This window comes from Acartia tonsa, chromosome 1, assembly GCF_053477335.1.
Source record: "Acartia tonsa isolate MP-2025a chromosome 1, ASM5347733v1, whole genome shotgun sequence".
Lineage (NCBI taxonomy): Eukaryota > Metazoa > Arthropoda > Copepoda > Calanoida > Acartiidae > Acartia > Acartia tonsa.
The window spans coordinates 8,163,388-9,316,820 of record NC_137260.1 but is presented as its reverse complement, the minus strand read 5'-3'; the positions used below and the strand labels follow the sequence as shown (position 1 = coordinate 9,316,820).

The window sequence follows — 1,153,433 nt, the reverse complement described above, 5'->3', positions numbered from 1 at the left end:
TTATTATATTATAGATATTTCTTATTAAGAATCCCTATTATAATGCAAGGTCTGAGGTTTTCTATGGGATGCTAAAGAGCGACTTCAAAGAAAAGATTAACATGGAACTGAGAATTGACACAATCCAACCTGATATTGTATATGTGAGTAAATACAAATAACCCCCATTTTTATAGGCCCATTTGGTGATTCTGTGAAGATTTTTCTCTAACCAATAAGCATCCTATACACAATTATTTTGTCAATCAGTAATGGTAAAAGGGGCATTGAATTTCATATTGAAAAAGTAAAATAAAAAAAGATTTTGTTTTTATATTCCTCTTACTAATGAGCAGAGTATCCAATCTAAAAGTTTTTGACTGTTGGTACCTTGTGAGATATAATAGATTTATATGTGGAAAATTTAGTTCACTCTGTTGCCATTAAAGTCAGCTTAGTATTTTTTTTTGTCTAAAGAAAGATTCTTTGACCTTTGATTGTTTTCTCTTTGACTTATGTCTCGTCTGGTTGCTTTACTTTTCTAGATATCTTTCAAATGGGTAGTTGCACAAAATAAATTTAAACTCTTGTTTAGCGAACTGCATATTTTTTTACTGTTCAATGCCTGGTTCAATGACTTAAAACTTTTTTTTATAGGGTACTATTTGAAAGGATTTAATTTTTTCTAATGCAGTTTTTTCGACTTGAAAATTGTATTCTTGTGATATATGCAATTTATATAGCTGGTTATTTTCACACAAAAACAGCATGGCGACTAATTTAGTGATGTCTATATATTTGTTATTGTATGTTTGATGGTGTACACTGTACTAGGGTTGGGCCGGATACTTTTTTGACCGGATACCGGATATCCGGCTAATTTCTAATGCCGGATATCCGGTTCTGGCCGGATATCTGGCCAACGTTCGATATCCGGCAAATTACCGGTTATCCGGCCGGATAACCGGATATCCGGCGTAAAAAAACAGCCGGATTTCCTGTAACCGGATAGTTTTAATATCCGGTGTCCGGCCGGATATTGAAAATGACCGGATATCCGGCCGGATAACCGGCCAAACCGGATATCCGGCCCAACCCTACACTGTACTTGTTGCTTATCTTGAAATCATTTTTATAAAATACACTATCTTTTTTTTTATCTTTGTTTTGTATTTATGTATTGTTTAGGAGATGCTACGCTTCATCTACACTGCACAAGTAGAAGATATGAGCTTGGAGAAAACTATGGACTTATTGAAAGCAGCTGATCAGTACCAACTACTGGGCCTCAAAGGTATAGTATTTAAGAACTGAGTGATGGCAACTTTCATAAAATTTTGTCTTATAACTGGCAAATTTGTTCGAAACTGATTCAGATTTTTATTTAAATACTTTCGGCTACTCCACTAATATATAGGAACTCTGTATTTGTAAGGGTAAGGAAGAAAATTAGTCTAAATCCGTCAAAAGAACCAATATGAAGCTTCCTTAAAATGGAGATCTCTATCAGTTCTGCTCGAAATTTTCGAAATCTTAAGCTAGTTCAAAAAAAAACCTTTCTACTTTATTTAATTAGTTATATAAGTTATTGAGTTTGTTCTGTATGCCTAGCCTATGCAAATCTATTATGTTTAAAATTATTTGTATTCAGAAAAACTTGGCTTTTGCATATTTTTAATCTATAACTATATTTCTATTTAGATATTTGTGGAACCAGATTGGTGAAAAAGCTGACAAATGATACTGTTTTTTCTCTCCTCATTTTGGGAGACACATATCAAGAAGAAAACTTGAAAGGCAAAGCAATCATGCACGCTGTAAAGAATGCCAAGACTCTCATAAAAACACCTGGATGGGAGTTGACTACTAGAGAGCATCCAAGATTGATGATTGAAGTGACATCTCATCTAATTCAAGACAAAGATTCAGAGTAAATAACCAGCTACCTGCCCAGTCTTTCAAGCATTTATTAACAACAATATAAATTATGTGATGATAGTATTAAGTTCCTGTTAATATTCTTAATCCTTGGGTTTTGTTTATTAAGAAAAAGTGTATGATAAGGTTAACATATGCATTACCTACCTAATATAGTTCCAATTTTGATATAGATTTTCCTTTAGTAAAATCACAGAAATAAATATAATATCTGGCCATTTTTAAGATTAATAGTTACCTAGGTAGTAAAAATAGATATTTTTTGGTTTTTCTCATGAAAATTAAAAGTTGACTAAGACTTTAATGGAATGTTTTTAAGTAAATCTTCCAACTTTATTACCTATTTTTTTATAGTTTTATATTTTTTCAGAATTTATATGATAAAATGATTTTTTGTCCAAACTTAATATCAAATGATGTAGTCATTTTGAGTGATTATGGTATTCCATGAGAAGATATTATTTTTCTCAGTTTTCAAAATTTTCTTTTTTGCATGTACCAATAGAAAGTGAAGTATACAACAGGGGTAAAGGAGTGTTTTATCTCCCCCCCCCCCCCCCAGAAAAAAAATAAATAAATTTGGTTATTTGTATCGAACTATGATTGTTTGGTTCCATACTAGTAGTGTACTTAATTTCCAACCATTATTTTTAATCTACAAAAGTGGTGATGAGTGATTTTGTTTATCATCATTGGAAATGTACAACAATATATCGTCTTTTACCTTGTCTCTTATGATCCCTACTTTTTCAATTTTTAACAATGCCAATTTCATAGATTGGCCGTTGAACATGTTAAAAAAAATCTCTTTAGGGGGGTCCCAACCCTGCAGGCCTAGGGCCTACACTTACGGTTCGCTAATCCTGCAGGGCTGACCAATAACCTGACCTAAAGTAAAATACAAGAAAACGAAAAAATACCCTCTCCCTTATTATTCAATTTATTTCAAAACAAGGGGGAGCCGGAGGGTTTCAGTGTTCTTTGTGTGAAGCACCTTTGATTTTCTACCATTTAGTAATATTAAGATTTTTATCAATATTTTGTTTTAATATGCCCATTATGTGTATATTTTTTTAACCAATCTGGCATAACAATCATCTTTTAAATTCAAGTTGTTTAAGAAAAAAATTATTTAAAGTTACAATTCTTTGACTTGTTAAAGGAAGCCTGCAAGAAATACACTGCTCTAACTGCTAAAAGACTGCCACAATTAGACCTAATAACCAAAATTCAAAGCCTAAAGCTTCAAAACAAAAAAATTATGGGTATTTTTAAATGACATTTTATGTATATGAAAATTTTGAAAGTTTTCGAAGCGTTATGATTAAAGATCAAATTATGTCGCCTAGAAACCAAATTAAAAGCTTATTTCCAGCTGAAAGTTAAGGTGCCTGTAACTGAATACACTTATACAATAAAATACCCATTTTCATTTTTTATAAAAATTTATTTTAATTTGCATTGTACTGAGAGTACTGTAGTGTGAAAATACAAATTAATATTACTTCCAGCCAATCAGAAGGCTGAATATGCTCAACAACCAATCACAGCTGAGCATCTGTGGATACTTCATTGCATTAGTTTCTTTTTTTGCTATGATTTTATGCTAACGTTCTGCTGAAAATAACCTTTTAGTTTGCTTCTAGGTGATGTAATTGATTTCTAAATTTCTACCATGATGAGTGGAATACTTACAAAATTTTATATACCTTAAATGTCATTTTAAAATATAACCTTTTTGTTATTGAAGATGGAGGTTTCAAATTTTGGGTAATGGTTCTTTTAGAAGTTAGAGCAATGTATTTCTTGCTGGCTTCCTTTAAATACACTTTATGGCACTATTCTATTAAATAACATCTTATTTCAGATGTCGGAATACTCCTCTAGAAGTAGATCCTCCTCTAGAAGTAGATCTTCTAGAAGTAGATCCTCCTCACCAGAGAACTGTCCTCAAAGCATTCGCAATGGCTACATCATAAAAAATCGAAGCGGATTTTCCTCTAAAATATCATATATATGGAGCATAAATAATTTTTTTGAGCATACGGACATGATATTTTCTCCTATGATCACCTTTGAAGATGGAGATCGCTGTGAACTGGAGCTTCACCCGAATGGGATCTCATCGGATGTCAAAGACTATGTTTCAGTGGTTTTTAGACGATATAAAAGGCATACATGCACTACTTTAACTTTACTGCCATTTTTAAGTTTTCTTAGGTGTCCCTTCATATTTCTTTAAGGCAGGACTTCCTGTTATAAATGTTTGTGGAAAAAAATGTATTAAATAAACACCAAAACTCCTTAGCTAGGTATAAAGGAATAAACTTTATGTTTGAAAAAATAAGTAAGAGACAATGAATTTCATTATTTAGATACGTTTTAATCTGTCAATTTAACTAATGATTAAACATTAAGTTTGTTCTAAAAGTCATAATTAAATATCAAACAATACTTAAAAGCATTAACATCACAAAGTAATCCTTTTATCACAATGTTTAAAAGAACACAAATTTAAGCTTTACAATTTAGCTAATAAGACAGCTAACATTGGATGCCAGATGTCAATTGACTAAATGTAAACAAAGATCAGCTGATTGCAACACATGATACTTGTACATGATCGCTGCGTATCATTATGATAATTATAATGTCGTCTTTGTGTTAAAAAATAATTTTGTTACATTATTTGATAAAAGGATTCTTTGAAGATGACATGATATATGTACGTTAAAATTTTGTTCCCACTTAAAAGGTGAAACAAAATTTACAATATCACTGTTTCTTCCTCAATTTTGAAGCTTTTGGATAATTAGGTTTTAAATATTTTTACCAAATTTCTTGAATCTTGTTTCAATGTAAACCTGAACGTATTTAATGCCTTTTTGCAAAAACGCATCTAGTAATCACTCCACCCATTAATTTAAAACCCCTGAAACATGCAATGCAAAATACAATATTAAAAGTTGTTATCTAATGCATGTATATTGTATGATAGGCGCATTTTATGTGAAAGCTATTGGAGATATTGTTGTTCTATAATGACATACACTTTTGAAGATGCTGATGATGATTCTGTTTATATCAGTTTTGACAAAGAAAAAGATACTAGCTGTATTCCAAAATTTATAAAGCGAAAAGATCTTGAAGCGAAGATACTTGGTTCTCTCGAAATAAAAATTGATATAAAGAAATATGCCGATTCTCCTAGACCAAGATCTGGATGTTTTGAACTCTCCAAAGATTTCAGCACTGCCCTGTCTGACATGATGTTCTCTGATTTTACAATTGTTTGTGGAGAGGAAAAGTTTGATTGTCATGCCTTTGTACTAGCTGCAAGATCACCGGTGTTCAAGGGAATGCTCAATAGCAATTTTAAAGAAAGGATTAATATGGAGCTAAAAATTGACACGGTTACTCCTGAAATTTTGAAGGTATAATCTTTATAATGTTTTTAGTAATGATATTATGAATTTCAGCTGAAAATTTTAAAACAAATCTTGAATCTATTTTTAATTTTTTTTTGTGGGGGGGGGGGGCTACTATATTCAGGAGAAGAAATTTCTATGACAACCCAATATCATTTTTATTTCAGGCCATGTTGAATTTTATTTATACTGGGAAGATTGGTTCAGAAATATTAAGATATCATGCAGTTGAACTTCTGAAAGCAGCAGATTTGTATCAACTTAATGGACTTAAAGGTGAGTATTAAGTTTTAAAGGTTTATCCATACAAATGATATCTCAGTTACATACATCAAAATTTTAACAAAAAAGTAATATTTTTCAACAAACAAATGGAACAAAATTTTCTTAGATGTAGATAATGGAGTTTTGTAGGATAAGCTTTATTTTTAAAGGTGAGTGCAGTAAATCTGTTTTTGACGCGTCCCTGTGTATTTATGATTGAGCTATTAAACATTAACATAAATGAAATAATATTTAGAACTTTGTGGCTACGAGTTGTGTAACATGCACATAAGTGATAGTGAAGCTTTGAAATATCTTATTATCGGTGAAATCTACAATGAGAAAAATCTGCTAGATGAATGCATGAGAATGGTGGTCAAGGATGTGAAATCATTCTCAAAATCTCAAGAATGGGAGGAACTTGCGGCTAAACATCCAAGTTTGATGGTGAAAATTACACAAAGCCTAGCTGAATATATTGAAGATATAAAATAAGGAGTGGCGAAGGTTGTAATTTTAGACTTAATTCAGGGGTGTATATTCTGCCCAAGATTAATTTTTTTCCCCTGCTGCAATTTTTTTTTCTTTCCTAGTTTTTACCAGCAAGGAAGGGGAAAAATGGAAAAATATTTTTAGAGCTCTTAATTTTATTCATATTATACCCCCTCCACATATTCTTTTAGTTTTTTGTCACCAAGAAGGGGGAAAAATGTTTTCAGTTCTCTTAACTTTTACATTTTTTCCCCCCCAACCATATATTTTTCATTTTTTACCCCCCCCCCCCAACCCCCACCCTTAGCCGGATCAAATCTGGAGAATATACACCCCTAAGTTTTAAAAATGTGGTGTTAATTAAAATTATAATTTTTTGCGTATTTTCTGTAAAGTTGTGTGTAACTGTTAAATGCGCTCATTGAGTCAAACTGTTCTTAATTACGGCCATTTCATGTATAGAGATATGGTCACAATTAAGACTTAATAAGCGCATTTGATTAAACGGTTACACACAACATTACGCAAAATATGCGAAAAAAATGACCTATTTTATACCTAAAGTATATTTTTGATAAAAAATTCTTTAAAGATGACATGATATATGTATATTAAAATTTTGTTCCCACTCAAAAGGTAAAAGAAAATTCCTGTTTGTTGCTCATTTTTAGAAGCTTTTGGATAATTAGGTTCAGTTTTAAATATTTTTAAAAAAATCAATGTAAACCTGAAAGTATTTTTATGCCTTTGAGCAACATATTTTATTACTTTCTTTTTGTTTAATATTCATATTTCTATTTTTATACTTTTATATTTTTTTCAGAAACTAAAATGATAATAAGGAATTTTTAAATTGTTTGATGAAAGTTTTAAGTTTGTGAAATGTTGGAGTACGAGAATGAGATGTTCTTGTCCAGCATGCAGGATAGAGCATTTTTTCAGCTTTTTTTGAAATTCAAGTAGTGCAGTTGCCTGAAAAAATCTTTAAGTACCTCTAAAAAACGCTATTTTGAGGATGTTTTGAAAATTGGCCAATTTTTAGAGGTTTTTAAAGATTTTCTCAGACTAGGAACGAGATATTTTGAAAATTTTTATTATTTCTGATTCTACTCCTCAAGGCCTATTGAGGGAGCACCATAAAGTCATAGTTCTGATGCAATGATTTTTTGACCCCCATTAGGGGGGCCTTAAAATTTCAAAGTGAAATTACTGGGCATAATACTTGTCCAAAATGGTTAAAATTTTTACACAAGTGTTTTTTCACCAAAAGGCATAATAATTGCAACTACGCTACTTGAATTTCAAAAAAGCTGGAAAAAAATGCTCTAATGCAGGAGGATGGCCTCACTATTGCCGCCAAAGGACTCTCCATGGAGAAGGTTATTCTTAACATGCTTAAGGTTAGTTCTTAATCATACCAACCTACCATTTTATTAAGGGAGCGCTAGCTCTCGCATAATTCTGTAAAGGACGTGTATTTTAAGACTTTAAGATAGGAGTAGAACTCATTAATTTTGTATAGCTGTTGCCATAAAATGGTACAATATAGAACTGTGAAGAAACGGCGGCAAAACGACCGCTGCTGCCGAAATTCGGTATTTACTATTTATCGGCATTTTGTTTTGCTTTTTATCGCTAAAATACACAAATTTAAATCTTTTAAGACCAACTTATTACTTTCTAATAAAGTATTTTTTTATTTTAATATTAAAAATATGTCCCAACTCTACAAAAAAAAAATCACAAATCCACGTTATACCCCACTAAAGCAACTGCAATGCCAAATTTTAGAGTTCTCCTATTTTAAAGTCGGTTATGCCCTTAGAAGCCTCTGTGGGCTGATTTCTCTTAGGAGGGGGGGGGGGGTGCAGATATCTTTCCCCAAAATAGAAAAAAAACCTTCACTTGAAATCTAGGCAGGTTCAATGTGAAGGAGAACCATATCTGTAAACCAGTTTTAATTTTTTGTGTACCGTCCAGATCAGTCATCACCATTGTATTTAGGTGTATTGTGATCCGGGGAACTTAGTTTTGATGCTCGGCTGCAGTGATACTGAGGAACAATATTTCAGGTTTGGTTTTGATTTATTGATCGATTGATTAGCCATAGTTTCTTAGGGTTTTGACTTCAGTTGTCATGGAGTTGGCTGAGACACTTTTGTATAGCCTCTATGGCTAACTTTTTAATTTAATTTTAGAAAGAAAGAAAAAATATTTTCAAAAATAATTTTGCTGATTTAGATACCGTAGGAGGTTCAGTGATACTTTTTTTTTAAAGAACCCACCTTAGTTGTCTTATTCCTATATTCTTGATTATCCTAGGGGTGAGCTAGAGAAAGATGGGTGTACCTACCCACCCAAAAAGATCACCACTGATGTTTCCACAGGGATGACAAGTTTTTACTTAAATGCAAACTATTTATTTTCTGGCAAAGGCAAAAGTAACTTAAGTGGTAAAAATGACAAAGGGGGAGGTAGGTTGTGCTAAAATTCCGTAAAGGTGTGAGTTTTAAGGCTTAAAAACAGTAGTAGAACGATAATATTCACTAAATATGTGTATTCCTTATTGAAAAGAACTATAGACAAAATATTTTTTTAAGTTAACAAAAATGTTAGCGTTCTACTACTGTTTTTAAGCCTAAAGACTCACACCTTTACGGAATTTTAGCACAACATACCTCCCCCTTAGTAATTTATCGCATCGTATTAAAAAATTTCACATCCTTTCTTCAACATTTGCATAAATGCCACCCGTCAGCCCTCCCCCCCGCCCCCCCCCCATCATACATTCATACATTTTAATCTAAAATGATACAACAACATTTAGAAGATGTTCAGAACTAATTAAGAGGATTTGTAAAATGATGACAAAGATTTTTTGCATGCAAGGCAAATAATCTTTTACAATTTTCCTATAAAAATCCAACTTTTCAGCCTTTCTTGATAATTTGAATAATTTTTTATTAAAAACTGAATACCTTGACAGGAGAGAGAGAACGAGTTTACAGAGAGGGTGGAGTTCTCTATATAACTACAAGGAATGATAATAATAATAATTAGTGGTTGAAACGTTTAAACACTCAACTTTATGAGCTAACTAATCAAAATTCAATGAAGTCCCCAACGAATAAGAAAGACTTATTATAAAATTTTGGGGACTAGTGCAATAAACAGCCCATTGTCCACTCTCTTTCCCCCTTTTAATATCAAAGTTGAAAGTTTCAGATCTTAACCCATCTCTCTTCAAAGTTGTACGTAAATTTGGATGGTATATTTACTAAGATAATTGTCGAGTTGATATGATAAATGTAAAACCCAGACAACTACCTGGCCCCTTTCTTGGGGTCCTTTTTTGTCTGCTAGCAAACTGCTTTCTGCTCTTTTATAGTGACTTAGCTGTGCTAATATTCACGACGTTATTGGCTGAAATTTAAAAACCTAATTGAAAGTCGGCACTGAGTTCACTGGGTGGGGACATACAGTTATTTAACCCCTTCCCCCTCTAATGTTGATATACCTGCTGTTTTATAGTTATTTAACCCCCTCCACCTCTATTTTTTAACTCTATTCTTGATATAATTACTGATGAATGTATATTTATTATATAATCAGAATTTTGGTGGTGGATATGTTAATGGAAAGAATACCTATCAGTCTTATCACTGGAATTATTGTCACCAAAGCACATAGGTAGGTACTTCCCGTAGCGAAGCTACTAAATAATCACTTTTCTGTCAGTATATATCCTTTACAGACCGATTTTGTTTTATTAAGGCTGACAGAACCAGAAAAAGAAATAAGCGTTAAACAGTTGTGTGTAATTTTCTTATTTGCCATAGGTTATAAAATACTTTCTTCATTTAAGGTTTTTTTCATGGTTTTTAGATTAGAAAATATTTTTAGGATCATGGATTCTGCACAGGACAGTTTCATCCTGCGGCTATACAGACAGAAGAACAAGGAAGGGTTTATCAAGGCCTTCTCAGCTTCACCTGTCTCATTTTCTGCTGGTTTCTGTCAGGTTTGGCGCATTTTGTTAAAAAAGCGAAGCAGTTTTGCAACAAATTTACTTACAATTTTTTTTTCGACTTATACAGTCATATTCTGCTTATTCAGTTTTGACACTCTGTTAATGTTCGTTTGTCTCACTGCTGTAAAGCGTTGCCAAATCCACCCTGTCGTTTATGAGATCTTAAGTGTCATATTTGCTGTCATATATTGAAACTAGCTGCTTCGCCCCTAGCCTCTAGGGGCCTCAAGAGGTAATTAAAAAAATGTAGTACATGTAGTTGATCTTCATCTTTATCATATGCATTATCAAAAAAAATGAGGGGGAAATTTTCATTTGGGGGGGGGGGTGTCCCACCCCCCAAGAAAATAGCTTAAAACCACCACTGGACCAATAGCTATATACCCTGAAGAGTAGAATCCGATCGGTTCAGTGGTTTACTGAGATCTTAAGCTTCAGGCGGACGGACAGACATCAAGCTACTTTGTATTATAGATATCCTTTTATAGGTGGAACGAGTGATGAAAAAGGGGGGGGGCGAAAGTGACACTTTTTGAAACCAAAACTAAAAGTTAACAAAGGAACTCAACTAAAAAAAGAGTTACAGGTCTGAGATTTTGCATGGCAGTTGCTTTATAGGGGTACAATATGGAACTGTGAAGAAACAGCGGCGCAACCGCCGAAAACCGCCGTTTCCCGCCGAAATATTTTTTGCCTTTTCTCGGCGGTTTTTGGCGGTTGCGCCGCCGCTTCTTCACAGTTCCATATTGTACCCCTATAAAGCAACTGCCATGCAAAATGTCAGACCTGTAACTCTTTTTTTAGTTGAGTTCCTTTGACTTTTAGTTTTGGTTTCAAAAAGTGTCACTTTCGCCCCCCCCCTTTGTTCATCCGTCACCTTCACTTATGGCCCAGGTTCATAGATAACTATAGATAAAGAGCGGGTAGCTATTTCTCAATTTTATACCAATCAATATTTGTCATTACTTGGATGTTGCATCAGATTTTCATTTACTAAAATAACGATACCCCCCATCTACACCCCATTGCATCCCCTCCCATTCTTCTAGATGAATGAAGTGACCAATAAATGAGGACCATTGTAGTAACGTAAATCTCTTGAAACATGATTTTATACCTATTAACGTAAGTAGTATAATAAAATATCTGGTAATTTTCAGAGAGAGAGGAGACAATGGGCTGTTTTTTACACTAGTTCCCAAAGCTTTAAAATAACGTTTTCGTATTTGTTGGCTTAATAACTTTGGGGACTTTGGTGAATTTTGAGTGGTTGATTCATTAAAATGAGTGTAAAACGTTTCAGCTACTTATTTTAATCTACAGAAAGGTTATTTTTTTGCATCATCATTAAGGATGCATATCAATTTATCGTCTATTGTCTTATCCTTTTATATCCCTGTTTTTTTTCTATAGTTACATATGCGGCTAGGTTTCAGAAAACTGTCGCCACAAGTTTGGAGGTTGCTCAACCTGAGGTAAGCACTTTGATTACTATTAAATACACCAATTTTAAATACCGAAGAATTAAGAGTAGGTAACCAAAAAATTAAGAAAATAGAGAGAAAATATCATTAGTACCTACCTAGGCATTAAGAACGCACTTTTGAAAAGCAATAATAATAATTTTGACAATAAAGAGCTTATTTTCCTCTATTTTTTTTATCACATGATTACTTTAATATGTTTTTTGTGACAATTTACAATTACAACCCAAAAAAATAATATATGCATTATCGTTTAAGTGTTCATGGAATTGGAGGGAACCAGTGAACAACTTTGGGGACTTTCATTTAATTTTTATTGGTGGGTTCATTATGTTGAGTAACAAAACGTTTTAACCACTAGTTTTAATCTACAGAAGGGTTAATTTTGTGGATCATCATAAGGGATGTACAATGTACATCAATTGAATGGCCATTGTCTTATCCCTTTATCCCTGTAGTGTATTTGTATTTCAATATCAAATTTAAGTTTTAAATACTTTGTTAAGGTTGAAAGCACATAAATAATACAGTTGTGAGAGACATATCTTTACTAAACATGTATAGAAATACTTAGTATTTTAAAACTCCTGCGTTTGTCCACTACGACGTTTGTCAATTCTGCTTTTGTCCTGGAACCAATGAAAATGCCAAACCTTAACATCAAAACTTATTGCCAGTGCAGCTAGTAAAATAGTTATTTATGATTTTGTTGGCATATATGATATAGTTTTCACTATTTTTAAGGTTGTTGAACTGCATCTACAATTAACCACAAAGATGAAGGAAATACAAACAGCTGTCTTGGAAATTATTAGCTTCACAGTTAAGGTTTGATATGCTTTTCTCGTATTTATTCGAATCCAGTGGATTAGAACCGATTCTCATCCATACAAAAAAACTATGTCTAGCATCGTATTATATCCAATTTTCCACGAATATAAAAACTGGTTTTAATCTTATAATTGTACATTCTATATCCGCGGAAATCTGTTTATAATACGTTGCGAGAAATGACTAATATTTAACAAAATTCTAAATGAATAATCAAATAAAGAGGATGTAAAGAAGAATAATTCTCTCAATCTTTATGCCATTAAGATAATTGTGTACTAGGCCAGAGTAAAGAGGGCCAGTATTTTGAACTACAAAGGGGGGGGGGGGGAAGGAACTTGAAACAGCTATCTGTGGGATGAAAATGGAAGACATCTTTTCTGCAAAATCATTACACGTTATTTGAACGGTAATATAATTTACCTAAAAAAACATTACAATTAGTAAAAGGTAAATTATATATAAAAAATGAAAAATTTAAGAATTAAATTTAAAAAACTAAAATCATTTAAATTTTACAATTAAAAATTAAATTGACTAGATTACTAAAACTCTTATAGAAGTTTCTTATAAAAAGTTTCTTACTTCAGACATCATGGGTTGAAAGGCACAAAGCATAGGATCTTAAGTATCGAATTCCTCATGAAGGTTATGGCATTAGACCAGAAAGAGGCCAGATTAGCCAAAGGAAAGACCATCAAAAAGGGTTGATACTCCGGGGACGTCACCATAGCTTTGTCCTTTAGGATCACAAGTAAAGCATAACTAGAACATAACTAACAAAGATCTGAAACACATAGTTGACTCTTAAATAAAAAGAAAATATTTGCTTTTACTTTAAAAGAAGAAACAAAATGAAAGTAAAGTAAACTTTGAATTATTTATAAATAAATTAATATTAACTTAAATAAAGAGAATTAAACTAAAATCACTGAATTATTTGAAGTTGATACATTAATTGTTAAGAGACAACTGAACAATTGAATGAAATAATATTGAAAAGTAATTTTACAATGTCATAGAGAGAGAGGGGGGGGGGTAGTCAAGTACAGATGAGTTGGAACAAAACAAGTTTGAAGAAACAAGAAAAGGGGGGGGGGGAAAATGTGGTGACTCGTGCCACGACATACCAGCAATTTTATTTTGGGTGCTACTCCCTTAGTTTTAGAGATAATTGGGTGAAATCTTTTGGGCTGGGTCACTAATTACCCCAACTAGAGGTATCTTTCAAAAAAAACGGCGACGGGTCCGCCGCTCCCGCCGTTCGCCGCCATTTTCCGCCGCCGCCAAAAAAAATTTTTTTAATGCATTTCTCGCCGAATTAGGCAATTTGGAATCATTTGAGACCATGTTATTTTTTTCAAAAATTTTTCTCCTTATAACCAACCCTGCGGGGGACTTAGTCATTTTTTTTTCAAATTCTCGTTTATCAAGGTATATCTTAAATTCAGTGCCTCTCCTGAGCTTTTAAAGATATTGAGACAAAACCTTTTGAGGTAGATCAGTAAAAAATATTTGAATAAAAAATGGCGGCGATACCGCCGCTCCCGCCGTCCACCGCCATTTTCCGCCGCCGCCGCCAAAATTTTTTTTATTGCATTTCTCGCCGAATTAGGCAATTTGGAATCATTTGAGACCATGTTATTTTTTTCAAAAATTTTTCCCCTTATAACCAACCCTGCAGGGGGACTTAGTCATTTTTTTCAAATTCTCGTTTATTAAGGTATATCTTAAATTCAGTGCCTCTCCTAAGCTTTTAAAGATATTGAGACAAAACCTTTTGAGGTAAATCAGTAAAAAATATTTGAATAAAAAATGGCGGCAGTACCGCCGCTCCCTCCGTCCACCGCCATTTTCCGCCGCCGCCGCCAAAATTTTTTTATTGCATTTCTCGCCGAATTAGGCAATTTGGAATCATTTGAGACCATATTATTTTTTTCAAAAATTTTTCCCCTTACAAGCCGTCCTGTGGGCGGCGGAAAATGGCGGTGGATGGCGGGGGTATCGCCGCCATTTTTTATTCAAATATTTTTTTGCTGATCTACCTCAAAAGATTTTGTTTCAATATCTTTAAAAGCTTAGGAGAGGCACTGAATTTAAGATATACCTTAAGAGTCCCCCTGCAGGGTTGGTTATAAGGGGAAAAATTTTTGAAAAAAATAACATGGTCTCAAATGATTCCAAATTGCCTAATTCGGCGAGAAATGCAATAAAAAAAATTTTGGCGGCGGAAAATGGCGGTGGACGGCGGGAGCGGCGGTACCGCCGCCATTTTTTATTCAAATATTTTTTACTGATTTACCTCAAAAGGTTTTGTCTCAATATCTTTAAAAGCTTAGGAGAGGCACTGAATTTAAGATATACCTTAATAAACGAGAATTTGAAAAAAATGACTAAGTCCCACTGCAGGGTTGGTTATAAGGGGAAAAATTTTTGAAAAAAATAACATGGTCTCAAATGATTCCAAATTGCCTAATTCGGCGAGAAATGCAATAAAAATATTTTTGGCGGCGGCGGCGGAAAATGGCGGTGGACGGCGGGAGCGGCGGTATCGCCGCCATTTTTTTATTCAAATATTTTTTACTGATCTACCTCAAAAGGTTTTGTCTCAATATCTTTAAAAGCTCAGGAGAGGCACTGAATTTAAGATATACCTTGATAAACGAGAATTTGAAAAAAAATGACTAAGTCCCCCCGCAGGGTTGGTTATAAGGGGAAAAATTTTTGAAAAAAATAACATGGTCTCAAATGATTCCAAATTGCCTAATTCGGCGAGAAATGCAATAAAAAATTTTTTTTTGGCGGCGGCGGAAAATGGCGGCGAACGGCGGGAGCGGCGGACCCGCCGCCGTTTTTTTTGAAAGATACCTCTAGTTGGGGTAATTAGTGACCCAGCCCAAAAGATTTCACCCAATTATCTCTAAAACTAAGGGAGTAGCACCCAAAATAAAATTGCTGGTATGTCGTGGCACGAGTCACCACATTTTCCCCCCCCCCTTTGTACTTTTTAAACTTTGAAAAAGAAAGGGTTGTAAAAACCAGAATCTAAACACAAAATCTAGTTTGAGCTTATTTGAAAAAGGGTAAATTAATATGACAGTGTTCATACAAAACATATAATATAATAACACATATATGCCAAATAAGAGCAAATAATGCAGTCAGATGTTTAACTACAAAAAAAGGGTAAAAAAGGGGATTGATACTTTCAGTGTCAATTCGACTACAACAAATTGAAAAACTCTTTAAAAAAGGAAATTACAAATAGAAATTTGCAGTGTTCTAAAATGTTAAGACACTAGAACTTCATGTGCAAAATTGATAAAATATCTGGCATATCAGGGAGGGCGGGGACATTGAGCTTTTTTTTACACTAGTCCCTAAAGTTTCATAATAAAGTTTTCATATTCGTTGGCTTAAAAACTTTGTGGACTTTTGGTTGGTTGGTTCATTAACTTGAGTGTCCAAACGTTTCAACCACTGATTTTAATCTACAGAAGGGTTAACTTTGTTTACCATTATTGGGAATCTACACTATTTTATCATTCATTGTCTTATCCCTTAGATCCCTGCTTGCATATACCGCCCCTTTTAAAACTTTTTTTTCAGGAGGTAAAAAGATTAAATCCACATCTATTGACAGAAGTGCTGACTGTTGAAAATACAATATCAAAATCTTTTCACAAAATATTACAACAGGAAAAAATACTTAAATTTTTTAATATTCGAAAAATAATAAAGAAAGAATTGCACGAAATGCATATGAACTTGAATTCAGTGAACCGCATATTTTTTTCTGATTTATGGTTTAAAAACTACATTTATAAGGCATAAAGGTTTTTGAAATAATTTCATTTTTGATTTAAAAATCATTTTCTTGTGATATATGCAATGTCAATTAAGATGTTTATTTCAAATAAAATATAAGTATAAAAAACAGGAGTTAAATCCAATATGGCATCAATTATCGGGAAAAACCCGCCAACTTATCCAAGATCTGAAGACTTTGCGCAACCTTCTTGTGTACCTGACCCAGTACGACTGCATCACATTCTATAATCTGATAGCGGCATTGCGCACAGCGGAGATGGCGATTAATAGCTCTAGTGGATGGGTGCTGCTCGACTCGGCCGAAACTTTGTTTTTAGCTTCTAAGGTAAATGATTTCTTTAACCCCTCTCTATGCTAAAACTATCATAGTCAGATAACAGTTAGAATTAAATGTCTTAAGTATTAGTTGCTAGCTGTTGCGCCCCAAGCATCTAGGGATTCTGTATTCAAATGGTCAGGGATGAACAAAAAATAGCCAAAAACCATCACGAGCCTATGTGAAACTTCCCTAAAATGGAGAACTTAATCTGTGATGGATGGGGGTATCGTTATTTTATTCAGCTACGAATTTCTCTTTATTATAGCACGTAATAATCTGATGCAAGATCCAAGTAATAATAAATCCATTTTTAAACCACATATTTTTATGATTAGGATACCTAATATTTTCATATGATTATAAACGTCATTATTCATTATGTACTTTCATTTAGGAAAGAGTTTTCGCAAGCATTGAACCTAGCAAGCCCAAACAGGCAAGGACAGAAAATAACAAAGAGAAAAGTGACATTGAAGAAAATCCAAAATGGACAATTGTCTCTGAAATACTGGACGAAATTAAGGTTAGAACATTTGATCAGGAAAACAATATTTTGCCTCCTTATTTAATTTCATCACTTTAGTTTCTTAAAATCTAATATGTATATGATTGATCTTGGATGAAGGAAATTTCGGAGGCCAAATAGTATGAATCTAAGTTGATATATCCCCTTCTGAAAGAACTAATGTTTTACGCTTGCAGATGGTCTATGATTTATAATAAGCATTTTTAAATTAGATTTATTATGGTGTTTACTTTTATATATACTTTTAACCTTTTACACTACCTAAAAATTTGTTAGGTATTGCTCTAAGGACCTCTAAAACAGGTGTCTCCATAAAATTTGTCTGTGTTTGTTACACTTTTTTTTTAAATTGGCATATTTTGATTTTTATCGGGTCATATTTTCCTAGGCGAATGGACAGTAATCTTTTTTTCCTTTTAAAAAGGCATAAGTTTTGATACAAACATGTTCAAATTCATTGTTAAATTAACATTGTTGCTTTATATATGGATACAAATATATTTATTATAGGCTGAAGTGAAAGAGTATGCAACAGATGGAAGCAAAGACACTGTTCTGATAATAACTAAAGATGATCGAACAGCCGGACAGGAATGGTACTTAAATTATAGATGCATGCTAAAGTGTCTAATCCTTAAAAGTTGACAATTGCAAAATGAAACAGTCATAAAATTAATTGTGATAACTTTTTGCAGACTTTTTGACAACTAAGTAGATAAATTGAGACGATTTTTCGTTAATAGAGGTATTTTTTTATGAACTACATTCGAATATAGTACCTATTATTTTCTGCTATGTACTTTTAAAGTATAAATTTTAGGAATATTGACGTTGTTGAGTTGGTACGTATATGAAAAATATATACTTCATCAATTTTCCTTTAAGTTTATAATTTATGCTATTCAATATTTTTACTTGATAAACGTAAAGAATAGATGGTTTTATGAGTATTAGGGTAAAGACTAGTAACAAGACTCTCTGTAAATTAAGAGAATATTTTTATTTAAGTATCAGTCTGTCAAATATAATCTTTAAAAAGAAAGAATAAATGTTTAAGTATCGAACATAGGTGCAAGACTATCTAGAAATTGGAGCGAAGGCCCTTCTCAATAGAATGTTTAACAAGGTAATCTAAGCACATTAAAATCGTCCTATCGACTTTACACCATTCATAAGGATTACTGCTAGTCTTTAATTAAAATTACCATTGCTCTAGGTGAAAACGATGGTTGAAAAGTTTGGACATAATTAATTTAGACTCGCAGACTTGCCAGGAAGGGAGGGGACATTGGGCTGTTTATTAAACTAGTCCTCAAAGTTTTATAATAACATTTTCTTATTCGCTGGCTAAATAGCTTTGGGGACTTTATTAAATTCTGATTGTTAGGATCATTAAGTTGAGTGTCCAAACGTTTCAATCACTAATTGTAATCTAATGAAGGGGTAATTTTGTGTATCATCATTGGGGATTTATATCAATTCATCAGGTATTGGGAGAGAAGTATGGTAGACGGGAAGAGGGAAAGCAAAAAGAAGTGAAGAACAAAGGACAGGGGAAGAACAGCTCGGCTGCGCCGCCTGTCAAGAATAACACCGTCAGAATTGTCGGCAAAGACTCCATTTCAGGTATTTTTGTAAGCCGCGTTTTTGCTACTTTATTATGGGACTGTCTTAATAATGCACGTAGAATATACGTTGATATTATGAGTCTATGACAAAGGAAAAATTACCGTCAATTTAGCTTGCTAACATAGAACTAGTTTATTGGCGAGTAGGAGGGGAGGGGATGGGGTAATGCGGGTGGAAGGGGGGAATCATTATTTTAGTCCGCTGCGTGATTTACTTTATTAGAGTACATGAAAATTTGGTGTAAGATCAAAGTAATAACATATACATAGTCTTGATATTCGAATGTTTATGTAGATAGCTGTATCCTAAATCGATTGAGAATATTATTTTATGAGTATTGAAACATAGACAAACAAACAATTTAACAGTTAGGGAGTTGAATCCATTTTTATAGAAGCAAAAATATAATCTATGATTATGGTTTGGACCCTCTAAAACTGTAATCTACCCTTCCACTTTCCCCTCTCTTGGTGAAGATATCTTCAACGCCGATACGATTTTTGAAATATAAGATTCCACTTTTGTCTCTCTTGTTGAAGATATCTTAACCAAGAGAGGCAAAAGTGGAATCTTAAATTTCAAAAATCGTATCGGCGTTGAAGATATCTTCACCAAGAGAGGGGAAAGTGGAATCTTACATTTCAAAAATCGTATCGGCGTTGAAGATATCTTCACCAAGAGAGGGGAAAGTGGAAAGGTAGATTACAGTTTTAGAGGGTCCAAACCATAATCATAGATTATATTTCTGCTTCTATAAAAATGGATTCAACTCCCTAACTGTTTAACCTTTTGTTCTGTGTAAATTTGAGATTTATTTAAGTTTTTGTCAAAAATTAGTAATGTACTTTTCAGGGGAGAATAAGGAAAGTGAAATAAATCTTGTGATTCGTGGTCTTGACTCCGGCTCATATCTGGAAAACAGAGCCTTGCTACACGATATTAAACCCAGGTAATTACGCAAAGCTTCCCTGATAAGTGTAATAATATATAATGATAATAGATGCTTCTACTCAGCCTCTAGGGGAGAATGGAAAATATCGGGAAGAATTATTTCTCTCGTCGTATTGTAAACAGCTTTCCGCGGATATAAAATGTACAATTATAAGATTAAAACCAGTTTTTAGCCAGTGATCATAAGAGATGTAAAACTCAAAAATAAAATCACCCAATCATTAGATTAAAAACTATTAGTTGAAAAGTTTAAACACTGTATTTCTTAAGGTATTTTAATTGGGGAAAAGAAATAGTTCAGCTTTGTCAGAAAATATACATTTCTATTAATTTTTTTAGGTTTATATTGCTGTATGACTCAGATGTAACTTTTGTTCGTCAAATAGAAGTTTACCAAGCCAATAATCCAAACCTTAAAACTAGAGTTTACTTCCTTATGTACAAGGAATGGTTGCAATGCTATTTTATAAAAATTATGAAATAAGGAACTGCTAGTCAGAATTTGGGTGAAATAATAATACAATGAAAACCAGGTAGCTGCTTAAATTTAGAAATTATGCCTATTAAAAATTAAAATAACTTACCTAAACACCAGGGTTTCGGATCCGCATTGATTTTATGCGGATCCGGATCCGGATCCGGATCCTCAAAATTTGGTCAGTGCGGATCCGGATCCGGATCCGGATGCGGATCCGGATCCTACTGGATCCGGATCCGGATCTTTGACAATAAAAATAAAATCACCAAATTTTTCAAAAAAATTTTATTCTTTAATTCGAAGTCAAAAATACTTTTAATTTTCAAGTCTGAACCTAAACCTTAAAGATTGGCTCTCATCAAGAGAATGTCTGAGATTTTATATAAAATTAGGTAGATTTTTCCTTTTTTTCCGCATTTTTTGGAGTCTAAGGATCCGGATCCGCATTTTTTTGCGGATCCGGATCCGGATCCTTGGACTCAAAAATATGCGGATCCTTGCGGATCCGGATCCGGATCCAGATCCGGATCCGAAACCCTGCTAAACACAAAACCTTTTAATCTAAAGTACTTTTACGTATTGATGAATTTCCTTACCCTAGTCATAACCGTAACTGCACTAATAGGAATGTTGCGTATTGTTGATAACAAAATTAAAATAGATATATAATATATGTGGATATAATGACAGGGGAAAAAAACGCTCGTCAATTCAGGTTGATAATATACATCATTTATTTTTCAGTTCATTCATCCAGTAGAAGGTTAAGAAATGGGATAAAGAGGGTGTATTTTGGCGAACGTTTGTCTATCCAGCTATAAGTATAACTTAAATAGAGACCAAGATAATCTGGTGTATATTATAATCAAAGTAATGACAAGTCCATTTAATCTAACATGCAGAAGACAAAAGCAGCTTTAAGTTTTTTGGTTGGCAACCAATCTTTTTTAAAGATACGGAAGAACAATAGTTGTTATACCTAAAGAAAAAGACATGGCCCCGTTCAAATAAAAAAATATATTATCTAACATTGAACTGATAACCAGGGGTCGGTAGAGGAGCAAGCTTATCTTACAGTTATCCGAAGAGAAAAAGAAGCTTTTGAAAAATTAATCAAGGAATATTGTTTAATTGATATGGACCTTTAGTAGAATTAATTAATTTGAATCTTAACATAAAAAGGGGTAAATTCTTCCTTTATTACGTCTTTTGCATAGTTTCTTAGGTTGATTCTCATTGGAATTGAAATAATCTAATATGTAAAGTTACTGTGTTATTATTGGTTTAGTGATGGAGATCTTTTTAAAAAGAATTTAGTTGTGCATGTTAGTTTCATTAATGATATAACTGCATTTAATTTAAACTATCCTATCAATATCATTTAAAGAATTAAGGTTTTATTTGTTTGTAGATTTCGATATCTACTTAAAAGATTCATATAGGACCTGGGATGGTTATAGGCTATTTTGTTTTTATTAGATTTAAGTCTTAGGATTGATTTAGGCTAGTTTTTCCCAGTTTAAGTAGAATAGAATAGAATTTATTAACTAATGCAATAGGTACATTTAATTATTAAATATACATAATCATATTAAAAATTGCATAGCAAGGATCGGAGTAATTAAGCCTTGAAGTAGGCCGTAAATTTACCCCTTTAGTTAGAGGGTCCCTAGATGCTAGTAATATACACATTGCTTACAAATGACCGAACAATTCTTCTTTGATTTAATCTTTTCTCTGAATAATTATAAAAAATGTTCATATTTATTTAAACTAATAACCCAAAGGACAAAGCAACAATGGTTATACCCGAGGACAGAGAGGGCAAAACTGTTGATAATGACCAGCTGTCACGTGACCCTCAGAAACCATCTCAGGTAAAACAGTTGATAATGACCAGCTGTCACGTGACCCTCAGAAACCATCTCAGGTAAAACAGTTGATAATGACCAGCTGTCACGTGACCATCAGAAACCATCTCAGGTAAAACGGTTGATAATGACCAGCTGTCACGTGACCCTCAGAAACCATCTCAGGTAAAACAGTTGATAATGACCAGCTGTCACGTGACCCTCAGAAACCATCTCAGGTAAAACAGTTGATAATGACCAGCTGTCACGTGACCATCAGAAACCATCTCAGGTAAAACGGTTGATAATGACCAGCTGTCACGTGACCCTCAGAAACCATCTCAGGTAAAACGGTTGATAATGACCAGCTGTCACGTGACACTCAAAAACCATCTCAGGTAAAATAGTTGATAATGACCATCTTTCACGTGACCCTCAGAAACCATCTCAGGTAAAATAGCTGATAACGACCATCTGTCACGTGACACTCAGAAACCATCTCAGGTAAAATAGTTGATAAAGACCAGCTGTCGCCTGACCCTCAAAAACCATCTCAGGTAAAAGAGTTGATAATGACCAGCTGTCACGTGACCCTCAGAAACCATCTCAGGTAAAACAGTTGATAATGACCAACTGTCACGTGACCCTCAGTAACCATCTCAGGTAAAATAGTTTATCATTCCAGCTGTCGCATGACTCTCAGTAAATGATCAGCTGTCACGTGACCCTCAGAAACCACCAGCTGTTGTCACGTGACCCTCAGAAACCATCATAGTTAGAATATCTTTATTACAATTAAAGACTTATTTTGATTTTTAAGTATGGTGATATGAAAGAAATATATTTTTTTTAGACCATGATTAGATTACCATATTATTTTTTAAGAGTAACTATTTGTGTCTTTTTATGTACTTAAAATAGATATCTTTATTCATCTTGTAATTTAGATTTGAAAATTAAGATTATATTTATGCTTTTTGGACTTATCTAAAGTGTTTGATAGGTACTTTTACAACATTTCATGCATTAGTCAATAATATTACCTACTAAGGATTTAATAGCGGAGAACTTTATCTTAATTGACTAATTTAAACTGTTGAATCCTAATCCTCAAAATTTTGTATGACAACTCAGATATTTGTTTAGATACTGCTCGAGTCTCAAAATATTACGAGCAGAAAAGGTGGACTGAACAAGCCTTTAGTACAGGGACTAATACTTAAAAACTATTTGACTTTTTTATAGAGACTGTTCTCTATAATACATAATATTTGTATTTTCATAGTAGAACAATTGTGAAAGTTTACTCGTGTACTTATATACATAGAACTTTAAGTTCCAAGATAAATTATCAAGAATTAAGGCTGTTTAGGTAAAACTGAAAAAAGGGATGTCAAATGCTATTACAAAGATTCCAAAAACACTTAGTTTAAGTATTGGTCTTCAGTCAAAAGTAATTGTTGATATGCGTGAGTTTCGGAGCGAGTTGCCGAGCCTCTTGCACAAGCGAGGCATTGACATAGATCCTATCACCCTCGAGGTAAGTTTTATATATGCCAGGAAAGGAGGGATGCCATACCTATTACTTATATTATATTTCCTCATATCGATATTGTTTTTTTTTTTCAAAACATCAAATGGGACTATGCACGAGTGAGACCAAGTGATTCTAAGCGCCTTCCAGCATTGATCCTTAGTATTTTTTTAGTGAATATACTAGGTTTATGTTTAATATTTTTCGTGGTTTTATATGAAAAAACGTTGAAATTATAAGCATTTTTTGATAAAATATCGACAAATGTTTTGTTGAGTTCAAACTGTTGTTTCAAAAGGTTTGATTCAAAAGTGTTATTTCGATAAAAAATGAATATATAGAAAAAGAGTTGGTAACTTGTAATATTGTAAACACAACAGTTTAATTAATGTACTTTTTCAATTTACAGCATTTGATGATTTTTTGCCGTGTTATTTTATTTTGTCCTTTGAACTCAACAAAGCACTTGATGATATGAACGAAAAAATGCTGAACATTTTTAAAAATTTCATATAGAAACCAAATATTAAACATAAACCTAGTATAGGTATATTCACTAAAAGTCACTGAAGATTAACGCTGTAAGATGCTAAGAATCACTTGGTCTCGTTCGTGCATACAATTAAATGTTATATTTATAAAACATTAAACAATTCTAAACAAATTTCTTTTATTTTATTTAAATGTTACAGGTCGGTGATTACATCTTGACACCTGAGATTTGTGTTGAGAGAAAGTCTGTCAGTGATTTAATTGGCAGTCTTAACAACGGAAGATTATATAATCAGGCCACCAGCATGTCCAGGTTATCAACTTTTCAATCTACAATACTTTCTCCCCCCTTGACGGATTTCATTTAAAATAAGTCCGAAAAAGGGTTTAACTTATATAAAAAAGTTATTTTAGAACGTTATCTAATACTAGCGGTTGAGCCACTATCATCTAGGAAAGAAAAATAGAAATATCCTAAAACCTTCCTGGGACCAATACGAAGTTTCCCAAAAATGTAGAACTCAATCGGTTCATTCAGTAACTACCTATCGAAATCTTAAACTACAGACATAAAACCTAACTACTTTATATAATAGGATGTAACCATAAAATGAACATACTCAAATTACTTTACCTTAATTTTGGAATGTTCACGTAATCCTTGTTTTACATAATCAACTTAATATGCTTGCATTTGGCTAAAATAACGTTACCTCTCATACACCCCCTTTACCCCCCTCCCCTCCTACTGGATTAATTACCTAACCAATAAATTATATCATATTAGCAAACAAAATTGACGACAAATTTTCCCCTGTCAATATATCCACGTATATCCTATATCCATCGCTACTTTGTTATTATTATATTTAGATTTTATGAGAGGCCAATGTTATTGATAGAGTTCGATGATAAGGGGTCCTTTTCTTTCCAAGGAAAATATTATCTGTCAAAGGTAATTAGCAACCTTATTGTAAAATGTAATACATTTTCAGTTGTTGGGTCCCTATCCTTGGCTGAAGTCTCTAGATATTTAAAAATGGGGGACCCGGATGTGCAACTTTTTGTTGGCTTAAAACACAAGAACTTAACAAAGGGGGGGGTTTTTAATGCAACCATCTCGTAATCAGTGAGCAAATGACACTTAGAATTCGAATTTCGATCTGAACTTTTGCATGAGTAATCCTTGGTAGGTCTATTTTCCCTAAATCGAACAAAAAGTTGTAAAAGTAACGGCTAGCGGCTCAGCCGTTTTTTGCCTATTTTCAGGGTAAATCCATCATCAATTACCTAGGAATCGACTTTATAAAACATATTTTTGGTTTAATTCATGTTAAATGATAGCAATAACCAATTTTAAAACTTCTAGTACCAACAGCTACCGTCTAGAACCGTTTGACATCGTTTTGGAGTAGAAAAGAGTATTATGTTGAGAGAGGTTTCGTGACTAATTTGCAGTATAAATATCAAAAAAATGGCAAAATAGCTGAGCCGCCAGCCGTTAGCCGTTACTTTTCCAACTTTTTGTTCGATTTAGGGAAAATAGACCTACCAAGGATTACTCATGCAAAATTATAGATGGAAATTCGAATTCTAAGTGCCATTTGCTCACTGATTACGAGATGGTTGCATTAAAAACCCCCCCCTTTGATAAACTTTTTTTTCTACACAGTCTAACATTTCTTAAAAGCAACTGTAATGCCGAATACAAATGCTGTAACTCTTTGAGTTCCTTTCTGTTTTAGATCTAGTTACAAAGGTAGTACAGCCGCCTCCCCCCTTTTAAACTATTAAAGCGTGTCTACTATTTGTAACAGTATTGTTAAAGATGTATTCTCGGAATATGTGTTTACTTTAACCAACTGAAAAGTGTTTGTTGACCTGGTGCATTTTTTGCAGTCTTTAAAAAAATGTTATAGTCATCGTTATTTTAGTCAAATACTGCCCAAGCTTTTTTTTTCAAGTAGTTCTAACCAAATTAATATTTTTCATCTTTAGGATATTCAATATTCTGACATAATGGCCAAGTTACAGTTGTTAACCATACACTTCCCTAAACTAAGAATTCTGTGGAGCCCAAGTCCACATGCTACTGCCGAACTTTTCTATGAACTCAAACAGGTAAGAAAACCACTTCGCATCATAAGAAGCTTGACTTCTGAAACAGGTAAACTTCACTAATTCTCAATGTTATATTTTCTTATGCTTTTTAATAGATTTGCAAATGACCTTTAACAACCTTGATAATAGTAGAATCTTCATTATCTTTGACTTATGTAATTACTGGTTCATATCGATAATTTGATTACTCTGTTATTTCCCGTTACTATTCTTATCTTGATTTCTCTATGGTTTGACTTTGTACATGACTTTACTTGATTGATTGATTGATTGGTTTATGATAGCTTTGTTGAATCTTCATTACACCTAAACAAATACATTATCACAGATCAGCGTTTTTTTTTATAGAGGTTTAATCTCATTTGAATTCACATTTCAAAAGATAATAGTAAAAGCATCCAAAAATACTGAAGCTGTAAACTTACAGACTTACCAAAATATTTGCTGAAAACCTTTTTTGGGTATAATAACCAATCCTATCAAATAAATTAGTGACGTTTTTAATTTTTTTGTCTGGAGCTTAAGATTTCAATAACTTCTAAGCTGCTCAGTGTTGTCCTTTTTAGGCTTTTTTTCTGTCCCCTTCGTACCCCTTTAAATGCAAAGCTCTTAGATGCTAGGGGAGCAGAAACTGTTTTAGAAAATGCTGACAAAATGAAAAATATTGTCATTTTATATTATTATTCACTATTTTCTTAGGGGCGGGACCAGCCTGACCCTAAGACTGCAGCCACTCTTGGTGTGGACATCATTGATGACTTCAACTCTGACAAATATAATCCTCAAGTCAGAGATTTCTTGGCAAAACTTCCAGGTAGGAAAATTGTGAATGTTATTTACAGGCAAAATAGTTTTCAGGTGAAAATTCTCACCATGAGGCCTTGAATTTCAGTCAAAAAGTGAGAATTATTTCAAAATGACAAAATTATATAATTTTTTGTCCAAGCATAAAGGCTTCAATAGGGTCTAAATTAAACAACTTAAATTTCTACATGAATCAACATAAGCTAATTGCATTAAGCAAACTCAATTGCCATTCTAAAAGAGCGAGGTCATATTTTAATCCTTAGGTCACTATGTCCAAACCAGCCTTGACTAATCAATTAACTTACTGTAGAACCTTATTTAGGTATCACCACAAAGAATATTTTCTGTATCCTAAATAATTGTGAAAACCTGCTTGATTTAGTTCAATATACAGAGGTATCCATATTTTCCTCACACACAAAGTGAACATTCAGTATTTCTGTCCTGTCATTATCTTTTTTTTCAATTTTACAGTTAATCATCAGCAAACAATTTTACATTGGATGTTAAAGGTTCGAATTTAGCAAAGTATAAATACCTAAACATTATATTATATATGTATTGTACAATACATTATTAAGACATAAAATTTGATGGCTTGATTACTATTTGCCTTTCTTTATGTTTTTAGAAACCTTTATTTCTTATATAATATAGTAGAATATAGTACATATCCACGTTTTACACCATTAAAGCAACTGCCATGCCAAATTTTGGTGTTGTACTTCTATTTTAAATTCTTAAAACTCACATATTTACGGAATTTTAGCACAGCCTACCTCCCCCTCATTAGTTGATTTTAGTCCAATTTATTATTTAAACATGATGATTTTTTTGATATTTTGACATTTTTTATCATCCTATTAACATGATTTTTATTTTAACTATTCACGGCACCATGAAACAAGCGAAGCATCTTAATAAACTGTCTAATAACTTCAATACGTCGATTTCAATGAAATATTGAATAAGAAACCTAACATCATTATTTTTTTCTCAGCTTTCGAAATTGTTTTCTGTTCGTTTGTTTCACTGATTTGTTAAGCTTTCCTTTTATTAATGTTGTAATCCTTGTTTTCAGGAGGACCTGGCTAAAATGCTGGGCAGTCACCAGGCCGCCCACCAACTCTACACTGCACTCCATGACAAAATTGAAGTACCTGAAACCAGTACCAACCAGAGTAAACAAAACAAAAAACCGGTTTTCAAATCAAGATTCAAGTCAAAAAAGAAGACTTAAAATATTCTCAATTAAATTTATGTATTTTGATTCTGTGATATTTAATTTTTTCTGTGAATCAACTTTAATTTATAAGTATTAAATGATTTCATAATATTTTAATCAATTTTGGTAATATTCGTAGAATCTACATTTTCCAGATCATCTGCGTTTAAATATGTAAAATAAATTAAAATGAATATTTCAGAGATAGAGAGAGGTGAAAATGGTTGAGGTCGATGCTGGGTTGCGCCAGGCTCTTCTGGAGACTGTTACAGGTATACAGCAGGAAGGGAGGGGAGAATTGGTCTGTTTATTACACTAGTCCTCAGAATAACATTTTTCATTCGTTTACATAACAACCTTGGAGACCTTTAACGGATTTTGATGGGTTTGTTCATTAAACTGAATGGTTAAACGTTTCTACCACTAATTATAATCTACAGTAGGGATAATTTTGTGTATCATCATTAGAAATGTACATAAATTTTTTGGCCTTTGTCTTATCCCTTTAGATCTCAGCATTTATTTTGCATAATATTTAGGTCTAATGAGCCCTGATCAGGGAAGTAGGGCACAGGCAGAGGAACAAATCAAAGCTTTAGAGGTATAAATTTATTTCCAGTAGGGCTTCGAAACCGATTAATATCCGCTGTGCTTGAAACAGTTCTAAGCCACACTGAAAATTCATGTATCGTATTATATTCGTAGACTTGAACGCAACATAGAAAATAATTACATATTTGAAAGAAGAAAAAAAACATTACAAGTGCCAATAGAGGCCTCTAGGGGCGTAGCCGCTAGTAACTATTTTAGTAACTAAGAAATATCTTTAGAAATCGAACTTTTATTAGTTATTTCATCCTAACTTACAAAAATTAAACTATTCTGAATATTCTAACACTTTTAAAAGTCTAAAGTAATCAAATTCTTTAATCTTTAGGTAACAGATGACTTTGGAGTACTGTTGTGTCAAATGACCCTGGACAATGAATGTTCTCTGTCAATCCGTCAACTAGCAGCTGTGCTCCTTAGACAATACATTGACTCTCACTGGTCCCAGGTAAAGTTTCATTGTCAATATGGCAGTAATGATTTAAAAAAAACATATAGCGTTTTAATTGCAAAAGAAATTTTAATATAGCAGACCCCGTCATATCATTAATTTTTTGCACATTGAAAAAAATATTGGATTTTCAATAATTCTTTTTTTAATGTATAGCTGAACTAAATCTTCTTATGAAGTGCACGAATATGCGATAAAACGTTATACAGACAACCACCTTTTGATTGCACATTCTTTGTCTGGAAGTCCTAACTTTGTATGGCAATGAGTTTTGGTGCCAAGAATACTCTTACTATTAAAGTCGTGTACCTGACATAGCAGCATCAAAAGAATTATTTTTAAAATCTTTAGTTATGGTTCGGTGTTGGGCCGAGATTCGAACCCACATTCCCCCCCCCCCCCCACTCATTTTTAATCAAAATTAATTTGTTGGCTAGGATGGAGAAAAGTTCCGTGCTCCCGAGACAACTCCTAATGCCAAGGCCATGATTAGACAGATGCTGCCTATGGGACTGAAGGAATCTATCAGCAAAGGTAGGATTGTTAAGACTTTAAACATAGCGTTTTAACTGAGAAATATTATGTTCCAAAGCTTTAGGATTTATACATGCCTGTCTATACGAAATTTGCGCATTATGGCTGTTTTGATTACATGATTTTCATTTTTTGCTTAAAGAATCCTAAAATAATTCCAGTCATTCTAAAAGAAAGTATTTTTTATTATAAAAAGACATAACTAATATTGTGAAACATTATTGTAGTTATGTTTTGATATACATAGAAAAAAATATGTTTTAAATTTCTCTATGTTAGATTGATATTTTAAACACTTACAATGTTTGTTGTTTTTAGTGCGGAATACTGTCGCCTTCTCCCTGGCGGCCATAGCCCATTGGGATTGGCCAGACCACTGGCCTCAGCTCTTTGATATTCTAATGCAGGTTCGAATTATATTATCAGCCTTTAATATCAGCTATAATAACTAACCATATCAATTGCTCTAACCAATAACTTAAAATTCGCGAAAAAAATTGTAATTTCAGCTGATTTTGAAAGAAAGTCTTAATAATAATACTAAGGTAGACCCCCAAAAAACAGCTAAAATTATAAAATTTTTTGTTGTGAATTAATTCTGTTGTTGGTTATACCAATACTATTTATGGCTCAATAAGTCATTAAACTTATATGTATGTGATAGACATTGTAAACGTATTTTTCATGTTCAAAAACAGTTTCTTAAGTTTCAAAACTAAAATTTATTAAAATTTCAAAATTGAACAAAAATATTTCTAAGAGGATTACCAAAAATTTTAATATGCAAAAGTACCTTAAAATTATTAACCTTCAAAAGATACAAGTAATTGTGACCTAAATCTTTAATACTATCAATTCTCAATAATTAAAGTACAAAATGCCACCAATTTATTATGAAAACTTATTCGTGTGTTTATAGGCAATAAAAGGAACAGACGAGTTCGCCGTGCAAGGAGCAGTTAGGGTGCTGAAGGAATTGTCACGTGACTTGACAGATTCTCAAATACCTACTGTTGCCCCAGTAATTCTACCTGACATCTACAGGTTAACTAAACATAAACTTTGCGCACGCATGTGTCCACGCTCGTATTTATATTATTTGATTTTCTCGTCTGATAATTGAGATAGATGGTTGGATTTTATTGTGAAGATTCCCTAGGCAAAAGCAATGAAAAATAACATTCAGTTATTTACTCTCTTGGTCCAAAAGCTTTTTAAGATCGTATGAGAAAATAATGTATATCCTAATATACAAAGTAGTAAGGTGTTTTTTTTCTGTATTTTAAGATTTCCATAACTACTGAACCCTTTCAGAGAAGCTTCACATAGGTTCTGTGATGATTTTAAACTATTGAACTTTTAGATTGAGTCTTGGGATGGTTTTTGGCTTTTTTTTCTGTCGTTCCCTCTATACATTAAAACTCAGAGTCCAAAGATGATGGGGGCGCAGCCGCTAGTATTTCTAAATAGACATTGTTGTTGAAAAATTCCTAATTTAATTTTCTCTAGAATATTCTGTGAGACGGAAAGATACACCGTGGGGACTCGATCCCGTGCTGTGGAAATATTCACCACCCTTACTAGTATGATTTGTACTATAGGTCAGTAATATATATTTCTAGTATGTCTTGAACAACCGCTAGGTCAGAATTATACTGTATAGCCGTATTATATACGATTTTCCACGATAATAAGATAAAATAATGATACATCAATCCATGTTTTGTTAGCCAGGGATTCGGTCTATCTGGGCCAACAAAATTGGATTTCATATTTTATTTAATCTTTATTTTACTATCTGCGAAAAAGGTGTCTAGGATATGATTCGATAAATAAATATTATTTGTATGTGAAAAATTGTATTTTGAAAAAATAGGCCTTTCCTTATAAAGGTGAGTTATATTGCCCTCAAAGTTATGAAAACTAATCGTTACTGAGATGAAAGAACTGATTAATAAATAAGGTCCATGTTGTTGACAACAAATTTTCACCTGTCAATATATCCACTCATATTCAACTTACATTTCTAGGTGAGGTAAACAAAAGCCTCCAGAAGACCTTATTGAACCCCTTTCTGTCGACCTTTTCCGAGGCCCTGGTCTCCTCCCTGGCTGTTCAGGACTCACATAACTCAGACACTGGCCTTAAGACCCAGGTAGACACGAATGATAGTCGTCAAGGAGGTGATTGGTTCAAGTCGAGTCTAAAAACTTCCAGAACCAAAAGTTGCAGAGTTTTCTTGGGAGGGTTGATGTGACGTTTCAAAAGCTACATTGTAAGGGATATCTCTATCGGTTCAGCGATTACTGAGATCCTTCGGTACACACAGACATAAATCTTTTTACTTTATTATAAGGATGTAATTTCTAGGTTGTGAAAGCCTTGACTGTGTTAATCAAGAATGTTCCCAAACAAATGTCGCAATGGATGCCCCAGATACTTCCTCCTGTCTGGGCCACACTCACATCTTCAGGTATTATTAATGGATGCTCCAGATACTTCCTCCTGTGTGGGCCACACTCTCATCTTCAGGTATTATTAATGGATGCTTCAGATACTTCTTCCTGTCTGGGCCACACTCACATCTTCTGGTATTATTAATGGATGCTCCAGATACTTCCTGTACTAGGCCAGAATAAAGAGGGCCAGTATTTTGAACTATAAAGGGGGGGGGGGGGGAACTTGAAACAGCTATCTGTGGGAAGAAAATGGAAGACATCTTTTTCTGCAAAATCATTACTCGTTATTTGAACGGTAATATAATTTACCTAAAAAACATTACAATTAGTAAAAGGTAAATTATATATAAAAAATGAAAAATTTAAGAACTAAATTTAAAAAACTAAAATCACTTAAGTTTTACAATTAAAATTAAATTGACTAGATTACTAATACTCTTTTAGAGGGTTTCTTATGAAAAAGTTTCTTACTTCAGACGTCATGGGTTGAAAGGCACAAAGCATAGGATCTTAAGTGTCGAATTCCTCATGAAGGTTATGGCATTAGACCAGAAAGAGGCCAGATTCGCCAAAAGAAAAACCATAAAAAAGGGTTGACACTCCGGGGACGTCACCATAGCTTTGTCCTTTAGGATCACAAGTAAAGCATAACTATTACATAATTAACAAAGGTCTGAAACACATTAACTATAGTTGACTCTTAAATAAAAAAGAAAATATTTGCTTTTACTTTAAAAGAAGAAACAAAATGAAAGTAAAGTAAACTTGAATTATTTATTATATTAATTTAAATAAAGAGAATTAAACTAAAATCACTGAATTATTGAAGTTGAAACATTAATTCTCAAGAGACAACTGAACAATTGACTGAAATAATATTGAATAGAAATATTACAATGTAACAGAGAGAGGGGGGGGGTAGTCAAGTACAAATGAGTTGGAACAAAACAAGTTTGAAGAAACAAGAAAATTTGTACATTTAAACTTTGAAAAAGAAAGGGTTGTAAAAACCAGAATCTAAACACAAAAATCTAGATCGAGCTTATTTGAAAAGGGTGAATTAATATGACAGTGTTCATACAAAACATATAATATAATAACACATATGTCAAATAAGAGCAAATAATGCAGTCAGATGTTTAGATTACTAAATATTGATAAAAAAGGGAATTGATACTTTCAGTGTCATTTCGACTACAACACTTCCTCCTGTCTGGGCCACACTCACATCTTCTGGTATTATTAATGGATGCTCCAGATACTTCCTCCTGTCTGGGCCACACTCACATCTTCAGGTGTTATTAATGGATGCCTCAAATACTTCCTCCTGTCTGGGCCACACTAACATCTTCAGGTATTATTAATGGATGCTCCAGATACTTTCTCCTGTCTGGGCCACACTCACATCTTCAAGTATTATTAATGGATGCCCAAGTTATTTTTTTTAGTGAGCTATCAAATAAGTTTTATATGTCGGTTGATATGAAGGCTTAAAAAGCCATTGAAAAGTAAAAATATTTTTAATCCTGAAAGCTGACGTAAACATCAGGGAGGGAGGGGACATTGGGCTTTTAATGCACTAGTTTTATTCGTTGGCCTTACAACTTTTGGTACTTCTATTGTATTTTAATTGGTTGGTTCATTAGTTGGGTGTTCAAACGTTTTAACCACTAATTGTAATTTACTTAAGTTGTAATTTAGTGAATCATTAATTGGGATGTACATCAAATTATCGGTCATTGTCTTATACCCTCAGAGCCCTGCGTAAACTTCCTTATTTTGTTTAGCTGAGAAGTATGTGAGAGAGGTGGTGAACGAGGGAGGTGGAGAGGATGAGTGTGTTGACAGTGACGGCGAGGTGCTCGGGTTCGAGGCCCTCATGTTCGCAATATTTGACTTTGTTGATGCCATGGTCGAGAGCAAAAAGTTTAGGTAAATCAATATTATCATTACTGTTAATAATAGGGTTAGCATGTATTGCCTTGTAGAAAAAGGATGAACTTATCTATCATTTATGTGCGCAATTTTTAAATTCTGCAGTTAACCAACTGTATTATTTTCGACTTTTGTCTTGAAATCTTAATCTGATTAATGTCATAGCAGCAGTAGATACACTTTTAACATCTTAGGTTAGTACTTGGTTTTGGTCGAGATTCGAAACAATCAACTCTCCAACGCACGTCGACCGGATGCGCAACGTTTTACGCTACAGTCCCGAATATGTAGAATATGTTTTTATATGATGAAAATAAATTTTGTTTATTTTTAGGCCAGCTGTAAAGTCTGGATTGACGGATCTAATATACTACATTGTCATATACATGCAAATAACAGGTGAGTTTTTTTTATGCTTTTTGAAGAAAAGAAAAACATATTTGGATGAAGTGATAGAATGTTTTTTTGTCCTAATAAAAATCGTGCGTAAGTTGGCAATTTTGCAGTCAAAGTTTCGTGGGTTTACCACTTTTGGTGATTTTGGATTAGTATTTTCAGCAGGAATCTTAAGGGATAAGACAATGGCCCCTAAATTGATGTACTTCCTAATGATGAAACACAAAATTACCCCTTCTGTGGCGTAAAATTAGTGGTTGAAACGTTTGAACACTCAACGCAATAAACCAACCAATCAAAGTTTTATAAAGTCCCCAAGTCTATTAAGCCAACGAATAAGAAAAAATAAAGGAAAATATTTATTAAATATTCCTAGTGTATTTCATCATGTTTTGTACCTTAAATCAGAAATCACAGAATCTTCCATAGAATAATAAGAACACTAATATTCAGAGGAGCAGTGTCAGAAGTGGAGTGAGAACCCGGACAGCTTTGTGGAGGATGAGGATGAGGATTCCTTCGCCTACTCGGTCAGGATCAGTGCTCAGGTAAAGACTAATGTTGTTTGTCGCATCGTATTATAAACAACTTTCCTCGGATATACAATATACAATTATAAGATTAAAACCAGCTTTTTAAGCCGTGAGAAACCAAAGGCACTAGCTAAAAAAACTGACTTAAATTTTATTTTTGTATAGGTATTTTTATATTCGTAGAAAAAATGGATACATTACGATGCTGTACATCATTTTAGTATGGCTGAGAACCGGTTCTAATCCACCAGATATTAATCGGTTTCGAAGCGATACTAGAAAATAGTTTATGTTACGTTTGGGGTGTGACATTTTATAGTAATTGCAGAATAACTGCTTCAAAATATATATAAAGGTAAGTATACCATTTAAACATTCTTAGAGCTTCCGTAATGTCATTTAATCAACCCTTTAATTACATATTCTTTATCTGATATATAAGTTCAATTCTATAAGCCAAGGTATTCCATCAAATGACACATGTTTAATTCTTTTTATGGCTGAAAGTAGATTGGACTCAAAGACACTGTTGATAAGCGGCAAAATTTAACTACATCAATGATGTGTAATTAGTTGAAAATTATCTAGTACACAAAAGCAGACAAATGGTTCGATTAATATTTAAAAATTTAGAAATTCAATACCTACTACCTACTGTTTTTAAGGATCTTTTGATGGCACTATTCCGTGAGTTTGAATCAGACTGCTGTATAAGTTTATGCCAAATCATAGAGAAGCATCTCACAGAAGCTGCTCAGGAATGGATGCTCTTGTTTTTGTATATTAAAACATATTAAAACTAATGTAAAAAAGAGACAACAAACTGGATTCAGTGTTGGGGACCTTTTTCGTCTGCGAGCAAATTGCTTTCTTCTCATTGTAGCGACTTGGCTATGTTAATATTTGCGACGCTATTGGCTGATATTCAAAACACAATTAAAAGTTGGCACAGGGTCCAAGGGGTGGGGACATACAGTTTTTTAACCCCTTCCCCCTCTTTTGTTTTACTCTAATATGTATTTATGAATAAAAGTAAAGTAAAATAAAAACAATATAAATGGGGGAGATATTGGCAAATAAATAAACCAACATTCAACATTTTAATTCACTCAAAAGGTTTCAACTTAAGAATTTGTGAGGTGCAGTGGGGATGTGTTGGGTCTTACACAATGTAAATCAACTGATTATTTTGACATATTAACATAGATGAATCATTATTTGAATTAAAATCCAAGTATACCCATGAACCAGGCTAGAAGTGTAGGAAATGAAGAATGGTGGAAAATCCACGAGGCCGTGATGTTAGCCTTGGGGTCAACAGTCGTGTCCATGGAGCGGCATATTGATGAGGGAAAGGTCAGGGTTACGCGGATAATGAATCATTAATATAAAAATTCTGTAAATTTTTAGTATTTTCCAAATGTAGTTTTAAAAATGTAAGCATGATATTTATACTTTCATAGAAATATGTTACAAGAATGCATATATTACATTTACTTATTGCACATTTTCGTAAACTTTAAGATGCACAATAAAAACTTTTAAAGAAATGTTAACATGATCTAAATAACAAGTTCTATTTCCTCAAACAGTCTTCTAATATTGAAAAATTATCTTGGTCTTATAATTTTATTTATCCCTTTATCCCTGTGGCAAGGTTAACTTTGACATCACCAACTTCCTGACCAACGTGGTGCTAGCCGACATGAACAGCCCTGTCCACCCCTTCCTGCTGGGCCGCTGCCTGTGGCTGGCCTCCAAGTTTCCCAAGTACCAGTCCACCGAGATGATGACCGCTTTCCTGGAGGGAACTGTGCGCGGCCTTGCGCAGGATCAACCTCACCCAGTGCGCATCTCTGCCGTGCGCGCAATTTGGGGCTTCTGTGATCATCTCAAAACTGCCGGGGAAACCGGAAATGTCTCGTTAGCAAGTTTACTCGTCCCCCTGCTGCCTGCGCTAGTTGACGGCCTTGTAAACATGGCTGCAAACTTCAGCCAGTCATCAGAAATCCTCGGATTAATTCTAGAAAACCTTGCAGTTGTCCTGGACTGCGATCAAAAGTTTACCGCCTCTCAAGAGGCCAAAGTGGCCCCACTGGCCATAGCCATATTTCTAAAATACAGTAGTGATCCTCTAATCATCGGTTTGTCCCAAGATCTGTTCAAGATCCTGTCCAAGAACCCCGAGTGTGTAATCTCCCTGCAGACCCGCCTCATCCCGACGATTGTGTCTATTCTGAACTCTACAAACCAGTTCCCTGGGCTAAAGAGCGTAGCCATGGATGTGTTGGAGACCTTGATCAGGTCCTCCCCGTTGCCTTTGTCTGATCATCTCATTCAGATTGCCTTCCCAGCTGTTATTCAGGAATAAACATAATATTTGAGAAAGTTTTAAACTTAAATGCATTTTCGTTACAACATGTATAACATTCTGCATGTATAGAACATTCTCTCCTATAAGCTGCATTCAGCTTAGATTCATGATTTTGGAGATGTCATGATGACTTTAAACCTGGAGAATTTGTTTCCTTCCAATCACTAACTTTAAACTTATTTAATCCTAGTTAGTAAACCAATTTTATAAAAATTTTAAAGTTGGAATATTAATTTCTAGAACAATTAGGCACTATCTATTGATTGCATCCTTATTAAATAATATGTAACTGGCTAGGTGACCCTATCAACTGATGACAACTCTATCCTCCAGAGTGGTGGGGAGTGTCTACGCGCCTATATCTCAGCCTCCCCTGAACAGATTTCAAACTTTGTGGACCCATCAGGCAAATAGCGTTTTTAGTGCCATAATTAAGAATAAATTAGGAAAAAGCAAGTAAAGAGATACAATGTTAAACAATGAAGAAAGGTCGTCTTTCGCCAAAAAATATTAACATGTTAAAATATTAAGTGAAAATATAAGGGAAATTTTATGAGATTCAAGGTTTTCTAATTTGGTCAGAAAAGTAAAAAAAATCGTCAGGAAACGACGTTTTTCAGCGAGAACGTCGCTCCCGAAGCAGTTTCTTCACAATTCCACATTGTAACTTTTGCAACTGTAATGCCAAATTTTAGTGATGTAACTCTCTTTTTATATGAGTTCCTTTTACTTTTAGTTTTGGATTTAAAAAGTGTTACAAATTCCCTCACCCTGCATTTATCCCTTCAATTATTTTGCGCTAAAAATTATATACCTCCCCAGGCAAAACCGGACTGCAGCATATTGTGAGTGTGGCCGGCCATCTGCTAAATCCGGCGGGCGTTGAGTCGTCCGCCACGTTTGTCGGCCGTTTGGTGACCTGTTTGATTAGAAAAACTGGGGATAGACTTGGAGATAATCTGGATCTACTGCTTAAGGAATAAATTAACTATAAAATGAAATCTTGAAATAAAGATGATAATTAATTTTGCATTTTATGAGTGAGGCTACCTTATTATTCACTTTGTCTGTCCGCCAGATCGTCTGTAACGCTATACCAAGAAAAAATGTCATTTTCTTAGCTTTTATTTAAGATAGATTATTAAAATTTTGTTGATTATACCCTCTACCAATGAACACCAATTTTATAAGGGGGGGGGGGGAGTTCTGACACATTTGCGTAAACCTGGTGTATAGGCTTTATCTTTGGACTGAGAGGATAGGTTATTAGGGATAAAATCATTCTTATATGATGAATTTCCCCCAGATTTATGATTTTTTGGACAGGCCTCCAGGTTCCAGGATTTGAAGAAAAAACATACACATTTTGTCTCATAAGCTGACATCTAACTCTTAAAAAAAAAAAAATTTCATGTGTAGTTGAGAGACCACCTGGAGGCCTGGAGCTCCGGAACCTGGAGGCCTATCCAAAAAAATCTTAAATCTGGGGGAAATTCATCATATAAGAATGATTTTATTCCTAATAACCTATCCTCTCAGTCCAAAGATAAAGCCTATACACCAGGTTTACGCAAATGTGTCAGAACTCCCCCCCCCCCTTAACTTGGTCTGTCAGTCTGTGTACCAAGCTTCAAAAGACACAAATATTATTTTTCATAAAGGTTTTTATTCAAAGTATTTCTTGCATATTCTCTTTCTTTTTTTCTTCTGACAGCTTATCATCCACTCTATAACTCTTTTTGTTCGTTTGTCTATCTAAGATTTTTTATGCTTAAAGAAATATTGAATTGAACAAATGACAAAAATTTCAAAATCTCTCATTGTGCGGCTATAGTCTTTTATTTAGGCATGTTTAAGAAATTTTAAGAGCTTATTTTTTGATATCACCAAAGTAGCATTTTGCTTTCTAGCCATTTTTGAGATCTTAATAACACATAACTTACAAGTTAATTTCCTACTGCAGGCTGTATTGTCGAAGCTCCAAAGATCAGAAACATTGAGTGTTGCTCAGAGTCTTATCCTTGTATACGCTCAGCTCATTCATTCTCAGCTGGATGCTGTTCTTAACTTTCTATCTAGTGTCCCAGGTTAGATACATAGATATTGTTGGATAGATAATCGGATATATATTCAGATAGATAGTTGGATAGATGATCAGAGTTAGTTGGATGCAGTTCTTAACTTTCTATCTAGTGTCCCAGGTTAGGTACATAGTGGGATAGATAATCAGATAGATAGTTGGATAGTAATCAGTTACATAGTGTTCAGTTACATAGTTGGATAGATAATCAGATGGAAAGTTGGATAGATAATCAGATAGATTGTTGGATAGATAATCAGATAGATAGTTGGATAGATAATCAGATAGATAGTTGGATAGATGATAAGATTGATGCTTTAATAGATAAGGAGATAAATAGTCAATATAAAATACTTTCCAGTATAGCTTTGAAACCAATAAATATCCGATGGATTAGAACCAGTTCTTAGTCATACAAAAAATATCATGCATTGCATTGTTATTATTATTATTACGTATTTTATTGGTTTTTAATCAGTTTATAAACATAAAATCACAAAAATATTACTAAAAATATAAAATTTAAATTATTTACAATTACTATATAAAAATAAATTTGGTTTCTTTCATGTGTTCCGTCTTCTTTGAAGATGTGTTGAGTGCTGGTAATTTCTCGTCTAGTCAAAGTGAGGGCAATGGCATCTTTTTCATTAACACAAGGATTTTTGGTTATCCTGATTATCTGTTTACCCTGAGCCGTCAGCTTAAGAAACTGAAGAAAAAAAAGAATGAAAGTTTAAGTTAGAAAAAATTCATAGTTGAAAGAAATATTGACCGATATTAAGAAAGAGATACAAAAACTAACAAACAGATTTTCTTAATGGCCCTGTAATAACACTAACCCTTTTATCCTCTTATCCACTTATTATACGCATTCTGATATTTAGGAAAACGCATAACTATTGCTCTAAAATTCTTTAAAAACTCTTTTAACATTGACAATACAGGTTTAATTTTCTTATTTCTACATTCAAAAAGAAACCAAGCTGAAATAATAATTTCTGTATTGATTATTATAGCTTTATAGAATGGTATATTAGACGGTGCTCCCAAGAGAACATAATTGGCAACCCATGTTATATTAGATTGGTAAAGAAAAGTGTTAAAATATTCTAAAAGTAATTCTGTATTTGATGAACAATAAAGATAAAAATGACAAGAAGTTTCTCTAGGGGTGGGAAGATTTAAAGCTATTGTACATTGTGTACATGCTGGACTAGTGTCACTAAATTTTGATAAATTTGCATTAAAATAAAGAAGATTGTTACATAATTTAAAAGCAAAGTCTCTTATGTTCATGGGAAGGTAGGATAATCGCCACATGCACATAAACCTTGATTCTCTATTTATATCTATTTCATTACTGAGCCACGTATTTCTAGTTTTAACGGGTTGACAATTAGTTAACATAGATTTGGATATATCTAAGAAGTATCTAAAATCTTTTGCTCTCAAATTGGGCTTTGAAATAAAGACCAATATTGAAACAGATTTTTGAGAAAATTTTGTTTTACACCTATTTGAAAATACCCTTAGATTATGTTTCATTCTTATAAATTCATTTGGGGTTACATAACAGGAAGATTTCCTGCAAAATTCATCATAATTTAAAACATTGCCAAAGTTTGAGATAAAATTACTTAAGGTAAGATTTTTTAGTTCATTACCATACCTTAACCATGAGTTTATTGTGAAGAAAGTGTTATTGATCATATTTCCTTGATTATCCGTGAATAAATGATTATTAACAACTTGGGCAGCGAGAATGTTTCCACTAAATTTCCAATAATAATCACAAAAACGTAAAAAAGCTTTAACCAGATTGTACAAAATTGGGTTAGATTCTGGAATAATTTTATCAATTTGTATAGATAAAGGGTTTTCGGGATCTGCAAGATATTGTCTCAATTCTTTAACCCATGAATCATTTGCCTTAAGACCTTTTAAAAAAATGCTAACTTTAAGACTAGTGAGAAATTCTTTTGGGTTAGGCAGGCCAAGCCCACCCTTGCTACAGTCAAGAAAAATTCTATCCTTTGCAATCCTTCCCCCTTGTTTTAGAAAGCCTACAACACACTTTTCAAAGTCTGCTAAAAATTGGTCTGTTGGTTCGAAAATTGAACCTAGATATGATAATTGTGAATAAAAATATGTTTTTATAATAGAAACCCTTCCAGGAATACTAAGATTGAATAAATTCCAAAAATTGCGCAATTTTACAACTTTTGCCAATGTTTTATCCCAAATTAAATTAGTGTCATTTAAAGATTTGTGCAAGCTTAGACCTAAAATTGTGAAATTATCTGAAATTTCAAAATTCAGTTCCTCAACTTTTCTTATAAAATCTAAAGAAGGTAACCCACCAGTTATAATAATTTGAGTCTTAGAGTTGTTAACTTTAAGGTTTGATAATTTTCCAAAGCTGGTCAAAATATCATAACATTTTTGGAGAGATTCTGACTTTACTTCCATGAAGTTTTGCATATCGTCTGCAAAACCACTTGCTACATTTACTTTATTTTCATCTCTGTTAAAATTGTAAGGAATTGAATTTGGAATTTTAAGAGTGTTTGTTAGACATAATTTTATAACGAGTGGGTTTATTGCAATTTTAAATAAATTTGGAGATGGAAGGTCTCCTTGAATAATACCTATTTTATTTTCAAAATTTTGTGTTAAACCGCAATCAGTCAAGATACAAGATTTTCGGTTTTTAAAAGTAGAAGATACCATTAAAATAAATTTTGGACCAAAATTAGAGAAATGCAATACAGATTGTAAGTAGGTATTTCCTATTGTATCAAATGCCCTCGAAAAATCAATTATTAGACTTGCTAAAGGAGAATTTGTGGAGTTCGATTTTGAAAGCAGTTCATATACATTTATTAAACATTCTTGTATAAAATACTGATCGGAATAAGCTTTCTGAGCATTGTGTATTATGGAATCTAAAACAGTTTTAATCTTAAATTTATAACTCCACTATATAGTTTATAAGGAGATGTAAGTATACCAATGCTACGCCAATTTTTAATATTAGAAAGATCTTTATCTCCACCCTTTGGAATCAAATTGCTTCTACTTATATTCATCATACCTCTTAACTCCCCTTTATTAGCCATATAGTTAAAACCATGTAACATTGTATCTTTAATTAAATCCCAAAAATGTTTAATTGACGCCATAGGTATGCCATCTAAACCAACAGCAGCATTTAAATTAGCATTTTTAAGCACGGTTTCCAGTTCAGACATTTGAATAGGTAACTCAAGATTTAATTTATCTTCTTGCGATAATTTAAAAGGGTCAAAAATTGGATCATTTTCATTTCTTTCAAAAAATTCTTCAAAAGAAATTTCTGGCTCAACAGACGTGCTAAAAAGTTGTTTAAAGTGATTAACAATAAAATTTTGTCTCTCATCATCATTTTGAATAATATTCCCTGAGTAGTCTTTAATCAAAGATACAGATTCATGAGAGTTCTTATTTTTCAAAAGTTCAGAAAAGCTTCTAGTGCTTTTCTCATGGTTTAATAAGTTAAAATAATTTGTGTTTTCCAAAAGTCTTAGATTTTCCCTGTGTTCAATTTCCAAAAGTTTTGCCTCAGTTTCTTTAAAATTAACAGAATTAAAATCACCAATACTTCTTAAATATGATAATTGATCTGACAAATTATTTTTTTCCTCCTTTGTTGTTTTAACATAAAATGACTTAGATGATATACATGTATTTTTTATTTCATTTAATAAACATTCTAACATTAAGTCCGGTTCCAACTTAGTGTTATAAGATAAAAAAGTTTCAATACTGGGAAAAAGTGAACAGTTTTCTTCAATTTCATTACTATAAACTTTAATTAAATGTTTACAAAATTTGTCATTGGGTAGCTTTAAGATCGTTTTTTCAAGCCCCTGAATATACAAAGATAAAATGTTAATCCTATTAATTAGTAGAGTTAATTCATTTTTATTTGGAGGTTCTGTATTATCAACCATAAAGCTGTACACAGAAAATTTTACTGTAGAATATAAATGTTCAATATTAAGTAGGGAGCTATCAATAACTTTTGGTCTAGTGATATTCTTACTTTTTCCAAAGAAAGTGACAGGTTTATGGTCAAAATATTTTGATAGCCTATTTGGATATTCAACTTTTTTGATTAATGGACTAAATTGTGGGCTTGCCAAACAATGGTCAATCCTTGACCTATTTATAGCTTGTTCACTAAAAGGAATATAACTATAAGTTTTTAAATTTGGATACAAAAGTCTAAATTTGTCTACAATAAATCCATCCCTTATCCATGAAACTAAAGTTTTTGTGTGAATTAAGTTAGGTATTGCGCTCATGTTAAGAATTTCATAATTATTCAAAACTACGTTAGAATTTATAGGCAAATCACAAGTTAAACAGTTCAGATCTCCCAAGATAACAAACTTAGAAATTCCAATACTTTCAATTTTTTGTTTTAAGAGTGAATAAAAATCTTTATTTTGAGATTGAGTTGGACCATAACAGTTAATGATAAGCATTCGTTCATTATTTATATGCAAATCAACGATAATGACATTTTCACACCTAGATTTAAATATTCTATAAACTTTATGACAAAAATTTCTCCTTATCATTGTGATTACACCACGATCCCCTTTTGTGCTATTAAGATAAATATCATAATTTCCGAATTTACTTATCATTAAATAGTTTTTAAGAAATGTTACATTATTACCCACACGCGTGTCTTGAAGTAAAATTATATGTGAATTTGTTTTTAAAACTGCATTAATTTTCATTTTAAACTTCCCACCATCTTTATCTAGAGAGGCCAAACTTAAATTTAGCGAGTTCATATTTTGGCTTATAACTTTTACATTGTCTAAGCAAAAAGAATTTCCAGATGTAGGCTGGTTTCCTGGGGGAGGGGGACTTAAAATTACTTCTTCAAATATTAATTCCTCGCCTTTTTAAATTTAGGATCCCCTAAAAGCTTACAAAAAGACATATAATTTTTCTTAAAGTTAAAAATGTTTAGCCCTTTTTTGAAAGATAAAACTGAACCAAGAGACATAGTGTAATGTTTCAAAATATTTTTTTGCAATTTATGAGAAATGTCAATGTAGAGATTTGGATGATAAAATTGGGGTAAATTACAACCAAGGGCAGAAGGGGGAGAATGTAAAAGGGGGAATAACATTTCACACTTATAGTAAATATACCATTTAAAAGTAACAACAAAAAGGAGCAGTTTATATAAATAATGCATTATTTTGACAAGAATATTTTAAATCAATGATTATTTTGTTTACTCACATTTGTATATATTTACTAGAGAAAGGTTGCAAGAATTTGGTGTTTTCAAGCATTGCTTGAGGCGCAGGAGTTTTAAAACTTTCTAAAAATGTCCAGTTAGTACCTATCCTTGTTCTGTAAGAAACCATTATGGATTTTCCGGTTGCGCTGGGCCTAATAAGAATTTGCTTAGAGGTTAAATCTATGTCCTCAGATTTAACATTTTGGTACTTTTCTCTTAAACTTTTAATAATAGGAAACAATTGTTTAGGCCAATGAAAGTTAACATCTAACCCCTTAGTCTTTAGAGCCTTATCTAAAGCAGCCTTTCCTTGTTTAGTTTTGGATTTTAGTAATACTGGAACGATAAACTTTTCATTTTTCTCAAATGTTTCTTTTGCTAATGGGGTGATTACTACGTCCGATAAAACTTTAGGGGTGAGAGTAGAAGAAAGCTTTGTCTTCACCGTTTCAATCATAGAAATGTCAGAATCCCTATCAATGTGAACGCCTAAATCCAAGTTGGGGACCTTACTACTTAGAGAAGCAAGCATGGTTTCATTACACAAATCTTTATACCCTGCTGACCTTTCGATATCAGACACAAGGTCGCCAGAAGCCACATTGATAGCTACGGTGGCCTCTAGTTTCTCAATTCTTTCAATTAGCGTCTTCTGGTTATTAGATAACCCGAAAACAAACTTAGACAAATCATTCATCTTAGATTCTAGTTCAATAAACCAATTGGTTATTGGAGCTATGATTTTAGCCTTTTCACTAGGCTTCCCACTATTACATTGACTTAGCTTATCAAGTTCTTCCCTAATTTTTCCCGTTGTCTCAGTTATTTTAGAGAAGTGGTCAAAAGTAAAATTATTCCAATCTGCAGGGGTAGTGGAATTTTCTCGCTGCCCTTCAAGGGAGGAATTAGAGTTAGGGGTAATGTTATTAGTCATAATCACTAAGAATAAAATTAATTACCTTCACTAATATATTAAACTAAGGATGAATATCACAAATATCAATACTTTTAAATAAACACAAAAAAAACTTATCTTAAATTTTTCACTAGTGGAGCAGATTCGATGTGTGTTGGGCGGTCAAACTTGATGAGTCAGCTGTAGAATTAATTACAATTGTATTTGTACTGGTTAGCGGGCGGTCAAATCTAGATAATCTAGTCGGTGAAGAGTTATAAGTTGGGGTAGGGGAGGAGAGTGGTTAGGACAACCTTTCACCTCAAGCTCAACTGAATGATTCAAAAAATTGTATTACAGACAATTTTTCACGAATATTAAAATAAAATCATAAAATTAATACCAATTTTGTATTTGGCCCCTTGGGTCTAACAAAACGAGGCTTTATCTTAAATTTTTTAAATATCAGCGGAAAGCTGTCTATAATACTTTTTTACCAATTTCTTCCCCCTCAACCCCTTCAAATACATAACCTCTAGATAGATGCTAGTATAAAGAAAAAGGAATGAATAAATATAATATGTTTTAACATACTTTTTAATGTTCATTTTTGTGAAGGTCCCACTGGAAATTCCGCTCTGCATTTTGTGATGACTGAATGGGTCTCGAAGCAGCACATGTTCTTTGGATCATATGAGACTAAAGTGAGTCTGATGGCCCTTGCCAAGCTGCTCCAGTATGGGGTCAACAACAATGATGACAGGTTTGTATGTCCTTGTGTTAATTTCAAAAATGTTGATTTTGTATAGATATTTGGCATCATTTCCTTACGTGATGTATGTTTTTAAATTCCTATAACTATTAGGCACTAAGCGCAAAGGGATAGTTGCATGAAGTGCATTTCAGAAAATGATTGCAAGAATAATTTAAAAATAAAAACTTATATAATTTTTTATTACAATAAATTTTTAAACAATTAAACACCACTAAAATTGCCGGCATGCTGTTTTTTTTAAAGATAGGCCAGCCATATAAATTGCATCTATCATAAGAATATGATTTTCAAACTACGTGGTAGAAGATTGAAATTCTTCCAAATATATGACCTATAGATGTAGTTTAAACCTGCAATGGACATGAAAAAATATGTAGTTCACTCATTTCAAGTTTAAATGCATTTCGTGCAACTACCATTTTGATCTATATATATTGAAATAATTTTCCATTACTTTATTATTAAAAGTGCTGTTATTCTATGTTTGTCACTGTGTGTTTGCCTTTAAGATTTGTTGAGCTAAAATTTTATTTGATGTTGTCATCCTTGTTATTTATTAGGCTGAATGAGATAACAGTGAAGGGTGACGAAGTGTTCAACGACGCAGCGGGGCCTCGAACCCGTTCCACCCGTGCCTCGCGTCCTGCCCAGTTCAGCATGGTTCCTCTCCTAGCCAAGCTCACCAAGCTTCTGCTTATGGAGGTAAATAGAAGATGTCAGGAGGCCACTATGAATTTGAAATCGAAAAAACACCAAACATTTTCACCATACATTGGCTTTTTTAGGTTGGCAATTAGTTATATTTCAACGAAAAAATATAAAAACAAAATATATGTAACTTTCATTGAATTTTAATTGGTTTGTTCATTAAGTGTCAAAGCGTTTCAACCACTAACTTAATCTACAGAAAGGGTAATTTTGTGTATCATCAATTGGGATATACATCAATCTATCAGCCATTGTTTTATCCTTTTAGATCCCTGCTGTAATAATCATGTCTGTCCCCCTTTGCCTTACTCTAAATAGTTCCCTGTTGTAGGTTGCCAACCTGATGGAGTTTGGAGAAGATGATTCTGATGAAGATTATGACAGTGAGGGAGAGATAGATAGCCAGGATGGTAGTCTCAATGGTAGCAATGGTAAGATATCTTATATGATTTGTGCTTAGTTCCCTTCAGGACGATTGATCGAAAAAAATAAGAAGCATAAGTAAGACAAAAACTCAACTCAACTGGTCATTATAAAAAGCATGTTCTGAAAGTAGTAACATATTCTAGATCTCCATGATACATCAGTTTTTACATCCAATAGACGAATAAGAGAAATAAGCGCCATCCTGATATGTAGGTTTTGTGTTTCTCCTAATTGCAGATAGGCTTTGTAAGTTTTTTTTAGACGTAATGATATATTATCAATTTATTATTCGACTTTCAATAGGCCTTTGATAGTCAGTTGATGGTTTTTATTGATTATCTAAAACAAGACATTTCTAATTAGCGAAGGAAAAAAGTAGAAATACTTTTTATTAAAGGTGGAAAGAATGGAGTGGAATTGTCAGACCTGCTAGACGAAGGAGCTGAACTGATTGATCTCGAGGATGAAGATGAGGATCCGGATGCCAAGCTTGATCCCATCAATGCTGTCGACCTCAAGAAATATCTCATCTCTTTTCTGAGGTTAGATTTATGATTGTTTCTACTTCTAGTTTGATACAGGGAGGGAGGGAACAAAGAGCTATTTATTACACTAATCCCTAAAGTTTTATAATTACGTTTTCTTATTGGTTGGCTTACAATTTTGGGGACTTTTATTAAATTTTGATTTGTTGGTTCATTCAGTTGAGTGTCCAAACGTTTCAACCATTAATTATAATCTACAGATTTTTTGTGCTTCATCATTGGGGATGTACAGTGTACATCAATTTATCGGCCATTGTCTTATCCTTGCCTCCTATCGTTATTTCAAAATTTTTTGACCAACTTTTTAATAATTTTAGAGAGTTTTCCTCCCAGCCAGTGTTTGAGCATTTCCTTCCCCATCTCAACCCAACTGAAGCTCTCACCCTCCAACACATTCAACAAATTCAAATATAAGCTACTTAGCTATAGAGTAGCTGTTCTATTCACATAATCAAGTCTTGATGAGGCACTTAATTTTCAAGGTGACAGGAATAGAGTAAACTAATGAAATGGATATAGAATACACGCGGATATTATGACAGGGGAAAGACTATAGTCAATTTAGGTTGCTAACATGGAACTCTCGTATTGTCCTGTTCGTTTATTTAGTAGGAGGGGAGTGAATGGAGTGATGGTGTTGTAAGGGGGAATCGTTATTTTAGCCAGCTGTTTTACTTTATTAGAGATCATGAAAATCTGGTGTAAGATCCAAGTAATAATACATCCATTGCTACGTACGTGCAAGATCTCGCAAATGGCCGAAAAGTTCAGTCCACAATTTTCAGAGAAAGCTTAAGATTAATCATCAATCAATAAAACAAACATTTATGTTGGTGTCACAGGCTACAATTTTCCATAAGAAGAGAAAATATTCATAAAAGAATAAAAAGGGAAGATTTTCTCTATGTTTTAAAAAATAAAACAAGGAAGTTATTTAAGAAAATTTGAATCTCCTTAAAGAAAGATCCAACCTAAAAAAAACATAGTCAATCGGTTTTTCTTGAACGGAAAAAAACAAATGTAGTAAATTTTTTTAAAAATTGTATGAACTTAACTATGATTCAAAATGTTTACTCTAAATCACTGTAGGCGGGAAACAAGATGTAATTTGCCTGTCAGTTGAACATTTTTATCAAACAAAACCAGTTAGTTAACAAACCTATGATATTTTATGCTAGGGTTAGAATTTAATATGTGCCCTTTTTAAGGAATTAATTTTAACAATTTTATGTAAAATTCGGGCATTATTTAAGTTACCTGATTTTTTCAAAGTTATGTGATAATATTCAAACATTAATTTTGGCTGTTTTTATCAATTTTGGATAATAGGATAAGTTTTATAGAAAAATAAAGTTTATTTTATTTAATAAAGATATAAGAATTTTGTATGATTATATTGTAAAATGAAACTATGATTTGTATGTAATGAGGCGCATCAGATTATGATTATATGCATGTTATTGTACAATTAAGAGGATCACTACTATATTTTAGAAACATGGTTGTAAGTAAGCTTTTTATATATTTCTTCTTTTTTAATCTCTTGTATATTTTTTCAGATAATATTGTATAATGACGGAAAGTGTTGGTCCTAGTACATCTAAATCAACTAAAAAACCAGCACCGAGTCCCAAGGTATTTATTTTTAAAAGCGAAGCTTTTCTATAATTAGGGCCAGTCCGTCCGTAACGGTTAGCTCTTTTCTTTAATGTAGACATATTAGAATTCTCCTATAGATTACAAACTTTGCATGATGATTCCTTTAACAGTTAGGTGCAAATTAGAACGCGTAGCAACTCTATTATCGTTACTAGAAAGTCCGTACGTCCATGTAAGATGTGTTGATTTTTTATTTTGTTTTTTTTTGTATTTATTAGTATATGTCTAACTTTAATCCTCTTGCAATGTCATCTGTGAATGCTTCATCCCCTAGATAACCTAACGTAAAACTTTCAGGATGAATATGATTTTGTGAAGCACGCCAAAGGGTTGAATTCTCCGGCATTTTGTCGCGTGCCCGGTCAACTAACTCCAATTGGCAAAATGCAACATGAAATTAATCAACTGAAAAATGAGGTAAAGAGGACTATCCACGAACAAGAGCAAGTGATTCTAAGCATCTTCCAGCATTGACCCATAGTATTTTTTTAGTGAATATACTAGGTTTATGTTTAATATTTGCTTTATCTACTAAAAAATTAGGTTTCACCATGGTTTTATAAGAAAAAATCTTTGAAATGTTAAGCATTGTTTGGTGCAATATCATCGAATGTTTTGATGAGTTCAAACTGTAGTTTTAAAGCTTTGACACAAAATAAATTATTGTGATTAAAAATGTATATTTAGAAAAAGGGCTCGTAACTTGTAAACAGTTTAATTAATGTACTATTGCAATTTACAACATTTGATGCTTTTCTGCAGTGCTATTTTATTTTGACCTTTGAACTCAACAAAGCATTTGATGATATTGCTTTATTTACATTTAAAAGTTTTTTCATATAAAACTATTGTGAAACCTAACTTTTCAGTCGATAAAGCAAATGTTAAACATGTTAAACAGTGAGGTGTCTTAACTTTAATTTTTATAGCTAGTCGGTGTTTTTAGTAAGTAGTAGATGTAAAATTTTCCATAGAATTTAGATATGCAATCGTTTTTTTTTGTAGACCTCTTATTTTTAAGTAATTTAATTTTTTTTTTAAATTGAGTCTGTTTTAAGATACTAAAACGCACCCAAAATAAGAAGAAAATTGCCATTATGAACAAAAATAGTAAGATCTTTAATTTGACACCTTACTTTTTTAATTCTGTTAAGTAATTATTGAAAAAATCTATTTTTTTTGAACCCACGAGTATAAAAACTTTGATCTTAAATATATAATTACACAGGCATAAGAAATAGGTGATAAAAATATTACAAATCGATTCTAATCAAAATTGAAATAAAAAGTTTACAAAATAGTAAATAAACTACAATAAAAGAATTATACGAAAATATTATACCTATTATATTATACAGGCAACCATCTTAAATTTTTATTTTTTATATTTTTTTACTTTTTTTTTCAATTTTGCTTACAATTGATTCATAATATTTTTCTGATTCTAAAAGTATATATGAACTCATATTTTTTATGCCTGTGTTAGAATATATTTATGTTTAAAGTTTTGATTAAACCGAGGTTTAAAAAAATCGTTTTTTTTAAATAATTACCTGACAGAATTAAAAAAGTAAGGTGTCAAACTAAAGATCTTACTATTTTTGTTCATAATGGCAATTTTCTTCTTTTTTTGTTGCGTTTAAGTACCTTAAAACCGACTTAATTTAAAAAAAAACATAAATTACCTAAAAAAATAAGAGGTCTACAAAAAAAACTGATTTTCTATGGAAAATTTTAAATCTACTACTTACTAAAAACACCGACTAGCTATAAAGATAAATGTTAAGACACCTTCTTTAGAGTTTTATGATTCCCTTTTCTGTACTCACTGCTTAATGCCTAAACAATTGCAAGTATAGTTTTGCTTTTACTTTTCATTATTTTACTAGGTATGTAATTTTTTTTTCTTTTAGTTAAAGAAGAAGAGTTTAGTCGAGTTAAAAGATTTGTTGATAAGTACAAAGAAAATTGCTTCAAATGAGCTTTTATTAAGAAAACTGCCAGACAGGTAAATATATCAAAGTAAAAGGTTTCTGTGGCATAGTGCAGCAAATGTACGGTTTTTTTTGGACATTTTAACTAAGTTTACTTAAAGCTTTATAAATTGATCAATTCTTGGGATAAATCAATGCATAATACCAATTTAGAATCACCAATGCATTGAGAAAACAATAGATCCATTCTTTGGCTTAGCTATTTATGAATTTTATTATTTTTTCAACGTCAAAATATAGCCTCAAATAAATAAACTTTTGTTTAAGGTTACGCTTATAATAAAGTAACAGGAACTGTGTACGTCAGTGTGTGTACTGAAGGATCTCTTTAACCGCTGAACTGATATGATTATCCTTTACAATGCAGATTCTCATAGGTTCTGGGAAGGTTTATAACTATTTTGGGGGAGGGAACCACCACCCTCACAAGAGAAATCGCCTCTAGAAAAAAATCCTCAACCCCACCAAATTTTTTGAGATTTAAAAAAAAATCTAAATTAAATAGAATAGGTCTAATTCATCCCTTGAAATTAAAATTGAAAATTGTAGAAAGCAATAAAAATACTAAAGACTTGGACAAACAGACGAACAAATGAGTTACAGTGTAGATGCGCCTTAAGTCAGATGTTTCATCATACAAAATTTCTACAATCTTTAAACACATGAACATTAAAAATAAAGAAACAATTTTTCTTCAGAGAATTTCCATGACTCTCTTAGCCTTCTTGACGGACTAAGTGAGTTATATAAAGGATGCTTACATAATTGTTTTGAGACATGTTAAAACAAATTTTCTATCAGTAAGAACAACAATTGATAAGTTTATATTAAGGAAATATCAAACTATTTTTTCGAATCTTGTAAGAGGGGACAATCACCATCCCCTTTCAATTAAGGGGCCTAAAATATTTCCTTTCATATTTCCATTATTATTGTTCAAAGAAATAGGGCTATTTCAAGTTGGTTTGGCTTTGCTACGCTAAATATAACTGCTAAAAGAAATTAACAAATGCTTTGAAAAAGTCAAATATTACACACTTTCTCACTAGATAGGGACTGCATAAAATTGTAAATATTTCAAAAAAAGCCTCTTTGGTAAATATTGGACCCACATTTTTATCATTATTTATAACCTTGGTAAATTATAAATGTATGTGGGGGAAGGTTACCCAAGCGGCTTTTTTGAGAAATGATCAAAAGAACATAAAATAAACGTAAAAATGAAACGTAAGAAAAAATAATTATTTCAGAAAAAAATCCTTTAATTCAACATATTGATATGAAAAATATATCTTTTTTAGGATTTTTATTTAGTATTGATATTGCCATTACTGATTTTAACAATAAAAGGCAACTAAAAAATTTTTTTATATGTTAAAACATTGCTCAATTGACTTGAGGTCGAAATCTTCAAATTCCTTTAATTTAGATAATTTCTTGTTTAGGTAGCCAACTTCAATGAGCTGGTACTCAGTCAATTTTAAATATTTTCTAAAAATTTCAACTGCTAGCTTCATCATTATACCTATATTATTTACCTATTAATTAAAAGATAAGGTTCAAATTCAATGGTTGAAAATTTTGAAATGTCCAACTTTGCTGCACTGTGTGTGAGTCTGTCTGTATGCACTGAAAGATCTCGCTAATCGCTTAGCAGACATAGTTTTCCTATACAATGTATCTTCTTAAGGGTACTTGGAAGGTTTAAATTATTTTTTGGGAAGGTACCACAATTCGATAGGTAGTATTGTATAGAAGTTTTGTTACCAACTTTTTTAAAAATATTATTTCTTTATTGATTCAGAGGAGCCAAAGTAAAGCAGAAGCAAGAAATACTGGAATCTTTGATTGAATCTAGGAATGGATACTTGAAAATCACAACTATACATTATACATACTTATATTTTGTAACACAGTCATAAAGTAGCTTAGCTTATTTCTTGTCTATAATGTACTAGAGACTGCGTCCTTTGCAAATAGGGACAATTCAATTATGAAATAAAGATAAAGAGAACAAACTGCCATGAACACAACAAATGCTTAAATAATAATAAAAAAACTAATTTAGTTTAATGGCTAGGAAGGATTTAAGGAAAAAATTACCAGGATGAACCTTTTTCCATCTCTTTTACTTATTTTTTTGTCAATTTAAGACACAATATTACCAAGTATTCTATACAGGGAGGGAGAGAAGGACCTGGCCAGAGCCCTGGCAAATCTTCACCTTCCAGGTTGGTAGTTTGATTGTGTAAAGGGGGGAGGCGGTTGTGACACTTTTTAAACCCAAAAACTAAAAGTCAAAGGAACTCAACTAAAAAAAAGAGTTACAGCACTGAAATTTGGTATGGCGTTTGCTTTTAAGAGGTACAATATGGAACTTTGAAGAAACGGAAGCGGAACCGCCGCTATCGCCGAATTTTTGGCGGTAAACGGCAGTAGCGGCGGTTTCACCAACTTTTCTTCAGAGTTCCACATTGTACCTCTTTGTACCTTGTAAGCGACTGTCATTCCAAATTTCAGTGCTGCAACTCTTTTTTAAGTTGAATTCCTGTAGTTTTGGTTTCAAAAAGTGTCACAACCGCCCCCTCCCCTTGTATAGAGAAGAGGGTTGATATTAAATATTTTGAAATTATTATTAGTTTGATAATACATATCCTTCAATTGTGATTTTGTTATCAGTCATATTGAGTTAAAAATATATTTTCTTGAACTTTCGTTCAATTGACCTTCTAAAGGCGTTTGATGACTGTTATTGGCATTTAAGTTGATAATACAGATTCTCTAATTATTGTTATGTTGACTTTCTAAAGAAAGGGAATGTCACAGTATGTGAAAATCTTGTTTTAACCAATGTAATTTTGAAATAATATTCTTTTAGGGTAAAGCGGGGCGATCTCGGTTTTGAGGTGAAGTCGGTATTTTTTTGACCACCTTCATTAAATGACATTTTTCTCCATGTTCTAATCGACTGACAGAAAAAAACATAAAATCAAATTTGTTCCTTATTAAATTGCCTACAAAAAAGTATAAAATGAAATTTTTGTGAGATGAATTTTTAGGGTACATATTGGGTCTTAAAGTCGGACGACAAAAATTTTTTTTTTCGATTTTTTTGCTTCGGTCGGAAAAACGGTAAGTTGGCGAAAAACTGGTAAGAGCTAGAGCTTAGACGTCTTCAGGGGACTTATTAAGAATCTAATAGGCTATCCATTTCCGTTTAAAACTTTAAAAAAGCTTGTATAGTTTTTTCTTAAATCGACTAAAAGTGAAGCGGGGCGAATTCGGTTTTTTCACTTTTTATACTAACTTTTTCAATTTTTTATAAAAAAGTGAAATTTTCGAGAAAAAAAGTCAAATTTCTCGTACTTAGAAAAAAATTATTTTTTTTTGTAGAAAAAATTGTCCGATCTTCATAATTTTTTTTGTGAATGCTCTTTATTACATTTAGCAACTTTAACCTTTAGGGCATGCTGTAATTAAATCAATATGTCATAGGTTTTTAGAAGCTGGAAAATCGACCACAGATTTTGCCAAACTTTTCTCTTTTTTCAACTTGATTTTTTTAGGAAATTTTGCTAATAGAACTAATTTTTTTTTGGCCAAATCTATTCAAAATTGCCTGAATTTTAAGGATCAGACCTTTAAAGTCATAAAAAGTTATTTTTTCTAGTAGTATTTTTATGTTTTTTATCAAAAAAAATTTCGAAAAAAAAAGTCAAATTTCGCGTACTTTGGAAAAATTATTTTTTATGGTAGAAAAAATTGACCTAACTTAATAAAAATTTTTGTGCATACTCTTTATTACATTTAGCAACTTTTACCTTTTGGGCATGCTGTAATAAAATCAATACGTCATCGATTTTTCGAAGCTTGAAAATGCCCTACCGACTTCGCCTCAAGGCGGGGCGAAGTCGGTGCCGTTTTAGAGATCAATTTTGACAAACTTCCCAATGTCCTAGGTTTACGTCCTTTAAGGACCTGATCGACTTTTCCGAGATCTTTCTACTGGTCTTGGTCCCATTTAAAAAAAATAATTTTTACGATTTGCAGGTTCAAAAAACCGAAAAAAAGACCGAGTTCGCCCCGCTTTACCCTATATATTTGTACATAAACAAATTTTATCCAACTTGAATATTTTGAATCAGTTTTAAATTAATATTGTTATACTTTAAATGTAATTTTTTGTAAGTAAATGATAAAGACAAATAAAGAATCAAATAATAATAATAACTTTCTAAAGGCCTTTAGTGGATGTTCTCACATTGCGTTCAAAAAACAGATTATTGTTAGATTGACTTTCTAAAGGCATTTGATAGTTGTTGTCTTTTTATACTTCAGTTGAAAATATATATTCTTCAATTGTTGTTAGTTTGACTTACTTAAGTCCTTTGATGATTTCAGTCAAATTTGTTGATAATACAAATTCTTTAACTTTTGTAAGGTTGATATATTAAAGGCTTTTGATAGTGGATCTCAGTCATATGTGATTTGAAAATCACATTCTTCAATTATTGTTGGTTTGATTTTCTTAAGGCTTTTGATGGTTGTTCGCTGTCATATAATTAAAAAAACTACAAAACTACTGATAAACGCCTTATTTAGATACAGATGCTATGGAGTGGAAAACAAAGGCTGCTGTTATGAAACCAACAGATACAACCACGGTTAGTTTATTTGAAACTAGCGGCTGTGCTCCTAGCATATAATGGCCATGTACCGGAGTAAAAATAAAAAAATTAGCCTAAAACCATCCCAAGCCTCAAATTGAAAAATACAATGGCAAAAAATTTCGGGACCTATGTGAAGCTTTTCTTAAATGGTGAACTTTATCGGTTATCGAAATTTTGAGCTGCAGACAAAATAAACCTTACTACTTTATAATAGGATAGTATACTTGAATATTTTATTTTCATTGTATGCCTTTCTTGAGATATTATTAGCAGATGGGTTTCGGATCCGCATTGGTTTTTTGCGGATCCGGATCCTCAAAATTTGGTCAGTGCGGATCCGGATCCTACCGGATCCGGTTCCGGATCCTTGACAATAAAATTAAAATCATCAAACTTTTCAAAAAATATTTATTCTTTAATTCGAAGTCAAAATACTTTTAATTTTCAAGTCTGACCCTAAACCTTAAAGATTGGCTCTCATCAAGAGAATGTCTGAGATTGTATATAAATTTAGGTAGATTTTTCCATTTTTTCCGCATTTTTTTTGAGTCCAAGGATCCGGATCCTTGGCCTCGAAAATATGCGGATCCTTGCGGATCCGGATCCGAAACCCTGGCAGATTGAACGATTTTTATTGACTCACAAAGATGAAACTACACAGTAATTTTTTTAAGAAAAAGTATAGGATTATTTAAGTCTATTATTTTATATTATTCGCTTTTATCAAATATGCTTTAGATGGGAGAAAAGTTTCATCTAGAGTGTTGTCAAAAAAGTTTTATATTTAAGGATATGGATAAAACCTTAAAAGTATTAGCAGAGGGGTCCCTACCAAGCAAAGATCTGGAGGAAGACGACATTAATCCCAACTCTTCCCACCCATACCTCACACATAAAGTCCAAGTTCTGGATACTGTTCAGAGAAAAGACAGGTGCGTTAATGGATATAGAATACACGTGGATATTTTGACCTTTTGTAGCTTCAGATCTCTTGTAACATTAGAGTTAGACCTTTTTGTAGCATTAGACCTTATCTAACTAGATCTTTTGTAGCAACGTCCCTTAATACTGAATTCTGTTTAGTTACAAGACAGGTTTTTTACTTTTGGAATAAGAAATAAGATAATTTAAACCTCTAATTTTATGAACAAAAAAACATTGAAAAGCTTGAAAGGTTGTCCTAGGATACTGCATACTACCTATTTAAAAGATTTTTAAAGTCAATTTCTGTTTATTAATATATTTTGTATTTTAGATTTGTACCGGTTGCTTCACTACATAGCTCTGATTTGAGTGCTGCCAAGATCACTTTTCCAGAACCTAAATCAAAAGCACTTTCAGGAACAAAACCTTAAAAATCTGTAAAATCTGTGTTTTTTTTCTCTCAAAAACTTGTATTAATGTTCTGGCAGCTTTAACCATGCAAGAAAATAGCCTTGAAGGGTGGGGCTAACGGGGGGTGTTTACCTCCAGAAACCTTTGAAACCCTTTAAATTACTCTCTTCAAAGTACAAAGCTTAGACGTCCCTGTCTGCTGGCTTTTATGAACTTTGCCTACTCTTTAAAAAGATTCACAAATCTTTTAGCCCATCTCTTCATTTAGAATTTATGAAAAATCATATTTGGAATTTATTAAAAAGTAATTTAAGGATTGACTTTAGAGCATAAGCGAACGCCTGCCGTAAAAACTGAAGCAATTCCGTTACCAAAATATACCAGTACAGCAACTAAACAGTTATCCCTACAGGTGGGATTTTACTTTGGAGATTCTAGCTCGAGCTAGAGACTCATAGTACCTAGTAAGTTTACGTAATATTAAAGAAAGACTAGGAATCTTAGGGGATAAGAAAATGGTTAATAAATTGATAAACATCCACATCACAATGTTTATTAACAAAATACCCTTTCTGGAGATTAAAATTATTGGTTGAAAAGTTTAGACAATAATAGTTCAGAACGAAACTAAATTCGATAAAGTTAAACAAAGTTTTAAAGCCATGAGTAAGATGAAGTGATTATAAAACTTTGTGTAATTAACAGTCCAATTTCCCGTTCCTGCCTGGAAAAGACCCATTGTTTTATTGATTCTAAAAGTGATTAAAAATTAACTAAACCTTCAAATTTCTAGGAGAGTCTAGAGATCCAACGACACCAAGCTGAGAAGCTGCGGGAAATAACTGTCCGCCAGGCAGCCGCTAGATTAGCTGCTAGCTCCAGCAAACCTGCTTTAAATTCAGGAAATAAATTTGTTCAGACGCTGTTTTCTTGCATATAGTTAAGATGATATAATTGCATATAATTAGGATAGAAACAAGGATGACAACATCCATAAGTAGCGAAGCTCAAAATTATGAATGGATATCGGAAAAAAATTACTAAAAAGCAGTTTCATACAATAAACATTAATTTTGATAAAATAGGGAAATAAGGAAACCTTAAAAATCACGCAACCTTAAAAATCACGAAAATCTAGGAATCGATCTAGCATCGCAATTTATCGACAAATCTTAATGAAACACGATAAAAATATGTAGAATATGAGCATATTCAATTCCTGATAATTTCAGCCGCAAATTATGAATAGAAATCGAGAAAACCATAGAAAACCTAAAAACCTAGGAATCGATCTAGCACCCCAACTAATAGATAAACCGTAATAAAACTTAAGGAAAGTATGTAGAATGTAATTTTAGGCAATCCCTGAAAATTTCAGCCCATTATCTTAAAAAGGAGTTGAGAAAATTACGAAAACATGAAAATCTAGGAATCGATCTAGCACCCCAAACAACAGACAGATGGACAAAATAATGTATAGATTAGATGGGCATATGTTATAAGAATCTTAACTAAAAATTTCAGCTGTCTATCTTTTCTATGAGCCGAGAAATTCACGTTTCCCCCTATTTGTCTCAGACGGACGGACATTTCGAATTATAGAGTAGCTTCGCTACAAAAAATGTTTACAAAAACAATAGAGAAAATAACTAAGTTAAAATATCAATAAATAGTATTAGGTAAACGCAATTAAAATTTTTTTTCAAATATAATCTGAATAAAATAATTCGTACAGAGTCAGCTGTCGCGGCGCCTAGTGTACAGCACATTGTGGACACAAGATGGCGGGACACAACTGAGAAGGGGGAGGGGGACAGTGACGATGAGCTGGATGGGGGAGAGGGAAGGGAAAGGGAAGAGGAGAGGAATCTTGCCGCTCAGCTCTTAGACTCAGATGATGATGAGGCGTGATGGGGAGAAGGAATAGGGAAGAGGAATAGCATTTGGACACAGGGAGTAAGGGAGGGGACAATGGGCAATTAATTCAATATAAGAGTTATCAAAGAAAGGGCATGAATTCCAGTTTAATCCAATAAATTTGTAGGAAGTTATAAAGGGATTGATAATTGAATAATAGATTTCCATAGCGTCATGTAAAGTGAAATCACAACTTGTTTTTGATGAAATACATTGAGGTTTTTTGGTGTGATTTTTATATTAAATGATTATTGGACCCGGCCAGCTGCTAGCAAGAATATGACTGCCCCTTTTTATTATGTTTATTTCCCTTGCCCCCACCTCCCTTCTCCCTTCTCCCCGTCTGCTACATTCCAAACTAACACAACGAGTGTTTATTTCCCTTGCCCCCACTTCCCTTATCCCTTTCCCCCGTCTGCAATATTCAAAACATACATAACGAGTAGCGGCATTTCATGCGCAAGTCCCCAAACTCAGTCAGAAACTGCTAAATTCTTGCACATTCCCTTTAAGCCAGTCCCCAAAGTCTGAGACTCCTAAAAATTGAATATTCGATCCATTGTCCCCTCCCTTACTCCCTGATTTGGACAGCAATTTCAAATCTACTAAAATAATTAGGAGAGAAATTCTATCATTTTTTTCTCAATTGATTTTCATGGAAGAAAAAGTTAATTTCATAATTTGAACAAATTGAATTTTTTATAAATCAAGAATCATATTTGAATCATTATTCATTATCATTGTATATGTATTTTTTAGCATCTTGTAAAATATTAAATAATAAAAGACTGTGATACAAAAATAATTGTTTTATATAAAAAAAAACAAATAAAAAGTTTCAGATAAAAATAAAAATGAAGGTGCTGTTAACCGGAGCTTCTGGTCTATTGGGCAGAGATGTCCATAAGTTGTTTAAATCTAAGGAAAGGACGTGCACTAGATTTTATATGTTGTTAAAGTTTGTAAGGAAAGGTAAGCAAAGATAATGTGGAATTGGGGAGTGTTAAACCTATGCCTTAACATCCTCTGGGTTTACTTAAGTACTAAATATGAAAATAGTACAGTTTCTAGCCCCTGCGAAGGGCTCTAACTCTGCGGGGCAATCATTAACATTTACTTAACCAAAAATAACCCAGGGGTGTATATTCTGCATGGGATCCCCTGCTCAGGGGGGGGGAAAAAAAATAAAAAATAAGTGGTTGGAGGGAAAAAAAATGTAAAAATTAAGAAAACTGAAAACATTTTTCCATTTCGCCCCCCTCCTTGGTTAAAAAAAACTAAAAAAATGTGTGGTAGGAGGGATAAAATAAATAAAATATAGAGTTCTTTAAATATTTTTCTATTTTCCCCCCTACTTTTTAAGAAAAATCTAGGGGGGAAAAAAAATAAAAAATTTTGTAGCAGGGGAAAAAAAATAAATCTTGTGCAGAATATACACCCCTGAAATAACCTATCAGAAGCTACTGTGAAAGTACTACGAAACCCCATACTTTGTTTTCTGTCCATGAATCAAATATTAATTCTTAAATAAAGCATAAAAAGAGCCTTGGAATTTTAAATGTATTAGTAAGCAATATGCCTTAGTATCAGATTCAGCAACCATAAGGGGGGGGGGGGGTTTAATGCAACCATCTCGTAATCAAAGTATAAATGGCACTTAGAATTCGAATTTCTATATGAAATATTGCATGAGTAATCCTTGGTAGGTCCATTTTCCCTAATTCGAACAAAAAGTTGGAAAAGTAACGGCTAGTGGCTGGCAGTTCAGCCGTTTTTTTGGCTATTTTTAGGGCAAATCTGTCATAAATTACGTAGAAATAAACTTTTAAAAACATATTTTTGCTTTAAATCATGTGAAATGATACAAAAAAAACTTTCTAGTACCAGCAACTAACGGCTAGAATCGTTTGAAAACGATTTGGAGCAGCAAAAAGTATTATGTGGAGATAGGTTTCGTGATGGATTTGCATTGAGAATACCAAAAAAATGACTAAACGGCTGAGCCGCCAGCCATTAGCCGTTACTTTTCCAACTTTTTGTTCGATTTAGGGAAAATAGACCTACCAAGGATTACTCATGCAAAATTTCAGATCGAAATTCGAATTCTAAGTGCCATTTATACATTGATTACGAGATGGTTGCATTAAACACCCCCCCCCCCCCCCTTTAGATGAAAATAAATTAAACCTTTCCCCCAATTAATCATTTTAACCTATCATTGAGAAAAATTTTTAGTGAATAAAAGAAGCAACATTAGATGATCTTCTTAAATACAACTTTTTAAAATCCATGAAATCTCTACATTGAAATTCTGCAATATATCGTTGACTAGATTAGATATGGCCACTCCAACTTGCAAGGCCTTGTAACAAATATTCCTGTCTTTGAAAGAATCCGATGGAGTAGAACCGGTTCTCAGCCATACATAGCATCGTATTACAGACAATTACCAACGAATATTGAAAGAACAATGTAAAACTAATATCGGTTTTGTTGACCCAGGCCTTCGGCCCCGCAGGGCTAACAAAACTGGTTTTAATTTCATATTTTTTCATTTTAATATCCACGGAAAACTGTTCATAGTACGATGCGATAAATAACTATTATTTTATCAATTCATAAGCACGTTTCTTCTAAAGGGTATTGAGATAACTGGCCTCTGTTTTTCTCGACCTGTCGAGGGTCTTGTTCAGCTGGATATCACGGACAATGATGCCATGGATAAACTTATTGCCTCCACTAAACCTAATCTGGTCATTCATAGGTGATTAATTCTATTTATATGCAGGGTTGACATTAAAAAAAACACTTGGTTTAAACCAAAAAAACAAGCTTAAAAAAACCAAGGTAGTGATGTTTAAAAAAAAATACCTATTTATGCAAAGGCCTATCTTTCCAGTTATATCTTTTTATAGTGTAAAGAATAGAGTAAATAAGTATCAAAAACCTAAATACCTGATATAAAAATCTTTTAATAGTTTAAATCTTGTACTTTGGTGATTATATCTAATAGCATACAACAGTAGACACAGTGAAATAGAGACATACAGATATATAAAATATACAGATAACTAACTTTATACCTACTAAATTAGAATACTATAAACTGGATATTATTAAAAAAAACCAAAAAACCTGTTTGTTTTTTTTTTATAAAAAAACCGGTTTAAATCAAAAAAACAAACTGGTTTGTTCTTTAAAAAAAAACCTGATTTTTTACCAACCATGTTTATATGTATGGCTTCACAACTAATATAAATTCGCTACCTGTTCTATAAGCAGCACTTAAACAAGTGTGACAACATCCATAAAAGCAAAGATCATAAAATCAGAAGTATGGACAAACGAACAATAAATAAGCAGAACATCAATTTGTAAGTTTAATCAAAATTGTATACATATACAGGATACTGTAAAAAAAACATACTTTCATTTTAAGTATGCTTCGCTTAAAATATTATGCTTTGTTGTCCTAGGACTGATGGTTAGACCGGCCCTAACTATAGAACAGCTTCGCTTTTTAAAAATGTCTCGTATCGTATTATAGAAAATTTTTCACAAATAATACCTAATCACATCATTTTTCTTTTTACTGTCTATAATACAATCAGATAAATAAGTGATACACTACAATACAGCCAAATATCACTACTCAGTTATGATTCTATGAAAACAAGGATGACAACATCCATAAAAGCGAAGCTCTGAAAAGGACAAACGAACATTAACACTTGTAGATTGTCAGAACTGAATTAGCAGAATATTAATGCATCAGTACAAACATTAGTAAATTTGTTGCAAAACTGCATAAATAGATGATACTGTTTAAGGACATCGACATGTTTCAAATGGACGTACGGACATTCTGGTATTGATTATAGAGTTGCTACGCTTTCTAAATTGTACCTAACTACTACAGGAATCATCATTCATCATGCAAAGTTTGGAATCGATAGGACAATTCTAACCTGTTTAAATTAGCGAAAAGAGCTAACTCTCTGTGACGGACGGACGGACCGACCCTAATTATAGAAAAGCTTCGCTTTTAAAAAAGAACTGGAATAGATTCTTATTTGTAACTTTGTTCAGCGCAGCACAAAGATTTCCTGACCAGATGGAGAAAGAGCCAGAAAAATCATGGAAACTTAATGTTGACACAACACAACATTTAGCACAGGCAAAATAATAACACCACATCTCAAGTGGGTGCCTAAAAATAGAAACTTAGAATCGGCTATAGGGTAGCTGTACCGCCAAATTTATATTGTATAAATCAATCTCTAAAAGGTTTTTAGAGGAAGATAATAATTAACTTTTGAAGATCTTTTATGCAATTTTTAGGATTTTTTTACAAAAATAATTTTGGTTATCAGGTTAGGTACATTATAATAGATTCGCCAAATTGCTTTTTAAGGACCCAACTCCAGTTTACCATTTCATTTTAAAACAAGTACATTTCTGTCCAATAGAGTGTATTAAGTCAAATTCAATTATGCGTGGGGAAAAATAGACTAAATATGAATATCTAGGTTGATTTTGTGAACTTATTTATCTCTGTTTTCTATATATATCTTTAGTCATGTGTATTTATTGTTAATACTTAACGCGCGGTTTATGTAAATACGAGCGGCTACGCCCCTAGAGGCCTCTAAGGGTACTTGAAGTGGTGGGGGATATTTTTTAGGGGGGTACGAGGAGTGTAGCCTCTCCGAAAATAGTTACAAACCTTCACAGGACCTTAGCAAAGATATACATAGGAGAACCCTTTCGGTTCAGCGGTTAGTAAGATCCTTCGGTGCAGACATACACAGAACCTTTTACTTTTATATACCCCAGGATTTTATGTTGTGTTTTTATTGATTTACAAGACGACCTCAGCCAATGGAGGAAGATTAATTTACATTAGCACAGATTATGTTTTCTCAGGAAAATAAAAATTTTATTTTGTTAATAATTTTCAGTGCTTTCACATAAAGTACCCCGTGGAGCATTGATACCCATCCCCCCCCTGTAATTTTGCAAAATATATGCAAGTTGCTTTAATGTGGCACAAAATGAAAAACGGCAGCGGATCTACAATTTCCTGAAGTTATTGTTTTGGCAATTATCATCAATTAAAATAACGACCCACAATCCTATCCTCTTTTACCGGATAAACCAACTGACCAATAAGTGATGTCCATTCAACCTAAAACGACGACAATATTTCCTCTGTTATAATATAATATCCATGTATATAATATCCTATTTCCATTCATAAATATGAATTGTAATAAAATAAGATCCTTGAAAGTAAAGGTGATAACCCTCCCTATTCTGCTGAAACGGAGGGCAACCCCACAAATGTGTATGGAAAGTCAAAGCTAGAAGGAGAAAAGGAACGTTCATACAAACTAGAATAAAATGTCGCTTTTTTACAGAAGCAAAAATAATGAGAAGAAAAAAAATGGTTAAGAGGAGTTATATTTTTTCGCATATTTTCTGAAAGTTTTGTGAAATGAAATGGTCATAATTAAGAACAACTTGACTTAATAAGCACATTTGACTAAACGGTAACACAACTTTACAGAAAATACGCGAAAAAATATAATATCATAATAAAATGTCTATGCTTAAAAAATGTATAAGTTGTTGTAGCATAATGGGATAGGTAGGTTGTGCTAGAATTCCGTAAAGGTGTGAGTTTTAAGGCTTAAAAACAGTAGAAAAAAGAACGATAAAATTTATGTTAACTTTAAAAAATATTTTTTTGTCAATATGTAGTTCTTTTCAAAAAGGAATATATATATATTTAGTGAATATTATCGTTCTACTACGGTTTTTAAGCCTTAAAACTCACAGGAATTGTAGCACAACCTACCTGCTTTTAATTACCTACTTTTTTCTAATTTGTATGAACACACTACTCGTACAGGTCGTACTTGCAGCTGATCCTAATCATTGTGTACTGCGTGTACCCGTTCTCTATGGCGATGTCAAAACTTTAAAGGCATGTCAGGGTTTATTATCCTTTTAGTAAAGTAACAGGATCTCTATGTGTCTGTTTGTACTGAAGGATCTCGTTAACCGCTGAACCGATATGGTTCTCCTTTACAGTGTAGCATAGGACATAGGTCCTGGGCAGGCTTATAACTTTTTTGGGGGAGGATACCACCACCCTCCCAAGATAAATCACCAAATCAAAAATTATTCAAAAATATATATAAAAACTTTTTTTATTAAAACTTTTTATTTCAATTAGATTAGGTAGTAAAGTAATATTTGTTGTACATAATAATTTAGCAAAGTTTTGAGATAAAAAAATGATGAATATAATAGAAAAAAATCTTTCCTAAATATCAAATACTGAATCCTTAGCAAATAACCCTAGCCTTGTATTAGGAGAGTGCCTTGACCTGCCTGTTGGATACCGTCAGAGAAACCAGTAAACCTGCAAAAATTTCAAGGAATGCTAGTGTTAAATTTCTATATTTGGAGGGATGTATTTTTGTATTAAATTTAAATATGAGTAAAAATCAGGGATCTAAAGGATAACAATATGGCTTTTAAAATGAGGTACATCTCAATAATGATAAACGAAATTATTCTTTCTGTAGATTATATTTAGTGGTTGAAACCTATGGATACTGAACTTAAGCCATCGAATAAGAAAACATTAATATAAATCTGTAGGGACTAGTGTGATAAACAGCCCAATGTCTCTCCCTCCCTGCTGTTTAGGAGACTAAGAAGGAGAGGTAAAATACCCAACTTTTAAAAGCCGCATTGAATTAAATATAAGAGCAAGGCGTTTTGGATAATTTAAAGTAGTACCGAAAAATGAAAAAAAATCGTAGATGAAAACAATCTATATATTTAGTATCCCAACTACTCCATAACTTTAGTCTGCGCGCCTGTCAATGTGTACGTCCGTCCGTCCACAGATCAGAAATTGAACATTTTCATGTCCTGCAGTTATGAGAAGCGTAATCCCGCGCATACTGAAGACATTGCCGGGATCTTGTTGGACATGGCTAATAAACTGGACACATTGCCTGGTGGTAAGTTGATTGGTTTTTGACTCTCATTGAGTATAACTTAACTTTGCCATGCAGAAAAAAGCCCTGGTAAAAAAACATTATCAAAAATTATAAATTCTTTACGAGGGCGGATTCAGCTTATACCAACAACGAAGTTAATTCAATAAAAATCACGAAACCTATACTTGATTTTCCGCTGTTGTGGGTGTCAGGGATGTATATTTCCTGATAATGTCTCACCTCTTTAGGAAGAGAAAATGACTGACAGTTCTTAAGCTCTTATAAGGCAGAATCACGACATATTACCATTGTTAGGTTCTTAATGATAATAAGAAAATGCTGATTAATTGAGTAATAGTGGGGTAATAGTAGAGTGGTAATAGAGGAGTGGTAATAGAGGAGTGGTAATAGAGGAGGTGAAAAAACTGTTCCAATCCTGAGCTTTAGGAATCTGACATTATTTATTATCTGAAAGTACAAGACTTTCAGTAATTGAGAAAAAATTAGGGGGGGGTATGCTCAGGAGTGAAAATAGTTTATGTAGGCTTGCTTTGCTCCTCATGGGTGTGCCTCTGGTCATCTAAAATATAGAACATTTGTATTGTACATATAGTACACTGGGGGGGTGGGAGAAATGACCAGTAGGTACTCCCATGATTGCAAGCTGAAATATAACAAATAATAATAAATGTATTTTTAAATTATTATTTGATAATATTTTATCACAATTAATAAACATATATGAATACAATGTTAAATATTGGGTTTTTTAGAATTTTGATATTTTTTTTTTTGCTTTGTTTTATAATTTAAAGGTTATGTACATGAATAATACAAACATAATTAATCTTCTTCCCATGGTGAGGGTAGAATGAGTGGGTAAGCTTCATTGTGCCTAAAATCATTAACTTTCTGATTGTTCTTCAGATAGTTGAAAAAGAGAGCATTAGCATGAAGGCTACTCTCATTTAGCTGATCAATGAAAGGGATCTCATCTTCAGCAAATAATTTGGCGATACTCCTAGTTCCTCTAGTGGTTTCACGGAACTTATTTTTCCAGTCTGTTCTATACTGGATACGGACAGTGCGAACAATGTTGTCTTTAGACACAATACATTCAGTTACACGTCCAATACGCCAAATATGATCAGAACTTAGTTCTTCCTGATCTTTCTTAAAGATGACAATGTCACCTTCTTCTGGTTGAACTGTTGTTCTGTTGAACCTAGAAGGTCTAGGAACATAATTCATTATATGTTCCGTTCGCCAGACTTTCCACCAGGATTCTGTCATTAACTGGATCTGTTTTAACAGTCTACCTGGTTGGGCTAGTGATGCTGGCCCAGTAGGGGCTCTACGGTTGTTGCGCCCCATTATGAGTCTGTTAGGACTTATTAGGTCAACATGTCCTAAATCATCTGTTTTAGATGAAAGGCATAGAGGTATGTTGTTGAGCTCATTTGCACAATAACTAAATGCTGTTTCATATGAGACAACATTCAATTTTAAACCACTATAGGTTTGGTGAAAGATATTTTTAATCTCTTTTATATTTCTTTCAACACAACCTTGGAAGTTAGGGGTAGCAGTAGGACTTACTGCATGGTCAAAAGTGACATCAAATTTACCATTAAGGGTACGAGTGATGTCAGCATAAGACAACATAGTGTCTTTGCCTGCTTTGACCAATTGGGATCCTGGGTCAGAAAAAACTTTAGCAGGTACCCCATAGCGATGTGTCAATCGCATGAAGGCTTGTAGAAAGGCTTCAGTACTATATTTAGTCATTACATGGGCAGCTATAGCGCCAGATGATGGATCTCTAGCTACCATGCCCCATACCTTGACTGATGATCTGTGATTGTGTTCACAGATTGCTGTAAATGGTCCCATAAGATCCACCTGTGCAAAGTAAAAAGGTGGTGCTATGGTCAGTTGATTTTCATGGACTGGGGCCATTTCAGCTTCAAGAAGGCGAGCTTTGTACCTGCGGCAATGCACACAAGCTGCTCTTACTTCCTTTGCCAAGTCTCTGCCTCCTAATATAAAGGCAATATTCCGAGACTCATTCAAGGTAGCATTTGTGTTTCTGTGGTGAACAAGTTCATTGTGAGCATATAACATGATACTGTATGCCACTGGTGAAAACCTATCAATGATTGGTCTGACAAAACTAAGTGGTCTTATGTCAGACATGATCTTTTCAATATCATTGATAGCTTGTCCTTCTAAAATTCTTCCTGAGTACAGCAATATCTCTTTCTTAACTAAGGAATTATTTATGTACTCTTTTGGATTGCTAAAGCGATATACTTCTTTTGTTGCTTTCTTAAAGAAGTAATTTTCTGCTTCTGCTAACTCATCATGTGTAAATGTGAGAGAGTGTGATGTGGCTTTTTCAGCAGCTTTGGTCTTGCTACTACGTGTGACTCGCTGGTCAGCTTTTAACCTTGACTTAAAATCATATTTGCAGAATCTGTTGCAGATTGCAATGACTCTGACAGCCTTACACCATGGTAAGGCTGTAGGCAAGTAAAGATACTTACTGTATACTTTCCTTTCCTCAATTTGAGACTTGCCTGGTAAGGGATCAGTATAGTTCACTGATATCTCTTTGCTGACAGCAATTTCAGCTTCCTTATCCAAGTTTATCTGAGATATTTTCTTGAGTGGCATGTCCTCGTACTTTAAGTACATCCATCTCTTACCATTCTGCCATTCTGAATGTTCATCAATGTCTTTTACAGAAGCATTCATCCTGGAGCCTAAATCAGCTATGTTTTCTGCCGATGGTATATGTCTCCATTGTTCTACTTCAGAAAAACGTCTGATTTCTATAACAGAGCTTCTGATGCCAAGTGACATTGGCCTAGTGTCCTGACTAATCCAGGACAGAACAACAGAGGAGTCTGTAACATAAGTGACTTTTTGCACTTTGCCTTTTAAATTTTTAATAACTGTTTCAGCCAGGGTAACACCAGCTACAGCAGCTTTTAGCTCAGCTCTAGGTATAGTGGAGCCACTGACTATCTTAGACTTGCCAGCAACTAACCTGACACATACCTGTCCATGCTTATTCTCAGTTCTGGCATGAACACAAACTATAGCAAGATGCTGACTAGCGTCCATGCTAACAAAGAGGTCTATGTGTGCTAAGGCATCTTTGGGCATTACTGCTCTTGGAAACTTAATATCAGTGACTTGGACCATCATATTAATGTTGTCAACCCAAACATCTAGATACTTCTCTGGCAACAAATCATCCCAACCTTTACCTTCATGGAGTATTTCATGAAAATCATATTTGAATTTTGCAGAACAGGGTGTAATTAACCCCATCGGGTCAAAGTTGCCACCCATTTTACTAAGAAGGGTTCTCTTAGTAAAAGTCAATGCAAGTGCATCTTTAAGATTGCCTTGGACTGGCAATGGGCGCTTGCCTCTTTTGATTTTGCCAAAATAGAGTTCTTTGGCATCTAACATAAGGCAATCCTTGACAGGATTCCATCGGTAGCCAAGGAAGGATACTGTTTCTCCATCCTTGGAAACACTTTCATCTGGAGGTACTCCAGTTCTAGTGTATGATTTGGCAGCCATTCCTCCCTCTTTAAGAGTGAAGACTTGGCCAGCAATGATCTTATCAAGTTCTTCATTTGATGAAGCAGTATCATTTGTATCATCCACATATGTTTTGTTCTTTAATGTGGTTGCACCCTTAGCATGTTGAGGGTGATTCTTGATCACATGATCTGCAAGTTTCTGGATACCTTCATAGGTCTGGTTTCCAGATGAAGTGACACCATATATGGCTGTCAAAATAACCCTCTCTTCAATAGGACCATTTGGATCAAGGTCCTTATACCATAGGTATCGCTGCCACCTGTAATGTTCTGGGTTCAGTGCAATCTGGTTGTAGGCCATCTGAATATCACTACAGAAAGCATATGGACCAGATCTAAAGTTTAAGTTGAGATCTAGAATCTTTTCCAACTTATTTGATCCCTTAGCAAGGACATCATTTAAAGATTTTCCAGTTGCTGTATGGGATGATGCATCAAAAACTACCCTTATGGGAGTTAAAAGAGAGCCTTCTTTGGCAACAAACCTCCAAGGGAGGTAATATTCACCTGGCAAATCTACCAATAGTTTCTGGTGCTCTGGAGGTAAGTCTTTAACATTGCAGCTGTATCCACGGCTGGCAAGTTTTTCATGGCTGGCAATGACTTGAGCTTTAGCTTCTGGGTCTTTAGCTAGCTTTTTCATTTGCCCTTTCAGGATTTTCAGAGCAATATGCCTGTTAGGCGCTAAATCCTTTGTAGGATCTGAGGTGAATGGAAGGGAAGCAGTTATTTTCTTCCTTTCAATGTCATAATGGGTCCTTGACTGTATAAGAGCGTCTTCAGACTCTTCTTTAAGGCTGGTGGCTTCAAGCTTGTCTCCATGCTTGCAATCCACACATCCTCTACAAGATATACACCTGTATGAGGCCTCTGTACCAAGCAGCTCAATTTCAAGGTAACGTTTGAGCTTTTTCTTAGCACTGAGATCTTGAAGATCATAATCCTTGTTGAGTTTTACAGGTTCTTCAATGCTGTAAACCAACTCATTTGAGTCTATATTTTCCCAAGACTCATCCTCATTAGCAGCAATCCAAGACTTTCCGGATTCAAGCAATGAGTTGTTAATATATCTGTAAGCCTTAAGTTCATTGGTAAAGAACGAGGCTGTACCTATAAAGGACACAGTTTCCTTGGCTTTAGCCCAAGAGTGATGGGGTCCTCCAAGAACACCTGCATGGCCATCAACTCCATCAAATGGACTATGATAGAGTGATAACCCACAGGGTAATGTGCATACCAAGTATGGATAATAGGTATTGTATTTAATACCTAATATGATATCAACCTCACAGCCCCCTATATTGCTGGGTATTGTAGGTAAGATTTCATTGCCCTTGTAGTGGCGGACAAGATCTTGAAAGGCCTCTTGCAATTCCCAGACAGGAAATGGTGCAGTAAGGCGATCCATCTTGGTAGCAATGATTGTGGCCTTGACATGGGATTCTGTCATAGGCAGGTAGAATTTATCACTACCATGTGGTAACATTATGGTATTACCCCCTGCTACATTCATAGTAGTAGGGCCAGGGCGAAACACTGTGCTGCCAACTTTGGAGGCAGCATGTGTAGAAATAGCTGCAGCACCACAGCCACTATCAAAGAAGACAAATATATGAGAGCCATCTAGCGCCTTTATTTTCTGGCACATAAATATGGCAGGTGTTCCTACATCTGGAATAGTACCATCTTCAGATGGAACTAATGCATTAACTGTTTCATTATCCGTTAGAGTAGGTCCATTAAGATAATTGATTTGAGAGGTGTTAGGCATTTGACCAACTGGAAGTGAATTTTTGAACTCATTCATCCTCTCAGCATTAGCATCACCATGAGTGGCGCACACAAGAATATGTTTTTGCATTCTATGGACAGAATACTGACATTTCCCAACTTTACAGGTAAAATTGGTTCTGCAATCATTCTTGTGTTTGCTCCACCATTCTTCAATTGAAGTAAACTCTACCTGTGCATCCAGTCGCAAGCACCTGTAGCAGCTCTTAGTTGTTACATTAAGCTTTTTCCTATCTTTAATAGGAGCTTGAATGTATTGCTCACAGTTGTACATGTGAGTATGTCTCCCATGACATAAGTTACATTTCATGGGAGTTGGTTTCTTGCCAGCACCTGTGTATACTAGAGCTGGGGTTGGGGTACCCATATTTGATATTTGAGTACTATTTGAGGGTGCAGATGTTTCTGAAGAAACATATGTAGCACCTTGGGCCTTAGGTTGGTTCCTGGCCCCCCTAATTCCATTATTAGATTGAATTTGGGGTTGGGCTGATTGCAACACAGATCTACTTTCGCTGTGTGCAAGCCAGTAAGATATTTGATGAATTTCTTCATCTAAATAGCGCAATAAAGCATTATAGCATAATTCGCCATCAGAGCATCCCATGCTAACCTGAGCTCTAAAAGTTCTTGTGATCTCTTTAAAATGCTCTTTAATCAAAAGTCCTGATACAGCATTAGCAAGATCCAGCTTATAATAGAGCAAGTTTTCAGCTTGGTATTTAACAGCAAAGGTTTGGATTGATCCAAGTTGGGATCGCACCTCAACCAGCCAATTCAATTGCTGCTCCCACCCAGAGGTTGGGCAGCGTCCAAGTTCTAGTATTTGCTTTTTCTTTCTGGCAAGAATTAGGTCCTTACTGCCATAGAAAGAAGCAAGCTTATCCATTACAGCTGTAGTGGTTTCCTCAGAGGACACCATTTTGGCTGCAATACCTTTAAGACATTTCTCTCTAAGGATGGACAAAATTTCACAATTTGCTAGGGAGGGGAGTGAATCAATGTATGTATCAAATTTCTCCCTGAAGGTGTAGAAGTTTAGTTCATCTTCTTTACCTCCTGAAAAGGTTGGCAATGGTAAAGTTGCCATCTTATCTTTGAAGGGCATATTACCATGTGAGAATCCATGTTTTTCTTTTTGATTATCAACATGGCCCTCACATTCATATATTAAGCTTTCAAGCTCAGTAATAGCTTCATTGAGGTTATGAGCATCCTCAGCAAGCTCGCATGACATTGCATCATCACACAAGTCACGAGCCTTCTTCAAGGCCCTTTGGCTCTTTTCAAGAAGTTCCTTGAATCTGCTGTGAGCTTTGTTGAATTTACCAAGTTGATTACAGTCCATAGCAATTAACTCAGAAAACGAATCACCAAGATCTGCTAGTTCAACTAAAACAGGATCTCGTTTTTGATGGACTCTTGCCTTTTTAATTGCTAGAGTCAAACTATTGTTTTGGCAGTCCGTAGTTCTGGTTGCCATAGGTAGCTGACTAAGACCAGTAGGAAGCAAGGTTGATGGAAGTCCTTGCTTATTACCATTCTGATCATTGTCATTGCTACTACCTGCAGATTGTTGGCCATTCACTGCAGGTCTAGGAATTTCCATTTGTTCAATTCCAGAAGCCAAATCCTCAGAAGTTTTCTCTGAGTTGGCAGATTTGCTCAAGTGAGCCTGGATTGCAAGGCTCTTTTCCATTAGCCGTTTTCGTAATGCCTTACCTGCCTCCATATCCTGAGGTGTAAACTCAGGAGTTGGGTATCTCCTGAAAAAATTAAGGTTGTCACCCAACCTTCTAACAGCATAGTCTATTTCTTTGCTCTGGCTATTCAAAAAGTCATGGGTCCGACTAAACAAATCTGCAATATATATTTTACAGTCTTCATCTAGAGTGTGAGCATTATCGCACTCTAGCATTAATTCCCTAGGATCTTTTTGAGCCATGGTGGATAAGTTACTCAAGGATCCTACAGAAATATTGTGTGTACTAGTGGAGGCTCTGGGTAAGCTTCCAGGGAGGTTATCGTCTTGGCCTCTCTTAGTTATGTCTAATGCATCCTCAAAAACAGAGTCAACAATAGACTGTATATTACTATAAGTAAGATTAGGGGAAAAAGGATCCCAATCAAGATCCTCTCTATCTTCAATCCCAGATAGATGATCAGGATTATCAGACTCAACTTGGAGCTGTGATCCAAATGGTGTACTAGCACTTAATGGTTGTTCTGGTACTAGTTCCTGGTTATCAGTATAAACCAGATTAGTGTCTTTGGGTCTGACACTGTCTAAAGATACACTTCTCTTAAGTTTTACTCTAGAGAAGTCCAAAGGTGGGTGTAAAGTACGCTTACGGGACCTAGTTACTGGTCCAGATTCAGTATCTTCACAGTCATGAAAAACAATATCAGTGAGCTGGCTTGGTTCACCTGCAAACACTTCAGATTCAGACAATGTCCGTCTGATAGGTCGGGAGTTCTTATTTACCGGAACTCCTCTTCTTAACTTACATCTGCTAAACTCTAGTTGTTTATTAACAGATCGCTTGCGAGCACGGGTGTCTGTGCTTGCTTGTTGAGATGGTTCTGACTGTTTAGTAGTCCAGACCTCCCTCATTTGATTATAGCTGTATACAGCAAATTTAGAATCTTGATCTGATTCTAAACTCCTGAGGTAATGCTTGTAAAACAACTATAAAATTTACTATAACCTAATGCTGTTCAAGTCAACATTCAGTTATAGGTGTCTTTCAAGGGTTCCTGAAAGACTTTATAACTAACTATAGGTAGTATGTTCTCTACCATAGGTCAGTTTTTTCACTGTCAGGGATGTATATTTCCTGATAATGTCTCACCTCATTAGGAAGAGAAAATGACTGACAGTTCTTAAGCTCTTATAAGGCAGAATCACGACATATTACCATTGTTAGGTTCTTAATGATAATAAGAAAATGCTGATTAATTGAGTAATAGTGGGGTAATAGTAGAGTGGTAATAGAGGAGTGGTAATAGAGGAGTGGTAATAGAGGAGGTGAAAAAACTGTTCCAATCCTGAGCTTTAGGAATCTGACATTATTTATTATCTGAAAGTACAAGACTTTCAGTAATTGAGAAAAAATTAGGGGGGGGTATGCTCAGGAGTGAAAATAGTTTATGTAGGCTTGCTTTGCTCCTCATGGGTGTGCCTCTGGTCATCTAAAATATAGAACATTTGTATTGTACATATAGTACAGTGGGGGGATGGGGGGTAAAACATAGTAGAATTGACGATCTAACTATCTGCCCCCCAAATATTATTTTAGATTACTTTTGCTTGTTGGCAATACTTTATTCCTGGGACATGTTACTTAGCGTATTTATATAGACTGTTTTTTAGCGCATTTCTTGGATTTTTAAACTTAAAAATGTAACGTTAATATTATATTTTTTATTTTTCATTTATAAGGTGTTTATCAGTGGTCTGGTAAAGAAAAGTGGAGCAAATGGGATATTGTCAAACTCATCTCACAGGAAAGTTCATAAATAAAGTAAATGTAGGAATTTATTTTAGTTTTGAAACAGATAAAGCGATTCGTTGAGCTTCTTATTCATAACTAATAGTGGCTTTCCCCCTGTTATTATGGCCTATGAAATTAAAGGGATAGGAAAGAGAAGAAGATTAGCCTCATAAAATCTTAAAATAAATGGCCCAAAATCATCCTTGGACCTAAGAGTGAGAAGCTTCACTAAAATAAATAACTTCATTTTGATAGTTATCAACATATTAATCTATAGAAAACTTACAACCTAATAGTGGATGCTCCCTCTGTATTCGACGATTGAAAATATAGGGCCTAAAACCACTCTTGGAGCTATGTCAATTTTCCTTAAATTGGAGAACTTAATCAGTTCAGTAGCTAAAAAATTCTTAAGCTTCAGACCAAAAATCCGTACTACTTTATATGATAGGATGTCATTCCTGATTTTGAATGAAATGAATACTTTTTACCAGGAACTGAGCATGCCTATGGACCATCTGGAAGAGGTTGCTGGTCCCTCACCTGGAGGCGTTCCCAGACCTAGGAACACTATTTCATATTTATATTTGCTTCTTAACAAGAACTATTGTGTCCACTGGTAGCGCAACAAAATAAAAAGATAATATTATAATGGTTATATCATTATTTGGATGTTGCACCAGATTTTCATGTTCTCTATAGGTGGAATTCACAGCAGGCCAATATTATGGTACTGCCCATCTACACCCTTTACCTCATCCCCTCCCCTCCTACTGAATTATCGAACTGACCAATAAATGAGTTCCATGTTAGCAACCTAATTTGGCAAAAAAATTCAAAACCACGTATATTGTATATATATTTTTATTTTTTTTGTCTTATATACAGTTAGATGGCACATTTAAGTTTGCATCAAATAAGGATTTAAAACCAGCGAATGATATAACGTGTTTACCAGTATTTCCTCCCTCTCTGATTATTACAGTTTGATGACACTATTATTTTACCCTAATAACGATTTGAACGTATCGACATAAATATATAGTAGCTGCGCTACGTAAACTATCAAAAATATAAATCTGTGTATACAGGGATGTAGAGATGGACAGAAGCAAACTCACGGACAAAGGGATTGATCATCATACAGATTTCAAAACAGGATTCCTCAAGTGCCTGCAACCTTTTCTGTAATTAAACTGAAAGAATAGACAGGAATCTAAAGGGATAAGACTATGGCTGATAAATTTATGTACATCCTCAATTATGAAACACAAAATTACCTCTTCTGTAAATTATAATTAATGGTTGAAACGTTTGGACACTCAATTTAATGAACCAACCAATCAAAATTCATTAAAAGTCCCCAAAGTTGTTAAGCCAACTAATAAGAAATCGTTATTATTAAATTTTGGGGACTAGTGTCCCAATGTCCCCTCCCTCCTTGGAAAGTAGGTGAATGTAAGAATTAATCAGCCCACGAATCCCACCCTCAAAATATATGGAACTAAAATCTTTATAAACCTTTAAATGTAAAATGTGCAGATTCAATCAGCCATTGTCTTATCCCTATAGATCCCTGAATCATACCAGTGAATTTATATAGTTATACTTTAATATGTATCCTTATATTTTTGTATTTTATTATAGCATTTAGATGTACAATAAAAAACTTAATTTTACTGATATATATGTTTAACAGCTTTATATTTTATAACATATCATATGGTATACATGAATAGATAAATGTGTTTTGGGAAAATTAATATACTATTATCTTTCTAACTTGGGAAATATCTCATAAAAGAAAGAAATACTTTAATTCTTTTTAAAAAAAATATATTTCCAGTATGGCTTCGAAACCGAAAAATTTTCGCTGGATTAGAACCGTTTCCAATCCATACTAAAAAAAACTCATGTATCGTATTGTATTATATCCAGTTCTCTACAAATATAAAAATGTACGATCGTAATATTAAAACCAGTTTTGTTAGCCCGTGCTTTCGGCATATCGGGGCTTGGTTTTATAATTGTTCGTATAATTGTACACTTTTTACATTCGCGTAAAGCTATTTAGTGTTTATAATACGATGCGGTAAAAAAAACTTTTAATAATCCAAGATCCATAACATAAACTCTCCCAATTCACAGTTCGCCATTCATGTTTCTAAATATATGAAAAAATAACCTATACTAATAATTTCAGATGTTTAAAATTGGATTGATAAGACAGTGTCTTCACAATGTTGTCAAGCAGACAATTAATATAAAATTAACCTCTGTCCACCTGTCTACCACTCGCCCAACATATTTTGACAAGTAAAGAACTTTATTATTGTTTACATGATTTGATTATAATGTCAGGGATCTAAAGGAATAAGACTATAGCCTATAAATATCCGCAATAATGATACACAAAATTATTCCTTTCTGTAGATTACAATTAGTGGTTTAAACGATTGGACACTCGATTTTTATGATTTTTCAGTATTTTTCAGTACTAACTTAATGTATTTTAATCGATTTTGAAGCCATACTGGAATAGTTATTTCTCGTATCGTATTATATACGGCTTTCCGCGGATATAGAATGTACAATTATAAGATCAAAACTAGTTTTTTTAGCCCCGTGGTGCCGAAGGCACCGGCTAAAAAAACTAGTTTTAATCTTATGATTGTACATTTCTATATTCGTAGAAAACTGGATATAATACGATGCTAGACATAGTTTTTTCGTATGGATGAGAACCGGTTCCTATCCACCGGATTCGAATGAATACGAGAAAAGATATTAAAAAAACTATAAAAAAAATTCTGTTCTAATGTCTAGTCTTAAACTAACTAATCTCCATCTATTAGGGAAATAATAATCCTATTATATAAGCTTGTAGAGTATTTTGTCTGTAGCGTAAGATCTCTCTAACCACTCAACTGATAGTGTTCTCCATTTTAGAGAACTTTCACACAGGTCCTAGGTTAGTTGTAGGCAATTGTATTTTTTTTTCTTGGGGTGGTTTTAGGCTCTTTTTCTGCTCTTTTCTACTCTTTCAAATACAAGGGGCACAGCCGCTAATGAAAATCTAATTGTTTAGAGTTATTGCATCATCAAATCTGAAAGTTGAATACAAAAGATTTTTTCTTGATGTTCAAGAAAATGGAGCTGGTGATAGATACATGAAAATTAATGAGACTTCAAAGGTATGAAATACTAACTGAAGTGATATTTATGAAAACAATTTGGAAAGAAAACGAAGTAGCGGGTTTTGACGCATTTCACAGCAGCTTTGTATAGGTTATTTAAGGTTGTAATGATAATAATGTCGTATGGGTGAGTTGCACCTGGACTGAACAGTCAACTTAAGGCAGACAACCAACTCTTTGATTGCACACAATCTTTGTCTGGAGATCAGAACTGTTTTGTCATTTTACAACTTCTACCTCATGTATTTAACTATCTCTCTTAAATATATTTCCTTTTAAGTTATGATAACTTTCAAAATGACAAACTAGGCTTTTACATGTAAATATCCCTTGTTTATTATTGAATTGTTTTTGTTAAGGGACAAAGGTATAACATAAGAATAAGCGTAGAGGATACTGAAACCTTAATGTCCAAACTTCAACAAATTGATTCAGGGAAAAGGATAAATTCTTAGAAAGATTGAATTTTATTGTGTAAATTCCTTGGACACTTTTTTATTCAAATATAATTTGTTGGTTCCAAACTTTTCAATAAATATTTTTAATCTAAAGAAGAAAGGTATAATTTTGTTTATCATCATTGGGGTGTATTTGTATACAAATGTATCGTCCATTGTCCTATCCCTTAATATTTCTGGTTTTCATTCCTTTATCCATTTCTGTGTGTGTTCAGAATCTAAAACCTCACAAAAGTTTACTGGAGTAAAGTCAGGAAAGACGTATTTGGTTGAAAAGTAAGTTTTTTAAACAAATGAAATATTCTAAAACATGGCTCTCATTTTATCAATCCTTAAAACAAAAGTAACAAAATCTCTATGTGTCTGTGTGTCTGCCTGTACTGTAGTATCTCGCTAACCGCTGAACCGATATGGTTCTACTTTACAGAATACCTTCTCATATGTCATGGGAAGGTTTATGACTTTTTTTGGGCGGAGGGTACCACCACCCTTCCAAGAGAAATCGCATCTATAAAAAAAAGATTCCCGCCAAAAAAATTTCATTTTTTTCTTTTTGAAACTACTATAGAAAGTTGGTGGTCGATCTCCCCCCCACCCCCCTTTAAGGTCCCCTAGGGGCGTAGCCGTTAGTTAATCATAATACAAAATATTATCATATTCGCAGCGTTTTTATAATACCAAAAAATAAGTCACGAAGCACATTTTATTGTGCAGTTTTTTTTTTATAAAATATCATATCAATGCAAATCTAAATAAATGAAACATATATAGAAGTAAATGTAGGACATATTTATTTTTAGGTTTGGTAACAACTTTGGAGATTACTTCATTATCACTGAAAAGGTAGAGTTTCTTTGTTTCTTACAAAGAAACAGTAGCCTAGCTGCTCTCATAGTAACACATGTCGGCCAGTCTGTCCGAAAGAATTTTCTTGATTCTTAATCTTCTCGATTTTTAGCTCACTGAAATATGGACTAGGTATCGATTATCTATTTTTTGAAGAAAAAAAAGGCATTTAGTGTTAACTTCTTCCACCAATTGAAAAAATTTACTTTCTCACCTTTTCTCTCTTGGCACTACGAAAACAGAAGTCTCAAAAAAGTTTTTCCTTTTGTGTGTGTGTGTGTGTGTGTGTTCTTCGTACATAGGGATGTTACATGGATATCTTAGTCTCTTAGGAATATCTTTACACGAAAGAACAGTCACCTTTTTTTTCATTTCAAAAAGGCATCAGCTTTCATAAAAACTAATCTTGTTCTATCTTACTATGACACCTTACCTCGCTCACAATAGTGCACGTTTTAAAAAGAATTAAAAATAATATTAAATCTTGATTTCTTTGGGCGGCGCGGTTGACTTATCTCACCGCTAAATAACCACTCCTTGGACCCACTTAGACCAATTAAAAATATATATTTTTGTATGCTGAATATACAAACATACACATCACAAACATTCATACATCCAGTTACTTTAGATTAAATAATGGTAATGTCAGAATTCATCCATCTATCTTTTAATCTAACCCATTCTTTTGTCTATCTTTCCTCTAGCCCCTCAAAATGAAACAAGGATGACAACATCCATAAAAGCGAAGCTCTGAAACGGTAGGACAAACGGACATTAACACTTGTATAATGTCAGAACTGAATATACAAAATATAAATATATATAAATGCGAATGTATAAGAGTCGAAGCAAAATTGTAAGTAAATTTGTTGAAAAACTGCTTGATACAGGATAATGATTATGGACATACTTACATTTTTAGGACTTGATTATAGAGTTGCTTCGCTTATAATATTGTACTTTGTTGTCCCAGGAATCAATATACCAAAAATCAGACCAATCGGATAATTAGGTCACATACTAATTTGTTGTTAAAAATGTTTAAAAAATCAACATTTTTAAAATGGACGTACGGACATTCTGTTAACGATTATAGAGTTGCTACGCTTTCTAACTCGTACGTAACTATTACAGGAATCACCATGCAAAATTTGAAATCGATAGGATAATTATAACATGCCTAAATTAACGAAAAAAGCTATTTAAAAAAGTAAATAAATCAACATGTTTAAAATGGACGTACGGACATTTTGGTAATGATTATAGAGTTGCTACGCTTTCTAAATCGTACCTAACTACTAAAGGAATCATCATGCAAAATTTGAAATCGATAGGACAATTATAACATATCTAATCTAACGAAAAAAGCTATCCGTTACGGACGTACGTACGGACGGACCGACCCTAATTATAGAAAAGCTTCGCTTTTAAAAATACCTAGCCAATCCTTATTTTTATTTATCTATGTATCTCCTTTTCTAGAAAGACCAAGAGAAGCTGGGTAGAATCTCTGTACCGGCGCAAGGGTTGTCATCTATACTATATGAGTATAAAAGGAAAAATAACGGCTTTAAGCTTCAAAAATAAAAAAAATTTAATCTAAGCAATTTTTAAGTTGATTGTTTTTGGACCCTTTGTAACTTTGCTACTTTGATTGTTTGAAATCTCTAACATACCAGCTGACGCCAATGACACCACTTTTTATAATTTTTTATTTCTTAGGTCTTTTAATATTTTGTTTGCTGAAATCATAAAAAAAAATTTTGTGTCATCCTATGGGGCCTGTTTGTATTCGTGTAAACATAAGGCACAGTGCGTATGAAGGTGCTTTGACTTTTGTGTCAGAACCTAACTTAGGTAACTTCATTTCACGCTTCAATAAAATCTAATATGCACCCGTTTTGAGAAAATTAGATTTGAAAATTTCAAGTTCAATTTTCATCCACTAGGAGTTACCGCAAAATCATGACAAGAAAATCAAAGATTAATTATTTAAAATTTTGAACAACTTTGCTTTTATAAAGTCTGTCATAAAACCTTTAACTTGAAATTTTCAAATATAATTTTCTCAAAAACGGCTGCATATTAGATTTTATTGAAAAGTGAAATAAAGTTACCTAACCTAGGGTAATGAAATTTCACTATGTCCCAATTTAGGTTCTAACACAAAAGTCAAAGCACCTTCAAACGCACTGTGAAGGACAGATATTTTTTTCAATTCAAGAAACCATAGGATATCATGAAAACTAATCTTGTTTAAATCTAAAAATAGACAAATTTTTTAAAAAATCTTTCAAAACTTAAAGCCTTTTTTTTAGTAAACTGAAACGAAGTCTGTTAAATTTGGAAGATACTAATATAGTAATAACGAAGAACGAAAATAATCTAGCTTGAAAAAAGGAATATGGAAGAATTAACAAAAATGTTGAAAACAAACTTAAAAATAAAGGATTCTGTGAAATTAGAGGAGCTCGCTCTTAATATTTGGCTCTTACAGGTATTCAATTAATTCCGCGTGATTTATTTGCATATTTTGTAAGTTTTTTTGTGTCTGAACCTTAAGATTTCTATAACTTCTGAACTGAGTTCTCCTTTTATGGGAAGCTTTACATGGGTACTTAGGAGGTTTTAGTATATTTTTTTATTATATTTAATCATTTAAAGCTATTATATTCTCTATTCTAACTTACCCCTTTGAAGAGCCCCAATGTGTTATTTTGCCCAAGATTTATTTTTTACCCTACTGGTTTTTTTCGTGCAAGGAAGGGGGGAAATGGGAAAATATTTTCAACACTTTTCATTTTATTCATATTATCTCCCCTCCACATATTCTTTTATTTTTTCACCAATGCAATGAGGGGAGAAATTAGAAAATGTTCTTAATTTTTACTTTTTTTACACAACACCACATTTTTTCCCCCACCCTTTAGCAGGGTCAACCATGCAGATTCTGCAGTATATACACCCCTAAAGGGCACTTAAAAGCTAGAGGTGAAGCCATTAGTAATTTAAATAGCATAAACGTAGTCGTCCAATTTAAAGAAAGTGAACTATGTTGGAAAGCTACAATCAATCCATAAAGACTAGGGTTAAAGTGATAATTTATGAAAAACCAAGAAACTGTACGGAATTGATTGATTTCAGAATAACCTGAAACCTTGTGTACTACTGGATTACTGCCAGGTCATACCAGAACAATTTAACATCATTGCTAATCAAAGTTTAGGTAAATTCAAGCATTTTAATTCCTTGTAGGGTAATGTTTGCCTGAACAAAGTAAATGTTTTAAGCAAAATTTTTTTTGTAGCTTGCTAAAATAGGCAAATTCTATTATATTAAGTAATTTTTTTTCGTCCGTTGAGATCTTGCACTTGAACCGATTCACAAAGGCATCGGGATGGCTTTAGGCTATTTTGTTTTTTAATTTATGTCCTGTGAGGGTTTTAGGCTATTTTCTCTCATTTTGGCCCTATATGACCACTAGATTCTAGGGACACAACCGGTAGTTAATAAAATATTAATTTTTCTAGGAGAAAATGGCATGCTGATACAACTGGGCAGTGACTATCTACTGTGCAATTATGATTGTCTGTTCACCCATCTAGACAATATTCTTCACAGTCCACCCGTCATTCTTGATATTACAACAAGGAAGACATACATACAATTATTTCATTGAGCGCAACTTCAAGATAATCAAATAATATTAGTCCAATTTGAAACTGTTACTTATGATTTGATTTAAAATTCTGTTTTTGTTTCGTCCTGAGCTGGATCTTTTTTACAAGTACATGGGTCAATACTTATAAAAGGGATTAAAATAGTTCTTTAAAAGTATTGTTGCTTTAAACCTTACAGTGCTAATAAGAAGCTTCATATAAAATATCCATGTCATAACATAAAATCGTTATATAACACCCAGACACTTAAAACAAATGAGTAAATAATGACGTATGTCCTTTTTATAGAAATCCAAATCCATATAAAATACTTGAAAATTATCCTGAATCTATCCTTAACTGTATTAAACATTTATATCAAGTAATTGGGCAGAAAACTTCAAATTTCATTGATTTTTCAGGTAAAAAACTTCTAGCTACTTCTTTATTTTACCAAGAAATACAGGGAGGAAGGGGACAATGGGCTATTTATTGGTGGAAGTGGTCCCTGAATTTTAAGAAAAACGTTTTCTTATTCGTTAGCGTTAATATTTTTATCGGTTGTTCCATCAGTCCAAACGTTTTAACCACTAATAATAATTCATAGAAGGGGTAATTTTGTTTATTTTGATTAAAAACCTGTCCATCATCCAAACTCATTATCTGTTTTGTTTTAGATATTGATAAAGACATAAACTTGTGTACAATATTTGGAATTCTTTTGGGTTATCCTGTTGTTTACTATTTTCAAACTGATAAGGTAATATTTTATGTTCTCAATTCCACGAAAAGCATTTAATGAGTCAGGGTTCTTAAAGTAGTGATTCTGAAATATTTTTTATGGAATATAATAGCAAGAAAAGTTAACTTTTCTAGGAGCTTTTATAATAGACTATAAAATATCTGTTATTGTAAAAAGTTTCTATTTTAAAAAATTATTAGAAGCATAAATCACAAGAATACCATTTACATTCGAATTTTATATTGAACTTGATAATAAACAATATGGCACTGCTAAAAATTTTGCCTTGCTGCTTTGATGTAAATAAGATATCTCTAAATGAACCACTAAATAATCATATTTGAAAACTATAGAGTAAAAATTAAATTTTGTTTGATTATATGCTTTATATATTAATTTAATATCATAGAATACAAAAAAATACTCCTAATTTAAGTTAAATGAATTTATTTCACAAAAGTAAAGATTAAAAAATTTCATTTCAGGAAATCTCAAGTTTGAACAATCAGGACCTTCTAGTTGTCAGCCTACAATATAACTCCAACAAAATCTCTTCTTATTCAATACCTAAATCTGTGTACCTTACCAGTACACCTGTACAGCAGAGTGTACACAACTGGGTATCAAAACTATGTCCTGGTGCTAAAATGAATCTAAGTGAGATAAACTTAAGAAAAAGTATCAACATTTGTGACAAAAAGTTCTTTTTGGTTAAAGAAATTGTTAATCTTCCATATGTAGCACTCTGAACCGTGCCATTATTTGAACAAAAAAAAATAATGAAACTTATATTAAAAAAATGTGATAAATAAACATCTTTAAATGTGGCCAAAAAAGTTACCAAAATAAGAGAAGCATTCTCTTTTTACCAATCCAAAATTAAACTTTATTTCTTGTCTATATAAAGCTATTTCTAGGATATTTAAAAATGTTTCATGGGATCCACACATTAATTTTTTAACATTGAAGTATTAAAAATTCATCAGAGTTAATCTATATAGGTACCTAGTGATAATATATTTATATTATTTACCATAAGTATGTGATTTTTTTATTTTCTAAAGTTTTTAACATGGTCTTATAGATCAAATTTTTTTCAGACAAACTCAACAAAATGAATGATCCGCAAACAGAGGGAAAAAAATATAAATGTGAAATTTGTAACAAGATATTTTCACATGGCTTTATAGCTATGCACAATAATAAATACAAATACTCTTGTAATACTTGTGTAAAGATTGTCTCACACAAAAATGATTTAGTTAAACCCAAAAGAATAAATTCAGATGAAGATTCTCTCCAGAGACCTTACTCTTGTGATATATGCAAGAAGGCATTTACTAAAGTGTATAATTTGACTAAACATAAAACAATTCATACTGGAGAGAAACCATACCAATGCGATGTATGCCAAAAGGCATTTCGTATAAATAGTGATTTGATTATACATGAAAGAATTCATACTGGGATAAAGCCTTACTCTTGTGATTTATGTGTAAAAGATTTCCGTACATCTCATGAGCTGACTCTCCATGAAAGGGTTCATTCTGGCGAGAAACCATTTACATGTGAATTTTGTAAAAAGACATTTTCACAGAAAATTACTTTAACAATACATCGAAGGATTCATACAGGGGAGAAACCTTTCTCTTGTGATGTTTGTAATACATCATTCATTGCCAGCAAAGACTTAGCAAGACACAAAAAATCAATCAAACATATGGAGATGTTAGAATCTACGAAGAAAGCTTCTAATGCTTCTACTTCTAAAAATGCTAAAAGTAATGTCAAACAAGAAGGAGCATATGATTATCTTACTGTTGAAATGGAGGCTGAGAACGTTGACAAACCAATTAAAAATGAAATGAAAGAAAAGAAAGAAACTTAGCCTCTTAGGATTATTTCTACTGTTTTATTTGGATAGATTTGATGTATTGTTAAACCTATGATTGAGAGAAGGATGGGGATTGCGAATGTGACGCTTTTTGTAACAAAACTTAAAATACAAAAATACCAAACCAACCAAAAAAATTGCAGTGCTGGAATTAGATATCTGGCAGTTCCTTTGGGGGAATTTTTAAAAATAAAACATTCCCATTATATTTTCATCAGATATATGTTATATTTTTAACACATCAATATTCTAAAAAAATATTTAAAATTAAAAAAAAAAATTGTAAAAAGTTTGTATTCCTAATTGTTTAGTTTGGCGAGATAGCCTTTAACCCTTACAGATCGGGCCCCTATTCCCACCTTAATAGATCGGGGGGGGGGGGGGGGTCATATTGACCCCCCCCCTCTATCTCGGCTTCTGTTACAGATAAAGACGTAAAATTTTTTTCTGGTGGTTCATGTGTATTTTTAGAGAAAATTACTTTTTCTAGTCATAGCGGTCAGGCCGCTCCTTAGCCGCTTTTTAGCGGCCAGCCGCTAAATTTTAAAACAGCTGTAGAGCGGCCAATTTTGCAGCTAGGATGACCAAATTTTAGGACGAACTTTTATTTTTCATAACAAAAAAAATACTTTTTCTGATCATCGCCAAAAAACGGCAAATAACGGAAACCGCCATTTTCGGCGGTTACGGCGGTAAAACGGCGGTTGGCGGTGCCAATTAATATTTTTATCTGTTTATTATTGCTCAAGGATTTTCCAAAAAAAATTATAGGTCTCTAGCTGTAATAGAAGCCACGATATTCATGATATATGTCTGTAGTAAAAGCCGGACAAAAATCGGTCATAAAGTCGGTCAGGGTGCGGTCAAACGGTCATAACACCACTTTTTTCATAAGGTCATTGATATCTCAGTATTCACCAAAAAAATTTTAGGTTTCTACCTTATATACAAAGTCATAATGTAGAAATTAAGATTTATTTAGAATTTTTTTAAAATTTTGGTGCTACCCAACCGACTTTGACCGGACACCACGACCGACACAGACCAGATATCTATATAAAATCAACTCTTGCCGACATATAATTACTAAACTTAAAAAGTCATGAAGTCACAACTCTCTATCTTACCTACAAAAAAAATGACATTGAAAAAATAGAGGGGGGGGGTCAATATGACCCCCCCCCCCGATCTGTAAGGTTTAACGAAGTTAGCGTATTTCCACCACATTTTCTGTGCAGTTCTACACTATCTATAATACAAAGTAGCTTGATGTCTGTCAGTCTGACCGTCTGTCTGTCCGTCTGAAGCTTAAGATCTCAGTAACCGCTGAACCGATTGGGCTCTACTCTTCAGGGATTATACCTACTGGTCCTGTGATGGTTTTAAGCTATTTTCCTGGGGGGTGGGACACCCCCAACACCCCAAAAAACTAAAAAAACACCCCCACTAAAATTTTTTTTCTCAATTTTTTGTAAAATCTCAGTAACTGTTGAACAAATTGGGCTCTACTCTTCTGGGAATATACCTACTGGTCCTCTGGTGGTTTCTAGGAGGGTGGGACACCACAACCCCCCAAAAATAAAAAAATCCCTATTTCCAAATTTTTTATTTTTTTTTTATTTTTGTAAACAAAAACCAGTAATTGGGTTGGGGGAACCCCACTGCACCATGGGGCGAAGCCCCCATGAACCCCCCCCCAAAAAAAAAAAAAAATTTCACCAAAAAATTTTTTTGAGCTTTTTGTAACTTTTGAAAATTTACATCTTTAAAAAGTTGTTGCAATTATAGGTATTAAATAAAATTTACAGAGGAGAGTTTTCAATTTTTGTGTATATGTGGTCCAATCAGTGGGACTATCAGAGCTTGCGCCGCATACAGGGTACTCGCTTATGCTCACCCCGTACGAGATATACGGTGAACAACCTGGGTTTAATTTTTACGAATTGAAATTTTTGTGCATACGGCGCACAACCTGGGTTTAATTTTACCAAAGAGTAATTCGGCAAAGAACTTTTTTGAAAATATAACTATAAAATTATTCTGGAGGGTTGACTTTCCATTACCTCATGGGGCGAAGCTCCTAGAGGCTAGGGGCGAAGCCACTAGTGCCTCTTTTAAAGTATTATCCTTTCAAATCCCAGTGATTAACTGCTTTTAGGTTGGTTGCAAGAAGTGTCGCATCATTATTCGTTGTGGTCATTGTGTTTTTAAGTCACAGTGTATCTATTTTTGTAGAAAAGTTCAATGGCAGTCTTCCTTTACAAATTTACGAGTAAAAATATGATTTTTTCGGAAAATAATTTTCCAATATGGCTTTAATACCGATTAATATCCGCTGGATTAGAACAGGTTCTGAGCCTTACTGTAAAATCATGTAGGTATAACATCGTATTGTAGACGATTTTGTTCGAATGAAATTAAAAATCACAATACTGGTTTTAATTTTAGGATTTTCATTTAAAATCCACGATAATATCTATAATACGATGCGATTAATAACTGTTATAATATTTACATAAATTAACGGATTGTGACTGAATGATAGAACATTTATTAATAAAAAAACTTTATTTCTTTGATATGTGTGCATTTGTTAAAATAAATTTAGATAATATTAATAAATAGAGAAATTATCAAAATAGCTTTGTCTTATCTTCACTTTTTTCTTTCTTGAAAGATCTTTACAGAATGTATGGATAACAATGCTTTTGTCCCTGAAAATAAGAATTATTATATCCAATAGGTATAAATAACAATGCTCTTGTCCTTTTAAAATAAGAATTATTATATCCAATAGTCTCGTAGCTCCTACAATGTTTTGTTTTTTAGTTCTTATAAAGGCAACATTTAAAAGACAACCAACCCTTTTTTAAATTCTCTAATACAATTACTGTTATAATTAATTCACTTTTCAACTTTTCATGCTGATAAAATTTAACTCTATAATAGCAACAGATACTCAAGTACTGACAAAAAGATGAAATGCATTATATACAAAACTTATAGGTTTGTAATTCAACAAAAATATCGGCAAAAACTAAAGACCTCAATTGTCAATGTAAAAGGAACTTGAAATAATACCTGGAACCAGAAATTAGATGGCCTGGACTGTATACAAAATCATACCTGGAACCAGAAATAAGATGTCTAGGACTGGACTGTATACAAGATAATACCTGGATCCAGAAATAAGATGTCCAGGACTGGACTCTAAACAAGATAATACCTGGATCCAGAAATAAGATGTCTAGGACTGGACTGTATACAATATCATACCTAGATCCATGACTGGACTCTAAACAAGATCATACCTGGATCCAGAAATAAGATGTCCAGGACTGGACTGTAAACAGGTGACATGGCTGTTATGCTCCAGGAAAGTTGTGTGCTGCATCACATCAGCTACGCCCGCTAAAGAATTATATTAAGATGAGTTATTTCATTTGTAGCAGAACTTAAACAAATGAAAAATCTATTAATTTTCTCTCAAAATGTTACTTTACGGTTCAATTGACTTAATCTAGGAGAGAGTGGACATAGGGCTGTTTAATACACTAAACCCCAAAGTTTTAAAATAACTTCTTTATATCGGGTAGCTCAACAACCTTGGTGACTTCAATGTTAGACTTTAAACATAAATGTATGTTTTCTTTTAGATACATTTATCTTTGTGCAGGGATCTAAACGGATAAGTCAGTGGCTTATCAATTGATGTAGGTCCTCAAAAGTGATACACAAAGTTATGCCTTATGTAGATTAGAATTAGTGGTTAAAACTATTGGACACGCAACTTAATGAACCAACCAATCAAAATTCAATGAAAGTCCCCAATGTTTCTATTTCTAAGCTACCAAACAAGAAAACGTTAATATAAAACCTTACAATGTCTCCTCTCTCCCTGATCCATGTACCTTGTCTTGGATGTACAAGCCTTCCATGTCTGACTTTGTAGATAGGTTCATGTTTTACATTTGCACTAGGTGTGCTCTTGTTTTCTTCCTATTTCATCAGCCAATTTTATTATGGAAGCTATCAAATTTTTCAAAATGTTGGCTAAAAAAACATTTGTTAAACATATTATTTTGTTCAAGCATTCAGTATCAAAACTTTTCTACTAATAATCAAACAATTCCAAACATGAAACCTCAAAATAGTTCATAGGTTTATTATATAAGAAGATTCTTTTTTATCTGAATCCCAAGTACAATTAATCATTTGTTTAATATTGATAAATTGAAGAGAAAGGGGAGGTAGGTTGTGCTGAAATTCCGTAAAGGTTTAAGTCTTAAAAACAGTAGTAGAACTATAAAATTTATGTTAACTTAAAAAAAAATTGTGTCTATAGTTTTTTCAATAAGGAATACACATATCTAGTGAATATTATCGTTCTACTACTGTTTTTAAGCCTTAAGACTCACACCTTTACGGAATTTTAGCACAACCTACCTCCCCCTTAATCCTAATAATTCAATCATAATTGTCAGTTTCCTTATGTTTATTAATTTCAGCTTGTATAGTTTGTTTGTCCCAAATCATTATAAATCCTCTGTAATCGCCACTTATGACACAGTCGTTAGTCACCTGAACAAAAGTATGTTATTTTTATCTAGGTAAGAAACGAATGAGGGGAGGGGTTGTAGTTGTAGTTTAATAGATTTTTTAACCATGGCTCAAAGGGCACTTTTAAAATAAATCCTCTTTAATCACCACATATCACTTAGTCATACTTATTGGTCACCTGAACAATATAAAATATTAGAGGGAGGAGTGATTAATTTTGTATATTTGTCATAATTCTTGTGCGATAGCAAAAAAAGACGGATACTTCAATTGACAGTTTATAAACATCAGAAAGGGAGAGGACATTAGACTGATAATTACACTAGTCTCCAAAGTTATATTATATCATTTTCTTATTCGTTGGCCTAACAACTTGGGGGAATTCTATTGAATTTTGATTGGTTGTCTCTTATGTCGAGTGTTGAAACATTTCAACCAATAATTGTAATCTACAAAAGGGTTTATCCCTGAAGATCCTCGATAAACATTCAATATTTATGGTTAGAAGATGAGGCCAAAGTAATCTCTCCCCAGCTAGAGTTAAAACTGTACTTGTTAAAATAATAAGTGTTATAGTAAAAACAAGGATTATTTTAATTTGTCAGTGTGTCTGATCTGAACCTCGGTACATCAAGTTTAAACAGGTTTTTCTTAAAGAAGCTTTATTTTAGTCCAGGGCGTAAATTCTGCACAAGATTTATTTTTTCCAGGGCTGCAGTGCAAAATATTTCCTTCCCCCCTATTTTGTCCTGAGGATGGGGGGAGGAGGAATGGAAAAATATTTTCAGTACTCTTTCTTTTTCTCATTTTTCTACCAATACACATATTTTTCTAATATTTCCTCTAAGGAGGGGAAAAAAGGACAAAAATGTTTTCAGTATTCTTTATTTTTCATTTCCTCCCTCTTTAGCATGGGATCCCATGCAGAATATACACCACTGATTTATACCAGAGTAAATTATACCTGTAAAGACCTAACAGGATGTGTATGTCCAGTTAGAACAGCCATACAAGTCCAATCTCCACATTTCCATAGTCTACAAGTAACAAGAACAATAAGCAGCAAAATTTATGAAAAATGAAGGAAATAAGCTCAAAAAAATTTCTTAAAATTTTGTACAAAAAAACTTAATAACTTTGTTCGACTAATAAATAAAGTCATTTGTATCAAATGATTACCTTACAGTTGTGTCAAAGCTTGATGACCAAAGATAGTTGCCATCCTTTAGAAACAAAAATAATATTTTTTTTATTGACTAGGGGCAGTTTAGATGCATTAAAAGAAATATTTTCTAAGCGAGACATTCTCAAAATTTGAAAGCAGGTACAGAATACTTGGATTATCATATTTGGAGTTATTTTAAAATTCACTAGTCATTTCTGTGCTAAAACAAATATTAAGAATAGACCCTGAGGTCATATGCATTTTTAAGTTTAGTTTAAATGTGAAGAAAAATAGAACAAACTGATAAATGCTTGATTTTTACCTTTACAAGAAAAGTAATTCCACAGCTAGTTTGATGACCCTCCATTTTGTTGATAACAACACCATTGTCAAGATTTCTTACCAACAAATCTCCACCATCATTGCCACTTACTATACAAAAAAGGAATTTAGATCATAAAAATTCGGTCATAAACAAAGAAATTGTAGAGTTGAGATAGTTGAAATCTATTCAATAATAAAACAAGAGGGTTTAAAAAAAAAGCTGCTTGGTTATCAAAAGTAATAAAATGATGAAAAAAAGTTGGAAAACATCTTGATTCTTGATAAATTAGAAAATAAATTTTGAAATTTTACAGACAAATACATATTTGTTTAAAATTAAAACAATACAAAGCCTAAAATTTTACCCAGAACCTTGTATTGATTAAAAATAGCCAGGGAATTAACCATATCACCATCCTGGTGTTTCCAGCAAGGCTGTGGCTCTCCAGGTCTAAAATAATCAAGGATTAATTGACTATATCTCCATCCTGATTCTTCAAGTAAGGTTGTGGCTCTTCAAAACTAAAATAATCGAGATAAAACATATCTGGAATGACTGCTTATATGCCAAAGTTTGTATTATATGTAGTTTGATATTTGTCCGCTGGGCATCTCAATTTGTAATAATAATATTTAAGATTTTACTACTGGTTAAAAGAATTAAGACGGCAATGCATTTATTTTACTTTAAAACATTAAATTTACATAAAATAAATAATTTGATAAAATTTATTAAGATTATTATTTAGACTATCTATATTTTGCAATATATCTTAAACAGTAAGTAAAATATACATTTCTACAGTACAACACACAGACAGACATCCTGTTACTTTATATAATTTAATTAAATTAAACTAGTGGCTATGCCCTATAAAGTAATAATTTTCTGGAGCCTCGCGAAAGCGAAGCATTTAAGCAATATTCAAAATAACAAGTTTGTTCAAATTGTTTACTAACGTCTCTATTATGGAACTATAAAGGCCAACTTAGAGTAGCTACGCTCATCTGACAAAATTTCATAGCCGTTCGTACGTTGTACATTAAGAGCCAGTGCAAAGAATTCCAAATCTTGAGACATTTATATTTTTGTAATGTTCTATTTTAATGAATTAGTGTAAAAAATGTAGCAAAGTGTAGTAAAGTATACCTGTCACTAAAAATATTTTCTTGTATATAAATATCTGCAGAATGTAGAACAGGATATTGTGAGATGTGGCCCATGTCACCACATATGTATAAAAATCCACTCACATTGTTGTCTAAACAAAGAAAACAATAGTCAAAAGTAATACCATAATTGACACTAGAAACCTATATGGGTACTTTAGGGGGGGGGGGGGGGGGGTTGAATTTAAAGACCCAATTTTTATTTTAGTTTTAAAAAGAAAAGGTTAAAATTCTTTTGAGGTTGGTCTTTTTTATTAGTTATAAAAAAAACTTATTTAGTAATAAGTACTTCATTACAGGGATAGAATATGTGAATATTATGAAAGATTCTTGCATACCCATTGATAAATGTTTTTCCTAGCTAGCTGAAATAACGATTCCCCATCCCCTTATGAATTTACCCCTTCACTTCCTCTGATCATGGAGAACCAATATCAGAGCACTCTAAAAGCAACGTAAATTAACGACAAAAATTATCCTTCAACAATATACACATATTTTTCTGTTTTTAGTAGTGAAACAACTCTACAAAGCAGTTAGTCTTTCTGTAACACTATTTGTTTGAATATAAACAAAAATAGATTAAATATTACCTTTAATTTGCTTTAAATAAGAAGTTTCATAGACAATTTCTGTTATTGAAACACCTACACTGAATCTTCTAAAAATGAATTATATGAAATGGTCAAAATTAAGAACAGTTAGACTTAATAAGCGCATTTGACTAAGCACTAACACAAAACTTTACAGATAATAATTTTTACAATTTCAAATTGCAGAATGCTGCAATCTAAACAATGGAGAAGCTTTGATACATAACCAAATATAAGGGCTTCATTTTAAAAAGAATAATAGGCAAATTAACAGTGTAAATCAAAGACGTTTTATGGTAAGGTTATTTTACCTGATGAGATGCCAGTCCTGCCTGGTCCATATAGATACACAGCTGTCATTAGATCCTAGCAAGTTCTTTACCTGATGAGATGCCAGTCCTGCCTGGTCCATATAGATACACAGCTGTCATTAGATCCTAGCAAGTTCTTTACCTGATGAGAAGCCAGTCCTGCCTGATCATATAGGTACACAGCTGTCATAAGAGCATAGCAAGTTCTTTACCTGATGAGATGCCAGTCCTGCCTGATTCATATAGATGCACAGCTGTCATAAGATCCTGGCAAGTTCTTTACCTGATGAGATGCCAGTCCTGCCTGGTCCAAATAGACACACAGCTGTCATAAGATCCTAGCAAGTTCTTTACCTGATAAGATGCCAGTCCTGCCTGGTCCATATAGACACACAGCTGTCATAAGATTCTAGCAAGTTCTTTACCTGATGAGATGTTAGTCCTGCCTGGTCCATATAGATACACAGCTGTCATAAGATCCTAGCAAGTTCTTTACCTGATGAGATGCCAGTCCTGCCTGATTCATATAGATGCACAGCTGTCATAAGATCCTAGCAAGTTCTTTACCTGATGTGATGCCAGTCCTGCCTGGTCCATATAGTCACACAGCTGTCATAAGATCCTAGCAAGTTCTTTACCTGATGAGATGCCAGTTCTGCCTGGTCCATATAGACACACAGCTGTCATAAGATCCTAGCAAGTTCTTTACATTCTTTTCTTTGAAACAAAAGTTTGAAAAAAGTATGATGATAAATGTTTATGTCTTTATTTGATTATTTTAGCATACTAAAAATTGTTATTAGGTCATTGAGAAATATGTATGTACAATGCATAATAAATAACATTAATAACACATAACAAGTTTCCTGAAATTTTAAAGAAAATAGTGTTGAATATTAATATATTTTATTTATAATTCTATACATGATTCAAAGTAAGGTAAAGTTCATGTTCCTGTAACTATAGTACTATTCTCTCCAACAGTGACTGTCTTTAAACCTTTCAAATGCAAATCTTGCTCCCTAAAACAAGAATAAAGATAATATTTTTTTCCAGTATGGCTTCGAAACCAATTAATATCCGCTGGATTAGAACCGGTTCTCAGTTGTAATGAAAAACTATATATAGCATCATATAACAAATTTTCCGGGCTAAAAAAACTGGTTTTAATATTTTATTTTTTTCATTAATAACTATAAATAAATAACGATAAATAACTATAACCCAACCAAAACAATGGAAAAAATGTCATTTTTTTCATACCTGACCAGACGGCCGTCCAAGGTCCATTCCTGGAGGTATCCATTGTTAAGACCAACCAGGCAAGTGTCCTCCAGCAAGCAAAGACATAATACAGTTGATCCAACGTCGTATTTTAAAACATCTGCCTAGATTTAAAAAAAACTAATCTAGTGCAGTTCACGGCAAAATGATCCTGGTATCGATCATCTCCAAAAATCTATGAACTTTAAAGAGCGGTCAATGAGCGGCCAAACGACTTAACGTTTATATTATGTTTCCTAAAAAAAATAATCAAAAAAAAGGTCTACAAATAGTCTGAAACAGCCATGCTCAGTTATAATGCAATACACATGCGCGAAAAATACTAATTTAATTATGTTTTCTTCCGCCAAGCTTTCAGTCAATTGCTAGCAGCCATTAAATATCATAGATTTTTCGAGATAATCGATCCCAGGAACATTTAATCGTGAACTGCAATAGAACCAATTAAGCTTGATTCATAAAAAGGGGGAAGTAGGTTGTGCTAAAATTCCGTAGAGGTGTGAGTTTTAAGACATAGCTACAGTAGTAGAACTATAATATTCACTAAATATGTGTATTCCTTATTGAAAAGAACTATAGACAAAAATTTTTTTTATTAAAGTTAACATATATTTTATTGTTCTACTACTGTTTTTAAGCCTTAAAAATCACAACTTTACGGAATTTTAGCAAAACCTACCTCCCCCTTATTTAAAACTGAGAAACATACCTAGTTTATTGTTAGCAAATTTAATGTGTTTGGCTTTCTTTATCTGGCTGTCTGTCCATTGTAATATTAATATTATTGAATATAGTAAACTTACCTTAGCTGCACAATAATTTTGTCTAAGTTTGTATATTAATAAACATTTCTCCTTATCTGATTTCTCTATAAATCCCTGGTCATTGAAAGAAAAACATCAATACAAATTTTATGGCGATTTTTACTAAATCATCATGATAAAATTTACTTTAATCATTAAAAATTATACAAACTTTATGTTTCAAACTAAATCAAAGACTTTATTTAGCTACTCTGTAAATAATTTCATGTAAAAGATTTTTACATTTATGAAAAAAAGTTTTTAGAAAAGCTTTTATTTTAGATTAGAATTACATTGCAGTATAATAAAAGAGGGGAAGGGGTTTAATAACTGTATCTCCCCACCCCGTTGGCCCTGTGTCTACTTTCAATCGAGTCTATGAATATCACCCAATAGCGTCGGAAATAAAATAAACACAGCCAAGTTGTTACAATTTGCTAGCAGACGAAAAAGCTCCCCAACACTGGATCCGGGTAGTTGTTTGGGCTATATTCAACACAGTTATTCTACCGACTTGAATATGATTCTTTTTCTCCTTCCTGAATGTGTTTATGCATCCAGTTAACATTCCTGGAGCCGGCTGCCTGCAGCTGTAGCCTCCAGATTGTGTCACAGTCCCAGTCATTCCAGCTACCACTAACTGAAAGTACAAGCTTTTTTCCAGTATGGTTTCGAAACCGATTAATGTCTGCTGGATTAGAATTGGTTCTCAGCCATAATGAAAAATAATGCATACTATCGTATTACATCGAATTTTCAATGGATATTAAAATAAATATCATAAAATTTTAATTTACAATTTTGGCATTCAAATAGTAAAAGTTTCAAAAAATATTTTTAAGAAATAAGATGATTTATTGGACTGTAATTTTACTGGTTCCCAAAGTTTTATTTTTTGAAAAAGAGTTAGTAATTCTTTGGGATTAAGATAGTTAATAATCTTAATAGCAATATGATCTAATATTACAACATATATACCTTGAAATAGAGTTAGTAATTCTTTAGGATTAAGATAGTTAATAATCTTAATAGCAATATGATCTAATATTACAACATATATACCTTAAAAAAGAGTTAGTAATTCTTTAGGATTAAGATAGTTAATAATCTTAATAGCAATATGATCTAATATTACAACATATATACCTTGAAATAGAGTGAGTAATTCTTTAGGATTAAGATAGTTAATAATCTTAATAGCAATATGATCTAATATTACAACATATGTACCTTGAAATAGAGTGAGTAATTCTGATCTAATATTACATCATATGTACCTTGAAATAGAGTGAGCAATTCCTTAGGATTAAGATAGTTAATAATCTTAATAGCAATATGATCTAATATTACAACATATATACCTTGAAATAGAGTTAATAATTCTTTAGGATTAAGATAGTTAATAATCTTAATAGCAATATCATCTAATATTACAACATATGTACCTTGAAATAGAGTGAGTAATTCCTTAGGATTAAGATAGTTAATAATCTTAATAGCAATATCATCTAACCCACTCTCTTCTAGGGCTGTAAGTATATCAAATCCGGACATTATAAAATTTTTGTTTACATTTTTTTCTGAAAAAAACCTCATACATGTTAATGAATGCATTAACCAGATCTTATCCAGATTTTCATGTTCTCTTATAAAGTGAAACATGAAGCGGTCTAGAATAATGATTTTTCCCTTTACTCCAACCCCTTCCCTTCTACAGGATTAACGACCTGACCAATACGGGAGTCCCATGTTAGTAACCTAAATTGTTTCTCCTGTCATAATATCCACGTATTCTTTATATCTATTAACATGTTTAAAACAAGGATGGCAACATTCATAAAATCGAAAAAATAAGTGAAATTGCTGTAAATTCTTGATGCTATTTAAGGTCCTATGCGCTTTAAAGGAGGCTTTACTATATGTAATATTGTGCCTAATCATCTTGAGAATCGCCAATAAAATGTGGGACAATGTAATAAGTAAAACTTTAGAATGTTAAAATAAAATTTAGGTAGGTAACATATTTATATTTGTAGATTATTCTTTATAGCAAAGTATGAATATAAACAGAATTTTTATCACTTATAATTACACTTTTAAACTCAAATAGGTTAACCTTTTTGTTAGATGAGTACATCTTTTCACGTTACTAAATATTATCGTTAAAAACTATATTTCATTACGTGTACTGTGAACAATTTTTCACATAAATAAAACATTTATGTGTTCCTAAGTGAAAATGACAACAAACTAAAAAAATATTGGGGTAGAAAGCTATCAATATGTGTACTGTGTAGCAATACAGTAGCAGACTAGCTTACCTAAGCTGGGACATATTCAATATTATAGCTTTTCAGTTTTGAAGCTACTATATAATAGCAGGTTATGTGCGTAAGTTTGTCCGTCTTTAGGATAAGAAAACATAGTACAAAATAAGTCTTCAAGTCATAGCACAATTTGGAAAAATACAAAAAATTATGTCTCCGGCTCCAGCAAAATATGGCGGCTACACGGCTCCGGCTACGCAACACTGGTTTACACAGACAATACATCAATTATCTTAAAAATATCATTTTTAGGAACAAACGAAAAAAGTATATTTTAGCTAACCTTTTAAATTACATATAGTAAAAAATGATGATAAACTCGAAGAGTAGCTATGCTTTAAAAACTGCATTGCAAATTTAAGATTGAGGCTAGGAAAGCTATTTTTGACATTTTATTTCATAGTGCAAGAAGATATGAAACAAGTATATGCAATCATAAGAGAGAGAGAGGGGACATGGGGCTGTTGATTACACTAGTCCCCAAAGTTTTATAATAACGTTTTTTATTCGTTGGATTAAAAACTTTAGTTAATTCATTAAGTTGAGTGTTCAAACGTTTCAACCACTAATTTTAATGTATTTAAGAGGTAATTTTTGTCTCATCACTAGGGATGTACATCAATTTATCGGCCATTGCCTTATCCCTTTACCTGTCAATATATCCACGTAATCTATATCCATTAGCTTTGGTGAGTATTATGTTAGAAGACATTCTTATTTTTTCATATAATGTAGTAATAAAGTTATCAAATAAAACACAATTTGATCGAAATTATTCTTATATCGTAAATTGACTAAAATTTTTACATGTTGAAAAAACGACATTACCCATAGAGTAGCTACATTATTCTAAAGTAGTTCAAATCCTATGAAAAAAGTCACCGTAAATATCAAACAGATATAGGACAAATTATACATGCATGTAAGGCCAGAGAAAGAGGAGACAACTGGCTGTTTTTTACACTAATCCCAAAGTTTTATTATTACGTTTTCTTTTCGTTAGCTAAACACTTTAGAGACTTTGATTGAATGATTTATTATGTTGAGTTTTCAAACGTTTCAACCACAAATTTTAATCTACGAACGGAGTAAATTTGTACATCATTAATGGTGAAACACTGAATTTATCGTTCATTGTCTTATCACTTTAGATCCCTGATATAAGGCTTACTACGTGGAATTTCCAAGGATGGGAGGGACATTGAACGGCAAATTATTCTAGTTCCCAAAGTTTTTATTAAAAACATGATCCCTCACTGGTTGACTTAAAAACTTTGAGAATTTTAATTGAATCTTGATTGGTTTGATCAAACTAGCCGTGTACAAACTTTTCAACCAATATTTTAAATCTCAATTTCTTGCCTAATATCTTATTCCTTAAGATCCCTTGAATAATGTTACACTCGTAAAAATAAAGTTATATCTGACTGCAGTTTCAGATGTACTTTTTAAAAGGACATGGCCTATTTCTTTATTCAGCTACTTAATGCTGCGACCCTAGCCTCAAGGGGTGGGCTAATTTAATCTAGAAAACCTAAAACCACCAAAACATATTTATGAATCTTTCCTGAAAGGTTTAACTAGCAGTTTTCGAGATCTTTCACTTCAGACAAAAATAAATTACAGGATAAACAAATACACAAAGCAGAAACGTATCGTTAAAAAAACGAATAAATTCTAAAATTTATGTTTTTAAATTTAAAAAAAGTATTCATTCATTTTTTTTTATATTTAGTAAGTAGTAAAATTCTTGTTTGTTTACAAATATACGCAATGAAAAACTTTTAGATATTTTTGTATATGACTAGATAGTTAAGTAGTTTTTTTTTAAATAAAATAAACAAATTTGGAAGTATTTGGTACGCAATCTGTAATGTACGTATAACAAGGATGGCAACATCCCAAAAAACGAAGCACTGAAACACAGACAAACGAAATTAACACTTGTATAGTGTCAAAATTAAATAATCAGAATATAAATGTATAATAGTCGAAGCAAAATTGTAAGTAAATTGGTTGAACAATTGCTTGATACAGGACAATGTTTAGGGACATTTTTATGATAATTAGATCACATAAAAATTAGTTGTTAAAAAGTAAAAAAAATCAAAATGAATGTATAATGATTATTGAGTTGCTACACTTTCTAAATCGTACCTAACTACTAAAGGAATCACCATGCAAAGTTTGAAATCGATAGGACAATTCTAACATGACTAAATTAACGAAAAAAGCTATCCATCACGGACGGACCGACCCTAATTACAGAAAAGCTTCGATTTTAAAAAGTGAACCTTTTCTACATTTAGGCGAGCAGGGGTGAAAGGAGTGGTTACAAAGGTTTGTAGGGGTAATTAAAATCATTTTAAAAAATTTTGATGGGGGTAAAATGATGGTATTAAAAGTATGAGGAGGATAAACACCCTTTACCCCACCCTTGGACGTATATTAGGAGAGTCCATTCGTCGAGCGTAAAAACGATCCTTTATACATAAACAAGCTAGAAAAGTTCTATTAATGCGAAACCTCAAACACGGAAATATAAAAATTAGCTTGAATTATTATATGTATTAAATAATCTTTAATAAATATATTAAATCAATTGCTTTGTTAAAGTCAAAGCTACACAAATATAAATCAATTTCATATTTGATTACAAAATTAACATAGGCTAAGATTTTAAACAAAGAGGTTTTTACTTTTAGTGCCTTCACATAAATTCCCATTTGACCACTATTACATTCCCTGTTTACCCCCACCAACCCCCAGCCCTCCATTTTTATAAGCGTAGAGAAGATGTGTAACTAATTTCAGAAGAAATCACCCTTCTATATTTTATTTTTTACTTTTTTTCTTTTAATCTAAAACTGAAAATGGAGGGTTGACAACCATCCTCCCTCCCCATAATCCATAATTTCCATAGAATCTATTCATTTAAGGGCGTAGCCGCTAGTATGATTGATAACGTAGTCCTGCTGCTAATTACAACATTAATATTGTTTATTAAAACCCCTTTGTGTTAAGTATTTTCACGTACGTATGTAAATTAACTCCAAATGGTTTCGTAGAAAGAGAGGTATAGATATAGAGAAACACTTCAAAATAAAGTTGTGAAGTTCTTAAAAATTAAAAAAAACACTTTCAAGATTAATAAACCTTCCCTTAACCTATTAGAAACTTTACTGCGAAGGAGAACCATATCGGTCCAACAGTTTGTAATTTAGTTTTTTACCCGCGACTGTGGCGTAACACGTAACGCATCCGCTCGCTGTCGGGAAGGTGATTTGCTTCAGAGATCCAACAAAATAACACCTTATGGTGTATCCCGTCCTCTAGAGGTTATCCAGGTAAGACAGACAGACATCCTATAACTTGTAAATAAAGATTAACATAAAACTAATTAATACGATATCGAAATTGATATTTAATTTTGAAATTGACGTTTATTGTTGAGGTCTGGCAAAAAAGTTGTTTGTCTTTTTTAATTGTAACTCTAATGTTTCTCTTGGTTTATAATGAACAAAGAAAGCTAAAATTTGGACGCTAATATTTATTTCATTTGTTTATACATTTTAAACTAGCTTAGTTTCTAGGCTATTTATAATCGGAGGAGAAGGGTGTGAACATAGAAATAACATAAAATCTTTCCCAATATCTTTTTAAAAATGGCCAAATATGAAAGCTTCCCTAAATTGGAGAACTTAATCAGTTCAGTGGTTAGCGAGATTTTAACATACTTACATACAAACCTTATTACTATATATAATAGGATTTATTATACAAAGAATTTGGTTTTAAGAATTGCCTAGATGTATATTATTACTTTTGGCATGTTGGAATAATCCTATCGTTTTCATAATTGAAATGGTCATTCTGTAAAAGTTAGTTACGATTTAGAAAGGTGTCTCAACCATGACACTTTGGTTGAGTGTGACTTCCGAATTAGCGGGAAGTTCTCGAGATCTGTTGGCGAACATACAAACCCCCAATACCAGGAACCATCAAGTTTCAACAGCAGGTTTGATTATAGATTTATTGATGAAATTATTTCAAAGTCCTGAAATTATAAAATCAATTAATACAAAATTCCAGTTTTTATAACCACGTAATCTTAATTGCTTTTTAAAATCATTTTTCTCTACGGTTAAGAATCTTTGGAAACTTTGGCTTTAAAGGAAAATTATTTGGTTTAATAAATCTTTGTTAAATGCAAAAATAAAAGCACATAAAAAATTACTAAAACATAATATTAATCATAATTAAGTTTCATGCTTAGCTGGCTAAAGCCTTTTTAAAACTACATATAATCGTCCTATACACCATTCCACTTAATAAAATTAACAAATTCTACCTGAAGTTCTTATGGTTTCAAATCCCTGGTATACTAGGGTTGTTCACGCACTATGAGACCAATGATAGGCCCAATTTTGTTCTCCGAAATCTTCACACACTCATATCTCATTCAAAAGTAACGAACGTGGCGCATCCAAATATAAACAATCCATACCGCGTCACTTTAGAAAGGAAAGTCAAACAAGACGACATTTGCGCTTAATTTGGGATAATGATAAGGAATTAATTTCGATCTTGATAAACACAAGGCTTCCTCGAAAAGAGGTTAAGACAAAAGGGTATCAACTCTATAATTGATACCAGAAAGTCCGTAGGTCCAGTTAAAACATATAGTTTTCACTTGTAAATTTAAATAGTGCTTATAAAAATCTAACACTCTTTAAATATTAATGATCGTTTGTCCTACCATCTGATTCTTGAGCTTCGCTTTTATGGATGTTTAACATTCATTGGACATAAATCTAGTAGGTAAAAATTGTTAATGTTAAGTTAATTGATTTTACATGCGATTCATTTAAGAATATGTAGAAATATATAAATTTTTGTTGTGGGGATTAACAGCCGCTTGTAATGTTGTTATATATTCATTAACGTAAGGGAATAGAGGTGGCAGGGGGGTTAAATAACTGTACTTTCTCAAGGTGAAGACTTTCAATTGGGTCTCTGAATATTAACACAGCCAAGTCGCTACAAAAGAGCAGAAAGCAATTTGATAGTAGACGAAAAAAGCCCATACCACTTGAACCAAGTTGTTGTGTTATTATAGATTCATAAATAATATAAAGTATTTTATGGTCCACAATATTATATTTTAACTAATTCATTTAAAGAGCTCAAACTTACTTTTCCAAATCTATTTTTGGTTAAAAATCCGCAAAAAAATTGCGGTTACAGGTGGTGATCCCTTTGGACCTTTTACGTATTGTATGTGTGTTAAAGTTATGCTAAACATGAAATTTTATTTACTTAATTTAAACCAAAAATAAATCCTTTATTTTAAAAGGTAAAAACTTTTTTAAATGCATATTTTTTGTTTATTAAGTTTTTAATTAAAATATTTTGTTTCATTAAAGAAAAAATATTTTTATGAATTAAAATTTTAGAAACCACCCTGAAAGATTTTATGGGGAAAATATTTTTAGTATTTTCACATTGTAGAGAATTTTGAAATTATAAGATTTTAGTAAAGACAGATAGACAGCTTAAAACCACTGAAGGGTTTGAGTATAGAAATAAAATAGCCTAAAACCAAGGACCGTTGTACAGCTTCCTTTTAATCATTATTATTGATTAGTGAGATGAGATCTAAACGAACAGACGAAAAAACTTTACTTCTTAATTCAATAGGATTTAATAGAACTTATTATTGTCAAAAATAGATTTTTTTAGCTTATAAAATATAACTTCCTTGGTTAGCTATAATGATAAAATCTGTTATTAGTAATATTGTTGGACATACTAACATGTAACATTTATTCATGTTTATGTGTTTATGTACACAAGGTTGAATGTTATTATAATAACAATTCTAAGTGAAAACTTAACAGTTACTCAATAAATATAGAAAAGTTAAGAGTTACATATTCAATAACAAAGTTTATAATTACATTGTAATATCAGTTTAGTGTATTATAAGCATTTTTAAAAGAAAAAAATGCGAAAAGATGCTTTCACATAAAGCGCACGTTGAGCAATGATAACCTCACTTCTCATTTTGAAATAATTAATATAGCCCCCCGCAGGATATATTTTCTCATGCCTACCCCTGCGGAGGCCCTATTACTGCGGGGCCACCAAGTTGAGGGGGGGGGGGCGGGGATGATCAGATCAGTTAACTCAAAACTAATCAAATTTTGCAACTTTTTTGGTTTACATACAAATAATAAAAAATATTAAGCCAGATATCTGTCAAAATTTTAAAAAAGTTCTTTGTTGACTTTAAGACGAAAAAAGCTACCAAAATTTTGTAAACATGATCTCACATTAGTTGAGTGTTGAAAATATTAAAACAGCCAAGTAGCAAAATACACTTTGCTAGCAGACGAAAAAGGTCCTTGGAAAAGGGAGGCAGGTAGTTATTTGTATATACATTTATAGATCTGTTGGTTAAACCATGGCATATAGGAATATACACGGTGTTTCAGAAAAAACTGCGTTTTCCGTTTTTCTGACACAACCAGAAGGAATACAGAAAAACGATTATATTTCCTTATTCTCTGTAAAAAAGTACATCAAATTTATAACAGGTGTTTTTCATTATCTCTAAAAATACGGCCTCTATGATAGGTACATAGTTTCCAAAAATGCATTATGTGAAAAATGTTGTGCAAGAAAAATTAAAATAACTCTTCTATTATGTATAAAAAAATCGTAGAATTTCAATATTAATTTAGAAAAAGGTATAAGAAAAGTACCTTAATGAGTTTAAAGGTGAAATGCTTTTTAGCTCCTCACAAAAGCATTTTTAAGAAACTGCAATTTGTCATTTTTTCACATTTCTTGATTGTGATGCATTTGCAGTAAAAGAATCTTCTTTAATAACGTAGGTTATAGTAAAAAGAAAATAACTCCTTTTTATTTGACAAAAAAATCTCTAAAGACAAAAAAGTTATTGAAGTTTGAATTTTTTTTATTAAAGCATTTAATTACAAATTATGGATAAATTATGAATTTATATCTTAACCTGTCAATAAAATTAAAGGATTATAGGAATAAATGAGGGGTGGGGATTTAAGAACATGAGCAATTTTTAAGGTCATGTTTCTTAAGTATACAAAAAGAAAAACTGAATATTTGTTTTCAGTGAGGGAATTTTAAATGAAATTTTTAGTGTAATTGGTAGAAAATTGTATTGGCCATATTAAGATGTTGTTTTCAAGTGAATAAATTTTTGAAAACCAACCTTAAGGCACAAAATTCTATCAGAAAAAAGCATCATACGCATCTTTTGAAATATTTATCCTTTAAAATGCGCCGTTATTTTCAGAGATATTAAAAAACACCTGTAACAATTTCGATGCATATTTTTATAGAGAATATTGACATATAATTCTTTTTTTGTACTCCTAATGGTTGTTTCCCAAATTTGGAAAACGCAGTTTTTTTTTAAACGCCCTGTATAATACTATAATATTGTGATAAACTTGAAGAGTAAGGGTGATCCATAAATGCAAAAATTAAAACGAACCTGTTTACTAATTATTAAAGTAGCTTTGCTGAAGAAATATTGCCAAATATTATAATTATCAAACAATGTATACTCTTATTGCTCAAAATTTTAGATTTTTTGTAGATTTTGTTAATGCTAAAAAATTGTATTTGATCATGATATTTGTTTTCAACAAACATATATAGAGCTAAAACTTCAGGAAAACAGGTTCTATTTAGATTTTAAATAAAGTTGGAGGTCAGAGCATTTTACATTTACATCAGAGTGTGTTAAAATACATTATATTTTTTAATGTGAGTAACCTGGAATTTGGATAATCATAAATAAAAATTTTTATTCTAGCTCTTCTTAATTAGGACGTTTAAATCTTTAAATTATAGCAAAGTTTCAATTTTACATACTTTCATGAGGGATAAGACAGGATAATTAATTGATTTAGAGTAAGAAAACTACAAGTTTTTTCACCTAATTATGATCCAATAAAAATACAAAAGTTTTTATGCCCTGATTAAAAATAAGATATTCCATCTTCTTAACTAAGTCTATGAAAACATTTTATTTCAGAAATTTTAAAAACCTAGAAAGTAGTCAGTTTTGTTTTTCAGATTATTTGTCTGTTACACTGATTAAGTAAGGCAATATTTGCTCAAAAAATCCCTCAAATAAAGGCAGAAAATGTCGGAGGAGGGGGGGAATATTCTGGGGGAGAATTTGTCCCTTGTGGAAGGGAGAAAAAGTCCAGGGGGAAATGGTCAACCACAGCTGGATAATTTGGGAAGTCTGGGTGTTCATATGTAATTACATAAGTCAGTAATGCCTTCAAATGTTAATATATTTACCTAGAAAACAGCCCAAAACCGAGCCAGATCAATAAGGAGCTTTACTTTTAATTTTAGATCTGATGCTCCAGTCGTTTTTAGACCTAAATCTCAATACTTTTTAGGAAACAGATTATAGTGCATAATAAAAAATGCCGTAATATAATACAAATGACCAATTATGGGCTAGTATACATTTTACCATTGGTCAATTCAAATGTAATCTGGCCTATCATTGGTCATTTCTATTGTATTTTTTTTATTTGGCACTATAAGCTACTTCAGTTTTCAGCAATTAAAATACTTTTGTCCCTCCAACTTACCATTTGCATATTGTATTCAATTATAGAAGAGAAAAAAAATACAATAGTTATCAGACTTTACGACTTTATCATATAATCATCCATTTTTCCATAAAGCTTTGCTAAAAAGTAATTCCACTGAAATATATGAACACCGAAGCCTATTAGTACAGCATACTGAGCAAGCCATTAGCAATGGATCAGAATTTGGCGGGAACACAACAACAACAATAATTAGCTCAGAGCATATCAGCCATACTCAGAACAGTTCTCCCACGCCCAACAGACAACCAACTAATTATGTAAATGATAACATTAATGAAAGTAATACTGATGAAATTATTGTTGATGTTCAAAAAGAAATTAAAGGAAAATTCTACTATTTAAATAAATGATTTCTTTGATTAAAATTGATTAAAATTTTGAAGTATGTTTGTCTAAAACTAAATATTAGAAGGACCATTGAAAAGCTCCTATTTGTCTTTTGTTAAATTGGTATTACAGACAATTTTCCACGAATATTAAAATAATAGTAAAAATCATAAAATTGATAACGGTTTTATTATCCCAAGACTTCTCACCTCGGATCTAACAAAACTGGTTTTAAACTTATAATTTTCATTTTGATATCCGTGGAAAGCTGTATATGATACGATGCCATAAATAACTATTAATGCTATGAAAAGCTTTTCTAAACGTCAATCGATTCAAATGTTACAGAGGTCTTAATTTGTTAATTGAAAAAAATAGCTTCTTTAATTATCGATAAACTCTAAAGTAAAGAATTTGATTAAAGATGGAACAGCCAAACTCTCTACCCTGGCTGAAGTGAATCACGCGCCTGACACAACAGTGGCTAAGGCTGCTAAAAATATTGACTCAAACATTCAGGAATATTAAAGCAAACTTATTCTAATCAAAAATCATTATTTCTTATTGTTTTTTTTTTATGCTTGAAACTGTTGATAATGCCTAAAAAATGACGTCATACAATACAAATGACTAATCATAGACAATATACATTTAAATTGACTAATGGTAGGACAGTATAACGTCATTTTTTATACACTATCATTAGATTCTTTATGCTTATCTTAATTTTTGGTTTTTATTATTTAGTCGTTTTAGAGGTCTTAAGAAACGGAAAGAACTCCTTTCTATTTATTTTTGTGGGTTAAAGGGCGATTATATAACTATAATATTAAATGATTTTTATTAAAAATACAAAAAAAATATTCCCTTCTTTACAATGAACCCTTATTATGAGTAAATGTGGGTTGAAAAAATGTATTCTATTTCAGGGTATTTAGGGATAGGTCAATTATGGACAAAACTAATGTGGCTAAATTAAAATTATATATAAACATATTTATAATGTACATACATGAATATTATGACAGGGGAAAATTGTCAATTTAGCTTGCTAACATGGAACTCGTTTATTGGTCATTTAGTTCATCCGGTAGGATTAGAAAGATATGGATGATCGTTATTCTAGCCCGCTGCAAGTTTGGTTTCATTAAAGAACATGAAAAACTGGTGTAAAATCCAAGTAATAACAATTATTTTCCCTCCAATCAGATATTATTTTTTGGAAGATAAAAATCAACCTTGAAGAATTAGAAAATTTTTCCAGTATGGCTTAGAAATCAATTAATATCCGCTGGATTAGAACCAGTTCTCAGCTATACTAAAAAATCATGTATAGCATCGTATTACAGAAATTTTCCATGAATTTTAAAATACAAATCATAAATTTAAACATGTAATTTTTATTTTAATATCTTCGGAAAGCTGTCTGTAATACGATGGGATAAATAGATATTATCCCCCCCCCCCGATCTACTTATCCCTGTAAACTTGTTTTACTTAGTTATTGTAAGTAAATGTGGGTTGAAAAATTACTTGACATATGAAGGGAATAAAATATTAAATATTTACAGGAAGGAAGGGGACAATGGGCTGTTTATTACACTAGCCCCCAACGTAATTTGATATCGTTTTCTTATTCGTTGGCTCAACAACGTTGGGGACTTTTATGAAATTTGATTAGTTGGTTCGTTAAGTTAAGTGTCCAAACGTTTCAACCAGTTAATTTTAATCTAAAGAATGAGTAATTTGTGTATCATCATTGAGGATGTACATTAATTTATTAGCCATTGTCTTATCCCTTTATATCCCTGAAATAAAATGGTAAATGTTTACCTATTTGTCATACTATGTCTAAACACATTATTATAAGTAAACAAAAATATTAACATTAATCTTTAGACTTTTAAAAGCTCCACCCCTTTTACAAAAGATAAAAACCAAAATGGGATAGCAATTTAAGAAAACTTAAGTAACATACAGAAGACCAACCAACAAACCACTTATCTGCAGAAGACGAACACAAAATTTCGTTAGTGGCTTGAGAATTATAATTAATACGAATGGATATAGAATTTACGTGACTATTATGACAGAGGAAAAATTGTCTTCAATTTATGTTGCTAACATGGAATTCGTTTATTGGTCAGTTCGTTCATCCAGTAGGAGTGAAGCGGATGGTGTAAATAGCAAGATTGGGGTCATTGTTATTTTAGCCAGCTTCGAATGTTACTTTATAAAAGTACATGATAATCTGGTGAAAGATCCAAGAATTATTAAATCCATTTTAATAATAAACGCATTTTAATTACACCTTAACTTTAGCAAAACATTTGATAATATACATAAACGTTGCTCTAATACAGAAGAGTGAGGAATATCTTTCTGATATTTACAATCTGACTGGAACCCCACAGTATGATGATACAAAAGAAGATAAATTGAAGAAAAAAGTATTTTTTACAAATCTTTTTCAACCACAAAACTAAAAAAGGGTGGGAGGTGTCGATCCTCTACTTTCATCTAATTTCATGGTCGATTTCTCTTGTAAAGAATTGTTGTATTCTCCTCTTTAATAGTCATAAAATTTCACTGTAAAAGAAAGCCAGATCCTTTGCAACCGACATATGCAAAGACTTTTGTATTAGGATGAGCTAAGCTATCATTCAAATTTAACGATTTCACGACCTTTGTCTTGGAGTCTTATCTGTCATGAGGGGGGGGGGGGTATTTACAAATACTAACGAAAGTAGCCTTAAACCTGCCTTGGATAAAAAAAATATACTGTTCATATTAAGACTAATTGATTAACCATTTTTAGGATAAAACTCCGGACAAATTGACAGAAAATAATATTTTGATCATCAACCATGATACCAAAGAAAATGTGGTAGAAAATCTTGACAAGAAACCTCAACTATTTGACGATATTCTTAATAATAAGAAAGGAGAGACGTTTTCCTCTATTTCGCCAGTGAATCAATCTTGGGGCTATTTTATTTCCAGAGGAGAGGGGGCAAAATATGGCATTTTTTCCATCTAAGGAGGGGAGGGGGGTGAATGAATTGGGGGGTTAAGGATGGCTTTTTTATGTTAGGGGGAAAGAGCATTGGTCTCGTGGGGGGGGGGGGGGGCTTCTTAGTGGTAAAGTGGCGAAATAAAGGAAAAATTTCCAAAGGAGAAGGAAAGCCGAAGAAAAAACTCAAAGAGAAAATAAAAAAGAAAATCGAGGGTTTTGTATCTGATAAATCCGCGAACTCAATTGTTGAAAAATCTACAGAAAAAGAAGACCTAGCTGCTACAAGTTCAAGTCTTGATACTGTCAAAGAAAAGTCTGAACGCACAAATTCAGGAATTTTTAATTCTAAAACTTCTAACTTTTAAAAAGATCCTTTAAAAGAAAAATAAGGATGACAACATCAGTAAATATCGAAGCACATATAAACAAAGTGAGATGTAAAGCAGATGTTATGTTGAAAGAGAAAGAAAAGAAAGAGAAATAATATGTAAAAACTTAAAGAAATTCACGAAACCTTTAAGAAATAAAATTTATTTGTTTTGAAGCATGACCGACAGAAAGACGTACAAAATAATGTATAGACTAGATGCAAATATTAATAGATAACAGCCGAGAAATTTTCCCTATGGAGTTGTGGACTGACTGACAGACAGACAAAGTTAATTATGAAGAAGCTTTGCTACCAAAAAAAAATGGTGTAATACTTATTGAACTTTTTATACCTAGCTTCCTTATGAAAATTATGGACTATTTGATACAGTCGTTTCCAAGATATTACAAGACACGCAAAACTACTTTTTTTCTGTAGTCATTCTTATCTCTAATACAAAGAAGCTTGATGTCTGTCTGTCCGTCCGTCCGTATAATTACATAGTATATGCATATTAAGTGCAGTCAATAATTTTTTTTGGGTGGAAAATTAGTGCAGCTACTTTAAAAAAGGTATTTAAATAATAATTAAATTATGAAAAACTAATTTTATGGTAAAAGATCCATATTAATCACAAAAGAAGTTCAAAAATTTGCCAGAGTAAAATTTTCGTTTCAAAGACGACATTATTATATTTATAATATACGCAGCATTTATAACAACTTTAAAATCATTATTACGCGACAACCAGTGGACCGATTTTAGATTGGTCAACGGATTTGAATTTATTACGACCAGGACTATTTTTTTGCCACCTTGGACGACTAAATCGGTCAAGGAATAGCCGGCTACGGTATTTTTAAACTTTACTTCTATTTTATGCAATTATTATCATGTCTACAACTTTAAAATCATCGTTACGCGACAACCAGTGGACTGATTTTAGATTGGTCAACGGATTTGAATTTATTACGTACAGGAATATTTTTTTGAAACCTTGGACGACTAAATCGGCCAAGGAATAACCGGCTACGGTATTTTTAAACTTTACTTCTATTTTATGCAATTATTATCATGTCTACAACTTTAAAATCATCGTTACGCGACAACCAGTGGACCAATTTTTGATTGGTCAATGGATTTGAATTTATTACGACCAGGACTAATTTTTTGCCACCTTGGACGACTAAATCGGTCAAGGAATAGCCGGCTACGGTATTTTTAAACTTTACTTCTATTTTATGCAATTATTATCATGTCTACAACTTTAAAATCGCCGTTCTGTGACAACCAGTGGACCGATTTTAGATTGGTCAACGGATTTGAATTTATTACAACCAGGATTATTTTTTTGTCACCTTAGACGACTAAATCGGCCGAGGAATAGCCGAATACGATATTTTTAAACCTAACATGAAGAAAATGTGGGCCGATTATTTTAATCGGCCGAATCCGTCCGAAATCGGCCGATTTCCGGCCGGCCGATAACGAAAACAGCTTGCTAATACTGTTCCAATTTGGTTACACTTTTAAGGGAAGGTTTATAAATGTCTTAGGGTTGGTTTTAGGCTTTGTTCCTGACCTCCATCAGACTCCCCAACAGGATAAGGATCAAACAACTAATATTCTAATATTATAGCTTCTAAAATCCTTATTTCTGAACCGATTTTAAAAAAATAAAGGTCTAGCAGCACAGTTATGGGACCTGGAAAAAGATTAAAGCAATCATTATATGCGTGGATTGAATCATAACAAAGATATTAAAAACCGCATGAAGATTTCGGGTTTGCAGAGTTATAAAATTTCAAAAAAATTTCATATCAAGGATATAAACTTTTCAGATAATTGGCAATTAAAATCCTTATTTGTATCATAAAAGGTAATAGCTGCACTATTTTTCCAAATGTTATAGTCATTTTAGAGAATATTGACTGCACTTAATGCATATGTATATTATTTATTGATCAAATGCTACATATAAGTCTAACTAACAATAATCAATACACCTTATTTTTATTTCAATTATTTTCATTTCCTTGAAATAACGATGAAAAATTAAAAAAAATATGTAAAAGGAAACTCCACATCTTCTAATACTTCAGTTGTTTTATCTGTAGCTCTTGTTGACGACAAGGAATGTACCTTTATTAAAAGATTATTTTTGTTTTTCTTCCTTCTTATATATCTTTTATTTCAAAATTGTTGACATTCTACCATCAATATGCATTTTAAGTTGTCATGTCGACTTCATAGCCTTTAAAACAAGTGACTAATATCTACATGCTACTTTTAAAATTGGTTTTGGACAATATTTACAACGTCTATATGTCGTTAATAAAAAGTTGGCATTGCAGACATAATATCGACATTAATAAATGTTAGGTTAATTTCTGCTTTTTAATTTAACTAGTACCCAGAGTTGTTTTTAACGGCCTTATCTTATTTGTTAACCTAAAAACTTTGGGTTCTTGTATATAATTGAATATTGATTGGTTGGTTCTAAGATAGTAGTTCCCAAACTTTTCAACCGATATTTTCATTTTTGTAATTTTGTATATCATCATTGGGGTTTAGCCTATATTTTTTCTTTCTAATGCCTATGGTACAGGAGGGTAAGAGGCCAGAAACAACGTCACGCAGCAAACTAAAATCACGTGACTCATCACGACCCAGGAGAAGTCCGACAACAAGTAAAACTAGAAAAGTAATACGACCTTTGACTCAGTCCTCAAGTGAAGGCGACCTTAAACAAGGTAAAATTATTTGTTATGAATTCTAAAAATATTAATTGACAAGGTTGAAACCTAAGGACCAATTCTGTATGAAATTTCAAACTTACAATACATGAGATAGATAACTATCCCTTTCATTGGAAAACCTTTGTTAGTCCATACTTAATGAAATGTTAGTGAGTTATATTTGATTATGAGCCAAGGCATATCTCCTTTCGAATCAACAATGTCTATCTATAATACAAAGTAGCTTGATGTCTGTCCGTCTGTCTGTCCGTCTGAAGCTTAAGATCTCAGTAACCGCTGAATCGATTGGGCTCTACTCTTCAGGGATTATACCTACTGGTCCTGTAATGGTTTTAAGCTATTTTCCTGGGGGGTGGGACACCCCCAACCCCCCAAAAAACTAAAAAACCATCCCCCCCAAATTTTTTTTTTTACATTTTTTTGTAAAATCTCAGTAACTGCTGAACAAATTGGGCTCTACTCTTCTGGGAATATACCTACTGGTCCTCTGGTGGTTTTAGGCTATTTTATAGGAGGGTGGGACACCCCAACCCCCCCAAAAACTAAAAAACCATTCCCCCCAAATTTTTTTTTTTTACATTTTTTTGTAAAATCTCAGTAACTGCTGAACAAATTGGGCTCTACTCTTCTGGGAATATACCTACTGGTCCTCTGGTGGTTTTAGGCTATTTTCTAGGAGGGTGGGACACCCAAACCCCCTAAAAATAAAAAAATCCCCATTTCCAAATTTTCAAAAACCTGTAATTGGGTTGGGGGAACCCCACTGCACCATGGGGCAAACCCCCCCCCAAAAAAAAATTTCACCCAAAAAAAATTTTTGGGCTTTTTGTAACTTTTAAAATTTACATCTTTAAAAAGTTGTTGCTATTATAGGTATTAAATAGAATTTACAGAGGAGAGTTTTCAATTTTTGTGTATATGTGGTCCAATCAGTGGGACTATCGGAGCTTGCACCGCATTCGGGGTACTCGCTTATGCTCACCCCGTACGAGATATACTGCGCACAACCTGGGTTTAATTTTACCAAAGAGTAATTCGGCAAAGAATAACTTTTTTGAAAATATAACTATAAAATTATTCTGGAGGGTTGACTTTCCATTACCTCATGGGGCGAAGCCCCTAGAGGCTAGGGGCGAAGCCACTAGTGTTTATTTAAAGAAAGTCTGTTAATGAAGAATACATATATGTGTATTTTAAAGCATAAAAGCGTACATGTACAGTCTTATATTACAGTCTTAAATACAGTCTTATATGTTGTCTGTCTGAAGCTTAGGATCTCAGTAACTGCTGAACAAATTGGGCTTCACGCTTCTAGGAATATAGCTACTGGTGGTTTTAAGCTATTTTCGTAAAATTTTATTTTTATCTTTTGTAAACAAAAACAAGTAAGGGGCTGGGAAAACCCCATCCACACATCCCTATGAAAAAATACCCCATCCCCCCCTTTAAAAACATTTTTGAAGCTTCAGGAACGATTTTATATAGGAGGTGAACTAGAGGCTAGAGTACTAAAATTCAATAATTTTTTAAAATTTAGAAACAAAATCTACAAAGAAAATTGTAAAAAATCCTCCAAACGACCAAGCTACAACTGATAAATATCCTAAAGTGTCTATTGAAATATTTGATGCTGAGAAGAGAACAAGACAGATTGATCTTACTAAAAATTTCCAGTCAGGCCAGGAAATTAATATAAAACCTGCTGATATTATCAATGAAAATTCAATCAAGTCTACAAAACAAAAAGGAAAGGTTTTATTTAATTTGTATAAATACAAACATTAAACGAATCAATGGAATGGAAGCTCTTTATAGTGCCTATAAAAAGGGGATAAATTAAAAAACTTTTGGCTGAGGTATCCGGAATGATGTCATATTTGATTAGTCCTTTATTCCAATATGACGTCATTCGGGATTTCCAGGCCAAAAGTTTTTTAATTTATACCCTATTTTATTGGCACTATAGGCTAATTGTACTATATACATTTTTTTTTATATAATCATAATAGGTAATAAAGAAGATGGAATTATTAATTCAACAAAGTTCCTAAACTGGGTTGCCTTCTAACTCATACTTTTTTTCCCCTAAATTTTAATACTTTTTTATTATATTATGTTTATTTTGACCTGCGGAATATTTAAGGGCAAACAGTTTTCTCGTAGGAGCCAATTTTATTAGCGATTCATAAAATTCAAAATATAACCTTAACCTCAGTTGTAAGTGTAGCCAACACTATTGGTGTGACCAAGTATCTGGAAGCTTCTATCAAAGATACCAATTCTCTGGTAGATGATCTAGAAAGTAATACAGAAGAAACTGATACTTTCTCAACCTTCTCAAGATCTATTTCAAAGGTGACATAAATTAATTTTTGGTGTGAGCCTTGAGCAGACAATCAATTGGATTTTTGAAAATCAGCCAATAGCGTCGCAAATAAAAACACAGCCAGTCGCTACAAAAAAGAAGAAAGTAATTTCCTAGCAGACGAAAAAATTCCCTTCCTCTTGGGCCAGGTAGTTGTCTAGGTGATACATCTACATTTATTGTTGGGATATTATTCTCCTTTTTTCTTAAAAAGAATATAGTAAGTCTTAGAATGTAGTTTCGGAGTAAACTGGCGGCTGTAACCCTTGCATCTAGGGGAGTCTGGGCAGTAATGTAGCCTAAACCAATCTCAGGGCTTTAATAAAAAAAGAAAAAGCCAAAAATCTTCCGGGAACTGTGTTCAGCGAGATCACAACGGAAAACCCAAACTAATTCTTTTTATCTAGGTAGAGGGGGGGCCGGGGGGGGGGGGGTATTTTAGTGTTAATTACTCTGGTATCCAAGGTTTATTAACCACATTATCTTATTCGTTGGCTCAAAACTTTGGGTTCTTATAGTGAATATTGATTGGATGTTTCCAAACAAGTAGTTTCCAAACTTTTAAAACAATAATTTTAATCTACAGAAGAATTAATCATTATTGTGGATATAAATTAATTTATCGTCAATTGTCTTATCCCTTAAGATCCCTATTTTTATTTGAACTTTCCATTAAATAAGGATAAAAGTGAGGAAGACTATTCTACGAAACCATTTGATGCCCTGATCAAACATACAGAAAAAGATGTCTTTATAGTGAGAAAAGACTCAGAGGCTAACAGAAAGGTTGAATCTAGAAAGAATTCAAGAAAGGTAAAAATATTTAAATCTGAAAATGCCGTTTTATGGTCTGAATTAAAACTCAAGAAAGTATACGGGATCCGTGTGTGTCTGTGTGTGTGTACCAAAGGATCTCGCTAACCACTGAACCGATATGGTTCTCATAGGTTCTGGGAAGGTTCATAAATATTTGGGGGAAGGTAAAAGTACCCTCTCAAGAGAAATCACTAATACATATAATAAATTGACCCCCTCTCCAATTTTTTTACTTTTTCTTTTAAAAACTTTAATTGGAAGTAAGGCGGTCGACCCCCCCCCCCCTAGAGTCATCTAGGGGCGTATCCGCTAGTTAAAGATATACATAGTTTTAATCTTTATCGAAGTCTTACAAAGAAAAAAATATCATTTATAACACAAAAAGGTTTTTTTGCTTACAATTATTCTCTGTTTTTATTTACAAGGAAATCATGTGACATTTTAAATGTTGATTTGAGAGATCTTGATTTACGTAATACATTAAAATCTAAACTTCTCCCTAATAATCCATTTATAATATGGTTTGTCAGTAAAAAAGTTTATATAAAAAGAATGTAACATTTTTAATGGCCTATATTTCTACACTACATGATAAAGCTTTTCTAAATTACAAATTCTATAGGTAAAACAGATTTTGTAGACTGCTCAAATTATCAAATGTGCATGATTTTAATTTTTAAATCTGCAGGGAAAAGAATAAAGCATTTAAAATTGATAAATGTATCATATATTACACATTAGATAATGACAAGTATCCTAATATATATATAGTAGTAAGCCTTTTTGTTTGTAGCGAAGGATATCACTAACCGCTGAACCGATATGTTGCCCCTACAGCAATATTAGTAATAATATAGTAACCTACTTAACACATTTGAAATAACTATGAAGAATTTTTCCAGTTTGGCTTCAAAACAGATCAATATCCGATGGATTAGAACCGGTATTTGAGTATGTAATACATAATACAGACAGTTTTCCACGAATAATAAAATTATACCAGTTTTGCTAGACCTTCAGGTCCAACTTAACTGGTTTCAATCTTATCATTTTTCATTTTAATATGCCAGAAAATTTGTCTGTAATTCGATGCTATAAATAACTATTACCTAATTATTTTTTGTTCCTCGCAAACAACTTTAATGTCTTTATTAAGACTTGAACTTAAAACAAATAATGATTCTAAACTAACTCTATTATATGTGAGTGTAAAAAGAACTATATGTATTCATTTTTCTCACTAAATATGAAATTCTAAATAACATTAATCTAGGGTTTAAACATGATTACAAAAGTAAACCCTATTATGAGATTTTACTGTAGGTATTATGCAAAATCAAATAAAAAATAGCTTACCTACCCATCTACTAAGAAAATTTAACTTAATATGCTTAGGTGATAGTTATTTCTAAATATTGTATTGAATTCTAGCTATTTATGTCTTGGTTGATTTAAATAAACACATTAGAAATATTTCAGCGTGTTTCAGTGGATAATTTGCTAAGTGGTGGATTACATTCTACCCAACAACAACAACAAATTCCACCACAACCGCAGAAAAATCAACAACAGCAAAACAATAAACTTAACTTATACAGGAATATACACCTTTTAGAACGATAATCAATGTATGTGTGTTTGATTAGATTTTGCTACTTTTCACGATTGAAATAAGCAGGTTTATTACTATTTTAGAGAAAGGATACAACAAACTTTTGAATTCTTATTACTAAAACTGAAAACAGTAAAAGTGTCTAACTATGACGTCAGAAAAAATTAACAATTAACCAATGAGAGGCCGCTATATATTTTACCATTATGAATACTGACGTCATAGTTAGACACTTTTACTGTTTTCCTAAAACTAAATTTAAAGTAAGGCAATGGTTGCTTGTTCGTTTGTCTGTCATGGAAACTAGCAATAATAGATTTTGTATTTATAACTTATGGATGCGTTCTGTTATTCGTTGCCTTAAACATTATTTTGTCTGATTTATAGTTGGTTCATACAAAGAAACCATGGACTTTTCCACTAAAACTTTTAATCATCCATTGTCTCAACCTTTTCCATCCCTGAGATCCAAGTTTTTATATCTATAATACAAAGTAGAATGATGTCTGTCTGTCTGTCCGTCCGTCTGTCCCTTAAAATCTCGGTAACCACTGAATCGACTGACAACCCCCCAAAAAAAAAATACCCCCACAAATTTTTTAAAAATTATTTAAAATAGTGCTGGAGTGGGGGCATCTCCAGGTAATAAAAGATGTAATTATATTTCTTGGGGCAAAGCCCCTAGAGGCTAGGGGCGAAGCCGCTAGTATTATATATAATAATTCCTAGTTAATATTCTTTAAAAATATGATTAGATATTAGACTGTTTTCAGACAAAAACAAGTATCTTGTAAAAATAGTGTACAATAATCGAAACTACTGGGTCAAAATTGTAAACAAAATTGTAGGTTATTATATCATTTATCATTCCCTTATTGTCCTTGATAAATGTAATAAATCATTTATTTTGTTGGGTTAATTAAGGCATTTAAATTCAAATAGTCATATTAGAGACAAATTGTTATTTTAACTAACTACATATATTAGAATTGCGACGAGTATTTATTATTTTCTGTAAGACTAAAGTCAAATTTTTCACGTGATTATTGATTACTCCTGGTCCTATAAAGTACAATAGTTTTTAAAGGTAAAAGTTCCGCAGGGGTTATGCCCTCCGCAGAAGTTGGGCTCATAAAAAAATATTCTATTTATTTTCGATATTTCTAAAAAATTTGTTTAAGGTTTAGATAATTATCAATTGTCGTAATTTTGACTTTATCAAAGAGTTGGACCCGAGTTAAATCCATTAACATTTATGTATGTAGTACACATCTATTTTATTGAAAAATTATACGTTTGTTCGCATTTCCTTGTAAACTCTGACATATTATTTGTAATTTTTTTATCCTGGTTAAAATTGGTATAAAGAGAAAGATATTTTTTTCAAAAAAAAGTGAGGTTGATTCTTCTTGGCCTCACTAAAAATTCTTTTTCTCACTAAAATTAGTGAGGCTCGCTAAAAATTTAGAGGGGATAATTTTGCCTCACTATTTTAGTGAGGATAAATGCAAAAAAAGTTTTTTAAGAATTCACCTCTGATTTGCTTTTAAAATTGTACCGAACACTATCTAGTTTATTTGATGATTGATGGCTTATATTTGGTTTTAAATTCTGGTTTTAGTCAGCTGTAAATTTAACAAATATATTTTGGTTTATATTTTGTCAAACTTAAGTTAACTCCACTGCATTTTGTCAGGGAGGGAGAGGACATTGGGCTGGTAATCATTCTAGTCCCCAAAGTTTTATAAAAACGTTTTCTTATTTGTTGCTTCAAAAACTTTAGGGACTTTTGTTAAGTTTTCATTGGTTTTTCCATTAAGTTGTGTGTCCAAGCTTTTCAACCAGCGTTGCAGAGCCGTTCGATTTTGGTGCGGCTCCGGCTCCGACCTAAAATCAAGAAAAACTCGACATATTTTTTTTCTACGTCTATTTTTGACTTTTAAAGGTTTTAAAAGTTAAATTTTTGATAAAATGGACTTGAAAAACTTAAAAATGGCATTTGCACATGACAAAACAGAGTTACCAAATCATAATTTATAAAAAATATCTTTGTTCATATAGTCCAGAGCCGGAGCCGTTTTTTAAAGAAAATTACGATTCTAGCTCCGGCTCCAGCAATATATGGCGGCTCACGGCTATCGGCTCCGGCTCCGCAACACTGGTTTCAACCACTAATTGTAATCTTTAAAAAGGGTAATTTTGTTTATCATCATTGAAGATTTACATCAATTTATCGGGCATTGTCTTGTCCATTTAGATCCCTGGAAATGTGTACTTATTTTAACTTATTAATAACCGACTATCTTTTTAGTTGTGCAGCTATATATTTATAACTAGGGTTTTTTCCTACTGTCCATTAGTCAACTACCATTAAGAGTTTTATCTAGCAATATTAATATTATGCCTTTTTCCAATCCATACGTCTAAGTAAGTTAGCAGAAAACTCTTATTTTAGCTTTACTATAGCTGGAAGAATAGTTCTTTCAGTTTTTTTTAAAGTAATCCTTTTCATTTCAAAAAAGATATCAGTTTTCATGAAATCTTGTGAATATTTCTGATAAGCTACCAATGCATATGGCCAAAATTGAAAGGATATAAAGGGATAAGACAATGGTCGATAAATTGATGTATATCAAATGATGATACACAAAATTATCCCTTCTTTAGATAAAATTAGTGGTTAAAACGTTTAAACACTCAACTTAATGAACTAATCAATCAAAGTTGTAAAGCCAAACAATAAGAAAACTTTGGGGATTGTGTAATAAACAACCTATTGTTCCCTCTCTCTCTGTCATAATTGTCACAGAACAAAATATTTTATTAAAAAAATGTTGTAAAGCTGTATAAAATGTGCCAGGATGAACGTGAGTGTACCCAAGTCAGGTTTAGACTTTCATGAGCTGGCCAGAGGAGGCGACAGGAACTGGCAATTCCATCAAATAAATTGGAATAATTTTTCCAGTATCGCTTAAAAACCGATTAATACCCGGTGGATTTGAACTGGTTCTCAGCAATACTGAAAATGAAAAAAATGTGTATAGCATCGTATTACATCCAATTTTCTACGAATATAAAAATTTAAAATATTATTAACCTTACTATCCTGTTATATAAAGAAGTAAGCTTTTCTTGGTCTGTAGCCAAGAATATCGCTAACCGCTAAACTGATATGGTTCTCCTTTACAGTGAAGCTTATCCCTTCGAATATAGTGCCTCTGGATGCTAGGGGCACAACCGCTAGTTTTATATAATAGGATAGTTTTTCTATACCTATTATTTTATATTTATGAATATGCCATATTTGTAGAAATTATTCTTTTTCTTTCCTTGTGAATATTGAGTGGGATCCTTTTTTTTTATATATATTCTGGTGTGCAAATGTATAGAGAACAAGGAAATATTCGGCTCTTAATGATTCACAAAGAAATATGCGCTGCTAACCCAAAAAATATCTTTTGTGGGTCCTACTGTAGTTTTTCTTAGTTCTATTTTATTTTTATGAATATGCCATGTTATGTAGAAATTATTCTTGTTCTTTCCTTGTGAATATTGAGTGGGATCCTCTCCATCTTACTAAACCATCTTCCAGGTATACTTTGTAGTTTGTACTCGTCGACGGAAAGGTGAAAGGTTCGAATATCGGGCCGACACTGTGTCATAACTAAAGATGATAGGAATGTTTCCTACTGCTACCAAATAAGATGCGTGACATTAATTGTTAGAGTAGGGGAAATGCATTTCCCCAAAACAAGCGTAGCTCATTGCAAAATAATGGCACAGTTAGGACTTTCAGACAAGGGTCGTGCAATCAAAGAGTTTGTTGCCTCTTGGGTGTTACTTAACCTGATACCTCGGGTATTTGGACAAAAAAGGAGGAATGGCTCCCCTTATTTATCTTTGTGTGTTGGACCTGACGTTACATTGTCAAGGACAGCACCCTTGCCCTTTTGTGGTCGTTGATAATATAGTTAATACTTTGTATTTTTTGTACTGTAGATGGTCTACAAGACATCAGTCATTTAATCTGTAACTTTCAAAACAAAGTTTATTTTATTAAACTAAAAACAATTAAAAGTTCTTTGTGATAATAATATTTTCACCGTTGTAAAAAATTACTTATTTGTTTAGTTACACTGATATTGTACGTGATGTTTTGGCAGCTCATACCTTTAGGATTCTGGATACTCTAACACAAAGGTAAAACAATTTCCAGTATGGCTTCCAAACCTATTAATATTCGCTGGATTATTAAGATAAAAATCATAAGATTAATACCAGTTTTCTTAGCCCCGAAAAACCAAGCAAAACTGGTTTAACATTATAATTTATCATTTTTATATCTACAGAATACGAGGCGTTAAATAACTATCATAGTTATATAATAGTGGTGATGCTGAATAATTTACTTTACATAGGTCTTGTGTTGGTTTTAAGCCATTCTATTTCTAAATTTTAGCGATTTTTAATGCCCTTCTCAACCTCTTTAAATAAAGAGCCCCTAGAGGCTAGGGACGTAGCTGCTAGTATGTTATTATACTACTAGCGACTTCGCCCCTAGCCTCTAGGGGCTGTGCTCCAAGAGGTTTGATCAACCTAATTTTTCGTATTTTAGATTTAAAAAGAAAAATTAAAAAAAAAAAATTTTTTGGGGGGGTATTTTTCATTTTTTGGGGGGGTTGGGGGTGTCCCACCCCCCAAGAAAATAGCTCAAAACCATCACAGGACCAGTAGGTATATTCCCTGAAGAGTAGAGCCCAATCGGTTCAGTGGTTACTGAGATCTTAAGCTTCAGACGGACAGACAGACGGACAGACGGACAGACAGACAGACAGACATCGTTCTACTTTGTATTATAGATGTATTATCTGTCACTAAATTTACAAAAGTTTTTTAAACATGAGTATTTTAGTTTTTTCTTTGTTTAAAATATATTTATAATAATGTATTTAGTGGTGGTGTGTACTTTGTACAGATATTTTCAGAAATATATTTATATTAATATGTGCAACCTAAAAGGAAAGGCATTTTTTCCCCTCCCCTAACCTAAGAAATTGTACTTCCCCTCTAAACACACTTATGTACGCCTATGTATGTATTGCATGACTTATATGCATTACAATTAATATGTTGCTCCAAGTTCACATACAAATTCCATTTATAATTCCTATGTATTAACATGGAATAATATTTACAGGGTGCCCTATAAACATTTATAATTCCTGTGTATTAACATGGAATAATATTTACAGGGTGACCTATAAACATTTATAATTCCTGTGTATTAACATGGAATAATATTTACAGGGTGACCTATAAACATTTATAATTCCTGTGTATAAACATGGAATAGTATTTACAAGGTGTCCTATAAATATTTATAATTCCTGTGTATAAACATGGAATAATATTTACAGGGTGCCCTATGAACATTTATAATTCCTGTGTATAAACATGGAATAATATTTACAGGGTGTCCTATAAATATTTATAATTCCTGTGTATAAACATGGAATAATATTTACAGGGTGATCTATAAATATTTATAATTCCTGTGTATAAACATGGAATGATATTTAGAGGGTGATCTATAAATATTTATAATTCCTGTGTATAAACATGGAATAATATTTACAGGGTGTCCTATAAATATTTATAATTCCTGTGTATAAACATGGAATAATATTTACAGGGTGATCTATAAATATTTATAATTCCTGTGTATAAACATGGAATAATATTTACAGGGTGATCTATAAATATTTATAATTCCTATGCCCTATAAACATTTATAATTCCTGTGTATTAACATGGAATAATATTTACAGGGTGACCTATAAACATTTATAATTCCTGTGTATTAACATGGAATAATATTTACAGGGTGACCTATAAACATTTATAATTCCTGTGTATAAACATGGAATAGTATTTACAAGGTGTCCTATAAATATTTATAATTCCTGTGTATAAACATGGAATAATATTTACAGGGTGCCCTATGAACATTTATAATTCCTGTGTATAAACATGGAATAATATTTACAGGGTGTCCTATAAATATTTATAATTCCTGTGTATAAACATGGAATAATATTTACAGGGTGATCTATAAATATTTATAATTCCCGTGTATAAACATGGAATGATATTTAGAGGGTGCCCTATGAACATTTATAATTCCTGTGTATAAACATGGAATAATATCTACAGGGTGTCCTATAAATATTTATAATTCCTGTGTATAAACATAGAATAATATTTACAGGGTGTCCTATAAATATTTATATTTCCTGTGTATAAACATGGAATAATATTTACAGGGTGTCCTACAAATATTTATAATTCCTGTGTATAAACATGGAATAATATTTACAGGGTGATCTATAAATATTTATAATTCCTGTGTATAAACATGGAATAATATTTACAGGGTGATCTATAAATATTTATAATTCCTATGCCCTATAAACATTTATAATTCCTGTGTATTAACATGGAATAATATTTACAGGGTGACCTATAAACATTTATAATTCCTGTGTATTAACATGGAATAATATTTACAGGGTGACCTATAAACATTTATAATTCCTGTGTATAAACATGGAATAGTATTTACAAGGTGTCCTATAAATATTTATAATTCCTGTGTATAAACATGGAATAATATTTACAGGGTGCCCTATGAACATTTATAATTCCTGTGTATAAACATGGAATAATATTTACAGGGTGTCCTATAAATATTTATAATTCCTGTGTATAAACATGGAATAATATTTACAGGGTGATCTTTAAATATTTATAATTCCTGTGTATAAACATGGAATGATATTTAGAGGGTGCCCTATGAACATTTATAATTCCTGTGTATAAACATGGAATAATATCTACAGGGTGTCCTATAAATATTTATAATTCCTGTGTATAAACATAGAATAATATTTACAGGGTGTCCTATAAATATTTATAATTCCTGTGTATAAACATGGAATAATATTTACAGGGTGTCCTATAAATATTTATAATTCCTGTGTATAAACATGGAATAATATTTACAGGGTGATCTATAAATATTTATAATTCCTGTGTATAAACATGGAATAATATTTACAGGGTGATCTATAAATATTTATAATTCCTGTGTATAAACATGGAATAATATCTACAGGGTGTCCTATAAATATTTATAATTCCTGTGTATAAACATGGAATAATATTTACAGGGTGTCCTATAAATATTTATAATTCCTGTGTATAAACATGAAATAATATTTACAGGGTGACCTATAAATATTTATAATTCCTGTGTATAAACATGGAATAATATTTACAGGGTGTCCTATGAATATTTATAATTCCTGTGTATTAACATGGAATAATATTTACAGGGTGACCTATAAATATTTATAATTCCTGTGTACTAACATGGAATAATATTTAGAGGGTGACCTATAAACATTTATAATTCCTGTGTATAAACATGGAATAATATTTACAGGGTGTCCTATAAATATTTATAATTCCTGTGTATAAACATGGAATAATATTTACAGGGTGACCTATAAACATTAAAAATTCCTGTGTACTAACATGGAATAATATTTAGAGGGTGACCTATAAACATTTATAATTCCTGTGTATTAACATGGAATAATATTTACAGGGTGGCCTATAAATATTTATAATTCCTGTGTATAAACATGGAATAATATCTACAGGGTGTCCTATAAATATTTATAATTCCTGTGTATAAACATGGAATAATATCTACAGGGTGTCCTATAAATATTTATAATTCCTGTGTATAAACATGGAATAATATTTACAGGGTGACCTATAAACATTTATAATTCCTGTGTATAAACATGGAACAATATTTAGAGGGTGACCTATAAACATTTATAATTCCTGTGTATAAACATGGAATAATATTTACAGGGTGTCCTATAAATATTTATAATTCCTGTGTATAAACATGGAATAATATTTACAGGGTGTCCTATAAACATTTATAATTCCTGTGTATTGACATGGAATAATATTTATAGGGTGTCCCATGAACATTTATAATTCCTGTGTATTAACATGGAATAATAACAAATTGTTTGAGGCTGTCAAAAGCATTACAGATTTAGAGTGAAAAGTTATACAAAATATTTTTATTTTGTTTGGACACCCTGTAGATTACATACTTGTATATTATAAGTGTAACACGTTGATTACACTATATAATTATAATATTACATTTATAAGTTAATCATATAATATTAGAATAAAGTATAATAAACAATGAAATACACATTTTCAAACTTTTAAAAAAAGGATGTCCTTATTTAAGAAACCTTTGTTATTAATATAATTTTGGCAACTTATATAAAACAAACTAAAGTAAAAATTTTTGTTCAATAATATAAATATTTTATATAAAAGTTTTCTTCTCATTAAATAATTATAAATTTTAGTTTGCAATTTTTCATAGAAATATTTCTTGCGGAATTTTTTCAGCTTAATTATTTGTTTAATTGGCTAACTAATTAGTTATTTATAAAACCACAGTTTATATATTTTCAAGCTTTTTAAAATAATTGGCAAAAAATGTTGATATTGAAATTAAGAAAAAAGCTTGCTTTTCCCTTTGTTTTACCCCCATTGACAAAATCCTGTGCACACCACAGTTCCTCGTCTTGTTTGCTGCGCAGGTGTTTTATAATAAGGGGACAGCGGAAAGTGTCATGTGTAACGTCATAAATTACGTCTATTATCCATCTCTTCATTAGTTTTTTCCTTTCCCGCTTCTCCTCTCATCCTTCACTTTCATACGTATTTTTATGACGTCACATATGACACTTTCCGCTGTTCCAATAATAAGTCCGACTATGACTATGACAAACTATGAATCGACTGAGTAAAATTACTAGAATTCGCTATTATTCTTACTTTATTACACTACACTGTTCTTTTTTCTTAATTTGAGTTAATGATGGGCAATAATTTTTCTTCAAAAGTTTCTCGTAGATTATCACAATAAGTCTATAATAAATGATATTCTATTTTGGAAATGAAAGCAAAAGGATCATGGAAAGAAAACGAAGTAGCGGCTTTTGACGTATTTTTACAGTAGCTTATGATAGGTTATTTAAAGTTTGGTTAGGTTAGGTAAATGTTGATGATTGCCCCGCATGGTTAGACTCCCCGCAGAGGCTAGAAATAGGAGAAAAGCTACTGTGGGTGTGGAAATACGACGAAACCCGCTACTTCGTTTTCTTTCCATGATCCGGATATTATTTATATTTAGGTCAGGGAGAGATGTAGAACAGTTTTGTTTTGGCTCCACATACCTTCAGCTTAATCAAAATTACAGGTTAAGTTAAATGCTATTATATAAAGTAGAAAGTTCTTTTGTCTGTAGTAAAGGATCTTGCTAACCACTGAACCGACATGGTTCTCATTTACAGTAAATATTTTTATAGGTCCTGAGATGGTTTAAATCTATTTCATGTTTTGAGTCTGGGTATGGTTTCGAATATAGAGCTCCTAGATGCAAGGGGCGAAGCCGCTAGTTTATAATATAAAGTACTAACGTGTCTGTTAATCCGTCTGTCTAAATGTCGGTTTTCCTCTTTATCTGTTTGTTTGTCTGTCTATGCTATCTGTCTGTCTGTTTTTCTGCCTATCAGTTAGTCTGTCTTTTTTTTGCCTATGTTTGTTTGTCTTTCTATCAGTTTGTCTGTCTTTTTGTCTATGTCTGTTTACCTATCTCTCTGTCTGTTTGTCTGTCACTCTGTCTTTTTTCTGTCTGTTTGTTTCATTTATAAAAGCAACATTCATTTGTCTGTGCACTTCAGAGAAGCTTCTTACTTCTACTTAGGTACTATTTACCAGGGATCTAAGAGATAAGACAATGGCCAATAAATTCATGTACATTGTACATCTTCAATATTGGTTGAAACGTTTGGACACTTAACTTAATGAACCAATCAATCAAAATTATTTAAAACTTTCGGGACTAGTGTAATAAGCAGTCATATGTCCCTTCCCTCCATGAGATATTAACAAAGTACATTGGCACCGACCTAGAAATCAAAATTTATTAGAAGGTTGATTGAGCAAATTTTACTGTTCTTTTGTTTGTATCATATTTGACATGAAGTAAATTTTAATTGTAAAGGGAAACATGATTGATTTTATAATGTATTTCCTGAAATGACGTTTATTGTACACATTTATAAATATTTGCTGATTATATTTATTGCAAAATTATACATTTTATACGAAGCAAATAGAAATATAATACGTTCAATTTTGATAAAATATGATTTTAACAAAGCAGGCGACTGAATTTAATAATTTGGAGGATGCTAGAAATTCAAACACATTTTTTTTTTTAGGGGGGGGGGGTATTTATTTTGAATTTTTATTAGCAAGTATCCACAGTGGCGTGTACATTGTTTCACCAGGGGGTATGAAACCATGAAGGAGTGATAAAGGAGGTGGTAGGCGTTCCCAATTTCATTTTTAAGGGGGGTTTTGACGCCCCTACCGAATCCAATTAAAAATACACACAAAAACGCTTTCAAGTACTTTAGTAAAAGGATCTAAATGGATAAGACAATGACCGATAAATTGATGTACAATGTACATCCCCAATGGTTATACACAAAATTACCCTTTCTTTACATTAAAATTAGTGGTTGCAACGTTTGGACACTCAACTTAATGAACCAATCAATAAAAATTCAATGAAAATCATTAACTAATTATTTAACTTTGGGGACTAGTGTAATAAACAGCCCAATATCCCCTCCATCACTGACTTTATTCATGAATACTACTTTGTACTGGCTGTATTTCCAAATTTATTTACTTCTCATAATGGTTTCTAAATATTCTTAATTCATTTTTAGTGTTAAAATACTTTGTCTAATTATGCTTTCATCATTACTTTAAGTAAATTTAAATTAAAGTAAAATAATTAATCAAATTGATGATAAAGAACTGTTGTCGTATTTTAAAGCAGGGAGGAAGGGGATATAGACTTTTGATTACACTGGTACCCAAAGTTTTATACCCTCGTTTTCTTATTTGTGGCCTTAAACCTTTGGATTAGTTGGTTCTAATTAGTAGTGTTTAAACTTTTCAAAAAATAATTTTATTCTACGAAGTTTTAACTTGGTTTTCTGTCATTGGTAATGTATATTATTGTTCATTGACTTATCCCTTGAAATCCCTGAATATAAAGGTAAATTACAGGTTGCAGAATATGGAAATAAGTATACTAATGAAAGGGTATACTACATCCTAAGAAAGTTATAGTCAGATGGATTTTTATCAAGTGTGTTCTATAAAGCTTTGTTTCACTTAATCTGTATGTATGATTTTTAAAAAAAATATGTAAATCTTGTAGTTGGTTAAACTTTTATTTATCATAAAATTTGTACCTTGACGATAAAGGTTCTACATTGTGCAATTTATGAAGCATCATTAATTGCATCGTTTTAATTTTAATTTTAAGGTTTTTACAAAAGATGTGTTAAATAAAAAAGTACACCAGTGTAACTCTTCAAACTCAAAACATTAAGTTGGACCAATTTAGTAATCTCAGCTGTTACAATAAAAAATCAAAAAGTATATATTTACAGGATTATCATTTAATATTAATATTGATTCTAGACGATTGGAACGAATGGAGCCCCTGACATGGAGAAAGGAGAGTATTACCAACCAATGGGCAGGACCCAGGGGCCTTAGAAAGTCTTGTTGCAAGGTAGGTAGTAAGGAGAGTATTACCAACCAATGGGCAGGACCCAGGGGCCTTAGAAAGTCTTGCTGTAAGGTAGGAAGTATTTGTGGTATTTTTATTTTGTTTTATAGTTTTTAATACCATCTGAAAAAAATATTTGTGTTTGACTCCATTACTTTACAATTCTATAGAGCAGCCTGTTTGAATTTTTTCATAAATAAATATGAAGCGTATCCAAATTTATTTTATATTTTTTTCTATTAAAGTTATTCTAAATTTAATGCAAAAGGACTTTTCTTTAAAAATTTTCTTATTACTTATCATGTATGTTGGAATTATGTGTTATGGTGGAATTAAGGACTATCTGAACATGATTAATCTTATAAGGACTGTATTAATGAATATTTTAGTTATGTTGTATGGATAAGGGTTGTGGTGGATGTAAGGACTGTCTGTGAATATATTAATCTTATAAGGACTGTACTAATGAATATTTTAGTGGTGTATGTAAGGACTGCCTTAACATGATTAATATTATAAAGACTATAAAATTAATATTTTAGTTATGCTGTATGGATAAGGGTTGTGGTGGATGTAAGGACTGTCTGTGCAAACAAGGGCCAATCAGGAACTTTATATATTTATTATAAAATAATTATTAATCAAATGTTGCATGTTTATTTTTAGTAGCGAAGCTACTCTATAATTTGAAATGTCCGTCTGTCTGTTCGTCTGAAACGTTTTGGAGGATGCTCCTATAAAAGATAGAAGGCTGAAACTTCTTGTCAACATTCCCATCAATATGGAGCATAATTGGTCCTAGGGCAAACGCAGGATTCCCAAACGTCGGAATGGACAATCTTCGGAATGGAAACTATTCCTAACCTAACCAATTTTAAACTATCTTGTAGGATTTTAAATGTCTATCCCCTGCGGGGGTTTATTTGTATATTCAAATCTTAACCTAACTTAACCTGTATAGAAATACTTAATTAAATTAATATTTTCACACTCCTGCGTTTATCCACTCCGACGTTTGGGACTCCTGCGTTTGTCCTGGAACCGCATGATTAAGTATAAAACACCTATAGCAGTCGGACTGCTTTTAAGATTTTCTCTGCTCCAGCAAAAGATACACGGCTGAAACTTCTTGCCAATATTCCTATCTGTATGCTCCATAATTGGGTATTAAAATTTTTATGGTAATCTGACTGCTTTTACGCACCTTTTTAGCTGCTATTCTTTTTAAAACTTTAGACATAAACCTAAATTTTTTAAGTGTTCGTGATTTTATTTTTTTTTATATTTATTTGCATATATCTCTCTTTCTTTTCTTTGTTATGATAACAGCTAACTTGCTCTATAACTCACTTTGTCTGTTTGTTAATTTTATAGTAGATTTTGTGCTTCGCAACATGAGGATGGATGTTGTCATCCTTGTTTGAAAATATTTAAACTTGACTAAAATCTCATCAACAAAGTATAGAATCATTAAATGCTAAATTACAAATTATATCAATATATAATCAAATTAAAGAGGAGGCTATGATGGAATGGTCGTGCTTACTGCCTTAACAAAGTAAGTAATTTATAAAGTAAAAGCAAGGGGGGGGGGGCTGGGGTTATATAACTGTATGTTCAAGGGGTGGGGTGGGGGTGGGGGGGGGGGGAGACTTTCAATTGGATCTTTGAATATCCAAAAGCATCGAAAATATTAACACAGCCAAGTCGCAACATATAAAAAATATTTGTTATTGGTTGTGGAGTAGGATTGCAATATAAAAAGGTGTTTAAGGTACTAAAATTAAGTAGGTTAATGTAAAAGTAGTTTTCTATTATTACTATAATGCAAAATATCATATTATCTACAAAATACAGTAAAGACAATGAAAAGTATTCTCACAAAATAAGAATAAATATGGATTCTACCACAATTCTATTGATATTCGCTGGTATTGGAGTATACAGCCTTTTAATTGCACAACCTTTATGCGGTTTGCTTGAGCCCTGAAAACCTCCCCAATTATTTTTCCTATAGGGGGGGGGGGGGGGATAGGTAATATAATTAGCACCCAACTAAAATTTTTATAAAACAACCACCAAAAAAATAATTCTACCTCGGGAGTAAAAATTAAAAACATTGTTCCCCATGATATTTTTCTGTGTCCTAGATATATATCGAGAGAGAAATGAGGAAGAAATTTGATCTATGAGAACAAACATATCATATTTATACTTTATCAGGGATACAGGATACAGATATAGATTATATATTTGATCTATGTGTACAAACATAACATATTTGTACTTTATCAGGGATACAGGATACAGATATAGATTATATATTTGATCTATGTGTACAAACATAACATATTTGTACTTTATCAGGGATACAGGATACAGATATAGATTATATATTTGATCTATGTGTAAATATATATCATATTTATACTTTATCAGGGACACAGGATACAGATATAGATTATATATTTGATCTATGTGTACAAACATAACATATTTGTACTTTATCAGGGATACAGGATACAGATATAGATTATATATTTGATCTATGTGTACAAACATATCATATTTGTACTTTATCAGGGATACAGGATACAGATATAGATTATATATTTGATCTATGTGTACAAACATATTATATTTATACTTTATCAGGGATACAGGATACAGATATAGATTATATATTTAATCTAGGTGTACAAACATATTATATTTATACTTTATCAGGGATACAGGATACAGATATAGATTATATATTTGATCTATGTGTACAAACATATCATATTTATACTTTATCAGGGATACATGATACAGATATAGATTATATATTTGATCTATGTGAACAAACATATTATATTTATACTTTATCAAGGATACAGGATACAGATATAGATTATATATTTGATCTATGTGAACAAACATATTATATTTATACTTTATCAAGGATACAGGATACAGATATAGATTATATATTTGATCTATGTGTACAAACATATCATATTTGTACTTTATCAGGGATACAGGATACAGATATAGATTATATATTTGATCTATGTGTACAAACATATTATATTTATACTTTATCAGGGATACAGGATACAGATATAGATTATATATTTAATCTAGGTGTACAAACATATCATATTTGTACTTTATCAGGGATACAGGATACAGATATAGATTATATATTTGATCTAGGATTACAAACATATAATAATTATACTTTATCAGGAATACAGGGATAGAATATGGAAGATAAAAAAATATGGGATCAAGGAAAGAAAACAAAGTCATTCCTTAATTAGGACAGAAGTCACCTTCCTAGGAAGGACATAAGAAGCTTCCCTTATGTGAGAATTTGTTAGATGAAGGGCATAACTTGTCACCCTTAACAAAGATTTTGCAAGATGGAGGACATAAGTAGCCTCCCTTCATCACACAAAACCTAGCTTTTTGGTCCTTCACATAGCAAATTCTTGCAAAACATAGCATTTCTGTCCTTCACATAGCAAATTCTTGCAAATCATAGCAAATTCTTGCAAAACATAGCAAATTCTTGCAAAACATAGCAAATTCTTGCAAAACATAGCAAATTCTTGCAAAACACAGCAAATTCTTGCAAAACATAGCAAATTCTTGTAAAACATAGCAAATTCTTGCAAAACATAGCATTTCTGTCCTTCACATAGCAAATTCTTGCAAAACATAGCATTTCTGTCCTTCACATAGCAAATTCTTGCAAAACATAGCAAATTCTTGCAAAACATAGCAAATTTCTTGCAAAACATAGCAAATTCTTGCAAAACATAGCAAATTCTTGCAAAACACAGCAAATTCTTGCAAAACATAGCAAATTCTTGAAAAACATAGCAAATTCTTGCAAAACATAGCATTTTTGTCCTTCACATAACAAATTCTTGCAAAACATAGCATTTCTGTCCTTCACATAGCAAATTCTTGCAAAACATAGCAAATTCTTGCTAAACATAGCATTTCTGTCCTTCACATAGCAAATTCTTGCAAAACATATATATAAGGGTCCCAAACTCAAAACAGAGTTTCAGTGCTCTCCGACCACCCGTTCTTTGAGATATGGGCACCTGGTGTCCTTGGTACCCACGGTTAGATTTGGGAAATGGTTCGAATCCTTAAAAAATTCCAAAAAAGTCCAAAAAATTTTTGGACTTATTCATTTTTTTGCATGTCCACCTGGGTATTTTCTTCAAAAATTATATAAGGATTTGAACCATTTCCCAAATCTAACTGTGGGTACCAAGGACACCAGGTGCCCGTATCTCGAGAATGGGTGGTCTGAGAGCGCTGAAACTCTGTTTTTGAGTTTGGGACCTCTATATATATGTTTTGCAAGAATTTGCTATGTTTTGCAAGAATTTGCTATGTGAAGGACAGAAATGCTATGTTTTGCAAGAATTTGCTATGTTTTGCAAGAATTTGCTATGTGAAGGACAGAAATGCTATGTTTTGCAAGAATTTGCTATGTTTTTCAAGAATTTGCTATGTGAAGGACAGAAATGCTATGTTTTGCAAGAATTTGCTATGTTTTGCAAGAACTTGCTATGTGAAGGATAGAAATGCTATGTTTTGCAAGAATTTGCTATGTTTTGCAAGAACTTGCTATGTGAAGGACAGAAATGCTATGTTTTGCAAGAATTTGCTATGTTTTGCAAGAATTTGCTATGTTTTGAAAGAATTTGCTATGTGAAGGACAGAAATGCTATGTTTTGTGAGGTTTTGCTATGTGAAGGACAGAAGAGCTAAGTTTTGCAAGATGAAGGACATAAGCAGCCTTCCTAATGTAAGAATTTGTCACACAAAGGACATAAGTCACCTCCCTTATGTTAGATTTTGTTAGATGAAGGACATAAATAGCCTTCCTTAGACAAATTTCCAGTGACTTCTGTCCTAATTAGGAATGACTTTGTTTTCTTTCCATGATCCACAATATGAAATGCGTTTTAAAAGTAAAAGATGTCTATGTGATTCTCTGTTTGTACCAAAGGATCTAACTAACAGCTGAACCGATATGGTTCTCCTTTAAAATGTAGCTTCTCATTTTTACTTTTTCTTTCAAAGCTAGTTTTTAAAATGGGGGTAGGGGGTCGATTTTCCCCCTACACTCCACCCAAAGTGCCCATAGAGGTCTCTAGGGGCGTATCCGCCAGTAATAAACACAATTGCTTTGATAGGTACGTTATAATATGATGCGAGTAGAAAAAAAGGTAAAATAAATGGTAAAGAATAAACATTTTATTGTTTATTGTCATATTGAAATTAGTTTGTATTGAATTATTCATTCAACTATCTATCCTCAAACCCTGAAAAGGATTATGGTAAACAAATATTGCGCAATTTATATAATGAATGAATATTATGCATTTATTATAATAGGTCTAAATTCTCTATAACCCTAACCCCTAACTCATTTTTAAAAGCTAAGCTTTTCTATAATTCTCTGTACGTAACGGTTTAGAATAGTCCTATAGATTTTAAACTTTAGATGATGATTCCTGTAAAGATTACGTATGGTTTATATAGCGTAACAATTCTACAATAATTACAAGAAAGTCCGTATGTCCATTTAAAACAAGCTGATATAGAATAGTGATGTCTATTATTATCATTTATTAAATAGAAATAATCACTCGGATCATGGAAAGAAAACGAAGTAACGGGTTTCGTCGTATTTTCACATTGGTTTTTGATAGGTTATTTTAGGTTAGGTAAATGTTAATGATTGCCCCCCAGGGTTAGGAAATTGAACCCACAGAAATACGACGAAACCCGACGAAATACGACGAAACTTCCATGATCCTATACTTTAATAGTTGTATTTGTATTTAGAGATTCAGTGTCACGGTCAGTCAGCAACGGACAGACCACAGGAAAGTTCATCAAACTAAAAATTTTAACAGTTATAAATCTATCTCAATCATAGCATTTAAATTAGTAACTATATACTGCTGCTTCAAAACGAAATATATTTCAAAGGAAATAATCTTCATTATCAATAGCATCTGTAAAACTAAAAACAAAGATGAGAACATCCATAAGTAGCGAGTAAAAGGGTATCTTTTAAAAAACAGCACTTAAATAGTGCAAATATTTTAAATATCAAGATAGCATTACAGACCGAAGCACGGACGGACGAACTGATAGACATATAAAGTGATTCATAGAGTAGTTTATAAAAATAACACCTCTTTTTATACTTTAATGTGTTAAAGCCCCTTCACATTCCCCCCTTTAATCAAAAAAAGAATGTAGTTTGGAAATATGAATTTTTCACAATCGATGATCTTTGAACCAAACAAATGTTTTTCTTGACTTGATGAACATTTCTAACAGGAGATCCTGAAGATTTGAGCCTGGCATTGGAGTTCAGTCTCACTCTTCTTTTCATGGAGGTAAAACTTTATCAGCGCTTACCCTTAAAGTGCCAAGTAGAGCACTGCACACACTCATCCCTTATTTTAAATAAATTAAAAATATGAGTGAGGAAGGGTTCGTTTGTTTGTTTAAGTTTACCTAGCAGGATTAGGACACGGCATGTATAGGTCCTGCAGGATATATTCATAAAAAAACTTAACCCTTCCCCTTAATAGATAAGGGTGGGTTCAGTGCTCGATAGATTTCTTGGAAGCTTTGTAATAGTCAATTGGCAACGTTTCAGATTATTTTCAAATCATAATAGCTATTCTAAATTAATAACTATTAAAAAAAGAAAATCGTTAATCTATATGATTTTTGTAATTCATGAAGAGGGTGCCTAATGTTTCACTACCTTTGTCTTAAAGTCTTAAATAATAATATTTTTTTCTACTAGAATGATCTCCGAGCAGTTCATAGTGGCAGAGAAAAATTTACAACTGAACATAATCCTAAGGTTGGTACACATTTTTATAACTTTTGAAAATAATTAATTATCTCCTGATGGAATTTGTAGTCTTATAATTTTAGCAAATAATGCATGAATAATAGTTATTTATCTAAGCTGGATCTTTAAATCATCTTAGTGGTGAGCCAGATCTGGGTGCGCCGAATTTCAGCCAATCACAGCGCGGTATTTCATGAAAAGCTGTGCTCTCACTAAAATGATTTAAAGATCCAGCTCGTATCACATTATAAACACTTTTTCGCATATTCAAAAATTAAACATTGCAAAATAAATTTTTTGTTTTATGGCACTGGCAAGGTTTAATTTTTTCATACGACTGAGTCCCCTCGATGCCAATAATCCTATAAAAGTAACAGGATATCTGTGAGGTTTCTATCTTTTTGTCCATTGAAGGATCTCAGTGAGCAGATATAGTTCTCCTTTACAATGTTGCTTCTCATAAGGTCATAGAAGGGTTTATAAATATTTTTTTGGAAGGGTACCACCACACTCCAAAGATACCAAAAAAAGTTGAAAGTTTTATCTTTGTATTGATTATTATTATTTATATTTAGTTAGGAAAACTAAAGAAATATCCTGGATATTGTGTCTATATGGCTTATAGATTGGATAGAAGTACAAGATCCTCTTCAGATATAGGTAAGACCTCTTAAACGATTTGGAATATAACAGGATGTCTGTGATCTATTCACTGTAATGGCATGCAATATTCTAACGCCTTCCATAGGATATTAGATAAGGTAATGTCCAATAGGCAAAACATAACCTTTATTCAGAAGTCTTACTGTGTATGGTTGCTGTTTATGGGCCGAGGCATTATCCCTACTCTAAAGATTTATGTTGCGCACCTGACAAATGAGCAGTAGGAACCATTTCTAACGTCTCTAGTATGACACGATGTAGACCAGAACCTGTCACCATATTTGAATCATTTTAAAATTGAAATGAAAAAAAAACATGCGTTCGTAACAAAATGTGTACACAATTTCAACCAATGAGATTAAATGTATGTACCGATGCGATTCTCCTATTGGCTCAATCAGACATTACCTCTCTTTCTTAGTACCTTTATTTGCGAAAGCTAGGATGTTGTATCCATTCTCCTAACACTTAAATACCCTTGGTAAAATCGTCTTCACGCCAAAGTTCAATATTAATTAAAAATATTAAAATTGATGTGTGATATTTGAGGAACAGTAGAGAATGGTGTGGACAGAGTAGTTCTGGAGACAAGAGATGGCAGAGATATAAAACAGGGACAGGGATAAAGTGTATCAAAACAATACAGCATAAATTTGTAATAATTAAACCACAAAAAAAAATGCTACATTGCATTGTAAATAAAAACATTTTAGCGCTTTCACACAATAGCCACTGATACTGATAAATAAATTGAAAATAGTTTTTGTTTGTTTGTTTGTTTATTACTTCAGGTCAGGTAAGGTTGGGTAGTGTTTGGTACTGGGTAGCAACGCGAGGTTATGACTTCGAGGGATTTATAGGATTTAGAGCCCCCTAAGGGGATAAGCACAGGTAAAATTGCTCAATTTACCCTTTGTATGAAAGCATCAATGTTTTGATTTTGTTTTATCTCTATCCTTGTCCTTGAAACTGCAGGATGCTCGGGAGGCCTCCATGGATGGAGTGGCAGACCTGGACCTGGAGGATCTGGACATACAGGATCCAGATTATCAGGAGAATGTGAGGAATGTTCTGGAGGTAAGATTTCTTAAACTTAGTCACTGTTATTGCACAGGGATTTAACGGGAAAAGACAATGGCCGATAAATTGATGTACATCCCCATTGATTATTCACAAAATTACTCCTTTTGTAGATTACAATTAGTTGTTGAAACGTTTGGATACTTTACTAAATGAAGCACCTGATTAAAATTCAAAAAAAAGTTCCAAGGTTTTAAAGCCAACGAGTAAGATAACGTTATTAAAGGCTTTGGGGACTAGTGTAATAAACAGCCCTTAATACATTTAAAAACCTGAGGGATGGCATGCTCACAATAGAATTTATTCAATAATTATGGATGTCAGACTCAGATAGTATTACATTTTCAATGTGTTTTCTAGGAACTAGAAGAAAGAAACCCAGAAAGAAGAATAGGTCATCTAGAGACGGTAAAATTCTTGTAGATTTCTTATTTGGGGGAAAATTTCCTTCCTAAATATAAAAGTAACAGGATGTATGTATGTGTGTTTAAGATTGCTATAGGGTTAATAATTTCTGGTAATTTAAATCTAAAGCCAATGTTAACAGATTTAAACTTAATTATCAAAAATTTTTTCAACTTTTTAAACTTAAATAAACCGAATTTTTATAACAATGTTCATATCTAGTGTAAATCTATTAGAAAGTAAACAAAAATAATTTTGCTTCATGATTTCTTTAATCATTAAATTCATATCCTAGGAAAACAGTGAGTTGAAAGAAAGAATTTCAAAACTGGAACACAGTAGAAATTGGATGGAGGTAAGTTTATACCTTAATATGCTTGTTCATTAAAATCTGTAAAATGCTCAACAAATAATTATCGTTTTTAGAGTAGGAAACCTTATAGTGTAATTTTTCTTTTTTGTACATTTCTTTAAAAAATCCTAAAAAAAAGGTTGCGTGATTTTTAAAATAAAATAAATGTACTAATCTACTACAAAATTATTTATTTAGGAAAGATTTCTAGCTTTGGAAGCAAGATTTTCCAAAGAAAAGAATAATAATACTGGATCCCCAACCAAACCAAGCCTAGAAAATCCGCCATTTGAAACTAAGAAGAAATAGATGTTTTAAAATGTCGTCTTAGACATAAGATTTTGGCTTTTAATTTTTGAATTATATTAGAATTAGGTTTATTAAGTAGCTGCGCTAATTAATTTAGACTTTTATGGCTCTTTATTGATGTTAGATGTATTATACTTTTTAAAAATCTTATAAGAATATTTATTTCTAAAAGATATACCTATTTAATGTTAGAAATAACAATTCAATTTAAGAAATAGTCGTATATTTATATTGTAACAAGGACGATAAGGTCTATTTGTAGCGAAGTTCATCTAAGTATTAAGCTTTGCATAAGTCCATACGTTCAAATAGATGGAGTTTGAAAGCTAAAGGGGAAGAATAATGAAAAAGATATCAAATGAAATATATAATACAGAAAGGTTTTTAGTTAAAAATTTGAATAATTATAAATAATTAATTGGGAAAAAGTGAACCGAGCAGAATTCCGAATATATTGCACATGGATTTGAACTCTTACAGAGTAGCTTTGCTAATAAAAATGTTAAAAAAGCCAATTTTTAAAATTAACGCAACTTGATAGTAAAATAGAAATTTTCCTTGCATATTGCATATTATGTAAATGTTATTTTTAAAAAGTTTTAAATCCCATAACTTGATATTGATTAAAAGTGGGAATGATAGCTGAACAAAAGTGTAAAGTAGATGCGATACAAATAAATCCTATTATATAAATTAGTAATGTTTTTGATATTGTCTAAAGCTTAAGATCTCAATAACAACTGAACTGATTGAGTACTTTCTTTGGGGAAAACTTCACATTGGTCATGCGATGGTTTTAGGCCATTCTATTTAAAGATTTACGTCTTGCGATGGTTTTAAGCTATTTTTCTAGCCCCTGTTTGCCTTTTTCGAATACAGACCCCTAGAGGCTAGAGGCGCAGCAGCTAGTATGTAATATTGTATAATGAAATCTTTCATATTACTGCGTAATAATTTTTATGTGTGTAAATTGAAACTTTTTTTTGTCTGTATTATACTATATTCTCTTTTTTTCAAAGAATTATTAAAGCTTATTAATCACAATAAAAGATATGAAATTTAGTTTTTATTATTTTTAAGAGTTTTACATTTACATTTATATTTTTTATTTTAAGTTTAGTTACAATGCCAGAATAACGTGAACATTATATCAGATGTTTTGCATAGAGCACTAGAAAGATTATCGTAAATATTGTTGTATGTTTTCATTGGAGGATTTTTTCTCAATGTTTTTTTCAGTTCGGAGATTTTGTTCTCTCATTGTTTTTGAACACATTGAAAAAAAACATTGAAAATATAGAAAAAGATTGAAAAACTTAAAAAACATTGAAAACATAATTTTAATGGGCATCGATAAAACTTTCTGGTGCTTGTAAAAATGTTAATATTTCCTCTAGTAACAAAAAGACAAAGGTAAAAAAAATCGCAGCTACTTGCGTAGCCGTGGCCGATGTTTTGATTAGTAGTTGGAACATGACCTCATATTTTTCATGCAGGCCAACCAATCTTAATTATTAACACAGCATGAAAGGTGCCTATAGTCAAGAAAGAAGGCGACATTGGGCTAACATTTTCCTATTCGTTGGCTTTACAACTTTGGGTACTTTTATAGTATTTTGTTTGTCTTTTAATTAAGTTGAGTGTCCAAACCTTTCAACCACTCATTGTAATCTACAGAAGGGGTAATTTTGTGTATCATCATTGTGGATATACATAAATGTATCGGCCATTGTCTTATCCCTTTAGAATCCTGGCCTCTAGTGGCATGGTGTGAATACAAGGTCAACTTTCATTAGAAATATTATCAATAATCTTTAAAAGGTGCCTTAACAAAACAACAATTTTTTTATCATAATATCAAATCTTATACTGTAGTAGGTCTGTGCGTCCGTGTATTACAGTTACTTAAATAATGATAATTGAATATAAGTGAATTTTAGAAGAAAAAAAATTACAGAAAAGTTTATTTTAATTATTAACTGAATATATTCTCTAATATATTAATCTTAATTGATTTTCATTCTTTTTAAGGGGATTTAATGGGGGAAATTGGGGACAGAAAAAAAGCCTATAAATCCATTCCAAGGATTAAAACTAAAAATAAAATAGCCTTTAACCATAACAAGAACCATGTAAAGCTTCCCTAAAGTGGAGATCTCAATCGGTTAATTAATTATCGAAATCTTAAGCTACAGATAAATATTCCGCACTAATTTATATTATAGAAAAACTTCACAAACAATATAAAATGTTAGTTCTTGAACCTTTATTTACTTAAATGTACGAACACTAATCTTAAGACAATAAGTCAATGTAGGGGGCTTCTAAATTGAAGTTTTCTAATCCTTTGTTCTTCTAGAGGTCATTCAATATTCCATACCTCTCTACGATAATCAATTCATTATTGATATCTTCACACTATTTATCATTGTCCATTCATTACATATACTAGCGGCTGCGCTCCTAGCATATAAGTGTTCTGTATTTGAATGGGAAAGGAAGGACAGTCCCCAAACTTTTTCTTATTCATTGACTCGGCAACTTTTGGTAACATGATTTTGAATTTTGATTTGTTGGTGAATTATGTTGAGGACCTAAACGTTTCTACAACTAATTGCATTCTACAGAAGGGGTGATTTTGTGTATCATATTTGGGGATTACATCAATTTATCGGCCATTGTCTTATCCCTGATATCTGTATGTAATTACACCTAACCTAACCTAACTCATTCATATCGTGTCATAATCAATTAAAATATTTAATATACCAAACTTATCAAGAAAAGGGACAAGTATTATGAAAACAATGATAAAAACATCCATAAGAAATGAAACAGAAATAACATGGATGGACAAACGGACAAAGTGAATTATAGAGCAGATGTTCAGTTGTCATAAGAAAAAGATAGAGAGAATTGGCAATAAATTCCTTTAGAAATCACTATATCTCAATCTCTTGTAAATTGTATACTTGATACTCATTAGTACATTGAACAATTGTCAAAAATTTTAGCTGTTATAACTTATATATCTTATGTAGCAGCTGAGAAAATTATATTTCCGTATAGCGTTCTGTACGGACACACAAAAGTAAAGTATAGATTTATTTTATTTTAATTCAAACTAATAATTTTATATTTCTTTTAATTTAAACATTAACTCTCTTGGTTTACTCTTTTTAGAATAAATGTCTTTTATATTTCAGAAATTATTAAATGGTTTAATAGCAACCATCAAAACCACAAGAAGGCCCCCGTAATATTATGTGAAAGTGTTATTTGTAAGGCATATAAATTGGATATTGCATAGAAAAATTGGATATACGTGTTTTTTCTCATTTGTAAATAAAAGTTCTTGGTTGAAAAGTTTAAACCAGCTAATCACGAAAGTACACAACGAATGAGAGAACTTGTTTATGAAACTTTGGGTACCAGTAAAATTAGCAGTCTTATGTCCCCTACGTCCATGCTTTCTGTCAAGCCATTTTCAAGATCTTAAACAACACAAATCTAACTTTTTGTTGTAATACAAAGTCATATTTAAATGAAATTTAAAGTTAAAACTTTCAACGGAATTAATAAATCGATATTTCAAAAATCTTTTATTTGTGTTGACTATGTAATTTTGAATTAACAAGGATGATCATGTTTATAAGAAGAATTGATATATAAACAAAATATGATTAAGAAAAGAGCCACATTTTTATAGCAACCATTATTTATCATTAAATCATTGTATATTAAGTTATATTAAGTTTCAATGCTAAAAATAATCCAATAATTAAATATAGACAAGTGCCTCGTTCGAACAGACAATGGATTTATTTTAATTGGATCTTACACCAGAATATTATGTACCTTGATAAAATAAAACTCGCAGTGGGCTAAAAATCAAACAAAAAAATTCACCCCTTTTACCCATCCCCTCCCCTCCTCCTGGATAAGCGAACTGATGTAAATGATGTCCAGCCATGTTAGCACATAAATTGACTACAATTTATTCCCTACTATAATTTCCACGTATATTCTTTATCCATAGGACAGACAATAGTTTTAGAGTAGCTTCGCTGGGAATATTGCAATAAAGCTATAAATATGCAATACATATAAACAGAGAGAATGATTCAGAAATGTATGGAAAAGTAAAAAAGTTAAAATTAAAAAGTATTTAGAATACATAGAAAGGACTGCTAAGCCAAACATTTAACCCGCGGCCGTGGCTCAACAAGAAGCGCATATGCTCGTCGTCGGGAAGATGATAAGTTCGAATCTCGGTCCGACTTTGGTTTCCTTCTGCTCCTATGTTAGGTGCGCGACATAAATAGTAAGAATAGGTAGAAAGTCTTGACCCATAAACAGGCACAACTCATTACTATGCACTGCACAGTTAGGACATCTTAGACAAATGTCGTGCTATCAAAGGGTTAGTTGTCTGTTGGATGTTACTTAACCTAATATAAATTAGTGGGTGTTAGAATCTTACATCCAATTAAAAGTGGATGATGCCCTTGGGTTCTCAAGCTGATCGCTTGAAATCGAAGGAGAATCTCGCTCCAATTAGGTAATAGTAAAATTCAGGCATGTCGATAATATGTCAACTATTGAAATTAAACTTTCCAAAAATGTTTCGAAAGTTCACCTAACATTCTCCATTTTCCTGTATCCCTGGCCGACTGGTCCCAATCAATTACATTTAATTCTGGTTAGATGATTCAATTTTTACACAATTATGGAATTTACATCCAACAATAGGCCTTCACTTGCGGTGCTCGGACGAACCAGTCAAAATCATATGATATTTAGCGAATAAAATTTTTTTGGCAAATATTTTGTGTTACTTAGCATCTCTAAAACAGCTAAAGCGATTTTACGTCTTAAAATTTCAACTTTTAAAGTGCTCATAACTAAAGTTTTATCGTTATTCCTGATTTGCCTGTTATTTACGACGTTGATAATATGACAAATGTAGTCGTTACATATAAAACCTTTTCAAGTATGGGTTCGAACCCGATTTAGAACCGGTTCTCAGCCATACTGAAAATCGTAAAATTATTACCAGTTTTGTCAACCCGGGCATACGGCCACTTATTATGTCTGTATTCTTTTTAAAAGCGAAGCTATTCTATAAGTAGGGTCAGTCCGTACGTCCGCTAGTCCGTACGTAGGGGATAGTTCTTTTCGTTAATTTAGGCATGTTAGAATTATCCTATCGATTTCAAACTTTGCATGATAATTCCTATAGCAGTTAGGTACGAGTTAGAAAGCAAAGCAACTCTATAATCGTTACCAGAAAGTCCGTACGTCCATTTTAAACAAGTTGATTTTTAACTTTTTTAAAATCAAATTATAAAAATAAAAATTATCCAATTGGTCTGATTTTTTGAATACTGATTCCTAGGACAACAAAGTACATTGTTATAAGCGAATCATCTCTATAATCGAGTCCTTAAACAATATCCTATATTTAAGCAGTTTTTCATCAGATTTACTTAAAATTTTGTTTCGTTCGACTTTTATACATTTATATTCTGATTATTCAGTTCTGACTGTCCTAACGTTTCAGAGCTTTGCTTTTATGGATGTTGTCATCCTAGTTTTCATAAAGATAAAGGCTAAACAAGAGTAAAAATACCTGCATAAGCTAGTATATATCTATAACGTATAAACACCTTTGAAATTTGGGGGAGGGGCAAATTTAAAAATCTTGTACTTATACCCAGTGGCGTGCGAACCGAAGGGGGCGTTTGGGGCAATCGCCCCCCCCTAGCGACCAAAACGCCCCCCCCTGCCCCCCCCTAGCGACCGCCCCCCCTGCCCCCCCCTAAATGTTGAAAAATGCCCCGTTTTGCCCCCCCCTGGTAAACAAAAATGCCCCTTTTTGCCCCCTACCCTACAAAAAGCAAAACTCTCCCAATTTCCAAAAAAAAAGATCAAGAAATACTCAACAAAAAAAAATTTTTGGCGCTTCGCGCCAAACAGACAGTTACTATTCATTTAACCTTAATAGGAAGTATCTTTTTTTGTATAATATAAACTTTTTACCAAAGAAATTTTGTACATCCCCAATGATGATACACAAAATTACCCTTTATATAGATTACAATTAGTGGATGAAACGTATGGAAACTCAACTTAATTAACCAACCAATCAATATTCCATTTAAGTCCCAAAAGATGTTGAGCTAACGAATAAGAAAATGTTTATATGAAATATTGGGGACTAGTGTAATAAAAAGCCCAAAACACCTTCCCTCCTCCCTGCATATTTGAAGAAAAAAATTTGCGCTTCGCCCCCTTCCAATTGGTTTCTGCTTTTTATCACATTGTATAAAAACATTTGTAAAAATCAAATATTTAATCAAAAAGTTATTTAAATAAAAATGAAACAGCGTTGATATTTATCTAAGCCTTTTTTTCAACATTGTATGTCTGTCTAAATTAATAACTATATATGATGTCATATGATGTTCAGGATAAGTTTATGATTTTTTTGTGTACATACCCTTACAAAAAGACATGTTTTTTTATGGCAATTTTCATTAAAGAGCCTTAAAACTAACTACACTCTATATTCCTAACTTGTTAAAATACGTCACTCTTGTTGTAGTTAATTGATTTTAGTTCAAAGAGGAAATAAATATTTTTCGGTGCGCTTTGCACACTGCCCTAATAAATCCTTGAAAACACCACTTCATGAAAAATTGACATATTGTTAAATTGCCATTTAAAGAGGGTAGGATATGTTGATATAACTTTTTATCTTCTCTATAATAACTATGGCTGTCAGTTTGTAATGCTAATGGGGAAATGTAATTTTCTTAACTGCAATTAAAGATAGAAGGCTAAAACTTAATGTTAACACTCCCAACATTATGGAGTATAATTAAATATTAGAAATTTCTGGAGGTCGGACTGCTTTTTAGGACGTTTTTGGCAATTTTGTATCTTTCACAATTCCCCCATTGTTTGGTCCAATTCACAAAATTTTTGTAGCTAAGGGTATCAAAATCAAATTTCGGGTATAGTCCCTTTGTGACATTGCCTCTTAATTTCTTCATATTTTCACAGTAGCTTTTCCCCTATTTATAGCCCCTGTGGGGCCAATTGCCTAACCTTGCGGGAAAATTACCTAACCTAACTTAACCTATAATAAACTATTAAAAGCTACTATGAAAATACAACGAAATGCCCCTGAAGAGGCGTTGCCACAAAAGAGACTATACCCCAAAGTTTTCCATATTTCTAAGAGATTTTCATATCTGTAGATGAAAGGACAAGTATTTTTTTTATATTTTTTACAAAGTTCTTTATATCTTTGGATTTTATAGCACAATAAATTTTTTTGTGGATTATAATATCAAAAAAATAAAATCTCTCGTTGTTCCGAGCATCTAGTATGTAATTTACTTTGACTGTCATCACACAACATACAAGAAAAAGGATTTGTGACTTTTTCTACCTAAAATATATATTTGTTTAAACTAATGCTCTTTAAATCTTCTTGTCTATATTCTTATTAATGATTTTTTGTGCTTTGCTACTTATAGATGTTGTCATCCTTGTTGTCATACAATAAAGAAATATTTAAAATCAGTTCTACATATTAGGTTTATTTTTGGTAAATTATTTCCAAAATGAGTGTTTTTATCTCCCCCCCCCCCAAAATTTTTTTAATGGGGTTATTCATCCTTCCTGCTGAGATTTTATAACATCCCCTTCCTCCCATAAAAAATGTTTTGTGGTGGGGGGGGGGGGGAAGGTTAAACTGTTTTTAACCTATTTTTTTTATCATATATCAAAAATATACTATGACACCAGTAGAATCAGACTGCAGAGCCCAAATTTGAATTAAGTCCCCAATAAACTTTTTTTGGGGGATTTAAAAATTAATTTTATATGTTGCTGTGATCATTTTGATGGAAGCAAAAGCATTTTTTAGTTTGGGGTTAAATTGTTTCTTACAGAACAATTTGATGTGATTCAGATTATATCAATACAATAATAAAAACTCTACTCTGTTCGTTGCAAATAATATTTTTCTAAAACAATAATTTATATAGAAGAAATTTAACATTAGAATAAAACATATTATTCTGAAGTCTGAACCAATTAAAAGTCTTGTTTCATTTCAGTTTTTTACAATTCAAAAAAGAGTGTTTTCACAAAGTGACTTATTTCCAATGTAGTTAAATAATGTTTATTTAATTAAAATGAAAAGAATGAAAACTATATACATAAAAGATACATGCTTTTTAAAAATATTTTAAAAAATAAGTTTGAATAATCTTATATTTTATCATATTTGTATATGTGACAAAAAAAAATTTGTTGTATTGCGTAAACGTTTGTTGTCATCTTTCACTATTTAACCCTTTACAGCCAATTTTTTTGTGTTTTAAATAAGTGATGGAAAACAAGCACGATAAAGTTAATTCATTGATATATTGTAAAGAATTAAGTTTTTAATGAATTAATTTAGATGAAATCAAAAGGCCTAATTTTACTCTATACCAGAATACTATATATATGAAGCAAAACACTCTAAAAGCTACGAATTTTACCCAAATAAAAAAAGACCTTTTGCTCTGATCAAAAAAGACCACAGCAACAGTAAAATTAATTTTTAAATCCCCTCAAAAAAGTTTATTGGGGACTTAATTCAAATTTAGGCTCTGCAGTTTAATTCTACTGGTGTCATAGTATATTTTTGATATATGTTTTAAAAATAGGTTAAAAACAGTTTAAATTATCTTCTGTACTTTTTTTTCGAAGATGCTTTCTAGCTCCCTTCCCTTCGGTCATTGCAGGGTGGGGAGAAGGGGTGGGGGAGAAGAGAGGGGGGGAAGATATGGGGGATATAAATGGGAAATAGGGATGGGGAAGAAGGGATAAGGACTAGAAGGCCCATAATCAAATAATCCCATCCCTTAAAACGCCCTTATTTAAAATTAGTATATATAATCAAAATGCCCCCCCCTAAAGCAAAGTGCCCCCCCGGGGCACTTTGATTTAGGGGGGGGCAAAATTTTACAAAATCTTCAAAATGCCCCCCCCTAGACAAAGTGCTTCGCACGCCACTGATACCTAGGAAATGGGGGGAGAGGGCGGGGCTTTAAATGGTGGAGGGGGTTGGGGAATTAAAGGCATACCATTGTGATTTGAATTCATTTTGATACAAGATGGATTTGGGCAATGTTTATCAATTGTGTCACAATAATGGGGGGGGGGGGGGGTTGCTAGAATGACAGCTGTAATGCGAGTGTTGTAACTAAGTTAAACTTTCCTGCTGTAATTATATCAACATATGATTTTTTAAATTTCATTTTCGAGTAACAAAAATAAGTTGTTTATTACACTAGTCCACAAAGTTTTATAATAACGTTTTCTTATTCCTTGGGTTAAAAACTTTGGGGACTTTTATTGAATTTTGATTGTTTGGTTCACTAAGTTGAGTGTCCTAACGTTTCAACTACTAATTGTAATATACAGAAGGGGTAATTTTGTGCATCATAATTGGATATTTACATCAATTTATCGGCCATTGTCTTATCCCTTTAGATCCCTGCTAAAATATATATCCTTTTAATTGTTGTCGTAAGTTCGACCAAAATCACTTATATTGTATGTCAAGTCTATACCTCCAGGTTCAACAGGGGAATGCCACGGCATTCCAAAGGCACATTGCGCGCACCATTAATTGTAACTTTTTCTATTTAAACGGATTTTTCCGGTGTCTTCAAGCAAATTTAATTTTTCAAATATCGCTATATTGAAAGCATAGCTTTAATTTTGTATTTGCTTTTGTTGATATTAGATTTGTTCTATTCCATGTGTATGTCCTGAACGGCTGGTCCGATCGTTTTACAATTTCCATTGAAGTTTTTCATTGGTTCAGCTTACAACAATCCATGCATAAAATATAGACAGAGTAATCTTTTGTGCTTTTTGTCTTTGATTTGTTATAATAAAAAATTCTAAAACCATCCCAAGACTTAAATCCGAAACTGAAACAACCTTAAACCACCACAGGACATTTGTGAAGCTTACCTAAAATAGAGAACCTAATAGGGTCAGTAGTCATTAAGATCCTGAGCTTCAGACAAAAAAAAACCTTACTACTTTAAATAACAGGATACAATCAAAAAAAAAAACAATTTAATAAAATTTTTTATTAATAAAAGTGGTTAAAATAGTTGTTGATAATACAAATGCATAAAAAATATAATACAATCATAAAAACATAACAAAAGTTAAATAACAAAATTCTTATAAAAAGAAGCGTATTAGTTACAACATATAAGGTATCTAAAATATAACCTAAATTATTTTAGGATTAAGAGTAATAATTCATTTTATTAATGCCTCCATGATGTCAGAGTTTGAACTCATTGAAAAAATTTTGGAATAGAATATTAAAAAAATTAGAATATAATTTACATTAGAGGTCTAAAACAAGATTCAAAGTCTAAAAGGGAAAGTGTGAAGCTATTTATTTTGCCTATAAAAATGACGTCATACAATACAAATTACCAATAATAGGCCAGTACACAGATAAATTACCAATGACTAACCAGTATACAATTGAATTGATCAATGGTAGGCCAGTATTACGTCATTTTTATATATATAGAAAGCTTCGAAAAATATATCATCGTATTGTAGTTCAAATACACCAAATTCAAAACGCAGGTTCTTAAGTAGAGTTCAAACTCATATTCCAAGGAGTTGTGATTTGAGATCAATACAAGTTTCAAAAGCAAAATTTTGTACTTTATTGTTAATGCCATAAACAATAAATGCCAAAAAAAAAGTTCTAATAAGATGCCTCAAAAATTAATCAAATTAAAAATGCGTATTAAATAGATAAATTTGATCCTAATAACTTAAGCTAAATTTATAAACAACAAGGATGACAACATCCATAAAAGCGAAGCTCTGAAACGGTATGACAAACGAATATTAACTCTTGTAAAGAGTCAGAACTGAATATACAAAATTTTAATATATAAGTGTTGACAAAATTATACGTAAATTTGTTGCAAAACTTCTTAAATACAGAATAATGTTTAAGGACATACTAACATTTTTAGGACTTGATTATAGAGATGCTTCGCTCAAAATATTGTACCCTATTATAATAGAAATAAAAAAATCCAAAAATCAGATCAATCGGATGATTTTATCACATAAATAATTGTTGTTAAAAAGTAAAAAATGTTTAAAATAGACGTACGGACATTCTGGTAACGATTATAGAGTTGCTACTCTTTCTAAATCGTACCTAACTACTACAGGAATCATCATGCAAAGTGAAATCGACAGGACAATTCTAACATGCCTAAATTAACGAACAAAACTATCCGTTACGGACTGATGGACGGACGGACAGACGGACTGACCGACCCTAATTATAGAAAAGCTTCGCTTTTAAAAATACAAATATTGCAAAGACAAAAAAATCAAAATGTAAGTTTAATGCAAATAACAAAATTGAGAAAAAGTTTTTTTAATAGTTATTTCTCGCATCGTATTATATACGGCTTTCCGCGGATATAGAATGTACAGTTATAAGATTAAAAAAACTGGCTTTAATCTTATGATCGTACATTTTATATTCGTAGAAAGCTGGATATAATGCGATGCTAGACATAGTTTTTTTCGTATGGATGAGAACCGGTTTTTATCCACTGGATTCGAATGAATACGAGAATATTCTTTTTTTATACTAATTTAAATAAACAAGGATAATAGTTTATATTAGTAGCAGAGCAAGACTGAAAATTTTAAAATTAATATTTTAGCCTAATTTATGGTTATAAAATCTACCAAAACATGTAACTCTTCAAATTATATGACAGAAATTAGTCGATTTTGGTTATAACGGCCAGATAACTGAAGTAATTTGATAATAATTATTATAATGATCATTCAAAAAAAAAATATTCTTATACTAAAGTAATATAGATAGCAATAAAAAAATTAGACAGAGAAACAAGACTACAAAAAAACACATTTCATACAAACTTTGACAAAACAAATAATAGCAAAAGTTTATAATGAATATACATAATAATTTACAATATATAACTGGTTCAAAATTAGTCAATGCAAATATCTTTAAAAATTTTCATTGTTTTTGACAATATGAGGGATAATTTAAAGTAAATTTTGTAAAGAAATAAAAAAATTCAATAAAGCCCTGTTTAAAGCACTCTAAAAGTAACTCTGTAATGAGAATTGTTTTTCTTGATTTTTTTGGTTTTCACAAAATTTTGTTTAACTTTTAATAAAATCACTGCATCATGTTGGAGAATAAATTTTTCTCTAACCAATCACCCCCCTGTAGCTCCAAATCCTCTGACTGGATATTCAACTCTTCAGACTGGAGGTTCAGGTTCTCCAGCTGGTTGTCTGACCAGCTCAGCATCAGATCAGGGTCAAGAGCAGTTGAGAAGATATCATTTAGGTCAGGAAGATCATCCCCACCTGTCTGGTGCATTCTACCAGCTGTTTCTTCAATACTGTCGCCTGATTGGTTCGTTGGATCAGATGATATTTCCATGCTCTCACCTGATTGGTTGGTTATATCAGCTGATTCTAGAATACTGTCATCTAATTGGTTGGAATTTCTTGTCGTACCATGTGGAAGAATAAAAATTGGTAAACTACTGCTGCTTTGTTGGTTTCCTGTCAAAATATAAGTTTGTGGCTGTTGGTTTCTAGTAGTAGAGCCGGAAGGCATTGAAATTGTTGTAGTTATACTTGATGCTGACGCTTCTAAAGTATTAGATGATGTTGTAATCATTGATTTATGCAATTTTCGCGGGGAAACAACGGTTATAGGCTTCAATTCAACCGGATAGCTTGAACTTGAAGAAACCGGATAGCTGGAATCCATCAGGATTGAGGTTAAATTTGACTGAGCCGGAATGCTGGATCTTATGATAATTCCAGGTAGAGTGGTGCAGGTTGACCTGCCTCCAGCTGATAAAACAGGATGGGAGGATAAAGTGGGATCTTTGGTGGACCAGGAGTAGGGTGACACGGGTATGCTTCCCCGCATGGCCAACATATTAACCGGCGTGGTAGGGCAAGAATTGCTAGGCGTCGAAATTGGACTTTGTTTAGGGATCAGCAACTCTGGCGAGGTGGGCACACTTTGGGACAACCGCCAACTAGCATCCTCGAAATTACCACTGCGTAAGGCGGAGCTTAGGGTTGCCCCGCCTAGGGCAACAAAACCTGGCGATTTTTTGATGGAATTGGAGCTTGATGTGCGGCGTAGCGCATCTTTAAAATTCTTGTCAATAATCACTCTCTGGTGAAGTCGATTGGGGTTCAGGGACTTTAATACGCCGCGCTGTCCCTGAGATATTGAGATTCCCGACACTTTGTTGGTCCAGGAGGAAGATATGGTTGGAGAGTTCATAGAACTTGAACCCGGAAGGTTAGCCTCACTACTAGCCTCACTCAATTTGCCGCGAGATTTTCGCTTGGCCGCCGGTTTATACTTGTAGTTGGGATATTCCTTAGTGTGCAACTCACGCAGTCGTTCAGATTCGCGGACAAAGGGCTGGCGCTGGTCGTCGGTCAGGTTGTTCCAGCGGCGGCCCAGCTCCTTGGACAGCTGAATGTTCTGGAGCTCGGGACACTCGGCCACCAGCCGCTTGCGCTCGTAGTAGGAGAAGACCATAAAGGCGTTCATGGGCCGCTTCACACGCACTGGGCTGCTCTTACAACTCTGAAATAAAAAATTGAAATTAGTTTTTTTTTCATTTGAAAAAAAAAATAATAATATGAAGAAATATTTTTTCTGAAGAAAAACTGTTTTGCATAACATGTTTCATCAGTCAGGGACAATGGCCGAAAAATTAACCCTTCTGTAAGTTAAAATTATTGATTGAAAAGTACGGACACTCAACTGAATCAACCAATCAAAAAAGTCCCCAAATATGTTAAGCCAACGAATAAGAAAACGTTTTTGTCTCAATTGTCTCCTCTCTCTGGTTAAAAGTACAGTTCCCAAACCTCATCAATTTCCTTTGATTGAAACAATTATTGCATGCCAAAAACAGAATTATTCTGACTTTTTTTAAGTTTCAAAACAGGTTTTCTAATAAGAGTCAAAGGCATTGTGATTAGAGTATAAATTTAGTATTTTAACAGATGTTAGCTTATAATAATTTAAGCTTTAATTATGTGTTAAAATTTCATTTAAAACAATTAGCTACTGATATTAAATGATAATTAATATATATTTTAAAAATATTAATTATCCATTAGGCCTATATTTAACAAGTTGTGAACTTTTTAATAACCCCTTTGTTGCAAAAGGGTTTAAAAAGACATCTGCTCCAAAAAAGTAATTACTCAAAATACAAGAATATTCAAGTGTATAAGAAACACAGCTAAAAATAGTAACAGTACCAAAAAGAACAGTAAAATGTCATACATAAAGAATTTCAGTTTGTAATGTCCTATTGTAAAAAAATAATAAGGTTTTTTTTTGTCTGTACCTTAAGATTTTAATAATAACTAATGTACCGATTAAGTTCTTCATTACAGAAAAGGTTTACATTGACCGCGGAGTGGTTTGAGGCTATTTGATGTTTAGATTAAATTATAGGGATGGTTTTCTGTCCTTCTCTTCAAATATAAAGCCTCTAGTTGCTGAAGGCGCAGCCGTAGGTACAATTTAACAACTTAAAATTTCATACCAACATACAAGCCAATCTTAAATATCAGCTTTGCTCATAATAAAATAGGTATTATATAATTAGACTGCTAGTTATCAACCTCCTAATTGATCATAATTAGAGGGGTCTTTGCACTCATATTAGACCTACGGCCTAACTTGTTGAAACCTAAAAAGAAGACCTATTATCTATGTATGTATATCTATTACCCTCACCAACCAGGGAGGGAGGGGACATTGGGCTGCTTTTTACACTTTAACCAAAAGTTTTATAATGACGTTTTCGTATCCATTTGCTTCCAAATTTGGTAACTTTTATCGAATTTTGATCGGTTGGTAAATTAAGTTGAGTGTCAAAAAGTTTAAACCCCTAAATTAATCTACAAAAGAGTTAATTTTGTGTGTCATCATTGGCGATGTACATTAATTTATCGGCCATCGTCTTATCCCTTCAGATCCCTGCCAACCACCTATTATTTTATAACTAGAGTGGGCAGGTGGTCTCAAAAATATTTTGGCAAAATACATATATATTGCTAATGGTCCTCTTTGAACACTTCAACCCCTAACATCTATGTTATGGCAAAAACAATGTTTTTTTTTTAGGTTAGGTAATAAAGGTTCAGATAGGGCCCTGGGTGGCCAGGGAGGGGACTTTAAACTAAAAATACACCTTACTGGGTCCTAAAGTTTATAAACGTGATTACTCAAACATCGCGTTGGTTTAAAATCTGTGAGTACTTTTATTGTTTTTTCTTGATTTGTTGACTCAAACTAGCAGTGTAAAATCTTTTCAACCAATAACTTTAAACTACAGATTGGGTTATTAAATTATCATGATTTATTTAGCATTGTATTATCCCTTAGATCCCAGTGATAAGGGTCACTTTTTGGTAGATCTTTCTGTAGGGGAAGGAGAAATATTTCGAATCATTTAGAATGTGGAGGGGAGGGTTATGTTTTTTTTCCACTGGCCTTATAGTTGACTCTACTCTTTCTAATATTTTTGCAAGGCAAAGACAAATAATTAAAGTCGTAAAGTTGAATAATAAAAATTTGTTTCGGTCATATTGTACAACAAATTAACAGTACAAAGTTTAATTTAAAGATAAAAAATATTCTTGATTTTGTTTTTAGTATCTATATTTATGCAAATAAAAAGAGTTCTTTTTCAAAGTTTTTAGACTCGGAGAGAGAGTTAATTTCTTTAAAAATCAAGAGTAAAGATATTTGTTTGTTATTTTGAGAGTCAAGAATAATGGAAGTTACTTTATACTTTTTAATAACTATCGGCTGGGCCTAGCATTAGGGGCTCTGTATTTAAAGGCAAAAGAAAGGCTTAAACTAATAAACTATCCCTAAAACCTATGTGAAAGGAGAAATAATTAATTTAGTAGATTTTGAAATGTTGAGACAAAGGAACTTTATTTCATAGTTTTAAGCAATTATTAAGTAAGATAATAAACAATAAATAACAAGTTTAATTTTTCAGGAAAAAAGTCCCATTCCTGAGTGTGATGGGAGGGTAAAGTTAGACACTTTTATGATAAAATAATCTGTGTGCAAATGTGTCGGTTCTTTTATCGCCAGGGAGGGAGGGGACATTGGGCTGTTTATTACACTAGTAACCAAAGTTTTGTTATAACGTTTTCTTTTTTATTTGTTCAATGTAAGTTGAGCGTCCAAAGGTTTTAACAACTAACTGTTATCTTCAGAAGTGATAATTTTGTGTATCATCTTTGGGGATGTATAAAAATTTATCATCCATTGGCTTATCCCTTTACATCCCTGCGTTTCTGCAGTGATTGCGCTATAAAACCCTAAAATTAATTAGGGCGCTGATTAATTTTATTTTGGGTATTTCAAACAATCAGATTAACATACTTTTTAATAAAAGAAAATACACAATAAAACTAGGTGGTTAAGGCTCAGGTTATTACAATCGCAATTTCCAGCACTTTAAAAATTATTCAACTTATTTTTGCAGCTTATTAGCATAGTAAACGGCCGAATTTGATGGACTGCTGCTAATCTCTGATTATTTTTTATACTGCTTTTTTAAAGAGTTGGATAAAAAAGACACTCTTATAAGATTTGCATTTGTTATATTATCATTGTTATATACAAAGTTGGTCTCATAGATTATCAGAGTAGATTTTAGTCTTAACATCATTTTTTGAGATTTGTAAACCAGACTTTTTTAAAGCGAAACTTTTCTATAATTAGGATAGGTCCGTCTGACCCTCCGAAACGATTAGCTCTTTTCGTTGATATAAATAGGTTAGAATTATCCTATTGATTTCAATTATTTAGTACTGACACTCTACAAGAGTTTAAATTCGTTTGTCCTACCGTTTCATTGATTCGCTTTTATGGATTTTATCGTCCTTTTTCATTTTAGAATAAGTTAGCGTCAAAAAGATATTTAATTAACAAAATTTTTATATGTACTTTCTAAATTCTAAAGTTCTGTACAAACGTTTAAAATAATTCTGACAGGCCTAAAAAAATGTACCACCATGTTGTAATAAAAGAGCAATTTAGGTCGTTCACCCTACTTTAGTTATAAGGGGCCCAAGTTCAATAACACGGAGACGGGCGGTTATTTAGGAATGGACCATTTATCTAAAATTGTTTCTCTTTTACCGGCTGTTCTTATTCACACGAGACAAATATTGTTTTTTTTGAGAAATAAAATATAATAATGTGTTAATTTTTAGGGGGAAATAAATCTTACGACTTTTTGATATAGGATACTTTTTCTCTCATATGTTGGCTTAAAAGATTTTTGGGACTTTTATTAAATTTTGGTTGGTTGGATCAAACTATCAGGGTCAAAACTTTTGGACCCATCGTTTAAATCTACAGAGGGAGCCCTTTTGATGTTCACCATTTAATATATGCAAGGTACATCAATTATTTAGATATTGGTGTAATTTTGAAAATGTTATAAAAATTCCGCCCATCCCAGCATACCATCATCTTTTGACTTTGAATTACCAACCATCTCTCTCTCTCTCTCTCTCTCTCTCTCTCTCTCTCTCTCTCTCTCTCTCTCTCTCTCTCTCTCTCTCTCTCTCTCTCGCTATCTCTTTGTAACTAGGCCTTTTTCCTTTCTTTGTCCGACCATGATATACCCCTTGCCTTATGCTTAGCTAATAATAGGCCTATTTACTTTTGGGGGAAAAGGGGGATAAATATTTCTGCCATGAAGCTAACTATTTTTTTAGCAAACTTTTTCAATTTTATAACGCGTATAATAACGCAAAGAAGGAATTCAAAAGTACGCAAAAAAAAGTATCAATTCAATCGGAAAAAATTGCTTTCTGGGATATTGTGAAAATTATAAATGGCCCTAACTAAATTTTATAGAGTCGTTCAAAATAAAAAATCTTTTTGACAAAACTTCAGCATTTTTATGGCATCAGAATCTAGAATTTATATTTAAAAAAATAAATGTGAAAATTTTGTGCTGTTTTATTCGCTAACTTTTCATATTGCTTGTTCTTTTATAACCCCGGGCTATATCATTTTTATAAAAAATGGGAGTGGCACCCTCCCATCCCCGCCCCATCCCTTTCCTGCTACATCTGTGGTTATTAATGGGGGGTAAAGTAATAATGCTATGGGGTAAAGGATTGCGCAATTTTTAAAAATTTCAAATTACAAGTGTCATCGCACCTAGTCTCTGTGGTTTTAACCAATACTCAATTTTTTTGTCTAAAAAAAAGAAATATTGTTGTTAAATGGGAAGTTTTTTTATAGTGCCTATAAAAAGACGCCATATTGGCCTACTATTGGTCAATTAAAATGTATACTGGCCTGCCATTAGTAATTTAGTCTGTGTACTGGCCTATGATTGGTGATTTGTATTGTATGTCGTTTTTTTTATAGGCACTATAAACAACTTCTTGAATGGAATTTGTAAATTTGTAAATTTTTGGCGTTAACTACTCTTCCCTTCTATTGAAAATTTATTAGTCCAGCTGTTTTCGAGATCTTAAAGAACTATCACACATATCCAGTTACATTTGCTACTATATAGGATTGCCTTTTGCTCCTAATGCCCAAGCTTATTAGCATTTTGTGGCAAATTTTCTGATTCCATATTTTCTGTGTTAAAATAAGCGGAAGAATCATTAGTTATGGGGGGCTGCGCTACATTTAGGTTTTTATTTTTTAGAAGTTTTTTTTACATGCAAAACATGTTCTAGTATGCTTTGATTATTAAACTTCGGAATGATATTTTTTTTGAGCTTATAGGAGCAAGATCTAGCCAAAAGTCTCTGGTAATCCAGGAATAAAAAGGAATAAGACAGTGGCCAATAAGTTGATGTATATTTCCAATGATGATGCACAAAATTACACCTTCTGTAGATTACAATTAGTGGTTGAAACGTTCGAACACTCAACTTAATTTACCAACCAATCAAAATGCAATAATAGTTCACAGTGAATAAGAAAACGTTAGTATAAAACTTTGTGGACTAGTGTAATAAATAGCCCATTGCCCACTCCTAAAGAATCAATCAATTTTGATGTATGGCAGACGTTAGGACATATCTTAGTTTAAGAGTGGCCACGTTACTAAAATATTAACCATATTTTTTGTACATCTGTCTATCTGATCTTTAGTGTATAAGTTTAAGCGTGGTTAATTTGTGTTTTGTTCATAATTATGCTTGGAGACAATAATAGATAATAACCATAATCAATTCATAACAGCTTCTGGCAAAACTCTATGTATAAAAAGTTATCCTTTCTCTAAATCATTATGAGTCAGGTCTACCCTCCCAAATTATATGGTCCCTAAAAAATTAAAAATATGTGTTGACCCATAAAATTTTGTATACTTTTTATGAAATGCTGGTTGGTTGTTACAAACTAGAATTGTTCATACTTGTTCAACCATTAGATAAACATCAATTTAGTTTTATCCCTTAAGATTTCTAGATTTTGGCTTTATTTATGACTTAGCTTGAATAGTGAGACTGTAATGAATTGATTTTGACATCGGGTCACATGGTTTATGAGGCTGGCAGAAATTTTTCGCCCGAGGCAGCTCTAATTATATTTGGCTTTTTTTCTACTCTTGTTTATTTTTACTAAATTGATACAGTTTGATGTCGTTATTATTTGTTTTTTTCAGACGTACTTTAATTTATTGTTTTTCTATGAAAGTTAAAACAAAATATTATAAACATTATAAACAATGTTAAAAAAATATGAATTTTACTTATTTACTCAGACATTACAAATTGATTCGAGCATGTTTTCTCTCTTTAGATGTTAATGTAATATTTTTTTATCAAATAATATATTTATTTTTCATGAAGTATAGAAGAAATGAGGAAAAAAGGAGAATAAACAAATCAGGATTTTGAGAAAATAAGGATTTGAACGCTCGGAGAGAAAGAGACAGAAATCTAAAAGGATAATGTGTGAGAAGAGAAAGACATAGAAAATCGATAACAATATTGAGAGAGAGAGAGAGAGAGAGAGAGAAAGAAGAAGATAGATATGTAGATAGATATATAGAGAAAGAGAAAGGTTTATTACAAAAGCCATAAAAATGCAAGAGAGGGTTTTAGTTACAAACCACTTTTATATCGGCAGATATATGTGTAACGGAAATGGATTTTGTACCTGAAGAATTTTTCTCTTTCTAGCAATCGGTCTTAAAATGACATTATGCTAATTAATTTTTATTGGCAAAAAATTTGAAAAGAATTTATTTTTCTTGATTTATCATATCTCTGTATCCCTGACATATTCATAAAGTAATCAAGAATAAAAAGGTGGGGGGTCATACCCAGAGTTCTAAATGGATACGACAATGGCCGATAAATTGATACAAATATACCCCTTCTGTAGATTACAATTAGTAGTTGAAACGTTCGAACACTCAACTAAATGAATCAACCAATCAAAATTTGTGTAATAGGCAACCCAATGTCCTCTCCCTCCCTTGGTCATAACAGTTCAATGGCCAGGGACAGGTACTTATATTTAGTATTTTAATCATGTAACAATTGTGCAAAATTAATATTTTTTCTGCAGATCACATACCCCAGAATATTTAAATCCTTATAATAAAGTAACAGGATTTGTTTGTCTGTACCGAAGGATCTCGCTAACCGCTGAACCGATCGGGTTCTCCTTGACAAGGTAGCTTCTCATAGGTCCCGGGAAGGTTTATAACTATTTTGGAGAAGGGTACCACCACCCTCCCCAGAAAAATCGACAAAATAAAAATAAATAAAAACGCCGCCCTTTGGAAATCTTTGCAATTAGCTGAAAACATAACTAACACCATCTATCGGTGAAAAAATATTTTTGGTAAATAGCTGATTTTAAAATAGGTTGAAAGAAAAAATTTTACGTGTCCCTAGAGGCCTTCTAGGAACGTAGCCGCTAGTGACAAATAAATTAACAAGCTAAAAAAGTTAATAACTTTAATAAGCATTTTAATTTTTGGATAGGCATTATCAAAAAAAAATGTCAAGGAGGTTGGTCAGGTTTTTACTTTTAAACATTTCTGCTAAATTTCGTTTAATTCAATAGAATACTGTATAGATTTGATGAATAAAACATACCTGAAATTATTAAAGAGTGGTTAGAATGTCATATTTTATTTATCTTACTATTTCTATGATCTTAAATAAAAGTATCATAAAATTATAATATCTAATCATTCCTCCATTACTGATATCTCAAGTTACAAAAGCCCGGGTATTAATTATTAGTACACGGTGTTTTAGAAAAAACTGCGTTTTCCGTTTTTCTGACACAACAAGAAGGAATACAGAAAAAACGATAATATGTCCTTATTCTCTGTAAAAAAGTACATCAAATTTATAACAGGTGTTTTTCATTATCTCTAAAAATACGGCCTCTATGACAGGTACATAGTTTCCAAAAATGCTTTATGTGAAAAATGTTGTGCAAGAAAAATTAAAATAACTCTTCTATTATGTATAAAAAAATCGTAGAATTTCAATATTAATTTAGAAAAAGGTATAAGAAAAGTACCTTAATGAGTTTTAAAGGTGAAATGCTTTTTAGCTCCTCACAAAAACATTTTTAAGAAACTGCAATTTATCATTTTTTCACATTTCCTGATTGTGATGCATTTGCAGTAAAAGAATCTTCTTTAATAACGTAGGTTATAGTAAAATGAAAAAAACTCCTTTTTATTTGACAAAAAATCTCTAAAGACAAAAAAGTTATTGAAGTTTGAATTTTTTTATTAAAGCATTTAATTACAAATTATGGATAAATTATGAGTTTAAATCTTAACCTGTCAATCAAATTAAAGGATTATAGGAATAAATGAGGGGTGGGGATTTACGAACATGAGCAATTTTTAAGGTCATGTTTCTTAAGTATACAAAAAGAAAAACTGAATATTTGTTTTCAGTGAGGGAATTTTTAATGAAATTTTTAGTGTAATTGGTAAAAAATTGTATTGGCCGTATTAAGATTTTGTTTTCAAGTGAATAAATTTTTGAAAACCAACCTTAAGGCACAAAATTCTACCAGAAAAAAGCACCATACGTATCTTTAGAAATATTTATGCTTTAAAATGCGCCGTTATTTTCAGAGATATTAAAAAACACCTGTAACAATTTCGATGCATATTTTTTATAGAGAATATTGACATATAATTATTTTTTTTGTACTCCTAATGGTTGTTTCCCAAATTTGGAAAACGCAGTTTTTTCTGAAACGCCCTGTATAAAACTATCTGTCTATCAATCCCTCCATTCCTGATAACTTAAGGTACAAAAGCCCGGGTAATATATAGTTGTATTATATATATACTAGTGGCTACGCCCCTAGAGGCCTCTAGGGAAACATGAATGGGGGGTGGGGGCGGTTAAAAAAATAGTTAAAAACCTTCCCTGGACCTATAAGAAGCTTCACTGTTAAGGAGAACCATATCAGTTCAGCGGTTAGAGAGATCCTTCGTTACAGACAAAAGAAGCTTAATACTTTATATAATAGGATATTATAGTTGTTTATATAACTATCTGTCTATCAATCCCTCCATTCCTGATATCTTAAGTTACAAAAACCCGGGTAATAATTCTTTATATATAACTACTATCTGTCTATCTATCCCTTCATTCCTGATATCTTAAGTTACAAAAGCCCGGGTAATAATTCTTTATATATAACTAAAGGGTGAGCAAAAAAAATGCGTACCTTTTTAAAATTCAAATTGCGCGGCTTGTGTTAATAGTAGAAAAATGTTACGCATGCCGTTAGAACCGCTAAGAAGTCTATTTCTTGGAAATATAAGAACGATTCCTGTGCTACGCATAGTTTAGGAGCTACATGTTAAAATGTCCCAACTGATGTAAAACTTGACTTGCGAGTAAATTTTAAAATATAACTAAAAATTAGAGAAGATATTTTGCAAAAAGAGATGCCTACCTTTTTTAATTTCAAATTGCGCGGCTTGTAGTAATAGTAGAAAAATGTTACGCACACCTTTAGAACCGTTATGAACTGTATTTTTTGGAAATATAAGAACGGTTCCTGTGCTACAAATAATCTAGGAGCCAGAAGGTAAAATGTCCCAAAATTTACTCGCAAGTCAAGTTTTAAGTCAGTTGGGACATTTTAACACGTAGCTCCTAAACTATGCGTAGCACAGGAATCGTTTTTATATTTCCTAAAAATAGACTTCTTAGCGGTTCTAACGGTATGCGTTGTATTTTTCTACTATTAACACAAGCCGCGCAATTTTAATTTTAAAAAGGTACGCATTTTTTTTTACTCACCCTTTATTATCCGTCTATCAATCCCTCTATTCCTGATATCTTAAGGTACAAAAGCTGGGATAATAATCCTTTTACTCGATTTTATCCATATAACTTCGTAAAATATAACTATCTGTCTATCAATCTCTCTATTCCTGATATCTTAAGTTTCAAAAACCCGGGTAATAATTCTTTATATATAACTATTATCTGTCTATCAATCCCTCTATTCCTGATATCTTAAGTTACAAAAACCCGGGTAATAATTCTTTATATATAACTATTATCTGTCTATCAATCCCTCTATTCCTGATATCTTAAGTTACAAAAACCCGGGTAATAATTCTTTATATATAACTATTATCTATCTATCAATCCCTCCATTCCTGATATCTTGAGGTACAAAAACCCGGGTAATAATTCTTTATAAATAACTATTATCTGTCTATCAATCCCTCTATTCCTGATATCTTAAGGTACAAAACCAGTAGTAATAATTATTATTATATAACTATCTGTCTACCAATCCCCCCATTCCTGATATCTTAACTTACAAAAGCCAGGGGTAATAATTCTTTGGATAAAGGGAGAAAGGGTTAAATAACTGTATCTCCCCATCGCAACCGTCTTGTGCAACCTTCCTATTGGGTCATTGAAAATCAACCAATGATGTCGATTTTATTAACACAGCCAAGTAGCAGAAAGGGTCTTTGAAAAAGGAAGGGAGGTAGTTGTCAGTACATACATATATACTATAGATCTGTTGATATAACTATCTGTCTATCAATCCCTCCATTCCTGATATCTTAAGGTACAAAAACCCGGGTAATAATTCTTTATATATACTATCTGTCTATCAATCCCTCTATTCCTGATATCTTAAGTTACAAAAACCCGGGTAATAATTCTTTATATATAACTATTATCTGTCTATCTATCCCTTCATTCCTGATATCTTAAGGTACAGAAGCCTGGGTAAAAATCAGGGATCTAAAGGGATAAGACAATTTCCAATGTATTGATGTATATTACATCCCCAATGATGATATAAAAACTACCCCTTCTATAAATTATTATTAGTGGTTGAAACGTATGGACAATCAACTTAAAGAACCAACCAATCAAAAGTCAATAAAGTCCCAAACCTTTGGGGACTAGTGTAATAAAGAGCTCAATTACCTCCCTCAATGGTAATAATCCTTTGGGTAATAACCCGCTAATCACTTCTTTTGTAATGTAATTTTACAAGCCTATACAATGCAGAGTGAGAAATTTGAATCAATCATAGTGAAGTAAGGCTACTTTAGAATTCGAGTTTTCCATCCTTGTAATTTTAAATTTCGTCCTTGTTTATAAAACAGACTTTGATTTGACTTGATATAGACTAAATTGAATGTGCTATCAAAGAAATTGTTATTTATAGGGGTTTTTCTTCAAAACCTGCCGGATTTTTCATTTTTTTAGATTCTAATGTGTTACTTTATGTTTTTACTAGCGGCTTCGCCACAAGAGATGGTAAAAAAAGTGTAAGGTGAAATTTGTAAAAAAAAAATAATAAGAAGGACCAAGGAAATCTTCTACAAAGGAAATATTCCACAAAGGAAATCTTCTACAAAGGAAATATTCCACAAAGGAAATCTTCTACAAAGGACCAAGGATATTTCTTACAAAAAAAAAAAAAAAAAAAAAAAAAAATGGGGGAGATTTTTTTGTTTTTGGGGGGGTTGGGGGTGTCCCACCCCCCAAGAAAATAGCTTAAAACCACCACAGGACCAATAGGTATATACCCTGAAGAGTAGAATTCAATCGGTTCAGTGGTTACCGAGATCTTAAGGGACAGACGGACAGACATCGTTCTACTTTGTATTATAGATTGTTCATTTTTTTCTGTGCTACTTGTGAAATGTTGTTCTCTTTTACTTTTTTCATCAAAACGTTTTATAGACACGTTCTCCCATCTGTTAAATTAAAAGTTTGAGACTTTTATTAAATTTCATAGAATTGGTAATTTTGTTTTTCATAATTTGAGGTGCACATCAATGTATTGTATTAGTTCACTTTATTCAATTCAAAGTTCTCACTGAAATAAAGAAAAGCAAGGCACACGTTGGCAAAATATTCAATAACTTTCATTTACCCACCAAGAAGATTTTCTATCAGGGTTCTAAAGGGATAAGACAATGGCTGAGAAATTATTGTACATCCCCAATGATTTTACACAAGATTACCTCTTCTGAAGATTACAGTTAGTGGTGGAACCTTTCAAAATTCAAAGTTGTTAAGGCAACGAATAAGAAAACGTTATTGTAAAACTTTGGGGACTATTGTAATAACCAGTCCAATGTCCCCTTACTCCCTGATTTTCTATACAATATAACTATTAAGAATATTTATTGAGTTTAACAATAATATGCAAATTAGGTCAAATAAGTCTTTGAATTTTATAAATTGATAGATTTTTCTTGAAGATTGTTTAAATGTTCAGGATAAGTAACTAAAAGAAAAACTATTCTACCAGCAACTTTTCTGCATATTGAAAAGAATATTTTTTGTTAATGAAAAATGAAGCATGCAAGAGGCAAAATAATCAAAAAGGGGGGTGGGGCGGGTAGGTTCTTTTTATACTTTTGAAATAAGCTGGAAAGCTAAAACTTCATAAATAGCCTCAGATATAAGAAAACGAAATTCAAATTTGCGATATATTAACAGTTAAAAATAAGATATTGATATCTATTTCAATTAGGGTACCTACTAATTGTTTTTGTAAGCTATATATGACTTTTTAGCTTTCTGGTATGTTTCTTAATGTACAAAATACATGCTATACTATAAAGTTTTGACTTTCAGATAAGTATGACAAAATATGTGAAAAAAACTTCCATACATAAAAAAAGTATTAGAGTAGTGATATTCTATGCTATAAAATATGTTATGTTATGAATCATGTATTGTAAATTATATGACTAATAAACTGAGGAATAATTGGGTGTAGCAATTTTGGTTGGGTATAATGCGTTTTTATACATTAGCAAAGATTCTCTTTAATAACCCCAGCTAAAATGATCTCTTATTTAAAAACATTTTAATATTTTCTATTTCTAGTTTCTGGCATTCAAACTAGATTTTACATATATATTAAAATATTTATTCAATTCGACCCCTTGGGGATATCAAAAATTGAATTAAATTTTCTACATTTTCTATCCGCTAAAAGCTGTCTATAAAAGATGTAATAAATAACTATAACTTTAGAGTTATATTATATTCAGAAAACTGATAAATCAAATCTTTTTACAAAATAATTGCCGCGCTTCTAACTAACTCAATGGTACTTGTTTTTTCTAAACTGAATGTCTGTGACAAAAATATTCTCACGCTTATGGCTTTGAAAAAAAGTTTATGAATGGGTGACACTGCCATTTGCAGGGATCTAAAGGGAAAAGACAATGGCCGATATATTGATGTACATCCCCAATGATGATACACAATGATCATGTAGATTACCATGATTGAGACGTTTGAACACTCAACGTGATAAACTACCAATCAAAATCAAGTCCCCAAAGTTGTCAAGCCAACAAATAGAGAAAACGTATTATAAATCTTTGGAGACTAGTATAATAAATAGCCAAATGTTCCCTCTCTCCCTGGTGACACTGGCATTTGTTGGATTCAAGCGTTTACATCGTTAAACTAGGTGTAAGATGGATAGCATTAATAAATAATTACCAAAAAGTTTTTTGGTTGGATTCATAAATGTGCTAAACAACCAAAAATAAATTATATTACTTGCCATTAGTTTAAAACTAAAAAGTATTAACAGCAATGTGTTTGTAATTGTATATCAGACAATGCAACCCTTGTCTACTCTTATGTTTACTACAGCTACTAAAGGTAGAATTTTATATAATTATAAGATTTTGGGGGATTAATACTGCTGTATCCATGAAAAACTTTCTGCAAATTGATTTTTTTTTACTTTTTCGCAAAAAAAAAACACCATGATGAATATGATGTCATATAAAAAGTATATGTAGATTGTGTCTTTTTAACAAAGCCTCATTTCCCATCAATGATAAAGAATCTGATAGAAAGGAAATCAAATAAAATCTGAGGTGGATTCTTAAGTAAAATTTGGGTCGCTGCTCGCTGGTGAGGCAAAATTGTTTATATGAAATATCCTCCATAATCACATAAAAAATCTACAAAAATCAATTAAAATCCTATGTTAATAACTCTTCTATGATTTTATTTAATTATTGTAGATTTTTTATGTGATTTTAGAGGATTTTTCACACAAACAATTTTGCCTCGCCAGCGAGCAGCGACCCAATTTTTAAAAAAGAATTTACCTCTGGATTAAGCAAATACTCATATTAACGCTAATTCATAACTAAAATTGTGCTTAATAAAAAAGTAAAAATATTTAATCTATGATTGAAATGTAAATGCGGGAAGGGGAAGGAAGAAAAATATTCAATTTCGCAAATATGCCACTAAGGAATGTTTTATATAATCCTTTTTAGTAGCGGAGCTACTCTATATCTTTATTATTCTTTATTACTATTAAAAACATATATATACCAGGTAACTATGTTCCAATAACTTATATCTTTTTAATTTTACACTTATGTTACTACAATTACAGTATAGAAGTAAACAATGCATCATTAGTTTTTGCGATTCTTATTTTTTGTTTTGAATTCAATTATTCTTGTTTAGTGGAAAAAGTTTGAAAAATAGATTGAAAAATATGTATTATGTATTAATGTGAATAAAAACTGACATATTTTGCCTGATTTAATTTAAATTGGGGTTCCATGTTTACATTGAAGCCATACAAAGTGCCTAAAAAAAATCAGCCATGTGACGTCATAAAAATGAGGGATAATCCTTCTCTTTTTTAGGGGCTTTCTTTTCCACTTTTCCTGTAATCCCTTATTTTTATGACGTCACATTGCTGTTTTTTTTTTGTAAAGCTTCCTTATTAAAGTACAGTATTATGCAGCAAAAAAAACAATTAATTGTGCCCCAAATGGATGAAGACGTATTAGGTTTGCATAAATAAAATATTCTTCACTGCTTTTGGATTAAATTTAGGCAAAATTGGACTTAAACTTGCCTATAATTACTGAAAACAGTAAATAGTAGCAGCTACATAAGTTATCTATGTTTCTAATATTCCTTATTTTAAGGTTGAATAAATTCTTTGTTCATTTTAATATAAATATATTATATAGACCTAATATACCCATTAAAAACTTTTGCATGGATAAGATATTAGGTAAATCATACCTAAAATATTTTTTTAATGCAAAGCAAATCGTTAAGTTTAATATTTTAATTTGTTCGTTTACAACAATGCGAACAGAATGAAAAGGCATTGGTAAGTTAATACAAAAAACCCGAAAAATTAATCATAAAGTTTTATAACAAAAATAATTTTACTGAAATAAATTAAATCAATGATTTAATATACTAAAAAATAACTATGAATTGTTTAATAAATCCCCTTTTTAATTATTCCCTTAATTCTTTTATTTTTGTTAACATTGTATCTCTGGGCAAATTTCTATAGAGCTGGGTTGATTAATTGAATTTGCCTTTAGGAACTAAATTTGCTGGATGTTAATTATGAACAGAAAACTTTATTTACAGGGATAAAGGGAAAAGTAATAAAGGGAAAAAATTCTTATACATTTTTGTTGAAAATTTTGCTACTAAATTTTAAATATCTTATATAATAAAGTGCTTTATAAAGGTTCTGGGCTTATTTTGTAAGTCAACTATTCTTCCCCCTAAATTTAAGAAAAAATATAGGATGGTATCAGGGGCGTCCAAGCTTTTTTTTTTTTTTTTGGGGGGGGGGGTAATTTTTTTTTAAGGACGGGGGGGGGGGGGTAATCACCCCTTCCCCCCTCACGTCCTTGGATGGTATTAAATATAAAATATTAGGTTGCTAAATAAAAAAATCCGCATTTTAAGGTTCATCAATTTAATTTCTTTTTACACAAAAATATTTGATTTCTAAGAAAGTCTTGCTGATAAAGTATTTCTATACAAAAGATCTATGTGCATGTAATATTCTGATTCTATTCCCCTTTTTATTAATTAAGATCTCAAAAATAGCACAACTTATAACAATAGCTACTTAAATTTAACCTAAATTTGATTAATTTCCAATTATTCTGCTAATTTAAGATTGAAATTACTATTTGTAAATTATGCCTACGAGGCATTATTTAGAGGATAATAAACTTGATGCCCTGTTAATCTTGAAGTATTCTATTGACACCTTATTTAGGATTTATATCGACATTGTGCTGCTTAAGATAAATTGATCACAAATGATATTTTATGTCGACTAACATTAGACATATTAGTCAGAGAGAGGGGAAATGGGCTGTTTGTTACACTAGTTCACCAAGTTCTATAATAACGTGCTCTTATTCGTTAGCTGGACAACTTTGGGGACTTTTAATGAATTTTAATTTGGTGGGCACATTAAGTTGATTGTCCAAAGGTTTCAAACACCAATTGTAATCTAGAGAAGAGTTAATTATATAATCCTTGGGGAGGTACATATCGGTTATTGTCTTATCCCTTTAGATCCCTAGATTTTACTACTAAGTAATCATGTCTTCTTCTTAAATCTATCAAATTAATAACACACATTTGGTCTTATATTGATATAATAACAGCCCTAGGGTTTTATAGGGTACATATACTTTCAAAATTTGATTAAATAATTAGGTAGATTAAATTTTAAAATTAGGTTTGATCTAATCTTTTGAAATGAAATATTTATAATTCATCCTTTTTATTCGACTTCTCCTTTTTAATTTTTTTAAATAGTTTTTTTTATAATTAAACAAGAATGACAACGTCCATAAGTATTGAAGCAACTATAATTATAAACTATGAAGGTTGATAAGGTAAATAGTCAAAGGTCATACGTCTGGAAAGTGTTTAAAGAAACTTGAAAATCATATCTCATCCCAAGAAAATGGCATTTTCAATGTAATCCACGCCCTTACCTCATCCCCTCCCTTCTTACGAAATGACCAATAAATGATGTCCATAATAGCAAGCTAAATTGACATCAATTTTTCCCCTGTCATAATATCAATGCATGTTTTATATACATTCCTAAACTGTACTTCGAGCGTTTTTTTCTTTAATTTATAGTAAAATCTATATCAATCCTGTTTTCTGAATAATTTAGACAGCCCCGGCAGGGAAGAAGAGGACATTAGACTATTTATTGCATTAATCCCCTAAAGTTTTATAATACCGTTTTCTTATCCGTATGCTCATCAACTGTGGAGACTTTTATAATTTTTGTTCAATAAGTTGAGCGTTGAAACGTTTCAACCACTAATTGTAATCTACAGAAGGGTTAACTTTGTATATTATCATTGGAGATGCATATCAGTTTATCGTCAATGTCTTATCCCTATAGATCCCTGCTGCCCCGGGCTCTCAGGCCTTTGAACTTGCTTGCCAATAATATCTGAGACATCATTTTTTATATTTTTTTGACATCCATTTACATGGGGCCTCTAATTTTCGGTGTCCTTTCATTGTAGCAAAATATTTAGTTAATTTTAGAATATAATACGCAAATATCTGTTAAGTTTTAGACGATTTCAAGTTCAAGCTTTCAACAATTTGAACCATTATTGTTCGGTATGTTATTCTTTTACCGAAATCTTAGAAACATCCTAATGTTAGTTACATTGTCGACTCATATTACAGGCATACTAACATCTTGAAAATATGTAAGCTTTCAACCCTTCTACAGTATAAGTATAATTTTAATATACAATAGTCGACAAAACTATGTCATTTTTTATCTACCCAATATTTAAGGGTAAAACATGGTTAAATTATTAGAATATATGTTTGGTAATTTTATTTTCGTTGTATTCGTTAAGCAAAACAGGCTGTTTTGCAGATCTGAAAGCACACCTTAATATTGTGCTGCCAATTTCTGTGGAATCAAATTCGACAGTGAAAATAAAGATATAGAAGAAATGGTTGATATAACAAGATCAATTATATCCATCAGAAGATAAACACTTTTAAAAGATCTTTCCCATGTGCACACAATTGCACTTTTCTTTTGAGATAGAAAAACGTCCAAGGGGGGGGGGGGATATCCCACCCCAAACAAATATTACTCAAAAAATATTTTTTTTTTTTGGGTGGGGGGGGAGGGGTACACTATTGATATTTTAAAGCTTAGACGTCTATGGGAGTTAGGTCAAATTTATGGTAGGTAAATATACCTATTAATGTATAAATTAGGCAAAAAAATTGACAAAGCTTATCCTACACACATATTCAAATAATGCGGGAAAAAGTTAAAATGTTGCGTAGAGTAGCTGCGCTACTAAAAATGTATCCCATAGCTACTAATAATTTTTTTGTACTGGCCTGATTAATCAAGGACAGGGGTACGCCAACGGAAAATAAAATAATTTCTGATAATCATAAAAATCATTGTATAGACTTGTTATGCACCCCCCATCGACCCAATTTATTATATGATAGAACGTTGTGATAAAAAAAAACATCAAGAAAGTCATAAGTAAACAGGATGTTTTTTTATTTGACTGGACGACTTTTTTTAATGTTTCTATATCCCTGTCCCCCCTATGATTGAGTTTTTGCTTCCTAATTTTTCTCAATATTCTACTATGATATTTGGTAAGCAGACGTTTATTCAATACATCCAAAGAAAATAATGCTTATAAACAGCTGAATACCCACCCATAAATAAATCTTTAGACATAGATGTATTACCAGGCCACTGCCTGGATCCCCCTTTTGGGGACCTTTTTCGTCTGCTAACAACTTGCTTAACAACTGTGTTAATATTACCGACGCTATTGGTTGATTTTCTAAGACCCAATTGAAATTCGGCCTAGGGTCCTCGGGGTGTGGACATACAGTTATTTAACCCCCTCCCCCAATATTGTTTTACTCTAATCACCCATAAATAAACATGGATATATAAATCAAACTTTAACAAAAGTGGCAATATAAATTTTTGATTTGCCTCTACGAATATTTTAGCTATTTAAATTTTCAGAAAACATTTTTTATCCAAAATATTTTTCTTGTATTTATAAATAAACACCAATTTTGTATGATATTTGGTGATGCTATGAATTAGTTTTGCATTAGAATAGCGTCACTAAAATATATAAACCAGAAGTATAAAAATTTTGTAATTTTTCTCATTTTGCTAAATAAATTTGACTTTAAGTAAAAGTATAACTTTATGCAGATACTATCGGTTGCGCCAAATAGAAGCCTCTAGATGCGAATTATCTTGGGAGGGTGGAGATAACATCACCCAAAATAGTTATAAACCTTCCCTGGACCTAAAAGAAGCTTACTACTTTAAAAAATAGGATAACAAAAGCAAAATAGTCAAAAATCTACTATTTTTTATTGGTAAAATTGTTAAAACGTTATCAATAGAATGGAAAAGATATACTAATGGGTAAAAAATGTAATTCTGTTTTTGTGCTTCTGTAATCTGGAAACGTGTGAAATATTTTATGCTAATTTTATATATTTTCTCACACTAAAAAACAGGGCTTAGCAGCCGCGTCTCAGCCGCGCATCAAATTTAAATTGGCTTGTGTGACAAAAATATAATTCTGAAAAGACAGATTGTCTGTTTAGGAAAAGGTTAAGACATTCAGCTGAATTTTACAGTTATAATATGATGAATTTACTTAGGTTTACACGTGGCTGCCGAGCCCTACAAAAAGAGATAGCTATTGATGCAAAATTTGGACTATATTTTGCTTTCAATGTATTCTAGGGAGTAATGTTAGTCAATAGTCATTATTGGGACAAAATGATTGTATTTTACATAATTTTGTTTTAATTTTAACTGAAGAAATTTTAATTTGATTTTTTTGCAAAAGAAGAAAAAAGTTTTATTTAACCATATAAAAATGGATATAGAATATGCGACATTATTATGAAAAATTGTCGTAAAATTAGGTTGCTAACATGGACATTATTTATTGGTCAGTACGTTTATCCAGTAGGAGGGGAGGAGGGTCGATGAAGGGAATCTTTCTTATAGCCAGCTACATCCATTCATAAATACACACAGCTTTTATAAACAACAATTTCTAAATAAACTACTAAGTGTATAGAAATGTTCCTTTTATACCGTTTTTTATATTGCTGGTCAGTTTATAAAGTTGACACACTCTTAAAATTCCTTAATAATTGTTAAATAATGCTGAAACATCAACAAAAACATTACAATCATTTCAACGTAGACAGAAAAAAACTTAGATTCCATAGTGTTTATGCAAAATTGGGAATGTTACTCATTTTTTAGGAAATGTCTTAAATGAGTAATACAAAGGTAGGTTTACAATCATGAAGGGAGGGGACATTAGGTTGTTTATTACACTAGTCCCCAATGTTTTATAATAACGTTTTCGTATTCGCTTGCTCCATAACTTTGGGACCATTATTGAATTTTGATTGGAGTCGTTGAGTGTCTAAACGTTTTAATCAATAATTGTAATCTACAGAAAGTGTAATCGTTTGTCAAATCATTGGGGATGTAGATATACATCAAGTTATCGACCATTGTCTAATCTCTTTAGATTTCTGATTTAAAAACCTTATTCTAAAATCTTTGCTGTATTATAAAAAATCTACCAAAAATAAAAATGTTGAAGTTGCACCTTAGAAGTGGACCACCATGGTGATGTTTATACCCAGAGTGGGCAATGGCCAAGTTCCTTGGTATTTATCATATTATAAAATATGTATAAATCTGAAATATTAAAGTACATTGTTCTTAAACGTTTAGATTAAAATTTAAGAATTTAAACTTACAATCCAATTAAAAAGAAATTCTAATAACTACTGAACTGATTAAGTTCTCTATTATAAGCTTTAAATAGGTCCCAGATTGGTTTTAGGCTATTTTTCTGCTTATAATAAAAAACTCTAGCTGCCTAGAGCGTATCTGCTCGTACTATTTATAAGGTAGATGCGCTAGTATGAATTCTTTTGACCACTAAATCCAACCCATGTCATCCTTTCATCAAAAAGATGCTTGAATTCACAAAAAAATGTTGTTTATTGAATGTAGCAAAACTGGAGAATTTAGTAGAAGATTAGAAGTATATTTTTACCTTTTTTCAAAGCTAAGCAAAGTTAGTGTATAAATGATCATGTCCATCAGTCTGTCGGTGTTTTTTTTATCTAAATACTAAAGCAACTGGCTGTGCACATGTCTGTAAGTTAAATTTTTAAGATTAAAAAAAATTGCAAGCTGTAAGCAAGGACGTCCATAGGGGGTTGGAGAAAAGAGCGTCCCCCCTCCCAAAATTTTTTTTTCTCACTTGGCTGTATGATTAACTTTTATTAGCTGTTGTATAAGAATATCATAGAAATTTATTTAGACTGTTGAAAATGTTTATATCAGAGAAAAGGATATGTTATCTAACTGTATTTTTATTATGCCAGTCTTTAATGAATAGTCATTACAGTTATAGATATTTCAGTTTCATAATCTGAATCAATTTGATTGGGGACATTAAGCTGTTTATTACACTAGTCCTCAAAGTTTTATAATAACTTTTTCTCATTCATTAATTTGACATCTTTGTGGCCTTTATGGAATTTTGATTGGTTGGTTCATGAGTGTTATTTACAGAATGGATAATTTTGTGTATCATCATTGGGGATGTACATCAATTTATTGACCATTGTCTTATCCTTGCATATCCCAGTCTCTTGTTTTATAAAAGTTGATGAATAAAACATGTTGCTTTAAGTGGACAATATGTATATTCAAGTCAAGTTCACAAACAAAACTGGTTTTCGTCTTAAAATCTTTCATTTTAATATTCGCGGAAAGCTGTCCATAATACGAAGCGATAAATAACTATTTATGTACAGTACAAAACTGTATGAAGTGTACCTCATGCAAAATTGAATTTTTTAGGATAAAGTAGCTTGGATTAAATACTTAAAAACTGTTTATGTTTTTTTTTCTCACTAAATTTGCGACTAAATTTGTATTCAACATATCTATTCATATATATACTAGCTGCTACGCCCCTTGCTCCCAGGGGATCTGTTTTCATAAGGCCTTGCAAAAATAGCCAAAAACCTTCTCAAGACTTAAATATGAAATGATAAATTCACTGAGTGAAAAAGTCTTTGATACTTCTCAGCTATTTATTAGTAGCGAAGCTACTCTATAATTCACAATGTCCGTCTGTCCGTAATTAATGAATTGGGGGAAACGTGATTTTCTCGGCTCCTATAAAAGATAGAGAGCTGAAATTTTTTGACAACATTCCCATCATTAAGGAGCACAATTAACTATAAAACATCAATGGCGGCCAGACTGCTTTATAGCAGGTTTTAGGCTATTTTTTATATTTTCCAAATTTTCCCCATATCTTTTGTGTTTATGGTCCGATTTTCAAAATTTTTTCAGTTAAAGATATCAAAATTAAATTTCCCGTCATTTGAAGAAAACAATAATGACGGTCAGACTGCCTTTTTGCAGGTTTTTGGCTATTTTTATATTTTACACATTTTTATCCATATCTTTGGTGTTTATCATAGAGAAAATAATAAAAGAGAGAAATCGAGGTATTTGAAGGACTAAAATAGGCAGTGGGCCTAGAGGCCTATATTGAGCAATTGCCGCGCTGAATTTTTAATGTTATTCCACCACTTTTCAAAATGGGAATATCTTAAAATTAAATATAATTTCAAGACAATTATAGTTGCTGTTTGAAGCATAAATCTAATTTTTAAGGGATGATATAGAAATATTTTGAATTATCATCCATTCTGATGAAACCCAATGAAAGAATATAAAATTATCATTATTAATTTTTCATGACTTTGCTACTGACTTTAATCATAACACTCATTATCAGCTTATAAGATTTATATTGCAGTCTATCTAACTTATATTTTTTAATAAATAAACGTTTTTACAAATTTAGTATGAACATTTGATTGTAAATTATAATAATCATTTTTAATAAATAAACGTTTTTACAAATTTAGTATGAACATTTGATTGTAAATTATAATAATCAGTTTTTCAGTGCCATCTAGCTTTGGATATAGAACTAGAATATCAAAGCGTTCATCAATTTTTATTTTGCCTGTATTTTTCTTGTTTTACATATATAGAATAGGTTATGATTAAGATGCAAAAAGCCGCGGACGGTTTAGATAAATAGCAGACAAATTATTTTAGTAGGGGGAAGTAATATTTTACAATGAAATTGGGGTGAGTATTCATCCTCTTATCCTCTTTCCTTATGGCTGGAATAAAAAATAATAAAGGGCAGCCTGCGGCAGCCTGTACCAGAGCAAAATTAAAAATAAGGGGAGATTTTTTTGTTTTTGGGGGGGTTAGGGGTGTCCCACCCCCCAAGAAAATAGCTTAAAACCACCACAGGACCAATAGGTATATACCCTGAAGAGTAGAATCCAATCGGTTCAGTGGACGGACAGACAGACAGACATCGTACTACTTTGTATTATTGATAAATTAGTTTGGAACTATCAAAATATTATAGAGGACATTTTTTTGTTGAAAATGTTTTGAATTCACCAAGGTATGGTGTGGTCTAAAAGATGTAACAAGGCAACTATTGAAAAAAAAAATTGCTAGAATCTAGAATTATTGTATTGAATAGAAAACTTATGAACTGGAACCAAAACCTATAAACCTATCAGTGTTTTTTCAATACAATTTTTTTTTTAATTTTTAAAACTTCATATTACATTAATTTTTTAGTCACTTTTAAAGCAGTTTTCTTGGGGAGGAGGGGGGGGGGGGGGCGGATTTTCTCAGGGGTAATTACTCTTGGATTGGATGTCTACTCCTTCACCATAACCTGTATAAGGCTTCCTTGAAGATTGGAAAAATAACCTTTCAACGGTTAGTTACAACCTTTAATACAAACAGACAGAAAACTTCTTTGGTAAAAAAAAACTTGTGCTGTGCCGTTAGTATGTAGAAGCTTTGCATTCGAAGGTGGAAGCAGTGTAAAGAAAAATAGCCTTAAACCCCTCCAAATGAAAATTTTAAAAACTAAATTGTCTAATAACATTCCATGACCTGTGTAAAGCTTCCTTAATATGGGAACTCAATCGATCAGCGGAAGCGGGATCAAAAAAAGCTTATCACTTTATAAAACAAACTAGCGGCTTCGCCCCTAGCCTCTAGGGGCTTTGCCCCAAGAGGTGATAAAAAAAATTAAGGTGAAATTCGTAAAAGGACCAAGGAAATCTCCTGCAAAAAAAAAAGGACAAAGGAAATCTTCTGTAATAATAAAAAAGAATAGGGGGGGGGGGATTTTTTTTTGTTTTTTTGGGGGTTGGGGGTGTCCCTCACTCCCACCCCCCAAGGAAATAGCTTAAAACCATCACAGGACCAGTAGGTATAATCCCTGAAAAGTAGAGCCCAATCGATTCAGCGGTTACTAAGATCTTAAGCTTCAGACGGACAGACATCGTTCTACTTTGTATTATAGATAAAATAAAGTTAGAAATTACTCCTTTTTTTTGGTAGATTCGTGGTAACTCTAAGTAGTAACCCGCACTATACCTTTTTTTTCTCTTTTCAATAGCATAATCTTTCAACCCTTATTTTCTATAGCCAATATTTTAAGCTTTTCATCTGTTATTTTGTAAAAAAAATATGATGGTACATTTTAAAAAGTACATCTTAACTTCAAAAAGAATTTATTGCATCATATTATATTTAGCTTTCCGCGGATATTTAAATGATAATTTATGAGATTTGTTAGACCACAAGGGCCGAAGGCCCAGGCTCATAATTTTTATTTTAACCCTTTACAGTCGGGCCCCTTGCCGCACCTTAATCAGTCGGGGGGGGGGGGGCGTTCAACGCCCCCCCTTATTATCTCAGTTCCTATTAGAGCTAGAGGGCTAAAATTTTTTGTGCAAGTCCCCTGTTTGATAATGAATTTCCGACCTTTTATAAGTCTAAGTCAATTTTCGCTTCCTTCACCCTTTTATTTAACAACCTTTGTTTTTAGGTCCTTTTTTACTTAAAAATTTCAAACGGCTGTAATTTTCTTATTTTTGAAGCTAGAAGAAAAATTTTTTTCCAGAAAATGTTTATCTTTATGTAAATTTTACATTAGAAATATCAAAATATAAATTTCAGCGGCCGCAGCTGTACTTGGCAGCTGCCAGCCGCTGCAGTCGGCGGTCGGCGGGAAAACGGCGGCGGATCTTCATGAAATTTTAATACGTTATGTAGACATGTAAGAAAAGCTTAAGTTTAAAATTTGAAGTCTCTAAGTCAAAAATTGCGGCCACAGGAGCCTTTTAAAGATTTCTGGAGACCTGGAGGATCAGGACCTGCAGGATCATACCTGGAACCTGAAAGTGACTTGAACACCTGTATTTCATATAAGGATGTACTACCAGAGGATTTTTTAGTATTTTGGTATGATAAAATGCTTTGTTTTAGTCAAAAAAATATTTTTGCTCTTTACCTGGATGACCCTGCCAGGTTTGCTGGCATCCTGTGCCCGCCAGGATGGAGATATTCAAAAAATTCCAACTCTCAGTTATGTGTCATACCCATACTTAAAAAGTCAAGCAGTTTGGGCTCTTCATCTTTCACACACAGAAAATGAGATAGAAAAAACCGGATGGGGGGGCGTTCAACGCCCCCCCCCCCGACCGTTAAGGGTTAATATACGTGAACAATTGTCTGGAAAACGATACCATACTGGAATAAATATTTTTTTTTATTGATTTTGGCTGTTTTTAGAACTTAGAAGTAATTTGTTAACCTGACAATTACTTAGATATTATGTCCAATTTAATAAATTTTAATAAAATATAGAAACTATAGTTTTATTCTGATCATTGTTTTTTGTTAATAAAATAACAGCACGAATGTTTAACAGGCAATCTGGTCTAAATTATTTTGTTTAATTATGTTAATTAATACAGTTAGGGAGTTGAATCCATTTTTATAGAAGCAGAAATATAATCTATGATTATGGTTTAGACCCTCTAAAACTGTAATCTACCCTTCCACTTTCCCCTCTCTAGGTGAAGATATCTTCAACGCCGATACGATTTTTGAAATTTAAGATTCCACTTTTGTCTCTCTTGTTGAAGATATCTTCACCAAGAGAGGCAAAAGTAGAATCTTAAATTTCAAAAATCGTATCGGCGTTGAAGATATCTTCACCAAGAGAGGCAAAAGTGGAATCTTAAATTTCAAAAATCGTATCGGCGTTGAAGATATCTTCACCAAGAGAAGGGAAAGTAGAATCTTACATTTAAAAAATCGTATCGGCGTTGAAGATATCTTCACCAAGAGAGGGGAAAGTGGAAAGGTAGATTACAGTTTTAGAGAGTCCAAACCATAATCATAGATTATATTTTTGCTTCTATAAAAATGGATTTAACTCCCTAACTGTAATATGTAGAAGAAACCTCAATATTTTCTAGAATGGTTAAGGATTGACATTTATTAATATTGGATGAAGCAATCAGTGAGAAACAAAGACAATTTTGTACATTTGAGTGCAGCAATAACAAACTAAATAAATCTCTAATACAAAGTAGCTTGATGTCTGTCTGTCCGTCTGTCCATTCGTCCGTCCGTCTGAAGCTTAAGATCTCAGTAACCACTGAACCGATCGGATTCTACTCTTCAGGGTATATACCTATCGGTTATGTGGTGCTTTTAAGCTATTTTCTTGGAGGGTGGGACACTCTCCAATTCCTCCAAAAATGAAAATCCCCCCCCAAAAAAAATTTCTAGGGAAACTACCTCACTTAAAATTAGTAGCACCAGAAATACTCACCAAAATTGTTGAGCCAACGAATAAGAAAACGTTTTTTAAAACTTAGAGGACTAGAGTATAAAAAGCCCAATGACTTCTCCCTGCCATATTATGAACGGATGGAAGTACTTAGAGATATGTACTAATCGTAGAGTAGCAGCGCTACAGAAGGGCTGTAAACATTTTTTACAAGTTTAAAAGAATGCTATTATTGCTCTAATAGTAACAGAGTACAGGGATTAACCAATGGAAAATAAATAGACTATGCTTTAAGAGTGCTTAATTTTTTCAACTGGTCACTCAAAATGACCATTTTTAAGACAAAATGTATAGTTCTATTATGGAATCTTACAATTAAAATTTACATTTGTCTTACTCTTTCTTTCAAATATTTGGGGTACTTTTTAATCTTCCATTTATCTATCCCTGCGTTCCTGGCTATTATTGGTCTTATAGTTCACACACAAGAAGACAAATCAACAGGGGTAATTGTATCCAAAGTTGAATAGATACAAAGAAAAAATAGAGAGGGGGAAAGGGATAAAATAGAGAGGGGGAAAGGGATAAAATAGAGAGCGAGAAATAGATAGATAGAGGGAATAAGAGATATATAGACAGTCAGACAGACAGATAGATAGATAGATAGATAGATATATAGAAAGATAGATAGAGCGAGAGTGAGAGTAAGAGAGATAAAAAAGAGAGAAAGAAAAAGAGAGAGAAAAAAGAGAGAAAATGAAATTGAGAAAGGGGGAGAGAGGAGTAAAGGTAAAAGAAGAGATTTTTTATAGTGGCACTGCCGAATTTTATGAGAAAAAAAACTTATAAATAAATTAGTACAACACAGAGTTAGGATATTCTATAGATGCTGCGCATCTAAACAATCTTTACTTGTCTTTTATCTCTTTAAGAACATCCAAATAAACAAGGAATTTGCGCACATATGAAGAGAATAAGAATACCTTTACTTTAGGAGATGCTTCGCATCCAAAAAATCTTTACTTGTCACTTATCTTTATTAGAGGGTCCGAATAGCAAACCCTTTCAAATGTGTCGCCAAGACCTATATGTATGGATATGCACAGCAGAAAGACAGCACAAGGGAAGGGAAAATGGCCAATTTATTACACTACTCCCCAAAGATCTATAATAATGTTTTCTTATTCGTTGGCTCAACAACTTTGAGCACTATTATTCAATTTTGATTGGTTATTAATATGAGTTGGTTGGTTATTTAAGTTGAGTGTCTAAATATGTCATCCACCAATTATAATCAACAGAAGGGGGGTTTTGTGTAACATCATTGAGGATGTACCTTAATTTATTGGCTATTGTCTTATCCCTATAGATACCTATAAAGATAGTCTGTCTATCTAGCTATAATATTCTGTTTTAGTCTGTTTGTCCTTATATTATGATCATGATTGAAACAAATTGATGTTTTGTGATATTGGAATTGTTGGAAGCAAAATACTAAAGAAACATCCTTATCTTTTTTAATTTTAAGCGTAGCAGTTCTATAATCAAAGTATTACTACTGTACAAACATCTGAATTGAATATGATAATCTTTGAAATGTATTTATTGTCATGGAAGGTTTCACTGTACAAATATCTGAATTGAATCTGACGTCCTTTGAAATGTATTTAGTGTAATGTAAGGTTTTACTGTACAACTATGTGAAGTGGTTCTGACAGTCTTTGAAATGTATTTATTGTAATGGAAGGTGATAGGAGGAAGGTTCTATTAGCTAATCTATCTTTACACCCAATGTATGTGCACACAAACACACGCAAAGAAATAACTATTAGATTTTTTCTGCCAATCAAAAGAGATGTTAGTTTTGTCCTATCGATTTCAAACTTTGTATGATGATTCCTATAACAGTTGATTTAGAAAACGTAGTCACTCTATAATCGTTACCAGAATGTCCGTACGTTTATTTTAATCATCTCTATAATCGAGTCCTGAAATGTAAGTATGTCCTTTACATATTTACTTTATAAGTTTCTCTTTATGTTTGTATATCTAAGCTATTTTAAATATTTTTCCTTAGTGTATGAATGTCAATTTTTTAGTCAAAGGCATAGTGCTAATCAATGACTTAACCCTTAAAAATACCAAGTATGGGAAATTTAAAGCGGTAAAAATTTCAACTTTTAACTTTTACAACCATATTTATTAAACTATTTAAGCTGTATCCTAAGAATTGTGTATATTTTGCTTATGGTAATCTGTATTAAGACAAAGTATATTGTTTTCCCCTAAATTTTTATATTGAAAGGTTTTATGCTTCTTTTACATACCTAGAAATAAATATATTAGATTAAAAATAATTTCGCAAAGTTTTATAACGACCATTTAGCTCTTTTATACATAAATATCCTATCAATCATTCGTTGGTAAACAATCTTTTGGAAGTATTATTAAGTCTTGATTGGTCTGTTCAAACTAGCAGTGTCAACACTGTCAAATCAATGATTTCAATATACAGGAGTGGTAACTTTGTTTGAAATATAGGGGTCCATTGTCTTATTAATTAAGATGCTACGATCATTGTCAGATTACTAGGGAGGAAGGGGACATTGGAATGTTTATTACACTAGTCCTCAAAGTTTTATAATAATATTTTCTTATTAATTGGCTAAAAAACTTTTGGAACTTTTATTGAATTTTAATTGGTTGGTTCATAAAGTTGAGTGTCTAAATGTTTCAACAAATATTTGTAATCTGAGGAAGAGTTATTTTTGTGTATCATTATTGGGGATGTACATCAATTCATCGGCCATTGTCTTATCCCTACAGACAATTGAAAATTCCAATCTTCCACAGCAAACCTAACTTTTTATTGATTCCTTTAATGTCTGTTTAAGGGTTAAGAATTTGCAATCTGTAAAATAACTATGCTTTAAATAGCAAGAGAGAAGAAAATATTAAGATTTATCTTAACATTTAGAGGGTGATATCCCTTCCACAAAAAGGACTTTTTAAAATATGAAATGACTACAACAATGTCAAAACTGCTAATTTGGAGTTTTTTACTCTACAGCTGCCCTTACAACCTGCTTAATCTTGTTTTCATTATAGCTTCGAATCCGTTAAATATTAGGATTAGGACTTTTTTTGAGCTATACTGAAAATCATGTATCACATTGTATTATAGACAATTTTCTGTAAATAATAAAATAATGTCCGTTTTGTTAATCCGGGCCTTCGAACAATCAATGCCAAAAAAATTTTTTTGGTGTTGACTAAAAAAATGTTCTTAATGTGATATTTAAGAAATCGATTATTTACAGGACGTGATAGACATCCCCTTTTGGAATGTAATTTGGATGCTTTAAAATTAAGATACACTTAACTTGAATTAGAAGATGCTTAACTTAATTAGATTAAAGACATTTCTCTAGATTTATGCGAAAATGAATAAAATAGCTCCAATGCTAAACCATTTTTGTATACTTTTCCTTGTAACCTTATTAAATTAAGATATTTAATATTTCTTGGCTTCTCTGAGACATTTTAGATATTTTTATCTCAGTTTAAAAACTTTAAATTCAATATAATATTTCCATTTTTTTTTTCTCATTTTCTCTTGAATGTGTAACATCTCTATAATAAATATAAGTTATAAATAAGGGATCTAAAAGGATAAGACGATGGCCGATAAATTGATGTAAATACCCAATGATGATACACAAATTTAACCCTTTTGTAGATTAAAATTAGTGGTTGAAACGTCTCAGCTCAATGAACCAACCAATCAATATTCTAAATTATTCCCCAAAGTTTTTAAACATACCAATAAGAAAACGTTATTATAAAACTTTATCAATTAGTTTAATCAACAGCCCAATGCCCCCCCCCCTGTCTGGTTATATATACTCGAAAAATTAAAGCAACCTATTAATTTTGAAATAACTCAATGGTATTTTTTTATTTCTTTTTATTGTAACCCTTCTCTTTACGATGTAAGGGAGGGTTTCTAAGTAAAGTATTTACATATTGTTACATCTTATATTCTCCTATAACTTGCTGTAATTTTACAGTGACAGATGGTCGTAAAAATCCACGAAAGCATCCATTGATGAATAAGAGTTATGTAGCCACGGTAAAATTTTCTAAATAGATTTTGTCCCCTTGCCTTAAGTTCAGCCTTTTCACTAAATTTCAACTGGGTTAATGATTTAGAAAACTCTCAGACTGTTCAAAACATACATTCCTTTTGTATGAGGCAGTAAGTTTTTTTTTGTGTGTCTTTTTAGATCTCGCTAACCACCAAAATAATTGAGTTCTTAATTGTACGGAAACTTCATATAGGTCCCAGTATGGATTTAGGTGATTTTATTCTAAAATTAAGTCTTGGAATTGTTTTAGGCTATTTCTGCATACCCATAGGCAAGGGGTGAAGCCTCAATAATGTCCTAAAGTAGCTGGATGCTTGTCTGCATGTCATTACAGGTCCGTTGACAGATTAATTCACAAATAATTAGTTGTTGGTATTGGTCGATGGCAGGTTTGATGCTATTTAACTTGTGAATGGGTCAAGCCATCTTCTAGGTATTCGAAATATCCCATAAAACATTGATAGCTGCATTGAAATATTTTGAAATTAGGGGAATCTAAAGGATATATGCTTCAATTCAATTTTAAATAAACTTCATGGAGGCTGCTCTCCTAGCATAAATAACCTATGTTTTCGATGAAGTAAGATAATAGCCTAAAACCAAAATTAGACATAAAAATAAAATAGCCTTAAACCATCCATGTAACTATAAGGAGCTTCCATAAAATGGAGAACTCAACCGGTTCAGTAGATATCGAAAGCTTAAGCAACAGACAGAAAACCTTACTACTTTATATAATAGGATTGTGTTTACGTTTTGTGTATTTTTATGAAGTCACACATGACACTTTCCGTATCTCCGTAACGGTGGGTTAAAATAGTTTTTTTTCAGATGAGCTATCCACATTACAAATGTTGTACGAAACGGTACTTAAATTTTTTTTAAAAGATCTTCTCCTTTGAATTTACTCATTCTTACTAGTATCACATTTTGTCAAGTTCTCAAATTAAATCTTAGCTACTAGGTACCAAAAGTCAAAATTTTCTGGGTCAAATGTTTAATGTCGCAAATTTTTATCATTTTCAGTCATCTGCGTTTCTTGTTTTGAAGATTATTCTACTAATGTTGTGTGCCATTTTTCATTTTTAAAAGCAAAGCTTTTCTATAATTAGGACCGCTTTAACTATTTTGTCTTTTTTTTATTCTTTAGTGTTTTTTTTGTTTGCCTGGTTATATCACACTAACCATTAAACTGATTGAGTTCTCAAAATAGAAAAGCTTTCACAGCTTTTTAAGGATGGGTTTAGGCTATTCTATTATACATTTCGGTATAACGATTTGTTTACCACTTTACTGCTCTACTTAAGTTGGGGGTGCAATTGATAGTTTTTAATGCAAGTATAGTGAGGGCATTTTTCATGCTTTTTTGAATGGTTGATAAGTTGAACGCAAAATAGTTTTCTGCCGTCTATGAATTTTCCATCTCAATTGATGCATAAATCTTAAAAGGTCAGTGATTAAAATTGCCCTTTATATTTGCCCCCCTTGGTCCCTCTCCTCAAAAGTATAGACCCCATCATTTTGTGAAATAAATGTTCTCATAACTCTGTAGTGAGAAAATACCTTTTATAGCCCAAAAATGCCTGAGAAACTCATTATTAGGATAATAGAGTTACGTAGATTTCTTGGCTTTACTCTAAAATCTAACCACTTCTACATTTAAAATAGCCGTAAATCTTATTCTTTTATCAAAATTGAAAAAAAAATATATTTAATGGGCATTTTAGATATCAATATCATGATCGAAAATAAATTTTACTTTGCTTTTTTTGTCTTTAAGTCCTAAAAATGCGTGGACTTTTTTTAACCTTATTGTGGCCTGTACTAGATTAAGGTTAAAATATGATTCATAATTGGAATCAAACCGGTTACCTTAGCAAAACCTAAAAGGTAAAAAGAACAATATATACACCTATACAATAAACCTCGAGGGGGGTGCTTTCTATTAAAATTCTATAAAATTGAAATTGACATTTGTATGTACAATGAGGAAACTCAACTCAATGAAAGCTAAAATTTTAAAAATCATCCCTTATGGCCCAAAAAAGGGGCTACAATTTTTATTTTATTTTGAACTATCACTTTAAATTAAAGGTTGTGATAAATATCATCTGAGAAAAAAACGTTGTGCCTCTAATTTTATACTTCTTTTTTTGTCTTAATTAAATCATTTTTAACTAACAAAAAGATTGGAGGCATAATTACTTTTCTTTGGATAAAAAAGTCCTTTCTGGTTTTGACCAAATTATAGTACAAAAACATAAAATGTATCATACAAGAAAAAAATACATAAAAATTTGAATGACTTTTTTTATATAAAGGCACAGCAACACACTCGTAGGAAAAGGATAAATTTTATAAAAAATAATTGTAGAAGAAATTTTGAGTTTTTAGAAGTGATCACTTTGTAGATTACTAGATATAGGTATCTAGTAGTCCTGCTTTTTTTTGTATATATTGTAGGTATATAAATATTAGAAAATTTTGTACCATTTGAAAAATGTAATTTCTATAATAAAAATATTTGTAACAAATAAACCATTAGGTTATTACATTCTATAAGACCATTGTATTTCTAAAAATTTAATTATATTGAATTAAAAATATTAAGTTGATCAGAGTACCTATCCCTCCTCAGTGGACAGGCCCCCTCCTATTTGAGTTCAATGGCCAGACACACGGGGTTCACAACCCTACAAGTCAAAACCAATTTTATAGGCTCACTTTAATATGCGGATATCTACTCAAAAAACGCACAACATTCCATTGTTATTTAATACAAGTTTTTTTTGTTTAATTTTAATAATATCTGTTTTATTTTGAAAGAAAATACAAAAATTAATGAATTAATTCTTTTAAAAATATTTTTAAAAACTTGATAGATACCTGCACTGAGAGGAAGAACTGTAAACCCCGCGAGATGGAGTAAAAAATGCGCCAGGAGGGCCAAAAAGAATTTGTTTCTACTAATTCATTTTTTATTTCGTTTTCATTTCTTTTTCATTCAAGTTTCTTACAGTTGTAAGTTTCTATAAATCATTTAGGAAGGTTTCGCCCCTAGCATATGGGCCCAAAAAGGGGGCTTTGGGGATAATCTTTATTTTTGTTTATCGGATACAAAAAGCGTTTACAAACACATACACATCCAGCTGTTTTGATAGGCATGTCTTGTCAGGGAGCTAAAGAGATAAGACAAAAACCGATAAATTGATGTACATCCTTAATGATGACTCACAATATTACCCCTTCTGTAGATTGCAATTGGTGGTAGAAATGTTAGGACACTAAACATAATCAACCAACCAATGAAATTTAACAAAAGTCCCCAATGTTTTCAAGTCAACGAATAAGAAAATGTTAGTATAAAGCTTTGGGGACTAGTGTAATAAACAGCCCAATGTCCCCTCCCTCCCTGATGTCTTGTAGCATAGTATTTAAAATTGTCTTAAAAAAGAAAATTTTAAAGTAGACTTTTAAAAGAAAACATTATGTAAAAAATGTCATTCCAGTTCCACAAATATTTGTTCATTAAATATTCGTTCATTTGATTAAAGGAATTTGTAGTTATTCTTTAAAATGGAGAACAAGAACATTACTTTAATAAGTTAGATAGCTTTTATTTACATAAATCACGCAACCTTCTAACTTATAAACGTTTTATTAGAAGAAAAACTAGTCGAAGCCTTTAGAGGGTTTGTTTTAGTAAAGCCACAGAAATGTGTTATTGAATAATTCATATAAGAAAACTCGACTAAAAATAAATCAAAATGATTTAATTTTGTATCAAAGATTTTCCCATCCCTTTTTGGTATCAATTAATTTTTCCCATCAGTTTTTTATTGAATGAAATACATATTATTTACTACCAGTACCACAGTGGGGACCTTGAGATGGTGTCGGGTGTACCAGAGCAAATAATAGTCACCTTATCAACTATGTCAGAAAATTAGGTTTCAGGAATGGCTGTTTTTTTTAAACAATATAAATATCTCTTAAAATATTAATGTTTTATACCAGGAAATGAGGTGACATTGGGCTGTTTATTACAATAATCCCCCAAAGTTTTATAAAACCGTTTTCTTATTTGTTGGCTCAACAACTTTTGAGTCTTTTCTTGAATTTTAATTGATTAGTTCATTAAGTTGAATATCCAAACGTTTCAACCACAAATTGTAATCTAGATAAGGGGTAATTTTGTGTATTAACATTGGAGATGTACATTCATTTATAGTCCCTTTAGATCCCCGGTTTTAACTAATATGGATTAGTAAATGTATGTATGATGTTTACTTAAATAAAAGAGACAAAATTATTATAAAATAAAAAGAATTTTTAAATGTACATGAATCTTGATTCTTAAAAAGTACCAAAGATCTATAAAACACTCATTAACCAACTCAAGTTCTCCACTGTATTACCATAGCAATCAATTATAATTTATTGGGGGCCATTTTGACACGAAAACAAAAAACTGGACAGTTAAAATAAAATAAAAACCTTTTTCTCAATCTGGAATGTTTTTATTGGTTTGGTATTTAATTAGAGTAGTTTTATTTCAAATTGGGGCTGAGAAAATTAAAAATTGTTTTGAGCAAGAAATTTAGAGGGCTTGAAATATATTCTGAAATAAAATAAGAACTATTAAATCCTTAATTATTAAGAAATTAGGTAAATAAGTATAAAGAATAATAGAGACGAATTAAAATAGGAAGATTTAGAATTTTTTTTCATCAAGTTAAAATTTTCGCATTGGTCATATTCGTTGCAATTTTGTAGATAGGATCTGAATTTTCATTGATAGTTGTCCTATGAGATCTTAAAAGTAATAAGTTTTGTATTTAAATTCAAGGCATTCACAATAATCGTAAAAATCTATAAACATCAATAGTGAGTAATGCAAAAACAATGTGAATCTTCATGCAAAATTTTCTTGGAAAATGATCATGTGCATTGCATACCTCCCCTGCTTGGCATACTGGCAGGCAGGCAGATGTGTCTGCCAGTTTACACTGTTAATCTTTTTGTTTACATACAAAATTATTGAGTTATGTCGACATTAAAGTAAGAGAATAGAGGGGGCACTAATCATATGAAACTCTAGCCACGGAATAAGGAACCTGTGCCGACTTTCATTTGGGTCTTTGATTATCAGCCACCGCGTAGGAAATATATATAGTGACCATATAGTCGACGTAAAGAACACAAACTATTAAAATTATAATCGATGGAACGCCAACTGTTTTAATCCACTTGGTTCAATGCTAAATAGAGAATTTCTACCCAGGGACGGAGGGGACATTGAGCTGCTTATTAGACTTGTCCTCAATGTTTTATGATTACGATATTTTTTATTTGTTGGCTTATCAACTTTTGGGATTTTTCACTGAATTTGATTGGTTGGTTCATTAAATTGAGTGTTTAAACGTTTCAACCTCTAATCAACAGAAGAGGTAATTTTGTGTATCATCGATGAAGATGTATATCAATTTATCGGCCATTGTCTTATCCCTTTAGATCCGTGTATGTTTTTTACTAGATTGTTGATATAATAACAAGACACAAGTTTAACTAGTAGGTTGCTGGGTGAATATCCAGAAGATTTGTTGATGACGGGGGGTAACAGTCATAACATTTTTGCATGGACAACATTCTTAAACATATTTTATTTTATTTTTTATACTCTGGTGGTGAGTAATCATCAGAATATTTGACGATAAATTGATATTAATTTTTCTCTAGATTAAAGTTATTGTTTGAAAAGCTAGGATACCTTTAGTTTATACTACCCAATCAAGATTTATTGAAAGTCCCAAAGTTTTAAAGCTAAAGAATAAGAAAAAGTGCTCAAAAACTTTGGGGCCTAATATAAAATACAGTGAAATGTTCCTTTACCTCGTGAGTCACAGATAAATATAGTAATGGAGTAAGTTTTCAAAACTTCATTTAAAGTTTTTATTAAATGATATTTAAATTTTGGCTTCTTTAATTTGTTTATTGACTAAAACCCTAGTTAATGTGTAGCTGCACTTCTAAGAAACATATTTTTTTCTGTTAAATATTTTTTAGAATATTCCTCCTTTAGTATTAAACCTTTGGAAACTCGCCAAATAGTTAAATAGTTTAGAAACCGAAGAAATAAGTAGATAAATGGATAGACTTCACCCCAATTATAATAGACAAATACCCCTTCTGTCGATTGCGATTATTGGAGGGATAGTTCTTATAAAACTTTGGGTGCTAGTAATATTTACAGTTTGGTGTCCCATCCCTTCCTGAATGATAGATAGTGAATGGAAATTAAAGGGTAAGATGAATAAACATTTACAGAGAATATTCTAATTATCTAAAATTAGTCTACAGTTCCAGATTTTTGTCCTAGCTTCTGGTAAAAATAAAAAAAATCCTTAGTTCAATTTGAAAAAAACTTAATTAATATTTCTCACCCTTACAGATCGGGGGGGGGGGGGGTCATATTGACCCCCCTCTCTCTATTTTTTCGATGTCATTTTTTTTGTAGGTAAGATAGAGAGTTGTGACTTCATGACTTTTTAAGTTTAGTAATTTTACGTCGGCAAGAGTTGATTTTATTACGATATCTGGTCTGTGTCGGTCGTGGTGTCCGGTCAAAGTCGGTTGGGTAGCACCAAAATTAAAAAAAAAATTCTAAATAAATCTTAATTTCTACATTATGACTTTGTATATAAGGTAGAAACCTAAAATTTTTTTGGTGAATGAGAAAAGTGGTGTTATGACCGTTTGACCGCACCCTGACCGACTTTATGACCGATTTTAGTCCGGCTTTTACTACAGACATATATCATGAATATCGTGGCTTCTATTACAGCTAGAGACCTATCAATTTTTTTGGTAAATCCTTGAGCAATAAATAATTATCAGATAAAAATATTAATTGGCGCCGCCAACCGCCGTTTTACCGCCGTAACTGCCGAAAATGGCGGTTTCCTTTATTTGCCGTTTCTTGGCGATGATCAGAAAAAGTAAATTTTTTGTTATGAAAAATAAAAGTTCGTCCTAAAATTTGGTCATCCTAGCTGCAAAATTGGCCGCTCTACAGCTGTTTTAAAATTTAGCAGCTGGCCGCTAAAAAGCGGCTAAGGAGCGGCCTGATCGCTATGACTAGAAAAAGTAATTTTCTCTAAAAATACACATGAACCAGCAGAAAAAAATTTTACGTCTTTATCTGTAACAGAAGCCGAGATAGAGGGGGGGGTCAATATGACCCCCCCCCCGATCTATTAAGGTGGGAATAGGGGCCCGATCTGTAAGAAAATAATTTTTGCATAGTAACAATTATAAATTATACGCATAGCAACATAAAATACTTTTTGATATATAAAAAGTATGACAAATAAAAATATAGAACGTATTGATGATCATCAATTTCTTGAACCAATAGGAACACAGTATATGAACAATCTTACCACGTTATTGGTTAGAAAGTGTACATGTACATTAATTTTTGTTTCTCTTAATATAGAATTGAATCACATGTGACTTGATATAAACAAAAGTCCCATTATGCTAGAAATTCATAATTAAATTATACATCTTATTTCATGATTGACCATCTAAGGTTATAAATCTATTGTAATATTAAATGCATTTATTTTGCATATTTAAGACATTCCATTTCTATAGTTTGTGAGAAAATTAAAGGTCCTTGATAATATTAAATATATGTCATTGTTGGGGGTAATATTAAGTCATGTTTAAACATGCTAAAACGTGTTGAAATGTTTGTAAAACTATTCAAATGCAATAGTTATTTATTGCATCACATTATAGGCATCTTTCCGCGAATAGTAAAATGAATAAATATAGCATTAATTCCGTTTTGTTTTCCCCGAGGGGCCTTAGGCCTGGGCCAACAAAACTGGTATTAATATTTTATGATTTTTTTATTATTTTCGTGGGAAAATGTTTCTAATATGATGTGATACATGATTTTTCAGTATGGCTCAGAATAGGTTCTAACCCAGCAGTTGTTAATCGGTTTGGAAGACACAATAGAATAAAGATTTCTACATTGAAACATCTTTAAATATTAAATTTTTATATTTACAACAAAATATGATTAATAAGATTCAAACTAGTTTAGTATAATTCTACTATTCTTATGTTAAACAGATCAAAGGCACTTATTATATTTAAAAAAATACAAACTTAATAATTTAAATAATTACCAAAAAGTTAGAAAAAGCCGACATTTTAATGTGTCTGGCTCTAGCATGAATTAACCTACAAAAAGAAAAAAGCATTTGAAAACAATGCCTAAAGAATTTTTATGTTCACCTTAGCGACAGGGAGGGAGGGGACATTGGGCTGTTTATTACACTAGTCCCCAAAAATTTTTACCAACGTTTTCTTATTCGTTGGCTTAACAACTTTGGGAACTATTATTGAATTTTGTTTGGTTGGTTCTTTATTATGAGTGTTCAAACGTTTCAACCACTAATTTTAATCTACAGAATGAATAGTGTGTATTATCATCGGAGATTTACATCATTTTATCGGCCATTGCATGATCTCTTAAGATCCCTGCCTTAGCGGTATAGTTGTGTAATTCAAGGGGATTAGAATTATAATTATGTAGACAACTTTTTATAAACCTCAAACATACAATGTGAAATAGAGAAAAAAAGTTCAAGAAAAAGAAAGAAAGATAGAGAGAGAGAGAGACAAAGAGAAAGAGAGGCGAGAGAAAGAAGGAGTAAAAAGAGAAAGGAGAGAGAGAAAAAAGATAACGTCCTGACTAATCATCAAAAATGTAAATTAAAAACTTCATCAAAAATCCAACATAAAATTCAATTATAGAATTAAATATAATTTTTTTTAATTTAGATTATATGACACTAAGTTATTGGAGATATTACTTAATTTTATGTTAAACAAGGATGCCAATATTGATAAAGCTAACAATAAAACTAAATCAAATGGTAGGACAAACGAACATCAACACTTGTGTCAGAACATTATGGGCAGATTGTCAATATATAAGTCTAAACAAAATAGTATATGAATTTGTTTTAATAAAGGGTACTGTATAATTATATACTGTTATACCTCGTTGTTATAGAAATCAATATATCAAAGGTAAGATGAATATTACAACTTTTATCCGTCTTTAGTTTCTCAAAGTTATTAAGGTGATGTGCCATTGAAATTGATTATTAAGTTAATTTGCCACCTAAACAAATTGTCGAAGGTTATCTACTAATCTAATCTAATCTTATTTGTAATGAAACTCTAATAATTCTTAATAATTTCAGATTAACTTTGGTTTATAGTATTTTCACAATGATACCAATACAATTTGTATTATTTAGTAATAATAAAATGCATAATTACTCTGCTTTGCAGGAAAGCTTTTTTGGTCGGTCTCAAACATACTTTTTCATGTTTTTTACTAATCTTATTCAGCTTTCATAATGGATGTATTATTACTTGGATCTTACACCAGATTTACATATTCTCTCATAAAGTGAAACTTGTAGCGAGCTAAAATAACGATACCTCTCATCCAAACTTTTACCCCATGGCTTCCCTTCTATTGGATGAACGAACTGAACAATAAGCAATTTCCATGTTGGCAATTAAAATTGACGACAATTTTTCCCCTGTCATAATATCAACGTGAATTCTTCATACATTGCTTTCATTTTAATTGAGAAAGAGTGGAAGGGTATTATGTGTTTTATGCTAATTTCGCTTTGTATTATTAATAAAAATCAGCCATTACCTGCAAAATATTTTTTCAGAACAGCTTTTCCTGTAGTTTTACAGAAATGGAAAGTTGAAATATTAAATTACAAGGGCATCTAATTCTAATATTCCAAATCTTCTAAATTCTCAGGAATAATGGAATTATAAAAGAATAAATGTCTCAAGTTGATTATAGTATAATTTTCTGTCCCCCCCCCCCTTACATCACCAGAGGCTAGGGGCGAATCAACAAGTAATTAGACATCAGAGGTGGATTCTTAAAAAAAATTTGCCCCACTAATCGCTTAGTGGGGCAAAATTGTTTTCGTGAAAAATCCTCCAAAGTCACATAAAAAATCTACAAAAATTAAATAAAATCTAATGTTAATAACCCTTCTATGATTTTGTTTAATTTTTGTAGATTTTTAATTTGATTTTGATAGATTTTTCACGAAAACAAGTTTGCCCCACCAAGCGATTAGTGGGGCAAATTTTTTTAAGAATCCACCGTTGCATAGAAATAGGTAGAATTTGTTTTCTAAAGAAAGACTATTTTGTCTATTTTATCTATTCTGTAAGTGAAAAATTACCATTATTTACTCGATATGAATTTTTGTGCATATCATCAAAATGCTGTAAATACAGAGAAACTTTAAAACCTTTAAATTAAACAGAAGAGTATTTTTTTGTTTGATTCTCTATCCCTTAAATCTGTTAGTATATAAATTATCCTATGTGGCAAATTACATAATAAGTCATATCAACCCAGTTTAATAGGCAACAGTAGCTCGCAAACTTTCACAAAGTTTCAGGTAAAAGTTTTAAAATTCATAATACAACGAGAAAACACATGCATCTATTGTATCTGAGATTAAAATAACTAGCATCAACTAATATATAATAAATCAAAATAATATAATAAAAAAAGATCTAAGAAAATTTTTATAAATTTATAAACTTTTTCATGAAAAAAGTATTTTAGGTGCTTTTTTTTAGAGGTTAGGTTATTAACGGTTAGGAGATCCCCGCAGTTTAGTGCCCCGAAATAATAGGGTCCTGCAAGGTTAGAGCTTTCCACGGGGTCAAGATGTAAGTTTGAGGGAAAGTACCTTAACAGGGTAGAGTAAAACCTAACTTAACTTCTTTTCTTGCCTAATAAACTCAGCTTTAAATCGTAAGTAAGCTCAATAAATACGCACTAACCCTAAAAAACTTGGAATACTAGCAGTGACTGACCTACAATTTACAATGTTTTATGTCGACTATTTAATTTTTTAAAAAGCTATCCTTATAATATAGCATAGTAACAGGATCTCTGTCTGTTTGTCTATCTGTGTGCATCGAAGGATCTCGCTAACCGCTGAACCGTTGTGGTTCTCCTTTACAGTGTAGATTCAGATAGGTGCTGGAAAGGTTTAGCTTTTTTGAAGCCTCTAGGGGCGTAGTCGATACCGAAATTTATATTGTTATTAAGTCCAATAATAAGTTATGATATTCGAACGCATATAAAGGAATTTTAGACGGGAATTCAAAGGGATAAGACAATGACCAAAAAATTTAAGTACATACCCAATGTTAATACACAAATTACATCTTCTGTAGATTTCAATTAGTGGTTAAAAAGTATGAACACTCAATTTAATAAAATAACAATCACAATTCATTAATTCCTCAAAATTTTTAAATGAATAAGAAAACGTTATTATTAAACTTTGGGGACTTGTGCAATAAACAGCCCCATTATCGCTTATCTTTCTGCATTCAAATAATTACTACGAGACGTATATATTATTATTTTGATGTAATGCCAACATCTAAGTTTAACATGGAGTTGTAAATCTATTGGAATGACAAGCATACAGTCAATTATTATCAAGGACACATTCATGCGTTCTGAAAAAGCAAAGAATATTAATATTTCTTTCATTTTTAAAAAGCGAAGCTTTTCTATAATTAGGAGAGGTCCGTCAGTTTATCCGTACGTACTTTTCGTTAATTTAACCTGATATCCTATTGACATTAAACTGAAATTAGGAAACGTAGCAACTCGATAATCGTTAACAGAAAATCCCTAGGTAAATATGCTGATATGTGACTTTTTTTAAAACAAACTTTTGTGCGATACATTTATAATCTGCTTATTTAGTTCTGACACTCTACACATGTTAATTTTTCTTTGTCCTTCCATTTCTGAGCTTCGCTTTTATGGATGTTGTCATCCTTATTACCTAAAAATTTAAAATCTTTTTTTTACAGGGGAAATTGAGTAAGAATCACTTTTGTCTTTCATGTTCTTAAAATTGACTTTTTAATTTAATTTTTATAATATTTTTCCCTGTCCCTTATTAAAATTATACCCTTTCTATTATATAAACTTTATTTGGGTGTCATATTAGCAGTGTGCGTATGTGTGTGTGTGTGTGTGTGTGTGTTGGAGTTAGGTTGCGTAATAACCCTAACCCCTTGAACCTCTTGAAGGCAAATTTTGTAGTGTTATGCCAGATCTATACACTGCTAATTTTACAATAGCATGCTATAATTGTTACCTATAAATGAATAAAATAAAATTGTTTCGGGTGTCCCGCCGTCCAAGAAAATAGCTTAAAACCACCGCAGGACCAGTATGTATATTATAATATATACCCTGAGTAGCACAACGTTATTGGTCCAGCGGTTACCGAGATCTAAATGTACAATCAGATGGACAGACATCGTATTACTTTGTATAATAGATACTATTTTGGATTAGTAGAAAAGTTGAACTCATAAAAGTGCAATAATTTTGACACAACCCTATTAAATGATAAACTCTCACTACTGAACTACGTATTTATTATTACCCTTCTATTTGTCAAGATATCTATCTATCTATCTATCTATGTATAAAATATCTATCTATCTAGGAACTATGTATTTATTATTACCCTTCTATATGTCAAGATATCTATCTATCTATCTATCTTTGTATAAAATATCTATCTATCTATCTATCTAGGAACTACGTATTTATTATTACCCTTCTATTTGTCAAGATATCTATCTATCGATGTATAAAATATCTTTCTATCTAGGAACTATGTATTTATTATTACCCTTCTATTTGTCAAGATATCTATCTATCTATCTATCTTTGTATAAAATATCTTTCTATCTAGGAACTATGTATTTATTATTACCCTTCTATTTGTCAAGATATCTATCTATCTATCTAACTTTGTATAAAATATCTTTCTATCTAGGAACTATGTATTTATTATTACCCTTCTATTTGTCAAGATATCTATCTATCTATCTTTGTATAAAATATCTATCTATCTATCTATCTTTGTATAAAATATCTATCTATCTAGGAACTATGTATTTATTATTACCCTTCTATTTGTCAAGTATCTATCTATCTATCTATCTTTGTATAAAATATCTATCTATCTAGGAACTATGTATTTATTATTACCCTTCTATTTGTCAAGTATCTATCTATCTATCTTTGTATAAAATATCTTTCTATCTAGGAACTATGTATTTATTATTACCCTTCTATTTGTCAAGTATCTATCTATCTATCTATCTTTGTATAAAATATCTTTCTATCTAGGAACTATGTATTTATTATTACCCTTCTATTTGTCAAGATATCTATCTATCTATCTAACTTTGTATAAAATATCTTTCTATCTAGGAACTATGTATTTATTATTACCCTTCTATTTGTCAAGATATCTATCTATCTATCTTTGTATAAAATATCTATCTATCTATCTATCTTTGTATAAAATATCTATCTATCTAGGAACTATGTATTTATTATTACCCTTCTATTTGTCAAGTATCTATCTATCTATCTATCTTTGTATAAAATATCTATCTATCTATCTAGGAACTATGTATTTATTATTACCCTTCTATTTGTCAAGATATCTATCTATCTAACTTTGTATAAAATATCTTTCTATCTAGGAACTATGTATTTATTATTACCCTTCTATTTGTCAAGATATCTATCTATCTATCTATCTTTGTATAAAATATCTTTCTATCTAGGAACTATGTATTTATTATTACCCTTCTATTTGTCAAGATATCTATCTATCTAACTTTGTATAAAATATCTTTCTATCTAGGAACTATGTATTTATTACTACCTTTCTATTTGTTAAGATATCTATCTAGCTATCTATGTCAAGATATATGTCTATCTATCTTTGTCAAGATATCTTCAAATATCCATCCATTTATCAATCTAAAATCTATTCATCTATATATCTTCCTATCTATCTATAATTTGTTTGTCAAGACATCTAAAAATCTATCAAATGACAATTGATTATGATTTAGTCAAAATGTACTGTTCTTTGTCTTATCAATAAAAAAGCACTTTGTTAGCTAAATCATGTTATTTTTCTAGCATAAAGAATGGAAGCAAAATAGTTTCCCCTAAAAGTGCTTTATGTCTTATACGAAATCTTTATATAATATTTGTTTTTAAGAATAGTACTTGATATTAAATCGCCTTTCTCACATATTATGATACCTACCTACTATCTATTACTTCATAAATTGTCCTTACATTACAAGAGAAAAAAGTTGCCAAAAGAAATATTTTTTGTTTTCATATTTGTTTAAAAAGATGATTAACCATGTAAATTATGGCAAGTCATTTTTGGTTGTAAATTAATTTAACCATCATAATACATCTTGACTATTGACTTTAGCTGTTTCCAATAAACCCTTTCAGAACTACGACCTAACCTTATGTATGTCATAAGAGTAGGAAAGGGCTATTAGGCCTAGGTTCATGGATGCAGGGATTTGTAAATGGCAAAAAAATTGATAAATCACGAATAAATCGTTTTACTAAAAAGCAGGCTTTATATTTTCTGATTTAGAGAACTTTTATTTTATCTTTCATTATCCTATTCCTATGTCCCTGGCCAATATACCAAAATCCTGCCTTGAGGCTACTTTTGGGTACTTATATACGCGAATATATGAGCATGTGTGTGTGTGTGTGTGTGAGTGTGTGTGTGTTAAGCTACGCTAACCATATGTAATATGGGATAATAGAATTATTACTTTAGAACCATCATTAGTAATCTTATTTTTAAACAACATTATATATGATTATCTGTGGAGTGCGGTTATTATATAAACATATATATGCTAATGAGCTCATTTAAAAAAAAAACCTGTCTAATATTTGCTTTATTTTAGTGTTTATGTAAAAAAAGAGTTATAAGGTAGTTTAATATAATGAAATCACATAAAAATACATGTAAAAATGTTAAAATTACAGGATAAAGCGACTCTATAAAACCACCTACTTCTAATGTAGGAAGGAAGAGGGTTAAAGTACATGTAGGTTAGATAATTAGGCATTTATACATTATACATTCATATATATTATGTAACCTTCTTTTACTTTTAAATTTTAAAGGGTTCTCAATATTTTTTTTATCATTTCTGACTTCTTAGAATTGATTCAATTATGAACAAGTACGTTTTAAAGAAAATATTCTTTTTTAAAGCTTACAACTTTACGTTTTTTGGGAATTAAGATAGTTGATATGGACAAACTTATACTTTAAATTTAGTTATAGAGTAACTTTGCTACTTATGTAGGTTGTTTTAAGTTTCTAAAGCTATCATAAAATGTTTAATTTCGATAGGACGTTTCAATCTTACTATAAGTTTTTAAAAACTTAAAAAGGCCCTAACTACTTAATAATTAATAAAAGGTCTCGCTTTAGAGAAAAATATATCATTTAAAAAAGGTTATATTCTAAAAGTACGATTGTGTGTGTGTGTTACTAAAAGTAAAAGTACGTTTAGAGTATACAAGGCCCATAGGCCGCTTTATTGTATGTATGTTGTTTAAGAAAAGAGCGTGCGAGTTTTTTTTTCTCAAGAAACACGCAACCTTCTTAATTAAAATGTTTAAAGCGAAGCTGCTCTATTATCAGCACAGCAATGGTATATTGTAAGTACGTCTGCAGGCAGTAATGATTCTAAAAAAAATAACTTGCTAAAATAAATTTGCTGTCAGAATTAGTGGGAATGCCATGTCCAAAAACAGGCGCACCTGATTTTTTAATGTTCTCTAATAAAGTGAAACTTGCAGCGGGCTAAAATAACAATTCACCCCTCCACTCCCTTACCCTATCCCCTTTCCTCTTAATGGATGAACGAACTGACCAATAAACGAGTTCCACGTTTGCAACCTAAATTTTTACCCCCTGTCAATATTTCCACATATATTATACATTTGCAAGAGACATTATAGAACGACGTAAGCTATCAAATAAAAATTTTATATGTGATGTTTTGTTTCCAATAATGTCTCAAATTTTTCTTTTAGTTTCCTAAGAGCCCTACTTTCGCAACCAATCAATCCTTGTTTTGTCAATTGATTTTTTAAAGCAATAAATTTTTATTATACTCCTTTTTTGATAACAGTATCATTAAAGAAGTATTGTTTTTTAATCTTTTAATTACTTAGCAAATAAAGGAAGAAAAAATATTAAATTATTAAAGTACGTTTTATAAGAATTAGAAAGAAAGAGAGTTAGTCCTTAAAGATCTCGCTAACTGCTGAACTGATTAAGTTCTTTACATAGGTTTTATGCTATCTTATTTCTGAATTTAAGTCTTTGGATCGTTTTCATAAATTTTACCGCATTTTCGAAGATTTAGAGTTCAACGACACATGTAAGACAAAGCCTTCAAATCATGACCTTCAAAAATAATTCGCGAAACTTTCGCGTACAATTACAGTTCGGTACTTAAATAATATTGTATTGCCAAAAAAACATATTATTGAACAATCTGATAATGTAAATTAATTAAATGTTTTATATATAACAAGAAATTAGGTCCCTAGCCTCTTAGGGCTCTGAATAAAATAGCTTATAACCATCCCAAGACTTTGATCTAAAAATATAATGGCCTAAAACTATCACAGGACCTAGTTGAGCTTCCTTCAAAGGGAGAACTGAATCGGTTGAGTAGTCATTGAGATCTTAAGCTTCAGACAAAAATCCTAACTATTTTGACTTTCAAAGAAGCTTCTTTTTCAATCTGCTTTCTGTTAAGTTTAAGCTATTTTCGGGGAATTATTTCAATATCAAATAATTTATTTGAAGTAATAAAATGTCTGCATGTCCATTAAAAATCTAAAAACAGTTGGATTAGGTTTTTAGTTTAGGCTTAAGCAAAATTAATCTTTTCTGGTAACGTGAACTTGTTAACCAATTTAAGAATCAGTCTTACAAAAAGTCACGTTTTTGCGTACGCGTAAATATTTACATTGTCTTATATACGTTACGCATGTTTTGCGTAATGTATCAAACAATGTACGCATTTCTTTGCAACTTTGGCACATACGCATAATATTTGTACTGTATTGTTATAATCCTAATATATAAAGTAGTAAGTTTTTTTTGTCTGAAGCTTAAGTTTCAATTATTAATGAAACTCTTTAGTTCTCCTTTTCAGGGAAGCTTCACAAAGATCCTGGAATTGTTTAGTGCTATAATATTGCCCCCTTCGAGCCCCTAGATGGTTTGGCGCAATCGCACATATGTAAAAATCAAAACCCCCAAAAATATAGATAAGCATTTTTTTGGTTAAAAATTCTATCCTCATCAAATAATTTATCTTCACTGAAATATCCCTCCCCCATTTCAACCCTTGTCTAAGAACTCATAATAAAAACAAAGGTTCCAAAATTATTATGTGCTTAAAAGTTCAATGTACGAAACCGCGCGTAATGCGTTCCAAGGGCGTTGTCTCAAAACAGTTTTATTCTACAAATAGCAAAATATCATGTAAAAATTGTAAAAAAGTTTGCTATCATTTGTATTTAAATAATAAAACATAAGAATACACAAAGCCTAAACAACTCTACCTAACCTAACCTAGCCTATTCCATGAAAAACCAATCAACCAACTTTGCTATTAATATTTATTTTCTGTATGGTAAGGTACAATAATAATCAGATCTATGTACGTATGAGATACATTCCTTCGCTCTAACATTAGGTTAAATATAAGTTGTTGTAAAATAAATGTTCTACAGCTAAACACATCTAGATCTATTTTCTTTAATAAGTTATGTTAAAGAAATAATTTTGAAAACTAATTTCTTACAACGTGTTTTTTGAATACTTAATATTAAAGTTAAATGTATCAAAAAGATATTTTACCGTCATAATTATTACCTAATCCTTCTAGAATCTTACCTAGAAAATAAAAATTATTAAATATTTGTAAAAAAAAGTCTATGGGTGTGTTTTATAAGGATTTAGCGACACCATTTTTTTAGGTATAGAAATAATACTTTTAATTTCTTTGTATGGAAATATTCTATCTAACTTTTATGTATCCCCAAACGCCAAAATTATATCAAAAAGGAAAAACAATTGTTATTAAAACCAAAGTATTCACACCCCTAACCCCACATAAAGCATTTGCCTACAATTATATTATACAGGGCATAAAAACTTCACCCTTTGGCTAGGAATAATGTTATTACAAGAATGACATAGTTTGAACCAAATCTCTTACAATCATAGAAAAAATGTCGGCGTAAATATCAGGTTGAATATTTTAGTTATTGCCGTTTACATTAAATATTCATATACCAAGGGATCTCTAGGGATAAGACAATCGATAATAAAATGATTAATTTTTTATACAGGTCCCCTGGTAGCCTTTGAGTATGGGATAAACCACGAGATCTTATTTTGTGTATCTCTGAATAAAACCTCCTTCAGACAACTAACCCTTTGAATACACGACCTTTATCTGGAAGTCCTAACATAAAGGTCACCTAAGTTTTGAGCCCACAAATGAGATAACTTGTTTTAAAACTTTGGACACTTTCAATCCTTTAGAATATAACCATAAAAGAATGCTGAGTTTAAGAGTAGCTTCAAACATTACGGGGTGCTTGTATGTAATAAAATCATTAAATTAAATTAAGTCTACATGTTGTAGGGTTATTTTTATAAATTAGACAATTATCAATTGATTAATAACTCTTATTAGAAATAAAACTACAATTGCTTTCAATATTTATGTATATTAGTTTCAGAACTTAACTAAAAAAAGCCATAACAAACTTTTTTAAAACTTAGCCTAACTTATTCATTGGTACAATTTAAAAGTTTATAAAGCTAATATTTTAGTAGGATTTTTAAAAAGTTATTTATCACATCGTATTATAGACAGTTTTCCGCAGTTATTAAAAAAAACTGGTATTAATTTTATTGTTTATATTTTAATATTCGTGGAACATTGTCTGTATAAATACGATGCTATACTTAATTTGCCAGTTTGGCTGAGAACCGGTTCTAATCCAGCGGATATTAATCAGTTTCGAAGTCATACTGGAAATAATTTTAACATACACAAGAAATGCCTGAATTGAAATAAATCAAAAAAGTTAAAAGTTGGAATATAACACAAGAATTATTGAGGCAATAAATCAAATTATTAGGTCAATTTTATCAAGATTTATTAACTCTACACTTTAGGAGTTAAAATAGAATAAACTTTTACATATTTTCTTACTTAATACAGTTTAATTTAAGTACATGATTAAGTATTAGCATAAAAGGTAAACACTGCTGTTATGTTTGGCGCATGGGTTCAACTGTAGAAAATGTAGGGAATGTCTTTGCCAATAAACAGGCGTATCATGCAAACTTTATTTAACCAAACCTAAATAAAATAAATTAAGAATAATTTGTTTTCCAGTTTGGCTTAGAAACCAAATAATATCCGCTGGATTAGAACCGGTTGTCAGCCATAATGAAAAATCATCTATAGCATCGCGTATTACAGACAATTTTCACCTCCTCGGAGCTAACAAAATGAATTAAAATCTTTTAGTTTTTCATTTTAATATCTGAGGAAAGCTGTCTATAAATATCTATAGAAAAAAAATTTTGGTTCGATTTTGATTAATTGTCCATTGTCTTAATTTGTACACTCGAAATTTTTCTGTCTAAACTATTATTTTAGTTATTAGTATGAATTATCACTTTTTTACATAGTTTTATGTGTTACCCAATAATAGGGCTCAAAATCAATTTGATTTTTTTTCTTTCTTAAAGTGCGTTGCTACTTTATAAAAATACTCAATATTCCTCTTTCTTTGAAAAAAGAACACAGTAATAGTGTCTGACTGATAATGACGTAACAAAAAAAATAGCCAATGAGAGGCCGTTATTGACCAATGGTAAAATTTATAGTAACCTCTCATTGGCTAATTTTTCTTGTTACGTCATAATCAGTCAGACACTATTACTGTGTTCTATTACAACACTTTGGGGACAAGTGTAATACACAGCCTAATGTTCCTCCCTCCCTGGGTTCGAAATCTTTTTTAAAAATTATAAACTACATCTTCCATTACTTTATCTTTTATGCTGTGCTCGGCAGCCGCAGACTTTTTAATACAGCTGCCATTTCCTCATTTTCCTAGATTTGTACTGCCGCCGCAGCAGATAAATGGTTTTCTGTTTTAAAACTCCCTTGAAGTGAAAATTTGAATTTTTTATCATAAAGTATCCTTTTTAAAAATTTTTACTCAGTTTGCTTTAAATGTGTAAGAATTTCACCAAAACAAATTATGTAATAGTTATTTCTTTCATCGTATTATAAACGGCTTTCCGCGGATATAGAATGTACAATTATAAGATTAAAACCAGTTTTTTAGCCCCGAGGTGCCGAAGGCACTGGCTAAAAATACTGGTTTTAATCTTATGATTGTACATTTTTATATTCGTAGAATGCTGGATATAATACGATGCTAGACATAGTTTTTTCATATGGATGAGAACCGGTTCCTATCCACCCGGATCGAATGAATACGAGAAAATATTAGTTACAATAACACATTTACAAATATAACCTACAATTATTGGAAAGCATAACAAATTAAACAAATGATTTGTTAAAAACATTTGTTCTTAAATTCAAATGTACTTTTGTATATTTTAACCTATATTTATATTTGGCAGGGAGGAAACATTGTGATGTTTATTACGCTATTCCCCAAAGTTTTAAGATAACGTTTTCTTATTCGTTGTCTTAACAACTATGGAGAATTGATTGAAGTTGGTCCATTAAGATAAATTTTTCAACAGCTGCTTGTAATTTTAGAAGGGGTAATTTTGCGTGTCATCATTGGGAATGTACAATAATTTATCTGCCATTGTCTTATGCCTTTAGATCCTTGATTTCTATAAACATATGTAGCTTTCAGAGACAAAAGACTTAAAGAATTAATTAGCTTAGGACAGACAGACGTATTGTATATTGAACTAATTATAGAGTGGCTTGGTTACTAAAAAGACAGAAAACTGTTTCAATTTTTTAAAACTTTTGTTTGATACTTTTAGTTTCAAATTATAGGCGTTTTTACGTTGAAGCAAAGTAAAGGACAGAATAATCACAATGCTTTTTTTGCTAAAACATAATAGACCTCAACTCTTAGAAAATATTAAAATTTCAAACTGTTTATATCTTAGCTATAAAGAGTCTTGAAACATTTCACCCGCCTGACAATGTAGGGATCTAAGGGGATAAGACAATGGCCGTTAAATTGATGTTCATCCCAAATGGTTATACACAAAATTACCCCTTCTGCAAAATAAAATTAGTGCTTGATACGCCTGAACACTCAACTTAATGTATCACAATTTTTTCAAGTCCCCAAAGTTATTAAGCCAACGAATAAGAAAACATTATTATAAAATTTTGGAGACTATTGTAATAAACAGCCCATTGTCCCCTATCTCTTTGCTGAGAAAAATTTAGCTGTTTTATTCAATGTACATTGAAATTATATCCCAAGTTTGACTGGGACTAATCACAAATTGGTAACCACCTTCTTGCTAGACAAACTCAAATTTTCAAACGGGTTTTAAGGTCAATATTTTCCTAGTTTCACACAGCAATTTAGACCTGTTCAATGTATTGAATCTACTGTGATATTATGGTTGTATAAATCAATAGAAACCACCTTTTGATATGGTTCCACGGATATTTTTGGAGGATTTTTTTCATACGGTTGAAAAATTATTAACTTTGAATATTACTCAGAAACTATTAGAAAGAAGAGGATATTTTCTGTAAGAAAGTGTTTTGTAATTTTGTTTATTCTTTGTATATTTATTTAGATTAATGGCTGAAAAAACTTACTACTTAATTAAAAATTCTACATTGGCGTATCCATAACCATAACCATAGTATTTTTGTTGATAAATATATTTAGCAACAAAGGCATTGTGGTGACTTTTTAAGTTTAAATTAAGATTTTATAAAAACATGCTCCAGACTAATTATTCCATTTTCTATATTGAGCAAACTTTATTCTATAACTTTTTGTTCAAAATCCTTGAAGACTGCTCTAGATAAGTACAGAAAAGGTAATGTGAACTACTTTTTAGATTTATCTTAAAAACATTTATCTTTGATAATATTTATTAACTTTTAAAAGATGAAATAAACCTAAAATGCAATACAGCTACCTGTTCTTATTATATTGACAGATCCAATTCTAAGAAAAGCTACGCTTTTTACAACCTTAGTATAAATTAAGACACATATGGCAATAAAAATTAGCATCTCGTCTGACATGGAAAGGGGTAAATTTCAATTATATGCTACTACCTAAAACCTACCCTTGAAAATTAGCAAATTATTTGGTGTCAAGTTTAAAATTTGCATGTTACTTTATTATCAACATTTGTTGGTGCGTTGCGTCTATATAAGTACAATTTTCCCTTTTTTAATTTCTCTGTTTCGTTCTCTCTTTCTATGTTTTATTTTTACTCGATGTCTTTCTGTCTGTTTGTATCTCTCTCTTCCTCTCTCCCCTTCTCTAATTATCTTCTTTCTCTACTTCTCTCTGTATTTTTATCTTTTTATATCTCTCTCTGTACCTCTCTATCTCCCTCTGTCTCTGTCTCTCTCTCTCCTTTACTCTCTCTGTCTCTTCCTTTTCTCTAACTATCTTCTCTCTCTACTACTCTCTGTCTGTCTGTCTTGCTCACCTCTTCTGTTTCTTTCTTTATCCCTCTTTCTGTCTTCCCTTCTCTATCACTGGCTCTCTCTCTCTATCTCTGTCTCTCTCATCTTTCAATTGTCTTTCTCTTTTCTTCTTTTCTCTCTCTCTCTTTCCTTTATTTCTGTTTTTCCTTACTCTCTCTTTCTGTACTAAAGCTGCAAATCTCTGAACAAACTCTTCCTTGTATTTCATGTAAGTAAAAGATAAAATATTTAGCTTCATAACATCTGGTAGGCTTGTAACCTTCACTCAAAGTACAGAGAAATAATTTTTAAAAGCGAAGCTTTTCTACAATTAGGGTCGGTCGTAATTTTTGTATGATATAATTATCATATTCATCTGCTTTTGGTTATAATAATTCCTAGGACAACAAGGTGAAATATTTTAAACGAGGCATCTCTGCAATCAAATTCTAAGAATGAAAGTATGTCCTTTTAGTTTATCTTGTATTTGTGCAATTTTGCAACAAAGTTATATACCATTTTGTTTAGACTTACAAATTAATGTTCTTGTTATTAAGTTCTGACACTCTGCAAAAGTTAATGTTCGTTTATTTTAACGTTTCAGAACTTCGATTATATGGATGTTGTCATCATTGTTTACTTTAAAAGTATGGGTAATATCTTTTTACCTAAATTTTTAATTGGTAATACCTGTCAAAATTTTTAAATGACCATGAATTTAGCTACACTAATAAATAGATAGATTAATAGATAAATAGAAAGATTAAAGTGACGATTTAAAGTAATGGTTTTTGAAATCAAGGGTCGTGGCTTGTGACTTAAAGAGAAGTTTTGCTGCTACAAATTCTGAAATTCTTGAATAATATCTAAATATTCACTCGTTTAAGCAAAATATGAATATTAATTTGACATAAATCCCCTCAAGTTATTTCCAGGTTTTTCAAAGAGTTTAAAATTAGACAGATTTATCAAAATGGAAATTTACATAACTTCAGGACTCAAGTCTAAATTAAAATATTTGTTTTTCTGAATGTTTTTTAATGCTATGGTATATTAACTGTCCCCCAACCTAACATTTTATTATTTAAAAAAAATTATAATAGTAATGTAATGCATCGTGTTATAGACAGCTTTCTTTGGATAGTAACATGAAAAATTATGAGACTAATTCCAGTTTAGTTGCCCCAAGGGGCTGAAGGCCCGGGCTAACTAAACTGGTATTGATTTAATCATTTTCATTTTATAATTCGTGGAAAATTGTCTTTAATACGATTCGATACAGGATTTTTCATTATGGTTTAGTACCGGTTCTTATCCAGCGGATATTATTCGATATTAAAACCATATTGGTAATTTATATCCAGTTTATAATACCTTCTAAGTTAGTTTGAAGGCCTGAAAAAAATAGAAAAAATTATCGTCAAAAAGACAAATGTATTATTTCTGCATTATTTTATTATAAAAATCTATTTTTAACTGGGGGCAAAATACTTTTCTTAACTGAAAAATTCCTCCCTGAAATAGTCTAATAAATATATAATATTGCCAATTTAAAACTAGAAAAGAAAGACACCTTGGAAAAATATAAAAAGTTAATTACTTCTCATTTGCAAAACAATCCAAAGCAATTGTGGAAAGTTGAATAAAACACAAGAACATGTGGCTCCATAACATAATGGTTGATACGCAAATTTAATAGAAATCCAGCCAATTTTAAACATCATACATATTTTTATCAACTACACGTTTTAGTCTTAAAATCATTTTTAAGATCAGGGGTCTAACGGGATAAGACAATGGCCGATAAATTGATATCCATTCCGGAAACAGTAAATTAACAATTAACCAATGAGAAGCCAGTATTCACAATGGTAAACTATATAGCGGCTTCTCATTGGTTAATTGTTAATTTTTTCTGACGTCATAGTCAGACACTTTTACTGTTTCCATCCATTCCTTATGATGACACATGATGATTAAAATTAGTGGTAAAAAAGGTTTTAACATTCAACTTAATAAACCAACCAATCAAAATTCAATAAAGGACCCAAAAGTTGTTAAGCCAACGAATAAGAAAACGTTATTGTAAAACGCTTGGGACTAGTGTAATAAACAGCCCATTATCACCTCTCTCTCTGACCAAGTTTAGTTTAAAGTTTTTGAAATAGGTCAATCAATACTATTTAAGTTGTTGTCATGAAATCGACATAAAAAATAGAAAATAATTACCAATACAATTTTTTCTAAAAATTAATGATAACAAATTGGGAGAAACTAAGCAATATAAAACACAAATTGCGCCTATCTAATTAGCCTCAATAAAAGCAGTAAAACTTGTGAGATGGACTTAAAAACAAGGATTATAACATCCTTTACAGCAAAGCTTATTTTTAAGAAATTAATCATGGATAAGATGGATAACAAAGTTCAAATGAGCGAAGCTCAGATTACTCAGATTATAGGGAAAAAATCAACTTACATATTGTGATAGCGCTGTATGTTCACGGTGTGGGGACTCTTTGTCAACTTTGATTATCCGCCAATAGCGTCAGAAATAATAACACAGCCAATATCAATATGAAATAAATAATAAACCTATATTGTTGCAGTTTTTAAAAAAAGCTTTGTTTTATGTGGTAAAAACAACCTATTAATAAAGTATCATAAAGATCGGACAATTCTTTCGTTTATAAAAATGGATTAGACTTTAAGGACAAATTTCCCGACGTATTTTTGTACAGTCTCACAGACCTTAATTTTTTAATAGCCTCGCTTTAAAAAGGTCCAACTAATGTATAAAAAGAGCGGATACAGATAAAAATCATTTTGCTAGGGTTTCCTGTCTTAATTGGGGAGTGCAAATATGAACACTTTTATGTCTATATAAGAGTTATTTGAGCTAAAAAGAGAATGCAATATTAAAAATGAACAGGCGGCTTTTTGGTAATTAATATAGAGTTGCTCATAGTGAGAGACAGAGAGGGGACAATGGGCTGTTGAAATCCCCAAAGTTTTAAGATAACTTTTTATTATTCGTTGGCTTAACAACTTTGGGGACTTTAGTGAATTTTGTTTGGTTGATTAATTAAGTTGCGTGTTCAAACATTTCAATTTTAATCTACAGAAGGGATAATTTTGTGTATCATCATTGGGTATGTACAATGTACATCAATTTATCGACCAATCTCTTCTACCTTTTGATACCCGTAGTTGCTACGCTTTCTAAATTGTACCTCACTGTTACAGGAATCATGATTCTAAATTTTTTCAATCGATTGAGCTATTCAATTGATGTGAATAAATGATATTTTCAAGAGAAGTTTAACTAAAACTAATAAGTCTAATGTTAGTTAAGCCTTGTTGGAAATGTTTCCTTTTTTAGATAAAAACAAGAACAACTATGCTCATGAATATTAAAATTTATTTATTTCATTGGTAGAAAAGTTCTAATCATTTTAACAATTATATAAAGATTTAAAGTTTTAAAAAAGCGAATAAGAGAACCAACATATTTACAAAACATTGTGTACAAGTATAATTTACAGTCTCCACGCCCGAACCCTCCCTCTTTGATAGACTAGCAATGCACGGAATTCCTTACGGAAAGACTTTAGATATAGAGTAGCTCGGATACTAAAAAAATTAAATATCATTTTTGTCATCTTTAGCTGGCAAATTTTAATAACAAGAGTTCAATGTTCGCTAACATATATTCAATGAGTTGAACATTTTGTATTTAGAAAAGGGAGAGGGCTGAAAGGGATAACAATGGATTTATTATAACTTGGATCTTACACCAGATTATTATGTACTCTAAAAAAGTAAAACTTTTAGCGGGCTAAAAAAACGACCCCATCTATCCACATTCTTTACTACATACCCTACTCTCCTACTGGATTAACGATCTGACCAATAAATGACAGATGAAATAGCAACCCTGTTATAATATCCACGTATATTCTACATCTATTGGGATAAAGCACAAGAAGAAAAAACTATGTTGACTCAATTAATAATCAAAGATGAAACAAAATGAATTGATGTTAAGCCTTTATAATAAACAATTGTATGCTTTAATTGTTATCAATGAATTAAACAAATTTAACAATCCTTTTTATGATTGGTGAAACAGTTTAAATCTGTTTCTAAAATACAGGTTTTCTGCCATTTTAATCATGTCATGTGAAGAATCTTACTGCAGCTACCCCTTTCCCAAAAATGCTAAGAAAAGTAAAATAAGTATTTGAGTAAAAAAATACACTAACCCTACATGATTAAAATTTGATATGGGGTGGGAGCGAAACAAAATAAACTAATTAAACGTTAGCGGACGTTCAGATGAGTGAACCTCAAAGTTTTATTAGTGCGAAACTTCTCTATAACTAAATTTAGATCAGGTGAAAATGATTTCCTATTCGAGCCCTAGTTTCCTAAAGTGTACAGCATATAACCCAATTATTGCAGACCCTATTTTCAGTGACTTCGGTCAAATGGAAAAGCGATTTAATGTATAAACGATTTATACATTATACATTAAAAAATTTAAATTTTTCAAATTTTGATTTTTTTAAAGTTTGAAGCTTTTTTAGCTAGCAACAAATATTGAGATAGGACGCGGAAGCTACGCACACTTTCGGAAACTAAATTCAGTTCATCTAAATTTAAGTATATTAAAATATTAGTTCAACGTTCTCTCCAGTGGCGTGCACAGTTATTCACTAAGGCCTTGTGGAGGTAAAAAAGGAGATGGCAGTTCTTCCTAATATCTTGTTTTACCTCAAAGCCCCTTCTAACCCCATCGTCTCTCTCATTCAACCTAGCATTGTCTAAACTTGTCAATCAATAATTTCAATAAAAAATGGTAATTTTGTTTATCATCATTGGGGATGTACGTCAATTTATCGTCCATTGTCTTATCCCTTAAGATCCCTGTATTAAAACTGCATAAAGTGTTGAACCGGGAACACATTAGTTGACACACATTAAACTGTTTTTGGCTGACAAATTATTGATTGCTAATCCGCCTGATATTTACGTTTGCATTCTTGTTTTCAAGTTTTAAAAATGGCAACAAGACAAAAAGAGTAGAAATACACTTTTATGATGTATATCAGAGTTGAGAAATAGGTTTTAATGAAGCATATTCCCTATTTTGCATGTGTTATTTTTTTAATAGAGAACTTTTATATTAGACAGACAATTACCTAAAAAAAAGGCAGTTACTAAGAACTTTATAAACCCTAAACATTCTATACATTTATAGACAGTATACAGATAGCTATATAGATAGATAGCTAGCAAGAGATGGATAGATAGATAGCAGGACTAACTGATAGATACGTAAATAGCCAGAGATGTATTGATAGGCAAACTTAATAATAGATGGATAGACAGTTACATACATAAATAGATAGAAAGTCAGATAGAGATAGTAAGATAGATTGAAAGTTAGATAGATAGACAGTTTATAGATAAATCAATAGCTAAAAATACATAATAAGTTATAGATTGATTGAAAGATAGATAGAAAGATAATAGGTAGATGGATAGATTAATATACAGGCTAAGTAATTAAATAGATTGATTGGAAGATAGATAGTCAGACTAACTAATATACAGATAGATAGACAAACTCTAGATAGATGATATATAAATATACAGACTAAATAAAGGCTAGATAGATATATAAACAAACCAACTAGAATGATGAATATATAATTATAGGTAGATGGATAGATAAATATACAGACTATCCTATAGATTTTTAGACAAACCAACTAGAGTAATGAATATATAGATGAAAGATAATACGATAGATGGATAGATACAGACTAACTAAGATTGTTAGATAGATAGACAGGCAAACAAGGGTGATGAAACATAGTAGGAGAGATGGATAATTAGATATAACTAATAGATTGATAGATAGAGATAGAAACGAACTAGATTGATGAATAGATAGATGAAAGATAGTAAGAGAGATGGATAGAAAGATAGACAGACTAACTAATAAATTGTTGGATAGATAGACAAACCAACTAGATTGATGAATAGATAGATGGAAGATAGTAAAAGAGATAGATAGATAAATAGACATACTAACTAGAGGATTGATAGATGGATAGACAAACAAGGCTGATGAAACATAGTAAGAGAGATGGATAATTAGATATAACTAATAGATTGATAGATGAATAGACAAACAAACTAGATTGATGAATTAGTAAGAGAGATGGATAGAAAGATAGACAGACTCTAGATAGATGGATAGATAATTTTACAGACTAACTAATAGATATACAGACAAACCAACTATATTGATGAATAGATAGATGAAAGATAGTACGAGAGATGGATAGAAAGATAGACAGACTCTAGATAGATGGATAGATAAATATACAGACTAACTAATAGATTGTTAGAGAGATAGACAAACCAACAAGATTGATAAATAGATTATGGATAAAAGATAGTACGAAAGATGGATAGATGAACAGACAGAATATAAATAGACAGACTCTAAAAGTAGATAGATGGATAATTGAATATAAAGACTAACTAATAGATTGATAGATAAAACACTCAACTTGATTGATGAATAGATAGATGGAAGTACGAGAGATAGATAGATAAATAGACAGACTAACTAGATAGATGGATAGATAAATATACAGACTATACAGACTAAGTAATAGATAGATAGAACGGTATGTCCTAAAGAAAAGGATGGGTGTGAGAATCATTTATTTTCTTCTCGGCTGTCCAAACCCCCCACAATCACTCTTTGGGGGGTGTTTATACACACTTCCATTTTTTGCTGTTAATTAGCTAAGCAATTTTAAATCAGTATTCAAAAATACAAATGATTTTCTTGGTTTTTCATTTTTTTCAGCAATATCTGAAAAAAGCTTTAATACTAATTTACTCATAAACGATTTTGGTTTTTAAGAATGTAACTTTGGCAATGTTAAAAACTTTAGACTTTTGAAAAACACCAAAATTGCAACTAAGCACTTGAAAATAACCTTTGACCACCGTCCCCCCCCCCCTTTTTAACTTTTTCTAAGACATTTTTGACCCCCTTCCCTTATTTCTAGGACATTTTTGTATGTACCTTGAAAAAATACTTTTCCGGAAAAATGCAAATTGACATTTTGGATTCAGTACAAATTGGGACTGAAAAAGTTTTCTAACACCGATTACAATATTTATACAGCTTTCCACGGATATTAAAAGGACATATTATAAGACTAGAACCAGTTTTGTTAGCCCTGAGAGGCCGAAGGTGCAATCTGACAAAACTTGTAATAATTGTATGATTTTTATTTTATTATTCGTGAAAAATACTAGAAAAAGCGTGTTTTTTAACAAAGAAGTAACTTAAAACCTTTTAATTAGTAATATTAATTATTAGCAAAATGATAGGGTAGACCAAAAAATAAATTAAATTGATTTCTGCTAAAACAAAAGTTTTTCAAACAATGAATCTATAGATGGAAAACCAGACACCACTTGGATCCCCCTGTTAAGGACCTTTTTCGTCTTTTCTGCTACTTGGCTGTGTTAATATTCTCAACACTATTAATTGATTTTCAAAGTACCCAATTGAGAGTCGGCGCAAGGTCCTTGGGATGGGGACATACAGTTATTTAACCCCTTCCCCCTCTAGTGTTATACTATAATTTTCAAACAATACAAATGTTGAAAATAAATCTAGCCAATAAATCGAACGGTAATAGATAACTGACTGTCAAAGGTGTATTCCTTGATTTTTCCTTCTTAGCCTCTAACCCTTTTTAAAGTGTAGGTCAATTGTGCAAGAAAGAGAAAAAGTAGGAAACATAAAAAAATAGAAAAAAATAATTAAGGTATAAAAGTAATTTATAACTTTCAAATATTGTTTCTTTTTTTTCTAATCAGTGACTTTAACGCTTTATAAGTAGGTAACCTCTTAAATATTAAAAAAAAAATTTCTCTATGTCTTCTTTCTTTCTCTCTCTCCATCCTCTCTCTTCCCTCTTTCTCTCTACAAACTATCTATCTATCTGTTTGTCTACAAACAAATATATCCTTCCATCTAGAAAATTATTGATATATCTATCCAACCATCTCAAAGGCTATTAATCTAACAATCCATCCATCTTTTTAGAAACTATTCATAGATCTATCTATCTGTCGATCTACAATTGATCTACATATCTTTTTTTTCCCGCAAAACCACCCTAAACGAAGGGGAGGACGGGAAATATATGATTAGGTCAAAAAACTTTGCTGTGCCCCAATTAGGGGTCATTGAAACACAATAGGGGCAAAGAACAGTTTTCAAAAAAGGAGGGATATTTAATCTCAAGAACTATTATGTCTCCAAATGTTGGTCGAAATAACAGTAAATTTATCTAATCATACCATGATTGTATTTTAATTCACATACCTAAAATTGAAAAAAATATTAGCAATGATATTAAACTTATAGAATCTTCAATTTCTTAAGCAGCGAACCTAGTAAAAGTGTCTGACTCTGATTATGACGTAAAAAAATTAACCAATGAGAGGTCACTATAAATTTTACCATTGGTCAATTACAGTGTATACTGGCCTCTCATTGGCAATTTTTTAACTTCATAATCTGAGTCAGACACTTTTACTAGGTTCTTAAGCAGCTTACAGTATACATTTTACCATTGGTCAATTCAAATGTTTTGTGGCCTATCATTGGTCATTTGTATTGTCATAAGGTGCTTCTCAATTTTTGAATGATGTTCATCTAATAATAATAATATAACTTAACAGTGTTTAAACTATCCTAACATTAACAAAATGATGGTTAGAAGTGATGCTAAAATTAAGTAAATATTTTCTCTTTTTCACCTGCTTTGAGTATTTCCTACCAGTTTTAATCCGTAAGCGATACTAATTTAATCATTAGCTAAAGTGTAAAATTAATTTTTGTAAGTGAAGCAACTCTATAACAAGGGGCAGTATGTCCACCCGTCATAGTATCTTCTTTTTCTTGCGTAAATATTATCATACTTTTTTGCTACGCTTATTTTGGATATGGTCTTTTTTGTATTTTTGAATATTTTTTTTTTTAAATTTACTGTTGTCGTTATTATACTATTTTTAAAGTTAGATTTTTTCACATATCTTTTTTAAAATACACTTTTAAAAGACATGAATATAAGTATATTTTGGTTTCAGCATCATTTTCATTTAATTTTATCTAATTTTTAGAATATTATAATATCGTTTTAGACAAGCTTATAACAACAACGAAATTAATTCGAAAAAAATCAAAAAATCTATACGTTGTTTTCAGTTGTCGTTGGGGGGCAACATATAGTAAAATTGACGAACTCTCCATCTGCCCCCTCCAAATATTATTTATGATTTATTTCACTTGTTGGCTATACCTTATACCTGGTTTAAGACCTCCATTAATATTTCATAAAACTTTAACCTATTAGAGTGTACAATGTACATATATCTAGGCATATTAAAAGAAGATTTCCTCAAAAAAAAGATAATTTTCCAACCCGCCCTAAAATTTTAGAGATAGACCAATTAATTTTTGCCCCAGGACCGGAAGGAGAGATAAATAGATAGGAAGATAGACAGATAAAATGACAGGCTGAAATGGATAAGTAGATAAACTTATGAAAGATAATGTAAAGTATTGTAAAAATTTGAATTTTAGCGATTTAAAGAGACATTTTAACTTTTAATACTAAGATAGTCAGATAATATATATATTATTACTTGGATCTTGTTTTTCATGTTCTCTAATAAACTGAAAGACACAGAGGGCTAAAATAACGATTCCCCCCTTCCATCCCTTTTACCCAATCCCTTCCACTCCTACTGGATAAAGAAAAAAAGCAATAAACGAGTTTAATGTTAGCAACTTAAATTGACGACAATTTTTATCCTTTCATAATATCCATGTATATTCTATATCCATTATTACTTGTCGATAATATGGCAGCCAGAATGCTTCCAAGAAAACTTGAATATTTTTTTTCTCAGTTACCCCTCCCTTGATCTCTAAAAATTGCCCTCTTTTCTGTTATCATAAAAAGTAATTCCAAAGTGTGAACTGAGAAAAAAAACACACAACAAAAAAAAAGGAATTTAGAGGCCGCCCCTGAGCAATTAAAACGCGAACTGACTTTCCTTCATCTTTTTTTTTATTGGCAGAGGGATATTTTACCAAAGAATAACTTTTTGCATTTTACTTTTCCCTCAAAAAATAACATTTTTCAATGTTGATTTTATGAAAAAATCACTTTCGGTTATTGTCATGTTTGTCAAGTCTAATACAATAATATAGATATAATAAACCTCCACAAAGAAACAAATCTCTCAACAGTTTAATCGGTGAAACATTAAAATACTTTTTACTCCTTCTATGAAAATAGAAATTTATTCCGTTGAATGACTTCTAAGAAAAACAAAGTATCATTGATTCTTTTTTGTGAACTTTTTCAAATAAAATAAAAATATAGCTTCAAGATATTTCTCATCTTTTTGATGGTCATTCATATTATTTAGTTTCATTTTTGAAGAGTGGACAGTTTTACATAAAAGCTGATGTCTAACTATATCAAATTAAACAAAGTAACTCAATAAGTTAAAATGTCCGTCCGTTCTATTTAATGGAAATTAAGAAACGTTATCTTCATTGTTAGATATAGATAGATGAAGATATCTCACACTAATGAGGTTCGAAAATATAACTTACATATTATTTATTGATTGCTATTAAAGATAAATGTGTTTTTCTCAGCTGCTGCAACCGACATTTGTCTGAAATTCGTGCGATTATTTTCACAACTAATAAATCTCTAAAGTCTGAAATATACTGTGTGTGTGGTTTATTTTAGTAAATTTTATTTTTCTGCTATATTAAATTTTATTATGTCCTTTCTTACAATAATCACTCCTGTACCTTATAGATGGGATGTTATATTGTCTTCTGAGAGTAAATTATATACCACGCCGGAAATAGGGTCAACACAAAAAGGAGAACAAAATGGGAGGGGCAAAAGTGGTCGTGCATAACAGTAAAAAATTGCTAAATTTCGTGTATTTTTATAGAAACTCATTGTATGTAAATCTTATATTGTAGATAGTAAGTTAGTTTTTTGTCTGAAACTAAAGATCTCAGAAATTGATGGTCTGAATTGTTTGTACTTTTTAGGTAAGCTTTATAAGTATCTTTAGAATATTTTCTTAACCTCCCCCGTCCTCCCCTAGAGACTAGGGGCGAAGTAAATAAACTATTAAAATATCGTTGCGTTGAAAACATGTAAGTTATAACCACTACAATTCAATGATTTGTAGGTAAATATCATGTCAGCGACGACAACTGTTTATTAATGCGACATAGTGTCTAGAAATACTATCAATATGAACTAAAAACTATTCAAATGACTAAATTTTTGTTAGTAAAATCCGCAAATATAAAATAAAAAATCTCCGATTTTTCATGAACACTTGAGTAAAGTAATTATATCTAAAATAATACATTAAATATTGTAATATTTGCTAAACTAAAAACCTCCTCAACCAATTTTACAGGCTAAATATTGATATTTTGTCATTTTAGCTGCCTTTTGGAAGTTTTAAAAGATTAAATAAATAAAATTTATAGGTATAGATAAAAAGATAGATAATTAGATGGATTAGATAGCTTGATGTATACATATCCTTATATTAAAGTAAAAGGATATGTCTTTTAACTTTTTTAAAAACTAAACGCTAGCATGTTATATATATGTAGATATAAAGAAAAAATAATAACATTACAATAACATAGATAGAGAGATAGCCATACAGACAGGTGAATAGATGATAGATAGATATTAAATTCTTAAAATTTATGTAACTAAACCTGATTATTAATGATTAAAGCCATATTAAATGGTTATAATGTTTTTCATTAGATAAAGACTTCAAAAGAAGTTGTATCAACTTTTTTTTTTATAGCTAGCCGGTTCTTTTAGTAAGTAGTAGATGTAAAATTTTTCATAGAATTCAAATATGCAATCGGTTTTTTTGTAGACCTCTTATTTTTTAAGTAATTTAAGTTTTTAAAAAAAATAATTAAGTCGGTTTTAAGGTACTAAAACGCAACAAAATAAAAGAAGAAAATGGTCAGTAAGAACAAAAATAGTAAGATCTTTAATTTGACACCTTACTTTTAAAATTCTGTTGAGTAATTATTGAAAAAATCTATTTTTTTAACCTCGGTATAATAAAAACTTTAGACCTAAATATTTTCTCAAACAGACATAAAAAACATGGGTTCATATATACCATTAGAATCAGAAAAATATTACGAATCCATTGTAAGCAAAATTGAAAAAAATTAAAAAATTAAAAAATTACAGAAATGGCCAATTATTTTTTTTGTTCAGACAACACTATTGTCTTCCCTTTTTTACCCCCTCTTTACCCCCTCTTTACCCCCTTCCCATTTTTATACTCAATTGAAGAATTAAGACGTTGCCTGTACAACATAATATGATATTTTCATATAATTCCTTTTATTGTAGTTTATATACTATATTGTAAACTTTTTTTTTCAATTTTGCTTACAATGGATTCGTAATATTTTTCTGATTCTAATGGTATATATGAACCCATATTTTTTTATTTGTGAAATAATAAAATTAAGTTCAAAGTTTTTATTCTCGTGGGTTTAAAAAAATCGATTTTTTCAATAATTACCTGACAGAATTGAAAAAGTAAGGTGTCAAATTAAAGATCTTACTATTTTTGTTCATAATGACCATTTTCTTTCTTTTTTTTGTTGCATTTTAGTACCTTAAAATCGACTTAATTTTTTTTTTTTAAAACTTAAATTACTTAAAAAATAAGAGGTCTACAAAAAAACCGATTGCATATCTGAATTCTATGAAAAATTTTACATCTACTACTTACTAAAAGAACCGGCTAGCTATAAAAAAAATAGTTGATACACCTTCTTTAATGACCGATAATTACAAGGTACTTAAAACCCTTTAGGAACATTAGAAAAGATTTATTTATTATGGAAATATGAAAGATTAAGTTGTTTTTTTTAGGTGCAAAGCTACTCCATGACTCATATAGCTTTGTAACTTAATCTGTTTATTTGTTTGTATATCTATTTAAAGGAGGAAATAGTTATTTATCGCATCGTATTATAGACAGCTTTTCTTGGACATAAAAATTGAAACTTTATATGATTTTGTTAGCTCTGTTGGGCCCAAAGCCTGTGCTAACAAATCAGGATTTAAGTTTATGATTTTTATTCAAATATTTTCAGTATAGCTCAGAACCGGTTGTAATACACCGGATATTAATCAGTTTCGAAGCCGTACTGGATATGTTATTTTCTTGTCCGAAAATAAAGATTGGAAAATTTGAGACTTAACTTACTCTGCCCGTCCATTAGTTATATTTTATTTCTAATAATGTAGTCGCTGCTTATGGACGTTGTCATCCTTATTTTGAAAAACTCTTTGTGAATTTATTCTTTACTAATTTTTTTTTATATTGCAATCATCATGTATAAATGAAACCATCAAAATAAGCTGGTTATATTATTTAATATCTAAGATAAGTTTCAAAGCTAAATGAACTCAGTCATTTTTTGGAATAATGTACTCACTGGTAGAAATCTTGTCTAGCAAAGAAAATTTGAAGGCATTGTCCATAAACCTTCAAATTTTAGTGTATAAAATTCTTGATTTAAGAGTCTATTAAAATTTTAGACTTTATTTTGAGTTCCTTATTTTCTCCTTTCATGTAGCATGTAGAAGAGAGGGAAAAGAATTCTAAAACAAAATTGTAAACCATTTTATTGAAGACACAATAAGAATATTCTATTTGCTAAATAAAAATTTAATACAACTTTTTTAAACAGTTCCAAAAATAGTTATAAATTCAATCAATAAACATTTTTTTTATTTTGATTTTATTTGAACTTTAACATTTTCTATATTCAAAAATGATTTTTACTTCATTACTGATCTTAACTTACAATATTTACTTTTTTATTTTTACATAATTTTCATTTTTGAACTTTTTTGAAGAAAATATGACTCTTTTCATGCTTCTAGGAAGGTTTAGGACCTGCGTAAAATCCGGAATTTGGCCTACTATATAGGTAAGCACAATGGTTTAACTTTGGCCAATTATAAGTGTTATCATTATAAAATTGTCATTAGATAAATAAAGATCATTAGGTTTGTATATATATAACTTAAATTTAATTCTATTTGTTAAAAGACTTTTCTGGATATTTTTATCATTTTGAGATTTTAAAGAACATTATCTTTTATGTGCATAATTGTCTATATCAAAGATCTAGAATAAAATATTTCATAACTATGATAAGTTTAAATGCCAGAACTTTATCAATATCTTAGTCTATTTTTATTTTTAATTTTAAATCAGGCTTTTCATTGTAAATTATGCCATTTGGTACATTTTTCCAATTAAGACCTAAAGTTATTTCTTTTAGACCAATGTGCGACTTTTTAGTGGTTCAAAATTTATAAGGGATGTTGTGTAGGGGTTGTTGCACTCTTAGTCGGAGGGGTTGGGGGTGAAAGCAATGGTCAAGGGGGAGGGTAATCAGCTGAATTAAGGGGGGCTATGGGTGAAAGCAAAGGTCAAGGGGAGAGTAATGAGGAAGAAAATGAAGGGTAAGAAAAGGCGCCAAATCCAAAAAATATTTTCTCAGAAAGTTGACTATCTATCTATTTACCTTAAGAAAGCTTACTATCTGTCTATCTATCTATCTTGCTTGCTAGAAAAGGCCTGTATGTATTTAAGATACAAGATAATTTCTAGACTAATAGCAGGGGAAGGGGATGGGTAAACTTAGAAATTAAGCCCCTAGTTATGTATGTTCTTCATTGGGCTGTTTATTACACTAGTCCCCAAAGTTTTATAAAAACGTTTTCTTATCCGTTGGCTCACTAACTTTGGGAACCTTTTATCAAATTTTGATTGGTTGGTTCTTTAAGTTGATTGTCCAATTGTTTCAACCACTTAATGTAATCTACAAAAGGGGTAATTTCAATTCAAAAGGGTCATTTGACATGCCTATTGCTAAAGCATTTTAGGGATCTTATTGGATATTTTCCTTAATTTTCATCTACATAACTTGTGACTACTAAATAAGTAACAGGTCAATTTTAGAAGAAAATTTTGGAAACTGGGGTATGTTAAACTTTATCTATCATAAAGGGGAAGGAAAGCTGGAAAATTTAGAAAATAAAATACCCGTTATTTTTTTATAGCCCACCTACCTACTAACAAATATATATAAACTACTCAAAAAAAACATGATCATTAAGCCTATATAAGGCACTAAAATCATCATAACGTCTTTCTAGAAAATTTTCGGGACAGTTATTTTCTCCTAAAAGGGTCTTTTTTTCACTACTACGTGTATTTTTAGCTAAAAAATGTTGACCTAATTTCGGTACCCTTGTATCTTACATTTTATCTATTTTTCACCATGTACAAAAATTCCAGAAAATGGGAGAAAAAATTAAAAGAAAAAGGGGGGGATGAGATTTGAGAATGATCTTTTAATTTACAAATTTCTTTAGATATTTTGAAGTCAATGTTAATCTTCGGGTTTTTTTTGGTCGGAAATGACTGTTAAGTACTTTTTGAAGAATTTAAAAAAAAAATTTTTATGCTGAGATTAAAAGTACATCATGGAGAACATTTTACAAGGGGCATGTATATAGTAATAATCGACTTATAATTATAATTACTTGGATATTGCACCAGAATTTCGTCTACTCTTATCAAATAGTACTTCAAGCTGGCTAATATAATGATACCCCCATATCCATCCCCTTTACACCACCTTTATCCATCCTACTAAAGAAACATACTGACAAATAAAAGAACACTATATTAGCTAACTAAATTGACAATAAAATTTCCCCTGTCATAATATCAACGTCGTATGATATATCCGTTGTTAGTACTTGATGAAATATATGTCGATACTCCACTTTCAAGTTTTTATTTTAAGGGGGGGGGGAGGTTCAAGTGTCGATTTTCATGGTTGGGGGGGGGGGGGTATCCTCTCTGAACACTATTGTAAAATGTCCCTGAACATATAAGAAGCTTCAATGAAAATAAGAACCATATCGTTCTAGCGGTTAGCGAGTTTTAAGCTATAGACAGACTGACAAACACACTGTTACTTTTAAAACAAGATAGATAAAATTTGCTGAGTTAAACTTCTTGTCTTGAAAATACTCTTACCCTGACCGATGACAATTCTTGATAGATTAGTCTGAATTGTCCGTCAATCGCTGAGTATTTACTAGGAATGAAGGGAACAATAAGATGTATATTACACTAGTCCCCAAAGTTTAACAACTTAAAGGACTTATTATGAATTTTGATTGGTTTATTCATTAAGTTGAATTTCCAAACGTTTTAACAAATAAATGTAATCTACAGAAGAGGAAAATTTGTGTAACATCACTGGGGATGTACATCAATTTATCGGCCATTGTCTTATCCCTTTAGATCCTTGTGCATTTATATATAGAATGAATGAATGAATGAACGAATGGGGGCAGTGCGGTTCACTTTATGTGTTCAGGGTTCGGGGATAGATAAATTGATGATAATATTATCAAGTAAAAGATTTCAATGGTTACTATTTATGGCTTATTTAATTTGTTGAATTTTTGATCCAATGAACTTAATTAGGCGTTTTGTTTGATCCGTTAAGATCTCGCTGACCACTGAACCAATTTCAAAGAACCTTTACGTAGGCCCTGAAACGGTTTTTGCTATTTTATTTTATTTTATGATTAAAGTCTTGGGATAGTTTTATTTTTCTATACCGTTCCTTCACATGTATATTTTAGGGGCGAAGCTATTATTATATCTAAATAGTAAAAGAAAGATTGTTTTATCTTTTATTTCCCTATCCCTGAATTAACTTAGAATCAATGACCCATTAGGAATGTTGTCTTTACGTGTTTACTTAAAACTTCTACATTTCCGGAAATTCCTACCAAAATTTATTCCTACTAATGGATTATTATTACTTGGATTTCAACAGATTAGAATGCACTTTAATATAATGAAACTCGTTGCTGGTTAAAATAACGATACTCCCTTAAACCCATCCCCAATCCTCTTATTGGATGAACGAACTGACCATCATCATAGTTGTTTTTACCAAAAAAATTGAAAAAAGACATAAATCACTTACCTAAATAAATTTACATTCTATTTACATTTGAAAAACCCAATTTTTTTGCATACCAGGCGTGCCAAAAAGCAGTAATATTTGCAAACCTTAAAAACCTTGCAAAAATATTACTGCCTATCTTTTCTAGAAGCGAAGCTTCTCTATACTGTTACTTTCATTATAATCTATAATCCAAAAGGAGGATGTTTAATGAAAAAATAACTTTCATTTAAGACATTGATGATACACAAAATTACCTCCTCTGTAGATTGCAATCAGTGGATAAAATGTAACATGTTTGAACACTAAAACATAATTAAACAACCAATCAAAACTCACTAAAGTCCCCAAAGTTGTTATGCATAAGAATAAAAAAAAAGATTTATCTGATTACACACTAAAAAGATTTCATTTACGCATGATTTGACATATTCTTCCTTGTTTTTAAAATGGTGGCTAGCCGTAAAAAGAGTTAATGTATCCACAAAGAGCTTTGCTAAAAATACATTACAACCGCAAAAATCAGATATTTATACAGTTTGTACAATCATTTCTTTTTAGAATTTGAAATATAATATTAAACAAACAATCTAAATTTTCTTGTATTAAGTCAACTGCATGTTAATAAGTTAATAATTTTTACTGTGTACCGCTATTCTCATAATAAAGGAAACGGATCTCTGTCTGTCTGTGTGTATCGAAGGATCTCGCTAACCACTGAACTGATATGATTCTTCTTTACAAGATAGCTTAACATATGTCCTGGAAAGGTTTATAGTTTTTTGGGGGGAGGTTACCACCAACCTCCCAAGAAAAATCGCTCCTAGAAAAAAATGTCCCCCCAGCCTTTTTAAAAAACTTTTTCTTTTTAAAACTACAAGTGAGAGTGCGGGGGAGGGGTTCACTCTTCCTCCTCGCCCTTAAGGGCCACCTGAGGCCTCTAAGCATAGCTAGTAAATAATAACTGAACACACTATACAAATGCCAGAACGTTATAATGGCAGTCACAGGTCTACATGACTATTCACTAAAAATGTGTAATATGTCTAGTAAAGATTATTATCACAAATTATAGGAATGTGGCAAATTTCAAAATTATTTAACTTAAATCTTTAATATTCGTATTATATCATAGAATAGTTTTTAATTAATTTCAACTGAAAAAAGTATTCTTTTCGTGTAACAAAAAGATAAGACAATTGATGATAACTTGATGTACATACCCAATTAAAATAACCAAATTACCCCTTTATAGGTTAAGATCATTAGTCGAAAAGTTTAAACACTGAACGTTTTAACAATCCAATAACAATTCATGGTTTTTTTTAAAAATTTTTGTAGAAATTCCTAATGGCCACAATAAATATAATGACCACTGGAAAACAGTTTGAGTATTTTCTCTAATCTGAACTTTTTATTTTAAATAAATTGTTTATCAGAATATATATCCCTGACTTTATAATTGTGCGTCCATATTTGTTTAACCATGCGACTAATAGGCAAAAATTTGTTTTTTGCTATTTTTACATTATGAGCCTAAACCTTAAATTTTTTTAAAAATATATTTTCTTTTAGTGAAAATTAAAAGCATTGCTAATTTTCATACTATGAACATAGAATACATTAGAACAAAACATTTTATGTCGATAATAAATTTTTTATAAGGTATTTTTAACTAATAAAAAATAATTTATTTTAAAAAAATACAAAGCAACATATAATTTGACATATTTTAGTTTTAAGTATTAGGCTATTAGAGTTAGGCCATGCTGAAAATTTTTGAAGTCAATGATAGCAATAAATTTTGACAGGTCTTAAAAAGTTTCAAATTTGTACTTTTGTTGGATCTGGTGCAGTGAAATGTTCCTGAATTTTTGGAGATAATTGTTAACAGGAACATTTTACTACTCAAAGTTTTTGCAAAAAAACCCATATATTTACCTGAAAAAGTAATTACAAATTAAATATATAAAAGCTTTTCACCACAATCATTCAAGTAAAATAACTGGATGTCCGTGAGGTGGGGACCCTATGTCGACTTTCAATTGGGGTTTTGAATGCCAGCCAATTGCGTCGGAAATATTAACACAGCCAAAAAAAAAGCAGAAAGCAATTTGCTAGAAGACGAAAAAGGTACCCACCACTGGAAACTGGTAACTGTCTGGGTTATACATTTATTCCACGAACAATTTCATTTAATTAAATGAAGGGTTTCAAAGTGGTAACACCGCTTATCCCCCACCCTTGAGCATTGTATTTTGGTATCTGATCTAGGCCTATACAGTCTATAGATCCTATTGACAACGTTGTCTCTTTTCTTAATCTTCGCTTCTATGGATACAAGTGTCCATGTTAATAAATAAAAAGGTTTGACCTAATTTTTTGATTATAGCTAAAACGTCGCGGTGATTTTATCAACGCCGTCTGTCTATATTAAGGTGTGGATGTAGTACCGCAAAATTATTATGAGCAGCAAAATTAAAAAATATATTGTGTTAAATTATTAAGTATGTCTACCATTGTGTGTTACCTACATAACATCTTTTAAATTGCTTATAAAAAATCTTTTGTCAGTTACTAGATATTTCGGGCATAGTCCCTTTCGGGGCAACGTTTCTTAACCCCGCAGGGTTAGAGCCCCCCAGAAGGGCTAGAAATAGGGGAAAAGCTACTGTGAAAATACTACAAAACACCCCTAAAGAGGCGTTGTCGATACCCCATATTTCACTTATCAAAGAAACTCTGCTATTTCATATTTTGTGGTTTGTTTGTATGGTCACCGTATGTACATATAAAAACATTGATAAATGATCTGAAAAGACCACACCGCCTAGGTGTCAATACAATGTAGCTCATTAGTTAAAAAAATAAACATGAAATACTTTAGGAAAATAGAAACAGAACTAATACTATGGTATTTTAGAATTTGGATCAAATACTTATTTGTCAGTAGCTTAAGATTTTGATAATTACTGAACCGATTGGGTTCTACAATTAATGGAAGCTTCTTATAGGTCCCTATATGGTTTTAGGCTGTTTAAATCTTATATCTAAGTTCGGTTTTAGGCTATTTTCCTACTTTCCTTACTCCTTCGAATACATAACTCCTAGATGCTAGGAGCGCAACCGCTAGTATTATACTAAGTATCATTGATTGTAATGACCTTCTTATTTTGTTGTTATAGCCCAGATGAAAAATGCGCAATTTCGTACAAACACCCGCCATTTTATGTGTCGTAACCTTTTAAAGTTTAATCAGTTAATCTAAAATATATAAATAGGTGCTCTTTAGACACAAAATTTCCCATATAAGAAATTGGTAATAGGACACAGAAAGGTTTCTAACAAGACTTTAAAAGTTCATAGATAAATTTAAAGCAGTGGCGTTAAATAATTATTCTTAAAATTAAATATACATATACTTTTATTTATCTTATTTTACATAGACAACCTTAAGCTCCCATAATGTTTAAACATATTTTATTTTAATCAACATTTATTATTTATTATTATGGATTATTAATTAAAAGCTTTCAAAGTTATAGAAAAGCTTGAAAAATACTCTACAAATTGAAAAATTGGTGTAATTTTGAAAGGGGACAGATTTGAAATAAAATATTAGGATTTGAATGAAATACCCGACTGTTCTGATTTGACAATGTGATAACAAATTTTGAATATAGAAAATTAGATTAGGTATAATCTTGTAAATCAATGTGAACCCCTTTTAAAATATATGTATCTTATAAACGTTTTTGTTTGTATTTTTCATTTAGGAGTAGGAAAAGGGCAAATATAATCTTCGTCCCAATAATAACAGGAGGAAAAAACTTAATCTTTATCTGTCATTTTTTAATGTTTGTTTTCAAGTATTTGATCGCCTTTTATTTCCTAATACTTTATTACTTAACTAGTGGCTGCATCCCTAGTATAGAAGTGGGCGAAAAAGGGGGGGAGTAAGATAGCCTATAACCATCCCAAGGCTTGCATCTCAAAATAAAATAACCTAAAACCATATCAGGATCTATGTTAAGGTTCCCTAAAAAGTAGACCTTAAGTAGTAATTGAAATCTTAATCTCCATGCAAATAAATTGTTCTTACTTTACATAATTTGATTTGGCTTCGCACAAATAATGTGATTGTTCTGTTATAAAAAAAATTTGAAAAAAAAAACATATTAAAAAAGTCAACAAAAACTGACCATTTTTTTCAGTCAAATTTTATGATTAATAAGGATTGACAGATTATTTTATTGTCTCAAATTTTTGCGTGAATGTACAGTCAATAATGTAAAAATTTTAAAAAAGCAAAACTCAAAATGGTACATACTGATTTTCTGTGAGGCGTTTGAAATAAAGCCAGGACTTTCAGACAAAGCTCAAATAATAAAAAGGTTGATGTATGTTATACTACATTATTAAATAATTTAGAAAAATAACGTCAGACAAATTATTTATTTAAAAATGGCGTAATCTATAATACAAAGTAGAACGATGTCTGTCTGTCTGTCCGTCTGTAAGGCTGTCTGTCCGTCTGAAGCTAATGATCTCAGTAACCGCTGAACTGATTTGCTCTACTTTTCAGGAATTATACCTACTGGTCCTGTGATAGTTTTAAGCTATTTTCTTGGGGGGATGGGACACCCCCAACCCCCCAAAAAACAAAAAAATCCCTCCTCATTTTTATTTTTTTTTATTGCAGAAGATTTCCTTGGTCCTTTTTTTTTTTTTTTGCAGGAGATTTCCTTGGTCCTTTTACTTTTTTTGATTAAGCCGCTAGTAAAAAAGGAAAATTGCAATTAGATGTCAGTTTACTAATATAGCTAAATTTCCCATTTAGATCATAAAAAAATATTAAAAGTTCTACTTTATAAAAATGCTCCGTTAATAAAACTCAGTATTTTTTGTCGTTACTACTCTCTTTATATTTTACTCTTTGTATTTAGTTAAATAGAAATAAATCATTAAATTTTTAGAAACTCATCTATATCTGTTCAACTATGTTTTCTACGCCCCCCTTCAAGGGGGTGCTTTGGCTCGGAGCAGGGAGTGTAAATACCCCTTAAAAAGTTTTCCATGATGACAAATTACTTTGCCTCAAACACTTCCGCCAGTCGAAAGACCAAAGATATCTATCATTTTGCTCCTTACATAAATGTTGCTATCGTGAAAATACTGTTTTTAAAAGTTTTGAATGAAAATAAAATTGTAGGCAAAATAGTTTGTCTTCCAGTGTCCTTTAACTAAGTATAGGCAAGCCAGTAAAGTAGTCTAAAACCATCCTGGGACCTTTGTGAAGCTTCTTAAAATTTAGAACTCAAACTGATCAGTGTATCGAAATCTTAAGCTTCAGACAAAAGAACTTTAACTTTATTATTATATAATTTAGGATTTTAATTCTTATATTGACAGATTATCTTTGCTGTGCTACTTATAAACGCAATTTTCCTTGTTAAAAGCGAAGCTTTTCTATAATAAGGGTCGGTCAGTCCGTCCGGAACGGATAGCCTTTTTCGTTAATTTAGGTATGTTAGAACTGTCCTATCTATCGATTTCAAACTTTGCATGGTGATTCCTGTAGTAGCTAGGTACGATTTAGAAAGCGTAGCAACTCTATAATCGTTTTAAACATGTTGTTTTTTAAAATCTTTTTTAACAACTAATTTTTTATGTGATAAAATCATCCGATTGATCTTATTTTTGGATTACTGATTCCAATTACAATAAGGTACAATTTAGAGCGATGCATCTCCATAATCAAGTTCTAGGAATGTCAGTATTTTCTTAAACAGAATTCTGTATTTAAGAAATTTTTCAACAAAATTACGTATATTCAGTTCTCACTCTCTACAAGAGTTAATGTTCTTCTGTCATACAGTATCAGAGCTTCGCTTTTATGGATGTTATCATCCTTGTTTTAGTATTATTATAAGAGGTTTGATAAATTAAGCGACTAATGGCTGCTTTAAGAATGGGTAGACATGAGAAATATTTTGTCGACTCATTTTAAGACTAATAGTCATTCTGCGGATACACTGTGTCTGTTTCTTTACTTTTTTGGCTGGGAAGGGTAATTTATTCTCAAAATGAAATTGTCCTATCTAAATCTATAGCCTGAATTAAATGGTTTCATCTTAAGTGATCCTAAACAACATGTTAAATTGTTGTTGTTCCTGAAGCAAAAGATCTCTGAAACTACAGCTAAGCTATTTGGAAACTTTATTATGGTCTTTAGGTGGTTTTATGCTATTATTCAAAAAGGATAGGGTTACAGTTATAACAAGTATACAAAGATTTGATATTATAATTAGTATTTAAATAAGATGGTATGTTAAAAAATATAAAAATTCTATTTTTATTTTTACTAATTACACCTTGGCCTTTTTTTAATAGTAACAATACCTTATTATGCTTTTGGCACCGATTTGGGTGGATTTGGTTTTTTTACATTAAATTTTAAAAGTTATTAAATATTTAACTTTTCTATTCTATTTTTTTCATAATTTTAAGAATACAAAACGTTGAGCAAGCAGTCTTTAAATGATCTACAAAAAGCTATTTATGATGAATTTCTAGTTTAATATATCATATGCAGTAATTATTATCAACATGTAAATTCTGATTTACTCAAAAACTTTTCATATGACTTACATAAATGATGGATACTGATTTTTGTTTCTTGTAATGCTGTAGATCAAATTAAATTTAAAGCATAAAAGAAATAACATCCTATCACATATTGTTACCTGACCTACTTTCTAAAAACAATATTTCTTTATTGATATTTTGCAGATGATACAACGAAATTAAAAATTTCAACCAAAGAATTCAATTTTTTGTAAGAAAATCCACCGTGAAAAACTGAGAGACGGGGATATGGAATCTAAAAAATATTATTGTTCTCAAAATTATTCTTCCTTCCCTCATAATTAATTTAAATTGATTAACAGTGTGGTTAAATCTATTTTGTCTTAGTGAAAAGTTTTGGGCAGTTGTTATATAATTACTTGGGTATATTGACAGGAGAAGATGGACCAGATTTATTGGTCAGTTCGTTCCTCCAGTAGGAGGGGATAATATGAATAAAGGAAGTGGATGTGTCGTATCGTAATTTAACCAGCTGGAGGTGTAACTTTATTAGAGTTGAAAATCTGATGGAACATCTAAGTAATTATATTTCCATTTTTTAGTCTCTTGAGGTCATATCCCTATTCTTTGAAAAGTTCGGCTTTTGAATACACATAGAAACAATACATTTACATTTTTGTGCAGAATCATTCTTTTTTATTTAAAATAAAAATAGAGGAATCATACTTTTTTTAAAGGCAAAGCTTTCCAATATCTAGTATAACGTTGTCCGTCCGTCCATTGAAATTTAGGTTAGGCAATTACGAATTGCAATTGTAATTAAAAATTTTTATTCTGTATTATGTCATGAACTTATGCAATAATGTTTGATTTAAATGGATGTTGAATATATGTGGATACATGACAACATGGCAGGGGGAAAATTGTCGTCAATTTAGCTTCCTAACATGGAACTTTTTTAATAGTCAGCTCGTTCATCCAGTCGGAGGGAAGGGGATAGGGTAAAAGTGAGGGAAGGGGGGGGGGATCTCATCTTAGCCCGCTGCAAATTTCACTTTATTAGAAACATGAAAATCTGGTGTAAGATCAAAGTAATAATAATATATCTATCTTTTAAACAACCCATAGCATATTTAGCTTTTAATCGTCAAAGAAAGCCTTTAATATATTTTTTGTAGGATTAATGTCATTCTTGTTACAAAAAAATTATTTTTTTTCAATTCATTGTAAAGTTAAGATGTTAGGCCGCCACTGTAATGAATGATAAATTGGATTTTGATTGCCCTAATTTGTTTTGCTAAAGAAAAACAATAATTTAAAAATATTTTTACAAAGTGTGTTTGTTGTATTTTTGTACAGGGATCTAAATGATGATGAACAAAATTACTCCCTATTCAGATTACAATTAATGATTGAAACGTTTGGACACTCAACTTCATGAACCAACCAATCAAAAGTCAATTAAAGTCTCCAAAGTTTTTAAGCTAACGAATAAGAAAACGTTAGTATAAGACTTGTGGGATAGTGTAATAAATAGCCTGTTGTCCTTTACCTTTATGACTTTTGTTAGCAAATCACCAATAAAAAACCTCCCTTTAAGATATTAATTAAAATATTGTATAGTGTAGCAGGTAAGACTTTATTTAATATAAGAAAGCCTTTTTTACCTGTTAAAAAGCTTTTTAGGTAAGTTTTAAGGCAAAATATTGAAAGAGTAAAGATGGTTAACAAGGGAAAAAACCTTTATACGTCATAAAACTTTCATATTATGTTTACCAAGTATTATCTTAATACTAGCGGATACGCCCCTAGAGGCCTCTAGTGGCACTTTGAATGTTTTTTTTATTTAAAATATCTAATTACAGAAATAATTGGTTTATGTTTCGTTCAAGTCTCTTTTTCGGGCGGGGTAATTTTTTTCTAGGGGCGATTTCTCTTGGGAGGGTGGTGGTACCCTCCCCCAAAATAGTTATAAACCTTCCCAGGACTTATGAGAAGCTACCCTGTTAAGGAGAACCCGATCGGTTCAGCAGTAAGCGAGATCCTTCGGTACAAACACACAAACACACAGACAAACACACAGACAAACACACAGACATCCTGTTACTTTAGTATAAGGATTAGAATTATCCAGGAAAAACTTTCAGAGAAATTCTTTATTATCGTCATAATTAATGGTTACTGATAAAAAGTTTTTATATGAGCTATAATGTTAGATAATACTAGGAATAAAGGAATAAAATAAGCCATACTAGAATATCATGTAAAGCATCGTATTACAGACAATTTTCCAAATATTAAAATAAAATTAATAAGATTAGTACCAATTTTAATTTTATAATTTTTCCTTTTAATATCCGAGGAAATCTGTCTACAATACGATGCGATAAATAACTATTCCAATTTGAAAGTCCATATCCATACTCCCCCTGAAAAGTGATATAAAAACATTTATTTATTTTCCATTGACTATTCCCTGTATCTCTGAATAAAACAGATGCCTATTATTATAAAGATTATATGTGTGTATGAGTGTTTTTTCCTTTCCAGTTTTTTGCACCTTAAGAGCAGCATCTTTTCATAAATTATAAATTGATGTACATCTCCAATGATGATAGATATTGATTACAAATAGTGGTTGAAACCAACCAACGAATAAGAAAGCGTTGTTAGAAATTTGGGGACTAGTGTAATAAACAGCCCAATGTCTCCTGCCTCCATGATACAGATTACAAAACCTTTTAAAAATTGCTTTATACTTTTTTTACTTTAAATTTAGTTAAATGCATATTCTCTTATAAGTTTTTGCTATTATTTCAATATAATTTTAGTAGTATAAATGAAAACTGATTAAAATTATAGATAAGATTATAAAAGGGTAAACAGTATAGGTCGTTATTTCACATATATTTTATTATGGACTTAAAATATAATTTTGAACATTTATACTGTAGTCTAAAAGTTAATAATTTTATTCGATATATAGTTATGGTTTGCTGCTAGTTTCATTGACTTAATAGGTTCGAAACAAGCCACATAATTAAACCAATGTCTCTAATAGAAGGACATAATAACATAGATTAAAATAGTACCAAGACTTTTAGAAAAAGGTCATACAATTAAAAGAACCATATTATCTTAGAGCATGCCATTTGCATCAGTCTCAAAGACTTCGAACTATTGGTCTACTTTTGATAGAATTAAAAGACTCATATAATAGTTTGCTTAAATTGACAGAACCATCCAGGGACGTCCAAGCTTTTTATTTTTATGGGGATGAAAAAGACTTGAGGGGTATAATCAAATATATATTTCATATTTGATGGGGGTAAAATGAGGGGTTTCAACGGTTTAGGGGCGTTAACACCCCCACCCTTTTTCATCTAAGAACCACCTATAAATATACTTTTCTTTTTCATTACTGCATTTTTAGATGTTGGTAATATACATCCATGTTGTCAACCTTTTTTTTTATATGTATTGTACTTTTAGTGTAAAGTTCTGAAATAATTCTCGTAGATATTTTTATGAACTGATTTGTATCTTTATTAGCTTCACACATATACCCATCTATATCAACCCTTTTCTCGTATTCATTCGAATCCGGTGGACAGGAACCGGTTCTCATCCATACGAAAAAACTATGTCTAGCATCGTATTATATCCAGTTTTCTACGAATATAGAAATGTACAAACATAAGATTAAAACCAGTTTTTTTAGCCAGTGCCTCCAGCACCTCGTGGCTAAAAAAACTAGTTTTAATCTTATAATTGTACATTCTATATCCGCGGAAAGCCGTTTATAATACGATACGAGAAATAACTATTATCAACATTTTTATTGAGATATAAAACATTATTTTTATGGGTTTATCATCATTTACAAAAAAAACACTATGTATATATTTTCTTTGTAACGAATTTGTCTAATTGTAGCTTAAAAACGATGTGCCTTAAAGGCGAAAAAATTTTACACTGAAAGAAAGACGAACATACACTCTTTGTATTTTTACGAGCTGCTTAAAGTATCTTAAAGGAGTATGGAAAGTAGATAAATAGCCTAAAACCTAAAATATAAAATTTTAACAACCTAAAACCATTCAGGGACCTATGCTTCAATAAAATGGAAAACTCAATCGGTTCATTAGTTATGGAAATCTGAAGCTATAGGCAAAACACTCTAAATACTTTATACAACAGGATACCAATAAAACATTTGAACCATTTGAACAGCGTGCACAGGATTTAAATAGGGATATGTGACATTTTTAACTTAACACCAACCTTGGCTTGACTTTGGTAATTTTAATCGGTTGGTTCACTTAGATGGGGTTTCAGCAACTTATTGTAGTCTACAGAAGGGGGAATTTTGTGTATAATCATTTGGAATGTACATTCATTTTGTGCTTAGGGTCCCCATAAAGTCCCAAGAATAATATTTTACTTTATGAATTTAATTTAATAATTAGAGATTTTAGGCAACACATAAAAAATGTTAAAATATGAATATTGAATATAAAAGGAAAATGCCGCGTTGAATTATATATTTTATGTATAATATGTATGTTTTCATTGTATCTGCCTGAATTATTAAGTTTTATATAATAAGGTTTGCTGGAAAATTCAGGGGTAAAGGATAGAAATAGAAACAAAATTTTGAAGCGCAAATACTTAATAGTTAGATTATGACAGTACTTCCAACGCGTACGTTTTAATTTAAGGATAATTAGATTTTAAAGAATAAAATGCTAAAAAATGTCCTATTTGATGAAAAAAATAATAAAATTAGGTTGTTTAGTTATTTACTTTTTTTGCTGAATTTTACAGAATTATACTTTTTATGCTATAATTTTTTCATAAAAAATATTGTTATTTCCTTTTAAATAAAATGATCAAAAAAGCTTTATAGCTATAATAGTTATTTATATCATAATAAACAGCTTTCTGCGGATAATAAAATTATATTTATAATTTTTATTTTATTAGTTGTAAATAGTGTTTAATACAATACTTTTGAAAAAAGTCAGGGCATTACACATACCTTTTTCCTGAATAACACAATAATCTATGAGCGCATTGAGCATGGAACCCCAAAATATGGTTTTATAAATCAACATTTACAGTTGAGTTTAAGCATTGAATAGCCAGATTTGGTGATGTTATTCTGTTCTCACTTAGGGGTGTTAAAACCCGCCAGTCAGACGGCTAGACGTTAAGCCCTGCAAATTTCTGATGAATAACCATATACAACCAGGGAGGGAGGGTACATTGGGCTGTTTTTTACACTATACCCCAAAGCATTATAATAATTTTTTTCTTATTTACAAACTTTACAACTTTGGGGACTTGGTTGGTTCTTAAGTTCAACATCCAAACTTTCGAACCACTTAATTGTAATCTACAGAAGAAGTAATTTTATGTATCGACATTGGGAATGAACATTAATTTATCGGCCATGTCTTTTCCCTTTAGATCTCTGATATATAACACACAGATATACTAAGTTACAGACATACACACAGACAAACAGACACAGACATGATTTTTACAAACTTTTATTACTTTTCATTTTTGGAATAATTCTAATCATCATTGGTTACAAACTGAAAAGCATTTAATCTATCATAAAATTTTAACTTTTGTATTCAAATGATTTAACCAAAAAAATCCAAAATAAAAGTAGACTTTTTAGATTTTTTAACATATTCTTTTTGAACTTTTGTATTCTTCTTTTTTAAAAACTAGTGGCTTCGCCCCTAGAGGTAATTAAAAAAAAAATTGGAGCTGCCCCAGTATTAATTTCAAAATTTTCGGGGAAAAAAAATTGGAACTGCCCTGGACTGGAACAGTATCAAATTAAAACAAGACAAAAAAAAATGGGGGGGGGGGATTTTTTTGTTTTTGTTTAAGAAAATAGCTTAAAACCACCACAGGACCAATAGGTATATACCCTAAAGAGTAGAATCCAATCGGTTTAGTGGTTACCGAGATCTTAAGCTTCAGACGGACGGACAGACAGACATCATTCTACTTTGTATTATAGATAGACATAGGATGTTTTCTGCATATATTTCAAAGCCCCTATGTCTGCGTTTTTTTCTTTTGGTGTAAAATTTTCTTTCAAATTACAAATAGAAAGCACTATCCTATTATATAAAGTACTAGCGGCTACGCCCCTAGAAGCCTCTAGGGGCACTTAAGGTAGGAGGAAAAAAGTCGACCTCATCCCATTTTAAATTTGAGTTAAAAAATAGTTATAAAAAAAATTTGGGGGGGGGGGGAGGGGATGAAGTCACCCTCCCCAAAAATAGTTTAAAACCTTCCCAGGACCTATAAGAAGCTTCACAGTAAAGGAGAACAATATTGGTTCAGCGGTTAGCGAGATCCTTCGGGACAGACAAAAAACGCTTACTACTTTATATTATAGGATAGTAAGCGTTTTTTGTCTGTCCCGAAAGATCTCGCTATCCGCTGAACCGATTTTGTTCTCCTTTACAGCGAAGCTTCTTATAGGTCCCGGAAAGGTTTTAAACTATTTTTGGAGAGGGTGTCTTCACCCCCCTCCCCACCCCCCCAAAAAAATATATTTTTAACTCTTTTGAAACTCAAATTTAAAATGGGATGAGGTCGACTTTTCCTCCTCCTTACAGTGCCCATAGAGGCTTCTAGGGGCGAAGCCGCTAGTATAGAATAATCCATTACACTAATATGACGTGATTCGGGATACTTTGGCCAAGAGTTTTTTAATTTATCCCCTTTTTTTTATAAGCACTATAAAGTGGTTCGACAAATAGATGCCAGTTCTCTGAAAGTCCTCCATGTTAAGTTGACTTTAGTTTTTAACAGAGCATGTTTGAAGCTATTTTCTGACAAGCCAATATAATAAAACTTTAAACACCCCAACAAATTCTCGTAACATGTGTACGATTGAAACTTTTTATAGTAAGAGGCAACGCCAATTCACCCTTTCTTAAGTTTATTTGATAGTAGCAAAATAAATCAGATAAGATATTCTGATTAATTAAGAGTTCAATTTCAACAACTAGGGTAGATTGACAAAATACAACCAGGTACAACAATGGATTGAATGAATTAGTATGACACAAAAACTAAGGATCTTAAGGGAAAAGACAATGTACGGTAAATTGATTTCTCGTATTCATTCGAATCCGGTGGATAGGAACCGGTTCTCATCCATACGAAAAAACTATGTCTAGCATCGTATTATATCCAGTTTTCTACGAATATAGAAATGTACAATCATAAGATTAAAACCAGTTTTTTTAGCCGGTGCCTCCGGCACCTCGGGGCTAAAAAAACTAGTTTTAATCTTATAATTGTACATTCTATATCCGCGGAAAGCCGTTTATAATACGATACGAGAAATAACTATTACATTCCCTGTGATAAGAAACAAGATAACCCCTTCTGAAGGTTAAAATTATTGGTTGAATTTTTTTACCAACCTATCAAAATTCAGTAAAACGCTTAATGTTAAGAGGTTGTAAAACTGTGGGTACTAATTAAATTAACAGCCCAATGTCCCCTCCCTCCCACCAAAATACTAGTACTGGTCTGTAAAGAGCCAAAATCGATTTACTTTTTCATACCAGCAAACAACATATCATAACCATTTCATATAAATGATAAAATTTTGCATTTTCACTCCTAAACCAATGTAATCTATTTGTATACCTAACCGTAATATCTAAAGTGCAATCTTGCCATTACACTTTTTTGTCCCGTTGATATTTGATATTATTCCTTTAATTAAAATAGCTTCTTATAAAAATATAAACTTTAGATAAAGAGTCATGTAACTTAGGGATCTAGAGGGCTAAGACAGTGGCTGATAAATTGATGAATCTTCGCAATGATGATACAAAAAATTACCCCTTCTGTAGAATACGATTTGTGGTTAAAACGTTTGGACACTCAATTTAATTAACCAAAATATAAATGTCCCCAAAGTTGTTAAGCGAGTAAGAAAATGTTATTATAAAACTTTGGGGACTACTGCATGGAGGACAAGTTGCAGGGATAGAATCATTGAAAATTGATTAAGCTGTCTATAAGATAATTGTTTCAATGCATTAGCTGTGCGTTAAATTATAATATATTTTGTTTTAAGTTTAAGTTTTTAAAAATTGGTTATAAAACAATATTGTTTATTTTAAAAAGAATGTTTAAAAGAAATAATTTTTTTTTAAAGATATCCTAAAAATGTTTGAAATGCCTGAAAAATATGTTTTGACACCGATGAAAGGCATAAATAATTACTTCTTTTTTACACCTTTAGAAAAAAAGTTTATATAACAATTCAAGAAATATTTTTAACAGCTAACTTTTGGGCAAGATTTGGGTGAAATTAATGTACTTGTCTTATTCTTATATCCCTGCTTATTTTGATTAGATTCAAAATGATGTTCTTTTTGAATGAGCCTTAATACACCCTTTCCCCTATTTCTCCCTCCAATATTTTCTCCTATCCTTAATTTTTCTATGAATTTAAACTATCTTAATTCTCTTAATTTAGAAGCTACTCTTTAGTTAAAAACTTTATCCAACTTTGTACAATATTTACTGGTTGATTTATAAACTGTTTATTTGCATTTAAAAAGAATAGATATATTATTATAGTTTAAATCTTTATAATGCTTTTTATTTTAACCTGACAAATATATTATAACTTAAATGATATACAAGTGTGTAGTTTTCTTAGTATTTTACATTAAATTTCTATGGATGTATAAATGCCAGTGTTGGCTGTATTTATGACATATAATTGAAAAAGTATGGATGTATAAATGCCAGTGTCAGATGTATTTTTGACAAATGAATAAAAATATTGGATGTATTTTTGCCAGTGTTGGATGTATTTATGGCATGAGAATCGATTTTACTGTCATTTATACAGTAAAAATTCAGTTTGTTATAAATACATCCATTGCACTGGCGGAAACACATCCACTGTAAATTTGCTGGATGTGTAAATGGCAGTCCCCCACCAATTGTAATCTAGAAAGGTATCATTGGGGATGTACATCAATTTATCAGCCATTGTCTGATCTCTTTAGTTCCGTGACTTATGGATGTTTTCATACTTGTTTTAATACCAATGCAAACCATGGCCAATTTTTGACAACATTTCTGACATAAGTGGTTTATAACGTCATAAAAATATTTTAATAATTTTTAGTGCATTTTAATATGGAATGTAAATATTCTAAATTAATTTCTATCAAGGCGTTACAAAGTTTTAAGTTCGCCAAATTTGAGATATGCCTGAGAGCCGGACCTACCATTTAAACTACAACCCATAAAATACCTTACATTTCCTTCATGTGATATTAATCTAAAAATGTATTTTTAATAGTATTGTATCATGTCTTATTTATCTTACTTTAAAAAATTGGGGGGGGGGGGGGTTAATACCCCTTCTACTTACTTATTAACAAAAAACTCCTTTTCCTGGCAACATAGCCTTAAACCTGCCCTTTGAAATACTAAGCTCTCCTGTAAATTGTAGAAGAATTGGTATCTATTATGGATATTTGACTAAGGGATAAGACAATGGCTGATAAATTGATGTACATCCTCAATGATGAGACAAAATAGTACGCTCTCTGTAGATTACATTTAGTGGTTAAAGCGGTTGGACACTAAACCTAATGAACCAATTAATCAAAATTCGTTAAAAGTCCACAAAGTTGTTAAGCCAACGAATAAAAAACGATAGAATTAAACTTTTGGGACTAATGTAATAAACAGCCAATTGATGCCTCCCTCCTACTTATGTGTTTAGGATTTTTAATAAAATTTTATCTTTAAAGATGATTAAGATTGTAAGGCAATATTTTTCAGATTTTAGAGATAAAAAGGTTAATAACAAAGAACATATATAAGTATTATTAAAAACAGTTTTCCGTTGGTCATAAATAACTTTTAAACTAAAAAACCTTATTATTTCTCTGTTGATAACAATTACATCAAATTATTAAATTAACAAAAACAATATTGGAAGAAAAAGTTAAAATCAGGTTAAAATAAATTAAGAATTAGGATAGAATTTTAAATCATTACTAGATTTTGAAGAAAAACAAATTCGGTGGGGGTTTCTAGATTTATCTTGGATATTAGGAGGTACTCTCCCCCAACATACTTATAAATCTTTATTGGACATTTAAGAAGCTTCACTGTAAAAACCATATCGGTTCAGCTGTTTGCTACAGACAGACAGTCACACGAAAAGAAAGATATCCTGTTACTTTTGTAAAAGGATAAAAACATTCAACTGGTATTTCTATTAAAATTTATATCTTCTCTGTTTTTAAGATTCTCTATTATTGTCCTTTATTAATATCTTATTACTAAAAAATTCCCAAAGAACTTCAGTTTTTTTGTCTGATACTGTCGACATTTTTTTAGTCTTGACGTCTCGTGCTGACTTTACACGTTCAACACCTTGACTATAGAATAGGGGTGATACAATCTGACCAAAAAAAGGAAACAACCATCCTAAATATTTAGACTTTCTGTAGATTGATAACAAAAATAAAAATTTGTTTTTCTTAAAAAGAACAGTCATATATTTGTAATTAATGTATATCCTAAATCCCTTCAATCAATTTGTTGTACCATTGATTTTTAGGGATTATATTAGCGATTCTTATTGAAAAGCAAAGTGTAAGAAAATCATCTCTATCAAAAATATAATATAAAAATATAATGTGTTTTCATTGTTGATTTTTTGTATTTCCCATTAAAACACAATAGTTAATTTTTAAAAATTAATATTTTAGTATCACCCAAATCTAACCCAATGAATTTAGTTTAATTTGACGTTTTATACAGAAATTTAGAGGTCCTTAACCAGCCAGAATTACGTCTAATTATAAACCTAGAATTTTTATGGGTCAAGACATATCTTACAATCGCCTGGTTCATTTTCAAGATTTGTTCAGTATGAACAGTCTTTATAAAGTAGCTACTTAAAGAGTACAAAAAATCTGACTAAAGGGGTAGTTGCACTAAATGCATTTAGAACTGCATATTTTTTCCTTTTCAATGCAATGTATTAAACTAAATTTGTTTGTTATTTATTATAATATATGTTTCATGGTATACTTGTAACTTAAGCTTGAAATCATTTTTCTGAAATGCACTTCATGCAACTAACCTTTTTGACAAAGCATTTAAATCTGTACAAATCATGAAACTGAATCTACACCATCAAATTATCTATTTTGGCCTTTATTAAGTAATTCACTATTCTGGGCCAATATTAAAAACTATAACTTTTTACAACATATGTGATTTCAATTTTAGTTTTCTAATTAGCATTTTATAACTTGAATAAAAATTAAACAAAGTTATCTGTTATGGAATCCTTTTTTAAGTGTCACTAATTTTAGGGTCAGGTGTACCATCTAGATATATTATGAATATTAAAAAAATTTTAGAGTTAAATTTTAGTTTCAGATCGAAACTGAATTGTGTTTTAAAGTATAATAATGGATATATTATTACTTGGAACTTTCATCAGATTTTCATGTTCTCTAATAAAATGAAACATGCAGCGTGCTAAAATAACGATCTCCTCCTTTAACCCCCTTTACCACTATGAATGAACAACATGAACGTATCCATTAGCGTAAATAATTGGTTGAAATATTTGTCATCAAGTCAATAAATTTTAAGCTATTTTCTGTTTGAACATACACATCCCTAGGTACTAAAAACATGAATGAAAAAAAAACTTTGAACAAGAACTTTATTTTGTATGTTTGGTAAACATGAAAATTTTCAAAGGTAAAACTTTAATATTACAAGCAAGCACGTGTCCCTAAAAAAGTGTTTATTCAATGTTGCCAATTTTACAGATGAAAACAAGGATAAGCAGGTTTTATAGCAACCCCTTTCAATTTTTTGTGCCGATATTACGGTAGATCCCTAACTATATACTAATAACTTAAAGTCCTAAGAAATTAAATGTACACTTTCAAGCAACTTTAGGAAGCTCACCTTGAAGTTTATGAACGATCCAGCCGTTTGTGGGATATTTCGCAAACACATACTCACAACTTAGGTCTTTAGTTCATATTATGAAGAATTATCAGGGATAGGATCTATGGATAGGACAATATATTTAATATTCAATAGTTTCATACTTTGGGTAGTCGCTTAAAGTGTTTGTGAAGGAATAAGCAGGTTTTGACAAATCTAAAGTATTATAAATTTATTTGGTGGTAATACAAAAACGCCGTGTTCTAAATTTGTCCAGTTTTAAAGTTTGATGATCCTAAACAAATAACAACTAGATATTTAGATATTGTTACGAATACAGAGATAAGCCAATAAAAAGTAAAAAGTAAAAGTCTGAAGCTGTCAAGAATGCGTACTGATGCAATGCAAGATGCGTTATATTAATAGGCGCAACTTATCACTGCAATAAAACGGATGATTATAAATTAAAGTATCACAAATGGTCCTACGGGATAAATATGGACGAAAAATCAGAGGAAAAATAATTTATCTTTTAATGGCTTATCTCTGTGGTCCTGGAATACTTGTAAATTGTTAAGCCGTGTCAAATAAGATAAGGATACAAGCAGGGTTCTAAAGGGATAAGACCATAGCCTGATAAATGAATGATACACAAAATTTTCCCTTCTGTAGATTACAAGTGGTAGGTGAAATGTTTGGACACTCAACTAAATGAATCAACCAATTAAAATTATATTAAAGTTCCCAAATGGCTAAGCCAGCGAATAATAAAACTTTTTATAAAACGTTGGGGTCTAGTGTAATAAACGGCCCAATTTTTCCTCCCTCGGACCAAAAGAAAAGTTACAAAATAAAACTTGATATTTCAAGTTAAAAATAAACCTGTGGAAGTTCTTGTTCTATAAAACCAAACTTTATTTCAATCACACCCTTACATGACTAAAACTGATTAAAAGAATCAACATAACTACTTAGAAGCTCTAAGATAGACCATAATGGGTAAATTATGTTCTAAATATCTTAATAACAGTTAATAATTTAAAAAGACTGGTCTTGCTTTAAAAAAAAGTACATTATAAAAGTGACTTTTTTTCTACATATGATATTGTTTATTTATGACGTGTGTATCTTGTCTTTATATTAAAATTGACATTTTAAGCCTTTTATCTAACACACAATTCTGATAATTTTTTCATTCTAATCAAATTTTATGTTCATTCATTCTAGTTAATATTTTTGATTCAAAAATAGCATTTTGTAACCCAGATATATAACATTTTAAATATCATCATTTTATCAATAAAATTAAAACCATTTTAGTATAAAGTCAAAGTTTAGAAATAATTACTATTTTTAAAGGGTATTTTTCTAGTTATTTTTTTAAAGAGGCTTTGAAAAAACATTAACAAAAATTTACAGATTCTGTGGCTTTGAATTTCTACAAGATAAAACTATTTTTTGCTGAACAATTATAAAATAAATAATAAGATAAGTTAAATTCATACTTTGTGTACATAAAATCATATGTTTAAAAGTACACTTATTTTTTGCTTTATACATTTCAGAATTTATTGATTTTAGCATGGTATTTAAATTTGAAAAGGGAACCTAGAAATAAAGACTTTTTTTGTTTACATTACCCCTGCCAAAAATCATATGATCTACGTCTAATTTTGTCCGTCTGTATGTCAATAATGTAAAAATCTAATTTATTTGATTTTTAGATGAAATTTGTTTTTATTTTTCATGTATGAGAAAGAACTGTTCTAGTGTATGTATGGAAATGTTGATTATTTTTCTGTGAACGCCACTGATTTCCTTGCTTCCTCTACTTATGTATGTTATCATTCTTGTTGAATTAGGATCTAAAGAGATGAGACAATGGCCGATAAATTGATATTTAGCCCTAATGATGACACACTAATGTATCCCTTCTGTAGATTACAATTATTTGTAGAAACGTTTGGACACTCAACTTAAAGAACCAACCAATCAAAATTCAATAAAAGGTCCCAAAGTTTTCGAGCCAACGATTGAGAAAGCTTTATTATAAAACTTTGGGTACTATTGTAATAAACAGCCCAATGTCCCCTCCCTACCTATGTTGAAAACCAAATAAATTGAAAGGGTTACAAATAGAAAAAAATGGTAATAATAACAGCAAAGGGTGACCCAATCCCCCGACTCCAAAAAAAAGACTAATTCCAATTTATGTGATTCTTGTATTGAAAATGTGAATCCATTTCAAATGTGAAATGTTACACTATAATGAAGGAAAAAACAGTGAAAAGGGTAAAAGTAAATTAACTATAATAAGTCTAAAAGCAAAATATATGATAAACAAAATAACCCCTTCTGTAGATCAAAATTAACCAACCAACCAAAACTCTCTTTCTGATATATACCTCATATTTTTGTGCGTATTACATATGCATTCAACCCTGAATTGGAAATAGGTGAAATAAGTTGAATCCTTTGACAATAATTTTAAGTGGTCGTAAATCAGACCTTTTTTTACTTTAATTCTTCTTATTTTCTGCCAGTTTTGACTTTCTTGTGTAGCGAAGCTACTTCAGAATACTGAAGTTTTGGTCTGTTTGTTTGTTATTTATGCATATGACTAAGGCAACATAAAAGTTAGTTGTAATTCCATGTTAAATTTAAATTACACACATTTATATAAAAATAAGAATATATTTTTTCTGTTTCTTACTTGATTTTTTTTATAAAGGTATAACCCTTTCGATAGGTAATTGTACTGTTTTCAATGCAATAAAGAGAGCTCTTCTAAGTTTAAGTTAAGTCAGTACTTTCAGTGACGGATAGCTCTGATCATTAATGTTATAATAGTCCAATCGATTTAAAACTCATTATGGTTCTTATTATTCTTTAAAAACTCTAATAAATTGCAGAAAGTCTATTTGAAACAAATTGTACTTTTATATTTTGGACACCATATTTTTCATCATTATTTCAACCTAAATTTTTTAATATTGATTTCTAGGACAATTGGAATAAAGTTATGAGCAGATTATCCCAAAGATCAAGTCTTGAAATATAAGTACGTTGATTTTGTGAAGCAATAAAATTCCATATCTTTGATATAAAAAGCGCTAACGCTACATATTTGTTAAACTGTCTAATTTGCTGAGTTTTGCTTGTATGCACGTTTTCAACCTTATTACATGGATATTAGTTCACATTTTGATAAAAAAAATCTTATGTAAAAAAATACATTTTGCATTTTGTTATGTAGTTATTTTAAACAATATGACCTTAATTATTTAGAATGTATATGTGGTGTGTCTAAAAGAATATTATATGGTATATATTTACAATATAAATACACTATACATGTATACATTTAACCAGCTGCCTGTTCTTAAAATTAACACAGGGATTTAGGGCTTTTAATGACAGACTATTATTTAATACATATTGTTTGATTTTCAAATTTACTTTTTTTCTAAGTTTTTTCATCTTTCATGTTTTTTCATTCTTCTATCTGCCGACTTACCTAAAAAATGCATTTTTCACAATTAAATTTAAAGTATTAAAATGAGTTTCTTCATTGTTACAGTACTCGAGGCCTCAAGGGGTATTTAAGTTACGAGTAAAAGTAAAAAATATGAGGGTATTTTTTTTGTAGTGACGATATTCGAGGGAAAGTGGAGGTACAATCTCCAAAATAGTTAAAAACCTTCTCTTTTCCCATAAGACACACAAACATACTATAACATTCATTTAAAAATGATTGCTTAAGTTTTTCATTTGATGGTTTTAAAAACTTTAAGTACGATAGACTTTTTCCATTTTTACTTCTTACTCCTGGGCTTATTGAGTAATATCCATGGTTTACTTGTAGCTTCAAAACTTTATTTTATAGACACAAGCACTAAAGTTAGGGACAAGATAGGTAACTTATTTTAATGTAATATGTAGAAAAAGTAAAAATCTAAAATTGAATGCTTTTATAATTCCCTAGACTTTTTTTCATCTCATTTTCTCATACCCCTTCCAATGTGCTTCTATTTATATCAAATTATGTCCATTCAATATAACGAATAAAAAGCTGTAGAACATTTTCTTAAAATTCTTTGTTCGTCTCTTATTTCAACATGATTTTTTTATTTAAACACATTCCAGTGTCTGCGCCCTAGTATCTAGAAACTGAATCTTCAGTTAGTTAGGGAAGGGCAGATTTGACCTAAAACCTATGTAAGCTTCCAAAAAAACAGAACTCACTTGATTCAGTGGTCAGCGAGATCGGACAAACAAAAAACCTTACTACTTTACATAAAAGGAAGTATTGTTTTAAAATTTTCCTTAAAAATTCCGCTAATTTCGTAACTAATATTGAAAGTTGTTTTGTAAGGACAGCGAAGTATTATACTAATTCAAATTTTCAGGCAAATTGGCAATTTTATTTGGGCTACTGGATCCAATTTGGAAAGTGATAAATAATCACAAGAAAGTTAGAATCTAGTACGGGAAAATAATCCTGGGAATCGATTAACTTTAAAGGCTAGATAGCGACCAAGCGGCTAAACCTATATTTTAACCAAAAAAAGAAGGCCTACAAATAATCTGGAATAACCAATACTCAATAACGCACAATTATCTTGCAGTAAAAATACATGTGCATAAAAGACTTATTTTACGCGTATTTTCTTCAGTCAAGCATTTAATTTTACAGATAATTTGTAAGCGCTCTCATGCAGCTCATAACAATGTGCGAGAATAACATATACATTCAGCCGTTTGACATCTAGTAGCCTTTAAAGTTAATAGATTTTTGGAGATAATCGTTAACAGTAACATTTTAACGTGAACTGCAGTAGATCCAAAAGTTGTATGAAATGGTTTTTACTTCAAGTGTCATATCCTTTTCAATGATAATTTTAAATCGATTACTACAATTTAGCAATTTGACTGTTCTGCTTTAAAATAGCAAATAATATTAATTCAGAGTACATTTCCCTAAACCTTCATATTTAATTTTTATTTGGTCCATTGCATACTAACAATATATGTGAATGCTTTTATAAGCTGCAGAGCACCAGTCAAATTTAGATAGGTAGATAGATAGACAAATAGACTTATGGAGACTAGAAGTAGATATGTGTTATAGGGGATTGGCAAATAAGCCAACCAATACGCTTCCCAGCTTGGATAGAAAATAACAAAAACCCTAGTCGCAATTAAAGACCCTAAGCCGCAGAATTTTAATCTATTGATTCTTACTATAAGCTATTTGCCTATACCAGCCTCGCGGCTAGAGACAACACTTTTATGCCCTTAAAGAGATGGATAGAAAGAAATAAAAATAAAAAAAAGAGTAGAAAAAAACTATTTGATAAAATATATAGAAGTATAAACAAATCTAAATATCAATATTTATGAAGTATGCTTGCTATTTAGAGCAAATCAATATCGTTTATTCAAAATAATTTTACCAAACAAATATTGCCTTTTGTCAAATAAAAGTAATCTAATATCATACAAATTTTCTGTTTATTTATAATAGCGCAGATATTATAAGACTAGGGTAAGTGTCATGTAGGCCGCCTATTACTCGACTTATAATAATTGCATTTATCTAACATGCTATAATATTTACTAGAAAATTATTACTATATTACAATTACCTTTTTTTGTATAAAACAGTTATAAAACCATGGATATAAAGGGATAAAACAATGGCCGATAAATTAATGTAAATCCTTAATGATGATACAAAAAATTGCACCTTCTGTAGATTAACATTATTGGTTGAAACGTTTAAACACTCAACTTAATGAACCAACTAATCAAATTTCACTAAAGCCTTCAAAGTTGTTAAGCCAACGAATAAATAAACGCTGTTATATATCTTTGGGGACTAGTTTAATAAACTGCCCATTGTCCCCTCTCCTTCTGTATAAAACAGTGTTAAATTGTTATTGTTGTGTTATTAATGAATAAAATTGTCCTTGTTTCATATTTGTTATGTATCAAAATTCATATTTTATTATAGAAATTTTATTTATAATCAATGCTTATTGTTAGTTTTTATATCAAACATCCAATATGAACTAGAAAATAATTTTATTAATAGTGAATAAAACTTGGGACAAATGTACAAATAGTAGGTTAGCAAATACTAAATTATACAAGTTCTAAATCAACCAAAAATACAAAAAATAAATCCAGTTTTGTTAGCCCCTAAGGCCAAAGGGCCGGGCTAATAAGACTGGTATTAATTTTTAATGTTTTTTTTTATATTCGTGGAAAATTATCTGTAATTCGAGGCTACACATGATTTATCCGGTTCCACTGGATGTTAATAGGTTTCAAAGCCATACTGGATAAAAAGTTAGATATATCAAAATTGGTCTAACTTTGAACCAAAGAGTTAAAAATGTTACTGACAATTTTGTATAAAAAAAATCCTTGAAATATAATATGCCAATAGTTTTGTTGAAAAAGATATAAATACAGGTTAGATGCTGCAGTTAATTGACATAAAAATGGCATGGCGTAAATGTCGGAATAGAAAACGTTATTATAAAACTTTGGAGACTAGTTTAATAAATGGCCCATTGTCCCCGCCATCCTTGGTTTTAATCCTCTTATCTTTAAACAGATTTAAGAATTAGTCTTTTTCTTTATATTTAAGTATTAGCCTTTTTTTCTTGGTTGAACCTAAATCTAAAATCTTACCTCTTTTATAACCCTTTCTTCACAGAAACCCACGGAGAGGGATAGTTATTTTGAAGAAAAAATTTAATCTATCAAAATAAGGTTGATAAAAGGTCCGTTTGTTATTTGTTTGTTCGATAATGTATTTGGCCATAACTTTAAGAAAGAGAGAAAAGTAAAAAAAAAGATTTCTCTATTGGTTCGATTTCATCCATGATTATAAAAGCTTACACCAAAATCTGAATTTTTTAGTATTTACATGAATTTTCCATGAAATAGAAAGATATTTCAAAACTGATAACTTGTGCTTGGAAAGAAATGGTTTAAGTATCGTATGTCGAAAAAAGTCTGTTTCGTAAGCATTTTTTCCTATAGCTATTCCAACAACCTTATTACTACATAACTACAAACTTACATTGCTATGATAACAATAATATATCTTAAAATAAATATAAAAACATCTTCATATGTAGTAATTTATTAACAAAACCTGTCAAAATGTGATTATCAGGACTATTTTGTCCATATTTAGATTTGTTCATCTTAATATTGATCCCTCATCCGGCCAAGACCTAAAGCGGATTAAAGGGTTGAAAGAAGGAAATTTGATATTAAAATCTTTGTCTTCTTGTATTCTATATTTTCAAAGGCTTTGTCACCTTTATTAAGATTTGTCGTAAATTTATTTTAAATCAAAGAGGATTTTAACAGCTTTTATTTTATTTAGGAATTTAAAATCAAACTTGTTTATTCCTTCAAATTTGTCATTAAATTGTGTTACAATATCTTTTTCATAATAGTGAAAATTTAAATAGTTTATCTAGATTTGTGCATGTAAATCTTAGCCTTTTGCAAACTAGCTTAAAACCTACCCAGGACTAAAACAAAGCTTTCCTTATTCTTTAATATAAATCTAATGTATATAAGAATTAAAGAAATCGACTGAATTTGAAAATAATAAATCAAATGTATGAAGAAAAATATCTGAAATTAAAAACATGTTGAGTTCATAAAAAAACATAGAGTAGGAAACAGAAGTAACTTTTTATCTTTTATTTTTAATTTAATCTACAAAAAAAACTTATGGAGGTGTTTGCGCGAAACAGTAAAAGAATAAAATAGAACACAGTAAAAAGAAAGGTAAATATATAGCAATTTGATGTCGTTATGTTCGTCCGTCCTTCCGTCTGACTTATTCAATTATATAAAGCAGTAGGTTTTTTTTATCTGAAGCTTAAGATTTTTATGAATACAGAAACGATTGAGTTCTTCTTTTAAGGGAAGGTCCACATATATCCCAGGATGGTTTCAGGCTATAAAATTTGTAGATTCAAGTATAAGAATGGTTTAAACTATTTTTAATGCAAAGACCTTTGATGGTAGGAGCGTCGTAAACAACCAGACGGTTTAAATATTTCTGTATTTGATTGTGGAAATATTAAATTCCTATTCCCAGTATTTTGCTGTTCTAAGAAAATACCCTAGGAATTAAGTTAACTTTTTACCCATTAAATTTAATTTAAACCGGATGATTTCATCAGTTTGATAAATCTTTCAAAGTGTTTTTCAGTGTAAAGAAAAAAAAGTAATGACGGTTTCTGAGGAATTTAATAAGGTAGAATAGCAGAAGCTTTTTTGTGTGGAGAAAACTACTTTGAGTTTTAGCTTAAAGGCAGAAGCGTGCACAGCGTTAACGAGGGAATAAAAAAAAAGAAGTTTTTAGGTTATACTTGATATCCCCCTTCTATTTAAAGTATTTTGTAAGTTTAAAAAATTCCATTACCATTTTCTACCGAGTAGTTATCATGATAAAATTGCTCTACCATTTTTTATACAAATATTCACATGTTCTTGACAGTAATTAAAAGTGGTAATGGCTAAAATAATATCGATATATTTTCATGATAATATTTATGAATATGTTGATTTAATAACAGCGCATTAGAAATTTTAGAAGGACTGGAATTTTCAAAACAATTATAAATTACATAAAAAGAATAGACAATAATCATTAAATAGACAGATAAAAAAACAATATCTTTATTTTTGTAACACTTAAAAACAATGAAAAGCGGATACTTTGATTTTTTGTTTTCATATTTTTTGGTTCTTTAAAAGAATTAAGATTAAAAGTAAGATAAAACTCAACATTTATTGATGTTTTTTCTCATGATATATCTGTTTATATAGAATTTATCTAGAGATATTCGATTTATTGATACAAAATTTTAGTAGAGAAGCAACTCTGTAATTCGAAATACTTGTCCGTCCGTCCAGCTATCTTTTCCTCCGTCTCTCTGTCCGTCGTTTGAGAACAGAATCCTGAGTCTGTATATCTGTTATGCACCCTTTTAGCTTTGCTGTTATTACAATTATCTACTTATGGATGTTGTCATCCATGTTTTGGGTTTAAATTATCATGTTACGTGTAATATTTTTCACTTAATAGAGTGTATTTTTAATGCCAATAAGTTATAGGCAAAATTTTTTTCTCCAGATGAAATAAAAACCCTAATTATGCAGAAAATTTTATATTTTGATACAAACCTAATTTCTAATACCAACATATCCGTAATGGTTTTGGATCTTAGTTATAGAATAGCCACGCTTCCCAAATGTAGGTTATTTTTGTAGCTGCATATACACAGTCAGTCAGGATAAAACTTACAGAATAGCTATACCTCTAAAATGTAGGTTATTTTTGTAGCTGCATATACACAGTCAGTCAGGATAAAACTTACAGAATAGCTATACCTCTAAAATGTAGGTTATTTTTGTAGCTGCATATACACAGTCAGTCAGGATAAAACTTACAGAATAGCTATACCTCTAAAATGTAGGTTATTTTTGTAGCTGCATATACACAGTCAGTCAGGATAAAACTTACAGAATAGCTATACCTCTAAAATGTAGGTTATTTTTGTAGCTGCATATACACAGTCAGTCAGGATAAAACTTATAGAATAGCTATGCCTCTAAAATGTAGGTTATTTTTGTAGCTGCATATACACAGTCAGTCAGGATAAAACTTATAGAATAGCTATGCCTCTAAAATGTAGGTTATTTTTGTAGCTGCATATACACAGTCAGTCAGGATAAAACTTATAGAATAGCTATGCCTCTAAAATGTAGGTTATTTTTGTAGCTGCATATACACAGTCAGTCAGGATAAAACTTATAGAATAGCTATGCCTCTAAAATGTAGGTTATTTTTGTAGCTGCATATACACAGTCAGTCAGGATAAAACTTATAGAATAGCTATGCCTCTAAAATGTAGGTTATTTTTGTAGCTGCATATACACAGTCAGTCAGGATAAAACTTATAGAATAGCTATGCCTCTAAAATGTAGGTTATTTTTGTAGCTGCATATACACAGTCAGTCAGGATAAAACTTATAGAATAGCTATGCCTCTAAAATGTAGGTTATTTTTGTAGCTGCATATACACAGTCAGTCAGGATAAAACTTATAGAATAGCTATGCCTCTAAAATGTAGGTTATTTTTGTAGCTGCATATACACAGTCAGTCAGGATAATACTTATAGAATAGCTATGCCTCTAAAATGTAGGTTATTTTTGTAGCTGCATATACACAGTCAGTCAGGATAAAACTTATAGAATAGCTATGCCTCTAAAATGTAGGTTATTTTTGTAGCTGCATATACACAGTCAGTCAGGATAAAACTTATAGAATAGCTATGCCTCTAAAATGTAGGTTATTTTTGTAGCTGCATATACACAGTCAGTCAGGATAATACTTATAGAATAGCTATGCCTCTAAAATGTAGGTTATTTTTGTAGCTGCATATACACAGTCAGTCAGGATAAAACTTATAGAATAGCTATGCCTCTAAAATGTAGGTTTTTTTGTAGCTGCATATACACCAGTCAGTCAGGATAAAACTTATAGAATAGCTATGCCTCTAAAATGTAGGTTATTTTTGTAGCTGCATATACAACAGTCAGTCAGGATGTAGTAAATCTTTACTAAGCCTCTGTGCAGTATTAAATAACACGGATGAAAGGATATGTCAATGTGTGATAAACTACTTTTTTCTCCAATACAAAGATCTATGTTTAATTTGTCTCTTATTGACTAAAAATGCATTATAATAGCTTTTTTAGTACTTTATTTTGGGTTTCAACAATGACGGGTAACGTTAATAACGATTCTCATTACCAATTATATGTATTTTATGTAGGAAAATTCTGAAACAACCTAAACCCCCACCCCATTCTTCTGTTAAGTTAAAAACTTTAATCTCAAATAAAGAAAGTAAAACAGTTTGATTAAATATTTATTTTGGGGAAGATAAATATATCTACAATAGACATATCCATTTATTGGAACCTCTCTTCCCTAAAATTTTCAGTCTATCAATCCTCCTTTTTCCCTTTTAGAAAATATATATTTCTTTCTGGTAGTGTTATTTTGATGTAACAAAAATATCAATATAATAGTAAATTATTATGATAACTAATTCAAGTCTAATTGTATATTGTTTGCAAGGGTGTATTAATAATTTTTGTTATCTTAACAGACGGACGGAGAACCCTAGTTATAGAGTAGCTGCACTGCTAAAAAAAACTAAAAGAAATGACAGAAAAAATATTATACCCAATGAATAGATGTTAATGAATTCCAACTTATTACAGACCCAAAAAATGTGACTTGACGAGAAGGTTCGCTACTTTCAATTTAATTGCTAAATTGTTGCAATACCAATGAACTTTTGAATGCACTGACCCTCATTCATCCCCTCCTTTCATCCCCCAACCCCACCCAAAAATCTCCTGCCTATTTTGCCCTCTATTAGGCACCCTTAGAAAAAATATTTTTGAAACTAGCCGAAAAAAACCCAGAAATAAATGGAATGGCAATACAACTTATTGCAAAAATGTCCGTCCGTCTGTCTGTCGTCTGGAGGCCCGGCCATCACTAAATGATTGTAAAGATGACAGTATCAATATGTTTTGTTTAAGACCGAATAAGTCAATTTAAGTTTTTAAACTCATTGTAAATTACTTGTCTTAAAATTTTAAAGGTTCATTTATTTAGGTATAATGTAAGAATATAAGTTTATCTTTACTTTATTCATCTAGGAGCTATGCAATCCAAGCAGAAAAATAGCCCAAAACCATCCAAAGACTTACATTAAAATATAAATAGCTTAGAATCATCAAGAAACCCATGAAAAGCTTCCATAAAATTAAGAATTAAATCAGTTAAGTGATTATTGAGATCTTAAGCTTCAGACAAAAAAAACATTTTAACGATTACTGCACTTCATAGTTGTTGTTGAACACAATTCTTGTTTTTGGACTATTTCTGTATCTGTATATCCGTGGAATAAAAACATGAGTTAAGGGTGTTGAATTACATTTCCGTCTGAACACAAAAAGTGAATGCACTCGATCTTATGTCCTACGGGGAGACATCTCTTTCTTTCTTTTCTTTTTTTTCTCTCTCTCTTTCTCTCTGTCTCTCTCCCTCTCCCTCTCTCTCTCTCTCTGTCTCTCTCCCTCTCTCTCTCTCTCTCTGTCTCTCTCTCTCTGTCTCTCTCTCTCTCTCACTCTCTCTCTCTCTCTCTCTCTCTCTCTCTCTCTCTCTCTCTCTCTCTCTCTCTCTCTCTCTCTCTCTCTCTCTCTCTCTCTCTCTCTCTCTCTCTCTCTCTATTTCTCTCTCTGTGTGTTTGTGACAACATTTTTTTCTCTTTCTATCTCCCCTTTTTCTATATCTCGGACATATATTGTTGGCTTATTTTATCTTGTGGACAATATCATCCTTGTTTCTTTCTCTTCTTTTCCTCCAGAGAACTATAATTCATTGAAAACTAATATTTCATACATTCAACAAGTAGATTTATTAGTTATGGGGTAGCGTTGTAGTTCCCGGATTTTATATTATTAATAGTTGCTCATCGCATCGTATTATAGACAGCTTTCTTATGATGTAAAAAACATATTTTTTGAAAATTGTCTTTAATTCGATGCTATACACGGCTTTTCAGTATGGCTAGGAAACGGTTCTAATCCAGGGGATAATGATCTGCTTTGAAGCTATACTAGAAAAGATTTTTAACATTGAGGTCAGTCATAGTTCGTTTACTATTTCGTGTTAGTATTAATTTTCTTTAAATATCAATATTCCTCTAACAATAAGGTATGATTTGGATAGCTTAGTAACTCTTTAAGGCATTGATTTTAAAAGTTTAACTAAAAGTAAGTACTGAGTACGTCTTTATACTTCTGTTTTGAAGGGATAAGAAAATAGACAATAAATTGATGTACGTTCCCATCTATGATAAAAATACTTGCCATTTCTGTATATAAAGCTTAAAACTGAATGTTTGTACAACATGGTTAAGTCCCCAAAGTTCTAAAGACAGCAAACAAAAATAATTCATAATCCAATGTCCCCTCCCTTTTATCTTTATTTTATATGACAATTATAGATACTGTCATCCTTTATCCTTCTGTGAACTACAACGCAACATTACTAATACATCAGTAATCTAAATAAAGGAAACAATATACATAAAGACATACAGTTTCCCAGTAGTGATCAATTTTATCAATGAATTAGTAAAAAACATACAACCAAAAGAAAGCTTTCATTGCATCATGGTGAACTCAAAATCCAACAAATAAAACTAAAATATAAAACAAGAATAGATTTAAACAACCCAGGAACCTTTATGAATCTTCCCTAGAAAGGTGAATTCAATAAGTAATTAATGAAATCTTAAGATTCTGACAAAAAAAACTAACTTACTACTTTATATCTAGGGGCTCTATAACCGAAGGAGTAGAAAGGGGCTGAAATATAGCCTAAAACCATACCAAGCTTATATCTAATAATAAATAGCCAAAAATCATCCAGACATTTGTAAAGCTTCCCTCAAAATCAGTTCATTAGTAATTGAAATGTTACGGTTCAGACAAAAAAAAACCTTACTACTTTATATGACAGGATTTAGTTAGAGGTTGATTAAGATAACAAATGAATCTAAAATAATAAATAAAATCTTAATTATCAAATTACAAGGTAGATATAAGTCTTTAGAAGTAATGTATAGTATTGAATAAAAAGTTATACAACAAGGATGACAATATCCATAAAAGCGAAGCACTGAAACGGTAGGACAAACGGACACTAGCACTTGTATAGTGTCAGAACTGATTAATCAGAATATAAATGTATAAATGTCGAAACAATTGTAAGTAAAATTGTTGAAAATTTGCTTGATACAGAATAATGTTTATGGACATACTTACATTTTTAGGACTTAATTATAGAGTTGCTTCGCTTATAATATTGTACTTTGTTGTCCCAGGAATCAGTATACCAACAATCAGATCAATCGATTTATTAGATTACATAAAAATTTGTTGTTAAAAAAGTAGAAAAATCAACATGTTTAAAATGAACGTACGGACATTCTGGTAATGATTATAGAGTTGCTACGCTTTCTAAATCGTAACTAACTACTACAGGAATCACCATGTAAAGTTTGAAATCAATAGGACAATTCTAAAATTCTAAACATGCCTAAATTAGCGAAAAAAGCTATCCGTTACGGACGGACGGCCCGACCCTAATTATAGAAAAAGCTTCGCTTTTAAAAATTGGATAAATTAAATATCAGCTATGACATGTTGACATAGTCGATCGTTTTTATGTCAACAATATGACTTAAAAATCAACAAGTTAAATTTGCTACTTTTTAGGATAACCTATTTGGTATGAACACTTTTTAAGCAATTGATCAAAACATCTTTGAGGGAAGTTTTTGTATAAATGCAATAAAGAACTGAATTGTCAACTATTCATTGAAATTTAAGATAAAGGCGGATATATATTCATTGTCCAGAATAAGTAATTGAGTTGTTTGTAAGATGTGCTTTTGTGTATTTTTTGTTCAAATTTCCTTTTATTTATTTAAATTTCTCATAATAACAAAGAACGGAAAAAGCAACAGTTTACTTTAAAAGCAACACAGCTTCTATTTGGTTGTGTCATTACGTCGGTCCGTCCGTCCGTACAAATACTAATTCTTCTTATAAGATTAGGTAAGCAGTCTTATTCTCTTTAGAATATTAATTTTTCGATAATATGTCATTAATGACCACTTTAATTAAAGCCATATGATAGACAGAAATAAATTTTAATGCTGTGATTGGAAAAATTTGCATGTCAATTTTAGTTCAGCCATTACCACTTTTTACAACTGCTGTTTAGTCGACATAAACTTTATAATAGAAATATCAAATGTACGTAATTTCAACAGCCCAGTATTTTTAAGATACAATACTTTATAATTTGCATTTTTTTATTGTATATTAATTAATAGAGTCATTACTTTTTTATTTGTAGGGCCTGCGTTCCTAGCACCTAGGGCGTCGTCTTCACAGTAGAAGGGTTTGGCAGAAAAATACTTAAAACCCACCATGAAAACTTCAATCCAAAGAAGGAACTAGCCTAAAACCACTCTGGGACCTTTATATTAAGTAAGTTTTCTTAAATGGAAAACTCAATCCGTTCAGTGGTTATTGAAATCTTAAGCTACAGACATAAAAAACCGTAGTCCTTGAGTACTTTAGTACTTAATAATATAGTTTATTGCTGCTGTGCAACTCGTGAACAAACTTGTCCTAGTTAGACTAGACATATTGGAATTGGGTGAAGTTTACACAGATTTCAACATTCAATACTAATATTAACGGTGTCCAAATGATTACACTACTTTTTAATACATTTTAGTATTAACTTTTAAAGATAAATTCATTTTCCAGTATGGTTTCGAAATCGATTAATATCAACTGGATTAGCACCGATTCTCAGCCATACTGAAAAATTATGTATTTTCCACGAATATTAAAATAAAAATTATAAAATTAATACCAGACTAACAAAACTGGTTCTAATCTTTTTTAAAAATTTATTTTAAATATCCGCGGAAAGCTGTCTATAAAACGATGGGATAAATAACTATTATTTAAATTTCATGTTAATCATATAATCAGGAAAAATTGGTTTTTCTTCAATAAAAATTTTTAAAAAATTGCTAAAAATTAAATACTATTTTTCAGTATTTAAGAAGGAACACTGGAGACATTCATTGTGTAATAGTAAGAACTGCAGTTTTCTTTGTGTCCCCTTGCCAGCATTACTCAACTTTCAGACAGTTTTGTCCACAAGTAGCGGAGCTATAACAAGCTAATAATATTATGACTAAGTTTTCTTTGTGTCCCCTTGCTAGCACTGCTCAACTATCAGACAGGTGGGTCCACAAGTAGCGGAGCTATAACAAGCTAATAATATCAGAACTAAGTTTTCTTTGTGTCCCCTTGCCAGCAATACTCAACTTTCAGAAAGTTTGGTCCACAAGTAGCGGAGTAATTACATAATAATTTGAAGGAAGAATTACAATTTTCTTTGTGCCATGTTATCTCTTATTATGACTATTTTTTTCTCTAAAAGATGTATTGTCTGTTTAGGAACAGGTTTAGACATTGAGCTGAATTTCAAAGTTATAGTATGACAATTTGTCTCAGGCTTACAAGCGGCTGACGCGCGGCTGCCGAGCCCTGCTTTTTGTAATGTTCACTCTTAGAATTTTTAGACAAGTTTGTCAATGCTCACAGCTCATTGCAGCAAATTTCACAGTGACAAGCTATTTAAAATTGAAATTTTAGAGTAGCTTAGCTCCTTGTAAATGTTTGAAATATTGACAGAACTTTTGTTGTCAGATTTGAAATGAAATCAGACTGAACTAGACTCAAGTGGAGTGAAAGGAAGGGTAGCATTCTATATAAGATATTAGTTAAATATGTTTCAACCCTCACCCACAAATTATTTCGCTGATTTTGCTTTTTTTTTGGGGGGGGGGGGGGGTGAGAGAATTTTTTTCTGTGAGCGATTTCTCTTGGAAGGGTAGTGGAACCCTCCCCCAAAATAGTTATAAACCTTCCCAGGACCTATGAGAAGCTACACTGTAAAGGAGAACCGTGTCGGTTCAACCGTTAGCGAGATCCTTCATTACAAACAAACAGACAGATAACTTGTTACTTTATTATAAGGATAGGATTCCAAGAGAGGGGTTTAATTTTTTTCTACTTGCACAAAAAGGATAATTCAAAAAAGATCTGAAAACACCTTTTTAGTGGATTTAATGAAGTAGAAAAACTTCAATGTTAAGGGCTAAGCCTTTGAAATATTTTTTGTTTGATTTTCTAAAGATTTTTTAAAGAAAAGTTGGAAAAAGTACATTTGTATTTTTGGTTGAATTACAAGGTTACAATGATGACAAAATTTATTGCGGCGAAGCTTTGAAATCAGACATACTTTTATTTAAAATGTATAGGGACACCGATGGATTTATTATCAATTGGATCTCACACCAGATTATCATGTACTCTAATCAAGTAAAACTTGTAGCAAAACTAACGATCCCCCATACTCCCTCTTTAATCTATCCATATCTTTCATACTGGATGAACGAACTGGCCAATAAGTGATGTTCATGATGTGATGTTGACTGTCATAATATCCACATTTATTCTGTATCCATTCACCTACCTTCATGATTTACAGAAGAGTTTGAAAATCAAATAGTTGTAAAAAAATGTTTAACAGCAATTTGGCAATAAAAATTTGTGTAAAATTAGGTCAATTCTCTTCCCTCTGACTTACCCCCCCCCCCCTCCCCCATTCAACAGTCTGGAAATATTAGAACAGACTGACTTAGACCAGGAATGGAGAGTTGCAAAAATGGCTGATGAATTATTTATTACACAATTAACTTAATAATTATCCTATACTAAAGTCATAATGTATGACCAAAAAAATTCATTGTTTAATTCCCTTATCCTTAATGTTAAAGCAAAATTTTAAACCTACTATTAATGAAATCTCTAGTTCGATTTTTATCATATTTGAATGAGTATAGCAACTCTATAAGTTCGACATCAAATATATGCAGGATTATTTGTCTCGTTTTAAAAAACAGCAGTACTAATTGGTTAAAAAGGTCTGTGTGTCCATGTCGAATAAATCATGGTAATGAATGTAGAATATACGTGGATATTATGACGGGGGAAAAATTATCGTCAATTTAGCTTGCTAACATGGTACTCGTTTATAGGTCAGTAGTTCGTTCATCCAGTAGGAGAGGGGATCGGGGTTAAGGGGGGAATCATTATTTTAACCCGATGCAAGTTTTACTTTATTAGAGAACATGAAAATAAGATATCCAAGTATTAATATAATCATTATCGTTGTATTAGAAGCTAAGTGGATAACTTCCTATGAGTTACTCTAAAATTGAAACCAAAAGCGATAAAATGTGTATTAAATACCAATTTCTTAGAAAAAATGCAATAGGGCGACGGAAAATTGATTTTTCACGGTCGTACAAGTTTTTAAAATTCACCTTTTATGGCTAGAGGGAGGCATTAAAATATGTTTAAACACTTTTAGAGTAATATAATGTATATCCTGTTCTGATTATCAAAATATTTTTAGGATTCTTTTGAATCAAAGATTTTTGCAATATATAAGACTTAGGTAAAAGTTTTAAGATTCTTTGTATTTTACAAGAAAGAGTTTCATTGAGGAAAAAAATATACTAACATTTTATTTAATGGTAAAGGTTACGCCCCTAGGGGTTGTTTTATCCTCCCCCAAAATAATTATAAACCTTCCCTAGACCTATGATGAGCTACAGTTAAGGAGAACCATGTCAGTGTACAGGTTAATGAGATCCTTCGGTACAAACACACGGACATTTATCAAACAAAATATCGCACAATATTCTAGGTCACCATTATGAAAAGCTTTCCACCTTTCCACCTTTCCACGTGACTTAAAATGATTTTGTATGTAATTCAAATGAAGAGTATCCTATATAAAATTTTTCTATATTAAAATTCTTTTTAGTCATAATGTTGTCATTGAAATTTGTATAACAGCTGTATGTATGTACAATACAGAGCTACAGATGTATATTCACTATATAGGACAATTTTATATTTATGTCATATCTGTAATAAGGGGTTCCACATTTTTTCGAGTGGAAATCCGCAAAGAATTTAAAAGAAATTAACATTTACAATAAACGTAAGATTGGTTTCCGAAACAGATTTCTTTTTTATGAAAATTATTAACAACGATCCAATGCCCAACAAAAAAATATTAGTAGTAATTTTTAAGAGCTAAATGTTTTAAGGAAAAGTTTATTTTATACCCCAAAAAAACAGCTCAATCTATGTTAAAACATTGCAAAGGAAAGTCATGCAACTACTTACACTATGGAATGTAAAGAAACAAAGAAAAACACGACCTATTACTTTAGATCTTGTAGAAATAAAAGAATTTACAGAAAATAATATAAAAACTCTTGACACCCTTGTTTGAGAAGTATTTATCTTTCCAGAAGGACCTTGCCATCAAAATTTATATTTCCGCTTAAAAATTTTTGAAATTGAGGAAAAAGGGGTTATGGAAATATGGCAAAGAGATAAACTACAACAGAACATATAAAGATTATAATATCAGAATATAATTGTTATATCTAATTATCACCTAAATAATATAATGAATTTACACTTACAATAAGCTTAAACTATCGTATCTGCGCTTTTGAGAACTAAGTTCTTACAACTGTAAATAGCCTAAAACAAAACTTGGACCAGTTAAATGCTTAAAGCTTCCCTTATAATCAAAAGTTTAGAAGTCTCGACGTTTAAGGTAATTTTAGAGAAAACCTTACTACTTTTAATAATAATTTTTTTTTGTGATATTTGCAATACCCCTTTCCCCCTGTTCCAATTGTAAAGAATGGATATTTTGGATTAGTAGAACGGATACTAGCTAAAAAAGAGTTAAGTATTCCTAAAAATGGTAGAACTATATATATTTGGAGCTCTATTTTGTACAGTCTATACTCTGTACTGTATATGTATTCATAAAATACATTCTGTAAATATGAGTGATTCTTGAGTTTTCCAAATATTTCTATAAGGCTTATGTTCTAAAATAACATTTTTCAAAAATGAATACAAATTTAACTTTTGGTAGCAGAATATTAGTGTTCATTTGCCCTTGCGTTCATTATCGGACCACTGGATAACTGTCAACATCGAGAGGTTAAGAATTGCTTAAAATAAAAGACATATATTTGATTTCCTTAGTACGGGCAGAAAATACGTCGATGGTACTTTTTTCTTCCAAGTATATATCCCTGTTTATGTATTGTGTATAGGTCTAAAAATTGGTATTTTTCATTTCAATTGTCAAAGGGTTGTCATTAAAATTTGGACACTAAAAATTGTTAAAATTGTAAAAAAAAATATTTCTAACTCAAAGGTGAAGGTTAGTTTTGTCTGTTTCTATTATTAGATACAATGTATTGTATTATATTTATAAAAAAAATGTTTTCTAAAGCTTACCAGCGATTGCGAGTCCCTAGTATCTAGAGGCTGTATAATCGAAGGGATATAAAAGAAAAAAAAATAGCCTAAAACCGTACTCAAAATTTTTTTTTATAGTAATGAAATTGCCTAAAACAATCCCGGGACCTATAAGAAGCTTTACAAAAAAGGAGGAACATAACGGTTCAATGGTTAGCGAGATATTTCATTATATAATGGATAAAAAGTGTCTTTTAAAAATTTAAGCTTGCTTATTTTGTTATCAAAACATTACTAAAACTACCGAGTCGATTTTTTTTGTTTTAATGGAAGGTTTAAGAGTAATAATAGTAATTTATCGCATCCTAATTATAAAGTTCTTTCCGCGGTTATAAAAAAAAATTATAAGATTAAAAACAGTTTTTTTGGGGGAAAAGGGCTTACAAAACTTGTATTGATTTTATTTTAATATTCGTGGGAAATCGTCTTTTATAGATGCTATACATTATTTTTTTGTATTGCTGAGAACCGGTTCTAATCCAGCGGATATAATCGGTTTGGAAACCATACTGGAATAATTTTTCCTTACATTAAATTTTACATCAAATTAAATAATCTAGATTATTTAACTGTACTAAACTATTCTCAAAAGAGAAATATTATTATGTAAAAAATTACAACTAAATCAATTTTTCTTTGTAATAGTGATGACACTTGGCGTTAAATTGTTATAAAAAGGCTATAATTTAAATATCATTTCATATTAAAATAATAAATCATAAAATTTGACAATTATATACTGTATTTTGTACTGTTTTATACTTATTTCATAAAGAATAATAAAAATCACTAAATTAATCTCAAAAAGAGATTGAAAAAATAACTTAAAATATGACTCACACTAAAAAAACTTAAATAAACAAGGACAATAATATCCATAAGCCGCGAAAAAGTGCTAAAATCTTATTTTAATTTATTTTTATTTGGTTGGCGGAGGTTTCAAAAAAACTTTTTTCCCATTTAATTTTTTTTGTGAGATTGAACCACATTCAAAAATCAGAGAGGGAGAGGACATTGGGCTGTTTATTACACCAGTTCCCAAAGTTTTATGATGACGTTTTCTTATTCGTTGGCTTAACAAGCTTGGGGACTTTTATTGAATTTTGATTGGTTTGTGCATAAAGTTGAGTATTCTAACGTTTCAAACTACTAATTGTAATCTACTTGAGGGTTCTTTTTGTCTATCATCATAGTGGATGTTCATCATTTTATTGGCCATTGTCTTATCCATTTTAAACCCCCTAATTGAATATTGAATTCAAGCTGTTTTGGAAGTTTTCTGTGACAAATTATTATACACAATTTCAAGCTTTAGCAATTTCGCCACAAAGTTGAGTAAATTTTTTTTTTAAAGGATAGGTTCACTAAGGGCTTTTAATAGCCATGTAGTGATGGGAGCTAGAAACACGATTTTAAGTTAAGATAAGGGGGTAAGTTTGGGTATTACATTCATCTGAACCTCTTTAGAGTAAATGATTCATTACGCTATAGGTATGCTTTTTAGTCATAGAGTTGCTACGCTACTAAAAATGCATTGGCCAATTTTAATGGTAGATATTAGCGCCCTGGTCGTGTCCAAAGTAATTTTCGTCATTTCTAACAGGTTCAAAATAATATTTTAAGTTTGCAAATCTTATAAAGAATTTTAATACATTATTTTTATCAGATTTTATGTATTATATTTAAGAGAAAATAGTATTAACTATAGCCAATAAATATCTTTAAAAATAGATGTTTTACGGTTTTAAAGATTATCTAACACTGCAAATGTGTTTAAATTTAATGGTTTGTGTAGACTATGTTACATCATAGTTGTCATAACTAACATATTAACGACAAGCATATATTTAGCTAATCTACGTTATATAGAAATTGCAAAAATCTATATGTAATTACTTGGATGTTACATCAGATTTTCATGTAATAAAATGATACTCACAGCTGGCTCCTCTCCTACTGGATGAACGAACTGACCAATAAATAAGGTATATCGACGTATACTATGTCCATTTTTAAAAAGTAACACTATTCTAATATTGACTTAATATACATAGTCTTAAATGATAATGAAATGATAAAAAAATTTAAATTAGAAACTTCTGAAATAATTGAACTATGAATTGATTTTAACTAGATAATTTCTTTGATATATGCAGGGATCTAAAGGGGTAGGACAATTACCGATAAATTGATATACATCCTAAATGATAATACACACAATTACAATTAAGTATGGAAATGTTTGAACACTCAACTCTCAACTTAGTGAAGAAAAATACAATCAAAATTGACTAGAAGTCCCCAAAGATTTTGATCCAACTAATAAGAAAACGTTAATATATAAGACTTTGGGGACTAGTGTAATAAACAGCCCATTGTCTCCTCTCTCTCTCTGGATATATGATACTTTCATATCAAGTAAGTTATCAAAAAGAATTTTGGATTTTCCAAAAGACATTTCTAATGAAAATTGAAATATTTAAAATTAATTGAAAACAAGAATAACAGAATCCATAAAATATAAGATATTAAATTAACAAATCAGTCATAGTCTTTTTAACTTTTCCATAGAGAATTTTTATATCATGTCAATCTAAAAATAATCTTTTAAAAACTGGATTGATGATTTATTATACTTTGAAATTATTACACTATAATTATAATGCTTAGCTAGTTACAAATGAATAAGAAACTCTTCTTTGATTAGAAAACAAATAAATCTGACGTTGTGATTGACTTTTAGAGAAGCTTTGCTCTCAAATCTGTATGATTATAATTTAGTAGAATGTTCATTGAATACCTAAATATCATGTGAAATACTTCTCTATATATATAAACTAAATAGGGCTTTATACATTGCAACAGAATGAAATTATAGGAAAACAAGGATAGATGTGATCAACAATAGGAAGCTTAGAACAACAAACATAAAATATTTTTGTTGAAAAAGAACAAGTAAGTGGAAGAAGAGAAACTTATGACAAGTTAGATAAATATTTTTTAAAGTCAAATATGCATGTGAGTCTTGCATTTTGTTGGATTTGTTGAATAAAGTTTGCCTGTGATGAGAAAAACGGCTTAGAAATACTTAACCCTCCTCTTTTGAAAAATTATCTTATTTAATTAATTTATAGGCTATTTTATCTATTAAAACTAAAATCACAGTAATGCATGAACATTAAAAATACTTGTTGATAGTCTAAAAAGATTCCCACGTATTCGCCCTCCCCCCTTCCGTTTCAACCCTTGTTTTACCCCCTTAGGGAACTTAAATTCGCATCACTTTAACCCCTCTAACCTTACCCCCCGCCCCCCCCCCCCATCCCCTATAAATACATACGCACATATTCATAAGTCCTAATTTCCCACAGCTCCCTAGGACGAAGGGAAAGCCCTACTTTTGTAAACTCCCCCGAGACAAAAATTCCCACACTATCCCATATGTATGTATGTGTATGATAATGATGAAGATTTTATTTTACATACCTCTCAGTGCTATGAGAATATTTTTCTGTATTAGCGCAGCTACTCTATAACTAGGAAATATCCGTAAGTCTGCATGTCCATCCAACACTACGTTATGGAACAAGCACAATAATGCAGTTACTAAACATCTAGCTAGCTAAACTGCAATAGACTTAAGAGGGTGCTATGTTTAAGTTTCATTGAAATATATTTTAAATCAAATTGTTCACCCCTGTGATGTATCAACTTGAAAAAGATAATATAGTCCGTGATTTATTGACAATAGCTACCAAACTTTCATACAAAAAGAACATATATTTCTCAATAGCGGCTACGCCCCCTAGAAGCCTCTAGGGGCACTTAAGGTAGGAGAGAAAAAAAGTTGGCCTCATCCCATTTTTAATTTGAGTTTCAAGAGTGAAAAAATATTTTTTGGGGAGAGGGGGGTAAGTACACCCTTTCCAAAAATAGTTTGAACCTTCCCATGACCTATAAGAAGCTTCACTGTAAAGTAGAACAATATCGGTTTAGCAGTTAGCGAGATCCTTCGGGACAGACAAAAAACGCATACTACTGTATATAATTGGATAGGATTATCTTAATTATAAGGCGTCATTTGCTCATAATTTTTTTTTCTGTTTTATCACTCTTTTCTTAAATTATAATCATTAAAACTACATCATAACAATTGTAATTTTTCCAAAAGTATTACTTTTTTGCGCCGTAACACAAAATACCCTTGTTAGGTAAGGTTATATTGGATACAGGGTAGCTCCGCAGGTTTGGGCACCGCAGGGTTAGGGTCCACTGCAGATGTTAAGCATAGGAGAAGAAAAATAATAACCCCCTTATTAATTTTTTTTTAAATGAGGGGTCAATGCTTAACTGGCCATTAGTAAGCTATTACCAATTATTTTAAGCTTTGCTCTACTGAACTTAAATGTCCTTGTTAATATTGATACTCCCTATTTCCTGGCAAATATTATAATTTTTTCATAATAGGTGCACCCTATTAAATATCATTGTTAAAGGAACAGTTAAATTTTTGTCAGATAAATATGTTACGTGAATTTAGGTATCATAGTAAAATAAAATTTGGCTGGTATTCTTAATAAATCATAAATTTTTTTTTCATATTCTGCTTATTGCCAAAAATTCTGTAAAGATTAATATTTAAAGGTCGGCTGTATAGACAAAAACTACTTAAAGAAAGGCTTTACTGCAAAATGAATTTGGTCTTTAACTTTAATTTATTTTATATCAATAGATTCTTTATGTGTAGCTTTTAAATGCTCAGAAAACTTATTTTAAACCCTAGATGAAAAATTATAATCAATAAGATAATATTATTAACAGTAGTTTTATTCAAATTCTATTGAGGCGAGCGTTGTATTTGTAACATAAAAAAACATTTTTTATTCATTACATATAACATATGATATCACTTTATTATAAAATTTCAAGCAAAAAAAACGAATGGACACACTTATTGAAAAGACCTTTAATTTTAAGAATATCATCATTGGACAATTGAGTGTATTTATTTAATCCCTTACCCCTGATAAAATATCTATAGATGGGGATACTTTCTTTTCAGCTTAATTTTCAATGAGAATTTATTTTTAGTTGATCAGGTTTCAATTTTTTGTGTCATTTTCCCACAAAAACAAATTGGTAAATAATGTATAGAAATTTATTCATTGTGAAAAAACTGAAGCTTTTCTTCACTGAAGGTAGTGTGTACGCAAGGCTTCAAACTAGGGTTGGGCCGGATATTTTTTTGGCCGGATACCGGATACCGGATATCCGGCTAATTTCAAATGCCGGATATCCGGTTATCCGGCCAAGTTACCGGATACCCGGCCGGATAACCGGCCAAATTACTACATATTAAAGTATCAAAAAAGGATATAGTCCCTTTCGTGGCAACGCACCTTAAGGGGCGATTCGTTTTATTTTTTAAATTGCTTTTAATAGGTTATTTTAGGTTAGGTTAGGTTATATTTGGTAAGGTGATTTTCCCGCAGGGTAAGGCAATTGGCCCCGCAAGGTTAGAGTCCCCCGCGAGGGGCTAGAAATAGGAGATACGCTACTGTGAAAATACGAATAATTGCTCCTTAAGGGGCGTTGCCACGAAAGGGACTATTCCCGCAAAAAAAATTTCTTCATAAACTGGTGTTTTATATTATACTAGCGTCTGCGTCCCTAGTATCTAGGGATATATATCAGAAGGGACATGAAAGTGCAGAAAAATAACTTAAAACCTTACAACGACTTTTTTATAAAATTAAACAGCCTAAAACCACCCTGAGACTTATAAGAAGCTTCACTCTAAAGGAGAACCATATCAGTTCAGAAGTTAGCAAGATCCTTTGCTACAGACAAAAAAAGCTTAGTAAATAAATCTAATTAACTATTACTATTCTCAATCTGTAATATCAATCTCTAACGGTTGGAGGATTGGCGGGGAGGTGGCGTTGAATGCCTCCCCCCCCCCTCTGATTTTTTTTCTATCCCATTTTCTGTGTATAAAAGGTAAGGGGTTTAACTGAGTGACTTTCGAAATATGGGTATGACACATAACTGAGAGTTAAAATTTTTTTAATACCTCCTTCCTGGCGGGCACAAGTACCAGCAAATCTGGTAAGGTCATTTAGGTAAAAAGTAAAAATATTTTTTTACTTAAACAAAGCATTTCATGTTATCTAATACTAAAATATCCTATAGTCGTACATCCTCATATGTAATATAGGTGTTCAAGTCGATTTCAGGTTCCAGGTATAATCCTGCAAGTCCTGAACCTCCAAGTCTCCAGATATCTTTAAACGGTTCCTGTGACCGCAAATTTTTACTTGAAGATTTCAAATTTTAAACTTAGGCTTTTTTATATATCTTCATGACATATTACAATTTCATAAAATCTGTTGCCGTTTACCTGCCAACCGTCAGTTTGCGGCTGGCAGCTGCCAAGTGCTGCTGCCACCGCCAAAATTTATGTTTTGAGATTTCTAATATAAAATTTACATAAACATAAACATATTGTTCTTCTAGCTTCAATAATAAGAAAATTAAAGCCATTGAAGATTTTAAAAAACAGAGATTTTTGTTGTAAAATATAAAAGATTATATTGCCGGATATCCGGCCGGATAGTTTCAATATCCGGTATCCGGCCGGATATTGAAAATGGCCGGATATCCGGCCACACCGGATATCCGGCCCAACCCTACTTCAAACCCGATTAATATCTGCAGGATTAGAACTGGTTCTCAGCCAAACGAAAAAATCATGTATAGCATTTACAATTTAACAATTTACATGAATAATAAGGTAGTTCAGTATTACTTTAATATGATTTTTAAATGGCGAATCCTAGGAGGATTTGGCACAAGGTTATTTTTTTTTTAAGATTTTGAACAGCGATGCTAATTTTATTTGGCTTAGGTCTTTTATTTGACCTTCGTTTTTTTAATTCTGACACACTTATTCAAATTAACCACCTAAGAAGCTAAAGAATAATTTAAATGTATGAAATTTTCCTTTACTTTTAAAACATACATTTGCTGATTCTAACGTAAAAACCTTCATCTTTAAGTTTTTAAAAAAATCAATATCCTACCTGTGTTGCATCTGTATAAGGCGTCGGCGAATTACTGTTAACCAGTTGGCTACTGAAAACTGTTGAACTATTGCCGCTTCCACCCGCCGTTATCGGCGATGGTGTGGCAGCATATTCTGGTGTGCTGCGCCGTAACGGCGTCCCGCCGGCGCTCTGTGGCGTCGGCGAGGATTTAATGTCCTGAAACGGCGATTGAACCGGGGAGGAAAATATACTGCCGCCGCTTGTATTGGTCACTGGCGATGATTGTGTAAATCCGCCACTAAAACTATTGTTTCCACTCACTACACAACCGCTGACGACTGACAACGGCGAGCCCGCGTCGGCGGCAATAACGGCGGGGTTTGGTGATGATCTTAATATAATCGGCGACGTAGGTGAATTAAGGCCGCGGTTGCCTGGCAGATTAAGTCCGCTGTCGTCCCGAATAATAATTTGATAATCATGGAACATTTGTATATGATGTTGACTGCTCAGCTGCTCGTAGCCTTGTGGCGGCAGCTGCTGACCGCTAGGCGGCTCGTAGTTTCGAGTCTGGTTGGGTGTAGAGCTCATGGTGCTACTAGAGGTAGTGGTAACAGATACTTCTTCAGTCCATTCTAACTCACTAAAATAAATTTTACGATCAAAATAGTTAGAACATGGTATATTTCTTCTATTTACTTCACTTTTAGAGAGTAAAATCTACACAGAAACTTATATCTACTATTTTAACTTGTTGCTTCGCCCCTGGCCTCTGGAGTAGGGCGAAAGAGGTCATGAAATTAGGCTAAAACTACCCAATGACATCTATAAAGCTTCCCTGACCAGTATATTTAGATATCTTTAGCTTCATACAATAAAATACTAATTTTAATTGTTGGATGATTTTAACAAATCGAATTGTGTATGAAGTAGGCAAATTTAAATTTAGGTTACTACTAGATTTTAGTGGCCTATGAATTTTACATTATTTCAATTTGGGGTATTTTTAGAGAAAGAGGATGATATTGAAATTGTCATTTTTGCACCATATTTTTACTGGTCAATTTCAATCAAAACAAGACAAAAACATATTTGTTTCTTTCATATACAATATTTTACTGTAATTATCATCAACAAAGAATTCATCCAAAATTTATAATAGGAAATATTATTCTAGAATGAGATGGAATAAATGGAGGTACAATAGTTTTTCCCCACTTATCTTCAGTTCTCCTAAAGTAAATTTATCTATTTGAAGACTGTTAGCAAGGAAATTGTAGCTCTAAATTATTTGATTTCTCTTATGCATAAACTTTGAAATAAAATCACCCATAAATTGATTTTAAAATAGTAGACAAAATATTCCCTATTGTACTTTGTTGCTATTATTATATCAACAGAAAAGAAATTACTTAGGTTTCTAGTAGTAATAATTTAGTTTGTCAATATCAATCAAATTAGATTTTGAACGATATATTGACCTGTCAAAATAAACCATTCAATTTGTATGTCAACATAATGGTTCCAGATAAACAGGATTTAAAGTAACCAGACAATTTCCAAAGTTAATAAGAAGTAATAATATGACAGTACAATACCAGTATCACTAAGGTTGTAATTTCACTGTAACACCCCAGAATTAGAGGGCACTAGGATCCAATTTTACTCCTGGAACTTGCAGGATTGTAAATGAATCCCATGTGAAAAAGGAGCAACTAAAAGAATACATTGACTTTTTATTTTAAAACTAGTTGCATAACCACAAACAAAGCTTCCTTAAAAAAAACATTCAAACTACAAATTTCTAAGGTCTTAAGGTCCAAAGAGGAATATATTCCCATTTTTTTTTATTTTCAAATCTTCTAAAGAAAAATATGATTTAAATATTCCTATTTAAGAATTGTCCTACTTTTTGTTAAATTATTTCGTATTGCCTTTTTGTAGTGGATCTTCTATGTGAAAGCAAGAACTATAAATTGTTATGATTTCCATAAAATAGCATTTACCCTAGCAAGGGTAATGTAAAAGTATTTGATTTGAATTTCATTTGCATATATACATACACAAAAATGGACAATTATTCCGAAAATTTTAAAGTACAGTCTTACAGCTAAATTCTCACGAAAATAAACCTTGATTAGGGTAACCTTACAGAAAAAAAATGATTCTAAAAATGAAATTATCTCTCTTTGCCTGTCGTAGGCTTAATACAGATATTTCTTTTAAAAAAACTATTTTATATAAAAAATTTGGACTGCATGCCTTGATGAACTTTTAGATCTAATAATATAATTCAAAGTTTTTCAAAAGTTTTTGCGATTTACTTAACAAGGCATAAATTCTCTTTTTAAAACATAATTTCCCATATTTAAAAGTTTTTTACTTTAATCTCAATATATCCTGTTTTTTAATGCTCAAACTAATAGGTTGAAAATCGGTCAATATTCAAAAACTTTGTTTTGCCCTTCAAAAAAAAAAGAAACTTATTTCTTTTTTTCCATTATGTTAATGTTTATTGAGATTTAGTTAGTTGAATTGAATGTAATGGTTTGAGTTGGCAGGTCGGACCAATGAAAACAATATATGGCACTCTTGTATGGGCTAGGGGGTCCCGCTTTTGGGTTAACAAAGAGGTCAAAATCTTTTACTGATACTAAAATTGCTAGAATGCCTAAATATCAATTTAGAGTAACTTATTGCCATACACCATTGGAACTTCCAGAAAAAGCCATACAATGAAAGGAATATAATTGTTAGGTGAGATGATATGCAGATTCAAATATATTCCTTTGAATCAAACCAAAGTATAATAAACAACATTAAACCTGCCAAGAAGTATCAAAGAAAATAAAAAAATTTTATCTAATGCGTTTTAGATCTTAGTTAACGAATATAAACTGACTTTAAAATATAACATTACTTTTAAATTAATAAACTAGCGACTGCGCACCTAGCTTCAAGTCGCTCTGTATTCAAAAGGGCAGAAAGGAACCTAAGACTAAAATATGAAAATTAGAAAGTAGCCTAAAACCATTTAGGGACCTAGTGAACCTTACCTAATATAAAGAACCCGATCAGTCCAGTAGTTATAAAGATCTTAAGCTTCAGACAAACAATCTTACTACTTTATATAATGGGATGGTAAATTTTGTATTGACCTAAAAGTGGGACACCCTAAGAGAAAGAATAAAAGAAAATACCAGAATATTTTAAACCTTTTGTAATGAGGGAAAAGAAAAGGGCTAAAATAGACTTGAATCCTATTAGGTCTGTTTGTCTGTATGTGTGTGTGTGTGTGTGTGTGTGTATGTGTGTGTCTGTGTGTGTGTAATATAGAGGGCAACACAGCCCTAGGCGAGGTTTTACTTTAATAACCACAAAAATGGACCTTTCTAAACCCTGGACATGAAATGAAAGCCTTTTTTAGGCTCCAGGTTCTTCTAGAATTCCATCTTTTCAATAATGAAATAATTAAAATGTTCTAAAAGATTTTCTTTGATATATGGCTAAGAAATGAAATTTATACAAGAATAAAACAAAGGACGTCTAAGCTTTTAGGGTTATTTTTAAATTTATAATTTTTTATTCCCCCCCGCCCCACTTGGAAATCCACGGTAAAAACATCCACAAAATGAAATATTATTAGTTTTTATCCATTAAATATTATAAAATATTTCGGGTATAGTCCCTTTCGTGGCAACGCCCCTTCAGAGGCGATTCTTCGTATTTTCACAGTAGTTTTTCTCCTATTTCTAGCCCCTGTGGGGGGCTCTATCCCTGCAGGGCCAATTACCTAACCCTGCGGGGTAATCACCTAACCCAATATAACCTAACCCATCCTAAAATAACCTAATAAGAGCCATTTTAAAAAGACGACAAATCGCCCCTTAAGGGGCGTTGCCACGAAAGGGACTATACCCAATATTTCATATTTTTTTCAGAAAATAAAATGATTCTTCAATTCTATATGATGAAAGCTGAATATATACTTTTAAAAATAGAAGAAATCTTTGAATCTTTGACTTGCTAAGAATTTCCATCTTTCAAGACAGAAAAAGATTAAAAAGCTGCAAAAGATTGTAATTGGTCTTAATTAGAACATTATTTGAAAGTTTTCTCAAAACTGCTAAAATTTCTTTTTAAACGATGCATTTGAGATAAATCTATGGTAATTGAGTAATCTTTAAGTATTTGCCTTCATATTTTGCACCAATCTGCCAGTTTTGCATTATATATTGCAAAATATTGATTTTAATTTTTTCTTCCATATTTTTAGAAGTTATTTTGATACTTCTAAAATTCTTTTAACATTGTATAAACATCTATCAATCCATTCATTTAAAGAGTTAAAAGTTCTAAGATTATGTGCTATTTTTAAATGGTTCATAATAATATGGTTTGAGTTAGTTTTAAAAAGATTTAGATATTATTCAGCACGCTACCAAACCAATTTTACAGGATTATCATTTCATATTAATTTAAAAGAGGCTAGATGTATATCTGTGTGTTTGTCTGAACTCAAAGATTTCTAACCACTGGACTGTTTTGGTCCTACCTAAGTTTAGGTTAGGAGGTTAAAAGTAACAGAGTGTCTGTGTATCTGTGGCTTAAGTTGACAGTTAAGCTTTACAAGGTCCAGGAAATGTTCATAACTATTTCAAGGGAAACTACCTCTACCCTCCCATTAGAAATCGCCCCCATAAAAAATACTATCATCCCAAAACAATTCTAGACTTCTTTAGATACCATAAAAATGACTTTTTTATATTATAAATTATGCCCAGTTAAATGTATTGAATTATATAGTTTATTGTACTCTAAAAAATGTTGTCGGCCATTCACAAAAATTTCCACTTGATCAAATTTGTAATCAATAAATCAACTCAGAAATACTTTCTTACAGTTTAAAGGAAAAGTAAATTACTTAAAATTTAAAAATCCAATTTTGAAAATATTATTTTATCTAACAAAACACTAATTTCATTATCAAATTAGCGTTATGTTGTATTAAAAACCAAGCTTAATGTACAAAAAAAACTATGTCAGATAAATTTATGTAGAATATACGTGAATAGAAAAATTGTACAATTGAGAGGGATGGGGTGAATGATCAATTTAGCCCGCTAAAAGGTTCACTATATAAGAGTACATGATAATCTGGTGTAAGATCAAAGTGATAATTAAAATTTTTATTCTATTTTACTTATCATTTTATTTCCCAACTTTTCAATAACCTTAAAATTTTCTTTCTTTATTAAAACTTCTTTTGAAAACTCCCTAACAAAGGGAGTATTAGAGAGTATTTATTTGGTATAATAGCTAATACTGATTTACTTATGTTAATAGGTTAACTTAGGAATATTGATATGAATCTTGAAATAAAATTACTTTGCCTTGTTAATTCCAATTCATTTAAAAACAAATGTAAAACAATCAAATATTTTCCAATTAAAATGTAAAAAAAAACAGGGATCTAAAGGGATAAGACAATGACCGATAAATTGATATATATCCCCAATCATGATACACAAAATTACTCCTTCTATAGATTACAATTAGTGGTTGGAACGTTTGGAAACTCAACTTAATGAACCAACCAATCAAAATTCAATAAAAGTCCTCAAAGTTGTTAAGCCAACGAATGAGAAAACTTACTATCAAACTAGTGGAATAAACAGTCTACTGTAAACAACTGAACACATTTGAACAACAGAAAAGTTCCATATTCCTTATCCCCATCCAGTCACATTATAATTGTGAAGTGTTATTAACTCTGGCTACTATTTAACCTAGCCTAACTATTTATCCCAACCCTCCATTCAAATGTTGTATTGAGAAGTGTCTTGGAAATATTTCTTACGGCTAAAGTTGAGTGACAAGTTATTTCAAACATTAACTTACATTCAGTGGACACTCGGGGTTTTAAAAGTTTAGGGTATTTCCATCTTTATGTATGTTAGTCTGATTATATTGATAACAATGATTTTTAATACATTAATGTATTATTTATTTTATATTGCTGTATATCGTTTTACTTATCTAGAGGGATTTTTAATTTAAAGAAAAGTACTTTGATTACAGCTTTTTTCATGAAATAATTGTTCTTGCTTTCTTGCTTTTGTTTTCCAACTGGCGATTATGCACTTAGAGGTCTTTAGGGAAAATAGATCTTCGCTTTTAATTTTAGTTTTTGAAAGATAAGATATAAAAAAATATTTGAGGGGATTGTTAATTTTTTTAGCAGCGATTGATGAGATAATCGAGGTACCCCCCTACCAAAATACAAGGAATTATAATTGGATAGGCTTCTCGTATAGGAGAACCATATCGGTTCAACGGTTACTTTTTTATTGGGTACATATTTCAACTTGCCAAAGTGTCTTTTTAAGTTGGTTTAAATGGGCCTTGCATTGTGATTAGGTAAAGTAAATGGAGGTATTCTTCTATTCAGCACGGCCACGGATATGTATTCTGCAAAATAATAAGCTCCAGGGGATAAAGAAAGACTGTACTGCTTTGTACTTTACATTCATACATGTATGAAAATTATTAATAAAAATAGCATTTGCAGTATGTAAGCTGTAATAATTCGTTAATAATTTTAAATCGTTAAGCTATAAAATGAAAAAATTTAATTTTTTTACTGATAAGAGGATTAATTTAACTATTATTATCTAGGATAAAAAAACATACATTTACGTTATCAGAACCAATTTAAAGCTTTTTTAAAACTGAGAATTAAATCGTTACATGGTTAGCTATATCTTAAAACAAAAAACCTTACTATTTTATGTAATAGTAAATTATTTTAAAAAAATATATCATTCTTAAGTTAATTTACATCTAGGTCTATCCTGCTAACTATATGTTTTTGAATGCAAGTCCATGTATGAATGAAAGTCTCTGTACTCTTATATTAGGCGAAGTAGAGGTATGTAGTTCCCTCCCACTTTCATTTACCCAGGACAATTATTATTATGTGGACATTTCCAAGGAAGTAGGGAACAATGTGCTGTTTATTACACTGGCATTATAATGACGTTTTCTTATTCGTTTGCTTAACATCTTTGGGGACTATTATTGAATTTTAATTGGTTGGTTCATTTAGTTCAGTGTCCAATTGTTTCAACTACTATTTGTAATACTAGCGGTTTCGCCCCTAGCCTCTAGGGGCTTTGCCCCAAGAGATGGTAAAAAAAGTGTGGAAACCTTCCACAAAGGTTACAAAAAAAAAAAAAAAAAAAAAGATGCAGCCTGCGGCAGCCTGTAGCAGAGCAAAAAAAAAAATATTGGGGGGATTTTTTTGTTTTTGGGGGGGTTAGGGGTGTCCCACCCCCCAAGAAAATAGCTTAAAACCACCACAGGACCAATAGGTATATACCCTGAAGAGTAGAATCCGATCGGTTCAGTGGTTACCGAGATCTTAAGCTTCAGACGGACGGACGGACAGACATCTTACTACTTTGTATTATTGATAGGCAATATTGTATCATTATTGGGGATGCATATCAATTTAAATAGGACTTGTTTTCTAATACCTTGAAGAATTGAGTTTTCCTAAACTTCCAATGGGTGACATATTATTCTTATAAAAGAGCCATTTGGTTATTTTTATTGTTATAGTAATTTGAATTGTGTTTTTAAATTTTTTTTTTGATTTTATGACTATGTTTAATTTTTATGCCCAAATAAATATGTTTATGTTTGTTTTACTTGAACATAAGTCCAATAAGTAATACTTATAGACATATGTATCTATCTTGTACAGCTGTGGCGTGCAAAAAAAAGTTGGTCAAAAAAGAAAGACATTTCTATTAAATTTAGTTATTAAAGGGGTTGTTTGCATCCCCCTACACCCTTCTTCCTCACGCCTATAATATAAAGTAATTATAAAAATCATATTACCACAAAAGACTAAAAATTTGGAATTTAAAAAAAAATTCACATTTATTTCTCTTTTGTATTTCATTCTTAGAGGTGTATGGGGTATTTCTTATAGCTAAACTAATCTATGTAATATAATTTTCAGAAGACCTTTACCTACTTAACTTTTCCTTTTAAAGTAGTAGTAGTAGGCATTACAACAGGAAGATACTCTTCAGTTTTAGACAATTAACAATAGACTAAACATTTAAAGGTTTTTAACTTTTAAGGAGAAACAAGGATATGTAGATTGTATTTTATTACAATAATTCGAGCTCAAAATCAAAGGTTATATTGTAACTTAAACGCTATTATATCTTTTTAAAAGTGGCATTTAGTTGCTGATAACAATTACATCATAATAATTTACAGAATTATATCAATTTTTTCATAAAATTTTGTGGAAATTTGATAGATGAACAGTCAATTATATCTCGATAAAACCCCTTTCACTATTAAACCATTGATCTGTGTATGTGTGTGTGTGTATGTGAGTGTGTGTGTGTGTGCAGTAATTATATTATTACACAAATATTGACGGTTGTGCATGCAATACGACTAAATTATATAGTAGCGACGCTATGAAAACTTATAATCCCTTATATTTTTGGTGCATTCCCTTGAATATCTAGACCCCCCACCTCTTGTTTTTGAAAAAAAAACTTGAAATAAGGAGGGTGGGGAAGTTTTTTTCACCCATGCTTAACCACTTCCATTTGCTATACTTTGCAGCAATATAACCTTAAAATTACCTAAAGTAATTAACAAACAAAGAAAATATGCCCTGCCCCCTTTTTTAATATTATTTCATAATAAGTGGTTAGGGGGGGGGGCGGGGGGCTATCGAGGGGATATTTTGTGTGATATCGCCATATTTTCATAGCTGACATTAAAAAAAATAATAGTTTTGTATTAACACCTACAATATTGGTATGGTAAATATTAAAGGTAATACGAAGGACGTAATGATTACAAGACATTAGAATGTACAAATTTCCCAGCGTATATAATAGCGTCACCTATATTCATGGTCGTATATTACAACTAATGCATTTGTATATAATAGCGTCGCCAATGGTTATGGTTTTGTATTAAAACATAAGATTTTGTATTAAAGCTTTTCCAGTATGACTTCGAAACCGATTAGTATCCGCTGGATTTGTAGAATTAAAGAGAAGCTTTACTTTCACAATTTTACTTTTCTGTAAAAACACTGTGTCTCTTTGAGGTAACCCATTAAGATTTGTCATAACTGTATGAAAGTACATTATTATTTGGCTAAATAATGTTTGATTGAACTTATATCTTTTATAAGGAAAACGGAGAATGAAATATAGTGTTACAAAATTAGAAAATATATTGATATTACACAAAAAAAAGTTGATTAAAATCATGGGGGGCGGAGACATTAGGCTGTTTATTACACGAGTCCCAAAAATTTTATAATATATGTAAATAACGTTTGCCTATTCGTTTACTTAAGACTTTTTGGGACTTCGATTGAATTATGATTAGACAGTTCATTAAGTTGGGTGTCTAAACGTCTCAACAACTAATTGTAATCTAGAGTAGGGGTAATTTTGTGTATAATCATTGGGGTAGTACATCAATTAATCGGTCCTTTAGATCCCTGGATTAGAATAGTCAAATCATAAGGTAATTGGTTTTTCTTAAATAGAAAGAGTTCATTCATAAAAGTTTAAAGTTTCAACTTAATAGGCAATTCTATCATTGCGAAATTTACCTTTTAAAACAGATTATTAAAAATATTTAGGTACTTCTAAAAATAATAAGCATACAAGTCCAAAAAAGTTCTCAACACAAAAAAAGATCCAAAATTACAACTGAAAAGTTATAATATTTTGATTTGAAATTTTGCGGTGGGCAGTTTTGGAGTTAAATAATTGTAATAAATGATCTGTAATAATCCCTAATATGGAATGTAGCGGGGGGGGGGGGCTGATTAGCTCCCCCTCCCCCACCCCCGCCATAATATGATTAGTACCCACCTAACTTTATTAGTAACAATAGTGGGGGGTCTAAAATGTCCATGTGAAACAGAAAACTAAAAATGTTAGAATCATCCTATTGATTTTATACCATTACAAAAGATTTCTAAAACAGTTATAACTTAGGAAACGAAGCAATCCAGTATTTATTATCAAACAAATCTTATTTTAATATTCGAGGAAAGCTGTCTATAATATGATGCGATAAATAACTATTCAATATCATTTACATACAACCAACTACTTTAAAGAATATGAATTTTTTTCCAGAATGGGTGCTTTTCACTTTCTAAACTTATAAAGTTTTCTCTAGATTAATGCAACACCCATGTTTAAGAAGTACAAGGACGGTTTTGGCATTAAATAATTTTTCTGATTATTGAGTTATTCTCTTCAATTATCTCTAAATGGCTTCGCCTCTAGGGAGGTGGAGGGGGAGAAAAAACTACATAGTACCATTATATGACATTACAAATAAGATAGCCTAAAGCCTACCATATGAAGCAATTCTCTCACTGATTCAGTGATAAGTGAGATCTTAAGGAACGAACATAAAAACAAATAATAAGATAAAATAAGATACTCTTATAATACTTTAAGACATACATGCAGGTAGAAAAGGGACAATTGGCTGTTTATTGCACTAGTCCCCAAAGTTTTTAATAACGCTTTATTATTCTGTGTCTTAACAACGTTTCAACCACTAATTGAAATCTACAGAAGGGGTAATTTTGTGTATCAACATTGGGGATGTATTGTTTATAGATTTATCTTAATTGTTTAAGATATCGCTTACATATATTTTGTCATCCCTATGTTATTTATAAACCATGCTTACAATTATATTCAAATTTTACAGGAATAATAATGCAAAAAGTCATTAAATGTAACCTAAAAATAAATTCTCACACACCCCTACTTTATACAATAGACGCAATTATTTTCTTTAGACTCTTCAAGAGCCCAAATTTACGAAGTACTTTGACATCATTATAAGAATGTACATATCTTTTACTTAAAACAAAGATATATGTACGGATGCATTCATTTATGGAGTAGCTACACTTTCTAAAGATTGTTGCAAAAGTACAAACACATTCGAAACAATTTAACTATGTATCATATGGCTCCAAATCAGCCTTTTATTTTGTTAAACTTTATCTATTTTAATTATACAATAAATGTAATGTGTTTAGATTTACAACCCAGCCAACTACCTGACCCGGTCTTGGGGACCTTTTTCGCCTGTTAGTAAATTGCTTTCTGCTCTTTTGTAGCTGTGTTGATATTTACGATGTTATTGGCTGATATCCAAAGCCCCAATTAAAGTCGGCACAAGTTCCACTGGGTGTGGACATACAGTTATTTAACCCCCCTTCACCTCTATTGTTTTACTCTAATATTTATTCATAAAACTTGTTCTACACACTCTAACCATAAATGCTGACCCTAAATGATACCTCTCCCCATTCCCAAACAGCAAATTTTCATTAAGTTAAATTTAATCTGCACACTCTAACCATAACTGTTAACTCTAATGATATCTCTCCCCATTCCCCAATAGCAAATATTAATTAAGTAAAACTTGTTATGCATACTCTAACTATAAATGTTAACTCTATATAATAGCTCTCCCCATTCCCCAACAGCAAATATTAATTAAGTAAAACTTGTTATGCATACTCTAACTATAAATGTTAACTCTATTTGATACCTCTCCACATTCCCCAACAACAAATATTTATTAAGTAAAACCACAACTCTACAACCTTCACCCATCTAATGGTATCAACACAAAATCACCAAAAAAACATTATTCGAATTAACCTTTTGTCTTTTTGTGAAATGTATGAAGTTTTTTCAGCTTTTTAAGAGTATATTGGGCCAATATAAAGCTTCCATGTGAGGTCTACCCATTTGAGATTTTGAAGTTAAACTGATTTTTTTTTTGTGGGGGGGGGAGAATATTTACACTATCTACTGAGGTAAATCAATTTTTAAAAAAAGTCTGAAACCTTCCTATTACAACCAACACTAAGCATAAATCAAAAGCTAAACCTAATTAGTTATGCACTTGCAAAGATCTTAGAGAACAGACAGACCTTATGTTACATTGTAAGTATACCTTCCTAAATATATTTGTGTAATATATAGCAACCGGAAGAAGGAGAAATAGGTTATGAAGCAGGGGGGGGGGGGGGGTTGGATGTGGTTTTGCACCCAAGAACAATTATATAAGTATTTATATAATACATCCTAAGCTTCGCCTCTTGCCTTTAGGGAAAGCTTGTAAGCATTTCATTACAATAGAAAAGAAGTAAAGTCAAGACCAATACGAAACTTTTCATGACAGTCCTATACTCTAACGGAGTTTGCTCATAGATTCCAATTAAAAAATTCCCTTATTATGGCAGTTGTCCTAATTCTATAATAACTCCTTTCAGTTAGGTGCAAAGGGAATATAAATCTTTACAAGGTAGACTATAAACATGCACCCTAAGAGGGAAAATAGCAGCTTAAAGCTACCAATCATTTTCTACGAATAATATTCATTCTTCTTTACAATGGATTTATTATTACTTGGATTCCTCCCCAGATTATTATATACTCTAATGAAGGTAACTTGTAGCTAGCAACAATAACGACACCTCCCCCCCCCCCCCCATACACACACTTTATCCCCATCCCCTCCCATCCTACTGGATGAATAAACTGACCAATAAATGATGTCAATGAGACCAACCTAAATTTGCAATAATTTTTCTCCTGTCATAATATCACAAATATTATATATCCATTTCTTTACATACTTATTGACCTTAATACAATTATCCTCCCTTCCATTTTAAAAAGTGCAAATTTAGTAGCAAAATGAATAAAACCAAAATTGGCAACATTGCTAATTTTATTGCTAAAGGGTTGCGGATTTTTTAAAGCATGTAAAAAGGTTTTATTTGATTAAAAGAATGCTTTGAAATAATCGCTCATTTCCTTCTGCTGAAAAATGGAAAAAGTTCTTAAAAATAAATATAAAGCAAATGCTTAAGTTAAGCAAAAAGATTGTTTAATAAGAATTATGAAATAACAATATAAATTTTCATCTAAATTTACTATCGACTAAGCCACTAAGGACCTATATATTAAGAAATAAGTATTTTCTAATTTAACTGAAATGCATTACTCTAAAGCAATTCAAAAGTTATAAATCAATGATTCTATGTCGTCTAAACGAATCTTAACTGTCCTTATTATGTCTTCTTCATATGAGCCCAAAATTTACGAAAAGCTTTCCCATAGCTTTCTCCAAGTTTTTCCCTCGTTTTCATAATATCACATACGCAATTTTCCCCCCCCATGATTTAATGCAGACGCATATCCCCCACCCCTCAAAAAAAGACGCATATCCTCTCCCCCACACCCGAATAACTTTGTGATAAATAAAAACAGACGCACTCAAAGCATTGCGTTAATTTATTATTTTTAACAGACAAGCATTTTATACCCGGGAAACATGGATAGAATATTTGGATATATTTCCAATCATCTGATTAAAAGAGGTACTATATACATATATATAGGGTTTTTAAAAGTTTCCCCTTGAGATGCGTCCCAAATGAAACACAATATAAGAAAGCTTCGATTTTGAAAATTGACATTTTCTTCTATTCCTGCATCTGATGGGGGAAAAGGACTTAGGCTTGTTTGTAATTAATGTATTGCTGTGCAAAAAAGGGTTGTTTGCTTAATTGCTTAGACAATGATAATTTATGAATAAACAAGGATGACAACATCCATACGTAGCGAAGCACAAAATTTTGTGGATGGGACTGACCGTCATGGTTGGTTCTTCAAACGACGTGAAATTTAATTTTGATATCTTTAACTGAAAAAATTTTGAAAATCGGACTAAAAACACCAAAGATATGTGGGAAAATGTAAAAAATATAAAAATAGCCAGAAACCTGCAAAAAGGCAGTCTGACAGTCATTATTGTTTTCTCCAAACGACGGAAAATTTAATTTTGATATTTTTAACTGAAAAAATTTTGAAAATCGTACTAAAAACACCAAAGATATGGGGGAAAATGTAAAAAATATAAAATAGCCAAAAACCTGCAAAAAGGCAGTCTGACTGTCATAGTTGTTTTCTTCAAACAATGTGAAATTTGATTTTGATATGTATAACTGAAAAAATTTTGAAAATCGGATCATAAACACCAAAGATATGGGAGAAAATGTAAAAAATATAAAAATAGCCAAAAACCTGCAAAAAGGCAGTCTGACCGTCATTATTGTTTTCTCCAAACGACGGAAAATTTAATTTTGATATTTTTAACTGAAAAAATTTTGAAAATCGGACTAAAAACACCAAAGATATGGGAGAAAATGTAAAAAATATAAAATAGCCAAAAACCTGCAAAAAGGCAGTCTGACTGTCATAGTTGATTTCTTCAAACAATGTGAAATTTGATTTTGATATGTATAACTGAAAAAATTTTGAAAATCGGATCATAAACACCAAAGATATGGGAGAAAATGTAAAAAATATAAAAATAGCCAAAAACCTGCAAAAAGGCAGTCTGACCGTCATTATTGTTTTCTCCAAACGACGGAAAATTTAATTTTGATATCTTTAACTGAAAAAATTTTGAAAATCGGACCATATACACCAAAGATATGGGGGAAAATGTGCAAAATTAAAAAAATAGCCTAAAACCTGCTAAAAAGCCGTCCGACCGCCATTGATGTTTTATAGTTAATTGTGCTCCTTAATGATGGGAATGTTGTCAAAAAATTTCAGAATCCTATCTTTTATAGGAGCTGAGTAAATCCCATTTCCCCCATAGCGTTACGGACTGACTGACGGACGGACTGACTGACGGACTGACGGACGGACATAGTGAATTATAGAGTAGCTTCGCTACTAAAAATTTAGCATAAACAGATAAAATGATTGTAATAAACCATTTAGTAAATGTTGCACTTTACTGAAGGTAAAGTCAGAAAAATCTCGAATATTAAACCTAAAGTATACTTCTCTTTTATTCACTTCCCTCAAGTACCCCTAGAGGCCGCTAGGGGCGTAACCGCTATTAGGGAATAATACGCATAAAGTAGGGTAAGCAGATGTCTAATACGATAATTTACGCCTTATAAATTCCACATATGTACCTTATGTATACTAGGTAGAGAAATGTTCACACAATCAAAAGAAAATAATCATTAAAAAATTGCAAATATCTAGCTTGAAACATTTGATAATATTTTGTGTAAAATTTTTGAATTATTGGAATGGTTTATGTCGACTATTTGTGTTTAATAAAAGAGGTCATGGGCCATGGCTGAAAAAACAAAACACTTGATATGGTATTAGAAAAAAGTTATTCATCGCATCGTATTATAGAGACCTTTTCGTGGATATTGAAACAAAACTGGTATTAATTTTAAGCTTTTCACTTTTATATTAGTGGAAAATTGTCTGTAATACGATGCTATACATGATTTTTCCGTATTGCTGAGAACAGGTTGCTTATTACGTTTTCTTATTTGTTGGCTTAACAACTTTGAGGACTTTTACCTAATTTTGATTAGTTGGTTTATTAAGTTGATTGTCCAAACGTTTCATACACTAATTGTAATCAACAGAAGGGGTATTTTTGCATGCCATCATTAGGGATGTACATCAATTTATCAGCTCTTTTCTTATCCATTTAGATACTTGAGTAGATGCACTAAAAATATACTCATGCTGTTTTGTCGTAACACTTTATATGGCTTTATAGGTAATTCGATATAAAGATGGACATATGATCAGGCAATTTATTTGCGTAGCTAGGGGAATTATAGAGGGAAGGTGTTATAACTAGGTAGGTCTAAATATTTGTTTTAGTAGCGAATCTACTCCATTATTTCATAAGTACGTCCTTTCTTCTATCCGTAAACTACATTATAGAGAAAACGTGAATTTCTCGACTGCTATTTTATAAGTACAGCTGATTTTTTGTGTGTAGATTACTCTGACAGTTAATTTAATCATTATCTCTATAGACCTTCGTATGTCCGTCTGTCTGTTATTACTGCTAAGGGGGAGATGAAGGGGTGAATCAACCTCCCGGGCAAAATTAATTGAGGTAGACACCCTCACACACCCCTTGACAGTGGTCTACAACCCCCTAACCATGTGCACGCCACTGAACACGACAGACATTGGATTGAACTTGATGACGGACAAACACACTGCGTATATAAACTATATGTAGTTTAGAGTAGTTGTGCTAATATGAAACATATGGATGTCAAATGTTAGATTTTGATTTTTCAATAAAATTTGAATAAAATTTAACCCCCCCACCCAACAAATTATCCTAGCGTGACGCAAACAATCCCTTTGACGCGCAGGGGGGGGGGGTAGCTTTTACGCGAGGGAAATACGCGAAAATCGATAAACATAAGATCAATAATAAAATCAATTAAATTGATTTAGACAATTATTCAAAAAAAAGACGATTTTAATAGAATGGCAATTTTGCCTGATATTAACGTTTACATTCGCTAAAATATGTCCAACATAGCAAATCCAAATAATGAAAATATAACCATCTATAATGTAAAATAGTCGGAGTATTCTGAAGCAGAAGATCTTGGAAATGGCTATCAACTTTGAATTATGCATGAAAGACAAGCCATATCTAGTTATCTACGTATTCGGGTGGTTTTAAGCCATCTTGGCGTTCTCCTCTTGTTTTAATACTTGTTTCAATGGTGTTTAAATTATAGCTAAGCAATATTTTTTTACTAGCGGCTACGCCCCTAGAGGCCTCTAGGGCTACTTGAAGTGATGGGGGCTTGAATTCTACCCCCTTCCCCTCCCTTTTGCAAAAAGAAAAAGAAAAAAATAGGGGGGGGGGGAGTAGTACCCTCCTCAAAAAAGCTATAAACCGTCTCAGCACCTATTAGAAGCTTCACCGTAAAGGAGGACCATATCGATTCAGCGGTAAGTGAGATCCATCGCTTATACAGACAAATAAAGCTTACTACTGTAAACAATAAATAGGATTACATAAAAATAAATATTTAGATGAATTTGTACAAAAATCCTATTTTGTCTTGTTTTACAAAATTTTTGAATAATATTATAATATTCAACCCTACCCTATACCAAAATATAAAACATATGTTTATACGCACAGAGGGGGGCACCTTGAAAAAAAAGGGAAGGGGGTGCTATAACGCATAGGGGAAATTTAGAAAGCTGTCTTCTAGTAAAAATCGATAAATTACGCCGGTTTTTCGCGCCATTATTGATTATCCAACCCGAAAATGTCCCCTATATTAACACAATTATATAATCAATACAAAATTATATACAAAAATGTTTAAAAATCACTGAAAAATACAAAAATTCACCTATTAAAAAAAGTTTCTGAAGGTAACATAACTATATTCTGTGTAAATACACTATCTGAGTGTCCAACTTCGACTGACTTTCTCCCCTCTCCCTTTTTTAAGCCGGCCCCGGCCCACCTGTCCCCTTGACTGCCTTTCATTCATTTCTCCAACCCCTCCACTCCATCTCCCCTCTAACTTCCACTGCCTTTTATATCCATCTATTTTATTTTTAATTTTATATTTAGCTTCATCAAGACGCATTTTACCTAATTTTGTAATTTATCAAAATGACTTTTACAATTTTTACACCTTACTCTTAAGAATATTAAACTTTAAATTATAGGAAAACATGTTTTAAAATGCTTTTTGTATTTTACAGGGAATCGAGTCATTCACGTCAATATACAAATTTGTTGATGTTCTTGTAGCTCCCTCAAAAATAAAAAATTTGCTATAAAAAAAATCAAGAATTGTATCCAGCGTTACAGAGTTATATACACTACATACAGGGAAACGAAGCTTGGTAGAACGCGCTTTGCGCCCAAACTTTCAAATCAGGGCACACAGAAAAAGTGCAATTCTACCCTATAATATGTTGAAGTATATATTTTGCTTTTGCTTTTTCCCGTATTTTTAGGCATGGGTTTGTTTTGGTGTGTCGGGGGTGGATAGGAGGGGGGAAGGGAGAGAAGATATAAAAGTGCAAAGAGAAGTGGGAGATGGTAGTTTTTGGATTTAGAGTAGTGCGGGGAAGGAACTGTCATGTTGGGGTGTTCCTTCAAAAATTGACCTACCCCTCTGTAAAACAGCCTAAAACCGGGACAGGATATTAATTACATACATAAAACCTACTATCCTTCTATTTTCATAGACAGACAAACACAAATGTGCTTAATGAAGTTTTAGGGTTTTTAAATATTGCTCTTCGCGGATTTTTGTTGTATAACAAGAACGTTTCCTGTCGTAGACACCCAACTGTGAGACTTAGAAACCCGAGAAAGGCTCTAAAAACGCTCCACAGAGAGAGAGAGAAATGGCGCGAGTTGTAGAGAGAGAAATATGGCGCAAAAAGGGAGAGAAAGAGGGAGTTTTTGAAATATATGGTCTACTCTAAGCGGGGTGAAAACCCTAAAAACTAGTCAACCCTCAAAAATTGTGCTTTCTTTCTACCTTCTAGTTATCTTCCTATCTGTCTCCCAACTATCTGTCTATCGCCCTTCCTACGTCCATAAAAATACCTCACAAGACGAGAGTATATGTATGCAGGGTGGGAGGGGATATTGGGCTGTTTATTACACTAGTCCCCAAAGAATTAGAATAACATTTTCTTAACAACTTTGGGGACTTCATTGAATATTGATAAGTTGGTTTATTGAGTTAAATGTCCAATCGTTTCAATCACAATTTGTAATATACAGAAGGGGTAATTTAATGTAAAATCATCGGGAATGTACATAAATTTATTAGCCATTGCCTTATCCCTTTAGATCCCTGAAATGTATGTATATGTGGTGGGTAGATGTACATGGATAGTTTTGGAGTACAATCACCCTGACTGACATACTCTTTTAGTCCATTTTTAAAATGGGAGGGTGCTCTAAAAATTAACTTAATCTTCTCCAGATCATTTTTAGAGAATATATCAATATTTATGCCTATAATTGAAAATTTATGGACTTTTTATGTATATTTTTGAGATCTTTAGTGACAAGGATGACAAAAGTGCATTACCAACAATTCCGCAGACAAGAATAAAAAAAGATACTCATTGGTCTAAAGAATCACAAAAAAATAGTATTAAATGCGCTATAAACAATTTGCCGGGCCTTACAAGTAAAGTTAAAACGTTATTCTATATATAAAAGTTTTATTATTTACTGTAAAGTATTATATAATTCTGATTGTTCTTTAGGAAATTTATTTATTTTTCAAAAATCCATAATTGTTCTACCTTTTAAATTCATTTATTAAAGTACAAGAATAAAAGGAGAACTGTGTCGACTTTCAATTGAGTCTTTCAATATCAGCCAACAGTTTTGGAAATATTAACACAGCCAAGTCGGTACAAAAGATCACCGCCACTTGGGCCTAGTAGTTATCTGGGTTATATATCTATACTTATAATTTATTATTCATTTTTTTTACGAGAAAAATTAAAATTTTTCAACCCACCCTTAAGTTATATTTATGGTAGTGTAATTGTTTCCATATAATGTTAAAAATGGTAAAAAAATCTTGTCTTAAAAAATACTTTAGAATGGTAAGGCACAGGTCAAACTATGTCAACGTATCCAGGGATATAAGGGGATAAGTCAATGACCGATAAATCAATGTACATTCTCAATGATGATACACAAAATTACCCCTTCTGTAGATTATAATTAGTGGTTGAAACGTTTGGACACTCAACTTCAAGAACAAACAAACCAAAGCGTTATTATAAAACTTTGGGGACTAGAGTAATAAACAGCCCAATGCCCCCCCCCCTCCCTCTATCTTATCCCTGTCAGACTTTTGTGATGTTATAACATCAACATAATACTGTTGTTATAATGGCATTATTATGTTACGTCGTCGATAATATGTCAACCTAGAGGCCTCTAGGTGCACTTGAGGAGGGGGGGTGGGAAGGATACGAGATTTTTTTTAAAGGGGTTTCATTTATCTGAGGGTTGTGGTATTCTCCCCCAAAATAGATAATAACCTTATCAGGACCTATGAGAAGCTACATTGCAATAGAGAATCATATTCGTTTGGTCCACACAGACAGACCCACAAACAGACAGACATCATGTTACTTTAATGTAATGATTATATAGCTAAAATGCACAAAACGAGGACAAGTATATCCACAAGAATTGCAGCAACAAAGGGAACTTTTGATCTATCCTTAAGTTAGATAGTCTAGCATAACCTTCCTTTCTTTTATTTTAAAATATTATAATGCTTTTTTGCTATGCTACTTTGGATTAAAAAGTGCTTGTTTTTCTACACAAAAAAGGAAAAAAAGATAACATTTTTTGTACACTTTATTGTTGAAAAGATATAATATTGTTGCGATGCAATTAAATGAATAAGGATGCCTATACCCAACAAAAGAATACCAGATTACCAAGGACAGAATTATGACTTCAAAGAAAAACTACTTTATATTCAAAAATTATTTTAAATAATACACTTTTTCAAGAAATTTATTGTTGATTAAATGGTGTTAAATCGAAGGAAGGAAGGGGACAACGTGCTGTTTATTACGCTAGTCCCCTAAGTTTTATAATAACATTTTCTTATTTGTTGGTTTAACAACTTTTGGGACTTTTATTGAAATGTGATTAGTTGGTTAATTAAGCTGAGTGTTCAAACATTTTTACCAATAATTGTGATCTACAAAATGGGAATTTTTTGAATCATTATTGGATATAAATGTAGGGCTGTAGAGTACCCAATTAAAACAGATTTAAATACATGGTTACTGTTAGAGAATCTAAACGTTTTAGAAAAAGACATGCGATTAAAATTTTGGCGCCAATTTCACTTTCATTAATACAATTGGAAAAATGAATTTGTTTGCACGGGGATTTATATTATTTTCGTCTTTTAAAGATAAGAATTATACAAAACAATGTAGAAGCTACTTTATATTAATAACTAGCGGCTTCGCCCCTAGCCTCTAGGGGCTTTGCCCCAAGAGGTAATAAAAAAAAATTAGAATTAAAATGAAATTCGTAAAAGGACCAAGGAAATCTCCTGCAAAAAAAAAAAAAAAAATGGGGGGGGATTTTTTTTGTTTTTGGGGGGTTGGCGGTGTCCCACCCCCCAAGAAAATATCTTAAAACCACCACAGGACCAGTAGGTATATTCCCTGAAGAGTAGAGCCCATTCGGTTCAGCGGTTACCGAGATCTTAAGCTTCAGACGGACAGACAGACGGACAGACGGACAGACAGACGGACAGACATCGTTCTACTTTGTATTATAGATAATACACATCAGGGTCATGAAAAAAAATTAAGTTACGGATTTCATCGTATTTTAACAGTAGCTTTTGAAAGATTATTTTAGGTTAGGTTAAGTAAATGTTAATGATTGCCCCGCAGGGTTAGAAAATATGCCCCGCGGGGCTAGAGCCCACCGCAGGGGCTAGAAATAGGAGAAAAGCTACTGTGAAAATACGACAAAACCCGTAACTTCCATCACATACAATTTGTTTTTAAAGATATAATATTTTTCTATTAATAGCATAATAATATACTAATTATATACAATAAAAAGCAGACAATTAGAAAGATTCATTTGTATTAGTTATAATCAATTTGGACTGCGGAATAATATTTTTTCTTTTTTTTTTGGTTGTTGAAACCAGGTCTGAGCATCCGCATTCAGCCGCTCGTCTTAAAAATCTACCCAATAAGCATTAGCCTCAGTAACATTCAGCCTAGGCTACACTCTAAGACTTTCAGCAGCAGTTCGAATCATCTACCATCAGTCACTCGGCGTTTTAGGAGCTGCAGCCTCGCCCATCTGCGCTGCTTGGACCAGCTTGCAGTTGAAAATAAACCGACTACTTTGGCTGAAACTATGTTTGTTTTCTATCTAATATTCTGCTTTAATTTTGCAATATTTTAAGATAGACCTATACATTCCTGAGAAAAAAAAACTAGCATCTTTGCTTGGCTAATAATCTGCATTCACTTTTCCTTGTTTTAATTTAACATTTTCTTAAATGCCGATTAATTATGTATTCTTTAAAGAAAATTATTTCTCTCAAAATAAATTGTTATTTATAAATTTTGCAAAATAACGGGATAAAAAGATATTCCAGTATGGCTGGCTTCGAAACAGATTAATGTCCGCTGGATTAGAACAGGTTCCCAGTCATTCTGAAAAATCTTGAATAGCACCAAATTTCAGACAATTTTGATATCCGCAAAAAGCTGTCTATAATATGATGCGATAAATAAGTACTATAGAAACGGAATTCAATAAAACAAGGACTAATTCATCCATTTTCATTGAATTTCCAGAGCAATGAGGTATTCAAATTCTAAACAACTTAATTAAACTGAATCTATTGATGCTTCTATTCTATAATTGACATTTTTGTCCTTGTTTCTTTTAATGAGCTAATTGTTAAATATAATAAAATTATTTGAAACAAAGCTATAAAATTAAAAGCGTAATAACACAATTAGAATTTATTGATTTTGTAAAATAATCTGACGATTATTTCAAATATTAGGGTTAAATAAACAAAGCAAAATCTGACATTTTCTATAAATGTTTTTGCAATATATACAGTAATTATGACATAATAGCTAATTTTATAAGCAAAGCTACTCTACTTTTTGGAAAAGTTAAAAATTTTAGGCTAAAAGGTACACTATAACGTTGTTTTCTCTTCTGCTAATTAAGATAGACGGGTAAATTTTGACATTAATTCGCCTCTATTCTTGGTCTTTAAATGAGAATTATAGTCCAAGCTGAATAGTGTAAAATAAAATTACAGTCAGGGTGCGGACATTAGGCTGTTATTACACTAGTCCCCAAAGTTTTATAATTATGTTTTCTGAATCGTTTCCTCAACTACTTTAGGGACTGTTATTGAATTTTTATTGGTTGGTTAATTAAGTTGAGAGTCCAAACGTATCAACCACTATTTTTTATCTACAGCAGGGGCAGTTTGTGTATCATCATTTGGGATTTACATTATTTAATCGGCCATTGTCTTATCCTTTTAGATCCCTGGTAAAATAATCTTTATAGAAACACCAAATTTTCAACAAATGTCCAAGATATAAATCTTAAAATATTAAGAAAATATTGACTTTGAGATTAAATCTAATTATTAGGTGCTAAAATCTTGTAAAAGTTATTGAATGTTTGTGTGTGTGTATGTGTGTGCGTGTGTGTATGTGTGTGTGTGTGTTCTTAGCAAACATAGTAAGTCAGTAAGATATCGTAAACGGCTAGACCGATTTATTTTCAGAAATGGTTTGCAGTGATATATGGGTCAGGTTCTGAGTTACTTTTAGAAAAGATGAGTCAACACTTCCATAAGAATAGTTCAAAAACAAGGATGACAACATCCATAAAAGCGAAGCTCTGAAACGGTAGGACAAACGGACATTAACACATGTATAATGTCAGAACTGAATAATCAGAATGCGAATGTATAAGAGTCAAAGCAAAATTGTAAGTAAAGTTGTTGAAAAACTGCTTGATACAGGATAATGATTATGGACATACTTACATTTTTAAGACTTGATTATAGAGTTGCTTCGCTTATAATATTGTACTTTGTTGTCCCAGGAATCAGTATACCAAAAATCAGACCAATCGGATAATTAGGACACATACAAATTTGTTGTTAAAAATGTAAAAAAATCAACATGTTTAAAATGGACGTACGGACATTCTGGTAATGGTTATAGAGTTGCTACGCTTTCTAACTCGTACTTAACTATTACAGGAATCACCATGCAAAATTTGAAATCAATAGGACAATTCTAACATGCCTAAATTAACGAAAAAAGCTATTTAAAAAAGTAAAAAAATCAACATGTTTAAAATGGACGTACGGACATTTTGGTAATGATTATAGAGTTGCTACGCTTTCTAAATCGTACCTAACTACTAAAGGAATCACCATGCAAAATTTGAAATCGATAGGACAATTCTAACATGTCTAAATTAACGAAAAAAGCTATCCGTGACGGACGGACGTACGGACGGACGGACGTACGGACGGACGGACGGACCGACCCTAATTATAGAAAAGCTTCGCTTTTAATAAACAATAAACATTTGTAAATTTTTCTGTTCTTTTTTAAATAAAAGACGACAAAAAAGAAGTTACGGGCGGGGAGCAGAAGCTAGGTCTTTTTTTTCAGCTTCGCTTTTTTAAAAGAAGCTTTCCCTGTTAAAATCAAAACGTTGTCATCCTTGTTTTTTTATAATGACCTGATAATGATAAACATTTTAGAAAAAATATCTGGTTTAGAAAGTTTATTTCAGAGAGAAAGAAATAGCTACTAGAGATAAATAATTTGTCTAAAACAAAACAAGGGTGACAACATCCACAAAAGCGAAGATCTAAAATCAGAAGGAAGAACAAACGGACAATAACTCACGTAGAGGGTCATAACTTAATGAGCAGAACATTAATTTGTAAGTCAAAACAAAATTGCGTAAATACAGGATGTAGTAAAAGGACATACTTTCATTTTTAGAATTTGATTATAGATTTGCATTGCTTATCGTATTGTACTTTGTTGTTTTAGGAATCATTAATAAGAAAATCACATGAATATGATAATTATACAATAAAAAAATTTATTGTCAAAAATAGTAAAAAATCACGTAATCGCTTTTAATAACAGTTATAACATGATGTTGCATTCGAAGAAAAACTGCACTTTTTCTGAAAAATTCAATCATTTAGCATATCCCCTAATTCCCTGAATAATTTTTCCTTTCTGTAAATAAAAGGTCAATGAAACCTAAATTAGCAAAAAATGTTGTTTAGAATTTCTAAAAATTTTGGACTACAAAATATATAAAACTCAGGGATAAGACAATGGCCGATACATTGATGTACATCCCCAATAATGATACAAAACATTAACCCCTTCTGTAGTTTAAATTAGTTTTTGAAACGTTTGAACACTCAACTTAATTAAACACTAATTAAATGACGTCCCCAACGTTGTTGTGTCAACGTTATTATAAAACTTTGAGGACTAGTGGAATAAACATCCCATTGTCCCCTCTCTCTCTGTACAAAACTAGAGATTGTAATAGATAGATGGACTGATGGATGGACATATAGATTGACAAATAGGTAGATAGATTACTTGGAGATAGAAAGTCAGATAGATAGAAAGATAGACAATAGATGGTCAAAAGATAGATAACCGATAGATAGATAGAAAGATTTTACCCCTTTGAAAATGAAAAGCTAGGACAGGACGTCCATGAAGATGAGATTACCATACATAAAGAGTAAAGATAGAAAGATAGTAAATAATGAAGCTCTTAATAAGTACATATAGTTGAAAATTTGAAATATGTCGAAACTACTTTTAATTAGAATAACTTTAATGACAGGCTTTCATAAATGCTCATCATTTAAACATAACGTTTTCAAAAATATTTCCTCTAATTTACACCCTCACACACACACATACACACACACACACACAAACACACACACCCACACACATAGTTTCCCAGTAAAAGACAGAGCTATAAATAACCTACACACACACACACACACCCACCAACACACACACACAACTACGCACACTACACTGTGCGTCGGACAGTTTCCTGATTGGTCCGATTTCTGGCGCGAACGCCTGTGATTGGCTGAAATTTTTCTAGGTGAAAGTCAGTCATGTTAAAAAACCACATTTCAGCAAAAATACCTCTAAAGTGGGGCATATATATAAAATAGTCCTGTTCATTATTACATTTCTTCATTTTGGATGTTTACAAGTGCCATAAATTTCATGAAGTACATTTATAATTGCATTTGTTTTAACTTAAAGAATTATGTGTTTCAGGCTACTTTCATTAAGAATGAATATACTATATACTAACTATTGCTAGAATGGAATAGATGATTTATTTTTTTCTATATTTTAGAAAAAATTTAAATGTTTTTCTTATATTGCTTCATAGTCAATTATCGCAACATATTATAGCCAGCTTTCCGCTGATATAAAAATAAGATATTATGAGATTTAAACAAGTTTTGTTAGCCCCTAAGGGCCAAAGGCTTGTGCTAACAAAACAACTTTTAATATCATAATATTTAATTTGAGTATTCGTGGAAATTGTCTGTAATACGATGCTAGCTATACATGATTTTTCAGTATGGCTGAGAACCGGTTCTAATCCAGCGAATATTAATCGTTTTCGAAGCCATAATAAAAAATATTTACATGTCATTTTTAAGGAAAAAACATGCTATATGGCTCATAAATAGATCAAGAACACAAATTTCGGTCAGGTCTACTAGACATGTATATATGGAATATATTTCTAGTGGATAGTAAGCTGATATTTTTTATTACCCCCTTGCTACATACAAAATAGATTGGGGTTGAAACACGCCCCAATGGTCAAGTAAAGTAAATTTGAACAACATATTTACAAATGCAAGAAAGCAGGGATCTAAAGGGATATGAAAATGACTGAAAACTTGATGTACATCCCCAATCAAGATACACAGAATTACCCCTGTTTTACTTAGTGGTTCAAAAGTTTAGACAATAAATCTAATGAACCAACCAATCAAAATTCAATAATAGTCTGCAAAGTTGTTAAACCAACGAATAAGAGAACGTTATTATATATTTTTGGGGGACTAATACTCCTATGTCTTTCCTAAAATATCACATCTTATAATGCAAATCTGTTTTGTTTTATTATTATTTCATTATGCTTCTCCCCTATCCTTTAGGGTAGGGCAGAGAAGAACATGAAAATAGCATTAAACCAACCCAAGACATTTAAACCGCTTCATTTAAACCAACAAGCAATTTTGACCAGCATTTTCCGAGATCTTAAGCTTCAGACAAAGAAAACCAGGGAGGGAGAGGACACCTGTCCCCAAAGTCTTATAATGACATATTCTTATTTGTTGGCTTAACCAACTTGGAGATTTTTATCGAATTTTGATTGTTTGATTCATTTAGTTGAATATCCAAACTTTTAAAACACTAATTGTAATATAAAGAAAGGGTAGTTTCGTGTATCATCATTGGGGATGTACATCAATTAATCGACAATTCTCTTAACCCTTGATTCTTCTTGTTTTTTTACCTTTCCATGATGAGTGTTTTTATCCACTATCCCATAAAGTATATAATACATATATGTATATAGGGCGGTTTTTCTTTAGATGTTACTTTTAAGGTTACAGGGATAAGCAAGATTTAACATTTTTTATGGCCTTTTTTGCTATTGAGAACAACTTTTGGGTAATATTATATACTAAGCTATAAAATTACAGCAAATTTTGCACTATGAGAAATTATGAAAATAAATTTCATCTTATTATAAACAGCTTTCCATGGATATGAAAAAGTACAATTATGAGATTTTTATATTAGTATAAAACTAGATATAATATGATAGGATACATGATTTTATAGAGTGGCTGAGAACCGGTTCTTAACCACCGGATATTAAACGGATTTAATGCCAAAAGGAATAAAACTTAAGAAGAACTGTCTGATAACGCAAAGATGCAATAACAAAAATAGCAACTTTATTTTAACAAGGATGACAACCTTTAGCTCATTATGTTAGGCGGTCATTAATTTTGCTTTCTAAATTGTGCTAAATGGTTCTTTTAATGTTATGCCAAATGAAATTGATTGGACAGTTATATTATACCTATACTTCTATAATAGAATTATGTACTCCTTAAATTGACAGGTATAGTTCTTAAATATTTATTTTCGAGACTGTAAGTAAATTTTCCCTAGTTCGGCGGTTTCGCTTGTAAAATTAAAATTTTTCTTGTTTTCCTTCAGCCAATTTTTTTTCAAGGATTTCTCCTATCCAACAATAGACGTATTAATTATAAACAGACAGAAAGAAAAAAAGAAAGAAAATTGTACAAATAGTAGGATCACTAGAATGCTTCAAAAATGATTAATATACGAAGGATTATAACCCATTCTAAGCCATTCAAAAAATCATGTATAGCATCGTATAACAGACAATTTTCAACGAATATTGAATAAAAAAATAATAAAATTAATACCAGTTTTTGTTAACCCTGGCCTTCAGACCCTCGGTTGTAACAAAACTGGTTTTAATCTTTTTTCATTTTAATTTCCGCGGAAAGCTGTCCATAAAACGATACCATAAAAATACTTTTTAGATAAATAAACAAAGACAGACAATTTAAGAATATTAAGATGGACAAACAGACTGACATACAGACGGATGAGTAAATTAACAGTCAAACAGGCTACTGATATACAAAAGGACAAATAGATAGACAAGCAAATACAATCATATGCACAGGTATGAAGTCAGATTACAGAGAATTTTAAACTGACCAACAGACAAACAAACAAACAAATAAACAGACAGACAAAATGCCAAACAGAATAGCAGATGGTATATATAAACAATAAACATACATTAGAACAGACAGACAGACAGAAAAATGACTTATTACTTTTTCAAAAACCTTGCAATGCTTATTCTACAGGTGTTAGGGTCAGTAACCACGAGTAACCTCATTTTTCAACCAAGTTCTGTCTCAAACTTAATTTCCCGTCTTTTTGTAGGATCGTTCAAAATCCCCATTTGTTTGAAAATGGACCCATTCACAAAATTTTGTATTAATTCATTATGAAGCATACTTTCTTTCTCCTGACGTTAAAATTATTTTACAAGTAACGCAGAAATATAATGAAGGTGAAAAAAACAATAAATGTTATGCATACATTTTTTTAAAATTGCTAATTGTAAATAAACATATACGAGAATTAAACAGATTTTTTTGCAATACTTTGCGTTTAAAAAAATTACTAACAATTTTAGTAAGCTTGTAAAATATAGTGGGAAGGTGGGGCTTTTTGAGACCAATTGATCAATGGGATATTGCTATTGGAGAAAATACTTTTAGGTAAAATTAGTAAAATTGGGTAGGAGGACTTTACTTTTTCAACTGCAAAGGGATTTTTTCAAAGGGTTGAAGGTCATTCATCAGTTCAAAATTCAGAGATAAAAAGAATTTCTAAATCTGTGGAAAAATATTTGTTAACCAATAGTTTCAAAAAGAAGCATTTTTTGTGGTTAATTTTTTAGCATAATCTTTGACAAATATTATCATAAGATTGTATAACAATTTAAAAAAAATACATAACCCCTGCTGTGCCTAACCCTTTGGAGCTACTAAATATAACCTAACCTAATCTAGCCTAAGGTAAAATACACTACCCCTTACCTCTTCGGAGGGGTTTTCTATGCTCAACTAGGCACTTTGAGATAACCCGCTTAATTTCGTTATCATTTATCCCTGGCCAATACACTTGTCTACCACTTTCAATTTTAATAGGAAAAGGACTTGTACCCATGGATCTAAAGGGATAAGACAATGACCGATAAATTGATGTACATCCCTAGTGATAATACACAAAATTAACCCTTCTAAGTATTACAATTTGTAGTTGAAAACTCAACTTTATGAACCAACCAATCAAAATTCATTAAAAGTCCCCAAAGTTATTGAGCCAACGAATAAGAAAACGTTATTATAAAACTTTGGGGACTAGTGTAATAAACAGCCCAATGTCCCCTCCTCCCTGACTTGTACCAAGTTACGTACAGTGCCTGAAATTGGATAATGAGTGTCCCATAGAGTAAAGAAGGTCAGTTTTTTTTCTTCTGCATTCATTAAAATTCTACCAAATGATTTCTCTTTTTGTTGGATTATTTTTTTAAAAATTGTTTTTGAATTCAGTTTTTTCGATTGATTATATGACCATATTTCGCTAAAGAAGATATGAGATTTTCTCAACTGTTTTTCAAGATAAATAGCAGATTTGAATGTTTTGCGAAGGTTTCGCTAGCCGATATGCATTTATACATGGACCAATATCAGACTTTTTTGCAATAAGAATTTATCAGGTCAATATTTTCTGGGATCTTAATGGACAGCGGACAGAAAAAAAATAAACTATTCAAATGAATGATTATAAAAATGCTTTGCTTATCAGTATTTCAAAAATCAGATATATAGGATAAGTATATAAAACATAACAAATGTTTGTCAAAAATATCTAAAAACAACTTGTTTCAAATGAACAGATGGACATTCTGGTAGAATTGCTACGCTTTTTAAAATCATACCTAACTATTGAATGTTTGACTTCTATAGGACACCATGTTTAAATTATAGAAAAGCTTCGCTTTTAAAAATAATAAACTTTTTCTTACATGTGTAAGAGAAATAAACAATAAGATAAAAACAATTTCCTGTAGATTTTGTGTGAAAAGAAATCTATTAATAAAAGCTTGGATGGGTGCATTGTTATTTAAAATGTATTCACAAATTTACAGTACAAATGTAGGGTAGACGAGAGTAATAACATTTTATTTACTTACGTATATCAACATTTGTAGGTTATCTAAGCAAAACGTTGATTTATAATTCTTAACTAAATTGTGAATAAAATTGTTGATAATTTGTTTAAATACAGGATAATGTTTAAGGACATACCTAATTTTTTATAACTTGATTATAGAGATGCTTTACTCAAAATATTGTACCTGGCTGTCCTCTGAATCCTTGTTTCAAAATTCAAATGTAGGAAAAAACTATTATCAAAAGTTTAGAATATACAGTCAGCTTATAAAGAAATGGGCCGACAATTGTATAAGAACCTATTGGATTCTGAAGAATTTTAAGAAGAAAAAACCATCATGAAGATCAGAACAACTTACCATCTCAGTGAAAGCCAACCAGAAATTTAAAATATAACAAAAAAAATCCGTTTACATGGACTTTTGTTTTGTTTGATAAACATGTGTATGTATTTACATCTCCCCTTTTCACCATCTTCGTCCTGTCTACCCCTCGCCTTCCCTTTCTCTTCTCCTACATGGTCAGGCAAGTTGAACCCAAAGCCAATCTTTTCAAACATGTGTTTTCACCTCACCTCATCCTTCCACCCCCAAGCCTTCCAACATCTACATCTAGAATTACAAACGGAACCACAATAGGCATATCAGAGACAAAACAAATAAAATTTGGGGATATTTATTTGTTTCAGTTATTACTCCTGAATTGTCAGTATAATCCCTTGGTTGCTCGTGCCAGGCGTTGTCCATTTTATTATGAGCAGAGGCATTTTTAATTAAATGTTCGCGTCGTGCTGTAGACGAACTGTTTTATACTAAGGCATTTTCAAGTTAATTTTCCGCCAAGTATTAATACAGAAGAAATCAGTATCCTGTACAAACTGTAAATATCCTCAATAGCAAAGCTGACGGTTTTATTCATCATTCTTTCCATGGAATCTTCATCACATCAATCTAAAGAATATATCTGAAAGAAGAATAGCATCAATATATTCAACTACAAATCTATATAATCTATTATCATGCTGATTATCATTATTATAATCTTTATTATATATGCATAAACTATGTTATTATGGGGAATAACATAGGCATATCATTATTTTCCAGTATTTAACCAAAGAAATACTGAGACTGCCCTATTTATGGCAACATTGCGGCCCATAGTGCCCTATCTCACCTTTGATCCAAGGAGGATCAAAATGTCTTATGACAATAACTCATTTATAACGAATCTTATCTCTATGTAGTTAGCTTATTATTAATGTTATTCTCTGAAATGATAATGTTTTTTTTAATTTATATGTATGATGTGTTCCTTTCAATTCAAATTGTTTGTATTTTTATCATGTATGTTTTATTCCAAAAGATGAATAAATCATTTAAACACAAAAGCATGTTTTAAATGAACATTCTGGTAGTGAATAAAGAGCTGCTATGCTTTCTAAAGCACACTTAACTGTTTGACAATTCTAACATGACTAAATTAAAGAAAAGAGCTAGCTGTTACGGACAGGCGCTCAGACGGACCGTAATTATAGAAAACCTTCGCATTTAACAAATAAAAATTTGGGGCATTCTACTTGGGAGAGTAAAAAATCCAAAGCTTTCCAGAAGTATAGATTAATCTAAAGTAATCCCTCCATTCTTTCATCTAAACTTAATTATCCAAATAAATTTCTAAATTTGCCCCTAGTTATCCTGTCAAACAGTATTGAGTATGTGCTTATTTCTGAATAAGTTTTAATAGGCCTTATTTACTAAATAAGTATCAAAGTATTCATCAAAGAGTAGTATTTACCATTTACTCTTAAAGTGTTAATCGTAATAAAGTCTTAAATAATGTTTTAAAATACGCTTCCAAAATATTATTAGATAAAAGTACCTTATTTTTATTCAAATGCTGAGATAGTAGCTACTTTTTTCTGATATTTACGCTGTCATTTTAACAACCACCCATGAGCAATATTATTAGAAATTTAAAGTGGAGCTTTTTTAAAAGTTACCCAAACAATACATCATGGACAACAAATAAGCTTTTTAAGTATTTGTATACTTGTCTAAAATAACATTGAATTGGTCAACAGTTTGGTTGAAAATTCCCTAATCATAGATTTGTGTAACCATATTGTTTTCTATAAAAGATACTAGTGAAAATTTGTTTGCTTGTTAGCAGCGCAGCTACTCTATAACGATATATCTGTACGTCCTTTTTATGTGACAGGTTCAATAATGATTAATATCTAATTATTCTCAAACTTTTATATTTTCTGAAAATTCCCTAAGATAATCTACATTGTTTTTAGACCTAACAATTTGTTGTTATTTTTTTATTTTCATTGTTTTACAAATACACTACTCATTAAAGTTTGTCAGCTTGTGCTACTTTCGGTTATAATTGTTCTTGACATCTTAAAAAGAGACAATTGAAAACTGTTTGCTTGTTATTTAGGTTGTTATCAGGAATAGATTGTTAAAAGCTTATGTTTGTTTGCTACTTATTATCTACAAGTAGGCTTTCATTTTATTGTTTTCTAATGATTCGTTGAGAAGGCACTTTATAATTTGCCATGTTTATAGCTGGGTATTGTTCCAAGAGTCAGAACATTTATTTTTAAGGAGTCATAAACACATAATAATTTTCAACTAACTTTTCCAGTTTTTTAATGGAAAAAAATCACGTGTTAATATTCGCATGGCAAAAAAGTTATTTTTGATTTCAGATAATATATCCTTGCTGGTCTAAAAAAGGAAAATTTAGGCCTGAATTGTATGTGACAGTTTACAATAAAAATATAAATAAACCACAATAAAAAAAACAATTTCATAGATGAAATATTTTAAAATTTACAGGAGAATGACAATGGTTCAGTGGATTTGAAGCAAAAGATCTCTGTAACTGCGAGACCAATAGTGATCTACTTTTCATCAGGGAGGGAGAAGACATTGGGCTGTTTATTACACAAGTCCCCAAAGTTTTATAATAACTTTTCTTGTTCGTTGGTTTACTGAATTTGGATAGTTAATTAGGCAGAGTGTTCAAACGTTTTAACCACTAATTGTAATCTACAAAATGGGTAATTTTGTATGTCATCATTGGGGATGTACATCAATTTATCGGCGATTGTCTTATCCCTTTTCATTTCATGTAGACTTCGGTAAGCAGTTTTTGCCTTTTGAGAATTTTTAAGAATTAATCTATAAAATAAATTTGTCTATGATAAATAATATATAAATACGATGATAAGTAGAACCTGGTGGGTAAAATTGACTACCATTGAAAATTAGAAACTCCGCAAGAAATTTTCTAACGGCCAAAAGAAATTTTTATAAAGCAAAATATATACACACACACACACACATACACACACACACACATACACACACACACATACTTACACAACACACACACACATTTAATTTATCTCACACACAATTTCATGGGTAAAGCCAGTGGTGGTAAGTAGACATTACTCCAATCAGATTTATTTCAGTTGAATACAAACCGGTTGTTAACTCCTATTATAAAAAGTAGTAAGTTTTTTTTTGTCTCTAGCTTAAGAATTTAATAAATATTGAGTTCAGCATTTTATGGTAGCTTCTTATAGGTCCCTGAATGGTTTTACTGTTAGGCTATTTAATTCTTATATTGTAAGTTTGGTTTTAGGATATTTTTCTACTTCTCCTACTCCTTCGAATAAATAGCTCCTAGATGTTAGGAGCCAAACCTAGTAGCATATTTGATTAAATATATATTATTATCTTTTCCTTTGATTGGATGAATAACGGATTTCATCAAAGAATATTAAAGAACATTTTCATTTTATTGAACTTTTCTCAGATAATATAATAGCGCCTGACGAGGACTATATCAAAGCTACACTGAAAAGAGATATATATTAAATGATAGGTTATAAAAAGAAACACATTCTGTTTTTTTTTCATGTTCATGTTTTTTTTAACGTTTTCTTTTGAGTTTCTAAAACTACCATCTTTTAGGCCTTACTACCAATCTTTTCATCTATTGAAAACAACACACACACTTACACACACACACACACACACATAGGCACACTACCATGCACTATGAATCAAGCAGGAAACCATTTTAAGTTCATTCACCCAAAAGTTTCTGATTGTTGGCGCGTTTTTTTCAAACATAGGCACTTTTGGGCACTCACACACACATGCTAGGCATTTTTTTACATCTTTTTTATTTTATCAAATAATTTTATAATACAAAATTAAACGAATTTGTCTATAAATAAACTTTTTAATGGTAAAATTCGTCTTAATGATTTTTATTTTCTTCTAATAATGATTTGACTAATAACTCATCTATTATGGACAGACATAGACTTGTTACTCAAAATACACTTTTTCGAATTTAATTCTTCTGCGGCCAATAAATTACTTTAGGGGCCTAGAAATATAAATACAAAATTTTATCTCTCTATCTCTAATTGATAACTAGGGCCTGGCCTCTAAAAAAATAAACAGATAACGGTAGCACGGCGGTTTCAACAATTTCTCAGCAATGTGCAGGTTTATAGCTCATCTTCATATTTTAACTTAAACATATAACGCTAAAGAAATGATATCCAAAAAATCTTTTGTAAAAGTCTACTCTACAACTAGCCACTAGAGATAGAGAGAGAAAATTTGATGTACATGTATTTCTAGAGCCCTAAAGTAACTTTTTAGGTCAGCAGAAGAATTAAAATCGAACAAGTTTATTTTGATCACCACGTCTAACATACATACATACCTTAAATGTAGAATGCTAAACTTTGAAAAATTAGCAAATGTTAATTTGTATCAATGAAACACAATAATAGTATAGCAGGTGCCCGTGGTAGTATTAAGTCAATATTTCTAATTCAAACAATTGTATCTGACACTTTATTAATGACTAGCGGCTGCACCCTTAGTATCAAGGGGTTCTTTATTTTAAGGTATATGGAAGGGCAGAAAAATAGCCTAAAACCTTTCCCCGACCAATGTGAAGATTTCTTGAAATTGATAACTCCATCGGTTCAGTAGTTATTAAGATCTTAAGCTACAGACAAAAAAAGTTTACTACTTTATATGATAGGATTATATGAAGCTTTTCTATAAATATTTTTAGTTCATTTAGAAATCACTTATTATACCATTTTTAAAAAGACAAAATTACTGTGAAACCTACGCCTTTCGTTTAAGTATTCCTCTAGCTTTTAGTGCTAACATAGGTCTTCGAATGGTTTTAGGCTATTTTTTTACCCTCCCTCACCCTATTATATGCTAGAGATACCTGCGCAAGTTTTTCATAAAGTATGACCTTTATAAGTCTGTTGAAAAACTTGTTTAAATGACCCCCAACAAAATCCTATTCCCCTAACAAAAAATGATGCAATGCAGGAAAATTCTTGAATTCTAAATATGGTCTAGATACTTTTACAAATATGGTGAAATAGGATATAATACACGTACACAAAAGTTTCACCATTTAGATTTACAGGGGTAGGACATTGGGTGATAAATTATTCTCCCGAGTTTATAATTTCCTTTAGTGGTATGTCAGCATGTCAATATTTTTTTGGGTGGGGTGAAGGTGAAATGTAGAATGATGTAGAATCCGTTTTTGATAGCGGATTCGGATTTTTAATTGGTTGCTAAAATTAACGTCTTGTGTTTTTTCTTTCAACTCCGCCTTTTTGAAGGCAAAGATTATCATCATTATATAAAATATCTTTTCAAATCTGGTTCGATCCTCGGAAGTGAATTATAGAGAACACCAAGAACACTAATTTTTAGGACATATGTAGAACTTAAATTTTTTAATTAAAAAAGCCTTTTAAAATATTGCTAGAATCCGGAATCCGCAAAAAAAAAGAATCCGGATTTCGCGGGAATCCTCCTTTTTTTGGACGGATTCTTGTAAGAATCCGAATCCGGTCCAAAAATTTGACGAATTGCCATCCCTATTTCTTTTATACAAATTCAGTGGCTACAATCGTTTCAAAAACTTTGAAAATATGTACATATTTTCTATTATACACGAAAAGAAGCAAGGTATTTTTTGTCAGAAGCTTGAGATCTCATTAACTACTGAACCGATCAGGTTCTCTATTTCAGGCAAGCTTCACATAGATCCTGTGCGTGTATGTGTATGTGTGTGTGTGTGTGTGTGTGTGTGTTGGTGTGTGTAAGTGTTTGTGGTATTATTATAATGGATAATGATTGTATAATTGGTATGTATCAAAGTAGAAAGAAAATAGACCCACCACTAGGCTTTAGGCAGAGTGTTTTTTCAATGCTGCTAATAATATATTTACTCAAAGCCATGACATCTTTTAACTGTCTTTCAATAGCAAGTACGCCCTTATTTTTTCTTGTGACGATTTCTCTTGGGAAGGCGAATGCAAACAAGTTTTAAAAAGTGTATAATATCTATTTTATCTGACACGTATGTATTGTCAGTAAACCTATAATTAATTATTTGTTGTGATTCGTAGGAACACTAGTTTTGGAATTTGCAGACAAACTCCGCCCTCCCTTCACTCCACCTTCCACTCTCAAGGATACAGGGATAGATTAATAGTAGTTTAGTTAAATTCCCTTATTTTGTCAATTGGTCAACTATTGTATCTATCCCCCCCCCCCTCGCCCTCATAGTTGCCATATATTTGAATTTCAAAGAAAAAATTTGGACCAAGTAAATTATGTTTGAACACATTACGAAAATTGCATAGTGTTTATAAAAAATGACATTATACTTCCCTAACATTGGTCAATTAAAATGTATACTGGTCTGTCATCGGTAATTTAGTCTGTATATTGGCATATCATTGGTCATTTGTATTGTATGACGTCATTTTTTAAAGGCACTATAAAGAGCTTCATAAATTACCTCAGGTTTTGAGCTTTCTAAATAAACTTAAAGAGTCCAATAAGTATATTCTATTCTATTTGAATTTACAAATTGAGACATTTAGGTTTCTTGAGTTATGGAAAGCTTGTGCTATAAAATGAAGTATACTATATATCTTAAATTTCTGGAAGTCTAATTGTCTTCCATTTACCTATTCCTTATTTCTTGCTAGCTTTCATATTCTCTCTCGTGGCCCTGTTTTAAATTTTAATTACTAAGCTAGCATATTCAAGCATATACAATTTTGCTAAAAAGCTTTATTTTAAGAAGTCGACAGCCGCATATTTAGCAACATTACGCCGCATTTATAACCAGCTATTGAAAACCGGAGCCGCTAATATAAATTTGGGAAATCTGCAATCAATAGTAACTTATTAATCCGCCTATTTTATATCTGACTACAGCCAATAAATGTATAAGTATAGAATATAATCCAGATAACTACCTAGATCCAGTGTTGGGGACCTGTTTCGTCTGCTAGAAAATTGCTTTCTGCTTTTTTGCTGTGTGAATATTTCCGACGCTATTGGCTGATATTCAAAGACCCAATTGAAAGTCAGCACAGGGTCCACGGGGTGATAACATATATTTATTTAACCCCTTCCTCCTCTATTATTTTACTTTAATTACACAGCAGCTTATGTTTAAAAATTCAAGCTGACCATTTTTCGTGGTCAAGCTGCATACAATGGCAACTGGAGAACCCTGTTAATTTCCATACCTAACAATTATAAATGGCCATTTTCTAAACTAATATTTGCTTTAATAAATTTTTTAAGAAAAAACATTTTGAAGACAAGTCAAATGATGTTGAACATTTTTTTCTGCTATTTAATCTTTATAATTTTTTTTTATTTGTATTTAACCATGCTAAAGTTGAATAAATGTTATGTTATGCTAAGCGGAGAAGTAATATTATGCTACATAACTTTTTGACATTTTGTTTTTGTGTTATAGATAATGAGTTATTAAGTAGATGAGACATCTGTATACTAGATGTGCATGGGTAGGGGAAATATTCACGTTAAATTTTAGCCTTCTATCATAAATGGTTACCGAGTAAATTACATTCTTCCAGCTGACAGACGTACTGACGATTTACGGACGAATTAAGTGATTTCAAGGGTAGCTTTGTTACTATAAAAATTAGATACAGGCTAGAAATTAATTTTGCGTTTTAGTTAGGTAATAAGTCAACCCTTTTATAAATACAGAATCTATAAGAGTACAAGAGTGGTTTAAGATCAAAGTCTATATTTACAATTTAAGCTATGAACGCCAACGGACTAACATATTTCATCTGTAGAAAAGCTTGGCTTTAAAAAATCAGTTAAAACATTACTTGTACATTACCATCTTATTAAAAACTAGCTACATAGCTACTTAAAATATCATTTAAATTTTACATTTGCAAAATTAGTCTGTTTTAAATCTTAATAATCTACGACAACAGGAATTGTATGTGAACGAAAAAATAGTTTTTTCTTATATATTTGAATAGGAAAATCATATTATTTTAAGAAAAGCATCATCAGAAAGATACAGGTTAATGTTGATTTAATTGTTTATATAAAATTTTAATTCAACACAATAGTCAACAGTGGTTCTTATTAAGAATAGAAATTGTATTCAACATAATCTGTTACTGAATTCATATTTTTAGACCCTAATATCAATTCATTTTCAAAAATCTAAAAGATATCAACTAACTCGTTAATCCCTGCTATTTTTGCAAACATATTCTTAAAATTGACATCTAGTTAGCTGTAAGGCGTTTTAAATCTCTTAATAGAGAGATGGAATTTGCAAATTAGTTATTAAAATTAAAAAGTAAGTCTTTTCTAGAAAAAGTTTGTATCCGGCAGTGCAAAATATTTTTTTTTAAATGGAGATTCATTACCTAAAAGATAAAGCAAAAAATTACGTTTTAAATTCTTTGACCAATTATTTTCACATATTTTTAAAAGAAATTGAAAAGTGGGAACACAGTAAAAGTGTCGGACTGATTATGACGTAACAAAAAAAATTAGCCAATAAGAGGCCATTATTGACTTATGGTAAAATTTATAGTGGCCTCTCATTGGCTAATTTATTTTTTTTACGTCATAATCAGTCCGACACTTTTACTGTGTTCGAAAAGTGGGGTTTAATTTAATTTCCTACTTCTAAACCCTGCAGTGTCTATATCTACGGTGTCATAAGCTTGTGGGACATTCTAGTACCTAACCTTACTCGACTGAATTTGATTTTTTTTCAAATTAATAGGGGTGGTTCTGTGCTCTACGAGGCATTTTAAGGTAAATGTCGAATTTTCATAATACTGTCAAATTTTAATTTGAGATTTGTGTCATGTTGTTGGCATACATAGCAAATTTGTAAATTTTAATTTAGCTTCGCCGTTTTATGAATTATTTCATACTTGTTAAAAGATAACTATAATTTGCAAATTAGTAGCTATTATTTTGCGAATATTTCTTTTTTTACTACCTATTTAATCTTAAAGTTCAGATTTAATTTGCAGTTTATTTTTTCATTTTCATATTAAAAAATCTTTTGAGCTTTACCTTAAAATGTTATATATTTTTTAAAATGTGCAGAAAAAAATTAAGGTGATATATTTCGCCAAATGACCATTCAAATTAGATCCTTATTGGCGCAAAGTGTAATGTTTTCTTCGTGTAAAATACACTAATCTGCTTTAATAAAATTTTATGCAGACAAGTTAATCATCGCAACGTATCATAAACAGCTTTCCGCGGATATAAAATGTACATTTATAAGATTAAAACCAGTTTTGTTAGTCCCGAAATGACGAGGGTACGGGCCGAGAACTGGCTCTAATCCAGCGGATATTAATCGGTTTCGAAGTCACACTGGAAAAAATATTATAAATAAACTGATGTTTTAAAATGGTTTGGGCCAGATGGACGAACATACCTACAAACAGATAAATAAATAGCTTCGCTACTAAAAATAAACAATTCTTTTGTTGGGCTTTTAAAGAAAGCAATTTAACAAGTAAAATTATTATCGCTTCCTGATCTTATTTTTAAAAGACCATAAATACTTTTTTTACCATTGTTTTCAAATAATAAGAAAGGCTTAATAAAAACTATTAAAGTAAGGTTTGAATAGAATATTTAAAGAATATTTACAATACTATCTGATTTGTTCTACAAGTTTCCTTAATCCTTGTTCAAACTTGAAACTTTGATGTTCAGCTATGAACAATCATAGATTAGATAGCTCAGATTCTTTATTCAGGACGTTTCTTCTTTGAGGAAAATTTCATAAATAGCAAACGTTTCCTCAGTTATCTACTCTATCCTATTTCATCGACCCTCCCCCTTATTTAAGCCACTGCAGTGTAAATAGCAACATTGTTCTTAATAAAACATTTAACCAGAAATTCATAGTTTGTTTCATGTTTACCTGGAAAAAAATTATCTTAAAACAATATTAATGACTGGTTTGCGATTAAACAAATTCAATGCATATTATAATGGCAAAAAGTACAATCTTAAAAACAACATTTCAAGGAATAATGACCTTCTTCTTTCTATTGTTGTTTTGCAAGCACAATTCTTTTTTTAAAAAGTAAAAGAAAAGAAAAAGGGTAAAGAAGAAAATAATAAAAAAAAAGTATATTTTTGGGGAGGGGTTATTCTTTTGAATCTATGTAAGGTATTCTTGTGAGTAATCTCCCCCCCCCCCCTGCTCCGCCTATTGTTGCTCCCCATAAAAAATCTTAATCCTTTCTTTCTTATACTTTTATTTTATAAAGTAGCCCCCCCCCCCCCCTAAATATAATTCAACCATATCATCGGCCTTGGTGGAGTAACTTCTCTATAACTTTTGTTTTCTGTTTCAGATTGAAAATGATGAGACACAAAATATTCAAGAATATTAGTGAAAATTAACCTGACATAATTCACCCTTCGATTCCTGAAACATTTTGAATAATTTTTCAACCAGGGAGGAGCAAACATTGGTTCCCAGAGCTTTTAAAACACATTCTCTAATTCGTTTGTTTAAAAAAATTGGGAACTCTTATCAAATCTAGATTGGTTTGTACAAACTAGCAGTTTTTAAACTGTTTTAGTTTTTAACCTGAGGTGAATTCTTAAAAAACTCTTTTGGCTCACTGCCTCACTAAAATCAGTGAGGCTCGCAGTAAGGCAAAATTATCCCCACCTAATTTTTAGTGAGCCTCACTGATTTTAATGAGCCAGTGAGCCAAAAAAGTTTTTAAGAATTCACCTCTGCATAAGGATAATTTTGTTTATTAGAATTAGGTATGTTCATCCGGGGGGGGGGGGGCAGTACTCCAAAATCAAATGAATAGGATAATTAATATATCAAACCTAAATTTTTGTCATGCTATATTAACGAAAAGAGCTAACCGTTACGGATGGACGGACAGACTAACGTTATTATACAAAAGCTTCGCTTAAAAAAAAACCAGCAGCCTACACATGAAATGTTTTACCCTAATAAAATTATAATTTGTACTTAACAAGATTCAAATCCTAAGAAACATGAAATATTTGTTGTTAATGTGTTAACCAAAACCAGGTTCATCATCTATATTGCACTAGATTTTACAGTGTTCAGGCAATGCAGCTATAAGAAAATAGGAAATCAAGAAAAATCCTTAAAATGGAAATTTTAAGGGATATTTCTTGTATAAAAAAAATAATTTTTGAATATATAGGTTTTTATTTTATATGCAGAAAAAAAACTTCTTAGTGTAAATCGATATATTAATTATTACTTGGATCTTACACCAGATTCACATGCTCTATAAAAAAGGTGAGCTCTGTAGCAGGCTAAAATGATGATCTACCCCATCCCCCTTCTTTACATCATCCCCTCCCCTCTTACTGGAAAAACGGTCCAACCAATAAAAGCAATTGGAAATTGCAACCTAAATTGCTAGAATACAATTTTTCTCCTGTCATAATATCCACGTATTTTCATTATAGTGTCTTAATTTTAATCATCATTTTTATATATGAGGTTCCCAAAATTGTCATTATTGCTAGAACACCATTTACACAGGACATACATGTATTTAAACCTTTACTTCGGATAATTAAAAACCCCTTCCCCAATAAGACAATGGGTAATAAATACCTTAGCAGTAATATCAAATGGATTAAAAATATATCTGTTCTTGCTGTTATTCTAAAGAAGGATTTTGAAGAAAAACGTAATTATAAAGCTCTTTTTAAGTTAGTTAAAAATACCTTTAATTTTTCTGTCACTGAAAGCACCAGTTCTAATAAAAAATACAATATTTTTTTTCATAGATGATATAATAATTCCAAACTAATGATTCTTGGTTGATCGATGGACCCTTCTATCTTCCTAGTTTCCCTTGTGTTAGCTTTGGTATGTATCAAGCCTCGCTTCTGTGCAATAGATTAAAAAAACACGTTATCTTTTTTCTCAATTGTTTCAATAGACTTAAAGGCAGAGACAAAACATTTTTTCAGCTATATTTAATTTATAAAAAAAAGGATTTGACATAACTGTGTAAAATTAAAATTAAGGGAATGATTTCTTTTTTTATGATTGAAAATTTAAGCCAGTTTAGACCATAATGTCATTTACACCCTTTTATAAGTGTGTATGTATTGTTCTTACTTACAAGTTAAATTGTTGACATAAAACAGTTAAAATAAGATGAAGATTATTACAAATTTCTTCCATCTTTACAAATTTATTCCATTTTTATCTAAAATTGATGATTGTTGAGAAAAATTGCTTTCAGTTTTTTTTATAACAGTTAGTTATCGCATCGTATTATAGACAGCTATGCACATTTATTAAAAGTAAAAATTTTGAATTAAAAACCAGCTTTCTAAGCCCCGAGGGGCCAAAGGCGCATGTTAACAAAACTGGTATTAATTTTATGATTTCTATTTTAAAATTCGTGGAAAATATTATCTTTTTCGTAGTCACATCTTTCAGGTAACAAGATTATATTTTACAATGTGCCATGTTTTTGGTAATTACAACATAGCAAACTATAAAAAAACAGGGAGGGAGGGGACAGTGGGCTGTTTATTATACTAGTCCCAAAATTCTTATAATAATGTTTTCGTGTTCGTTGGCTTAACAACCTTGAGGACTTATTTAATTTAAATGGTTGGTACAGTTAGTTGAATGTCCAAACGTACCAACCACAAATTGTAAACTACAGAAGGGTTAATTCTGTGTATCGTCATTGGGGATGTAGTACATCAATTCATCGGCCATTTTCTTATCCCTGATAAAAACAATATCGTTGGCTGAATAATAAATACCACTTGGAAGAGGAAATTTTAATGGATAATAGAATATACGTGGATAATATGACATGGGAAAAGTTGTCGTCAATGTAGCATGCTAGGATATCACTTGTTTGCCAGTTCGTTCATTAAGTATGAGGGGAGGCGATGACAAAGAAGGTGGATAGGGGGGATCGTTATTTTAGCCAGATACAAGTTTCACTTTATAAGTAAATAATAATTTAGTGTAAGATCCAAGTAATAAACAATCCGTTGTAATATTAAAAGAAATATCTTTTAAACTTCTTTTTATATATTATTGTGGAAATGTATAGAGTACATTTATGAACAGGCTAAAAACATGTATCTGTATTTTGAAGGAAAGGTCTTTTGTTTGATGGATTTTTAAACTTTGATACTAACCATCCTTGTTAATAATAACCTTTAAACTTTACTTTTTTATATAAAAAAGATTTTATAGGATTTGATTATAATCCACCCCTTTTGTATTAAAACAAGGACGATCTAGTCTTTTGGTAGCTTAGCGAAGCACAGCAATAACTTAAGACAAACAGAAGAGATATTTTTTCATATAAAAGCTCAACTTAACATTGTCCCTACTGCTATGTCAGATAAGTGAGAGTAAAAAAGTTGCGGTAAAGTTTAATTGGTGAACTTCATTATAGTACATATAAAGGAGTGACGTCATACAATACAAATGACCAATGATAGGCCAATACACAGACTATATTACCAATCGCAGGCCAGAGCTGAATCTTTAAATCATTTTGATGGTGCGCTAAATCGGGGCGCGCCGAATTTCAGCCAATCACAGCGCGGCATATCATATAATGCTCGGCTGTGATTGGCTGAAATTTGGCGCGCACCGATTTAGCGCACCATCAAAATGATTTAAAGATTCAGCTCAGTATACATTTTAGTTGACCAATGGTAGGTCAGCATGACGTCATTATTATAGGCACTATAAAAAGCTTCTTAATTGGTACACAAGAATCTAAGAATATTGATAAGCTTGACATACAGACACACCAATTGTAGAGTAGTATTGCTTATAAAAATCCACTCTTTTATATTATAAAGATTATAAAATTTATACATATTATTATAAACTACTTATATTGGTAAATATGTTTCTTCAATGTAGGAAACTTTTAACTTAGAAATAACAAAGCTGCCTATAAGTAGGGCAACAAGAAGCTCAAAATAGTAAAGCAATCTAGGAACAAATGTTTTACAAAATTAGGAATGTTTTCTTTAATAACAGCTGAGAAATAGTAAAAATTGTGGTCTTGATTTTATGTCGAAAATTAATTATTACTACATACTAATAAAAAAAACTCTTCTTTCCTTTTTAAGAAACACATATTATGATATTATATATCCTCTGATATAAAGTTTTTTTTTGTCTGAAGCTTCAGATTTCATTGATTACTAAACAGATTGGGTCATCTATTTCAGGGAAGCTTCACATAGGTCCTGTGAAAGTTTTGGGCTATTTTATTGTTTAAGTCTTGGTCTATATTTCTAGACACTTTTTGCCTCTAGTTGCTAGTAGCATAGCCGCTAGTAAAATTGGAATAGTATCAAAGTCTAACAGTGATTAAAATGAAATTATTTAAAATTTTGTAATTTCGTTTAAACACTTTTCCGGGTATCATATTGCAAGGAAGGTATAAAGGAGACAGCTGTCAAAAATACTTGAAAAGTATTTATTCAAGATAAAAAGAATAATCCTTTAATCATAAGTACTCAGGAAGACATGTGCTTGTAAGTTTTTTTTGGAGTAGCGTAGCTACTCTATAATTACGGATGTCACATGACATTTTCTTGTGAATATTACGCTAGAGGCCTCTAGGGGCGCTTCATATTTTAACTTTATAAGAAAAGAAACATTCTTGAGAGGGTGTATTTTTTTGCATGGGTGATGTATTTGGAGGGTTCTTTTTGTTTTGTTTAAGTTACTACAAATCTAAAACCTTCCTTCGCCAAAAAAGTGATTTTAAAATTGAAAATTGAAATTTGTCATTTTTGGTAGTTGTTTTATTTGGCATATTTTATAAATAATTTTGACGGTTTTTCTAAAAATGAAAGTATATTTTTCTAAGATTTAAAAGTAAATAGAAATGTAAAAGTGCCAAATTAACTAAAATAAACATTAGAACTGTAAAAATTTTGCTTAATTTAAAACAAGGATCACAACATGCAATAAAGCAAAGATTTTTGAAAAAATAAGGACGCGTAGTCCAATAGTTGCGAAAATGGATATGTTATATAGACGTGGATGTATTGACAAGGTAATATTTGTCGTCAATTCAGCTTGCTAATATGAACCATATTTATTAGCCAGTTCGTTAATCAAGTAGGAGGGGAAGTATGTGGCAAAGGGGATGGATAGGAGGCATCCTTATTTTAGCCAGCTGCTCAGAGAACTTTATCAGAGTACATGAAAATCTGGTGCAACATCCAAGTAGTAATATATTGATTGTAGCGAATCTTTTTGAAATTAGAGAGTTGGGGAAAAAAGTATAAAAAAACAGTAAGGTGAAAAGGGAAGGGGAGGAGAAATTAAGTTAATTTGAGGGTAAAGGTAAGTTAAGAAAAGCTTAACATTACAAAAAAAAACTTAGTGAGAAGCTTTGTTCCTAATTTGACAATTCTAAAAAAAAAATATTCAACACCGAGTTGTACAATGTACAGGGTCATTCAAGAGAAATGATTTTTTTTAAAACTTAATTATGCATAGAAAATAAAACAATTATGTAAAATCCTTTAGATATTTGGAAAACCTATTATGAGACATTTATGTTTCAATTATTTGAAAATGATTATTTCAAATAATTATGCCCTACAAACTGGTTTTTCCAAAAGCCTTTTTTTCGAAGATTTATTGATTTAAAGGTTGTAAAAAAAATGCGCACCTTTTTGAAATTTAAATTGCGCAGCTTGTATTAATAGTAGAAAAATGTTATGCATATCGTTAGAATCGTCATAAGCTCTGTTTTTTTAATATATAAAAACCATTCCTGTGCTACGTATAGTATAGGAGCTACGAGGTAAAATGTTCCAATTACTTGAAACTTTTCAACCTTTTTCTCACTTTTTTCAATATAGCTGCTAAACAACTACAAATAGCACAAAAACGGGTCTTATATTTTCAAAAACTAGAGCTTATGACGATTCCAACGGTATGCGCAACATTTTTCTACTATTAACATAAGTCACGCAATTTGAAATTTAAAAATGTGTGTATTTTTTGCACACCCTATAAATCCATAAATCTTCGAAAAAAAGGTCTTTGGAAAAACCGGTTTTTTGGGCATAATTTGTTGAAATAATAATTTTTAATATTTGTAACATAAATGTCTCATAATAGGTTTTCCAAATATAAAAAGCATTTTACATAATTGTTTTATTTTCTATGCATAATTAGGTTTTTAAAAAAATCATTTCTCTTGAATGACCCTGTACATTACAGACAGATAAACGTACTTGCATTACATATGAAAAGCTGAGCTGAAAAAACGAGGTCAGGTCTCTTTTAAGTCTGGCATAGCCCTCCCAGACTATTTACATCAATAGGACTATTCCATCAGTCTTAAAAATTGTATAGAATGTCTCTATAATGATTGTATGTACTGAATTGTAAGGCAGGGCATAAATTGACACTGAATAAATGATTTTTTCATGTTTAGTTCTAATGTTTTGGCTTTGCAATTTTTTCCTTAAAAGTTTTACTCTTATCAAAGTTTTAAATAGTTTTTAAATAAATATAAATTATAAAAGTTTTTCCCCTGTCTAGAAATATAGCGTAAAATCTGATTAGTACCGATATAAAACTGCAATAGACAAAGATAGTAACAACACACAACATATTACTTTATGGTGCCCCTAGCATCTAGGGGACCTGCATTCAAAATTGTGAGAAGGGGACAAAAAATAGCTCAAAATCCAGGAAACTATGTGAAAAAGGAAAACTTAATCAGAGTATTCGAAATCTCAGACAAAAAAGCTCACTACTTTATATAATAGAATTTATTAGCTACTGAAGAACTAGGACTTAGTTTACCGTGTTTGGTCAAATGTGTTTAATTTACGTTAATTTCCCATCTAAATAGAACCAAGGATAGTGGGATAAGCAAATACTTTTAAATTATGACAAAGATTAAAAACCATCCATAAAAGACTTGAAGGGACCCATGACAAACATCCTCAAAATGGATAACCCAATCGGCTCAGTCGTTAGCGAGTCTTTAAGATCAAACAGATAAAGCCTCTCTATAATACAAAGTAGAACGATGTCTGTCCGTTTTAAGCTTAAATTCTCGGTAACCGCTGAACCGATTGGGCTTTACTCTGTAGGAAATATAGTACAAGTGTAAAGTAAAAAGATATTGTTTTTAATTATTTTTCTAATCCATTTAACCCTGACTAAATCAGCTAATTTCCTGGGTAATGAAGTTGAGCGGCCAGAGAAATGGAGGAAAGGTTTTAATTACTGGGCTAGGGCGCCGATATACGTATTAAACATACATTTACAAACATTCAGGGACAAAAGGCCAGAGCAATGGAGGAAAGGTTTTAATTACTGGGCTAGGGCGGCGAGATACGTATTAAACATACATTTACAAACATTCAGGGAAACAGAGAGATGACATAGGAAGAGAATCTATAAATAACTGGGCCATGGCACCGAGATATGTATTAAACATACATTTACAAATATTCAGAGATACAGGGATGAGACAAAGGAGGATGATTGAATGATTGTGAAGGGTCGCAAATATCCTGTAATATAAAAAAGAAAGATTTAAGTAGTAAAGTTTTAGATAAATCTCGGAAAAAAACTGGTTTAAATGGGCAGTTCTTTTCTGGAAGGCCTTATATATATTTTGGGATGGTTTTAGGCTGTATTTTAAAAATCTTTGCAACCCTCCCTAGAGGCGAAGAAACTAGTATGTATTAAAGTTACATTTATAAACATTATATAGGTATAGCCACAATTGTGGGTCAGAAAAAGTGTAGAAACTGCACTGCTCCAAAAGGTAACTAGTCTAATCTCATAGTCGTAATATCTATAAACCTTTTTAGGACTTATGAGAAGCTATATTGTAAAGGAGAGCCATATCGGTTCTACGGTTAGCGAGATCCTTCGGTTCAGACATGAAGACACACAAACAGATACACAGATATGCTGTTAATTTATTATAAAGATGAACAGAAACACTTTTACTCTTTTTGTTGAAATATAAAAATGAGGCAATATTGCGGAACATGTAATTTTTGTAATCATACAAATATTTCAATTACATGGTCCCCATTTATTTAGAAAGTGATAGTTATTCCGAAAAAAAAATTGATGAATAATCTTTAGAAAAAATTCTTTTTCACAAATCGCAATGGTTCATGTAGTAATTTAGAATCAAACTTAATTTTAGTGATTTTTCTTCTTTATATAGCGTCAACGTTATGTCCAATATTAAAAGATTCTCCTAGGAATTCTAGATTTTTCCTCTAACTTTATTCTAATAATGACATTGAGACTGTAGTCTTATGATGTTATTATTACAGAGGGGATCCATTACGTAATTTTTTGGGTACTTTGGTTCATGTTTTGCCTATTTTGGAATAACAAAACTGTCATTAATTTCATGTATTTTATTTTAATATTTGTGGAAAATTGTCTGCAATACTATGCTATACATGTTTTTTCAGTATAGCTGGTAACCGTTTCTAATCCAGCGGATATTAATCGGTTTCGAAACCATACTGGAATAACTTTTTGTTTTTATCAATGCTTATTGCTTATCCTATTTTGTTTATTACTATCATTATAATGCTGAGAATTTCATATATATATTGATAGGAATTTTTATTATCTTCATATATGAAGTAAATTCTTTAATAAATTATTAATATTGATTAATTATTTGTTAATTAAATTAATGATATCAATATAAAATATTACAAAGTTTAGAGCTGTAGAATGTAGAATAGATGCATATTATTAAGAAGAAATAATGAAAAGGACGTTTTGCTGCATATATTCGAAATAGGATAATTTGGCAGCCCTTAAGAATGTTAAAAATAAGGCTTCTTAGCTGCAGATCGTTCACTTGATGCCGGCTGCTTTTTTTGAATTTTCAGCTTTTTATGGTGTCTGTATAAAAAAAGACATCTTACTGGCCTACCATTTGTCAATTAAAATGTCTACTGGCCTGCCATTGGTAATTTATTGTGTATTGGCCTATTATTGATCATTTGTATTGTATGACGTCATTTTTTATAGGCACTATAAAGAGCAACGTGGCCTGGCTGCGGTTGGGCTATTACGGGCGCCTGCAACTGCTGACCTTCGTTATAATTCAATGTTTATAAAAATGGATATCAAAATAAGACTGAGACAAAGAAAGAAAAGTGTTTATGTAGTAAAATCATTTATGCAACGTAGCAAAACAAAAATGCTAATAAGTAGCGCAGCTACTCTGTTATACAATTAAATTGTATGTATGTTAGTGCTGGAAGTATCTTCATTCCAAAACCAAAGATATCATTAAATAGACATATTATTTGAGGGAACGCAGAATTTCACCTAAACAAAAATCTTTCGATATGATTTCTTTTTGATAGGTAAGACGTATAGGTCATGAATTGTTTGCAGTAAAACGATGTAATGTATATATGCCAGTAAAAAAATGACGTCATACAATACAAATGACCAGTGAAAGCCAATTCACAAACTGAATTACTAATGGCAGGCCAGTATACATTTTAATTGACCAATAGTAGGCCAGTATGACGTCCTTTTTTATAGGAAGTATAAAAAGCTTCGATGTAATCCTGATGGCAGGGAATTACAATGGGTTTCCTATCAATATCTTTTATTTCATTAAAAAATATTTTACTTTCCTTAATTGGTCATGATCGTGCTTGTAAAAATGTTATAAAAACAATGATATCTACAATTACAATTTATTTTCAACGCATATCATCATAATTTTTGTTGTTTTCATACCCAATTGAGATATTAGAAATAGAGAAACATATATATATTGCATACAGTTATTTTTTACTCATACCCCATTTCATACTTTTTAATGAAAATAGCTTAAAACCACCACCGGATTAGTAGTTATATTTCCAGAAGAGTAGAACCCAATTAGTTGAGCGATACCGAGATCTTAAGCTTCAGACCGACGGACGGACGGACAGGCATCATTCAACTTTGTATTATAGATAACGGCTACGCTTCTAGAGGCCTCTAGGGAAATTTAATGGAAGGGAGGGGGGGGGGGGGGAAGAGACGAACATCCACTTTACATTCTATCATAACCCTTTAGAAGATTGGAGGTACCCTCCTCCAAAATAGCAATAAAACCACCCAGGGCCTATGAGAAGCTACACTGTAAAGAAGAACAGTCCTAACAAAACACACATCCTTTTCCGTACACCTTTCACAACACCATTCACAAAAGTCCTCAATATAGTTTTCAGGGACCTAAAGAGATAAGACAATGGTCGATAAATCAATGTACATCCTCAATGAGTAAAAACAAAATTACCCCTTAGATAAAATACAATCATTAGTTGGAACGTTTGGACACTCACATAAATGAAACAACAAATTAAACTTCTATAATAGTCCCCAAAGTTGTTAGACTAACGAATAAGAAAACGACATTAAAACTTTGGGACTAGAGTAATAAACAGCCGAATGTACCCTCCCTCCCTGAAAGTTTTCCCATCAACTATTGCAGAATAAGGACCAAGAAGTACGAAGTTATTGAATGGTCCTCCAAATTTAAAACCTATATTATAATAAAAACATGTATGATACCCATAAAATTGTATAAAATCAAATTTCAATGCCAGGGTCAGTGACCAAGTTTTTTTTGTGTGGTAAAAATGTTCAAATAATACAGCAATTTTAAAATAACTCATGGAGTTTTTTTATCCTTATATGACAGTATCAGGATCCGTGTGTGTGTGTGTTTATTAAAGTATCTTGCTAACAGCTTGACCAATAATGTTCTCTTATTCAATGATGCTTCTCATAGGTCCTGGGAAGGTTTATAACTATTTTTGGGTGGGTGCCTACACTCTTTGAAGATAAATTACCCAGGGATCTAAAAGGGTAAGAGAATAGCCGATAAATTGATGTGCATCCACAATTATGATATACAAAATTACCCCTTTGTAGATTATAATTAGTCATTGAAACGTTTGGACTATTAACTTAATGAACCAACTAATCAAAATTTATTGAAATTTCCCAAAGTTGTTGAGTTAACGAATAAGGGTTACTATAAAAGTTTGGGGACTAGTGCAATAAACAGCCCAATGTCCTCTCCCTCCCTGTATGCTACCTATCTTACTAAGCAACATTACTGTATATTTCCATAGAAAATTTGCTGAAACATGGACACACCTTTTTTTTGGTTGAATGAAAAGCTGCGGGTAGAGACTGCCATTTCTATCAAGCATACAAGAATGTGCAATGAGGTTCAAAAATGGGACAAATAACAAATAAAAGCAAGCTTTGGGGAATGTTATGGCCTATAAACAGATTTGCGGTGTTTATTACACTAGTCCACAAACTTTTAAAGTAAGTTTTTCTTATTCGTTAGTGCAAAAACCTTGAGGACTTTTTTTGAATTTTGATTGGTTGGTATATAAAGTTAAGTCAGAAGGGGTAATTTTATTTATCATTATTTTTAATGTACATCAATTTATCAGCCATTGACTTACCCTTTTGCTTCCTGAATATGAACTTTGAAGAATAAAACAATGACTTTATCTCTGATGTCAACTCATTATAATTGATATCGGGGTGAATACTCCACTATAAAGATGTTGGATTTATTTTATAACAGATTTTAACTACATAGAAAGCATTAAACATTATGATTTCTTTGTTGTATTACAAGAAGATTATTACAATGTTTTTCAATTAAAAGTCCAAAATAAATCAAATTCTAATCAGCTAAAAAGTTTTTGCAAAAATGTTTATTTAAACATAGTTGAATGTCTATTTTAATGTGTCCTCTAAAATCTCAAAAACCAGAATTGATAGGTTTTCAGATTTAAGTTTCAACAATGGCATATTTAAGTTTTTTTTTTTTGGGGGGGGGGCGTTAAGTGTAACAAGAATGTCCAGTAGTTTGAGAGACAATGCCAATAGAAACCAAAAGCTATCTTTAAGATTTATTTCCTTGACATTGATATATCAAACCTTTTATGCCATTTTTGCCATTTATGAATTACATAAATCTAAAATTTGTAAAAGATATATACATACATATTAATGTATATTCTAATTTTTAGCAGGGCACACCTTGTTTTTATGCTTTTTACATGTTTTACATTTTTAATCATTTCATTCCAGAATTACCAGGTATTAAAAGAATAGGTAAGTAAGCTGTGCAGCTGAAGATTTGAACTAACTTCCGTTTGAATATCCTTAGTGAAAATAAAATAAAGGGCTTTTTATGGTATTGTTTAGTTAAATTTGGTCAACTTCCCCAGAGACAGTTTTTATCCTTAAAAATTTCTTTCTATTTCTTTGTGTCATTGAATTGGTTTTCTTATTCATAAAAAATAATTTCTTGAAGGCAATGTCAATTAATCTCTGAATATCATAATTTTGATATAAAAATCACTTAAGGATTGGTAATTTTTATTTTGTTCGTTTATAAATAAAGAAATAAATTTAAGCATGATACGTACTGACGTACAAACAGTTATTAGTCACAGAATAGCCTTGGAACATAAAAGAATGAATTAAAGTATTTTTTAGTAATTATTACTTAACAAAGTTTGATAAATATTGTTTTTATAAATTTTGTTCTCATAAATTTTGTTCTACTTTGATAATGATAAGGAACGAATGTTTCTTAGTTGTAACAAAAGTTTATTCAAAAATAAAATTTTGTAAATCCCTTTTCTAATCGATGTTTAAATTGCTTTTCATGATGTTGACAATGTAACACGAAGAAACTTTTACAAAAACATGTTGATATTTTGTCAATTATGGCTAATTTTTAAAAATATTATATTATCGACAAAACCATAGTAAACAAATACACAACTTATGTATTATGTAGCAGTTGGTTGGACAAACATACGAACGATTAAACATATCTTTGTTATAGAGTATCTTCGCTACTAAATATAGCCTAAAATAAGATTGTTTCATATAAATTCTGACAAAGTACGAATAAAACATTATTTTTGCCACTCCCTCATTTTCTCCTATCATCAAAAATATTAAAAAGTATATTTACAAAACAACAAAATTATATATGACTTTTTTTAGAGCGGAAACTAAAGTGACCATAGATATTAAAGAAAGAGGATAATATTTCGATTTTTAAGCTGCTTCACTTATCCAATGAATCCTTTTAGTCATAGAAATCATCAAAATATCTATAAAAAAATAATATGTTTAAAATTGACTTTTTTAGTAAGTAGTTTATTATAGAGTTGAAGTTGATGGAACAATTCTAACAAGCCTAAATTAAAGATCAGAGCTATTCTACAGACAAACTTTCCATAATGTAGAAAACCTTTGATTTTTACAATTTCCCCGCCTTTTATTAGACACCCATAATGATTTTTGTAAGCCTACCCATTTAATTACCTTTACCCCCTGTCATCGCTGTGGAGAAAATTAAAGCGTTAATTACTCCATCAAATTTTGTTCAAACTAAAAGATCAAGTTAATATATTTTTAAAAGCCAAGCTTTTCTATAATTAGGGTCGGTCGGTCCGTCCGTCCGTCAATCCGTAACAGTTAGCTCTTTTCGTTAATTTAGGCAGGTTAGAATTGTTCTATCGATTTCAAACTTATGATTTCTGTAGTAGTTAGGTACTATTTATAAAGCGTAGGAACTCTATAATTTTTACCAGAATGTCCGTACGTCGATTTTAAACATGTTGAAATTTAACTTTTTTAACCACTAATTTTTATGTGATGAAATTATCCTGTTGATCTAATTTTTGAAATACTGATTCCTAGGACAACAGATTACATCGTTATAAGCGAAGCATCACTATAATTAATTAAGTCCTAAAAATGTAAGTATGTCCTTAAAAATTATCCTGTATTTAAGTAGTTTTCAAAAAATTTACTTAAAAATTTGTTTCGAAATTTTACATTTATATTCTGTTTATGAAGTTCTGACACACTACAAGTATAAATGTTCCTATTCCTATAACGTTTCAGAGCTTCGCTTTTATGGATGTTGTCATCCTTGTTTAAAGTGGTTAGATGTTTGTGTATGAATGTCTTTTTAGCCAATAAGATCTTGGAAATAGGGAAACCATATCTGTAGATGTTTTATAAAAGCTATTTTAGGTTTAGAACCTAAAATGTCAAGGTACAATTATCTTATAATTTACCTGGTAACCTAAAAGTTAATCATGTAATAAATTAAGTATATAAGAACACAATCAACAAAATGTACATATTACAAACAGAAAGAATGAGAGAAGCTAAGCTTTATAAAAAATGAAAGAAAAGTTTAATCAATAAATTTGTAGTTGAGGAGTAAAGGTACTTTTAGGATATGAAGAGCTTAAAAGTATCCAATAAATTTTTAATTAAAAATGAAGCAAAATAGATAATTTCATATCAATAGATGGAAAGATAAAAACTATTAATAGTAGTTGAATATAATAATGCTATTGACTAATGATTTCTATAGATGTGTGTGTGTGTGTGTATGCGTGTGCGTGTTTGTGTGTGTGTGTTGTGCCTGTAGGCCTATTTATTACATACAAAACCAGGCCTTCAGGCCCTATCAATCTATGTTTCATTAAAACAACCAAAATTTAAGTAATGCATCGATTTTTAATTTTCAAAAGAGATGTTTACCATATTAATGTATATATTAATCATTACTTTGATCTTACATTAGATTTTCATGTTCTCGAATAAAGTGAAACTCACAGTGAGCTAAAATAACGATACCCCCCATACAACCACTTTAACCCATCCCCTCCGCTCCTAATGGATGAACGAACTGACCAATAAATGAGTTCTATGTTAGCAAGCTAAATTTACAACAATTTTTCCCCTGTCATAATGCTTAATTTAAACATTATGACCGATGAAATAAAATTAGCTAAATGCATGGTTACAATTTTCGCTGTGATATTGGAATACTTTACCAGATAAATTATTTAGAGAATCATTAAATATTATATCATTGAAGAGAGAGAGAGTATAGAATGCACATTTTATTTATATATAGGATTTATTAAATAAACATGTAAAAATAATACATATAAAAATTTTATTAATAAAATTCCATATTTTTAAAGAAATATTGTAAACTTTGAATTAGGGACGTAATCTTTCTCTTATAATTCCTTGGAAGGTTTAGACTAAGGCTTTGGGAGGTTGAGGCTAATGTATGATTCTGATTAAGTTAGCTTCGGATAAATGAGGCTAAAAGTCGTTCGGGTAAAGGTAACACTTTTGTAAGCTAATTAGCTGAATTTGGCGACGGTGGTCAAGTCCTATTCTAAAGCTAGGCTCCTTTTTTTGGCTTTCCTTTTTTAGAAGTAGGCATTATTTAATTTTAAATTAATTGAAACTTAAAATTATCTTTTTTTATTGTAATAGAATTTAAAACAACTACCTATTCTAAAGATAACTATTTATAAAGCTACTGGTCTATTATTATCAATTAAATTATCCTTAACAAACTTACTTTTTATTCAAGAACAATAATTTAAACACTTTAAAGAATTCGATTGGTCTACCATGCTCCCGTGTTAAACTTGAGTTCTGATATTATATCGACAGAATATTATAATGTCGATGCTTATTGTTATCATATTGTCGATGTATTATAGGGCAAGTTATCCATTATACGTCTGTATTGACTAACTTTAGCAAATGACACAAAATCCATTACAATTTTATATGACAACATAAGGCCATCTAGTTCAACAGGGCTACGCGCGGCCAAGAATAATTGGACAAATAATAATAGACAAAATTTTGATTTCTTTATCAATGATTTGACTTTTTTATTTCAAATAACAAAACACGCCCGATTCTGGGTTAATCTAATAAAGTTTAAATGAACATTGATGTTTAATATTGACTTATTTTCATAGTATGATAGTCGATAATATTGTATTTTAATAAAAGTGTTCCTTTCTGACAACTAACTGATATTTTATAGCTATTACTATAAATAGCGTCTAGGGGTATTGTAATCGAATGATACAGAAAAAATAATATAAGACTTTTGCTAAGACTTAAATTAAAAGTTCAGTTTGCCTAAAACCATCCCGGGACCTGTATGAAGCTTTACTAGAAAAGAGAACTTAATCAGTTTAGTGGCTAGATGAAAGGACTATATTTCTAGATCTCATAGCAGACAGACATAAAAACTTATTACCTACAGCAAATAAAATATTGTCCTTTTACAACAACTATACAATTTAAGTGACTTTAACGATGAATAGAAAAGTAGCTGGAAAAATTGTCTCTAAAAGTCAGCCTTGTGACGTCATAAAAATGAAAGATTATCCATCTCTTTTTTAAGGGGTTTTCTTTCCCTCTCATCTCCCTCATTTTTATGACGTCATAGTTACATAGAAAAGCATATCCAAAAAAACTTCGTTAACATCTAGCTAAATATAATGTAAATATGTTTTTAAAATCATGAATTCAATAACATTAATTTGCAATATAGCATTTTTGCTGTTATAGAAAATAAACTACTTGATCCTTTACATATTTTAAATTAAACTTATTTATCTATCATTTTCAATAATACTCTAAAATAAAGAAAAACTCGGTGCCTGGCGTGATTGTTTTGATTGTATTCCCATGGGTACTACGGGTGGTCCCCAATAGTGTTTACAGTACACAATTATATGCAAGCATAGCTACTCTATAGCTAGCGTTCGTAGTCGTACGTCTATGCGCTATATAGTCACTGCGGGTGGCCAAATAATTGTTTGCAATACACAGTTTTATCTGGTGTTGATATAATGAATATGGATATAGAACATAAGTGGATATTATGACAAGGGAAACTTACTAGTCAATTTAGATTGCTAACATGGAACTCATCTATTGGTCAGTTCGTTCATCCAGTAGGAGGGGAGGGGATGGAGTAAAAGGAGTGGAGGGGAGGAGTATCATTATTTTAGCCCGCTGCGAGTTTCACTTTATCAGAGAACATAAACATCTGGTGTAAGATCCTAGTAATAATATATCCATTGCATTGGTCTATTAGATCTAAGTGGCTCAACAAGAACTGTTTAAACTTTTTTATATTTAGAAACTAAATTGTTATTAATTTCAAATTTACAGCTATTATTAAAAAATAGTTTAAAGTAGAAACCCTTTAAAAAAACATCTCTATTTATTCCTTAAATATGGGATGAATTTAAAATATCATTAATAAAATTTCTCCTAAACGGACACTTATTTGTCTGTTGTGGATTAGGAGAAATTAGTATCACCTAATTAGGGGCTTTACAATAATAACAAAACAAAAACATTAAGAGTATAGAATACAATAAATACTTTAAACGGGTCATGGAAAGAAAACGAAGATGCGGATTTCATCGTATTTTCACCGTAGCTTTTGAAAGGTTATTTTAGGTTAGGTTAGGTTCAGTAAATGTTAATGATTGTCCCGCAGGGTTAGAAAATATGCCCCCTAGAAATAGAAGAAAAGCTACTGTGAAAATACGACGAAACCCGCAACTTCGTTTTCTTTCCATGATCCCTTTAAACTTTTATCTTTTCTGGAATATATACCTTTAACAATATCAAAAAAATTGGTGTCAAAAACTTTTAAAGTAAAATACAAAGGCCTTTTTAATATTGAGTTGCTACGCAATCAACTTTTTATCATTTATAAAAGCTTGAAATAAATAGGACTCTTCTAACATGACCATATCTATGGTCAGTTAAGTGGTAGCTGGAATTATATACAAGTATTTTAATTTTTTTAATGTTCGAAAACATATTTCAAAGTGTAATAATTTAAAAAACAGCCCAATATAAGGTAGTATGATGTTTATTTGTCTGTAGCGAAGTATCTCGCTAACCACTGAACCGATATGGTTCTCCTTTACACTGTCGCTTCTTATAGTATATTTTAATAAAATATCAGCTTTCTAATTCAATACAATTCTTCGTAAAACAAATTAATAGCAGCCAATAGTGCATATAAAAAAATTACGTCATACAATCAAATAACCAATGATAGGCAGAATACATTTTAATTGACCAGTGGAAGGCCAGTTTGACGCCCTTTTTTATAGGTTCTATAAGCTGCTTCAAAGAATTACTTTTGGAACATTGTCGCTATCAACGGTCTATAAAGGCGGTTATTATAAAGCTTAAAACATTCTATCCCCCCAAAATATTGGGATAATCCCCCCAAAAAACAAAATACTTGATATAGATATAATAATAATGATATGCCTGTTGCGAATTTTTTTCAAGGTAGGTTGTTTTTAACAACTTAGCCAATTTCGTTCTATCAAATAGACAACTTACCGTTTTTTTACTTAACAATTGTTTAGAAGTTGTAGTTATACATAATTTAAAAGTGCTTTAGAGTTCTACGAAAAAATATTTCTTTGGGTGATTTCTCTTGGGAGGGGTACCCTCCCTGAAAATAGTTTTAAACCTTCCTGGGACCTATGAGAAGCTAAATTGTAAAGGAGAACCATATCGGCTCAACGGCTAGCAAGACAGACAGACATCCTGTAACTTTTTTTTATAAAGATTAAGAAAAAATAGCGAAATATTAAAAGCATCAAAATTTCCATGAAAAAGCCTTCATCTAATTATAATTTATAATTATATGTATTTTCCGAAAATACTTGCTTTACTTTTAAATAGCCTAAAGTTCAGTTTCATATTATGCATATTTTCAAGATTAAAATCGGCTTAGCGCACTGAAAAAAAGAAATTATATCCCAAATAAATGCTTTAAGTGTATGTTATCGTTAATACCTAACTATGTATATAAGATGCGTTTAGGTATATTGCATTGCAGGGATCTATGGGGATAAAACAATGACCGATAAATTAATGTACATCCCCAATGATTACATACAAAATCACCCTTTTTATAGGTTACAATTAAAACGTTTGGACGCTAACTCAAAATTCTATAATAGTCCCCAAAGATGTTATGCAAAAGAATAAAAAACGCTATCATTAAACCTTTGGGGACTAGTGTAATAAACAGCCCAATGCCCCCTCTCTCCCTGGGTATATTGTCATGTGTTTTTAAATCAAGGATGCGCATGTCCAAAAAGAGGGTTGATCAGAGAGAAAATATGATATAGAAAAGGAAAGTAATAGCAAGATGAAAAAGAAAGAAAGCCCATAAACTTTCAGCGGGCTAGAACAACGAATAGAATCCCCTTGCACCCATTCACCCATCCTCTCCCCTCCTGGTGGATTATCTAACTGACCAATAAACGAGATCCATGTTAAATGCTAAATTGACGACAATTTACCTCCTGTTATGATAACCACGTATATTCTACATCTATTTGGACAAAAAAAGAAAATAAAAGATACTTTTAGAGAGAAATGTAGATTGCAATTAGTAGTGGAAAAGTTCGAACACTTAAATAAATGTCCCAACCAATCAAAATTCAATAAAAAGTTCCCAAGGTTGTTAAATCAACGCATATTACAATGTTATTATGAGACTTTGGGTACTAGTAAAAAATAAACAGCCCAATGTCCCCTCCCTCCCTGTGCACTTACACATATGTATAAATGCTACGGATCTCTCTAAAACACATAATTTCACCCAATTGTTTGAAAAAACGGTTTTCTATATGCATATGCAAAATACTAATCCTAGCTATACTTGTAACGTGTCATTACAGGATTAGGTAACGAATATACTCTGACAATTACAGAGATCTTAAGGGATAAGACAATGGTCGATAAGTAGATGTAAACCGCTATTATGATAAATATGTTCATTCTTTATAGTGGCCAAAAAATGGGTGTAAACCAAAAAACTTTTGGCCGAAGTATCCCAATTGACGTCTTATTAGAATAGTCCATTATTAAAACATGACGTCAATAATGATTCTTTGACTAAGTTTTTATATTTATCCCCTTTTTATAGGCATTATAAAGAGCTCTATTAGGTTGAAGCCCCTAGAGGCTAGGGGCGAAGCTGCTAGTATGCAAGAAAGAGTAAAGAAAAATATATTTATTCGTTAGTTAAATGAAAAATTTTACAACATAAATTATCATATTCTTAAAAGAAATTTATCACTTTCAAATGTAAAATTTCAAGCAAAAAAACATTGTTGTTTATTATTCAGTGTAGCTTCTAGTTAGCTCATTTTTTCAAAGACTGAATATTAACAGGGATCTACAGGGATAAGACAATGACCGATCAATTGATGTACATCCCCAATGATGATACACAAAATTACCCCTTATGTAAATTACAAATAGTGGTCAATACGTTTAGACACTTAACTTAATGAACCACAAAATTCAATATATAAAACTTTATTATAAGACTATGGGGACTAGTGTTATAAAGAGCCCAAAGTCCCCTCCCTCTCTGGAATGATAAGCAAAAAAGTTGAAAGTTTCTAACCAATATGATATGAAAAAATGTATCGTGATGCTTATTTTAAGTTAGGTAAGTTAAAGATAAGTTGAGGTTAGAAAAGCCTCGTAGGGTTAGAACATCGACTCCACAGGGAAAGAATGTGTTTTCCATTATGGCTTCCAAATCGATTAATGTCCGCTGGATTAGAACCAGTTCTCAGCCATATTTAAAAAAAAACCTGTATAGCATCGTATTACGGACAGGTTTCCACGAATATTAAAATAAAAATTTTAAAAATAATACCAGTTTTAATATTATAGCTTTTTGTTTTTATATCTGCGGAAAGTAGTCTATAAAACGATGCAATAAATAACTATTTATAGAGTGTATTTCTCGCTAGTTTACTAATAAATGTCTTCGTTCTTGTTGGCTTATTAAGCAAGACCTAACGTAGCTCATTAAAATTATATGTTCGTTAATTTGAAAACACAATTTAATTTTCCAGAGTTATGGCCACAAAAACTGATGCTATGCGTTTTTGGTGAAAATTTTTTCGATCTTATGATTCCTTATATATCAAAATTTTCATTGTTACATTTGAATCATACAATGTACCTATGTGTTTATCTTATTTTGAACAAACGTACTTTTATTCTTATTTTTCCAGATATTTGACAAAAAAAGACCTATTTCTGCGAAGGAAGTGAGGGAACATTGGACTGTTAGTACACTAGACCCCAAAGTTTTAATATAATGTTTTCTTATTTGTTGGCTTAATAACTCTGGGGGATTTTTATTGAATTTTGAATGGTCCCCTTTGGATCCCTGAAGTTGTTAAGCCAACAAATAAGAAAGCGTTATTATAAAACATTGGGGACAAGTGAAATAAACAGCCTATTGTCCAATCCTCTCTGGTAGATCGAAGAAATGTATATGAATTATTATTAGTTGATGTATATTTATTACTTCATTACATGACTCTGCTGCACGAAAATAACAGAACAGGGCATGTCTTCGGATTAATAAGATATATTTTTGGCCTTTGAATTATATATCATTTTCTGGTACACAAATTTTTACTTTTAATGATTTTAATACTCTTCGATTTTAATAGATTTTCAAATGACAAATAATTTTCATTTTAGAGAAAAATTTAAGCAGCTTATAGTGCCTAATAAAAATGACGTCATACAATAAAGATGACCAATGATAGGACAATATGCATTGTAATTGACCAAAGGTAAAATGAATACAGGCCTATCATTGCATTGGTCATTTGTATTGTATGACGTCATTTTTATAACGGACAATAAGCTGCTTCGAAAATCTTCCAAAATTTAATTTTTTATTTGTGACATTGTATGATTAAACTCGAATAAATACGGGCGGAAAATCGAGTGTAGCAATGGTTAAAATTCGAAAAAGATAGAGAAAGAAAATATAAGAAATATGAATGAAAAAAAGGATAATTGACAGTAATCAAAAATAATTTTAAAAAATGGACAAAAAAAAATCCTCTAAAAACAAACATAAATCATGTGGTTTTTTTCTTATTACATATTACATATGTACGTGATGTAATAATCTTTATGCTTCAATTAGATAGAAAAATTATAGGATAATTTTGACCGTATGTAGACACATTGAATTATTTTTTGGAAGTGAAGCTTTTCTATAGTTTAGTTTTAACAACTCGTGTCGCATTTGCTCGTTGTTCGGGGGCTGGTAGGTTCGAATCTCAGCAAAAACCGCGTAACAACTAAAGACGTTAAATTTATGCTGACTGACTCAATTTTAGGTGCGCTATATTACTTAAAAGTTTGGGAAAAATGCCTTGAAATCCTAAAATAGACGGAACTCATTACTATGTACATTTAGGACTTCCAGACAAAGGTCGTGCAACTAAGGGTTGGTTGTCTGAAATAGTTGGTATGTTAGTGCCTTGGGACATACTCTACGATATTATTTACCTTTTACAGACTGTTCTGACTGTTTTTTTTATATCAACCTTTAAAATAATTTTTTGAATCATAAACAGTATAATCTCTAATGATTAAGAATGTAGTTTGTCTGATTAAAGTAAAATAATGAAGGGGGCTATTTGTAACTCTACCCACGCAGTAGGGACACTGTGCCAGCCTTTAATTGGGTCTTTGAATATCAGTTAATAGCGTCGGAAATCTAACACACAGCCAAGTCGCTACACAATAGCAGAATTCAATTTGCTATAAGACGAAAAAGGTCACCACCACTAGGGCCAGATAGTTGTCTGGGTTATACATTTATTCTTATCTGTATAAATTTATGAAATCTTCCTGGCTACTTCTAATGAGTAAGAATAAGGCTTGTCTTGTATAAATTACAAGTAAATTATTTTAAGATAAGATCTTGCAAGTTATGTTGTCTTCAGTAGAATCCAATATTTTGATAGTGGTCTATCTGTACCCCCCCCTCTATCTCCCCTTAATTTTCAAAACCCTTTTTTAGTTTCTAAAACGAGAAATATAAGCTTTTTTGGGAATGTGGGTAAAAACTTGCAATAGAAGGATGGAAAATACCCACCCCCAAAAAAAGTTTTATAACTGTTTTTTTTAAGAAGGGAGGGAGTAATAAATTTTGAAATACGTTGTGTATTTTTTAATTGAAATGTTTACTTTTCTTCCCTCAATCTTCGAAGTCCCTTAATGAAGACAATAGTTTGGAAAATATTTTAAATGGGGAGGTGACATATGTAGACCTCTCTCCAATTACGGGATTCTACCTGTCTGTCATGAACAATTAGCTGCATTATGTATTATGAAATCACTTTGTGGGGCTCGATTCTTAAGTAAGCAATTTAGAATAATTACTAAAGGAATCACCATGCAAAATTTTAAATCGATAGGACAATTCTAAGTTGCCTAAATTAACGAAAAAAGCTATCCGTTACGGACGTACAGACGGACCGACCCTAATTATAGAAAAGCTTCGCTTTAAAAAAGATTATTACCTAAAATGGGAAATTTACAATATTTTCTTATCCTATAAAATTGGCACTTATAAAGCATAAAGTCGGAAGAATTATTGTATTTTCTCTGAAAGTATCTTTTGACTAATTAACCACCCTATATTGAAAATGAGGAAGGGGCTATTTTTATCCCTTTGCTTTACCCCGGTAGAGGAACCTAACCCTGTGGGGCTAACAACTACAACCTTTCCTGTCCTTGAGTAGTAAACAAATTAAACACTACTAACTCAACCTTTATTTGCAATTTATTTCAAAAATAGGGAGGAGGGGTTTCAGTGGCCAACAGGCAATCAGGGGGACACATCCATAATAATTTACATTTGACAACCAACGCAATATCATAAATCGAAAGACGGATTAAGTGAGTTAATTACTAGCTTCTTTATAACAGAACATTGATTTTGAAATTATTTTTGAAAAATTTTAAATCTTATTTTTCTTTCAGTATTATTTGTTTGTTATATATAAAAATGTTTAAAGTCCAAAAATAAAATTGCGCAAAATGTTCTTATCTTACAGAATTTAACCTAGAAACCCAAATTTTCTTTTTTTTTGTTATTGTTTAGAGCGAAGCTTTTCAATGATAAATGTAGTCTGTAATAAAAACTTAAAGCACTCAAAGCAGGCGACTAAAGAAGTAGAAAGGTAAGAACTCGATTCAGAATTTTTGTTGGATAAGCTTCTTATGCTATTTACTCAGGAGCAAGACAAAGGACGAAAAATTAAAAAATATTAACAAAATTATAGCCTGTATAAGATTCGAAATATTGGTTGAAAAAATTGGACATTTCTGGTTGGCACAATACCATCAACATTTATCAAAATCCCTAAGGTTTTTATATGTCAACAAATGGAAAAACTTTGTTGTAAATCTTTAAGGACCAGTATAATTTACAATCGAACGTTTCTTGCATTTTCTTTATTCTACGCTTTTACGAATCATGTCATCCTTGTAGTAACTTCGCAACACAATTTTTCGACGACTTAGGTCCCCTAACTCTTACCATTGTTCTTTTTATTTATCCAACGTGAATGGTATTATTAGACGTCGCTATCAACCAAAATCTCTACGGAGCATCTATCACTCTATATTTGAAATAGAGGGGAGGATAGTTCATTCGGTCTTTCGACAAACGCAAGAGTCCCAAACGTTGGAGTGGACACTTAACCTAACCTATTTTAGACCATCGTATAAGTTTTTTAAAAGCCTAACCCCTGCGGGGGGCTTATTTGTTTACTAATATCTTAACCTAACCCAATCTGTATAGAAATACTTGATAAAATTAATATTTTAACCCTCCTGCGTTTTTCCACTCCGACGTTTGGGACTCCTGCGTTTGTCCTGGAACCAACAAACTAACCTTCATTTTATAAGGAGGGGGGTTTCTTCTGTGCTCAACAAGGCACTTTGGATGAAATCCCCATTAAACTTCTACCCATCCTCTTTAACGTTCGACAAATCCAATAAGATTATAGAGTAGCAATGAACAGCATATTAAAAAAAAAGAAAAAAATGCATGAAATACAATTTTCACTGTTTTATTTACTATAGATTAAATGTATTACAATAATTTATAATCGAAGCCTCTTTAAGAGACCCCACATAAAAAAAACATCAAAACTGACACAAACACGTGTCGACAAAATTTTCATTAACTACTAAATATTAAGACAATTTAAAATATCACAGAACTTATTTTCTATAAGAATATTTTAGAAAATATCCTAAGCGTTTTTTCATAAACGTAATTTGTCAAAAAATAATGTAAAAAAAAACTATAAATATATATGAGTATGCCCATAGAAATAAAATGAAAGTCTTTTGATAAAAAATGCCACATTTAAAGGGGAGAAAGACTTATGATATATTGTACAAAAAAGCTTTTTAAAATTCAATTGTCTGTATGTATGTCTGCGTGCTATTGTGTATGGGTAAATGGCCTAAAACTCAGACATATAAAAGGTTTGGTTTCATAATATATGTGTATGGAGGGTAGGGAAAGGGGTGTGTGGATTAAATAGGGGATATGAACGATATACACAGAGACAAAGAAACACACACACACACACACACACACACACACACACACACATATGAACATAATAATAGCAAATATACACACACACAGGGGAGGGGGTTGGGGGTTTAGAGCTTATGAATGGTTGTATGACTTAGAATTATAGGGGGGCTGGCTGTAACGTTGAAAGTATTAATGTACATATAAAGGGTGTGGGGGGGAAATAAGCTAATTTATCACCGTATCGATCTGTAATGGTTTTGTAACCCCCCCCCCCCCCCCCCAAGCACACACAAAGACATACAGATGGCAAATACTGCTTTAAAATCATTTTATTACTTTTAAATCTAAAGGGGTAAAAATGGGTTAAAGAAAAGCTTGGCTTCAAAAAAATCTATTTAAACTTGGGCTATTAAAGTTTTTAAGTACTTAAAAGTAATACAATTATCTCAATAGGAGTTTACATTATAATGGCTAAAATATACTTCAATCATTATAATAAGGGCTGAAAAAAGCAATTTTCTAATACAAAACAATAAAAATTAAGAATCGCTAGCAAAAAGGATATGTCAAAATTCAGTTTAAATGACAGAAAGACAAAAATGAAGAGTATATATAAATGTGATTATAATATACTGTAAATTTTCAAAAATACAGAATCATTTTTCTAAATAATTTTCTATGGAAGTATATGAAATTTTTTTCTTGTAAAAATTCAAATGCAAATTGAAACTAAAGCTATGAAAATTTTTGAGAATTCTAACTATTAAACCATACACGTCAAAAATTTCCTTAAAAACAGTTCTTTTCTGTAGTGTAAATAGTCCAAAAATTTATGATATAATAATGCAAAAAAAAAATACTAGATGAAGGATGAAGGAGGCGAAACGAAAAACAAACCATCGAAAGCCAGTATCACGTTTCACCCCCCTGATCCTTTCTTAAAAAGTCACTAAAATTAGACTGAGAATTCAAAATCGGTCTCGAATAATCTTTGGTCAAAAAAAGTCCATCGTACAATAGATAGATAAATTAAAAATGTTTGTGGTTCAGAAGTTAGATCACAACATCCTATAGACAACCGGAAGAAATTTTGGGGTTAAAGAACTTAATATTTGTGTCAATGATCATAAGTACGCAATTGATGGTAAACAAAATGTATCTATCTATCTACGAAGGATAGATAATGTATCTATCTATCTGTTGGGCAGGACAGTTTAGTAAGGTTGGTAAACATCCGGAAATCCTTTGCTTTGTAGTTAAGTTTCTGTGTATACTTTCAGATCATCACAAATCCTGCCTCCACCACCCCCACCAAACCAGGCTGACCTGCCCTCCTCCCTCAAGGGTCATCATCACAGCACCCCCTGCTGTGCCCCTTTCCCTGCCAAAATTATACCCCTTCAGGTGGTTAATGTCTAATCCAGGTGGTTTAATAAGAAGGTGGAATTTATGGTGTTTCCACCCTTTTTCTACGCCGCCCCCTATCTATCTATCTACTAATAGTGAGTATAGTAGATCACAATTGCAGACATGCTGACCGCTGAGACGTTCACACAATAGTGGGGTAGAGGGGGCGGAGAGGGGGTAAGGTGACAGTTTGGGGTTGGTTAAATCGTTTATTGTTTGTTTTTATTCATCACTGGATTTTTGGGTTTCTAATACTACTCACAATAGAACGGGATTTGGTAAAGGAAATAATGTTTAAACTTTGATTTGATTTGCTTAAAAATTTAGTTTTAAAATGTCTATTTATAGATAATTATAATAGCAAATCATTGAAATCAAGGCCGGTCCAAGACTCGGGCTCCGCCAAAGACGGTGAAAAGTGGGACGGAAAAGAGTTTGTGTTCTCAATTGCGTCGACATCCAAGGATTCAAAGTCCAGGTTGAATAAATCACTAGAAATAACACTGTTGGTGGCAAGTAGCGAGTCGAAAGTGTCCAAGGGATCAATGTTTTCGGACTCAAGTTTGACAGGGATAGACCCGATGTACTCATACTTGGACGGAGAAACGGGCTCGAGCTTGAACTGCTCGGTCTTGATGTCGTCAAACTGGAGGTTGTTCTTCACAGAGAAAACATTCCTCTGGAGGTCATCGTAAAAGGAGCTGGAGTCGGGAGAGGCGGGGAGCTCGGGTGTACTGGGAACGCCACTGGGCGACGGCGTGCTGGACCCAATGGAGCTAGGGGCCGGGCTTGAACATGTGGAGGATCCACAAGACGTATTCTCACTCAATAAACGTGAAACGGATATCAACTTGCTTTGATTCTTGGCGAGTTTAGCCTTAAAATTGCTGTCAATGGTCAATTTTAACTTGAGATTTGATGTGTTTATGGGGGCGGTGCGGGTGGACAGAGGGATGCGCTGGTTAACCCAAGAGTTGCTGCCGAAGGTGTTGTTCAGCCTGTAAACTGTCCCGGTGCGGATGCCCGATGCCGAGCTCAACGTGGTTGTGTTCAAGTTTGTTGTAATGGATGAATGGGTTGAACCATTAATTGAAACACTTCTTAAAGCTTTAGATTTAATGTCATAAGGCTTAGGAGACACTGCAGTTTTGGCCTTCTTCTTAGGCTGGTACTTATACCCGGGATATTCTTTCAAGTGTAACTCACGCAGCTTTTCAGATTCGCGGATGTAGGGAATCTTCTGCATGTCAGACATCTCTTTCCACTGACGGCCCAGCCGCTTAGAGATCTCGGCGTTGTGGATGTCGGGTTCGGTTTCCACAATCTTCTTCCTCTGGTAGTGGGAGAAGACCATGAAGGCGTTCATCGGCCGCTTGATGTTGTTGGAATCATGGCTTGTCTGAAAATTAAAGATTTTATTAGATAAAATAATAAACTTAAAAAGATTTCAAATGACGGCATAAAATATTTTGTATGCTATACTTGTTATTAGTAAAGAAACTGACTTATGCCTAACTTTAATTAATTGCTGATTAATTGAAAACATAAATTTTAGAATATTGAAATTAATTTTTTTTTCTCATTATGTTTTGTTTTAAACTAATTATATTAATTTAAACATAAAATGTGATAAAAACAGCTGTTTAACGTCAATTTCTATATTTATCTTGAATAAATATATTATCTACGTGTAGTTCAAAAGTAAACTGACATTTAAAGAAAAAAGACTTTTTCATTAATATTTAATTTCGATTGTCAAAATCGTTTATTATTACCTATTTCTTTGTTCATTACAATTACAGTCTTATAATAATATTGTAGTTTAGCAAGAAGTTTAGTTAGAGACCAGCTGAAAAGTTAAAGGCAAAATAGTTTTTGATCTAGTAAATGAGCACAGAACTAATATTGTGTTTTTGTATAATTGTCAAAATATCCAACAAGGCCTTTATTTAGTTGTATGTATATTATAAAATTTGAAGGCTCATAATAATTACAACCAAGATAGATAGATAAATATATAAATAATGGTTGAACAAGGTACCTAATTATCTATCTAGCTAGCCAGAGAGTGTGTGTGCTAGCTGTCATGAAGGCAACAGTAAGAATTATGTATCTATCTATCTATCCTATGTACCCACTATACAGCTTATACTAGGGCTATGTCAATGAACCCAAGACTAGGTACGTCTACGCTCATAATATACGCACACACACACTTCAAAATATGTATCAAACAAAAAAATCACTTTTTTCATGTATTTCTTTTACCTTTGTAGCATCTGAGTATGGGGTAGGTGATTTTTTGTCAACTCTTAAACTTCCAAAACTTTGTGTGTCACTACTTATTATTCTTATTCTCTGTGTAGAGAACATTTTGTTTATTTATTTATAACTCTATGTATTGCTTTAAAGTTCAAGTGTGTCGTTCACAGCAGACAGACATAGACTAAACTTCTACAGCAGAAGTTTTACTGAGAGAGAAAGAGGAAGGATGAAAAGGGAGTGGGGTAGGTAGTGTGTAGCGAGAAGGGGATGGGGTATAGAGCGATCATTTTGGAAGTAAGAACAGCACCTGGAGCTGTCAGCCAATCACAGGAGAGTATTGTAACTGTTGTGGCCAATCACAGCTCTCTGTTCCGGATATCATAGGGGAATAAAATAGAGACGACGCAAAGGGGACGTGGGAAGAAAAAATTATAGGCAACGAAATTTTTCCTACTTTCGATCAAAGAGCTAGCTATTACTCTACTTTTATAACATTGTTTAAATTTAAGAATTTATTCAAGGAATTAAAAAAAGTTTAATCAAAATAAAAAATGTAGAAAGCTAGCTTTTTCAAACTAGAAAAAACTCAGTTTTTTTGAAGGGCATGGGGTAATGGAGTAAGGGAAGATCACTGACATATGGAAGTTACCAACTCTTGCAATACAAAGATGTAAATATTCGTTTTTTGTATAACTTTTTTTTGTCCATGAAGAAAATCAATGATACCAGAAGGATACATTTTAATGTCTCTTGTTGTGACAAAGATGGGTTTAGATATTTAGGTTTTTCTTACTGATATTCAGTGGTAAAAATAAGACCATCAAATGCTTAAGTTTATCCTCTTGGTAATTTCTTTTAGGGACAAGGCTTAATATATTCCCTTTTGCAATAATTTGCACTAGTTGCTTCGCCCCTAATAAATATAAGTTGGAAAAGGACGTCAGGTTAATAGCCAAACACTACCCCAAGACATGTTTAGGGCTTTGCTTAAAAGAACAATCCATTCTGACCAGCATTATTTTGAGAATTTTATCTTCAGACTAAAAAAAACCTTACTACATAATATTATAAGATATACGCTTGCTAATTTGATTATGTGAGCTTTTGGTGGGTGAATTACAGACAGCAAGAGAGCTGTTATTTTATTGTAAATGGGTGGATTCATCCCCCAAAGTATATCTACATCAGGGACACACTCAAAAGTAATGCTCATTTTTTTCCCACACACTTCTTAAATTTAAGGGGATTCTGACTTTTTCACCTTGACACCCCCTGGCTGTTTAAGGGTGTATCAGGGGGAGGGGGAGTACACCCTTCATAATGAGGTTTGTACATGGGTTTAGGATAGTGGACCCCTAAAGGGATGTATCCAACACCTCAATTTTGCCAGGTGGGTTGAGACAACCCTTACTATATGTCTCTTAATAGAATCTTAAAAACTGAAGAGAAGCTAGGGTCCAGATATCTTCAAAAAAAATTAAAAGGTTTTGTCTTATTTGATGAGGCTACAAAAGTCCAAATTTTTCTGTATCAGTTCTAGCCCCCACCCCAACCGCAACTAAAAATTTTTAAAGTAGTTTTTGAAATTCAGTTTTTTATTCTACATTTTAGAGCAATTCAAACTAACATTTTATAGCTCTGAATTTCATTTTAATTGGTTATTTCTAGTCAGGGGGTCATACTAATTTCTGATCACAGTAGAGTAGTTGAAGCCCAGACCATGTTAAGCCATGCCTTCTACCCCACCCACATCTCAAAAAATGTGCTAAAGCATTTTGTAAGAGCTTTTTTTTTGTTGTAGATTAGAATTCTCTCTAATTTCCCTTTTAAAAAAGTAACAGGCTGTCTATGAGTCTTTCTGTCTTTTTGTTCCGATAGATCTGATGAAATATTGTTCTCCTGTACAATCTAGCTTCTTGTAGGTTCTGGAAAGATTTACAATTAGGTTTTGGGATGGTACCACCACCCTCCCAAGCGAAATCGCCCCAAGAATTTAAAATGAATTTTTTTAATGACTAAAATTGAATATCAGGGGAGGTTGACTCCACCCCCCCCCCCCCAACCTCATATGTCCCTTGAGGCCTCTAGAGGCAAAGCCGTTACTAACACATATGCATGTTTTGAATTCTATCAAAATGTACTCTTTCAACCTTCTGTTTGTGGTATTTCCGCTTCTCGAGATTATATTTGTACTGTCAAAAAAGAAATCAACCATGTGATGTTGGCAACATAGCCTGAAAAATGGTGATGAACTCAAAGAAATGAGACCGTGTGCTTGCAAAGTCTATACACGACCGAGAAAAAATTTCCCCATTATGCGTGTGTGGTGTGTGTGTGTGTTGCTTTTTCAATGTACATAGATAAATAAAAAAGATTATAAAAAATCTATGAAAAGAATATTATCGAAATATTGAAAGGGTAATTTTTTATAGCCTTTAAAAGCTTGAAGCATTTTTTCATTCAAATTTTGAAGTTTTTTGCTTTATTTTTAATGCAGAATAACAGAGATTCTAAAAAACTAATGAATAATTGTTAATTTTCATATTATTCTTTATTGAGTGAATTAAACCATATTAAACTTTGAAAATCCTATATGCTCTGACAGGGGCGTCCAAGCTTTTTTTTTTGGGGGGGGTAAAAAATTTTAGGGGGGGGGGTAATTCGTGTTTGGGGGGGGTAAAATGGCGCGCGAAGCGCGCCAAATTTTTTTTTTACCCCCCCCAAAATTTTTACCCCGGGGGTAAAATTTGATTGGGGGGGGTAATTACCCCCCCTAAAGTCTGTTGGGGGGGGTAAATACTCCCCCCAAATCTGTTGGGGGGGGTAATTACCCCCCCAAACTAATTTACCCCGGGGGTAAAATTTTTGGGGGGGGTAATTTAATTATGTAAAAAAAGCACCTACCTAATCTATTAAGTTAATAAGTACTATCCTATAACATAAAGTAGTAAGTAAGGTTTATTTGACTATAGCTTCAGATTTCATTACTTTTAATACTGAGTTCTCCTTTTTAGGAAAGCTTCACATAGATCCCATGATGGTTCCACACTATTATAGGTCAATCCTTTGAGTGGTTTTAGGCTATTTTTCTCCTCCCTTTTTACCCTTTAGAAAACACGAGTTCTTAGATGCTAAGGGCGCCACTACTATTCAAATATATAGTAGTATCTCATTCTTTAGAACATAAAAATACAATAATTAACTCACTAACCAATGAACTAATATGATTATACTTTAAAGTGAAGCGTCTTATAGGTCCTGGTAAGTTTTATAACTAGTTTGAGACACCCTGACATCCTCCCAAAAGAAATCGCCTATAGAAATTCTTTTTCATTATTTAATGAAATATTTAATTTAGTTAGGTATCTATTTTATGGAATCTTCAGTGCTTTACAGCTACATCATAGATCCCCCCCTTTTAAAGGCCCAAGCAAATAAAACATGATCAAACTATTAAATTTTTTGTTATCATGGTTAAGAACTGTTTTAACTGGTTGGACTATATTGGGGTATAGTCCCTTTTGTGGCAACGCTCTTTAAGGGGCGTTTCTTCGTTTTTTTTCACACAAGCTTCTCTCCTATTTCTAGCCCCTGCGGGGGGCCAATTGCTTAACCATGTGGGGCAATCACCTAAACCAATATAACCTATCCTAAAATAAACTATCAAAAGCCATTTAGGATATACTTTTCATTAACTATCAGGAGACCAAACGAGGAACATAAAATATATTACACCTCAAGGCTCGAGTCACACTATGACTTTTTTTAGGGGGGGGGGGGAAGGCGGGGATTACTCCCTCCCCACCCCAAAAAAAATTTTCAGTAACATTTTTTTTTAAGAACATTCAATTGGGGGGGGGGGGTAAATACCCCCCCCCAAAAATTTTTTTTTAAAGAACATTTATTTTGGGGGGGGTAATTACCCCCCCCAAAATGGTTTGGGGGGGTAAACACCCCCCCCAAAATCGTTGGGGGTGCCTACGGCACCCCCAAGGTAGGGGTAATTTTTTTTTGGGGGGGGTATTGTTCACAAAATTTTGGGGGTGCCTACGGCACCCCCAAAATCGTTTGGGGGTGCCAAATGGCCCATTACCCCCCCCCTTGGACGCCTATGTGCTCTGACTTAATTCTGTGCAATATATTTGCTTTTGTCCATTTTTAATTTATACGAGGTTTCGCGATTTTTTTAGTAACGTAAAAGAGGAAATTTAATCCTATCTTTATATAAAAGTGACAGGATCTGTGTTTTTGTAACCGCTGAACCATATGGTTCTCTTGTACAGTGTAGCTTCTCATAGGTCCTGGGGGAGGTTCCCATCAACCGTAAAAGAATAGCCTTGAAAAAAATGACCCCCAAAATAATGTTTTTAATATTTTTCTCTTAAAAATTAAAAATAAAAGAGGGGATCGACTTTCCCCCCGGCCTCAAGTGCCTTTATAGGCCTCTAGTGGCGTAGCCTCTTTTATTAATACAATAATCATAACCAACGAAGAATATAATTATTACAGAGACGCTCAGAAATATTTAATAGTTTATTAAAATATCTAGAAAAGTCAATCAAAAAATTACATGGAAAATTGACGGAGGTAATTTTACAAAATTATTAGAAGTCTATCTTATGTGGCAAACGAGAAATCTCAGACTCCAATAGCTTTACCGACGTACAACAAAACAGACTGCATGCTTAGTGTGCAGAGGAATCTTCACTCAAATATCAAACGTCCATCTTGGCTAACGTTTTCAAATTGATAGCTTTAAATTAATATAAAACATTTTTTTAAATATAATTCATTCTTTGGTTTTTAATCAGTGATCTAAAGTTAAAGACAATGGACGATATATTGATGTACATCCCCAATGGTTATATACAAAATTACCCCCCCTGTAGATTAAAATTTGTAATTGAAATCTTTGGACACAGAGCTTAATGAACCAACCAATCAAAATTCAGTAAAAGTACTCGAAGTTGTTGAGCCAACGAATAAGAAAACGTTATCACAAAACTTTGGGGACTATTGTAATAAACAGCCCAATGTCCCCTCCCTCCCTGGTTGGTTTTTAATCCTTCTCAATCACAATTGAAGATTGATGACAAATGTTAAATTTTCTCAAGATTTTCTTAAGATGTGGACTCATTAGATTTTTGGTTTCCGAGATTAATTAAAAACTCATTTATGAAACCAATAAGTTGCAGAGTTTGAGTTATTCTTTAATTGATTAAAATTCTTTCCAGTACGGCTTTGAAACCGATTAATATCCGATGTATTAGAACCAGTTCTTGGCACGCTGGAAAATCATTTTTAGCATCGAATTACAGACAATTTTCCATGTTAATGTTAAAAATTCAAAAAGATTAATATCAATTTTATTAGACAGAGCCTAAGGCCCCCCCCCCCTTGGGCTAACAAAACTGGTTTTAATCTTTGAATTATTCATTTTAATATCCACGGAAAGCTTCCAAAATCGTTGAACCTACAAACTTTAGTTTTAGACTAACTTCGCCACTAGAAACTAGGTAATTATCCAGAGACGTCCAAGCTTTTTTTGTTGAGATTTTGCCCTCATCCCTGGACGTCTCTGTAATAATCTGACGATAAAAATCTTATTCTTTAGGTAATAAGCCTGATATATATATATACCTATCTTCTAATTGGCACACTCCAACCTTTTATGTGTTTAGGGTGTGCATATGTAGAATGTGTGTGTTGGTGTTTGTGTGTCTTAGTATAAATAGGGATGAATATTCTCTTAAAACAAAAGACAGGAATAGGGCAAGATAAGTGTAAATAAAGTGTAATAACTGAGATAGAGAACTCTAGTCTTTTCTAGTGTCTTACTTATGTATCTAACAGTAACAGTAACTCTAGCAAGTTTAATAGGTCTATTTCACCTACAGATGGACTGAGGTCAGATCCAAGGTATAGTACGGGCGCACTTCGAATCTGCCTTGTTGAACATATACGTTCAAATTGATTATGTAGTTTTAGGTAGCTGGATGTTTTTCTTAATTTCAGAATAACACTACCTACCCATTGAATGTAAACGTGTGTGTTCTAAGTATAAAGTGAAAAGAGTGGGTCAAGAAATAAATTTAAGTACATATAAGATAGGTCCTATAGTGGGGAGAATGAGTAGATTTCTGTTTCATTAATTTAATTGGAACCCTAATATTATTGCCTTGAACTTATTTTTAATAATTTAAATTAGCTGTATGCGTTAATGAAAAATAATATGGTTCAATATAGAATATTCATAACCTAACCTTAACATCAATAATAAAATTACTAGAAACTCTTTACCCGTGGAGATGTTTTTTACATCTCCTTCTTGAAGAGGCTTTATGTAGGTCATGTATATTATCACATTTTTTAAAGAAATGAAAGGGGTTTCAAGATACAATTTTTAATATTTAAAGATACATATTTCATTTATTTGAAGACTTGGGTTTAAATGGCCCAATATTATTTAAGATTATTTTTTATCTGATTTCCTTTTTTAATGTTTTTTTATATCTATTTTGATAAAATTTTTATAAAAAATAAAAAAAATTGCCGATTCCTAGAGAACATTACAATTAAGACCACAAAAGTGTACCCATTCTCCCCACTGATACATACACCACATGTTACTACCAATCAACTAATAGTAGTAATGGCCATAATACAACCTCACCCCCCCCCCCCCCACCCCGACAACACACGTCTCTGATGGCCCAAGATCCACCCATTTTTAAAAAGTCAAGATTGTCTTAAATATGGGTCGGTTTGTCTGTCACTCACAGATAATACTAGGCTTTATCACATTGAAGAATTGTACTAGTTTTCTAAAACTTGTTTGCAAATTTTCTTAACAGAGCAAAGCATCTGTAAAACAAATGTCTGAAAATAAAAGAAATTGAAATAATATTAAATAGCACTTTTAACAGTTATAAACCTATCTAAACCATAACATTTACAAATTAGTATTTACTGCTGCTTCATAACGAAATAAATTTCAAAGAAAAAAATCTTCATTATCAATCTCATCTCTTGTAAGTCAATCAAGCAATATTAGCTTGATCGTTTCTAATATTAAATAGAGACTGTTACTTTTGATTGGAATAAAAGTTGAGACGCACGTAGTTTTCTAATGAATAATTGTTTTCTTCCTAAATTTCTAAGACTTAAAGCTTTTTTGAAATCTGACAAATTCATCATTAAAAATTGTTTTTTTCGCATTCGCTTTCACTTGTGTTTTCGTCCTTGTTTTTAGTAACCCATACCCTAAAGCAATATTCTAATATACTTCATTAACCCTTTGAATTGAATCTTTTCAAAGAGAAACCCCCTTTTTTCTTCCGCTTACTCCTTTCTCGCAGGGACTTAAGGGTCATCTGACTGTTTATTACACTAGTCCCCAAAGTTTTATAATATTGCTTTCTTATTTGTTGGGTCAACAATTTTGGGACTTTTATTGAATTTTGTTTGGTTGGTTAATTAAATTGAGTGTCCGCCCAAACGTTTCAACCACTAATTAAAATCTACAAAAGGGGTAATTTAGCTTATCATCATTGGGTATGTATATCAATTTATCGGCTATTGTCTTATCCCTTTAGATCTCTGCCTTTCGCCTGACCAAATAAGAAATAGTATTTGAGCAGGGTTCAAGAGAGAAGTATAATGCAAATTAAGGTATAACATAAAAGTAGAATGACCGAGACGAAGAAGACAAAAATATATCCAAATAATCACTAATACTGCTTCTAAAAGTTTAATTTTTGTTTAGATTTAAGAATTAGTTCTTTTTTACATTTTAGTACATTAACCATTGTTAAAGGTTTTTGTAAAATCGAGGATGACCTTGTACAAAAATGTACTGCACAAATAAACATTTTGTAGCCCAAGACCGACTTTTTAAATTGCTGATTTTTTTCATTGTGATTTCAATTAATTTAGTAGACATATTACTTAATTAGGTCTGTCAGTGAATTGGTCTGCAAGGAGCCTAAATATTTAGCATCATTCTGCGCTAGTACCCCAAGAAAACAGTATAAAGCAAATTTGCTAGTACCATTTAATCTATGGAATTAATTTTAGGTCCAGTGTCCCATCCCTATATCCCTGATAAGAATTACACCGAAGAATATATAACCTCTCCCATGTGTTTCACCCCCCCCCCCCCCGTTTATAGTGCCCCTATTTTTTGTCTATCAATGTCAATTTCTCTAAAACAAGGATGACACCTATCATTACACGAAGCCAATAATAGCTAAACGTTTAAAAATGAATTTTAATCAATTAAAAACAAAACCTATAGACATTTTTCTGGAAGGCCGAACTATTCTAGGTATTAGTTTTTGGCCTTTTGTGGGTTTTCATCATGTCTCAACTTGAAAAAAAAATTAGCTGTTTTTTATATACTAACAAACAGCACCTAATATAGAAATTTATTTGAAAAATTGGGACTACAATGCATCTAAAACCTTACTCTTTGTGAGGGCAATTCAAGCCCCCCCCCCCTTTTTTTTCTAAAATCGTCGTCTGATATAGGTGCCAGTGTTTTACAAAACAACAGATTTTTAATTTTAGAATTTGAAATGGATTTAGAATATGCTTGGATATTAAGAAAGGGAAAACAATTTTGTCAATATAGTTATCATGGAACTCGTTTATTAGCCAGTTCGTACATCCAATAGAAGGGGAGGGGATTTGGTAAAGCGGGCGAAAGGGTGGAATCGATATTTTAGCCCGCTGCGTGTTTAATTTTATTAGAGAACAGAAGAATCCATAGCTCTAGGACATTTTACAATTTTAAGTAGCGCAGGTATTTCATAACTACGATATGTCCTTCTGACTTCTACCTGAAAAATATAAAAATGCTAAATTCCTTAGCTATTGCTATTTGTACATGTATAAACTATTTTTTAAGTCAGCCCCTGTCAGCTCTGGAGGCCTTGGAGGCCTTTCAACTCCAACCCTCCATAACCACATCCAACATCACCCCCCCTCCTCCCCTCATCCTCTCTGGCGACATCCATCCAAATCCTGGTCCCAAATACCCTTGCTCTACCTGCTCCCGCAACATAACCCGCTCCTCTGGTGCCTTCCTCTGTAACTCCTGCCAACTTTGGGTTCATCCCAAATGTTCCCTCCTCTCATCCAAATCCGAATACAATTCTAACTGGTCCTGTCCACCCTGCATCTCTGCCTCCCCTACCCCCTTCTCACCCATTTCCCCCCAACAATCAACACCCCCACCTAAATCCCGTGGCCCCAAATTTCCATGCCCTATCTGTTCCTTAGGTGTTACAAAATCCACTGGCTCCTTCCAATGTAACTCCTGCCTCCAATGGGTCCACCCCAAATGTTCCCTCCTTCCATCCTCCACCCACTACTCCCCCTTCTGGATATGCCCCTCCTGTTCCCCCCAAAATTCCCCCCCTCCCTCACCCTCCACACCCAACTCCCCGTCTCCCCCACCTTCCCCAACAGCACCTCCATCACCACCACACCCTCAATCACCCCCGCCCCCTCCTCCCCCCACCCCTGCCCCCCACAAACCTCCTGGTAAACCTTTCATCCTCCAATTCAACTGTAACGGTCTCCTTACCACCCAAGATGAACTCCACAACCTTATTTCAACCCTTAACATCCCAATTACCTGCCTCCAAGAAACTAAACTCTCCTGCAAATCCAATCCTAAACCCCTCCCTGGCTATAACTTCATCAGGAAGGATCGACAAGACCGACCTGGTGGAGGAATAGCCTTCCTCATTGCCGAAGACATCCCCTTCACACACCTTAACCTCAACCACCTCTCCAATGGCCCCCTTGAGGTTGATGGCATCCAAATTTCCCGCAATGGCTCCCCTCTACAAATCATCAACCTTTACCTCCCCCCACACTCCTCCTGCCCCCCACAATACACCCCTGACTTTAACCTCCTTTTTGAAAATCCAAATGACCTTATCCTAGTCGGTGACTTCAATGCCCACAACCCTGCCTGGAACTCCATTACCCTTGACCAATCTGCCATGAATCGTGGGGAGGCTCTGCTGGAAGCTCTCAATGAGAGCAGCCTTTGCCTCCTCAACGAGGATTCCCCTACCCGCCTTCCCCCCAATGGCCAACCTACCTCCCCTGACCTTTCCTTATGCTCTGCCCACCTTGCCCTTGATTTCTCCTGGCACACCCTTACCACCCTCCGTTCTGATCACCTTCCCATTCTCCTCTCCATTCCCGAAATCACCAGAACCCCCCGCCCTGTCAAAACCTTCCACAACTTCCATAAAGCAGACTGGGACACCTTTACCCTAGAAACTGAAACCCTTTTTGAAGACCTTCCTGACCCTTCCTCCTGCTCCCAAGGTGAAGCCACTTTCCGCCAAATCCTCCAAACTGCCTCCAAACACACTGTTCCTGCTGGCTTCATCAAAAATTCCAACCCTACCCTCCCTCAGTCTGCTAAACCCCTTATCCAGCAAAGAGACTCCTTAAGAGAAACCAACCCCCATGATCCTCAAATTCAAATCCTTAATGACCAAATCTCCTCAATAGTAAACCAACATTCCAACAAAAAATGGCAAGAAACCCTTTCCAAATCCGACCATAGAACAAATCCTTCCAAATTCTGGTCCCTCCTTAAGTCCCTTTCCGGCAAAAACAACTCCCCTCCCTCCAACCAACCCATTTCCTTCAACAACAACAAAGTCCACACCTCCCACCTCCACATTGCCGAATCCTTCACCAGTCAATTCACCTCTGTCTCCCGTCATACTTCCAACCCTTTCTCCAGAAAAATTATCCGTAAAATCCGCCGCCGCAACCACCTCAACAGAAACTTCCAACCTTTTACCCCTGCCCTTGTCCTTGAAGCAATTAAAAATTCCTCCAATTCCTCTGCACTTGGCCCCGACAACCTTAACATCCTTCACCTTAAACACCTTGGTCCAAATGGCATCTCCTACCTCACTAAACTTTTCAACCTCTCCATCTCCGCTGCCAACATCCCTGCCATTTGGAAACTATCCAAAATCATTGCCCTCCTCAAACCTGGTAAACCCCCTGACCTTTCCACCTCCTACCGCCCAATCTCCCTCCTCTGTCCTGCAGCAAAAGTCCTTGAACGCCTACTCCTCCCCTACCTTAAACAATCCCTCTCCACCCACCCCTCACAACACGGCTTTAAACCCCTCCACTCCACCACCTCCTCCCTCCTCAACCTTTCCACCACCATTGCCAATGGCTTCAATCAAAACCTCCCCCCCAGCCGCACAACTGTTGCCTCCATCGACCTTTCCAAAGCATTTGACTGCATTCCCATCCACCTCCTTCTCCAAAAAATCTCCTCCTCCAACCTTCATCCCAACATCATTAGATGGCTATCCTGCTACTTGCGTGGCAGGATGGCTTTCTGTTCCTATCAAAACACCAATGCCTCTCCTAAAATTGTCCACACTGGCGTCCCCCAAGGCTCTGTTATCTCCCCAGTCCTCTTCAACTTCTACATAGCAGATGCCCCCCACATTCCCCCTGCCCACACCTCCTCCTATGCCGATGACCTTAACTCCTTCCACTCCTCCCCTAACATCCCCCAGTCAGTTGAATCCATCAACTCCCACCTCTCCTCAATCGCTGACTGGGCCTCCACCAACGGCCTCTCCATAGCTCCCAACAAATCCACTGTCACCCTCTTCACTTCTGACCGCAAGCACCAATTCAACCTCCATCCTCAAGTCCAAATCAACGGCTCCACCCTTCCCCTTGAGAAAACCCCTAAAATCCTTGGAGTTACCTTTGACACCTTTTTCAATTTCAGTTCCCATGTCTCCACCATTTCCTCAAAAATTTCCTCCCGCCTTAGAATCCTCAAATGTCTGGCTGGCACCAAATGGGGCCACCAGAAGGAGACTCTCCTCACCACCTACAACACCCTCCTCCGCCCCATCACCACCTATGCCTGTCCTGTTTGGTTCCCTAACACCTCCAAAAACAACATTGACAAACTCCAAGTCCTCCAAAACCAAGCCCTCCGCATCTGTACTGGTTCCACTAAAAAATCTCCCATCAGCCACCTCCACCAAGAAACCAAAATCCTACCAGTACGGAACCACCTTTCCCTTCTTTGTTCCCAATACCTGGCCTCCTCCCTCCGCCCCTCCCACCCATCCTTTCACAACGTCACAACCCCCCCTGGCCCTAGATCCAAAAAATCCACCCTTCAATCCATGTTCCTTCCTACTCTCCAACCTTTTCTTTCCCCCGACAACACCCTCCTTCCCACAAACTACAAATCCACAATCTCCAGACTCCACACCTCAGCTGTCACCCAAGCCATAAATTCTTACCCCCCTAATCCTGTCCTTAATCAAGCTCCCCCTGACATCAACCCCTCCGAAATCCAACTCCCCAGGCACTACAGAACCATCCTCTCCCAATTAAGATCCAACTATTGTCCTAAACTCCAAAGCTACCTCCATTCCATCAACGCTTCTCTTACCCCCAACTGCCCATCCTGTCCTGTTAATCCTACCCCAGAAACAGTCCAGCACCTCTTTTCATGCCCAAATAATCCTACAAATCTTACTCCTATGGACCTCTGGCAAAATCCCACCCATGTAGCTGCCTTCCTCTCCTCCCATCCAAGTTTCACCAGCCTTCCTCCCCTCCAACGCCCCCCTCCAGAGCCCCCACCATAAGCCCACGCCCCCCCCCCTCACCCCACTGATGACTACCCGGACCGGAAACTGACTATGAGCAGCCAAAACAACAACAACAACAACAACATAAACTATTGTGTAAACACTTACTGACCTCTTTCTCTGGGAAGAAAGAAAGGGTTGAAAAAGAAGAAACTTAAATTGGGTTGTGGTGCACAAAGGGAGGGGGAGGGGGAATATTTTTTCAAGAATTTGTTGTCTCTAGAGATTTCACCCACTGACCCACAATAATTAATAACCCCCTCCCACCCTCCCCCAAATCTCAGTTATCTGCCCCCCTAGGGTAAAGAAAACAACCCACCTTTGCCCCCCCCCCCCTCCCCACTAATTTAGTGTTAACAAAAATAAATATTATTATTGGAACTGTTTCTCACAGAATTTATATTTTAATTAGGACATTTCATTTTTCATTCATAAACAAAATAAAATGAATTATTTGGAGTTTCTTCAAGCTAGAAAATATATATCTTGAAGAAATGTACTGATTGCATAGTAAAAAAAATAGCGGGTGTGCCTCTTGCATCTAGGGGTTAAGTATTTGTAAAAGTAGGGGAGGCCAAAGAAATAGCCTAAAACTATCCTAAGCCTTTAATCTAAAAAATAGCTTTAAATCATCCCTGGACCTATGTGAAACTTCTCTAAAATTGAGAACCCAATCGGTTTAGAAGTTTTCGAAATCTTGAGCCACAGACAAAAAAAAACTTAACACAACATTATCGGATTAGATTTTACAAGATTTACTTAAAATTATTTAAAACATGGGTGACAACATCCATACAAGCGAAGCTCTTAAATAAAACAGAAGGACAAACGAATAAAAAACACTTGTAGAGTGTGAGAACTTAATAAACAGAATATTCATTTTAGTACTTGATAATAGAGACGAATCGCATATTTTCAGACTAAATGGATTTAAGATTGTTAAATTGTTAATTTTATTACCCCTTACTTATAATTTTATTTTACTATTAGAATTTTTGCTATTTTTAAAATCAAATATATTCTAAAAACATAAAATACTTAATCTAAAGCATCCTTTTGTTATGGGAAAATCCTGAGGTTAGAACATAATCTTTATTTAAGTCTTTGTTTCTATCATTTATAGATAATACCAAAATATTCATTTCTTTCAATGTTATTTAATCATTTCAAACTTTGTTAAACTATTTAGTTTTCAAGGGATAATCATTTTCATAGATTTTTTCAAAAAGATTTTTGCAAATTTTGATTTGACTTGTTAACTTATATTAAACACCATCCATTAAATGTCCTAAAACTTTAGAAATTAGACCTTTCTCTTTTATGGATTGACTTGCCCTCCTTGAAAATAGCCAAAAACCTAATTCAGGTTCATACAAAACTTAAATAAAATATGATTTAACAAAAACAGACACACATATACCTACTTTAATATCTATAATACAAAGTAGAACGATGTCTGTCTGTCTGTCTGTCCGTCTGTCCGTCTGTCTGTCCGTCTGAAGCTTAAGATATCAGTAACCACTGAACCGATTGGGCTCTACTCTTCAGGGAATATACCTAATGGTCCTGTGATGGTTTTAAGCTATTTTCTTGGGGGGTGGGACACCCCCAACCCCTCCAAAAAATGAAAAATACCCCCCCCCAAAAATTTTTTTTTTACTTTTTCTTTTCAAATCTAAAGTACGAAAATTAGGTTGATCAAACCTCTTGGGGCAAAGCCCCTAGAGGCTAGGGGCGAAGCCGCTAGTATTCAATAAAGTAATTCAATAAATCAATGGAAATTCATTACAGGAATGGATATATTATCATTAAAATGTTACAGCAGATTTTCATATTCTTTAATAAGTGAAACCCGTTGCTGGCTAAAATATCGAAACACCCCATACACCCCCTTTACCCAATTAATTTCCCTCCTATTAGATTAACGAACTGACCAATAAATGAGTTCCATGTTTGCAACCTATATTGTCGGTAACTTTTCCCCAGTCATAATATCCACTTGTATTTTATATCCATTATTTCAGTCTATAATTTGATCAAAATAGTGTCCTTTTTAGGAATCATCGCAATATCAAATACTTTATGTAACACAGCTAGCTTGAGTTTTCATTATGAATATTTAGGAAAGTTTTTGAATTGCGAAGCTTTTCTATAATTAGGGTCGGTCTGTCCGTTCATTTAAGACATGTTGCTTTTTTTACCATTTTAACTATATTTTTATGAGAATAATTATTTTTATTACAACAAGGTACAATGTTATAAGCAAGTCCCAAAAATGTAAGTATGTCCTGTATTTAACCACTTATGCAACAAATTTACTGATTATATATATATTCTGATTTTTCAGATCTGACACTCTACCTGTTGCTTTTATGGACGTTGTCATCCTTGTTTAGCATACTTTCATCAAACAAATTATTTTACAATTATTTTCATTTATTCCAGTCAAAAGTTAGGACACTTCAATTGTTTCAAATGTTTCAGTCAAAAAAATAGATTCCCATACTTTTTCAAAATTAATGTCTAGCTTGTTAAGAAAGTACACAATAATATTTAATAGGAATAATTGAAAATCTTTTGTAGATTTAGAACAAGATAAGTAGCAAAGCTGAAAAATATAAAACATTTTTAAAAGTAATAGACAGACGGACAAAGATGCTTAGAGAAACATGATTATTTATAATATGAATCGTCACAATAAAGTCATACATCTATCTTCAGCAGTTTCGAAAACAGCATTTGTAAAAACTATTACTGCATACGGTCGTACATACATTTGTAAATATAGAGTAGCTTTGCTGCTAACAAACATCTCGGTGGCATATGACCCAATCATATCTAAATTCTCAATTTAAAGAACAAATAAGTTTTTGAAGAGTGATATACAAGGTATTTTCTTTTACTGATCTAAAGTGATATTGAAAAGAAGGCATGTATCGGGATGAGACAATTTGCGATAAATTACTGGGATCGTAAGGGATAAGACAATGGGCGATAAATTGATATACACTCATTGTAGCAGACTATGATAAAATATAAAGTTAAAATACTTTTGTAACAGTTTGGACACTCAAGATGAACCCAAGATGAACCCGGACTGATTATGACGTAAAAAAAAATAGCCTATGAGAGGCCATTATTGACCAATGGTAAAATTTAGAGTGGCCTCTCATTGGCTAATTATTTTTTTACGTCATAATCAGTCCGACACTTTTAACTTCTAGGGAAGGTATGAGGCAAAATGGAAAGTTTTTTTCAGTAGTATCATCCCTATTTAAAATCTAAACAAATTAAGTTGTATGTTATTGAATAGTAGGTAGGTATATAATATGTTAAGGATTAGTTATGCATACTTTTTAATAAATTATTATTTAAAACTTTTAATTATAATTACAGCATATATACCAAAAAATTATTGATATTCTTTATTTATTTCAACTTCATATTCTCTTTTACAAAATTATGTTTATTATGGATAAAATTGTGAAATTAATGATCAAAGCTAATGAGAGGTGTCATGTTATACTAACTACAGACAGATAGATAGACAGATAAACAGACAAACATATGGTTTTAAATATCATTTATTAAGTGTGAAGTGACAGAAAGAAGGGCATAGTCATTAGGTCAAATTATGGGTGTCCATATATTTTAGCAAAATCTGAAGAAAATTTACTTTTTTTGCAGCAAAAAAAAGAACGATGTTGATATTGGATTTTTATGATGTCAAAGTAAATATCAGGTAAATTAGCTATTATAACCCTATACTTTGATATTATATACGTTTTCAAACAAAAAGAAAGCTGTGAAAACACATTTCAAATCTAAAACATATGTAGAAACAAATACTAGGACTTATACGAAGTTTCTCTGAAATTACTTCATGTGTTCCAGTCTTTTTATTCGAACAATTTAAATTAGCAATTAGAAATATTGTTTTTTTTTAACTTTTTAGCGATATTGTAAGATATATAAATACACAAAATTAGAAAAGGAATAAGAGAAAGGTTAATTAGTAAATGGGGTAGAAATGTTGGGAGGGGGGGGGGGGCGGATTGTCTAATTTCCAGGGAGGAGGGGACATTGGATGATTTATTACTCTAGTCCCCAAAGTTTTATATAAACATTTTCTTATTCGTTTACTTCACAACTTTGGGGACTTTTACTGAATTTTGATTGGTTTGCTTATTTATTGAGTGTCCAAACGCATCAACCACTGATTAAAATCTACAGATTAGATAATTTTGTGTATCATCAATGGGAATATACAAGAATTTATCCGCCATTCTCTTATCCTTTCAGATCCCTGCCAATTTTGCACTTTGGTCCAGGTGTGCTCTTGTTTGGAGTTTATATGGAATAGATCAGGGATACAGGGATAGGTAGAATTATATGCTTTACCTCAAAGTGCCTATCGAGCACTGAAACAAAATTAAAAATAAATTGAAATTAAAGTGGGGTTGGTTTTATTCCTGTGCTTACGATAATGGCAGGGCCTGTACCTGCGGTACCAAAACCTTACTGGGACTTAACCTGGCTTAAAGTAACAAACAAACAAAAATATAGAAGTGGTGGTTCATTGCTCGACAAGGCACTATGAGAGAAATGCAATTTTTATATGTAATGAGTTGCTCTTATCATTAAAGTCACTAGTTTGACATATCAGCGTTACATACCATTAATAGTGTCATTTTAAGTTATAGGCAGGCCAGAAAGATATATAAAACCCAACACTTCAGATCATACATTTGCATATCACTGGATCCCTGGCAAAAATTAGTTTCAAGTGTTAATTAAACTAATCAGAAGCATGCTCTAAATAATCAAATCCAAAGATAAAGACTAATTTTCTGGAAAACGTTTAATGCTACAGATTAAAAATGGACGGTAAATTGATGTACATCCCCAATGATGATGAATAAAACTACTTTTTCTCTAGATTAAAGTCCTTAATTGAAACGTTTGGACAGTAATATTTTTTTCTCGTTTTCATTCGAATCCGTTAGATAGGAACCGGTTCTCATCCATACGAAAAAAACTATGTCTAGCATCGTATTATATCCAGCTTTCTACGAATATAAAAATGTACAATCATAAGATTAAAACCAGTTTTTTTAGCCTGTGCCTTCGGCACTTCGGGGCACAAAAACTGGTTTTAATCTTATAATTGTACATTCTATATCCGCGGAAAGCTGTTTATAATACGATGAAATAACTATTAACCTACTAATATAATACTATTAGGTATCCAAAGTTTGAAAATCAACGAAAGTTAAAACGTATTTGTAATGATTTTAGTAAAACTTACAGTCCATCTCTCAAATAAGAAATTGGTCATACTAGTATTAATAAATTTGTAATCTTTATTGTGCTTTGATAAAGTTTCTTTTTTTCATCTATTCAATTCTTTGAGTATTAAAATTATAATCATGACATTTTTTTAACCCGGGATAACAAAACTGGTTTAATCTTATATTGTTTCATTTTGATATCTGCGTAAAGTTGTCTATACTATGATGCGATGAATTACTATAATTTGATCTATTTATCACTACTCAAATTACCTCTTCCTTTGATCTGATTATTTACTAAATATGTTTAGTTTATAGTTTAATGTGTTTAGCACCTATTTGATTAATTAAGTGTGTATCAAACCTAAACAATGTTTCATATGCTTTTAATTAATCTTTTATTTCATTAATATCATTTGATAAAGGCGAAGCTATTCTACATAGTAAGAATATTTTTGTTAGGTTTTTCAGTTTCTCAGGGTATTTATTGTGATGCCTTTGTGGCTTATAAGGAAAAAAATCCGCTTAAATATTGAACATCTACTTAAATCAGTAGAAATACAACTATGTATAATAGTTATTTTCTGGAAACAAAAAGAAGTAATTTTTGGCAGATAAACGAAGCACTTTTGGGACATTTTTTTTATAAATTACTATGTGCCCATTTGTCCAAGTAATCAGAATTTTAATATTAAGTTGATTTCTATTAAAAGAAACACTTAAAAAGCTAAGAATCATCATATTTTAACACGGAATTCTAGAACAACATATTTAAGATTATTCCTCTTTAAGATCGAATTTGTAGAATCTTACAATGTTGTCATATAAATCGGATGATTGGGATTTATAGACAAAGTTATCCAAACGTACAGACGGACGAACATGTTAACAAAGATTTTGACAAAGATTAAACAAAAGTAGGGGCTGATGTGTAGAAGGAAATTAGGTGTGGTTGTCCTGAAAATTTATTGTTTTTACTCAGGGATCTAAAGGGATAAGAGAAAGACCAATAAATTGAAGTAAATTCCCAATGATTAGACACAAAATTATCCCTTCTGTAGATTACAATTTGTGATTGAAACGTTTGTCCAATCAACTTAATGAAACAACCAACCAAAATTCAACAAGAAAACGTTATTATTAAACTTTGGGGACTAGTGTAATAAACAGATCAATGTCCCCTCCCTCCCTGGTTTTTACTGCAACAGGAGGACAAAAGGACAGGTGTTACAGGCATCCAACTGTGGAGGGCCACATACAACATATCTGATTCTACAGTACACATTTTTATATTAACTTTGAAGCAGCTTATAGTGCCTATAAAAAAATGGCGTCATACAATACCAATGATAGGTCAGTATACATTTTAATAGACCAATGGTAAAATGTTTACTGGCTTGTCATTGAACTTTTGTATTGTATGACGTCATGAAAAGAAAAAGTTTGATTACTAATTTAATGTATATGTAAACCTCTAAAGGACGGGATAAACCATTATGCCTTATTTTTGTGTGTCGCTGAATCAAATCTTGCTAGTAAAGAACATTATTACGCGGGCAAACGCTACGCTTGTTTCGGACAAAGGCATTTACCCTACTCTTACTTATTAACATAGTGCAAGTGACATAGCAGCAGTAGGAACCATTTTTAACGCCTCTATTGATGATGCAGCTGAGAATAAAACCAACCTACTATTACTTAATTATGCTTTTATCTATCCATTTAACCCTGGGGCTGCAAGCATGTGTCTCTCATATCAGTTTAATATTTGTAACAACATGGAGAACAATATGTAGTAGCTGCCACCTTTTCTTAACAGTATCCTTCAGTGGCGTGCGAAGCACTTTGTCTAGGGGGGGGCATTTTGAAGATTTTGTAAAATTTTGCCCCCCCCTAAATCAAAGTGCCCCGGGGGGGCACTTTGCTTTAGGGGGGGGCATTTTGATTATATATACTAATTTTAAATAAGGGCGTTTTAAGGGGTGGGATTATTTGATTATGGGCCTCCTAGTCCTTATCCCTTCTTCCCCATCCCTATTTCCCATTTATATCCCCCACCTCTTCCCCCCATCTCTTCTCCCCCATCCCTTCTCCCCACCCTGCAATGACCGAAGGGAAGGGAGCTAGAAAGCATCTTCGAAAAAATAGTACAGAAGATAAATTAACCTTTCCCCCCCCCCCCCCCATCCACCACAAAACATTTTTAATGGGTGGAAGGGGATGTTATAAAATCTCAGCAGGAAGGATGAATAACCCCATTAAAAAAAATTGGGGGGGGGGGGGATAAAAACACTCATTTTGGAAATAATTTACCAAAAATTAACCTAATATGAAAAAATGATATTAAATATTTCTTTATTGTTTGACAACAAGGATGACAACATCTTTAAGTAGCAAAGCACAAAAAATCATTAATAAGAATACAGAAAAGTAGAATTAAAGAGCATCTGTTGAAATAAATATATATTTTAGGTAGAAAAAGTCACAAATCCTTTTTCCTGTATGTTGTGTGATGACAGTCAAAGTAAATTACATACTGGATGCTCGCAACAGCAAGAAATTTTATTTTTTTAAACATTATAATCCACAAAAAAATTATCGTACCATAAATATAATATATAGATATAATGAACTGTGTAAAAAATTTAAAAAAATTACTTGTCCTTTTATTGTGATAAAAAGCAGAAACCATTTGGAAGGGTGCGAAGCGCAAATTTTTTTCTTCAAATATGCAGGGAGGGAGGGGTTTTTGGGTATTTATTACACTAGTCTCCAATATTTCATAGCAGAAACCATTTGGAAGGGCGCGAAGCACAAATTTTTTTCTTCAAATATGCAGGGAGGGAGGGGTTTTTGGGCTATTTATTACACTAGTCCCCAATATTTCATAGCAGAAACCATTTGGAAGGGCGCGAAGCACAAATTTTTTTCTTCAAATATGCAGGGAGGGAGGGTTTTTTTGGCTATTTATTACACTAGTCCCCAATATTTCATAGCAGAAACCATTTGGAAGGGCGCGAAGCGCAATTTTTTTCTTCAAATATGCAGGGAGGGAGGGGTTTTTGGGCTATTTTAATTACACTAGTCCCCAATATTTCATATAAAATTTTCTTATTCGTTGGCTCAACAACTTTGGGGACTTTAATGGAATTTTGATTGGTTGGTTAATTAAGTTGAGTTTCGAGTTTCCATACATTCCACTAATTGTAATCTATATAAGGGGTAATTTTGTGTATCATCATTGGGGATGTACAAAATTTCTTTGGTAAAAAGTTTATATTATACAAAATAAAATACTTCCTATAACCTGGTTTGTTATGTTCAGTGAAAAAAGATTATAACCTAATTTCTACACTAATTAAAAAATTGGTAAGGTTAAATGAATAGTAACTGTCTGTTTGGCGCGAAGCGCCAAAAATTTTTTTTGGAGTATTTCTTGATTTTTTTTTGGAAACTGGGATAGTTTTGCTTTTTGTAGGGTAGGGGGCAAAAAGGGGCATTTTTGTTGACCAGGGGGGGGGCAAAATGGGGCATTTTTTAACATTTAGGGGGGGGCAGGGGGGGCGGTTGCTAGGGGGGGGCAGGGGGGGGCGTTTTGGTCGCTAGGGGGGGGGCGATTGCCCCAAATGCCCCCTTCGGTTCGCACGCCACTGGTATCCTTGTTTGTTTTAAAGATTGAAAATATTGATACCAAAGGGTCATATGTTCCCAAGGATCTCTGGGGATGGGACAATGAACGATAAATTAATTAGATTAGCTACTCTGTAGCAATGAATTTATTATTACTTGGATCTTACAACAGATTATCTAATAAAGTGAAACTTATAGCTGGCTAAAATAACGGACCCCTCATATCAACCCCTATACCTAATCCCCTTCCCTTTACTGGATGAATGATCTGACAAATAAATGATGTTCATGTTAGCAACTTAAATTGACCACAATTATTCCCCTGTCATAATATCTACGTTTATTCCAGGGATCGGAAGCCGCGCGTAAGCCGCGTGTAAGCCTCAGTGAAATCTTCATGTTATCACTATAAAATTCAGCTGGATGTATAAAACTGCTCTTTAGCAGACAATCCTTCTTTCTGAAATTTATTTTTATGCTCACAAGCAGGTTTAAAACTGAGGCTTATGCGCGGCTGAGGCGCGGCTTCCGATCCCTGGTTTATTCTACATCCATTTCTGTAGCTCTGGCACTTTTAGTTTGATTAATCAACTAATGAATGCATTTGAACTTTCCGTCAGTCAAAACGAATAATAACCTTTTTGATTATTATGGTCAAACATTTTTATCCTTCACTATCTCAGGAATGGCATATACATAGATCAATCAATCGAGGGATGGTATTAAAGGGGAGAATATATAGTTTATAATACGCCAATAATATTTAAATTATTTCCCAACTAAAACTCGGATTATAAATAAAGTATGACAGGAACATTATAATCCAAACTATGGTAGTTGGGTATCTTAATAGAAAAGGAGAAGTAGGGAAATATTCTATGTTGAGGTTTATAGCACAGTGGGATCTTTTGCCAAAAAACGGGACATTAAGGGTAGACAAAAGTAAACATCAATAAAAAAGCTTGTATTTGACGAAATGATGTAATTTCTTTTGCTTTAACTCAAAAATAACATAAATTTTGCTCCTGTTAACTTCTAATGTGCATTTGGTAAGTACGTCTGGCGGTTTTGGAGGAGCGAAGCTACCCTATTTTTAAAAAATCTATAAACCTTCATAACTTTAGTTAGGATAGGAATATTTTATCAAAATAAACGTCTATGTGAATATTTCTTCAATGCAAACAATGTTTGTGAACAAGAATATAGCGTCAGGTGCACCCAGTTCGAGTCATGGCATTTTTAGGTAGGTCCAGTATAAGTAAAATAGGACACTTATAAAGCATGTTTTCAAATGTTTTTTTTTACAGATATAAACAACAATAACATAATTTTCAAAACACTTTTGGTTTTGTGTTAATACCTTTATTCTAAGTCTAGCTATCTTCATTTGAAGTTTGTATAAGAATATAAACAAAATTGCTTATAATATATCCTCTCTCAAACGTATATTTCTCTCTCTCTCTCAGACGCATATATAATGTTTTTGCAATATTATAATTAATCCCCAGATTTGAATTTCTGCTGGACCAAAACCAGTTAGAAATACAAATTTTTTTAGAACACATGAAATTTAGCAAATTTAATTGCTAAAATAAAAGTATTTAAAGTCATCTTTTTTTAAGGACTCCTTTATCCCTTAAATGTCCATTAAAACTGCAAGAACGGCAAAAATCATTAAAAATCACGCCAACGGCGGCAAATAACGGCGTAACGGTTGGCCGGAGGCAAATAATGCATATGTAAAGAAAGTTCCGCCTCAAAAAAATAGAAAACATTGCAGAGATGACTTTGGGCTCTAAAATGACTCCTTCCCCCTCTAACGAGGGAAAATTTCAAATTAACAAGAACGAAATTGTTCAAACCATGCAATGTAAAATGCTCAATTACTCAAAAACGGCCGGGAGGCCCCAGGTTATGAAAACTGTTTTAAACACAATACATGTTGCATATTAATATTATTATTGCAAAACCCGGGGCATCCTGGCCGTTTTTGGGTAAAATGGAGAAAACTGATTTTTTGGGGTTAAAAATCTTAATATTTTTGGTGAAATTTTCTCACAAAATGTCAATTTACACCACCAAAAAAATATTTTTTTAAAATTTTTCTTTAATTAGACATTGGTACAGGTATCTGAAAAGTACCTCAATCAAAAATTATTTTCATAAGATGAACATAAATGTATTTTTTGTTGCTTTGAAAAAATTGTGTAAAAAAATCTGGAAAATCATCAAAACTGAAAAGAAATTTTTCACTACCTTTTTAAAAATGGCTTAAATCCGCCAAAAATGAATATTTTTTAAAAATTTCTTTTCTAGCTGTCTACTTACAGCCATTATTAATTCCTAGGATAGATAAAAGTCAATTTTAAATTTTTTGGATGTCCCACTGGATCCCACTGTGTATAGTAAGGGTTGTAAGAATACATTAGTCCCAAATTAGGCAAAACTATGCTTACTTAAACAACGACCCCCCCCCCTTCCTTATTTTCAATTTTTGAAACAACGTTACAACGTTTTTCTAGTCTCTATTGGGACCTCTAACCCTGCGAGGCTCTATTCATAAGGGTCTCTATACCAGTGCGGCTGTCTTAACCTTATTTAACCTAGCCTAACCTGAAATAAGTATTAAATAAAAGTTTCTACAAGAAAATCACATATAGTTCAGATTTAATATAAAAGAAACTGCTATAGCAAAACTCAAAAACATTCGTCTCGTGAATTCGAAAGGTTGGTTGTCCAAATAATGTACAGAGACTCCATGTAAATTAGTACTTCATAATTGGCTTTTATTTTATGAAATTTGTTATAAGTTCTAAAAAATAGTATTCTATTTATAAAAATCTTTTAGAAAGCAGGGCCTGAATTTAGATTTTTAAATAAAATTAGGTATTTTGTATAAACGGAGTAAATCTTATACCACACCATAAAATCTATAAAGCTCCCCAACTTTGTATAAGCCCACATTCCACGTATTATAATAATCTATACACATTCAAAATAAAAACATTGCCATGTTTTTTTCCATTTTGTATTGTGATTATAATTTCATTCTCCCGCTTTGTATGCAAATTTACTTGTTTTTTTAGGGAAGTGAAGCATTTCTAAAGCATAATTTTTCTGTATTTTATCGTTGACTATTCGTCGATATAGAATTTTGCCATTATATTTAGATTTATTAAATTTTTATGCTGATATACCTTATACAAAACTAAGTACTTCTACTTATTGTTCAAAGTTATAGAATGCATCGTATTATTTCCGCAGATATTAAAATAAAAATTTATCTGATTAAAACCAGTTTTGTTAGTCCTGAAGGGCCGAAGTCCCTGGCTAACAAAACTGGTATTAATCTTATGATTTTTATTTTAATATTCAAGGATAATTGTCTGTAATACGATGCTATACTTAATTTTTTAGTATGGCTAGGAACCGGTTCTAATCCAGCGGATAATAATCGGTTTCGAACCCATACTGCAAATGCAATACTGTAATGTAATAAATAATACCCAAAAAAAAACTAAAGCAACCTTAGAATGAAATACAAAAAAGCCAAGATATAAAATTGACAAATATGTCAAAAAAAAATTTGGTGAAAAAAGCACATTTAAAAACTAAAAGTGATAATCCCAAATTTGGCGCAATTGTTAATTTTTAAATGCCCCCTGCCTTTAATATATTACAATCTATACATACATAATAGGCAGGGATCTAAATGGATAAGGCAATGGCCGATAATTTGATGTACTAACATTATTATGTTACCTAAACTTACCCTTTCTGTAGATTACAATTAGTGGTTGAACACTGAACTAAATGAACCAACCAATCAAAATGATTAAATTCCCCGAGGTTGTAAAGCCAACAAATGTAAAAAACAGTCCAATGTTCCCTTCCTCCCTGCATAAATATATATGAATTTACCACCCCCCTATAACTAACACTCATTTATAGACAATATTTTCAGAAATATAGGAGTAATGAAATTGGCTATACTTTTAAATCCAACTAAACTCAAGACTGAAGAGGGTGCAATGTCCACCAAAATATATTTCAATAAAAAATAACTAAGAAGTATCAAAGACTTTTTCACTCAGTGAATTTATCATTCCAATGTTTGATTTTTATACCTACTTACAAATAATAATTTTAGGGTAAAGTTTGAATAATAATTATTCCAGATTATTAGTGGGCCTTGTTTGTCGGTTAAATTTTTTTGGCGAGCATAACCTAAACATTCCACCGTTTGGCCGATAGAAGGCTTTGAAATTCATGGATTTTTTTGAGATAATCGTTACCAGGAAATGTTTAAGATGAACTGCACTAGATCCAAAGTAATTGTTTATTGCAGACTGATACAAATTAGTTTTTTCTTTTACCCTAAAACACAAATTCATATAAATCATACTAAAAATTGTGTTTTTTCCTACGCCTATAGTCCAAATACATATATACATATACTTACTACAGCCCTGTAAAAATTCGTTTAACCCCTCTGAAAGTTCACCGACCTACCCCCTACCTCATAATATAAGCAACCCCAATCTGATGGAAATCCAACCCTCCCCTATTATGCCACCCCCAGAAGAAAAAAAGGCGCAAGTTTCTCCGCATACCAATCTCCTACCCCATCTAAATTCTCCTCTCCCCTCTGCTGAAAAGTGCCCAAACCCTAAAAAAAGGGGGGAATAAACTCCTGAAATAACAGACACAACTTACCCTAGTTTAGGTGCTTTCCAGTGAAGCAATCTACATGTCTAAAAATTTTCTACAAATTTTGTGAAAAACATAATTTTCGGCTTATTATATGAAAAAAAATATGAAAATATTTTAAAAAAGAAATTACAATCAAATTAATATGTTGGGGCTAAAATTAGGAAGATGTCTGAACTGGATGGAGGGAAATATAGGAGAGCCATATAGGCATGAAGGAAGCTTCCTCCTATGCATTCAATGGAATTAGTTTCACAAAACAGCAAATTTAATAAAAATAGCAAAATCAAAAATATTATTTCGTTCTTTTGTTTAAGGCAAAAAAAAAACATCCAACAGACAACCAATACCTTAGTGCGTAACTTTGTCTGTATTTATGTACATATTTATTAGTTAATAGATATAATCTAACACAACTGAAATAGCAACAAAACAAATATTTTAACATCTTTACTATGCCACAGTCTAAATAATTACTTAAATTTATTAACTGTTGTTTGCTAATGTATCCTTTTTCAACCAGCTAAGATATCTGTAACGGCTGATTTGCTGATTTAAATTTGCTTAAAAGTGTGAGCTCCTAAAAATTAAATGAACGGAAGAGCCAGCTCAATAAACTATAAAGGCAGAAGCCAAGGGTTTGGAATATGGCACATAAAGATAAACTATTCTTCCTAAAACTTTTCCTACAGTCAATCTCAATACAAACAGTTACAAGTATTGAAAGGCAATAGAAACTTAATATCTTTTAAAATTCAAACAAACGTTGATTTTCTTATAATATCAACATAAATCGACCTCATTCAAATGCTTTAACCTACTGATTTATGAATAAACTAGCTGCTACACCCTTAGCATCTAGGGACTCAGTCTCCAAAAGGGTAAAATGAGGTCAGTAAAATATCCTAAACCATCCCAAGGCTTACATATAAAAATAAAAAAGGCATAAACCACTTCAGGACCTATGCATCTATGTCCCTGGGGCTAGTTAGTGTCCGCAGGGACCCCCCCCCATGGTCCTAACCTAAATATATATTAATCACTGTATCTATGTCCCTGGGGCTAGCTAGTGTCTGCAGGGACCCCCCCCCCCCCTGGTCCTAACCTAAATATATATTAATCACTGTATCTATGTCCCTGGGGCTAGCTAGTGTCTGCAGGGAACCCCCCCCCCCCTGGTCCTAACCTAAATATATATTAATATTTGTATCTATGTCCATGGGGCTAGCTAGTGTCTGCAGGGACCCCCCCCCCTGATCCTAACCTAAATATATATTAATATTTGTATCTATATCCATGGGGCTAGCTAGTGTCTGCAGGGACCCCCTAGTCCTAACCTAAATATATATCAATATTTGTATCTATATCCCTGGGGCTAGCTAGTGTTTGCAGGGAGCCCCCCTGGTCCTAACCTAAATATATATCAATATTTGTATCTATATCCATGGGGCTAGCTAGTGTCTGCAGGGACCCCCTAGTCCTAACCTAAATATATATTAATATCTGTATCTATGTCCCTGGGGCTAGCTAGTGTCTGCAGGGACCCCCCCCCCCTGGTCCTAAACTAAATATATATTAATATCTGTATCTATGTCCATGGGGCTAGCTAGTGTCTGCAGGGACCCCCCCCCCCCCCTGGTCCTAACCTAAATATATATTAATATTTGTATCTATGTCCATGGGGCTAGCTAGTGTCTGCAGGGATCCCCCTGGTCCTAACCTAAATATATATTAATATCTGTATCTATGTCCCTGGGGCTAGCTAGTGTCTGCAGGGATCCCCCTGGTCCTAACCTAAATATATATTAATATCTGTATCTATGTCCCTGGGGCTAGCTAGTGTCTGCAGGGATCACCCTGGTCCTAACCTAAATATATATTAATATTTGTATCTATGTCCCTGGGGCTAGCTAGTGTCTGCAGGGATCCCCCTAGTCCTAACCTAAATATATATTAATATCTGTATCTATGTCCCTGGGGCTAGATAGTGTCTGCAGGGACCCCCCCCCCCCTAGTCCTAACCTAAATATATATTAATATCTGTATCTATGTCCCTGGGTCTAGCTAGTGTCTGCAGGGACCCCCCCCCCCTAGTCCTAACCTAAATATATATTAATATCTGTATCTATGTCCCTGGGGCTAGCTAGTGTCTGCAGGGCCCCCCCCCCCTGGTCCTAACCTAAAAATATATTAATATCTGTATCTATGTCCCTGGGGCTAGCTAGTGTCGGCAGGGACCCCCCCCCCCCCCCCCCAACTGGTCCTAACCTAAATATATATTAATATCTGTATCTATATCCATGGGTCTAGCTAGTGTCTGCAGGGACCCCCCCCCCCCTAGTCCTAACCTAAATATATATTAATATCTGTATCTATGTCCCTGGGGCTAGCTAGTGTCTGCAGGAACCCCCCTGGTCCTAACCTAAATATATATTAATATCTGTATCTATGTCCCTGGGGCTAGCTAGTGTCTGCAGGAACCCCCCTAGTCCTAACCTAAATATATATTAATATCTGTATCTATGTCCCTGGGTCTAGCTAGTGTCTGCAGGGACCCCCCCCCCTGGTCCTAACCTAAATATATATTAATATCTGTATCTATGTCCCTGGGGCTAGCTAGTGTCTGCAGGGACCCCCTGGTCCTAACCTAAATATATATTAATATCTGTAACTATGTCCCTGGGTCTAGCTAGTGTCTGCAGGGACCCCCTCCCCTGGTCCTAACCTAAATATATATTAATATCTGTATCTATGTCCCTGGGGCTAGCTAGTGTCTGTAGGGACTCCCCCCCGTGGTCCTAACCTAAATATATATTAATATCTGTATCTATGTCCCTGGGGCTAGCTAGTACCTGCAGGGCCCTCCCCCTGGTCCTAACCTAAATATATATTAATATCTTTATCTATGTCCATGGGGCTAGCTAGTGTCTGCAGGGACCCCCCCCCCCCCTGGTCCTAACCTAAATATATATTAATATTTGTATCTACGTCCATGGGGCTAGCTAGTGTCTGCAGGGATCCCCCTGGTCCTAACCTAAATATATATTAATATCTGTATCTATGTCCCTGGGGCTAGCTAGTGTCTGCAGGGATCCCCCTGGTCCTAACCTAAATATATATTAATATCTGTAACTATGTCCCTGGGGCTAGCTAGTGTCTGCAGGGACCCCCCCCCCCTGGTCCTAACCTAAATATATATTAATATCTGTATCTATGTCCCTGGGGCTAGCTAGTGTCTGCAGGGACCCCCCCCCCTGGTCCTAACCTAAATATATATTAATATCTGTATCTATGTCCCTGGGGCTAGCTAGTGTCTGCAGGCACCCCCCCCCCCTGGTCCTAACCTAAATATATATAAATATCTGTATCTATGTCCCTGGGGCTAGCTAGTGTCTGCAGGCACCACCCCCCCCCTGGTCCTAACCTAAATATACAGTGTGTTTTTTTTTATGAGCACTTTTTTGAAAGCAATTTTACCCCACTTATAGTTATCAGAATTTAATGATTATTGCTTATTTTCTTCGTTTTTTAAGGGAAATTATGAAACAACAAAAAAAATTACAGTTTTTGTTGAAAAAGTACAGTAAAGTTGAAAATTAAAAACTTAGGTGTCATCATCTAAAAATGGTTTTAGTGCATTTTTCTTATGCTCAAATAATCAACCTTTTGCAAGAATGGCTGCTAAACACTTCAAAGTTGAGATATAGAGCTAAAAATGTATACAGATACTATTAGGGACATGTACTAGAATATATCAAAGTTTGAAGGTCATATCTCAACCAGGGAGGGAGTACTGGCCCCCCAAAGTCGACTACAGAAAATCCATTTTTTTAAGAAAAATGCGCTAAAACCATTTTTATATGTTGACACCTAAGTTTTTAATTTTCAACTTTACTGTACTTTTTCAACAAAAACTGTAATTTTCATGTTGTTTCATAATTTCCCTCAAAAAACGAAGAAAATAAGCCATTAATCATTAAATTCTGATAACTATAAGTGGGGTAAAATTGCTTTCAAAAAAGTGCTCATAAAAAAAAACACACTGTATATTAATATCTGTATCTATGTCCCTGGGGCTAGCTAGTGTCTGCAGGCACCCCCCCCCCCCTGGTCCTAACCTAAATATATATTAATGTCTGTACCTTAGTTCCTTGGGGCTAGCTAGTGTCTGCAGGCATCCCCCCCCCCCTGGTCCTAACCTAAATATATATTAATATCTGTATCTATATCCCTGGGGCTAGCTAGTGTCTGCAGGCACCCCCCCCCCCTGGTCCTAACCTAAATATATATTAATATCTGTATCTAGGTCCCTGGGGCTAGCTAGTGTCTGCAGGGACCCCCCCCCCCCCCTGGTCCTAACCTAAATATATATTAATATCTGTATCTATGTCCCTGGGGCCAGCTAGTGTCTGCAGGGACCCCCTGGTCCTAACCTCCTGATTGTAAAGTAAGAGCTATTAAAATAAGGTTTTGAAAAAAATATAATTTTGTTAGTTCTTAATAAATGATTGATTTTTAACTTAAATGAAAATAAAAGCATTTTTTGTTATGTATCTGCTCTTTTTATAAAATCTTTAATATATTATTGGTCAACGGGAAGATGCATTTTTCAATAGCTCCATTTTTGTAAAAAAAAACCTTTGAACTAGGCAGATGTGAGTCAGAATCCAAGTAGGGGAGACAAACTTATAGATAGATAAAGCAAAAGTCTCTTAGATAGAAAGTAGCCAGCGAAAAATCTTCCATGGCTCTAAAATTTATTTTAAAAATCAAAGAGAAAGGGGACAATGGGCTGTTTATTATATTAGTCCTTAAAGCTTTATAATAACGTTTTCTTATTCATTTGCTTAACAACTTTGGGGACTTCAGTGAATTTTATTTAAGTTGTGTGTTTAAACGTTTCAACAACTAATTCTAATCTACTAAGGGAGTAATTTGTGTTTCATTATTGGGGAAGTACATCAATTTATCGCCCATTGTCTTATCCCTTTAGATCCCTGTTGAAAAATACTATATGTAGATGAAAATCCTATTGCCACCATAGCATCATAATCCTTCTAGGTGACAAATTCAGCTATATGCTCTGTTGTCATAGTAATCTTCACTAAAAATAAAATAAGTAATTAGCGGTTGCAACACTAGTATCTAGGGGCTTTGTATCAAGTGGAAAAAGATAAAAATAGCATGAAACCATCCCATGACCAACAAATTGAATGTAAGCTTAAAACCATTCCCTGTCAATATAAAGTTCTTATGGAGAATTTAATCGGTTCAGTGCATGGTTACCAAGATCAAAATGAAAAATAAGTTGGTAATTTTATTTTTGATCTTGGGAGTGATATGGATCGATAAGATAAATCAAAGTATATATCTTTTAAAAATACTTAAAACTTTCAAAAAAAAACTTTTTGTTAATATCCAAAAATGTTTTTTTTTCAAATTTTAATAATATTTGTAATACAATCTTATAGAAATAACATTATTAATTTTCAGGCGAATCAAAATATTGAAAGGTAATATTAAACTCAGAAATTTGCGAGATCTCAAGAGGCAGACAGACAGTTATTCTTGACCAAAACATGGATGACGTCATCGATAAGAAGCGAAGCTCATAGATATGACAATACACTAAAATGTTTTAAAAGTCAAACAGAAAAATAGAAATCTTTTCCCCTTGAGTTATTTTGGAGTAGTTTTTCCAGTATGACTTTGAAACCTATTAATATCCACTGGAATGGAACCAGTTCTCAGCCATACCGAAAAATCATGTATAACATTACAGATAATTTTCCACGAATATTGAAATGAAAATCATAAAATTAAAACTTGTTTTAATCTCATAATTTTTCATTTTAATACCTGCGAAAAGCTGTCTATAATGCAATGCGTTAAATAACTAATATACGGTGAGAGAAAATTCCCAAAATTGAAACTAATTTGTATTAAAATGTTTATCCTCTTTTCTGACATTCATCTCAAAACAAAGTGACAAATACGGAGGTAAGAAAAATTACCCTAAAAAAACGATTATAGTTACTGCTACATAGCTACGTATGGATCTTATATTCTCCACCAGTAATTAACAATAAATTAAAAACGACAATTTATTTATAATAGCACATAATTATATAGGTAACAAATAAATAAGACATGTAGATAAAATGGTGGTTAAAAGTATAGGTATTAATTGTTTGTAGGACTCTGGATATGAATTAATTTACATGTAAGCAGTGTCTCTCTACGGTTGCATCAACTGCGTTGAATACTGAAACAATAAACTATTATAAGTCAGAGAAACCAATAGCCGGACAAATCTGGAAGGCTTATTGGTACAATTAAATAAGCTGGTTTGATCCTTTAAATACCTTTCATTGGCTTGACCCTTTAGGGTAAGGTTTACTCTTTTAAATGATTACTCTATTGTAACATAAGCTGTAGTTGTTATCAACAAATTATAGAGTTTAATGTATAGGTAAGTTAGGACGATTTTTTTAACACAAACCCATCTAGGAACCTCTTATTTAGGTTAGGGTTATCTATTCATTACATCCCTGTAGGGGTAATTAGGTACTGGCTGTCTTAGGTATAGGTATAGCTTCGGGTTTATTTAGATTACTAAACTGATGAAACCCTATTCATGGAAGCTCCCCTTTACTCTATCAGTATCTATAGCTACCTTTTCTTACCTAAGAATAAGTAGAGTAAAACAGTGCACACTGCAGGGACAGCTCTGTTGGGGTGGACCAATATGAGGCTTCTCGTCTTGTCCCAGAAGTCTGATGAACAGGTCCGCCTAAGCCACACAACAGTGCATCATCAACGAATTTCTAGATAATAAAAAAAACTATTAATTTCATTAGATACATTTCTTTATATGCCTGTATTTGAGAGCGCAGCTACTCAACAGATATTTAGATATTTAGTCCGCCTCTCATATAGATATATCTTAATAAAAAAAAGATTAATGCTTGGCCTCTTAAGTCTTTCCTTAGGGCGCAGCTACTCAATAAAACAAGGTCCGGCTCTCTACAGACAATTCTAGATTCTAAAAAAATAATATAGTTATTTTAAGCCTTCTTTGGGGGGGCGCAGCCACTCTATAAATAGTTTTAATGAGGCCCGGCCTTCTACAAACAAATCTAGATTAAAATAGATTAATATACAGTTATTTTAAGTCTTCTTTGGGGGGCGCAGCCACTCTGTAAATAGTTTAAATAAGGAACGGCCCTCTACAAATAAATTTAGATTAGAATAGATTAATATTCAGTTATTTTAGGCCTTCTTTGGGGCGCAGCCACTCTATAAATAGTTTAAATAAGGAACGGCCTTCTACAAACAAATCTAGATTAGAAAAAAATTAATATATGGTTATTTCAAGGCTTCCTTAGGGGCGCAGCCTATTGTTAGACGTTTAAGGAGCGTAGTAACTCTATAAGGGGTTTATAGCACAGCTACTCTACAGCTTGTTTAATACCGTAGCTACTCTATAAGTGAATTAAGACCGTAGGTACTGTATTAGTGAATTAAGGGGTAGCTACTGTATTAGTGAATTAAGGTGTAGCTACTCTATGAGTGAATTAAGGAGCGTAGCTACTTTATAAGTGTAAATAGATATAAATAAGATTTTTACCTCTTGTTTCAATATTCTTAGGTCTCTTACAGCGAGTCCAAACTAAATTAAATTCACTAATTAGACAGAATTGTCAATAAATCACAATACATGGATTTTTAAGCATACTGCACTTAATTTCAATGGTCCTGTTTCTTTATATTAACGAATGGGAGAAAAAAGTCTGTAGATTTGTGCCTATTTTAATCAAGCTTGACTTTAGAGAAAAAATGAATTAATTTAGAGTTTTACAACAAATTCTCTAAAACATATATGTAAATTGCCAAAATTCATGCATATAGTAATATTTAAACTGATTATAAAAATCACTATCTCACCTTCACTCGATCGTGGTTGGTTTAAGACTGGCAAAAATTTCTCTTGTTTGGATTCTTTTCTGGTGATTAGCTTGATAATTTGATTTTTAAACTGTTCATTATAGCTTGTAATTCTTCGTTATTTTTTAAATTTCAGTATTTTTTTATTTGTTTGTTATTATAAAATATTATTTCTTAAGGTTAATTTTTGGGATGCTGACAACTCTTGATGGGTCTTTTCACAGTTACCCAGTATCCCGATGTATGCAAGTTTTAAAAGAAAAGGACAGGCAACTTAACCACTAAAGTACTACTTCAATAAATATTTAATTATGAAAAATTATATGTACAATTTATGCACTGTACAAAAAACGGATCCTCAATTAGACCCACCTTTAGAACTCCTTTTTCCCACATATGGATAAAGGCATTTCATTTTTTAAAAAAATCTTGTATTTACGGAAAAATATTAGAATATAATTTTCCAATTTATCAAATGAAAATAAAAGCCTATATTTCAGCATTATGTCGTTTAAAATTTGTCTGAGTCACATCGTAATAATTACAAATTAATCTTTTAAACGTTGATGTCAAAGGTGGATGTTAAACGTATGAGCATTAAGCAAACGAAAAATGCGGGAGGAGTTTACTTGAATAATAGAATCAAAACTATAAATACGCAGGCACACTTTTACAATATAAACACAATACGCCTTTATAATAGATATTGACAATGAAACACCTGAAATTATAACAGAAAATTCTCCATAATTAAACATAAACACCGCCGATATTTGACAGTACAAGTAGGCAGTCCAATACGCCCCCTATCCCGTCATGATTAGAGTTAAGCCACCCCTCCTACTTCTCCCCCGTCCCCTTTTTTACTGAAGGTTGACCGCTCTACTACGCATTTTTTATGCAGCTGTGTATTAATTGAAATGGATTATTGCTCCTTGCTCATACTCACATATGTTCCTTTTCTTATATGTTAAATCTTTTATGATTTACCGAATTACTAGAATGTCCAGCTATTCTATAATCAAGGCCTGTCAATGCGTTAATTTGTTAGCTATTTATTGCTGCACTTTACTTCGGAGTTAAACTTTAATTTATCCAGGGATCAAAAGGGTTAAGACAATAGCCGATAAATTAATGTTAATCCCCAATGTTGATGCACAAAAGTATGCCTTCAGTAGATTACAAAGGGTGGTTGCAACGTTTGGACTCTCAACAAAATGAACCAACCAATCAAAGTTCAATTAAAGTTCCCAAGCCAGAAAACGTTATCATTAGACTTTGGGGACTGGCGTAATAAATAGCTCAATGTCCTCTTCCTTCCTGAGTTTTTCATTGAATAAGATGATAAGATTTAATTGATCTGTTTTTGGGATCTTAAGAAAATTTACATAGATTTACAGGGAGGGAGGGGACTAATTTTGTAAACTTAAATACTTTGGGACTTAAGTGACCAAACGTTTCCATCAATATTTTTTTTTGTATTGAAGGGTTATTATAGTGTATAAAAGATTGGATAAAAATGGTACGAACGGAAGGCTCTAATTGTAGATCAGCTTCTCTAAAGTAAGAAACTTGTAATATTGATAATCCTTTTCTTGTTTTATTGTTTCATAAATTCTTGTCTAAGAAATATTTTAGGGGGCGGAGTCGTAATAAATTTTATTATGCGAGTAAGATGACACAATGAAGGGGGTGGGGTTAAATTCTTATTAATTAATGTATCCTTTATCAATTTTTAAGATATCTTAAGTAGAAAAGTTATTTATCACATCGTATTATAGACAGGTTTCCGCGGGTATTAAAATGAAAAACTATAAGATTAAAAACAGTTTTTGTTTCAAAGCCATACTAGAATTAGTTTTACCCTTTAGATTAGTTCCAGTGTGTGTTTACGAAACTCTTTTAAGATCCAAAAAATGGCACAGTGTTCTGATTTCAGGGTTCTGCTATCATTGAGAATTTGGGTTCTGCTATCATTGAGAATCTTTGCTGATTTCAAAATAACAATTTAAATTAATAAATTCGCCAAGGGTGCTTAATTAAAAATACATATATTTGGATTATTTTCATCATGTTATGGGAAAATAAACAAGCTTGGAAACCCAGGGAGGGAGGGGACATTGGGCTGTCCCCAAACTTTTATAATAACGATTTCTTATTCGTTGGCTTAACTACTTTAGAGATTTAAATTTTTATTGGATCATGTTACTTGTCGATGCAGCGCTTATCACATGTTACTTGACGATGCAGCAAACTCATACATGTTACTTGTTAGTGCAGCAATATCCCCCCTCCATTCCCTATAGAGATACTAATATGATTATAAATAGAAACAATTAAGATTAATTCGTTAGCTCAACATTTATTAGTAATGGTTTTGAATATATGCAAAAACATTATTAAATAATTAAACATGATATTGAATAGCAATCTGGTTGCACAAATTGTAAAATGCATTATCATTATAGCGATCCCTCCACATGTATTCATCCAAATAACTTTGTAAGAAGGTTCTCTGACAACCTCTCATTGCTTCAAGATGAAGGAAGTTGTTTGGGGTTTTGAAGTTCTTTAGAAATGACTAAAAAGCTTATTTTCAATAAAAATATAACTAACATTGTCTGCCCATCTCCTTTTTTTTATCTCCCTTTATCATGTTACTTGTAGATGCAGCTCTTATAAACATGTTACTTGTAAGTGCAGCGCTGCATCGACAAGGAACATGATCCTTTTTATTAGTTGGTTCATTAACTTAAGTGTCCAAACGTTTAAACTACTAATTGTAATATATAGTAGGGGTAGTTTTGTTAATCATCATTGGAATCGCCCATTGTCTTATCCCTTAAGATCCCTGTTGTAAACCACACACACGTATGCGAACACACGCCCACAAACAAATTGGCGATTTTCCCTAGAGCATCTAGTGGATCACACCACCCCTCCCACTCCGGATTATTTATAAACAAGGATGACAACATCCATAAAAGCGAAGCTCTGAATCGGTATGACAACCGAACATTAAATCTTGTAAAGTGTCAGAACTGAATATACAAAATATGAATATGTAAGTTTTGACAAAATTATACGTAAATTTGTTGCAAAACTTCTTATATACAGAATTCTGCTTAAGGATATACTGACATTTTTAGGACTTGATTATAGAGATGCTTCGCTCAAAATATTGTACCTTATTGTAATAGGAATCAGTAATCCAAAAATCAGATCAACTATAACTTATCCCTTTAATTTTCCCTTAATATTTTAAAATTTATAGGGGCTTGGGGGTATTTTTTGTAGTCCAATTTCGCTATGAGGGGAAACCACCTCTAAATTAAACCATGATTTTAATTTGGATTAGCTAGAAAATACACGAAAACAAATAGATCATGCACTCTTCAGGGATGTAAGACATTATAAATTAAACTTAAACTTTTAAAAAATATAATCATCATTATAGAGACGCATGTACAGAATTTTTCTAAATGAAAGCGTGCCGAATATTTGGAAATCCTTAAATAAATGATTTTAGGTTGTGTTTTGCTATTGTATAATGTATGTGGGGGGTGTCGTCCCTCTATTTAACCCCCTCAAGGCTTACACCTACAAATAAATGTCTTTGCAAGCATAGACGTCCAAGGGGGGGGGGGGTAATAGGGTGATTACCCCCCCCCCATCCCAAATAAAAAAGCTTGGACGCCCCTGTTTGCAAGCCACTAAAAACCCTAAGATAATTTTGCATCAAGGAAGTAAAAAATCTCTCAGTTTCGCAAGGTACATCTTTTAGCACGATTCAGATGTTTATTTCATATTATCTAAAATATACGTTTATATCTTTATCTTGACAAACACCCCTTTAATACATGCATGGGAATATCAGTACCACCCGGCCACCAAACTAATTTCTAAATCTTTTATAAGTTCAAAACAATAAACTAGAGCAATAAGGTTTAATATTTTTGTTGGTGGTACCACACCCCCAAGAAAAATATATCCATAAAAGATATTTTATAAAAAAAAGAGTTAGAGAGGGGGATTGGGCGACTCCTCATTACCTCTTAGCGTAGTAACCATTGTATTTAATAAGTTGTTTTTAAAAGTTTGACAAATAAATTCGCGCAACCTCTATTCTGATGTTTTTTAGATGATAGGTTTTGTGATTATTTTATCAACAAATCTTAAGAAAAGGCTTAGTTTCTTTCAACTTATAGTTGGATATGTTTATAGGGGAATGTATCTTTTTTCTTTAATACATTAAAAAGTATAGTTATTTCTTATAAAAGAATTAATTTTCTTAAATTTAATAGAATTATGATTATAAAATTTCAAAATTCGTTAGAAAAAAGATAGTTCAATAATTTCAAAATATTTTGCTTTTAATTCTCTTACTTGAATGATTTTTATAGTGGTGCAAAGATACATAAACAAACCCAAAATTTGTAACATATGGGATTGAAGTAAAATAATAGAGGGGGCAGGGTTTTAATAATTGTATGTTCACGGGGTGGGGACCCTGTACCGACTTTCAATTGGGTTTTTAAATATCAGCCAATAGCGTCGGAAATATTAACACAGCCAAGTCGCTACAAAAGAGCAGAAAGCAATTTGATAGTATTATTTATTATTAAATACTATTTTTAGTATCATCATCAGGCGCATCTCTCTATTTGACTGTTAAGTCCAGAGAATACGGACACATTGTTCCTCCATGAATTCCTTTTTTTGGCAAGTGCTTCAGCTTCTCCCCATGTTAATTCCAAATTAAAGAGGTCCTTTTCAGTGCTCCGCCTCCAGGTCATTTTTGGTTGCCCCCGTTTACGTTTACCAGTGGTGGGGTTCCATTTTAAGCACTTTTTTGGAAACCTATTTTGTTCCATTCTGAGCACATGTCCTAGCCACCTTAGTCTTTTATATTTCACTTCTGCTTCAATACTATTGCACTTGGTCTTAGCATACAGCTCAATGTTTGATATTTTGTTTGGCCAGAATATTTTGCAAATTCTTCTTAGGCAGCTATTGTGAAATGCATTAAGTTGATTTGTTTCAGTTTTCACAGTTCTCCAGCATTCAGCTCCATAAAGAAGAACTGATTTCACATTACTGTTGTAAAGTCTGATTTTTGTTTTCAGAGCAAGTTTCTTTGAATTCCAAACGTTGTGTAGACTGTTGAAAGCAACCCTAGCCTTATCAATCCTGGTCTTAATATCAGCTTTTGAGCCATTTTCGCTGCTGATAACACTCCCCAGATAGGTGAATTTGTTGCTTTGTTTCAATTGTTCACCATTTATTGTTATATTTTGATCAGGGTTTGTAGGTATATTCATAATTTCGGTCTTCTTGACATTAACAAAGAGCCCGACTTGTCCTGCATATTTGAGTAGTCTATCTGTTTTAGCTTGTAGATGTTTGATTGTTTCTGAAATCAGTGCCAGGTCATCAGCAAAGTCCAGATCCTCTAGGTGTCCTAGTATGCCCAGCTGGAGACCACGTTTTTTGTCCTCTGTGGTTTTCTTCATCACCCAGTCAATGACCAATATAAATAGAATAGGTGATAAAATGCATCCCTGTCTAACTCCAGTGCTTATTCTAAAGAAATCAGATGTCTTATTGTTTCCAACTGAAACACAGGCTTGGAAGTTGTCATAGAATTTAGTTATCATAATTATCATCTTTTCAGGTATACCATAACTTCTTAGTATTTTCCAGAGTGTTTGTCTGTGTATGGAGTCAAAGGCCTTAGAGAAATCAACAAAATTTACATGGAGTGGCTTGTTAAATTCAACACATTGTTCAATAACCGTCCTAAGGGTGAAAATTTGGTCAACCCAGCCCCTTCCAGCACGGAATCCAGCTTGTTCTTCTCTTAGTTTATTGTCGATTTTCTCATCAATTCTGTTTAAAATAATTTTACATAGGACCTTGCTTGGGATAGAAAGCAGCATAATTCCTCTCCAATTATCACAATTGTTCAAATCTCCCTTCTTAGGAAGTTTTATGATTATACCTTTAGACCAGTCCGTTGGTATCTTTTCTTGCCTCCAAATTTTATCAAAGAGATCAGTTAGAGTCCTAGCAGAAAGATCTATGTCTGCCTTAAGCATTTCGGCAGTTATAAAGTCAGGTCCAGGTGCTTTGTCATTCTTTAGACTATGTATAGCAGCTTTAACTTCTTGAATAGTTGGTGGTCGTGTGTCTATGTCTATTTCATGTCCTGGTTCTGGTTCAGCAGTAATTTCTGGTTCAGGTCTGTTCAACACTTCTTCAAAATGTGATTTCCACCTTTCAGCAACTTCTTTTTCTGTAGTGAGTAATTTACCATCTTTAGCCTTGATAGTCTCACCAATCTTTTTGTTACATTTTCCACTTAGTTGCCTGGTTATGTTGTATACTGTTTTCATGTTACCGAAGTCAGCTGCTCTTTGGGCCTTTTCAGCCAGATTGTCAATGTAATCTCTCTTGTCTTTCCTTGTGCACTTTTTGACCTCTTTATCTTTAGCAGTATATTCAGCTCTTAAATTGCTCATGTCAGCCAAATGTTGAGCACTATGAATTTTATTTTTAAGCTTCTTTCTCTCTTCTATTTTGTTCCATGTTTCATCAGAGATCCAGTCCTTTTTCTCTGGTTTCTTGTGTCCTAGGATTTCCTTAGCAGTAGATTGAAAGTTTTCTTTAATTGAAGTCCATGTGATCTCAGTCTCGTCATTTAGGTCCTCTAAGACCTGAAATCTATTTCTGAGTTTTAAGACAAATTCATTCTTTATCACAGACCAGATATTATATACTCTAATAAAGTCAAACTTGTATCTGGCTTAAATAACGATCCCCCACCCATACCCTTTTGCACTATACCCTCACCTCCCTAATGGATGAACAAACTGACCAATAAGTTATGTCCTTGTTAGCAACCTAAATTGACGACAATTTTTCCCCTGTCTTAATATCCACATATATTCTATGTCCATTCCGTGTTATCTTTACTGTTCCTTTAATTCTGAATGTTATTGAATAACTATTCAAAGTATTTAAGTTCGTTATTTATATCATTATATTTATGCTGTATGTGATCCTTATAATAAAGTAAAAGGATCTCTGTCTGTGTGTCTGTCTGTCTGTGTGTGTGTGTATCAAAAGATCAACTACTGAACTGATATGGTTCTCAATTACAGGATAGCTTCTTATGTGTCCTGGGAAGGTTTATAAATATTTACAACTATTTTCGCACCTAGAAAATAAGTCCCCAAAATGTTAAAACCCCTTTTTCGACTTCTCCCTCCCGCTTTAATGGACCTCTAAAGGCCTCTAGTGGCGTTGCCGCTAGTATGTATTATAGTATAGCATGCGTAGTGAATGTGCTTTGCTTTAAATCACATAAACTATCCTAAAACCACCTAAAGATGTATTCAAAGCTCCTCTGAAAAGCACAATATAATCGTCTTTTTAACAAACATAAAATCTTAACTTTTTATTATACAGGACTATGACTAGATTGCACTCTTCCAATAGCATTCCCATTTTCAGACAATTGTATTATTTTAATTAGAATACATGTACCTGTCCGTTCCTGTAAAGCCAAGCGTCTTGGAAGCTTGCTTCAATGGGCATTATTGGGGCAAGCTATAGGGGATTTAAATAGTATATATATATAATACTTATTCAATCAATAGATTTATTTAAACATGGCAAATACAAGAATATAGGGAACAATAAATCAGCAGAAATTTCATTTTCAAAATTAAGAAATCAATTTTATATTCTAATCATCCTTATACTAAAGTAACAGGATGTCTGTGTGTTTGTTTGTGTGTCTGTACCTAAGGATCACGCTAACCGCTGAACCGATCGGGTTCTCCTTAACAAGGTATCTTCTCATAGGTCCCAAGAAGGTTTATAACTGTTTTGGGAGAGGGTACCATAACCCTCCAAAGAGAAATCACAATAAATCGAATTTTTTTTCTCTCGAATAGAGACTCCTACGTAACATTGCACGGTATCATAGAATCTTGATAGAGACTCCTACGTAACATTGCAAGGTATCGTGTTATTTGAAAAAAAAACAACATTTAAAGTGCCACTAGAGGCCTCTAGGGGCGTAGAAACGAACATGTAATTAAGCCAGTGGAATGTGAATGCAAACTAGTTTTTGTCTAAGTTTATTTCAAACAAACAATGTAATTCTTCAAGAAAACAAAAAAATGTAAAGGCGTTAATAATGCCTTTCTAACATTAAGTTTTGGACAAGTTAACGTGTTCGATTGACAACAAATTAAAATTTATTTACTTATCCATATATTTTGACAGATCTACTTTTCTATTATATATATACCTTTAAATAGTAAATAATACATCAGTAAAACTTTAAATACAAGCTCTATTTTCATGAAAGAAACTTTTCTACAGATGTAAATAATAGAGTGATAAAATAGAACGGAAAAACTGAATGCACCTATTGTGACTCCAATTTTTCCACCAGTAATAAATAGTTTCAGTAAAGTTAAAGTTTGACCGACAGATAATTCTATCTAATATCTTATCATCTTGAGGTGTTACATGCATTAATTTAAAATATTCAAATCGTTTAATTTACTTTCGAGACATTAAATTCCTCTATTTTGATTGTATATCTATTATACATCTAGTATGAATCTAATTGCAAGAGAAGTAATTGTTAATGTATTATTATGCAGGGATCTTAAGGGATAAGGCAATGGGCGATACTTTAATGTACATTTTAAGTCTGAACACTGCAAACATTTACCAACCAAGCAGGATTTAATAAAAGTACCCAAAATTTATAAATCAAAAAAAAGAGAGAGCCAGCTTTAAAACTTTGAGTACCAGTGTAATTTAAAAAGCAATGTCCCACCAGTCCCTGATTAGTGCATGATATGTAATAGTTTAAAGCTTTGTCAAAAACCATTTAAATGTCCTTTCATACTGATTTTCAATAGCTGGTAATTTTCAGTTAAACAAAGACAGTTCAATCAGGAATGGAGGGGACATTGGGATGTTTATCACTCTAATCGCTAATGTTTCATAACAACTTAACTTAACAACTTGAAGACAAAGAAAGTCCCTCAACAAATCAGCATGTTACGTCTTAAAACGAGGGATAATTCATCTGTTTTTTAGGGGTTTTCTTTCCCACTCCTCATCTCCTCATTCCTCAATTTTATGACGTCTTTGAGGGACTTTGTTGATTTTGTTGAATTTTGATTGGTGGGATTATCAAGTTGAGTGTCCAAAAGTTCAACCACTAATTGTAATCTACAGAAAAGATAATTTTGTGTATCATAATAGGGGACATACATCAAATTATCGGCCAATGTTTTATCCCTTTAGACCCCTGCAGATCATTCCATAAGCATTCGAGGGTTAAAAAAAGTCTGGAAACCCAACAGTAACATAAATTTTAGTTTAAAGGCTAAAAATTGCAATTATTACTAGAAAAATATATCTTGGCATTTTCTATCTTCTAATTTATTTGTTTGTTGTGGAGAAAACTGCACAAAACATCATCTATCTAATTTTGCTTCAACTCTTATACATTTATATTTTGATTATTCAGTTCTGACACAACAATACAAGTGTTAATGTCCGTTTGTCCTACCGTTTTAGAGCTTTGCTTTTATGGATGTTGTCATCCTTGTTAAAAAAATCGTCACTACTCTCTAAATCTATCTATCTATCTATCTAATAATTTATATGTTTGTCCTTGAAAACTGCAGAAAATACTGCAAATAGATTTGGACAAAACACAGGCCTAAAATTTTTAATAGAAAAAGGATTAATTAATCGTGATTTAACAAGTATGATTATCATTATTTTAGATAAGCTTCACATAGGTCCTGCTGTGTCCTGTTTTAGGCCATTTTATTTTATATTGGGATGGTTTAAAGGTATTGTTCTAGCCCCTATATTCTCATTTCGATTATAGGGGCCTAAGATGCTAGGGGTAGCCTTGGTACATTATAAAGCAGCACCCTCTTAGAATCAAAACACATTTTGTTTTTTCCTACCATTTTTGGTAACTTTCCATCCAAAGAAGAGCTTCTTTTTATACGAACAAAAATAATTCTTTTGTTGATAAACCTTTTAAAAATTTCGGCCTTCGTATTTTCAGTAATTGGATTGGTAGATTTGTGGATGGCTAGTTTATTTATTGACCTATTTATTTTCAAATATATCCATTTACAAAAACAAATAATAGGGGGGTATAACATTAAATAAGTTTAGTAAGGAATATTATATTTGAGGAGCAAAGCTTCTCTAATACTATAATTGTCTAAATGGTTTCTATATCTGTTTTAAGAAGCGAAGCTCTTCTATAATTAGGTTCTTTCCGTCCGTCTATTACTACGTAATGGCTAATTTAGACATTTTAGAATTTTCCTATCGAATTCAAACTTTGTATGGCGATTCCTGTAACATTTATGTACAATTTTGAAAGCTGATGGATGAACACTGTATGTATATTTTATACCTTATTATAGATAATTTAAGACTTTAAACAGCATGTTTACATTTTTATGCACACCGAGTCAAGGTTTCTGATTACACATTTGATTTAATGGCTTTAATTTTCAGTTACTCAGCTACGTTTGTCCGAAAAAGGCTTTTTATGACTAAAATTGCTTTAATTTCCATATTACATGATAATTTTTTACCTAAATACTTAGCTTCAAGTAAAAAAAGATTTATATTAGAACCAAAGGAATACTTTTTTAATGGGTAATCTTTTTTCATTCAAATAATTGTTAAAGCTGCGCCTCTAATTGATATAATGAATGTCTTTTTGTTGTTGTTTATATCATCTAACTTTTTCTCACAATTTATAAGTTTTTTACTTTGAAATAAATTATTCTAAAAAGATTTTATAAAGTTAGATGATGAATTCTTATAGAAAGGTTTCGTGATTTTCATTTTTTATTAACTGTCTAGGCTCATTAGGGAAAAACTACCACCATCCTTATTTTCAAAATAAAAAAGGGAGGAGGGGATTAACTGTGCTCGACAGATTCTTTGTGTGAAAGCACTAAAAATTTTGAATACAATTTGTTGCTGTATCTACAATTTAATTTAAGCGATAAGACAATGGCCGATAAATTAATGTACATCCCCAATAATGATACACAAAATGACCATTTCTGTAGATTAAAATTAGAGGTTGAAACGTTTAGACACTCAACTTAAAAAAACAACTAATGCAAATTCAGAAAAAGTCCCTATAGTTGGAAAGCCAACGAATAAGAAAACATTATCATAATACTTAAGGGACTAGTGTAATAAACAGCCCAATTTCCCCTCCTTCCCTGATAATTTTGCTTTGTTTTTTGAGAATCCAAACTGCTTCACGATTCAACTGTCAAGTTTACAAATTGAAAATTTCATGCAAAACCATCTTTAATAGTGTGCATTTAAAGAAATAAAAATTTATTTTAAGAATTTTAGGTAATAATTGAATTAAAAATTTACATAGTATTTAAATAGCTTATATGATATAAAAATTTAAATTAGACAATATAATTTAAATTGGATAGGAAAGGATGAGTTTAGTAAATTTCCTGGCTCAAAACGGGCAGAACTAAATACCAAGCACATGTAAAACTTACAGACAAAGGTCAAGCAATTAACGTCGTTATTTAGTAAGGGAAATGATAATATTCATTTGAATAATCAAAATAATAATATATTTTGAATTTAAAAATTTAAAATTTTATATCGTTATTTTAGCCAGCTATAAGTTTCCTTTTGTTAGAGTATATGACAATCTGTTGTAAAAACCAAGTAATAATAAATCCATTCATAGTTGGCGGAAAGATTGTCGTTATTATGAAAACACCCCACCCAACAATTCACCAACAAACCATGAAATTGATTCAAAATTTTATTGGCAAAAAAAACTTTGGATAAAGTCTGTTTTGACGTTAAATTTTTTTTTAGATGGAATGATATACAATACACCCAAATCAATCTTTTTATATAAAGTAGTTAGGTTTTATGATCAGAAACCTAAGATTTCCATAACTTATGAACCGAGTGAGTGATACATTTTTGGGAAGCTTCACATGGCTGGGTCTCGGGATGGTTTTATACTATATTACTTTTAGATTTCAATCTTGGGATGGTTTTACGCTATTTTTTCAATTTAGAATTCAATATGAGTAAGGATTCTTTTGTATTAAATGTAATTAAACAAAATATAATAACCAAAAAAGAAATTACAGATATTTAAAAACTATTTAGTTCTATACTTATTTTTTGTTTAACTTGTGTATAAAGTGCTTGACAGACCAACTTATCTTCATGTAACAAAAGTAAAATAACAACAAACTCAATAAAATTTTGAAAATACTTCTTATTTTTCTAACTTTAGAAAAACGTTTTGAGTTCAAGAGTTTTTTCTTCCGATTACCGACAAATGTTTAATTTAATATTTTGTTAAAAGCTTAAAAAAGCATAATATGCTTTAAACCTAAATAAAATATATGAATTTAATAACATCATAGGACCAGACCTTCATAGCGGAACTTGAACAAAGTAGCCTCGGACAAAGTAGCCTCCGGACAAAGTAGCCTCGGGACATTTACTAAAGAAAAGTAGCCTCCTAAGGAAAATACATAGGTGGTTTAGAATTTCGTAGATTTTACAAAAATTGGTTGGTAGATTTTTACAAGTTTTAATATTTTTTTTACAATTTTTAATATTGTTTTTACAATTTTCAGTATTGTTTCAAAATGTTTAGGTTAGGTTATAGGCTAGAGGGCCGAGCGCCCGCGGCTAGGCAGGCCAGGGAACCGACCATATGGCCATGACCTTTATTAACAGTGGAGGCAACATTCCTTAGAATGCTATTTTTCTTAGGAGGCTACTTTTCTTAATCAAATGTCCTGAGGTTACTTTGTCCTAGAGGCTACGTTGTCCGAGGCTAATTTGTCCAAGATCCCTTCATAGCATTACCGACGTACCAATCTAAGGAACGATACAACTAAAAAAACTTAGTGTTTGAAAAAGCTTTCTTATAATGAAAATCAGAATATAACTAAATGAGAAAAAAATGAAAGTTCATGCAATAAAATTCATTTTTTTTAACCAGAACTACCGAAATAAATTAGATTAAAGCTATTAAAGTTAAAATAAAAGAAATTGTACAAAATCTGAAACATTTTTTTCCATATTGGCTTCAGAAACTATTAATATCTGCTGGATTAGAACTTGTTCTCAGCATTGTATTATAATAGTTATTCCTCGCATCGTATTATAAACAGCTTTCTGCGGATATAGAATGTACAATTATAAGAACCAGTTTTTTTAGCCCCGAGGTGCTGAAGGCACCGGCTAAAAAATATTTTCCTCGTATATTACAATAAAATTAATAAATTTAATTCTTATTTTGATCTTGTATTTTTTTAATTTCAATGTCCGAGGAAGGCTGTCTATAATACGCTGCGATAAATAACTATTTCAAAAGCAAGGAGTTTTATAACAAGGTTTGTACTTTATGAGGATAACTACATATCGATCCATTCTTATCTATGGTATACACATGGTTTTTCCAGCAGAGTGTATTTTTTGAGGTTAGGTAGGGTTTCCCAATTTAATTTTTACGAATGAGTGGTGGGTAGCGTCGACTCGACACCCCCCCCCCCTCCCCTTAATACCTATTATGTAGGTTTTTATTTTAAAGTTGGTATGTTTTTCAACCTATTTTTTAAAAAATACACTATTCTAAGACATGAAGATATATTTCGATTTTAGCAATCATTTTCAATTCATTTTGTCTCTTGTAGAAGTGAATCAAGCAATATTAGCTTGGTCGTTTTATGGTCGTTTTATGGTCGTTTTATGTACGCTCATGTTGAAGATCATGAAAACATAAGCTTTTATTCAGACGATATAATTAATGAATCAAATACCAACCGACAAACAGACCAAATTGTAAAAATATTGCTATTGAATTTGACCCGTATTTAAATGCATTTACCCATTGTCATACATAAAAATCAACTCTGCACTTGCTCAAATAATAAAAAAAAGTAGAGAACGGAAAAAAATAAGCTAGAAGCACATTTGCAACTTATTAGTAGCGAAGCTACTCTACAATTTGGCTGTCTGCCTGTCCGTACGTCAGTAACACTTTCTCGGCTACTATTTTAGATAGATGTCTGAAATTTTTGGTGATGATTCCCTGTGCCAATGAGCATCCGAGATATGGTTTACTTGTTACGTTTTTCTGTCGGTCATGCGTCAAAAGACAAAGATACATATTTTTTCTGAAACACTGCTCTATGCCTCAGTTTGTTCGTTTGATTTTTTTTGCTTTGCTAATTATTGATGTTGTAATCCTAGTATTTCTATAACTAAATCTAACAATTGCTAATTTGGGTAAAATATTCTAATTTTAAAAACTGCAAAGCAAAATTTGGAAAATCACATTCCCATATAAACAACCCCTTAAATAGTGGATGTAAATATTCATTCCCATATAAACAACCCCTTAAATAGTGGATGTAAATATTCATTTATTTCCCTGGTATCTCATTTATATCCCTGGTATGATTTTAGAAGATTTTTAATTTTTTTTGGAAGATTTTATAATTTTTATTAATTACTAAAAGAAAGAAAATATATAGAAAATATATCATAGCCGGGAAATAAATGAAAATTAAAAACCAAAATTAAACCACATTTTAGCATAAAAAAATGAGTTTTTTGTTTAAATGAGAATGATATTCCTGTCCAGTTTTTTGTTTAGGAATGAATATTTCTTACCCTTGTGAATAAATGATGACCTATCGGTCCATCATTTATTCCCTCGGGTAAGAAATATTCATTCCTAAACAAAAAACTGGACAGGAATACCCCATTTATTTCCCTGGTATCTCATTTATATCCCTGGTATGATTTTAGAAGATTTTTTATTTTTTTTGGAAGATTTTAGAAATTTTATTAATTACTAAAAGAAAGAAAAATTATACCAGGGAAATAAATGAAATTTAAAAACCAAAATTAAACCACATTTTACTAGCATAAAAATGAGTTTTTGTTTAAATGAGAATGATATTCCTGTCCAGTTTTTTGTTTAGGAATGAATATTTCTTACCCTCGTGAATAAATGATGACCTATCGGTCCATCATTTATTCCCTCGGGTAAGAAATATTCATTCCTAAACAAAAAAACTGGACAGGAATACCCCATTCCATGTTCAGTAGATGAAATTTGAATTTATCCTTTATCACCCCAAAAAAATGACTTGTCTTATCAGATTGTGGTTCTCTGCGTTGAAATAGTTTTCGGCTATTTTTTCTGCCATATCCTCCTTATTCCCTAGATTCTAGAGGCGAAGAAGCTATTAGTAAATATGAGTCTAATATATATAAGTCAACTTTGAGAGAGGATTAAAAAGGTTTTTATTATGCACTGATAAACAATGGTGTACGATCATTCTCACAAAACTTTTTTTGTTTTATTAATTGGAAGCCAATAGCGTGCCAAATTGTTTTTAATGCAACAATAAGTTTGTTTTACTCTTAATATCTATTAAGGCAGTCGTATTTAACTGCCTTGATTTTAGAAAGTTACACCTAAAAGAAAGTATTCTAAATGTTTGTAGAAACCGCTAGAAAATACGCAGCTTGAACTAAACCGCATTTTTTATGCATACACTGAAGCCACATGCCTCCGCATCACTTTAAAAAAAACTGCATCATACAAGAAGCTTCTTAAAGTACCTAAAAAATTATGGCATTAAGACTTGCCATTTGTAATTTAGTCTGTGTATTTGCCTATCATTGATCATTTGTATTGTATGACGTCATTTTTTTAGAGGCACTATTAAGATCTTATCATACAAGCCAAGCCAAGTATCTAAATACTAAAACAAAACCTGATAGTTTAATTATTTTTTTCTATAAATAGGCGTCTTCCAAGCACTTGTGAATTTGCAATGCTTGGAAAATATAACAATTTTGCAGAATTTATGGAACACCCTGATAAACACCAAAATCAAATTCTAATCAAATAAATTTCTGATAACAGTTAGGGAGTTGAATCCATTTTTATAAAAGCAGAAATATAATCTATGATTATGGTTTGGACCCTCTAAAACTGTAATCTACCCTTCCACTTTCCCCTCTCTTGGTGAAGATATCTTCAACGCCGATACGATTTTTGAAATATAAGATTCCACTTTTGTCTCTCTTGTTAAAGATATCTTCACCAAGAGAGGCAAAAGTGAAATCTTAAATTTCAAAAATCGTATCGGCGTTGAAGATATCTTCACCAAGAGAGGCGAAAGTGGAATCTTACATTTCAAAAATCGTATCGGCGTTGAAGATATCTTCACCAAGAGAGGGGAAAGTAGAATCTTACATTTCAAAAATCGTATCGGCGTTGAAGATATCTTCACCAAGAGAGAGGAAAGTGGAAAGGTAGATTACAGTTTTAGAGGGTCCAAACCATAATCATAGATTATATTTCTGCTTCTATAAAAATGGATTCAACTCCCTAACTGGATAACACAAGAGATTTATTGGACAACTTATTCTCACAAGCGAAGCTTAAATGTAGTTCGGTTTAGTGCGTTGGTTAATTGAAAAAAAAATTGTAATTGTTGTTAACTAAAAAAGGATCAGGAGAGGCCCAAAATTACCTGACCAGATATTGGATTGCCAAGGGTAGAGGCTAAGAAAAAAAAAACAATTGACAGGACACATGGTCTGCATGGTCAAATGGAAAAACCTGGTTAAGTAATTAGTTAAGGTTAACTTTATTTAGCATAATGAAATCAGTGCATAAACAAAAATGATGAAAATATCAATTATTTTCTTTTTAGAGGTAATATATGAGGGTAGTTGAAGAAGTCAATGTTTAAGTAAATGAATCAATCTATTGTGTACTCAATAAGAAAATAATGAAATAATGGCACGCAGGCACATAGTATAGAGAACCTTGGATGAAAAAAATTGCTTTAGATCAAGTTAGAGCTTTCATGGGAAAGTAAGAAATAAACAAGTATAATTAAGTTCTAAAAAAATTAAAAGAGAAATATAATAAAAAAATCTTTTGTTTAAACATCAACCCAATATATATTTTTAAAACTTTCAAAATTACAAATGGGTCGTGGCTTTAAAAATATCTAAATTGCAAAAAGTATTGTTCCTAGAAATCTATATCTACGAAATCTAAAACATCATTTTATTCTAGAGAATGTATTGAGTCGTTTATTATTTTGATAATATTCATATAATTGAATAGGCATGTATCAACCTACATAAACTCTTATAGAATAACTTTCCTTTTTAAAGGCAATAAAGACAAATTTAGCCTGAGAAGTTCAACTAAATAATCATTTTTTGCTTTTTTCCATGGACATGGAAGTTGAATCTAAACTGATTGTCGAAAGTAAAAAAAAATTCTTTGTGAAAGTTAAATTTAATATATATTCTAATATTGCTTCAAGGCCAATTGATATCCACTGGATTGAAACCGGTAAAAAATGAAAATCATATATTATAAACACCAGTTTTGTTATCCTCGAAAGCCCGGACAAAACTGGTATTAATATTATGTTTTGTATATAAGTAATTGTGGAAATTTGTCTTTAATATGCTATACATGATTTTTTACTATGGATGAGAATTGGTTTTAATCCTGCGGATATTATTGATTTCAAAGCCATGCTGCAAAAAATTTTAAATATTTTTTGTAACCACTTTCTCTGTACTTGCAGTTTTGTTGAAAGTTGAAAAAATTAATGTCCACCATTAAAAATGCATTTATATTAAAATTCTCTGTGCCAAATCATCAAGGATACAAGGATACCCTGTTTATATTAAAGTTCTCTGTGTAAAATCATCAGGGATGCAAGAATAGACGTCCAAGGTTGAGGGTAAAGGGTTGTTCATCCCACTCAAACTTGTATTTATATTAAAATTCTCTGTGCCATAAGGGATGCAAGGATACCCTGTTTATATTAGAATTCTCTGTGCCAAATCATCATGGATACAAGGATACCCTGTTTATATTAAAATTCTTTGTGCCAAATCATCAGGGGTACAAGGATACCCTGTTTATATTATAATTCTGTGTGTCAAATCATCATGGATACAAGGATACCCTGTTTATATTAGAATTCTCTGTGCCAAATCATCATGGATACAAGGATACCCTGTTTATATTAAAATTCTTTGTGCCAAATCATCAGCGGTACAAGGATACCATGTTTATATTAAAATTCTCTGTGCCAAATCATCATGGATACAAGGATACCCTGTTTATATTAAAATTCTCTGTGCCAAATCATTATGGATACAAGGATACCCTGTTTTCATTAAAATTATGTGTGCCAAATCATTATGGATACAAGGATACCCTGTTTATATTTAAATTCTCTGTGCCAAATCATCATGGATACAAGGATACCCTGTTTATATTAAAATTATGTGTGCCAAATCATCATGGATACAAGGATACCCTGTTTATATTAAAATTCTCTGTGCCAAATCATCAGGGGTACAAGGATACCCTGTTTATATTAAAATTCTCTGTGCCAAATCATCAGGGGTAAAAGGATACCCTGTTTATATTGAAATTCTCTGTGCCAAATCATCAGGGGTAAAAGGATACTCTGTTTATATTAAAATTCTCTGTGCCAAATCATCAGGGATAAAAGGGATACAACTAGCGACTACGCTCCTAGAGGCCTCGAGGGGGCACTTGAGGGGTAGGAGTTATTTTTAGTTTTAAATAGATGTAAAAAAAACTTTTTTTTTGTTGAGAGGAGTCGACCACCTTACTATTTTTAATTTTAGTTTTAAAAAGAAAAAAGTTTTTTGGTGGAAATATTTTTTTTAATGGCGAATTTTCAGAATTATTTTCAACCTTCCCAGTGGTTCGGTACAGACACACACACAAAGATCCTGTTACTTTATCATAAGGATTTTAATGTGGGGATTGTCTTAAGCTGTCTTTCTGCCCATACGCCTGAGATAATGATTAGATTTTCTTTCCTACGTGTTTGAAGTATTTCTGTTAAGTTTTAAAATCGTCAAAATCAAATATCTGTCATATATTTATTGGATAAAAATCTATCTAATATTATTAGAAAACAAATCTAGCTACATGACCTTTTATATTCATGAATAACACAATCTACATGACTATCAGGGGCGTCCAAGGTTTTTATTTTGGGGGGGGTAAAATTTTTTTAGGGGGGGGGTAATTCGGTTTTGGGGGGGGTAAAATGGCGCGCGAAGCGCGCCGCAAATTTTTTTTACCCCCCCCCAAAATTTTTACCCAGGGGGTAAAATTTGCTTGGGGGGGGGGGGGGGGTAATTACCACCCCTGAAATCTGTTGGCAGGGGTAAATATAGTTTACCCCCCCCAAAATTTACCCCCGGGGTAAAAATTTTTTTTATTAGAGATTTTTTATTTTGGGGGGGGTATTTACCCCCCCAAAATTGTTTGGGGGGGGTAAATACCCCCTCCTAAATGGTTGGGTAGGGGTAAATTTTAAATGGGGGGGAGGGGGGTAAAATGAAAAAAATTTTGGGGGGTCTACGGCACCCCCAAAATCGTTTGGGGGGTGTAATCGCCCCATTACCCCCCCCCCCCTTGGACGCCTATGATGACTATAACAAGTAATTTAACAAGACAACATAGGTATTAAGAGATATAAGTTTTCCGGAATTGTAATGTAGGGAGTAGATTTGAAATCTGCATCAAATTTTAAGGGTTTTTTATAAAATTCGTTTTTTGTAAAATTCTTTATCTAAAAGCGGAAATACAAATTAAGTTAATTAATTTTGGCATCTGTGATTGGTGGATTTAAAAAATCTGCGCTCTGATTGGATGTCGTACATCATTCAACCAATTAGAGCGCAGGTAGTTTAAAATCCACCTATCCTATTGGTCAAAATTAATTAACTTAAAATGTATTTTCGCTTTTAGATAAAGAATTTTACAAAAAACGAATTTTATAAAAAATCCTTAAAATTTGATGCAGATTTCAAATCTACTCCCTACATTAAAATTCCGGAAAACTTATATCTCTTAATAGGTATAGCGTAAGAATTATTGTTTTTAGAGTTTACAGTTTGTACCATAGGCTTGTAGCCGCGGATTTTAATGCCTGCAATTTGCATATAAAAAAAGATTATTAATTTATAAGTTTTAACAAAATTGTATGTCAATTAAGTCAATGTTAAATTGATTAAGTCAGGATACTGTTTAAGTTACTGCAGCCACAGCTACCGAGACCTGTTTTCAACGTTTGCACGCACATAAACAAGTGTCTTAAATTAGGACCTGATTATAAAGATGTTTCACTATTGATATTGTATCTTGATATTGTTGTCTTAAGAATCATTATTACAAATAATAATTAATTATATTAACATGCATGAATTAATTATGAGAGCAATTTGCCACAGAAAAACAGACGTACGGACGGACCGACCATGATTACAGAAAAGCTTCGCTTTTAGAAATGCGGCTAAATACAGCTGCAGCAGCCGTGCCCTGTTTTCAACGTTTACATGCACATAAACAATTGTCTTAAACAGTTTATGTGATTGCAAACAAGAATATATAAACATACAGATGGACAAATAAAGCAGAAAATTTTATAAATAACATAAAAGCTACGTACATTCTAGACAATAATAACTAGTGATAAAAAGAAGTAATTGTAAGAAGCGTTGCCACCTAAAATAACGGAAAAATAAGGATGACAAAATCCATAAAAGCGAAGCACTGAAACGGTAGGACAAACGGACATTAAAACTTGTATAATGTCAGAACTGAATAATCATAATATAAATTTGTATAAGAGTCAAAGCAAAATTGTAAGTAAATTTGTTGAAAAACTGCTAGATTCAGGATAATGTTTATGGACATACTTACATTTTTAGGACTTGATTATAGAGTTGCTTCGCTTATTACATTATACTTTGTTGTCCCAGGAATCAATATACCAAAAATCAGATCAATCGGATGATTAGATCACATAAAAATCTGTTGTTAAAAAAGTAAAAAAACTCAACATGTTTAAAATGGACGTGCGGACATTTTGGTTATGCTTATAGAGTTGCTACGCTTTCTAAATCGTACCTAACTATTAAAGGAATCACCATGCAAAATTTGAAATCGATAGGACAATTCTAACATGCCTAAATTAACAAAAAAAGCTATCCGTTACGGACGGACGGACCGACACTAATTATAGAAAAGCTTCGCTTTTAAAAATCAGCTGTAATTACCTAATTATTTAAGTTGTTTGTTAATTAATAAATGAAGTCAAGGCTGTTTCTCAACTAAACATTCAACCTGTATTTATGACCTTAAAATTGCAAGAATTGGCTATCTAGATCAATAAAACACAGGGCGTCAACATAAAAAAGTATACACTCAAAACAGTAATTAATTTTCATACTTGCACTTCATACATTCAAGGAAAAGAAAATTTTATAAATTAAACAAAAAACTTTTTTTCTTTAACTTCATCACTACTAAATCTGATGGATGGAGAAAAGCTAGCTTTAGAGGAATCAGCTTTTAGTGCATATAAGAAATGACGTCATGCAATACAAATGACCAATAATAGACCAGTACACAATTCTTTTGACCAATGTTAAAATCTATATTGTCTATAATTGGTCATTTGTCATTTGACGTCATTATAAGCTGCTTCGCTTTAGAGTAGATGCTATGTGGTCTTCAAAATTTTCACAATAAATCTCACAAGTTTATCTATAATAGCAGAAGAGAAAATCAAAATAAATGCTCATTGATTAGAATCCCCATGATAAAAACCAGCCGGCCGTTGATATATTTTAGCTGTTCTTTTGAGACTCCCTTTGAAAAATATCCTTAAATTACGAATTAGATTTTAGGTAAAGTTACTCTAAGATTAACTTGAACTGTCTCTTGTTGTGCATTGTGATAACATTTATCTTTCCTTAGTTTATTATGTACTAGCGGCTTCGCCCCTAGCCTCTAGAGGCTTTGACCCAAGAGGTGATAAAAATTTTTTTGGCGAAATTCGTGAAAGGACCAAGGAAATCTTCAGCAAAAAAAAAAAAAAAAAAATGGGGGGGATTTTTTGTTTTTGGGGGGGTTGGGGGTGTCCCAACCCCCAAGAAAATAGCCTAAAACCACCACAGGACCAGTAGGTATATTCCCTGAAGAGTAGAATCCAATCGGTTCAGTAGTTACCGAGATCTTAAGGGACGGACAGACGGACAGACAGACGGACAGACAGACAGACAGACGGACAGACAGACGGACAGACATCATTCTACTTTGTATTATAGATAAAATAAAAGTATGTAACGCAGACTATGCGAAGTTCTATGTGGATGATTTGCCCCCGCAGTTTAACTGTTTTCAAAAGCTTACTACATCTAAGTCTTATAGGATAAGTCTTTAAAAAGTATAATTTTTATTAAAAATACTACATCTAAGGCTTATAGGATAAGTCTTTAAAAAGTATAATTTTTATCAAAAATTAGTTGAAAAACATTAAAATATTATAGAATATACGGATAAGACACATGTCATGACGTATTTAAACTCTTTTATAATAGATTTGGATAAATTCATTCTTTTTTTCTCTTCAAAATGTCAATTCTTGCCCATCTTTTATAGTTTTCTTTCCTTTACTTTAGATTGATGTTTGAGTAATGACTTTTTAATTGCTTGTAATTTAAATAGTAAATGTTACAGTGCAAAATGTTGGCCAAATTTGCCAAAATATGTAGAATCGAAGCTTCTCTATAAACTTGGTCAATATTTAACTTCAGATCATAACTAATGTATATCCTGATATAAATGTAATAAGATGCATGAAGTGTCTGTAGCGAATATCTTGCTAACCACTGAACAGGTATGGTTCTCCTACAAAGAAAACTTCATAAAGGCACCGGAAAGGTTTTTGAAGTACCTACATCCTTTATTTGACATTGACCCCCCCCCCCCCCGAAAAATCTTTTTATTTCTTCTTTCCTGAATGCTTCTAGGAGCCTTTATGAATTTGCTGTTCATTCAGCATTTCAGGCTAGCTAGTGCAAAAATTGGAGTTATTATTATGGCATAGAAAATATCAAGAACCCAAAAAAGCGCAATACCCCCGTGCATCCACCAACCACCACTGTACTATAGTGATGCTCTATGCATATGCAACCGATGCCGCGGTTTATTATGTGGATTTTGGCGCGCAACACACACAACAACAACAACAAAGAAGACGATTGATATGAGATGGAAGATTATTTTGCAACAATAGACTTTATGTTGCAGGAGAAAACATCCATAGAATGAGTCATGAAAGGCTTATATTGAGATTACAATAGAAACCAATTCAGGTACACATATCTTTAAGGACTGGACGAGGGGGGGGGGGAGGAGGAGGGTTATCTTATTAATAAAGTAGTAAGGGTTTTATGTCTGAAGCTTAAGATCTCATTAACTACTGTACCAAATGGGTTAGCAATTTTATGTAAGCTTCACTGAGGTCATATGATGGTTTTAGGCTATTCAATTTACAGAATTATGTCCTGGGATGTCCTAGATGCTAGGGACTTAGCTGCTAGTGTATATATATTACATCCCAACCCCCATAATAAATTTACCCCCAGTACTCCACTAATAAAAAGATGAATTGGATTTTTTTAACCGTCCACTTCATCTCACATAAGAGCAAGCTTGGACGTCCTTGACTATCTCTTAGTTATATTTTTTATTCATTTTTTCTATGGGCATAAAGATTCTATGATATTTGCTAAAACGAAAAAAAATTTTATACAAAGTTCTAAATAATCCATGCATCCAATATTATTAAATCCATTTTATCAACTTATTGAAATAATAATGATGATAAGTATAGAAAGAGTTATAGTTAAGATTCGCTAACAAAGGATATTGTTATTTTTAGGGTACTAAGCAACAATTTCTTTTACGTACTGTCAAAGGATAGTATTCAATTTTCTCTATATATTTATTATGAAAAAAATAACCTTTTCTTTTTCTATCCGTAAATTAAGTTCTCTAAAGATGTAAATAATGATCTTTTACATACCCCCCCCCCCCCCCCCATCCTCAAAATAAACAAGGGAAAACAATTGGTTCCTATCAAAACGTAATAAAAGATAGATTATTTTCTTTGAAATTGAACAGTGTAGTATTGGTCAACCCCCTCCTTAACCCCTCACAAAAAATACAAAGCTTTAGGCTATTTTTGTTATGAAAACAAAATTTCAATGTGGCATCTTTCTCTCATTTGTTTAAAAATTTAATTCTATTGAAAAATGAAATAAAATGGTGTACCTTTCCTTTTTCACTTTTATATCACTTTTTTTAAATTTTACCTAGTAACAATCATATTCATTTATTGTTTTGGGTTGTCAAAAAGGAGAAATAAAGTTTAATTTACAGTCGAAATTTAAGGCGCAAAAAAATAAAATCAGGATAGTTCTCTAAAGTGTATATTTTATATAAAATTAAAATTACTAGATGTATGTATGAAAATCCTTTTATTACAGTGCAGCATAGTATTGGTTATGTGATGATTCTAAGCTTTTGGGTGTCTATTCCTTCAACAAATATATCTCCACCCCACCAAAAAGAAGAAGAAAAAATCTATCACAAAACTAGGGACAATGTATTAGAAAACAAGTCTGACTTACAAAAGTCTAAGTAATTTTGTCTTAAACTTGAAATAAATGTATAAATATAGACGCTGCATAACCCAGATTACTACCTGGATCCGGTGTTGGGACTTTTTTCGTCTGCTAGCAAATAGCTTTCTGCTCTTTCTTGGCTTTGTTAATATTCCCGACGGCACTGGCTGATATTCAAAGTTCCAATTGAAAGTCGGCATAAGGTCCACGGGGTAGGGACATACAGTTATTTTACCCCTCTCTTCTTTTGTTATACTCTAATCTTCGAAAGTCTCTCTTAAAATCTCTAAAGATCTAAATATTCTTTAGTTCTATATTGCAACTGATTGAAATTGTAAATGCAAAATGACAATTTAATTTTCCTACTTGGTCATTCCTCATACAATACTATTGCACTTTTGATCCCAGGCCAATAGACAAAATAGAATAGAGTATTATTAATGTAATCTAGAATTATAATTTAATTTTCCTAATTTGTCATTCCTCATTTGATAATATTTCTTTTTTGTTCCTAGACAATATTAATTAATTTCGAAGCCTCTAGAGACTAGAGGTAAAACCACTCGTATGATAAAAGCAAAAACGACAAGGAAAAGTCTAAATATTAACTCTAATTTCTTGTCCTGCTAAATTTTAAATTGATTTTGATTGTTGTGATCAATGTTGAGAAGCTGTATTCGTGATTCTGATTTAGATTTTATCTTTGCACCTGGTTAGTAGCTATTCTATAATTCAATCCTATCATATAAAGTAGTAAGTGTTTTTTGTCTGTAGCTAAAGCTCTCGCTAACCGCTGAATCTATATGGTTCTCCTTTATAGTAAAGCTTCTTAGGGTCGCAGCCGCTAGTTAATGGATATAGTAAAACTTTGATGTTACACCAGATTTTTCATGTTCTCTGATACAGTGAAACTAGCAGCGGGCTAAAATAACGATACCCCGATTCACCCCATTTGCTCTATCATCTCCCCTCCTACTGGATGAACAAACTGGCCACTAAATTAGTTCCAATTTAGCAACCTAAATTGACATGAGAATCTTATTAAATAATGTAGTAAGGTTTTTTCTCTGTAGCCTAGATTCTGTAGCTGATTGAGCTATTTTCTGTGCTTCCAAAATCCTTTGAGTATATAAATAAGACCCTAAATTTTAGGGGAGCAGCCACTAGTAAATAATAAATTTGCTGTAAAAAAGAACAATTCTTGTATCTTCTTGTCAAAATAAAAGATATATTTATACTTATATTTGTATAAGGTGTTTTTATGAGATTCCAAATATTCATACTTTTTTTATTTAGGTTTAATACCATGGTCTTGAAAGTTCTATTATCTCAGCTACTTTTTTTAATTTAGGTTTGTATTTTCATGGATACATCCCCATTTTTGATGCTAGATTTGTAATTTAATTACTTTTTATAGCTTTATCCAAAACAATTAAAAGATGATATCTGAAAAAGGTGTAAAACCTTAAGGAGTTAACCTAGGCTAATTAGCAAGATTTTGTATGCAACAATTTATTTTACCTGCAAATAAATGACACTATTTTCGATTTTTTCCGCCACCGATAAATAAAGAAGAATTAACCATAAAATAAAGAAGATTACTATGAAATTATCAGGAAGGAAGGGAGGGGACATTGTGCTTTTTATTACACTAGTCCCAAAAGTTTTCTTAATCGTTAGCCTAACAACTTTGGGGACATTTATTGCATTTGATTGGTTAAATCATTAATTTGAGCTTCTTAACATTTCAACCAATAATTTTAATAAGAAAAGGAAGTGTTTTGTATCATCATCTGGGATGTACATCTATTTATAGGCCATTGTCTTATCCCTTTAGATCCCTTAAAATTATACAATTTTGACATTTGGCAGAGTGTCAAATATTCAAATTTAATATAATAGGATAAATACCATGTAGGGATAAACAATCTAAATAAAATTGTATTGCCTCCAATTTTCCCAACAGTTAAAAGAATCAGTGTCTCGGTTAATAATATCTGAATGTCATTACTATAAAAGTGTTACATAACACCGTCAAATGCTTATGATTGTAATATACAGAAGGTGTTATTTTGTAAATCAACATTAATTTTTCGGCCATTGTCTTATCCCTTTAGATCCCAAGATATTAATCATAGCATGAAATTTTATTCCATCAAACAAAATCTTTTTGAACAATATAAATTTTGCGCCAGATGACAAATCCCTGTCCTTTAATTCAGGGTTCGGAAGCCGCGCCTCAGCCGCGCATAAGCCTCAGTTTTAAACCTACTTGTGAGCAGAAAAAGAAATTTTTGAAAGAAGGATTGTCTACTAAAGAAACAGTTTTATACATCCAGCTAAATTTTATAGTGATAAAATGACGATTTCACTGAGGCTTACACGCGGCTTACGCGCGGCTTCCGATCCCTGCTTTAATTTAAAGACCTGGTAGTTAATGAATTATCATCTTGCATGAAATATTTGTATCATGACAGTAGAAAATTACACAATAATTTAGCACGTTGTCCACAGTGATCTTAAATGATAAGACAAACGCCAATAAATTGATGTACATCCCCAATGATGATACACAAAATAACCCAATCTGTTTATTATAATTCGTGGTTAAAAGTCCCAAAAGTTGTAAAGGTTAAACATAAGAAAACGTTTTAATAAAACATTGGGGACTACTGTAATAAACCGCCCAATATCCCCTCCCTCCCTGCGTTGTGTAAGTCAGGTTAAAGGCATACTGAAACAATAAATGTATAAGTATAGATATATATTCCGGATAACTTGACGGGTTAAGTGTTTTTTTCGTCTGCTAGCAATTTGCTTTCTGCTCTTTTGTAGCTACTATGCTGTGTTAATATTTCCTATCCTATTGGCTGACATTTAAAGACCCAATTAAAAGTTGACTCGGGGTGGGGACAATTATTTAACCCCTTCTCTCTCTATTGTTTTACTTTAATGTCGTAACTATCATAGCCCCTAGAAAAAACCCTTGGTTTGTAAAATCAGGCAAATTTTTTACATTTAACACCCAATATGGGAGTCTTGGGTTTGGTTAATCTCAATCTTAAAGGTTTTGAAATACAAATAACTTTATTTGAAGTAAATTTCTAAAAAAAGAAAAGCAACTTTAAAAAGCCATTACCTCACCCCATTAAGATAACGCCTCCCCCACCAACCCCTGAAGATTGGACGTCCTTGTTTCGTAATAAAACAAAAAAGGATTTTAAGATGCAAATAACTTTATTTGTACTATTTCAGAAAAAAAGAAATGGAATAATTTAAAAAGCCATACAAAAGGTTACAATCTTTTACCTAAAACATTATTTTTAAGTGTTCACACGAAGCAACATTATAAAATTTTTAGTAAAAATCTAATGAATATTAATGTAGTTATTATTACACGGATCTTACACTAGATTATCATGTACTCTAATAAAATTAAACTTGTAGCTGGCTAAGAAAATGATCTCCCACATCCACCCCCTTAACACCATCCCCTCCCCTACTAGAGGATAAAGAAACAGAACAATAAAAGATGTCCATGTTAGCAAGATATATTGACAACGATTTTCCCTTATAATTAAATTCACGTGTATTCTACATCCATTATTTGTACAGGGATTTGGACGGAACATGTACTTATTGATGGGTGAAAAAGGACAAGGTAGACTTCCCTAATTTCAATTTTAACTAATGTACTGACATCCCCTTTCCATATCATCCAAAAAATGTAGCATTCAAGATAACTGACTTATTGATTGTACGTTATTACCTGAAAGTCCCACTACTTATTCAGATTGTTATGCGTATATGTATTATGTATAGTCGCTTTAAATATTTTCTGCTTTGTTCGAATGCACAATCAGCGAATTAAAGTATAAATTTTGTGTAGATTTTGCAAACTTTCCTAGAATATAAAATATCTATCCTAGATTTGGAAACAGATGCAAAAATTAAGAATCCTACAAACATACAAAATTTTCAATAAATTTCAGTTTTTCCACCAGCCAAATATGACCGTCTGTTTTGAGTTGACTTGAATATTTTATAGCATACATAATAAAGTGTTTTACTAATTGCACTATTTTTAAATGGCTGAAAATAAATGCAGTGCTTTTCCTCAAAGTGTATATCGAGCACGGACCCCCAATCCCCAATCCCCACAATTCTAATTCCTAACCCCCTGCGGAGCATTCTAATCCTGCGTGGAATAGTCATGGGGCGCCATAACCCTCTAAGTACCCATTATAACCTAACCTAACCTGACTTAAAAAAAGACCCTCTTTGTATCTTTAATTTATGTTTATTTTGTTCTGTCTTCGATTAAGCCCTTTGAGGTAGACTGTTTTAAATGATGACATCTAATCAATTTGCAAATATTTACAATAATGAATAAATACCCCTAAAAAACCTAAACATAATCTGAGAAGAATAGTGGTTTTGAAATGTGATTAAGATATCATAATTTGGTTACAGTAAAAAGCTTTTGGCTACCCTAAGATTTGTTTTCAGATATTTAATATCATGTGAAGGTTAGGGTCCCCTTCAGGTGCAAAGCACAAGTATAAAACTGCCCCAAAATTAAAGTTGGAGAGATTATCAGTGTTCAACATGCACTTTTAGTGAGAGCACCTGAGATACCCTAGCTTTGGCTTTATATAACAGAGACTGTCTTACATCCTAAGATCTCTGTTGCTCATTTTATTCAAACAGTTGTAACACTATTTCGCTTCGATATTCAAAGACATAACGATCCTATACAGTACACCATTCAAAAAAAAGTTTTATTTATTGAATAAAAATAAAACTTTATCTAATTCTCTACAATAGTCCCATATATTTAATAGATATAAATCTGTAGTATAAAAATATCTTTGTTTTGTTCGGCCAGTTTAGTTTTTTTACAGAATCAAACTAATTGGTGACATTTCATTACTGTAAACCAGATTTGTAGCAAGAGTGTTCCTTCAATGAAGCTAGGTAACAAATTCAAATATAATAATATTCTTATAGATGTAACTCTCAATGAAATAGAAAAATTCTATATTTGCTTTTGGTTTGGGCTATTTTCTCTGAAAAATTGCTGTATTTCTACCTCAAGAGGCTAAGATTGCCTAATAGTCATAGCCTTATTAATATGGGTCTAAGGAAACCAATTCAAATGTTATATATTTTATAGATTACTAGTTGCTTCGCCCCTAGCCTAGAGGAAAGGTCAAGAAAAAAAGCCTAATACCACCCCAAGGCTTTTAAATAGCTTTCCTGAAAAAATCAATATATTTGAACCAGCAATTTCTAAAAACCTTAAGCTTCAGATAAAAACCCTAGATAAGACTAGATGTTTGATTCCACAACCATTGTTTTTATGGTTGTACACTACTCCTAAAACTAGAGCTTACATGACAATTATCTTATTATTTGTTACATGTATCTCAAAGACGGATTACTTAAAGGAAGCCTGCAGGAAATACACCCTTCTTACTGCTGAAAGACTGCCACAAGTAGACCTAAATTTGAAGCCTCAAGCTCTAATAAAAAATAAGTTATATGCATCTTAAAATGAAATCTTTTTAAAAATTTCAAGCCCTCATATCAGAATTTTTGTTATAGAAGCTTGAAGGCTTCAAATTTTGGGTATTGGGAATCTCGTGGCAGTCTTTCAGCAGTTAGAGCGCTGTATTTATTGCAGGCTTCCATGTAATCATATAAATAAAATAAAAACTTATCCAAAATCCAACTCCTTAAAATTTTTGTTATACGGTAAACCCCTTCTATTTTATTACTGCGATCAAGGTCAAAAATGGCACATTAAATGCAGATTCCGATGCTTATCGTTGCATTGAGAAAGACGCCTTAAATGACTCGAGCCCACCACACGGACAGGGAACAGGTAATGACAGATATATCCGTTGTTCTCTCTTTAAAGTAAGATAATAGAGGGTTACAGGGGTAAATTAGTTTGTATGTCCACGGGACCCTTTAGTCTGGATTATATTTCTTGTTCTTTCATCTCTGCACATATTTTACGTTTTCAAGACAACATATATATTATTTTGTAAGAATAAAGTAAAATTACTCCAATATTTTGTTTAATCAAGAAACTATCTTGGTTAAACATAATTTTACATAAAAAGCAATAAAGAAAACACTTTGTCTCAATAATGTCAAAAAATGAATGTTCAATATCCCTTATCCCAGCATTTAAAAGATTTGCCTTAGATAGTGGGAAACTGTTGTTAATTAAAGACATGCGTCAGAGAGGAGGTTGCAGGGATATAAAGGGATAAGACAATGGCCGATTAATTGATGTACATCCCCAATGGTGATACACAAAATTACTACTTCTGTAGACTACAATTAGTGGTTGAAACGTTTGGACACCTAACATAATGAACAAACTAATCAAACTTAAATAAAAGTCTCCAAATGTTCTAATGTTAAATTGGGTAATAAACATAAATAAATATATGCACCATAAACACTTCAAACACAATTTATGGTTCTAGTTACATCAATGAAAAAATAGAGATTCGTTGTAGAGAGAGTAAATCCAGGGATCTATAGGAATAAGACAATGTCTGATAACTTAATATACATACCCAATGATAATGCACAAAATTACCCCTTCTATAGATTACAATTAGTGGGCGAAAAGTTGGACAATCAACTCATTGAACTGATCAATCAAAATTCAGGAAAAGTCCCCAAAGTAATTGACCCAAAGAATAAGAAAACGATGTTATCAAACTTTGGGGACTAGTTGAATAAACGGCTCAATGTTTCCTCCCTCCCAGGAGTAATCATAGATAATTCTATCTGAATAAATGTATAAGTATGGAGGAATAATCCAGACAACTAGCTGCCCCAAGTTGTAGAGACCCTTTTCGTCTGCTAGCAAATCGCTTTCTGTTCTTTTGTAAGGACTCGGCTGTGTTAATATTTCTGACGCTTTGGCTGATTTCAAAAACCCAATAAAAATCAGGACAGGGTCCCCGCCATGTGGGCAGAGTTATATATAGCCCATGCCACCTCTATTCTTTTACTTTAAATAGTAGTGAAACGACGGCACGACAATAATAATGAAGTTTCCTTCATGTACAAAAAAAGATTATCCAATCATTGGGTCGTTTATATGATGGATAATGCTTTACTTAATGCCATAGACTTGTAGAAAAAAAGAAAACATTTACCTTAGTTTTCTTAACAACAGCCTCACTTAAAAATATGATTACATTTCGACTGTCTATTGTTATATCTTTCTGCTATGAGAAAAAACAGGGAGAAAGGGGAAATTGTCCTAAAAATTATACTGGTACACAAAGTTTATTAAGCATATTCTCTCATTCTTTTCCTAAACATTTTTTTTTGCTTTAATTAAACCATTATTTGATGGTTCAAACTAACAATGTCTATATTTTCAACCATTTGATTTTAATCTATACAAAGGGAGTATTTTTTCATTTATATTGGGAATGTAATTAAATTAATCGTCTATTGTCTTATCCTTTTAGATCCCTGGAAAAACTATTCTTTATTTGAAATCTAAATTAGGCCATTTAATTGATAAACATTCAATTGTGACGAGTTTTTCAGCTATTTAAAAGATAAAAAGTTTAAACAGCAAAACCTTTTTATAACTAGTTATTGTATGTTTTTTTTACAGGAAGGTAAGGGACAATGGGCTGCATATTACCCTGGTTTCCAAAGTTTTTGATAACGTTTTTTGATTCTTTGGCTTAACAACTTTGGGTAATTTTAAAGAATTTTGATTGGTTGATTCATTAAGTGAGTGTCCAAACGTTTCAATAAATAATTGTAATTTACAGGAGAGGAAACTTTGTGTATCATCATTGGGGATGTACATCAATTGTACTTTTTTAGGAAGCATCACAGAGGTTCCTGGATGTTTTTAGGCTATTTTGATTTTACATTTAAGCCTTAAGTTGGTTTTGTGGTATTTTTTGCCACTATTCAATTAAGAACCCATAAATGTTTGGGATGCATTCGCTAGTTTCTTACATAGGAATATCTGTAAACAAGATCAAGTTTATTCAAAAAAGAACAACAATAACAAAAAATCCATTTTACTGCAATAAAATCTTATTTCGATTTATTAAGTATGAATTATAATTTTTATTAAAATATTATGGAGCAAAAAATCACGCAACCTGTCAATACCTAGCGAAGGATCTTGCTAACCGCTGAACCTATTTATTTCTCCTTTACAGTGTAGCATCTCATAGGACCTAAGAACGTGTATAACTATTTTTGAGCAGGTTACCACCACCCTCCCAAGAGAAATCACTATTAGAGAAAAATTACAAATAAATAAAACATTTTAGATCATAAATTTATTTTTATAAAAGATGCTTTATAAATAAATTATAAGCAAAATACATATTACATATACATGAATATCAAAAAGCATAAAAACACATTGGACTTGTAGGACACATAAAAAGCACAAAAATATGTATAAAAAGTAATAATATATTACTACAACGACAGCATAGCAAATATGCCTATAAAATTTTTATTTTAACTGTTACGAGTGATTGTATATTTTATCGAATTTTATTTGGAGTTTTTAGATTTTTATCGTCGCTGTAAATTTAAGCAATAAACAAGCTGAAACTATAAGGACAAATTTTATTGAATTTAAAACGCCCAGCTACTCTATAGATATTGTGTCAGTGTAACAAACGCCCGTTAAGGTGAAAAAAAGTCCACGAAATTTAGGTTAAATTGCTGTTTTTGATGCATTTTTGTTATTTAGCAGTGTGAATAAAACAGTTTGCGATGCTTATGTAAATAATTGTCCTTAATTTTAATTGGAAAAACAAGAATCTAATTAGGTAAAGTTTCGTTAGCAAGTGAAAATCAAAGGTTTTAAAAGACTTTTACTTCCTGTATAAAAAATAGTAAATAACAATAAATTGTTATTTAGGTGAAAAGTTTTTAGATGTTAGCTATTTATCAAAAAGTAAAGATGCTACTTTTTACGAATGCTTTATTTGGCAGTAAAGTTATAGATGTGTTTCTACAAAACGAAAATTAATGGTCTTAGAAAGAGGGAAAAGTTTAGCAATCTAATTATAGATTTATAGTTTAGATGTATAACCAGACAACTACCTGGATCCCCCTGTTGAGGACCTTTTTAGTCTGCTAACAAATTACTTTTTGTAGCGACTTGGCTATTGGTGGATTTTCAATAACCGAATTGAGTGTCGGCACAAGGTCCTCGGGAGTGGGACATACAGTTATTTAACTCTTTTCATCTCTTGTTTTTTACTCTAATATATTAATGATTATAAATTATAAAGGAATTTTCTAAAGTAGAAGTTTTTTCATGAAAATCATGAAAAACTCATGTTAAATAAAATAAGATAAAATTTGATTGGGGACTTTTTGTATTATTGCATAAACAGTCAGCCTTTTAAGTAGCTGAAATCTAAAAGGATAGGGTCAAAAGGGTAAAAAGTATTAAAATAAAAATAAGAAAATGTATACAATTTTGTAAGCCAGGGCCTTCGGCCTCTCGGGTTTAACAAAACTTTTTAATCCTATAATTTTTCATTTTAATATCCGCAGAAAGCTGTCTATAATACGATGCGATAAATAACTTTTATTCTAATTTAATATGTTAATATAAAATCTGTTTTATGATTAATGTATTTCAATTACTGCATAAGTTGAATACATCAAATAAAATGAGATCAGCATGTTTTTCTGTTTTAGCTAAAAAAAATGTAGTTATTGATTACTAAACTAAAAAAAATAGAAACAATTTTAGAATACGCCTTCAAATAAATTTTGCTTGTATTGACACAATGATAAATTAAGTAAGGCTTAGGAGACTTCTGTAAGGGCACTAAAATTTTTTTATTTTTTTATATGGTTATAATTTTCTACCGAAAACAAGTACCCAAAATATTTAACTAAGTATCTTAAAAACTATATAGCAAAAAATACAATATCTGTTTAGAAGTATTGATGCTGCATAGTTTTTGTGATAAAATATATAATATACCTAACCCCTATTTAAAGCATTTTATCATAAATATATGCAAATGCTGATGAAGAATAAAATTTGCAGACTTAGACCATACATCTTTACATTTAACTTGGAAAATTTGTGATCTGCATGTCTAATCAGTTGTATTTAAAATGATTAAAGTTAACTGGTTTTATTCATAAAAAGGCAGATACTGTTAAGATGTTTACCAAAAAGAAATTTTATCATCCGCTAGATGGGGTTAGTTATATTTTTTAGATTTCTCTTAGGAGGGTGGTGGTTCCCTCCCCAAACATATTTAAAAACCTTACAAGGACCAACTAGAACCTACCTTGTAAAGGAGAACCTTTGGTACAGACAGACAGAATTCCTGTTACTTTATTATAAGAATGGAAGTTTTAAAAATAAAAATAAACAAAAATTTAGATACTTTAACTATTTAAAATAAAAAATGTGCAAATTTGTTTTATCTGATGTGTTTTTGATTAGTTGGTTTATAATTTACTAGTCTAATAATATATCAAGAACTCTTTTGCACGGATCTAAAGGGATAATACAATGGCAAATGAATTGATGTACATTCCAAATGATGAAACATAAAAATTCTGTATATTAAAGTTAGTGTCTGAAACGTTTGGACAGTCAACTCAATGAACCCACCCATTAAAATACAATCTCAAGGTCATTAGGCCAACAAATAAGAAAATGTTATTATAAAATTTTGGAGACTACTGTAATCAACAGTCTAATGTCCTCTTCCTCCCTGACTCTTTTGCATGATAGGGAGAACCAAGCTGATTTTTATCAATAGTCATCTCTAAAAACTACAAAATTATAAGATATTGAAATTTATTTTCGAGAATCGCTTCGAAACCGATTAATATCCAGTGGATTAGAACCGGTATCAGCCATAATGAAAAATTATGTATAGCATCATATTGTATTAAGTTTTTTACTAATATAAAAATCATAAGATTAAAACTAGTTTTGCTAGCCTATGCCTTCGGCATTCGGGTCTAAAAAAACTGGTTTAATCTTATATAATTGCATATTGTGATATCCGCGGAAAGCTGTTTATAATACGGCTTGATTTATAACTATTAAATCTTTTCCAGCCAATTAATCCAAAAAGTTAGATTTAAGTCCTATACTTATGCTTTTAATAACTACAAAAGGTAAAACCTATGTGCTAGGTAGATATACATTTGGTTCATATGTATTTTAGCAATTCAAATATATAACATCTATTTACGAGAATCTTACTTTTCAAAAGTGGCTGTATTGACTAAACACTGCATTATCAGCCCAGATTTCAACCACAACTTCGAACATTTTTTGCCCAGCGAATAATTTAAAGGGACATTGCTTCAGTTTTACTTGTATGTTTAAAAAATAAAAAAATCTTTAAATTTTCATTAAGTAATGACGTCATATTTAATCTTTATTTTCTATTTTATTGAATGTTTGATTAAACAACTTAAAAATGTGTTAATAAGGTTTCATTATTAGCGCAGCTACTATATAGTTCGTACAACCGTCTGTCTGTGCGTACATTAGATCAATTAATATATAATCTCTTTTAATCTACTTTCCTTCCCCTTTCAATGCTTTGTCTTATCTCCTAAATCACACACACATAAAGAAGACTTTTACAATCTAACTATTTTTTTAAAGTTTATTTTCTCATCGCCATTTATTATTTTTCTTGTAATAATATAATCTAAAAGAGAGAGTGTCCTTTAAGACAATTTGCCAAGTAAAATATATAATAAGATAGCAGAGAAGTTAAAGATAACTAGCTTGGAGTTACAATAAATACAAGTAGTCTTTTTCATGTATGGGCAAGGGATAACATTTTAAAAACAAACATGCAATCAACGTTTAATAGTTATTAATCGCATCGTTTTATAGACAACTTCCTGCGGACATTATAATAAAAAAATTACAAGATTAAAACCAGATTTGTTAGCCCTAAACAATTGAAGGCCCAGGCAAACAAAACCGGTACTGATTTTATGATTTTTTTTATATTCGTGAAAAGTTGTTTGTAATAGATGCTATACATGAATTTTTTTGTCCAAATTTTGAGGGCTGATAGTGTCGTTTATTAATTGTTAAGTGAATCTAAAAAGTCTCTTGTATTATTATGTGTGAGAGAGAGAAAGAATATATAATCAAAGGACATCCAAGCATTTTTTGAAGGAGATAAAATGAAAAGTTTTGAACTCCCCTTAACCCCCCCCCCTCCCCTTGGAAGTCTATAGTTTAAAATCATATAAAGCTTTCAAAAATATTAATTTTCTTCAACAAATGTGTACAAAAAGATTGGTCAAAAAAGCGCATTGGTCTATTATCAGAAATAAATTATAGATTAGCTCATTTGCAAATTTTTACTCAAACTGATTTACAATTCATGTTTCTGATTTTTTATCTTTGCAAAAAATATGGCCACTTAAAGATTACTTAAACATTAGATCATTATTTAATGCATGTGTTTAGTAAACGTATTTTCTTTTTCTTTCAATCAATTACATTCAATTTTCAGTAGCAAGTAAATCTACGGTTAGTTAGTCGGTTAAGCAAAGAGGGAGGGGACATTGGACTGTAAATTACCCTGGTACCCAAAGTTTTATAGCAATGATATCTTATTTTGTTCTCTTACTTTTTTTTAACTTATCTGGTTCAAAATTAGAAGTCGTCAAACTACAATATATAAATTTATTGTACACTGTCGTTTCCCTTAAGATTTATGGTTGTAAGATTAAATTTTTTACAGCAATTTCATTAGGGGTCTTGCGTTCTTAATAATTTAAGAAAACTCATGGTTTGTTTTGTTACAAAGGAATCAAAGGCGGTATGGACTAACCAACATACTTTAAGAGTATCTTCGCTACCAAACTTTGAGAGGGGATATTTTAGTATTACATAATTTTGCACGAGATGAAAAAATTAGTCAAATTTTTCTCAGAGATTTTTAGCAACTACTTACTTGGTACAATTTTTCCAGGGTGTTTTTGTAAACAAACTGTTGAAAAATGAAGCTCCTTTATAGTGCCTCTAAAAAATGACTTCATACAATACAAATGACCAATCATAGGCTAATACACAGACTAAATAACCAATGGTAGGCCAGTATACATTTTAACTGACCAATAGTAGGCCAGTATGATGTCACTTTTTATAGGCAATTCTGCTCTCATGTTTAAAAGTCAATTTGAAATCAGTTAATGGGGAGAAACGTCCATAACCTACTAAAATATTATTGAGCATCTGCGCTTAAAATAAATGAAAAACTTGCATATTTAGAAAAAAATAAATATCATAAAAACACTCTTTTCACTTAGCTAAATTGTATAGAAAATGCAATTTTTGTTGTGTGTATGACTATAATTTCATTTCAATCAAATTTTAAATACAAATATTTTAATAAAAAAAACATATTTTCAGAAAAAAAGAAAATATTCATAGTTTCACAAAAATATGCAATGTAATTTGTTTTTATTTAAATATTGAGTTTGAAACAGCGTATAGTGTACATAAAAAAGGTCGTCATACAATACAAATGACCAATGAGAGACCAGTATACAATTTACCATTGGTTAATTAGAATGTATACTGGCCTATCATTGGTCATTTGTATTGTTTGACGTTATTTTTTATTGGACACTTTAATCTGTTTCATTGAGTGGGGGAAGGATGCTACAGTTGTAGAAATTTTATACTTAAAAAAATGATACTACATTCTTAAAACTAGATGGCACTATACACAAAAACAATACATAAGAAAATTACAATACTACACATATAGATAAAATGCTTAAAATTAGATTTTCATGATATTTTGATTAACATGGTCTAATCAGTAAACTAAATTTAGCTAACTTTATAAAACCAAAGCAGACATATAGGATATGATTATATATCTACTTTGCTACTTTTAACGCCCATTTTGAGATCAAAAACAAAATTGCTTAGTTTTGGCTTTAGTAAATTTGAATAAGAAAAAAAATGTATTTAATTTTTCTAATTGAAAAATGTACCAAAGGTCCAAACTGTGCAAAAATGCTGACTTTTTGTGACTATAAATGTTGATTAGAATGTTTTTATCTTTTTAACCTATAATAATGATAATTCAAACACACATAAAGTAAAATAACAGTGATTAATATCAGATAAAGTCTTACTAAAATTGATTTTACTAAACATATAACTTTATTTTGATATAATTTTGCATTATTCAACGTAGACAAAAGCCACTTATTTTAAAATTTTACTATCATAAGAAGAAATTGTATATTATTCAAGATAAAGAGAATAGTTTAAAAAAAAAATTTAATTTTTTTCTGGGTTCATAATTTTTATTAGGGAAAAAGATTTTTTGATTAATTTTTCTAAGCAAAAACTAATAATTATCATAGTGAACCTATTTCAATAAATATCTATTTTACCCCTAACTAGAATAAAGATAAAAAAATATTATTTGTTACTGCTGAAACATTCTACATTTTTAAAAAGATATTTTTCCTTTACATTTAACTATCCCCAGATCTATGAAATTCAATAAATCAAAACATTTTTACAGCAAAACGAACAAATTCTTTTCTAACCGTAAAGAAAAATATTTTAAGTGAAAAAGTCTTGAAAACACAAAAGACTGTGAGATTGTAAAACTTTAGGCAAAATCTGTTAAATCGCTTGTGAACTTATACTCCCCTCCCCCTCCAACTTCTTGTAATTTATCCTTATAAAGATAGAGAATTGAACTGTTTCTTCTTTTTTAAGTTTAGGTAAAGTTAAAGACAGTCTTGCAAAATTCAAACTTACAAAACCCTTAAGTGGGGTAAGATACAATTTTAATTAATTGAAGGGGTGTGGGGTATTATATTAGGTCCACTTGCGAAATTCAGGATTCTACCAAACTTAGCTTTTCATCATCTATTGAAATTGAACTAAAAACTTCACACAATGTAGATAATATTTTGATTTTGCAAATAAAATGTTTGCAAAAACTATCAAATTTAAATTTTCTTTAATATTTTTGGAATTTTCTAAAATAATCTAGTTTAATATAAAATTATTAGCTGTTTGGTTTTTGCTAATTTAAAATATTAAATACATTGTACGTTAACATTTATCATTGAGTTAGTGAGAACATTTCTATTGGATTAATAAAATCATATGTATAGATAAGGTCGAAGGTTCTTTTTAGATACAAGCTGTCCCAAAAAGTTGTGCAAAAATTTCAAAATAAACATAATGTTTCAAAATGTTTAAACAATCATTTGAGAACTAACTTGTAATAGGGTAGAAAAAAAGAGATTCTTAAAATAGAGAAAAAGATTCAATGTTTTTAACGTTAGTAAAATTGTTAGAATTAAATATATTGTTAGAAAAAATGATTCTCACACCTCTTAATGTTAGAAAAGAAACAAATACAAAGCTATCATAAATTTAAATGCAAAAAGAATCTTAAAATAGTTGAAATAGAATCTTTTAAGCACTTTAGTATTGTTATATACAATTTGAAAACTCGTTAAGATGACTGATACAAGATAATGCAATAAAGCGCGGCAATTGAATAGCATAAGAAATAATGCTATTTTATTTCAATGCCACACTTACAGTATAATTATGCTTATTACATATAAATATTACAAAATAATATAGGATACTGATTATTTATAGATATATTAATTAGATATAGCTGCCATTTATATTTGGCTAGGGTGTATTTAACTCTAATTGGGGGGGGAACAAAGGGGCTTTAGCCCTTATTTATTTTACCCCGCAGAAAAAGAGTTAAATATAAATATTTGTACTATGAGACCACATACATTCGATGTATGGATTGTTTTTAAGTCACAAAATCTTTTTATGAACTTTATAAGATTTTGAAGAAAAAAAATTATCAAATGCTATGAAAAAGTCCAAAAAGCTCATATAAAAGATTGTACATTATAAAATACAATATGAATATAGTAAAATAATTTTAGCATATATTTACATAGAAAAAGTACAAAAATGAAAGCACATGTATATGAGAACACTTTATTTAAAGGTATAGTATAATGTTAAGTAAAATAAAGTAATTTAAAAAGCTTACAATTCAATGGATTGTCCTTATCTGTAAAAAAGGATTTGCTTCAAAAGATTTATTTACTATTTAATATGATGTTTTTAAATTTCAAAAAAATTACATGATTTGATTATCATACATTCTCCCATCAAGAGTGTATTTTTACAATTTCTTATAATATTTTTTACAGTGTGTAAAGTACTGAGAATATTTAAAGTGCATTTAAATTAGAGGAAATTGTGCTACTATAAATTTTGGCTAAGAAAATTGAGTGATTCCACAAAACAGAATCAATAAGCCTTTTTTTGTCAATTTTAACAAATAAACCTAAATAGATTCTTTAAGATTAAGATTTTAAAACTTAAATATGTACCTTTTCATTTGTCTACATTCCCTGTTTTCCAGTATGGATTCGATACCGATTAATATCCGCAAGTGTATAGCCTCGTATTAAAGAAAATAATTCATGAATATTAAAACAAGACTATAGGCTTTTGGCACCTTGGGTCTAACAAAACTGAAATTTTTTTCATCTTAATATCCACAAAAAGCTAACTACAATACGATGCGATAAATAACTATCCTTATTACATATAACTGAATTAATGTAAGAATATAATCTATAACTCCTATTATTATTTCAAAAGAATATCAAGTTTGTTTTCGAGTAATTTATTCACACCGTGTAAACACATTTTCATTAAATATAAATTTGCCTGCAGCCCCTCATCCAATGGTCAACAATATTTTAATTTTGCAAATTAAATTAGCAAATAATCATGGTATTCACACAAAATAGTGAGGTTAATGTGTCCTGAGTTCGTTCAATATACGTGTAAGACCCATATTAGAGTTTTTGAAATAGCACATACTTCTGTAAGTGCATTTAGAATGGGTAGATGCAATGCTTTGGACCAATTGACAACATATTATTTTGCTCAGAAAGGAAAAAGGTTGTGCAATCAAACGTTCGGTGTTATATTTTAATAAATCTACATTGAGAACGTGGGAGGTGACATGGGCCAACAAACCATAGAACTTTCCCATGAAGGGTAATAAGAAATTATGAAAAGTTTGTCTAAAAATCTGTTGAATAAATTAGGAAGTAGAATTGTATAGGATTTTTGTTAAAATTGCTAAAAAAAATGCACTAATTATTAGTAGCTTTGTAGAATGACATCTGTAAACCCCTGTGGGAAAGTAAAATCAAACCATGAACCACTTTATTTACAGCTTTAATTAAATCATCTAATTTTTATGCTCTACAATTATAATTCATTTTGTTATGTAACAGTTAGGCAGGAGAGAGTAAATAAATGGTTAATAAAGTATGGTGCGCAGAGTGAGGAAGTTGAATGGAACATTGTAAACTTATGTGGGAGATTTATATTTCTTTTATGACTACACTAGTTTAGCTGTTCAGTAGAGACGTTCAATAAGATGAATTTTGCTAAGTAATCAAAATGTATAAGAAAATAGTTTAATTGCAGTATTTTGAAAAATTTATTTCTGTTTAAATGACATAAAAATGATTCTTTTGTGAACAGTTTTTTTAAAACAAAAATATTTTTTTTTAAATATCATTCTTTAATAAAACAAATAGAACGTTTAAAACGTCAATCAACGCTTAGATAGTAAGTATTAGATCTTCAACACAAGCTAACAGTGGTATATACAAATGCCACACTTGTATAATTAAATTTGTCGCATCAAAAAAAATAAAATAATTGATTGTGTAAAAATGGCAGTTTTTTTTTATCAATTAAGGTAATTCAAATTTTTACATATAATAAACACAAAAATAAAAATAAAAACTATGTAATTTATAAAATTTTGACTTGTAAAATAAACTCTTAAGATTAACATATAATGCCTATATTATACTTGAAAGATAATTATTTACAAAAAAATGCCTTATACAATTTTAAAGACATTTTAAGTCTTAATATAAAATACATTTTAAATGACATTATATCTACTATAAAAATGTAAAACTTGCCTGCTTGCTGACTCATAGTTTCATAGTAATGCATTGTTGAAATTTATATCACTTTTAAAGATAATAAAAGTAATCTAAAATGTCATTCCCAAGTCAATTTAGGGCATATAATAACAGTAATTGTTGTTTGAGAGATAATTTACTACAACTCTAATCCTAAAATGACTGTCTTTGAACTAATAAACTTTCAATATCTAAACTATTTTCAGCTGGGGCTTGTTGGAAGCCGACATTATTGTTGACTGCTGACTGAAACTGGCGCGAAGGAGCAGCTGTTGTTTCTATGACTGTACAGTAGCCATTAACAGCTGATGACGACGTGGTGCTGACAGGTACAGCTGTTTCCAAGCTTAGCAGACCATTAGATTCTGTTGCAGAAACAACTGTTATGTTGGCAGAAGATGGCCGGCAAGTTAAATTGCAGTGGCAGCTTGGACAGCTGATGAAAGCTGTGGCTATAGTGGCAGCTGCTGGCATCAGCGCTGTTCCTAGGTGAATACTTATTTCATTCTACTAATTTGTTTTGTCAGAATTAAAAGTAATCAATTATTGATTTTTTTATTGATTTCCATGTTCCTTTCACAGACCCTTGATTGAAACTATAAGTCATTAAATGCCTTACACCTGTGCTAGAGATAAATTTAAAAATAAGTATTCATCCCTGGTGACAGCTGGCAAGGCTGCAGCTCCATCAAATTTGCATTGTTCTCTAGAAATTCAGCTGTTGTTTGAGTTGTATTCTATTCAGATTATCTATTACATTAGTATTTTAAAGTTTAGAAAGAAATTAAAATGTGTTAATTTGGATTGCCAATTTGTGAATATTAACTAAGGATACATTGAAAGACAACCAGCCCTTTGATTTAGTAAACCTTTGTCCGGGGGATCTAAGTGGTATTATAAGTTGCAACTTTTCTAAATGCATGGCTTTTTTTATTGTTACATTCCTTTTAGCATCTTTAGCATGACTTGGTTCAGGAAAGTTTAACCATTATTACTAACTGTAACAGGTTAAGGGGATATCAAAATGGAATGGATTATTCTGCCTGTTCTTCATTCTCTAAACTGGGCAGATTCCAACTGTAGATGTCTCCAGAAGCAGTCACCGGTGTAATTGAGTTCCGGAAGGGTCCCCCGGGTGCCAAGATAATTGGGACATTGGCCAGCTGGTCATCAGACTTGTCTGACCACCAGTCAGGCACAAGATTGCCACCATGGTGACCGTTAGGGTCAGTAGAAGAGAATAAAGAGAAGTCAGTGCAGTCTTCTAGACCACTGTATTCAAGATCCTTAGAATAAAAATGCCAAATACAATAATTTTCAAGTAAATACGCTATTCTAACAAATTTTTAACTTAACAAGATAAGTTTAAATGAAAACAAATGCACTTTTTGAATGAAAAAATATTACAGTCCTTTTTTTGTACAGAAATATAACCCCAAAGAACGCCTAGAAACTATTCTTAATGCTTTTGCATAAAAAAATACACAGAATTCACATATAAAAATAATTGGGATAGTCAGGCAAACTTTTGAAGACCATTGATTTAGAGGTCATTATGGAAATTGGTGGAAAACGGTATAATTAAATTTTTTCTTCAAAAACACATAATGAAAAGAAAGGCTACCTTTAAAAGTATCATTCAATTTGTTTATCAACATAATGATTCTAGAAACAACAATAATAACTTACCCTAGAAGTCGAAGGAGGATTGTATTGATCAGTGGCATACTGCTCCAGTCTATCAGAGCTATAATGATTGATCCTGCCAGAAGTGCTATACTGGTCTAATCTGTCTGGAGAGTAGGTACTGTGGTGGACAATACCATCTTCACCATACAAGGATCCTCCAGGACTCTAAAATAAAACTTGTTATATCAAGTAGCAAAGTTTTTTGGTTGTCTGTTAAGATCTCTTTAACCACTTGACTAATTAAGTTCATATTAAACTAGCAGCTTCACTAGTCAACCCCTCCTTTCAATTGTAGTTTTTAAAACATAATATATAGCACCCTGTAGGAGGGGAAAACACATTAAGCAAAATAGTGGCGTATTTTCTATCTCTTGGAAGGGTGGTCTTACCTTTCCTCAAAAAAGTTATAAACCTTTCCATGTCCCATTGATATACTGAAAGGAGGAACACATTTGTTCAGCAGTTCGGTACAAACAGACACAAAAAGATCCTGTTACTTTTATATAATAAACTACACTTTAAAGGAGAACCGTAACGATTCAGCGGTTAGCAAGATTCTTCCGTACAAACAGACACACAGCCACAGATCATATTACTTTTATATAGAATAAAGTTGAAGAGAAATGTTTCTACCTGAACCTCAATTGAATTTCTACGATCTTCTTTGATCTGAATATCATCACTTGTGCTTAATCTCATCCTATCATCATTTGCCATTCTACGGGACCTCCGCTCACCAGCGGACAACCCGCTCTCCTCATCGCTCTGCTCCTCAGAGCCATCGTAATCAGTCGCCTTCCGCTTGCGTCCCCTGGTGACTGTACTTTGTACTAAATTGGCAGTGGTGGTGATTGTATCATCGTCTTTGGTTGTATCCGTATCATCTGTGCACAAATCGTCCAACTCGTCAAGGTCGTCTTTGGTCACCTTCTTACCTGACTTCAAGCGGCGCCTAAAATATAATTTAGATGAAAATCATGGAAATTCTAATGCTTCCATTTTGGGCATTTCTTTACTGATAACAATAACAGCAACATAATTTAAAACAACATTAGTACATTTTTAGATGGCTGATAAGTTTTAGACGAATTTTGTACTTTTAAACATTCCTACATTTATGTTTTTATGTTCCTTAAGATCTGTAAAACGGCTTTATTGTTTATGGAAGTTCATAATTTATCCAGGGCATATTTGAGTCTACTTTTGGCTTTTCAAAACCCTCGCTTTGTATTACAGGTAAATTAAGCTATAAAAACATAATCATACAAAAGGGTTACTTTAAAATATCAATTTTCTTTTGAATTGTTAAATATATTAAAAAAATAAAAAGCGCGTATTCATGAAATAATTACCAGTACTAAAATATTTACAGCATATTTAAATGTATTTCTAACAACTGGATAGGTATATGTTTTATAAAAAAGAATGTAACAAATAAAAAGCAAAAGGCGACAAAAGAAGTATTATTTGCCTGAAATTTATCGAAGAGTAAATTTTTTAGATTTTTAAAAGCGAAGCTTTTCTATAATTAGGGTCGGTCCGTCCGTACGTCAAACCGTAACGGATAGCTTTTTTCGTTAATTTAAGCATTTTAGAATTGTCCTATCGATTTCAAACTTTGCACGGTGATTCCTGTAGTAGATAGGTACGAGTTAGAAAGCGTAGCAACTCTATAATCATTACCAAAATGTACGTACGTCCATTTTAAACATGTGCATTTTTTTCTTTTTTAACAACAAATTTTTATGTGATCTAATCATCCGATTGATCTGTTTTTTGGTATATTGATTCCTGGGACAACAAAATATAATGTTAAAAGCGAAGCAACCCTATAATCAAGTCCTAAAAATGTAAGTATGTCCATAAACATTATCCTGTATCAAGCAGTATTTCATCAAATTTGTTTACAATTTTGTTTCGACTCTTATATATTTTTATTTTGATTATTCAGTTCTGACACTATATAAGTGTTAATGTCCGTTTGTCCTACCGTTTCAGTGCTTCACTTTTATGGATGTTGTCATCCTTGTTTTAATATATACCCAAATATTAAGGTTTTAATTTTTGTTGTAGAGCTAGATTTTGATAACTACTAATCCAATAGAGTTCTCCATTTAAGGGAAGCTTCACAATGGTCCCGTGAGGGTTTTCTGATATATTATTTTTTTGGGATGGTTTTAGGGTATTTTTCTCCCCTTTCCTACCTATTTTAATTCAGAGCCTTTAAATGCTAAGAGAGCACCCTCTAGTGTAAAATATAGTATATCAATATTAATTAATCGCAGGAATATGGAACCAAAAGAAACAATCTTGGGCCTCCAACCAATAATTTTTCAGTATACTTTTCTGTGTTTGTTAAGATATACAAATGTAAAAATGTTTTCAAAAGCAAGAATAGTTCAACAGATAGTAGTGCAGCCTATCATGTTTAAATAAATGTAGTAGAATATAAGTGGATATTATGACAGGGGAAAAACTGTTGACAATGTAGCTTGCTAACATGGACATCATTTATTGGTCTGTTCGTTCATCCAATAGGAGAGGTGAGGATTGGGTTAAGGAAGTGGATGGGAATCGATTTTACTTTATTAAAGTATGTAAATTTTTATTGTGTTGGTTAAAGATAAGCTTTACTCTGATACAATTGCTTGCTTAATTGTTTCTTTTAAGGTTAAAATTACCTTGGCCTTTTAGGACTATTTAAACCTTAATTTAGCAATTTAAACCATTTTTAAAGAATATACAATATACATACGAATAAAAGAAGAGGAAAATTATCAAACATTATAATACTTATTTATTATACTATTCAAACTTTTGTGTAGGGTGAACAGGGTTTTGTTAGGGTGTATAAGACATGAAAAAAGGGGAAGAAAGAAGGCTGCAAAAATGCTTTAAAATGATAACCTACCCCTTTATTTTAGTAGGCTTTTAATAGTAAGGTTAATTATCGTATTGATTAAAGTGAAATTTTATTCTACAAAAAATATTGTATTAAATATGTCAACTAGCCCTTAGGGGGTGGTGGAAGATGAAAGGAAAATAGCTTGAAACCACCCAAAGATATTACCTGAAAATAACAACAAATTCGGACTTGCAATGACCGAGATCTTTAGCTTTAGACAAAAAACCTTACTATTTTATATAAAAGGATTAAAGGATACCTATTATTATTTATTCATCAATAAATGCTTTATTGACGAAATTTTCGGATGTGATTTAACAAGCATAGCGATGGATATTTTATTACTTAGATATTACACCAGATTTTCATGTTCTCTAATAAAGTTAAACTCGCAGTGGACTAATACACCGATTCACCCCATTTACCCCATCCTTACCCCTCCTACTAAATGAACAACTGAACAATAAATGGGTTCCTCGTTAGGAACCTAAATTGACGACAATTTTTCCCTGTCATAATATCCACGTATATTCTATTCTATATTCATTGTAACAAGTATTTACCTTCTATCCTATCCTTTTCTCCTGAATACTAAAAACAATTTTAAGTAAAGAATAATAATTGCTCGACCATAAATAAGATTTTGATGCTTTTAGGGCGTATAATTGTCATCTATATTTCAAAATTATTATTTCCTTTTTGCCCAATCAAAAAGTAATGAAATCATGGAAAGAAAACGAAGTAGTGGGTTTCGTCGCAGGGAAAAGGGAATATGATTCTGACAAACAATTTTAAACGAAATTTTCCGCTCAGCTCCCTTATCTTTTTTCTCCCCCCTTCTTACCCACTACCCTACAGTTACGTAGGAAAAAAGTTTTACTCCAACAAAATATTAAATTTTGCGGCAATTTCAATTGGAATTTTTGGCTGAATAGCAGCTTTTGGTTTCGTCGTAATTTCACATCTCCTATTTTAGCCCCTGCGAGGCGCTCTAACCCTGCAGGCCTATTTCCTAACCCTGCGGAGTATTCATTAACATATACCTAACCTAACCTAAAATAAACTACTGTGAAAATACGACGAAATCCGCTACTTCATTTTCTTTTTATGATTCCTTAAATTATACTATTACCCGATATACCACGAAAAATCTAGAAAACATAATTAATCTAATAATTAGTGTTTTCCAGAAAAAAATAGCACTGACAAATAAAGTAAATTATGAGGTAGATGCGCTATGTAAAAAATATTAAATTGAATCTAAAATCCAGTGAACACGAAGTAAATTTAAAATTCTTAAAAACAGAGTGTGAGACATAGAGTATTTATAAACACTAGTTTAAAGATTCTTAGACTAAAGTTGTAGTAATTATATTTAATGAAAAATAATACCTTTTTAGCGTGGCAATGTTTAATTAAAGCCTTTCCGTTCGTCTGTCTCTCTATTAGGTACTTGACATGACAGGGATTCCAATCGTTTTTGTTTATTAGGGCCGTAGGTTATTGTTACTTTACCCTTCCTTCCTTGGATCTCCATGCATAATGACATTGAGCTTGACAATGAGGCAAAACAACGCTGCCATGTATTTTTATGTAAAAAGTACTTTATTCTTTACGTCTATTGATTGAAATTGAAATCTCATTGTAAGTTGCAAAGTATATTATTCTATTGTTCCTTGTATATACCAAAAAAAGTTCAGGGGTAAAGATATTGTACATACTTGGGCTTATCTCATATTTTTATTTTTATATTATTTTAATTACATTACCCTACTACTTTTGAGGCTTAAAAATGACGTCATACTGGCCTACTATTTGTCAACTAAAATGTAAACTGTCCTGTCATTGGTAAATTAGTCTGTGTATTGACCTATCATTGGTAATTTATATTGGACGTCATTGTTTGGCTTATTGTTTCTGTGTTACACAATGTCAAAGGTTCTGTTTTATTTAGTTTTTAGTAAGAAATTCTGTCTGTCTTTCTGTAAAGCCAAATTTTTTTCAATTTTTCTAGTTCCCTCTCTCTTCCTCTTTTCTAATAGCTTGTTATCTTACTGTCTGAAGTTTTTAAAAGTATCTCCTATAAAAGGGGAAAAATTACATAAATTTTGCCGAAGTATTCCGATTGACGTCATATTTCCTTCTCATGTGACGTCAATCGAAACAGTTTAGCCAAACGTTGTAATATTTAAATATTTATCTCTGTAGTTATGTTTAGCGCCCTAGGAAAATGGGGATCGACGTCACCGCTTTTGGCCTACTTATTCAATTTACGCCATAATAGAGGGAAAGGGAAAGGGGAAAGAAATGGGGTATAGGGTATAACCTGAGTCGACGTCAATAGAAGAGGTAGGCCAAAAGCAGTGACATTTATCTCCATTTTGCTAAGGCACTATAGACAGCCAGTTTGTCTCCTTTTTAAGGAGAAACTTTAAACAACTTTTTTCTCGCTTTCTTATTATTTACTACTTCTCTACAAACTCTCTCTCTCTCTCTCTTTAATTACATCATATACTTTTCAATTTATTCATTAAAAGAAATATTAAAGTGCAAGTCATTTTCTATTATTCCTTTTAAACTCTTTTTAAAAATCAATACATTTTTAGTAGCGAAGCTACTCTATAATTTGAAATGTCCGTCTGTCCGTCCGTCCGTCCGTCCGTCCGTCCGTCCGTCTGTCCGTCTGTCCGTCTTAGTTTGGGGGAAACGTAAATTTCTCGGCTCCTATAAAAGATAAAAAGCTGAAATTTTTTGACAACATTCCTATTATTAAGGAGCACAATTAACTATAAAACATCAATGGCGGTCGGACCGCTTTTTAGCAGGTTTTAGGCTATTTTTGTATTTTTCACATATCCATATCTTTGGTGTTTATGGTCCAATTTCCAAAATTTTTTCAGTTAAAGATATGAAAATTTAATTTCCTGTCAATTTAAGAAAACAACTATGACGGCCAGATTGTCTTTAAGCAGGTTTTAGGCTATTTTTGTATTTTTTACATTTTCTTCCATACCTTTGGTGTTTATGTTCCGATTTCCAAAATTTTTTCAGTTAAAGATATCAAAATTGAATTTTCCTGTCGATTTAAGAGAACAACTATGACGGTCAGACTGTCTTTGGGCAGGTTTTAGGCTATTTTTGAATTTTTCACATTTTATTCCATAGCTTTGGTGTCGATTTCCAAAATTTTTTCAGTTAAAGATATCAAAATTAAATTTTCTATCGTTTAAAGAAAACAACTATGACGGTCAGAATTGCCTTTTTTCAGGTTTTTGGCTATTTTTATATTTTTTATATTTTTCCTCATATCTTTGGTGTTTATGGTCCGTTTTTTAAAATTTTTGTAGTTAAACATATCAAAATTAAATTTCCCGTTGTTTTGAGCATCCACTATGTAATTTACTTTAACCATCAGTCAGTTTATCATAGTACTGAAATATAAAAATTAAGAAATTAAAAACAAATGTTGAAAAGGTTTCGTGATTTTTTCCTAATATACATGCTTTTGACAACTAATATCTAAATTCTTATTTAATTGTTTGTGCTTCGCTACTTATGGATGTTGTCATCCTTGTTATTATTACATTGATTTATATCTTTACAATTCTTTTTAGTAGCGAAGCTACTCTATAATTTGAAATGTCCGTCCCGTCCGTCTGTCCGTCCGTATGTCCGTCTGTCCGTCTGTCCGTCTTAGTTTGGGGGAAACGTAAATTTCTCGGCTCCTATAAAAGATAAAAGGCTGAAATTTTTTGACAACATTCCTATTATTAAGGAGCACAATTAACTATAAAACATCAATGGCGGTCGGACCGCTTTTTAGCAGGTTTTAGGCTATTTTTGTATTTTTCACATTTTTCTCCATATCTTTGGTGTTTATGGTCCGATTTCCAAAATTTTTTCAGTTAAAGATATCAAAATTGAATTTCCTGTCGATTTAAGAAAACAACTATAACGGTCAGACTGTCTTTAAGCAGGTTTTAGGCTATTTTTGTATTTTTCACATTTTCTTCCATACCTTTGTTGTTTATGGTCCGATTTCCAAATTTTTTTCAGTTAAAGACATCAAAATTGAATTTCCTGTCGATTTAAGAAAACAACTATGACGGTCAGACTGTCTTTAAGAAGGTTTTAGGCTATTTTTGAATTTTTCACATTTTATTCCATACCTATGGTGTTTATGGTCCGATTTCTAAAATTTTTTCAGTTAAAGATATCAAAATTAAATTTTCTATCATTTAAAGAAAACAACTATGACGGTCAGAATTGCCTTTTTTCAGGTTTTTGGCTATTTTTATATTTTTTACATTTTTCCTCATATCTTTGGTGTTTATGGTCCGTTTTTTTTTTAATTTTTGTAGTTAAACATATCAAAATTAAATTTCCCGTTGTTTTGAGCATCCACTATGTAATTTACTTTAACCATCAGTCAGTTTATCATAGTACTGAAATATAAATATTAAGAAATTAAAAACAAATGTTGAAAAGGTTTCGTGATTTTTTCCTAATATACATGCTTTTGACAACTAATATCTAAATTCTTATTTAATTGTTTGTGCTTCGCTACTTATGGATGTTGTCATCCTTGTTTCAAATAGATTTTATTAAATCATGTTATTATATATTTTGCGATCTCAAGACTTAAAAAAAAGAAACAGCCTAAAACCAAGTAAAGCATTCTGCAATTAGATTTAATTCTAAAGAATAACTACATATGATGACAAATAAACATAAAAAATCAACTACTTTTTAACAACTAAAGTCATTTAAAAGCATTAATTTTTATTTTGTTACCCTCAAAGTTCCCATCAAGCGTAGAAACTCCCCATCTCTTGTTTCGGATTAGGAAATTAGTTTGGGGGGGGGGGGGCTAACCCTGCAGCATAGATTTCTACCCATCGAGCGAAGAAACTCCACATCTTATACTCCCTTATTTTTGCCTATAAGGAAATGAGTGGGAAGGTAGGGGAGCATAACCCTGCAGTATAGATTCCTACGGGCTTAACCTTCATCCAATATAACCTAACCTAACCTAGAAAACCGCACAAGAAACTCCTCTTATCCCATCTTATTTTCAATTTATTTTAAAATAAGGGAGGGATTTGTGCTTGACTAGGCATTTTTATATTCATTATTGTTACTACATTCGAACTCAAAATAATTTGGAGATCTTAAAGAACAAACTCCAGATCCAAATTCTTTATGGTAAAGAATATTTTCAAATATTGATTTACATTATAATAATGATCTCATAATTATGACTCTTTAATTATGAAGCGTGGAGAAATCGTGGAAAATACAAATTTGCTGATATCATCAAAAATTGCATTTAGTATCAGAGAGAGGGGGGGCAATAAGCTGTTTATTACATAAGTCCCCAAAGTTCTTATAATAACATTTTCTTATTCGCTAGCTTAACAACTTTGGGGACTTTAGTAAATTTTGATTGGTTCATTCATTCATGAGTGTTTAAACGTTTCAAGATGCCTGATTTAGTTTACCTGTTACACTTTGATACTCTAATTATATCGCCTTAAACTATGTTAAACAATGTAAGTAATAGCCAACTCAATTTTCAAAAGGTATTAAATCGACCAATGTTCTTTTAACACTTACTAGCGACTACGCCTATAGAGGCCTTTAGTAACACTTGTCGACCGCCTCCGCTTTTCAATTTGATTTTTTTTTTAATTTTGGGGTGGGGTGTCTTTTTTTCTAGGGGCGATTTCTCCCAAAATAGTTATTAACCTTCCTATTACCCATGAAAATCTACATTGTAAAGGAGAACCATATCGGTACATTGGAAAGTGAGATCTTTTGGTACAGATAGATAGAAAGACACACACACAGACATTTTGTTATTTTTAAATAAGGATTTATTGTTCCTTAAATCCCTGGCTTTTAGAAAAAGTATCTATATACAGAAATGGAAGGGCGTAGTCATGTAGTTTTAAATGCACAGCTACTCTATAACTAATACATGTCCTACCATCTTTTAAACGTGGGAGAAAACTATCACTTTACTTTGTAGATTACTTTTTGACAATTATATGACTTTTTAATAACAAAATGTGTAATTAATTTCCCTTATTTCTGAAATATTATTATGTAATTTATTGCTTTTTCATTTTGTCCTACATAAATTGATATCATTGTAGTTTTTAATGAAAATAAAAAAGTTTCGGGATTTTGTTTTCCATTCTCGTTGTCTACAAATTTGAGTATACAAAAGCAATTTAGTACATTAGATTTATAATTTGGATATTGTCATCCTTGTTACTTTTTATTAAAACTATATTAATGCAAAATTGATTTTATCTTTAACTCTTCTCAATGAAACCAATTTTTTATTGAGATCTTTTGATAAAATGATTAAAAATTTGTCATTGTAAAATCTGCTTCTTGCAAGATATACTAAATACTTATTTTAAGTCGAGCAAGTATAACAACATTCAAAACATTTTCCAAAAGAAAACTCGTTTAGTAGTTTATTGTCGACTACGCCCCCTAAAGGCCTCTAGGGGCTCTTGATGTAGGGAAGGGATGGTTTTTAGTTTTACAATTTAAAAAGAAAAGTAAGAGGAGTTAATTTTTTTCTATGGGTGATTTTTATTGAGAAGGAAAGGTAAATAGTTATAAACCTTTCCAGGACCCATGAGAAGCTACACTGTAAAGGAGAACCATATCGGTTCAGTGTACAGACAGACAGAGATCCAGGAGAAAAATGAGTTCAGCGAAAATTTAAAACAATTATCAAAGGTAAGCTTTTCTTTCAAAAAAGACCATATTGATGTATTTTTTGTACAGAGTTATAGAGTAGCTTCGCTAATAAAAGTAATATGCTTTAATCTTTTTACACTTTTGATCGCCTAGCAATATCTGTCAAAAATCCCACTGGGACAAAATTACAACCCATTAGATTACAGGGATAGTTCATCTCAAGTTAAACAATATTAATTCAAGTATGGTTTCGAAACTGATTAATTCCCGCTAGATTAAAACCGGTTCTCAGACATAATGAAAAATCTTTTATAGCATCGTATTACAGATAATTAATATATAAATCGTGATATTATTAACAGTTGGATTAGCCCGGGCCTTCGGCCCTTCAGGGCTGACAAAACTAGTTTTAATCATATATCTTTTCATTTTAATATCCACGTAAAGCTGTATATAATACAATGCGATAAATAACTATTCTGTTAAAAATCCCAATGAGTTTTTAATGACAACCAATGAGATTATCATATCAAGATAGAAAAAATTGTTTTAGAAAGAAATTCCTTTGTAATGTTAACCTCCACCTTTTTAATTGGATATTGAAGAAAAAAGGTTTGGTTTACAGTAGGTTGACTATATTCCAGTGCCCGCTGGGTTAAAGCTCCCCCAAGTGAAAAAAACGAAGAAGGGAAGGGTTACTATGAAAAAAGTTTTTATCGTGATTTTGTATTTAAAAACATGACACAAAGAATGAGTATCTAAGATTGTATAAAATTAAATGGTTTCACCATTCGAACTAATCATAGCTAAGACTTGCTTGGACTTAAGTCGTCATGAATTATGTGACCTAACCAAAAACCTAACCTAGGCTAAACTTCTAGGTTGATTAATATATGTATTTGATTTCTAAACTTTTAGTAATTGTTGCAATAGGTTAAAAGGCCCCCTAATGGACGCGAACAAAAGACATTTTAGTTAAGAAGCAAAAAGATACATATATCTATAAAAATATATTTTCAGCGTTGAGGGGCATTAATATATATTGCAATGGCTATTACAAAAAATGCAGCTTTTCTATAAATCATTAGTGAGCATCTATATAATAAAAATTAATATTTTCATAAAACTTTTTAGAATTTTTTTTTGAAAATGTTGTTAATGTTTTTGCCAGATTAATAAAGTATAACAGGCCCTTATAATGATGGCCTGCTGATTTAAACAAGTATAAACTTTTACAAAGAAACTATTGACTGCTTAATACAAGTAAAGATGCTTAATATAAGTAGAGTTGAATAAGAAATATTTTATTATTTTTATATTTGATATTATTTTTAGAGGAGGACAATGACATCCCTGTATTTTCATACAAATCGATATATTATTACTTGGATATTGCACCAGATATTCATGTACTCTAAAAAGTGATACTCACAGCTAGCTAAAATAACTGACCATCCCTTTTACCCAATAACAACCCCGCCTACTGTATGAACGAACTGACCAATAAATGAGGTCCGTATTAGCAACCTAAATTGACGACAAATTTTCCCCTGTCAATATATTCACGAATTCTATATCCATTTCCTAAAGTACTATTACTGATAAGAGTCACAGACAAGAGGACAGACGGACATTCCTTGATTATAGAGAATCTGAGCTACTATAAAAAGCATGATACTCCATTTCAATCCTTTTTAAAGAACTGTGCAAATGAAAATGTAATGCAACAGTCATGGTTTAATAATCAATTCTTACAAATTTAAAAGAACTGATTCAATAAGAAATTTATGTGCAAAAATACAACTGAGGTGAATTCTTAATAAAAAATTGCCTCACTAAAATCAGTTTGCCTCACTAAAATCAGTAAGGCTCACAAAAAATTTAGAGGGGAAAATTTTGCATCACTAAAATTTTAGTGAGGCAAACTGATTTTAGTGGGGCAAAAGTTTTTTTTAAGAATTCACCTCTGGTATTTTTTGTCAATACATTTTAAATAGAATTAGAGATTGTCTTACCTAGGTTTGTACTTATAATGAGGGAACTTAGCCATATGCTAAGTTGTACCTTGTTGTAGTAGGAATCATCATGCAAAATAAGACACATGTCAAAGAGAATCTCTTACCTAGGTTTGTAATTATAATGAGGAAACTCAGCCATAAGCTAAGTTGTACCTTGCTGTAATAGTAATCATCATGCAAAATAAGACACCTATCAAAAATAAAATCACGCCTATGTTTGTACTTATAATGAGGAAACTCAGCCATATGCTAAGTTGTACCTTGTTGTAACAGGAATCCTCACGAAAAATAGGACACCTATCAAAAGAGAAAATCTTACCTAGGTTTGTACTTATAATGAGGAAACTCAGCCATATGTTAAGTTATACCTTGCTGTAACAGGAATCATCATGCAAAATAAGACCCATGTCAAATATAAAATCTTACCTAGGTTTGTACTTATAATGAGGGAACTCAGCCATATGGAGTAGCCTAAGTCTTTCAGCCTCTTGGCGGAATGGCTTCCTATCCTTCTCACTAAGAGCTCGCCACCTAAAAATATATATTGTATATAGATTTTGCTTTACTCAATTTTTGGTGAGTTAATTTCAAAATGTTAACAAGACGAAAACATATTATACTTCAAATATGATTTAATGGATCATGGAAAGAACACGAAGTGGTGGGTTTCCTTTTTTCATAGTGGATTCTCTACTGTTTCTAGCACCTGCATGGAGCTCTAACTCTGCAGGGGCAATAATTAACATTATCTAACCTAAAATTTGGGTGAAGAAAGTTATTTGTCGCATAGTATTATAGACAGCCTTCCGCGGATATTACAATGAAAAAATGTAAGGTAAAAACCAGTTTTGTTAGACTCGAGAGGCTAAGGGCCCTGGCTAACAAAACTGGTATTAAATTTTATGATTTATATTTTCATAATTGTGGGAAAATGTCTATACATGAATTTTAGTATGACTATGAACCGGTTCTAATCCAGCGGATATAAATCAGTTTTAAGCCATTCTGGAAATATTTTTGACTGTATGCTAATTTCGGAGATGACAATTCTATTTTGAGTGTTGTTCTTGTAGAACATGACAACTTGGCAGATCACAGATATACAATACACACCAGAGTTTTGACAATAATTTTGACATGCATGTTTTAGGATAGGCTGGGATCTAAAATGATAAGACAATGGCCGTTAAACTGATGTACATCCCTAATGATGACACACAAAATTATCCATTCTTTAAATTACAATTAGTGGTTAAAATTATCTTCAATTTACACGTGTGATCAGGAAGCTTCAACTCCCTTAATAAATTTGAAATTGAAATGGCCTGACCTTTTTCATACCCATAATGGCTTGACACCCCCCCCCCCCCCCCCTCCTCCCCCACTCCCTGATAGATTGCTGCGCACGTCACTGGGCAGATTTATAAAGATATCAAGTAGTATTGATTGGCCATAGTGTCGACGTAAAAATAAAGTAATTAACTCTAATAAACAAATAATTAATACCTATTAATTATTGATATAGTGAATTAGTTTACAAATAAACTTTAAGTATGCATGTTACAAATTAAATATTAGGTTTAAAACTTTAGGCTATTGTCAAATGAAGAATCCTTTTGAAAAGAACATTTTTCATTAGGATTGTTTCATCTTTATCTGGATACACAATTGCAGAGAGAAGAGATACTTCAGTAGAAAAAAAGTATTGTTGCCTTCAAATTTTACTACAGTTGAAAGTAATCACCATTAAAATAAAAAATATATATTTGTTTGTCGCCTAATTTGTAAGAAGCTTTCTATAGTGCCTATAAAATATGGCGTTATACTGGCCTACCATTAGTCAATTAAAGTGCATACTGACCTGCCATTAATAATTTGGTCAGTATATTTCATTAGTCATTTGTATTCCATAACGTCATTTTTTATAGGAACTATAAGCAGCTTTAGTTTGTAAGGGCAATTTTTTTAGGAAAAGGTAGTTTTTCTTCTGATGAACTTTGACTCCCTGAATATTAACAATGGTTTCTGACAATAGTCGTTTTTCATCTGTAGTTACTATCTTCATACTATTACATCATTTTTAGAAGCAAAGCTACTCTTCTTTTATATTATCACGTAAAATATAAGCATATGAGTTATAAATTACTAGACGTAGAAAAGATTTGCTTACAAAAATATGTATTGGCTATAATACCAAAATTTTGCAAATTTATATCTGCGGCCTTATTTTACAATGTAGAAACTTTTATTAGAAAGGCTTTCCTATATGTCTTAAATTACCTTCTGTCCGTCTGTCTTGTTGTTAAGAAGGAAGCAATATGAAGGTTAAGCTAAGGGCTAGGCAGCCGCGTGTCAGCTGTAAAAGGGAAAATTAAAAAATATCTATATAATACAGTTTAATAAAAAACAATAATAGTCGGCCCTATCAAAATCAAATCAAAATCATTAATTAAACCATAAGATCATACAACTACCTCTCGATCTTGGACACTCCTCCATGCATAGAGTTAATATTTACTATGCATTTAATAAGAATTTACATAATAATGATAGTAATAATCATATTAATATTTTATCATTGGCAGTTATTTTTTATTACCACCACATCTATTAGCAAAACATTTAATAGATAAAATACATTTATTTACATTTAATTATTATGGCAGGTGTCTTACGCATGTGGCCAGGTACAAGCGTAGCCCTCTAGGCTTTAAAACTATTAAAACTTTTAAATTTTTCTTTTTTATCTAGTAGAACAAGTATTTTGCCGGTCAATATCTTTAAATTGAAATACATACATATATTTAATTTTATATTAAGTTTCTTTAAAATATGAAAGAATTGGTTGCACAGTGAAATTAGATTTGATTATTTGGTGTTATAGCCAGCCATTATTTCTAAATAAGAACTTCCAGCCTTTTTAGGAAACTTTAGGATTTACATTTAATTAACACAATAGAGATAAATTAGAATGAACAACACATCGTTTTAAAAATGATTAGGTATGGATCTAAGATAAATTAATGTAAATCTGCAATGATATTACACAAAATTACCCCTTCTGTAAATTACAATTAGTGGTTGAAAAGTTTGGACACTCAATTTAATGAATCAACCAAATAAAAATTAATAAGCACCAAAGTTGTCAAGCCAACGAATAAGAAGACGTTATTATAAACTTTGGGTACTAGTGTAATAAACAGCTCAATTTCCCCTCCCTCCCATGTTATTAGATATAATACTTGTTGGCAGATGTAAGAATCTTCACAAACAAAACTTAAGAAGCCTATCCATATTAGACATAAGAATCTTCTAAAAATCAGCCGTTTTATAGCAATGAGACGGTTATGTTTACCCCGTCCTTAATAGAAAAACGAACGACATTTTTAATTGTAGAGTGTTTTTACCACTTAAAAATTTATGATCAGTCGTATACCCTAGTAATCTCAAAACGTGTAAGTAAGCAATTAACATTTTTTTTGGCTTACTTAAATGTGCCATTGTGCCATTTTTGTGGTAAATTACTGATAAGCCATAAAGAATACTAATTGCTTACTTATATCAGCATTCTACAACAATTTGGTCTTACTTGTGAGATAAAAGAGGGTGGAGTAAATAAATACTCAGTCATTTACAGTAAAAGTGGCTTATATAAGTTGAAGAAAAAGAAAAAGAAGGAGGAGTAATAATTAATCCCTTCCTTCCTGTAAGCAGTTTATGAAAAAAAGAGAAGATTTGGCTGATATAAGCCAAATAAGCAACAAATGTGATTGATTGCTTATAAGTAATTTATCCAAAAATTGCATGATCTGGTATATAAGCCAAATAAGCATTTATTGTGATTGATTGCTTGTAAGTAATTTATCAACAAATTGGATGATTTGGTATATAAGCCAAATAAGCATTTATTGTGATTGATTGCTTATAAGTAATCTATCAAAAAATTGTATGATTTGGTATATAAGCCAAATAAGCAATAAATGTGATTGATTGCTGATAAGTAATCTATCAAAAAATTGCATGATTTGGTATATAAGCCAAATAAGCATTTATTGTGATTGATTGCTTATAAGTAATCTATCAAAAAATTGCATGATTTGGTATATAAGCCAAATAAGCAATCATTGTCATTGATTACTTATAAGTAATCTATCAAAAAATTGCATGATTTGGTATATAAGCCAAAAAAGCATTTATTGTGATTGATTGCTTATAAGTAATCTATCAAAAAATTGCATGATTTGGTATATAAGCCAAATAAGCATTTATTGTGATTGATTGCTTGTAAGTGATTTATGAAAAAAATAGAATGATTTGGTATATAAGCCAAATAAGCATTTATTGTAATTGATTGCTTGTAAGTAATTTTTCAAAAAATTGCATGATTAGGTATATAAGCCAAATAAGCACTAAATGTGATTGATTGCTTATAAGTAATCTATCAAAAAATTGCATGATTTGGTATACAAGCCAAATAAAGATTTATTGTGATTGATTGCTTATAAGTAATCTATCAATAAATTGCATGATTTGGTATACAAGCCAAATAAGCATTTATTGTGATTAATTACTTATAAGTAATTTATCAAAAAATTGGATGATTTTGTATATAAGCAAAATAAGCATTTATTGTGATTGACTGCTTGTAAGTGAATTATGAAAAAATAGCATGATTTGGTATATAAGCCAAATAAGCAATCATTTTCATTGATTGCTTGTAAGTAATCTATCAAAAAATTGCATGATTTGGTATATAAACCAAATAAGCAATCATTTTCATTGATTGCTTGTAAGTAATTTATCAAAAAATTGTATGATTTAGTATATAAGCCAAATAAGAATTTATTGTGATTGATTGCTTATAAGTAATCTATCAAAAAATTGCATGATTTGGTATATATAGGCCAAATAAGCATTTATTGTGATTGATTGCTTATAAGTAATATATCAAAAAATTACATGATTTGGTATATAAGCCAAATAAGCATTTATTGTGATTGATTGCTTATAAGTAATCTATCAATAAATTGCATGATTTGGTATATAAGCCTAATAAGCATTTATTGTGATTGATTACTTATAAGTAATTTATCAAAAAATTAGAGGATTTGGTATATAAGCAAAATAAGCATTTATTGTGATTGACTGCTTGTAAGTAATTTATGAAAAAATAGCATGATTTGGTATATAAGCCAAATAAGCAATCATTTTCATTGATTGCTTATAAGTAATTTATGAAAAAATAGCATGATTTGAAATATAAGCCAAATAAGCAATCATTTTCATTGATTGCTTGTAAGTAATTTATCAAAAAATTGCATGATTAGGTATATATGCCAAATAAGCAATAAATGTGATTGATTGATTATATGTAGTATATCAAAAAATTGCATGATTTGGTATATAAGCCAGAGGATAATAAAGATAAACATTTTCTGCAAAAAAAATTTTATTCTAGCTTCAAAAATAAAAAATTTACAGCCATTTGAAATTTATAAGTAAAAAAGGACCTAAAAACAAAGGTTGCTAAATAAAAGGGTGAAGGAAGCGAAAATTGACCTTGACTTACTTTAGGTCGGAAATTCATCATAACACAGGGGACTTGCACAAACATTTTTAGCCCTCTAGCTCTAATAGGAAATGAGATATTAGGGGGGGGGGGCGTTGAACGCCCCCCCCCCCCTCCAACTGATTAAGGTGTGGCAAGGGGCCCGACTGTAAGGGGTTAAAATTATTGCTTCTTTAGCTTATATACCAAATCATGCTATTTTATGATAAATTACTTATAAGCAATCAATGAAAACTTTTGTCTATTTGACTTATATACCAAATCTTGTTTTTTTTTAGTAGTGAAGCTACTCTATTGTTCTAAATATCCGTCAGTCCGTCTGTCGGTCCGCTCGTCTATCTGAGACAGAAAAAGGGAAACGATTTTTTCAGTTCCTATAAAAGATGGAGAGCTGAGATTTTCAGGGATCAATTATGTTCACAGTCTTCATATTTTCACCTAGTTTCATTAGTCAGTTGGTTAAGGTGCTAGATTGATTCCTACATTTTAAAGTTTTCATGATTTTCTCAACTCCTATTCAACATAGACATTTTCAGGGATTGAATCATTTTATATTCTGCATACTTTTATCAAGTTTTAATGAAATTTGCTTATTGGTTGGGTTGCTAGTTTGATTCCTAGATTGCTTATATACCAAATTATGCAATTTTTTGATATATTACTTAAAAGCCATCAATCACAATAAATGCTCTTATGGCTTATATACCATATCATGCAATTTTTTGATAAATTACTTATAAGTAATCAATGAAAATGATTGCTTATTTGGCTTATATACCAAATCATGCTATTTTTTCAAAAATTACTCATAAGCAATCAATCGCAATAATTGCTTATTTGGCTTATATACCAAATCATGCTATTTTTTCATAAATCACTTACAAGCAATCAATTACAATAAATGCTTATTTGGCTTATATACAAAATCATGCTATTTTTTGATGAATTACTTACAAGCAATCAATCACAATAAATGCTTATTTGGCTTATATACCAAATCATACAATTTTTTGATAAATTACTTATAAGTAATCAATCACAATAAATGCTTATTTGGCTTATATACCAAATCATACAATTTTTTGATAAATTAATTAAAAGCAATCAATGAAAATGATTGGCGTTATCCTCTTTTCTTCAACTTTTGACTGGGTTAGGTTAGGTTATTTGGCTAAGGGGGCTGAGCGCCCGCGGCTGGGCAGGCTAGGTGGCCGAGCGCCCGCAGCTAGGCAGGCCAGGGGGCCGTTTTTTGGGGGGGTATAAAAATTGTCAAATTTTGAGAAAAATTTCCTAAGAGGATAATACCAAATGATTGATTATTTGGCTTATTTACGAAATCATGCTATTTTTTCATAAATTACTCATATGCAATCAATCACAATAAATGCTTATTTGGCTTATATACCAAATCATGCAATTATTTGATAGATTACTTATAAGCAATCAATCACAATAAATGCTTATTTGGCTTATATACCAAATTATGCAATTTTTTGATAAATTACTCATAAGCAATCAATCACAATAAATGCTTATTTGGCTTATATACCAAATCATGCAATTTTTTGATAGGTTACTTACAAGCAATCAATCACAAAAAATGCTTATTTGGCTTATATACCAAATCATGCAATTTATTGATAGATTACTTATAAGCAATCAATCACAATAAATGCTTATTTGGTTATATACCAAATCATGTAATTTTTTATAAATTACTTAGAAGCAACCAATGAAAATATTTGCTTATTTGGCTTATAAACCAAATCATGCAATTTTTTGATAAATTACTAATAAGCAATCAATGAAAATTATTACTTATTTGGCTTATATACCAAATCATGCAATTTTTTTATAAATTGCTTATAAGTAATCAATGAAAATTATTGCTTATTTGGCTTATATACCAGATCATGCTATTTTTTCACAAATTACTTACAATCAATCAATCACATTTAATGCTTATTTGGCTTACCCTAGAGGCCACTAGATGAATTTGAAGTCAGAAAAAAAGGGTAAAATGACCTTCTCCGAATTAGTTTTAAGAGAAAAAAGTAAAAAAAATTAGGGAGGGGGGATATAATTTTTCTAGGAACTATTTATATTTTGAGGAGTGTGGTACCCTTATAAAATAGTAATTAACCTACCTAGGACCAATGAGAAGATACAATTAAAGATCCATACAGGAAAACAATATCTGTTCAGCATTTGGCAAAGTTTTTCACTGCAGACAGACATAGAGACATACAAGGACACAGGCAGACATCCTGTTACTTTTATATGGGGATTAGGACAAAAGATTAAAAAATGATTGTTTTCATTTAAATTAGAGAAATTATCTTATTATTCTTTAAAACGGAAAAAAATAGATTTCAACTTTAAATTTCATTTACCTAGCTTAATTAGTTAGATTCAAAGGTCTGTAGATTTGATTAACATTTGGATTTTGGAGAAGGACGATGGAATATTAATTATCCTTGCCAAACCATTTAATTTTTATGTAAAAATGTATAATAATCAATCAGCCATTGTCCTATCCCTCCAAGAATAATTTTAACATTAGACTATATTATAAGTTACAACACATAAGCAAGGATAACAAATAAAATTATGAAACAAATCAGGGATCTAAAGAGATAAGACAATGGTCGATAAATTGATGCACATCCCTAAATATGACACGCGAAATTACCCCTTCTGTAGATTAAAATTAAGGGTTGAAAAGTTTATAAACTCAACTTAACCCATTAGTGCCAAGCGCCACTTTTATGGGCCGATCAAGCTGAAAATCTCAGGGAAGCTCTATAATGGTCAAATGGAATTCTAATTTTTTTGTTTTACTCTAGTAGCGTGCACAGGAAAGTTGCAAAAAAAAAACGGTTCAGCATGGCCATAAATGCACAACAGGCATTTTGACCCGTTTTGGGCAGTTTCTGCCAGCATTAAAACCCGTTTTTTTCTAAATACCCGGTTATTTTGACAAAAAAATAGAAAATATAATTTTTTAACGCCCAAAGTGAGATGAACACTTTTTAGAACTTTGATACGATCCGTAATTGAAAACTACACAACCTCATGTAATCTATAGAGCTACAAGTGATATACGAAGTGATTTATATCCAATTTAGTGTTTCGGCTATAGGTGCTGCCGTTTTCGGTTTTAAAAAACCCGTTTCTTGAAGTTTAAAAAAACACACACACTACAAAAAAAGAACATATAAAAATTGGGTGATAAATATCAGAAAAAGAGCATAAAAATATTGGAAGACACATATAGAGATTACTAGGGTATACTTATTAGGGTGGCTCAAGAATAATAAATCATAAACAAACATTTAATGGTTTAAAAGTTAAAACCGGGTAATAAAACCAAATCTGAGCCGGGTTTTAAAACTGCCGGGTATTTATGGCCATGCCGAACCGGGTCATAATAGGGCTTAAAAAAACGAAAAAAAAATCATATAAGAAATAATAATTTGAATAAAACACAAATTTACAAATAGATGTACTTGTCAATAAACATTAGATTTCATGAAAAAAATCAGCTACTTTACTATAAAAACAAAAAAGTTAGAAGGGGTATTTTGAATTCACCAAAATTTTCATGGTTTTCAAATTTTGTTTAGCTATACCGGCAAATGGAAGTAAGCAAAACTGCCTGCTCCAGGGGGAAATGAAAACCAGGGTAGTAGAGGGGGGATTCATACTGAGAATGATGCAATTTGAAGACTGGAAACCGGTTTTTTAAAATATTTTCTGGAACCGGGTGGAACCGGGTTTTAATACCCGGTTTGTCACTAATGGGTTTACCCATTAGTGCCGAGCGCCACTTTTATGGACGATCGAGCTGAAAATCTCAGGGAAGCTTTATAATGGTTTAAACGGAATTCCAATTTTTTTGTTTTGCCCTAGTGGCGTGCACAGGAAAGTTGCAAAAAAAAACCGGTTCGGCCTGGCCATAAATACCAACCAGGCATTATAACCCGTTTTGGGCGGTTTCCCCGGGCATTAAAACCCGGTTTTGTATTAAAAACCCGGTTTTTTCGACCAAAAATCGAAAAAAGTAATTTTTGAATGCCCAAAGTGAGATGAACACTTTTTAGAACTTTGATACAATCCGTAATTGAAAACTACACAACATCATGTAATCTATAGAGCTACAAGTAATATACAAAGCGATTTATTTCAAATTTAGTGTTTCTGCTATAGGTGCCGCCGTTTTCGGGTAAAAAAAACCGTTGCTCGAAGTTTTAAAAGACACACACTACAAAAAAAGAACATATAAAATTTGGGTGTTACATATCAGAAAATGAGCATAAAACTATTGGGTGACACCTATAGAGATTACTAGGGTTATTAGGGTGGCTCAAACCCTTACTAATGACGTAAACTGTTATTTTTATTGGTTAAAAAGTTAAAACCGGGTAATAAAAACCGAAACCGAGCCGGGTTTTAAAACTGCCGGGTATTTATGGCCAAGCCGAACCGGGTCATAATAGGGTGTAAAAAAACGATAAAAAAATCATATAAAAAATAATAATTTGAATAAAACGAATTCACAAATAGATGTTCTTGTCAATAAACATTAGATTTCACAAAAAAAATCAGCGACTTTACTATAAAAACCGTTTTTTTTTCCATTTTTCGGAACCGGGTTTTAATGCCCGGTTCGGCACTAATGGGTTAATAAACCAATCAAAATACAGTAAAACTCCCCAAAGCCAACGAATAAGAAAACGTTAATGTAAAACTTTGGGGACTATTGAAATAAACAGCCAATTGTCTCCGCTCTCCCTCTGGAAAAAATACTAACCAAGAAAGAATAAAAAGCAAAGCTACTCTATGATTCTCTTTTCTGCCTCTCATCATTCAGTCCTTATTTTATTTGATTTTCTCGTATTCATTCCAATCTGGTGGACAGGAACCGGTTCTCATCAATACGAAAAAACTAAGTCTAGCATCATATTATAAACCGCTTTCTACGAATATAGAAATGTACAATCATAAGATTAAAACCATTTTTTAGCCTGTGCCTTCGGCACCTCGGGACTAAAAAAACTGGTTTTAATCTCATAATTGTAAATTCTATATCCGCGGAAAGCGGTTTATAATACGATAAAAGAAATAACTATTCCAGTATGGCTACAAAATCAATTAATATCTGCCGGATTAGAACCATTTTCCAACCATACTGCAAAATCATGTATCATATCAAAATATAGACATTTTCTATGAAGAGTAAAATTAAAATCCTAATATTCATACCAGTTTCATTGAACCAAGCCTTCAGCCCTTCAGGACTAACAAAACCGGAATTAATCTTATAATTTATCGTTTGACTATCCGCAAAAAGCTAATTATAGAATGCTGCGATATTAACTAATCTTGGCTGCTCGGTTGTAAAATAAAATATTTTTCAATAATTGGTCCTCAAAATATTTTTTTTATTTTGCTCGGGGATCTAAAGGGATAATATAGTGTACAATTTTAAATAAAAGTAAAAAAAATTTAGGCCAACAAATGATTATGAAACTTTGGTTACTGCTGAAATTCAAACCCACTCTTATTCTTCTTGTAGTGAAAATACTTAAATTTAAAGACAAAATTATAGAAACATCCAAACCATAAGAGTGATTCTGTTTACATACAGACATACCACGGTTGGACCCTCAGATGTCAAAAGTTTATTTTAGTGTTTGGCCAAAATGACTTAGCAATTATATCTGTAAGTACGTCTAATAACACCCTTTGCTATTTTTAAAATCCTAGAAAATTTTTTTTGCAAGAAAATTGCATAAATTCGCAACCTTTTTTAGAACCACTACATAACTCGAGTTTTAAAACTTTTTATATAAAATCCTTTTTACAAAAAATATCAATAATTACTTAAAATTAAACCTGAAAGAAAAAAAATCTCATTACACGTGTTAATTTGCATGTTTTAGGTCTTTTTTGAGGAAAGTATAACTTCCACATTTTTGACAATAATATATTTTTTTAACATTTCAAATTAAAATATAATAAAACTTAAACGATTTTTCTTGAATTATCAGTTGAAAATTTCATCAAACATGCAATTTAAGTGATGAAAATTTAATAAAATCATTTTTTGAATGTTTAGAATTACCAATTTTCTACATTTAAAACAAAATGTTAACAAAATTTAAAAACATTCTAATATATAACTTTAAAAATCAATAACATTTTATAAAATAATGTTTTAAAAAATAAATCATTAAAAGGTATTAAAATGCATTTTAAGTTGCTTAAAATTAAAACGAGAATATCTTTTTACACTTTATTCTTTGTAATAGAGATTAATCGTCATTTGCTGAAAATGAAACATTTAATAAACTTATTGAATCTTTTTGTGACCATGTTTAAACTTTTTAATTTTTACACTAAGGTGTTTTTTAATGAAAATCTTTGTTGAATTCTCTTTTGCGACAAAAAAAGAAAGGGAATTTTTTACTATTTCTAGGTTATCTTATGTAATTTAAACTATATAATATGAAATAATTTTTAATTGTCTTTCTTTTGAGCCACAAAACACTGTAAAATGTAACATATATGCAAAAATAACAATTTTTTTAATGAATATTATAATATCCTTATATGACATTGCGTCAGAGCTTATTCTTTAGATCATATGTTCATGAAAAGTAGTCATAAACTTGGAGGGTTGCGCTATTTATTAGAATATTAAATAAACTTGAATGGTAAATATATTAGCATAGCCTTTGTCAATTCAAATGCTTCAGGTATATTATTCGGAAAGTTAGTTAAAAAAGAGAGAATTTGCTGTGTATACTGTTGAAAGACTTTCAAAAATGTAAATTACAAAGCAATCCTAAAAGATCGGGTCGTAGGCGAGTCTTAGTCGGGGGTTTTCTGATAGCAAATATTGCGTTATTGGTATACAATGTAAAAAAAAAAACATTTTAAAGAAATTCTTTAAATAAAACCCAACGTGTATTGGCAGTACAAACATCTTAATGCTAGCAGACATATGTTTATCAACATTTGCAGAAAACTATTTCCACAAGAAAAATTATTCAGGTTTCTACGTCACAATTTTAAATATTTCTTTCTGATAAAATGTTTGACATATATCGTATAATCATTCACCAAAAAAAATATTTTGATAATTTAGATTTCAGAGAAGATTAATCCTTTCAAAAAACTAAGACGACATTTTGCATCTTCTGTCATGACATTTTAGAAAAAATATAAAAAACCAAAATTAAGTATGAAAACTATTTTCATCGATTTTTCTGAAGGTATTATCGTATTCTGTGGCTTTGTTATTATCATTTACTTATATCGAAAGTGCCAAACATTGTACCCTAACTTATTCATTTAATAAAAAACTAACCGTGATACTTTTCTACCTTTATTTTTTTTATAGAAGGTTTCGCTTTAAAACAATAAGGTTTTTTTATGTGTCTTATATTTATGAATCTTAAAGGATAAGAAATAGATCATAAATTTACATATGGTATACATTTTCAATGATAATTTAAACAAGGATGACAACATCCATAAGTAGCAAAGGACAAAAATCGTGGATGGGAATACGTACAAAAAGAAAGAGTATTCTTTAAAATCAAGAATAGATTTATTAGAGAAACTAAAAAAAAACCTTTTTTTATTTTGTATGATGACTTACATACCAACAGTCAAAGTAAATTACATACTAGATGCTCAGAAAGAAAAGAAAATCTCAAAAAATTTTGAAAATCGGACCAAAAAAACATTAATGATATTAGGAAATATGTAAAAATATAAAGATAGCCAAAAACCTGCTTAAAAGATGGGAAATTTAATTAGATATCCATAACTAATTTTTTTTTGAAAATATGACCTTTAGGATTTAGCCTTCAGAGGAGCCGAGAAAATCACGTTTCCCTCACTTTTCTGTAACAGAAGGACGGACGAACGGACGGACGGATGGACGGACAGACATTTCGAATTATAGAGTAGCTTTGCGACTAAAAATTGCTACTTTTGATAATAATAATTGGTTGAAACGTTTGGACACCCAATCCAGATATGCGGACCCAAGTTTATACTATTTTTTTAATGTAAAGAGCTTCATCACATGTTTTAAATGGACATAAAGACTATCTAATAACGACAATAGAAATACTATGCCTTCAAAGTTTTATTTTGTTACAGGAATCCTTACCCGAAGTTTGAGATCTATAACATTTATAAATTAACAAAAGTTATAGAGAAACTATACAATGGAAAATTTATTTTGGGTATAGTCCCAGAAAGAAAATATAGAAATAGGAGAAAAGCTACTATTAAAATACGACGAAACGCCCCTTAAGAGGCGTTTCCACGAAAGAGACTATACCCCAAAAAAATTCTCAGATATTCATACTGTCTTTTTCTTGTCTTTCCTAGATATTATAGACAGAATTTAGACCGACATTTTTCGTTCATTATTTCCTCCCTGTAGACAACTCTTACTATTCCCAGAGAGTGAGGGAACATTGTACAGTAAATCTTAAAAATACTCAGGGAGTGAAAAGACATTGGACAAAACTTCAACCAATAGTTTTTACAGTAAAACAATGTACAACAGGGGCAATTTTATTAGTCGTCATTGTAGATCTATTTGTTTATTGTCTCATTAAGATCCCTGAATAAATTTAATAAATATGTACATAGTTTCATAATCACTTTGCCTTATTCGTTGGCATAAAAGTACGTTAATTGAATTTTTAACCACCAGGGATCTAAAGGGATAAGACAATAGCTGATAAATTGACAAACAGCCCCGTTGATGATAAACAAAAATACCCCTTATTTAGTTTACCATTAGTGGTTGAAACGTTTGGACACTATACTTAATGATTCAAAATTCAATAAAAGTCCCCAAAGTTGATAGGCAACGAATAAGAATAAGTTAATAAAACTAGTGGGGACTAGTGTAATAAACAACCTAATGTCCATTATCTACCTGAAAACCACCCTCGCTCATTAATTAGCTAATAAGCTTGGGTTCTTATATTTTAAATAATCTACAAAAGACAGAATTTGCTTCCTAAATATTTTTTGTAAAATTTTTGTTGTTTAATTATCTTTTCCCTTACCATACAAAACTGTGTATAAATGGTTTGTGTGTGTGTGAGTGTGGGTATGTGCGTGTGTGTGCGTGTCGTGCCAGCTCATAAGTAGGGTCAACACAGTTCCCGTGTCGCGTCATCGTCAGTATACCAAAGTTAAGCTTGGGAGAAACATTTATGTGTTATAAGTATGTGCAAAGTATATTCTACAGTGATAGTTATTTCATTTGATAATTAATGAAAAATTCTTTGGTTAATATCTTTTAATAGTGCATTTGTAACAATTTATATTCTAAAAATTAAGTTTTACTTTTAAGAATATTTAAATTGTAGCAATTGTAATGTTAAATAATATCTACGCATTACATCAAATTGAGTGTAGCTGAAAGGAAACTATGCAGTTCTTTCTAATAATATAAAAGGTTAGACTATGTTTTTATTTTAAAGTTTATAAATCGTATCACATGTACTTGTACGTATAGTCAATCATTGCGTCCTTTATCTATGGATTTTTTTTAACTATTGGGACACAAACGTTTTTATGAGTTAAGCATTCTGTTATTTACTTATTTTAATTAACTTAACGCATATACAAAATGGGCGGGGTTTATATAGTAATGTTTGGATTACAAACTTGGATAATAGTAGTAAAAATTGGTTGATGCTTGGTATGCGTTTTTGTTTGATGTATAACTTTGAGCAGTAAAGAAGGGAGGTGTCATTGGACCATAAATTACACTGGTACCCAAAGTTTCATTACAACTTTATCTCATTCCTTTACTCAAAACTCTAGCAGGTTCCAAACTGTAAGTTATTTTGTTTTTTTTTGAGGGGGGGGGGAGTTTGGGGTGATTTTTCTTGGATGGATGGTGGTATACTCCCTTAAACAGACAGAGAGACACACATATATCCTGTTACTTTTTAAAAACAGTATATGATTCAAAAAATAATAATTATTTATCGCCTCGTATTATAGTCAGTTTTCCGCGGATATTAAATTGAAAAATTTAAAAGATTAAAACCAGTTTTGTTAGCTCTTAATGGTTGAAGGACCTGGTAAAGAAAACGGATTTTAATGTTATGATTTTTTGTTTTTATTCTCGTGGAAAATTGTCTGTAATAAGTTGAATACATGATTGTTTGTTAGTACGGATTAGAACCGGTTCTAATTCAGCGGATTTTAATTGGTTTTGAAGCCATACTGGAAAAAATATTTTCGGTTCTAGGGCATACTGAAAAAACATTATATCCTGTTTTCTATGAATACAAAAATGTACATAAGATTAAAACCAGTTTTGTTTACCCGTGCCTTTGGAATCTCGGGACTAACAAAACTGGTTTAAAATCATACAAAAAAAAAATAAAAAATCTTCATATTTTAATTGGACGTACAAACTTCCTGTTCATAGAGTTGCTACGCTTCTTAAATAATACACAGGAATCACCACCTACAGTTTGAAATTGATAGGGCAATTCTAAATCGACATATTGTATGAACAGACGGACGCACAGAACCTTATCATAAACAAACTTTGCTTTTAATAAGATTATTGAAATTACATCACCAGACCGGGATTTGACTAATTAATTATTGCATCATATTATAGACAACTTTCAGTGTAAAGTAAAATAAAAAATATAGGAATAAAAACAAAACTGGAAGGCATTAATTTTATGATTTTATTTTAATATTCATGAAAAAATGTCTGTAATTTGATGCTAAACATGATTCAGTATAGCCGATAAATTGATGTACATCCTTAATGATGAAACACAAAATTACCCTATTGTATATTAAAATTAGTGGTTTAAACGTTTGAACACTCTACTTAGTGAATCAACCAATCAAAATTCAAATCAAAAGTCCCCAAAGTTGTTTAGCCAATGAATAGGAAAAGTTATTATAAAACTTTGGGGACTATTGTAATAAACAGCCCATTGTCTAATCTCTCTGCTGAGAACCGGTCCTAATCCAGCGGTTAATCGGTTTCGAAGCCATACTGGAAAATGGATTGTAACTTTTTAAAAGAAAACCTTTCTATAATCAGGGTTGGTCTGTCCGTCAGTATTGGTTAGCTTTTTTTGTTAATTTAGACATGTTAGAATTGTCCTATCAATTTAAAACACACTACATTATAACAAGTAGGTACGATTTAGGAAGCGTAGCAACTCTATAATTGTTAAAAGATCTTAATTATCTTATTTTTGGAATACTGATTCCTATGACAACATGGGCCAATGTTTTAAGCAAAGCATCTCTTTAATGAAGGACCATAAATTTATGTCCTTATACAGTATCATGGCCGATATATTCTATAAATAATACACAAATTTTCGACTTCTGTAGATTACAATTAGTTGTTTAAAAGTTTGGACACTCATCTTAATAAACCAACCAATCAAAATTTAATAAAAGTTCCCCATGTTGTTAAGCCAACGAATAAGAAAACTTTGGGGTATGGTGACATAAACAGCCTGATCTCGCCTCCCTTCCTGGATATTTATATTGTCCTTTTCTTATCTGTCCCATTTTATTATAGGAATTTAGTTCATAACATTTTACATTCATTGTTCCATCCCTGTAGCCATATACCCAGGGAGGAAGGTAACATTGGACTCTAAATTACGATTATAAAAAATTGGATAGTTGGTTTCGAATCAATTCAATAAGTATTTTTAATCCAAAACAAGGGTAATTTTATTTATCATCATTGCCTAATCCCTGAAGATCCCTGAATTATGTCTTACCTCGTATACTCCTTCAATTTTTAAGTGATCATCTAGAGAATCTAAAACATCATCCGCTTGTAATGAGATGCGATACTCTTAAGTTAAGTAACAGAAAACCAATCCTTTGAGTGCACAATTTGGCGTTAAGTGGGGGGGGGGGGGGGGAGTGGGGGGGGGGGGGGTTTGCAATTTTTGTCTGAGAAGTCCCAACAGTGCATCGTAATAAGTTTTGCCTTTTTATGGGTCACGGTATTCCCCCTACTCTAACTATTTATGTCGCGCACTTATCATATCATCAGTAGGAACCACTTTTAACATCTTAAGTGATAACACGATGTCAGGTCGAGATTCAAACCCATCACCTCCCAGACAATGAGCGGATGCGCTACGTGTTGAGCCATGATTGCTAGTTTCCCTGAATTATACACAATATTTAATAACTATATTATCTTATTTGTTGGCCCAGAAGTTTTAAGTACTTATATTGAAGTTTTATTATCGCAGGAACCTAAAGGGATATGACAATGGCCGTTTAATTAATTTACATCCCCAATGATGGTAAACAAAATTAAAAGATTACAATTAGAAAAGAAACGTTTAGAAACTATAGTTTATAAACAAACCAATCAAAATTTAATTTAAGTGCTAAAATTTGTTTTCCAAAAAAATAAGAGAATTATTTTAATAAACTTTGTGGACTTGTTTTACAAGGAGCCCAATGTACCACCCCTCCCTAAAAACGCTCGCTCATTGATCAGTTTTTTGATCGTCCATTGTCTTATTCCTTACGATTCTTGTTTAAAACGAAAATTAAGTTTGAAGTAAATAAGAAAAAAATCATCCATAAAAGCAATGCTTTAAAATAAAAATATTGGCGCTTTCACTTGAAGTACATTGTTGAGCACTGAAACCTTGAATTTTGGGTAAGGTTGGGTTAGGTAGTATAAGAAGCGGGGAGGGGGGGGGGGTGGCATTTTACTTAAATGTTTTATTAGTAGCGAAGCTACTCTATAATTCGAAATGTCCGTCCGTCCGTCCGTCCGTCCGTCCGTCTGTCCGTCCGTCCGTGTAAGACAGAATAGGGGAAACGTGATTTTCTCGGCACCTATTAAAGATAGACAGCTGAAATTTTTGACAACATTCCCATTATTAAGGAGCACAATTAACTATAAAACATCAAGGGCGGTCGGACCCCTTTTTAGCAGGTTTTAGGCTATTTTTGTATGTTTCACATTTTTCTCCATATCTTCAGTGTTTATGGTCCGATTTTCAAAATTTTTTCAGTTATTGATATCAAAATTAAATTTCCTGTCGTTTACAGAAAACAACCATGACGGCCACACTGCCATTTTCCAGGTTTTAGGCTATTTTTGTATTTTTCACATTTCCACTATATCTTCAGTGTTTATGGTCCAATTTTCAAAAAATTTTCAGTTATAGATATGAGAATTAAATTTCCTGTCGTTTAAAGAAAACATCTATGACGGCCAGACTGCCTTTTTGCAGGTTTTAGGCTATTTTTGTATTTATCACATTATTCTCCATATCTTCAGTGTTTATGGTCCGATTTTCAAAATTTTTTCAGTTATAGATATCAAAATTAAATTTCCCGTCGTTTAAAGAAAACAACCATGGCGGTCAGACTGCCTTTTATCAGGTTTTTGGCTATTTTTATATGTTTTAAATATTTCCCCATGTTTTTGGTCCAATTTTCAAACTTTTTTGGGATAAATACACTTTAAATCTACTTTTACGTATTTCCATCCACGATTTTTTGTGCTTCGCTACTTATGGATGTTGTCATCCTTGTTTATATATATCCTGAAAAATATGTATTATTATGTAGACAATGTCCTAGTTAAAACGAAATTTCTAGTATGGCTTTGAAACCGATTAATATCCACTGGATTGGAACCAGTTCTTAGCCATACTGAAAAATTATGTATTTGATCGTATTACAGACAGTTTTCCACGTAAATTAAAATAAAAATCATAAACCTAAAACAAATTTTCCTGGACTGGGCCAGGCGGGGTTAAGATAACGGGTTTTAATCTTACAATTTTTCATTTTGATATCCATTAGAAATTAGATTGGATTAGTTTTTTTTATTGTATCGTATTAAAGACCGCTTTCTGTGGATATTAAAATAAAAAAATATGAGAATAGAAACAAAACTGGTATTAATTAATTATGGTTGAGAAACGGTTCTAATCCAGCGGATTTTAATCGGTTTCCCTACTGGAATATTAATTTATAGCATTGTATTATTGTCAGCTTTCCGCGGATATCATAATGAAAAATAATAAGATTAAAGCTGGTTCAAATTTTATGATTTATTAAATTTTCGTGGAAAATGGTCTGTAATATGATTCTATCCTTATTTTTCAGTATAGTTGAGAACCGGTTCTAATCCAGCGTATTTTAGTCCGTTTTGAAGCCATACTGGAAAATCAATTATACATTTCAAAAGCAAAGCTTCTCTATACTTCGTGTCGGTACATCCGTTCGTACCCTCATATCGATTAAAAAGTTTGCTTTATAATGAGGTAGCAGAATTTTCGTACATCTAATTTGAATTTTAAAAATTTTTTGACAAAAAAAAATATTTATCTCATTAATTTTATTATAGAATACTAATATTTATTAAAACGAGGTACAATGTTATAAGCATCTTTATAAATATGTCCTAACAATGTAAGATGTCCTGGAGCAGTATCATGCTTATTCATTTATGCCACTCTTATACAATTGTTAATGTTCATTTCAGAGCTTCGATTTTATGGATATTGACATCCTTGTTTCTCTGATATTTATCAGGGATCTAAATGGATAAGACAATTGCCAATAAATTTAAATACATCCACATTGATGGTAAACATAATTACCCATTCTGTAGATTACAATTAGGGTTGGAAACGTTTGAACACTAAAGATAATAATGATAGATTATTGAATTTTGATTAGTTAAGTTTTCAAACTTGTTTGTAAAAAGGGAATTTTCATCAAAATATCGTCCATTGTCTTAGTCTTTAAGATTTCTAGTTAAAACGAAAATTTAGTTTAAAGTAAAAACAAGAAATATAAATCCATAACTGCAATGCTCTAAAACAAAATATTGGCGCTTTCACTCGAAGTACCTTGATGAGCACTGAAACCTTCAATTTTGGGTCAGGTTAGGATAGGTTGTATCAATGTATAAGGAGAAGGGGGGTGGCATTTTTCTTGAGACGTTTTTAATTTGAGGCACATCTTTGAGCAAATAAAATGAAGTTTTCAACGCATTATTCTAAAAATATTTTTACTCTTACAATTATACATTTTAAAATCCACGGAAAGCTGTTTAGTGTATATAATATGATGCTATAAATAACTATTTTAGTGTGGCTACGAATCTAAGTTTTCCCTCTTGATTTTATAGGTTTTGAGTCAAAATGAAAAAAAAAATATTATATTGTAGAAAAACAGAAATTTACTTGCGCGATAACTGTTTACAATATGCACAATTACAATTATAAAACGGGACCACTTTTGTAGATTAAAATAATTGGTGTAAAAGTTTGAACACTGCCTTTTTGTAGACACACCATACCCAGGGATGTAGACATCATTGAGCAGTAAATTACATTTTTACCCAAGGGGGGAGGGTACATTGGACTATATTTTCAAAGGTACCCAAAGTTTTATTACCATCCTCGCCTATATTTAGCATAAAAACTTTGGGTACTTTTATTTAATTTTGATTGGTTGGTTCCAGACAAGTATTGCCCAATTAATGATTTTAATCTAAAATAGGGGTTATTTTATTTTCAGTATGGCTTTGAAACCTATTTATATCCGCGGGATTAGAACCGGTTCAAAGCCATACTAGACAATTTTATATGAATATTAAAATGAAAAAAACATAACATCAATACCAGATTTGTAAGCCAAGGACTTCGGCCCCTCAGGGTTAACAAAACCGTAATTAATCTTTTTAATTTACTATCCGCGGAATGCTGTCTATAATACGATGCAATAAATAACTATTATCATCATTGGGGATGTATTTCAATTAAACATTCATTGTCTTATTCCAATTAAAATTGTAACTTTCACTCAGGATACCTTGTTGAGCACTAAATCCTAAAACCTTTGAAATTTTAAGGAAAACTCTAACATGCCTAAATTAACGAAAAGGTATTGACAGACATACAGACGTAAACAGATGGACAGACAGACAGACGGAGAGACAGATAGACAAATGGGCAGATCGACGGAAAGACAGACAGACAAACTGACGGACAGACAGACGGACATATACTTTTAAGAATATTTTGAGTGATAATTAAAATTATGCATTAAATTAAATTAAAATAGGCACGTCAGAATTTTTCTATCAATTTCAAAATTTGTATGGTGATTCTTGTGGTAGATAGGTAGACTTCAGAAATCGTAGGAACTCTATAATTGTTACCTGAATGTCTGTACGTCCATTCTAAACAGTTAATTTTTGTGTTATATAATTTTTTGATTGATCTGATTTTTGAAATGCTGATTCCTAGGACAACAAAGTATAATTTTGTAAGCGTAGCATCTATAAAAATGTAAGTATTTCCTTAAACATTATTCTGTATCTAAGCAGTTTTTCAACAAATTTTACTCAAAATTTGTTTCATATTTTAAACATTTATATTCTGATTATTTAGTTCTGACACTCTAAAAGTGTTAATGTTCATTTATCACACCTTTTCAGAGCTTCGCTTTTATGGATGTTGTCATCCTTGTTTACCTATTTTGACCCCACCCTTTTAAATTTTTTTTATGAGCAAATCATTTTGTTATTTAAATTTCCTTGTTTTAAATTAGTAAATGGGTTAATGTTTGGCTTTATTTCTTGAAACATTTTTAAGATGCATTTGTTTGAGCAAACAAGGAGGGAGGTTTGTGACATTAATAGTTTGAGTATGGGGAATGTCTTGGTTTAAAACAGGTGCAACTCATTACCATGCAGTTAGGACCTCTAGACAAGATTCGTGCAATTAAAGATTTGGCTATCTATTTGGTGTTACCTTACTTAATACCCTTGGGCGATTGAGCGCGTTACATTGCAATTTAGACACAGAGTAGGTTCAAGGTGGGGTGGAGAGGACTTTTACCCAAAGCGTCACCGAGCCCCTAGAGGTAATACTGGTATAAGGAAAAGTATGTTCATAAGAAAAACAGCATTATTTTACTATACTGAATTTAACATGGACAAGTATAAATATAAGTAGAGCAGCAATATTATACAATAGTGATGTTTAAGTAATGTTGAAGTATATTCATAAATAGCGCGGCAAAATTATATTATACTGTCCCTAGTAATCTCTCCTCGTGGAGTAAGCATGAAAAAAAGTAAATTGCTTACTTAATTGTGCCATTTTTGTGGTAAATTACTGATTTTAACAAGTGCATTTATATCCACAAGTTTGTCAGCAACATTATGATAATCTAAATTTAACCCTTACAGATCGGGCCCCAATTCCCACCTTAATAGATCAGGGGGGGGGGTTCATATTGATTACTTTTTCTAGTCATAGCGATCAGACCGCTCCCTAGCCGCTTTTTAGCGGCCAGCTGCTAAATATTAAAACAGCTGTAGAGTGGCCAATTTTGCAGCTAGGATGACCAAATTTTAGGATGAACTTTTAATTTTTCATAACAAAAAAAATACTTTTTTTGATCATCGCCGAAAAATGGCAAATAACGGAAACGGCGGTTGGCGACGCCAATTAATATTTTTATCTGTTTATTGTTGCTTAATGATTTACCAAAAAAATTTATAGGTCTCTAACTGTAATATAAGCCACGATATTCATGATGTATGTCTGTAGTAAAAGCCGGACAAAAAACGGTCATAAAGTCGGTCAGGGACGGTCAAAGGGTCATAACACCACTTTTCTCAGAAGGTCATTGATATCTAAGTATTCACCAAAAAAATTTTAGGTTTTCCTTATACACAAAAGTCATAATGTAGAAATTAAGATTTATTTAAAATTTTTTCTAAATTTGGTGCCACCTAACCGACTTTGACCAGATGCCACGACCGACAGACCAGATATCCTTATAAGATCAACTCTTGCTGACGTATAATTACAAAACTTAAATAGTCATGAAGTCACAACTCTCTATCTTACCTACAAAAAAAATGACATTGAAATAACTAGAGGGGGGTCAATATGACTCCTCCCCCCCCCCCCCCCCAATCTGTAAGGGTTAACAAGGACATTAGTAACGCAACATTATTCCTTCTAATGTTAACAAGGACAGATATATACATATGTAAAACAACAACATTATACAATACTAGTTTAAAACAAGAATAAGTATATCCATAAGTAGGGCAGCAACATTAAACTATTTAACAAAGTATCCTCATTCCTCTCCCCCTCTGTTTTTTAAAAACTTTCTGAATATAATTGGTTCTTACACAAATAATTTTTTTTTATTACTCCCTTATCATTTCTATGGCATTGGGGTACCCAAAAATATAGGTACCCTAAAGTTTTTCTGTGTGTGTGTTTTTGTTATGCAGCAAATGCTACAATAATATTTCTAATTCAGTACCAAATTTTGCCCTGGATTGTTGGGCTTGTTTTTATAGCTTGTAAGCTCATTTATTTGATTGTAAAAATTGAATTTTGGGACTTTTCTTTTAGGGGCTAGTGGAACAAAAGATCCCCCAAAACACTAAAAATGTAAGTTCTGAGCTTATTTTTAAAGATATTAATCTGATTAAAAAAAACAAACTTTTTTAACATAACTTAACTAATTAACCATTACAGATTTCATTTGGGACTTCCTTTCTAGAGGCTAGTGGAGCCAAAGACCCCCTCTAAAACTATAAATATGAGTTCTGAGCTTATTTTTAGTAGCAAAGCTATTCTATAATTAGTAGTGAAGCTACTCTATTATTTGAAATATCTATCTGTCTGTCCGTCCATCTGTCAGAGACAGAAAGGGTGAAACATGATTTTTTCAACTCCTATAAAAGATACAGAGCTGAAATTTTTAGGGATAATTATGGTAATAATCTTCATATTTTCACCAAGTTTCATTAAGTTTTGCCAATTGTTTGGGGTGCTAGATCGTTTCTTACATTTTTAAGGACTTTCAAGGACTTCCAAGCTTTTTTTTGAAAGGAATGGTAATTTCCATTTCAGGTTGTTAATCTTTTTAATTCCCAAAACTTTTAACCTTGGAACTAAAATTTGTGGGTATAGATAATCCCATTAATAGAAAAATGCTTTTAACTTTAAAAACTTAATTTTTTCATCCAGTGTGTATAATAAAGGATGAATTCCAACATTTATTTGGCCCCCTTTTCAACATATCTCTTCAGATCTCTGGTAAATCATGCTTTTGAAAATCAAAACTCATTTTGATGAAATTTTATTTTGTTGATATCTTTTTTGTTAATAAAGTTAGGATCATGAAAATATCATTAACCTTACAAGACTCAAAGAAATGCTTTCAACTTAAAACTTATTTTAACTTTTTACCTAAAACTTATGTAAGTTATTTTTTCAAAATTTAGGCTCTTTCTAAAATTTTTTTCTTGTGTGGAAATTTTAAGAGATCAAGAACATATGCTACTTTTTTTGATACACTAAGTAATATGGTCTGTAAACCCTAAAAAATACTTTTTTTGTGTCATGCTGTATTACATAGAAGCTCCACAATGATTTCTTAGTTCCTAAATGCCAAATTTCATTGGGGGTGGGGGTTATCATACCTGTACACCCCTCCCCCCTTAGACATCAGTACACTTCATTGCTTGTTTTTATATATAATAGCTTACAATTTTTTTTTGAATAAAAGTCTAATCCCAAATGACAAATACTATATTAGATATTTTACTATTATTTATTTATTCTAAATGTTTATAATAATTCATGAATATTTATTGTAAATATTAAAGCAACATATGTTAGAAAGAGTAGTTTTGTGTATTTCATATCAATATTAAATATATTTTATTTTTAGTAATTTTTTCTCAGGAGTTTACTTCATTGGAGAACAGAGTTGATAAATCAATCAAAATATCATTAGAGTACATTAGAATCACTTCAAAGGCAGATTGTCTCAGTCTGTGGTTAGAGTGGTTTTGCTGGAACTTTATAACACAACTTTAAATCAGAAACAGAAGATTGATTTATGCAGAAAACTAGTGAATTTGATTTAAACATCTAATTTATATAAATTTAAAACAAACTTTCATCAGTCCTTTTTTAAACATGAAAAGAATATAAAATTTTTGAATGTATTGTAATACTGTATAATATCATGTAGTTTAATATAATTTGACTTATAGAGTTTTTTTTTTACATTAATTATAGGTTCAATTTTGCCAATTTTCATCATGAGAGTAGGAAATAAATCAAAAAAATGGCTTGTTTAAGTAAGGATTTTGTAGCAAAAATGGAAGATTTAAGTAAGGAATTAATCTCAAAAATGGCTTGTTTAAGTAAGAATTTTGTAACAAAAATGGAATATATAAGTGGGACATTAATTACAAAAATGGCTTGTTTGAGTAAGAATTTTGTAGCCAAAATGGATGATTTAAGTAAGCAATCAACCCCAAAAATGGCTTAATTAAGTAAGGATTTTGCAACAAAAATGGATGATTTAAGTAAGGAATTAATCTCAAAAATGGCTTGTTTAAGTAAGAATTTTGTAACAAAAATGGAATATATAAGTGGGAGATTAATTACAAAAATGGCTTATTTAGGTAAGGGTTTTGCAACAAAAATGGATGATTTAAGTAAGCAATCAACCCCAAAAATGGCTTAATTAAGTAAGGATTTTGCAACAAAAATGGATGATTTAAGTAAGTACTCAACCCCAAAAATGGCTTATTTAAGTAAGGATTTTGTAGCAAAAATGGATGATTTAAGTAAGCAATCAACCCCAAAAATGGCTTATTTAAGTAAGGATTTTGCAACAAAAATGGATGATTTAAGTAAGTAATCAACCCCAAAAATGGCTTATTTAAGTAAGGGTTTTGCAACAAAAATGGATGATTTAAGTAAGCAATCAACACCAAAAATGGCTTAATTAGGTAAGGATTTTGCAACAAAAATGGATGATTTAAGTAAGTACTCAACCCCAAAAATGGCTTATTTAAGTAAGGATTTTGTAGCAAAAATGGATGATTTAAGTAAGCAATCAACCCCAAAAATGGCTTATTTAAGTAAGGATTTTGCAACAAAAATGGATGATTTAAGTAAGTAATCAACCCCAAAAATGGCTTATTTAAGTAAGGGTTTTGCAACAAAAATGGATGATTTAAGTAAGTAATCAACCCCAAAAATGGCTTATTTAAGTAAGGGTTTTGCAACAAAAATGGATGATTTAAGTAAGCAATCAACCCCAAAAATGGCTTAATTAAGTAAGGATTTTGCAACAAAAATGGATGATTTAAGTAAGCAATCAACCCCAAAAATGGCTTATTTAAGTAAGGATTTTGCAACAAAAATGGATGATTTAAGTAAGTAATCAACCCCAAAAATGGCTTATTTAAGTAAGGGTTTTGCAGCAAAAATGGAGGATTTAAGTAAGCAATCAACCCCAAAAATGGCTTGTTTAAGTAAGGATTTTGTAGCAAAAATGGAAGATATAAGTAGGACATTAATCACAAAAATGGCTTGTTTAAGTAAGGATTTTGTAGCAAAAATGGAAGATATAAGTAGGACATTAATCACAAAAATGGCTTGTTTAAGTAAGGATTTTGTAGCAAAAATGGAAGATATAAGTAAGCAATCAACTACAAATATAGCCTAAATGGCTGAGAAGGGATTAAATTTTGAGGAAAAATAATCCGGATTAAAATCTTAATCTCTAAGACATTTACCTCAAAAGCGTCCGATTTTGCTGATTCTTATCAGCCACCCTTATTTTTGGGGTTTTTTAGGGGTTTATAGGGCAATAATAGTTCTTCAAGTAAGCAATTAACCTACGAAAATGGCTCGTTAGTCCGACATGTCCGATTTAAGTAAGCCACTTTTGTTGTAAAGTGCGGACTTTCCCGATGTGAGCACGTCCTACTTAAATCTGACAAAAATGCTTATATAAGCACAAAAAAAGGTAAATTGCTGAGACAGAGATTACTAGGGATAGCTTTATTTCTAATTTAACACCTTTCCTTAAATGGAAAAATGCTTAAAGCTAGCCATAGATCAAAATAAAATGTTTGATTTTACACTTTTTTTCACTTGGTTAATAAGTATTAAAACTTTAAAAGAAGATAGTTTGAAATTAGGAATTAAATTAGTTAACCGTTTTTGATTCTTTATTAAAAATATATATCTGGTTTAAATTGCAGATTTTTACAACTGCAGCCATAATTTTTGCTCAGTCGTCTATTCAACAAACTGTTTGCAATTTACAGACGCCGACGACTTATTTTTGGTGGTTAAAAATATTTTGCATGTCAGAAAAAAGAGATATTTTCAACAATTTTTGTACATTTAAGTGAAGTTTCAACTTGGTCATTCTTTTTCAATATAGATTAAAATCTTTCTTTCTTGTGAACTTTGACTTGAAGCAGAAGTAAAACAAGAAAAATATTTAATTGAAATTTCAACCAATTTGCATTAAACATAAAATCTAGAATAAAGGATTGTTCAAGACTATATTAATTTTAAATTTATAATCATGTATTTAATACAGTCATAAAAACTATGCTGCAAATCGAAAAATGCAGAAAACAACACGTTTTGTCCTAATAATAAATAGCATCAAAGTTTTAGCAAATTATTCTTGAAGTTTAAAGAGCACGTAAAAAAATATGTTAAACAAAATCTGATGGATATCTTTAAATTATAAAAAATCAATTCATTGTAAAAAATGTCAGCTGGAAGCAAAATGAATGAGAAACTTTCAACTTTGCCTACCCTTATATCCTTGAAGCCAGTAGGCCCAATGCTGATAAGTTGGGCATGGATTAGTTTAATGGGGAACAATTTATAAAACAGGACAACAAAGAAATAAAAGTTGATTTAACTTTTACAATTTTACAACTGATTTCTCTTTTTAGGGTAGCATTTCTTGTTTCTTGTTTAGGAATTTTTTTTAAAAGCTAGACAGAATTTCAAAGCTAGACAGACAAACAAATTAAGTTGTAGAGTAGCGCAAAAAATATTATCAAAACTATGCACAATTGAAAAGAAAATTTCTTACTAATCATATTTGTTTTTCAGATGACTCATCCCTCCCTTACTTTATTTTAAACCTTTCAGATTAAAACACTAAAATTTTATCATCTAAATCTTTTACCAAAAATAACATTTATTATTTAAATTTGAATTCAAACTAAGTTTATATTGATAAGGATTAAGATAATTTGTAAAATATAGCAGATAGGGAAAACTTTCATTAAAAGTAAAAATTTAATCTTAATTTGACTATTTAAAGATAAAATATGTAATTCCGTAAGCCTACATTTTTAAATTTCTTGGTTTCAGATGCTTTTTTAAATAAATTGAAAGTTGAAAAAAAAACTACATATTGGTACTAAAATTTATAAAGGTACGTAGAGATGGATAGACGTACGGACAATACCTAGTTACCGAGTATCTGCGCCACTATGACTAAAAAGAGTCATAAAGATCTGCTTATCTGGTGCTGCTAAGTGCCAAAAAAACCACCTAATTGCCCGATATAAAAATCACACAGAAAATAAAACTCATTCTTTTTCATAAGCAACTCACTGACATAGATATTAGGGATAAGTATATGGAAGAAATTAATGAAACTTAAACTTTAACTATTCAAGGTGACAATAAAGTATAAGAATAGAAAAATGTTTTCTAGTATAGCTTCGAACCGAACTGAAAAGCTATGAATCGTGACTTAAAACCTTAAAATCAATCCCTTGGTCCAAGTCTTCAGTCTATTGGGGTCAATACAAAAGAAATTAATCTTAAGGTTTAGGTACAATAAAATAACATAAACATATTTACTCGTGCAGTATACATAAAGTTCAAGATTATAAGTTTATAGAAAAATGTTATAAAAAATAAGCTTTGCATTTAAAACCCCAAAGACAACTTAAGATATATATAGACATTCTAATTAAAAGTATTTTCCCACCAATAGAGATCACTTTGATCAATTAATGAACCCATTTAAATTTACAGTAAAAAACTTATTCTATAACAAGTTATTACATGAGTAGCCTAGCAAAAAAACTCGGCCTAAATATGTTGAGCTTTCAAAATAATCAGCTATAATATAAAAGAAAGGACAAACAAACATACCTACATATTTCAAGAGAGTCACATGGACGTACAGACATGCTACAGCTATAAAGCAGTCAGGTTATTAGAAATATTTTTAAAAATTTTAATTTTCTACACTCTAAAAATCACTCAAGTATATTGCGTTAAGTAGTGTGATTAAACAAGTGATTAGGCCTTAAAAAGTGATTCTTTGAGTCGTGAAATAACTTAGAATCACAGTAAAAATTCTGCTAAGGCTAGCCTGATTCTTAAATGTGATAAAAATCTTTAAACCCAAGCTAATGTCTATACTGATAGTTTAATCTGTTTTACATTCAGTACAAGATAAGCTAAACATGATACTTAATATTTAAATGGAAAATTAAATGACTAAATCTAATTGACAAAAATGTTGAAAGATTTGAATAGGTAAGGCAGGAGGACTTGTACTATCGTTTTTAAGCCTTGACTAAAGTAAGCTTCCCTTCAAATATTGTACTTTTGTTTATTATTAACAACCAATGGATATAGGATATACGTGGATATATTGACAGAGGAAATATTGCCGTAAAATCTAGTTTGATAATATGGATATAATTTATTTGTTAGTTCGTTCATCCAGTAGAAGGGGAGGGTATGAGGGTTATTAGAGAATACGAAAATTTAATGTAACATACAAATAATAATATATCGATTTAACTCCCAAACTATATTATTGTAAAATGTACATTGCGCATAAAAACAATAAATTGTGTCTTAATAATCCTAAGTTTTAAAAAGAAATTTTTTATGAAATTTTTAGTTTCTAAAATATGTACATTTAGAACCTATGGCAATAAAATAAAACAAAATTATTGTTACCTTTCACTTCTATTCACTAAGATCATATTTTTGGTTATCATATAGGATTGCGAAAAAATACAGCAATTTTAAGCCAGCAAATGATAAATAGACAATTTAGTTACGACACCTGTCGGGAAAGTAACTAGTTTCTTAAACCCTAACGTTAATTTTGAAGCGCTGGAAAGTGTCATGAGTGACGTCATAAACTTACGACAAAAAAGGAGGGTTGCGTTGAGAAGTGGGAAAGGTAACCCATGAAAAGAGTTTAAAAAAAGGGATTTAGACGTATTTTTATGACGTCACATATGATACTTTCCAGCGCTTCGAATATACTACTTTCTTATCATTATTAGAAATCAATTGGGAATAATTGCAATGAAAGTAAGGACTGGCAGACAAAGGTTCATTTCTTTTTATAATACAACAGTTTTGTTTTAAAAATACAATAATGTTACCCAATCAGCTAATTTTTCTGTTTTGTTCTTGGTTACATAATTGGAACTTCTAGATATCTTCTTACTGTGAAATATTGGTGTACAAGACAATAGAAAATTTAAATTCAACATTCAGTAAGAAAAGAATTAATCAGTCTTGGAGAAAAAAGTGTAAGTAGCGCAGGTACTCTGTAACCTATATCCTTGTTTACAGACCCTTCCCTTTGACCGTTAGGAGTAAAAAGTGCAAACTAACAAGGATGACAACACCCATAAAGCGAAGCACTAAAACGGTAGGACAAACGGACATTAACACTTATATAGTGTCAGAACTGAATAATCAGAATGTAAATGTATAAGAGTCGAAGCAAAATTGTAAGTAAATTTGTTTTAAAACAAGATAATGTTTATGGGCATACTTACATTTTATCAACATGTTTAAACTGGACGTACGGACATTTTGGTAATGATTATAGAGTTGCTACGCTTTCTAAATCGTACCTAACTACTAAAGGAATCACCATGCAAAATTTGAAAACGATAGGACAATTCTAACATGCCTAAAGTAACGAAAAAAGCTATCCGTTACGGACGGACGGACGTACGGACGTACGGACCGACCCTAATTATAGAAAAGCTTCGCTATTAAAAAGAGTAAAATTTTGTTTATGTTACTATTTGATGTCATTTTATTTCTTATTTTTTTCTGAATATTATTATGCACAATCTTTCAAGAAGTAGGCAGACTATTAATACTGCGATACTAATTGTCAAATCAAAATTGTCTTCTTTAAACTAAAATGAAAATCATTTGAGAACAATTTTAAACAATATAAGTAAAACATTCAGACAATTTTTATAAACATTTAACAAATTGTTACTTTAACCCTAAAAAGTTTAAAAATAAGAATATCTAATACGAACAAAACTTAACCAATTTTACCTCTTTGCATTGCACTAATTTAGAGTGTACAACCAGATCACTTTTTAAACTTTAGTTAGAAGATTTGATGCGAAACTCTTTATATAGCATTTTAAAAATGACGTCCATTATTCTAATACGATTCTAAATGAAAAAACTGATTCATGACTAATACTTGATACTTTAAACATGGCCTCTAAATTCTTTTGACTTCAGTTGAGTGTGTTCTTGCGAATATATTTCAATTTGCAGGTGTCACACTTTCGCGAACATGATTAAACACTCTAATTTGCAGAAAAAGTTCAGCATTTCTCTATTTGATTAAAATGTACCTAAATTTGAACCCCTTCCCATTAATTACCAAGCTTAGTATTCAAATAACTGTAGTCATTATATTCTCATTAAGCAATAATACAGATAATGATTAGCAGTTTTTTTAATCAAGGGGGGTGGGGATTTTAACTGCCCGTATGGAAAATTGATGTTAAAAGATCAAGGTGTTTTGGAGTAAATGATTTAAATATGATGGTCGACTGGTTTCAATATTAAGAAATATAGTAAATGTAAATATAAAGCTTTAAAGATATCCATATTCAATTCATATCTAAATTATTAATCTAGAATATTTATATTAAATTTGTGTACATCTTTTATATTTTATATTTTATCATTTATATTTACAAAAGTCTACAATATTACGTTGTAAATGTTCCCAAAAAGATTTTTAAAATGGGAAAGGCCTGTGTTTTAATATGACTATGAACAGTTGTCAAAAAGAGACTGTATATTACCAAGTAAAATTTTGAAATCATTCTTGCCGACCATACAGAACAAACAACACAAATGTTAAAAAAAATTCTTGGCGGTCAAACTAAAAGGTCGTGATGTTAATAACCAGATTTAAGAATTAGTGCCCAAAATAATTAGATCAAATTATTCCTGTTGAACTTTGGTGTTGGTATTATACTAATATTGTCTATTCAATATCAATGGAAAACATAACATTAAACTTTAGAGATTTTCCCTTTTAGAAAATAGGGTTTACCTCCAGTTATTTTGTAATGCCTTTATAAAAGAAGAGCATCATAAAGTGCCTTCTTCCTCCTGTTTTAAAAGTCTGATCAAATTCAAATTTTTTAAAAGTAATTATATGTCTATCTATTAAAGTAGTAGGATGTATATGAGTCTGTTTATTTCATATGATTAACGTGGCTCGACTCTCAATTTGTTTTAGCTTTAAGTGTTCTAATAAATGTTCTAATGTTTTTGTATTTTCACAAATGTTTTTTCCTTTTCCAAAGGCATAAGTTTTGAAAAAACTAACATTACTTTTTATGCTATAAATGAATTTATGAAGGGTGTATTGATCTACCTACTCTACAAATAAAATACTCTACTAAAACTTGTCTGGACCAATACCAAGTTACTTTAAAAATCATTTAACCAGCTTACGAGATCTTATAAGCCAAACAAAACATTAATAATCATTTCCATTTTCTAAATTTAGCGTCGTCCGAAATAACAGAAAATTACACAGAACCCCAGTTATACAGGGATACACCAACAGAAGATTAATTAGTAATACTCAAAATATGTTAAAATTGTGAAATAATTTCTAAACAAAACATTATATTAAGATAATTTGTTTTCAAAGCTATAAAAACATCCTTTTACATAAAGTAGTAAGATTTTTTTTGTATGTAGCTTACCGATTGTGTTATCCATTTTAAAGTCGCTTTACATATGTCCAGGGGTGGTTTTATGCTATTTTTTTTTTAAGTTTTAGTCTTTTTCTGTTCTTTCCTACTATTTTAAATACAGATCCCCTAGATGCCAGGGGTAAAGCCGCTTGTTTGTGATAAAGGCTTTAGTAAAATCGTGATTAATTGTTCTTGACTTCAACGAAGCATAGAAAGCTATCGTAAAAGTATGTATAGCATTTTATTCTATACACAATTTTCAATAAACTCAATAAAACTAGCATATAAGCCCCTAGCCTCTAGTGGCTCTGTATTGAATGTTAAAGAATGGATAGAAAAATATCTTAAAACCTTTCGAAGACTTAAATCTAAAATAAAAAATAGAGTAAAACCATCACAGATCTTACGTAAAACGGAGAACTCAATCGGTTCAGCGGTAAATGCAAAAAAAAACTTGCATCTTTAAAACCATTTATGAATTACAAAAAATTTGCTTTGGCTAATACCCATAAATCCTGGAAATGTTGCAAATTAATGTTAATTGCCCGGCCATAGGCTTAAAAAATCTCACAAATTTCCGAAATACTTAATATGTACCCCTCAAAATATATATAAGTTGCATGTCATATTAATTTTATAATATAAATTTGGATTAAAGCAAAAAAAAACTATAAATCTTGCTTTAATAAATAAAATAATCTAGTTACAATAAATCTAGTCTTAAATAGGTATACCTTTCACCAATAACTTGCAAGATAGGAATACTCAAATTTAATATAATTTCAATAATCGTATCCAAAATTTTAAACCCATAAAAATTTTATTTTTAATTTACTTATCAGCTCTCTTATAAAACTGTCAATCTACAATCTACTTATTTTAAATAGTAGATAGATGGGAGGGGGGGGAGGGGGGAGTTGGTAAAAATTATTATAAGAGGATGTTGCTAAAGTTCTAAACAGAGTATAGTGATTAAAAAGATTTGTGGCTTGCAGTATTTCATGGAAAAAAGAGGTTCAAAAAGCTATATAACAAAAATATTTAGGTTGAAATCAATTGTGAATTCAATGCCACATAATCAGAATTTAGAAAAAAGTTCGTCTGTAAATTTGTAAAACGAGGCAAAGTCAAAGAAGAAACTCAATACTGAAATATGCTATCATTTTTTAGGAAATTTGGTGCAGTGATCTAAAGGGATAAGACAATGGCTGATAAATTGATGTACATTCCCAATGATGATGCATAAAAATAACCGTTCTGAATATTAAAATTGGTGGTTGAATCGTTTAAACACTTAACTTAAAAAACTAACCAATCAAAATTCAACAAAAGTCCCCAATGTTGTTAAGCAAACGAATAAGAAAACGTTATAACAAAAACTTTAGAGAATAGTGTAATAAACAGCCCATTAACACCTCCCTCCCAAAATAACAATTATAATAATTTAAGTTTTAATCATTTCCTATTCCTTTTTTCCCTGATGATATTTTGCAGCAAAAAATGGTAATCCTATTAATTTTCCAACCCCTCTTTTATATTCATAATTAATTCCAAATTAGTTTATTCTTCAACAAAGTTTAACATTTTAAGGATTTTTAAGGTTTTAATAAAATCTTAACTGTATTTTAATGTATAAGAATCTAAATAAAACTAAACAGATCTCAAAAAGAATCGACGTTGTATCATAATCAATTATTGTTTAATTTAAGTGCAGTTTCATAAAAAAAATTATTGGCATGCCAAAAAATCTAAATTTTTCAATACTTATTAATGCATAAAAAGTTACATCTATCTTTAAACTTCAAAGAAAGTATCTTTTAGCCATCAAACGTTTAAATTTTTTGCTTTAAAAACGTCTTTTCAAAAATGCAACTAATTAAAAATAGAGAAATAATTGATGGAAAGCTAAGCAATTAGTTGTATTTAAATAATGTCATTTTTGAACAATAAATGTATAACCAGGACAAATGCCTGGCTAAAGTGGTGAGGACCTTTTTAGTCTGCTAGCAAATTGCTTTCAGCTTTTTGTAGTGACTTGGCTGTGTTTAGCTATTAATACTATTTTGCTATATTGTAAGGAAACCATTTAATAAAAATGATGGCATCTCTATGCAAAACTATCATCTAACCATAATATTTCAATACATCAATACTGTTCCACATTTTTATAGTGTTCTTGCAAAAAAAAGAAACTATTTTTAAATGTTTTTTTTTTTGATCAAGTACTTTAATCCAGGGAGTAAAGGGACTTTGTTTATTTCACTAGATTACAAAGTTTTAAAATGAGATATTCTTATTCATTGGCTCAACAACTTGGAGACCTTTATTGAATTTTTATTGCTTGGTTTAGTAATTTGTGTCAAAACGTTTCAATCACTAATTGTAATCTACAGATGAGGCAATTTTTTGTATTTTCATTTGTGATGTACATCAATTTATCGGCCATTGTTTTATCCCTTTAGATCCCTGAGGCAAATATGTTAATTTAATACAACTCAATGTGGCTACGGCTGTTGATACTTCGGATAATCTGCTACAAAGTATAGTCACCAACATCTGTCCGTCCATCCATCAAGTATCAGAAACTTCAAAACACCCAGCAGGAAAATTTTTATGCACCCAAATCGGGTGACAGGAATGTTCGGATAGGTAAAATATTATGGGTGAATGAATTGTGTTCAATGAATATCCCGTATGTGCTAAATTTCTTGGGTTGAATCCCGTGTTGGCTGAATTCCAATGAAACTCAGAAGTATTTAAATCGGTTATTATCGCGTTAAGCTATTGTCTCTTTATCAAGAAAGTTCTTTATTTGAAGACTTTTCATTTCCTACATGTCTTTTTACAGAACTTGCTTAGGAAAAAAATGTGATCCTTTTATCCCTGGCTTACTTATCCAATATTTCAAATATAGTGACTTATGAAAAAATCTTCACTTCAATATCAAAATGAAAACTCATATAAATAGTAAGTAGCTGGCGATGTATGTCTGTATCAATGTAGGATCTGAACTACCTTTTTTGATATTTGGTAAACCTTTTTGAATTAAAACTATAATTTTATGTGTTTCTTTAGGATAGGCTATATAATAAAGATTTAATTAAATTAAATATTATAAGAAAATTAACTACAAAGCAGCTTTACTCCTGGTAGAATAATTGATGATTTGAATCTTAAAATGAGTTTCAATGTTGCGTTTTGGCAAAACAAAATAAGGAGAGAGAAAAGTAGTGATGTTATAAAAAGGGGCATTGTAAGGGGGGTTAAGTGTTTCTATAGAACAAAGTGTAACGCTAAAAAGTAAACTACTGCTGCTATGTTAGGCTTTTGACAATAAAATCAAGGTCTAACATCATAGTGAACAGATAGAACTGAATCAGCTTATAGTGTATAATAATAATGACGTCATACAATATAAATGACTTATGATAGGCCAGTATATATTTACCATTGGTCAATATAAATGCCTACTGGCCTATCATTGGTCATTTGTATTCTAGGATTTCATTTTTATTTGGCACCACAAGCTGCTTGGATATAACTTATAGTCAAAGATCTTGAATTAAAGTCTAATGTAGTTAGATTTATTTGACGAAATTTAGCTTGTTTTATATTTAAATCTCAATTTAGCTAATATGTAATGTTTATTTGTAGTAATGTGCGAATACTGCGAAATTTATGGTTGCGAATAGAAATTGCGTGCAAGAGTTGCGTAATGCACTGTGTTCCAGAAAAGCCAAAAAATGACAAAAAATCATAGAGAGTGTATATTTTAAAATTTTGATAAAATTTTATTTAAATAGCAATAAGTATCCATATATCTTTCAATATAATGGCGAAATTTTAATAATCTCCATCCTGGCTGGCACAGGATGCCAGCAAACCTGGCAGGGTCATACAGGTAAAGAGTAAAAATATTTTGTTTGCCTTAAACTAAGCATTTTAAGTTACCAAATACTAAAATATCCTATACTAGTACATACCAATATGAAATTTAAGTGTTTAAGTCAATTTCAGGGTCCAGGTATGATCCTGCAGGTCCTGGTCCATCAGAAATCTTTAAACAGCTCTTGAGACCGCAATTTTTGACCTATAGACTTCAAATTTTAAACATAAGCTTTTCTAACAAGCATGCATGACCTACTGAAATTATATGAAAATTTGCCACCGTTTTCCCGCCGATCGCCGCCGCCGAAATATATATTTTGAGATTTCTAATCTAAAGTTTACATACAGATGAGCCTATTTCTTATTTATTTTCTGTGTGTATATGTAGGGAGGGAGGGGACAATGGGCTGTTAATTATAATAGTCCCCAAATTCACAAAATAGCGTTTTCTTATTTGTTGGCATAACAATTTGTTGGACTTTTATTGAATTTTGATTGGTTGGTTTATTAGTTGAGTGTCCAAACGTTTCAATCACTAATTGTAATTTATAGAAGGGGCAATTTTGTGTATTAGCATTTGGAATGTACATTAATTTCTCGGCTATTGTCTAATCCCTATAAATCTCTGATATGAAAGACTTTCATTTTATTTTCAATTTACTTGAAAGGAAGCAATTTCTATCTTAAGCAATACAAATTCTACTTGTCTTTTTTAATAAGTATGAAAGCACCTTTGGAAAAAGGTTGCTTAATAAAAGGGTGAAGGGAGTAAATAATGCTAACGAATTAAATAAGAATATATATTTGAACTAGGAAACCACATAAAATTTTTTTAACTTCTAGCTTTGATGGGTTCAGATGTGGATGTAAGTTGGGCGTTGCCCCCCCCCCCCCCCCCCACTCTCCCCCCAATAAAAAGGTAAAATGGTTCATATAAGAGCCTAGACATTTAGGGATTATCTTTATTTAAAACTTTTCTCTACCTTTAGTTTAATTGAATATGTGTTGGAAATAAGTAGAAAAATAAATTACTTTTATACCTAAAAAAATTGTTATTTTATGATAGACCCAGTATCTTTAGGGCTTATAAAAACAAACTTCGCATAGCTTCGCATACACAGGGTAAAGTTCTCTGATATTATACATACATCTAATATCACCATGTAAGAGGATTTGCTTGGACTTTTTTGGTCTTAAAAGATCTGGAACCAAACGTAAAATTTTCATTAGAAGAAAATTGTCTATTTTACAGAAATCAAGTATGCTAAGAAAACCATCTACAATTACAACAAAAAATGGAGATTTGACTTCTTTTAAAGGCTAAACTTATGAATTATTACATACTGATTCCAAAAATATATAATACTTAAAAATAGCTTTAAAAATAAAGGGTCCACGATGATTTGAAATGTAGTTTAGTTGACCTTAAAAATAGTTGTTTACAATGATGAAAAGGAACTTAATTCCATACCTCTGGTATAACTACACATAAAATTCTTATTTTTCATAGTAAAAAGCTAATTCTTTCGGCTTTATTTCCAAAAACTTGTGTATATTACCAAACAATTGTTTAAAAGTTTATTTTCCAAAATGTAAAAAACGATTTTTTGTCACCCGTGGAACATAGTGTAATGTTCACTTTGCATGTACTACGGTGGGACTAGAGTAGTTGGGGGTGTGTCTGTGTGTTGCTTTAGATCCCTAGAAGGGCTGTAATAATAAAATAAGAGGTAAAACAAATCAAAATTCTCCAAAAATGTTAAGCCAACGAATAAAAAACTTTATTATAAAACTTTGGAGATTAGTGTAATAATCAGCCCATTGTCCTCTTTCTCTCTCTCTCTCTCTCTCTCTGAGTATTGATACAATTTGAAAAAAAAGAAAGAACACATGATTGAAGTTGATAGTAAAATAAAATTTTTTTAACTCCAATATAGCCACTTAATATATTATTATATAATAGTTTTATAGAACCATGTAAATAAATTTATTTTCAAAGCCAAACCCTTATATTGAAATGTTTATTAAAAACTGCAGAAAAAAATCAAAGGTATTTCCTTTTCAGCTATTAAAAAAGTATAACTTCTATGATAAAAAACATCATTTAATTGTTTATTTTGATAACAATATGCATTATATGTTAAAACAAATGCAAAATAATCTATGAAGATTCTCTTTGCCAATATGCATTTAATATGTAATTCACCTTGACCGACCATTTGTCTGTCCCGTTTCAATATGAAAAGTGCAAAAGGTTTTCATGTTAACATTACTAATATAAATGACCTACTATGTAACTAACTTTGTCCGTCTGTCTCCATATTGTTCTTATCTATTTATGGATGTTGCTATCCTTGTTTTACAATTTTTCATTTATCGACATCGTGATGAAACATCGCTATTAACTTAAAGAAAACTTTACATGATTGTAAAAACGCTCTAAAAGTTACTATCTGAATATGAAAGTAGTATAAAAACAATGGCAATTAAATTGGGATTTATGCTTTTATATTTAGACAAGGGGCTTTCTTTAATGGGCATTTCTTAATGGTTTTATATAGAAGCGCAGCTAGCTACTGTATTTACCCTTTATGTACAACTGTATACACTTAAGTTAAAAGTGTGTTTATGAAAAACCCTCCAAATATACTTCTATTCACAGATGTGATACTTAAGAATGTACTGTTAATTTACTAAATGCACATAAACTGGATGTAGCTAAATATTTTCTCTGTATTACTGTATTAAAGTGTAATGTTCTTTTTCATCTAATATCGTTTTGCGCTTCTTTTGGATATATTTATTCTTGTTAAATATTAAATAGGTCTTAATACATGTTTTTATTCAATTCAAAGTTTAATTATTACAAACCTAGAAATTGGTGAAATGATAAAAAAAATTTTTGTGTTTTAAATGATTATCTATGAAAATGATAAAATAGATGGAAATTATTCTTTTAATCAGTTGAATCAAAATTCCTATCTAATATACAACATTACAACTCCATTAAAATCATATAAAAATTATCATTATATCATTCTCCATTATTTATGTATTGCTTCTTAAAGATTTATCAAGTTTTTTCAAAAACAATAATAATCAAATTTTTAACTAGCGCTGTAGAATAGCTTAAAGACATATTTCCGCAGAAAATAAAATTAAAAATTATAAGATTAAATCTAGTTTTGTGAGCCCAAAGGGCCAAATTCCCTAGCTAACAAAATTGGTATTGAATTTTTATGTTTATTTTAATATTCGTGGAAAATTGTTTGTAATACAATGCTATACATGATTTTTCAGTATGGCTTAGAAAGAGAGAAAAAACAAGTAAATATTGGCTGCGTAGATGATGTAATTATAGAAAAGCAATGTTCTCAATGTTTAATAATTGATTGCTATTCAAATGCAAAAAGGACTCACCCTAATAATAATTAAGCCAACAATTCAGAAAATATTGTTTTCAGTCTTTAAAAAGTTCAAAAAATTCTTTTAAACATTTTTTCTAGAATTAATTGATTTGTAAATCTGAAAAGGGATGATTATTCTAAAGAAAAACAAATTTACCTCCATCATTTCCTCAAGTAAAATTATTTATAATTAGGGTATCTGTTTCAATGTATAAAGATTAAGGGGATTGAAAAATAGTCGAATGCTTTACCTGGACCTATGTAAAGCTTCATAAAAATATAGAACTTAATCGGTTTAGTAGTTTTTAAAATTTAAATCTAAAGCTTCAGACAAAAAAAATATCACTACTCTAAATAATAGGATTAAATCTATTTATTAGTTTTACTAGAGCTAAAGTCGGTGACAAAATAGTTTCCATTGTTATAAAAATCCCCCCCCCCCCCCTAGAACTAAATGCATTAATGATAAATTATTTTGAATCGTCATCAATATGTATCTGTCAAACTTCAAACAAGGAACATAATTTTCATAGAAGTAATAAGAAAAAATAAAGGAATTAAATAAACCATTAGGCAAAACTGCTTCTATTAAGAAATTGTATAACAGATATACATATATATTTATGAGGTTATTTATCCTAAAGTGTTTTGGCTAATGTTGAAAAAATTAAAGAAAGTATTTTTAGATAGTAAAATAAAAGCAGGATTGATAATTAACATCCTTATCTAAAAGTAACAGGATCTCTATCTGTCTGTCTGTTTGTCTTTACCAAAGGATCTCGCGAAACACTGAACCTATAAACCCAATAAAAATAGGGGGGGGGGGGGTGGTCGACTCTCCTCCCAAAAGGCCTTTTGGAGTGTAGCCGCTATTCCTTATAATAAAGTAACAGGATGTCTGTTTGTGTGTACCGAAGGATCTCGCGAACTGCTGAACCGATCGGGCTATCCTTAACAGGGTAGCTTCTAATAGGTCCCGGGAAGTAACTATTTTGGAGGAGGGTACCACCACCCTCCCAAGAGAAATCACATTAAATTCAAAATAATTTTACGTATAGAGACCAGGGATAAGGGATAGGAAACCTGGCCATTAATTAGGTCCCGGCCTAGATTCTAAAGGGATATTGCAACTATTACAAATTCCTATCAAACTGGCGGACGCACCCAAGTAGCTATCGCTGTAAACCAATAAGAATCGGCCTGTTTTTAACAACCAATCACCAATTGGCGGAAATTTTAGAAGCAGACAATTCTAGAAAAAATAATGATTTCGTCTGCTACTAAAAAATAAATATAAATGGTGTTAGATCACATTAGCTTAATTATTAAATCTGCTTAGAGTTAAACATTAAAAAAGAGCCATATAGAAAAAACAAAAATAACGGGATTATTTTTTGGAAAGAAGGTAGCTACGAATTTTCATTTGGTAGTATATAAATTAGATGTTGTATTTTGAATTTTAAAAATTTAATACGGAATTGATACAACACCTTAACCCTAATATATGTACAATACAACACAGTACAAATCTATCTCTACATAATAGTATCCAAAGAACTTGATAGAATGTTACCCAAGTGCATATTAATTTATTTATTTTGAATTTTAATTAGCAATTAAATTTTCAAATAAAATTTTTACTCATTAATAAAAATGCAAGTAATACAAACTAAAATCTGTTTGAGGGAAACCCAACGATAGCTTTCTGACAGTTCAAATTACCAAAGTAAAAGGTAAAAAAAATTTGGGAGAGAAAAAACTTCATTTTAACAAAAGCCATTAATATATAGGTTTATAAAAAGTTATGTTTTTTACTTTAAACTAGCTACCTGAATTTGATTCTATACTGTATCTACACACACACACAGCTTTTTCATTAGCGTTTTATACGAACCACTGCGCCATCCCAAAACTGGTTTATTAGGCTAGAAATAGGCCTAGGCTTGAAATAGGCCTGAAATAATATTTTCCTACGTTTCCCATCCCTTATCCCTGATAGAGACTTGAACGCAATATAGACAGGTAATGTACTATTTTTTTTAAAATCATTTAAAGTGCCACTAGGGGCGTAGCCGCTAGTATGTACATAAAGAAGTAAAGAAAGGAAAAGAAAAGTTTGAAAATATAAAGAATTTTAGAGATGTTACGCGCTACTATAAGTTGTCTACTGTTCTAAATGAAGAAATGGTTTAATTAAAACTCAAATCATTGTTACAAATTATTCAAAATTTTGATTGCTGTAAATGAATTCAACATAATAAAACAAGAATGACTTTATATAAAAGGTTCTTAATAATTGTTTATCGCATCGTATTATAGACAGTTCAGTGGTAACAGAAGTGGCGTTAATTTTATGATTCATGAGATTTCAGTATGGCTAGGACCTAGTTCTAGTCCAGCAGATATTAATCGGTTTCGAAATTAATATGTGAGATATAAAACAAATGCACGCAAGTAAGTAAAATTTTCATAGAATTCTCCATAAAAGTTTTTGACAAGTTTAAAGTCTTTTATTAAAGCCGAAAAATGTCCTTCAGTGTAATGAAGTATTATAACTAGCGTCTTCGCCCCTAGCCTCTAGGGGCTTTGCCCTAAGAGGTGATCAAAACAAAAAATTTTGGCGAAATTCGTAAAAGGACCAAAGAAATCTTCAGCAGTGGAATCCGATCGGTTCAGTGGTTACCGAGATCTTACGGGACGGACAGACGGACAGACAGACGGACGGACAGACATCATCCTACTTTATGTTATAGATTATTAATTAGAATCTTTAATAATCTCGTGCTATTGAATACAACTGACAGATGGAAAATAAGAAATGTTGAAAAGAGTCGTTTTAGAAGCTGTCCTGATTTTTAAATAAAAATCTGTAGATCAGTTGTATAACCTAGCCTGTTAATCTTTGGTGCTTTTATTTTATCGACAAAAAATATAACGTCGTGTTTAATGTTATGTGGACAAACATCGTGGACAGACATACTCTTATATCCAAGGAGGAAGTGGACCTTGGGCTGTTTATTACACTTGTCCCCAAAGTTTTATAATAACATTTTCTTATTTGTTGGACTTTGGGGACTGTTATTAAAATTTTATTGGTTGGATCATTAAGTTAAGTGTTCAAACGTTTCAACCACTAACTGAAATCTACAGAAGGGGTATTTTAGGTATCATAATTGATGGGATGTACTACATCATTGTCTTATTCCTTTAGATCCCTGTTTTTTACCATCCATATTCTTAAAAGTATGAAAGTAAATTGTATGTAAACATGATGTATCTCAGTCCAACAGGGGCTATTGTTTGTCGTGCTGGCCTGATTGTTAAATGAAATTGCAAAGCTGTACAACAAAATTGAGTTTAGCCCAATACACGGTGTGCCTACAAATCAATAATTAAATATTCAATGATAGTCAATCTTTTTTTATGAACAGCATAACTTTTTGCCTTTAAAACCTTAGAATCCTCTAACATGTTGTCTCTAACTACTAATAGAAACTTATAGGGAACATGAAACGCAATTCTAATGATGATAACATTTGTTTTTCAGTATGGCTTCGAAACCGATAATTATCCGGCAGATTAGAACCGATGCTAAGCCATACTGAAAAACCATGTAAAGCATCATATTACAAACAATTAAAATCATAAAATTGAAACCAGTTTTGATAGCCCGTGCCATCGGGGCTAACAAAACTAGCTTTAATCTTATAATTGTACTTAATATCCACAGAAAGCTGTTTTTAATACGATGTTTTAAATAACTACTACCATAATAGTATTTGTGATTATTTAGCTGTTTTGTAATATCTTTTATGCATAATATCTCTTATTGAATTTAGTTAAAATCATGCTCTTGATAAAAAAATTTTAATGTTAAACAATATCATAAATTAATAACAAGGATCTCTAAAGTTTGCCTGTTTAAAAAACTAATTGTATATCATTTTATTTTTAGAGAGATATATTGTAACAAGGATGACAGAATTCATTAAGCAAAGACAATCATACAAACAAACAATTATTGAATAACAACGCATATTAAATATAGAAAGAAACTATTTGAAAATTATTCAGAAATAGATTTGGTACTTTAATATTTACTAGAGACGAAAAAATAGCTTACCTAAAATAGAGGACCCTATCTGCTCAAAAATTATTAAGATCTTAGGCTTCTAACAAAAAAACCTTACTTTTGTCTATTTAAAGATTCCCTTTAAACACCTCCCCCTTTCTATATAAAGATGCTAATTCCCCCCCAACCCCAAGAGGATATAGGCAGTAAAAAACCCCGCAGGGGGCACAATTTTCTAACACTTCTTTCTCATTTAGTCTTTAAAAAGGATTCAAAATGCATGGACATATATCTTTTTTAACTCTTATTTTATACATCTTAATTGGAACTGATGATCTATTTTTATAGAGAAACATATGTATTCCACCAATAAATAGTTAAAAAATTAAATGTGTTTATACACATAATAATACTTTAAATAATAGGATATTTGTGAAATAGCTAAAATGCTAATTTTTGAAATTGGAGTACCTACCACTTAAAATCTAAATTAAGATATAATTAAACATTATACTTAACTGTCCTAGGAATCACTTTTTTCAAAAATTCAAAATTACAATTCATCTTTTCTATGTAAAATAATTATACCCTGACATAATCTTATTATCCTGCCATTCCACATAGGGGCAACAAGGGGCAACAATTCACCACCCCCAAATCAAGTTTTAAACATTCTATGAGTATTATCATACCCAATGTACATCAGATTTCAAAGGAATCGTAAAAATACGCTTTTTAAGTAAGCATTCTAATGCATGGAAGTCAAGAAATGCAAAAATTTTCTTACAGAAAAAGGCATACTTTTTGTGTTTCACCAACTATTTTAAAAGTATTATAAAATCTCTTAGAATTAACGTAATTAGACAAAATAACTTCTGATGAGTCATGCATTACATATATTTTGACAGTATAAAAGAAAAAAACACAAATTGAAGAAATTAGTCTTAAATAATTCTAGTTGAAGTCAAGATTTTAGTTTTTATTTGTTTGTTTTTTAATCAACATTTCAGAAGACAGTAAGAGGAAACATGTTTTCACTGGTTGCCACCGACTAAAAATACGATATTTGATTACCCAAAGACATATCATAATCGCCTGTACTGGTCTCATTTACCCCCCCGCGCCCCCGTAGGGGTTTTTAGCCCGTTTTCTGAACGTGGGTGAACGAAAAGCTTGTAAGAAAAGGCGTTTAAATGCGCTTTTAAAGTCAAAACTTAAGATATAATTCAAATAAATAAAAGACACAGAAACATAGACATATTGGGAAATATTTATTCTGACTTAGAATTAAAGTTAATAATAAATATTTTCAAGTTCTATTGCTCTAAATGATGGGGGGGAGAGGGGGGGGGGCTAAACCTAAATCTAAACCTCTTTATGTTTGATGTTTTAATGTAACTAAATAATCGTTTCTATAGATTATTACAAATATCAGGGATCTAAAGGGATAAGACAAAGGTCAATAAATTGTTGTACATCCCCAATGATAATACACAAAATTACCCCTTTTGTAGATTAAAGTTAGTAGTTAAAACGTTTGAACACACAACTGTAAAACTTTGGGGACTAGTGTTATAAACAACCCAATGTCCCCTACCTCACTGCGAAAAGGTAAAGTTAATATGCAAATAACGTGAGGTTCTTATAATCATTCTAAATTTGAATTAGCAAGTAGTCTATCTGTCTGTCTATTGGTAATGCTTTGTTTTTAAATTATGTAGTTACAGGGTATTCATGTTTAAAGTCAGCAGTTTTATTTAGAAAGGGAGGGGACTGTTAATTACACTAGTCCCCAAACTTCAAAGTTTTATAATAACGTTTTTATATTCGTTAGCATAAGAACTTCAGGAAATTTAATTGATTTTTTATTGGTTGGTTCATTAAGTGTTGTTGATGAGTGTCAACACTTTTCAACCACTAATTGTCATCTACAGACAAATAATTTTGTAATATAATTTATTAAATATGTATTTATGGCGTTGCTACAAAAGACCAACTCTACAAAAGACCAACGCCTACAAAAGACCAACTAGTCGGTTCTACAAAAGACCAACGCCTACAAAAGACCAACTCTACAAAAGACCAATGCCTACAAAAGACCAACGACTACAAAAAATCGTAGAGCTGGAAGGTCTATAGCTGCAACTGGTGTAGCATCATATTTGTATTTATCAAATTAATAAATATAATGAATATAATGTATGCTTTAAATAGATTTTAAGCGACACAATTACAAGAAAAAAATTGTAATTATTTTTTTGTATCAATGTAATCAAATAATGGCTTGAAAATCTTCTAAATTTTAAAGAAAAAATCTTCCAATTTTAATGATATCCAATATGGCGATTAAAACACAAGGACAAAATTCAAAACCGAAATTTCTTTCTTGAATAACTTTGTCCACAGGCTGAATTTTAAAATTCCGTCCGACAGTTTGTCCAAAGTCTGTGTTTGCTACGCAACGGAATAGTTTCGAACCCGATACAACCTTGCTTTTAAAAAATTGACCCTTTTGTAGTTGTTGGTCTTATGTTGGTGTTGGTCTTTTGTAGGCGTTGGTCTTTTGTAGGCGTTGGTCTTTTGTAGGCGTTGGTCTTTTGTAGAGTTGGTCTTTTGTAGGCGTTTGTCTTTTGTAGAGTTGGTCTTTTGTAGGCGTTGGTCTTTTGTAGAGTTGGTCTTTTGTAGCAACGCCGTATTTATTAAATAAGTATCAATATTGGGGATGTACTTATTAATCGGTTATTGTTTTGTTCCTTAGATCCCTAGGTGTTAATATATAATACAAAGTAGCTTGATGTCTGTTTGTCTGTCCGCCCATCCCTTAAGATCTCGCTAACCACTAAACTGATTGAATTCTACTCTTCAGGGAATATATCTACTGGTCCTGTGGTTGTTTAAAGATCTTTTTCAAAAATAAAAATCCCCCTCAATTTTTTCATATTTCTATAATTAGGGTCGGTCCGTCCGTACGTCTGGTACAGTTAGCTTTTTTACTTAACTTAAACAGGCTAGAATTGTCCTATCGATCTCAAACTTTTCATGCTGATTTCTACAACAGTTAGGTACGACTTAGAAAGCACAGCAACTCTATAATCGTTACCAGAAAGTCCGTACATCCATTTATAACAAGCTGATTTTTACTTTTTTGACAACAAATAATGGTTTTGAATGTTAAAAATATCATATTCATCTGATTTTTGAATACTGATTCCTATTTCAATAACGTCTATTGTTATAAGCGAAGCATCTCTATAATCAAGTCCTAAAAACGTCAGTATGTACTTAAACAGTAACATGTATTTAATCAGTTTTAATTACAATTTTGTATAGACATGCATTAATATTCAGTTCTGACACTTCACAAGTGTTAATGTTCGTTTGTCCTTCCATTTCAGAGCTTCGCTTCTTTCATGGATGTTGTCATCCTTGTTTAATTACATCTTGGGGCAAATCCCCTAGAGGCTAGGGGCGAAGCCGCTAGTATACATATAAACAGTAAACAAGAATCAAAATATCATTATAAATATAGATATTAGTTAAAAAAATTATGTTAATCATGCCCACATTTATAATGGATTTATTAAACATAAAAATAAAGTGAAACTTGTAGCTTGCTAAAATAAGGATCCCCATCCACCATCCCCTCTCCTCCTACTGAAATGAATTCCATGACCCCAAATTTGACACTTTGAACACTAAAATCGGACTACAATTAACCTAGTTACACTTTAAAGGGCCAAAAAAGCTAGTGATAGGGTAGCTGCGCTACTAAAAAATTCTCATATTGCTATGATAACCAAAACCCCTAATTAGACATTTTAAACACGAAATTCAAGATAGTTGATGGATAGATAGATGGATAGATAGATGGATAGGTAGATGAATAGATAGATGGATAGATAGATGGATAAGTAAATGGATAGACAGATGGATAGATGGATGGATAGATAGAGGGATAGATTGATGGATGGATAAATTGATAGTTGATGGATAAAGAGATGAATAGTTGATGGATAGATAGATGGATCGATATATAGATGGATAGAGAGATGGATAGAGAGATGGATAGATAGATGGATAGATAGATGGATAGATAGATGGATAGATAGATGGATAGATAGATGGATAGATAGATGGATAGATAGATGGATAGATAGATGGATAGATAGATGGATAGATAGATGGATAGATAGATGGATAGATAGATGGATAGACAGATGGATAGATATATGGATAGATAGATGGATAGATTGATGGATAGATAGATGGATAGATTGATGGATAGATAGATGGATAGGGTAAGGGGGGACTATTTTCGGGAGGGGTTAATCTGGTAATTTTCTATCTACCTTCATAATAATAGGTAGATGAATAGATATATGGATAGATAGATGGATAAGTAAATGGATAGACAGATAGATAGATGGATAAGTAAATGGATAGACAGATAGATAGATGGATGGGTAGATAGAGGGATAGATTGATGGATGGATAAATTGATAGTTGATGGATAAAGAGATAAATAGTTGTTGGATAGATAGATGGATCGATATATAGATGGATAGACAGATGGATAGATAGATGGATAGATAGATAGATAGATAGATAGATGGATAGATAGACGGATAGATAGATGGATAGATAGATGGATAGATAGATGGATAGATATATGGATAGATAGATAAATAGATTGATGGATAGATAGATGGATAGGGTAAGGGGGGGCTATTTTCGGGAGGGGTTAATCTGGTAATTCTCTATCTACCTTCATAAAATGACCTTTATCTCCATGTTCCTTTCAAATGACAGAAAAAAACATAAAAGCAAATTTGTTTGTTGTTAAATTACCTACAAAAAAGTATAAAATGAAATTTTTGTGAGATGAATTTTAAGGGTACTAAATAATTAAATCCCCTTTTTGGTTGATTTGCCCCAATGTGCATTCTAAAATAATCTACCCGTAAAAAAATGTGCTAGTTTATTTATGATTTTGTTTGCTATATATGGGCAGAAATATTTAGTTTAAGTGGGGGGATTAGCACATACTTTGCAAAAGTGTGTCGACGTAACAACAAATATTTTCTAAATCTAATAATATCCGCTGGATTAGAACCGGTTTTCAGCCATACTGAAAATCATGTATAGCATCGTATTACAGAAATTTTCCACGAATATTAAATTAATACCAGTTTTATTAGTCCGCAACTTCGGCCCCTCGGGAGTAACAAATCTGGTCTTGATTCAATATCCGTGGAAAGCTGTCTATAAAACGATGCGATAAATAACTATTCCTTCACTCCACATCACATTACTTCACATTCCTGGACTTCTTCCCCTTTCTTTTAAATTTCCTCCTCATTCCCTTCTCTTTTCCTTCCATTTCAATGCACTACCCATTCACTGCAACATATAAACATTTTTTCAAAAGTAGAACTCTGTATACTAAGACTAAGAGTTTGACGGGGTAATGTCTTAATCAAACTTCGCAGCTATTGACGTATTTATCCTTGATTTTATTTTCTATTTCTGATTCCTGGTATTATGAAGAAATATAAACAAACTTAAGTAATAACATAAACAATTTTGACTTTTTTCAGATGTCTAATCCGTTCCAATATAGAAATTTGGCTGGTCTTCAAAAATGTAACCACAATTTTCAGAATATAAACAAAGCAATTTTCAATTAAGCAACTAAAAAAATTAAATATTCTTAAAATTGCTTGAAATAGTGCAAGATTAACAACTTTTGGTTGCGTAGTTTCTCTATAATTATATTAAGCTTTAAAATAGATAAAACGATATATTACTCATTTCACATAAATCTATCCTAATATATATAGTAGTAAGCACTTTTTGTCTGCTGGGAATTTTAACACAGAGTCCGGGATGGTTTTTGGCTATTTGTATATTAGATCTAAGTCTTTTATTAGGCTATTTTTGAGGTACTTTCCTAACCCTACGAATGTAGACCCCCTAGACCCATCCATTAATTTTTTAAAAGTTAGAATGACTAGATGTTGTCTGTGTGTTAGATCTCGCAAACCACACTGAACTGAAAGAGTTTTTCATTTTAAAATATTCTAATGATTCTAGTCATTTTTTTATTCGTTTTGGGGTAGGGTGGGTTAACCCCTGGCATGGATTTCCTCCAATGAAATTTTCTTTTACTTTTTATTCTTATTTTAAGGTGATTAGTTCTAATGGAAGAATTTATCCTTGTTTACTCCTAGCTTTAAGCTAAGAAAAAATTTACCCCAAAACAAAAGTTTACAAATTTTGAAGCTGAAAGTTACAGCCAAAGTGAAAAGTTACAGTGATTTATACAATCTTAAAAACATGCAAAGTAGAAAAAAAACCTTAAAACTTTAAAACTTGATATTTAAGCTTAAAAAATAATCTTGCTTTTAGCAAGATCTATTATAATTTCTTTAAGAAACTAAAGTTACTTTAAAATTATTTGATTTTGAGATTTTGATAATATATTATTAGAAAATAATCAATTATAGTTTATCTATCCATCTAGCATTAAAAATTTAAAAGAAAATGGCAAAAACAGGATAGAATTCTGGCTAATTTTCCATTAATGTGACATACAATATAATTCTACTATCCAAACAATACATAGGCTTTTTTAGCTTAAGAAATAAAATTAATTCATAACAATTATGAAAAGATGCAACAACATTTACAACCTGCCATGAAACCGACTATCTATCAAATATTTCCTGAAATCTGACTGACATTTACAACTATCTGAAGATCTATGGAACTTGTTTATTGGTTAGTTAGTTCACACAGTAGGAGGGGATTCGATTGAGTAAAGAAAGTGGAATGGGGAGGCGTTATTTTGGCCTGCTGCAAATTTGGTTTTATTAGAGAACATGAAAATCTGGTGTAAGATCCAAGTAATAATAAATCCAATTTCTATCCATTGTCTATCCATTATCTATCCATTATCTATCCATTATCTATCCATTATCTATCCATTATCTATCCATTGTCTATCCATTATCTATCCATTATCTATCCATTATCTATCCATTATCTATCCATTGTCTATCCATTATCTATCCATTATCTATCCATTATCTATCCATTATCTATCCATTATCTATCCATTATCTATCCATTATCTATCCATTATCTATCCATTGTCTATCCATTATCTATCCATTATCTATCCATTATCTATCCACTATCTATCTATGTTTACCTGGCACCCAGTGTTTGAGAGATGATAGCATTATGAAGTCTAGGATTTTTGCTGATCATTTTAGCCCTCTGAATCTGGCTCCACACCATGAAGGCGTTCATGGGCCGTTTGATGTGTGGCGTGCTGGGTGGCTTCGTCGCCTGAAACAAAACAAAAATAATTTTTGGAGATGGAATTTGGCAAAATATGAATAAACTATAGTAGAAATATCATTATTAGAATTAAAAGAATTACTATTTTGTATGTAATATCAATTCACAAAAGAAAATATTTACACTATTAAATATAATTTACTTACAAAATAAAAGCCACGGTTTAGGTCTTTACTAAAAAATATAAATATAGGAAATTTCATTCACATTTATGAAAATCAATGTTCCCACAAAATTATATATAGAAATAATTTGTTAGTAATAATTTTATCAATTGTAAAATAAAACAACAAAAATTTAAAACTTTTTAAACCTATGTAAATTGAATTTTATAACTGACAAAAACTTAACTTAAAATCTACTTTTTATTTTAAACTCCGGTCTTAAACCATTTCATGCCTTTTAATTTTATTTTCAATTAAACCGTCGGCTCTAAATTTTAATAGTTACATAATTAGTCTAGTTCATTAAGATATTTTGCATAGTCAGTGAATTTAAATAAATCGTCTCAAAGATTTTAGAGGATTTTTGTATATCGTCGTTAACAAAATTGATAAACCTAAATCTGACTACATTAGAATCGCAGCTACTTTGATTTTGTATGTACAGTTTTATTCTCAATGTACGTACAAAGTTTTATTTATATTATCCAGTAAATAAACACGTTATCTCAATCGTTGCCTTGAAAACTTTTATGACTTTTATCATATGTATATTGTATGGGAAGTACAATCAAGCAGTGTATAAACTAAACTACCAAAAATTTCTATCAACAGAGGGACTAATAATGCTTAGCATAAGTACCCTAAGTGTAGATATTATGTAAAAGCTTTCATCAAAATTGTGAAGAACTTCACTGAAGTGAGTTTATAGATAATTATGTTATATTACTTGGACAATTATAATGGGAAATTATGCGAGAAAAACAGAATAAATAGGTATATACTTCACTTTAGAGTGTTCATATCTTTTCAGTGTCTATCCTCTTAGCAATGACTGTAGTAACAATATAAATCATCAGAATAGCGTTAAACGATAGAATATATATCAGAAAAATTTGATTTAATCTCCTCGTACTTAATTTATGACTACATTTATTTAAAGCCTTATGGCCTTGTAATAAATGGTTGAAAAATTATTAAGAATTAGCCTAGGTTTTATTCTATTTCTTTTGCTATTTTTCTTAATTATTACCATGTCACATTGTATGACTAAAACACACCTAATTTAAGGAAGATCAAAATTATCCATGAAACATTTTAATTCTAAATTATTTTTAACAACAATAATTGCGAAAAAATACATAAATTTTTAAAGAAAATAAATATTCAATATTTTGCCAAAATGTAAAAGTTAAAAAATCAGTTTTAATTGTCAATAAAATTATTTTAATTTAGTTAATAGCCACTCAAAATATTAAAATTTTGGCTAATCATTGGTTAGGAGATTGTAATTTTAAAAATTTGTAATTAATGGACAATAAGTTTTGAAAATTGTCACCGTCATCATGGAATAACAATAGTTAGATCAGGGTAAGGTTTATTGTATCTGAAGAAAAAACTATTTTGCCTCTAACTTGCCGCTAATGAAAACCCAGTTTTGTTAGACTTGAGGGCTAACAAAACTGGTATTAAATAATTTATTTTCATGTTCGTGGGAAACGGTTTTAATCCATTGGATATTATCGGTTTCGAAGCCATACTGGAAAAAGTATACCACTTGTTAAAGTCATAAGATAATTAAAATTGGATTCCATTGAATGTTTACAAAAATAATATTAATTATTTTTCTGTATACTATTCCATTTCTCCTTAGGCAATGGACATTTATGTTGATTTAACAACAGTAATATTTGAAATTTCATCATTTGACTGTGCAATAGATCTTTTATATGTGGACAGGGAATCCAGGATAACTATAGTGCTGTTATTAGATCAACAAATGTAAGAAATGATGTTTTTAGTAGTGAATAGTATTAGAGATCTAAAGGGATAAGACAGTGGCCGATAAATCTATGTAAATCCCCAATGTTGATATTTAAAATTATCCCTTTTGTAGATTTTAATTAGTGGTTGAAACGTATGGAAACTCAACTTAATAAACCAACAAATCAAAATTGAATAAAATCCCTATGTTTTTAGGCCAATGAATAAGAAAACGTTATAATAAAACTTTGGGGACTGTGTAATAAACAGTCCAACATCAAAGCATTATGTCAGTAATGTATCAGTCATGGCTATTTCTAATGTTTTTATGAACCTTTAACCCTTTACAGTCGGGCCCCTTGCCGCACCTTAATCAGTCGGGGGGGGGGCGTTCAACGCCCCCCCCTATTATCTCAGTTCCTATTAGAGCTAGAGGGCTAAATTTTTTTGTGCAAGTCCCCTGTGTTATGATGAATTTTCGACCTTAAGTAAGTCAAGGTCAATTTTCGCTTCCTTCACCCTTTTATTTAACAACCTTTGTTTTTAGGTCCTTTTTTACTTAAAAATTTCAAACGGCTGTAATTTTTTTATTTTTGAAGCTAGAAGAAAATTTTTTTTGCAGAAAATGTTTATTTTTATGTAAATTTTATGTTTGAAATATCAAAACATAAATTTCAGCGGCCGCAGCTGTACTTGGCAGCTGCCAGCCACCGCAGTCGGCGGTCGGCGGGAAAACGGCGGCGGATCTTTATGAAATTTTAATACATTATGTAGACATGTAAGAAAAGCTTAAGTTTAAAATTTGAAGTCTCTAAGTCAAAAATTGCGGCCACAGGAGCCTTTTAAAGATTTCTGGAGACCTGGAGGATCAGGACCTGCAGGATCATACCTGGAACCTGAAATTGACTTGAACACCTGTATTTAATATGAGGATGTACTACTAGAGGATATTTTAGTATTTTGGTAAGATAAAATGCTTTGTTTAAGTCAAAAAAATATTTTTGATCTTTACCTGGATGACCCTGCCAGGTTTGCTGGCATCCTGTGCCCGCCAGGATGGAGATATTCAAAAAATTCCAGCTCTCAGTTATGTGTCATACCCAAACTTAAAAAGTCAAGCAGTTTGGGCTCTTTATCTTTCACACACATAAAATGAGATAGAAAAAACCGGAGGGGGGGGCGTTCAACGCCCCCCCCCCGACCGTTAAGGGTTAAGGTCCAATTTTAATCTAGTGTCCATATAGGGTTCATATTTTTTTTTGAAGCAAAGTAACTCTATAATAAAAATTTCATCTGACCGTATGACTGAAACATTTCAGGGGGAGCATAGACGTACAAGACGTTTACCCCCCCCCCCCCCCCAAAAAAAAAAAAAAACAAAAAAAAATTACCCCGGAGGTAAATTTTGGGGGGGGGGTAAACAAAATTTACCCCTGCCAACAGATTTCAGGTGGGGTAATTCCCCCCCCCCCCAAGCAAATTTTACCCCCGGGGTAAAAATTTTTTTGGGGGGAGCATAAGTTTTTCGGCTTCTTTCTACGACAGACAGCAGAAAATTTGCCCATACCAATGAGCCGCCAGTATACAGTATGACCCACGAAGAAGTATCTTTTAGGGTTTACAGCCCTTATTTCTCAATGTATCATCAAAAATAGCATATATCCGTGTTCTCTGTACATTTCTACACAAGCATATAAAAAATTTAATTTTACCTCCATTAACACCGGAGATTTTTAGAGCTAAAGATTTGAAAAAGTGACTGAGCAAAAAGTATCTTTTAACATGAAATGACTTTTTTAGCAAAATACATTGAGAAATAAGGGCTGTAAACCCTAAAAGATACTTTTTCGTGGGTCATACTGTATAATTTAATTAGATTGGTCTATCAGTCATTGTTCAAAAGACCTAGATGAATTTAGTTGTTTTCTATTTATCATGTACGTGTTTTCTTTATCTCTCTCTCATTTAGACCACTCAACATCTGCAATACAACCAACTTTGTCTGTTTGTCACGATTTTTTTATGCTTTGCTTAGATACTTATTAAAATTGTCTCCGTTTTTTAAGATATAGACCTAACTCTCTATTTTTGATTAAATGTCATATCAAAAATAATTTTAATAATTTTCTTATTGACGCCATTTTCTATTAGACACTATAAGCTGCTACCAGACTAAGTTACCAATGGCGGGCCAGTATACATTTTAATAGACCAATGGTAGTTTAGTATGACGTCACTTTTTACAGACACTATAAAAAGCTTCTAATATAATCAACAAGACGTATAAATAAAATGTTGAATCATAGCATATTAATTGTAAACAGTATGCTTTAATTACTTCTATTATGTTTATAATTTAATTTTACCATTCAATAATTAATCTTCATTGCTTTAGTAATTCAAGAAGGCATTTGAGATTATGAAGGGAGGGCTCATTGGGCTGTTTATTACAATAGTCCCCAAAGTTTTATAATAACCTTTTCTTATTCGTTAGCTCAACTACATTAGGGACTTTTATTGAATTTTATGGGTCCTGATTTGATTTATAAATTTAAAAAAATATATTAAAAATTTCTACGAACATATTCCATTGTAGTAGACAACTAACCTAACCAATTTTAAACCATCTTATAGGTTTCCACTCTGACGTTTGTCACTCCTGCGTTTGTCCTCGAACCGTAAAATTCTAAAATATGTTGGGATAAAAAAAATGGTTGAATGAGACTTAAAATGCATAAGAAGCTGAGACTTGGGATTAAAAGATTAAGATATTGAGAATACTATGCAGATAGAGTAGTAATAACCTATGGAAGCAGTGTTTCTCATATTTTATTTTCTAAAGGGATAAGACAATGGATGATAAACAGTCCTTTATTATATTGATATCAATAGTTGAAACGTTTGGACACTACAAGGTTCTGTCCCTTCTACCAAATAGCTTATAGTGACTAACACTAAACTTTTCTGAAAATTGTAAAATCTCCACCCTCCCTAGAGAAATCTTCCAAAATAAAGAAATTAAAGTGATGGGTCGACCTTTTTACCCTCCCTTCCTTTAATTACACCACTCTCTAATGTAAAAGAATTTGAAATATCATATCCACATGGTTATTAATCCAATATTAACAATTCAAAGTTCTTGCATTTAATCCATTTGAATAAATAATATTTATTCTACACCTCGTTCAAACACAAAATATCTGCAAAATAAATCGCTAGTAGAACAAAATAGGACCTTGCCAAGGAATAATTTTTGAAATAAAAAAGTAGAGGGCCTATCGAAACGCTACCGTTGAAACGGTAATAATCAATGAGAAAGGGGACATTCGACTGTTTATTACACTAGTCCTAAAAATTTTATTATAACGTTTTGTTATTCGTTGGTTTAACAACTTTGGGAACTTTTATTTAATTTTGATTGGTTGGTTCCTTAAGTTGAGTGTCTAAACATATTAACCACTAATTGTAATCTACGGAAGGGGTAATTTTGTGTATCAAAATGGGGGACGTACATCAATTTATCAGTTGTTGTCTAATCCCTTAAAACCCCTGGGTAATAATACTTATATTAATGTCTTTGATTTTGAGTTTTTACTTGTAGTTTTTATATATGGTTACGTGGTATTATTACATAAACTTTTTTTGCTTTTTCGCACAATACAAAGACTTTTACTTATACACCAACCCTTACTGATTTTTGTAATAAATAAAGAGGGGTATTATATTTGCAGTGGACATTATAAAGGATTCTTCCAAATGTAATATTTATTCAATACAAAAAGAATAATTTTTGGTTGTAATATACAAAGAAATTCAAGATTGAATATGTTCAAAACCCTATGAAAAAAGATATCAAATATAATGTTCTAAGGAAAGAAACTAAAACTTTATAAAAGACAGTGAGGGGCAATAATAATTGTCAACACCGCCCTCAGGCGTTTTTCAGTCCTTGGATACTTGTATTATATTGTGTTAATCCTATAGTATTCATTGTTTATATAAAAAATAGTTTATTAATAAATTCTTAATGCAATGTAATTACCATTTATGAATGTTGAATATTAAATGTATATGTTGTTTTGTTCCAATAAATATTTGAATTTGAATAATATTAAAGATCTACAAATAATCTAGAGTTATAATATCAGTGTTTACTACTGAGAGTAAAAGAAAAGGAAACAACAATAGATGTAGATTATATGTAAATATTATCTCAGGGGAAAAATGCCGTCAATATAGCTTGCTAACATGGAACTCGTTTATTGGTCAGTTCGTTCATCCAGTAGGAGGGAAGAGAATGGGGTAAAGGGGGTGTAAGAGGAATTCGTTATATTAGCCTGCTGCAAGTTTCAATCTATTAGAAAACATGAAAATCTGGTGTAAGATCCAGGTAATAATATATCCATTAAACAACCATATTAATGATTTATGACTTTAATTCAATGTTGATTTTATGTCCATATTTAATCATGATTATTATTAGCCTCAGTTTTATTTGCTTTATAAAAGGCGTAGCATCTCTATAAGCCTCTTCTTTTAGCTCATACACCATAGATGAACTCTTATGCTGTTATAATATCAACAAAATAAACTTTATAAGAAACAAAGACGAAATCATCCATAAAAGCAAAGCTCTGAAACGGTAGGACAAACAAACATTAACAATTGTAGAGTGTCAGAACTGGATAAGCAGAATATAAATAAATAAGTCTAATAAAATTGTGAGTAAATGTGTTGATTCAATTATAACATTATACCTTGTTGTAGTAGGAATCAGTATTAAAAAGATCTGATGACAGGATAATTTATCTATTGCCAAAAAGCTTTTAGTTTTGAATTGAATAATTTGAACCACGATAAAAAGAGAATCAATTTTAATCAAATACTCCTCTAATTTTTATTTAAATTTTTAAATATTTTCAGAATTCCTTTCAGTCACAAGTTATGCATTTTTATTTTTGTTTGTGTGAGTATGAAAAGGGATCATATTAGAAATGATAAGTGGGCTCTGACATTAATCCGATTAGTTCAATAAGCATTTAAACTTTACAGGGATAGAGGTATAGGCAAATTGCAAGAAATGTGAATTTGATTAATTCTAACCCACAACCTGTTAAAATTATTTTAGTTTTTACTTTTAGTATTTTAGTGTTTTACTTTTGAACAAAATGCTTCGATAAAATTGTCTTGGAAGGTCTAAAGATATTGTAACAGATGAAAGAAAATTGTATTTAATTTAATTTAAAAAAAAACTTCCCAATTAATTTTTATTGATTTATTGATTTTTTTGATTATGTGATCTATAAATTAATCACCGCATGCTAATTAATAATCAAATAACTTTTAATTATCTGTGACATTAACTTATCCTATTATGGAAAGTAGTAAGGTTTCTGTCTGAAGCTTAAGATTTCAATAACTAATTAACTGATTGGGTTATCTAATTTAGGAAGCCTTGACATAGTTTCTTTGATGGTTTTAAGCTACTTTATTTTCAGATTTAAATTTTGGCATGGCAAATTTAAGCTTTTTTATAGCCCCTTTAAGTTGGAGTTCTGCGGCTAGTTTTTTTATATGGTATAATATAATATACTTATTATATCAGTCTCTCTCCTCTCTAATAATAATATTAGATATCCTGAAGCCCTGATTTTTTTTGCGTGTGTTTGTCTAGGCACACTTTAGATTTAATATCCTCAATAAATCATTGGTAAACTAGGCAAGAATATGAAAAGATTTCCTTTGAAAAGCATTCATATGATGTTTTTTTTTATTTTTTTATTTATAAACCGATTAATATCCGATGGATTAGCACAAGTTCTCAGCCATACTGAAATATCATGTATAACATCCTATTACAGACAATTTTCCACGAATATCAAATAAAGATCATAAGATTTATACCAGTATTACTCATATAATTTTTCATTTTAATATCCGCGGAAAGTATGTCTGTAATCCGATGCGATCAAACTTATCAGAGATTTTCATTATAGATGATACTTTTTTGTAAACTAGCGGCTGCGCCGCTAGCATCTAGGGACTCTATTTGAAGCATAAAAATTGCCTAAAATCATCTCAGGTCCTATAAGAAGCTTCACTCCAAAGGAGAACCTTATCGGTTCAGCGGTTCACGAGATCCTTCGCTACAGACAAAAAAAGCTTACTACTTTATATATTTACTATCGGCTTCGCCCCTAGCCTCTAGGGGGTTTGCCCCAAGAAGTATAATTACATCTTCTATTACTTACCCAGCAGAACGGATCGCAAATTTTCGCACCTACCCAGCAGGAAAACATTTTCTCGATTAAATAACGAATTTGCAAAAAAAAAAATGGGGGGAGGATTTTTTTGTTTTTTGGGGGGTTGGGGGTGTCCCACCCCCCCAAAAAATAGCTTAAAACCACCGCAGGACCAATAGGTATATACCCTGAAGAGTAGAATCCGATCGGTTCAGTGGTTACCGAGATCTTAAGCTTCAGACGGACGGACGGACAGACAGACAGACATCAAGCTACTTTGTATTATAGATAGTGGCTAAGCTTTAGTGAAAGAAAGGGGTTCAGAAAAGGTAAACAAATTGGAAGATTTTTTCCAGATATGATTTCTTGGGAGGAAGGAGGTACCTTTCCCAAAAATAGTTAAAAGCCTTTACTGGATTTATATTGAGAACCGTGTATCAGTGCAACTGTTAGCAAGATTCTAAGGTACAGACCCACAGAAAAACAAACAGAAATAAATCCTGTTACGTTATATATAGGTTAATAGGAAATAGGGTTAAAATCAAGGACGTCCAAGTTTTTTTTAAAGATGGGTAAATTTGGATGTTCAAAGGTTTGATGGGGATAGTCTAATGTATTTTTAGTATTGAGTGGTTAAATGATAGTTTAAAAGTTTGAGGTGGATAAACCCCGCCTAGGACGACTATGGTACCCAACTTGCAAGTATATGGATGCTGCCAAATCTTCTGACTAATTTCTTGGCATCTGGTAGCTAATAATTAATAAAATGCTAGACCCGCCCCTCATCTAAAGTTACTAAATATGCTTTATCTGATTATACACTGCAAAAATGAAAGCATTTTTATACAACTTATATTATTATAATATAACTAATTGGAGACAACTCTCTCCTTTTCTGTCCAAACACCCGGGGTATTAGGTTAAGTAACAACCTTCAGACAACGAACACTTTGATTTCACGACCTTTGTCTGCATTGTGAATTGTAATGAGTTGTGCCTGTATTGTGCAAAGACATTCTCCCTAAACTTTATGTCGCGCACCTGACATAGCAGCAGTAGGGAACAATTATAAAGTCTTTAGTTATCTCTGATAGGCAGAGATTCGAACTAATCACTAAATTATGGTTATTATCCTTATAATTAATTAACCCCATTCTTTTTCAATTAATCTTTGATATATCCCATTAACTTTTTTTCCAGACATTAGTTTTCATGATATGCACTGAAAGCCAAGCATTTACTATTTAATATATGCAAAAAAAAATGCTCTTTATCTTCAGTAATTTATTATTTTAAACTTTTTTTTGTGGTACAGCTGCTTACTAATTAAGGTATGTCCATATGTATATGTAAACATTCGTTATTACTACGTCAAATAATTGATTCGCTGTTTTAAACATTTTATTTGCTATTTTTTCGAAGGCCTGGGCTTACAAAACTTGTATAATTTTTTGCTGCGCTCTATATGGATAAGTATTTTATATTTTACTAGTGGATGCGACCCTAGCATATGTAGCTCTGTATTTGAACGGTAGGAACTTTCTTAAGACTTAAATTTGAAACAATAAAATTAACTAAAAGCATCTTGAGGCCTATGTGAAGCTTCCTTAATACGCATAATTCAATAGGTTCAGTAGTAGAAATCTAAGCTACAGACAAAAAAAAACTTAATTCTTTATTTCGAAAAACAAAATGATATTCTATGTTATTGTGAGTCTTTTAGTATTATAGGCTTCTTTTTTCATCTTTTTTGTTACTACCTTATGCTGTCTTGGCCCCTAGTTGCCTCTAGGGACACCTGACGGGGGAGAAGGGGGGTGATTTCTACAACCTAATTTTTTATTATAGATTTACAAAGTAAACGTAATTTTTTTCTAGGTGCGATTTCTCTTGGGAGGGTGATGGTACCCTCCCCCAAAACAGTTATAAAGCGACCTTCTAAAGGAGAACTATATCGGTTAAGCGGTTACCGAGATCCTTCGATACTGACAGGCTGGCAGAGATCCTGTTAATTTAATATAAAGATTAAAGAAAAATGGTAAAATTGATTACATTTTTGACTGTATCTTTATTCCTGACATAATTTCAACTTTTTTCTCATAAATATTCTTTTCATCCTAAATAGCAACAAACTCACAATAGTTGAATTGGTTTTATTTGCATAAAAACAAATAAGATTTTATCTTTATACATTTTGAATGTCTTAAAGAGCCCTTTTAATGCTTATTGCCTTCATTTTAGAGGTTTTTTTTATGACACAGCTATTATAAAGCCTTGGTATGTCCGTATGTCCGTCAAAGTAATATACAATATACATGACATATTGATAAATGTGTGGTCTATCTAAATTCGCACGACGCCCCCTTACTACATTTTTAAAACGTATCCTAAAGATTTTAAAAATTTAAATGAAACTTATGATTTCATATTTTTCTTACATCCTATTAAATAAAGTAGTAAGGTTTTTTTTGTCTGAAGCTTCAGATCTTAGTAACTATTAAACTGATTTGGTTCACAATTTTAGGAAAGCTTTACATCTGTCCTATGCTGTTTTTATGCTATTCTATTTTCAAATATAAGTTTGGAATGGTTTTAAGCTATTTTATAGACTCCATATGCCCCCTTGAATACAGAGCTCATTGATGCTAGTGGCGAAGTCGCTAGTATATGGTATATGTATAACTGGTTACAACTAAAATCTTATTATTATATTATTGCTCCGCTACTTATGAACTGGTATTGTTCTTGTTTTGTGAGGTATGAAGTAAAATCAGCATATTTTGATTATACATATAGTCAAGTTATTTCAATTTACTTCAAGTTCATTTTAGGTATAATATAAGGATATAAGTTATAGTAAGAAACAATTAAAGATTCACAACAATCTGTATATCTTAAATTTTACTCACTTATTTCAAAACTCAATTAGGAGTGGGAGAAGACAAATAATCCCCTTCCTTATTTTAATTTTAGTTATTATAATCAAAATCAAATGTGTTAGCAACCTAAACATACAAAGCCGTCAATCTATGTCGTGTATAGTGTTTTGTCAGAGGGGTTTATCCAATTTTATTAATTTAACCTCCCTACGCCCCCCCCCCCTTTGCACGTCCTGCAGTCCATTAAATTGATTAAAATCTCTGCTATTCTCTTGTCCCTGCATATGGGTTAATAAAACAGTTTATGAAAAATTAAAATTCAAAAGCAGAGCCCAAAATTTGGCCAAAATAAGCATAATGTAAGTTTTGAGAACTCTTAATGGCACAAAAACACTTCAATTTGCATTTGTTTTTGCATAAATGATGTGATATGTAAATTTTCAAATAATTCAAATCGCAGCTTGGACGTTGATTCTTAGTAAAAAATACCTATGCAATTATTTCATACAATAACCCAATAAGATGTTCAATATTTAAATAGATTATGTTTATCCAAATCAAATCAAGATAATTTGTCAAACATGTATCTGATCAAGGATATTTAAGAAAAATCTTTGTGCCTTTTTCCGCTTGTTAAAAAAGAATTACTATCTTCATAATTTCTAAACAACTTGATCCTTTAATTTTCAGCAAAACATTTTTTACTGTACCTTGTATTTTCCTTATCGTTTTTTCCAAGAGTTACTGGATTGCCAAAATTATATGTAAATACAGGTAGTTACCACAGGGAGGTACAGCTGTCAGTTTAATCAAAGCTTCGGATAACCTCTTTTATTGCAAGACCTTTGTCTGGAAGTCCTAACTATGCATTGCAATGCGTTGCGCCTGTTTTTGGCCAGGGCATTAACCTAACTCCATCCTTGTTAACCTACAACTCAGACCTCCATATTATAAAAATTTCTCTAGGATTACATGCACTTTAGTAAAATGGTCTGTGGAGTTTAACCTTTAATTGTGCACGCATTTTGTCAACATCTTCGTTAAGCATACTTTATTTGTCAATCCACATTCGAAGTAGCAATAGCAGACAATTAATAAAAATTGTGCCATTTAAAAAAAAAACAATTTTCGGCGGCAGACTCCAAAGTTAATGTCATGTCCTTTGAAAAATATTCCTTATCATAATTTATGGTTTTTTATAAAACAAATGGATATAGTTCAAAATTAATAAACTTAATTTCTATGTATTTTTTTACAAAAGAAAATCATATATAAACAAATAAATAAGGAACTTAAATTTTCAATAAAATTATCTGGAGTCTTCTAACCTCCTTGATAGGTTTAAATATTTGTTGATCTTTTATCCAGATATAATAGTTCTAATGTAAATGTAATTACCCAAGTTTTTTTCTAACCCCTTGATTAGGTGCTGAATATATTTTAATATTTTTCATGCTATATATTTTAATAGTACTACGTTTTCCAGTATGGCTTCGAAACTGATTAATATTCGCTGGATCAGAACCTACTGAAACCAGACTGAAATATCATGTATAGCACCATAGGCCCGGCTAACAAAACTGGTTTTAATCTTATAATTTTTCATATTGATATTCGCTAAAAAAACTGTCTATAATACGATGCGATAAATAACTTTTATGTAGATAAGTGACTTTATCGTAACATGTAACGCGCTCGTTTTTGTCAGGAAATGCCTTCTCCTATTATGGTGTATTTCCTTATACGTTTTTTTCAGATTAATTTAGCTGAATTAAATGTTTAGGTGTAGCTATGAAAACTTCAATCTAGTGATAGGAAAAAGTTAAAAGTATCAAGGATCTAAAGGGAAAAGACAATGGCTGATAAAATAATGTACATCTTCAATGATAATAAACAAAATTCCCTCTTCTGTAGATAAAAATTATTGGTTATGACGTTTGGACACTCAACTTAATATGCATCAAAAATTCCCAAAGTTCCCAAAGTTGTCAAGCCAACAAATAAGAAAACGTTATTAAAAAACTATGGGGACTAGTGTAATAAACAGTCCATTGTCTCCTTCCATCCTATACAAGTATTCCTTTTTGGGAAACTTTAAGTTTTACTTACATAATTTTCATTTTACTGATTTTTTTACATTAATTAGCTGATTTCTTTTTTTATAATACTAGCATCTTTGTATATTGAATTCTTTTGTTAAAACTTATTATCATTACTATGCATCCTATATAATTTACAGTAGCGCAACTATAATATCATCTAATCTGTTAACAGGTTTTTTTATATTTTATTTAGATAGAGGGCTAAATATAAGAAACTTTCAAATATGGGTAATGGTATGACACATAAATGAGATATTATTTTTATTTCGATCCTGGCGGGCACATGATGCCAGCTAACTTGGCAGGGTAATCCAGCAAATGAGCAAAAATATATTTAATATCCGGTGGATTAGAACCGGTTCTAAGCTGTACTGAAAATTATGCACAACATCGTATAACAGACAATTTTCAACGAATTTAAGAATTAAAATCATAAAATCATTATCAGTTTTACTAGCCCGGGCCTAAGTGGTATCAATTTTATATTTTTTATTCTAATATCCGCGAAAAGTTTTCTATAGTACGATGCGATGAATAACTATTCTATACACAAAAGATGAATTTATCATCTGAGATTTCATGAAAAATTATTTATGATTTAATGTTTAAAATTATGATTTTATCGTTAAGAGTTATGTTCAAAATATTAAATTCAAATCAGGGAAGGAGGGGACTTTAATGGTTCAATTTATCTACACCCATCCTATCCCTGAAAATTACAAGCTTCTAAAGCCAAAATTTAACAAGGAAATATTAGGGAGAGATTGAATAATCTTCCATTGTTCTAATCCTGAATGAATGTGTTAAAGTTATGGAGATGGATGGGACAATGGGCTGTTTATTACATTATTATGCCTTATTATTTAAGTCCCCAAAGTTCTATGATATCGTATTCGTTGGGTATTTTGGAGACTTTATTGAATTTTGACGTTTCAAACACTAATTTTAATCTTTAGAAGGGGTAATTTTGTGTATCATCAATTTATCGCCCTTTAGATCCCTGTATTTAAGTACTTTACCACAGGTAAATACATTTCTCTGATACATTATAAATAATTTTAATTTTGGGTGCAGTTTTAAATAAGCAATGTTCTAACAAAAAGGCTGTGCTTTAAAAATACCAAATTTCAAATAAACTGTATAGAACAATTTTGTTTTTTTTTTGAGGATAATTATGTTCTTAATTTGCCCTAAAATAACACCAACACAAAGTTCTTTTTGAACCTATAAAAAAAATGCTGTTCTCTAATTACCAATGGCAGGCCAGTATGACATCATTTTTTATAACCACCAACACCTCTAAGGGATACTATAATAAACCCTTTTACACCAATGAATTTTCATGATAATTTAGAAAATGTAAATATATTTTTTATTATTTTATTTATACTATGGATTAAAAATTCTCTGTTTTATGGGACCTATGCAAAAAAGCTCTCGTGATAACTAACTAAACTAACCTACAATACCCATCACTTTTTATATAGATAGATAGATGGATAGATAGATAGATAGATAGATAGATAGATAGATAGATAGATAGATAGATAGATAGATAGATAGATAGATAGATAGATAGATAGATAGATAGATAGATAGATAGATAGATAGATAGATAGATAGATAGATAGATAGATAGATAGATAGATAGATAGATAGATAGATAGATAGATAGATAGATAGATAGATAGATAGATAGATAGATAGATAGATAGATAGATAGATAGATAGATGCAAAAATCAATCTAAAATTGGCATTTCTAATCAGAAGTTGTCAACAGGGCGGGAACAATTAAATCAACAAATTTTGAGGCCACCTTCTGTACCCAAGCTTTGACTCAATTTTCTCTAAAATTGGGGAAAAGGTACCTAAAATAGAATCGCTGTTGCTTTGGTGACGAGTTTTCTGTTAATCCTTTACCCTTCTTTTATAATGTAAAATCTAAATAGTTTATGAACAGCAGCAATTTAGGGTCTTGTATGTGCTATATAGCTAAGCTGTCATTTAACAAATCTTTCAAAAAACGGTCTCCAGGAGAGAAATATAAACCATCTAAGTTCTCCGGGAGACAAATAAAATTTAATAATGGATTTTGAGAAAAATATAAAAAATTTTCACCACTAACTTTTGGTGTATTTTCAGTGAATGTTTTTTTAGTTTAAAAGAAGGTGGCCTTAAAAATTATTAGTCCAATCGAAAGTCAATCAATATACTTTTTTATTTAAAATCATTGATCATTGTTTGTTTAAACATTCTGCAGATTGGATAGCAGAGAAAAATCTATTAATCATAAAGGATAAATAACCAAAACTGATCAAGCTAAATTTGCTTGATTCACTTCACTAAGAGATGCGATTGGTAATGAAGATTTTGTTCTTTGAGACTGAGTATATTTCGTTATGAAGTAGCAGTAGTTACAAATTTAAATTGTTATTGTTGAGATAGATTAATGACTGGAAAAAAATAAATAATTAAGATAAAAGTTATAAGAATTTCTTGCATCGTATTATAGACAGCTTTTCGCGGATAGTAAAATGTAAAATTTAAAGATTAATTCTATTTATGTTTCCCCTGAATGATTATAGAGTTGTTACGATTTCTATAATATACCTTATTATTACAAGAATCAGAATCATCATGTAAAGTTTGCAATAATTTGGACAATTCTAACATGCCTAAATTAAGGGCTAACCGTTACAGACCTATGGACATACGGACCGATTCTTCATAATAGGAAAGTTTAGATTTATTCAAATGATGATTTAAAGTAAATTCCTACATATCTTACTTTAATATTTTTTATTTCTTAATGCACAGTGTTTGTCCTTGTTAAAGAAATTTATATTTCAGCAAAACATTTTTTGTGTTATCTAATAGATTTTAACGCCAAACCTAAATGATATGTTTTTGTTCCAATTTTCTTCTCTAATTGGTCTTAATTCTAGAAATAATGAAGTGTAATATCCGCTGCAAAAAAACATCATATTTTAAAAGTGAAGATTTGTTAATCAAAATTTTTTCAATATGAAATAGGTAGGGTGTCTGGGTGTCTGTCGACAAAGATCAATAAAACTGCACGACCAACTGGGTAAGGGTTCTCTCTTTATTTTAGGATAGGTTTTAAAGTCTTAGAACAAATAACTTTACGGGATCTTAGTAATTACTCCACCCTCTCTTTGTTCTAGACAGGATCTATCTATGGCCTATGATCTGAAAGAAATTTCAAGGAAAGGGGATTTTACTCATACACTTGCTTTGTTACTATGTTACATCATACATGTACTAAATATTGGGCCTAATGTAGTAAATATCAGGCATATTAGTTCTTTTAACATCTACAAACCTTAAAATACTTTATGACAGCGAAAGAATGTTCTTTTTAAGTATCCAACTTCTATAACTCAAACATAAAGGATGTGAACGTTTTAAAAATCGGACTTTAAAAGGTATTTATCCATAAATTACCAGATTTTTTTGCATAATTTCTTTAATGCAAAAAAGTAGTAAGGGCATAACTGGGCATTAAAACCAGGGAAGAGTCTTCAAGAAATGATTTTTGAAGTTATTTAATAAAAAGTAAATAGCGTTTTTAGTGACTTAGTTAGAAGCTCTTTTTATTGACTACAAAAAATAAAGTCATGCAATACAAATGACCAATGATAGGCTAATAAACAGACCAATGGTAGGCCCATATAAATATAAAAAGCTTCTATAGTCTACCATTACCACAAACTTCTGATATAATGAAAATATTTTAATCTCCTTAATAACCTTTAATGAAAAACAGCTTTTTATCGCCTGATTTACAATTTTACTAGAATTAAGTTAATAGTACCAAGTCCATTTTTATTTCTTAACATTTTTGTATCTTCTAAAAATAATAGTCTATGCCTATTGTAGTATATTAAAAAAAATCATGAATTTAAACTATAAATATTTTCTCCAGAATGAGAGCTCCTTGAATACGCCAATGTAGTTAGTTAAAATATTGGACAGTAGCCAAAACATTACAATATATATACACAGTAGAGTCTCTGCCGTGAAGGGTTAAGAATATGATTTAAAAATTGGGAAATAGTCCCTTTCGTGGCAACGCCTCTTAAGGGGCGTTTCTTCATATTTTCACAGTAGGTTTTAATAGTTTATTTTAGGTTATGTTAGGGTAGGTGATTACCCCGCAGGGTTAGAGCTTCCCTTTTGAGCCAATAGAGCTTCCAAAACTTCTCTGTTTCTGTAACTTTTGTAAAAAAGCAGTTTTAGTGAATTCCACCCTCATAAGATTACAATAACAAAGATGCTTTTTATAGTTCCTATAAATATGACGTAATACCTACTGCCCTACAATTGGTTAATTTCTATTGTATGGCGTCAATTTTTTAGGCACAATAATAAATTGAACTGAAGCAAAACCGAAATCACTATAGGGATGAGACGAGGGGAGGGTAGCCCCACAAAACATGTGAAATGGATGGAATCCCGTGAATGAAAAAATATTTTTTTTGCCTATTTACCGATCCTACAATTCTTGATTTTGAGGAGTAGAAGGCAATTTAATGCTTGGAAGTGATCATTCAAAGCCAGGCAAAAAAATGGCTTGGACCTGACTTGAATATCCAATTAGCCAGTGTGAAAATTCAAAATAAATTGCCAACAATTTCCAACAAATTTCGTCCTTTTATTAACACCTTACTTGGCCATTTTATTCTCCATGATGCCACACTCGCGGATACGCATCTAGAGGCCTCTAGGACGCTTGAGGGAATGGAGGGTGGGGGAAGTTGACTTCTTTATACTATAGGAGAGGATTATTTATTCAAAAGTAGCAGAATGTCTGTATGTGTGTTTATATCCAATTTATATGTAATCTTAACAAGTCCAGTAGTGCAGCTACTCAATAACTAGAATATGTCTGTAGGTCACACTGTTTGACCTTTTTTCCTAGATTGAATAAAACTTTTTCAGTATCATGAACTTAAAACTGATTTTTTGATATTGCCTGCTGATACACACAGGGAACAATGGGCGATAAAATGGTATACATCCACAATGATTGAAAGCAAAATAATCCCGTCTGGAGATTACTAATTTTTAATTGACAATATTTGGACCAACCAATCAAAACTATTGCCCAAAAAAAACTTTGAGCACAAGTGTAATTTACAGTCCAATCTACCCTCCCTTCCTGGATTTACTATAAAAGGACTTCAACATATAAGATTAAGTAATTATGACTTAAAAATTATTTAGCAAAGGGTCCAAAACAGAGTGATGTGGATACTAACTTCTTTTTAAAAGCCCGGGGAGTAGACAGGGCGATTAGGATTCTTTACACAAACTTTATTCCATAATGCACCGTAATAATGGATATACCATATATGTGGATATATTGTCAGGGCAAAATTTGTCTCAATTTATCTTTCTAATATGGTCAGTTCGTTCATCCAAAAGGAGGGGAGGGGATGGGGTAAAGGGAGTGGATTGGTATTTTCATTCTAGTCAGCTACGAGGACCACTTTATTAGAGTAATTAAAAATCTGGTACAACATCCAAGTAATAATATATCGATTACCACAGTAGACTACAGTAGCATATAGACCATCATTTATATTACTATTAATGTGGTGTCAATATGCATACACACATACGCGAAGAATGCATGAACATAAAAAGCTTTAAATATTCTTTCTTGATAGTATTACAATTTTAATTAATTCATTCAAATAATTTTCCCTATTTTAAAGAAATCATGTTTGTCTTTAACAACCCAATACCACAATCATCAACACTTATGGAAAAAGGTTCTGCAATCCAAAGAATATGACTCTAAACAATTTAACTCTATTGCAAATTTTTTATTCATATTCAAATTTTCATGGAAATTATTATTTTTTTTGATGTAATGATGAATGCTACTTAGTAATTTATATTTTGCATTTGTCAAAATAATGAATTGATGGATTTTAAAGAATAAAATTGCATTTGTAAAAAATGAAATTTTAAATCATTTTATATCTAGATTTAATATATTTAAATCTGTAATCAATAGGTAGAGTAAGAACACACAATTTTCATAACACATAGTTTTTTAAAGAAATATGGCTTGGAAACCGATTTATATCTGTTGGATTTCAACCGGTTCTCATCCATACTGAAAAAACATGTATGACATGTATTAGAGATAATTTTCCATGAATATTAAAATAAAAATCATGGGATTATTACTAGTTTAGTTGGCCTGGTCCTTCAGCCCCTGGAGGCTAACAAAACGGTTATGATCTTATCATTTTTTATTTAATATCCGCGGAAAGCTGTCTGAATTACAAGGTGATCCCATACGTTTTTTGATTACATGGTAGAAACCATTTACATTAAAATCAGGAATAGGTCAATAGAAAGTGAATCTTATCTTCTTTGGGCTTGTAAACTTTAAAAGTAGTAGATGTAGTACAGAGTAATTCACTTAACCACCACACTGTATAAATTGTTTATGATGTAAATAAAATGTGTGTGATCTCGTGTCAGTCATAATATCTACCACAAAAACAACATCTAAACACGCGCTCATACATTTAGTTACAAGTTTTGTGTAGGGCGTGAGTCATGGACGTCCAAGCTTTTTTAAATAGGGGTAAATGAGGGGTTCAAACACCCCTTTAACCCCCACCCCCTTGGACGTTTACGACTGTTAAGAGAATGCATGTGTCAATATTTTTTTGTAATGTATGGTGGACAATTTTGATATTTAACAAAAGTTTAACTAAAAGAAGCGTTAGAGGTGCATTTTACGTTTTTAGATGCCATACCTGGATCTTTACAATATCAGAACAAGTAAAACCAGTAAAGATTGTCCACCCATCAAAAGTAGTATCGGTGTTTTCACACAAATTGCTTGTTGAGAATTGATAAATAAAAATAAGGGAGAGTTGGTTTGGCCTATACCTAACCTAACCTTACCAAACAAACAAAAATACTTCTCGCCTTCCCTTATTTTTAGACTATTATTATTATTTCAAACATAAGAGGTGTTGGTGGGGTTATCAGTGTACTTTTAGTCAAATTCCCGTCTTTTTAAAAATATTCTGTACAAATACAGAAAAGTGTTGTTGCGGGCCACACATAAAATTTTGCGGAGTGGCAACAAATAATCTAAAAACAATTGTCCAATTAAATTCACATTACATGTAATATAATATTCAAATAATACCAATTTAAAAAAGAACCTTAAGCAGTAAACAGTTTGAAAAGTAAAATGCAGCAGAATTTTTTTTATTTATATTTGTATATTAGTCAATATGAAGATCCTTTAAAAATAAAGTTTTATTCTGGAAATAGCTTGGAAAAATGTTAATTACAGAAATTTATGGCTTTTTGCTTTAGCAATATAATTACAATTTAAATGATAACAAGGATATAATCATTCATAACAGAGAATTTAAGTTTAAGTCTAAACACTTTACCAAGGTAATATGTAGATTTTTTGTAATGGAATAATAAAAGAAAAATGTAGACATTTTTAATAGCAGATATGCAATCGGTTTTTTTGAAGACCTCTTACTTTTTAAGTAATTTATGTTTTTAAAAAAAAGATTAAGTCGATTTTAAGGTACTAAAACGCAACAAAAAAAAGGAAGAAAATGTCCATTATGTACAAAAATAGTAAGATCTTTATTTTGACACCTTACTTTTTGAATTTTGTCAGGTAATTATTGAAAAAATTTATTTTTTTAAACCCACGAGAATAAAAACTTTGAACTTAATTTTATCATTTCACAGGTAAAAAAATATGGGTTCATATATACCTTTAGAATCAGAAAAATATTACGAATCCATTGTAAGCAAAATTGAAAAAAAGTAAAAAAATAAAAAATAAACAAATGGCCAATTATATTTTTTGTTCAGGCAACACTTTCGTCTTCCCTCTTTTACCCCCTCTTTACCCCCTCTTTACCCCCTTCCCATTTTTATACTCAATTCAAGAATTAAGACGTTGCCTGTATAATATAATATGATATTTTCATTTAATTCCTTTTATTGTAGTTTATATACTATATTGTAAACTTTTTTTTTCAATTTTGCTTACAATGGATTTGTAATATTTTTCTGATTCTAAAGGTATATATGAACCCATATTTTTTTACCTGTGAAATGATAAAATTAAGTTCAAAGTTTTTATTCTCGTGGGTTTAAAAAAATTGATTTTTTCAATAATTACCTGACAGAATTGAAAAAGTAAGGTGTCAAATTAAAGATCTTACTATTTTTGTTCATAATGGCCATTTTCTTTCTTTTTTTTGTTGCATTTTAGTACCTTAAAATCGACTTAATTTTTTTTTTAAACTTAAATTACTTAAAAAATAAGAGGTCTACAAAAAAAACCGATTGCATATCTGAATTCTATGAAAAATTTTACATCTACTACTTACCAAAAGAACTGGCTAGCTATAAAAAAAAAGTTGATACACCTTCTTTATGTCCATCCATGTCTTAGTAACTAGGAAATCAGTTTTCACTTTTGCAAATAATTAAGATGGATGGCTGGACTTTCTCATGAAGATTCCTATGACCATTAGGCATAAAATTTAAAGTGGCGTTGCTTCTTAAAAGATAATGGCATAAATTTATAATTTGTCTTTTTCTAACATATGATATACACTTTTAATTTGACAGCTAAGATCATAAACCAAACAACTATTTTTGCTTTAGATTGTTACATTATTATATGCCCCAAAGCAATATATTATTAATGACATACTATTATTCTCTAAAATTATTATTTTACATGCAACTCAAATAGTTATAATTAATACTTTTGTTCTTTTCAATATGTATTTACAATTTTAATGTTCTCCTCTGAGCCTTATTGATTCTAAAATTAACCCTTTAATTGGTTTACAATAGTTAATTAGACTGGTGTGGTGATTAGGAAACAAAGGGATAATTAATTGATGAGAAAAGGAGTTTGTACTCCTGGGAATGCAATCATAAACTTAATTATGCCTGCAGCTAGTGGCGTGTACAAGGTATTACTAGTGGGGTACCATTATTAAGGGAGAGAAAGCAGGGTTATCAAATTTAAAACTATAAGGGGGATGTTGACCCCCCTTATCACACACCTATGCCTGCAGCTTTAATTCATAGTCTTTCATATCATTAAGGAGTCATTGAACATGCTATATCAGACAAGTGCAAGTATTAATAGTTTGTCTATTAAAATCTTTCTAACCACTGAATCGTTTTAGTTTTCAAATTTAAGGAAGTATCTAATAGACCCTAGTTTCATTCACCCCATAAATTCTTTTTTAGATTTTTAGTCTTTACAGGAATAACATTTTTCTTAGAGTTCCAAGCTTCAAAAACTATCTTATTTCCAGTAAAAGCCTTGTTTAAACATTTCCATTTTTAGAAATCTTAATAATAAATTTAATGGAAATAAATATTTAGTTATAAATTTGCCACACCGGCCAATTGTATGCAACTATAGGTAATCCAAATATATTTCTAGCTCTAATTATGCCACACCGACCAACCAATTGTATGCAACTACAGATAACAAACTAAATTTTAGCTATAACTTTACCACACCAGTGGAAATATATCAAACCAAAAGTATCGCAAATATATCTCTAGCTGTAATAATGCCACACCAACCAATTGTATCCAACTATAGTTAACAAACTAAATTTTAGCTTTAACTTTACCATACCCTTTTAAATATATAGAACCAAAGGTATCGCAAATATATCTTTAGCTGTAATAATGCCACACCGACCAATTGTATGCAACTATAGATAACCCACGGCAACAATTTAACAAATGGTATGTTTGTGCAAAATATTTTTTTTGCAAGTGTCTCTGCAAAAATACGACAAATACTTAAGTTTTAGAAGGGAAATGATACAAACATAAATTGTTGAAATTTCGGAATATCTGTCAGTGCTCTTTTGAGTTGCTAAGCTATAAATAAAATACATTGCCTGTCAATCTGTCAGTCCGTAACGCTATAGGGAAATGCAACCCCACTTTGTACGTTGGTCTATCTGTCATGCAACAAAAGACAAAAGACGTGATTTTCTCTTATTTTTAGTATACTACTGAAATTTTACTCTTTGTTTTTTGTTGTGCTTTGCTACCTACTCATGAATGTTATCATCCATGTAAGTTAGTCATACTAAAAAGGTGATCATTATAGTCTTTTTATTATTAAGATATTAAGCAAAGCCAATAGCAATTGTTGAATTGCATGACTGGATCTTGGTGTCATTTTGTTATTGAGTTTCACCGCTTGTTCATTTGCTAAGAAATTCCGGTGGTCATTTTGAACTTCCGAATATCTGGAATTGCCGCTAAAATAAACCAATCAATTGTCCCCTAGTATCCAGGTACTCTAACATTTTGACAGAAAGACACTGTATTGGCTAATATAAGCGGCATATGCGAAAAAAATTGCCAAGAACATAGCATGAGCTATACGTTAGTGGGGACCCCGACTTTCAATTGGGTTATTGAATATGTATCAGCCAATAACGTCAGAAATATTAATACAGTCGAAAAGGTCTCCTACCACTTGGGCTAGGCTTAAACATTTACTCCCCAAGGCATAGATTTACTTATACTATTAATATAATACGCCTAATATTTTAGCAGTATTGTTTGAAAACTATTTGATACTATCTTTAGGTTTATAAACAACCAATTCCAAACATTCCCAATCTAAATTGGGATTTTAAATACATGGATAAAAAGGCAGGCCCGTTTTTATCCATGTATTTCACTTTAATTTTAAAAATAAATAACTTTCTAAAACAATTTAGAAATTAATGGATTTTCCAAGATTCCGCTAAGATTAAGATACGAATGTTATGGTTCGTTTGTAAAACCATTATAGAGCTTCACTTTTATGGATGTTGTCATCCCTGTCAATAATAAAACTGGCTAAAAAACCTGGTTTTAATCTTTCATTTAAATATCCTCGGAAAACTGTCCATAATACGATGCTATAAATAACTATTCTTATATCCTTATCCAGTTGTCATAGATTTATTCTATATATTGTAAATAAACCACTGCACTTTTAAAAATCATTTGCAATTGAGGTCATTTTTCTTAATAAGCAGATAAATATTTGATTAGATAGATAAAAATCTGTATGAATTTCCATGCAAGCGTAAGAACCAAACTTATTTTCAGTTTCGCAGCTAACCTATAACTAACCTAGCCCTTATCCGTCTGTCTGTTAACTTCCATTCATAATTCCTTTTTAAGGTTTCTACTACAGGGAGGGACATTAGAATTTAAATTATATTGGTACCCATAAGTTATTAAACACATTCACACATTTTGGCTTAAAACCTTTTTTAATTAATTTTGATTGGTTAAAACAAGCTAGCAATGTCCAATTTTGATCTGCAAAAAGGGTTACTTTGTTTTTTTAATCATTTGGTGTGTAAATTAAATCATATTGCCTTATTCTATATGACTTCGCCCCTAGCGATAAAAAAAAATTTGGGCGCAAGACGTAAAAGGACCAACAAAATACCCAACAAAAAAAATGGGGGGGGGATTTCTTGTTTTTTGAGGGGTTGGGGGTGTTCCACCCCCCAAGAAAATAGCCTAAAACCACCACAGGACTAGTAGGTATATTCCCTGAAGAGTAGAATCCGATCTGTTCAGTGGTTACCGAGATCTTAAGGGACGGACGGACGGACGGACAGACGAACAGACATTGTTCTACTTTGTATTATAGATATATGATCCCTAATTTTCCAGTAAAGCTACTGTTCACGGGGAAGTGAGAAGAAGAAACTAGTGTTGTTGGACACTTTTGGTAATTCTACTTTCAGATAAAGAATTTTAAATATTACAATAATGCTTTCAGCAACAAAAGTTGTTTTCTATTTAGAAGGGTTAGTTAGACAATAATGAAAATTGTAAAGAAAGAGAAGAAAAGAAAGGGTGTAGAATGTAGGGGACAAGGGAAAAATTGTCGCCAATTTAGGTTGCTATTTTTCAAGATGACAGAAGAAAACATCAAATACATTTTTATGTGAAGATTTTAAAATTAAGTCTACAGCCATTTTTTATTTATTGGTCATAAATATTTATTGAGAAAATCGATAAATAAAGAGATGATTAAATAATTTTCATTTTCTATTCCAATGCATTTAATGGATACAATATAACTAAAGATATTAAAATGTTACTGACTGCTGCCATGTAAGACGCTTGACATCAAAATTATGTTCTGGCAAAACTCACAATGATAAACAAAACATGGTGAATATTCTATTCTTTAAACATCAGGCTTTAAATCTCAGCAATAACCTTTATCTTCGGGTAAATAAATGTAGTTTTTTAGTACATTTTATAAGTATTACTATGTTTGTCTGTCTGTCTGGAAATAGCTTAAGCTCTCTCTCTCTAAGAGCTAGATTGATTAGACTAGGCTTTTAAGAAAATATTTATACTACTCTGAGGCCCAATTCAAAGATAAATGGAGAACCATTGTGCGTGGCCTACGCTCTGGAAAGAAGAGATAAATGGCGATGATTTTTATAAAGTACAATTGACCGCGGATTCTTAATAATTTTCACAAACCAAAGTTCCAAGCTTTCAAAAGAAAGAATTATCTAAGAATTATACTTATATATTCGACAATTTCTACTATAAAATAAATGGTTCCGAACGGTTTCTGAGGTTTCTGATCGAAAATATTTGAAACAATTTATTTATCTTCTTTTCCTTGATATGCATTTTAACATGAAGTTGAATTTATAACCATAAATAAAATTTAAAAATTCTGATTGGAGAAAAGATAAATAAACGTATTGACAAATAAAATTAAAAAGAAATAGTAAAGCTATTCTATATCCCCTTTTTTTTCACTAAACCTTTTAATTTTTCCTTCTTTTAAGTACATTATTAAAATGAATGTAAAAGATTATGATCAATTTGATAATTGAAGATTAAGATTTCAATTACAATTAAAACATTAATATTCATGAATCAGTTAATTTATACGTCATATGTATAATTTTTAAAATCTTTGAATTTGTCATTGAAAAAATTAATTAAAATGTTAATCTTTTTAATAATTTCCTCTTTCGTTTTTCCTTATAAGAAGCAAAACATCTCTATAGAGAATTACGTGGATATTAATTAAGACAGGTTAAAAATTGTCGTCAATTTAGGTTGCTACCATGAATATCACTTATTGGTCAGTTCGTTCAACCAGTAGGAGGGGAAAGGATGACAATAATCTGGTGTAATAATTGGTGGACAAGTAATAATAAATCCATTCAAACATTTTACTTTTATTGTTAAGAAAAAAAACTCAACCTCTAGAGACTATGCCCAAAAGAGGTAGAATAATTCCTAAACATTCATATTGAATCTAAAATTTAATCATGGAAACAATGCACTTAATAACAACCTTAAAAATAGCAACGATCCAGACGGAAAGGGGATAGTACAAGGCAGTTTAGAATAAGAAAAAAATTCTATTGCAAAGATGTTATCAAACAAAGAAATAAAACAGCCAAATTGGTTGTCCTAAAAAATCGTTAAATTGGAAAACACAATGTATTATGTTATGTTTCAAACTAAGGTTTTAAACTTGCGGTTTGTTCTCTGAAAGAATTGAAAACATTTTACAGTATGGCTTCGAAACTGATTAATTTCCTCTGGATTAGAATCGTTTCTCAGCCATACTGAAAAAAAACTATGAATGGTAAAATAAAAAATCATAAGATTAATACCAGTTTTGAACACAGTAATAGTGTCTGACTAATTATGACGTAACAAAAAAAAATAAGCCAATGAGAGGCCGTTATTGACCAATGGTAAAATTTATAGTGGCCTCTCATTGGCTAATTCTTTTTGTTACGTCATAATCAGTCAGACACTATTACTGTGTTCCCAGTTTTGTTTGCCCGGGTCTTTTAGGGCTAACAAAACCGCGTCAATTCTATAGTTTATTGTTTTGCTATCCGCGGAAACCTGTCTATGATACGATGCGATAAATAAAGTAACTAACAGGCAATAAGTCGTTGGTCTATAAAATTTTAAATCATCAAACTTCAATATTTGCACTTTTGCGTACACACTACAAAATGTAAAAATACGCGAGTGAAAACATAAAAAAATTACAGCATGATATATTACATAATATGATACTTTATGTTTGGTTCTATCTTATTCTTTATCTTTTTAAAAACCTTTGTTTATATTCATCTTTTTTTATCTTTTTTTAAAGCAGCTCTCTATCTATCTAAGAATAAGTTGCATTTTTTAGTCTATATCTTTTTTAAAAACTATATAAAATTTACGCACCACCCTGGGATAACCCTCTGCACGCCACTGGACCAAACTTTCATTTTTTCAACATTTTATGAACATTTAAAGCAAATTTAGCAATTGTTATTAGTAAAGAACATTATTTGACATTTTAAAGGGCATCTTTGACGAGCAAACATAAACATTAATCTGCCTTCTACCATCTGTCTATATATCTAGCTGTATATAATTCTAGCTGTCCATCTATATAGCTATCTATCTTTCTAGCTATCTATCCATCTATCTATCTATCCTAAACTATTACATAACATGATACTTTCATCTTTCCCATAAACTTTTTATGTCTAAATTATCTTTTTACAAATCTACAACACGACTTTTCTTATTACAGAATAATTTGTTTTACTGAGATTTCTTAACGGTTTCCCTCAAAGTGCAAATAAACTTTTTCTCCTTTTTTTAGTACTTGGAACCATACTATCTGTGTGTGTGTGTGTGCTGAGTCACGTGACTTACCTTTGTAGCATCTGTGTAGGGTGTAGCAGAGTTGGAACATACTTTCATACTTGGAACCATACTATCTGTGTGTGTGTGTGTGTGTGTGTGTGTGTTGTGTATGTGTGTGTGTGTGTGTGTATGTGCTTAGTCACGTGACTTACCTTTGTAGCATCTGTGTAGGGTGTAGCAGAGTTGGAACATACTTTCATACTTGGAACCATACTATCTGTGTGTGTGTGTGTGTGTGTGTGTGTGCTTAGTCACGTGACTTATCTTTGTAGCATCTGTGTAGGGTGTTGCAGAGTTGGAACATACTTTCATACTTGGAACCATACTATCTGTGTGTGTGTGTGTGTGTATGTGTGTGTGTATGTGCTTAGTCACGTGACTTATCTTTGTAGCATCTGTGTAGGGTGTTGCAGAGTTGGAACATACTTTCATACTTGGAACCATACTATCTGTGTGTGTGTGTGTGTGTGTGTGTGTGTGTGTGTGCTTAGTCACGTGACTTATCTTTGTAGCATCTGTGTAGGGTGTTGCAGAGTTGGAACATACTTTCATACTTGGAACCATACTATCTGTGTGTGTGTGTGTGTGTATGTGTGTGTGTGTGTGTGTGTGTGTGTGTGTGTGTGCTTAGTCACGTGACTTATCTTTGTAGCATCTGTGTAGGGTGTTGCAGAGTTGGAACATACTTTCATACTTGGAACCATACTATCTGTGTGTGTGTGTGTGTGTGTGTGTGTGTGTGTGTATGTGCTTAGTCACGTGACTTATCTTTGTAGCATCTGTGTAGGGTGTTGCAGAGTTGGAACATACTCTCATACTTGGAACCATACTATCTGTGTGTGTGTGTGTGTGTGTGTGTGTGTGTGTGCTTAGTCACGTGACTTATCTTTGTAGCATCTGTGTAGGGTGTTGCAGAGTTGGAACATACTTTCATACTTGGAACCATACTATCTGTGTGTGTGTGTGTGTGTGTGTGTGTATGTGCTTAGTCACGTGACTTATCTTTGTAGCATCTGTGTAGGGTGTAGCAGAGTTGGAACATACTTTCATACTTGGAACCATACTATCTGTGTGTGTGTGTGTGTGTGTGTGTGTGTGTGTATGTGCTTAGTCACGTGACTTATCTTTGTAGCATCTGTGTAGGGTGTTGCAGAGTTGGAACATACTTTCATACTTGGAACCATACTATCTGTGTGTGTGTGTGTGTGCTTAGTCACGTGACTTATCTTTGTAGCATCTGTGTAGGGTGTTGCAGAGTTGGAACATACTTTCATACTTTGAACTATACTATCTGTGTGTGTGTGTGTGTGTGTGTGTATGTGCTGAGTCACGTGACTTACCTTTGTAGCATCTGTGTAGGGTGTAGCAGAGTTGGAACATACTTTCATACTTGGAACCATACTTTCTGTGTGTGTGTGTGTATGTGCTGAGTCACGTGACTTACCTTTGTAGCATCTGTGTAGGGTGTAGCAGAGTTGGAACATACTTTCATACTTGGAACCATACTTTCTGTGTGTGTGTGTGTATGTGCTTAGTCACGTGACTTACCTTTGTAGCATCTGTGTAGGGTGTAGCAGAGTTGGAACATACTTTCATACTTGGAACCATACTTTCTGTGTGTGTGTGTGTATGTGCTTAGTCACGTGACTTACCTTTGTAGCATCTGTGTAGGGTGTAGCAGAGTTGGAACATACTTTCATACTTGGAAACACACTGTCCTCGCCCATTCTAAATACATAAAAAAGAATTAATTGTTATCTTAAAATTGCGTCTTTAAGGGAAGGAAGGGACATTAATTTATTCTAATTAATATGGTAAAACTATACCCTCTCATTCGCTGGCATAAAACTTTGGTCATTCAATGTATCCTTTTCAATCTTTAAACTCAATAATTTAAATCTAAAGAAGAGGTAATTTTGTTTGAGATATGTTTATTCATCGTCCATTGTCTTATTCCTGTAGATCCCTTGCTTTTTAGGGACGTACTTTTCTTACGATGCTAATGAAATATGAAACAATTGCGTGCACAGTAAAGGGATAAGACAATGGCCAATAAGCCAATAAATTGATGACATTATACATCTCTAAAGATGATACACAAAATTATCCCTCCTCTAGATTATAATAAGTGGTTGAAACATTTGAATACTCAACTTAATTAACCAACCAATCAAAATTCATTAAATTCCGCAAAGTTGTCATGCCAACGAATAAGAAATCGTTATTACAAAACTTTGGGGACCAGTGCAATAAACAGCCCATTGTCCCCTTCCTTCCTGGTTAACAGTACATACACTGAGTTACGTTCAAAATATAGGTTTGTAGTTTTAAACTGCTTAAAGCGTATTGGACATACATAATTTTTATAATAGAGTCATTTAGCATAGAGCACAAAAAAAACACAGATATTTGGGGGCATATCAGAGTCGCAGATAGAAGGTCAATTATGTTATCAAACAGAGACAGAGGGGACAATGGGCTGTTTATTACACTAGTCCCTAAAGTTTTATAATAACGTTTTTTATTAGTTGGCTTAACAACTTTGGTAACTTTAGTGATTTTGATTGGTTGGTTAATTAAGTTGAGTGTTCACACGTTTCAACCACTATTTTTAACCTACATCAGGGGTAATTTTGTGGATCATTATTGGGGATGTGCATCAATTTATCGGTCATTGTCTTATCCCTTAAGATCCTTTTGTATCAAAAATGGAATGATTACATATCTACAGGGTGCGCCACATAAAACCGGACTTTTTCTAATTTGTGAACAAATGAACATAAAATCGTCAATTTTAAAGATTTTATTAAATTTAAAAAACTGGGAAGCTAACTATGTATATGACTATTAGATCATTCAATAAAATCGCCTTCAGGATCAATCACCGCCTCTACCCGCCTCCTCAACTGCCGGCACGCCCAGGTCAAAATGTACCTGTCCAAGCTGGCGAAGTTCTCCTTGATAGTGGCAATAAGGGAGGTCTCAGTGGTATGGGCACGTCTATTGGTGCATGCTTCAAAGTAGCTCCAGGCCCAAAAGTCCATTAAATTAAGATCGGGCAGCTGGGAGGCCCCATTCCCTTAGAAAAGTGAGTAACTGCAGGATTCAAATTACCCAACTTTCAAGCTGCCATTTAACACGGCCACTCTCATTTGGGCCACAGTTGAGCTAGAACGACGTTCTATACCTTTTTGGAAATGGCATGAAGATTCGGCCAGGGTTGTCAGCGCAATCCATAGTCTAAAATGAGTTTTTAAGTTCCATATGGGTCTCTAACGTCAAGTATCAAAAAAATTTCACAATTTTGACGTTTTTGACATTTTTAAATCTGCCACAGTTCACTTTGCCGGAGTACTACAGACAAGCCATTTGAGATAGAGAGCTCTAGTCTTTTTATTGTCTTACTTATGTATCTAACAGTATCCCCAGCAAGTTACATAACTCTACCTCATCTACAGATGGGCTAAGGTCCGATTTAGTGGGCCATAGTCGAGAATCTAGATTATACCACCAGCGCCTATCGAATCTGCCTTGTTGAACATAAGAGCGGCCAGCTCGAAGTACGAGCCCATCTTCGTCCAAAGATTTTTTTGTGCTATACAGTCATTACCTAAGCTTTTTATAGTGGGGTCAAACGTCCTGATTGGTCAAGTAGTTTTGACGCTATGACCATTTAAAATAAGTCCGGTTTTATGTGGCGCACCCTGTATTTTTATATTTTCAATAAGACCTAAATTATTGTACATTTTTACAATATAAAATTTATTACAATTAATAATCCTTTTAAAGTTTTATATTTTTGTTATTAGGTGATTATAACCATGCCCCTAGCCCTTATTTTACATAAGACTAAACCAAGCTTGCTTAGACAAAAAAATGATAAATTTTCGTGATTTTTATACTTAACAAACATAAATAATTAAAACCAAGAATATTTATAATTAAAGTTATAAAATACATAGAAAGAGATCTAGACTGCGTAAATATGATTTTTTGGCAATTTTATTAAGATTAGTCTACACAGTATAACTCAATTATGTTATGCTCTGAAAACGTCGTGAACTTGGCCTAAGCTCGTAAATCTTAAAATTATGTGTCTACAAAACGGCTAATTTTATTTATATAATTTTATAAATGTATTTTTTAATTGACATAAATAAGCAAAGCCTCGAATGAACCAGAGTTCGACGAACAGCCAGACCATTTAATGTAAGATATACCCAAAAATTGAGTCATTTGTTTTAACAGGAGATGGGGGACATTAGACTGTAAATTATACTGGTTCCTAAAAAAAATACGGTCTCTCATTTGTTGATTCAAAAACCTTGATTAACTTATGATTTGGTTGTAAAAACTAGCAATGTCTATAGTGTTCCACCAATAATATGAATCTAAGCAGGGGATTTTATTATAAGAATTAGTAATGAATATAAATTCATCTTAATGGACTTATAACCCTTAACAGTTTCATAACAATTTTGTTGTTTTACTCGAACATAATTATTTAAAACAGCTAAAATTTTTGCAAACTTTTCATGGCGAAAATTGTAAGTTAAGATTTTGTTGGGTAATGATTTTAGTATAACCTTACTAGGGTACACACCCTAGATACTAGGGAGGGATATAATATCTGAATATTATAAGTTTAGATTATGTTTGGTAATGATTTTAGTATAATCTTACTTGGGTACACACCCTAGATACTAAGGAGAGATATAATATCTGAATATTATAAGTTTAGATTATGTTGGGTAATGATTTTAGTATAACCTTACTAGGGTACACACCCTAGATACTAGGGAGGGATATAATATCTGAATATTGTAAGTTTAGATTATGTTGGGTAATGATTTTAGTATAATCTTACTTGGGTACACACCCTAGATACTAAGGAGAGATATAATATCTGAATATTATAAGTTTAGATTATGTTGGGTAATGATTTTAGTATAACCTTACTAGGGTACACACCCTAGATACTAGGGAGGGATATAATATCTGAATATTGTAAGTTTAGATTATGTTGGGTAATGATTTTAGTATAATCTTACTTGGGTACACACCCTAGATACTAAGGAGAGATATAATATCTGAATATTATAAGTTTAGATTATGTTGGGTAATGATTTTAGTATAACCTTACTAGGGTACACACCCTAGATACTAGGGAGGGATATAATATCTGAATATTGTAAGTTTAGATTATGTTGCATAATGATTTTAGTATAATCTTACTAGGGTACACACCCTAGATACTAGGGAGAGATATAATATCTGAATATTATAAGTTTAGATTATGTTGGGTAATGATTTTAGTATAACCTTACTAGGGTACACACCCTAGATACTAGGGAGGGATATAATACCTGAATATTGTAAGTTTAGATTATGTTGCATAATGATTTTAGTATAATCTTACTAGGGTACACACCCTAGATACTAGGGAGGGATATAATACCTGAATATTGTAAGTTTAGATTATAGCCTAGTTCACAAAAGACATAGGTCGACCTCTGGAAATTTTAGGTCGACCTAAAGAAGCTTTAGGTTGACCGATTTTATAAAGGCATTTGTTAGTTGTACTTGTTTAGGTTGACCTACAGAATAAATCGGTCAACCTCTAAAAGTTGTTTGTGAACTGGGCATATGTTGCATAATGATTTTAGTATAATCTTACTAGGGTACACACCCTAGATACTAGGGAGGGATATAATATCTGAATATTGTAAGTTTAGATTATGTTGTGTAATGATTTTAGTATAATTTTACTAGGGTACACACTACACACCCTAGATACTAGGGAGAGATATAATACCTGAATATTGCAAGTTTAGATTATGTTGTGTAATGATTTTAGTATAATTTTACTAGGGTACACACTACACACCCTAGATACTAGGGAGAGATATAATATCTGAATATTATAAGTTTAGATTATGTTGGGTAATGATTTTAGTATAATTAACTAGGGTACACACCCTAGATACTAGGGAGGGATATAATATCTGAATATTATAAGTTTACATTATGTTAGGTAATGATTTTAGTATAATCTTACTAGGGTACACACCCTAGATACTAGGGAGGGATATGATATCTGAATATTATTAGTTTAGATTATGTTGGGTAATGATTTTAGTATAATCTTACTTGGGTTCACACCCTAGATACTAAGGAGAGATATAATATCTGAATATTGTAAGTTTAGATTATGTTGGGTAATGATTTTAGTATAATCTTACTTGGGTTCACACCCTAGATACTAAGGAGAGATATAATATCTGAATATTATAAGTTTAGATTATGTTGGGTAATGATTTTAGTATAATCTTACTTGGGTTCACACCCTAGATACTAAGGAGAGATATAATATCTGAATATTGTAAGTTCAGATTATGTTGGGTAATGATTTTAGTATAATCTTACTTGGGTTCACACCCTAGATACTAAGGAGAGATATAATATCTGAATATTATAAGTTTAGATTATGTTGGGTAATGATTTTAGTATAATCTTACTAGGGTACACACCCTAGATACTAAGGAGGGATATAATATCTGAATATTATAAGTTTAGATTATGTTTGGTAATGATTTTAGTATAATCTTACTTGGGTACACACCCTAGATACTAAGGAGAGATATAATATCTGAATATTATAAGTTTAGATTATGTTGGGTAATGATTTTAGTATAATCTTACTTGGGTTCACACCCTAGATACTAAGGAGAGATATAATATCTGAATATTATAAGTTTAGATTATGTTGGGTAATGATTTTAGTATAATCTTACTTGGGTTCACACCCTAGATACTAAGGAGAGATATAATATCTGAATATTATAAGTTTGGACTATGTTAGGTAATGATTTTAGTATAATCTTACTAGGGTACACACCCTAGATACTAAGGAGGGATATAATATCTGAATATTATAAGTTTAGATTATGTTTGGTAATGATTTTAGTATAATCTTACTTGGGTACACACCCTAGATACTAAGGAGAGATATAATATCTGAATATTATAAGTTTAGATTATGTTAGGTAATGATTTTAGTATAATCTTACTGTTGGATATCATAATTTTATCATTTATATTTCAACAAGCCCTAGCTATTTGATAGATCAAAAAACGCTCTCTAATTCTAGTAGAACCTTCAAAACTGAAAGCTATTAGGCCATTATGTATTTGTATTATTGATTTAAAAATTGAATGGTAGAATTTATAGATAATTAAAAATGAAACAAACCAAATCCTGCTAGGAAAAACAGCCTAAAACCTGTCCGATAGTATGATGCCTTAAGAATTTGATAGCATAGGTTTCAACAATGTAATAATTACTCAGCAATGGATTTATCAATAAATGGATAAATAATGGATATAATATTACTTGGATCTTACACCAAATTATCATGTATTCTTATAAAATGAAACTTATAGAGGGCTAAAATAATGATCCACCCCATCCACACTCTCCCATTAACCCCATGTCCTCCACTCCTAATGGATTAACAAAATGACCAATAAATGATAGGGGAAATAGCAATCTATTATAGCAACAATTTTCCATTGTCATAATATCCACGTATATTCTACATCAATTCACTTAAAAAGTTTTCATGGTTGATATTTCTATTAAAGAATAATATAATTTGCACTATTCTTATGGCCTCGAGCATTATATATGGATATGTTTTATATATTTTATTTCATTTTATGTTTTAGGTTTTAGGTTTGAAAGATTTTCTTTAAGTTTCGATTTATACCAATTTTTTATTTTAATATTCATAGAAAATTGTCTGTAATACGCTGACTTATAGCTTTTCAGCATAGCAGAAAACCTGTTCTTATCCAGCTGATATTAATTGGTTTCGAAACCATACTGGAAAATAAATTCTAAACAATTATTTTCATGATTAAAATAGCTGAGTATAAGTTCCTGTCCTTTATTCAGCTTGAAGCAACTTTTTAGATAATTTGTTTTTCAAGTGAATTTCAATTTGTTACTCGGTATGACTTTATTTCATTTGTCTTGATATCTTTATACAAACTAGCGGCTACGCCCCTAAAGGCCTCTTAGGGAAATTCCTCAAATTTAAATTGTAAACAAAATGATCTTACATTTTGAATATAATTTTTAATTGGCGGTTTCCCTAAAAATGCGTAGTCGAGCGCAGAAAACTACGGCACCACCCCCCTTAAAAAAAGAGAAGGGGTTGTTTTTATTTGTTTGTATTATACCTGAAGCTAGGTTGGGTTAAATTGAATACAAGGGAAGCCCCACAGGGTTCGGGCACTACAGTTGAAAGCCTTCAGGGTTGGGCAGAATAAAGATGGGGGGGGGGGGGAGGATTCTGTGTTTCTATATACGTTTCAAAACTATTGAGATATTATATTTTATTATATTTTAGTATATTTATACAATAACAGCAACAAAGTTCAGAATATTTGTGATTATGATAATTAATTGTATAAAACTAAGAAAGGTATTATTATGAGTCATAAACAGGCTACATCAGATAGATGCAAAAAATAACATCAATAAATAAGTGTGAAAATAAAACAGCTAATTTTGCATTATGATCTTTATGTCAAAGACAGTGGAGAGGGGACAATGGGCTGTTTATTACACTAGTCCCCAAAGATTTATATTAACTTTTATTATTCCTTGCATTGGCTTAACAACATTAGGGACTTTCGTGAATTTTGATTGATTGCTTCATTAAGTTGAGTGTTCAAAGTTTTAATCTTGACTAAAGAGCAGTAGATTCTATTTTCTACGACAATTGAATGACGCTTTGCCCTATAGAAAACTATCAAATGATTTAAACCATTAAATTAAAGTATAAGAATAAAGGGGGCAGGAGTTGAATAGTACTGTTCATGAGGTAGGGACTCTGTGCCGACTTTTAATTGGATCTTTGAAAATCTGCCAATAGCGTCTGAAATACTAACACAGCCAAGTTGCTACAAAAGAGAAGAAAGCAATTTGCTAGCAGACGAATAAGGTCCCCACTACTGGAACCAGTTAATTGTCAGGGTTATATATCTACACTCATACATTTATTATTAAAACATATTATAACTTACCCTATAAAAATTGTATATTAATTACATTGACTGAACACTGTACTGAATCTTATCGAAAAAAAAGGCCTCTTTGTGATGCCTAAAAATCGTGCCTTAGATAGATGTTCTGACCTTTTTAAGGACATACCAAAGGTTTATTTACTTGTTTACAATCAATTTATTGCATGGGATGCATGGCTAGATCAATAAAAGATAATCTTTATCTTCATTGATTTAGATTTGGAATATGCTGGATCTAAAGGGATATGACAATGGTTGAAAAATTGATAACTATCCACAATGATGATACGTAAAATTGCCCCAACAGTATATTAAAATTAATGGTTAAAACGTTTGAACTCTTTATTTAATGATCTAATAAACCAATCGTAATTCACAAATTCGCATAAGTTGTTAAGCCAACGAATCAGAAAACAATAGAAAAGATCATTTTACAATAATTTATCTAATAATTGTCCTTTAATCCTTCCTTACAGAAAAATATGAGGAAAATTTGAAGATTATCGACAATATTGTCTGTAGAAAAGGCTCTCGCTTCTCAAAAATTATTTTGGGTCATTTCATAAAAATCTTTAAATGGCTCTTAAACATTAGATCTAATAAATGAAGTCTAACCCAATGCGTCTAATGTCCATAGCTCAATAAAGTATAAGAATATAATTTAGGTTCACTAAATCATTCTATAACTAAGAATTATAATTATATTTAATATCATACCTTTAAAAACTTCAAATTATATATACATACCAAAAAACTAGGACAGTTATGTGCACTAGAATCGCAGTTCAGCAACTATTTGTAAATTTGTTCGAAGAGGGAGGAGACATTGGGCTATTTATTGCACAAATCCCCAAATTTTTAAAATAACGTTTTCTTATTCGTTGGCTTAACAACTTTGGAGTATTAATTTAATTTTAATGGTTGGATCATTAAATTGAGTGTCCACACCTCTATTTGTATTCTGCAGATGGGGTAATTTTTTGTGTCATCATTGGGGATATGGATCAATTTTTCGGTCATTGCCTTATCCATTTAGATCCCTGATCATTGTATTATACTTATAGACATTGTTAATAAACAACCAAGTAGATAGATTTCTAGCATTAAACATTAGTTTCATTTACGGGTGTAAAGAGTAGCAACGCTAATAAAAAGTTGAATTACTGTACTTAAATTTCAGAAGCATTTTAATAGACAATTTATAAATTTATTTCTATCATTACATTCCAAAAGACCACACATCTGTTTTGAAGCATAGCTGTTCTATAATTGAGATATGTTCGACCATTTAACATCTACAAACCTAAACCCCACTTTATTAGTAGTGAAGCTAATCTATGACAAGACATATCTGTGTGTCTGTATGTCCCTCTTAGGAAGACACATAACCTTCGTCTTGTAATGTACAACATAGATACAAAAAATTTACTGTATTACAATTTATCGTTCTTTTTAATCCAATTTTTAAAACATTTAAGTTAAAAGAACCACCCCTCACCCCCTTCCTATATTTGATTGGGAGGGGGGGAGTGCATTAAAAAATGCATTCCTTGAATAGTTCCATAAAGATAAACATAATTGTCCTTGTCTGCTTTATAATAATTTTCTACTTTTTAACAGATATTCGAGTATTTTTTTTTTTTTTGCTTCGCTGTTACGAATATTTTAAATCTAGTATCATAACTGATTAATAAGTATAATCTTATACTCGAGAAAGGATAGCTCAAATATTTTTCCCGTGTCGCCTCGAAACCGTTTAATATTCGGTGGATTAGAACCGGTTCTCAGCCGTACGTAAAAATAATATGTTTAGCATCGTATAATATCAAGTTTTCTACGAATATAAAAAGATGGTTTTAATCTTATAATTGTACATTTTATATCCGCGGAAAGCTGTTTATAATACGATGCAAGAAATAAATATCAATGTATTTTATACATTAATAAAAAGTAACTTTAGGCACTATTTTGAATAATGTTTTTCTTTACAACTAAAAAAGCTAGCTGCTACCTAGCGGCCATTAAAAAAATAGTCAGAAGTTAAAGATCTCAAAAAATTATGGTCCGAATTGGTTGTACATTTTATGGAAGATTTATAAACATCTTGGGCTGGTTTAGGATATTCCCTTAATTCCTCTCCTTAATCCTATAACATAAATTAGTAAAGTAACTACTGAACCCATTAAATTTCCATTTTCAGGAAGGTCCCGTGATGTTTAGGCTATTTTATGTTTTTAAGTCTCTCACAGACTTTATTGAATTGATAAGATGAACAAACAGCAATACATTTTCCCTGGTTATAGATTAGCTGGACACAAATAAGAATGATATCCAGGATCTGAAGGGATAAGACAATGGCCGATAAATTGATGTACATCCCCAATGATATTACACACATACCCCTTCTGTAGATTAGAAACGTTTGGAGTTGGATACCCAACTAAATGAACCATCCAATCAAAATTAGATATAAGTTCCCAAGGTTGTTGAGCCAACGAATAAGAAAATGTTATTTTAAGACTTTGGGGACTAGACTAATTTTCCCTCACTTCCTGATGATTCCACACCTATTTTTAAAGATAAAGCAGAGAAATATAAAACATAAATCTGTAAAATGCAGCGTGACGTGGAAAAAATCACTGGAATAAAACAAGAATGATTATTTTATTTGTATCGTAGCTTTACCTTAGGGAATTAGCTTTTAGAGATTAGGCTAGATTGGTTCGTGAATGATTCCTTAAAATCTAAAAACCAAGATCAAGAGATATTTTATTTTTGTTGTTTTTGTTGTGTGTATGTGTGTTCGTGTGTGTGTGTGTGTGTGTGTGTGTTTGTCATGTAAAATCTCGTAAACGATAAATCAGATCATTACATTCGTTTTAGGGATGTTTAGTAATGATCAAATGTAAGTTTTAGACTATTTTAGAGATACAATTAAATAAGGTCTCATAGAAAAAGCTTTCTTTAGTTCAGGTTAGGTTAAGAAAAGATTAAAATGCCCTGTAGGGATAGTATTACTTCGCCTTCTATGTTACAATAAAGAAAAAATAAGTAACATTATCTCAGACATACTCACAGTATAAAACTATAGAGTAGCATGCTATTGAATAATAAAAAACAATAAGAAACACTAACTATTGATAAATACATATATAGACATACTTACAGTATAAAACTATAGAGTAGCATGCTATTGAATAATAAAGAACAATAAGAAACACTAACTATTGATAAATACATCCAATTGGTTGAATCAGAATGCAAAATGAGCAGCTATTATCATTATGGGACAGGGAAATGACAACCGAAAAATGTATCCAACAATCAATGAAAAACATTATTGAAGTGTTGAAGTGTATTCCACTTCAGCATCTTATTGGCGATAACTCTAATTTTGTTGAGAAAATAATAAAATGAGAGGAAACTGTAATTGACTGGCGAAAAAGTTAGTGGCCAAATAATGGAATTTGTATCCTAATTCGACGGGAATTAGTAATATAAAGAAACGTAATGACATGAAAAAGTATTGACTGAAAAAGTTATAGCTATTATAATGGAATCTGTTTCTTAAATCAAATATATGAAAGGATAAAATGAAAAAAAAAAATGTTCCACAACATATTGAATAGTATTGGATTGCAAGTTTATTTTCCATTCTGGGAAGAAATATATCATTCTTGAGGTATTATATCCCTGCCCCTGATTATAATATCTATCTACTACTTTTGTATTATCTATTATTATTCAATTCAACTCAATGTTTGGTTCGGGTATAAAGGAAAATGAAGAATTTTTTTATATTAAAGTAGCAGGATGCCTATTTGTAATTTAAATTGAATAAAAGAGGTTATTTCTTAAGTGCATTACTGAACTTCAGAAAAAAATTCAAGACTAATAATAACCTACCCGGTCGAGCGGTTAGTACGATCTTCTGAGTACAAAAAGTACAAACAGACGTAGAACCTCATTTTTAAAAAAGCATGAATACTAGGAACGAAGCAGCTTATAGTGCCTGATAAAAAATTACGTCATACAATACAAATGACCAATGATAGGCCATTACACATTTTACCATTGGTCAATCACAATGTAGAGTGGCCTATCATTGGTAATTTGTTTGTATTACGTCATTTCTTTTAGGCACAATAAGCTGCTTCTATTAGGAACCCATTATCTAATAACACTGTACCAATAATAACAGTATGACTATTAACATAATCAAAGATTTATTGGCATAATTTTTAGCTGATTTATTTATCTCTATTGAAATCATTCTTTTGTACTAAAGATAAAATTAAATCATCTACATAAAGTTTAGAGCCCTAAGCTATTGAATGGAGTTATAATAAATTGACTGATCTTCATTTTTTTCCGAGACATTTATAATTAATAAGTAAATTTAAAAAGAGTCTGTTCTTTAGTATTTTTTGTCAGTCGTCCGTTCGTCAGAGATAAGCTAAAATAATCTTTACAATTGTTCATTTATGTTCAATTTAAGTCTTAAAGGCTTTTCTTTATCAAATTTTTTGCATATAATCAAAATTTACATAAACAGAAACATTTTATTTTTCTGAACTTTAATGTATTCTGCTTTTTTTGAGAAAAACATTTATGCTTGGACCGACCATCCATTATTCTTGGTATGAAAAGAAGCAGACCACCCATGAGTGCTTATTAAAGAACCACAGGTTTTACCATGTAATGGTACAGAAACCAGACCTTATAATGTCAAACTTTATTACTATCCTAAAGTATATTGACATTTAGAACGAAAAATTCAAATAATTTCTTGAAGAATATCAAATTTCTGAGTTTTTAAGACACAATTTCTTTAAGAAATTAATGTTAATGCAATGAAGATAGTATTGATTATAGTCTAGTTTCTATACTTCAACTTACCAAAATCCGTGGGTTCACAAGTGCTTATCAAACGAGCACAAAGGAAAAACAAACACACGAAAACACTTTTTTGTCTCTTTTATCATTGAATGACTATCAGTGTTGCATTTGCCCTCAATAGGCTTTCAACATTAGAGATATTTTAGAGTCCTTCAAAAAGTAGTAGTTTAAATGATGAACGATAGGAGGAACATACAAATACAGTGAATTTTGGGTCATCTCAAAAAACGCCTATATCAGAAAACGCCCATCTCAGAAATTTCACCTAATTGAAGTGGTGTCAATTTTCAGAAGCTCTTTTAAGTGCCTATAAAAATAATGACGTCATACAATACAAATGACCAATGATAGGCCAATTCCCAGACTAAATTACCAATGGCGTGCCAGTATATATTTCAATTGACCAATTGTAGGTCAGTATGACGTTATTTTTTTATATACACTATATAAATCTTCGAATTTTCAAAATTTTTGACATTTTTTCTATCGAAGTAATATGCACCATTAAGAAAAACCTTAGCTCAAAAACAGCTGCGTCCCCAATAACTTGAAAAGTAAGAATTTTAAGACAAAGGTCGTATAGTCAAAGGGTTGGTAGTTTTATGGGTATTATTACATGGAATCCCTAATCTCTGAAAATCCTAAAAATTTGCAACTCATAAATTGAAGAAAGGGTGGAATTAGGAATATAGGGATAGTTAAATGGAAAATAAATCATTCACGTCTTGCTTATAATTTAAATTTTAAAACCTTTTGCTGTAATTAGTCTGAACTTATGAGAAACGAACAATTATAAGACGGTAAATTATCTTCTACTAGCGAACACGCCCCTAGAGGACCCTAGAAAAGGAAAGACATTTTTGGGGGTGGTAATTTTTCTAAGAGACGAGGGTTGAGATACCCTTCCCTGGATAAGAAGCTCCTCTGTAAAGGAGAACCATATCGGTTCATCAGTAAGCAATATTCTTCGCCATAGACAAAAAAAACTTACTACTTTATATAATAGGATTTTCCTATCCCTTTCTTCCTGGGTCAAATAAGCATCAATCTTAGCTGGCGCTAATTTCGTCTTGCTTTAAATTGTTATCTATTAGGCAACATTGTCATAATGGATATGTTTTTAATGGATAAAGCTTATTCTGATCACAATTTCAATAAAGAAAAAATAAGCTTAGCTAACTATCGATTTCCCATTCGCCTGTTAAATTTCGTTTGTTATTGAACAAGAAAAACATTTTTTGATGTGATTATTATTTATTAGCATGGCATCCAAATCACTTTAAAAACTTTTTACATTTCATAGAGTTTTCTTTAATTCATTATTTAGAAGGGCCTAACCTAACCAAAACTTACATGGTATTTAATACACAATGTTCTACAAATATCTTGCAGTGTTTTCTCCATAGTTATTACAACTTTGTTTTGGGATCAGTAATATTTGACATAATATCATTTGACATAAATTCATTTCACATAAAACATTTGGCATAAAATCACTTCACATAAAGGTACATTTGACATAAAAACATTTGCCATAAAGGTACATTTGCCATAAAGGTACACTTCACATAAAAACGTTTCACATAAAGATACATTTGACATAAAGGTACATATGATATAAAGGTACATTTGACATAAAGGTACGTTTGACATAAAGGTACACTTGGCATAGAGGTACATTTGACATAAAGGTACACTTGGCATAAAGGTACATTTGACTTAAAGGTACACTTGGCATAAAACGTTTCACATAAAGATACATTTCAAAGTGTACCTGAGGTAGTCATTTTTTTCCCCGAGCATGGCAACCGGTGAACAGAATCTCAGTTCTGCACCACAAGCCTTGCACGACTGAAGTTCCCATGTCTATACAGTCATATTTATATGAAAATATAATTAGAAGATTTTTGAATTTTTTTTTGAAGATTTTCCCCAAGGTAATTTTGCTTTCTTTTAATAATATATAAAAATTTCTAAAATCTTCAAAAAAAATTCAAAAATCTTCTAAAAATATTTTCATATAAATATGACTGTATAGACATGGGAACTTCAGTTGTGCAAGGCTTGTGGTGCAGAACTGAGATTCTGTTCACCGGTTGCCATGCTCGGGGAAAAAAAAAATATTAGGAAATAAATGAGATACCAGGGGAAAAAATGACTACCTCAGGGAGAAAAAAAGAATATTTACATCCACTATTTAAGGGGTTATTTATATGGGAATGTACCTTTATGTCAAATGTACCTTTATGTCAAGTGTACCTTTATGTGAGATGTACCTTTATGTCAAATGTACCTTTATGTCAAGTGTACCTTTATGTTAAATGTACCTTTATGTCAAGTGTACCTTTATGTGAAATGTACCTTTATGTCAAGTGTACCTTCATGTGAAATGTACCTTTATGCCAAATGTAATTTTATGTGAAATGATTTTATGTAAAACGTTTTTATGTCAAATGTACCTTTATGTCAAATGAGTTTATGTCAAATGATACTTTATGTGAAACGTTTTATGTGAAATGAATTTATGTGAAGTGATTTTATGTCAAATATTACTGATCCTTTGTTTTGATGCATCCAAGTTACGAGCAAAAATGTTCTAAATTTAGTTTCTCACTAGCAATGGATGTATTATTACTTAGATAATGCACCAGATTTTCAAGTTCTTTTATAATGTGAAACTCGCAGCGGGCTAAAATAACAATTTCCTCTTTCCACCCCCTTTACCGAATTCCCTCACCCTCCTAATGAATGAACGAACTGAAAAACAAGCGAGTTACATGTTAGCAAACTAAATCAACGACAATGTTTCCCCTGTCATAATATCCATGCATATTTTACATCCATTTCACTATCTAACCTTATTTATAGGATAAACACAGAGAAAAGCTACTCAATAATTGAAGACACTTTGAACTAAGTAATACATTTGATTGGTTATTTGAGACCTTATAATATGTTTTATATAATTTATAATTATAATTTATCCCAAATAAATTAAATTCAAACTAATATAGTTTTCACTTTGAAGTTTTAAATCTTTTAGCGTCTGCGCCCCTGAATTCAAACAGGTGGGAATGAGGCAGTATAATATCTTAAAGCCGTACCAAGGCTTAAATCTATAAATAAAATAGCTTAAAACCATCCCGGAACTTAAGGAACGTAAAGCATTCCTTAAACAGACTTGTTAGTAGGTAAACCTATCTTACAAAAGAACACCTTTGTTAGCAGAAAATATGCTTTTATGTGTAAGTTGTTAAACTTTCTATGAGATAAAAAATGTGATAAGTAATCTTTTTAGTATTGCATAACACAGTAAAATCTACCATAATAAAAATACACTCACTGCATATTATTTTCAAATTATGAGAGACATTTATTTTTTTAATACATTTAATTACAATACAAAAAAATCATATTTTCAAATTGATATAAATATCATTCTTATTATATCATGCAATGAACAATCAATTAATAATATTTTGATCGATTTAGACTTTAAAATCTCGAAGCGAAATATTTTTTCCTTGAGGGGCAATATTTTTTTCCTACTTCTATTTGCTTTTAATATTATTGTTCTTTATTAAAAGATTTTGTTTTAAAATATTTTTATATAAAACATAATCAAAGAGGGTTTCTTTAAAATCTGAGCGAATATAAAGTGTATAAAATGATACCATATACTTAACAAGCTTTTTACTTCTAAATCTTGTAGTTACAATATCAATTTTAAGTTTTTAAGACGATAATTTAAAACAGCTTTTTTTCTTTGTTTTGATTGTTACTTTTGATTTTAAAAATAGCACGAACAAAACTGAACAAAATCTCAACCAAAGCCCAAACCATAGTTGTTTTATAGTTTATTTTTTATTATCTCGGAGGTGGAGGGAACTATGAAGATTCAATTAAATTACAGCCATTTTTTTCCCCCAAGAATTCACCAGATACAAATGTCCAAATAATTTATGAGCGTAGAATAACATTTATCTCCATTGTCCTATAATTTATATTATAGAATTATTGTTGATTGTACCCCCCAAATAAGCATAAATATTTCAAAATTGAAAAGCTTGTAAAGCGATTAACATATTCCAGGATTATAGAATAAAACTCTGCTAGCATATAGTTGCGAGACTTTTTGTATATTCGTGAAAAACTACTCAATTTAGTTCTCTATTTTTTTGTGATCTTCACACAGGTCCTTGGCTGGTTTTATGCTATTTTATTTTTAAATTATAGTCATTGGATCTTTGGGTTCTCTCTGCCTCTACCCCCTCTCCCCTCTATCCGAAAACATAGCCCCTATATAATAGAGGAGCAGCCGCTAGTTTTATGTAAGAGGAATTTTAAACGGTACCAAACAAAGCACGACGGAAAATGTTGTTATATTTTTGGTTATATGATAGACTGTTGTTAAATTTAAATACAGGCCTTCTGACTTGAGAAAAAATTATCGTGAAATTTGAGCAAAAATTACTGCACGATTTTTTTATATTTTGGTCCGAGAAAATATTAGCAGCAAAGCAGCATTTTAAATATGAGAAAAATTTGGTTTGTCAGTAAGGTATTGAAATTACTTCAAATGACAAGCACTCGAAAGATATATAAGAAAAACAATGATGACAACACACATAGCAACAAAAAAAATACGAATTGCCAAATGGAGCAGAAGTTCATAGATAAAAAAGAATGAGAAATGAGAGAAAGACAGAGAGACCAAGTAAATTATATTCTTAATGCTCAACTGTACTGAGAAGCTTCATCATTTCAGTTCTCTATCTTGAAAAACTGCTATGAAATTCCCATGTTTCCCATTCAATTTCTTGACGGACATACCAAACTATAAACTTGCTTGGCTACTATAAAAACATAAAATTAAATATATTATCTAATTATAGTTTTAATCCCAGCCTTACAATACATTGTAAAAAAATTAATTTCAAATATTATTCTAACAGGGATAGCTATATTCATAATCATATTTTTGATGAATCAAACAGTTAAGTGTACTACAGTACAAGTTAAGAAAATCTTCTTACTTATTCAGTAAATAATCAAATGATTACTTTTGCCAGTAAGTCTTTGTATTATGTCAATTAAAAAATAAATAGTTCATAGCAAATAATCAATATAAAAAATATAACCTTAAAACCATTGTGATGCTTTTGTTTTAGCATTTTTCGGATCTAAACATAACTAAAGCATTTTAATTACCTTATCAAATGTTTAAAAAAAAACAAAGTTCATACAAACATACAAAATTGTATATAAGCTAGCTGCGATGCTTATAAGTATCAATATAAAGACTAAACAAATAGTAAAAATAAAGCTTCTTAAAATAATTAAGGTGCAAAGTTACTCTACAAGAGTTAAAATGAAAGTAAGAATATACAAACAAAATTGATATATTCAGGAATCTAAAGGGATAAGACAATGGCCGATAAATTGAAGTACATTCCCAATGATGTCACACAAAATTAATATCACCCATGTAGATCAAAATTCAATAATAGTAGCAAAAGTTATTGAGCCCCAACGAACAAGAAAACGTTATTATAAAACTTTGGGGACTAGTGTAATAAACAGCCCAATATCCCTTCATCCCTAGCTGTGATTACATTTTTTCATTCAAATTTGACATATTCTATTATAGTTTTTCTTTAATTTTTTCCATTTCGTGTACTTATGCATAATAAGAACAAAATTAATGAGCTTCGCTTAAATTAAATCTATTATCCTTGTTTTATGTTCATTGTAAACACTTACTACATGCAGGAAGGGAAGGGAATATTAGACAGTTTATTACAATAGTCCCCAAAGTATTATCACAACTTTTCTTATTCGTTGGCAACTTTAAGGACTGTTATTCAATTTTGATTGGCTGGTTTATTAAGTTGTCCAAACGTTTCAACTACTAATTGTAATCTACAGAAGGTAAAATTTTGTGTATTATCGGTGGGGATGTACATAAATTCATTCAGCGATTGTCTTATTTCTTTATCCCTGCACTACATGTCTTATCAAAATTATAGTTAACACTTTTAAAGTTTGGATAGTAAATTATTTAATTTTTTTTTATAAAACAAGGACGCTATGTGGTCATAACACACAAATTTGATAATAAAACAATCCAAAACAAGGATGACAACATCCATAAAAGCGAAGCACTGAAACTGTAGGACAAACGGACATTAACACTTGTATAGTGTCTGAACTGAATAATCAGAATATAAAAGTATAAGATTCGAAGCAAAATTGTAAGTAAATTTGTTGAAAAACTGCTTGATACAGGATAATGTTTATGGACATACTTACATCTTTAGGACTTGATTATAGAGTTGCTTCGCTTAAAATATTGTTCTTTGTTGTCCCAGGAATCAATATAACAAAAATCAGATCAAACGGATAATTAGATCACATAAAAATTTGTTGTTAAAAAAGTAGAAAAATCAACATGTTTAAAATGGACGCACGGACATTCTGGTAATGATTATAGAGTTGCTACGCTTTCTAAATCGTACCTAACTATTACAGTAATCACCATGCAAAGTTTGAAATCGATAGGACAATTCTAACACGCCTAAATTAACAAATAAAAGCTAACTATCTCGGACGGACGTACGGACGGACGGACGGACCGACCCTAATTATAGAAAAGCTTCGCTTTTAACAACAACAAAAAATACAAATACAAAGTAAAAAAATTGTTTTAGATCATAGTGAAAAATTATATTCAAATTTTGCTAGAAACCTTAACTTCAAGACACATATTTTTTTACCAAATACTCAAGCTTTAAGAATTGACCCTTTAGAAGGATATATTAATTTAATCAACCTTAAATTTACAAACAGAGTGAGGGAAGAGAAGCTTTTTACAATAACACATGGCAGGTTAAAACTATATAAATGCAATTTTAACCTTTCATAAACATATCGAAAAATGCAACTTGTAAAGATTAAAATTTCTTAGAAAATATTTAACTAATAATAGCGGCTACGCCCCTAGAGGCCTACACTTTCAATTTTAGTTCTTAAAGAATAGGTAAATACTTTTTTAGGAGTTGGGTTTGTTTATTTTCTATTGGGAGATTTCTCATTAGAGGATTAAGGTACCCTTTCCTGGACCTATAAGAAGCTTCACTGTAAAGGAGAACCGTTTGAGTGGTTAGCAAGTTCCTTGGCTAGCATGTTGCTTATGAAAAAAAACGAAAAATCAAATTTAAAAATGCTTGGCCTCTGAAAGATATTGAAAATCTGCTACAGCATTATAAATGCGCCCTCTACTGCAAAAGTGGCAGCAATTGAATCAATTTGCAACTCACAAGTAAAACCTTTATTCTCTCTCATTTTTAGAATATCCGAAACCGCAGATGCCATTTATTCAGCATTTCTTTTTCGCAGCTCAGATGCTTTTATTCAACAATCCGAAATTATAAAAATTTATTTTATTTTGGTTTATGTCAAGTTTTACCTAATGATATTATTTTTTAACTTGACCTAGATTTGCTCTTATTTTGATACAGAACTTCCCATAAATTGATGTACATCCCCAATAATGATACACAAAATTACTCCTTCTGTATATTACAAATAGTGGTTGAAACGTTTGGACACTCATCTTAATTAACCAAACAATCAAAATTCAATAAAAGTGCCCAAAGTTGTTAAGCAAACGAATAAGAAAACATTATTATTAAACTTTGGGGACTAGTGTAATAAACATTCCTCTTTGATATATTCTAGACCAAAGATTTTTTATTGAAAGCAAAAAAATTCGTACCTGATCTATTATTTAAACTGTTTAAAAACAGCCTCAATGATTCAATCACAAATAACTCACATATCACACTCACAATATCAAATCACATCTATGATAATAATGTTATTGTTTTAATACTTGTGCAAATGTTAATAACTTTTAGTAATCAGTAAAAAACTTCATTCTCACTTTCTTTATTTTTTTGAAATTTCAGGCTTTTTCTCTCCCGTTTTTTCGACAACTTTTTAGCGCCAAAAATGCAGTTGGCGGCCGTTTGTTGTTGATTTTTTGATAACAACAACTTTTTTCTTGCAATAGCCACGGTTGTGATATAGTGTTGTTGTTGTTTAAATAATCCAGTACTGTTACAAACAGCGGCGGTTGATGTTGTTGGCGGCAAGTTTTGCTGTTGTTGTTTCTGTTGTATCTATCTATGTTAGTACAAAGCTGTGGTGCAGTGGAGCTGTGGTGGCCGTGATGTTGTTAGCGGGGGGTGAGTTGTTGTTAGTGGGGGGTGGGGGGAGGTGGTTGGGCGGTTGGTTAGGTGATGGTGGTGGTTAGAACTGCAGCCTGTGGTGCTATTAGGTGCACTCGTGCAATCTGCAACAAGGTTGCAGCTTAACTGAAATTTGCAACGAATTCTGCAGTTGCAAATATCTCCAATTCACCCTTTCTCCCTCCCGAATATCTCTCCCTCTTATCTCTCTCTCTCTCTACACACTCACTCTCTCTCTCTACAACTCTCTCAATGCGTCATGTTACGACATACAAGAGAAAGAGAAAGGGAGAGAGAAAGATAGTATCGTTGTATGTTTGTCTGTCTGTTTGTGTATGTACGTGTTTTAATACGATAGTTATAGTAACAATTCCCCCTCCTCCCATTGCCTTACAGAGAGCTTTTTCTGTAGCCTACATTAGGAGATGTGCCGTTAAAAAGGGGTTGGTTATTTTCGCACAAGTCTTTTTCTGTCCTGATTGCCTCTGACAAACAGTGAGAATGGAAAAAACGAGGTGGTGGCCTTTTTTTACGCTGAAAGTACACTACTAAAAAGGCTTCTACTTCCCTTTTATTATCTCAACCCCCTTTAGCGTTTTAACCCCTTTTTGATAATCGTTGCTTTTTTTCTCTCCTCTTACTTTCCCTTTCCATTACGGTTATGTTGTCTGTAGTGCATATTCAGCTATAGAAAGGGAAAAAAGATATTGGGAAAAAAGGGAAAGTTTGTAAAACTGCAACAGGTATAGTAGTAAAGGGTTCAAGCGCTTTTAGACAGTGAAGATTATTTTGGACAAATTTTGAGCGAATTATTTTAACTTGAATGATTTAATTTTTTCTAGGGGCGATTTCTCTTGGGAGGGTGGTGGTGCCCTCCTCCAAAATAGATATAAACCTTCCCAGGATTTATGAGAAACTACTCGATGCAAAGAAGAACCATTCTGGTTCAGCAGTTAACGAGATCCTGTGGTACAGACAGAGAGAGAAGCGCACTTTACTTTTACTTTATTGTAAGGATAAATATTTTATATCATCCGAAACAACAAACAATCCGAAAGTATTTGCATGTTGAAAGTACCTACATCTATGTACATTTAATATAATATATTACCAATCCTATATAATGCAACCTATTTTGGTTTGCTAGCTTTTTTATTTGGTTTACAATTTTATTTATCATATTTCTTTATTATCTACTTTAAATTAAATTAAACTTTTTAATTAAAATTATTAGTGTATCTATAAAGTAAGTATAATTGTTGCTTAAGTAATATAAAACGGCAATTCATAGTTTTTTCGGCAATTTTCGGGTTTGCTTTAGAAAGAATCCAAAGAAGCATACCTACTATTTTAAGAGATAAGCACACATTTTAAGATCTAATTTTCAACCCAGCCGTTTTCTACTCCTCTTTTTGGAAATATTTAACCCTTCACTCATATATTGCAAATCTTGCTATTTACTCCAACGAATGAGTCTACGCAACCCGCGTAAAATGAGCGCAAATAACCGCGTAGAAACTACAAACAAAAGTAAAATTTTCGCACAGGCAAATTTCTCTCGAAGATTTCTAAAAACTTTCGCTTGTCAGTGATCTGTCAAACGAAAGATTTTTATGATGAGTTCCTACTCTAAAATCTGCTAATGTCTTCAGTTTTTCATATATTTTCTTTATTCTTAGTCTAATTAAATTAATTCATTTAATGCAAAGCTATCTAAAATGTTTGGATCATGGAAAGAAAACAAAGTCATTCCTAATTAGGACAGAAGTCACTGGAAATTGATCTAAGGAAGGCTACTTATGTCCTTCATCTAACAAAATCTAACTTAAGGGAGGTGACTTATGTCCTTTGTCTGACAAATTCTTACATTAGGAAGGCTGCTTATGTCCTTCATCTTGCAAAACATAGCAAATTCTTGCAAAACATAGCAAATTCTTGGAAAACTTAGCTTTTCTGTCCTTAACATAGCTAATTCTTGCAAAACATAGCAAATTCTTACAAAACATAGCAAATTCTTGCAAAACATTGCAAATTCTTACAAAACATAGCAAATTCTTGCAAAACATAGCAAATTCTTACAAAACATAGCAAATTCTTGCAAAACATAGCAAATTCTTGCAAAACATAGCAAATTCTTGCAAAACTTAGCTTTTCTGTCCTTCACATAGCTAATTCTTGCAAAACATAGCAAATTCTTACAAAACATAGCAAATTCTTGCAAAACATAGCAAATTCTTACAAAACATAGCAAATTCTTGGAAAACTTAGCTTTTCTGTCCTTCACATAGCTAATTCTTGCAAAACATAGCAAATTCTTACAAAACATAGCAAATTCTTGCAAAACATTGCAAATTCTTACAAAACATAGCAAATTCTTGCAAAACATAGCAAATTCATGCAAAACATAGCAAATTCTTGCAAAACATAGCAAATTCTTGCAAAACGTAGCAAATTCTTGCAAAACATAGCAAATTCTTGGAAAACTTAGCTTTTCTGTCCTTCACATAGCTAATTCTTGCAAAACATAGCAAATTCTTGCAAAACATAGCAAATTCTTGCAAAACATTGCAAATTCTTACAAAACATAGCAAATTCTTGCAAAACATAGCAAATTCTTGCAAAACATAGCAAATTCTTGCAAAACATAGCAAATTCTTGCAAAACATAGCAAATTCTTGCAAAAAATAGCAAATTCTTGGAAAACTTAGCTTTTCTGTCCTTCACATAGCTAATTCTTGCAAAATATAGCAAATTCTTGCAAAAAATAGCAAATTCTTACAAAACATAGCAAATTCTTGCAAAACATAGCAATTCTTGCAAAACATAGCAAATTCTTGCAAAACATTGCAAATTCTTACAAAACATAGCAAATTCTTGCAAAACATAGCAAATTCTTGCAAAACATAGCAAATTCTTGCAAAACATAGCAAATTCTTGCAAAACATAGCAAATTCTTGCAAAAAATAGCAAATTCTTGGAAAACTTAGCTTTTCTGTCCTTCACATAGCTAATCCTTGCAAAATATAGCAAATTCTTGCAAAAAATAGCAAATTCTTACAAAACATAGCTAATTCTTGCAAAACATAGCAATTCTTGCAAAACATAGCAAATTCTTGCAAAACATTGCAAATTCTTACAAAACATAGCAAATTCTTGCAAAACATAGCAAATTCTTGCAAAACATAGCAAATTCTTGCAAAACATAGCAAATTCTTGCAAAACATAGCAAATTCTTGCAAAAAATAGCAAATTCTTGGAAAACTTAGCTTTTCTGTCCTTCACATAGCTAATTCTTGCAAAATATAGCAAATTCTTGCAAAAAATAGCAAATTCTTACAAAACATAGCAAATTCTTGCAAAACATTGCAAATTCTTACAAAACATAGCAAATTCTTGGAAATTTTGGCTTTTCTGTCCTTTACATAGCTAATTCTTGCAAAACATAGCAAATTCTTGCAAAACATAGCAAATTCTTACAAAACATAGCAAATTCTTGCAAAACATTGCAAAGTCTTACAAAACATAGCAAATACTTGCAAAACATAGCAAATTCTTACAAAACATAGCAAATTCTTGCAAAACATAGCAAATTCTTACAAAACATAGCAAATTCTTGGAAAACTTAGCTTTTCTGTCCTTCACATAGCTAATTCTTGCAAAACATAGCAAATTCTTACAAAACATAGCAAATTCTTAGAAAACTTAGCTTTTTTGTCCTTAACATAGCAAATTTTTGCAAAACATAGCAAATTCTTGGAAAACTTAGCTTTTCTGTCCTTCACATAGCTAATTCTTGCAAAACATAAAAAATTCTTACAAAACATAGCAAATTCTTGCAAAACATTGCAAAGTCTTACAAAACATAGCAAATTCTTACAAAACATAGCAAATTCTTGCAAAACATAGCAAATTCTTACAAAACATAGCAAATTCTTGGAAAACTTAGCTTTTCTGTCCTTAACATAGCTAATTCTTGCAAAACTTAGCTTTTCTGTCCTTAACATAGCTAATTCTTGCAAAACATAGCAAATTCTTACAAAACATAGCAAATTCTTAGAAAACTTAGCTTTTTTGTCCTTCACATAGCAAATTCTTGCAAAACATAGCAAATTCTTGGAAATTTTAGCTTTTCTGTCCTTCACATAGCTAATTCTTGCAAAACATAGCAAATTCTTACAAAACATAGCAAATTCTTGCAAAACATTGTAAATTCTTACAAAACATAGCAAATTCTTGCAAAACATAGCAAATTCTTGCAAAACATAGCAAATTCTTGCAAAACATAGCAAATTCTTGCAAAACATAGCAAATTCTTGCAAAACATAGCAAATTCTTGGAAAACTTAGCTTTTCTGTCCTTCACATAGCTAATTCTTGCAAAATATAGCAAATTCTTGCAAAAAATAGCAAATTCTTACAAAACATAGCAAATTCTTGCAAAACATTGCAAATTCTTACAAAACATAGCAAATTCTTGGAAAACTTAGCTTTTCTGTCCTTTACATAGCTAATTCTTGCAAAACATAGCAAATTCTGTTTTGCAAGTTTTGTAAGAATTTGCAATGTTTTGCAAGAATTTGCTATGTTTTGTAAGAATTTGCTATGTTTTGCAAGAATTAGCTATGTAAAAGACAGAAAAGCTAAGTTTTCCAAGAATTTGCTATGTTTTGTAAGAATTTGCAATGTTTTGCAAGAATTTGCTATGTTTTGTAAGAATTTGCTATGTTTTGCAAGAATTTGCTATATTTTGCAAGAATTTGCTATGTTTTGCAAGAATTTGCTATGTTTTGCAAGAATTTGCTATTTTTTGTAAAAATTTGCTATGTTTTGCAAGAATTAGCTATGTGAAGGACAGAAAAGCTAAGTTTTCTAAGAATTTGCCATGTTTTGCAAGAATTTGCTATGTTTTGCAAGAATTTGCTATGTTTTGTAAGAATTTGCTATGTTTTGCAAGAATTTGCTATGTTTTGTAAGAATTTGCTATGTTTTACAAGAATTTGCTATGTTTTGTAAGAATTTGCTATGTTTTGCAAGAATTTGCTATGTTTTGTAAGATTTTGCAATGTTTTGCAAGAATTTGCTATGTTTTGTAAGAATTTGCTATGTTTTGTAAGAATTTGCTATGTTTTGCAAGAATTAGCTATGTGAAGGACAGAAAAGCTAAGTTTTCCAAGAATTTGCTATGTTTTGTAAGAATTTGCTATGTTTTGCAAGAATTTGCTATGTTTTGTAAGATTTTGCTATGATTTGCAAGAATTTGCTATGTTTTGTAAGAATTTGCAATGTTTTGCAAGAATTTGCTATGTTTTGTAAGAATTTGCTATGTTTTGCAAGAATTAGCTATGTAAAAGACAGAAAAGCTAAGTTTTCCAAGAATTTGCTATGTTTTGTAAGAATTTGCAATGTTTTGCAAGAATTTGCTATGTTTTGTAAGAATTTGCTATGTTTTGCAAGAATTTGCTATATTTTGCAAGAATTTGCTATGTTTTGCAAGAATTTGCTATGTTTTGCAAGAATTTGGTATGTTTTGCAAGAATTTGCTATGTGAAGGACAGAAAAGCTAAGTTTTCCAAGAATTTGCTATGTTTTGCAAGAATTTGCTATGTTTTGCAAGAATTTGCTATGTTTTGCAAGAATTTGCTATGTTTTGCAAGAATTTGCTATGTTTTGCAAGAATTTGCTATGTATTGTAAGAATTTGCAATGTTTTGCAAGAATTTGCTATGTTTTGTAAGAATTTGCTATGTTTTGCAAGAATAAGCTATGTGAAGGACAGAAAAGCTAAGTTTTCCAAGAATTTGCTATGTTTTGCAAGAATTTGCTATGTGAAGGACAAAAAAGCTAAGTTTTCTAAGAATTTGCTATGTTTTGTAAGAATTTGCTATGTTTTGCAAGAATTAGCTATGTGAAGGACAGAAAAGCTAAGTTTTCTAAGAATTTGCTATGTTTTGTAAGAATTTGCTATGTTTTGCAAGAATTTGCTATGTTTTGTAAGAATTTGCAATGTTTTGCAAGAATTTGCTATTTTTTGTAAAAATTTGCTATGTTTTGCAAGAATTAGCTATGTGAAGGACAGAAAAGCTAAGTTTTCTAAGAATTTGCCATGTTTTGCAAGAATTTGCCATGTTTTGCAAGAATTTGCTATGTTTTGCAAGAATTTGCTATGTTTTGTAAGAATTTGCTATGTTTTGTAAGAATTTGCTATGTTTTGCAAGAATTTGCTATGTTTTGTAAGATTTTGCAATGTTTTGCAAGAATTTGCTATGTTTTGTAAGAATTTGCTATGTTTTGTAAGAATTTGCTATGTTTTGCAAGAATTAGCTATGTGAAGGACAGAAAAGCTAAGTTTTCCAAGAATTTGCTATGTTTTGTAAGAATTTGCTATGTTTTGCAAGAATTAGCTATGTGAAGGACAGAAAAGCTAAGTTTTCCAAGAATTTGCTATGTTTTGTAAGAATTTGCTATGTTTTGCAAGAATTTGCTATGTTTTGTAAGAATTTGCTATGTTTTGCAAGAATTTGCTATGTTTTGTAAGAATTTGCTATGTTTTGCAAGAATTTGCTATGTTTTGTAAGATTTTGCAATGTTTTGCAAGAATTTGCTATGTTTTGTAAGAATTTGCTATGTTTTGTAAGAATTTGCTATGTTTTCCAAGAATTAGCTATGTGAAGGACAGAAAAGCTAAGTTTTCCAAGATTTTGCAATGTTTTGCAAGAATTTGCTATGTTTTGTAAGAATTTGCTATGTTTTGTAAGAATTTGCTATGTTTTGCAAGAATTAGCTATGTGAAGGACAGAAAAGCTAAGTTTTCCAAGAATTTGCTATGTTTTGTAAGAATTTGCTATGTTTTGCAAGAATTTGCTATGTTTTGTAAGATTTTGCTATGATTTGCAAGAATTTGCTATGTTTTGTAAGAATTTGCAATGTTTTGCAAGAATTTGCTATGTTTTGTAAGAATTTGCTATGTTTTGCAAGAATTAGCTATGTAAAAGACAGAAAAGCTAAGTTTTCCAAGAATTTGCTATGTTTTGTAAGAATTTGCAATGTTTTGCAAGAATTTGCTATGTTTTGTAAGAATTTGCTATGTTTTGCAAGAATTTGCTATATTTTGCAAGAATTTGCTATGTTTTGCAAGAAATTTGCTATGTTTTGCAAGAATTTGCTATGTTTTGCAAGAATTTGCTATGTGAAGGACAGAAAAGCTAAGTTTTCCAAGAATTTGCTATGTTTTGCAAGAATTTGCTATGTTTTGCAAGAATTTGCTATGTTTTGCAAGAATTTGATATGTTTTGCAAGAATTTGCTATGTTTTGCAAGAATTTGCTATTTATTGTAAGAATTTGCAATGTTTTGCAAGAATTTGCTATGTTTTGTAAGAATTTGCTATGTTTTGTAAGATTTTGCTATGTTTTGCAAGAATTTGCTATGTTTTGTAAGAATTTGCTATGTTTTGCAAGAATTAGCTATGTGAAGGACAGAAAAGCTAAGTTTTCCAAGAATTTGCTATGTTTTGTAAGAATTTGCTATGTTTTGCAAGAATTTGCTATGTTTTGTAAGATTTTGCTATGTTTTGCAAGAATTTGCTATGTTTTGTAAGAATTTGCAATGTTTTGCAAGAATTTGCTATTTTTTGTAAGAATTTGCTATGTTTTGCAAGAATTAGCTATGTAAAGGACAGAAAAGCTAAGTTTTCCAAGAACTTGCTAAGTTTTGTAAGAATTTGCAATGTTTTGCAAGAATTTGCTATGTTTTGTAAGAATTTGCTATGTTTTGCAAGAATTTGCTATATTTTGCAAGAATTAGCTATGTGAAGGACAGAAAAGCTAAGTTTTCCAAGAATTTGCTATGTTTTGCAAGAATTTGCTATGTTTTGCAAGAATTTGCTATGTTTTGCAAGAATTTGCTATATTTTGCAAGAATTTGCTATGTTTTGCAAGAATTTGCTATGTTTTGCAAGAATTTGCTATGTTTTGCAAGAATTTGCTATGTGAAGGACAGAAAAGCTAAGTTTTCTAAGAATTTGCTATGTTTTGTAAGAATTTGCTATGTTTTGCAAGAATTAGCTATGTGAAGGACAGAAAAGCTAAGTTTTCCAAGAATTTGCTATGTTTTGTAAGAATTTGCAATGTTTTGCAAGAATTTGCTATGTTTTGTAAGAATTTGCTATGTTTTGCAAGAATTTGCTATATTTTGCAAGAATTTGCTATGTTTTGCAAGAATTTGCTATGTTTTGCAAGAATTTGCTATGTTTTGCAAGAATTTGCTATGTGAAGGACAGAAAAGCTAAGTTTTCCAAGAATTTGCTATGTTTTGCAAGAATTTGCTATGTTTTGCAAGAATTTGCTATGTTTTGCAAGAATTTGCTATGTTTTGCAAGAATTTGCTATGTTTTGCAAGAATTTGCTATGTATTGTAAGAATTTGCAATGTTTTGCAAGAATTTGCTATGTTTTGTAAGAATTTGCTATGTTTTGCAAGAATAAGCTATGTGAAGGACAGAAAAGCTAAGTTTTCCAAGAATTTGCTATGTTTTGCAAGAATTTGCTATGTGAAGGACAAAAAAGCTAAGTTTTCTAAGAATTTGCTATGTTTTGTAAGAATTTGCTATGTTTTGCAAGAATTAGCTATGTGAAGGACAGAAAAGCTAAGTTTTCCAAGAATTTGCTATGTTTTGTAAGAATTTGCTATGTTTTGCAAGAATTTGCTATGCTTTGTAAGAATTTGCTATGTTTTGCAAGTATTTGCTATGTTTTGTAAGACTTTGCAATGTTTTGCAAGAATTTGCTATGTTTTGTAAGAATTTGCTATGTTTTGTAAGAATTTGCTATGTTTTGCAAGAATTTGCTATGCTTTGTAAGAATTTGCTATGTTTTGCAAGTATTTGCTATGTTTTGTAAGACTTTGCAATGTTTTGCAAGAATTTGCTATGTTTTGTAAGAATTTGCTATGTTTTGCAAGAATTAGCTATGTGAAGGACAGAAAAGCTAAGTTTTCCAAGAATTTGCTATGTTTTGCAAGAATTTGCTATGTGAAGGACAAAAAAGCTAAGTTTTCTAAGAATTTGCTATGTTTTGTAGGAATTTGCCATGTTTTGCAAGAATTAGCTATGTGAAGGACAGAAAAGCTAAGTTTTCCAAGAATTTGCTATGTTTTGTAAGAATTTGCTATGTTTTGCAAGAATTTGCTATGTTTTGTAAGATTTTGCTATGTTTTGCAAGAATTTGCTATGTTTTGTAAGAATTTGCTATGTTTTGCAAGAATTAGCTATGTGAAGGACAGAAAAGCTAAGTTTTCCAAGAATTTGCTATGTTTTGTAAGAATTTGCTATGTTTTGCAAGAATTTGCTATGTTTTGTAAGATTTTGCTATGTTTTGCAAGAATTTGCTATGTTTTGTAAGAATTTGCAATGTTTTGCAAGAATTTGCTATGTTTTGTAAGAATTTGCTATGTTTTGCAAGAATTAGCTATGTAAAGGACAGAAAAGCTAAGTTTTCCAAGAACTTGCTATGTTTTGTAAGAATTTGCAATGTTTTGCAAGAATTTGCTATGTTTTGTAAGAATTTGCTATGTTTTGCAAGAATTTGCTATATTTTGCAAGAATTAGCTATGTGAAGGACAGAAAAGCTAAGTTTTCCAAGAATTTGCTATGTTTTGCAAGAATTTGCTATGTTTTGCAAGAATTTGCTATGTTTTGCAAGAATTTGCTATATTTTGCAGGAATTTGCTATGTTTTGCAAGAATTTGCTATGTTTTGCAAGAATTTGCTATGTTTTGCAAGAATTTGCTATGTTTTGCAAGAATTTGCTATGTGAAGGACAGAAAAGCTAAGTTTTCTAAGAATTTGCTATGTTTTGTAAGAATTTGCTATGTTTTGCAAGAATTAGCTATGTGAAGGACAGAAAAGCACAGTTTTCCAAGAATTTGCTATGTTTTGCAAGAATTTGCTATGTGAAGGACAAAAAAGCTATGTTTTGCAAGAATTTGCTATGTTTTGCAAGAATTTGCTATGTTTTGCAAGAATTTGCTATGTTTTGCAAGAATTTGCTATGTTTTGCAAGAATTTGCTATGTGAAGGACAGAAAAGCTAAGTTTTCTAAGAATTTGCTATGTTTTGTAAGAATTTGCTATGTTTTGCAAGAATTTGCTATGTTTTGCAAGAATTTGCTATGTGAAGGACAGAAAAGCTAAGTTTTCTAAGAATTTGCTATGTTTTGTAAGAATTTGCTATGTTTTGCAAGAATTAGCTATGTGAAGGACAGAAAAGCAAAGTTTTCTAAGAATTTGCTATGTTTTGCAAGAATTTGCTATGTTTTGTAAGAATTTGCTATGTTTTGCAAGAATTTGCTATGTTTTGTAAGAATTTGCTATGTTTTGCAAGAATTTGCTATGTTTTGTAAGAATTTGCTATGTTTTGCAAGAATTTGCTATGTTTTGTAAGAATTTGCTATGTTTTGCAGGAATTTGCTATGTTTTGCAAGAATTAGCTATGTGATGGACCAAAAATTAATTTTATGCAAGATTTTGCTATGTGAAGGATCAAAAAGCTAGGTTTTGTGAGGTGAAGGGAGGCTACTTATGTCCCCAATCTTGCAAAATCTTTGTTAAGGGAGGCATGTTATGCCCTTCATCTTACAAATTCTCACTTAAGGAAATCTACTTATGTCCTTCCTAGGAAGGTGACTTCTGTCCTAATTTAGGAATGACTTTGTTTTCTTTCCATGATCCAAATGTTTTTTAGTTAATAAATGTTATGCATATCATTAGAATTGTCATAAACTTTAGTCTTTGGGTGTTTAAGAAATATTCCTGTGCTAAGTATAGTTTAGGAGCTATGTGGTAAAATGTCCCAACTTACTTAAAGCTTTTCCACCTTTCTCACATTTTCCAATGTAGCTTCTATACTACAAATAACATGAATATGATACATATATTTCCAAAAACTAGAGTTTATGACAATTCTAACGGTATGCATAACATTTTTCTACTATTAACACAAGCCGCGCAATTTGAATTTCAAAAATGCACGCATTTTTTCACACTCTTTAAATTGGTCATGATCCAAAAATCTTCCAAAAATAGGTACTTTGGAAAAACCGGTTTTAAGGCATATTTTTTTTCTTATACAATTGCCCCAACCCAATAAAGATATTAAGATATATGTAGATTATTGATTTCTGTTAATGGCAAGTGGGTTGTATTAATATTTTGTCCTATTAAAAAAAAAACACCCTGTACAAATAAGCCCCCCCCCCACAGGGGTTATGCATTTTTTAAAAAAAAACTATGGCGGGTTTAAAATAGGTTAGGTTAAGATGTCCACTCCGACATTTGACCTATTTGACATTTGTAAGAATAATTTAATAAAATAAATTTAATTCAAACTTTAACTAAGAGGAGCCACAAACTTTGGACATTGTCATCCCCTGTTTTTCTGCAATTCCACGGTTTGTTTTGATTATTTCTCTTCACAAAAATGTAAAATGCACCAAAAAATTGCGCGAAAATGCAGAAAAAATGGCGGGCAAAAATGGCTGACAAAGAATGACCATGATTTGGGGAAAATTTGACTTTTATCAGATCCGAGAGAGAAAGACATAATGTCTTATTTATTAAGATAGTAAAACAATATTCTCATGGATAAAGATATAAATATATTTACATGTATGTATGATATTTCAAGATTCTTCCCATTTACATTTTTTCATTAATCCTGTTTTCATTGACAAAGCTGCAACAAAACTTTTTTTACGTGGATTGTTCGGTTTTAAATATAAGGAGAAATATATCGTTTTAGCGACTACAGAGATCCTTCGGTATAGACAGCCAGACACACAGAAAGACAGACAGACACGGATGCTGTTACTTTTATATAAGGAATTACTAAAATAAGTAAATACAACAACATAACTCTTTAGGAAAAGGTCTTGGTAGAAAAGTGCATTATAATTTAGACACTAATTATAATTATTATAATACATGTATGTACTGTGCTACAGGGTGCCAGAAGAAATATTATAATTTTGACACTAATTATAATTATCATAATACATGTATGTACTGTGCTACAGGGTGTCAGAAGAAATATTATAATTTAAACACTAATTATAATTATTGTAATACATGTATGTACTGTGTTACAGGGTGTCAGAAGAAATATTATAATTTAGACACTAATTATAATTATTATAATTATAATACATGTATGTACTGTTCTACAGGGTGTCAGAAGAAATATTATAATTTAGACACTAATCATAATTATCATAATACATGTATGTATATACTGTGTTACAGGGTGTCAGAAGAAATATTATAATTTAGATATTAATTATAATTATTATAATACATGTATGTACTGTGCTACAGGGTGTCAGAAGAAATATTATAATTTAGATATTAATTATAATTATTATAATACATGTATGTACTGTGCTACAGGGTGTCAGAAGAAATATTACAATTTAGACACTAATTATAATTACCATAATACATGTATGTACTGTGCTACAGGGTGTTAAAAAAAATATTATTGTTTAGTCCTTCTGTGTGTCTGTTTGTAACATAGGATCTTGCTAACGGCTGAACTCAAATGGTTCTCCTTCTGGGGGGTCCTTGAAAGGTTTATAACTATTTTGGAGGAGGGGACCACCATCCACAAAAGTGAAATCGTACAAGGTCAAGAAATTTTTATTTTTAAAACTTAAATTTAAAGTTGTGGTTTGACTACCTCCCCCCTCCCTTTAAGGGCCTTAGAGGCATTGAGAATGGTAGCCGCTCGTAATATGTATAAAACATATGAGACAGAGAAATCATTGGTGCACCCTGTAATTGTATTTTGATAATAATAATAATACGTATATAAAACATATGAGACAGAGAAAAACATTTTCGGCCCTGAAAATGCATTTGTAACAAAACAAAGACTTTTCCTCTTTGTCATACATTTTTATCTGTATGGGGTCTCTATATTAGTCTGGGTCCCACATGTATCCTTATAATAAAGTAAAAGGATCTCTGTCTGTGTGTTTGTGTGTGTCTGTACCGAAAAATCTTGCTAACCGCTGAACCGATATGGTTTTCCTTTACAGTGTAGCATAATATACATAGGTCCTGGAAAGGTATTTAACCACCGAAGATAAATCGCCCCTAGAAAAATGACCCCTCACTTTTAAAAACTAATTGAATGTAGTGGGGGGGGGGGGTTGACTTCCCCTAGTGTGCCCCATGAGGCCTCTAGGAGCGTAGCCGCTAGTAATGTATACCTTTGGTACGGAATAGCAAGAGCTTTAATTTCAAAAGCATTTCTACATTTAAGGTCAGTGCGTCTGTAAATTGTAGCTCTGATTACTTAAAGTAGGTATATTAGAATCAACCTATTGCTGATTTGAAACTTTGCATGTTAGTTTTTTATCAATGAGGTACAATTTAGAAAGCGTAATAACTATACAAATACTAGGACGTTTGTAGATACATTTTATCGCTACATGAATTTGTTATTGATGATTGCTAGGAAGATTAGGCACAATGCTAAAAACGAAGCAACTCTACTCATTTGGCTTTCAAATTTGTTTTAATTTATAATCTTTATTATTTTACACATCGCTGAGAATATTTTATAATTGCTGTCCTTGTTTTGCGTCGAGTTATGTGTTTTGTTTGTATGCCCTCAGATTTAATTAATGCATTTGGATGCAGTTCTCAACAATATCAAAACATTTGATCACAAGTCAAAACAAAGTCCCCCCACTCTTCTCTCTTTCTTTCTTTCTCTTTAATATCATAAAAAGGAATCAATACTTAGATATGGGATCTAGAAAAAATAATCTCAGGAAAAAAGAGATGTGTAAATTGCCTTGCTGAAAGGATTTTTGGTTTCGATTCTGCTGCAATAAAAAAAACATAAAAAGATGTTATTGTTGTGATAATATAAAAAAAACAGTAATACCAATAAAGAAATAAGATAAGGTTTCATTCTGTGGTTTACCTTAAAATTCCTAGTAGAGCAATAAAGCCTCCTCTCCTTCTTAATTTGAAATAAATTAAAAATAAGGGCACCGCAGAGTTGGACATAGGGAAAAAATCCTCCCTTTGCTTTATTTTCAATGCTTTAAATTCTTGATGGGAAGTATGAGTAAAAGCACCTTTGATTCTTCTGAGAAAAGCCCCACAGGATTATTAACGATGAATAGGCTTGTTAAGACTTCTATCTGGAATCATTAGAATAAATAAGTTGTAACTCAATTACTAAGCTCAACATCTTGACTCTTATTCAACAAATTACATGTAGAGACTTTTACCCCTAAATCTTTTAATCTAAGAAATTTATTTTACATGCGTTGTCCCGGCCTAATAAAACCTATACTTTAATCCCTGTGATACGATATGGCATTGATTGATGTTGTAAATTGACACAAAGTAAAAAAAAGAATTATAGAAATGATTTAAGAAGCTGATTATCAGATTTAGTTTCGTACATGCAAAATATTTTCTACAAGCTTATAGTTCCTTCAATATCTTTTTACTTGACTGTTTACAAGTTTTTTTTCTGAATTCAGGTTTTATATGCAAAGACTTTCTACATTTTAGGTTTGTCCGTTTGAAGCGGATAGCGATAGCGGATATGTATATTAGAAATGTTCTATTGGGTTTAAACTATACACGATGATTATTGTTACAATTAACATTCTGTATCCTGTATTTAAGTTATTTTGGGTTAGATTAATATATATTTTTTCAAAAGCTTCTACATAATGTCGAATATTAAATGCGTATTATGTTTTTCATTGTTGAATTTTGTATGCAAAACTAGAGCAAAAAATCCCCCCTAGAAAATTTCCATCACGAAGGACGAGCTTTTTGAATGATACAATTTTATATTTTTCCTATACTGTTTCCAATTGGTGCAATCAAGTAATTAAGGATCTAGAAACTCTATATTTACATCTATTCCAACCTATACTCTATAATTATAGAGAAGCTTAACTTTAAAGTTTAAAGTCTGCAAGAATTGAAACCATAAAAATAGTAAAGTACCCATTTAAATTCGCGTAAATATGAAAGATGAAAGATAAAAACGTTCATTCAATGCAGAAAAATGCTTTTTATATATAGACAAGGAAAATTACGTTCAATAATAACAAAACAATAAAATGTTTCTTTTTTATAATCATGGGACTTTTCAGTCTTAAACAAACCTTATTTACTCTTTTGTGCTGTGAGGGAGTGGACAATGGTCTGTTTTTTTACAATAGTGCCCAAAGTTTGAACAACATTTTCTTATTTGTTAGCTTAATAACTTTTGGGGACTTTTATTGATTTTTGATTGGTTGATTGTTTAAGTAGAATGTCCAAACGTTTTAACCTCTATTTTGATATACAGAAGGGATAATTTTGTGTAACATCATTGTTGATGTACATCATTTTATCGGTCATTGTCTTATCCCTTTAGATCCCTGACTTGTGTGTGTGATAAGCAACGTGAATAATAGACATTGTTTTTTAGGCCACAGTAAAAGTGTCTGACTATGACGTCAGAAAAAATTAACAATTAACCAATGAGAAGCCAGTATTCAGAATGGTAAAATATATGGCGGCCTTTTTTCTGACGTCATAGTCAGACACTTTTACTGTGGCCTGTTTTTTACTTCGTAACGGCAGAAAACGTAGGTTTATGACATTCAATTGTCGTCAATTTATATTTCTAACATGGACATTATTTATTTGGTCAGTTCTTTGATACAGAGAGAGGGGAGGGGATGGTGTAAAGTAGGTATATGTAGTAGTGATATTAGCCCGCTACAAGTTTCACTTATTAGAGTACTTGATAATCTGGGTTAAAATCCAAGTAATAATATATTAAATTTAAGGGAGGTAAAAAGAGTTTGTCTGTGGATAAGTATTCCTGTATATAAGACATTTAGGTTTTTTTTGCTGAATCATAGAAATGTTTGTTATGTTTAAAATGGGTGAGCAATTACACTAATTATATTGCACAACCAATTATAATATCTATCTTTACTAGCAAACTCTCTTTCTATCTGTACAAAACTCAAGTATCTTTCTATCTAAATCGCCTATGTCTATAAATAAATTCATAATATGAATGGATTTATTATTACTTGGTTCTTACACCAGATTTTCATGTTCTCTAATAAAGTGAAACTTGTAGCGGGCTAAAATAAGGATCCGTCTTCCCTTTTTAGTACCAACGCTACTCTAAAAATCAATTTGTCTGTCCGTCCGTCCGTCAGCTAGTCAGTCTGTACGGTATGGCTACGTTACGTTACGGGTTGAAGTTCACATTCTACATATTTCTTACAAGTTTCATTAAGATTTGCTTATTAGTTGGGGTGCTAGATCAATTCCTAGATTTTCACGTTTTCCTCATTGAGATGGTTAATACGGCAATCGAAAGCTTTTCAGATCCTTCTCAGTGGGCTAAAACGGTCACTTTCTCTTTCAGTCTCGCTTTTCTTGCCTCAAAAGATCATCATAAATTTTCTTTCATAATGTTAACGTTTATTTTCTTTGTCTGCACTATAGTCAACTTTTTTCCGATGTCCCTCCAAAACTTATGGATGTTGTCATCATTGTTTAAATTCATAATGTTTGGAAAAATGTAAACTATACAGTAATGCTAACAACTGGGTGTATAAAATTTATCCTTGGGTAGCTGCTATATATATTTCACAGAGGTCTAATATGACAAATTTTTACAAAATTTTATTAAGCAATTTATACGGATGGAAAAACAGAAAAATTGCCTAAATCCAATCCAAAACATCCAAATTCTAAATCCAAAATTAAATAGCCTAAAACCATCCTAGAAAATTTGTGAAGCTTCTTTAAAAAAAACCAATCGGTTCAGTAATTATTGAGATTTTAAGCTTCAGTCAAAAAAAAACCTTACTACTTTTATATAATACGGTAGTATTAAATGTTAGTTTTTTAATTCTGCTAATAATTTTTCATCCTATTTAATTTATTTAACGCTCTTTGATACCAATTATTTGTTTTTGTTTTTAAAAATTTGTTGCTCTTATTAAATTTTTATAAATATTCTCAGGTCTGAGACCTAACTGCATAAAGATATATTATTATTTGATATTCATAATGTCTACTTACAGTATAATGATTTTTAAACTTTACAAAATTCCACAGCAAGGTATAGGAGTAATAAAGTATGCTTTTCTTGAAATATTTTTATTAACAATCAATGACCCGACATATTATTGTAAAGATGGTATACCCTTTTTGAAGGATTTTTTTATTAACAAGTTTTTGTCATTTATTTTAGATGGACACTAAAAAAAATCTTCAGAGTCTTTTATTAAATATTTATTATATATATTTTATTATAATAATGGATTTTTAAATATATAGCGTCATTCAGGATACTTTGGCAAAAGTTTTGAAATTTATCCCCTTTTTTATATGTACTATAAAGAGCTTCTTATTTGTCTAACTAACTAACAATATTCATTTTTTCACCATTATTCAAGCATAAACTGGATGAACCTTGATAAAACTTAATTGCAAATATAGTTTTTTAATGAAGAAACTAATTTTTAAGGCCTAGAGCAATGAGAAGTGTCCTATTATCTAAGAGTATATATAAAAATAAGATATATAGTTTAGATATGTATGTTTTATATAGAGTAACAAGTTTAATGAAATTGCACAGCTAGTGGACAAATTATTCTTAAAGTGTCCATACAACACAACATGTTTTTTGCCAAGGGATTTATTATAAAAATCTTCAAATGATTTAATTTAATTTTTATGATTTAATATTTGAGTATCTCTTCATTGCGTAATTTATTTTTCCAGTATGGCTTCGAAACTGATAAACATCTGCTGGATTAGGATAGCTTCTACGCCACACCAAAAAATCATGTACCGTATCGTATTATATCCAGTTTTCTACAAATATAAAAATGTACAATCATAATATTAAACAAGTTTTGGCAGCCTTCAGCATAACAAAACTGGTTTTAATCTTATAATTGTACATTTTCATATCCACGGAACTCTGTTTAAGCTATAAATAACTATTATTACCATTATAACCTGGTCTATTAGATGTTGAACTTGATATAAATTTGTTGAATTAAAGAAACACTGTTTTTAGATTGTTCTCTAGATCACGTCAGTAGAGGTTGTGGCCAATTTTTCTAATTTTATCTTCTTCTTAAATCAGAGCCCATGATTGGTGTTAATACATTAGAGTAAAACATTAGAGGGAGAAGGGGTTAAATATATGTATGTCCCCTTCCCAAAGTCTCTGTGCCGAATTTTAATTGGGTCCTTGAAAATCAACAATAGAGTCTGGAATATTAACCCATCCAAGTTGCTACAAAAGAGCAGATAAAAAAGGTCCTCAACGGGAGATCCAGGTAGATGTCTGGCTAAACATCTATAATTACAAATCTATTGCATCTTTTAATCAGAATGATATGTTACAATGTTATGTTACATTTAACTTATTGGGGGACATAATTTTTAGATTCGTAGCATATCTATAAGTATCAACTTCCCTCACTGACTGACTCGCTTCTCCCTCCCTCCTTCCAACAGAAAAATTGTATTTCGTTATTAGAGTATTTACTATTAGAGCGCTTAATAGTAAATGTTCCAGGAGAAATGGGACAACGAAAATCAAAACTAAAAATCAATATATCCCTCTCTCTCTCTCTCTCTATTATTCAATATTCACACTTTTTAATACTGTATTGAAAAATGCTTAAAATATTAGATTGCCTATGGGCCAGAGGTTAATTAGAAAACTACAGAGAGAAAAATATGATTAAATGTCAAGAAAGTATCTTTATCTAATTTCTATCACATTACAGTGGTAGAATGGATATTGAATATACGGGGATATTGTGACAGGGGAAAATTTGTCGTTTAATGTTGCTAATGTTGCTGAACTTATTTCTTGGTCAGTTCATTAATGCATTGGGAGGGGAGGAAATGGGGTAAAGGGGGTCGATGGTGGGTATCATAGTCTGCTGCAAGTTTCACTTTTTTAAAACATATTGGTGTAACATCCAAGTAATAATATATCCATTTGTGGTAGTTGATTTAATATTGCATATTATTTGACTTTTGATTTTTTGGCAAAGGATTTAGTAAATATTACTCAAGATCCCTAGAATGGATTGACTTTGAATCATACAATTTTCTCAAAGGGCCTTCATGGTTTAATGCTATTTCAATATTTGAAAGCTCATGGAAATACAGAGCCCTAATACCAATTTTCTTCAAAGCTAAGACTCTAGAGTAGTGAAAAAAGCATAAAATAAATATAAAAAAAAATTAATTATAAAATACTCTAAAAAGTCCTTGATGAAAGTACTAAAAGTTTTAACCTTATCATTGCTTTAAAAAATGAGCAATAAAAGGCATGATTTCTTTTTTCATTTAATTTTTCACGGTATGACCAGAGTAATTCTTATCAGAATTCTGTTTTATTATTGGCTTCTATTTTTGTTATTGAAAAGTAAAAATCACGTATTTGTCACCAAAATATGCTTTTTTGTGGGTAGAAAATCTACTCTATAATTTACACTGCATAGCTTTTAACAGGGCTCGGCAGCCGCGCGTCAGCCGCCTGTGAGCCTCAGGGAAACCAACCTAGCACAATTTTAAAATCAGCTGGAATTCTAAACAAATATGCCAATCCCTTTTTAAAAAATTAAGCATATAACTGGTTCGCGAGTTCTAGCTTTCAATAAGATATCAACCAAGACTCGGCAGTCACCATCCATCAGCCGTGCAGGTTTCAAAGCCAGCTAATAAGCTTCAGAAACAAAATTTAAATTCGATCACCGTTAACAACGCAACTTACTCAGCCACCCAATAAGCCACAAAATTTAAATTCAGTCACCTGTCAGCCGCGAGCGCTTCCCCAACTATCCAAAAGCTAAGGGTGATATGTTTTTATACACTTTTCTCAGTACAATGTTAAAGTTATTAGTGGCTTTACCCATAGCCTCTAGGGGCTTTGCCCCAAGAGGTTTGATCAACTTCATTTTTCATATTTCAGATTTAAATACGAAATTCTTAGGGGGGCGGTGTGGGTATTTTTTTTTAACCACAGGACCAGTAGGCGCATTCCATGAATAGTAGAGCCCAATCAGTTGAGTTGTTACTGAGATCTTAAGCTTCTGACAGCCAGACATTGTCATTCATACGAAAAAACTATGTCTAGCATCGTATTATATCCAGCTTTCCGCAGATATAAAAATGTACAATCATAAGATTAAAACCAGTTTATTAGCCCGTGCCGTCGGCACCTCGGGGCTAAAAAAACTAGTTTTAATCTATGGAAAAAAAGTAGTAACTTTCTTACACTTCTTTAACAAAAACTTTATCCTAAACTTTCTCAACTTGCATTCTAAACTGCACACAAACATCTAGAAACTTTTGTTTGATTGATATAGTTGAAATTCTTCTGGCACTTCACCCAACCTTTATTTAATTAACCTTGAAACATTTCTTTTGAAAAAACTTTTTATTTCTATGTTCAAAAAGTTTTCTTTCACGTTTGGATTGGATAAGGACTATAAAAAATCCTCCCAATTTCTATGTTATAAATTCTTACCTTGATAATTAAAAATATGCTTTATTGCAAAAAATAAGAAAATTTTCTTTTTCTGAAATTGAAACTGAAAGAGAAGCATTTATTCTGTAATTTTCTTTCCAGTAAGGCTTCGAAACCGATTAATATCCGCAGGATTAGAACAGGTTCTCAGCCATACTGAAAAATGATGTATAGCTTCCTATCTCAGACAGTTTTCCATTATTACTTCACCCTTCGGGGTTATGAGCATAAGAATCTATTTTGATTTGATATAATTATTAATTTTTTTTTATATATATGCTTCGCTATATATTAATATGTTAATGTTTTTATCCTTGTTTATTTAATTAATGATATGCACGAAAGTGCAATAGAAAAATAAAATATGAGAAATTAAATATTTTTTTAACATTTGAAATGAAAATAAGAGTAAGATGCAATCCTAACTTTTCAGGGTTGTAAGAAATGTTACTTTGTAAAACAGTTTTTGCTTCGCCTCTAGGTTAAAGTAAAAGTAAGAAATATTATTTTATGAAAGTTTTTCCCCTAGGTAACATTTTTTTATAACAAATTAAAATAAAAAAACACAAACCAAAAATACACTTTATTTCAAATAATGGGGGATTCTGTGCTTTTTAAAAATAAGGAACTTGATGTCAACTATCTTTTAAATATCACTGGAAATTTGTAATAAACTTTTTGCTTTATTTCTTAGACTTTGTAACTAAGATTTGATTTATCTTTCAACTTTGACATACATAAATTTCTCTAAATTAATACGATAACAGGGATAGAACATAGGTAGAGAAAAATAGTTTTTGCTTGTTAGAAATAGCTGTTCTATTTAGTTTTCTGGTATTTCTTTTCAGTTTTACTATCGGCTGGGTCTTTAAATATGGCAGAAAAATATATTAAAACAATCTCCAGACTTAATTTGAATAGAAACAGCATATACCTATCCATCTCATGTCCTTAGTTTCTGTGAAACTATTCTACAATGGAGACTTTAATCCGCTTTGCGGTTACCGAGATCTTAACAGACCTTAAAAGGCTGTCAACACCGCCCCCAGGCGTTTTTCAGTCCTTGGATACTTGTATTATATTGTGTTAAACCTATAGTATTCATTGTTTACAAAAAGAATAGTTTATTAATAAATTCTTAATGCAATGTAATTATTGTTTATAAATGTTGAATAAATGTATATGTTGTTTTGTCCCAATAAATATTTGAATTTGAAATTTGAGACATAAATTAATTTTACTACTGTGTATAATACTACAGCTGCGCCCCTAGCATATAGTGGCTCATATTCAAAGGGATAGGAAACATAAAAAAAATTAGTCTAAAACCTTCCCTGGACCTTTAAAAAGATTTCCTAAAATGGAGAACTCAATCGATTCAGTAGTTGTTGAGATAATAAGCTTAAGACATAATACCCTTACTACTTTATATTATTGTAAAATGAAATAAATTAAAGAGAATTGGAACTTTATTTGTGCTTACACTTAAGCTTATAGGAAGTGAATTCAGCATATTCTATTAGTATCACTACATACATTTTAGCATATTAGATGGATTAATTTAGAGTAAGATTATAATATATTTTATTGAAATAAAGTTAAGTTATGTATAATTCTTATTTAAATGAGCAAGCTAGAATTTTTTTTATAAATTATTGTAAAATATTTAACTAAACTTATTTGAAATATTATGTTTAATGTATTTTTTTCTTAATCTTTGAAGTTTGATTTCCTTTTAAAAAATATTTGATATACACCATTATAGAAATCTTGAATGACAAACGAACACCATATACTGATATACAATTACAGAGTAAACAAAAGAAACACAGAATCCTAAAACTGCTACTCTAATTATCTCTGTTACCAAAAGAACTACATACAACCTAACCTAACCATATTAAAATTCTCTGCAATTGCGTGAAATTTGCATTGAGTAAACACAGTCAGTTAGAATATCTTACAATAAGCTTTTCAACATAATAATCAAAAAGGGATTCCCTCATTTTTACTACAAATATATAATTTTTTCATTTGATCTAGTTGTGAAGCTTCTCCAAGTATTTTATTTGTTACTAGCGGCTACGCCCTAGAGGCCTCTGGGGGCCCGTGAGGTGAAGGGTGATGTCAAGTAAGTATACAGTGGCGCCACCTAGTGGCAATTTGAAATATTTTTTTGTGATTTATCTTAGGAGGGAGCTGGTAATGTCCCTTAAAATAGCTGTAAACTATAACAGAACCTATGAGCAGATACATTGTAAAGGAGAACCATATCATTACAGCGATTAGTGAAATCATTTGGTACAGACAGACAGACAACGATTCTGTTACTTTTATATAAAGATTTAAATTGCTTTCTTTTTTTTCAATTTTTTGTTATTTCTAAGATAATATAAATGATAGCCACATGCCATCTAATTTCTATAGACAATAGTCGATAAATTTATGTACATCCCCAATGATGACACACAAAATTATCCCATCAGTAGATTAAAATTGGATGATATTGGCTAAGAGGCCAATCCAAACTAAAATTTGAATTATTGAAAGCAGCGGATCGGCTGTAAATTTAAAATATAAAAGACGATATGCAGCCACAATAAGCCGTCATTTTGTAGCGGCCGCTATGTAAATTGTTGGGCGGAATTTATAAATATTCAAATATATTCCGTACTCTAAACGTATCCACAATTAGAGATAGGGAATAAGATTCATAAAACAAAGCTTTGATAAACAAGGAGAACTTTAAATATTTTAAATCTTTATTGTAGAGATATTTCGATTGTCCTAGGAATCAATACTAAATATTAAAGATAATGAAATAATAATATCATATTAAAAATGTAGTCAAAATATGCTAAAAGATCAAAATGTTTAAAATGGACTTTGGCATTTATTAAAAAGTCTAACTTTTACCAAACTGTTACAGAAATATTCTCATCAACTTTGGGATCAATAGGACAATTATAACACACTTAAATTAACAAAAGTAGGGTCAGGCTGACGTTTATTATTAAAATGCTTACCTTTTAAAAAGTTATCAAGTGAGCTTATAACAATAACGAAATTAATTCGGGGGGAAATCACGAAACCTATACGTGTTTTTCAGCTGTCGTTGGGGGGCAACACATCGTAAAATTGACGACCTCTCCATTTGCCCCCCAAATATTATTTTATATTTATTTCGCTTGTTGGTTACACCTTATTCATGTTATCAAGTGTACAATTGTTTATTTTTTGAATATAGTTCCCTATCTCTACCTACAATCAAATAAGTGTATTTATTCCGTACCCAACCAAAAACAAATACTCCAGTTCCTTTGTTTCCAACTATGCTCTTTCTCTCCACACTTTTAAACCAAACATTTAATCCTCTCATTATTAAAATAGTGTCCATATACTGTAACAAAAAACAAAACATCAATAGTAAAAAATTAATCTAAAATAGATCAACTGCTCTGTAATATAAGTCAGTAATCTTGAAAAATACTGTTCTCAATAGGTTTTACTTTTCAGAGAAGCTTTATACATGTAATGGGCTTTGGGTTTTATAAAGTATAAAGTTGACTAAAATTTTGAATGTTGAAAAAAATAGATTTAATAAATTTACCCATTTTAATGAATACATTTTATTAACCTCCATATGTGTTAGCCTCAAGTGGTATTTCTAACACGGACTCCCAAAAGCCCTACCTGGGGCGAAAAAGAACTCCCCCCCCCCCACATAGAAAAGGAGGATAATCAACTTTAAAATGCCCTTGGGGTGAATAATTAAAAAGTTTTCCTTTTGTGGTTGGTTAATTTATTATGTATTTTGAGACAAAGAAATTTTTATGGATATCGTTAATATGTAAGTGTGAAGAATAATATATTTTATTTGAGCCATTAGGAAATTAATTTTGATAAGAGGAAACAAAATAATATTAATTATTTTAAAATAAACGGTAACCTAAACAATCAAAAGCAAACTTTATAGACCTCTAGTGACACTGCAAAAAATACAAATAATCAAACACCATACAGAAGTCAAATTGATGAGAAATAAAATATTTCTTTATTTTTTTTTAATGAATAGAATGATTATAGATATATCCAATGTAAAACATATTTTTCATCGAATTTTTTTTCCTTAATTTTTTATAATAGCATAAGAACAACCTTTCATTCAGTAGATTTGATGTATTTAAGTTTTGTTTGTAGTGAAATAGTCATTAATTTATCAGATTCTAGCGGCTACGTCCCTAGAGGCCTCTAATATTACCCCCACCCCATTTTTATTTTATTTTGATTCAAAAAAATGTTAAAATATATGGGGAGGATGTAATTTTTGGGGGATGGTGGTACCTTTTCCAAAAATACGTGCCACACTATAAATTAGAACCGTATTAATGGTTAGCGAGATCCTTGGTACAGACAGACACAGATCCTGTTATTGTTATATAGGGATAAGAGGCTGGGCCCTGGCACTCGTTTCGAAGAGTAAAAAAATAAAAATTGCCTAATACCACCCAAAGACATAAATTTACAAGTATAATAAATAAATCATTCTTGGACCTATGCGAAGATTCCCTTAAATCTTTTTTAAATAAAAATTGGTTTAAGTTGAAATTATAAACTAACAATTCATGAAATTTATTTGTAAATGCTTTTTTGCTATGTAATTAATTTATGTTTTGAGTGCCCAAATTAATTAAAATCAAAAACAAAATCATATTTTTATAAATTAACTTTAAATGTTCCTTCCATCTATAAATTTCATATTATTTAGGAACATTCTTTTATTAGGAAATTTCAACATTCAACTCAAAAATCCTTAAAAATTAAAAGAATATAAGAGTTTAACTTTAGGAAAGGTTTAATTTCCAAATTAAAAGGTATGAAGGTTTCCATGAGTTTAAACAGTTTGGTTAAGTATTCAAATTCAACACAGTTGTATATTTTACAGTAAAAGGACACTCAACAATTTAAATATTTCTAAAGAGAGAATTTTTTTTTAAAAATAATATCTTCTTTGTTTATACTAGAGATGTTAAGAATGGTACCTACTGCTACTTTACATCATTAGTAAATTTGTTGAAATGACAGGATCTTTAAACAGTGTAACTTAATAACGTGAACATTTAGATCTACCTGACTTGGGTCGTTCAATAAAAGGTTTGATGTCTGATTGATGTTACTTTATCTAATGACCTCACTCACATAATATGAGACATTGCTACCCATATCTATCCCTGGTTGTTGGATTTGATATAAAGCTGTCATGGATAGCACCTCGCCCATGCTTCTTTTCTTTTGGTTTTCTAGACATACCACACAATTTCAATTATAATCAAATCCACTCGTTCAAACTCGCTATTTGAAGAGAATAACTGGCAGACAGACCAACTAACACTGGAATATACGACATACGTGGATATTATGACAGGGGGAAAAATGTCGTCAATATAGGTTGCTATTATGGAACGCTCGAATTTGCCAGTTCGTTCATCCAGCAGGATGGAAGGGGATGTGTTAAAGGGGGAGGAAGAGATAAATTGTTATTTTAGCCCTCTGCGTTTCACAAACGGAGAGTGTCTTTTTAATGATGTATGTAGAATATTGTTGTATATTTTGGTTAACAAAGTTGCTATTGTAAATTTTGTCGGACAATTTATGATATTTTAATTTAATTAGAAGTTTGCTTTTAGTATGTAAATTACTTTACATGGTGGTTGGAGGCATTTTTTCTTCAGTATGGCTTCGAAACCGATTAATATCCGCCGGATTAGAACTGATTGTAAGCAATACCGAAAAATCATGTATCGTATTGTAAATACGAATAATAGCCTTCGGCCTTTCGGGACTAACAAAACTGGAATGGAAATTTTAATATCTGCTGAAAGTTGTTTATAATACAATGCGATACATAGTCATTACATTTAAGTCTGTTTCTCAAGATCTGCTAAAAATCGTTGGCATCTATTACATAACATACTTTGTCAGTTTGTTTATTGGGCTTTCCTTGATATTCTACTAAATGGTATAATATGTCTATAATATATCGATAGATTGTCATCCTTGTTTTAAGTTTTAGTCTTAAAGAAGATGAATTCATTTCATTAGGTTGATTGTAATAAATCTCTTTAATTTGTATTAATTAACAATTGGTTTCTATTAAGAAACCCTCTTAATTAAACCTTAGACATGAAACACCCTTTTCATGGAGTATTTTTACGTTTTTACACCAAAACAAATCTAAAAATAGACAAGACCAAAAATAATCCTATTCTTTTCTTAAAATCCTTATAATAAAGTAGTAGGATGTATGTTTGGTTGTTTGCACCGAAGGATTTCGCTAACCGTTGAACTGACATGGTTCTCCTTTACAGGGTAGCTTCTCATCGGTTCTGGGAAGGTTTTCACTATAACTATTTTGGGGGAGTGTACACTTTAATAAAATATTGAAAATGAAAAATCCCAGCCCCCCCAAAAAAAAATTTACTTATTAAATTTAACCCCTTTCTCCTTAAGTGCCACCTAAAGGCCTCTAGGGGCGTATCCGCTTGTTAAAGATATAAAATCAAGACAGTGGTTTATTTGATCTTACTGGACACATGGACATTGGACGAGGACAGATTTAGCAAATAGAAAGATACAAGAAGTATTTTTACATTGCAGTTTAAAATAGATTCAGCTAAACTTTATATGGTTGATTATATTGAATATTTATCTAATTCTTTTATTTACTGAGCTTCTTTTTTTCAAATTTCTTTTTTTAGTAGTTTTTAAATATTTAAGTTAAATTAATATGATTTTTGTCACTTAGACTGAAGAGGGTGCCATGTTCACCGAAATATTTTACTAAATAAATTTGAGAGGAAATTTTTGTAAAAAGAATTAAAGATCAATATGTTTTAGATTGTAGTTATGATGATAGAGTTGTACGCTTCCTAAATTTTTACTTTATTAAAGTGACACTCATAAAGTTATAGGTATGCAATCGATAAGTTTTTATTACTTTCCACGTAATAACCATGTCAAATATCCTCTGATACCAGCTCACGCGCTTAGCAGGGGCATAACATGTATTTTAAAATATGGGGGTAAGTCAGGCGTTGCTACAAAAGACTTAAATTCCAAAAAAAAACTATCCCAACAAAAGATCTAAACCTACAAAAGATCTAAACCTACAAAAGATCTAATCCTACAAAAGATCTAATCATACAAAATGCCTAATGTTACAGAAGACCTAATTACAAAAAAAAACCTAATTCTTTAAAAGACGTAATCCTACAAAAGAACTAAATTACAAAATATCAAAATTACAAAAGACCTACTCCTACAAAAGATCTAAACCTACAAAAGATTTAATCCTACAAAAGATCTAATCATACAAATTGCTTAATGTTACAGAAGACCTAATTACAAAAACAACCTAATTCTATAAAAGACGTAATCCTACAAAAGAACTAAATTACAAAATATCAAAATTACAAAAGACCTACTCCTACAAAAGATCTAAACCTTCAAAAGATCTAATCCTACAAAAGATCTAATCATACAAAAGGCCTAATGTTACAGAAAACCTAATTACAAAAAAAACCTAATTCTATAGGTAAAAAAAGTAATCCTACAAAAGAACTAAATTACAAAATATCTAAATTACAAAATTACAAAAGACCTAAAACTACAAAAGACCTAACCCTACAAAAGGCCTAATGCTACAAGAGATCTAATGCTACAAAAGGCCTAATGTTACAAAAGACCTAAATTTTAAAAAAATATCCCTACAAAAGAACTAAATTACAAAAGACCTAAACCTATAAAAGATCTAATCCTACAAAAGTCCTATGTCAAGTATCTTATATTAACAGCTGAAGCTATTAGTGGGGGCATAACATGTATTTTATTAAAGGGGGGCATGTCAAATATATTCTGATTAGTTGATCAAGCTTAAAGGAAGGGCATAACATGTATTCTTCTAAATAGTAGCTGAAGCACTTAGTAGGGGCATGATAGGTATTTTAGTAAATATTGAGGGCATATCTTGTAAAGTTAAGCATTTAATCTAATAAATTATAATAATTGGAAAGTACAAATACATGTTTAACCTATATAATTTTTTTAGTCCGTCTGTCTTTCTGTGTGTGTGTCTGTCTGCCTGTTTTCTTTGTAACCGCTGTACCATAAGTCCTGGGAAGGTTTATATCTATTTTGATGGACTGTACTACCGCCCCAGGAATAAGGTATGACCAACAAGCTAAATAAATCTAAATTAATATTTGGGGGGCAAATGGAGAGGTCGTCAATTTTACGATGTGTTGCCCCCCAACGACAGCTGAAAAACACGCATAGGTTTCGTGATTTTTTCCCGAATTAATTTCGTCATTGGTATAAGCTGCTACCGCCCTCCTATGAGAATTCCCCCCTAGACCCCCAAAATTTCATTTTTCTCTTTTTTTACAATTGGTAAGAGGGGGGATAGATTTCTCCCACCATTTCAAAAGCTCTAGAAACTTCTAGGGGTGTAGCCGCATGGTTCATTACTGCAAAGGATTTCAAAACTCAGGTTTACAGACTTGGACATTCTATTACGCCAATTTGCATTGCTCCTAGGTTGTTTTATGGTAGTTCTACAAAAATAAAAACATATTATAGATCGTATTTTTTTTATAACAATTGGGTTATTAGATTTGGTAAGCATGTTTAGAATAATCCCCTACAATTTTGGTAAAGTAGATAGGTTAACCTATCTTGCAAAAAGGCAGGCAAAATGTTGAAATTATGTATATACCTAAATACTTATTTATGAGATCAATATTGTTATCTGAATTGTAATTGTAATTTTGTATCACCCCATGCCTTCATCTTTATCATGAACTATTTTTCTTCATAAAATCATAAAGTCAATAAAAGATAGGCAAAGTCATAAATTCTCCCATAAAAAATGCAACTACAGCCTTTTCAGCATTAAGAGCGATGGTCTTCACAAAAGAGAAATTGGTTTTATAGCTCATTTTTAACACTTATTAAAATCCGAAGCTTATCAGTAAACGTCCGAAACGTATAGCTCTGATATTTTATTTGGCATATTTTTAGTGATGTAGTTTAGAAATAGTGATTTCTAGAATTAAAAGCTTCTGTAATAAAAATCAAAGAATCTAGAAACATTATTAGTATGTCGAAATGAAATATCCTGTATTCAAGCTAATTAACAACATATTTATACCACATATTTATTATGCTCATATTTTGAATTACTTGAATATTGATATCTTGATATCTGTCTAATTTGTTAAACGTCGCTTTTTTGATTGTTTTGCCATTTATAGATCATGCAAAGCGAAATGGAACCCAGCTTAATGCCGCAATTAAAAAGAGAGTATGTCATTAATGCTAGATAATCAAGTATATTGAAAAATATTTTATTTACTCATTTATGAATTAAAATTAGAAGTGCCAACTTTTCTTTCTCATACCTTACTTGAACTTGCATAAATCCTTATGATTTCCTCGAAACTATTTTCTTTATAAAAACAAGCCTAATATGCCAGTAAATGGTTTTTCTATTATTAAAAAGGAAAATGTTTGAATGATACAAAAAACTCTCCCTAACTTTTCTGAACAGAGGTACCGAATCATGCCTTTGAAAATGATAATCATCATTATCAAATTTACATTTTTCCCAGGGAACAGGGAAAGCTTATCTAAAAATTAAATATGTTACACAACAAAATAAGTACATATTTTAGTAAACAAAAGTGCGGTTTTTTAATATCATAAGATAAACTTAATAAGAAAAGTTCTATTTCTGTTTTATTTAGATATATATTCAACAAAACCTAAAACAATTACAAATAGTTTGACAGAAATTATCTGTTTCTCTGCATTTTTGCATGTTTTACAGTAGCGTAAGAGTATGGTTATCTTTTAAAACAACACAAATTTCTCTCACTCTTACACTTCTAAATATAGTAGCAGCATGCCAAATCGCTTAGTAATTGTCATTTTTAATATAAAATAAATGTAAAAAATAGCAAAAATCCATAATTTCAAATGGATGACCTTCTGTTCATAAATTTAGGAATGCTACAGGAGCCGTAGGCCATGACTAACAGAACTAGTTTTAATTTTATGATTTTTATTTTAATATTCGTGTCAAATTATCTGTAATACGATGCAATACATGATATTTCAGTATGGCGGAAATAAATCGTTTTTGAAGCGATACTGGAAATGTTGTAACATTGCTGGGACACCTATAAGATTGATGCTAAAAGGGTCATGCTAAATTTAGGCTTCTCTCAACCTAATCTTTCACGAAAGGCCAAATGTTTTCAGATTCGTAGTTTCTCTAAAATGATAATATAGTCTCCCTGGCATTAATCTCTTAGGGCGGTTCTTTTTTGTATCACTTAACCAAACAGTCCTTCCTTACTTCCACCTGTTTGTTGTATGTAAGACTTTAAGGTAGTAATTTTCCACAGATTTTTGAGCAAAACAAGCAGAGCTTAGCCGCGACTAAGCCCCAAATTTAAAGTTTGGATGCTTTACAAAATATTAAAAAAGGGATTGCCATATTTGAGTCAGGTTTAGACTTTTTTAGGCTTACATGCGGATGTCGCACGGAATCATTATGCCAAATTTGATCAATAGGACTATTCTGATGTGTCAAAATTAACTGTAAGAACTCTTTGTAACGTACAAACGGACGGACACGCAGAAAATTATATAAAAGCTCATTGCTGTTTGACAATAGATAATGAAAATACATGAATATTATGACAGGGGGAAAATTGTATTCAATTTAGGTAGCTAAAATGCACATCATTTATTGGTCAGCTCGTTCATCCAGTAGAAGGGGATATGAGGTATCGTTATTTTAGCCACCTACGAGTTTCACTTTATTAGAGTACATGAAAATCTGGTGTAAGATCCAAGTATTAATAAATCCATTTGTTTGACGTAATAATTTCAAGCAACAGGGTGATAATTTACATTTGATGAAAATGTATAAAATTTTCCTGACTGTATATTCAAGTTATCTAACTTCTTAAAAACCAAGTCGGGAGCAACTTTTTGATTGAAGTAGATCTATCTGAGAATGTAACTAGATTAATGAGGCCTTTCAATGGCTAGAAGAATACTTTGTTTGTAAATATGTGAGATACCAAAAGGAAGATAGTGGAATGAAGAAAAAAACATGAAATTTATGAGCATTAGAACATGCAAAGAAAACAGACCACATGATAAGGGTTATCTGTAGAATAGATTTTAAGGGATCTAAATGGATATGACAATCGACGATAGATTAAAGTACTTCAACAAATTTCCTCTTCTGTATATTAAATGTATTGATGTAAAAGTTTGGACACTGCAATTTAGTATCAACCCATTAGGACTTAATTAAGTCCCCAAAGTGGTTAATCCAACGAATGAGACATTGTATTTATAAAACTTTGGGTTCCAGTACTTAAATTAATTGATTTCTAAAATTGAATCCTGGAATTATAAAACAAAAAGTTTTAACTGTATCTCTTAAAGTTGAAAGGTTATCCATGTAATGACTCCTCTAGTACAGGGATATAGGAATATATCAATATAAGTTAAATTGATGTACATACCCAATGTTAATACACAAAATTACCCTTTCTATAGATTACAAATAGAAGTTGAAACGTTTAGACACTCAAACCAAAATCAAAATTAATAGAAGTCACCAAAGTTGTTAAGCCAACAAAAAAGAAAACTTTATTTTGAAACTTTGAGAACTAGTGTAATAAACAGCCTATAGTCCCCTCTCTCTCTCTCTCTCTCTCTCTCTCTCTCTCTCTCTCTCTCTCTCTCTCTCTGAATTTTATACTTTTTTATGTTCCAAGTGAGGATAATTTTATAATCAATTGCCCTATCCCCATATTCCTGCCTATACTAACCAACATTTACATTTTTACACAAAACTTAAATATTATGTAAATTTTTAGATTTTTGACATTTTTATTTAAAACAAGAAATAAAAATTTAAAAGTCACATAAAAATAAATGTATGTTAGAGAAATACAAGAAAATCAAAGGATAAGTATCCATAAAAGCGAAGCTCTAAAGTCATACTGTAGGAATGGTTGTAGAATATACCAGAGGTGGATTCTTTAAAAAAAAATTTCCCCCACTAATCGCTTAGTGGGGCAAAATTGTTTTCGTGAAAAATCCTCCAAAATCAGATAAAAAATCTACAAAAATTAAATAAATCTTGTGTTAATTTTTAATGTGAATTTGGTGGATTTTTCACGAAAACAATTTTGCCCCACTAAGCGATTAGTGGGGCAAATTTTTTTTAAGAGTCCACCTCTGGATATTATGACAGGGAAAAACTTGTCTTCAATTCATGTTGCTATTTCCCCTGTAATTTATTGGTCAGTTCATTCATCTAGTAGAGGGGGGAGGGAATGATGTAAAGCGGGGGATGGGGGATCATTCTTGTAGTCCTTTTTAAAATTCACTTTATTAGAGTATATGATAATCTGGCGTAAGATCCAAGTAATAATAAATCCATTACGGCAGGACAAACGAATATTTTTAAAAGTGAAGCTTTCCTATAATTAGGAAACGAAGCAACTCTTTAATCGTCCATTTAAATCATTTTTTTCATGTGATTGTCCTACTGATTTTTTGAATACTGATTCCAATTACAACAGGATATGTTATAAGCAAAGCATCTCTATAATCGAGTTCTAAAAGTCTAAATATGTCTTTAAACAGTATCCTTTAATCAATTCTGCAACAAATTTACTTACAATTTTAGTTTAGACTTATACGACATTTAAATTCTGCTTTTTCAGTTCTGACACTCTACTAGTGTTTGTTTGTCTTGTCCTTTAAAAGCTTTTTTGGGTATTGTCATCCTTGTTCTTACTATTTTTTACTTCTTTTATGTTTCTTATTTCTTAAGGCTTCGCTTGAACCTAGTTAACCTGTCCTTGTGCATAAAATATTTTTATACAATGAAATAAGATAATAAGATAAAGAAAACAAGAACGGTCAAATTCAAAACAGCAAGACAATTTTATAAATCATCTCTTTTTCTCCAAAAATTGGTATTTTATCTGCAACTAGATGCTACGCGCCCAGGCCCTCTAGGGGCCCTTAAGGAGGGGTTCATTTTTTAGGTGTAATTTCTCTTGAGAGGGTAGTGGATATTCATAAACCTTCCCAGGACCTATGGGAAGCTACACTATAAAAGAGAACCGTATCGGTTCAACTTTTGGCGAGATCCTTTCGTACACACAGACAGATATCCTGTTACTTTATTATAAGGATTTAACAAAAAGAATACAAAGATGATGGAGTTACCTTTTCTCGAGTATTTTCTCTTTCTAAACCTTATGATCCCTGTAACACTTCACCAGATAATTAACCTTTTCATTAATCTGTACTTTGATTGATTGATTGATTAGCTATAGTTTCTTAATGTTTTGACCTATGTCGTCAAAACATATTATTCATTTTCATATTAAAGAAAATTAACCCAATCAATTTTTCTTTTTAGACTTTTTGTTTTTAACATATTCATATTATTATTAAAAAAGTATATTTTTGGCTAAAGGGTTACTTATTTTTAAAAATTAGTTATCGTTTTAAATGCTAGGTTTTCCTTAGTTTGACCTTTATAATGAATAAACTTCAAAGAATGGACATTAAAACCAATTTTTTGTTCTTACAGCTTTTACAATAAAAAAAATTTTTAAATATGTAAGATGTTAAACTTAAAGATTTTTAAGAAAATAACTTTATATCTTAAAATGAATTTCTATAAAAATATATTTATAGCTGTTTATTAAATATCTGAAAATTTGGTTGTTGATTTTTCTATGTTTTATATTTGCATGAGATTTTCTCAGTTATCAGTATCGAAACTGTTCTATAGTTTACTATGTGTGTTTGTTGGCCAGTCCTTAATGTTTTGTGGTAAAGGGGTAGTTTCACGAAATGCATTTGAACTTAATTTAGTGAACCGCATATTTTTTGCTAGAAATTTGAAAGAAGTTCAATTTTCTACCACGTAGTTTTATAAATACCAAGACTTGAAAATCGTCTTTTTGTGATATATGCAATTTAAAAAGACGATTTTCAAGTCTTGATATTTCAAAAACTACGTAGTAGAAAATTAAAATTCTTTCAAAAATATGCCATATAAATGTAGTTTAACCAATTAACCAGGAAAAATAAGCGGTTTTACTAAATTAAGTTCAAATGCATTTCGTGAAACTACCCCTTTAACATCATTTGCCGTTTTTTTAATGTCAGACAGCTTAAAATATCAGTGGGGATTCCTATGATAAATGCTTTTCCTTCAATCCGTTAGTCATACTTCAAAAGAAAGAAACTTAATTTTGAAAAGTTTGGAGATTTTCTCTGTATATTCTCTGTCTTTCTTTTCTTTGTTATGGTATCAGAACATCTGCTCAAAAACTCACATTGTCCATTAATCAATTCCATGATTTTTTTTGTTTCGCTAATTTAAACCTAATAATTTTTCGATTTATAGTTTTTTATTTTAACTTATTTAAATTGTTATTAAAAAGTATGTTTTCGGTTCTAAAGGGTTAGTCTTTAAAAAGTTAGTTGTAGTTTTCATTGCTAGGTTTACTATATATAGTTCTAGTTAAACGAAAAAATAAGGGAATTTCAGGGCTTATAACCTATTAATATTTTACCCTACAGTTATCAAACAATTTATCATTAGTTTAGAATATATAAATATTTAATTATTTTATATGGTATAAGCAGTTTTATGAGCATTTATTTGAATTTATTTAAAACCTACATTTACATTAATTTTACTCACCTTGTGTTCATGTTTAATTCTAATATTTGTATGTATGTATATTTCAAATTCAATTATTATACATATGACAACGTTTATGTAAGTTTATAGAAGAAAAAACAATTACAATTAATCATAATGCAAAATAGAACATAAAGTCAGTCATAAGTAAATAATTGCGACTTGACACCTCATTTATGACCATTAGTCAAGTTAGAGGATTTACCCAAGCCGCTGTTTGTGTTATCTGATAAGGGAGTAAAAAAAAACCCTTGGAGATATGATTGCAGTTATTTACACTGCATTAAATTAAATGTGACTTAACTGGTGTTTATTATGTGTTTCTATTGGAATTTGTTTGTATATATAGAAATGTAGTTATAAATGTAGTTACCTTGTAGTTATATGTGTAGTTATTATTGTAGTTATAATGAAATTTTGTAAGTAAAACAATTGTAGAAATAATGAATGTCATTTAATGTAAAAATTATGCTGATTTGTGTGTTTAGAAGAAAATTATGCTGATTGTATCATAAATAAAAAATTTTTATTGTGATATTTAGAAGGAAGCTACTCTATATTTAGATGTCCAAATTGTTTGAAGCTGTGATTTATTAGAATGGAATGTGGTGGCCGTTTAGGATACGGTAGTTTGGTTTGGAGAAGTTTACATTGCTGACATTTTTGTTACATTCCTGAAAGTTTAGGTTAGTATATGTAGTCATAAATAGATAAATGCCCTTGCCCATCATTCAATAAGCATAATCTAAAGACTTTTTTTTGGTAGACCTTTATAATTGAAAATGCTAACCCCAATACTTAGCTAGCAAAATTCTGATACTAGGCCATTGTTGTCACGTTGTTACAGAAATGATTAATGTAAGTATAATTTATAACTAATGTCTAGCAGATTAAGAATTGAACGTGGTGGCCGATTAGGATACATTATTTTAGGTTTGCAGTTGATATTGGTGACATTTGCTGTTAAATCTACTTAATAAAAAAAACACCTCTGAAGTTTAAATTATTATATGTAGTCAATATGGGTTCATGCCCCAGCTCATTAAGCGTAAATCTAAGGACTAATTTTTTGGAGACCTACATAAAACCTAGAAAAATGCTAACCCCTCCCTTAGCTAGCAGAATTCTGATGCTAGGCCAATTTTGTTATGAATATTACAGAAGTGAGTGATGTAAGTATAATTTTACAACTAATGTCTGGCAGATTAAGTTATATTAGAAGATTTGATGGAAGATTGTTTTTTGAAGGCTAAGTTGAATATGAAATATTGCTTATTTTCTTGGGAATAAGTGGCCGATTTAGGTAAAATATTTTAAATTTGAAGAATTTTATTTTTATAAATGAAGGCGGAGATGACATAGTAGCGATTTTAATTTATGAGGATTATGAAATTTTGAAGATGAAGTGTTGATATTGTCTAGGAAATGTGGTTGACATTGAATTGGGTTTGTAGATATTATCACTTAGATCCATTTTGAGTTGTAGTTTCTAGAAGATATGTCTTAGAATAAATATTTTTATAACTAAAGTTGATATTTATAATTTTTTTGTGTGAAGTTACTCACTTAAGTCACAAGTGAGTTTACTGCAGCTTTCACATTGTGCATGCGACATTTGTTAGAGGATATCTCTTGATCAGCTGTGATTAGAAGGTTATGCTTAATTATTAAAAAAGAAATATTAATTCTTTTTTCAAAGCAATTTTACCCCCCTTATAGTTATCAGAATATATATAAGGATCAATAGATTATTATCTTAGGTTTTTTTAAAGATAATTTTAAAACCCGCGAAGAAAAATTAAAAAATTGTACTAAAACCATTTTTAGATGGTGACAACTAAGTTTTGAATTTTAAATTTAACTGTACCTTTTTGATAAAAACTGAAATATTTTTTGGTGTTCTGTTAATTGTCTTAAAAACGAAGAAAATAAGCCATTTATCATTGAATTCTGATAACTATAGGTAGGGTAAAATTGCCTTCAGAAAAGTTCTTATAAAAAACATACTTTCATTTAAGCACATTTTGACTTGAAATGTGCATCGTTTTGAAGCCTTCAGTATGACACAATATAAGCAAGACTAGAACTTGACACTTGTGACTTGTAGAAAGGCATCGCTTCAAAACAGAAAGATTTCATCTTGAATATCTTGTAAAGTAATCTGAGTAATCTCTCTGTTAAAGCGTAATATTTCATAGATGCGCACAGAGGCGTGCAACAGGGTTTGTTGCGGTGTGTATAACCCTGTTCACGACACTGGATTCCAATAGTTTTTTTAGTTGCGGAACTTTTTATAGGCACCGCATATATGAACAAGACACCGATTTCCTGGAAAACACAATTCTAAAGGTAATTCTAATTATTCTTAGATTTTATGTATACTAGCGGCTATGCCCCCGAGAGGCCTCTAGTGGCACTTTGAATGTTTTTTTTTTATTTAAAATATCTAATTACAGAAATAATTGGTTTATGTTTCGTTGGAGTCTCTTTTTCGAGAGGGGTAATTTTTTTCTAGGGGTTATTTCTCCTGATAGGGTGGTGGTACCCTCCCCCAAAATAGTTATAAACCTTCCCGGGACTTATGAGAAGCTACCCTGTTAAGGAGAACCCGATCGGTTCAGCGGTAAGCGAGATCCTTCGGCACAAACACACAGACAAACACACAATCACACAGACAAACACACAGACATCCTGTTACTTTAGTATAAGGATTTAATATTTGGTTATTATTCAACAAAAGTTTTATTTTGTTTTTCTTGATAAATAACTAAACTCGTTGGTTAATTGATTTGTGGTTGTCACTTGCTGTTTTCAAAATTGTTTTCAAATTGAAAATAAACCCACATTTTTACTTCAAGCGACAAATATTAATGTGTAAAGAAAGGTTTTTTTTATTATTATCTATAATACAAAGTAGAACGATGTCTGTCTGTCCGTCTGACCGTCTGTCCGTCTGTCTGTCTGTCCCTTAAGATCTCGGTAACCACTGAACCGATCGGATTCTACTCTTCAGGGTATCTACCTATTGGTCCTGTGGTGGTTTTAAGCTATTTTCTCGGGGGGTGGGACACCCCCAACCCCCCAAAAACCAAAAATCCCCCCATTTTTTTTTTTTTTTTTTTTTTTTTTTTTTTGAAGGAGATTTCCATGGTCCTTTACGATTTTCGCAATAATTTTTTTTTATCACCTCTTGGGGCAAAGCCCCTAGAGGCTAGGGGCGAAGCCGCTAGTCCTATTATATAAAGTAGTAAGCGTTTTTTGTCTGTCCCGAAGGATCTCGCTAACCGCTGAACCGATATGGTTCTCCTTTACAATGAAGCTTCTTATAGGTCCTGGGAAGGTTTTAAACTATTTTCTTGGGGGGTGGGACACCCCTAACCCCCCCCCCCAAAAAAAAATGAAGAATACCCCCACCCCCCAACAAGAATTTTTTTTATTTTTTAAAAATCTAAAACACGAAAAATTGGTTTGATAAAACCTCTTGGGACAAAGCCCCTAGAGGCTAGGGGCGAAGCCGCTAGTATCTAATAAAAAAATGATGTACTTATTATGATTTTTTGGTATTGAAGAGTTATTTAATGAAAATAAATATTTTAAATCATACATAAGCAGCTTATAGTGCCTGATAAAATTACGTCATACAATACAAATGACAAGATTACATTTTATTATTGGTCAATTAAAATGTATACCAGCCTTTCATTGGTCATTTGTATTATATGACGTCATTTTTTATTAGCTGCTTCAATCAATAATACATGTTGCAATATCAAAGAATATTAAGTATAAATTTTATCCATCCATCAAACCGAACAAATTTGGAAAGTCTAGTAATAATTTTTTGTTAAACTCAAATAACATTTATTGCATCTATTTTGCAACTCTATTGTCTGCATAAAATCCGCTAGCGTGACAAATTTGCCTGACAAAAGTTAAAAGTCGTGGGAACCTGAGTAAACTGGCTGTTTTGTAAACCAACCAAAATAACCTTTTTTTGTGCCTAACTTTTTGTTGTCGTTTCTTGGATCTTTTATGGACAATTAACATAGGAATCTGAATATAACTGTAATTGAAACAAAGTAACATGATCTCTGTGTGTCTGTCTGTCTGTATAAAAAATTCTCGTTAACCGCTGAACCGATATGATTCTCCTTTACAGTGTAGATTCTCATGGATCTTGGATAGGTTTATAACCATTTGTGGGGAGGGTACCACCCCTCTCCCAAGAAAATCAATAAAAAAATAGAAAAAAATCTAAGGCTGCCTAGCGGCATTTTAGATATATTCTGTAAAAAATATTCGTGACTAGCTATCCTGAAAAGAAGAACCTAATTATTTAGTAAAGATAGACACACACATACACCTTACAACTTTTTATGTATTTAGTTTGTATTTTTAGGTTTATAATGATTTCTTAAATGGCCTTTCTAGACTCAATGTAATAATTACAGCTCTAATATCTTTTAAAAATTTTATTTTGCTAACTTTTTGCACAAGTTGTATTATCTGCACTCCCTCAAAAGTAAACCCTGCCACGATGAGTTGAGTACACAAATTGACCATGCGAAAAATAGATGAACAACATCTTGCACTAATAAGTAAATTGGGTACACATTTGACTCCAGCTTTTAAATAGTAAATAAATATTTTTTTAAGGGAGGGAGGGAAAGCGGGCAATTTTACATAAAGATTTTACATACCCCCGCCAAAAAAGCCCAGAACCAATTTTTCTAAAATTTAAATCCGATTGATCCAACCGTTTTAGATATCTTAATTGCCCAACTATAAGGACTTGTACAATAATAATACTAAAATGCTTTTTCAGAAAGAACAAATAAAACGCACATTTTATATGTGTCAAGAATTGATCCTCTGAAAAATCACAAGCAATCGTAACATTGGTTGCGTAAATATTCGCAAACTTTTCCAATTTTTTATTTAAGGACATTTTTAATGTAATAAACACAATATTATTATTATTTTTAGTAGAAAATTGTATTCGATTCATTATAGTCGTTTATAGGCATTTTGTTTTCCATTAAGCTTAAAGTCCTTTATATGAAAACGCTCGCAGGGAGGAAGAGAACATTGGGTTGATTACAATACTAGTTCCTAAAGTTTCATAATAATGTTTTCCTATTCGTTGGCTTAACAACATTGTGGATTAGTTGGTTGGCTCATTAGTTTTAGTGTCCAAATGTTTCAACCACCACTAATCGTATTGTACAGAAAGAGTAAATTTGTGTATCATCATCGGGGATGTGCATCAATTTATCGGCCATTGTCTTATCCTTTTTTATCCTTATTTTTTTGCCTGATGCATGAAAAAATATGTATGTGGGATATGTCTTGTCCATTAAAGCGACGCAAAGCATTACTGCCACATAAATAAAAACTTATGTGAGTCCCGCTATGTATAATCTGCGGTTCCAGGACAAACGTAGGTGTGACAAACGCCAAAGTGGACAAACGCAGGAATGTCTATGATATTAAGTATTTCTATACAGGTTAGGTTAGGTTATGTTATATATACACAAATAAGCCCCCCGTAGGGGTTATGCATTTAAAAAACCTTGAAGATGGTATAACTAAGTTAGGTTAGGTTTAATGTCCACTCCGACGATTGTCACTTCTGCGTTTGTCCTAGGACCTCATGTACCATTTGTTAGCCTAGCCGGAACTAGATTTATCAAATATTGTCAAAACAACAATCATTTAAGAATTAAAGCAATGAGAATAATCAATAAATGGACCATTAATTAAAAATATGGGCCCGGCATGTAATTATTATTTTACATGCTATTCTATTTTTAGTACGGAGGTGGAATTTTATTTTTTTAAGTCAACACCTAACAGCAGCCGCCCTCAAAATAGTTTTACAAATCTACAGCGGCTACGTCCCTAACCTCTAGGAGCTCTATTTAAAAGGCAGATAGGGGCTTATGAAATATTGAAAACAATCACAAGACTTAAATCTGAAAATAGAATAGCCTAAACCCATTACAGGACCTATTTGAAATTTACCATATAGGAGAACTCAATCAGTTGGGTAGTTATTGAGATCTTAAGCTTAAGGCAGAAAAAAATATGGGATTAACAACCAGTTGTGTAATATGGCAATTTTTAAGACGATCCTCCGATGCCGCCAAGAAGTCATGAAAAGCCGCAGCAAAATTATAAATTATGCCGCCCTTCAGCCATTAGCCATTGTTTCTTCAAATCATAAGATAAGTGTTCAAATCATGCTGGTAAAAGGTTATTAATGGACCAAAACCATACATGAAATAGTAATCCTTTTGAATTAACATTCTAAAGATTACCTAGTTCATAAGCCAAGATGGTGTATACATATATATGAAAAAAAAGCCTAAAAATAAACAAATATGTAAAACACTTAATTTAAGCGAGGAAAAATATTGTCAACTTTTCAACTGTTTATGCATTTTTTTAACATTTCTAAATTATTTTGTAAGTAAAAATTTTCTATTGTTTTGTAACATGAATATCTTTCATTTAAATGAGGAAGATACTGGGAAGATACAATCTTATTTCAAACAAGAATGATAAAACCCAATAGTAGCGAAGTACAAAAAAACATATACAAACGGATGTTCAGAGTTCATATGTATCCACGAAAAAATCTTTAGTTTACTTTTGTAAATTGGGGGGAGGGCGTCGATCAATCCCCCACTTCAACCTTTAATGCCCCTAAATACATGAAGCTTTAATGTATTTGACTGGAGGACAATATCAATTTAACGATAAGTAAGATATTAAGCTACAGACAGGGACACCCCCCCCCAAAAAAAAAAAAAAATTTTTTTAAAGAATTATTATTAAAGGGCTATTGGTCTCCTTTACTACGTAGCTTCTTATAGGTCCTGGGTAGGTTTATTTTTCGGGACGGGAGGGTACCACCACCCTCTCAATAGTAATCGCCCCTATAAAAATTACACTCTCTCAAATCTTTTTATTTTATCTTTTTAAACTAACACGAAAAATAGGGTGGTGTAGAGCCTTTCCCCCTTCTACTTTATGTGCCCCTTAAGACCTCTGACAGACACACATCCTTTATATAAGTATTATAGAAGGTAATTATTTTATTTATATGCATTTATGTCTCATTTGACATTAACCTTACTACACAAGGTCATAATAAATCATAATGGCGCTCCAAGTATATTATATAGGATAAAGATAATTAATATGAAGAAAAAAAAGCATAAATAGACAGGTAAATTCACTATAGAAGTCTAGAATGTTATTTTCCAGTATGGCTTCGAAACCGATTAGTATCCGTTGGATTAGAACCGGTTCTCAGCCATACTGAAAAATCATGTTTAGCATATCGTATTTTTTTTCTGTATTTTATTAGTAGTAGTAAGCTTTTTAATGTTCCGTCTTATTATGGACATAATTGTCCTTGTTTTGAAGAATATTTATCTTTACCCTTGATTAAAAAAATAAAAGGTTAATTGCTACTGCATTTATACTTATTTATACAATATACGTACAATAGAGTAGTTAGATTAGAGTAATAATAAAAGCAATTGAGAATAATTTTACATTCTTTTGCAATGATTCTAGAATCATTTTGTAAAAAAATAATATGAGTAGCATATTATTTTCTCTTATTTCGGTAAACAAAAAAGATAAGTTGTTTAGGGTAGGTTTTGCGGTATTGGGTATTTAGATTGAAAAAAGTCTTTTTACCTCTATTGTCAGCCATTTTCTTTCTTATCAAAAATATTATATCTATTATTTAGCTTCATAAAACATCATTAATTGGATATGTGTGCAAAGTGCTGCTAAATTGCATTATATATTTTGAATCATGTTTTTCCTTTATTTGTTCAATGCAATATAAACAATGGAAAAATTATGTTATAATAATATATTTATTCTTTTTCTAATTGCATAAATATGAATTCGGAAGCTGATATGAATAAGTCAAATCGTTTTTCATTTCTAACTTTTTGTAAATAATAAAAGATTTTTAGAACAGAGTATAAAAAGTGTGAAAAAAATTTGGCGAAAGATATTGTCTTATCCCATCGAACATGTTGTACCATTGGAAACGACTATCCTTGTTTAATTCTTACCAGTATACAACTTCTTATGAATTTATTTTGCCAATCTTATCTATAGTAAAAACGAAGTTTATTCGTTTTTCTTAATGTCTGGCTTAATATTTTGGTAATTGCTGAACTGATTAAGCTCTGAAATCATCCTCCCCTTCCCCCTCCGAACAAGGCAATGACTCCGCTGTCAATAAACAGAACATTTAATTAAATTAATATTATAAATTAAAACTATTCGGAAAAGATAATTTTTTTGTCCATTATCAAACCCTTTATTATTGGACAAGGCATATATTCTTGATTTAGTGAATGATGCAACAAAAAGATCAAAAAGGTGATCTCTGTCCAAAATGTTTCTGAAATTAGAATGCTCGAAACCTCCGAGTTTTATTTATCTACTTACCTATCATAATTAGAATGATTATAATACAAGTTCTAAATTCAAATTCAAAGTTTCTATTAATTATGGTTGCATGCATAGTCTCTGTGTGTACATTTTGTGTAAACATGGATGACTACTTTTCCCTATGCCAAAACCTTTTCCCTACAGCCCCTCTAAATATGTTCAAAGCGATGGGGGTTCGGGATTCTTAGCCATACTGAAAAATCATGTATAAGCATCATATAACTGACAATTTTACACGATTATTAAAATAAAATTCATAAAATTATTACCAGTTTTGTTAACCTGTGTCTTAGGCCTCTCGGGGCTGACAAAACTGTTCCAAATTTTATAATTATTTTAATATCCACGGAATGCTGTCCAGAATACGATTCGATAAATAACTAATCATATTATTCTTTGTTATCTAATCTTTTTAAGTGGCAGTAATAAGATTTTAAAAGTGTTTTTACCTTTAAAGGTGTACTAGATACTAAATCATTCTAACCATTTTGTTACAACTCTAATTATTAACTCTGTTATCTTTGTTCATTATTTTTACGCAAGATTTAAAGATTTCTCCCATTTTCTTCTCAGATAGATAGTTGTCAGGAATACATGGATATGCTAATGAAAGATATATTAATCTTTCCCCAAATTTAATATATTGAGTATTGATCAGAGATGAAAGCGTCAATTGACTTAAAACTATTCTGGTATCCAAAGTTTTTTAACATGGTTTCTTATTCGTTGGCTTAAAAACTTTAACTTGTAGTAAATCTTGATTGTGCTTTCAAAACTTTTCCACTAATTATCTAATAAAATGTTATTCTTTTGTAATTTGATATGTATCAATATCAATCAATTTATTATCCATTGCCTTATCCCTTAAGATTCCTGGTAGTAGTAGTATATTTATGTACCAGCAGCTACGCCCTTAGAGGCCTCTAGTGGCAATTTAAATTTTTTTTGTTCCAGTCTGTACGATACCTACCAATGTTTCGTTCAAGTCTCTCAAATATTTTTTAAAAATTTTGATTTTTTATGATTTCTCATGGGAGGGTGGTGGTACCCTCCCCCAAAATAGTTATAAACCTTCCCGGGACCTATGAGAAGCTACCCTGTTAAGGAGAACCCGATCGGTTCAGCGGTTAGCGAGACCCTTCGGTACAAACACACAAACATCCTGTTACTTTAGTATAAGGATTACTATTATATGATGATTTTAACTGGTTTTAAGAGTACTATCTAAAACATTAAATTATTTACCAGGGTAGGTGAGAAGAATAGCATATATTTTATTTTTCTTCCTTCCATTATCTTTGATGAACTGAACTTGGAATATATCACGACAAGCTACCACGACTGTTTTAGGAATCCCCCTAATTAATAAACATATAATAAACTAGGATAACAACTTGCATAAGTAGCGTCAGCGAACCACAAAAAATCACTGACTAAGTGAGTTAAAGAGCAAAAGAAATTGTCTACATTTCCTCCACAGCGTTTATGACTGACTGGCGGACGGACAGACAAAGTGAATTATAGAGTAACTTCGCTATAGAAAAATATATTTTTTTTTATTTTAAAAATATTGAAATTTAGAGCCTCTTTTTCAATTACATAACCAAGTCTATAGTATTGCGTGCAAATAGTATATTTTTGGGCAATAAAATATATATTTTATGTATATTCAAAGCTTTCATTAAACATAAAGTAAAAGTTTTTATTTCGCATTTATGCTCGTCCGCCATTTTTTGCCGCTAAAACTTTTTTGTAAACGTGCTGGGTGATTAAAAATGCTACGCGGTGTTTTCATAATGACTGGAAAAATAACAAATAGCTTGTAAATAACACTTATTTTTTATTTTATATAAGATTACTACTGGCTACGCCCCCTATAGGCCTCTAGGGTACTTAAGATGATGGAGGCTTTTATTCCCCACCTCATTTTTGAATTTAGTTACAAAAAGGAAAAGTCAAAAAATTTAGGTTGTTGAAATTTTTGGAGGGGTTTGTGGTGCAGCCAACCCCATAATAGCTAAAGACCTTTCCAGCAGAACCTATAAGAAGCTACACTGTAAAGTAGAACCGTATCGGTTCAGTGGTTTGCGAGATCCTTCGCTAAAGATAAAAAAAACACCTCGGTTTTTTTTTTAAATGCTAGATTCCTTAATGATCAAACATTGAAACATCTAACAACTTATTAATTTTTTAACCGAGAAATTGTTTATAAGCTTTCAATTAAAATTTAAAATTTTCAATATTTTTATTTTGTTGTCTCGTATGGACTCGAAATGGCGCAACTTAAATTTGCAAGACAAATGCAGCAAAAAAAACTGAGTTGCAATGATGCACAAACGGACAAGCATATATTTTTCGTGCATTTTTTGGGGGGACGAAAAAAAGAACATATTCATTGTTGTTTTGTCACTATATTAGTGGCTGCATCTCTAGCATTTATAGCATAGATTTTTTGTGCATTTTTTAAGGGGACGAAAAAAAAGAACATATTTATTGTTGTTTTGTAGTTCTATATTAGTGGCTGCATCTCTAGCATTTAGGTGCTCTTTATTATCAATGGCTTCAATCTAAAAATAAATAGCCTAAGACCTGCCTGCAACGTATGTGAAGTTTACTTAAAAAGGAGAACTCAATAGGTTCTGCAGTAATTAAAATCTTCAGACAAAAACCATACTACTTTACAATATACATAAATATAATATATAATTATGTTTGATATTCCTGTAGACAAATTTTAAAAAATGAAATTTTATTTTATATTCAAAAAAGTTCTAAATCTTTCAATGAAAATATTTCTAAATTATGGCCCATTGTGATTCTTCTACTATTCTATCCATAAGAAAATGATGAATTTTACAATTTTTAAAAGAATAAGAAAAGGGGGAAAGATTTTTAAGGTTTGGTTTGAAATTTGTGGGGTAACTTTATTTTTTGAGATGGGGAGGCATGTTTGGGTGATAATTATTTGTAAGAGAAAACTTAATGTATGGGTAAATTGGGGAGCAATATTTTTTTTGGCGGCAAGTTTGAACAATGATCATTCTTTAGGTTTTTTTACGTATATATCAGACTAGGTAAAAAAGTAGTTTCTTCATACATATACATAAATATAAGTTATAAATTGTAATAGTACTTTTTCACAGAGACATAGGGGACAATGGGCTGTTTTACACTGGTCCCCAAAGTTTTAAAATGATGTTTTCTTTTTGGTTGACTTAAGAACTTTTGGGATTAAAGTGAATTTTGATTGGTTGGTTTATTAAGTTAAGTATTCAAACGTTTAAACCAATAATTTTGATCTAAAGAAAAGGGTAATTTTGTGTATGATAATTAGGGATGTACATCAAAATTTTGGCCATTATCTTATCCCATTAGATCCCTGACTTTTTCAACTTTTTTTAAATTTATTTTTTACTGGAAAATCAAATATTACTTTTGTTAGTAAAACAAAAAGGTATTTTAATAAGACTGAAATTATTTTAATCTCCGCTATGAAGATTAATTTCGTTCTAAAAGCACATAAAGTAAAAACAAAAAGGGTAACAAATATTAAAGTTTAATCAAAAATTTATTTTTGCGACAAAAACACAAGAAGCTTGCTCCACTCATAGGTAGGGCTTTTTTAAAGATTTTTTTTTATTGTACCCCATTTGTATGTAGGTCTTAACGTCTGTAATCAAATAGTTATCATCAATCCCTTGCAAAAATTGGAATATATGACTATTTGTTTTTATTTAAATAGTTTAAATGCAAATAAATCAAACCAACATTGGATAATTCATGAAAATAATGTACAATTACATTTAAAAATAAAATAAATCAATCAAAAAAAAGATAAACGGTGATAGGTAAATGAACTAAAAGAGTATAGAGATTAATATTACGGATTTTCTTTAGAATTATCAGCTCGTAATTAAATCTAAAGGGATAAGACAACGGACGATAAATTGATGTACATACCTAATCATGATACACAAAATTACTCCTTCTGTAGATTACAATTAGTGGTTGAAACTTTTTGACACTCAACAATATGAACCAATCAATTAAAATTCAAAAAAGTCCCCAAAGTTGTTTAGCCAACGAATAAGAAAACATTATTATAAAACTTTGGGGACTAGTGTAATAAACAGCCCAATGTCCACTCTCTCCCTGCGTAATTACTCCAATTACAAATAAATGAACAAGAAAAAGAAAGAAAATTTAAATCCTATAATATTTTCAGAAGATTTTAAATAATATGACTTGGGTTAACTACACATTTTTCCATGATTAACTGAAAAAACAATTCAAAACAAAATCAATTATCTGAGGCCTGGGATAGTCTTGTTAAATATTTAGTTGACAGCTCTATTTAATAATATTAATAATAGAGATATTACACCTAGAGGTATTGTTAAATATTTAGTTGACAGCTATATCTAATAATATTAATAGAGATATTACACCTAGAGGTATTGTTAAATATTTAGTAGTTGACAGCTATATTTAATAATATTGATAATAGAGATATTACACCTAGAGGTCTTGTTAAATATTTAGTTGACAGCTATATTTAATAAGGACTCACAGTTTCTTGTTTATTAAGCCTGGATAGTTTAGGACCTATACCAATTTTTTTCAAAGTTTTCCAACAAAACGACAATGTAATTTAGCTATTTAATAAATCAGACATAAAAACCTAAAAATTTTAAACTTGGCATGCTGTGTAAGTTTCACAAAAAAATATATATCTTCTTCAATCGTTCATTAAATCGACTATGGCTGACATATTTTGACTTACTGTTTAATTTACGAATTTTCATGAATTTACAGTGGCATTATTTCCCTTGTTACTTTGTAAGAACATTTAATTTTTTTCATTGCCTTGATCACGACTATGACTATCACTATATATGACTATCAGGGAGGGAGGGGACCTGATCTGCTTTTTACACTAGTCCTCAATGTTTTATGATTGCTTTTTCTTATTTGTTCGCTAAACATCTTTTTGGACTTGTATTAAATTTTGATTGGTTGGTTCATTAAGTTAAGTATCCAAACCACCAATAGTAATCTACAGAAGGAGTAATTTTGTGTATCATCACTGGGGCCTTGCATCACTTTATCGGCCATTGTCTTATCCCTTGCAATGCACTATGCAAATTTAGTTGTTATTGTGCTATACCATCCCCAGGAAGAAAAACTGTTACAAAGAAGTGTCAAATTTTGAGATAAATATAAAAAGCTAAACGCCCAATCCTCATACAAAAGTAAACTGATCTCTGTGTGTCTGTCCCGAAGAATATCGCTTATCGCTGAACCGATATGGTTCTTCTTTACAACATAGCTTCTCATAAATCCTTGGAAGGTCAAAAACTTTTAAAATTTTATTGGATGGGGGGTTTACTTTTTCTTTGTCAATTGTTTAGGTAGAAATGCAGTAATGTAGTCATTTAATGTAAAGGCAGTCATTGAAAGAGATCAACGCGCTTATAGAGAATGCACGCTTCTAAAAATAAGGCAAGAATAAAAGAACGGGCGCTGATTTTGCAGGAATAGAAGAGAAAAGGATTAAATATTACTATATCCTTTACTAGCGGTTACGCCCCCTAGAGGCCTCTAGGGGCACTTGAGGAGGGGGAAGTCGAATTTGATAACCCAATATCTTATTTTAGATTTTAAAAGAAAAAGTTAAAAAAATGTTTTAGGGGGTAAAATTTTTTTTTTTTTTGGTGGGGGATGCCCTCCCTCCCATCATTTTTAATTTTAGTTGGGGGGGGGGGGTATTTTTCATTTTTGGGGGGGTTAGGGGTGTTCCACCCCCCAAGAAAATAGTTATAAACCTTCCAGGGACCTATGAGAATCTACCCTGTTAAGGAGAACCCGATCGGTTCAGCGGTTAGCGAGATCCTTCGGTACAGACACACAGACAGATACACAAACATCTTGTTACTTTAGTATAAGGATATACTTTTAATATATGTACAAATGGCAGCGTACCTAGCATCTAGGTGCCCTAATACTCAGGAAAATAGCCTAAAACTAAAAGACATAGATTTTTTTAAAATTCCATTACCTGAATGAAGCCTTCCTAAAATAGAAACCTGAATCGGACAAATGGTAAGCAGTTTAGCACGATCTTAACGGTCAAACCTAAAAACTAATTACTTAATATAAAAGAATATTTCTATTGTATGGGGGATAGCCAATTCATACCAAATGTTGATTGGCAACACAAGACAAACTTGAACATAATTCTATCCCTTTATTTCTGTGAATTAAATATAGATTATGCGAATGGATATATTATTACTTGGATCTTACACCAGGTCTTCATGTACTTTTAAAAAGTGAAACTTGCAGCGGGCTATAATAACGATTTATCTCCTTCCATCCATTCCTCTTCTAAACTGACGACAATTTTTACCCTGGCATACTATCCACGTATATTCTACATCCATTATTATAGGTGGATGCAATGTTGATGCATTTTAATGAGGTCCATATAAAGGACCGAGGAGTTGAGTTTATAAATGATACAAATACATTTTTTTTGCATCTTACCAATAAAGAAGTTTCCATAAACTAACTAAAATTTTTCTAAACATATCTATAATACAAAGTAGAACGATGTCTGTCTGTCTGTCCGTCAGTCCTTTAGGATCTCGGTAACCACTGAACCGATCGGATTCTACTCTTCAGGGAATATACCTACTGGTCCTGTGGTGGTTTTATGCTATTTCTTGGGGGGGGGGGGGACACACTCCCTAAAAAAAACAAAAAATCCCCCCACCATTTTTTCGAGGCAGTTATTTAAAAATAAGTGGCAGCATTAGAAATACTTATTTTTTTTAAATTACCTCTTGGGGCAAAGCCCCTAGATGCTAGGAGCGAAGCCGCTAATTAATTATAGTTTAACGAAGGTTTTTTTGTCAGTCCGTCCGAATGTGTAAATAGGTTTTAACGTATTACTTTGTTCAAATATGAAGTCATTGTTCTATTATTTTTAAACCTTTTTTGAAGATTCCTGTGACAGTATGGTAGAAACATGGAAGCCACCTTCCAAGTCACCTTTGAACATACTCTGCATTTTGAATTGCAGTGCAACACACTCAATCGCCTAGATAACCAACCCTTCAGACAACCAACCCTTTGATTGCACGACCTTTGTCTGAAATCTTAACCGTGCATGGTAATAAGTTGCGCCTGTTTTGGGCCAAGGCATCCCCCCTACTCTTACTATTTATGTTGCGATTCTGACATAGCAGTAGTAGAAACCATTTCTAGTTGTCACCCCCCTCAATTTTGGTTTACGGGAGGTGTAAAAATCGTAAGAGGATTGTCAAAAATTACATGTTACTACAAAATATATTTGTTACAATGAATACACGTTAACCAATAGCACAGAGACCAACAAGGCATGATAAAATGTTGAGCTATCAATATCTTGGCTTTATTCTTTTTACAAGAATAAAATTTAGCTTAGAAGATAATCCAGCTATGAAAAAATATAAATCCCACTTAGGGGAAAGTGATTTCCAGTATGGCTTCGAAACCGATTAATATCCGCTGGATTAGAAACCATACTGGAAAATGATGTATAGCATCTTGTTACAGACAATTTTCCACAAATTTTAAAATATAGATCATAAAATTAATTCCAGTTTGGTTAGCCCGGGACTTCGGCCTCTCGGGGCCAAAAATACTGGTTTTAATCTTTATATCTTTTCATTTTGATATCCACGGAAAGCAGTTTGGAAATAAAAATTAGAAGGTGAGATTTTTTAGGGCCATATCTCTTATTACGCGGGTTTTAACTTCTTCACAGAAGAACCCAATCGGTCCAGCGGTTAATTAGATATTTTGGTACAGACATACTTTATAGACGTATTTTCATTACGTCACACATGACACTTTCCGCTGTCCCGATCTTGGACTTTATGGAGATGCTATGCATCTAAAACAATATAAAGATGCATCTATCAAAAATAAACTAGAATTGATCTTTTTAGCGCACTTTTATATATAAAGATATATATGTGTCATAAAAGGTTTAACGGATTTGTTAGGTTGGATTGATAGATTTTTTAGATATATAAATATAGTCCATTTAGTACCAATTAATTCAAAACAAGGAAAATAGTCTTATTCAAAACCTTTCTTTAATGCACCTTAAAAATAATTTAAAAATTTTTTAAAAAACCTGTATTACACTAGTTACTTTGTTCTAGCCTCTTAGGAGGGATGGAGGAGGGAGGTTGGGAAAATAGCCTAAAACCTACCAAAGAAAATTGATAAAGGATTCCTAAGGAGTAAAACCGATTTGGACCAGCAAACTCCGAGGTCTTAAGCTGCAGAATTTCTTCATTTATAATAACAGAACATTTGGAGACAAAATGTTTTTTCTTTTGTTGAATATTCCTGTATAGTAAAAAGCAGGGATCTTAAGGGATAAGACAATGGCAGTTAAATTGGTGTACAACTCCAATTATGATTTTAAAAATTACCATTTCTGTATATTAAAGTTAGTGGGTGTAACGTTGGGACACTCAACTTGGTAAACCAACCAATAAAAGTCCAAAAAGTTATTGATCCAAAGTATAAGAAAACTTATTTATAAAACTTTGGGGACAATGATGATAAACAGCCCATTGTCCCCTCCATCCCTGGTAAAAAGGGCGTAAAGAATTAGCTATGCGGGGAGCCTCCCTAAAATGACCAATAAACATACACCAAAGATTACCTTTTAAACAAGGATTATGTAAAGAAAGTTTGAAAGTTCAATGAAAATAGGTTGGAACCAACCAATCAAAATTAAACAATATCACCCAATGGTTTTGAGCCATCAAATAAGACATCGTGATTATAAAACTTTAGGAACAAGTGTAATTTACAGTTCAATGTCCCCTCCCTCCCTGCAAAGAAAAGTTTCTTTGGGCTCTTTAAAAAGTTTAGAATTGTTGGTCTTTACAAATTTGTAGACTTTATGAATGTAATGCAAAGCTTTAACTATGCAAAAAGAATCAATTCATTTATGCAAAGATTGTGAATTATCAAATGCGCAGCTACGCTGGTATAGGCTTAGTCTGTTAGACAAGCAGGGTATACTTATAGAAAATTTACGTCAAAATAAGACAATAAAAATATAGAATTCCAACATAAGGATCTTAAGGAATATTACAATAGCCGATAAATTGATGTACATTGTACATCCCCAATGATTGAACGATTGAACACTCAACTAAATGAATCAACCAATCAAAAGTCTCCAAATTTGTTAAGCCAACGAATAAGAAAACATCATTATAAAACTTTTGGGACCAGTATAATAAACAGTCCATTATCCCCTCTCTCTCTCTCTCTCTGATGCTATTTTTGTTTCAGGTAAGATTTTTTAACTTAACTTTTTAACGTAAATATAGAAAGTTCTAGCTACATCGATAAATGTACAGACATAAAACACTCAAAATCCTTGCTTATACTTTCTTTGAGATTAGCGGCTGCACTCCTAGAATATAGGAGTTATGTATTCAAAGGGGTAAGTGAAGTATTAAATTAGACTAAAATCAATCTTAGATATACGAATTAAATAGCTTAAAACCATCCAGAGACTTTTGAGATGTTTCCAAAATGGAGAACCCAATCGGTTCAGTAGTTAAAAAAAAACCTTAAGTTACAGACTAAAAAAACCTTACTTCTATATATAATAGGATGTCCCATGTACACAGCTATCCTTGTTTTCTGTCTTAGTCATAAATAATTTTCATCTTTTTCTTTTAAATTTTCTTTAAATCATAATTTATGGAAAATTTCATAATTATTTTAAGAATTTCACGAAAATTTTAAAACGCAACAAACAAGGATGATAACATTCTAAAAAAAAATTTTAAAAAATAAAACATACCAACACTAAAAGACAAGAAGTATTACCAAATCGGCATCGGAATTGTAAAAATGGCGAAAAAAAATACGTATTGAACTCTTAATTACTTTAAAAACAAGGTTTGAAATCGATGGAACAATTCTAATATGTATAGTCTAAATTTGCAAACAGAATCATGGTTGTTTACTGATTAAACATTTTATATAGAAAAGTCTTGCTTTAATAATGATTTTAAGAAATTTAAATTTGAAAGTTTCTAGCGATAATGAAAAGTAATTTGGTTAGTCAAAATAATTAAGAAAAGTACTAATTTCATACCAATTAAACCAAATTATTAATTTTAGTTTGTACTTTTCCAAATTCTTTTTTATTCTTTCTTAGTTTCTACCTTGTCCATTTGTATTAATTTTGTTAATTTATATTGCTGATATAGTTCTCAGATATTGGTCAATGCGTCATGGTGGGGGATGGGGTAAAGTCATAAGTGGGGGCGGGGAATGTAGTTATATTAGCCAGCTGGAAGAAACATTTTATTAGGGTATCCAAGAATCTCTCACAATATCCACGTATTCTTTATCCATTGTTCTATCTCTAGGGGTTATTCTTCTTCTATTTGATTAATTGATCAATTTTAAATATCTATCCATCTATATGTCTTTTTATCTTTTAATGTTACTTTCTATACATCTAATCTTTGTAGTATTGTATAATTATCTATCTTTCGTATTAGTCGGTCTATCTATCTTGTTATTCGTCTGGCAATCTTCCCAAGCAGAACAGAAAATTACTAAATTCGTCAATTTTAAAAACCTAAACATGCAAAAAAAAAATCTTTAGCTATGATTCCTTAAGTCATTTGTTTTCTCAAAATAATATTTAAACACAGGGCTAAATAGTTTTAAATTTCTACTGTGAAACTATAACATCCAACCAACCAAACTTTTAAAGTAACTAGCGGTTACGCAATTAGCATCAGGGGCTCTCTGTTCTAAAGAGTAGAGAAGGCAGAAATAGCTTAAAACCTTTATGAGACTTAAATCTAAAAACTAAATAACATTAAATCACCTTTGGACCTATGAGAAGCTTCCTTAAAATGAAGAACTCATTTGGTTCAGCACTATTCAAAATCTTAAGATTTAGACAAAAATATTCTATATAATGGGCCTTTTTTTTTGTTTGTCCTTTAAGATCTTGCACTCCAACAAACCATTTAACCCATTAGTGCCGAACTTCCCCCCTGTCGTCAGAATCGCTTCAAATTTTAAACACAGCTTCCTTAAGGGATTGTAAGACATTTGTATTTTTAGATTTTTTGATTTGTGGCATACCAAAGAAGTTTTTTTTTTGCGTCGTTTCCGACGCATTCGGACTAATCATTTTTCCCATGCGTCTATTATGTACCATATCGGAATAATCATCTTAGGCTTTTACTGTATAATCTATTAGTTGCTTCGCCCCTAACCTCTAGGGTGGGTGGGGAATGTCAGAAAAATAGCATAAAGCCATCCCAAGATATTTTTAAAGCTTTCCTGATAAGTAAAACCAATTCAGACCCGAAATTTCTATAATCTTTAGCTTCAGACAAAAACCTTACTACTTTATAGTATGGAACACTATACTAGCAGCGGTTACGCCCCTAGAGGCAATAAGGGACCCTTGGGTTGGGGGGGAGTCAAACACCCTCTTTTACTTACAGTTTTTAGAGAAAAATTGATAAAAAAATTTGAGAGGGGTTTATTATTTTCTAGGGGTGATTTCTCCTAGGGCAGTTGTGGTACTCTCCCCCAAAATAGTTATAAACCTTACCAGGTCCTATGAGGAGCTACCATGTAAAGGAGAACAATATCGGTTCAGTGGTTAGTGAGATCCCTTTGTACACGCAGACACATATATATAGAATGTATATCCTGTTACTTTATTTTAAGGATGTACATAACACAGATACTTTACAATCAGTGTCTGTCTGTACGTCCATTCGTCTGTATAAAACAATTCAGAATATAATTATTTGGTACTAGTAGCCACGCCCCTAGAGGCCTTTAGGGGCACTTGAGATGGGGAGAGGTCATTGAATTCAACAACAATATTTGTGTTTTAGATTTAAAAAGAATTAATTTAATTAAGTTAATTCTTTTTTTTGTGTTGGCGATTTCTCTTTGGTTTTTTTTTAAGGGGCTATTTCTCTTTGGAGGGTGGTGATACTCTCCCCCAAAATATACCTTACCAGGTTCTATTAGAAGTTACCATGTAAAGGAGAACCATATCGGTTCAGTGGTTAGTGAGATCCCTTAGTACACACAGACACATGTAGAATGTATATCCTGTTACTTTATTATAAGGATACATCACACAGATACTCTACAATCAGTGTCTGTCTCTACGTCCATTCGTCTGTATAAAACAATTCAGAATATAATTATTTGGTACCAATGGCTACGCCTCTAGAGGCCTTTAGGGGCACTTGAGATGGGGAGAGGTCATTGAATTCAACAACAATGTTTTTTTATTTTAGATTTAAAAAGAATTAATTTCATGTAGTTTATTCTATTTTTTCTTGTGTTGGTTGTTTTTTTTAAGGGGCGATTTCTCTTTGGAGGGTGGAGGTAACTTCCCAAAAAATAGTTATAAACCTTCCCAGGACCTATGAGAAGCTACAAAGTAAAAAAAGAAGCATATCAGTTAAGCAGATACACAGAGAGATATCCTATCACTCTATTACAATGCTTTAGCTAAGAAATATGATTTTGTCGACAATTATATTGAACAACCCAATACATGACAAACCCTCGCCCCCCCTCCCAGCCCCTGTTAGTCCCCAAAGTTTAATAATAACTTTTTCTTATTTGTTGTCTTGCCAACTTTGGGGAATTGTATTTGTATTTTGATTGGTTGGTTTATTAAGTTAAGTGTCCAAATGTTTCAACCACTAAATGTAATCTACAGAAAGATTTTATGGTATAATAGCCCTGAGTAAGTACATCAATTTATCGGCCATTGACTTATTACTTTAGATCCCTAACAAATACATTTCTTAGTTGTAGTGTAGTTGTTAATTAATTGGATGCAATTGTGTATATACAGACGGACGTATATACAGACAGACCATAATTGTAGAGTATCTGCGCTATTTTCATGAATCCCTTAACAGCTAGGCTGCAATAAAAATTACAGAAGTATAAACATATTTACAGTCTTTAATTGGCTGTAATTTTGATATATAGACAGACATACATACATTCACTAGTTGTAAGGTAGCTATTATTTATTTGGATGCAATTATGGAAATACAGACAGGTGGACGTACAGACAGACCCTAGTTGTAGATTATCTGCGCTACTACTTTTATATCCTTAAAATAAAGTAACAGGTTATTGTATGTCTTTGTGTGTGTATCAAAGGACCTTGCTAACCACTGAACCTATATGGTGCTCCGTTACATGGTAGCTTCTACTTGGTCCTGGTAAGGTTTATAGCTATTTTGAAGGAGGGTACCACCCCCATCCCGAGATAAATCACCCCTAGAAAATAAAAAAATAAAAAATTTAAAAAAAAACTTTTTCTTTAAAAAATTGTAATTGAAAGAGGGGATTTGACTCCCCCCGCAACCTAAGGGCCCCTAGATGCCTCTAGGGGCGTAGCCGCTGCTTGTATTGTATTCCATACTAGAAAGTAGTAAGGTTTTTTGTCTCAAGCCAAAGATTACAGAAATTGCGGGTCTGAATTGGTTTTACTTTTCAGGGAAGCTTTTTAAACACCTTGGGATGGTTTTGTGCTATTTTCCTGACATCCCCCACCCACCCTAGAGGTTAGGGGCGAAGCAACTAGCAGATTATAGGAGATTATACAGTAAAATTCTAAAATGATTAGTCCTATAAGGTCAAAAAGGACGCAATGGCTAAAATGATTAGTCCGAATGCGTCGAATACGACGCACAACAAATTATCAAAAAAAAGTATGTAAACTAACTAAAATTAAAGAAAACGTAGCAGAATTTAAAAATATATAATAAATGCTATAATTAATTATAAATAAGTATGTTTTAATTCATTAATAGAAAAAAGTTAGACCTGGTGTGGAAATTTTTTCCTATTTTTTCCACCTCTGCCATGAAAATATGATTTCATCTGGTCATCGAATTAAGTGAGAGCCCAAGCAATGTAGAGGACAAAACTTGAAGCTCTATTCAGTTATTTACAAACATTTAAAAAGGACAGCACAAAAAAAATAGAGTGATAGTATAGGTTTGAATTTGTGCGTCGTTTAAGACCCTATTGTCATTAATGGGTTAAGTTCACCATTTTAGATCAGTTTCAGAAAAAATCTGAGATGGTTTCAGGCTATTTATTTTTATATCCAAGTCTTGAAACGATTTTAGGTATCTACCTCATTAAATGAAGGAGCCCTTATATGCTAAAACGAAGTTTCAAGTGTGTCAAAAAAATATATTAAAGTATTATAGAGGCTTTGTGTTTGTTTTATGTTGTTTTAATATAATTTATTTTGAGTTAAACTGTTTTTAACCTATTTTTTTATCATATATCAAAAATATACTATGACACCAGTAGAATCAGACTGCAGAGCCCAAATTTGAATTAAGTCCCCAATAAACTTTTTTTGGGGGATTTAAAAATCAATTTTATATGTTGCTGTGATCATTTTGATGGAAGCAAAAGCATTTTTTAGTTTGGGGTTAAATTGTTTCTTACAGAACAATTTGATGTGATTCAGATTATATCAATACAATAATAAAAACTCTACTCTGTTCGATGCAAATAATTTTTTTCTAAAACAATAATTTATATAGAAGAAATTTAACATTAAAATAAAACGTATTATTCTGAAGTCTGAACCAATTACAAGTCTTGTTTCATTTCTGTTTTTTACAATTCAAAAAAGAGTGTTTTCACAAAGTGACTTATTTACCATGTAGTTAAATAATTTTTATTTAATTAAAATGAAAAGAATGAAAACTATACACGTAAAAGATACATAATTTTTAATAATATTTAAAAAAAATAAGTTTGAATAATCTTATTTTATATCATATTTGTATATGTGTCAAAAATAATTTTGTTGTATTGCATAAACATTTGTTGACATCTTGTCATGTTGACATCAAATTTAACCCTTTACAGCCAATTTTTATGTGTTTAAAATAGGTGAACGAACACAAACATGTTAATGTTAATTCATTGGTATATTGTAAAGATTTAACTTTTTAGTGAATTTTTATAGTAAAATCATAAGGCCTAATTTTACTCTATACCAGAATACAATATTTATGAAGCAAAACACTCTAAAAGCTACGAATTTTACCCAAATAAAAAAAAGACCTTTTGCTTTGATCAAAATGACTACGGCAACAGTAAAAATTAATATTTAAATCCCCCCAAAAAAGTTTATTGGGGACTTAATTCAAATTTAGGCTCTGCAGTCTGATTTTACTGGTGTCATAGTATATTTTTTATATACGTTTTAAAAATAGGTTAAAAACAGTTTTAAACTATGAATTTAAGTATCTTTAAATGTTTATAATAGATAAATTACGAATTAATGAATATAAATCATGTACATTTGAAGTATGAGATATTATTTTTTTGTTTTGATAGAAACTCAAGAAATTCATTTAGAAAATTGGAATTTAGACCCATGTTATTTAAAATTGTTAAAGCAGATTTTACAACAAACAATGATTGAGAGAAACAGTTTAAAATGGCCCATCTTGATAAACATTCATCTTATATTTTATTTTTAGCAAATATAGGGTACCAAACATTAAAGAGATAAAAATTTTCTTTGAAATGAATGAATTCTGGGGTGTCATTATTGAAATAATAGTTGTGTGTGTTTTTACACTATTGGACAGGCAACTTTCAAAGTATCGTTGCTAAACAAAATTGCTCACTGAAATTGGATGCTTATCTGTAAGTGAAAATTAACATGCAATGTTTCGCAGATTTTTTACTCAAATATTAGGAAAAATATGGTTTGATTGTAATACCATCGAATTATAGAAATTTAGATTTTACTTGTTTTTTTTTCAGCTTTGGTAGCACTTTGGCTGTCTGTCATTCAGTCCGTAACGGTAAAGGGTAAATGTGATTTTCTCGGCTGCTTTTGAAGATAAACATCTTAAAATTTTAGTGAAGATTCCAATGGCATATGAGCATCTAATCTAATCATTGTTTTGTTCGTCTGACTGTCGGTCATGCTTCAAAATACATAAACTTTATATTTTCCTAATGCTGTACATCTACTCACTCTGTCCGTTTATCCATAATTTTTTAGACTCTACAAAGTGCCCAAAAAATGAGCCATGTGACGTCATAAAAGGGAGAGATGAGAAGAGAAGTAAGAAAGAAAACCACTTAAAAACAGATGGTTCTATTGACGTCACATGGATTATTTTTTCGGACACTTTGTAGAGTCTCATAATTTTTTTATTCTTCGCTACTTATGGATGTTGCCATCCTTGATTAGTTTCTATGTTAGTAGTACTAAGTAAAAGTTTCTTTAGAGACATTAGAGAATCTTGGTATAAAATTTGGATTTAATTGTCTGGCACATGAAAAAAAAAACTTAAATGAACAGTAACTTTTGTTTTATTAAAGACGGCAAAACCAAATTTAGAAATAGATATTATATATACTTATTATGATGTGCTTCATTTAAAACAGTTTAGTAAGTTGACCTTGTTTTTATTATTGTGCTTTTTCATCCTTACTCTTAATTTTCTACTATTTACTTTGGACTTTAGTTAAAAGATAGAAGGATTTTTAGTTGCGTAGCTGTACTACAGTAACTGTGTCTGTAGGTTTAATCAAGACATTTAGGAAAGATTACTATTTCAACATATTTACCAATAAAAAAAAACAAGATTATTATGATTTTAAATAAACCACTTTTTATGCATATTTAAAAGTAACAGGATGTTTGTCTGTCTTTCTGTCACGAAGATCTCACGAAAAGATATGGTTTTCCTTTACAGTGAAGCTTCCAAGGAAAGTTTTTAAATTTTGACTAATGGATCAACCTGACAGTGTCAAAACTTTTCAACCAATAATTTTAACATAAAGAATAATTAATAGTTGATTTATCGTTCATTGTCTTATTATTTAAGATCACAGTTACAAAAAAAAACTTTTAAAGTTTGCTTTTTGTCCCAAACTTGTTAATAATAAAAGATCATGCCATAAATGTGCATTTAAAATTGTGTTAATACGTCAATTTAAACCCTAATGGTTCAACATTAAGATAACAAACTATATAACAAGGATGACTAAATCCACATTTAAAATTATGTTAATACGTCAATTTAAACCCTAATGGTTCAACATTAAGATAACAAACTATAGAACAAGGATGTCTATATCCATATTTAAAATTATGTTAATACGTCAATTTAAACCCTAATGGTTCAACATTAAGATAACAAACTATAAAACAAGAATGACTAAATCCACATTTAAAATTTAAACCATAATGGTTCAAACTATAAAACAAGAATGACTAGATCCACATTTAAAATTTGACACATTTAACGAAGAGCGCTATAAAAGTTGGCTTAAAAGTTTTGAAAAGAAATAGTTTAGGGGTCCATAACCCGCCTTAGATATGTGGTATTATGCACCCCCCCCCCCCTCCTCTCCTTTTAGAAATCATTGCTTGTTATACAAAGTTTTACATCACATCACATCTAAATTTGTCCGTTGTACGTCTTAAAAAGCTTAAACATTCAAAAGCTTTGCTTTTAGAAAAAGGTAATTCATACATAAATCATATTATAACCTTTATGAATTTATGCCTCACCCTTTTGTCAGTGATCTAAAGGGATAAGACAATGGTCGATAAATTGATGTGCATCCAATTCCCTAATGATGATACACAAAATTACCCCTTCAGTAGAAAAAAATTACATTTGCACATTCTATTTAATGAACCAACCGAATAAAAGTCAATAAAAGTCCCCAATGTTGTTGGGCCAACGATTAAGAAAACTTTGGGGACTAGTGTAATAAACAGCCCAATGTCCCCTCTCTCCTGTCCCTTTCTTATATAATTTATACTGCTAAAGATAGGAAAATTATACTTTAACTAATAATTTTAGGGTAGAAAATTTGAATATTTTAATTGGATAAATAAGTAATATTCTAATTAATATAGTATATTCATAGAATGTCAGTCTGTTTATTAGATCTCATAAACGTCTGAATAGTTAGTTTTCAAGAAAGTTTTGTGATTGGTCTGGAGAAATTTGAAATTATTGAGAATGGGGGAGGGAAGGAGGATTGGATACGAATCATCCCTCCCTTTACACTTACCCACTTAAATATTGTTTATTACACTAGTCCCCAAAGTTTTATATTAACGTTTTCTTATTTAATGACTCAACAACTTTGAGGACCTATATTAAATTTTGATTGGTTGGTTCATTAAGTTGAATGCTTAAAAGTTTCAACAACTTAATTTAATTTACAGAAGGGATAATTTTGTGTATCATCATTAGGGATGTACATAAGTTTATATCGGCCATTGTCTTATCCCTTTAGATCCCTGCTTATTACATAGATACAACAATGTAGAACAATTGGAACACAAACAATATTTTTAACTCAATTAAATTCGTGGCATTTAATAGTAATTAAAGAGTATGTCATACCGAATATAATAATTATTTTATTGCTGTTAATGTACAGGACATTTTTTATACAAAATCAAGTACAGGAGAATGATACCTAAAAAACAACTATTTTGGCTCTATCTCATCAGATATTAGTCTTTTATTAAAAGGGTGTTTTTTATTCTAATAACGGCAAAAAATCCTTGTTTTCCTTATTATCGTATTGCATTGTATTATAGAGAGCTTTCCGCGGATATATAAATGAGAATTAAGAGAATAAAACCAGTTTTTTTTAAATGGAGGCAAATGTTTTTTTCTTCAGATACTATATCCTTGACTGTGAACGAAGAAAGGACATTAATTATAGAGTTACTTTCGATAAAAATCTAAGTTAGGATTTTTATAGAAGAATAAAGAACCCAGGGCTGCTAATGATGTCGATTGTGGCTTAGGATGATTGTGTGGTTTCTGTAAGCCGTAAGGCCTAATGCGGCTGAGGCTGCCGAGCCTTGTAAGAATATTTACCAGAGAAATAGGGGATGTTGGACTGTTTATTACACTTAGTTTTATAATAACGTTTTCTTAATCGTTGGCTAAATAACTTACGGGACTTTTATTGCATTTTGATTGGTTGGTTCATGGAGCTTAGTGTCAAAACGATCAACAACTAATTGTAATGTACAGAAGGGGTAATTTTGTGTATCATAATTGGGAAATGGGATGTACATCAATTTATTTTCAATTGTCTTATCCCTTTAGATCCCTGATAATTTCGCCCAATAGTAAAAAATATTTCAAAAAGAAGCAGAAGTAGTGTGCAATAAAGAAAGAGAATGAACATCGATTTTAACTTTATATCTTTAGAACTCCTAACTGTATAAGTAAGGCGTCATTCAATTTTAAATCTATTTAAATTTGATTTGATTTTAATATTGAAATGGTTTTCTAATCAGTTAAGAGTGCCATTTCAATTAATGAAAATCAGTAATGCTATAATTTAATATTCAGGTTTTAGTATTCTAATTTTTTTGGTGCAAAATATCTTTATAAATGGCTGTATCTCCAAATGCCTCACTTTATAAAATTATTTTTACACTTTTTTTAGTATCTCTAATCATTTACTTATTCAATTTTGTTGATCCAATAGTTCAAGAATATAGATATAGTACAATCTGATCATGGAAAGAAAACGAAGTTGCGGGTTTCGTCGCATTTTCACAGTAGGTTTTCTCCTATTTCTAGCCCCTGCGGGGCCAATTTCCTAACCCTGCGGGGCAATCATTAACATTTTCTTAACCTAACCTAAAATAATCCATCAAAAGCTACTGTGAAAATACGACGAAATTCGCAACTTCGTTTTCTTTCCATGAACCGTACAATCCTTATATAAAAGTAACAAGATCTGTGTATGTATCTATGTACCATAGTATTTTGCTAAACGCTGATCCGAATAGTTCTCCTTTACATTGTAGCTTCTCATATAAGGTAAGGGTACCACCACCATCCCCAAATCGGCCTAGAACAGAAATTACCCCTCCAAAAAATTACTCAAGAACCCCATAGAAGCCTCTAGTGTCCTAACCGCTAATAGACAATAAATTAGTAATCTTTTTTTCCAATTAATATATGTTTAACGTTGTCTTTACTTGTATCGGAGCTTTATTTTCAATAAGGGTCAGTCTTAATGTGCAATACATGATAAAATAAAAATTTATATTGTAATAAGTTGCTATACATGCGAATAGACTTAAAAAGAAAAACAAGTAAAGCTTTAAACTAATTTAATTTTCTAACAAAATAATTCTTGTTTTATTTTGTCAATTAACTTTTTTTGTTAGCTTCTGATTACTTTCTTGAGATAATCAATGAAAAAGAAAAGAGTAAGAAAAAGTATTAAACTCAGGGCTAGAGGGGTAGTGATTAACTTTTTATCGTTTTTATGGTACTTCTTTATTAGAGTTAAATGTATGTCAGTTCTTTATCGAATGCTATCTTTCTATTAGTGGAAAGTTCACACAACCTTAACCTCTGCATAAAAGATTAAAACCTGAAAATACTACAATGCTTTCCTAAAATTAGCACTTTAAATAAAGTACCTTTTTGAGCACTGATAAACCCCCCCCCCCCCTTTCCCTTATTTTTAAATGTGACGAAATTTGGTAATAGCATTAGGGCACCACATGTTTAGGGCCCGTAGGATTAGTGCCTTCCGCATGGGCTCGAAAGTACCCCCCCCCCCCCACCTCTTATTTACAATTTATTTCAATAATAAAGAATGGATAATAGGTTCTTTTTTTTGAAAGCAACCTTAAATTTGTATTCACAGTCCCTTTCTCCCCTGATCTGATCTAATCTTTTTCCAATTATGGACAATTCGCAAATTTGCAAACTTTTTGCACCCTTTTATGAAAGTAGAGAAATTTAGAATTTCAAACAGAGATTTCCTCGCCCATTTCATCATACTGTTATTTTTTTAAATTTATTGCCGGCTGTATTTAGCGGCTGCAGCTGGATATACAAAGTTTGCAATAATATGTGTGCCAAATTTTTAAAGAACAGGGATATATGGCCGTGTCCTGCATATACATAGCTGAAATAAGAATTTTGCGACTGCAGCTTAGAATGGCCACTGCCTAGAGGTGTCAAAGTTTCCTCATATTTTTTAGAGGCAATTTTTTTCTCCAAAATTTCTCCCATAAAATAGCAATAAACCCTTCCAGACCTGAGAAGTTACATTGTAAAGGAGAACAATATCAGTTTAGTGTTTACTGAGATCCTTTAATCTACTTGGATCTTACAACTAGATTATCATTTACAATAATAAAGTTAAACCTTTAGCCGGCTAAAATGACGATTCCTCATCCCCCCCTCTCTTACTGGATGAACAAACTAACCAATAAATTACAAGGAAAATAGCAACCTAAATTGACGACAATTATAATATCCACGTATATTCTACATACATTTTTAAATTCTATTTTTAAGAGGCCGAAACTAATTTTCTTAGAACTTCGCATGATTTTTATTTGAGTATTATTATTTTATTGTCAAATGTTAATTATATTTGCTTTGTGTTCATTAATTTTTATCCATAAAAACATGTGAAAAGGCTTTTCATACTAATTCCCATAGTAAAGTATAATTTTAGCTCTTGCGTGAAATTAATGTTTAAAAATATCAAACTTACTTTTGTGCCAAAAATATCAATATTAAACAAGGATAAATATGTTGCATATTACTTTTTTTGCATTCAACTTTTCTATTTGATTCATTAATTATTAGAGCAACTTCAATACACTATTTTCTGAATACTTGATATTATGGAATGTTGTGACTGGAAGCTTTTTATAGTGCTTATAAAAATGACGTCATACTGGCCTACCATTTGTCAATTAAAATGTATACTGGCCTGCAATTGGTAATTAAGTCTTTTTATTATTGGTCATTTGTATCGTATGACGTCATTTTTATTTGCATTATGAAAGCTTCCTGTGACTGGCAGAGTAGCTGAAGGCAAAGTTGTTTATAGAAATGCTACGCAACTGTAAGCCAACAAGATTCCTGGAAATGCAGGGTATCATGGAAACTAAAAATTCATTGCTTCATTTTTCCAAGGCTTTTTGGTCAAATGTTGCTTCAATTAGGGTTTCAGAGAAAGAAGGTAGTGTTTTTACAAAAACCATAATTTCCTTTACGCCCCTAGAGGTCTGGAGGGAGGGGGGAAGTTGATCACCCATTACTTTAAATTTTAGTTTTAAAAAGAGAGTAAAACTTTGGGGGTGGGGCTTTTTTCTATGGGCGATATTTCTAAGGAGGGTGGTGTTATCCTCCCCTAAAAATGATTCCTCCTGCTGCTTTGTCATGCACGTGACATAAATTGTTAGAATGCCTTGGCCCAAAACAGGCGCAACTCAATACCATGCATAGTTAAGACTTCTCAGACAAAGGTCGTGCAATCAAAGGGTTGGTTGTCTGTAGGGCGTTTGGCCGCGTAATCATGCTCTTAAGTACCAAGATATGGTTCAGAGATACACCAAAATACCACCTATATGGTGTATCCCATCCTCTAGAGGTTATCCAGGTTAACTATCAAAAAAATCGATCAAGCGATCTATGTTGTTTTGTAGGATACTCTGGTCAGAATAATATTGGGTTCCCACGGCGGGAGTGCTAATATATCATGCAATTCAAGAGCTCGCGAAAAAAAAGTTCGCAAAAACAGTTTTGCAATATCAAATGATGTTGTAGGCTTTTATTTGTGAATAGGTAAAAGTAAAAGTTTGCATAATAACGAATTTTCAAAATTTTATTTCCATTCTTATTTAAGCCATATAGTCGACAAAGAATAATAATTATATAGTATAATATGTAACAAACTACAAGGCGAAATTATGTCAGTAAGTTTTGACAGGTTGTGGAGGGGTATGTCAACCGTCAAAGAGAAATTACTCACCTTATAATACCCCATCCCCAAAAAAATTGTTAATTATAGGTCCATCTTACTGTAATAATAGGCCTGTGCATATATAAAGTAGGGCTCGGCAGCCGCGCCTCAACCGCGCGTAAAATTTAAACCCTATCTGGTCCATAAAGGAAATCATTGAATAGGCAGCTGGAACATATTATTAACAGCTTTATACATCCTTGTGATGTTTTGGATTATAAAACGTCGATTTCACTGCCGAGCCCTGATATAAAGCTTGTTATTTTACTTGAAGATAAAATTATCTTTAAACTCCCATAAAAAGTTCCTATTGGTGTAAGCACAAATGCAGAGAAGGGGGGGGGGCTAGATTCACAAAAATATTGGGTATAGTTGGTTTCGTGACACCACCACCTATCGCCTCTTTATTTTATACAGTCCCTTCAAGTGGCGATGTAACCGCCTCTTATAATTAGGGGCGATGTGAAGTCCCTCTTATGGGTCGTTCACATCAGCTCTTGTAATAAGAGGTTAAGCTATCGACTCTTCATCGCCTCTTATAATTACTGCAAAATTTAATCGTTTGATAAATTTTTAATACTTTCATACAAAGTTCCTTATTGAACATTGATACACCCTCCTCATCCCCCTCAAGTTTAATATTGACTGATTATACATGCTACAAAACCGACCAGACTATTTCTTGTATGAAAAATGATTCGAAAGAAATCATGAACCCCCACCCCCCAAAAAAAGATATTTTAGATCTATTTCACTTGTTGGCTATACCTCATTCCTGCTTTTTTTCATTTGCAAATTCTTCTTTGTGAATAGAACTCCTTGTATAAAATGGTGCAAAGCTTATCTGTGTTGGGTATAAAAAGTTTATTTATTTATAACCTCTTTATTGTATTTGCTGATATCCTGGAGATAACTATCATCAGGCTTAATCATCAGGGAACTAAAAGGATAAGACATTGGGCGATAAATAGATGTACTCCCCAGTGATGATACACAATTTACCCCTTCTGTAGATAAGAATTAGTAGTTGAATCGTTTAAACACTCAACTCAATGAAAAAACTAATCAAATTGGATCATGGAAAGAAAACAAAGTCATTCCTAATTAGGACAGAAGTCACTGGAAATTGGTCTAAGGAAGGCTACTTATGTCCTTCATCTAACAAAATCTAACTTAAGGGAGGTGACTTATGTCCTTTGTCTAACAAATTCTTACATTAGGAAGGCTGCTTATGTCCTTCATCTTGCAAAACATAGCTTCTCTTTCCTTCACATAGCAAAACCTCACAAAACATAGCATTTTGTCCTTCACATAGCAAATTCTTGCAAAACATAGCAAATTCTTGCAAAACATAGCAAATTCTTGCAAAACATAGCAAATTCTTGCAAAACATAGCAAATTCTTGCAAAACATAGCAAATTCTTGCAAAACATATCAAATTCTTGCAAAACATAGCAAATTCTTGCAAAACATAGCAAATTCTTGCAAAACATAGCAAATTCTTGCAAAACATAGCAAATTCTTGCAAAACATAGCAAATTCTTGCAAAACATAGCAAATTCTTGCAAAACATAGCAAATTCTTGCAAAACATAGCAAATTCTTGCAAAACATAGCAAATTCTTGCAAAACATAGCAAATTCTTGCAAAACATAGCAAATTCTTGCAAAACATAGCAAATTCTTGGAAAACTTAGCTTTTCTGTCCTTCATATAGCAAATTCTTGCAAAACATAGCAAATTCTTGCAAAAAATAGCAAATTCTTGCAAAACATAGCAAATTCTTGCAAAACATAGCAAATTCTTGCAAAACATAGCAAATTCTTGCAAAACATAGCAAATTCTTGCAAAACATAGCAAATTCTTGCAAAACATAGCAAATTCTTGCAAAACATAGCAAATTCTTGCAAAACATAGCAAATTCTTGCAAAACATAGCAAATTATTGGAAAACTTAGCTTTTTTGTCCTTCACATAGCAAATTCTTGCAAAACATAGCATTTATGTCCTTTACATAGCTAAATCTTTCAAAATGCAGCTTTTCTGTCCTAAACATAGCTAAATGTTGCAAAATGTAGCATATTCTTGCTATTTAGACCACCCATTCCTGGGATCTTAAGCTTCAGACAGGAAAACCTTACTGTTTGGTTACTGAATTGACAGGATTTCAGAACAATGATATTAACTTTGATGTTTTATAACTCTGAATTTTTTCATCCATTTAAAATAGCCAGCTTTTTGTTAATAAATGTGAAAACTAAAAATGCTTTTAAATTTAATGATCAACTAACTGCTATGCTAGAGACATATTAATGGAAAGAGGGGAAAGTCTCCCCACCCTAATTTTTATTTCATTTTTCTAGGGCAATTTATCTTAAGAATGTGGTAGTACTCTTCCCCCAAATAGCTTTAAACCTTTATTGGTCTCCATAAGAACCATACAATTACTATAAAAGCATAGTAAAAAAATATTTTTTTAAAAAGATAGCTTTTCATAATAAAGAAATAAGTAAAAAAAAACTGTTTGGCTAGTTGGCTAGTTGGGCGTTTACGGCATGGGTCAGAACACACACAAAGACCATAGACTATGTATGCTTAGATTTGTAAGAATTTTGATTTATTGTTGGCTGTTAGTGTTTTATTTTAAACTATCGGCTACGCTCCTAGAGGTCTCCAGGTGGATGTGGTTTGAATTCAACCCTTCTATTTTTGTATTATTTTTAAAATGAAAAAGTATAAAACAAATTACTCCTCCCCCATTTTTCATTCGATTTTTCAAAGGGTTATTTTTTCAAGGAACGATTTATCTTAGGAGGACGGTGGTACCCTTCCCTAGAATAGCAATAAACCTACCCATGTCCTGTAAGAAGCTACACTATAAAAGTGAACCATATCGGTTCAGCGGTCCCTGATTATTTTTTTCCTAAAATCTTTTATATTACATATTCTATATTTATAAATTGTCTTTGATGTTAAACATTTTTGACCCATGCCGTCACATAAAAATCACGCCAAAATCAGGAATTAAAAGGGATAACACAATGGATGATAAATCAATTTACATAATTAATTAAATAAAAAGTCTCCAAAATGTTAAGCACATAAATGAGAAATTGTTAAGATAAAACTTTGGGTACTGTGTAATAATCCAAGGAGTGAGTGTACATTGAGCTGCTTATTACACTGGTCTCCAAAGTTTTATAGTAACGTTTTCTTTTTCGTGGGCTTAATCGTAGGGAAATAAAATTGAATTTTTATTGGTTGGTACATTAAAATGAGTGTCTTGTCCATTAACGATTCAACCACTAATCATAACTTATAGAAGGGATAACTTTATGTTTAATCATTGAGGATTTACATCAACTTATTGACAATTGTCTGATCATTTTAGATCCCTGTTAATAGTAAACGATTCTACCACTAATTATAACTTACAGAAGGGATGATTTTATGTTTAATCATTGAGGATTTACATCAAATTATCGGCAATTGTCTTATCCCTTTAGATCCCTGTAAATAGTACGTTTTGCGAAAATTATAATTCTATTAAATATGGGGGGATGACCAATAACAGAGCTAAAGATATGTTAATTTTCGAAATTTTTTACAATTAAATATATATGTTGAAAACTTATAAGGGATTATGAATTAGTATTCATGTTACTTAATACCAAAAAAATAAATTAGAATATTTCTTCATTTCAAAACTTTGTGTGATTAGATTTTAGTATTGGTAATTAACCAACCCCTGGTCGTGTTGGGTCAAAAGTCATAAGGGTGGCTTAATTTTGGAATTGATAAGCACACTATCTTATTGACATAGAATTACATAAAAAAGTTTTCGCCAAATTAAGTTTTGTATTGATTTACGTTGATATTATAACAGGAGAAAATTTTGGTTGCAATTTCTCTTCGATTTTATTTGGTGGGCGATTTATCCAGTAAGAGGGGAGGGAATAGGTTAAAAGAATTGGGTGGGGGAGATCGTTATTTTAGCCCACTAGAGAGTTCACTTTATTATAGAACATGCAAATCTCGTGTAAGATCCAAGTAATAATAAATCCATTGTAATGAATTCAAAATTTAAAAAAAACTTTGAAAATTGACCCACTCTAATCTTCATAGACCATACTTCGCAACAGCGGACGGCATGGTAAGTCAAGTTTTTTCTTCTTATTTTGAAAAGCTAGCTTTTACACAATAACATATATTTTACTATTCCTATAATAAAAGTAACAGGATCTGTGTCTGTCTATCTGTATGTATATCTTGTTAACTTCTGAACTGATAGGGTTCTGTACTTAGTTTAGCTTCTTATTAGTTCTGGGATAGGTTATAGCTATTTTGGGGGAGGGTACCACCCTCCCAGGAGAATTTACCCCTAGTAAAAATTAAACAACCCCCCCCTCAAAAAAAAAAATTCTTTCATATTTTTTTTCTTTTTAAGACTGAAATAAAGAATAAGGTGAATAAACTTTCCCCCCTCCCTTCCTCTCCCCCTCCCACTTAGAGGTCTCTAGGGGCAGAGCAGCTAGTAGATCATTAAATTTTAAAGCATTTTTAGTTTTACATTTATTAACAAAAAGCTGGCTATTTTAAATGGATGAAAAAATTCAGAGTTATAAAACATCAAAATTAATATCATTGTTCTGAAATCCTGTCAATTCAATAACCAAACAGTAAGGTTTTCCTGTCTGAAGCTTAAGATCCCAGGAATGGGTGGTCTAATTAGCAAGAATATGCTACATTTTGCAACATTTAGCTATGTTTAGGACAGAAAAGCTGCATTTTGAAAGATTTAGCTATGTAAAGGACATAAATGCTATGTTTTGCAAGAATTTGCTATGTGAAGGACTAAAAAGCTAAGTTTTCCAATAATTTGCTATGTTTTGCAAGAATTTGCTATGTTTTGCAAGAATTTGCTATGTTTTGCAAGAATTTGCTATGTTTTGCAAGAATTTGCTATGTTTTGTAAGAATTTGCTATGTTTTGCAAGAATTTGCTATGTTTTGCAAGAATTTGCTATGTTTTGCAAGAATTTGCTATGTGAAGGACAAAAAAGCTAAGTTTTCCAAGAATTTGCTATGTTTTGCAAGAATTTGCTATGTTTTGCAAGAATTTGCTATGTTTTGCAAGAATTTGCTATGTTTTGCAAGAATTTGCTATGTTTTGCAAGAATTTGCTATGTTTTGCAAGAATTTGCTATGTTTTGCAAGAATTTGCTATGTTTTGCAAGAATTTGCTATGTTTTGCAAGAATTTGCTATGTGAAGGACAGAATAGCTAAGTTTTCCAAGAATTTGCTATGTTTTGCAAGATTTTGCTATGTTTTGCAAGAATTTGCTATGTGATGGACCAAAAAGCTATTTTATGCAAGATTTTGCTATGTGAAGGACCAAAAAGCTATGTTTTGCAATATTTTGCTATAATAAGGACAGAAAAGCTAAGTTTTGCAATAATTTGCTATGTTTTGCAAGAATTTGCTATGTTTTGCAAGAATTTGCTATGTTTTGCAAGAATTTGCTATGTTTTGCAAGAATTTGCTATGTTTTGCAAGAATTTGCTATGTTTTGCAAGAATTTGCTATGTTTTGCAAGAATTTGCTATGTTTTGCAAGAATTTGCTATGTTTTGCAAGAATTTGCTATGTTTTGCAAGAATTTGCTATGTTTTGCAAGAATTTGCTATGTTTTGCAAGAATTTGCTATGTTTTGAAAGAATTTGCTATGTTTTGCAAGAATTTGCTATGTGAAGGACAGAATAGCTAAGTTTTCCAAGAATTTGCTATGTTTTGCAAGATTTTGCTATGTTTTGCAAGAATTTGCTATGTGATGGACCAAAAACCAATTTTGTGCAAGATTTTGCTATGTGAAGGACCAAAAAGCTAGGTTTTGTGAGGTGAAGGGAGGCTACTTATGTCCTCAATCTTGCAAAATCTTTGTTAAGGGAGGCAATTTATGCCCTTCATCTAACAAATTCTCACTTAAGGAAGGCTACTTATGTCCTTCCTAGGAAGGTGACTTCTGTCCTTATTAAGGAATGACTTTGTTTTCTTTCCATGATCCATCAAATTAATTGAAGTCCCCAAAGTTGTTAAGCCAACCAATAAAACATTGGGGACGAATGTAATAAACAGTCCGTTGTCCCATTTTTCTCTCTCTATTTAATTATGGGGGATAGGGAGGGTTAAAAATTATTTTGGGGCGAACGGAATGTGATTTCTACACCCCCCCCCCCCAAAAAAAAAAAAAAATTGCCTTACCTGCATCTCTGTTTTACTATCTTAAAGTTCAAACCCCACTTGTAAATGTCGGTGAAGCACCTTTTTAAACCAGCAAGACTTAGTTTAGTTTAGTTTAGTTTAGTTTAGTTTAGTTTAGTTCAGAGAGTCGGGCTGAGAACACGCATTTTGCAAGCTCTCCCCGCCCTACCCCATGTGTTAAGCTCAGTTCTACCTTCCCCCTCTCTCTCAACTAGTTCCCCTCTCCCCACTGCCCGTGGTCACTCCGCAGTTGGAGGAAAGGGAAGACACTGTAGCCAGAGGGCACCTCGTATTTAGGCCTGGCAATGTGTTTGTGTTAACGTATCGGTCAATTGTTAACACAAAAAAGTGAAAATAAAACACTAAATGAATTAATTTTAAAAATCTAAATTTATGTGTAACCTAATCGCTTTACTGAACAATTTATAGTGAAGACACTCTCTAAAACTTTTTGATAATTTTTCGGTCTGGCAACATTCTACCGGCGCAAAGTACTCCCGACAAATAAGCTCTCCCATTGGCTAACATTTTCACGCGTCCCACTATTGGTCAGCCGACCCACACTCATTCAGCACCCTCGGATCCGCCATCTTCACTTCATCATGGCCTGTAGTACGTGTGACAACCCAGAATATTGGTCAAAATTTAAAACAAATTTGGACGCAGCTTTGGATGTTAAGTTTAGTGAATACGATGCGAATATAGCCAAGGTAAGGGATGAGCTTATCCATAGTACTTTTGCCAGTCATAAAACCGAAATAAATGATATTAAATCGAGAGTCTCAGATTTAAACGTTAAGTTACAATCTATCGAAGGTATTGAAAATTTCGTCGACGCTAAATTAGTCGCAAGTGAGCAAAAAGCGATTAGGACTACGATTACACAACAAAAGGACTATTTAAACTCTGTTGAAACGTCAAGGGAAAATTTCGTAAAGTATCAACTTCTACAAAACTCGATAAGAGAGCAAAGATGTCGCGATTGGAGTTGTAGAATAGTGAACTTTCAGCAGCCATGGAGCCGTGAAAATATCACAGAGTTTGTTATATTCAGAAACATTATAAGGCCCACCCTTGAAACCGCCGTTAAACGAGGGGAATTAGAATATATCCCTTCACATTTTAGTGATATCGTTGAGCGTGCTCATATGCTCCCATATTCAAAGGGCCAGATCCCTGTATTTATCTTTCGTTTTATGTCTAGATCCTACCTCGACGTGTGGATGAACAATAAGAAGGCTGTGCTCGACCGCTACAACGCCGAGATCAAGAGGTTCAACCCCAGGAATAACGCGTCACCGGTCCCGTTCTTTCCCAACAGATTTGTACAGGCCAAGCAAGATATGTCAGACCTCAACAGGAAGACAATGACCTTCGTATATGCCACCAACCAGATCTCAAGGGCCAAAGTCGCTGGCCAATATGTGCAATTTCAGCTCAAGAACGGCAGCCGCTGGATACGCTGCCTTAACCCATTCGGCAAAGACCTGAAGGAAATGGCTCTGCCCATACCTGGAAGCGAGGATTTTTTTCTATCTGAAGCACCGCCGATCCTCCGTTTCAACAAATTAACGCCTGAGGAAAGGAAAACATTCTTCTCGAACCAAGCTGATTTAACAGAGGATGACTTCCCCAGACAGTTCAATACAATCACTGCCCATCCAGCCAGCACGGTTCAGCATAATTCAACGTCTGCCCCTGCTCCAGCTCTTGAGGACCTGGCTGTGTTCCCTCCAATTGACTCTGCCGCACGTAATGCCGCAACTGCAACCGCCGCAACCGCCGAACCTAGTGCCGCACATGCCGCCGTTGCACCTGCCGCCGCCGCACAGTCTGCACCTGCCGCACCCGCCGCCGCACCCGCCGCCGCCGCTGCCGCTGAGTTCACTGCCGCACCTGCCGCCGCGCTCACCGCCGCATCTGACGCCGCAATTGCCGTCGCATCAGCCACGACATCGGCCGTCGTACCTGCCGCCGTGACCGCCGCCGTACCTGCATCTATTGCCGCACTTGCCGCCGCGTCTGCCGCCGTACCTGCTGCATTTACTGCCGCACCTACCGCCGCACACGCCGCCGCACTTGCCGCCACGCTTGCCGCCGCATCTGCCGCCGCATGTTCTGCATCTCCTGCATCTTCTGCATCTCCTGCATCTTCTGCATCTACCGTTGACTCAGCACCTTCTGATCCTGTTGCCACGAGGGCCAAATCCAGAGAAATCAAGGAAGTGAGAGACACCGCCAACAAAACAAAGCGTATAGCAACAAAGGCGGTAATCTCAACATGAAGTTAAGTATCTTGAACGGCGAAAAAAGGTACCTAACATAAGACTTTCAACATAGTTATTATTTTCGAAATATTTTAAATATTTTGGAGTTAATTTTGATCCATATGACGTGAACTCTATAATATTATATACACTACTTAACTTATAATTGTTCGTACGTCAATGTCGCCTATTAATCATTTTCAATTAATCATTTTAATTGAATCTAATGTTCTTACTTAAAACTATGGTCTCAGTCACCTCCATATCTCTGTTTTTGTTGATTAGCATATAAAATATATGGAACTTGAATGAAAATGAGTAGGGGGAACTAAACTAGCTTTTAAATGTGTTGCCACCCCCAACACACACATAAACTAAACGCAATCGGAATAAATATAGTAAATATAGTAATTTTTTCGTTTCAACGATAATATTTTGTATATTAACTATCTTTATTTGTTTATTAATATCTACTGTGTTTCAGATGTCCATACTTGACGTTAAAACGATTCCTCCTGCGGTGCTCCTGGACCAACTCTACTATGACAAACCTCCCTAATGAACAAATTAACCAGGATAACGGTAACTTGAACGATAACGTTGGTCTAAACCTTATGAATCTGATTTACGGTGACTACTTTAATGATTTCGAAAACGAATTCGGAATAAATTGTGTCTTTTCAAGTGAACAAGGAATTGTACAGAAACTGAAAACATTCAACGAAAACCTTCTCAATATTTTTAGTATTAATTGTCAGTCATTACATTCTAAATATAACGATATTGTCTCCACCGTAGACTTCTTCAAGCAACACGATATCCACTTAAATGTTCTGTGCTTCCAAGAATTATGGCTAAATAAGGATGTAAATATGGATTGCTATGGGATTAATAATTATGATTGGCATGTCAAACTCAGAGCAAATAATAGGGGGGGAGGGGTGGGTATCCTAGTAAGCAGATATTATAAAGTAGATAAATTATTTGATAAGTTCTCATTTAAAGAAAATATTCTTGAATCTATTTGCTTAAAAATTTCCTACAATGGTTTAAAGTTTTGTTTATTAAACTGCTACCGCCCACCCAATCAAAGTAATGCTGAAATCGAAGAATTTTTTGAACTTTTCTTGGATTTAATTGATAGAATAGCAGCACTAAACATACCATACTTCATTGTAGGAGATTTCAATTTTGACCTTTTCAAAATAAATATTATAAACAGCAATTCCATGAGAATTATTGAATCCTTTTCTTTTAACGGTATCATAAATACTGTTACCAGAGCCACTAGAGTTACTAGAACCACAGCAACCCTTCTTGATTTATTCGGGGTAGGGAATTTTATTCAAAACCTAATGTCATCTTTTGTTTTAACTTCAAAAATCTCCGATCACTTGCCAATTATTAATTCATTCCGAATAGACAAAGTAAATAAACCCAAACTTCCAGATTTTTTTGAAAAAAGAGAATTGAATGATGAAAACTTTGATGCCTTAAACTATGCACTCTACCACACTAACTGGAACCATGTTTTAAGTCAAGACAACACAAACATTGCTTATGATAACTTTATTTCAACCTTTTTAAAACTTTATAATGAAAAGTGTCCAGTTAGAAAAAAACGAAAAAACAAACGCACCCAGCCCCAGCAACCCTTCATGTCAGATTACTTATTGCGTTGTAGATTGCATAGAGACATATTGTACAGCAACTTTTTAAAAGACAAAACAATTGAAAATGAAAGTATTTACAATGCCTATAGGAATAATTATAATAGGCAAGTGAGAAGAGCAAAGATTGATTATTATAGAAAACAAATAAGAGATGCAAATGGGGATGGGAAAAAACTTTGGAAAACTCTCAAAGAAGTCATTGGTTTTAATAAATCTTCCCCTGAGTGCACATACCTTCAAGTAGGCCCAAACAAAATTGAAAATGACCAAGAAATAGCTAACGAATTCAATCGTTATTTTAGTCAGATTGGGTCTTCCCTAAGGCCTGAAATTCCTTCCACCCCCAAAAATTTTTTTGAATATTTACCACCCCCATGTCAAGACTCCCTCTTTTTTGAACCATTGTACCCCTTCAAGGTTATTAATATTATCCGTAGCATTAAACCTAAGCGTTCCACAGACATCAATGATGTCTCGATGTATGTTCTGTCTCGCTGTGCTGATACCATTGCCACTCCCCTAACACATGTTTATAATTTATCACTTCAAAATGGCACTTTTCCTGAAAAAATGAAAACTTCCAAAATAGTTGTCCTTCACAAATCTGGTTCACTCAGCGAGGCAGATAATCATCGAGGCATTAGTCTCATTGATAACTTTTCCAAACCCATCGAAAAATATGTCTGTGATACGCTGGTTAAGTTTTTAGAGGATCGGTCTTTTTTTAGCAATCGCCAGTTTGGCTTCATGAAAGGGATCTCAACCTTTCATAATGTATTGAACTTAAGTACAATGATCACCCAAGCACTCAGTCGAAACGCTTCCTGTATGGCCATATTTTTGGACATAAGGAAGTGTTTTGACATGATAAATAGGGACATCCTTTTTAGCAAACTTGAGAATTCAGGGATAAGGGGGGTTGCACTCGAGTGGTTCCGTAGTTATTATGCAAATAGAAAGCAGCGTGTATTTTTTAAGGGCCTTTTCTCCTCTACTATTGAATTCATTATCATTGGCGTACTCCAGGGGTCAGTCCTGGGACCAATTCTTTTTTTAATTTTCATCAATGACCTTGTTTCATGCAGTGAAGAGATCCTAATCAATCTCTTTGCTGATGACGCAGTGGGCTTCATTGAAAAGCAGAATATTATCCAATTAATAAACCTTGCAAAGGAGCTTGTCCCCAGACTGACCCAATGGTACAACGCCAATAAGCTTCTCATACACCCCCGCAAGACCAAATGTATGGTCTTTTCCTCCCCCCGAGAGATACTCACCCCCGCTGAGCTCGCAGCTAAGACCAACTTCGAAGTTTATGTAAACATGAACAATCACAATGAAAATGAAGAATCAAAAATTACTAAGTTGGATCTTGTTAGCGGTACCAACGAGGGTAGTATCAAACACTTAGGAATTCAAATAGACGAGAAAATGAAATTTTCTTATCATCTTGAAAAAGTCTATAGCAAAGTCTCTAAAATAATTTATAGTATGAAAGTAATGCGTCATTTGTTGGACAAAAAACACCTAAAGCTACTCTATACTTCTTACATTAAGTCGAACATCGAATATTGTTGTCTCCTGTTCACTGCCTGCCCTATGTATCTGTTAGCACCAATTATTAAACTACAAAAGCAAGCCATTAGAATAATTGAAAACTTACCAAGCAGAGCTCACACAGCTGAATTTTTTAAATCTAATGGCATACTTCCATTCAACCTATTAATTGAATTCAATGTTTGTAAATTCATGCACGCCTATAAATTAGGCATTTTTCCTAAAATCTTTGAAAACACTTGGAACTTTGTTCAAGACAGACATACATATGGCACAAGGAACAGGAACAACTTTGCTTACGAACCGGGCACCAATAGAAACTTTCTCCTGCACGCCCCTCTTAACTCTTTTCCAACTATCTTTAACAACCTTCCACTTGAAATTAAGTTAATTGATAATAAAAATATTTTTAAGAAAAAATGTTTTACTTATTACCTAAACAAAATTGAGTTTTAATTAAAATGCAAATATTTTTCTTTCTTTTTACTCAACATTGGTTAATACCAAAGTGTAATCTACACTGTTCTTTTTGGATTTTTCTTTGTTTAAACCAATCAGGAAAGGATTTTTATGTTTTTAAGATTTTTTTAGATTTTCGCAAGTCTTGTTTCTATCCGTACTCCTTATTTTATTATTAGCCCTCGACTTTCTGTAAGCATTAAACTTCTTTGATAAAATTCAATAAAACAGCATTTTCTTAACCTCAAATCATAACGAATAGGTTCCGTAGGAACCGACACACATACCCAAGTATAGAGTAGCTTGGCATAGTTTGTTTTTTATCCATTTTTATCGTTTTTTATATCGGTTTTTTATCGATTTTTTATCGGTTCTTTACCCATATTTCAACCATACTTTATTTCTTTTATATCATTTTATCCAGCAGCTAACGAATCACGCAACCTCTATCTATCTAATAAAAATAACAAAGTTTTGTTGAATTTTGGCCGAAAATTTATTTATTTATTCAAATTTTGATATCGAAATTTATTAAAATGACTATCGCAGACTGGTTAAGCTCTTGTACAGAGGGCATAGCCATCTATGAGTCGTAGTCGCTGGAGTCGCCGTAGGCGCCGTCGGGTTCCTGGTTGAGCAGCTCCTCAAGGATGTCCTGCTGGACTGTGACCAGGCGGTCCATTGCGGCGATGGCGTCCATGTTGGCTTGGAAGGACCGGGCGTACGTGGGCATTGCTTGAATTAACCGCACGACTAACCCATAGTTTCCATACATCATGCGGAGGACTTCTTCATCGATGACGTCGTTGCGGAACCTCCTCCACATCAGCATGTCCCCCTCGTACACGACGCCCATCAACCTGCGCTTGACCATAAACCAGAGGTCTAAACAGCGCCTGTCTACCCCCGGAAATGGGAGTAGATCAGGCACTGCCGCGAGGTTCAACAGCTGCTGGACGTCGGGTACGGGTACAGGATCATCTACTTCTTCGCTGGTGTCAAGCATGGCGCAAGCTCCTGTACCTGAGCATGGAGGGGAGCATCCTCCTCACCTCCAGCATCTACCGGAATTCCCGGCGCTCCTCCTGGTATAGCACCTTGGCCTTGTCCTCCTTCCTCTTCTTCTTGATTTGACATCTTGGAAACAATTAAATCTTGACCTAATCTCCCCCATATTTATACCCCCCTTGTGTTTTAATACCATATATTATGTAATCTTTAATTAAATTTATTAATAAGTAATACACTTTCCCCACTTCCGCTTCCCGCTTATTTTCCCCTATGCTTTATAACCAATTGTTTTTCCTCCCGCCTTTTTTATGCGCTATACCAGGAAACCACTCCTCCCCCCACCCCCTTTTTTTCCCCCCTTGCCTATACCAAACAATACGCGCCGCTCAGTCTGACAAGTGGCCACGGTCGTGAATAAACCGCTCACTACACCCCTTTTCTCCATTCGATTTTCCCCCCCCCCCATCCTCCCCTTTACCCTTTCAATTCTTTAACTTTTCCCCAATACTTAATCAACTCTTTACTTTACCAACTTATATTCTTTTATTTATTTCACTTCCTATTTTGATGCCAATACAATATTAATAATATTAATAGGTTTAACCCATAGCAACATATTAACAACATATTTACAGACATCCTATTACTTTACCCATTTCTTTTTTTTTTTTATAATTAAAGTCATCGCAAGATATCTAGGATTTATTAATAAAATAAAATTGATGAATTTATGGTATGTTTTAAAATAAGTACACAAATAATTTTATTTTAATTCTAATTTTTAACAGTACTATTTCTCACTGAACAATTCATCTTAATAGCCATAGTTATTCAAAATTAGCAGCATAACTTTTCAAATGTTCTATTTTTCACGGGTATATCTTGTGGATATTCCTGTGGATTTTTTGTGGATTTTTTGTGGATATCTTTGTAGATATTTTTTGTAGATATTTTTCGTGGATGTTTTGTGGGTATTTTTTGAGGATATCTTGTGTATGAAGTTGTAGAGAATTTGACCGTCACTGGCCCTGGACCGGTAATGGCCACTTTCTAGAGTTAAAGTTGGAGACATGCCCCTTCTTGAGCAGTAATCTGCTGAGCAATTTCACTCAATTTATTTTCATGATACTCCATGTCCTTGTTTGGGTTGTACAGAGTGAGTGCCAACTCGGTTTCAAGATAACCCTGCTGGTATAGTAGATGGGCTACCTCACGACGCACTTCCTCGCTGACATTGTCACCATTAACTATATTGAGAAGTCGTTGATATGTTATTGTCAATCGATTGCGTAGCGGCTGCCACATTTGTTGGTATTCTTCCTCTCCGAACATTTTTCGTGCCTAAACAATAGTAAGATTAAGACTCTACTAAAAGCAAAGCTATGACCAAATTAAGCACGCGACAGCGCACCACAGTTTTTTATCTTTACCATGACCCACTTTCACCCCTCTCTTTTATAAAAAAGGCGTGATTAATATAACGTTTTTTGGGAACCAACCCCTCTCCCCTCTCCCCCAATCCCCCCCACGTCCCACTACATGTTTGTACCCCATTCACAGCTATGATGTGACTAGTTCTCAAAACACAAAAATCAGATTCCGGAGGAATCGAACCTTACACACTTAGGGGACACGCTCCCTTCACCTCAAAATACCAAAATCAGATTCCGTAGGAATCGCATATGACCTATATTTTTATTTTTTTGTACACTAGTGGATTTTTATATCCCTTCTCAAGAAATAAAACTCAGATTCCGTAGGAATCGAAACCAATCATTACTCCTTGTTCACTTAGGTACCTAAATACGTCACATAGGTACGGTTTATTATCTATAGACACATCTTCTAAGTATTGTATTTATTGGTATTGGACCAGCGTTGTCGCGATATTTATTGTTACCCTGTAATTATTAGTGTGGAGATGTCCTTAGACACGGACAAACCCCACTCTATAATGAAAATAATTTGTTACAAAGGAAACTGTCTGGGTAGAGTTGATAAGGGATCACAACGGGAATAGCAACTTCTTACGAAGGTTTTGGTTCCTTAATTGTCCCGAATTTATGCTTGGAGGAGTTGCAACTGACAGTAGGAGGATGTCTGAAATACACAGCAAGATATTGTATTTATTATTATTATCATTATTGTTAAGATTGTTTTGCACATATAACATTGTATCGGCTTGGCAAGCGTCAAAGTACACCAGTGGCTCCACAACCCTTAAAGGGTTATGCCAACTATCTGGTACAATGTTGCATGGAATTTTTCTTGTAAAATGATATTTTCATCCTATTCGAACTGGCCTGGCAACTAGGTGGAGACGAAGTTCGGCCAATTCCATGCTAGGTACTTAATAATAGTTATTATGTAAATTGTTCTTAAACTTGAATCAAACATAACAAACCAGAAGAATCAAACCAATCAAAGCATAGTAACTTAATGTATGATATATACTTAATAAAACATGTTGTACCTTTGAGGAAAATAAATCTTATCTTATCTTATCTTATCTTGATCATAGAAATGCTTTGCTTTTAACATTGTACTTTGTTGTCCTAGGATTCAAGTATTTTAAAAATCAAATCAATCGGATAATTATATCAAATAAAAATTTGTTGTTAAAAAAGTTGAAAATCTAAAACGTACGTACGGACATTCTGGTAACGATTATAGAGTTGCTACGCTTTCTAAATTTTACCTAACAAGTACAGGAATCATTAAATCCTGAATAAGCAATAACATTAATTAATCATTCATATTTTGAAAAATTTATTTAACTCATTGTTTAAAAACTTAAATAAGAAATCAAATCCTAAATTTTATATTGTTAAAGGCGAAGCTTTTTTATAATTAAGGTCGGACTCATCGTAACGAATAGCTCCTATCGAAATGAATATGGTGATTCCTGTAGTATTTAGGCACAATTAGAAAGCGTAGTATTGCAACTCTGTAATTGTTACACAAAATTATCCCTATTGTAAATTACAATAAGTGGTTGAAATGTTTGGACACTCAACCAATCAAAATTTAATAAAAGTTCCCAAAGTTGTAAACCCAACGAATAATAAAGCGTTATTATAAAACTTTGGGGACTACTGCAATAAACAACCCATTGTTCCCTCTCTATCTGTAATTAAATAATGACCATTGCTGTGTATCTGTTGACAAAGGATAATAGTCTGGCCAAACAAATCTCCCTCCATATCTTTGCATAATCTCAGGGATCTAAAGGGATAAGACAATGGCAGATAAATTGATGCGAATCCCCAATGATGATACACATAATTACCCCTTCTGTATATTACAATTAGTGGATAAAACGTTTAGACACCAACCAATCAAATCTAAATAAAAGTTCCGAAAGTTGTTATGCCAACGAATACGAAAAAGTTAGCATAAAACTTTGAGGACTGGTGTATTCCCTGTAATTTTCTATATAATATAAATAAAGTAGATGCTTAATTCTTAAAATCATGATCCAATGTTCCCTTTTTTGCCATAACAGCATAAAATACGATGAACTGAATTTTAGTTTCTGAAAGTGTACCTAGCTTTCGCATCCTATCTCAATATTTGCTACTAGCTAAAAAAGCTTCAAAATTCAAAAAAAAATCTAAATTTGAAAAATAAAAATCTTAAATGTATAATGTATAAATCGTTTATACATTATATCGTTTTTCCCTTTGACCGGAGTAGCTGAAAATAGCGTTTGTAATAATTGGGTTATCTGCTGTACAACTTTGGAAATTAGGGATGAAATGGGCAATCCATTTTCAACACATCTAAAATAAAGTCAATCTCATCCAGTTCGTCTTTGCGGAACCTGCAGCTGCCAAATTTGAATTTAGACGGTCTTTGCCGTCGCGGCTTCCAGAATGTCGTATCTGGGTTATTTAAAATCAGCTGCAGGCATACAACTGCTTTCTAGTATTGTTTTTAGGTTGCGAATCTATGTACTCTTAAATTATCTTTTATGATAACTTTTTCGTTAAACAAAAACACTGAAAGATTAAGATTAAGCCAAATCGAAAAGGAATACTCCTTGCAATGTCTAAACCGATAAATTACCTCTTTTGTAGATTACAATTATTGGTTGAAACGCTTGTACACTCAACTAATTGAATCAATTAATCAAAATTCTAGATAGTCTTCAAGGTTGTTAATCCAACGAATAGAACTTTATTATAAAACTTTGGGGACAAGCGTAATAAAAAGCACAATGTCCCCTCCCTCTCTGAAAAGATTGTCTACTTTATTTAGTCTTACTCTTGCATAAGTTTAACTTTGATTGATAATTTGAAATGTAAATTAATTTAGGATAGTTTCTGAAATCAGCATCTGGACATCGCGTACTTCATACAAGAATTTACAGGCTGTCCAAAAAAATTTATAAATGACACGGTGTGCAACAAATCAGAGTGAGAGGGTACAATGGGCTGTTATTACACTAGTCCCCAAAGATTTTTAATAACGTTTTCTTATTCGTTGTTTTTGGGAACTTTTAATGGATTTTGATTGGTTGGTTTTTTAAGTTGAGTGTTTGAACGTTTCAACCACTAAAAATAATATACAGAAGTTTAATTTTGTATTTAATAATTGGGAATGTACATCAATTTATTGGCCATTGTCTTATCCCTTTAGATCCCTGGCAACAAATATACTAGATAACTTCAGTGTGTTTCAAAAAACAATATGATTTATAAGTTAGGTTTATAAAATAAAAGTGTTAGGCTTTTAAAATCCTAATAATTAAGTTTTCAGGATCTCTTTCTGTATGTCTGTACCGAAGAATCTCGCTAACCGCTGAACCGATATGGTTCTTCTTTAAAGGGTAGGTCCTGGAAGGTTTTAAATGTAAAACAAATGAATCTAAAAATAGAAAATTATTTTATCTTCTAGCTAAAAATGAAATGTTAACAAAATGTTGTTAACAAAGCAGATTAGTTTTTTATATTACAATATTTCTTTATTAATTGCATGCAAACTTCCTTGATTGTAAAATTAAAATAAGTCAAATTATGAATTTAACTCGAATAATAAACCAAAATGCTTACTTCATATCATATCATCATATAATCATTACAGTTCTAGTAATAAAAATTAAAAATTAATATAATTTCATATATTATAAATTAAAATTGAAGAATATTCTATTGGATAAAGTAGTAAGGTTTTTTTTCTCTGTCCTTCAGGGTCTTGATAAGCACCGATCAGATAGAGTTCTCCATTTTAGAGATGCATCATTTGGTTCCCAAGATGATTTAAGTTATTTTGTTGACCCATTCCTCGTAGATGCTAGAAGCAAAGCCACTAGTTTACTAATAAACACAACCTGCGACTGTAGCTCAACACGTAGCGCATCCGCTAGGTTCGAATCTCGGCCTGACACCGCGTCATAACTAACGTTAAAAATGGTTCCTACTGCTGCTATGTCAAATGCACAACAAAAATAGTTATAATAAGGGGAATGCCTTGTCCCATAAACAGGCGCTACTCATTACTGTTAGAACTTCTCAGACAAAGGTCGTGCAATCAAAGGGTTGGTTGACTGTTGGATGTTACTTAACCTAATATCTACCATTGGGCGTTAGAGTATTGCATCTCATTACAAGCGGATGATACCCTTGGGTTCTCTAGATGATTACTTGAAATCGAAGGAGAATCTCTCCTAAATTAGTTATTAGAAAATACCAATAAACAAAATTGGGGAATAGTCCCTTTCGTGGCAACGCACTTTAAGGGGCGATTCGTCGAATTTTTAAATGGCTTTTTATAGGTTATTTTAGGTTAGGTTAGGTTATATTGGATAAGGTGATTGCCCCACTGGCTTAGGCAATTAGCCCCGCAGGGGCTGGAAATAGTAGAAAACCTACTATGAAAAATACGAAGAATCGCCCCTTAAGGCGCGTTGCCACGAAAGGGGCTATACCCCAAAATTGTAGAAAAGCTTTATAGTGTTTCTTAACAGGTTTCAGGAATATAAAACCTAGCTCGTAGGTTAATAAAAAAGATATCAACATCCATATCAAATAAGATATATAAGTTTTCCGGAATTTTAATGTTAGGGGGAGATTTGAAATCTGCATTAAACAATAAAACAATGAATACATTATTAATTCAAGTACATGCATAAGCTTACAGAAATAAATAAACTGAAAGTTTTTACTGTATATGGTAGGTAAAAATTCTTTTTTTGATACGATTATTATTAGCAACTAACGGTACAATTTTTATACATAAAAATATCATTCCAGTATAGCTTAATAATCAATAATTGATAATTAAAAATCATAGAATGTATACCAAATAAAAATTTGTTTTCATCTTTTTATCCGGTGAAAGCTGTCTATAATACGATTCGATAAAATAAAACTATTCCCTGATTACATTCTGTTGATAATTACAATATCCTTCATCCATGAAAACTTCTCCTTTAAGCTGGACATTTTCGTGCAATTTTTGTAAATCTTTAGGATAGGAATTTCGATTCTTAAAAACAATCTGAAATATTGTAATCATTAATTTTGATAACTTCTTTATATGTTTTTATTTGTGATACACTTAATAGAAGGTTAGAAGGAAAAGGGGATGGATGACAAGAAAATAGCATAAAACCTAAAATAATTATAAAGCTTCCCTAAAAATACAATTAATTTTGACCAGTATATTAGGAGATCTTTAGCTAAAGACAACAAAACCTAACTTCTTTATATCAGAAGATGTATAAACTCTAGTTAAAAAAGAATTTTTATTGTTGACTTCTATATTGAAGATTCAACTATGACTATTGTGTAAAATTTTATAATTGCATACAGGGGCGTCCAAGAGGCGGGGTGTAAAGGGGGATTACCTCCCCCCAAATCAATTTGAGGGTACAACAAATATTTTTTAATTTTTACCCCCCCCCCCCTCACCGATAAAAAAAGCTTCGACGTCCTTGCCTATATGATACAAAGATAACCCCCCCCCCAAAAAAAAAAGTTTTTAATTTTTTATTCCCCCCTAATAATAAAGCTTGAAGCTTGGGCGTTCTTGCCTGCCTATCTATTTCGCCATTCTTTTTATAAGAATCTTTATTTCAATTCTAATCCATTTTAAAAATGAATAATTTTAGTTCAAAAAGTGAGAAAAGTTCACTAAGATCATCACCCCATCTTTAGGATTGGTTTTTAACTTTTATATATTTTTATAAATTTCTTGAAACAAAAGTTTCTAAAAATCTTAAAAATAGACAGAACAACAGATCTATAGTATAGATGTATATACAGACAACTACCTCCCTTCATTTTTCAAAGACCTCTTTCGTCTACTTCTAAATAATTTTCTGCTACTTAGCTGTGTTAATATAAGCGATGCCATTGGTTGACTTTCAATGACCCAAAAGGAAGGTTACACAAGACGATTGCGATGGGGAGATACAGTTATTTAACCCTTTCTCCCATTAGGGTTTTACTCTAATAACAGAACTATATATCAACATTTTCTTTTTTCTCTAGATTCTCCATGCAACTGTCCTTCATTTCTACTCTCATGGGACGAAGTCTCTAGAGGATAGTGGTGAAGTCACTAGTTTGATAATAAATTACTAATATTCATTTAATGGTTTACTATTGTGAGCTAATTATTGCTGCGCTACTTTTGGACAAGATTGGGTTAGTCAAAGTACATTTAAATTAAGGGATCTAAAGGGATAAGACAATGGCCGATAAATTTATATATATCCCCATGGATGAAGCAACCAATTAAGATTCAATAAAAGTCCCTAAAGTTGTTAAGCAAACGAAAAGTAAACCTTATTATAAAACGTTGGTGATTAGTGTAATAAACAGCCCAATGTCCCCTCCGTCCCTGATTTAAATTACAGATGTTTGAAAATGTATCTCAATTTAGATGTAATCCTTAAATTGAAATAATTTTCTATAATTTAGCTTTTCCTGGAAGATATCTATCATTGGACCAAATTATCTCTCAAATTTAGTTTACAGAATGTCCACAAAAAAAAATTATTTTTTATTTTCTTTTTTTATGTGTTTAGCACTTCTTTCCTTTACTTTTTACCTGAATCCCTTCAATCGCTTTATTGCGTCATAGATAGAAGGATTTTATTTTTTTTGTTTACTTTTTGAAAATTTATTTTTGTATTTTATACGTTCAAAAACTTATAGAGTTCCAAAGGACCTTTTTTCCCTGTTCTAAATTCATAAGGTTCCATTTTTTACAATAAAAAAACTGCCTTATGATTGTGTAGTGTGTTGGCGCGAATTCTGCGGACATGTAAGACTGAACGAATGTAAATTATAGAGATGCTTCGCTTTTAAGTAAAAAACACAGTGGGTTAAAAATATGTTCAAATGTACTAAAAAAAAGTTTACACAATACTAAGGAACATTATCATATACATCTTTTAGGATAGAGCACTAGGAATTTAAGTAGCCTCATTCTCCAACCTAGGGTTGGAGACTGGATCTACCGTCCTGCTAAACCCAATAATTTAGGATTGGTTAAGCAGGATAAATTGGCAGGTTCCCTTCATTTTGTATTTTCGAAAGAAATTCTGGGTTACAATTTACACAATAATAAATTAACCAAAATTTGCATATATAACACATTTTCAGCAAGAAATAGAATAATAGGTAGGATCGCAGCCAACTGGCCACTACAATTTCATAAATATATGTTGGACACCCTGTAACTAAATTACTATTGAGAAAAGAGAGAAAATTTCACTCAAAATTAGAACTAAGCTAATGAAAGGATGTTGATCATTTCTAATTCTTTAATCTCATTTTATCCTTTAAAAACTTATATAATCTTTTTTTATGAATTCTTAGGGATAAGACTATGGATGATAAATTGATATAGCATACCCAATGATGGTTAACAAATAACCCCTTATGTAGAATAAAATTATTACTTGAAAAGTTTGAACACCATTACTTTGAAACAAACCAAATTAAATTCATTAAAACTATCCAAAGTTTTTGAGTCAACGAATAAGAATACGAGGTTATAAAACTTTGGGTACTACTATAGTTTACAGTCCAAAGTCTCCGTTATCCCTGAATCTTTAAGTACAACGGCTAAATAATTAGAGTTATAAAAGTATTGTAACTGATAACCTTTGAAGTTCTGATACTGATAAATGGTCTTTTTTAGATCATTAAACTAATTTAATTATCAAATGCATGCTTATTTGGCCCTTTGATTGCATAGTCTTTGCCTGGTAGCTGTAAAATGTCATGCATTTCAATGGATATAGAATATACGTAGATATTTACATTTCGACCTTCAGGGGCCAGGACATTTCCCAAGTTCTTCTTATCATTTGCATTCTCTTGAAAATAATTTAACAATGAGCTCATACTCGAACTCAGTACCTAAAAAAAAAGCTTACTCGTATCTTAATTCCTGTCCTAATGATAAGCAGAATAATGCAAGCTCTTGAAAAAGTTGCAAATAATGAAATTAGTTTGTAATTTTACATAGATTATTATCAAGCAGGAAAAAAGAAATACTAAAAAAGTAATTCTATTTCCAGTATGGCTTCGAAACCGCTGGATTTGAACTGGTTCTTAGCCATACTGAAAATCATGTTTAGCATCGTGTTACAGACAATTTTCCACGAATATTATCTATAATTGAAAAAATAATGGTTAAATTGGTATTTACTGACAAATTTATTAAGCTTTTGACTTTCATCTAAATAATTATGGCTATTTATTTCTAGTGGTTTAATAACAAAAATCTTAGTTTATCGAACTGCTTTTCAATTGTCTTTTTTGCTATTCTATTGCATTTCTGCTTTATTTACGATTTATTTCACTACATTTACCTTTCTCTTTAACCCTGATATGAGTCTTGTGCCTAAATTTAAATTACTTGTTTTTGTGTAATCAATCCTTCTATCATTATACTATTATTATCATTTAACAATTAGCATAGAATATTCTAGACAAAAAAAAAACAAGGATGATAGCGAAGCTCTATAATCAGAGGGAATGATAAACCAACAATAACAATTGTATGGTGTCAGAACTTTATAAGCAAAGCAAAGTATAGGACATAAACAAACCTATCTACCACATATGTTTATCTATCCATAAATAGGAATACAAATTAACCACTTACCTAACAATTTATTTAGATACTAGCGGCTACGCCCCCTAGAGGCTTCTATGGGCACTTGAGGAGGAGGGAGTTGAATCCCAAAACCTACTTTTTTAATTAGATTTTTTTAAAGTAAAAAAAAAATTGGGGGGGGAGGGGATGAGAACCCCCCACCCCCAGACCCCGGTTTTTATTTTAGTTTTTTTTTAGGGGGGTTGCAATTTTTGTCCAGGGGCGATTTCTATTAAAATAGTGGTGGTACCCTCCCTAAAATAGTTATAAACCTTTCCGGGACCTATGAGAATCCAATCGGTTCAGCGGTTAGCGAGATCCTTCAAACAGATAGACAGTCAAACATCCTTTTACTTTAATATAAGCTTTTCTATATTTATTTGATGTCTCAAATTATCTTAATTTTTCTTTATTTTATAAAAATCTTAAAAGTTTAACTCTGGATTGAATAAGAAACATAAAAAAATTAGATTATAATAAAAATTTACAGTTTGTATAAATTTGTTTTAGAATCAATATAAATTGAAAATGCCTATAAAAAAAACAAAAGTGTTTTATCTAAAATATTTAAAAGCGAAGCCAAGTAACCATATTCTAATAATTATGTTATGAGTATGCACATAGACGTCCAAGGGGTGATTACCCCCTTCAAACCTTGAAAATTCTTATTAAAAACACCCATTTTTTAAAAAGTACATTAGATTAGTAACGCGCGGGTCCCCCCCCCCCCCCCTAAAATCCTTTAAACACATCATTTTACCTCCACAATACAAAATGCATGGTCGTCCATGCATAACTTTCTTTTTATAGTTGACAAAATATAACAACAAAGTTTAACAATTAAACAGGTCTCCTTTTTGCTATAATCAACATATTTTTTTGTAATTTCGTATCCCCACCATTTATCCATACATTACCGATGCAGAAAATGTAATAAAGCGACGGTGTTCCAGCAAATACGCAACAAAACATGATTTGGATCATGGAAAGAAAACGAAGTAGCGGGTTTCGTCGTATTTTCACAGTAGCTTTTGACAGGTCATTTTAGGTTAGATTAGTTTAGGTTGAAAATGATTGCCCCGCGGGGTTAGAGCCTTCGCAGGAGCTAGAAATAGGAAATGTATGGTATGGCTAAACTTATAAACGTGCAGATAGGGGTTATATCCACCCCCGGGCAAAATTAATAGATGAAGATATACCCTACTAGGTGTCCACCCCCTCTACACCCCTCCTCAACCCTCTTGCCAATTTGGGGGGGTGTGAAAAACAATTTGCGCGCTTTTCTTGTCAATTTACCAGAATTAGAATTAGCATCATTATTTGCACACCAATGTAAATACAGTGCTAGCCCTGTAGTAAATAAATTAAGCCAGGGCATAAAACTTTTAGTATTTCACGAATTAAAGTTTGGACGACAATCTAAATTACTTGATTTGTACAGCAAATAAAGCATACCATAAAGCTTTTAGTATTTCACGAATTAAATTGGACGACAATCTAAATTACTTGATTTGTACAGCAAATAAAGTATACTATAAAACTTTTAGTATTTCACGAATTAAATTTTGGACGACAATCTAAATTACTTGATTTGTACAGCAAATAAAGTATACTATAAAACTTTTATTATTTCAGGAATTAAAGTTTGAAAGACAATTCTAAATTGCTAGATTAATACACCATATTAGATGTACTATTATACTTTTTATTTAATTCACGAATTCTAGTTTGAAAGACTATATTATTACAGATCCTCTAGTTGCTATGTGTCTAGAGCCTAGTTTATTACATGTAGTAGAAAGGTTTATTCGTCTGAAGCTTAAGATTTCAATGACTACTGAACTGATTGAGTTCTCTGCTTTAGAGAAGCTTCATATAGGTCAAGGGATGGTTTTAGGCTATTCAATTTTTATGTTAAAGTCTTTGGGTGTTTTTAGACTATTTTTCAAGCATCTCCCCACCCCTCAGAATACAGAGCCCCTAGATGCTAGGGGCAAAGGCGCTGGTATTTCTATATAGTAACTGCAATTGTATAAACAATACAAATATATGAAAACAGTTTTCTAGGCTAAATAAAAAGTTCTAATTTGGTTGAGGCGAGGATCGGTTATATTTAGCGTCCAAAGCCCATGTTTGTTTTATGACGAAGGATAAAAAATTAAGAAAAATAATATATTTTAAAGAACATTTAAAGTCTTAATGGCAGAAATTTGACTACTGGCTATTATCTAAATTTAAGTGTAATTAAATCTAATTTAAGATTGTACAAAATTTGAATACTCTGCTGGGGCAAAATTAACGAAAAGTTGATAAAAGTGTATGAAGAGAAAAATTAAAAACACAAAAAACAGCGGACTCTCGGTTACTCACTATAAAAAAACATAAGAATATCAAAAGAGGTTTAGGTAACTATAGCTAAAGAAAAAAAAATGCAGATTTTTTAGTTTGCAAGAATATGAACCTGATCCATATTTGGTAAAAATGCAACTTTATAGCCTGAGGACAGCTTAGCCTATACAAATGTTGTCCACTATTTCCCACAAATAAATAGATTTTTTTCTGTGTGTTTATCTAAAGAAGGATGCCCACCCCCTCCTTGAACAATAAGTAAGATATGTATGTCTCTACGTCTAAAAAATCGACTGAATACATCACCGTATAAAAACTGGAAAAATTTGATGATTTTAAAATTTTATGAAAACAAGGATGACAACATCCATAAAAGCGAAGCACTAAAACGGTAGGACAAACGAACAGTAACACTTGTATAGTGTCAAAACTGAATATTCAGAATATAAATGTACTAGAGTTGGCTCAATATAACTATATCGCTATTGGCTAGTTTTCTATAAGTACATATCTATTTATCTATTTCTTAATAAATCAATAAATCAATTTTCCTCCCCCGCCATTACTATCTAAAAGAAAGAAGTAAATATTTATTAATTTTTTAAAAAGATTTTTTCAATTATATTTTTTTCACATTACCATCACCAAAGGGTTAATATGATTAAAATTTTAGTTTTAATATTTTAACACTAAGGAAGTGTCGCCACAATCGAATTCTTTTAAAATACAGTTTTCTTAGATTTACTCTATTATGAACGTATATTTTTTATTTATGAAATAAGGATTAAATACTTCAATGTAATTCAAATATCTACATGAAGTGAAAAACTTAATTCATTCCATAAACAAATAGGATAAAGGTCTTATCGCTTTGGTCAATGAGAGTTTAATGAGGATTATTGGAGCACTATGAGTTTTAAACACTTAACCATTGGAAGACTCGAGCTCATTTATAGACGTTTATTTCCTATATAGATCTGTCATGGATCTTGATATAATAAAGCAGGCTGTTTTGTAAATGTTAAAAATTGGAAGATTTCATGAAATGAAAGTAATCGCAAATATACTTAGTAAATAAGCAAAATTGTAAGAAGATTTATTGAAAAACTGCTTGATACAGGATAATGTTTATGGACATTGCATTTTTAGGACTTGATTATAGAGTTGCTTCGCATATAACATCATACTTTATTGTCCAAGGAATAAATATACCAAAAATCAGATCAATCGGATGATTAGATCACATAAAAATTTGTTGTTAAAAAAATCTTAAAAATCAACATGATTAAAAGGGACGTACGGACATTCTGGTAACGGTTATAGAGTTGCTACGCTTTCTAAATCGTACCTAACTACTACAGGAATCACCATGCAGAGTTTGGAATCGATAGGAGAATTCTAACCTATTTAGATTAACGAAAAGAGCTATCTCTCTGTGACAGACGGACGTACGGACAGACCGACCCTAATTATAGAAAAGCTTCGCTTTTAAAAAGTCGACTGAAAGTAAAAGAATAGATGAGGCAGGGTTTAAATAGCTGTATGTTCACAGGGTGGGAACCATATGCCGACTTTCAATTTGGGTCTTTGTATATCAGCCAACAGCGCCAGAAATATTAACACAGCCAAGTCGCTACAAAGATCTAAAAAATAAGGTCCCCACCACTGGAACTAGGTAGTTGTCAGGTATAAGGTATAATTAACAAGCGAAATAAATATAAAATAGTATTTGGGGGGCAAATGGAGAGGTCGTCAATTTTACGATGTGTTGCCCCCCAGCGACAGCTGAAAAACACGTATAGGTTTCGTGATTTTTTTCCGAATTAATTTCTTTGTTGGTATAAGCTAGGTAGTTGTCTTGGTTATACAAATATACTTATACGTTAAATGTCCACTGAATTAAACTGAGATAACTAACAAAAAATGTAATTTATAGTAATCTATTGACAAATCTGCTTAAATTTGACTATGATTTTTTCACATTTATACCATACCATTAATTCTGAATTTTCATGCTTCTATTTGGTACTTTTGGTTGGTTGAAATAAATAAAAAAAAAGGTTCGTCTTTAACGTACTCATTCTTGTGATGAAATCTTATCAAATTGACAAAACAACATGCAAGGACCACCTTGTAAAAAACTGTTATATTGAATTTACATGGTGTGTGTAAATAAATAAATCTAGATAATCTGCCATTTAATCCTATTAGATAGCACCGACATTAAACACAAGGACAATTATGTACATTACAAGAGAATTTATACCAAATAAGTAGCATTTAAGATAAAAAACGTATTGGCCTACAATTTATGAAGCAATAAAAAAACTAACAATTTCTTAAATGAAGAGAATTTTAAGTAATCTACCAGAATTAATTATATACGTGTTAACCATTGCATTGGCATAAGAGTAACTGCATGCTTTTGGGGGAAGTTTCTGCTTTAAGTTTGGTCCACACTGAATAATACTAGAGACGTTCTAAATGATACCTACTTTTGCTATTTGGCCCGTGACACTATTAGTGAGAGTAAGGGGAATGTCTTGACCCATAAAAATGCGCAACACCTTACCATGGTCTGGCTTCTGTAGATGATCACTTGAAATCGAAGGAGAATCCTGTCCCAATTGTAAAGGTACTGAAGATTCCAATAGGCTGTTTCATAGAAATTAAGTAAATGCTATAAAAGCGATCATTATTGGTAATTTAATCTATTTCTTACTACTAACCGTTATTTGTGTACTGTCGTACAAATCCTTTCTTTAGAAAAGCTTTAATGTTAAGAAAGGATTTATTATAGATATTAAGAAGAAAAAAAATCATGTCTAAATTTGGGTATGGATTAAATATCTGTTTATTGAAACTAGCGGCTACGTCTCTAGGGGCATTTGAGGGAAAGTGAAAGAGGGAGTCAACCTTCCGATTTCAATTTTAGTTTTAAAAAGAAAATGTTTTTAGGGTTGGGGGAGTTCTAGGGGCTAATTTTCTTGAGAGGGTGAAGGTACCCTCCCATGAAATAATTATAGATCTTCTCTGAACCTTACAGTCACCAGTAATAGGACAATTATTATAATTATTTAATCCAAGGCCATTCTTCTCCTAATAATTAATATTTATGAAGGCAGTAATTATCATATAAGATTTTTATTATCAAATAATTTATCGTCCATTGTCCTACATCAATCCAAATTAAAGTTTTTAATTTGATACTCGTGGAAAATTGTCTGCAGTTCGAAGCTATATATGATTTTTCTGTATACTTGAGAACTGGCTCTAAACAGAGAGTATTGATAGGTTTCGAAGCCATTTTTTAAAAAGACTTCTTTTGTTATAGTCGTTCTTTTATTTTTTAAGAAACTCATTTTGAAGAATAATCGAAGCATAAATCCCCGATTATTTTATAAACAAATTTATATCAAGTCATCGCGGATTTTTAGGACGTCTATAACATTTTCAAAGATTTGATTGACTTTCATCTGAAGATAGAACTGTTATGAAAGGTTAGGTTAAATAGATTATAAGACAAACTTTTTCTTTAAATGAGTTAAATTCAGGAAAGCGTTCATAATATGAAAAAAGCTTTTACGTCCTTGGAATGGGAGAAATTCAATTTGTAGCGGCTTGCAAAGGAAGAATATGATTATTAGAAATAAATCTTAACAGCCAAATGTCACTATCTAAAATACAAAGTAGAAGGATGTCTGTCTGTCTGTTTGTCTGTAGCAAAGAATCTCGCTAACCGCTGAACCGATCGGGTTCTCCTTTTCAGGGTAGCTTCTCATAGGTCCCGGGAAGGTTTATAACTATTTTCTTGGGGTGTAAATTCCACTAAAAAAATGAAAAATACCTCCCCAAAAAAAATCTTTTTTTCTTTTTAAAACTAAGATCAAAATAGTGGGGGGACTTCCCCCCCCCCCCAAGAATTTTTTTTTTACATTCTTATTTTAAATCTAAAATACGAAAATTTGGTTTGATCAAACCTCTTGGGGCCCAAGCCCCTAGAGGCTAGGGGCGAAGCCTCTAGTTCCATTTAGAAAGAAAACAAAAAGTTTTCTTAGAATGACTTAATGATTTGAGATAAAGTTAGAAAAGAAAAACTTTATATTTAGATGTCTTAACAAACTCCATTTGTTATTAGATCAAGGACAATGAGTTCCTAAAGCATTAAATGAAAAAGGAATTATTAAAGCAAAATGTAAACCATGACAAAAATGTTTAAAAGGATCACAGCGAAAGCAAATCAGATTTAGTCTAATTTTAGTTCCTCAGCTAAATATAATATAAGGGATATAGAGCATAAAATCATTTCCAAAATTTAAATTCAATAACAAAAAAATATTGCTTTTTATTGAGACACAAATTAAATCTAACCTCTGAATAAATTTCTAAAGAAACTTTTTTGTTTACTTGGGAGAGTGATGAGTTGGTATATTTGTGATTGAAGTTGTGGGAAAGGTCTAAAATAATAATTCATATAAAATTGAATTAGGCAAGAATTAACTATATCCATACGTAGGGCAGCCACAATAATTTAATATCCACAGTTGGACCTGTTAAAGTTCCTTGTTTTTTGGTGGATTTTAAAGAAATGAAGATAAATTCATAAGGTTTTTTTAAACTAAATTATCATAATTAGCGGTATAATTACAATTAGCAGCTACGCTCCTAGGAGCTTCTAGGCGCATTTGAAGAAAAGGAAGAGAAAGGGAGAGTCGAACCTCCACTCTACATTTTAATTTTGAAAAGAAAAAGTAAAAACTTTTTTTTTGGGGGGGGGGGGGATTCTTTCTTTTCATGAGCGGTTGTTCTGGAATATTTAAGGTATCCTCTCTCAAAATAGTTATAAACCTTCTCTGGACCTAAGAGAGGCCTTATTGTAAAGGAGAATTATATCAGTCAAGCGGTTGGCGAAATTCTTAAGAACAGACAGACAGAAATATGTAAAGACAGACATCATGTTACTTTTAAGTTTTATCCATTTAACTTGGATGAAAGCTAAATATACAGTAGATACGCTTTGAAAGGTACTTTACTTTCTAAGAAAAATCCTATTAAAGAGTATTTTAAAATAAAATTATAAAATGATCTGCTTAAAGGTGAAGAGTTGAGGTCGCTTTTCAAAGAATAATTTTTAATCAAATGGTATAATTTTGTGTTCTTAAACTCTTTTTTCTATTAATATTATTCATAAATTTTTAGTTTCCTTTTTATTTAATTTGCCCAAAATAACAACCCTTAACATAATCCTATTATATAAAGATACAATACGAATGTCCAATGATAAGCCAATACTATATTACCAATTGCAGGCCAATATACATTTTAATTGACCAATGGTAGGTGAGTATGCTGTCATTTTTTATAGGCACTATAAAAAGCTTCGCAGCCGTTATAAGGTTTATAAGGTATCTAATTATTTATATTCAATATTTTTTTTAATTTGTAGTGCATCTAAAAAGTTTTTTTACTCTCTATGATGACACAATTGAAATAAAATGAATGAAATGAAATATTTATTTTATGACACATACAAAAAAAATATATATACATAACATGGTATAATCACAAACAAACAATAAAATTGATCATGATTACTTACAGTTTAATAATAAAGATAATATTATTCACATTCAAAATTCGTGTCAAAGGACTAAATAATCTCTCTCGAGGTAATATTAAGTAGCCTTTGCAGATAAGAAAAAATGATAAAAAAAATAATAGATAACATGAAACATAATTATTTAAAACAAGAACTTACGCAATGATATATGATGGGGATTATAGTATGGAATTGAAAGGAAAGGAATTGGAGGGGAAAATAATATGATGTGCGTTTGTAATATTGACTATAAACATTTTTAATTAATAAAGAAGGGTAAATCAGTGAAGACTTGTAGAACAGACAGAATAAGGGTTTTACATTCTTAGGTGGCAAGAACGGCAAAGAAGTCTATAACATGTTATGTCTATTTTTGCAAGAAGGCATTTTTTTAGCTTAATCTTAAATTGATTTAGGTTTAAGGCATTTTTTATATTATCACGGTCATCAAAACTGTTCCATGTCTTTGGAAATGAACAAATAGGAAGCCTCTCTACTAAGTTAATTCGAGAAAAGGGAACAGTTAAATTATTATTGTTTCTCAAAACGAAGTTACCATTTAATTCACCTCGTCTGGGCCACATATTATTAAAAGACCTTGGCAACAAATTATTTTTGTACTCATACATAAATTTTAGTTTGAAGTAATGTGCTAGAGATTCAAAGGGTAAAATATTGAGATTTTTAGATAAAGGACTAGAATGGCTATATTAAGTTGCTTGCCTAATACATCTCACAGCCATTTTTTGTTTAGTGATTATGCCAGTAAGATTTGTGGGTGATGCACAAGAGTAGATAAGGATTCCATAAACTAAATGACAATGAAAAATAGAGTAATATAGAGCTTTGAGAGCTTTTTCAGTGAGTAGACCTTGACATTTTCGGAGACAAAATAATGATTTAGAGAGCTTTTTGTTCAATTCATTTATATGAACTTTAAAATTTAAGGCTGGATCCAAATAAATACCCAAGAATTTTATAGCTGGAATATCACTTTCATGGTTGACAAAGTCAATTCTATGTCTAAGTAAAGGGTTAGGGTTAAGGGTATTTGGATCATTATCATCAAAATAGAGATTGATTTCATTCCACGGAATAAGGGAGGGAGTAGGATAAAATATACTTTGATGTCACCTTCCCAACTATAAATGAAATTATTATTTAAATGGTTCAAAATAACTAAATGTAAAACTTTGAAAGATTGAATTTTGCGTGAAATTAAATGAAAAGTCAGCAAAGTGATTTTCAAATTTCTTGCCCTTACTTTTTAACATTTAAGAATTTAACTTTTGGGTAGATTTATATTTAAATCTCGTATTTTGCTAATGGAAAAACCATAACCATAACCATGGCCTAAAAATTTATGTACAATACATCCCCATTGAAGGTACATAAAATTACCTCTTCTGTAAATTACAATTTGTGGTAGAAACGTGTAGACACTCCACTTTATGAACCAACCAATTTCCAATTAAGCCAATGAATAAGAAAACTTTGGGGAATAGTGTCATAAACAGCCAGTCATCCTTGTTTGATGAAGTGATTACAAATCTGATACTGACCAACCATAGACGTCAAAGGGGGGGGGGGTTAAAGGGGTGATTACCCCCCCCAAAACGAATTTGGGGGTGACCCCTAAATTTTTTTTCATTTTACCCCCCCCCCCTTTTAAAATTTACCCCTTCTCTGGGGGTGCCGTAGGCACCCCCAATCAGAGGAAATACAAACTGTCCCAATTTTGTATAACTTTTGCGGAACATGTTCCCATTACGTCATATTTTTCATTCCCGAAAAAGGGAAGGGGGAAAGAAAAAAAAGGGAAGGGGGGAAGATAAAAGAGATGGGAGAAAAGGGGGTTTTCCCCATCTCTTTTGAAGAGATTTTCTTCCCCCCTTCTCTTTTTCGGGAAAGAAAAATATGACGTAACTGGGACTTGTTCCGCAAAAGTTATACAAAATTGGGACAGTTTGTATTTCCTCCCCCAAACATTTAGTAGGGGGTATTTAACCCCCCCAAACATTTAGGAGGGGGTATTTACCCCCCCCCCCCTAAAATTTTGGGGGGGTAAATACACCCCTAAAATAAAAAATCTCAAACAAAAAAAATTTTTAATACTAAATATTTAATAAAATTTAAATTACCCCCTCCAAAAATTTTACCCCGGGGGTAATTATGGGGGGGTAAACAAAATTTACCCCTGCCAACAGATTTCAGGGGGGGTAATTACACCCTCCAAGCAAATTTTACCCCCGGGGCTTCGCGCGCCATTTTACCCCCCAAAAAAACGAATTACCCCCTCCTTAAAAAATTTTTATCCCCTCAAAAATAAAAAGCTTGGACGCTCCTGTGGCCAACAAACTAATTGTTTTTATTTACACCCTATTTTCATTGAATATAGGTTTCGTGGTGTTTTGTAACAAAGCAATCAAAATTGCACTATAAAGAAATTAACTTATTTTTATTGAAGAAAAACAATAAGAAAGGACTGAGCTGAAGAGGTGGATACACAATAATCTTAGAATAGCTGCTCTTCTTGTAAGGCTCAAAAATGTTAAAAATATTCAAAAAAACAAATATTTATATAAATTATAGCAGGGATCGCAAGCCGCGCTGCTGCGGCTTAGTATTGCTTACGGCTGCGGATGACGGTAACTGCGGCCTATTGTGGCCTATACTTTCTCTAAACTGCTTAGCTTCCTCTAAGCCAAGCCATTTCGGCTTTCAGGCTATCGTCCTGGGAAGGTCTATACCTATTTTTGGGGAGTGTAAAACACCCTGCCAAGTGAAATCACCCCTTAAAAAAATTACACAAACCCCCCCGTGCCCCTAGAGTAAATACATTACACATTTGAATAATAATTAACCAATTAACTGAGGCCAATTTAAATAATTTAAATGGCGAAAAAAAATTACTGATAATGATTGAGGGACCAATCTATTTACAATTCATCATTCTATGCATTTTTCCTCAGGGATATAGGGATAGAAACTGGGAATTTTGTTGATATACCTTTTCCACAGGGATAAAGGGATATGAAATTGGTAATTTTCTTTATATACCTTTTCCACAGGGATAAAGGGATAGGAACTGGAAATTTTGTTGATATACCTTTTCCAAAGGGATATAGGGATAGGAACTTGGAATTTTGTTGATTTACCTTTTCCACAGGGATATAGGGATAGGAAACTGGGAATTTTGTTGATATACCTTTTCCACAGGGATATAGGGATAGGAAACTGGGAATTTTGTATATATAACAATGGGTACAGGATAAGCGGATATAAGGCAGGGTAAAATGTGTCGTCAATTTAGCTTGCTAATTAGGAACTCATTTATTGGCCAGTCAGTTCGTGCATCCTGTAGGAGGGGAGAGGATGGAGAAAAGAGGGTAATGGGGGTATCGTTATTTATTTTAGCCAACTGCGAGCATCATTTTATCGAGTGGATGAAAATCTGTTGCATCATCCAAATAAGAATATATTGCATATAACAAGATTTATCTAGAAAGATTTGGAATTATGGAAAGTTATTATATCAGAAAACCATTCAAAATATTTATAAATAGAGGCATTTGCAAATGATCATAGTTTAAAATCCACTAAAACAATTAAATATTTTTGTGTTTTGTTTTGTACTTATATCCCTGACTTTATGCGATGTTAGTAACTTTTAGTTTAGAATATGTCTTAACTATATTAATGGAGAAATGAATATAAAAATACGTGGTAGTTGTAAATAATTCTCGCATAACCTAATAAGATATTTCTCCAAGCTGGCTAATATAACGACACCTCCTACCCCCTCCTCGTTATGACTTTACCACATCCCCTCCCCTGACCAGGGAGAAAGTATTGACAAGTATCTGACGACTATATTAGCAACCTAAATAACGACAAAAATTTCCCTGTCACAATATCAACGAATTTTCTATCCATTGATGGAGCGGCAATTCCAGTTAATCTCTCTTTGTAAATTTTATAAAATTATTACCCTAGATGGTCAATCCAATAAATTTATAAAAATAGATGTTTTACAACTTTCTGGATCCCCCTGTTTGGGACCTTTTTCGTCTGCTAGCAAATTGTTTTTTACTACTTGGCTGTGTTAATATTCCCGATGCTATTGGTCGAGTTTCAAAAGCCTAATTGAAATTCGACACAAACAACGTCCTCGGGATGGGAACATACAATTATTTAACCCCTTCCCCCTCTATTGTTTTACTCTGATGACAATCCTAGAAAAAAAGCCACTTTTTGTAGCTGACATATATGGATAAAGTCAAAAAATAACTGCAGTTCAAAACGAAATGCGTACACTTACTAATCAATTATATAGTCGGATTGTTCCTGCATTGTGTTATTAATTGTCCAGGAGAGGAGAGGAGGAGACCAGCGAGGAGGAGGAGGTGGACGAGGACTTCCCCCCTGTCTCCCAAATCCAAACCCTCAACCTGGACGAGGATCAAACCACACCAAACCTTCGGAAAAGGGACAGGACAGAGTCTCAAAGCCCCCAGGACCATGTAAAAAAGAAGAATTAGAAACATTAAAATATATATTTATCTTAACGCAAGAAGTCTAATATCTAAACTATGTGATCTTGAACTTTTATTAAGTGAACGTGACCCTGATCTTGTTTTTATATGTGAAACATGGCTCAATGAAACAATCAATAATTCTACCCTTAATATTACTGGCTACAATTTAGAACAGGAACTTCGTATTGACAGAAAGGACACAGTAAATGGTATTGGAGGAGGTATTCTTGTTTACTCCAAACCTGGCATTGTAATAGAACCTGTTCCAGTTAACAAAAATTTTATTCAATTTTGTCAATTTAAAGTTTTATCTAAGGAGAGTTCAAGTGATAAAAATCATACCTTTACAGTTATATATAGATCTCCAAATTCCAAAGAAACCAATAATGAGCTGCTTTTAGAATTAATAAATGATGTGTCTAATAACTCAACTCTGATTGGAGATTTCAACCTACCTGGCATCAACTGGACAAATGGAACCTGCGACAGAAAATCCTCACCTTTTTTTGAAACCTTTGCCAACAAAGGACTGGAACAAATGATCGATTTCCCAACACATGTTAAAGGTAACACTTTAGATCTTCTTCTTACTAATGACCCTGAAAACATTATCTCAGTGGAAAGTCTGGGCAATCTAGGCAACAGTGATCATTGTATAATTGAGGTAGAAATGTTATACAAAGCAAAAGTATCTGAAAATGAAACCTTGTTTCCAGACTGGCAGAACTGTGATACTGAAGGTCTCCAGAAGCATTTTGATAATGTTAATTGGAACAATTGTCTTTCTGGAAAAGATGTAGAATCCCAATGGCTGTGTTTTAAACAAATAATCAATGAAGGAGTTGACAAGTATGTGCCCAAGAAAAAAAGAAGCAGACAAAATAACTGTGTTTGGATGGACAAAAAGATAAAGAATCTTATAAATTACAAAAAAAGACTTTTTAAACTTGTCAAAACTAATAGATCTGAAGATAATGTAAACAGACTAAGATTAGCCGAAAAAAAGTGCAAAAATGCAGTTAGAAAAGCAAAAAAGAATTATGAAAAAAAACTCTCTGCTTATGGTTCAAATGTCAAAAAATTTCATGCCTATATAAGAAGCAAAACTAAAATCAAATTTCCAGTCGGTCCCATTAAGAAAAATGGAGAAACAATCACTGATAACAAAAAAATGGCCAACCTGCTTAATCAATATTTTGGAACAGTTTTTACAAAAGAAACAAATGAACCAGCCCCAAACTGTCATATCTCTAGCAATATCAAACTTGAAACTGTTGTTATAACACAAAGCAAAATTATTGAAAAGATAAAAAAGCTGAAAGTTAATTCTTCCCCTGGTCCTGATGGTATCTCTGTCAAACTACTTCAAAGCCATGTTAATAGCTTATCTTTAGGATTGGCGATAATCTATGATAATTCTATAAGAACAGGCAAAGTTCCTAGCGACTGGAAGCTAGCAAATGTCACCCCAATCCACAAAAAAGGCTCTAAAGGTAATGTTGAGAATTACAGACCAATATCACTGACATCCATCCCATGCAAAATTCTATAGGCTATTATTAAAGATAATATTGTGGATCATCTTTTAACAAACCTTCTTTTGAAATCAACACAACATGGTTTTATCAGGAACAAGTCAACTGTAACAAACCTTTTAGAATTTTTTGAATATGTTTCAAAAACTGTAGATGAAGGAAACAGTGTTGATGCTATCTACCTTGATTTTTCAAAGGCATTCGATAAAGTACCCATAAACAAACTCCTCATCAAACTGAAAGCTCATGGAATAGAAGGTTGTTTATTAAAATGGATTGGGGACTGGTTAACAGACAGAAAACAAAGAACAGTGATTAATGGACAATTTTCAGATTGGATAGCAGTTTTATCTGGAGTCCCTCAAGGGTCAGTTCTAGGACCAGTTGCCTTTATTATATTCATCAATTACATTGATTTTTGTATTAACAGACAACTAGTTAACAAATTCGCTGATGATACCAAAGTTTGTACCAAAATACTAGACCTAAAAGACGCCGAAGACCTCCAACTCTGCCTAGACAACCTCCTTTGCTGGTCCAAAAAATGGGGTATGTCATTTAATGTTGAAAAGTGCTCTGTAATCCATTTTGGGAATAATAATCCAAAATTTAGTTACAAAATGTCTGACACATCTCTCAAGGAAACATGTTTAGAACGAGACCTAGGTGTTTACATTTCTCCAGACTTGAAGCCCAGCGAACAGTGTAAACTAGCTGCCAACAGAGGTATACATGCACTGTATCAGGTACAGAAATCATTTTTATACAGAGACCATAAAACATTTGTTAACATTAATAAACAATATGTTCGTTGCCACTTAGAGTATGCCTCACCTGCCTGGAATCCATCTAATCTAGCTGATATTGACAAACTTGAAAATGTGCAAAAAAAAGGCTGTCAACCTCGTCCAGGGATTAGAAGGATTGACCTATGAAGAAAAGCTTAAAAAGCTTAACCTAGAAACATTGAGAGTCAGACGAATAAAGGCAGATCTCACCCTTGCATTTAAGATCATTAGAGGATTTTCCGACGTTGATAAAAATACATGGTTTCATCTAGTTGATCAAAATAACAGAGTTACCCGTTTATCTTCCTGTCAATACAATCTTAAAACACAAAAATCAAGAACAGAACTGAGAAAAAACTTTTTCTCTAACAGAATAATCAACTTTTGGAACTCTCTACCAACAGAAGTGAAAATGTGTGAAAATGTTAAACAATTTAAAGAAAAACTAAAATCACTTACAATTGATGCTTGAATCCAGTGAAAATGACGCTTTTAAAAGTTAAAAATTTTGTTAATAGACACTTGATTCCTGAGACAATATGATATTCCTTTAATGGACCTCTTGGTCCGCATGGAATTATAACAATCAAACCAAATCATTAATTCATTTAAAATGGCCGAAAATTAAATATTTTGTTGGCGTAGAGTTGGCGTAAATTTTTTTTTAATATAGCTGTAGGGAAGTGGGTAAGAAGGGAGAAATAAATAAAGAGGGTTGTGGGGAAATTTTCACTCAGAATTGTTGGTCAGAATCACTTTTAGCAATTATGTATCGCAGCATTTAGTTGTTTCAAGTGTTTCTATCCATGTTTGTTAAAATGCTACTGCACCCAGGGATCTAAAGGTATAAAACAATGTCCTATAAATTGATGTACGTCTCCAATAATGATTCATAAAATCACACCTTCTGTAGATTACAATTAGTGGTTAACACGTTTGGACACTTAGCTTAATTAACCAACCAATCAAAATTCATTAAAAGTCCCTAAAGTTGTAAGCCAACGAATAAGAAAACATTATTATAAAAAAATAGGACTAGTGTAATAAACAGCCAAACTTCCGCTCCCTCCCTGTACTGCACTGCTACGAACTTTAATTGGTCCTGTGAAGATAAGAGTAGAACAGCCAAATCTTTGGTTGTCCCACAGTCCAGCAAGCTTTCATTATAGCAAATGTCTAAGAACTACATTGATTTCTTTCATACTAGCGGCTAGATTTTAAAAGAAAAAGTAAAAAAATTGCGGGAAGATTTTTTTTCTTAGGGGCGATTTCTCCTGGGAGAGTTGGGGTACCCCCAAAATAGTTATGAATCTTCCCAGGACCTATGAGAAGATACCCTGTAAAGGAGACGTATATTGGTTTAGATCTTAGCGAGATCCTTCGGTATAGACAGACACACATTCTGTTACTTTAGTATAAGGATACATCCTTAATGAAAGCAGAATCGAGCGTGTGGCAGGAGGAATTTTACCTTAAAGTAAGGGGGCATCTAAGAATTACACTCATTCAAAATTAGCCATCATCACTTTTAAGACAGATTTTATTCAATGAAGTTTTACAATTTTTTTTTTTAATCATGACAAAACACATATTCATTGACAAAGTATGAAGGTTTTTATAGCACCTACAAAAAATGATGCCATACTGGCCAACCATTGGTCAATTAATATGTATACTATCCTTTATTGCTAATTTAATCTGTGTATTAGCCTATCCTTGGTCATTTGTATTGTATGAATCATTTTTTATAGGCACTATAAAGAGCTTCACGTATATTTTGCTAAACTATAAAGTCACTATATTATATGGACGTGAAACTATTACTGTGTGATGATAAATGGACTAAACAAAATTGGATAATTTAAACTTTTATTAAACAAAGAGAACAATTATTATACTTAACAAACTTTTCTAAGTTTTAGAGATTATTAAAATAAAATGATTTTTCCAGTATGGGTTAGAAACTGGTCAATTCCGCTTGATTAGAACCGGTTCTAAGCCATACTGAAAATTCATGTCTAGTATCGTATTATAGCCAGTTTGCTACGAATATCATAATATTGATACCAGTTTTTTCCCGGCCTTTGGACCCTCTGGTCTAACAAAACTGTGTTGTTTCTTGTTATCTTATAATAATTATATTAACATCCGTGGAAAGCTGTCTATGATACGATGCGATAAATTACTATTAAAATTTTCTAACATAAGCAACTACTCCCCGCTTGTAGTTTTCTGTGTTGGGGAAGGGGTGGAAACTTACCCTCACATCAAAGAGACCGTAACAATTATTGAAGCTTCTCGGAAAACGAAAATCTTCCTGCCGGACACCAAAAGACGTATGAACTGTCTCTGACTATAGATCGTCAGAAATTAAAAGGCCGAAGATAAAGTCATAAGTTTCAAGAAAATTGTATGTAAATTTCTTAACCAATACAGATTGGGGGGGGGGGCATATTGACCCCCCCCCCCTCTAGTTTTTTCAATGTCATTTTTTTGATCTTATAAAGATATCTGGTCTGTGTCGGTCGTGGCATCCGGTCAAAGTCGGTTAGGTGGCACCAAATTTAGAAAAAATTCTAAATAAATCTTAATTTCTACATTATGACTTTTGTGTATAAGGTAGAAACCTATAATATTTTTGGTGAATACTTAGATATCAATGACCTTCTGAGAAAGTGGTGTTATGACCGTTTGACCGCTCCCTGACCGACTTTATGACCGATTTTTTCCGGCTTTTACTGCAGGCATATATCATGAATATAATGGCTTCTATTACAGCTAGAGACCTATAATTTTTTTTGGTAAATCCTTGAGCAACAATAAACAGTTAAAAATATTAATTGGCGCCGCCAACCGCCGTTTTACCGCCGTAACCGCTGAAAATGGCGGTTTCCGTTATTTGCCGTTTTACGGCGATGATCAGAAAAAGTAATTTTTTTTGTTATGAAAAATAAAAGTTCGTCCTAAAATTTGGTCATCCTAGCTGCAAAATTGGCCGCTTTACAGCTGTTTTAATATTTAGCGGCTGGCCGCTAAAAAGCGGCGAAGCAGCGGTCTGACCGCTATGACTAGAAAAAGTACTTTTCTCCAAAAATACACATGAACCACAAGAAAAAATTTTATGTCTCTAACTGTAATAGGAGCCGCGATAGAGGGGGGGGTCAATATGAACCCCCCCCCCCCCCCCCCCCGATCTATTAAGGTGGGAATTGGGGCCCGATCTGTAAGGGTTAAATACAGGATGTTGACTATGAAAATCCTTACATTTTTAGACTTTATTATAGAGATGCTTTATATAACATTGTATTTTTTTTCCTGTGAATCATTTAGCAAAAATAGGATAATTAGAATAATCGTACCTCATTATTACAGGAATCAACAGTTTAAATCAAACAGACAATTCTAGCATGCCAAAAAAAATAAGCAGACCGACCCTTATTATAGAAAAGCTACGCTTTAAGAAATAATAAAGTAACCTTTTTCTTAGGCATACAATTATTCTTTTTATATGTTTCCAGGGAATACAGGGAATATTATAAAAAGTTGTGCTACAATTTTTTCTTTACAATAAAACATGAAGCATCTATAGTGCCTAATAAAAAATGACGTCATACAATACAAATCACCTATGATAGGCCAGTATACATTGTAATTGACCAGTGGTAAAATGTATACTGGCCCATCATAGGTCATTTGTATTTCATAACATCATTTTTATTAGACTATAAGCTGCTTAATAAAACATAATAACAGCGGGAAATATCATCTAATCATTTATTGTCCTTTCCTCCCATCCCTGATAATTTTTCTCTGTTAAAATTATCACTGCACTGGGGGTAAAGAAAGTGTATTATTAAGATGCACATTTAAATTCAGGGATTAGGGCTGGGTATTTATTTAAATAGAACAATAATAACACAATAAAGTACAACAGTAAAAAATCTATACTTTATGACAAGATAAAAGCAAATTTTTATACATTATTGAATCTGTCGCTACACCCCTAGCATCTCGAGGCTCTATATTCGAAAGGATGTGGAAATGCAGAAAAATAGCCCAAAACCATACACACATACATAAACTTAATTACAAAAAAAAACATCCTAAAACCATCCAAGGATCCATAAGAAGCTTTCCTGTAAGGAGAACCATTTTGGTTCAGCGGTATGAGATTTCCTTCTATACAGACAAAAAAAAGCTTACTACTTTATTGAATAGATTATAGTAAAGAAAAGATGGGAATGAACTTGATGTAACTCTACCTACTTTACCCCTTCTGAAGATTAAAGTTATTAGTTGAAAACTTTGGACACGGTTATTTTGGAACCAACCAATTCAATTCAAGTACCCAAAGTTTCTAAGGCAAATGATATGAATAATTTACAGTCCAGTGTCCCCTCCCTCCCTGATAAAAACTGGATCTTATAATGATAGTCTGCTTTGCTCTCTTCTGCATTAACCTTTAACCCGAGCCAAAAATTATCATCCACTAACTATCTCTCTAGCTATCTAACTTTCTACCCAACTAGATATCTACTCTTTTTATTTAAAAATAGCGGTTTCGCCTTTAGCATCTAGAAGGGAAGGATAGAAAAATAGCCTAAAACCAATTGAAGACTTGAATCTGAAATACAAATTAGCCTAAAACCGTCCCAGGACTTATGAAGTTTACCTTAAATGGAAAAACCAATGGTTCATTAGTTATAGAAATCTTTAGCTAGAGACAAAAGAACCTTAAACTACTTTATATTATAGAATTGCAAAACCTTCATTTAAAAAATCTTGAATTCTTTAAAATTCAAATTACTTATTTTGAAATGCAGCTACTCAATAGACTCGGCACTCTCAGCCGCGAGGCTAATTGAGCCATCCATAAGCCAAAGCCTAAGCCACAGCCTAATTTAAATTTATTCAACCACCATCCATGCAGCTTATAAAGCTTCACTTTGAAACACCATTTTGTATACACCAACCAGCCGCATCTACACGTATTGATCCTCCCAGAATAGCTTCCACACCGATTATTATCCGCTGGATTATAACTGGTTCTCAGCAATACTTAAAAGTCATGTACATACGGCATCATATTACAAACAAAACTTGTTTTAATAGTATAATTTTTACTTTTAATAACTGCAGAAAGCTGTCTATAAAACGATGCGATAAATAATAATAATAATTTCCTTTTACATCATCATCTAATTGCTATATCTATCTTTTTGTCACTCCTTCCATCTTATTTAGTAGCAAAACTACTTTACAAACAATAATATTACTTTCAGTCTCTCATTAATGGATCATTATCCTCCTTTGCATTTATGTACATGTTTTCCCTGAGGGGTGTTCGAACCCCTTTCGAGAATTTTAAACACCTCTGACACCTGGGTGTAGGGGGTGTTATATTATTATCACGGGGGTGTGAACCTAGGGTGTAAGACAGAAGTTTTGAAGAGTGTAAATAGAATATTCAAGTGTGTAAATAGAATATTCAAGTGTGTAAATAGAATATTCAAGTGTGTAAATAGAATATTCAAGTGTGTAAATAGAATATTCAAGGGTGTAAATAGAATATTCAAGGTTTAACTTTTTAACTTAAAACCCCCTTCTGTGACTAAGGATGTAACAATTCCTTAATTTGATTGATCTTCACACACATTCAGGGCTTTGCAGCTGTTGTTCTGTGGCTACAGATTTATTTAATCTTACAAAATAAACTAGAAAGGGTATTGTTTTTATTATATCCATATTCGCCTTCGCGTTAATGGAAAGAACTTGCCCTTGTTTAGTTTCTAGTTATGAATTAACCTTTAGCCATGTTCCACAAAACTAACCAGACAATTTTTACAACCTTAGGAGTCAAGGGACAGTCCGTCTTTTCATCTTTGTCTAGAAAACTAGTCAGCCAATTTTTACAACTTCAGGAGTCAAGAGATGTCAGGAGTCAAGAGAAGTCCGTCTTTTCATCTTTGTCTAGAAAACTAGTCAGCCAATTTTTACAAACTAAAGAATCAAGTCCTTATTTTAATCTTGTTGGGGAAAAAAACCAAGTTTTACAAGGAACACTACTTTCCTTAAACGTTTTCCACAAAAATTCGGACATTTTACAACCTAAGAAGCAATGGGATAGTCTGTATTTTCATCTTGGTTTAATAAAACCAAAAGGAAAGTCCATGTTTTGATGCTTTTTATTAACATGAGAAGTCGAAGGACACTACAGGAATTTAATTTTTACAACTAAAGGAGTAGAGGGACATTCGATGTTTTGAACCCTGGAAAAAATAAACAATCAATTGTTTTCAACCTAATGAGTTATGGTACAGTATGTGTATTGATCTAGGTTTTAAAAAGTAATCAGACGACCTCTATATTAATAGTCAGTGTTTTGAACATGGTTTTAAAGACTACCCATACGTTTACTTTGTAAAAATCTCGTTAACTTGTATCTCGCAAACTACTACACCTTTCGGGTAAGCTTATTAAATCACCAAAATATTAAATTATTTTTAAAAAGTGGATTGTCCTTTAGTTTAAGTTGAGTGCAATAATTGTAATCAGTGAATAAGATTTTACTTTTACTATTACAAATACAATTACTTCAGACAGATCTTGATATATACATTTATAGTAGCGAAGCTACTTTTTAATTCATATTTAAAAGTAACAGGATGTCTATGTGTCGGTAGCTTGAAATCTCGCTACCGCTGGACCGATGAGGATCTCCTTTACAGTGAAGCTTTGTAAAGGTCCTTTCAACAATGACGGTAACAGAGACTGCCTTTATGCTAAAAAGGTAGAGTAAAAGTAGATTCTCCTTGAATAAAATATTCCTTTACCCTGTTTCCAATTAAAATTTCAAAATCTGTAAATTCTAGTAAATCTTTTTTAAAGCAAAGCTTTTCAATAATTCCTTGACAGTTAGCAACTGTACAATCATTATCAGAAAAACTGTACGTCCATTTAAGACATACGGATCTTTCATTATTTTGGCAACAATTTTCTATTTGATATAATTATTCTTTTTACCTGATTTTATGAATACTGATTCATACTAAAAAAGGCACACACAGTACGTCCTTAAGCAGTATTTTATATTTAAGCAGTTATGCAACAAATATACTTACGATTTTGTTTAGACTTATACATTTAAATTCTGCTTTTTCAGTTCTGTTAATATTCGTTTGTCCTACTGTTTTGGAGCATCGCTTTTATGTATGTTGTTGTCCTTGTTTTTTTTAAAGTTTATGGTGTAATAACTCATGGACCAATAACTTTCCCACAATATTTATCATCATTAAACAAAAGTTTTTTTTTTAAAGATGTGTAGCATTTCTATAATCTTAATCCCTCTTTCAAAAAATTCCCAGGAATCCAAAGGGATAAGACAATTTTCTATAAATTAATGTACATCCCCAATTATGTATATTACAATCAGTGGCTGAAACGTTTACCTAACCAATCATTATTCAGCAAAAGTCCTTCAAAGTTATTAATCAAACGAATAAGAAAACAGCAATTTAAAACTTTGGGGACTAGTGTAATAATTTCCCCTCCCTGGGTAATGGTATGGGTACTACTAACCTCCTAAATCGCGCCTAGAAAGAAAAAAAACTTCCCCAAGTAGGTGGTCGACCCCCCCCCCCCCCACCACCCCTTAACATAAAATTACATATTACCCAGGTAGTTATTTGAATATTTATATGAGTTTTGGACCAGGCCAAAATTAAATGTAAAAAATCAACGACAATAAAAGCTGTGTTGTATTTGGTAAAAATTATCTTTATTTTTAAAAATTCTAATTTGTATTTACTAATAAATCAAAGTTATGGTATAATGCATTTATTAAAAATTATTTTTCATATTTTCCCATGGCTTTTTTATTATTTTTATAAGAGGGGTAATAATTATAAATAAAAAATATGACAAAAAAACACTCTTGAATGTACTTTAAATATTCTTAATCTTTATTTTTGGGGTAAATTAAATGTAAACCATTATTTTATGCCTTTCTTTGGTTTTAAACTACTTTTATCTTACATAACTCATATTTGAGAACTACTACTAATTAAAAAAGAAAAAGTTAAATTTTTATTTTTATTTGTAGCCCAACGAAACTATTAAAATAAGGTAGCATGGTACGTTGTTCGATATCTCAAATGGTAGCTTATGAATTACCACCTAATTTTTTGGCCATAAACGTTGGAAAATCGGCCTTCGAGCAAAAGGTAGCATGCGAGTTCGCCATCGATATCGTAGCAGATTAGCATAAATTAAAAGAGCTAGAGAGAGAGAGTGAGAGAGAGTAAGCCGGGAATGGTATGATCTCTCTCTCTCGCTCTTGCTCTTTTAATTTGTGCTACTCTGCTACGATATCGATGGCGAACTCGCATGATACCTTTTGCTTGAATGGCCGATTTTCCAACGTTTATCGCCAAAAATTAGGTGTTAATTCATGGCGAATGGTATGATATATCCAGAGACAAGTAGAAAAGAATAGTCTGACCTATCCCTACCTCCCTGGTATGATATATCCAGAGACAAGCAGAACAAAGTAGTCTGACCTATCCCTACCTTCCTGGTATGATATGTCCAGAGACAAGCAGAACATAATAGTCTGACCTATTCCTAGCTCCCTGGTATGATATGTCCAGAGACAAGCAGAACAGAATAGTCTGACCTATTCCTACCTCCCTGGTATGATATGTCCAGAGACAAGCAGAACAGAATAGTCTGACCTATCCCTACCTCCCTGGTATGATATGTCCAGAGACAAGCAGAACAGAATAGTCTGACCTATCCCTACCTCCCTGGTATGATATGCCCAGAGACAAGCAGAACAGAATAGTCTGACCTATCCCTACCTCCTTGGTATGAGATGTACAGAGACAAACAGAACAGAATAGTCTGACCTATCCCTACCTCCCTGGTATGATATGTCCAGAGACAAGTAGAACAGAATAGTCTGACCTATCCCTACCTCCCTGGTATGATATGTCCAGAGACAAGTAAAACAGAATAGTCTGACCTATCCCTACCCCCCTGGTATGATATGTCCAGAGACAAGGAGAACAGAATAGTATGAACTATCCCTACCTCCCTGGTATGATATGTCCAGAGACAAGCAGAACAGAATAGTCTACTTATACCTACCTCCCTGGTATGATATGACCAGAGACAAGCAGAACAGAATAGTCTGACTTATCCCTACCTCCCTGGTATGATATGACCAGAGACAAGCAGAACAGAATAGTCTGACCTATCCCTACCTCCCTGGTATGATATGTCCAGAGACAAGCAGAACAGAATAGTCTGACCTATCCCTACCTCCCTGGTATGATATGTCCAGAGACAAGTAGAACAGAATAGTCTGACCTATCCCTACCTCCCTGGTATGATATGTCCAGAGACAAGTAAAACAGAATAGTCTGACCTATCCCTACCCCCCTGGTATGATATGTCCAGAGACAAGGAGAACAGAATAGTATAAACTATCCCTACCTCCCTGGTATGATATGTCCAGAGACAAGCAGAACAGAATAGTCTACTTATACCTACCTCCCTGGTATGATATGTCCAGAGACAAGCAGAACAGAATAGTCTGACCTATCCCTACCTCCCTGGTATGATATGTCCAGAGACAAGGAGAACAGAATAGTCTGACCTATCCCTACCTCCCTGGTATGATATGTCCAGAGACAAGCAGAACAGAATAGTCTGACCTATCCCTACCTCCCTGGTATGATATGTCCAAGGACAAGCAGAACAGAATAGTCTGACCTATCCCTATCTCCCTGGTATGATATGTCCAGAGACAAGCAGAACAGAATAGGATCAAGAGGTGAATGCAATAATTGCAACCTTTATGTTTGTGCAAATTTTTGGCAAAATTCTAGATATCTGAATCTAGGGTGAGAACTAATCCCTCGCCCCTTTTCTTAAAAAATATATCGAAAAAGATGGAGGGGGGATCCCCATGTCTAGCCCTAAGTGGCACATCCTTATATAATATCAAGATGTGTGTCTGTCTGTACCGAAAGATCTCGCTAATCGCTGAACCGATTTGGTTCTCCTTACAGTACATAGGTCCTGTAAAGATTTATAATCATTTTAGAGGAGAGTACCTCCACCCTCTGTAGATAAATCGCTCCTAAACAAATAATCCCCATCCCCCCCCCCCAAAAAAAAAAAACAACTTTATTTTAATTTTTCTTTATAAAGCTAAAATTATAATTTTTTAAGGGAGGGTTCGACTTCTCTAACCCCCCACATCAAGTGCCCCTAAGAAAAAAATCCTAGAAAGATCCAATATAAAAATTTTCTGGTAAAAATCTGCCAAATATGGGTGTTGATGAAAATTGACTAGAATTGACTTGCAAGGCAGCGATCTAAAGGGATAAGATAATGGCCAATAAATTGATCTACATCTCAAATGATGAAACACGAAATTACCCTTTCTATAGATTATAATTAGTGGTTAAAACATTTGAACACTCAACCTAATAAACTAAGGAATCAAAATCTAATAAAAGTCCCCAACGTTGTTAAGACAACGAATAGGAAATCATTATCATAAAACTTTTGGGACTATAGTAATAAAGTATCCCCTTCCACCCTGATTGCAAGGATATTTAGCTTTTTACACTTTTTACATCATCAAATTACAAAATTTTATTTTAAATGAATTTTCAGAATTTTAAAGCAGAACAAGTAATATAATTTTCATAGAAGCAGAACTCTAAAATCATTGTATGGGACAATAATCTATTTGCAATAATTTAGAATATCTATCGAAATTGAAGAAAGAAAATGGTAATTATGCTTTTTCTGATTGATACAATAATTTTGTAACTAAAGCAAACAAGAGTTTGTTGAGCTCTCTGTCTAATTTTTCATTCCTTACTCAGCATGGGTTAATGGCGCAATGGGTAGCTTGTTGGCCTGATAATCTAAGGGTTCCTAGTTTAACACATGCAAAATTAACTCTGATGAATGGAGCCCTACTGATGAGCCCTAAAAGAGCGAAACACTGTGTCTATTGTACTGAAGTACTGAAGTTTTTTTGCCTGAATCTTAGAATTTCGAAAAAAACTAGTAAACCAATTGAGTTTTCCGTTTAAGTCTCGGGATGGTTTTAGGCTATTTCATTTTTTATATTGAAGTCTTTAAATGTTATTTGTACCTACTGTTATTATGACAAATACTTGATATGAATAGAATAGTACATGGAACATTTTAAAATATTCAGTCAACGGTCGTGCAATCAATGGGTTTTTAAAGTACATTAAGAATCAAAAGCCTTTTCTATTTTTAAAAGCGAAGCTTTTCTATAATTAGGGTCGGTCCGTCCGTCCGAGATAGATAGCTTTTATTCGTTAATTTAGGCATGCTAGAATTGTCCTATCGATTTCAAACTTTGCATGGTGATTCCTGTAGTAGTTAGATACGATTTAGAAAGCATAGCAACTCTATAATCATTACCAGAATGTCCGTACGTCCATTTTAAACATGTTGATTTTTCTACTTTTTTAACAACAAATTTTTATGTGATCTAATTATCCGTTTGATCTGATTTTTGGTATATTGATTCCTGGGACAACAAAGAACAATTTTTTAAGCAAAGCAACTCTATAATCAAGTCCTAAAAATGTAAGTATGTCCATCCATAAACATTATCCTGTATCAAGCAGTTTTGCAAAAAATTTACTTACACTTTTGCTTTGACTCTTATACTTTTATATTCTGATTATTCAGTTCAGACACTATACAAGTGTTAATGTCCGTTTGTCCTACCGTTTCAGTGCTTCGCTTTTATGGATGTTGTCATCCTTGTTCTAATTTTGAAAACCATATAACATCCCACAGAGAAAATTAAAATCAAAATAAATTTAATTTTAAAGTGATTTTTGTGTGCTGAATGATTTTTAAATCATTTTTTTGTGTGTGTTGATCAGGAATAATGGGAAAATATTCTGAATTATTTATTTCCAGTATAGCTTCCAACCCAATTAAAATCCGCTAGATCAGAACCGGTTCTACTGAAAAATGATGTATAGCATCGTTTTATAGAATTAGAAAAAACTGGTTTCAATCTTATAATTTTTCACTTTAATAAATTAATATCCGCGGAATGCTGTCTATAATAGGAGGCGATAACAACTATGATAACATCCTATTATTTTGTCTTGTATATCAAAATGAAAAATTATTGGATAAGGGTCAATGGCACGGGCAATTTCAAAAGGGGTTATTTTTCTATAATAGTACCAGCCATTGGTATCTGGAAATAGTTTTTTGTTTTTGATTTGTGCATGGTCATGGTAATTATTGTTATTCTGTAATTTTACATAGCATCAGTAGGAAACTTTTTAAATGTGTTACAGTCTGTGCAAGAAGTTTTTACACATGAAAAAATGCCAAAAAAAATTCTTCACATAATTCCTTTATCCCTTTATCCATGAGGAAAAGCTGGGGGGGGGAGGGCATGATTTGCAGCTTTGCGGTTTTATGCTTCGTGCAGTCTGTGCGAAAATTTTGCACATTGTTCGCAGTATGAATATAATATGAGTGGATAAAGTATTTTCATTTTTGCTGAATTTTTATTTTTTATACAGTTACAGTTTTAATTGTTGCAAGGCATTATCTTTTGGTAAAGGAAATAGTTAAAATGCTATGGTTATTACATTAAAAGACTAAAGAACATAATTAAAGTTTAGAGCACTTTTATCTTTTAATTAAGAATAAGATAATTTGTATTGAATAAAAGGCAGTAAACTGTTATACAATCAAAGTAAACATTTCAGACAATTAGTAACTGTCTGTTGTAGTTCAACAGACAGTTACTAAAGTATTATAAGCTTTATGGACGGACAATCAAAATTACTGAGTAGTTGCGTGTTATAAAAAAAGCGACGTTTTCTCCATTTATATTCTAACCATTTTTATTCACAGAAAACATTTGAATACATTATGTAAGAAGTAAGGGAAGGAAAGGGCAATAAAAATTTATTCTTCCACTTCTCTTCAATAACTAAAATCTTCCAAGGCCACAGAATATATTGGACAAAGGCAGAATTTGGTAAAAATATTAATTTATAGTACATTGTCCTCCTCTGTATCCCTGATAAAAAGCATATTTGAATTTTCTTGTTAAAACTAGATTTATATTTTATTTTTGGGATGGTGTAATATTCAGGGAACTAAAGGGATAAGACAATGGCCGATAACTTGATGTAAATCCCCAATGAGGATACACTAAATTACCCCGTCTGTAGATTGCAATTAATGGTTGAAACGTTTGGATACCTATTGAACTAAACAATCAAAATTAATTAGAAGTCCCAAAAGTTGTAGAGCCAACGAACAATACAACGTTATTATAAAATCTTGAGGAATGGTGTAATAAAAAGCCTAATGACCTCTCCCACCCTCGTAATGTTTAATAATCATAGTAGTGGGATATTTGTCTATCTATCTACAAAAAATCTATAAACCTCAGTAAGGTGGGTTGGATTAGAAACTCTACATTTTTAGGCCAACAAGTTAGAGAACTTGTTTCCTAACCTTTACTTAGCCTAACTTAAATCTAAAAAACGCATCAAAGAAGTTGTATCAACTTTTTTGCTTTTTATTTAAGATAGCTAGCCGGTTCTTTCAGTAAGTAGTAGATGTAAAATTTTTCATAGAATTCAGATATGCAATCGTTTTTTTTGTAGACCTCTTATTTTTTAAGTAATTTAAGTTTTTTAAAAAAATAATTAAGTCGGTTTTAAGGTACTAAAACGCAACAAAATAAAAGAAGAAAATGGCCAGTATGAACAAAAATAGTAAGATCTTTAATTTGACACCTTACTTTTAAAATTAAGTTGAGTAATTGTTGAAAAAATCTATTTTTTTAACCTTGGTTTAATAAAAACTTTAGACCTAAATATTTTCTCAAACAGACATAAAAAACATGGGTTCATATATACCTTTAGAATCAGAAAAATATTACGAATCTATTCTAAGCAAAATTGAAAAAGTTTTATAAAACTATAATAAAAAAATAAGTTTATTTTAAAAATCATAATTTTCGGCTTTAAAGGGTTAGCTTGAACCAAACCTGAACCAAACCTAAACAAAAGACAATGCAATGTAGCAGATATTTTTTAAACACAAGAAACAATAATGTATTTTTAACGGCATTGTTTTGAAGTTTATAAACAGACTGATGGCACCATCCCAGTTGAGGAGTGAGATTCTACCCCATACGAAAAAATAAACCCCCCCCCCCACCATCTGTCAAGATAAACCCCCCCCCCCCGGCATCATTTGATTTTGTACCCCATCTTAAATTTTGGTCCCTGTAATTTTCAATGTTTAAAACAAAGCTTGGTGGTAATAAACTATGAGTTATAGGGGTAAAATATTACATATGGGGTAAGTATATAAAATATGGGGAACAAAAATCACACATGGAGGTCCAAAAATTAATATGGGGTCATTTTTTCATGATGGGGTAGCTTCAAGTGCTTATATCTGGAGAACCGTAAGAGATAGAGGCCTAGTTGCTTGACTGTGGTAACTCAGATTTACATAAGAAAGCCATTTATGCACATGGGGTGTCAAAATTTGGGATGGGGTATTTTTTTCATGATGGGGTCTCAAAATTTGATATGGGGTATTTTTTTCATGATGGGGTAGGTTTGAGTGCTTATATCTGGTGAACCGTAAGAGATAGAGGCCTAGTTGCTTGACTGTGGTAACTCAGATTTAAATAAGGAAGCCATTTATGCACATGAGGGACCAAAATATGATATGGGGTATTTTTTTCATGATGGGGGTAGTTTCAAGTGCTTATATCTTGAGAACCGTAAGAGATAGAGGCCTAGTTGCTTGACTGTGGTAACTCAGATTTACACAAGGAAGCCATTTATGCACATGGGGGACCAAAACATGATATGGGGTATTTTTTTCATGATGGGGGTAGTTTCAAGTGCTTATATCTTGAGAACCGTAAGAGATAGAGGCCTAGTTGCTTGACTGTGGTAACTCAGATTTACATAAGGAAGCCATTTGTGCACATGGGGGACCAAAACATGATATGGGGTATTTTTTTCATGATGGGGTAGTTTCAAGTGCTTATATCTGGAGAACTGTAAGAGATAGAGGCCTAGTTGCTTGACTGTGGTAACTCAGATTTACATAAGGAAGCCATTTATGAACATGGGGGACCAAAATATGATATGGGGTATTTTTTTCATGATGGGGGTAGTTTCAAGTGCTTATATCTGGAGAACAGTAAGAGATAGAGGCCTAGTTGCTTGACTGTGGTAACTCAGATTTACATAAGGAAGCCATTTATGCACATGGGTGACCAAAATTTGATATGGGGTATTTTTTTCATGATGGGGGTACTTACAAGTGCTTATATCTGGAGAACCGTAAGAGATAGAGGCCTAGTTGCTTGACTGTGGTAACTCAGATTAAAGTAAGGAAGCCATTTATGCACATGGGGGTACATAAATTAATATGGGGGTCATTTTTCTATGATGGTGGGTAAAAATTGAATATAGGGGCCAATTTTTTATGATGGGGTTGGGGGTTGAAATTAGGTTAGGTTAAAATGGGTTAGGTTAGGTTAATATGGGTTTGGTTAGGTTAAGATGGGTTAGGTTAGGTTAAAATGGGTTAGGTTAGGTTAAGTTTGTTAGGTTAGGTTAAGATGGGTTAGGTTAGATTAAAATGGGTTAGATTAGGTTTAGTTGGTTCATGTTAGTTTAAAATTGGTTAGATTAAGTTAGGTTAGTTTAAGATTGAGTAGCCCTGCAGAGTTAGGGTCTCCTGCACAGGTTAGGTAATATTGAGGAGCCCTGCAAGGTTAGGGCCCCCAGGGGGGCCTAACCTTGCAGGGCTCCTCAATATTACCTAACCTAACTTAACCTAATTCCCTCTCCACCATAACAAATGGCCCCTATATTCAATTTTTACCCACCATCATGAAAAAAAACAACCCCATCAAATTTTGGTACCCTATGTTCATGAAGGGATTAGGAAATATTGAGTAGCCTTGCAGAGTTAGGGTCTCCTGCACAGGTTAGGTAATATTGAGGAGCCCTGCAAGGTTAGGGCCCCCGGGGGGCCCTAACCTTGCAGGGCTCCTCAATATTACCTAACCTAACTTAACCTAATTCCCTCTCCACCATAACAAATGGCCCCTATTTTCAATTTTTACCCACCATCATGAAAAAAGAAACCCCCAACAAATTTTAGTACCCTATGTTCATTAATGGCTTCCTTATGTAAATCTGAGTTACCACAGTCAAGCAACTAGGCCTCTATCTCTTACCGTTCTCCAGATATAAGCACTTGAAACTACACCAATCATGAAAAAATACCCCATATCAAATTTTGGTCCCCCATGTACATAAATGGCTTCCTTATGTAAATCTGAGTTACCACAGTCAAGCAACTAGGCCTCTATCTCTTACGGTTCTCCAGATATAAGCACTTGAAATTACCCCCATCATGAAAAAAATACCCCATATCATATTTTGGTCCCCCATGTTCATAAATGGCTTCCTTATGTAAATCTGAGTTACCACAGTCAAGCAACTAGGCCTCTATCTCTTACGGTTCTCCAGATATAAGCACTTGAAACTACCCCCATCATGAAAAAAATACCCCATATCATATTTTGGTTCCCCATGTGCATAAATGGCTTCCTTATGTAAATCTGAGTTACCACAGTCAAGCAACTAGGCCTCTATCTCTTACGGTTCTCCAGATATAAGCACTTGAAACTACCCCCATCATGAAAAAAATACCCCATATCATATTTTGGTCCCCCATGTGCATAAATGGCTTCCTTATTTAAATCTGAGTTACCACAGTCAAGCAACTAGGCCTCTATCTCTTACGGTTCTCCAGATATAAGCACTTGAAACTACCCCCATCATGAAAAAAATACCCCATATCATGTTTTGGTCCCCCATGTGCACAAATGGCTTCCTTATGTAAATCTGAGTTACCACAGTCAAGCAACTAGGCCTCTATCTCTTATGGTTCTCCAGATATAAGCACTTGAAACTACCCCCATCATGAAAAAATGACCCCATATTAATTTTTTGACCACCATGTGTGAGTTTTAACCCCTTGCTTCAATTTTAATATCATAGCATTGTTTGCTACCCCATCTGTGTTTTTCAACCAATCATCATGTTTGTTGACATCCAGAAAAATGTATATTATGTAGTTCAATAATTTGCCACTAGATGTTCCTATTTCAAACAAACTATTGTTTTTTTTCTTCAATGGAGCCAAATTTTTATCTTAAAATATTAGGTAAAGTAAAGTATTAGAATATGTTGGTGATTTAGTATAAAAAAAGTCTTAAAAGAGAAATAAAAAAAATAAATAGAGGCATTTTCAAATTTTATTCAAAATATAGGAAAATATAGAAGAGTGAAAGGCATAGCTTCACTACAGTGGAGTATGGTAGCTTATGCTACCCTAATATAAATTCTTTCGCGCGAGGCTCACCTCGCAAACCCCTCCAGACTCTCCCCTCCCCCCTACCCAGATTTTATTTCCCCTTCTGCCAATCATTCCCCCATCTGTCAAATCAGACCCCACCTTCCAATCCTGGCCCCATGTTCCTATTTAGACCCCATCCTTCATTTTTGTCCCCTGTTCAATAATTTATCCCTTCTCTGACATTATTTTGTTTCTCTTGGAGAGGTACAAAATATGAAGATGGGGATAAATTAACATGATGGGGACAAAATCATAAGATGGGGTAAAAATTTCATGATGCCGGGGGGGGGGGTTTAATTTGATAGATGGCGGGGGGGGGGGGGTTTATTTTTTCAGATGGGGTAGAATCTCACTCCTCAACTGGGAACTTGCCCAGACTGATGCATATTTGTTCATAATTTTCATTCTTTACATGTTCTTTAATATCACTATATTTATTGTAGTATCTATTGTATATATTGTATGAACGTTCTCCTTTTTTTCTGGCAATTCTATAGGTTAATTTTATAGTTTAAGCTTCCCGATTCGTCAATTTTTGCGATTTGTGATTGGCTAGTTTAGTAGTTACAATTCTTAAAATAAACTTTTTATTTTTTCTATTTTTTATTACAATTTTTTTAAACTTTTTCAATTTTGCTTAGAATGTATTCGTATTATTTTTCTCATTCTAATGGTATATATGAACCCATATTTTTTATGTCTGGATGAGAAAATATTTAGGTTTAATGTTTTGATTAAACCGAGGTTAAAAAAATAGATTTTTTCAACAATTACTCAACAGAATTTTAAAAGTAAGGTGTCAAATTAAAGATCTTACTATTTTTGTTCATACTGGCTATTTTCTTCTTTTCTTTTGTTGCGTTTTAGTACCTTAAAACCGACTTAATTATTTTTTTAAAAAACTTAAATTACTTAAAAAATAAGAGGTCTACAAAAAAACCGATTGCATATCTGAATTCTATGAAAAATTTTACATCTACTACTTACTGAAAGAACCGGCTAGCTATCTTAAATAAAAAGCAAAAAAGTTGATACAACTTCTTTAGGAATAAGGTATAACCAACAAGAGAAACAAATCTAAAATAATATTCGGTGGAAAATGTAAAGGTCGTCAATTTCACTAAGTGTTGGCCCCCAAATTAAAGGACGCCTGCAAGAAATACCACGCTTTAACTGCTGAAAGACTGACACAAGTAGACCCAATACCCAAAATTTAAAGCCTTCAGCTTCAATAACAAAAAAGTTCTAGGCATTTTATGTACAATAAATATTTTGAAAGATTTCCAATGCTCATAAAAGAAAAAACAATATTAAATTACGTCGCCTAGACACAAAATTGTAACCTTATCTTTGTCAGAAACTTAGATTGCCTGTAACTGATTATATTTTTATAATAAATACACCAATTTCATAGTCAAAATCTATGAAAAATATTCGATTTAAATTGCATTTGTAAACGAAAATCATAGCGGAAACAAAGGGGTAAACTAATACAAGCTCAGCTGTGATTGGTTGCTTAGCTGATTCAGCCTTCTGATTGGCTACAGTACATTCGGTTCAATGCAAGTTAAACTTAATTTTTTTTAATGATTTTGACTATAAAAATGGGTATTTTTATTGTAAAAATATAATTAGTTACTGGCAATCTAAATTTATGACAAAAATAAGCTTATAATTTTGTTTCTAGACCACGTAGTTTAATTTCAAAATTTCTAACATTAGCATTAAAATTCTTTCAAATTTTCATTGTACATAAAATGTCATTTTAAAATGCCTAGAACTTTTTTGTTATAGAAGCTGAAGGCTTCAAATTTAAGGTATTGGGTCTACCTCTGGCAGTCTTTCAGCAGTTAAAGCGTGGTATTTCTTGCAGGCTTCCTTTAAGTATAGATTTCGTGATTTCTTTCGAATTAATTTCGTTGATGGGATAAGCTGCATTAAAGAACATGGAATTTATAAAGTTTGTTTTAGGTTCTCTCTCAGTTGAAGGGAAATTACTCAGCTACCTATCACTGATCAAATCTATTTCTATTTGTATAATTGCAATCATATCAGGGAGGGAAAAGACGATGGAAGATGAAATAAATTTCAACTTAATCGTTTTTCCCTAAATATTATCAAATTGCAAAGAGCAAAGTATCCAAAACAACATATGATAGAAGATTGATTGATCTTCCCTTGACCTATCTCTGTAAACATGAAATCATATATTGGCAAGTAATGGTAATCAAATAAATATAAAATCTCTTTTTTTCAGCGTAGCTACTAGAACATGTATGTGTCTTTTTAGGTACGGCAATTTACTTTTCCAATATGGCTTCGAACCGATCATATTTGTATTACAGACAATTTTCCACGAATATTAAGATGAAAAAATTGTTAAGTATTAACACCAATTTTTTTTATTTCGGTCCTTCGGTGCCTCGGGTCTAACAAAACTGGTTTTAATCTTATATTTTTTCATTTTATATCCGCGGAAAGTTGTCTATAATATGATGCGATAAATGTTGACATCCTTGTTAAGTCTAGTAGTGAAGATACTCTAAATCTCTTAAATCTTTATTAGCATGTTGTAAGCTGGGCGGCTTTTGACAATGTTATGGTTGGTCTATTGGGTCTTTTTAGTAGCGAAGGTACTATATAATTCACTTGTCTGTCCGTCAGTCCGACCGTGACGCTATGGGGAAAATGTGATTTCCTAGGCTGCAATTGAAGATAGACAGCTGATTTTTTTGGTAAAGATTCCCTGTATCAATGAACATCAAGTGTATAACTTACTTTGTTCGTCAGTCTGACGATCATGCATAAAAAACATTGAAAATATATTTTATTGATATTTTAGAAAGGTTTCGTGATTTCTAAGAATTCTTGCCACTTTATCAACTGAATATCTTCTCTGTAATTTATTTGGTATGTTTGTCCTTTTATGAGGTTTTATTGCTTCGCCACTTATGGATGTTGTCATCCTTGTTTACCGTACAAATATTGGATTTATTTATCTATTTGACCTTGCAATAAAAATTAATGGTTTGGAATTCATTTAATAATAAATTCGCGAAAAATAAGCACCGAATGATTGCCAAAAAGAAGCTCCCAAGAAAAGCACAGCTTCATATATAATTTTTAGTGTAACAATTTATTGTATTCAATACATAATGGAATCATACAATACAAGAACAATTCGGCTTCTGCATAAATTGAAAGTATTTGAAATACAAACAAATTATAGATTTGATTCATTCTGAAATAAGGTATGCCTATCTGCCAAAGATATAAACATTTTCTTTTGAATATTTCCTTTGCGAGTTAAAATACAGGACTCGGCAGCCGCGCGTGAGTCGCCCGCAAGCCTCAGAAACTAATGTGACAATCTCTCTTTTCAAACAAAATTTGCAAAGCATCCAAACGAGTTTAAATATGAGATTTCTTTGCGACAGACGCAAGGCTGCCGAGCTCTGATAAAATATCTATCAGTAGCCTAATTATTTATCATTGATTGGTTTTCTACATATATCTGACCCTGACATAAGAGCATTATATGAAACCTTGAGAGAGAGAGAGAGAGATAGATAGAGTGATTGCATTTTGGGATGAAGGGATGGATAATGACAAATTTGACAAATGGGCCAAAATTTGTATATTGCATTCAGGGATCTTAAGGGATAAGGGAATTGACGAAAGTCAATGGAAATAAATGGTGGGTATAGATATTTCAGGCCGCTGCAATATTCACTTCATTAGAGAACATGAAAGTAACATCAAAGTAATAATATATATATTATTACTGGGGTGAAATATTAGATTTTTAAGTTTTCTGAAATTTGTATTCCTATTCCGTGAGCTGCAACAGAATGCGCTTTGTTAATGAAATAACATTTAGTGTGAGTCTTTTTCATTTTCTCTATAATAAATTAACAAGGATGACAACATCCATAAAAGCGAAGCACTGAAACGGTAGGACAAACGGACGTTAACACTTGTATAGTTTCAGAACTGAATAATCCTAATATAAATGTATAAGAGTCAAAGCAATTTGTGAGTAAATTTGTTAAAAAACTGCTTGATACAGGATAATGTTTATGGACATACTTACATTTTTAGGACTTGATTATAGAGTTGCTTCGTTTATTACATTATACTTTGTTGTCCCAGGAATCAATATACCAAAAATCAGATCAATCGGATAATTAGATCACATAAAAATTTGATGTTAAAAAAGTAAAAAAAATCATCATGTTTAAAATGGACGTACGGACATATCCGTTACGGACGGACGGACCGACCCTAATTATAGAAAAGCTTCGCTTTTAAAAAGGTATAGGAAGTCTGTTTGCACTAAAAAGTCCTTTTTTGACATATTTTGTTAATTTACACTTTTGCGAAGCTTGGTATATAAAAAAGTGGCTTTTGGTTTGGAAGAGGGTTGTTTACAACCATCTAAAACACCAAACTTACCTATAAGGGCTGCCTTTTATTGCCCAACTCCCTACCCCCATTTCAAATGTATGTGCACGCCACTGACCTAACGAACCTCTGTAATGAATAACATTGTATATTAATTTAATAAGCATAAAACTAAAACATATTATATTAATTAAACAGATGAAAGCAATTACATGACAAATTAAATAATAATTATCAATAAAATGACAACATTCATAGAAGCGAAGCCAGACAAATCAGACAAATACATGACCAAAATACATTATGATTGATTTTAGCAGAATCGTTTTTTGAATCACCGTTTCAAAAATTCAGAGCTGGATCTTTAAATCATTTAGTGGTGCGCTGAATCGGGGCGATCCAGTTCACCCCGGTTTGGCACGGCAATGTTACTCGTTGAGTGCCATTGCCGCACCAGTACCGCGCCACTGGGCGCGCTGATTCGCCCATTCCATTTCGATTAAAAGATTGAAATCTAATAATATCTAGGTGCACCGAACTGGATCGCCCCGATTCAGCGTCCCACTAAACGATTTAAAGATCCAGCTCAGGTAATAGAAAAAATGTTGTGATAAAAACCTAAAAAAGCAACATATTTCTTGGAATATTTAAAGAGTTACCATAGCTTCAAAATAAGACATCAATGCCCAATAACAATACCTGATCAATACCTCTGATAACAATTTAGGGCCCAAAGCAATAACGTCTTATCTATTACAGAAACCAGCCCCTTGATTGCACGACCTTTGTCTAAAAGTCCAAATTGCACATGGTAATGATTTTTACATGTTTTGGGCTTAGACGTTGCTTTTACTCATACCATTAACATCGCGCAACTAATATTGGAGCAATGGATACAGCTTTAAACGTCTTTAATTATGACGGGTTATGGCCGAGATTCGGACCCATCATCTCCCTAACTACGAGCAGTTACGCTACAGACAAGGAATAATCTAAGAGAGAATTTTTCATCAAATAAGGAACTCTGTAGTTACCGATATCACCGAGCAAAGATTTCAAAGTTTTCAAAATTTGGGGGATTATCTATTTAATTTTCATTGGCATATCACTGAAATTATTACTTTGTCAATCAAAAGACACACCTTTACATTTTAAATAGATATTTTATAATCAATAACAAGGAAAAATGTTTACACCTCATCCAATCAAACAAAATCTGAATATGTAAAAGTTTTTATTGTATCGTTTTATAGACAGCTTTCCGCGGATATTAAAATTGTAAAGTTTTAATTTTATAATTCTTATTTTTATATTCGTGAAATATTGTCTTTAACACGATACTCTACAAGATTATTCAGTATGGCTGAGAACTGGTTTTGATCCAGCGGATATAAGTCGGTTTAGAAGCCATACCTAAAATATGATTATTTAATTTTCTTAAAATTTCTGAATATTCATTAAACATTTAAGGTTAGAATAACAATATAAAATATTTTATGAAGTATCTAACTTAAATGATCAATCTTTACAAATAGAGTAGCAGCGCTACTTAGAAATCTTATTACAATGATTTATTTGATGTAACTAAAAGATCAATCGGTTCAACCGCAAGGGCAACCTAACCCTCGTTGTTAAACAGCGCAGCAGTGCTATAACTAAGGCATGTCTTTTAATGGATAAGACAATAGATGATTTAATTGATATAGACTCAATTAAGATTAATAAAGTTCCCCCTCTGTTGATTAAAATTATTGGTTGGAAAGTTTATTGAGAATGAAAACTTTAGTTTCTAAAGTATATAAATGGCCTGTACAAAGATTTTAGTTTGATAAAGAAGTCTAATGTTGAGTGGATCTATAACTTTTGAAGCAAAAGTTTAAAAGGCAAATATGTGTATAAAACTTAGGGAACGAGTTTAATTTACAGACCAATGTCCAATATCCCCTCCCTTAATTAAAGGTTAAATTGTTAAATGATAATTTGGGTAAGTTAATAATTGACAAAAATAATTACTTTTGATTTGAAATGTTTTTAAAACATAATAGCTTGAATAGAATAATCCTTAAAACTATAGTTACAAGACAAGATATTTGTCTGTCTGTATGTAAGTATTGGTCTAGGGAAGAAAAAAGAAAAAGAAAAACAACTTTACTGCTATTGGACCTAATCGTCCTTGTGTACTTTTTTTCTTATTATACTTGATTTTAATTCATGGATCTGAAGGGATAAGACACTGGCAGATAAATTGGCAGATCCACAAAATTAACCCATCCGTAGATTACAATTAAATTACAAATCAAAATTCAATAAAAGTCCCCAAAGATGTTAAGCCAACGAATAAGAAAACTTTATTAAAAGACTTTGGGGACTAGTGTAATAAACAGCCCAATTTTCCTACCCCTCCCTGATTTTAATTAGTTAACCATATTCAATAGTATATATTCATGATTTATAGAAGTATGGATAAGATATTAGTACTCAACCATCTTCACCTTTTTCAATTAACCTCTGGAATATAAGAAATTATTACAATTTGAAATAGTCTGGATTAATATTTATCAAAATAATCAGACAGACATATTTAATTCAAAGAAAAACAATTTGCCTCCAGTTTTTTTCATTCTTCATAAAGTTCCATTTGATATAGAAACAGCTACGTTTAAAAACAATTCTAAAGGATAAGGATTTGTCTGGTATAAAAGTTTAAGGTAAAATAGATTTTTCAGTGTGGCTTCAAAACCGAGTAATATCCGTTTGACTAGAACCGGTTTTATCCATACTGAAAAATCACGTATAGCAACCAAATTAAAGACATTTTTCCAGAACATTGAAATAAAAATCATAAAATTTTGTTATACCGGGCCTTCGGAGTTAACAAAATGATTTTAATCTTACAATTTCATTTTAATATCTGCGGAGAGGTATCTATAATACGATGCGACAAATAACTATTCTTACTGTGAATAATATAAATAAGTATATACTTTTTGCCTAATATAATAATTTTCAACTTAAATTGTGTCATTTGTTGACCTAATAAAAAGAAAAATAGTTGTTGAATGCCAACTCTAGCTAGGATTTAATCCCAATTAGATTGACCTCATAATTTTGGAAACCATACAGAATTGCATTTTAGATACAGGGAGGGAGGGGACATTCGGCTTTTTTTTACACTAGACCCCAAAATTTATAATAATGTTTCTTATGCGTTGGCTTTTGGAGCTTTTATTTAATTTTGATTAGTTGGTTCATTAAATTGAGTATCAAAACGTTTCAACCATTAATTGTAATCTACAGAAGGGGTAATTTTGTGTATCATCATTAGAGATGTTCGTCAATTTATAGGCCATTATATCAACCCTTTAGATCCCTGTCTTAGAGAACTTTTCAATGAATAAACTTATAAAATAATTAGTTTCTATAACACAAATTCTTAAAAATATTGTAATAGGCATAATCTGCAGAAGGATCTAAGGAAGATAAGAAGTGAGTTGGACTTTTCCAAGGGTAAAATAAAGGAGAAACATATTGGTTCTGTTGGCAAAATCCTGTGGTACATACAGGGCACACACAAAGCAAAATCATTTGATACAGACAGGTACACATACACACACTATCCTGTTACTTTTATATCAAATTTGTTGGATGAGAAGTGAGTTGCACTTTTCCAAGGGCAAAATAAAGGAGAACCGTATTGGTTCAGTGGTTGGCGAGATCCTTCGTTACAGACAGATACATATCCTGTTTACTTTTATATTAAGTTTGTTCTTGTTTTCACAAGAATACATGTAACTGTCCCAGGATGAGATGTGAGTTGCACTATACAAAGGGCAAAATAAAGGAGAACCATATCGGTTCAGCGGTTGGCGAGAACCTTTGTTACAGACAGACACAAACACATTCTCTTACTTTTATATTAAGATTGTTCTTGTTTTTACAAGAATACATGTAACTGTCCCAGGATGAGAAGTGAGTTGCAATTTTCAAGGACAAAATGAAGGAGAACCATATATGTTCAGCGGTTGGCGAAATCCTTCGGTACAGACAGACACACACCCAAAGATTCTGTTACTTTTATATTAAATTTGTTCTTGTTTTTATGAGAATACTTGTATCTGTCCCAGGATGAGAAGTGAGTTGCACTTTTAATAAAATAAAGGAGAACCATATCGGTTCAGCGGTTGGCAAAATCCTTCGACACAAAAAGGCACACACACTTACATTCTGTTACTTTTATATCAAATTTGTTCTTGTTTTTACAGGAATACTTGTATCTGTCCCAGGATGAGATGTGAGTTCCCCTTTCCAAGGGGCAAAATCAAGGAGAACCATATTGGTTCAGTGGTTGGCGAGATCCTTCGTTACAGACAGATACATATCCTGTTTACTTTTATATTAAGATTTTTCTTGTTTTCATGAGAATATTTGTAACTATCCCAGGATGAGAAGTGAGTTGCACTTTTCCAAGGGCAAAATAAAGGAGAACCATATTGGTTCAGCGGTTGGTGAGATCCTTCGTTACAGACAGACATACGCACTTTCTGTTACTTTTATATTAAGATTTTTTATGAAAATACTTGAGACTTTCCCAGGATGAGAAGTGAGTTGCACTTTTCCAAGGGCAAAATAATCTCTCTGTTACAAACCATTAACTAGATTCCAATCAATGGGAGCAAAACACAGTTTTTAAAGAGAAATAGTTTGTAGCAAAGCTACTCTACAGTTACTTAACATTTACATTTTTATCAGGAAAGAATAGGAGAACTACTTACCCCTTTTCTATAATGTAAATTGTTTTAGTGTGTTAATTTGGCTAGCGTTCGTGTTTTGTATGCATATGTATTAACAGCATAGCCACTTGAAGCCTATAGGGACACCCTCTAACATTAATGTTTTAAAATGAGATAGTTCAAAATTTGAACTAAGGTGAGAGGTAACGTCCCCCAAAATATTTGTAAAATTTCCTTAACCTGTAAAAGGAGAATACATTTGTCCAGCTGTTAGAGAGATCTTAAGCTACACAGACAGACATCATGTTACTTTTATAAAAGAATGTATTAGGTACACACTACACATATCTTCACAAATACAGTCAGACATGTAACAATTAATGTATAAATACAGATATATAATCCAGATAACTACCTGGATCTATTGTCGGGGACCTTTTTCGTCTGATATCAAATTGCTTTCTGCTCCTTTTCTAGCGAATTGGCTGTGTTAATATTTCTGACGCTATTGGCTGATATTCAAAGCTCCAATAGAAAGTCGGCACAGGGTCCACGGAGTAGGTACATACAGATATTTAACCCTTTCCCCCTCTATTGTTTTACTTTATTACCCTAACTATAGGGAATCTGCGAGACTAAAAATAAGTTAAAAATTGTTTAAAAACTGATTATTTATATGAGGCCAAGGTTAGATAAGAGCCAATTTTATTTGTTTTTTTTCCTCACACACTAATACAAACACACACTCATACAAATAAATAAAATAAAAACTTTTCAAACATAGATAATTCAATGTAGTTAAGTTAGACTTACGTACTTTCAGTATTTCAAAAAATTTTGTGTATGTTAAACGTAACAACTTTCATTAAAAAAAAAAAAAAAACTGTAGTCATTTGACTGACATTCACATAACATAGACAAATTCAAACCTAAAACTTTCCTACCAAGCATGCGTTTTGCCATATATATTTTTTCCCAGCCGAACTATCATATCTAAAATAATATAATATTTAATCTATGATTTGAACTGACGAAAATATTATAGTATTATATCACTCCTCTGGTAATTGGAGAGGAAAACATAAATTTTCAATGCTCCTCGTTACATTTCATTGCTTTTTTTAGTTTTTATGGAATGTGCAGTTTTTAGAATGAAGGCAAGGTTAGATGACCGCTAAAACTCTTGATATTTCCCATTTTTAGAATGAAGATTACCAGATATTTTATTAATCTAATGTAAAATATAAATGGATATTATGACAGGGGAAAAATTATTGTCATTTAGGTTCCTATCTCTTCTTTTAATTATTTGTTCCGCTGTACATCCAATAAGAGGGAAGGGTATGGTGTAAAGGGGGAAGGGGATGGAGTGAACTTTATTTTAGCCTGCAGAAAGTTACACTTTATTAGAGAACATAAATATCTAATGTAAGATCCAAGTAATAATATATCCATTATTAATCTATACCTAGTTCTCTTAAAATAATAAAAAAAAACTTCCATAACAATTACATCAAATGCCAGTGTTAAGTCAAGATAACACTGAATCTTATAATTTAGAGATGTAAGAGTAAGATAACTATAGTAAGAGTATCTGCGCTCCCTCTAAATAATAAATGTATAGTAAATGTGTCTATTTTAAGAAATCATAATTTTAACTTATAGCCATTGTGCTATTGATTCCTTCCCCCATAATATATATAAAGGGAAGGAAAGAAATCTATTAGTATTGCATTGTACCTAACCTAACCTAATTCTGTAGATAGTAATATCAGTATTGTTATAACTTTGTACCAATAAACTTGTGAATAGAATATCTGTGTTGTTGGGGTTAGAAGCGAAGCTTCTCTACAATAGAAACCATATAACGTTCTTCAGCAGTGTAAGCAGTGTACGTCCACCACACTAAGATATCGGAGTTAAGACAACTATAGTTATAAAGTAACTGCAAAACCAAAAAATAAGAGTTCTAATACAATATGAACTTTTTATTTAAAACTTGCATAGATTTAAAAATGTATAACAAATCACATAGTGAAAGCATAGAAAAAAAGAAAAATAAACTATTTTAAGAAAAGTGAAAATTTGAATAAAATTGTTAAAATCTTGATAGTTTACTATCATAACATATTTACATAGGGTCATATTTTAATATTAGGCAGAATTTTAATAAAACAAATTAAAACTAAATAAAATTAACAACAAATGAAGGTTAAGTGTTTAAAAAATGTGCACAATCATGGAATGATAAAAAGTAATACTTTTAATTAATGTTTTTAAAGTTTTATTGCTAGGGAATACGGAAAAATATAAAAAAAAATTAAGAAACATATGTTCCTTAATAAACTTTTAAAAAGAAAAAGTTAAAATTTAAATCAAAACTTTGTGCTTTAATTTTGACTTCGTAAAAAAAGTGTGATTTCAACATTAAGGACATCCAAGCTTTTTTAAGGGGAGGGGGGCGTAAAATGAGGGATTTCATAGTTTGGAGGGGGATATTAAAATGTTTTTTATTATCAGGGGGTAAAATGAAGTGTTTTAAAGTTTTAGGGGGGGTAAACGCCCCAACCCCTTTACCCCTCAGGGGTCCATGTTCAAAAGAAAATTTAATTACATAGATATTATTACAGAAGGATCATTTTTAAAATTCAATATTGTTTGAAAGGTTGACTTGAGGTTACAGGATAAATAACAAATATTACAGGATGTTTCAACTTGAATTAAAATATGTTGAATAAATAACAGGATGCTGAAAATGTTAAGATTTTTTTACAGGCTGCTGAAAATCTTTGGAATGTTTTGCAGATTTTTTTTGCGGATTTTTGTCTAATTGATGTGAGGACAGGGTGCGGGCAAGAAAGGAGATTCCACTCGAGCATCAGCTGGGCCAGAACTGAGCCAATAGGAATTTCGAAATAGTTTACATTGATTTTTTTGAATATTTTGATAAAAAATTATAAAAATACAAAAGTCTGGAAGACAAATAAAATTAAATATTCTAATTTTAAATGCTTGTCAATAATTATATAAATATGTCAAATACTGTACAGTTTACATGATGTTGATTAATTGTTTGCTATTTAATTGATTGATCTCGTCTTTAGTGATGACCATTTTGTAAATTCCTACAAAATAAAATTACAAATTAAAAGAAATTTACAAATATAAAGAAGTAAAGATTTCTGAACTAATTAAGTTCACCCTTTTCGGAAAGCTTTAATTGGGTCCCGAGATGATTTGGGCTTTTTTATCTTCCAACTTACTCCTTTGGGTGGTTTTAGGCTATGTTTCTGCCAATTTGATAACCCTTTAAATACAAGGCAGCCAGATGCTAGGGACGCAGCCGCTATTTTATTATATTCAATACTCAAATTAATATACTTAGGAATTTAAAAACAATTTAAAGTCACAGAAAATGTATAAGTATCCTATATATAATCAGAGGCGTGCATAGATTCACTATGTGGGGGGGGGGGAATTTAAACCATTAGTAGTAAAGAAAGGGGGAAGGCAGACCTCTCTAATTTCAATGTGTAGGGGGAATATTGACACCCTAACATCACGCCACTGAAAAATCTATTATAAAAAATGCCCCATTGTTTTATCCATGAATAAAGTTAGTTTGTTTATTTATCGCACCGTATTATAGACAGCTTTCCGCGAATATCAAAATGAAAAATTTAAAAAAAATGGTATTAATTTTATGATTTTTATTTAAATTTAATAGCGAATGCTTTTTCAGTATGGCTAAGAACTGTTTCTAATCCAGAGAATATTAATATGTTTCGAAGCAATACTGGAAAAAAAATATTTTTTTAAATATCAGGGAAGCTCACCTTTGGCTCAGCCTTGTGCCAATAGTTTCCACGTGAAAGCCCATTTTCATCAATTTCTGATGGTCCAACATTTTTCTGCCGTCAAACAAAAAGGCAGGCTTCGCCATTCCATCAAAAATTCTAAACAAAATATTATCACTTAGAAAAAAAATACAACTTTTTTCTATTGGCTGTATAAAATTTAATTAATTTAATTTAGTAAGCTTTGTGACATTTATGATACTAGAGTTGGCTCGATATAACTATCTCGCTATTGGCTAGGTTTATTCAATGATTTATTTACTTTTTTTGGATTTACAATATAAAATACGCTCTATATTTCTATAAAATCCTTTTGTGGCATTCTTTTACTAAAAACCCACCTTGTATTGGCATAGTTTAATAACCAATTCAAAATTAATCTAATAACCTTTACAAACTGACATTTTAATTCATACATTTTATTTCACAAATTCACTCTCATTAGATTTTTTTGAAAAAGACGACATTGAATATGTTTTTGAAAACATGTTGTGTTCATCACAACATGTTGTAATATACACAGGGGTGGGTTTTTATAAAAAGAATGATGTGTTATTTTTTTTATCTTTCCTTTGTCATGAAATCTATGTACTTTTCTCTGTCTTTCTTTCTCTCCCCCCCTCTGTCTCTTTCTTTCTCTCTCTCTCTGTCAACAATATTTTCTGAAATAATATTTTTCAATTTTATATACTTTAGCATGTAAAGTAAGGCTGTAAAATTGTAATCTTTATCCAATGCTGATGTGGCTCATTTGGTTAAGGCGTCAGGTTTGAGATGTTAAGTTTCAAGGTGAGTGGTTCAAGACCCACCACTGAAAATTTTTTTTCAATCTTATATACTTTGGCATGTAAATTAAGGCTGTAAAACTATAATCTTTATCCAATGCTTATATGGCTCTTTTGGTTAATGCGTCAGGTTTGAGATGTCAAGTTTCAAGGTGGGTGGTTCAAGACTCACCACTGAAACATTATTTTTCTTTCAATTTTATATACTTTGGCATGTAAAATAAGGCTGTAAAACTTTAGTCATTGTCTCATGTGATTTAGCTCTTTTGGTTAAGACGTCAGGTTTGAGATGTCAAGTTTCAAGGTGGGTGGTTCAAGACTCACCACTGAAACATTATTTTTTTTAAATCTTATTTATTTTGGTACATAAACTAAGGCTGTAAAACAATAGTGATTGTCTCTTGCTGAATCAGCTCTTTTGATTAAGGTGTCAGATTGAAGATGTCAAGTTTCAAGGTGGGTTGTTCAAGACTTACCACTGAAACATTATTTTTTTAAAAATCTTATATACTTTGGCAAGTAAATTAAGGCTGTAAAACTATAATAATTGTTTCATACTGATTTAGCTCTTTTGGTTAAGGCATCAGGTTTGAGATGTCAAGTTTCAAGGTGGGTGGTTCAAGACTCACCACTGAAACATTAATTTTTTTCAATCTTATTTACTTTGGCATGTACACTAAGGCTGTAAAACAATAGTAATTATCTCATGATAACTTAGCTCTTTTGGTAAAGGCGTCAGGTTTGAGATGTCAAGTTTCAAGGTGGATGGTTCCAGACTCACCACTGAAACATTATTTTTCTTTCAATCTTATATACTTTGGAATGTTTACTAAGGCTGTAAAACTATAGTAATTGTCTCATGCTGATTTAGCTCTTTTGGTTAAGACGTCAGGTTTGAGATGTCAAGTTTCAAGGTGGGTGGTTCAAGACTCACCACTGAAACATTATTTTTTTTCAATCTTATTTACTTTGGCATGTAAATTAAGGCTGTAAAACTATAATAATTGTCTCATACTGATTTAGCTCTTTTGGTTAAGGTGTCAGGTTTGAGATTTTAAGTTTCAAGGTGGGTGGTTCAAGACTCACCACTGAAACATTATTTTTTTTCAATTTCATTTACTTTGGCATGTAAACTAAGGCTGTAAAACAATAGCAATTATCTCATGATAATTTAGCTCTTTTAGTAAAGGGGTCAGGTTTGAGATGTCAAGTTTCAAGGTGTATGGTTCCAAACTCACCACTGAAACATTATTTTTCTTTCAATATTATATACTTTGGAATGTTTACTAAGGCTGTAAAACTTTAGTAATTGTCTCATGCTGATTTAGCTCTTTTGGTTAAGACATCAGGTTTGAGATGTCAAGTTTCAAGGTGGGTGGTTCAATACTCACCACTGAAACATTATTTTTTTCAATATTTTTTACTTTGGCATGTAAACTAAGGCTGTAAAATAATAGGAATTGTCTCATGCTGAATTAGCTCTTTTGGTTAAAGTGTCAGGTTTGAGATGTAAAGTTTCAAGGTGGGTGGTTCAAGACTCACCACTGAAACAATATTTTTTTAATCTTATATACTTTGGCATGTAATAGCTTTTTGATATTTTAAGTGACTGTTGGTATAAGGTAAATGTTTAAAAATATTTTTTTACTTTTACCAAATATTAATTATTATCTCAGAGAGTGAATATGATAATTAGTGTTAAGGGTAGATTTGAACCATCTGACCTGAACTGGAACATCATCTCTACCCCTTAGCTACAATAACAGACATGAAAGAGAGTAAAATTTTAAATTATACTATAAGAATTATGTTTTTGTCTATCTTGTCTTTTTTCACCACTGATAATTGGTCTCCGTCATAGCTCATTTATAGAATGTTGGTTACCTTATCCGTATGATGTGGGTTCGAGGCTCTCCGAGAGGGGCGGGGTTTTTGTAGTTGTTAAAAATTGGAAGAATTTATAAAACAAAAGTTGTCACAAATATAGGTATTAAATAATTCCATGTTAAAAAGGATGTTTCAAAAGCACATGTTAAAGATTATTTATTTTTTAAAATCTAAATTCGATATTGAAAAAGGATTTTATAATTAAACATTGGTAATTCTACAATACATTTATCAAAAGAAATAAGTAATGAAATTAAAATAACTTTCTTTGAGTTTTCTTAAATACTAAAAGAGCTTTCAATCTGTAATTATTGATGTTCGATTTATCACTGATTGCCTTCGATGTTATGGATGTTATCATGCTCAATAATAAACAGTATTGTCTTACCTCTTATAATCTAAGGTGACAAATTCATCCCAATCTGTACAAATCACCAGTGCGTGAGCTGAAAAAAAGAAATACAATTTTAATAAATGTATAAGTATAGATGTATATCCCAGACAACTATCTCGCCCAAATGGTGGGGATCTTTAACGTATGCTAGCAAATTGTTTTCTGCTCTTTTGTCGCGACTTGGCTGAGTTAATATTTCCGACACTATTAGCTAAGATTCAAAGACCCAATTGAAAGTCGACACAAGGTCTCCACCTCGTGAGCATAAAATTATTTAACCACTGTCCCCTAAGATTCATTCCCCATTATAGCAAACAAAAAGAAAATCAACTTTGCATTCAACTTTTTAGCCAGTCATAAATGATAATTATTGAATCAAAATTGTAAGTTTATACAACAAGAGCAAGCTGTGTTATTTTTCATTTAAGAAATTATCCTATTATATAAAGTAGTTAGAGTTTTTTGTTTGTCCCGAAGGATCTCGCTAACCGCTGAACCGATATTGTTCTCCTTTACAGTGAAGCTTCTTATAGGTCCTGGGAAGGTTTTAAACTATTTTTGGAGAGGGTGTCTTCAACCCCCTCCCCCCACAAAAAAAAATATTTTTTCAACTCTTTTGAAACTCAAATTTAAAATGGGATGAGGTCGACTTTTCCCCCTCGTACCAGTCCCCTAGAGGCTTCTAGGGGCGTAGCCGCTAGTAATATATATAGACCGAGATTTTTAGTTTATGTACAAATTTTACCTTTTTCAGCAGCCTCATAAGGGTCCTTATGGCATGTGACCAGCCTCTTGAACTGTTCTGGCTTGTCTGGATCCTCCAGGTCAAACTTTACCTGGCTGGCAGATACCTGAACACAAATTAATCATTTGGGACAATTAGACATACCCAGGGAGGGAGAGAACATTGGGATGTTTATTAAACTAGTCCCCAAAGTCTTATAAAATTGTTTTCTTATTCGTTGGTTTAACAACTTTGGGGCCTTTAGTGAATGATAATTGGTTGGTCCATTAAATTGAGTGTACACACGTTTCAGCCACTTATTGTAATCTACAGAAGGAAAAATTATGTGTATTATCATTGGGGATGTACATCAATTTATCGACCATTGTCTTGTCTCTTTAATTACCTGGGGCATACCAGGGTAATTAGAAAGTGAAACGTTTGTGCGCCCATTGCATTGGGGCGGTCTTCAACTCCAAGTTTGAGCACTTCTTAACTTGAGGCGTTGTATTATAAGAGCTCCTTATAATACCTCACCTAACTAGTGTTTGGCAGGTGCTCTTTGAGTTTAATCAAGAAGGGGGGTAGGGGGGAGCATTGGACTGAAAATTAAACTGTTACCCAAAGTTTTATATTCACTTTATGTTTTTTGTTGGCTCAAAATTTTTTATTGAATTTTGATTGGTTGGTTCCAATCTTGTAGTGTCTATACTTTTCAATCAATAATTCAATATTCAGGGGGCTTGATTAAGAGTATCATTAAGGATGCATATCAATTTATCGTCCATTTGTTTTATTCAATGAGATCCATGGTTTGACCGTAAAAACAGCTGCCAATTCTTAGCTATATTATACATTTACAATTTTACATAAAGATTATTTTCAAGTAGAAATTATTTCAAGTATTTCTTGACGTTTATAATACTTTACAACACAATTTACCTACGAAAAACTATCAAAATTCTTCTAAAAATGACATTAAACATAAATATTTTAGTACGCTTTATCAGTGAAATACCGGAATTTGTTATATTTGTGACGTTTGTGCTTCTTTAATTTTCTCAATATAAAAAGATAAGCAATAAAAGAATATTTTTAAAATCGAGGCTTTTCTATAAATAGGGTCGGTCAGTCCAAACGTCTGCAACGGTTAGCTATTTTTGTTAATTTAGACAAGTTAGAATTTTCCAATCCATTCAAACTCTGCATTATGATAGGTAAGATTTAGGAAGCGTATCAACTCTATGTTCGTTAACACAAAAAATTATGTTTTTTAACCTTGTTCACAACATTTTTTTATGATATATATTTAATTATCCTATTCATCTGATTTTTGGAATAATGAATCCTAGAACAACAAGAAACAATATTATAAGTGAGGCATCTCTGTAATCTAGTCCTAAATACGTAAGTATGTCCTGAAACAGTTTAATGTATTTCAGCACTTAGGCAAGAAATTTACTGACAATTTTGTTTAGGCCTTTTCACTTATATTCTGCTTTATCAATTTAGTCACTTTACAATTGTTAATGTTCGTTTGTCCTACCGTTTCAGAGCTTTTTTGGTTGTTGGCATCCCTGTGAAATAATGATTTATGGTTCATGATTTTTATATTTCTTGATCGATGTAATAAAAAAATTAACCAAAACAAAATTTATTTTTAATAAATCCATGAAACACCCCAAAAAATCAGTTACTAATTTCGGGTACCCTTATTTCTTCGTCCTTGATTTTTTTACATCATCAGTAGTTCAAAGAACTATATAAACTTATCACCTATTCAAATAATGACATTGTTTGCTATTCTTAAGTTTACACATTTACATGATGAGATAATGTTATGAGAGCAAACATTCTTTCTTAATTTTGATTCACTTAATCAAGAGTGTTCTAGATATTTCTTATTCTTGGCTTTTCTTCTTTAATCTAAATATTTTATTATACTGATGGAAAAAACTCGTTAACAACAGAACCTATTGATTTCTCCATTTTATGAGCTCTACAAAGGCCCTAGGATTGTTTTAGGCTATTTAATTTCTAAATTAAAGTCTGCTTTTTTTAGCGACTTTGCTGTGTTAATATTTCTGACGACTTTTAAATGCCCAAGTTGAAAGTCGGTACAGGGTCCCCGCTCCGTAAACACACAATTATACAAAGAGCTGACAGCTGGCTGCAAACAGCGGATTTAAATCCTTACCTTAGGATCATAGATAGATAGATGAGCACCCTCTTCTAATAAATGCTTGGACACATAGATGGCAGCGGATTCTCTTGTATCACCTAAAAATTAGATTTCCATAAATATTAGGATCTAGTGCAGTTCTCGGTAAAATGTTCCTGGTAACGATTATCTCTAAAATCTATGAACTTTAAAAGAAGCCAAATGCCAGACGGTGGAACGTATAAATTATGGTCACACAAAAGTTTCAACGACAAAACAAGATCTACAAATAATCTGGAAAAGTCATGACTAAATTATGTACAGTTATCTCACAGTGCATATTAATGAGTGAAAAAGAGCGGTTTTTCTTTAGTAAAGCTTTCCCTGTGTTTCAACGGATCTTGACAATTCCAGATTACCTATAGGCTGCTTATTATGATGTGCGGGCACGACATGTACGTTCAGCCTTTTGGCATCTAGCAGCCTTGAAAGTTAATAGAGTTTTGGAGATAATCGTTACCAGGAATATTTTATCATGAACTGCACAAGAATGAAATATTAATATTGGTAGAATACACTATATTGCCAAAGGACCATCCACAACCCGATGTTGTTAGGGTTAATGGGTTGTCCTTAGGGAATAAAAGTGATTCTACTAAATTAATTCTTTTATCTAAAATGATTATGTTATGCTATCACCAATATACGCCAAAGACCTAAATCCTAAACCTTATCAATTAAAAGAAACAAATGATATCAAAACTAAAAATATGCATAAAAGCCTTTTTGCCAGCTCCTTTATTGGAAAATAACTTTTTCCATATTACTAAATCTTTTTCTAAATAAAAACCTAATTCATCCAAAAAAAATCCCAAACCTTTCAAAACGTTAATTGTGAATGTATGAAAAGAAACAAAACAATATGATTCAACTGTAGGCAATATTTGCTGATTATTATCTTGAATAAACAAAAAAAAAATAAAAATAGAAATGTTGTTATAACTGAAAAAAAGATAAAATCTTGGAAATATTGCCATGAAAGAGCTCTATCAAACAAATTAAAGTATAATGGCAAAAAATAAAATATATGGGGAAGTTTATTAAAAAGTATTCTCTGAAAAATTCTTGGTATCCGTGATTCTACCTGTTCTATATAGTGAACCAAACATATATTGAAACATATAATTTTCTTTTAAGTAGTTTTATTTTACTTTATAACAAAATTTTATTTTGACAACCTTAAGAAGTCTAGGAATCACAATTTCAAGTACTTAACCCTTACAGATCGGGGGAGGGGCTCCTAGAGCCCCCCCCTCTAGTTTTTTCAATCTCATTTTTTTGTAGTTAAGATGGAGTGCTGTGACTTCATGACTTTTTTAGTTTAGTAATTTTACGTCGGCAAGAGTTGATTTTATTATGATATCTGGTCTGTGTCGGTCGTGGTGTCTGGTCAAAGTCGGTTGGGTAGCACCAAAATTAGAAAAAAATTCTAAATAAATCTTAATTTCTACATTATGACTTTTGTGTATAAGGAGAAACTTAAAATTTTTTTGGTGAATACTTAGATATCAATGACCTTCTGAGAAAAGTTGTGTTATGACCGTTTGACCGCTTCCTGACCGACTTTATGACCGATTGTTGTCCAGCTTTTACTACAGACATATATCATGAATATCGTGGCTTCTATTACAGCTAGAGTCCTATAAATTTTTTTTGGTAAATCCTTGAGCAACATCAAACAGATAAAAATATTAATTGGCGCCGCCAACCGCCGTTTTACCGCCGTAACCGCCGAAAATGGCGGTTTCCGTTATTTTCCGTTTTTTGGCGATGATCAGAAAAAGTAATTTTTTTTGTTATGAAAAATAAAAGTTCGTCCTAAAATTTGGTCATCCTAGCTGCGAAATTGGCCGCTCTACAGCTGTTTTAAAATTTAGCGGCTGGCCGCTAAAAAGTGGCTAAGGAGCGGCCTGGCCGCTATGACTAGAAAAAGTAATTTTCTCTAAAAATACACATGAACCACCAGAAAAAAATTTTACGTCTTTATCTGTAACAGTAACCGAGATAGAGGGGGGGGCTCTTGGAGCCCCCCCCCCCCCCCGATCTATTAAGGTGGGAATTGGGGCCCGAGCTGCAAGGGTTAAACAAGCACTAAAAAATACCTTTAATGAATTTACCCCTTTTATACAGAATATTTGCATTTATTAGTATAATAGAGCTCTTTCAAACCAGCTGACAAATGTGTGTGTTAATCAAAAACCTTTCGCCACCCTTCCTGTATTCTTCTTAAATGCAAAGCCAAGGATACAGATCTTCTTGTCAGTCACGGTGTTGAACAGGCTCTCCACGACCTTCCTGGCGAACCTGGACCTCTGGAAGGTGTTGAAGGACACCACCTGGTTCCAGTACTCGGCAACCTCGGGCAGGTTTAGGCATTCACTAAAAAAAGTAAATTTAATTATAACAAATAGATTAATAGATAGGGCTAGTTCTTTGGAGCTCTAATTGTCATTGCTTGAGCATGAATTGGATTATTTTTTAGTAATTCTTGTTCAAAACTTTAGGGTTTACATCGAAAAAGTGAATCGATTTGTTTTTTTTTAAACACCCTTTATATTGAAGCAAAATTAGACAATACATTTCATTACTTGTGAAGAGGGGGGGGGGGAGATTCACTATCCTATTTCCAGCCTTTTAAGGAGTCTCTTTTACATTTTTTTTTTAGAAAGAATACATTTAATGAAATTATTTTTTTTAGTTACCTTATATAAACCAGATTGAGAATATCCTTCTGGAAACAGGACCCTCCAAATCCAACGCTGGCCTGCAAAAATTTAGGCCCAATCCTGGTATCCCTGCCAATGGCCCTGGCGACCTCGGAAACGTCGGCACCAGTGGCCTCACACACAGCAGATATAGAGTTGATACTTGAGATCCTCTGCAGGGATAACAGATAATTAATAAAGCTTTCCCGCCAAATATTATTATTTTTTTCCCGCCATTTTTAATATCTTTGTATTTTTACTTTAACAGATCTCTCTTTTTTCAAATCTTTGAATTAAAAATAAATAGGTTTATATTAAATTATCCATTCCTGTGCAAGGAAAGCGTTAGCAGCCAACTTGGACAACTCACTGGACCAAGTGTTCATTGTAATGATCCTTTCCTCTGGCACCCACTGCTTGTACACGCTGGCCAAAGCATCCACGGCCATCTGGCCCTCAGCAGTTTCCTCGCCACCAATAAGAACACGGTCAGGTGACAGAAGATCTTTCACAGCTGTTCCTTCAGCAAGAAATTCAGGGTTGGAGAGAATTTGATAGCTGACATTTTGTTTAACATTGTGCTTTAGGATGTTTCCAATGCTTTCGGCAGCTCTGACTGGCACTGTGGATTTTTCAACAACAATTTTCATGCCAGATCCTTCTTCAACAGTTTCAGCAATCATACGTGCAGCTAGCTCAACATATTTCAGATCTGCTGCCTTGCCACAGCCCATGCCAAAAGTTTTGGTTGGTGTGTTGACACAGATGAAAATGATGTCAGCTGATTTAATGGCGGACTCAATGTCGGTGGAGAAGATTAAATTCTTGCCGCGACATTGTTCCACAACTTCGGCAAGGCCAGGCTCATAAATGGGAAGCTCCTAGAAACACACATTAATACATTATGTCAATGAAATATAGTAAAATAAGAATGTATTTAGCTACATCGTAATTTTTTCCAGTGTGACTTCGAAACCGTATTATAGGCAATTTTCTACGAATTAATCAAATAAAAATCCTAAAAGTAATACGAGTTTTGTTTTTAACAAATATATGTCTATAACCTGCCAAATTAAATTAATTCATGAAAGAATATTATAATGCATGAAACAAATGTTTTCTTAGAATTTCAATCCCAAGTTGTTAATTATTAAGAATCAAATAAAAGCAGTTGTTTTTATGTTTATAGCAAATGTCTATTCATTCTCAGGGAGGGAGGGGATATTGGGCTGTTTATTACACTAGTCCGCAAAGTTTTCTTATTCGTTGACTTAACAACCTTGGGCACTTTTATTGAATATGTATTGGTTGGTTTGTTTAGATGGAATTCAAACGTTTCAAAGACTAATTGTAATCTACAGAAGGGGTAATTTTGTGTATCATCATTGGGGATGTACATCAATTTATCGGCCATTGTCACATCCCTTTAGATCCCTTCTACATATGAATGTATCAATTTTTATCGTAAAGTTTTCACTTTTAGTGTAAGCCAATTTTTACCTTTGAATTCCAAGCTGCAATTCTCTCAGCTGATTTGTCAACAACAGTAACCTAAACAAAAAAAATACATTGAAATATGTTTTTCATGAATCATTATGAAAATTCATCAGAAATGAGTAAAATCAAACAAGTATCACCAAAAAATTTCGTTCAACTTTTCATTAATGCTATACGGTGTTGAATTTGTTTCCAAAATATCAATTATAAGAAGTCACCTTGGGCGTATTAATCAACAGATCAATTAAAATATTAAAACAATTGCTTCTACGCCACTAGAGGCATCTAGGGGCACTTTAGGGGAGGGAGTCGATCCCTCCTCTTTCAACTTTAGTTTTTAAAAGAAAAAATTAAAAACCTTTCCAGGAACTATCAAGACACTGCTGGTCTATAATAACAATAGGTAAGACCTCTCACATAACCAGTTTTACTGGTAATAATAAGTTTATACCTGAATATCAGGACACTGCTGGGCTATAATACAACAGGTAGGACCTTTTACATAACCAGTTTTCCATGTAATAATAAGTTTATACCTGAATATCAGGACACTGCTGGGCTATAATACAACAGGTAGGACCTCCCACATAACCAGTTTTACTTGTAATGATAAGTTTATACCTGAATATCAGGACACTGCTGGGCTATAATACAACAGGTATGACCTCCCACATAACCATTTTTCCATGTAATAATAAGTTTATACCTGAATATCAGGACACTGCTGGGTTATAATACAACAGGTAGGACCTCCAACATAAAAAGTTTTACTTGTAATAATAAGTTTATACCTGAATATCAGGACACTGCTGGGCTATAATACAACAGGTAGGACCTCCCACATAACCAGTTTTACTTGTAATAATAAGTTTATACCTGTATATCAGGAAACTTCTGGGCTATAATACAACAGGTAGGACCTCCCACATAACCAGTTTTCCTTGTAATTATAAGTTTATACCTGAATATCAGGACACTGCTGAGCTATAATACAACAGGTAGGACCTCCCACATAACCTGCACCCAGGCAACAAATCTTGGAAATTGTCATCTTCTGAACAAAAAAAAAGATATTAATAACTGCCCTCTCCCTCCTGAGAAATTTTAAGAATGCAAAAATTGGATAATTTTTGAAACAATGTTTTAGAGTCCAATCTAATAAAAGAACGAAATAGTAAAATTAATCTGTTACCACCAAAAAGATTTAAAACATAATTGGCCAACTAAGAACTAATTTTAAAATAAAAGGGATGTTATCTAAATTGTACACTAATATACTTTTTAGCTCAAAGGGGACACTTATATAGTATACAACTTTTCTATTGGAAAGAGGAAGGGATTGAGAGAGTCAGTTACTGAAGAAGATGCTTATAGAGATACAACGCATTTAAAAAATTAAAAATGTTTTTTTTTTCTGTGAGAGAAATTTTTAACATACCCTCATTATTAATCTACAAAAATTTTCAATTACAATATTTTTTTATAAATAAATATGACACAATTTATCACTAAAATACATACCAAAGGCTACGCCACCAAATGGGGACGTTAAAGTCGGGGGGGGGGGGGGGGGGAATATTGGGGTATAGTCCTTTCCACGACATCCCTCCATAAGGAGCGATTAGTCATATTTTTAAAATGGCTTTTTATAGGTTATTTTAGGTTAGGTTAGGTTATATTGTGTTAGGTGATTGCCCCACAGGGTTAGGTAATTGGCCCCGCAGGGTTAGAGCCCCCCGCAGGGGCTAGAAATAGGAGAAAAGCTACTGTGAAAAATACGAAGAATCGCTCCTTATGGAGGGATGTCATGGAAAGGACTATACCCGAATATTGCAATAGACTTTTGGGGGTGGGTAATTTTGTCTAACTAAGGTGGAAACCTTCTGGGTGACCAAATTATAAGGTTATTAATTGTCCTTGGAATCACCATTTGAAAATGATCACGGTAATAGAACAACCATTAAAATGGACATACGGGCTACAGTTAATAGGACTATTCTAACGTGCCTTTATTAACGATCAGAGCTACTAGTTATGGACGGGTGAACGGACCAATCAAATTTTATAGAAAAGCTTTGCTTGTTAAAAAAGAATGTTGTTATTAGAGAATTGAGAAAGAAAATATAAAACTAACTAAAATGTGTTAATTTTTTTTAATTGAATGTAATTCTGAAACATTGTATTAGAAAAATAACACCTGCACCTATTTGCAGCGTAGCTACTCAATAGTATTATAAAGTATAATAGTACTTCCTTAATTTAAAATACTTCCGCTTTAATTTTGTATTTTTCTTAGTTTAAAGAGTTTTTATGATAACATTAAAAGGTTTACAATTTTTTGCTTTCATTAATATTAATCACAAATTTAAAATATAAATTTTTAACAAATAATTAAATACACTGTAACTAAACCCACCTTTACTTGATTACTGTCTTGGGTGGAGGGGCTTAATTCTTCATTCTTGACCATCCTTATATTGTTATCTATCTATCTATCTATCTTCAGTGTGGTCACTCAAACCTTTTCTAATTAGGAATGCGCGCGCCTTCACAATCAAAATTTCACTAGGAGAGTCAAGAATATATATTTGTGTGGTGTGCTCTAGTGATCTATATTTCACACGTACGTAACTTTGTCTGTTTGTGCGTATTTGCTTGTGTGTATGTTGTGTTTGAGTAAGAAGATAAGAAAATTTGCGTGTTTTTATGAATGATTTGGACAAAATGCTTTGAGATTATTATTTAGCCAATGTTACTCTATGACTATTGTACTTCATACTGAAGAAGAAAATTATATTTTAACAATTGAAAAAAATGTGTATATATGTATAGGTATATATCTTGTATAGGAGATGTTTTGTATATTATCTAAATACATCAATTTGTCTAAGTTTGTCACAAAAATTACGTCAAAATCTGATATGTTAAAGACTTATAATGCATTGACTCATTATATAAAATTAATTAAAGGAATGACTTTTATCATAAATGGCATAATTAGGAACCTTTATAATTTGAGTAAAAAAAGGGAAGGTGTAATGACAATATCTAATTTTCTGTTGTAAAAAGAATATTTAAAAGGAAAACTCAAATTAAGGATAAATGTATTAAAATCTTTTAAAAAGGGGAAGGTATATTGTTCTAAAAAGAAGTGTTGGTATCATACAACCAATATTGTAAAAGAATGTATAGCAAAAAGTAAAAATGAGAAGAAAAATATGGTTTGAATACTGAAATAAACGAAAAATACTTTAACACGTAATAAAACATAGGATGTAAGACCTTTAAAATACAAAAACAAAATGAAAAGATTTTTCGTAAGTTGGCAGAAACATACAATATAAGAAGAATTGGGGGGTAATTATTATCACAAGTGTCTTCGGAATCAAATAAAGTACAGGTGAAAATTAATAATGGTGTGCATATAATACAGTCAAGTATTTAATAACTCCTAAAGAAAAAAAAAATATTCTTTATTTTAGACTAAGTATGATCTTATTAGCTCCGCTTTTGGAAATGTTATCATACTTGCTTTCTTACTTTCTTACAAAAAAATTGGTTGTATTATAGAAATATCGGATTTTAAATTAATCATTCTTTTTCTAGATAATGTACGTCATACTCAAAGATGTTTAGTGGAACGTCCCCTAAACAGACAAAAGATAATTAGTAAAACAACTCTAAAAATATTATTCGTTAGTCTGTCGTAAAAAATTATTAAATTGGTCAAGATATATTTAAACCCCAACCTCTCGGTCTTCAAGCACTAAAAAAAAGAGTCTAAAACAGTAAAATACTATTATTAACAAATTAATTTCAATTTTCTTCACTTTTAACTATTGTTTTTCTTTGAGTAATGGTTTGAATTTCTTCCTCATTTTAAATACATCTAAAAAAGATCATAAAATCATAGAATAGGTTAAAATAACAGTTTTAAAATTGAAAAAGGCAAAATTCTGCTTTGAAAATATTGATATTTTTTGCCTAAATGAAATTAATCTAAAATTATACAATTAAATCTTTAAATATTATTACTAGGTTATAAATAAAGCATGTACAAATGCGAAGGAAATGTCTTAAAAAGAGGAGTTAACTAATATATCCAAAAATACAGGAAGAGTTTGCAATAATTGGAATGTAAACAATTAAATAGCAGAAAAGTTATTTGCCGACAGAGGGGCTTTCTTTTTATGCAAGCTTTCTTTTATTTATTTTTATTGTTATATTTTGAAGTAAAAAGTTTATTTATTGAAAATCAAGGATGTTGAAAATTAAAATGTTAATGGAAACTAACATTGCATTTAAATCTGATTCTTTAAAATGCAAATATTTCCTTTTATACTAATTTATAATTAATACTGACAATCTTCTATAAAACAACGTTTAAACTTAAAATAAGTAAATAAAATTTCATTAATAATTCATAGAATATATCGTAGGCTGGAAATTAAGAATTTTGATTAATGTCTATACTTTAAAAAAAAGGTAATTTATTGAAATCTATTAATTATTTATTATTGTTTTGATAGAAGACGACAATTATTTATAGTTATTTGAGCGCGGCATTCCATAGTCATCTTGCGCAAGACGCGGCTTTTCCCGGATTTTTGCATTATTTTTAATTTTAATTTTAGGTTTTACGGTAAAGTTATAAAACAAAAACTATTTATTTTTGTATGGTAATGCTTATTTTTGTGTTTTAAACTATAATGTTGTATTATAATCTATTTTAATGTAATTGTACGTATTTTGTACTAAAGTTCAAAAATTAAAATTTTCAGATGTGACGAATAAACATCTATAAAATGTCCGATAGGTCTGTGTTAGGTCCCTTATTACTAGGGGCTGCTGTCACGGGGGCGACTGGGGTCTGCCTTTACCTTCTCCTTAGTCAGGTTTGTAAGTTATTAATACGAAAAAAATTGCTAATCGCGCAATATATATTATATATTTTTTATAGGTATATGAATTTACTAAGAGAGTTCGTTAATGAATTATTTGTCAGTTAACCACCGGAACGTTTGAGTTTTTTTAGTTCAGGAAAGCTTCACACGGGTCATGGATGATTTTGAGCTATTTTACTTCTCGCCTTTTTTCTTAGCTTTTATCATTTAATAATTTTTTGAAAGAAACAAATCACCAAGTAAACAAAGGTTTCATTAAAAATTGCATTTTTTTAGGATAAGAAGCTTAACAAGGAGGAAAAAGTAAGTCAAGAACCTGTAACACTAGAAATCTGGGTCGACTCCAAGGATCTGGGCGTTCTGCTGGGCAGACAAGGGTCCAACCTCCGTGAAATTCAAAGTCGGAGCAACACTCGAATTTGGTTCCTAGACACAAACAGCGTCAGCCAGACAAAGAGTAAATTTTTTATCCGCGGAACACAGGACGATGTTCAATACGCTGAAATTCTTATCCACCAGACAATATCAATGCAACCAAAGTTGGAGAAATGTGTGATAAAAATACCCAAGGCGGCGGAAAGCAGTTTGTTGGGCAAGCAGGGCGAGCGCAAACGGCGGCTGGAGGTTAAGTCTAGGTGTAAATTGGAGGTTGATAAATCGCCGTTGACAAACGCCGATGATGAGATTAGCATTATTTTGCGTGGCACCAAGGATCAAATTGATACAGGAAAGGAATAAAAATGTTTTTATTCTAATTTTAAGTCTAAAATATACCTATCCAGAATAAAGTCAGTATAGTCTATGAAATTTGGTTTTTTTTTCACCTGAATTTAAACGTTACCTAAATATGTGTAAACAGTTATGGCTCAATATTTATTTCAATCATATTTTGATTTTTTTTTTAAATATAACCTATCCAAATCGCATTTGTTTATTCCATTACCCGTAAATAGGCAAGAAACTAGTGGAACAAGCAATTCAAGAACATTTATACATCTTCAACAAAGTGAAGAAAAACAACAACCAACAAGCCTTGTCCTACCAGCAACCTTTGTTTCTCAAGGTACTTTCCCAGTTGAAAGGGTTGTACCTACTTGTTAGTTATATAGATGGATATATTATTACCTTAATCTTGCACCAGATTTTCATGATCCCTAAAAAAGTAAAACTTGCAGCAGGCTAAAATAACGATTCTTTCCTTCCATTTCCTTTACCCCATCCCCTCCCCTCCTACTGGAGGAATGAACTGCCCAATTTATGAGTTACATGTTAGAAAGCTAAATTGACGACGATCTTTACTCTGTTATATTATCTACGTATAATCTACATTCATTGTAATATAGAAAAATTTAAGGTTTCGCAGGGTACAAAAACAAAGGTTTAGTTCTATTATTAATCTTTTTTAGGAATTATGAAAGTAAGAATTGTAGGTTTCGGTTGGTTAGGGGTTTATTTTGAGAATTTGGTGGTTCGGGGGAATCTGACTTTCAATCACTCAACTGGGAAACTTGTGTTTGTGTAGTACCAAGACCAGGGTGTTGATGATCAGGACTGTGATATATCTCCCAGCATTGGACAGGAAATCCTACGCAGCTCTGGATCAGATCAATTGGTACAGGTATATTTTACATATTTAACAGCGATTCTGTTTTTACCTACGAAAATATTACTTACATTTTAACAGATTTTCTTTTGATTATTACATTTTACACAAGATTATTTTGAAATAGGTAGGTATGCATTATTATAGTTAACTGTTATTTTGTCTAACTTTTAAAATTTTCCAGGTATACGTGTCCAGTATAGCTGATCCGAGCAGATTTTGGGTGCAAAATGTTGGGCCCAGTTCTATTGAGCTTGACAAGTTAACTGAAGAAATGACGCAATATTATTCCAGGCAGGGTTAAATACGCCAGCATTAGAATCTTAAATGTTTGGGAAGAAGGGGGGGGGGGGGGGCGAAAGTGACACTTTTTGAAACCAAAACTAAAAGTCAACAAAGGAACTCAACTAAAAAAAAGAGTTACAGGTCTGAGATTTTGCATGGCAGTTGCTTTATAGGGGTAAAATATGGAACTGTGAAGAAACGGCGGCGCAACCGCCGAAAACCGCTGAAATTTTTTTGCCTTTTCTCGGCGGTTTTCGGCGGTTGCGACGCCGTTTCTTCACAGTTCCATATTGTACCCCTATAAAGCAACTGCCATGCAAAATGTCAGACCTGTAACTCTTTTTTTAGTTGAGTTCCTTTGACTTTTAGTTTTGGTTTCAAAAAGTGTCACTTTCGCCCCCCCCCCCCCCCCCCTTTAAAGTATAAGTATCAGCCCTTTTGTAGCAAAACACATTACTTCTTTAATTAAATAGATTTAGGCAATACTAATCTCGACTTTTTTTTATATTTAACACAAGTATTTGTTTTGAAACATTGCTATGAAGGAATGCAATAGACTTTAATGCAAACGCCCTAAAGATTTTTACTGCATTATAATTTACTGTTTCTAATAAATCTTAATAAAAGTCCTTGTTGGGCATGCTAAAATGTGTTTAACCCTGCTTCAAGGCCAGAAAATCAGCTGTTTCATCGGCTAGACACCGTCTGTCCTGGCGATATTGTAGTGGCTGTGTTCTCTGGCGATTCTTCCTATTATCGGGCCCGTGTAATGACCTACAACCTTGACGAATATGACACCAGTCAATCTACCGTAGACCTAGATTTTGTCGACTATGGCGACTGTGAAGTCAAGCCTATTGCCGAAATATACGAGATTCGAACCGAGTACTTAAGACTAAATTTTCAAGCAATAACGTGCAAGTTGGCCAGAATTCGTCCAGTCCATGGCTCAACCTCTTGGAGTGATGAATGTATAGACGCTTTTGAGCAGTTGTCCTGCTGTGCCCTGTGGAAGCCAATATATGCCAAGATAATCAATAATATCAACAATGAATCAAATGGGGAGAAGTCTGAGGCAAATAATGTCACATTAGAGTTGTATACTCTGGAGGGAGAGAAGAATATTGGCGAGGAGTTGGTGAAGCAAGGATTTGCAACCATTGTCAGATGATTTTTGCCAAATTTAGGCACCAAATTTAGACAGGGATAAAGGGTAATTTTGTCTGAGGAAAAAATAGATATTACAAGTCAACGCAAAAAAGTTCTATTGGCTACTATTGAAAACATATTTTTTTAAAATCTTTGTGCCAGAACTCTTTGCCCTTTCTTGCGATAAAACTGTTTTTTTTTATCACAGATACTTTTTATCATTTTATCCCTAAAATTAGCAAACATTTTCAATAGCAAAGGCATTATATATATAAAATATAATTCATTATACAGGGATATAAAAATAGAAAGAAAATAATCTTTCATTGACCTATCCTTGTTTCGTGGCTTTTAGTAGACGCAAAGTAGAACCTCAGCTAAATAAACTAGTCTCATTATTGTAGTTTGCAAAAAGGTTCCAAATTTTTAAATATACTTTTATTTTAATGATACACATTTTTCATGAACTAAAATTTCTTTAGGTACATCATGAATTGAAATTTTTTTCCTGCCATAACTTGAACTGTGTTCATATGTATTTGAAATGATGGTATCTTACTTTTGCATATCGGCAAATCGCCTTTAATCATATACAAATAATATTATTTCTTTAAAAATCTATTAAACAGAAGCTTCCTATATTAAATATATCTCCAAATCTGTGCCTAATTAAAATATAGCAGACAGTAGTTTTACAAATGAGCTTCTCTAAATGTACCAAATAAGTTTCTTATTTTTCATTGCTCTAAAACTGTTTTGCCCAAAATGCTTTTTTGAAGTTAGTCAGAATCTATATTTTTAGTCACTATGCTCATAAAAATGTATTTTTATAAAAGTTAGATTTTTGTTAAGTTTTTGTTTTTATTTAATTTTTTTTCTTTAAACACTGCTCAAACATCAAATTCTCTTTTTATTGTCTTCCAATGACATTAAGATTATCTTCCTTTCTAACAACAGGTCACAAAAATGAAATTATAAAAACTCAAAAAATGAATATATTTAATAGAAAAAAGTCTAATTTGAAACTATTTACAAGCAGCCTTATTAATAATCACATAATATCATAATCAAACATAAATGGCAGAATCTGTTAAATCTTCTAGTGGATCGCCTGTAACAACCCTCTCATATTTATTGTCTTTTTTTTCAAAACCTTTCGTTTAAGGACTTTTGAGGAATTTTAACAACATAACCTAGAAGTTCATAAGTTAACATTTTTTCAAAAAAGATTCAAGAAACAAGGGTGGAGCAAAAATGGTGTTCCATGAAGGGTTGAAGGAATTTTGCTAAATAAATTTTCAGTTGTTTAGTTATATAGAATTATATGAATATATTACAGGGATATTTTTTGCAGACTCTAAAATGCCAAAATTTTACTGTGACTATTGCGACACATACCTCACTCACAACACACCATCCGTTAGGTAAGTCAGCCTTTTTATAAATATACATAGAAGTGGCTACGCTCCAAAGGGCTTCTGGGGACACCGTTAAGTGAGGGGGGGAAGGGTGGGTTTAAGCCTTATTTATTAGTTTTGTAAAGAATGGGTATGTAGAGAGAATAAAATTTCTAAGAGGAACCAAATGTAATGACAAAAACTACCATAATTGTTGTAATCTATTATGAGTTTTGCATTTCTGTACCATTAAGCAGTTGTGCTTTTTAAAATAATTTTTTATTTTTTCCTGTTTGTAGTATATAGTTTATATTGAGATCTTCCTTTTTATTACAAATATTATACATCAATATTGTTTTTTGTTTAGGAAAACTCATTGCAATGGTCGTAAGCACAAAGAGAATGTAAAGCTGTACTACCAGAAGTGGATGGAGGACCAAGCCCAGGCCCTCATCGATGCGACCACAGCTGCCTTCATGTCGGGCAAGATCAACACCGGTGGTGGCGGCGGGCGTGGCAACGCCATTCCTCCCCCACAGGGCATGGGCGGACCCCCAATGCGTCCCATGGGCCCCGGACCAATGGGCCCGGGAGGACCGATGGGTGGACCAATGGGCGGACCGATGGGACCTGGCGGGCCAATGGGTGGTCCTATGGGGCCTGGAGGACCTATGGGCCATGGACCGATGGGACCAGGAGGTCCCATGGGTGGACCTATGGGGGGCCCAATGGGTGGGCCTATGGGCGGACCTATGGGAGGACCAATGGGGGGACCGATGGGTGGCCCAATGGGACCACCAGGCATGAGAATGGGTGGACCGATGGGACCTGGAGGTCCTATGGGTGGGCCCATGGGAATGGGTGGCATGCGGCCCCCAATGGGAGGGCCCGGATGGGGGCCTAGGGGTCCTTACTAAAATGGTTGAAGTGTCTGTATAATGAATATTGTATTTAAATAAAATGTTTGTATTTCTTCGTATAAATATCTAACTTGTATTTTTTTTCTCCATTTTTCTTACAAAAATTATAATAGTACTTTCCTCAGTACATAATGTACATTTTTATATTTGTAAAAAGATGAACATAGAAAAAATAAACATACACTTATGGTTTAAAATCACTTAAAATCAATTCAAAATTGTTATAATAAAAATGTTGTAAAACATTTGAAATATTTGCATTTTTAATCTCTGTTTGTTTTTGTGTTACAGACTATAGTTTATCTCTGGAGTGATTGAAAATGGATTTCTTGGAGTATCCGAGTATGAGCTGTGAGCTTAGAGGGGCTATGAGCTCTGGTAATCTTTTCTCAATAAATAAATTTTTCAAAAGATAATGTATTAGATACCTATTTATTATTTAGATTTATATCATGTTCCAATATTTCGTCCCATTTTAATTAAAACTCACAGCCGCTAATTTGGAAGGCACAAATATTAAAAAGATTCAAGTCATATTATAAATTCTCATAATATCTGTGGTTTACAGCTATATAGAATTAAGGATATGCATGACTAAGAAAACCTATGTAAATGAATTTGAATAGGTATTTTTTAAGGTATAAAAGCGATTAAGTTTTTAAATAGAGGGACATTTAGACTTTCTCTTATTGATCTGTTTTATTTAAGTAATTTACACATTATTGTTTTCAGGACATCTAAAGCTCACTGATGAGAAGATTGTATTTCTCCATTCTAAGACTGGCAAGAAGGATAATATCGTGGTAAGTTTTATTTTTAAATATTATATTCAGTTGTAAGTTTTCCATTACTTTCATCATAAGCAATTTCTATATCGAAGCTACCTTATAATTCATTTTGGTCTGTTCGTTAGTCCATCCCGTAACGCTTTGGGGGAAATGTATTTTTTTATGCAGCTTAAATTTTGGTTATTTATGATTCCCTGAACCAATGAGCAAGAGCATTCAGTATATTTATTTTTATTAAAACTATTTTAATTTTTATAAAAAATGTTCGGTTGTAAATCCTCAATATTTTGCTTCGATACTTATGGATGTTGTCATACTTATTTTCTTTCATAGACTAATCGATAAACTAAGACTTACATACATAAAAGTAAAAAAATTATAAATTACATAAAAGAGTCTTAGAAGATCTTTTCTTTGGCTGTTTTAGCTAAAATAATCATAAAACACAATAGCCGTAATATTTACAATATTGATTACTTAAAATATTTTTTATTAGGCTGGTGACATTGATATTGTAAACTGGCAGAGAATCGCTGGTGTTTGGGGCATCAGAATATTCACCAAGGACGGTCAACTCCACAGGTAGACACCAGGGATCTAAAGGGATAAGACAATGGTCAATAAACTATTGTTTATCCCTAATGTTAATACACAAAATTACCCCTTCTGTGGATTACAATTAGTGGTTGAAACATTAGGACACTCAACTTAATAAAGCAACGTATCAAAAGTCCCAAAAGTTGTTAAGTCAATAAATAAGAAAATGTTATATCAAACTTTGGGGACTAGTGCAATAAACAACAGCGGTTTGCTCCTCGCTTTCTGGGTAGACAGACACTTTATTAATTCCAGGCAGGAAGTTGGGAAAAAAAGAAAGGGAGGAAGGGGACATTGAATAGTAAATATTACACTGGTAGGTAACCAAAGTTTCTAGCAACATATTCGCATTTGTTGACTTGGGGTACTTTTATTGAGTTGTTGATTGGTTGCTCCTAAAAAGTGTTAAAGCCATTAGGTAAGCTAACAATTTTAATCTACAGAATGGCTAATTTTGTTTATCATCATTGGGTTCGTACATCAATTTATTCTTCAAAGTTTGACAAAGTAATTTCTTGAATAAAAATAGCTCGTCTAATATTGAGTAGTCAATAAGTATCATTTTCTATATTTTAGATTTGCTGGTTTCAAGGAGGCTGAAAGAGATCGTGTGGCCAAACATTTTAGCACTTCTTTCAATCTGGAAATGTTAGATAGAGAATTGAGGTAATATTTCAGTTCTTTTTTAGTAGTTTCTATTTTGGAATAGAGAATGTCTTTTTCTTCATGGTAATCAAGTCGGTTTTAAAATAATGGAAAAATTCTATGAAATTCTATGAAATTGATGAAATTGTTCTTTATCATTTAATAAGAATTTTTAGCTTGAACCAACAAAAATTCTCATTAAAGTATTTGCGGACAGCTGTATTTTGTTACAAATTAAATGGTAAGAACTTCTAATAGAATAATTACATTAGATGGCCAGTAAGACACATTAATCCCCCAAACTTGAGAAAGTAATTTTTAGCAGACGAATGTTATTGTTTTTATTTAGTTACAATATGACTTATCCAATAATATAAGACCCAAGTTTTGACACTATAAAAATATAGTTGGATTTTCCTATACTGTTTTCCTACAGCCTAATTAAATGATTGGGGATCTAGACTTTCTATATTTATTAATTTTTTAATAATATTTCAGTGTAAAAGGCTGGAACTGGGGGACAGCCACATTTAATGGATCTGTCCTCAATTTTGAAGTTGGTAAACACGACGCCTTTGAGATTCCTCTGCCATACGTGTCAAATTGTAGCGCTGCTAAGAATGAGGTTAGAATATTTCATAGCCTAAAGAGACAGAACCATCTTCGTCGTTCTATAATAAAAATGAAGTATGTATGTGTGTCTGTCCTACCTTAAAAAGTTGCTTTTCTTTCCCCTTATTTTTATTTAATTTGGTGCTATATCCTCAAAATTTTTGAACAAACTAAACTAACCCTATTTTGGTTTTAAGTAATAAATATTTCTATTCCCTGCGAGGGAATCTTAACTATGTCGGTCTCGGGTTAATATCCCTGTAGGGGCTTTCAACCTTTACATGTCCTAAAATTAGCATTATAAAAAAATAGATTTTATCTTTAAAATGATCGTTATTGGTTTAAAGGAGATTTTTATTAGTTAACTATTACGATTTCCTGTTTATAGTGCCATGGACAGTATAGTTAGCTTTTTTAAATCCAAGAATCAAAATGCGAAAAATTTCATAAAATAATGTTAGGTAACAGTTGAGTTTGCCGCCAACGATGAAGCACCTGTAAACCTGTCCGAGTTGAGGTTCCACATCCCTACTGCCGAGATTGTAGGTGATGAGGATCCGATTGAGGCATTCAAAGGTAATTGTTATTAGTAGTGCAGATCGGGGATCTAAAGGGATAAGACAAGCGCCGATAAATTGAAGTACATACACAATGAAGATACACAAAATTACACCTTCTGTAGATTACAATTAGTGGTTGAACCTTTGGACACTCAACTAAATGAACTAAAAAATCAAATTTCAATAAAAGTTTCCTATGTTGTGAAGTCAACGAATAATAAAACGTTATTATAAGACTTTTGGAGAATTGTTTTATTCCCATTTTCGAAACTTGCAATGGATTGCATATTTCTTTCTTTATTTTAAAGGCTTTCCTTACAAAATGTTCACACGAACATAATTCAAAATTAAATCCTGCTGTTTTGTTATTTAAAGATTAAGTTGGCAAAAACTAAAATACTTGATAACACTAAAAAATAATATAAACGAACATTAACAATACCTTCCATAAAACTTTATACAATGACCTTTACTATTAAATTTCATCATGTTGCTACTTTTTAGATCAAATCATGTCGAAGGCCAATATTGTTACAGCCACCGGAGGCAAGGACATGGCCTCCTTCAGAGAAATCCACTCTCTGTCTCCCAGAGGCAGATATGACATCAAGTTCTACCCAACATTTTTCCATCTCCACGGAAAAACTTTCGACTACAAGATTCCTGTGTCTACCGTCATCAGGAATTAATACTTAAATATTAAAATTAGCAGCCCTAAAATAATAGCTTAAAACCATAACATGACTAGTAGGTATATTCCCTGAAGAGTAGAACCAAATCGGTTCAGAGGTTATCGAGATCTTAAGCTGCAGACAGACAGACATACGGAGAGACGGACATCGTTCTACTTTGTAATATAGATTTAGGATCATGTACGTGCACCCGTTTAGCAGCTAAGAGCTTTTAAAGTTCTTTGATTTTTGAAGATAATCGATCTTAGGAACATTTTACCGCGAACTAATGGTTCGATTGCTTATTTGAAAATGTTATCCTATTCTTTAGTTATCTGATATTATTAACAAGGGGAAATCTATTTACCAAGCATTACAAGTTGGCTTTAGATGAAATATAGTCTTGGAAAATGACTTACTTTATGCAAAAACATTTTTGTGGTCAAAAAAATTAAAGTATTGGTCTTCAGATTGTTTTTGCTACCCCACAAAGATCAGAGACAAGTGTTTTTCTGTGTCAATTTGGACCCCCCAATCAAACAGGGTCAGACCAGGTGAGACTAATAGATGGTATCAGGTTACAGGTAGGTAAAAGATCGAAATTAATAAAATTGTACATTGAATAATAGTAAGGAAAGGTCGGTGTAGGAATGGACAATAAACTGTACAGTAAGACTTCCAAATTAGTAGTCTCTAAAAAGTTTTTCCTTTTGTGTTTGTGTGTTTGTGTGTGCGTGTTTGTGTGTGTGTGTGTTTGTGTGTGCGTGGGTGTGTGTGTACGTCATACATTGGGATGTCTTGTGTCTTCTTGGTATGTCTTTACACGGAAGGACAATTAACTTTTTTTAATTTCACAAAGCCATCAGTTTTAATAAAACTAATGTTGTTAATTTTATTTTTAGATACCACTATCTTGTACTATCCTTCATGCAAGATGAAGAGACAGAGCTCGAACTCGACATCGGCGAAGAAGAGTTACAGGTAATTTATTAATGTTCTAATGAATAAAAAAAACTTGGAATTTTGTTCTTTTTATATTTTTGTTTATATTATTGTATATTTCATTTTTAAAATCGAAGCTTTCCTATTATTAGGGTACGTCCGTCCGGAGCAGTTAGTTCTTTTCGTTCATTTAGTCATAAAAGAATTTTCAAATAACAAAGTAGTTTGTTTTATGGATGTTGCCATCCTTATTTTTTAAATAAGAAAAAAAGTACCTATGATTTTTTAAATAGGTGTATTTTTTCTCCGATGAGTTAAAAGAATTTTTTACGTTCATATTTGTTTAGGAGAAGTACGAGGGTAAGCTTGAGAAGGAGATGAAGGGCCCAACCTTTGAAATTATCTCCAAGCTCATGAAGGTCATCTGCGGCCGTAAGGTCACCGTGCCCGGCAGCTTCAAGGGCCACAGCAACACCCCCGCCATTTCCTGCTCTTACAAGGCCGCCAGCGGCTTTGTCTACCCGCTGGAACGCGGTTTCGTCTTTGTGTACAAGCCGCCGATTTTCATCAAATACGAGGATGTTAAGAACGTCAACTTTGCCCGTTCCGGCGGCTCTAATAGATCTTTTGACATTGAGATCCACACTCGCGGCGATTCATCATACACTTTCTCAAGTATTGAAAAGGAGGAGTATCACAAGTTGTTTGATTTCTTGAAGAGTAAGAAGATTAATGTTAAGAGTACGGGCAAGATGGATGCTACTTCTATTCAGCTGGGTGGTGATATTGATCATAATCTTGAAAAGGTGACCATTTTTATTCTTCAAAACTCATAGTAGCGCAGCTATTATATAACTTAAGCAACTTCGCCCGTTCGTAAGTATCTTTAATATAGCTATAAAGTCCTAGCTTATTGCTGGGTTTTAAAATGAAACAGCCTTTTGCCTTTATGGAAAAATTCAGTGTTTTTATTGACTTCACCAGCTAAGAATACATTTATTTACTGTATAACAGTCTACTATTAATGTAAATTGCAATATATTGACAATATCTTTTGCATTATTCAATAAATGGATTCTACACATACCCAATACTATCTATGATCAAAAGCTTAATTTTTATCATTGCTTTTGTTTTGTTAATAAATGTATAAGAATAGATGTATAACTAAGACAACTACCTGGCCCTATTGGTGCTGATCTTTTTCATCTGCTAGAAAATGTCTTTCTGTTCTAATGTAGCGACTTGGCTGTATTTATATTTTCGACGCTATTAACTGATATTCAAAGTCCCAATTGAAAGTCGGCACAGGGTCCCCAACCCATGGGAAGAGTTACATATAGCTCGTGCCCTCTCTATTCTTTTATATAAATGTTTTTTTGTAGGTTAAAGCAGACGCTGAGAGTGACTCTGAGAACTCAAGTATGTCCAGTGATGACGAGGAGTTCAATCCTGATACTCTCGAGGCCAAGGATGCCAAGGAGGAATATGACAGTGATCCCAGTGATACAGGTAAACAGATAGATAGATAGTGATCCCAGTGATACAGTTAGACGCAATCGAAAGGGATAGTTGAGTGAAGTGCATCTAAAAAGTTTGATTGGAAGCATAAGTTACAAGAATACCATCTAACATATATAATTTTGTAATACAATAAACAGCTTTCAATTAGGCACCACTAAAATAATCATCATTCTTTTTTTGTGAAAACATGACAGTTATATATCTTTAAAAAAATATGTTTTTCAAGTCTTGATATTTTAAAAACTACCTGGTAGAAAATTGAAATTCTTTCTAATATCCTATGTCCTATAGATGAAGTTCAAGCTATTAAACAGAAAAAAAATATTCAGTTAACTAAATTCACGTTTAAATGCACTTCGTGCCACTGCCCCTTTACGCATTATCATAGGAGAAAAATTTTCTTCTCTTTCATTTCTTCAATTTATTAAAAAGATAAGGGCGAGGGGGTTGCAACAGGCGCTATAAGGAAAACGCCTAATATTGAATCTAATTTAGGTTCCGAAGATGAAGAGGAGTTGGGATCCGGAAGTGACAGTGAAACAGAAAGGAAAAGAACAGAGAGAGCTGAAAAGGCCAAGAAGAAGGCAGAAAGAAAAGCCACCTCTAAGCCAAGCTCAGGTAAAGTCAAATTTAAAAAGAAAAAAGCTGCGTACCTTCATAATTATGTTTGTGTCAGGAATCTAAAGGGATGAGACTATTTATTTACATCCCCAATGATCATACAAAATTATCCCTTCTATGTATTATAATAGGAGGACAAAAGTTGGGCTTAACTTGGATTAGCCTTCATAAGGAGAAAAACAGATGGGTTTCACTTGAGTTGTCCTTCATAAGGAAGACAAAAGTTGGGTGTCACTTGGGTTGTCCTTTATAAGGAGGACGAAATTTGGGTTTAACTTGGGTCGTTCTTCATAAGGAGGACAACAGATGGGTTTCGCTTGGGCTGTACTTCATAAGGAGGATAATAGTTGGGTTTAACTAGGGTTGGCCTTCATAGGGAGGATAACAGATGGATTTCACTTGGGTTGCAAAAACCCAACTAATGCATGTATGACTACTGCCATCATTAATTCTTATTATCTACAATATCGTAGTAAACCTATGCTTAGCTCTGCTATATTTTTTATGTATATAAACCTATTGTTTTGCTATCAAAGTATATATTACTACTCCATAGTCAAGCACTGTCTGTTAGTGATTCCGTTAATATCATGATTTGGCGCAGTCTTGTTTTAAAACTAGACAGTTTTAATGAGGGAGAAAGGTAGAAGTAAATAAACAAACCTGAGTTTAACACCTTTGAAGAAAAGAGTATATTCTTTCTGTGCAATATTTATTTTGAAATTTTATTAACAACAGAAAAGGGAATAATACTATGTGAAAAATTCTCACGTCCACTAATAAATAAAATTGGTGTGAAATTTGAGATTCACTTATAAATTCCAAAGGACACTCAGTAATAAAACTTTTCTTCCTTTCTCTCTCACAACGCATGCCTGGTCACAGAACCGGATGGCCCTCTACAGCCAGCTGACCCGCCAGCTGATGGTTAAAATGGCAGGGCATATATTCTGCATAAATGACCCTGCTAAAGGGGGGGTAAAAAAAAATAAAGGAATATGTATTTGGGGGAAAACAAATGGAATAATTAAGATAAAATTGTGAGTTCTGTAAATACCCTTCCTGGCTGGAAAAAAACACAAGGGAAAAAAATTTATAAATTTGCAGCAGGGGAAAATAAATAAATCTTGTGCAGAATATACACCCCTGTTCCACTGCCCGCCAATTATCAGGAAACGGAATTACTACAGGATTGTTTGCTAGGTGCAGCTGCAGTTTGCCCTGAAAGAATAAAACAATATATAATTGTTTGCCAGGAGGTGCATTTGCAGTCTGCCCTGAAAGAATAAAACAATATATAATTGTTTGCCAGTTGCAGCTACATGCTGCCCTGAAAGAATAAAACTATATATAAACCTTGTGATTGAACCTCTTATATTATTCTCTACATTATGTATTGAGAACTCTCTGGTAACAATTTTGATACCTTCACTTGCAACCTTGCACTTGAAACCTGATATATATATATCTTTCATGATTTTTAATCCAAATTTCTAATACAAATGAAAGTATTAGAAGAGCCCCTCAATTGGATGGGAAAATGGAGTTTGACAGTTACTTTGATGCATTGTACAACAAGATAGTCAAACCAAAAGGTAAATATTTAGAGTATTTATTTCCCTGCTACTTTCATTATTCTACCATAAGATTGGTAAATATTTAGAGTATTTATTTCCCTGCTACTTTCATTATTCTACCATAAGATTGGTAAATATTTAGAGTATTTATTTCCCAGCTACTTTCATTATTCTACCATAAGATTGGTAAATATTTAGAGTATTTATTTCCCTGCTACTTTCATTATTCTACCATAAGATTGGTAAATATTTAGAGTATTTATTTCCCTGCTACTTTCATTATTCTACCATAAGATTGGTAAATATTTAGAGTATTTATTTCCCTGCTACTTTCATTATTCTACCATAAGATTGGTAAATATCTAGAGTTTTTTTTCCCTGCTACTTTCATTATTCTACCATAAGATTAGTAAATATTTAGAGTATTTGTTTCCCTGCTACTTTCATTATTCTACCATAAGATTTAATAATACAATAGTTGGTGTATCACCATCTGCCAGAACATAAAAAGATGTCTCGACTATTAAAAATCAATTGCAATCATTGCAGTCGGTGGTTTCTTAACATGTATTATATTTAATATTTATGTGCTTTCCTTTACAAAAATTCAATCCAGGGTGGGGATACAGAAAGCCACCCAAGGTTTTTCAAAAAACCATTGAAAAAAACCCATGGGATATAGGATATAGGATGAAAATGTAAATGAAGTTGAACTAAAAGAGGGTCCAAATTGAGTGAAAATAATCCACATAAGTTGACGTATTTATCCAATTTAAAGAATTTTTGAAGGTCGTCGTTTTTGTAATATTAAAATATTAATAATTTGGGATAAGAAATGAAATATAATTAAAATTCAATAATGATCCTTAATTTTTTTTAGCGGATCCCTTACAAAAGCTGGTAGAAGGGAGGGTCAGGAAGCCTTGGCATAGAAGAAAGATCAAAGGTGAACCATCTAAGCCAACAGTGGTCAGTCCGCTGTCTGGCTACAACTATCCCCAACATCATGAAGAGTTGTACCTATACCCCCCATCATTTTACAATCATAAGTACCCAAAATATCATGGGGCTCCACACCTGTATCCCAGACAATCTGAACAGTTGTTTGATTCAATTAGAGCCAACAAAAATACAGCCTTTAATCATATGTATCAATTCATTCAAAAGGCCACATATGGATCTAATATTCAACCTGCAGCTATGAACGAGCTGCGGGAGACATTATCAAAAATCTTACCTGTTCAAGGTGAAAATTTTGATCAGATGGAAATTGCTGAAAATGGTGACAGTGAATCTTCCTTGCCACAGCTGGATTGTTCCAAAAATCTGTCTGCATTCCTACCATCTGACTCAGATGATGAGGGTCAAGCAGTACCTGAACAAAACAAATTAAAAACTGTCAAAGCAAATGAAATGCCAGCAATTAAGTTCAATAAACTTTCCAAAGAAAGTATCAAAGTGGTGGAGCCAAAGGTTTGCGGTCAGACATCAATTCATGTGCCTGCAAAAGATGAAATATATGAGAGAATTAAAATTTTGTTTGACACCCATTTTAAGGCCCTTAAAACAGAGATAAATGAAAATCAAACTCATACCAAATTGTTATCAGCAAAAATTGATAAATTGACAGGGCTAATAAAATTGATCAAAGATAATAATGTAATCCATACAAAAATTATTGTTTGCGAGAACAAATCTAACCTGAAAGAAATATCTCAAAATGTAGAGAAAAATTACAAGGGTATTACTGAACAACAGAATGACAGCTGCAGCTGCATGATGAGGACCCTTGAAGACATCGAGATGATGGTCGGCTGTCCACAGGTACAAGACCAGGCAATACGACCAGATGGAGATGATCCCCAAGTAGTGACAGTGCTCAAGATAGCTACAGTAGAACCTCCAGCTAAGGATCAAAAGGGGGGTCTTAATACATCACCTCTAGAAGCAGATGTTAAGGAAGTTGAAATCATCCATCCACTAGCACATCCAGAACCTCCCTCCCTGCACTATCAACCCACCTCACCAGGTGGCGCCCATCAAACTCCACCATGCAAATATACTCCAAGTGCTGATTTCTTAGGTCACACGGATGAAGAGTGGGCCAATGGTGACATCTTCTTTGATCCCACTGACCTGCTGGCTGCCATTCACAACAATCAAGATTCTGGGTTGAGACAGTCAGCCCAACACAATGGTCCTTTAATGTGGTTTTAAAGATATAACGCCTTCAAGGAGGGGTTAAATGTGATATTAGATGCACACCCTGGCCTATTTCAACTGATCTCAGTGTGTGATCCTTTAGTTGGAGTTGTACAGCTATGAGATATATTCTGTCTGTTTAGTGCCTTCCTCTGTGTTAAGGCACCCTTGAGCCATAGCCATATTAAAGTATTGCCATCATTAGTTCCTTTTATCTACAATATTGTATTTAACCTATCCTAACCATTGCAATATTTTTTTTATGTAAATAAACCTATTGTTTTGCCATCAAAATATTTCTTAATATAGTCACAAAACTACTCTATAGTCAAGCACTGTCTGTCAGTGATTACATTATTATCACATAATTAGTGATTGAAATCTTTTGACACTCAACTTATTGAACCAACCAAAAAGAATTCAATAAAAGTCCCCAAAGATATTAAGCCAATTTATAAGAAACTGTTGATCAAGTCATACAGTAATCCCAATACCCTGTTTTGGCCTAATCTGTTTTACTTGGGGGAATATTGGGATACTCAGCTATTTGTCAAAACATTAACTTTACATTTATGTTTTTTAAAACAACTTATAAAAATCAGGATATTCATTGAAACCATCTTGAATCATTGCTCAAATGGCACTTAGAATCCCAAGTTTTTTATGAAACTTGGCATGAATAATTCTTGGTAGGTCTATTTTCCCTAAATCAAACAAAAGTTGGAAAAGTAATGGCTAACGGATCAGCTGTTTAGGCGTTTTTTAGCCAGTTGTAGGGCAAATCTAGCATTAATACATAGGAATCAACTTTTTGAAACATATTTTTGCTTTAACTCCCGTGAAAAGATACCAAAAACCCTTCATTAGATTTCTAGTACCTGCAGCTATTAGCTAGAATCAGTTAAAAGTGTCTGGGAGCTGCAAAGAGTATCTTTTTTAACCAGACGTTAGCCTTTACTTTTCCAACTTTTTGTTCAATTTTGGGAAAATAAACCTATTAAGGAGTACTCATGCCAAGTTTCATGAAGAAATTCGGATTCTAAGAACCATTTGTGCATTGATTACAAGATGGTTGCATTAACCCCCCCTTTTTTTACAAGTAGTGCAGCTTCTCTATAATTGGTGTACGTCTGTATATGAATCTATTATTGCAGCCTAGGTGTCATGGCACCAATTAATACATAAGCACATATATTCTACAAGTAGTGTATGTCTCTACGTCCATGTATCTGTAATTTTAGCCAATCTGTTCAGACTTTTCAGTAATATGTTATTACCAGCATCTCAAGTGTCTTTCTGCATCTGTGCTGTTTAAGGACAGTTTGTCTTGTTTTATTTTAGCTTTAGGACATGTAATTTAAAGGGAGTGAAGGAGGATGGAATTATCATAAATAGTTCAATATAATTTTGACAAAATAATTTTTTTTTGCGAAAGTCTCTCTGTGTATCTGTGTACCAAAGAATCTTGCTAATCATTGAACTGATATGGTTATCCTTTACAATATAGCTTTTAAAGGGTTCTGGGAAAGTTCATAATTATGAAAGGGGGAAGGTACCACCACCTTCCCAAGAGAAATCAACCCGAGTATAAAGTGACTCCCCTTCTCCTAAAAAAGACAATTTTCAAACTTCTCAAAACATCATTTTGGTGGTGGGAGGGGGGGGGGGTTTGACTCCCCCCCAACTCCATCGATACAAGCTATGGCGAAAATCATTAAGGGCTCTTAATTGCCTCTAGGGGCATAGCCGCTAGTAAAGTATCCTATAATTTAAAGTAGTAAGGTTTTTTGACTGAAGCTAAAGATTATGGAAATTGATAGTCTAAATTGAATTTACTTGTTTGGTAAGCTTTATGAATGTATATCTTGCATTCAGTGCCTCTACTAAGCTTTTAAAGATATTGAAACAAAATCTTTTGAGGTAAATCAGTAAAAAATATTTGAATAAAAAATGGCAGCGGTACCGCCGCTCCCGCCATCCACCGCCATTTGGCTTGTAAGGGGAAAAATTTTTGAAAAAAATAACATGGTCTAAAATGGTTCCAAATTGCCTAATTCGGCGAGAAATGCAAGAAAAAAAATTTTTGGCGGCAGCAGCGGAAAATGGCGGTGGACAGCGTGAGTGGCGTTACCGCCACCATTTTTTATTCAAATATTTTTTACTGACCTACCTAAAAAGATTTTGTTTCAATATCTTCAAAAGCTTAGTAGAGGCACTGAATGTAAGATATACCTTAATAAACGAAAATTTGAAAAAAAATTACCCCCCGCAGGGTTGGTTATAAGGGGAAAATTTTTGAAAAAAATAACATGGTCTCAAATGATTCCAAATTGCCTAATTCGGCGAGAAATGCAATAAAAAAAAATTTGCGGCGGCGGAAAATGGCGGTGAACGGCGAGAGCGGCGGTCCCGCCGCCGTTTTTTTTTTAAAGATACCAAAACTTGGGGTAATTTGTGACCCAGCCCAAAAGATTTTACCCAATTATCTTTAAAACTAAGGGAGTAGCATCCAAAATAAAATTGGCGGTATGTCATGGCACGAGTCACCACATTTTAACCCCCCCCCCCCCCCCCCCCTTTTCTGAATATTGATGTGTCTTTTCTTTTTGGGTAAAATTCTTGCTTACAAATAATTTTTCTTCATAATGTGATTAAAAGATAATGATAGTAAAAAAATAGCTCTTTTGAGTTTATTTACCTATAGTAATTCATTAAATGTTGAATTAACATACAAACTATGAAGATTCGGCATTAAGCAATGACACAATTAGAAGGGAGAGGTCATTTTCTAGTAAATCCCGTAAAGGTGTGTGTTATAAGGCCTAAAAATAGTAGTAGAACGATAAGGTGCTCTAGATATATGTATTCCCTATTGAATAGAACAATAGGGAATTTTTTTTTTTTTTTTTGATAACCGTACCTGGATTATCTAAAAAAAATACGAAATTTCTATCAAACGCTTTGTTTGGCTCAAACTGACAAAAATTAAAAAAAAATATAATTATAATAATAATGTTTTCTATAGGTACAAGGTAAAGGTTAAGAACAATCTATACCACTAAACAAAGGAAGAAGTCATTCTTTACAGGTTGATTTATTATAATTATATTTTTTTTATTTGTGTCAGTTTGAGCCAAACAAAGCGTTTGATAGAAATTTCAGATATTCCAGGTACGGTTATCAAAAAAAAAAAAAAAAAATTTCTTCCCTATTGTTCTATTCAATAGGAAATACAAATATATAGAGCACCTTATCGTTCTACTACTATTTTTAGGCCTTATAACACACACCTTTACGGGATTTACTAGAAAATGACCTCTCCCTTTAAAAGAGTTCTTTCACAATATGACTTATTTCTAATATAATTAAATATTTTTTAAATTAAAATGAAAAGAATAAAAACATTAGGTACACATTAAAGATACATACTTTTTAAAAAGTAAGTTTGAATAATCTTATTTTGTATCATATTTGTAAATGTGATAAAAATAAATTTGTTGTATTTTATAATACATTTATTTTCATTTTCACATATTTAACCCTTTACAGCCGACTTTTATGTGTATTAAATGGATAATAGATATTAAAAATGTTTATTTTATTTCATTGATATATTGTAAAGAATTATTATTTAATGAGTTTTGATAGATAAAATCTAAAGGCCTAATTTAACCCCAAATAAAAAAGACCTTTTGCTCTGGACAAAATTGCCCAAGCAACAGTAAAAATTAATTTTTAAATTCCCCCAAAATTGTATATATTCTATCATCGAACATTTAAGCTAAATATAAATTTCCAGCTTATCCCAACAACGAAATTAATTTGGGAAAAACTCACTAAACCTATACGTGATTTTCAGCTGTTGTTGGGGAGGGGGGCAACTTTAAGTAAAATTGGCGATCTTTTATATGCCCCCCAAAATTTAATTTTGTAGGAGTAGATCTTTTGTAGTTGTAGACCTTTTGTAGAGTAGATATTTTGTAGGGTTAGACCTTTTGTAGAGTAGATCTTTAAAAAGTTGTAGACCTAATGTAGGAGTAGATCTTTTGTAGTGGTAGACCTTTTGTAGGGGTAGACCTTTTGTAGGGGTAGACCTTTTGTAGAGTAGATCTTTTGTAGGGGTAGACCTTTTGTAGAGTAGATCTTTTGTAGGGTTAGACCTTTTGTAGAGTAGATCTTTTGAAGGGTTAGACCTTTTGTAGAGTAGATCTTTTGTGAGTTAGACCTTTTGTAAAGTAGATCTTTTGTAGGGGTAGACCTTTTGTAGAGTAAATCTTTTGTAGGGGTAGACCTTTTGTAGATTAGACCTGTTGTAAATTTGACCTTTTGTAGCCAAGCATTTATTCCTGATAAATTTCAGGTGGAGGTGAGAGGAGAAGCAAGAAGAAGAAGCTGACTAAGCTGCCGGGTCAGCCTAAGAAACCAATGTCGGCCTACTTCATGTGGCTACAGGCTGTTGGCAGAGAAAAGATTAATGTAAGTTTAATATTTTTACAGTATGTCTTCGAAACCGGTAATTATCCGCTGGATTAGAACAGGTTCTCAGTCATAATGAATATTACAACATTTTTCATTTTGATATCCGTGGAAATCTGACTTTAATACGATGCGATAATTAACTTACAATACCGTAAAAATGTTATGACAACTGTTACTTCTTTCCATTTAAAACGCTAATTTTATACAAAAATATTTGATGACATTTTTTTAAAGAATAATAACGATAAAGTTAAATAACAAGAATTATTTTAATTTTTAGGAAGAATTCCCTGGACTCAAAGTTACGGAAGTTGGCAGGAAGAGTGGAGAAATCTGGAGGGAGATGTCAGACAGTGAGAAGAAAGAGTGGGAGGGCAAGGCCAAGGAGGCGAAGGAGCAATACGACAAGGATTACAAGGAGTGGCTAGAGAATGGCGGAGAGGAGGCTATGGCGGAGGTATTATAGAGTAGCTGTGCTACTTATAAATTTATTAATAACAAGCGGTTACGCGTCACTAGAGGACTCAATGAGAATGGAAAGAATTTTCGAAACCTATTAATATCCGTTGGATTAGAACCGGTTCTCAGTTATATGAAAAATTGTGCATTTTTATATCCGCGGAAAGCTGTTAATAAAACTATGCGATAAATAACTATTCTTAAACATAAGTAATGGGTCATATTTTGTGAGATAGTGGGTTATAGGTACCATCACTCGAAATATATATTTTAAAAATTCCTCACAGACAGATTTAAGTCTTACATTTTTTTACATCTTGATTTCAACTTTTCTAATTTCAGGCTAAAAAATCCGCCAAGAAAGCAGCAAAGGGTGGTGGCGACAAGCCCGCCAAATCACCAAAGAAGAGTTCAAGCAGCAAGGCCAAGGCGGCGCCGACCGGTGGTACCGGCGGTAGCTTCAAAAGCAAAGAGTTTATTGACGACAGCGACAGTGATAGTGATGGCGGTGATAAGAAGAAGTCAAGTGATAAGGATGATAGCGACGCTGAAATGAAGAGTGAAAGCGGCGGCGGCAGCGATTAAGAACAAACAAACTCAAATTCTCTCTTCTACCATTGTAGAAGATGTATAACATACTTTAAATTCCTTATGTACCTTATTTTTTAAAATCATTTTTAGAAGAAGAAAAATCACTAAAACAAAAATATGTTTTCAGTTTGTGATGTTTTAGAAAATAATGTGATTTGAAATCTAAAATTATTCAAACAGAATTAAAAGATTCATTTTTTATGAAGAAAAAAAATACGCCAACCGGTTCAGTTAAAGTTTTTGAAATTAATGTTTAAGAATAGAAATCTCAATTTTTATGATTTATATGACTCGCATTTATAATAAACAAATTATTTAGATAATTTATCTTGTGTTATATTTTCTGTAATAAGGGTTTGTTCGTTCACTACAAGAGGAAATATATTGTCATGGGCTTAATTAAGGTTGCTGTTGTGAATTTGGAGTGCCATTAAAAAGGGGTAGTTTCACAATGCGTATATGTTTTTAAAATTAGTGATAGTATAGGATTTTTTCTTTTTGTGAGAATATTTGAATTATTACAACCGAATAATTTTTTTCTGTCATAAAATTTTATAAATATAAGGACCGGATTATTGATTTTCAGTTTCAATATTTGCAATTATCAAGTGTACTTCAACATATTAGGATGACTCCAATTTAAGTGATATTCAAATGTTGATTGCTGTATTAAATTCACAGATAAAATCTTGTAATTTACACAACGAAATTTATTCCCGAAATGGTAACATTTTACATAATATATTCTATAAATGAGGTGTGTGTGTAGCCATTGTTTCTTAGTGTTTGGACCTAAGTAGTCATGGAGAAGGACGAGACACTTTTGTATAGCCACTAGGGCTATCACTTCCTGGACATCTCTCTTTATAAAAAAACAACCTTGAGGACTTGATTGTTTTGTTTACCTCTCATCTTTGGAGTTTCACTTACCGAGGTTGCGTGAATATTCAGAGAAAGTCGCCTTTCCGTATAAGGAAAGCAGCGTAAATAATGGATTGCGGCATTCTAAACTATAACTGCGCGACAGTGTAATTTTCCATCTTGTGTAATATGATTTTTGTAATTTTTAGCTTAATTTTCATAACAAATGCTAAGTGTTATATCTAAAATTGTGAATTATAGAAGTTTTCATAGAATTGAAGGACTTTAAAGTAATTAAGCTGAAGTTTTAGCTTTAAAACTAGCTGAAAATGAATTTTATGAATGTGTTAATTTTCTAACATTTGAAGGTTTTCTACAATTTTGTATTGGTCTATTATGGGTATTTATCTAATTGTTCGTAAAACTATAAAATAATCTATTTGTTGTTTCTAAGACAATAATAATACTTTATCGTTATAATTTACACTTCACGTTCTTTACCGGTTCTCTTGCAATAGCAATGCTTTATATATAAAGCTAGATACGTATTTTCCAACTATGCAAGCTACCTAAATCTTTCAGATTGAATTTGCAAAGTAGATCGGTACTATTGCTTCAAGTATAAAATCTCAATTTTTTACTAGGTATATTTATTTTGAAGCAAGTTAGGTAGTTATACTAAGGCGCACGAACATAAAACAGATTTTATGCTATAGACCTTGTAGTTGTTTTCGGCGGATGGTCTTATATCAATTCTGATTGAATATTTTAAAAATTTCAGACTTAAAATCTCAAAATGTCAGGCCGTGGTCGTGGTGGATCCAATAAACCGCGAAGTGGCGGCGGTAGTATGGCCGGAAGCTACGGAGGCGGCGGCTATGCCGCTGCTTATGACAGCTCTTACAGTATGGGGGGTTACGGCGGTTTTGGCGGTGGTTACGGACAAGATTATACTCAGGGATGGAGAATTATATAATTATAACAGCAGTGTTTTCTATCTTCGTCCTCCTATAGGCTGATTGCCCCTTAATTTCTTAAAAACTTTATTGACTCTTCATCACTAGTAACTCTTTTGGCTTAAATTGTGGAAATGCTAAATTAATCACTTGACCTTTGAACTATAGTTTTCTCTTTGTCCACAGGACAGTTTCGGTGGATTCGGAGGGGGAGGTTATGGCATGGGAGGCACCCTCAGTGCCATGGGCCACACCCAGGGAGGTATGGGTATGATGGGCAATATGGCCCAAAAAGAACCAGTTACCCCTAAGGTAGGTATTATTATAATGATTTTTATATAATTTTTGTTTGTTGAATGTTATTGATAAACAAAAAGTTTTTTATATTTTAAAAGGTTACCAACATATCTTTTAAGGATATCACAACCACTCTGGGAAAGCGTCCCGCCTTCAAGCTGCGCAAATCAATCCACCCCAAGTCCCCACTGTTGCTCCTGAACGAGTTGATGACGGGCAGGGGTAAGGTGACCTACGAGTTCTACGATGTCCCCATCAGGGAGAGGGAGAGAAGGGCTTGGTATCATGGAGTTGATTTTAATGCTGTAAGCTTTTATATTGATCTTAATTTAAGTATCATGTACACACTAACTTTAGGTGGGTTCTATAGTCGGAACTGTGATCACAGTTCTATCACATTGCTGTTCTATCACGGTATCTCACATTGCAGTACCTCGGGCGGCCATTTTTGTGTGTCGGTGCGTTCTATAAACATTACTGTGAGATGTAATACGGTAATATGGAACCGTGATAGAACAGCAATACTGCAGCTGTCAACAACAACAAAATCAACAACAAGAACTCATAAAAATGGAATATTAACCAAATGTCGTATTCATATTAGGTCATTTTAGCTTAATTTTTTTAAGTACAGAAAATGAAAAGGGAGAGGGGGAAAGGAAAGCCCCCCTAACACCCCCCTCCCCTTAAATTTTTTTACTCAATTATAGATTATTTTTTTTCCAATGAAATATTTTATCTCCAAAAATTTTTTAAAAATTATTTAATTATCAAAATAAAAAAATAAAAAAATATCTAGTTTTGAAAAATTAGACCTGTAAATTATTTAATTTTTTTTTATTTAAATTTTTTTATCCCCTGCAAAGAGATCTTTTATAAATGCCCCGTTTTTTCATAATAAATCATGCTTTCAATGCATGATTTTTTGTTTTGTTTACAATTTTTTCGTCTGTAAAAGTAGGAATTTTGACAGCTTTTGATAGCTTATTCTGTGAGATGCTGCTCATCTCCCTGATCCACCTGTGATATCTACAGCAATGTGAGATGACGTCATAACAGCGATATGTTACAGCGATTGCGTATACCGTGAAATGACTTCTGAACGTCTAGCGTCAGATTTTTGTTGTTGATACCGTATTTGCAGCTGTTGATACCGTAACAGTTTTGTTTATAGAACCCACCTTTTGTTAACTAATAACTTTGCACAGCTGATGATAGCTCAGCAGAACGCATAAAAATGCCGCAACCAAAACAAAACATACGCTATAAAGGATATAATAAGATATATATTTATTGCTCTTATTTAAGCATTTTTACATTTTTTTTTTCACAAACGTCTTTGTTCTTAATGAAAATAATATTTTCTGAAATAAAAAAAAATTTTATTAAGTAAAAGTATAATTTTTATGGGCCTTAATATTACAAACTTTAACGTTAAAATTAATACCTTCACAATGGAAATTAAAGTTTATATTATTTTTCCAGCCAAAGAAAAGAGAATAATAAACCTAGATTTGAAATTTTTATTTCAAACAAATAACTCTAAACTAGCATAAATATGCATTAAAAAAAACTATAATTTTATAATATAATAATTTTCTAACGATTTTTAGTTTTTTCCTTTTAAATCACAATAGAAATAAATATTCTTGTCAAATACATTCTTATTCTTCAAAAATATTGAAAAAGTGAAAATATAATTTTCTGGAATATATTTTGAAGTGAAAGTTTTACGGCAACCCTGTAAATATATTAAAAAAATAATTTTTAAGTATACTATACTTTTACTAGTAAGTACCACTATAATTTCAATGTTAAAAGCAATTTATTCATTTTTAAAATTTTTATAAAAAAAATTTAAGTGGCAACCTGGTTTTGACAAAACTGTACGCGTGTACGCGGCATTAGCGTGCACGACAATAACCGGGTTCGATGTCCACACGTGCAACACCACGTTTACAGTCAATTTAGGATTAAATGTTGTGTAATTATTTTAAATCAAGGGACTTTAGAATTATATGGTATGACAATAATATCTACTAATTTTATTATCGGCGAACTCTGTTTTCGTTCTACTTGTGCAAACAAAGCTTCTGTGTGTACCTATTTATTATAAAGTTTAACAATTTATAAAACATTTGAAATTCATTTAATTGTTTTAACTTGTATTCTTAGATTGGTGATTTTGACTGTGTATGTGTAGTTAATGGTAGTAGATATGCTGGAGATGGTCTCAATAAGGTAAATATATCTCCGGTAATATCTTCTGGGTTAGATCCGGTTTTTAGCCAAAAAAAATTACCCAAATTGTTTGGGGGGGGGGGGGGGTAAAACTAAATAACCCCTCCTAAATGGTTGGGGTAAATTTTAAATGGAATGGGGCAAAATGAAAAAATTCGTTTGAGTGGTTGGTGTAATCACTCCCCCCCTCCCCTTGGACGTCCTTGAATTCACCATTTAAATTTTCAAGTTTAATGTGTTCTATAAAAGAATATTGTACAATTTAGTAGGAGATAGGATGACCTACAACAACCTTGTTGTTTTTTAATTAATCTGATATATTAGTATTACAAGAATAAAAGTGTATCCTACTTTTTTAGAATGACGCTCGTTTGGTGGCCGCTGAAAATGCCATCAAGGGTGAAATTGTGAAAAGATGCGATGAAAATTATACTTGCAAACAAAAGTAAGTATTAAGATAGATATTTAAGTCTATTAATATTTATTAAAACTTATTAGCTTAAGTTTTATACTTTCTTCAAACTGAAACCGTTTTATAATTGCCGCTACTCTAATGATTAGGGTATGTCCAATGATTATTGTTGCGCTACTTTTAGATAAATAATCCTTATTAATGTTTAACATAATCTTCATTGTTTTTGCCAGTATGGCTTCAAAACCGATTAATATCCGCTGGATTTTAATCAGTACTCAGCCATATTGAGAAAAATCCTATTACAGACATTTTTCCACAAATAATATAATATTATAATAATAATCATGAAATAAATACCAGTTTTGTTGGCCCAGGCCTTTGGCCACTCGGTGCTAAAATAGCTGGTTTTAATCTTATAATTTTCCATTTTATCATCCGCGTAAAACTGTCTATAATACGATGCTATAAATATTTATTCAAGGATGGCAAGTGAGGATTACTGTCCATGGCCTATAATTGCAAGTTTAGCTCTGTACAAGATGTACGAACAATGGCAACAACAAGGATATGTTATGCCAAAGGTAAACAAATTTATTAATTATTTAGGAATTGCGGTCTTTTAAAGAGGCCGCGGGAGGGGGGGGGGGGGGGTATGAGTTATTATTTAAATTTACATAAAATGTTAGATATGAAATTTTAGTTATCATATTTTTAGAAACAACTGTTTATTTCTTTTATTTAACATTTTTATTGTTTTTTTTTACTTTTCTTAAAAATCGGCCGTACAGTAGGTTTTATTCTTTTTTTGGCTGTTTATTTTTAACGTTTTTCATTAGTTTTAATAATCTTGATTTTATAGGAATTAATTACCATGCCCAACGAAAATAACGAAGTAAAGGGCAAACTAGCACCTCCTGGAACCGCAGGTGCTGGAGGCTTGGCCGGCACCTGGATGGACAGAGATGACCCAGAGAAACCTCCACTGGCTAGAGTTAATGAAATGATGGCTAGGTAAAATTAAAAATAGATTTTTGAAGAGATTATTCGAGAATTTTCAAAAAGTACAAAGAAACAATATAACACAATACAACTAAGTTTTGGCAATTAAAGAAACTCTTTTTATTAAGAGGCTATGGTGTAGGAAAAGATGTGTTTTTTTATAATTTCGGTTATTTTTGTGTCTAGGCCTTAAGGCTCCGATCCTTCAGTTCATGTGAATTTTGACGAAAAAAAACTTTTTAAACCTTCAGTTAGGTATATATTTCTATTTTCAATATTTCTTTAGCTGCTTCTATCCTTAGGACTGGAATTCAAGGCGAATATACCCAGACCGATGAGACAGAAATTAATGGAACCAAAATGTTCACCATGCAACTTGTCATTGATGGACGTCATGTTTATAAGGTAAGGAAAGGCATGAACCTAGATAAATAAGAGTTTAGCTAAAATGTTAGAGAAACAAATACAAAAATATATTTAGACAGATTATCTTAATTATGAAGTAGTAAGACTTTGCTAAAGTTTAAGATTTCCATGAATAATGAACCGATTGAGTTCTCCAATTTAGGTAAGCTTCACATTTTTACCAGTGATTTTAGGTTATTTCATTTCTATATACCATGGGATGGTTAGATATTAGACTAATTTTTTAATCGTCAAATACTGAGCCTCAAGATGCGAAGGGTGCAGGAACTAGTTTATTTTAAAGAAATACTTTTGTCAAATTACTGTACCCTTCTTCTCCTAACAGGGGTGAATATTCTGCACAAGATTTTTTTTTCCCCTGCTGCAAATTTTTTTTATTTTTTTCCCCTCCAACTTTTTCCAGCAAGAAAGGAAATAAAATGTTTTTCAAAACTCTTTATTTTATTCATAGTATCCCCCCTCCCACATATTCTTTAAGTTTTTTTCACCAAAAAGGAGAGAAAAATGGAAAAAAATGATTTCAGTTCTCTTAATTTTTACATTTTTTTTCCCCCCAACCACATATTATTTATCCCCCCCCCCCTCCCTTCAGCAGGGTCAAATTTGAAAATATACACCCCTGTTTCCTAACCTAACTATTTTAAGGCCTCTGCCAAGAGCAAGAAGCAGGCCAAGCAGGATTGCGCCGTGGAGGCCATTGCACAGAGCAGCAAGTGGTACAATCCCAAGCCCAAGAAGACCAGAGAGGAGAGGGACAAGGAGAAGAAAGAGCAAAGAGAGGCCAACCAGGAAACAGCTATGGATACCAATGATGAATAAATGTCACGAAGCAATTAAGCCAATCATTTTTACTTATGTATTTACAAATTTTCAAGAAATACACTATAAAAATAGAAATAGGGATAATGTATTGTTAACTAAAAGAAAACAAATTATTCTTCAATAAATAGATCATTTACGATCATTTACTTAATCTCATTTACTTGTCCCTCAACAAAAATTAAACACGAGAAATAAAAAGCATTTTGCAATCATTGTTTTGGTCTACTATTATCCGAAAAACCATGAAAGTGTTTGGCTGCTCTGTGAGCAAATTCATCTTGAAAAGTATTTGTACATTTTTTGTCAGGGTCTATTTTAATAATTTGGATTATGTATACCTAATTTTTTTTACTTTTTTAATTTGCACTTTTTAATTGATTTAAAGGCCCTTTTTTTGTCAAAAAAAATATGATAATGTTGTAATTTTGTACCTCAATTTTTTTGTACACTTAAAAATATTCTTGTTATGTTGCATTTTTGACTGTATTAATAATAATAACTGGATGTAAAATTTCAGCAGACACAATGTTGGCTAAGAGTCTGTTAGGATCTCTTGTCCGCGAGTCTAGACGTGCGCTCAGCACTAGCGCAGCTAGGACTGGCGGTGGGGGTCTTATGATTCACAGGTAGATAGATAAATAGACTGAAATATTAAAAATTAACAAGTATAGTCACTGATAATAATTAGATAAATTTATATTAGATGGACAGACAGCTATTCTTATTAATAGACGAAAGATGATTACTGATAACAGAGAGACAAACAAACAGTCAGACGGTCTGACAGAAAAACTTATTAATAGAATGACAAGAAAATTAAATGATAGGCATAGAAATGGATGAACGAAAGAGTAATTCTAAAACTTGAATTGGCCTTTTTTCAGGGACACCAACGAAAACAATTCTGAGACCCCTTTTGAGTTTTCTGAAGAGAATAAGAACAGGGCCAATGCCATTATGTCAATCTACCCTGAGGGTCATAAGAGGGCTGCGGTAGGTCTTTTTTTTATTGTTGTTAAATTATAATAAAAGCTAAAACATTTCTGTTTATATCTACAATTTATGTCAAAAAATAATCCTGGAAATTTTAACAATCTGTAGAGGTTAATTAGTAGATGAAACGTTTGAACGAACACTTAACTTAAAAAAACTAACTAATAAAAAGTCCCCAAGTTGTAAAACCAACCAATAAGAAAACTTTAAGGACTAGTGTAATAAACAGCCCATTGTCCCCTATCTCTCTGGCTTTATTCAAACCTTGAAATTGAATATTTAAAATGAATATATTCTAGGTTATCCCCCTGCTTGACCTTGCCCAGCGCCAGAACGGTGGTTGGTTGCCCATCAGTGCCATGCACCACGTTGCTGAATTCATTGGAAAGTGTTCATTCTTGTTTTTTTCATGTTCCGAATACAATGGTCCTATGAAAAATGAACTATTAAAGTAGGCTAGACACAAGAAGGGATCTAAAGGAATAAGACAATGGCCGAATAATTTATGTACATTGTACATCCCAAATCATGATACACAAAATTACCCACTGTGTAGATTCAATTAGTGGTTGAAACTTTTGAACACTCAAGTTAATAAACCAACAAAAAAGATTCATTAAAATTTCCCAAAGATGTTAAGCCAACGAATAAGAAAACGTTAATATGAAATTTTTGAGACTTGTTTAATAAACAGCTTAATGTCCCCCCCCCCCCCCCTGAGACAATACGGACTATTTTACTTCAATATTTAAGCTAATAATTTTTTTAGATAGTTTTAATTTTTTGAATGAACTTTTACCGCCAAACAGGAATGCCGCGTATGCGTGTGTACGAGGTTGCCACTTTTTACACCATGTTCATGAGGAACCCCGTTGGTAAATATCACGTCCAGGTTGGTACATTAAATTCTATTTATGGATTTTATTTTAAAACAAAGTTTTATTTTTCCCCTATGTTCATTGTTCATTTTGACATTAAGCTACTCTAAAACTTATCTGATTCTTTCTGTGTGTCTTGCTGACATTACTTTCAACATGTCTTCTCGCTCTTTCTATCTCCCTTCCTAACATAATGTTATTTCCTTAACTTTTCCTTTGCGCATTTTTTGTCTATCACACACAGATATTAAATCCCTTTTGCCCATCTGAAAGGGATAGTTCTATGAAGTGTATTTAAAGAGTTAAGGTACTTAGAGTAGTGAACTTTTATATGTCTTAGTAGAATATATTAGGCATTGGATAGATATGATTATATGTTAAAGAATTTTTAACATTGACCAGACCAAACTTTTTTTATTTGACAATAACGAAAAAAGTTAAAGAGATTTGCCACATAAATTACATGAGAATGGTCTACTTTTTTCCAAATATGTATAGCCAAAACACCAATTTTAGATAATCTTTTTCCACATATTTCACAAGAGTTATAAAAAAATTGAACAGGGGTTCCCCTTGGGACAAGTTACTTAAAAAACATAAAAAATAACGTCAGGTTCACTATAGAACAGGTTTTCTATAAATTCTTTTTAAAAAAATAAAGAAAACCGTCCGGTTTACTTACAATATAAACATTATCTCACGCGGAAATACCAACTAACCATACAATATATATATATATAAAAAGACCATTCTCATGTAATTTATGTTGCAAATCACTAACTCTTTTAGATATTGTCAAATAAAAAAAGTTTGGTCAGGTCAATGATAAAATTCTTTATCACAATCATATCTATCAAATGCCTAATATATTCTACTAAGACATATAAAAAGATCACTACTCTAAGTACCATACTGAATATTTTATTGGTCATTCTTTGTTGTTATGTGTATTTTGTTGTATAAAAAGTTTAAAGTTCTATTAACTAGTAAATGCTATCTAAAGTTGTACTTATGACAAAAAAGTTTTTGCCATATATAACACGCAACGAAGTTGAAAATAAAAATGAAAAACTCATTTTTTAAGGAAAATCCCTGGTAAAATCTCTTAATTTTAATCAATAACTTTATATTATGCACTACTACGTTATTTAAAATAGAAAAAACTTACAGTTCACTATTTTTTTTTAAATGCACTTCGTGAAACTATCCCTTTAATAAGTTTTTTTCTTGTCTTTTTTATAACATTGATTGTTATATTCTTAATGATTACTAACTTATACACGGGATTGTAATTGATATTAGATCAAAATTATTGTGATTGTTCCTTTTTTAGATTTGCACAACCACCCCCTGTTGGCTGCGTGGCTCTGACGAAATTTTGAAAGCCATCAAGGAAAATCTTAACATTAAAGTTGGCGAAACCAGCGCCGATAAAATGTTCACCCTCTCCGAGGTGGAATGCCTTGGCGCATGTGTGAACGCTCCTATGGTTCAAATTAACGATGATTACTATGAAGACTTGACCGAAAAGGACATGCACGAGATTTTGGAGGACCTTAAGGCCGGTAAAAAGCCGCCAGCAGGCCCCAGGTCCGGCCGTTATGCCGCTGAACCTTTTGGCAAGCTGACCTCCTTGACTGAAAAGCCTCCCGGCCCCGGTGACTTTGTCAGAGCCGATCTTTAGATTTTTTCATGCAGAACAATTTTAATTGCTTGGTATTATTACTAAAAAATTAATAAATTACCCGAAAAATATAAAAAATTCTAAGAACTTTAATGGACAATTGAAAACATTTGATTTTTCAGTAATAGTACCTATTTTTAAAAGGAATAAGTTGATGATGTTAAAAGAATGTTTTATTATTATACAATATAATAAATATACACCTGCTGTTTTGTTGTAGTCATACACCAATTTAAATAAAGTTATATATTTAGTTTGCATCTCTTTATTATTAGTTTAATTTAACTGGTTTCAGATCTGCAAATGAAAATTTGAAAATGGATGAAAAAGAGAATGATGAGAAGGTTGTTGATACTGAAAATGATGAAAAAGCAGTGAGAAATATTTTTTTTATGCACCTTACACCTTGCTTGCTTAGATAAATTCACATTTCACAAATGTTTCGTACTGATTTAGCGCATCGTATCATAGACAGCTTACCGCGGATATTAAAATGAAAAATTATATGATGAAAATCAGATCGGGCCTTCGGCTCCTCCGTTCTGTCAAAACTGGTATGAATATTATGATTTTTATTTTACTATTCTTAGAAAACTGGCTATAATACAATACGATACACGATTTTTCAGTAAGACTTAGAAACGTTTCTAATTCGATGATCGGTTTTGAAGCCATACTGGAAAACACATTTAATGCATTGCACTGTGTTAATTTCTTAAGTGGACGCGCACCAACTATTGCACTGTGTTTTGAAGAGTGAAGCTACTCTAAAACTTGTTCGTTATTTCGTTTGACCTCTATATTTATACTGTAAATAAAAATAAGGTTAATAAAAAATAAATGTGAAAGGTGAAACAATCGGTCTATCCGTTAACGAGATGTTTTGAAACATACAATTACACTGCACTCCTGCCACTTCATAAAATGAAAAAGTTACATATTATAGCGATTTAATACGTCAATATTTAAAGGCATTTTTAAGATTAAACATTAACATGGTTGTTATCCTATTGCATAAAGTAGAAAGTTTTTTTTGTCTGTAGCTGAAGATTTTGATTACTACTAAACCGATTTAGCTTTTCATTTTTTAGAAGCTTCACATATGACCCGGGATTGTTAAGTACTATTCAAATTTAACATTCAAGATTTTGGAACAGTTATAGACTATTTTTTGCTTTTCTTATCCCTTTTTATTGAGACTTACTAGATACTAGAGGTGCTACTGTAATTATAAAGTTAGATAATAGTTATTTAATGTATTGTATAATTGGACAGCTTTTTTAAACAAATGATAGGTAGATTTTCTTATTTAGGCTGAAAAGAAAAAATCTGGAGAAGGTGAAAGTACATCAGAAAAACTGGGTGAAACTGACAAAGATGATATTAATATTATGGAAACCAAAGATGCAAATAATGATTCTGAAGATAATGCAGGGAAGAATATTTCAACAACAAAAAAAGAGGGGGGGGGGGTAGTTTGGTTGCATCCATTTTCATGAGATACCAGCAATTTTATTTTAGGCGCTACTCCCTTAATTTAAGAGATAATTACATAAACTCTTTTTGGATGAGTCAATAACTACCACAATATTTGGTATCTTTTATAAAAACGGTATCTAATGACAATAGACGCAACAAACTCCCCCCTCTCCCCTTTATACAATAATTATCATTTTTTGCTCGTTTTAATGCACAATATCAAGATTTTAATAGGAATGAACAAAGAATATTCAAAATCAACTTATGTTGACGGGGATAAAAGTTTTCAAAATAAGTTTTCTTGTGATGAAATAATTCTTCTTGCAGAAATTGTTAAAGACAACTCAGATCTAATTCAGTTAGATGAAAGGTTATCAGCTGAAGAACTTATCAGTTATCATCAGGGATGTTTATTATAATGTCCCCTACCAATAAAAGGGAAACGTTTAACAGTCCCCTAAAAATAATCAAAAATTCAAATTGTGTTACCATTTGATACAAAAACCAATGTATCTTGATATTTATTTTTTACATGATAAAATATGCGCATTGCAGAGCTTCTTAAGAGTCGGATCAAAGGTTTATAGCAATTTGTAAAGCTTTTTGAAAAAAGTGTTTCTCTAAAAGGAATACTTGATAATAAACATTATATTAATTACCAGAACAAGAAGACTCAGAATGAAAGTTTACCTGGAACTGGTGTTTTCTCCATGAAAACTTTGAACTGGACTGGAGCCCCTTGGGAACAGGCAGAGGTATTTTTTTGTAGTTTTATCAGATTGACATATTAAAAGTATAATAAGCAAAGCATAGATGTATAATCCAGACAAATACCTGGCCCAAGTGGATGAGATCCTTTTTGTCGTCCAGCTAATTGCTTTTTGTTCCTTTGTTGGTACTCGGCAGTATTTATATTTCCTTCGCTATTTGCTGATTTCAAAGACAACATACAAAATCGGGATTGAGTCCCTGCCCTGAGGGGAGAGTTAATTATAGCTCATGACCCCTCTATTCTTTTTAATATTGACATAATATGTAGCCTAACAAAATAGTTAATCTTAAACCTGCCTACAAAGTACAAAAAAGGAAAACTTTAATAAGAGTGTATGTTTATTAGTATACCTATTAGGTACTATTCTGCACCTAGCTAAAATATCATCTTTATGATATCTGCCTTTTACAGATAGAGAGAAGGATTGAAAATTGGAGCAAACCTTTATCTCACCCCAGAGTGGAGACGAGAAGCTCTATGAATCATGGAGAATGGAGACCTGATATTGGAAAAGTTAAATTAAGCAGGTAAATAAAACTTTTCTGCCAGTTAAAAATACTAAACTTTGTTGATTTATCTTAGCATGCTATTGAATAAAGGAACTTGTAAGTTTAATAGAAGATTTCATTAGAAGTAGATCTATTGTATCGTTATATAAAAGCAACAGGATCTCAATTTGACTGTCTGTGTGTACCGACGGGTCTCGCTAACCGCTGAACCGATAAGGTTCTCCTTTTGAGTGTAGCTTCTCACAGGTCATGGGAAGGTTAACAGCTATTCTGGAGACGGTACTTCCACCCATTCACGAGAAATTCTTAAAAATCACAAAAAAAAAACATAACTAGCGCCGCCTAGCAGAAGTTTAGATAATTTTGTTAAATATCTGATCTTAACATTTAAACACATTTTCGTACACCTAGAGGCATGTAGTATTTGAATGTTTACGTAATCTAAGAATAGATTGATATTTTTTATGTAGGTGGAGTGGGAAAATGTTTGATTTTATGGGTACTGCTGTGGCAACCTGTTTAGAACTCTGGCCAGAGGAAGCTCTCTATTTGATGGAAGGTTCACAATTAGGTAGATTTTAAATCTTGTTTGATTATCAGATTTATCTGTTTAACAAGGATGACAATATTCATTGACACGAATCTCTAGAACAATACGGTAGATCTTATGAACATTAACACTTGCATTAGAGTTTCAGAAATTAACCAGCAGAATAAAAATTTAATGGTTAGGCCAAATTGTCTGTAAATTTGTTACAAAATTGCAGGTTGCTGTTTACAGACATATATACATTTTGATGACTTGATTATAGATATGCTTTGCTTATAATACTGTACCTTGTTGTCCTAGTAATCTAAAATCAACATGATTAAATATAACTACGGACTTTCTTATAACTATTATAGAGTTGGTATGCTTTCTAAATCGAACCTTGCTGTTACAGGAGTCACCAATCCCAAGTTTAAAATCGTTAGGACAATTCCAACATGTCTAAATTAACGACAAGAGCTATCCGTTACAACAGACGGATAGTCTTACAGATGGACCATAAATATAGAAAAACGTGTAGCTATCTAGAACTAAATTAATTTTATTTTTATTTTAGATTTAAAGTATGGAGATTTGTCGATGTCTTTACAGCAAGCGTACACAGCTCTCTTAACAGGGGAGCAGGCACTTGCAAGATATCTCATCTATGCTAAACTTGTAAAGCTTGGTTACAGGGTAAGGATTTGAGTTGTTACATATACAAAAATAAAACTAGTCCTCCAACGTTTTATATTAGCGTTTTCTTATTCGTTAGCTTATAAACTATGGAGACTATAGTTAATTTTGATTGGTTGGTTTATTTAGTTGAGTGTTCAAACGTTTCAACCACTAATTGTAATCTACAGAGAGGGTAATTTTGTATATGATTAACATTTGGGATGTACATCAATTTATTGGCCATTGTCTTATCCCTTTAGATCACTGGCTTTAATCACTAATTATATTTCATAACGCTTACTTTCAGGTTCTTAGACATCAAGGGGACTTGGGTATAACTGCTTATGAACGAGAAATTGGCATTGATAAATATGATAAAGTTAAGAGAAAAATTAAACCCCTGAAAGGAACACAAATAATTCTAAATGAAATTAATGGTGACTCCAAAAATATCCAAAATAAAGATAAAAATTTGGTAGAAAATGGTGATATTGAAAAGTGTAATGCAATTGAAAGCTGTGACAAAATATGTGATATTAAATTATCTGACTCAAGAGATAACATCAATGATGCACCAAACAAAGAGACAATAGCTCAACTGGATGGTGCTTCTGACTGTGATATTGATGAAGCTACGCCTGCTAAAAAGAGAAAACTTGACCCTAACGATGAAAACAAGAATAAAAATATTGGAGAAAATAATGATGAAAAAACTTCGGAAAGCGAAGATAAAGTTTCGGGGAATGATGAAAAATCCGTAGAAATTACTGAAAAGCTTTCCGAAAAACCTGATGAAAGCAATAAGAATACTGCTGTTATCACTGAGAACCCCGCAGAAACAACTAAAAATGCCTTAAACGAGTCCTCAGATGACGTTGTAATGCTGTCAAGTGACGATGAATATGTACAACCACCCTCTCCCAAATATAAAGTTCCAGAAGAAGAGGTTTGTTATTTTTATTAGCATAATCATTTACTTTACCACTTGGAATGGGATTGTCCGGTTTTAAAATTAAGTCGCGATTTCAGTAGGTAGGTACTCAATTTATTTATGAGCATGAGTACCTATATAGTTAAGTGAAAGAGACTGTACTTACTCTTGTTGATTGTTGTGTATCAACCAAGGACGGTACAGCCGCAACCTAACATTGTTCTCTGGAAGTATTAAAGATCACTTGTAATGGATGTAATAATCACAACATAAACGTTAACCCTCCTTATATCTGGAAATAAAAGATTTAAATTGTATTTAAGAAAAACATTAATATTGAATGAAATGAAATAAAAGAAAAGAATAAATACAAAAATATAAACAGAAATCACATAAGTATATTTGTTTGTTTAAATACAGAGTAAGACCTTTCTGTATGAAGATGGGTGCTGACTAGTTTAACAAGGATAGACTTTTCCTTGGCAGGTAAAGTAACAACAGGTAGGTACCTAGAATAAAGGACAATAAATATTTTTAACAAGGATATGTTTTTCCTTGGAAGGGAGATATAACAAAAATAGTTATCTGAAGGTATAAATGAAATATAGTTAAAACTACATTTCATTATATTGGTTCAAAAATTCTTTTTTTTTGAACTTTTAATAATTTTTTTTTATTATGTTTCTTTGTTCCTTCTTCTGAGAGCTTCAACTTGTTTTTGAAGACTTTCCACTTGTATTTGAAGGGAATCATTTACATCCTTTTCACAAGCAAGCTCATGTTTTAGATTATCTACTTGAGCTTTGAGTTCTGTGTCTCTAGGAGCAGCTTTGTTTTTCTGTTCCTCAAGACGTGATCTTAGGTATTTATTTTCTTCATCCAGGTTTTTAAGCTCATCCTCCTTAGCCTCTTTCTCTGACTGGAGATCATCTTTAAGCTTGTTGATTGATAGTTTCAGATCTTCGATTTTAGATTGATCCCTATCATATTGAGCTTTGTAAAAACTGAGTTTTTCTTCAGTTTTTACGTCTTCTTTGTCGATCTTGTTGATTTTAGCTTGATAAGCTTTAGCTAGCTCTTCATATTTGTTAATCTTACGACAAACTTCATCCTGATTATTCTTCAACTTTTTTGCTTGAGCATAGTTAGCATCAGTGAGGCGATCAACTTCAGCTTCATGTACAGTGATCATTTCATCCTTTTGGCGGATGGCCTTGCTCTGTAGGATGATTGATTTCTTTAGTTCTTGGATTTCCTTTTCCAAGTCATTGGGAGATGTTTGTGTCTCAACTTCCATAGAGTTTGGTATGAACACATCATCAACATTTTCATCAACTTCTTGGTGTTGCTGCTGGTTTTGGATTCTCAATTCATATAATCTGGCAGCCATGGTAGCCATGAAAGGATCAATCCAGCGGTTGTCTTGGTTTTGTTCTGTCATCAAGTATCCACTTGTGATTTCTAGTGGAATGGGCGCATCTTCTTCTCTAGCCTCAGTTTTGTCTCCATTGGCTCCATAGGTGTGGTGTCTGACTAACCCTTTTACCACGAGTTTTGTTCCAGCATCATTGAGAGTTTCCCCAAGACCTTGTTTTCTTGAGAACTGATGGTATAGAGAACCTCTAACTTGGACACGTCCTCCTCCAGCTGGTTTTGTGAGCCAAACATGTGTGTTAAAATGGTTGGTTCTGAGCCTGTCATTACAGGCTTTTAATCTGTAGTTCGCCACTTTGATATCATTCCAGAGGTGCTCCCAGGCTGGCGCATAGTGTATAGTCCCAAAAGTTAGGTGGACTTGAAAAATGGCATGGTTTAACTTGAACGCTGGGTTTCTCTCTTCTGGTGGTAGATTTTTCTGGGCTCTTTTCTCCAAAATGCTGTCGGTTAATTTTTCAGCAATCTTGATTACTCTGCTAGCCCCTAGTATAGGAAAGAACTTTTGGAAGATGAGAGCTGTTATGAAAGTGTTTTTCATAATGGGTGCATTTTCAATGGTTTGATTTATCCTGAAAACGATTTCTTGCATTGTGTTATCGCTCATAATGTGGACAACAATGGGCAAGATATTATTCTGATTCAGATTTAGATCAGTGTCACTTATAACAATGTGGTCTTCTCTATCATCCCTTATGGTCCTGAGGTCGAGTTCGATGTTGTTGGCGTTGGCAATCATTTCTAGGCATTTTTCCTTTTCATGATCCTTGTGAGATCTAGAGGAGTTTTGTTTTCCTCTGTGTCTTTGATTATCTCTGGAGTTGTATCTCCTGCGATTGTCATAAGCTTTGTTGCCACTATTTGATTTTTCTCTATTTCTTTCCTTTTGATGGGCATACTTTTGATTGGATCTTGACCGAGTTTCTTGGATTCCTGATGTTGAGCAAACTCTTCTTGGAGAGATATCATGGTTTGAAGTTTTGTTTCTAACTTCACTTCTAGCCCTTTTTGCTTTAGGTGATTCTTGAAGTGTCACCTTTTTAGAGGCAGAGTTTTGCCTCTCTGTTTGATCAGGATTTTGTTTTCCTGACTTGTCAGAATTGGTTTTCTTACTTTCAGGATGTTCTTTTCCTGAATTTTCAAGCGTTTCAAGCTCATCCGCCCACGATAGTTCCATTACATTATCACTGTCGGAATCACTATCAGGCATTTTTGAAAAAAAAATCGACGAGCTTGGAAAGTGAATAAATTCTGAAAAAAAAAGATATTATTTTCTTATGATTTCAGCATGAAAATTATTTATAGGAATCTTCCAGAAAAAAAAGTTGCGTTTTCAAATACTTACAGAATATGTGTACACTTTTACTAACAAACTTTTATTGAATTAGAGACTAAATTTTCTATAATTCACGATTATATATACTAACAAACTTTTACTGAATTAGAGACTAAATTTTCTATAATTCACGACTATATATATTGTAATTCGGAGTGGAAGGTGTATATATGCTGTTTACTAAGAAAATTGCTCCAAAGGGTTTATAAAAGTATGAAATATTTGGTTTAATTCACGGCTTTGGTAAAAAGGATTTGAGATGGCATGGGGTTCTGTGTACCCCTCCTTGTTTGAAAGTGTACACTTACAAACGTGGACAAATTTTCACCATATAAAAACTCCCTAATTTTTGTGACTAATTATTTTCACAAATGTGGTTTAAAATTGTTCGTTATAATTGTGATTTAAATTATAAATATTTACAATTATGATATATAGGTTTGTTTTTGCATTGAAAGGTTTCTTGGCTGTTTAATAAACCGTTATTATGCAATAAATTGTTATTCTTTGTTGCCGAAATGAAGGGGAATTTTTGTCGCGATAGAAATTGTCCAAAATTTTCAGTTGAATGCCGCGAATTTTGTTTTTCTTCTTAATGTCGTCTTGTTTACGAATTGGCAAAACTAAGGACTAATAGTGGGAGTCAATTTTTGGAATGTTCAAATAAAACGGGACATGAATAGGAGATTGGTTTTAAAAGATTAAAAATGTATATAGCACAATTTGGTCTGATTCCAAATATGTGCACCTTGTGCACCTATGCACTGAATGAAGGTTTGATGTACACTAGCTTTCTACTGAGTAAATTTTAACACAAAAATATATAAATTTTTTTGTTTTTGTTCTTTTTTTTAATCATTTTTTTTTAAATTTTTTTTTTTTGCATATACATTTTTTTAATATTTACAAATAACACATTTTTACTAAAATAGTTCTGCAGAGATGGTTCTTTTCTGTAGAAGTTTCTTGGCTTCAAAAAACTAAAAAAATATAAATAATCAGATAGGTCATATATTTGGTTTTAGGTGAAAACGTTGTGTTTGTTCTCAGTTTACATTGTAATTTATCTAGAAAGAAGATAAAGCTTGTTTTAGCAGGTCTGAAAAAAAGATAAGATAATGAATGTTGTTTTTCATTAGCGATAGTTTTCTTTTTTTTTTTGTTTACCACTGAACTTCAATGGCATCATTGTCACGGTCTTGTTTTGGATCATACGTCAGGACAAACTCAGATGTGTTGGCTGCTGCCATAGCATCTCCGAGGTAGCCAGTTTCTATGACTTCTAGCAGTTTGTTTCCTGACTTGCCTTTCTTGGTCATGCAGTCTACAATCATGTGCTCTCCTTCGAGCCAAAAGATCTTTTCAACTCTTTCTTGTTTCTGCATTTGCTTTACTGCAAAGATGTCTCTTCGTAGTCTTGGGTTGGAAACTGGTTTGTTGTTTCTGACTACTTCATAAGTAGAGTAGTTGTCAACTACTCCAAAGATTGGGAGTTGCACTCCAAAGAATTGTTTAGCAATTTGCTGAACACCTATTGCAGAGTTAAGAGCATCTTGCATGGCAAGTGTTTCTGCTTCGAGGGTGGAGAGTGAGGCTCGTTTTTGTTTGCCTCCTTTCCAGCATATTGGGGCTGCCATTCCTGTTTCTTTGTTGGCTACAAATATCATGTGAGCACCAACAGATTCTTCTTTATCGTTGATGTTTCCATGACTAGCATCACTGAATGCCCAGATCTCTAGATCTTCAATGTTTTTGAGATCTGGAAACTTAACTACAACATTAAGTTTCTGCAAACGTTTGATGCATTTCATAGCTTCCTTAATGTCGTCTACGGTCCCTCTATGAAAACGTGTGCTAAGATAGACCGTGTCATATGACATGTCTGGGCGAGTTGCTCTTACAGCCCAGTTGACTTTGCCCATTATTTGTCTCAGAAGGGTTGTTTCTTCTTCTGTGAGAGGGCTCTTGGACTGTTTGATCCTTTTTGAGTCTAGACCCTGGATTTCAATGCTTTTCAGGTAGTTTTCCTGATCCAGCAGGATTCCATCATCATTTTGTTTGATGTGGAAACCTGTGTAAGTGAACTCACCTGAGTCAGTGGATCCAACGACTAAGCCTTCAAGAAGTTTTGGCATGATATTGTTGTTGAAGTGGGTACTGCCAGCATGCATAAAATCATCTACATGTATGGCTGTTACTCCTTCAATGACATCATTCTCTTTGTAGTAGTACAGTGCAGGGTCTTGACTGCATTGTTCGAACCCTAGTTTATCGAACCTTGAATCTAGCTCATCATACCACTGTTTAGAAGCATCATTAAGGCCATACAGGCACTTGTTCAGTCTCCAGATCACTCCAGTTCTTTGTGCTTCTTTTGGAGGTTTGATTAGTACCTCTCTTTCAAGGAGTCTCCCTTGGAGAAACGCAGATTTGATGTCAGTGGATTGTATCTTCCACTTTTTCAAAGCTGCTGTCATGGGTAAGAATCTCATTGATGTAGATTGCACCGTTGGGGAATCTGATCTGACATTGCTTTCTTCTTCAAAGCCTCTAGCAGTTAGTCTTGCTTTTATTTCTCCTGCTTTACTGGTCAGAACCCATCTCGTGGAGATGGTTTCTTGTCCTTCATCAGGGATTTCTTCATATACCCCAAATTCATTGAGCCTTTCAATCTCAGTTAGCTTTGCTTGCATAGCTTCCGGAGATTTTGTTTTCTCTGGACTTACGATTGCTGCAAAGATTTCATCATGAATCCACATTGCTAGCACATTTTCATGCGTAGATTTCTTGAATTCAATTTTTGATGCATCAAAGGATATTTGTTCTCCATTATCCAGTATAATATTGTACCAGTGTTGGTTGACTCCTCCTTTTCTACCTGCATGACTTTTGACAACTGCAGTTGTCCACTTTCCATTGAGCTTGATTTCAATGACATCATCTTTTCTGAGTCTGATGGGTGTGTTTTCAGCTTGCTTTGTAGCTTTTGGTGGAATTTGCTGGGGAGTTGACGCAGTGTTAGGTTGTTGATTCGGCTGGGTTTGCTCAGTGTCTGATGTTTGTTGTTGATTCAGCTGGGTTTGCTCTGTATCTGGTGTTTGCAGAGGAGTTGTGTTCTCCACTTCTTCTTGAGTTGTTTCAGTGGGATTGGAGATGTTCTTTTCTCCATTTGTGATAGGGGAAGATGCTTGGTTTTCTTCCGTTGTGACAGTTGTATCATTGTTGTTCTCTGCATTTGTGGAAGGGCCAGATGTTTGGATATCATCATTGTTGGCAGATGTGTCAACATCTTCGGCATTAAGAGTCTTTGCAAGCTCTGTTCCTGCCTTGATGAGTCTGTTGGCACTGCATCTGTAAAAGTAGCTGCCACATCTGACAAAGATGACTTTGCCATCTTGGAAGACCACTTTTCCTTTGAACCACTTGTTCTCAAAGCCTGTTCTACGGAAATAGACCCAGTCACCGTTGTAGTATACGGTGTTGTTTGTTCTGATTTTGGCTTCCAGAGCAAGTTTCAGTTTCTTGCTAGCTTCTGATTTGACAAAAGCTTCTCTTGCTGCTTTCATGGACTCAATGTGGTTTTTGAGAGCTCCACTCATGTCCTCATCATCCCATGCGGGTAGAGGATCAGTGATGATGTTTGGCAGTTTAGGATTCTTTCCAAACATTATTTGATAAGGACTGAATCCTTGTACCATTAGCAAGGAATTTTTTGCTACCAAGGCCCATAGAAGTAGAGTTTCCAATGGCACTTTTGGAAAATCTTGCCGTAAGGCTTGCAGTATGTTGTCTACTGTTTCATGGTTTTTCTCACATGTTCCATTCATCCATGGAGAATTCGCCCCAGTAGTGCATACTTCTATGTTAAGTTTGGTCGATAAGTAGAGCATTTGTTCATTGTTGAATTCCCCTCCATTATCATGGATAAATTTGGTTGGGGTTCCCAGCCAGGAGATCCATTTTTCAAATATGGCATCTACAATTGTGTCTGGTTGTTTGTTGGGAATGATCTTTGCCTGGGTGAATCTTGAGAAAGTGTCAACCATGTACAGAATGTATTTTCCGTTCCTGAGCACTTTTAAGTTAATGGCAACAACATCATTGACATCTTTTCCCATTGTTAGAGCTACAACAGGAGTGTCTGGACTGCGGCGTCGCAAGACACATCCTTCACAGTTGCCAATGATCTTGTCAATCATGGCTGAGAAAGATGGATCCCATGAGTTGGCATGTTTCAGCAGGTCTATGAAAGCCTTTTTAGGACGATGTCCGATTTGGCTGTGTAGTTTACACAGGTTTTGAAATTGGGTTTTAGGGTCTGCAGTCAGCAAATTTACTGCAAAAATTTCATCCATGTATAGGATATCGCCTGCTTCTTCATTTTCAAGTAAGTTAACAATGAAATGGCCAGCTGAGGTTGTTTTCAGCTCCACCATTTGTCCATTGATTCTTGCTTTGTCCTGTGACATGTACAATATTGCGTCATATTTTTGTAGATCTGCTTTGGACATGAGCATAGGAATGTCAGATGGTATAATGTACACATCTATTGACGTGAGTTTGTTTCCTAGGTAAATTGGGAGTTGCCAGAGTTCATTGGCAGTCAGGGATTGATTGTTCCCAAATCTGAAGTTTATGTTAGCAGGGAGAGGACCTATGGCTTTCTCTTTGAGATGTCTAGGTAAGCTTTTGAGATAAATACTCAGCCACTTTTCTCCGCAAACTGTGCGGCTGCAGCAGGTGTCTAACGCTGCACAGTTTAGGGCTTCAGCGGTGAATCTGCTGAGTTCTGAATCAGAGAAGTTTTCTGATAAGAAGATACTGCCTTGTTCATTTTGTCCGTCATCATTGTTTTCTGGTGTTTCTTCATAGGTTTCATTTGTTTGGTCTGTTTGTTCTTCTGCATAGTTTACAGAGTAGAATCCTGCACCAGAGTTTTTCTTTTTGTTAAAGAATTGTTCTCTTGCCTTTTTGTATTGGTTACAATTGTTGATGGTGTGTGATCTTGCTCTACAAAAATCACATCTTTGGCCATCATTATTGTTTCTGTTTGATGTCTGTTGTGAATTGTATGTGTTAGAGGGTGGTTGGTATGTACCTCTACCTCTGTATGTTCCTTGTCGGAATTGCTGTTGTCTGCTTCCTGATTGTTGATTCCTAAGTTGATTTTGCAATTGCTGCTTCTTTTGCCATGCTTGCTTTTTATAAAAGCTGGCTGCCATGGCATGACCTTCGGCAAGTATATCTTCATCTATGTTATCAATATCTAAGTTGTTCATTGATGAGGATATGTCCTGGTTGTCAGTCAGTAATGCATTTTCTGATCTGATTTCTCGGGACTGTCCTTTGATATCATTGATTTTGTCAGTCAGCTGGCATATTACTGCCTCTTTGATTTTGTCGAAGAGTTTATCTTCTTCGTGACTTCCAGCCATTGCCATTATCATTTCATATTGTGAATCTGAGAGCTTGGCTGTTCTTAAAAGGTGCAAAGCTTTACCTTTTTGAGACAGTTGCCCTATATTTGATTCATAATCTTTAAGAACTTTTTCATATTGTCCTACATATTGCTTTATGGTTTGGCTAGGCTTTCTTTGGATGTCTATGAAAGCATCCCATACTTCAGCAGCTTTTCCTATGCCAGTTGTTTCTAGGTATTTATCTAGAACTGATAATACTTTCTTAACTCCTTCTTTGTCATCTCCTAATGCCTCTTCATTGTGTTCTGTGTACACATGATTTTGAAGATCCGGACCAAATTTGGATTTGTTGGTCAGATTATAGGCTAGTACTGCTCCTCGTTGGTTTTCTGGAACATGGGTGATAGTTTTCCATGCATTGACACGCCTCTTGAACTCTGCGTAACTCTCACATTCTTCTAAGTCAGGAGGGTTAACTAACATTTTTTGTATCGACATTTTGTAAGGTGTGTGGATGCCACTTCCTTTGTATCTCTTATTTAACGGGAAACCGTTGTGTTAATGATTTATCATTTCAATTTATGATAAATCAGATTAACTAATCGGATGACCGTTGTTTATTTACGGATAACCGTTGTTTGTTTACGGATGACCGTTGTTTGTTTACGGATGACCGTTGTTTGTTTCCGGATGACCGTTGTTTGTTTACGGATGACCGTTGTTTGTTTACGGATGACCGTTAATTCACTTAAGAGATATTTTTAGAGAATGTTTGTTACTGTCCAAAGGTAGCAAGCAGAGTGAATTATTTTTCACAAGCTCTGGTACCATTGAAAGAGACTGTACTTACTCTTGTTGATTGTTGTGTATCAACCAAGGACGGTACAGCCGCAACCTAACATTGTTCTCTGGAAGTATTAAAGATCACTTGTAATGGATGTAATAATCACAACATAAACGTTAACCCTCCTTATATCTGGAAATAAAAGATTTAAATTGTATTTAAGAAAAACATTAATATTGAATGAAATGAAATAAAAGAAAAGAATAAATACAAAAATATAAACAGAAATCACATAAGTATATTTGTTTGTTTAAATACAGAGTAAGACCTTTCTGTATGAAGATGGGTGCTGACTAGTTTAACAAGGATAGACTTTTCCTTGGCAGGTAAAGTAACAACAGGTAGGTACCTAGAATAAAGGACAATAAATATTTTTAACAAGGATATGTTTTTCCTTGGAAGGGAGATATAACAAAAATAGTTATCTGAAGGTATAAATGAAATATAGTTAAAACTACATTTCATTATATTAAGCTTATTATAAGCATAGCAACAACTATTCAATGATATGATATAAAATACCAATGAAGTAAGCTATAAAAAACACTGTCCTTAATTCTATATGCATTTATCATGTGACTTTAGATTCTAGAAAGAAGTTGAATATTTCGTATAACATTTTCATTCTAATTTTTCACGTCATGAAATACAATCTTCCCTTTATCTAACAGTGGCGTGCGGTAGGGGCATCAGAGGTGTGAGAATGAACATTGAACACCCCCTTAAAACCAAAATTAGTTAGGCCTGACTTTCCCCTCTCAATTCACATTATTTTGACCGCTTCCCCCTTCATTTTTTGTACAACCATCTTATAGTAAAGTCATACATATTTTTTCTTAGTGAATTGTTAGTACCTATATAATGCTTTTTTGCTTTTTATCATAATTATTTGTTATCAAAGTTAGGTTTAAATGTTTTACCCTTAAAGAATGTTTTATCATATACTTATTTTGTTGTTTTTTTTTCCAGATGCGATTGATAATGAGTAGGTATTTTTTACTTGAAATATATTTCGGAATGATGAAGTAGACTTTTTTCCTTTTAAATTGGGTTGAGAAAGATTTATAACTGAATAGTTTTTTTCCCCTTTTTCACCACCGAACGGTTTCACCCCCTCCCCCCCTGGTTAATTCCTGTGCACGCAACTGCTTCATTATCAATCGTCTTTTATATGATGCAATGCAAGCCCTTTTTAAAAACTTAAGATAGATTTAAAACGATATATTTTTATAATTGGGCTTTATTATCTTAGTTGTATATTTTAGGATGAACCCGATGTAGTAGATCTCTCTTCAGATGAAGAACCTACACCTTGTCAAACTACAGGATTGTTCTCATAAAAAAATGATTTTTATCCTTAACAAAATTTAGAAGTACCTTTCCAATTTAATGTAACTAAAATCGTTTATTATAAAGGAACAGGGTGTTTTTTGTATATCATTTTTCAGGGAATTTCCATATTGGTCTATTGAAGTTTGGACAATGAAAAAAATGTTTTTTTAAAAATAAATAAAGAATGTGAGGGGAGGAATCCCAACCCAGGGAAGGAGGGGACTAGTCACCAATGTTTTATATGAATGCATTCTTATTCTTTGGCCTAACAACTTTAGGGACTTGTTGAGTGTCCATGCGTTCCAACGACTAATTGTAATCTACAGAAGGGGTAACTTTGTGTGTCATCATTGTGGATGTAATTGTAATGTACAATGTACATTATTTTTACTGGCCATTGTCTTATCTCTTTAGATCCCTGCTCCCAACCCCACATAGGACTAAGTGTCTAGAGACGAAGGCACTAGTTAGTACGTATATCACCAATGCTCTAGAATAATATGACGACAATTTGTTTCAAAATTTTAGGCATCCAATACCCAATATCTAACATAGCAATGTCACAAGCAGCCACTGGTAGCCATGATAGTGGTCTAATTCAGACACACATCTTGGAGGCTGCAGTTAGTCAGGTATCAAGTATGTGCAGGAATAGTTATTTATCGCATTGTATATATTATAGACAGCTTTCCGCGGATATTAAAAAAAAATTTAAGATGAAAACCTTTGGCCCCTCGTGGCTAACATAAGTTACAAACTTACAACTGATATTAATTTTATGATTTTTATTTTAATATTCGTGGAAAATTGTCTGTAATACGATAGTATACATTATTTGTAAGTATGGCTGAAAACCGGTTCTAATTCAGCGGTTATTAATCGGTTTGGAAATCACACTGGAAATAATGTTAATTGAGTAAATGTAGTAGATCTAGATAAGAAAATTGTATTGTTCCAATAAGCACACAGTGGAGTAACAATCCAGCCATATTATTGGTTAGAATGTGTACACATTTTTGTACTAATAGGCAGTTATTTTGTTTAATCTCACACTAATATAAGTCAGCTTTATTTAGTTCAATTTCTTAGGATAAAGCTTCTAGAAAGTCATTCAATAAATATAAAATAAGTTTAAATAACCACTAATTGTAGGTACCTAGGTACTAAAGATAAAAAATTTACTTGTCAATAGAGATATTTTAGATATTGTTGTGATACCTAAGTAATTTTTTCTTGGTTTTATCTCCAAGTTAATATTTTAGGTTTCTGCAAGTGTGATTCGCCAAATAGATGAAAATATTCATCTGTTACAACAGAATTTGCCCACAGGTACTTGAACTCAGATATTTGATTAATTGTTATAATTCCATGCGGACCTAGAGGTTTATTGAAGGAATTTCATATTGTTTCATGAATAAAGTGTTTATTTACAAACCCTTTGACTTTTAATGTTGACATTTTCACTGGATTCATGCATCAAATATAAATGTTTTTAGTTTTTCTTTAAATCTTTTTTACATTTTCACTTCTGTTGGTAGAGAGTTCCAAAAGTTTAAAATAAAATAAAAACAGAAATAAGATCATTTACTACCTAATAAATCACTTCAGCATTACAAATAGAAACAGTGATTGTCTGCACTTTTTGATATCTATTATGAACATGAATTGCTAAATTTACTAATAGATTTTATAACATTTCTGGTTTTTATGTTTTAACTTTTAGGTTTTGTAAACCCTGGAGAATTTTTGTGTAGTATTTGTAAGGTGAAATGTAATTCCGAAGATACCTACAAAACACACATGACTGGCAAGAAACATATGAAAAGATTAAGGTATAAATAGATTGCCTAGGTACCTAACAATTTATCTGTATTCATGGTTCCACATTAGTATAGCCCTTGCTGTTATCGGTCTGAGTCTATGAACTGATCTTCAAATGAATTAGGTAAACGTTTTCTGTCATAAAATCTAGATTGATCTCTGCTTTTCATGGAAGCAGGGGTGTATATTCTTCATGAGATCTCCTGCTAAACAGGGTGATGGTGGGGGGGGGGGGGGGGGGGTAAAAAATATGTTAAAAAAATAAACTATCCTGAAACATTTTTTCCATTTTTCCCCTCCTAGGGAGGGAAAAACTAGAAAAATATGTGGGAGGGGAAAATTAATAAAATAAATAGTACCTACCTACTGAAAACTTTTTTGCAGTTTTTCCCCTTACATGGGGGGAAAATTAAAAATTTTGTTGCCGGGGATAAAAAATAAATCTTGTGCAGAATATCCAACACACCCCAGTGTGGAAGCTTTCTGACACATGCAAAATGCCTACTGAATTTGACCAATCTTGATTATATTTAAGGGAAATACCTCCAGAACTAAGAGAGCAACACTCGACTAAAGTTCCCAGCTCGCCGGGAGCGTCTAAAAGACCCCGAGAACCATCGTCCGACTTGTTCTGTAATATCTGTGATGTTCAGTCCAGCAGCTTGATTGAATTTAGACTTCATGTCGCGGGGAAAAGACACATCAAAGCATTAAAGGTAAGATTTTTATTAGATTAGCGAAGCTTTTCTATAATTAGGGTCGGTCTGTCCGAATGGTTAATTAAGACATGTTAGAATCGTCATATCGGTTTCGAACGTTGCATGATTATTATTACAGTTAGGTATGGTTTAGAAAGCGTCGCAACTGTACAATCTTGATACATTTATATTTTGCTTATTCAGCTATGACACTCTACAATTGTTTGTTTGTCCTACCGTTTACGAGCTTCGCTTATATGGATGCTGTCATCCTTGTTTATCTTTGTGATATCATTTCTTCAATCATATTTTGAAAACTATATAGGTACCTACATGGTAAATAAAATAAGTCAGATAAGATATTTTCACCTAAACAAGGATGACAACATGGACAAAAATGAGCCGCAGGCAGCGTCATGCTTAAAAACATAAGATGTAGGTAACTACTAAGATATATAAGTTTTCCGGAATTTTAATGTTAGGGGGAGATTTGAAATCTGCATCAAATTTTAAGGATTTTTTATAAAATTCGTTTTTTGTATAATTCTTTATCTAAAAGCGGAAATGCATTATAAGTTAATTAATTTTGACCAATAGGATAGGTGGATTTTAAACTACCTGCGCTCTAATTGGTTGAATGATGTACGCCATCCAATCAGGGCGCAGATTTTTTAAATCCACCAATCACAGATGCCAATATTAATTAACTTAAATTGCATTTCCGCTTTTAGATAAAGAATCATAGAAAAAACGAATTTTATAAAAAATCCTCAAAATTTGTTGCAGATTTCAAATCTCCCCCTAACTTTAAAATTCCGGAAAACTTATATATCTTAGTAACTACTCTATATAAAAGTTTAGTATAACGTCAATATACAACTAATAAATATACAATTCAAAACTTGCATTACATAATTACATAATATTCATGGAGGGTCTTTTGAAAACATCAAAATTGAAATCTTTAGCAAATTTAATTTCATGGAACTGTCCTTTTAGAAATTGGCAACAAATCCTGAACAAGAACAATCTGATGCAGAGCATGGCATTGTACAAATTGGATGTGATGAGGTACCAGTTAAGACGAAAGATGGCATTGGATTTGTCAACTCTCACCTTACAGGGATTTGTTGTTTGTATTAACTTTGTTGAAATTGTAACAAAAATTCTGACTTTAAAAAAATAAGTTTAGCCAAAACTATTTTCATCGGTCGAAAATAACAGTTTCTTCAAAACTACTGTTTAATTTTTGGTACTAAATTTTGTCCAAAAACTAATTCCTATATATAGGTAGGTATAAGACATGCAGATTAGAAAATTAAAAATCCTTTTCCAGTATGGCTTTGAAACCGACTAATATCTGCTGGATTTTAACCGGTTCTCAGCTATACTGAAAAATCATGTATAACATCGTATTACAGATAACTTTCTACGAATACTAAAATGAAAAATCATATTATATCCAGTTTTGTTAGCCCTGAGGGGAAAGCTGTCTATATAAAACGATGCGATAGATAAATAACTACCTATTCTAGTTACATTTTTAAAATGTCATTGTCCGTAGTATACACACACAGCAACATATTTGTAGGACAAAGTTCCACGAGTAAAATTCCAGCAGAACCTGTACCTACCCGACCAAATATTCGTATTATTGCTTCAAAATCTAGTCTCCTGAACAATATACCCAACTGCTATGGAAAGCCTCTAACAGAAGTCAAGGTAATCAAAAGTGTTTTCAAGCCATAACACATTTATTTTTGCCAATATTTTTTTTTGTAAATGTTAGGATAATGATATTCATAGGCGAAGTAAGGAATTACCTTTTTTTCATGTGTGTTTGTGTGTGAGAGAACCTGTTCTAAGCAATTCTGAAAAAAAATCATCGAATAATACACTGTTTTGTTGGCCCAGGCATTCTTTCTATAGGGGTTAGAAATAAATCCTATAATTTTTTTTTTTATTTCCGTGTAAAACTTAGTGATTAATACCTATCAAAATCATGGAAGATTGCAGAAAAAAATAAAGTTATTTATTTCCACTTTATTTTATCATTTGTATAAGGTTATGGACCAGTTTGTACCTGTACGATGTAAGCCATACAAATCAATGTATACAATCGTCAGCTACAAACATCAGGATACTGAAATACCTCAGGGACCGATACTTAAATATTTTAAAGCGTTTTGTTAACAAATTTTAATAAGTTAACTACAGATTTTTAATTTAAATAGAGTATTTAAATCTTTGAAGGGATATTTCATGTAAAGAAAACTACCTTTTTGCCAGTTAAAAATGACAGAACTATTTAAAAACTATTCCAATATTTTTAAGTATCGGTCTTAAAGGATTATTTGGATATTGAAAAAGAGAGGGCTGACAAAGAGAAATATAAATATAATTGCAGGGATGTATATTTTTCAATTGTTACTTACGGAATCTTAAATATTGGTACTTAAGCAATCTAAAGATAACTAACAATTTAAACTTAATTGTGTTTGTTTGTCAAAAAAGCCTAAATGCTAGAAATTTTTTTCTCTCTTTGACTAATTATTTTCCCTGATTTTCCAATTATGAATCTTTAAAAGCTTATCCTTTATTTGTTTTCTGTTTATACCTAATTTCCTTGAATTGTAGATGATTTATATAACATACTTACCCTTATAATTACAAGATAACATCTTATTCCGATCCCCAACGAAGATTAAAGGGATCTATGCAATGCATGCGAGTACTTCAAGCAATGAGATCAAGCTTCTATGAGACTTTTATTTGTCTCTCCTTTTATCCCTTTATCCCAATGTTTGATTAAAAGATAATATAAACCCCTGAATGAATAGAGTTTGTGATATACCAGTCCCTGATGAAGATTCTTTGATTAAACACATCAGAAGGAAAGAATATTTTAGTTCATTTTAGATAAGGTTATACCTACCTATTTTATTTTTCTAACCATTTCTCTAAAAAAGTTGTCAAAATTTGTTGCCTTTCACATTTTGAGAGGGGTGAAAACATCATTTTTTTATTCTATTCATTTTTGAACAAAGGCAATCTCCTCTTCCCTCCCCCGCTTAGGTTTATTCTAATAAATCTAAACTAAACTTTGATTAAAAATTGTAAACCTAATTATTGAGGCATAATGCAAACTTACAGTTACAGTATTTCAAGACAAAGTTCAACTTCTTGTTTACAAAAATGCTGTAATAGTAAAACTTCAAATTCAATTCAATTATTCTTGTAAAACTGTTCAGTCGTCAACATGCTTTAAAGTTGAATAAGCCAGAGCTAGCTCAAGTTAAAGATGATGATGAAATAGTTATCGTAGAAGGTAAATAAATTATTTTGTTCCATTTTAAATGAATATAGAATCCCTAGCATCTAGGGGCTCTTATTAGAAGATTTTAAAATAGCCTAAAATCATTCTATGACTTGGGAATTAAAAATCTAAGACCTATGTGAAGTTTCTCTAAAAGTGAGAATAGTATCTAGGGGCTTTGTATTCAATGAGGTAGGGAGAGGGCACAAAACTAGCCTAAAATCACCCTTGGACCTGTCAGGAATGGAGAATTCGGTTCCCTGTTTAGCAAGATCTTGTTCACGTTCTTGCCACTACTTCATTTAATAAGATGACTGGTGGCTTCGCCCCTAATACTTATACTTAGTAAGGCAAGATGATTTTGCATACCTACTCTAATAAATAAGATCAAATTGATCCAGTGGTTACTAAAACATCATCTAGAAGCGACGGATAGACATTCTACATCTTTGAATTAAAAATATCTAAGCTTTAAATAATACTCACATTTTTTAAGGTTGTGATAATGAAAGAGGTAAAGGAAGGGAGAAGGCCTGCAGGGGTTTCTATCCGGAATATGAAGAAGAAATTTCCTTCTCCAAAGGAAATACACAGGTATTTATATTTCCCAGGGAGGAAGGGAACACTGGGCTGTTTGTTATACTAGTCCCCAAAGTTTTATAATAACTTGTTCTTATTAGGGGACTTCAATTGAATTTTAAATGGTTGGTTCATTAAGTGAAATTTCCAAACGTTTCAATCACTAATTGTAATCTGTAGAAGGGTTAATTTTGTTTACCATCTTTTGGGGATGTACAATTTACATCAATTAATCGATCATTGTCTTATTCCTTAAGATCCCTGATAATACTATATTTTTGTCATTAATGTATCATTACCTAATTAAATAAAAACTTTTCTTTATTCCTTAAAAATATGTGCTTTTACTTCAACTGAAATTGGTTTTGATGCTTTTCTTAGGTTAGGTTATCTAAGTTTAATTACAGCACTGCAGGTTTTCCAGCTTAAAAAGAAAATTAAAGAGTTTATTTTAAACTTTTATTTCAGAAAGTATATAACTTTGGCTATCACATACCGTTGAAGAAACATACCAAGGCCCAGAAAAGAAAAGAAACCAGACAAAGAGGAAGAGGGGGGGCACACTCAATTAATTCTCAACAAAGAAATACTCAAATATTTCCTGCAGATGAATTGTCAGAAAATAATATTCGCCACATGGCCGCCAGATTGGCCAAAGAAAAAATTGACCAATTACAATCTGAAAATTCAAATTCAGGAGAAAAAGACAATGAAAAAGAAATTGTTCAGGATGTTATTGATCTTTCTTCAGATGATGATCTAGATATTATTATTGAATCTGAAAAAGAAAAAGTTGATAAATCAGAAAGTGATAGAAATGATCATATGGAAATAGAAAAGAAGGATAAAAATGATGTTTGCAAAGATAGCATTGAGGACATATTAATTGATGATGATTCTAGCTCAAGACATGGTTCTTCAAGATATGATTCCAGTTTCTACTCAGATGATGATAGTTCAAATTTTGATGATGTTGAATCTCATCCGGTAAGTTTTAAAAAAATAGTTTTAACGCTACATAAAGAAGTGGCTCGCCTTAGCGGTATAACAGGCTTGATCACTCTGAAACAATCATCCAATTAGATCCAGTCATGCATCATCAATAACATAAATCTGACAACATTGCATTAACGACATATTAATCTTGGCAGCTGCTGATTCTTCTTATATTGGCTGCTGGCTTTAGTCTTGATAAATCGAAGCTCTTGCAGCTTATTGTCTTTATTAGATACATTATAAGGGTCATCATCTTGTCCATTAAGATCTTCTTTTTAGTCTAAAAGTAGGAAGAATATAGATCTGCGCTAAAAAACAATTTTGTTGATAGTAATACTTACATCCATTAATGCAGTTTTTGGCTTTTAGTGCCAAAATAGTTTCAAATGTGGTACTTTAATTGTTAATCAATGTTTTAATACAACATATAATAATACCTAGTAAGAAAAAGCACTACTTTTCGTACATTTTACTCAAGAAAATACTAAAGAAAAATTATAAAAAATATTAGGTACCTACAGTTTATGAAATGTAAAAATAAAGGAAAAATTATGTTTTCCTCTTTTTAAACAATTTTTCATTATTCAGGAGCTTAGATTGTTGAAAACTTCTGCATTGGGGTCCTTATGGTCCTATGAGGGTAAAGTTGGACCCCTAATCTGTCCAGAAATGGCAGAAAACATGGACATGATATTCAAGAGGATCCAGGGGGCCCCTGATCCCCGAAATAAGTTCAGGAAATCTAAATCTAAAGATCTGGAAATTGCTTTTGATATCTACAAGTCTTCTTCTAATTACAAGTAGGTTTATTTAAAAAAAAAAACAAGGACAATTATGTCTAAATGTAGCGCACAAATAACATAGGTATAAATAATAAAAGTGAAAAAATTAGGTATGACATTAAGTAGGTATTTTGTTGTAGTTATTCGAAAAACTAATTGGTAATTTTAGTTAATTTATTCATGTTTTTGGTTGGCAACTAGGAACAACAAGCGAAATAAATCTAAAATAATATTTGGGGAGCAGATGTAGAGGTCGTCAATTCTACTATATATTGACCCCCTAACTGCATAGTCCCCCCCTGAAATTACTTAATTGTTTCGTAATTTTTTTCCGAATTAATTTCGTTGTTGGTATAAGCTGGTGGGCAACGTTTCGTATGAAAGACAACCTTTTTATTTGCCCCCTCAAATACTTTTAAGATTTATTTTGCTTGTTGGCTATACGTTATTTCTAATTTTGTTGCGATTTAAAGTTTGTATTGTTGTACATTAAATTAAAAATGCTAAGATTTATAAAAACTGTTTAGTTAATCCATTATTAACTATTTCTACGTGATTGGACGGTCAGTCAAACGAATTCATTATCCAACTTTAATTAAATAAATGTATAAGTATAGATATATAATCTAGATAAATACATGGATCCAGTGTTGGAGACCTTTTTCGTCTGCTAGCGAATTGCTTTATGCTCTTTTATTGCGACTTGGCTGTGTTAATATTTCCGACGCTGTTTGCTGATATTCCAAGACCCAATTAAAAGTCGACATACAGTTATTGGATCCATTTCTCCACTATTGTTTAATTTAATACTTGGCTAGTATTTTCTTTATTTATTTTAGAAAAAGCATCAATATGGCGCCTGACTACCGCGTGGTGCTGGTTGACCCGCGAGATCCTGTACCTGACAACAGCCAGCTGGCAAAACTGGAACATCTGTATCTGGATAGGGTTCCTGTTCTCTTTGCCATAGGAATGTTATATTAAGAACCATTTCAGATCTATACTTATAAAAACATACTTATTGTTTTTTTCAACTGTTTCTTCAAAGTCAGAAAATTGACAATTAAAAAACCTTTCAACATTTTATTATTTCCCTAGCGGTCAGCAATTGTATGCTCTATACTAAAATCAAATCATCTTAGTTTAAGGCTTGTAGAGATTTTTTGATAGTATTGAAAAATGATATTATGGTTCCTAATATAATATTTTTATCTTAGTTGATAGAGGGACTGTATCTTTTATTACCATGGCATCACTAACTATTCCCACATTTTATGATGATCAAAATTAGAAGATTTTTTTAATAACCAGTTTGTCTTTTTACATTCGTACAAGATAAAATTACATTGTGATATCATTTAATGGATTTGATTCCATCAAACAGATTAATGGTGTTTTTCTGCTATTTGAAATGTGATATTTTTTAAAGAAAATAAATCTATGTTTATCGTATTTATATCATAGAAATTTGAGAACAAGTAAAAGTTAGTTGTACAGGGGTGTATATTCTGCACAAGATTTATTTTTTTTCCCCTGCTACAAAAATTTTTATTTTTTTTCCCCCCTAGATTTTTCTTAAAAAGTAGGGGGGAAAATAGAAAAATATTTAAAAAAACTCTATATTTTATTTATTTTATCCCTCCTACCACACATTTTTTTCCCCCCTAGATTTTTCTTAAAAAGTAGGGGGGAAAATAGAAAAATATTTAAAAAACTCTATATTTTATTTATTTTATCCCTCCTACCACACATTTTTTTTATTTTTTTTAACCAAGGAGGGGGGCGAAATGGAAAAAATGTTTTCAGTTTTCTTAATTTTTACATTTTTTTTCCCTCCAACCACTTATTTTTTATTTCCCCCCCCCCCCCCCCCCCCCCTGAGCCGGGGATCCCATGCAGAATATACACCCCTGTAGTTGTATTGAAGATCATATATTTTGCCTCAATCGTTCTGGTTGCCTAAAATACTATATTTAAAAATAATTTCATTTTCTTTGTGATTTGTCTAAAAAAATAGTTTTAATTAAGATTTAATCGTCCTTTCTTTGTTGTTTCAAAGTATTACGATTACTGTTTATTGCCAAATTTTTTCATATTTTTTTTTTTACAGAAAAACTCTACAAAATGTCAGCCCTGAGTCGTAAAGACGCTGTGATACCAGCTGACAGTCCTGTTGACCTTCTTCTTGACAAACATGTTGAGTTCCTGCTCAAATATGGGGAGGATCCGGACGATTATGAATACGCTATGTCGGATTTTTTAAGGTTTGGACTTTGTTTATAAGTGTAGCTTCTCTTAGATAATTCTTCAATATCTGCCTGTTATATATTATGAATATTTTGTTTCTTATATTATTTACTACATGTTTAAGTCTTTAATATAATGGTCCATTTCAAATGTTTAACCAATATGTTGATCTAATATTTAATTCCATAATATGTAGTGTATCACTTAAGGTTAGTTTAGGTTATATTGGCTTTCAGGGGCCAAGTTAGGAAAAAAACATCCTTCCTTATTTTCAATCTCGATCAAAAATGAGGCGGGTTGAGGGGAAATCCCATTACTCGATATGCACTTTGAGGGAAAGCAACGTTATTTTTTTTTGACTTAAAGAAGAGTAACTAAAATATTTTGTATAACTTTATAGTCAAATTGTGTATTTTTGCCATTAATTCTAATAAAAAAATTTGGAAAATCTCCATTCTATGTGAAAATATTTAATTATTTTAGAGTAAACGGATTATATTGGATTACGTCAGCAATGCATTTAATGGGACATATTGATAAAATGGACAAACCGGGGGTGATCAAGTTTCTTAAAGAATGCCAGGTAGATATTTTATTATAATGATTATGCTACGCTACTAAATAATTTTTGTGTTGGTTTGTTATGCATTTGTAACCATTAAGTCAGAAATAGTTGTGAGTTAAGTTTTTAAGTGTTAAGTTGAATTTGTAGTTATGTTTAATGATGTCCTACTGACGATTCTACAAAAAGTCATTTCGTTTGGTTTCTAAACATGCACATTACATCAATAATATGAAGAATTGTAATTTCTTTTTTTCAACAGACAAAAAACAGGCTATTTTTATCCTTATTTTAAGAGATGCTCAAACTAAAAATAGGTGTATGTATTTTAAGATATTTTAGTGGGGGGGGGGGGAGTTTCTTTAACCGCCTTATTCAATAATTCAAAGTTTTGCAGTTGGAATATGCTTGGACTAACTCATAGCAAAAAGCTTTAGAGCTTTATCTTATGGAGGCTTCAGATCTCACTGTTTACGTGAAAGTGTACAAACTCCCCCCTCCTATTTCTACTACTAAAAAATCGATTTTCTATCATCAAAAGAAGGAAAAGTGACTTATTAGATTTGAAACATTATGTATGAATTAAACTTAGACGGAAAGTGGCGGATTTCGGCCAGTCCAGGGTCATGACCCACATCTACTCAACACTTTATCTGCCGTTCAGGTAGGATTTTTAATTTTACATGTAAATTGAAAAATAATTGGTCTTGGTTTTACATTTAGATCTATACTGGAGTAATGCTAGATTTTTGGTTGTTTTTTTATTCAAGGTTATCCTTATATAAAATTACTAGGGTGTTTATTTGTCTGTATATCAAAGTATCTTGCTAAGCGCTGTACCGATAAAGTACCCCTTTACAGTGAAGCTTCTTCTAGGTCCAGGGAAGTTTTATAACTATTTGGGGGGATGGTACCATTACCTTCACCTTCCCAGGAGAATATAATACACCGCGCCCACCCCCCTGAAAAAAAAGTGGCGTAACCACTAGTTAGTATTTAAAGCTTTTTCTTAATTAAAAAAAAACAGTGTACTGTGTAACATGTTATTTAATGATTTATATCCAGAATATAAGAGAATGTAGTAGAAAAAAAGGAATAAAGTAAGTGTAATAAAGATTTTAAGTAAATCTAAAATAGCCGATAGTTAAAAAATTTTTATTTGTTAAGATTGCTGTGATATTTGACTGTCTGGAGGCCATTGACCAGGATGGGGTCATTAAGTACATTAAAAGCCTTCAGACAGAGCAGGGAAGCTTCATGGGAGATATCTGGGGAGAAATTGATAATAGGAAATCATACAATTCGATTTTAGATTATTATTTTCTACAACAAAAAAAATATATTTTTTGCTAAAACTTTTCTGCAACTCAAAAAAATCCTAGTAAAACTCATTTCATATTTTTTTCTTTGTTGATACCAATTGCAGTTCTACTCTAGTCTCTGATTTGCAGGAATTGATATATTTTTAAAACAAAACAATGTTTTTATTGTATGATCAATTTGATTTGATAGATTTACATTCTGTGCGGTAGCTTGTGCTTCTTTATTAGGTTAGTTTTTCTTTACAATTAAATAAGAATACATTCTGAATGAACATGAACTTGGGTGATTTGCAGGGAGGGAGGAGACATTGGAATGTAAGTAACCCAAAGTTTTAAAACTATTTTCTAACATTCATATTGGTTCAAACTTTTGGGTACCCTTATTGAATTTTGATGGATTAATTTAATTTATTAAAGTCTTAAGTAACAATAATATTTTTTTAGGAAGATTATCAGAATTAAATGTGGACAAGGCTGCAGATTTTGTCCGATCATGTTTAAATTTTGACGGAGGCTTTGGTTCTAGACCGGGTGCTGAATCACATGCTGGTAAATTCATTTTCCAGTATCGCTTTGAAACCGATTAATATCCACTGGATTAGAACCGGTTCTCAGCCATACAGAAAAATTTTGTAAAGCATTGTATTATATCCAGTTTAATACTAATATAAAGATGTTTAATCTTATAATTTTTCATTTGATTTTAATACCCATAGAAAGCTGTATATAATGCGATGCGATAAATAACTATTCTTGGTAGCCAAATTTATAGCAAATAAAAAGCAAGTTTTATTTCTTTAAAGAAACTGATGAAGGGGTTGGGGTTATTATTGCTCGATTTATTATTTTGATTTTGATAAATGAGGGGTTTCAAAGTTTTAGGTAGGGGGGAGGGTAACACTCCTTTTACACACCTTCCCCCCCCCCCCCCTTGGACGTTACATTAGTCACATATTTTTATTAAAAAAAAACAGTCTCATGATAATTTAATTCTGAATTCTTGCAGGTTTAATCTATACCTGTGTTGGTACCCTGGCAGTAACAGGACACCTTCATTATATTGACGCCGACAGGCTGGGATGGTGGCTGGCGGAAAGACAGCTCAATTCTGGAGGTATGTTTTTTTTTTAAATGATGTTTTTAGAGTTGTGCATTATTAATATATGTATAACTATTCTATAAAGTAGTAAGGTTTTATGTCTGATGCTTAAGATTTCCATAACTACTTTACCAATTGAGTTCCACATTTTTAAAAAGCTTCTTTAAAGTCCTTGGATTGTTTTAGGCTTTTCTCACTCCTTCAAATACAGAACTCTTAGATACTAGAAGCGTAGCCGCTTGTCCTATTGTATAAAGTAGTAAGTTTTTTTTGTCTGATGCTTAAGATTTTGATAATCACTGAACCGAATAAATTTTACATTTTTAGCAAGCTTCACATAGGTGTACCTTTAGCTGTTTTTCCTTAACCCTTTGATTACACAATCTAGAAGCTAGGGGCGCACTGAAAGTACTTTTAAAATGCCTGTGTGTAAATACTTTTAACAGTCATTAGCCTTTCTTACTTACTGCAAATCATCAAAGGTCATACTATAACACTATACAGGATTGAACGGACGTCCAGAAAAGTTACCTGATGTATGTTACTCCTGGTGGGTTCTGGCCAGCCTTAAAATCCTCAACAGAATTCATTGGATTGATAAAGAGAAACTAAAAACTTTTATGTTAGCTTGTCAGGTGGGTATTTTTATTATGTTTGTCTGGCACTTATTCAATCAGAAATTATTGGGTACAATGTATTTGTTGTAAGGAAAAGAAGGTCCATGGAAAGAAATAATTGAAATATCCTATTCATTCTAAATGTATAATAAATTTATGTTCTTTATTTACATGTTTAATAAGCATTTGTATATATTGTAGAAGTTCACTATAGACTTTACTGGAATTCGAATATGTCATACAGGGTGTTACAATAGAAACGTCTTTTTTAAAATCTTAATTATGCATAGAAAATAAAACAATTATATAAAATGCTTTACATATTTGGAAAACCTATTCTGGGACATTTATGTTTCAAATATTTGAAAATGATTTTTTCAATAGATTATGCCTTAAAAACCAGTTTTTCCAAAGGACTTATTTTTGAAGATTTTACAGATTTCTAGATTCTGGAAAAATATGCACATTTTTAAAATTCAAATTGAGCGGCTTGTATTAATAGTAGAAAAACGTTAGGCATACCGTTAAAATCGTCATAAACTCTAGTTTTTGGATATGTGAGAACCATTCCTGTGCTATGTATAGTATAAGAGCTACGTGGTAAAATGTTCCAAATTTCTGTAAACTTTTCAGTATTTCTCACATTTTTCAATGTAGCTCCTAAACTACAAGTAGCACTTTAATAGTACTTATATATCCAAAAAATAGAGTTTATGACGATTCTAACGATATGCATGACGTTTTACTACTATTAATACAAGCCGCGCAATTTGAATTTTAAAAATGTGCACATTTTTTCCTCAACCTTAAATCCGTAAATCTTCAAAAATAAGGCATTTGGAAAAACTGGGTTTTAAGGCATAATTTATTGAAAAAATAATTTTCAAATATTTGAAACATAAATGTCCCAGAATAGGTTTTCTAAATTCTAAAAGCATTTTATATAAGGGGGGGGGGAAGTTCTGACACATTTGCGTAAACGGTGAGTATAGGCTTTATCTTTGGACTGAGAGGATAGGTTAATAGGGATAAAATCATTCTTATATGATGAATTTCCCCCAGATTTAAGATTTTTTGGATAGGCCTCCAGGTTTCGGAGCTCCAGGCCTCCAGGTGGTCTCTGTACAGGTAAAATTGAAAAAAAAAAAAAAAATTTTTTAAGTTACAGGTCAATTTATAAAACAAAATATGCATCTTTTTTAATATTATTCACATATTTGAAGAAAAAATATGCATATTTTGTTTTATAAGTTGATTTTTAAATTAAAATTTTTTTTTTTTTTTCATTTTTACCTGTACAGAGACCACCTGGAGGCCTGGAGCTCCGGAACCTGGAGGCCTATCCAAAAAATCTTAAATCTGGGGGAAATTCATCATATAAGAATGATTTTATCCCTAATAACCTATCCTCTCAGTCCAAAGATAAAGCCTATACTCACCGTTTACGCAAATGTGTCAGAACTTCCCCCCCCCTTGTTTTATTTTCTATGCATAATTAAGATTTTAAAAAAGACGTTTCTATTGAAACACCCTGTAGCTTTTTCAAAATAAAATATTGAGATATTAGATTCAAATTTTAAAATTCGCCAATTTCAGGACAACGAAACTGGAGGATTTGCAGACAGGCCTGGAAATATGCCTGACCCTTTCCATACACTATTTGGCTTAGCGGGTCTTTCCCTCCTTGGAGAACCTAATCTAGGCACAGTTATATCTATAGATTGTAATTGAGATGCTTTTTTAAAAAACGATGACTTGTTTAAACGTTTTTTAATGACCTGCAATGGTTAAGGCATTTACTCCCACCTAGTAGCAAAGTTCTAAAATGTTACTTTGGTTCATTGATTTTAATCAAAGGTGCTGGATGTCGGAAAGAATAAATAAAATAATAAGAAAAGTTATCTGACACATAATCTATAGTATGCTGTGTATTATAGGTACTGTAAATCCTGTATTCTGTATGCCTCAGTGTGTCTTAGATAGAATAAAGGTTAAACACCAGTTAATAAAATCATGATATTTGTGATCTGTGCCAGTTAAGAGCAGAGCAGGATAAGGATTTTTGAAACAGTTTACAAATAAGTAACTATGAAAACACACTCATTTAAGGCATAATTCCAAAAAAAGTGTTTTAATTTTGTATTGTATAAGGGGCTATAATTCTTTTTTTATTTTGTTTTGAAGGAAAAATTTATAAATGCTAAAAAAGATTACAATAAATTATTTTATGATCCTCATTTTACTTTTACTTTTAATTAGGGTTGGGCCGGATACTTTTTTGGCCGAATACCGGATATCCGGCTGATTTTAAATGCCGGATATCCGGTAACCGGCCGGATATTCGGCCAACGCCGGATATCCGGCAAATATCCGGTTATCCGGCCAAATTACCGGATATCCGGCCGGATAACCGGCCAAATTACCAGATATTAAAGTAGTAAAAAAAAAATTTCTTCAGAATTCTTATATAAAGGGGGGGGGGGGAAATGTGGTGACTCGTGCCACGACATACCAGCAATTTTATTTTGGGTGTTACTCCCTTAGTTTTAGAGATAATTGGGTGAAATCTTTTGGGCTGGGTCACTAATTACCCCAACTAGAGGTATCTTTCAAAAAAAACGGCGGCGGGTCCGCCGCTCCCGCCGTTCGCCGCCATTTTCTGCCGCCGCCAAAAAAAAATTTTTTATTGCATTTCTCGCCGAATTAGGCAATTTGGAATCATTTGAGACCATGTTATTTTTTTCAAAAATTTTTTCCCTTATAACCAACCCTGCGGGGGGACTTCGTCATTTTTTTCAAATTCTCGTTTATCAAGGTATATCTTAAATTCAGTGCCTCTCCTAAGCTTTTAAAGATATTGAGACAAAACCTTTTGAGGTAGATCAGTAAAAAATATTTGAATAAAAAATGGCGGCGGTACCGCCGCTCCCGCCTTCGACCGCCATTTTCCGCCGCCGCCGCCAAAATTTTTTTTATTGCATTTCTCGCCGAATTAGGCAATTTGGAATCATTTGAGACCATATTATTTTTTTCAAAAATTTTTCCCCGTACAAGCCGTCCTGTGGGCGGCGGAAAATGGCAGTGGATGGCGGGAGCGGTGGTACCGCCGCCATTTTTTATTCAAATATTTTTTTGCTGATCTACCTCAAAAGATTTTGTTTCAATATCTTTAAAAGCACAGGAGAAGCACTGAATTTAAGATATACCTTAATAAACGAGAATTTGAAAAAAATGATTAAGTCCCCCTGCAGGGTTGGTTATAAGGAGAAAATTTTTTGAAAAAAATAACATGGTCTCAAATGATTCCAAATTGCCTAATTCGGCGAGAAATGCAATAAAAAAAATTTTGGCGGCGGCGGCGGAAAATGGCGGTGGACGGCGGGAGCGGCGGTACCGCCGCCATTTTTTATTCAAATATTTTTTACTTATCTACCTCAAAAGGTTTTGTCTCAATATCTTTAAAAGCTTAGGAGAGGCACTGAATTTAAGATATACCTTGATAAACGAGAATTTGAATAAAATAAATAAGTCCCCCCGCAGGGTTGGTTATAAGGGGAAAAATTTTTGAAAAAAATAACATGGTCTCAAATGATTCCAAATTGCCTAATTCGGCGAGAAATGCAATAAAATTTTTTTTTTTGGCGGCGGCGGAAAATGGCGGCGAACGGCGGGAGCGGCGGACCCGCCGCCGTTTTTTTTGAAAGATACCTCTAGTTGGGGTAATTAGTGACCCAGCCCAAAAGATTACACCCAATTATCTCTAAAACTAAGGGAGTAGCACCCAAAATAAAATTGCTGGTATGTCGTGGCACGAGTCACCACATTTCCCCCCCCCCCCCCCTTACATAAAGTTAAACTTATTCAGAAAAATGTTCTTCTAGCTTCAATAATAAGAAAATTATAGCCATTTAAGATTTTAAAAAGCAGAGATTTTTGGTGTAAAGTATAAAAAATTATAGAGCCGGATATCCGGCCACACCGGATATCCGGCCCAACCCTACTTTTAATCTACTTTAGCTGCTTTGGTAAACCATTTTCACAAAAAAATCTTTGTCCCTGCTATTTTTATTTTCTTTTGTATTTACAGAACCAGTGATGTGATTTATACTTTTTATTAGATTGCTGCCAAATTACCTAATACCTTATTTTAATAGAATTGAATCTGTTAAGGATTAATCTTTTTTTGCTCGTAATCTTTTAAAGAATGTTTTTTTTTTAAATTACACAGATGGAACAAAACTGAATCCACTTACCTATGACAAAAATTAATAAATATTTTTGTTCCATTGCATTGCATAAAATACCCTTTTAAAAGTAAATTAATCATTCCTACAAATACAAGCCTAGTCCTCTTCCTTATTATATTGATTATACATTTTGTATCTATTTAATTTATTACTGATTACAGATATTTTATAAAACCAAAAGATGGTAGAAGGCCCTGGGTGTAAACTAAAGGGAGAAAAGATGAAAGGGAAAATATTGGGGCAAACTGTAAAATCAATTTCAGGTAAAATAACATAATATGTGGTTTTTGTAATAAAGTCAGTTTCTTAAGGTTTTAGAGTTAAGATATAAAAATTACATTCTTCAAAAACAGCAAGTACCAAACTTAATGCTATAAACTGTTATGCAAAAGCATAAAAAAACCTTTGGCCATTAAACACCTTTGTGAAGTCTAAAGTACTCAAATTTCAAAGACATAATTAGATATTTGTTGACAGTTCGTCAAAGGAATAATTCAAATAGAATATATCTCTAAAGATAATTTTTATAGGAAATGCAATAGAGAATAGACCAAAACGTGATTTGGAAAAACCAACTCCTTTTCATAACTTAATAAATAGGAAGGTAAAAATCAATTGGTAAAATTACATTTAATACTAGAAAGATATTACAATGTTAAGTACATTAAAAAAATAATTCTTTCTTTTTAGATTATAGATGTAAAAACGCTGGGGAAAGAACTTTTTATATTCTTTTGTTCTGGAGAATGTTTGAGGGTCCATTTTCTAATGGCTGGATTTGTCAGGTAAAAACAGGAATAAGACAATATAATCTCCATATCTTTTATTCTTATTTTAATCTTATTATGACATTCGAGGGATAAATTTGTATTTCATGTAAGCGAAGACACACCTCCATCCTTGAATTGTTTGCTAAAAATGTAAACAATGAAAGGCCTTTATTACAATTGGAAGGGGATATCAATGAATATGATCTCTAAATATTCTTGAAAATGGATGCAATTAATCAATACTTAAATACAACATTTCGCAAGACAATGAAATGATAATACTATTTCTCTCCCGTATTCATTCGAAACAGATTAATATCTGTTGGATAAGAACCGGTTCTCATCCATACGAAATTATTTCTAGCATCGTTTTATATCCAGTTTTCTACGAATACAAAAATGTACAATCATAAGATTAAAAATGGTTTTAATCTTATAACTGTACATTTTATATCAGCGCAAAGCTGTTAATACGATGAGAGAAATAACTAGGTATTAATATTTCTATTGACACAAATAATCAATCAATAACATTAAGGTATAACGGTGCATCAGAAGATCCTGACGAGGGAGCAAAAAAGAAAACTCCTGAAAAACCGAGGTAAAAATATTTTATTAAGACACTGGAATTTATCTCTGCATTAACTCAAAGTAAAATGATAGGTAACCAAATACACTCAACAAACAGTCTTATTTTCGAACATTTTTTTGAATATAGAAAAGGTTCAAAGAATGTTTCAACTACCTAATACTTTAAAATTAGAAAACATAAAGATTTATGAAAACTCAACCTCACTTTTATATTTAGACTGCAACTAAACTTAGACAAAGATGTTGTTAGCATGTATCAATGCTCTACAGAAATGAGAAATTCAGATGAGGTAAGATTTTTATATATGTTTGATATATTATTGTTTAGAAGCACAGCTACTGTAACTGTACAGTAACTGATTCTGTAGTCTGAATGTGAATAATCATTAAAAATATTTACTAACTAAATAATTAAGAAACATAAGATGCTTTACTTTTAAACAATTCACCGTTTTCTTCATTAAAAATACTTTTATTCTGCAATAAGTAGTTTCTGGCTTACAATTTATCTACAGGGTGAGTCAGAAAAAACTGAGTTTTCCGATTTTCTGATACAACCAGTAGGAATATGGAAAAAACAATTATAGGTTCTTGTTCTCTATAAAAATATACATTAAACTTAGAAAAGGTGTTTTTGAATATCTCTGAAAACAACGGCGCTTTTTAGAGCATAAAGATTTCAAAAAGTGTGTGTGATGACTTTTTCGGCCATTATTTTGTACTTTTTAGGTAGATTTATGAATAATAAAAAATGTCTACCATTCTAAAAAGATAAACAAACAAATTTTTTGATTATTAAAATTTGTATTTAACATATTGTAAATATTTAACATCTTAAAAATACAATTTATTTAAATTGAATTATCACATTATAAATCAAACGTTTTGTTGTAACCTATTGTTAAGATTTAATGCTCCATGACCGGAAAACCATCTCATGACCCGAAATATTTCATCTTGTTACCTAAATTCCTACCCCCTCCCCCTGAATTTCCTCTATATTTGGTGCAAGACTGGATTTAATCTCCAAAATCTCCGCCCCCTTTTGACAAATTATACTTGTGTGTTATAATCCATAATAATAACTTCATTTAAATAGGGTAGGGTTTCTAAAAGGCATTTTCATTTTAAAAATTCAAACCTTGATAACTTTTTTATCTTAAGAGATTTTTTTGTCAAATAAAAAGGTTTTTTTTCTTTTTACTATAAGCTACGTTATTATAGAAGATTCTTTTAAACCACATGCATTACAATCAAGAAATATGAAAAAATGACAAATTGCAGTATTCTAAAAATGCTTTTGTGAGGCGCCAAAAAGCATTGCACCTTTAAAACTCATTTAAGTACTTTTCTTAGACCTTTTTCTAAATAAATATTGAAATTTTATGATTTTTTTTATACAAAATAGATGAGTTATTTTAATTTTTCTTGATCAACATTTTTCACACAAGGCATTTTTTGACACCATACACCTATCATAGAGGCCGCATTTTTAGAGATAATGAAAAACACCTTTTACAAGTTTGATGTGCTTTTGTACAGAGAACAAGGATATATGATAATTTTTTCTATATTCCTTCTGGTTGTTTCTGAAAATCGAAAAACTCAGTTTTTTCTTACTCACCCTGTATAATATTTATAGACTGAGAAAAGATGGAACAATATGATAGAACTGGATATTTGTTGGAAACAGTTTAACCATGAAAGAGCAACTAAGGTAGAATTAAACTCTTGTGATATATTGGAAATAGTTTAGGATACAAAGTTGTTTTGTTTAGCCACAATACTAAAGTTTTTGTATTTAAATTTTTACTCATTTTTTTCTCTTTTATCATCATAAATACCTAATGAATTTAATATTACTTGGATATTACACAAGATTATCATGTACTCTTGAAAGGGGTTAAAGTAATGACCGCCCCATTAACCCCCTTACTACATCCTCTTCCCTCCTACTAAATGAACAAACGGACCAATAAAATATGTCCATGTTATCAACCTAAATTGACAAAAAAAAATTCCCCTGTCGTGATATCCACGTATACCTATTAAATATCCATTTAATTAATGAAGATATTAGTTAAGTAACATTTAACAATACATCATTCTAAAACTTTTAAGGAAATTCTTGATCCGAGAAACAATGAGAGATTAATATGTGACGTCATTCTGGATCAAGAAATTCTTCCTGGGGTTGGAAATATCATTAAGAATGAGGCATTGTTTGATGCAGGTAGATGGATGGACATATTGATAGATAGACGGATAGACAGATTGACAGATAGCTTTAAGACGTAAAAACATATGTTTAAACTGTTAATGATTCTAACAAATGAATATTCAGATATTAGGATATAAAAATATTTTTGATTTAAGAGTATACAAACATATTTTGTGTACACAAACTTCTAGAAATTCGAGAAGATTATAAGCTTTACTCATATAGTGTCTGTTGCGCACTAATCTCTCCTTTTTTAAAATAAATTTAAACAAGGATGACAACATCCATAAGTAGCGAAGCACAAAAAATCGTAGATGGGAATACGTACAGGTAGATTTAAAAGGTTTTACTAAAATCAAGAATAGATTTATTGGATAAAGTAAATATGAAACCTTGTTTTATTTTGTATGATGACGATGGTCAAAGTAAATTATATTAAAGATGCTCATAACAATGGGAAAAATTATTTTGATACTGATATCCCATAAAAGTTTGAAAATTGGATCAAAATAAACAAAGATCTTGGGAAATATGTAAAACGTATAAAAATAGCCAAAAACCTGATAAAAGGCAGTCTGGCCGCCATGGTTGTTTTCTTAAAACGACAAAAAATTTAATTTTTAAATCCTTAAAAACTTCAAAAATTTGGAAAATCGGACCATATACACTGAAGATATGGAAAAAAGTAATAAATATATTTATAAATAGCCTAAAACCTGCCAAAAAGGCAGTCTGGCCGTCATGGTTATTTCCTTTAACGACGGGAAATTTAATTTTGATATCTACAACTGAAAAAATTTTGAAAATCGGACTATAAACACTGAAGATATGTTAAAAATATAAAAAAAAACAGCCTAAAACCTGCTGTAAAGGCAGTCTGGCCGTCATGGTTGTCTTCTTTCAAAGACGGGAAATTTAATTTTGATATCTATAACTGAAAAAATTTTGAAAATCGGACCATACACTGAAGATATTGAGAAAAATGTGAAAAATATAAAAATAGCCTAAAACCTGCTAAAAAGGCAGTCTGGCCTTCATGATTGTTTCTTTAAACGACAGGAAATTTAATTTTGATATCTGTAACTGAAAAAATTTTGAAAATCGGACCATAAACACTGAAGATATGGAGAAAAATGTGAAAAATATAAAAATAGCCTAAAACCTGCTAAAAATCGGTCCGACCGCAAATGATGTTTTATAGTCAATTGTGCTCCTTAATAATGGGAATGTTGTCAAAAAATTTCAGCATTCTATTTTTTATAGGAGCTGAGTAAATCCCATTTCCTCCATAGCGTTACGGACGGACTGACTGACTGACTGACTGACGGACGGACGGACAAAGTGAATTATAGAGTAGCTTCGCTACTAAAAAGATGATGTGGATGTAGATGTGTTTTCTCTGTCTAGCCTATGAGGGGGGCACTAACCCTGCAGTGCTCAACTTTTTGGGACTAACCAGTGCCAAATATGGACTAACCTAACTTGACCTAAAGTAACATGACGGTAAACTACTTGCACCCTTTCATTCATTTTTAGTAGCGAAGCTACTCTATAATTCGCTTTGTCCGTCCGTCAGTCCGTCAGTCCGTCCGTCAGTCCGTCAGTCCGTCCGTCAGTCCGTCAGTCCGTCCGTAACGCTATGGGGGAAATGGGATTTACTCAGCCCCTTTAAAAGATAGAAAGCTGAAATTTTTTGACAACATTCCCATTAGTAAGGAGCACAATTAACTATAAAACATCAATGGCGGTCAGACGGCTTTTTAGCAGGTTTTAGGCTATTTTTTTATTATCCACATTTTTCCTCATATCTTTGGTGTTTATGGTCCGATTTTCAAACTTTTTTCAATTAAAGATATCAATATTAAATTTCCCATCGTTGGAAGAAAACAACAATGACAGTCAGACTGCCTTTTTGCAGGTTTTTGGCTATTTTTTTATTTTTTACATTTTCCCCCATATCTTTGGTGTTTATGGACCGATTTTCAAAATTTTTTCAGTTAAAGATATAAAAATTAAATTTCCGGTCATTTGAAGAAATCAACAATGACGGTCAGACTGCCTTTTTGCAGGTTTTTGGCTATTTTTATATTTTTTACATTTTCCCATATATCTTTGGTGTTTATTAATCGATTTTCAAAATTTTTTCAGTTAAAGATATCAAAAATAAATTTCCCGTCATTTGAAAAAAACAACAATGACCGTCAGTCCCATTCACGAAATTTTGTACTTCGCTACTTATGGATGTTGTCATCCTTGTTTTCTATTCAATTCATTTTAAAATTATAGGAGGAGGGGGGGGGGGGTTATCAGTACTTAACAGAGTACTTTATGTGAAAGCTCCAAACAAAAATAAATCATTTTTAGGAATAAATCCATTGACAAAAGTGAAAGACCTGACCTATGCTCACGCCTCAAGATTAGTGAAAATGAACAGAGATTTCTCCATGATTTTCTATGATTGTAGAAAAAATGGGAAACCACTTTCTAAATTCTACAAAATGTACAGGTAAATTTTAAGTAAGATAAAGATTAAAAATCAGGGATTTAAGGGGATAAGACAATGACCGATAAATTGATGTACATCCCCATTGATGATACACAACATTTCTTCTGCAGATTACAATAATTGGTTTGGACACTTAACTTAATGAATCAACCAATCAAAATTAAATAAAAGGTTGTTACGCCAACGAATAAGAAAATGTTATTGAAACCTTTGGGGACTAGTATGAAAAACAGCCCATTGTTCCCTTCATCCCTGGTAATAAATTCAATTTAAGTAAATAAAGATTAAATGTAAAAATACACTCTACACTTCTAATCTTTAAGAAACACAAACATGTCATGAATTAAACGTTTTTCTTTCTGTAATTCTATTCTAAGGTATGTGTTTCAGGTTCAGTAAATGTAAACAATGTGAAGGAAAGGTAAACATTTTAAAACCAGTACCTACCTTTTTTTTTGAAAGAAAATAAACGGACCTTTGACGTTTTAAAATTACTACTGTCTTTGCAATAAATGTAAGTTTAAGTATTAAGTAGTTATATATGTTTAATTCAGTTAACTACCTGCCCCTAGTGACGGAGACCTTTGTTCTAGCGGTATGTAAACATGCATATAGCATTATTATTTGCTGTTGGACTTACTTGTCCTTGTTAAGGTAACAAAATGTAAACCAGGAGAATATGAAAGAGGAACCTATTACTGTGCTGTGTGCCAGGATAACTCCATGAAGGCCGGACCATCAAAAAACAGCCTCATAGGTTGGACTACGGGGGTATGATAATTTTATATATCCTATTATATATGTAAAGTAGTAAGGTTTTTTTCTGAAGTTGAAGATTTAGAACTGATTGAGTTCTTGATTTTAGGGAAGCTTCACATAGATCCTGGGATAGTTCTAGGCTATATTTCTTCCTCCTTTTTACGCTTTAAACGAAGAGCGCCTATATGCAAGCGGTGTACAAATAAGAATTATGTTTAGGTTAGTCAAACCTGGACGTGTACTGCGTGTACATTTGAAAACAAGCCTGGGTCTGTCAGCTGTTTTACATGTGGTACCAGCAAGGCTAAGAGAAAATCTTCAGGTGTTTATGCAAAAAAGTAATTTTAAAGTTAGATGGTTGAGAAAAATTTTAGGAAGGGAGGGAACCCAAAGTTTTTTTATTCGTTGAGTATTATAAAACTTTGGGGACTTTAATATAATTCTGATTGGCTGGTTCAATAAATTGAGTGTCCAAACGTTTCAACCACTAATCATGATCTACATAAGGGGTAATTTTAAAATTTCTTAAATTAAATATTACTTATTGGTCAAACTCTGCATCTTATTGTACAACTTCACCCTGTGATAGTATTAAAGAAAAAAAATATTTTTCAGTTATAATATTGCTTAAAAAAAAGGAAAGTGTTTTTTAAGTTCCAAATTTCATCTATAAATACTAAAAATCAAAGTATTATATTACAATACAATGCAATTAAGACTGATTTCAATTTAATAAAAAAATTTAAGATGTCAACAATATCTGGACATTTTTCTGGTGATTTTTATATCCAGATATTTTTATTCATTGATTTGTACATACAATGAATTAACAGATAATGGAATCCATCCATTTGGGCAGAGTAAACCTAAAATGGCCAAAACTGAGACTACAAGTGGTTCTAACAAAGTATTGGCGGAGAAGAATGAAATAAATTCTAATGGGAAAGATAAAGAAGGTATGTGTTGTTTCAATTCGATATTTACAATGATCAAATAAAACAATGTTTAATAGATAACTCTAAAACTAGGAGGGAGGTGACAATGGACTGTTATTGCACTAGTCCCTAAAGTTTTAAATTAATTTTTCTTGAATTTTTATTGGTTAGTTTATTAAGCTGAGTGTTCAAACTTTTCAATCACTAATTGTAATCTACAGAAGTGGTAATATTGTGTGTTTGTTATCATTAGGAATGTATATCAATTTACTGACCATTGTCTTATCCCTTTAGATCCCTGACTTGTAACCCTTGATGATTCTTCTCGGATGAAAATATATAAATTCATTTTTTAGGCGAAAAAGAGATGTGCAAAGGGCACAAAAAGGCCTGTGTGATGAAAACAGTTGCTAAAGTTGGAGAAAATAAAGGAAGAGCGTTTTGGTCTTGTCCAATGCCTAGGTATAATTTCATTTTTTAGATTAGTAAAAAGTTTCTTAAATTGAAAATTTATTCAAAAAATTTAGTAGTGAAGTTTCGTGATGTCTATCAATTTATTTTGGATTTATGACCACTGAATCTGATTAATCAGAGCGCATGCTCTTTAAATCACTTAGTGCGTATTTTCATCCATCGCTTCGACATTATAATTATATTTAAATATTTAATTTTAGAGGAAAAAGTTGTGATCATTTTAGCTGGGCTGATTTACATCATCCAAAGTAAGTTCTTTTTTTTCTAAATGGATTAATGTGGAGCTTTTCAGCACTTCAGATTCATAAAAAAAATTACGGAATTAAAGTATTTATAATATCTCTAACAACTCCCTCACTGGTACGATTGTACCTATATAACTTGTGTTAAAGTAGTTTAAGAATGCATCATTTTTCTTTAAATATGTAAATAACATTCAAAAAGATGCATACTTTGTTTTATAAGTTGACCTTTAACTCTTCAAACATAATTTTACCTGACCAGAGACCAGCTCCTAAACCTGGAGGCCTGCAGCTCCTGAACCTGGAGGCCTACCCAAAAAATCATAGAACTTGGGAAAATTATCATGATAAGAATGATTTTATCCCTAAAACCCTTTCCTCTCAGTCCAAAGATAAAGACTCTATACACCTTTTACGCAAATGTGTCAAAACTACCCCCTTTCCCCCATATTTCTGCGCTACTTATGAACATAATCATCTTTGTTCCCTCAGATGTAAGCACGGAAGTATAACCATAAAACGTGAAGTATACAAGCAGAATCAGAACAATGGCCGCAGTTTTTACATCTGTCCCAAAAATCCCAAGGCAAAGCAATGTGACTTTTTCATGTGGGCGGATGAACAAGGAAAATGATATACAAAGAAAATTGATAATTAAAAACAAACAAAAAGTTTATACCTACCTATTCATACGATTTTATTATTTTCTGTTCTAAAAATATTTGTTTGTCAAAATTATTCAGTATTAAGATGTCAAGCATTTTTTTCAATGAGTAGCTTTACCTGAAAATGTTATCTATATTTTTACATATTTGTGATCGTTTTTTTCTTTGTTTTAATAATATTCAAAGATTTTGATTTATATTTTACAGAAGACTGACTAATTACGCTTAGAATACTGTGATGATATAAATGTTTATTTTACTGTAATCTATAAATAAATAGATATGATTAATATAATAATTTCAGAATGACAATGTAGTGAGATTAAAATGGCCAATCTTAATTCAGAGATTGAGGAGTTCATTAAAAACAAGGTTTGGTTCTGTTTTTTTTTAAATGAAGCCATGAAATGATAAATGGAAAAAGTATCGAGTCAAATGCTTTGTCCACGTCAAAACTCAAAACACACTTTTAAGTATTGGGTAGTTAATAAATAGGAGTATTTAAATAATTTAAATCAAATATGCTGTTCATAAACCTTTCTTTCAATTTCCAAAGAAAACCGATTTTTTTTGCATATTTAGCAATTAAACATATTTCTCAAATTTATTTTAGTGTGTTAATACAATGATGATACATTTTGTGGTGTTCAGGTGAGCTGGGAATCCTTGCCTGCCAATATCCACCAACAACTGGGCAATTCACCTAGAGAATATGAAAAGAGTATCCTACAATTTAGCATTAAAAATCAGGTACAACCCATTCTTTTGAAAATCCCGAGTTTGATCACATTAAATTAAATCTTTTATTTTCTTATTAAAAGTCAATTTGAAAACATTGTTTTAAACTGCTTTATGTATTCAAAATATGTTAATTATTGCTCTTATTACATCTAATAACTTTGTTCAGTTGCGCTACCGAGGAAACCTTGTGAAAACTGTGAGAAAAGATGAAAGGCGATATTATGAAGAGCTTATAGAGTACAGCAAGGCTCATCTCATGCTCTTCCCCTACCACCTCTCTGATGTTGTCATCAAGGGACTCAGGTAGGATATTATTATGATTTAGTACAGCAAGGATCATTTTATGCTCTTCCCCTATCATCTCTCTGATGTTGTCATCAAGGGACTTAGGTAGAATATTATTATGATTGAGTACAGTAAGGATCATCTCATGCTCTTCCCCTACAATCTATCTAATGTTGTTATCAAGGGACTCAGGTAGTATATTAATATGATTGAGTATAGCAAGCAGGTGCCTTATCTTGTATTATTATGATTGAGTACAGCATAGTTTATCAAATGTTCTTCCCCTACAATCTCATGATCTTCCTCTATCACCTCTCTGATGTTTTCATCAAGGGACTATTATTATGATTGAGTACAGCTAGGATCATCTCATACAAATACATATGCAATATACGTACAAGGGGTGGGATAAACCTTTGAAACTTCTCATTTTACCATCCTCGAGATTACATTAGATTATCTCCCTCAAACTTATAAAACCCCTTATTTTACTAACCTCCATAAAAGCTTGGGCGTCCTTCATGGCGAATGCCCTACCTAATGATATTTTATCTAGGATTACACCATTTCAATATTACATCATGGTGCTGGAGAGTATTATGGGTCAGGAGAAAAGCTATGATTCTTTGCCAAACTTTACAGCTGTGGATTCTCTTAGGTATGTATTTATTTATGGGTCAGTTGATTGTTAATGTTTTTGTTATGCGATTTTTGCTTGATAAAGTTTTTTTTCTAGAATAATGTGTACCTAACGTTTAAAGTACGTGTGAATAAAAACTGCAAGTTTTGAGTTACTTACACTTTATATATTATGTATTAAAGTTTCTATCTATATTAGTTTGTTATAAACAGAATAAATAGTATCAGAAAATTATTTTAAAATTCTATGCAGTAATTATACAAAGTAATAGGATGTATGTTTGTCTTTCGGTGTGCAATTTTAGACTTTCTACAAGGTTTGTATGTCTTTCAACAAAAGAATAGAAACATTTTAAAATGACATACGTTTTAATTATTATTTTGTTTACCTAGGTTACTTGGAATTGGTAGAAATCAGTACATAGATTTGATGAACAAGACAAGATCTAAAACTAAATTTGGTGGATTTTCTACTTCATTATTTAGGTAAGTTATTCAGTAGTGTAGCTGTTTTATGAAATAAATGTATAAGTATAGATATTTAACCCAGACAACTAACTGGCCCAAGTAGTTGGAACCTTCTTCGTCTGCTTGCAAATTGCTTTCTGCTCTTTTGTTGCGACTTGGCTGTGTTTTTATTTATGGCACTATTGACTGATATTTAAAGACCCAATTGAAAGTCTCCACTAAGTGGGTAGAGTTACATATATAGCTCGTGCCCCCTCTATTCTTTTTCTGTAACTTTTACAATATACTTTATCCAGGGCGAAAATTGGTAGGTAACAAATATAGAAAACTATATTTTTAGGAAAAGTGTTCGATCATTGCTACCAAGTAAACCTGTTAGCGATCTTAACATTCTTCCCTGGTGGGTTATTCAGGTTAGGTCTATTCCAAACATCCTTAAATCTTGCCGATCTTTTTATATTTATGCCAATACCAGGGCTCGGCATCCGCGTGTCAGTGAAATTGTCATATAATAACTGCAAAATCCAGCTGGATATCTAAACCTGTTTCTAAACAGACAATCCATTTTTGCTAAAAAAAAATTGCACACAAGCGGGTTTAAATTTAAGGCGTTTGCGCGGCCGAGGCGCGGCTACCGAAACCTGGTCTCTGCACAGTCACACATAACTAACAATTGTTTTAAAATATGAAAAAAATCATCTAAGAAGGACTATTTTGCCTCCAACTTCTATTACCCATAATGATAGTTATAATATATAATGTTTCCTGTATGTAAGTTTTTAATATTAGGCTGTGAGTGTTTGTTATCAAAAATATAATTGGTTATTTAAAAAGAACTTTAATTTTTAATTGTAGGAAGAATTCAAGGCAAAATAGTTTTTATTTAAATAATAATTGTAATTAAACTTTTGTCCCCATTTATTAACTCGTTTATGTTAGGTTGGGTTTGTGACAGATGATGATGTCAAGGTTCTGCCAAAACCTGAGAAAGCTATCATTGATCAGATTATTGATACTGGACCTTGTCCTGCAGGTAAGATCATCATGTCTTTTGTTGAATACAATACAAATGACCAATGATAGGCCAATAAATAGACTAAATTACCAATGGCAGGGCAGTATACATTTTAATTGACCAATGGTAGGCTAGTATGACATTATTTTTTTTATAGGCACTATATACAGCTTTGTCTTTGTATGTCTGCTTTGTTAATGGCTATATTCGAAAATCGCCAACATTAGAAAATGCCTCTCTTAGAAAAGGCCGCCCATCTGAGAAATCTTCTACCTTAGAAAACTATAGAAAAGGCCTATCTTAGAAAATGTTTATCATAGAAAATGTCTATCCTAAAAAAGTCTTTATTAGAAAACTCAAACCTTAGAAAACGCCTATCTTATAAAACGAATATATAAGATAACTTATATCTTAGAAAACGCCTATCTTAGAAATTGATTTGATTATCTTAGGAAACGCCCATCTCAGAGAACGCCTACTAAATATTTTTATAAACGTAACGCTTTATTGTCAGCAATCATCTGACCATTTATACTTGCTCATGACTGGAAGGTATTTTTTATTGTTTTTCAATTTGCCTATTTAAGTTTGTCTAAAAGTAGTCAACCAGTCTTTCTTAATGGACAGAAATCTGTCGCTAAATCTGCGTATTTTTGTAAAAATATTTATTTTTAGGTCATCTAAATCAGAAAGATGTTCTGAGCCTGTACCTCAAAGGTCTAATTTATTTCGACATCTTTATTGATGACAATGACCACCTGGTGATGCCTCCACTTGAGGGGTTTGTCATGAACAGAGTCACTGGAGATTACTTTGAGGAAAACATACAAAACAGCTGATCTATTCCCTTTCTAAAAATTTATTAAAAGCATATGTATTTTTTTTTACATAAACAAGAATAAAAATTTAAAAAGTTTAGAGAGTAATATTTTTTCTACCGTTAAAATATTTTATACTATTAAAGTCTAAGATTAGTTAAAGTATTTAATTAAATGGGAAGAAAAGGGAGATGTAATTTATGAAACAGCAATACAGGGATGGGACAAAGAAATATAAAGCTTAAGTCATCTGGTTATATTATCTTCAGTACCTAAATTTGGATGGAAAGAAAAATATATCTTCAATTATTTTCTACGTCCATTAAAATGATTTTTTTAAATTACTGTTTTGTATTACCAAACTTTAACAAAGACGTTGCTGTACAAAATCTTTGTGTCCTTGGACGAGCACACCTCCGTCCTTGAGATGGCCAACCTTCTGGAGATTGATCTACCATTGGTTAAAGATGCTGTCTCTCTGTATTGCAGGTAAATAATATGTCAAATGGTAGAATGCACATATTTCACATATTTTTCCATGCTCTATTGTAAGATTTGTCGACAAGGTTTTCGCTTATCTAACCTTACTCGAACTCGACAGAACAAACAGACAGCTGGTTAGAAACTTAGTAATGTTTTTAGATTAATAAAGATTTTTTCAGGCTTGGATTTGCCAAGAAGAAAAACGCAGATTTGGACAGTGATAGCATACATCCAAGTTGGATTGATACAATAGAAATGAACAGGTTGGTCAATATTTTTTTGTATGTCATGAAAAATTCAATTAGGTGCTTTAAGACTTTGAAACAGGAGCAGAACTCTAAAATTTTGGCATGGTATTTTCTCTAATGTGGTTCAATATAGAACTGTGGAGAGACGGCGGCAAAACTGCTGCTACCGCCGAAAACTGGTATATCCCGCCAATTTGTTTTTGCTTTTTTCGCTAAATTACACAAATTTGAAACAAACTTATCGTCTTCTAATAAAGTTGACCTTTTATTTGCTATGAACACTTGTGAATTTTAGGGTTTTAATATTAAAAACATGTCCAAACTCTACTTCAAAAGTAAAACAATATATTGCAGGGTCAGCATCCGTTGTGGATCCATAATTTCTGTCAGTTCTGATGAAGAAGATTCTCTGCTTAAAGAGTTAAATCAGGTAAAGCCGTTTAAAATTAATTAAAAATTTTTTTTTAAATAGAATATTTATAAAAACAACAAAACATAAAAAATTTAAAGACTAGAAGAGTTTTAAAATTTACAAAATGGGAAACAAAAATTTAAGTAAGAATAAGTTATAGTCAACGAGCGAAATAAATATAAATAATATTTGGGGGGGTAGATGAAAAGGTAGTTTACAGCTAAATTAGATGTCTAAATATTAGTTAAATCTTGAGTCCAGTTTTTAAATCATTTACACTTAGTGTCAATACTTAATTGGCCATTACTAGACATTATGGTAAAGTTTCTTTTCATATCTATGAGTTATTTATTTGATAATTAGTATTATTTTTATCAAGGCGCTTGAGACAGATACTGAAAGTTGGGAAGATACAGCAGCTAGTGATATTAAAGGTATCGCAAAAGCATTACTTTATATTTATTCCATTTGGGGTATCTATTGTACCTACAATGTTTTGTTTTTAATGTTATTTATAAAACAAAACCCTTTACGAAATGACATACAATCTTAGAATTAATTACGAAACAAGGATGAAACATCCATTGCATAAGAAACGATGCTCAAAAAATCATGGATGGACAAACGGACAGTGATTTATAGATCAGTTGTTAATTTTTTATAAATAACATAATCCCCTACAATTACAGACTGACTGACATACATCGTGAATTATAGATTAATTTCGCTACAAAAAAAAACATTTTAGATTGGTGATTAAGATTTCATTTCAATCAGTTGCTTCCAATTAAAAACTTAAAAAGTTACATAGCGCATGCTTGAAAACAACTGTTTTCTATGACTGATGGAATTTAGCAGTAATTTTGTGTTAAAGTCAATCTTTTATTTCATTGAAAAACTTTTTTCTTATATTTTCAGATGAAACCGACAAGGGTGAGGAGGGTCGAAGTAGCGAAGAAAAATCCGGGAAGAAAATTGGATTTCTGTTCGACTCTACGCTGACAGCATATCTGATGATGGGAAATTTGTCCCCGAGTCTGAAGAACCATGCCGTCACTATGTTCGAGGAATTCATTTAATTATAATTTGCAAATACTCATTATTATTAGGGAGGGAGGGGACATTGGGCTGTTTATTACACTAGTCTCTAAATTTTTTAAGATAATGCTTTCTTATTCGTTGGCATAACAACTTTAGGATATTTATTGCATTTTAATTGGTTGGTTAATTTAGTTAAGTGTCCTAACGTTTCTTCAATCACAAATCTACATAAGTGGTAATTTTGTATATCATAATTGGGGATGATTGTACAATGTTTATGTACATTGTACATCAGTTTATCGGCCGTTGTCTTATCTCTTTAGATCCCTAAGTTTGCCTATTGTTTGGCCTGGTATGGTTTTAGGCTAGTTTAAGTGCAGTGATCAATTAAAAGATTCCTTGCCTCTGAACGTTAAGAGACTTTTTAAATTAAATGAAATAAATAAAGGTTGGAAAGTTATCAGACGAAAGTATGGATGCATTTATCAATGAATTAGACAAGGTTTGGGATAAGCAACTTATTTAAAAGTGAATATAACATTCTAAGTTGTTTTATAATAATGAGGGCAAAGTAAATCTATAAATATAATTGTATATTATATAACCCAGACAACTACCAGTGTTGGGGATCTTTTTGGTATACTAGCAAATTGCCTGTTGTAGCGGCGTGGCTGTGTTAATATTCCCGACCCAATTAAAAGTCGGAACGGGGTCAACTGAGTGAAAACATACAGTTATTTAACCCCTTTTCCCCTCTATTTAATGGGAGAAACTTTTAGTAGGTAAAAATTCGTCTGAACTTTTTTATTACAATTTACTTATTTCAAAATTTTTGAAATAAAGGTATCAACAATAGATGCTGAAGGTGAAGCTGGAGTCTACTTTGTGGCTGCTATGACTCTAAAGGAACATACATATGAATATGATTTTATTGTTTACGTTTGGTATAGTTTACAAAGATGGGAAGTAACAAGTAAAAAGTAAATTGTAGAGAACATTTTAACAATTTCATGGTAAATATTAAAATTCATAAGCCCTGTTATAATAGATTTCAATTTGTGTATTTTAGACTTAATCAATGGGTTTGATAGTATCCAAATTTAATGGAAAAATTCAAATTATCATATTGTTGACAAATATTTAATGCTTTCAACTGGCATAGTTTAACTAGATGGGTTGGTATCAAGTAAAGTACTTTCCCATTTTTATCAATTCTATGATATTTTCGATTTTTTTTAGACCAATATACTAAACTAATACAGATTTTAATTTGTGCACTTCAGACTAAATCAAAGGGTTTGATGGTGACCAAATTTTAAAAAATAATCATATTGTTGACAATTGCCCAGGACACAATCATGAACCTGAGGAATAATTCTAGTCTGAAGAGCCAGGATCTTTGTCTTGGTCTTGATCTTGTCAGGGTCGAGTCCCTGCAGTCTCTGGATCAGAATACTGTGTCCAGACTTTTACAGAAAAATTACAGGAATTTTTCATTAGACTTTATTAACAAGAATATTTATAGAAAAAATCCTTTAATCCCTCAAATTGTTTTTATAATATGTAAGAACATGTGGGCTATACCTATACAGTTTTAAAGCAAATTTTAAAGTTAATACCTATATTCCTATTTGCATCCTAATTTTTTATTGAAATTCTGCAAGAACATCCCATATTAAAATGTTGTCCTGATAATTTTTTTAAAATTTCCTTTGATTTAGAAAAATAAGTTTGAATAAAAAAATAAAATCTAATAAACAAATTGTTATTACAGTTTGCTTGTATCAATGGCACCTCTAGCACACGAGCTAAGATCCTTAACCAAGCATATTCCCCCGAATCTTGGTCCAAGCCTGCCAGAAATTGCGTCACCCTGGTTCAAATTCTTTCTGTACGCCAAAACCGGTTCTGGACCTCCATCTCTTCTTCTACCCAAGGCATTGATAACTATCAGTCTACAGTTGTATTTTTATTTCTAACTTTACCAAATAAACTTGCTGCTCTGCCCCTAGAGGCCTCTTGGGGGCAATTTTGTACTTTAAAAGTTTGCATGTTTGTTTATGTTAAAAAAATATGTCAGTAGTGATCTATAGTTATCTCTGTTTACAGGGTTATAAGATACGTTCATTGCCGTGTGTTCTTCAAAGCTGTTCCGTACTACTGGTGACCACGTGGGGTCATGAACCTTCAGGTTGTTACAATGGATTTATTATTACTTGGATCTTATACCAGATTTTCATGTTCTCTATATAAGTGAACTTTGTAGCGGGCTAAAATAACGATCTCCCCCATTTACCCCATCCCCGACCCTCATACTGGATGAACGAACTAACCAATAAATGACAAGGGAAATAGCATTCTAATTTGACGACATTTTTTTCCCTGTCATAATATCCACGTATATTCAACATCCATTGCTAAGAAACAATTTCAGAGGTGAACGGCAGTGGTGTCCTTTCAGTCCTTCAAGATGCCCTCCTCCACTCTCCCGTACTTCTACAGGATAGTGCGTAACATTTAAAATACATTATAGGCAGGGAGTGAGGGAACATTGGGCTGTTTATTACATTAGTCCCTAAAGTTTCATAATAATGTAACGTAACAACTTTGGGGACTTTTATTAGTTCATTAAAGTTTATGTCCAGGGACAAGGGAAGTTCTTTCTGATCAACAATTCTATTAAAATCACGCAACTAATTCACGAAACCTTTAAAAGTTTTGAATGTTTGGGATGATTCAACTATTATAAAAAAGGGTTTATAGTAAAGTAGATAAGGGTTTAAATTCGCTAAATCTCATCACTAAACCTCACTATTAGATAAGAAATTAGCAGACCGTTTTTCAAAACAAACAAAAGAATTCTTACCAAACAATTCAAAAGTAGGGAGATTAAAAAAATAGGTATTTTTAATCGCTTTGTAAAATTTAAATCTTTAATTTTTTTTCTTTTCCATAATATTTGTAACTGATTAAAGACAAAAAACAAAATATTTTAATAAATTTTTACTTTGATGCATTTTCAAACACTTTTATTAACCCCTTAAAGCAAGTTAAGACAAAAGTTTCATATTGATTCAATGATTAAAATACATCTTACTTTAAAGCTCAAAAATAAAATTCATTGTTCATTACTTATTAAAACAAGGATGACAACATTCATAAGCGAAGCGCTGAAATTGAAGGACAAACATACATTAACTCTAGTAGAGTGTCAGAACTGAATAAACTGAATATTAATGCATATGTCTACAAAATTGTGAGTAAATTTGTTGCAAAACTGATTAAATACATGTTACTGTTTAAGGACATAATGATGTTTTTAGGACTTTATTATAGAGATGCTTCGCTTATAACACTTTACCTTGTTGTAATAGGAATCAGTATTCAAAAAATCTGATGACTAGGATAATTTTAACATACAAAAATTTGTTGTAAAAAAAGTAAAAAATAAGCCTGTTTTAAATGAACGAATGAACTTTCTGGTAACGATTATAGAGTTGCTGCGCTTTCTAAGTGGTACCTAACAGCTATAGGAATTAGCATGTAAAGTTTGAATTGATAGGACAATTCTAACCTTTTTAAATTAACGGAAACAGCTAACTGTAATGGAAAGACGTACGGACTTACGGACCGACCATAATTATAGAAAAGCTTCGCTTTTAAAAAATAAATAAACATAAAATACTAAATTCTATTTGACGAACACCTTAATAACAAATAAGCATAAAAAGTATATACAGTGTGTTTTTTTTTATGAGCACTTTTTTGAAAGCAATTTTACCCCACTTATAGTTATCAGAATTTAATGATTAATGGCTTATTTTCTTCGTTTTTTAAGGGAAATTATGAAACAACAAAAAAAATTACAGTTTTTGTTGAAAAAGTACAGTAAAGTTGAAAATTAAAAACTTAGGTGTCAACATCTAAAAATGGTTTTAGCGCATTTTTCTTATGCTCAAATAATCAACCTTTTGCAAGAATGGCTGCTAAACACTTCAAAGTTGAGATATAGAGCTAAAAATGTATACAGATACTATTAGGGACATGTACTAGAACATATCAAAGTTTGAAGGTCATATCTCAACCAGGGAGGGAGTACTGGCCCCCCAAAGTCGACTACAGAAAATCCATTTTTTTAAGAAAAATGCGCTAAAACCATTTTTATATGTTGACACCTAAGTTTTTAATTTTCAACCTTACTGTACTTTTTCAACAAAAACTGTAATTTTTTTTGTTGTTTCATAATTTCCCTTAAAAAACGAAGAAAATAAGCCATTAATCATTAAATTCTTATAACTATAAGTGGGGTAAAATTGCTTTCAAAAAAGTGCTCATAAAAAAAAAACACACTGTATATTGGTGCCTTACCACAAAGTTGCCTATTAAGCACTGATCCCCCTCCTTATTAAGATTATATCTTTTGGTTTCCTTAATGCTATACCAAAAGGACCCCCGCCCCTTTGATCGTTTACAATTTGTTTTAAGTTAATGGTGGGGAAAGGGGGGATTCTGTGCTCTACAAGGCACTTTGGGGAAAATTACCCATTTTTAAATTCTGTAATAAGTTTGTAAATTGTTAATATTCGAGAATATTAGTTGTTTTTATGTTCAATATTGCAGGACATGATAAATCATTTTATGATTTCAGGAAAGCTCCTTATTTACATTTCCTATTTCGACACTTCCCTCCAACTTGTTTCGCAATTAGAGGCAAGATGTTGTCAAGAAATACCAAATTAAACCACAACATATATTATAAAATTTAGGATTTGGAAAAGAATAGTTATGTAGTTCAGAATTTTATTGATAGGTGTCGTAAAAACTTTTTTTATGTAAAATTTTTTGATGAGATAAATATCTAAACAATCTTAAATATTTTTGAAAATATTACAGCTATCCACTCTTTGGGATTTTCAATAAATTTTATTCACTATTAAACATATAATTTACGAGTAGTCTATGATTTAGATAAAATATGTAAAAAGCATTATTCAACTCGTTCATCTCAAAACTGAACATGGAACTAATCTCTGACTATCATTTTTGCATGGCTTGTAGTAAAGTGAGCAAAAACTAATAAAATAATGCTTGAGATTCTTATCAAATTCTGCCAAAAGTTGCATAATCTCATCATCTAGTTTTAACTGGAAATCTATGAAATCAGCTCTAAAGCATTGTTTGCCAGAATAGCCTTCCCTTGTCCCTGTTTATGTCCAAAGTTTCACTCCCTAATTGTAATCTAAAGGAGTCGAAGTGTATCATCATTGGGGATGTACATTTATCTGCCATGGTCTTATTCCTTTAGATCCCTGTATTTTAGGCCTCAACTATTAAACAAAACTAAGGCCATCAAAAAATTAGACGTACAAAAAATAATTCATTTATAAGTTATAACCTAATTTGGATACACACACAGTTGCTTAAATTTAAATAATTACTATTATTCAACAAATAATACAATTTGTATATATATATATATATATTATATATATATATATATATAGATATGTTTTTCAATGTTGATTTATAATATCTTCCATCATTGTCTATATAAATAACAGTTTTATACTGCAAAAACACTTTATCTATTGAATACAATGCGATCTTAGATAGTAAACAGAAAATATGTTACATATCAATATAAACAGGCATACAGTACTGAAGCTCAACAAAAAGTTCAAACAAAACTGATTCCTTTTCCATTTGAAAATATAGAAGAAAAGTATACTGATAGTATTAATAAGGAAAGAAAATGTTAAATTGAAAGCTTTAACAATGTCGAGTAACTCGAATAGTAACAAAAAATCTTTTGACTGCAAGGACTTTGTCGAGAGTTTAGAGTTTAGTTTAATATCAGAGATGGAGGGTATATTGGACTGTTTATTACATTAGTCTCCAAAGTTTCTTTAAAAAGTTTTTTTATTCGTTTGCTTAACAACTTTGGGGACTTTCATTGAATTTTGATTGGTTGGTCCATTAAGTTGATTGTCAAAACGTTTCAACCCGTTGTTGTAATCTAGAGAGTGGGTGCTTTTGTGTATCATTTGAGGATGTGAATCAATTTATCAGCCATTGTCTTATTCCTTTAGATCCCTGAAATTATATTTTCTTTAAAAAAAACTAGGTGAAAGATTTATTCTGTTTGGACTCGTGTTGTGGCTACATAACTCTTGCCAATCACCAAACTGTCAGCAAATCAACATTAACAGCTGATAAAAATGAACAAGATGATTCCTGTGAAGATGGTGTTAATGATGGTTCTCCTCTGTTAAAAGGTAAATATTTTTCTGGGACTTTTATCATAGGCGCAGTTTACAAATTCTGACATGGGTATTTTGTATAATTCATGAGGAGCTCTCATGAGGTAGCGGATCAAGCCTTAATGTGCTTGAATGTCGACCTTGAGCTGGCCTTAGTGGCTATTCAAAAGTGTCCCAAACCAGCTTATACCAACAAAGAAATTAATTCGGGGAAAAATCACGAAATCTATATGTGTTTTTCAGCTGCCGTTGGAGGGCAACACATCGTAAAATTGACGACCTCTCCATTTGCCCCCCAAATATTATTTTAGATTTATTTCGCTTGTTGGTTATACCTTATACCTGGTCCCAAACTACTCCATGACAATTAGGTCGCTAATCAATCAATCAATATATAATAATGATGCTTACTCACACATTTTAATGAATATCTTTAATGGCGAAAAAGTTTGGGAATCATAGTTATCTTACCTAAATTATTAATTTAGTTGAAAAACCTGATTCTGCTGATAACGAAGACAGCAGCTTACAACAGCGACAGCAGTCGCCTGCTGGGCAGCTGCTAACAGCTGATTCTGAGCAGCTGCTGACGGAAGAGCTAGATGCAATTGATTGTGCCATGGCTGGTGGCGAGAAATCATCACAAGGCACAGTTAGATTCAAGTGTCAGGATTTATATATTAAGAACAAGAATAATGAAAATATTTTTACAATTCTGACTGTCTGTTAGTCTTTTAGCCATGTTGCGTTGCCTGTATGTCAATTATAAATCCGTGTTCCTTGCGATCAACCTATGTTCTTCATTTTTGCAAGTTTGTTAATATTTCCGCAGTTTTTTTTTGTCAGTTTGTCTATAATTCTGTCTGTTTACCCTACTTGTTCAGTCCGAAACTTGATTACTATAAGTGCATAATGCATGGAAAATCGCTATTAGAAATTACCCGTAGTAATCAGGTTATGCATATAATAAACGCAAAAACTGAAAGGTACTTGACTTTAAAGGAAAAACTTTTTCAGTAAAGTCTTTAGATTACTCATAGGAAGCATATGTATACCATAAAGATTAAAAGTAACTTTGGATTTTAAATATAAAAGTAGTAAATTTCAGCTCTTATAATAGTCCAATTTTTATCTGAACTTATTACAAGAAAAAAAAAGGAAATATCTTATCAAGAGTCAAAATTTTCCAAAGGGTCAAAGTATGTGACCATATATTCATTAATCACAGATGTTTGGGTGTTTTCTTAAAACTACACTAAGATTTTATAATTAAAAAATGTTTTTTTATTAGTTTCATAAAAACAAAAATTTCATTTAATACAATTGTTCTTTTGTGTTTTATGTAAATTGAAAAAAAATTTAGTATTGTTTCTATTTTAAAAATCTGTAATTTGAGGAAATTGTTGAACACCAAGAATATCAGATTAAAAAAGGGGTGGGAGAGGTGTAAACTAACAAACAAGAATGAAAATATCTATTAAAAGGAAGCTTATCAAGTCATGCGACAACTGATTAACACTGACTGGCATTATCAACTTGAATTTAGAGATGCTTCATTCATAAGGGTTGTGCCCAATGGTTATAGGAATCACTATTTCAAATCATTGTAGGAAATCTACACAATGTTGAAATTGTACAGTAAGATGTCTAAAAAGCTAAATGTTTAAATAGACTTACAGAATTTCAACGCTTTCAAAATTAAACCAAACCTTTTAAAGAATCATAATGCAAAGTTAAAAACTGATGTATAGTTCTAAAAAGCCTAACTAAATAATCAGATCTGATAATGTGGATGGACAGACAAACGCTAATTGTAGAAAAGACTTGGATAATCTAATGAACAGATGCATAGTAATGTTAGCATATTTCTATTTATAGGTTTATCTTCTCCTTAACAAGGATGACAACATCCATAAAAGCGAAGCACTGAAACGGTAGGACAAACGGACATTAACACTTGTATAGTGTTAGAACTTAATTATCATAATATAAATTTATAAGAGTCAAAGCAAAATTGTAAGTAAATTTGTTGAAAAACTGCTTGATACAGGATAATTTTTATGGACATACTTACATTTTTAGGACTTCATTATAGAGTTGCTTCGCTTATTAGATTATACTTTGTTGTCCCAGGAATCAATATACCAAAAATCAGATCAATCCGATGATAAGATCACATAAAAATTTGTTGTTAAAAAAGTAAAAAAAATCAACATGTTTAAAATGGACATACGGACATTTTGGTAATGATTATAGAGTAGCTACGCTTTCTAAATCGTACCTAACTACTAAAGGAATCACCATGCAAAATTTGAAATCGATAGGACAATTCTAACATGCCTAAATTAACGGAAAAAGCTATCCGTTACGGGCGTACGGACGGACGGACCGACCCTAATTATAGAAAAGCTTCGCTTTTAAAAATGGGGAGGGAGATGTTGTAGAACAATTAACACCCCAAAGATTGCTGGCTGGCCACCCCTTTTGCTCTGTCCATATTATTACTACTTGGAAAGTATTCCTTTAAAACTTCTAATAATTTGCAATAACAAATTTATATTTGAACAGCTGTCTCTTACATTAGAAACATTTTCCTTTAATTAATAAAACCTGACTGTAATCTAAAATTTTGGAAAATAGATAACCTAATTGTTATGTAGTTAAATAGTTCTTAAAAGATAAACTAAAATGTTAGCTATGTCTGTTATGGATGTATGCTTATATTTAAATCACCAATATTGTGGTGTTACAGTGCTTCGATTTTTGTTATATATTGTACTTTTAAATTAGCACTTTAATGTGTTCAGTGTTACTAATAAAAGCTTCTCCTTATACCAGATTTGTCATATCAATAATATTAAGGATAATACATATGGGCATCATGCTTAAGAAACAGGGTTTAACTAAATGTTTTATTCTAATAATTTGCAGCTTTAGAAAAACGTTTGAATATTTGACTGAGATAATCCGTTACAGTTTGCTTGCAGACATTAAAGTGATAGGACCTGGACATTTGAACGTCGAAAGAAAACTTACAAACAAAGAAATTATGAATATCAAGAAACTATTATGTATATGTCCAAAAGTATGAAATAAACTATGATTTCTTTTAATTGTAATATTAGCAATTAAGAGGAAATTCATATTTGTTTTATTCTTTTGAATTTCAACGAATTAAGATATTTATTTTGATTTTAAGGGTTAAATGAATCATTTCAAAAAAGAACTCCTCCTTATTATATTATTCAGATATTGATTTTATAATAAGTATCAGTTCATTTACTACAGAAGTGAATTTTATTTATACCTGATTAAAAGATAAAGAAGAAAAACTTGAAATTTGGCCTTTTAGAAGCAGTAATCTATAATTTTTGTGTTTATTATATTCATATCGTTAATATTGATTGTTTTTATTTATATGATAGTATTTGATTCAAGATAGTTAAAATAATTTTTTAAAATTAAATGTTTCTATAAATTTCTTTGTTTTTTGTTAAAGACATTTGAAAAGTGTTAAGAAGAATAAAAGAATAGATAAAATGGAAGGGGTTAAAGGGAGGGAGTAAAAATGAAAGGGATTTACCAGTAGGGGAGGGACATTGGCGTGCATGGCGATTTCCCAGGGGGTGTGAAATTTTAGGGGAAGGAAAAAGGGGAAGGTGGGTTTTTCTATTTTAAGAGGTGGGTTTACACCCCTATATGCTCCACCACCGCAGGCCACTATGAGGGGGGTAGGTGAATCTTAAGGGGGTGTAATAAAGTGGAAGGTAGGTCTCCCAAATATGTTTATAAGGGGGATGAAAACACCCCCCATTTAACCCCCTGGAGTAAAGGTTGAATTTGTTCCACCGGCAAGATTTTTTGGTCTTTTGATAACTCGTTTTACCCCATCCCTTATCCTCTACCCCACTTTTGCTTTCATTACAAAATTCTTCCATCCTAACTTAACAACGCTGCTCAATAATGTAGCTCACCAAATTTACACATAAGGTGACGTTAACATGGGAAATACATATAATTAATTATGAAAATAATATATCCAAGTGCGTCTGTCGATAAAAAGAGAAAGACGCAATAAATCATTTAGCTCTTTATTTTTAATTTTTTAAGTTTAAAAATATTGTACTCGGCTATTCCTTGGCCGATTTAGGCTTTTAATCATATCCTGGCCGAGACAAATTTAGACCATTGACTAATCAAAAATCGGTTCAGTTAGAGGGATACCCAACGTCTCAATTTATTGCTACCAAAAGTCTTATAACTACGTTGCAATTATATAAAAACCCGTAAATTGAGTTTAATCAAAGGAGTATACTGTACATTTAAATCACGCCCCCATCCCATGATACAGCGTGGAATTAATTTGTCATCGACCGGAGTAAAATCTGAAAAAGGAGAAGTAAAAAAAAAGTGGTAGGTGGGAGGGAAAAAAGGGAGGAGAGGAAGGGATGGAGAGAGAATAAAATCTGTGAGAAAATGACAGGGGGTCATTTTTGTTTCTTAGGGGAATACATTTACTACTAAATATTTTTATCATAACCCTAAGGATTGAAATCTGAGAATACTAGGTTTATATATGAAATAAAATTATATTCCTTTTAATAGAGAGACATTGGGGAACATTGGCTCCCTGCTGGTCTCTTAAATAAGCGTCTTACACTACATCGGCGTAATATTAAAAAAAATGACTAGTAAATTTCTGAAACTTGATTACTATGTTCATCTTTAAAGATTATTGTTAAAGTATTATACTAAATTTCTAAATTCAAATGAGTAGGGTATCAGTCTACTCACCGTTGCTAAGCAAAGACTCTTCCTTCATTTCTAATAAGAGAGCATACCTTTCTGCATCATTAATTGAAAACAGTTTTCAGACTTGTTAAGAGTGACCCTTAAGGTAAAAATACAACAAGATCCATATTTCACGCTTTGTTACCTACCATTCATCCTTGATTTATAATTCTACCTAAATCTAATTGTGTTGATGCTTGTAGAAAATGTTGTTGAAAAAATTGAAGTACCTGCAGTAGTGAAACGTCCTTCAAAACTATGTATTGATAAAAGTATTCCAGGAATGTTATTTTTTATATGTTAAATTGGAGTAAGTATGACAATGAACAATAAACAATTCAGCTTTGCTTACTATATTTATGAACTAGTGGCTTCGCCCCTGTAGGATAATTCGATTCCCCCATTTTTATTTTAGTCTTTCATAGAAAAAGTAAAATAATTTTTTTTTTGGGGGGGGGGATTTCAATTGTTAAAGTGGGTTGTACCCTCTCCCAAAATAGCTTCCCAGGACCTGTAAGAAGCTACACTGTTAATGAAAACATATGTAAAAAGTTTAGATTATATATTATTGCCTTTAAAGATCCAAAATATTTAAAATGTAAAATAACATATAAAAAAAAGCAGAACCGCCATGTTTGAAAGATAATTGGACAATTGTGGATATAACATTCGGAGTTCCTCTCTTTGATGCCGACCTAAACAGAGAAATTATGAAGGGATAAAAGAATAAACTTTTATATATTAATAAAATTCAAAATTTTTCAATGAAGAATATTTAAATTAGACTAGCATAAAGGGGTTATTTTTTTCGCGGTTTTTCCGTAAAGTTGTGTGTTACTGTTTAGTCAAATGCGCTTGTTAAGTAAACTGTTCTTAATTTTGACCATTTCATATATATACATTTGGTCATGATTAAGAACACTTTGACTAAATAAGCGCAGTCGACCAGACGGTAACACACAACTTTACGGAAAATATACGGAAAAAAAATACTCAATTGAATTGGATATAAACTCAAACACTAAAAACGTAGTCAAAGTTGATCAGTTAAACGATCCTAAGAATAGTAATTATCGCATCTTAATATAGACAGCTCTCCGCGGATATTAAAATAAAAAATTCGTGAAAAATTGTCTGCTATATAAGATTTTTCATTATGGCTGCGAACCGGTTCTAATCCAGCGGATATTAATCGGTTTTGAAGCCATATTGGAAAATGCTTTTTTTCTCACTTCAGCTAATTTAATTATTCTTTACCCCTTAAATGTTGTAGAAAATTTTGTGCCATGATCTTGTGAAGAAAGACACGCTGGAAAGAGTGGGACAGAGTTTTATTCAAGTGGAACAAGACCTGCTCAAATTTATAAGGTTGGTTATTTTTGCAGTATTTATCTTTAGTTTTTTGTATTTATTATCCTACTATCATCTAGGGGTTCTCTAAATTAATGCTCTATGGAAAAGAATAATGCGTTTGACTCATGGAGGGAGGGGACATTCGGTTGTTTATTACACTAGTCCCCAAAATTTTATAATAACGTTTTCTTATATTTGGCATAACAACTTTAGGGACTTTTAATTAATTTTTATTAGTTGGAGCATTGAGTTGAGTGTCCTAACTTTTCAACCCCTAATTGTAATCTACAGAAGGGTTAATTTAGTTTATAATCACTGGGGACAAACATCAATTTTTCGGCCATTGAATTATCCCTTTAGATCACTGCGTTTGACTGCATTCCTACAGTTTTGCCCATTTGAATGTTTTTAGTAAATGTTGTGATGTATTTGGAAGCGAGACTGGTGAGGAAGAAGGAGCTGGCGTTGACGAGATATTTTGTGCAGACGAGACTGATCAAGTTCCATTCCCTACGCAACCTCTCTGGTTTGATGGTGCTACATTGTCCCCTATGCCCCCGGTTAATAATATGTTTATTCCAAAGTTCTGATGATAATTTGAAGCGCCAGGTTGGAAAAAATCTGGGAGGAATGTTTTTATTTAAATAAAATCTATTTTCCTTCAACTTTTCAGCCAGTAGAAATATAACATGATGTTATGTTAGTTTACAATATTGTGGCTTAGTTAATACTAACTAAGACTGTACCTAATATGTAAAAGAAAAGTTGGCGATAAAAATAGTTTTTCTTCAGATAGAATATCCCTTTCCTTACTACATAGAAATTATGAAAATAGTATTGCTTTGTTTTTTAAAAGATTTTAAAGATAATATTATTACAAAATTAGATATTCGTTTAAGACCATAAATTTTGCTATTTAATTGTTCTCGGTGCTAACATGTCTTTATTACAATTTTTAAAAATAATAGTTTTTTAAGAAACTTTATAGTTGATAGAATATGGAAATATCGTATGTTGTGATATTGTTCACCAGTTATTAAGAATTGTAAGAATAAATATGTTGAGATTAAGTGATAGGTAAATGAAAGGTTTGTTGACATTTTTAATCAAGGGCGCGGGTAGCTATTCTAACAATCAATTCTTCAAAAAAAATCACGAAACTTTTAAAGTATCGTGGAAGTATATTTTTTTTATGGAACTGAAGAGGGGGGGAAAGGAGGGGAGGAAAAGAAGAAGGGGGTTGTGTGGAAATTTTCCTTTAGAATTGTTTGTCAGAATATCATTCCCTTTTCCCTGAATCATGGGGAAATTATTATTTTCCATTTGTCTATCTTTAGATTTTTCAAAAGTAATGCATTGATCAAACCAATTTTCTTATAATTTAAAGAATTAATTGATATTATGTGTTATAGATGATAGTTTTATGAAATATGTTGGCAACTGTAATATAAATATTTCGTTAATATGAACGCACTTCTAGTTTCTTTAGAGCATACAATACAACTTTAGGTTAAACAAGTAAAACTTTTTCTCCGCGGCTCTAAATCTACTTCTTTAACGTTGGATGAAAACCGGTTACAAACCGTGATTATTCACGGTTTGGAACCGGTTTCGTAGCTTCTTAGGTTTTATAGAAATTTTCAAGGGTAATGAAAGTTTGATAATTTTTTGGTTGTAGGGCCCATCAAAACATACAGAAAGAATTTTGCGTTTTTCTTATTTACGTTTCCGAGTTCCATTGTTAAAAATATGTATTATCCAGGGGCGTCCAAGCTTTTTATTTTGGGGGGGGTAAAAAATTTTTAAGGGGGGGGTAATTCGGTTTTGGGGGTGGTAAAATGGCGCGCGAAGCGCGCCGCAAATTTCCCCCCCCCCCAAAAAATTTTTACCCCGGGGGTAAAATTTGCTTGGGGGGGGTAATTACCCCCCCTGAAATCTGTTGGCAGGGGTAAAATTTGTTTACCCCCCCCCAAAATTTACCCCCGGGGTAAAATTTTTCGGGGGGGTAATTTAAATTTTATCAAAAATTTAGTATTAAAAATGCGCGCGAAGCGTGCAAAAATTTTTTTTGTTAGAGATTTTCTATTTTGGGGGGAGTATTTAGCCCCCCCAAAATTGTTTGGGGGGGTAAATTCCCACTCCTAAATGGTTGGGGGTGCCTACGGCACCCCCAGGGTAATTACCCCCCCTGAAATCTGTTGGCAGGGGTAAAATTTGTTTACCCCCCCCAAAATTTACCCCCGGGGTAAAATTTTTCGGGGGGGTAATTTAAATTTTATCAAAAATTTAGTATTAAAAATGCGCGCGAAGCGCGCAAAAATTTTTTTTGTTAGAGATTTTCTATTTTGGGGGGAGTATTTACCCCCCCCCAAAATTGTTTGGGGGGGTAAATACCCCCTCCTAAATGGTTGGGGGTGCCTACGGCACCCCCAGGGTAGGGGTAAATTTTAAATGGGGGGGGGTAAAATGAAAAAAATTTTGGGGGTGCCTACGGCACCCCCAAATTCGTTTGGTGGGGGGGTAATCGCCCCATTACCCCCCCCCCTTGGACGCCTATGGTATTATCCTTATCTAAAGTAACAGGATGTTTGTTTGACTGTGTATCTGTGCGTCTGTACCGAAGGATCTCGCTAACCGCTGAACCGATTGGGTTCTCCTTAACAGGGTAGATTGTCATATGTCCCGGGAAGGTTTTTAACTATTTTGGGGGAGGGTACCACCACCCTCCCAAGAGAAATCACAATAAAATCGAAAAAAATTGAAATATTTAATTCCGCCGCTTAGTGTCGCTAGCATAGTCTCGCTAGCTTAGTCGCGCTGCGTAGACTCATGAATTTAACAATTGATAACATAGACAAGTTATTTCTCTAATTAGATATTTAAAATAAAATAAAAAAAATTTAAAGGCCACTAGAGGCCTCTAGGGGCGTAGCCGCTAGTTAATTATATTGTAATTTTATGTGTTACGGTAGATTTTATAATAAATATTTTTTTAGTTTATTATATTATATTTTTCACTTCTTATATTCCATCATTAACATATTGTACTTAGTTATAGTACTTGTACTGTAAAATTTTTCATGTTATATTTTAGAATTTTATTTTATAAAAAATATTTGTTTGGTAGCTAGTCTTTTTTTTTCTTTTTATTGGGGTTTTTATATTTTGAATCAGGGAAAAATATTAGTTTTATGAAATTATTATGGATTGTCTTTTTATGGGCAAGTTTAATATATTGGGCATGAGGAAGGGGGTAGTCAATCTCCCCTTTAAGATTGAAATCAGTAAGATATATCTTTCCCTTTTTTCACCCTCAAGCAAAACAATGTATTGTGCATACCACTAGTTAGAAAGTAGCGGTTAATAGGTGTATGATAGATTTATCTTCCATTGTCTTTGAATTTAATCCTTCTCTATACTGTTAAGGATAATAGCCATGCCTTATCCAAAAAATGCAGCTTATTGTTTTCATACAACTATTTTTCCCCGAGGTACTTTGGAACATTTTGAACAAAAAAAATTAAAAATTTTTGGGAAAATCCACTAATTTGTACATGATCCATTATATTGCTCCACTCCGCTTTCTATTCCTTTAAACCTTACCTAACATAAATCATACTTTTTATCATCTTTTAATATAGTTTTAAATCATTTTGGCGGGGGAGTATTGGTCCAATAACAAATTAATTGATTTTCTAAATGTACTTATCAGTGTGACTCTGTGATAAAGTAACAAATGCATTAGTAAAAACTAAATATTATTCTATAATTTTAGATTTAAAAATGTTAAAATGTATAATACAAAAAAGTCAATTTATATCCCCGTCGACACAGTTGTTAATTACAAGACAAAATTCTATGTTTCGGGGAAGTTTTGATAGAGATAGTGTAATTTCTAAAGGTGAGTTTAAAAGAATTTATTTGAAAGTCACCTTATGAAAAGGATCTAGAGGGATAAGACAATTGCCGATAAATAAAATTGATGATAATCCCCAATGTTGACAACAAAATTACCCCTTTTGTAGATTTCAATTAGGGGTTAAAACGTTTGTAAATGTACACCTAACTACCAACCAATTAAATTCAATAAAAGTCCATAAATTGTTAGACCAACGAATAAGAAAATATTAGTATAAAATTTTGGGTACTAGTGAAATAAACAGCTCAATGTGAGAGGTATTGTACTGGTAAATTATGATTGTACCCAAAGTTTTGTAAATACTTTCTCTATTTCGTTGGTCCAAAAAACTTCCGATACAATTAGTAAATCTTGATTGGTTGGTTCAAACTTGTTTTTCGTTCATTATCTTATCTCTTTTGTTTACAGTAATGTACAGAGAGAAAAAAATCTATTTTGATCTTTTTTTGATAATCAAAAGTTACTTGCACTAAGTAAAGAACATACATTTTCTGATTTTAATCTACTTGTATCTTAACTGTTTGTGTTCAGACGCTGCTGTGATGAACATATTGTACCTGAACGCCTCACATGGACCAGAATCCTTGGTTGGCTGCGGCGCCAGAACTTTCTTAGGTAAGGTTTTAAATGTTGTTCTTCTGTTCATTGACTATTAAATTTTGTTGTCACATTTAGAAATGTATCTTTATAATAATAAAATAACAGGATCTGTACCGAAAGATCATTCTTACCGCTGAACCGATATGGTTCTCCCCTACAATATAGCTTCTCATAGGGCATGCAATAGCCTAAAACCATCCCAAGACAATCTAAAAATAAATGACATGAAACCATCCCTGGACAAATACGAAGGATTTTCTTAAATGGAAAACTTAATCGGTTCAGTAGTTATCAAAATTATATGCTACAGTTTTTAAAAATCTTGCTATACATAATAGGACGATAAGATAAAAGATGTATTTTAGATAATTTGAAAACAGAACACAAGATTAGAGAGGTAAACTTATGGAAAGATTCTTTAGGAATGGATTGAATTTTAACATCGTTTGAAGAATTGAATTGCACATTAACCTATTTGAGTGAAAGTTAAATGCAAAATAGTTTTTTTCTTATGACGGAATATCCCTCCACATTATATTATGGTAATGGATATAATATTTCTTTGATCTTAAATCAGATTTTCAGGTTCTCTAATACAGTGAAACTCACAGCAGGCTAAAATAACTATTTTACCCAATTCCCTCCCCTTATAATTTATAAACGAACTTTCCAATAAATGAGTCCAATGTTAGCAACCTAAATTGACGACAATTTTTTCTCTATCGTAATATCCACGTATATTTCACCTCCATTATTATGTTAAGAAAACTAACAAATATACAAAGTTGATAAAATATACTAATAGATATATAATAGAACTTTGGTACCAAAATTCAATATCCATTATTTATGAAGTAAGCTATCGGTTAGAACATGCCATTTCCAAAATGAAAATACTGAACAAAAAAGGTAATTTTAGCATTCTCTTAATATTTTATTGTTTTTAGTAGTAAAACTACTCTAAAAGTGATTGTCTGTTTAGTTGTAAAGCTTCTATATCACCTTTCAGTTAGTTATCTCAATTGAATTGGATTTACTCTCTTTCCTTTTTCATTTTCTCCCCTCTACTTATGTCCTTATGCCTTTTATTTTAAACAGCTTCGCTACTATATTGGACGTAATTGTCCTGGTTTATGAATAATAATAATAACTTTTTCGGATCATAAAATAAAACGAAGTTGTTGGTTTATTTTAGGTTAGGTAGATAAATGTTAATAAATGCCCCACAGGGCTAGGAAATATTCCCCGCAGGGCCTAGAAATAGAAAAAAGCTACTGTGAAAATACTACGAAACCCGCTACTTCGTTTTCTTTTCATGCTTCATTTTTTCTTGTTTTAGGAACCGAAGAAGACAAAAAGTTATTTGACCCAGTATTAAGAGAAGCAGAATTGATAAATTGTGTTGATTTGGTGCTAATATCCACCCCTATGTGGAATTATTCTATTCCTTATACTCTTAAACAATATATAGGTATGTCCTTTTATTATAACTAGTTGCCTCGCCCCTTTCCTGTAGGGGAAGGCAGGAAAATTAAGGAAATTTAGCCTAAAACCAACCCAAGACATTTAAAGCTTCTCTAAAAACTACAACCCATTCGGACTAGTAATTTCTGAGATTTTAAGATTCACACTATATAAACCTTACAACTTATATTATTTTACAGTTAAATCAATTTAGGGTTTTAAGGATAGGTAAATAAAAGATAATCTACTTATTCTAAATATATAAACTTATGTTTTTTTTTGTAAGAAAATATTTGCTATTTATTAAACTAAAGGACGAGTAATCATATTAGAAAAATGGTTGAAAAAAAGGCTGAGTCATTCAACTAAAACCTTATTTTTTTATGTAAGACGTAATTGTACAGCCAGGAATCAACTTTTCTGATGAGCCGGCGCCAGCTGGAGCTGCTGGCAAACCTGTACTGGTCATCTCCAGTGCTGGTGGTACATACCCTCGTGGTGGACCTATACAGGAATATTTGCATTTAAAATTTAACATATTTGTTAGCAGGGATATGAAGGGAAAAGACAATGGCCGATGGATTAATGTACCTCCACAATGATGATAGGTATGGTGCATTATTTGCCAAATGTACCACTTTTCTGCACTACCTCTCCGATTTTGTTAATACTCTATATTTTGGTCCGTTGGGTAATTCAAGGATGCTGGATGGCCAAAAAAAAGTTTCAGATCCCTGGATGTCTAGATATCTAGCTATCTATGAAGGTAGGTAACAAAAATTTAAAAAAACACCCATTTTTTCACAATTTTAAAAATTAATTTTTTCATCAATCTTACATCCAACCTATACATTTTATACACCAAAATGATCGTTTATTCATGTAAAAAGCGCACATAATGCTATTTTGGCCAAAACTCTAATTTTACAGGGTGTCCAACAAAAAGTGTATTTTGGATATCTAGCGTAATACCCAAAATACCTGTCCGAAAAAAATCATTTTTTTGGCTTAAATGCTGTGTTTTATCTGTGGGCATATGTGGTATATAACGGTTCGGAGGACCCGGGACAATAAGGTTGTCAAATTTCATTTTGGAACACCCTGTAAATGTGATTTTTGTGTCTGTAGAGCTAAAACTTGGTCCAAATTGGCTATTTTTTTCAAATTACTCTAATATGTGTCTTAGTATGTTTGGCCATAGTGTTTTCTGACCAGATCAATATTTTCCTATTTTTTGGACACCCTGTATTTTCAAAAAAAGAGAAGAAAAAAATTTTGTTTTTTTTTAAATTTTTTTTCTATTTTTAGGTTACTTAAAACTGTCATATAGATACAGATTTTGACTAATAACAATAATATTTGCCTATTTTACAAATTTTTACACTTTTGGGACACCCTGTGCATGTTTTTGAATAATGATGGTTTTTGCCCATTGTTGGGAGGAAGGAGTCGTTTTAAGGCCATAGACTATTTCTTCATTTTTGTAGAACTTTTCAAGATACAGCATTTGTTATTAATGCAAAAAGCGCAAAAACCGAACCGTTTTGCCGTTATTCACTGCCAAAGGCGGAATTTTTTACGTTTTTTGCCGTTCCTCTGAGGATTTAATGCGCATTTTAGGTAGGAAGACGATGATTTTTCAAGATAACTGTGAAATACTTTTATTAGGCATTTTATTTTACTAAATTTCACGTAAAGTAAAAATTTTTGTATATCCAACTGATTTTTGTCAAAATGAATTTCAAATGCACATGGTTTATGTTTTTTTTTTATTACTTATGTTATAGCAATTATTTATATTATATACACTTAATTTTCTTGTTTTAACAATTGAAATCCATCTCGACGAAAAATGGTTAGCTGCACAAAAAATTTGACTTAATATGAATTTTAGAAAATTAAATTTCCTAAATAAAAGTATTTCAGAGTAATCTTGAAAAATCAACATCTTGCTACCTAAAATGCGCATTTAATCCTCGGGAATGGCAAAAAACGTAAAAAATTCCGCCTTTGGCAGTGAATAACGGCAAAACGGTTCGGTTTTGGCGCTTTTTGCATAAATAACAAATGCTGTATCTTTAAAAGTTCTACAAAAATGAAGAAATAGTCTATGGCCTTAAAACGACTCCTTCCTCCCAAAAATGGGCAAAAACCATCATTTTTCAAAAACATGCACAGGGTGTCCCAAAAGTGTAAAAATTTGTAAAATAGGCAAATATTATTGTTATTAGTCAAAATCTGTATCTATATGACAGTTTTAAGTAACTTAAAAATAGAAAAAAAATTTAAAAAAAAAACAAAATTTTTTTTTCTCTTTTTTTGAAAATACAGGGTGTCCAAAAAATAGGAAAATATTGATCTGGTCAGAAAACACTATGGCCAAACATACTAAGACACATATTAGAGTAATTTGAAAAAAATAGCCAATTTGGACCAAGTCTTAGTCTACAGACACAAAAATCACATTTACAGGGTGTTCCAAAATGAAATTTGACAACCTTATTGTCCCGGGTACTCCCGAACCGTTATATACCACATATGCCCACAGATAAAACACAGGATTTAAGCCAAAAAAAATGATTTTTTTCGGACAGGTATTTTGGGTATTACGCTAGATATCCAAAATACACTTTTTGTTGGACACCCTGTAAAATTAGAGTTTTGGCCAAAATAGCATTATGTGCGCTTTTTACATGAATAAACGATCATTTTGGTGTATAAAATGTATAGGTTGGATGTAAGATTGATGAAAAAATTAATTTTTAAAATTGTGAAAAAATGGGTGTTTTTTTAAATTTTTGTTACCTACCTTCATAGATAGCTAGATATCTAGACATCCAGGGACTCTGAAACTTTTTTTTGGCCATCCAGCATCCTTGAATTACCCAACAGACCAAAATATAGAGTATTAACAAAATCGGAGAGGTAGTGCAGAAAAGTGGTACATTTGGCAAATAATGCACCGTATACAAAATCATTCCTTCTGTAGATTAAAATATGTGGTTGAAACATAAATCAAATCTCTGTTCTCTCAAGAGATATTGCCCTTGGAAAAAATACTCTCCTCACCCCCCCCCCCCCCCCAAAAAAAAATATATGTTGATTCTCTCAACTCCTCTCCCCCACCCTCTAGTTTCCTTAGAGGCCTTTAGGGGCATAGACGCTAATAACAAATAAAATAATGCAAATATTACTTAACAGGACTTTTTGAATCCTTATCTACAGCAGATATTTGCTCTCATGGGTTTCACTCAGTTTAGAAATATCTTTATTCAAAACACTATGAAAGTATCTAAACAGGTAAATACTTCAGTAACGCTTTGAAACCGATTAATATCCTGTGGATTATAACCTGTTCTCACTTCTCAGTCATAGAAAAAATCATTTTAATTTATATCATCGAATTAAAGACAATTTTCCACGAATATTGAAATAAAAATCATGAAATTAATACCTACCAGCAGCGTTGTGGAGCCGGAGCTGGGAGCTGTGGAGCTGCCATATTTTTCTTGAGCCGGACCCGTAATTTATTTTTGATAAAAAACGGCTACTGCTCCGGGTTAGCTAAATAAAGAGATTTTTTATTAATTATAAATTGGTAACTCTGTTTTATCATGTGAAAATGCCCCTTTAAAGTTTTTCAAGTCCATTTTATCAAAATTTGAACTTTTAAAACCTTCAAAAGTCAAAAATAGACGTGGGGGAAAATATGTTGAGTTTTTCTTGATTTAAGGTCGGATCCGGAGACAAATCCGGATCCGGAGCCGTTGTTTCCACAGGCGGAGCCGCACCAAATTCAAACGGCTCCCAAGGATTAAATTTAAAATCAAAATAGCCTAAAACCATATGATCCCGTGACCTATGGGAAGCTCCCTTATAATATAGAAATTAATCATTTTGGAAGTTATTAATACTTTATATAATAGAATATTGAAGTAATATTAATTTTTTAGGAAAGTTTGAAATGGACAAATGATCAAGCAATATATCATGCTAATGAAATCAGCAATAATTTTAATACTAAAACTAGATAGTTTATAAAATAGTTGTTACACATTAGTAAATTCAATTACTTATTAACAGTGCTTAACCCAATCAGCTATTTTTATCAAGAATGGGGTATTTGTACTTTTTTTCTGGGTTAGGTTAGGTTTGTTTATAGAATTGCGAAAATTTAAAACAATTTTTTGATTATAGTTTGATTGTTTAAGCTATTTTAGTTTATTATTTAAAATAGCTAGCTCAATATCAAGATATTACCTTGACTTATTATTCAATCCCTGTCCTGAACTAAATTTAGAATTTAAATTGTTAACAAATGTTATTGGATCATAGAAAGAAACGAAGTAGTGGGTTTTGTCGTATTTTCACAGTAGCTTTTCTCTTATTTCTAGCCCCTGCGGGTGGCTCTAGCCTTGCGAAGCATATTTTCTAAAATAACCTTTCAAAAGTTACTGTGAAAATACGATGAAACCCGCAACTTTGTTTTCTTTCCTTTATCCACATTTTTAAATAATATTTTGATTGTTTTGCCTAATATATATTACAGTATATTATTTTAAACTGTAAGCTTAATATCAATAAAATCTGTCTTATTATTCAATCCCTGCAATAAATTTAGAATATAAATTGTTATCAAAGAGGGTTATTTTTTTCGCATAATTTCATAAAGTTGGGTGTTGGGTTTCAGTCGAATAGTCTTATTAAGTCAAAGTATTCTTGATTATAACCATATATATCAGCGTTGTGGAGCCGGGAGCCGCCATATTTTGCCGGAGCTGGAGCCGTAATTTTCGTTAAAAAACCGGCTCCTTCTCCGGAACGCAGGAGCCGCACCAAAATCAAACGGCTCCGCAACGCTGATATATATGTATAATATACACGCAATGATTTATAACAGTTTAAGAACAATTTGACTTAATAAGAACATTTGACTACAACCCCACACCCAACTTTACTAAATTACGCGAAAAAAGAAACCACTTTGTACTCATTTTATAGACGTGTTACCTAATAACTTTAACCATAATTTTTTTTAACCAAAAAGCTATGAATTTCAGATAAAATGTGTTCAAGAGAGGAGGAGAAAGAAAATATAAATACTGAATATGAATGCTCAAATGATTCTAATACCAAAGATATAAATGATCTGGAACCTTCTAATAAGTAAGTTTCTAAATTATTTAATATGACAATATTTCCCAGCACCTTTACCAGTTTTGTTAGCCCGGGCCTTCTTCCTGTAATACGATGTTATACATGATTTTTCATCATGGCTGAGAGCCTGTTCTAATCTAGCGGATATTACTCGTTTTCGAAGCCATACCTACTGGAAATATGTTTTTTTCAATTGTTGATCAAACTTTTTTATCTTTATCTTAGGCCAAAGCCTGTAGGATTTTTGTCAATTAGGAGAAAGACTTGTTAACAGATAATTGTTGATTTCTTAAATTTAATTGTTCAAACTTGGTTTATCTTCAAACTTTTATTTAAATAGGTACAACAGTCATGGAATACAAATTTTGATTGTCAAAGTTTTTTTGATAAAATATTTAATTCAGGGACACAAGTAGTAATTCTTCAAGGAAAAGGAAAGACAAATCTAAACCTGGCCATGGAAAGCAAAGAAAGGTAGGATTTTTTTAGTAGTGAAGTCTAAGTCACCTGGATCTGCTTGGCCCTAATGTAACCCATATTACCCATTCCTTTTCAGTTTGCCTCTTTAACCCTTTTGGGCTAAGGGAAAGGAATCGCGAAAAATTATTCTTTGCGCTCAGTGAAATGACTGTTTCAGATTATTTGTAGGCTTTCCTTTTCTGGTTAAAAATTGCGCGAGCATAATCTATACGTTCCGCAGTTCGGCCGTTAGAAGCCTTTAAAATTGATAGATTTTTGGAAATAATCGATACCAGCAACATTTTACCGTATATCGTACTAGATCCAGTTATTTTTATGGTTTACCATTACAAACTAAGAAAAACATAGCATATCAAATATAAAACCAAACAATGTTATTTTAAGTTGAACTATCACTGCACTGGCAACTGGAAGGAGGACCATGGCCAACCCCTGTTTGGTGTCAGTATCAATCCCTTCATCCCAGATGAAGAGGGACTCGTGTTCGCCACCGCAGGGTTCAACAGGGTTACTGTGTATCAGGCGGATCCGAAAAGCACCAGGTAGAATATTTATCTACGAATGTGGATGGCGATATTTGGATAGGCATCGAAAATGCTTTTTTTTCGTGTTAATTTAGCAAAATCAAACGCTAAATGGACAGGGATCTAACGTGATAAGACAATGACTCATAAATTGATGTACATGCCCAATGATGACACACAAATTTACCCATTCTTTAGATTAAAATTAGTGGTTGAAACGTTTGAACACTCAACTTAATTAAGTAATGATGAGAAAAAATTACTTTGTTTTGATTTCGTAAAGTTCTTTAATGTTTATTTTTAGTGGAAATGATATACAAATGGTGCAGTGTTACGCAGATCCTGATCCAGATGAGAACTTCTATACCTGTGCCTGGAGCTATGATACAGAGACCAAGAAACCTATTCTGGCAGCAGCTGGCGTCAGGGGTATCATAAGGTAGGAAATGTTTTTCAGTGGGAGTTGGAAAAATCTACGTTTTCTGCAGGGAAGGTGAGAACAGTGGACTGTAAATTAGACTGGATCCGAAAGTTTTAGAAGCACGTTCTTTTATTCGTTGGATAAAAACTTCAATATTGATTGGTTTTTATTAACGTAGTGTACACTTTCCTACTATTAATTTAAATCTTCAGAATAAGTAATAATTGGGTGCTTATTTATTGTCTATTGTTCTAACCCCTAAGATCCCTGCAAGATACCAATTGAACAAAATAACACATTTGGTTTGCTCCTTTTATATTTTCAAAACACAAATGGTATTCATTGTAACTTGTAAGCATCTAATTACCCGCCCTAATCCCTTATTTTATATTAATTGAAAATAAGAGGGGGGGGGCGGGGTTGTATAATGCATTCCTATGTCCAACCCCCTGAGGATGGCTTTGACGGGACTTAAACTTATCTAAAGAAATGAACAAAGAAACGAAAAACACCCCTAATTTTATATTTGTTTTGTTCTTTTAGGATTTTGAGTCCTGCAACGATGACGTGTATAAGAAACTTTATTGGCCATGGAAATGCTATCAATGAACTAAAGTTTCATCCCAAAGATCCAAATATTCTCCTATCTGTTTCAAGGGATCATGCTCTCAGGTATAATTTTTGGGTAGTTTTGCTACTGTTATTGATATAAGGAAATATTTGGCGATTCTTGTTTTAGTAATACTTTTAATGTCTTTGTGTGAATCTGGATGACCTCTATAGTACGGGATATTTCACCATTAGATCTTATTTTTTTTCTGTCTTTGAACCAAATCTTGCTAGTGAAGTTGTGCTTGTTTTGGGCAAGGGCAATCCTACAACTTTTGGTATATATCTTGACCTTTACATAGCATTTAATTGCATAAATGAATTGGAACATAATTTACCCGTTGATGATGTGTTTTAAATATCCACTTCACTTAGAAACATGCTGGAACTTTTAACGTTTTTTCCTGAATTGATTTATGCTTTTACTGAAAATTAAATTTAAAAATTGAAGTCAATATTGTAAATTTAGAGAAGATTTCTTTTCCTATAAAGGTGTATTTTTTACAGAGTATGGAATGTAAAAACAGAAGCTAATATTGTAATCTTTGGGGGAGTTGAGGGACATAGAGACGAAGTTTTGAGGTAACATAGTTTGTTTATGTTTTGCGCTAAAGTTTTTATGTTGTTTGGTCTGTATTTTTGTTCAGACTTGTTACGATCAATAGTTATTGAAATCTTTAGCTTTAGACAACAAAATAACCTTACTACTTTATAATATTCTAGCGGATTCACCCCTAGCCTCTAGGGGCTTCAACCCAAAATTTGGGGATGGGGGAAGGATTTTTTTTATTTTTTGGGTTGTCCCACCTTCCAAGAAAATAGCTTAAAACTAAATATATTCCCTGAAGAGTAGAGCCCAATAGGTTCAGCGGTTAATAAGATTATTCTAACACTCACAAATATTTGTTTAGTGCTGATTTTGATATGGCGGGAGAAAAGATAATCTCATGTGGTATGGACCATTCTCTCAAAATATGGAACTTTGATACTCAACAAATTAAAGACTCTGTGGAACTATCCTATAAGGTGAACTATTTTTCTTTCATTAACCTATCTCTAAATTCTTACATGGATAATTATTTTTTTAAATCTAGAATTTTGGTCTGCCATTTCTTAACGGTTAGCAATTTTCGTGAATTTAGACATATTAGAATTGTCCTATCGATTTCAAACTTAGAATGATTATTCCTGTATTAGTTAGGTACTATAATTCAATAATCATTATCAGAAAGTCTTTATGTCCAGTGTAAGCTTGATGATGATATTTAGCATTTAAAAATCAATATTTTTTATGTTATAATCATCCGATTTACTTAATTTGGAAATAAACTATATTTGTTAATATTCATTTGTCTGACATCTTAATATACGTTAACCTTCGCTTTCATGGATGTTGTCATCCTTGTTTTTGAAAAAGACTAAAAGTTACCTTAGTGACTAGTCCTTCACTCAGGCACAAACTGGAGGCCAATCATGGTTCTCTGAAATCACACAAGTAAGAGATCAATAAGAGTAAGGTAAACGTTAACCCTCCTGTGATTGAATCTGTAAATAAAAGATATATATTTAACACAGGAATTTACAAAGATAAACAAAAGATATATGAGGATAAAAACTAGAGTATGAGTTGAAGCTAGGTCGTGCTTCTAAGTAAATATAAAACTAGGTGGAGATAGTTCATTCTCCTAGGTAAGTAATAGTGGAGATTATTCATTCTCCTAAGTAAGTGATATTTATGATAATATTGGTGAGACTGGTTCGTGTCCCTAGGATAAACATTAGAGCCATGTATGTGCTCTTAAGATATATACAAATCACAGGATGTGTTGATTGTGGAGACATTTCTTTCTCACTGGAAGATCTGCTGGTTCACCTAGGTAGGTAGGTAGGTGATTGATAATAATCAAATATTGGTATTATTTTTATTTTTGTTTTTCTTTGAGAGCTTTGTTTAGTTCCTTTTCAACTTTCAGGTTATATTCCAGGGCACGGATTTTGCTTTTTAGACTCTTTATCTCATCTTTGGCCTCTTCCATGTCTCTAGCATTGTCGTCCTGCTCATCTCTCAAGTCTTTTTGCAGCTTAGCCACTTTGTTCTCAAGTCTGTCTATCTTTTTCTGGGCTCTGTCATCTGGTTCTTGTTTTTCACTTCTTTGGAGCATTAAATCTTCAATTTGTCTTTTGAAGTGTGAAGTTTCTTTGTTGTGCATTCGTTGAAGTAGCTCTGTTTTGTTTGTTTCCTCCATCAGTGCTTGTTTAAAGTCTTCTCTGCAGTCATTGAATGTAGCAACTTGTGATTCTAGTTCAGCTATTTTGTTTTCTTGTTCCTTGATGATATCTTTTAGCTGAATATTTTGGATGGAGTCTGCTTTGTCTTCGATGGTAACTACTTCCATGGTTGTCTGTTCCTTTTCATAAATTGGTATTCCTTGTCTCTCAAGCTGGCTTGCTAAGATTTCTTCAATAGCTTGTTTTACAATAGACTTGAATTCTCCCTCAGTTTGTCTTGAGGCTTTCTTTGCCAGCTGGGTTTTGCCCTCTATGGCACCCATAAGAGAGAAAAGCCATCTCCTTTCATTCACCAATTCTCTGTTGTTGCATTCATTGTCAGGCAGCTTGTAACCAGGAGTTATATTTAGATGGACTGGGGCTGGTTCCATGTCAAAGTTTTGTCCTGTTATCTCACGGACTCCACTTGTATGATGCATGATGATGGCTTTGGCGACTTTTTCTGTACCAGCTAGGCTTAATTGGTGTCCTAGTCCGGTTTTTCGGTTGTATTCTTCAAAGCAATGAGCCATTACTTCTCTTCTTTTGGTGTGATATCTGTTCATGGTAAGTGTCCATTTGTGACCATTCAGGGGTGCTGATCCTAGAGCATGAGTCACTTGTTTTAGGAAGTAGTTTGCTTCTTGAATTTCTTGCCAGCGGTGTTGCAATGATGGGGCGTATGTTATAGTTGAGAAGGTAAGTCTTATCTTTGAATATCCTCTGCGGTCCATTGGGATAAGTTCAGCTATTTCTTTTGTAATAGCAATAACACCATCTCTTCCCAGGCGCTCAAAGTGTCTATTGAAGATGGAGGCAGTGATGTAGGTCCTTTTGCTTGTTTGTTTCGCCTGCTGGATTCTTTCAGAGACAGCATTTGCAAGGTCATTGATGGTGCCATCTTTGATGCTATCAAAGTGTATTTTACCATCCTTGCTTGTTGCTTTGGCCAGCATGGACTTTGAGACAAAAAAATCAACTATAGCATAGTGTTCTTCTTCTTTAAAGTTAATTTTCTTGATTGCAATGCTGTCCCAATCTAATTTTCCTTGATTGGTTTCGTGGTTGGAGGAGCTGGCAGTGGCGGCTGAGGTTCTTTTGCTGGGTGTTTCACGATAGGGGGATCTTCTATATTCTCTGGATGGTTGTCTGCTGTTTCTTTGTTGATGTCTATGATCCCTTGATAGAGACCTCTTTCGTGGCTCTCTATATGGTGAGCGGCTTTGCCTGCTACTTCCGGCGGATTTTTCTCTTGATAAGCTCCTTGTGGAGGTCCAGTGATTTTTATTTCTGGAGGAGCTTCTTGAACGCTTTTGACTGCGTTTCTCTGCATCTTCAAAAGAGACAGACTTTCTCTTTTCAGATTTTTCGATTTCACCTTGACTTTCACATTTTTCACTGGGTTGAGGGTGATTGGTTGACTTAGTCGTGTCAGCCTCATGATGGTTATCACCACAGTCAAAGATGTCATCAGAGAGAGGATCTAGGTCTTTGATCCAGTCAAAAATTATGACTTCATTGTCTTCAGACATATTTTCCGACATTTCAATTAAGGTAATTTCTGAAATGGAGGAAAAAAAATTTGTTTTGTTGATCTCTACAAAGAATTTTTGGTGTTTCAGAAAAAAAAATCACAAAGAAAAAAAACTATGGCATTTCTATTTTTTTTTTTTAAAAAGGAAGGTATTGTGAAAAAAAAACTTTTGGGAGAATCAATGATGTAACTAGTTTTACAAAAGAATGTCGATTTTTGTAACTGTGGGGTTAAATTAATCATTAGCAAGCTTCTTTATATAAAAGGATGACTGTGGATTTGAAGAAAAAAAATGACTAATTGTAACTAGTTTCTTTTCATAAAAACGCCGTAGGTTGAAGGTAGATACGTTTATATATTATAATTGTGAGCAAAGAAAAACAAACTAATTGTAACTAGCTCTTTAGCATGAAATATAACTGTAGGATTAAAATGACTTTTAACTATTTAAAGTATAACTGTAGGATTAAAATGATTTTTTAACTAACTCTTTTTAAAAATAAACTCGTCGGTTAAAATAACAGTAAAAATACATTTATAAATCACTATTTGTTGAGTGGATATAATTCCCATTTCCCACGTCGGGTTGAAATTCTTTATTGTTTTGGTTTGGTGCGGCAGGTTTGAGAGGGGACATGTTTTCTCTTTTTAAAAATTCCTTTTATGCTTTCCATTTGTGTATGTATTGTTTGTGATAAATTATCACAGAAAATTGTTGGTGATGGTCGTTATAAGTTTGTTCATTTCTAGCACTTAAATTTTCGTAATTATCTGTTCAATTTTTGAGGGTAGTTTTTAGGGAAAAGGGGGGAGGCGGATGTGCCACTTTTTGAAACCAAAAGTAAAAGTCAAAGGAACTCAACTAAAAAAAGAGTTACAGGTCTGACATTTTGCATGGCATTTGCTTTATAGGGGTACAATATGGAACTGTGAAGAAACGGCGGCGCAACCGCCGAAAACCGCCGAGAAAAGGCAAAAAAAATTTGGCGGGAAACGGTGGTTTTCGGCGGTTGCGCCGCCGTTTCTTCACAGTTCCATATTGTACCCCTATAAAGCAACTGCCATGCAAAATCTCAGACCTGTAACTCTTTTTTTAGTTGAGTTCCTTTGGTGACTTTTACTTTTGGTTTCAAAAAGTGGCACATCCGCCTCCCCCCTTTGTTGCGCCTATTTTCGTCCATTTCGCGCGCGTGATATCTTTGAATGCCGCGTATATTTATGACGTTATGAATGTCGTCTTCCGTTTAGGTTCGAAAATTTGAGATGGGGTTTGGACTACTTGTTGTTTGATATGAAATTTTTGGTGAAAATATTGTTTAATACGATATTTTTGTGGTTTGTTGTATTAATCGACGGAATTGAGGCATACACAATAATTTTTGATTTTTGAAGGGCTGGTTCTTGCCCATTAGATTCGACATACAGGAAATATGATGAATGGGGGAAGCATGTTGTTTTAGATATGAAAATTGAGGGGAGAAAGAAAAAAAGTGTAATTGTTGAGAAAAATGAATTAAAGCAAAATAAAAAACAAAAGAAACAAAAATGTGGTTTATATATATTTTTTTTTTTGATTAATACAAATGTGTTGGTCATCGGATCTTGGTTTTTGATGATTATTTTGATGGAATGATTTGTGTTTTCCAAGGTGATGAGATTTCTTCTTATATCTGCCTGAAATGAAAAACAAATAAGTTTTTGGTGAAGATGGTTGACTAGGGATAATTTGAAGGAATGCCGGTGTAAAAGAAAAAAATGTTTTTGTATTTGTGTTGGGAAATTTTCTAACTAACAAAGCTCCGAAATAATGAAACACTTGTCGTTGTTTACATGTTATTTATTTATTTGATATTTATTTATTTTTTTTTTTTTTCACAAATATTACAATAATAAAAGTTGAGATTGGCTTGTGTTGGTTCATAAGGTTACCAGTTGGGGGTGTGTTCTGCAAGTTCTTTGTCTTGGTTGGGATCGTAGGTCATGAAGAATTCCGAGGAGTTGGCAGCATCAATAGATTCTCCTAGATAACCTGTTTGGAGTGTTTCCAGTAGGTTCGTACCTGGCATACCTCGTTTAGTCATGCAGTCTGCTAGCATCATGTTTCCTTGAAGCCACATAACTTTTTCCACATGTCCATGTTTTTGCATTTGCTTGACACAGTGAATCTCTCTTCTGAGTCTAGCATTAGCCACTTGTTTGTTTGACCGTATTGATTCATATGATGAGTAATTGTCTACTACTCCTACTATTGGTATTTTGATGTTTAAGCACTCCTCACCCATTTGTTGGATTCCAATTGCTGCTGTTAGAGCTTGTTCCATGGCCAACGTTTCTGCCTCTAGTGTCGATAGGCAGGTTCGTTTTGGTTTGCCTGCTTTCCAGGCAATGGGTGCCGCCTGTTTTGTGTCTTTGTTTGCTATTAGAATGATGTATGCAATGACTGATTCCTGTCTATCACAAATATTTCCATGGCTTGCGTCTGAGAAGCACCATAATTCCGCATTGTCTAGATTGCCAATATTGGGGATGGTGATGTATGCTTTGTTCATTTGCATTTTTGCCATTACTTTTGCCGCTTGTTTCATGTCTTCTATGGTTCCATTGTGGAATTTTGAGCTTATGTGGACCATTTCATAGCTTAAGTCTGGTCTCGTTGCTCTTATGACCCAATTAACTTTGCCCATGATTTGGCGAAGAGTTGTCGTTTCTTCTGGTTTTAGGGGGCTTGCGGATTCTTTCATACGTTTTGCATCAAAGGTTGGTATCTCAATAGAGTTCAAGTATTCGTGTTGGTCTAGAGTTATGCGATCTTTGCTTTGCTCAATGTGGAATCCTGTGTAGGTAAAGTTATTTATCTCAGTTTTTCCAACTACTAGGTCTTTTAATAGCTTTGGGATAATGTTGTTTTCAAAGTTATCCGTACCAGCATGTAGGAAGTCGTCTACATGAATAGCTATTAATCCCTCCAAAATATCGTCTTCTTTGTATAGGTACAGGGCGGGATCTTGGCAAGACTTTTCAAATCCTAGTTGTTCTAGTTTTTCGTCTATTTCTTCGTACCATTGGCGAGATGCATCAGTTAATCCATATAAACATTTGTTTAGTCTCCAAAGCATCCCTTTTGCGTCTGCTTCCTTTGGGGGTTTTATGAATACTTCTCTGTCTAGTATTTTTCCTTGAAGGAAGGCTGACTTTATATCTGTACAGCAGACGTTCCAGACATTTGCTGCTGCCAGAGTGAGAAGAAATCTTAGTGACGTTGATTGAACTGTTGGTGAGTCTGATCTTATGTTGCTTTCTTCTTCATATCCTCTTGCTGTAAGTCTGGCTCTGATTGATCCTTCTTTCTCTGTAAGTACCCATGTCGTGGTAATTGCATTCTGCCCATTGTCTGGAACTTCAGTGTAGGTGCCAAAGTCTTTTAGTTTTTGTAATTCCTCTTGCATAGCTTTTAAGCCTTCATCAGTCTTCTTGGTATCTGGTGTTGTCATTGTGGCGAGAATCTCGTCATGTACCCATAAGGCAAGTATGTTTTCTTCATTGGACCTTTTTGTTTCAATTTCTTCTGTATTGACTCCAATGGTGTTGTTTAGGTGCGGGAAAGTGATATTATACCAGTGTCTGTTTGTTTTTCCAACTTTGCCTCCCAGCGAGAAAACTTTGCCTGGTCTCCATGTTCCTTCAAGTTTGCATTCTACTAGATCTCCTTTATGGAGAGTCGGTGGTTCGTATGTTGTTGTTTGTGCTTTGTCTTTTTGCTTTGATTTGTTCTTTTGTTTGGCATTGTCTTTCTTTTTGGGATTGGTTTGGTTATTTGCAGTTGGTGTTTGGACTTCTACCGTTGATCCATGAGGCCCTTGTGTTGATGCATTTTCATTTGTATTATCGTCAAATGTGTTCTTGTCAGTTTGACTGGCTTCTTGTAGGTTTTGGTCCAATTCGTTGGTGCTATCAGAGGTTTCATCTTGTTCATTTACTTTCTCGGTGTTTTCTTCAGTGGTTTTGTTCTCTCTATTGTTAGCATGTAGTTCTGATGCTGTAGTTCTAGATGCATGATTTGTGTTTTCTGCTTGATTTGTGTTTTCTGTGATATTTCCAGTCTGGGTGTTATCACTTTGGGTTTCTTGTCCATCAGTGTCGTGATTGGATGCATGTTCAGTGTTTGCTTTGATAACTCTATTTGCACTGCATTTGTAGAAGAAGCTGCCACAGCTGACCATTATGATCTTTCCGTCTTGAAAGACAACTTTTCCGGAGAACCATTTCTTGTAATTAGCTCTTTTAAAATAGACTTTGTCACCATGCTTGTAGACTGTATTGTTGGTACGGATTTTGGCTTCTAGTGCTTTCTTTAGCTTGAGTGCACTCTCTTGTTTGATGAATTCTTGTCTAGCGTTTTTCATTGCTGTGAGATGCTTGAGCAGGGCACCTGAGATGCCTTCATCATCCCATGTTGGAAGCGAGTCGGTGATTATGTTGGGTAGTTTGGGGTTTTTTCCAAAAACTATTTGGTATGGACTAAATCCTTGAACCATTAGTAGGGAGTTCTTAGCAACTAGAGCCCAGGTTAGGAGTGTATCTAGGGGTACATCGGGATTGTCTTCCTCTAGTGCTTCCACGATGTTGTCATTTGTCCCATGGTTTTTCTCACATATACCATTTTCCCAGGGTGACTCCGCTCCAGTGGTGTTGTGTTCCACATTGAATTTGTTTGTCAGTAGTAGCATTGTTTCATTGCAGAATTCTCCTCCATTGTCTGTGAGGATTTTTCTTGGCGTGCCAAGGATGCTGATCCATTTTTCCATGAGACCATTAACAATTTCTGCAGGCTTTTTCGTGTTAATTATTTTTGCCATTGTGAAGCGAGAGAACAGGTCAATGATATAAAGAATGTGTTTGCCATTCTTTAGCTTTTTGAGATCCATGGCTATGACGTCATTCACATCCTTGGCCATTGACATGGCTACTGCGGGTTTGTCTGGGTTCCTTCGTCGTAGAACGCAGCCTTCGCAGGGGTCAATGATTTTGTCTAGCATTTTACTGAATGTTGGTAGCCAAGCATTGGCATGCTTGAGAAGGTCGACAAAAGCTTGTTTGGGCCGATGCCCAAATTGAGCATGAAGCTTTTTCAGTAGTTTCATTTGAGTTGCTTCATCAGCATTTTTGAGGTCTATGGCGGCAAAGATCTCTTCAAAATCATCTTCTGCTAAGAATATGTCATGCATTTCTCCATCCTCAAGCAAGTTCACAATGTAGTGTCCGGCAGTGGTGGTGCTGAGGTCAACTATTTTTCCGTTGATCGAGGCTTTGTCTTCTTTCATGTATAGGATTGTGTCATTATCCTGTAAATCAGATTTTGACATAAGCATTGGAATGTCAGAGGGTATGATGTAGACTGTGATGATTCTTTGTTTGTCGCCCATGTATACTGGCAGTTCCCATTTTTCTGTCGCTGTTAGGAGTTGGTTGTTTCCAAATCTGAATTGTTTGTTGGCCTTGAGTGGTCCCATTGTTGCATCCCTAAGGTCTTTGGGAAGTGATCTCAGGTAGATTTGGAGCCATTGTTTTCCTGCGACTGTCTGCAAGCAGCATGTATCTAATGCTGCACAGTTAAGTGCCTCATTAGTGAATCTGCTCAGTTCTGGGTCTTTCATGTTGTCAGATAGGCAGATACTTCCTGGTTGATCTTCAGAGAAGTTGAATTGTGATTCTGAATCAAAGTCATCATCCTGCAAGTTTAAGTCATTGAGTCCAAGGTCATTCTCAATATTTTCTTCAGGTTGTTGTTCTTGTTCTTCCGTTGTTGCATGGATTTGATATCCTGAGAATCTCTTTGAGTTTAGATATTGAGCTTTCATCTTTTTGTATTGGTTGCAGTCTTTTAGGATATGATTTTTAGATCGGCAGAAATTACACCTTCTGTCTTGTTGAGGTTGATATGGTCTAGACATTCCTTGTCTTGGTTGTTGTTGTCGTTGTTGCTGTTGTTGTTGATATTGGGGTTGTTGGGGTCTAGATGGCTGTTGATTTCTGCCTCCTCTGCTAGGCCTGCTTGATCCTCTGTAGTATTGGTTTTGTTGTTGTTGTAAGAGTTGCTTCTTTTTCCATGCTTGTTTTTGGTAGAAGCTTGCTGCATATACATCTTCTTTGATTTCAGCTTCCAGGTCCTCCATGGATTGGCCATCTGTTACCAAGGCTTGTTCGTGCCTTATTTCTTTTGATGAGTTTGTTTGTAGCTCATTGAGTCTGTCTGACAGGTGTATCATAATGGAGTCTTTGATGTTTTTGTATATATTTGTCATGTTCTCATCTTTGTTGTTTACAGCAAGAATGAGTTCATATTGAGTTTCTGACAGGTTTGCCGTGCGCAGAAGGTGAAGTGCCTTACCTAGTTCTGTGAGTGCACCAATATTTTCAGTGTATCCTTGACATACTTTTTCAAATTGAGGTAAATACTGTTTGATGGGTTGATCAGGCTTTCTTTTGATATCCAGAAAGTCGTCCCATTTTTCTGCTGCCTTTGTTAGGCCTGATTTTTCCAGGTACTTGTCAAGTACCTTCAGAACCTTTTTAACTCCTTCCTCATCGTCATTGAGGGATTCAGGCGTGTGTTCCGAATAAACATAATCTTTAAGATCATGCCCAAATTTGGAATTGTTGGATAGGTTGTACGCTATCACTCCACCCTGGATTTTCTTTTCCACATGCGTCATTCCGCTCCATGCTGCTATGTCTCTCTTGAACTCTGCGTAGGTCTGACATTCTTCTAGGTCAGGAGGGTTAACAATGGGTTTAAGAATTGACATTTTTATTCACTTGTTTCGGATTTACCGATTGCCTTATTGATCTCTTTTTCACAGTATCACTGATGCCCGTGTTGATCACTTAAGTTTGATTATTAATCGTAGCGGATATCCGCATTCACTTACGGGGAACCGTAATATTTAGGCTATGCTTTCGTTAGCCTGTAGGGTAACCTTTCTTTTTCACTTCACAGAGAGAATTTCTGATTGCCTATACAATGTTAGCAAAGCCTTTTTCGTAGCTCTGGTACCATTGAAAAAGACTAAAAGTTACCTTAGTGACTAGTCCTTCACTCAGGCACAAACTGGAGGCCAATCATGGTTCTCTGAAATCACACAAGTAAGAGATCAATAAGAGTAAGGTAAACGTTAACCCTCCTGTGATTGAATCTGTAAATAAAAGATATATATTTAACACAGGAATTTACAAAGATAAACAAAAGATATATGAGGATAAAAACTAGAGTATGAGTTGAAGCTAGGTCGTGCTTCTAAGTAAATATAAAACTAGGTGGAGATAGTTCATTCTCCTAGGTAAGTAATAGTGGAGATTATTCATTCTCCTAAGTAAGTGATATTTATGATAATATTGGTGAGACTGGTTCGTGTCCCTAGGATAAACATTAGAGCCATGTATGTGCTCTTAAGATATATACAAATCACAGGATGTGTTGATTGTGGAGACATTTCTTTCTCACTGGAAGATCTGCTGGTTCACCTAGGTAGGTAGGTAGGTGATTGATAATAATCAAATAGTTTTCTCTATAATCGTTCTTTATCTTCGAGATCAATAGAAAGAAATTATCCTTTTTTTTATTTTTGTTATTAAAACTTAAATTTGTATTTTATATGATAGAATAACAAGAACAGGTCGAGTACAACGTTTCCGACAGTGAACTGTCATTTTCCAGAGTTTAGTACAAGAGATGTTCACAGAAATTACGTGGATTGTTGTAGGTATGATAGTTTTTTATAATTAAAACTTTAGCCTTAACGACAAAAACTTTTTAATATTTTGATATTTTTTGTTATTGTACATTTAGTAGAAAATTAACTAGTTCTTCTTTTTTCTCATTTTAATATATAGGTGTTATTTATTGATATATTTAAAATCTAAATAGTGAAAACCTACCTACTTGAAATCTTTACCCCATACCCACCCTTCCTATGGATAAATGAACTAACCTATAAATGAGGTCCTTATTAGCAACACATTCTACTGGTGTTGTCAAATTATCATTGAACTTTTTTCCTAGGTGGTTTGGAGACTTTATAATATCCAAATCATGTGAGAACTCAATAGTTTGCTGGAAGCCTGGAAACCTGGATCCTAACAGGTAATCATATATCCGTCAATTCTGTCAGACTGTTTGAATTTCTCTTTGTTATTAGTCATTAGCTGTTTATTTCACTAGTCCCAAAGGTCTTATAATAGCGTTTTCGTATTCGTTGGCTTAGCAACTTTTGAAACTTTTATTAATTTTGATTGGTTGGTTCATTTAGTTGAGTGTACCAACATTTCAATCATTAATGGCAATATACAGAAAAGGTATTTTTTGTATGATCATTGGGATGTACTTCAATATATGAAGAATTTTCTTATCCCTTTAGATCCCTGCATAAATCGACGATGAAAATGTAGTGCAAATCAATATCTAAAAATATATTTAGGACTGAGAAAACATCTAGTGAAGATGAAACTACAATTATACAGAAACTTGATGCCAAAGATTGTGATATCTGGTTTATAAGGTATAGTTCATATCTCTTTTTATTTTTCATTTACTAGTTCACAAGTCTATATGTAACAGCAGATTAATGCGCTTCCTATTAGAAATAATAAAATATCATTTTTAATTCTTCAGGTTTTCAATGGACAGTGAAGAAAAGACTCTGGCGCTTGGAACCAGGACTGGCAAGATCCTGGTCTGGGATCTGGACGTTGAACATCCTTCTGATATCAGGTATTAAATACAATTTGCTGTATTTAGATAAAATATTTTTGAACTTCAGTCATCTAATATGAACAACGCCAACAAACCATTTACTAGTTTTTCAGTGTTTAGTAAACTTTAGACGTCAGTCAAATAAGATTGTGACTGGTCAAAATAAAAACCTTTTGTATCCAAAGCAAACTAGAAAAAACCTTTTTTTCATTACTATATAATTTTCATTTTAAATATTCAAAAGGTATAAATGCTTGATAGCTTAGTTGTTGATATTTTGTGATCCTTTTAAATATTTAATTGTGTTTCTAAAAGAGTCTGAATTTTGTAGGTGTTCAGTGTTGAATAATCCTAAGTGTGTTAGTACTATCAGACAAACTAGCATGTCAAGGTAACATTTTTATACTTTTTAAAAGTGTCATTTTCAGACAAATGTATTATTTTTTTGCAGTACTTGGTATATCTTGTTGTAATTGTCATAAATAAAGAAAAGAAAAATGATAAAAGAAAAATTTTAAAGATTGTTATCTCTTCCAAAAATAGACTACATAAGATATTATATGTTCAGATTTGGAAGTACAATCATAGCTGTGTGTGATGATGCTACTATTTGGAGATGGAATAAAAATTAACACATTCAATTCAACTATCTTCTTTGTAAATAATCAGAATAACATATTCATACAATACAACGAAAAAGTATAGTTAGTAATTAAAATTAGATTGAAGTTCAAAATACAGTCTTAATGTAGGAAGGAAGGGGACAATAGACTGTTTATTACACTAGTCCCCAAAGTTTTTATTATTGTTTTCTTATTCGTTGGTTTAACAACTTTGGGGACTTATATTGAATTTTGGTTGGCTTATTCATTAAGATCTTAACATTTCAACCAATAATCATGATGTACAGAAGAGGGACTTTTGTGTAACATCATTAGGATGTACATCAATATATTGGCCATTTGTCTTATCCCTTAGGATCCCTGGTCTTAATGTGACTAAAGTGAAGTTGTCAAAGATTAAGAGAATGGGGGAAAATATTACTTCTAAAGATTGAATACCAAACCAATTATTTCTTTACTGCCTAGCCATTCTTTTAGAGGGCTTTGATTTTGTTAAAAGAATCCATTCCTTAGTTTTTTATGAATCTGCTGTATTTTTTATATTTTGCTCAAAGAAAATCTTTTAAAGAATATATGTTTTGTTTTGTATTAAAAAAGGCAGAAATTGTTATTTCGTCAGTGGCTTTCAGATCTCAACACCTCAACGTCTAAACTTTATCCCTGCAGGGATTTAATGGACCTTTTAATCCTTACCTAACCCTCCCAAAAACATTACAATCATGTTTTTTTCAAAATTAAAAATCATGAAAGAAAAATTTTGCTACTGTCGTAATAAGATATTTTGCCTGTAAAAAAGTATGTTTTTTTGTACCTGAATGAAAAAATATTGCCGGTGAGATTATAAAATCTCCTAATTAATCAGTATTAAATGTATTCTTAATACCAAAATATTTCAGATTATACAATGTTGATGTTAGAAACATAATAGAGTTGCTCTGAAAATGGTTTGGTTAGGTAGAGTGGCTAAAGGCCTGGGCTTTACAACCCTAGTAGGCCTACCATCTGGTGCCGGAGTTTGGTAAGATTTAATTTTGAGTTGGTAAGCACCACATAATAAATATTCTGTCTGGAAGGGAGGGGGGGACAATGGTCTGTAAATTACACTTGTACCCAAAGTTTGATAACCACGTAATACATTGATTCAAAACTTTGATTGGTTGATTCTAAACTAATAGTGTCCAAACTTTTCAGCCAATAATTTTAGTGTTCAGAACGGGTAATTTGGTTTATAATCATCAAGGGTATTTAATGTATATCAAGAGAGGGGTAGGTTTCTGGTAGAATCCGTAAAGGTTATGTGTTATAAGTTAAAAACAGTAGTAGAACGATAAAAATTTATGTTAGGTAACTTTAAAAAAAAAAAATTTGTCTATAGTTCTTTTTAATAAGAAATACACATATTTAGTGATTTTTATCGTTCTACTACTATTTTTAAGCCTTAAAACACACACCTTTCCGGATTCTACCAGAAACCTACCCCTCTCTTTATCGGAAATTGTCTTATCCCTTAAGATCACTGAAAAAAATCATAAAATTCCATTATTTTTCTTTAAAAAGAAAAGATTCGCAAGTGATTAAGGTGTTTCTTCCATTATCATTATATTTCATTTTTTTTGTGAAGGTATGGATTAATAGCAAGTGATGATCAGAAGATTTGCACAAGAACAGTATTAGGTAAGAATTCAGATATTTTTATATAAATATTGTTGTGAACTTTAATCTTAAATGAGACATAAGTTTTCGTTTTATGAAAGTCAGGTTAAAACTATTATTTTAACATTTCTAGATCTACAACCAACAAGACTTAAAATCTCTTAGATGTTTTAACTGTCTTTGTTTTCCTATAGGAAATATACCAGTAATGCTTGATGGAGGCCTGATCCGTGCCAGCCGGCCAGCCATCAAAGGCCTCCTGGTGGGCATAGACTATAAATATTCCCTCTGGGGACTTGATGATCAGTCGGAATCATATCAGGAATTTCAATTGTCTGCCTTGCAGTTTTTTTTTTAGATTAAACGATGATAAAAAAAAACCTTTCGCATCACTTTTAAAAAAAAAATACAGTTTGGTCAAAAACTAATAAAAATAATCCAATTTATGCTTAAGAATAAGCATTGACAATAAGAAAACATTGCCCTATTGAACTTTGAATGTACTCGCCTCTCCAGAGCAGTACAGCTTTAGGCCTAGCCCTTATGGAGAATTTTATTCTACCAATTAATACAGTTACTTTTAATTTATTAAGATAGGTAATAGAACGGAATGTATGTAATAGAATGGTTTAAATATGAATGGACATTTCCATACGAAAATTAACAGATATAATACTAATTAAGAAATACAAAAAAGCTCACCAAAACATTTTAAGGATTTAAAAATCAGTCTTAAACTTGCACTTGAACACCTTTTCAAATACGCATAACAGAAATTTTAAAAACCTAATAATGACAGCTGCCAATTGAAGTCAGTGTTGTCTGCAGTCCATCAGCGAACAGCGGTGCGGCTGTTGGACGTTTGTCTGACAAACGGTGGCCTTTACATCAAGTTTGGCCAAGGACTAGTCAGTATGAACCATGTTCTGCCTAAGGTAAGCGAACTTATTTTGATAATATTTTGTGTATCTTTTTGTATATGGCCGATTAATTTATGTGATACACAAAAATACCCCTTCCGTAGATTACACTTAATGGTTGAAACTTTTAAACACTCAATTTAATGAATCAACCAATAAAAGTTTAATAGAGTCCCCTAAGTTGTTAAGCCAACATATAAAATATACATAGGGACCAGTATAATGAATAGCCCAGTGACCTCCCCCCCTCCCCTCCTCACTTCCTAATGTCTCCCTAAAAATGGTGTCTATTGTCCATGGTTGTTTCCATTCTTTTTTTTCTATTTTTTGGCCAATTACATACCAGTCAAAATTGTTTAAAAGAAATGGAAAGAGAAAAAATATTTAGGAATTTTCTGAGACACTAAAAGTGCTGCAAGATAAAGCCTTAAACAGAACCAGAACTAATGAAGTAGAAACTATTTTTCAACAAGATTTTGGAAAATCACATAAAGGTAGTTTATCTTAGTTAACTTAGATGAATCAAAGGAAAAGGCAGAAATTATAACACTTTTTCTTAAAAGAAAGAAATAGTAGACATAGAATGTCATTTTAAAAATATATTCTTTCATATTTATTTATTTTTAAAAAAATATCCTATTGTATAGGGTAAGGGGGGGGAAATTTCGGTTTTTTTTCGGTTTTTTTTGAAAAAAAATGGGGTAAATATTAATATTTTCAAATGAAACCAAGACCAGTAGAAAGCTTACGGAAAGGACTATCAGGTCCTAAAAGGACATTATCCTAGGACTTTTAGAAGTTGGCCGAAATTGACCGCAAAAAAGTTACCGATATTTCCCCACCACCGGGGGAAATATCGGTAATTTTTTTCAACCTAAAAAAAATCGATGAAAAACGGCCAAACGGCCAGTCGAACATAAATAATCATAATTAGTATAGGTTATAGGGATTATCCACAAAAAGTTTCATAATGATCGGACTATTCCTTCTATGTTAAAAATGAATTTTTTTGAAAGACGCGAATTTTCAATTTTTTTTTTCGAAATTTTTTTTTTTAAAAACTTAAAATTAATATAAGAAAAAAACGTATTTTATTACTTTTTAGGCCTGATCCTAAAAAAGCTCACATTGAACTATAGATTTAGCCCAAAAAACATGAAAATTGATTAAAAATTGACCTCAAAAATTGAATTTGAAGCAAAAGTGTCATCTTTGCAAAAAATCTTGACTACATTTTAACCTTAAAAAAATCGATGAAAAAAGGCCAAACGACCAAACAAGCGTAATAAATCATAATTAGTATAGGTGATTGGGATTAACCACAAAAAAATTCATAAAGATCGGACTATTCCTCCTATGTCAAAAATATTTTTTTTTCAAAGGACCAGAAATTTTGATTTTTTCCTCGCAAAATTTTGATTCAAAAAATAAAATTAATTTTTTTTTTGTTTTTTATCTGTTCTATTCATTTTTAGGCCTAATTCTTAAAAAGTCCATATGGAATGATAGATTTGACAAAAGAAAACATGAAAACATGACCTTAAAAGTTGAATTTTAATTTCTTTTGAAATTACCGATTTTTCCCCCGGCGCCAACTTTGGTCATTTTTGAGAAAAATATTAACCCGATTTTAAAGCTCTCAACGGATTTGGAAAAAGCGGGCAATTTCTAGTTCAAAAAGTTTTTCAGATCAGCTCTAGGTCTTACCAATTTTTGTGTAGGTCGATCTTTACACACCTACTAAAAAATTTTTGGAAAAAAAATTTTTTTCGTCCGACTTTGAGACCCAATAAGTACCCTTAATATTCATCTCACAAAAAATTCATTTTATACTTTTTTGTAGGCAATTTAATAAGGAATAAATTTGCTTTTATGTTTTTTTCTGTCATTTGAAAGGAACATGGAGAAAAAGGTCATTTAATGAAGGTAGGTCGAAATTACCGAGAATAGCCCCTTACCGAAACTTCCCCCCCCTTACCCTAGGTATTATTATTCTATATTAAAAAAGAATTAATATTGATAGTTGTAGTAGCTTTGTTCTCATATTGGCTTGAAGTTTATTTTATCCTTAGACTTATAAGTTCACTTATAAGTTAAACAAAATCTTCAAAATATTTATCATTTGAAAACTGATTCTGTTAAATTTCAGAAATTTTTAAAGAATTTAGCGAGGAACCTGTGGCTGCCGCCAGTTTGGCACAAGTTTTTAAGGCCACAACTCAGGGACAGATACTTAAAAGTTTACTATTTAGTTCATTGTAGCACAGCTGTTTATTACATTAGTCTCAAAAGTTTTATAATAACTTTTCTAATTCGTCGGCTTAACACTTTTGGGGAATTTTTATTGAATTTTGAATGGTTGGTTTATTAAGTTGAGTGTTCAAGTTCAATCACTAATTGTAATCTACAGCAGGGGTGATTTTGAGTATTATCATGGCGATTTACATCAATTTATTGGCCATTGTCTTTTCCCTTTAGATCCCTTGCAGCTACTCTCTAGAGTAAGTGTTTCCGTCAAAGTAGTGTAGGGTATTTGTTTTAATACATCAATTTATTGGCCATTGTCTTTTCCCTTTAGATCCCTTGCAGCTACTCTCTAGAGTAAGTGTTTCCGTCAAAGTAGTGTAGGGTATTTGTTTTAAATTCTAAATGAACTTAACAATATGATTATCAATATGATTAACAATATAGGGTTATTTAAAGATAACACATCTTTAAAAATTTTTTTATTGAAATTTTGTATAAAACAAAACATATTTTTGCAATTTTTTTTGTTAATATTTTACTACCCATAAATGGTTTAGACCTCCTTTGTTGATATTGATTTTTAAAGTATTGGTCTGCAGGATGATGAAATAGTAGCAGTTAAAGTGCAATATATTGATTTAAGAGACAGGTATACATTATAAAATAGTTACACTAGCACATTTATAATTAATTGTAAATTCACAAACAAGTTTTTATTATAACCTTATGAAGGGGGAAAACAGTGTGACTATAACAACGCATTTGACAATTTAAGAATGTTATTTTATTGACACATTGAACTTGCTAGTATTAATTTTTTTGTGCTTTCCACAGAACCTCACCCTATTCTTGTTCATAATAATAGTGAGTTTTTTTTTTCGTTATGCCTAACCCCTACTGGTTTTTCCAATATGACATACCCTAACCTGACCGAAGTAAAAACACGCACGAAAAACTACCTCACCGCACTTCTCACTTAATTCAATCTTTTCCAAAATTGGTGGGGAAAGTTTCTTTGCTCGACAAGGAACTTTGAGGAAAACCGCAATTTGTTTTCTTCCTGAACAAAAGAAGCTCTGGTTCACAAACTTATATTTAGATTTGAAAGTGATGTGACAACTATGGATAGCGTGCTCAATATGATTCAGATTATTCATCCACAATTTGCATTCAAGGAATACTTTTAAGATTTTCTGTAGCTATAGAGTATATTAAGTAGGTATATTGTACATCGGTCAATAAAAGAGCAGAAATACATTTAACCAACAAATATTTAAAGATTTTAGCCCTAAGTGTCCCCCCCTTAAAAAAAGGCTGAAATAACAAAATAATGTTTTTCGAATTTATAAATTTTGTGGTCAATTCATACATAGCTTATGAAAGAGATATATAAAAATGTTTATTTTTTTAAATTTTATTAGCTAATATTGTAAGTAAGATTAGATAAGAAATCCATGAACTCACAAATTTTTAAATAAAAAATCATAAAGTATATCAATTTACAGTGGGTTCTAAAAGAGCTGAAAGGACCATTAGAAAACGAGTTGGACTTCCAGAAGGAGGCTAAAAATTCAGAACAGTGTGCTGCTGAATTAAGCAAGTTTAAATGTTTATATGTGCCAAAGGAATGTTTATAGGAATTCAAACAATAAAGAATAATTTCAATGTTAGGATAGGTATTGTTCAAAAGAAGATAACTTAATTCTAACTTTTAATGTAAATAATCATTTCATTGCAAAAAACGCGTTATTTGGTTTAAGTACATTTCAATTATTTAGCTCATTAAAACATTTTGATTTAAATGATTTCATGGGAAAATTTTTCTAATGTGAGAACCATTTTTTTTATTTAAATGGTACATTAATTGGTATTAAATGATGAGCTATCAATCGATCATTTATTACCTTGGGATTTAAATATTCATTTATGCTAAATTTTGTTTGATTAAATAACTCATTTTGGATCCTTAGGGTAGGGTAGATTAATTCAGGAAAGTCAAATAGGACGTAAGTTGAGCTGCAGTAAAAAAATTATTCCCAGGGAGGGTGGGTACAATGGGCTTTTTATTACTCTAGTCCCCAAAGTCTTATAATAACGTTTTCTTATTCGTTAGCTTATCAACCTTGGGGACTTTAATTGAATTTTGATTGATTGCTTCATTTAGTTAAGTGTCCAAACATTTTAACTACTAATTTTAATCTACAGAAGGTGTAATTTAGTTTATCACAATTGGGAATTGTAAATCAATTAATCGACCATTGTCTTAACCCTTTAGATCCTTGTTTATTCCTATATCATTGGCTGTAGGTGTATCATGACACTTCAAGCCATAGAGTGTTAACTACAGAATTTATTGATGGTGTCAAAGTTACTGAAGGAGAGCAGATAACTGATCAAGGCAAAGAGATCATTTAGATTAATGGATACATTATTACTTAGATCTTACACCAGATTATCATGCATTCTGATAAAGTTAAATTTGTAGCTGAATAAATTAACGATCCCCCACATCCAACCCCTTTACCCATCCTCTCCCCTCATACTGGATGAACAAACTGGCCAATAAGTGATGTCAATGTTAGCAACCCAATAGACGACAATTTTTCCCTTGTCATAATATCCACTTAAATTCTTTATCTTGATAGTGTGTATACCTTTTTTGTCATTATTAGATTTAAGATTCTTTATATTTTAGCATTTTATTGATATTTCAGAATGTACTTACAGACCTTAGCTGAATCTTTAAATCATTTAGTGCTGCCACTGCCGATGCCACTGCCAGTGCTGCCAATAAAACATGGATCTTTAAATCAAAATGGTAGTAGTGAGAATTCTTCCTTATTCTAAGAAAATCTACCTTGTTCCCCCAAATTCTTCCTTATTCTAAGAAATTCTTCCTTATTCTAAGAAATTTTTCCTTATTTTAACAAATTCTTCCTTATTCTAAGAAAATCTGAAATCACTTTTGAAACACCCACTGGCTAAGTGGATGTAGTCAATTGAAAGACTACTATTAGGTGAGTCGCTTTCTAAATTGGCTCACTAGAGGCATCATCAGTGGCATCGCTGTGATTTAAAGATCCAGATCTTGTTTATCTTTATTCTTTATATTATATTCTAAAGTATCTCTTAAACACAGGTATGTCCCTAACTGACATAGACACAAACCTGCTGCGAGTATTTTCTGAACAGATATTCCACACAGGATTTGTACATGCAGACCCGCATCCAGGAAATATTCTCATCAGAAAGGTGGATGGCAAGGCTCAGATTGTTTTGCTAGGTAAGATTTCCAGAACAGCATTGGATTCTTATCCATGCTTTTTAATCTACATGAATAGTATAATCAGTGGCTGCGATTAATTGCATTTGAAATTTCTGAAAGTTTAGATATTTTGTGGCGTAATGTTGGTGTAAAACTTATTTTGAGCTGTAACTTTAGGGCAGTGGATAAGAAGGAGGGAAAGCAGAAGTGGAATTCAGTATCCTGGTCCCTTGTCCATGTGTTTTATGAATGAACTTCACTGAAATAAAGGGGACTATCCACGAACAAGAGCAAGTGATTCTAAGCACCTTCCAGCATTGATCCATAGTATTTTTTTAGTGAATATACTAGGTTTATGTTTGATATTTAGTTTATCGACTAAAAAGTTAGGTTTTATCATGGTTTTATATAAAAAAAACTTTGAAATGTTAAGCATTGTTTGGTGCAATATCATCAAATGTTTTGATGAGTTCAAATTGTTGTTGAAAAGCTTTGACACAAAGTATATTATTGTGATCAAAAATGTATATTTAGAAAAAGGGTTGGTAACTTGTAATATTGTAAACAGTTTAATTAATGTACTTTTGCAATTTACAGCATTTGATGCTTTTCTACCATGTTATTTTATTTTGTCCTTTGAACTCATCAAAGCATTTGATGATATTGCTTTAGAAAATGATTTACATTTCAAAGTTTTTTTCATATACAACCATGGTGAAACCTAACTTTTTAGTCGATGAACCAAATATATTCACTAAAAAATACTATTGATCAATGCTGGAAGGTGCTTAGAATTACTTGCTCTTGTTCGTTGATAGTCCCCTATAAAGATTTGAAGGGGAGGAAGGGAGTTTTTTCCGTAAACTTTATGAAAAATTTATTTATTTATTTAATAGATGATTTGATTTTTAGACCACGGATTGTATGAGAAACTGCCTGCCAATGAGAGATCAGCTCTGTGTGGCCTTTGGGTGGCTGTGGTTCAAAATGATTATGAAAACATGAAAAAGCAAGTTTTGAAAATTTTTAAAATGTACTTCCTTTATATTAAACTAATAAGGCGGGTCTAGATTAGTCTTATCACTTATGTATTTTAATTAAAAACACCTACAAAAAACAAATGATAAAACCGGTTTTTATATATTATATTATAGAATTTTAATTTAGATATGGCAAAGAGCTCAATGTAGATGATTATAGACTCTTTGCAATGGCATTAACACAAAGATATATTAAACCGACAAAGGTAGGTTTCATTTTTAAATAATATTTACATTATTACAAGGACGTGCTTACCATAAGTAGCGCTTCAAAACAAGCTAATAATATTTAGGAAAGAAAATTATACCAACAAAATTATTTCGAAATTAATCACAAAAACCATACGCGATTTTCAGCTGTCGTTGGGGGCAACACATTTATTTTGCTTGTTGGCTTTACCTTATTTAACAGCAATTCTTAGAGAACTTTATTATCTATGTTAGGATTTTCAATAATTTAATAAATATTATTTTGCTGTTAAATGTTATCTTTGTAATATTAGAATATACACTAACATAAATTTTTAGGAAGAGTAAGAAAAGGACGTGTTAGCACAATTTATGGACAAGAAAGGACCCAAGAAGTTTGACCGCAAGGCTTTCAACAACCTGCCCGAGGATCAGAAAGAAAAAATCCGCGAAGGGATCCGAGAGTTTCATGACCGTATGTTTGATGTGTTCCAAAAGATGCCCTCACGTATGATGCTGATTATGAGAAATTTAAATCAAATTCGATCCATTATAAAGGTATTTTATTTAGTTTAATCAAGACTTTAAAAGCTGGCTAAATAACGATTTCTCCAATCCACCCCGTATACTCTTACTGTATGAACGAACTGACAAATAAGTGGTGTCCATATTTTCAACCTAAATTGACGACAATTTTTGCCCTCTCATAATATCAACGCATATATTCTATATTAAATGCCTTTAGTGAATATGAAATTACAAGGACAAATTAGCTCAGCGCAGCAACAACAAGCTGACTTTTTGTTAGTTTAAAAGAAACAAAAACATTCCTTAATAAGTAAATAAACTGTTAATTCAAAACAATTTTATTTGATATCAATTCGTTTTTTAATGAGAAATATTACAAAAAAAGGTTGTTTTTTACAGAGTAATGCAATGATTATTCTGTTTTAGGAGCATAATACAGGTGTTGAGCGTTACCGCGAGATGGCTCGTGTTGCGGTCAGTGGGCGCTTTGGCGGTGGAATCAGGGGCTTAGTGGCGCAGCTAGGATTCGACATCAGGAATGAACATAATAAATAGAAAAATATAAGTACTTATGGTTTCAAGGGTTCTTGCTATTGTCAGAGAGGAAGGGGACATTGGGCTGTTTATTTCCCTAGTCCCCAAAGTCTTATAATAACGTTTTCTTATTTGTTAATGTTGGCTAACAACCTTGGGGACTTTTATTGAGTTTTGATTGGTTGGGGATGTACATCATCTTATCAGCCATAAGCCTATCCCTTTAGATTCCGAGCTTTAGTCCTGTTTTAAGCTTCTTAATCTTAAGACCAATTTACAATAAGTAACTCTTTTCTTTTAAGATTCTGACATGCATTGCTTTCTTCCTTTATGTTTTATCCATATATTTATTAAGTCCATTAAAAATCAGGTTAGCATGGGACGCTGTAAAGATGAGATTAATGAAAATGGGATTCAACCTTGCATTAAAACTTGGTTTTATACCTGATCTACTTAGTCAAATTGAAGAATAGTGCTATAACTGGTAGTTTCAAATAATATTTTTCTTAAAAATTGCCCTTCCAAAATTTAATTTTGTAAAATTAAAAGTTATAATTATGTATTAAACAATATAAGACTGTTGTTAGTAGTAATACTTAATGTATTATACTCAAAAAATTTATTTTTATACAGAAAGATGTAAACATTAGTACAATTGACTGTGATTACTAAATAATATATCTACATATAGTTCGGCAGTAGAGGGTTATTTTAATAATATTTGAATTTTTTAGAGGATTTTTCAAATATATTTAGAAGATTTTTGTTAACATTTAAAAAAGAATATTCTTCTTTTAATATTCAAATAACCCTTTGCCCATAAGTTTGAAACAACCTAGACTGTTATATTAACAAACCATATTTCATATTTATAAAATTTCAGATTAAAATGTCTTTCTAACAAATTTTGAAAACCTTTTCTACAATTTACAATGGAGGTGCGACGTATGAGGCCAAAGCCTAAGTTATCCCCACTAGACAAGAAGATAAAGCCTAACCCTAAATATCAGAGAGTCGAACCTGTGGTACAAACTGGACCTAATATAAGGTAAGCTACAAAAGGCGTGCAGTGCAATTAAAGAGTTGATTGTCCGTTAGTTTAATTATTTGTGAAAAGCTACGGAATGATTGAAAAATCAAAATAACAAGTCTAACCTGTAATTGTAAGATTGGCTTTTTCAATTATTGGATTGTATCCAAAAATATTTTGACTTTAGTATCATTGCAAATCAACCATTTTACTCAACTTTTCTTTATTAGTTTCAATAGAATCCATATTTTTATGGATATTTTATTTTTTAGGACAGAATTAGAGAAACTAGGAGAAATTCAAGAATTATACAAGTTTAGAAATAGTGAAGTATTTAGGTATTCTATTCTTTTCTGTTGTTTCGTGTTTGTTTTAATGATTTCAATTCAATATTAACAGTTAGATAACAATTATTATTTTGAAAAAAAAACAACTTTTCTGTTAGCTCAAAAACAATATTTTATCTTACAATTTTATAATAACTATCGGCTACGCCTCTAAATATTTTTTTTGGGAGCTGGGGGCTAATTTTTTTTCGACAACTCCCTCAAAAAATATAAAAACCTTTCAACTACACTGTAAAGGAGAACCATATCGGTTCAGTAGTTAGCGAGATTCATTGAAACACACAGACATTCATCCTGTTGCTTTAAATTTGATTACTTCTAAAATAATATGTAATCGACATGCACATTTAAAATATAAGAATATTTTTATTTTTTAGAAGAATAACAGTAAATAATCTGGTAGATTTGATAATAGAAGTTAGTAAACTAGAGTACCAATTAAAATCCTCAAGACCCCATGTCAGCAATTCTGTAAAGCCTCCAAAAGAAGGTAAACATTTGTATTTTCCTTCTAAAAAAAGTTATATGTAAATAATTTAATTAAAATTAAACATTATTGTTGATTTCAAAAAAGCTATTATTTTTAGCAAAATATTAGTTATTTTAGAACATGTAGTTTTGAAATTGTAATGCATAGAAACCACTTCTTTAATATATCTAATAACTTTCAAATGTGACTAATTTTAACTAGCATAGATCAATTTTTGCTTTCTTTAATAACAAAACTTGTCAATTACTTATTAGAAATATGTACGTTTTTTCGTAGATAAATGAAATTTTTAAGATTTACTTTTTGTAGACACTCGAAGAACTAAAACCAATAATAGAACGCGGCAAATATTTGAGCTAGAGGGAACCGGAACAAAAGATCCAAATGAGACCATTGATTACCTGCTAAAAAGTCAATTTGAGGAATGAATTTTATAAAGCAGATTTGTGTATCATTCTTATACGTCAAACTCAAATAAACATAAAACTTTGAAGAAAAAAGATGTTTTTTTCTTCTATTGGCCTATCGCTGATGTCAATGCAATAAGTTTAAAATCTGAAATGTTTCATTTACCACAAACTATATTTATTTTATTTTTGTAGCGAAGCTACTTTATAAATCACCTTGTCTGTCAGTCAGTCCGTCCGTAACGCTATGAGGGAAATGTGATTTTCTCGGTTGTTATTAAAGATAGACATCTGAAATGCTTAGTGAAGATTCCTAAGATATATGCGCATCTAATCTAGATACATTTGTTTGTTCGTCTGTTTGTCGGTCATGCTTCAAAATACATAAGTGATAAGTACTTTCATAGTTTTCGTGATTTTCTTTGAGTTTTTCATATTCTCTCTTTTTTTATTTGATATGAGGACTGAACTTCTGCTCTATAACTCACATAGTCCCGTTTGTCCATTCCATAATTTTTAATGTGCTTTGCTCTTATGGATATTGTCATCTTTGTTGAAGTTTATAGTAACATTAAAATGATACATTTTGAAATATCTTTGTGCATTTATAAAATTCATAATAACACCAGGTTAAGCCTATAGAGCCCAGTATATCGCCGGCTCCCTACGGTCACTCAGCAAGGAGCGTGACAAAACTTACGGAAGGAATAGGTAAGCTTATGATTTTAGTTATAGTGGAGCTACTCTGCATTTTAGCTTATATACGGGTCGGTTATAGCAGCATGTTTGTCGGCAGTTCTTGATGCAATACGTTTAACTGGGATCTGACGGGACAAAGAATTTAAATTACATTTTAAAAATTTGGTCAGGAGAATTCTACTTTTTAGTGAAGATTTTATTACTATTAATTGTCCCTGTAGATTCCTGATTTTAACTAAAATAATATATTGTTACCTAAACATAGCAATCCAGAAGTTTTCGAAAACTTATTTTAAACAGACTTAAAAACAACTAATAACATACCTAATAATGCAAGTTTGTGGTTCCAGGTGAATTGGACGACAGTAGCCCCGAGCTAGATATAAAGTCATGTTTTCCACGTGAGCGGCCCTTCCTCATTCTGGATGTTAGAGATCAAGACCTGTACAGTAGAGCACATATTAGTCTGGCGGTCAGCTATCCTTCTATGAGGTTGGTTTTCCTTGTTTAAATTAAATTGTTAACTAGTGGCTACGCCCCAAGAGACCTGTAGGTGCCCTTGATGGGGGGGGGGGGGGTTGAAGTCGACACCCTGTCTATAATATGATGCGATAAATATTTTTGAGAGTAAGTTCCCCCCCCCCCCTCCCAAAACATTTGGAGAGAAACCCCCACACCTTTCTTGAGGTGAAGCCACTAGCGTTAGACATAAGTCAGATAAAGAAAAGCTGTACTATTAAAAGTTATTGTTATATTCCTATTAATGTCAAACTAATGTTCCTATGACCTATGCAAAAAAATATCTTTATGCGAAGAATTTAGCAATAAAGATTGCGAAAGAAAGGCGGTTTTTTTAGTAGGGAAGCTACACTATAGATATCTCAAACATAGAATCTTTTTAGTACTCTTATTTTCACAAAATATTAAAGATTAAATTTACCATAGGTACCTGTATTATTTTAAAATAATCTTTTTTTATGTTAAAATTGCTGATTATTTGATAATTTTGTGTTGCTTTGCTACTTATGAACATAATTGCTCTTGTTCCCTATTGAAAATAAGTTGCGTAATAATACTAATACACACTTTTTAAGCTTTAGTTTTGTTTTTAGTTTACCTTATACACCTTTAAGGTCTTTGTGATTTAAAATACTTGTTTATTGTTTACTGTTTGTTATTTGTCGTGTAGACTCATTAGGCAGAGTAAATTTACAAGGACAATAATATGCGTAAAGAACGCTTGTATTTGATGAAAGGAAATTCACTTTCAATGATATACTCAGGGATCTAAAGGGATAAGGCAATACCCAATAAATTGGTGAATGTACAGCATGACCCTCGAAAAAGTATTTTTAAGCATCTGCAGCCTATATTTCTCAATAAAATATTAAAAGATTCATATGTACTTGTTCTCTATAATTTTCTACATCAAAGGATATCAAAATATTTTTTTTACATCAATTAACAGCCGAGATTTTTAAAGCCAAAGTTTGGAAAAAGTGCTTGAGAAACTGGATATTGCTAAATATTTCTTAGTTTTTTATTAGTATATTACTTTTTATCAACCAGTTAAAAAACAAATAAGAAAGAAGAGCAAGTTTACAATTGATACATTTTTTATTGCAATAAAAAACGTTACTTTTACATATAAAAAACTACTTTTCAAATTTTACTGAATACATTTTTCTTATAACCATTTTCCCTCAAATCTTATAATATCTCCCACTTATTAATATGACCTTAAATAAACCCCTCCCCAATTTATGCTAATTCCGGAAGGATTAGCGCCACCTTTACCAATAAATTCACGCCCACTCATCAAATTAATCTAAGACACATAAAAATCATTTAAATTGTTAAATGTTTAATAAAAGTTTGTAGCTGTAACTTTTTGTTTTTTTAACTTATTTTGATAAAATAAAAAGTGTTTGATTTCTGATTATGTAAACTTTCAATTTGCTACTATTTTTATAGGATTTCTTTCTGTAAGGGTGTTTTTGCAATTTACACTAATCTAAAAATGCCTTTTAGAGCAAGTAAAAAAAGTGCTTTCAGCATGAAATAAAGAGGGGGGGGGGGAAATGTGGTGACTCGTGCCACGACATACCAGCAATTTTATTTTGGGTGCTACTCCCTTAGTTTTAGAGATAATTGGGTGAAATCTTTTGGGCTGGGTCACTAATTACCCCAACTAGAGGTATCTTTCAAAAAAAACGGCGGCGGGTCCGCCGCTCCCGCCGTTCGCCGCCATTTTCCGCCGCCGCCAAAAAAAAAATTTTTATTGCATTTCTCGCCGAATTAGACAATTTGGAATCATTTGAGACCATGTTATTTTTTTCAAAAATTTTTCCCCTTATAACCAACCCTGCAGGGGGACTCCGTCATTTTTTTCAAATTCTCGTTTATTAAGGTATATCTTAAATTCAGTGCCTCTCCTAAGCTTTTAAAGATATTGAGACAAAACCTTTTGAGGTAAATCAGTAAAAAATATTTGAATAAAAAATGGCGGCGGTACCGCCGCTCCCGCCGTCCACCGCCATTTTCCGCCGCCGCCGCCAAAAATTTTTTTATTGCATTTCTCGCCGAATTAGGCAATTTGGAATCATTTGAGACCATGTTATTTTTTTCAAAAATTTTTCCCCTTATAACCAACCCTGCAGGGGGACTCGGTCATTTTTTCAAATTATCGTTTATTAAGGTATATCTTAAATTCAGTGCCTCTCCTAAGCTTTTAAAGATATTGAAACAAAATCTTTTGAGGTAGATCAGCAAAAAAATATTTGAATAAAAAATGGCGGCGATACTGCCGCTCCCGCTGTTCGCCGCCATTTTCCGCCGCCGCCAAAAAAAATTTTTTATTGCATTTCTCGCCGAATTAGGCAATTTGGAATCATTTGAGACCATGTTATTTTTTTTCAAAAATTTTTCCCCTTATAACCAACCCTGCAGGGGGACTTAAGTCATTTTTTTCAAATTATCGTTTATTAAGGTATATCTTAAATTCAGTGCCTCTCCTAAGCTTTTAAAGATATTGAAACAAAATCTTTTGAGGTAGATCAGCAAAAAAATATTTGAATAAAAAATGGCGGCGATACCACCGCTCCCGCCATCCACCGCCATTTTCCGCCGCCCACAGGACGGCTTGTAAGGGGAAAAATTTTTGAAAAAAATAATATGGTCTCAAATGATTCCAAATTGCTTAATTCGGCGAGAAATGCTATAAAAAAAATTTTGGCGGCGGCGGAAAATGGCGGTGGACGGCGGGAGCGGCGGTACCGCCGCCATTTTTTATTCAAATATTTTTTACTGATCTACCTCAAAAGGTTTTGTCTCAATATCTTTAAAAGCTTAGGAGAGGCACTGAATTTAAGATATACCTTGATAAACGAGAATTTGAAAAAAAATGACTAAGTCCCCCCGCAGGGTTGGTTATAAGGGGAAAAATTTTTGAAAAAAATAACATGGTCTCAAATGATTCCAAATTGCCTAATTCGGCGAGAAATGCAATAAAAAAAATTTTGGCGGCGGCGGCGGAAAATGGCGGTGGACGGCGGGAGCGGCGGTATCGCCGCCATTTTTTATTCAAATATTTTTTACTGATCTACCTCAAAAGGTTTTGTCTCAATATCTTTAAAAGCTTAGGAGAGGCACTGAATTTAAGATATACCTTGATAAACGAGAATTTGAAAAAAAATGACTAAGTCCCCCCGCAGGGTTGGTTATAAGGGGAAAAATTTTTGAAAAAAATAACATGGTCTCAAATGATTCCAAATTGCCTGAATTTTTTTGGCGGCGGCGGAAAATGGCGGCGAACGGCGGGAGCGGCGGACCCGCCGCCGTTTTTTTTGAAAGATACCTCTAGTTGGGGTAATTAGTGACCCAGCCCAAAAGATTTCACCCAATTATCTCTAAAACTAAGGGAGTAGCACCCAAAATAAAATTGCTGGTATGTCGTGGCACGAGTCACCACATTTCCCCCCCCCCCCCTTTCTTGGAAACATCTTTATATAAGTTTTATAAAAAGTATTGAAATTATGAGGAAAACACGTCATTTCACTTTAAAAAAACATTTTTCTTGAAAAGTTACTTTTTCCTCAGCCACTTTTTCAAAACTTTGGCTCTAAAAATCTCAGCTGTTAATTGATGTAAAAAAAATATTTTTATATCTACTTATATGGAAATCTACAGAGAACAAGGACATATACATTTTTTGATAATTCATTGAGAAATGTGGGCTGCAGATGCTTAAAAATACTTTTTCGAGGGTCATGCTGTATATTCCTAATGATGAGACACAAAATTATTCCAAATGTAGATTAATATTAAAAATATTAATATTGAAACGTTTAATTGGATTCTCAACATAATTAACTAACCAATCGAAATTTGATAAAAGTACCTAAAATGTTAAGCAAACGAATAAAAACGTTATTTTAAAACTTTGGGGACTAGTGTAATAACAAGCTCATTGTCCCCTACCTCCTTGTATTCACATACATTTTACTTGTAGATTGAACCGAGCTTTTGACTATGAGACTCCAGATATGCTGAGGCTGAAAAATAAGAAAAATTGTGTCATTATTGTTTATGATGATGATGAAATGATTGCCAGCAAGTAAGTGATTCCAAATATTATCTTATACTAGCGGTTGCTCTCATAGCATATAGGAGCTATGTATTCGAAAGAGTAAGGAAAGAAGGAAAATAGCCTGAAACCAAACTTCGATGTAAAGATTGGTATGGATGTAGAATATACGTGGATATTATGACAGGGGAAAAATTGTCGTCAATTTAGGTTGCTATTTCCCCTGTCATTAATTGGTCAGTTCGTTAATCCAGAACTATTGAAGTGGATTGGGTCAAGGAAAGAGAGGGGGGGGGGGTCGTTATTTTATCCCGCTACAAATCCATTCTTATATGAACCTTCCATAAAATCATAAAATTCAATCTCTTCAGACAAAAAAAACCTTACTATATAATAGGATTTAAAAAATCGGATTTACTGAATGATGTGTTATGTTGCATTTGTTATAGTCGACAAAAGTATTTTATCCAGTCAAAAAAAAGTTGCTCATTATGATACATTTATTTTATGTTTACATTATAAATATTCTATTTATTGTAATTGACATTTTCCTGAAAAAGGAAGAATTTTCAGATTTAAAAAAAAAACATTAAACTATTATTTTAGATGTACGACAACCTTGGTGCAACGTGGTTATGAGAATGTATTTATGTTGAGCGGGGGGTTGAGGGTGGCTAGACTCAAATATCCAGAATCTCTAGTCACTGATAGGTAGGTGTTATAATCATAGGTGGATTGAGGGTGGCTAGACTCAAATATCCTGAATCTCTAGTCACAGATAGGTAAGTGTTATAATCATAGGTGGGTTATGGGTGGCTAGACTCAAATATCCAGAATCCTTAGTCACTGATAGGTAGGTGTTATAATCATAGGTTGATTGAGGGTGGCTAGACTCAAATATCCTGAATCTCTAGTCACTGATAGGTAAGTGTTATAATCATAGGTGGATTGAGGGTGGCTAGACTCAAATATCCAGAATCTCTAGTCACTGATAGGTAAGTGCTATAATCATAGGTGGGTTGAGGGTGGCTAGACTCAAATATCCAGAATCTTTAGTCACTGATAGGTAGGTGTAATATTGTAGCTACTCTATAACGAAGCTATTCAGTATTCTGATCCTGTTCGTCTCTGTTCGTCGTTTTCAAGCCTTTATGCTTTACGTAAAACCTGATTAAAGTAAATATATTTTAGGGAGCTTGATTGTATAGAGGAAGGAGATATCATGGTTTTGGAAAAGCTTAAAGAAGAAAATGTTGCCCGCGGATCATACAGCAGGTAAAATTATTTGTATACCTGCTTTGAGCAAAACTGTTCTTATTTTGTTTATTATACTAGAAATATTGAGAATAGTCCCTTTCGTAACAACGCCCCATAAGTGGCGAATCGTCGTATTTTTAAAATGTTTTTTTTATAGGTTATTTTAGGTTAGGTTATATTGGGTTAGGTGATTGTCCCACTGGGTTAGGTAATAGGCCCCGCAGGGGCTAGAAATAGGAGAAAAGCTACTGTTGAAAACACGAAGAATCGCCCCATAAGGTGCGATGTTACTAAAGGGACTATACCCGAAATATTAGCTACGCTCCCATAAGCCTCTAGGGACACTGCACATGAAGGAGGGGGGGCGGGGGGAGGGGTGCGGTTTTCGACATTTGATTTAAAGGGGCAAGAGCAAGTAAATTTAAATATTTTTGTAAATTTACTAGGTTTCTGTTAATTATTGTTAAATAAACTAAAAAATAAGTTTCACCATAGTTTTATGAAAAAATCTTTTAAATGTTTAGCAATATTTACGAAATATCATCAAATAATATTGTATATTAACGCTATTATTTATTACTTTTATAAAAATATGTTAATTTTATACCTATTATTTTTCTAGGTTAACTGGGAGTCGGATGGGTACAGGTATAAGCCAGCGGTCAATGGCTCCACCTACAGGAACTCGGCGCAGTGTCAGTCTGGACCGTCCTGGCCACAGTATGCCAGGTGGCCGTCTACCTGGCGGATTTCCTGGTGCATCTGCCGGCAGAAAACCAAGTTCCAGGATGGATCCTCCCATCAGGACGTCGACGGCCCTTGGTGGGTCTAGAAATAGTATTTTCTTTTAAGAGAATTAAAAAAAGAATCATAAAGAAAAATAGTTATTGTAGTATTTTAAATTATGTATTTTTTTGCATTTAAATGACACAAAACAAAAAAAAAGCAACTTTTTAAATTAACATACCAAAAATAACAATATAATACCTCAAATCTATTTTAATTGATTTTTACACAATAGTGCACAAAATTGTACACAAAGTTGTGCACAAAAACTGTAACTGTGCACAATTAGTCATCGTCCTCTTACGTTTGGATCCGTTTTAGGCACTAAACTAGTTATAGAATTTTTAATTAAAATTTTTTAAAAATTTCTAAATATTAGTAAAACATAATTTTTATGAAGGATTTGAAACGATTAATAGGATATCTATTGAGATTTTTATCAAACAATTTTCACGAAAACGCAATTTATAAATGTTTGATAACAAACCTATAATGATCTCAAAATTGCCATTAAAAAAACTTTTAGAAGCTCTAAATGACCTATGCATTTAATACTTGATCTCATACCGCGTGAACATTCCGCCATTTTTGAAAATGTAACGTTTTTTTTTTTGTTTTTGAAAAACTGCGTAACTCTGTTAATTTTATTCAGAAATTGTATAGGTAGTTAAACACGAATCATTTAGTTAATGAAGAATTATAAAATATTTACTATGTTAATATGTATTTAGGGAAAAATTCTCTATCCAAAAATCAGGGAGGTGGCAACTGTTCTTTAGTATTTTTCTCATTAAAATGATTTATTGTCGTATAGATTATTAACTTCCATCTCCCCACGCCCCGTTAACAATGAAATTAGATTTTGTTATCTTAGAATAAAATAAGAATATTGTGATTGTACATATTTTCCGTCCATTTCTTGCCTTAGTTAGTCAAAGACAATTCAAAAAACATAATATGAATACTCAAAATTGATATTAAATTGTATTAATTGGGAAGACTATTTCAAACATTGTGTGCCAATAATAATAGAAAATATAATAAAAAAAAAATAAATAATACAAGATAAGTAGGTGTGTATACTTTTTTGGCAAGATTATTTCCATTATGGCTTCGAACCGGTTCTCGGCCATACTGGAAAATCATGTATAGCATTGTATTACAGACAATTTTTCACGAATATTAAAATAAAAATCATTAAATTAATTTTGTTAGCCTAGGCCTTCGGCCCCTCGGGATTAACAAAACTGGTTTTAATTTTATTGTTTTTATTTTAATATCCGCGGAACGCTGTCTATAATACGATGCGATTAATAACTTATTTTGAATTTTGGCACATGTTGTGATGAAAATGTTTATCCCTCGTTAACTTTTGTTAGTATTTTGTAGAACTCGTAAATTAGTCAATCAAAATTAATTCTAAGGAAACCACCACATACAGAATAGTTTTAAAGATAGGAATAGGTCAAAGGAGGATAATTTTCACTTCCATTTACCTATCCCTATTCTATTTTATAATTCCATTTAAAATGTCCTATTAATTTAAAATTTCAAAGCAAATATTTCTGAAAGAAAATCAATTGACCTCTTAACCAATAGAAATAAAAATAGACTATTTTTCACCAAGTTTTGACTGTAATTTAAACAAAAGTGTGGTAATTTTTGCAGATGAATAATGGATCCTCCCAATTTATTAACCGGCGGAATAAATTAGATTTGGACAGGAGGAAGATTGCGGCCATTTCTTTTCTGAGTAACATACAGGTAAGCTACCTTCGACTTACTTTTGTTCTTGTTTATTAAATACCTCCCCAAGAGTTATCAAGTTGACCGCCCCCCCCCCCCCCCCCCCCAATTCAAATTTTATTTTTTATTAAATATTAATTTTTTTAAATGTGTCATTTTTTTTATATGGGCGATTTCATTGAAGGCAGTGTTGGTACCCTCTACCAAAATACTTATTAACCTTACCAGGACCTATGAGAAGCTAACCTGTAAAGGAGAACCATATCGGTACAGCGGTTAGCGAGATCCTTCGGTTGTAAAGACAGACAGACAGATACTTGTTACTTTATTATTAGGATTTATGATAATATATAAAAATATAATGACCTACATTTTATCCCTTCATTTCCATTATTTGTATTCCATTAACCTAACTCAGTATCCTAAATTTACTTTGTTACAAAATTTTAAAATAGAGACTTGACTGTCTGTGAGATTTTAGGAAACATTTACACAGATTGATGTCTTTTGACTTAAATTAAAGATTTTTTTTCAGTAGGCTTAGTCAAATACAGTAAGACCCACAAAAAAGTATTTTTTAGAGTTTGCAGCTCATATTTCTAAGTGAATTATGAAAAGGTGCATATGTCTTTGTTCTCTATACATTTCCACACCAGAATATGTTTTAGGTAGAGGGCGAGTCCAATCCTCCTGGTTACAAATGTCTAAGAGGAACTAGAGTGCTTAAAGATTATCAGGGAAGACAATGGATCAAAAACCATTAATATTTATAATTTTTATCCAACCAGCGAAATAAGAATCTTTAGGGGGCCAGTGTGTTCAAGGAACTGAATTACTAAAATAAGCAGTTTTGGGGTATTGTGAAATCCGCAAGGACAATTATGTACAAAGGAAAAAAAAAGTTTAGTAAGATATTAGTGGCAAATCATTCTGCAGTGCAGTAATATACAGCATGACCCTCAAAAAAGTATTTTTAAGCATCTGCAGCCCTTATTTCTCAATGAATTATAAAAAAATGCATATGTCCTTGTTCTCCATAGTATTCCACATAAGTAGATATAAAAATATTTTTTTTACCTCTATTAACACCGGAGATTTTTAGAGCTAAAGTTTTGAAAAAGTGACTGAGGAAAAAGTAACTTTTAACATGAAACGCCTTTTTTTTGCAAAATTAAGGTAGAAATCCTTTTATTTTTGTTACTAGCAGAAACTTTATACAAAAATGAAATAAAAAATTTAGTTTTTGAGTAAAAAGCATTTTTTTACACATATTTTTTGAGTCTTTTTAGTTTAATGATATTTTGAAAAACTTACTTATTAGGCAAAATTTTTTAAGATTAAAAAACTAAATAAATCTTTATGAATATAGCAGGAAAATTGTTTTTGTTTCACAATCCTAACTTTAATAACAAAAAAGTTATGAAGAAAATAAAATTAAAACATAATGATTTTTTTTTCTAAAAAGCTTAATTAACCCCCTATTAAATTATTGAGATGTCAGAAAAGTAGGCGGAGCAACTGTCAAAATTAATCCTTTTCTCAAATAAGGGTTAATAAATAACCTAAAATTTGCAAATTATCAATTCATTCAGTAGTATTTTTTGTCATTAAAAATTTATATTTTTTGGTGGAATAAAAAAGAAATAATTACAGACTGGCCAGAGTGTACGTTTTGTACGTTACGCATCGAATCTGTGTACGTTCTGGACGTTATTTTGATATGTGTACGTAACGTATTTTGAAATTTGTATTTTTGTACGTTTTACGTTTTTTTTAAAATAATAAGAATCAAATATTAGCAGAAAAGTAATTTGTATGTTTTGTACGAAAATTTTAACAAAAACTTTAGGTGTATTATAAAAAATAAATTCATAGAACAAAAATATGTAGGTAAAATATGTGATATATGTATGTTTTTAGAACTTATAGTTTAAATTTATGGATTTGAAATATATGTTTTATAGATATAGTTTAAAGAATTGAACAGAAAATTATATGCAGTTGACTAATTTCAAGTCTAAATGCACTTTGTGCAACTAACCTGTAATAGATTTTACAATAATTTTTTTCAAATTCTTTATATATCTACTTAGGTAAATTTTCCGAGATATCATATGGTGTTCAGTTTAGGATTAAGAAGTCTTATTTTTTGGTATCTTCAGTTTTAAAGAATAAGAATCAAATATAAGTATATAAGTATTTGTATATGTATTTGTATTTGTAAAAAAAGTATTACGAAAATAGTATATTATCTATAATACAAAGTAGAATGATGTCTGTCTGTCTGTTTGTCCGTCTGTCTTTTAGAAGCTTAAGATCTCAGTAACCACTGAACCTATTAGGTTCTACTCTTAAGGGAATATTTTTAAGCTATTTTCTTGGGGGGTGGGACACTTAAAGCTTTTTACTTACTACTAGGATTAGCGGCTTCGCCCCTATCCTCTAGAGGATTCGTTCCCTCCTTTATAGGATCGTTTGTTCGTAATCAGTAAAAAAAAACGAAAAAAAGATATTGTGATGATTTTTTTCATTTAGGCCACACCCAGCTTATTTGCATTAGTTTACAAAAATAAATTAAGGGGTGGTTGTTTTCTTGGGGGGTTGGGTTTTCCACACTCCAAGAAAATAGCCTAAAGCCACCACAGGACCAGTAGATATATTCCCTAAAGAGTAGAACCGAATCTGTTCAGCTATTACCAAGATCTTATCCTATTACTCCACAAAGGAAATCTTCTACAAAGGACTAAGGATATCTCTTACAAAAAAAAGGACCAAGGATATCTCCTAAAAAAAAAAAAAAGAAATGGGGGGTTGATTTTTTTAGTAGCGAAGCTACTCTATAATTCACTATGTCCGTCAGTCAGTCAGTCCGTCCGTAACGCTATGGGGGAAACGTGATTTTCTCGGCTCCTATTCAAGATAGACAGCTGAAATTTTTAGTGAAGATTCATATGACATATGCCCATCTAATCTATACATTGTTTTGTCCGTCTGTCTGTTAATTTGGGTGCTAGATCGATTCCTAGATTTTTACGTTTTTGTAATTTTCTCGATTCCTGTTCAAGATAAATGGCTGGAATTTTCAGGGATTGAATAAATTTAGATTTTACATATTTCGATTAATCTTTATTTAGATGCCTTTATTGTTTGGGGTGCTAGATCGATTCCTAGATTTTTAAGTTTTCATGATTTTTTCAATCCCTATACAAGATAGACAGTTGAAATTTCAGGGATTGAACAAGTTTACTTTATACATAATTCCACCTATTTTTATTAAGATACCTTTATTGGTTAGGGTGCTAGATCGATTCCTAGTTTTTCAAGTTTTTGTGATTTTCTCAACTCCTGTTCAAGATAAACGGTTGGATTTTTTAGTGATTAATTAAGTCAACATTCTTAATATTTTGACCAAGTTTTTTTAAGACTTACTTTTTTTGGGGTGCTAAATCGAATTTTAGATTTTAACGTTTTTTCTTATTAGCTTAATGCTTCAAAAAAACATTATACAATATACATTTTAAAAGGTTTCGTGATTTTTGTTATTGAAGTTTTTTATTACATACTCTATAGATCGTTTCCAGTTGTCTATTTATAGTTTTTGAGCTTCGCTACTTATGGATGTTGTCATCCTTGTTTAAAAAATAGCATAAAACCACCACAGGACCAATAGGTATATACCCTGAAGAGTAGAATCCAATCGGTTCAGTGGTTACCGAGATCTTAAGGGACAGACGGACAGACATCGTTCTACTTTGTATTATAGATAACAGGATGTCTGTTTATTTGTACCAAAGGATCTCGCTAACCGCTGAACCAATATGGTTCTCCTTAACAGGATAGTTTCTCATAGGTTCTTGGAAGTTTTATAACTATTTTGGGGAAGAGTATCACCATCCACCTTTCCAAGAGAAATCGACTTTATAAAAAAATTACCTCATTCCCCCCAAAAAGAACTTTAATTGCTCACTGATTTTTTTATACATAGTTAAATTTTTCCAGATGTCTATATAAAACTTTAGAGCTTCGCTACTTATGTATGTTGTTTATCCATGTTTTTTACTTTTTCTTTTTAAATCTAAAATAAAAAAATTGGGTTATTGAATTCAACCCTCCCCTTCTCAAGTGCCCCTAGAGGTCTTTAGGAGCGTAGGCGCTAGTTCTTTTTAAAAAAGTAATAGGATATCTTGTATCTGTCAGTCCGCTATGGTCCGTTATAGTGTCTCTGCTAGTAGACTTAAATGTTTTGATAATAGGTAACTAGGAAAATATAAACATCATTTTTATTAGGAATGTACGTTTTGTACGTTTTTTTACTTTTTTTATGTACGTAACGTATTTTTTTTGTGTACGTTTTGTACGTTTTTTATTTTCAAAATTGGCTGGCCAGTCTGTAATTAGTTAACTTGTTTTTCTTTGTGTCTCATTATTCAGTTGCCAGAAAAACATAATATAACCATCCAAAAAATAAAAGAAACAAATAAAAAATTCTTTTTCTCAGTCACTTTTTCAAAACTTTAGCTCTAAAAATCTCCGGTGTTAATGGAGGTAAAAAAAATATTTTTATATCTACTTATGTGGAATACTATGGAGAACAAGGACATATGCATTTTTTTTTTAATTCATTGAGAAATAAGGGCTGCAGATGCTTAAAAATACTTTTTTGAGGGTCATGCTGTATAAAAAAAGCTTCAGATAAGTTTATGAAAATGTCAATATCTTTGAGTATTAAAGCAACGCTTCTACTAAAATAGGATCCAATGTTTTATTTTGACCAGGCAAATTCATGCAGAAGAAAGTTATACAGAAAGAAGGGAAATTTTAATATTGAAATATCTCCAGATCTACCAATAAGGTGACATTTTAGTTTTTATCAATTCATTTTCATAGCAAATCTTTTCTAATGCCAGGGTCGGTTCGTACATCCGTGGGTGGGCTATTAGATTTGTACTTTTCATAGTGATTCCTGTAACAGTTTGGTACAATTTAGTAAGTCCATACATCCATTTAAAACATTATTATTTAAGCTTTTTTGACAACAATATTTTTCTGATATAAATATCCTTTACATCTTATTTTTCAAATAATAATTCCTAGGACAATAACGTATTCCTACTAAAAAAGCGAACCATCTCCATAAAAAAGTCTTAGAAATCATAGTATATTCTTTTAATTTTGTTTAAATAAATATTCTGCCTTTTAACTTCAGATTCTCAACAAGTGTTAATGTTTTTGTTTTGACCTTTGCTGGTTAATCTTATTATTAGGTATATGATGATAGATAGATAGATATACTTGTTTTTAATTGTAGAAGTGTAGTAAAACGAGGTCAAGATGGTGAGGGTAAAGAAAGAAGTCCTGTCCCCCATCTTTATAAACAATCATACAAAGCTAATCAGAGCATTGATGGAGGTCAGTCATATGTATTTAAAAATATACCTATTGTTTTGTATTAAAAAACCATCCAATATTTTTCGGAATTTTTTTATAGTCAGGGAGGGAGGGGACATTGGACTGTTTTTTGCTCTAGTCCCCAAAGTTGTATTATAACGTTTTCTTATTTGTTGGCTCAACAACTTAGGAGACTATTAAATTTTAATTGGTTGGTTCAATAAGTTGAGGTTCCAAACATTTTAACCACCGATTGTAATCTAAAGAAAGGGTTATTTTGTGTATTATCATATGGGATGAATATCATTTTAACGGCCATTGTCTTATCCCTTTAAATCCCTGTTAAACGACAGGGGAAAGCAGAGAAATAAGTAAAAGAATAAAAAAATTAACCCAAGAATCTTTTTAAAAAATGATAATATACCTAGATAAATCGTGTACTCGAAGAAGGTTAAACTATACAACACAATGGAGTGAAGATGGTATTAGAGAAGCTAAAAGTAACAGGTAGTCAACATTCTAACAAGAGATGTAAAAGTATAGACGTATTACCCAGACAACTACCAGGCCTAAGCGGTGGAAACTTTTTTTTTGTCTGCTAGATTAATGATTTATGCTCTTTTGTGTTAATATTTCCGACGCTTGATATTCAAAGACCCAATTGAAACACAGGGTTCTGAACCCAAGGACATAGCTCGTGTCCCCTCTATTCATTTACTTTATTATTTCAATATCTGTTAACTAACTATCTATTTACCTCGATTGTTATTTATTTATTCCATTAATCCGCAACATAGGGGTACATGCAGCTTATCCGCTAGTTGTTGAATAGGGGATGGACTCGAATCTTGGTCAACACCGCGACTTTACAAATTGATAAACAAAAAACTTTACTACTGTATATAATAGGATTCATATCTTTAGGGACAGTATAGAAAGTTTACCTGGAATTTATACCCCCCACCATGAAGTTGTTACACCTGGAGTTACTATTAATAATGTTTAGGGACAGTATAGAAAGTTTACCTGGAATTTATACCCCCCACCATGCAGTTGTTACACCCGGAGTTACTATTAATATTTAGGGACAGTATAGAAAGTCTACCTGGAATCTATACCCCCCACCATGAAGTTGTTACACCTGGAGTTACTATTAATATTTAGGGACAGTATAGAAAGTCTACCTGGAACCTATACCCCCTACCATGAAGTTGTTACACCTGGAGTTACTATTAATATTTAGGGACAGTATAGAAAGTTTACCTGGAATCTATACCCCCCACCATGAAGTTGTTACACCTGGAGTTACTATTAATATTTAGGGACAGTATAGAAAGTTTACCTGGAATCTATATTTACCCCCCACCATGAAGTTGTTACACCTGGAGTTACTATTAATATTTAGGGACAGTATAGAAAGTTTACCTGGAATCTATATTTACCCCCCACCATGAAGTTGTTACACCTGGAGTTACTATTAATTTTTAGGGACAGTATAGAAAGTCTACCTGGAATCTATACCCCCCACCATGAAGTTGTTACACCTGAAGTTACTATTAATATTTAGGGACAGTATAGAAAGTCTACCTGGAATCTATACCCCCCACAATGAAGTTGTTACACCTGAAGTTACTATTAATATTTAGGGACAGTATAGAAAGTCTACCTGGAATCTATACCCCCCACCATGAGGTTGTTACACCCGGAGTTACTAAGGCCAGGAAGTTGTCTGGCAATGTGTCTGAAGTCAGTCATGATGCTTCAAGCATAAAGGTGACAGTTAAAAATATTTTGATATTAAAATGTTTTAAAGAGAGCTCAAAAAAAAAGTGTGTTTTATAAAACTTAGCCTCCCTCCACATCTTTTTTTCAGTTTTTTTATCATGCTTCGATTTGTTTTCCTTTAAACTATCAGAAAATAATTTCAGAGGATATTTATCTTTTTTCATTAAAGAAAGACATAATTTTTCATGAAAAGTAATCTTGTCATATTCTAATTTCATATTTCGTTTTTGTAATGGATTTAAGTTTTAAAAGTCTAAGATTTTATCACCTTCTCTTCCTAGTCAATTATAACATCTTTTTTGTAGGAAGTAAAATTCTTGAGTGGAGGAGAGGATCGGAGGAACTTTGGTGAGGACAGGCTTGTCCTTGTGTCTGCTAAATATGTTCCATTTGCCATATTCAGCACTATTCCATACCAGAAAGTTCAACATAGATCAAACAGGTGAATACCTATAATTCATTTTTTTTGTATTTTTTAAGTGGTTTTTATTTTGCATAAGATTCAGTTTTTCCCCAGCTGCAAAATAATTAATTTACCCCCCTTCTTCCCCTAGTTTTTTCCCTAAGGACCCCCTCCTGGGGGGAGGGGGTCCGTGGAATGGGTAAATGGTTTCAGTACTCTTAATTTACTCATTTTTTCTACCACTCTCACATATTTTTCTAGTTTTTGCCCCAAGAAGGGGGAAAAATGTTTCCGTACTCATTATTTTTTCATTTTCTCCACATATTTTTTTATTCCCCCCCCCTCACCCTTTAGCCGGAGATCCCATGCAGAATATTCACCCCTGTATTTTTTACATAGATAATATTGACCCCTGTCAAATAGGGCAGAGATTTATCAGCTATTTGAATTATTTATTGTTTATTATTATGTATAAAACAAAAATTTTATAGATTTTTGTTGGTAAAATAGATAATATGCTGACAGTGATTTAAAAACAATTTAAATTGATAAAATAATTCTTTAATTGTTCGTTTCTGACAAAAATGTTGTATATAAAATTGTTCTTCTTAATCTAGGTATTTTATCATTAGATATTAAATTTTTTTTGGGGATTGTAGGGCATCTTGAATCAATCTTTGAACATACAATTTTACATTTTCTAAACTTAAAAAATAAGAAATTAAATAACAAACATGACTAAAAGACCAAAGCATGTTATAATAAAAAATGCCATTAAAAGATGCAGGACAAAATATTTTTGTTTCTTAATTTCTGTTTGGTGATAAAGAGGTCATTTTTTTCGTAATTCCGTAAAGTTGGGTTGTAGTCAAATGCGCTTATAAAGTCAAACTGTTCTTAATTATGGACCATTTCATATATATACATTTGGTTATAAGGGGGGGGGGGGGTTTTAATGCAACCATCTCGTAATCAATGTATAAATGTCACTTAGAATTCGAATTTTTATCCGAAATTTTGCATGAATAATCCTTGGTAGGTCTATTTTCCCTAAATCGAACAAAAAGTTGGAAAAGTAGCGGCTAACGGCTTGCGACTCAGCTGTGTAGCCATTTTTTGGGTATTTTCAAGAGAAATCCATCACGAAACCTCTCTCCACATAATGTTCTTTTCCACTCCAAAACGTTTTTAAACGGTTCTAGCCGGTAGTTGCTGGTACTAGAAATCTAATAAATGTTTTTTTGTATCATTTCACATGATTTAAAGCAAAAATACGATTCAAAAAGTTGATTTCTACGTAATTTATGACAGATTTGCCCTAAAAATAGCCAAAAAACGGCTAAACGGCTGAGCTGTTAGCCGTTACTTTTTCAACTTTTTGTTAGATTTAGGGAAAATAGACCTACCAAGGATTACTCAAGGATTCAGATCAAAATTCGAATTCTAAGTGCCATTTATACATTGATTACGAGATGGTTGCATTAAAAACCCCCCCCCCTTAAGAACACTTTGACTTAATACGATGGTATTTGACTACAACCAAACACCCAACTTTAAGGAATTGCGCGAAAAAAATGACCATCTTTCTTCATTTATACCTTCATAGTACGTTTTGTTTTGAATTTTTAGGTTGTTAGAATTTTTTTTATGTTTCCTCATCTTTAGATTTTTTTTTCTATTTTGTAGCTTTTTAAGCTCTAGTAGCCTTGTGTTGATTAGGTAGGATGCATGATTAGCGTTTTATGTTTTCATGTTTTAAATACAATTTATCAGCAGAGAGGAGACAATGGACTGTTTATTATACTAGTTCCCATAGTTTTATAGTGATGTTTTCTTATTCGTTGGCTTAACAACTTTGGGGACTTTAGTAAATTTTGATAGTTTGATTCATTAAGTTAGGTGTTCAAACGTTTCAACCACTGATTTTAATCTACAGAAGTGGTAACATTGTGTATCATTATAGGCGATGTGCATTTATTTATCGACCATTGTCTTTTCCCTTTTATCCCTGGGTCATAATTTTCTCATAATGCGCAGTTTAATTTGTTCCTTTTAGTGACATTCTCATAATGATAAATGTGCAGCACAAAAAATAAATAGAAATATTGGCAAATAATTTCAATTATATGTTAAACTGTTATGATGTACCCAATGAAAATTACTTTTATTTGTCTAAAAATAATTTCCTTATGTCTGCAAAAGTCACTCTTATATCTGGAAAATATTATTGTTCTTTTTTATACTATACTTACAAATATGCTATTCCTGCTCTTGATATGATTATAATGGCTTTAACTTTTAATATTTGTGTGTTTATTTATATTTTCTTCCTACTAATCGTAATAACCATTTGTTTTGTTAACAATATTATATTTTTTGGATCTAGTTCAATAAACGGTAAAATGTTCCTGGTAACGATTATCTTCAAAAATCCAATTACTACTACGGCACAAGAAGGGTAATAGATAATCTGGAATAGTCAAGATTCATTGATCAACACAGGGAAATCCTATCTGAAGAAAACACTCGTAAAGTACGTTCAGTCGTTTGGTCGCCTTTAAAGTTCATATATTTTTTGGATATAATCGTTACCAGGACCATTTTAACGAAAACTGCACTTGATCCCAATTTTTTAACTTATATAAATATTGTTCTGGTATTTAGGAGACACTCCTTGAGTAGACTGAGTAGCAGGTATGATTTTTTTTCTTCTAAATATTTCTTCTTCTTAGATCTATCCTTTCCACGGTTCAATGATTAATATGAGACTATGCAGAAAAAAGATTGACCTGTAAATTACACTGGTACTCAAAGTTTTATAACATCGTTGTTTGTTGGTTCGAAAACTTTGGTTACTCTTATTGAATTTTGGTTGGTTTTTAACAAGTAGTGTTCATACTATTCAACCGATAATTGTAATCTACAGAAGTGGTAATGTTATTTATTTTCATTCAGGCTATACATCAATTTATCGAAGATCCCCTAGAAAAAAATCTGTAAGAAGCAAAGTTTTAAAATCTTGTCTAACTTTACATTATTCCCAAATAATGAAAAAGTCAAATATATCACCAATAACGAAAATGCTGTCAATTTGCTCTTTGCTTGAATGATTATCATAATGATTGCTTTTATTGGTTTCTTTCTCTTGGTATCTCTTTTTAATTCAATATGAATAAATGGTTCAATGTAAGAATTTTGTTTGAAATTTTGAAATATCTATGTTGTTTAAATGGATACATTAGGTATTACTGTTCTCTAATAAAGTGAAACACGCAGCGGGCAAAAATAACGATTGTCCCCTTCCACTTACTTTACCAAATTTCCTCCCCTCCTACTTGATGAACGAACTGACTAATAAATGAGTTTCATATTTGCAAGGTAAATTTACGAGAATTTTCCACTGTCATAATATCCCCGTTTATTCATATGATAGCAGAAAATTTACAATTGCATGTTAATGTAAGAGGCAGGAAAAGGTTTGTAACAACTATCAAGCCACTCTAAGGCTTGAAAATTAATTATTGTGCATGTTTTTTGTCAAAATATATGTTTGTTTTTGTATCAATGTTCAAGGAATAGTTTTTTATCGCATCGTATTATAGATAACTTTCCTCGGATTAAAAATAAAAGAACAAAACTGGTATTAATTTATGATTTTTATTTTATTATTCGTAGAAAGTTGTCTGCAATACGATGCTATACATGATTTTCAAGTATGGCTGAGAACCTATTTTAGTCCAGCGGACAATAATCAGTTACAAAGCCATATTGGATATGTTATTAACAAATACTAACAATGGCAGGTTCAACAAAAATAATGTAGGTTTTAGATTCTAATATCGTCGAACCTAAAATAAAGCAACTAAATAAATAAAGGTTGCCTTGTATATCATAATAGTTAGAGGTTATTTTATGTTAATATTGGGATCATAATCTAATAGTTATTAATTGTTTTTATTTAACAAATATTGTTTTTATTTAGAACCGAGCACAAGCATGAAGTTGGAAAGAGATTGCGGCATCCATCTGGAGGTCGTCCTTTGCCAGCCATCACAGACACCTTTGATCCCTTTGAGATGCTTGGCCTCGACAGGATGGAAGGAGCACAGGTAGAGTTTTGTTCCTACATATTTTTTAGATGATGCTTCATTAACAGTATCAGAAGATAACTCAAATTAAAGATAGGAAGGAATTTTCTACAACCTTTGCAACCATTTAAAAAAAAACAATTCATTTTAAATATGGTGTACCTCATAGACGTCCAAGGGGGGGAGTTAAAGGGGTGATTACCCCCCCCCCCCCCAATTGAATTTGGGGATGCCTACAGCATTCATAGATTTTTGGAAAATTGCGTTACCAGCAATATTTTACCGTGAACTGCAGTAGATCCCAATTTCCCCCCCCCCAAATAAAAAAAAATGCCTCTATAAAATAAAGATTACACCCCCTCCCCAAAAAAAAAAAACAAAATTTTTATTTTCAAAATTTTACCCCCCCCCCCCCCCCACAAATAAAAAAGCTTGGACGCCCCTGAGTGTACCTAGTCTTCTTGTTATTGATATTACAAGGTAAAAATCAAAATACTTCGCCTCTATAGGGATTTTCAAAAAGTCTTTGGGGTTGAATAACGTTACTTTTCTGGCGAAAAATTCTCTTTGGCACTGGCATTAGTTTGGAAATGTATTTCGGAAGCAGTCTTTCCTTTTATGAAATGATACTGTAAATGTAACATTACCTTTTTCTAACTAATTTAGCCTTGAATGGAATGAAACATATAAAAGTAAAACCATAACCCTATAATGTCAAATTAAAAAAAAATATTTAGTCATCTTCTATGGAGTAGATAGAAAAAGTGAAAACATAAATATTTAGAATATTTGAATGTAAGATTTTAGAGGAGGTTTCAGTCAAATGCTATGCGCAAGTCTAAAATGATTTTTTGATTGCCCTGTATAAGAGGAAAAAAAATCTCATAATTAAATTTCTTTTTGTTATAAATGCACTTTAAACTTTAGTTAATTTTGCATGTGGCACATTAGTATATTAATAACTTGCAATAGGTAGATTTGCATGGTCCTATAGTTTAAACTAAGATTGGCTGTGTCAGTTTTCTCATTTTTTGTTACTTAGTAACTTTTAAACAAATGGACTTATAGACTCCAGGAAAGATCGTATTCATGAAAGCAACTTTTCTATATATTGAGGCTGGGAGGTAGTGCAATTGGAGGTAGTCGACCCCCCTTCCCATTTTCAATTCTAGTTTTAAAAGAAAAGTGTAAAAAAAATTTGTGGGTCATTTTCTCATTGCAGGGTGGTGGTAACCTCCCTCAAAATAGTTATAAACCTTCCCAGGATTTATGAGAAGCTTAAAGGAGAATCAAATCGGTTCAGCGGTTAGCGAAATCCTTAGGTTTTGACAGACACACAAACTGATCCTTTTACTTTATATAAAGGATAAAGCAATTAAAATCTTTTACTTTAGCTAGAATACACCTTTATCTTTCCTGACCCCTTTTATCTTCTATCTAATAAACCCTTTCGCTCTCCCCCCTCCCCTCCTTGTTTGAAATGCTGTTAAGGCACATTTTATCTCATGTCCCTGCACCTAGGGTGAAACTGGTGTTGTTACAACAACCACAACTGCAACCGCAACACCGCGGATGTCTTTGCCAAACATTGGCGGCAGCAAAACCGCCGAAAAAAGCGGATTGAAGAAAAGTCTTGCAACAGTAACCAACCGGCTAGATGCTATTGCTGACAAAAAGACAGAAGATGTCAAAAAAGAAAGTCCACCAAGAAATGCTGTAGCGGCCAGTACCACTGCAACTCAAAATTCTGTGGCTTTTCGTAGATTTTCAAAAATAGCTGGCAGCGTGCGGGGAAGCAGTTTTCGAGTGGCCAACAAAAAACCGGCGGCAGTTGGCGAGTTGACCCGACAGCTGTCTCGCAAGCTATCCCAAAAGCTGAGTGTCAGCTCAGAGATGATTGAGCTGGATCAGGCCTTTCCATTCATGAAAGCGGGCAGCGGTGTTTCCGCCGCGGGCGGTAGTAGTGGTACAGGCAGCGGCGGGAGTAGCGGCAAAACAGTAAGTGTAAGTGTTGTACACACACACACGCAAACATTGTCGCGCTTGGTTGCTGGTATTTATTGAACTAGCATTGTTTTGTTAATTGTAATTTTTGTCCAAAAAAAGTTTACACATTATTAAATGTGCGTTTGGTCCACCACAGTTTTGCTATACAAAGCTGCAATTCAATAAAAGGGATTAACTAAAAACTAAAAAAATGGGGAAAATATACTCTTTTGCTGGTTGTAATGATGCCAGGTGCCAAACATACCGCCAAAAAAACAATAAATTCTAAATGCTCTATAATAGCCAGAGAAATTAATCTTTGAAGTGTGATCCTAGTTTTATAAAGAAGTATTATAAATAGCTGGTGCTTTAAATTATTACTTTACATATGTAGGAATAGTTCATGATATAATGTTTAATATAGTAAGATTTTTTTGTGCGTAGCGAAGGATCTCGCCAACTGCTAGACCGTTATACAGTGAAGCTTCTTATAGATTCAGGAAAGGGTTCAAACTATTTGTGGGGAGGTCATATTATTATTCACCATCCCAATAAAAGATGATTCCCACTATTTTTTTTCATTTTAAAATTCAAACTGAAAATGGGAGGGGGTCGTAATTTCCCTTTCCCATCCTAAGTTCCGTCCCTAGAGGCTTCTAGGGGCATGACCGCTAGTAATGTTTATTGTACTCATTATCTTACTATTTAGGACATTTTACCAGTATTATCAAAAACTAGCCAACTAAAATTTAAGTCTATTAAAAGATTATCATTGACATAATGTATAACAAAAAGTTAAATAAAATTAAGTTTTTATGATTAAAAAACAATTCTTAAAATCATAAAGTTGTGATTAAAATAGATGTTAAATGTTTTTAAATCCGGGTAAAAATAAATTATTTGATTAAATGTATAAATTTAAAAAAAAAAATTTAGTGTATCCCTTTTTATGTTTTAATGTAAATAAGATAAATTTAACAGAGGTATAATAAATATTCATTTATAGCATCGTATTACAGACAGCTTTCCGCGAATACTAAAATTAAAATTTACGAGGCTAAGACCAGTTTTGTTAGCGGATGGCCCGGCCTAACAAAACTTGTATTAATTTAGTAAGTGAAATATTGTCTGTAATACGATGCTTTACATAATTTTTAGTATAGGTAAGAACCGTTTCTAATCCAGCGGATATTTATCGGTTTCGAAGACATACTGACCTGGATCTTAAAATCGTTTAGTGGGGCGCTAAATCGGGGCGATCCAGTTCGGCGCACCTAGATATTATTTGATTTCAATCTTTAAATCAAAATGGAATGGGCGAACCAGTGGCGCGGTACTGGCGCGGCAATGGCACTCTACAAGTGTCATTGCCGCGCCAAACCGGGGTGAACTGGATCGCCCCGATTTAGCGCACCACTAAACGATTTAAAGATCCAGCTTAGAAAAACTTAAGGCTAGTCAAATTTGTTGGCTTTTGACTAGCTGAAGAAAAAAAGAAGAATATTAAAATAATCATCCCTTTATATTTAATGAAACCATTAATGTTTTAAATGTTAAAATTTGAAATTATCCGTGTTACCCTTTAGTAGAATAGAAAGAAACTAAATGCTGCTTATTAGTTCATATGCTTCATTGCTATTATATTTTTATAGGTCTTTTAACAGATTTTTTAACGTTTAATTTATTTTTTAGGAAATTTCATACAGTTGTTTTTTGAAGCCAGCTTATAGGTAAAATATTTTACTAAAATTAAACAAGGGGGGGGGGAGGATTTTGACACATTTGCGTAAACCTGGAGGATAGGCCTCCAGGTTCTGGAGCTCCAAAAAATCTTAAAGTTGCGGGTATTTTATCATATAAGAATGATTTTATCTTTAATAACCTATCCTCTCAGTCCAAAGATAAAGCCTATACTCCAGGTTTACGCAAATGTGTCAAAACTTCCCCCCCCCCCCCCCCTTATATACAAAATTTTTGTTTGACATCAGGGACCCATGTATACTGTATAACTAATAACTAATCCACCAGATAAAAGGACAATTAAAAGAATTTTTGTCTTTAATTGGTTTGTAACGCTGTCCCCTATCGCCCCTTTATTTTACACTTTGGTTTGACTTTAGACATAAACAAAATCTACAATGTCTCTAAAAAAAAACTTGAATGTTTCAATTGTGGAAAATAATTGGAAAGTTTAAAATAATGTCACAAACAGAAGTTTTAAAAATGTATATTACCAGAGAGAGAGAGGGGCCAATGGGCTTTTTATTACACTAGTCCCCGGAGTTCTAAAATAACGTTTACTTATTCGTTGGCTTAACAACTTTGGATACTTTTACTGAATTTAGATTGGTTGGTTTATTAGGTTAAGTGTTTAAACGTTTCAATCACTAATTTGATTCTAAAAAAGGGGTAATTTTGTGTGTCAACATTGGAGATGTACATCAAATTATCAGCTATTGTCTTATCTTTTTAGATCCCTGGTAAATTACAATGTTTGTCTTCTGAAGTGATAAAATAAGTATTTATATGTATGATATTCATCTAGAACAAAAGAAATCCAAGCACCATTGGACAATGAAACAGGACGTGCCTCCCCTGCCCCCAGACAGATTCAGTCAGCCAGGGTTCATGGCAGGTGGGTCCTTTCTTTGAGGAAGAGAAACAGGATAGATAAATTGCAGAAAAAACGGGCTTGTCAGCCACACTAGATTTTATTTAAACAAGGATGACAACAACCATAAAAAGCGAAGCTCTGAAATGGTAAGACAAACGAACATTAACACAAGTGTCAGAACTGAAAAAGCAGAATATAAATGTACAAGTCTAGATAAAAATGTAAGTAAATTTATTGCTTCGCTTATAACATTGTACCTTGTTGTAATAGGTAGGAATTGATAATTGAGTTTTTATTAAATCTATAAAAGTTTACAATTTCTTTTGATCTTTACTTATTAACATAATTGTCCTTATATAGGATATCACCACCAGGAGGACGCAACTCCCCTGCGCCCCAGGAGGTTGGGAGCTGGGGGTGTCCTTTGGGAACTCCCTACTCCCCCCACACCCTGGACGGATGGTTGGGCGCGGGTAAACACAGAACTTTTCTACCCTTCTCTTCTTATATGGTGAGTAATAACTGTTTCATACTGTAATTGCTTTCTTTGCTACTAGTTGATTCACCATTGGCCTCTAAAGGAGGGTGTTGAAGGTCAGGAAAAAGCCTCAAACCACCAAAAGATATTTACAAAGATTCACTGTAAATTATAACCAATTCTGACATGTATTATATGAGATCTTAAGGTACAGACAAAATAATTTTACTATCTTATATATTAAATAAGATTTTTACACGCCAAGCGTAATCTGTAAAGCTCGGGCTTCCTCACTATTTTTGCTTAAAACTCAAAATTTAGCAAAATTTACATTTTATATGAATTTTCACTAAAATTTATTTTAAATAGGATTTAATTGTTACAAAAAGTAACTAAACAAAATACTAACTTCTATAAAAAAAATTAGAATAACATAGTAAAAGTTTAGAAGGATACTGTAAAAGCTTTGCATTTGAAATAAATCCTTTCTTTTATTATTTTTGTTATAAGTTTTTTTATGAACTTTGTTGTTGTTGTTTTGGTTTCATATAAACATATTGAGTCACAGAGTCTGTCAACAATTTTCGTAGATTTACCTGAAAAAAATACAATGTTTGTTTGTGTCATAAAAGGTTGTTTAATGTTTAAGTCAAAAAGGCAGAATGTGCTTATCCTATCCTTAAGTAATATAAAAATAAATGTTCAAGATAAAAAAAATACAATATACCTACACCAGAAATCTAAAGGGATAAGACATTGGCCGATAAAGGGGGAGGTAGGTTGTGCTAAAATTCCGTAAATGTGTGAGTTTTAAGAATTTAAAATAGAAGTAGAACTCTAAATTTTGTATAGCAATTGCTCTCATATAGTACATATCCACGATATACCCCATTAAAGCAACTGCCATGCCAAAATTTAGAGTTCTATTTCTATTTTAAATTCTTAAAACTCACACATTTACGGAATTTCAGCACAACCTACCTCCCCCTTAAAGTACATCTCAAATGATGATAGACAAAAGTACCCCTTCTATAGATTAAAATTAGTGGTTAAAACGTTTCAACACTCAACTTAATCATGCATCTAATAAATATTCACCAAGGTCCTCAAAGTTCAGTTGTTGAGCCAACGAATAAGAAAACGTTATTATAAAACTTTGGGGACTAGTGTAATAAACAGATCAATATTCCCTTTTCTGCCCCTACTCCCTGAAGACTCAAGACATATTACTTTACAAATGTGTGTTAAGAGAATTACAGGGAATATTCAACAACAAAAATTCTTGTAGAGTAGAGTCGCTAATAACAAATAAAATTTACCTGTCCCAATCTGCATCTTAAATATCCAATTGTGTTTGCTGAGTTTAATGTAATAGCGATGCAGCACAAAATAAACCAGCTTAAATTCAATCTAAATATAAATACAGGGTTGCTTTTAACTTTTCTGCTATTCAAAAAATGGAAGTAAACAACCTTTCATTGTCAAAATGCACCAAATATAAGAATAGTGACAAATAAATGTATTTCTTTCAATAGACCTTTTCCAAGAAAGTTGGTTGTAATTGTAAAACAAAAGTTTAGAAGTGTAGGTAATTGATTTTGATGTTACTAAGGCATTCGATACTTGTCAAACTAATTTTATATCTACGAAAATGTTTTACCTAAAAACACTGATAATACTGAGGGTTATCCATAAATTTAGATTAACAACAAGGCCTAAAATAAAATTTGCAGTTAGGGAATAAAAAAATGCATGTGTAGATAAAGATGTACTACAAGTATTTTTGTTGAAGTATTTATTAGCTACATCTTGTTCTTATTCAAAGTCAATATGATTCATTTAAGTAATACGAGTTCATTAACAGAAAATATTTTTTTACTGTTTGATTTCAATGTGTTGAAAATTGTTCAAATTTAAAAAAAAAAACCTAATGATTAATGGTAGGACTTCACTTCACTTTCTACAGTAAAGGCCCAAAGGCTAGAAGCAAAGCCACTAAATTAAAAAGAAGGTAACAGAAGTTTAGTCACCTGCCCAGAATAGGTTTGCATCTCTTGGTCTGGCCAGTTCCCTCTCTTCTTCGCTCCATTTCTCATATTTCCATGTCAACTGTAACACAAATATTATTCAAACCTATTTTTGCTAGTTGCAAAGCTACTCTTAAACCAATATTTTATAATTCTTTAGTGTATATCGTAATATTTTTGGTAGAAATATGTAGTTGAACCTTTCAAGCTTCCTTTAAAGACCTCTAAGAGTAATGTTAATGTTTTATTTTTTTTGTATATTACTACATCTACATTGGCTGTATTATATTCTTTTTTTTGCATTTATATAGGTAGGAGTTACTATAGGAATTATGCAACAAAATGGTATATAAAGAAATTTTTACGTACATCTCCATTTTCATCCACAACACTCCACCACCTGAGAAAAATATGTTTTTTAATTTCTTTACAGTATTATCATAAAAGTTTGGCTATCTTAAAAATGGTTCAATGAATAAATGTATTAAGTAATGATGTATAACCCAGGAAACTATTTGGATCCAGTCTTGGGGACCTTTTTTGTCTGCAATCAAATTGCTTTCTGCTCTTTTGCAGCGACTTGACTGAGTTAATAATTACGACGTTATGGCTGATATTTAAAGACCCAATTGAAATTCAGCACAGGGTCTTCGAGGTAGGGACATACAATTATTCTTTTACTTTAATGTAGTTAGAAAAGTTTATTTGATCAACAAGGCTATAAGCTTTACCTGAGACCTGCCATAAGTCTACCAGAGACATTTTTGACTACCCAAAAGTCCATCGAGTGAAGCATAGTGACAAATATGAAGACAGCAATGTAGGACGACATTATTAGGCTTCCCAGTATGTACAATATAAATGCTGATACCTAAACATTAAATTTTTTTATTAGAATTAATATCAATTTTAGGATATGACCTTTTTCGTCTGCTAGCAAATTGTTTTCTGCTCTTATACTTGGCTGTGTTAATATTCCCGTTACCATTGGATGATTTTCAAAGACCCAATTGAGAGTTGTCACAAGGGCATTGCGATAGGGAAATACAGTTATTTAACCCTTTCTCCTTCTAGTGTTTTACTTTAATATTCAAAAGTCCTCAATCCTATAAAATAAAGTAGTAAGGTCTTTTTGTCTGTTCGTTGAATCTTGCTAATCACTGAATCAATTAAGGAAGCTGTGTATTGGTCTTAGGCCTGTTTTGTTTTTCTCAAGTATTTAGGATATCCTTAGAGGAGGCTAGATTATAGATTATAACATAATTTTTACCCTGTTTTAAGTTTGATTTTCTAATTTCTGTTGACTGAAAAAATTCTCATTGCTTAAAACTTAAAACTTCTAGATTTGCCAATGAATTGTAATACCTTGAAAACAAAATGCAAGAGAATGACAGATTTGTATGAAGGTCGTCCTCTTCTTTGCATTACAATCCTAGAAAATGAATGCTATAAGATCTAAATGGGGTTATTAAAAGGGAATAAAATTTACTATACGTTGCCCTTGTATGAGCTTTCACTAATATTTAACATTTAAAGGGGGGGGGGGGGCGAAAGTGACACTTTTTGAAACCAAAACTAAAAGTCAACAAAGGAACTCAACTAAAAAAAGAGTTACAGGTCTGAGATTTTGCATGGCAGTTGCTTTAGAGGTAAAATATGGAACTGTGAAGAAACGGCGGCGCAACCGCCGAAAACCGCCGTTTCCCGCTGAATTTTTTTTGCCTTTTCTTGGCGGTTTTCGGCGGTTGCGACGCCGTTTCTTCACAGTTCCATATTGTACCCCTATAAAGCAACTGCCATGCAAACTGTCAGACCTGTAACTGTTTTTTTTAGTTGAGTTCCTTTGACTTTTAGTTTTGGTTTCAAAAAGTGTCACTTTCGCCCCCCCTCCCTTATTTATTTAGGCCTACTTACATTTAAAGTCTTGATTTTATAGATTTGCTTTTCTTATGATATCAATATTCCAAAAATGAAGGAAACATGATCATTATATCATTAATTTTTTAAAACCTAACAAATCATTTTGTTAAAAATGGAACTACAGACTTACCGGAAATTATTATAGAGTTGCAATACTTTCTTATTTGTACGTATCTGTTATATGATTCTTATTGCCAAAGTTTATAATCAATAAGACTAATATGTCTGCATATAGTGGAGGTATATGTTACGGACGGACGGACCTACCCTATGTGTAGGAAAGCCTCGCTTTTAAAAATGTGAAGTTTCAGAGATCTTGACTGACTAACCTGTCTGGTAGTAGAGAATCATTGATAGTTGGTGGTAATGGATAATCATCGTCGGTCGATGGAATTGGGGCATAACTACAAATAATTATCCTATTATGTTAGGTTTTTTGTCTGAAGCTTAAGATAACAATAACCCCCTAAACTTTTTGGTAAGCTGGAATGGTTTGGGCTAAATCATTTTTAGATTTTAGTGTTTTAGGCTATTTTTCCTTACACGTTCAAATATTCTATATAGAGTCCCTAGATGTTAAGGACGACACACAGAAAACTGTCCCGAATTTGTATTAATTTTGAGGAACAAGACTCCAGTGACGTCATATTTTTTTTCCCGAAAAAGGGAAGGGGGGAAGAAAATCTCTTCAAAAGAGATGGGGAAAACCCCCTTTTCTCCCATCTCTTTTTTCTTCCCCCCTTCCTTTTTTTTTTCTTTTCCCCTTTCCTTTTTCTGGAAAGAAAAATATGACATAACTGGAGTCTTGTTCCTCAAAATTAATACAAATTCGGGACAGTTTTCTGTGTGTTGTTAAGGACTTAAATAACACCTCTACTCTTAATTACTCTAGTTATTTGAAAGAGAGATTGTATTTCATTAGTTTAATTATTTTTCTGCCAGGCTTTTACGTTTAGACAAGAAGTTCAATTTAAAAAAAAAATTACTATGAAAAGGTGTTTTTTATTTATAATGTTATCAGTTAATAACATTATAAATCGTGCCCTAAATGATATTATAATTTTGCTTCTAGCAGGTATAATTTAATATTGAAATTTCTGACATGAGGTAGGAAATTTTTTGAAGATTTTTAAATCCCTAAAAGGCTGTTTTAAGATGCCTATAACTTTTTGTTATTGAAGCTGGAGGCTTCAAATTTGGGTCATTGGGTCTACCTGCAGGCTTCCTTTAAAGTTTTTGTAGCTTGTAAAGTTTGGGAGAAAAGAAGGGATGTTATTTGTTCAAACTGGCATTATCCCATCATATTCGGTTTTAGATATACAGTGTGTTTTTTTATGAGAACTTTTTTGAAAGCAATTTTACCCCACTTATAGTTATCAGAATTTAATGATTAATGGCTTATTTTCTTCGTTTTTTAAGGCAATTAATAGAACAACAAAAAAATATTTCAGTTTTTATTTAAAAAGTACAGTAAAATTTAAAATTCAAAACTTAGGTGTCAACGGGGGACTGCCATTTACACATCCAGCAAATTTACAGTGGATGTGTTTATGCCAGTACAGTGGATGTATTTATGACAAACTGAATTTTTACTGTATAAATGACAGTAAAATCGATTCTCATGCCATAAATACATCCAACACTGGCAAAAATACATCCAACATTTTTAAACGTATGTCAAAAATACATCTGACACTGGCATTTACACATCCATACTTTTTCAATTATTTGTCATAAATACTATATACATAATACAATATTATGATATTATTATATAGTTGTAAAGTAGCGAGCATATATGTACTGTTTCGTTAAACACTAAAAAAAATCCCCACTTTTTCGCTTAAAGTAAAAACGATGACATTGTTTTATATACTACGCTGATAATGACACACAAAACAACCATAAGGGGAGGGGATTGGACTTTGAAGCCCCTATGATGCTAGTGTCGAATCCGCTAGTATATTCTATAGCAATAATTTGACCACATGCGCAAATGTATCGATGATGTTTTGTTGGGAGCATCTTAAGAAAAAGGGAAGTAAATAGGGGGAGAGTAACTAAAATAGGGTAAAAAGTTTATAACCTATACATACTGTACAAAATTTAATTAATTGTAAACAAATATTCATATAAATTAATCTAGATGTGTATTTGCCAGTGTTGGATGTATTTATGACATATAATTGAAAAAGTATGGATGTGTAAATGCCAGTGTCAGATGTATTTATGGCATGAGAAAAAGGAAGAAAACATTTTGCCAAAAATACACCAACTGTAAATTTGCTGGATGTGTAAGTGCTATAGCCCCGTGTCAACATCTAAAAATGGTTTCAGCGCTTTTTTCTTATGCTATAATATTCAACCTTTTGCAAGAATGGCTGCAAAACACTAAAAATGTATACAGATACTATTAGGGACATGTACTAGAACATATCAAAGTTTAAAGGTCATATCTCAACCAGGGAGGGAGTACTGTCCCCCCAAAGTCGACTACAGAAAATCTAATTTTTTTCTTAGAAGATTTAGGCATAAGAAAATTACGCTAAAACCATCTTTAGATGTTGACACCTAAGTTTTGAATTTCAGATTTTACTGTACTTTTTGAATGAAAACTGGAATATTTTTTTGGTGTTCTATTAATTGCCTTAAAAAAACGAAGAAAATAAGCCATTAATCATTAAATTCTGATAACTATAAGTGGGGCAAAATTGCTTCCAAAAAAGTTCTCATAAAAAAAACACACTGTATTTTATGGCCATTTGAACTCTTTGAAAATTACTTTTGAATAAATTCACTAAACTAATATAGTATGTGCACAGCTAGCTTAAGCCAGGTACAGGTTTACCTGAGCACGCCAAGAAAACTAACTAGCAGGGGTGTTCTAGGAAGGTATTGTGAGTTCAAAACCACTCTTACTTAAATCGTAGCTGTAGCTTCCCTACTATGATTTTTTCAAAAAACGTTTTTCTTGGCTGCTGGGTTTCATTTGGATTTTTTTTTTATGATAATTTTGATATAAAAAGTGTTTCTGTGGACTAAAACAAAAGATTTGAGAGCTGTATACATACAGGGTGCACCACATAAATCCGGACTTTTTCTTATTTTTAAACAAATAAACATAAAATCGTCAATTTTAAAGATTTTATTGAATTTTAAAAACTGGGAAGGAACCTAGATATATGACTATTAGATTATTTAATAAAATCACCACCAGCCTCAATCACCGCCTCTACCCGCCCCCTGAACCGCCCGCCGACCCTGGTTACCATGTCCCTGTTCACGCAGGCGAAGTTCTCCATGATAGGAGCAATGAGAGAGGTCTTTTTTATATGGGCGCGTCTATTGGTTCATGCTTTAACTGCGCTCCAGGCCCAAAAGTCCATTGGATTAAGATTGGGGCTGGTTGGAAGCCACATCTCCTTAAAAAGTGAGTGACAGCAGGATCCAAATTAACCCATCTTTAAAGCTACCCTTTGACACGGCGGCTCTTATTTGGGCCACAGTTAAGCTAGAACAACGTTTTATACCTTTTTGAAAATGGCACGAAAATTAAGATAGGGTTATCATCGCAATACATAGTCTAAAACGAGTTTCAAGGTTCCATATGGGCACCTGAAGTCAAGAACCGAGAAATTTTCAAGATTTTTGACGTTTTTGACATCTTAAAATCTACCACGATCCACTTTGTCGGAGTACTAAAGCCAAGTCAACTAGGATAGAGAGCTCTAGTCTTTTCTAGTGTTTTCACTAGGTATCTGATAGTATCTCCAGCAAGTTTCATTAGTCCATCTCACCTACAAATGGGCTGAGGTCAAATTTAGTAGGCCCAAGTGATAAATCCACGGTAATTTATCTGCGCGATTCGAATCTGCCTTGTTGAACATATGCGCGGCCAGCTAGGCGTACACGTCCTCCTTCGTCCAAAGATTTTCATGGGCAAAAAGATCATTACCTAAGCTTTTTATAGTGTGGTCAAACGTCCTGATTGGTCAAGTAGTTTTGGCGCTATGGCTGTTTAAAAAAAGTCCGGATTTATGTGGCGCACCCTGTATATGTACTCATATAACATTTTTACAAATTTCTATTTGTACTTTTCTATGAAATTAAAGGTGCTTTGATGAGAACTCAATTACTGCTCTTTTAAGATGATCTCCATACCTGGGATTTTCAAGAGAAGAAATCTTATACTTTTCCCAAAACATTACAAATTCTTTGTGAATTGACTCACCAGCTTGACCAGAAACTTTTCCTAGTCCTCTTTCTTGGAGAACAGGATTCTGAAGAGATGGAAGGATGTGATAAAATATCACATGAAGCTTTGGCGTTACAGAAATATCTAGATCCATATATGAAATTATAAGTTCTTTGATAAGATCAACAGTTTTTGACTTGTCAACCAATTTCATACCAAAACAAGCATGGACTAGCTTGTCCATGCTTTGATATGCACGGATGTAGGGCTGCACTATTATAGGACTTATAGGCCCTAGAATTTCAGCCTTTTCAATGCATTGTGCCTTCTTTAACATTTCCCTGCAAGCATTTCCCTCAAATACTTCACCATGATAATCCTGAGAAATAAGATTAAGATACTTAGGAAACTTTAGAGCTGTTTCTCGCCCTAGAACTTTGACTAAGCCATTGAAAAAAGTGTGATTCACAAAGCCCATCATCAGATGCATTTCCTCTGGTGGACATTTGTCAATAACTTTCACTGCAGCTGATTCTTTTAACAATGGACTGTTAACAGTGCTATTGCAATGTTTGGCAAAAAGCTTCTTTGAACCATATATTTCAACAAATTTAGTGCTATCCTCTATCAATTTTCCAAAAGTTCTGTCCTCTATCTCATCAACTACATCAGTAACAGGATCATCTTCATTATCTGGAGCTATATCACTATAGTGAGATAGACAGTAAGGACAAGGGAAGCTGGAGGTTGCAGTCTGGCATCCAATGCATGTTAATAAAAGTTTCATATCTGTAACAAAAAGAAAACTGATATTGTTTAGATTTGTAAGATCAAACAATGTTTTCATGTTACTGTGAGTTTCCTTGCAGTTAGGAACAATGGCAAGTAAAATAACTTTTTTTACACTTGTAAGCTTGTTATTATCAGAACTCTTACACTCTTTGTAGGTTGACCGTTTGATTCTGTCAACTTCTTCAGGTATAGGGTCAATATTTTCTTCTTCACTGCAACCTCTGTCTACAATGGGAAAACAGTAACGCAGATTTTTAAGAATCCCTGACCTCCATCTGCCATAACTTTTACAGAGGCTGAGCCAAGATATCCTCTTGCATCAATTACAGCTGACACAATTTCAAATATCATTGTGAAGAAAATGATAAAGTTAAAAATTGAATATTTTTATTGATGGATTGCATTATATAAATGAAATTTTTAGTTAATAGTTAGATTTGCTCCATAAACTTTGTAAAATAGCTCGCTGAAACAAGTAATTTATTTTAAAATTCTTGAAGAAGGAGATAATGAAACCCAGCAGCCAAGAAAAACGTTTTTTGAAAAAATCATAGTAGGGAAGCTACAGCTACAATTTAAGTAAGAGTGGTTTTGAACTCACAATACCTTCCTAGAACACCCCTGCTAGTTAGTTTTCTTGGCGTGCTCAGGTAAACCTGTACCTGGCTTAAGCTAGCTGTGTGTGTGTTTCATATTTTGAAAAATCTTTATTGAAAGCTTTATATTTGTCTAATAACATACCTTGCTGATGACATTATATAACGCTATTTTATTTTTAAAGCACAATTTTATACAATACAATTACTAGAATTAATACAACTACTAAACACAGATTTTTAATACTGTAGTAAATATTGATCTGTTAAAGCTGCAAGAATAACACCTGTTCAGTTGTTCAACTTATAGCAATGGAAATAGAATACGTGGATATTGCATACCACGTGCATACCCTGATAAAATGTTTCTCCCAGCTGACAAATAATACGATACTCCCCTTCCCCCCTTACGACATTACCCCATCCCCTCTCCTTATCATGGAAAAACATATTGACCAATATCTGAGGGCTATATAAGCAACTTAAACTGACGTCAAAAATTCTCCCGTCACAATATCCACATATTATATATCCTTTCTTATATCATGTGTACAACATATAAAAAAATATTTCACCGTAATTTGAATATGCTACATTTTATAGGGGTTCGTTTAAGACAAATGTTGTCAAAAATAGAAAAAAAGTTTTTTCATTTATAAAAAATAAACTTTAGATTTAAAAACTTCTTCAAAAAAATGTATTCTATTTATTAACATCTTTTATTTAAAAACATCTGTAGGTAATGATTGAAACACAAGTTACTCATTTAACATGGACAATTATGTCGTTTAGTAGATTTTTTAAAGTTTTTGTAAAAAATGTAAATAAATCAAGATCAATTTTGTACCTTGTAAACGCAATTAAAGAACAGTAAACTAAAATAATTTTTTTTGTTTTGGGTTAGTTTTAGAATAATTTATTTTGAAATATTGATCTTGAGATGGGTTTAGACTATTTCTTTCCCCTCCTTCCCCTTCAAATTCATGCATTTTTACATGAGTGTTTGTTAATTCCTATTTGTTTTAATTAGCGCTACTTTTGTGAAGTGATGTACGTACGTATGAAGTGCCCTAATTATAAAGTAGCAGCGCTATCAATAACACTAATTTTTTTTTGTTTTCTTAAATCTTAAAGACATACCTTGTTAAGACGAGTGTCATCGAGTACGTGAAGCCGGCTGACCTCAAGAAGGAGTTGAATGAGAAGTTCCGCGACAAGTTTCCAACGGTCAACTTGAGTCTGAGCAAGCTGCGCAGCTTGAAGATGGAGATGCGCAGAATTGGCATTGAGTGCGAGGTGGATATGGTCACCATTGCGCAGGTAAGAGAGTAATTTTTCTGACTGACGGACGACATACGGACCTACCATTACAGAATTTCTCTACGCTGATATCTATTCAGAAACGCAGGATTAAATTGATGTCAATATTCCGCATGTCAGAATAAATTGTACAAGTGTTACGTTTGCAAAAGGACGGTTATACTGACATGCACTAATTATAGAGAATATCCGCTATTGAAATAAGAGTACATTCAGTGTTGAGTGATTATTGAAATTTAAGTCCTGAAGGCCCTGGCTAACAAAACTGGTATTTTGATATTAGTGGAAAATCGTCTGTAATACGATGCTATACATGATTTTTCAGTATGGCTAATAACTGGTTCTAATCCAGCGGATATTAATCGGTTTTGAAAGAACTTTACGATGTATACAAATATTTAATATAATCTTAAAATTTCAGGCCTATGTATATTTTGAAAAGCTCGTACTGAAAAATATGATAAACAAGAGTAATAGAAAATTTTGTGCCGGAGCTTGCCTAATACTGGCGGCGAAACTCAATGATTTCAAAGGAGATGGGCTGCGCCAACTGATAGAGGTAAAAATAACTTAATGCATCACATTGATTATATTACATGTCAGTTTTAAGGGGATGGAGTCAATATGAACATGGGAATTCTAAAATATTATGCAAAAAAAGAAGTCTTAACTTTGCCCACGATTTGGGCTCGTTTCTATGTAAAATTGTTTTTCTAAATCAACGTAAAAGTTACAAACCCTAGGTACAAAAAAATAAAGCAACTTTATAATTATTTTTCTTAATAACGCTTTTTTATAATTGGTAAATTTTTTTGGGGGGGAGTGGGGAATTAATGTAGTTTTTTACAAGGATGCAAGGATTACAAGAATAAATACGAAAGCTTAATAATATTCAAATTTTATCTCTTTTTATAATATTACAAAGGGGGGAGGCGGATGTGCCACTTTTTGAAACCAAAACTAAAAGTCAAAGGAACTCAACTAAAAAAAAGAGTTACAGGTCTGAGATTTTGCATGGCAGTTGCTTTATAGGGTTACAATATGGAACAGTGAAGAAACGGCGGCGCAACCGCCGAAAACCGCCGAGAAATTGCAAAAAAAATCGGCGGGAAACGGCGGTTTTCGGCGGTTGCGCCGCAGTTTCTTCACAGTTCCATAGTGTACCCTTATAAAGCAACTGCCATGCAAAATCTCAGACCTGTAACTCTTTTTTTAGTTGAGTTCCTTTGTTGACTTTTAGTTTTGGTTTCAAAAAGTGGCACATCCGCCTCCCCCCTTTACAATGTATGAATTTTATGTTTTAGAAAACAGAAACAATATTTCGGTTGAACCGACGGGATCTTCTCGCCTCTGAATTTGCCATCCTTGTTGCTCTGGAGTTTAGCCTTCATGTTCCAACTATTGAAGTCTTCCCACATTATCAACGTTTACTTTATCAAACATAGATAGATTTTATAACAGATACAATCCTATTGTATAATTTTTTTCGTCTGTAGCGAAGAATCTCGCTAAGCGCTATACCGATATGGTTCTCCTTTACAAAATAGCTTTTTATAGATCCTGGGAAGGTTTATAATTTTTTTGTTACTAAGCTACTTTTTACTTATTTTCTGGTTGGTATCTTTGTTCTTTATTATAGGCTCAGATAATAAGAAAGAATTATCCTAAGTTAAAAGATTACAAATAAAAAAAGATTCAATGTAAAATCTTTTTTCAAAATTACCATTCAAAATTGTCATTCTTTTGCTTAGTACATTTCCATTATGATTATAAAAGAGTAATAATATCATTAGAATATCTTTATGTAAATAATGTATCAGCCATAAACATTTTTATATAACGCTATATAGTCAACTTAAATTATAGTAATTAATTTGATAGTCGATACAAACTATTGAATTACATATGGAATTAATACTACCATAGGTATACTATATAATACTTTCTATCTATTTTAAGTTTAACCTTTAAATCAAGAAACAAAGCAAAATCCACTTTTTAAATTTTACCAGATTCCTATATTATTATCAACAATCCCTAGGTATATTTAGAGTAAAATATTTAGCAATCACCCCCACTCCCAAAAAAAGCTTTTTTTTATTGAATTACTAAAAGTGTAGGTATGCTGTCTATGAAATTTTTAGATTCTTATCATTATTTTTGTAATTTAAATGTAAATTAATATTATTTTTGTTTATTTTCATTCTGTGTCAAAATTTTAATTATTATTATGATGAAACCCCAAACCCTCACAAATTTAATTGATATAATGCAACCCTTACCTCAATGTAAAAATCCTCATTTTTGGTGATCTGATTTTATTATGTTATTAGATTTTATTTTTATCTATAATTTATCTGTTTTTTTTATAAGTATTATGGTAGGTATTGACTAATACAAATAGAAATATTTTTAAAGCACATAAAAAATGTACAAAATCTTTTCTTTATTTTCTTAAAAATAAACATAGTAAGTTTTTCTCAGAAACAAGCTCTAAACTTTTCTTCAAATTTAAAAAAAATTAAGTGTAGCATCATATGAAAATCACAAAGTTCCACTCTAAATTTTATATTTGTATTTGTACCTGTATGAAATCAAAATAAAAATGGAAATTGTAAAAAAAAGTATATGTATAATATCATAACTTAATATATTGTTGATTTTTACAGATAAAATGGGAAAGGTAGAACGCAAAAAGGGCCATAATGTCCAAAAAGATGGAAAGAAAGAAAAAAGACCCTTTGACAAAAAAGCTTTTCTAAAGAAAAAATTTGATAAAAAAGGTAAATTAGAACAATGGAAGAGTAAAAGGGAAACCTACATGAAACACAGATTGAATAAACTTAAGGAAAAAGCATACCTATTAATTCATAAAAATAAAATTAAGGGGGGGGGGGGAAGTTTGTACACTTATAGGAAATAAAATTCAGTATCAAATTTTGGGAGGGACGTGTAGGCTTGTGTTTATAGTTATCGACCTAATTCTTTTTGTAAAAGCTCTTATATGACTGGATGTACACGGAAAACTTTTAAAAATGAATTTCGGGAATTTCCTTCTAGGGGCTAGTGGAGCAAAAGACCCCCCAAAACACTAAAAATATGAGTTCTGAGCTTATTTTTAGAGATATCAACCTGATTTGTTTAATGAAAACTTTTTAAAAATAACTGAACTTAGTAACCATTACACATTTCATTTTGGGACTTTCCTTCTATGGGCTTGTGGAGCAAGAGACCCCCCAAAACTAAGAATAGGAGTTCTGAGCTTATTTTTGAAGATATCAACCTGATTTTTTAAAAAGAAAACTTTATTAAAATAACTGAACTAAGTAACCATTACACATTTCATTTTGGGACTTTCCTTCTAGGGGCTTGTGGAGCAAGAGACCCCCCAAAACTAAGAATAGGAGTTCTGAGCTTATTTTTGAAGATATCAACCTGATTTTTTAAAAGTAAACTTTATTAAAATAACTGAACTAAGTAACCATTACACATTTCATTTTGGGACTTTCCTTCTAGGGTCTTGTGGAGCAAGAGACCCCCCAAAACTAAGAACAGGAATTCTGAGCTTATTTTTGAAGATATCAACCTGATTTTTTTAAAAGAAATCTTTTTAAAAATAACTGAACTAAGTAATCATTACACATTTCATTTTGGGACTTTCCTTCTAGGGGCTTGTGGAGCAAAAGACCCCCCAAAACTAAAAATAGAATTTCTGAGCTTATTTTTGAAGACATCAACCTGAATTTTAAAGAAATCTTTTTAAAAATAACTGATCTAAGTAATCATTACACATTTCATTTTGTAACTTTCCTTCTAGGGGCTTGTGGAGTAAAAGACCCCACAAAACTATAAAAAGGAGTTTTGAGCTTATTTTTAAAGATATCAACCTGATTTTTTCAAAGAACTTTTTAAAAATAAACGAACTAAGTAACCTTTACAGATTTATTTTTGGGACTTTCTTTCTAGGGGCTAGTGGGGCAAAAGACCCCCTAAACACTAAAAATATTAGTTCTGACCTTATTTTAAAAGATATCTATCAACCTGATTTTATGAGGAAAACTTTTTTCACATAACTAAACTACGTAGCCACAACAGATTTTTTTAAAAATCAGGTTGATATCTTTAAAAATAAGCTCTTAAAAATATTTTAAGTGTTTAGGGAGGTCTTTTGCTCCACAAGCTGCTAGAAGGAAAGTTCCAAAATGAAATGTGTATTGGTTACTTAGTTCAGTTATTTTAATAAAGTTTTCTTTTTAAAAAATCAGGTTGATATCTTCAAAAATAAGCTCAGAACTCCTATTCTTAGTTTTGGGGGGTCTCTTGCTCCACAAGCCCATAGAAGGAAAGTCCCAAAATGAAATGTGTAATGGTTACTAAGTTCAGTTATTTTTAAAAAGTTTTCATTAAACAAATCAGGTTGATATCTCTAAAAATAAGCTCAGAACTCATATTTTTAGTGTTTTGGGGGGTCTTTTGCTCCAGTTTTCTTTAAAAAAATCAGGTTTCATTTTTGGTCTTTCCTTCTGGGGGCTGGTTGGGCAAAAGACCTCCAAAACGCTGAAAATATGAGTTCTGAGCTTATTTTTAAAGATATCAATAATGTGTAATGGTTACTTAGTTCAGTTATTTTAAAAAGTTTTTTTTTTAAAATCAGGTTGATATCTTTAAAAATAAGCTCAGAAATAATATTTTTAGTTTTGGGGGTTATTTGCTCCACAAGCCCCTAGAAGTAAAGTTACAAAATGAAATGTGTAATGGTTACTTAGTTCGGTTATGTCAAAAAAGTTTTCTTAAAAAAATCAGGCTGATATTTTAAAAATAAGCTCATAAATTCTTTTTTTAGTTTTTGGGGGTCTTTTGCTCCACAAGCCGCTAGAAGGAAAGTCCCAAAATTAAATATGTAATGGTTACTTATATCAGTTATTTTAATAAAGTTTTCTTTTAAGAATCTAGTTGATATCTTAATAAATAAGCTCAGAACTAATATTTTTAGTTTTTGGGGTCTTTTGCTCCACAAGCCCCTAAAAGTAAAGCCCAAAAATAAAATGTGTAATGGTTACTAAGTTCAATTATGTTAAAAAAGTTTTCTTTGAAAAAAATCAGGTTAATATCTTTAAAAATAAGCTCAGATCTCATATCTTTAGTGTTTTGGGGGGTCTTTTGCTCCACAAGCCCCTAAAAGGTAAGTTCCAAAATGAAATGTGTTATGGTTACTTAGATCAGTTATTTTAATAAAGTTTTCTATAAAAAATTAGGTTGATATCTTTAAAAATAAGCTCAGAACTCCTATTCTTAGTTTTGAGGGTCTTTTGCTCCACAAGCCCCTAGAAGGAAAGTCCCAAAATGAAATGTGTAATGATTACTTAGTTCAGTTATTTTTAAAAAGTTTTTTTAAAAAAAAATCAGGTTGATATCTTTAAAAACAAGCTCAGAACTTGTATTTTTAGTTTTGAGGGGTCTCTTGCTCCACAAGCCCCTAGAAGGAAAGTCCCAAAATGAAATGTGTAATGGTTACTTAGTTCAGTTGTTTTAAAAAAGATTTCTTAAAAAAAAATCAGGTTGTTATCTTCAAAAATAAGCTCAGAATTCCTGTTCTTAGTTTTGGGGGGTCTCTTGCTCCACACGACTGTAGAAGGAAAGTCCCAAAATGAAATGTGTAATGGTTACTTAGTTCATTTATTTTAATAAAGTTTTCTTTTAAAAAAATCAGGTTGATATCTTCAAAAATAAGCTCAGAACTCCTATTCTTAGTTTTGGGGGGTCTCTTGCTCCACAAGCCCATAGAAGGAAAGTCCCAAAATGAAATGTGTAATGGTTACTAAGTTCAGTTATTTTTAAAAATTTTTCATTAAAAAAATCAGGTTGATATCTCTAAAAATAAGCTCAGAACTCATATTTTTAGTGTTTTGGGGGGTCTTTTGCTCCACTATCCCCTAGAAGGAAAGTCCCGAAATTCAATTTTAAAAGTTTTCCGTGTACATCCAGTCATATAAGAGCTTTTACAAAAAGAATTAGGTCGATAACTATAAACACAAGCCCACACGTCCCTCCCAAAATTTGATACTGAATTTCATTTCCTATAAGTGTACAAACTTCCCCCCCCCCCTTAGTAGCGAATCTACTCTATAACTTGCAATGTCCATCTGTCTGTATGTCCGTATGTCTTAGTTTGGGGGAAACGTGAAGATATAAAAGATAAAAGACTGAAACTTTTTGACAACATTTCCATTAGTAAGGAGCACAATTAACTATAAAACATCAATGGCGGTTAAACCGCTTTTTAGCAGGTTTTAGGCTATTTTTGTATTTTTCACATTTTTGTCCATATCTTTGGTGTTTATGGTCCGATTTCCAAAATTTTTTTTAGATATAGTATAAAAATTAAGTTTCCTGTCTTTTCAATAAAACAATTATGACGGTCAGACTGCCTTTAAGCAGGTTTTAGGCTATTTTTGTATTTTTCACATTTTTCTCCATACCTTTGGTGTTTATGGTCCGATTTCCAAAGTTTTTCAGTTATAGATATCAAAATTTAATTTCCTGTCGTTTCAAGAAAACATCAATGGCGGTCAGACTGCCTTTTTGCAGGTTTTTGGCTATTTTCATATTTTTCACATTTTTCCTCACATCTTTGGTGTTTATGGTCCGATTTTAAAAATTTTTGTAGTTAAAAATATCAAAATTAAATTTCCCGTTGTTTTGAGCATCCATTTACTTTGACTGACAGTCTGTTAGTCATAGTACTGAAATATAAATATTAAGAAATTAAAAACAAATGTTAAAAAGGTTTTGTGATTTTTTCCTGATATACATGCTTTTGACCACTAATCTTTAAATTCTTATACATATTTTTTCTGCTTCGCTACTTATGGATGTTGTCATCCTTGTTTTTAATTCTTCTTAAAATGAGCTTTTACAATAATGTTTCAAAATTCAAAGAAGGTGTATCAACTATTTTTTTTATAGCTAGCCGGTTCTTTTAGTAAGTAGTAGATGTAAAATTTTTTATAGAATTCAGATATGCAATCGTTTTTTTTGTAGACCTCTTATTTTTAAAGTAATTTAAGTTTTTTAAAAAAATAATTAAGTCGGTTTTAAGGTACTAAAACGCAACAAAATAAAAGAAGAAAATGGCCAGTAAGAACAAAAATAGTAAGATCTTTAATTTGACACCTTACTTTTAAAATTCTGTTGAGTAATTATTGAAAAAATCTATTTTTTTAACCTCGGTTTAATCAAAACATTAAACCTAAATATTTTCTCAAACAGACATAAAAAACATGGGTTCATATATACCTTTAGAATCAGAAAAATATTACGAATCCATTGTAAGCAAAATTGAAAAAAAGTAAAAAAATAAACAAATGGCCAATTATATTTTTTGTTCAGGCAACACTATCGTCTTCCCTTTTTTGCCCCCTCTTTACCCCCTTCCCATTTTTATACTCAATTCAAGAATTAAGACGTTGCCTGTACAATATAATATGATATTTTCATATCATTCCTTTTATTGTAGTTTATATACTATATTGTAAACTTTTTTTTTCAATTTTGCTTACAATGGATTCGTAATATTTTTCTGATTCTAAAGGTATATATGAACCCATATTTTTTTACCTGTGAAATAATAAAATTAAGTTCAAAGTTTTTATTCTCGTGGGTTTAAAAAAATCGATTTTTTCAATAATTACCTGACAGAATTGAAAAAGTAAGGTGTCAAATTAAAGATCTTACTATTTTTGTTCATAATGACCATTTTCTTTCTTTTTTTTGTTGCATTTTAGTACCTTAAAATCGACTTAATTTTTTTTTTTAAAACTTAAATTACTTAAAAAACAAGAGGTCTACAAAAAAAACCGATTGCATATCTGAATTCTATGAAAAATTTTACATCTACTACTTACTAAAAGAACCGGCTAGCTATAAAAAAAATAGTTGATACACCTTCTTTGGAAATAATGTTTTTACCATAAATAAGAATAAGCTCACCCGGTCAATATAAAAAGCTTGTCACAAATTTGAGATCTCCATAACACTTCAGTTTATACATTCAATAGACAAACTAGAGAAATAAGCGCCATCCTGACATATAGGTTTTGTGTGGATCTTATTTGCAGATAGGTTTTGTGAGTCTTTGTAAAGGTTTGACTTAATGATATATTATCCATTTATTGTTTCTTTGACTCTGTCGAGGCCTTTGATATTCAGTTAATGGTTCTCTTGGTTATTTAAAACTTTAAAACATGAGAGCAGTACTGATAAGCGTACCTTCTTTTTTTGTATTTCATTTTCTAACTCATTTTTTTTCTCAAGCCAATAAATTGTGATTATGCTTTTATTGTAGAGAAAAGAAGAAAAATTTAGGACTTCTGACAAGAGAAAAGAACTAAAGAATAAAACTTTTGACATTCAAAGCATTTATGCTGAGGCTGGGTATGACCCAACAATGGGTAATTCTGAAACTCACCAAGAATCTTCGACAAATAATGAAGAAATTCCACAAAAGAACAAAGAAAATCCACAAAATAATAGACCCCAAAAAAACTTCAATAAAAAATTTGAGGGTAAAAAGCCGCTATTTGTTCAAGCCCAAGAAAAATATAATGCAAAAATGGCTGAAAGGTTGGTATATATGATTTATAAATTTTGGTCAAAGGTGTCGGATTCCAATAATTTTTCTGCGCTATATTAGAGTTATTAAAAATATAGAAAAATTAAGAAAATATTATTGGACCATTGAATGGCACATCGTACTATATAATGCACAGTTTGAATTTTGTAGGGATGCATCATTGCATACATGGGACAATGGATCTGAAATTCATATTTCTAGATAAATTTTTAAGAATATTGAGTTAGAGGGTGACCCCTAAAATGGTGGGTCCACGCATTACGTGCATGACAGATATCTCGAGTTTTTTCCGTCTTAATTTCTTACGACTTTTTATACAGTTTTGTATTGTGGGAGGCGTAGTTAGACAAATTAGTTGGGGGGGAAGGTACCAATTCAACGGTGGGCGTTCATTTCCACATGCTATCACTTCAGCATATTGTTTCATCAATACACAAAAGCAAATTAAATTAGAAGGGGTATACAGTAGTGGGTATAATGGATCTAAAGGGATAATGATAATAAGACAATGGCCGATAAATTAATATATACCCCAATGATGATACTTAGAATAACCCCTTCAGTAGATTAAAATTTGTGGTTGAAAAGTGTGAACAATCAACCTAATGAAGCAACCAATTTAAATTGACCCAATCCCCAAAATTGTTAAGCCAACTAATGAAAAAAAGTTATTTTAAAACTTTGGGGACTCTTGTCATTGCCCACTCTTTCTCTGCTGTACAAAGTTTATACTGTGTTAACAAGGACAAAAGGGATGAAAAGTAGAAAATATTTTTTTTCATGAAATAAAAGAAATATATTTTTTTCATTAAATAAAACAAATATATTTTATATATCAAAATATTGTAGATCCTAAATAAATTGAGTTGATTAATTTAACACATCGTATTATAGACATCTTTCCGTGGATAATAAGTGAAAACAAGGTTCCAAATGCCTAAGCTAACAAAACTGGCGCTAATCTTATGATATTTACTTTAATACTCATGTAAAATTTCTGTAATATTAATAGTAATAGAGTAGCCCCGCTACTAGAAATCATTTTGTTTTTTACCAACTAAGAACTTACGGCAAATTTTCAGATATTTAAATTAATTTTTTTAAAAGAAATAATAGTTGATTATTAAAATCTCTTCTTTTCCAACTTTGTTTCAAAAATTAATTTAAATACTAAGAAGAAAAAAATAATTAATCTTGTGTACTTTCTTTAAGAGAAATAATTCTTTAATTTATACATGGGAACGTTTTATGGGGGCGGTTCAAAAAAGTGGTTTATTCACCACCAATAATTAAGATTTTAAAAAAATAAAAATCTATATAATAATGTATTTTATATATGTTATAAAATTAATTCCTTAGTAACGTTTATTTGAACTTTAGATCAAGTATCTATTAATTTGAATTCGTTCGCATGTGTTCAAATAAGTTCGTATCAAAGTGAATTATGTTTACAGGAATAAATTTAGTTGAAATATGGATCTTGAAATTGTTGACGAAGTTTATCTATAATTTGAAATGTCTGTCAGCTTGTCAATGTAACTTTTTTTCTGCTTTTATTTTTAATTTTTATATTTTTTTGTATTTTCCTCAGAGCTTTTGAAACAGAGTGACAGATTAACAGGTAGAAAAACAAAGTGAGTTACAGAGTAGATTTGCTTTAAAAAATGTGTTTATCTGCCAACATTTTAATTTTGTTAGTGAGTGAATAAATATTAGTTTTTTAAAAGCAAAGATTTTCTATATTTAGGGTCTGTCCGTCTGTATGTGAGTTTATCATTATGGGACAGTTAGCTATTCTGGTTAATTTATTTGAAATATAGGTGTTCAAGTCAATTTTAGGCTCCAGGTATGATCCTGCAGGTCCTGATCCTCCAGGTCTCCAGAATGATTTAAAAGCCTCCTGTGACCGCAATTTTTAACATAGAGCCTTCAAATTTTAAACTTAAGCTTTTCTTACACGCCTACATAACGTATCAAAATTTTATTAAGATCCGCCGTTTTCCCGCTGACCGCCGACTGCGGTGGCTGGCAGGTGCCAAGTACAGCTGCGGCCGCAGAAATTTATGTTTTGAGATTTCTATTATAAAATTTATATAAATATAAACATTTTCTGAAAAAAATATTTTTCTAGCTTCAAAGATAAAAAATGAAAATTTTAAGTAGAAAAGGACTTAAAAACAAAGGTTGTTAAATAAAAGGGCGAAGAAAGCGAAAATTGACTTGGGTTCAGTTATAGTCGGAAATTCATTATCCAACAAGGGCCATGCACTGAGATAATAGAGAAGGGGGGGAGGGCGTTGAGCCCTACCCCCAACCGATAAATGTGCGGCAAGGGGCTCCAGGTTCAGGTGCTGCAGGCTGGAAGGTAACTTCTGGACAGGTATAAATGAAAAAAAAATTTAGTTTTAAGAGTTAGAGATCAACTTATTCAACCAAATATGCATCTTTTGGGATGTCATGAGCATATATAAATAAAAAATAAAAATCAGCCTCCAGGTTCAGGTCCTGCAGTTCTCCAGGTGAATTCTGGACAGGTAAAAACTGAAAATTTTTAATTTTATAGTTAGAACAGAACTTATTTAACAAAAGTTTCTACTTTATTGATGGTATGAACTAATTTGAAGAAAAACTTGAAATCAAGCTCCAGGTTCAGGTCCTACAGGCCTCCAGATAAATTCTCGACAGGTAAAAACTGAAAATTTTTATTTTTGAAGTTAGAACAAAACTTATTTAACAAAAGTTGCTACTTTATGGATAGTGTTAACATATTTGAAGAAAAATTTTAAATCGGGCTCCAGGTTCAGGTCCTACAGGCCTCCAGATAAATTCTCGACAGGTAAAAACTGAAAATTTTAACTTTTAAAGTTAGAGTATAACTTATTAATCAAAAGTTGCTACAATATAACTAGTATTAACCAATTTGAAGAAAAAATTTAAATCAGGCTCCAGGTTCAGGTACTGCAGGCCTCCAGGTGAATTCTGGACAGGTTAAAAACTGAAAATTTTTACTTTTGAAGTTAGAACATAACTTATTAAATTAAAGTTGCTACTTTATGGATAGTATTAACAAATTTGAAATCGGACTCCAGGTTCAGGTACTGCAGGCCTACAGGTGTATCCTGGACAGGTAAAAACTAAAAATTTTAACTTTTAAGGTTAGGGCATAACTTATTTAACAAAAGTTGCTACTTTATGGATAGTATTAACTCATCTGAAGAAAAATTGGAAATCAGGCTCCAGGTTCAGGTGCTGCAGGCCTCCAAGTGGATCCTGGACAGGTAAAAACTAAAAATTTTAACTTTTAAAGTTAGAGCATAACTTATTAATTTAACGTTGCAACAAGATGACTAGTATTAACCAATTTGAAGAAAAATTTTAAATCGGGCTCCAGGTTCAGGTACTGCAGGCCTCCAGGTGAATTCTGGACAGGTAAAAACTGAAAATTTTTACTTTTAAAGAAGGTGTATCAACTTTTTCACTTTTTATTTAAGATAGCTAGCCGGTTCTTTTAGTAAGTAGTAGATGTAAAATTTTTCATAGAATTCAGATATGCAATCGGTTTTTTTGTAGACCTCTTATTTTTTAAGTAATTTAAGTTTTTTAAAAAAAATAATTAAGTCGGTTTTAAGGTACTAAAACGCAACAAAATAAAAGAAGAAAATGGCCAGTATGAACAAAAATAGTAAGATCTTTAATTTGACACCTTACTTTTAAAATTATGTTGAGTAATTATTGAAAAAATCAATTTTTTTAACCTCGGTTTAATCAAAACTTTGAAGTAAAATATAATCTTCCACAGGCATAAAAAATATGGGTTCATATATAACTTTAGAATCAGAAAAATATTATGAATCCATTGTAAGCTAAATTGAAAAAGTTTTATAAAACTATAATAAAAAATATAAGTTTATTTTAAGAATCATAATTTTCGGCTTTAAAGGGTTGAACAACTTGAAAACTTGAAACTTGAAATAAACCTAAATAAATATACATACAATGTAACAGATATTTTTTAAACACAAGAAACAATAAAGCATTTTTAACTGCATTGTTTTGAAGTTTATAAACAGATTGAAGCATATTTGTTCATAATTTTTCGTTCTTTACATGTTATGTAAGTATCACTATTTTCATTGTAGTATCTATTGTATATATTCTATGAACATTATCCTTTTTTTTTGTCAATTCTATTGGTTGAGGTTTTGAGGTTAAGCTTCCCAATTAGTCAATTTTTGAGACTTGTGATTGGCTAGTTTAATAGTTACAATTAAGTGTTACCTGTAAAAAATAATACGTTAGGCCATTTTTATTATTTTTATTTTTTTACTTTTTTCAATTTTGCTTACAATGGATTCGTAACATTTTTCTGATTCTAAAGGTATATATGAACCCATATTTTTATGCCTGTGGGAGATTATATTTTACTTCAAAGTTTTGATTAAACCGAGGTTAAAAAAATTGATTTCTTCAATAATTACTCAACAGAATTTTAAAAGCAAGGTGTCAAATTAAAGATCTTACTATTTTTGTTCATACTGGCCATTTTCTTCTTTTATTTTGTTGCGTTTTAGTACCTTAAAACTGACTTAATTATTTTTTTAAAAAACTTAAATTACTTCAAAAATAAGAGGTCTACAAAAAAACCGATTGCATATCTGAATTCTATGAAAAATTTTACATCTACTACTTACTAAAAGAACCGGCTAGCTATCTTAAATAAAAAGTGAAAAAGTTGATACGCCTTCTTTAGAACATAACTTATTAAAGAAAGTTGCTACTTTATGGATAGTATTAACATATTTGAAGAAAAATTTGAAATTGGGCTCCAGGTTCAGGTATTGCAGGCCTCCAGGTGGATCCTGGACAGGTAAAAACTAAAAATTTCATTTTTAAAATTAGGGAATAATTCATTTAATAAAAGTTGCTAGGGTAAAGCGGGGCGAACTCGGTCTTTTTTTCGGTTTTTTGAACCTGCAAATCGTAAAAATTATTTTTTTTAAATAGGACCAAGACCAGTAGAAAGATCTCGGAAAAGTCGATCATGTCCTAAAAGGACGTAAACCTAGGACATTGGGAAGTTTGTCAAAATTGATCTCTAAAACGGCACCGACTTCGCCCCGCCTTGAGGCGAAGTCGGTAGGGCATTTTCAAGCTTCGAAAAATCGATGACGTATTGATTTTATTACAGCATGCCCAAAAGGTAAAAGTTGCTAAATGTAATAAAGAGTATGCACAAAAATTTTTATTAAGTTAGGTCAATTTTTTCTACTAAAAAAAATAATTTTTCCGAAGTACGCGAAGTTTGACTTTTTTTTCGAAAATTTTTTTGATAAAAAACATAAAAATACTATTAGAAAAAATAACTTTTTATGACTTTAAAGGCCTGATCCTTAAAATTCAGGCAATTTTGAATAGATTTGGCCAAAAAAAAATAAGTTCTATTAGCAAAATTTCCTAAAAAAATCAAGTTGAAAAAAAGAGAAAAGTTTGGCAAAACCTGTGGTCGATTTTCCAGCTTCAAAAAACCTATGACATATTGATTTAATTACAGCTTGCCCTAAAGGTTAAAGTTGCTAAATGTAATAAAGAGCATTCACAAAAAAAATTATGAAGATCGGACAATTTTTTCTACAAAAAAAATAAATTTTTTCTAAGTACGAGAAATTTGACTTTTTTTCTCGAAAATTTCACTTTTTTATATAAAATTGAAAAAGTTAGTATAAAAAGTGAAAAAACCGAATTCGCCCCGCTTCACTTTTAGTCGATTTAAGAAAAAACTTTGCAAGCTTTTTTAAAGTTTTAAACGGAAATGGATAGCCTATTAGATTCTTAATAAGTCCCCTGAAGACGTCTAAGCTCTAGCTCTTACCAGTTTTTCGCCAACTTACCGTTTTTCCGACCGAAGCAAAAAAATCGAAAAAAAAATTTTTTGTCGTCCGACTTTAAGACCCACTAAGTACCCTAACAATTCATCTCACAAAAATTTCATTTTATACTTTTTTGTAGGCAATTAAATAAGGAACAAATTTGATTTTATGTTTTTTTCTGTCAGTCGATTAGAACATGGTGAAAAATGTCATTTAATGAAGGTGGTCAAAAAAATACCGACTTCACCTCAAAACCGAGATCGCCCCGCTTTACCCTACTTTATGGATAGTATTAACTCATTAAATTGTTACTTGTTGGAATTTTACCACAGTTAGAGCAGTGTATTTCCTGCAGGCTTCCTTTAGTGACTGACCTGTTGACAATATGTTTTTTTTATTTTAGTCAATTGATATTATTTTTTTTGCAGATATAATTCAAAATGTAACAAAATGGTTGGATTTAACTTGAACCTTGAGCCCGATTTAAAATTTCTCTTTGAATTAGTTAAATAGATATAGTTCTAACTCTTAAGTTAAATATTTTAATTTTTACATGTCCAGAATCCACCTGGAGGCATACAGTATATGAACTTTGAGCTCGATTTCAAATTTTTCTTCAAACAAGTTAATACTATCCATAAAGTAGCAACTGTTGTTAAATAAGTTTTAACTTCAAAAATATAAATTTTCAGTTTTTACCTGTCCAGAATTCACCTGGAGGCCCCGCAGTACCTGAACCTGGAGCCCGATTTCAAATTTTTCTTCAAATATGTTAATACTATCCATAAAGTAGCAACTTTCTTTAATAAGTTATGCTCTAACTTTAAAAGTGAAAATTTTTAGTTTTTACCTATCCAGGGTCCACCTGGAGGCCTGCATTACCTGAACCTTGAGCAAGATTTCAAATTTTTCTTCAAATGAGTTAATACTATCCATAAAGTAGCAACTTTCTTTAATAAGCTATGCTCTAACTTTAAAAGTGAAAATTTTTAGTTTCCCCTATCCAGGATCCACCTGGAGGCCTGCATTACCTGAACCTTGAGCCAGATTTCAAATTTTTCTTCAAATGAGTTAATACTATCCATAAAGTAGCAACTTTTGCTAGATAAGTTATGCTCTAACTTTAAAGGGAAAATTTTTATTTTCTACCTATCCAGGATCCCCCTGGAGGCCTGCAGTACCTGAACCTGAAGCCCAATTTCAAATTTTTCTTGAAGTTAGATAATACTATCCATAAAGTAGCAAATTTTGTTAAAGAAGTTATGCTCTAACTTTAAAAGTGAAAATTTTTAGTTTTACCTGTCCAGGATCCACCTGGAGGCCTGCAGTACCTGAACCTGGAGCCCGATTTAAAATTTTTCTTCAAATTAGTTAATACTATCCATTAAGTAGCAACTTTTGTTAAAGAAGTTTTGCTCAAACTTTAAAAGTTAAAATTTTTATTTTTTACCTGTCCAGGATCCCCCTGGAGGCCTGCAGTACCTGAACCTGGAGCCCAATTTCAAATTTTTCTTTAAATTAGTTAATACTAATTATAAAGTAGCAACTTTTGTTAAAGAAGTTATGCTCTAACTTTAAAAGTGAAAATTTTTATTTTTTACCTGTCCAGGATTCACCTGGAGGCCTGCAGGACCTGAACCTGGAGGCTGATTTTTATTTTTTCTTCATATATGCTCATAACATCCCAAAAGATGCATATTTGGTTTAATAAGTTTATCTCTAACTCTTCAAACTAGTTTTTTTTCATTTATACCTGTCCAGAAATGACCTTCCAGCCTGCAGCACCTGAACCTGGAGACCTATCAAAAAATTTTTAAATATAAGGAAAATACACACCAAAACTAAACTTTTTCCCCAAATAACCTATCCTCTCACTCCTAAGACAAGGCCTATACTCCCTGTTTACGCAAAAGTGTCAGATCCGCCCCCCCCCCCCCCCACATATCAATCAAACAACAAACCTTTTGATTTCATGAACTTTTTTTGTAAGGCTCTTGTGACCGCAATTTTCGACTTAGAGACTTGAAATTTTAAACCTAAGCTGTTCTAACATGTATACATGACATATTTAAATTTCATAAAAATCCAGCGCCGTTTTCTTACCGACTTTTGTCTGCAGCGTCCGGAAACTGCCAAGTACAGCTGCCGCCGCCGAAATTTATATTTGGGATTTCTAATATTATCCTATTATATAAAGTAGTAAGAGTTTTTTGTCTGTCCTGAAGGATCTCGCTAACTGCTAAACCGATATTGTTCTCCTTTACTGTGAAGCTTCTTATAGGTCCTGGGAAGGTTTTGAACTATTTTTGGAGAGGGTTTCTTTACCCCCCTCCCCCCAAAAATATTTTTTAACTCTTTTTAAACGCAAATTTAAAATTGGATAAGGTCGACTTTTCCCCCTCCTACCAGTGCCCCTAGAGGCTTCTAGGGGTGTAGCCGCTAGTATATACATAAAGGTAAACATTTTCTGAAAAAAATTCTTCTTCTAGCTTTAAGAGTACAGAAATTACAGCCTTTTGAAATTTCTAAGTAAAAACGGCCCTAAAAAAAACAAGGTTGTTCAATAAAAAAGTAAAAATTACTTTGATCCACTTATTGTCGGAAATTTAATATCAAACAGGGGACTTGCACAAAAATTTCTAGCCGTCTAGCTCTAGTAGAAACCGAGATAACAGAGTGAACGTTCAATCCCCCCCCCCCCCTCCCCTCGACCTATTAAGGTCAATAAAGGGGACCAACCGATAAAGGTAAAACATAGAGTAAATTCGCTACTAAAAATAAACTGTAAAGTCATCCTAGAATTAATCAAAATTTTTACTTAGTTTCTTGCGAAGAAATCTGCGATACCGTCGCTAATTCTTAAAATTATTATCTATGCTTTTGTCATACAAAATTTAATTCTTTAATAATTTGTATTAAATTTAAATATGGAATGTAAATATCATAAGTAGAAATTATTTGTTTCTATCAATGCGTTGCAAGATTTTAAGTTCGCCAAATTTAAGATATGTCAGAGAGCCAGACCCACCATTTTAGAAGTCACCAGTTAGAGCTCAAAAATTGAATTAACTGCCTTTTGTCTCTGTATCCATGAAATTTTTAGCCTTGGATATCTGCCATTTTATTGAATGGAGTAATTGATGATACTTAAAAGCTAAGCTTTTAAAGATTAATAAAATATGTTTAGGGAACAAAAACAGAAAGAATATGAAAAAATGATGCAAGAAAAAGAAGAAAAACAGAAACTCTACAAAGAGCAGAAAGTTAAGAGACAAAAGGTAACTTTTAGCTCATTTATGGATGGACATACAAATGGGGAATTATGTGCTTGTATAGCAGCTGCTCTCTAATTAAGAAAAGTCTAGAAGCCCAACGATCCGACCTGCACACTTACAAACATGTCTATATATGTCATTGGTTTGAACATTATAAAAAATTATATAGAATGTTTCCCTTTTACTATATTACAGTTACTGTACTAAAAAATTATATAGAATGTTTCCCTTTTACTATATTACAGTTACTGTACTATCATATCTAAAACTAGTTGCTTCGCCCCTAACCTCTAGGTGAAAAGCAGGGGAGGTGAGGAAAATAGCCTAATACCAACCCTATACATTTACTAATTCTTCCTCTGAAAAGAATGATTTTTTCGGACCAGGAATTTCCGAGATCTTAAAATTTGTCCTTTTTTCAGGTAATGTCTAAGAAGAATAAGCGGGGCCAGCCGCTGATGTCAGGACGGATAGAACTGCTGCTAGAGAAGATACAACAGGGCGTGTAGAAAACAGCTGATCACATGTAGAAATCAGCTGATCGCATGTACAAATCAGCTGATCGCGCTGTAGCATTGATAAAAACATAAATGTACCTGAATTAGTTTTTAAATTTCTCATAATTCAATTTCAAAGACAATGAATTGTTTTCAAGAAAAAAGGAAAGGGGAGTGGCACCAAAACAAAAACAGTCTTTGTTTTTTTGTATGAAAATTTCTTGTTCTATTATATTTTGTTAATATAGCAACATGATATAGTATACTAACAAATAGATAAAAACACTTTGAGACAAAATAATGAAAAATTTGTGCTTGAGTTTTCCAAGGAATTATATCCCATTTCTTTTTTAAAGCTATGTACATATGTCTTTGATTACCATGTTATGAATAATAAAAAAAACAGCTTCTTATCTAATTTTTTTCATTTTTTTCAGATGTTAAGATGAATATTTTGCCAAAAAAGAATTGGCATGTGCGGACAAAAGAGAATATTGCGCGAGTGCGCAGGAACGGTTTTATCCATTCTATTAAACATACAGAAAGACGTTTGTTTTAAAGTAGCTACGCTTTAAATAATGAATGTATAAGCATAGCTGTACTGTATAACCCACACAAATACATGGTTCTAGTTGTGGGGATCTTTTTTGTCTGTTAGCAAATTGCTTTCTGTTCTTTTATAGCAACTTTGATATGTAAATATTCGACGCTATTGGCTGATATCTAAAGACCCAATTGAAAGTCGGCACAGGGTCCCCACTCAGTGAACATACAGTTATTAACCCCTGTTCCCACTATGTTTTACTTAAATCTTTAAATAAAATCGAAAAATTTACCTAAAAGGCTGCTTTACAATTCTTATGTACATGTCGACCAAACTCATTTTATAGTTCACATATTTTTTTCATTCTTCCCCCATAAAAAAATAGTCTTTCATATTTTCGAAAATGAGTTTTAATATCTTCTAAAAAGTACCGTCAGTAGAGCAAAACCCAAGGAAGTAAAGGGATAAATACCAGCTTCCCCCCCCCCCAAAAAAAATTCTTGTTGCCATATTCTTATTATACCTCATAGTATTTCTGAATTTTCCTCAGACTAGACTAATTTTTTAAAAAATGATAATATCATATCGGAGATCAAAGTCAAGTTAAGATATATGAGATTCAGACAAGATTAAAATAAGGTCAATAATAATGGATAATAAACGTCGTGCAGGGATGAGGCGAAGGCGGCAGAAGAGGAAAGAGAGATGGAGAGAAGGAGAAAGTTGGCAGAACAGGAAGCCAGAACAGACCTTCTCAGGTAGTATCATTGATATAAAGGGAGAAGACAATAAAATTGATGTACATCCTCAAAATTACCCCTTCTGTAGTTTCTTTGTGGTTGAAACGTCTGAATACTTAACTTAATGGATCATCCAATCAAAATTCATTGAAGTCCTCAAAGTTGTTGAGCCAACGAATAAAAATCGTTATTATTATATTATGGATACTAGTGTAATAAATGGCCCATTGTCCCCTCACTCTCTCTATGGGTAGAATACTTTAAAAAAATATATGACACTACTTAATGAAATACTAAAAATGTCGGCATATGGTTAGCTAAATCTTGTTTATTAACATCTAATAAGGGTAGATTGGAGACAATAAAGAAAGCCTAAAACTATCCCGTGACCTTTGTGAAGCTTCTTTATAAAGGAGAACTCAATCAGGGGGGGGGGAGGGAGAGTCGTATCAACTGCGATACCCGCCCCCCCCCTCCCCCATTAAACATGTTATTATATCTAAAAATAATTTAGATCTCGCGCCCGGGCCAAGCTAGGCTATGACCCACGCAGCAGTGCGTCAGGGGAACTAGAACAAGAACAAGTTGATGCAAAGCAACTGAGCTATGGTGGTGGTGTGGCGGCGGGAGAGGAGGTGGATAGCATCACTAATGCGGCGGGACATGTCAACTTCTTTCAAAATCTCGAGAACGGAGAGAAAATGACTGAGGTAAAAATATATTTAATTACATGATATGCTAACAACTTTTCTGTCACTTAGAAACAAGTTCTTTTGAAATTCAACTATTATATATCAATGGCCGATAAATTAATGTACATCCCAAATGATGATACACAAAATTACACCTTCCGTAGATTAAATTTGTTGGTTAAAACGTTTGAAAACTCAACTTAATGAACCAACCAATCAAAGTCCCCTAAAGTCACCAAAGTTGTTGAGCCAGAGAATAAGAAAACGTTATTAAAAAACTTTAAGGACTAGTCTACTAAGCCAATTGTCCTCCGTCTCTCTGAGTCGAACCTTTAACAATTATAGAAAAGTATCATAATCATTTGTTAAGGGCAATGAAGAAAACGCGGCTGAAAAGAAACGGGAACAAGAGGAATATGAGAAAAAAGTTGGTTATCTAACTTATTTAGGACAGGTAATTTTTTTCAACATAAATATATGAAATTTATGGACTTTTACTCTGTTTTGTCATTCTTCTCTCTCTTTTTTTTTATAACTTTCTTTCTCCATAGGTATCTAATTCTGGGTTTTTTTACTTCTTTGTGTTACTGTTTGTTTGTACTGAAGGTTCTTGTTACCTGCTGGACCGATATGGCTCTCCTAAATAGTGAGGCATCTTATATGTCCAGTTACGATTCATAACTATTTTGCGGGTGGGTCATTTTTCTTTCTACAACTAATACAAAAATTTGAGGGTCGATTGTCAACCCTTCCCTCCTCCACTTTCTTGAAGTACCTCTAGAGGCGTAAACATTGGTGGCTTAATATTTTGATATTATTAGGATACAGAGGAATTAACTGGAGAAAAGGTTTGGTGGCGTAAACTCCCAGAGAGACAAGTAGAAAATAAGCAAGAGGATAGGTAAAATTTGATTGTACATAAAAATATATTTATTAAATTCGTTTGATACGAATTAGTGTGATATTTATTATCCTGCAGGTTTTAAGCTATTTTGAGTTATATGAAATGGCATAAAACTTGCAAAATACTCCCCCCCCCCCCTTCCATTTAAATAATAATTTCAAAGGAGCAAGTAAAAAACGTAAGGTAGAAAATTATATTTTTTTTCATTTTGGGGTTTCTTAGATAATTTTAAACAGTACCTAGGTGTATGCAATGCAGGACATTGAAAATAAAAAAAGATTGAAAATCGACCCACTCTTTTAAAAATTTCAATAAAACAAATGTTTTAGTGGCAAAGATGTTGGAAGCAAACAGAAAAACTTTCTAGATCCTCTTCTAGAGCTTAAAAAACGTTTAGGCTGTGAACATGAACCTTTATCCCTGAAAAAACACGAGGATAAAAAAGAGTTAAAAGCAATTGAGAATGGCCAAAAAAGCTCTAAGTTAAAAAGAAAAAGAAGCCATAGCTCAAGTAGTGATAGCAGCCATAAGCATAAAAAGAGAAAAACAAAGAAACGAAAAAGAGATAGTTCAACTGATGTTGATAGTTCTTCAAGACATAAAAAGAAAAGAAAAAGTGATAGAAAGCACACAAAGAAAAGTTCTAAAAAGAAGGAAAAATCTTCTAAAAAGAAAAAGAGAAAATCTTCCGAATCTTCGAGTGCTAGTTCAGATTCAGATTATGGAAAAAAGAAGGTAAGATGGTATTTATGGTTTCTATGAAAAATGAGGGAGTGACAAACGTCGGAGTGAACAATCGGAACTTCGGAAGAGTGTCTTAAACATTTATTTATATATACAAAACAGCCTCCCGCAGGGGTTAGGCATTTAAAAACTTATAAGATGTTTTAAAATTGGTTATGTTAAGTGTTTACTCCGACGTTTTTCACACCTGCATTTGTCCTAGCTGGCATTTTTAAAGCAAAAAAACTTAAAAATTACCAACAAAAAAAAAAGGCACTTGCACTGATATCTATTTTAATGGTAAACTATTTTGCCTACAACTATTCTACAAATGATATCAACAGTTTGACTAAATGTTGATAACGATTATAAAGTATTTTTATTCTGTAATAACAAATAATATATTTTATGGAATTATTTTTTAACAGTTGAAAAATGATTAAAGAATAAGGGGGGGGGGGTTAATGCAACCATCTCGTAATCAGTGATTAAATGGCACTTAGAATTAGAATTTCGATCAGAAATTTTGCATGAATAATCCTTGGTAGGTCTATTTTCCCTAAATCGAACAAAAAGTTGGAAAAGTAACGGCTGGCGGCTCAGCCGTTTAGCCGTTTTTTGCCTATTTTCAGGGCAAATTCATCATTAATTACGTAGGAATCAACTTTTTAAAACATATTTTTGGTTTAATTCATGTTAAATGATAGCAATAACCAATTTTTAAATTTCTAGTACCAACAGCTACCGGCTAGAACCGTTTGATAAGGTTTTTGAGTGAGAAAAAGTATTATGTGAAAATAGGTTTCGTGACTTTTTTGCTCTTAAGATAGTAATAAAATGGCAAAACAGCTGAGCCGCCAGCCGTTAGCCGTTACTTTTCCAACTTTTTGTTCGATTTAGGGAAAATAGACCTACCAAGGATTATTGATGCAAAATTTCTGATCGAAATTCGAATTCTAAGTGCCATTTAATCATTGATTACGAGATGGTTGCATTAACCCCCCCCCCCCCTTATTTCTCGCATCGTATTATAAACAGCTTTACGCGGATATAGATTGTACAATTATATGATTAAAACTAGTCTTAATTTTATGGTTTTTATTTTACTATTTTTGGAAAATAGTCTGTGATACGATGCTATAGGTATATAATTTTTCGGTTCCTAGATGAAACATCTTTTTGTAGAAAAATTATCAAACACCTTATAATCAAAACTTTAGTTTTGTTTAACTTAATACTAATAATCTCTTACAATTTTAGAAAGCTAAAGCCAGTCTTGAAAAGCTTCGACAAGAACGATTAATGCGAGAAAAAGCGGAGCGTGCTCGGGCCAACAAAGTCTTGTACGGGGAAACAAAGGAAGGAAAGCCAGCAAAGGACGAAGCTCCCAAATTAAAACAAACCTATAATTCCCAGTTTAATCCGGAAGTAGCGAGACAAAATAAACTTGATCCGAAAAAGAAATATTGGCTTGAATAGTTTTTTTTGTTATTTTTGTTATATCAACAAAACATCTTTTCTATACCTAATTCATTTTGTCTGTTTGTCGTTTCATACATTTTAGAGCTTCGCTACTTATGAATGTTGTCATCCTTGTTTCTTTTATAAACTTTTAAAAAGATCCATCTTTCAATGAAAAATAAACTAAATTTACAATTTTCAGACACATAATAAAGATGCCTGGTATACCTGGAACTGAACAGGATGGCAGTACCAACATGGCAGCTACTGTAGAATTTTCTGTCAACATGACCTGTAATAATTGTGAACAGAAAATCAAAAATGTTTTAATGGAGAGGGGAATAAACGATGTCAAGGTAATGTTAGGAAAACGTGAGTTTCTCGGCTGCTATTCATGATATAAGGCTGATTTTTTTTTGTGAAGATTCCCCTTACCCATTAGCATCCAGCATTTAATTTTCTTGGTCTGTTAGTTTGTCGGTGATGCTTTGACGGTCATATAATTTCGGTTACAAAAGTTTGATTTAATCAGCTTCTATTATAGTTAGAAGGCATTTTATTGTAAAGCTTCTCCCTACCAATACGCTTCTACTCTTTAACACACGCTTGGTCTGTTAGTTTGTCTGTATTTTTCCAGAGGACATTAAATTTCTAGAAGGCAAATGTGATTTTCTTTTTTGATCTACAAATCACATAGTTCATAAATCTATAGTACAGCTCTGAAATATATACCTAAAAGATGTTTGAATCATCAAATCTTAAAATATTTAAATATAATATCATATGTCTAAAATAATGTATATTTTAAGATAAATCTGGAGACTCAGTCTGTTCAAGTTATTTCAAATAAATCTACCGATGAGCTTAAATCTTTTATAGGTAGGTATTTAATTTGTGACTCTTTTATCATATTATATAAAGTAGTAAGTGTTCTTTTGTTGGAAGATAATAGAAAAAATTGCCAAAACCGTTCTCGCTAAAATTTATGCACAACAGCTTTTGATGGTATACATTAAATATTCTATAAACGAGAAGTCAATAAAGATTCTTTTGTACAATTTAGACATTATTGAAATATTTCTATTCTGTGCAGAAAGTACGGGTAAAGTGGCTGTGCTAGTGGGTCAAGGAGGTGTAGCTGGTGGCAAGAGTCTGGGTGCTGCTGTAGCCATGCTGGGCAAGGATGGGGATTATTTCACCCCTGGGACACAAGGAGTTATAAGGTTCAATCAGATTAGCAAAACCAGGTACATTATTTATAAATATGTATGAACCATGGCGTTGTAGTATTGTTTTATTTCGAGTGCTACTTTCTTGATTTTGATGATATTTATCAAACACAAATCTATATTATGGGTAACTGCTTACCTACTGATTAATTATCTTAAGAATTCAAAAGTATCCACAATAAGATTACTTGCAGACTGGCGTCGAAAACGTTAAATCCCCACACCCTTTCTTATGATATCACATAACACCCAACCAACCATTTTATTAGGTATACTAGAAAACCATGATAGTAGTAACATGTTCTATTATATCATGTAAAAAAAAACCTTCATATGTTAAGTTGTGTGATAGAAGGAACAATCGACGGACTCTCACCTGGAGAACATGGTCTGGCTGTTCATGAAACTGGTGACGTCAGCAGGGGATGTGGAACTCTTGGCGACCATTTTAATCCAAGGTATTTTGTTTTCGCGCCATTTAGTATGGTAATATAACTAAGAATCAGTTTTTTTGTACTAATGTACTTTTTAAAAAAATATTTTATCACTTGACAACTATTTAAACACAAGGTATTGTTTCTTTTGTTGCTATTTTATCTGTTAGATGGGGCTGCGCAATTCTTTGCTTAATGTGTATTTTGCTTCTTTTTTTCTTTTAAGTCGAGTTAAGAATAGTAAGTTGTCGCTATGTATCAATCTCCTAATTTGATTTCTTATTTCTTTCAAGGAATGCCCGGCATGGCTCACCGGAAAATGGTGAGACTGACCGTCATGCTGGTGACCTAGGAAATATAACAGCTGATCACAATGGCAGGGCAAGCTTTAGACTTGTAGATAATGTATTAAAAGTAAGTTAAAAGTTTTCTTAGTTGTCTTTATATAGAAGTAAAGGAAAGTCAATTAAATTGAGGAGTTATTTTGAAGATATAACTTGTCATTTTCAACAAAGCTACGTTTTGGTACAATAGGGCCAATTTTTAATTCTAGAAAATATAAAGATATATCCTCTTTCTTAGTTCCTAAAAAAATATTTTGACCAGTTTTCTTTAGGTTTGGGATATAATTGGGCGCGGCATTGTTGTGTCAGAAAACAAGGATGATCTTGGTCTAGGGAGCAGTCTACTTTCAAAGGTATTGTGCATATTTTTTCTAATAAGTCAAATAAAATTTTGTTTCCTTTTTTTGATAACTTTATACTCCAATTTTTAAAGGATTTGTTTTAAAAATGACTAGGTAATATAACTTGTCTAAGTCAAAACAGTTTTTAACAAATGAAACACTCTGCTTATACCAACAATGAAATAAATTCGAATAATTCATGAAACCACTACGTGATTTTCAGCTGTCGTTGGGTGGCAACACATAGTAGAATTTAAGACCTATATATCTGCCCCCAAAATATTTTTTTTAGATTAATTTTGCTTTCTAGCTATACCTTATTCCTGGATAATATTCCTTGTTTTCTAGATAAACGGAAACTGTGGTTCTGGCTTGGCCTGTGGAATAATCGCAAGATCAGCAGGAATTGGAGAAAATACTAAGAAAATATGCCAGGTATAACTTAAATAGTAGCCTAGCTTCTCTATAACTTGGGTATGTTAATACGTCTTCCTGGCTGAACTGAGTTGAATTTATTAATGAATATAATATAAACACATTAAGATATAATGGAACCAAAGAATTTATAGAAATATAAGCATTACTTTGAGGAAAAGTTACTTTTAATTTTCTCAGCATACCCCTTCCCACCTTATCTTTTATTTTTTTGGGGTGGGGGTGGGGAATCCGCTTACATGAAAAAAAATGGAGAGGAAGATGTTGTTATGCAGTTTCGCTCTCCCCTCAAATTTATTAAATCTATAACTTTTCCCTGACTAATACATAAAAAACCATGAGAATTGTCATACGAATGTCAAGCTTTGAGTTAGCGGAAAATAGTCATACATACATCCTGTGACTTTAACATATAGGATTTATTTATTCAGTGTGATGGAGTAACAATTTGGGATGAGAGAATCAAACCTTTAGTTGGACCAGGCAGAAGAGAAAATTAATACAGCTATTTTCAATACTGAATATTGCAGAAGAAGAATTTTGCCAGTATGGCTTTGAAACCGATTGATATACGGTGGATTAGAACTGGTGTTCAGCAATACTGAAAAATCATGTATACCATCGAATTGCAGACAATTTTTCACGAATATTAATATAAAAATCTTGAAATTAATACCAGTTTTATTAGCCAATGCCTGATATAATCTTATAATTTTTCTTTTTAATTTCAACGGAAAGATATCTATAATACGATGCGGTAAAAACTAATCTATCCTCAATCGATCTCCTATGATTTATTTTGCTCGAATTAATGAAAATTCTTAAAATATGTTTTGTAACTATGAATATACCTATCTGTGATTATTACGTTATTAATTTACACTTTTGTTAGAAATAAACAAATATTATATTTAAATTTTTCTTCCTATTATGTTGTATGTATTCAAAAAGTAATCATTATTTAGTTGTGATTTGATGTATCTAATTAATAGTTTTTCTGTTCAACTAATTTGTGACTTCGCCCTTTGTCTATGATGGTGTTAAAAAAATTGATGCCCGCACATATTCATATTTTGTTTTCCTTTTTTTTTATCGGGGGTGACCTCTTCTGATGGGTTGAAACTTGCCCGGTGAAGGGCATAAAATTTTAAATTTGGCCAATACATAGCTTATTTAATAATTGTTAAACAATTTGTCAGGCCATTTACGAGATCTTAACAAACTTTAGACGACGCACTGAACAATTTATTTATAAGATTTTAGGGGTTCAAATTCAAAGGGGATATTGGACATAAAAATCTTTTATGTACCCAGTATTAAAACACTGATTTAACACTGAGCGCAAACCTTTTTAACCAAAAAATTGATCTATTTATTTTTTAATTTTGTGTACCATCAACGGGGATATGCATTGATATATGGTTTATATCTTTTCAAGATGATTTGAGAGAGAAAATAAAAGAAAAAATGTTATTTGAGGTTTGGTGATTTTTCTGAATGCCGCGGTCAATTATGAAATGCGCACGTGTACACAAAAATATTGGCCCATGGATTTATGGAAGATGAAAATAACAGTTTTAATTTTTTGAAAATGCAACAGGGTGTTGAATTAAATTATAGTCGCTAGCAACAGATATTTTGTCAATTTTAGTGATGATTTTGTAAAAATACATATAATAGTGTTTTTAATGACTAAAAAATATTACGTAAACGTACTTTTTGTGCGTAGACGCAAATATATCTACGTATTTTTATCAATGTTATGAAATAAGGTGAATCATACATATACTTGTAACTGTAATATTTCGTTGTTGTATATTTATATGTTGAAATATAATTTTAGATGATAATTATTATGACGAAAATATGTTAAAGTGTAGGTATTTCTTATATCTTTTCTTTATTTTGACATGTTGCCTATTATAATAAAATGCCGGTATTTAATTTTAGTTTACTTTTATTTTAGGATTTAGAATTTAGAATTTCTGTCACATTTTTGTACCTACTTAAGCAATTTACGGAATTTAAGTTATTTCATTGATAAACTTGCAATCGCCCACGGCACACGCCTGACCAACAGCCGGGCTAGTATTTTTTTTGAGTTTTGATTACATCTTTTTTTAAATCCATCTCTTTTTGACTTAATTGTCTATTCTGCATATAATGAAAGTGCGTGTGCGTCACATTTAACGCATGCGATGCCCCTAAACATATTAAAGTTGAGGTTTTTTTTTATTTAAATAACTATCAGCCCTTAAAAAAGTTTAGAAAAATCACTTTATTTATAATTTATACCTAAGCCTTGGAATTACTTTAATTCGAATACTTATTAAAATGTCATGCAAAAGTCATATATAGAGCTGAAATAAAAATAATTATTTGGTTAATCATTCGTGTTTCTAACATACTCATCGTTACCCGTCACGGCGCGGTAAATCAAAACTAATTGGATTTCTGCTCTGTCACAAATTTTACCAATAGATTTCAGGGTCGCCACATTTTGTCGATATATTTTTCCAAAGTTTATAGTGATTTTTTACATGTAACAAAACAATTTTTGAAGTTAAATTATAGCTTAAGATAAAGAAAACTAGTTTATTTATCTATATTAATTCTTAAATTAACTGGTTTATAAATAAAATTTCTCAAAAATGACGACTAAAGTTTAAGAATTTTAAAGTCTGATAATTTTTAAAATAGAGCTTTTACACTCATTTTTTAGAAAGTATTTAAAAGAAAATACATTTTTAAACATACCCTAGCAATTTCTTTTCATTCTGATCACTAGAACTAGCTGTCTATTACTTTTTATAAAAATGGGGTCATTATATTCTTCGTTAAGGTATGTGTTTTAAGACTGTAATACAGGAGTAGAATGCTAAAATTTGAAATGGCAGTAGCTCTAATATCATACAATATGAAATTGTGAAGAAATGGCTGCAAAACTGCTGTTGCATTTGAAAACTGGTAATCCCCCCAAAAAAATTTAGCTTGTTCTTAATAAATTAGACAATTTTGAAAAACTTTAAGGCTCAATGAGTAAAAACAATGTCCTAGTTGGACCCAAGCACAACTGAGATAAGTAAACCTATAGTAGAAACCAATCCATTGCTTTGACCTAAGAAGGAAGGCACAAATTACGGGTAAGACGGTACTAACCACTACCGCACGTAGTATAGCTAGATATCTTATGTTCAAATGCAGATTTTCACAACCATATTTAAAGTTTTAATTTGTTCTTTAGAAGATATGCAATACAAAAAAATGTATTTCCTAAATTTTAATGAATATTATTTTTCAAGGGGAAAAAGTTTCCAAATTGGCAACCATGTTATAAACTATTACTGGCTGTACTTTGTACAGCTGATATAACAGCTGATCCTAAACATTTCAAATGTTCAGAAGTTACAATAGGATTAGGAAAAATATGTTCTTTAACGTACTGTGATTATTTGGTGTAAAGTGACTCTTTAGATGCAAAATGATTTGTAGTGACTAAAATTTTATAGTACAGTAGAAGTGCTTGCCTAAGGCGCGGTGCCGTGAGAAGCTTCATTGTAATTGATAACCATATCGGTTCAGTGCTTAGAGAGTCATTATAAGGAAGGGCAAATGTTTGCTAATTTTCGCATTGACTTATCATTGATACCTATACAGAATTATTTAAATATATGTTACAATATTTCAGATAAATAAATATCAAAACAAATAAAAATGTCAGAAAAAGAATCTTTACAAGACAAATTGAAAGAATCAGTGGAAACAGCTGACAAATTCTCCCAGATTTTCTACAAGAAGCTTGACATGGAAAGACATGCCATAGATAAATTGTATCTGGATACAGCCACACTCTCCTGGAATGGCAATTGTATTGAAGGTTAGCTAAATGGATATAATAAATTATAGGAGATGTTAATATTGTGACCGTACAATATTCAAATATCGTTTTTAATACTTGAATTTCCAAATGCGCATTTATTAGATAACTTAAAGGGGTAGTTGCACGAAGAGCATTTAAACTTGAATTTAGTGAACTGCATGTATTTTTCTGTTCAATAGAAACTACATTTAAAGAACATATATTTGCAATAATTTAAATTTTCTACCAGGTAGTTTTAAAAATAACAAGAGTTGGAAATCATATTTTTTTATATATGGAACATAAATGGCTGTCCTATTTTCACAAAAACAGCATCATGACTATTTTAGTGGTGCGTTATTGATTGTTATTTATTGTAATACAAAATTATATATGTTTGATGGAATACATTAACTTTTGCTTCAAATCATTTATTTTGAAATGAAATTTATGCTACTATCCCTCTACACTTTGATTAAAATAATTAAATACATTGGGATATTTTATTTTTTTGTGGCGTGTTTAGTTTTAATGGTATGAAATATTCATGTCTTTGATTTTATAGCACTTTTCCTTTTGTTTTGGTATAAATGTTAGGCTACATTGAAGTTTTACAACCAGAAAAATTATACCTAATGGATGTATTTTTGTTACAATTGTTGGTTCGGATGTTAATTTGACATAACTTTTAATAAGGTGGAGAAAACATCAAGAAATTTATCCTAACCCAGCTGCCGTCAACTGAACACAACCTGCAGTGTCTAGACAGCCAGCCTTTGCCTGATCAGGCCGTTGGTGGACAGACTACCGTTATGGTTTCTGTAAGTATCAATCTTAATTACTTTTTGCAAGCCAAAGTAAAGTTGAATCATATCCCAAAAAAAAACTTTATGAGTATACTGATAACATTGATAACTTAATTGCGAAGCATTCAGAAATCTACTTCAATATATTAGCATTAGTCGGACCTTAAGTAATCTCCCTTAATCATATTAGAAATATAAAATTAATAAGTTTAGATGAATCTTTAATTAAGTACCTAGAAGATTTATATATTTTAAATTTAAGGCAAGTGGAACGGTGCGTTATGACAAGAAATCAGCGGTTCCATTCCAACAAAATTTCCTAATAACTGAGAAAGACATGAAATGGAAGATAGCCGTAGATACTTTTAGAAGCCAATGATCTCATTATTTATTAATTAAATTGTGTTATCTATAATAATTTTCATCATTGTTTAGTTGAACATTTCAATGTTAATATACACATGATAAGCTTTTTAAATGTACCTGATTATTATTTTGTTCAAATGGAAAAATCGTGTTGATTTTCAGATTCAAAATGGCGTCCATGACCAAGGAAGAGCTGAAGGCCGCCATTATCAACCATGGCTTGTCGCCCCCACCTTCAAATGCCAGGTAGAGGATAGCTAGAGATTTTTTGTATATAATTGTATATTTGAATGGCGGAAAAGTGTATGAAAGAGCGTTTATTCTTATGAAACATCCATATATATTTCAGTCGAATGAGATTTCTATATTCGTTTCGTCATTCTTTTATTCTGTATCGAAATATAATCAAACAATTGCAGACTCTAGAACCGATAAGTCTAGTTTATTTTGATAAGAAAAAATTATCAATAATGAATAGTGTAAAATGTTATAAGTTAGTAGGTATAGAAAGGGTTGATTAAAAAGTGAACAAAATGCTATTGAAAATATATCTCTTTTGTTATAAATAATTCAAATAAATAGGTATATAATAATCTAAATTAGGCATTTAGAACATTTGCATTAAAGTTTATTTGTTGTGAAGCAAGAAAAATTGTCTGCAGTAAAATATGTTTCATAAATTCGTACAGAAAGAAAAATAAATTTTGTGTCGGATTCAGAGATGCATTATATACATACAGATTCACACCCTAACATATCTCTAGTGTATACTACGACGGACGGACTGTAAAATCTTAATTATATTGTAGTTGCGTTACAACAAATCAGTAATAACATTTACATTACCATTTTTTCAAGTTACAATATGATAATAATAAAGATATTATTACTTGGATCTTGCACCCTATTTATATGTTCTCTAATAAAGTAAAACTTGCATCGGGCTAATATAACGATTGGTCCCACCCCATCTACCCGTTTCCCTCCCCTCCTTCTGAATGAACGAACTGACCAATAAATAATCCAGATTTAGCAAGATAATATAACGACAATTTTTCCACTGACACATTGTCCACGTATATTCTACATCCATTATAATAATATTTTAGGAAAGAAGAGTTTGTTGAGATGTATAATGAACATGTTGCTCCTGTAGCTGACGAGGCTGGTGAATTCAGCTCCGACGATGAGGTAGATATCAAGGATCTAAAGGGATACGACCATGGTCGATAAATTGATGTACATTGTACATCCCCGGTGATGATAAAAAAAAAATACCAAACCTGTATATTAGAATTAGTAGTTGTAACGTTTGAATACTCAACCTAATGAACTAACTAATCAAAATTCACAAAAGTCCCCATAGTTGTTAAGCTAACAAATAAGACACGTTATTATAAAACTTTGTGAACTAGTGTAATAAACAACCTATTGTCCCCTCTCTGTCTGGGTAGATACACTGTAGACATCAAAGCTCATTGAAGTACAAAAATATTTCATTTATATTGAAATATATAGACAGAAAAAAACTAGGTACTATTATATCCCAAAAGTTTTTGTTATATTTACGTGCTGTGCGTAGATGTCTACCTCCTAAATCTGCCTTTTTGCCAAGTATTACCTATTCAAAGCTTCCATGTAAATGTTGACCCATCGGGATAGTCCATTTAAAAATCACTGCACTGCACCTACATATTAATATGCTTATTTATTTATGTGCTAATTTTGATAAAGACAAGTTTATAGAAAAAGTTAATGGGCTATATAATAAAAGTTATTCTAATGCATGTAAAATAAAAGTTAATTACACATGGTGATTAAAAATGAAATGTGAGTTTCAAAACACAAAATTATAGGCATATTCATTATATTCTATTTAGGTTTCTATTAGTCCAACTAAAAGAAGCTCTCAGAAGTCAAGAACTAGTGCTAAATCTCCTCGAGTGTCTAAGGTAACAAAATATTTTCATTGCATAAAAATATATTTTCTTTTCAAAAGGTACTATGCACGAACGAGAGCAAGTGATTTTATGCTCCTTCCTGCAGTGAACCTAAGTATTTGATTGGTGAATTTAGTTATATTAAACATAAACCTAGTATGATCATCAAAATATACTCAGGTTCACTGCTGGAAGACGCTTAAAATAACTTGCTCTTGTTCGTGCATAGTCACCTGTCACCGAGATTTAATCAAAATAATTCAGAAAGTGAGATAACCTCCACATTTAGGCCATTAATAGAAAACAGTTACACTGATTTAGCTCCTATTAGGAATGCTTAACGTGTCATCATGGAGGAACAGGGTGACCGAATTCACTGGACTACATTGTCTAAAAGAGAGACGCGCCTGAACTGAACGTATTTTCTGTAAGCGTATTAAAAGTCTAAAGCTAAAATTGCAACCAAACAAAAAATAAATCATTTCATTACTACATAGTTTCGAATCTCACCCCTATACACATGCTGTTTCTATTTAGGCTGGTGGTGCTTCGCCAGACACAACTGTAGAAATGACACCGTCAGCTGCAGCTGCTGCTAATGGCGATGTTGACGTTGAAAGCTTGGACGATGATCAACTTAGGGATCTTCTCAAGGTAAATAGAAAAAAAATACATAAAAGCCTTGTTGTAGATTTTTTAGAACCAAATTTTTTAATATGGGAGCCTGAGGTTCAAACGTGTTTCTATTTTTCGCATAATCAATAAAAAATTAACTTGGTTTGTAAGTGGAGCCATACTTGATATTTTCATTTTACTAACCGCAATAAAAACTTTCTACTTTAAAGTTCTCAAAAAAAACAATGTATGATGGGACTAACCGTTTTAAATATTTTAAGGATCCTTTTTTATGTTTCAGGAAAACGGAGTTGATGTAGGGCCTATTGTAGATTCAACCAGGCCTCTCTATAAGAAGAAGCTTGCTAATATATTGGGGTAATTATCTTACAACTTTTAAATCAAATATTTCTTAAGTATACTAATAATTTATATTTACTCATTTTACGAAGTAGTTTGGTAGGTAATTACTCATTATTCTTTTGGTTATTTTTTACAGTTGAAGATGGTCATTATGTAATCTTCCTTTTACCAACAAAAGTTCAGGAGAAAAGCGTCATCCGTTGGACTTCGCAATTAAATGCAACCAAGTATCTAAAAATCCATTCAGCTACCCTACTAATAACTTATTTGTATCATTCAAAGAATACGAAGTAGTGGGTCTCGTATTATTTTCTCAGTAGCTTTTGATAGGTTATTTTAGGTTAAGTTATGTAAGGTAAATGTTAATGGCTGCCCTGCAGGGTTAGGAAATAGGCCCCGCAGGGGCTACAAATAGAAGAAATAATTCTTTGAAAATACGACGAAACCCGCTACTTCGTTTTCTTTCCATTATCTATTTAGTATTTATTTATTTAGTGGTGGAAATGGAATATTAAATGGAACATCTAACGGGGCGGAGTATAGTGATGTTGATACCGAAGAAGAACAAGAAGATAATCAGCCCGCTCCAGTCACCACTCCAAAGGTAGGCAGAAGGGATGAACATTCTGCACAAGATTTATTTTTTAAACCGGCTGCAAAAATACGTACATCCTCCCGCCCCCTAGTTATTCCCCATAGGGTAAACAATGTTTTCATTTCCATGTAATTTTTTTCATCCAAACCCCCAACACCCCTTTTTGTACGCTTTCAAGAATATTACTTATTGTTGCATCATTGCTTATGCTATGCTTCAAATTCATAGGACTATTCTAACATAAATACAGGAGACATAATAATTTTAGGAGAGAAGCACAAGAAGCAAAGTTTCAACTTCCAGCCAAAAATCAACAAGATCCTCCACAAGGAAAACATTATAAAATAACTTTCCAAGTACAAGGAAAGAGTAAAAAACAAATGGATATATTTTTACTTGAATCTTACACATGATTTTCCTGTTTTCTAAAAAAGTGAAACTCGCAGCTGGCCAAAATAACGATATCACCGATCCACCTCCTTTACCCCATACAATCCTCTCCTAATGGATGAACGAAGTGACCAATAAGAGTTTCATGTAAGCATCCAACATTGATGACAATTTTTCCACTGTTATGATATCCAATATTTTACATCTATTAAAAATTAAATCATCAAAGATTCAAAGGAGAGAAGTGTTGTCTCCTTAACATTTAAATGGTGCAAGTTTTTGTTAAAACCCTTCTATTATTTTGTTAGCTCAGGGGTGTATATTCTGCAAATTTGACTCTGCTCAGGGGGGGGGGGGTAAAAAAAATAAAAAATGAATGTAAAACTATAAGAACTGAAAGCATTTTTTTATCCATTTTTCTCCCCTCTTTGATGAAAAAAAACTAAAATAATATGTGGGAGGGGGATTAATATGAATAAAATAGAGTTCTGAAAATATTTTTCCATTTTATCCTCTTCCTTGCTAGAAAAAGTTTTATAATGCTTTATTGATTTGTACAGGATTTCTCAGAAATCTCCTGCTGTAGAGGCCCTAAGTCCTGCTGAACCCTCTGGCTTGAGAAAGCGTCTTACCATTGGTAAGTAACAGCTGTAATTATGTTTACTTTTACCTAGTTGTTTAGTTTAGCCTGAATTTTGCTGAATCAATGTGTTGATCATAGTCTTCTAATGAATAGGGATGAGATACATAACTATGAGATGTTATGGAATATTGTTAATATGAGCTCCACTAACTTGATATTAGATGGGAAATTCAACATATGATAAGAGATCCGTATTGAGTCATTAATACCGAATCCTGCCCTGAATAGTTTGACTAATGTCCTACTTAATCCTCGCTAAAGCAAAATTAGTTCAAGTTGTCATATTTTTGAGATGTTGCGAGAAGTCTCGAATGATTTTCAAAGGATTTATTATTACTTGGATCTTACATCAGATTTTAATGTTCTTCAATAAAGTAATACTTGTTGCTGCGGACTAAATAACGATCTGTCCCACATCCTCCTCTCCGAATTGATAAACGAACTGTCCAATGAATGACACAATTTTTCCCATGTCATAATATCCACGTATATTCTACATCCATTAAACTACCTTTAAACATGTAAGGAGAAAAACAACCCTTAAAAAGTATTATATAAACGTTATAAGACATTTTATTTTTGTTGTAGGTGAAAATTCTGAAGCATCAATCCTGAGACAAACTCCTACCCCAAGAAGATCTATTCATAGTTATAAGGTAACATTAACTTTATATTGTGCCCTATCAGTCAACCAAGGACGATTATATTGAATAATATCAAAGCCTTTTTTTTATAAAATAAAATACGACTAATATGCTATAAGAAGAAAGTAGATATCTTTAGGTTTCATTTCTTTGAAGGCCTGGCCAATAAAATTGGGTTTTGGATAAAACAATGTACCGAAGAAACGGTGGTGATTAGCCGGCCTCCGGTAAATTTAGTCCATGAACACAGTGCCTTCGATGGTGCTTTGACTTTAGTGTCAGAACCTAAATTGAGACATAGTGCATTTCATTACCCTAGGTTAGGTAACTTCATTTCACTTTCCAATAAAATCTAAAATGCAGCGGTTTTTGAGAAAATTAGATTTAAAAATTTCAAGTTCAATTTTCACCCACTAGGAGTTACCGCATAATCATGACAAGAAAAGCAAAGATTATTTAATTAAAATTTTGAACAACTTTGCTTTTATAAAGTCAGTCATAAAACCTCTCTATGTATGATTTATTTAAGGCTGAATTTCCATGACCTTAGCAAAGCAATTGATAAAAATGGCCATTAATTAACTCACTTCAGGAGTGGTTTTATGAAGAACTTTATAAAAGCAAAGTTGTTCAAAATTTTAAATAAATAATCTTTGCTTTTCTTGTCATGATTATGCGGTAACTCCTAGTGGGTGAAAATTTAACTTGAAATTTTCAAATTTAATTTTCTCAAAAACCGCTGCATTTTAGATTTTATTGAAAAGTGAAATGAAGTTACCTAACCTAGGGTAATGAAATGCACTATGTCCCAATTTTGGTTCTGACACTAAAGTCAAAGCACCTTCGAAGGCACTGTGTGAAATGGAATCTATTGGCAATATATACCATATATTTAGATTTGTCATATTATTTTCATTATTTAGGTGACTGAGACGACCAGACAGACCGTGGTTCTGGATAAGAATGGAGAGACCAGGGACATCACCCGCACCGTCGAGAGGGTGGAGAGCAAGGATGCCGTAGACTCCACCTCCTCACCAAGCAGCAGGTAGACATCAGGGATGAGACATTGACCGATTAATTGATGTTCATCCCCAATGAAATACCACTTTTGTAGATAAATCAATAAGTGGCTGAAACGTTTGGACACTTAACTTAATGAACCATCCAATCAAAATTTAAGCTAACGAACAAGAAATTGTTATTGTAAAAATTTGGGGACTAGTATCATAAACAGCCCAATGTCCCCTTCCTCCCTTGGTATACATACTGTTTAATATTTGGTGCTATTGTTTTGTTGGGGGGGGGGGGGGGGTGTTAAACACACATTATTTCTTTGAAATATTAAGAATTTACCTGAAAAATTACAAAAAAGGGCTTATAAGGTAAAAACAATTTGATGTTTTTCAGAGATTATTGTTATGGGGGAGTGATTCTTTTTGTCCTTAGATGCTTCTCAGGGCAAAGTCGCTATTTTTTAACAATGATTTAAAATTAAAATAGCATATTAACAGTATAATACTATTTGTTTCAGGGCTGCCACCATAAAGAAAGTATTGTTACTGCTGATTGTCCTTGCGTTGGTTGGAGCCATTGTTTACTACTTTGCTATGGGTCCAGGCAGGCGGATACTTATTTCATAATATCTCAATTTCGACCTATTTGTTATATTTTAGGGATTTCAGTTGTTTTTTGGGGGATATTTTTTTTACAAATATTGAGGACCTTTCATCTTTTATTCAATTTGTTTTGTTAATACCTCACTCATGGTTTTAAGTAAGAATATTTACAAGATTGACAAAGTTTCATAAAAGTAATTTATCCCCAAAATTCCAACTTTTCTCTATTAGCCTTCATATCAGACAATTTTGATTAAGTATCCGATGCGGTTTAGGAACAGAATCAGTCAATAGCATCCTTGATTCCGTCCGCAAAATTGATGTTTCGTCTCCCGCGGGCGCTGGAGATGCGGCTGCCCCAGCTGCCACTCCCGCCGTAGAATCTGCACCACCTGTGGCGGCTGCGCCCGCTCAAGAACCGCCAGTTGCTGCACCCGAAGCCGCTTGAATGTGAATTAAAACGTGTTCAAGCGAGAAAACTTTGATTGCCAAACTTTCACTTTTCCGATATAAACTCGAATTTAAATCTTCAAGAATGATTAAAATTGCTTAATTTTAATAAAAATCACTATTTTCTAGCAATTAAAAGTTTTCTCTCGTATAAAATAATAAATAAGTTTCATATATATTTTAATAATAACGTAAGTAATGTATTCATTTCAAAATATGTCCCAAAAATAAAATGATTTAAAATCATGATGAATTTTAATATCACAAATATAAAAAATTCATACCTAGTATGAAAATATCTATTTTTTACAACTTACTGTAGTATTATTTTTAAGTTTAAAATTCTTACTTTTTATTTTAAATTGTCTTCCCCTAAAAGAAAAACTTCTTTCAAATAATGTACCTTTAAATTGTAATATTTAGTAAATTTCGTAGAATTTGTCTTTTAGAACGAATTTTTAAATTACACCCCAGAAAAAATAAGCACAACAAAATGTTGATTGAAAAATATCACTTTGAAAATTCTAGTATGAATTTGCTTAAATTTTCGCTATTTATTTTAGTTTTAAGTTTAATTTTGAGGTTTATAATTTTTAGAAATTAGACACTATTTTGAAAATATTTATAATGCAAGTAGAATGAAAAATTATAAATCTCATATCTCAAATAACAAAGCTTTTTAAAGACTTTAAATGCTATGATTTTGAAATCTTTGTATTCTTTAAAACTTTGACTTAATTAGCTTTGTTATACCTCCGTCTCTCTTAATTAAAACGTAAAATAAGTTAAATACTTAGTTTATATTATTGTTTATAAATTGGGTGAAAAACAGCCTTTTCAAAAATAAAATGTTATGAAACAATCAATTGTAAAAAAACGTAAGGTGGGTTCTTTTAAAACTTTGCATAATTTGATTTAGGGTTTAAACAAATTACCCAATTTTTAATAAACTTGAGAATTTTATAAAAAATAAATAACTTAGTAAAGTAAGTATCCCATAATTGGTTCTCTGAATTTTAAGTTTTAAGGACCCACCTCTGGTGATTTTTGTTTATTGTGTTGTTTGGTTAAGATGTAGTTTAGATGTTTTTATAAATGGGTTATTTTTCTGGGATGGAGGGGACATTTGGCTGTTTATTACACTTGCCCCAAAGTTTTATAATAACGTTTTCTTATTCCTTGGCTTAATAACTTTGGGGAATTTTTTAAATTTTGATTGCTTAGTTCAAAAAGTTGAGTGTCCAAACGTTTCAACCACGAATCATGATCTACAGAAGGGGTAATTTTGTGTATCATAATTGGGGACTGCCATCAATTTATCGGCCATTGTCTTATCCCTTTAGATACCTGGTTATTTTTATAGAAAAGTGCATTGAAATGTCTTAAATATTTTTCAACCTTACAGTTTTAGTCTATGAATGGTTTTAAGCTATATCTTTTTTAAAATTGCACTTCGGTAGGATTAAACAGATATGAAGAAAATAAACCTCATAGATATGTTTTCTATTTTATTTCTCATATTTTTAAAACTTTTTTTCTGGTCAAAGTCCCAAATCAAAGAGAGATATTTTATGTGAAGAAAAACTAGCATTCAATTTCTACTATTCAAATTTTACAAATTTCCTGTATTTGTTCTTGTTAAATAATAGTTTATTAAAATTTTAAGGCAAAGGAGTTTTTCTTCAGATAAAATATCCCTTTCAGTTTCCAAATACTGTAACAATTCTGTAAGTACCTTCGTGCAATCATTGTAATGGTAAAACCTGGAATTTTCCAGGAATCTGAAGGATTTGGTAGGCTCTACAGATTTTCTGACCCCAAATCCTTCAAATTTCTGGCAATTATTACTCTATACCTGCCTCATATTATAACCAGTTTGTAGTAAAATCAATAAATAATCATTTTAGTTTTTTTACAGACCATAAAAATATAACAAAATGACATCAAATGCAGAAGATAGATTAAAACAGGTAGGTCTTCTTTAATATTCCATAAATATAAAGTAGTTTCTAAGTTGTTTTTTGTTTGAAGCTGAAGATCTCGGAAATTAGTTATTCGAATTGGTTGCACTTTCAAGGAAGGTTTTTTAATGTCTCGAGTTAATTTTAGGCTATTTTCCTGATATGCCCACCTTCCCTAGAGGTTAGTGGCGAAACCAATTGTAATATGTATATTTATATAATAAAAAAAGAGATGATTTGAAACCACTTTATCAGTAATTAATTTACTTTTGCATACTATAGACTTTGATTTTAGCAACTGAGATGATTTTACATTTTTTGTCTGAATTACTTGATTAATCTTGTACATTTTAGGACAGTGAGCACGAACAAAGTGATTATGAAAGTTGTGGGGAGGAAGTGGAGACTGGTGATAAAGATGGGGACCTGACCAGACCTAGTGACTGGACTCCTGGTTTTCAGGTAGATAGTTAGATAGATAGTTGTGTACAGGGGGTGGAGACTGGTGATAGAGATGGAGACCTTACCAGACCTAGTGACTGGACTCCTGGTTTCCAGGTAGATAGTTAGATAGATAGTTGTGTACAGGAATGGAGACTGGGGATAGAGATGGAGACCTTACCAGACCTAGTGACTGGACTCCTGGTTTCCAGGTAGATAGATAGATGTGTACAGGAGGTGGAAACTGGTGATAAAGATGGAGACCTTACCAGACCTAGTGACTGGACTCCTGGTTTCCAGGTAGATAGATAGTTGTGTACAGGAGGTGGAGACTGGTGATAGAGATGGAGACCTCACCAGACCTAGTGACTGGACTTCTGGTTTCCAGGTAGATAGTTAGATAGATAGTTGTGTACAGGAGGTTGAGACTGGTGATAGAGGTGGAGACCTTACCAGACCTAGTGACTGGACTCCTGGTTTCCAGATAGATAGATAGATGTGTACAGGAGGTGGAAACTGGTGATAAAGATGGAGACCTTACCAGACCTAGTGACTGGACTCCTGGTTTCCAGGTAGATAGATAGTTGTGTACAGGAGGTGGAGACTGGTGATAGAGATGGAGACCTCACCAGACCTAGTGACTGGACTCCTGGTTTCCAGGTAGATAGTTAGATAGATAGTTGTGTACAGGAGGTGGAGACTGGTGATAGAGATGGAGACTTTACCAGACCTAGTGACTGGACTCCTGGTTTTCAGATAGATAGATAGTTGTGTACAGGAGGTGGAGACTGGTGATAGAGATGGAGACCTTACCAGACCTAGTGACTGGACTCCTGGTTTCCAGGTAGATAGATAGTTGTGTACAGGAGGTGGAGACTGGTGATAGAGATAGAGACCTCACCAGACCTAGTGACTGGACTTCTGGTTTCCAGGTAGATAGATAGTTGTGTACAGGAGGTGGAGACTGGGGATAAAGATGGGGACCTCACCACACCAGACCAAGTGACTGGACTCCTGGTTTCCAGGTAGATAGATAGATAGTTGTGTACAGGAGGTGGAGACCTGACCAGACCTAGTGACTGGACTCCTGGTTTCCAGGTAGATAGGTATATTAGATAGTTGTATACAAGAGTAAAAGTTTGACTAAATGAATTTTCAAAGTAAGAGAGAACGTACTTGATGCTTATTGTCAAATATAAAAAAAATGCACGATTTAATAAAAAGGCAAAAAAATTTATCAACATTAAAAATATTTTTTTTTTAAATTATGATAACAAAATTTCCTCGATTTGATAGGAAAAAAACGCGTATTTTTCCTGTACAGTTGTTAGTATCTCTGTGTTCATTAAGTCCTGTATAACTATTAGACTTGGCAATCAGAATCTGAATCCGGAATCCGTCCAATTTTTGGACAATTTTTATATCCACAATCCGTTATTTTAAAATCGGATTCTGATTGTTATTTGTTAGGCTAAAATTAGCGTCTTGAGTTTTTTTGTTCCAAATATATATTTTAATTTTTAACAAAGTTAGGTTAGGTTGAGAAAATGGCCGCTGTGGGGTCTAGAAATAGGAGAAAAGCTACTTTGAAAATATGAAAAAACGCAGCTTTAGATTCTTCCCAGTACCCGATAAAATTTAATCCCTTAATTTATTTTTAAAAAGTCCTCTTAAAATATTGCTAGAATCCGAATCCGTCGAAAAATAAGAATCCGGAATCCACGGATAAAGTTTCATTTTGGGCGGATTTTTATAAGAATCTGAATCCGGTCCAAAAACGGGACGGATTGCCAACCCTAATAACTATTAAAAATCATTTGTTTTTTGAAATCTTGCGCAGAGTTTTGTTTTTTCTCATTTTATTCTAAAGTTGATATTTAAAGAGGCATTAGCATTGTATTTTTTCAGCCTAATTCTTTTATTTCATCAAAATAATAGTAAAAGGTCATACCTAGGGATATTATGAAAATGTTTTTTTGTGTTTTTAAAAATATTTTTATTGCATTATGATAAAAACGTTATTAAGTCACATTTTAGCCATAAAGCAATCAATAAGGATTAAGCAAATGAACAGTTTTTGCTGCTTAAAATTAATAAGTATAATTCCGCTTCTTTCTATATTTTTTTTGGCCAAATTGAGATTTTCTTCAGTTTTTGGGTTTAGCCTTTTAATTGTTATTTATCGCATCGTATTTCCAGCTTTCCGCGTATATTAAAATGAAAAATGTAAGTTAAAACTCATATTACTTTTATGATTTTTATTTTGATATTCGTGAAAAATTGTATGTTATACGATGCTAGATATGATTTTTCAGTATGGATGAAACTGAAAGCCACTTATAATCCAGAGGATATTAATCGGTTTCGAAGCCTACCTGAAAAAGCTTTTACGAGATCTTTTAACATTATATCCATGTATTATTTCTTTCTTTGCGTTTATAGATCCCTGTTTTTTAGGATGCTAGAGAATCTCCTCAAAACGAAGAGGACCCAGGGGGCGGGGCTGAGGCAAACAAAGTGGGCGGGGCAGAGGGGTGTGTGGAGGAGGAGTTAGACAGCACGGGGGAGGAAAAAGGCGCCCCAGATTATGTTGATGAAAAACGGCTGGAAAGTGAGGAGACGGACTTATCACAAGAGGAAAGGAAGGTGTTACTGTTCATACTAAGTTGTAGAGAAAAATTAAGTTCAACAGCTTAACTTTGACGCCCAGTTATCTTCACTGATTATTAGGCCTCTAGGGGTCCTTAATTAGGACAGGGGGGAAGTCGAATCGTAGTTTTAAAAAGAAAAAAGTTTGAGGATAGTTTTTCTTCCTAGGGGCAAGTCTCTTGAAAGGGTGGTGGGACCCTCCCCTTAAAGAGTTGAAATCCTTCCAAGGTTCTATGAGAACCTACACTGTAAATAAGAACCTTATCGGTTCGGCGGTTACAAAGATCTTTCGGTACAGATAGACATACACACACACACATAAAACTATTAAAAAACAATTTTTTATTATTTTGAATGTATGAACTCCGACAACAGGGAACGGAGACGGACAGAGGCTACGGAGCTAAAACAACAAGGAAACAGTCTTTATAAAGAGGGCAAAACAGAAGGTAAGAGAAATTATATTATAGTTCCGTAATCTTCTATTTTTCATTCTAATATCGGGGAAAAGCTGTGATGCGATTGATAACTATTCTTTTACTTCATTATTTTCAGGTCATGACTTTGTAACAATTTTATTTTCTTATGTTAGATATGTTCTCTAATATATTATTTTTTTACAATTGCTGTGCGAAGTTTGGACATTTTTGTCACCATTTAATATTTTCATTATCTTGACAATTTACAACGTTGAACAAATATTTAATTATTTCTTCGAGTTATCTCAAAAACAACTGTTTTTGAAGATTTTACAATTTTAACTGACATATGTTGTTATCGTTTATTTGTCATAAAATTCATAAGATATTTATAAAAAAATTTATTAGAATAATTTTGTTGATTATTTGAAACAAAAATCAAGTCTTAACCTTTAAAACTAATTCAAAATTAGACAATTAGACACTTTTTCATGAGCGAAGCATCTCTATAGTCAAATCTTAAAGCAAGTATGTCCATATTTGTTTTGTGATTTTATTTATGCAAATGTTCGTATGTCCACTTTTTTGTCCGCTTTAATGGGGGGGGGGGAAGTTTTGACACATTTGCGTAAACAGGGAGTATAGGCTTTATCTTTGGACTGAGAGGATAGGTTATTAGGGATAAAATCATTCTTATATGATGAATTTTCCCAAGTTTTAAGATTTTTTGGATAGGCCTCCAGGTTCCGGAGCTCCAGGCCTCCAGGTCCTCTCTGTACAGGTAAAAATTAAAAAAATAATTTTTTTTTGAAGAGTTAGAAGTCAACCTATGAAACAAAATATGCATATTTTTGAATGTTATTCACATATTTGAGGAAAAAAACGCATATTTTGTTTCATAAGTTGACTTCTAACTCTTCAAAAAAAAATTTTTTTTTTCATTTTTACCTGTACAGAGAGGACCTGGAGGCCTGGAGCTCCGGAACCTGGAGGCCTATCCAAAAAATCTTAAAACTTGGGAAAATTCATCATATAAGAATGATTTTATCCCTAATAACCTATACTCTCAGTCCAAAGATAAAGCCTATACTCCCTGTTTACGCAAATGTGTCAAAACTTCCCCCCCCCTTATTCGTATTACTTATTTGGTATTGTTGGAACTTTAAAGATACCAAATAAGTCTTTTAACAGAAATTGTTTTTTCTTATAATTAGAAGACTTATAACCGATTACAATAATTAACTTTGATGACGTTTCACCGTGTTTTTTTTGCACCTAGAACTCAATAAATCATTTGATTTTTTTTTTCAAAAATCGCTTAAGATTTCAAAGTTTTTTTTCATTTGGTGAAACTCATTTTTTTCTGTTGATATTACAGAAACCTAGAATATTCACCAAAAAATTATCCAATCAACTGCAAGAAGGTGCTTAAACGGGGGGGGGGGTAAAGGGATGATTATTAACCCTTCCCCACCCCAAATATTAATGTTTACCCCACCAAATAAAAAAAGATTACTTTAAATAAAAAAAAGCTTGAACGTCCTTGGCTATGCGTAATAAAATCAATGATTTATTTTAATAGAACTTCACTGTTTCATTTGTTTCGTCATTATCTAAAGATAATATTGTTTTATCTTTGTAAAAAATTATTAAAAATATAAATGTCATCTTTTGCAAAGTAAAGATTATATTCTTAAGAAAACATTCTAGTTTAAATTAGAAGTTTCTGATTTCAGAAAAAAATATGCTTTAAAATTAAATATTTTTTTATTTACATCCATATTTACCATTTTGTAGATTGAAATTATTGATTAAAAAGTTTCTAAGCCAACGAATAAAATAACTTGACTATAAAGCTTTGGGTACCAGTGTAATTACTAATTTGGTCTATTGTTTCCTCCCTTCATGGGTTAAGGTTAAGGGTATGTACTTATGTACTTGGTTGCGAGTATCATAATAAGTTACTTTTACAACTTGGCTATTGAGTACCCCTATAAAGTTATGTTTAGTTAAAAAAGATTAATTTTCGTTGAATATTTCGACTTAATGATTTAAATAAGTCATCGAATCTTTTTGTGAAATTTCTGCGGATTTTTGATTATTTCCAGCATATCTTATATTTTCTCAACGCTCGTTTTCTTGGAAAAAAAAATTTATATTCTATTTTTAAAATCATATAATTCTTTAATATAATATTACCTATTTTATATTCGAATTTTTTCATTCAAAGCAATAAGTAAGTTAAAGAAAAACTTCACTTCAAAGTATCAATCTTTTGAGTAGTATTAACTTATTAAGTTTATTTATAAGATTGCTTATTTGTTTACATAAGAGATCGACAGTTGAACCTTGAAAATGTTTCATCTTCAGGAAAATGAGACATTGGGCTGTTTATTACACTAGTTCCCAAAGTTTACTTATCTGTTAGCTTAACAACTTTGGGGACTTAAGTTAAGTGTCTAAACGTTTCAACCAATAATTGTAATATACAGAGGAGGAAATTTTGTGTAATATCATTGGGGATGTACATCAATTTTTCGACTATTGTCTTATCCCTTTAGATCCCTGGTTATCTTATTTTTTACAGAAATTATAAGGATTGAGCATTTTGATTTTTAGTGCATCTACTATACAAAAAAGTTTGTCCCTTTGTCTGAGTTTCTTAATCAAAAAGATTAATTTCTCAACTGTGATATAATGTACTAGCGGCTTCGCCCCTAGCCTCTAAGGGCTTTGCCTCAAGAGGTGATAAAAAAATTAAGGCGAAATTCGTAAAAGGACCAAGGAAATCTTTTTAAAAAAATGAAGTGGGGATTTTCTTTGTTTTTTTTTTGGGGGGGGGGGGTGTGTCCCATCCCCAAAGAAAATAGCCTAAAACCACCACAGGACCAGTAGGTATATTCCCTGAGGAGTAGAATCCGATCGGTTCAGTGGTAACCGAGATCTTAAGGGACGGACAGGCAGACAGACATCATTCTACTTTGTATTATAGATAGGCATGAATTAGTTTTGTTCACTTTGGATAGCGATTAAAGATTTCATAATAAGAACCGTCATACTGCTTATAAACTGCTCTTTAATAATTTTTGTTTGTCTATATTATTCTTCCAGTTTTTTGTTTGAATTCCCTTATCGAAAAAATGTGTTATAAAATGACTTTAGAGACCGAATGTTAATTAAAACTGCTTTACTTTTGTCTAGTATCTGGTAGTTATTCAAAAAGTCCATGATTTGGGATGTTAATAAAATACGAATTTTCCTTCTCTCATAACACTCCTATTCCTGAAATTGTTTATTTTAAAAACTAAGTGAAAAAGTTTTTGTTTCTACAGTTTAATTCTTTTAAAATCAACCGATAAAGCTATTTTTCTTTTCAGGAGTTTTTACAAACATCTCTGTTATTCAGGAACAAAGGACTAGGATTCTGAAAAACCATACTTTTATACCGAAAGAGAGAGAGAGGGGGGACAATGGTCTGTTTATTACATTAGTTCCCAAAGTTTTTGAATGACTTTTTCTTACAGTTTTAATCTACAGAAGGGGTAATTTTGTGTATCATCATTTGGGATGTACATCAATTTATCGGCCATTGTCTTATCCCTGATTTAGGATCAGGGTTGATTTGGATAAACTGTAAAAAAAATGCTTGGATTAATCATATTAACAATACCTTAATTTATCAATTATTACTGTTTATTTCAATGGTTTTGGTAAAAATATTAATGGGTAAAATGAAGCCTATTTTCTTATTAGTGTCAACTTTTATAACTTGTCACTTAAATTAGCATAAAGCCAACATTGAATACTGTAAAATTATTCGCCGAAAATAATGGATACCATTTTTTATTCAATTAGAAATTTTATTTCAGATGCTGTGAAGAAGTATACCGAGGGCCTGAACCTATGTCCCCTGTCATATGTGAAGGACAGGTCCGTCCTGTACGCCAACAGGGCTCAGATGTTCAGGGTTCTGGGCCAGAAAGACAAGGAATGATTTCAAAATACACATAAACATATGATTATGGTTTAGTCCCCAACGTCTATGGGTTTAGCTTTCCAAAGCGAAGCTTTTCTATTATTAGGGTCGACCCGCAGATTCATATTCTAGTTTTTCATTTCTGACACTCTACAAGTTTCAATGTTCGTTTTTTGCCGTTTATGGCTGTTTTCATCCTTGTTTTTTAATGAATAAGATTAAAATCGTTATTTTATTTCCCTTTTTTTTTGGGGGGGGGGGTGTAATCTACCAAAAAAGGAAGAAAAATATTATTTTGAGATTAAAAAAGTAAAATCCTTTAGTAATTTTTTTACAAAAAAAATTGTAATCAAAACTAAAACTACAGGCAATAAAGAATTGTAGTAAAGCAGTAGAATTGGACCCTTCTTATCTGAAAGCTTTCCTCAGACGGGCTGAACTTTTTGAAGAGACTGAAAAATTAGGTAATTATATTGATTAGTGTAGCAATAAATTAATAAGTAATAAGTATAGATTTATTACCCAGACACCTAACTGGTTTAAGTGGTGTGGACCTTTTTTCTTATGCTATTAAATTTCTTTTTTCTTTTTTGAAGCAACTAAGCTGTGTTAATATTTCCGACGCTGTTGGATGATATTCAAAGGCCCACCCCGTGGACACACAGTTATTTATCCCCTGCCCCTTTCCATTATTTTACTTTGATAGCGTAGCTACTCTGTAACTTTATGAATCTATCAAAGCTTTTCTGTTATATGATAAAATAAATCTTGCGGTTTTTTTATAGCAACGCTTTAGATTTCTGGAACTATTGATTATTAATTCATTGAGTGAGAACGATAAACTTGTTTTGCTTTAAAACATTATAATCGTTGAATTATGACGTAAAAAATAAGCAACTTAAATTAAGCATCATTTTACATATTAGTTTGCAGATGTTATTACAGCTATTTTAGTTAATATTTGTTGAAACTGTAAATAAAGTATTTAGTTTAGTGCAAAAAACCGGTAACAAGGACAATTATGTCCTTAAGTAACTGACAAACTGAATTTTGATAAAAAATAATAACATAGAAATATTATTTTTAGTAAGTGACTAAGCTCTTAGTTATTGCATATTTTGGACAATAATGTATCGTTTTACTGAATGTAGAATTTACGTGGTTATTTTTAATGGAGAAAAATTGTTATTTTAGGTTGCTATATCCCTATCATATCATTTATTGGTCAGTTAGTTTATCTAGTAGGAGGGGATGGGATAGGGTAAAGGGGATAGAAAAAGAGGGAACTCGTTATTTTAGCCCGCTGACTGTTACACTTTATTAGTAAGTATTAAAATCTGCTGTAAGGTCCAAGTAATAATATATCCGTTATTGTTTTGTCTCTTAAATGTTAAGCTGTAATTGAAAATAAAATTAACATTTTTATTTATTTAGATGAGGCATTAGAAGATTACAAACGAGTCCTAGAATTAGATCCAAATAATAATGAAGCTAGAAGAGCTTTAGCTACTTTACCTCAAAGGGTAAGTTTATAATTGTAATAGAACAAGTATGACAACATCAATAAGTATTACCTTAACTACCTCAAAAGAAACTGCCCATTTGAACCTCCCCCCCCCCCCCCTAGTTTTAAACTAGGAGACACTAGTATAACAGAGAACTAAATTTCAACTTAACATTCTTATTGAAAAATTTTGGGTTTATTTCTTATACCTATAATCTACTTATTGATATTTGATAGTACAAGAATTATTATTGTAAAAATATTTGTATTCTATCAACAACTGTAAATAGTTAAGATTAAGTTAGCTTAAATCCGAACCTAACATTACTTATGGAGGACGCCAATATGTTTTACCTACATTTGAGCCTATTTAGCAGTATAATATTATGAAGTGGTGGGTAGTAATATTGCCTATTTATGAAAAGATTCTTCGATTGAAAATAGAAATACATCTAAAGGCAAGAGTGCAATTTTAGCCCACTTTTCTATGAGCATACCACCCTTCTCTCACTCATTATATATCTAAGCTTAATTCTAACTAAAAGTATAAGATGTACATATTTTTGCAATAAATCTTATAAAACCTGTTAATATACTTATCTTTCAATGATGTAATACTTAATTTACATTTTGTCAACTAAATTGTTCAATGCGTAGTTGGATAAAAAGTTTTAGTTTAGTTAGCATTTAGCGTTGAAGTACTACGGATATTAATTTATATATCCTTGTCTGTCCAATACATTTTGGAGAAGCTTTGCATATTTTTTTGTGTTGATTTAGATTAATTTTAAACTTTTAATTTTCTTTGAAATTTTTCAAGTTTGTGTTTTGTGAGCCCTCTTATCCCTCCCAATATATAAAAATAATGCAATATTGTTTGTTTCATTTTTGTGTTTTATTTTTAAATATACTAACGGCTTAGCCCCTAGCATCTAGGAGATTATATTGAAAGGATCAGAGAGGTACTAGAGTTAAGTGTGCAAACGTTTCAACCACTAATTGTAATCTACAGATGGAGTAATTTTGTGTATCATCATTGGGGATGTACATCAATTTATTGGCCATTGTCTTATCCCTTTAGATCCCTGGGAGTGTAATTAGACAATGAATTTAATCTTGCCCCTAAATTGAACAAGAACAAATTTAGATAGAGGAGCGCAACGAGAAGATGAAAGAGGAGATGATGCAAAACTTGAAGAAGTTGGGCAACATGGTCCTCAAACCGTTCGGCCTGTCCACGGATAATTTCAACATGGTCCAGGATCCGTCCACGGGAGGATATAATGTCCAGTTTTCACAGAATAAATAGTTTGGTATAAGTATTTGGTACCTTTAAAGAAACCAAATAATTTGAAACAAAATAGTTTTTCGTAAATTGAAAAAAGTTTATTCTAAAAAATCTTCGAAATTGATAGTTAAATTATTCATATTGTAAACGACTGTGATTATTATTAGTTAGATAGTAAATTAGTTCCCAGGAGGGAGTGGACAATGTCAGATAAATTAATCTTAACTTAAATGTCTACATTTGTCTTTCATTGTCCTATCCCCGTATCCTTGATTAATATTGATTAGAGTTTGATAATTTTTTATGTAGCATAAAAGTTATTTCCTAAAGTATTTTGATAAGAAAATTTGGTTGATAGGTTAGTACTATGTGACCTTCATTTATAAGCATTAATGATAGGAGGTTGGATTAATGTAGGTAAAACTCCGTGTTTTATGCACTTAAAAACGTCTAAATGATAAGTTGAAATTAACACAGAATATTTATTTTTAATTTTTGACATAAATTACCTAGTTAAAATGTAAATTTGTATGACAAGTATCGAGTTTTTTTAAATAACTACATTCCTTTTCGTCCTTTAGTAAAACAAATTGTGAAAAATAGTTTTTCTAAAATAAAATAGGTCTTTCCTTCTTGATTATGGATTTGAAATTATTTAGGGTAAGATTATTCTATCATTTACCTATCCCCCTAACTAAGGTACATAAGGAATTTAAGTATTAATAGGGGATCATTTTTTTCGCGTATTTTTCGTAAATTTGGGTGTAACCTTTTAGTCAAATATTGTTCAGTCAAACTGTTCTTAATTAGAGCATTACACACATCTTTACAGAAAATATGCCAAATAAATGACCCCCTTTATCATTTTATACTGGAAATAATGTTGTACAATGTACATAATTGCAGACTTAAACACACAACACACATTTGCAATGGGAATAAAAAATGGGAAGCCTGTTCTAAGAGAGTCTGACTGCCAGGAGTTGGCCAATTCCAGCGGACTGTCCATGGATCAAGTCAGTCAGAGATTCAACTATTTTGTTAAAGGTTAGTTTTGGATAATAATTCTATTACCCTTGATGGTCAGTCAGGCACATGCATTCAGGGATCAAAAGGGATAGGACAAAGGCCTATAAATTGATGTTTATCTCCAATGATGATGCAAAGCATTACCCCTTCTGAAGATTACAATACGGGGTTGAAACGTTTAAACACCCAACTTGATGAGTCAACCGATCAAAATTAAATTGAAGTCTCCAAAGTTGTTAGGCCAACAAATAAGAAAATATTTTTATGAAACGTGGGGACTAGTGTAAAAAACAGCTATTGTCCCCTCTCTCTTGTTTCTTAGCCTTGAAGAATCGTGTTTAGACATCAGTTTAAGTTTTATTGATTTTTTTCTTAAAATAAGTATTGTTAAAAAAAATTCAGTTAAATTTGTTTTTAGATAATCCTAAAGGAATAATAACACGGCCCAAGTTTAAAAGTATGCTGTGTGATTCTCTTGGTAAATCAACTAAAGACTGCACTAAAATTGCTGAGCGGGTAAGCTCTTTTTTTACAAACCCAGTAATTCCTTTTTTGTTGTTGTTAAGTTTAAGTTTCAATAAATGTCAGGGGTCTAAAAGCGTAGAACAAAAGATGAATGATACATTGATGGATAATTTAAATTAAGAAAAACAATTTTTTATACCTTTTTTTACCCTTTAATTTTCTGATTATAATTCCTATGTGATTTTACACAAAAGGACAGTATTTTTTTTTCATTTCAACAAGTCCTCAGTTTTCATGTAAACTAGTCTTGTTAATCCTTAAACAAACCCCAATGATTTTTGTTTAGTTAGAGCCGCACGTATTCCGAATATACGATACAAATAATGATGGTCACATAGACTTTGTTGAATTTATGGTTGTCTATCATGTTTTAGCAGGTTAGTTTATTTTACATATTAACAGGGACTGTGATTCAGCAAATTAATTTCATTTAAAAATGCTGATGTTTTGGATATTTAAGTGGCGTTATGTTGGCATAAAACTTGTTTTGTTATTTAACTAAAGGGAAGTGGGTATGACGGGGTGTTGGGGGTAAAGAAGGAAGTTGGTTGTGAGGAAATTTTCACTTAGAATTGTTTGTCCAAATCCTGATCCCTTCCCTCATTGCCCATAAGTAGCGCCGGAATAACAAAAAAACTTTATTTACATGATAAACTGTTATCAAATATTAAGATATGTAAATCTTAGGTAAGGCATATTCATATTCAGATAGAATAATAAAAAAAACTTTCAGTAAAAATATGATCATTAAAGTAAAAGAATAGAGGGGGGAGGGTTTAAATAAAAACTGTATGTTTACTGGGTGGGGATCCTGTGCCGACTTTCAATTGGGTCTTTGAATATCAACCCATAGCTTCGAAAATATTAACACCTACAAAAGAGCAGAAAGTAATTTGATAGCAGACGTAAAAGGTCCCAAACTCTTGATCCTTATACATCTATACTGATACATTTATTTTATGATCCATAAAATCTAAGAAATGCAAACAATAAAACCTCACCGTTCTTGGGATATTATAAGACATGTTGTTTATTTAGATGGAACACCAGAACAAGTTTTAGAGAAATTATTTCGTCTATTTGATGTTAATGAAGACGGCACTATTAGCCGGCCTGAAATGTTGGTAAGTTCTTTTCCAGTATGGATCCGATCAATTTCCGCTGGATCAAAACCGGTTCAGAAATATAGAAAAATATTCCGCTATTTAGGGATTAATTACGATAAATAACTATTTTGTTTTTATCCTATTATCTTAATATTCTTGAGGGGGTGTGGGGGAAAAACCCTCAAAATTAAAGTAATTACAATGCTTTGACACAGAAACAGGGGCTATTTGTATTCTGACCACTAATTTAGATTGTTATCGCCATCGTAATCTTTATTAATATCAAAATTCGTTGTACAAAAAAAGGCGAATAAAATCTCTTTAAAGATCATTTAAAGAACTATTTTTAAACTCCTTGAATAGGCTCTTGTTACCGTAGCTACTATGCATTTAGTCATAATTATTTGTTTTAGAGACTAGTAAAAGACCTGCAAGGTTTGTTGATATTATCCTCTAAAGAAGATGAGTTATCAACGGCGAACCAAGCCTTCACGGAAATGGATTATAACAACGATGGTTCTGTTTCAAAGTAGGATTTTGTACATTAGTTGCACAGGGATTGGTTTATGGTAGATATTTTAACATCTAAACGAAGATTGATAAGTGTAAGGTTGAACAAATATTTTTTTCAAATTATTTTTTTTAAATCTGACCATAGGTTATTCGATATTGGTATGTACTATGGATATAGAATAGTCATCTATTTAGGTTGCTAAAATTGACACTATTTATAGGTCCGTTCGTGCATCATGTAGGTGGGAGGGGATGGGGTAAATGGGGTGGATAGGAGTGATCGTTATGTTAGCCAGCTACAAGACTGGATTTAATATAGCGAATATTAATCAGTTTAGAACCCTAATGGAAAACTCATATTATATTTATTAATTTAGATTCTTTTCATTATTAGGAGCGCAGCTACTCTATTATTTATTTCTATTTAGGGAAGAATTTGTGAAAGCAGTGATGGAGGAACAAAAAGTATCAAAGATGCTCACTCTAAATATTCTTGAATTGTTCATTTCAAAATAAAAATAAATTTACATACAACTAGTTAATAATATATGTTTCAAGATGGATTTATATTTTTTGTAATTTTTGTATAATATGAGTAATAAAATCATTTTTATTATTCTAAACACTTTAAATAGCCTATTATATTGAAGGATATTTTGTAAATGAAAACTGAAGAAGATTAAATTCTATCTTAATTTTAAAAATCAAAATAAAAAACATATATGTAGAAATCGCAATATTAGAAATTTTATAAAAGCAATAAATATATTTGCCGCGCCGCTAGTCTCTTGAGGCTTTGCTATGGGCATAAATAGTTTAAAACCTACATAGGTGATTTAAGACTTCTAAATAAAGGATAATTTAATCGAAAGTCGAGCCATTTCCAAGATCTTATGCTTAAACAACAACAAAATAATATAACTTTTTTTAGGTTGTAAATAGACAATATAAGGTTTATAGAAAATTGTATTTACTCTGTGCCATCAAGAAGTTTAAAAATGATTTATTTTGGTATAAAAAATTATATGAGATAAAAGAGTGGGAGAGGGCATTTCCTATAAGTTGTGTAGAAATTATTGGTATTAAAATTGTATAACATCGAAACTTTGAAATTTACTAATCATAAGTTGAAAACTTTCAACCATTAAAAACCGCCTATTTTACGATTCTAGCGCTTCTCCGATTTAAACTTAATTTAATTTTGTCATACATAATTAGAAATGCCCTTCCCCCTCTAATTAAGTGTGCCTATTAATATGTTTTAAAGTACAAAAGAGATTTGCATTTAAGAAATAAATAGTTTAAATAATGTATAACTTACTACGTGTTTAATGTAATTTAAAACCTATTGCTGTGATTAAAATTTATATTTTATGTACAAAATTTTATAAAAACATAGTTGAGTTTTTGTAGCATATTATATATTTGGAGGATAACTGTTATTAATCCAATTTTTCTGTCATTGGCGGAAAAGTTTTTGCAAAAACAGTTGTTTTTCAGATGAAATATCTCTACCTAATTATTTATTTTTTATTGACGGGTAACAAAATTTGCATGATTTAGCTTAATTTTTCAGGTTGTAAAAAATGTGTGAACCTCTAAATTTGGAGGGGTTCAAAGGGATTAACTACGTTTATTTTCATAATATGTTAGGGAGAGATGAGACAATGGACTCAAATTAAATTGCTACCTAAAGTTTTACATATATCTTATCAGTTGACTCAAAATCTTGAAAGTACTTTTTAAGTCTTCAAAAGTTAAAAAAAAATTTACCAACAGAAGTGGTGATTTGTTTATCATCATTGGGAATATATATCAATTTATCATCTGTTGTCTTATCCTTTAACATCCCTGAAATATAGAATATTTCTACATACTTGGATTAAATTTTAGGCCCTTTAGATTAGTTCCAAGATTGATTTTTCTTGCTATTTTTTTCTATTTTCCCCGTTTTTACGATAATTATTGATTTTATTTAATTAAAAATTAATAGATCATGAAACAAAGCGTCATAATGAAAAATATTGTGTACATTTTTATCGTGTCTCTTTACAATTGTGGCACGTCTGTACATATTTTCAGGGGACATTAGGCTGTTAATTACACTAGTTCCTAAAGTTTTATTTGTTGACGTTCATTAAGTATCGGAACGCTTCAACCACTAATTGTAATCTGCAGAAGGGATAACTTTCAGGTACATTGATTTGTCGCCCATTGTCTTGTCCCTTTAGATCCCTAACACATTTTGAAAATAAACGTATGAATTACCTGCAGGATTAACGGATGACGGATTATGTACTATTGAAGCCTCATGTGCTACAGGATTCGAACCTGTAGTCCTTGAAGAAGTCAAGGTAGGCTGATATTTACGTTCTGGTAAGATTACTCACTATCTTACATGACAATTTACTAGCAACTGCTTTCTAATCAACCTTTCTACTTTATTCATTAGGATATTATTCTTTAGCAGGACTATTTTGTTCTAGCTAGTGCAGCATTAGCAATCTTGAAAAAAAAATATATTAGGGGGGATACAGCAGAGTCGTATATTTTTTACTCTTCATATTTCCTCCTAGTGAAAGAAATTCAATTTGGTTGGAAAATATACAGTATACACCCATGTAAAATAGTTCTTTATATTTAGCTCCCTATAACTCCCCATATTCATTCTCTGCATATGCGTAAGGGGGGGGGGGGGGTTAATGCAACCATCTCGTAATCAGTGAGCAAATGGCACTTAGAATTCGAATTTCCATCTGAAATTTTGCATGAGTAAACCTTGGTAGGTCTATTTTCCCTAAATCGAACAAAAAGTTGGAAAAGTAACGGCTAACGGCTGGCGGCTCAGCAGTTTTGCCATTTTTTGGATATCTATAGTACAAATTATTCACGAAACCTATCTCCACCTTATTCTCGTTGCCACTCCAAAACGCTATCAAACGGTTCTAGACGGTAGCTGTTGGTACTAGAAGTTTCAAAAATGGTTATGGCTATTATTTAACATGAATTAAATCGAAAATATGTTTTAAATAGTTGATTCCTACGTAATTGATGATAAATTTACCCTGAAAATAGGCAAAAAACGGCTGAGCCGCCAGCCGTTACTTTTCCAACTTTTTGTTCGATTTAGGGAAAATAGACCTACCAAGGATTACTTATGCAAAAGTTTAGATCGAAATTCGAATTCTAAGTGCCATTTGCTCACTGATTACGAGATGGTTGCATTAAAAAAAAAAACCTTATATTGAATCATTCAATTACTTATAGTATTGTACTAAAGAAATCTCGTATCAATTTTATTTTATTATATTTTAGGAATTACTCGACTGTGATGGACGCGTCCATAGAGGGCGAGTCATATTTGATATACCAATACAGAAAGCTAGAGAGACACTGAAACTAAGAACTGTCAACAATATCTGGGTCCTAGTTGGACATACTCATCAGGAATTGTATACATTACTAGCGGATACGACCTTGAAATTAAGGGGCTCTAATTACGAAGGGGAAGGGAGAGTCATTTAAACCATCGTAAGACTTAAAAATGAGTCTGAATCTATGCCAATGCCTATGTGAAGATTCCCTGTAAAGAAGAACTCAATCGGTTTAGTAGTTATCGAAATCTTAAGAAACAGACAAAAAAATTTAATAATAGGATCAGTTGCGAAGATTCTACATACACGGCTTAGAATGTTAGTTTCTTTATTAATACATCTTACTATTACAAATCATTTGGGAGGTAGAAGACATTGGGCTGATTATTACACTAGCCCCCAATGTTTTCCTATTCGTTCAATTGACAACTTTGGGGGCTTTTCATGATTTTTGATTTATTAGTTCAATAAGTTGAGTGTACAAACGTTTCAACAACTAAATTTAATGCACTAAAGGGATAATTTTGTGTATTATTATTGGGGATGTACTTCAATTTTATCCCTTCAGATCCCTGAATCTTAATTTATTCTAGTTTATTTTTAAACTTGGAGCTATGATTAGATCATCATAGTTTTACCAGCTTAAAATTGAACAATATATAAATGTATATTAAAACCAGTTTGTATATCCAGAATCAAGTGAGGAGCAGCTTGTGAGTTTAGCAGATTTTGCTGACAAATTATCATGGGAGAAATCATTAGAGGTATAATTATCTTTTTATTCAGGGAGGGAGGGGACTCTAGTTAAACTAATACCCAAAGTTTTATAACCTAATTTCCTATCAAAGACTGGTTACTTAAACATATGTTGAATTTTGATTGGTTTGTTTAATTCAATTAGTGTCCCTAGTTTTAATACACAGAACGGGTAATTTTGTTTATTACCATGGGGGGTGTAAATCAATTTATCGCCCATTGTCTTATCCCTTAAGATCAAAGCATTTGAGAGAGTTGACAATGGTCTGTTTACTACACTAGCCCCCAAAGTTATGTAATAACCTTTTCTTATTCGTTGGCTTAACAACTTTATTTTTATTGGTTAGTATAGTAAAATGAGTGTCTAAACGTTTTAACCACAAATAATAATCTACAGAAGGTGTAATTTTGTGTATTAACATTGGGGATGTACATCAATTTATTGGCCATTGTCTTATCCCTTTTGATCCCTGAGAATAAATTCATATATTGCAAATAGCTTAAATCATTGCTTTTAAGGTATGGAAAGATGTGCTAAATTTTGAAGGGACAATTTACAAAGATGAAGAAACAGAAAAGGATAATTTGGAAAGTAATCCAAAGGAACGAAAATTCAATTTAAATTCGTTCGCCTCTTTTATATGTAATCTTCCTTGTTAAAGAATTTATCGAAGGGTTAATTATTTCAAGTATTTCAATACTGATGTAATGTCCGCTGGATTAGATTCGGTTCTCAGCCATTATAAAAAATCTTGTATCGTATCCTGTTAGAGACAATTTTCCATGAATAATAAAATAGAAAATCTCAAAATGGATACCAGTTTAGTGTTGGCCCGGGACTTCGACCCCGCGAGGCCAACTGAGCTAGAATCAATCTTATAATTTTTCTTTTTATTATCCGCAGAAAGCTGTCTGTAATACAATATGATAAATATATATTCTTAAAACAAAAATGAATTTCTGTTGATCGTAGAAGCCTCGATTAGAAGATATGCCAAGTTTCCGTTGTTCATGTTATAGGTAATATCAAAATTAATATTGTTTGTGAATTGTTTAGATTTTCAAATCTAAAATCTGTAAAAGAAAAATTATGGGGGGCCGTAGGGTTGGGGTAAATTACTAACCATCTTCGTTAATGTGCAGTGCATCTCTCACTAAATTATAAAAATACTTTTTTTTAAACCGGTTAGGTAAAACATTTTCATAAACCTACCTCTGTCCTATTGTTTAAAATTGTTGTATTTGTATAGAACTGGAACAAATCACAAGTTTAAATCAACAGAGGCTCAAATATCTGTTGGTGGAAGAATTCATGACAAGTTTGGATGGAATGTTAAAATGAAGGATTATAATATGGAGGTATGTTTTATTTTTTGTTATAGAAAAGAGAACTTTGCCAATTAATTTCTATGTTGTTTTTAAAAAACTATGAAGTCCATACATAAAAACTTCTTCTGTTTGTAACTTATCATTTTATATAAGTATTACGGTATTTTGTCTGTTGCTTAAGAACTCTGTAACCACTGAATGGATGATACATTTTAGAGAACCTTTACAATCACATAGGTCCCGGGTAGATTTTGGGCAATTTTTTTTTAAGTCTTTGGATGGTTTTGGCCATTTCTCTGCCTTTATCTTCCCTTCCAAATTCAGAGCCTCTAGAGCCTAATGGCGCAGCCGGTAGTATCCTATATAATAGAATAACATGTTATTAATACAAACTTTATTATATAGGTTGTGATAAATTGTGATGTAGATCAAGTTTATGTGGCGATTGCGCTTACAAATAAATCATTATTTTACAGGTAAAAATACAATATTTATAATATATAACATAAGTAGTTCAGTCACTCTAATACTAAGGCTTCAGCAATCGCATAGCTTTCGATGTAGATTATAAACTTAAAACGAATACATACCAATATTGTTTTTATAACCAACACGCTGTTACAAAGTATTTTTTTTCTTCAGAACTTTAACACAGCTTGGACAGTTAGCTTTGAAGCCAACACTAGCCGCTTCTCTGGTTAAATTAGCTAAGGTATGTTTGTTATACTGGGCGCATATCTACTCCTAAATCATAATATACTTAAGTATGTCATTAATTTAGTCGATATTCTGTAATTTAGTTTGAAAGCTACTCTAAAATTCACATTGGCTCCGTCAGTCAGTCCGTAAAGCTATGGGGGGAAATGATATTTTCTCAGCTGATATTTAAGATAGACATCTTAATTTTTAAATGAAGATTCCTATGACATATGTGCATCCAATTTATATATGGTTTTGCTTGGCTGTCTGTAGTACATTTCGGTCATGATTCAAAAGATATAAACTTTATTTTCTTCGTGATTTTCTTGAAATTTTCTCCCATCTTCTATGTTCTCTCTCTTCTGCACTCACTGTGTATGATTAATCATTCCATGATTTTTATGCTTCCCTTCTTATGGATGTTGTTATCCTTGTTTATGTGTAATTAAACACGTATGTACTCTTAACAGTCCAATTCGCAAAGTACATGTCTAATCATAAATACTGAAATAAATTAAAGTTTTAGTAATATTTTGTAGTTGTGTTAGTTTTGGACGGAAACGTTAAAGAAAATTTCATTGCCTTACTATAAATCCTATTTTAATATACACACTTTTCCTCAACAGTTTAGCGGATTTATGACCAACACGCAACAAGCGGTCAATGGATCCTATAAATAGACATATTTGCAAAATCAAAACTGGTTTTAGCTAAATTGTATCTGCTCCTTCTTCCGGATTATAGAATTTTTAAGAATTTGACTAAAAATTTGTGATGATTTGACTTTAAAATAGCCTTTGATGTAAAATGTATATTACCTCTAACACATGAAAGCAGTAGTTGTTTTAAAAACTTTTTTTGTAGATTAATTATAACTCATGAAATTGTCGACGGCAGTACCTTCTGGTTTTAATTAATGCTTTTTTTCTTCAAAATACCTTGAAATCTTAAACTTAGAAAGTAAAAACAGTAATGAAAAATCAACATATCATTTAACTAAACAATTATGACAACATCCATAAAAGCGAAGCACTGAAACTGTAGGACAAACGGACATTAACACTTATGTAGTATCAGAACTGAATAATCAGAATATAAATGTATAAGAGTCGAAGCAAAATTGTAAGTAAATTTGTTGAAAACTGCTTTACTTTCTAAATCGTACCTAATTACTAAAGGAATCACCATGCAAAGTTTGAAATCGATATGACATCTCTAACATGCCTAAATTAACGAAAAAAGCTATCCGTTTGTGAAGGACGTACGGACGGACCGACCCTTATTATAGAAAAGCTTCGCTTTAAATAATACTGACAGAATTGATTTACAACATATTTACTGTTATTAAAAGCGAAGCTTTTCTAAAATTTCTTTTCCGTCCGTACGTCCGTCTGTCCGTCAGTAAAAGTTAGATTTGAAGGTGGAAATGTTAGCTTTTTTAGTGGAACGGTTAGTTTTTTCCGTTAATTTAGAATTTTCCTATCGATTTCAAACTTTGCAAGGTTATTCCTGTAGTATTTAGGTACACCTTAGAGAAAGTGTAGCTACTCTAAAATCGTTACCAGAATTTCCGAACGCCCAATTTAAACTGTTGATTTTAAAAAAAATTAAAACAACATATTTTTATGTGATAAAATTATCCGATTGAACTGAATTTTGGGATACTTATTCCTAGGACAACAAAGTACAATGTTATAGGCGATGCATCTCTTTATCAAGTCCTAAAAATGTAATTATGTCCTTAAACATTAACTTGTATTTAAACCGTTTATAAAAAAATTTACTCATAATTTTGTTTAGACTTTAATAAAGGGAGAGGTCATTTTCTAGTAAATTCCGTAAAGGTGTGTGTTACAAGGCCTAAAAATAGTAGTAGAACGCTAAGGTGCTCTAGATATATGTATTCCCTATTGAATAGAACAATAGGGAAAAAAAAAATTTTTTTTTTGATAACCATACCTGGAAATTCTTTAAAAAATACGAAATTTCTATCAAACGCTTTGATTTGCTCAAAGTGACATAAATTAACCCTAAAAACGAACCTAACCTTAATTTTCTCAGAAATCATTTGATCAATAGAGTTGATTTCTTGAACTTAAGCTTTAATGAGTATGAACATCTCATGGTTTCGAAGTCAACCCTCTACCCCCACCCCCTAGCCCTCCGGGGCTAAAAAACCCTGGAAATGAACCTAACCTTAATTATCTCAGAAACCATTTGATCTATAGAGATGATTTCTTAAACTTAAGTTTTTATGCTTATAAACTTACTTATAGTTTTGAAGTTACCCTGGAAATGAACCTAACCTTAATTTTCTCAGAAACCATTTGATCAATTGAGATGATTTCTTAAACTTAATTTTTAAGCCTATTACCTTACTTATAGTTTTGAAGTTACCCTCCTGCTGCCAAACCCTAGCCCTCCGGGGCTCAAATTAACCCTAAAAATTAACCTAACCTTAATTTTCTCAGAAACCATTTGATCAATAGAGATGATTTCTTAATTTTAAGTTTTTATGGTTATAAACTGACTTCTAGTTTCGAAGTTACCCTTCTATGGCCAAAAAAACCCTGGAAATGAACCAAACCTTAATTTTCTCAGAAACCATTTGATCAATTGAGATGATTTCTTAAACTTAATTTTTAAGCCTATTACCTTACTTATAGTTTTGAAGTTACCCTCCTGCCACCAACCCCTAGCCCTCCGGGGCTCAAAAAAACCCTAAAAATGTACCTAACCTTAATTTTCTCAGAAACCATTTGATCAATAGAGTTAATTTTTAAACTTAAGTTTTTATATTTATTAACTTACTTATAGTTTCGAAGTTACCCTTCTATGGCCAACCCCTAGCCCTCTGGGGCTCAAATTAACCCTGGAAATGAACCTAACCTTAATTTTCTCAGAATCCATTTGATCAATAGAGATGATTTCTTAAACTTAAGCTATTATGCTTGTAAAGTAACGTTAAGTTTAGAAGTCACCCTACTGCCATCAACACCTAGCCCTCCGGGGCTCAAATTAACCAAAAAAAATAAACCTAACCTTAATTTTCTCAGAAACCATTTGATCAATAGATGTGATTTCTTAAACTTAGGCTTTTATGGTTATAAACTAACTTCTAGTTTTGAATTCACCTCCCTGCTACAAACCCCTAGCCCTCTGGGGCTCAAATTAACCCTGGAAATGAACCTAACTTTAATTTTCTCAGAAACCATTTGATCAATAGATGATTTCTTAAGATTTTATGCTTATAAACTAACTTAAACTTTATAAGTCACCCCCCTGCCGCCAACCCCTAGCCCTCCAGGGTTCAAAATAAACCCTAAACATGAACCTAACCTTAATTTTCTCAGAAACCATTTGATCATTGGAGATGATTTCTTAAACTTAAACTTTTATGCTTATAAAATAACTTTTAGTTTAAGAGTCAGCCACCTGCCGCCAATATCTATCCCTCCGGGATATCATAAGAAATGATATCTTAAACTTTCATCTGAACATTTAATAATGTGGTTACAGAGGTTAAGAAACTTTCAAACTAAAAGTTATTTTATAATCATATAAGCTTTAGACCAAGATAATCTGCACTATTGATCAAATGGCTTCTGTGAAAATCAAGTTTAGGTTAATTTTTTAGGGTTTTTTCGAGCCCTGGGGGGCTAGGGGGGTGACTTCTAAACCATAAAAGTCCTAGAAATCTGCTTTATTGATCAAATGGTTTCTGAGAAAATTAAGGTTAGGTTCATTTTTAGGGTTTTTTGAGCTCAGATGGCTAGGGGTTGGCGGCAGGGTGCTGACTTTTAACCTTGAAGCTATTTTATAAGCATAACAGCCTAAGTTTAAGAAATCATCTCTATTGATCAAATGGTTTCTGAGAAAATTAAGGTTAGGTTCATTTTTAGGGTTTATTTTGAACCCTGCACATTGGGGCAAATCAAGCAAAAAGGGGATTTAATTATTTAGTACCCTTAAAATTCATCCCACAAAAATTTCATTTTGTAGGCAACTTAACAACGAACAAATTTGCTTTTATGTTTTTTTCTGTCATTTGAAAGGAACATGGAGATAAAGGTCATTTAATGAAGGTAGATAGAAAATTACCGGAATAACACCCCACGAAAATAGCCCCCCTTTACCCTATCCATCTATCTATTAATCTCTCTATCCATCCGTCTATCTATTCATCTATCTATCCATCAACTATTTATCTATCTATCTATCAACTATCCATCTATCCATCCATCTATCTATCCATCTATCTATCCATCTATCTATCCATCTGTCTATCCATCTATCTATCCATCTGTCTATCCATTTACTCATCATCTATCTATCCACCTATCTATCCATCTATCTATCTATCCATCTATCTATCCATCTATCTATCCATCTATCTATCTATCCATCTTTCTATCCATCTGTCTATCTATCTATCTATCCATCTATCGATCCATCTATCTATCCATCAACTATTTATCTATCTATCCATCAACTATCCATCTATCCATCCATCTATCTATCCATCTATCTATCCATCTATATATCCATCTGTCTATCCATCTATCTATCCATCTGTCTATCCATTTACTCATCCATCTATCTATCCATCTATCTATCCATCTGTCTATCCATCTATCTATCCATCTATCTATCCATCTATCTATCCATTTATCTATCCATCTATCTATCTATCCATCTATCTATCCATCTATCTATCTATCCATCTTTCTATCCATCTTTCTATCCATCTGTCTATCTATCTATCTATCCATCTATCGATCCATCTATCTATCCATCAACTATTTATCTATCTATTCATCAACTATCCATCTATCCATCCATCTATCTATCCATCTATCTATCCATCTGTCCATCCATCTATCTATCCATCTGTCTATCCATTTACTCATCCATCTATCTATCGATATATCTATTCATCTACCTATCCATCTAACTATCCATCAAAGTGTTCAAAGTGTCAAATTTGGGGTCATAGAATTCATTTCAGTAGAAGGGGAGAGGATGGTGTAAAGGGGGTGGATGGGGATTCTTATTTTAACAAGCTACAAGTTTCACTTAATAATAAATCCATTATAAATGTGGGCATTATTGACATAGATTTTTATTAGCTAATATCTATATTTATAATGATATTATGATTCTTGTTTACTGTTTATATGTATACTAGCGGCTTCGCCCCTAGCCTCTATGGGCTTTGCTCCAAGAGGTAATTAAACAAGGATGACAACATCCATAGAAGCGAATCTCTGAAATGGAAGGACAAACGAACATTAACACTTGTGAAGTGTAAGAACTGAATATTAATGCATGTCTATAAAAGATTGTAATTAAAACTGATTAAATACATGTTACTGTTTAAGGACATACTGACGTTTTTAGGGCTTGATTATAGAGATGCTTCGCTTATAACACTATACCTTAATGTACTAAGAATAAGTACTGAGTATTCAGTAAATCAGATGAATAGGATATTTTTAACATTCAAAACCAATATTTGTTGTCATAAAAGTAAAAAATCAGCTTGTTATAAAGGACCAGTAGATATATTCCCTGAAGAGTAAAATCTAATCGGTTTTGTGGTTACCGAGATCTATTGGTACGGACGGACAGACAAACATACATCAAGCTACTTTGTATTATAGATTAACATCCAGGGATCTAAGGAACAAAACAATAACCGATTAATGTATGTACTTGTATATCCCCAATATAGATACATTAAATAATAAATTATTTTACAAAATTGATTGTCTGTAGATGACAATTAGTGGTTGAAAAGTTTTGATACTCATCTTAATGAACCAACCAATAAAAAATCAATCAAATTTCCTAAAGTTGTTATGTCAACGAATACAAAAACGTTATTATAAAACTTTGAAGTTTGGGGACTAGTGTAATGTCCCCTCCCTTTCTAAATAAAACTGAAGACGCTAAACATGAAGACCATGTAACTACAAAACTTAAAAACAAAGCATTACCAATAGACAGACAGATAGACTACTTGCTAATTCATATTTAGAATGATTATAAGAACACTACGTTATTTGAATGTTAGCTTTACCTTTCCGCAGTGAGGGAGGGGACATTGGGCTGTTTATAACACTAGTCCCCACAGTTTTACAGTTGTGTGTTCAAACATTTTAACTACTAACTTTGATCTACACAAGGGGTAATTTTGTGTATTATCATTGGGGATGTACATCAATTTATTGACCTTTGTCTTCTCCCTTTAGATCCCTGATATTTGTAATAATCCATAGAAACGCTTATTTAGTTACATTAAAACATCAAACATAAAGAGGTTTAGATTTAGGTTTAGCACCCCCCCCCCTTCCCTCCCCTCCCCATCATTTAGTCAATAGAACTTGAAAATATTCATTATCAACTTATATTCAAAGTCTGATCAAATAAATATTTCTCATAACTATGTTTTTGCGTCTTTTATTTATATGTATTACATCTTACATTTGACTTTAAAAGCGCATTTAAAAGCTTTTTCTTACAATCTTTTCTTGCACCCACCTTTAGAAAACGGGCTAAAAACCCCTACGGGGGCGCGGGGGGGTAAATGAAACCAGTACAGGCGATTATAATATGTCTTTGGGCAATCAAATATCGTTTTTTTAGTCAGTGGCAACCAGTGAAAACATGTTTCCTGATACTGTCTACTTAAATGTTGATTTTAAAACAAACAAAAATAAACTAAAATCTTGACTTCAACTAGAATTATTTAGGACTAATTTCTTCAATTTGTGTTTTTTTCTTTTATACTGTCAAAATATATGTAATGCATGACTCATCAAAAGTTATTTTGTCTAATTACGTTAATTCTAAGAGATTTTATAATACTTTTAAAATTGTTGGTGAAACACAAAAAGTATGCCTTTTTCTGTAAGAAAATTTTTGCATTTCTTGACTTCCATGCATTAGAATGCTTACTTGAAAAGCGTATTTTTACGATTCCTTTGAAATCTGATGTACATTGGGTATGATAATACTCATAGAATGTTTAAAACTTGATTTGGGGGTGGTGAATTGATGCCCCTTGTTGCCCCTATGTGCCCTGGAGTGCAAGGGGTTGGCGGCAGGGGGGTAAATTCTAAACTAGAAGTTAGTTTATAACCATAGAAGCTTAAGTGAAAGGAATCATCTCTATTGATCAAATGGTTTCTGAGAAAATAAAGGTTAGGTTCAATTTTAGGGTAAATTTGAGCCCCGAAGGGCTAGGTGTTGGCGGCAGTAGGGTGACTCCTAAACTTAACGTTACTTTTAAGTTTAAAATAGAAGGTTTAAGATTATTAAGGTTAGATTCATTTTTAGGGTTAATTTAAGCCCCGGAGGGCTATGGGTTAGGGGCAGGGGGGGTGACTTCTAATCTAAAAGATAGATTATAAGCATGAAAGCTTAAGTCTAAGAAATCATCTCTATTGGTCAAATAGTTTTTGAGAAAATTAAGGTTAGGTTCATTTTAGGGAGTTTTGAGCCCCGGAGGGCTAGGGGTTAGTGGCAGGGGGCTGAATCTTAAACTAGAAGTTAGTTTATAAGCATAAAAGCTTAAATTTAAGAAAGGATTTCTATTGATCAAATGGTTTCTGAGAAAATTAAGGTTAGGATAATTTTTAGGGTTAATTTGAGCCCCAGAGGGCTAGGGGTTGGCGGCAGTAGGATGACTCCTAAACTTAACGTTACTTTTAAGTTTAAACTAGAAGTTAGTTTATAAGCATAAAAGCCTAAGTTTAAGAAATCATCTCTATTGATCAAATGGATTTTGAGAAAATTAAGGTTAGGTTCATTTTAAGGGTTAATTTGAGCCCCGGAGGGCTAGGGTTTGGCCATAGAAGGGTAACTTCAAAACTATAAGTAAGTTAATAAGCATAAAAACTTAAGATTGAAAATTAACTCTATTGATCAAATGGTTTCTGAGAAAATTAAGGTTAGGTACATTTTTAGGGTTTTTTTGAGCCCTGGAGGGCTAGGGGTTGGTGGCAGGGGGATGAATTCTAAACTAGAAATCAGTTTATAACCATAACAGAAAAGCTTAAGTTCAAGAAATCATCTCTATTGATCAAATGGTTTCTGAGAAAATTAAGGTTAGGTTAATTTTTAGGGTTAATTTGAGCCCCGGAGGGCTGGGGTTTGGCAGCAGGAGGGTAACTTCAAAACTATAAGTAAGTTAATAGGGCTAGGGGGTGGGGATAGGGGGTTGACTTCAAAACCATGAGATGTTCATACTCATAAAAGCTGAAGTTTAAGAAATCATCTCTATAGAACAAATGGTTTATGAGATAATTAAGGTTAGGTTCATTTCCAGGGTAACTTCAAAACTATAAGTAAGTTTATAAGCATAAAAACTTAAGTTTAAGAAATCATCTCTATAGATCTAATGGTTTCTGAGATAATTAAGGTTAGGTTCATTTCCAGGGTTTTTTTGAGCCCCAGAGGGCTAGGGGTTGGCGGCAGGAGGGTAACTTCAAAACTATTAGTAAGTTTATAAGCATAAAAACTTAAGTTTAAGAAATTATCTCTATAGATCAAATGGTTTCTGAGATAATTAAGGTTAGGTTCATTTCCAGGTTTTTTTTGAGCCCCAGATGGCTAGGGGTTGGTGGCAGGAGGGTAACTTCGAAACTATAAGTAAGTTTATAAGCTTAAAAACTTAAATTTAAGAAATAATCTCTATAGATCAAATGGTTTCTGAGATAATTAGGGTTAGGTTCATTTCCAGGGTTTTTTAGCCCCGGAGGGCTAGGGGGTGGGGGTAGAGGGTTGACTTCGAAACCATGAGATGTTCATACTCATTAAAGCTTAAGTTCAAGAAATCAACTCTATTGATCAAATGATTTCTGAGAAAATTAAGGTTAGGTTCGTTTTTAGGGTTAATTTATGTCACTTTGAGCAAATCAAAGCGTTTGATAGAAATTTCGTATTTTTAAAAAAATTTCCAGGTATGGTAATCAAAAAAAATTTTTTTTTTCCCTATTGTTCTATTCAATAGGGAATACATATATCTAGAGCACCTTAGCGTTCTACTACTATTTTTAGGCCTTATAACACACACCTTTACGGAATTTACTAGAAAATGACCTCTCCCTTTATATTCTGATTATTCAGTTCTGAAACTTTACAATTAATAATGTTCGTTTGTCCTACGGTTTCATAGCTTGGTTTTATGGATGTTTTCATCCTTGTTTTGCATCTCTTGTTTATATAGAAACAATAAGCAATTAAACACTCGAATTTTGTATGAAAGACACAATAGTATAAGTTATCAAACACATAAACAATAGATTGTTGAAGAAATTAGGCATTTAATTGATTATATCAAAGGAAAGTTATTAATAAGTATAGTCTAATTAGTTAAAAACTGAATAGTTCTTATACATTAAATAGTTTTACTATTAAGTAAATTTGTTGCAAAATACAACATACTGTTTAAGGACATTCCTACATTTTTAGGACTTTATTATAGATGTGCCTCGTTTATAACGTTGTACCTTGTTGTAGTATTTATTACAAAAAGGTTTAAAACTTATTGTAGAATTGCTATGCTTTCTAAATCGTACCTTACTACTAAAGGAATAACCATGTTAAGTATGAAATCAATAGGACAATTATAAAAGGTCTAAATTAATGATAAGAGCTATCCGTTATAGACAGACAGACCAATCCTTAATAAAGAAAATCTTTACTATTAAAATCAAGCATCAGAAAAAGTCTTGTTTTTTTTTAATTATAATTATAGATCCACAACGACCAAAATCTTTGACCTATGTAGATTATGATCACATTTGAAAAAGGTTTTGCCATGTCTTAAATAAGATACAAAATTAAATAAAAATTGTTTTCAATTGCTAAATAATCTTTAATACACCAGACATTAATTTGAAGTTAAATTAAAATACACTATATATATCTCTATATAAAAAAAAGCGATTGTGCCCCTAGCATTTAGTTGGTCTGTTTTCTAAGGGGTAAGGCATAAAAATCATCCAGAGACTTGAATCTAAAAATCAAATAGCCTGAACCCATCCTGGGTCCTATGTACGTGAAGCTTTCCTAGAGTGTAGAACTAAATCAGCTATCGAAATCTTAAGCTACAGATAAAATACATACTGTTTACATACAAAACATATCAGATGATCATTATCAAATTTTTGTCAACTTTAATGCAATTAAAATTAAAAAGCATATACTTTACCTAGTAACTATTAAGTAATAAAATAGTAAATGAAGTGTATTCAAGTATATCTTTTAAAGTAATGTTTTTAAATGAACCTTTCGTGTCATATATTAACCTACTTGCTGTTTCATTATATCAAAAGTTTATCCATATAAAATTCAAAATGGTTTAGAACAGAAAAGATAGACTTTTGTGTAATAAACGGCTAAGTATCTAATCAATTAGGATTAGTGCTTTTTATATCACTAATAATGCATAAAATAACCACTGTTATACATCCTAAATATGCAGTGTTGAAGTGTTAAAAATATTGTTTTAAAGCCTCAACAAATATGACAAAATTATATTTACAAGCTTTAAACTATAAGATGATTTTTGATTAAAGGTTATTTTAAAGTCAAATAATCACATATTTTTATTAAAAATCTTTGAAATACTATAGACACGAAGAAGGAGCAGATACAACTTAGGTAAAACCTGTTTTGATTCTGCAAATGTGCATATTTATAAGATCCATTGACCGCTTGATGCGTGTTGGTTTTAAATCCGCTAAACTATTGAGGAAAAGCGTGTATACCTACCCACTACATATTACCTATAATAAATGATTTTAGGTAGAACCTGGGGAGGTTGTTCTTGATCCCATGTGTGGGGGTGGTTCTATACCACTAGAGGGTGCTCTCTTAAATACTGGTGCTTTTTTCTTAGGTTAGTTTTTCCTTATAATAAAGTAACAGGATCTCTGTCTGTCTGTAAGTACAAAAGGATCTCGCTAACGGATGAACATAACTAACCCCATCTAGTGGAAAAAATTTTTTTTTTGTTAAACAGCTGATCTTATTGAAAGAAAACATTTACGTGCCCTTAGATGCCTCTAGGAAAGGGTTGGAAAAAACCTGTTTTTAAAATAACCCAACCCATTGGTTTTTTTATGTAACCCGTGGTTTTGGGTTTTATTGTTTTTAAAGATTATTAGGGATTTTTTAAAAATATTGATAAATTCTCATAATAAAGTAACAGAAAAATAAAAATTGAGAAAAAAAAGCCTAAGAGGATAATTCCAAATATTACTCCTGGTCCTAGAAAAGAGTTGAAATTACCGAAAAAAGGTATTTAAAAAAAAACTTTTTTTTGGTCTTTCTGAGTTTCAAAACCCAACTAATTGCAATTATTTATTTGTTAAGGAGGTGAAATTAATGCTGAAGGAGCCAAGAGGTGTCGCACAAATATGACAGGTGTCACATCTGTTCATACTGAAATTAAATATCCACCATTAATGGATTGCTTTCAGGTACTTACTTTATGTTTAAAGTTTTAGGAACTCTTTATTACAGTGCTAAAGATATTAAATATTTGGTTCCAGGACAAACGTCGTAGTGTCTAAAATATTAAGTGAATTACGTATTTCTATACAGGTTAGGTTAGGTTAAGTTATGAATATGCAAACAAACCTCTCGCAGGGGTTAGGCATTAAAAAAAATGCAAAACCTACGATTTAAAATAGGTTAGGTTAGTGTGTAGAACATTTGTCACTCCTGCGTTTGTCTTAGGACCAAATATTTTAAGAGGATAAACTTTACAATGTTTTTAAAAAGATATTTGCAATTATACTTAATTGTAAATTAAAAATAAGCAATATTTTTCCCCTTTCAACTTATTTTATAAAAGTTACTGTTGTGAAAATTTTAATTTATGGAAGGATTATGTTAATATTCAAATTTAATTTGAACCATCGCTCATATCTCAATTCTTGCACTTTAAAATATTTTTAATTTCCAGGGGGATGCAGTAAATCCTTGTTTTAAAGACGGCTGTATAGATGTCATTGTTACTGATCTTCCATTTGGACGGAGAAGCGGATCTAAAGCTGATAATAGGAATGTTATTGTTCATTCAAATTTCATTTCTTCTCAACTATAGGATCCCCTAAATTTTTTAGAAAAAAGTTCGCCCTTCCGTCCTTAGTTTGTAATTGTATTGCGCACCCTTTCAACCTTAAACAATTTCATATTATAGCTGCTTCTTTTTGTAGCGATGCTAATCTATAAATCTCTTTGTCCGTCTATCAGTCGGTTAATTTATGCTAGTTGGGGGATGATTTTTTCTCGGTTGTATTTCACGATAGACAATTAAATTATAATTCTTAAGATTCCTTCTACCAATGACCCTCCTGTTAATAATTTAGTCTGCTCTATCACGCACTTGGTTCGTTTGTCCAATGTCCATCCTTATTGTCTGTACTTTGCTACTTATGGATGTTGTCACCCTTGTTTTCTAAATTAAAATAATATAGGATTATGTGTTTAATAAGCACATGATTTTCCTTTTAAACCTTTACTGTAATAAATAAACATAAACCTTAAATATAGAGTATTGTATCCACGTACCATGAACGCTTTGGCCAGACTAGTTAGACCAGATACAGGCAGAGCCATCCTTCTCACACAGGTAGGAAAGTGTATTTATTATCGTGGCCAGGCTGGTTAGACCAGATACAGGCAGATATATACTTCTCACACAGGTAGGAGAGTATGGTTATAATCTTGGCCAGGCTGGTTAGACCAGATACAGGCAGAGCTATACTTCTCACACAGGTAGGAGAGTATGGTTATAATCTTGGCCAGGCTGGTTAGACCAGATACAGGCAGAGCCATCCTTCTCACACAGGTAGTAAAGTGTATTTATTATCTTGGACAGACTGGTTAGACCAGATACAGGCAGAGCCATCCTTCTCACACAGGTAGGAAAGTGTATTTAATATCTTGGCCAGGCTAGTTAGATCAGATACAGGCAGAGATATACTTCTCACACAGGTAGGAAAGTATGGTTATAATCTTGGCCAGGCTGGTCAGACCAGATACAGGCAAATTGAAAGCTATACTCACAAAACTTATAAAATATAGGGTTGTAAATTCTGCACGTGCACGGGTTACCCTGCTAAGGAAGGGGAGGGTGGTAAATAAAAAATATGTGAGAAGGGGGAAAAATAAATTAATAAAGAGTACTAAAAGTTTAAAGAGTAATTTAAGTTTACTAGTGACTTCGCCTTAGATTCTAGGGGATCTTAATTTGACGAAAATAGCCTAAAATCACTTAGGAGCTATGTGAAGCTGTTAGTGAGGTCTTGACGGACAAAACTTTAAAGATAAAGAGAATAATAAATAAAAATAATCTTTATTTTCAGGACAAAGCCTCAATGTTCAAAACATTTAACCAGATCAACAAATATTGGAAGCTTAGCAGATTTTTCGGTGTCAACATTGGCGGATTAAAAGGACTTGTATTTCTATTTAATAGAACAGCTGACTTATATGTTCCTAAAGCACCAAAAGTTAAGAAAATTAAGTCGTAATGTGATGATTTATATATCTGTGAGACTGTGATTTATTATTGTTATTTTTAACATTTTTTTTTTAAGTTGATGAAAAATTGCATTGTATAAATAAGATTAATATGAGAACGATTAACCACTCCTTCAAATTATTTTAATTATTGCTAAAATTTAAAAATCTCCGAGGAAACAAAACTGTCAACTTATAAAAAGAAATTACATTGGATAAATACGGATGGATATTGTACCTGAATTAGAACTATCTTGCCTTCAACGGCTCAATGATGATATACAAAATTACCTCTCTGAATATTAGTGGTTTAAAAGTTTGGACACTCAACTAAATGAAATAACCTATCGATTTTTAATAAAAGTCCCAAAAGTTGTTAAGCTAACGAATAAGAAAACATTACTATAAAAGTTTGGGGACTATTGTAATAAACATTCTAATGTCCCCTACCTCCCTGGATGGAAATATCTTCATACGGAAAAAGGATGCAATATTCATTTCTCTTGAAAAAGTACCTACCTGTTATACTATACTTTTTTGATTACTTTCAGGTTTATAAATAATTTGCAAAAATGGGTCCAGGAAAGAAATGGAAGGCACAGTCGAAAAGAGTCGGCACCAAGCTACGTGTCAAGATTGCCAAAAAGGTCAGTGATTTATTATTGAAACCCAGCTACTTGTCGACCAGGGTCCTACTGATTTCCGTTTGTCCCAGCTGGCTAATTTAAGAATTAAACCATCCTCCCCCCCTTCACCATGGAGGAACGTATTGACCAATATCTGAGTACTATATTAGCAGCCTAATTTAAAGATTCCCCTTTCACATTATCCACGTAATATATATATACAGTATACGTTACAAAAAATTACAGGTCTTAAAAATGGTCTAGCCCCCCCTCCAATGAAATTGTAACCCTATTTTTTGTATGTTGCTCTTTATATACATGTATGATGGTGTTTAAGTCGGTCAATTAAATCAAAACCCATTTTCCTACATTCAGCTATAAAAGAAAATATTCAAAATGTCAAAATTCAACCGATTCTATATTTTAAGTGAATTTTACTTAAGGCGAAAAATCATAGATTTTGAGATCTCGATACATACTTTTGGGCCTTAAATGATTTGTATGAGAGCTAGAAAGTTGGGTAAGGTGTCTATGAACGCAGAATTTTATGCTGAATATAAAACTTTCAACAAACCCTATGCTAAAATTAATTTTATTATGTGATTTTTTGGCTTAAGTGAAATTCACTGAAAATAATACTAGGTTGAATTTTGACTTTTTAAAATATTTTCTTGTAGGAAAATGTTCTTTGATCTAATTGACCGCAACAAACACATACATGTATATAAAGTTCACATACACAAAAATTGAAAAAATGGGGTTACAATTTTATTAGAGGGGGGGCTAGACCATTTTAAAGACCGGTCATTTTTTGTAACGTATACTGTACGTGTACATTCCTTTTCTTATAGGTAATTAACGTTTAACCATCATATTTACTGAATATGTCATTTTGAAGGTTCGTGAGGCCAATAGAAAACAGAAAAGGGACGCAAAGAAGCATCCTGAAAAGTACAGGAAGTCCAAGAAAGACCCGGGAGTTCCCAATGATTGTCCATTCAAAGACAGGGTTTGTACTTCATTGACTTGTTCACGAAAATTAACTGGAAACTGAAACCATACTTGCATTACATAGCTGTCTTTCTTCTTATAAAGTAACAGGATCTCTGTCTATCTGGTTTTACTGAAGAATCGATACGGTTCTCCTTTACATTTTAGATTCTCATAGGTTAATGGCTATTTTTTGGGAGGGTCTTATAGGTTTTTTTTGTTAACAGCTGATATTAACATAGGTTCAAAAGAAAACATTTTATATTTCCCCTAGAGGCCTCTAGAGTAGTAGCCACAAGTAAATATAAATAAAGAGAAAAAATTCATCAAAATAGAAAACTCAATCGGTTCAATAGTTATCAAAATCTTAAGCTTCAGAAAAAAAATAACCTTACTATTTAGACTATTATTTTTTAATTTAGGTCATCGCGGAGGCGCGACTAGTTGTAGCAAAGCAAGCCGAAGCAAAAGAAAAACGAAGAATTGAACTGAAAGAGCTGAAGAAAGAAGCAAAACAAAATAAAACCAAGTTGCTTGAAGGCCTATCTTTAGAGGTAATTAGAAATTCGAACTTTTTTTTTGTAGTAAAGGGGGAGATAAACTATTAAAAGGACTCTCCACAGAAAAATCAACTTTGGATTTTTGAAAATCTAACCTGAAATTATTATTCTCTGTTCAATTTTAGGCATTTTTTGTTTTTGTGGCATCGCGATCGAAGCCCTTTGAAATTTTTTACCTCCTTTAAGTGAATCCTCCCGCCATTTAATTTGTGCTGCTTTAGTGATTTTTAGCTTCTATTTTTGCCGCCGTTGCCGCATTCATCGCCCTTCTCCGCCGCTACTCCGCTATTCATCGCTTTTTAATACATGCTCCCCTCTCCCTTGTTCAGAAATTAAATAGAGGCTGGGGGTGTTGTGTATAGCGACGTACGCAATGTATAGCGGAGTAGCGGCGGAGAAGGGCGATGAATGCGGCAACTGCGGCAAAAGATGGTTATATTTGGCGGAGGCGAACACAAAATGGAGGCGGCAGGATTGTCCAGTCAAGGAAGAGGATAAATCGTAGAGCGGCCGGTTGCAATGGAGCAAATGTTCTTTAGCGGCAAACATATATTGAGTGGAGGAATGTGTAGTATATATTGTTATAGCGGCAGTACAAATAGGCGGCGGACAAAATTTTCAAAGGGCTTCGATCGCGATGCCACAAAAACAAAAAATGCCTAAAATTGAACAGAGAATAATAGTTTCAGGTTAGATTTTCAAAAATCCAAAGTTGATTTTTCTGTGGAGAGTCCTTTTAAGAGATCCCGTAAAACTAAGTTTTTGGCACATTTAGAAACTTTAAAAATTATACATACCTCTCTATTATAAAATGACGATGAAAGACATGCTTTTCATTAGGGTTAGGCCGGATATCCGGTGTGGCCGGATATCCGGCCGGATATCCGGCCATTTTCAATATCCGGCCGGATACCGGATATTGAAACTATCCGGCCGGATATCCGGCTCTATAATTTTTTATACTTTACACCAAAAATCTCTGCTTTTTAAAATCTTAAATGGCTATAATTTTCTTATTATTGAAGCTAGAAGAACATTTTTTCTGAATAAGTTTAACTTTATGTAAATTTATATAAGATTTCTGAAGAATTTTTTTTTTACTACTTTAATATCTGATAATTTGGCCGGTTATCCGGCCGGATATCCGGTAATTTGGCCGGATAACCGGATATTTGCCGGATATCCGACGTTGGCCGGATATCCGGCCGGTTACCGGATATCCGGCATTTGAAATCAGCCGGATATCCGGTATCCGGTATCCGGCCAAAAAAGTATCCGGCCCAACCCTACTTTTCATTTTATGTTTTTACATTTGCTTGGGTTAAATAGAAGGAGTACTTAGCGGTTAATGTTGCAATTATTAGTTGGAACTATCCAGTAAAAACATTTCTTTCCTATAGTTTCATATCATCCTCATATATAAAAACTAGGGTTGGGCCGGATATCCGGTGTGGCCGGATATCCGGCCATTTTAAATATCCGGCCGGATACCGGATATTGAAACTATCCGGCCGGATATCCGGCTCTATAATTTTTTATACTTTACACCAAAAATCTCTGCTTTTTTAAATTTTAAATGGCTATAATTTTCTTATTATTAAGGCTAGAAGAACATTTTTTCTGAACAAGTTTAACTTTATGTAAATTTATATAAGATTTCTGAAGAAATTTTTTTGGTACTTTAGTATCTGGTAATTTGGCCGGTTATCCGGCCGGTTACCGGATATCCGGCGTTTGAAATCAGCCGGATATCCGGTGTTTGAAATCAGCCGGATATCCGGTATCCGGCCAAAAAAGTATCCGGCCAAACCCTAATAGAAACCCTATTATTCAGATCAATAAAAGATAATAAGTATAGATGTATAGATGTATGTATTGTATATTTGTATAATCCAGACAACTACCTGGCCCAAGGGGGTGAAAGTCCTTTGCGTCTGATATCAAATTGCTTTCTGGTCTTTTGTATTAACTTGGCTGTGTTTATATTTCTGTTGCTGTTAGTTGACTTCAAAGTTACAATACACAATCGGGATAGGGTCCCCACCCTATGAGTAGAGTTACGTATAGCTAGCCCCCTCTATTATTTTACTTTAATCTCAGCTCAACAACTTAAAATAATTGAGTGATATTTATTTAGGGATTTGTAGCTAAAGCGCAACACAAGTCAGCTCTATTCGACAAGTCCCAGGGCATCCAAATGTCTGCACAGGAGAAGGGACTCTCAGACAAGTCAGCAAAGGCTTACTACAAGGAGTTCCGCAAGGTTTGATATAAAGTTATCTTATACGGGGATCTCAAGGGATCAGACAATGGCCTATAATTTGATTTACAACCCCTATGATAATACACAGATTTACCCCTTCAGCAGATTACAATTAGTGAGTAAAACGTTTGGACACTCAATGATCGAACCAAAAAATCAAATTCAATAAAAGTCCCCAAAGTTATTAAGCGAACTAATACTAAACTTTATTAAAAGACTTTGGATGGGGGCTACTGTAATAAAATAGCCCAGTGTCCCCCCCCCCCCACTCCCTGGTTATTTTACACGAAAAATTCACGGAACGAGTACATACCTAAGATACTGACTTACAGACAGACAAACCTGTTGACGTTTAACTAGTCTTCAGTTCTTACTATAGAAACAAAATATTATTTTCACAAACTAAATATGAAGTGTTAAAATTAAAATTAATATAGGTTATCGAAGCTGCCGACGTAGTTTTGGAAGTTTTAGACGCCAGAGACCCCATGGGATCTAGGAACGTGGATAAATTAAGCTTTTTCTATAACGAAGCTTCTCTATAATTCACTCTGTGTGTCCGTCTGTCCTTAACAATATGGCGGAAATGTGATTTTCTCGACTGCTATTGAAAATATATAACTGAAATTTTCAGTAAACATTTCAATGACATATGCATTTGAAGTCTATACATTGTTTTGTCCGTCTGTCTATCGAGCATGCTTCAAAAGATATAAATCCCAATCTTTTCTAAACATCTGAGGTGGATTCTTAAAAAAAATTACCCCACTAATCGCTTAGTGGGGTAAAATTGTTTTCGTGAAAAATCCTCCAAAATCACATAAAAAATCTACAAAAATTAAATAAAATCTTATGTTAATAACCCTTCTATGATTTTGTTTAATTTTTGTAGATTTTTAATGTGGTTTTGGTGGATTTTTCACGAAAACAATTTTGCCCCACTAAGCGATTAGTGGGGCAATTTTTTTTAAGAATCCACCTCTGCTCTCTAACTCACTTTGTCCGTTCTTATGTTTTTATGTGCTTAGCTACTTATGTATGTTGTCATTTTGTTTTAATATTAGTATATCAATGTTACCTTTTCTATCGTTCATGATCATTTATTCTGTTTAAAATAGTCGTTATAATAGCTTATCCTGAATATCATACGTAAATAATTGTTAGCTATTTATTTAGACAAATCCCTTATTTCTTAAGTTTTTGAAAAAGTAATCTTGTGTAATTTTAAACTTATGAAATCTGGATTCTACTAAAAACTTAATTATCCGGTTGTCCGCAGATGCAAAGAGGTAGAGGAGGCGGTGATGAGCGGCAGTAAGGCGGGAAAACGTCTTGTCCTCGTACTTAATAAGGCGGATCTTGTGCCCAGAGAAAATCTTTTGGCCTGGATGAAATATTTAAGGTTGGTATAACAAATGTATAAGTATAATACATACAACTACCTGGCCCAAGTGGTGAGGACCTTTTTTAGTTGCTAACACATTGCTTTTGCTCTGTAGTGACTATGTTAAAATTTTCGCAGATATTATTATCTGGTATTTTTTATTTTTCCGACGCTATTGGCTGATATTCAAAGACTTAATTGAAGTAGGAACTGAATCGCTGCCCAGTGGGGTGGGGGGGGGGGGGGGGGAAGGGGAGACTTTGGTTACTTTATCTATATCTCTTACATGCTAAATAAGAACTCTTACCATCTGAGCTAAATCAAATACTATGACTTCTCCTCTAAAACAGCTGACATCTAAAAATTTTAAAAAATCATTATTTTTATTTAGAAACTAATATTCTACAATTCCTTTCAAAGCAGAATTCTCCTATTGACTGATTTAGACAATATGTCTCTTGAGTATCTCTATTGCTATATCAAATACTAAGGCTCTCCTCCCCTAAAACAGCTGAAATGTACAAATAATCTACCTATTTATAAGTCTTAATTTTTATTTAGAAATGAGTACCCTACAATTCCTTTCAAAGCATCCACACAACAATCAGGCAGGCTTGGTCAAGCTAAAATAAACATGAAGGTAAATTTTTATTTCCAGTATGGCTTCAAAACCGATTAATATCCGCTGTACTAGCTCCGGGAAGTTTCAGCCGTCTATCATTTAAGGAGGCCGAAGAAATTACATTTCCCATAAACGTCTCATAGGGGCAGACGGACATTTAAAATTATAGTAGCTTTGCTTTTAATAATAATCCAACTTAATGCTTTAGGATGTAGAACAACAGTTGAAAACCTCTAAATGTGTTGGTGCTGATCTTTTATTGTCACTGCTGGGAAATTATTGTAGAAACAAGGACATCAAAACTGCCATCAAGTAAGATTTTTAGAATATATTTAGAGCTTAACTGCAAAGCAGAACACTGTTGTAAATTCTTTTTATGATACTAAATGTTAATTTTTAGCTTAATTGGATATATTATTAGTCACATTTTCTTTTACCATTAAAATTACAAAATACTATATTTCCAGTATTGCTAAGAAACCGATTGAAATCAGCTGAATTAGAACCGGTTCTGAGCTCTACTGAAAAATCATGTATAGCATCTGACCACAAACAATTTTCACGAATATTACAATAAAAAATTATAAAATTGTAACCCATTTTGTGAGACCATCTGAGCCAACAAATCTGGTTCAAATCTTAGTTTTTCATTTTAATATACGCGTATAGCTTTCTATAATACGATGTTATAAATAAATATTGTAATTTTTTAGGGTTGGAGTTGTTGGAATGCCCAATGTTGGTAAAAGTTCTCTGATTAACAGTTTAAAAAGAGCGAGAGCTTGCACTGTTGGCGCAACACCAGGTATAATATTAATTTAAAAAGAGCGAGAGCTTGCACTGTTGGCGCAACACCAGGTATAATATTAGTTTAAGAAGAACTAGAGCTTGCACTGTTGGCGCAACACCAGGTATAATATTAGTTTAAAAAGAGCGAGAGCTTGCACTGTTGGCGCAACACCAGGTATGATGAATCTTGAAGAATTGAAATCTTTATCTAGGATATACTGTGATACATGGACTTCAGGGATCTAAAGGGATAAGATAATGGGCGATAAAGTGATGTAAATTCCCAATAATGATAAAACATAATTACCCCTTCTGTAGATTACAATTAGTAATTAAAATGTTTGGACACTCAATTTAATGAACCAATCAATCAAAAACCAAAAGTTCCCAAGGTTGTTGAGCCAACGAATAAGAAAACGCTATTATAAGACTTTGGGGACTTGTGGAAAAGCAGCTCAATATCCCCTTCCTCCCTGAAAGGACTTATATTTGTCTTTACCTTTTTTGCTGAACAAAAAAAAATCTTCAAATTTTCGGTTAATGTTCCCCTAAAACGAGATATTGTCTGTTTTTATTCAATAGTTTAGTTCCGTACAATAGCCAAAGGGGGGAGGCGGATGTGCCACTTTTTGAAACCAAAACTAAGTCAACAAAGGAACTCAACTAAAAAAAGAGTTACAGGTCTGAGATTTTGCATGGCAGTTGCTTTATAGCGGTACAATATGGAACTGTGAAGAAACGGCGGCGCAACCGCCGAAAACCGCATTTTCCCGTCGAATTTTTGTTTGCAATTTCTCGGTGGTTTTCGGCGGATGCGCCGCCGTTTCTTCACTGTTCCATATTATAACCCTATAAAGCAACTGCCATGCAAAATCTCAGACCTGTAACTCTTTTTTTAGTTGAGTTCCTTTGACTTTTAATTTTGGTTTAAAAAAGTGGCACATCCGCCTCCCCCCTTTGTAATATTTCCCAATTTCCTAAATAACTTTTAATTTATATAGGCGTAACGAAGAGCATGCAGGAGGTCCAGTTGGACAAAAAGGTCACCTTGCTGGATTGTCCTGGATTGGTCATGGCAGGAGGCAACAAGACGGATGCTAGTGTTGCACTGAGGAATGCAATTAAGGTAAAACGTAACATCACTTATTATTATTTTGGTATTATCCTCTTAGAATTTTTTTTTTCAATTTTGAAAATTTGATTGTATTGTATTGTAGGTAGAAACTCTGTCGGATCCATTAACTCCTGTGATGGCCATCCTGCAAAGAGTTCCCAGACAGCACCTTATGCTTAAATATCAGCTATCAAACTACAATGTAAGTACTATTTGCTGTGCAGCTACTCTATAAATATAATAGTCCGCCCTTAAAAGTTAGTTAAGTGCCAACTTCATAAGAGTTGTACGATTTGATTGTTTACAGGATAAATAACAATATAGTTTACTCAGTAGAAAAGTTTGCTGGCCTTTTTGCAGTGAAATCCTGTTATATAAAGTATTAACTTTTTTTTGTCTGAAAGCTTAAAATTTTGATAACTACCGAACCGATTAATTTTTCCAGTTGAGAAAAGCGTCACATAGGGTCCGGGATGGTTTTAGGCTATTTTGACAAGATTTAAGCCACTAGTGAAATGGTACTGGATTATCTAAAATATTACAAGCACCTTTAGTTCAAAAAATATTCTGTTGGACTATTGCAGCAAAAAAATGTTAAATCATCAATTTATTTTGCACGCTTTTCTTAACTTACTGTTTATTTGTATAGGTGCTAAACTTTATCTTAACTTTCTAATCAGGATGCTGCAGAATTTTTGGCATTGATGGCTATTCGCATGGGGAAGCTTATGAGAAGTGGAATTCCCGACAGAAACGTGGCCGCCAGAAAAATCCTCCAGGACTGGAATACAGGTAGGATATTATTTAAAATATTTGCATAGTTGACAACAGTTTTCAATGCATAGGGATACAAACACTAGGTACAATTAGAATTTTAAAAATCAGTTTGATGTCTTAACCTAACTTATATATGGCAATTCCTCTTTTAAAAATTCAAATCATATAAACGGATTTAAATTTGAGGCTTAGTCGCTGATGGATTAATTATCATTTAGAAACTTGTTGCTGGGCAAAATAACGATTCCCCAATCCATTCCTTAACTCCATCCCTTCACCTAGTTTTGTAGCGACTTGGCTGTTATAATATTTCAAAGACCAAATTGAAAGTCGGCACAGGGTCCCCACCCTGTGGGTATAGTTACATATAGCTCGTGCCCCCTCTATTCTTATATCCATTAATCTTTCTGAATATTCAGGAAAAATCAAATACTTCACTCACCCCCCGGAACAGCACAGCCCGGAAGCATATCTTGGCGCCGAAATTGTGCAGCAGTTTGCCACAGAATTCGCTCTGGATGAGTTGGACAGCGAAATTAATCTTCATCATCTACCGAAGCTGAAGTCTAGCGAAACTGTTGAGGTGATTTATTTTATGTGTTGATAATTTCTAAAACGTAATCAACCGCCACACAACTTCTTTTTCATCATTGGGTATGTATAGCATTTTCCGTCAATTGTCTTATCCCTTTAGTTTGCTGGGAAATAACCCAAGACAATTAATATTTTCACTTGACTATTGTAATATTTCAAACATTAGAAATATTTTTTTTCAATTTTGAAAATTTTTATACTTTTTTTAGTTCAGTTTGGCTTTTAGTTTTGATTTTAATAAGTGTCACACCCATCCCCCCTCTTATATAAAAGTTTCAACCCAAATTCAATGCATGAAAAAAATGCACGAAATGCATTTCAATTTTAATTTCGTGAACTGCATATTTTTCCTGTTCAATGGCTTAAACTACATCTATAGGGCATATATTTGAAAGAATTTTAAGCTTCTACCATGTGGTTTGAAAAATATTAAGACGTTAAAATCGTATTCTTGTGATATATGCAATTTACATAGCTGGATCATTTTCAGAAAAACAACATGACGACTAATTTAGTGATGTCTAATTGTTTGTTATTTATTGTAAATAATACAAAATTATTTTAAGTTTCATTGCATACTTGTAACTTATGCTCATAATTTTTTTTCTGAAATGCACTTCATGCAACTACTCCTTTAATATATAGGTACCCTCCAGCATGATGGTAGATACAGCTGGGGAGTTCAAGGAAGAGCAGGAGGAAATGGAAGATAGTGACGAGAGTGACAGTGAACAAGAAAATGATGAAAATATCCTCCCAGCAAATATTGAAATCTTTGTTAAAGATAGTAAGTAATTTTGGATGATTTTTAAAAAAGCGAAGCTCTTCTATAATTATGATATGTCTGTCAGTAACGTTAACGGTTAGCTCTTTCCGTTAATTTAGACATGTTAGAATTATCTTACCGATTTCAAACTTTACAGGATGATTCCTTTACCAGAAAGTCCGTACGTCAATTTGAAACATACTGATTTTTTATTTTTTTGACAATTTTTTATGTGATATAATTACCCTATTCATCTGATTTTTGGAATCTGATTCCTAGGACAACTTACATAGTGAACTGTTATAAGCGAAGTTTTTCTATAATCATGTCCTAATAATATGTAAAGTAAGAAATAAGTATGTCCTTAAACAGTATTCTTTATTTAAGCAGTTTTGCAACAAGTTTACTTAAAATTTTGTTAAACTTATATATTTAATTTTTCTCAGGCGGTAAGAAAAAGAAGGTGCAAAAGAAAGACACAGGAAAAGATGAAGAAGACGCTCCTCTCTTTAAGCTGGAAGGTAAACAATATCATGCTGTTAGCGTCGTCAACAAAGAAAATAAATCTTTTTAAAGCAATTTCATAATCAAATGGAGGATTTACTGCAGATGAAATACCTCCTCTTTACCTTAATTGCTCGTCTTGTGCATAAAAAAGTATCGAATGGTTTGAAATCCCTTAAATTTGGAGAAGGCTTTATTTTTTATGCTAGCCCCTTTGTTAGTATACGCTGGATGGGTATTGATTTTAAATTCACTTTCACTTGATAATAAAGGGAGAAGTAGTTTATGCTTGTATTGCGTATAATCCACGAGTTAGCTTCAGTCGAAAGCGATAATTAAGTCTAGGTGTTATTAAATATGCATTTAATTTTACTATGCGTTTTGTCAATATTCAGAACACTTAGACTGAAGCTGACTACGAATTTCACGCAATACAAGCACAAACTACTTCTCCCTTAGTACACAAATTTAAAATTATTTTTACTATAGTTAAGTTACTCTAAAAATTTTTGGGAATTTTCTCGGCTCCTATTAAAGATAGAATACTGAAACTTCTTGTCAACATTTCCATCAATATGTAGCAAAAGTTAGTATTGAACATTCATAGCGGACGGACTGCTTTAATGCAGTTTTTTAACTACTTTTCTATTTTTCACATATTTTGAAATTGGTTCACTATTTTATTTATCTTTTAGGAAACAAGAGAATGAAGAAGGCTCAGAAAATGCAACAGAAAAAGATGAGGAAAAACAGAAGACGTGCCGAGAAGTAAGTTCAATTATCTGGACATTTTCTGGGGGGGGGGGGGGGGAATACATAGCGTTTTTATTCTGTTTTAAAGTCTTGATAAAACGCATAAGAGGATCATGGCAATTGCCCAGTCTCTCAATCCTTTATATTATTTGTTTAGATATTTATCGCATCGAATTAGACAGCTTTCTGCAGATATTAAAATAAAAAATAAAGTTAAAACCAGTTTTATTAGATCCGAGGGGCTGGAGTCATGGGCTTACCAAACTGGTATTAATTTTATTTGAATATTCGTCTGTTATACGATGCTGTACATGATTGTATGGCTGAGAACCGGGTCTAATCCAGCGGATATTAATCGGTTTCGAAGCCACGACATTGGAAATTACGATTTTTCTAACAATTTTTTTCTTGTTTAGACTTGGATCAGAGCTGGGTAACAAAATGGAATCTGCATTTTCTGGGCTTAAGGCCGAAGCTTATGACTTCAAAACAGATTTTACAGACTAGAGATGCATCGCGCGTAACACCAAAAATTTCGAATGTTGTGATTATTTTTTTCTTTCTTGGATTGTCAAGATCTGTTGTTACCCATTGTTTTTGCTAATTTGGATTCATCCGGAATAAACCTCTTATTTTTTTTTGAACAATCGCATTTTTTTATTTTTGTGAAGTTTCCTTTATGGATGTTTTACTCTATAATTAAGAAATATTCGTTTTGTCGAAACTAGTATAATTCAGCTTAACCAAATATTTTGGAGTCGATGAAAATCTGGAAATTATTGCTAGGGGGGACTTTAGCTGGATAGTTTAAGAATAGATTAGGGTGGATCTGGATAAATTGAAGTTGGTTTTAATCAGAATAGTTTAGCTTTGAATTCAAAAGATGCAAATATTTCATTACTGAAAATTTTATTTAGTTTTTAAGGGGTGCAGAAGAACATCAGTTTCCACAATGTGTTTTACATAGTAAGAAGTTAAATACTTAGAATTGTTGGATCAAGTCAAGCTGAGTGTGCCAATGGCAACAAGTAAAACAGTGCGTGCCAATATTCCCCCTAGTCAAGTATAGTATGCCAATATTCCCCCAAGTAAAACATAGTATGCCAATATTTCATCAAGTAAAGCATAGTATGCCAATAGTTTAGCAAACAAAGCAGCATAACAAAAAAATTAAAAAAGATGAATTTAACATATTTTCCGATTTATGATATGATAATTTAACCTACAAATTTACTACTTTATGTACGTAAAATATATAAACTAGCAGTTGTGTCCCTAGCATCTAGGAGCTCTCTATTCCAAGTAGTAGAAAAGTTACGAAAATTAGCCTAAAACCATTAAAATTTCAAAATAAAAGATCTCACTAATCAATGGACTGTTATGGTTCTTCTTTCAATGAAGCTTCATATTGGTCTTTTAAAATACCATGATTTTGTTACAATAGTTTTTCTTTTTAAAACTTAAATGTAAAGGATATTTTCAGCTCTCTCCTTCTCTCAAATGCCCCAAGAGACATCGAGGGGGGAGGGGGGTGTGGTGGAGCCGCTAGTATATATACATAAATTATTTCAAATTTTAGAAAAAGCATATCTTGACAAGTAAAGCAGAGTATGCCAATATTACGCCAAGTAAAGCAGAGTGTGCCAATATTCCCCCTAGTCAAGTAGAGTATGCCAATATTCCCCCAAGTCAAGTAGCGTGTGCCAAAACAGGCTATTGGCATACTCAGCTTGACTTGATCCGAATTGTTAAACACGTGAAAATAAATATACAAGATTAGATGTGTATAACCCAGATAACTACCTCGCCCAAATGGAGGGGACCTTTTTGATCTGCTATTAACTGATATTCAAAGACCTAATTGAAAGTCGGCACAGTGTCCCCGCCACGTGGTTAGAGTTACATAATAGCTCGTGTCCCCTCTATTCTTTTACTTTAATCACATGTATGATGCAAATATTGAAAGAATGTAATAGTGAGAAATATTTATTAATTTTTTTCAGATATAAAAAATGTAAATGTATAGGTACTAAAAATAATTATTTTATTCTTTCTAAATTATCTTCCTAAATTCCTTTATTAATATTCTTCTTGATTTCTCGTCTGTTTAGTTTGGTGATGCTCTGTTTTCTTTATACCAAAAGAATATTGTTATATCGTGTCCGTCTACCTAAACAGAAGTCATACAAAATTATATTTTTTATAAATATTATTAAAAGTTGTTATATTTCATGGAATGTCTTCTTTATTAAGAATAGTAATTCATCGCATTGTAATATAAACAGCTTTTCATGAATAGTAAAATGAAAAATTTAAATATCAATCTAAAAACTGCTTCTATTTTATTATTCTTGGAAAATTGTCTAAAATACAGTACTTTACATCATTTTTAAGACTTTTCATTCTAGTCTTATTTTTTTGTACAAAGATAAAACTTTTGTCAATAGAATATAAGAACATGTATGACAACATCCTTAAGAAGCAATTTACAGGCTAATCATGGATAGAAAAAGGGTGATATGGGGCAGATGTTCAGTGGTCATAAAAAAGAGAAAGAATGATATTATATGCAACATGACCGACGGACCAAGAAAGTTGTAGAGTGGATGTATTTTGGAAAGTGTCAACTGCACCAAAGAAATCAGCAATTCATCTTAGATTAAAATAGCAGCCGAGAAATACATTACATAAGCATAGCGTTTTAGACTGTCCGAGTGAATTATAGAGTACATTCGATACTAAAGACTGACATTTAAAAAAGATAAACAACTTACCGTTAATTGTTCAGTATGTGTAGCCATGTAAAGCCCTGAGATTCCATAGGCTAACGTTGGTAGTCCAAAATTTAACATTTTTAGCACGTTGTAAAAGTTATCTTCTAAATCCAAATTTTCTACTGGCCTTTTACTAAAAAAATCACTAAAATGAGAATTTAAATAAAGGAATTGTCAAAAAAAAAAAGATTCTATATTATGTTAAATTCCTTTACTTTATAGCTTACAAAGGGGGGGGGCGAAAGTGACACTTTTTGAAACCTAAACTAAAAGTCAAAGGAACTCAATTAAAAAAAGAGTTAAAGGTCTGACATTTTGCATGGCAGTTGCTTTATAGGGATACAATAAGGAACTGTGAAGAAACGGCGTCGCAACCGCCGAGAAAAGGCAAAAAAAATTTTGGCGGTTTTCGGCGGTTGCGCCGCCGTTTCTTCACAGTTCCATATTTTACCCCTATAAAGCAACTGCCATGCAAAATCTTAGACCTGTAACTTTTTTTTAGTTGAGTTCCTTTGTTGACTTTTAGTTTGGGTTTCAAAATCGGTCTGTTCGTCCTTAAAGATCTTGGTAACCCGTTAAGTTTGTTCTTTTTTGGGAATATACCTTCTGGTCCTGTGATAGTCAAGATTTAATTAAAGTACACAAAGTTTTTAAGTAAACATATGAAATGAGATAATAAGCTTTTGAGTGCCTATATAATTTACAGTCCAATGTCCTCTCCCTCCCTCCCTGGCAGCAACTAGTATTAATCAAATGATTTACCTGCAATGGAATTTAATAAATGGGAAAGCTCCTGTGCGTAGAACATGATAGTTAGCTTCATCTACCTAAACCAAATAGAACTTTCAGTTGATATCATACATAATTTAAAATTCGGTTTTCTTCAATTGTTTTTCATAAAATATGATATCATAGTCTTTTACATAACAATATTTTCTTAAAATTGATGATCTTTAAATCAAATAAGACTTTAAAATTAACTGTTTCTAGAGTTTTTTTTTATTCAATGCATTGATAACTAGCCATTTCAGATTTAAATGTTAAATGACAATAACACTGTCAGCAGGGATGATGTTTTAGAAGCTAATAATTTTTAAAAATTCTAAAATACAATTTTCGATATGTATAATTGTAGAATGTATGCTATTTACATCCAGGGATCGAAAGGGATATGCCAATGGCCAATAAATTGATGTACATCCCCAATGATCATACAAAAAATTGCCCCTTCTGTAGATTAAAATTAGTGGTAGAAACGTTTGAACACTTAACTTAATGACTTCGCCAAAGTTAATAAGCAAACGAATAAGATTAGTGTAATAAACAGCTCAATGTTCCCTTTTCTAAAATATTACCTGAAAATTAAAGTGTGATTTAGCAAATAAATCATTTTGAATTTGATATCTCGGTACATACCAAGCTGTCCAATAAGGTAAACCTTAAATTATAATCATAGGGATCTTAAAGGATAAAACAATGGACAATAAATTGATGTACATAGTTAATAACAAATCAGCCATTGTCTTATCCTTTTGATCCTTGGGAAATACTGAATTTCTTTTATGTTATATTTTACTGCCATCATTTACTATGATTTAATATGTTTCGTGGTGTAAGATATAAAATTTAAATTTTTGAGTTATTTACTAAATTTTTTCTCATTTTATAAGTAGTACCTATTAAACCTAAAAATTTAAAATATAAAATAGTAAGGTGTTTTAGTATATGCTTAAGATTTAAGAAATTCTTGCTCTTATTGTTATATGCTTTTCAGGGAACTCTCATATACTTTCTTTGATGGATATATTTGGCTGCTTGGATCTTGCCCAATTAGAAGGGCTCATAGATGGTAGGGACGTTGCTACTAGTATTTTATATAATTCTACTAGTGGTACTGTAGTTTTATTAGTACCTGAATTTCTCAACATTGTAGATAGAACTGTAGAACTTTTGGGTAATCCTTTCTTTTGATAAAACAAACTAAATTAAAATTTATTATAAATATTTTTTAATTTCCTTAAATTTTTATTGTAATTTTAAAAAGATTTTGCTACCTTTTTATTCCTCCAATTAGAATTGTTTGTTTATTTGGTATTTTGGACATTTTCTTGCTGTCAAATATAAATTTCAAAGATTTTTTTTATTTTAAAGAAAATTATATTGTCTGTTTGTTTACATTTTGCACTGACGGAAGAATGCCGCGTTCAGTGTTTAGATCTGAATAAGTACAGGGATAAATATAAATATAAGAAATTAATTAATACATTAATCCAAATTAAATCTCTAATTTTCTACATAATTAAGACGATTCTTTTTCTTGAAATAACAGGGTTAAATATTTATTTTTTTCCTATAATATATTTAAAAATATATAAATCATTAATCTTAAACTAACTACAATTTATACAAGACAATGATCTCAATATTTCCTATTAATAATTCATTAAAAAATCTTCCAAAATATTGTTTAATTTATTATTTATGAAGAAAAATCCACGAAAAACTTAAATCTACAAAACAAATTCCCCCCTGCATATTAGGACCTCGATCTCGAAACTACTTGACACAGTTTTATAAAGTTTTTACCAAAATATTTTTTGCTTTTTATATTTAACAAAATTGTTGATTTTATATACGTGTAAAAATATGAAGCTTTTTTCAAACATGTATATTAAAAAAATAAGCATATAAATATGGACGTTGTAATAATTAAATGAGAACTTTATAAAACTGTGCCTCTTGAAGCTGTATGTATCTAAAATGTCAATAACGTCTGTTCGTCTGCTTGGTGTGTATGTGATTAGAAGCTGAGTAATACTGAATCTACAAGTTAAAATTATAATATTATATTTAGTAGAAAAAAAGTTATAGTCATTAATTTTTTAATATTATCCTGTTGTTTATTCTAAATTTTTTATTTATAAACATTTTAACATAAAATTTAAGATTTACAGCAAAAAAAACATATGTTTGTGAAATACCTACTTTTTATATGAATTTTACTAACAAGAGAAATTATTGATACCTAATAAAATTTTATTTTAAGTTTTCTGTCTGTGAAATAGAAATTTAAAAAACTTATTATCATTTTCATAATTAACACCTTTCCTATATAATATTTTTTGATAATATTTGAACTAAAACATATATTTTTAACCTAGCTATATACCTAATGTTTTTTGGTTGCAGAAAAGTTCAAGGGAAAATTTTTTCAATTTATAAACCTTTTACTTTAAAGATTAATGTCCTTAATGATCAAATTTATACATAGAATAAACCCTTACATCCGAGATATTTATACTTTTTGGAACGGAATAGCCCTCATTTACCCTAATATTAATGATATATGCAGCTAAGCAAATATTTGTGGTTTTTATCTCTCATATTTACTACACACATAGTTACACTTACACATAGTAGATATATTATTACTTGGATGTTGCACCAGATTTTCATGTACTCTGTAAAAGTAATACTCGCAGCTTGCTAAAATAATGATACCCCTTCCCTCCTACTATATGAACGCACTGACTAATGAATGAGTTTCATATTAGCAAGCTAAATTTACGACAAATTTTTCCCTGTCAATATATCCTATATCCATTCTTACACACACTGATAATTATTGCTAGTTTTTGTCTAAGTTTCTATAAGTTTAATATTCAGGTTCCCTCCAGCATGATGGTAGATACAGCTGGTGAGTTCAAGGAAGAGCAGGAGGAAATGGAAGATAGTGACGAGAGTGACAGTGAACAAGAAAATGATGAAAATATCCTGCCAGCAAATATTGAAATCTTTGTTAAAGATAGTAAGTAATTTTGGTTAATTTTTTTAAAAAGTGAAGCTTTTCTATAATTCTGGTCTGTCTGTCCGTAACGCCAACGGTTGGCTCTTTCCGTTAATTTAGACATGTTAGAATTATCCTACCGATTTCAAGCTTTACAGGATGATTCCTTTACCAGAAAGTCCGTATGTCAATTTTAAACAAACTGTTTTTTATTTTCTTGGCAAAATTTTTTATGTGATATAATTACCCTATTTATCTGATTTTTGGAATCTGATTCCAAGGACATCTTACATAGTACACTGTTATAAGCGAAGTTTTTCTATGATCAAGTCCTAATAATGTAAAGTAACTATGTCCTTAAACAGTATTCTTTATTTAAGCAGTTTTGCAACAAGTTCACTTAAAATTTTGTTAAACTTATATATTTATTTTTTCTCAGGCGGTAAGAAAAAGAAGGTGCAAAAGAAAGACACAGCAAAAGATGAAGAAGACGCTCCTCTCTTTAAGCTGGAAGGTAAACAATATCATGATGTTAGCGTCGTCAACAAAGAAAATAAATCTTTTTAAAGCAATTTCATAATTAAATGGAGGATTTACTGCAGATGAAATATCTCCTCTTTACCTTAATTGCACGTCTTGTGCATAAAAAAGTATCGAATGGTTTGAAATTCTTTAAAATTTGGGGAAAGCTTCATTTTTTATTCTAACCCCTTATTCTAACTTTTAAATTCACTATGCGTTTGGTCAACATTAAGAACACTTAGACTCGTTTAGGGCTAAAGCTAACTCACGAATGTTACGCAATACAAGCACAAACTACTTCTCCCTTAGTACACACATTTAAAATTATTTTTATTAGTGAAGCTACTCTATAAATTTTTGGTGATTTTCTCGGCTCCTATTAAAGATAGAAAACTGAAACTTCTTGTCAACATTTTCATCAATATGTAGCATAAGTTAGTATTGAACATTCATTGCGGTCGGACTGCTTTTATGCAGTTTTTTAACTACTTTTCTATTTTTCACATATTTTGAAATTGGTTCACTATTTTATTTATCTTTTAGGAAACAAGAGAATGAAGAAGGCTCAGAAAATGCAACAGAAAAAGATGAGGAAAAACAGAAGACGTGCCGAGAAGTAAGTTCAATTATCTGGACATTTTCTGGGGGGGGGGGGGGGAATACATAGCGTTTTTATTCTGTTTTAAAGTCTTGATAAAACGCATAAGAGGATCATGGCAATTGCCCAGTCTCTCAATCCTTTATATTATTTGTTTAGATATTTATCGCATCGAATTAGACAGCTTTCTGCAGATATTAAAATAAAAAATAAAGTTAAAACCAGTTTTATTAGATCCGAGGGGCTGGAGTCATGGGCTTACCAAACTGGTATTAATTTTATTTGAATATTCGTCTGTTATACGATGCTGTACATGATTGTATGGCTGAGAACCGGGTCTAATCCAGCGGATATTAATCGGTTTCGAAGCCACGACATTGGAAATTACGATTTTTCTAACAATTTTTTTCTTGTTTAGACTTGGATCAGAGCTGGGTAACAAAATGGAATCTGCATTTTCTGGGCTTAAGGCCGAAGCTTATGACTTCAAAACAGATTTTACAGACTAGAGATGCATCGCGCGTAACACCAAAAATTTCGAATGTTGTGATTATTTTTTTCTTTCTTGGATTGTCAAGATCTGTTGTTACCCATTGTTTTTGCTAATTTGGATTCATCCGGAATAAACCTCTTATTTTTTTTTGAACAATCGCATTTTTTTATTTTTGTGAAGTTTCCTTTATGGATGTTTTACTCTATAATTAAGAAATATTCGTTTTGTCGAAACTAGTATAATTCAGCTTAACCAAATATTTTGGAGTCGATGAAAATCTGGAAATTATTGCTAGGGGGGACTTTAGCTGGATAGTTTAAGAATAGATTAGGGTGGATCTGGATAAATTGAAGTTGGTTTTAATCAGAATAGTTTAGCTTTGAATTCAAAAGATGCAAATATTTCATTACTGAAAATTTTATTTAGTTTTTAAGGGGTGCAGAAGAACATCAGTTTCCACAATGTGTTTTACATAGTAAGAAGTTAAATACTTAGAATTGTTGGATCAAGTCAAGCTGAGTGTGCCAATGGCAACAAGTAAAACAGTGCGTGCCAATATTCCCCCTAGTCAAGTATAGTATGCCAATATTCCCCCAAGTAAAACATAGTATGCCAATATTTCATCAAGTAAAGCATAGTATGCCAATAGTTTAGCAAACAAAGCAGCATAACAAAAAAATTAAAAAAGATGAATTTAACATATTTTCCGATTTATGATATGATAATTTAACCTACAAATTTACTACTTTATGTACGTAAAATATATAAACTAGCAGTTGTGTCCCTAGCATCTAGGAGCTCTCTATTCCAAGTAGTAGAAAAGTTACGAAAATTAGCCTAAAACCATTAAAATTTCAAAATAAAAGATCTCACTAATCAATGGACTGTTATGGTTCTTCTTTCAATGAAGCTTCATATTGGTCTTTTAAAATACCATGATTTTGTTACAATAGTTTTTCTTTTTAAAACTTAAATGTAAAGGATATTTTCAGCTCTCTCCTTCTCTCAAATGCCCCAAGAGACATCGAGGGGGGAGGGGGGTGTGGTGGAGCCGCTAGTATATATACATAAATTATTTCAAATTTTAGAAAAAGCATATCTTGACAAGTAAAGCAGAGTATGCCAATATTACGCCAAGTAAAGCAGAGTGTGCCAATATTCCCCCTAGTCAAGTAGAGTATGCCAATATTCCCCCAAGTCAAGTAGCGTGTGCCAAAACAGGCTATTGGCATACTCAGCTTGACTTGATCCGAATTGTTAAACACGTGAAAATAAATATACAAGATTAGATGTGTATAACCCAGATAACTACCTCGCCCAAATGGAGGGGACCTTTTTGATCTGCTATTAACTGATATTCAAAGACCTAATTGAAAGTCGGCACAGTGTCCCCGCCACGTGGTTAGAGTTACATAATAGCTCGTGTCCCCTCTATTCTTTTACTTTAATCACATGTATGATGCAAATATTGAAAGAATGTAATAGTGAGAAATATTTATTAATTTTTTTCAGATATAAAAAATGTAAATGTATAGGTACTAAAAATAATTATTTTATTCTTTCTAAATTATCTTCCTAAATTCCTTTATTAATATTCTTCTTGATTTCTCGTCTGTTTAGTTTGGTGATGCTCTGTTTTCTTTATACCAAAAGAATATTGTTATATCGTGTCCGTCTACCTAAACAGAAGTCATACAAAATTATATTTTTTATAAATATTATTAAAAGTTGTTATATTTCATGGAATGTCTTCTTTATTAAGAATAGTAATTCATCGCATTGTAATATAAACAGCTTTTCATGAATAGTAAAATGAAAAATTTAAATATCAATCTAAAAACTGCTTCTATTTTATTATTCTTGGAAAATTGTCTAAAATACAGTACTTTACATCATTTTTAAGACTTTTCATTCTAGTCTTATTTTTTTGTACAAAGATAAAACTTTTGTCAATAGAATATAAGAACATGTATGACAACATCCTTAAGAAGCAATTTACAGGCTAATCATGGATAGAAAAAGGGTGATATGGGGCAGATGTTCAGTGGTCATAAAAAAGAGAAAGAATGATATTATATGCAACATGACCGACGGACCAAGAAAGTTGTAGAGTGGATGTATTTTGGAAAGTGTCAACTGCACCAAAGAAATCAGCAATTCATCTTAGATTAAAATAGCAGCCGAGAAATACATTACATAAGCATAGCGTTTTAGACTGTCCGAGTGAATTATAGAGTACATTCGATACTAAAGACTGACATTTAAAAAAGATAAACAACTTACCGTTAATTGTTCAGTATGTGTAGCCATGTAAAGCCCTGAGATTCCATAGGCTAACGTTGGTAGTCCAAAATTTAACATTTTTAGCACGTTGTAAAAGTTATCTTCTAAATCCAAATTTTCTACTGGCCTTTTACTAAAAAAATCACTAAAATGAGAATTTAAATAAAGGAATTGTCAAAAAAAAAAAGATTCTATATTATGTTAAATTCCTTTACTTTATAGCTTACAAAGGGGGGGGGCGAAAGTGACACTTTTTGAAACCTAAACTAAAAGTCAAAGGAACTCAATTAAAAAAAGAGTTAAAGGTCTGACATTTTGCATGGCAGTTGCTTTATAGGGATACAATAAGGAACTGTGAAGAAACGGCGTCGCAACCGCCGAGAAAAGGCAAAAAAAATTTTGGCGGTTTTCGGCGGTTGCGCCGCCGTTTCTTCACAGTTCCATATTTTACCCCTATAAAGCAACTGCCATGCAAAATCTTAGACCTGTAACTTTTTTTTAGTTGAGTTCCTTTGTTGACTTTTAGTTTGGGTTTCAAAATCGGTCTGTTCGTCCTTAAAGATCTTGGTAACCCGTTAAGTTTGTTCTTTTTTGGGAATATACCTTCTGGTCCTGTGATAGTCAAGATTTAATTAAAGTACACAAAGTTTTTAAGTAAACATATGAAATGAGATAATAAGCTTTTGAGTGCCTATATAATTTACAGTCCAATGTCCTCTCCCTCCCTCCCTGGCAGCAACTAGTATTAATCAAATGATTTACCTGCAATGGAATTTAATAAATGGGAAAGCTCCTGTGCGTAGAACATGATAGTTAGCTTCATCTACCTAAACCAAATAGAACTTTCAGTTGATATCATACATAATTTAAAATTCGGTTTTCTTCAATTGTTTTTCATAAAATATGATATCATAGTCTTTTACATAACAATATTTTCTTAAAATTGATGATCTTTAAATCAAATAAGACTTTAAAATTAACTGTTTCTAGAGTTTTTTTTTATTCAATGCATTGATAACTAGCCATTTCAGATTTAAATGTTAAATGACAATAACACTGTCAGCAGGGATGATGTTTTAGAAGCTAATAATTTTTAAAAATTCTAAAATACAATTTTCGATATGTATAATTGTAGAATGTATGCTATTTACATCCAGGGATCGAAAGGGATATGCCAATGGCCAATAAATTGATGTACATCCCCAATGATCATACAAAAAATTGCCCCTTCTGTAGATTAAAATTAGTGGTAGAAACGTTTGAACACTTAACTTAATGACTTCGCCAAAGTTAATAAGCAAACGAATAAGATTAGTGTAATAAACAGCTCAATGTTCCCTTTTCTAAAATATTACCTGAAAATTAAAGTGTGATTTAGCAAATAAATCATTTTGAATTTGATATCTCGGTACATACCAAGCTGTCCAATAAGGTAAACCTTAAATTATAATCATAGGGATCTTAAAGGATAAAACAATGGACAATAAATTGATGTACATAGTTAATAACAAATCAGCCATTGTCTTATCCTTTTGATCCTTGGGAAATACTGAATTTCTTTTATGTTATATTTTACTGCCATCATTTACTATGATTTAATATGTTTCGTGGTGTAAGATATAAAATTTAAATTTTTGAGTTATTTACTAAATTTTTTCTCATTTTATAAGTAGTACCTATTAAACCTAAAAATTTAAAATATAAAATAGTAAGGTGTTTTAGTATATGCTTAAGATTTAAGAAATTCTTGCTCTTATTGTTATATGCTTTTCAGGGAACTCTCATATACTTTCTTTGATGGATATATTTGGCTGCTTGGATCTTGCCCAATTAGAAGGGCTCATAGATGGTAGGGACGTTGCTACTAGTATTTTATATAATTCTACTAGTGGTACTGTAGTTTTATTAGTACCTGAATTTCTCAACATTGTAGATAGAACTGTAGAACTTTTGGGTAATCCTTTCTTTTGATAAAACAAACTAAATTAAAATTTATTATAAATATTTTTTAATTTCCTTAAATTTTTATTGTAATTTTAAAAAGATTTTGCTACCTTTTTATTCCTCCAATTAGAATTGTTTGTTTATTTGGTATTTTGGACATTTTCTTGCTGTCAAATATAAATTTCAAAGATTTTTTTTATTTTAAAGAAAATTATATTGTCTGTTTGTTTACATTTTGCACTGACGGAAGAATGCCGCGTTCAGTGTTTAGATCTGAATAAGTACAGGGATAAATATAAATATAAGAAATTAATTAATACATTAATCCAAATTAAATCTCTAATTTTCTACATAATTAAGACGATTCTTTTTCTTGAAATAACAGGGTTAAATATTTATTTTTTTCCTATAATATATTTAAAAATATATAAATCATTAATCTTAAACTAACTACAATTTATACAAGACAATGATCTCAATATTTCCTATTAATAATTCATTAAAAAATCTTCCAAAATATTGTTTAATTTATTATTTATGAAGAAAAATCCACGAAAAACTTAAATCTACAAAACAAATTCCCCCCTGCATATTAGGACCTCGATCTCGAAACTACTTGACACAGTTTTATAAAGTTTTTACCAAAATATTTTTTGCTTTTTATATTTAACAAAATTGTTGATTTTATATACGTGTAAAAATATGAAGCTTTTTTCAAACATGTATATTAAAAAAATAAGCATATAAATATGGACGTTGTAATAATTAAATGAGAACTTTATAAAACTGTGCCTCTTGAAGCTGTATGTATCTAAAATGTCAATAACGTCTGTTCGTCTGCTTGGTGTGTATGTGATTAGAAGCTGAGTAATACTGAATCTACAAGTTAAAATTATAATATTATATTTAGTAGAAAAAAAGTTATAGTCATTAATTTTTTAATATTATCCTGTTGTTTATTCTAAATTTTTTATTTATAAACATTTTAACATAAAATTTAAGATTTACAGCAAAAAAAACATATGTTTGTGAAATACCTACTTTTTATATGAATTTTACTAACAAGAGAAATTATTGATACCTAATAAAATTTTATTTTAAGTTTTCTGTCTGTGAAATAGAAATTTAAAAAACTTATTATCATTTTCATAATTAACACCTTTCCTATATAATATTTTTTGATAATATTTGAACTAAAACATATATTTTTAACCTAGCTATATACCTAATGTTTTTTGGTTGCAGAAAAGTTCAAGGGAAAATTTTTTCAATTTATAAACCTTTTACTTTAAAGATTAATGTCCTTAATGATCAAATTTATACATAGAATAAACCCTTACATCCGAGATATTTATACTTTTTGGAACGGAATAGCCCTCATTTACCCTAATATTAATGATATATGCAGCTAAGCAAATATTTGTGGTTTTTATCTCTCATATTTACTACACACATAGTTACACTTACACATAGTAGATATATTATTACTTGGATGTTGCACCAGATTTTCATGTACTCTGTAAAAGTAATACTCGCAGCTTGCTAAAATAATGATACCCCTTCCCTCCTACTATATGAACGCACTGACTAATGAATGAGTTTCATATTAGCAAGCTAAATTTACGACAAATTTTTCCCTGTCAATATATCCTATATCCATTCTTACACACACTGATAATTATTGCTAGTTTTTGTCTTGTTTAACATATTATAATTAGTACCGTAGCTGCTCTCCTATATTTCTATCTTTCTTTTTATGATCTAGAAATTCTGCCTCATATGTATATTATATATGTATTATGTATGTAAAAAGTAAATAAACAAACTCATATGATTAAAGTTCAAATACATACATTTTAGTGATGTCACTTTTACTGTTATTTAAAGTGTTGATTTTATACATGCATGCAATGTGAAGTCTATATATTACTAAATTTAGTTGTTATGTAGTTGTTAGTTTTGGCGTTATTTTAATACACATGAATTTTTATTTAATAAGAACATGTATAGTGTATACCCCTTATTATTCGGAGAGGTTTTAACTTAGAAGTATTAATCAAACCCAACCTAGCCAATTATTCGAAAAACTGCTGGGACCAATGCTTAGCTTCTAAAAAATCTATGCGCCAATCGATCTTGTCGTTTACGAGATCTTACAGAACATACACAACATATTACTTAATTACTTACAATGAAAAAAAAATATTAAAATATTTCAGAATCCCATAATGGAGGGGACCTTGTCCAAATGGACAAATGTGATGAAGGGTTGGCAGTACAGATGGTTTGTGCTGGATGAAAATGCTGGTCTTTTCTCTTACTACACCAGGAATTTAATAAAGCAATAGATGTAGAAAATACGTGGATATTATGACAGGGGAAAAACTATCGTCAATTAAGGTTGCTTACATTGAACTCATTGATTGGTAAGTTCTCTCTTCCAGTAAGAGGGAGGATTGAGTAAAGGGGGTCGATGGGGACCGGTGTATCTTTATTTTGGCCCGCTGCGAGTTTCACTTAGTTAGAGAACATGTAAATATGGTTCTTTGCTTCTAAGAGTTTGTCTAATAAACGTCTTTTTTGACATACCCCAAAGTTGATTAGGATTAAGTAGTTCTTAGTTGATTTTTTGGATCTTGGAAAGAAAACGAAGTAGCAGGTTTTGTCATATTTTCACAGTAGTTTTTTGTTAGGTTATTTTAGGTAAGGTTAGGCAAATATTGGGGCTAGAAATAGAAGAAAACCTACTGTGAAAATACGACGAAACCCGCTACTTTCCTTGATCCAAATACTTTTTATAAAATTTATTTATTCTAAAGCTTTTCTTAACAGCAAGGAGAAAATGCGCCGGGGTGTCCGCCGGGGCTGTGTGCGTCTCCGTGGGGCTGTGGTTGGCATTGATGATGAGGATGATGCTACCTTCACTGTCACCGTGGACAATAAAACTTTTCACTTCCAGGTATTCTTCAGGAGGGCGGGGATACAACTTTACAAGTCAGCGATCTAAATGGATAAGAAAATGACCGGTATATTGAATATTGATGTAGATTCACAAAGATGATACACAAAATTACCCTTTCTGGCGATTATAATTATTGGTTGAAACGTTTGAACACTCAACCTAATGAATCAACCAATCAAAGGTATAGTTTCACGAAGTGCATTTAAAAAAAAATAGTGAACTGTAAGTTTTTTCTATTTTAAATGGTTCCACGACAAACGTAAGAGTCCCAAACGTCAGAGTGGAAAAACATCAGAGTGGACAAACGCAAGAGTCCCAAACGTCAGAGTGGGACAAACGTCAGAGTGGACAAACGCAGGATTTTTGGGACAAACGTCAGAGTGGACATTTTATAAGTAAAACGTATGAGTCTCGATTTTATAATCATTACCATATAAAAAAAAACATTTATATTTTTACTTTTTTTCATATTTATTTAACAACTGTGTTAGAACGAAAATTTTACACCCTTTCAAATATATCACATATATATTATAAAGTTTAAATATTAGCATACCCAAATTTTTAACAAACATAATTTTTGTGCAGTGGAATATTACTCATTAATAACGTCATGGTTGTAGTATCCCACAATTGTTTGCATAAATATGACAGGGCTGACATCCTCGTCATATTTCTCTACTATGCTTGCCAGCTCCTTCCTTCGCATATTTGTGTAGGTGTTTCTTGCACTGCTTTTGGTTGTCTCGTTATTTTGAGGTCCTAGTAGCGCGTCCCTGAGCTTTAAATTGGCTGTTGCTTCTTCTGCTTGCAAACGAGCTACTACAGTCCAAGTACCTGAATTTACAGGCAATGCTGATGATAAACCATAGTTATATCCTTCAGCAGAATTTGTAGTAAGAAACTCATCATTGATGACAGCATCATGCTTGTTCCATAAAGTATGTGGGAATCTTGGTTGGTTTCTTATTCCGGTCCTCCCATTTATGGCTCCAACGAAATTCTTGTCAAAGTACTCAATAAATTCATCAACTTCGTCTTTTTCTTCTGGCCAAGCTGGTTCAAGTTCTTTAATCTTCTTCTCTACAACAGTATCACGAATCTAAATAAATATAAATTTGAGAAAAAAATTAAATGTAAATTTAAAACTATCTTATTGGTTATGCCTAACATTGTTTTGCGCCCCCCCCCCCCCCCCCAAACATAACAATGACTCTGGACAAGCACAATATTTTCTTTATAATTAGGTTAGGTTAGGTTATAGGCTAGGGGGCCGAGCGCCCGCGGCTAGGCAGGCTAGGGGGCCGAGCGCTGCGGCTAGGTAGGCCAGGGTGCTGAGTGCTGCAGCCAGAGACATTTTCTTTATGATTAGGTTAGGTTAGGTTATAGGCTAGGGGGCCGAGCGCCCGCGGCTAGGCAGGCTAGGGGGCCGAGCGCTGCGGCTAGGTAGGCCAGGGTGCTGAGTGCTGCAGCCAGAGTCATTTTCTTTATGTGTTTTATGCAGTACACATTTGTAGAATGTTCGGTTTTTCGTAGCACCACGTTTCCTGTATTGAAAGTTATCCGCATCATGGAGGTGTTTTCCTCCCTGCTTTGCCTGGGAGTACCTGGCAGGGTACGGCGGCTGCATGGCTATCGGCTCACAACAAAATCTCTCACGTCTGATTGTTACCAAAGACAAAACACGAATAAGATGTCATTCAAAATTGGAAGATTTTTATAAAATATTTGAAAGATTTTTTGCAAAAAATTAGAAGATTTTTTGTCATATAATTAAAATAGCATAGACTCTGATGTTTTACTTAAGCAATGTCCACTCTGACGTTTGTCCACTCCGACGTTTGTCCCACTCTGACGTTTGACCACTCTGACGTTTGGGACTCTTGCGTTTGGGACTCTTGCGTTTGTCCACTCTGACGTTTGTCCACTCTGACGTTTGGGACTCTTACGTTTGGGGTAAGACCTTTTAAATATAAAGTTATTGATTAAAATTAAAAGATTTGACCAGGGATTTTCCTTAAAAAATGAGTTTTTCATTTTTATTTTCAACTTCGTTGCATGTTATATATGGCAAAAACTTTTTTGTCATAAATACAACCTTAGATAGCATTTACTAGTTAATAGAACTTCAAACTTTTTATACAACAAAATACACACAACAACAAAGAATGACCAATAAAATATTTAGTATAGTACTTAGAGTAGTGATCTATTTATATGTCTTAGTAGAATATATTAGGAATTGGATAGATATGATTATGTGATAAAGAATTTTAACATTGACCTGACCGAACTTTTTTTATTTGACAATACCTAGAAAAGTTAGTGATTTGCAACATAAATTACATGAGAATGGTCTTTTTATATAAATATATATATATATATATATATGATGTATGGTTAGTTGGTATTTCCGCGTGAGATAATGTGTATATTGTAAGTAAACCGGACGGTTTTCTTTATTTTTTTTTAAAGAATCTATTGAAAACCTGTCCTATAATGAACCGGACGTTATTTTTTATGTTTTTTAAGTAACTTGTCCCAAGGGGAACCCCTGTTAAATTTTTTTATAACTCTTGTGATATATGTGGAAAAAGATTCTCTGATATTGGTGTTTTGGCTATACATATTTGGAAAAAAATGGACCATTCTCATGTAATTTATGTGGCAAATCACTTTGACTTTTTTAGATATTGTCAAATAAAAAAAGTTTGGTCTGGTCAATGTTAAAAATTCTTTAACAAATAATCATATCTATCCAATGCCTAATATATTCTACTAAGACATATAAAAGTTCACTACTCTAAGTACCTTAACTCTTTAAATACACTTCGTAGAACTATCCCTTTCACTTAAATCCCCTAAGTTGTTCAGTCAACAAATAAAAAATACTTGCCTGAAGTTGTTGAGCCAATGAATAATAAAACATTATTGTAAAACTTTAAAAAGCCCATTGTTCCCTCTCTCTCTTGATAAAAGTAGGACACCTGTCATTAGCCTGTCTCAGACTAAAAAATCAACGAAAGTACCTATAGTGCAGCTGATTTATGTAGTTCTGACTTAAAACTAAAAGGGTACCTATGTAAGTTCATTTTCTTATATTTTAACATTTTCATGTCTTAATAGGTAATATTTTGACTTTCAAAAAATTTCTCTTCAAATTAATTAATGAAAAATAAAAATATTTGATTTAGGCAAAAGATGCAGAAGAAAGAGAGAAATGGATAAGAGCACTGGAAGACACAGCACTTAGACACAATCAAATTAAGCGCAGGTAGCATCTATAGATCTATTATTTTTTCTTTGGAAGAGGCATTACATCTAAACAATCAAATGTGCAGATGGATCATATATGACTTAGGCTTACTTTTTCTTTTGTACCTATGTAATGCTTGATTATTGTTAACATTTACGTTCATATGGATTATCATGATATTTACTCTTTTGTTTAATTATATATTAGTCTTAGGGAGCCAATATACGGCTTAAAACAGGCAAAAGAAAATGTGCACTCTTTAAGTAGGTATTTACTTGAAAAAATCAGTTTGTAATTTAAGATCTTGAATTTTTTTAGATAGATGTTAGGAATAGATTAATCTTTTAAAAAAATCGGATTAAATTAAGACAAAAGTAATACAAATAAATTAAATTAAAATACTCAGTTGATTTTTTCCCCAAAAATTTGCCTATTGTATGTAAAAAGATTTTTTCTAAAGTTTCAGGTCATTATCCAGTTACAGGAAGTCTGGGGTAGTAAAAATGGAGGATTTTGACAGGAAACTGTCAGAAACAGATGCTTATCTGCAGATGCTTATTGATCAGAATGCTGTATTTACTAAAAAGGTAAAATTAGCTTTTTTTACAAGGATGGTTGTATTTGGTACATTTTGTAGCGAAGCCTTTCCCCTTTTTTCCAAGAAAATGATAGATTGATTGAAAGCCAGTAATCATATAGTTTTCACAGGGATTAGATATTAGCTGATAAATTGATGTAATCCCCAATTATGTGATACACACATTTACCCCTTCTGTAGATTACAATTAGTGGTTGTAACGTTTGGACACTCAACCTTATAAACCAATCAATCAAAATTTAATAAAAGTCCCCAAAGTTGTTGAGCAAACGAATATGAAACTTTATTATAAAACTTTTGTGGACTTTTGTATTGTTCAAGTTGCTTGTGTTTGATTTCTTAGTCTAGTTTTTGTTTTATTACATACCTATGATTATGCATATTAATGTTTTCTTGTTTAGGCTGAAATGGCTACAGATGATGAATCTAGAGAGAAATATTTAGGACTGTCGGACAAAGTAAATGAAATGGTAGAATCTGTTAAACATGCCATTGTTCTTCTACAGATAGCCAAGGTATTAATCTATTTATCAGGTGTCTATCTGTTTTTCAAGTCTGCTTGTTTTTCTACACTTTTTCAAAACGATATCAAGTAAGGTGTTTATGAATTCCCCCAAAGATTTTTAAAAAGGTTAACTTTTGTTTTTTGGCCTGAAACTATTGGGATTTATATTAAATCTTGATTAAAACTAGCAAGTGTCTTAATATTTATTAAAATGATTTTAATTAACTTAATGGTTCATTGTCTCATCATGTAGTTAAACAATATTTTAAAACCATCACATGATCACTCACTAGCAAACTTATCTTATATTATCTGTTCAAATTAATAGGTATATTTTATATAACTTTCTTTTTTTTTATGTTGTAGAATGCTTCGTGTCCTCAGAGTGAAGAAGATTCTATTTATGTTCATTCCTCTGGTGGCCATCAGAAGCCAGCTCAAGATTCTGGCCACGGCTTCGAGGATCCCTTCCCTGACCACGTCGAAGATGGTGTAGAGGAGGGTAGTGAGTGTCAGGTAAGGGATCCTAGCTTCTCCGTACCATACTCTGGGAGTAATCCCAAAAAATGACATAATATTCGAAAGGTAGAAATTCGCACAACAAGGTCTAAAGAAGAATTATATCATTTCCATTGGCCCATTCCAGACAATTTTTAAAGTCTGTATTTCTTGACGTTCGTTGTAGATAAATTATGTCTATTCATTGGACTAAATATTTTGACAATAGACTTTTGCTTTCAAGTTTTTTTCTGTTTTTCTGCTCTATTGATAACAATTACAACAGTATTTTTAGAAAGGAAAGAATCATTTTTTTTGTAGATAAGTATTGAATTTGTCACATTTCTTACAAATATTTTGGTATCTTTCTGTTACATATGTCATTTGCACTTATTTTAAGGTGTTTTTTCTACAATACATCATACTTCTTAATTAATTCCGGATCATTTTTATAATTTTGAGTTATATTTAATGTACTAGGAGCCTTCTAATAACAACAACAATAATACAAAATCCAAGGATGACCGGACGACGAGCACCAGCAGTGGCGCGGGCAAGCGGATGACCTCCCCGCCATCCCTTCTGCTGTCCCCGCATTCTGCGGATATTCCCGCGGTATCCTATTCCAGTTCGGATGACGATGATGACGATTTTTATGATGCACAAGTAAGTTTTTTTCTCATCAAATTATAAATTGGGATACATTTATGCATAGCTTTTGTACAATTATTGTTTGCAAGTGAGTATATTTTCTATAACCCCGCCCCCGGAAATAGAGTAAGGTGTGGCTAAAAAATTCATTTATGTTGGAAAATATTCATCCCTGACTGTCTGTTCTTTGAAATATTTTAACAGTGTCAGATAAAAGAATAATTTGAGTATAGAAATGATAATCGCACATTGTCAAATGCTCTTTATATCAGAAAAACATAAATAAATACATTTTTATAAACTTTTATAGGATTAACATAGATTAATACTTAGACTAAAATAGAAATAGAAAGAAACTACCTACCAAATTAGACTAGACACTCAAAAATTTAATTTTTTTTTTATATTCCAGGATGACTTCAGTGGCAAATCAGTGGGCGAAGCAATGCCATCTCCCCTACCCCCCAACTCCTCCTCTACCTGCCCCAAAGTTGAGGTGTTTGAGGCCCCCCTCAGTAGCGTTCCAGGGATGAATACTTATTAAAAATTTCCTTAAGATATTCCTCCTAGTCCTGATAGCCTTTTTGTAAAAAGGTGATGGGTTTAATCTCATCCTAACACCGCGTCATAACTAGAGACGTAAAATTTGGTTCCTAATGCTACTGTGATAGGCACGCGACATTAATAGTTACAGTAGGGAAATGCCTTGGTCCCCAAACAGGCACAACTTATCATACAATACAAAGTTCGTCTATTGATTGATTGATTGATTAGTTATAGTCTCTTAGGGTTTGGACCTAAGTAGTTCGTCTATCACAAAGATTGGTTGTCTGTACGACACTTGACCGCGTAATCATACACTTCACTTGCAAGAATGGCCCAGGTTAGGTTAGGTTAAGTAAAGGTTTTAAGAGCCCCGCAGGTTTGAGGCTTAGAAAGAGGTTCGAGTTGAGGCACCCCGATTAATAATTAAGTATATATTCACCTCACAGAGCCACCTATTTCTCCGCTGACCCCATCCGACGTGGACTGGGACGCCCTGTACGAACATGAATCAGAGGAGTCTGAGATTGACATGAAGTCGCAGGGCTCCGTCATTACTCATCTCTTATCACAGGTTAATTAACATTTACCTTACCTAACCTAAAATAACCTATCAAAAGCTATGTGAATATCCGACAAAACGCGCTACTTTGTTTTCTTTCCATGATCCACTTTTTAGTTTGTTAGTAACTTGAAAGGTTAGCATACATTCATTAAAATCTTAACTTTGTTTATTTTTATATCAGTGACTATGTACAATACATACTTGGAAGAAAGAGAAGGGGGAGTTGGTAAATAAACCCTCCACAATCAATTGTTGTTTTAAAAATAAAAATTTTGGGAAGTCTTTTTTTACAGGGGTTATTTCGCTTTTTTTGATGGTCATATTGGCCTTGTACCTGAATCTAAAATGTTTGTTTTTCTAATATTAAATATGCGCACTTACCTAAGCTAAATGTGTTGATATAAACAATTTAGTTAATATATTACTCGCTAGGTTCGCATTGGTATGGATCTGACCAAGATAGTGCTACCCACCTTCATTCTGGAGCGAAGGTCGTTGCTGGAAATGTACGCGGATTTCTTTGCACACCCGGATATTTTTGTAAATATTACAGAGAAAAGCACACCAGAAGAGAGGATGGTTCAGGTAACGTTTCTTAGAAATTTTTTAATAATTCTTATAATGTAACAATGAAAGAATCCAGAGAGAGAGATGGGACAATAGGCTGTTTATTACACTATTCCCCAATGTTTTATGATAACATTTTCTTAACAACTTTGGGGACTTTTACCACAGGGAACTATCCACGAACGAGAGAGTGATCCTAAGCACCTTCCAGCATTGATCCATAGTATGTTTTTTAGTGAATATACTAGGTTTATGTTTAATATTTAGTTTATCGACTAAAAAGTTAGGTTTCACCATGGTTTTATATGAAAAAATACTTTGAGAAGTAAAGCATTTTTTTGTGCAATAAAATCAAATGTTTTGATGAGTTCAAACTGTTGTTTAAAAGCTTTGACACAAAGTATATTATTTTGATTAAAAACGTATTTTTAGAAAAAGGGTTGGTAACTTGTAATATTGTAAACAGTTTAATTAATGTACTTTTGTAATTTACAGCATTTAATGCTTTTCTGCCGTGTTATTTTATTTTGTCCTTTGAACTCAATATTTTGATAATATTGCCTCAATAAACGATTTACATTTCATGTAAAACCATGGTAAAACCCAACTTTTTAGTTGATAAACCAAATATTAAACATAAACCTAGCATATTCACTAAAAAAATACTATGGATCAATGCTGGAAGGTGCTTAGAATCACTTGCTTTCGTTCATTCCCTTTTGATTGATTGGTTTATTCAGTTCAGTGTTTAAACACTTCAATCACTAATTTTAAAGTACATAAGGGGTAAATTTGTGTATCATCATTGTCATTTATTGCTAAAATTTACATTTCATCTTCTCTATATCTTAACTTTATTTCGTTTTTGATACGCCAGTAAACTAATAGCTTTACTTAAATATCTCTTATCTCAAAAAGAACCTACGAGTACGACACATCTTTTGAGATTGCCCAAACTAATCAGCTTTGATATTTTTGATGTTGGCATCCTTGTTATCAACAAAACTTTGTTATTTTTCCAGGTATTAAAATGGTATTTATCCTCTTACCATGCGAGTAGAAAATCATCAGTAGCGAAGAAACCTTATAATCCAATTCTGGGCGAAATTTTTAGATGTCACTGGTCTCTACCTCAAGTCAAGGTAATTCAGTTTGCTTGTCCTATTATTTCAAAACCCTATAACCCTATTGGTATCTGGAAAACATTAAAGTATTAAAGTTACATACCCATGGAGGGGGGGGGGGGGCATTGGGCAGTTATTATACTAGGCCCAAATTTTAGTTGGTTTATTAAGTTGGGTGTCCTAACGTTTCAACCACAGATTGTTATCTAATGAAGGGATATTTTGTGTATTATCATGGGGGATGTACATCAATTTATCGGTCTTTGGTCTTATCCCTTTAGTTCATAGAAATACCAGCAATTGAACGCATTCCTAAAGAGAAGCAATACAGACAAACAATCCTTTGTCTTATAAGTCCTAACTTTGCATAACGTCCTGGCCTCTAGCAGTCTCAGGAAAAATTTAAAAGTTTTGAATGAAAATAAACGTTCTAAAAATAAATCTGTAATACTAATCATTTATAAAAGCGAAGTTTTTCTATAATCATCATCATTCATCTCAAACATGCTGATTTTTTACTTTTTGAGTAGAGAGATTACCCTCTATTACTTTTTGACAACAATTTTTTGTATGATATCTCTACCTATTCATCTTATTTGTAGAACAATGATTTCTAGGATAACAAGGAAAAATACATCTCTAAAACTTTAAGTTTGCCTTAAACCTAATCCTGAATTTTTGCAATTTTGCACTTCGTTTTTTTCTACAATTTATCAGGGGTGTATATTTTACATGGGATCCCCTGCTCAGGAGGGGGGAAAAAAAATAAAAAATAAGTGGTTGGATGGAAAAAAATGTAAAAATTAAGAAAACTGAAAACATTTTTTCCATTTCCACCCCCTCCTTGGTGAAAAAAACTTTTAAAAATGTGTGGTAGGAGGGATAAAATAAATAAAATATAGAGTTCTTTAAATATTTTCCATTTTCCCCCTACTTGGTGAGAAAAAACTAGAAGGGGAAGAAAAATAAAAAAAATTGTAGCAGGGGAAAAAAAATAAATCTTGTGCAGAATATACACCCCTGCAATTTATTTCACAGCTTTACTGTTATGGATGTTATCATCCTTGATAATCTATAGATTTATATATTTAGGACGCCCCTGCAGTGCCAAATTTACCAATTCCCTGGTGCAACCACAACGATCTCATCTTCCTGGCAGAGCAGGTGTCCCACCATCCACCCATCAGGATAGTTGACAACATTTTTACAGCAACCCATCTTCTACCAACCTTTTCGTGATTTTCAGCTGTCGTTGCTCGGCAACACGTAGTAGAATTGACGACCCATTTATCTGCCCCCCAAATATTATTTCAGATTTATTTCGCTTGTTGGCTATATCTTATACCTGACAACAACCAGCGAATTTTAAATATTTTTGTGGTAAATGATACTTTTGTGAGGTGGTATCGTCCCTCATATTGCGGACTTTTAGAAAAATTCGCAAGAAATACCTATGTTGTTTTTTTAGATTACAAATAGGGCGTATATGGTCAAGAACATCGAACATTATAGTAAAATGGTTATCTTTATACCCACTGAAAATCACTTTTTTACTACATAAAACCAAACGATAAAAGAAGATCCCTATTATTATAAGATGCTCTTTTCAACAAAAATTTCAAGAGTTTTTTTTTTTACACTTTGTTGCTATTAAAAGTTGTATGTTGTAAAAATGTCAAGTACCTGCTAATAGTGCGCTGTATGTTGAGTGTGGGGCTAGAAAAATCTCCTTCAACGGGCACATCTACACTAAATCATCTTTCCTCGGAGTTTCAGTAGCCGTTCATAATATAGGTAATGTTTTCCAGTATGGCTTCGAAACTGATTAATATCCGGTGGATTAGAACCGGTTTTCAGCCATACTGTAAAATCTTGTATAGCATCGTATTACAGCAATTTTCCACGAATATGAAAATAAAAATCATAAAGTCAATACAAGTCTTGTTAGCCTGTGCCTTCGGTCTCTCTTGGGTAACAAAACTGTTTTTTTTTTAATATCCGCGGAAAGCTGTTTATAATACGCTGCGATAAATAAATAGGTATTCCAAATTTAAAAATTGTACTTTTTTTTCAATTGCACAACAATGCATTGCAATGTAGGAACTAACATTCAAAATCGCAGTGCCTAAACTCATAAAGTGGTATATCCCCTCCGTTACCTTTTATTATCACTTTGAATTAACCCATGTTGAATAATATAGGTGAGGGACGGATAAGTCTGCTGGATGTTGGTGAAGACTATGTGGTCACCTTCCCCTCCGGATACGCCAGAAGTATCCTGGCCACCCCCTGGCTGGAACTTGGAGGCAAGTGTGAGATCACCTGTCCACAAACAGGATACAGGTACACACATTAGGGAGGGAGGGGAAATTGGACTGTTTATTACACTAGTCCCCAATATTTTAAAATAACGTTTTCTTATTTGTTGGATTGACAACTTTGGCGATTTTCTTAAATTTATTTGTTTATTAAGTTGAGTGTCCAAACGTTTCAATCACTTATATTAATCTACTGCAGGGGAGAAGGTGTAATTTTGTGTATCATCATTGGGGATGTATATCAATTTATTGGTCATTGTCTTATCCCTTTAGATCCCTGGGGGTTCATACAGAGAATATATTGACACAAATAATTCCATAGAAAGAATTAATCATGTTTACCTAATTTATCTGATGACTAGCGGATACGCCCCTAGAGGCCTCTAGGGGACTTTAGGTAAAGGGGGAGGGGGTCAAATAGAATGTAATAGTGGTGTGTTTGAGGGGGAGGAGTATATAAAAAAATATACTTAATTATTTTCAGAGCTGATGTTGAGTTCAAATGTAAACCCTTCTGGAGCAATGAGATGAATAAAATTGTCGCCGAAGTTTTTCCAAAGGATTCAAAGAAGGCATTACTAAAGGTAAATTAAGCCCCTTGTGTCTTGTTTTCACCAGAAAAGTAATGGACGATGGACTTTAAACTCTATTATTGAATCTTAATTTGTTTTTCGTTAATTTCTTATTCCGATTCTTGTATTGCAAAAGGAAAAACAAAAAGTTCAAAGAGGGAAATAAAAAAAATCTAAGATTTTAGAACCATCAAAGTTTTTAAAAAGTTTGAAAGGACAGCTTTTTGGTTATTTCTTATTTTTCTCCTCGTGCAACTAATAATTTTTAAGATTTTCAACTATACAGACTGATCTTCGTATTTACTTAGTAGAAGTTGCTTGCCATCCGATTCTGCAAGGACGTCAAAGGGGGAAGAGAGGATGCGGGTTTAAGTGTGTTTACCCCCCCCCCCCACCATAAAAAAGCTTGGACGTCATAGGCCTTAACTAAAACCAATGTTATTTTTTTCTGTAAGGTTGAAGGAGAATGGAATGGGAAGATGACTGCTAAGTGGAGCAGTGGCAAGACTGAAACTTTCCTGGATGTCAACCATCTACCTGTCATCAAGAAACATGTCAAACCTGTCGTCGAACAAGAAAGACATGAATCCAGGTAGGAACACTGACTAACCCGTGACCGTGGCTTAACACCTAGCGCATCCGCTTGTCGTCGGGGAGGTAATAGGTTCGAATCTCGCCCTGACACCAATGGCTCATAACTAAAGACGTTAAAGATGGTTCCTACTGCTGCTATGGCAGGTGTGCGTCTTACATAGTTAGAGTAGGGGGAATGCCTTGGCCCAAAACAGGCGCAACTCTTTACCAAGCACAATTTGAACTTCTCAGACAAAGATTAAAATCCCTTAAAAGTCCATCTCATAAAATAAAAAAAATTTAATTATCGATTTATCTCATTTTTACACCGATTATTAACTTATTTTGTGATCTTTTTTTAGACGCCAATGGCGAGAGGTAACGGCAGGCCTGACCAGCGGCGACATTGAATCCGCAACGGCTGCAAAGGCCAAGTTGGAGGACAAGCAGCGAAAAGACGCCAAACAACGGAAAGAGGACGGGTCCAAGTGGGAGAACCGGTTCTTTAATCCAGTCGGAGAAAACTGGTTTTTCACCCAGCCGCTGTCATCTAGAATATAGAGAATACAATAATTAAAGGTCTAAATATTGAAATTGTTTTCGAGTGCATGAGTGTGTGTGTGTTTTGATTGGATGAGAGTGTATGTGTGTGTGTGTGTGTGGATTGTATGAGTGTGTGTTATTTGTAACTTATTTTCGCACCATACAAGTGATTATTCAATTCAGTCAAATTTTGTTAACAGAACCTAATTTTGGGTAACTTATTGTACTATTATATCCTGTTTATTAAATCAACAGAATATCCGTCTTTCTCGTGAATCTTCACTAGTAAACGGCTAACTGAGCTCCTCAATTATCAGAAATATTTTATTTTACTCCAGGATAGTTTTTAGACTATGAGACGGAGAGGTGCGACTATAGTCCCCTTAAAGATATTTTTTTTTTCAAAACACAAAAAGATTTTAAGTGGGGAACTTCCACCACATCTTTGGGGAGTAGGTAGTAGCTTAACATAATTATAATTAAAATATTTTAGATATAAAGTTATTATTAAAAACTTGTGTCTAGACTGAATTGAACAAACACTTGGGTATGTTTTTATATATTACCGTTGAATTTCATTCTTGAATATAGAGTTGCTTTTATTGTTAAAATTTCCTCTTGCATTAATATACTTAAAGCATAAAAATATTAAAAATATAATAGATGCCACTAAAGCACAATATTTGATAGAAAAATGAAAATTGATCTTGAATTTTCTCGTCATTATAATGTACAAATAAAAGCTAAATGGCCAAAAATGTCATCTTAATAAAGTGTTTAAAAATGTTTTTATTTAAAAAAGTGTAAGTGAATTAGGTATAAAGTTTTTGTCATAACATTTATTCGCATTAAAAACAATCAAAATTTTAAGAGTATTCGAATTTTAAATATTAAATTACTGCATTTTTTATTTTATTTTTGCTTTTATTCTGAGTAGATTAGGATTTTTAAATCTGTGATTATTTCTTTAAAAATGTAAAAAAAACTTCCATAATTTTTATTTCTTTATATATCAATAGTATAACTGTACATTTCAAAGACATATTTCTCTAAATAGGATAATTTCATAAAAAGGCATTAAATGAGTTAAGGAATTATGCAGAAGGTAAAGATTGCTCCTAAACCCATAGAAAAACATTTTAACTATTGCATTAAAAACTAGATGGTTGATTATTTTTAACATATAGATAAACAGATTTAATATGGAGCTTTTTAGTTTTGTTTAAAAATATTATTAAGTCAAATAAAACAATAAACATATCTAAATGGATAAAAACAAACAAAGTAATGGAATATTTTTATGTATATTCAATATTTATCCCTAGTAGGTAATGGGTGAATGGTTGCACATTTTTTACTGCACAATAAGATTATGTATAAATTTGAAATTTTAAGTCAGGCTAAGCCATCAAGAAAATACCTTTTTAAAGTTTAATGTTTTATAATAAAGAAGCATTTTTAAAAGTCTCAAAATCAAATTTAGGATTAGATATAATCTTTATATTGTAACAAATCTAAGAATTAGTTTTTAATTGTACAGTACAGTAATTGTAACAATTTATCCATTTCAAAAAGGTATAATACATCTGAAGAAAAACATTCTAACTTTTCTGCTTTTGAAAATTATAATAATTTATACTTATTGAGTTCAATACAATCTCTTTAAGGGAACGACATTTTTTAAAGTCGGAAAAATTGATTGATTTCTTCAGTTGAGAAAAATTCATTTCCCCCGAGTGCTATTTAATTGATTATATTATTATTATTGTATTATAATTGTGATAATTTGATTGTGATAACCTATAACATTATTATTATTATTATTTTGATTCCAAGTACAATCTAGTTTTTATCATTATGCACATAAGGGATATAGGATTTGGTATATAGAAATTAATATTTAGGTTTGCTAAAGGTTAATTTTACACATGTAAGATTGGATTTAAGTTATAAAAAAAATTATATTTCGGCATATCAATGTAATCGTGCATTTAATTTTTTTGTAGCTTATAACTTCAATAACTAATAAACGGATTGAGTTCTCTATTTTAGGGAAGTCTCACATAGTTATCTGATTTGTTTTAGGCTATTTTATAACCTTAACCTACAAGTAACATGATCCATTTTATATTTAGATGGTTGGGCTTTAGGCTATTTTTTTGCCCATCCTTTGAAATACTTAAAGCCCCCTTAAGATAGGGGTGAGGTATTAGTAAATAATTTTGTTTATGGTTGGGACAATGAAAGATAATCTATAGATTTCGTCAATAGTATCTTTATACTTTGGGGTTAAGTTTAATTTAAATATCAATAACATATCCTTTTATGGAGATAATTTTTCAATTTTTAAGTGAAATTGCTAAATATTTTTTTTCTTATTTACTTATCCTATATCCTTGTATGTTTTATATAGTTAATTATTATGAAAAATAATATTTGTAAATTAATTAAGTTTCGTGTAGGTTTTCAAAATACATCCTTTATTGTCATTAAATCATGCTAATTTTTATTTATTATAAATGGTTGATTTTTCAGATTTAAAAATGGTTAGGTACTTAATAAAAGTTGTTTTAATTAAAACCAGTAAGTTAGGTTTTTAAGGAAAATTACTAATGAAAGTATAGCTATATTTAGCACAGTGATCTAGAAGTATTTTAAGTATAAATTGATTTTTTGGTTATTTTTCACTTGGGTTTTATTTTATATTTATTTAATCAAAGGTAGCTTAAATTCATACTCTATGTTTTAAAAACTCTGAGTATCTTCTACTTGACTTCAAATATTATAATACATAGATCTACTTTTCTCTATGTGTTATTTTGCATGAAATAATCAGCAAAAAGTTGTTAAGTTATAAAAAAAAGGTTATAGTCTTTATTTTGTTAATTTACTTAATCTTTAATAGCTAACTGATTTTTTTTTTTAAGGAAGATCCATTTGATATATATATATATATTCATCAAGTTCTTATCTCTCAAAGCGCTATATATTGAGAAACATAATACCAAATTATAATCCACAAAAGTGCTACACCCCTGCACACTACGGTGTGTACACTATGGCGCGCATGAACTGTGTGCTTGAAAATTTTAGAGGATTTTTTTTCTGCTGAATTTTTGCAAAGTTGTGAAAATAAATCCGGGAAGAATTTTATCAATAATTCTGTCTGTGACTTAGTGATATTTCATGTTTTCATTGGGTTATCATGAAATTGTGAAATCGGTTATGTAATGTTTCAAATATATTGATTATCTGCTATCTATAAAATGAAAACTGTGATTAATTTTAACATTATATTTCTTATTAATTTGTGTTTTTTTTCCATTCGAACAGAATAAGACATTAATATTTAAATTATGAAATTATTCTTTTAATATATTTATGATCTTACATGATGATTTTTTAAATTTAACAATTGCTGTTGATTTTTTTTTGTTACCAAATCGTAATTTCACATGATATCTTCAATTTGAAATTGAGGTACCCTAATATTTGTTTCACATAATTACCAAAAAGAATATTTATAAAAAGTATTTATTATCACTTATCAGATTTGCACATTTTAGCTGGATAAATAAAAGTTTTTTTTCATATTATGATGGTACAATTGTGTCTACGCCCCTTGCTTTAAGAGGCTCTGTATTCAAAGATTGAAAAAATAGCACAGAACCATCTAAAGAGACTTATAAATATAAAAATAGAATAGCCTAAGCCACCTCTAAATTATGTCACATGAAGATTCCCTTAAAAGGAGATCTTAATCGATTTGGACAAGTAGTTATCGAAAAATCTTAAGCTTCAAGCAAAAAAACCTTACGACTTAGGTAATAAATGATGTGAAACATTTCAAATAGGTTCTCCAATTAATTGGTATTAATTGAAAATTATAGATTTATGGCATGGTAAAAATATCTTTATACAAATGAAAACTTTTTTTTTTTACTACAATTCTTAATATATTGAAATACTACAAAAAAATTCATTATAATGAGTAAAAGCTCATTAATTATTAATTTAGATTGTTGCTTTGTTTTTATAATGCACATATATTTATGAGTGTACAGTATTTTATGTGATTTAAATAGTCTCATTAAGAAGAACATTTGAGAAAAATATACCTATAGAAAAATAGTTATTAAACAATTAGTTCTGTTTTTTTAGATTTATGAATATATCTATTTAAGTTGGGCAATATTTCATCAATTAATTTGGAAAATACCCCAATAAAATAATAATGAAATATTTTAGGTATTTAATTTGATTTCTAAAAATATATGATTTAGTAATTGAGTGTTGTACCTACCTACCTATGTTTATTTCAGATTATTTATTGACTGGTAAAATGGAGAACCTGATACCAGTCATAAATAAACTTCAGGTAAAAAATTATAAAACATAATAAAGGAGAGAGTGGACTATGGGCTGTTTATTACACTAGTCCCCAAAGTTTTTATAATAACGTTTTCTTGTTCGTTGGCTTAACAACTATGAGGACTTTAAATGGATTTGATTAGTTTGTTTATTAAGTTAAGTGTCCAAACTTTTCAACCACTAATTGTGATCTACAGAAGGGTTTATTTTGTGTATGAACATTGGGGAAATACACTAATTCAATTGGTCAGTGTGTTATCCCTTTGGATACCTGTTATATAGTACCTAGTAAAGGGTAAACTTGATTATTGTAATTGGTTCAATTCTTTTTGGATGATTATTATACATAAACTCTATTTATCTAACAGTAACATATAGACAATATATAAACAATGCATAATTCAATTCCTATGAATTATCTCCTCATTTAGAGAAACAACGAGTAACCCTCAATAATTTTTTCTAAGGATGTGTTTAATACTGTGGGTGCCGACGCCATCCAGCTGCCACAGATTGTTATAGTCGGCAGCCAGAGTGCCGGCAAGAGTTCGGTCATTGAGTCACTGGTCGGCAGAAGCATTTTACCCAGGTAAAATCTTTAAAGATAATTTGCAGTTTGGCTTCGAAACCGTTTAATAACCGGTGGATTAGAACAGGTTATCAGCCATACTGTTAAATCATGTGTAACATCGATTTACAGACAATTGTCCACGAATTTTAACATAAATATTATAGAATTAATACAAGAGTTAATACCAACCCTCGAGGCCAACAAAACTGGTTTTAATCTTATAACTTTTCATTTTATTATCTGCGGAAAGCTGTCTATAACATGATGCGATAAATAACTATAAAAGGTACCTAGGTATTCATTTATTTGGAATAGTTCAGATAAAGTCTTTATTTAAATGCTTTGTTTATTTTATTTTTTTTGTGGGGGGGGGGGGGGTTGTTATTTTTACATTACCTGGCTTTTTTTGAGTAAGTGTACTGTGGGGTACTTACCTACTTACTTGTCTGGAATACAATATAATGCAAAGGGATAGTTCTACGAAGTGTATTTAAAGAGTTAAGGTACTTAGAGTAGTGAACTTTTATATGTCTTAGTAGAATATATTAGGCATTGGATAGATATGATTGTATGTTAAAGAATTTTTAACATTGACCAGACCAAACTTTTTTTATTTGACAATATCTAAAAAAGTTAAAGTGATTTGCCACATAAATTACATGAGAATGGTCTATTTTTTTCCAAATATGTATAGCCAAAAACCATTTTTAGAGAATCTTTTTCAACATATTTCACAAGAGTTAAAAAAAAAATTGAACAGGGGTTCCCCTTAGGACAAGTTACTTAAAAAACATAAAAAATAACGTCCGGTTCATTATAGGACAGGTTTTCTAGATTCTTTAAAAAAAAATAAACAAAACCGTTCGGTTTACTTACAATATACACATTATCTCACGCGGAAATACCAAATAACCATACAACATATATATAATGTAATTTATGTTGCAAATCACTAACTTTTTTAGATATTGTCAAATAAAAAATGTTCGGTCAGGCCAATGTTAAAATTCTTTATCACAATCATATCTATCCAATGCCTAATATATTCTACTAAGACATATAAAAAGATCACTACTCTAAGTACTATACTAAGTATTTTATTGGTCATTCTTTGTTGTTCTGTGTATTTTGTTGTATAAAAAGTTTGAAGTTCTATTAACTAGTAAATGCTATCTAAAGTTGTATTTATGACAAAAAAATTTTGCCATATATAACATGCAACGAAGTTGAAAATAAAAATGAAAAACTCATTTTTTAAGGAAAATCCCTGGTCAAATCTTTTAATTTTAATCAATAACTTTATATTATGCACTACTACGTTATTTAAAATAGAAAAAACTTACAGTTCACTATTTTTTTAAAATGCACTTCGTGAAACTATCCCTTTAAAGCTTTCCTGAAAGTTACAGTTTTATTTCGCCACAACGGACAGACAGACAGTCATGCCTACCCTGTTTGCAAAAATAATAATTGCACGCGACTTGTTTCAGTGTTATTTGAATTGCAAACTAACATTTTTCCCTTTTCCTAAATAAGTAGCATAACATGTGTCGTGTATATCTTGAAATATTCTAAATATTTTGTTTGAGTAGGCAAAATAGTTCAATATTCACATGCAATTTCTTAACTTTTTATTTAGCCCTAGCGTCTAGGGGCTATGTACTCAAAGGGGGCTAAAAAAAAGCTTAAAACCATCACAAGACTTAAATCTGAAAATGAAATAGCCTAAAACCATCACAGGACCTATTTGACGCTTACCTAAAATAGATAACCAAATCAGTTAAGTAGTTATTGAGTTTTTAGATTTAGAAAAAAAAACCTTTCTACTTTATGCAATAGGATGATAAAGGAAGGAATGTATATTTATGTTTACCGCATATATACTCAGGCTAGTGCTTTCGCCCTTAGCATTTAGAAGCTTAGCCCTTAGAGTGGGTTAAAACAAGTAATAAGCCATGAACAATGAACATATAAAAATATCTAATTGTAAATGTTTATTTCAGAGGAGTAGGCATAGTAACCAGACGTCCCTTGATATTGCAGCTTATCTACACACCTAAAGATGACAGAGTACACAGGTAATTCCAATTATAGAGAAGCTTTGCTCCCCATAAAATATAAATATTGAAATATAGATTTTAAACGTTTTCTCTGAATTGATAGAAATCTTTGAAGAACGACTAAGATTTTTTTAAGGGAAGTAAAATTATTGGTCTGAGGGGTGTAAAATGAGGGTTTTCATACTATGTCATGACTTAATTTCTTCTTTAAAGCCTTATTGTTAGGGAATTGTTATTTAGAATTAGAAAGACAGCTGCAATTTTTAGTCAAGAATCCTATTATTTCTGCGCATCTGCTATATACAATATACATTTTCCGTTCGTCTGTCTGAAATTTCAAAAAGTCATCAGTTTTCATTAAGCTATTCTTGTTTCCATTTTTATTATATTCTCTAAAATAAAATTTAAGTTGACACTTGTTGTTGAAGCCCAGAAATATTAATCTGTATACGATTTAGATCTGCTGAGAAAGGAACTATTGATCTGGATGAGTGGGCAGAATTCTTACACACAAAAGATAAGGTTTGAACATTGGATATATTATTACCTGGATCTTACACCACATTTTCATCTTTTCTAATAATGTGAAACACACAGTAGCACCCCCTTTACTCCATCCCTTCTTCCTCTTACTGGATTATCTAACTGACCAATAAATGAGTTCCATGTTAGCAAGCTAAATTGATGACAATTTTTACCCTGTCATAGACATAATATCCACGTATATTCTGCATCCATTTTTGGCACAATTCATTTATAAACTATTAATTCTTCAGTGGTCCATAAATAAAACCTCTACCCTCAATTTTGAATTTCTGAAGAACTAAATGAACGATAAACTTATCTCCCCCCAATTATGATTCTTCAAATTCCTCTTTTAGAAGATGGATAAAATTTGGGGTGTAAAGTTGTGAAAATATTAATTTGTGTTCTTATGTCCCCTTTAAAGGTTTGGATGAAGGTTTGTTTAAAAATTTAGATTTTCCTGCACTAGGTATTCAAAAATAAATTTACATAAATGCATTTGTTGAGATTTATTCATATTTTATTTGAACTTTTACTAAAATAATACCTACAACCTTTTTATTTTTGTTAATCGATTTATCTGCATTATTATATTTCACTCAAAACTGTATACAATGAAATATACCTACTTATTCATAAAATATATTTAAAGTTCTAACATTTTTAGTATATCATGAAAAAAAACTTTACCTAAACACTACAAGAAAATTTTTTTTACAAATAGCGCAGCAAGAACAAGCTAATAAAAGTTTAAAAAAAACAGTAAACTGTAAAACATAAATAATTAAGAAAACTGAATTAGGTAGAAACTTCTCTTAGACTTTTCCATCGCGCGCGCAAAGAAAAATTGCGCAAAAAAGCTGACGAGCCTTTAATTATTTTCTCCTTCAGGTATACACAGATTGGGACGCTGTAAGGAAAGAAATCGAAGCGGAAACTGACCGAATGGCTGGGTCCAACAAGGGAATTTGTCCAGAGCCTATTTCTCTCAAGTTCTACTCCGTGTCGGTTCTCAGTTTAACAATGGTGGACTTGCCAGGTCTTACAAAGGTGAGCATTTTATTTTTTAAAAGCGAAGCTTTTCTATAATTAGGGTCGGTCCGTCCGTCCGTCCGTCCGTCCGTCCGTAACGGATAGCTTTTTTCGTTAATTTAGACATGTTAGAATTGTCCTATCGATTTCAAATTTTGCATGGTGATTCCTTTAGTAGTTAGGTACGATTTAGAAAGCGTAGCAAATCTATAATCATTACCAAAATGTCCGTACGTCCATTTTAAAAATGTTGATTTTTTTACTTTTTAGATAGCTTTTTTCGTTAATTTAGGCATGTTAGAATTGTCCTATCGATTACAAATTTTGCATGGTGATTCCTGTAATAGTAAGGTACGAGTGAGAAAGCGTAGCAACTCTATAATCATTACCAGAATGTCCGTACGTCCATTTTAAACATGTTGATTATTTTACATTTTTAACAACAAATTTATATGTGACCTAATTATCCGATTTGTCTGATTTTTGGTATACTGATTCCTGGGACAACAAAGTACAATATTATAAGCGAAGCAACTCTATAATCAAGTCCTAAAAATGTAAGTATGTCCATAAACATTATCCTGTATCAAGCAGTTTTTCAACAAATTTACTTACAATTTTGCTTTGACTCTTATACATTCGCATTCTAATTATTCAGTTCTGACACTATACAAGTGTTAATGTCCGTTTGTCCTACCGTTTCAGAGCTTCGCTTTTATGGATGTTGTCATCCTTGTCTTATTAAGGTTCTATCCCATCTCTATACTATACATGAGATTGCTTTAATCAACAACTTATATTTGTTATGAGATAGTTTCACGGAGGGTATTTAATGAGTTTAGTTACTTATCACTGTGATTTTTATTATGCTTTTGCAGATTAAGTCAAATGTAACGTACCTATCGAAAACTTTCATGAGATTTTTTTCTGTTAATACTCAATAGCATTTTTACCATTAATAAAAGTCGCTACATGAGAACACCTGTCATAATAGGACCAGGATTTTTTGATAATGAGTTTGGTCAAATCAGAAATAGTGGTCTGGAAAAAGTTGAATTATCTTGTCAAGTATTTTAACATCAACCAAGTTATTGCTTGTTGTATATTATCTTTTTTGTATTCTTTCAATTACAACAACAACAATGTTGATAACAGTGGCTTGCAGAGGGTTTTGCCAGAAAATCTTAACATCCCCCCTTTCGATTTTTGACACCCACCATAAACCAAAATCTAGAGGGGTGTATCACAGACAACAAGAAAGGTGTATATTTAGTGTATCCAACCCCCTTCTGGTTGATAATGTGTCAATATTTCAGGTTGCTGTGGGTGATCAGCCCGACGATATTGAGATACAGATTCGCAATCTTATAGAACAGTTTATCCTCAATCCAAACTCCATAATATTGGCGGTCAGCCCGGCCAATGTGGATATGGCCACCTCGGAGAGCTTAAAAATGGCCAGGTTAGAGTTTAGTTAGATGGAATGCCTTTTTTATCCTTTAAACTTTTTTACTTGCAGATTTGACCTTAAATATACTTGGAGGGGTAGTTTTCGTGAAAGTGGTTAAAACACTTTCAAGCATCAAAACTTGGAGAATACTATTCCATTTCTAAAGTAATATTATTTTTATTCGAAGATGGTTAATGTTATTTACATACATGAAAAAAGTCTTCAACCATTTTTCCTGTGAGCTAATAAAAAGTTTTCCTAAAATGTACAGGTATTGTGGTTCATCAGATATCATCCTAAGAAATACACTTTGACAATGTTATTGAATAACTGTACATTTAAAATTTGCAGGGATATAGATCCTGACGGCAGACGTACCTTGGCGGTCATTACAAAGCTGGATCTCATGGATGCAGGTATGATTATACTCCACCCAGGGACTTCCAAAGGAGGGGGGGGGGAAGGCGTACCTTGGCGGTCATTACAAAGCTGGATCTCATGGATGCAGGTATGATTATACTCCACCCAGGGACTTCCAAAGGAAGGGGGGGGGGAATATGTACCTTGGCAAACATTACAAAGCTGGATCTCATGGATGCAGGTATGATTATACTCCACCCAGGGACTTCCAAAGGAAGGGGGGGGGGAATATGTACCTTGGCAAACATTACAAAGCTGGATCTCATGGATGCAGGTATTGTTATAATCCCCCCTCCCCCTCGGCTTAAGAATGGTTCTTTTTTGGTTAGTTTTTATTGTTATTGAGGTGATTTTTTTTTATTTCTAAATGGCATCAGTTTTCACAAAAAGTATTCTTGGTTTATCTATGTAAATGTTTTTAGGTACTGATGCTATTGATATATTATGTGGTAGAGTTATACCTGTCAAACTTGGAATCATTGGTGTCATTAACAGATCTCAACAGGGAAAAAACATGCATTAGAATAAAAAGTGTAAGGTCTATAAACTTTACATCAAAGTAAAAAAGTAGAGGCGGTGTCGGAAATATAAACACAGTCAAGAGCAGAAAGAAATTTGCTGGCCGTCTAAAAAGGTCCTTGCCACTTAGGCCAGATAGTTGTCTAGGTTATACATTTATTAGGAATCAGACTTTGCGATTAAAAGCACTTTTTCTGCTTAAATTGCTGCAAATTAATTTCAAAATTGGTAGCACAATCGATTGAGTTATCCATATTAGTAAAGCTTTACATTGTACCCGGGGCGAGTTTCAAGGCTTTTTACCTAAACCTTAATCTCAGGATGAGTTTAGGCTATTTTCCTACCTTTTCCAATTCTTAAACAAAAAATGTCTTAACTATAGAAAAGCTTTATTTTTAAAATGTTAAAATTAATGCATGTTTCCTTTTTTGCACAGGACATTATTGATAAAAAAGATATTAAAGAAGCAATCAAGGATGAAACATCTTTCTTGCAGCGAAAATATCCCACACTAGCAACCAGGCAGATTACAATACTTATCACTAAAAGCTTCGCCCCCTAGAGGCCTATAGGGGCTCTTGAGGTGTAGGGGGGTTTGAATTTAACCCGCCCATACCCTTTTTTCTAATTCTAAAAACATAAAGAAAACAAACCCCTAATATTTAAAATTATTTTTTTAATAAAATTATTTTTTGGGGTGGATGGAGTAATTTTTCTTGAGTTGTAAATAAAGGGAATTGGGAAGAAGGAAGTGGGTTTTGGGGAAATTTTCACTTATAAGTCCCTCTGCTTTACAAATTAAAAATATTGTAACCTGACCTGTCCAGAAACGGAACACCGTACCTGGCCAAGACCCTGAACAGGCTGCTGATGCACCACATCCGTGATTGCTTGCCACAACTAAAAACCAGGCAATTAATATCACATTGATATCCACATTCTAGATATTATTAAATCTCCTTCCAATATGACTTCGAAACCGATTAATATCTGCTGGATTCTAAGCCATACTGAAAATCATGTATAGCTTCGTATTACAGACAATTTCTACGAATATTAAAATGAAAATCAAAAAAATATACCTTCGGCCCCTCGGGTCTAAAAAAACTGGATTTATTCTTAAAATCTCCATGTAAATATCCGTTACGATGCGATAATTAACTAATAACACCTATTTCAAGTAGGGTAGTGCGGGGTAATTCCGGTCAATTTTTTGCTTCAACTTAAAAAAAAACATACTTCCCAAAAACTTTTTCCGGTTTTTAAGAGTGCAAATGAACGATATGGCAATAACGAAGAAGCCTGTCTTGGTCCCATTAAGATCTCGCAACTAGAAGTCGGTCAAAAATCGGTTTAAAGGGCGGCGGTTGGCCTATACCGGAATAACCCCACCGGTGGGGCTATTTCGGTCAGTTGACTTTGGGGGGGTGGAACACCCCCTTAAAATATTTTTTTTTAACATTTTAAACTATGAGTAGAAAGCTGAGGTCATTAGCTTTCTAACAGTACAAGTCGCATGCAGATCAGACAATTTTTTGACCACATTTTCCCCATTATAAAAAAGTCGGTAAAATCGCAAAAAAAAACATCAATTTTTTTCATGCAAACTTTAAAAAAAAAATCATACTTTTTATTATATGATTAGGTTTTTTAAGCTTTATACATAAATTAGAGGCAATTTCTGATTCGCAGGTCTTGGAATTTCTTGAAAAAAGTGATTTTTTCCCAAAAAATTTTTAATTTTAAAAATCCTGCCAGTTTTGACAGCAGTTTTTGATACATTTTTTCTTGTCTCAAATTGGCTAGGATTGACCTACAAGGGTGGTTAAGGTGTCTAAAGATGCAAAATTACATGCCTGACAATTAACTTGAAATGATATGGGGTCTAACTCTAATATTTAAACACATTTTATTCAACAGGAATTTTGAAAATGCAAAATCTTGAATATGTACTCTAAATCTTGGAGATAGAACCCATATCCTGGGGAGTTTTTGTTAGGACATGCAAAGAGCTTTCTATAGACACCTTAAACACCTTTCTAGCTTAATCCTAGCCGATTTGACATAAAAAATCCAAACCGCGCAAAAATCTCGAACACCCTCTTATACGAAAAAGATGCAAGGGTTTCATATGGAATTTTAAATCTTCTAGCAGTCTTTCTAATAGACATACCCCTTCTTACATGAGCCAATGCAGCTGATACATCTTCAGGAAAATATTTAAGGCGTACCTTTGGGTGATATACTCTTCCCATTACTATAAAAATGTGTCTGAAAAATTTTTAATGTCTTTACAAATTGAAAAGCTTAGGCAACAAAACATGACATAATACAAGCAGTAAAATGACTAGTAATGTACATCACACAACAGGCAAGGCAATGATTAAAGCTTAGGTCATGCATTTAGGTTGTTTATGCTTCCAGATCACCTAAATAAAACATTAGGGTATTATACAGTTACAAATACAGTAATAAAAAAAAGTAAAAAAAGTGACCGGAATAGACCATTTTTTTTAGACGAAAAAAAAATTATGAAAAAATCAAGTTAGAACAACGCCTCCAATTGCAAACGATAAATGAATGCCATATCTTTCATTTTACAAAAACCCGGGGGTCGATAGGACTTACCATTTTTTCACAATTTTAGATTGAACATGGCCTATTTTGAAATTTTTTTTGCAATTTTTTTGCAACTTTTTGAGGGCAAAAAAATCATAGAAGGAGTGATCTGACAAAAATTTGCTGAAGTAAGAAATGAAAGTATAGGCAATAAACTACAACTTTGCTTTTCTGAAGATCTCTCGCAAACGTTTAGAACACCGTTAAAAAAACGGTTTTAAAAAACGGAATTGACCCGATGACCGCATTAACCCCGCACTACCCTATTATTCAAAATAATGGATGGTCACCCTTTTAAAGATCCATATAATATTAATTGTTAAGAGTAAATGTGATGGCCTCTCAGTTCCAAACTCTACTCAACTCTTATGGACAGGAATGCTTAATACTTAATATATTTCTACCTTTAGCAGAGAAGCTATGTTAAGTTATTAATAATGTTATATCCGTCTAGTTCGTAAAAGCAATAAAATCTCAATTCAATAAATTTTTTGTACAGTAATGTATTTATTGATATATTAGTGACTATCAGCTACGCCCCTAGCCTCTAGTGGAGGGTGGGGTATGTTTGTAAAATAGCCTAAAACCACCCCAAGACATTTATAAAGCTTCACTGAAATGTACATCCAATTCGGACAAGTATCCTCCGAGATCTTTAGCTTCAGACAAAAAACGTTAGGTACCTACCAGTACCACTTTATATTACAGGATATACCTAAGAATTTATTATAATTAGAACAACTTTTTTCCTATTAAAAAATCTATTAGGTATTATTATTGATTTCTTTATATCTTCATTTGTTTACTAAAATCGTAAGAAGAATAATTGAAGTATTGAACGTAAATCAGGATGTAACTGACAAAAATACAACCTTGTTGCAAATTATCACCAAGTTTGCTTCTTCATATGTGGCCACTTTGGACGGTACCTCCAGGTAGGAGTATTAACAATTAGGTTAGGTTGTCTTTACTAAGGTCGTGCAATCAAAGGGTCCATACTTTTTCATCCTAGGGATATTAGGTTAAGAAATATCTAAAGACAATCCCTTTGATTGTATGTCCTGAGGAGTCGTCTGCTTTTAAATCAATCAATTAAAATTGCGTTCAACTATGTTATCTAGATTTTAATTGATTGATTTAAAAGCAGACGACCTTTTTGATTTAAAAACGCAAATCTGTGTTATTCCTATTTTACGAGGCCTTTCGTATTGAATTCCTGCCCACTCTTATTTTTATAGTCTCGCGCCGTACATATTAGCTACCATTTTATCAAATCTCCAGGGAAGAGAGGGGACATTGGACTGTAAATTCCATTATCACCAAGTTTTATAACAACATTACTTATCTGTGGCTTAAAAGTTTTCGATAACTTCTATTGAATTCTGATTTAATCTAAACTAGTAGTGACCACTCTCAAAAACCGTTACACTGATTATTTTAATCTACAGAAGGGATAATTTTGTAAATCATAATTAGGGCTGTAAATCAATTTTCATTCATGGTCTTCTCCCTTAAGGTCCCTGAAAATGATTAATTAAATAGCTTGTTTTCAGGAATATAGAAACCTCTGAATTATGTGGAGGGGCCAGAATTTGTTATATTTTCCATGAAACCTTTGGCAGGACTTTGGATACCATCCATCCTTTAGCAGGTAATAGCCATTTCTAGTATATGGCTTCGAAACCGATTGATATCAGCTGGATTAGAACCGGTTCTGAGCCATAAAGATAAATCTTGTAAAGCATCGTATTACGGACAATTTTCTACGAATATTTTTCAAAATCATTAATTTAATACCAGATCGGCGGAAAGTTGTCTATAATAATCAGCTATTCTAGCATTGGTTTCTTATCATATTTTTATTAACATATTTATTGCAAAAGAAACTTTTAGAGGTCGACTGATTTAATCTGTAGGACCACCTAAACAAATACAACTAACAAATGCCTTTATAAAATCGGTCAACCTAAAGCTTCTTTACAAAATTGAAAAAAAATTGGAAAAAAAAATTCTAAGAGGATAACCTTTGATTTTGAAAATATATAATTTTTAAGGTTTAACATCAACAGATATTCTAACTGCCATCCGTAATTCCAACGGCCCCAGGCCCGCACTTTTTGTTCCAGAAGTTTCCTTTGAACTTCTGGTGAAGAGACAAATTAGACGGCTAGAAGAACCAAGTTTAAGGTAGGAGTTTTTTTACGGGAAGTTGATACGGATGAATCTCGGCCCAACACCGAGTCATAGATAAACACGTGTAAAAAGGATCCTACTGCTGCTATGTAAGGTGCGCGATATAAAATGTTAGCTTAGGGGGAATATATTGGCCCAACACAGGCGCATTTAAATAAGATGTTATGATTTTTGAGTTGCTACGCTTTCTTAATTGGACCAAACTGTTAAAGAAACATCTTACCAAGTTTAAAATTGATGTGACAATTCTAACATGCCTAAATTAACAATGAAGGCTATCCGTTACGGCCAACTATAATTAGAAAATCTTCGCTTTTAAAAATAAAAATTTGCCAACCAAACTGGCCAAACCATTGTATTTCAAGTATAAGAGTAAATATATCCTATACTGACTTCAATTAGGATATCTGCCAAATATCAATATCACCATATCAGGGAGAAATAAATAGATAACTTTTGCTCCAAAGTGTCAACTTTATTAATTTTCAAACTAATATGAGTAAACATGGATTTTTTGTACTTAAGAATTCTTATGCAACACTAGTATGATTATTGTTATTAGGGATGGGAATCCGTCGAATTTTTGGGCCGGATTCGGATTCCGGATTCTGAAGGAATCCGTCAAAAAAAGTGACGGATTCTTGCGGATTCCGGATTCTTATTTTTGCCGGATTCCGGATTCGGATTCCGGATTCTAGCAGTATTTTAAAAGGCCGTCCGTCACAGAGGGATAGCTTTTTTCGTTAATTTGTCACTATGTTACTTGGTTGAAGCCTTGATTTGTTTAAAGTGTTGACTTCCAGCATAACTAAAACATTTACATCACATTAGTAATTATTACCTAAAATTTGTTATGTAGAAAATTTTTTTTTGATCTTTGCCTTCAAACAGAGGGAGTTGTAAGAAAAAAGACAGTAATTTTAGCCTACCAATTTAGAATCCGGAATCCGCTATAAAAAACGGATTCCGGATCCGGATTCGGATTCCAAAATTGGCCGAAAATTAGGCGGATTCCGGATTCGGATTCCGGATTCGGATTCCCATCACTAATTGTTATAGAACAGTAAATTGTTGTACACTAATAATATCTAAAGTTCCTAGGACAAATTGGAACTTTCTTAATTTTTTTTTATTTATTATTCATTTTTTACTACATTCGGCGTAACTCATTTTAATGCACTGACATGCATTAGTTATGGATAAATTCGTAAGTGAAAATCTATTAATTATCCTTTACATCTGTTTTAAGAATGTATACATTATCATGGAGGTAGGGGACATTGAGTTGTTTATTACATTGTCCCCAAAGTTTTATTATAACGTTTTTTTTAACTCTTTTTTGGGCTTTATTCAATTTTGATTGTCTGAACGTTTCAACCACTAATTGTAATCTATAGAACGGGTAATTTTGTGTATCATCATTGGGGCTGTACATCAATTTATCGGCCACTCTCTTATCCCTTTAGATCCCGGATATATTATATAATGTTCTTTATTCTATATTATTGAAAATAACTATGTTGGCACCATGTAAGGTTTGCACGTTATGTTTTCCCATTTATTGAAAGCGAAGCTTTTCTACACTTAGGATATGTCCGTCCGTTGGATAGGTATCTCTTATCGTTAATTTAGAAATTTAATATTTTACTATCGAACTTTGCATTATGATTCCTGTAACAGTTTGGTACAATTTAAAAAGTGTAGCAACTTTATAACCAGTACCAAAAAGTCCGCATGTCAATTTTATTATGATGGTCAAAAATTAAATTTTCGTTCAGACTTCTAGATAATGTTAAATATTAAATGAATTGTGTTACTTTACATTTGTTTACGTTCATCAAGCAAAAAATGAGGTTTCCTTTTAGAACAATCCTTCTATGTTGCACAGCTGATATGTATTTACTAGTTAGCGAGATTCTTCGGTTCACATGACAGATAGACATTAGTCTGGCCCAAAATCAAGCTACTTTTTTATTTATGAATAATTCAATGTGCGGGCGTCCGGACCTTGTAACCAATGCCTAAATAGACATTTTAAGCTAAAAAAATTGTTTCTGTGATAAAAAATGATTTAGTTACGCTTACTTATAGTATCCTTTAAATAATAGGTATAAGGTTTCGTGATTATTCAAATTTTAAATATAAAAAAAATCTTTTTTATAACTACTAATGCACCAAAAACCTGTATTTTATTTATATCAAGTGTATATTACGACTAGGACAAATACAAATACTTTTTTAAATGCATGATTTACCTTTTTTTAGATAGATTACTAGCAACTGTGTCCCTAGCATCTAAGTATTATGTATTTAAATTTATAGGAAAGAATTATTACAGCCTTATACCATCCCAAGATTCTAATATAAAAATAAAAATAGCTTAAAACCATCCACGGAGCCATGTAAGCTTCAATAAAATGGAGAATTCAGTCATTGTCAAAATCTTAAGCTACAGACAAAAAAAGGTTTTAATCATTGGTATCTTTAATATATCAATAGATAGATTTTCAATGAATCAATTTTGATGTGTAAATTTGGACTAATGATAAAATTTCTATAGTGTTATGTTTTTCAAATAAAATGTCAATTAATGTCAGTAGTCTGTCATAATATTTAATTTTAGTGATATTATTCTAAACCTATCAATTAAAGTTCTTGGAAAAATTGTCCGCTCTTTTATATCGGTTAAATAAAAAATATCGTAAAAAAATCTTTCCTTATTAAATTCAACAAAACTTTTCTTTATTCTTTAGAAGATATCCCATAGCTACCAATTTCCTTCATTTTATGCACAAGCAATGAAGTACAATAATAAGGAATAGAAGACATTTTCTGTAGCAAATATTTGTTTAAAGATTAATTGATCTAAGACATCTTTTACAAATGTTAGTTTTATGTTTTAATTTTTTTAAATAGGTTTTAGTCAGAAGGACTAATGCCAACCCCTTTCTTTCGTGTCTCTGTTAGTTTATTAGATTAAAATAAAACACATAAATTATTGTAAAACGATTTTTAAAATAATAAGCTTAAAAATTCCCTCATGTGAGCCCATGATTTAATAAAAAAAAGATGACAGCATCCATAAAAGCAAAGATCTAAAACAGATAATAGGACAAAACAACACTAACACTTGTAAAGTGTCTAAACTTAATAAGCAGAAAATGAATTAATGATTCTAAACAAAATTGTAGAAATTTTTAAAAGGGCTAATTACATTTAGGACTGAATTAATGAGATGATTCCCTTATAGTATTGTACCGTTTTGTGCTCCCAGGAATCATCAATCAGATAAATAGGATAATTAGATATCATACAAAAAAACTTGTCATAAGAGTTAAAATTAGCATGTTTAAAATGAAAGTAAGGACTTGAAGGTAACTATTATAGAGTTGCTACGCATTATATAATCTTTATAGTAAAGTAACAGTATGTCTCTCTGTTTGTTCTGAAGGATCTCGCTAACCACTGAACCTATATGGTTCTCATTTGCAGAAAAATCGCTCTAGAAAATAAAATCCCCCCCCCCCCCAAAAAAAATAGTTATATTAAAACTGAAAATGGTGGGAGGGGGGGATGTTCGAATTCTTCTGCCTTTCAAAAAATCCCGACCCTAGAATTTTACTTTATCTTTTTAAATCTAAAATAAAGAATTGTGTTATCAAATTCAAATTCCCCCTCCTTAAGTGCTTCTAGAGGCCTCTAGGGGCTTAGGCACATATTACAAGGGCTTAGGCATAAATATTACAGGAATCGTCATCTAAAGTTTTAAAAGACAATTTTATAACGATAAGAGTAATCTATTATGTACGTATTTACAGACTTACAGACCCTAATTATACAGAAACTTTGCTATAAAAATAGTATATACAATATACATATTTACTACATGCAGTTGCAATATTAACGCACGTTCTAAAATATACCTAACAAATCTAAAGTTTTTAAATAATTTAAAAAAAAACAAAATATTATTGTTTTTGTTTACATTAATTTGGTCTGTTTGTTTACATTTGCATGACATACGCAGGCGTACTACCATTAAAAAGTAAAAAAGTCGTCTTTTTACTTGAAACTTGAAAAGATATTTTTACGATAATAAAATGCATTGGTCGTGATAAATTCACATTTAAAAAAAAATTCTTTTTAATAAAACTTGTTTTTAAAATGATGCATCATGATTTACTGAGGCCCGCACATCGTAATATGATTTAGGCCTCTTTCTGGGCCAATCTAATAGACATCCTGTTACTTTATTATAAGGATAACTATTGTGTAGGTGTGTGGAGTTAGTACATGAGGAGATGCAGAGGATTATTCAGACACACACACACAGACATCCTGTTACTTTATTATAAGGATACTAATTGTGTAGGTGTGTGGAGTTAGTACATGAGGAGATGCAGAGGATTATTCAGACACACACACACAGACATCCTGTTACTTTATTATAAGGATACTAATTGTGTAGGTGTGTGGAGTTAGTACATGAGGAGATGCAGAGGATTATTCAGACACACACACACAGACATCCTGTTACTTTATTATAAGGATACTAATTGTGTAGGTGTGTGGAGTTAGTACATGAGGAGATGCAGAGGATTATTCACACACACACACACAGACATCCTGTTACTTTATTATAAGGATACTAATTGTGTAGGTGTGTGGAGTTAGTACATGAGGAGATGCAGAGGATTATTCAGACACACACACACAGACATCCTGTTACTTTATTATAAGGATACTAATTGTGTAGGTGTGTGGAGTTAGTACATGAGGAGATGCAGAGGATTATTCAGACACACACACACAGACATCCTGTTACTTTATTATAAGGATACTAATTGTATAGGTGTGTGGAGTTAGTACATGAGGAGATGCAGAGGATTATTCACACACACACACACACAGACAGACATCCTGTTACTTTATTATAAGGATACTAATTGTATAGGTGTGTGGAGTTAGTACATGAAGAGATGCAGAGGATTATTCAACATTGTGGTAATGAAGTACAACAAGAAATGTTAAGGTAAATGATTTTTATGTTTTAGCATTGTGTATATTCTGCATATTTTCTACCCAAACTTTTTACTAAGGAATGACTTTGCCGCTCTTAGAAGCTATTTACTAAGATAAAAAGTTAATATGAAAAGAAAACAAGGGGGGGGGTTGTACTTTTTTTGCTGGAGGGAAAACAATTAATCTTTTCCACCCCTGTGTGTACCTGTGTGTAAGAATGAGATGATACAGGAGAGCAAGGATGGGCCTTGATCCAACTGAGAAATATAATCAAGAACTAATTGTATAGACTTAACCAGACCTAAAGTAATGCACAAACAAACCAAAAAACTACTCCCTCCCTTGTTTTCATTAATTTCAATGTAAGCTATGGGGGAGGGGCAGGGGTTCTGTGTTCGACTATACTCTTTGAGAGAAACCGCAAATTATTATTGCAGAATAAGACAGGCAGTATAAAGTACTATCACTATAAATAAATTTTAGGTTTCCCAAGTTACACGAGAAAATTATTGATGTAGTGACCAACCTGTTGAGATCCAGGCTTCCACCAACTAACTCCATGGTCGAGAATATTGTCAGCATAGGAATGTTTTTCATTTTTTACAGGTTATGTTGTACAAATGCCGCGTTCTATTAATTACAAGTCATTTAATGGTTCCTGTATACACGTAACAGTGTCACTTATTCAGTGATCTTTTGAATACCCACCATCTCCCTGCTTAGTTTACTATCAATTCCATATTGATGGCTGGTTAAGAAAAGACACCTGTTATATTAAGCTAGCTACTGGGTAAGGTCTGGTATCTAATACTTAATAACAGGACAAGGATCTAACTTTTTCCTATTGTCATTTATTACACAAAATACCATATGAAAACCTAATCCCATGCTTCTATTTTTGAAATAAATTAGAAATAATGACGTGAATTTTTTTGTTCATTATTTAAGGTCAGTTTATGATAGGTTTTATAGAGTACTGGATAGTCTTTAAGGTTTAGGGCTCTTGGAGGGGTTAAGCATATGAAGAAAGCAACCTTAGTCCTTTACACGATAAAACTTAAGTCAACACAATAACAACAAAAAGTTTGCTTGAACCCTAACATTAAAATGAAAATCAACTTTGATCAGAATTGGCCTACATTAACACAAAGCATCCAGATTTCTACAACGACGCGGCCAGTATTGGCTCCATGCTCAAATCTCCAGAACTTGAGACTGACTCCAAATATCAGGTATACTATTAAGATGACCAGTATTAGCTCCATGCTCAAATCTCCAGAACTTGAGACTGACTCCAAGTACCAGGTATAGTATGAAGATGATCATTATTGGCTCCATGCTCAAATCTCCAGAACTTGAGACTGACTCTAAGTACCAGGTATTGTATGAAGATGGTCAGTATTGGCTCCATGCTCAAATCTCCAGAACTTGAGACTGACTCCAAGTACCAGGTATACTATTAAGAAGACCAGTATTAGCTCCATGCTCATATCTCCAGAACTTGAGACTGACTCCAAGTACCAGGTATACTATTAAGAAGACCAGTATTAGCTCCATGCTCATATCTCCAGAACTTGAGACTGACTCTAATTACCAGGTATAGTATGAAGATGGCCAGTATTGTCACCATAATCTTGCTAACTTTCTTTCAGTTACATGAAAAAAACAAGTCTTACGCTAAGCGGTGTACCACAAAAATTTTCGACAGGCAATATCATATAAATTATCAGATTAAAACCAGTTTCATTAGCACCGAAGGACCAGGGTTAACAAAAATGGTGTTTGTGGAAAAATGTCTGTAATACTATTTATGTTATAGATGATTTTTCAGTATGGCTGAAAACAGGTTCTATTACAGCGGATGTTAATCGGTTTGGAAACCAAACTGGAAAATATACGAAGAAAAACACATAAAATGTAACTGATCTTTTGTAGATGCGCCCCCGAGGGTCTGTAACACAAGGTAATGGAGAGAGAAGGCCGAGGCCACATAGTGTTCATTTCACACAAAATGGTGAAGTAGGTAAATAACATTTAATTTGTAAATATTAGTTTCAAGGACGTCCAAGCTTGTTGTTTTGGTTTGTGGAGGGGTAATGTACTTGCACAAATTTTTATGGGTTTTTATAAAAATTGACATTCCTTTTTTTCTATTCGATATTATATATGCTTCAACCGACATTTTAGTTTATGCCAGCTTAAACCCCAGTTTTTTTCGCAACTTTATTAAGAGGGGGGGGGGGGTAATACAACCATCTCGTAATCAATGCGCAGTTGGAAAATTAACGGCTGAGTAGTTTAGCCGGTTTTTGGCTATTTTCAGGGCAAATTCATCAGTGATTACGTATGGATAAACTTTTTGAATTATATTTGTACATCATTTGTTATTAAAATGTTACTTTTTTTTCATTTTATAGCTTCTACTAGCTACTAGCTTTTAAGCAGTTGGTACTAAAAATTTTTTAAAAGTTTATTAGTATTATTATCGATAATTTTGTTCTAACAAAAGCCCAAAAACAGTTAACGGCTGAGCCGGCAGCCGTTACTTTTCCAACTCTTTATTAGATTTAGAGAAAATAGACATACCAAGGATTACTCATTCCAAATGTCATCCTGAAATTCGAATTCTAAGTACCATTTGCGCATTGATTACGAGATTGTTGAATTTAAACCCCCCTTTAGTCAGATATCATAATTAAAGCCCCGGCCCCAATACGATTATATTTTTATTGCATGATATGATTATATTTTTATTATCATTATCCAATCTTTCATTAATTTTTTTTTATGTTTTAAAAAATAGGATATTTTCAGATATTATTTATAAATAGATGCATGATTTTTAAAGTTCGATTAGGTTTTAATGCGAAGAGCCCCAGATGGTTTAAAGGCTTCTGTAGGGGATTAATCACAAAATAAGGAGCGAAAGAAAAAGTATTGCATTAAGTAAATGGTGAAGGTTTCGATTGGACTAAAGTATGATTAAATCTTTGCAGTAACCTGCAGAATAAAAACACTAATTTTCAACAACAAAAATAACCGTAAAGGGGTAGTTGCACGAAATCAATGCATTTAAACTTGAATTTAGTGGGCTGCGTTTTAGGTTATTGCGTTTATTATTTGATTTCTCTGAAACTTAACAATCCTATTGTTAGACTCCGACAAGGAGAACCATGCACCAGCAGTTGTGGGGTCTCGAGCTGGCACCACAGCAGCACCCACCAGAGGACGCCCCGCAAGGGGAGAGGCTTCCACCTGGCTCAGCAATATTCTACCCACCCCCAGGGGGGAAGAGGAACAGTAGTTACTTGTCAACTAAAGCTGCCACCCCTCCAATTTTTATGATTTTATTGATTTCGCATGAATTTTTAATTTAATTTTTCCTTCCTTTTTTTTAGTTCTATCTGTAAGGAAAGCAGAATATATTTGTTATGTTAAAACCTATACGCTTACCAGTGGTGTGCTTTGGGGTGTCGACACCCCCCTTAAAGGGCTTTCTGCCCCTGAAAGTGTCACACCCCCTTGAGAATTGCTGTGCACGTCACTGTGCGAGATAAATCTTACAATAAAGAATTACTTGCTCTCCCCTGATGGAAAGTTTTTCATGTTTTACCCGTCTTGATTGATGAAAAGAAATAAAAATTGGAATCATCAAAATATTGTACTACAACATTTCTATATTTGACTAGCGCAATCTGACAAGAGACTACTGTACAAGGAGGAGGATGCGCGTAGGACCCCATCACCCAACCCTCCCCCAACCACCGGAGGAGCCAGTAATGGACCTCAAAATAAATCAGTTACCTCCATTCAGGTAGTTGCTATTGGAGTACTTGCAACAAAAATGTTTTTAAAAACTTATTATTCTAGCAAATTCCGAAGCGAGTCATAAAATATTTCTTATCGAAAGTAAGTCAATATTAAGTTATAAATGGAAGGGGGTAACGAAGGTAATGCCATCGTTCATGTGCGACTAAAGGTTCTTTTTTAAAAAAATACAACTGCCTATTAGCGTGAAAACTCCCTTTTTCAATTCCTAACTTGGATAAAAATTTTGTCTTGATTTTCTCATTGAAAATGACAGAAGATGTGTTTAGTTTTGTTGCTAGCAGAAATATTTAAACAGAAATATCCACCCCCAAACAAAGTAAAGGGATTGGATACACAATAAGATATATAAGTTTTCCGGAATTTTAAAGTTAGGGGGAGATTTGAAATCTGCATCAAATTTTGAGGATTTTTTATAAAATTCGTTTTTTCTATAATTCTTTATCTAAAAGCGGAAATGCAATTTAAGTTAATTAATTTTGGCATCTGTGATTGGTGGATTTAAAAAATCTGCGCTCTGATTGGATGGCGTACATCATTCAACCAATTAGAGCGCAGGTAGTTTAAAATCCTCCTATCCTATTGGTCAAAATTAATTAACTTAAAATGCATTTCCGCTTTTAGATAAAGAATTATACAAAAAACGAATTCTATAAAAAATCCTTAAAATTTGAGCAGATTTCAAATCTCCCCCTAACATTAAAATTCCGGAAAACTTATATATCTTAATACACAACCTACAACCCCTGACTGCCATATAAAATTCACACAGGTTTAATAGGGGTGTCAAAATTTGTCTGACAAAACCATGTGCACGCCACTGATAACCACACTTAGAATTTCTATATTATAGGATCAAGAATCAGGGCCTCAGAATGTAATCTCTCCAGTGAAGCCGGTCAACCTGTTGCCAGAGATTCCCATGCAGAGTGGCCGCATGCTGAACCAGAGAGAACAGAGAGACTGCGAGGTCATTATCATTCAATTGGAGAATATAAATTGAAAACATTTAAATAAGTAGTTCTGGCAACACAATAATAGATAATAGTTATTTTTTTCATCGTTTTATTAACTGCTTTCCGCGGATTTAGAATGTACAATTATAAGATTAAAACCAGTTTTTTTAGTCCCGTTTTTTTTACTTAAATCTTACACCACCAGATTTTCCGAGTTCCATGTTAGCAAGCTTAATTGACGACATTTTTTCCACTGTCATAATAGCCACGTATATTCTGCATCCATTGGCACCACTTAGGTATATAAAAGTAGCAGGATGTCTGTCTGTATTGTGTATCTAAAGATCTTACTAATCGCTGAACCGATTAGGTTCGTCTTTACAATAGTTCTCAAAGGTAATGGGTAGGTTTATAACCTCTTACTTTTTCTTTTTAGAGACTTCTAGGCGCATAGCAGCTAGTAATTATTATAGGAACTTTTGTTTTAAACTTTTAGTACAATTTTCCCTCAGATATCATATCACTTCCAAATTATCAATTGAATAATGATGCAAACTGTGCCAGGTGATTGAGAGGTTGATAAAATCTTATTTCTACATTGTGAGGAAGAGTATCCAGGACAGTGTTCCTAAATCTGTTATGCACTTCTTGGTCAATTATGTCAAGGTAAACATTTTTAAATTGGTCTGGAATTATAATGAAGATAATTAAGACACAATCTCTGTAAATCAGCAAATATGATAAAAGTGGAGGTTATTGTTTCGTTTCATTCACATAATATATCAGCAGTATAAATATTCTTATTACTTAGAATAAAGCATTACTAGTTTAAATTAAATCCTGTTAAATTTCTTCACTCGTGTAATGTGAAGCTGCATGACAAATATCAACTGCGAGTAGTTATATTTTTTGGGATAGGTCTAGCTTTCGGGAAATTATATCCTCTGGAAATTTTGTCGCTGGTTAACTAGAAAAAAAGCTCAAAACACTCCCAATCCTTGAATGTGAAAATGAAATAGCCTAAAATCATCACAGGACCCATGTGTTGCGTAATTTACCTAAAATAGAGGTCCAATCATATTTAGTAAGTCTTAAGCTTCATACAAAAAAAAAACCTTGGTACTTTATATAATAGGATCTATTTTCAGGACAACTTACAAAGTGAGCTGGTATCAAGCCTGTACAAGCAGGACCAGATTGACCTCCTACTCAGCGAGTCAGAGCACATCGGTCAGCGTAGGAAGGAGGCGGCAGAGATGTTGGACGCTCTCCAGCGGGCCAGCCAGATCATCAGCGAGGTTAGGGAGACACATGTGTGGTAAAGTGCCCCGCAGGGGTCATACACTTGAGCCTAATAAATTCTTGAATAACGGCCAATGAGATGACCAACAATGCGAGCTCCAACCATCCAATCTCTACCTTAATGCGCTACAAGCTGGCTCTTGTAATGGAAATGTATTTAAGTGCTGCACACATTATTATGGCTTTTAGTAACAATTGAAGCCCTCCTTGAATGCACATTAGCTTCCTTGTGTTTGGTAATGCTTTCATAATTATCTCTATGTACCAAAATTATTGAATAAAAGTTCAAATTGTTCCACATATCCATTTTTACAAAATTCAAACGTTACAACTTTTTGTCTTAGAAATAAAACGTTTTGGAGTTTATTAAAGTGTTGCTTAAAGGTGTTTTTAAAAATAAAATTAAATGACTTTAAATGTGCAAAAAGTTTAAAAGCTAAATGAGAAATGCACTTATAAAGACCAACCAAAAAATGTGTGACATCACAGAATAAATGAAACATAGACAAATCAATGAATTATTATTATAGTCAGAATTTAGTGGAAATATCTCTGTTATATCTATTCGTACAACTATTTATAGTTAGTTTATGTAGTTGAGATTTTGTAAAATTATATGATTTTATTATACTATCATTAAATCTTTCAAAATCCTAACTTTTTCATACTTATTATTAAAAAGTGCTTAATTGGAATAAACCTTGCCAAAATGTCAGTAAACATTTTGTTTTTAATTTAAATTATATTGCAGCTCAATTGTTAAACTTAATGGAAAATTTTTTTATTGAATTTTAATTGTTAGGTTTAATGCTTTTACAAACATGCTCTATAATGATGGCGCACAAATCGCTAGAATTAGATAATACAAATTAAATGAATTTTAAAATAAAATTATAGTTTATCTGTGAAATGTTATTTGCCTCCACGCATCAAGTAGATTTCAAGAGCTTAATAGTTTACAGGTTTTGGCGCCATTTTATCAAATTGGCGCGAAATTTTTCGCGCCATTTATCAAATTTGCGGAAAATTGTTAGTGGCCGTACTTTACTAAAGTCAGTTTTTTTTTGTAGTCAACTTTTATTAAAACCTTTTACTAGTGTTTATTAATTTTATGAAGAAATAAATTATGTTTTTTTGTATCATTTTTTGCATTTTCGGCATGCGACTTTTACATATTTGAATATTTACAACTTTTTAATATATTGTGGCCTTTTGAACCGGTGTAATCTTATTGTTTAATGAAATGTACAATTTTTAAGAAGTATTTAGCTACTCATTCATTTTAATTGATTAAGGTGCCACAATTTTTTTTTGAAGAACTTTGCTATTATGTGATTGTTTAAAACAGGTTTTTCATTTTTGTGCCATTTTCTTTTTACAAAATAATCCATTATAATAATTTGAGTTCAGAATGTATCTAAATCCTTATGAAATAATAAATAAAGCTTTGAAACCTTGATTGTTATTTTTTTATTTTTTTTATTTACAGGATACAAAGCGAAGAAATTCAGATTATCAATAAAAAAGTTTTTTTATACAACCCCATCAAGATTTAAAATTTCGCTTTAAATGAAGAACCTCCACATTGCCACAATCAAGTTCTGATAATGTAAGTTTGGCCTGAAACATTATGCTGTATTTATATTTATATGCAATTTTTCATCACATTTACAAACAATTTTGTTTAGCCTTAAAAAGGAATCATCTACTGATGGAGTTATTACACCCTATTGGTAAAGTACCTAATTCTTCTGTCATTCCGTTTTTTTTACAAGTTTCTCTTTTATGAATGTTGTCATCCATGTTAATCTTACATACATGTTAGCATACGCTGCTAAATTGACATTTTTTTCTGTCATAACATCTACGTATAGTATATTCTTCATCCATTAAATAGATTAACTCTAAACCCCACGTGGAGTTCAAACTTGGCTTTGGGGGGAGGCGATTTGATTCCTCCTTAACTACTTAAACATGAATGACAACATCCATTAAAGATTTAATTAGCTCTAAAACTGGAGGAACATGTTAATGCGTTAACACTTGTATTTTAGTGTCAGAACTGAATATATATGTAAATAGGTAATTCTAAACAAAATTGTAAGTAACTTTGTTGCAAAACGTATAAATAAATACGTACGACGCGATACATGTAGTTTATGACATACTTACATTTAAACTGTTTTTAACCTATTTTTAAAACATATATCAAAAATATACTATGACACCAGTAGAATTAAACTGCAGAGCCTAAATTTGAATTAAGTCCCCAATAAACTTTTTTGAGGGGATTTAAAAATTAATTTTACTGTTGCTGTGGTCTTTTTTGATCAGAGCAAAAGGTCTTTTTTTATTTGGGTAAAATTCGTAGCTTTTAGAGTGTTTTGCTTCATATATATAGTATTCTGGTAAAGAGTAAAATTAGGCCTTTTGATTTTATCTAAATTAATTCATTAAAAACTGAATTCTTTACAATATATCAATGAATTAACTTTATCGTGCTTGTTTTCCATCACTTATTTAAAACACAAAAAAATTGGCTGTAAAGGGTTAAATAGTGAAAGATGACAACAAACGTTTACGCAATACAACAAATTTTTTATTGTCACATATACAAATATGATAAAATATAAGATTATTCAAACTTATCTTTTTAAATATTTTTAAAAAGCATGTATCTTTTATGTGTATAGTTTTCATTCTTTTCATTTTAATTAAATAAAAATTATTAAACTACATTGGAAATAAGTCACTTTGTGAAAACACTCTTTTTTGAATTGTAAAAAACTGAAATGAAACGAGACTTTTAATTGGTTCAGACTTCAGAATAATATGTTTTATTTTAATGTTAAATTTCTTCTATATAAATTATTGTTTTAGAAAAAAATTATTTGCATCGAACAGAGTAGAGTTTTTATTATTGTATTGATATAATCTGAATCACATCAAATTGTTCTGTAAGAAACAATTTAACCCCAAACTAAAAAATGCTTTTGCTTCCATCAAAATGATCACAGCAACATATAAAATTGATTTTTAAATCCCCCCAAAAAAGTTTATTGGGGACTTAATTCAAATTTGGGCTCTGCAGTCTGATTCTACTGGTGTCATAGTATATTTTTGATATATGATAAAAAAATAGGTTAAAAACAGTTAGAATTGATTATAGAGATGTCTTATGAATCAGTATTCCAAAAATCGGATGAATAAAACAATTACCTCTTTACAAAATTGTTGTCAAAAAAGTTAGATGTGTTAAATGGACGTACGCGGACATTCTGGTAACGATCTATAGAATTGCTACGCTTCCTAAATCATACTCGACTGTTTTAGGAATCATCATGCAAACTTTTAAATCGATAGGACAATTCTAAAATGTCTAAATTAACGATAAGAGCTAATTGTCCCTTACGCACCGTGTTCCAGAAAAGCCAAGAAATGACAAAAAATCATAGAGAGTGTATATTTTAGAATTTTGATGAAATTTTATTTAAATAGCAATAAGTATCAATATATCTTTCAGTATAATGGCGAAATTTTAAATATCTCCATCCTAGCTGGCACAGGATGCCAGCAAACCTGGCAGGGTCATACAGGTAAAGAGCAAAAATATTTTGTTTGCCTTAAACTAAGCATTTTAAGTTACCAAATACTAAAATATCCTATACCAGTACATACCAATATAAAATTTAAGTGTTTAAGTCAATTTCAGGATCCAGGTATGATCCTGCAGGTCCTGATCCCTCAGAAATATTTAAACAGCTCTTGAGACCGCAATTTTTGACATATAGACTTCAAATTTTAAACATAAGCTTTTCTTACAAGTATGTATGACCTACTGAAATCATATGAAAATCTCCCGCCGTTTTCCCGCAGACCGCAGCCGCCGAAATTTATATTTTACGATTTCTAATCCAAAGTTGACATACAGATGAGCCTATTTCTTATTTATTTTCTGTGTGTATATGTAGGGAGGGAGGGGACAAAGGGCTGTTTATTATAATAGTCCCCAAATTCACCAAATAGCGCTTTCTTATTTGTAGGCATAACAATTTGCTGGACTTTTATTGAATTTTGATTGGTTAGTTTATTAGTTGAGTGTCCAAACGTTTCAATCACTAATTGTAATTTATAGAAGAGGCAATTTTGTGTATTAGCATTGGGAATGTACATTAATTTCTAGGCCATTTTCTAATCCCTATAAATCTCTGATATGTAATACTTTTATTTTATTTTCAATTTACTTGAAAGGAAGCATTTTCTATCTTAAACAATACAAATTCTACTTGTCTTTTTTTAATAAGTATGAAAGCACCTTTGGAATAAGGTTGTTTAATGAAAGGGTGAAGGGAGTAAATAATGCTAACGAATTAAATAAGAATATATATTTGAATTAGGAAACGACATAAAATTTTTTAATCTTTAATGGGTTCAGATGTGGATATAAGTGGGGCATCCCCCCCCCCCCCCCCAATAAAAAGGTAAAATGGTTCAGATAAGAGCCTAGACATTTAGGGATAATCTTTATTTAAAACTTTTCTTTACTTTTAGTTTAAATGAATATGTGTTTTAAATAAGTAGAAAATGAATTACTTTTATATCTTAAAAAATTGTTATTTTTTGATAGACCCAGTATTTTTAGGGCTTAAAAAAACAAACTTCGCATACTTTCGCATACACAGGGTAAAGTTCTCTGATATTATACATACATCTAATATCACCATGTAAGAGGATTTGCTTGCGCTCTTTTGCGCTTAAGAGATCTGGAACCAAACGTAAAATTTTCATTAGAAGAAAATTGTCTATTTTACAGAAATCGGGTATGCTAAGAAAACCATCTACAATTACATCAAAAAATGGAGATTTGACTTCTTTTAAAGGCTAAACTTGTAAATTATTACATACTGATTCCAAAAATATATAATACTTAAAAATAGCTTTAAAAATAAAGGGTCCACATTTATTTGAAATGTAGTTTAGTTGACCTTAAAAATAGTTGTTAACAATGATGAAAAGGAACTTAATTCCATACCTCTGGTATAATTACACATGAAATTCTTATTTTTCATAGTAAAGAGCTAATTCTTTCGGCTTTATTTCCAAAAACTTGTGTATATTACTGAACAATTGTTTAAAAGTGTATTTTCCAAAATGTAAAAAACGATTATTTGTCACTCGCTGGAACATAGTGTTACGGACGGACCGAACGTAATCTTAAAAAAGCTTTACATTAAAAAAAGGAGGTTAAATATACTCAAATAGGGAAAGGAGAATAAAATTAAGCACATAGCACAATGCAGCAAATGTACGTTTTTTTGGACATTTTAACTATGTTTACTAAAAGCTTCATAAATCGATCAATTCTTGGGATAAATCAATGCAGAATATCAATTTAGAATCGCCAATGCAATGAGAAAACAGTAGATCCATTTTTTGAATTAGCTAATTATGAATTTTATTATTTTTTCAACGTCAAAACATAGCCTAAAATAAATTAAAAAATTTTGTTTAAGTTTACCCTTTTAATAAAGTAACAGGATCTGTGTGCGTCAGTGTATACTGTAGGATCTTGCTAATTGCTAAACTGATATTATTATCCTTTACAATGTAGCTTCACACAGATCCTGGGAAGGTTTATAACTAGTTGGGGGGGGGGGGGGGGGACAACACCCACACAAGAGAAATCGCCCCTAGAAAAAAATACTCATCCCCCCCAAAAAAACATTTTCTTCATATTTTAATTTTAAAAACTAAAATAAAAAATGGGATGGGTCAAAATTCTCACCCCCCCCCCCCCCCCCTATCTCAAGTGCCACATAGCCGCTATATACTAGCTATAAATAAAACAGAATTGTCTAGCGGTTTGCACCACAACTATTCAACTGGGAGTTGTCAGGAGGTCTATCTGTCCCTAAAAGATAAGCAGTAAAATAATTATACTTCGTTGTTTGATGACAGATTTTAAATCTTTAAATGCTTAATAACTTAGAATTATCTTAGAAATCTCTAAATTAAAGTGTCAAACTTGTTGATTTATTAATAAACTTCCCAAGGAATGACTTTCTTTTATTGGTCTGGTACTTATGACTTTATCATTCTTGCTAGGTAATTAATATGCAATACATTAAAATTTATTTTAAAAATCTAAAATTGAATGTTAACAATCTTTTATAAATAAGTTAAAAAATTGTTTGCCTGCCTGTATTAAGAGAGATCGCTAAATGCTCATGCAGCTTCTTAATGTCAGGCTAAAGTTAAAAATATTATGTGTATACTGCTTCACCCTACCAAGATAAACCGTCCTTGAAAAACTAACCCTTTACCCAAGTTTTAAATTTAAAACAAAAACTAAGGAGAAGTCTTGACATTCCCTCTTCTCTAGGTGACTAGAATGATAAAAAAATTTAAAATTTCCATATGTAGAAAGCAATAAAAATATTAAAGAATTGTACAAACAGACGAACAAATGAGTTACAGTGTAGATGTGCCATAAAAGTTAAAGTCAAGGTTTCATCATAAAAAAATTCTACAATATATACACATACACAACTAAAGAGATCAATTTCATCCTTATGTCCATGATAGAACATCAAATCTAAAGAAGCAAGGAAATAGTATTTTTCACAGAGAATTTCCATGACTCTGAGAGCATTCTTGATGGACTAAGTGAGATGAATAAATGATGCTTATATAATTGTTAGGGGAAATGTTAAAACAAAGACCAATTTTCCATCTTAAATAGCACCTAAGAAAAATATTTGACATTTGAAATTATAAGAGTATCTTCGCTAATAGAATTGTAAATGATTTTATTATAATGAAAACCAAACTTTTTTTTCAAATTTTTGCGGGTATAATATTAATTACCCTTCTCTTTCAATAAAGGGGACAAAAATATTTCTTTTGTATTTTTATTGTTCTTGTATAAAGAAATAGGGTTATTTATGTTGGTTTTCCTTTGCTACGCTAAATATAACTGCTAAGATAAATTAACAAATGCGTTGATAAAGTCAAATATTACACACTTTCTCAATAAGTAGGGACTGTATAAAAATGTGAATATAAGAAAAAAAGCCTCTTGGGTAAACATTGGACCAACTTATTTATCATTATTATAACCTTGCTAAATTATAAATGTATGTGGGAAGGTTACCCAAGCGGCTTTTTTTGAGAAATAACCTAAAGAACATAAAATAAACGTAAAAATGAAACGTATGAAAAAACAATTATTTTAGAAAAAATGCCTTTAATTCATAATAATGATATAAAAAATATATCTTTTTCAGGTTTTTTTATTTAGTACTTACATTGCCATTACTGATTTTAACAATTAAAAGCGAATGGAAAATTAATTTATATGTTAAAACATTGCTTAATTGACATAAGGTCGAAATTTTTAAATTCCTTGAATTGAGATAATTTCTTGTTTAGGTAGCCAACTTCAACGAGCTGGTACTCAGTCAATTTTAAATATTTTCTAAAAATTTCAACTGCTAGTTTCATCATTATGCTCATATTATATATTTATTAAAAGATAAGGTTCAAATTCGATGGTTAAAAATTTTGAAATGTCCAGCTTTGCTGCACTGTGCATAGAGGAACAGAGATCGTTAATTTTAAATAAAATTTATCTAGAATTTTACAGACCTACTGCGCCCCTACTGAGTGTACAGGGAAATTGGCCTAAAATACAAAGACTCCGAACTTTATAACCTAATCTTATTGGAATAAAGGTACTAAGAAAGAGAGGGAATGTCTGATTGAGCCAATAGGAGAATCGCATCGGAATTTACATTGGATCTCATTGGTTGAAATTGTGTACACATTTTGCTACGAAGGCATGTTTTTTTTCATTTCATACATACATAAAAGTCAGCTGTAAACAGTATATTTTTTTAGTAGAAAGCTTTGCGGAATCAGAATTAATTGCCCAAAAATTTCGTTTAAATTTGAAAGCTTAGTAACGAGGTGGATTCTTCGCTGGTGAGGCAAAATTATTTTTGTGAAAAATCCTTCAAAATCGAATAAAAAAATTTACAAAAATTAAATAAAATCTTAAAGGGTTTGTAACATATGATTTTGTTTAATTTTTGTAGATTTTTAATGTGCTTTTGGATGATTTTTTACAAAAATAATTTTACCTCACTATCGAGTAGCGAGTCTATAATTTCTTAAGAATCCACATCAGCTTGAGTCGAAAGTAAACAATACTTTTGTCCGCTAGAAATGTTCCTTCTTAGATCTGACGAAAAAAGGGTTCAGAATATATGCTTCTATTCTTCTATTTCTATTCTTATAGGTTTATAAAAAAAAAAGTGCAATTTCATGCACTTAATTTTGTTTAAAACCTATAAAAATATTTAATTAAATCCTAACATTTCCATGTTATTTTATATTTTTAGAATTCTTTTTTTTGTGACTGCCGAACACGTGGGAGAAAAGAACTAGAACTTTGTAATTGGGGAAAGAGAAACACAAAGGGGAAGGAAAGGGATAGAGGGAATAGGAGAGAGAGAGAGACGGATTGGAATGAAAGGGAGAGAGATAGAGGAATGGGGGGATAGAAAAAGTGTAGCGAGACGACGGAAAATAAACGACACAGATTTTAAATTAACATTGTAATTTTGTCATATTAGCTTTTTTGTCAATTTTATGTGCATCAAATTTTGAGAAATATTCAAATTAGGGATAGGAATATAAAAAAAAATAAGTATTGTGCCCCATCCTCTTTTTTCAACACTCTAAATGATTCTTATTTAAACAAAAGTTATTGTTTATATTATAAAATTATAATATATAATATAATGAAGAAATTGGGTTATCATTAAGAAACATTGCTTTAATAACTGTAAGTTGTTGTTAAAATTAATTTCTAACAAATAGATTTCTATTTCAAATGTACGAAATGATTTTGCCTGAAATGAATCTTTTCTGAAAAGCAGAAATCATCTATTTTAGAACGGATCGATTATAATAAAAACAAATGTTTAAAAAAATAAAAGGCAAAATTATTTGATTTAAGCTAAATGTCAAAAAACTAATAGTAGATTAGTTACGGTTAAATTTTTGCCGTCTACAATCTGAAGCCTAAAGAATGTCAAGCTAGCAAAGGCACATATTTTACGGGCAAAATATAGTTAGTAAATGTAACGCTAGATGACTCGGTATTTTAAAAATCATTTGTTTAATGTACCTAAAATATATTTTATTATTTTTTTTTATCTTTAAAAATATTTAATTAATATATTCTACCCTATCAAGCCACAAAAATTTTATTTTTAAACTTTTTTATTTTAAGTAGCGGTAAATTCAAAAATCCATCTTAGAGTAATCAAAATGAAGCACAATCAGTAAGATTATACTTCACAGAATCATTTCTGTAGTATATATCCATTGTTTCTTTTCGAAACTTTATAATAGCTAAGCCATGATGATGAGCTAAATGTCTAGTCCTGAGCGTGAGAAGGCGTTGATAGTTAATTCTTTCAACTTATCGATGATCGCTTGGAAGTCACTTGCTGACAACCTAGATGGACTTAGACATCGGCTGAGTGGTAAATTCTTTTCTAAAGTATGAAAGTTCATACGCCTTACTTACACCATAAACATCTCCCTCACAAACTGGGCCCGAGTCATATCCAAGGGGTAATAAAATTATTATGGGGCTTCAATGTACCCAATACGACTTAACCAAAAAAAATGCCCATCTTTTCAAATTAGGAGGGTTTCTATGCTGGACTAAGCACTGACAGGAAAAATGACGAATTTCGTGTAATGATTTTAATTAACTAGCAACTATTTTGAAAAACATTTCGATCATCAAGGAGGGAGGGGATATTGGGCTGTTAATGACACTAGTACCCAAAGTTTAATAATATTGTTTTGTCATTCGTTGGCCTAAAAACTTTGGGACTGTAATTGAATTGGATTGGATGCTTCATTAAGATGAAGGTCCAAACGTTTCAACCAATAATTGTAATCTACAAAAGTTTTATTTTTTTGTATCATCATTGGCTCTTATTAAAGACTAGCGGCTACGCCCCTAGAGGCCTCTAGTGGCACTTTAAATGTTTTTGTTTGTTAAATTTAATTTTTTATGTACGATACCACCTTATTTGACGTTGAAGTCTCCCCTAGGGGGGGGATTTTTTTGTTTTTGGGGGGGTTAGGGGTGTCCCACCCCTCAAGAAAATATCTTAAAACCACCACAGGACCAGTAGGTATATTCCCTGAAGAGTAGAGCCCATTCGGTTCAGTGGTTACCGAGATCTTAAGCTTCAGACGGACAGACAGACGGACAGACGGACAGACGGACAGACAGACATCGTTCTACTTTGTATTATAGATAGACTGCTGAAATTTTTAGTGAAGTTTCCTATGACATATCCTCATCTAATCTATACATTGTTTTGTCCATTTCTCTGTTAATTGGGGTGCGATTGATTCCTAGATCTTCACATTTTCGTAAATTTCTCGACTTTTTTTCAAGACAGACGACTGAAATTTTCAGTGATTAAATAAATTCACCAAGTTTCATCAAGGTTTGCATATCAATTGGGGTGCTAATCAATTCCTTGATTTTTAAGTTTTCATGATTTTTTCGAACCTTATTCAAGATATACGGATGAAATTTTCAAGGATTGATTACGTTTACATTCTAAATTAATAAAGTTTTATTGAGATATGCTTATTGGTTGGGGTGCTAGACCGATTCCTATTTTTTCAAGTTTTCGTGATTTTCTTGACTCCTATACAAGATAAATTGCTGGAATTAATTAAGTCAACATTCTACCTATTTTTACCAAGTTTTTTAAAAGACTTGCAATTGGTTGGGGTGCTAGATCGATTCCTAGATTTTCATGTTTTTACTAATAGCTTAATGCTTCAAAAGACCATTATACATTTTTAAAAGGTTTCGTGATTTATTTTATTTAAGTTTTTTTTATGACATACTCTCTGTAGATTATTTTCTCTTCGCTACTTATGGATGTTACCATCCGATCTCTTTGTTTTATTCAATATGTCATATTTAATGGATCACTGATTAATTGTCTAATTATTAGATTAAACAAGGTTATCTACATCTCGTATAAGGTATATCCAGCAATCTAAATAAATCTAAAATAACAACAGCTGAAAATCACGTATAGGTTTCGTGATTTTTTTTCGAGTTAACAATTTCGTTGTTGGTATAAACTGACTCCATCCAATTGTAAAGAAGCCTTACAAACTGAAACCTACATTATTATGGGGGGTGGATACACCCCACTAGGGTTTTACACCCCTAAACCTCTTTTAATAAGGGTCTATAGTACACTCTAAATCTCGCTTAACCAACCAGCTGGAGGGACGGAGGGGGGGGGGGGGTAAGTTAAAAAGTCACACTCCCCCATCCCCTGAAATTACGCACCAAATTTACCAATCCATTCCAAAAAGCTTTCACGAATTTTAAAAACTTTTTTCCACCACATTTGTATCTCTTTAAGAATTTCAAAATGCTATAACGTTAATACGGACATATGCATATCAAGTGCAGAAACAAGTATTCTACATTAACTTGTAATCAGGGGTAGCTATTCTAACCAACAATTCTACAAAAAATCACGAAACCTTATAAAGTATCTGGTGGTATATTTTGTTTTTGTCATGTAATGAAGAGGGGTGGGAAAGAAGGGGAGGAAAGGGGAGGGGGGTTGTGGGAAAATTTTCCGTTGTTTTTCAGAATAGCATTCCCTTGTCCCAGACTTGTATTGAACTAATGATTTCACATAAATAAAACAGACAGACCGACCAGGATTAATTGTAGAGAATCACAGCAAAATATATTATAAGAACTCGGCAGCTGCACGTCAGCCGCCTGTAAGCCTCAGAGGGAAATCAACCTTTTTATAATTTTATAAATCAGCTGGAAGTCTACACCTGACCCAAATATGACAATCCATCTTAAACAAAATTGAAGTATCTTAACGGGTTTAATTTGAGGCTTATTCGCGGCTGACGCGCAGCTGCCGAGCCCTGGTATATTATGTCAAGTTCTGATCAATCAATATTTTCACATGCCAATGCAATAATAAACTAACAAGGATGACAACATCCATAAAAGCAACGCTCTAAAATCAGAAGAAAGTATCAGAACTTATTACGAAGAATATTAATTTGTAAATCTAGACAAAATTGTATATAAAGTTGTAAAATTGCGTAACTTTGAATTACTTTATAAGGCCATACTTTATTTTTAAGCATTTAATTATATGGTTGCTTTGCTAATAAAATTGTACCTTGTCCTACGAATCAGATGTATAATTGAAAAGGCATCTTTTCTGTATTTTTTTTTTACGGACAATTGAATAGCAGATTCGCTTTTAATCTATAGACTAATTCTTTTTTAAATAGTGCACCAAGAAAACAAAGAATATAATTATAAATAATTATAATTACTGCAATGGATTTAATATTTACTAGCGGAAACGCCCCTAGAGTCCCGTGAGGGCACTTTAGGTGGTGATTGATCAAATTTGACCCCCCACTCCATGTTTTAGTATCAAAAAGAAAAAGTACAATTTCTCATATTTTTTTGGTAGGGGGGGTTACACCCCCAGCTATATATAAAAACCTTCACAGGACCTATGAGAAGCTACTCTGTAAAGGAGAAAAATATGGGTTCAGCTGTTATCGAGATCCTTCGGCCAAACATTCCGTTACTTTATAAGGATATATTTTTTACAAATTATTTTATAGAAACTTGTCTAAAATTTTGTAGGTCAAACCTTTTAGTTTTTTTTTTTTAAATGTGAAGCATAGTGCTTTCTCTTAAAATGCCTATTGAGCACTGAAGATAGAAACCCTCTTCCTTATACTAATAAATTAAATGTTCGTTCATCCAGTAGGAGGGGATGGGGTATTTCGGGTGGAAGGGAGGTATCATTTTTAGCCAGCTGCGAGCATCACTTTACATAAAAATCTGGTGCAACATCCAAGTAATAATATATAGATTACTAAGTCCTAATGACCAAGTAATGGAAATTAGGATATAATATCCTTATAATAAAGTAACAGGATGTCTGTTTTTCTATCTGTTTGTCTGTACCATAGGATCTCGATAACCGCTGAACCGATCGGGTTCTCCTTAACAGGGTAGCTTCTCATAGGTCCCAGGAAGGTTTATTACTATTTTGGGGGAGGGTACCACCACCCTCCCAAGAGAAATCGCAAAAAATCGAACTTTTTTTTACTTATAGACTTGAACGCAACATAGAAATGTTACGTATTATTAAGAAAAAAGAATTGAAAGTGCCACTAGAGGCCTCTAGGGGCGTAGCCGCTAGTATATATAATACTAGAATGTAAGAGTTCCTATTTAAATCCGGCATTGTTAAAAATATAAAAATATATTGATAATTGAATTGTTTTTCTCCTTAGGGCGAGGGACACGTAATTGGATACTTATAATTAAAGGACAGGGTAATGGATTTATTATTACTTGGATCTTACACCAGATTATCTTGTACTATAATAAAGGGAAACTTGCAGCTGGCTAAAATACTCTCTTCCCCCCCCCCATTCCCATATTCTAACCCATACCCTCACCATCTAAGATCTAACCAATAAATAATGCACAGTTTAGCAACACTAATATTCGACAATTTTACCTCTGTCATACTATCCACGTATATTCTATATTTATTGACTGGGTCTAAAATAAAGTTAACATTTACTTTAGCTATCAAAATCCTTTTATAAAAGTAACAGGATGTATATCTGTATGTGGCTTAGGATCTCTATAACTGCTTGACCGATATGGTTCTCCTATACAGTAAAGCTTCTTATAGGTCCAGGGATGGTTTATAACTATTTGGGGGTGAATGAATACCCCTCCTCTCACTATGGGCGTAGCTGCAAGATCTAAATATTTAAATAGTTATTTGAAAACATATGGGTCAACAAACTGGAATTAATCCTATAATTTACTATTCGCAGAAAACTGTCTATAATACTGTTAGATAGCCAATGATCAATATGAAGCTAGCTAAAAAAAAGAGAAACTAATCAGTCCAGTAGGTTTTGAGGTCTTAATGTACAAAGGTGTTCTACTTAATTGTCTAATGATTGTTTTACAGAATACATTTCTTTTTTCGCCCTTAGGCTATGAAAGGCTCCGTCTATAGATATTAGATACAGACATTATTATAATATTGAGGCATATGAATCAACTACACTATACTAGAGAATATAGTTAACTATGTCTAAAGATATAATATACAGACATTATAATAATAGTGAGGCATATGAATCAACTACACTATACTAGAGAATATAGTAAACTATGTCTATAGATATTATATACAGACATTATAATAATAGTGAGGCATATGAATCAACTACACTATACTAGAGAATATAGTAAACTCTGTCTATAGATATTATATACAGACATTATAATAATAGTGAGGCATATGAATCAACAACAATTTACTAGAGAATATAGTAAACTCCGTCTATAGTTATTAGATACATACATTATAATAATAGTGGGGCATATAAATCAACTACACTATACTAGAGAATATAGTAAACTCTGTCTATAGATATTAGATACAAAAATAGAAGATACTATAGACTTTAGTTTTAGATATATCAGTTCTAAAATTTTGAATCTTATTGAATCTCATTTTAAAAAGTAACCTGAGACTTAAAATGATCGTCAAAATACTATCCGTCTAGTGAAGCTACTCTATAATTCCAAATCTTTTTTTAATTGTGAGATTTAATAGGTGTAATATAAAGTGGTAATAATTCCTAGATTTAGTGCACCTGAAACTATTCAAACTACACACTTACTAATATTAGATATAGAATAGAATAACCATAAAAACCCAAAGCTAAAAATGTTTTAAATAAACCAAACAGTATATTAATAAGCAAATGGCATGTAAAAGTTATTTTAGTGCTTAAAGGGCGAATATAGGTTCGATATGATATGAGCTTATATGAAAGGTGCCATTTCATACTTTTAGAATATCTATGCCAAATTTAAAAATTCAAAAAAATCCTTAAGTAGATTTTGCAATTTTCTGTTTCAATTGAACATATGATAAATGAGATTGACGACAAACGGTTTATTTTAGCCCTTTACAAGACTTTTTTTTTACTATTTTGCTTAAGTTTGATTGACTATTACAATGGCACGCATCTTAAATGATAATTTAAATGTTTATTATTTTAGATTATATACTCTTTAATTCAATTTTTAAAAAAAGTAAAATTAATTTGCATAAAAGTACGCCAATAATTTTGACTAGGGTAAATAATACGTCTTCAAGTTTATTTTCTGTACAAAGATCATTGGTTAATTCTGGAAAATATAAAAACCCTCAAGTACGCCATTTTAACACACACACACACACGAACCTTAAAAAAACAGGGATTTAAAATCATTCTTCCTCCAAGAAAATTTTATCGATTATTTTTTTTTTACTTTTTACATTATTTGATGTTTTTTTAAACTTTTAAATATTTTACTTTATATAATTTGTATGAAGGTAGAAGATGGGTATATTTACCCCTGATTAATTGGTTTCCACGTTATTACAACTATCCTTTAACGAAAGCTTTTTAATTCAACCTTGCTACGAAGCCTTGTGTGATGCTAGGGTGTTTGAGTTCTTAGGGAACCACACTAATTACATAATATTATCTTGAGTTAGACAGGTTTTAAGCTATAAACAGACTTATACAATTAGATATGTCAATATCTTTAAGTTATTTATAATCTATATAATGGCACCTTTGAAATAAGCTCATATTATATCAAACCTATATTCGCCCTTTAAGATATCTCAAAATTAATTAGGAACGGATTTTATTGACTTGCTTGGGTCTAATTGATTACAAATTGAATAAATAACTATTTCAATTTTGGTTTTTAATGTTCTCGTGGTTTTATTTTATTTCATTAGAGTAGTACAATACCCTGTCTAATAAATGTATAAGTACATTTATATAACTTTCTGGGTCCAGTGTTAGGGACCTTTTCTGTCTGCTAGCAAATTGCTTTCTGCACTTTTGTAGCAACTTGGTTGTGTTAATATTTATGACGCTATTGGCTGATATTCAATACCAAATTGGGGTGGGGACATACGGTTATTTAACCCATTCCCCTCTAATTTTTTACTTTAATTCCGGGATTACTTTTAAGCTGTTATTATAGCAACATAAATTATACTTATAGGTTTTATAAAGATTTATTGCTGAATTACAAAAGTAGGAGAGAGACACTCTATTAAGATAACTCTATTGTAACTTCTTTTTAAGTAGAGTTGAATTTATATGAAGGAGAATTGATATATAATTTACACCATTTAACAAGGATATCTTTCTAAAGGTTCTTTAATAAGCAGGATATATCAAATAATAAATATACCTTCATCTATAATACAAAGTAGAACAATGTCTGTCTGTCTGTTTGTTTGTACCGAAGGACCTCGTTAACCGCTGAACCGATCGGGTTCTCTTTAACAGGGTAGCTTCTCATATGTCCCGGGAATTATTTGGGGGGAGGGTACCACCACCCTCCCAAGAGAAATCACAAAAAAATCAAGAAAGAAAAAAAATTCGCCTGGAGACTTCTACGCAACATAAAGAGGTATCGTAGAGACTTAAACCCCCCCCCCAAAAAAAAAAAAAAACATTTAAAGTGCCACTAGAGGCCTCCAGGGGCGTATCCGCTAGTATGTTATAAAATAGTAGCTGAAGATCTAAAAAATCTGGTCCGAATTGGTTGTACTTTTCATGAAAGCTTCATAAATGGGTTGTCTTAATAAATTTTCCATACCAACTTAGCCCAGCCCTATCCTTGAGCACAGGGCGAAAATATAAACTACGGTGCTTTCCCTAAAAGTGCCTATGGAGCCATATAAAGCCCTTACCTTATTTTTAAATAAATGAAAATAAGGAGGGGTATTTTTTTCTTGTGCCGAACCCCTGCGGTGCGCTAACCTTGTGTTACTATAACCTAACCTAACCAGAAATAACGCATGAACAAACAAACCAAGAACTACCCCTTCCTCTCATTTAGAAAATAATGTGTGGGGGTGGGGGGTTAGGTTCTGTGCTCAACTAGAATTATTACGCCAATTATTCTTATTTGAATATTTTAAAAATTTCTACAAATTATGAAAATGTTGTGTAAAGCGTACTTAAAATAACGGAGCTTTTTATACACTGTAATATACACAAGGTCAATTTTAACACTTTTTTATTAACGAATAAGTACATTAAGAAGAAAATTCAAGTATATTATCAGCGAAATAATTTGTTAAAACCTTCATTTGTTTAGCGTGTGTAATAAGGCCCACAGGGCGGGGACCCAGTATTGGGTCTTTGAATTTTGCTAAAAGCGTCGGAAATATAAACATGACCGAGTCCCTACTGTAGAACAGAAGGCAATTTGTTAGCAGACGAAAAAGGTCTTTACTACTTGGGGCAGGAAGCTGTCTGGATTATACATCTATGCTTATACATTTATTAAAAAGCTTACATCCTGAGTTAAGTAAAACTAAGGCGCTTAAGCTCTTTATTGGAAAAACTAAGCTTAGACTTTGACAATTTTAACTACGTTTATTCTTAATCTTAAGATATTGCTCATAAGATTGATCCGTTTTCTTCTAAATTTTTCAGTAATCATTCACAAGTGTATGATAGAATAGATTCGCTCCGAAAAAAAATGAGTATTATGTAAAAGAATTTAAAACCATAATTATCAACACTTATCCCCTCCCCTCCCTCTGACAAAAAAATGTGAGTTAGTCCTGGGCACTTTTTTAATAGTTTTTAGGGGGTGGGGAATGTGCTATAAAAATAGAACAATGTTTTTAAGCGGGGAGGGATGGTACACCTTCCTTGACCAGTACAAAGCTTTCACAAGAAAAAAATCTATGAATCCAGAAAACTTTAACTGATATACAATCACACATTCGATAATTTGTTTTAAATTGATTGTTAAATCAAATGGTTAATTCTATCATAGCCTCGTTCTTTTCAAAATAATCATAATCTGAAAAATTGAGGTATCCTTTATAGTATAATTATAGGTTATGTAGATTTAACAAAGACAATTATCTCCATAATTAGCGCAGCAACACAAGCTTACGATGTTTAGAAGAAAGAGATAACAGTATTATGCAATGAATTGCAGTTTAAGTAATTTTTAAAAAAAATTATCGAAAAAAAAACATTTTAGTATAAGTTAGTCTAAGTCTTTAAAAAGTGAAAAGACCATAACTTTTAGATATCAGTTGAATTATTCTGGTTAGATTTGGAACATTTATACAAAGAGTATTTGTCCCCCCCACAAAAAATCTAAGGGGGGGTTGGTTGGTTGATTACCCTCCCCATGTAAATTTTGGTTAAAATGTTTGGGGAGGGGCGTTTTTTTAAGATCTCATCGTTTAGAGTTATTTTTAAAATCTTTGAGTGACGGCCCGTTTGACGGACTGACATACTCTAATTATATACTAGATATGCTTCTCTAAAGTTCTGAATTTCATTACCATAATTGTGCTCGTTTTGTATGCTTTGGGCACAAATTTATCATATACAGAGTAATTATTATTTCAATACAGAAATCAGACGGCGGGATTTAGGATTATTTTATATTATAAACAAGGGTGAAAACATTTATAAAAGCTAAGCTCATAAATCAGTAGGTAGGACAAACGAATAATTACTAATTGTAGAGTGTAAGAAATTAATTTGTAGGTCTAAACAAAATTGAACATAAAAGGACATACTTCCATTTTAAGGATTAAATTATGAGATGCTTCGCTTATAATATTGGACCTTGTTGTCCTAGGAATCAACATTTCAAAAATCAAATGAATAGGATAAATATATCATACAAAAAGTTATTGTCAAAAAGTTGATAATCAGCATGTTTTAAATGGACGTACAGACTTTCTTGTAACGATTATGGAGTTGCTACGCTTTCTAAATCATGTCTAATCTTCATGCATATTGTTCGAAATCGATAGAACAATTCTAACATGCATAAATTAAGGAAAAGAGCTTTCCGTTATGAACGGACGGATGGACCGACCCAAATGATAAAAAAAAGCCTCGCTTTAAATACTTATCAATCAAGGATAATGGTTCAGCTTTAACCAACAACAAAATAGATTAGAAAAAATCACGAAACCTTTACGGGATTTTCATTTGTCGTTTTGGAGGGGGGGGGGGGAGGGGGGGGGGGGCAATTCATAGTAGAATTGAAGACCTTTTCAACTGCCTCCCAAATATTATTTTAGATTTATTTCGTTTGTTAGCTATGCCTTATTAAAAGGTTAAAAGCAGGACATCATCGATTTCCCTGATATCACGTATGGACCACATACAAAATTAGAGCCTCACAGGGGGTAAAAATCAGCTTATACCAATAACGAAATTAATTGAGAAAAAAATCACGAAACTTAGACGTGTTTTCAGCTGTCGATGGAGGGCAACACATCGTAAAATTGACGACCTCTCCATTTGCCCCTTAAATATTATTTTAGATTTATTTTGCTTGTTGGTTATACCTTATACCTCGGTAAAAATACATAAGTGTTTGATTAAATCAAAATTAACTGACATGGTTCTCATTTACATTGAAGCTATTTATAGGTAAAGAGAATGTTTATAAATATTTAAGAGAAAGGAACTTTCGCCCCAATAAAAGAAATACCTACTGAAAAAAAACACACCTCCTTCTCCAACTGTTTTTTTTGTTACTTTTCAATTTTAAAGTAAAATGGAAAGTTTAGGGTTTAAACTTTGCATGGTGATTCCTTTAGTAGTTAGGTACGATTTAGAAAGCGTAGCAACTCTATAATCATTACAAGAATGTCCGTACGTCCATTTTAAACATGTTGATTTTTTTACTTTTTTAACAACTAATTTTTATGTGATCTAATCAAGCGATTGATCTGATTTTTGGTATGTTGATTCCTGGGACAACAAAGTATGATGTTATAGGCGAAGCAACTCTATAATCAAGTCCTAAAAATGTAAGTATGTCCTGATTTATATTCTGATTATTCAATTCTGACACTATATAAGTGTTAATGTCCGTTTGTCCTACCGTTTCAGTACTTCGCTTTTATAGATGTTGTCATCCTTGTTTAGGTAGGCTTTATGGACAGAAGGACAAACAGACATTAAAATATTTCTTTATAAGACACCTTGAATTCTGATAATTTAAGAAAATTTCCATCGCCAATTACCCCACATAAATTTATGTAGAATATACGTGGATATTATGACTTGTGAAAAATTGTAGTCAATTTAGATTGCTAACATGAAACATATAAATTGGTTAGTTCTTTCATCCATCAGAAGGGGAAGGGATGGGGTAAAGCAGGTGGAAGGGGGGAACCGTTATTTTAGCTCGCTGCTTGTTTCACTTGGTGTAAAATTCAAGTATTAATAACACCAGCTTATCATGTACATGTATTTAAGTGATGCTCGCAGCTGGCTAAAATAACGATCCTCACACTTAACCCCATCCTTCCCCCTTCTACTGGATGAACTAACTGACCAATAAGTGATGCCATGTTAGCAATCTAAATTTCCCCTGTTATAATATCCACATATATTCTACATCCATTGTATTAGTAAAGTTTTAGTGTTGCTATCCTATATGTGACACGTGTTAAACCACAAACATGAGACTTCAAAAACCAAAATAAATCAATATTTTTAATACAATTCTTTTTAATGTTTTTCACAATTAAAATTTTTTAAATTTAAAAAAAGGAAAGATATATGGCTTTAAAATTTTATTTGTATTTAATAGTTTATATTAAAATGATTTTAGGTTTTTTAAAAGCAATTTTATCCTTAGATTTCTGGAATAGTATTAGTAGTATTGTGGTAACCGCCTCGGTTAAATGGCCGTTACCCAAGTTCAAATGACTACGGCAGTGCGAACAGACGTGGACACGTATAATTATAGAGAAGCTGGGCTTCTCTAGCTATCACTAAATAACAAACAAAGTCTATTCAGATGTTACTTTATTCAGGGTCCAAAGGTTACTAATTTATAATACAACAAATAATAAATACACAGATTGGAATAAATAATACTAAAGCAAAATCAATATAAATACATATACATTAATCAGAATGGGCAACAATGATCCCCATCCCTGGAAGGGGTGGGGGAACCAAACAATGCAGCTTAGCCATAATACGGCTGTCAAAATCTATCATTAATTTTAAAGCATAGGGAGGGGTCAGGCTGACCCCTTCCCCGGTACTCGGGGGAGGGCCCTTGGCCCTTCTCCGAACCAAGGTCAGGGTTGCCACATAACATGGCTCAGGGTCGCCGAATACCACAACTCTCCCCTCAGAAGGCTGGGAGGGGGTTTTCCCCACCAGACTTCCGACAGTGGTTGAGGCCTTCGGCCCACTCATTATGGGACTGTTATTTACAAGGGTTAACAATTCAATGGAATCCTAGTGGTGCTTTTCAGAGTTGATGGGCCCCCAACGTGGGGTAGAAGGTAGAGGCTGGCTTTTGTTTGGCACGTAGCTCGGTGCCAGCGGGTGTCAGGCCGCCATGGGGCGCGGCCGCTGCGGGGCCGGTCAGCAACGGGGCGTTCTGGTTGGCGGTGGCAGCGGCTGGGGCACTGGCTACCAGGTTGACTGTCTGGGCGACAGCCTGGCCTCCCGAGGGGCCGCGGGGCTTTCCAGAGTGCGGCCCAGGCTTGCCTAGGCGGTCATTCCCACTATCGGCTGATTTCATAGACACCATTTCCTCGGCTGCTTCCCGGCCAATAGGAATGGCATCCCAGTCCACTGAAAAGTCCCGGGACTTGGCATGGTTGGCCCTGGCCCTGGCCAAGGCCTTACGATACAAGGTTGGGTGATACACGAATACTTGCGACATCGCGTTCAGGGCGGCACGTACCCCTCCTTGTGCAGCTGCCAGGGAGATGATGGTTAAGTCTCCCAGTAGCTTGAGGATCAACAGCAACAAACACAGTATGGCTGCGCCATCTCCCCACTCGTGAATAGCTTGTCTGAATCCAGCCCAGACATCCAGGGTTTCCTCCCCTTCCTCCGCCAGTCGGTCAATATTATAGGACACTATGCCATGGTCTCCGGTGGCTGAACAGCTTCCCTGCTGGACGCAGGAGCCATACAAAAGGCCGGTCAGCATGGCGGCCTTATACGCCGGAAACAATAGTAGCTGCTGCCAATCATTCAGCTCGGCCTGGGAATACAACCCTCCCGAGCTAAAGTCATCCAAGGGCTCGGTCAGCAGTTGTTTGGGTGTATCCAGCGGGGACCGCCTCTTCTTAGGGGCTGGAGTTAGCTCTATCCACCCTTCCTCGGCGCGTACAGTTAGGGGGTAGGTGGAGGAGCAGGGAATCTTGGTGGCGTGACCGCTATACACCTTTGTCACGGCATCTATAAATCCTGTGGGCTCCACCGGCACCTTGTCCCAGCATTCATTGCTCTCCCTTACCACGTATTTATTACGCTGGCAGGTAAGCTGGAGCAATACATCTCCCCTCAAGATAGAGAACGTGCTCCCCTGGACACGCACCGGATGGGCCGGGTCTAGCTGCTGGAGCTTCCAGCAGTTGGCCGCTACCTCTTCTGCTGCTGCGCTTCGCATCCGAGTCTCCAGGGTAAATCCGATGTAGGCCGCGTGTATCTGGGCCTGGAGGGGGACATCCACGTCCCTAGCCGATACTCTGGGCAACGCTGCCGCAGCCGGGTCGGCTGCCACGAACAATGCTGGGTGGTTGGTGGCATGGGCTTCAAAGTCGCAGTTCACTATCGAGGTGGGGGTAGTCATGTTGATAAAGAATTGTGCCTGGTGGTCAACCAGGAAGGCATCCATCACCAGGCTGGGCTGGAGGCTGCGGATCAGCCTCAAGGGGCAATCTCTCCCCAGGTGGTCCCACACGTACGTGGCCTCTCCGGTGACGCAGGACAGCTCGGACTGGGGACACGCCAGGGTCAGGTGGTCGGACTGGGACTCCACCCGTCCATTCTCAACTACGTAGGTCTCCTCCTTGACCAGCAGCCGTCGCTCCTGGAGCACTAACTCATTGCGGTACAGTTGGCCCTCAAAATGGACGTCCTCCCCTTCACAACCCACCCCCTCAGGGCTGTTGACCAGTGCTCCCACCATATCAAGGGTGAAGAACAGGGGGTGGTTCAGCTGGAACGTCAATGGCTTGGTCTTGCCTGGCAGGGTGTAGACTCGGCTCCGGGCCAGGTCCCGGCAAGTCTCTGGGTCAATCTTGGTTGGCCGCATGAGGGTGGGGACCGACGTCACCTTCAGGTGGCCCCAGACTCCACACCTGAATGTCCACTGGGACACTGTGAGTTGACAGCTATATCCCGTGGTCTCCCGGATCTTAACTTGTTGCAGGATATGTACCTCATGGCCCAGAGGCACCTCCTGGTGTAGCGGCTCTTTGCTACACATCTGCTCTTTGTTGAAGGCGGTGACATGGGTGGGGTTGGCACAGTCCCACCCTACTAAGACATAGCTGGCCGTAGGCCACACAGCTGCTAGCAATAGGCCCCACAGAACCATCCACCAATGGGAGAACCTGCCAGACAGCCACCATCCTCGTGCGCGCATCTGGGGGTTCTCGGCTCTGGCCACAATGGCTTCCTGGGAAGGGAGACTGCTGGTCTGCTCCTGGCTAGATATAAATTTCCATTGAGTGTTATCCTTAGACGCCCGGGGCTTCCCGATACCCTCCCCAATGACGGACTGACAGGCGACTGGCGCCTGTCTGGGCGTCGGCTCCCCTAGCCTCGAGGTGGCCCTTCCCTCATCCATGGCATGCCCAGTGGCATGGGGCTCTAGTGCGTGTGGCACAGGCTCGCCCTGTATTACATCCCTCCCCTGCCCTAGGAACTCAGGTGCATGTGGCACAGACAAGTCCTGATACCCCCAAATCTCAATCTCCCCAGCCTCTAGTGCGGGGGGCACAGGCAAGGCTGGAGGGTTACAATATTTTGGGTACAATGTATTTGTCAATTTTAACTTATCCTGGCTCGGTTGAGGGGGGTAGACAGTTGGACGCAGTTGAGGGTGAGGGACAGCTGGACTCTCCCTGCTGGCTGGGGGCTCTGGCTGACTGGGGGTGACGGGTGTCACCCCTTCCTCTGGGGCTGCGGGCTCATTCCGGGGTCCAGGTCTCTCGGTGGCGGCGACGGTTGTCGCCCCAGGCACCAGCGTGTGGGCGCTGGATAGCACCCCCCAGTCTTCACAGGTGGCGGCGACTGTTGTTGCCCCAGACATCAGCTTGGTGGTGCGGGGCAGCACCTCTCGTCCTTCCCAGGTGGCGACGCCGGTTGGCGTCCCATACATCGACTCAGACTCGCTGGCTAGAGCCTCTTGCCTCTCCCGCTCGGCGGCCGCCAGGGCCTCCCCGTACACCGTCCCGGTGGCGCTGGGTAGCGCCCCTCGACTCTCGCTGGGGGTGACAGGGGTTACCTCCTCCTTCGGGGGACTCGGTCTGGCGGGTACCATCATGTTGAGGCCAAATGGCAGCGGCCGCAGGACTTCTGGCTCTGTGATGTTGGTTGGCTGCACGAACTCTGGTCCCATGTGGTTGAGGCTGAAGCCCAGGCCAACCCGGTTGGGTTCAGCCGCTCCTCCCAGCACGTTGATCCTGGCTGGGATGGTCCCAAACTGCGGCATTCCTTCTGAGTGGCCCACAGCGCTGGGGGCGGCTGCTTGCTGGAGTGTCGCTGGCGGCGCGCTCCCTTCCATGTTGGCTACCTGGGAGCTGGGCTTTCCCGAGTTAGCGCCCTTGCCGGCTACGCGTCTCCTCCCGGCTACCTGGTCCCAGTCAGCCTTGCACTCGGCTGCCATATGGCCTGAGTAATGGCAACGTTCACATCTGGCAGGCCGGTCACGGCGGGACTGGGTGCGTCGCTCTTCTAGGCTGACCTCCATAGGCGTAGGACAGTCTCTGACTCGGTGACCTTTCCCATGGCAGCGGTAGCAGCGGCCTGGAATCTTGGAGGCGTTGTCTGGTGCAACCTTCCCCATCTGGTGGAGACCCAGAGCCAAGGCGCCAATCTCCATTGGCTCCGAATCATCATACTGGGGCAACTGGACGCTGGCCGATCCCATGAGTCCGTCGGTGGCGTCCACCAGGCACACACCCTCCTTCAGCTGCCTGGTGATCAGGGTCATGGTGAACATGGCTCGCCTCGTGTACTCAGGTACCGAGGCAATCTCATGTCCCATCATTTCACGTTTCACGTTGGCATTGCGGATGCCGCGGTTAAGCTCATCAATGAGCAACTCCAGATCTTCGTGGCTGTAGGCCTCCCTGTACAGGGCGCACTTTGTGGAGATATAGGCCTGGATGGGCTCCGTCGAGTGTTGCCTATAGTCCCTGAAGGCTTGCTTCAGGGTCTGGGACTCATAGGCTGGACGAAACAACATTTCACACTCGGCCTTGACTTGTTCGTAGGTCAAGGCTTGGCCTGCCTCCCCAAACAAGTGGGAGGCCATCTCCGCCGCCTGCCCCGCCAGGGATAGTAAGAGGGCGTTGTGGCAGTTCAGCGTGTCATGGGCGGGTACGCGGTAAGCCGCCCATGACATTTCCAGCCTCCGGATGTGGTAGTTCCAGGACTGCTTGGGCGGTCCTCGGTACTCCGGCAGGTTACTCAACATCAGCTTGCGGTACTCGGCTGGAGCCGGCTGGGGATCGTCCTGGAGCCATCCTTGAAGCTGGTCGCCTCCTTGCGCTTGTTGTTGCTCCATCGGGTCAAAGGTTCAGCATCGGGTCACTAATTCTAAGCCAACACTATAGGCTGCTTACACTTATGGTCACTATTCTAGCAACCGCTACCGTTTATCACTTGGTTGGTAGTTTGAACTACAAATATATATACAATAGGTGTACACTAGGGTACTTTTCACTAGCTTCTCAGCTTTAGGGTAGGCTGGTAGGTGTAGAGAGTTGTTGAGGGTCTGAACTGCTGTCAGGAACTGATTTAGTTTTCCTTATCACACTGTAGATAGGGGGGAGGAGCTTTGCAAGTTTTTTTTTCTAAAAATATATCTTTTGTATGCTATAGAGTAGCTCCCCTTCTGTGTGTGTGTGTGAAATCCCCTTTCTCACAACGCGCCTACGCGCCGTCAGAGTGCGCACACAGGTGAAACGCGCATCTATCCCTCAATCTGCTCTCTCATTGGTCCGCTTTATCTCCTTTGTCCGTCAGATTTTCGTTGCGTTCCGAGCTTCGCTGCGCAACCCGTGAAATGCGCTCCGTTCTCCCGGTCTCTGTCTCTGCACGGTAGACAGACTTATCCGAGTGCGGGGAGGGGAACGCATGAGGGGACGGGGTAAGGACGCCCTTCCCCAGGTGGGGAGGGGGGTGCCGCGGGCTTGAGGTGACTGGGTTATAAGGTAGGTGGGCTTCTCCCTTAATCCTTGGCTTATCAGATGTCACCTTCGATTGGATTTACTTCAATTTATGGGTGGACCCTCCCCTTCTGTTGGGATAGGGGGTGTATTTGCCGTGCTGCAGGTTTGGGGGTCCCAGTGTTTACCAATGCATTGTTAGCTTGCATCTGGGTTCTATTTTTGGCTTATCACAATTCACGGCAATTGTTTACCAAACCCTGCCCATAAATCTATTGTTTAGCCTTCACACCAGGGAGGCAATCCATAAAATCTGATACAATATCTGTTTTTCTCAATGGGTGGCTGCGCTGTAGCCTCTCAGGATACTATTTGGTACACTACACTCGTATTTTCGCTCACAGCTCGCAGCTATTTTGCTTGCTTCAGCCAGTCGGCGGCAGGGAATGTCCCGTCCTGCAGCGCCATGGGTCCGAATCCGGGTGGTGGCGGCAGGGAATGTCCCGTCCTGCAGCGCCATGGGTTTGAATCCCGCTATCTTTTGCAGTAAGTAGTGGGCCTGTTTTCAGCCGTCTGCAATTACTTGGCCTGTTTCAGCCCGTCTGCAGGCCTGTTTCAGCCTTTGAGCGCCCAATCCTCCGTTAGATTTCGTCGCTCTCCGCGGTTCTCCGTCGAATTTCGCCGCTCTCCGCGGTCTTTCGTCCGATCTTGCTGCTCTCCGCAGCTCTGGTTCCGCCACTCTCCGTGGTCTTTCGCTAGGTTTCGCTTCCACAACTGCCAGGTACAGAGTTAGACCTTGCTATCCAGGGTGGGTAATTCAGGTTGCTTGTGTCAGTTTTGCCAGTTTCACTGCTGGGAGTACCTTAACCTCAGCTGCGCGTCTGCTCTACACTTGTGTTTTGCCGTAATCTCACACAGCTGTCACCAAGTTGTGGTAACCGCCTTGGTTAAATGGCCCTTACCCAAGTTCAAATGACTACGGCAGTGCGAACAGACGTGGACACGTATAATTATAGAGAAGCTGGGCTTCTCTAGCTATCACTAAATAACAAACAAAGTCTATTCAGATGTTACTTTATTCAGGGTCCAAAGGTTACTAATTTATAATACAACAAATAATAAATACACAGATTGGAATAAATAATACTAAAGCAAAATCAATATAAATACATATACATTAATCAGAATGGGCAACAATGATCCCCCACCCCTTCCAAACAATAATACGGCTGTCAAAATCTATCATTAATTTTAAAGCATAGGGAGGGGTCAGGCTGACCCCTTCCCCGGTACTCGGGGGAGGGCCCTCGGCCCTTCTCCGAACCAAGGTCAGGGTTGCCACATAACATGGCTCAGGGTCGCCGAATACCACAGTATGTATCATGAAGGCGAAGCATCTCTACAATAAAGCTTTAAAAAATAAGGTTGTCCATATTAAGCATCCTATAATATAGTAATTTTGAGATTAAACAAGAATGACAACATCCATAAAAGCGAAGCACTGAAACGGTAGGACAAACGGACATGAACACTTATATAGTGTCAGAACTGAATAATCAGAATATAAATGTATAAGAGTCGAAGCAAAATTGTAAGTAAATTTGTTGAAAAACTGCTTTATACAGGATAATGTTTATGGTCATACTTACATATTTAGGACTTGATTATAGAGTTTCTTCGCTTATAACTTTTTACTTTGTTGTCCCAGGAATCAATATACCAAAAATCAGATCAATCGGATGATTAGATCACATACATACAAATTTGTTGTTAAAAAAGTTAAAAATCAATGTGTTTAAAATGGCCATACGGACATTCTGGTAACGATTATAGAATTGCTACGCTTTCTAAATCGTACCTAACTACTACAGGAATCACCATGCAAAGTTTGAAATCGATAGGACAATTTTAACATGCCTAAATTAACGAAAAATTAACTATCCGTTACACACGTACGAACGGACGGACGGACCGACCCTAATTATAGAAAAGCTTTGCTTTTAAAAATGTATAGAATTATTTCGAGGCTTCAAAATATTGTTGAATATCAAGTACATTATTAATCTACATTTTTTAATGTAATACATATTTGTTAAGCTTCGTTTTTATGGATGTTGTCATCATAATTAGGAAATATAATTCTAATTTTAGCTTTACGACTATATTTAAAAATCGTTATCAATACCATATAAAAACAAACATTAATTACAAAAGTAAATAAAAACAATTAAAATCCTATTTGGAGCAATCAGTTATCAGGATATTATAATTTTCATTTAAAGTTTGTAGAGATTAAATTGTCTATATGAGTGTCAGGGATACAACAATGGAAGAAAAACTATTTTGTCTTCAATTTTCCATTATCTACAAGATCATAGTGGACTTACATACAGTGGCATGCAGAGGGTTTTGCCCCCCCCCCCCCTGAAACCAAAATCGAATGGGGTCTGAGTTTTAGAGGGATGTATTACAGACAATAAGAGGACTGAACTTATAGATTTATGGGGGTTGGATACACCCCACTAGATGTCCACCTATCTTTCTCAAAAGTCAAAAAGTGTCACTGAATTTGTACGCCACACCACCCTTATATTTCAGGGTGGTGTATCAGAGGGATGAAGAGTGTAGACCCTTGTAAAGGGGGGGGGAGGCGGACACCTAGGGGGGTGAATATACCCACCTTAATTTTGGATAACCTCCATACACTCCAATTCTGCACGCTCAGCTTACATACATACAATAGACATCCAACTAATTAGGAAACCCACATATAGAATTTCAATTGTCAAATCATATTGGGATCCTAAGCCTCATATTTTCGCTTATATCTATGTAAGACTAAGGAAACCCTAACTCCAAGGCTATCTTAGCAAATTTTATAGGGGTTGGCTTATCATCCAACGGACTTCACAAAAACAATCGAGAATTTGGAAAGAGATTTTTAGAGGTTGCCTTTTTTTAGCTGATAATATTCTTTTTTTAAATGTTGAATTTCAGGCGAGCTTTGTTATGGTGGAGAGAGAGGAAATACACAAAAATCATCTTTAGTTTAAGGTGTTTTCTAAATTACCAAGTAGTATATTGATACAAAAAATCGAAGCTCTGAAAACGGTAGGACAAACGATAATGAACATTTGTAAAGGGTCAGAACTTAATAAGCAGAATAAGTCTATATAAAATTGTGTATAAATATGTTGCAAAACTACTTAAATGCAGTATACTGTTGAATTTAAGGTCATAAATTTTTAGGACTTTAATATATGGTATTCCATTATAAATCCAAATAAGATAATATAATTATTGGTTGAAACGCTTGGACTAGCAGTTGAAAATTAATGAATTAATAGCCCTTCCGTTGCGTAACGAAGGGGTTGACCGACATACAGCTATAATACTATAGAGAAGCTACGCTACTAAATAAAAAACATATTTTATCGTAAGTTTATTTCATAGATAAATATATAAATTATCTAAAAACTAATAACTATTATTAATATAGGATAGGATAACATTTAATCTAAGTAACAATACCAGAGATAACATATAAAACCATTTTATAATAAATCCTTAGATATTAAAGGTTTTAAATTGATTCAGGGCTTTTATTTTTGGTTATTGTGAGAATTTGTTTTTATAATAGAATATCTGGTTACAGGGCAAAGGATTTGTAAAGTCAGCCTCAAAGGGGATGAAGGGTCATTTGTACAATTTTATGGATTATATCCACTAAAAGTCTTTTATTGATTAAAATACACCTCATAGTAGAGCATATTGATTTAAGGCTAAATTAAGATGCTGTAAATTGAAAAATATTTCTGTTTAGAAAATGTTAGAAATTGGAATTTTCATTGTAGTAAAAGTTGTCGCAAATATAGGTATTAGATGAAATGACTAGTGGGAGTATTTGGGTGCAGGTGAGGAGTATGTTGGCTGGGGTGGAGGAGGGGCGGGAGCGTAGGCAGGTTTGGCAGGAGCTACATAGGGCTTGGCTACTCCCTCATAGGTCACTTCAGCTACATAGCCGCTAGTATGGTCGGCTCTGTACCTATAATAAATAACATATGGTAAAATTCTCAGGGATAAGACAATGCCTAATAAATTGATATACATCCCCAATGATGGTACACAAAATGACCCCTTCTGTAGATTACAATTAGTGGTTGCAACGTTTGGACACTCAACTCTATGAACCAACCAATCAAAATTCAATGAAAATCCCCAAGATTGTTAAGCTTGCGAATAAGAAAACGTTATCATAAGACTTTGGTATTCAGAGAGGAGGACCCTGTATTCTTACCTGACTATTTGTGTCCTATCATCAGGGAGGAGGACCCTGTATTCTTACCTGACTATTTGTGTCCTACCATCAGGGAGGAGGACCCTGTAATCTTACCTGACTATTTGTGTCCTACCATCAGTGAGGAGGACCCTGTATTCTTTCCTGACTATTTGTGTCCTTCCATCAGGGAGGAGGACCCTGTATTTTTACCTGACTATTTGTGTCCTATCATCAGGGAGGAGGACCCTGTATTCTTACCTGACTATTTGTGTCCTACCATCAGGGAGGAGGACCCTGTATTCTCCAGTAACAACATTGCCGTCGCTCTTCTCGTTCTGTCCGTAGTCTAAGCCGGCTTTCTCGTCCTTAACGGCATAACCGTAGTCATATGGCATGCCTGGGTTTTAAATAATTCATTATTTTCAAAAAGTGACTAAACTAAAAATATAACTTTTCCTATAATTCACTGAGGGAGGGGACAGTAGGCTGTTTAATTCACTAGTCCCCAAAGTTTTATAATAATGTTTTCTTATATGTTGGCAAAACATCTTTAGGGACTTTTAGTGAATTTTGATTGGTTAGTTCATTAAGTTGAGTGTTCAAACGTTTCAACAATCTACAAAAGGGGTAATTTGGTGTATCATCATCAGGGATTTGCATCAGTTTGGATCCCTGCTTTAAATAAGTAGAATTTAAACCTATTTACGTTATACTTTGCTTTTCAAACATGTCACCAAAATTTGAAAATAATTTCAGCATTCCTGGGTGTTTGCCATAAGCTGGCTCAGGGGCACTGGGTGCGGCCACTGGCTTGTAAGAGGACAGAGGCTTGGCAGCCGGGGCAGGAGCTGGCTGGTAGGCGGGCTGCGGCGCACTGTAGGATGGCAGCGGGTCGTGGTTTGCCGCATTTTCTAAATAAAGAATCAATATATAAAAAGATATGAGTTTGAGTAAAGTATGTTTTTCCGAAACAATTATTTTCTATTTATTCTTTTAGTTTAAATATGAAGTATTATAAGGATAACGTTTTTGGGGGTAATTCTATGTTCACTGAGAATAATTCACATTTATCTCAATAATCTTATTGAAGAACAAGAATAATCATAAAAATGTGTAAGCTTTTGTTTTCATCTACTAGTCAATGCAAAATGGTGCAAGTAGTTGCCTTTAGAAAATATCTTTACTTATATTAAACTATAGGAATTGAAATACCTTTATCATAGTCGATTCCAGGCTTGGTTGGCTTCTCCTTGGGATAGTTGGGGAGGGCCAGGGAGAGGGCACAGCTCAGGCACAGGGACAGAAGGATCAAACCCTAGCAAATAAAAAATCAGTGAAATAAAATGGATTATACTCAGAGCCAAATTTTAAGCGGATTCGCGCCATGTACAGAAGAATAAGAGGATAAGACAATGGCCGATAAATTGATGGACATCCCCAATTATGATACACTAATTTACCCCTTCTGTAGATTATAATTAGTGGTTGAAACGTTTGAACACTCATCTTAATGAACCAACCAATCAAAAGTCAATAAAAGTCCCCAAAGTTGTTAAGCCAATAATCAAGCCTATAAAATAAAAAGATAAGTTGAGTAGATCCATGGATAAAAGGATCAAACCCTAGAAAATAATATAATAAGTTGAGAGTCAGGAAGATTTAGGGGATTACACTAGGGCAATTTTTAATATGATAAGTTTAGTGGCGTCATGGACGAAGGATCAAACTTCTAGCAAATAATAATATTAGAATGTAAAACCAGGGACAAAGGGCAGAAAGATAAAATCTGGTTAAATTCACAGCAATAAGACATTAAAAAAAGGATCAGAAATGTAATTCCAAAGTGCCAGGGACAATAAAGTAAAAATAAAACATAAATTATACAATTAGTAAAAAAAAGGTCAGATATATCGGGGACTAAAATTAGATTACTTATTACAAAACTAGCGGCTTCGCCCCTAGCCTCTAGGGGCTTTGCCCCAAGAGATGGTAAAAAAAGTGTAAGGTGAAATTTGTAAAAAAAAATATTCCACAAAGGAAATCTTCTACAAAGGAATCTACAAAGGACCAAGGATATTTCTTAAAAAAAAAAAAAAAAAAAAAAAAAAATGGGGGGGATTTTTTTTTGTTTTTGGGGGGGTTGGGGGTGTCCCACTCCCCAAGAAAATAGCTTAAAACCACCACAGGACCAATAGGTATATACCCTGAAGAGTAGAATCCAATCGGTTCAGTGGTTACCAAGATCTTAAGGGACAGACAGACAGACGGACAGACGGACAGACATCAAGCTACTTTGTATTATAGATAAAGACAAAGTGTGAGAAAGGTTCAGTTCCAATAATATCATTCTTAAAACACTTGAATAGCTTTATTGGAAACAATGAAAGAGCAAAAGATGGCAATTTTTATTCCGGTCAACCTTGCCATGAATTAGAAAAGTTGAAGACAAGAGACATAGAAAACTATCTTCAATTTAAAGTAAATTTAGATGAATGAAATATATTGAAGGACTTTCATGAGTCACAAAAATATTAAAGTTTTTCTTAAAATCAGACGTAATTTTATGTAAAATAGCAGCAAATTTTTAGTATTTGTTATTAGAAATAGGTTTTAGGCAATTTTATCTTTTAGATAACAATTTCTTTTGTTGTCTATTCACTTTTAAAATTAAATCACATCACTTTAAATATTTCTAAACATTTAGACAGTCACTTTAATTTCATAAAAATGCAGATCAATCTGATTTATATACTTTATTGAAGCGGAGCTACTCTATGATTTAGTGTATCAGTGTATACCTTGGACATGTTGAAGGAATTAGGGATTAGGAGGGACTGGACAATGATTCCATATCTACACACATTTAAATAACTTCAGACGACATCATAGTTTCATATTTTCAAAGGGCATTTAGCTATCATTTATTCCAAAGTGGGGGAGGGGGTGAAAAAAAAGCATAACAGAGAGATACAAAGGGGGGGGGGTAAACATATAATAGAAAAGGGGCAGATAAATGAGAGAAGGATTTGTGGGGGGGGGGGGGGGGGAGGGGTGAAGGGCAAAAAAGGCGTGGAACATATTTCTAAATCCTAGATAGAAATGTAAGTTGGTACAAAAATGCTAAGGTGAGAATTGGCGCACTAAAAAGAGGATGGAAAAAAGGGGGAGTGGGAAAAATTGACGGAGATTTTGAACAAAATGGGAAAACCATAGACGGTGATAGCTTAATCATATTTAACGTAATATTTCGGTTATTTTTAAGTATTGTTTAAAATTTTCAATAAGAGTTAAGAGAAAGAAAGTATTTGAAAGTTCAATACCTATTTTACTTAATTTTAATTTTTTCTCCTACCAAAAAGAGAGGGAGGGGACATTGGGCTGTTTATTACACTTGTCCCTAAATTTTTATTCTAACGTTTTCGTATTCGTTGGCTTAAAATCTTGGGGACTTCATTGGTTGGTTCATAAAGTTGAGTGTTCAAACGTTTCAACCACTAATTGTAATCTACAAAAAGGGTAATCATCCTAATTTTATTTTCATGGTTCGGGATTTAGCGGCCTTTGCCTTAACCCTTGGGTATTATATCATCATAAGTATGTAATCCTAATTGTTATTAGAATATTGTTATGTCGATGATATGTTAGTAATGACCACTTTTTATTATCGCCATAAAGTCAAACATAAACAATAGTCAATGAAATAATCTGAAAATTAGCATGTCTTCTTTATATCAGCAACGGCCACTTTTTTAAATGCTATGTAGCTGAAGTAATCTATTGCAATATGGTGCTAGTTTTGAGAGAGTAGTAGTTAAATCTTGTAAATCTTGTGTTTATGATTGTATGTCCATTGAGATCTCGAATACAACTAAAGAATATATGAAAATGTTTTTCAGGGAAAATTGTTTCTGATAAGTAATTAGCAACTTTCAAAATTAAATTATTGTACGTCTCAAAAGTCAAGTAAATTGGTTATTGAACCTAAATCTAAATTTTAACATGACAAATAATTGTTTTTGTTGATTTAATTTTCCCTCTATTCTTTAATTTTATAACCTATTAAAATTTATGGTTCAATCATTGGATTAATGTAAATAAAAATATGGAAAAAAAACTTTTTGTTCTTCTAAATTAACGAGTGGAGGATGTGCGTACTGGTGAGAGTATATAGGATGGTAAAGCATGTCTGTCCGTAGTAAACGTTTTGGGAGAAACGTGATTTTCTCAGCTCCTATAAAAGATAAACTGCTTAAACTTCACGTCAACATTCCCAACAATATGGAGCATTTGGAACATTTTTATCCATGATTTTTTGTGCTTTTCTTCTTATTGATTTTGTCATCCTTGTTTTAATTGTTTCTTTTATTAAAACATGCTGTTTTTAAACTGGGACACACATACAACTCAGATAGTGAAGGGATTTTGGGCTGCTTATTACACTAGTCCCCAAAGTTTAAAATAACATTTTCTCGTATTCATTCGAATCCGGTGGACAAGAACCGGTTCTCATCCATACAAAAAAAACTATGTCTAGTATAGTATTATATCCAGCTTTCTACGAATATAAAAATGTACAATCATAAGATTAAAACCAGTATTTTTAGCCCTTGCCTTTCTATATCCGCGGAAAGCTGTTTATAATACGATGCGAGAAATAACTATTCTTATTTGTTGGCTTAACATTTTTGGGAACTTTTATTGAATTGTGATTGGTTGGTTTATTAAGTTGAGTGTCCAAATATTTGAACAACTAATTTTTATCTACAAAAGAGGTAATTTGTGTTTCATCATTTGGAATGTACATCAATTTATTGGCCATTGTCTTATCCCTTTTGATCCCTGCATTCAACTGCTATATGAAATGAAAACATACTTTACTCACATTAAGAATGCATAAAAGTTAAACAATAATATTCAGTACTTAAAATGGTCGTAAAAACAACCAACAATTGTTGTAAAAATGTTTGAATTTTCATTCATTTTGCATATTACTTTCATTATACCATTTTTCCCGCAGTATTTTAACAAAACTACATATATTACTTTGAAGCCGGCTGTGAAAAAAAGTGGCTTCGAAAATGAGAGAATATATGCTATTAAGTAAAATTTCTTAGCATTTATATAGTAAAACTCCATATATAAATTTAAAGCCGGCTGCAAGATTTTTGGAACTTTTGGTGATTTTTTCACATATATATTTCAATAAATTCCTTTGATTAATTACCATTCTCAGATTTCGAGGAAAATAAATTTTTTTTTAAATAAGGGAAAATCAATAAAAATAAATTTTTCAAATTATTAAGTTAAAAAATCACTAAACTTGTCATGATCGCTTCTAGTTTGGTAGTTTACCTAAAATGACTTTTTGAACCATAAAACCTAACTTTCTTGTTTATTGACCAATTTCAACCAATATTTTTTATTTCACCTGGAAATTCATTGGAGATTCCAAATCTGATATCGTATTTTACCTAAAATGACTATTTGAACCATTAAATCCAACTTTCTTGTTTATTGACCAATTTCAACCATTTTTTCCCCTTTCACCAGGAAATTCATTGAAGATTACAAATCTAATATCGTAGTTTACCCAAAATGACTATTTAAACCATTAAATCCAACTTTCTTGTTTATTAGCCAATTTCAACAAATTTTTTTTCCTTTCACATGGAAATTCATTGGAGATTACAAATCTGATATCGTAGTTTACCCAAAATGACTATTTGAACCATTAAATCCAACTTTCTTGTTTATTAGCCAATTTCAACAAAAAAATTTTCCTTTCACATGGAAATTCATTAGAGATTACAAATCTGATATCGTAGTTTACCTAAAATGACTCCCTGAACCACTAAACCCTACTTCTTTGTTTATGGACTGATTTCAACCATTTTTTTTCTTTTACCTGGAAATACATTGGAGATTACAAATCTGATATCGTAGTTTACCTAGATTGACTCTCTGAACCACTAAACTCAACTTCCTTGTTTATGAACACAGTAATAGTGTCTGACTGATTATGACGTAACAAAAAATTAGCCAATGAGAGGCCACTATAAATTTTACCATTGGTCAATAACGGCCTCTCATTGGCTATTTTTTTTTGTTACGTCATAATCAGTCAGACACTATTACTGTGTTCCTTGTTTATGGACTGATTTCAACAAATAAAAATTTCTTTCACCAAGAAAATCATTGACGATTCTAATTCTGATATCATAGTTTACCTAAAATGATTTTCGAAACCACTTAATACAATTTCCTTTTTTTATGGACTAATTTCAAGGATAGGTTAGGTTAGGTAAAGATAAGATTTACCACGCAGTGTTAGGAAAGAGGTTTGGTTAGTGCCCCGTAGAGTTAACCCCTCCATGTAGGGGCTATAAATAAGAAAAATTACCATTTTGGACAAAGAATGTTGTCATCCTTGTTTAAAAATAACTGACCCTTCCCTTCTTTCTTTTGTTAAATTAGGACAGTCATGCCAATAAAAGCGAAGCTAAAAAAATCAGGTTGCCTAACAAACAACATTTTTGTATTTTTAGCAGGAAAGCTACTGTATAAATCCAAAACTCAATCTCCAACGTGATTTTTTCTCGGCTCCTATTCCAAAAAACAAGGACAATGGCAGACCAAACGAACATTAACACTTGTAGAGGCCAGAACTGAATATTCAGATCATAAATGTATAAAAGTCAATGCATAATTGCAAGTATTTTTTTTAAAAACTACTTAAATACAGGAAAATGTTTAAGTAATTAAGTAATAATTAAACTAAAAGAAGTCAATCATTTTGTTGCCCTTAAAACCCGCCTTAAAAAAAAGAAGAATGTAAATATGTTTAATAAAGAATTTGTTCAATGCTTTGATTAATTGCTTAACAGTTACTTGGGATGTAGGTTGTAAAAAGATGTCACTTAATTCCCAAGAGGGTAACTTTTAAAAGATTTTTTTCTCAAAAGATATCCATGGATATAGAGAAGGGTAAATGGACAAGGAATAATTGCATAATATTTAGTAACTTGAATATATTTACATTCTTCATAATATAACCTAATTGGCATCTCATTTAACTCTTAACCGACGGGTCCCTTGTCCCACCTTAATCGGTCATTGGGGGGGGGGGGGGAGTGAATGCCCCCCCCCCCTATTATCTCAGTTCATTTCAGACCCACAGTACGTCAAAGTCAAATTTTGCTTCCTTCACCCTTTTATTTAACAACCTTTGTTTTAAATATTATAATTACTTTATTTACATTCCTATAAATCTCCCCTTTTCTCTTTTTATTGCTTATCATTTTTTTCCTGAAAAATAAACCCTTTCCACTAAAAATCCTCAGAAAAAATCTGTTAAAAAATACAAATTACAATTTTCTTGGGGCAAATACAAATATGTAGTAGCAAAGCTTACTGTTGACTTTTTTCATTGATATAAACAGAATAAAAATCTAATGTTAATGGGCAGGCAGTTTTTAAAAGCGAAGCTTTTCTATAATTAGGGTCGGTCCGTCCGTCCGTCTTTTTTCGTTAAGTTAAGCATGTTAGAATTGTCCTATCGATTTCAAACTTTGTATGGTGATTTCTTTAGTAGTTAGGTACGATCTAGAAAGCGTAGCAACTCTATAATCATTACCAAAAATGTCCGTATGTTCATTTTAAACATGTTGATTTTTTAAAAGTGAAGCTTTTCTACATTTTTGGTCAGTCCGTCCGTCCGTAACGGATAGCTTTTTTCATTAATTTAGGCATGTTAGAATTGTCCTATCGATTTCAAACTTTGCATGGTGATTTTTGTAGTAGTTAGGTACGATCTAGAAAGCGTAGCAACTCTAAAATCATTACCAAAATATCCGTACGTTCATGTTGATTTTTTACTATTTTTAACAACAATTTTTTATGTGATCTAATTATCTGATTGATCTGATTTTTTGTATACTAATTCCTGGCACAACAAAGTACAATATTATAAGCGAAGCAACTCTATAATTAAGTCCTAAAAATGTAAGTATGTCCATAAACAGAAGTTTTGCAACAAATTTACGTATTATTTTGTCAAAATCAAAACTTATCGTTTTAAAACATACAGGTTTTTCACTGTTTTTGAAAACATTTTTGAATGATATGATTATTGAAATATACATGTTAGAATTATCTTATCGATTTCAAACTTTGCATGGCGATTCCTGTAGTAGTTAAGTACGATTTAGAAAGCAACTCTATGCTCGTTACCAGAATGTCCGTACGTCCATTTTAAACATGTAGATTTTTTAACATTTTTAACAACAATTTTTTATGTGATAAAATCATCCGATTAATCTAATTTTTGAATTACTGGTGCCTATTACAATAAGGTACAATATTTTGAGCGAAGCATCTTTATAATCAAGTCTCAAAAATGTCAGTATGTCCTTAAACAGAAGTTTTGTAACAAATTTACGTATAATTTTGTCAAAACTTATATATTAATATTTTGTATATTCAGTTCTGACACTCTACAAGAGGTAATGTTCGTCTATCATACCGTTTCAGAGCTTCGCTTTTATGAATGTTGTCATCCTTGTTCATATTAATATGTTGGGATTCATATATCCCAATCCAATAGATTCAAATCAATTCGTAAAAATTAGTAAAACCAACTTTGATGTCAAATAACATATCTTAACCCCTTACAGTCGGGCCCCTTGCCGCACCTTAATCAGTCGGGGGGGGGGGGGGCGTTCAACGCCCTCCTGCCTATTATCTCAGTTCCTATTAGAGCTAGAGGGCTAAAAAAATTTGTGCAAGTCCCCTGTGTTATGATGAATTTTAAAATGTTTAAGTCAAAAAAATATTTTTGCTCTTTACCTGGATGACCCTGCCAGGTTTGCTGGCATCCTGTGCCCGCCAGGATGGAGATATTCAAAAAATTCCAACTCTCAGTTATGTGTCATACCCAAACTTAAAAAGTCAAGCAGTTTGGGCTCTTTATCTTTCACACACAGAAAATGAGATAAAAAAAACCGGATGGGGGGGCGTTCAACGCCCCCCCCCCCCCCCCGACCGTTAAGGGTTAAAAGCTTTGATAATATATTTCTTATTTTTAACATTATGTGTAAATGATTTATGTTTTCTGTTCCCTCTTATGTTTCTAATAGATAATATTTCAATAAGATTGTTCTTGTTATTTATTTGTTTATGTTATTTGTTAAATTTAAATATCTTGTCAACAATTTTTCCTTTAAACAAGGATGACAACATCCTTAAAAGTAAAGCTTATAAATGACAAACGAGCCTAATGAAATCAACGTATTTCACAATCAACTTTGTTTAGAACCAAAAAGCTGTATAAAATAAACCAAAATTTATGTGTTTTTCTAGTTAGAATGATCTTTAAATTCACTGCACCAATTTTTCTTCAGCTTTCATGGAAGGTTTAATTTGATTTATACTGGATCATATTGGTTAAACTGTATTACCCCTCACAACACAAATAAATACTTTTTTCATTCCAAATTTTAAATTAAAACATTTTATCTTTAAAAGGAAAATAAAATTATGAGTGCTCAATATGGCATTTAAATTTTCTTTTAAAAATATTGATAATCCTAACAAAATTGTTCTTGTTATTTAAAATTACCGACAAAACAAATGCTAAAGTAGCACCAAATTTTGAAAAATAAAAAAATAAAAATAAAAAAAACAACAATGACGGTCAGACTGACTTTTTGCAGGTTTTTGGATATTTTTATATTTTTCACAGTTTTCCCCATACCTATGGTGTTTATGGTCCAATTTTCAAAATTTTTCAGTTAAAGATATTGAAATTAAATTTCTGGCGTTTTAAGAAAAGAGACAATGGCGGCAAAACCGCCTTTCAGCAGGTCTTTGGCTATTTTTATATGTTTGACATATTTCCCCAATTTTGGTCCAATTTTAAAACTTTTTTGCATTGACAGTTTCAAAATATTTTTTCCCATTGTTATGTGCATCTAGTATGTAATTTATTTTAACCGTCTTCATCATACAAAATAAAAAAAGTTTCGTGTTTATTTTCTCCAAGAAATCTATTCTTGATTTCAATAAATACACTTTAAATCTACTTCTACGTATTCACATCCAAAAAAATTTTGTGCTTCGCTACTTATGGATGTTGTCATCCTTGTTTAAATAGCATTTAAACCTTATAACTTACTTACTTGTATGTCTTGTCACTCTAATAAGGTATTTAGAAAAATGTATTTACTCGGCTACTATATAAAGTAGACATCTGAAATTGGACATAGGCCAATGAGCATCTTCAACCAAATTTGTTTGCTTTTCTATAAAGATTTGGATCAAGGAAAGAAAATAAGTAGGGGGTTTCGTCGTATTTTCACAGTAACTTTTGATAGGTTTTTTTAGGTTAGGTAAATGTTAATGATTGTCCATCAGGGTTACAACCCTCCGCCATGGCTAGAAATAGCAGAAAAGCTACTGTGAAATTACTATGTAACCCGTTTTCTTCCTATGATTTAAAGATTTTTTTATTCATGTTCATGTTGTCATCCTTGTTTTTAGTAGCGAAGCTACTCTATAATTCACAATGTCCGTCCGTCTGTCCGTCCGTAATTAATGAATTGGGGGAAACGTGATTTTCTCGGCTCATATAAAAGATAGATAGCTGCAATTTTTTTACAACATTCCCATCATTAAGGAGCTCAATTAACTATAAAACAAATATGACGGTCGGACTGCTTTTAAGCAGGTTTTAGGCTATTTTTATATTTTCCAAATTTAACCCATATCTTTGGTGTTTGTGGTCGATTTTCAAAATTTTTTCAGTTAAAGATATCAAAATTAAATTTCCCATCATTTGAAGAAAACAACAATGACGATCAGGCTGCCTTTTTGCAGGTTTTTGGCTATTTTTATACTTTTCACATTTTTCCCCATATCTTTGGTGTTTATGGTCCAATTTTCAAAAACTTTTCAGTTAAAGATATTAAAGTTAAATTTCTTGCGTTTTAAAAAAGAAACAATGGCGGCCAAACTGCCTTTTAGCAGGTTTTTGGCTATTTTTATATGTTTGACATATTTCCCCATATCTTTGGTATTTTTTGTCCACTTTTTAAAACTTTTTTGCATTAACAGTTTCAAAATATTTTTTCCCATTGTTTTGTGCATCTAGTATGTAATTTACTTTAACCGTCTTCATCATACAAAATAAAACAAGATTTCGTGTTTATTTTCTTCAATAAATCTATTCTTGATTTTAATAAATTCACTTTAGATCTACTTCTATATATTCCCATCCACAATTTTTTGTGCTTCGCTACTTATGGATGTTGTCATCCTTGTTGTTTTATTACTAAGCAAATAATTTATTATAATTATAAGATAAAGCCTTCTTTTAAATTTCAAATACAATAATATTGAAACAAATGATAAATAATTAAAATAGTTAATTTTAAGATTTTACAGTTAGGGAGTTGAATCCATTTTCATATAAGCAGAAATATAATCTATGATTACGGTTTTGACTCTCTAAGTAACGTAATCTACCATTCCACTTTCCCCTCTCTTGGTGATGATATCATCAAGTTCAACGCCGATACGATTTTTGAAATGTACCATTCCACTTTCAATAGAGGCGAAACTGGAGGGTACATTTATCAGTGTATTCATAAACATTGATTTCCTTATTTAAATCGACATAATAGTAATGGTATATTCTAGTTTTTATTTTATTTTACATAACATTTTTGAATTATAAATAGTATTTAATACACTACGATTAACATAATTTAGAAATAGTATGTATGATTTCAATCATGTCGATGTTAAAAGTGTAAACCACCATTCCAGTTTCGCCTCTCTTAAAAGTGGAATGGTACATTTTAAAAATCGTATTGGCATTGGTGATATCATCACCAAGAGATGGGAAAGTGGAATGGCAGATTACGTTTTTTAGTGGGTCAAAACCGTAATCATAGATTACTGCTTTATGTTAAAGATTAAATGTGTATTTATTTGAGTTTTATAAGAAAAGTAAACAAGGATGCCAACATCCATAAGTAGCAAAGCACAAAAAAAACATGGATTTACAATTGAAAAAGGTAAAGCTCGTAAATATTCAGATACTAGTGATGCTATATTATTAAATGTGCCCCACAGTGATATAATTGTTTAATAGCAGCTGTGTAAATCTAATTATCAAGATAGCGTTACAGACGAACAGACAAAGTGATTGAGTAAAAGAAGTTATTATAAAGAAAAAGCATGAAAGAGACCGAAAAGTTGGCAATTTAGACTGCGTCAATTCTAAGGTTTCTTGACTGTCAGTCAATGTATTCTTAATGAATGTAGACTGTTGGTTGTATTGATAATCTCTTATTATAGAGTAGCTACGCTAATGAAAGTAGAACAATTACTAAAATGCGGGAAAGCAAAAAATATATTGCTACTTTGTTATCTTATTTGTTTCACCTTTCTTGTAAACTATTTGTATATTTTTCATTCATTCAATTAATAATTGTTCTTTTCATATGGTTAATACTAATAGTAAGGTTTTAATTTCAATCCATATGATTATAGTAACAAGTAACAATATCTAAAAGTAGCGCAGCAATTACAAGAAAATAAGAAAAAAAGCAGTAAATTGTTAGTGATCAAGTAAGGCATATTTAGAAAACGTTTACTTGTTATATTAAAGATATTAAACATTTCGTGACAACGCCCCTTAAAGAGAACTGGTTTTAATCCAGCGGATATTAATCAGTTTCGAGGTCATACTTGAATATCTATTCCTAACTATAATCAAACTTTAATAAAATTTGAAAATTAATGTTAATTTTTACTCTTAAACATCAAGATTGAACACATTCAAAAGTAGCAAAGCATTTAAAACAAATAAGTAAATTTCTAAACAATCATATCTTCTTAATTTTAATTCTATAAAATAAATAACAAGACCAATTGATTAATATACTAACCAACAAATAAGACTTGAAAAGAAGCTGTGCTTCTTAAAACCGTCAATGGTTTTATTTTTTCATATTTTTAGGTATTTTTTGTAATTGAGGGTTTCCGTCTAAACGTTAAAAGTTTAAATCTTTTAAAAAATTAGTATTTTATTACAATACAGATGGTTGAGGTGCAATTAAAAATGTCCTGTGATCGATTACCTCTAAAAACCCGTTTTATGTGTTTTCTTTTGTGCATTATTGGATTTTGGGTGTATTAGATTATTCATAGGCCTTGCAGGCATAATGTGTTCAGCTGTTTGGCAGCTAGAGGACTTTAAAGTTCATAGATTTTTGGAAAGACAATTGATACTAGGATCGAACATTTCATCGTGAACTGCACTAGATCCATACATACACTATTACGCATTAGCATTTTAATTAGCCAGCTATGAGAAGAAAGACAACTTTAAAATGTATCATATTTACAGAATAAAAGATTAATAGTTTGTTGTTAAACTTTGAATCTACAATTTATAGGGAAGCTTTAGATTAGTCCAGGTCATATTTTAAGCAATTCGTATTCAAGGGTAATGAAACAACTAAAAAACTAAAAAAACATACCCCCCACTTCCTAAAGATTTATCCACAGCCTTTTAAAACTTGATTTTTGAAAAATCTAAGATTGTGCCCTAACTTTTCAACCAATTGAGCTAGAAATCAAGTTTTCTTCACCATTTCTCAACTGATTGAGCTAGAATCGATGTTAAGGTGTCTAAATGAGCGTATTAATGAGCCTGACATATTCTCTTTAGCAAAGTTCTCTCTCAGATATTTCGATACGATTGTCGCGGTAAGGCTCATTTTGCACTTTGAAAGCGAAATTAGACTTTGACCTACTTATAGTCGGAAATTCGTTGACAAACAGGGGACTTGCAGAAATTTTTTTAGCCCTCTAGCTCTAATAGAGCTGAGATAATAAGGGGGGGGGGGGCGCACTTACAGTTCTAACTTACAGTTTCTACTAATTTGGGGATTACTGAGGATGTATATCAACTTATCTCACGTTGTCTTATCTTATCCCTTTAGCTCCCTGAATTTAAATACAACCCCCCTTATTCATTTGCTATTTTGAAATAATTGAAATTGATTAACCATCTAATCTTTAGGGATAAGACAATGGATGCAAAAAATTTGGACGTTCATTCATTACAATCTTAAAAACCCCTTCTGTAGATGAAAAAATAAGGTTGAAAAGTTTGGATTCAAAATTTAACATGGATGATAACATCCATAAGTAGCGAAGCACAAAATCTATTATGAAATAAACAGACGGACAATGTGAGTTATAGAGCAAATTAACCGTTATCATAACAAAGAAAAACAAGAGATATATTCAAATAAATATGCAATAACTTAAAATCATGAAACCTTAAAATTAAAAAATAGCCAATAACCTGCTAAACAGCGGTCCGACTGCCATGGATATTTTTCGAAAAACGAGGGGAAGTTCAATTTTAATATTCTTAACTACAAAAATTTAGAATATCGTACCATAAACACCAAAGATATGGAAAAATATAAAAATAGTCAAAAACCTGCTAAAAGCCTGGTCTAAAAATATGTACATGCCGATGAAGAAGACCTAATGAAAGTCCCTAAATTAGATAGAACGTGGTTATAAAACTTTGGGAACCATTTCATGATTCTAATATACTTTCCCTGTGAATCTTATTATAGATTATTAGCGTAGATAAGTTCGATAATGCTAACATTATTGTATTGCCAAATTTATAGAGAGATAGGGGACAATTGACTGTAAGTTACCCAAAGTTTTATAGCCAAGTTTTCTTATTTGGTGGGTATTTATTAGTTTTCCATTTGTTGATTTCAACAAGTAGTGTCCAAACTGCTAACCAATAATTTTAATGTAAAAAGATTGGGTAATTTTTTATCTTTGGATATGTATTATGTACATCAATTATCGCCCATTGTCTTTTTCCTTAAGTCAGTGTTTTTATTCCTAACAAATTAATAGAAATTATTAAAATGATGCAGCATGTATTATTATTATGCCTGTTACTTATCAAATCGTCTATTTTTAAAAACTAAATAAAATATTATTGAAAATGCAATTTTGTTTAATTTCAGAGGCTTGTAATAAGTCAATATCTACAATAACCTATGCTAGGGGCGCAGCTGTAAGATTTTAAAAGTGAAGCAAATTTCAATAGTCTACATGTGAAAAACAGTTGGACTATTTAGATTAATTAGCTGTGCTTCAAAAAAGAAAACAAATCATAAAACTTGACACCTTTTGGACATGAACATAAAATCTAAAAATTAATCAATGCTGTGTGCGTGTTTTTAAAGAGTAGTTAAAGTAATTACAGGGTAGCTTCCTTTCTAAACTAGAAGATAATTCCTGATAAAAAGAAGTGCAAACAATGTGTGATAATTTGGTATTTTATTCATTTATATTTAATTTCTGTAGTAAAACTGTGATATTAATTCATTGCTTTTTCTTCCATTATTTGTTTCTCGCCACATACACACACACACACACACAGACCTCCTTTGCGTTCAGAATTTAATCCTTGAGAAAAAAAAAGAGTGATAAACAAGTATGACAACATTCATAAAAGCAAAGAGAGTTAATAGTTAGATTAAAAGCTATAATTATTTTATTTCTTTCTTAAACGTCTAAACAGAGAGAAAGAGAGAGTGAGAGAATGAGATAGAGAAAGAGATAGAGAAAGAGAGTGAAAGAAAGAGATAAAAGGAGATGAAAAGAAAGAGAGAAGAAGATAATTATTAAGTGAAAGAAAGAATTTTTTTTTGAATGTAGGGCCTTACAATAAAGTAACAAGATGTTTGTCTGTTTGTCTATCTGTTAGTCTGTCTGTCTGTTTGCCTGTTTGTCGGTCTGTACATAAGGATATTGCTAACCACTGAGCCGTTTGGTTCTCCTTTACAGGAAAGTTTTACATAAGTCCAAAGAATGAAAATATATTAAGAAACAAGGATGATAAAAGCCATAAATACAGAGCTGAATAAAATGACGGGAATATGAACAAACATAGTAAAGTGACATAGGGAGGGATGGAGGAGACATTCGGCAAAAAATTGCACTTGTACTGAAAGTTTTTTAACCAAGTAATCTTATTCGTTGGCACAAAAGCTTTAGGTACTGTTATAAATTCTGTTTGGTTGGTTTCAATTACTATTACTGTCCAAACTTTTAAATCAATAATTTTTATATGCCGTCACAGAGAAATCTTATTCATAATGATTTGGAATGTATATTTATTGAAAAATTCTTATCCTTTTGATAGTCGCTCATTCGCTGGTTTAAAAACTATTGTGAATTTCTTCATATATAATTACGTTGCACATCAATTTACTCCATTGTCTTATCCCTTAGAATCCTTGTTTTAGCATTATTCAAAATTGTCTTTGGGTCTATAATTAAGTATTTAAATAGGTAAAAACTAGCAGATATCATATAGTTGCTATTATGCCTATGTGCTACAGGCATAAATATAGAATACGTGTATATTGTGACATATGAATTTTGTCGTCAATTTAGGTTGCTAATATAGTCCTCAGATATAAGTCAAAATCTTAAATAATAATTAAACAAGGATGACAACATCTATAAAAGCAAAGCTCTCAAATGATAGAAGGAAGGACAAACGAACAGTGACTCTTGTTAAGTGTCAGAACTTAATAAGCAGATCATTAATTTCTAAGTCAAATGAAATTGTCCATAACTTGCAAAAGTGAAAGGACATTCTTTCATTTTTAGGATTTAATTATAGAGTTGCCTCGCTCATAATACTTTGAATGGCTTTCCTAAGAATCATTATTTCAAAACTCAGATGAATAGGATAATCATATCATACAAAAAATTGTTGTCAAATGTTAAAAAATCGGGATGTTTTAAATTGACGTATGGACTTTCTGGTAACGATTATATAGAGTTGCTACGCTTTATAAATTTTACCTATCTGTCATAAGAATCATCACATCATGCAAAGTTTGAAATCGATAGGATAATTCTAACATGTACATGGTGATTCAGAAAAAACTGCGTTTTCCGTTTTTCTGACACAACCAGAAGGAATACAGAAAAAATGATTAAATGTCCTTGTTATCGTAAAAAGGTACATCAAATTTGTAAAAGGTGTTTTTCATTATCTCTAAAAATGCGGCCTCTATGATAGGTACATAGTTTCAAAAAATGCTTTATGTGAAAAATTTTATGCCAGAAAAATTAAGGTAACTCTTCTATTTTGTATAAGAAAAATCTAAAAATTTCAATATTAATTTAGAACAAGGATGACAACATCCATAAGTAGCGAAGCATAAACAATTAAATAAGAATTTAGATATTAGTTGACAAAAGCATGTATATTAGGAAAAAATCACGATACCTTTTCAACATTTGTTTTTAATTTCTTAATATTTATTTATATTTCAGTACTATGACTAACAGACTGACGGTCAAAGTAAATTACATACTGGATGCTCAGAACAACGGAAAATTTAATTTTGATATTTTTAACTGCAAAATAAAAAAAACGGACCATAAACACCAAAGATATGAAGAAAAATGTGAAAAATATAAAAATAGCCAAAAACCTGCAAAAAGGCAGTCTGACCGCCATTTATGTGTTCTTGAAACGAAAGGAAATTTAATTTTGATATCTATAACTGGAAAACTTTGGAAATTGGGCCATAAACACCAAAGGTATGGAGAAAAATGTGAAAAATACAAAAATAGCCTAAAACCTGCCTAAAGGCAGTCTGACCGTCATAGTTGTTTTCTTGAAACGACAGGAAATTTAATTTTGATTCTATAACTAAAAAAATTTTGGAAATCGGACCATAAACACCAAAGATATGGAGAAAAATGTGAAAAATACAAAAATAGCCTAAAACCTGCTAAAAAGCGGTCCTATCGCCATTGATGTTTTATAGTCTATTGTGCTCCTTGATAATGGAAATGTTGTCAAAAAATTTCAGCCTTTTATCTTTTATAGGAGCCGAGAAAATCACGTTTCCCCCAAACTAAGACGGACAGACGGACATACGGACATACGGACAGACGGACAGACGGACATTTCAAATTATAGAGTAGCTTCGCTACTAAAAAGGTCTAAGAAAAAAGATTTACAGTACATTGTTTCTATTTGGAAAAGCAACTCGTATAAAGAAAAGATTCTCTTTAGAGTAAAATGCTTATATATCAATCAAAATCTAAATTTTTAGATTTTAAACCGAACAACTTTATAATAGCAAAAAAACTAATAAAAAGCACCCTTAATGATAGGAATGTTGACAAAAAGTTTCAATCGTGTATCTTGAATAGGACCTGAGAAAATCACTTTTCCCCCACTTCGTGTCTGATGGACAGACAGACATTTGGAATTAAAGTACCATCGATCCAGATTTTTTTTTGTTTTCATGTAAACATAATTGTCGATATTATGTAAGCCAAGCCACGAACACTTTTATTAAAGCTATTAAGTAAATATAAACTTTTAAAATTGCATATCTATAGATTGTCAACAAGAATGGCTGGGTATAAAGATCCAGGTTCTTTATACTTTGTCTGTCAGTTCGTCAGTCAGTCATTCCTTAACTTTATAGGTGAAATGTGATTTTCTTGGCTGCTATTGAAGATAGACCACTAAAATTTAAAGTGAAGATTTCTATGGCATATGAACATCTAATATCTGTACATTGTTTTGTCTGTCTGTCTGTCGTTCATGTTTCAAAACGTTATTTTTTGAAGTTTCGTGATTTACTTGGTTTTTTGCATATTGTATCTCTTATTTTTTTCATTTTTATAAGAACTGAATATCTGCTCTTTGACTCCTTGTCTGTTTGTCAACTCAATGATAATGTTCTGCGTATTAAGCCAGTTTTTATCTTAATTCAATTTAAAGAATTTGAATTTGTTATAGTGTTTTAACTATTAACAGTCGGGCCCTTTGCCGCACCTTTATCAGTCGGGGGAGAAGGGGAGGGTATTATCTCAGTTTCTATTAGAGCTAGAGGGCTAAAAATTGTTGTGCAAGTCCCTTGTTTGATAATGAATTTCCGTGGGTCATTATTAAATTTCGCCTCCATCACCCTTTTATTTAACAACCTTTGATTTGAGGTCTTTTTTTACTTCAAAAATTGAAACGGCTGTAATTTTCTTATTTTTGAAGCTAAAAAAAACAGTTTTTTCAGAAAAATGTTTTTCTTTATGTATATTTCATATTAGAAATCTCAAAGCATAAATTTCCACGACGGTAGCTGTACTTGGCAAAATTATCCTTAATTTTATTCCAAAATTGCATAAATACAGGATACTTTATTTAGGTCTTAAATTCGATTTTAGGACTTAATTATAGAGTTGCCTCGCTTATGATATCATACTTAGTTGTCATAAACATCATTATTCAAAAAATCAAATTAACAGGATAATCTACAGAAGAAGTAATTTTGTTTATCATCATTGGGGATGTACATCAATTTATTCGCCTTTGGTTATTCGCCCCTTAGATCCCCAAAAGCTTAATCTTTTTATTTGATCTTTTTTGTATGTTTTCTCTTTCTTAGAAAATGGATTTTTTCTCTATCCCTTTCTCTTTTTCTATCTAACATACTATCTTTATCTCTCTCACTTTTTATCTCTCTTTCACTTTTTCTCTCTCTTTCTATCTCTCTCTCTGTCCTTTTTTTTCTCCCTTTCCTTTTCTTTCTCTCTGCCTATCTCTCTCTTTCTCTCTCTATTTCTCTCTTTATCTCTCACTCACTCTCTCTCTCCCTCTCTTTCTTTCTCTCTTACGCTCTCTCTTTCTTTCTCCTTTTGTCGTTCTCTCTCTCTAACGTTCTCTTTATCTCTCTTTCTCTCTGTTATGGTATCGCAAATTATAAAACTAAAAATAAATAAAGCATGAATAGCAACTCCATGAAAAACTCTTTAAACTAATTATTTAAATTCTTCCTCTTTCTATCTCTCTTACTCTCTCCCTTTCTTTCTCTCTATCTCACTATCTTTATACATCAATTTATACGTAAGAACCTGCAATCTATCAAAAAAAGTCTATTTTTCTCTCACTTTATTATTACCTCCGTCATGAAGGAGGTCAGCTAGATTAAAATGGACCCCAGAATCGGAATCTACGACCCCAAATTGTATGGAATTATGGTCTTCAATATTTCATATAGGCCCTATGGGGGTTATAATATCCAAAACCAAATGTAAGGAGCAAACTCTCAATCAATGTTTTCTTTGTTACTTTTCTCAATCAAGGATGACCACATCCATAAAAGCAAAGCTCTGAAAACAGGAGGACAAACGAACACTAACAGAACTGAATAATCAGAATATAAGTGTAAAAAAGTGAACACAAAATTGTAAGTAAATTTGTTTAAATACCGCAAAATACTGAATAATGTTTAAGGACATACTTACATTTTTAGGACTTGATTAAAGAGATGATTCGCTTATAATATTGTACTTTGTTGTCCTATGAATCAGTATTTAAAATAATCAGATCAATCGGATAATTATATCATATAATTATAAAGCTATCCGGACGGACAGATCAACCCTAATCATAGAAAAGATCTATAAGCTAATTGTATCAATAGATGTAAAAAAAAATGCATCAATGTTTGAGTTACAAAATAACAGCACAATTATCCAGAAATAATATGCTAATCAATTTTACCTAAATATCATTAACACCAATTTCTTGGCAGGTTTTTTTTTGTCTGAAGCTTACGATTTCAACAACTTATTAAGTTTTCCTTTTAGGAAAGCTTAATATGGTTTTGGGGTGATTTAGGCTATTTTATTTTTAAATCCGAAGCATTTCTGTAATTAGGGTTAATCCGTACGTTCGGAATATATAGCTTTTTTTGTTATTTAGGCATATTAGAATTGTCCTATCATTTTATGGTGATTCCTGTAGTGGTCAGGTACGATTTAGAAAGCATAGCAACTCCTTAATTGTTACCAGAATGTCCGTACTGATTACTAGGACAATAAAGTACGAGATGATCTTTAATTTTTCAACAACAATTTTGGGATACTGATTACAAGAATAACAAAGTACAATGTAATTTTTTTTTGAAAAAATGCTTAAATATGTTATGATGTTAAAGGACATACTTACTTTTTTACTTGATTTTAGAGATGCTTTGCTTATAACATTGTACTTTGTTGTCCTAGTAATCCCAAAAATCAGATCAGTTGGATAATCATATCACATAAAAATGTGTTGTTAAAAAAGTTAAAAATGAACATGTTTAAAATGGACGTAAAGACAATCTGCTAACAATTAATGAGTTGCTACGCTTTCTCTATCGTACCTAAGTACTACAGGAATCACCATGCAAATATCTATTTTAATAATTATATCATACGATAATGTTTTCAAATAAAGTAAAAAACCTGCATGTTTTAAATGGATATATGGACTTTCTGGTAACGATTATATAGTTGCTATGCTTTCTAAATTGTACCTATATAATAAATCATCATGCAAGGTTTGAAATTAATAGGACAATTCTAACATGCCCAAACAAAAAAGACCTAACCCTTACGGACGTACAGATGGATCAACCCTAATTACAGAAAGGCTTCACTTTTAAAATTATGATAAATTCCATATCTAGCGCCAATAGAACAATCTTAAAATGCTTTTTGTACAAAAATACAAAAAGTTTTAACTTAACATTATTGGGTAATGAATCACATCGTATTATAGACAGTTATACTGATAATAAATGATTAATAAAAGAATAATTCCAGTTCTATTGGCCCCAAGAGATTTTTATGATTTTGATTTTATTATTCTTATTATAAACTTTAGCTTTTCTCACAGTTTGAAATGTTTAAGTAAAAAGGGACCTATAAACAAAGGTTGTTAAATATAAGGGTAGAAAAGTTGATTTTCAAATGGAAAGTTTAGTGATTTTTTTCTTTGTTAATCTATTTATCTCAAATATTAAATTGAAAGATATAACTTGAAGCCAAATTACATATATTCTGAGCTTTTTAGGTTGGGGTTAATTTTGGAAGAAAAAAGGGTTTTAGGAGTTTATTTTTAGTAAAAAAGGGTCGAAAGCTGTCAACATATATTTTTATCTTTTTTCGGCTTTGAAAGTGTTTTTTACAGCCGGCTGCAAAATAATATATATTTACATATTTTATTGATTAGTAAAGTTTATCAAAATTCTAAGAGACGTCCAAGCTTTTTTTGAGCGGGTAAAATGAGGGGTTTTAAAGGTTAATGTATTTTTTAAAAATTTTGACAGGCGTATATTAAGGGGTTTGAAGGGGGATAAACACCCCTTTAATTTTCTTCTTATTATCTCTTTAATTTACAACTCTCACCCCCATAAACATTGATTATACACCTCCTTTATGTTTAATGTTTCATATTGAAGTGATTAATAACCAGAGGCGTGTAAATTTTTCCCCACCCCCTAAACAAAAATCCTGTGCACGCACCTAGCAAAAATGAATACTTTATTGTTTAAATACCTGATCTTAATAAATTGCGGTTATGTTCTATTTTACGAGAAATATTTATGAAACGTGTTATAGTTATTTATTGCATCGTATTATAAACAGCTTTCCGCGGATATCAAAATAAAAATTTATAAGATTTGTTAGCCCCGAGATGCGAAAGACATGGGCTAACAAAACTGGTTTTAATCTTATGATTTTTATTTTAATATTCGAAGACAGTTGTCTGTAATACGATGCTATACATGCTTATTCAATGTGGCTGAGAACCGGTTCTAATCCACCGGACATCAATCGGTTTCGAAGCCAAACTGGAAAAGGTTTTATGACCAATAGCCAGAGAAAAATTCACATTGTTTTAATTTTAAATGGCATATCTATGAATCTAAATGTATTTCTGTGTGTAAATTTTAAAAACAATCTTTTGTTAAAAGCGAAGCTTTTCTATAATTACGATATGTCCGTCCATCAGTACGTAACAGTTAACTCTTATCGTTAAATATGGCATGTTAGAATTGTCCCATCGATTTCAAACTTTGCATGATTGTCAAGTAACAATAAGAAACGATTTAGAAAGGGTAGCAACTCTATAAACAGTACTATAAAGTCAGTTATGATTTTAACATTTTTTTGACAAATTTTTCTGAATGATATACATATTCATCCTATACATTTAATTTTTTTGAATGTTAATTCCCAGGACAACAAGGTACAATATCAGCATCTTTATAATAAAGTCCTTAAACAGTATCCTACCCTGCATTTAAGGTTTATTAACCTTAGGCAATTTAAATAAAATTGGCTTTTTTAAAATTTCTTTGTCTAATATAATTTCATAATCAATTTAAATAAAGTTTTATTCAAATTTGACACTTTTTTGGAATCGAACTTGTCTTTATATTAATTGACAATTTTTTTATATCATAAATGATGGTGCTTTCACTCCCAAAGTGTAATGCTACCCTCCCCAAAATATTTATAAACCTTCCCAGGACCTCCATATCAGTTCAGCGGTTAGCGAGATCATTCGATACAGACAGGCACACACACACACACACACAGACACAGATCCTGTTACTTTCATATAAGGATATATCATTGAAAATTTAAAAGGCATCTTTCATGTGAAAAAGAACTATTGAAATACATTTAGTATAAAATACAAAGCTTCCCAGTTAGTTAAATTGACTGAAACGGTTCATATAAAAATTAAAATCTAGTTATTTTCTAACCAAAAATTTGTAATCAATTAAGAAATATGTAATCGAATTATCTCTTGGTTTATATTCTTATGAATAATCAAAAGCAAAGATTGGTACATACATTTTTAAAAATAAAGGCAAAAGTTCCAATTATATTTTTTTTGTCTTTTGAAGTTAAAGGTTCAAAACTAAGCAAATTTGTTAAGCTTTGATGACCTTATTTGGCAATGCTTCTCTTCTAATCACACGTAGGTGTCTCTCTGTTTTCTTTTATACTCTTTTAGTAGCGAAGCTAATCTATAACTTAATTTTTCTGTTCGACTGTCCGTCCGTCAGTCAGTCCGTAACGCAATAGGGGAAAAGATAGACAGCTGAATTTTTTAGCGATTTAATAATTTCACAACAAACATTTTATAATGTAACCATAGACGTCCAAGGAGGGGGGGTAATGGTGTGATTACCCCCCAAAAAACGAGCTTGGGGGTGCCGTAAGCACCCCCAAAATTTTTATTTTCAAAATTTCCCCCCCCCCCTTCAAATAAAAAGCTTGGACGCCCCTGAATGTAACCCTAAAAATGCATCTGAGTGAACGAAAACGGTCAATTTCTCTTTCTGTCTGTCCGACTGTGATGTCTCAAATGATCATCATAAATTTTTAACAGGTTTCGTGATTTATATTTTCAAGTATAATGTTTATTTATATGACACTGATCTATGGTTCAATTTTTTCCGAATTTCTTCCATAATTTTTGAGCTTCGCTACTTATTGATGTTGTTAACCTTATTTTCTTTTAACTTTATTCTAATATGCAATAACCCCACAAAAAATTCAAATACTAAATTTGTATAGTAATGACATTTTTTTCTTTATTATTTTTAGGATCCTTATGGAGCTGGATGTTTATAATTTAAAACAATTATAAAGTTATTATTAGTGAAGCATAACTAATTACTTCAAAATTTATTTATCTCTTTATTCTTAAAATTATCATTATGTCAATTTTATCAATTAAATTCAGGGGTGTGTGGAGCTTTAGATTAGCTAGAAATTAATAAGGGTAGGTGTCGGATTCGAGTCTGCACCTCATTGCGTCATACTAAGGACGTTAAAGATAGTACCCACGACTGTTATATTAGACGCATGACATCAATAGAGAAATGCATTGGCCAATGCACAGTTCTTCTAGACAAAAGTTGTGCAATCAAAGGGTTGTTTGTCTGTCCAAATACACATCGAGCAAATGAACAATTACACAGCAATTATAAGACAAAAAATCTTACTCTTTATATTATAGGATTATTATATTGGACACAATTTTGTATTAATAAAATAAAAGCAAAAAGTTTTGAAAATTTACATAGGCTGATGTAAAAATAATTGAACCTAACCTTGTAAAAAAATTATTTATATCAAATATTTCACCCTATTTTCCCTGTATAGCAAGAAAAATATTATTTAAGGGTTTTAACATTTAATCTACTTTATTTTCCCTTCATCCCTATACGTGTCTATATAAGATGTGAGATTAGAAAAATTTAAAATAAAGTTTTAATCTTTATAATGATAAAATAGTGTTAAATTGAATTTATAGTACTTCATACATAAGAATTATTTTTATAAATAATATGTAAATAATAATATATTAAACATTTTGAAATAACATATAAACTTAACCTTCCTAGAAAATTAGTTAAACTTTCATACATTTAATAATATAGCAAACAAGGATCTATAGGGAAAAGACAATGGCCGATAAATTGATATACATCCCTAATGATAAAACAAATGATTAAGTAGATTACAATTAGAGGTTGAAACGTTTGGAAACACAAACTAATGAAGCAACCAATACAAATTTCATAAATGTTTCCAAAGTTGTTAAGCCAACGAATAAGAAAACGTTATTATAAACTTTGGGGACTAGTGTAATAAATAGCCCAGTGTCCCCTCTCTCCTTGGAAGCAAGGATATTCTATCAATCCAAATGTATGTCCATCCTTTAAGTTTTTTTTTATTATAGGGAAAATTAGATTTTTGTCGGCTACTATTAATTATAGATGTAAATTCATCTCAAAGATAATTTTATGGGCGGGATGTTATTTTCTCAGCTTGTATTAAAAGTAGATGTACGAATATTTTGTGTGGGACATTGGGCTGTTTACTAGTCCCCAAAGTTTTATAACAATGTTTTCATATTTGTTGTCTTAACAACTTTGGGGACTTTTTTGTCCAAACGTTTCAACCACTAATTGTAATCTACAGAAGGGGTAATTTTGTGTATCATCATTTGGGTATGTATATAGATTTATCGATGATTGTACTATCCCTGTAGATCCCTGGATAAATCCTATAACTAACTTTGTTAATACATCCTCCCCTCGCTTAGCCATCAATAGTATGTTTATGGGGAAAAATCGATTTTCTTTGTTGTTATTTAAGATGGTTAATTTATTTTTTGTGTGAGGATTCTTGTTACTATTAAGCATCTACACAATATCTAACAAATATAATAATGCAAAAAATCTTTGAAATTTTAGGTAACAAAGTCCCCTTAAAAAATCAAAATCAATAATTGAAGGAGAGAAAACGATGTTTGTCTATTCGTAAATTTAAGTCTTTTTAATGAATTGGAAAATGTTCTCTATATAACCATCGGCTGCGCCCCTATTAAAACAAACCAAAAACCAATCTTAGGACCTATATGTGAAGCTTCCCTAAAAAGAAGAAATCAATCAGTTCAGAAGTTATTGAAATCATAAGCTTTAGACAAAAAAAAATCTTACTACTTTATATTATAGGATATATTTTATAACCTTCTGTTAGAAAAAATCTTTAAAAATACTCTAAATTAAAATAACGTAGAACATAAATAATAACAGATCTATTGAGTTATAGAGTATCTAATTATCCTCCATTATACTCAGAGCCGGGACAAAAGAAAAGACATTAAAAAGGACAGAAGGGGGCGAAACATGTCAAAAATTCAATTATTTATGATCAAACATAAATACACTGTAAAAAAATGTTTTGTTTTGTAAATTGATTAAATTATAACATTATTTAACATTAGCAGCTACGCACCTTGAAGCCGCTAGGAATACTTCTAGGGGCTGAAAAATAGTCTAAAACCATGCTAGGGATTAATACAAAGTAGCCTAAAGCCATCCCGGGCCCTAAGTGAAGCTTCCCTATAAATGAGAACTTAATCAGTTTAGCAGTTATAGAAATCTTAAGCTACAGACAAAAACCATAGTACTTCATATAATAGGATAAAAAATTAGAAAAGATTAATTTAAAACTAGTTATATATATTTTTTATAGTGTCTTTAAGTTGACATAAACAACGTAATTACAATAATTTTCAGCTTGATCAAATCTTGTGCTATGTATCATGATAGATATAGAGAGGTGGTGATACAATCTTGTGCTATGTATCATGATATATATAGAGAGGTGGTGATACAATCTTGTGCTATATATCATGATAGATATAGAGAGGTGGTGATACAATCTTGTGCTATGTATCATGATAGATATAAAGAGATGGTGATACAATCTTGTGCTATGTATCATGATAGATATAAGGAGGTGGTGATACAATCTTGTGCTATGTATCATGATAGATATAGAGAGGTGGTGATACAATCTTGTGCTATGTATCATAATAGATATAGAGAGGTGGTGATACAATCTTGTGCTATGTATCATGATAGATATAAGGAGGTGGTGATACAATCTTGTGCTATGTATCATGATAGATATAAGGAGGTGGTGATACAATCTTGTGCTATGTATCATGATAGATATAGAGAGGTGGTGATACAATCTTGTGCTATGTATCATGATAGATATAGAGAGATGGTGATACAATCTTGTGCTATGTATCATGATAGATATAGAGAGGGGACTGCCATCCAGCAAAAATGCACAGTAGATGTATTTTCGCCAGTGCAATTTAAAATGTATGGATGTATTTATGGCAACCTGAATTTTAGCTGTAAAAATGACAATTGAATGTATGTTTGCCAGTGTTGGATTTATTTATGACACGAAAAAAAACGAAGAAAACATTTGATAAAAATACATCCACTGTAAATTTGCTGTATGTGTAATTCTCCATATAGAGATGATATGTACAAAAAAAAGGCCTGTACTAGCATAAATTCTGTCGTCCTATTATGCAAAAACGTTTTTGTTTTATGTTAAGATCATTTGAAAAATTTAGTTGTAGGGTTTAAGGAAAGTTCTCTAAGAATAGCAATGTTACTAAAAACTATTGTACTTTGACTTTAATAGGGGATTCCTGTTTCCCTGATATAAAAAAAAATTACCGCCAAATTACAAAACTGCATTTATAAAGTGTTAAAAAACAGTTAAACATTAAAAAATGTTCAAGTTTTGTAAGACTTGTACATCCAACTATTAAATGCTTGATTAAAGCAGTGGATATATTGAGAGGGAAATTTTGTCGTCAATTTAGTTGCTTATATGGACCTCATTTATTTGTCAGATAGTTAGGTAGGAGGGATGGGAATGGATTGGCGTGGATGGGGGGGGGGGAAGTTCATTACTTTAGCCAGCTGGGAGAATCAGTTTGTTTATTAAAGTACATATATTTATATATCGAATATTAAAGCTTATTTGTGCAAAATCCCAAATAGTTCAATCAGAGCATCTTTAGCCCCCAACGCTTTCACTTTAGAATCTGCAATTGTGTGTTTGTTTAGTTAAGTTGTATATTTCTTGGAAGCTTAATATCGCACCCCACCCTCTATATGTATTTTCCAGTATAGCTTCGAAACCGATTAATATCCATACCGGAAAATTGTGTATAGCATCGGCCCTCGGTCCTATCAAAACTGGTTTTAATCTTATAATTTTTCAGTTTAATATCCGCGGAAAGCTGTCTATTATACGATGCGATAATTAACTTGTTTGAATTTAAAATCTAACTTAAACCACGTGTTCTATAAAGATCAATAATATATTTTTTTTCGATTCAATTCTTAAATGATCAAATAATCAATTTAACAAGAATGAAAATATCAATAGAAAAATAAACTTTGTGTTTAAACTCTAGACAAATTAAAAACAAGTTTGGTAAAGAATATAAAAATTAATTAAACTCCATTAAAAAGGCAAATATAAAAAATATGATTTTCACCTACTAAATGCTAAAAAAATGTATAGATGAACTATAGTAATATATTTTGATATTTCTTCGTCAATTTAGGTTGCTAACATGGAACTCATTTATTGGTCAGTTCGTTTATCCAGTAGTGTGGAAGGAGATGGGGTAAAGGGGTGGATGGGGTTTTTCTTTATTTTAGCCCGCTGCCTGCTTAAATTTATTAGAGAACATGAAAACCTGGTGTGACATCCAAGTAATAATATAACCAACCATTACTATCCTAAAGTAAAGACCTACAAACTATAACTTTACAAAATATTTTCTATTAAAAGTTAGTACACTTTTCTACAATATAAATACATACGATGCTGAAATATTAAATGATAATTAGATGTAATTTAATAATTTTAGATTAAAGTTAATATTTTTTCCCACAAAAGAATGACATACAAGAGACACTTAGGGTTTAAAAAAAAATATTTTGTAAAAAATAGATTAGTAGAAAGAAAATAAATTGTTTTAGTATTTGAAATTAGCTAATGGATTAAATAGATGGACAGACGGACAAACAGTTGAAATAAAAATGAACGTACAAACGACGGTTATGCTATAATTAGGAAGTAGCTACGCTAAAAAAAATTATTATGCATTAAAAACATCCATAGAAGGATCTTGGACAAAGTAGCCTCCGGACAAAGTAGCACCCGGAAAAAGTAGTCTCCTAAGGAAAGTAGCCTCCACTGTTAATAAAGGTCATGGCCGCAGCGTTCGCCCCCCTGGCCTGCCTAGCCGCGGGCGCTCGGCCCCCTTGCCTATAACCTAACCTAACCCAACCTAATAATTGCAAAAACAATGTTAAAAATTGTAAAAACAATATTAAAACTTGTAAAAATCTACCAACCACTTTTTGTAAAATCCACGAAATTCTACACCATCTATGTATTAACAGTTGAAGATATTTTTCTTAAATAAATGTCCTGAGGATAACATAGGTTAGGTTAGGTTAGGTTATAGGCTAGAGGGCCGAGCGCCCGCGGCTAGGCAGGCCAGGGGGCCGAGCGCTGCGGCCATGACCTTTATTAACAGTGGAGACTACTTTCCTTAGGAGGCTACTTTTCTTAAGTAAATGTCCCGAGGCTACTTTGTCCGGGTGCTACTTTGTCCAAGGCTACTTTGTCCGAGGCTACTTTGTCCAAGATCCCCATAGAAAAATTAGATTACATAACATTTAGCAGAGAACCAAATCTTTGATTGCACGACCTTTGCTGGAAGTCCTAACTGTGCATCGTAGACGTTTTCGCCTGATTTAGGCCAAGGCAGCCCTTTACTCTATCTTTCAACGTCACGTACTTTACATAGCAGCAGTAGAAATCACTGTTAACGTCTTTAGTTATGACACGGTTTTAAGTCAAGATTTGAACCTATCATCTCCCCTGCCACCACCTCCTCCTATGCCGACGACCTCAACTCCTTCCACTCCTCTCCTGACATCCCCCAGTCAGTTGAATCCATCAACTCCCACCTCTCCTCAATCGCTGACTGGGCCTCCACCAATGGCCTCTCCATCGCCCCCAACAAATCCACTGTCACCCTTTTCACTCCTGACCGTAAGCACCAATCCAACCTCCATCCTCATGTCCAAATTAACGGCTCCATCCTCCCCCTTGAGAAAACCCCTAAGATCCTTGGAGTTACCTTTGACACCTTTTTCAATTTCAGTTCCCATGTCTCCACCATTTCCTCTAAAATTTCCTCCCGCCTCAGAATCCTTAAATGTCTGGCTGGCACCAAATGGGGCCACCAGAAGGAGACCCTCCTCACCACTTACAACACCCTCCTCCGCCCCATCACCACCTATGCCTGTCCTGTCTGGTTTCCTAACACCTCCAAAAACAACATTGACAAACTCCAAGTCCTCCAAAACCAAGCCCTCCGCATCTGTACTGGTTCCACCAAAAAATCCCCCATCAGCCACCTCCACCAAGAAACTAAAATCCTACCAGTACAGAACCACCTCTCCCTTTTATGCTCCCAGTACCTGGCCTCCTCCCTCCGTCCTTCCCACCCATCCTTCCCCAATGTCACAACCCCTCCTGGTCCTAGATCCAAGAAATCCACCCTCCAATCCATGTTCCTCCCGAATCTCCAACCTTTTCTCACCCCTGACAACACTCTCCTCCCTGCAAATTACAAATCCACCATCTCCCGACTCCACACCTCTGCAGTTACCCAAGCCATCAACTCCTACCCCCCTAATCCTGTCCTTAATCATGCCCCTCCCAACATCAACCCCTCTGAGATCCAACTTCCTAGGCACTACAGAACCATCCTCTCCCAATTAAGATCCAATTATTGTCCTAAGCTCCAAAGTTACCTGCATTCCATCAACGCTTCTCTTTCACCCAACTGCCCATCCTGCCCCAACAATCCTACCCCTGAAACAGTCCAACACCTCTTTTCCTGCCCTAATAACCCCACCAACCTAAATCCCATTGACCTCTGGCAAAATCCCACCCTCGTAGCTGCCTTCCTATCATCACACCCCAGTTTCACCAGCCTCCCTCCTCTTCAACGCCCCCCTCCAGAGCCCCCTCCATAAGCCTCCCCTCCCCCACCTACTGATGACAACCTGGACACGAATATGGACTATGAGCAGCCAATACAACAACAACAACGATGGGAGGTTGAGCCAAGAGTCCTTCAATAAATAAAAAGCAAGGAGTCTCCTATTAACATGGTATAATCTTAGAGATATTTATTATATTATGAACAAAAGACACAAGGAGGAAGTTTCCTGGACTAATAATAAATATGTGGGTGTGTCCTTATAACCAGGGATGCAGGGATATGAAAAGACACAAGGAGGAAGTTTCCTGGACTAATAATAAATATGTGGGCGTGTCCTTATAACCAGGGATGCAGAGATATGAAAAGACATAAGGAGGAAGTTTCCTGGACTGATAATAAATATGTGGGCGTGTCCTTATAACCAGGGATTCAGGGATATGAAAAGACATAAGGAGGAAGTTTCCTGGACTGATAATAAATATGTGGGCGTGTCCTTATAACCAGGGATTCAGGGATATGAAAAGACATAAGGAGGAAGTTTCCTGGACTGATAATAAATATGTGGGCGTGTCCTTATAACCAGGGATTCAGGGATATGAAAAAGACATCTATCTTTAATAGCAGCAAAGAAAATAAAATTTAACCAATAAAAATTCTAACTATTATGGTGTAATGTACAAACGGGGGACAAAGAATGTTTTTTTTTGTGTCAAGGTGATATATTCCTTTTGATGAAAATTATAATTGTTTGTATTTTTATTATGTATGATTTTTCCATAAGATGAATAAATCATTTAAACACAAATTATCACAAGGAATTGATGTTTAGATACTAGAGATATTAAAAAGATATCATTTGTTTCTATGTCAGGCGCTTGACTTTAAATGCAAAGTTAGGATTTCTAGACAAGTGTCGTGCAATAAAAGGGTTGATTGTCTGTTAAATGTTAATTTAGCTAATATCATAAAGTGGGCTTTACAAGGAAATTATGCCCTTGGGTTCTCTAGATGATAACTTGAAATTGAAGTAAAAAAACTCCCTAACTAGTTTATTAACGGGGTAACAGACAGACGAACGTCTAAAAGAAACTAAAATGTATAATGTAAAACTAGAATCATGTACTTAACCCTCCATCCTTGCTTGGAAGTAGTAAATTGACATATATCAAATTATTGTTGTTTATAGTTTCAGGCAATTATGGCTCGGACTCTAAAGAAATAAGACAATGACCGATAAATTAACATCCCTAATGATGATGCACAAAATTGTCCCTTCTGTAGATTACATTTAGTGGTTGAAACGTTTAAATACTCAATTAAATGAACCTACAAATCAAAATTCAATTAAAGTCCCCAAAGTTTTCGTTATTAAAGAACTTTGTGGACTAGTGTAATAGACATGCCAATGACCAGTCACTGAGATATTTCACTGGGAGAGAGAATTTATTCTACATTCCGCTAGACAAATATTTTCTTTCTAGGGCCAGAACAATATTATAAGCGAAACATCTCTATAATCAAGTCATAAATGTAAGTAAGTCCTTGAACATTAACCTGTATATAAGCTGTTTTGCAACAAATTTTTATTAGACTTACATATTTATGTATATTCGGCTTATCCAGTTCTGACACACTACAAGTGTTAATTTTCGTTTGTCGTACTGTTTCATAGCTTTGCTTATATGGATGTTGTTTATGTATAGTTTCCTAATAACAAATTGCTTTAATATCTGATAATGAAATCTAAAAACTGTTTATGCTATAGGATAATAAATTTATTATGATAAAAATCAACATAAGAAATATATTTTCCATTTAAAGTAAATTGTTAATGAATTTTGGGTGGAATAGATTTTGTTTTATTAACTAGGATGACAATATCCGTAAAAGGGAAATAATATAGGATAATGTCTCATTTTTTTTCACCTCCAATTATGACGAATACAATTACCCCTTCTTCTAGTTTGTACCAATACAATTTTTAAATAAAAGTTCCCAATTTTTTAATGTCAGAGTATAGTATCGTATTTTAAGAAATTTTTTGTACTAGTATATTTACAGCACAAACTTACAAAGTCCTTCGCCCCGCTCCTTTCTGATAACTATATTTATAAGCATTCAATCTTAAAGTCGATTAAACTAAGCTTTATCAACGTATTAACGGAAGGCCCTTATTGTAAGGTGGCAACACTTTTTATAACTTTAAGTAGTGAAATAAATAATAATAAATTGGACTGCTTTAGGCTATTTTTTACATTTTAAGACTATTCGTTTTGATTTTAGTTCCAATAATAAAATCGATTTTGGATATTAACTGTTTTATTTTAAAATTAGTTATAAATAATTAGATTGATATCGATTTTAAGCATATAATATTTTTTCCAGTATGGCTTCGATCGAAACCAATTAATATCAGCTAGATTATAATCAGTTTTTAGCCATTCTAAATAATCATATATACCATCGTATTACAGACAATTTTCCACGAAAATTAAAATAAAAATCATATAATTAATACTAATTTTAATCTTTTAATTATTCATTTTAATATCCGCGGAAATCCGTGTATAATGCGAGGCGATAAATTTATTAAACTATTATTTATCATTTTTTGGGGGGGAAGGGGGGGGGGTAAAAAGGAGGGGTAATTAAACTTTAGGGAGGATTTTTCTTCTCATATAATCTTTTACGCAGTCGCAGCCGCCGTTAGTTAACATAAATAATTTTGATTTGAAACTAAAAATAATGATATTTAAAGTCTCTAAAATTGATGGATCGATGAACTGAACATATACATCGATTGCTATATGACAGGGATCTAAAGGGATAAATCAATGGCCGATAAATTAATGTTCATGCCCTATGATAATACACAAATTTACCCTTTCTATAATTTACAATTAGTGGTTGAAACATTTAGACACTCAACTTACTGAACCAACCAATCAAAATAGTATAAAAGTACCCAAAGATGTTAAGGCAAGAATAAGAAAACATTATTCAAAAACTTTGGGGACTTCTGCAATAAAAGCCCAATGTCCCCTCCCTCCCTAGATATATAGTCAAAAAGTTGAGACTGTAAAAAAGTAGATTACAATTAGTGGTTGAAACATTTGGACACTCAACTTAATGAACCAATTAATCTAAATTCTAAAAAATCTCCAAAGTTTTTAAGCCAACGGATAAGAAAAACTTTAGAAACCAGTGGAATAAACAGCCCAATATCCCCTCCCTCCCTGGCTATTTGGTCAAAAAGTTGAGACTGTAAGAAAGTAAATTACAATTAGTGGTTGAAACATTTGGACACTCAACTTAATGAACCAACCAATAAAAGTTTTTTATTGATTGCAATTAGTGGTTGAAACATTTGGACACTCAACTAAATGAACCAAATAATCTAAATTATAAAAAATCCCCAAAGTTTTTAAGCCAACGGATACGAAAAACTTTGGAAACTAGTGGAATAAACAGCCCAATGTCCCCTACCTCCCTGGCTATATGGTCAAAAAATTGAGACTCTAAGAAAGTTGATTACTTTAATTTCGAAGAATGTATAATAAAATCAAGAAAAAAACTGTTTTGACACAGCATGGGGCCTTTTGTCCAGAAACTAATAAATAATCAAGAGAATCAGGATTCTTTACTTTATAGTAAAAAAATAATACTCTAGAAGCAACTAGCATTCGCGCCCCAAGCCTCTAGGGTCAACTAATTGAGGAATATTTTTTATATAATGATTTAGTGAAATGGAGAACTCAATCAGTTCAGTGGTTAGCGCGATCTTAACGGGTAAACGAAAAACCTTACTACTTTCTAGAGTAGCGGATGGGCCCATGGAGGCCTCTAGGGGCATTTTAAAGAGGAAGGGAGGGAATTCAAGAGAATTTTAGTCAAAAAAATAAAAGAAGAGAGTTATGAGGGGTAATTTTTCTAAAGGCTATTTAGCTCGGTAGTGTTGAGAAAAAGAAGATAAAAATCTTCCTGAACATAAAAGAAGTTTCACTGTAAAGAAGAGTTATTTCCAGCCATCAGTCATTGAAATCTTTCGAAAATAACACGCAAATAGACTAGACATCCTGCTACTTTAAAATAATGAATTTTTCCAATTATGATTTTCAACTTTGATTCAAATCTCCTTGAAATGAGTAACTAAACAAATAGCAATTGTAAATGGATTATTCTTGGCCGTCAAAATATTTGAAAATAGTTCCCATGTCCGTTGACAACATTATTAATTGACATTATAACAAAATAACGTTGTTGAAGCGAAGCTTTTCTATAACTGGGGCAGTTTGTCTTTATGTCTGCACATCTGTTCCTAATGATTAGCTAAGATTATTTGTTATTTTAGGCATTTGTTAGAATCTTCCTATTGATTCCAAACTCTATACCTTTAACAGTTGGTTACAAATTAGAATGTGTAACAACTCTGTAAACATTATCAGAAATCCCAAAGATCCATTTTCAGTTTTTTTACAAAAATTTTTCAATAGAAAGTTTTGTCTAGACTTCTTAATTTTATTAAAAGCGATGTCGTCTCTGTATTTGTTAATGTTTGTTTGTGTGTCCATCAATTAGTCGAGCTTCCCTTTTATGAATGTTGACATTCTTGCTATAATAGTGTTAACTAGCGGCTACGCCCCTAAAAGCCTCTAGTGGCACTTTAAATGTTTGGTTTTTTGTTGCGTTCAAGTTTCTACGATATGTTGCGTAAGAGTCCCTTTAACGATACCTCGCAATGTTACGTAGGAGTCTCTATACTTAAAATAAAAATTTCAATTTATTAATCATTTCTCTTGGGAGGGTGGTGGTACCCTCCCCCAAAATGGTTATAAACCTTCCCGGGACCTATGAGAAGCTACCCTGTTAAGGAGAACCCGATCGGTTCAGCGGTTAGCGATATCCTTCGGTACAAACAAACACACAAACACACAGACACACAAACAGACAGACATCCTGTTACTTTAATATAAGGATAAGTAATGAAGTACAGAAAGAAACACTAATTCTGTAATGGATTTAATAATTCTTGGAACTTACACCAGATTATCATGTTCTCTAATTAAGTGAAACTAGCAGCGCGCAAAAAAGTTTGGTCTCTGCTAGATAGAACCAAACAATCAATATTTTTAATCGAGTTTTTAAACCAACGAATTAGAGAATGAGAACGTATTTTATGAAACTTTGAATGCCTTTACAATTTAAGTTCATGTATTCTCCCGCCCCCCCCCCCCCCCCACCCTCAAAGCGTAGACACTTAGTGATTTAGGAAATAATTTTTAAATAGACTTGGGAACAAATCTTTAGCTACGCTACCCAACATATTAAAATGTGTAATTAAGTATTTTTAAAATGACCCAAATGTATCAAGATAAAATATAAACCTCATTATAAAAGTGTTTGATTTACTTTTAATTTGTTTTTAATTACACCTATATATTAAAATATACTTAACCTCGATATGGAAAAAATACTAGTAATTTATATTATGTAGAGGCTATTGTTTAAAAAAACAAGGACAGTTTTGTATATAATTAGCGCAGCAAGAATAAGCCCACAATATTTTCAATGTATCTTCATGAATCTAATAATATTTTAAGTATTTTTTTAAAATTGTCTCTAGCACTTTATGATAATTGTTTTTTTCAATTATAATACTTTCAGGGTATTTGTAAGTAGGCTAGTATCTTTGTATTTATTCGTTCTGTTTTTTAAAATAGTTTTTAAAAATGTCCACTCTGTCCCATATTCTCCCCTTCTACTGGATGAACGAACTAACCAATATGTGATATCCATGATAGCAGCTTTAATTGACGACAATTTCCCCCATGTTATATTATCCACATATATATTCTACATCCTTTTGTATAGAAAAGTTTCGCTTCAATGTAACTGCATTCAACTAGAAACTGTAATTATAAAGAAAAACACAATTTTAATCAATCAAATCATTTACAATCAAATTTTGAATTTTTTATAGTACATCGATTATAACTTATTGTATTTTTAAAAAGGATGAGATCTTTATTCTTGAATTAACAGTATAAAGTTATAGAGTAAGTTATAATTGTTAATTGAGTTAATCTTGATTGGTTGGTTGAAACTAGCAGCGTACAAAAATTATGTTTGTTTATTATCATTGGAGTTGGAGTGTAAATAAATTTTTTCGTAACTCTTGTCTTCTAAAAATACTAGCGGATACGCCCCTAACATCTAGGGGCTCTGCATTCAAAGAGGCAGAAAGAGGTTAAAAAATAACTTAAAACCAACCAAAGAATATAAATTAGCCTAAAACCATCACTGGACCTATGTAAAACTTGTCTAAAAATGAGAACCAAATCGGTTTAGTAGTAATTGAGATTTTAAGCTTCAGACAAAAAACCTTATTACTTTATAGAATAGGATGTATTTCAACAAGGATGACCACATCCATAAAAGCGAAGCTCTGAAACGGTAGAAGAAACGAACATTAATACTTGTAAATACAGGATAATATTTAAGGATTTTAGAGATGCTTCGCTAATAACATTGAACTTTGTTGTCCCTAGAATCAGTATTCCAAAAATCAGATCAATCGGATAATTTTATCACATATATTTTTTTAAAAAAAGATTCAAAATATTTAAAATGGACATTCTGGTAAAGATTATAAAGTTGCTACGCTTTCTAAATCATACCTAATTACTAATTTCATGATAAAAATTAATAATCTCTGCGGTTAATCCTGTTAAACTTTGATGCTGTTATTATATCAACATAAGAGAAATAGTTAATGATTAGAATAGTTATTTATCGTCTCGTATTATAAACAGCTTTCCTCGGATATTAAAGGAAATAATTATAATATTAAAACCAGTTTTGTTACCCCCGATGGACGAATATCTGGGCTAACAAAACTGGTATTATTTTATATGACTTTTATATTAATATTCGTGGAAAATTGTCTGTAATACGATGCTAATCATGACTTTGTAGGTTCTAATCCAGTGGATATTAACCGGTTTCGAATCCATATTATAGTATTATAATTATAACTATATGGTAGAAATGGATTTATTTTCAGACTTTAGTTGCTCATAACGTAAATAAATTAAAATTTTCTCAGCAAGTTGATAATATGTTATTCTAGACCAATTACATAAATGCCATCTTATCGCTATATATGTAAGTCAACATAATGTCACTTTGTTCAACAGTGTGCTACAAATAATTTGGTGAAAAAACAGTTGATCTAATTTGATCCTTTAATTAGACAAAAAATTTAACTGGCGGCGTGAAAATTGGACACGAGATCATTTTTTTTATGGGAGTAAAGCCACACTATAATTCTCTATGTGTGATGATCTCTTGTCCCTTAAGATCCTAGAAATAATTTCCTTTTTGGGTTAATATTTTAGTTTCAGGCAGGTTTTAGGCTATAATTTGGAAGAAGGCAAAATGATGACAATTTTCTTATTGTTTTTTTTAAACTCTTAATTTGTCATTCCCGATATTATTATAGTTATCTAAGTTTAGTTAAAGGCAAAAATTCTGGGTTATCAAAATTTTAGAAAGGATTTAGAGTTTATGATTAGGTTGATAAAAATGAATAAATATTGCAAATAAATTAATGCCTCTTAATAAATCCACTAATAAATGTGTTCGAGTAATTTATCTGCAGTTGTCCTATTCCTATAGCTCTGAGGATTAGATTTTCTTTTTTGATAATTAAGGCCTAAATGCTATGAATAAGAACATCCCAAGGCAATTTTAGAATCAAGGAGAATTTACTAAAGTAAGATTTTTTAGCGCTTTTCCAAGGACATTTATGTAACTGATGACTTGATTGTATATTTATCCATGTTAGAAATGTTCTATCTATTTCAAGCCTTAAAACCTAAAAAATTTACATTCCTCATAGAATATTGACATATTAAAACCATTCTATTGTTTATTTAATCAGACATGGTGCTTTCTAAGATTGTTAGGCATTAGGTTAAAAGCATACAAGCTCAAAGTTTAAAAATCAAATGCAGGATAGGCTTTTTAAGCTGTTTTACAATAAATGATTGTCAAATTTTTAAACTGATTTACACCGAATGATATTTTTATTTGAATCTTTGAAACTATTTCAGGCACGAATATTGTAATACTAGCGACTGCGCCCCTGGCATGTATTCGAAGGGATAGGAAAGTGCAGAAGATAGCATAAAACCATGCTGGGACCAATGTGAAGATTCTATAGAATAGAAAACTCAATTGGTTCAGTATTTATTGAAATCTTACTACTTTATCTAATAAGATCGCAAATTAAATTTTCTATTCTATTCTATTTACTTTTTACCATGTCCTGTCACCTACCAAAAATGCTTTAACAAAAAGTCACCAATTAACTTGAAAAAGTTGAATTCCATAACTTTTTACCTACATACGTTTTATAGATATCTTAATAAGTATCAATTCAATTCCTTTTAAGTAGCGAAGCTACGCTATGATCACATTGTCTGTCTGTCCGACAGTCTGTAACGCCATGGGGAAAATGTGATTTTTTTTGTTAAGTAGTCAATTAAAAGATTAGGGGGCTGAAATATCTGCCATTGACCTTTCTGAGTCTAAGTACAATAATTTTACAATATCCTAATTAAATAATGATGCTTTTAAATGGGATTTTAATTATTTAAAAATATAGATGCTTTGATTTAATATATATTAATACATAATAATTATTTATATTTTTTGTTTTCCTTTCAAACAAGGAAAATTGTAACTATTATGACAATTTACGTTAAATTTGACCTTCTTCCTTGAAAAAGATTAATTGTCATTTTATAAATATGCAATTTTAAGGTTTTTATATGGCACCTGTTGATACGGAGTAGGGACATATTTTCAATTTCAAGACTTGATTATAGAAATGCTTCGCTTATAACATTATACCTCGTTGTCCTAGGAATAAAAATGCTATAAATCATAAATCAGAGAAAAATGGACCCTAATTTATAATTTTAGAGTTTCTACGCTTTTTAAATTGTACCTAACTGTTATACTAATCAGCATGCAAAGTTTGATATCGAACAATTCTAACATGTCTAAAAAGCTGACCGTTACGACGAACGCAAGGACCGACACTAATTATAGAAAAGCTTAAAAAAATTCTTTAAAATAAAAAAAAATACACGAATCAATAACACAAATGTCAAAAATATGTATAGAGTGTGAGAAAAGAAAGGCATGAAATAAAAACTTAATAAAAGAATTAAAAATCTGAATATATCAGTCAATAATTATGTTTTGCGGTAAATGATAGGGGATGGGAAATTTTCAACAAAAAAATAAATAGCACAATATAATGGATATATTATTACTTGGATGTTACACCAATTTATCATGTACTGTATCATGGCCGAAATAACGATCCCACCCCTATCCAACCCCATTATCCCATCCCCTACCCTACTACTTAATGAACGAACTGACAATGTTATCAACCTAAATTGCTGACAATTTTTTTTACCTGTGATAATATCCACGTATATTCTATATCCATTCCAAATATACCCTTGAACGTACAAGTTTGCCCGCCGATTTCAATTAAAGTGCCTTATCGATTTAAGAAAAAAATATTGTACATAAATGGGGAAAGGAGTAGCTTTTTGTTACTTTATCGTTATGTTAGGTTATAAAGGGTATTAGGTAGCCCTGCAGGGGTTAAGCATAGGTAAAAAAATAAACCTTTAAATTAAAAAAAAGGCTGGGGATTTTAGTGTTCGATAACCACTTTGTGGGAAAGCACCTACCCCCGTTTTGTTGGATAAGCATTTGTCATAAGATATCTTTTACTAGCAGCAACGCTCCTAGAGGCCTCTAGTGGCACTTTAAATTTTTGGTGTTTTTAAAAAAAAATACGATACCTTGCAATGTTGTGAAGGAGTCTCTATCAAATTTCTACGATACTTTGCAATGTTACATAGGAGTCTCTATTTGAGGAAAAAAAATTTCGATTTATTGTGATTTTTCTTGGGAGGGTTGTGTTACCCTCCCCAAAATAGTTATAAACCTTCCCAGGACCTATGAGAAACTATCCTGTTAAGGAGAACCGGATTGGTTCAGCGGTTAGCGAGATCCTTCAGTACAAACACACAGACAAACAGACATCCTGTTACTTTAGTATAAGGATAGCAGAGAGATAGAGAGAAGACAAATGGCTGTTTATTATACTAGTCCCCAAAGTTTTATAACTTTTTCTTATTTGTTGGCTTTTGTGTACTTTTACGGAATGATTGGTTGGTTTATTAAGTTTGTGTGTTCAAACGTGTTAACCACTAACTTTAATCTACAGAAATGGTAATTTTGTGGGTCATCATTGGGGCTTTACATCAATTTATCGGTTATTGTCTTATCCCTTTAGATCCGTGCTTTACTAGCCAAGGAGACAGCTAGGCTATAGGAAAATATATTATTTGTTAAGTATGCTATTGAAATATTGCTGATCAAAACCCTTCACTGCATGTAACAAGATATTCTATTTTTCTTTTCATGAAATATCTTTTTTTAAATCGGTATTTGGAGCATAGCTCTATATATTTATAAACTAGCGGCTACGCTCCTAGAGGCCTCTAGGAACACTTGAGGAGGGGAGAGTCGAATTTGATAAACTAATTTATTATTTGAGATTTTAAAAGAAAAAGTAAAAAACATTTTGGGGTAAATTTTTTTTTTGGGGGGGGGGAATAATTTTTTTCTAGGGGCGATTTCTCTTGGAAGGGTGGTGGTACCCTCCCCCAAAACAGTTATAAACCTTCCCGGGACCCATGAGAAGCTACCCTGTTAAGGAGAACCCGATCGGTTCAGCGGTTAGCGAGATCCTTCGGTACAAACATACAGACACACAGACAAACATACATCCTGTTACTTTAGTATAAGGATTGCGTCTTTGCCGGTAGCTTTTTCGCCAGTAAAAAAATGACAGTTCAGTAAAAACGGAGTAAATAATAAGCTTCAATTTGTTTTTAACAAGGGTGACAACTTCCATAAAGCACAAAAAATCATGGAAAGATAAATGGACAAAGTGATTTATAGGGCAGATGTTTAGGGGTCATAAAAATGGAAGAGGTTAAGATTAAATAATACATAAAATTCTTTTGTAGCTTGACTGACACAACGAAGACGGTATACTGGATGTTCTTTGGTCTTTACAAAAAAAACAGCAGTTTATTTTAAATACCAGCCTAGAAAATAATATTTCCCCCCCCCCCCATAGCATTACGGACGGACAGATTATGTGAATTATAGAGAAGCTCTGCTACTAAAAACTGTTATGGGCTAAATCGTTCTATTTAAATTATGGAAGAATTATCGCATTGTATTTTAAACAGCTTTCTGCGGATATTAAAATGAAAAATTATAAGATTAAAAACATTTTTGTTATCCTCGAGGGGCCTAAGGCCCAGGCTGAGAAAACTGGTATTTTTATGATTTTTATTCTAATATTCATGGAAAATTATCTGTAATGCGATGCTATATATGATTTTTCAGTGTGGCTGAGAACCGGTTCTAATCCACTGGATATAAATCGTTTTCAAAGTCATACTGGAAATGATTTTTTAGTATGGCTGAGAAATCATGTATAGCATCAGCATCGTATTCTAGATAATTTTCCGCGAATATTAAAATAAAAATGATACTGGAAATGATTTTCCTTGTTTATTTGTATTTTCATGTTTGTAACAAGGGGAACAGTTATACAAAGATAAATTCAAATTGACCGCATTTTTTCATTATTATTGTTTTTTTATTCAGTTAGGAATGAAGGTGTAAAGAAATAGGCAAAAATTGTTCCTTTTTTGAATTGAATACTAATTACTTTTTCGATAAATAAAGATATTTTAATTGTTTTAATCTTATTTACTGCTTATTATATAACAATTGAAGTAGGTCAAATATTTTCTACTAGAGGCAACGCCCCCTAGAGGCTACTAGTGGAAATTTGATGACGGGTAATACATATCTGAAAATACGCAATGACGCAAAAGAGTACAAATGATACGCCAATTCTGATCACAACCCTTACGTTTATCTAAAAATGCAACATATAATAATAGCTATTAAAACAATTTTCAAGCATAACTTTTATATTATTAGGATAACAATTAAATAAGAAAAATATTTTTACCATATGAAATTCGTGATCAAACACCTAATTGAAAAAAATGCAAGACATAGCTTTTATTTTAAGAAAGACTAGGGGCAACGAACGCCACCAAGAAGCCTCTAGGTGTTCTTAAGGTGGGAGGGGGATAAGTCAACTGCCCTTCTACTTTTTAATTTGAGTTTTAATAAGAAATATTGAGAGAAAAAAATTAGGGGGGGGGGATTTTAAATTGGGAGGGTGGAGATACGCTCTCCCAAAATAGCTAAAAACTTCCCTGTACCTAAAAAAAAGCTTAATTGCAAAGGAAAATTAAACAGATGTCATTTTAAAAAAAAAATTTAAATTGGCACATTTGTATAAACACCTGTAGACTCAAGAACGACGCACCAAATAGGGAAAGGAATAAAGAGAGAGGGTAATTCAAGTTTCAAGAGATCCTAAAATAGTTATAATCGGCAACTTCCTTCACCGGAAATTTAGGTTGGGGGGGGGGGGGGGGAGGGGTAGTCAAACTCCTCCCCACTTTCAATCGTACTTACTTCGCCCTTTTTGGTATTTTTGTTGGGTGAAGGAAGTTGTCGATCATAACTATATTAGGATCTCTTAAAACTTGAATTACCCTCTCTCTTTATTCCTTTCCCTATTTTGTACGCCGTTCTTGAGTCTACAGGTGTTTATACAAATGTGCCAATTTAAATTTTATTTTTAAAATGACATCTGTTTAATTTTCCTTTGCAATTAAGCTTTTTTTTAGGTACAGGGAAGTTTTTAGCTATTTTGGGAGAGCGTATCTCCACCCTCCCAATTTAAAATCCCCCCCCCCCCAAATTTTTTTCTCTCAATATTTCTTATTAAAACTCAAATTAAAAAGTAGAAGGGCGGTTGACTTATCCCCCTCCCACCTTAAGAACACCTAGAGGCTTCTTGGGGGCGTTCGTCTTTCTTAAAATAAAAGCTATGCCCTGCATTTTTTTTCAATTAGGTGTTTGATCACGAATTTCATATGATAAAAATATTTTTCTTATTTATTGTTATCCTAATAAGATAAAAGTTGTGCTTGAAAATTGTTTTGATAGCTATTATTATCTGTTGCATTTTTAGATAAACGTGATAATTATGATCAGAATTGGCGTATCATTTGTACTCTTTTGCGTCATTGCGTATTTTCAGATTTCTATTACCCTTCATCTTTTGTTGATTTTCCTTGGGAGGATGGAAGTAGCCTCCCCCAAATTACTATAGACCTTCCCAGGACACACGAAAAGCTACATTGTAAAGGAGAACCATATCGGTTAAGCGGTTAGCACTTGGTTGCACTCTCCTAATTAATTTCCCATCCTCATTTCTCGCATAGACTTTTAAACATTTTTTTACATCAATTTAATATTCCCTTTACCATGTTGTTTATTGAAATTATCTAAACATGTAAATAGAAAATGAAATAATTACAATTCAGGAGGTTTTAAGTTAGATTATTCATTGTTAGAAAGGTCATTATATGTTATTGTACCAAATTATATCTAATGATTTATTCTTAATAGATACAGATATCTAATCAGTTACTTTAAAAAGTTTTCAAAGGCATATGTCGGCTATGCATTAAACAAAAGTATTCATTCATTGACATACAAAGTTTTCAAATGACATAGTTAAAATATCTATGTTAAATATATGAAATGAATAAAGTTGTCATAGATGACATATTTACGACACTTGACATAATGACAATATAAATGCATATTTTATGTTAATTTATTAACTAGACGAATTTGGGCATTTACAAGTTCTGGCAGGGACGTCTAAGCTTTAGATTTTGAGGTGGTAAAATAGGGGTTTAAAGTTTTGTAGGAGAGGGGGGGGGGTGAGATATAATATACTGTATTCTTTAAAATTTTCAATGGGGGTAATATGAGGGGTTTTAAAGTTAAACACCCATTTATCCCTATCCTTAGACGTCTATGAATATTGGTAGGATTTTTGGGTAGTTTAAAAAGTAGGGAAGCTGCCACCAGATTTTAAAATAACATCAAAGCCTTAAAAAAGTTTATCACTATTGTTTGTTATTTAAGCAAAAATAGTTTTTTTACCGATATAATACATTTAAACTTACGTTCATCCTGTAACTTTAGAGAAGTCTTGTTTTAGACAGAGAGAGAGAGAGAGGAGACAATGAGCTGTTTATTATACTAGTCCCCAAAGTTTTATAATAACTTTTTCTTATTCATTAACTTAACAACTTAGGGGATTTTAATTTGAGTGTTCAAACGTATCAATCACTTATTTTAATCTACAGAAGGGGTAATTTTGTGTGTAATCAATGGGAATGTACATATATTTATCTGCTATTGTCTTATCCCTTTAGATCCCTGCGTTTTAGACATGTAAGTAGACAGTTTCCATAAATATACAAAAAAATGATTTATATGAAACTCTAAGGCAGGTACATCTGATTATTAATGAGTAAATTTCGTTAACAATACACATTATATAACTTAAAACATTAACATTGTCTAGACCATAGATCTAAAGGGATAAGACAAGGTCCGATAAATTATTGTACATCCCCAATGATCAAACACAAAATTACCCCTTCTGCAATTTATAATTAGTGGTTGAATCGTTTGGATACTCAACTTAATGAAATAAGCAATCATAATTTAATAAAAGTCCCCCAAAGTTATTAAGCCAACGAATAAGAAAACTTTGGGAACTAGTGTAATAAACGGCCCAATGTTCCCTCCTCCCCTGGTTTAGACAGTTCTTGATATCTTTATACAAAACAAGAACGCCAACGTGCATTAGCAGCAAAGCTATTTTTCACACAAATTAAAATTTAACTTTTGATGAAAGGTTAATACAGTGACTGATTTTGTGCAGTACATATCTTGATCAATGTCCAAAAAGGTTTTCTCGAGTTTAACATGAAAAAAAGATTTTTTGTTAAAATGGATAAAACAAAAATATTTTTAAAACCAATTAAGCAAACTTCCAGAAGCAGTATCTTTAGGTTTATTTTGTCTTGTACTTTTTCAACTATTGTTTACTCTTGGTCTGTTGGGTCTCTGTCATCGAGTCTAATATAGAAGCTTTTCAATCATAAAAAGCAAAGCTCTGAAAAAGTAGGACAATACGAATATTAACACTTGTAGAGTGTCAGAACTGAATAATCAGAATATAAATGCATATAAATATAAATAAATAAATAAACAAAATTGTAAGTAAATATGTTGCAGAACTGCTTAAACACAGGATACTGTGAAAAGACATACTTCTATTTCTAGAAATTGATTATAGATATATTTCGCTTATACCATAGTACATTGTAGTAATAGGAATCGATATTCCAAAAATCAGATAATTATATCTTACAAATACTTGTTGTAAAAAGTCATCATGTTTTTAAATCTGGTAACGATCATAGAGTTGTTACGCTACCTAAATCGTACCTAATTGTTATAGAAATCATCATGCAAAGTTTGAAATTGATAGGACAATTCTAACATGTCCAAATTAATGAAAAGAGCTAACAATTACAAAGGTATGGACGGACGGATTACTCTAATTATACTTTCAAGTTCATGTACTTTAAAAATCCACATATTTTAGGAAAGTAATTTATATCTTTCAAAATGTAACAACGCATGATATGGTATAGATTCAAACGTGCAAAAGAACCTTTATTATTTTTTACATGTATATAACAACGGATATATATGTATATAATTACTTGGATGTTGCATCAGATTTTTATGTACTGTAATGAAATATGATAACGATACCACGTTCCATCCCCTTCCCAATCTATTGGATTAATGGACTTACCAATAAATGAGGTCCATTTTAGCCCAAAAAATTCTCCTGTCAATATATCCACTAATTCTTTTTCTATTATTATAATAAAACATTACACTATAATATTAAAATTAATCAAAAAAAACCTTTTAATTTTGAGTATGTGTCGACTTTGAGTTCTGATAATAGTGGTAATTGCTGATATTTTAAGGACTTATAAGAGCTAATTAGTCTAATATCAGCGTCGACATTACTAATAAAAGCTTTCAATGGCTTTCGAAAAAAAATATAAAATTTGTTGGTTTGAATGAACATAAACTTCAAGTATTCACCCTCCGGCCTTAATTAATCAACCCTTTGTCAAGGGATTTATTCACAAAATAATGGTGAGAATTAGTTTTTTAGTATGGCTTCGAAACCGGTTAATATCTGCTGGATTAAAACCGGTTTTCCGTCATACTTAAAAATCATGTATAGCATCGTATTACAGACAAATTTATACGGATGGCTGAGAACCAGAGGATATCAATCGGTTTCGAAGCCATTATTAGAAAATGTTATAGATTATTTCTTTTTCTAATCAATGACGGGCGTGGAAGGTTAAAAAGAAAATATTTTTGGTGAATACATTCCAAATAGTATGACCTAATAATGCTTGTACTTAAAAACTTCATTATTCTACTTTTTGAAAATATTCAACCTTGAAAAAATGAAAATTTTAAAGCTTTTTAAAGACATGGTTGCTTTTTTGTCAGACATAAAAATTTAGAATAAAAAGAATGCTAATCTTTGCCTCATAAAATTGAAAATATTTTTTAAGACCAGAAAAGATCTTCGATTTATTCTATTTTACAGATGGAGGACATAGCGCCATCCCCCCTCATTAAAAAAGGGTATTTTTTTACAACCCATCCCTCCCTTTATTTAGAAAAAATCAAAATAAGGAGTTTTTAGTGTGTTTATTTTATTTCCTTAGACTAATTAAGGGTAGGTTATATTGGGTACAGGTTACCTCCACAGGGGTTGATCATTAGAAGAAACTTAGGATCTACTGCAGTTCACGGTAAAATATTGCTAGTAAGCAATATTTCCAAAAATCTAGGAATTTTAGAGGCTGCTAGCTTATAAACGGCTGAACGTACAGATCATGCCCGCACACTGTTTTAAGCGGCATAAGAAGGTTTACAAATAATCTGGAATAGCCATAAATCAATAATGCATAATCATCTCGCAGTGCAGAGAAATGCGCGAAAAAGACCTATTTCGCTTTCCCTGTGCCTAATACATTTTATTTCGATAAGAAGTGAGGGGATTGTCTATTTTCCTGTGCATTCTAGGCATTTTTAGGTAAAGCACTGGTCATTTTTTATCCAGTGTTCTTTCCCCTCTCTGCTTTATGCACTGCTAATACTCTATTAACATTGCAAATTTTAAAATCCATAAGTAAATTTATCGGCCCATCTATCTGTTCTTTTATCTGAGATACAAGTATTGTAATAATCATGAGAATTAATTTCATTTCTTATGGCAATTAGTCTAATTTCTTTTCATTGTTAATCATTTAAATTGATAATCCTAATCTGTAAATAAGAAGATTAATGTGTGAGACTGAACTAAAAGATCTCGTAAACGGCTTGGCCGATCATTACACATTGGTTAGGAATGGTCGTCATATTGGTCTGAAGGTTATTGGGCGTTGAAGTGCAGCCCCCCCCCCCCTGTTTTGGAGATTTTGACAAGGGGCTTAAAGATTAAATTAAAATAGACCACATATTAATATTTGCATCAAATAACTACAAGATTAATTCAACTAATTTATTTACAATATTAAAGTTTTACAAAACATATTAAACATTTTGAAATTATATAAATCACTAGGTAGAAACATTAGGTTTAATAGTCAGACGCAGTTTTTCTGAAATATTAGATATATTTATAATAACTTAGTGAAGTAAATCAAGCAAATATAGCTTGGTCAGTTTAAACAAATTTATTAACACTTAATTCGCTAAAGGCAAAAGAAATGCTAATAAATAGAAAAACAATAACAGATAATATATAAATTCAATCAAATAAAACAATTTCAAATGACTGTAATTAAACATTCAAACTAAAAATAAAGATTATTTGCAAGATTTAATTTTGTTACTTTACTTGGCTAAATACTATTGAACTTGATTTAAACCTATACTTGTAACAACAATTAAAAGAATGCATAAATTACAAAACTATTCTTACCCTAAAATGAGTCCTTCCAGGTGAGAAATGGGTGTGAATGTATCATCTAGATATCCTAACTCAAAGTAAGCTGTAGCTAAAATCAGCAACTACAAAATTGTACCTAAATATCTAGAATTAGTAGCAAAAGATTGAGTATATCAAATACTACTTTTGATATACTCAACCAAAATACATATAAAGAAATAAATGTATAAGGTTGATAAAATGCTTATTAAAATAAAGAAATAAGCTTTAATTAAGAATAATCTAAAGCAGTACAATTAAAACTAGTAAAGCTTTATATCAAATGTTCTGGGGTAAATGAACATAATCATAAACAAAATTTCAAACTAATTTGGGTTCCATGCCTTATAATTAAAAGGACTTACCTAACCAAAGTAGAATTTGATAGCTGATTGCCTCTAATTACTTGTTACCTTGAGGACTTTAAGTATCAGACTACAATTTTACCTCTAACAACCTGTGCTTTTATAGGAGTTTGAAGATTTAGAAACCGGTTTGAAATGTAAATAAAAACGTACAGCAATTTTATCTATTTATTTTATAGAATTTAACATAATTTGCAACGTAATTTTACTATAAAATCTGCATATTTTAAGCTAAAAATAAAATCTTTAATCAATTATTTCATATTTTCCCCTTTGATGACGATATGAAATATTTGTAAAAATAAAGTACTTTTTTTGTAAAAATTATTGTGAAATCAAAACTAAAATGCAACGTTTTTTGTAATTAAATAAAGAGTTTAGAATAGTCAATTTAATGTTCAATTTTACTCATGAATTTCCTGAAATCTACAAAACACTGGGCAACAGCAGATGAGAAAAATTGAACATGTTTAGCTTATATAAATAGATAATTCCTGGAGTATTGAATTATGGCCAAGACTAAACAGTATCAGTTTGATTTGCCTTCTTAAACTAAATCTGTTTTTAATATACTTGATTACGTATTAGACGATTGATTTGTCAGATTTTTACACTTTTTATTACCTCTGTATATTAGCATCTTGAATGAATTATTAAACATCAAGAACATAAAAAAATCAACTCTTTAGAGGATATCTTTAAACTTTCAGTTATAATTTCATGAATATATTGAAGAATATTTTAAAAATCAAATGATCAGATAAACTTTCAAAACAAACATTAGATCATTGGCTAAAATCTCAATGAAATCAATGATGAATAAATGCAAACAAATTAAAAATCATTTTTGTAGAAATTAAAATTTTGCAAACATTTCTCAAAAATTAGATAAATTAAAAGTGAAATTTGGTATCAGAAATCTCTTAAATAAGATAATGTAAGTATAAATACAAATACTGAAAACATAGATATTGATGGTACTAACACCAAAACAATATTAAAAATAGAATAATCAGAGATAAACACAATTTAACATGCTCTTTATGTGAATTAATCTAATGACCAGTAACAAACCTGTATCTACAAATGTTGGTACATCTCAATTCTGTAATACATTGAACATATAAAATACTAAATATCAATACTAAAGGCATTTAATAGATACAATATCAATACATGCAGCTAAAGACCACTAAAAGATTGGCTTACCCTTAACCTTGTTAGTGATTAGGCTAAAGGCCATAAACATATTTGTTAGTGTTTAGGCTAAAGGCCTTTAAAAATTTGTTAGTATTTTGGCTAAAGGCCATTAAAAATTTGTTAGACCAATCCTCTGTACAATACAAATAAGAAACACAATATACTAAGGATACAAGGAGAATAACCAAACTTTGTAAGATACATCCAATCTTATTTTAGAGAAATTGATTCCCATGTATCTTCAAAAAATTCAAACTATTTTCAATAAATCAAAATATTTTCAATATAAGCAAAAATAAAAGCCAAGTGACTGGAATACAAAAATCAGAGGTGTTCATATTACTTCTAAAAGTTTAAAATACAGAGAGTAACAAAGAATAAATTTAATCAGCTAAAAATCATGTTTGACATAAAAATTTCATTGATAAAAGATTAAATGATCCCTAAATGCTCTATGAAAAGATAATTAAACGATCTCTGATGCAGCAAAGTTTGAATTGCAGCAGCTCTAAAAGAAATGCTTTGCTGAATTTAAAAATAGACTTTACACAATAATATAATGGTTCAACACATGAAATTTAAAGTTGTTCATTTGGTTTTTTCATTACATAAACTTAATCATTTGCAACACTTTCAGCAAGAGCTCAAGCTTTAATAATTACAAAGTTTTCAAGACCTTAAGGTGGTGGTTTATCAGTTGGTTCCGGTGATCCACCAATCATTTCATCAACAGTAACTTGCAAAGACTCAACATAATCAGTTCCTGTCTCAATATACCTTAAATCTTTATTAGACTTGTTATTGGCAGGATGAACAAATATGTATTCTTATAGACAAGAATATACTCTTAGGAAATAATTTTCATCATTGGAAAAATTTGAGTATCTAGCAATCAAAATTTAAATAAATTGTGCCTGTGTTAATCAGCATTATCAACTTGCTTTATCAATTCCATCCATCAAGATAAAGCATACCACAAGATTAGGTGGTGGGGTATCAGTAGGATGTGGAATTGCCAGAATAGGTATGTAGCAAATAATCATCTTGCTATCATGATCAGATTTGGTTTCTGATACATCTTCAGAATCAATAACTGTAACATCATTGGTTTTCTTTTCATTAACATAATTTTCTTCCATTGAAGATATGTTAACAGCAATATCTGTAATTTCATCAACAGGCTCCAAAAGTTTATCAACAGATTTCATAGAATGTGAATATGATGTTTTGATTCGAACATCTGTTGTAAAATCTGACTCTTCATTGGTTAAATGAATAGGATTCTCCTGGAAATAACTATACCAAGAGTTAAAATTGGCAAAATCAGTTTCTTGATCTGTAGATTGGACAGACAAAGTAAATTCATCCTCAATGTTTACTGGATGAATAAGTTTATGAACAACTGTGTTGACTTTCATAATAGAAGCTTCATAATTATCTGCAAATGAAATTTCTAAGATATTAGAATTGTAATCCTTGATAGTAGAGCTTGTAGCAACATGATTAGAATCAGTTTGAAAATCATCAAATTTAATCTTTATTGGAATTAACACAGAATCTTGTAAATCTGTAACATCAATAATTGAATTTACCAAATCATTTGGTTGAAGAATTTGATTTGTAAGCATTTCCAACAATGGCCTCTGTTCTTGATTATCAACTGAAGCTTGAACATTGAAAGCATCTTTAGTTTCATTATTTATTGTAATATCAACAAGAACAGTCCTATAAATAGATTCATTCTGTAGGAAATCATTTATTGATTCAGCAGATTCATTCTCATCAGAATCTTCAGCAGGGTTGACATAAAATAATCTGTTAGCATTGTAATTTGTAAAACTAACAATATGATCAATAACATCACAAGCAGTAGGATGTTTGACTTCATCATCTTGAAGGAAAATAAAATCATTCAGTTCTTCCTTCTGTACATTCATCATGGGATTGTTGCAGTAATCTTCTTCTCTTGATAAATTCTTTTGAGTTTCAGACATATCTTCCTCTTGAATAAAAGATATATCAGTGATGGGGAAATCATAAAAGTTACAACATTGGTTGCTTCTAATGCAACACTGATTAAAGTTGAAATTAAAAATTGACTTATCAAGAATTAAAGGATAATAACCATTTAGATCCTTTCCAAAATAAACATCAGTAGCATCAGAATAACAGGAATCAGAGTCTTGTGCATCACCATCCTCATCTATTCCATAGGAATTATCACCAGACACATTGCTAATACTTGCAGAAACTTTATCATCTGTATCAGTAAGTTTGACATCAATAAGGAGTTTGTATTGGCACTCAAGAAAGCAAAACTTGTTTTCAATTTCAATCAGCTGTTGCTTAATGTCATCATTGGAAACATCAACCTCTTTTAGGAATTGAAGAGTTACAGAAATGTCATCAAGAATAGAAATTATATCATTCCTTGATTCAACAAGTTCATTAAAAGGTGAACTCTTATAGCAATCAAGTCTGTTGGTCAAGATCTTAATTTTTCTTGCCTGACAAAAAAGAAAATCATCCCAGTTTTCATTGAACTGTTTTTCCAACTGAGTTCTGCAAATCATTTGAATGCTTGAACTTTGTTGTTGTTGAGTATTGTCATTCTCAACAAACTTTATTTTTGAAACATCAATTGAATCTTCATTAATCATACTAGTAATACTATCATCTTTACTGTCTTGATCAGTAAAAAATCCTGAGTCATTTGTCCATTCTTCATCCTTCTTAGAATCCACAGGATTCTCATCCAAACTTCCAGGAAAATATTCAGGTGACTTTTCCATAATTAAAGGGTTTACTTTAAAATATTCTTCCCAAGAACTTGTAATTTCATCAGAATCATTTTTAGAACTTGATTCAGCTAACACAGATTTACAGAAGTCAAATCCATTGTCCTTTATGCTTGAAGTGTCAGTATCTAAATCAATAAGATTATTGATCATTGTATCATCTGATTTTTCATCAGAACCATCTGTGCTAGATCCATAGTAGCCATCAGTAACAGGTTTCAAAATTGCTCCACACAAGTACTTTTTGCTTGAATCTATAATGCTATTAATTTCAGGTTTCATTCCTCCTGGATAGCTTGAACTTGATTCAACACAATTTATAGGTGTTGGAACTAAATACTCAATACCTGAAGTAAATAAACTAACAAGTGATTCATTGTTAGAAGATTGATTACAAATATCAATAACTCTTGTATTATCAACATCAATATCTATCAAAGGAACAAGTAAAGAATCCTTTAAATAAGTGTTATCAACATCAGTGTTCATTATGTCCTGATGCATTACTCTTCTTGAAACAATTTGAGTTGTAGGTTTCTTGAACAGATCTTCAAGTAGCTCGCTTTCTGCAGTAATTTCCTTACCACTAGCAGTAAATCCATTGATGGTTACATTATCATCAACAGAAACATATCCACCTCCTTCCATCTTCTTTCTAAGTCCATCAGAGATTTCATTACACAAACAATGTAAATGTCTAATTTCAGATTCCAGTGTCAACATTGCATTTACTAAACAATTTGCTAAATTAGAGCAGGAATGGATGAAATTAGCCATTAATGAAAGATTACAACCAATCATAAGAACTTCTTTTCTTTGGCACTTCAATAAAATTGATGGGACAGAATCTGATGAATTAATTTTGTTCTTATACTTTTTGCATTTTATTTTCATGTAGTTCAAAAACTTAAGTTGATCAGCTTGATATAGACTTTGAAGATTTTTAATCGTAAGAAGGTGAATAGTAGAAAATATATCAACATCTTCTACAGATTTTGTGCCTGAACTCAAAAGTTTACTTAATATTGAATTATTAGTTGACATCCTAGTTATTTATGTAAATATTATATGCAAGTAAATTTAATTTAATCTTTGAAACAAAACAGAAAATTTCTTTTCTAGGGATGACTTTGTTTTAGGAAAAATGTTTTGGAGATTTTGACAAGGGGCTTAAAGATTAAATTAAAATAGACCACATATTAATATTTGCATCAAATAACTACAAGATTAATTCAACTAATTTATTTACAATATTAAAGTTTTACAAAACATATTAAACATTTTGAAATTATATAAATCACTAGGTAGAAACATTAGGTTTAACAGTCAGACGCAGTTTTTCTGAAATATTAGATATATTTATAATAACTTAGTGAAGTAAATCAAGCAAATATAGCTTGGTCAGTTTAAACAAATTTATTAACACTTAATTCGCTAAAGGCAAAAGAAATGCTAATAAATAGAAAAACAATAACAGATAATATATAAATTCAAACAAATAAAACAATTTCAAATGACTGTAATTAAACATTCAAACTAAAAATAAAGATTATTTGCAAGATTTAATTTTGTTACTTTACTTGGCTAAATACTATTGAACTTGATTTAAACCTATACTTGTAACAACAATTAAAAGAATGCATAAATTACAAAACTATTCTTACCCTAAAATGAGTCCTTCCAGGTGAGAAATGGGTGTGAATGTATCATCTAGATATCCTAACTCAAAGTAAGCTGTAGCTAAAATCAGCAACTACAAAATTGTACCTAAATATCTAGAATTAGTAGCAAAAGATTGAGTATATCAAATACTACTTTTGATATACTCAACCAAAATACATATAAAGAAATAAATGTATAAGGTTGATAAAATGCTTATTAAAATAAAGAAATAAGCTTTAATTAAGAATAATCTAAAGCAGTACAATTAAAACTAGTAAAGCTTTATATCAAATGTTCTGGGGTAAATGAACATAATCATAAACAAAATTTCAAACTAATTTGGGTTCCATGCCTTATAATTAAAAGGACTTACCTAACCAAAGTAGAATTTGATAGCTGATTGCCTCTAATTACTTGTTACCTTGAGGACTTTAAGTATCAGACTACAATTTTACCTCTAACAACCTGTGCTTTTATAGGAGTTTGAAGATTTAGAAACCGGTTTGAAATGTAAATAAAAACGTACAGCAATTTTATCTATTTATTTTATAGAATTTAACATAATTTGCAACGTAATTTTACTATAAAATCTGCATATTTTAAGCTAAAAATAAAATCTTTAATCAATTATTTCATATTTTCCCCTTTGATGACGATATGAAATATTTGTAAAAATAAAGTACTTTTTTTGTAAAAATTATTGTGAAATCAAAACTAAAATGCAACGTTTTTTGTAATTAAATAAAGAGTTTAGAATAGTCAATTTAATGTTCAATTTTACCCATGAATTTCCTGAAATCTACAAAACACCCCCCCCCCCCCATTTAAAAATTATCTCTATGTAGATGTAAAGCCATAGAATTAAAAATCTGAAGATATTTCCATACGAGCTCGACAATTAATCAAGTAGCGTAGTAACTGTATACTTAAAGATTATGATTGACAAGCAATACTCTGTAGTTCAGTTAAACGTCAACCCAATGGACATTCCCTACTTATTTAGAGGCTTTTGTCTTAACTATTGAATTATTTATAGTACCGACCTTGTTTGTACTGTTACTTGGGAATTACACAGTCTCGGTACCAGGTAGACCAAAGATGAACGTTAAGTTTAAATACAAAATTCAAATATTCGACTTTAAAATGTTGAATTTACATTTGGTTTAAAAATCTCTTTGTTTTGTAGATTTTATTAACCTTTATAAGTAGTAGATGCTGCGCCACGATCAATTAGGTGCTCTGTATTTGAAAGGTAAGGAATGCGGAAAAACAGCCCAAAATCATCCCAAGACTTAAATTTAAAAATCAGACAACCTAAAACCATCCGGGATCAATTTGAAGCTTCTATAAAATGTTGAACTCAATTGAGCTACAGACAAGAAAATCACATTACTTTATATATTAATTTTTACAAAACTTGAAAAAAAGCCCAACTGTACAAAATACGCACTGTATAAAATCGGTTGCTAAATTGGGCTATCGTTAATTTGGTTTTAGCTAGTTTTACCAAAACTTTTTGTCTACAATTTTTTTGTTTTCTTTTTATGTGGTGAAATAGTGTGAGAAAGAAATATGGATTTCTGTATTCAAATTTTTCATTAATTTTCAATCGCGGCTACTATATCATTAGTCTAATTCAAGAAAATATTTATGGGGTATTTGGTAAAAATATAAATTTTTAATGTATGACAATTGCTAATCTTTCTTAACTAGGCCAATTTTAGGCTTTTATCAATGTTTCAAGATATGGTAAAATATTTGTGGAGGGACCTTTTTCGCCTGCCAGCAAATTTCTTTCTGCTCTTTTTTAGCGACTTAGCTGTGTTCATATCTCGGATGTTTTTGGCTGATATTAAAATACCAAATGAAAGTCAGCACATATAGCTAGTGCCCCCTCTAATCGTTTACTTTAGTGGCTCTAGGTAACAGTGAAGCTTCTTATAGAGATCTAGAGTTTAAATCATAATTTGATTAAAGCTTCTGGACATAAGAAGTCTCTAAATATAGATGTATAACCAGACAACTACCTGGTTCCCCCTTTTTAATCTGCGAGTTAAAGGGTCCTCGGAATAGTGAGTAACCCTTCCCCAGTCTATTTGTTTACTCTAATCTGGACATAATCATCCTCATTTAGTAACTTTAACAAAAATTCTGCTTGTGTGTGTGTGTAAAAAGTGTGTATTTGCAAGTTTAGATTTATTTTTGCAATTTTTTTATTTTTCTGAATTGTCCAATTATGTGTGTTGTGTAGACAGCATGGGAGGGGAATATATTTTCTCACAAGATTTTCCCAAAAAAGATAAAATATTTATTCGACCTTAAATTATAATCTATAATACAAAGTAGCTTGATGTCTGTCCGTCCGTCCGTCTGTCTGTCCGTCTGTTCCTTAAGATCTCGGTAACCACTGAACCGATCGGATTCTACTCTTCAGGGTATATACCTATTGGCCCTGTGGTGGTTTTAAGCTATTTTCTTGGGGGTTGGGACGACCCAAACCCCCAACAAAATGAAATTTCCCCCCTCAAAAAAAAAAAAAAATTTAGGGGGAGAGTATATTTCGGAGCACCAGAAATTTTTTGTTTTTTATTTTTTTTAAACTACCTCCTGGGGCAAAGCCCCTAGAGGCTAAAGGCGAAACCGCTAGTAAGTTATAAAGACCTAAAGATATACTGTATATGATCATACTAGCGGCTACGCTCCTAGCATTTAAGAGCTATGAATTCAGAGGAGTAAGAAAAAGTAGGAAAATAACCTAAAACCACCAAACTTAGACATGAAAACTAAATATCCTAAACTATCCAGGGACCTATAAAATGGAGAACTTGAAAAACTTAAGTAGTTTATGAAAAATTAAGCTACAGCAAAGAATACTTACTCATAAGCCTGAGGCTTACACGGTGCTTATGCGTGACTGCAGAATCCTGGGAAATAGGCAAATCCTCTAGAAGTCCTATCTGTTTATTGTAATGTGTCCTTTACGCTTTGAACATAGGGACATTAGTTACTATTTTTAACGTCTCTAATATGACAGGTATTGTCTAGACACACATTAACAACAACCAGCAATAACATTTCTCGTATTCATTCGAATCCGGTGGATAGAAACCGGTTCTCATCCATACGAAAAAACTATGTCTAGCATCGTATTATGTCCAGCTTTCTAGGAATATAAAAATGTACAATCATAAGATTAAAACCAGTTTTTTTAATCTTATAATTGTATATTCTATATCCGCGGAAAGCTGTTTATAATACGATGCGAGAAATAACTATTTTCCAGTATGGCTTCGAAACCGATTGATATCCGGTGGATTTGAACCGGTTCTCAGTTGTACGGAAAAATCATGTATAGCATCGAATTACATACAATTTTTCCACAAATATTTGAATAAAAATCATAAGATCAAATAAGTTTTGTTAGCCCGGGACTTTGGCCCCTAGGGGCTAACAAATATTGTTTAATTCATATATTTATTTCATATTCTACGGAAAGCTGTTCAGTGTTCATAATAAGATACAATTAAATAATTATCAAACATAACAATCAATATTAGTAAAACAATTGAAAGAATATTCAAATTGAATTTTAAGTTAAGTTTAAATGGCAGACAATTGTTTACACGATTATCTATCCATGTTCATGTGATCTTAATGGTTCAATATTTCTCAAGATTATTTGTCCCTGTTCATGGGATCTTAATGGTTCAATATTTCTCAAGATTATTTGTCCCTGTTCATGGGATCTTAATGGTTCAATATTTCTCAAGATTATTTGTCCCTGTTCATGGGATCTTAATGGTTCAATATTTCTCAAGATTATTTGTCCCTGTTCATGGGATCGTAATGGTTCAATATTTCTCAAGACATCATTAAACTTACATTTACAAAACAAGATTGTGTTAATACACAGGGAGTATGGGAGGGGACAATGGATCGAATATTCAATTTTTAAGAGTCTCAGACTTTGGGTACTGGCTTAAAGGGAATGTGCACGAATTAAGCAGGTTCTGACTGACTTTGGGTACTAGCGCATCAATGCCCCGCTAACTAGCTGAGTTAGTTTTGAATATTGCAGACAGAAAAATTTGTTGTTAGATGGCTGGTTCTAACAAATATTTTTTTCCTAATAAAATGTCATTTCATGTATAGAAACTCTACTGTGATATTTATGTATTAAACAATCTAAGAAACCCTTGAATTTAGGTAGCTTAGCAGTTAAAAATATATGAGAAGGGTTGACGAAGTTCTAAACACGATTTTTCATGTGATTAATTACAGAATGTTTACTTCATTGTGATGTATTGGTAATTTAATTTTCAAGTAAATGATTTTTTTCTTAGAACTAATTTTATTCTAAATTATATTACCATGATCCCTTTACAATTTTGGTCAAATTTGCTGGATAAATCTGGTTTTCATTGCTTTTCAGTGGAAACTCTTAAATTGAATTAATTGCCCATTGTCCCCTCCCTTACTCCCTGGTTAATACAATAAAACAAACATTTTTATCCGTCCGTCCGTAAGTCCATAACGGTTAATTTTGGCACGTTAAAATATTCCTATCGATTTTAAACTTTGCCAGATGATTCCTATGATACTTTGGTACAATTTAGGAAGCAAGCAACTCTATCATCGTTGAAATTTAAAACATGGTTGAATTAACTTTTGACAACAAAATTTTGTATGAAATATCTATTATATTCATCTGATTTTTTTGAATAACGATTCCTAGAACAGCAAAGGGTCCTACGACAAACGCAGGAGTCCCAAACATCGTAGTGGACAAATAACCTAACCATCTTATAGGTTTTTTAAATGCCTAATCCCTGCGGGGGGCTTATTTGTTCATTCATATCTTAACCTAACCTAATCCTAAATACTTAATAAAATTAATATTTTAACACTCCTGCGTTTGTCCACTCCGACGTTTGGGACTCCTGCGTTTGTCCTGGAACCCAGCAAAGTACAACAATTATAAGCGAGGTATCTCTATAATAAAATCTTTAAAATAAAAACTATGTGCTTTTACTGCATCCTGTATTTACGTAATTTTGCAACAAATTTATGTACAATTTTGATTAGACTTACAAAATTAATGTTTTTCTTATTAGGTTCTGACACTATACAAGGGTTTGTGTTCTTTTGTCCTTCCTTCTGGTTTTAGAACCTCGCTTTTATAGAAGTTGATATACCTGTTTAAAAAAACTTTTTATGCTAATTTTTGATACCTTGCAAAACCAATTTCGATTCTGAAAGCTAAAAATGCAGTCGCAAAAATTTTAGACAATTCGGAAAGGTGTACCCAGCGAAACTTTAAGAAAAAAAGGTAGCATGCTACCTTTTTCGATTTCTATAAGAGTAGCATTTTGGCGAACTTTTGTGAGCTCGTATGATGGTAGCTAGCTAGTATTTGCGAGCTCCTACACTAGTAGCTTAAAGGAAGCCTGCAAGAAATAACACGCTTTAACTGCTGAAAGACTGCCACAAGTAGACCCAATTCCCCAAATTTGAAGCCTTCAGCTTTTATAACAAAAAAGTTCTAGGCATTTTAAAACGAAATTTTATGTACAATGAAAATTTTGAAAGAATTACAGTGCTAATGTTAGAAATTTAAAAATTAAACTACGTGGCGTAGAAACAAAATTATAAGCTTATTTTTGTCATAAATTTAGGCAACCAGTAACTAATTATATTTTTACAATAAAAATACCCATTTTTATAGTCAAAATCATTAAAAAAAAATTAAGTTTAACTTGCGTTGTACTGAGTGTACTGTAGCCAATCAGAAGGCTGAATCAGCTAAGCAACCAATCACAGCTGAGATTGTATTAGTTTCCCCCTTTGTTTCCGTTTAAAAATGCAATTTAAATCGAATTTTTTTCATGGATTTTGACTATGAGATGTGGTGTTTTTATTGTAAAAATGTAATCAGTTACCAGCAATATAAGTTTCTGACAAAGATAAAGTCATAATTTTGTGTCTAGGCAACATAATTTAATATTGTTTCTTCTTTTATAAGCATTGGAAATCTTTCAAAATTTTGATTGTACATAAAATGCTATTTTGAAATGCCTAGAACTTTTTTGTTATTGAAGCTGAAGGCTTTAAATTTGGGGTATTGGGTCTACTTGTGGCAGTCTTTCAGCAGATAAAGCGTGGTGTTTCTTGCAGGCGTCCTTTAATACCTCATAATTTATTAGCTTTTCTGCTAACATTGGCGATCTCGTAAATACTAGCTGAAGAAAAAACGCGATGTCTCTTAAATGTAGCATTTTATATAGTTAACAAACATTTACAAACAAACACACAATCAACCAATGATCAAAATTGATAGGAGAGAAATATAGTTTATAATTTTGCCACTAGGGACTCAAATAATTTGTGAAAACAATATTATGAAAACATTAATTTCTCCGCTTAACTTGCCTCTTCCTATATGTGCTTTGATTCAAGCATTTAAGAATTCGTATAAGAAATGTTTCGAGTCGCCGTCGATATCTCCTTTGACGCATTTTAATTTGTGCTACTATTGTGGGACTTCGCTTCATAATCTGCTACGATATCGATGGCGAACTCGCATGCTACCTTTTGCTTGAGAGGACGATTTTCCAATGTTGTTCGCCAAAAAATTATGTGTTAATTCATGGCGAATGGGATTCGAGGTAGCATAGGACTCCGTACATATATTGCATGAGCTCGTAGGCGACTCAATGGAGAAATGTCTCGCTGGGGTAGGGTTTGAGTTTGGATCAACTTTACTAAATGCCTTGGAAGATTGGACAAAGAAGGAGATATTGATCCCCAGGAAAGTCTAAGCTTTTTGTTTTGAGGAGAGTACAATGAGGGATTACAAGGTTTGAGGGGGTTAATTAATGCATTTTTATAAACTTGGAGGGGGGTAAAATTAGGGGTTTCAAAGTATGAAAGGGGCAAACACATTGGAAAAAAAATTTGAAATCTCATCTTCATGGGAATCGCTAAAACTTCGTAGTTCGCATGAAAATGTTAATTTTTCCTACTTCCCTGAGTGATAATAATTCTTATTTATATTTGTTTGTAGTACATTATCTTATTTTACTAATGGTTAGGGCATAATTTTTGTGTACATCCGTTTGTCTGTCTGTCTGTAGTGTTCAAAACGAATCATATTCATTCGACGTAGAATAGTTTATGAAACTACTAGCGGCTACACCCCTAGAGGCCTCTAGTGGCACTTTAAATGTGTTTTTTTGTATTTTACTTTGTTTTTTAAATATGTCTATGTTGCGTTTGACGTTTATGTTTGCGTTGAACTCTCTTTTAAAATCGAGAACGTAAAAAAAATATCGTTTTTTTGTGATTTCTCTTGGGAGGGTGGTGGTACCCTCCCCCAAAATAGTTAAAAACCTTCCCAGGACAAATGAGAATCTACCCTGTTAAGGAGAACCCGATCAGTTCAGCGGTTAGCGAGATCCTTCGGTACACACAGACAAACAAACAGACAAACATCCTGTTACTTTAGTATAAGGATTTGGCAACATATAAAATTTGACAATTATTTTTAAAAATATGCTAAGAGCTCACAGTGTAAACAATGCTTGTTATTTATTTTGTTATGCAAAAAATATTTACATTGAAAGGCAAGTTCCCAGTTGAGGAGTGAGATTCTACCCCATCTGAAAAAATAAACCCCCCCCCCCGCCATCTATCAAATTAAACCCCCCCCCCCCTGGCATCATGAAATTTTTACCCCATCTTATGATTTTGTCCCCATCATGTTAATTTATCCCCATCTTCATATTTTGTATCTCTCCAAGAGAAACAAAATAATGTCAGAGAAGGGATAAATTATTGAACAGGGGACAAAAATGAAGGATGGGGTCTAAATAGGAACATGGGGCCAGGATTGGAAGGTGGGGTCTGATTTGACAGATGGGGGAATGATTGGCAGAAGGGGAAATAAAATCTGGGGAGGGGAGAGTCTGGAGGGGTTTGCGAGGTGAGCCTCGCGCGAAAGAATTTATATTAGGGTAGCATAAGCTACCATACTCCGCTGTAGTGAAGCTATGCCTTTCACTCTTCTATATTTTCCTATATTTTGAATAAAATTTGAAAATGCCTCTATTTATTTTTTTTATTTCTCTTTTAAGACTTTTTTTATACTAAATCACCAACATATTCTAATACTTTACTTTACCTAATATTTTAAGATAAAAATTTGGCTCCATTGAAGAAAAAAAACAATAGTTTGTTTGAAATAGGAACATCTAGTGGCAGATTATTGAACTACATAATATACATTTTTCTGGATGTCAACAAACATGATGATTGGTTGAAAAACACAGATGGGGTAGCAAACAATGCTATGATATTAAAATTGAAGCAAGGGGTTAAAACTCACACATGGTAGTCAAAAAATTAATATGGGGTCATTTTTTCATGATGGGGGTAGTTTCAAGTGCTTATATCTGGAGAACCGTAAGAGATAGAGGCCTAGTTGCTTGACTGTGGTAACTCAAGTTTACATAAGGAAGCCATTTATGCACATGGGGGACCAAAACATGATATGGGGTATTTTTTTCATGATGGGGGTAGTTTCAAGTGCTTATATCTGGAGAACCGTAAGAAATATTAAACTATATATAATAGAAACTTTCATAATTACATTTTCTACTCTGGATTACGTGTGTATAGTTGCATTATAAGTATGTTATAGTTGTTGAATTTAATTCTGATTGAGTTGTCCTATTGGGTTAAAACTTTTTTTATGGAGAAATATGATATTTTGCCTTGATTACAATTGGGTCGATTTCTCATCTATATTAAATTGTATAACAGGAAGGTTGTTTGTCCGCTAAGATCTTCTGAACGGCTGGACAGATCGTTTCACAATTTTTAGGGAAGTTTTACATTTTGTGATGGCTTGATTTAGACCATTCAAAGAGGGAGTGTTGAAGATGTCCCTTCCTGTACGAAAGCGTATCAACTCTATAATCGTTAATAGAAAGTCCGTACGTCAATTGAAATTTCATGTCTCATAATGCTACCAAGAAAAAACGTTTAAGGAGGGGGGGGGGGGGGGGTGTAAAAAGGGCAAGGAAACCTTATCTAAATAAGTTCTTCAAAATTCCCATATTAATTTTGATAAATTATTAATTAATTTTAATAAAATAGAATATAATTATAACAAGAAAATGAAACAAAACCTCACAATTTCAATGTGGCACCATCCCAGTTGAGGAGTGAGATTCTACCCCATACTAAAAAATAAACCCCCCCCCCCCCGCCATCTGTCAAAATAAACCCCCCCCCCCCCCGGCATCATTTGATTTTGTACCCCATCTTAAATTTTGGTCCCTGTAATTTTCAATGTTTAAAACAAAGCTTGGTGGTAATAAACTATGAGTTATAGGGGTAAAATATTACATATGGGGTAAGTATATACAATATGGGGAACAAAAATCACACATGGAGGTCCAAAAATTAATATGGGGTCATTTTTTCATGATGGGGTAGCTTCAAGTGCTTATATCTTGAGAACCGTAAGAGATAGAGGCCTAGTTGCTTGACTGTGGTAACTCAGATTTACATAAGAAAGCCATTTATGCACATGGGGTGTCAAAATTTGAGATGGGGTATTTTTTTCATGATGGGGTGTCAAAATTTGATATGGGGTATTTTTTTCATGGATGGGTAGGTTTGAGTGCTTATATCTGGTGAACGGTAAGAGATAGAGGCCTAGTTGCTTGACTGTGGTAACTCAGATTTAAATAAGGAAGCCATTTATGCACATGGGGGACCAAAATATGATATGGGGTATTTTTTTCATGATGGGGGTAGTTTCAAGTGCTTATATCTTGAGAACCGTAAGAGATAGAGGCCTAGTTGCTTGACTGTGGTAACTCAGATTTACACAAGGAAGCCATTTATGCACATGGGGGACCAAAACATGATATGGGGTATTTTTTTCATGATGGGGGTAGTTTCAAGTGCTTATATCTTGAGAACCGTAAGAGATAGAGGCCTAGTTGCTTGACTGTGGTAACTCAGATTTACATAAGGAAGCCATTTGTGCACATGGGGGACCAAAACATGATATGGGGTATTTTTTTCATGATGGGGGTAGTTTCAAGTGCTTATATCTGGAGAACCGTAAGAGATAGAGGCCTAGTTGCTTGACTGTGGTAACTCAGATTTACATAAGGAAGCCATTTATGCACATGGGGGACCAAAATATGATATGGGGTATTTTTTCCATGATGGGGGTAGTTTCAAGTGCTTATATCTGGAGAACTGTAAGAGATAGAGGCCTAGTTGCTTGACTGTGGTAACTCAGATTTACATAAGGAAGCCATTTATGCACATGGCGGACCAAAATATGATATGGGGTATTTTTTTCATGATGGGGGTAGTTTCAAGTGCTTATATCTGGAGAACAGTAAGAGATAGAGGCCTAGTTGCTTGACTGTGGTAACTCAGATTTACATAAGGAAGCCATTAATGAACATAGGGTACTAAAATTTGTTGGGGGTTTCTTTTTTCATGATGGTGGGTAAAAATTGAAAATAGATTTTTTATGGTGGAGAGGGAATTACCTAACCTGTGCAGGAGACCCTAACTCTGCAAGGCTACTCAATATTTCCCAATCCCTTCATGAACATAGGGTACCAAAATTTGATGGGGTTGTTTTTTTTCATGATGGTGGGTAAAAATTGAATATAAGGGCCATTTGTTATGGTGGAGAGGGAATTAGGTTAAGTTAGGTTAGGTAATATTGAGGAGCCCTGCAAGGTTAGGCCCCCCCGGGGGCCCTAACCTTGCAGGGCTCCTCAATATTACCTAACCTGTGCAGGAGACCCTAACTCTGCAGGGCTACTCAATCTTAAACTAACCTAACTTAACCTAACCAATTTTAAACTAACATGAACCAACTAAACCTAATCTAACCCATTTTAATCTAACCTAACCCATCTTAACCTAACCTAACAAACTTAACCTAACCTAACCCATTTTAACCTAACCTAACCCATCTTAACCTAACCTAACCCATATTAACCTAACCTAACCCATTTTAACCTAACCTAACCTAACCTAACTTCACCTAACCTAACCTAATTTCAACCCCCAACCCCATCATAAAAAATTGGCCCCTATATTCAATTTTTACCCACCATCATAGAAAAATGACCCCCATATTAATTTATGTACCCCCATGTGCATAAATGGCTTCCTTACTTTAATCTGAGTTACCACAGTCAAGCAACTAGGCCTCTATCTCTTACGGTTCTCCAGATATAAGCACTTGTAAGTACCCCCATCATGAAAAAAATACCCCATATCAAATTTTGGTCACCCATGTGCATAAATGGCTTCCTTATGTAAATCTGAGTTACCACAGTCAAGCAACTAGGCCTCTATCTCTTACTGTTCTCCAGATATAAGCACTTGAAACTACCCCCATCATGAAAAAAATACCCCATATCATATTTTGGTCCGCCATGTGCATAAATGGCTTCCTTATGTAAATCTGAGTTACCACAGTCAAGCAACTAGGCCTCTATCTCTTACAGTTCTCCAGATATAAGCACTTGAAACTACCCCCATCATGAAAAAAATACCCCATATCATATTTTGGTCCCCCATGTGCATAAATGGCTTCCTTATGTAAATCTGAGTTACCACAGTCAAGCAACTAGGCCTCTATCTCTTACGGTTCTCCAGATATAAGCACTTGAAACTACCCCCATCATGAAAAAAATACCCCATATCATGTTTTGGTCCCCCATGTGCACAAATGGCTTCCTTATGTAAATCTGAGTTACCACAGTCAAGCAACTAGGCCTCTATCTCTTACGGTTCTCAAGATATAAGCACTTGAAACTACCCCCATCATGAAAAAAATACCCCATATCATGTTTTGGTCCCCCATGTGCATAAATGGCTTCCTTGTGTAAATCTGAGTTACCACAGTCAAGCAACTAGGCCTCTATCTCTTACGGTTCTCAAGATATAAGCACTTGAAACTACCCCCATCATGAAAAAAATACCCCATATCATATTTTGGTCCCCCATGTGCATAAATGGCTTCCTTATTTAAATCTGAGTTACCACAGTCAAGCAACTAGGCCTCTATCTCTTACCGTTCACCAGATATAAGCACTCAAACCTACCCCATCATGAAAAAAATACCCCATTTCAATTTTTGACACCCCATCATGAAAAAAATACCCCATCTCAAATTTTGAGACCCCATGTGCATAAATGGCTTTCTTATGTAAATCTGAGTTACCACAGTCAAGCAACTAGGCCTCTATCTCTTACGGTTCTCAAGATATAAGCACTTGAAGCTACCCCATCATGAAAAAATGACCCCATATTAATTTTTGGACCTCCATGTGTGATTTTTGTTCCCCATATTGTGTATACTTACCCCATATGTAATATTTTACCCCTATAACTCATAGTTTATTACCACCAAGCTTTGTTTTAAACATTGAAAATTACAGGGACCAAAATTTAAGATGGGGTACAAAATCAAATGATGCCGGGGGGGGGGGGGGTTTATTTTGACAGATGGCGGGGGGGGGGGGTTTATTTTTTAGTATGGGGTAGAATCTCACTCCTCAACTGGGATGGTGCCACATTGAAATTGTGAGGTTTTGTTTCATTTTCTTGTTATAATTATATTCTATTTTATTAAAATTAATTAATAATTTATCAAAATTAATATGGGAATTTTGAAGAACTTATTTAGATAAGGTTTCCTTGCCCTTTTTACACCCCCCCCCCCCCCCCTCCTTAAACGTTTTTTCTTGGTAGCATTATGAGACATGAAATTTCAATTGACGTACGGACTTTCTATTAACGATTATAGAGTTGATACGCTTTCGTACAGGAAGGGACATCTTCAACACTCCCTCTTTGAATGGTCTAAATCAAGCCATCACAAAATGTAAAACTTCCCTAAAAATTGTGAAACGATCTGTCCAGCCGTTCAGAAGATCTTAGCGGACAAACAACCTTCCTGTTATACAATTTAATATAGATGAGAAATCGACCCAATTGTAATCAAGGCAAAATATCATATTTCTCCATAAAAAAAGTTTTAACCCAATAGGACAACTCAATCAGAATTAAATTCAACAACTATAACATACTTATAATGCAACTATACACACGTAATCCAGAGTAGAAAATGTAATTATGAAAGTTTCTATTATATATAGTTTAATATTTTGCCGCTAGGTGCTTCCTATTTATTTTTAAAAAAAACTTAAATTTTGAGTGTAATTTTTAGGGGTACGTAGTAAAACACAAAAAGAATTATTAAAACGGAGAGAAAAATTAATCGTTACACCTTTTTAAAGTTTCTATTATATTACAATTAAACAACAGCTCATTCCCAAAATTCATTAGATTTATAGAAATAATCATAATGTGATGGTACAGCATTGAAAATATTAATTGGTGGCAGAAGCAAAGCTAGATGATTTGATAGTTTTCATGAAATCTGAAGCTTACTTTTGTCTTTTAAGCACTTTTATGGAGGGCTTTAATTAATAGGGCGTAATAAATTAATAATGTTACATAAGTTATGATTGATCTCTCTATCAAAGGATCTCTCGAACCGCTGTTTCTCTTTTAAAGTGTAGCTTCTCATAGGTCTTTTGGAGGTTAATTGCTATGGTATTATCCTCTTAGAATTTTTTCAATTTTGAAAATTTGAGTACCCCCCCGACAAAGAACAACTCTGGCCGCAGCGCTCGGCTCCCTAGCCGCAGCGCAACTAAAATAGTTGTTCGTTGTCGAAGGGAGGGGGGGGGGGGTGGTACTAAAATTTTCAAAATTGAAAAAAATTCTCCTAAGAGGAAAACGCCATTGCTATATCTTAGAACAACTGATCTGAAAATAGATTGAAAAAAAAACATTTTACGTACACCTAGAGGCTCTAGGGGTGTAACCGCTAGTATAGTTGATTAGCAGCGTTGTGTAGTAAAAGAGTTGTTACTGATACTAATACTCCAGGTGTTATGACAGAAACGAAGTGACTAGGCTCCCCTTAGTTATCCTCGGTTGTTGGACCTGACATTGGAGTGTCATGAACAGCAGCTACGTCCATATGAGGTAATTGATAGGTATTCAAATAATAACAAAACAACATAAATTTTGACACCGTGTATTTAAAATTAAATCCGCATAATATTTAAAATATCACAAAATTTACAAAGAGATTTGTTTAAGACACAGTGATATGATTATGCAACTTGAATATGAACTATTTGACCACCAATTTCTTTGCCAGTCAAAGTTTTAGTTATTATCAGAATGACGAAACCGATTGATATCCGCTGGATTAGAACCGATCCTCAGCTATACTGAAAAATAATGTATAGCATCGTGTTACAGAAATTTTCCACGAATATCAATAAAAATCATAATATAAAGCCAGTTTTGTTTGACTGACGGAAAGTATGAGGCTAAAAAGTTTATCTTCAAGTTTTATATCTCTGTGAAAGTATTTTATTATGAGCTGCAAATTGAGGGGCAAGAGGCAGAGTTTCAACAATATTTGTCAGTTTAAACCATATAATGTTATTAGGGATGGAGGGGACATTGGGCTGTTTATTACACTAATCCCCAAAGTTTTATAATAACGTTTTCTTATTCGTTGCTTTAAAAACTTTGGGGATTTTTATTGAATTTTGATTGGTTTGTTCATTAGGTTTAGTGTCCGAACTTTTCATCTATTAATGGTAATCTACAGAAAGGGTAATTTTGTGCATTATTATTGGGGAAATACATCAATTTATCGGCCATTGTTATCCCTTCAGTCCCCTGATTTGGCAAAAATGGATAAATATCTTGTCATATAGGAAAAAGAAAATGAACAATTATTTAATCTTTACTCCGAACTATGCTTAATTCTACAAAAGTCTCCAAGGTTGTTAAGTTAACTAATAAGAAAACGTTATAATAAAACTTTGGGGACTAGTGCAATAAACAGCCTATTGTCCCCACTCTCTCTGATTCTAACTGCCTTTGTCCCTAACAACAAATTATTTGTGAAATACAGAAAATTATCTGATATGTCATGTGTTTAATTTTTACATTTTATTTTATATTATATACATTCATTTATATACAAAGCGATGCATTTTATTAACTAAGTAAAATAAATTGTCCAAAAATTGTTTTAATGTTATTTTTAGCAATAAAAAAACAAAAAATATAAGTTTTTTATTTCATTTTTGCTATCGAATTACAGACAATTTTCCACAAATTCTAAAATAAAAATTATAAATTAATACCAGTTTTGTTACCCCGGGCCTTCGGTCCCTATGGGCTAACAAAAAGGTGTAATCTTTAATAATTTTTCATTTTAACATCCACAGATGGCTGTCCAATATACGATGCGATAAATAACTATTATGTAACTTAATAAATTTTGATTATGAATTGATGAAAATTGAGTAACTATGATTTTGAATTTGTTTCTAAAGAGATCTTACGTAGGTAAATGATAAATTTTAAACTATGACAACTATAAGAAAGTTGGATCTACTGCAGTTATCGGTAAAATGTTCCTGTTGTTGTTGTTGTAGCCATGATTCTCTGAAGTTAGGACTCAGATGCACACGGAGACTGTAAGTGAGAATCCTTTGGCCAATCTTAGATTGGTAAGCTTCGCGCACAGCTGACTGTATTCTATGTTACATTACAAGCTGACCCGCAATTCTCGTGGAAGCCACTCAATTATTACATCACCCTGGCCTAGAGTTTTGGCAGGTGTTCCATATTAAGCCACCCTAATTAATGGCACTCTCATACGAGGAGCATGGATGATGGAAAGCATTGTTAGAGCTGCTTGATTTGTAGAATCCTAACTTCCTACAAATCTCCCCCCTTGCAACCCTAGGGCATCTTAGGTAACGTTGCGTGATCATAATCTGACAAATTGCGACAGCATTTGTCAACCAAGTGCAAAGTCTATGTGGGGACTTGAACTCGGTTTCTCCCAACCACAGCGTAGTGCGCTAACAACTACACTATGGGACACCCTGTTCCTGGTAACGATTGTCGATTTTCTCCAAAAACTTTAAAGCTGATAGCTGCCAAACGGCTGAATGTAAATGGTAACCCCAATCATCGTTATGAGGTATCCACCAATAGTAGCCTTTAAAGTTTATAGATATTTGGAAATAATAGTTACCATTAACATTTTACCTTGAACTGCACTAGGTCCAGAAAGTTATTGTATATTCAAACTTATTTTATATTAAATAAGGTCATTAATAAATAAGAGCTAAAAAGTTTGGAAACTCCTAACCTCTCATTCATAAACTATTCTTTTTTTTTTAAATCAGAACATTGTAAAATTTAAGATTTAATAGTAGTAGGAAAAATAAGTTTTTCTTCTTTGATTATAAAAATATTTGATATTTACTTAATATTTTACACAGATAAAAAAACAGCTAGGTAATGACTTAGATTTTTTTAAGTAGTACAAAATTTGCAAAATTTTCACTAATGCAAAAAAATGGCACAACTAGTGACTAAAAATGATGTATATAGCACTAAAGATTTCATAGAATATTCATAACAAAAATTTTCACTTAGACCGTTTTTTATAGGCCCTTAAATTTTTATAAAATAAACAAAAATAATTATAAAAACCTAATTTTTAAAAATTCTTGTAAAGTTCAAAAAATTGAGATTCTTACTTTTTAATCTTTTTAAATTCACAAAATGACTCAATATTTCTGACAATAATTGTAGCTAGAATCAAATTTTCACAAATAAAATTTCAAAACTTATTTTTATGGCAAATGTGGTTTAAACTAAGTAATACGACTTAAGTAGTTATATATTTTGGTTGCATTGAAAATTTATAAAAAAATAGAGGATGTCTTTCTCCAAGAAAGATTCATTTTTTCACATCTAGAATCAGGTGTGTATATTCTGCACAAGTTTAATTATTTCCCCATTTAAACCATTGCATTGTGAGAAAAGACACCCTCTAACAACATATACAATATACATTAATATATAATTATGAGATGAGTGTATACCTAGTATACAGTGTACCTGTGCGAAAGAGGATGTCAAAATTACACTTTTTAACATTTTAGGAATTTAAAAAGGGTATTTTGACGCCTCTTACTGTGCATTTCATAATATAAAAAACATTCCAATTAAATAAAAATTTTGGTTAGAAAATGGGAAGATTTTTAAAGCTTTTGGGTCAATGTATCACCGAAATATTCTTTTTGAATTTCAAACTTTTAATAGATTTTTAAGTGTTGGGTGTGTAGTTGTGTATTGTTAACCAGGTTTAATAACAAACAGTATATTATATTTATTATTATTTACAACGTGTTGTACCAGAATATAGTGTATGAAAAAATAGTATCTGTTATTTTGATATTTTGTGTTTGTGTGAAAACCAGTTTTTTTTATAAAGATTATATCACCAGACAACTGCAATAAAACCAGTTTTTTAGGCATAATAACAGCAAATTTAAAATTAAGTTAGATTATATAGTGACTGTGTTTCAAAGCAGAATAGGCCCAAACAGCTGTTTTAAACAAAAAAAACAGCTGTTCGATGTACAAACCGGTTTTCGAATCAGCTGATTAACCCGACGTAGCCGGAGGGTCTGGAACATTAATGATACATTGAATGACATAATTCGTTGGAATATTGATCTCGCCAATTCTTGTACGATTGCCTAGAAAAAAAATAACATTTAATTTGGTCAAAAATGATAAATAAAAATTGATCTCAACACATAAAAATCAAGAACATCCCCTCCCCTGCCCTCCTACTGTACGAACTGACCAATAAACGAGTTCAATGTTAGCAATCTAAATTGACGATATTTTTTCTCCTGCCATAATATCCATTGTAGATTCTACATACATTCAAGGAAAATGCATTAAAAAAACCCAATAAACTCCTAAATACTTACTCAAAAGTTTCCCGCCATAGAACCAGCGTTGCCGACAATTTTCTGGTAGTTTGGTGTTTTGTGACAGCTTGATCTTGCATGCTGCAACCGTGTCAGCCGTTGAAAACGTTAGCCGGATGTCCTCGCCCGTTGTACTAACCCGTACCTAATTATAAGGACAATCCTTATAATAAAGTAAAAGGATGTCCGTCTGTCTTTATAACTGTTTGTCTGTTGGTACAAGAATAAAAATCCATATTTCCCAACTTTTTAACCTACTTTATATATTTAAATAATGGTTATTGCTATCATTTAACATGAATTAAACCAAAAATATGTTTTAACAAGTTGATTTCTACGAAATTAATGCTGAATTTGTCCTGAAAATAGGCAAAAAACGGCTAAACGGCTGAGCTGCCAGCCGTTGCTTTTCCAACTTTTTGTTCGATTTAGGGAAAATAGACCTACCAAGGATTACTCATGAAAATTTTTAGATCGAAATTCGAATTCCAAGTGCCATTTATAAAATTGATTACGAGATGGTTGCATTAACCACCCCCCTTAGAGTAGCTTCGCTAAAAAAAATACACTATATTCGCATATTTATTGACAATATACATCTCCATTAAATCCTGAAAAGATAGATAAATGAACGAGTATAAATAAAGATATTTAATGATCCTACCTTAACCCTGACATCTTGTGGTGTACTTATCACAGGTTCTGAGTATTCTGCAGGACTGTCCCTGTAAAAAAACATAATCATTTATTCTGAAGGACGTCCCATTAATATTTATAATTATTTATTGTACAGGACTACCCCTTTTAAAATAATCATCATTTATCCTACAGGACTGTACCTTTAATAAAAAAAGAAAACATTTATTCTTCATGACTGTCCTTTAAATAATGATTATCATGTAATTATGCACATTTGTCTTTTTCTCTTTGATACTAAGAAAGGGGCTATTTCATGATAAATAATTTAATTTACAAACAAAATTAGATCCTAGGTATTTTAATTTTTTTATATCTAATCAATTAAAAGAGATAATCTTATTAGAACTATTAATTACTGCCATAAAAATATTCCATTTGTTAATCTAGTTTCTGAAAAGAATATTGATAAAGTTTTGTTACCTGCCAGTTTCAGTGATTAGGTTGACCGGCCATGAGAGACAATAAACAGGTATTGAGTATCTAGTTCCTAGCTCATCATAACATTCTACAAGGGAACCTAGAGTATAAATATAAATAATTCCTTATTTAAAAGTAACAGGATGTCTATCTGTCTATCTATGCCGAAGGATCTCGCTAACCGCCGACATGATTCTCTTTGACAGTGAAGTTCTCACACGTCCATTAAAATATTTTACAACTATTTTTGGGGAGGCTACCTCCAACCTCCCCAGAGAAATTACCCCTTGAAAAAACCCTTCCCCATCCAATTTTTTTTACTTTTTCTTTTTAGAACTAAAAACCTTCAACACCTCAACATGTAAAAAGTCACCAGATTATTACCTCCAGGTAAAGAGATACCAGCACCATCCAGAATTGCCTGAGCCATTTCATAATCATCCTTGTTAATTGCATCTGCTGCCGCCTGTTAAATATAATCAAAAATCGTTTTACACAGGGCCAATTAATTAAAAGTTAATAAAAAAGCTCCAGAGATAAAATATAAACAGATTGTTTGCTGTAGCTAGTCTCTTGATTAGTCTCGTTGTTTTGAAATTCATTCTTATTTGAAATGTAAAAAAAAACTTTGTTTTACATTACATTTTGAAAAGATTTTTTGCAGTTAAAAAAAATATCTTCAATTAAATACTAAAATTTGTTATGATAAAAAATGTCTGGTCGATGTTTTACATGAAAATGAAAGGTATACCTTCAGTGCCACCCAAATTTCAGCCTTTCCTTCAAAGGCTGGAGCTGTGTCCCAAAATTCTTCACGTTTCTTCTTTATTTGATATTCTAAAATTTGGTAAAAATATAATGTTTGATTATTGATTCAGGAATAAGGTATAACCAACAAGCGAAATGAATCTAAATTAATATTTGGAGGGCAGATGTAAAAGTCGTGAATCTAAGAGGAGTAATTTTTTTTCTTCTAGGGGCGACATATCTTGGAAGATTTGTGTTTATAAACCTTCCAGGACCAAGAAGAAGCTACCATATAAATGCGAACCATATCGGTTCAGTAGTTAGCGAGATCCTTCTTTACAAACAGACAGAGATCCTGTTACTTTATTATAAGAATAGCTATTATACATGAATCATAAAGATAAACTAACCTGTTAAAGGAATGTCTGATTTCCACTTAATTTTATCCTGTTTCAATGGTTTATTCTTGTTGGTGGGTGAGAGGCTGGATTCAGAGAACCCGGAGCCAGAACCGGAGCCTCGTCTCTCAGGTATGCCTGCATTGAAAAACAATTAAATCTATATTTTGAAGAAGAATGATGTCTATCCGTCCGTCTGAAGCTTAAGATCTCAGTAACCACTAAACTGATTTTGCTCAATTCATTAGAAAATATAGATACAGGTCTTAGGGTGGCTTTAAGCTATTTAGTCGGGGGGTGGGACACAAGTCTTCACATGAATTTTTCACTAACAAGCACAAATGAAATGTAATTCTTTAAATCAACAATCTTACTAAAATTCAAAATGTACTCTGTTTAGATCTTATTTACACTTTCGTTTCTAAAAAAAGTTTTCTTCTGACTCGAATGATGCCAATTAATCACATTCAGCGAAATAAGACTAAGTAATTTAGAAATTGGCAGTAAAAATTTTAAAAGAATGACTTATCAAAGCGATCTTTCTTAAGTTTTTGATAGATTCTCTTACCTATACAGCCACCCATTATTGACTAGATTCAATTATCACAAAACTTGGTAGGTATATTTTCTTCCATTTTTAATATTTAACTTTCAATTGTGACACTGTAAAATGTAAATTTTGCATTACATTGTTTCTGAAATAATCACAGTTTAGTTTTAAAGGCACATTCTGCAAATAAGAAAGAAATGATATAACAAAAATAGATGTAGAGAAAAAGAAACAAATTAAAAAATCAATGAAATTAATGCTCAGCAGCTGAAAACAACTACTTTGATCAAGGGGCGTCGTAGCTCAGTGGTAACGCACTGAGTTACGGTGATGAGAGTTCGAGTTCTAGTCCCCATGTGGCAACTCGAATTTCTCAGTTGAATACATTCACGCAACTTCCCCTGGTTGTGTAAGAAGGGGATTATTGAGTAAGTTTGGATACTCAATAGTCACGTACATAATATCAGTACTACCCTTATCCCAAGCTCCTCTGCGGAGAGCGTCATTCATTACGGTGACTTAATTTGGGACACCTGCCAAACTCGGCGAGGGTGAGGTAATAATGAGAAGCTCTCATGAGATAGCGGGTCAAGTCATAATGTGCTTGAACGTGGAGCTTGATAGCCCTAGTGGCTATACAAAAGTGTCTCAGCCTACTCCATGACTACTTGGGTCCAAACCCTCAGAAACTATGGCTAATCAACCAACAACCAACCAACTACTTTGATCTTCTTATTTTTACATTAACATATACTTTGCTTTACCCCTAAAATTAACCATTTAAATTTGTGTCAAAACAATTTTAACAAAAAAAAAATTCATTCAAAGTTTATAGCGTTGCCAAAAGTACCAAATATGATCTTTTAGTAACAAAAATGAAAACATCATATTAAACTTTTTCTTTACTTGGTAAAATTTTTCTGAAAAATACTGGAGCTATTTCCGAGCCCAAGAAGTTCCATTATATATTTACTGCAACGGGTTTTTGCGTCCTTCTTCTTTGGCCTAAACAAAACATTAACAATTAGGAAAATTTTCCTAAACTAAACATCTTAGACATCTCATCAGGGGTGTAAATTCTGCATGGGATCCTCTTCTAAAGATAAAGATAAAAAGTCGACTTTCCACTTTCTTTTTTGGTTTAAAAAGACGATTTCTACCTATTGGATGTATCTTTTAAAGAGCCGATTTCTATTGGAAGAGTGTAGGTACTCTCCCCACAAAATAGTTATAAGCCTTCCCTGAACTTAAAAGAAGCTTCTCAGTGAAGGAGAACCATATCTGTCCAGTGTTTAGTAAGAGAGAAATTATTATACCTCGGATCTGGACATTTGATGACAGTTCCATTAATATCCACTGAACCATGCCACATCCCATTTAGATATTCAAACTAAAAATATAAATAATTAAAGAAGAGGGGAGCGACAACATCGCCTATTGGCATAGGGGTCGTTCATCGCCCCTTATGAAGCGATGTCACCAGCGAATAAGAAAACGTTATTATAAAACTTTGGAGACTATTGTAATAATCAGCCCAATGTCACCTCCCTCCTTACTCTTGTTTTAACTTGTGAAGTAAAAAAACACAAGATCAGATAAATAATGGAAAAAATGGAGAATGATTTTAAACTTTTGAACTCTGAATTCTTCATTACTTTTGCGCATACCTTTGTTAAAAATCTTGCACAATTGAATATAATCGTCTTGGGAGGGATGAAAACATGTTTACTAAATAAGGTACGAGAAATTATAAAGGCCCCCAAACTCGCCTGGTTAGTTATAAAGGGAATATTTTTGAAAAACAAAAACAAAAATTGGGCGGCAAATCATAAATCGCAGCAAATTTAAAATGTAATTGTACCTTAAATTTTGCTTCTGTTTTGAGAACTTTTTCACAAAAAATTGTTAACGCCTTTGTTTCATTCACTGAGTTTAGACCAAAGTATCCATTGTACAGCTCTGCTTTCTAAAAATAATAACAAGTTTTATTTTTAATTAGTATTTAGTTTCTTTGTTAAGCATGCATTTTTATACTACTCAAAAACTGAGTTGAGGTTTTAGAATAAAAAAAATGGTCTGCGTTTAAATAAATCAGCTAAATTTCGATAAAATAGTTGAAAAAGATTTTTAAGTGATTGATTTAAACGTAGACGACTTATTTATTTCAAAACCCCAACACTGATGTTTTTGTCATATTCTTCTTCCCTTTTAATTAATCCTAAACGCATACTAAAGCGCAATCCCAGAAATTTGCAAGCATCAAATGAATTTTAAGCAATTTTGAAAAAGGTTCAATATAGAATTTTGTCTGTATTTTAAGATATCGATATCTACTGAACCGATTGGCATCTCTATTTTAGGGAAGATTCACAAAGGTCCTCAGATGGTTTAAGTTTTTTATTTATTCTTGAAGTCATTTATCGCCCGGTAAAGTTTCTGGCTATTTTCTGCTGATCTCCTATCCTTCGAATACGAAGCCTCAAAATGCTAGGGCCTAGCGGCGCAGCTAATAGTTTTGTATATTTAAGTTTACTTTGTATTACAAAAGGTCTATATAACAGACCAAGACATGACAAATAGTTAGTTCTTTTATTACCTCCTTGGTTGGAATTAAATGTTGAATAGCTTGCTGATCAATATGTCTCTTGTTTTGGTTGTCAGTATTAATATTTGAAGTAGATTCAGGACCCGTCGTTTCCCTACTAAATAATATCTTTATTATTGTAGAAGTTAATATTACACATATTTCTTTTAATATTTTCTGGATAAATGGATATGGATAGTTTTAGGCTATTTTACTTCCCTCCCTCCTCTATATGCATATGCTAGAGATGTATGCAGCCACTATATTTCCTTGTTCTATAAATAAGTTTTACCCAGAGAGAGATGGGACACTGGGGATTTACATTTATCGGCCACTGTCTTATCCCTTTAGATCCCTAAATTTTACCTCTGCAAATTTGTTTCTTCCTTTTTTTTGTCCCTTGTATTGACAAGTTCTTGATAATCAACATCATGAAGCTCTCCAGGCTCTTTATGAATCTCTCCAGGTTCATTATGAAGGTCTCCAGGTTCATTATGAAGGTCTCCAGGCTTATTATGAAGGTCTCCAGGTTCATTAAGAAGGTCTCCAGGCTTATTATGAAGGTCTTCAGGTTCATTAAGAAGGTCTCCGGGCTCAATATGAAGGCCTCCAGGTTCATCATGAAGGTCTCCAGGGTCGTTATGATCCTCAGATTCAAAGTCATCACCTAAGATAATAAATGTATAAGTATAGATGTATAACCCAGATAACTACCTGCAGACTGGCCAGCCAATTTTGAAAATAAAAAACGTACATAACGTACACAAAAAAAATACGTTACGTACATAAAAAAAAGTAAAAAAAACGTACAAAAACGTACATTCCTAATAAAAATAAGTTAAATAATTTCCTAGTTACCTATTATCAATACATTTAAGTCTACTAGCAGCTACCTGTAAAGGAGAACCATAGCAAACTGACAGACACAAGATATCCTATTACTCTATTCAAAAGAACTAGCGTCTACGCTCCTAAAGGCCTCTAGGGGCACTTGAGGAGGGGAGAGTTGAATTCAATAAAAAAAACATGGATGACAACATACATAAGTAGCGAAGCTCAAAAGTTATTTATAGACATCTGGAAAAAAATTAACAAACTTAAAATCGCAATTAAAATTCATTTTTGGGGGGAGGAGGTAGTTTTTTTTCTAAAGTCAATTTCTCTTGGGAGGGTGGATGGTGATACTCTTCCCCAAAATAGTTATAAAACTTCCAAAAACCTATGAGAAGCTATCCTGTTAAGGAGAACCATATCGGTTCCGTGGTTAGCGAGATTCTTTGGTTCAAACAAACAGACATTCTGTTATTATGTACAAAGTATATCCTATTATAAGGACCAGCGACTACGCCCTTAGAGGCCTCTAGAGGAACTTGATTAGGGGAGTTGAATTCAAAAACCCATTTTTTTATTTAAAAATAAAAAGTAAAAAACAAGGATGACAACATCCTTAAGTAGCGAAGCTTAAAAGTTATGGATGGAAATCTGGTAACTATATAAACTATAGAGTAGTGTCGTAAAAAATAATCATTTAACTTATTTAAATAAATCACAAAACCTTTTAAAAATATATAATAACGTGAAAATCTAGGAATAAATTCAGCCCCCCAACCAATAAGCAAATCCCAATGAAATTTAGTGGAAGTATTAAGAATGAAAACTAATACAATCCCTGAAAATTACAACCGTCTATCAGGAATATGAGTTGTGAAAATCACAAAAACCTATACATCTAGGAATCGATCTAGCACTGCAACAAATAGACAAACCTTAAAGAAACTTTTTGAAAATATGTAGAATGTGAATTTATTTATTCCCTGAAAATTTCAGCCGTCTATCTTGAATAGAAGTCGAGAAAACCATGAAAAAAAGAAAATCTAGGAATAGATCTAGCACCCAACCAAAAGGCAAATCTCAATGAAAATATGTAGAATGTGAACTTATTCAATCAAAAAGCAGGAGCCGAGAAAATCACGTTTCTCTGATAGCATAACAGACTGACAAAGTGATTATAGAGTAGCTTCGCTAATAATTTTTTTAGTGAGGGAAGGGGGAGTAGACCACCCCCATTTCTGATTTCAATTTTAAAAAGAAAGAAAAAATAGGGGAAGGGTTTTGATTTTTTTCTAAGAGTAGTTTCTCTTGGGAGGGTGGTTGTACCCTCTCCAAGGACCTATGAGAAGCTACCCTGTAAAAGAGAACCATATCGGTTTAGCGGTTAGCGAGAACCTTCGGTACAAATAAACTGACAGAGAGACATACATCCTGTTATTACGTACTAAGTATATTCTATTAAATAAAGTAGTAAGTTTTTTGTCTGATGCTTAAGATTTTCATAACTACTTCACACAGTTACCAAGATGGTTTTAGGCTATTTTTCTACCATTTTGAATACAGGTTCTTGAAGGGATATGGAAGGACAGAGAAAATAGCCTACAACCTCACAAAGATCATGTCGGTTCAGCAGTTAGCGAGATTCTTTGTTACAGAAAAAAAAGGATTTATAGGATAAACATATAATAGGATATAGGGTTATTTTGTCTATTGCTAAAGATCTCAGAAAATACTAGTCTTTAATACAAAGTAAATCAATGCCTGTCTGTCTAAAGCTTAAGATCTTGGTAACCGCTGAACAGATTGGGTTCTAAATTCTAATCTTCAGGGAATATATCTACTAGTCCTGTGGTAGTTTTAGGCTATTTTCTTAGAGTGTGGGAAACCCAACCCCCCCCCCCCAAAAAAAAAATCAACCACCCCTCAATTTATTTTTGTAAACTAATGCAAATCAGCGGGGTGGGGGAACCCCCACCGCACCCTGGGGCGAAGCCTAAATGAAAAAAATAATCACAATTTTTTTTTGATAATATACTATTTTTGTAATACTTTTTGTACAAATACAAATAAATATACAAATACTTTTATACTTATATTTGATTCTTATTCTTTAAAAACTGAAGATACCAAAAAATAAGACTTCTTAATCCTACACTGTGCACCATATGATATCTCGGAAAATTTACCCAAGTATATAAAGAATTTGAAAAAAATTATCGTAAAATCTATTAAAGGGGTAGTAGCATGAAATGCATTTAAACTTGAATTTAGTCAACTGCATATCTCTTTCTGTTCAATAGTTTAAACTATATCTATAGGACATATATTTCAAATCCATAAATTTAAACTGTAAGTTCTAATAACATATATGCATAATTTACATACATATTTTTGTTCTATGAAAATTGAAGATATTATTGAATTTATTTAAATAATACACCTATTGTTTTTGCAAAAATTTTCGTACAAAACATACAAATTACTTTTCTGCTAATATTTGATTCTTATTATTTAAAAAAAACGTAAAACGTACAAAAATACAAATTTCAAAATACGTTACGTACACATATCAAAATAACGTCCAGAACGTACACAGATTCGATGCGTAACGTACAAAACGTACAAAACGTACACTCTGGCCAGTCTGTACCTGGTTCCAGTGGTGGGGACCTTTTTCGTCTGATAGCAATTTGCTTTCTGCTCTTTTGTAGCGACTTGGCTGTGTTAATATTTTCGACGCTATTGGCTGAATTTCGAAGGCCTAATTAAAAGGTCTATTTTTTTGTTATGTCTAACACCAAATTAGACCAGTAGATAATTACATCCTATTAAAAAAAAGAGCAATGGCCAAAAATTTACCTTCATAAAACTGGAGCATAATATTAGCTTTCTCTTCCTTGTTACCGCTGGGCTCGCGTTTGCGGCTGCCAGCTTTACTGCGGCTGCGGGAACGACTGCGCTTCTCAGTTTTGCGGTTGCGAGACCTTGACCGCCGCCTTGAACCGCTTCGGCGTTTTCTAGGACTGCTGCGATCACGAGATCGAGACCTATCTCTTCTAAAAATAAATATAGTATAACCAACAAAAGAAAATAAATCAAAAGTAATATTTGGGCCCTTGGCACACTTTTCCTCAACAGTTTAGCGGATTTAAAACCAACACGCAACAAGCGGTCAATGGATCCTATAAATAGACATATTTGCTGAATCAAAACTGGTTTTACCTAAATTGTATCTGTTCCTTCTTCAGGATTATAGAATTTCAAAGATTTTAACCAAAAATGTGCGATGATTTGACTTTAAAATAGCATTTAATCTTAATGTTCATGGCTTGTTAATATAAGTTTGTCATATTTGTTGAGGTTTTAGAACAATATTTTTATAGACAATTCAACACTGCATATCTAGGATTTATAACAATGGTTATTTTATGCATTATTAGTGATATAAAAAGTCATATCAAAAGTACTTTTTATATATTAATTCTAATTGTTTGGATACTTTGCCGTTTATCACACAAAAGTAAATATTTCTGTTCTAAACCATTTTGAATTTTATATGGATAATATAATTGATATAATGAACAAGGATGACAACATTCATAAAAGCGAAGCAATGGAACGGTAGGACAAACGGACATTAACACTTGTATAGTGTCAGAACTCAATAATCAGAATATAAAAGTACAAGAGTCGAAGCAAAATTGTAAGTAAATTTGTTAAAAAACTGCTTGATACAGGATAATGTTTATGGACATACTTACATTTTTAGGACTTGATTATAGAGTTTCTTCGCTTATAATATTCTACTTTGTTGCCCCAGGAATCTATATACCAATAATCAGATCAAACGGAAAATTAGATCACACAAAAATTTGTTGTTAAAAAAGTTGTTAAGTTATCAATATGTTTTAAATGAACGTACGGCCATTCTGGTAATGATTATAGAGTTGCTACGCTTTCTAAATCGTACCAAACTACTACAGGAATGACCATGCAAAGTTTGAAATCGAAAAGACAATTCTAACATGCCTAAATTAACGAAACAAAACTATCTATCTGTAAAAGCTTCGCATTTAATAATTATAGAAAAGCTTTGCTTTTAAAAAGTAAGTAGGTTAATATATGACGCAAAAGGTTTCTTTAAAAACATCATTTTTAAAAAATATACTTAAATTTTAAACTTTTAAAATTTTGTATAAATTGAATTAAATTTGGCAAAAATGTTATAATGATCATCTGATATGTACTGATATGTCTGTAACTTAAGATTTCGATAGCTGATTAAATTCACTTTATTAAAGCTTCACATAGGTCCCAGGATGGGTTCAAGCTATTGAATTTTAGATTTTGAATGATTTTCTGCCTTACCCCTTAGAAAACAGACCAACTAGATGCAGGGGCACAATCGCTATTTTTTATATTGAGCTAGTATATCTTAATTAAACACCAAATTATTGTCTTGTGCATTTAAGATTATTTAGCAATTGAAAACAATTATTATTTAATTTTGTATCTTATTTAAGACATGTCAAAACCTTTTTCAAAATGTGATCATAATCTAAATAGGTCAAAGATTTTGGTCCTTGTTGATCTATAATTATATTTTTTTTTTAAACAAGACTCTTTCAAGATAAAGAATAAAGGATAGAAGCATATACATACAACAAGTATCTTTAATAATGCAGGATTTTACGTTAACAAACTAATAAAGGTTAGTCTTTAGGTTTTCTATATTTATTGTTCGTCAGTCTGTCCATAAAGGATATATCTTATCGTTTTAGGCATTTTATAATTGTCCTATTGATTTTATACTTGGCATGGTTGGTTATTTCTGTAGTAGTAGTAAGGTACGATTTAGAAAGCATAGCATATCTACAATCGTTGTCTATTTACAAAAAGTTGATTTGAAACATTTTTGATATTCCTACTACAAAAAGGTTGAATGTTATAAACAAAGCATATCAAAAATGTAGGAATGTCCTTAAACAGTATCCTATATTTTGCAACAAATTTACTTACATTTTTTTAGACTTATACATATATATTTGCTTATTCAGTTATGACACTCTACAATTGTTAATGTTTTTTTGTCCTACCCTTTCATAGATTCACTTTTATGGAAATTGTCATCCTTGCTATTTTATGTATAATGAACTATTAAGTTGTTAACTAATTTGACTAGGTATACTTATTAATAACAGTCCTTTGATATAATCAATTAAAGGCCTAATGTCTTCAACAATCTATTGTTTATGTGGTTGATAACTTTATACAATCGTGCCTTTTTTACATACAAAATTCGAGTGTCACTGCTAATTGTTTCTATATAAACAAGGATGACAACATCTATAAAAGCGAAGCTATGAAACCGTAGGACAAACTGACATTATCATTGTGCAGTTTAAGAAGTGAATAATCAGAATTTAAAGTTATAAAAGTCGGACATAATTACATTTTAGGACTTGATTATAAAGATGCTTTGCTTTAAACATTGAACTTTGTTGTCCTAGGAATCAGTATTCCAAAAATAAGATCAATTAGATAATTTTTACACATAAAAATTTGTTGTTAAAAAAGTTAAAATCAACATATTAAAAATGGGCATATGGACATTCTGGTAATGATTATAGAATTGATACGCTTTCTAAACACTACCTAATTAGTACAGGAATAACCTTGCAACTGTTACTAACGAACGGACAGACTAACCGACCCCAATTGTAGAAAAGCTTCAATTTAAAAAAAAAAGTATATGTTGTAAATCAATTGTGCCAGTATTTTTAGTTAAATGATATGTTTATTTTTTGATACTGTTTTTACTTTCTAAGTTTAAAATTTCAAGGTAATTTGAAGAAAAACAAGCATTAATTAAAGTCAGAAGGTACCCCCGTCGACAATTTTATAAGTTATAATTAATCTACAAAAAAAGGTTTTTAAAACAACTACTGCTTTCATGTGTTAATGGTAATATACAGCGTCTATATTTTACATCAAAGGCCATTTTAAAGTCTAATCATCACACATTTTTTGTTAAAATCTTTGAAATTCTATAATCGCGAAGAAGGAACAGATACAATTTAGGTAAAACAAGTTTTGATTCAGCAAATGTGTCTATTTATAGGATCCATTGGCCGCTTGTTGCGTGTCGGTTTTAAATCCGCTAAACTGTTGAGGAAAAGCGTGTTGGGGATAGACAAAATAGTCATTATCAATAAAACCACCCCCCCCCCCGCCCCACCAAACCAGTCAATAAGACTTGATATTAGAGATGCCTCGCTTAAAATATTGTACCTTGTTTTTCATAGGAATAAAAAAATCTTAATGTTTTAACTAGGAGTATAGAGTTTCTGGTAATGATTATAGAGTTGCTACTCTTTCTAAATCGTAATTAACTGTTACAAGAATCATCATTGAAGTTTAAAATTTATAGGACAATTCTAGGATTCCTAAACTAACGAAAAGAGCTAGCAATAACATACAGACGTACTTACTACTTAGTACGTACGTACAGACCTTAATTATAGAAAACCTCCACTTTATAAAAATTATTTACCTTGATGATTTGGAATCTCTGTCTCTCCTATCTCTGTACTTTGTATCTCTATCTTTTCTATCTCTATGCTCGGAATACCTTGAAAATTAACTTATAAATCAATATGTCATATTGGAGAAAATCAACCTTGAAATTTGTTGTTACTCATTTTTCCCTTTCCTTGCTTTTTCCCTGTTCATTTAATTTAGTACCTACTCAGTGCAACACCTTGACCTCGTAACATTTTCATGTTAGACAGACATACAATTTAAAATATATCAAATGAATCACCAAGTACTAAGCAGTAGCCTGGTGTATAATTAAATGTAAGGCGTAATCTGTCACTAAATAAATGTTTTTTTTATGTTAAAAGAATACCTTTCTCTTCGTGATGATTCTCTATCTCCTCGTCCCTTCAAATCTCTATCAGCTGATGAGCTGTTATACTTTCTCGGTGACCTATCATTTTTCCGCCTGCTAGAATCCCCGGATTTATTTTCCATACTAATCCTAGCTCCTAGCGCCGCGGCTAACGGCCCCTTGTTGCGGTTCATAAACGCGCCAACTTCGGAAAAGGTTGATTTTTTCTCCTTGTCTAAAATGGTTCTGGATGGTGAGACGGTGATATCCATGAGGCTGGGGATGGCCGCCTTCTTGGCGGGTGGACAGTGGGGTGGTGGACTTGGGCTGGAATCAACGTTCTAGAGATAAATGAAAATAAATGGAATTAGATTCTTTATTAAATAAATGTATAATTCGATGTATAATACAGACAACTAACTGACTATATCCCCTCTATTCTCTTACTCTAATGTTAATTGATTAATGCACAGGTAGTGGTTTCGACAAAAGCTTTAGTCTCTCTTATTTAATAATCGAAAATGTCTAAGACTAGAATAATTGGATCTACTGCAGTTCATGGTAAAATATTGCTGGTAACGATTGCTTCCTGTTTCCTGGCAATATTAGAAGATTCCTGGATCTAGCATAACAAGAAATATTTCTGGAGCTACCAATGTTTAACTTTCCTGGTTGCTGGCAATTTATGCATATTCCTGGCCACTGGCATGTTTGAAATATTCCTGTTAAAAAGCAATATTTCCCTTTTTAATTCCCATTTCCCTTTTATTACACTTACCCCACAATTAGAGGTTGATAAGATTCACTCTACTCGAAGTGGCTTTTTTGGCATGGTTGTCTGATGTGGTAGGGGGTGGGAGGGTAGTTAGTGGTGTTTCTCTGTACTAATTGGGGGAGTTAGGATAAGGTATAAATTTTGCTCTGTTCTACAATAATTCATAGTAAATTAAAAACCTTAAACTGATCAAATGTAAATAATGAATTAGAGAGAGAGGGGGTGGGGGGTGAGACAAGACAAATATGTTAAATATTCCGTATTTCTGATTTTTATCAACAGTTAATAATACAACGTTTACGTAGGCGTAAAAAGTAACAATATAAAAGTAGTCAGGAAAAATTTTAAGGGTAATAGGTCCTGGGAAGGTTTTTAACTATTTTAGTTGATTTGAGGGTATCATTCACAATCCTTCTAAGATAAACCGCCACAAGAAAAAAATATTATACTTTTTCGGTTTATCGTTTAGCAAGATCACTCTGTGCACACAGACAGTCAAACACACATACAAACGGACACTTTGTTACTTATAAATAAGTATGAAACTTATTATGAAATTGTAACTTACTTTTCCTAAATATTTTGCTTTAAATTAAAATCCTTCGCTACTTTACATTGTAGATTACAGCAGTTGCACCCCTAGCATCATGAAGCTCCGTTTTTAAATTGGAAGAAATTGGGCAGAAAATAGCTTAAACAATAGCCTAAAATCATCATAGGACCTTGTGAAGCTTCTCTAAAATTAAGAACTCAATCGAATCAGTGGTTAGAGAGATCCTTATTGAGAAACAAACAAATATTGCTATATTGTCAACCTTGCCTACTTTAGTTTACAAGCATAAAAAGGAGGAAAGATAATTTGAATTTTAAAAAAACCCGCCAAAAGTATCAGAGATTCAGGACATAAATGTGCGTTTTAAATTTAAAAATGGGTAACCAATTAGCTTTATTGTCAAGAGGTAACTTTATCTTAACTCAATTACCCACCAATTAAAACCCCATATTTTATAAGACGAAATTAAGATTCAATTTACTAATTCGTAACAATAACGAGTACCTATTATTATAAAAATAAAGATACGGGATTGGTTGTGAGGTCGTTGGGATGCCATTCAAATTTTGGCGCGCAAGTGTTAAAACTTCTCTTCGTCTCCCCCCCCCCCCCCCCCCCCCAACTAAACCATCAAACCTGGCCGCAGCACTTTTTTATAATTAGGTTAGTTTAGGTTACAGGGGCTAGTATTAAGTTTTGCATTCCATAGGCGCTCGAAATCGTTGGTTTTACTGTTTGATTTCAGAGTCTCACTAAGAAAAAATTAATTTATTATTTAATATGTTTAAAATTACGAATGTATCTCCCCTTTTTATTTTATTATAAAAATATAGAGGACTGCCCAAATTTTGGCGCGAAAGTGGATATTAAGATAGAAACAGTTAAATTTAAAGGTAAAGACCCCACTCTCTTAAATCCTTCCCCCACCTCTATTAGGAATGCACATAAAATAATTAAAATTACTGTCCCTTTTTAATTGTTGCTGTTTACCCCCTAATAAATTGTGAAAAAGGGTATGGGGTAAAAACTCCTGTAAGCCAGTAATCTTCTGTCATTGCTGGTAACTTGGAAAATTTGCAGATTGCCAGCTAACAGGATCCTAGGATTTAGTGGAATTTGCTTGTAATATTGCCAGGAACCAGGAAGCATTCGTTACCAGCAATATTTTACCATGAACTGCAGTAGATCCGAATAATTTTTTAGTAAAACAAGGGATGTGCCATCATAAATGGCTTAAATCCATCAATAGTCTATAGAAATCAGAACCTGATCGGCCGACTGGTTAGCGAAATCTTATGCTGCATCCGGACAGCATTGTAGATAATGAAAAAAAAAATTGGTCTTTTTATGGATCATCAATAGCAGGATTATGGAAGAACACGAAGTAGCAGATTTCGTCGTATTTTCACAATAGCTTTTGATAGGTTAGGTAAATGTTAATGATTGCCCCTCAGGGTTAGGAAATAGGTCCCTCAGGGTTAGAGCCCCCCGCACGGGTAAGAAATAGGCTAAAAGCTACGAAACCTGTTACTTCGTTTTCGTTCCATGATCCCAATATTTTACTGGAAAAACCTACCGTATTATTGAATAGACCCGGGCTAGCGGAGGAACGCTTTCTATTCTGATGGACAGCCCGGATAGTAAACTTGAGATCCTGGCTTGGATTAGCTGGCATGTTGCCGCCAACCTCCTCATTTGACTTTCGACGTTGTTGCAACTAAAATAATATATTGATAGCATAGCTACATTATTGGTTATTGTATACTTAGATATATTGACAGGAGAAAATTTTCGTCCATTTTGGTTGATAATTTATTATCATTTATTGGTCAGTGCGTTGATCCAGTAAGAGGGAAGAGGATAGGTAATGGGGTGTATAGGGGCTATCGTTATTTTAGCCAGCTGTAGCCATCACTTTATTAGAGTAATTGAAAATCTGGTTCAACATCCAAGTAATTATATATTGATTGCTACATTTAACATACAGTTATACTTAAATTTCTCTAAATAAATTCAAGACGTTTTCCCTCCTATAGACCACAAAATAACTTTTTTGACAGGGAGGGAGGGGACATTGGGCTGTTTAATACTCAGGTGTCCAGAGTTTTATATTAACATTTTGTTATTACTTGGTTTAACAACTTTGGGGACTTTCATTGAATTTAAATTGGTTGTTTCAATAAGTTGAGTTAACATCTAATTGTAATCTACAGAATGGGTAATTTTGTGTATCATTATTGGAGATGTACAGTACATCAATTTCCCGGATATTGTCTCATCCCTTTAGATCCCTGTATTTTTTATGCTTATTTATTACTTTTTACCTTTTCAGTGAGCCAAGATGCAGGCCCGTCTTTTCTCAGTGGAGGTTGACCCAAAATCGATTTTCTTTTAGATCCTCCAGATTGGGGTAAATTTTGACCTTAATAAAATGTTTTTGAAAATTATATTAATTATTTTTATTACCTTTAGTATGAAATAATACTTATAGTGCATCTACAAATTTAGGATATTTTATTTACAAGAACAAACTCATTCTACCAAAAATATGGTCATGATAATTATTTTTTTTATGTACTTTGAAAAGAAAACAGGGTATATTTTACCAAAGACAATATCAAGGGAGAATTTTTATTATTATAATCATTTATTTTTGATTGGAAACATACAAAGGACGAGAAAGCATTGAATGTTTTTTATGAACTGGTGGAATTATAAAAAAGGTAGATATCAATTTATCAAATAAAATCTTGTTTTATGTTCAAGACAGTCAAATAAGTGGTTATTATGTTGACAAAATTAACCTACCCATATTTTGAAAATTAGCCATCATATTGATGTTGTATTGATCTAGATCCTCTGCATGCAAGTTATTTGAATGTCCCTGTCCACTTGCAAATCCAAAATCTTTGTCTAGTATACGGTCAAAACCTCGGAGTGTTGATCCTTAAAAATAAATACATCCTATTATACTAAGTAATAAGATTTTTTGTCTCGATCTCGATAACTACGGAACCGATTGAGTTTTCGAATTTATGAAAGCTTTACAACATGAAACTGTGACACGTGACACATGTATTATTCAAACATATCAATAGTAAAAAAAATTGCAAGTGTAAAATGTTACAAGTGTCAAGTGAAAATATAAGGGGAATTTTATGAAAAAAAAGTTTATCTCAAATTATTGAAAATTGTCTAATATGGCGACAAAGTGCAAACAATTATTTAACGGGAAACGGCGGTTTTCGGCGGGAGCGGCGGTTCAGCTGCCGTTTCTTCACAGTTCCTCATGTACCTCATTAAAGCAACTGACATGCCAAATCTTAGAGCTGTAACTCTTTCTTTAGTTGAGTTCCTTTGACTTTTAGTTTTGGTTTCAAAAAGTGTCACTTCCGCCCCCTCTCTTAATTGGTGTTTATTTAGACCATTAAGATTGAAAACTATTTATATTTTTAGCTTAAGTGAAATATGTTCAAGTTTAATCTTAATTAAATAATATACCTTTTTCAGTACTGAAGCCAGAATTGATATGATCCGACGTAAAAACAGGTTGTCCATAATCAGAGCTCAGCACAGGTTTATTGCCATCATTATTATATTTATCAATCTCGTCAGGAGGAGGGGTGGTTGTGGCATGCTCCAGATCAACAGCTAAGTGTTCATACACAGATTTGGTTTTATCTGTGTTTGCAGAATCAACAGAGCTTCTGTCTGATTTTGTTCCATGATTTCTTAACCTTAAATAAATTACTCCATGAAATTGAATAGAATAATAAATCATAGAATGGTCCCATTAATGTCAAATCAAGTCTTAAATTCCTTCAGCGATAAGGTATAGTTTAATCAGTTTGTTCATTGTAAAACATCTTAATCTGTGTAATTGTTATTTTCCCTCAAAGCGTGTTGTTGAGCACTAAAATCCCCCCACTATTTTTTTTATAATAAATGGAAAAATATGAGAGGGGGTTAATTTTACGTTTTTTTTTTATTACTTTAGGTCATGACCGGTCGAGTACTGGGTAGCCCCGCAGGTTTAGGTCTCTCTTGGTTAAGGTACACCGCAAAGGTTAGACAATAGGTATAGGAAAAACTACCAAACCCTCTATTTTTGAATTTTTTAAAGGGGAGGGAGGGAGTTTCAGTGCTCAGTGGAATTGTTGGAAACTATTTTAAGCATCTCGCTTATGGATATTGTCTTCCTTATTAAAAAAAATGTACCTGTCAATAGCTGATTGCGGCTCAGGTTTTGTTAATTCAGAATCATTACTAGATAAGGATGACATAGAAATTGTGGAATATGAACTAGTAAACCCCGCCGTCATTTCCCTCAACTTGCTAGCCGCCGTCTGGGCGATTTCAGTTTTGTTCGCGGCTAGGGCGGGGTTTATCAATGGCGGCGGCGGGTCAGGAAGTTCGTTTGTGTTGGCCATACTCTGCCGCCTTAATGATGGGTTACATTTAAAACCAAAAAAATAACTTTATTCATATTTTTATGTAACTGTTTTAAAATATACTAGACACTTCACCCATAGCCTGTACTTAGGGGCTTTTTCCTACAGGTTCAGGGGAGATTCTAAAATATTTACTTATAGGTATTTTTTTGGCATTTTTTGTTTTTAGGTAATTTTTCTTTCTTTAATGTTTTTAAAAATTTAATTAAATTTTTAAAAATTTAATTAAGAGATACAAAAATGAAGATGAAATACAGTGATTTTTCTAATTTGTTTTTAATGTAACCGTGCCTTTTAAAAAAGACACAGGAATCATCCTGTTTTGCTGGAATATCTTGGCATTTTGATAATTCAGGCTCCAGGTCTCCATGTTTTGTCAATGGAGAATTCATTTCTTGTCTCCTCTTGAATAGAGGATTTTTTCCATCCCATCCGGTTTCCTTGTTGGCTCTGGCATCCTTTTTGACAAGGATAAAGAGATTAAAACAATGTCTAATGGCTATGCACCTAGAGGCTTCTAGCGGCACTTTGAAAAGTTTTCTTATAAAATATCTAAATTGAAAAATAATTTGTGATTTATTTCGACTCGGTAGTTAGTATTATTGTGTTTTTTTTTCATAATATGCAAAGCATAGCTTTGCAAAAATTTTAACACCAAGTAATGAATGTTACTTTAAACCCTAAAGTTGGTTATTTTTAAACTAAATTTATTTAAGATTTTATTTTTAAAAGCTTTAATGTTTTTACTATGTTTCTGCTTATAACAACGAAATTGATTCGAAAAATAACGAAACGTATACTTGATTTTCAGCTGTCATTGGGGGGCAACAATTGACGACCTTTTTATCTGCCTCCAAATATCATTTTAGATTTATTTCGCTTGTTGGTTATACCTTATTTCTGACTGTACTGTTTACACTGTTATTTATCTCTCTATGATTGCCTTATTAGAACTAGTTTCTTCCTCAAAATCCTCCCAATATTTTCTGAATTCTTTTTGTTCCTCCTCCACTTCTATTTCCACTTCAGAGTCAGATGCTTCTCCTGCTTAGTTGACTTTATGATCAGTGTTATGTTCATGGCAGTTATATTAGGGATCTAAAGGGATAGGACTATGGCCGATTTTATGTACATCCCCAATGATTATAAGCCAAATTATCCCTTGTATAGATTGCAATTATCTTAGGAAAGCTTAAGGCTATTTTTCTTACCTCCTATATAGGCTAGGGTCGAAGCAAAATTTTAAAAAGTATGGAAAACCAAGCTTGCATAAAAATAGGACACACAAAAGTCAATTATTCCTTCAGTTTCAACTCTGTCAAGAGGAATTTCTTCAGGTACTTCTTCAACAACTACTTCTATAGCATCAATATTTTGTATTACAAATCCTTATAATTAAGTAACAGGGTGTATGTTCCTTTATCTGTACCGAAGGATCTCGCTAACCGCTAAACTAGTATGGTTCTCCTTTATATGGTAGCTTCTCATAGGTTCTGGGAAGGTTTATAACTATTTTGAGGAAGAGTACCACCACCCATCCAAGAGAAATCACCTCAGGGGCAATCTACTATTGTCCTCATTTTTCTGATTAGAAATATAATCTAAGAATAAATGTATTTTATAAAAAACAAACAGAAAAAAAAATTTAATTTAAGAATTATCATGACTATCGTATAAGAAGATTAGGTAGATTAAAAAACAGGCTTTAGAGAAGGTTCTAATTGATCCTTAATTATCAAAATTCAATTGTAATAAAAAATTTCCTTGAGGATTAGCCTCAGGACTAAGAGGAGACTCATCATCACAAACAATAACCTCTTCTTCTTCAGAGTCGGTATCAGTAAGCTCACCTGATAATAACAGGGTTATTATAATGGATGTAGAATTTACATGGATATTATAAAAGGGGAAAAAATTGTCATTATGAAACTCGTTTATTGGTCAGTTCGTTCAACCAGTATGAAGAGAGGAATGAGATAAAGGGGATTAAAGGGAGAAATCGTTATTTTAGTCCGCTGCATGTTTCAATTTATTAGAGAACATGAAAATCTGATGTAAGATCCAATTAATAATATATCCATTGTTACTATTAGCGCTGCAATTCTATGTCAGGGTGTCTGTTCGTATGTAAAAGCAGGTTGCGCTGTTTACGATCAACTTATCAAGCCATAGCATAAAAGCAATAGCAAGATACTGTTCTTAAATCATCTATAATTGTTAGCTTATTGAATTACTCAATAAAAGCTTTGTTGAGTAATATTTGAAAATGGAAGATAAGAATTTGCGCCGTCTTGATCCTTAAAACTATCCATCCTTACCTTCTTCAAGCTCATTATCTTGATTATCTGGTTCTTTATCAACCTCTTCAACTATTGCATTCAGTCTATCCCTCTCCTACAGGACAGTTTCATAAATATATCTTCTTTGTTTTAGATAAAATTAGGTTTTAAACCTATAGATCTAATATGTAATGTTTGGATAGCAAAGACAATAATGCATATTTAATGTATTAGAATAAATAAAAAATAATGGCTGCGACTTAACCTCAAGGAACTCTGCCTTCAAAGGGGTAAATAGGCAAAAATTGCCTAATACCACCACTAGGCTTAAATCTATTATTCAGTCCTGTAATTCTAAGCTTTAGAAAAAAAAACCTTAATACTTTTTATAATAGGATAGAAAAAGTTAAAAATGGCACGTTTAACTATCAATAAACTTTTTATTTTAGACGTACAACAGATACCAGTTAGTGAAAAATATTAAAGGATAATTAAGTATAAAACTTTCCTTTTCCAGGTTTGCCAACATCTCCTGTTCAGCTTTCAATTGTTCACTTGTCTTAACTTCTTTCCTAACAACAATGGGAGGTGTCTCATCCTCGTCTAAATGGAGTCGTTCCATGAAAAATGATTAATGGTACTAAAATCTTTGATTCAAAACGACGTTTTGTGTAATATTTTTTTTTAAAAGTAGGTGTGAAACATAAAACTGTTTCAACTTTAATTAAGTTAGGTAAGCTCAAGTTAGCAAGTCGAACTTTTTTAATATTAGGTTTTGATAGTCAAGCCCAAAGCAATTGGTAGTTTGAAAGTCTATTTGATACTAAACAGCTTTAAAATTGAAAACACTGAGAGGACTTCTTAGTGTTACTTAGCTGCTAAAACTCTTTTAATTTTTTTTGTCATGGAACGTGCCATTGTCATCACTAGGAATCTCGACGTACAAGTCACCATCAGGAGATAGTAAAATTTCAGGAGTATCATCACCATCATTTGTATTGTCACCTATAATATTAAAATCAAAGAATATAAATATAAATATTGTTTATGACCTTTGAAGAAAAGTTACAAGAGAAAAGTAAATGAAATTTTTACAAAAGATTTGTATGGAAAAACTAAACGTTGTGCCGCATGTTATATAATTACCAGGGATCAAAAGGGACAAGATAATTATGATACACAAAATTAACCCTTCTGTAGATTATAATTTTCGGTTGAAACGTTTTACATTCAATTTGATTAATCAATCAATCAAAACTCAAGAATAGTCTCAAAAGTTGTAAGGCCAACGAATAAGAAAATGTTACTGTAAAACTTTGGAGACTAGCGTAATAAACTGCCCAATGTCCTCCCTGCATCATTACAAATGATACAGGGATCATGCAACACTAATCTATTTTTTAAAAAGATTTAATTAGCAAAACAATAACATAATAAATATAATCAAGCTTACCTTGCGTAGAAGCTAAAATTTTCCCATCAGATGATTGAGAGTTATCCGAATCTTCCTTTTCCTCAAATCCTCCATACATCTCCTCAAGTAAGTCTTCTGTGCGAATATTATCCTTTTCAGTTCTGATTGCTTCATGATCACCGGATGCCCGTCTTTTAGCCTCCTAATTCATTGTATATATAATTCCAATTTCGTTTTTTTATTTCTTAAGTTGAATATTATAGTATCTAAAGCACCTTTATAATAAAAATTTATTTATAGAAAAAAATGTGAATTGCGACCAAAGGAGCCATGTTAGAACAAGAATATGATATGAATAAGGAGTAAAATCAACATAATATGAGTGGAGTGGTTATAAACGTAAATTTTCTAGGAAATTTGACAAAAAAATTTGTTAAGCGCTGAGCTTACTAGGTATGTTTGTTACGAATTCACAAAGGAGAAGCAGAAAAAAAATCTACTACTAAAAAGGTATTGTAAAAACAAGCTTTGGTAAATACAAATATACATTCCTGGGAGCCCATATCAATATGCAGTTCTCCTTCAGAGTCACTATCATCATGTTGGTCATCATTATCATCAACTTTTGCCTCCAAATCTTCTTTAGTGGAGATTGTGTCATCAATTACTGTATCAGTCTTTGGTTTGTTAAAGTTGGACGTTTTTTGATCTGGTTTTGGTGTTGATAATGGAGATAGCAGGGGCTCCTTTGGTTCATCCGAAGGTGCTGGTGGAGGTGTAGGTGCCTTATCTGAGACGGAATATCTCATATTGAGTTTTAGTAAAGGAGCTACGATTTAAATATGACTTGTCCTTGTCCGTATGTCAATCTAAATATTGTTTTGGTAGTAATGGATTTTTTTCTTTCCCTAACTTTCTTTTTTCTTCTAATTTGCATTCTACACTTCCATTATTATCAATTTAAAAAATAGGGGGGGGGGGGGGGGGGAGGAGTTAAGTGCTTAACAGACAGCTTAAGGCATACTAACAGTTACTTATTTTCATTATTTATGCCTTACAGATGGTCAAAGTTGTAATTATAAAAGTAGGATGAAACTTGACCTTTTGAAGTGAGTACCTGGCTAAGATATCAAATAAAAGTCAGCCAAATGCCATTTAAAAGTAAAAAATCAATAAAACGCACAGAATATTTCTACAATTATACTTAGGTATATCATTCAATTATATTTTTTTCTGAGTTTTTATCGTTATTATCAGTTTTAATTTGTATGAATACTAGTTGCTTCAGCCCTAGACTCTAGGGGAGGTTATTAAAACTAAAACCACTGTAAAGCATTTACAAAGCTTTCATGAAAAGCAAGATTAATTGTAACCAGCATTCTCCGAGATCTTAACCTTCAGACAAATATAAACCTTACTACTTTATGTAATAGGATGGAGCTTTGTTTAAATCAGTTGAAGTTATTTTTAAGCTTACATACATTGTAGGGCATAAAGCAGCAAATTTTTAAGGAAAGAAATGACATATGTGTCCGTTCCTGGCTCAACTGGCAAAGGAGGTTGGTCAGATTCAGGTTCAGGTATTTCGTACAAGTCATCAGGCAGTGCATCTGATAAAAAATATTTTTTTTTTTAATGTCATGGAAAAAATGTTTTTAATGCCTACTGAGTTAAAAAATTATAATATTACATTTTGATAAAAGAATGACGGAAGAAGCAAAAACTTTGGATCATTGAAAGAAAACGAAGTATCTAGCGGGTTTCGTCTTATTTTCACGGTAGCCTTTGGTTATTTTAGGTTAGGTAAATGTTAATAATTTCCCCGTTGGGTTAGAGCCCCCGCAGGAGCTAGAAATAAGAGAAAAGCTATTGTGAAAATACGACGACACCCGCTACTTCGTTTTCTTTCCATGATCCAAAACTTTTAAGTCTAGAACAAATTTATCATTGAAACTTCTAAAACTTGAAACTTACTTAAACTTGGTGAAATGATTTAAAGATGATTTACCTATTAAGTCTGCTACTTCATCCACATCGTCCAAACTTTCTAAACTCAATCTTTCCGAAGGTTTAACCAACACTGACAAATTTGACTTATTCTTGATGATATCATTCATAAGCTCGGCGGTGTTTTCAACATCTTTGGCTCTGACGACCAACGACGGTGGCTGTTGTTGTTTGCGCAGTCTTGGATCCATTCTGGAGCCCTGTTTGGAAGCTGGCTGTTTTTGGAGGCGCGGATCCTTGGGCTTAGATTCAGGCAGGATCTGAAGTTGTGTCACAGGTCTGAAATTTGTTTAGCTCTATTATTTCAGAATAGTGAGAAGTTTTAAAAGAAATACCTTTTGGCTGCTGTGCAAAAAAAGAAAGGAAACAAAAAGTAAATATTGTATTGTTTCAGCCTTCAGGGATCTAAAGGGATAAGATAATAGCCGGTAAATTGATGTATATCCCCAATAATGATGCACAAAACTACCCATCCTGTAGATTACAATTAGTGGTTGAAACATTTGGACACTCAACTTTTTAAAACAACCAATCAAATTAAAAGAAAGTTTTAAAGCAAACGCATAAGAAACATTACCATAAAACTTTGGGTACTAGTGTAATAAACAGCCCAATGTCCCTTCCCTACCTTGTGTTGTTTACTTTAAAATTGAATAATAAAATTATAAATACCTGAGACTAGGAAGCTGCATTATTGTGTTAATTTCTGGAAGAGCCTTTGCAGCAACTGGATCAACTCTCTTTTTTCTTGGATCCCTCTTGTTTAAATTTCGTGTTGGGTCTTGAAAGGGTAGCGGTGCAGGTACAGGTTGAGGAACAATTGACTATTAATAAGATGAAATTGTATTCAAGCTTTTTGTTTTATTTTCCAATATTTACTTGAATAATCAGTTTTAAATCGATATTGCTTGACATTAATTCACTTATATTATGCAGAATAAATGCAACATAAAAAGTAATATTCATCGTTACTGAAAAAAAAAGACTTTTTTTTGTTTCAAAGATTTCATCGGCACTAAGAGAGCGTTTGATTTATTTGACATTAAGAATAATGTATATTGTACTTTTACATACCTTGAGATTAGCAACTTGATTAGCTAACAGTTGGGCTGCATAGGCTGGTTTTGACATGTCATAAACACCTTGCTGAAAACTAGCTTGTTGTCTCGTTGCTTCTGTTGTGACATTTTTACGCCTGGGGTCACGTTTGTTTAACAAGCCAACGTCTATGTTTGGTTTCTTTCGTGGATCCCGCCTGTAAAACAGGAAAGGAAAATATTATTTACTACATTGCCAATTGATCTCTTTTATCCACTTTTATTGCCGTATACATACAGATTAATTAAACTAGGTAATCAAAATGCTGCATAATAAAAGTATAAAACTAACCAAATAAACATTAATTAAGGTTTGATTTTTTTTATTAAAATCTAAGCACTTACTTAACACCACCTCCCAGAGGAGGCAAAGATCTTATTGGGCCAATAGGATCTGGGGAGGTCAAAATGACCTTTACACAAGTTTTCTCTGGTATATTAACTTGGGATTCTGTTGGTAAATCAACCCAAACACAAGAAGCACTGTTGAGCACCTAAACAAAGAGGAATATTATATATATAATAATATTAGATATATTTTACTTTTCCATTTATCTCTTCTAAAAATTATAGCTACCTAAACGAACTTATTTTTTGCTAAACTTTTCCGTTCTTAAAAACATATTACGAGATAATTACCTTTAATTTGACTTCAATAGTGAGAATATTTTTAAATATTGGCGAAAGCTCAGGGTCCTCAGTCAATAACTCCATAACTAAAACAAATGATGACATTCAAATGAAATTTTACCCAGTTAAATATCTGATTTCAAATATACTAAAATACTGTAGGTCTTATAAAGTACTAAGTTTTATTCTATGTAGCTTAAGATTTTGAAATAAATGCTGAACCGATTGGGTTCTCCTTTTCAAAGAAACTTAAGATAGGATCCAGGATGGTTACAGATTATTTTATTTTTACATCAAAGTCTTGTGATGGTATTAAACTATTTTTCTGCCCTCTAAACCCTTTCAAATAGGGAGTTCATACATGCTAGGGGTGCAACCGCTAGTTTTGTATATTTCTGATATCGAATCGACAGAATAAGTAATTTTTATAAAATCCAAATACCTGCAAAATGAATATTAAGAATATCCGTGTCTCCGTCTGTACAAGGCTCTGGTATCCATAATATTCGACGTAGCTCATCCCTAGATTAAGATTAATTTTGTACATAATGAAAATTTTGAATTCAGAAATGACAGAGTCTATATAAGTCGCGAATTTAATTGGAATGTAAAAATAAGAATTTATTATGTATTTTAAACATGATGAATGTATAATAGTAATAATGATTACCTGCTAGTGGGAAGAACCACCATAGCATCTATGTCTTTTACTGCATCAATCATTTTTATTATTATTTCACTTCGATCATTTTATTCTAAAATTAATAAATTATATAATGAATTATTAAATATATATGATCAATGTTTTGCTTTTTTGATCATAAATATATCATAACTTAATAAATGGATAAAAAAATTTCCCGTCAATTTTACTTAATCAATGTAATTAATAATTAATGGGTTTTCTTATAACAATAGTACATTCAAAATTCTTTTCTGTTTTTTTTATTTTGTTTTGATTGTGCAAATAATTATCAGCGGCATTGAGCACTAAGACTCCAAAATGTTTTGTATTTTTTCTTCTTTGACAAATTCCCCCTAAACATTGGAACTGATTATATTATACAAATAAAATACACAACACACATACTAGTGAACTCTCAATTATTGAAAAATTAAATAAAAGAAATATTGATGGAATGTACTTTTGTAAACGAAATTAGATAACTAATTGGTAAATGAAATAGTTGAGGAAAAAATATACAGAAAAATATGTCTATCCAATTCAAAACAAATACGACATTTAAAACAATTCAATAATTGCCAGTTGTACGTTTATACGGCCAACATATATAAATGTTATTTTTTCTCAAGTTTAAATACTAAATATTTACAAAAAATTTAAATTTGTCCATAATATTATTATCATTAGTCTAATTTATTCTAAAAAGAAAAAAAATGTTCAATATTATAAAAATAACTTTTTGATAAATTATGATCTGGAGACATTGTTTTCCTATACGCCTGCGCAATGTAAACAAAGCATAATTGTTGCGTAGAAGCACATTTGGAGCAAAATAGATGTACTTTAGGCATTCTTCAGCTTTGAGATTTCAGAAATTCAGATTGAGTCACCGTTATGCAATAGTCCCTTGAAGTAAAAAATAGTGCTTAAAATAGGCCTTGTTTTGATATTTCATTGATTAACCACAGAGAGGTGAATTTTATATTGATTTTTATTCAATTTGTACAAATTGTTTTTAATTTCTTAACCTTATTATGTTTTCAGAGGTAATTTACCTTAGTTTTAAAGAATAAATTACTGGATCTGGGCTTTCCTAGAGGTTTGGTCCTTCTGAGAGAGCACGGTTCATTCAGGAAATCAGAGACTTAACATCAGAAACATACAAAAATAACCTTGAGTTTTTATGTAATTAACAAAATTTTGATATCCTTATTCTTAAATTTATACCTATTATATTCTTAATATCAACTTATTTATAGTTAACTAGTTTTATTTTTATTTTTTTTTTCATTTTAGTATTAAGTTTAATTATATTTTTCTTAAATTTTCATTCTTTTGTATATTTAATATTGTTTAAGATGCCTTCAATTAAGAATTGTAGTAGGAACGTTTTAAAGATGAATTTATTGACAAATAATTGTGATTTTGTAAAATTTCTAGTGCGCACTTTCAACCTTTATTTAGATTTTCCTGGTGGATAAAAACTTGGATCAAGCTTAAGCAAAAATGGGCAGAAATTTCCAGAAGAAAAATATTTATCAGATTGACAGGTTAGATTAAATCTAATTGATAGGGCTTGGTGTGTTAAAAAGTACGTTACGAAAGACTTGATAAACGTTAGTGTAGTCTAACTGCTCTTTAATTGCAAATCAAACAGAATATGTACTATGGACGTAAACAATGCTTACAATACATATTTAGAAGTGTAAATGAATAAAGAACATCATCGTTAAAAACTTTAAAGAAGTTTAATATTTTTTTAAATTGTTAGTCGAAGGACTAGTTTCATTTTAATGATTTACTCAGAAGATGAATCTCTTTAAGAAATTTCTTTCCATAAGTTGGACGGACGTGTGGAAAAGTCTTCATATTCATATAGTATGTTTTTTTAGGAGATTTGACAATGAGCACGATGACCGTGGGGGCGGAATGGACAAGGGACACATTCGCAACCGCCTCGGTCCTAAGAAGGTCGGTTTTGATGTCGGACCAAGAGGCGGTGGCATTCAGAAGCGCAGCTACCGCGAGAATGAAAAAAGACAAATGAATAACAGATTTCATATGCTAGCAGGAATGTTTGGTTTTATATAGCAAACAAATTAACTCTGATTTTTTAAAAATCCAACAATCTTAAAATAAAATGATTTTTCATAAACAATTATTTTCTACTACAGGAGTCTTAGGTCCAAACTCCAATTAACTATGGCTAATCAATCTTTAGGGTCTTTCAAAACTTAACATTGAAAACAATAGATGATGATGTCAGATTTGAAGACAGAGATCAGGCCGGTCGTGCTAGGCCGATGCCACGCGGTGGCCACAAGGTCTGGAGGGGAAGGGGCGGCTCCAGAATTCCTGTTGCTGATATGCGCAGGACTAACATCACAAACTTTACTTGGTATAAGGTAAATACTCTTGTTTTTCACTATAGTTCTCAAAAAAAAATTATTAGTATGTACCTAGGTAATTAAGAAGCAAGACAAAAAGAAAGAAGTTAGGTATAACAACCCAATTTTACTTGAAAATAAGAGTAGTATTAATGATGTTCAATTGACGCACATACATTTTTACTCTTAAAAACACATTTTTGTAAACTGAAGTAGATTCCCTTTTTTATTACTAATTTCAATTTTCATATAGATGAAAATCCGCAATGGAAACAAGTACGACAAGACCCTGATGTTAAAAGAAATGTTGGCTCGTTCTAAAGTGAAGTTTATTCCAATGTGCTACTCAGAGGGACATGCAGATGCTTCATTTTATATTGAAGATATCGAGGCCGCTAAAGCTGTTAAGGTAAACTTATATTTTGAGTGCTTAAAGATGTTGATTCCTGATTCCGTTGTTAATTTTTTTAGCCTATTAATTTTGTCCATATTTAATCATTTTGTAACACTGCTTTTTAATCATCATTTTTAAAATATGAAGTTTATTTTTCTAAAAACCCACACCAGGGGTGTATATTCTGCACAAGATTCATTTTTTACCCTGCTACAAATTTTTTTATTTTTCTCCCCCCCCCCTAGTTTTTTCTCACCAAGTAGGGGGAAAATGTAAAAATATTTAAAGAACTCTATATTTTATTTATTTTATCCCTCCTACCACACACTTTTAAAAGTTTTTTTCACCAAGGAGGGGGAGGAAATGGAAAAAATGTTTTCAGTTTTCTTAATTTTTACATTTTTTCCCCTCCAACCACTTTTTTTTTATTTCCCCCCCCACACCCCCCCCCCCTGAGCAGGGGATCCCATGTAGAATATACACCCCTGACCCACACATCATATCACATTTTCCTACCTATTGGTGATTTTTAAGTGATGGAAAAGTTTGTCTTACGAATTTTATTTTATTTAAGGAACTATCTGGGCAAATTGAGATGCCTGACGGATTTTCTCTAATCATCACAATGGAAGCCACTACCCCACCAAACGCACCTGTTAATGAAAAACTCAAAGATAGAATAAAGGTTGGTTTTTATAATGTTGTTTTAATAACGCAGATTCCCTCTGGTTGGAATGTTTTTGAACGTCTTTAAGTAATCATTTTACAATTCTAGAATAGACATTATCTAACTTATTAACATATTATTACATATTAATAAAAACTCTTGTAAAATTGTAAAGTATAAAGTTTATTTACCAATAGACTATCTTTGTTTATTAAGATAATTTTTTTTTTTATTCGGAAATGTTGTTAAGACTGCTCTTTATATGTTACTTTTAAAGTAGTTAGACATTATTATGTATCATGAGAACAGGTTATTATGGTTTTAATTTTAGGTTGAAATGTCTCAAAGATATAATGTTGAGAAGAAAGCTCTGAATTTGGCCGCTTTCCATAAATCTTTCGCGGGAGATGATTTCTACGCCCCACTTTGGAGAAGAAATATTATGACTGAGGTAGTTTTTGTTGAAATTCTTATTAACCTTCATTATTTAAAAAACTGAAATTTTTTATTATCTGAGAAGAACAGTATCATGGTGTATGATTTAGATAATTTTAACAAGTGTGCTTTGTCTGAACAAAGGGGGGGGTTTTTAATGCAACCATCTCGTAATCAGTGATTAAATGGTACTTAGAATTCGAATTTCGATCTGAAATTTTGCATGAGTAATCCTTGGTAGGTCTATTTTCCCTAAATCGAACAAAAAGTTGGAAAAGTAGCGGCTGGCGGCTGGCAGCTCAGCCGTTTAGCCGTTTTTTGACTATTTTCAGGGCAAATTCATCATTAATTACGCAGGAATCAACTTTTAAAAACTTATTTTTGGTTTTATTCATGGTAAATGATAGTAATAATCATTTTTTGAATTTCTAGTACCAGCTGCTAAACGGCTAGAACCGGCTGAAAACGGCTGGGAGCTGCAAAGAGTATGAAGGGTAGATATGGCTTGTGACGTGTCTAGGGGTAGGTTTTCATGGCTGCTGAGCTCAAAAATACTTCCAAAAATAGTGGCCGCCCATCCATATGGCAGATGGGTAAGAGCTGCAGCTCAGCTGGGAGCGGCCAAGAGTAGAATGAGTAGATAGGGCTTGTGACGTGTCTAGGGGTAGGTTTTTATGGGTGCTGAGCTCAAAAATACTACCAAAAATAATGGCAGCCCATCCATATGGCAGCTGGGTAACAGCTGCAACTCAGCTGGGAGCGGACAAGAGTAGAATGATTACATAGGGCTTGTGACGTGTATAGGGGTAGATTTTTATGGGTGCTGAGCTCAAAAATACTACCAAAAATAGTGGCGGCTCATCCATATGGCAGCTGGGTAACAGCTGCAGCTCAGCTGGGAGTGGCCAAGAGTAGAATGAGTACATAGGGCTTGTGACATGTCTAGGGTTAGGTTATTATGGGTGCTGAGCTCAAAAATTCTACCTAAAATAGTGACAGCCCATCCATATGGCAGCTGGGTAACAGCTGCAGCTCAGCTGTGAGACCAAGAGTAGAATGAGTACATAGGGCTTGTGACGTGTCTAGAGGTAGGTTTTTATGGGTGCTGAGCTCAAAAATACTACCAAAAATAGTGGCGGCTCATCCATATGGCAGCTGGGTAACAGCTGCAGCTCAGCTGGGAGTGGCCAAGAGTAGAATGAGTACATAGGGCTTGTGACATGTCTAGGGTTAGGTTATTATGGGTGCTGAGCTCAAAAATGCTACCTAAAATAGTGACAGCCCATCCATATGGTTGCTGGGTAACAGGGGTAGGTCTGAGCTCAAAAATACTACCAAAAATAGTGGCGGCCCATCCATATTGCAGCTTGGTAACAGCTGCAGCTCAGCTGGGAGCAGCCAAGAGTAAAATGAGTACATAGGGCTTGTGATGTGTGAAGAATATCACAAAATTTATTATTTCAGTAGCATTAAACTTCTCCCAATTAACATTATAACTTCATTTCATGGACATATTACTAGTAACAGTTATTTAATTTCTAGATTTCACTGAAAACTACCAATAACGTCTGAAAACAGTTATCAACAGCCAAAAGTATATGTTGTAGATATAGCATGTAACATTTCTAGGGGTAGGTTTTTAACTTTATGGGGGTGTTGAGCTCAAAAACACTACCAATAATAGTTGGGGCCCATCCATATGGCCGCTGGGTAACAGCTACAGCTGAGCAGCAGCCGTTACCTTGATGCCATATGGATGGGCCTTTCTATTTTTGGGGAGTATTAATAAGCTTGGCACCTATAAAAATTTACCCCACACATCACAAGCTTTGTCTTAAACTTTTACCTTTATCTGTTGGTAACTGTTCTCAGCCAATTTCAGCTGTTTAACAACTAAATCAATTTTGAAATATTCAATATTTGGTTATCCTTCATTAGTCCCAAAAAGTGCTTTTAGCTTAAACAACAGCTTACTGCACAGCTGCAGCTGTTACCCAGCAACCATATGGATGGGCATCCACTATTTTTGGTGTTTTTTTTGAGCTTAGCACCCATTTAAACCTACCCCTTGACACGTCACAAGCCCTATGTACCCATATTACCCTTGGCTGCTTCAAGCTGAGCTGCAGCTGTTACAAAGCTGCAATATGGATGAGCCGCCACTATATTTGGTAGTATTTTTGAGCTCAGACCTACCCCTGTTACCCAGCAACCATATGGATGGACCACCACTATTTTTGGTAGTAAATTTGAGCTCAGCATTCATAAAAAACTAACCCCTAGACACATCAGAAGCCCTATCTTCTCATTCTACCCTTGTTTACTCCCAGCTGAGCTGCAGCTGTTACCCGTCTGCCATATGGATGGGCTGCCTCTATTTTTGGTAGTTTTTTTTGAGCTTAGCACCCATAAAAACCTACCCCTAGACACATCACAATCCTTATCTACTCATTCTACTCTTGGCCGCTCCCAGCTGAGCTGCAGCTGTTACCCAGCTGCCATATGGAATGCCATTACTAATTTTGGTAGCATTTTTAAGCTCATCACCCATAAAAACCTACCCCTTGACATGTCACAAGCCCTATGTACTCATTCTATTCTTGGCCACTCCCAGCTGAGCTGCAGCTGTTACCTAGCTGCCATATGGATGAGCCGCCACTATTTTTGGTAGTATTTTTGAGCTCAGCACCCATAAAAACCTACCTCTAGACACGTCACAAGCCCTATGTACTCATTCTACTCTTGGCCGCTCCCAGCTGAGCTGCAGCTGTTACCCAGCTGTCATATGGATGGGCCGCCACTATTTTTGGTAGTATTTTTGAGCTCAGCACCCATAAAAACCTAACCCTAGACACGTCACAAGCCCTATCTACTCATTCTACTCTTGGCCGCTCCCAGCTGAGCTGCAGCTGTTACCCAGCTGCCATATAGATGGGCTGCCACTATTTTTTGTAGTATTTTTGAGCTCAGCAGCCATAAAAACCTACCCCTAGATACGTCACAAGCCAAATCTACCCTTCATACTCTTGGCAGCTCCCAGCCGTTTTCAGCCGATTCTAGCCGTTTAGCAGCTGGTACTAGAAATTTAAAAAATGGTTATAGCTATCGTTTACCATGAATTAAACCCAAAATATGTTTTTAAAAGTTGATTCCTACGTAATTAATGATGAATTTGCCCTGAAAATAGGCAAAAAACGGCTAAACGGCTGAGCTGCCAGCCGCCAGCCGTTACTTTTCCAACTTTTTGTTCGATTTAGGGAAAATAGACCTACCAAGGATTACTCATGAAAAATTTCAGATCGAAATTCGAATTCTAAGTGCCATTTAATCACTGATTACGAGATGGTTGCATTAAAACCCCCCCCCCTTATCTCATTAATCAAAATATTTTTTTCAGGTAGCTAAAGTGATTGTAGAGAATATTCCTGACATTGCAGCCATTGATTTCTCTAACAATAAAATAATGAATCTAGATGGTCTTGGTCCAGATTTCAGGTAAGATTCGATCGTTTATTTAAATATATTTTTAAATGCCAACTTACTAACAAAGATTTTTAAAAGAGTTGCGTAACAAAAAATTTAGAAATTGCGACCTATACCTGTCTTATTATTAAAATGGAATTATCGTTGTGAATTTAAAAATTTTTTTCTTCAGGTCCAAGCTGAAAAATTTAAAAATCCTCTACATGAAAGACAACAAGTTAGCCAACGTGTCCAACCTAGAAAAACTTCAAGGTTAGATTATCCTTATAAAAAAGTAAAAGGAAATCTGTGTGTTTTTGTACCAAAGGATCTTGCTAACATCTGAACCGATATGGTTCTCCTTTACAGGGTAGCTTGTCATAGGTCCTGGGAAGGTATATAACCACCACCCTACCTAGAAAAAAAGAACCTCCCCTCACAATTTCAAAAATAACTTTTTCTTTTTAAATCTGCAATTGGAAATGGGAGGAGTCGACTTCCTCTCAGCTTCAAGGTGCCTAGAGGCCTCTAGGGGGCGTAGCCGCTAGTAAAAATATTTTTATAGAATTGTAGCTACTATATGACCATGATTGTCCGATAATTTTCACCTAAAGAACTCCAAGAGTACAGTATCTACTCAGTTTCATCCACCAGAAATGTACATTGTACAAACAAAATATGGTGCTATATATTCAAACTTCAAAATCTTTATTTTACTGTAATATATGTTCTTTTAAAGTTTCATTTAATTGTTATTTTATTTATCTAGATTATATAACCATTTAGTTATATATATTTGTACTTTTTTACCTTTTAGGCTTAGACCTTGCTGAGTTGAACCTTTCTGGAAATCCTTTGAAAGACAGATTAGGCAGCGCTTATGCCGATAAAATTCGACCTTATTTCCCAAATCTATTGGTAAGTATTTGTTTTTAAAGATAATAAATATAGGTCAATTAGAGGTATTCGATTAACTGAAAGGGAGGGAATGTCAATTGAAGTTTATTTGACGTGATAACTAGGATGGTTTAGCAGTATATATTAGAATTCTAACTTGATTATGACAGTTAAAGTTTGTAAAACTTCAGGGGTAGCTATTCTAACCAACAATTCTATAAAAAATCACGAAACCTTACTAAGTATCTGGTGGTATATTTTGTTTTTGTCATGTATCTGAAGAGGGGTGGGAAAGAAGAGGAGGAAAAGGGGAAAGGGGTTGTGGGGAAATTTTCCTTTATGGTTGTTTGTCAGAATATCATTCCCTTGTCCCCCGTAAAACTTATTCCATTTAAGTACCTACCTTATTACTTAATATTCATTTTTTAAAAGCTACTTCTGTAAAAAGTAGACTAATATTAACAAAAATGCTTTAGGTACTAAACTACGTCTATTATTAGCCAAATGTTTTGAAAAACTTATTCTTGTTTAGATTCTGGATGACAAACCAATGCCCAAGAAGATTGGATTTGATGATGACTCTTCCCCCACATCCAGTTCTTTGCCTGCGTCTTTACCAAAGTTTGTTAAGGTAATTTAGTTGTTATACATTGATATTCAAAGATATACCACACATTCTTTTTGCAATGAAGGTTTAATTTTAATATTTTCCTATATATTACAAAAGTATGGCTTCGAAACCGATTAATATCCAGTGTTTTAGAACCGGTTATCAGCCATACTGAAAAGTCATGTGTAGCATAGTATTAAAGACAATTTTCCTCGAATATTAAAATAAACATTATAAAATTAATACCAGTTTTGTTAGCCCGGGGTTTCGGCCCCTTGGATCGAACAAAATTGGTATTAGCCCTATAATTTTTTGTTGAAACCTTAATCTTAATTGTAGTCTGAAGAAGCTGGCGCCCTGGTACTGCAGTTTCTGGAGCAATATTTCAAGCTGTACGATAGTGACAATAGGCAACCTCTTTTGGGTAAGTAGTGTTCTTGTTATTTCATTTTAGTAATAATACCTACATAGAAGGGATATCTTAGATTTTATTTTGAATAAGCCTAAAGACGTAAAAAGATAAATTGGTTCAGTGGTTAGCAAGATCTTTTTTTTGCAAACAAGACATGGGTATACATCCAGCATGGTATCCCCTGGGAGGTTAATTAAATATTTTTTGCAGTCGGGGGAAAAAAATCTTGTGCAGAATATGAAACAATAATAACTTACTACCTATCTCCATACATTGTATTTGTAAAACAACTTAAATTTATTAAACTTTAGATGCGTACGACGAGAATGCCATGATGTCCATGTCCGTGTTTGGTCACAGAGAGTCTATAAAAGAATATTTGGAGAACTCCCGGAACCTGCTCAGAATTCCAGAATACAGGGCTAAAAAACTTATACAGATAGGTAAACATTCAAATTGAATTATTTTCTTACCACTTCTTTGCATAAACATCTTTCCCGCTAACATAAAATGGTTTAACGTAGGGAGGGAGGGGGTATTGGGCTGTTTATTGCGCAAACTTTTCAACCACTAATTGTAACCTACAGACGAGATGATTTTGTGTATCTTCATTGGGGATGTATATCAACTAATCGGCCATTGTCCTATCCCATTAGATCCCTGAAAAAAACACATCTCTTATCTGCACCTAGAAAATGCACAGGCAAAAATAACCAAATTTTCTATCTAGGTCGTTTGCCAGTTGTATCATTCCTGACGACTCTGCCCAAGACGACTCACGACCCCACCACCTTCACCCTGGACCTGCCCTTTACCAGCGCCACCCTCATGATGTTCACCGTCACCGGGGCATTCACAGAGCGCGCAGAGAAACAGCAGATTCGTCACTTCAGCCGCTGCTTCTTGGTGACGCCGCGGGGCAGCGGTTTTGTCATCATCAACGAGACCCTGTACATCACAGACCCGACGGCGGAGAACCACAAGCGTGCAATGGCGACGCCCGGCAACAATATGGATTCTGTCAGTTTGACCGGCGGTGCCGCGGCTTCAACATCCGCAGCTCCCGCTAGTCAAGAGGTTGATCTGGTAAGTTTCAGTGTTTTCTATTTGTTAGTGCAATGTGACAATCACTAAGGGTTTTTTTTAATGCAACCATCTCGTAATCAGTGAGCAAATAGCACTTAGAATTCGAATTTTGATCTGGAATTTTGCATGAGTAATCCTTGGTAGGTCTATTTTCCCTAAATTGAACAAAAAGTTGGAAAAGTAACGGCTAACGGCTGGCAGCTCAGCAGTTTAGCCATTTTAAAAACTATTTTCAAGGAAAATCATCACGAAACCTATCTCCACATAATACTCTATGCTGCTCCAAAACGTTTTCAAACGGTTCTAGCCGCTAGTTGCTGGTACTAGAAATCTAAAAATGTTTTTTTTGTATCATTTCACATGATTTAAAGCAAAAATATGTTTCAAAAAGTTGATTCCTACATAAGGGGGGGGTTTTTAATGCAACCATCTCGTAATCAATGTATAAATGGCACTTAGAATTCGAATTTCGACCTCAAATTTTGCATGAGTAATCCTTGGTAGGTCTATTTTCCCTAAATCGAACAAAAAGTTGGAAAAGTAACGGCTGGCAGCTGGCGGCTCAGCCGTTTAGCCGTTTTTTGCCTAATTTCAGGGCAAATTCATCATTAATTACGTAGGAATCAACTTTTAAAAACATATTTTTGGTTTAATTCATGTTAAATGATAGCAATAACCATTTTTAAAATTTCTTGTACCAGCTGCTAAACGGCTAGAACCGGCTGAAAACGGCTGGGAGTTGCCAAGAGTATGAATAGTTGATAGGGCATGTGACATGTCTAGGGGTAGGTTTTTATGGTTGCTGAGATCAAAAATACTACCAAAAATAGTGGCAGCTCAATCATATGGCAGCTGGGTAACGGCTGCTGCTGAGCTGGGAGCTGCCAAGAGTTGAATGTGTAGATAGGGCTTGTGACATGTCTAGGGGTAGGTTTTTATGGTTGCTGAGTTCAAAAATGCTACCAAAAATAGTGGCAGCCCATCAATATGGCAGCTGGGTAACAGCTGCAGCTCAGCTGGTAGCGGCCAAGAGTAGAATGGGTAGATAGGGCTTGTGACATGTCTAGGGGTAGGTTTTTATGGGTGCTGAGCTCAAAAATGCTATCAAAAATAGTGGCAGCTCATCCATATGGCAGCTTGGTAACGGCCGCTGCTCAGCTGGGAGCAGCCAAGAGTAGAATGAGTAGATAGGGCTTTTGACGTGTCTAGGGGTAGGTTTTTAGGGGTGCTGAGCTCATAAATACTATTAAAAATAGTGGCGGCCCATCCACATGGCAGCTGGGTAAAAGCTGTAGCTCAGCTGGTAGCGGCCAAGAGTAGAATGGGTAGATAGGGCTTATGACATGTCTAGGGGTAGGTTTTTATGGGTGCTGAGCTCAAAAATGCTATCAAAAATAGTGGCGGCCCATTCACATGGCAGCTGGGTAAAAGCTACAGCTCAGCTGGGAGCGGCCAAGAGTAGAATGAGTTCATAGGGCTTGTGACGTGTTTAGGGGTAGGTTTTCATGGGTGCTGAGCTCAAAAATACTACTAAAAAAGTGGCCGCCCATCCATATTGCAGCTGGGTAACAGCTAAGCTTAGCAGTAAGCCGTTATTTAAGACTCATTGACTATTGGGACTATTGAAGGATAACCAAATATTGAATATTTCAGTATAAATACACTATTGTCATTTTATATTATTAATAACAACACCTTATCAATGTATTGATTTAGTTGTAAAACGGCTGAAATTGGCTGAGAACAGTTACCAACAGATAAAAGTAAACAAGTAAAGACATAGCTTGTGATGTGTCAAAGAGGTGTAAGTTTTTATAGGTGCCAAGCTCATTAATACTCCCAAAAATAGAAAAGCCCATCCAAATGGCAGCATGGTAAGGGCTGCTGCTCAGCTGTAGCTGTTACCCAGCTGCCATATAGACAGGCCAAACTTTTATTGGTAGTATTTTAGAGCTCAACACCCATAAAAACCTACCCCTAGACACGTCACATGCTATGTACTTTTGGCTATTGTTAGCTTTTCTCAGCTGTTTTTTGGTAGTTTTCAGCTCTTGAAACAGTGAAATCTAGTAATTAAAAAGAGTTATTAGTAATATATCCATGAAAAAAGGTAAAATGTTAATAGGGAGAAGTTTAATTCCACTGAACTAATAATTTTTTTAAGCCTCAAAAAACAGCTGAGCTGTGGCCATTACCCAGCTGCCATATAGAAGGGACGGCACTAATTTTTGTGCTCAGCGTCCATTAAAACCTACCCCTAGACACATCAGAAGCCCTATCTACTCATCTACTTTTGGCCGCTCCCAGCTGAGCTGCAGCTGTTACCCAGCTGCCATATGGATGGGCGGCCACTATTTTTAGTAGTATTTTTGAGCTAAGCAACCATAAAAGCCTACCCCTAGACAGGTCACAAGCCCCATCTACTCATTCTACTATTAGCCCCTCCTAGCTGAGCTGTAGCTGTTACCCAGCTGCCATGTGGATGGGCCGCCACTATTTTTGGTAGTATTTTTGAGCTCAGCACTCCGAAAACATACCCCTAGACACGTCACAAGTCCTATCTACTTATTCTACTCTTGGCCGCTCCAAGGTGAGCTGCGGCCGTTACCCAGCTGCCATATGGATGGGCGGCCACTATTTTTGTTAGTAGTATTGAGTTCAGCACCCATAAAAACCTACCCCTTGACACGTCACAAGCCCTATCTACTCATTCTAATCTTGTCCGCTCCCAACTGAGCTGCAGCTGTTACCCAGCTGCCATATGGATGGGCTGCCACTACTTTTGGTAGCATTTTTGAGTTTAGCACCCCTAAAAACCTACCCCTAGACATGTCACAAGCCCTATGTACTCATTCTACTCTTGGCCACTCCAATGTGAGCTGCAGCTGTTACCCAGCTGCCATATGGAGGGGCGGCCACTATTTTTGGTAGTATTTTTGAGCTTAGCACCCCTAAAAACCTACCCCTAGACACGTCACAAGCCCTATCTACACATTCAACTCTTGGCAGCTCCCAGCTCAGCAGCGGCCGTTACCCAGCTGCCACTATTTTTGGTAGTATTTTTGAGCTCAGCACCCATAAAAACCTACCATTAGACACGTTACAAGCCCTATCTACTCATTTTACTCTTGGCCGCTACCAGCTGAGCTGCAGCTGTTACCCAGCTGCCATATGGATGGGCTGCCACTATTTTTGGTAGCATTTTTGAGCTCAGCAACCATAAAAACCTACCCCTAGACATGTCACATGCCCTATCAACTCTTCATGCTCTTGGCAGCTCCCAGCCGTTTTCAGCCGGTTCTAGCCGTTTAGCAGCTGGTACTAGAAATTTAAAAAATGGTTATTGCTATCATTTAACATGAATTAAACCAAAAATCTGTTTTTAAAAGTTGATTCCTACGTAATTAATGATGAATTTGCCCTGAAAATAGGCAAAAAACGGCTAAACGGCTGAGCCGCCAGCTGCCAGCCGTTACTTTTCCAACTTTTTGTTCGATTTAGGGAAAATAGACCTACCAAGGATTACTCATGCAAAATTTGAGATCGAAATTCGAATTCTAAGTGCCATTTATACATTGATTACGAGATGGTTGCATTAAAAACCCCCCACTTTATGGCAGATTTGCCCTAAAAATAGCCAAATAAACGGCTAAACGGCTGAGCCGTTAGCCGTTACTTTTTCAACTTTTTGTTCTATTTAGGGAAAATAGACCTACCAAGGATTACTCATGCAAAATTTCAGATCGAAATTCGAATTGTAAATGCCATTTGCTCACTGATTACGAGATGGTTGCATTAACCCCCCCCCCCCTTTGTTTGTTCGTTTGTCCGCCTTAGAGATTTTTCAAGGAAGTAATAGACAAAACTTCCTATTAACCTGTCTATTATGAAGGTGGAAAGAGGGGGAATGACCCCCTTCATAGTTTTGTAGTAATTGTGACTATTTTTTAAAGGTTCGATCCCCTACAAAATAACAGACAATTTATTGCCTTACTTTCTCTCGCACCTTTTAAATTAACAATGTTATTTTTAGGCTACACAGAAAACCTTGGCCGAAGCATTTTCCAGCCTGACCGGCATGAACCTGGAGTGGTCGGCTCGAGCCTTGACGGAGAACCAGTGGAATTACGACAGAGCCAACCAGATGTTTCAACAGGCCAAGGCGGAAGGAAAGATTCCGCCTGAGGCGTTCATAAAATAAATTATTTATAAACTTGTACAAATGTTGTAAAAAATATTAAAAAGTTTAAAACTTCACAAGTAAAATAATGCTTTTTAGAATATTTAAAATTAAACTTTAAGTGATATATTTTTCAGTTAACTGATTCTAAATATTTAATGTAAGAAATTTCTTTTTAAAAACTATTCAAATAATCTTATTGAAGATTTATTTTGTACTGTTAACTTAAAGTATGATATTAATTTACCTTAAGTGATTTTCAATATTAATTTCTAATAAAATGTTCAGATTTTACTTCATTATTTATTTTTGTCCCATAATTTCGAAGGCATTAAGAATATTTTATTTATTATTAAATTCATTCAGATGTTAATGTAAAAGAGCAAATATTTCAAATAATTTTTAAACTCAACGTAAAATTAACTTGGCAAATAAAGATACTTTGAAGAAGGTATTAATGCTTACTTTTAAAAAATTAGTTAATTTTTGTAAAAATGTTATTTGCGTTTTAGTTGTTTTTGTAAATATTTGCAGTTGATTTTTTTCAACTTTGAAGCACTTTTAATGCAAAAAGAAACATACAAAATTAAAAAACATTTATTGATTTTTAAAATGATATTGAATTAATAAACAAAATAAGCTCTTTTTTTTGCAAAAGCTCAAAATAATAAAATAATGTTAGTTGTTTTCTTAAAAGTTTTCCCCTGACCTTTAAAAACTCAAAAAAAAACATCACAATGTAATTTTAAAAATTATTGGATTTCCAAAGAACTTGAATCAAGAGATTTTTTTATTTAAAAAAATCTTTAGAAGATCCCAATTAATTCCACAAAATCTTGCATTAAAGGGCAATGGATGCCGAGTGCGTCATTTTTGGCGCAAGCTACGCATAATTTGCGTACTTATGAAAAAAGATACATTTATGTATCTTTTTAGAAAGCTCTGATTCTATACGGTGTCATTTTTAGGGCCCGTTTTGGTCCTAAAATATTAATTCATATTAAGCACCAGAAGGAAGTGAGCAAACTGTTGTTGATTTATTGCTTTTGCAGGATGGAATTTATTTGGTGTTGACTCTGAGGATAATAAAAGTACATTTTGTCTTGATTTTAGTTCTATTTGGGTATTCAATAAAAACAATTGGGGGAGGATATTTCAGTTTTAGGTCTTGTGGAAGCTTTTTATGTTTTTATTTGTTTAAATTGTCAATAAATCATTAGTTGTGATTCATCTTTTTTTATTGCTAGTAGCATAGCATCACTATAAATAGCTTTGTCTGTTTATTCATTCATTTATGATTCCATTTCAATAAAACAATATAGGGGGAAGGATTAAATAATTGCTTGTCCCACCCCGAAGACCCTGTGCCGACTTTCAATTGGGTCTTTGAATATTAGCCACTAGCATTGTAAATATCACACAGCCAAGTCGCTACAATAGAGCAGAAAGCAATTTGCTAGCAGACGGAAAGGGTCCTTCCTTAAGACAGGGGCCATATAGTTGTCTGGATTATACATCTATACTTGATTACATTTATTGTATTTCTAATTTGAGAAGCGTTAAAAGGTTACAGAAGTTAGCAATTTTTTAAAAGTCAAAACTGTTGTTTGAAAATAGTCTGTATGCAAATTATCAGAAAATATGATAATCGTGATTCCACTTTGTATGAAATAGGCTTCTGAAATTTAGTAAAGAGTCTATTTGTGAGCATCTACTCTAAATCTAAATGTAAGTATGTTAAATTCGTTTCTAATACCGTTTCAGAGCTTCGCTTTTATGAATGTTGTCATCCTTGTTAGATTATTGTCAATGTTCATATGAATAACATGATACGTTATTGAGATTTAAAATTTAAGCATTTTTAGATTTGAGGGGGACGAACACCCGTTTACCCCTCTCATTGGACGTCTATGGGAGGAAAGTGCAGACTGTATTATAGAGTAGCATAGCAAGCCTAAATTAAAAAAAATATATCATAACAAAGGTTAAAGTAAAATTATTGTTAAGGATTTAAAAATACCCTAGATTTACTTATCTAATGGCATTCAGGTCATTCACCCCTACACACACACACACAGCACGCACATAAACGTCAGTCATGTGTGTGTGTGTGTGTGTAAGTGTAAGGACAGAAAGAGGGTTGCATGTCTACGCATATAACCATAAGAAAACACTATTTCGGACAGTGCAGCTTCGTAAACTTTTTCACCAACATAATTCATTTCTTTATTTTTAAAGACTAAACCAAAATTAGAAAGTAAAAATCATACTAATTAGACCTTAAGTGAAAGTTAAAATAGAAACATTGAAGAATTCAATTAAACGGCCATAGCGTTACATGTGTCATATATTACAGACAGACATTGTGAGGGATCTTAAGTATTATACAACATATTTTGCGTAGTTAAAATTTCGGGTATAGTCTCTTTCGAGGGTCGTTTCTTCAGTCTCTTTCGAGGCAAAGCCCCTAAAGGGGCGTTTCTTCGGTCTCTTTCGAGGCAAAGCCCCTTAAGGGGCGTTTCTTCGTATTTTCACAACATCTTTTCTCCTATTTCGCGGGGCAATTGCTTAACAATGTTGGGCAATCACCTAACCTAAAATAACCTATCAAAAGCCATTTTCAAAATACGACGAATCGCCCCTTAAAGGGCGTTGCCCCGAAAGGGACTATATCAAAAATTTCTTGTAAAGTCCGAAAATCCTAGCATTATTTAAAATACATGTATGCTCATATATGGTATGTTTGATTGTTTACATGGGGTGGTAAAAAGTGTATCTATAAACATCAGAGCATTAGGGATAGAACAATGGATTGTAAATCAAATTTCACGCCTTTCTTAATCCATAAGATTTACGAGCTTTATTATTTCACAAATGATAATTTTGGGTAAGGACAATTATTCTTCCATGTTCTATCCCCGAATGCTTCAGAAAAATAAAAAATTAACTCATGCCTAAGTATATCAATATAAAGGGTTAGGCCGGATATACGGTTTGGCCGAATACCTGGCCATCCTCAATATCCGGCCTAATACCGGATATTGAAACTATCCGGTTGTAATGCCGGATATCCGGTTATCCGAAATCAGCTAGATATCCGGTAACCGGCCATAAAGTATCCGGCCCGTTTTCTAATCAATATACTAGGTGCTTCGCCCCTAGCCTCTATGGGCTCTGTATTTAAAATAGATATAGGGGGCAGAAAAATAGCCTAAAACCATGCCAATGTTTAAATTTATTATTAAATAGTCTAAAACCATCCCGGGACCTATGTGAAGCCTCCCTATAAAGGAGAACTCAATCAGTTTAGTAGTTATTAAAATCTTAAGCTTCAGACAAAAAACCTTAGTACTTTATATAACACTAGTGGCTTCGCCCCTAGCCTCTAGGGGCTTTGCCCCAAGAGGTATAATTACATCTTCTATTACTTACCCAGCAGAACGGATCACAAATTTTCGCACCTACCCAGCAGGAAAACATTTTGCGAATAAATTCGCAAAATTCGTAAAATTCGTAAAATTTGTAAAAAAAAAAAAAAAAAATGGGGGGGGATTTTTTGTTTTTGGGGGGGTTGGGGGTGTCCCACCCCCCAAGAAAATAGCTTAAAACCACCGCAGGACCAATAGGTATATACCCTGAAGAGTAGAATCCGATCGGTTCAGTGGTTACTGAGATTTTAAGCTTCAGACGGACGGACGGGCGGACAGACAGACAGACAGACATCGTTCTACTTTGTATTATAGAAGATCTGATACATTTTTTTAATTGAAGCTTTTCTATCATTAATGTAAGTACGTCCGTAACTCTTACCGTTAATTTAGTCATGTTGGAATTGTCCTTTCGATTTCAAACTTGACATAATGATTCCTGTAACTGATAGGTACGATGTAGAATGCATAGAAATTTAAAAATCTTAACCAGAAAGCCCACCCAAAAATTAGAAAATAAATTTTATTAGCATTATCTTGCATAGTTAAAAAGTCTAGTTATCGAGAAGCCTTGCTTATTAAACAAGGATGACAACATCGATAAAAGCAAAGCATTGGAATGGAAGGACAAACGGACATTAACACTTGTAGAGTGTAAGAACTGAATAAACTGAATATTAATGCAAATGTCTATAAAAAATTTTAGGTAAATTTGTTGCAAAACTGATTAAATACATGTTACTGTTTAAGGACCTACTGACGTTTTTAGGACTTGATTATAGAGATGTTTCGCCTATAACACTATACCTTGTTGTAATAGGAATAAGTATTAAAAATTCAGATGAATAGGATAATTTTAACTTTTGTTTTTAAAAATGTAAAAAAAATCAGCTTTTTTAAATGGACGAATGGACCTTCTGCTAACGATTATAGAGTTGCGGCACTTTCTAAGTCGTACCTAGCTGTTAAAGAAATCAGCATGCAAAATTTAAAATCTGTTGGACAATTCTAACCTGTTTAAATAACGATAAGAGCCAACTGTAACGGACGGACCGAACCTAATTATAGAAAAGCTTTGCTTTTAAAAAGATATCCTTAAATTTCTTATGAACAGTTTTATTTTGGGTTATCTTATTGAACTTTAACACAGGGCATAACCCTTTAATACTTTTGCAGACAAATATAAGCTATGAGCTATACAATGTACATAGTTCCTTTCTATTATAACCATAATTCCAGTATGGCTTCGAAACCGATTAATATAGAACCGGTTCTCAGTAGTTCTTGAAAAATCATGTATTGCCTTGTATTACCGACAATTTTCCATATATATTAGTATAAACCCAGCTAGAAACGTCGTAAGGAAACTCGCATCCGATATGTAGTATTTTATCGCAAAAATCTTATTTACGATTTTATAGCAAAAATCGAAAAAAATCGCCAGGGATTAATTCGATTTTGTAGTAAAAATCGCGGCAACCACGATTTGCCTAAGAAATCGTAAACAATAGCATTTTATGTGTGTCAACACACACTTACAAACAGACACACAACCAACTTATAATCAAAATCATTGTGTGATAAATATAGTTTATAAAATTGCCGCTAGGTATTCCCATTACTTTATGTAGACAATTTGATTTTTTTTGATATCAACCAAAATAAATTCAAAACTGGTATGACATAATATCATAATGTGTTAATGATCTATTATTAAAAAAAAATAAATTGTTGAAAGCATTTTCATTTTAAACAACAATAAAAGTACAAAAATGTCTTAATGGTACTTAAAATAACCAATATTCAGTATATCTCAACTTCCTCTCTATTCTAATTGTAGTGGTAACAGATGCAGTATCATCCCTTACAATTATTGAGTAAACTATATTCACATAGAGAATGCGATCCTTTCTCTTTCTCTCTCTCTCTGTATGAAATGTACAAATTTTGATTATTTTGAAATAGATTGTATTATGGACCCTTTTCCTTACATTAAACTACACAATGTTAAATATTTTTTAAATGTACTTTTTATTCACGATTTTGGCACGATATCGCTTACGAGCCTTACGATATCGCTTACCTTTTCAACCATTTATCGTAACATATCGCCGATGTGCATTGGACGACTATTTAGCGATATCGTAAGAACTCGTGCTCGATTGCTACACGATATCGTGCGCTATAGTAGCACGATAGTGACGCTACTTTCTGGCTGGGAATCATAAGATTTGTGAGACCGTGCCTTCAAACCCTCGGGGCTTTCAACACAACTGGTTTTAATCTTATAATTTTAATCAGAGAGATATGGTTCTCCCTAACAGTGAAGCTTCTTATTTGATATTTTAAAAAGTGTTTTTTTTTGTGTGGTGTTCTCTGCTTTAAAATAAAAACACTTATTACTTTATAACTTTAACTAGCGGCTTCGCTCCTAGAGGTCTCTAGGGACACCTGAGGAAGGGGAGTTGAATCCCAAAACCCATTTTTTAAATTTAGATTTAAAAAGAAATAAAATTTGGGGGGAGGGGGTTTCTCCCAACCCTGTTTTTTTGGGGTGGGGGAATAATTTTTTTTATGGGCGATTTCTCTTGGGAGGGTGGCTGTTAAGGAGAACTCGATCGGTTCAGCGGTTATTGAGATCCTTCGGTATAAACAAACTAACAAACATCGTTCTGGAGAAGACTCACAACTAAAAACATAAATGTATCAATGTAACTATTAAAAAGAGTATTTATTAATTTTACATTTGTTATTCTCGTCTAGAAAGGGTTAAATTTATTAATAACGAAGTTTTCAATGTTATAAAATTTTAGTTCAAAAAATTACCGCAAGATAATAAAATTTGTAAGTTTTTTATTGCTTTGAAAAAATCGTTCTTCTACAGTATAAAAAGTTACAAATTAAACTATATAACATCAAAATTCCCTGTAAAAAAATGGAAATTAAAAGATAGAAATAATTTTTTTTACTCAGTGTAGCCATTAGTATATTTTATTATACAGAAGTATTTTCTTTATTTAGATTTTATAGACATAGATATTAGGTATATCTGTTTTTACCTACTTATTTCTTTCTTTTAGGCTTAGACCTTGCCGAGTTAAACCTCTCTGGAAATCCTTTGAAAGACAGATTAGGCAGTGCTTATGCCGATAAAATAAGACCTTATTTCCCAAATCTATTGGTAAGTATTTGTTTTTAAAGATAATAAATATAGGTCAATTAGAGGTATTCGATTAACTAAAAGGGAGGGAATGTCAATTGAAGTTTTTTTGACGTGATAACTAGGATGGTTTAGCAGTATATATTAGAATTCTAACTTGATTATGACAGTTAAAGTTTGTAAAACTTTAGGGGTAGCTATTCTAACCAACAATTCTATAAAAAATCACGAAACCTTACTAAGTATCTGGTGGTATGTTTTGTTTTTGTCATGTATCTGAAGAGGGGTGGGAAAGAAGAGGAGGAAAAGGGGAAGGGGGTTGTGGGGAAATTTTCCTTTATGGTTGTTTGTCAGAATATCATTCCCTTGTCCCCCGTAAAACTTATTCCATTTAAGTACCTACCTTATTACTTAATATTCATTTTTTAAAAGATACTTCTGTAAAAAGTAGACTAATATTAACAAAAATGCTTTAGGTACTAAACTACGTCTATTATTAGCCAAATGTTTTTAAAAACTTATTCTTGTTTAGATTCTGGATGACAAACCAATGCCCAAGAAGATTGGATTTGATGATGACTCTTCCCCAACATCCAGCTCTTTGCCTGCGTCTTTACCAAAGTTTGTCAAGGTAATTTAGTTGTTACAGATTGGTATTCAAAAATGGACCATACGTTTTTGCAATGAAGCAGGGAGGTTTAATTTTAATCGTTTCCTAAATATTACAAAATTTTTTATGGCTTCGAAACGGATTAACATCCAGTGTATTAGAACCGGTTATCAGCCATACTGAAAAGTCATGCGTAGCATAGTATTAAAGACAATTTTCCTCGAATATTGAAATAAACATTATAAAATTAATACCAGTTTTGTTAGCCCGGGGTTTCGGCCCCTTGGATCGAACAAAATAGGTATTAGTCCTAAAAATTTTTTGTTTAAACCTTAATCTTAATTGTAGTCCGAAGAAGCTGGCGCCCTGGTACTGCAGTTTCTGGAGCAATATTTCAAGCTGTACGACAGTGACAATAGGCAACCTCTTTTGGGTAAGTACCTACTGTTCTTGTTATTCCAATTTAAATAGTAATAATAACTCATTAAAATACTTTATTTATCTATAACGCTAAAGGGATGATGCTATACAAAGGGGCTGAAAAAAACAAAACATTTTGTATATAAGGATAAATTTAGGCAAGTGTGGAAGGAATATTTGTTAGTTAGTTTAAGTATGAATAATGATTTCAATTGCTTTTAACACCTGTCGCATTTGAGATTTTTTATCTTTTTTTTTGCTTCATGTTGCAAATGTAAAATCCAACTGGTTAAGTGGTCAGCGAGATCTTGAGACTTTACAGGAACTAAGGGGGGAGTAATGCAACTATCTCGTAATCAGTGTGCAAATGGCACTAGAAACTTGGCATGAGTTTTAGGGTGGGTCGATTTTTGACATTTTTTTTCTGAGACCTAAGCGGGGATCTGCAAACGATTCTTATGATTATAATACACCTCTGTATGATTTAAAATTTATCCTAAGTCTTAAAACCGCTGACGACCAGACATTCAATTGTATAGCTTTTTGTAAATGGATGTCAAAAATTTATTGAATTAGAACTATGGCTTCATGTTGCTCTCAGGAAAGGTATTGAGTAGTAGAATCAGGAACTTATGACCGTTTCAAAAAATCTCGTTCCTAGCCTGAGAGAATCTCAAAAAACCTCTACAAATTAGACAATTCTCAATAAACCTGGAAAAATGGTGTTTTTTTTAATTTCTAAGGCTAGGAACGAGATATTGTGAAACCGATAAAAGTTCCTGATTCTACTCCTCAAGGCCTTTTCTGGGAGCACCATGAAGCCATAGTTCTGATTCAAATTTTTTTTGAAATGTCGTCTTTGCATATTAATAAGTAATGAAATATATTTTTAAGTGGTCGCATTCTAAATCTCAATTTTTTAAAATTCTTTTTCCGTCAGAATTTTTTTAAGTTAATTTTATCTGTTGCATATCCCCTCTTTGTCTAATTCCCATATGAACCCGCCCTAATGAGTATTACTAGGAAAATAGACCTACCAAGGATTACTCATGTCAAGTTTTATAATGAAATTCGGATTCTAAGTGCAATTTGCACACTGATTACGAAAAGTTTGCATTAAACCCCCACTTCCCTTTTATTTGTAAAAAATGTTTTAATACTTCAATATAAATATAATAAGTAAACTTATTAAGATGCGTACGACGAGAATGCCATGATGTCCATGTCCGTGTTTGGTCACAGAGAGTCTATAAAAGAATATTTGGAGAACTCCAGGAACCTGCTCAGAATTCCAGAATACAGGGCTAAAAAACTTATACAAATAGGTAAACATTCAAATTAAATTAGTTTCTTACCACTTCTTTGCATAAACATCTTTTCCGCTAACATAAAATGGTTTAACACAGGGAGGGAGGGGGTATTGGGCTGTTCATTGCGCAAACCTTCCACTAATTTTAATCTACAGACGGGATGATTTTGTGTATCTTCATTTTGGATGTATATCAACTAATCGGCCATTGTCCTATCCCATTAGATCCCTGAAAAAAATACATGATCTCTTATCTGCACCTAGAAAATGCACAGGCAAAAATAACTAAATTTTCTATCTAGGTCGTTTGCCAGTTGTATCATTCCTGACGACTCTGCCCAAGACGACTCACGACCCCACCACCTTCACCCTAGACCTGCCCTTCACCAGCGCCACCCTCATGATGTTCACTGTCACCGGGGTATTCACAGAGCGCGCAGAGAAACAGCAGATTCGTCACTTCAGCCGCTGCTTCCTAGTGACGCCGCGCGGCAGCGGATTTGTCATCATCAACGAGACCCTGTACATCACAGACCCTACGGTGGAGAACCACAAGCGTGCAATGGCGACGCCCGGCAACAATATGGATTCTGTCAGTTTGACCGGCGGTGCCGCGGCTTCAACATCCGCAGCCCCCGCTAGTCAAGAGGTTGATCTGGTAAGTTTCAGTGTTTTCTATTTGTTAGTGCAATGTGACAATCAATAATTTGTTTGTTCGTTTGTCCGCCTTAGAGTTTTTTCAAGGAAGTAATAGACAAAACTTCCTATTATGAAGGTGGAAAGAGGGGGAATGACCCCCCCTTCATAGTTTTGTAGTAATTGTGGCTATTTTTTATTAAGGTTCGATCCCCTGCAAAATAACAAACAATTAATTGTCCTACTTTCTCTCACACCTCTTTAATTAACAATGTTATTTTTAGGCTACACAGAAAACCTTGGCCGAAGCATTTTCCAGCCTGACCGGCATGAACCTGGAGTGGTCGGCTCGAGCCTTGTCGGAGAACCAGTGGAATTACGACAGAGCCAACCAGATGTTTCAACAGGCCAAGGCGGAAGGAAAGATTCCGCCTGAGGCGTTCATCAAATAAATTATTTATAAACCTGTACAAATGTTATAAAAATATTAAAAAGTTTAAAACTTCACAAGTAAAATAATGCTTTTTAGAATATTTAAAATTAAACTGTAAGTGATAAATTTTTCAGTTAACTAATTGTAAAAAATTAATGAAATATTTAATTAAAAACTATTCAAATAATCTCATTAAAGATTTATTTTCTACTGTTAACTTAAAAGAATGATATCAATTTACTTTAAGTGATTTTCAATATTAATTTCTTATAAAATGTTTAGATTTTACTTCATTATTTATTTTTCCCCCATAATTTCCAAGGCATTAAAAATATTTTATTTATTATTAAATTCATTCTGATGTTAGTGTAAAAGAGCAAATTTCAAATAATTTTAAAACTCTACGTAAAATTAACTTAGCAAATAAAAGATACTTTAAAGAAGGTATTAATGCTTACTTTTTAAAAATTAGTTAATTTTTGTAAAAATGTTATTTGCGTTTTAGTTGTTTTTGTAAATATTTGCAGTTGTATTTTTTTTCAACTTTGAAGCACTTTTAAAGCAAAAAGAAACATACAAAATTAAAAAAACATTTATTGATTTTAAAATAATACTGAATTAAGAAACAAAATAAGCTCTTTTTTTTGCAAAAGCTCAAAATAATAAAATTAATGTTAGTTGTTTTCTTAAAAGTTTTCCCCCGACCTTTAAAAACTCAAAAAAACATCACAATGTAATTTTAAAAATTATTGGATCTCCAAAAGAACTTGAATCAAGAGATTTTTTTGTTTAAAAAAAAATCTTTAGAAGATCCCAATTAATTCCACAAAATCTTGCATTAAAGGGCAATGGATGCCGAGTGCGTCATTTTTGGCGCAAGCTACGCATAATTTGCGTACTTATGAAAAAAGATACATTTATGTATCTTTTTAGAAAGCTCTGATTCTATACGGTGTAATTTTTAGGGCCCGTTTTGGTCCTAAAATATTAATTCATATTAAGCACCAGAATGAAGCGAGCAAACTGTTGTTGATTTATTGCTTTTGCAGGATGGAATTTATTTGGTGTTGACTCTGAGGATCATAAAAGTACATATGGTCTTGATTTTAGTTCTATTTGGGTACTCAATAAAAACAATGGGGGGGGGGGAGGATATTTCAGTTTTAGGTCTTGTGGAAGCTTTTTATGTTTTTATTTGTTTAAATTGTCAATAAATCATTAGTTGTGATTCATCTTTTTTTTTATTGTTAGTAGCATAGACTCATTATAAATAGCTTTATCTGTTTATTCATTCATTTATAATTCCTTTTCAATAAAACAATATAGGGGGAAGGATTAACTAACTGGATGTCCCACCCCGAAGACCCTGTGCCGACTTTCAATTGGGTCTTTGAATATTAGCCAATAGCATTGTAAATATCACACAGCCAAGTCGCTATAATATAGCAGAAAGCAATTTGCTAGCAGACGGAAAGAGTCCTTCCTTAAGACAGGGGCCATATAGTTGTCTGGATTATACATCTATACTTCTTACATTTATTGTATTCCTAATTTGAGAAGCGTTGAAAGGTTACAACAGAAATAATCAAAGAGAGGGGTAGGTTTTTGGTAAAATCCGTAAAGGTTATGTGTTTTAAGTTAAAAACAGCAGTAGAATGACAAAAATTTATGTTAACTTTGATAAAAAAAAAATTTGTCTATAGTTCTTTTCAATAAAAAATACACATATTTAGTGAATATTATCGTTCTTCTACTATTTTTAAGCCTTAAAACACACCTTTACAGATTCTACCAAAAACCTACCCCTCGCCTCTCTTTTTAAAAAAGTCAAAACTTGTTTGAAAATAGTCTGTATGCAATGCATCTTACTTTTACAACTCGCTTTGTACGTCTCAATTGAAAAATGTAAGGAGAAAATATGATAATCGTGATGGAATAAGTTTTTCCACTTTGTATGAAATAGGCTTCTGAAATTTAGTTAAGTGTCTCTTTTTGTGAGCATCTACTCTAAATGTAAGTATGTTAAATTCATTTCTATTACCGTTTCAGAGCTTCGCTTTTATGAATGTTGTCCTCCTTGTTACATTATTGTCAATGTTCATATGAATAACATGATAAGTTATTGAGATTTAAAAATTCTAATATTAAATTTAAGCATTTTTAGATTTGAGTAGGACGAACACCCGTTTACCCTTCTCATTGGACGTCTATGGGAGGAAAGTGCAGACTGTATTATAGAGTAGCATAGCAAGCCTAAATTAAAACAAATATATCATAACAAAGGTTAAAGTAAAATTATTGTTAAGGATTTAAAAATATCCTAGATTTACTTATCTAATGGCATTCAGGTCATTCACCCCTACACACAGCACGCACATAAACGTCAGTCATGTGTGTGTGTGTGTATGCGTGTGTGTGTGTAAGGACAGAAAGAGGGTTGCATGTCTACGCATATAACCATAAGAATACAGTATTTCGGACGGTGCAGCTTCGTAAACTTTTTCACTAACATAATTCATTTCTTTATTTAACAAAAAAGTAGAAATATTGAAAAGAATTTTTAAAGACTTTAAACCAAAAATAGAAAGTAAAAATCATACAAATCAGGTCTTAAGTGAAAGTCAAAATATAAGCATATTAAAATATAAACTACATTATATATTTAGTTTTATCCTAACTTTAATTGTGTTTACCAATAATATAAATCTTAGAAATTCAATTAAACGGCCATAGCGTTACATGTGTCATATATTACAAACAGGCATTGTGAGGGATCTTAAGTATTATAGAACATATTTTGCGTAGTAAAAATTTCTGGTATAGTCTCTTTCGAGGCAAAGCCCCTTAAGGGGCGTTTCTTCGTATTTTCACAGCATCTTTTCTCCTATTTCGCGGGGCAATTGCTTAACAATGTTGGGCAATCCCCTAACCTAAAATAACCTATCAAAAGCCATTTTCAAAATACAACGAAGCGCCCCTTAAGGGGCGTTGCCCCGAAAGGGACTATACCCAAAATTTCTTGTAAAGTCCGAAAATCCTAGCATTATTTAAAACACATGTATGCTCATATATGGTATGTTTAATTGTTTATATGGGGTGGTAAAAAGTGTATCTAAAAACATCAGAGCATTAGGGATAGAACAATGGATTGCAAATCAAATTCCACGCCTTTCTTAATCCATAAGATTTACAAGCTTTATTATTTCACAAATGATAATTTTGGGCAAGGATAATTATTAATTAATCTTCCATGTTCTACTCCCGAATGCTTTAAAAATATAAAAATTAACTTATATTCCTAATATATCAATATACTAGTTGCTTCGCCCCTAGCCTCTAGAGGCTCTGTATTTTAAATAGATATAGGGGGCAGAAAAATAGCCTAAAACCTTGCCAATGTTTAAATTTATTATTAAATAGTCTAAAACCATCCCGGGACCTATGTGAAGCCTCCCTATAAAGGAGAACTCAATCAGTTTAGTAGTTATTGAAATCTTAAGCTGCTTCAGACAAAAAACCTTAGTACTTTATTTATACTAGCGGCTTCGCCCCTAGCCTCTTTTTTTTTTGGGGGGGGGGGTATTTTCATTTTTTTGGGGGGGTTAAGGGTGTCCCACCCCTTAAGAAAATAGCTTAAAACCATCACAGGACCAGTAGGTATATTCCCTGAAGAGTAGAGCCCAATCGGTTCAGTGGTTACTGAGATCTTAAGCTTCAGACGGACTGACATCGTTCTACTTTGTATTATAGATAACACTAGCGGCTGCGCCCCTAGTATCTAGGGGCTCTATATCGAAGGAATATGGAAGGTTAGAAAAATAGCCTAAAACCATTCAAAGACCTATAAGTAGCTTCACTGTAAAGGAGGACCATATCGGTTCAGCGGTTAGTGAGATCCTTCGCTACAAACAAAAAAAGCTTACTATATTAGGAAGATCTGAGACATTTTTAAAGTAAAGCTTTTCTATCATTAAGGAAAGTACGTCCGTAAGTCTTGCCGTTAATTTAGTCATGTTGGAATTGTCCTATCGATTTCAAACTTGACATAATGATTCCTGTAACTGATAGGTACGATGTAGAATGCATAGAAATTTATTAACCTTAACCAGAGAGCCCACCCAAAAATTAGAAACATAAATCTCATTACCATTATCTTGCATAGTTAAAAAGCGTAGTTATCGAGAAGCCTTGCTTATTAAACAAGAATGACAACATCGATAAAAGCAAAGCTCTGGAATGGAAGGACAAAGGGACATTGACACTTGTAGAGTGTAATAACTGAACAAACTGAATATTAATGCACATGTCTATAAAAAATTTTAGGTAAATTTGTTGCAAAACTGATTAAATACAAGTTAATGTTTCAGGACATATTGACGTTTTTAGGACTTGATTATAGAGATGTTTCGCCTATAACATTATACCTTGTTGTATTAGGAATCAGTATTAAAAAAATCAGACGAATAGGATAATTTTAACATTCAAAAATTTGTTGTCAAAAAAGTAAAAAAAAATCGGCTTGTTTTAAATGGACGTATGGACTTTCTGGTAACGTTTATAGAGTTGCGGCGCTTTCTAAGTCGTACCTAACTATTATAGGAATCAGCATGCAAAGTTTGAAATCTATTGGAAAATTCTAACCTGTTTAAATTAACGATCAGAGCCAACTGTAACGGACAGACCGACCCTAATTATAGAAAAGATAAAAAAGATAACCTTAAATTTATTATGAACAATTTTATTTT

At 32.2% G+C, this 1,153,433-nt stretch overlaps 51 protein-coding genes, 4 long non-coding RNA genes and 1 other non-coding gene across 99 annotated transcripts in view; 41 read left to right on the top strand and 15 right to left on the bottom strand.

Moving 5' to 3' along the window:
• LOC145312436 (uncharacterized) overlaps positions 1 to 6,791 on the top strand; it is a 9,718-nt gene extending 2,927 nt beyond the window's left edge. The window contains exons 1-5 of one of the 3 annotated variants that reach the window (XM_080151692.1): positions 2,460 to 4,089; positions 4,916 to 5,351; positions 5,513 to 5,621; positions 5,866 to 6,116; positions 6,666 to 6,791. In XM_080151692.1, the coding sequence (XP_080007818.1) occupies positions 3,785 to 4,089; positions 4,916 to 5,351; positions 5,513 to 5,621; positions 5,866 to 6,104 (1,089 nt within the window). In that variant the 5' untranslated portion in view covers positions 2,460 to 3,784 and the 3' untranslated portion in view covers positions 6,105 to 6,116; positions 6,666 to 6,791. Of the gene's footprint in view, positions 1 to 49; positions 144 to 1,167; positions 1,274 to 1,680; positions 4,090 to 4,915; positions 5,352 to 5,512; positions 5,622 to 5,865; positions 6,356 to 6,665 lie in introns of those variants that run through there. The other 2 variants (XM_080151697.1, XM_080151687.1) reach the window with 2 other exon arrangements.
• The window catches only part of LOC145312473 (uncharacterized), a 396,718-nt gene extending 7,994 nt beyond the window's left edge, over positions 1 to 388,724 (bottom strand). Inside the window, exon 1 of the mRNA XM_080151734.1 lies at positions 388,692 to 388,724. The gene's annotated coding sequence lies outside the window, so the exon portion shown is untranslated. The remainder of the gene's footprint in view (positions 1 to 388,691) is intronic.
• mei-9 (DNA repair endonuclease XPF mei-9) lies at positions 6,921 to 28,226 on the top strand. Its single transcript, XM_080151676.1, has 29 exons — positions 6,921 to 7,027; positions 7,438 to 7,501; positions 8,106 to 8,173; positions 8,424 to 8,489; positions 9,089 to 9,139; positions 9,714 to 9,791; positions 10,005 to 10,122; positions 10,620 to 10,639; positions 10,993 to 11,025; positions 11,561 to 11,606; positions 12,360 to 12,443; positions 16,056 to 16,147; positions 16,389 to 16,602; positions 16,991 to 17,119; positions 17,633 to 17,714; positions 18,193 to 18,248; positions 18,610 to 18,748; positions 19,604 to 19,700; positions 20,042 to 20,148; positions 21,228 to 21,300; positions 21,970 to 22,057; positions 23,177 to 23,239; positions 23,478 to 23,570; positions 24,257 to 24,369; positions 24,930 to 25,011; positions 26,055 to 26,177; positions 26,877 to 26,991; positions 27,307 to 27,380; positions 28,066 to 28,226. Exons 1-29 carry the CDS (start codon positions 6,984 to 6,986, stop codon positions 28,222 to 28,224), a joined length of 2,571 nt encoding a protein of 856 aa, XP_080007802.1. The 5' UTR covers positions 6,921 to 6,983; the 3' UTR covers positions 28,225 to 28,226.
• Positions 28,344 to 48,723, top strand: Ipo9 (Importin 9). The gene is made up of 23 exons (XM_080151671.1): positions 28,344 to 28,481; positions 28,749 to 28,810; positions 29,147 to 29,266; positions 29,707 to 29,803; positions 30,122 to 30,210; positions 30,723 to 30,847; positions 31,313 to 31,404; positions 31,834 to 31,958; positions 32,174 to 32,276; positions 34,050 to 34,194; positions 34,532 to 34,596; positions 35,047 to 35,141; positions 35,792 to 35,885; positions 36,379 to 36,482; positions 36,784 to 37,492; positions 37,799 to 37,906; positions 38,323 to 38,478; positions 39,465 to 39,587; positions 46,405 to 46,549; positions 47,122 to 47,263; positions 47,601 to 47,700; positions 48,093 to 48,237; positions 48,558 to 48,723. Exons 1-23 carry the CDS (start codon positions 28,430 to 28,432, stop codon positions 48,652 to 48,654), a joined length of 3,093 nt encoding a protein of 1,030 aa, XP_080007797.1. The 5' UTR covers positions 28,344 to 28,429; the 3' UTR covers positions 48,655 to 48,723.
• Positions 49,750 to 60,513, top strand: LOC145312446 (uncharacterized). Of its 2 annotated transcripts, none has more exons than XM_080151712.1 (11): positions 49,750 to 49,875; positions 50,197 to 50,316; positions 51,813 to 51,907; positions 53,698 to 53,752; positions 54,076 to 54,124; positions 56,496 to 56,557; positions 57,353 to 57,495; positions 57,819 to 57,901; positions 58,222 to 58,310; positions 58,692 to 58,800; positions 59,634 to 60,513. In XM_080151712.1, the coding sequence occupies exons 1-11, from the start codon at positions 49,813 to 49,815 to the stop codon at positions 59,807 to 59,809; spliced, it is 1,044 nt and encodes a 347-aa protein (XP_080007838.1). In that variant the 5' UTR covers positions 49,750 to 49,812; the 3' UTR covers positions 59,810 to 60,513. The 2 variants fall into 2 exon arrangements, with proteins under 2 accessions (XP_080007838.1, XP_080007830.1); XM_080151704.1 differs by having other exon boundaries at positions 57,819 to 57,904; positions 58,225 to 58,310.
• On the top strand, positions 60,653 to 77,485 carry LOC145312462 (methionine adenosyltransferase 2 subunit beta-like). Its single transcript, XM_080151723.1, has 11 exons — positions 60,653 to 60,739; positions 62,456 to 62,579; positions 63,905 to 63,992; positions 64,675 to 64,742; positions 65,115 to 65,194; positions 65,731 to 65,804; positions 66,197 to 66,261; positions 66,770 to 66,855; positions 75,688 to 75,755; positions 76,237 to 76,305; positions 76,832 to 77,485. Exons 1-11 carry the CDS (start codon positions 60,670 to 60,672, stop codon positions 76,928 to 76,930), a joined length of 891 nt encoding a protein of 296 aa, XP_080007849.1. The 5' UTR covers positions 60,653 to 60,669; the 3' UTR covers positions 76,931 to 77,485.
• Positions 77,946 to 83,470, top strand: LOC145312483 (uncharacterized). Its single transcript, XM_080151744.1, has 8 exons — positions 77,946 to 78,055; positions 78,828 to 78,933; positions 79,296 to 79,371; positions 79,610 to 79,670; positions 80,195 to 80,237; positions 81,726 to 81,799; positions 82,562 to 82,740; positions 83,388 to 83,470. Exons 2-7 carry the CDS (start codon positions 78,910 to 78,912, stop codon positions 82,635 to 82,637), a joined length of 354 nt encoding a protein of 117 aa, XP_080007870.1. The 5' UTR covers positions 77,946 to 78,055; positions 78,828 to 78,909; the 3' UTR covers positions 82,638 to 82,740; positions 83,388 to 83,470.
• LOC145323906 (UPF0739 protein C1orf74 homolog) lies at positions 83,185 to 86,843 on the top strand. Its single transcript, XM_080166542.1, has 4 exons — positions 83,185 to 83,198; positions 84,212 to 84,324; positions 84,580 to 84,662; positions 85,130 to 86,843. Exons 1-4 carry the CDS (start codon positions 83,185 to 83,187, stop codon positions 85,391 to 85,393), a joined length of 474 nt encoding a protein of 157 aa, XP_080022668.1. The 3' UTR covers positions 85,394 to 86,843.
• On the bottom strand, positions 88,886 to 90,533 carry LOC145312494 (uncharacterized). Its single transcript, XR_013877066.1, has 3 exons — positions 90,450 to 90,533; positions 89,850 to 89,949; positions 88,886 to 89,252 (listed from the first exon to the last, which is right to left on the bottom strand). It is a non-coding gene; the product is annotated as an uncharacterized LOC145312494 (long non-coding RNA).
• Positions 91,006 to 96,820, bottom strand: LOC145332128 (uncharacterized). Its single transcript, XM_080177077.1, has 11 exons — positions 96,749 to 96,820; positions 95,925 to 96,049; positions 95,618 to 95,683; positions 95,300 to 95,356; positions 94,351 to 94,418; positions 93,738 to 93,849; positions 92,953 to 93,038; positions 92,586 to 92,695; positions 92,278 to 92,321; positions 92,063 to 92,135; positions 91,006 to 91,119 (listed from the first exon to the last, which is right to left on the bottom strand). Exons 6-11 carry the CDS (start codon positions 93,809 to 93,811, stop codon positions 91,006 to 91,008), a joined length of 501 nt encoding a protein of 166 aa, XP_080033203.1. The 5' UTR covers positions 93,812 to 93,849; positions 94,351 to 94,418; positions 95,300 to 95,356; positions 95,618 to 95,683; positions 95,925 to 96,049; positions 96,749 to 96,820.
• Positions 116,256 to 119,038, top strand: LOC145323830 (uncharacterized). Its single transcript, XM_080166431.1, has 4 exons — positions 116,256 to 116,277; positions 116,450 to 116,589; positions 117,281 to 117,412; positions 118,895 to 119,038. The coding sequence occupies exons 1-4, from the start codon at positions 116,256 to 116,258 to the stop codon at positions 119,036 to 119,038; spliced, it is 438 nt and encodes a 145-aa protein (XP_080022557.1).
• On the top strand, positions 121,889 to 131,423 carry LOC145323762 (uncharacterized). The gene is made up of 6 exons (XM_080166316.1): positions 121,889 to 121,950; positions 122,551 to 122,619; positions 123,159 to 123,227; positions 128,329 to 128,394; positions 130,704 to 130,866; positions 131,337 to 131,423. Exons 1-6 carry the CDS (start codon positions 121,889 to 121,891, stop codon positions 131,421 to 131,423), a joined length of 516 nt encoding a protein of 171 aa, XP_080022442.1.
• Positions 132,315 to 138,978, top strand: LOC145323699 (uncharacterized). Its single transcript, XM_080166198.1, has 6 exons — positions 132,315 to 132,352; positions 136,657 to 136,699; positions 137,163 to 137,219; positions 137,639 to 137,698; positions 138,265 to 138,349; positions 138,902 to 138,978. The coding sequence occupies exons 1-6, from the start codon at positions 132,327 to 132,329 to the stop codon at positions 138,976 to 138,978; spliced, it is 348 nt and encodes a 115-aa protein (XP_080022324.1). The 5' UTR covers positions 132,315 to 132,326.
• On the top strand, positions 139,330 to 140,903 carry LOC145332119 (uncharacterized). The gene is made up of 4 exons (XM_080177066.1): positions 139,330 to 139,429; positions 139,793 to 139,840; positions 140,133 to 140,192; positions 140,388 to 140,903. Exons 1-4 carry the CDS (start codon positions 139,346 to 139,348, stop codon positions 140,496 to 140,498), a joined length of 303 nt encoding a protein of 100 aa, XP_080033192.1. The 5' UTR covers positions 139,330 to 139,345; the 3' UTR covers positions 140,499 to 140,903.
• LOC145311949 (uncharacterized) lies at positions 152,225 to 288,148 on the bottom strand. The gene is made up of 3 exons (XM_080151022.1): positions 288,081 to 288,148; positions 270,779 to 271,385; positions 152,225 to 154,239 (listed from the first exon to the last, which is right to left on the bottom strand). The coding sequence occupies exons 1-3, from the start codon at positions 288,107 to 288,109 to the stop codon at positions 152,791 to 152,793; spliced, it is 2,085 nt and encodes a 694-aa protein (XP_080007148.1). The 5' UTR covers positions 288,110 to 288,148; the 3' UTR covers positions 152,225 to 152,790.
• On the bottom strand, positions 336,487 to 340,884 carry LOC145311942 (uncharacterized). The gene is made up of 2 exons (XM_080151011.1): positions 340,660 to 340,884; positions 336,487 to 339,790 (listed from the first exon to the last, which is right to left on the bottom strand). Exons 1-2 carry the CDS (start codon positions 340,762 to 340,764, stop codon positions 338,744 to 338,746), a joined length of 1,152 nt encoding a protein of 383 aa, XP_080007137.1. The 5' UTR covers positions 340,765 to 340,884; the 3' UTR covers positions 336,487 to 338,743.
• Positions 373,058 to 375,050, bottom strand: LOC145311939 (uncharacterized). Its single transcript, XR_013876849.1, has 4 exons — positions 374,915 to 375,050; positions 374,598 to 374,639; positions 373,654 to 373,794; positions 373,058 to 373,232 (listed from the first exon to the last, which is right to left on the bottom strand). It is a non-coding gene; the product is annotated as an uncharacterized LOC145311939 (long non-coding RNA).
• Positions 388,725 to 415,788: 27,064 nt separating the features above from the next.
• On the bottom strand, positions 415,789 to 533,575 carry LOC145312109 (uncharacterized). Of its 2 annotated transcripts, XM_080151252.1 has the most exons (9): positions 532,973 to 533,575; positions 512,856 to 512,931; positions 483,104 to 483,243; positions 431,435 to 431,539; positions 419,999 to 420,317; positions 419,366 to 419,530; positions 418,720 to 418,962; positions 418,337 to 418,413; positions 415,789 to 418,163 (listed from the first exon to the last, which is right to left on the bottom strand). In XM_080151252.1, the coding sequence occupies exons 2-9, from the start codon at positions 512,928 to 512,930 to the stop codon at positions 417,830 to 417,832; spliced, it is 1,458 nt and encodes a 485-aa protein (XP_080007378.1). In that variant the 5' UTR covers position 512,931; positions 532,973 to 533,575; the 3' UTR covers positions 415,789 to 417,829. The 2 variants fall into 2 exon arrangements, with proteins under 2 accessions (XP_080007378.1, XP_080007386.1); XM_080151260.1 differs by lacking the exons at positions 512,856 to 512,931; positions 532,973 to 533,575 and adding an exon at positions 511,213 to 511,284.
• LOC145312037 (uncharacterized) lies at positions 498,715 to 741,173 on the top strand. The gene is made up of 25 exons (XM_080151163.1): positions 498,715 to 498,755; positions 716,545 to 716,621; positions 717,561 to 717,681; positions 718,054 to 718,130; positions 718,389 to 718,481; positions 718,910 to 719,025; positions 719,478 to 719,578; positions 720,114 to 720,232; positions 720,522 to 721,160; positions 731,445 to 731,506; positions 732,041 to 732,143; positions 732,774 to 732,840; positions 733,235 to 733,343; positions 733,868 to 734,048; positions 735,030 to 735,154; positions 735,623 to 735,752; positions 736,095 to 736,188; positions 736,380 to 736,437; positions 736,871 to 736,924; positions 737,282 to 737,358; positions 737,843 to 737,940; positions 738,394 to 738,912; positions 739,510 to 739,721; positions 740,543 to 740,673; positions 740,921 to 741,173. The coding sequence occupies exons 2-25, from the start codon at positions 716,565 to 716,567 to the stop codon at positions 740,992 to 740,994; spliced, it is 3,417 nt and encodes a 1,138-aa protein (XP_080007289.1). The 5' UTR covers positions 498,715 to 498,755; positions 716,545 to 716,564; the 3' UTR covers positions 740,995 to 741,173.
• Ssrp (structure specific recognition protein) lies at positions 498,720 to 705,998 on the top strand. Its single transcript, XM_080151200.1, has 16 exons — positions 498,720 to 498,754; positions 689,700 to 689,785; positions 690,140 to 690,210; positions 690,692 to 690,777; positions 691,369 to 691,458; positions 691,936 to 692,062; positions 692,511 to 692,625; positions 693,114 to 693,291; positions 693,751 to 693,834; positions 694,183 to 694,261; positions 694,570 to 695,028; positions 695,608 to 695,734; positions 696,242 to 696,364; positions 704,507 to 704,622; positions 704,906 to 705,082; positions 705,427 to 705,998. Exons 2-16 carry the CDS (start codon positions 689,728 to 689,730, stop codon positions 705,667 to 705,669), a joined length of 2,133 nt encoding a protein of 710 aa, XP_080007326.1. The 5' UTR covers positions 498,720 to 498,754; positions 689,700 to 689,727; the 3' UTR covers positions 705,670 to 705,998.
• Positions 498,720 to 716,543, top strand: ND-24 (NADH dehydrogenase ubiquinone). The gene is made up of 6 exons (XM_080151577.1): positions 498,720 to 498,753; positions 713,210 to 713,318; positions 713,577 to 713,685; positions 713,985 to 714,072; positions 714,498 to 714,577; positions 715,897 to 716,543. Exons 2-6 carry the CDS (start codon positions 713,218 to 713,220, stop codon positions 716,245 to 716,247), a joined length of 729 nt encoding a protein of 242 aa, XP_080007703.1. The 5' UTR covers positions 498,720 to 498,753; positions 713,210 to 713,217; the 3' UTR covers positions 716,248 to 716,543.
• LOC145312140 (tudor and KH domain-containing protein homolog) lies at positions 498,722 to 687,727 on the top strand. The gene is made up of 8 exons (XM_080151286.1): positions 498,722 to 498,756; positions 683,934 to 684,044; positions 684,330 to 684,781; positions 685,008 to 685,116; positions 685,576 to 685,671; positions 685,841 to 685,950; positions 686,611 to 687,154; positions 687,330 to 687,727. Exons 2-7 carry the CDS (start codon positions 683,955 to 683,957, stop codon positions 687,110 to 687,112), a joined length of 1,359 nt encoding a protein of 452 aa, XP_080007412.1. The 5' UTR covers positions 498,722 to 498,756; positions 683,934 to 683,954; the 3' UTR covers positions 687,113 to 687,154; positions 687,330 to 687,727.
• Positions 667,053 to 683,015, bottom strand: sgl (UDP-glucose 6-dehydrogenase sgl). Of its 9 annotated transcripts, none has more exons than XM_080150987.1 (12): positions 682,899 to 683,015; positions 681,566 to 681,582; positions 680,111 to 680,203; positions 679,153 to 679,203; positions 677,985 to 678,533; positions 677,650 to 677,828; positions 677,148 to 677,326; positions 674,924 to 675,006; positions 672,748 to 672,853; positions 671,997 to 672,054; positions 668,916 to 669,035; positions 667,053 to 667,972 (listed from the first exon to the last, which is right to left on the bottom strand). In XM_080150987.1, the coding sequence occupies exons 3-12, from the start codon at positions 680,198 to 680,200 to the stop codon at positions 667,906 to 667,908; spliced, it is 1,482 nt and encodes a 493-aa protein (XP_080007113.1). In that variant the 5' UTR covers positions 680,201 to 680,203; positions 681,566 to 681,582; positions 682,899 to 683,015; the 3' UTR covers positions 667,053 to 667,905. The 9 variants fall into 9 exon arrangements, with proteins under 9 accessions (XP_080007113.1, XP_080007107.1, XP_080007061.1 ...); XM_080150981.1 differs by having other exon boundaries at positions 681,566 to 681,596; positions 682,899 to 683,012; XM_080150935.1 differs by lacking the exon at positions 682,899 to 683,015 and adding an exon at positions 679,941 to 679,984 and having other exon boundaries at positions 680,155 to 680,203; positions 681,566 to 681,923.
• Positions 687,390 to 689,699, top strand: snRNP-U1-C (small ribonucleoprotein particle U1 subunit C). Its single transcript, XM_080151613.1, has 2 exons — positions 687,390 to 688,514; positions 688,855 to 689,699. The coding sequence occupies exons 1-2, from the start codon at positions 688,453 to 688,455 to the stop codon at positions 689,402 to 689,404; spliced, it is 612 nt and encodes a 203-aa protein (XP_080007739.1). The 5' UTR covers positions 687,390 to 688,452; the 3' UTR covers positions 689,405 to 689,699.
• On the top strand, positions 696,371 to 702,913 carry LOC145312123 (uncharacterized). Its single transcript, XM_080151268.1, has 2 exons — positions 696,371 to 697,962; positions 698,825 to 702,913. The coding sequence occupies exons 1-2, from the start codon at positions 697,908 to 697,910 to the stop codon at positions 700,159 to 700,161; spliced, it is 1,392 nt and encodes a 463-aa protein (XP_080007394.1). The 5' UTR covers positions 696,371 to 697,907; the 3' UTR covers positions 700,162 to 702,913.
• Positions 707,287 to 713,209, top strand: LOC145312159 (uncharacterized). Its single transcript, XM_080151324.1, has 9 exons — positions 707,287 to 707,495; positions 707,680 to 707,804; positions 707,909 to 708,094; positions 709,965 to 710,030; positions 710,390 to 710,475; positions 710,927 to 711,026; positions 711,305 to 711,456; positions 711,747 to 711,849; positions 712,516 to 713,209. Exons 1-9 carry the CDS (start codon positions 707,333 to 707,335, stop codon positions 712,687 to 712,689), a joined length of 1,155 nt encoding a protein of 384 aa, XP_080007450.1. The 5' UTR covers positions 707,287 to 707,332; the 3' UTR covers positions 712,690 to 713,209.
• A 654-nt stretch (positions 741,174 to 741,827) lies between the features above and the next one.
• On the top strand, positions 741,828 to 747,496 carry RabGGTb (geranylgeranyl transferase type-2 subunit beta). The gene is made up of 8 exons (XM_080166080.1): positions 741,828 to 741,967; positions 742,434 to 742,533; positions 743,105 to 743,176; positions 743,680 to 743,732; positions 744,283 to 744,383; positions 744,841 to 744,948; positions 745,438 to 745,568; positions 747,488 to 747,496. Exons 1-8 carry the CDS (start codon positions 741,828 to 741,830, stop codon positions 747,494 to 747,496), a joined length of 714 nt encoding a protein of 237 aa, XP_080022206.1.
• Positions 747,497 to 749,885: 2,389 nt separating this feature from the next.
• LOC145312131 (endonuclease 8-like 3) lies at positions 749,886 to 758,941 on the top strand. The gene is made up of 15 exons (XM_080151279.1): positions 749,886 to 750,060; positions 750,328 to 750,401; positions 750,488 to 750,582; positions 751,106 to 751,168; positions 751,376 to 751,448; positions 752,801 to 752,875; positions 753,280 to 753,391; positions 755,744 to 755,885; positions 756,276 to 756,306; positions 756,540 to 756,656; positions 756,864 to 756,966; positions 757,478 to 757,600; positions 757,936 to 758,041; positions 758,254 to 758,301; positions 758,788 to 758,941. The coding sequence occupies exons 1-15, from the start codon at positions 749,979 to 749,981 to the stop codon at positions 758,927 to 758,929; spliced, it is 1,386 nt and encodes a 461-aa protein (XP_080007405.1). The 5' UTR covers positions 749,886 to 749,978; the 3' UTR covers positions 758,930 to 758,941.
• A 318-nt stretch (positions 758,942 to 759,259) lies between these two features.
• Positions 759,260 to 778,833, top strand: LOC145323564 (protein FAM91A1). Its single transcript, XM_080165961.1, has 24 exons — positions 759,260 to 759,332; positions 759,612 to 759,710; positions 759,868 to 760,004; positions 760,543 to 760,644; positions 761,019 to 761,111; positions 761,434 to 761,506; positions 762,033 to 762,126; positions 762,784 to 762,926; positions 763,300 to 763,415; positions 763,589 to 763,672; positions 764,012 to 764,087; positions 764,449 to 764,503; positions 764,988 to 765,137; positions 765,560 to 765,612; positions 765,954 to 766,018; positions 766,462 to 766,596; positions 766,885 to 767,047; positions 767,220 to 767,301; positions 767,545 to 767,616; positions 771,242 to 771,385; positions 771,859 to 772,022; positions 776,779 to 776,877; positions 777,435 to 777,529; positions 777,927 to 778,833. The coding sequence occupies exons 1-24, from the start codon at positions 759,288 to 759,290 to the stop codon at positions 778,102 to 778,104; spliced, it is 2,517 nt and encodes an 838-aa protein (XP_080022087.1). The 5' UTR covers positions 759,260 to 759,287; the 3' UTR covers positions 778,105 to 778,833.
• Positions 778,834 to 781,288: 2,455 nt separating this feature from the next.
• LOC145312319 (FMN-dependent NADH:quinone oxidoreductase 1-like) lies at positions 781,289 to 788,020 on the top strand. Its single transcript, XM_080151566.1, has 8 exons — positions 781,289 to 781,415; positions 781,965 to 782,048; positions 782,399 to 782,455; positions 782,889 to 782,942; positions 783,373 to 783,504; positions 783,888 to 784,011; positions 786,701 to 786,797; positions 787,451 to 788,020. Exons 1-8 carry the CDS (start codon positions 781,298 to 781,300, stop codon positions 787,529 to 787,531), a joined length of 747 nt encoding a protein of 248 aa, XP_080007692.1. The 5' UTR covers positions 781,289 to 781,297; the 3' UTR covers positions 787,532 to 788,020.
• Positions 788,021 to 788,508: 488 nt separating this feature from the next.
• LOC145312148 (polycomb protein eed-B-like) lies at positions 788,509 to 804,759 on the top strand. The gene is made up of 13 exons (XM_080151296.1): positions 788,509 to 788,663; positions 789,059 to 789,128; positions 789,519 to 789,676; positions 789,963 to 790,097; positions 790,623 to 790,751; positions 791,196 to 791,270; positions 791,600 to 791,714; positions 802,150 to 802,250; positions 802,550 to 802,630; positions 802,965 to 803,045; positions 803,159 to 803,257; positions 803,571 to 803,630; positions 803,808 to 804,759. The coding sequence occupies exons 1-13, from the start codon at positions 788,563 to 788,565 to the stop codon at positions 803,869 to 803,871; spliced, it is 1,269 nt and encodes a 422-aa protein (XP_080007422.1). The 5' UTR covers positions 788,509 to 788,562; the 3' UTR covers positions 803,872 to 804,759.
• Positions 804,760 to 805,709: 950 nt separating this feature from the next.
• Positions 805,710 to 813,524, top strand: LOC145323451 (putative aarF domain-containing protein kinase 5). Its single transcript, XM_080165886.1, has 12 exons — positions 805,710 to 805,837; positions 806,344 to 806,450; positions 806,824 to 806,929; positions 808,585 to 808,659; positions 809,283 to 809,331; positions 809,782 to 809,857; positions 810,188 to 810,308; positions 810,991 to 811,080; positions 811,822 to 811,965; positions 812,860 to 812,956; positions 813,115 to 813,193; positions 813,516 to 813,524. The coding sequence occupies exons 2-12, from the start codon at positions 806,430 to 806,432 to the stop codon at positions 813,522 to 813,524; spliced, it is 867 nt and encodes a 288-aa protein (XP_080022012.1). The 5' UTR covers positions 805,710 to 805,837; positions 806,344 to 806,429.
• LOC145312414 (putative aarF domain-containing protein kinase 5) lies at positions 813,079 to 815,097 on the top strand. The gene is made up of 4 exons (XM_080151653.1): positions 813,079 to 813,193; positions 813,516 to 813,734; positions 814,131 to 814,241; positions 814,610 to 815,097. Exons 2-4 carry the CDS (start codon positions 813,549 to 813,551, stop codon positions 814,709 to 814,711), a joined length of 399 nt encoding a protein of 132 aa, XP_080007779.1. The 5' UTR covers positions 813,079 to 813,193; positions 813,516 to 813,548; the 3' UTR covers positions 814,712 to 815,097.
• Positions 815,098 to 815,119: 22 nt separating this feature from the next.
• LOC145312160 (centrosomal protein of 41 kDa-like) lies at positions 815,120 to 825,508 on the top strand. Its single transcript, XM_080151341.1, has 10 exons — positions 815,120 to 815,286; positions 815,541 to 815,606; positions 815,993 to 816,105; positions 816,415 to 816,528; positions 817,143 to 817,223; positions 817,562 to 817,703; positions 821,722 to 821,826; positions 822,403 to 822,507; positions 822,988 to 823,071; positions 823,676 to 825,508. Exons 1-10 carry the CDS (start codon positions 815,171 to 815,173, stop codon positions 823,902 to 823,904), a joined length of 1,155 nt encoding a protein of 384 aa, XP_080007467.1. The 5' UTR covers positions 815,120 to 815,170; the 3' UTR covers positions 823,905 to 825,508.
• Positions 825,478 to 855,089, top strand: LOC145312073 (CDK5 and ABL1 enzyme substrate 2). 3 transcript variants are annotated; one of them, XM_080151210.1, is made up of 16 exons: positions 825,478 to 825,603; positions 826,254 to 826,323; positions 830,362 to 830,437; positions 830,894 to 830,994; positions 831,402 to 831,480; positions 832,620 to 832,746; positions 833,064 to 833,200; positions 835,826 to 835,855; positions 837,144 to 837,270; positions 838,771 to 839,247; positions 840,928 to 840,965; positions 841,781 to 841,870; positions 842,210 to 842,360; positions 853,007 to 853,177; positions 853,599 to 853,736; positions 854,482 to 855,089. In XM_080151210.1, exons 1-16 carry the CDS (start codon positions 825,508 to 825,510, stop codon positions 854,620 to 854,622), a joined length of 2,049 nt encoding a protein of 682 aa, XP_080007336.1. In that variant the 5' UTR covers positions 825,478 to 825,507; the 3' UTR covers positions 854,623 to 855,089. The 3 variants fall into 3 exon arrangements, with proteins under 3 accessions (XP_080007336.1, XP_080007345.1, XP_080007351.1); XM_080151219.1 differs by lacking the exon at positions 835,826 to 835,855 and having other exon boundaries at positions 854,482 to 855,085; XM_080151225.1 differs by lacking the exon at positions 838,771 to 839,247 and having other exon boundaries at positions 854,482 to 854,789.
• On the bottom strand, positions 842,660 to 852,504 carry LOC145312351 (uncharacterized). Its single transcript, XM_080151593.1, has 9 exons — positions 852,003 to 852,504; positions 846,604 to 846,678; positions 845,720 to 845,786; positions 845,086 to 845,225; positions 844,724 to 844,754; positions 844,358 to 844,436; positions 843,988 to 844,042; positions 843,647 to 843,737; positions 842,660 to 842,923 (listed from the first exon to the last, which is right to left on the bottom strand). Exons 1-9 carry the CDS (start codon positions 852,014 to 852,016, stop codon positions 842,843 to 842,845), a joined length of 633 nt encoding a protein of 210 aa, XP_080007719.1. The 5' UTR covers positions 852,017 to 852,504; the 3' UTR covers positions 842,660 to 842,842.
• A 108-nt stretch (positions 855,090 to 855,197) lies between the features above and the next one.
• Positions 855,198 to 871,591, top strand: LOC145312362 (uncharacterized). The gene is made up of 4 exons (XM_080151602.1): positions 855,198 to 856,025; positions 861,522 to 861,799; positions 870,864 to 870,954; positions 871,374 to 871,591. Exons 1-4 carry the CDS (start codon positions 855,852 to 855,854, stop codon positions 871,458 to 871,460), a joined length of 630 nt encoding a protein of 209 aa, XP_080007728.1. The 5' UTR covers positions 855,198 to 855,851; the 3' UTR covers positions 871,461 to 871,591.
• Positions 871,592 to 871,731: 140 nt separating this feature from the next.
• LOC145312163 (leukocyte receptor cluster member 1) lies at positions 871,732 to 876,567 on the top strand. The gene is made up of 7 exons (XM_080151353.1): positions 871,732 to 871,959; positions 872,665 to 872,750; positions 873,247 to 873,442; positions 873,795 to 873,878; positions 874,246 to 874,325; positions 874,658 to 875,063; positions 876,312 to 876,567. Exons 1-7 carry the CDS (start codon positions 871,894 to 871,896, stop codon positions 876,528 to 876,530), a joined length of 1,137 nt encoding a protein of 378 aa, XP_080007479.1. The 5' UTR covers positions 871,732 to 871,893; the 3' UTR covers positions 876,531 to 876,567.
• A 128-nt stretch (positions 876,568 to 876,695) lies between these two features.
• LOC145312309 (copper chaperone for superoxide dismutase-like) lies at positions 876,696 to 879,942 on the top strand. The gene is made up of 8 exons (XM_080151556.1): positions 876,696 to 876,868; positions 877,322 to 877,391; positions 877,606 to 877,759; positions 878,083 to 878,199; positions 878,469 to 878,589; positions 878,792 to 878,872; positions 879,209 to 879,295; positions 879,727 to 879,942. Exons 1-8 carry the CDS (start codon positions 876,728 to 876,730, stop codon positions 879,793 to 879,795), a joined length of 840 nt encoding a protein of 279 aa, XP_080007682.1. The 5' UTR covers positions 876,696 to 876,727; the 3' UTR covers positions 879,796 to 879,942.
• A 2,905-nt stretch (positions 879,943 to 882,847) lies between these two features.
• Positions 882,848 to 884,489, top strand: Nxt1 (NTF2-related export protein 1). Its single transcript, XM_080151642.1, has 3 exons — positions 882,848 to 883,172; positions 883,851 to 883,975; positions 884,223 to 884,489. The coding sequence occupies exons 1-3, from the start codon at positions 883,010 to 883,012 to the stop codon at positions 884,337 to 884,339; spliced, it is 405 nt and encodes a 134-aa protein (XP_080007768.1). The 5' UTR covers positions 882,848 to 883,009; the 3' UTR covers positions 884,340 to 884,489.
• LOC145312174 (uncharacterized) lies at positions 884,484 to 893,504 on the top strand. Of its 24 annotated transcripts, XM_080151519.1 has the most exons (15): positions 884,484 to 884,572; positions 885,436 to 885,517; positions 886,207 to 886,278; positions 886,804 to 886,920; positions 887,183 to 887,259; positions 887,740 to 887,848; positions 888,108 to 888,171; positions 888,792 to 888,866; positions 889,461 to 889,528; positions 890,440 to 890,564; positions 891,051 to 891,136; positions 891,411 to 891,776; positions 891,874 to 891,903; positions 892,328 to 892,468; positions 893,290 to 893,504. In XM_080151519.1, exons 1-12 carry the CDS (start codon positions 884,496 to 884,498, stop codon positions 891,581 to 891,583), a joined length of 1,125 nt encoding a protein of 374 aa, XP_080007645.1. In that variant the 5' UTR covers positions 884,484 to 884,495; the 3' UTR covers positions 891,584 to 891,776; positions 891,874 to 891,903; positions 892,328 to 892,468; positions 893,290 to 893,504. The 24 variants fall into 24 exon arrangements, with proteins under 24 accessions (XP_080007645.1, XP_080007653.1, XP_080007639.1 ...); XM_080151527.1 differs by lacking the exon at positions 891,874 to 891,903 and having other exon boundaries at positions 892,371 to 892,468; XM_080151513.1 differs by lacking the exon at positions 891,874 to 891,903.
• Ttc1 (Tetratricopeptide repeat domain 1) lies at positions 893,443 to 904,730 on the top strand. 2 transcript variants are annotated; one of them, XR_013876995.1, is made up of 9 exons: positions 893,443 to 893,555; positions 893,901 to 894,008; positions 896,445 to 896,630; positions 897,013 to 897,085; positions 900,925 to 901,044; positions 901,400 to 901,495; positions 902,466 to 902,554; positions 903,683 to 904,181; positions 904,483 to 904,730. XR_013876995.1 is itself a non-coding variant. In XM_080151543.1 (8 exons), the coding sequence occupies exons 1-8, from the start codon at positions 893,523 to 893,525 to the stop codon at positions 903,842 to 903,844; spliced, it is 867 nt and encodes a 288-aa protein (XP_080007669.1). In that variant the 5' UTR covers positions 893,443 to 893,522; the 3' UTR covers positions 903,845 to 904,730. The 2 variants fall into 2 exon arrangements, 1 of the variants encoding a protein (XP_080007669.1); XM_080151543.1 differs by having other exon boundaries at positions 903,683 to 904,730.
• On the top strand, positions 904,714 to 908,572 carry LOC145312340 (neuron-specific calcium-binding protein hippocalcin-like). Its single transcript, XM_080151586.1, has 6 exons — positions 904,714 to 904,870; positions 905,271 to 905,368; positions 905,664 to 905,754; positions 906,416 to 906,501; positions 906,897 to 907,012; positions 907,425 to 908,572. Exons 1-6 carry the CDS (start codon positions 904,714 to 904,716, stop codon positions 907,510 to 907,512), a joined length of 636 nt encoding a protein of 211 aa, XP_080007712.1. The 3' UTR covers positions 907,513 to 908,572.
• LOC145312155 (tRNA (guanine(6)-N(2))-methyltransferase THUMP3-like) lies at positions 908,558 to 927,247 on the top strand. The gene is made up of 14 exons (XM_080151309.1): positions 908,558 to 908,617; positions 909,272 to 909,350; positions 910,312 to 910,443; positions 911,051 to 911,134; positions 911,646 to 911,729; positions 912,100 to 912,146; positions 912,377 to 912,485; positions 912,861 to 912,931; positions 913,098 to 913,167; positions 923,970 to 924,063; positions 924,540 to 924,646; positions 925,135 to 925,232; positions 925,725 to 925,803; positions 926,540 to 927,247. The coding sequence occupies exons 1-14, from the start codon at positions 908,583 to 908,585 to the stop codon at positions 926,705 to 926,707; spliced, it is 1,257 nt and encodes a 418-aa protein (XP_080007435.1). The 5' UTR covers positions 908,558 to 908,582; the 3' UTR covers positions 926,708 to 927,247.
• On the top strand, positions 927,202 to 946,760 carry Ns1 (Nucleostemin 1). Of its 2 annotated transcripts, none has more exons than XM_080151240.1 (17): positions 927,202 to 927,343; positions 928,221 to 928,331; positions 928,735 to 928,866; positions 931,010 to 931,135; positions 931,573 to 931,634; positions 932,415 to 932,537; positions 933,081 to 933,159; positions 933,350 to 933,453; positions 933,855 to 933,946; positions 934,932 to 935,056; positions 935,148 to 935,246; positions 935,725 to 935,836; positions 936,241 to 936,404; positions 944,879 to 945,020; positions 945,439 to 945,513; positions 946,065 to 946,137; positions 946,538 to 946,760. In XM_080151240.1, the coding sequence occupies exons 1-17, from the start codon at positions 927,269 to 927,271 to the stop codon at positions 946,626 to 946,628; spliced, it is 1,785 nt and encodes a 594-aa protein (XP_080007366.1). In that variant the 5' UTR covers positions 927,202 to 927,268; the 3' UTR covers positions 946,629 to 946,760. The 2 variants fall into 2 exon arrangements, with proteins under 2 accessions (XP_080007366.1, XP_080007359.1); XM_080151233.1 differs by lacking the exons at positions 944,879 to 945,020; positions 945,439 to 945,513; positions 946,065 to 946,137; positions 946,538 to 946,760 and adding exons at positions 937,061 to 937,202; positions 937,628 to 937,702; positions 938,381 to 938,453; positions 938,855 to 939,077.
• LOC145312382 (uncharacterized protein C15orf61 homolog) lies at positions 940,409 to 943,444 on the bottom strand. Its single transcript, XM_080151623.1, has 6 exons — positions 943,267 to 943,444; positions 943,125 to 943,192; positions 942,568 to 942,650; positions 941,975 to 942,039; positions 941,213 to 941,345; positions 940,409 to 940,608 (listed from the first exon to the last, which is right to left on the bottom strand). The coding sequence occupies exons 1-6, from the start codon at positions 943,314 to 943,316 to the stop codon at positions 940,546 to 940,548; spliced, it is 462 nt and encodes a 153-aa protein (XP_080007749.1). The 5' UTR covers positions 943,317 to 943,444; the 3' UTR covers positions 940,409 to 940,545.
• Positions 946,761 to 948,091: 1,331 nt separating the features above from the next.
• LOC145312392 (uncharacterized protein C15orf61 homolog) lies at positions 948,092 to 951,127 on the bottom strand. Its single transcript, XM_080151632.1, has 6 exons — positions 950,950 to 951,127; positions 950,808 to 950,875; positions 950,251 to 950,333; positions 949,658 to 949,722; positions 948,896 to 949,028; positions 948,092 to 948,291 (listed from the first exon to the last, which is right to left on the bottom strand). Exons 1-6 carry the CDS (start codon positions 950,997 to 950,999, stop codon positions 948,229 to 948,231), a joined length of 462 nt encoding a protein of 153 aa, XP_080007758.1. The 5' UTR covers positions 951,000 to 951,127; the 3' UTR covers positions 948,092 to 948,228.
• Positions 951,128 to 953,037: 1,910 nt separating this feature from the next.
• Positions 953,038 to 968,650, top strand: LOC145312054 (oxysterol-binding protein-related protein 9). Its single transcript, XM_080151193.1, has 18 exons — positions 953,038 to 953,168; positions 953,672 to 953,798; positions 956,996 to 957,075; positions 957,518 to 957,644; positions 958,057 to 958,170; positions 958,527 to 958,676; positions 959,139 to 959,324; positions 959,722 to 959,836; positions 960,302 to 960,426; positions 960,850 to 961,002; positions 962,007 to 962,126; positions 963,201 to 963,295; positions 963,802 to 963,902; positions 964,310 to 964,451; positions 964,911 to 965,010; positions 965,454 to 965,590; positions 965,934 to 966,150; positions 967,852 to 968,650. Exons 1-17 carry the CDS (start codon positions 953,068 to 953,070, stop codon positions 966,130 to 966,132), a joined length of 2,172 nt encoding a protein of 723 aa, XP_080007319.1. The 5' UTR covers positions 953,038 to 953,067; the 3' UTR covers positions 966,133 to 966,150; positions 967,852 to 968,650.
• On the bottom strand, positions 954,254 to 955,655 carry LOC145312424 (uncharacterized). The gene is made up of 2 exons (XR_013877005.1): positions 955,409 to 955,655; positions 954,254 to 954,903 (listed from the first exon to the last, which is right to left on the bottom strand). It is a non-coding gene; the product is annotated as an uncharacterized LOC145312424 (long non-coding RNA).
• Positions 968,651 to 970,142: 1,492 nt separating the features above from the next.
• On the top strand, positions 970,143 to 994,441 carry Drp1 (dynamin related protein 1). Of its 2 annotated transcripts, XM_080151176.1 has the most exons (23): positions 970,143 to 970,492; positions 970,953 to 971,074; positions 973,060 to 973,134; positions 973,575 to 973,638; positions 974,533 to 974,691; positions 975,990 to 976,135; positions 976,475 to 976,539; positions 976,966 to 977,049; positions 977,500 to 977,584; positions 977,890 to 977,973; positions 980,006 to 980,059; positions 980,533 to 980,616; positions 981,235 to 981,332; positions 981,736 to 981,868; positions 986,829 to 986,906; positions 987,380 to 987,480; positions 988,025 to 988,128; positions 988,832 to 988,919; positions 990,052 to 990,193; positions 990,617 to 990,710; positions 991,578 to 991,694; positions 992,245 to 992,346; positions 992,829 to 994,441. In XM_080151176.1, exons 1-23 carry the CDS (start codon positions 970,424 to 970,426, stop codon positions 993,000 to 993,002), a joined length of 2,322 nt encoding a protein of 773 aa, XP_080007302.1. In that variant the 5' UTR covers positions 970,143 to 970,423; the 3' UTR covers positions 993,003 to 994,441. The 2 variants fall into 2 exon arrangements, with proteins under 2 accessions (XP_080007302.1, XP_080007310.1); XM_080151184.1 differs by lacking the exon at positions 990,052 to 990,193 and having other exon boundaries at positions 990,586 to 990,710.
• Positions 994,442 to 1,002,334: 7,893 nt separating this feature from the next.
• Positions 1,002,335 to 1,002,538, top strand: LOC145333012 (small nucleolar RNA U3). Its single transcript, XR_013884406.1, has one exon. It is a non-coding gene; the product is annotated as a small nucleolar RNA U3 (small nucleolar RNA).
• Positions 1,002,539 to 1,022,801: 20,263 nt separating this feature from the next.
• LOC145312036 (larval cuticle protein A3A-like) lies at positions 1,022,802 to 1,026,566 on the bottom strand. Its single transcript, XM_080151146.1, has 5 exons — positions 1,026,450 to 1,026,566; positions 1,024,864 to 1,024,966; positions 1,024,419 to 1,024,562; positions 1,023,910 to 1,024,054; positions 1,022,802 to 1,023,417 (listed from the first exon to the last, which is right to left on the bottom strand). Exons 1-5 carry the CDS (start codon positions 1,026,456 to 1,026,458, stop codon positions 1,023,264 to 1,023,266), a joined length of 555 nt encoding a protein of 184 aa, XP_080007272.1. The 5' UTR covers positions 1,026,459 to 1,026,566; the 3' UTR covers positions 1,022,802 to 1,023,263.
• Positions 1,026,567 to 1,095,532: 68,966 nt separating this feature from the next.
• LOC145312029 (ubiquitin domain-containing protein 1) lies at positions 1,095,533 to 1,100,120 on the bottom strand. The gene is made up of 8 exons (XM_080151132.1): positions 1,099,983 to 1,100,120; positions 1,099,427 to 1,099,552; positions 1,099,021 to 1,099,106; positions 1,098,654 to 1,098,735; positions 1,098,273 to 1,098,369; positions 1,097,818 to 1,097,878; positions 1,097,154 to 1,097,298; positions 1,095,533 to 1,096,913 (listed from the first exon to the last, which is right to left on the bottom strand). Exons 1-8 carry the CDS (start codon positions 1,099,996 to 1,099,998, stop codon positions 1,096,819 to 1,096,821), a joined length of 708 nt encoding a protein of 235 aa, XP_080007258.1. The 5' UTR covers positions 1,099,999 to 1,100,120; the 3' UTR covers positions 1,095,533 to 1,096,818.
• LOC145312023 (uncharacterized) lies at positions 1,100,107 to 1,124,424 on the bottom strand. 2 transcript variants are annotated; one of them, XR_013876874.1, is made up of 31 exons: positions 1,124,148 to 1,124,424; positions 1,123,920 to 1,123,999; positions 1,123,487 to 1,123,563; positions 1,123,193 to 1,123,341; positions 1,122,825 to 1,123,005; positions 1,122,423 to 1,122,574; positions 1,121,752 to 1,122,029; positions 1,121,285 to 1,121,353; positions 1,120,297 to 1,120,536; positions 1,119,783 to 1,119,947; positions 1,119,245 to 1,119,334; positions 1,118,840 to 1,118,932; positions 1,118,369 to 1,118,446; positions 1,117,816 to 1,117,900; positions 1,117,354 to 1,117,410; positions 1,116,994 to 1,117,096; positions 1,116,342 to 1,116,508; positions 1,115,818 to 1,116,039; positions 1,115,101 to 1,115,336; positions 1,114,408 to 1,114,545; positions 1,113,924 to 1,114,021; positions 1,113,176 to 1,113,316; positions 1,110,290 to 1,110,612; positions 1,109,933 to 1,110,010; positions 1,106,239 to 1,106,435; positions 1,102,915 to 1,103,215; positions 1,102,561 to 1,102,666; positions 1,101,826 to 1,101,930; positions 1,101,281 to 1,101,354; positions 1,100,729 to 1,100,969; positions 1,100,107 to 1,100,231 (listed from the first exon to the last, which is right to left on the bottom strand). XR_013876874.1 is itself a non-coding variant. In XM_080151119.1 (30 exons), exons 1-30 carry the CDS (start codon positions 1,124,198 to 1,124,200, stop codon positions 1,100,867 to 1,100,869), a joined length of 4,236 nt encoding a protein of 1,411 aa, XP_080007245.1. In that variant the 5' UTR covers positions 1,124,201 to 1,124,424; the 3' UTR covers positions 1,100,860 to 1,100,866. The 2 variants fall into 2 exon arrangements, 1 of the variants encoding a protein (XP_080007245.1); XM_080151119.1 differs by lacking the exon at positions 1,100,107 to 1,100,231 and having other exon boundaries at positions 1,100,860 to 1,100,969; positions 1,102,561 to 1,102,663.
• Positions 1,124,425 to 1,124,963: 539 nt separating this feature from the next.
• LOC145311998 (nuclear RNA export factor 1-like) lies at positions 1,124,964 to 1,148,964 on the top strand. Of its 3 annotated transcripts, none has more exons than XM_080151087.1 (15): positions 1,124,964 to 1,125,134; positions 1,125,627 to 1,125,712; positions 1,126,055 to 1,126,233; positions 1,126,416 to 1,126,567; positions 1,126,803 to 1,126,958; positions 1,127,518 to 1,127,628; positions 1,127,942 to 1,128,061; positions 1,131,443 to 1,131,540; positions 1,131,701 to 1,131,780; positions 1,132,325 to 1,132,425; positions 1,132,937 to 1,133,035; positions 1,133,354 to 1,133,438; positions 1,133,738 to 1,133,869; positions 1,134,157 to 1,134,512; positions 1,138,546 to 1,139,918. In XM_080151087.1, the coding sequence occupies exons 2-15, from the start codon at positions 1,125,669 to 1,125,671 to the stop codon at positions 1,138,711 to 1,138,713; spliced, it is 1,881 nt and encodes a 626-aa protein (XP_080007213.1). In that variant the 5' UTR covers positions 1,124,964 to 1,125,134; positions 1,125,627 to 1,125,668; the 3' UTR covers positions 1,138,714 to 1,139,918. The 3 variants fall into 3 exon arrangements, with proteins under 3 accessions (XP_080007213.1, XP_080007221.1, XP_080007205.1); XM_080151095.1 differs by lacking the exons at positions 1,124,964 to 1,125,134; positions 1,132,325 to 1,132,425; positions 1,132,937 to 1,133,035; ... (2 more) ...; positions 1,134,157 to 1,134,512; positions 1,138,546 to 1,139,918 and adding exons at positions 1,125,205 to 1,125,347; positions 1,145,201 to 1,145,301; positions 1,145,813 to 1,145,911; ... (2 more) ...; positions 1,147,922 to 1,148,277; positions 1,148,540 to 1,148,964; XM_080151079.1 differs by lacking the exon at positions 1,124,964 to 1,125,134 and adding an exon at positions 1,125,205 to 1,125,347.
• Positions 1,148,965 to 1,149,195: 231 nt separating this feature from the next.
• LOC145312016 (uncharacterized) lies at positions 1,149,196 to 1,149,916 on the top strand. Its single transcript, XR_013876873.1, has 2 exons — positions 1,149,196 to 1,149,421; positions 1,149,850 to 1,149,916. It is a non-coding gene; the product is annotated as an uncharacterized LOC145312016 (long non-coding RNA).
• Positions 1,149,917 to 1,153,433: the final 3,517 nt, after the last annotated feature.

Coding starts and splice junctions, on each gene's coding strand:
- LOC145312446 (XM_080151712.1), top strand. CDS start 49,813: ATGACGGAAAGTGTTGGTCCTAGTACATCTAAATCAACTAAAAAACCA. Junction 54,125..56,495: donor GGCAAATCTTCACCTTCCAG/GTTGGTAGTTTG, acceptor CGCCTTATTTAG/ATACAGATGCTATGGAGTGG. Junction 56,558..57,352: donor AACCAACAGATACAACCACG/GTTAGTTTATTT, acceptor TTTATATTTAAG/GATATGGATAAAACCTTAAA.
- LOC145312362 (XM_080151602.1), top strand. CDS start 855,852: ATGGGAAAGGTAGAACGCAAAAAGGGCCATAATGTCCAAAAAGATGGA. Junction 856,026..861,521: donor ACAGATTGAATAAACTTAAG/GAAAAAGCATAC, acceptor CTTTTATTGTAG/AGAAAAGAAGAAAAATTTAG. Junction 861,800..870,863: donor AATGCAAAAATGGCTGAAAG/GTTGGTATATAT, acceptor AAATATGTTTAG/GGAACAAAAACAGAAAGAAT.
- LOC145332119 (XM_080177066.1), top strand. CDS start 139,346: ATGGATGGAGTGGCAGACCTGGACCTGGAGGATCTGGACATACAGGAT. Junction 139,841..140,132: donor GAATAGGTCATCTAGAGACG/GTAAAATTCTTG, acceptor TTCATATCCTAG/GAAAACAGTGAGTTGAAAGA. Junction 140,193..140,387: donor ACAGTAGAAATTGGATGGAG/GTAAGTTTATAC, acceptor TTATTTATTTAG/GAAAGATTTCTAGCTTTGGA.
- Ssrp (XM_080151200.1), top strand. CDS start 689,728: ATGGATTTCTTGGAGTATCCGAGTATGAGCTGTGAGCTTAGAGGGGCT. Junction 695,029..695,607: donor TTGATCATAATCTTGAAAAG/GTGACCATTTTT, acceptor GTTTTTTTGTAG/GTTAAAGCAGACGCTGAGAG. Junction 705,083..705,426: donor GAGAGGAGGCTATGGCGGAG/GTATTATAGAGT, acceptor TTCTAATTTCAG/GCTAAAAAATCCGCCAAGAA.
- LOC145312023 (XM_080151119.1), bottom strand. CDS start 1,124,200: ATGATTGATGCAGTAAAAGACATAGATGCTATGGTGGTTCTTCCCACT. Junction 1,119,948..1,120,296: donor GCATATTGATATGGGCTCCC/AGGAATGTATAT, acceptor ATACAATGAATT/AGGAGGCTAAAAGACGGGCA. Junction 1,100,970..1,101,280: donor ATCAAATGTCCAGATCCGAG/GTATAATAATTT, acceptor TGTTTTGTTTAG/GCCAAAGAAGAAGGACGCAA.
- LOC145312109 (XM_080151252.1), bottom strand. CDS start 512,930: ATGGGCGAGGACAGTGTGTTTCCAAGTATGAAAGTATGTTCCAACTCT. Junction 483,244..512,855: donor CCTACACAGATGCTACAAAG/GTAAGTCACGTG, acceptor GTTTTGTTTCAG/GCGACGAAGCCACCCAGCAC. Junction 419,531..419,998: donor GAAATTCAATTGAGGTTCAG/GTAGAAACATTT, acceptor GTTTTATTTTAG/AGTCCTGGAGGATCCTTGTA.
- LOC145312054 (XM_080151193.1), top strand. CDS start 953,068: ATGGAGGGGACCTTGTCCAAATGGACAAATGTGATGAAGGGTTGGCAG. Junction 957,076..957,517: donor CACAATCAAATTAAGCGCAG/GTAGCATCTATA, acceptor TTTTTTCTAAAG/TTTCAGGTCATTATCCAGTT. Junction 963,903..964,309: donor AGTAGCCGTTCATAATATAG/GTAATGTTTTCC, acceptor TGAATAATATAG/GTGAGGGACGGATAAGTCTG.
- Ttc1 (XM_080151543.1), top strand. CDS start 893,523: ATGACATCAAATGCAGAAGATAGATTAAAACAG. Junction 893,556..893,900: donor CAGAAGATAGATTAAAACAG/GTAGGTCTTCTT, acceptor TGTACATTTTAG/GACAGTGAGCACGAACAAAG. Junction 897,086..900,924: donor TAAAGAGGGCAAAACAGAAG/GTAAGAGAAATT, acceptor ATTTTATTTCAG/ATGCTGTGAAGAAGTATACC.
- LOC145311998 (XM_080151095.1), top strand. CDS start 1,125,669: ATGGGCAGAAATTTCCAGAAGAAAAATATTTATCAGATTGACAG. Junction 1,126,234..1,126,415: donor CAGATTTCATATGCTAGCAG/GAATGTTTGGTT, acceptor TGAAAACAATAG/ATGATGATGTCAGATTTGAA. Junction 1,148,278..1,148,539: donor CTAGTCAAGAGGTTGATCTG/GTAAGTTTCAGT, acceptor TGTTATTTTTAG/GCTACACAGAAAACCTTGGC.
- LOC145312155 (XM_080151309.1), top strand. CDS start 908,583: ATGTGTGAACCTCTAAATTTGGAGGGGTTCAAAGG. Junction 908,618..909,271: donor AATTTGGAGGGGTTCAAAGG/GATTAACTACGT, acceptor ATTACCTGCAGG/ATTAACGGATGACGGATTAT. Junction 913,168..923,969: donor CTCTGGTTAAATTAGCTAAG/GTATGTTTGTTA, acceptor AAATGATTTTAG/GTAGAACCTGGGGAGGTTGT.
- LOC145312148 (XM_080151296.1), top strand. CDS start 788,563: ATGTGTTCAAGAGAGGAGGAGAAAGAAAATATAAATACTGAATATGAA. Junction 791,715..802,149: donor CTGTGGAACTATCCTATAAG/GTGAACTATTTT, acceptor TTTATATGATAG/AATAACAAGAACAGGTCGAG. Junction 802,251..802,549: donor AATTACGTGGATTGTTGTAG/GTATGATAGTTT, acceptor CTTTTTTCCTAG/GTGGTTTGGAGACTTTATAA.
- LOC145312392 (XM_080151632.1), bottom strand. CDS start 950,999: ATGTCCAAAATACCAAATAAACAAACAATTCTAATTGGAGGAATAAAA. Junction 950,876..950,949: donor CTAATTGGAGGAATAAAAAG/GTAGCAAAATCT, acceptor ATTTTAATTTAG/TTTGTTTTATCAAAAGAAAG. Junction 948,292..948,895: donor CACATACTGAACAATTAACG/GTAAGTTGTTTA, acceptor ACTTCTGTTTAG/GTAGACGGACACGATATAAC.
- LOC145312351 (XM_080151593.1), bottom strand. Junction 845,226..845,719: donor TCTTGCATTTTGTTTTCAAG/GTATTACAATTC, acceptor TTTAATGTTTAG/GTATCAGCATTTATATTGTA. Junction 844,437..844,723: donor TTGTGGATGAAAATGGAGAT/GTACGTAAAAAT, acceptor TTTGTGTTACAG/TTGACATGGAAATATGAGAA.
- LOC145312163 (XM_080151353.1), top strand. CDS start 871,894: ATGAATATTTTGCCAAAAAAGAATTGGCATGTGCGGACAAAAGAGAAT. Junction 873,879..874,245: donor ATCTAACTTATTTAGGACAG/GTAATTTTTTTC, acceptor TGATATTATTAG/GATACAGAGGAATTAACTGG. Junction 874,326..874,657: donor GAAAATAAGCAAGAGGATAG/GTAAAATTTGAT, acceptor CAAATGTTTTAG/TGGCAAAGATGTTGGAAGCA.
- LOC145311949 (XM_080151022.1), bottom strand. CDS start 288,109: ATGTTACCTTCAGAAACTTTTTTTAATAG. Junction 271,386..288,080: donor TCAGAAACTTTTTTTAATAG/GTGAATTTTTGT, acceptor AATTTATTTTAG/TGAGTTAGAATGGACTGAAG. Junction 154,240..270,778: donor CTTATACAGATGCAACACAG/GTAGGATATTGA, acceptor TTTTTATTTCAG/AGTTGTAAGAGCAGCCCAGT.
- LOC145312340 (XM_080151586.1), top strand. CDS start 904,714: ATGTACATAATTGCAGACTTAAACACACAACACACATTTGCAATGGGA. Junction 906,502..906,896: donor TTAGCCGGCCTGAAATGTTG/GTAAGTTCTTTT, acceptor TATTTGTTTTAG/AGACTAGTAAAAGACCTGCA. Junction 907,013..907,424: donor AACGATGGTTCTGTTTCAAA/GTAGGATTTTGT, acceptor ATTTCTATTTAG/GGAAGAATTTGTGAAAGCAG.
- LOC145312036 (XM_080151146.1), bottom strand. Junction 1,024,055..1,024,418: donor TGAGCCAGCTTATGGCAAAC/ACCCAGGAATGC, acceptor GAATTATTTAAA/ACCCAGGCATGCCATATGAC. Junction 1,023,418..1,023,909: donor GGTAGGACACAAATAGTCAG/GTAAGAATACAG, acceptor TATTTATTATAG/GTACAGAGCCGACCATACTA.
- sgl (XM_080150944.1), bottom strand. CDS start 681,619: ATGGTCAAGAATGAAGAATTAAGCCCCTCCACCCAAGACAGTAATCAA. Junction 672,854..674,923: donor TATCTATCTATGATCCTAAG/GTAAGGATTTAA, acceptor ATTTGTGTTCAG/GTATCTGCCAGCCAGGTAAA. Junction 672,055..672,747: donor TTATGAGGCTGCTGAAAAAG/GTAAAATTTGTA, acceptor TCTTTTTTTCAG/CTCACGCACTGGTGATTTGT.
- LOC145312414 (XM_080151653.1), top strand. CDS start 813,549: ATGGACAAGAAAGGACCCAAGAAGTTTGACCGCAAGGCTTTCAACAAC. Junction 813,735..814,130: donor AAATTCGATCCATTATAAAG/GTATTTTATTTA, acceptor ATTCTGTTTTAG/GAGCATAATACAGGTGTTGA. Junction 814,242..814,609: donor AGCTAGGATTCGACATCAGG/AATGAACATAAT, acceptor TTAAAAATCAGG/TTAGCATGGGACGCTGTAAA.
- Nxt1 (XM_080151642.1), top strand. CDS start 883,010: ATGTCAGAAAAAGAATCTTTACAAGACAAATTGAAAGAATCAGTGGAA. Junction 883,173..883,850: donor GAATGGCAATTGTATTGAAG/GTTAGCTAAATG, acceptor ACTTTTAATAAG/GTGGAGAAAACATCAAGAAA. Junction 883,976..884,222: donor AGACTACCGTTATGGTTTCT/GTAAGTATCAAT, acceptor TTTAAATTTAAG/GCAAGTGGAACGGTGCGTTA.
- LOC145312160 (XM_080151341.1), top strand. CDS start 815,171: ATGGAGGTGCGACGTATGAGGCCAAAGCCTAAGTTATCCCCACTAGAC. Junction 815,607..815,992: donor AGAAATAGTGAAGTATTTAG/GTATTCTATTCT, acceptor TTTATTTTTTAG/AAGAATAACAGTAAATAATC. Junction 817,704..821,721: donor GTCAGCTATCCTTCTATGAG/GTTGGTTTTCCT, acceptor TTTTACTTGTAG/ATTGAACCGAGCTTTTGACT.
- LOC145312319 (XM_080151566.1), top strand. CDS start 781,298: ATGTTAAAATGTATAATACAAAAAAGTCAATTTATATCCCCGTCGACA. Junction 782,049..782,398: donor CGGCGCCAGAACTTTCTTAG/GTAAGGTTTTAA, acceptor GATGTATTTTAG/ATAATTTGAAAACAGAACAC. Junction 782,456..782,888: donor CTTATGGAAAGATTCTTTAG/GAATGGATTGAA, acceptor TTATTTATGAAG/TAAGCTATCGGTTAGAACAT.
- LOC145312123 (XM_080151268.1), top strand. CDS start 697,908: ATGGAGTTTGACAGTTACTTTGATGCATTGTACAACAAGATAGTCAAA. Junction 697,963..698,824: donor CAAGATAGTCAAACCAAAAG/GTAAATATTTAG, acceptor AATTTTTTTTAG/CGGATCCCTTACAAAAGCTG.
- LOC145312159 (XM_080151324.1), top strand. CDS start 707,333: ATGTCAGGCCGTGGTCGTGGTGGATCCAATAAACCGCGAAGTGGCGGC. Junction 707,496..707,679: donor CGGACAAGATTATACTCAGG/GATGGAGAATTA, acceptor TTTGTCCACAGG/ACAGTTTCGGTGGATTCGGA. Junction 710,476..710,926: donor AATTATACTTGCAAACAAAA/GTAAGTATTAAG, acceptor TATTTATTCAAG/GATGGCAAGTGAGGATTACT.
- RabGGTb (XM_080166080.1), top strand. CDS start 741,828: ATGTCAGCCCTGAGTCGTAAAGACGCTGTGATACCAGCTGACAGTCCT. Junction 742,534..743,104: donor AGTTTCTTAAAGAATGCCAG/GTAGATATTTTA, acceptor AATTAAACTTAG/ACGGAAAGTGGCGGATTTCG. Junction 743,733..744,282: donor GACCAGGATGGGGTCATTAA/GTACATTAAAAG, acceptor TTTTTTAGGAAG/ATTATCAGAATTAAATGTGG.
- mei-9 (XM_080151676.1), top strand. CDS start 6,984: ATGTTGGAGTACGAGAATGAGATGTTCTTGTCCAGCATGCAGGA. Junction 21,301..21,969: donor TTTGAAAAATTAATCAAGGA/ATATTGTTTAAT, acceptor TAACCCAAAGGA/CAAAGCAACAATGGTTATAC. Junction 25,012..26,054: donor GAAAATATTATCTGTCAAAG/GTAATTAGCAAC, acceptor TTTCATCTTTAG/GATATTCAATATTCTGACAT.
- LOC145312174 (XM_080151531.1), top strand. CDS start 884,496: ATGGCGTCCATGACCAAGGAAGAGCTGAAGGCCGCCATTATCAACCAT. Junction 886,921..887,182: donor AACTTAGGGATCTTCTCAAG/GTAAATAGAAAA, acceptor TTTATGTTTCAG/GAAAACGGAGTTGATGTAGG. Junction 887,260..887,739: donor AAGCTTGCTAATATATTGGG/GTAATTATCTTA, acceptor TTATTTATTTAG/TGGTGGAAATGGAATATTAA.
- LOC145312073 (XM_080151210.1), top strand. CDS start 825,508: ATGAATAATGGATCCTCCCAATTTATTAACCGGCGGAATAAATTAGAT. Junction 839,248..840,927: donor GCGGGAGTAGCGGCAAAACA/GTAAGTGTAAGT, acceptor TTTATTTTTTAG/GAAATTTCATACAGTTGTTT. Junction 841,871..842,209: donor TCAGCCAGGGTTCATGGCAG/GTGGGTCCTTTC, acceptor GTCCTTATATAG/GATATCACCACCAGGAGGAC.
- LOC145312382 (XM_080151623.1), bottom strand. CDS start 943,316: ATGTCCAAAATACCAAATAAACAAACAATTCTAATTGGAGGAATAAAA. Junction 943,193..943,266: donor CTAATTGGAGGAATAAAAAG/GTAGCAAAATCT, acceptor ATTTTAATTTAG/TTTGTTTTATCAAAAGAAAG. Junction 940,609..941,212: donor CACATACTGAACAATTAACG/GTAAGTTGTTTA, acceptor ACTTCTGTTTAG/GTAGACGGACACGATATAAC.
- LOC145323906 (XM_080166542.1), top strand. Junction 84,325..84,579: donor AAATTTCATTGATTTTTCAG/GTAAAAAACTTC, acceptor GTTTTGTTTTAG/ATATTGATAAAGACATAAAC. Junction 84,663..85,129: donor ACTATTTTCAAACTGATAAG/GTAATATTTTAT, acceptor ATTTCATTTCAG/GAAATCTCAAGTTTGAACAA.
- LOC145323830 (XM_080166431.1), top strand. CDS start 116,256: ATGGAATTATTAATTCAACAAA. Junction 116,590..117,280: donor TCTCAAGATCTATTTCAAAG/GTGACATAAATT, acceptor CCATTAAATAAG/GATAAAAGTGAGGAAGACTA. Junction 117,413..118,894: donor CTAGAAAGAATTCAAGAAAG/GTAAAAATATTT, acceptor GAAATATTTCAG/CGTGTTTCAGTGGATAATTT.
- snRNP-U1-C (XM_080151613.1), top strand. CDS start 688,453: ATGCCAAAATTTTACTGTGACTATTGCGACACATACCTCACTCACAAC. Junction 688,515..688,854: donor CACAACACACCATCCGTTAG/GTAAGTCAGCCT, acceptor TTTTTTGTTTAG/GAAAACTCATTGCAATGGTC.
- LOC145323564 (XM_080165961.1), top strand. CDS start 759,288: ATGGCCAATCTTAATTCAGAGATTGAGGAGTTCATTAAAAACAAG. Junction 772,023..776,778: donor AGAAATCATCACAAGGCACA/GTTAGATTCAAG, acceptor AACATATAAAAA/AAAGCAGAACCGCCATGTTT. Junction 777,530..777,926: donor GACCTGCTCAAATTTATAAG/GTTGGTTATTTT, acceptor GAATGTTTTTAG/TAAATGTTGTGATGTATTTG.
- LOC145312131 (XM_080151279.1), top strand. CDS start 749,979: ATGGTAGAAGGCCCTGGGTGTAAACTAAAGGGAGAAAAGATGAAAGGG. Junction 750,061..750,327: donor AACTGTAAAATCAATTTCAG/GTAAAATAACAT, acceptor TAATTTTTATAG/GAAATGCAATAGAGAATAGA. Junction 756,967..757,477: donor GGCTAAGAGAAAATCTTCAG/GTGTTTATGCAA, acceptor ATGAATTAACAG/ATAATGGAATCCATCCATTT.
- Ns1 (XM_080151240.1), top strand. CDS start 927,269: ATGGGTCCAGGAAAGAAATGGAAGGCACAGTCGAAAAGAGTCGGCACC. Junction 928,332..928,734: donor ATTGTCCATTCAAAGACAGG/GTTTGTACTTCA, acceptor TTTTTAATTTAG/GTCATCGCGGAGGCGCGACT. Junction 935,247..935,724: donor ATCAGCTATCAAACTACAAT/GTAAGTACTATT, acceptor CTTTCTAATCAG/GATGCTGCAGAATTTTTGGC.
- LOC145323762 (XM_080166316.1), top strand. CDS start 121,889: ATGAACGTGAGTGTACCCAAGTCAGGTTTAGACTTTCATGAGCTGGCC. Junction 123,228..128,328: donor CTGGATACTCTAACACAAAG/GTAAAACAATTT, acceptor ATTTATATTTAG/GTCAGGGAGAGATGTAGAAC. Junction 128,395..130,703: donor CAGCTTAATCAAAATTACAG/GTTAAGTTAAAT, acceptor TATTGATTCTAG/ACGATTGGAACGAATGGAGC.
- LOC145312037 (XM_080151163.1), top strand. CDS start 716,565: ATGGATGAAAAAGAGAATGATGAGAAGGTTGTTGATACTGAAAATGAT. Junction 718,131..718,388: donor AACTTATCAGTTATCATCAG/GGATGTTTATTA, acceptor ATTAATTACCAG/AACAAGAAGACTCAGAATGA. Junction 721,161..731,444: donor ATAAAGTTCCAGAAGAAGAG/GTTTGTTATTTT, acceptor TGTATATTTTAG/GATGAACCCGATGTAGTAGA.
- LOC145312140 (XM_080151286.1), top strand. CDS start 683,955: ATGTCCGATAGGTCTGTGTTAGGTCCCTTATTACTAGGGGCTGCTGTC. Junction 684,045..684,329: donor TTTACCTTCTCCTTAGTCAG/GTTTGTAAGTTA, acceptor GCATTTTTTTAG/GATAAGAAGCTTAACAAGGA. Junction 685,117..685,575: donor AGCAACCTTTGTTTCTCAAG/GTACTTTCCCAG, acceptor GTGTTTGTGTAG/TACCAAGACCAGGGTGTTGA.
- LOC145332128 (XM_080177077.1), bottom strand. CDS start 93,811: ATGGGCCACATCTCACAATATCCTGTTCTACATTCTGCAGATATTTAT. Junction 92,696..92,952: donor TAATCAATACAAGGTTCTGG/GTAAAATTTTAG, acceptor TTTTTTGTATAG/TAAGTGGCAATGATGGTGGA. Junction 92,322..92,585: donor GAATTACTTTTCTTGTAAAG/GTAAAAATCAAG, acceptor TTGTTTCTAAAG/GATGGCAACTATCTTTGGTC.
- ND-24 (XM_080151577.1), top strand. CDS start 713,218: ATGTTGGCTAAGAGTCTGTTAGGATCTCTTGTCCGCGAGTCTAGACGT. Junction 713,686..713,984: donor AGGGTCATAAGAGGGCTGCG/GTAGGTCTTTTT, acceptor AATATATTCTAG/GTTATCCCCCTGCTTGACCT. Junction 714,578..715,896: donor TTGGTAAATATCACGTCCAG/GTTGGTACATTA, acceptor TTCCTTTTTTAG/ATTTGCACAACCACCCCCTG.
- Drp1 (XM_080151176.1), top strand. CDS start 970,424: ATGTTTATTTCAGATTATTTATTGACTGGTAAAATGGAGAACCTGATA. Junction 977,974..980,005: donor TTGCCACAACTAAAAACCAG/GCAATTAATATC, acceptor TTAATTGTTAAG/AGTAAATGTGATGGCCTCTC. Junction 990,711..991,577: donor AATCAGTTACCTCCATTCAG/GTAGTTGCTATT, acceptor TCTATATTATAG/GATCAAGAATCAGGGCCTCA.
- LOC145311942 (XM_080151011.1), bottom strand. CDS start 340,764: ATGTTCTCTACACAGAGAATAAGAATAATAAGTAGTGACACACAAAGT. Junction 339,791..340,659: donor CATACTCAGATGCTACAAAG/GTAAAAGAAATA, acceptor TTTAATTTTCAG/ACAAGCCATGATTCCAACAA.
- LOC145312462 (XM_080151723.1), top strand. CDS start 60,670: ATGAAGGTGCTGTTAACCGGAGCTTCTGGTCTATTGGGCAGAGATGTC. Junction 65,195..65,730: donor AAAGCTAGAAGGAGAAAAGG/AACGTTCATACA, acceptor TACTCGTACAGG/TCGTACTTGCAGCTGATCCT. Junction 66,856..75,687: donor ACTGGACACATTGCCTGGTG/GTAAGTTGATTG, acceptor TTCATTTATAAG/GTGTTTATCAGTGGTCTGGT.
- LOC145323699 (XM_080166198.1), top strand. CDS start 132,327: ATGGTCGTGCTTACTGCCTTAACAAA. Junction 132,353..136,656: donor GTGCTTACTGCCTTAACAAA/GTAAGTAATTTA, acceptor ATTTGTATTTAG/AGATTCAGTGTCACGGTCAG. Junction 137,220..137,638: donor TCACTCTTCTTTTCATGGAG/GTAAAACTTTAT, acceptor TTTTTCTACTAG/AATGATCTCCGAGCAGTTCA.
- LOC145312029 (XM_080151132.1), bottom strand. Junction 1,099,107..1,099,426: donor ATCAGACATTCCTTTAACAG/GTTAGTTTATCT, acceptor ACCAAATTTTAG/AATATCAAATAAAGAAGAAA. Junction 1,096,914..1,097,153: donor CTATGGCGGGAAACTTTTGA/GTAAGTATTTAG, acceptor TTTTTTTTCTAG/GCAATCGTACAAGAATTGGC.
- LOC145312309 (XM_080151556.1), top strand. CDS start 876,728: ATGCCTGGTATACCTGGAACTGAACAGGATGGCAGTACCAACATGGCA. Junction 877,392..877,605: donor TGAGCTTAAATCTTTTATAG/GTAGGTATTTAA, acceptor TATTCTGTGCAG/AAAGTACGGGTAAAGTGGCT. Junction 879,296..879,726: donor ATACTAAGAAAATATGCCAG/GTATAACTTAAA, acceptor TTATTTATTCAG/TGTGATGGAGTAACAATTTG.
- Ipo9 (XM_080151671.1), top strand. CDS start 28,430: ATGGTTGAGGTCGATGCTGGGTTGCGCCAGGCTCTTCTGGAGACTGTT. Junction 28,811..29,146: donor AACAAATCAAAGCTTTAGAG/GTATAAATTTAT, acceptor TTTAATCTTTAG/GTAACAGATGACTTTGGAGT. Junction 37,907..38,322: donor AAACTTTGTGGACCCATCAG/GCAAATAGCGTT, acceptor ATACCTCCCCAG/GCAAAACCGGACTGCAGCAT.
- LOC145323451 (XM_080165886.1), top strand. CDS start 806,430: ATGAACCATGTTCTGCCTAAG. Junction 806,930..808,584: donor TTTTGGAAAATCACATAAAG/GTAGTTTATCTT, acceptor GTTAAATTTCAG/AAATTTTTAAAGAATTTAGC. Junction 812,957..813,114: donor GATTATGAAAACATGAAAAA/GCAAGTTTTGAA, acceptor ATTTTAATTTAG/ATATGGCAAAGAGCTCAATG.
- LOC145312483 (XM_080151744.1), top strand. CDS start 78,910: ATGAAAATTAATGAGACTTCAAAG. Junction 79,372..79,609: donor ACTTCAACAAATTGATTCAG/GGAAAAGGATAA, acceptor GTGTGTGTTCAG/AATCTAAAACCTCACAAAAG. Junction 79,671..80,194: donor AAGACGTATTTGGTTGAAAA/GTAAGTTTTTTA, acceptor ATTTATTTTTAG/GTTTGGTAACAACTTTGGAG.